The sequence below is a fragment of the Saimiri boliviensis genome, chromosome 4 (genome assembly GCF_048565385.1).
Source record: "Saimiri boliviensis isolate mSaiBol1 chromosome 4, mSaiBol1.pri, whole genome shotgun sequence".
NCBI lineage: Eukaryota > Metazoa > Chordata > Mammalia > Primates > Cebidae > Saimiri > Saimiri boliviensis.
This window is the reverse complement of record NC_133452.1, coordinates 14,825,770-15,979,202: the sequence shown is the minus strand read 5'-3', so window position 1 is coordinate 15,979,202 and position 1,153,433 is coordinate 14,825,770. Positions and strand designations below refer to the sequence as shown.

The 1,153,433-nt window shown below is 41.8% G+C and overlaps 7 protein-coding genes and 5 pseudogenes across 27 annotated transcripts in view; 5 read left to right on the top strand and 7 right to left on the bottom strand.

Annotated features, from left to right (window-relative positions):
* Positions 1 to 143,569, bottom strand: part of IPCEF1 (interaction protein for cytohesin exchange factors 1) — a 202,049-nt gene extending 58,480 nt beyond the window's left edge. Inside the window, exons 1-8 of one of the 6 annotated variants that reach the window (XM_074397233.1) lie at positions 143,253 to 143,569; positions 141,632 to 141,708; positions 75,849 to 75,892; positions 51,347 to 51,784; positions 35,816 to 35,855; positions 34,995 to 35,164; positions 5,470 to 5,543; positions 3,910 to 3,981 (exon numbers count right to left, since the gene is read on the bottom strand). In XM_074397233.1, coding sequence (XP_074253334.1) covers positions 3,910 to 3,981; positions 5,470 to 5,543; positions 34,995 to 35,164; positions 35,816 to 35,855; positions 51,347 to 51,418 — 428 coding nt within the window. In that variant the 5' untranslated portion in view covers positions 51,419 to 51,784; positions 75,849 to 75,892; positions 141,632 to 141,708; positions 143,253 to 143,569. The other 5 variants (XR_012517151.1, XM_074397235.1, XM_074397234.1 and 2 more) reach the window with 5 other exon arrangements.
* A 48,375-nt stretch (positions 143,570 to 191,944) lies between these two features.
* On the bottom strand, positions 191,945 to 303,261 carry CNKSR3 (CNKSR family member 3). Its single transcript, XM_039467905.2, has 13 exons — positions 302,667 to 303,261; positions 235,158 to 235,321; positions 228,071 to 228,273; positions 227,284 to 227,371; positions 218,863 to 218,904; positions 215,891 to 216,010; positions 213,236 to 213,295; positions 208,498 to 208,566; positions 208,095 to 208,241; positions 200,773 to 200,897; positions 197,519 to 197,727; positions 196,944 to 197,033; positions 191,945 to 193,310 (listed from the first exon to the last, which is right to left on the bottom strand). The coding sequence occupies exons 1-13, from the start codon at positions 302,716 to 302,718 to the stop codon at positions 193,012 to 193,014; spliced, it is 1,668 nt and encodes a 555-aa protein (XP_039323839.1). The 5' UTR covers positions 302,719 to 303,261; the 3' UTR covers positions 191,945 to 193,011.
* Positions 303,262 to 465,434: 162,173 nt separating this feature from the next.
* On the bottom strand, positions 465,435 to 468,398 carry LOC141584183 (large ribosomal subunit protein eL29 pseudogene; annotated as a pseudogene).
* Positions 467,914 to 468,039, top strand: LOC120363470 (small nucleolar RNA SNORA70; annotated as a pseudogene).
* A 446-nt stretch (positions 468,399 to 468,844) lies between the features above and the next one.
* LOC101042806 (elongation factor 1-delta-like) lies at positions 468,845 to 469,786 on the bottom strand (annotated as a pseudogene).
* Positions 469,787 to 546,902: 77,116 nt separating this feature from the next.
* On the bottom strand, positions 546,903 to 552,593 carry LOC101035700 (DNA-directed RNA polymerases I and III subunit RPAC2-like). The gene has a single exon (XM_074397232.1). It carries the CDS (start codon positions 547,521 to 547,523, stop codon positions 547,119 to 547,121), a length of 405 nt encoding a protein of 134 aa, XP_074253333.1. The 5' UTR covers positions 547,524 to 552,593; the 3' UTR covers positions 546,903 to 547,118.
* Positions 552,594 to 552,710: 117 nt separating this feature from the next.
* On the top strand, positions 552,711 to 786,330 carry SCAF8 (SR-related CTD associated factor 8). Of its 8 annotated transcripts, XR_012517150.1 has the most exons (23): positions 553,128 to 553,238; positions 561,775 to 561,837; positions 593,384 to 593,467; positions 597,558 to 597,602; positions 607,019 to 607,180; positions 611,131 to 611,284; positions 613,166 to 613,296; positions 620,431 to 620,607; positions 622,008 to 622,087; positions 623,832 to 623,949; positions 630,158 to 630,289; positions 630,781 to 630,893; positions 632,409 to 632,602; positions 637,043 to 637,143; positions 640,114 to 640,227; positions 642,148 to 642,304; positions 645,169 to 645,302; positions 647,116 to 647,260; positions 650,423 to 650,491; positions 654,491 to 654,709; positions 655,482 to 656,952; positions 773,033 to 773,123; positions 784,963 to 786,330. XR_012517150.1 is itself a non-coding variant. In XM_039465454.2 (22 exons), exons 1-22 carry the CDS (start codon positions 552,731 to 552,733, stop codon positions 656,936 to 656,938), a joined length of 4,014 nt encoding a protein of 1,337 aa, XP_039321388.1. In that variant the 5' UTR covers positions 552,716 to 552,730; the 3' UTR covers positions 656,939 to 683,439. The 8 variants fall into 8 exon arrangements, 7 of the variants coding, with proteins under 7 accessions (XP_039321382.1, XP_039321388.1, XP_039321376.1 ...); XM_039465454.2 differs by lacking the exons at positions 773,033 to 773,123; positions 784,963 to 786,330 and adding an exon at positions 552,716 to 552,811 and having other exon boundaries at positions 553,155 to 553,238; positions 655,482 to 683,439; XM_010344280.3 differs by lacking the exons at positions 773,033 to 773,123; positions 784,963 to 786,330 and adding an exon at positions 733,353 to 735,085.
* On the bottom strand, positions 648,000 to 648,100 carry LOC120363423 (U6 spliceosomal RNA; annotated as a pseudogene).
* An 18,236-nt stretch (positions 786,331 to 804,566) lies between the features above and the next one.
* Positions 804,567 to 1,073,427, top strand: TIAM2 (TIAM Rac1 associated GEF 2). 8 transcript variants are annotated; one of them, XM_074397222.1, is made up of 29 exons: positions 804,568 to 804,662; positions 896,893 to 896,981; positions 897,962 to 898,427; positions 902,751 to 902,828; positions 935,896 to 936,005; positions 937,765 to 938,961; positions 945,737 to 946,172; positions 952,929 to 953,101; positions 956,694 to 956,918; positions 976,188 to 976,373; positions 977,049 to 977,195; positions 989,646 to 989,807; positions 991,806 to 991,910; positions 992,147 to 992,225; positions 994,905 to 994,997; positions 996,178 to 996,441; positions 1,023,672 to 1,023,775; positions 1,055,440 to 1,055,619; positions 1,058,869 to 1,058,937; positions 1,059,514 to 1,059,639; positions 1,060,454 to 1,060,562; positions 1,063,110 to 1,063,289; positions 1,065,526 to 1,065,644; positions 1,066,555 to 1,066,663; positions 1,067,542 to 1,067,600; positions 1,068,561 to 1,068,666; positions 1,069,564 to 1,069,651; positions 1,070,223 to 1,070,377; positions 1,072,241 to 1,073,427. In XM_074397222.1, exons 6-29 carry the CDS (start codon positions 937,771 to 937,773, stop codon positions 1,072,879 to 1,072,881), a joined length of 5,106 nt encoding a protein of 1,701 aa, XP_074253323.1. In that variant the 5' UTR covers positions 804,568 to 804,662; positions 896,893 to 896,981; positions 897,962 to 898,427; positions 902,751 to 902,828; positions 935,896 to 936,005; positions 937,765 to 937,770; the 3' UTR covers positions 1,072,882 to 1,073,427. The 8 variants fall into 8 exon arrangements, with proteins under 8 accessions (XP_074253329.1, XP_074253323.1, XP_074253324.1 ...); XM_074397228.1 differs by lacking the exons at positions 897,962 to 898,427; positions 902,751 to 902,828 and adding an exon at positions 980,636 to 980,707 and having other exon boundaries at positions 804,567 to 804,662; XM_074397223.1 differs by lacking the exon at positions 897,962 to 898,427.
* LOC141584240 (ribosomal RNA small subunit methyltransferase NEP1 pseudogene) lies at positions 804,607 to 818,320 on the top strand (annotated as a pseudogene).
* Positions 1,073,428 to 1,073,488: 61 nt separating the features above from the next.
* On the bottom strand, positions 1,073,489 to 1,132,411 carry TFB1M (transcription factor B1, mitochondrial). 2 transcript variants are annotated; one of them, XM_003933753.4, is made up of 7 exons: positions 1,132,143 to 1,132,410; positions 1,129,089 to 1,129,240; positions 1,115,629 to 1,115,737; positions 1,114,148 to 1,114,299; positions 1,103,010 to 1,103,129; positions 1,075,900 to 1,076,027; positions 1,073,489 to 1,073,844 (listed from the first exon to the last, which is right to left on the bottom strand). In XM_003933753.4, the coding sequence occupies exons 1-7, from the start codon at positions 1,132,273 to 1,132,275 to the stop codon at positions 1,073,601 to 1,073,603; spliced, it is 1,038 nt and encodes a 345-aa protein (XP_003933802.2). In that variant the 5' UTR covers positions 1,132,276 to 1,132,410; the 3' UTR covers positions 1,073,489 to 1,073,600. The 2 variants fall into 2 exon arrangements, with proteins under 2 accessions (XP_003933802.2, XP_074253332.1); XM_074397231.1 differs by lacking the exons at positions 1,073,489 to 1,073,844; positions 1,075,900 to 1,076,027; positions 1,103,010 to 1,103,129 and adding an exon at positions 1,103,136 to 1,114,033 and having other exon boundaries at positions 1,132,143 to 1,132,411.
* Positions 1,090,273 to 1,091,006, top strand: CLDN20 (claudin 20). Its single transcript, XM_003933755.4, has one exon. It carries the CDS (start codon positions 1,090,289 to 1,090,291, stop codon positions 1,090,946 to 1,090,948), a length of 660 nt encoding a protein of 219 aa, XP_003933804.1. The 5' UTR covers positions 1,090,273 to 1,090,288; the 3' UTR covers positions 1,090,949 to 1,091,006.
* Positions 1,132,412 to 1,153,433: the final 21,022 nt, after the last annotated feature.

The following is a 1,153,433-nucleotide window of genomic DNA, read 5'->3' as shown; positions in this document are numbered from 1 at the left end:
GTAATCCCAGCTACTCAGGAGGCTGAGGCAGAAGAATCACTTAAACTGGGAGGTGGAGGTTGCAGTTAGCCAAAATCATGCTACTGCACTCCAGCCTGGGCAACATCTCAAAAAAAAAAAAAAAAAAAAAAAAAAAAAAAAAAGTGTCCCATAAGAAACTGAAGAAACAAAAACTCATGGCATGAGCACTGATTTAGCATAAAATAAATGCAAATAAAAGCAAAACTAAAAAGAAGTGGTTCACCCCAGGGAGAGTAGCTGAATTAGAAAGTGAAGTGAGGATACAGAAAATACTTTGCTTTGTCTCACAAGAATATGTTTTCTGTATTATTAACTAAAATAAATGTTTAAAAGTTCATTTTTTAAAACTGACCAGGAAAAACAATACATTTCCTGGATCACTTTTAAAAACACCATAATTAGAATTTTTAGCTTATACCTTAGTTCATAATTGTATAAGTTGATCCTCCCCCCATAAAAGCATCTAAAGGTGAAACAGGCAAAATATGTGTTAAAAGAGACAAAAAATAGTTTTCACTTGAGTGTCTGAAACAAGAAAAGGCATTTCTAAGCTCTTTCCCCAAACATGGAAATGTAGCAAAATAGAAACCTGTTGACAATAAATATCTCTCTCAGCCATACGCAAAACTTACATCCTTTTCATTGCAACCATTAGTTACTTGCTGTGAAAAGTTAGTGATAGTTTAAAATCTGATTTAACTGTTTTCTTTCTAGGATCCATCGGCTAAGAAGTTTTTTAAAAAACATCATGGCAGCAGGAAAAACGCTTATTTGTGGCTAAGTAGATGGATGCACAAAAGGACTTATATTTACATAAAAGAAAATGACAGATGTTTCCTGGGAGTTTGTTGTATATTAACTTGATGTGAATGTGTGTGTTGGAGGAGAACAAGTGTTAAGAAATCCATGTACAAAACAAGAGCATTCTTCCCACAAACAGTGTCTCAGAAAGGCAGCTCCCGTCTTTGCTTAGAAACCAACTCTTTCATTACCCTTAATTACTTACCCATGTACTTTTAAATTGAGACTCACTACAGAACATGCAGAGTTTCTACTGAACTTAATTATATTTCCCTTCATCGTCCCTGGGAGAAATGTCACCATCCAGAAATGCAGTTGCCCAGGAAGAAGAAGTTCTAAAACAAGGACTCATCACTCCACATGCTACCCACTCCCTCCCCCACACCTCTCATCTTACCAAATAATACCCAGATACATGATTTCCTGGCTTAAACCGGCTGCATCAGTAAGAAGGGAAGTTCGTCATGTGTTACTGCAAAGTAAATCTCTATCATCTGCATAATCTTGTGGGAGAAGGGAGAAGGTGCATTGCTGGCTATTAGAAAAGTCATTTTTAGAATAATGAAACTCTATAATGATATTATAAACATGGGAAATTATTATAGATTTCAGGCCCAGATAAACAGACCATTTAGCCAGATCGACAATTTTCAAGTCTAAAGGTCACTGAGAGATTCAAAAGCATAGAGTCCAGACACCTCAAGCTCAAATTTCAATTTGCATCTTGTTTGTAAGTTGGAAAGATAACCACTAGCAGAATTTTAAGTAAAATGAACAGATCTTCACAGCATGGATAGGTGATAAGGTCTTGGGGTGAAGTATATATATCATATCTACCCATGCAACTCTACTTACCATTAATTAGATAGGTTTTGGTAAAGGAAGAACATAAAATTGGAAGATAAGTAAACTGGAAATGTAAATAAACACTGGGGCAGTGAGTGAGGAGGGGGATGTGGGATTTAGGGAATAAACCTGCCTGAAATACAGAAGACTCAGATAAACATGGAAGGGTCTCACACTTTCATTGGTTTAAAAATGCACCTTACTGTGTAGGACGAGAAATTCGCTAGGTAACAAAGCACTTGGAAGGAATTGTTTCTCTGCTACTCTCTGTCTCACTCACCTTTTGCTAGAGAGAGGAGACCTGCTTGCACGGTATCAGCCACAGAATAAGCAGAAAGGACGAGCCAGGGATGGAAATTGGAGCTGCAAGGCGTTTTTAAAGAAAAGCCAGGACAGCAGGAGGTATTGGGCAGGGGAGAGGCGGGCAGCACTGTTTCATCGCCATTAAAGACCAGAAAGGACCATCTGGGATGAACTGAGGCTCAGCAGCAGACTGACCTCACTGTCACAGAGCTCCAAGTACTAGTGAGCAAGACCTTGTGCCTTCCACATCGCACTTACATGGCAAGAGCTTTGCCAACCAACAGGACTTAGTGGCTGACACAAATAAAAAAAAAAAAATAAGTAAAGAGCTTTGACGTGGAGGTTTTAACATCCACTCCTTTCGTGTATCTGTTCTTATTTTTCTCAGATGCTTAAGAAAGCCAAGGGGGAAAAAAGCTAAAACTAGAAAAAGGGTAGAAACAACTTCCCTCTTTGTGTAAGCAAATCAAAGCCTTGCTTGGAAGACTCATCTGTCGGTTCCTTGCTTTGTTATTCCTAATACAGAGCTTCCCAACTTTCTACAGTACAAAGCCGTTCTGTCCTCATCTGGAGGGTGATGCTCAGGAGGTGAGGGGTGGGGATAGATGAGAATCCTAGCTGGACAGAGCTACGGAGCAGATACCCTATGAGGAGTGTGTGTGAGTGAGTGCGTGTGTGTGTGTGTGTGCCCATGGACATGTTTGATGAAAGGCCATTGCTTTTTTTCTTGATGTTTCTAGGGCAAGATAGCAAAGAGAACTACATAGGGCAGATAAGTAAGGAAATCATTATGTATGATAAAACACAGTAAGCATAAGCTCTATGAATGGTGGAATTACGTGTGGCTTTTTCCTTGCTATTGCCTACCATCTGCTGCAATGGGGCACATGGTAGGTGTTCCATAAACATATTTTCAGTTGGTCATGGGAAGTAGTAAGAAACACTAAGAATTCTGAGAATAGGGCTAAATTAAATAGAATGCCTTCTAATACCTCCAGCCAGCACCTCAAATACAGCATGACTCAAATAGCCGCTGCTGGCCAGGTGCAGTGGCTTATGGCTGCAGTCCCAGCACTTTGGAAGACCAAGGCAGGTGGATCACTTGAGGTTAGGAGTTTGAGACCAGCCTGGGAAACATGGTGAAACCCTGTCTCTACTAAAAACACAGAAAATTAGCTGGGTATGATGCTGCACGCCTGTAACTTGGGAGGCTGTTGGAGGAGCATCGCCTGAACTCAGGATATGCAGGTTGCAGTGAGCCAAGATCATACCACTGCACTCCAGCCTGGGCAACAGAGCAACATTCTGTGTCAAAAATAAATAAATAACAGCTTTTGTGATCACACCTGACTCTAAACCATTAGGGACAGTGTAGAGCAGGTTGTACTGTGTACACAGCCTGCCTATTTTCACAGACCACCTGGGAAATGGAGCTAGGGATCTACCATTTTGTGTTTGATGTACTCTGAGCAAAGACATTTTGCAAAATGTTCAGGACAATACACAGAGAGGTGATTAAAAACATGAATCATCACGATAATCACACAGCGTATATTAAACGCTGTAGCGATATTTTGTATGTAGAATTCCAACAGCTGCAAGATCAGTTACATAATAATTTCAAGCCTTTCTCCTTGTGATGCTGACTCTCATTTTAACATGTTCTTTGAATGACTTCTGTCCACTCCTTTCTCAACTTAGTGGTTCCCCAAGAAGAACTGTATAGCCTCCTTCTAAAATACTTGTAATTCTCCAAACTGCTTCCAAATACTAGAGAAGAAAGCAAGAAGGCATCGTAACTGATAAATAAATTGATCCTTAAAGTAACAGAAATAAATGAAACAGTAATAGCTATGAACATAAGATTAAAATTCTAGTACCTGACCAAAACTAAGTATACTCCCATTAAGGAATATGTTTACAATTTCCTTTACTTACACATTCATTTCTTGCACATTCTCAGCTGCAAAATAAAAGGTCTTGATCTGTGGGTGGCTGATCTTAAAAGCACTTGAAGGAAGAAAAGCACAAACACATAAAAAATTAGTGTTTATAGTCGACAGTGGGTCTGAAAGTAAATCAGTCCAATATAAGCTTCGTAAACTTGTCTGCTTTCTTAATAAATTGACAAAAAATAATTTAGTAATATTACATAACTATTGTCTAGTCTCTGTTTTGTATAGGGAACTGAGAGTCATTTTTTTTACGACAGAATATCCAGAACAGGGCTGAGTCTTAGATGGCCAGTAGTTTCCATTTAGAACACATAGGAATATCCTTTCCTTTTCACTTGCTAACTGCTTTGCTATAAAGATACAATAAATTAAATTTTAAAGTGATAGAAATGTTACTTTGAAATATTCAGATCAACTACTTCAAGCGAGGTATTTCTTCATATTCAATCAAATATACAGAAGAATATTTTATTTAAAAAATAATCAGGTATTGAACATCCACTCTGTGGCAACACATTGGAAATCTTATCCAAGGGACCCTTTGTTAGCGAAGGAGAAATATGAAGAAAAGTACAAAACATTGAAGATAACAAACAATAAAGTGCTTCCACCCTACCCTTTAGACAGGAAACCCTGCAGCACTGCACAGGCCAGCGTTTTCGTAAATAGCCAGTCCTTTTAAAACCACAAGAATCAACTCTGGACATGTGCAACCACACCAGAGACAAAGACTTAAAAGCTAACACCAGTTTACTAATTTTGTTAGAAGAAAACTACTCAATTGCTGCAACTAGTAACATAGGACAAAAGGAATGCCCCTTTCTGATAGGACTGGAAAAGAGGTCAAAGGTATTAGAAATAATAAGAAAAAGGCAAAAATGGACACATGCAAAATACAGCAGACTGCTATCATGGATGAGCACTTGAACAGGAGTCTAGATGCCTGGGTGTAGAGCCAGCTCTCTCCCGAGCTGTAAGCAGGTCACAGGCTCTTTGGGCTGCTTCCTTCTCGGGAAAACCAAGATCATGAGCTGGGGATTTATTTGGTCCCTGTCAGTTCTCAAATATTTTGGATGTCAGAGTGTAATCTCCAAGCTTAAGACATCTCAGAAACTTCAATTCCAAGGGTGAATCTGACAACTCCATGAACTAAGAAAGAGAAACTGGTCTTGATGGCGTATCTGCAACTCAGTGAGTCCTATTTAACTGCTTGTTCTTTTCTTTACTAGGACAGAAGCTTGACATCTGACCTCCCTGCCAGTCCTGGAGGGGGGTTATTCCATCACAGACAGAGTCATCAACAACAGTCCATGCCAAGGCTTCAAGGGGGTTTTAAAATCCATCTGCTCCACAAAACGAAATTCCAGAACATGAGAGGTTAAATGCTTCCATTTCTGTTTAAGGTGCCAACCCATAATACTCAAAATTCTCAGACATTCAGATGCTACCTTCACTCACTTCTAAATCACCGTATCACTTGGTGAATATTATGAAGAGATAGTATCCTGGCTCAGAGTTTTGTGGAAGATGAGAAACAACTTACTGCTTTTTCTTGCATTCAGATGCTCTTTCCACAGTGAAATCAGGCAGGTTGACAAATCCATCAGCTTTCTCTGCCTGAAACAAACACATACCACAAATAGGAATGAATGCATCAATCCAGGGGATTAGTGTATTGAGATCATATACATGGAATAGGGACGGTATAAATGAAACGAGGGAGAATCAAGAGATAACACCCTGAATCACCATGGAGGTATCCCTAATACACAGTTCAGGAGAAAAATTAATGTTCTCCTGATAAGTCACCCAGAATCTTTCCATGAGAAGTGACATGGCATGGCACAGGTTAGGGATGGTCACCATACAGCAGGCATAGGACCTGCCTCCCCCACCTCCTATCTCCATGGAAAACATAGCTAACCCAACAGAGTCTTATGTCTGCTGAGCCCATCAGCTTCCACAGCAACTTCTCTTCCTCCCACTCTAGTCAGCTAGCACATAGGAAGAAACCTAACTAGCATTCTTGGTATACATGGTGCCCAGAGTCCTGACTTTGGAGTTAGCAAATCTATATTCCTATCATGGATCGACCAGTTAGTGATTGTTGTGATTTAAATGACCTCAGATAAATAAAACAGCTGACAGTCACTCAACAAACATTATTTCCTCTCCCAAGTCTGTAGGCAGGGTCTTGGGGATTAAATCACAGAGCTACATCTTTCAGAACCTCAGTCACAACATTGATTGCTGGGGGTTCTTTCTACAAAGAGAAGACTACAGAAGAAAATTACATTTTTGAAGACTTAGCATAAATGTCACTTTACATCACCAAAAAAAATGTATAGGAAATGTAATCACTGTCCCACCTCTCTAAGAATTTGTTAATCTGTGCTTTACGAATAAAGTTTAACTGAGCCACAACGAAGCGAGGTTGTTTGTCACCCACAGAACTCAAATCTTCTTTCATCTACACTGGTGTCTCTGAATAGGGAATAGAATCTACAAGACTAAACATAGATGAGTCTGTGGTTATTGGGAGATGAGTAAACATTGATTTTGAAAATACAATCTTAATTTTACCAGTCAGCTAGCCATTAAGTTAGCACCATGGGTGCTTTTAGTTTATTTCATCACTCTGCCCTTTCCTTTATGGACAACTAGAGTGCAACTTGCATTCTTTTCTTCAGAAAAATTAAACTGTGAGGCATCCAACCCTAGGCCCATCTTCTCTCTCTTATGTGACTCAACTTATCTAAATTCTTCACCTGAAATGCCTTCCTCTTATAAGATTCAAAACTCAAGGCTGGGAACAGTGGCTCATACCTGTAATCCCAGCACTTTGGGAGGTCAAGACAAGTGGATCACTTGAGGTGAGGAGTTTGAAATCATCCTGGCCAACAAAGTGAAATCCCATCTCTACTAAAAATACAAAACAATTAGCTGGTCATGGTGGTGGGTGCCTGTGGTTTCAGCTATTTGGGAGGCTGAGGCAGGAGGTCAGCTGGAACCCAGGATGTGGAGGTTGCAGTGAGCCAAGATCGTGCCTTGCAGTGAGCCAAGATTGTGCCACTGCACTCCAGCCTAGACACCAGGCTCTGTTGTCCAGGCTTTTTTTTAGACTTTATCTTTAAAAAACAAAATGCCGGAAATGGTGGCTCACACCTGTAATCCCAGCACTTTGGGAGGCCAAGGCAGGCAGATCATGACGTCAGGAGATTGAAACCTCCTGGCCAATATGGTGAAATCCCAGCTACTCGAGAGGCTGAGGCAAGAGAGTTGCTTGAACCTGTGAGGCGGAGGTTGCAGTGAGCTGAGATCGTGCCACTGGACTCCAGTCTGAACAACAGAGTGGGACTCTGTCTTAAAAAAAAAAAAAAAAAAAAAAAAAAAGATTCAAATCTCAATTTAATGGATACTCTCTTCTTTAAATATTGTATATGCATATGTGTGTATACAGAGTGAATATGTATTCATTCATATGTATATTATATATATGCAGCTTCTCTCTTGACAGGCTGCTTAATTACTGGATGGTGATTCCCAAAGAGAATGTAAAGTATTCAAAAAATACAGACTAAGTCAACTTTTTGTACTATGCACAGTGCTCCCTGTGGATTCTCAATTAGCCTTACCAAGGAAGTATAGTTTTGAAAAACTATGTCAGGTCCATCAATTCCACTTTTAGATCTACAGACTGAGTATCCCTTATTTGAAGTGCTTGGGATTGGAAGTGTTTTATATTTCAGATTTTTTCTGATTTGGGGATATTTGCATATACAAACAGGTCAAGCATCCCAAATTTGAAAATCCAATACCCAATGAATACTCCCCTTGAGCATTCATGTTGGTGCTCATAAACATTCAGATTGTGGAACATTTTGGATTCAATTTTTGGATTACAGGTGCTCAACTATATGCTCAAAGGAACTGAAACAGTGTATTCAAATACATGTGTAGGCATGTTCACAAAGCACTATTCACAACAGCCAAAAGGTGAAGACAGCCCAAATGCCTGTTAACAGATAAATGGATACACTGATTGTGCTACATCTATACGATGGGATATTATTCAGCCTTAAAAAAGAATAAAGTACTAACACATGCTACCTGGATGAACCTCAAAAACCTTGTGTTAAATGAAGGAAACTAGACACAAAAGCTCATCTCTCATATAATTCCATTTATATGAAATATTCAGAAGTGGAAATCAGAGAGACAGAACACAACTAATTGGTAGCTACCAGGGGCCCAGGCAGTAGGAAATAGGGAACACTGCTCAATGGGTATGGGGTTTCCTTTCAGGGTGATGAAAATGTTTGGGATCTAGATAGATAAGGGGGTTGCACAACATTGCCAATGTATTAAACGCCACTGAATTGCTCATAATGTTAGGTTGCATGACTTTCATCTCAATTTTAAGGCCCTATGTTAGGCTAAGGTGTTTTTATGTAAATTTCCATAATTGATTTAGAAAGAAAAAAATCACTTAAATTCAGCATTTGTTTCTACTTCCTCCTCCCATTCATTTCTATACTCACTGTTCCAGAGGAACTGTAGAGACCAAAACTCCACTTAACTCTCATGTTGCTAAATCTCACCTACCATAATTAGTCCTCACTTAATTTAACTGTAAGTGATGCTATCGCCTGTTCCTTCCCTCTGAAGCTGCCCTCCTATTGCAGCCTTTCTGACAGCACATTACTGCTGCTCCCCTTTTTCCTCTAACTATGTCTTCTCTTTCAGGGATGTTGTTCTCCTGTCTGTTTCTCAAATGTCAGAGTTCCCCAGAGTTCTGTCCATGGACTTATTTTCTTTTTGTTCCAATAGTTTCTATGGATGATCATACACACCCTCATGGCTTATCTGTCATCACTGTACACACATATCCAAAATCCATACCTTGTATCATGACTGTACATGTATAACCAAAATCCATATCTCAAATTGGGATTTCATCCTGGAGCGCCTGTCCCAGATTTCCAACTTCCTTGTAAACTCATTGCCATGGGCGCCCCCCACAAAGTAACAAATCCAAAATCAAATGCATCATCTGACTCCGTAAAATGGCCATTCCTTTCTCCTATGTTCTCGACTTCAGTGAACAATACCACTTTCTAGCCAGTTACCAAAACAGAGAGTCTGAGAGATATCCCCATCTCTTCCATTCCCTTCTCAGAGACCCTGCAGGTAAACTCAAAGTTGTATCATTGCTGCATCTGCTCAAGTCTTCAATCTATCCATTACCCACTACCTCCTTCAACTTACCAATAATGTTTTCTTGAATTATTGCAAAAGTCTCCTAAACTGTTCTCCTTCTCCATAATTCTGCCCTTTCATCAAATGTAGTGTCCAAATCCCAGTCACAGTCACAGCAAATCCTTACATCATAAACATTCTTCATGACACTGTTTGATTAAATACCCTGCGTGGTGTACGGTCAAGTCTAAATGCCTTAGCAGATGATACAAGACCTTTACAATCATGCCCTGACTAGTTCCACACTTTCCTCTCTCCCCTTCTCCCATTCAACCAAAAGACAAACAGAAAAATCAAAACAAAGAAAAAACAATACTTCTATGGAGCTGAATTAGAATTAGCATGATTTGTTTCTAGACAACTTATTTTCAGTAAAATAAATCTATCTCAAATGATATAATACAAAAAATCAATCAACAAAAATATAACATACCTATATACGCTTTTAGTAATATTTTTATTCATCTAAAAATAAAATCAGCCAGGCTCCGTGGCTCATGCCTATAATCTCAGCACTTTTGGAGGCCAAGGTGGGAGGGTCAGTTGAGCCCAAGAGTTCAAGACCAGCCTGGGCAACATGGTGAAATCCCATCTCTACAAAAGTATAAAAGTTAGACGGGCATGGTGGCATATGCCTGTATTCCCAGCTAGTTGGAAGGGTGAGGTGGGAGAATCCCCTGAGCCTCAGGAGGTGGAGGCTTCCATGAGTTGTGATTATATAACTGCACTCCAGCCTGGGTGACACAGTTAGACTGTATCTCAAAATAATAATAATAATAGTAAATTTAATTAAAGCAATGTAAAAAATAAATTGTAAATCTTCATGTGCGTAGTTTCCTTTTCTGATTAACTGAAACAGCTGAGATTCCCTTAAATAGGAGCCTAAATAAATTTGGGTGAAAACACCTTAGTGTTTCCCCAGGAAATTATCACTTTAAAAGCAGAGGCTTTTTAAAAAAATTCTGAAGACAGGTGAACTATATTCAAAATCACAGATAATTTATGTCAAAAATGGTCCTTGCTTATTTGACTTGCAAAAAAAAAAGCCTCAAAAATGACAATCACAGAGAGCAAATCCTGAGAGAATGACAATTTTCTTCTCTTTCTCCTCCTTTTCCTCCTCCTACGCTTCTCCAGATCCCTTGTTGCCTATTATATTAATTAAAATAACTTTGTTGAATGTTACCCTTCTTCATCAATTCCTAACTTTCTAAAAAGTGTCCTGCAAGTGGCCGAGCAGGGTGGCTCACACCTGTAATCCCAGCACGTTGGGAGGCCGAGGCAGTTCAAGACCAGCCCAGGCAACATAGGGAGACCTTGTCTCTATTTAAAAAAAGAAAGAAAAAAGTTTCCTCCAGGTTCTGTACTGGTACCTGCAAGCTTCCCTCAAAATCCTGATGTAATAAAAAACTTGTTTTCCTGCCAGAGGTATCAAACTCATCCTTTGGACATTGTGCAAACTTGTCTTTCCAAATCTAGTCTTAAATTCAGAAGAAACACATTCCTTTTCACTTTGTTGTAGATATTCTATGATCTCAAAGGCCTTTCTCCTCACAGTTCAGTCCATTTGCTTTTCCCAGCATGTCTGATTTTGTTCATCTCGGTGGAGTATCACGTGCAGTTGCTGTCATTCGGCTGCATTAAATACACATTTTTTACCAAAATGGTTGGTGTTAAAACATTAAGCGGTAAACATAAAGGTTGCTGATCATCTCTGTGATATCATTAATTACCTCTACAGTATTTATGTCTCCTTTAACCACTCTGCTCTTGGCCAGACGTGGTGGCTCATGCCTGTAATCTCAAATGCTTTGGGAGGCCAAGGTGGAAGGATTACTTGAGACCAGAAGTTCAAGGCTGCGGTGAGCTGAGATGGGGCCTCTTGCACTCCAGCCTGGGCTACAGAGTGAGATCCAGTCTCAAAACAAACAAAAAAACACTCAGAGTAAAGGGCTCCAGGATGTGAGAAAGGCAGGCTGCCTCCTGCTCCCTGGCCCTATAATGCCCTTCTTATCTCATTCCCCCAGGTAAGTTTCCAGGATTCAACTTAGGGGTGACAATCTCTAAAACTTTTTCCCTGTTCCCTTAAGCCTGGACTGGTTACCCTCCTGTCTACCTCCAGCCCCAGGGGCAGACCTCCCTTACAGGACCTCTCTTACTATATTTAGTTATCTGGTTGTTTGTCTACTTCTCCAACAGACTGTGAGTACCTTGAAGGAAATAACTGTGTTGCTCACACATATTATTTACAAGGTGTGGAATAAATACATGTGGAATAAATAATTTTGTGAATGAATGATGAGACTATAATTTTTTTCCTCTGACAATAAAGAAAGTGTTAAAATGAGATGCAGAAGGCAGTGTGGAAAACAGTTTGGCAGTTTCTAAAAAAAAGTAAGCATTTAATTACCAAACAACTAAGCAATTCTGCTCCTAGGTATCTACCAGAGAAATGGATGCAAATGCCCATGCAAAGGTTTGCATGCAAATCGTTATAGCAGCATTATTTATAATAACCCAGAAGTGGAAACCACCTAAATGTCCATCAACTACTAAATAGAGTATGACACAGCCATACGATGAAATGCTATTTAATAATGAAAAGGACCAAACCCCTGACACATGCTGAAACGTGGATGAACCTTAAAAACATTCTGTTAAGTGAAAGGGAAACACAAGAGATCACATGTGACTGTGTGATTCCATTTTTATGAAATATCCAGAAAGAGCAATTCAATAGAGACAGAAAGCAGGACAGTGGTTGCCTGTGGCTGGGGGTGGAAATTAACTGTAAATGGGCATAAGGGACCTTATCGGTACAATAAAAATTATTTAAAACTGATTTATTATTATGGTTGCATAACTTGGTAAATCTACCAAAAATGAACTACAAATTTAAATAGGGTGAACTTTATTATACATAAAATGTACCTTGATAAAGCTGTTTTTAAAAAGACGAGGTGCAGAAAAAGTTTGGAGAATAATATGCAAATTAAATCTCTCCTAGTTGGCTATCAGTGACACTTGGAAGCAGATGAAATATGAAGCTTCTGACAATTCCACTGACAATTCAGCATGATTTGTTCAAACATAGATACAAAATTAGGTTTATATTTCCAATACCCCATGGTTTAAACTTAACTATGTATGGTTTCAAGCTTGGACTATAGGAATTTTAGAGACATAAATATTTTACTCAGTATTTTCCATACTTCAGACATTTTTAAAGATTAAAACAGACCATTAGATTTTAGTATTTAGCAAAGCACAGAGGCTTTTTAGGATAGTGAAAATACACTGTATTTTTATAAAGGTGGATATAAGTCATTACACATTTGTCCAAACACATAGAATGTACAACACCAAGAATGAACCCATATGAACTATGGAGTCTGGGTGACAAGAATATGCCAGTGTCAGTTCATCAGTTATAACAAATCTCCCACGCAGATGGGGATATTGATAATGGGGAGGCTGCATATGGGTATGGGCAGGGAGCACAAGGGAAATCTCTGTACCTTCCTCTAAAACTGCTCTAAAAAATAAAGTCTTTTAGAAATTAACTAAAATAGGACATCAGATCTTAGAATTTAAATGCAAAAATAAGTGTTCATTGCCATGATAACAGTTGGCCTTTTCATACCACAAGTGTTTTGGAAAATATGCAAAATTGCTCCTTAGGTACCTACACCTCAGGAAGACAGAAAGGCTGACTAGGAGGAACAAGAGTGATGTGTATTCCCGAGTCTAAGTAGGTCGAAGAAGACTAAGCCAGAAACAATTGAATGGTAATATAGGAAACTGTCATGTAGTTCCTGGTTAAAAAATGAAAAGTAATATTATCTCTCTATTTTCAGTGGAACCATAGTTCCTTGATTCTAAAAACCTGATTACTTTATACTTCAGTAATTCTGAATTCAGAAGACACCTTAGAATCTATGTATATTTTCATTGCAACATTTTCTCCCCTAAAACCTGTTATTAAATAAATTATAGGTCTTAAATAGAATCTTGAATTCAAGAAAAAAGAACAGCTAAAAGTTATAAAGGTTTCTTTGTAATATACTTTTGTGTTTTTAAGTGAATATAGAATTGAAATTCTTGAAATTACCTTAAGCAAATTTAACAAGGTTACCCAATGACTATCTGAATCAGGAGAAGCTGCAAAGTCTCCATTTCTCCATATCAATTGTTTCCTCAGTTATTCTCCCAAAGACCCAGGGAACTGGAAACAGATGAGGTCTAAACTCTGAGCTGAGCTGCCCATTCTCATGCCACCTTAGAATGGTTGTCACTAGATTCTCACACTACATACAGACTCACGACCACTAGAGAAATCTGAATTATATTATTTAAAATAGAAAGTAAAAGTAAACGGAGATTGAAGAAAAGTTAAGATAAAATTAACTGTAAAAGTTCCAGTTCTATGGAGAAACAGTCATTCTCATACCTTGCTGATGGTAACACAAAATGGAACCCAACAGAAGGAAGATGGATAGTAATCAGCAAAATGCACTTACCCATTGACCCAGAAATTCCTCTTCTGGGATCTGTCCTAAATACACCTTGGAGAATATGTGGAATGATATATGCATTGCAGCACTGTTTGTATTTACAAAGGACCGTAAGGAATGCAAATGTCTTATCATCAGAGGACAGTTGAAAACACTATAGTATCCACACACAGTGAATAACTATGAAAAACGCTACACAACATATAGAACAAGCTCCAGGACATAGTGCAACAAAAGGCAAGGTGCAGAACTGTATATGGAATATGCTAATTTTGTGTAAGAAAGGAGGATGGGATTTGACTCACTATACATACTTGCTGTATTTGCAAAAAGAAGTATGGAAATATAAACAAAAAACAAATAGAAAAGGGGGAAGAACAAGGAAAGAGAACAGAGATGCAAGGGGGATTGATTTGGTTGTTACTTGTTACAGTTTTGACTTTGGAATTGGGTACATGATTGATTTTTTTTAAGTCAAAAACAAACACAAAAAGAAAAGCAATTCTCATAATCAAAAACAAATAGAAACGGCCAGCACAGTGGCTCACGCCTGTCCCAGCACTTCGGGAGGCCGAGGTGGGAGGATCACCAAGTCAGGAGACCATCCTGGCCAACATGGTGCAGCCCCTGTCTCTACTAAAAATCCAAAAATTAGCTGGGTGTGGTGGTGCATGCCTGTAATCTCTACTACTCTGGAGGCTAAGATATGAGAATCACTTGAACCCAGAAGATGTAGGTTGCAGTGAACCGAGACTGCACCACTGCACTCCAACCTGGCAACAGAGCGAGACTCTGTCTCAAAACAAATAAAATAAAAAAAATAAGAAATAAACAAATAGAAACAAACCTAATTAAATGTAAACATAGAGGCATAACCCCACACAAATAATCATTGCTCTGAGACACCACAGAATTTTGACTATACATACTTCATGGCATACAGGCTAAATAAGGACTCTTCGTAGTAACATTATTGTCATTTTTACCTAGTCTTGGTAGGTTTTCTCCTTTCTTCCCCTCTAAAATTGCACAGAATCTAAAGCTTCCCTCCTTCTCTCCATACAATAGCATCCACGACATTGCAACTCATCTGCCCCTTCCTTTCAGAAAAGGTAATGTGAAGATTAGCATGACAAGACAGTCTACATTTTGCAACTATCACAGAGAGCCGCACGTATTCTCATCAGGCGTGACAAGCACTGCACCAAAAGCAAGAAGAAATGTTTGTGTTTTATTTTCTTCTACATATCAGAAGTAGGCCTGGTAGGGAGCATGCTTGGAATCCTTTTAAAAAATGTAATAATCTTGAGTAACACAGAATAAGACCTAACATTTATTGAGCACTAAGCATATGCCAGTGAGGCAGTACTATGATCACAGCCTTGAGAGGAAATGAATCCCATGCCAAGTGCCAGAGCCTAGAATGCCAAGCTAGGCTGGCATTAACATGGGAACCATCGTGTGCTATTAATAAAGAGCCAGGACTCAGACCAGGACCCAGCAACCAGTCGGCTAATTCTAAAGACGAGACTGAAGAAATTCTTCAGAGCTAAAACAGGCTCAGAAGCTGAAATTGGAGGAGGAAAGGATCTGCAGTCAACACACGGTACAGAAAAACAACCCTGGATTTGCAGTCAACGTCTCATTGCAACTCTGACATCCCAGGCAGACTACTTAACCTCCCTGAGTCACTGTCCTCACGGTGAATAAGCAGCTATAACCAGCTTCTCCAGAAGAAATGGAAATTAATATAGATGTGTGTAATAATGTTAAGATTTGTTAAAGCTGTAAAAAAAAAAAAAATCCAAGGTTTTATTATTAGTTTCAAGGAAAGCAGGAAAAGGGATTAAAAGAAAACAAAAGAGAAGGTATGACCCAGAAAAAAAATTAATGTAAAATAAGTTTGGTTTTTTTTTTTTGAGATGGAGCCTCACTCCAGCTTCTTGTCACCCAGGGTGGAGTGCAATGGCACTATCTCATCTCACTGCAACCTCTGCCTCCTGGGTTCAAGTGATTCTCCTGCCTCAGCCTCCCAAGTAGCTGGGGTTACAGGCACATGCTGCCATGCCCAGCTAAGTTTTGTATCTTTAGTAGAGACAGGGTTTCACCATATTGACCAGATGGGTCTCAAACTCTGGTCTCAAGTGATCTGCCCCATCAGCCTCCCAAAGTGCAAAATAAGCTTTGTGACTGACTGCGTTATAAGCTGAGCCCTCTGACTAGCTGTATCTGTGTCTCAGCTCTCCTCCCTTTTCTTTGCGTAACATTAATGGTCGAAAAACAACATTTTAGATTATTTGGAGAATAATAATGCTAGCGAACTCGCTATAGTCTCCAATATAGTCTCCATATTATTATTTGGAGAATAATAATGCTAGCGAACTCGCTATAGTCTCCATTATTAGGGTGTATTTTTACTAAAATATTGTCGCATTTCAGTTTAGCTAACAACACCCTATGAATAGAATTAGATTTAGATCCAGAGAGAGTTTTTTTCTTACAAACACCTAGAAATAGATACTCTACATAGACATTTGGCAAAAGTTTTTGGCTAGAAGAAAAGGCCCAATTTCCTACAGAACCCAGAGATTCTTGGCATTGATTATAAAAACAGATGGAAAGCATTGATTATGCTAATGATGATGATTCTGAGGATACTTAGGCTCGAACAGGGTGAAGAGGGGAGGGCTCTGTGATAAGATCACTTACTCCCAGTGACCCTGACACATGCCCTGTCCTTACCATCCAGGACACAATGGCAAGACTTCCTGCCACCAGCACCTGCATCTCCTTGTGAGAAAGCTTCTCTGGCTGCCCAATTCCACTCTTCCAGCTGTGTAGAGGTGCCCAGAGAGCATGGCCCCTGGGATGGGCTCTCAATCAGCGACTGATGGGACTTGGGGCAGAAATGCCACCAACTAGGCTGGATCTATGGCTCACACCTGTAATCCCAGCACTTAGAGAGACCAAGGCAGAAGGATCTCTTGAGGCTAGGAGTTCAAGACCAGCCTGGGCAACATAGTGAGACATCTCTCTAGAAAAACATACAAAAATTAGCAAAGCACAGCAATGTGCACCTGGAGCCTCAACTATGCAGGAAGCTGAGGGAGGAAGACTGCCTGATCCCCGGAGTTTGAAGTTATAGTGAGTTATGATCACACCACTGCACTCAAGCCTGGATGACAGTGAGACGTCATCTCTAAAAAAAAGAAAAATATACAAATAAATAAATAACTATCCCAGTTCCTTTTTCCCTTAGTGTGAAAACTCTGGAGTACGTGTTTTTCACAGACTCTCAGAGTTCCCCAGAAGAATGAAGTTTTGGTTGCCTACAGGGTTACCTACGCTGCTTACTACTGAGAACTTTCTAAACTAACTTTTCTACCCTCTCTCACTTCCCGTTTGCTTTCCACGTATCTCCTGGATCACTTCTCAGGTAAACTGCTTGCACCCAAATTCTCTTCTCAAGAATCTGCTTCTAGGAAACCTATACCAGGATGCTATTCCCCTCGCAGAAAACATTCCCACCCGTGAACAGCCCACCTGCTTAGCACAACAATCCCTCCTTATTATTTCCTCCTAAAAGTCAACCAAGCAGCCGGGTATGGTGGCTCATGCCTGTAATACCAGCACTTTGGGAGGCCAAGGCAGGTGGATCACCTGAGGTTGAGAGTTCAAGTCCACACTGATCAAACTGTAGAAACCCCATATCTACTAAAAATACAAAATAAGCTGGGCATGGTGGAGCATGCCTGTAATCCCAGCACCTTGGAAGGCCAAGGCAGGTGGATCACCTGAGGTTGAGAGTTCAAGTCCAGACTGATCAAATTGGAGAAACCCCGTCTCCACTAAAAATACAAAATAAGCTGGGCATGGTGGCGCATGCCCATAATCTCAGCTACTCAGGAGGCAGAAGAATCACTTGAATCTGGGAGGCAGAGGTTGTGGTGAACTGAGATCACACCTCTGCACTTCAGCTTAGGCAACAAGAGCGAAACTCTATCTTCAAAAAAAAAAAAAAAAAAAAGTGAACCAAGGATATGACTATCTCACTCTCATGTTAGGTCATGTTTAGGTGGTGACCAAGAAGTGGCTGGCATCCTGTTCTATGATTTGTAAGTCACCTCTCCTAGCTAGCCACTCACATTCTTTCCTTCTCTCCTTATGGAAAAGGAGGGAAAGGGCTCTGAAGTAAGGAGACCACTTGTAGCAAAATCATATTTTATGTGAAATTAAGTTACTAGTGAACTTTCAGGTAGTCTGACACACAAAGATAGTAATTACCTTCTGAAATGTAATTTTCAAAAATGATTAAGATGGAAACCTGAAAATTTAAAACAGTTTTTTGTGGTTGTTTAGCTTCTGCTCTGGCTCACCTCTGCCCTATTCCTTTGGAAGCCTGAAATTCACAAATGTGCTATTGCTTTCACACAGATACGCTGGTCTCTGCAGCAGCGTAGTCAAAAAAAGAAAGAAAAAGAAAGAAAGAAAGAAAGAAAGAAAGAAAGAAAGAAAGAAAGAAAGAAAGAGAGAGAGAGAAAGAAAGAAAAGAAAGAAAGAAAAACAATACATATGAAGGAAAGATTTTAAATGAATTGGAAGAAATTTCATAAAATCTCATCATTGTAGACTAAATTTTATCTCTTGCTATCTAATATATCTGTCATCCATGATTATCGCATAAATTGGGGAAGAATAGATAAAAGAGCAACATTGCAACATTTAAGAAAATTTATGCCGGGCGCAGTGGCTCATTCCTGTAATCCCAGCACTTTGGGAGGCCGAGATGGATGGATCAGCTGAGGTCAGGAGTTCAAGACCAGCCTGGCCACCATGGTGAAACCCCATCTCTACTAAAAATACCAAAAATTAGCTGGGTATGGTGGTGGGTACCTGCAGTCCCAGCTACTCAGGAGGCTGAGGCAGGAGAATCACTTGAACCTGGGAGGCAGAGTTTGCAGTGAGCCAAGCTTGCGCCACTGCATTCCAGCCTGGGTGATGGAGTGAGACTCTGTCTCAAAAAAAAGAAAAGAAAAATTTTAAATCAGTTGCATTCTCTTTCAATATCAGAGATTTAGAAGTAACAAAGATTAGGTTAATTCTTTCAAAACCACAGTCAGTACAACACATAATCTTGCCTTCATGCAATGTAAAGTCATCAAATACTTCAGGAACTTTCAAATCTCTTCGAGCTGTTTTTGTGAGTCTCATGTGTACTATTAAAATACACCACCACCACCACCACTAAGAAAATCCGGTTCAAAAATGGCAAAACACATTTCTCTCAAGAACATATGGAAATGGCCAATAAGCACATGGAAAAGTTGCTCACTGCCACTAGTCATAGGAAAAAGCAAATCAAAGCTACCGTGTGATGGTACCTCACACTCATTAGGATGGCTACTGTAAATAATTAATTAAACAAGCACTGGTGGCGATGTAGAGAAACCATAACCTTTGTGTGCTATTGTTGGGAGTGTAAAACAGTGTAGCTGCTATGCAAAACAGCATGGTAGTTCCTTGAAAAAATTAAGATTGAACTATCATATGATCCAGCAATTCCACCTCTAGGTATAAAACCAAGAGAACTGAAAGCAGGGTTTCAAAAAGCTATTTGTAGCCCCATGTTCAAGGCAGCATTATTCACAATAGCCAAAAGGTAGAAGCAACCCAAATATGAATGAATAAACATATGAATGAATGAACATATGAATGAATAAACAAATGTGGTACACACATCAATGGGATAGGATTCAGCTTAAAAAGAAAGAAAATTCTGAGGCCTGCTACCACATGGAGGAACCTTGAAGACATTATGCTAAGTGAAACAGGCCAGTCACAAAATTTGTGAGAGGGAACTACAGTAGCCAAATTCATAGGGACAGGGAGTAGCATGGTGGTTGCCAGGCACTGGGAGGAGAGGAATGGAGAGTTATTATTTAATAGGTACGGACTCTCAGTTTTGCAAGATGTAAAGAGCTCCGGAGATGGATGATGGCGATGGTTGCATAATTATAGGAACTTATTTAATGCCACTCAACTGTACCCTTAAAAATGGCTAAGATGCATGTGCAGAAAGCAGAAACAGGACCCCTTCCTGACACCTTACACCAAAATTAACTCCAGATGGATTAAAGACTTAAACATCAGACCTAATACCATAAAAACCTTAGAAGAAAATCTAGGCAAAACCATCCAGGACATAGGTGTAGGCAAGGACTTCATGACCAAAACACCAAAAGCAATGGCAACAAAAGCCAAAATAGACAAATGGGACCTAATCAAACTCCACAGCTTCTGCACGGCAAAAGAAACAGTCAGTAGAGTGAATCGGCAACCAACAGAATGGGAAAAAATTTTTGCAGTCTACCCATCTGACAAGGGGCTGATATCCAGAATTTACAAAGAACTAAAGCAGATCTACAAGAAAAAAACAAACAAGCCCATTCAAAAATGGGCAAAGGATATGAACAGATACTTTACAAAAGAAGACATACAGGAGGCCAACAAACATATGAAAAAATGCTCATCATCACTGGTCATCAGAGAAATGCAAATCAAAACCACATTGAGATACCATCTCACACCAGTTAGAATGGCGATCATTAAAAAATCGGGAAACAACAGATGCTGGAGAGGATGTGGAGAAATAGGAACACTTTTACACTGTTGGTGGGAATGTAAATTAATTCAACCATTGTGGAAGACAGTGTGGCGATTCCTCAAGGACCTAAAAATAGAAATCCCATTGGACCCAGCAATCCCATTACTGGGTATATATCCAAAGGATTATAAATCATTCTACTACAAGGACACGTGCACACGAATGTTCATTGCAGCACTGTTTACAATAGCAAAGACCTGGAACCAACCCAAATGCCCAACGATGATAGACTGGATAGGGAAAATGTGGTACATATACACCATGGAATATTATGCAGCCATCAAAAACGATGAGTTCACGTCCTTTATAGGGACATGGATGAACCTGGAAACCATCATTCTCAGCAAACTGACACAAGAGCAGAAAATCAAACACCGTATATTCTCGCTCATAGGCGGGTGTTGAACAATGAGAACACATGGACACAGGGAGGGGAGCACTACACACTGGGGTCTGTTGGGGGGAAATGGGGGAGGGGCGGGGGGTGGGGAGGTGGGAAGAGATAGCATGGGGAGAAATGACAGATACAGGTGAGGGGACGGAAGGCAGCAAAGCACACTGCCATGTGTGTACCTATGCAACAATCTTGCATGTTCATCACATGTACCCCAAAACCTAAAATGCAATTAAAAAAAAAAAAAAAAAAAAAAAAAAAAAAAAAAAAAAAAAAATGGCTAAGATGGTTAACTAAATTAAATTTTTTTCTAATTTTAAAGCTACAGCTCTGAACTCATTATTGTCAGTGAAGAATGAAAATGCATTTGCCAGGAGAGAGATCCAAGATGGCTGATCACTAGCAGCTCGGGATTGTAGCTCCTACTGAAAATGCAAAGAAGGAGAGGACGCCACACCTTCACATGAATTCTGGTTGCTCACGTACCAGGAGATTCCCAGCGGAGGAGCCCCACGGGTCGCCAGCACGACTCCTGTGACCGGCGAGGCGGTTTTGCCAGCGCCTCGGAGCGTCGGTTCTTGGTGCAGAGTCAGAAAGGCACCATCAATCTTAACGCCGCTGATTTGGTCGGTGCAGTGGGTTGCTCAGATTTCGGCGCTGAGAATCAATAAGTTGGACGTCCACTCAGAAACCCAATTACAAAGACAGTAATTATAAAGACCACAAATAGATAAATCTACAACGAAGGGAAGAAAACAGCCAAAAAAGGCTGAGAATACCCAAGATCAGAACGCCTCTCCCTCAGCAGGGGATCCCAGTTCCTCATCAGGAATGAAACAAGGCTTGATGGAGAACGAGTGGGTTCCAATTACAGAAGCAGGCTTCAAAATGTGGATAATAAGAAACTTCTGTGAATTAAAAGAACTTGTGCTAACACAATCTAAAGAAACTAAGAACTTTGAAAAAAGGTTTGACGAAATGTCAACAAGAATACAAAATTTAGAGAGGAAAATAAGTGAATTGATGGAACTGAAAAACACAATACGAGAACTACGTGAAGTATGCACAAGTTTTAACAGCCGAATTGATCAAGCAAAAGAAAGGATATCAGAGGTCGAAGACCAACTCAATGAAATAAAACTAGAAGACAAGATTAGAGAAAAAAGGATAAAAAGGAACGAGCAAAGTCTCCAAGAAATATGGGACTATGTGAAAAGACCTAATCTACGCTTGATAGGTGTACCTGAATGTGACGAAGAGAATGAATCCAAGCTGGAAAATATGCTTCAGGATGTTATTCAGGAAAATTTTCCCAACTTAGTAAGGCAGGATAATATTCAGCTCCAGGTAATACAGAGAACACCACAAAGATATTCCTCAAGAAGAGCAACTCCAAGACACATAATCGTCAGATTCACCAGGGTTGAAATGAAGGAGAAAATACTAAGGGCAGCCAGAGAGAAAGGTCAGGTTACCCACAAAGGGAAGCCTATCAGACTCACAGCAGATCTCTCAGCAGAAACCCTACAAGCCAGAAGAGAGTAGGGACCAATATTCAACATCCTTAAAGAAAAGAACTTTCAACCAAGAATTTCACATCCAGCCAAACTAAGCTTCCTAAGTGAAAGAAAAATAAAGTTTTTTGTGAACAAGCAAGCACTCAGAGAATTCATCACCACCAGGCCTGCTTTACAAGAGCTTCTGAAAGAACCACTACACATAGAAAGGAACAAACAGTATCAGCCTTTCTAAAAAATACCAAAAAGTAAAAAACATCAATATAATGAAGAATTTACATCAACTAATGGGCAAAATAGCCAGCTAACATTAAATGACAGTATTAAACTCACACATATCATTATTAATTCTAAATTTAAATTGACTGAATTCCTCAATTCAAAGACAGGCAATTTGGACAAAAAACTAAAACTGTATGCTGCATCCAGACCCATCTCACATTCAAGGATACACAAAGACTCAAAACAAAGGATGGAGAGAGACTTACCAACCAACCAGAGAGGAAAAATAAATAAATAAAAAGCAGAAGTTACAATTTTTGCCTCTGATAAAATAGTATTTAAAGCAACAAAGATCAAAAGAAGCAAAGAAGGACATTATATAATGATAAAAGAATCAATGCAACAATAAGAAGAGTTAAAGGTCCTAAATATACACGCACCCAGTACAGGAATACCCAGACATGCAAGACTTATAAAGAGACTTAGACTCCCACACAATAATAGTGGGAGACTTCAACATTAATATTAGACAGATCAATGAGACAGAAAATTAATAACGATATCCAGGACTTGAACTCAGATCTGGAACAAGTAAACATAATTAATATTTATAGAACTCTCCACTTTACACAGAATATACACTCTTATCAGTACCACATCATATCAACTTGGAAGTTTAAATGAAATGTTGGTTGGCTCCTTGTTTGTTGCTCTCTTCCCTCATTTTCTTTCATGTCTCCATTATTGGGGACAATTGTAGGCATACCCATATTTGGACTGCATTCTAGCCCGGGCAGCAAAGCAATACCCCCATTCTCTCTCCCTCTTCCTTTTTCTCTTTCTTCCTCTTCTTTGTTCTTTTTATTATTCTTTTTCTCAAAAAAAAAAAAGAAAAAAAAAAAAAAGAAAATGCATTTGCCGTGGTAAGTTTCACAAGATTCAAGGTGTGAAACCAGTGGCTGATGTGCTGTTAATGAGCACCACCTCTTTCTCAGGTAACAGACATCTATTCATGCTTCCGTTGAACAGACACAGAAGCGAGGCCCAGGGACGGTGGGTGGTTTTCTAAGGCTGCCTTTCTACTCCCTGTCCCTATGAATTTGACTGCCATAGTTCCCTCTCACAAATGGAATCCTACAGTATTTATCCTTTTGTGACTGGCCTGTTTTACTTAGCATAATGTCTTCAAGGTTCATCCATGTGGTAGCAGGTCTCAGAATTTTCTTCCTTTTTAAGTTGAATCCTATCCCATTGATGTGTGCACCACATTTCTTTATTCATTCAAGGAGCCTCAGCACCAGGGTAGAATCAGGGTAGAATTAAATTGGGTGCATTCTCTCTCAAGGGAATGTAGAGTCTACATTCTGAGTCCAGGGATACCTTCCCCTATAGCGTGCCCTTCTCTTGCATCTTTTTTAAAGACATTGTTTCAAACATGTTTCCTTAAATGCTGACTCCTTAGAGAAATATTAAATATTTTTTTAAACTTTCCACTGCATAGCTTCCTTTTGAAATCTTCTTGAAGCGTGCTCTATGGAAGATTAAACAAAGCAGCACAGTGACAGATGAATCTATCAGTTAAGCTTGTCTGCAGAGGTGGCTGGAAGCTGACCCTTAAAAGAGCTTGCACCAGGCAGATGATAAATCTTCAAATAAAGACTTCTCAGAAAAATCCTCAAACCTAATGAAAAGTTCAGCTCATCCCATGAGCCACTTCACATTCTGTTGCTTGGGAAATGTGCCCATACCCTCACCATTAATTCATTGTTACCTGAACTCTTCCTCCAGGGTAGGAAACTCTGTATTGACAAGCACCCAGTGTCTTCTAGTCCATTTCCTTATCACGTGGCTTAAAATCATCATTTACATGGGATCAGTAGGTGTATTCCTGGACTCTCCTCCACAGGACAGGTCATAGTCACTGAGAGAAACCATTCCCGGTGTCTGCAAATTCCTAGCACAATTCTTCTGCATCCTAAAATCTCAATACTGAGGCAAATGTATTGCTTTTCTTTGTACACATTCCTTTGATTTTTTCTTTTTCTTTTTTTTTTTTTTTTTTTTTGAGATGGAGTTTCGCTCTTGTTACCCAGGCTGGAGTGCAATGGCGCGATCTCGGCTCACCGCAACCTCCGCCTCCTGGGTTCAAGCAATTCTCCTGCCTCAGCCTCCTGAGTAGCTGGGATTACAGGCACACGCCACCATGCCCAGCTAATGTTTTTGTATTTTTAGTAGAGACGGGGTTTCACCATGTTGACCAGGATGGTCTCAATCTCTTGACCTTGTGATCCACCCGCCTCGGCCTCCCAAAGTGCTGGGATTACAGGCTTGAGCCACCGCGCCTGGCTCCTTTGATTTTTTAAATATTGCTTTTAGCTGCATTCAATCTTCTCAAAGTAGCTTTGAATTATGTAGAGACAGTGTTCTTGGTCAACTGTTATTTGCAAGAAAATGGATGCACAGACATTTGCATCACTGACTTAGAGGTACAAGACCTCGTAATAAAGCAGGTATCATTTGTCCCTTATACCATGTGGTCAAAATCCACCTTACTGACTGCTTGCTTGAAGAATGATTAAATTATATGCACATATACATATCTATGTATGTCTATACACATGTGTATCTCTATACATGTTAATATTTATGCCACATATATCTATATATGTGTTGATATTTATACTTATACATTTATTCACTATAAATATCAATTCAATACATATCAATTTATATTTAAGTTAGTGTGTGTGTGCACTTATGTACTCTATTTCCTATTAACTATTTTAAATGATTTTAGGATAAAAGGCATTTTTTATTTTACATGCTATGCATTGACAAATGAACTATCATATATTCATGTATAATTCTTACAGCCATTAGAAACAATGTGGATATACATGCATCAACATGGAAATCTGTTTGTTTCTATGTATTGCTTCATGAGAAAATCAAGTCACAACCACATCATACATAATATAATTTTATTTTTGGAAAACATAGAAATGATACTTGGAAACACATACATGAAAATGTTTATAGTCACACCATGGTAGTAGGAGCCTGTATTATCTTAATTCATTTATTTCTGTTTGCCTCCATGTGTGTCTTCTTTTTTTATTTCACTTACTTCGATTTTCAAATGTTTCCTATGAGCACATACTACTGTATAATCTTTTTTACATTTTTAATTTTAATTTTTAGTTGTTGTTTAAGAGATGTGGTCTCTCCATGTTGACCAAGCTGGTCTCAAACTTCTGGCCTCAAGTGATCCTCCCATCTCAGCTTCCCAAAGTGCTGGGATTACTGGAGTGAGCCACCACACCAAGCCCTATCGTATAATCTTTAAAAGCATTTTTCACTTACTTTAAATTTCCGAAAAGCAAGATGTTGGATTCTATGTTTTTCATTGTTTTATTTTAAAGAAGTTGTCGAAACACCAACAAAAGTACTATGTGCTGTCCACCAGAGAAAAGACGGAGACTGTGTCCCTTGAGCGGGCATGTCACTGCTGTGAGCTAAGAAGACTATCCTCTAAAATACCCCAACCACGGCAGTCACTCTGGCAATGCCCACGCATATCACTGCCCTCTGAGAACAAAACAGAAGAAACCAACATTTCCTAACTCTTGCTGTTTCACTACTAATTTTGAAAAGTTTGGAAAGTATTTAAAGGAAAACAACATTGGCAACATGAGCAATTGTTCCCACATTATATGGAGTCAGCAACAAGAAGTTATTGAGAACTGCCTATCCCAACTACAGATAATGCGACCATGAAGCTACGATGGGGAACCACTATTTTAGAAATACATTTAAGGATCTACAAAGGAAAATAATTGTTAGAACACAATGATACATTATAGACAGTAAATAAACCAAATGCCCAATTAAAAAATCATTTCTAGCCAAGCACGGTGGCTCATGCCTGTAATCTCAGCACTTTGGGAGGCCGAGGTGGGCGGATTACAAGGTCAGGAGTTCGAGACCAGCCTGGCCAATATGATGAAACCCTGTCTGTACTACAAATAAAAAAATTAGCTGGGCATGGTGGTGGGCGCCTGTAGTCCAAGCTACTCGGGAGGTTGAGGCAGAAGAATCACTTCAACCCAGGAGGCAGAGCTTGCAGTGAGCCGAGATCACGCTACTGCACTCCAGCCTGGGAAACTCCGTCTCAAAAAATAATAATAATAATTTCCACGCATGTGAAATTAGAATGTCAAAAGTAACAGAATTAAAGAAAGTCCTCAATCATTCTCACATTTAGGTTCTCAAATGTTAACCGAGCAAGCATTTTTACCCCTTTGATCCGTGAGTCATTGTCTTGAGGTAAACCAGTCACCTACAGCTGCTGAAATGTCATGTTTTGCCCTGTCTAGACATGTCAACATTCCACCTTCTCATTCTCCTGGATAATACAAATTCTGCGAACATACATTAGCCAAAAGTTCATCAATTTCACATAATTACTTTGAATTGTCTTCACTAAAGAATTTTTTTTTTTTTTGAGACACAGTCTCACTCTGTAGCCCAGGCTGGAGTGCAGTGGCATGATGTCAGCTCACCTCTGCCTCCCAGGTTCAAGTGATTATCTTGCCTCAGTCTCCCTAATAGGTGGGACTACAGGCACAGCCACCTTGCCCGGCTAATTTTTATATTTTTAGTAGAGAACAGGTTTTGCCATGTTGACCAGGCTAATCTCGAACTCCTGACCTTCAGTGATCCGCCCACCTCAGCCACCCAAAGTGCTGGGACTACAGGCATGAGTCACAACACCCAGCCTTGAAGAAACATTTCAAAACATTGGAATTTTGTTTGGGATACACTCAGAGGCTGGTATTTGGCTAAGACAATAAATATGGAGTTCAAATAAATTAAAAGCCCATAATTCTCATTTTGGTAGAAGTCTGGGAATATGCCAGTGTTCAATAATAATGCTAAATTTAATTAGTTGATTCATACAACTAATTAATTAAGTAATATAAAAATTGAGCAATTCCTTCAAAAAATACTGGCACATACTCTGTACCTACCAGCTTCTAGGATACGGAGACAGAGTTTAAATCAGAATACATCCTCTGCTGCTTACGTTGTAGTGGGGGAAGAAAGAATATAATAAGCTATGACTAATGTATTCATAAATTCTTATATAACTTTCTTTGACTCTATAGTAAACTCACTCAGACATTTTCCAAAATGTATGCTAATCTGTGACTACTGATGAAAGCTCAGAAGACTTAATGTCATTTTCCTAGGGAAAATTAATCCATTCTTTATTTTTCTTGAGCTGAAAAAAAAGGTACTCTGTATTTACTGAAACTTTCAGAATAGTTGTCTCAGGAAAAGAGAAAATTTTGACTTTCAAGTCATGTTTTCTACAAGCGTAAATTCTGCCCAACATAAAAAGTGATTAGATCTTCACTATAGAGATTCTCATAAAACTGATTTCAAGAAATATACCTTCCAGCCTGGTGCAATGGCTCACACCTGTAATCCCAACACTTCAGGAGGCCGAAGCAGGTGGATCACAAGGTCAGGAGTTTGAGAACTGCCTGACCAACATGATGAACCAGTCTCTACTAAAAAATATAAAAATTAGCTGGGTGTGGTGGCGTGCACCTGTAATTCCAGCTACTTGGGCGGCTGAGGCAGGAGAATTGCTCGAACCTAAGAGGCGGAGATTGTAGTGAGCTGAGATCGCACCACTGCACTTTAGCCTAGGCAACAGAGGGATACTCCATCTCAAAAAAAAAAGAAAAAAGATAAGAAAAGAAATATACCTTCCAAAGCTAAGATCTTCTGAAATTCACTTTAAATTACACATGCAGCTAGAGATAGAACACACCTCATGCAAACAGTTACTTCGATCCCCAGAAATGCAAGACCTTTACCATTCAGACAGTAAAGGAGACACACAATCACAATTGCACAGACACACTGGATTCTCAAAGAACTTTAAAGCCTCTGTAATATGTACTAAACTAGATATTAACCTACAAACCTCTTCAGTTTGCATAAGGTTTTTATGAAATATAGTTGAGTGATTCACTTTTTCTGGTAGAGACCCAGAGGCCCCAAGGCTTCCTTGAACTGGTGATGCAATGGCACAAATGGTGTCAGTAAATGAAAACTAAAAAACACAAGTATCTAGTAATTTTATACAAGGAAACAATGTACAAAACTAAAATAAACCCAAAATGTAAGCAACAATGAAGCTAAGTGAAATTCCACACTTCTTAGTCACAAACTCTTTGTCCCTCAATTTTCATCTTAATTTCCCAGTCTCCCCAGGCTCTAAAACTTGGAATCATGCTTATTTTAGCCTCAAATTGTTTGTGTCTTATATCCAAGTACTCTTTATACCTTGCCCCTTTTAATTAGAATAGTGTGTCCTAAATTCTCACTGCCAGCTCTCTAGTCCAGGAACTCATATCTGAACGCCTGCATTTTCTCACCATCTCCTAACTGTCCTCTGGAAGCTCCCTTGCCCTCCAACGCATCCAATTTATTGCTGCTAGGTTAATATTTTTCTCATGTTAATTTCACAGGCTCACCTTCTGGTTCAATTTGATCCTACTGCCTGCTGGATCAAATCCACATTCCTACACTGTCACTACATGTCTCAGTCCCCCATACACTGGACCTAAGTCACCTCTAAATGGAGAAGTGATGTAGCCTGGGGAAAAGAGCCTGGCTTTGTTGTTGGAGAACCTTCTTTTTTTTTTTTTTTTTTTTTTTTTCAGACAAGTCTCGCTCTATCGCCAGGCTGGAATGCAGTGGCTCGATCCCCACTCGGCGCAACTTCTGTTTTCCAGTATCAAGCAATTCCCTGCTTCAGCCTCCCGAGTAGCTGGGACTACAGGCATGCACCACCACACCTGGCTAATTTTTTGTATTTTTCGTAGAGACGGGGTTTCACCATGTTGACCAGGATGGTCTCAATCTCTTGACCTCATGATCCGCCCGCCTCTGCCTCCCAAAGTGCTGGGATTACAGGCATGAGCTACCGTGCCTGGCCAAGGAGAACCTTTGTTTTAAATCCCAGCTCTACTGTTTACTCCTTATGAGACTTTGAGCAAGTTACTTAAATTCCCTGAGCCTCAGTAAACTGTCTTGAAAAATGGGAATAATAAAATCTGTCTTGCTTCACTCTTACAAGAATTCAGTATAATCGCTAACACAAGTTGGCACAACTTATTTATATTTTCATTCCTTTGTTCACATTAGTCCCCAGAATGTGCCTCTCCCGCCTCTGCTCCTCAAAGATCCTAATGATGTGTTAGCACCATGGAAATAGCCATGCAGGACCTATTTGGAACCACGGGGCCTTTCTAGCAAATCCCAGATTGCTCCTTTTCCCATATCTGTTTTTAAGAACAGAGGTGGAAATCTTTTCCTGGAAAACTATTTTCTGTCAAAACTAGTCCTTATGCATTATTCCATTTCTCGAAATCCCCATGGGTAATATAAATACTGAAGATTCTTAATTCTTATTTATGAAATCAAGAACTATTAATTGAATTCCTATTAACTGTCAGACATGAAGTAAGTTGCTGAAGATATACCCATGGTCATGTCCTACAGAATGATGATCAATTATGGAAAACAGCAAGTCTGACAAGCAAGTACCCGAAAAATAGGACAAGTATGATAGTATGAAAAGTATAGGCCAAGTGAGGTGGCTCACACCTGTAATCCCAGCACTTTGGGAGGCTGGGGTGAGATCACTTGAGGTCAAGAGTTCGAGACCAGCCTGACCAACATAGTGAACCTCATCTCTACTAAAAACTCAAAAATTAGCCGGGCATGACGGCACACACCTGTAATCCCAGCTACTCAAGGAGGCTGAGGCATGACAATTGTTTGAACCTGGGAAGCAGAGGTTACACTGAGCCAAGATTGTACCACCATACTCCAGACTGAGCAATAGAGCATGACTCCAAGGAAGGAAAGAAGAAAGAAAGGAAGGAATGAAGGGAGGGAAGGAGAGAGATAGGGAGGTAGGGAGGGAGGGAGAGAGGGAGGTAGGGAGGGAGGGAGAGAGGGAGGTAGGGAAGGAGGGAGAGAGGGAGGTAAGGAGGGACGGGAAAGGAGGGAGGGAGGGAAGGAGGGAGGGAGGGAGGGAGGGAGGAAGGAAGGAAGGAAGGAAGGAAGGAAGGAAGGAAGGAAGGAAGGAAGGACGGAAGGAAGGAAGGAAGGAAAAGAAAGGAAAGTATAGGCCACTCAGGGAGCAGAGAGAGAGCCAAATTTAGGTCAGAGAAGGTAAGTGCCTGCAGAAGAAGGTTATTTCAGCTAAAATTTGACCTTTGAGGAGGAATAAGCATGACGGAATTGGATTGGAGAAAAGCATCAGGGCATGGAGACAGCATTTTCTGAGCAGAGAAATAGCATATGCGAAGGCTTAAAGAGAGCCAGCCCATGTTCTAACAGGAATTAAAAGAAGTGCCATCTTTAAATGGCTTGGGCTGGCAAGTGTGAGGAAGTAGGAAGGGTTACCAGGTAAGGTGAATCCCACAAGCCAGGAAGTGAGTTTGTACTTTCTCCTAAGGGCAAGGGAAAACAAAACTGTGGATTTAAAATCCGACACTTTACCAGCCTGGATTTCTATGGCTGTTAAACTTGCATATGGCTTTGTAGGACTTGGCGAGCAATCTCGTGTGCTGTGTCACACTCTAAGCACATAACATGTGGTGTGAAAAATGGCAGATGAGCCTCTGGACTTGACCTTTCTCAGTGAATTCTGGGTAGTACAGTTTGAAGCAGCATCGTGTGGTGAAAGAAAAAGGTAGACCATGCATCAGTGACTGGGTAACAACAGCACAAAACAGGAGAGAGGTGAGGCTGGTGTGGTCTTTCTCAGATAGAGTCAGGAAATGAGAGAGAGAAGCAAAGGGATTCAATGACAATGAGATCACACGTGATTTCAAAGGAGAATTGCCCTAAATTTCATTTCTAGAGCTGTTTTCTCACAATTCTGTTGAAGGCAGAAAACAGGGCAGTCTTGGCTGGGCACGGTGGCTCAGACCTGTAATCACAGCACTTTGGGAGGCCGAGGCAGGCAAATCACGAGGTCAAGAGATCAAGACCATGCTGGCCAACATGGTGAAACCCCATCTCTACTAAAAACACAGAAATTAGCTGGGCATGGTGGCACATGCCTGTAGTCCCAGTCGGGAAGCTGAGGCAGAAAATCACTTGAACCCAGGAGGCAAAGGTTGTAGGGAGCAGAGATCACGCCACTCCACTCCAGCCTGATGACAGAATCAGACCCCATCTCAAAAAAAAAAGGAAAACAGGGCAGTCTTAATTGTGTCACGTATCCTGGCCCCAGAGGGACTCAGGCTGGCATGTTGCAAGTCATGGGCTTGGGAGTCCAAGGGGCCTAAATGTGAATCTGTTTTCTTCCACTTACTACTGTGTGACTTGGGATGATTTACACAATCTCTCTGTATTTCAGTCTATCCCACTGTCAAAATGTGGAGACAGTTACTACCTCTCAGGGTGTTTTTGAGGAGTAAATGAGAGCATATATGCAAGGTACCTAGAAGCAGTGATCCCTCGGCATAGGGTAGACAGTAACAGGTGGCTCTTCCTAAGATGCTATAGACTCTGCTACCTCTCAGCTTTAGGCTACATAAGAAAGTGTAGGGACTGGGCTGGTCCTACCCCAAGGTTAAGGAACATGGAAGGTAGAACGAGAATTCTGCTCTTAGGTGCTTAGGCTTAGGTGCTTTGAGAGGGACTTCGTTGAATCTGAATTATTTTAAATGGCAGAAAGTAAACAAAGCTTCTTGGCTTGACAGGACATGCTTGGCTCTTATTTCACAGTTGATATCCACACACACAACAGGAATATGACTGCTTATTAAGCATTCATTGAGTAGCCTTTCCCACCTCCCAATAAACATATAATTAAGATTCAGGGCCTTTAGGGGGGCAGGGAATAGAGAGGAAGAGAGAGGGAGAATTCCTCTACATACCATTAGTTTTACAACCATTAGTTTGCATACCATTAATTTGATCCTATAGTTCCCTAGCCAGATAATGGCAAGCTTATTCTCTATTCAATGCTGCTAATCTAACTGTATTCAAGTACATGCTTTGCAACCTGAATACTGCTTTCTGTGTTGCTGTGAAAGCAAGCCAGGGCAGGAATGCGTGAGTGTATCTGAGGCTCTGTCCTTTTCCTCTTTCTAGCCTAGTCTGTCAACACTGCTGCTCCTTGTGGAAGCATGAAGTTCCTAATGCCTAACATAGGTAACTCATAGCTCCTCTAAGAGCATCATAAGCTGAATGAGCTGATGGGGCTAAGCCAGCCCAATCTGGCAGCCTGTGTGGTTCAGAAGGACTTCCTTTAAATTCTGTGAAGACAGGGACAGCACCCAGAACATATGTGCTGAATAATTTGACTGCCTGAGAGGATGAACGTCCTGCTTCTGTCTGAGCTTTACGACTTTCCGAAGACATGCCAAGCTCCATCAGCATCCAATCTTTCCACAGCCTCGGGAAATTCTCTGACCACTATTAATTAGCAGTCAATCAGTAGGTTCACCCATGTTATAAAAGATGTGGAGGACTATCACTTGCCATAACTACCCAAAAAACAAGAGCCTGAAATAATATGAAACAAGAAAGAGACATTTACATTCACCTCAATTCCTCTTAAGAAGAAAGATGTATTTGTTTAGGGAAACTCTCTTACAATAGAAGGCAAGACTGCAGACCCAGGTTGCCTCAATTTGGGTAAAACTCTTCGTGCTAGACATGATGAAGAATGTATTCAGGAGGGGAGAAGAAAAGAGGAAAGGATGACAGTGGAAAACTGCACACCCTGACAGTGACTTTTTGTGAATCCCTTAAATTTTTGATAAAGTCGTAATAATGCACCAAATGCTTGGGGGAAAAGTATCTATTTTTACGGAACCCAAAGAGGAGCTTTGTGCCACATTTTGCATGAGGTGAACCTGAAGCAATAGCTTGGGAGCAGAAGAGCAGAGAGGAGTGTGCTTATTCCAAGCACTGGAATTGGATTTGGGTTCGGTTTAACCAAATCTTTAATGAACAGGGCCCAGAGGTATGTGAGTAACAAAAATTTCTGATTAGCAGCCAGTGGATGTAAATTTATCAAATAAAAATTTGGCCCACAAACAATTTGCAGTATTTACTTTGCATTTATAAAGTTACATGATGGACAGCTCTGTTGCTTAAATGATGGGCATGCCCAAGTCGTTTCACAAGAGGAATGTCACATAAAAAAGAACTTCCTGGCCGGGTGTGGTGGCTCATGCCTGTAATCCCAGCACTTCGGGAGGCCGAGGCGGGCGGATCATGAGGTCAAGAGATCATGACCATCCTGGCCAACATCATAAAACTCCATCTCTACTAAAAATACAAAAATTAGCTGGGCATGGTGGTGTGTGCCTGTAATCCCAGCTACTTGGGAGGCTGAGGTAGAAGAATCGCTTGAACCCTAGAGGTGGAGATTGCAGTGAGCTGAGATCACGCCACTGCTCTCCAGCCTGGCAACAGAGCGAGATTCCATCTCAAAAAAAAAAAAAAAAAAAAAAATTCTTGGCTTATAAGCAGCTCTTAAGCACTTTTCACTTAATTGATTAACGGCCATCCAATGGTGATCTTCACAGTACCACAAAGAGACTCACACTCTCCTGAGAACAGCAATCAAACCTCACTGGGGCTTGTTGAGAGCATTTCTCCTTGGAAATGTCTCCTCATTCAACATTCAACAACATGATCATTTTCAACATGACCCAGGCCATGAAAGATCAGCACGCTCCTTAACAATAACTTTATTTCCAGCCATTTTCAACAGAAAACTAACTGGGATGCAGACCATAGCAGTATCCTGACTTTTAAAGGAATAAACTAGGCAACTGTCTTTTTCCATGTTGTCTGAGCATGACTAGCATAATGCTATCACAGATCACATCGGAGGACAAGAGGTGACAGTCACCAGTGCAGAGCTGGCATATGGGTCAGTGATTCCAAACCAAACCCTCTGATAAAGGTCAGAGGGAAAGAAGGGGGAGAATAAAGTAAAGGAGGAGAAACGGAAAAAGCTTCTCTGAACTGAATCAACTGACACCCTTGTAGGTCATGAAGCTGAGTCTCCTTTTAGTAGAGAGACCTTAACCATGTAAAGCTGCCATGTTAAGTGATGCCCACATAAATCCTGAAATGATTAGAATCCCTCGTGAAGTAGTAACATTAATAACAGAACTTAAAAGTCTCCTTTAGCAGGCATGTAAATGTCAACTCTCCCTCCTCCCCAACCGAAGAGTAATCAAACAGGATGGTTTTCTTCTCCATAAAACACAACAGAATAACCTACATACCTACTGGACCAGAAGTGCTTTCTATAAATTATTTACTCCGTTCCGATTCCCAGAAAACAAAATTAACTTTCCCATAGGGATCACCTGATGTCTTTACGTTACCCCTCGGGAAAAGAGGCTGGGACCAGGCGGAAGAAAGCAGACTCACCATTTGATTGGTATACCAGTACAGTGACGACCCCTTCAGCATCACCCAGAACTTTTTCCATTTGTTGCTTAGGAAACTTCCCTTTTCCTTTTTCTTATACAGCCACCCTTGGCAGTCAGCGTGGCCCAGATCTTTACACGATATCCTCCTCCGGCTCATTGTGAGAAAACCTGCAATGATTACATGAAGAGGTAGACAAAGTATCACCCTGATTTGATAGGTAAAGTGTTAACCCCGCTTTACGTGACACAGTGAAAGGCAACTTTTAATTGCCTACCCCTGGGGGACTTGGATTTATGCAAAGCCAATGCAAAAAAAAAAAAAAAAAAAAGTCTGTTTTATTTTTAAACATTCATTTGATGCTCAGAAGGTATAAGATACAGCCAAAGAAACAGCGCAGCGAGACTAACATGCAAGTATTCGTCTAAGAATAGTATTCACCAAGAATAAGTTGAAAATAATTAAAATCGTAAGACTGGCAGGCATATCCGTGCAGGAACGTAGCTCCTCTCAACAATAACAGCAGTAGTTATGCAATAGATGGTGAAGGGTTAATGCCCACCTCAAAACACAGCTACTTCCCGATTCACTGCCAGTTTTTCTAAGCTCTTTCGACACACCACGAGGGATTAATCCAAATGACGAGCGTATCATCATTTCTTAAAATCGATTCAACAATAACCAAAAATTTATTCTGCCATTCACTCCTCATACTAGCATTAAGACAGACAAAAATCTGATCCCAAGGAAGGCATCCGGAGAAAAGCCACACTCAACGCACACAGAAAGGGTTTATAAAGAAACAAAAGAGATCTAATTACCTTGAGTTTTCCTCCTCGGCTTCTGACGCAAGGGAACCTCCTGAAAATGCAGGAAGGAAAGAAAAGAGGAAATTTCTGATTGTGTTGTAACATTTGTAAAGAGAGAAGGAGGGAGGAGGTGGCAGTGTTTATGAGCAGGATGGAATCTAAAAAAAAAAAAACTCTCCAGGCAGAGCTAACGGGGAGCTACCAGCTGAGGCACAAAATGTGCTAATTAGAATCAATATACATTGAGCTGAACCTGAAAAAAGAATGTCACAGAGCACAGAGCATTTATCACAAATGTTTCCTGTTCCCACCCACGGGCTGCTCTCTCACTACTACTTTAGTTATGATAGCACAGTGTTCACGGAAGTTTTCGAAATCAAAAAATATTTCCCCTTTTATATTTTTGTGAGAGAAGGAAAAATATATCTGGTTTCTTCTGCAATTTTGAAATAACAATGATTACTCAGATAAACCTGGAAGACAATTGTTACAATCTCAAAACATTACAGAATCACTTGAACTATTATAATAGTTCATAGTCCTGCTACCACATAGGGTTACACCTAAACCACATGAATTAAATATCCCAGAAAATGAAATTCCACAACCTCTTTTAGTGAGAGCTCACTAGTAATCAACCCTCCTTATCAGGAAACTTTTACTTACAGACAAATTAAAATTTGTTATTCTGTCTTTAAATATCTCTGAATATTTCTCACATTTTATGGAAGACAAATTAGTTACCACCTACTATTCTGTGCTAGCTCTTCAAATCTTCAAATCACACATAAGACAACATACATGAAATATATGTTTTCTCCTAACAATACATTTTAAGCAAGCATAGAATCAAACTACCAGCAAAAATGGAAAATATTTTAAATGCTTTCAAATATTTGTGTGTGTGTGTGTGTGTGTGTGTGTGTGCATGCGTGTGTGCATGCATGCATGCATGTGTGTATGTGTGTAGAAAGATAAAAAAAAATTTGGCTTGAAGTTTTATTTGTTTTTTTGTTTACAAATATGTAAGTCAAATTGATTTAAGTTTAAAAGACTTCGCCTTTTCTGTTAACAGGTAGAGAACTCAGGGGGAAAAGTATGACATTGAAAAGCAGTTCTAAAATGTGGTATTCATGCTTAGCACAGCATTTTATAATGTTTTTTCTAGAGGTGCCTGGCTTATATTCTACATATCTAACTGTTGATCTTGCAGTGCTTGTATATGGTTCTACTGTATGTTTGAAGAAGGAATATAACATGGTGAAAGTATTTAAATCCAGAGGCCTGGAATCAATTCCTGGCTATTATAATTAGTAGCTGTGTTGTCCAAGAAAATAGCCCTCTCTGAATCTGCTTCTTCATTTATAAAATGATGATATTGGTAATCATTTTAATCCTATAGGTCTTACAAAGATTTGGCAAGATTTATTTGTGAAAATCCTCTGAGAATTAAACAACATTCCTTTATGTGAGTACATGTAATATAATATTATATTGTTGAGATAAACTAATACTTATGTCTAGTAAACAGAAAAAGAATCCTAATTTTTATAATAAGTATGATTTCTATTTCCTTCAGCACCTATAATGAAGCTAAAGTGTTTAAATTGTATTTCCTAAGAGATATAGATCCCAAGAAATACTGCAATGACATTTCATCTGACAAATGTTAGAGTAAAATTTATTCTTCCCAAAATTAATCTTCCATAAAGATGGCAATAATTGCCTTAATTTTTAAGCAAATATAGACATGTTATAATCATGGCACGTCACTAAAATCCAGGCATGTTATCATGAAAAGGACGTTGTCTCAGCCGCACTTCACAATTCTCTCTCCCACTGACCTGTCTTGTGGCCTAAAGTTCCAACCATTCCCTCAAATCATCCCCCATGACTTTTTTGGATATGACCATTCTCTGAGATCAGTAAAACCCAACTAGTACCTATAGACAAAAATATTTTTGCACAAATATGTATATTATTTGAGTGGCTAAATTTTAGTTGAGAACCAGGACTCAAGACAAAGAAGAGAATAAGTAAATTTAGATGACGGGCAGGATTTGGGAACTCTGGGGTCCAGGAGTTCCTAGGGAGCACTTAAGACAAACCAAGAGCCAGGAGAACAGGGAGAAGAGGGCGTTGTTAACAGTCATTCCTAGAGTGGGCAGGACCCCATTGAACAAGATGAAATTATGTTAGTTCAAATAAGAAGAGCAGCCTTCTGATGAACCAGTGAGAGGAAAGTTCCTGGAAGGCAGCAATGGGATCAGCCAAGGCAGAGAGGAGGTGATGCTCCTTTCATCGCTCCCAGCTGGGTACCAGTATCCACCACCCATTCCTTGTGACACTCAGTGGGACTGAAGGCCCTCCAGCTCCACCATCAAACCTTAGGGCTACTTCCAGAGAAAGCCCCAAAATGTGAGCTTTGTCTCAATTCTGTCTAAGACCAACTCTTGGTCTACACCACGTTCTTGTGCCTAAAATGGGATGAGAATAATATCTCAAGCAGAGTGGGCACCCAACTCAAAGAAAGGCTTTTTTTTTTGTAAGTAGGAAAGGGAGCTTAGTTATTGAGTCATTGAGTCAACCCTGTTCTGACAGTAATTCTCCCAAAGCAAATTATTAACTGTTAAAACTGTTTTCCGTGACCAGAAACAGACTGGATATTATAGAAATAACAAATTCAGGGAGTTTTAGTTTCATTTAATATACACGAATTTGAAACCTAAATTGGTTTATATGAGAGAACGAAAACAATCTTTGAGAACTTTATTGCATCTAAGATAGATTTTACTCCTCACAACAGGAAGTGGAACCCGCGAACTAGTCAGTTTCAAAAAGATCTTGCATGTGGTTTTTCGCTAGGTAAGTTAAAAAAAAAAAAAAAAAAGCAAGCAACCAGTTGTGCGTTTTATGAGATGGTTTTTCAATAGAGGAAATTATAGCTTGTTATCATCATAAATATTCAGTGCCTCATAAGATATTTTCTCATTCTACTTTCTTCCAGTTTGAATGTTATAGGCAAAACTGAAGAATTATTCTAAAAATATGGCTTGCCCTAACTTGGTTCTAAAACTGAGAGGAAATTTTTCTTTGAAAATATGTATTTTTTTAATTGAAGAAGTGTATTTGTCTTTAGCTTTTCAAAAGATAGTTCAAAAACTTCATCTGGCCATGAATTACTCAAAGACACATGGGAATATACAAAAGACCCAGTAGAAAATACACAAAGGAAACTCATTTGAGATTGAATGATGGGGCTAACACTGAGGTTACAGGTAACTATTATATTGACTTATAATCCATATAGTAGTTGCTAAACCTTACAAGTAAAATTTACCCCAAGATGTATTAAAATTCACAGTAAGATGCTATGTCATGACATCAGACTTTATAGTGACCCTAACCTTTTGGCAAAATCTATGTAGTGATATGTTGGTAAAATGGGCTCTCTTGTTACAGGAGCCCTAATTTGTGGCTTTTGTCAGCTTCTGTGATACAAATCTTCACATCATTGACAATTTCAAGCTACCAATATTTTAACAACCAAGCCACAAAAATTCCTGACTCTTTTAGAGCCATACCAAATCAGCCCAGCACTGATAGAGCCATTTAGGGATGTTTCTCCAGAAACCCCAGACAGCTCCACAAATGTCTTTAATCCTTCCCGGAAAACTGACTCAACTTTTTAAAGGAGATTCTAAAGAATCCAATTCATACACATTTACCTGTGAAAACATATGAAAGCTTGCTTAATTTTTTCAGAAGAGTAACCACCTTAAAAAGTACTTCATACATTAATTGAAATAATCTCTCATAGTAGTGAATAATGGAGACAGACAATAGACATTCTAATAATAATAGAAGCAGTAATAAGAGCAATGACAGAGGTCAGGTATGATGACTCACGACTGTAATGCTAGCCATTTGGGAGGCTGGGGCAGAAGGATCTCAAGCCCAGGAGTTCAAAACTGGCCTGGACAACATAGCAGGACTCTATCTCTTATGTCAAAAAAAAAACACAATGACAACTAAGAAATATGAATAAAGCTAATAATCATATCATGTTGATGTGTGCCAGGCACTTCTCTGAGTCTTTTCAAGATACTGGCATTGAACTCTCCTAGCCACGTTTCTGGCTTCGTTGCTATTATTATGCCCACTTTACAGAAGCAGAAATTAAAGCAAATGGAGCTTCAGAATTTACCCAAAGTCACCAGAGTAAATGGTAAAGTGCAAATAGGTATTTGAAGAATAAAACTCGGAATAGCAGACTGTTAGGGTATTTGCTTGCATTGTTGCTGTTTTGTTCAGAAGTAGGGCAGGGAAGCAAGGGCTAGAGTTTGTGAGGAAGCTGAATGCCACAGCATTTTCTGCCTAGAAGAGGAACAGAAGAAATAACAGAAGGAGAACTGGGAAGAAGGGGAGGAAGGAACAGAGAGGAGATAAGGAGCTGCAGGAAGGGCACAAGAGAAGAGAGAAGAAGGAGGAAGACAATGTAGAAAGTGGAGAAGAACAAACTCCAGGAATATTGTGGCATTTCTAGCTTAAACAATTACAACAAAGGGGTTAGCATCATAGAGAACACAGAATATATATATATATATATATATATATATATATATACACACACACACACATATATATATCAAACTCAGTATCTTTGCTACTGAAACTATATATATGTTTATATATATTTATACATATAGTTTATATATATTTATATATATAGTTTATATATTTTTTATATATAGTTTCAGTAGTATATATTATATATAGTTTATATATATTTATATATATAGTTTATATATATTTATATATAGTTTCAGTAGTATATATTATATATAGTTTATATATTATATATTACATATATTATAGTATATATTATATATATATTTATATATATAGTTTCAGTAGTATACATTATATATAGTTTCAGTAGTAAAGATACTGAGTTTGATAAACATGTGAGACATCTAAGTGGAAATACTTGGTATGCAGTAGTATTTAAGGGGTTAGAGATTGGGAGGAAATCTGAAATAAAAATGTAACATTATGACTTGTCACTGTATAAAGAGTAGAAGTCTCGTGTTGTGGTCAGATCACCCAGAGAATGTATAGAATGACAAAAGCTCAACGTCAGAATCCAGAGGAAAACCAACATGTCCCAGAAAAGCAATAGAAGCAGCAAGGAGACTGTGTAGTTAAAACCAAAGAAAAAGTAAAGAAAAGCAAGAGAGAGGGCTGTTGTGGAGCAGAGGGAGGAATACCAGGGAAAGTTAGATCCAAACCTTCCAATACTGTCAGTGTGAAAAAAAAAAAAAAGAAAAGAAAACAAAGGACAAGCTGCTCTTGGCCAAGTGCAGTGGCTCATGCCTGTAATCCAGCACTTTGGGAGGCCAAAGTAAGCAGATCGTGAGGTCAGGAGTTTGAAACCAGTCTGACAAACATGATGAAATGCTGTCTCTACTAAAAATACAAAAATTAGTGGGGTGTGGTGGCAGACACCTGTAATCCCAGCTACTCAGGAGAGACAGAAGCAGGAGAATTGTTTGAACCCGGGAGGCAGAGGCTGCAGTAAGCTGAGATTGTGCCGATGCACTCCAGCCTGAATGACAGAGCCAGACTCCATTTCGAAAAAGCAAAAAAGAAAACAGAAAGAACAGGTTCACTAAAGATGTGGCAAAAACTGTTTAGCTCTTGTGTGGGGCTACCAAGACCAATTGAGTGGGGTGAGAGACGAGTGGGAACTGGAGAAATAAAGACAGCATTGCAGACTACTTTTTCAAGAATCTTCACTGAAAAGAGGCATCATGATAGTAACAGGAAGGCACACTGCCAAAGGACAGAGATTGCCGCAGACCTCCCTCAAAACCAAGCTTCTGTGCTTAAACCCTTCTATTGCAGTTACATACAGATATACACTTAGAAAGCATTTCAACAACACAGTATCAAAGGCTTCAATTATATTCATATTCTAACTCATTGATCGTTCATTTCTTTCTGCTTTTTTCTTACTTTTTGAGATTATTTTTAAGGGAATTAAATATCCTGTTATCTCTCTGTGTACTCCTCCCCTTTTCTATTTCCCCCTCATTCTCCTCACATTACACAAACTTGAATGTGATGTTGATCATTTCCTTGCCTTTTTTTTTCTTGTAGAGACAGGGTCTCACTATGTTTCCCAGGCTGGTCTCAAACTTGTAGGCTCAGGAGATTTATCCTTCTCGATCTCCCAAAGTGCTGGGATTACAGACACGAGCCACCACACCCAGCCTCCTTTTTTACTATCCATAAATAATATTTTAACAAAACTATAATATACACTATTATGTTTTTGTAAGTTTTTCACGTTGGTACATGTGTCTCTAGTTCATTTGCAATGCTGCATAGTACTGCAGTGAAGAAAAATGCCACAATTTATCTCTACCTATTGATGCACATTTAAATTATTTACAGTGTTATGCTATTACAAAAATGTTGCAATTAACAATTTTGCATAACTTTCATTGTGCATATATGCAGGTGTCTTTCTGGGCTACATATTTATCTGGAAGTGGAGTTCCATGGTCATAGGATATGTGCATCTTTAACTTTTTAGATATTCCCACATTTTTTCCAAAGTGCCCTACTTACAGAACCTCCTGCAACATATAAAATTTAGCTCTCTACAACCAGGAATATGTTTTAGTCTCCCATCTCAGAATTTCATAAATCTTTCCTATGTCTCCTTCTACCTGTTCATTTTTTTCTCTTCCATTAATTTCTGCTCTTAGGATCCTTATTTCTTTAAATGTTAAAAAAAATCACTCTGTTATTCTTTTTCCAGCTCCTAGAGATGATGTTTATCTTATTTATATTCTTTCCTTTTTTTATAATAAAACATTCAGAGCTAGACATTTACTGTGAAATTTGCTTTACTTGAATCTCCCTGTTTTTCCATTCTAAATCATTTCTTTACACCCAATGAGATATTTGCATGTGTATTTATAGGTTTCTTAACATATGGGAACATTTTACTAGTTTTTTTTATTTCTAAATTCATTGCATTTTATTCAGAACATATGATTATGATACCAATTTCTTAAAATTATTAGCATTTATTTGTGACTTATTACATAACCAAATTTTGTAACCATTCTGTATTAGTCGATTCTCATACTGCTTTAAAAATACTACCTGAGACTGGGTAATTCATACACAAAAGAGGTTTAATTGACTCACAGTTTTGTGTGGCTGAGGGGGCCTCAGAAAACTTACAATCATGGTGGAAGGTGAAAGGGAAGCGAGGCACATCTTACATGGTGGCAGGAGAGAGAGGGAGAGAAGCAGGAAGCACCAGATACTAATCAAACTACCAGATCTCATGAGAACTCACTCAAAATCACAATAACAGCATGAGGGAAACTGCTCCCATGATCCAATCACCTCCCACCAGGTCCCTCCCTCAACATGCAGCAATTACAGTTTAGATTACGATTCCAGATAAGATTTGGGTGGGGACACAGTTAAATCACAGCACATTCTATGTAAACCTAAATCAAAACTGCTTATCATTTTCTAAATCTTTTATATCTCTCTTTATTTTTGTTGCTATAGTCACAACTCTGTTAGTATGTCCATCCTTTTATTTTCAGACTTTCTATGTGGTTGGTTGGTTGGTTTTTGCCATTTCTTTTATAGGGATCATATGGCTAGATTTTGATTTTTTTTTAATGTAACAAGATTATCTGTGCCTTTTCATAGGTGAGTTTAATCTACTTACATTTAACAGCATTTTTATTTTGTGGTTTTGGTTTAACTCATTTCATTTATTTTTATTTTTCTCTTCTTTCTTTCTCACGTGTGATTTCTCTGATGTTTAATTTAGTATTTCTAAATTCACCATAAATATAACATAACTTAGCATACTGTAACTCCTGTTTGAATGACTACTCTCTTGCTATTGCAGTCTACATATTTATTTTTCCATTAAAAATGTTAAGTGCATTATTATTCTTAACCATAAATTTATTATGATTAAGTTATTAGATACACCATGGAATATTATGCAGCCATCAAAAACGATGAGTTCACGTCCTTTGTAGGGACATGGATGAACCTGGAAACCATCATTCTCAGCAAACTGACACAAGAGCAGAAAATCAAACACCGTATTTTCTCACTCATAGGCGAGTGTTGAACAATGAGAACACATGGACACAGGGAGGGGAGCACTACACACTGGGGTCCGTTGGGGGGAAATGGGGGAGGGGTGGGGGGTGGGGAGGTGGGAAGAGATAGCATGGGGAGAAATGACAGATACAGGTGAGGGGACGGAAGGCAGCAAACCACACTGCCATGTGTGTACCTATGCAACAATCTTGCATGTTCATCACATGTACCCCAAAACCTAAAATGCAATTAAAAAAAAAAAAGAAATCACAAGTTTTCCTATTTCTGTGATCATCTTTGTTTCATTTATCATATAGCTTCCCATTGGATCCACTTTTCTGTTTAGATGGGTACCTGTTTGAATAGTCCTTTTAATGAGGGTCAGTAGGTAGTAAATTCTCAGTCTCTGTGTGTATCATAATGCCTTTATTTTCACCTCAAAACTGAATGATAATTGAGGTAGCTCTAAAAGTATTTCCACCCCTGGCACTTTGACTATTTTGATCATTAGTCTTCTAACAACTATCACATTGATCAGATTTCTGCTATCAGTCTATCATTCACTATACTTGATTCTTCTCACTCTGTTAAGGCTTTCTTATCCTTGATATTCTGTAATTTTACTGCACTGTGTCCAGTTATGGACTTATTTTTCTTTATACGGCTCAATTTTATGAGTGAAGCTTTAATTGATAACTTGCATCTTTTTTCAACATGGAAAATTTCAAAAGGTCTTCAAATAGTGTTTTTCTTCTTTTGGGACTACTATTAGATTTACATTAGAGATGAGTGATTTTTTTTTCCATATCTTAGCTTTTTTTTTTTTTTTTTTTTTTTTTTTTTTAATGGAATCTTGCTCTGTTGCCAGATTGGAGTGCAGTGGCACGATCTCAGCTCACCACAACCTTCACCTCCCGGGTTCAAGCAATTCTCCTGCCTCAGCCTCCTGAGTAGCTGGGACTATAGGCACACACCACCACAACCCGATAATTTTTGTATTTTTAGTAGAGATGGGATTTCACCATGTTGGCCAGGATAGTCTCAATCTCTTGACCTCGTGATCTGCCCACCTCAGCCTACCAAAGTTCTGAGATTACAGGCATGAGCTACCGAGTCTGTCCATCTTAGCTCTTTTTTAATCTCTTTATCTCTATATGTTATGTCTTGTATGAATTTTTCAAATCTGCTTCCAAGTTACTAATACTGTTTTTGAATGTATCCAATGTTTATACCATCTATTGAGCTATTGCAAGGAAGGTATCCTCTTTTCTGACATATCTAACTTTTTCAAAATCCACGGATACTTTATGATTCATGCCTGATTTTTTTTCAAAACTTTTTAAAAGATTCTTTGAACCTTGTACTTAAACATTTTGTCAAGCTTTTGACTTTTTATTTAATTTAAAATGAAGCTATCTTCTAATTTTTAATTCTATATTCTTTTTTTATCATTGTTATTTTTTAATGTGTTTTGGAATTTGTCTTAGTCAATTTGGACTGCTGTAACAGAGTATCATAGACCAAGTGACTTCAATAACAAATATTTATCTCACAGTTCTGGAAGCTGGGAAGTCCAACATCAAGCTGTAGGCAGAGCTGGTGTCTGGTGAGGACCCTCTTACTGCTTTGCACATGGCCATTTTCTCATTATATCCTCACAAGGCCAGGAAGAAAATAATCTCTCTGTGGTATCTTCTTATAAGGACACAAATCTCATTTATCAGGGTGAAGCCCTTCTAACCTAATTAACTGTCAAAGGTTCCACCTCCTAAAATCATCACATTGGGGATTAGGGGTTCCATGTATAAATTTGTGGGGATGGAATAGAAAGGACATAAATATCCAGGCTATAACAGAATTTAAGTTTGCAAAATTGCAAGTGAAAAAGTATTAGGTCTTCTCTTTCTCTACCTACTGTCTGTCTCTACAGCATATTCATTCTCTCTCTCTCTCTCTCTCTCTCTCTCTCTCTCTCTCTCTCTCTCTACCCCTCTCTCTCTTTCCACCATCTGTGCTTATGGCTCCCTGTTTTGTGGCTTAGAAGTTACCTCTACTTACTGTTGAACTAGTTCTACAATAATATCCTGATTTAATCATAGAGAATCTTGCACAGATGGTCCCCAACTTATGATGGATACTTTGACTTACAATGACTTTACGAGAAAACTAAAAGCAATATGTATTCAGTAGAAGTTACACTTCAAATTTTGAATTTTGATATTTCCCTGGGCTAGCATTATGTGGTATGATACCTTTACATGGGATTTTCAACACTTTTTTATAAAACAGGCTTTGTGTTAGATGATTTTGCCCAATTGTGGGCTAATTTAAGTATTCTAAACATGTTTAAGGCAGGCTATGCTAAACTATGATGTTCAGTAGATTACATGTATTACATGCATTTTCAGCTTAAGATATTCAACTTATGACAGATCTATCGGGATGTAACCCCATCGTAAGTCAAGAAACATCTGTATATTCTGTCACTGATCCACTTGGTGACTAAATTTAGTTCCTGGTTTGGAGCCTGTGTCTGAATCTCCTTCCTCCCAAGGCCCACAACTAGCAAAATGTGTCATCTCAGGCAGTGGTTTGGCAAACGTTTTCTCCATTTATATTTAGCTCCTTTCACAAGTAGGGAAGCTCCATTGTCATCAAGGAGTGAACCTAGCTCTCTCCACATTTAGTGGAACATTTTTTACTCCCCCACCCCTTAACCTACGGGAGAAGGCAAATTACCTCCTGCTTCCAGACCAGGTGCCCCTCAGGCTCATGGCTTCAGTCATTTTCACTTCTGATCCACAGAGATGCTTACCATGCTTCTGAGCCTAACTATCCCTTTTTGGCTTTCTATGTTTCTCTTTGTCATTGCTGTACGTTCGAAGATGAATGGAATGTCAAAATGTGTACTACCCTTCAATGGAAGTCAGTCATTTCATTTATAAAATTCCATCTTAAATCCACAATCCAAATGACAAACCAGTTCCTTCTTATACTGGCCTCAATATACCACCAAAGCTTTTTGCTTTTTTTTTTTTTTTGGTGGTTATTTTTTGGCGGGGGAGTGGGTTGTTTTTCTGTGTGTGTGTTTGTTTGTTTGTATTTTGAGACAGGGTCTTGCTTTTCACTCAGGCTGGAGTACAGTGACATAATCATGGCTCACTGTAGCCTCAATCTCCGAGGCTCAAGTGCTCCTTCCACCTCAGCCTCCCAAGTAGCAGCTGAGACTACAGGCACATGCCACGACACCTGGCTAATTTTTTATTTTTTGGAGAGATGGAGTCTTGCCACGTTGCTCAGGCTAGTCTCAAACTTCTGGCCTCAAGTGATCCTTTCCTTAAAAAGCACAATACCTTTCTCCCGCATCCTCTTTCAATAAAACCCTCCAAATACTGAGAATCTGGAACCAAACAAATATCGAATGCATGGGGCAGGGGTGGCATGAGGAGAGCAGTTTTCTAGTTAATGAGCCCCTCCCACCTCTACCAATAATCTATTCCCCAGGGAGCTCTCATGCCCTTCGCACTTGATCCCTGTGACAGCAAATATGTTCAAGACTCTTGTGTTTGACCCATGTGAAGAGCAGCTTTGGCCCCTTATCTCAACATAGGGTTATGTTGATGTAGCCTGAAAGCTAGCTGCAAAGTTCCCCCCTTTTTTAATTGACCAGAAATGTGAAGAATAAACTCCTCCCTTCCTCTCCATGAAGTTCACACCACAAGCACAGAGACGGAGTGAGTGGTGAGACATGCATGTTTTATCATGTCTGGGCTGTTCACTACACATAGTCACATAAAGACCATTGCTTTGTTAGTAACAAATGCAGAGCTGTCTTGTGAAGCAAACACAGCAAGTACCAGTTTGCTGTTAGACAGACCATCACACAGGTGAGAGTCCGGGCAACAGCTAATAACTTAACCACAGTACCAGACACAAACATGTATGCACATCCACTGATGGTTTCCTTGACAACAGGAAAACTGAGTGAAATATCCATTATTTATATGCATAAACTTTTGCTTCAGGGAAACCTTTTTAGGAGCTTTGGGTACAAGAACTATGTATAACAGTAAAAGAGATTATCTGTCTCATTCCCTGTCAGCACTGTGGTCCTCAAAGTAAGGCTGTTTTCTTTTCTTAGTTAAACAGTGTTACTAAAATCTAAGACCAGGGAACTTTATAATCAAGACTTGAAGGTTCATATATGCTAGTTTTATTTATTGATTTATTTATTTTAATGAGAAACTGATCATAAAAGAAAACTAAGCAATCATGATTTTGTGTATAACACTTGGTTATCACCATGGTGTGTTTCAAGGAAACTTTATCAATATCAGGGACTAATGAACCAATTCTTAGAGAAGTTTGGGATAGTATCAAATCTAATAACTATGTTGAAGATTTCCTAACATACAATGAACCAGATTCTAAAGGGGTGTGTGTGTGTGTGTGTGTGTGTGTGTTGAGGCAGGGTATTGCTCTGTAGCCAAGACTGGATTGCAGTGGCTCACTGCAGCCTCAATCTCCTGGGCTTAAGCAGTCCACCCACCTCAGCCTCCCAAGTAGCTGGGACTACAAACACGAGCCAGTATGCCTGATTATTTTTATAGAGATGGGGTCTTGCTCTGTTGCCCAGAGCTGATCTCAAATTCCTAACCTCAAGTGATCCTCCAACCTCAGCCTCCCAGAGTGCTGGGATTACAGGCACGAGCCACCTCTTCTGGCCTTAAACTATGAAGTTAATCCAAAGGACAATGGGATATTGAACTGATGTAAGCAGGCAAGTGGTATAATCAGACTTCCATCTAAAAACATTCATTCTGGTTGTTGTGTAGCAAGTGGATTGGAGGGACACAGGGCCAGAGGCAAAAGCCCAGGGGAAGAGGGCAAGAGTTATGGCTGTGAAGACGGAGAAATATTTAAGAGATTGAATTGATGGGACTTGGTGAGTTAATACTTTTGGTTCCACATGAAAATTTAGCTTTGAAAATCCCATTGTTTCATTTAGAAGAGGGAAAAGAATACTATCAGGTAATAACTCAGCTTAGGAAAAAACAGGACAGTGCTATTTGGTATAAACACAATAAAATTTCAAGCAGCACTCAGAATTTAGTTGTGAATTCTGAGCAGTTTTCTTAGCACCACTAACCATACCAGCCTCAGTGTAAACTGGCAGGCTAGCATCAACAAAAGGACCTGAAAGGTATATTCCTTCCCCCAGCCCCCGATAAGATGGTAAGCTCCTCATCTTTGTACCCCAGCACCAAGCAGTTTATTCAACCCATATAACTCAATAAGTGTTATTTTAGTGGAAATGAAGTGTAATTCAAAATGTGATTAGGTCAAACGTGTCAAACCTACTGAAACTACCTAGCATAAAAATAGGTCTCCTGTGCTGCATTTTATTTAGAGAACAAATGACAGCAGAAAATTGAACTAATTTTCTGAATGGAAAGATAAAGTAGGGTAACCACGGAAAAGCTGCTGGAAGCAATGCTTCAGAGAAATGTTCAGCAGTGCCGCCCAGACGCTGATGGCTGTAAGATAAAAATAACACAAAAATAGACACACAAGGAAGCTGGCTGATTGAGTCTAAGAGTGGAGATGGCTCAGGAAATGAGAAAGATTCATAAGTAGCCAGAGTTCCCACTAATAAGAATAGAATTCATTGGCACAGAAGACCAAAGGAAACCCAGTTACCTATAACAGGGGTAATGCCTCTAGGTTGGGAATTACATGGATGATATGTTAGTCCTTTGGTAACATCTGTGATCTTATCCTAATACCCAGGGCCATACTTGTAAGATGTAGAGATTTTAACTCATCCAAAGCCAGTTAAATCTATAGTTCCTACCCTACCTGGTTCAGTGCCTGATGCATGATAGAATCAGGATAGGTAATGTCAGGTAATATTAAGTGAATGTTCCAGTGAAAAAATAAATTTGTTAATTTAGGCCAGGTGCAGTGGTTCAAGCCTGTAATCCCAACATTTTGGGAGACCGAGGCAGGTGGATCATGAGGTCAAGAGATCGATCAAGACCATCCTGGCCAACACGGTGAAACCCCATCTCTACTAAAAATACAAAGATTAGCTATGCATGGTGGTGTGCCCCTGTAGTCCCAGCTGTTCGGGAGGCTGAGGCTGAGAGAGAGAATTGCTTGAACCAGGGAGGCAGAGGTTGCAGTGAGCCGAGATCATGCCACCGCACTCCAGCCTGGCAACAGAATGAGACTCCGTCTCAAAAAAAAAAAAAAAAAAAAAAAATTGTTAATATAAAGTACTTAAATGTTCTGTTATTACTTTGATTTCCAGTTCTTCCTAAACCTGTAAGATGAGCTTTCTCCAGTTGGAAGATTGCATCCTTTTAGTGGAAAAGGTGGAGCAGTATAAGAATTAAACATTGCATTACCTTTCCCAAGGATACAACAATCTTAATCCTTTCTTTTTTATGTCTTTGTTCCAAATAACATATACACACATGCTTACAATCTTAAAATGGATTTTTTCCTTTTTAAAAATTTTCATTTTGGCTACTCTGAACTTCCACTTCCTGACTCTGTTTTTATAGATCCGTGTGATGTCCATTTGTGTCTAACCTTGACCATAGGACTCCCTTTTAGCACCCCACAAATGGTCTTTGTATCAACCCCTAGCCAAAGTCTCATGTTCCTTGTGAGTATTCCCATTTCTGTCATCAAAAAACACCCACCCGTCCATGCCCATTGGGTCATACCTTCCTTTTCTCCAAGTTTTAAATGGCAAATATCCTACGATGCATGACCTCTTTTTTTTTTTTAAAGAAACCCCTTATCTTTATTGGTCACTCCCTATTCATGATTCAGGCCTATGTGTGTGCTGGTGAGGCCATCCTCCCAGTTGAGTTAAAAAAATTAACCCAACTGGGAGGATGGCCTCACCAGCACACACACAGAAATGTCATGTTACCGACATAAACTTCCTAATTTTTCCCTGTGTAAGTTTCCTTGTCTAATAGAGATTATATACTTGCTCAATTCACTTACCTGTCTTAGGTAAACATATGACCATAACATTGTTTTAAAAGATCCTCACGATTTCCATGAAATTATTAACAGAATTTTTCCTATAGAGGTTGCAGGAGAGGTTCCACCAGTACCATAGCTAGTATCTTCTTAAAATATAATTTATGTACAGTATATTAAAACCATGGTATGCAGCTTAAACTTTAAAAGTAAAAATTTAGAGGTCTTAAATGCTTGGTGACCGTAAGACCCTTTAAACCTAACAACAGGGTCATTTGGCTCTACTGTGCCTAAAGAAATTGAGGACAATAAATTGCCAGCCAAACTTGAAATCAACCTATGAAACTGACAATATCTAAAGCCTGGTGTATGCCAAAGGATACTTACAAGAGGACTGCCATCAATAGCCATGTATGATGTCATCTTAGTAGAAACAAAAGCTAGAAGAGAAAAAAACATTTTCAGTTAAATGTGAGATTAAAGTATTCATAAAAAAACATGTATCTCAAGAGAGATCCAAGATGGCTGATCACTAACAGCTCAGGATTGTAGCTCCCACTGAAAGCGCAAAGAATGAGAGGACGCCACACCTTCACATGAATTCTTGTTGCTCACGCACCAGGAGATTCCCAGCGGAGGAGCCCCACGGGTTGCCAGCGCGACTCTTGTGACCGGTGAGGCGGTTTTGCCGGCGCCTTGGAGCGACGGTTCTTGGTGCAGAGTCGGAAAAGCACCACCAATCTTAACGCCACTGATTTGGTCGGTGCAGTGGGTTGCTCAGATTTCGGCGCTGAGAATCAGTAAGTTGGACGTCCACTCAGAAACCTAATTACAAAGACGGTGAATTCAAAGACCACAGATGGATAAATTTATAACGAAGGGAGGAAAACGGCCAAAAAAGGCTGAGAATGCCCAAGATCAGAACGCCTCTCCCTCAGCAGGGGATCACAGTTCCTCATCAGCAACGGAACAAGGCTTGATGGAGAAGGAGTGTGTTCCAATTACAGAAGCAGGCTTCAAAATGTGGATAATGAGAAACTTCTGTGAATTAAAAGAACTTGTTTTAACCCAATCTAAAGCAACTAAGAACTTTGAAAAAAGATTTGACAAAATGTTAACAAGCATACACAATTTAGAGAGGAATATAAGTGAATTGATGGAGCTGAAAAACACAATAGGAGAACTTCGTGAAGTATGCACAAGTTTTAACAGCCGAATTGATCAAGCAGAAGAAAGGATATCAGAGATCAAAGACCAACTCAATGAAATAAAACAAGAAGACAAGATTAGAGAAAAAAGGATAAAAAGGAACGAGCAAAGTCTCCAAGAAATATGGGACTATGTGAAAAGACCTAATCTACGCTTGATAGGTGTACCTGAATGCGACGAAGAGAATGAATCCAAGCTGGAAAATATGCTTCAGGACATTATTCAGGAAAATTTTCCCAGCCTAGTAAGGCAGGATAATATTCAACTCCAGGTAATACAGAGAACGCCACAGAGATATTCCTCAAGAAGAGCAACTTCAAGGCACATAATCGTCAGATTCACCAGGGTTGAAATGAAGGAGAAAATACTAAGGGCAGCCAGAGAGAAAGGTCAGGTTACCCACAAAGGGAAGCCTATCAGACTTACAGCAGATCTCTCAGCAGAAACCCTACAAGCTAGAAGAGAGTGGGGGCCAATATTCAACATCCTTAAAGAAAAGAACTTTCAACCCAGAATTTCACATCCAGCCAAACTAAGCTTCACAAGTGAAGGAAAAATAAAGTTTTTTGTGAATAAGCAAGCACTCAGAGATTTCATCACCACCAGGCCTGCTTTACAAGAGCTTCTGAAAGAACCACTACACATATGAAAGGAACAAACAGTATCAGCCTTTCTAAAAAAATTATCAAAAAGAGCATCAATATAATGAAGAATTTACATCAACTAATGGACAAAATAGCCAGCTAATGGCAGTATTAAACTCACATATATTATTATTAATTCTAAATTCAAATTGACTAAATCCCCCAATCCAAAGACAGGCAATTTGAATAAAAAACTAAAACCCATCAGTATGCTACATCCAGATCCATCTCACATTCAAGGATACACAGAGACTCCAAACAAGGGATGGAGAAAGATTTACCAACCAAACAGAGAGCTAAAATAAATAAATAAAAAGCAGAAGTTACAATTAAGCAACAAAGATCAAAAGAAGCAAAGAAGGACATTATATAATGATGAAAGGATCAATGCAACAACAAGAAGAGCTAAAGATCCTAAATATATACGCACCCAATACAGGAATACGCAGACATACAAGACTTATAAAGAGACTTAGACTCCCACATAATAATAGTGGGAGACTTCAACATTAATATTAGACAGATCAATGAGACAGAAAATTAACAACGATATTCAGGACTTGAACTCAGATCTGGAACAAGTAAATGTAATTAACATTTATAGAACTCTCCACTTTAAATATACAAAATATACACTCTTATCAGTACCACATCATATCAACTTAGAAGTTTAAAAGAAATCTTGGTTGGCTCCTTGTTTGCTATTCTCTTCCCTCATTTTCTTTCATGTCTCCATTATTAAGGACAATTACAGGCATACCCATATTTGGACTGCATTCTAGCCCGGGCAATAAAGCAATACTCCCATCCTCTCTCCCTCTTCCTCTTTCTCTTTCTTCCTCTTCTTTATTCTTAAAAAAAAAAAAAAAAAAGAAGAAGAAGAAGAAAACTTACAACTCCTAACTGCCTATTTAGCTATCTGAAATTCAACCACGAGCTCTGTAGTCTTTAGAGTTGCTTGAGTGTTGTCCATTGAGTGCTTTAAGAATTACCGAAACTGGCCAGGCCTGGTGGCTCGTGCCTGTAATTCCAGTACTTTGGGAGGCCATGGTGAGTGAATCACTTGAGGTCAGGAGTTCGAGACCAGCCTGGCCAACATGGTGAAATCCAGTCTCTACTAAAAATACAAAAATTAGTTGATGTGGTGACACACACCTGTAGTCCTAGCTACTCGGCAGGCTAAGGCAGGAGAATTGCTTGAACCAGGGAGGCGGAGGTTGCAGTGAGCTGGGATTGCACCACTGTACTCCAGCCTGGGCAACAGAGGAAGACTCTGTCTCAGAAAAACAACAACAACAACAACAACAACAAACCTTTTGTTAGCCTCTGTCTTGTATTTCCTGTTTGCCTGTTTTAATTGTGAATCCTCCGTGGTAGAATAGTTTCGCCACAGCAGAATGTCTTACCAGTTCTATACTGCCACCTTAGGAAGCCTGGAATTGCGATGCTACTCAGACCACTTGCCAGCTACTTAGCTATATTGGTGGAGCTCTTTTAGGTACTCTCTTCACATCACTGATTTTTTTTTTTTTTTTTTTTTGCTTTTACGCTAATAGTTATAACTAGATTACTAGGAGCCAGTGTCCCAGGATCCTCATATTGCACTGAATTAATACCTTCCCTACTTCTATTATGAATTATGACCCAATACTTAGCACTGAATTCCTGTACTGGCCAAAAAGAAAAAAAAAAAAAAAAAAAATGTATCTCTTTGAGTGGGGAGAGAAAATACTTCTGTTGTGATTAATCAATTTCATAATAAAAGCAAATCATTAAATGGCCTTTCAGCCAGGCATTGGTGGCTCATGCCTCTAGTCCCAGAGCTTTGGGAGGCCAAGGTAGGAGAACTGCTTGGGGCCAGTAGTTCAAGACCAGCCTGAGCAACATAATGAGACCCTGTCCCTAAAAGAAAACAAAATTAGCCAGTAATGGTGGCACACACCCATAGTCCCAGCTGCTCAGGAAGCTGAGGTGGGAGGATTGCTTGAGCCCAGGAGTTCAAGGTTACAGTGAAATAATTGGCACCACTGCACTCCAGCCTAAGTGAAAGAACAAGACCCTGTCTTTAAAATAAACAAATAAATAAATGGCTTTTTATTTTAGAACTCAGTAAGCCAACTGTTTAAAGTTGAGTTCATTAGATAAACCAGAATTTCATTTATATATTTATCAATATTCTAAGTACTCAACGAAACATGTATATGATTTACACACTTAATATTGCATTATATGTGTGTGTGTGTGTGTAAATATTTTGAGAAGTGGAAATGCTTTCCTCTTCATGACAAACAATGCAACATAAGTTGTGAAAATGTGATCCATCACTATTATCTAACTTCAAAAACATAGCTAACACCCCTGCCTCCAAAGTCCCAAACTTTAATACCAAGATGGGCTCCTTTTGATGTTTGCACTTTGTAGTGGATTACCTGAAAAACAAGACTCTCTGTGGTTTCAAGAAAAGCAAATGAAAACAAAAGGAGAGAAGTTCTCATATTTTCAACTTTGATAAGCAAGAAACTTGTTAAAGATCCACAAGCCACTGAAACTCTCTCCAAAGCAGACAGTGTTTCAGCTTCTTCCCAGTAACAACCTAAGTACACGTCCATGAGCTGTCTGTTTCTCACACCAGTGGTCCTCAAATTCTGAATAATAACTCCTTTTTCGTATCAAAAATGCTGTTTATATTATGTAGATATTAACAAGGCTTTTTATTAGTAAAATGTAAAAGAGAGAAATCCCACAATAAAAAGACTGATAAATTTAATTACTTGATTTTTAACTTATTTTTTTAAACGCTAAAACCCAAATTTAAAAATCAAGCCACAAGCTGATAAAAATATGTGAAATATACATTTAATACATAAGAACCATAAAATAGAGTTCTTACATGGCACAAAGAAAACAATAAGCAAATTAATAGAAGAACAAATAAAAGAAAATTTAAAAATAAAAATAACTAATGCTTAATCGTACTAGTAATAAAATAAATGCAAAATAAAATACTATGATTCTATCTTTAATCTTCAAGATTGGAAAAAATATTAAGTGATAGAAGCCGAGTTGGGTGGAGGTGGAGGTGTGTTGAAAAGAACACTGTGACATGTTGGGATGTTGAAATGTTACAGTATCTTTGGGTTGTCTCTCTTCTGGCCAGAAACCTCTGTGGCTGGTGGCACCTTTTCCCAAGTTCTTGTCCCACATCCAGGAATAATGAGGTACACAGACAAGTGGAGGGTAGCAAGATGAAGAGGAGCTTTACTGACTGTTAGAACAGCTCAGAAACGACCACAGTGGGTAGTTGCTCTCCACTAGTAGGTCATCCCATGGAGTGTTCAGCTTTCAACAGAGAGGAGGCCCTGGAGAGGGTAGCTCCTCTCTGCAGGCAGGTTGGCTTACAGTCTGCAGCAGCTCTTGGCAGAGAGGAGGCCCTGGAGTGGGTTGCTCCTCTCTGCAGCTGGTCGTTTCAATGTCTCTGCAGCTATCCGAACCTCTCAGCAGAGAGGGTAGCTTCTCCCTGAAACTGGTTGTTGGAATGTCTGCTCAGCTCTGTCTGATCCTGGAGCTTCTATGGGCCTCAGAGGTGAGGAAATGCACACAGATTGGTCCATGGGTGGCCATGGGAGGGCCCAGAAAAGGCACCACAAGCTTCCACTCCAGTTTGTAGGACTGGTCACCCAGCCTCCAGTCTTCAAGGCCCTCCCTGGCCTGAAGGTGGGGACTTACCAGGGACCTGCCCCCTCCCACCCTGCAATCTGTCTACCTCCTGCTGCTGATACCTCTGGGCTTACAGGGACTTTGCTCCCATCAGAGCAGGTGCTGACAACAGGGAGAAGCCAGGCAGTGGGAGCAAGCACTCCTGAGCCTGCAAGGACAAGGGGGGCCTTTCCAGGCCACCAAGAGTGCAATGATGCCTAAGTCTGGGGGTAGAGTGAATCCTGTCAGCTCTTGAGCAGGAGCCCTGGGTCTGCAGCTGCAGTTTGAGCAGCTGCAACTGCGCCCAGGAGGACAGGGCTCCTGCCTGCTTCTGGCCCCTCAAGATCACAGGGAGACTCAGATCTGCATCTATAGTCTGGGTGGCTGCAGCCCCGCCCAGGAGAGCAGGGGTTCTGCCTGCTCCATGGAGCAAGAGGCCAGGGTCAGCAGCTGCGGTGTGGGTAGCTGTAGCAGCACCCAGGGAGCTCCAGCCCAACTCAGAATCTTTCTTGTGTATGCATTTTACCTACTTAATTCCCACCTATCCCTTAAGTCATCTCTTTCCGCACCCCTTGCCATCATTCTAGTCCAAGCCATCAATATCTCCCTCTTGGACCACTGCAGGAACATCCTAGCTGATATCTCAGCTTTCTCCCTGGCCCCATGATTTTTTTTCAATGCACATCTGACTATTCATCTCTTTCCTTAAATCCCTATAATGGCTATTGGTCTTTAAATAAAGATCAACATTGTGAAAACCTCCTACAAGTGAGGCTTTGTGCCATCTGACTACTATCTCATCTCTAGCCCTTCCTTGAGTTGTTTCTGTATCTGTTTCTATCTCCCTCACTCACTGTCTTTTAAAAAAGGCCTTAAACACATTTATGTTTACCTCAGAGCCTTGGTGCCTGCTTGTTCTCAACAGTCTCCACCCAGGATGGCTTATATCATCTAATTTTTCAACTCTCTGACAGAATGTCACTACATCAAGAAAATCTTCCATGATCCTTGGGAGAGATCAATCCCATTTTACAGCCTCTCACATCACCTTATTTTTTATTCATAGAAGTTTTCATCATTGTAGTGAATGATTAATTTTGCAATTCGTTATTTAACATCTGACCCTCCACTGTAATATAACCTACCTGAAGGCAGGCAGTGTGTCTGGTTCTGTTCACTTATTTGCTGCTGTGTCCCCAGTCTTTGTATACAGGGTGGCTCAATATATATTTGTGAGTAAATGAATTGAATACATAAACAAAACCACTAACTATAGATGAGTTTCCATAAAGGAAATCTATGAACTCCAACTTTTTGTTTTGTAAAATATTGTCATCATGAATATCCCATTAGAAAGCTCCTTCCCAATCTGCAGGAAATGGAAATAAGGTAGTGTTGATGTCAGAATTCCTTCTGTTAAAGAGCAAAAAGGTAAAAATAATAAGCAGTCACTGGCATGGGTGGTGAGGGTGGGAGACAGGTAGGGATGGATGTACCTTTGTGAAGTCTGTGTACTTAGGGTTTTTTTTCGTATTTTTTTATTTAAAAAAATTTAATTAAAAAATAATAGGCTGGGTGTGGTGGCTCACACCTGTAATCCCAGCACTTTGGGAGGCCAATGCAGATGGATCACCACAGTCAGGAGTTCAAGACCAGCCTGGCCAACATGGTGAAACCCCATCTCTATTAAAAGTACAAAAATTAGCTGGGCATGGTGGCAGGTGCCTGGAATTCCAGCTACTCAGGAGGCTGAGGCAGGAGAATTGCTTGAACCTGGAAGGTGGAGGTTGCAGTGAGCCCAGATCATGCACTGCACTCCAGACAGAGCAAGACTCTGTCTCAAAAAAAAAAATAAAAAATAGAGACAGAGTCTTGCTTTGTTGCCCAGGCTGGTCTCAAACTCCTGGTTTCAAATAGTCCCCTTGCCTCGGCATCCCAAAGTGCTGTGATTACATAGAAGAGTCACTATGCCTGGCCAGTACTTCATTTCTTGAAGTAGTTGAAACCTACAAAATTTAAATTCCACTAAAATGATTCAAAAATAATTTTGGGCAGAAGGACCACCAGAATACACTAAGCTCAAGTCTTGTTTCTCCTCTACCATACAAAGCCCATGGCAATAATCAAGAAGAGTTAAGAAAAGAAATGAGGGCTATGGAGATTCATGTACATACTTTTGATTGTTTGGGCAATGAGAACTGGTTTAGCTAACCAGGTTAACCAGGACACATGGCATCCATATGTTGACAAGCTAAATAGGTAGGTAGCTCCAAGGTTTTGATGAAAATATATACATAAAGCACACAATAAAAGCAGCTTGTGGAAAAAAATAATCCTGGCAAAGGTGTTTTGAAAGTAATAATTTTTCAATATTCACAGTCCATTATGAGAATATCAGTCTAAGCAAAGTGCCCATAAGTAAGAATTGAAAGAAGAAATAATGACTATTTGATCTGTCTTGATAATGAATTTTTGAATTACCACAAATTTAAAAAGAGATAAGAGACTCATGACAGGGTAACAAAACACTTTTATATATCAAGAGGTTTCCAGTTCTTTGCTTTCAACAAAATTAAGGAAAAACCTATTTGAGTTGTCTATGGATGATGAAAGTAATTGCTGTGATAAATCACCATGTGGTATTTGGCATGTCCTTGGAAGGGGTTCAAAAAGTGCTCGATTCCTACATACTTACTTGTGTGAAAAACATGTCTAAGTGCTTACATACATAAAAATCCATAATAGGATTAGAATTAGTTCTCAGCTCTCTCATTGCAGTAATAAATAATGTTCATTCCTGTGTATGTTACATAATTGGGGGGAATGCCTCATCTATCTGATTAAGTACTACAGATTCAATAAAAATATTTACCTGTTTTATTCAATCGTTATCATTCAAAATGTGTAGCATATCATATTAATGTTTGTTAAATTATGTACCAATAATAACTCACTTTGAATAAAATTTTTGGCTTAAATAATTATGTCACTGGCCGGGCGCGGTGGCTCAAGCCTGTAATCCCAGCACTTTGGGAGGCCGAGGCGGGCGGATCAAGAGGTCAAAAGATCGAGACCAGCCTGGCCAACATGGTGAAACACCGTCTCTACTAAAAATACAAAAATTAGCTGGGCATGGTGGCGTGTGCCTGTAGTCCCAACTACTCGGGAGGCTGAGGCAGGAGAATTGCTTGAACCCGGGAGGCAGAGGTTGCAGTGAGCCGAGATTGTGCCACTGCACTCCAGCCTAGCGCCTGGGGACAGAGTGAGTCTCTGTCTCAAAAAAAAAGAAAAAAAAAGTATAAAGAAAAAATAAAATAAAAAAATAAAAAATAAAAAAAAAATAATTATGTCACCAAAAATTTTTTTAATTTATTTCAATTTAAATATATATTATTGGCCAGGTGCAGTGGCTCATGCCTCTAATCCCAGCCCTTTGGGAGGCCAAGATGGATACGATAGCTTGAGCTCAACAGTTCAAGACCAGCCTGGGCAATGTGACGAAACCCCATCTCTACAAAAAATACAAAAATTAGCTGGGTGTGGTGGTGCACACTTGTGGTCCCAGCTACTAGGGAGGCTGAGTTTGCAGCAAACCAAATTCATGCCACTGCACTCCAGCCTAGGTGACAGAGCCAGACCTTGCTTCAAAAATAAACAAAAATGAAAAAATGATTCTTTTGGCTTAAATGTATGACAGAATTATCAATAAAATATTTGCAGGCATAAAAATGTATACAGTGGCTCATGCCTGTAATCCCAGAACTTTGAGATGCTAAGGCAGGAAGATCACTTGAGGTCAGAAATTCAAGAGCAGTCTGGGCAACATGGCAAGACCCCATCTCTATAAAAACAACAAAAACAACAACAGCAGCAGGGCATGGCAGCTGGCATATGTAGTTGGGAGATTCAGACAGGAGCATTCCTCAGGAGGTGGGCCAAGGTTGCTGTCACTCCAGCCTGGGTGACAGAGCGGGATCCTGTCTCTTAAAGAAAAAATATCATAAGGTAAAAATCCTTATGATAGTGGAATGGAAACACGAATTTCAAGAGAAAAGAAAACAATGTAAAATGTACAAGTCCTAAAGATTACTTTTCTAAAAAAATTATGGGACATACCCACTCTTTATAGTATCTATATTGCATAGATTACTTTTATACAGAAGTGTAACCTTTTTTGCCACCAATATTTACTATATGCCAGAAACCACACCTTTTCAACTACATCTATGCAAAAACTTTAGGTGACAATGTGAAGTACAAGGGGGTACATGAGGCTGCCCCCTTATGAGTACACAGCCAAAAATACACATTTTAAACTGGGCTGGGTGCAATGGCTCACATCTGTAATCCTAGCAATTTAGAACACCAAAATGGAAGCATCACTTGACACCAGGAGTATGAGACCAGCCTGAGCAACACAGCAAGACCCCTATTTTTACAAAAAAAAATAAAAATTAGCAGTGTATGGTATGTGCACCTATAGTCCCAGCTACTCAGGAGGCTAAGGTGGGAGATAGCTTGAGCCCAGGAGTTCAACTTTGCAATGACCTTTGATTGTGCCACTCCATCCTGAACACTAGAGTGAGACTCTGTCTCTAAAATATAACTACTACACTAAAGTGTATGTGGATTAGAGTCAAACAGATTTAAGTTCAAATCCCAACTCTGTCACTTGTTAAATGTAAAAACTTATGCAAATTACTTAATGCTCTGACAGATACCTCCTCTTTTAATAATAATAAAAAACTCATAAGGTGTTTGTGAGAATTAAATGAGATACCATATGGGAAATACGCAGGGCCCAGTGCATGCTTAGTAAGTGGTAGCAATTACCAAGAATGGGAGCCATTGCCTAGAAATAGCTTCATTATACAAAACTATTCTTCCTAATGGAATTAGTACACAACTTAAGAGATTGAACAAGTGTGATAACAGATTTCATCAAATAAAATAGCTTTCACACTTCAAGGCTGGTTAAACTCTCAGCCAACTCACCCAATGACATTTTTGATGCCTTGTTTCAGAGTTTAAGAGACTAGTTGTCTCAGTCGTATTTAAAACAGTTATCTTCTTTAAAGAACAATTTCTTAACATACCACAACATGAGACATAGCCAAACCAATGAAATCATTCATTGTTTAAGTTTGCAAAATGAAATAAAATGCATTCCTGATAAACTCTGTAACTGGAAAGTAGAAAATGTGTTTCATTAGCAGTTGAGTAGTAATAAAGTCAATTTCCAAGAGATTTTCTTTCATATAGATTGACAAAGAATCATTCCATTTTGTTTTAGTCAAAAAATGCATGCTTCTTAAACCGGGCATGTTCTAGCAATCTAAGAAATTGTTTAGCAAATTATTTAAGATAGAAATATGGACTCTCGTCCTATATTATTTTAAACAAAGAAAATAAATCAAGAATATCCATCTGCAACAAATGCACTATGTATAATGAAGGCTGACATAATCGGTATTTTTTTAAGAATCAAGAAAAAATTCCATGAAGGGGATTTATTGATTTAAATGATGCAGAAGTAACTGTCCTGGTTATTCTCTAATGAACATTATCATCTTTGGAGTGATGCTGCAAAATAAGTACCTACCATGCCTGATATTTTACACATTTTTAAAAAGAAGATGATTTCTTGTGATTTAGAGACAATTTTCCAATTGAAATACCACATGGGCTAGGTTGATTCTGTTTCTCACAGAGCCTTAAGTGAAAGCAAAACAGGTTTGAAATAAAATTTTTTAAACACACAGATTAATTTATCCTTTAAAATCACAATGCTAGCATTTGAAGACATTATCACAGCAGCAAATGGATTTATAGAAAGTCCACAAACACAGGCAAACCATGTGCATTATTCTTAATCCAGAAGCCAGAGCTGAAAGGAAACAGAAAATGCTGGTTATCCTCGTGGCAAAAGTCTCGATCATCAACAAGCAGGTAATCCATGTGGCAGCAAACGTCCACACTCTACTGATGGCAAGCACTGTGTGTAAATGAGCATGTTCTATTAAATGATACTCCATCACAGCAATGCCATGGAAAACAGAAGAGAACATTCATCTTCGCTCATACAGAAAAGCACAGAAGAGAACATTCATCTTCGCTCATACAGAAAAGCAAAGGACATGAGATAATCCATTTGTTTTGCCAATTAGTAGGAGATATCACTTGTCAAGGCAAAGGAGGAGAGAAAGAAGTAAACGCAAGATGACTTCCCTACCCGCTTATGCAGTGACATATGGGGCAGGGGTGGTGTGGGGTTGTGACTTTGTTCAGGAAGTTTATGAAGGAGAAAATAGCTTCATCTAAATTATTTTAAGCTTTTATCGTTTTAACTTAAGCTCAAAGTCATTCTGATTCCAATCCACTTTCTAACTTGCTATAGAATATTCTCATTCTTTCTCTTTCATTTATCTTCTCTTTTTTATTGTGGTCTTTTCCACTCATTTCATTGCATTTCTTTTCTGCCTTTTCTCCACTTTGATGATGAATTGACAGATGGTTTTAAGAACCACAGCTTTTTTCAAACAGAGAAACTATGATGCTTAAAACGACTTTATTTTCGACACCATAAAAATACTGCAATCCATCATCTCTGGAGACTGGCAGGCCTCTTCCCTGCTTTCCCTTCCCAAATTCCCACATAAGCTGTCAGCCCTGACAATCAAGGCTCAGACACACAAAATCCACAAAGCTAAGGGACACGAAAACTTTCTTTTAGCCAATAATGTCAACCTTTCCTCCCAGTGGACCATTTTACCATAGTAACAAACAGGTGGCAAACTGCAAGAGTTCTCAAATGACTTGTCTCTTTTACATCCTGGAAGAGCCTACCAAACGCCAATGGCTATGGGCTATGCCCTTCTTGGAGGTACAAAGCTCCCTCGAGTTGCTCAGCTACAGGAGTCTCTTGTCCTTCTGTGGGCCTCCCAAACCTGAAACTTCTAAAACGCGATCTGCACCTGCAGGCACCATGAGGTTGGGTGAAGCAGAGCCCTGCTGTGGGCTACACCCTGGCCAATCCTCCTCAACACACCCAGAGCCCAGCCCTGGCCCACATGCACCCTGCATTGGTTGCACCTAATCAAGGTTCCCTTCACCAGAACCTGGGGTAGACCAGATGCCCCAAAGAGCACTGGGACTTGTTTCTACGGAGTTGGGTTTGTTGTATGGTTGTCTTAAGTTCCATGACACCTGCCTGGAGAACAATTGTTGTCCCCGAGTTCTCCAAAACAGGGATAGAAGTTCAATGATTCCGATTACGTATATAGGCAAGGGTCCCATGAAGCATATTTGCAACTGCCCCTCAAAGACACACAAACACACACCCTAGTGGCAGCTCTGTTCAGTCTGACCAATGCAGATCACACCTGCCTCTCCCAAGCCAGCTCCAGATTCAAGGAACTTTTAGGGGTCAGTCACTCTAAGATCCAAGCTACCTGTATGCTGAGGTATGATTCTAAGGGACTGGGATTGAAACTCAAGGAGCCACCTCCAAAGTTTGTACTGTCCTCAAGCTGCTACATAAGAGAAAGGGTACCAGCTCCCTAATGAGGACACAGGAAGCACTGGTAGCTCCTAGACAAGGTATCGATTATTAGGCCCACTGCAGTCTACTACAATCTGTCCCGTGAACACTGCCTGGCTCCTTCCAGGTCCCTGCTAGGATATCCCCCAACATCCCCGATTCCGAGTTCTCTTCACTCCTGCCTGTGGGGCTCTAGGATAAGCCAGATAGGAACAGCAAGTGATATCCCTTACCTTTCTGCAATCTGCATCTCTCCATTTCTCCATGTGAATAATAATCATATTTTCTGTCTGCAGAAGATAATATGTTTTTCTACTTAATGAAATTCAGACAGTGTGCATGGCTCTGAGACAGACAGTCACTTTATTTCTACTTTGCCAAATGTTATTCCATTCCATACGCTTTACACCAAAGTGAGCAGCTATATCCCACACAGCATGGGACTCTGCAACTGGACATTGACTGGCTAGAAGGCAGTTGGAGCCAAATCCCCTTTGGTCTGGCTAGACTTTTCCTTAAGAAATATCATTTTAGGAGGCGGGCACAGTGGCTCACACCTGTAATCCTAGCACTTTGGGATGCCAAGGTGGGTGGATCGCTTGAGGTCAGGAGTTCAAAACCAGCCTGGTCAACATGGCAAAACCCCACCTCTACTAAAATTACAAAAAAAAAAAATAGCTGGGCGTGATGGCAAGTGCCTGTAATCCCAGCTACTCGGGAGGCTGATGCAGGAGAATCACTTGAACCTGGGACGTGGAGGTTGCAGTGAGCTGAGATCATGCCACTGCACTCCAGCCTCAGAGAGACTCCATCTCAAAAGAAAAAGAGAAAGAAAGAACATTTTAGGGGCCTTGTAATTTTACAAAGGTCGTGCCCAAGGGTTAACAGATAAGAGAGATCTTAAGGAGTTAAACTACTGTATATCACCATGGTAAGCGCTGCTTTACTCAGAATAAGGTGACTTCTCTTGGAGACTTTTATGATATTTGGCAGAACTACTGCAAACTGTCTTCAGTCTTCACAGCAATGCTGCAAAGTAACATGACTTACATCTTTACAGATGAAGAAATTAATATACAGATTGGGTAGACTACCTAGTTTACATAGCTAACAAGTTAAAGCCAAATTCAAATTCAGATTTTCAAACTCTAGGTCCAGAGCCCTGTGGTCATCAGCAGTGCTATTTCAAAATAATCTTTTCCCTTTCAAATTATCCTTAGAAGCAGGTTTGTTTTTGTTTTTGTTTTTTTGTTTTGTAAACAGTTGACCTCATTACATTCTTAGAGAATGAATGAGTCTAATAATTTTTACAGACACTCAAGGAAAGACATGTAGTAGGCACCTAATAAATATCGGTCATCTTACATTGGCCCTGCTTCAACTTTAGGACAAATTAGAATGAGTAAGCTATTTACTAAATTTAGACAATTCAGAGGGACCTAAGGTAACTCACAGTGATAATGTGGCTGCCCAAAGAGCTACTCGTGGAATCACAGACCAGCTGCCATGGTGTGGTCTGGAAGGGTCTGATCAGCAGGGCATACAGCTCTCAGAAAGAGACACTGAAGAACTGCATGCACCTTGTTTAGGAATTGCGCATCCCAGGTGAGGCTTCATTCAGAAATTATGAAGGGCTCACATCCTGATCAGAATCCCACGTGGCAGGTAGAAGACTTGCACCACACCACACTGCTAACCACACAGGCATAAGGACATCAAGTTTGCATCTGCTGACAAATCTGGGTTAGTGTTTCCAAAATATCTAAAGCAAGAACGAGAGATATCACTAAAACACACCTATTTATTCTTTAGGAAGAACTGTTAAATTAAAGTCATTCTTAAATACCCCCCACCCCAAACTGAGATCTTTGTTGACACAATCCACATAAGCAAATGCCTTCAGGAATAGATTCACTTTCTCTGGAATCATAACACGTATGAAAAGAGACACCTAGTGGAAAAACACCGAAGTACAATATTTAGCTTGAGACAAAAGATTAAATCGTCCTGACTCCCTAATTTGACATTGTTTGTTTGTTTGTTTGTTTTGAGATAGAGTTTCCCTCTTGTTGCCCAGGCTGAAGTACAATGGTAAGATTTCAGCTCACCACAACCTCCACCTCCTGGGTTCAAGGAATTCTCCTGCCTCAGCCTCTCAAGTAGCTGAGATTATAGGCATGTGCCACCACACCTAGCTAATTTTGTATTTTTCATAGACACGGGTTTTCACCGTATTGGTCAGGCTGGTCTCGACCTCCCAACCTCAGGGGATCTGCCTGCCCCAGCCTCCCAAATTGCTGGGATTACAGGTGTGAGCCACTGCGCTGGGCCAACATTCTTTCAGTTTCAATACAGTATTTTTTTTAACCACTAGAATCATAAACTCAGAACTCCAACTTTTCAAAAAGAAAACTTTTTGTTTGTTTTTCCAGGAAGCATTGGCTCTTTCATTGGTGGTGGTTGCTGTTGTTTATTAGACTATCTTACTATATAAACTACAGTGAAGCAATGGAAAAATTACAGAGCAGACTGCAATTGGCCAGCCATTTTACTTTTCCCTGAACACATGTGGGCTTATTTCTTGTTTCCATCCCTTTATAGACTTTGCCTGTGAGATTTTCCGCTTGTCTTTGGGTTGCTTTTTTCTTGCTTTTAATTAAGTAAAGCCAATGACTTTTTTTTTTCCATCCAGCTTCCTGTGGGACCACTCAGCTTCCTGTGGTCCACCCACTCTCGTCTTTACATGCTCACTTTCTCACTCACACTTCACCTACACATCGTGCTGCGCCCACCTCCTCACCTTCCACGCACACGGGCACCTTCTTCTCTCCCTCCTGCCCTAGATACCTTCATTTAACTTCCAAAGTAAAAGTCTGTCATCACAAAATAGAAGGAATCACCGATTTTTTCTTTACTCCATAGTACTAAAATTCAGCTATGACAAACATTTAGATTAGTATTTTTAAACTCCTGTGTGGAAAAAAAAGTTCTGATTGGAAATTGATTTTCAATGAAACAGACATGTTGAATTGTAATTTCTTTTTTTAAAAAATTGCATTTTAGGTTTTGGGGTACATGTGAAGAACATGCAAAACTGTTGCATGCAAAATTGTTGCTTCGAGAGGCCAACATGGGAGAATCACTGGAGGCCAAGAGTTCAAGACCGCCTGAGCAACAAAGTAAAATTCTATCCCTACAAAAAAGTAAATAATAAAAAATTGTTTTTAAAAAAATGCCAAATGTCAATCAGTGGGAAAACGAACACATAAATTGTGATACGGTCATTATAATTAACTACATAGCAATCGAAAAGAAAAAGACGACTTCTCTCCACAGTGACTAGACACAAAAGAGCATCAACGATGTGATTCCATTTATATAAAATAATAGAGCAGGCAAAACTAGATCATAGTGTTTAGGGAAGTGTACTTGGGTCATAAAATTATAACAAAATGCAACCACAATGACCACAAATGGCAGGAAAGTGGTAATCTTTGAAAGGCAGTCAGGAGTTATTTATTGGAAGGGCTACAAGAGGGGATTCTGAGATCCCAATGGTATTCTATTTCTTGACTCAAGTGGCAGTTGCAAGGATTTACACTTCATGATAAATCATCTAGCTATTCCATTTGTTTCATGTTTTCCCCTGTATATATATTTCAAAATAAAAGTTATTTTGAAAAGTGAGAACTAGGCCAGGTACTATGGCTTATACCTGTAATCCCAACACTTTGGGAGGCCAGGGCAAAAAGATCGTTTGAGGCCAGGAGTGTGAGAGCAGCTTGGGCAACACAGTGAGAATCCCTATCTCAACAAAACAAATTTAAAAATTAAGGCTGGGTGCAGTGGCTCACGCCTGTAATCCCAGCACTTTGGGAGGCTGAGGCAGGCAGATCACTTGAGGTCAGGAGTTCAAGACCAGCCTGGCCGAGATAGTGAAAACCCACCTCTACTAAAATACAAAAATAAATAAATAAATAAATTAGCCAGGCATGGTGATGTACATCTGTAATCCCAGCTATTCGGGAGGCTGAGGCAGGAGAATTGCCTGAACCTGAGGGGTAGAGATTGCAGTGAGCCAAGATAATGCCACTGCACTCTAGCCTGGGTAACAGAGTGAGACCCCGTTTCAAACAAACAAACAAACAGAAGTTTAAAAAGCAGCCTTGCGTGGTGCTGCATGCCTATAGTACTAACTACGTGGAAGGCTGAGATGGGAGGATCACTTGAGCCCAGGAGTTTGAGATTGCAATGAGCCATGCTGCACTCTAGCCCTGGTAACAGTGTGAAAGCCTGTCTCTAAATAAACAAATAAACTCTTGTTGAAGACTTTAGTTTTCCTTGAAGTGAAATGAACAAGCTTAGCTGGGCATGGTGGCTCATGCCTGTAATCCAAGCACTTTGGGAGGCCGAGGCGGGTGGATCACCTGAGGTCAGAAGCTCAAGACCAGCCTGGCAAACATGGTGAAACCCGTCTCTACTAAAATACAGAAAATCAGCCAGAGGTGGTGGCATTTGCCTGTAATTCCAGTTACTTGGGAGGCTGATGCAGGAAAGTTGCCTGAACCCAGGCGGGGTGCAGAGGTTGCAGTGAGCTGAGATTGTGCCATTGCACACCAGCCTGGGTGATAGAGCAAGCCTCTGTGTCAAAAAAAAAAAAAAGAAAAGAAAAGAAAAAAAAAATGGCCTTGCAGGGTTCTGATCTGACAAACACATAAACAGCTCTGGCTCCAGCACTGAGAACAAACTGAAAGAAAGAAAAGACATAAACCGATAAACCAATTAAAAGGCTACTGGAATGATCCCAGGAAGACATTACAATGTTATCTCTTCTGCTGGACCAGAGTGGTAGTGATAGAAGTGGTAAGAAGCAGATGGATCAAAGTACTTACTCTCCTTTGTCACAATGACCAATCCAGAAAAGAGCATGTATAGCAAGGCAAGATAATCAGGAAGTTCTGTCTGAAATATTGGGAAAGAGATTCATCCCTTTTTTCTGGGGTGTCAGCCATGAATGCTAACCTAGAGTTAGCAGTAGTCATCTTGCTGAACCGGTGAAGAAAAGAGATAGAAAATGAAGCCAAAACAGCAGGAAGCAGAGCCCAGGGAGAGAGTGGAAAAAAGAAATCTTCTGGGCCAAGTGCAGTGGCTCATGCCTGTAATCCCAGCACTTTGGGAGGCCAAGGCAGGCAGATCACCTGAGGTCAGGAGTTCAAGACCAGCCTGGCCAACATGGTGAAACCATGTCTCTGCTAAAAATGTAAAAATTTAAAATTTGCTGGGCATGGTGGTGCATGCCTTTAATCCCAGCTACCCTGGAGGCTGAGAAGCAGGAGAATCACTTGAACCCGGGAAGCAGAGGTTGCAGTCAGCCGAGATCGTGCGTGCCATTGCACCCCAGCCTGGAGCACAAGAGTGTAACACCACCTCAAAAAAATTGTACATTTGACTATGTCTTGTGAAATTTCAGAATTTTAAAGTACACAGAAAATTCTTAAAGTTTATAGACAGAATAAAAATGTACCATCTCTAAATGAGAACAAGAACAGCATTAGATTTCTTGTGCAAGATGGGATGCTGAAGACTAGGGGGGGAATGCCTTTGAAGTTCTGAGTGAAAACAAATTTGTACATAAAGTTCTATATCCAACCAAACCTACAATCAAGTGTGAGTGCAAAATAAACACATTTTTGACATATTTGTTTATTCTTTATGTGCCCTACTTGAAAACATTGCTTGATTAAAAAAAAAAAAAACTTTAATAAAATGACAAAGACATTTAAAAAGAAAAGCATGAGATAGAAGAAGGAAAAGAACATGAGATTAAGATTCAGGGAAAGATGAGCAGGTAATTAAGAAAAGAAGGACAAATAAAATCCAGCCTATTGAAACTGTGCAAGTATAGTTTGATATTTCTAGCTTGATATCCCTGAAATGATTTTGTAATCAATCCTCACATATTTGCAGTTACATTTAATTTCAAGTAATGACTTTGCTGAGAAAAAAGAGTACTATTAATAACACAAACGAAGTCTATAAACAGATGAAGGTTAAAATGTTACTAGACATTTTTCCACTGTTGATTATATCTATGCCTTCACTATTTCCTTCTTCATCTTTGTTTCACTTATTCTCACCTAAAGTCAGAAAGTAAAAAATGTGAAGTTAACTTAAAAATATTAAAATAACTCAATTGCCTAGAAGAACAGAAGGAAGTGTAAGTGTGATTGATTTAGAAAGGAAAGGTGTTGTATAGAGATACTAGATATGATAACTTTGCAGCACATTTCATCAGACAATAAACTGCTAGTGTGCTCTATGTATAGTTCTCCTCTCCTCCCTCAGCCTCCAGGAAGACCTCCCAGGCCCCTGCATTAGGAGAGGCCATATGAGTAGTTCTGGCCAATGGGGAATGGGCAGAGGTGATGTCATCACTTTCTGTCTGGAGAAGTGTATGAGTGCCCCCATACCCTCACTCTGTGTCATGGCCAACTCCGAAGTTACCTATTGACATGGTGGAGTTGTAGGATGGTGGAGCTTTCATCAGCCGGGATCCCTGAGTGACTACGTGAAGTAGAAGAGCCCTACCCTCCTGATGACCAGCAGTGAACACAGAGTGTGGGTAAGAAATCAGAGTTGGCCAGGCGCGGTGGCACACACCTGTAATACCAGCACTTTGGGAGGCCGAGGTGGATGGATCATGAGGTCAAGAGATCAAGACTATCCTGGCCAACATGGTAAAACACTGTCTCTACTAAAAATATAAAAATTAATTGGGCATGGTGGTATAGACCTATAGTCCCAGCTACCCAGCAGGCTGAGGCAGGAGAATCACTTGAACCCAGGAGGCAGAGTTTGTGGTGAGCCAAGACTGCGCTACTGCACTGCAGCCTGGCAACACAGTGAGACTCCGTCTCAAAAAAAAAAAAAAAGAAAGAAAGAAAGAAAGAAAAGAAAAGAAAGAAAAAGAAATCAGAGTTACTCCAGGTTAATTTCAGCATAGCCCAGTCTAGTCTAATAAGAGCTCCTGTGCCTTATTAATTATTAACAAAAGTCTTTCCTATATTTCTTCAAGCTCTGTTTAAATTTTTTCCATGTAAACTGACATATACCCAAGGTAGGTAGTTGCCTTTTTTAACACTTTGGCTGGAAGGTGATTTTATTAGGAAAGACACTGATATTCCTACTGAGGATAATAAACTCAGGGAAAATTGAAAATGGCAACAAGAAACCTTTCACTTGCTGAGAAAGCTTGCTCTTTTCCTTTCTCCTCACTGTCCACATACAATGAATGAAGAAAATGTTCTGAGGAAATGCCCTAATAATATGTGGAAATAATCTCAAAAGATTTTGAGATTTTCAATTAATACCTCATCATTCTTGAAATTGGATTCTGTCTTTGAGAAAGCTATACCCATATTTTTTAGCTAAAATTTTTAAAAATACTATTAACCAAGAAAACAATAGCTCAAATGTTAACCTGCCCTCTCAATAATCTGAAAAGCTTGCAGATTCTGTTTTCAAGGAATAATCTCCATATAAGTATTCTTTCAGCCATTTCTTTTTGTAATCTAGTTGTCCACATTCTTTTCACATTGTTATATTTTGCACACATATGCACAAAAATTATGAGCCTTCAAGAATAAAATATATGTGGTCATCTATTTCTTCACTGCCAGCACACAAGATTTTAACAGAGTTTATTTTAAAATAAGGCAAGGAACCCTTGGAGTCTGAGTTGTTTCTTTATTAGAGGTGTGAGACCTGGCCCCACACATTTCTGTTCTGGAAAAAGTCCGTTGACACCTTGAATCACTTGGTAACATAAATCAAAATTAAGCAAGTCTTAGAACGTAAGTTTCATAAGCCATAGCAAGTAAAACATAGTAAGAAAAATATAACCTGATGTTCAAATGCATTCACATAAAACTCCACAGTATTTACTGCCCTTCAGGAATATGTCAAAATAATTAGACAAGCATTCTGTACGTGAGAAATCTGTGGAGAACTTGAAATAATCATGGGGCCAAAAATGTAGGCACATGTAAATGAAAACTACATACGAACTGTTTGCTCCCACTATACATCTTTGAACTAAGAACTATATCTATCACACGTCAGGGCCTGTTGGGGGTAGGGGGCAAGTGGAGGGAAAACATTAGGGCAAATACCTAGTGGATGCAGGCCTTAAAACTCGGATAACGGGTTGATAGATGCAGCAAACCACAACATGTATACCTGTGTAACAAACCTGCACATTCTGCACATGTATCCCAGAACTTAAAGTAAAATTAAAACTTTTCAAAAAGAACTATCTCTGGCCAGCCATGGTGGCTCACGCCTGGAATCCCAGCACTTTGGGAGGCCGAGGAGGGCGGATCACTTGAGGTCAGGAGTTCAAGACTAGCTTGACCAACATAGAGAAACCCTGTCTCTACTAAAAATACAAAAAACTAGCCAGGCATAGTGGTGCATGCGTGTAATCCCAGCTACTCTGGAGGCTGAGATAGGAGAATCACTTGAACCCAGGAGGCTGAGGTTGCTGTGAACAGATATTATGCCATTGCATTCCAGCCTCGGCAACAAGAGCGAAACTCCATCTTGAAAAAATTAAAAAAGAACTCTGTCTATAATTTATTACAGTGACTAGATAAACAAGGTTCCTTCAGTATTGCTTAATGACAGGGGTAAAAGATGAAAATTGTTAACATGCCAAGTTGGGGACATTTTATTATCCTACTAGCTGGCTCAAGACTTTCTCTTATGTAAACATTTGACTTTGCTAGAAAAATATCATCATAAGCCCCTTTGGCATAAAATCTGAAATGCAGCAGTGTTTGGAGGTGTATAGAAAGACCTGCAATGAGGCAGTCAGGGGAAGAGGAGAGGTGGAGCCTGTAAAATGGGGAGAGCAGTGTGATGGAAGAAGTGACACCACAGTGTCAGTTTCAGTAGAAAAGAGGTGAAGAAGGCCGGGTGTGGTGGCTCACACCTGTAATCCAAGCACTTTGGAGGCCAAGGTGGGTGGATCACCTGAAGTCGGGAGTTCAAGACCAGCCTGACCAACAGGGTGAAACCCCATCTTAAAAAAAAAAAAAAAGAAAAAAAGAAAAGAAAAGAGGTGAAGAGTCTGAGCTTTGCCTTCATGTTAGCATCAGGTGAAACCACGGCAGTACACAAGGACACCTGAAGAAATAAGTTGTTGGAAATTCACACCAATTATTGCAAGGTGCACTCCAATCTTAAAGGCCAGGGCTGATGGCAAGATCATTCATCACCATCTGATATGGTTTGGCCCTGTGTCCCCACCCAAATCTCATGTTGAATTATGATCTTCAGTGTTGAAGGAGGGGACTGATGGGAGGTAACTCGATCATGGGAGTGGATTTCCCCCTTGTTGTTCTCATGATAGTGAGTGAGTTCTCATGAGAACTGGTTGTTTAAAAGTATGTAACAGATCGCTTGAGCTCAGGAGTTTGAGATCAGTCTGGGCAACATCTCTGGTTGTTTTTTTTTTTAATTAAAAAATAAAAATAAATAAAATATAAAAAGTGTATAGCATTTCCCCTTCTCTCTCTCTGCCCTGCTCTGCTATGTGATGACTGTGCCTACTTCCCCTTTGCCTTCCACCATGATTGTAAGTTTCCTGACGCCTCCCCAGCCATGCTTCCTGTACAGCTTGCGGAACTGTGCGCCAATGAAACCTCTTTTCTTTATAAATTACACAGTCTCAGGTAATTTTTTATAGCAGTGTGGGAACTGACTAATATACTATCATAACTAACATTTATTAAGTGCCTAATTATGTACCAGATATTGTTCTAAGAGCTATATTCATATTAACTCAATAAATCCTTACACCAGCAATGGAAGATACTATTAGTCTCCATTTAACAGAAGAGGAAAGTGAAGTGCGTAAAGGTTAAGTAATGTGCCCAAGGTCGTACATTGGTGTGTATCTGTGTCAGAGATAAGATTCTAACCCCAGCCCTCTGAACTCAGACCCTCCCCTTTGTACCATTAGGCTGTCTCTTACTTTATTACAAGAGACTATAAAGTTCATCTAATTCAGTCTTCCAACAAACGCAGCCTCCTTATGACAAGCCATGCTCTTACTAGATGCCTACTGTGATGAGGAGGTCTCTAATATGAGAGCCAGAAGTATACTAGAAAACATACTTGACAACTTTTGAAGATAGAAAAATCACCCACTTTCGTCAATACCTTAGGGAGCCCAGTTTTGTAAATCATCAATGAAAATATGAGTATAAAAAGCATCACTTAAAATTCCTCAACAACACATCGAATTTTATGGTAAATAAAGCATTCTTTACTGCAGAAGGCCATGCAGGCAACTTACTGACTGACTCATCAGTAAATGCACATATTTTGTATATATGAGACAACAGAATTTATGTCTTAGAAGACATCCGAACAACTAAGGTATGCACCAAAACTAATCTGTATGTCCATGAGTCAGACAACCAGGACAACAGGTTTTAATAACTACAAAACAAGAAAGAGTAGGATAATGGTCACCAAAAGGCACACTGGTGACTAATGAGTTATGACTAATAATATTTCAAAGGCAGTTGCAACATAATCGGAAATGGTAGCCAACTACATATTGGGAACAATAGTGATTATTGTCTGGGTCATAGAAAAATAATAGTATTTAAGTTAATATACCAATACTTCCTGAAAATTTACCAGAATTTTTCGTTACATCTATAGACTCACAAAAAGTGTGTCCTTAACAGATAACTGTGAAAATAATGCTTCCTTTGAATTCCCCAGCAAGTTTAAAATTGTGTTTCATCTCTGGAAAAAAAAACAAAACCACAACAATTAAGGCCTCATGCAAGGGTTCATGCCTATAATCCTAGCTGTTTGGGAGGCCTGTGCAAGAAGATTGCTTGAAGCCAGGAGTTAGAGATCAGGCTGAGCAACATAATGAGACCCTGTATCTACAAAAAAATTTAAAACTTAACTGGGCATAGTGGTATACTTGGAAAGCTGAGGTGAAAGAATCGCATGAGCCTGAAAGGTCAAGCCTGCAGTGAGCTGTGATCATGCCACTACACTCCAGTCTCGGAGACAAAGTGAGACATTGGCTCAAAAAATAAACAAATAAATAAACGAATTAAACCAAACAAAGGATGGATACCCCAGTGAGGAGTTAAGACATATGATTACTTTAAAATCATTTCATAATAGAAAATCAGAGGGATAATGAGAAGAATTATAGTTATTCAACTCCAGTCTTTCCTAGATCATTAGGAATAAACCTATCAACTGTAGAGGTGGGAATATCTTAAAATTATTTCACTGTTGTACTATAATTATTAAATATAAATATTTAATTGTAATTATTGGTCAATTTAAATCAGTAAGTATCCCATTTCTAGAACATTCAATTTATACATGGGCATCTAAACACACACAATTGCTTGTAAAACGGACTCTTCATGTAATAATCCCTCTAAAGTACTTTGATAGTCATGGTATATTCCTTACTCTGAGAGAGGTAAAAAGAAAAAAAAAATCAACAAATAAATAAATAAATGACTTTAGTAGACAAGTCTCCCACTGAAAAGTAATCTTCAGAGGACCAAAGATAGTTAGCAATTTATCAATACTATTAACTTCCCTCTGCATAAATCCTAGCCTAGGGATAAACATATCTAGGCTACACTAATTTAATTCACAAATTAGAATAACAAAGAGAAACTCAGGCCTTTCAGATCATAAATATCACTAAAGAGGAAAAATTTGTTGGAAAGAGTTTTCAATTACATACCAAAAAGTTATGAACTTTCTTGATCCAGTTCTGTTGTCTTTGACCTTTATGGGTGAAAAAATAAAAAAAAGAGAGAGAGAGAAAGAGAAAAGTGAGCCATGACATTTCTGCCTGGACTTAATCACCTAGGAGAAAATCAGAATCCCACTACATCAACCCCAAGAAGCAGCAACAAAATAGTAAGTTGGTCATCGTGATAATGTTAGAGTAGATAGCTCAGCAAACACAAACAGGTCAGGAAAGTCCCATTACCACCACCATCCGGGAATGTCAGGCAATGTTAAACCATCAGGTGATGGTCAGGCAGTTGTTAAACTGTCTCTCTAAAATAATCATTGGTGGCAGCTGGTGCCAGGGAAAGGCAGTCTCACAACAGGTAGGAAACGCTTGAAGCTGGTGATCATCAGCTTCCTGAGGCGATCTCAGGAGTTGGCCAATGGACCCAACCATGTGCAGTAAGAGGCAAAATGGCAGAGTTTAACTGGTATATGACCTCCCTCTAGGAACATTTGGCTGGTAAGGGAAAAAATGCCTCAAGTGAGCACACACACAGCTTCAGTAAACACACTGAGCATGCTCTCCTCTGAAGTGCTGGCAGGCCACTACACATGCGGAAAGCCTGCCCTGAGGGAAGAATCAGAGGAGGAGAGACAGAAACCCCTTCCCCATGCCACTGTGTAAAACCTCGAGCCAACGATCAAACAGAGCACTTGGATCTCCCAAGTTGTTCGCTTGGCACTTTCCCAAATGTGCTTTACCTCCTTTTGTCCCTGCTCTAAAACTTTTTAATCAGTTCTCACTCCTGCTCAACAATGTGCCTCAGTCTCTCACTCTATGTCATGCCCCTCAATTCCTTCGACGAGGGAAGAGTCAAGTTGCTGCAGTAAGTACCCCATTTCTAGAGCATTCAATTTATACTTGGGCATCTAAATACACATAATTGCTTATAAAACAGACTCTTCATATAAAGTTCTAAAGTATTTGATAGTCATGGTATATTCTTCACTCTGAGAGGCAAAAAAAAAAGAAAAAAGAAAAAGAAAAAGAAATCAATCAACTCGTAAATAAATGAATAACTCTAGTAAACAAGTCTGTACAGAGTCACCTCTGCTAACAATAACTTCCCAATGTCTTTTTCAAAAAATGAAAACAAAAGTTTTATCTCATAGGAAAGAAGATCTGGAAAGCAAATTATCACGAAATCATTAAACTGAGATCCTCAAAATGGAATTGTTTTCTAAAGAGGATAGTTAAAAATAATGTTCTAACCCTTTGAACTCACCCCATGATACATTTTTACTTCACTTTTAAATACCATGAAAGATGTGCACATTCTTTCACAGCTTGAGAACTTCTATCATTTTCTTGGAATTTTTCCAGTGGGAAAATGTTCAAATTAGTAACAACAATTCCATTCATTGCCTAAAGCATATATTTATAAAAACACAGACTTTTCTTTTTTTAAATCTATATATTTGCATCACACAGAAAAATAAAGTGGTAGGAAGATATGATCTGTAAAGGACACATTTCAAGATCTGTATTTTAATAACTCAATCTACTTGAGTACTAGGATTTTTTCAATTTTTTTCCAAAATTTTATTTTGAAAATGTTTAAAACTATAGAAAGTTTGTAGGAATAGGTAGCAATGAATACCTACATGGCTTTCACCTTGATTCCCAAATTGTAAGTTTTCCATGTTTGCTTTATCTCTCTGCCTAACTAAACATTTTGCTGAACCATTTAAGCCACTGGTAGACCTAAAGATGGTTTACCCTTACATCTTCAGCGTGTACCTCCTAAGAGCAATGATCCTACCATAGTTACGTAATTAATAATGGTCACACTCAGGAAATTTTAAATTGACACAATGCTATCTATATACAGTCCAAATGTTCCAATTTTAACACTAATGTCTGTTTCAGTGTGGAAGATTTGTTATACCTTATTTTAAATTCTGGATTTAATCAAGGATTACCCAGGCATGTCTATAGTCTCCTTTTACCTCTCATGACACGTTTTTGTAGAGCCCAGGCCAGTTGCTTTGCCTAACAGTCCTCAGTTTGAATTCGACTGATTGTTCCCTCATGACTAAGTCAAGCATTTTTGGCAGAGGTAGTCACAGGTTGGAACGCTTTCCTTCTTTTTATACATTAGGAAAACCACGTAACATGTTGGATTAATATTTTCTTTCAATTACTTAATAACACTTAGGGATTGCCTCCTATAAAGTAAATTTAGTGTCACAGTTTGCAATTCACAAAATGCTTTGATATGGATTAATTCATGCAATTTGCACTACAATCCCAAGAGGTAGGCTTTTTATTTTGGTCATCTTTTCTCTTCTGAATAGAACTTCATCCAAATTCATACAACTGGCAAGTCTAGTTCAGCAGCCAAAACTTAAGTGTAGAATTATTGTAAAACTCACCCTAGAGTAAGAAACCCTCTATTTTCATGTCAGATAAATCTAGGTCCCTTTTTCTCTTTTGTAACCTGTACTCCCCATTGTCCAGACTCTGCCTTACAGTTCTTATTTCGTTGTGTTAAATTACAAGATAGTGAGGTATCATGATTTAGCTAAACAGTTTTTCAACCACAGATATTTCAAATTATAATAACTAAACCAGAAACAATGGGGGGAAAATGGTTATTAAATTAGAAGTGAGCGATATGTTAAAATAACCTAACACTCAAAGTGACTGGCTTTTCTTCGTGTATTTGCCTTTGCTTCAGTGCGGCTAGTCACGTGCCAGCTCTTCCCTTCTCCCCAAACAAGATCTTAGGTCACTTCCTCCTACTTTCCTAAACAATGAAAACGGTATTTCCTGTTGTGGTCATCTATATGTTTACAAGAACTTTTTAGCTATTAAATTAGGTCGTTTTTCTGATTTGCTTTTTGCCTTGAAGCCTCACAATTGCCGTGTCGTTTAGTTCAAAATCAAGTTGAGAAAAGCTCGGGAATCGGTGTATGTAACTTGAGTCACGACCAATAACACGAATCTCTAAGTAGACATTACAGCCAGAAGGAGAAACAAACAGGTTTCCCAACTTATAGGTCAAGGATACTGAAGAGGTCAAAAGCCAGAAAAGGTTTAGAGTGATATTAAAATTTAAAAAGCAATACCGGCGGGGCGCAGTGGCTCACGCCTGTCATCTCAGCACTTTGGGAAGTTGAGAAGGGTGGATCATGAGGTCAGGTGATCAAAACCATCCTAGCCAACATGATGAAACTCTATCTCCACTAAAAATACAAAAAAATTAGCCAGGCATGGGGGCATGTGCCTGTAGTTCCAGCTACTTGGGAGGCTGAGGCAGGGTAATCACTTGAACCAGGAGGCAGAGTTTGTAGTGAGCTGAGATCACACCACTGCACTCTAGCCTGGAGACAGAGCAATACTCTGTCAAAAAAAAAAAAAAAAGCAAAACCACCCAAGTCCAGGTAAGTGCAACTGCAGATGCTTATCTGGGTTGCGTTAGACTCAGCTATACCATCTAAATCATTTTCAGTATAGAAAGATCTTGAAGAAAATAGGGTGCAATTGTCCACTGCCAAAAACCACTTTACTAAGACTCCTGAATAAAAACCCCAGAGAAAAAATTGAACTATGTTTTGCATTTCTACAAAGCTCTTAGAGCATCACATGACTTTCTCTTGAATTGGCATATTACGCACCCCCTAAAAAAAAAACTGTATACTTTTATCCCAAGAAAGGCATTAGTCTTATTCTTTATTTGAATTAGTTTTTAGGCCAAATGCAGTAAAAGAAGTTGCATATATGATTGTGCTTAAATGTATAAATTGTGGCAAGACGAGGAGTAGTAAGAAACGTTTCTAATGTGAAGTCTTTAATAGAACATGTATCATTCCTTTTTCCCCACTGATCCTCAACAGACTCCTATTATCTTCAAATAATAGGAGAGGCTCCCTGCCATTAATTTAATCACTGTGATTTCCTAAGAAATAAAGACTGATGTCTACTGAAAATTATTCCAATTATGTCTTTGAACATGAGTTCAAAACTGGTAAAATTACCACTTTCGATAATATATTAACCTCCTAATTGTTATTCTCACAGTCATCTTAAAGCAAAGAATGACACTGGGGCCCAATTCCTTTATTCAACTTTGAGACACAATTATTTTTAAAACTTTGCTCAAGTTCAACCCACTCCAGGTGTCATCTAACCCTTTAAAATACATCCTAAGAAGCAATTTCTCTGCTTAACAACAAAAACTGGGCCGAATCCTTTTTATTGTATCCCATAAAATCAATCTATGTAACCACTTGAAAATAAGTAGAAAATAACTAGGTAAAAATAGAGAAAAGAAATCTCATGAAAACACCAATGATAAAAGTACTGGTGGCTGGATGCTGTAGGTTATGCCTCTAATCCCAGCACTTTGGGAGGCCAAGTCTTGAGGATTGTTTGACCCCAGTGAGAGAGCCAAGTATAATGGGGTCCCCAGCGTCCTCTGTCCAGCTTATGCACAGGGAGGCATGCGCATTGGGGTAGAGCCACGGAATTTCGCACCATTTGCAGAGGGGCAGATTCTGGCTTCTCCTTTTCCTGGGTTGCAACTGGGAATTCAATCTGTGAGGCAGGAAGCCTACCAGCAGGACCCTTGCTTCGCTAGAGTCCCTGTTTCCCACTTTTTTCCCCCTTTTTGCTTAATAAACCCTGACCTTCTACCCTTCAAAGTGTCTGTGAGCCTAATCTTTCATGGACCTGTGGCAAGAACCGGGCTTTTAGCTGAACTAAGGAGAAAGTCTCACAACACCTGGAGTTCAAGATCACCCTGAGCAACAGTGAGACCCTATCTCTTTCAAAAAATAAAAAATAATTTTTTTTTAAAAAGTACTAATAGCCCACATTTACTAAGGTCTGATTATTTAATTTGCACAGTCATTTGCTAGATGCTGCTCATGCATTAAAGATTTCGTTTTCACAACCCTGTGAAGGTGGTGCTGTGTTCGTTTGCTTGTTTTTTGAGACAGAGTCTCCCACTGTTGTCCAGGCTGGAGTAAAATGGTGCAATCTCAGCTCACAGCAAGCTACACCTCCTGGGCTCAAGGGATTCTCCTGCTTCAGCCTCCCAGGTAGCTGGGGTTACAGGTGCCCAGCACCATGCCAGGCTAATTTTTTGGTATTTTTAGTAGAAACGGGGTTACACTATGTTGGCCAGGCTGGTATCAAACTCCTGACCTCGTGATCTGAATAGAGAGCATACAAGGGTCTAGGTCAGTGACCTCTGCACCAATATCTGCTGCCTCTTCCCACACTGCTAGACTTTTTGGCTCATCTTGGCTTTTGCTGGCAGCCCCAATGGCTGTCCCTCCAGTCCAGGCCTTTGTTGGCCACAGTCCATCAGCTAGTCTGTACATGCTAAACCAAAACTGCAGAGAAGTTTAGCCTATCTTCCCCAGGACTTTGGGACTCTTGCAATGCTCCTGGTCATACCTCTGTCCTGAAGTGTCTGGAGCTCTCTGACAGCCAGGCAGTAACTGCCTGTCCCCCACACACACACGTGCGTGCACACATACACACACTCTCTCTCTCTCTCTCTCTCTCTCTCTCAGCAGTTGGTTGGCCACCACCTAATGTAGCAGATCATGTTAGCACACTGTCTTTCCTGACACTGTTCAAAATATCAGTTCCAAATTATTAGCTATATGAAGGAGCTAACAGCTACTACTCTCAAACTTCTCAGTGTTCTGAGTCTGAATATGCTGTGAACTCTGTACATACATTTCGTGAGAATAAAGGAAGCACAGCGAGATAGGAAAGAAAAGGGAACAAGAGAGAAATGAAGGGAAAGGAGCCCTTTGGGGCATGCAGGTTCCAAGGTGTGTCTTGCTAGAGGGCACCAGGAGGACAGGAACACCCGAGGCAGGGGAAGGAGCTGCTATAAGAAGAGGATGTGGCCGGGCGTGGTGGCTCACACCCGTATTCCCAACACTTTGGGAGGCTGAGGTGGGTGGATCGCAAGGTCAGCAGACTTAGACCATCCTGGCCAACGTGGTGAAAGCCCGTCTTCACTAAAAATACAAAAATTAGCTGGGCATGATGGCATGCGCCTATAATCCCAGCTACTCGGGAGGCTGAGGCATGAGAATTGCTTGAACCAAGGAGGCAGAGGTTGCAATGAGCCGAGATCACACCACTGCACTCCAGCCTGGCAACAGAGCCAGACTCCATCTCAAAAAAAAAAAAAAAAAAAAAAAGAGAGAGAGAGAATGTAAAGAAGACAAGGGAGTGTGAAACACAAAAGTCACTTCTCGGTTCCACCGCTGCCTTCCCTGCTTCTCTCAGAGGTCAGCGTCGCATCTTTTCACCTGTCTAGCCTACCCTCAGCTCCACTGCGTGCCCTACAAACTCCCAGACTAGAGATTCATTTGTGGCAACTACCAACACCCTGGAAAAACTCTGTATCTCTCCTTAACTCAAACGTATGTACCACATAAAATGCTGTTCAAATGAATATCATCCTCAATGGCTTTGGATAAAAACAGAGAAAGAACATTAAGGTGAGAAAAGCTGACAGGGTCCCAGCTACAGTGGAGGCCAGGAGGATTGGAGGCAGAAGGGTTGGATGTAGATCCTAAATGTGTGTTACACAATGGCACTGCTCTCTCTGCTTCCCTATTGGTCCAAAGTCATTACATTTCTTTATTTTTTTCTCTTTTCTCTCTCTCTTTTCTTTCTTTCTTTTTTTTTTTTTTTTTTTTTTTTTTTTTTTTTTGAGACAAGTCTCGCTCTATCGCCAGGCTGTAGTGCAGTGGCGCAATGTCGGCTCACTGCAACCTCCACCTTTTGGGTTCAAGCAATTCTCCTGCCTCAGCCTCCCAAGTAGCTGGGACTACAGGTGTGTACCACCATGCCCAGCTAATTTTTGTATTTTAGTAGAGATGGGGTTTCACCATATTGGCTAGGATGGTCTCAATCTCTTGACCTCAAGATCCGCCCACCTTGGCCTCCCAAAGTGTTGAGATTACAGGCAGGAGCCACTGCGCCCGGCCCTCTCTTTTTTTTTTAATAGGGTCACCCAGCCTGACATGATCATGGCTTGCTACAGTCACAACCTCCCTGGGGTCAGCTGATCCTCCTGCCTCAGCCTCCTGAGTAGCTGGGACTACAGGTACATACCACCACACCTAGCTAATGTTTGTATTTTTTGTAAAGACGGGGTTTCACCACGTTACTCAGGCTGATCCTTGCACTCCTGGGCTCACGCAATTCCACCCACCTCGGATTTCCAAAGCCAGCAGGGATGACAGGTGTGAGCCACCACGCCCAGCCCAAAGTCATTACCTTTCTAGATGTTTGGTCCTTCTGGCTTGTAGCAGGTTCCTGACTCAGCACCACTACCATGAGCGTATTTTAAACCCCAGGTTGATGTGCATCTGGCACTGCTATTGTGCAGCTCACATTCAGGGCTACTGGGTATCATGTCCTCACTCTGATTTTGGCTCTGCCAATAACTACAGCATCTATTCCACCTTTTAGAAAATTAAGTTGTTTTGACATTTACAAATACATATTTGCATTATTGTAAACTTAAAAATGCAAAGGAAAAAGTTAATAGAAGAAAACAAAAATCGCCATCATCCCCAAGTCCACAGGTACACACCATTAGCTCATTGTATATATCCTGTCCACTCTCTTCTATTCATTTTGAAAATTTGTAACATAACAAGGGGCATTCTGTACATACAATTTTGTGTCTGCAAGGCCTAAATCTTAGAGCTCTGCATGGACGGGGATGACAGCTAATATTTTGGCTGCTTGGGAATTCACATTTAGATCCTTTCATCACAGGAGAGGCCCTGACATTCCACTAACTTGATCAGGCATGGATGAGGTTTTTGGACAGCACCCTAATGAGCAGCAGTGCTCTGAAGAGCATTCTTTTCTTATCTCAGCTGTTGACGGTGAGGTCCCAGGGTGCAGAATAACGTGAAAGTCCACATGAAAATTCCCAGTGTTTGAAAACCAGCATATAAAGCACAGAAGTGCTTCTAAGAACAAGGTCAGGACACTTTTGAGGCTCAGTGGGTCTATTCCAAATATTTCACTTCATGGTTTAGCATTTCTACATTCTTTTAAATAAAATCCACATAAATGGCAGAATGCAAAGACTGTTTGAACTGAAAATTCACTTTTAGTTAAAAAAAGTCAGATCCCGGATCTTTGGCTCAATTTCAGAGAACTATAAAAGCTTTTTCTAAGAAAATATTTTGAGAACACATTACAAAATGTATTATAATAAGCTTTCAAATATATACCACTTTGATTTAACAATTTCCCAAATGGTCCTCAAAAGTCTTTGTGGAGTTGGTTCCTAGAGAATCTCTTAATCATAACTTCAACTAAATTTAAGTCAGTAGTTTGACTTTGCAAACATTTCATGATAGAGTTTGACGTTGCAAACATTTCATAGTTATTAGAGTCAATTACACAATCTCGAATCAAGAGAGCATTTTCAATTGTTCATTGATGAAACAGACTGCACCCTGCTAATTCAACTGAAAAATGACTCAAACCCAAAGAAAGCAAAGAGAACGGAGAGCAATCTTCCTTGAAAGAGAAAAGAATGGTTAAAAGTCTCTTCTTTCAACAGAGAATGAGTAGCTCTTATTAAGGTTAATCAACATTATGGGCTGGGCGTGGTGGCTCATGCCTGTAATCCCAACACTTTAGGAGGCTGAGGCAGGTGTATCACCTGAGGTCAGGAGTTTGAGACCAGTCTGACCAACACAGTGAAACCCCGTCTCTACTAAAATACAATATTAGCCAGGCATGGTGGCACATGCCTGTAATCCCAGCTACTTGGGAGGCCGATGGAGAAGAATTGCTTGAACCCAGGAGGAGGAGGTTGCAGTGAGCTGAGATAGCACCATTGTATTCCAGCCTGGGCAACAAGAGCAAAACTCCATCCCCCCCAAAAAAAAAATTACCAATATTACTATTGTGCACATGCACACATACATAATCTAAGGAAGGAGTGTTTCTCTTTATCCGGGGATATTAACCCGAAGAGTTTAGGAAATACTCCTATTTCTTTCACAAATCAGTTGTGAAACATCCATGCCTTAAAGTCCTGTTGTCAGTGGATAGCATCCTAAAGCCCCTCTCGGTCCTTCCAAGAGTGCTTTATTAAATTAGGCTTCTACTCCATGCCCAGCAATAGGCAAGGCTCTGTGCAAGTGGGAGAAGAGACCAGGGGACAATTGCTGAGAGCCTGAGGTGGGGGTGGGGGGGTCCACACTTAGCAATTTCATTTTGGCCGCAGGGCCTAGGGGAGGTGGGCCTCCTTTCATTCAACGAAAGGGGTCTATCATGGAATCAACCCAGATGCCCATAAATGACAGACTGGATAAAGAAAATGTGATACATATAGCCCATGGAATACTATGCAGTCATAAAGAGGAATGAGATCATGTCCTTTGCAGAGGCATAGATGAAACTGGGAGCCATTATCCTCAGCAAACACTGCATGCTCCACTTATAAGTGGGAGCTGAATGATGACAACACATGGACACATGAAGGGGAAGAACACACACTGACTGGGGCTTCTAGGGGAGGTGTGGGTAGTGAGAACATCAGGAAAAATAGCTAATGCCCGCTGGGCTTAATATCTAGATGATGGGTTGATAGGTGCAGTAAACCACCGTGGCACAGATTTACCTGTGTAACAAACCTACACATCCTGCACATGTATCCTGGAATTTTAAAAAAAAAAAAAGATGGATTGATGGATGGATACAGGGATGGATAAAACCACAGATAAGCAATAAAGCAAACATTATAAAGCATTTTTTAAAAAGAAAAAAGGAATCTATTATTTAAGAAAAAAGAAAACTTTGAAACCTGTGAATCTATATTCTTCTATTTTGCCAAAATTTAGCACTTTTGTGCCCCAATCATGTATACAATTCATCAGTTGGCATATTACTTTAAAAATGAAACCTCGAAGTAAGTAAAGACTTCACTTCACCACTTATTTTCCAAACCCCACTCCTGGAGGAAGCGTTTCTCTCATGACTGTGAAGGGTGTTTTGTCTTCCCTCCCAGAAGGAAAGAACAACCACTTGACGTCTTCATTAAAGCTAAAATGCAGGCAGACCTCTTTGTGGGTAAAGTCCAAAGCAGATGCAATTTTAGGTTAAACATAGAGTAGTATTGCTTATTCTGATTTTTGAACTGAGCCTCTGAAAATATGTATTTTCTATTTGCTTAAATGTAGATATTGAGAGACATGGCTTCCTTTTTCCTTTCTTTGCTAATCAAATGATTAGATGCAGTGGCTCATGCCTACAATCCCAACACTTTGGGAAGCCAAGGCAGGAGGACCACTTCAGGTCAGGAGTTCCAGACCTGCCTGGGCAACATATGAAGACCCTCATCTCTACAGAAAAATTTAAAAATTGGCCAGGCATGGTAGCATGCACTGTAGTCTAAGCTACTTGAGAGACTGAGGTAGGAGGATCCCTTGAGTTTGGGAGTTCAAGGATGCATTGAACTATGACCACAGTGCGTTCCAGCCTGGGTGACAGAGCAAGACCCTGTCTCTAAAAATAAACAAACAAAACTAACAACATCAACAACAACAAAAAACAAGGAAAGTAAACATTTTCTCCCTCCCCACAAAAGAACGTAAAGTTCAACACATAAACACCATATTTCCCATGGGCTTTGAAGACAAACATTTTATGTTCCTTTGCAAATTATTCTTGGATGAAATTGATAGCATTGTACTTCTTTAGGTAACCAAACAAGGATTCTTATATTTGAAAACAATAGCTTTTATGTTATGAACTAGGAGTGGCTTTAATGAAGAAATTGCCCTGTTACTTGACCACTGAAAAAGATGAGCTACAGACCAGCTATTCCAGACCCAAAGTAATTAACTTGGTTAGACATAGCTTCCCATTTAAGTGGCTTATAATCAATAAATCTATAAAACAAGTTAACTCAGACCCTTACCAAAGCATATTTTGCAGTCAATTTTCTTGGCACATACACCAAAAAGTTATATTAATCACACTTAAAATATTACATATATATCCTATATTTAAATTTTAGAGTTGAAATTAACATGTAGTTATACCTGTTTAGATTTTCCAGGTTAAAACCATTGCAGTCATAGGCTATGGTCTCCATGTGTATACCTGATCCCTTACATTACAGCCTGTACTCAGCTGGGACATGAGGAACGAATGATGGGGGTGGGGACCAGTGTTCTTATGCGGGTCATCATCTCTTGGGCCCATGCAGTGGTAGGATCTAGAGATCTGTGATGTTCCCAGAGGAGCATGAGACTCTTGGGCACAAGGGTTGAGGCTCTCTGATCCAGGCACCCCTTATGGCTTGAAAAAGCATGGTGTCTTGTTAAATGTGTTTGTGGATATACTGTTCTCCAAGCTACAAAAGCTCATGTTTAATCTGCAGCATAGAGTAGGCTGCATGCCTATTTAATGCTAAGAACACTTAAATCCAACTGGCTGGTTTTCAATCTATGTCAAAGACTCAGTTACAATAAACAGCATCTCTATAATATGCTTAAAGGCACATCTATTACTCTGAATCCCAGAGTTGTTTATTGAGTCCTGGGACTTTGAGAGGTCATGATCCCTGAAATTGTGTGCATAATTTAATACGGTGTGTGCATTTACAGCTTTCATCATCGTCTCAAACTGCACCAGGACATATAAAAAGTAAGAATCACTAATCTACATTTTAAGATTAAGTATCTCGAAGAAGGTAGTACTAATAAATAAAAACAAATAATACCTTATGCTCTCAAAAGGTTAAAAAAATTATACTAAATATTTTTATATCTATTCCTATATTAAGCTGGGCCAGCATAAATGTGTGTCATTGATTTCCACTGAGAAATTATAAGAGATAGTTCAACGAAACAGAAAGTTGTTTTGTTTTGTTTGGAGAAGGAGTCTCCCTCTGTCTACAATAACCGCAGCCTCCCACAGACACCCCTGTTCAAGTGAATCTCATGCCTCAGCCTCCCAAGTAGCTGGCATTACAGGTGTGCACCAACACACCCAGCTAATTCTGGTGTCTTTAGTAGAGATGGGGTTTTGCTGTGTTGGCCAGGCTGGCCTCTCCTGACCTCAAGTGATCCACCTGCCTTAACCTCCCAAAGTGTTGGGATTACAGGCGTGAGCCACCATGCCCGGCCAAAACTTCATTTCTTAAGTTTGCATTTGCGACTTCTGAAAAGGCATTCAACAACTTTATGAAACTTTGGGTCAACATTTCTATTACTGAGAGAGACAAAAAATATTATTTAGCATATAAAATGTCTATTAAGAAGCAGTACCTCTGATTCAATCATTTGAAGACTCATTTTCTATTTAGCAAATTATCCAAGTCCCTTCTTTTTATTTTGTCTTCCTTGTATGTCAGGCTTCTTTTGCCTTTTTATCAACACTTCGACACTTTCAGCACATTTAGAATAGGACAAGAATAAGGAAGTAAAACAAAAGGCTGTTGGCGTGATTACTTAACACACATTTAAATATCCTTTTTAGTTGCAATTATGACATTTGTAATTAGGGCTTGATACAAAACAATGTGTGTTTGTGTGGATGTTTTGGGGGCAAGGGAGATAGTGTACACGTGGTGAGACCACCCCAAGGAGGACATGGGTGAAGGCCTTTGTCCCTATTTCCCAAGATTAGCTGATCTAAGATGAGGAGAGGGCCAGGCCAGGTGCCTCACACCTATAATCCCGGCACTTTGGGAGGCTAAGATGGGAGAATCATTTGATGCCAGGAGTTTGAGACCAGCCTGGACAACATAGTGAGACCCCTATCTCTACAAAAATAAAAAAAATCAGCCAGACATGGTAGCACATGCCTGCAGTCTGAGTTACTCAAGAGGCTAAGGTGGGAGGACTGCTTGAGTCCAGGACTTCAAGGCTGCGCTGAGCTACGATGGCACCACTGCACTCCAGCCAGAGTGACAGTGCGAGCCTCTGTCTCAAAAAAAAAGAACCAATTTGGAGGTTTTTTCTCTAACTACCACTACCCCCCACTGCAGTAACAGTGGGAATGGAGAGTGAGGACATTAACTGAATAAATTCACAGGAATTATGTCATTTAATCCCCACAAACACCCTGGGCCCTAAATTATACTAGATTCACTTTACAGATGAAAAAGCTGAGACTTGGAGTGAACATTAGTCTCCTCAAAATCCCACAGGTAGTAGGAGGCATGGTTAATCCCTGGGATGGTGGAGTGTCTCCTCTCTCTTCTTCAGGCCAATAGGGGTATCTTATCCCTGGGCCATCTGCCCCAATTCCAGTGAAAGCTGTGATTGGAAATCAGAGTTCATAGTTGAATGATACTGCCCCAGATTATCTAAGATCCTCTGAGTATGCATTGCTTTGCATAACCAAAAAGTTTCCCAGATGGCTCAGTTCCTATTCATTTAAGCAATGACATGTTTTCATGTTAGTAATTTTGAATGACTGAATGTACTAAAAATGTACTAAAATGTACTAGATACCTCCTGCCTACTTAGAAAAGTAGGCTGAAATTAGTTTTGTTTTTTATTTTTATTTTTAGACAGAGTTTCACTCTCGTTGCCCAGGCTGAAGTACAATGGTGCAATCTCAACTCACCACAACCTCTGCCTCCCAGGTTCAAGCGATCTCCTGCCTCAGCCTCCAGACTAGCTGGGATTACAGGCATGTGCCTCCACGCTCAGCTAATTTTTTGTATTTTTAGTAGAGACAGGGTTTCTCCATGTTGGTCAGGCTAGTCTCGAACTCCTGGCCTCAGCTGATCTGCCTACCTTGGCCTCCCAATGTGCTGGGATTACAAGCGTGAGCCACTGCACCCAGCCCAAAATTTTGTACTGGTGACTCTGGGTCAATGGTTAAAAAAAAAAAACCCCACTTTCTTGCATGGATGTGTTACTAGGGTAATCCCATTCATTGAGGGTCTCTGACCATAATCTGAATTAACACTAAGATCTTTGCATTCTTACAACTGCTTTCCAATTTTTTTGTCTTTTCTTTTGTCTTCATTCTTTCCTGTCAGACATCACTTCTGTTTTCAGCAATACTGATGGAGAGTTTCTTTCATCCTCCTCTAGATTAGAAAGTCAGAGAAGAATCAATAAATAGAGTCTAAGTGAGAGCTTGAAAACATTTGGAGTGGAATAAACGTTGCAGTCCCTGAGATTTATGGTTTGTTGTTAACGACATCTATTTGAGCGCTCATGGAGTTTTGCTGATTTGCTGATTCCTTGTTGTGTCCTGAATGTGAGTTTATAGATAACTTCCAAACAAATGAGATTCAACTACACTTCATTTTCTGTGGAAATCATCCTGAGAGTTCTCATTGCTCACATTTTTGGATCTATATACCTATGGGGAAAAAAATGCTTATTCCAGTCTTTATCTGACAGTTAGCTTCTGTTACTGAGTTAAATCTCTTGAATCCAGTAACGGAAACGTTTATAGACCCTGACTTCACAAACCACTGGGTTCTGCTGTCAGAAATCTCTGAGTCACGCTCATTTTCACAGAGGCAGCAAAACCAAGTTTCCCCACTTCCTCTTTCTCGGGTGCTTTATTTGTCTCATTTAGTTGTAACCACATGATATGGTAGGAGGAGTCTGGACACGTATAGAAATCTTGCTTTGTCCTCCCATTAGGTGTGGGACTTTGAAGAAACTATCATTCTCTCCAAGTCTCGGCTTTTTCTTTGTTTCTTTTCTTTTCTTTTCCTTTTTTTCTTTCTTTCTTTTTTTTTTTTTTTTTTTTTTTTTTGAGACAGGGTCTTGCTCTGTCACCCAGGATGGAGTGCAGTGGCATGATTTCAGCTCACTGTAGCCTCAACATCCCAAGCTTAACTGATTCTCCCACCTCAGCCTCCCGAGTAACTGAGACTATTGGCATGTGCCTCCATACTTGGCTAAATTTTGTATCTTTTGTGGAGATGGGGTTTCACCATGTTTCCAAGGCTGGTTGCAAACTCCTGAGCTTGAGTGATCCTCCAGCCTCGGCTTCCCAAAGTGTTGGGAGGAGATCTTGTCATGCGTGTGATGGAGTATTTGTTGCTTGCTAAGAGGTGACGGCAAGAAACACTGAACCATCCCCAGGCAGGAAACTGCTAAAATAAGCAAGCAAAATGTAGCAGTCATGCACTAGTTAAACCGCTCCCAAAACACAGGATATTTAGCCTCGTCCCATTGCTGACTCTCAAACAGTGCTTTCGAGCTTATTTCTATCTTTGTAGTGAACAGGCACTATCTGCCTGTTTAGTCTATCTTTATTCTACAAAGAAACACTGAGCACCTGCTTATTAAAAATAATCACTTGTTCAGAAAGAATAAATATGTGGGTCAGAGTCTGCTCTGGCTGTCAGCTGGGAAATGCTGACAGACCCTGACGACCCCACTTTAATCCCACTGTTGCACTCTATCTTTGTTTCTGTTTCTTATTTCCTTCAGCACCGCCTGGGTTGAGGTCTCTATGACCAAGCTGGTCTCAGCACCAAAGTGCTGGGATTATAGGGTGAGCCATTATGCCCGGCCCAAGTCAGATTTTTCATCTGAAAAGTGAATATAACTTAGGGACCCAGCGTGCTTGTAAGGATTCAGTGACAATTTTTGTGAATTTATCCAGTTGGCATCAGGCACTTAGTAGATGCTTAATAATTATTTGTTTCCTATCCTCTTCCACCTTCCTTTATTTTGTTTATTGACTCTGCAACACCCAAATATACGGGTCACAATAACTAGTTATCATCTTTAGTGAGGCAATGTTGATCAGCAACCCAGCAGCCTTAGTAAATCTTCCTAAGTTCCCATCGGATTTTGAGTACAGCTTTATGATAGCACTTTTCATTTTGTCATTTGATTACTAGTGTACACATCTGTCAACTCTCAGAACATGAGGGGTTGAGGTTTTTTTATGCAAAACCTCTCCAATTTTAGTAGCATAATATAGAAGGGGGAGAGACAAGAATGGCTCACTCACTCTTTTTTTTTTTTTTTTTTTTTTTTTTGAGACAGAGTCTCACTCTGTCACCAGGCGCCAGGCTGGAGTGCAGTGGCATGACCTCGGCTCACTGCACCATCTTCTTTTCTATCATTTGTTTTGAAAATAACTAAACACAGAAAGTATGATTTTCATACATTCTTCTGTTAAAAAGAGCATGATTTTCATACATTCTTCTGTCAAATCTATTGCCCTACTCTAAAATGTACTAGTGGCCATGCACAGTGGCTCTTGCCTGTAATTCCAGCACTTTGGGAGGCCAAGGCAGGAGGATTGCTTGAGCCCAAGAGTTCGAGACTAGCCTAGGCAACAAAGTGAGACATCCTCTTGACAAAAAATTAAAAAATTAACAAGGCGTGATGGTGCACCTGTGGCCCTAGTTACATGTGAGGCTGAGTCAGGATGATTGCTTGAGCCCAGGAGGTCAAGGCTGCAGTGAGCCATGATTGTGCCACTGTACTCCAGTCTGAGCAACAAAGCAGGATATTGTCACAAATTTTTTAAAATGCACTCCTTAACCAGGCATGGTGGTATGCACCTGTGGTCCCAGCTACTCAGGAGGCTGAGGCAAGAGGATCTGAGGCAAGGAGTTCAAGACCAGCCTGGTGCAACATAAGGGGATCCCACTTTTGTAAAAAATTTAAAATTTAGCCTGGTGTGGTGGGGCACACCTGTAGTCCAGCTACTTGGAAGACTGAGGTGGAAGGATCACTTGAGCCCAGAAGTTTGAGGCTGCAGTGACCCATGATTGTACCACTGCACTCAGACTTGGTGACAGAGCAAGATCCTGTCTCAAAAAAAAAAAATGGTTTTAATTAAAAAATAACAATAATAAATAAATAAAATACACTTTTAAAATACATCAATAAGCAGCTTCACCAGACAAAGGTCAGCTCTTCCTCAAAAAGTATATTATTTGGGCCCATTTTTTCAGACTTTATTCATGTAAGAAAACATTCTGAAATCACTCTCTTTCTCAATTTTGTGTGATGCAATTTAATAGACAGATAAATTTAGCATAAATGATTACAGGAAGGGTTGGCATTTCATTCATCTCTGTGTTCCCAACTCATCGCCCATTACAAGGACACTAGTAAACATTTTTAAAAATGAAGAAAAGAAGAAATCAGCTGAGGGAGGTGGCTCACGCTTGCAATCCCAGCACTTTGGGAGGCTGAGGCAGGTGGATCACCTGAGGTCAGGAGTTTGAAACCAGCCTGGCCAACATGGCGAAACTCCATCTTTACTAAAAATACAAAAATTAACCAAGCAAGGTGGCAGACATCTGTAATCTCAGCTACTCAGGAGGTTGAGGCAGGAGAATCACTTTAACCCAGGAGGTTGAGGCAGGAGAATCACTTTAACCCAGGAGGTGGAGGTTGCAGTGAGCCAAGATCATGCCATTGCACTGCAGCCTGAGCAACAGAGGAAGATTCTATCTCAAGAGGAAAAAAAAAGAAGAAGGAATCACCATTTATATGTTCTGAGTGAAGGTTTGCTTGTATGAGTTGATTCCAGATCTGATATAGTAAGTATTTGAATCAGAAGCCAGAGATCCCGAAAAGCAAGAGGCCAATATGACCAAATCCATAGACCCATCAGTTCCCTATCAAAGGCTCTCTGCTGACCTAATAACCCCATGCTCAGCTCATACCTAGGAAATTTCCTGCCTGTATCTCCAGTTTGGTAAAAGAAAAATAAAAATCCTCATCTGCATTTCTAAACCAAGTCGGCCTGACTTTAAAGCATAAGAAAACATGGGCCAGGCGTGGTGACTCACACTTGTGATCCCAGCACTTTGGGAGGCTGAGACGGGAGGATCACGAGATCAGGAGCTCAAGACCAGCCTGAACAATATGGTGAAACCCCATCTCCACTAAAAATACAAAAATGAGCCCGGTTTGGTAGTGCACACCTGTAATCCTAGCTACTCAGGAGGCTGAGGCAGGAGAATCACTTGAACCCGGGAGGCAGAGGTTGCAGTGAGCTGAGATGGCACCATTACACTCCAGCCTGGGCAAGAGAGCAAGACTCTATCTCAAGTATATATATATATATATATATATATATATATATATATATATACACACACACACACATATATATGTACCTACATATATATATACATACATATATATGTATATATGTGTATGTATGTATACATATGTATACGTGAGAAGGCTGGTGCCTTCTTGCTGTTATTCAGCCCCCTCCAATCTCATAGTTTAGCCCATACAGGTTTCTTCTTAGAACAAAAAGCCTGCAGGAGGTCAATAAGCTTTTTCAGTGATTTTAAAAACGTCACCTGGTTTTCAGTGATTTGAACTCCCTTTCTCCATCCCTGCTGATCCCACCCCATCAGTAATTCCACCATGCATCCTTCTCTTTGCATTCTTCCATTTCCACAGCAATCTTCAGGCCCTCCTATATTCATGCTTCTGCCTCTTGTCTCTGTCTTCTGCCACCTGCTGTACCTCTCTCTCCTACATATATGACCATACACCTAGGAGAATAATCTTTCACAAAAATCATATCTCACTGGCTTAAAAACAAAATCACTAATAGTTCTCCATCCCTGGCTTTCCTTTTCAACCACTAAAACTACCCAGTGTGATGGTTATATTAAGCATCAACTGGATTGGATTGAAAGATGCAAAGTGTTGTTCCTGGGTGCGACTATGAGGGAGATTAACATTTGAGTCGGTGGACTGGGAGAGGCAGACCCACCTTCAATATGGGTGGGCACCATCCAATCAGCTGCCAGCGCAGCTAGGATAAAGCAGGCAGAGGAAGGTGGGAGAAACTGACGTACTGAGTCTTCCAGCCTTCATCTTTCTCCTGCTTCCAACCCTCGAACATCAGACTCTAAGTTCTCCAGCTTTTGGACTTTTGAACTTACACCAGTGGTTTACCAGAGGCTCTTGGGCCTTTGACCATGGTCTAAAGGCCACATTGTTGGCTTCCCTACTTTTGAGGTTTTGGGATTCAGACTGGCTTCCTTGCTCCTCAACTTGCAGACGGCCTACCGTGGGACTTCACCTTGTGATCATGGAGTCAATTCTCCTTAATAAACTTCCTTTCCTAAAGACATCTATTCTATTCATTCTGTCTCTCTAGAGAACCCTAATATACCTAGCTTCCTTCTCCCTGCCTGCCCACCCCTGCCATCTAAGTCTGGAAGTCGTCCCAAGTCACTTACATTAACCTCATCAGTGCTTAGTTTTTCATAATTTACTAACATTTCAGCAGATCTTTGCAGAATCTCCTACCTTTTCTTCTCACTCAATCTTGTTTCCTTTAATTCTTTAAAAACATAAACTTTCAGAGACAGAATGACCTCAAGTTAGAGTCTAACAGTGCCACACAATCCTTACATTTCTTCTTTTTTAAGTTTGAATTATTTGCTTTATTTTGTTTTAATTTATTTTTATTGACTTATTTATTTAGTAGAGACAGGGTCTCTACCTGCCTCAGCCTCCTAAAGTACTGGGATTATAGGCATGACCCACCAGACCTGGCTCTTTCTGAAATATTTTAATGAGGGGTCCACACTTAACATTATACCATCTAATTTATCTTTTTTTTTTTTTTTTTTTTTTGAGACAGAGTCTCACTTGGTCGCCCATGCTGGAGTGCAGTGGCGCGATCTCGGCTCACTGCAACCTCCACCTCCCTGATTCAAGTAATTCCCCTGCCTCAGTGTCTGAAGTAGCTGGGATTACAGGCACACACCACCACACCTGGTCTCGAACTCATAGGCTCAAGGCATCCTCCCGCCTCAGTCTCCCAAAGTGTTGGGATTACAGGCATGAACCAAAGTGCCCAGCCCATTAATAGTCAAGAAACTAAGACCTAGAGATGGCTCATGACACCCTGCTCTCAGAAAGCTCTCAAGGTCAATGCACCCTAGTCCTATGGGCCCCTTGGAGAAGAGCACACAGCCAGCGCAGAGGCCAGGGAGGATGGATATGGTGCAGTGCCTACCAGAAGCCAGGCTCTGTCCCAGCGCCTTCACAGGTTTCTTCTGGTTCTCATGAGCCCAGTTTCTGACTCTGAAACTCAAAAAGTTAAGGAACTTGCTCCAAGTCAGACATCTAGTCAATGCCCAGACTCAGCTCTCAGACGGAATCTCACTTTTTTTGTATATCTCACTTCCCTCAACCTGCAGCTGCTGTAACATTCACAGTTGTATTCATGTCCCTCTGCACATGTGAGTGGTGGTATAGTTTGCTAATCAGCCATCACAAAATACCGAAGACTGGGTGGTTTCCACAAGAGGCATACATCAGCTCACAGTTCTGCGGCCAAAGTCTAAGATCAAGGTGCTGGCAAGTTTGGTTTTAGGGTCCGTATTAGTGACCTCATTTTAACTTAATCCCCTTTCTAAAGACCGGATCGCCAGATAATACAGTCCGATATGGTTTGGCTCTCTGGCCCCATCCAAATCTCATCTTGTAGCTCACATAATTCTCATCTGTTGTGGGAGAGACCCAGTGGGAGATGACTGAATCATGGGAGTGGGTCTTTCCTGTGCTGTTCTCGTGATAGTGAATGGGTCTCATGAGATCTGATGGTTTTAAAAATGAGAGTTTCTCTGCACAAGCTCTCTCTTTGCCTGCCGCCATCCAAGTAGAATGTGACTTGCTCCTCCTTGTCTCCCACCAAGGTTGTGAGGCTTCCCCAGCCACATGGAACTGTGAGGTCTCCATTAAACCTCTTTCCTTTGTAAATTGCCCAGTCTCAGGTATGCTGTTATCGGCAGTATGAAAATGGACTAATACACAGTCACATTCTGGTGTACTGGGGTTAGGACTTCAGCATATGAATGGGATAGGAGATATGAGAGACACAATTTAAGCCTATAACAGTGGTCCAGAACTGTGACTTCTGCTTCCATTCTCTTTAATCTCACACCCGCCAAGTAGTCTCTTTCACCAAATTACACAAACACTAGCAATTTAACTAGATTTAGACTTTTTCGCAGATCTACATTTAATGTGAGAAGAATCTAGATGTGCATTCACCATCCTCCTTGCTAACTATACCCTACTCTTTGTTTCAAACGCTCATCAAAAACGAAGTGAGTAAAAATGAATGTGTGCTCATAGCACCTAGTGCCTCCTCCGTGCACTGTTAGACAACCGAGCTGCCCTTTCCAACTCGGCATCCTCACACCTGCCCACTGACAAATAGTCACAACCACCAAGCAAACAGAAAACTTCCAGAGGCCCTCACCACTGAAGAGAAGGAAGGTAAGGGGTGGCTTGAAAGCTGTCCCTTTAAATAAAAAGAGTTCTCCAGCAGTCTCAGCGATTTTTAGGGGGAGAGAGACGTAAAGAGAAAGCAGTAAATAGTGGAAAGAAACTAGAACAGGGTGAAAAGGGGCCAGAATAGATGATTCATTTACTTATGTCATTTTTTGTCATCCAGGCTGGAATTCAGTGGTGCAATCTTGGCTCACTGCAGCCTCAACCTCCCTGGCTCAAGTGATCTTCACACCCCAGCTTTCCAGGTAACTGGGACAATAGGTGCGTGCCACCATGCCCTGCTAATTTTTGTTTTTTTGTTTTGTTTTGTTTTTTGGTAGAGATGTTTTGTATTTTTTCGCCGTGTTGCCCAGGACAGTCTCCAACTCCTGAGGTCAGGTGATCTACCTGCCTCAGCCTCCCAAAGTACTGGGATTATAGGCATGAGCCACCAGACCTGGCTCTTTCTGAAATATTTTAATGGGGAGTCCACATTTAACATTATACCACCTAATTTATCTTTTTTTTTTTTTTATTTTTTTGAGACAAGAGTCTCACTCGGTCGTCCATGCTGGAGTGCGGTGGCGCAATCTCGGCTCACTGCAACCTCCGCCTCCCTGATTCAAGCAATTTCCCTGCCTCAGCGTCTGCAGTAGCTGGAATTACAGGCACACGCCACCACACCCGGTTTTTTTTTTTTTTTTTCTTTGTATTTTTAGTAGACGCAGGGTTTCACCATGTTGGCCAGACTGGTCTGACTCCTGACCGCAGGCAATCTAAACATGGCCACCATGTTGGCCAGACTGGTCTGACTCCTGACTCCCCACCTCGGCCTCTCAAAGTGCTGGGATTTCAGGCATGAGCCACCATGTCCGGCCTAATCTACCTTTTTACAAAACTTATCCAGAAGCCAACCTTCTTTCTCAAAGCAATAGAGGTTTAACAGAGAAAAAAGAACAAAGTATTCTTTATGTTAATTTCAGACATCCTGAGAATTAACATCATTCCTTCACCAAAGCCTATCTTTGCTGCTTAATTGAATCAATTATTTTGACTAATAAAATGAACCGTTACTTTGTGTGGTTTTTAGAGGAGTTTAACCTGAAACTGGGGAATAAAACTAATCAATTTGTGTTGAAGGACTGTAAAAGAATAAAATTACACAACCACTATTACAGCACAATAAGAGGTAATTGCATTTTCTAGATTCTTCATAAAATCATAATACTTTAGAATGTTCTCTTTGTTGTCAATTTTACAGGATGAGACTGTTTTTCAATTTAAATTAGATGTGATTAGGTGTGACATCTGCAAGTCAGGAACACAGTGAACACCTGTTAAGAAAATGGGTTGCAGTTCTCATTTTAAAAGTGTAAACATCTACTTTTCTTTTTTTTTTAAAGGAACTTCTTGCAAATATGTCAAGTCACCTCAGATGAGGACAGTTTTGTAAAGGGACATGGAGAAGGTCAATGTTTGCTAAAATAAGTTGCCTCTTTTAAATAATGTGATTTCTAAAACAGAAGGGAAATGCATGTTTACTAAGTATCATGTACTCACTCTCTCCAGCTCTCGCAGGTACATTTCCCTGAGCTTTCTAAGTCAAACTACCCATTACGTGGTCTCAAAACGCCAATAACAGCTCATTCACAGCCTTTTTCATTATCACAAATTTGGATGTATTTGTATGATTAAGATTAATATCTGTTTCCCCACTTTATGGTGGCAGGGCTTACCATCTAACCCCACGACACTACCTGAAACAGAATTCAAGATATCTATTGTACAACATGGTGAGTATAGTTAATGTCAATGTACTGTACATCTGAAAATCACTAAGAGTAAATTTTAAGCGTTCTCACAACAAAAAATGAGTATTTAAGGTTATACATGTTAGTTCAACTTAGCCATTCCACAATATATACATATTTCAAAACATCATGTTGTACGCAGTAAGTAGATACAATTTTGTCAATTAAAATTAATTAGTCAATTGAAATAATAATAACAATGCTGGAAAAACTGGATAGCCCTATGAAAAAAATTAACTTCAATTCCTACCTCATAGACCTAAACTTGACAACTGAAACTATAAAGCTTCCAGAAGAAAATATAAAGTAATATTTTTGTGATCTTGGGGTAAGCAAAGATTTCTTACTCAGGATACAGAAAGCACTAAATATATAAAAAAAAATTCTAATCACAAGTGATGTTCATAAAATAAGCAAGCCACAAGCTAGGAAAAAATATTCATTAAATATATATCTGTCACAGAATCTGTAATCTATATCTAGAATATATAAAAATTCCTCCAACTCAATAATAAAATGACAAGTAGACCAATTAAAAATGAACAAATGGGCCAGGCACAATGGCTCACACTTGTAATCCCAGCACTTCGGGAGGCCAAGGCAGGTGGATCACGAGGTCAGGAGTTCAAGAACAACCTGGCCAACACAGTGAAACCCTGTCTCTACTAAAAATATTTAAAAAATAGCTGGGCGTGGTGGTGGGCACTTGTAGTCCCAGCTACTTGGGAGGCTGAGGCAGGAGAATCGCTTGAACCCAGGAGGCGGAGGTTGCGGTGAGCTGAGATCACACCTCTGTACTCCAGCCCGGGCAACAGAGCAAGACTCAGTCTCAAAAAAAAAATAAAAAATTAAAAGAGCAAAAGACCTGGACACTTAACAAAAAATGTAAAAATGGCCAATAAACACATAAAACAGTGCTCAACATAAGAAATCATTAGGAAAATGCAATAAAACCGCAATGAGATACCACAAGGCACCCACTATAATGGCAAAAGTCAGAAAGATATTGGTCAGATCTTAAGCAACCAGAACTCTCATAGAAAGATAGGAATGTAAAAAGCTGCAACCGTTTTTTAAAACTGTTCAGTGCATTCTTATGAAGTTAAACATAACATGTTCTATGACCGCCAGTTCTACCCCTAGTATTTACTCAAGAGAAAGAAAAACCTGTATCCAAGCTAAGATTCTTCTATGAATATTCATAGCTAATTTGCTTATAATTCAGGTTGGAAACAACCCAGCTGTCCATCAGTAAGAACAGAGGAACAAATTGTAATATATTCATCTTCAGAATATACAGTAATAAACAAACAAAATATTACTGATAATTTACTCAAGAGCATAGATTAATCTCATACGCCTTATGCTAAACAAAAGAAGTCAGATATGTAAAAGTACAAGCCACATGATGCCTTTGCTATGAAGTTCTGGAATAGGCAAGACTAACCTTTAGAGAAAGAAATCAAAACAATCGTTCTCCCTAATGGGATTGACCTTAATGGAGCAAGACGGGAAATATTCCGTTTTTTGGTAGTAGTTGGAGTTCCATGAATATATGCATTTGTCAAAACTCATGGAACTGCAGCACTTATGACCTGTGCCTTTCACTACGTGAAGACCATGCCCCAATAAAATAATTTAAGTCACAGAAGGTGATTAGAGAAGATTTTTCCATGAAATTAAAATTGAACTTGTAATTAAATGAAGCAAGAGTATAGGGCAGGAGTCATTGCACTCTTCCCTGAAAGAAGGAGAAGTCCCAGACGGGACGAGATGAAAGACACAAATCTGCATTCATTTCCAACTCAATAATAAAATGACAAAGCAATTAAAAATGAACAAATGGGCCTGGCTAGAATCATGGTATGCTTCTAGTTTTTTGTTTTGCTTTTTGTTGTTTTTGTTTTGTTTTGTTTTGTTTTGTTTTGTTTTGTTTTGTTTTGTTTTGAGACGAAGTCTTGCTCTGTCACCCCGGCTGGAGTGCAATGGTGTAATCTCGGCTCACTGCAACCTCTGCCTCCCAGATTCAAGCAATTCTCCTTCCTCAGCCTCCTGAGTAGCTGGGATTACAGGTGCCTGCCATCACGCCAAGCTAATTTTTTGTATTTTTAGTAGAGACAGATTTTCACCATGCTGGCCAGGCTTCTCTCAAACTCCTGACCTCATGATCTATCCACCTTGGCCTCCCAAAGTGCTGGTATTACAGGCATGAGCCACCTCACCCAGCCACTTCTAGTTTTAACAATATATATTTTATTGTCCAGGTATGGTGGTTCATGCCTGTAGTCTCAGCAATTTGGGAGGCCAAAGTGGGTAGATGACTTGAGCCCAGGAGGCAGAGGTTGCAGTGAGCCAAGATCACAGCACTGTGCTCCAGCCTGGGTGACAGAGCAAGACTCTATCTTGAGAAAAGGAAAAAAGAAGAAAACAATACATATTCTCTATACAATATGCACCCAGTGTCCATAATTGCTTTTTTCCTTATTCAATCCATAAGCATAAGTTAATTTCAGGATCATGTGGCACCTTCAGAAGATATGATCTGTTTCAGGACTGGCCACGTTAGCAGACCTATGTGTGTCTGCCTAAAACGTGATGTCAACAAGCGGAACTTCCAAGGGTAAATCTGAAAGTTTGTAATTTTTGCTTTACGTGCTGACTTAAGAACCTAATTGAAGATAAGCTACAATCCCATAGTAATTTTGCCTATGCAGCAGGGTGATAACTAATATGTCTTAGATTTAAGTGCATAACTAAATTCCTGTCATATTATTCTTAGTACTCTGGTTATAATTGAATGTATCAATTGTGCATGAAGTATATTAAAATTCATCCCGCTCTTTTCCTCTTTTCCCTTCCCTCCCCTTCCCCCAAAACATGAACTATTTATAAAATTTTCAGGGTCTTTTCATTTGGTTTTACTTATCTGGACTTATAAGCCACGCACGGTGAATTTCAGACCTATAATTGGTGGCTTCCTGCTTCCAAGTTCACTCCAGAATAGTTCTCATGTGACTGTTTTTCTAGTTAAATATTTACACATATACATGGGGTACACAGGCAGTTCATATTTGACATGATTTAACAGCATCTACATCTGTTTCTCATTATAACATGGCAGAAAAATGTGCCTATGAAACATTTTTAAAACATATTTGTTCAAAACAGTGTTTCTACTCTCATTCTAAGATGTTTTCCATGTAAAACAAACAGAAGACGGTCTCTCTGAGGCCCTTTTTAATTCCCTTTCTCTGGTTCAGGGTTCTCTCTTGCTATCAATCATTGCTTTCCAAGCCTAACCAAAGCATGTGTTACGTCCTATTTTTATCAATGTGTGAGAAGCACAAAATTAAATTGAGATGTGAAGGGGGAAACATCTTATTTAAATTTAAAAAGCCTTCAAAAGCAGCAACTGGCTCTGGGTGTGATACTTCAAGATTAGCAAGATCGTGTCTGAATGCACTCCCTGCTGATATAAACATGTCTGAAGTCTCTTCCACACGCCCAATGCATAGCTCAGACCTGGGCTTTCCAAATACAAAAGAAAAAGAGAAAATTCTTGGCTTTCAAGAGGCCTCCTAATCATTGCTGTGTCCCCAAAACTTCAAATCACAACATAAATATCTGTTCTAACTCTCCCCTATCTATTTAAGAAGGCCAATCATATTTTAGACTCAAACATTTTTTTCCAAAAATATAAAACGTAAATCATAAGAATATTTCCTTGTGAGCACTAATTTAGAATAAATTGCTCGTCTACTTTTCATTCTGCTGTTTTGAGTTTCAATCTGCAAAGCTGTTTCCTCATTTTTATTCATATGTTGTTATCTAAAGCAATAACAAAGTGAAAACAAAAACCAAAAACTCCTGAATTATAAATCCTAGAAGCTGACCATATAGTTCATATGTATCAAAGAAGAAAAAAAAAAAAAAAAAGAAAGAAAGAAAAAGAAATAATCCCTTTCAACTGTTTCAAGACTTATTTTTCCTATTTGTGTCGAATTCAAAAACCTCGCCTTTTCTCTTTTCTTTTCTGTTCATCTTTTGGCCACTTCACAGCTCATTAAATTCTAGAGAAAAAGTGATTGGAGAAAATAAAAAGAGATGAGATTCAAATATGTGCAATTGGCCTCAAGTGCCCTGAGGTAAAGCTTAGTTTTCAAGAAGCCTAGAAAAACTGGCTCTAATAAAGATTTTAGTATATCTGAGAATGTAAATAAACCTTAATATTCTTAATTCCTGTCACTGATTAAAAAGGGTGGTAATCAATTTTTAGATATTTTGGTTTGTGGAATAATAAGAAAAATTGTTTAAAGCTGGCTGTCACATTCTGTATTCAGAGAACCACTGCATAGGATACCACGTATTTCCCAAAGAAAACTATATATACATGGCTGGGCACTGTGGTACGAGCCTGTGATTCCAGCTACTTGGGAAAGTAATGTATGAGAATCACTTGAGCCCAGTGAGACCAGTCTGGGCAGCACAGCAAGACCCCACCTTTAAAAAATTATGTATATAATTTTTTATAGACATATATATAGACAGTCACACATATATGTGTGTTTATATGTATATGTATATATATGAATTCTTTTTTATTTTTTGAGACAGAATCTTTCTTTGCTGCCCAGGTTGGAGCACAGTAGTACAATCACAGCTCACTACAGGTTAAGTCCTGGGCTCAAGCGATCCTCCCATGGCAGCCTCCTGACTAGCTGGGACTACAGGCATGCACTACCATGCCTGGCTAATGTTTGTATTTTTTTTAGAGATGGGGTTTCTCCACATTGCCCAAGCCAGTTTCAAACTCCCGGGGTCAAGCAATCCTCCCATCTCAACCTCCCAAAGTGCTTGGATTATAGGGGTGAGCCACCACGTCCAGCTTATATGTATATACATGAAAAATGTTACCTTTGAATTACCATTCTGATGCTTCAAATATCTATGCTAATTTTAGAAGGTAAGTAATTATAATTACTTATGTATATAAATAAAACCTACAGATGATGCAAAATATTTTTTCTCATCAACTTTTATTATATACTAGATAAACATTTCAGGAAAGAGTGTGATATGTATATTTATAAATTTCCTTCTCAACCTTTGGAGAAGTAAAATATAATAAGCATCCAGAAGACCCAGGTCAGGCATGGTGGCTCACGCCTGAAATCCCAGCACTTTGAGAGGCCGAGGTAGGTAAATCACCTGAGGTCAGGAGTTTGAGACTAGCCTGGCCAAAATGGTGAAACCCTATCTCTACTAAAAATACAAAAAAGTCAGCCAGATGTGGTGACATGTGCCTATAGTCCCAGCTCTTTGGGAGGGTGAGGCAGGAGAACTGCTTGAACCTGGGAGGCAGACGCTGCAGATTGCACCACCATGCTCCAGCCTGGGTGACAGAGAGAGATGAAAGAAAAGAAAGAAGGAAGGAAGGAAGGAAGGTAAGAAGGAGGGAGGGAGGGAGGAAGGAAGGAAAGAGAGAGAGAGAGAGAAGGAAGGAAGGGAAGAAGGGAGGGAAGAGGGAGAAAGGGAAGGAGGGAGGGACGGAGGGAAAAGAAAGAGAAAGAAAGATGGAAGGAAGGAATGAAGGGAGGGAGGAAGGGAGAGAGGAAGGAAAGAAAGGCAGAAAGAAAAGAAAGAAAGGAAGAGAGAGAAAGAAAAGACCCAAGAAATGTTGCAACACCTTTCAGAAGGCAGAGGAGGAGATAACTCTCAAGTCTTTTTATGAGGACAATGGAATCCTGATACCAAAACTTGACCTGAACTTTTTGAGAAAAGAAAATTGTAGACCAGTCTCTCTCATGAATATAAATGCAAAAGTTCTTAGCAAAATATTTACAAATTGAATTCAACAATAAATAAAAAGTATATTATAAAATGACTGTGTGGTTACCCAAGGTTAACATTTGAAAATCAGTCAATATGTATCATCATAATAAAACAATCAGGGGGAAAACCATATGATTATCTCAATAAATGCAGCAAGTTCATTCACCAGTATTCAAAAACATTTATGGTTAGAAACGAAATGAAAACCAAAAAAACCCTACAGGCATGCAAGAACTAGAAGGGAACTTCATCTAGTAAAAGGCCACCTGCAGGGTAGGCAGTGTCTCACACCTGTAATCCCAGCATTTTGGGAGGCTGAAGCAGGAGAATCGCTTCAGGCCAGGAGCTGGAGACCAGCCTGGGCAAAATGGTGAGGCCCTGCCTCTACAAAAAGTTAAAAAATTTTAAACACACACACACACACACACACACACACACACACCTATGGTTGGGAAAAATGCAAATAAGTTGCTATCTCATACTTTTGCTATGATCGTACTGGCAGTATTAACCAATGTAATAGGAAAAAATAAAAGACTTAAAGAGTTGGAAAAGAAGAGGTAAAACTGCCTCCCAAAGAAAATGTTGGTCAGGCGTGGTGATTCACACCTGTAATCCCAGCACTTTGGGAGTCTGAGGCGGGCAGATCAATGAGGCCAGGAGTTCAAGACCACCCTAGGCAACATGTTGAAACCCCATCTCTACTAAAAATACAAAAATTAGCAGGGTGTGGTGGTGCATGTCTGTAATTCCAGCTACTTGGGAGGTTGAGGCACAAGAATTGCTTGAGCCAGGAAGGTGGAGTTTGCAGTGAGCCAAGATTGCACCACTGCACTCGAGCCTGGGCAACAGAATGAGACTCTGTCACAAAAAAAAAAAAAAAAAAAAAAAAAAAAAAAAAAAAAAAAAAACTATCTTGAAAGAAATGAGGAACATATACATTAAATGAAATTTTTAAATGTAGAAATTGTAATACATAAACTCTACTTGAAATCTAATTCAAACAAATAAGCAACAGAAACAAATCAAATGTATGAAACAATTAGAGAAACTTGAACATTATTTGATAGTATTGGAGAATGTTATGAATCTTTTTAGATGTGACAAGTGCTTTTTAACGAGAACTTCTAGCAGATGTTGCCAGCCCTGTATCCATGTCCTTGGTTCTTAACCATGGCCTTAGACACCCTGCCCTGTTTCCAACTCCCAGTATCTGAGTCCCTTTACCTGAGTCCTTCTCTAGCCCAGATCTCCACGTGCATGAAGGACAAGAAGTGCTGAAGAATCCACACAGCTGTCCCCTCCATTCCCACCCCTAGCGCCCCTCTGCCAATGACTATTGAGGTTACTGAATACATATTCTAGTTCCCTTGCTCCTTGAGGACAGGGAACATGTCTTTTCCACTGCCTTCAGAAATTCTGAAGCAGGATTAAGCTAAAGTCAGTGGTGACAGGCTTTTTGATTCTTGCCCTATTGATTTATTTCCCTTCCCTCTCTCATTTTTCCAAATATTTATTTAGTATTTACAAATAAATAGTTGCATAACTCTCTATCTCAGGGTTTGTTTTTAGAGTAACCCAAACTAAAATAGATACATACAGAAATATCTCAAAATGACATGATGTCTGATTCCTTCAAAATAATATGCAGAGGCCGGGTGCAGTGACTCACACCTGTAATCCCAGCACTTTGGGAGGCCGAGGTGGGCAGATCACCTGAGGTCAGGAGTTTCAAGACAAGCCTAGCCAACATGGTGAAACCCTGTCTCTTCTAAAAATACAAAAATTATCTGGGCATGGTGGCAGATGCCTGTAATCCCAATTACTCAGAAGACTGAGGCGGGAGAATCATTTGAACCCAGGAGGTGAAGGTTGCAGTGAGCCAAGATTGCACCATTGCACTTCCGCCTGGGCAACAAAAGTGAAATTCCATCTTAAAAAAAAATGTACAGAGGGGAAGGTACAGAAGAAACAGGACTGATAACACTGAAAGTTTTGAAGCTAAGTGATGGATATATTGGGACTGCATTTTATCATTTTGTCTACTTTGATAAGTTTGAATTCTTTCATAACAAAGTTAATTCTTTTAAATGAATATATAAATACATTGAAATTCAGAATGTGAAACAGAACATTTCAAACCAGTAGAGGCATGTGGCTTATCCAACTGGCTAGCCATGTGGAACATATCTAATAAAGCTACATTTCATCAAAATAAATTGCAGGTGAATCAAATATTTGGATATATAAAATAAAATCATGCTTGTTACAGTGGCTCATGCCTGTAATCCTAGCATCTTGGGTGTCCAAGGTGGGAGGAACACTTGAGCCCAGGAGTTTGAGACCAGCCTAGGCAAGATCATGAGACCCATCTCTATTTGAAAAATAATAATAAAATAAATAAATAAATAATAAAAGAAAATCATAAAACTATTTCAGGTAAATGTAGGATAATTTATTTCATTTTGGATCTGAGAAGGCTTTTGTAAACAATATACAAGACTGGATGTGGTGGTTCACACCTGTAATCCCAGCACTTAGGGAGGCTGAGGTGGGCAGATCACCTCAGGTCAGGAGTTCGAGACCAGCCTGACCAACATGGTGAAACCCTGTCTCTACTAAAAATATAAAAATTAGCTGGTCATGGTGGCAGGCACATGTAATCCCGACTACTCAGGAGGCTGAGGCAGGAAAATTGCTTCAAGCCAGGAAGCAGAGGTTGCAGTGAGCTGAGATCACTCCACTGTACTCCAGCCTGGGCGACAGAGTGAGATTCTGTCTCACACACAAAAAAAAGAAAGAAAGAAAGAAAGAAAGAAAAAGAAAGAAAGAAAGAAAGAAAGAAAGAAAGAAAGAAAGAAAGAAAGAAAAATACACAAAACTCAAATTCCAAAAAGATTAGTGAATGTGACTACATAAAATAAATTTGAGGGTTTTTTCCAAGGTGGGGAAAAAAAATACAAAGTCAAAAGACAAATGATGAACTGGAAAAAGTATTTAAATGCATATGACAATGAGTTCATGTCTTTCATGTATAAAGACCTCTTACAAATAAAATATAAAAGGCCATTAAACCAATAGAAAAATAGGCACAAAGCTTAGAGAGGCGGTTCATAGCTAGGACACACAAATGGCTTATGAACATAGGAAAAGATAGTCCACCTCAATCATTTTTAAAAAGTAAAATATCAATGAGATAAAATGTTTCATTTATCAGATGGAAATTCTCAAAATATATTCATAAGATGGCTATTAAGTGAAAAAACTCAAAACACAGAACAGTCTATAAACTATGCCTCCACCAGTGTATAAAACTATATATTTATATAGATGCATGTCTATAGATACACATAGATAAGTATATGTATGTATGTGTATACGTGTACATATGCTTATATATGCATAGGACATTCTAGAACTACATTGTATAAACTGGTTAGTGGTTGCTTCTGTGGAGGAGATCTAAGAGTCAGAGCCTAAAGTCTCAAGTGAGAGTAAACATCATTTCCCACCATGTAATTTTTAATGTTTAAATGTATATTTGCACTGTCTTTTCAATTAAAAATAACTGGGTAATAAAACAATCTGAATCACATTATTCCGCAAATATTTACTGAGCATCTACTTTTTGCCAATCAGTATTTAAGGGCTGGGAATAGAGGTGGGGGTAACCAATGTGAATCTCTGTCCTCACAGCTCTAACATGCTCCTGGGAGGAGAATAATAAAAATCTGTAATTAACCCTGATCAGTCTAGTAATTTTGACTGCAACTTAATAAATGTTTTATTTGGGTGTATCTTTATTGGGGTGTGCCTTTTTATAGTGAATATATTTATATAAAATCATAACTCTAGAAACATATTCTTTAGAACAGAAACAATAATTGCCATCATAATTTGAACAGGCCTTGACAGGTGAGAAGAAATGAGAAGAGGTTTGTTGTTCAAGCCTCCATGCATGGATGTTGCAGTGAGCCAAGATCACCCCACTGCACTCCAGCCTGGGCAAGAGAGTGAGACTCCATCTCAAAAAAAAAAAAAAAAAAAAAAAAAAGGAATTTCATCCTTGGCTGGGAATAGTGGCTCACAGTGGCTCACGCTTAAAATCTCAACATTTTAGAAGGCGGAGGCAAGTGGATCCCTTGAGCTATGAAGTTCAAGACTAGCCTGGACAATATGGCAAAACCCCAACTCTACACAAAACACAAAAGTTAACCAGGTATGGTGGTGTGTGCCTGTAGTCCCAGCTACTCAGGAGGCTGAAGTGGGAGGCTTGAACCGAGAAGGCAGAGGCTGCAGTGAGCCAAGATTGCACCAATGCATTCCATCCTGAGCAATAGAGCCAGACTTTGTCTCAAAGAAAAAGAAAAAAAAAACTGTTAACATTGTTTCACTTAATAAAAATATACATTTTGGCAGATGACATAATCCTATATCTGGAAAAACCCTATCATCTCAGCCCAAAAGCTTCTTGAGCTAATAAGCAACTTCAGCAAAGTCACAGGATACAAAATCAATGTGCAAAAATCACTAGCATTCCTATACATCAACAACGGGCAGGTAGAGAGCCAAATCATGAATGAATTCCCATTCACAGTTGCCACAAAAAGAATAAAATACCTAGGAATACAGCTAAGGAGGGAAGTAAAGAGCCTCTTCAAAGAAACCACGGCTCAAAGAAAATCAGAGAGGACACAAACGAGCAGAAAAACATTCCATACCCTTGGATAGGAAAAATTAAGATCATGGGAATGGCCATACTACTCAAAGTAATTTATAGATTCAATGCTATTCTTATTAAACTACCATTGAAATTCTTCAAAGAATTAGAAAAAAACTATTTTAAAATAGTGGAACCAAAAAGAGAGCACAAATAGCCAAGACAATCCTAAGCAAAGAAACAAAGCTGGAGGCAGTATGTTACCCAATGACAAACTATACTACAAGGCTATAGTAACTGAAACAGCATGGTACTGGTACAAGAACAGACACATAGACCAATGGAACAGAACAGAGATCTCAGAAATAAGAACACACACCTACAACCATCTGATCTTTGACAAACCTGACATAAACAAGCAATGGAAAAAGAATTCCCTAGTCAATAAATGGTCCTGGAATAACTGGCTAGCCATATGCAGAAGACTGAAATGACCTCTTCCTTAGACCTTATACAAAAAATTAACTTAAGATGGATTAAAGACTTAGATGTAAAACCCGAAACCATAAAAACTCTAGAAGAAAATCTAGGCAATACCATTCAGGATATAGGCAACGATTTCATGACAGAAATGCCAAAAGCAATTTCAACAAAAGCAAAAATTGACAAATGGTATCTGATTAAATTAAAGAGATTCTGCACAGCAAAATAAATGATCATAGGACTGAATAGAAAACCTGTAGAATGGGAGAAAATTTCTGCAATCTATCCATCTGACAAAAGTCTAATAACCAGAGTCTACAAGTAACTTAAGCAAACTTACAGGAAGAAAACAACCCCATCAAAAAGTGGGCGAAGAACATAAATAGACACTTCTCAAAAGAAGATGTACACGTGGCCAAGAAACATATGAAAAAAAACCTCAATATCACTGATCATTAGAGAAATGCAAATCAAAACCACAATGAGATACCATTTCATACCAATCAGAAAGGATGCTATTAAAAAGGCAAAAAACAACAGATGTTGGTGAGATTGCTGAGAAAAAGAAACACTTTTACACTGTTGGTGGGATTGTAAGTTAGTTCAATCATTATGAAAAACAGTGTAGCAATTCCTCAAAGACCTAGAAGCAGAAATACCATTTGACCCAGCAATCCCATTAATGGGTATGTACCTAACGGGATAGAAATCATTCTGTTATAAAGATATAAGCATGCATATGTTCATTGCAGCACTATTCACAATAGCAAATACATGGAATCAACTTAAATGCCCATCAATGATAGACTGCATAAAGAAAATGTGGTACATATACACCATGGAATTCTACGTAGCCATAAGAAGGAAAGAGATCATGTCCTTTTTCAGGGATATGAATGGAACTGGAAGCTGTTATCCCCAGCAAACCAATGAAGGAGACAACCAAATACCGCATGTTCTCAGTGAGAGCTGAATGGTGAGAACACATGGGCACATTGGGGGTAACAACACACACTGGGGCCTATCAAAGGAGGGTGGTTGGGGGAATGGGAACATCAAGAAGACTGGCTAATGGATGCTGGAATTATCTGTCCAGCAAACCCCTATGGCACACATTTACCTACATAACAAATCTGCACTTCCTGTACGTGTACCCCTGAACTTAAAATAAAAGTTGGAAAAAATACACATTTTGGTTAAACAACAGGTCAAACTAAAGAAGAACAAATTCTAAAGTGTGGCTAGTGAACACTAGGTTTGCCCAGTGCTCTGTCATAAAAGAGATCCTTGGCCAATCAACTGGGAAACACAGCTTATTAAATTTCTCCAAAATAAAAAATTTTTTCCACCTTGGAGATTTACACTTGTTAACATATTAGCAGCTCTAAGAAATCCTTCAATGGAGGCCAGGTGTAGTGGCTCACACCTGCAATCCCAGCAGTTTGGGAGGCTGAGATAGGCAGATCACTTCAGCCTAGGAGTTCGAGACCAGCCTGGGCAACATAGTGAGACCCCATCTCTATTTTCCAAAAAGAAAAGAAAAAAAATTGTTTTTAATCCTTCAATGGAGAACTATGCTTAACTTTTTAATCTTTCTGTCTCTTCTATTTCTCTCCTCTCTCTCCCTCAACTGTATCCTTTAACTTCATTTAAGACTGTCGTCAGGCCTGGTATACTCATCTCTAAAATGTAAGAGCTCAGACCAGATGACGTCAGTGATTCCCATTCTACTTGATCATTCCAGTTTCCCAGTCTCACTTTAGAAAAATGAAGCAATTGAAGCATTCAACGTTATTGCTTTGAAACCCAGCCAAATAAATAATCATCAGCTATTCCTGAACTTCAAAGTATGCTGTATGATTAATGTGATATGAAGTGATACTCAAATCACAGGTGCATTTATGAATAGCAAGAAAAAAATTTATAGCTTTTTTCAAAGCAATTTAGCATAAATCTTAAAAAAATAACAGAAAAAGTAATCCCAGTCACTAGACTGAACAAAAAGGCATTAGTTCAGACTCTCATGTTTCCAGGAAACAGGAAAAAAGTTACTAAATTACAGTTTAAAAATCTGCCAGTTTCAGTGGCTCATGTCTGTTATCCCAGCCCTTTGGGAGGTGCAGGTGGGAGAATCACTTGAGGCCAGGAGTTTGAAACCTGCCTGGGGAACATGGCAAGACTCTGTCTCTAAGAATTTTTTTTAATCAACTGAGAGTAATATTTTTAGATAACTATTAACAAGAAGAACTATGTCAGCCAGGCACAATGGCTCACACTTGTAATATCAACACTTTGGGAGGCTGAGGCAGGAGGATTGCTTGAGCTCAGGAGTTTGAGACCAGTGTGGGCAACGAAGTTAGACTCTGCCTCTACAAAAAATGTTTAAAAATTAGCCAGGTATGGTGGCACCTGCTTATGATCTCAGCTACTCAGGAGGCTGCAGTAGGAGAATCACTTGAGCCCAGTAGACTGCAGTGAGCCATAATCGTGCCACTGGACTCCAGCCTGTGACAGAGTGAGACCCTGCTGTACAAAAAAAAAAAGAAAGAAAAGAAAAAAGAAGAAAGAAAGAAAGAGAGAGAGAGAGAGAAAGAAAAGAAAGAAAGAAGAAAAAGAAAGAAAGAAAGAAAGAAAGAAAGAAAGAAAGAAAGAAAGAAAGAAAGAAAGAGGGAGGGAGGGAGGGAGGGAAGGAAGGAAGGAAGAAAGGAAGGAAAGAAGGGAGGGAGGGAGGGAGGGGGAGAGGAAAGGAGGGAGGGAGGCAAGAAAGGAAGGAAGGAAACTTTAAAAAGGAGCAGTTTTGTTATAACTTTCTAGATTCATCATGCAAAAAAGAAAGTGAATTTTTTTCATGAATTCTATACTCATTTGCTTCCCAAAGAGCTCAGCACTAGTTTAGTGGCGAATTCACATGCTTCCAAAAAGTGAGGGAGCAAATTAGAAAAGACTGGATCTTCTGACACATGCCCATCCGAGCTCGAATCAGGATAGTCTTTGTTTTGAATCTTTGTTTTCTTCAGCAAATTCCAAAGTACTTCCCAGCCCAACTCTGGTCTCCATGCTGTTAGAACGTCTAGTTCATAGCTAACCTGAAGCTCCCATCTGTGAAAACAGAGCACAACCTACCTCCGTCCCGAGGAGCACCCTCTCAGTCCCCTGGCAAGAAGAAAGCGAGAAGACTACGGGTGGCCTTAGAACAGTTGAAATTCACTATTACCCACCAGATTACTTCCTTATAAGGATAATCTCGGCTAGAGCACAGCAATGACCAACAACAATAAATGCAAAATCCAATTTAAAATAACAACACATACGGGATGAAAGAGATGCAGTTCAAGACACTCCCCCGAAAGAAAATGGGGTGGGAAACAACCTTCCTTTTAGCAGAATACCAGCAGTGCCAACAGGACTTCTACAATTACAGCCTTTTTTTTTTTTTTTTTTTTTTCTGAGATAGGATCTCTGTCATCCAGGCTAGAATGCAGTAGCACAGTCATGGCTCACCATATAGCCTCCATCTCCTGGACTCAAGCAATTCTCCCACCTCAGCCTCCCAAGGAGCTGGAAACACAGACATGCACCACCATGCCCAGCTAATTTTTTTTATGATCAGTAGAGATAAGATCTTGCTATGTTGCTCAGGCTGGTCCAACTCCTGGGCTCAGGAGACCCACCCACTTCACCTCCCAAAGTGCTGGGATTACAGGCCTGACCCACCAAATCTGGCCAGCCTCTCTTTCAACTAGCGCTCTGCCTAAGGAAGTTGCAACTTCCTCATATACAACTTTAAAACCAACTTAAAACTAATCCAAGAATTTTCTCCTATAGCAACCCTCATCAGTATGTTCAGCTGTGGAACTGGGCCTTCCTAAGTTCGGATTCTCTCTTGCATTTATCAGGACACCTTACTTTACTTCCAATCCTTCCAGAGGCAAAATAGCCTGGCCTAGTGGTTGACACTGTATTTTCTACAGCCTACTGTCAAAGTCAAAACCTTAACAAAGGAATTCTTTCTTTCCATATTTAAAAATGTTGGAGGAGGTAGCTAGGCAGACATGAGTAGGGCAGGAGAGGGCTGCTTCCTACCCCTGGGATGTCAGGGAACTGTCAAGTGATGGTCAGGCAGTTCAGTGTCTCTCTAAAATAATAATTCAGGGCCACGCACAGTGGCTCATAACTGTAATCACAGCACTTTGGAAGGCCGAGAGGGTGGGGATCACCTGAGGTCAGGAGTTTGAGACCAGCCTGGCTAACATAGTGAAACCATGTTTCCACTAAATGAGGCTGGCGTGGTGGTGCACACAAATTAGCCTGGCATGGTGGTGCACACCTGTAATCCCATTTGCTTGGGAGACTGAGGCAGAAAAATCACTTGAACTGGGAGGTGGAGGTTGCAGGGAGCCAAAATCGCGCCAATGCACTCCAGCCTGGGCAACAAGAACAAACTTCTGTCTCAAATAATAAATAAATAAATAAATAAATAAATGAAATACATGTAACACAAAATTTACTATCTTAACTTAAAAATGCACAGTTTAGTGGCATTAAGTACATTGACATTGTTGTGCAACCATTGCCACCATCATCTTCAAAACTTCGTTCATCTTGCAAAACTGAAACTCTGTACTCATTAAGCAATAACTTCCCATTCGCTCCTCCCCGCAGCTCCCAACAACCACTATCCTACTTTCTTTCCTTATGAATTTGACTTCAGTTTGCACAACAAGAGCAAAACTCTGTCTCAAAACAAATAATAATAATAATAATAATTCAGGAGGCCGAGGCAAGTGGATCACTTGAGATCAGGAGTTTGAGACCAGACTGGTCAACGTGGCGAAACCCCATCCCTACTGGAAATACAAAAATTAACCAGGTATGGTGGTGCGTGCCTGTAGTCCCAGCTACTCAGGAGGCTGAGGCAGGAGAATTGCTTGAACCTGGGAAGCAGAGGCTGCGGTGAGCTGAGATCACACTACTGCACTCCAGCCTGGGTGATGGAGTAAGACTCTGTCTCAGTAAATAAATAAATAAATAAATAAATAAATAAATAAATAAATAATTTGTTGCAGCCAGTACCAAGGAAAGACTGTATCCCAATAGACAAAAAACACCTGAAGCTGGTGATCAGCAGCTTCCCAATAAGATCCCAGGAACTGGAAAGTGGGCTCAAGCATGTACACTAAGAGGCAAAATGGCAGAGTTTAGCTGGTATATGACCTTCCTTGAGGAACACTCAACTCAGCAAAACACCTCAATGAACATTCGTACAACCCTGGTAAACACATGTGCATGCAGACCCTCCCAAGTGCTGAAAGGCCACTGTTTGTGAGGACAGCCAACCCCAAGGAAAAATCAAAGGAGGAGAGTCCAAACCCCAGAACCATGCCAGTGTGTAAGACCCCAAGTCAAAGGTCTGATAGGGCACTTGGATCTCGCAAGTTGCTCCCTTGGCCCTCTTCCAAGTTTACTTCCTTTCATTACTGCTCTGAAACTTTTAAGTAAACGTTCACTCCTGTTTTAAAACTTGTCTAAGTCTCTCATTCTCACTCTTCCTTACGCCCCTCAGCCAAATTCTTTACTCCGAGGAGGCAAGAATCAGGTTGCTACAGACCTGTAAGGATTTGCCACTGCTAACAAAAAAGTGCGTTCTCACCAATGAAACTGCCATAATTTTCATTAAGTTACATGCAGGACAAATACAACTGAAATATCAGGGATCATGATATTTTTATACTTCTCTCCTCGCACAGCATCTGACCTGTTGATGTTTTTTTTTTTTTTTTTTTTTTTAGAGATAGGGTCTTGCTATGTTGCCCAGGCTGGTCTCAAAGTCTCCTGGGATTACAGGCATAAGCCACTGCACCCAGCCCATGCTGATAACTTTTTGTGAGACAAATTCATCTTCTGGTGAAAGCCAGTAAATGAGCAATACCTATCTGGCAGTTTAGTTCTATATGTCTAGATGCTATGTTTCAAGAATTAAGTTTTATGTGATTTTTGTGTTTAAAAGCTTTCAATTAAAAAATCTTGAAAACTGAAGAGATTCTCTTTTTCAGCACATGAAATTGGGGATTCCACCATGTTATAGAGGTTCTGCTTGAATTCCTACATCTCCTATGCTAATTAAGAGTACTCTCTCCCTCTCCCATCTGTGCACACTTCTAAATCACTAGAGATCACCAAGTAGAATGTCAGCACAGCTATCCTCCAAGTCTAAGATGAGTTGTCACTTAGTGAATGAGGCTCAAGAGAGCAATAGAGACCGAGTAAGGCACTCTGTTGTAAAATAGGCACATTACAAGGTCAGAGAAAGCTGGCAGTAAAAATATGTGTGATTGGGAGGGCCTCAAAATGCCTTACAATGTCTTGATGCTCATCTGAGCTTGAATCAGGCCTGATGAAAACCCTAAGGGGATCTTGGTTAGAGAGAATTGAAAAAAAATTAGTCTAATGGAAAACCCAGCATTTGTTACCCCTAGTCCACTCCTGCCTTCTGGAAACTTAAAACACTTAGGCTTGTCTCTCATCTTAGGCTTCCAACGATATATTAACTCATTTCCTGATGGTCTTCAGGGTGCTACTGGAAGTAAAGTTGTGAGGTTGGATCTTCAAACAAGCCAATTCATTTACATGTTTTGTGGGATGATTAATACTGAGTGTCAACTTGATAGGACTGAAGGATGCAAAATACAAAATATTGATCCTGGGTGTGCCTGTAAGGGTGTTGCCAAAGGAGATTAACATTTGAGTCTGTGAGCTGGGGAAGGCAGATCCACCCTTAATCTGGGTAGGTACCATCTAATCAGCTGCCAGCCAATATAAGCAGGCAGAAAAACAGGAAAAGGCTACACTGGCCTAACCTCTCAGCCTACATCTTTCTCCAGTGCTGGATACTTCCTGTCCTCAAACATCAGACTCCAAGTTCCTCAGTTTTGGACTCAAACTGGCTATCCTTGTTCCTCAGCTTACAGATGGCCTATTGTGGGACCTTGTGATCATGTGAGTTAATACTTAATAAACTCCCCTTTCTGTATATATTCCATTAGTTCTGTCCCGCTAGAGAACCCTAATACATTTCCTTAATCACAGACTGCCCCTCAACCCTAATATCTCATACAATATGCAAGGGCTTAACAGAAATGAGTATTGGGAAAGAGAAAGAAAGAAATAAAGTATATCCACCATCTTCATGTACAACGAACAGCACTTCATTAAACAGACACAGAAATGAGAAAAGCTGAAAGAATCTTCAAAAACACATGGTGTAGTCTTAGTTATTGGGCAGTTAACATTTAGAGGTCTAGAGCAGGCATTTATCAGCCCACAGTTATGGGGTAGATGGGTCGGATAGTTTGGGAATCCCAATTCACCCTTAGTTGAGAAGGATCTGTCTAACTCATACATCAGTGTTAGTAACTTATAACAATTTAAAGACCTTCTCTTTTCAAAAATATGCTCATTTGGACCCAGATATAACAGCACAAAGAGTCTAGCACTAAAAGGTCTAGGCTGTGAACAGTTATCACAAACAAGTTGGACACATTTGGAAAATCACCGAAACTCTTTGGATCTCAGTTCCCTATCCATAAAGTGTCAGAGTTAAAGTGCATGCAGTCAAAGTTTCTTCTAGCTAAAGTATTTTTGGTATTTATGATTCTATAAAGAAAGCCTTGGTGTAAGGCATCAAAGGCAAGTGAGTAGGGGTCTTCCAAACCACCCACGTGCAAGACTAAGAATACATGCCCTATGGGATGACCCAGGCTGGGAGGCACAAAGGAGCAGAAGATCAATAGACTTGAATCCAAACTTTACCTAGATGATAATCAATAGAGACCACTTACTGATGAAGGTCAGGCAATAGAATATTCCAGAATGGGAAAACCTTACACAAGAGACATAAAGTTCAAGCCTCAGCTTAGCCATTCACTACTAGGATGGCCTTAGACAGGCCACTTAACCCTTCTGAGCCAGCTTTCCCAATGGGTGTATTACTATCTGCTCTACATACAGACAGCTCAGTCTTTGTATTGTTGGAGCTCAGAAACTGATACCTCAAAATACGGTGCTTTGATATACTGAACTAAAGAAGCTTCAAGGTCTCTCTGATTTTCCCCCACCTCCCAACCCCACTGTCTTACCCAAAGCATAGGATGAAGCTAAAGTTCCTTTATCTGCCTAAGATTCAGACCCATCAACAAGAGCAATTGTTTTTCTCTTCCCCTCCCTGTAAGACCAAGAAATATAACCACATCTGAACAGACCTTTTCACAAGGTAATGTCATAGCAATTTGGGAGGCCAGGATGGGAGGATCACATTAGCCCAGGAGTTTGAGACCAGCCTGGGCAACATAGTGAGATCCTGTCTCTACAAAAAAAAAAAAAACAAAAAATAAATAAAATAGAAAAATAATGTCTGTCCGTCAGATCCTTCCAATTCCAAAGATAACTATTTACAAATTGATCTCTCTTCCCAGACACATTTATTCTCCCTAATAATCCCTTCAACAGAATTCTTATTCTCTGTGCCCCACCTTGCCACATAATATGTTTTGCCAGAATCGTACATGAGCTTCTGGCTGGGATGTGGGATGGGTAATTACTCTGTGGTTCTCCCTGTATACACATTAATAAAATCTGTATCCCTTTTCTCTAGTTAACCTGACTTTTGTGAGTTAATTTTCCAGTGAACCTTCCAAGGGGAAGTTTCCGTTGGCTGCTACAGTATCAATATAAGAAAATATGCACACGGCAAAGGAAACAATCAATCGAGTGAAGATACAACCTGTTGAAGGTCAGGCACAGTGGCTCACACCTGTAATCCCAGCACTTTGGGAGACCAAGGTGAGAGGATTTCTTGAGCTCAGGAGTTCAAGACCAGCATGGGTGACACAGTGAGACCCCCATCTCAAAATAATAAATAAAAGAAAAAAGAGAAGATATGACCTGTTAAATGGGAGGAAATATCAGCAAACTATCTAACAAGCAACTAATATTCAGAATATACAATGAACTCAAACAGCTTCACAGTAAAAAATCAAGCAGTCTCATTAAAAATGAGCAAAGAACATGAATAGACATTCTCAAAAGGCACACAAATGACCAATAGATATATTAAAAAATATACAACATCACTAACCTGCATTGGAGAAATGTAAACCAAAACCACAATGAAAATGAAGGAAAAAACTACAATGAAATATCATCTCATGCCAGTTAGAATGACTATTATTAAAATAACAGATGCCGGTGAGGAGGTGGAGAAAAGGGAACACCAACACTGTTGGTGGGAATGTAAATTAGTATGGCCACCGTGGAAAATAGTACAAAGATTTCTTTAAAAACTAGAACTAGAACTACCATACACTCCTACATTCCCACTACTAGGTATTTATCCAAAGGAAAAGTAATCAGTATATATAAGGAATACCTGTACTTACATGTGTAGCACCATTCACAATAGCAAAGATGTGGAATCAGCCTCGGTGTCCATCAACAGACAAATGGATGAAGAAAATGTGGTCTATGTACACAATGAAATACCATGTGGCCGAGAGAATGCTGGGAAGATGGCCGCCTAAGAACAGCTCAGGACTTCAGCTCCCAGTGAAAGTGCAGAGGGTGAGTGAACGCCGCATTTACAGACGAACTGTTATTGCCCACAGACCAGGAGATACCCAGGCAGAGGGGTCACCAGCGTCGCAGTCCCAGCCGGTGTGGCTGTTTTGGCCCCTGTGGGGCTGATTCCGCCCGCGCGGCTGCTGTGACCACTCCCTGTTGCTGCGGTTCTCCGTACAAAAACCACTGGTCTGGGAGCCCTCTTAGCTGACGAGCAGAGCCCTGAGACGGCAGAGTGGGCCACTCATCTGAAATAGCGAGTCAGGCCAGGAGATTCCTAGGCAGAAAATCCACCAGGAGCCGGCGCCGCAGTCCAAGCCAACTCCGTGAGTCGCAGTACTGGAGATCCCGGCGCCTTTTCAACAAGCGACCGGAACTCGGGGTCATTCAACTTAAAAGAAAAGACTCGGAGTCAGGGAGCCAGGTGATCAGGCTCGGTTGGTCCCACCCCTCCACCCCCAACAACAACGAAAACAAAAACAGTAATTGGAAACCCTCTGGGTTGAGCCCTCCAAACCAAGCACAGCTGAACCTGGACGGCCCGGCTCGGTGGGGGAGGGGCTTCCGCCATTACTGAGACTCTCCACGGCTAGGGAGGCAGGCTGCCGTTGCCGAGGCAACCTCCCACAACAGAGAGATTCCGCCATAACAGAGGCGGGGCCACCGTTGCCGAGACAGTTCTAACTACGCCCATATAAAAAGGACTAAAGGGAAGAGCTCAGGGCAGCTGGGCGGAGCCCACAGCAGCTCAGCAAAGCCCCTGCGGGCAGGCAGTAGCTAGGCGTGCTGCTAGCTGGGCGGGTCAGACCTGAAACAAAAATCAAAAAAAGGCAGCAGTGCAACGGAAACTCATAAAGCTCCAACTCCCTGGGACAGAGACAGACAACAGGTGGATAAACCCACAAAAATGGGAAGAAACCAGCGTAAAAAGGATGAAAACTCCCGAAACCAGAACACCTCTCCTCCTAAAAGGGATCACAACTCCTCACCAGCAAGGGAACCAGACTGGATGGAGAAGGAGAGTGATGAAATGACAGAATCAGACTTCAGAAGGTGGGTAGTTAGAAACTACAGCGAGCTAAAAGAACATGTTCTAACCCATCGCAAAGAAAATAGGAACCTTGAAAAAAGATTGGACGAACTGCTGACGAGAATGGACAGCATAGAGAGGAGTATAAGTGAATTGATGGAGCTGAAAAACGCAACGCGAGAACTTCGTGAAGCATGCACAAGCTTCAACAGCCGAATTGACCAAGCAGAAGAAAGGATATCAGAGGTCGAAGATCAACTCAATGAAATAAAAAGAGAAGGCAAGAACAGAGAAAAAAGCGCAAAAAGGAATGAACAAAATCTTCAAGAAATGTGGGACTATGTGAAAAGACCTAACCTACGTCTGATAGGTGTACCTGAATGTGATGAAGAGAATGAATCCAAGCTGGAAAATACTCTTCAGGATATTATCCGGGAAAACTTCCCCAACCTAGCAAGGCAGACCAATATTCAAATCCAGGAAATACAGAGAACACCACAAAGATATTCCGCAAGAAGAGCAACCCCAAGGCACATAATCGTCAGATTCACCAAGGTTGAAATGAAAGAGAAAATGCTAAGGGAAGCCAGAGAGAAAGGTCGGGTTACCCACAAAGGGAAGCCCATTAGACTCACAGCAGATCTCTCAGCAGAAACCCTACAAGCCAGAAGAGATTGGGGGCCAATATTCAACATCCTTAAAGAAAAGAACTTTCAACCCAGAATCTCCTATCCAGCCAAACTAAGCTTCATAAGCGAAGGAAAAATAAAATCCTTTGTGAACAAGCAAGCACTCAGAGATTTCATCTCCACCAAACCTGCTCTACAAGAACTCCTGAAAGAGGCTCTACACTTATAAAGGAACAACCAGTACCAGCCACTCCAAAAACACACCAAATGGTAAAAGAGCATCGACATAATCAAGAATCTGCATCAACTAACCAACAAAACAGCCAGGTAGCATCAAAATGACAGTATCAAAATCACACATAACAATACTATCCCTAAATGTCAATGGACTAAATGCCCCAATCAAAAGACACAGACTGGCAAACTGGATAAAAAGCCAAAACCCATCAGTGTGCTGTATCCAGGAAACCCATCTTACATGCAAGGATACACAAAGGCTCAAAATAAAGGGATGGAGGAAGATCTACCAAGCAAATGGAGAGCAAAAAAATGCAGGAGTTGCAACTCTCATCTCTGATAAAATAGACTTTAAAGCAACAAAGATCAAAAGAGACAAAGAAGGACATTACATAATGGTAAAAGGATCACTGCAACAAGAAGAGCTAACGATCCTAAATATATACGCACCCAGATACATAAGGCAAGTTCTCAATGACCTACAAAGAGACTTAGACTCCCACACAATAATAGTGGGAGACTTTAACACCCCACTGTCAATATTAGACAGATCATCCAGACAGAAAATCAACAAGGATATCCAGGACCTGAACTCAGACCTGGAACAAGCAAACCTAATAGACATTTACAGAACTCTCCACCCCAAATCCACAGAATATACATTCTTCTCAGCACCACATCACACCTACTATAAAATTGACCACATAATTTGCAGTAAATCACTCCTGAGCAAATGCAAAAGAACAGAAATCATAACAAACAGTCTCTCAGACCACAGTGCAATCGAGTTAGAACTCAGAATGCAGAAACTAATTCAGAATCACACAGCTTCATGGAAACTGAACAACTTGCTCTTGAATGTTGACTGGATAAACAATGAAATGAAGGCAGAAATAAAGATGTTCTTAGAAACCAATGAGAACGAAGACACAACATACCAGAATCTCTGGGACACATTTAAAGCAGTCTCTAGAGGAAAATATATAGCAATGAGTGCCCAGATGAGAAGAAAGGAGAGGTCAAAAATTGACACCCTATCATCAAAATTGAAAGAGCTAGAGGAGCAAGATCAAAAAAACTCAAAACCTAGCAGAAGACAGGAAATATCTAAGATCAGAGCAGAACTGAAGGAAATAGAGACACAAAAAACTCTTCAAAAAATCAATAAATCCAGGAGCTGGTTTTTTGAAAAGATCAACAAAATAGACAGACCACTAGCCAGATTAATAAAAAAGAAAAGAGAGAATAACCAAATTGATGCAATAAAAAATGATAAAGGGGATATCACCACAGATTCCACAGAAATCCAAACCATCATCAGAGATTATTACAAACAACTCTATGCACATAAATTAGTAAACCTGGAAGAAATGGATAAATTCCTGGACACCTGCACCCTCCCAAGCCTAAACCTGGAAGAAGCCGAAACCCTGAATAGACCAATAACATGGTCTGAAGTCGAGGCAGCAATAAAGAGCCTACCACCCAAAAAAAGCCCAGGTCCAGATGGGTTCACAGCGGAATTCTACCAGACATACAAAGAGGAGCTGATACCATTCCTTCTGAAACTATTCCAGACAATCCAAAAAGAGGGAATCCTTCCCAAATCTTTTTACGAGACAAACATCATCCTGATACCAAAACCCGGCAGAGACTCAACAAGAAAAGACAATTTCAGGCCAATATCCATGATGAACATAGATGCAAAAATCTTCAATAAAATACTGGCAAACCGATTGCAACAGCATATCAAAAAGCTCATCCACCATGATCAAGTAGGATTCATCCCGGGGATGCAAGGCTGGTTCAACATACGCAAGTCCATAAACGTAATTCACCACATAAACAGAACCAAAGACAAAAACCACATGATTATCTCAATTGACGCAGAGAAGGCTTTTGACAAAATTCAACAACCCTTTATGCTAAAAACCCTCAATAAACTAGGTATTGATGGAACGTATCTCAAAACAATAAAAGCTATTTACGACAAACCAACAGCCAATATCATACTGAATGGGCAAAAACTGGAAGCATTCCCTTTGAAATCTCGCACTAGACAAGGATGCCCTCTCTCACCACTCCTATTCAATATAGTACTGGAAGTTCTAGCCAGAGCAATCAGGCAAGAAAAAGAAATAAAGGGTATTCAAATTGGAAAGGAGGAAATCAAATTGTCTCTATTTGCAGATGACATGATTGTATATCTGGAAGACCCCATCATCTCAGCCCAAAATCTCCTGAAACTGATAAACAACTTCAGCAAAGTCTCAGGATACAAAATCAATGTGCAAAAATCACAAGCATTCCTGTACACCAGTAATAGGCATCAAGAGAGCCAAATCAAGAACGAACTGCCATTCACAATTGCTACAAAGAGAATAAAGTACCTAGGAATACAACTAACAAGGAACGTAAAGGACCTCTTCAAGGAGAACTACAAGCCATTGCTCAATGAAATAAGAGAGGATACAAACAGATGGAGAAACATTCCATGTTCATGGTTAGGAAGAATCAACATTGTGAAAATGGCCATACTGCCCAAAGTAATTTACAGATTCAACGCTATTCCCATCAAGCTACCAATGACCTTCTTCACAGAACTGGAAAAAAACACCTTAAACTTCATATGGAACCAAAAGAGAGCCCGCATAGCCAAGTCAACTCTAAGCAAAAAGAACAAAGCAGGAGGCATCACACTACCGGACTTCAAACTATACTACAAGGCTACAGTAATCAAAACAGCATGGTACTGGTACCGAAACAGAGATATAGACCAATGGAACAGAACAGAGGCCTCACAGGAAAAACAACATACCCACAACCATCTGATCTTCGACAAACCTGACAAAAACAAGCAATGGGGAAAGGACTCCCTGTTTAATAAATGGTGTTGGGAAAACTGGCTAGCCATGTGCAGAAAGCAGAAACAGGACCCCTTCCTGACACCTTACACCAAAATTAACTCCAGATGGATTAAAGACTTAAACATCAGACCTAACACCATAAAAACCTTAGAAGAAAATCTAGGCAAAACCATTCAGGACATAGGTGTAGGCAAGGACTTCATGACCAAAACGCCAAAAGCAATGGCAACAAAAGCCAAAATAGACAAATGGGACCTAATCAAACTCCACAGCTTCTGCACGGCAAAAGAAACAGTCAGTAGAGTGAATCGGCAACCAACAGAATGGGAAAAAATTTTTGCAGCCTACCCATCTGACAAGGGGCTGATATCCAGAATTTACAAAGAACTAAAGCAGATCTACAAGAAAAAAACAAACAAGCCCATTCAAAAATGGGCAAAGGACATGAACAGGTACTTTACAAAAGAAGACATACGGGAGGCCAACAAACATATGAAAAAATGCTCATCATCACTGGTCATTAGAGAAATGCAAATCAAAACCACATTGAGATACCATCTCACACCAGTTAGAATGGCCATCATTAAAAAATCGGGAAACAACAGATGCTGGAGAGGATGTGGAGAAATAGGAACACTTCTACACTGTTGGTGGGAATGTAAATTAGTTCAACCATTGTGGAAGACAGTGTGGCGATTCCTCAAGGACCTAAAAATAGAAATCCCATTTGACCCAGCAATCCCATTACTGGGTATATATCCAAAGGATTATAAATCATTCTACTACAAGGACACGTGCACACGAATGTTCATTGCAGCACTGTTTACAATAGCAAAGACCTGGAACCAACCCAACTGCCCAACGATGATAGACTGGATAGGGAAAATGTGGTACATATACACCATGGAATATTACGCAGCCATCAAAAAGGATGAGTTCACGTCCTTTGTAGGGACATGGATGAACCTGGAAACCATCATTCTCAGCAAACTGACACAAGAGCAGAAAATCAAACACCGTATATTCTCACTCATAGGCGGGTGCTGAACAATGAGAACACAAGGACACAGGGAGGGGAGCACTACACACTGGGGTCCGTTGGGGGGAAATGGGGGAGGGGCGGGGGGTGGGGAAGTGGGAAGAGATAGCATGGGGAGAAATGACAGATACAGGTGAGGGGACGGAAGGCAGCAAACCACACTGCCATGTGTGTACCTATGCAACAATCTTGCATGTTCATCACATGTACCCCGAAACCTAAAATGCAATAAAATAAAATAAAATAAAATAAAATAAAAATTGGACTTCATCAAAATTAAAAAAAAAAACTTTGGCTCTTTGAAAACACTGTTAAAAAAATGAAAAGCCAAAGACTGGGAGAAAATATTTGCTAAAATGTACCCATATAACATCTGACAAAGGAGGACGTGTGTAACTCTATGTCAGGGCAAAGAGCTATCCTTAAAGAAAACAACTCTATAAGAAGAAGATGTATGATGCGTTTTTTAAAGGCAAAAAGTTTGAACAGATACGTCACCAAAGAAGATGCATGGATGGAAATAAGCACATGAAAAGAGGCTCAGCATCATCAGTCACTAGGGAAATGCAAATAAAAACCACAATAAAGTACTGTTCCCATCTCATTAGAATGCCCAAAATAAAAATAAAAGTTAGTAAGGATATAGAGAAACTGGAATTCTCATATATTGCTGGTGAGAATGTAAAATGGAACAATCTTTTTGGAAAGGAGTTTGGCAGTTTCTTTAAAAAAGCATCTACCTATCATATTCTTCTTCAAGGTATTTGCCCCAAAGGAAATGAAAACATGTGTATATATAATGACTTTGCGGTTTTTAAAAATTATTTTATTATATTGGTTAATTTTTATCAATTTATTTATTTGTTTAGAGACCAGGTTATGAGACTGGCTCACTTTTGTACATACAATGACTTTTGTACAAATGTTCATAGCGATTTTATCTGTAATAGCTTAAAATTGGAAATAAAACAAATTCCCACCAATAAGTGAATGAATAAACAAATTGTAGTATATCCATACAATGGACTATTGAGCAATAAAAATAAACAGATGTTTGTTACAAGAAAAAAAAAAAAAAAAGAAAAGAAATACCATGTGGCCATAAAGAAGAATGAAGTCATGTCATTTGCAGCAACATGGATGGAACCGAAGGTAATTATGTTAAGTGAAATAAGCCAGGCATAGAAAAACAAATACCACATGTTCTCACTCACATATGGGAGCTAACAAGTTGATCTCATGTAGGTAGAGAGTGGAATGATAGCCACCAGTGTCTGGGAAGGGTGTATGTGTTGGGAGGATGAAAAAAGATTGGGTCAATGGATACAAACATACAGTTAGATAGGAGGAAAAAGTTCTCTTTTTTTTCGAGAACAAGGTCTCACGCTATTACCCAGGCAGAAGTGTAGCTGCGTAATTACAGCTTACTGCAGCCTTGACTTCCCAATCAAGCCATCTGCCTGCCTCAGACTCCCAAGTAGCTGAGACTACAAGCGTGTGCCACCATGCCCAGCTAAGTTTTAAAAATTTTTTGTTGGGGTGAGATCCTACTATGTTGAGGCTGGTCTTGAACTCCTGAGCTCAGATGATTCTCCCACCTCAATCTCCCAAAGTGCTGAGATTATCGGTGTGAGCCACCACGCTTGGCCTAGAAAGAATAAGTCTAATATTCGATAGCAGAGTACAGTGACTATAGTTAACAACACTGTATTATGTATTTCAAAACAGCTATAAGAGAAGACTAGAAATGTTCCCACCACATAGAAATGATAAATACTGGAAGTAATGGACACCCTAAGTACCTCGACTTGATCCTTAAACATTCTACACATGTAATAAAATATCATATGTAACCCATAAATATGTACAAATATTATATATCAATAAAAAAGAAAAAATGCTCACAGATACACTCAATAAATTACAAAACAGCCAGAGCTCAGACGTTCCATGCCAACAGGCATTTATGACTTAGAAGGAGATTTCATTCTCAAAATAGAGCAAACACAGAAGTAAAAAGACTAGGAAAAGACTTTGGAGGAAACAGCTTCCTACTCTGCCCATTCTTTAGCTGTAGACACTGAGCGTGAATTTAAGAAACTTCTTGTTTTTCCAAGAGAAATGGGGACGGCCTTTCATGGAAATATCTGAATAGTAAAAAGATTGCTAACCCTGAATCTTTACCACAGTTACTCACAGTCCCAGACCATGCAATGACATTCAAATAAGCAAAGGAATCTCTGAGTCTCTCTTTTATACCAGGAGACAAGACACGAGCTACGGGGCAGGTAAAGAGGCCAGGCCTCAGCAGCTGAATTAGCCAGTGTATGTGAGTTATTATGGGAAAAAGAGGCTCGGCAAAGAGGAAAGAGATTTGGCCACAGTCAAATTTCCATTATTTACTGGAGAGGAGTGGGAGGCGAGAGGAACCAGGTTACCTAGGGAAAAAAAAAGATTAAGAAACAAAGCTATTTTGACCTAAGGACATCAGTGCTATATAATGTGAGACGAAAACTAGCTCAGAGCAGTCTAAGCTTTGTGCCGTACGCACAAGTGATCAGGCCCAGAAAGACATGAGTAGAGGACTTCAGTGACGTACCACAATACCACCCCTTTTCCTAGGGGCACTTGTTTAAAGTCACTGTGGACCATGGCTCCTCCCTAGTAGCTGGGATTATAGGCGTGCACCACCAATGCCCTGCTAATTTTTTTATATTTAGTAGAGATGGGGTTTTGCCATACTGCCCAGTCTGGTCTCAAACTCCTGACCTCAGGTGATCTGTCTGCCTCGGCCTCCCAAAGTGCTGGGATTACAGGCTTGAGCCACCATGCCCAGCTGATTTTATACATTTTAGAGAGACATGAGACATCAATTAAAATATGTAAGAAGTAATCCCAGCACTTTGGGAGGCCAAGGTGGGCAGATCACCTGAGGTCAGGGGTTTGAGACTAGACTGGGCAAAAACGTGAAACCCCGTCTCTACTAAAATTAAAAAAAAAAAGGCTGGGTGTGGTGGTGCACACCTGTAGTCCCAGCTGCTCGGGAGGCTGAGGCAGAGGACTCACTTGAACCCCAGAGGTGGAGGGTGCAGTGAGCCAAGATCTCACCACTGCACTCAAGCCTGGCGACAGAGCAAGACTCCTTCTCAAAAAATAAATAAATATATATATATATATATATATATATATATATATATATACATATATATATCTATCTGTAAGAAGTAAAATTGGTTAGGTCTGAAAGGCCGAACAACTTGAAGCAAAAGCAGGAAGACTCAAAGTGGAGAGGGGGCTTCCAGGTCACTGATAGGTGAGAAATAAGCTGCTGCATTCTTTTGAGTTGCTGACTAGCCTTTTCAAAGGAGGTCATCAGATATGCATTCATTGCAGTGAGCAGAGGAATAACTTTGAATAGACTGGGAGGCAGGTTTGCCCTAAGCAGTTTCCATTTGAGTTTTCCTTTTAGCTTAGTCATTTTGGCGGCCCAAGATACTAGCCTTCCACACTAAGGATAGCAAGACAGGGTGCCAAGAACTAAATCAAATAAGAGCCCATAATTAAAAGAAAAGCTTTGAGAGAGATGGAATACAAGTCACCAGGCTGAAAGCCCTGGGGATTGATGCCTACAGAAGGGATCATTTGGGGATGGAGGTTATGATTGATATTGAAAGGAATGCTGAATCCAGAAAGATTAGCATGAGAAAGATCCTAGATCTGGCTAAAATGGAGCCTTTGAGAGCAGTCTGAATATTGATGCAACAAGCAAAACAGGCAGGAAGTTTGCCAGCCTAAATCAGTTCCGGATCCTTTAATAGAGTGTGTGAATTTCCCAAGCTTTCTCCTTTTTCATCTTTCGTCCTCCTTTCGGCTTTTCTTCCTGTGACCACTGGAAGGTTCAATGTATCAGGGAAGATAAAACTAATTGTGGAATCTATTAAGTGATTAGAGAAGAAATTATTCAAACACTAAAGTTGGAATGAACCTTTATAGATTGTGTGGATGTGTTCTTCATTCCACCACTCATTCTGAGTTGATTATATTACACTTTAGTAATTTATAATGTCTGCATGGCTTCACCAAAGAGGAATGTGATGCGTAAGCCTCAGACTGCTGCCTGAGCTCTAGCTACTACCCATTTGCATTGATAATGTAAAGGAACATTTAAATATCTCAGGACTCCCAAACTCCTGATGTCCAAGAGGTTAAGCATGGAGGTTGCATCCAGCAACACCCTTTTCCAAATGAACAGCTGTTACTGGCATGCATTAGCCAGACCCTGACAGCAAGGCAAAAGGCCTCAGGCATCTCCCAAGGACTGCTCCCACAGATCATTGAGAAGGAAATTCTTTGTTGGCCTCCCATAAACAAGGGCATGCCAATTACATTTTAGGTCTGCAGCGTATGTCTAGCTCCTAAACCTGAAGTCTGTTTGATTCCACACCAATAATGCCATTTATTTTCCCAGGTACAGAACAAAGACAAGACAAGATCAATCATTCCTCCACTTACCCAAAGATCTCGGCATAATTGATTCTTCCTTCACTCCCCATAATTGATTATTCCTTTACTCCTTTTTTTCCCTTAATTATTCACCTTGTCCCATGTAAAATGTAGATTTCTGGGCACTGACTAAAGTCTCAAAAGAACATAACCATTCCTCTTCCTACCTCCTTCCGCCTCCTCATAAAACTGGCTGATGTCCACTGCACTCAGGGTCTCCTCTCTTGTCTTTGGAGCCCCCTCCTCCTGTCTGTACAGGGGAGCTGCTTCTTTCTTTCTTCTCCCTTCTTTCTTGCCTATTAAACTATCTGCTCCTTGAAACCACTCCACGTGTGTCTGTGTCATTTTATCTAATCCACGTGAGACAAGAGCCCTGGTGTTCCTCCACTCATAGGAGCGATATCCATGTCATGACTACTTCACTGTCCTTTCGTGCCCTGGTTTTGTGCTTTTCTTCCGTCTGTATATCCAGTAAAGCATTATCATCAAAGATACTTAGATCTCATTTTTCAACTGAAAAATATTATTCACACACATTATCTCATGGAGACTCCAATGACTTTGGGGCATGTAAAGATATGAAGCTACCCATTTCACAAATGGAGAAACTAAGACATGAAGAAAAGAACCCCATGTTCACTTATTTAACCACTGGTGACATAAAGATCTCCCCTCTTGTGGTCCAGGATTCTTCCCATTATAGGAGTGCCCAATATGCTGGAGCACAAATACCAACCACCATTACAGATGGCGCCAGGGGAGAGCTCTGAGCCTGCTTTTCCTCCTGACTTTCATGGTCATCTCTCCCTTCTCCCCGCACCTGAAACTTCTCTCTTTTTTCTGAACAGAACAGAAATTCTTTCAGAAAAGAACTATTCAACTTCTTTCTCTACAATCACAGGCTCCTGGATCACATTCTTTCTAAACTTTTAGCCTACTGATTCTCTACACTGTTCACCATGACAATCACATGTCACTTTGGGCCATTTTTTTTGTTCTTTTTTGAGACAGGGTCTCACTCTGTCGCCCAGGCTGGCGTGCAATGGCACAATCTCCGCTTCCTGGGTTCAAGCGACTCAGCCTTCCAAGTAGCTGGGACCACAGGTGTATGCCGCCACACCCAGCTAATTTTATTATTTTTTGTACAGATGGGGTTTCACCATGTTGTCTAAGCTGGTCTCAAATTCCTGACCTCAGGTGATCCACCCACCTCAGCCTCCCAAAGTGCTGGGATTACAGGTGTGAGCCACTGTGCCCGGCCAGTTCTTTTGTTTAGTGTTTAGTGTGTGTGTTTTGTTGTCACTGTGAATTAGTAAGATATTTGTAGTAACTATTATTTTCTAATATTTGTATTCTTCACAGTGCCTAATACAGAAAAAATTTTACACAAATATTTGAATCGGGATGAATGTCTCAAGGGACTGAACAGAAATTCTAGGCATAAGACATCTTTCTCACAGTCAGATAACTCAAAAATTTTGTACATGTGATGATACTGACAAGCTTAAAAACACTTGGAGATTAGAGCCCTGCTAAGCCTCCAGTACCACCAGGCACCCAAATAAAGTTGTAAATAAATGCAATCCAATTGAGAATAATCTTCTTTCCAAAAGGGAGCTGTTGCCACCTGCTTGACACCTCCCAAAACATGCCTCAGCCACTTTTTGCTCTTTCATTAACCTCTTCTTTCTTTTGTTTTACATGACTGCGATCATTTTTTTGGTCGAAAACTTGTTAGATTGTCAATTCTTCACAGTATTTGCTAATTCTGAATATCTGAGCTTTCCTATGGTCAGCTATCATAAAGAAAGAAATCTCTTCACTTATCCATTCAAAACTTTTGGCTACTTTACCCCTAAATGGTAAGTTATTATATCTAAAATATATAATGTGTTAGGAATATGATTTTAATAAATGAAAATACATTTTTATCTTTTTTTTGTAAAAAGATAAAAAACACACACTTTTTTTGAGATGGGGGCCTCACTCTGTCACTCAGATTGGAGTGTAGTGGTGCAACCTCCACCTTCCAGGCTCAAGCAATCTTCCCACTTCTGCCTCCCAAGTAGCTGAAACCACAGGCACACACCACCACACCTGACTAATGTTTTGTATACTTTTTGGTAGAGACAGGATTTCACCATGTTTCCCAGGCTGTTCTCAAACTCCTGAGCTCATGTCCTCTGCCCACCTCAGTGTCCCAAAGTGCTGGGATACAGGTGTGAGCCACTGCACCTGGCCTCAAATGTATATTTTTAAAAATCAAAAACATTGAAGATTTTACACCAAAATGTTAACTATAATTATTTCAAAGTTATAGGATCATGAAAAGTATTTATCTGCTTCTTGCTTATCTGTATCATTGGCAATAAAATGCATTCTATGTGTACTAAGGAAAAATAATTTTTTTAAAAAATTTAAGCTATAAATAGCAAGAAAGTTGATAACAAATTTTACTAGAGGTTGAATTCAAAGTGTTCGCCTAAAGAAATTATTTCTTCCCTCCTTTTTTCTAGTTTAGCATATACTAATCTTTTCTTTTATTGAGGAACTTTTTCTGGTCTTATAATTAGAAAGAATGGGTAGACTCTCTGTATTAGTTCATTCTCATGCTGCTATGAAGAAATATCTGAGGTCGGTAATTTATAAAGGAAAGAAGTTTAATTGACTCACAGTTCTGCATGGCCGTGGTGGCCTCAAAAAACTTATAATCGTGATGGAAGGGGAAGCAAACATGTCCTTCTTCACATGGCAGCATGAGAGAGAAGTGCAGAGCAAAGGAGAGGAAAGCCCCTTATGAAACCATCAGATCTCGTGAGAACTCACTCGCAATCATGAGAACAGCATGAGGAACCGCCCCCATAATCTAATTACCTCCCACAAGTTCCCTCCCTCAACACGTGGGGATTATAATTTGGATTGCAATTCCAGATGAGATTTGGGTGGGGACACAGAGCCAGACTGTATCCCTATCCAAGCACATCCTCTCAAAAATCTACCTTTCTATGTTTTAATCTCTGTTTCCTCCCCCTTTTCAATCTAAATTCGTAGAAATGAATGCTCCGTCAACCTCAACCCCAACTCTTCTCAGCTTTAATCTGGAAATGTCTTTGGGAATGAGATTTTCCTCGAGACTCAGGAAAATCTGTGCTAAGCACTCCTAAAATTATTATCCACCTCAACAAGCTTCCTCTGGCCTCACTGGAGTTGGATTATACACATTCTCAGCTCCAGGGATGAAGAGAAAGGTGGATGAGCACAAAGCAACCTTATCCAAAAAGAAGAAATTATGTAGCATGTAGTATTCTTTTCCTTATAGGAATATGAGTGTGTATTCCTTTAAGGAAATATGTGTGTGTGTGTGTGTGTGTGTGTGTGTGTGTGTGTGTATGTGTGTATACAGGTTCCTTATAGGAACATGTGTGTGTGTATGTGTGTATATACACACATACATACACACACACATACACACACATACACACACACACACACACACACACACACACACACATACACACACATATATATTCCTATAAGGAAACCTGAAGCCAGGTTTGAAGTTCTCTGAACCTGTGTTTTCTCATCAGAAAAAGGGAATTAGTTAATAATAACAGCACCTCCTAGAGCTATTTGATTTAAAAATTAGGTAATGAATATAAAGCCTTTACACCATCCCTTGCAGACAGCAAGAGGACAGTACATGTTACCACCCTTTGTCACACAGCCACTGGGGCTGGGGAAGCCCTGGGTGGCCTGTTGGAGGAGCTGTAATTGTTAGGTTGGTGCAAAAGTAGTTGCAGGTTTTGCCACTAAAAACTACTTATGCACCAACCGATAGAAACAAGGGGTCCTGTGGGACTCTATTTTCTGCCTTGCTGTAATGCTCACCTCAATGGCTCCTATGGCCTAGAAAGTCCCAGGCACTGTCTAGAATGTTTCGTGGGCCAGGAGCATCCATCCATTGGCAAAAGGCCACCTCCGCGATGATAAGAAACATGAGCTTATTGAAAGTAGGGGTGGTTTGGTACTCAATGCCTGAAGTCCATTCAGATTGACGGGAGGATTGCTTGCTAACTTGCTCCCAATACACAGAACACAAGGAGCATACAATGTACGGTAGAAGCTACTACACCCCATGTCTAGGATCCTGTCACTACAGCTAACGCCAGCTTGAAAGCAAAGTCACTTCAAAGCAATCAGGAGTTGCTGCGTCTTCACTGCTCAACCCACTTACTGTGTTTTGGTGACTTGGTGACTCTCCCCGTGCTGGCTTCTCAGCTTAGAATATCTGGGACTCCAGCGTTCCTCTCAAGGCAACCAATTTGTACATAACTTTGGAATGTTTGTGAATGTTCACAAAATAGAACTAAATAGTACTCAAGTGCCTGGCTCAAACCTTGCTCAGCAGTCCCTCCCTCAAGTCCCCATTACCTACACAAAAGCTGCTCTGGTTGATTAATCAAGTTGAAACTTCAAGTGCAGAAAATGCTGGTAGCTGTGTTCCAGAGTAAAAAATCCAGCTCTAGCTGGAAACTGTGACCGTATTTGACCAAGAGAGTTCAAGTTCAGACGATTCTCTTTGATAGACTGGCTATAATTGAGTCTAACCAAGACACGATACTAATTCACATGATTCCAGGGGAATTTCAAAAGTGATCTTGTCCATTTAACTGAAATGAAATACCTGGCCCATTACATGGAAAACATTAGGTACTCAGTAAGTATTTGGTGAATGTTGAATATTCATAAGTGGGTTCTGATCATATTGTATGGTTAGCATTCACAATCACTAATAAGAACAACTCTTTGACTATTGTTTGTCAGGATGGAAAAGAGTTGGGATTTGTGGCTTAACAAGGAACCAGAAAATAAGGCCTTTAATATCATTTGCTTTAGGGTTTTAATTGGTGGAAAGAACAAAGTTGTTACAAATGACTTGTACTCCCAGTAAACAAATGCAATGTTCCTGCTGCAATCATTTAATTTTGTTAGAATAGCAGAATCTTCAAGTATGTTCAAGAAATTGATGAGATTATATATATTCTCATCAGTCCATAAAACTATTACAGATTTACCCAATAGTGTGCTGTAGTCTGAGCTATCCAAACAGAATGATCATAAACAAGTAGCCTAAAACGTATGGTTTTCATGTTTATAGCCTTTTGCTTAGTTTTTCAAATAATTAAAGGTTTTCTGTTAAAACACAACTTTGTATAAGTGCAGCTCTTCTTTGGATAAGCTGTGACACTTTACACAGAATTACATTCTATAGGAGTGAAGAATATTAAATTAAGCCTCCTGGGAAGTGTTCTGAGTTGGTTTCATCTTTTTTCCTTTCTCAGAGGTTTATATTTTTCTCTTTTATCTTCTCTCCCTCTCTCTCTCTCTCTTTCTTTCTTTCTTTTTTGACACAGGATCACTCTCGGTCACCCTGGCAGGAAAACTCTGGTGTGATCATCCATTACTGCAACCTCGGTCTCCCAGACTCAAGTGATCCTCCTGCCTCCACCTCCTGAGTAGCTGGGACTACAGGCACTCTCTACCATACTCAGCTAATTTTTTTTTTTTTTTTTTAAGTACAGATGAGGTCTTGCTGTATGTTGCTTGGTCGGATCTCAAACTCCTGAGCTCAAGTGATCTTCCCACCTCAGCCTCCAAAAGTAGTGGGTCAAATTCCTGACTTCAAGTGATCCCCATACCTCAGCCTCTTAAAGTGCTGGGATTACAGGCATGAGCCACTGTGCCTGAACTATTTTCCTGTTTTAGACTAAGGTTCAGTCTCTATTAATATATGTACATTTGCCTATATGTAGTTCAATGTTCTATTCCTCTCTGGCATTAGAGATCAGTGCATAAAACTACCAAGAATGCAGTTTCCTTCACAATAGTCAGGAAAAAAAGAACTTCTACTCTGTCCAAATTTGAAAAAAGCCTCTTCAGTCACAGATTTCTATTGCATATTTAGAAAAAGATGATATAAAACTAACAAGTCTAAAGAAAATTAAATATGGATCAATTAAGAGAAGGAGAAAAAAGATATTTTTAGTTTTGCCCAGATTAAATGAATTAGCTTCCTATAATGATGTTTACCTCTTAAAAGAATGTTGTCTTGCTAGGGATAATCATGTCATAGGAATTAGAGTAATTCAAATCCTGCTCAAAAGGAGATTTAAGAGATTTTTATGTTGTAAAGAAACTCAAGAATATGCTGAAAATCCTGGCTATTTATGCTGTCATTAAAGTACTTATGCCGGTACCAGACTAAATTTATGGATCAAAGTGATCAACAATTATAGATGAACCATTAAAATGATCTAACATCCATTTATTGAGAAGTTTTCACCTGCTGTACACCGAGATTGCAACCTTAGATTCCATTTGGATCAAAGTTCCATCACATTGCATCATTTTCCTATTCAGAATATTTGAACTTTTCTTTCACTATAAACTGAGGTAAGTAATTATCCCCCTGCCCAAATAGACACTAATGTTCCATATCTAGGAAGTAACCAAATTGCCATAATAATTTGGAATCACTATCTAGACTCCATTTATGAAAGGAAGCCCTTTTCTGGATTTCACAATAGCCTGATTTTCATTTTGCAAATGTCTCATTGTGTAGCGTTTTTATTCACTCCCATTCAATGATAAAGTGACTCTTCTGTTTGATGCCAAACGCCACAAGTTAACTTCATAGAAATGAGTCATGTTTAATTTGTCCTTAGAAGTGATTGCCAGCAATATAGATGAGTTTGTTACTAGCGCTTAAAATTACTTTCATTCCTTACCTTCTACATTAGTTTCTTAGAAGGGCTCTGTTGGTTTATAATACTTTTGTTTTCTTCGAAGTATATACACTTACTTTCCTTTGGCCCATAAATCAAAGCAATTGGTTAGTGTTTTGTTTTTTTTCACTCTGCTGCCCAGGCTCTACAGCAGTGGCACAATTATAACTCACAGCAACTTCAAATTCCTAGGCTCAAGAGACCATTCTGCCTCAGTCTCCTGTGTAGCTGGGACTACAGGCACATATCACCACACCTGGCCACATTTTTTATTTTTGTAGAGATGGGATCTTACTATATTGCCCAGCCTGATCTTTGACTGCTGGCCTCAAGCAATCCTCCCACCTCAGCTTCCCAAAGTGCTAGGATTACAGGCATCAGCCGCTACATCTGCTCTGGTTCGGTAGTTTTATCTCAACTTTTATAGATGAGAAAATTCAAGCATGAAAAATTTAAATGCTTGCTTGTAGCACAAAACTATGATATACCACAGGCAGGACACTTTTGATCGGTGGCATTCCCACTAAAAAGCTGAGCATAATAGAAAGCCCCATCAATATGGGTCCAATCATACTCAAAATGGAAACTGGATATTTTTTAATTAGATTGGGTATTGTTGTGAAAAGTAGCATGCGGGATCCTTGTGGTGACAGAACAGTCACATATCTCGACTGTGGTTGTGAACTACCCAGGGATGGATCTGAGGTCCCCCGAGACCCCTTTTGGTCCCTGCTGGCTGGAAGCATTTCCTACATGCTATCACCTGACTGCCTAAGAAGACAACCATGGTTGTGCAATCATGTCAAGGCACAGGCAGTTCCCTGGAAAAGAGAACAATTCCCTTCCACTGCTCCTCACTAAGGAAGCCGAAAAGAATTTCACTTGGGCGATTTCAAAGTAGAGCAAATGTGCTCTGCTCAGACTCACCCTTCATCTCTTAATTCTTGGTCTCAAATCACTACTTCTGTAACAAAAACTTTAGCATACATGAAAACAATGTAATGTATAGAATGGCAGTTAGATCACAGGCTCAGAGATGCAAAGCTCTGGGTTTGAATCCCTCTCCCCTGATGATTGTGGTGGTTTGAGGCAGGGTACTTGACCTGTCTAAGCTTCAGTTTCATGAAGATAACAATAGTACTATTTCCCAGAACTATTTTTAGAAGTGGCTGAAATAGCATAAAAAGGAATGAGATGATGTCCTTTGCAGGGACATGGATAGAGCTGGAAGCCATTATCCTCAGCAAACTAATGCAGGAACAGGAAAACCAAATACCGCATGTTCTCACTTACAAGTGGGAGCTGAACAATGAAAACACATGGACACAGGGAGGGGAACATCACACACTGAGGCCTGTGGGGGTTGGAGGGAGAGAGAGAGAGCATCAGGAAGAATAGCTAATGGATGCTGGGCTGAATTCTTACGTGATAGGTTGATCTATGCAGAAAACCCCCATGGCGCACATTGACCTATGTAACAAACCTGCACATCCTGCACATGTATCCTGGAACTTAAAATAAAAGTTGAAGAAGAAAAAAAGAAATCGTAAACGTAAATGTAACTAACTGTAAATGTAAAGTAAAAGGTAAAAATAAAAGTGCAGATCACAGTGCTGGAACGTAGCAAGCATTCAGTGGTATCACTGGTTTTTATTCAGCACTCCACATATGAAATATTCAGAAGATGCTATAGACTCTGTTGGGAATCCTGTCATGCTGCTATTTCTATTTCAACTGCCTATTGCCTGCTGGGTTTTTGTTTGTTTGTTTGATTAATTCTTTCATTTCTAATTTGAACTAGTTTTCCTTGATAATCTAGTCATTTCTATTCAGACTTCCTTTGAAAGACTCATCCACGTCCTAATACTTTTGGGGTGAGTATAAGCTGGCTCACTTATCACTTTTCAGCTGCTTCTATTTCAATCCCTGTGTCAGTCTGAGAGGCCAACTATCCCTCCTTCCTAAGACAAAGATTGTTTCTAAGACAGAGAGAAGATCCTTTTCAATTTCCCTACAAGCCAAAATATTTTATTTTGGTTAAGTCTCTGATAAGGGACTCCATGGTGACCTGCTGGCACTGTGAGGGGGCAGGGTCAAGATTCTAACAACTGGAATAATAATTATTGACTCTACAAAATAATCTGTGACTCTACAAGAATGTTTTCATGACCTCTCCCTATACATACCAAGATGATAGAGATATGGCAACATTCCCTAAAAAATGAATTACTCTCATACTAGGAGATCTAAATTTAGTTTAGAAGGAATAACTGATGAATGGACTATTGAATTTGCTAGGAAATCATCGAACTCAGATTTAGATGCAGTTTTAAATCATCCAGAGAAAATAACCCATTTTCATGTCATTCTAGGAATTAATCAGACCGGCGAGACCCAGTGGGACCATGTTTCCTTTTTCTTACTTCAGAGTTGACACATGATTCTGCCCCAGTCTTACTCTTAAAGGGGATTCCCCTACAAAGAGTAAATAACATAAACTTTCTTTTTCTTTTCTTCCTTTTTTTTTTTTTTTTTTTTTTTTTGAGATGGAATCTTGCTCTGTCACCTAGGCTGGAGTGCAGTGGCTTGATCTCAACTCACTGCAACCACCGACACCTGGGTTAAAGCGATTCTCCTGCCTCAGCTTCCTGAGTACTGGGATTACAGGCATGTGCCACCACACGTGGCTAATTTTTGTATTTTTAGTAGAGACAGAGTTTCACCATGTTGGTCAGGCTAGTCTCAAACTCCTAATCTTAGGTGATCCACCTGCTTCAGCCTCCCAAAATGTTAGGATTACAGGTGTGAGTCACCACGCCCAGCCAATAACATAAATTTTAAGTGTCATTTATTAGGCTGCAACGAACCACAAACTAGCACACTATGCCTAAAAGAGTGCTTTTATTGTCCTGTTGGTGGAAGATTTAAGGGGGGTTAAATTTTTGTTCATTTTTCTTTTTCTTTCTTTCTCTTTTTTTTGAGATGGAGTCTCACTCAACATTGCCCAGGCTGGAGTGCAATGGCATGATCTCAGCTCACTGCAACTTCCGCCTCCCAGATTCAAGTGATTCTAATGCCCCAGCCTCTGCAGTAGCTGGGATTACAGGCGCCTGCCACCACACCCAGCTAATTTTTGTATTTTTAATAGAGACAGGGTTTTGCCACGTTGGCCAGGCTGGTTTTGAACTCCTAACCTCAGGTGATCTACCTGCCTCAGCCTCCCAAAGTGCTGGGTTTACAGGTGTGAGCCACCACACCCAGCCTATTTATTTTCTTTCAACATTTGTTTTCTTTTCAATCATTAAAATAGTTCAGGTATGTTTCACTAATGAAAAATCTGGGGAAAAATTATAGAGTACAAAGTACAAAGAAAAACCCTGAGCCATAAGCCTACTATTCATAAATTAACATTCTAACACATTTCACCCAAATCTTGCTTCTCTGCAGTATTTTTACATAGTTGAAAAAGTTATCTTCCTGCCTTTTTGACTTAGCATTACATCATGAGAATATTTCTATAAAATATTATTTTATTGATGAAATTTCCTTATATACCACCATGAGTTTAACCATTCTGATAACTAGGCTTGTAATTTTATTTTAAATTAATGATTCTTTTAAAAACTCACTTTCATTTTACAAAATTTAGAAAATACCACAAAGCATAAAGAAGAAAAGATAAAAGTGATTAAATATTTGTGTGGCCGTGGCAACTTGAAAACTGATATTGATAAGTGCCATTTAATGCAATCTTTTTTTTTTTTTTTTGCCTCTGCCCTACCCGTGCCGAGCTGGCAACCACCCTCCTCACCTGGCCAGCTGCCACCTCAGTCTGCAATCATATTTTTAACCCTCACAGAACCACCCAAAAAGTCAGTATCTTATAGTCACCACTTTATAGGTTGAGAGACATAGAGTTTGAAAAGATATGTCTGACCCCCAGACTGTGTTTTCTCTTGGCCAAATTATATTGATTTTCCCGTGATTACCTCCACCATCACCTCTACCACCCTCACCTCCAAACACCATCTCCACCATCTGCACCATCACCTCCTCAACCACCCCCACCATGTCTGCCATCACTTCTGCCATCTCCACTACCACCTCCACCAGCTCCTCCACAACCACCTCCACCATCTCTATCATCACTTTCACCATCACTTCTGCCACTCCATCCACCATTTCTACCATCTCCATTACTACCTCCACCACTGCCTCCACAACTACCTCTACCATCTCCACCGTCATCTCCACCATCACCTCCCATACCACAATCATTTCCAACACCACTCCCTTCACCTCCACCTCCACCTCTACCACCATGTATTGCCACCCCTTTCACTTTCCTGACCTAGACATTCTTTCTGATCTCTGTTCTACACACTCTTTCTTTATTCCACACCTTCATATTCTCCTTTCTTCCTTCACTCTGACCTTTTCTAACCTTCACTTTTTTTTTTTTTTTTTTTTTTTTTGAGACAGAGTCTCACTCTGTCATCAAGGCTGGAGTGCAATGGTGCAATCTCAGCTCACTGCAACCTCCACCTCGCAGGTTCAAGCGATTCTCCTGCCTCAGCCTCCAGAGTAGCTGGGATTACAGGCATGTGCCACCACACCCGGATAATTTTTGTACTTTTAGTAGAGAAGGAGTTTCACCATGTTGGTCAGGCTGGTCTCGAACCCCTGATTTTGTGATCTGCCCATCTTGACCTTCCAAAGTGCTGGGATTACAGATGTGAGCCACCACGCCTGGACTTTATCTTCACTTTTTAAAGTGCCTGAGCAACAGAGATAAAGCAATGGCTTTCCTCTGTTGCTCCACATTCATTTAATGAATTATCCCAGTTATTCACTCATTCAACAAATATTCCCGAGAGCAGGAACTGTTCTGAGCACTTGGGAGCACAAGTAACCTCTCCATTTGCAGGATTCTCTAGAGGACTTAAAAGCTTGATTTTTAGTATTTTTCTTCACACACACACACACACCCCATTTGCCACATTAGACCTACTTGCAAATTGTCAACCTGGACTTCAATGATGAGCTCCCACTGCAGAGCCTCCAAGCTCGATGGAAAGCAGAAGTGAGCTGTTCAAAAGGATACACGAGTCAAAAGGAAAGTCTCAGGCAATAGTCATGAAGTAATTTCTTATCTCTTATTGCCACAGCAAACTACCGCAGGAAAGAACTTCCTATTTCCATACTCTGATGATGTATATTTGCTTAACACAGTTTGCCTGAAATAGTTCATGCATGGACCCACTCCAGAAAAGACACTTGATTTATAAAGAGAGAAATGGAAGGAAATTAAAAGGTAAATTAAAGAATGAGCTCATCAACACATACACAAACTTACAAACTTACCTTTTCCTCCTTGCTTGCATGATGTGAGCAGAAAAAAAACGTGTGTTCTTTCTGTTTCTATTTTCTATTTCATTTTTGTTTGTTCGTTTGTTTTTTTGAGACAGAGTCTTGCTCTGTCACTCAGGCTGGAGTGCAGTGACACGATCTCGGCTCACTACAACCTCCACTTCCTGGGTTCAAGCAATTCTCCTGCCTCAGCCTCCCAAGTAGCTGGGATACAGGAACATGCTGTCATGCCCAGCTAATTTTTGTGACTTTAGTAGAGAAAGGGTTTCACCATGTTGGCCAGGCTGGTCTCGAACTCCTGACCTCAGGTGATCTACCCGCCTCACCCTCACAGAGTGCTGGGATTACAGGCTGAGCCACTGTGCCCAGCCTTCTATTGCTATTTTCCTTTTCTTTTTTTTTTCCCCCATGGAGATGAGGTCTTATGTTGCCCCCAGGCTGGTCTCAAACTCCGGACCTCAAGTGATCCTCTCACCTTGATCACCCAAAGTACTTAGATTACAGGCGTGAACCATCATGCTCAGCCCTCTGCTTCTATTTTCTACATAAAATAAATAACTGGATAGAAATTAGACTTTATGTACTCCTACTATACAACGTCAAGGACAGCACTAGGAACACATAGGCCACTCAAGACTAATAAAGTCACTGCTGTAGTCAAAGATGCTTCAGTGGGTTATAATTCTGAGTCCTATAATTAAATTCTTTCACATATACCCCAGCAAAGAAAAATCAAGTGCCCCATACACTCTTACTAAAAGCCTCTGAACCAACAACACCTAGCTTTCATTTTCATACCAGAGATATTTTGTTGAGCCTGAGACCTTCATCAAAGTGTAAAATCCCCTCAAGCTGCCTCCATGCAAAGGAAACTCCCCCACAAAGAACACACTTTCTCGAAAGAGGGCGGCCACAGAGCGCTTCTCCAAATGAACTCCTCAGGACCCAAACACATGCTGAATTGTGCTTTTCTAAATCAAACCCATGGTCTGCGGTCCAAACACCTATCAAGACCACCCATTTAAGAAAAAGAAAAGCAGAGGGAGTACACACCTCTCTCCTCCTCCAAAGTTTTCACAGAATTAGAGAATCTTTAGCACCTGGTTTCCCAGATTACAGAGAGTTGAGCGAATATCATATCCCCAAAGCCACACGTCCTACCTCACTACTCTAAGGAAAGCGCTAGAGTATCCATTGCTTTGCCATCTTGATATGTCAAGCAATTACCTCTCACACATCAGCCAAAAAGTGATGTTACTTACATGCAATACAAAGAGAGTAAATCCAAGAGTGGTCTTTTTATTCCTGGAATCCGAAAACTCATAGTACTCTGAGGCTAAGCTTGAGGATTCTACTCAAAGCAGCCTCAGCTCTGGAGGCGCCGTCAACCCAGAACTAACATTTGAAGCTGATCAGAGAGTAAAGCTCTTTCGAAAGAAGAGGAAGTGTCATCTCCACTTCCTCAATCCTATTGTTCTTCCTTCTCATTGTTATCAAGCCCTTCCTTGATGCCATATCCAGGACACAGTTCATGAAAGGCAAGCACACCCCATCTGCCTGACTTCATTCATCACTAAGCACTACGTGGTGTATTCATTTGCAGAGCACGTGTGTGAAACGGTACAAGGCTCTGCTTTCTTGTTTTGGAGGCAAGGCTGTTCATTTACAGTGGAGGGTGAGATGATTTGCAGAGTCATTCTCAGCATGTTTGGGTGAGAACCTTGAACCTCTTTAGGTTCAATCTTCCTTCAAATTTCCCTCTTTCCTCCTTTCCAAATTGCTCCTAATGCTCTATAAACAGAGGGTACAGATACATTTGTAAAAATTATTTTAAGATAAAAATAAGTCTAAGCCTGCCATCTTTTGCAGTACACATAGAAGAGTCTCTGACTTCAAAACTTTTCTTTCCTACACTGGAAAAGGAGAATGACAGGTTGAAAGTTAGAAATACTCCATCTCATTACGATCTCATTACAAACACACTCCTGTCCTCCCAGTCTCCCCTGTCAACACACCAGCTTCTTGTTTCTCTATACCTTCTTGGGAAATGAATACAGTCTCACTATATTTATATTCTGCTCTCAAAGCAAAGGAACTAAATCATTAGAAATGGGATCATGACCAATGCAAGCTTCCAAACGTGGTAGCTAAAATATCAGCATGTGCATTAGTTACCTTTCACTGCTTAACAAATCATGCCAAAATGTAGTGGTTTAACACAACAAACATCTATTATCCCATGGTATCTGTGGGTGAGGAATCTGGGTCCAGGTTAGCTGGTGGTCCAGCTAAAATTTCCCTACAAGGCTGCAATCCAGTGTGGGCTGGAACTGCAGTCATCTCATCTTTTTTCCCTCAACGAGGGAAAAAAGCTCTTGTAAGATCACTCGTTTAGTTGTGGGTAGGATTCAGTTTCTTTTGGGTGATTGGACGGGGGGTATCAGTTCAATGCTACCTATGGCCTGGAGGCCGTCCTCAGTCCCTTGCCATGTGGACTTCTCCTTAGGTCAGCTTCATATCATGGTGGCTGGCTTCATTAACAAAAGCAAGCAAGAGTGAAAGAGAATGACAGAGAGCTGAGTGAGAGCAAGATGGAAGTCACTTTTGTCACCTAATCACAGAAGTGACAGTCTATCGCTTTTGCCACAACTCATTTGTTAAAAGCAAGTTACTTGGTCTAATCTCCACCCAAGAGGAGGGGAATTACACAAGATGTAAATTCTGGGAGGCAGAGAATCAAAGGGATCTATCTTAGAAATCTGCCTACCACAGCATGTAAAACTTATCCAAACTCAAGTTGCCTCTGTCAAACCAAATGTTAACAACAGGGAAGAGTCATCTAAAGAGAAAGTCAGAAATTCAGTGATAATACTCAAAGAGTATCTGAAGTATTAATATAATACTGTAGCCCACTGTAGTCAATACCGAGATCACACTGCTCAGACTTGGGAAACGAATGACTCTTATCCTTCCATCTCCATGAAACAGACACACAGTATATGAGGAAAAACCTAAACTAAACTACACAATGACAAGAGCTGGGCAGGGTGGCTCATGTCTGTAATCCCGGCACTTTGGAGGCTGGGGGAGGAGGATCACTTAACCCCAGGAGTTTGAGACCACCCTGGGCAACATAGCGAATCTCTTAAAAAGTAAATAAATTTAAATGTTTAAAAAACAACAACTAGCCGGGTGTGATGGCGGGTGCCTGTAGTCCCAGCCATTTGGGAGGCTGAGGCTGGAAGATCTCTTGAGTCCAGGAGTTCTGGGCTGTAGTGTGCTATGCCATTCAGGTGCCTGCACTAAGTTCGGCATCAATATGGTGACCTCCCGGGAGCGGGGGACCACCAGGTTGCCTAAGCAGGGGTGAACCGGCCCAGCTTGGAAACAGAGCAGGTCAAAACTCCCGTGCTGATCAGTAGTGGGATCATGCCTGTGAATAGCCACTGCATTCCAGCCTGGGCGACATAGTGAGACCCCGTCTCTTTTAAAAATATATAAAAAAACTATAAAACTAGCCTAGAATCTGGAGGATAGCTGATACAATTTCAATAAAAAGAGTAACTTCTCATCTAATTACAAGATTGAGAAGGCCTCAAAGGAGGCACAGCATTATGATTGGGTTTATATAGTCACCTTAAGCAGTCATCCTATTAGGATCAGAATCCCCAGACTCATGGTCTTCTTCCTCCTGTACCCAATGTGTATGCCCCTTCCTAAGAATGACCAGTCCTAAAAATGTCTATATTGCCTGTAGTCCCCACCAATCCTACATCTTGCAAAAGAAGCAGATCACCTCTTCCATCTTCCTTTGTAAGCATGATTTACTTAGACCTGGCCTAATAAAAGCTCTGTTTCATGGCCTACAGACAACTGGGGGCAAAGAGAAGAGGGCCATTCTAGGTGGAGAAGTAAGTGATTCAGTTGACCTTAGATGATCTTCCTAACTTCAAGATATGTGGTAATGTCCCACACAGGCACTGGTGTCACATGATCCCAAAGGATAAAGGCAACACATTTCTTTCTTTTTTTTTTTTTTTTTTCTTTTGAGACAGAGTCTCACTATGTGGTCCAGGATGGAGTTTACTGGCACAGTCTTGACTCATTGCAACCTCTGCTTCCTGGGTTCAAGTGATTCTCCTGCTTCAGCCTTGCTAGTAGCTGGGACTGAAGAAGGGAATTAAATAATAGCAATAAAAGTAAAAACAAAACCTTGCAATTTGTAGTTGCTATATAATAAAGCAAATTTTGCTGTGTCGTGTGCTGTGTAATATAATACTTCCCCAGCTCTGTAAACCATTTAACCTTATCTATCCTCACCACATTCTTAGCAAAATTCCCAGGCATCTAGAAATTCCTGTTTTTCTTGCTGACCAACTGCAAGGTCACAAAGCAAATAAACTCAAACTGTGGAATGTGTTTCTCAAGATGTTGCTTTTCAAATGTAAAGTACATCACAAGACATGCCACCAGTTAATTAATTTCTCTTTGTTCTGGCTTCTGTAATCCTGCCTCCTGCTTTGTCATCCTGTACCAAGTAGGCACATAAAGGCACCCCATTTTCTTTGTGCTTTGCTCAGAATTAGGAACCGATTCCACTGAGCCCATGATCATGTTAAATAAAATCCACCTGCAACCCCACCAGTCTCTCCAGATGTTGGATTTCCTCCTACATTTTCTGGTGCCTGAACAGGAACTGGAGATGGCAGTCTTACTGTCTCCTTTGCCTGTGCGACCAAGGCCCCAGACTGCAGGAGGGGAGGATCCACAACCCTAGGCACCACGGGCAGAACTTTAGCCCGGATAGGAGGCCGGCTCTCGCACACCCCAGCACCCAATCCCAGACAGTGCATTGGAATCTTGGAAGGGGCTGCAGGATGATCTCCAGGACCAACGTACTCAGGAATTACGGTAAGGCATTTAGGGCCCAAAAGAGGGGAAAAAAAATAATTAAAATTTAAAAAAAAAAAAAAAAAAAAGGAAAAGAAAGAAAAGCCCGCCCCAAGAGAAGCCCGCCCCAAGAGGGTGGAAGGGGAGTCTGAGCAATTCCTGAGAAGTGACTATTAATCCAACCCAGAAAGGCTGTGGGAAGTGAGAGCAGCTGGTTGGTTTGGATGAAACTCACATCCCCACCGGCACACGGAACAGGGGTGACTTATTAAGACAGTTTGTAGAGGAAAATGGGAAAGCGGGGAGGAGTGTGGAAGTGTGTGACAGAGACGGTTCCAGGAGGCGCCAACGAAAGGCATGCAGAACTCAGGTCCCTTAGGTGGACTGCGTGCTCCGAAGTGAGTGAGGACTAACCTTTTAGGGGCTAATCGCATAGGGTTGACAGGACGCAGGTGCAGCTGACCGTGGCGGGAACAAGGTACGCCCCTAGCTAAGCAGCAATCTGAAAACTCCCACAGCGGGAGATGGTAATCAGTCCGAAGTGAAAGTCTGTGAGAGTGCGCCTCTGTGGGAGAATGGAAGGAAAAGAGTCAAAACCCACACCGCTAGAGTGCACGTTAAAGAACTTTAAGAAAGGCTTCCCAGGAGACTATGGAGTTAAATTGCCCCCTTGAGGGACTGTGTTAAAGCAAACCTTCTCTTCCCAGATCCGCAAAGGGCATGGTTTCAAAGGCAGAAGTTTTCTGGCTCCACGCCTCCATCCAGAAGGTAAAGTTCTTCGTCTGGGTTTCCCATGCGCGGGCTAGGTAGAGAAACCCAGTTGGGCTCCTATGTCCAAAGAGTCTGCCAAAAGCTCTGGGAGGAGGGGGCGCTGTTGTGGACAAAGTAGCCAATCCAGTATCAGAGTCAAAGATCAATCACTCCAGAGGAAGTTTGAAAGAACTCTTCTCATTGGATGAGAACATGAATGAGGATGGAATAACTCAAGGGTTAAAATCTCACTGCTCCCTCCCTACAGGGGTTCTTTTTCTGGATCCCCTCCCACGGCAGTGTGGGAGCTATCTCTCTCTCTCTCTCTCTCTCTCTCTCTCTCTCTCTCTCTGTCTAATAAATGCTCTTCCACAAAACTCTTTGGGTCCACAATATTTACTCAAATGGTAAACTCACTGCACCTCCGGGGCCAAGAACCTCTTCCAACTGGGAGGAAGCTGGGAGTGTCTTTGGGATGCCTCCTCCCCACCCCGCTTACACCCTCAGAAGTTAAGGACCTTGTGTGACTTAAAATGGCCTTTCTTTGGGGTTGGATGGCCAGCCGCAGGAACGATAGACCAAAAAAACCATTGGCCAAGTGTTTAGGGAGGTAACCAGAGCCTGAGGACAGCCAGGGCATCCAGATCAGTTTCCATATATTAATTCATGGCTAAATGTAGCCTAGACACACCCTAAGTGGTTGCAACCTTGCCTAGCCACCTACTGTAGAGCCTAAGGAGGCCAAGAAACCTACAGACCCCAAGCCCACAAGGGAAGAAAAGAAAGGACAAGAGGCACCAGAGAAACCAATTTTATAGGCTCCCCCTGAAGAAAGAGAAGTTCCATCCCCTTACACTCCAATATACCCATCCCTAGCACACCTGAGGCTAGGGGAAAAGCAAGGAGCAGACGCTCATGCTGTGCCAGGCCTAGATGCAGGGGCTCAGTAGAGTAAGATTCAGAGGGGAGCAAGAGCTCAACATCTCCCCCTCATAAGGAAAGAAGAGAGAAAGAAAGAGAGAGTGATGTGGCCAGTCATCTCCAATCTGGCCGTACTCGAGCTTTACAGATGCCTCTCTGTGAAATGTGGGTACCAGCCTTAACTAGATGAGCAGGGGCAGATTCGTGGTGGGCAAAGAATCTTTATCCATCAGCCCTTTTCCACTACTGACCTTCTGAATTGGAAACAACACACTCCCTCCTTCATGGAGAAGCCCCAAGTGCTCATGGATCTAATAAAGTCCCTCTTTGCTACTCATAACTCTAATTGGCCAAATTGCTTGGAACTGCTGTTAACTTTGTTTAATCCAGAAGAGCGCAGGAGAATAAACCAAGCAGCTCTCCGATGGTTAGAAAATAACACACCAGCAGGCACTAATGATGCCCTGCAACACGCAGTGCAACGGTTCCCTCAGATCGTCCCTAAGTGGGACCCCAGTGAAGGGGAGGAGCTGTGAAACTTACAAACACATAGGGCTGCACTTTTAAATGGGATAAAGGCAGGTGAAAAGAAGGTAATATATAGGGAAAGTCTCAGAGGTCCGCCAAAAACCTGATGAAAGCCCAAGTAAGTTTTATGAGAGGCTCTGTGAAGCATACTGGCTTCTGAGGCATAGAAAAGCACCTAGAACAGCTCAGAAAACACGACATTCTGGTGCTGTGTCAGTCACCTTGAAATACTCCGCTCTGACCGGTGAAAAAGCCACTACTCGACGACGGGATATCTACTTCCCATGATTGCAGGCCAGTACGGCACTCACGAGCTATAAACTGGGCTACAGTAACTATTCACCCAATAGTACCAAATCCATGCACTCTACTTTCACTGTCCCCTCCAACGCTGCGTGGTTCACTATTTTAGACTTAAAAGATGCCTTCTTTTGTCTTCACCTCACACCAGTCAGTCAACCTGTATTTGCTTTTCAATGGGGAAGTTTCCATTTGACCCAACACCCCTGCCAACCAATGTATGGCAAATGCAGTTTTCATCAGCCAGGCACAAGGAAACATGAGGCGGGAGCTACAGAAGCTGGAAAGATTTGAGGGCAAGAATGCTACCAAACTCATACAGGTGACTACAAAAGTGTTTTACAATAGAGAGGAAGAGGCTGAATGAAAGGCGAGGTGCAAGGCAAAAGAAAAGGCAGACTTGTTAGCAGCTGCCTTAGTTGAGAGAGGAGCTGGTGTAACAAGAGGATGTGGAAGAGGGTGTGGAAGAGGTGTAGTCAGGCCGGAGTCCGAAACTTGGCCCAGATTAGAGAGAGATCAATGTGCAGTGTGCAAGAAGAAAGGACAGTGGAAAGATGAATGCCTAGAAAGAGCAGCCATACAGCCACTGGTTTTGCCCCCATGCAACACCTGGACCACCAGTGGCAAGCCAGGAGGCCCCAAATAATCAGGATACAGGCTTAATTGGCTTGGCTGGGGAGACAGCTAGGAGGACTGAAACAGACTGGGCTCCATTTCTCTAGGTCCCCAGGAGCCTATGGTCAGGGTAAAGATAGGGGAACAACAAATAGATTTTACGGTAGACACAGGTGTTGATCATTTGGTGGTGACAAAACCGGTGGGACCTCTGTCTAAAACTTATTAACATCATTACTGGGGCTACAGGAGTGTCAGGAAAACACTCTTCTGCCAGTGAAAAAGATGTGTTATTGGAGGGCGGGAGGTCCGGCTGAATTCCTGTATCTCCCCAGCTGCCCTGTCCCTTTGTTAGGAAGGGATTTGCTTCAGAAGTTACAAGTGCAGATTTCCTTTAAGCCAGAGGGGAACCTGACTGTAGATTTTAACCAACCAAGAGCTGTGGTATTAGCCCTCACAGCACCACAAGCTGAAGACTGGTGGCTATTTGCTAAGGATATGGAAGGACCCATAAAGCAGTCCTGAAGGCTGGTGGGGGAAGTCATATTGTCAGGGCTAATTAGTGAATTTCCAGAAGTATGGGCTGAAAATAATCCACCTGGGCCAGCCACAAACCATGCTCCGGTAGTAGTAGAACTAAAAACAGGAGCCATCCAGTCTAGCTGTGCCAGTACCCTGTACCCCAAGAAGCTATCCTAGGCATAGAAAAGCATTGAGAATGACTCAGAAAACACATTATGGTGCCATATCAGTCACCTTTACTCCGCTCTTATCAGTAAAAAAGCTGCTACCTGGTGATGGGATATCTACCTCCTATGATTATGGGCCAGTACAGGACTTACGAGCTGTAAACCAGGCTACAGTAACTATTCACCCAGTAGTACCAAAGCCACGCACTCTACTCTCACTGGTCACCTGCAAATGCAGCGTGGTTCACTGTTTTAGACTAAAAGATGCCTTCTTTTGCCTTCACCTCACACCAGTCAGTCAACCCCTATTTGCTTTTCAATGGGGAAGTTTCCTACTTACTTGGACCAGGCGTCCCCACGGGTTCAAGAATTCCCCCACGATCTTCAGCGAGACCCTAGCATCTGACCTTAATGCCTACACCCCACCAAATAAAGACTGTGTCCTACTGCAGTATGCGGATGATCTTCTTCTAGAAGCTCCCACTTTAGAGGATTGTCATGAAGAAACCCAAGACATCCTCCACCTTCTAGGGAAGGCAGGGTCTAAAGTACACAGAGAGAAAGCCCAGGTTTGTTGCAGGAGCATCATGCACTTGGGGTTTGTCATAAGCCAAGGGCAGTGTATGCAAGAAAGCTCTCTGTAGGACTCTAACCCCAACCTCCTGACAACAAGAGAGTTCCTAGGGGCAGCCGGGTTTTGCCATATTTGGATTCCAAATTTCTCACTGATGGCAAAACCGCTATATGAAGCCACCAAAGGAGGGGAAGGGAACCCTTCATCTGGACCTGAGCAACAAAAAGCATTTAATGCAATCCAAACAGCTCTAGTTAGGGCCTCCGCCTTAGGACTGCCAGATGTAACTAAACCCTTCTCCCTGTATGTTCATAAGTGAAAGGGAAGGGCTATGGGGGTCTTAACTCAGATTCTAGGTTTGTGGCATCACCCAGTAGCCTACCTATCTAAGCAGCTGGGCTCAGCAGCTCAGGGACGGCCACCCTGCTTTGAGGCCCTTGCTGCTACAGCCATGCTCATACAGGAAGCTAATAATTAACCTTAGGACAGCAGCTAACCGTACAGGTGCCGGACTCTGTCCTAATGCCAATGGATCAAAGAGGGCATCATTGGCTGTCAAATCCTAGAATGACCCAATACCAGGAACTCTTATGTGAAAATCCCTGCATAACTTTAGAAACTGTATACACTCTTAACCCTGCTACCTTGCTCCCTCTAGAGCCAGGAGCTCCTCTTTGTGACTGTATAAAAACAGTAGATAAAGTTTTCTCCAGCAGGAAAGATCTTACAGATCATCCCTCCAGGATCCAGATGTTGACGACTTTACAGATGGTAGCAGCTTTGTGCAGAAAGAGTCAGGCAAGCTGGACATGCAGTTGTAATCTTAAATTTAATAGTAGAGTCCAAAGCCTGCCAACAGGAATATCAGCCCAGAAAGCAGAATTAATAGCCTTAACAGGAGCACTGTTGCTAACTAAGGGTAAAAGAGCCAGTATGTCCACCAACTCAAAGTATGCTTTTGCTATACTGAATGTACATGGGAGCATATACAAAGAAAACGGACTCTTAACTGCCCAAGGAACAAGTGTAAAGTATCCAGAAGAAATCTTACAACTTTTAGATGTGGTATGGAAACCAAAAGAAATAGCTGTTATACATTGCTGAGGCCATCAGAAAGGTGGAACCCTAGAGGCCAAAGGAAATGGGAAAGCAGAGGCAGAAGCTAGGCGTGCAGCAATGAATACCCCACCTTCTAGAATAGCAGCTAGAAGGGCAGCCTGTACCATGCCTCTCCTCCCGAACCCTTGCCTCTAGAAGAGACAAATTACACCCCAAATGAGAAGGCCTGGTTTGCTCAAAAAAATAAAACCTATAGGTCGGGTGCAGTGGCTCACACCTGTAATCCCAGCACCTTTGGGAGGCCAAGGCAGGCGGATGATGAGGTCAAGAGATCAAGACCATCCTGGGCATCATGAAATACCATCTCTGCTAAAAATACAAAAACTAGCAAGGCATGGTGGCATGTGCCTGTGGTCCCAGCTACTCGGGAGGCTGAGGCAGAAGAATCGCTTGAACCCAGGAGGCGGAGGTTGCAGTGAGCCGACATTGCACCACTGCATTCCAGCCTGACAACAGAGCAAGATTCTGTCTCAAAAACATAAATAAATAAATGAAGCCTACACTAAAAAAAGGATGTTGGAAATTCTCAGATGGAAGTTTAGCTATTCCTAAAGTAATAGCCCCCAGGTTTGTAGAACAACTCCTCCACAGAACTATGGGAAAGACAGCACCAGAAACACTGGTGGGACCCCACTTCTATGTGCCACAACTCACTGTCAGCTCCTGAGCGGTTTGTGAATAATGCTTAATTTGTGTTCAAAGCAACCCACTGCAAGGGCCAACCAGACCCCCAGGAATTCAAGAAGTTGGGGCAGCACCCTGAGAAAATTTGCCTGTAGATCTTGCAGAGGTGCCCAGGGCAGGACACTATCGCTATATGTTAGTGTTTGTCTGTACCTACTCGGGTTGGGTAGAGGATTTCCCCACCAGGACAGAAAAGGCATGAGAAGTAACTAGAATATTATTAAAGAATATTATCCCCAGATTTGGGCTACCTTCAACTCTAAGACCAGACAATGGCCAAGCATTTGTAGCCAAAATTGTCAAAGACATAACACAGCTGTTACAAATTGACTGGAAATTGCATATTGCCTATCGCCCACAGAGCTCAGGAAAAATTAAACATATAAATCGAACAAACAACTATTTAAAAACTTCTGCCAGGAAACTCACCCGTGATGGGGTCAGGTCTTGATTGGTCCTCCTCTGAATTAAGTGTACTCCCACCAAACAGACCAGGTATTCACCCTATAAAATTTTGTTCGGCTGGCCACCACCAGTCATCACCCAAATTAAAGGTGACATAAAAGAGTTAGGAGACTTAGCCCTGAGAAAGCAAATGCAGGTCTTACACATAACTACACACAAAAAATATAAGGTTGGGTTCAAGAAAAATTACCTACCAGCCTAGCAGACCTGGCACATCCCTTCAAACCTGGAAACTCAGTTTGGGTTAAAAAGGAGAACCCAACTACCTTAGGGTCAACTTGGGAATGGGTCCCATATTGTAATTTTGTCCACCTGGACTACTGTTAAGGTTGTAGGCATAGTGCCCTGAATTCATCATAGCAGGTTAAAACTTGCAGCAGCCCAGGAGAAGTGGACCAGTAAGCAAGATCCTGAACCCCCAACCAGGCTGCATCCTTGCCCTACTCACATGCCTGGAGGCCGAAGAGTCCACGCGTGGCTGAAGCTTGAGGAGTCATCAAAGTAAATGTGGAACAAAAATTTTAAGTCTAATTGCTGTGTTAGTATTATTAACTATTCTATTACCATGCTATCATCTTTGCCAACCCTTATGTCCAAGGAAATATTCACCCTGCCCCTGCATAGCAGGATAGAAATGTTAATTTTCATTCTACCATTGTTAACTTTAATATCTGTACAGAAGAAAGGGAAACCAGTAGAAAAATGTACTTACTGCCCGCAGACTACTGAAATTGGGAATACAGTAGTTGAGACCTTGCTGTATCAAACATACTGTAAGTGTACAGGGACTTAGAGAGGGGCTTGTACTTACAACCAAACAATTTGTTCAGTTTGTGACCCAGGCAATGAGCAAGCTTATGTATGCTATGACCTCACGTCTGTGCCTGAAACCTAGTTTAAAATACAAATAAATAAGAAAAGGTCATCTTCTAAATAGAACTGAAGTCCCACCCTTCCATAAGGGAGGATTATCTTTGTATTTTGATGCCCGTCAGGCAACATACTCAGGCACAGCCTACTCTGCTCCCTGTGGTAACCTAACCTGGAAAAAACATCACAGCAAACTTCATAAGTATGTGTGTGGGCCAAAAGTTGCTCCACTTTCCTCCCCTGGGATCCCGGGGAAGGATTGTAGGTACTGCACAACATGGTCCCCTGCTGGGTAGCCTAAATGGCAGTACCAGGAACCAGTTGTGCTTACCAAAATGCCAACAAAGCCAAATTGTAAAACGAAAACCTGCAGTCCTATAAAGCTTATTATCCAAAAGCCAAATTTATACACACGGACTATAGTTTACCCCATAGTCATATTTATAGAAACATTCCCAACTGCCCGTTTGCATATTATCAAAAAGGAAACTCAGGCCCATTCCCCTCAACTTCAGTTCCAAATTTTCAAGTCATTTTATAAAAATGATACAGAAACTAACCAGAAGGTTTTTAAAGCCTCCAGTAGCCAGTAATCTGTCTGCTCAACTGGCAGAAAGTATAGCTTATAATCTAGGTGATTCTTCTTGCTGTGTCTGTGGAGGCACTAACATGGGAAACCAATGGCCATGGGAAGCAAGAGAGTTAATGCCTCAAGAAAACTTTTCCTTGACCCCCACCCCTCCTGAGCCTACGTTCGAGCACTCCAATATTTGGCTCCTAAAAACTTCCATTGTTGGGAGGTATTGTATTGCCCTCTGGGGAAACACTTTTTTTAATCCAGTAGGAGAACTGGCTTGTCTAGGGCAGCAATACTACAACCAAACAATAGGAGAAACTTTGTGACATGGCAAAAATAAAGAGGATAAAGCTACCTCCAGATTGCCATGCTACAACTCATTTTCTCACTTCCCGGCTTGAAATCACTCCTGGTGCCAGCCTAATTTGTGGACGGCGAGCCTATCAGCAGTTACCAGGCCATTGGACAGGGGCCTGCATGCTAGGAACAATCAAACCATCTTTCTCCTTTCTCCCCTTGCATCTGGGAGAAACTCTAGGATACCCTGTTTATAATGAAGGGGAAAACAGAAGTATAAGATGTGTAAATATCAAAGAAGGAATAAAAATAGAAGACTGGAAAGACACTGATTGGCCCCTGAAAGAATTATTCACTATTTTGGGTCATCTACCTGGGCACAAGATGGGCGGTGGGGATACCATACTCCTATCCATATGCTCAATTGCATTATGAGGTTACAAGCGGTACTTAAAATCATTACCAATGAAACTGTATAAGCTTTAAACCTGTTGGCTGTACAATCCACGAAAATAAGGAATGCCATTTACCAGAACAAACTAGCTTTAAATTATCCCTTAGCCCAAAAAGGAGAAGTATGTGGAAAATTTAACCTATCAAACAGCTGCCTAAAAATTAATAATAATGGACAAGCAGTCATGAAAATTACATCCAAGTTGCAAAAACTAGCTCACATTCTAGTTCTAACATGGAAAGGGTGGTCACCAGATTCCCTCTTCGGAGAATGGTTTTCATAGTTTGGAGGTTTAAAAACCCTAATAGGCAGGTGGATCACGAGCTCAAGAGATCGAGACCATCCTGGCCAACATAGTGAAACCCAGTCTCCACTAAAATACAAAAATTAGCTGGGTGTGGTGGTGTGCAACTGTAGTCCCAGCTACTCGGGAGGCTGAGGCAGGAGAATTGCTTGAACCCAAGAGGTGGAGGTTGCAGTGAGCCAAAATCGCACCACTGCACTCCAGCCTGGCACCTGGTGACACAGTGAGACTCTGTCTCAAATTAAAGGAAAAAAAAAATCAAACCCAATAGGAGAAATAGTAATCATATTATGAGAATGCCTAATACTTCCTTGCCTCTTGTCCCTCATAATTAGAAGTATTTGGTCAACTACAGAAGGAATAGTAGCCAAGCAAACCACCAGTCAATTAATGGCATTACCTAAGTACCAGCCTATACCCCCCCAAAACAGAACAACCTCAAAATAACATGTATAATAGTGGTGCTTTCTATGGGTTTATGTAAGGCATGTTCTTCTAGCTAAACCCAACTGTTAGTGAATGTCTGGCTGGAACAAGCTCAAACAAAGCAAGCATTATTTTAAGATCCCAAAAAGGCTTACTAATACCATCTTTCCCAAGCAGGCAACTCGACAGGGAAAACAACATGCAGGTGTGCAATAGCTCTGCTCCTGGACTCACAACACTCCACAGCTCAGCCCCCGAGAGCCCTCCAACCTTCAAATTCCGGTTGGCCCCAGGCAGATGGCTGGTGAGCCAAAGATGGGTAAGATTCCTCAGAGGAGGGACAGCCTAAGACAGGCACAGTCATGAAGGGGCCATCAGGAGCTAAGGTAGAGTTAATGTCATGCCTTTCATGGCAGGAGAAAATCTCCCGACTTAAATAATCTAACTCAATGCTATACATTCCCCATGAGCTGACACACCAGCCTGCTGTAAATCATCCAGTAAAGGTATAAAGGCACTTTTAAAGACTTTCCTTAAAAGGTTCTACAACACACTTAATTAACCCTTCCACCCTAACATTCAGCTACAAGGTCATAAATATACTTAAATAAATCTAGTAAATAAGCTCATAAAAACATCAACCAAATTAAACTGAGAAAAAGAAAAACGAAAACAAACACAAACCAAAAACGGCATACCTCTAAAGGTAATAGTAATCTAGATGCTTAAAGTAGTGGTGTTGCTATTAAAGTGTTATTTATAAAAAGCAACAAAGGAGGGAATGAAGAAGGGAATTAAATAATAGCAATAATAGTAAAAACAAAACCTTGTAATTTATAGTTGCTCTATAATAAAGTAAATTTTGCTGTGTTGTGTGCTGCTTAATGTAATACTTCCCCAGCTCTGTAAACCATTTAACCTTATCTATCTTCCTCACATTCTTAGCAAAGTTCCCAGGCATCTAGAAATGCCTGTTTCTCTTGCTGACCAGCTGCAAGGTCACAAAGCAAATAAACTCAAACTGTGAAATGTGTTTCTAAGATGTTGCTTTTCAAATGTGAAGTACATCACAAGACATGCCACCAGTTAATTAACTGCCCTTTGTTCTGGCTTCTGTAAACCTGCCTCCTGCTTTGTCATCCTGTACCAAGTAGGCACATAAAGGCACCCCATTTTCTTTGTGTTTTGCTCAGAATTAGCAAGTGATTCCACTGAGCCCGTGATCACATTAAATAATATCCACCTGCAACCCCATCTGTCTCTCCAGATCTATGATTTCCCACTACAGGGCTACAGGCATGCACCACCACACCTGGCTAATTTTGGTATTTTTAGTAAAATGGAGTTTTGCCATGTTGGCCAGGCTGGCCTCAAACTCCTGACCTCGAGTGATCCACCCAAGGCAACTCTTTTGAAAGCAAAGTAGAAATCTCCTGCATGCCATGTTTTGTGTCTCCACTTTTTCAGGAGATTTCAAAGTTATAGATTAAACATGGCCTATACCCCAATGTACCCCATGCCTCACAATCCAAATGCCAATAAAAAAGTCAAAGTAAATGTTGCTTTTACTTCAGAAAATTGTACTTAAAAGTGAAAGTAAAATGTGTTTAAAGTAATTAATGTTGTTGGAAGAGCAGAGAAAGAGAACGTGAAACTGAGTTATTAATACTATTTAGTAAAAGCTATGCCCTTGAGGAATAAATAATAGTTTGAAACACTTCAGTTTCTGGTTTCAAATTTTCTCACATTTCTTTATAGTTCTTTATTTCCCTTCCCTCCCTCCCTCCTCTCTCTCTCTCTCTCTCTCTCTCTCTCTCTCTCTCTCTCTCTCTCTCTCTCTTTCTTTTCTTTCTTTTGAGACAGGGTCTTGCTCTGTTGCCACAAGAGGCTGGAGTGCAGTGGTACGATCATGGCTCATTGCAGCCTGGACCTCCCAGGCTCCAGAGATCCTCCCATCTCATCCCCTCAAGTAGTTGGGACTACAGGCAAAAGCCACCACACGTGGCTAATTTTTGTATTTTTTGTAGAGACAGGGTTTCGCTATGTTGCCCAGGCTGGTGTCAAACTCCTAGACTCAAGCAATCCACCTGCCTTGGCAAGAGCCATCACATCCAGCCTTCTTTATATTCATTTCACAGGATGATTGCTATAGACCAAATTTTATTTCACCTAAATATATGTTGAAACCTAAGCCCCAGTGTGATTGTATTTAGAGGGGGACCTTTGGGGAGAGATTAGGTCACAGGGACAGTGCCCTCATGAATGGGATTCTTTTCCTTATTAAAGAGAACCTGGAGATCTGCCCCACCCCTCCACCACGTGAGGGCATGGTCAGAAGACAGTCATCTATGAACCAGGAAACAGGTCCTCCCCAGACACTGAATCTGCTGGTGCCTTGATCTTGGACGTTCAGCTTCCAGAACTGTGAGAAATAAATGTTTATTGTTTGTAAGCCACCCAGGCTATGGTGTTTTGATATAACGGCCTGAATGACGAAGGCAAAGATAAAATGTAAATTAAATCTGTGGAGGAGTAAAAAAATAAAAGAAGAGCTGTACATTGTGAGCAGGAACAAAATGAAAGTTCTCTCAGTGGCTTCTTGTTTGTGTACACTTCTATTTCTGGAAGTACTGTCTCATCTTCTCCCTGTGTTGACTTTCCTTCTAGTTCCCTGCTTTATGTAGAAAAAAAAAGGGTACTAAGTGTCATTAAAGGCATTTAGTGGCATCAATAGCATGGCCTAGTTTCTCACCAGACATTTAGATGCCATCATCAAAGACATCCCCAAAAGACATGTTATTTATGAGGCCAGATTAGAGCCACTTAAATTCTTTGAGCAAAGATCACCTGATTTGTAGAATTAGAACAATCCTCAAAGCGACTGGACTCTCAGTTTAAGATGGTGGACTGACCACAGATTTGCTTCTTCCCTCCACAAAGACTCCATTAAAATGTTTAGAAAAGTATAAAAAGATATAAGCCCACAATAACCAAAAAAAGGAGGAAAAGCATCAGAACTTGAGAGATCACAACAGATTTCTGGCAGCCTGAAAGCCGATGGAGGAGCAGTAACAGATGGAGGCAGGCAGGGGGACTACAATATCCTATTAGTTAGGAGAACATGGCATTGGAGGAAACTGCCCGTGTGCAGCACTGAATCCCTGAGAGGACGGGAACTCAAGCCAAGAGAAGCTAAGCAAGCTAAATACGTGATAGAGCGACAGAACTGAAAACAGGAAGAGTAATTCAAAGTCTGTGAGAACTCTGCCCCTCCCATGCCCCTCTTTCCAAACTTTCTGTCTGCCCAGCCTCTACACAGCAAACACACACAGTTCCGCCCCGGGCAGCATGCTGAGGATTTATCTCTACACACAGCAAAATCATGCCAAGAATATAGGCATTGTATGTGGATATGGGCACTTCAGAGTCAGAAGTCCTGTAATCCCAGCACTTTGGGAGGCCGAGGCGGGTGGATCACGAGGTCAGGAGATCGAGACCATCCTAGTCAACATGGTGAAACCCTGTCTCTACTAAAAATACAAAAACATTAGCTGGGCATGGTGGCGTGTGCCTGTAATCCCAGCTACTCAGGAGGCTGAGGCAGGAGAATTGCCTGAACCCAGGAGGCGGGGGTTGCGGTGAGCCGAGATTGCGCCATTGCACTCCAGCCTGGGTAACAAGAGCGAAACTCTGTCTCGAAAAAAAAAAAAAAGACAGAGTTTCAGCTCTGTCACCCAGGCTGGAATACAGTGGCACAATCTTGGCTCACTGCAACCTCTGCCTCCAGGGTTCAAGTGATTCTTCTGCCTCAGCCCCTGGAGTAGCTGGGATTACAGGCATGCACCACCACACCAAGCTATGTTTTATATTTTTAGTAGAGACAGGGTTTCACCATGTTGACTGGGCTGGTCTCAAACTCCTGACCTCAGGTGGTCTGCCCACCTTGGCCTCCCAAAGTGATGGGATTACAGGCATGAGCCACCATGCCCAGCCTAGATGTGCTTCTAATCAGTATCTTCATAGACAGTCCTGAAGATATTGTATCCATTAAAAAGAATAGGATGCTAAGAAAGATAAATAATCTGAAAACAAGAAAGACCCCTTGTATTTTGCAAATATAATTGTTAAATAAAGATTTTGATGGACAAGTTGGATGATAAATTTAAGTGAATTTTTCAGGCAATATTATTCAATGACATAATGAAAGAAATAATGGATCCTCCTGAAGTCCAAGAATATTTGGATTTAAAAGTCTCATTGAGTACCTAGTTTGAAGAATTTCAAAACACCAGAAGTAAAGAGAAAAATCTTAAAATCCCCCTTGTTTCACAGAAACAAGGAATTATAGGGCTCCAGATGTCACAGAAGTAGCATTAAGGATTAGAAGGCAAGTGAGCAAAGCCTCCAAAGTTATGAAGGATTTATATTTCACACTAGAATTTTATGTTCATTCATCCAGTGTATTAGTCCATTTTCATACTGCTATAAAGAACTGCCAGAGACTGGGTAATTTATAAAGAAACGAGGTTTAATTGACTCACAGTCCAGCATGACTGGGGAGGCCTCAGGAAACTTACAATCATGGTGAAGGGTGAAGGGGACGCAAGCTGCCTTCTTCACAAAGCAGCAGGAAGGAGAAGTGCTGAGCGATGGAGGAAGAGCCCCTTATAAAAGCATCAGATCTCATGAGAAGTCACCATCACAAGAACAGGATGATTCTTGTTAATCAACCACCCCCATGATTCAATTACCTCTACCTGGTGTCTCCCTTGACACATGAAGATTATGGGGATTACAATTCAAGATGAGATTTGTGTGGGGACTCAAAACCTAACCATATCATTCAGCAAATATTTTTGAGCACTGGTCTAGGCAGGGGGGATGCAGCAGTAACCAACAAAAATCCTGCCCTCAGGGAACTTCTGTTCTCATGCTCAGATCAGGATGGTATGCTGTCTACACAAACTAAGAAAATAAAATATAATGTGTTAGGTAGAAATAAGAGCCAAGGAGGAAAAATAAGTCAGGAGAGAAAATATATAGAGTCTAACAAGAGGCTAAAAATTAGACATGGAGGCAAGCGAAGGACTCACAGAGGTGAATTTTGAATGACAGCCTGGAGGAAGTGAAGGTGTGAGCTGGGTAGACAGCTAAGGGAAGAGAGATCAGGCAGACAGACCCCCAAATGAAAATGTTCTGCCACCCCCTGAGCCTCTTGGTGCCACAGAAACTGCAGGGGGGCAAATGTGGCTGGAACAGAGCAGAATGGGTCAGAGATGGAGAGGGGAGCCAGGGAATCCACGGTTATGGTTAGGTCCTATGGGGGTCACTGTGAGAACTTGGGTTTTTTACTTTGACCAACTAAAACAGGAGCTGACAAATTATTTAGGGAACAGGCCAGATATTATGTGGGCCTGTCTCTGTTCAGTTACTTAGCCCTGCCGTGGTGGTATCAAAGCAGCCACAGATAACATGTCAAAGGATGACTGTGCTCTAATTAAACTTTATTTAGGGCCACTAAAATTTGAACTGCATGTAATTTTCACACATCACAAAATCTTTATCTTTTGATTTTTTTTCAAACATCTAAAAGTGTAAAAAACAGCAGTAACTTACCAGCTATACAAAAGTAGGCAGCAAGCCAAAAGTGGCCTATGGAGAGCAGGTTGCTGATCCCTGAACTAAACTGTCAGTTAGGTGTGACGGTAGAACATTCCCACTTTCAGATGCATCAGAGCTGACTCAGAAGGACAACCACCCACTTACCCTTTCTTTTTTTCTTTGAGATGGAGTCTTCCTCTGTTGCCCAGGCTGGAGTGCAGTGGCGCGATCTCAGCTCACGGCAATCTCTGCCTCCCAGATTTAAGCAATTCTCCTGCCTCAGCCTCCCAAGTAGCTGAGATCACAGGCACCTGCCACCACACCTGGTTAATTTTTTTATTTTTAGTGAAGAGAAGGCATCACCATGTTGGCCAGGCTGGTCTCAAACTCCCGACTTTTAGTGATTCTCCCATCTTGGCCTCCCAAAGTGCTGGGATTGCAAGCGTGAGCATGCCCAGCCTCCACATACTTTCTTAGATAGTTACTTGATGATGGAGCCCAGCAAAACAAGGGAGTAAACTAAAAAATGGAAGTGGTGGAATCCAGGAAAGAGAAGAGTCAACCCAGTCATGCTTCAAAGGGAAATCCTTGGATGGGAATCAGGCAGCTGAACCAAACAGAACACATCAGCATGGAGCTCAGCAAGAGAAGAAAAGGCTCCAAAAGCAAAGTATTCAGAGGAAAATGGAATCACAGAGCATGACACCATCCTTGAAATGTAGTAACCAATATAGGCAGTAACCAATATGGAGTAACTGATACAGGCAGCACACCCAAAGAAGGAAAAATAGAAAAACAATTGGGAGACATCAAGAAATAACAATAAAAGCACTAAAAGAACAGAATGGAATTACTCTATACTGTTCAGCTTGTGAAGTTAATAGTAATTTTTATAGTCATAACAATGCAATACTCACAGCTGATTTTCAGCTTTGAGAATCAAGGTCTAGAGAAAATATATAAGACAAGAAGATACTATAAGTGGCAGAGTGTGGTGGCTCACACCTGTGATCCCCATTTTGGGAGGTTGAGGCAGGAGGACTGCTTTAGCCCAGGAGTTCAAGCCCAGAATGGGCAACATAGGGAGACACTGTCTCTACATATATTTTAAAGAAAAAAAAAAGAGAAGAGATTAAGACAATATAAACATTAAAGTATGCTGGACTCTGATGGCAGCCACTAGCTACTGAAAACTACATTTTAGCTAATTAAAATTAAGTGAAATAAAAATTCGGTTCCTTGGTTGCCCTAGCCACAGTTCGAGTGTCAGCAGCCACTGGCGTCCAGAAGCTCCCACCTTGCACAGCACAGACTTGGAGCATTTCTCTTAATGTGGACACTTCCTTTGGAGAGCCCCGGGGGACTTAAGAGGTGGAAAGAGAGGTTTGAGGACCAACTTAACAATCCTAACATTGCAGGCTGGCCCTCAAACTTACAGGTGATTCTCCGCAAGCAAGAAACAAGTAGCAGCATATTATTTTAAAAGTTACCCAAGTAACTGATGAGCACTAACCAGGGAGTTAATTATAACACAGGAGATATGTGTCATCAGCTTGGAGTGGAGAGAGCTGCAGTAGGAGAAGGCGGCTTTCCCCTTCATTCCGCCTGCGTGGAGCCCTCCCCGGACCTCCAGTTGTCCCTGTTTAGCAAAAGATGGTCCATTCTTCAAGGTTTAGCCCTGATGTCAGGATGTTACTTCCTCAGCAAAGCATTTCCCATCCCTCAGATTTAGCCCCTCCCTCCCTGTTCTCCCAGCATCCCCTGCATGTCTCCAGTGCACATTGTCCTATTTTATTATAATCATGTTGAAGTTGGGCATGTGACATGCATTCTCAAGCTCCTGGTCCTTAGAAAGGCCCTGTGCTTAGTTTAATGCTCTGCAGACACTCTTTTACAATTTTGAGTAATTTATGAATAACAGGTCCCCTATTTTTTTTTCTTTTTTTATTTTTATTTTTATTTTTTTGAGACAGAGTCTCACTTTGTCGCCAGGCTGGAGTGCAGTGGCCTTATCTCAGCTCACCGCAATCTCTACTTCCTGGGTTCAAGCGATTCCCCTGCCTCAGCCTCCCATGTAGCTGGGACTGACTACAGGGGCACACCACCACACCTGGCTAATTTTTTGTATTTTAGTAGAGACAAGGTTTCACCCTGTTGGCCAGGATGGTCTCGATCTCCTGACCTTATGATCCATCTGCCTCGGCCTCCCAGAGTACTAGGATTACAGGCATGAGCCACTGTGCCCAGCCAAGAGGTCCGCTATTTTCATTTCGAACTGGACCCAGCAAATTATGGAGCCATCCTGTTTTTAAGTTTGCCTTTCTAACCAGACTGTCAGCTCTCTGTGAGCAAGCATACATCATTTTTGAGATTTGTATCCTCATGATCTAGTATAGGACCCTAAGTAAATGACCTTTTTCCCTGATACCTACCTATATTTTTCTTGTGAGGGCTGTAATTTTATACTCCCAGATCCAAGGACATCATCTACGTCTCAGAAAAGCTATGGTTTGTAGGCTATTGGGAGCCTCTCTTACACCATCAAAGAACCATCTCTGACTTTCTCTGATGCCTGAAATGCCATAATTACAGTTTTAGTCTTTCCTTTTTAAGGCATTTCCTCCTCCTGCACCACCAATTTCTCCGGGAGAGGTAGCCTTTAAGCTTCGCTATTGAACTTTAACGAGTATGAGTTTGTCAGATCCCTTTAGACAGAAACAACCCCATCCTCAAAGCAGACAGATCGTTTTAAGCTCACACTTTGAACACATAACGCACAGCTGTTACTGATTTCGGATGACGTTGGTAAGACATGTAGACAAATAACTCAAGCAGCTTTCTGAGCCTCAGCCACTACAAATCTGTAAAGTGAAAATTTTAATGTTATACATGAAAATATATCAATATTCAAGATTTTCTTGACAAATGTATAGTCGCCAACACATGTAACATCATCTCGAATTTATGCATGAAACATTTTCTCATCTTTCCCACTAATCAGCTATAAAAGCCCTTCCCTGCTTTGTTTACTCTTGGATGTATCTGTGGACTGTGTGCTACAATCTGGGGGCTTTGTATCTAGGAAAGGAGGAGAGTGTAGACAACCAAGCAGACTAGGAGGGGCAGGAGGCGGCGTGTGACAAATGGCGTGTACCTGATGTTGCCTAGAAGGACCCTGAGAGGTGGGGATAGAAGAAGAGAATCTGGCAGGCTGTCCTTCACGGAGGACACAGCATAGACCCTGATCTTGAAGCACAGATGAGATACTAACAGAGGGAGACGGAGCAGGAGATGACAGCCCCTAAAGCGAATAAAGGCTCAGGTCAGCTGGTTGATGATCAGCTCAGTGGTTCTTACTGGGCTGGCTCAGCCTCCTAATGGGCGTTTTAGAAATTCATGTAGGATTTTGTTTGTCACAGAGATTAAGAGTTGTTCTTGGCATTTGCAGGGGGTAGGATGGGTGGGTGGGTGGTGGTGGTAATGGTGAAGGGTATTTGATTCCCCTCAAAATAAAGGGGAGTCCCTCATAACAAAGAATTATCCTATGTGCCACATAATTTCTAACATCCGGCCAGATACCTGTATTCAGTTGGCCCTTGAACAGCATGGCGGTTAGAAGCACTGACCCCCTGTATTAGTTGAAAATCCACATATAACTTTTGACTCCCCCAAAACTTAACTTCTAATAGCCTACTGTTTACCAGAAGCCTTATTGATAATGTGAGAGTCAATTAACACATATTTTGTATGTTTCATGTATAATACACTGTATTCTTGCAATAAAGTAAGCTAGAGAAAAGAAAATGTCATTAAGAAAACTGGTCGCGTGCGGTGGCTCAAGCCTGCAATCCCAGCACTTTGGGAGGCTGAAGTGGGTGGATCACCTGAGGTCAGGAGTTTGAGACCAGCCTGATCAACATGGGGAAATCCTGTCTCTACTAAAAATACAAAAGTAGCCAGACGTGGTGACACATGCCTGTAGTCTCAGCTGCTTTGGAAGCTGAGGCAGGAGAATCACTTGAGCCTGAGAGGTGGAGGTTGCAGTGAGCCAAGATCACGCCACTGCACTCCAGCCTGGGCAACAAGAGAGAAACTCCATCTGACCAAAAAAAGAAAAAAAAAAAGGAAAAAAAGAAAATCATGGCCAGGTGCAGTGGCTCACACCTGTAATCCCAGCACTTTGGGAGGTTGAGGCAGGTGAATCACAAGGTCAGGAGTTCGAGACCAGCCTGGCCAAGATGGTGAAACCCCGTCTCTACTAAAAATACAAAAATTAAGTGGGCATGGTGGCTGGTGCCTGTAATCCCAGCTACTCCAGAAGCTGAGGCAGAGAATTGCTTGAACCCGGGAAGCAGAGGTTGCAGTGAGCCGAGATCGTGCCACTCCACTCCAGCCTGGGCAGCAGAATAAGACTCCATCTCAAAAAAAAAAAAAAAAGAGAGAAGAAAATCATAAGGAAGAGAATATGTATTTGTTATCCATTAAATGGAAGCGGATTATCATAAAGGTCTTCATCCTCACGTCTTCTCATTGAATAAGCAGAAGAGGAAGAGGAATTGGTCTTGCTGTTTCAGGGTGGCAGAGGTGGAAGAGCTGAGAAGGTGAAAGGGAGACAGGAGAGGAAGGCACACTCAGTGTAACTTACATGGGAAAATACAAAATCTGACTAAATGGATCCACACAGTTCAAACCCATGTGGTTCAAGGATCAGCTGTAATATGAATAGTACAGAAGGTTTAACTGACTAGAAACAAAGTCTTTTTGCATAGTTTTACTATCCATTGCTCCAGGAATGCTACTTTCATAGTTTGAAATGTATCTTATACATTTGTATTGTTTTGCAATTTACAAAGAATTGTAGACCATTTCAGAAATCACATTAGCATGAGAGCCCTGATCATAGGATAAGTCTGTAACATTCTGCATTACAGTAGTTGTCACATTAGCTGTGATTTGACATGTACATATGAGTATGGTTAGTTAAGCATTACTTTAAATGTTAAATAATTTTTAGAAGTATCAATAATTTTTAGAAGTATCAACAAATACTTCTAAAATTTAGTTGAATATTATCTTAGTCTTAAATCAAAATTTATTCATTATAAATTAGAGTCTGACTATTTCATTTATTTTCCTAGTGTGGTCATGCCTGAGCATTTATATATTAAAATACTGTAGATACTATTTTCTTACTGAGTGACTTTTATTTCTCCTATATATATATAAACACACACACACACGTGTGTGTGTGTGTGTTTATATAAATAGGAGAATATATATATATATATATATTTTTTTTTGAGGTGAAGTTTCGCTCTTGTTACCCAGGTTGGAGTGCAATGGCATGGTCTCAGCTCACTGCCAACTTCACTTCCCAGTTCAAGCAATTCTCCTGCCTCAACCTCCCAAGTAGCTGGGATTACAGGTGCCCACCACCATGCCCGGCTAATTTTTGTATTTTTAGTAGAGACGAGGTTTCACCATGTTGGTCTGACTGGTCTCAAACCCCTGACCTCAGATGGTCCGTCCACCTTGGCCTCCCAAAGTGCTGGGATTAGAGGCATGAGCCATTGTGCCCGGCCTGTCCTTTATATTTTATTTAGAGCAATAAGAGCCAATGGACATAGAGTACATATTATGTGCCAGACACATTCTAAATGCTGTGCATATTACTGTCTTCTCAATAACTCCATGAGGCAGGTACTACTGTTACCCACTTTTCAGAGACGAGAAAAGTGAGGCAAAGAGAGATCACTTGCCTGAGATCCCATGGCTAGTAAACGGCAGAGGCTGGATTCAAACCTGGGCAGGCTGGCTCCAAGCCTCATGCTTTCAGTCCAATTACTGGATCTCACTATATTGTTGTTGTTGTTGTTCAGTTTGCATGTCAATTATATTATTTATGAATTTTATTTCAAAATAGTAAAGATGGCATTTCAACGTATATTTGATGATCAAAGAGTTGGAAACAGGCAAATGAAGTAGGTGCTGAAAATATTTTCAAAGATATATCTGGAATGGGGTTTCCAGTATAGATGTTACTAGCAGCTAATGTTAGTTTAACATGAGGTCCAAGTGTTATAGATCAAAGATTCATCAAAAAAGGGGGTGGGGATTTATTCATAGCTCCTTCCATTTCTACAGGTCCAGCAATTTACTATATTGTAAATTGAGGTACTGCTATGATTATAATTCCACCTACACTGTAAACTGCTAGAAATGAGAGTCAGTATCTTGTTCACTATGTATCTCGCAGTGCATAGCACATGGTAGGGACTTCATAAATAGTATTGAAACAGTAAAGATGGAAGAAGTGGGCTGGACACGGTGGCTCACGACTGTAATCCCAGAACTTCAGGAGGCCGATGCAGGTTGATCACTAGGTCAGGAGTTCAAAACCAGACTGGCCAACATAGTGAAACCCCGTCTCTACTAAACAATACAAATATTAGCTGGGCATGGTGGCTGGTGTCTATAATCCCAGCTACTTGGGAGGCTGAGGTAGGCAAATTGATTGAACCGGGACCTGGGAGGTGGAGGTTGCAGTGAGCCAAGATCGCACCACTGCACTCCAGCCTGGGCTACAGAGTGAGACTCCATCTCAAAAAAGAAAAAAAAAAAAAAAAAAAAAGTGGAAGAAGTGAACAAAGATGTAAATGGATATGTAGTAATTTCCTATTGCTCTTCTAACAAATTACTGCAAACTTAGTGGCTTAAAATAGAGGTCTCCAACTTCTGGGCCACTAACTGGTATTGGTCCATGGCCTGTTAGGAACAGGGCCACACCGCAGGAGGTGAGCAGGCAGGTGAGCCAGCGAAGCTTCATCTGTATTTACAGCCATTCCCCATTAGGGGCCTTACCACCTCAGCTCCACCTGCTGTCAGATCAGCAGCATTCGATTCTCATAGGTGCAAGACCCCTATCGTGAACTGCACGTGCAGATCTAGGTTGCGTGCTCCTTATGAGACTCTGATGCCTGACGATCTGTCACTGTCTCTCATCACCCCCAGATGGGACTATCTAGTTGCAGGAAAACGAGCTCAGGGCTCCCACTGATTCTACCTTATGGCAAGTTGTATAATTATCTCTTTATATATTACACTGTAATAATGATAGAAATAAAGTGCATAATAAATGTAAGACACATGAATCCTCCCAAAACCATCTCCTCCACCCCAGTCCATGGAAAAATTGCCTTCCACGAAACTAGTCGCTGATGCCAAAAAGGTTGGAGACCAATGGTTTAAAACACCACCAATTAATTATCTTACCATTCTGGAGGTCAAAGTCTACGATGGGCTGGCAACGCTGTGCTCCTGGAGATAGTAGGAGAGAATCCATTGTCTTGCTTTACCCAGTTTCTAGAAGCTGCCTGCATCCCATGGCCCAGTATATCACTCCAGTCTCTGCTTCCATTGCCTATCACATCTCCTCCTGTGACCCTGATGTTCCCACCTCCCTCTTACAGGGACCCTTGTGAGTACAGTGGACCCACTGGGATAGTCCAAGATAATCTCCCCATCTCAAGATCCTTAATTTAGTGGCAGCTGCAACATCCCTTTTGCCATGTAGAATAACATCGTCACAGGTTCTATAGAAGTGGACATCTTTCCAGGGGAGTGGGAGGAGGCATTATTTGACCTACAAGCACTCCACCAGGGCAGACTTTCTCCCCTTACCTAATTCTAATAGTCCGTGATACTTACCTGCTTGTACATTTCATGAGTCGCTGGATATCATCAAGCCCCAGAATGTAAGACAAGATAATGTTTCCAAATCCCTAGCTCAGTTCATATCAACAGAGTCAAAGCAGAGGAGACGCTAGATTTTTCCAGATCCTTCATTTTCCCCACTAATAGATCACCAAGATTCATCACCTTCACTATCTAATGTATTTCTCAAACTCCTCTTCTTCTTCCAACCCTGCCATCTCACTTCACCTTCAGGCCTCATTTGTGGCAGAATTGCAATAGCATTCCAGGTTGTCTCCCTACCTCCAGGTAAATTTCCCCCACCTCTTCCTCCAAGAGGCTATGCAGTCTCTTTAAAAAGCAAATCTATCACTCCCCGGGAGCCATGCACAGCACCTTGAGGAATATTTGCTGAAGCATTTATTGAACAGAATTGGTGATAATAGACATTGATTTGAAAAAAACAGATCCTATTATCTGGGGTCTACCTCAGTCCTTGTTTGAGAGGGACTACTTTTATTGGACGTCACCCACTACCTGTGTCGGTTTTGTAAGAAAGCCCATTTCTCTGGCAAATTAATTCATGTAAAATACACATGAATCATATTTATGCCAATAGCTTCCTAAGAGTAAAAGGCACATCACAGGTGAAACATACAAACTCTCAGCCTGGACTAAATCGATCACTGCCACCAAGTGGCGAATGTTGTCACTGGAGCCTGGAAGCACGAGGACACGACAGTTTCTTCCATTCATTTGTACTGTTCCAGCCTCCAATGCCTAAGGAGCACTATGGAATAGATCCAAAACCCACATCAGAACAGCAAGGCGCTCAGGTTTAGAGGAGTAATTAGAATTTTTATATCGAAGCAGGAAGAAAGAAGTAAAAATTCTTTTGAGCTTCACCATAAACATTCGTTATTTTGGCCGGGCATGGTGGCTTGCACCCGTAATCCCAGCACTTTGGGAGGCCGAGGCAGGCAGATCACCTGAAGTCAGGAGTTCGAGACCAGCCTGATCAACTTGGAGAAACCCCATCTCTACTAAAAATACAAAATTAGCCGGGCATGGTGGTGCATGCCTGTAATCTCAGCTACTTGGGAGGTTGAGGCAGGAGAACCACTTGAACCCGGGAGGCAGAGGTTGTGGTGGGCCAAGATCGTGCCGTTGCACTCCAGCCTGTGCAAGAAGAGCAAAACTCTGTCTCAAAAAATATATATACATATATATATATCATATATATATCATATATATACATATTATATATAATATATATACATATATCATATATATTATATATATTATATATTATATACATATACATACATATTATATATACATATACATAATATATTTTATATATATATACATATACATAATATACATATATATAGAGAGAGAGAGAGTTATTTTTTCCTTCTGCCTCTTTCCATTTCAACTTTACAAATACAGTGCTGCCTTGTTTATTGTCAGTGAAGGGGATATGACAATTGGGAAGGTCATTTTCAAAGTAATCCAAGATTATGTATTTTTAAATTTTAACCACATATAATGGGCATGTATAGAGGCCTCCAGGCAACAGAAGTTGGAACAAAATGATGTGCTGTCTGTCTTGGTGCAGCCTGAAAGACCAGTAGCTGCCAAGAATAATAACTTATTTGGTGTCAGAGTGTAAATTCAGCATAGTCCAGGGGCAGGCCCATCCTTGCAGGCACAGAAATTCTATTTTGTCCCTGCCTTGGGATTTTCTGTCCATAGGGATGCCAACTCAGCCTAATCACGTCATAGACAAAAACCAGAAAGCGATGTACACATTTGTTTGAGATAACAAATATAGCACATCATATATTGACATTAGTTTGACTGCTGTGTTTTGTGTCTGTATCAGGGATAGAAGTACAGAGGAGAGGGAACCAGAGGTGTCCACGACAGAGAGAAGCAGAGAACTGGGTTGCACGATTCGTTCTGATGTCAGTTCTGCTCCCGTTCTAGTTTATGTGGCTTAGCAAAATGCCTCCTTTTTCTGGGTCATTAACATGAGTCTCTGTTCCTTACAAACCAGAGGATGAGCTTAAAAGATTGTTAAACACGTAATTATCTCTAACTATGCCAAGTTTAAGCAAATGGCTCTTACGATGTTTCCATCTGTAAAACGGATATGCCTATCCTTGTTTAAGACTTAGAGGTCTTGTTTAAGAAACTCTAAATGACTCTGATTCTCATATCCTAATTCCTACTTTATATCAGATACTTATTCTGACATTTAAAAAAGACAGGCTGGAAACTGTCATTCTTGAAGAAATAGCTGTAGAACAGCCTCTCCAAGCTACTTGGGAATACCAGAATACCAGAACGGCAGTTCTTTATAAACTGCTAACAGACACCTTTTAGAATACTGGCCGTGCTCATAGTACCACAGCGGTAACATTCATTTTCCCTTCTGCACAGGTCCTGCTTCTTATCTTTTGTGTCTTTGCTACTCTCTTCTTTGAATGCACTTAGGATTTTTCATTGTTTATCATAATATTGTGGTATATTTGAATTGTGATACTTGTTAAAAATACAAGTTGTCAATTATTTTTGAGAGACAGCTAGTAATTTAAGAAACTTCAGGAAATTTCTGAAGTACAAAATGTTCACCTCTGACCTCTGCAGCCTCAAATATGTACTAAATGGGTTGTCAAGAAGCCAGGAAATCCAGTTTACAGCTAAGATTGAAATGAGCTAAAGTGTAGCTGCGACTTTTTCCTTTTATTTGACATGACATCTCTTACTCAAACAAAGGGGAAGATTTTTACATGTTAATGATAATTGAAATAAAATTTGAGAGTCAGAACCAAACTAGTCAGGTTCATGGTTCACGCAGACTGCATCAGCCAGACAGCAAAGAAGCAGAAGAAGGACACACCCCAAAAGGGACTGGACCCTGGAACCACCCCCTTCCCCACACCCCCTACAAGTTTGTCCAAAAAAAAAAAAAGAAAAACTCAGGACTTAAAGTCATTTAACCCTCCAGTTAACTGTCAGTAATTGCTGAACAGCTGTGGTGGCTCATGCCTGTAATTCAAGCACTTTTGAAGACTGAGGCAAGAGAACCACTTGAGGGCAGGCATTCGAGACCATCATGACCAACGTAGAGAGACCCTGTCTCTACAGTAATTTTAAAAATTAGCAAGGCATGGTGGTAAGCACCTGTATACTCGGGGGTCTGAGGTGGGAGGATTGCTTGAGCCCAGGAGTTCAAGGCTACAGTGAGCTATGATCATGCCACTGCACTCCAGCTTGGGCAATAGGGCAAGACCCTATCTTTAATGAAATCTCACTTAGAAAAGTTCCTCCTCGCCGGGAAAGGTGGCTCACACCTGTAATCCCAGCACTTTAGCAGGCCAAGATGGGCGGACCACAAGGTCAGGAGATGGAGACCATCCTGGCCAACATGGGGAAACCCGTCTCTACTAAAAATACAAAACTTAGCTGGGCGTGGTGGCAGGTGCCTGTAAGATCCAGCTACTCAGGAGGCTGAAGCAGGAGAATCACTTGAACCCAGAAGGTGGAGGTTGCAATGAGCCAAGATTGTGCCACTGCATTCCAACCTGGCAACAGAGTGAGACTCCATCTCAAAAAAAAAAAAAACAATAAAAAAAAGTTCCTCCCACTTAACTGTAAGGCCTCAAATTAGAAAAGTCATAGAAGAAAACCTAGGAAATATTCTTCTCAATATCAGCCTTTCCAAAGAATTTATGATTAAGTCCTCAAGTCAATTACAACAAAAACAAAAATTGCCAAGTGAGACCTAATTAAAATAAAGAGTTTCTGCACAGCAAGAGAAACTATCAAAGGAGTAAACAGACAACCTACAGAATGGGAGAAAGTATTTGCAAGCCATGCATCCAACAAAAAGCTAATATCCAGAATCTATAAGGAACTTAAATCAACAAGCAAAACAAGTAACTCCGTTAAAAAGCAAGCCAAGAACATGGACACCTCTCAAAAGAAGACATACACGTGGCCAACAAACATAGGAAAAATGCTCATCATCACTAATCATCAGAGAAATACAAATCAAAACCACAATGAGTCTGGGGGCAGTGGCTCACGCCTGTAATTTCACCACTTTGGGAGCCTGAGGTGGGCTGATCACTTAAGGTCAGGAGTTCAAGACCAGCACAGCCAACATGATGAAACCCCATCTCTACTAAAAATACAAAAACTTTGCCAGGTGTGGTAGCATGAGCCTGCAATCCCAGCTACTGGGGAAGCTGAGGCAGGAGAATCACTTGAACCCAGGAGGCAGAGGTTGCAGTTAGCCGAGATGGTGTCACTGCACTCCAGCCTGGGCGTCAGAATGAGACCCCGTTTCAAAAAACAAGCAAACAAACAAAAACACAATGCGATACTATATCACACTAGTCAGAAATGGCTTTTGTTAAAAGCTATTTTGTTAAAAGACAAGAGATGCTGGTGAGGCTGCAGAGAAAAGGGGAAACTTACACACTGTTGGTGGGAATGTTAATTAGACCAACCACTGTGAAGAGTAGCTTAGAGATTTCTCAAAGAACTAAGAATTGGCTCCTCTGCCTAAAGTGTATCCATTCTTTTATTTCTTTACTTCTCTAATAAACTTGCTTTAACTTAAAAAAAAAAAAAAGAATTGAACTACCATTTAACAGAAATCCCATTACTAGATATTTACTCAAAAGAAAACAAGTCATCCTACCAAAAGGACCTATGCACCCATATGCTCACCACAGCACTATTCACAATGGCAAAAACATGGAATCAACCCAAGTGCCCATCAACAGTGGAATGGATTTTTAAAAATAAAACAGCCATGGAATACTATACAGCCATAAAAAAGAACAACATGGAATACTATACAGTCATTAAAAAGAACACCATGGAATACTACACAGCCATAAAAGAGAACAAAATAATGTTCTTTTGCAGCAACTTGGATGCAGCTGAAGGCCATTGTCCTAAGCAAACTAACACAGAAATAGAAAATCAAATTTTTTTTTTTTTTTTTTTGAGACAGAGTTGTACTCTTGTTACCCAGGCTGGAATGCAATGGCACGATTCTATGCGTTCACCTTTATAAATGGGAGCTAGATGCTGGATACACATGAACATAAAGATGGGAACAGTAGACATTAGGGAACACAAGAACAGGAGGGGGAGGAGGGCAAGCCTGAAAAACTACCTATTGGGTACTATGGGCTCACTAACAAATGACAGGTTCAATCCTACCCCAAATTTCAGCATCAGGCAACATACCTTTGTAACAAACCTGCACATGTACCCCCTGATCCTAAAATAAATGTTGAAAAGAAAAAAAAGTTCCTCCTTCCTGCTTATCACCAACATCCTCACAATGGACCAATATAACCCTGTTTTGTTTTAATTTTTTACCTATTTGACTCTTGTGCTAAGTTCTGCATTTCAAAGAGAAAAAATACCAAAGCATGTTGCTGAAGACTCCCTGCTTTCATCCTCAGCTACCTCTGGGCTCCTCTACTCTAAGGGAAGGAAATAGGTACATGGCTAAACTCACAAAACACACCCAAGCATCACCACCGAGCAAGAGGTCAAACTTCTGTTTCCACCAAAGGGTATATGGGTTCCCAGATCTGTGCTGTCAACAACAGATGGTCCTCTTGCAGGGTGTAAGCCTCTCTCCCTGATGCCCCAACATATCCTGCCTTTGACAGTCTCCAAAGGGAACTTCACAGGCACTGGAGAAGGAAAAACAAGGCTCTGTTTGAAACACGGAGTCCAAATTAAGTTTATAACTAAAAGGCTATGACTGACAGCAAAATGCATTTAGGGATAAATTAACATGAAGTTGAATGTAAATTTAAGATCGTGTTTGTAAGTTTCGCCGCCACTTTTGAAATTAAGAGTACAGGTAGGAAGATACTATTGGGATAATTTTTATCCAGAAAAAGAAAAAGTTTGGAGACAAATTATGTCAGAGGTTGTGTATGTGTGTATGTATGTATTTGTTAGTTTTTTAGAGAGACTGAGGTCTCCGCATGTTGCCCAGGCTGGTCTCAAACTCCTCAGCTCAAGTGACTCTCCCACCTCAGCCTCCCAAAGTGCTGAGAATACAAGCATGAGAGCCACCACTCCCAGCCAGAGATCAATTAATCTAATAAAAAGTTTATCAGTAATGAGGCTGGGCTCCCCGTGGCTCATGCCTGCAATCCTAGCACTTTGGAAGGCCGAGGTGAGAGAATCACTTGAGGTCAGGGGTTCAAGACCAGCCTGGCCGACATGGCAAAACCTTATCTCTCCTAAAAGTACAAAAAATAGCCAGGCATAATGGCACACACCTGTAGTCCCAGCTGCTCGGGAGGCTCAGATTGCACCACTGCACTCCAGCCTGGGTGACAGAGAGAGACTCTGTCTCAAAAAAAAAAAAAAAAAAAAAAAAAAAAAAAAAAAAAAAGTTTATCAGTAATGATAGCTTTTTGCAAATAAATTTTAAAATTTGTATTAGGATAATATGTAGGTGACTTTATTGTATGTTTAAGTCATTATCAAAAATTAACACTTTATTGTATGAATAAGTCTTTATAAAAAATTAAGAAATAAAATTCATTTGGATCTTATAGTCATTCATTGGCAGGCCACACTGCATAGTTCTGGGTGTTTTGTTTTTGTTTGAGTAGGCTTTCGCTGTTGTTGCCCAGGCTGGAGTGCAATGGCGCAATCTTGGTTCACGGCAATCTCCACCTCCTGGGTTCAATTGATTCTTCTGTCTCAGCCTCCCAAGTAGCTGAGATTATAGACATGTGCCACCATGCCTGGCTAATTTTTGTATTTTTAGTAGAGACGGGGTTTCACCATGTTGGTCAGGCTGATCTCAAACTCCTAGTCTCAGGTGATCCACCTGCCTCAGCTTCCCAACCTGCTGGGGTTACAGGTGTGAGCCACCGCGACCGGCCTGAATAGTTCTGATATGCATCAATTTCTGTTACCAGTCCCCTAACACAACATGGTGCAAATTGCATTTACTAAAATATATTAACTGTGAGTAATTACATAAAGTATAAATTTGACTGCTAATTCTTCAGTCCCTAAATCACTATGCAAATAACATGCACACTGTGATCAGTGACCAATTATGTCACTTCTTCCATAGTCTGCTGTTGGTCACTGAGCATTTGAGGGGCTGAGGCAGACGGATCATGAGATCAGGAGTTCGAGACCAGCCCGGCCAATATGGTGAAACCCTGTCTTTACTAAAAATACAAAAATTAGACAGACGTGGTGGCTCGTGCCTGTAGTCCCAGGTACTCAGGAAGCTAAGACAGGTGAATTACTTGAACCCGAGAGGCAGAGATTGCAGTGAGCCTAGATTGCACCAGTATACTCCAGCCTGGGAAACAAAGGGAGACTCTGGAAAAAAAAAACAAAACAAAACAAAACAAAAAAGCATTATGGATTACATAAATATGAAGATCCACAATTTCATGGGTCTTTGTATTTCTATTTCTCCCTCCTTTGTCCCTCTTCCCTAGCATAGAGCACACATTTGCTCCATCTCCCTTCATCTGTCTATCACTGAGATCAAAATGACAGTGAACAGCCTCACAAGTCCAAAGGCAAGCTTCCCTGTAGAGCTCTTCTCTTTTAAAATGGAATTAAGTTATTAAAGCTTAACATTCTTTTTTTTTTTAGAGATGGGGTTTCACCATGTTGGCCACAGTAAGACTGTGCATCATTTCGTGTGTTAGTGTGCTAAGGCTGCCATAGTAAAGTACCCCAGAATGGGTTGCTTAAACAACAGAAATGCATCTTTTCACAGCTCTGGAGGTGGAAGTCTGATCAAGGTGTCAGTAGCATTGGTTTCTTCTGAAGCCTCTTTTTTTTTTTTTTTTTTTGCAAGACTGAGTCTCACTCTGTTGCCCAGGCTGGAGTGCAGTGGCTCAATCTCGGTTCACTGCAACCTCTGCCTCCTGGGTTCAAGCAATTCTCCTGCCTCAGCTTCCTGAGTAGCTAGGATTATAGCCACATGCTACCACACTTGGCTAATCTTTGTAGTTTTAGTAGAGACGGGGTTTCACCATGCTAACCAAGCTGCTCTTAAACTCCTGACCTCAAGTGATCCACCCGCCTTGGCCTCCCAAAGTGCTGGGATTATAGGCGTGTGCCACTACACCCAGCCTGGGGCTTCTTTCTTTAGTGTGTAGCTGGCCCTCTGCTCCCTGACTTCATATGGTCTTTCCTACGTGTGTATGCATATCTGTATCCACGTGTCCTTGATTGACCCCACCATAATGACTGCATTTTAACTGAATCACTTCTTTAAAGACCAAATCTCCAAATACGGTTACATTCTGAGGTACTGGGGTTAGGACTTCAACAAGTGAATTTGGAGAGAATGTAATTCGGCTCATGCCATTTTGTGTCACTTCGTATCTTCTTTTGCCTCCCTTCTCTTTTGTTCTTACCTCTCCTAGGGTTTGTATCTTCCCAATAAAACGCCACTAGTTTCATCCTTGACACCATACCTGTTTGTAGAGATTTGGGCTAATGCAACTGCCTGTCATATACCTGTGGCTTCCTCCTTTTCCCACAGTCTTGCTGTTTGCCATGGGTAACCAACATCCTAAACTTGGTCTTTTCACGTAAGTGTGGTGTCTATATTTTTCAGTTTTACCTGTTTCCGAATGTTTAAAAAGAATGTGGTCGAGGTGCAATGGCTCATACCTGTAATACCACCACTTTGGGAGGCCAAGGTGGGCAGATCACAAGGTCAGAAGTTCGAGACCATCCTGGCTAACATGGTGAAGCCCCATCTCTCCTAAAAATACAAAAATTAGCTGGGAATGGTGGCATGCCTGTAGTCCTAGCTACTCGGGAGGCTGAGGCAGGAGAATTGCTTTGCTTGAACACAGGAGGCAGAGGTTGCAGTGAGCCGAGACTGCATGACTGCACTCCAGCCTGGCAACAGAGTGACACTCCGTCTCAAAAAAAAAAAAAAAAAAAAAAAGAATGTAACATTATATGTTGTCCTCCGGCCATTTATCTCACTCAGCACTATATTAATAAAATCCATCTCTTTTATATGAATAGCTATAATTTATTCATTTTTACTTGCTGCAGAATATCCCATGGTAAGAATACACCACAATGTAAACCTTTTTTTTTTTTTTGTCAACAGACATTGGGTTGTGTTCTACAAACGAAGGCAGATGACCACACAGCACACCTAACAGGCCCCCTAGAGACCATCTGCTCTGGGGATTCCTTAAGAAAAAGCAGTAGGAGTGCAGGTCCCCTGCTGTCAATTTCATCTAGGCCACTAAACAGCCTGCTAAAGGAGCCCACCCTCAGAATCCAAGAGGGTCCCTAAGCCTCATGGGGATTGTAAGCTCTATGATGAAGGAAGCACCACTCTCTCTGCTGGCATCATCAGAGGTTGTGCGTGCAGCTAGGCAACACTGCAAATTAGCAGCAGGATTTGTTTCATTAGCATCCATGGTTGGGGAACAAGGAGCAAGGCCTTCCCTGACAATAGCAGCAGAATGGGGTCTAAGCCTTGCATTTGATCAGACTTCACTGCCCTAAGTCATAGGTCATTACCAGTTTCCATGGATCTCTTCAAGAGCCTGACTTCTTTCAGGAGACCAACTTGTAGAACACTTTGACATAACAGCATTGTCCTCTGAGGCAGTTAGTAGTCAGTTGGCTTGCTTTGAGACAGAGCCTCACTCTGTCACCCAGGCTGGAGTGCAGTGGCACAGTCTCAGCTCACTGCAACCTCCGCTTCCTAGGTTCAAGTGACTCTCCTGCCTCAGCCTCCTGAGTAGCTGAGATTACAGGTTCTTGCCACCTGGCTAATTTTTGTATTTTTAGGTAGAGACAGGGTTTCAACATGTTGGCCAGGCTGGCCTTGAACCCCTGACCTCAAGTGATCCACCTTCCTTGGCCTCCCAAAATGCTGGGATTACAGGTATGAGCCACCGTGCCCAGCCTAGTTAGTGTTTATAATCCCCAGGATATACATATAGGAATGAAACTGCCGAGTCATAGGGTATATGAATATTCAATGCCAATTTAACCTCATACCTGGAATATACCAGATCCCACTGATTGTTCCAGCATGTCCAAGTATTTTCTAATTATTTCACTTTGCCGGTCAGTTAGGTATAGAGCAGCATCTCCCTATGATTTTGACTTAGCTTTCCCTGGTCACTAGTGAAAATGGCTTTATGTGCATATGGACCACCTGAATTCTCTTTTGCAAAATGCCTTTTTGTTTGTTTTTGTGATTTGTCTTTCTCTTGCCAATTTGTAAGAATTATATGTATATATTCTTATTGCTAACCCTTAAGACTTTTTAATCTTCTCCTAATTTGTAACTTTCCTTTGATTTTCCTTAAGGTGTCCTATGATGAAGAGACGTTCTAAGTTTTAGCGTAGTTGAATTTATTAGTCTTTTCTTTTGTACTCAGCCCTTTTATTGTCTTCTATAAGAAATCTTTCCCTGTCCCAAAGTTATAAAAACAAACTTCAAAATGATTCATAGGTCAAAGAATAAATCATAGTAGAAATTAAAAATCAGAATTGAAGGGTAATGAAAACGCTACATACCAAGCCTTGCAAAACATGGCAAAAGAAATGTTTTGGGGAAAATGTAGTCTTGAGTATTAATATTAGAAAAGAAGGGTTCCATATTAACAAGCTAAATATCCAACTTAAGAAACATGTCAGAAACCATTAATACTGACCAATAGCACGCTCCCAACCTTCCTTATAGTTGCAGTGGCTGTGATGGTCATTTCTTTTCTTTTTTGAGATGAGGGTCTTGCTTTGTCATCCAGACTGGAGTTCAGTGGTGTAAACACGGTTTACTGTAACCTCAAACCCCTGAGCTCCAGCGAGTCTCCCACCTCAGCCTCCCAAACAGGCAGGACCACAGGCATACACCACCAAGCCTGGCTAATTGTGGTTTTTTTTTTTTTTTTTTTTTTTTTTTTGGAGAGACGGCGGCTCACTATGGTGCCCAGCCTTGGTCTCAAGCAATCCTCCCAGCTCAACCTTCCCAAGCATTGGGTTTATAACCGTTAGCCACCACACCCGGCCTTATGACTGTCATTTCTAGGCCAAGTTGGTTGAGTATTCACTTTTCTGGGGCCCATCCCCTAATTTACCAGGTGGATAATACCAGAGTCACCTTGAAATCCGAAACTGGAGACACCAGGAGCAACCCAAGTCTCTGAGTCACTAACAGGAGGAGAGCCACAGAGCAGTACCCAACCTGGAACATCCAAAGTGGACTTTGCATGAGGAAGATGTAAACTCTAGTGTATGAAGTCACTGAGATTTGGGGGTTGTTTGTAATAGCAAGAGCCTAACACAAGAAGTAAAAAACAAAAACAAAAAAAAATCCAAAGGAAATCAAATAAAAGAGAAAATAAAGAGCAGAAATCATTGAAGTTGAAAACAAAGAAACAACAGAAAGGCCCAACAAAGGGACCGCTGTTCTTTCCTGACCCTTAGGAAAGCCGGCAGAAAGCTGCCCAGTTCTATTCTTAGTCCTCTTGCCAAGTCCACTTTCCTCTCCCCATGCTGTTCACAAAAGGAGCACATCGAGAATCCACATCTATAAAGTTGCACGGGTTGGATTCTTCACTGCTTATACCTCCCATGGCCAAATACATTTTCTTCCATCACAGGAACCAAACGAAACAGATGTCTGAGCACAGAGAATGAATCTAGGAAAGAGGTGACTGGTTTGGGCTGCATCAGGAAAACCTGAAGGCTAAAGACCAGAGCAAGAGACCAAAATGTAGGGAGTACAGGTGAAAACGGGCGTGGAACAGAGGCGCCCAGGACAGGGGAGTGAGGCTTCCTGGCAAGCTTAGGACGCGCCCTCCCCCTGCAAGGAGAGAAGGTAAAAACAAAGTTTTCTTATTTGCATGCATCAGTTATTTTCCATTGCCAAGAAAAGAATTCAATGCCATTTCCCATGTAATGAGTGAAGAGTAGTCAATGTTTTCAGTTAATTCTCCAAGAGTGCTTTTGAGATAAGTACTCCGAAGAATTAATTGGGAAAACAATCACACAGAGCCATGGTAATAGTCATCATCATCCATGGCTGTTTACAAAGGAGTCTCTGTATTTAATCATCTAGGATCTTTTTTCTTTTTTTTTTAGATGCAGCTTCCCTCTTGTTACCCAGGCTGGAGTGCAATGGCGCGATCTCAGCTCATTGCAACCTCCACCTCCTGGATTCAAGCAATTCTCCTGCCTCAGCCTCCTGAGTAGCTGGGACTACAGGCACACTCCACCATGCCCAGCTAATTTTTGTATTTTTAGTAGAGATAAGGTTTCACCATGTTGACCAGGATGGTCTCCTTCTCTTGACCTCGTGATCCACCCGCCTCGGCCTCCCAAAGTGCTGGGATTATAGGCGCGAGCCACCGCGCCTGGCCTAGGATCTCTTTAATTTCTTCTCTTTGTAGAACTGCATCATAATTGAGTATCTCCTGCTGTTTGTCATCCTTTTTCAGTGCAGGATGTGTTTTCTAGTTTTCTTTCATCAATAAAGTAGAACATCACAGACTCTGACAAGCGCTATGTAGCGAAACACAAAAGACATTACTTGAAAACTCAACTTTCTTGTCTCAGACTTTTATTAGTATAGTTTCTTGTCTCCAAAAGAGCAGCAACATTATTCTCAGTGGTTCTACCACTCAGCCCCTTGGGATGAAGGTTCTTAGTAATCTTTCACTATTTAGTGGACAGCCTCAGTATGTATGCATGTAGATGTATTCTTAATTGCTTGAGATAGAATCTCACTCTGTCACCCAGGCTGGAGTGCAGTGGTAAGATCTGGGCTTACTGTAGCCTACCTCTCAGGCTCAAGCGATCCTCCCATCTCAGCCTCCTGAGTAGCTGGGACTACAGGTGCACAGCATCCACCACACTCAGTTAGCTTTGTTTGTTTGTTTAGAGACAGCATCTCACCATTTTGTCCAGGCTAGTCTCAAACTCCTGGGCTCAAGCGATGCACTGGCCTCAGCCTCCCAAAGTGCTGAGACTACAGGCATGAGTCAACTGCACCCAGCCAGCCTTAATATTTATAGACTTGGTTTCCTCAGGTCCAAATCCCTCTCCTTCAATCCAGAGTCATACAACTGGAATTGTCCTCCATGTCACCTCCGTTTATAGGAGCATTCATTTACCTTACCTCCCCACCATTAATTTTTCTCTAGCTAATTTGAAACTGCCTGTACGAGCCTTAAATGAGTCCTTTGTGGACTTCAGAAAGTGCCTTACATTCTCAGAAGTTACTGTAATCCTGTAACCAAAGCAGCATTGTTGATGGCCAAGGTTTATTCTTCCTATAAATGCGATTGAGTTCTGACACCTGGTATAATGTTTTCTTTAAAATGAGAGCCAATGTAATAAAATTCTATATGGAATAGTCTGCAAAATTCTTTAATATATTAATAAAATTTAAAAATTTTTCACAGAAAACTTTAATAATTTTTTCTTTCTGATTACACAGTTAATTTTACCATCTAGTTACTTCAATAATATTTGCTCTGCCAACAGAGCAAATATAAGAGTGAGTTATACAGACCCTGCTTTAGAAAGGCTCACAATTCAAGCTGATCTAGCTAACACAGTGAGTCAAAGCTATGGAAAAACAGAAAAGATCAATGAATTCTTTTTAGAGTAAGATCAAGGAGAACCTCATATGGATGACCTTGGGACTTACTGGGGTAACCAGACTGAGAAGGATGAGTCCATCACCAGGATTTCAGAATCCAGAACCAAGTATTAAGTATAAGGGGTTTAGGGAAAGCATCAGCTAAAATTCACTAATTGTTAGTTTAAATTACTACATACATGAGGTCTTATACCCTGGCATTTGTATTTTATGTTGGCTAAAGAGTCCAATTCACTAAGACCATTGAATACCCTTAAAGGTGCTTCAACAGCATTCTTGCATTGAGAAGAAATCTGCAAAAGGGTGGCACTTTCATGTAAAACACAGTACTCAGGTTAGCTCACATCTTCTTCCATTTATTTAAGTGCTTTAAAAACAAAAGGAGAAGCAAAACCTTAAAAGATCTTGGTTTAATTCTTTTCTCCTCTAAAAGTAGATTTCTGGGTTTTTTTTTTTTGAGGGGGTTTAATTGCTCGTCTGATCTAAATGCCCATGAACAGCCCTTGTTTATCATTGGCATGGTCATGAACACAAATATAAAATGCCAATTTATTCAATCCACGATGATAGTTTTTTCTTTTCGTTCCAGGCAGGGCCTGGAAACAGATGAGTAAGAGCAAATCTGTGGTCATCACCAGGTGGACGGTGCAGTCAGGTGTGTGAGATGCATGCACAAGGCAGACAGTACAGCCTGCAACTGTGATGAAATTAACAGAGTAGGCCCTGGAAACAGATGAGTAAGAGCAAATCTGTGGTCATCACTAGGCAGATGGTGCAGTCAGGTGTGTGAGACGCATGCACAGGGCAGACAGTACAGCCCGCAACTGTGATGAAATTAACAGAGTAGGCCCTGAAAATAGATGAGTAAGAGCAAATCTGAAATCATCACCTGGTGTACAGTCCATTGTGAGTGTGAGATGCACAGGGCAGACAGTACAGCCTGCAACTGTGACACAGGCAAAGAACGGGATTGAATTTTGCCAAAAAGACAAAGGAAGAATAAGTATGGTCTCTGTCCTCAGAGCACTTGCAACCCATTAGGCTGAATCACAGGAACTGAAGATTATGCAGGTAAAATATGGCCACATAGCGCCACACATTCACAGGGTCTGCCTGACACACAGAGGACACAATCACAAGAGCTCAAGCAGGGAAGGGATCCAGAAAAAGTGGATATAACCCCACCACAGCCCTGCGGTGCAGATCGGTAAACCAAGACTTATGGTCAATCTGAAATAGATTCTACTGATGAAAGTCCTTCCAGAAACAACACTGAGGATGACTGCATCTGTGTTAGCCAAGTGTCCGAGTGGTCTAGATGTCACATCTGTCTATGTGTGCCCAAACGGATGAAATTCCTGCACAACCCAATAAACCCCACAAAAATGGTTGTTACGCTGAGTCTAACAGCCATTATTTACTTCCCTTTGTCTCTCCCATAGTTTCTCTTTCCTTTTCACCTCCTGGACCTACCAAAGCCTTGGGTGGAGAGGCATCCAGTGATTCCTTTTCAGCTTCAACAATGCCAACACAATCTACTGGCTTCGTATTTGTGTAAGAGTTCCTTTTCATGATGAGGATTTCCAAAATAGCTATTATTCTACATTATTCCTTTATTTAAAACCATAGAAATCATAGAAATGAATTTGAGGACTACCAATTGGAGATGGGGATGGGAGGAAAAATGCTTCAGCCAACTAGGAGGCAGGCGAAATGCTCCGATTTCCTTTGTTTTCATGTATCATTTTGTTGAAGGAACTGGAAGGGATTTAAGAGAGGATATGTTGATGACAAATCAAGTCCATATTAAAAGAATAGTGTATTATTCTGCATGTGTGTCCAATCATAGACTTTTGTCATTTCTTGAGTTCTGACTCAGCCAAAACATCTAAGTGAGATTTTTTCTTTTCTTTTCTTTCTTCTTTTTTTTTTTTTTTTTTTTTTTTTTTGAGTCGGAGTCTCTCTGTCGCCCGGCTGGAGTGCAGTGGCGTGATCTTGGCTCACTACAACCTCTGCCTTCAGAGTTCAAGCAATTCTCCTGCCTCAGCCTCCTAAGTAGCTGGGACTACAGGCACATGCCACCATGCCCAGCTAATTTTTGTATATTTAGTAGAGAAGGGGTTTCACCATGTTGGCCAGGATGGCCTCAATTTCTTGACTTTGTGATCCACCCACCTTGGCTTCCCAAAGTGCTGGGATTACAGGCGTGAGCCACCACACCGGCCGGGAGTGAGATTTCTAACAGTAAAAACTATATCTCTCTAGGCTACTGACCACATTGCAGCCCTTGAAAAGTGTCACAATGGCATGATTTTGCTGCTTATGGACAAAAAAATGAGCAATTTCCTGTTGGGCAGCTATGAATACGTTATTCACTAGAGGCTGCAATGGAATCAGTACTGCTACTATAGGAATATGAGTCAACATCTCTTAAACGCTGTGCGCCAGACTATACAAAGGACCTTAAAAATATTATCTCATTTAATCACCATAAGTCTTCGAAGTAGATGCCATTATTATCCCCATTTCATAGATAAATGAGAAGTGCAGAGGTCAGTCACTTGCTTCAAGTCAAAGATCTTATAAGTGGCAAAGTAGGACAGCTGGATGATCCAACTTCAAAAGCTGAGCCTCCGCCTGCTTCCATCTGCTTAAGGCCAATTTCCAAAAGTCAAAGGCTTCTAAATTCATGCTAATTCTGCAAATCCTCCTCTCTTATCCAGTGCAGACTCAGTTGGAGTGACAGAAAGTTTAGAAATGAGTAAGAAAACAGAAACTGACACCAAATTTAAAGGGCCATTTCTTCCTTCAGAGACAATCTTACTTTATATTAAACTTCATTACTGAAGCTCTCTTATGATACTCTAAGATAATCAAAATGTTCAGCGCAAGATACGTCAAAATAGTGAAGAAATATCTTAAAATAAAATCCAGTTTTCATCCCCCTAACCATAAAGTTAAATTTTCCCTTTTAATGGGTCTAGTCAGTGGAAGAAGATTCCTCTCATTTTAATCACTTTTCTCCTGATATTTTCTCTCCTTTTAATCGTTTCTTCGCAAACATCTGAATGTTTACAACACTCCAGGCTAGAGGAGAGGAAATGAGAATATCCTTATCCCTGGATGTGAGGAGTAATTATTTTATTGCCCGTTTAAATACCTTTGAGATTTCTTTCTTTTTTTTTTTTTTTTTTTTTTTTTGAGACTGAGTTTCCCTCTTGCTGCCCAGGCTGGAGTGCAATGGTGCAACCTCTGCCTCCAGGATTCAGGTGATTCTCCTGCCTCAGCGTCCCGAGCAGCTGGGATTACAGACATGCACCACCACGCCCAGTTTATTTTGTACTTTTTGGGAGAGATGGGGTTTCTTCATGTTGGTCAGGCTGGTCTTGAACTCCCGACCTCAGGCGATCCACCCACCTTGGCCTCCCAAAGTGCTGGGAGTGAGCCACCATACCCGGCCAGAGATTTATTTCTTAATTTTTTCCTCCAATCTCAGTTTCACAACTTCTTCATGAAACAAGGAGTGTGGTAAAGGAGGCCAGCAAGTAACAGGTTGGCTGTGAGCGTGTCATGAATGCTCAGGCTGTAGACTGCCTTCCTCAAAGAGCAGTGACTCCCATGGTCAGTGACATGCAGGAGGAAACAAAGGATTAGGACTGAAGCTTCATAAAGCTTGCCATAGAATGTTAGAATATGCCTAAGGATAGCCAAGTTACAACCAGAATTGAGTCCTTAATCACTGATGCCATGTGCATTTCTATGGAAGGGGAGTGAAACACATACCACAGGCGTTCTGAAAAACTGTGTATGACAGCCTCCTGGCTGTGCAGCATTATTTTTTGCTTACAGACAAAATTTCTCTCCTCTGTCCAAATCAGTAGGCCATTGGCCATTATTTAAGAACTTTTTTTTTTTTTTTTTTGAGACAAAGTCTTGCTCTGTTGCCAGGTTGGATTGCAGTGGCGCCATCTTGACTCATTACAACTTCTGCCTCCCAGGTTCAAGTGATTCTCCTGCCTCAGCCTCCCAAGTAGCTGGGACTACAGGTGTGCACAACCATGCCCAGCTAATATTTGTGTTTTTAGTAGAGACAGGGTTTCACCATGTTGGCCAGGATGGTCTCCATCTCTTGACCTCGTGATCTGCCTTTGTCTCCCAAAGTGCTGGGATTACAGGCGTGAGCCACCGCATCCAGCTGAAAAATGTTTTGAGTACAAAAAATTTGTCTTTTATATACATACATGCACACATACATGGGGTTTTGGACAGACTCCACACCCCTAAAACTAGAGGAAAAACAAGGCCCTCTAGCAGGTCTGAACATGATGCAATCACTTTTTCCTTTACTTATGTAAAAGGCACCCTTTGTCAAATTAGCACACTTCTGGCAATAACTCTGGCCCCAAATAAATAGAAACTCTAAGGTGAAACTTAGCAACTGTGAAATTTCCAAATAATTATAAAGTAAGTTTTACAGTAAGGAGATTCGTTTTTTTCTAATTCCATATCCTATAGGCTATAAAATATATATTTAAGTTCCTTTAGGAACCAAATGTATGTTGAGGTCTTCAACTTGGATTGAGGGACCGTAACTACAGTTAACACATCATGCAAAACCTTTCACATATTGAAAGAAAACATGAGAAATCAGCTTTTGTATGCTCTTTAAGCCAGTTTTAAAACAGATTTTCAAATACTCATTTTCCAGCTGATTCGCATGAAAGGTTTGAAAAAAATACAAAAGCAGAGTGCTATGGAATGAATGTTTATGTCCTCCTAAAATTCGTATGTTGAAACCGTAATCTCCAATGCAATGGTATTAGGAGGTGGGCCTAATACCATAAGCAGGCCTTTGGGAGGTGAGTAGGTCCTGAAGGTGGAGCCCTCATAAATATCAGTGTATGGTATTTTGTTAACACAGCCTGAGCTGATTAAGACACAGAGTAACTTAACAAAATAAATAGCATCAAGTATCATTGGCCAAGCCAATGAGTGGCCATACCAAAAGCAGTTTACTTTTAAGACATCCATCTTCCATAGAATCTCCAAGGAAGTAGATTGCCGTAGTCTCATCCCCAAGGAAATGATGCAGTGATTTTATTAACAAGGGTAGGAGCAAAATGTGAACTAGTGGTCTACAAAACTAATCTCATCCACAGTAGGAGAAAGCAAGTCACTCCCACTTCTCCATACCATTCACACCCATGGTGGCGACAAGGCAGCATGAGTCTCATGCAGCTGGTGACACTCAAAGGTAAGATTTACTTACTTGAGCTCTTTGGAGGATGATAAGTTATGTGTCAATACCTCAGGGTTTGCTGCAATACTAACAACCTGAAACAGGAATGTTTGTGGTCTTCCAGGAAAAAAAAATAAAAATAAGAAGGTCCACAAAACAGATTCTAAGATTTCAGGTTTGGTGGGGAAAGAACGGAGAGAGAAGTAGAGAGAAAATAGAAAAATATATAGACTGAAACACTACTTAAGGAGGATACAGGATTTCTTGTAAAATACTTGTTCCGAATGCCCATCAGTGATAGACTGGATAAAGAAAATGTGGCACATACACAACATGGAATACTATGAGAGCTGACCCCATCAACACAACTTTCAATTGCCCGGCCAAATATTCAAATACATGGAAACTCAGTTTACAGTAACAAATCTATGATCTAATTTCATTTTATATATAAACACACAGAGAATTTTCAGCCCAGTTTTAATATGCTTTGGAATTTTCAGGAATGCAATTAGAGGATTCTATAAATGGAAGGAAGCTGGTACAGGCAAGTGATTATGAGCAAGGAAGCTAGAGCTGGACTGCTTTCATTTTAATCCCAGCTCTACTGTTATGAGTAGACAACCAGGATAACTAGCACATAACCTAGATAACTCCCATATATATAAAATGGGACTAACAGCAGTACTCACCTCATAACTTATTAGAAAGGTATTAGAACAATGCCAAGCACACAGCAAGCACTATATCAGAAAAGCCATTATAGACTTGTTATGCCTAGAACTTTACCAAGAACTGGCCACATTTTAGAAAATCATACTGCTGACCTCAAACCCATTCCTGGTATTGAACGGTCAATGCAGCAAATCTGAATTGATATCTACCATATTCATGGTGATTTTTCACATATTTATATTCATACACACACATACAAAGTATGTGCCCTGCTTAGTAATTTAATTACATCTCTTAATATAAGAACATTTACATATGAAAATAATTATTTCATTATAAAATATTTTATCTGTTTCAGTTACCATGTTACACTGATGTGTAGAGGCTGGTTATATTACCTGCTAGTTTTGTTTCAGAATAGTAAATGGAGTGATGTTTTTATGAGTAAAGGTAAGCTTTATCATCCATGATTTTCATTTAAAGATTGAAAAGTGATGCTTTAAAATATTATAACAGGGGTAGGTGTTAAGTTGTGTCTGGTAGAGTTTAAAAATCACTCTTTTAAAGTATCCTGTCAAAAAGTTCAAGACCAGCCTGGCCAACATGGTGAAACCTCATCTCTACTAAAAATACAAAAATTAACTGGGTGTGGTGGTGTGTGCCTGTAATCCCATCTACTTGGGAGGCTGAGGCAGGAGAATTGCCTGAACCTGGGAGGCAGAGGCTGCCGTGAGTCAAGATTGCACCACTGCACTCCAGCCTGGGCAACAGAGCGAGACTCCGTCTCAGAAAAAAAAAAAAAATTCTTTTAAAGAAATAAAAATAAAGGATTCTGTCAAAAAGTATCATCAAGTATCTTCATATGTGAACAAATGTGCACAATTAAACCTGGATTACTACTGAGGCAAGCAGTTTCCATTAATTTCTAAGACATCCATATTAAACTATTATTTATATATGTCAACAGTAGAGGTTTACAAAGTTTTTTCTAGCAGCAATGTATTTTTCAAACACAGTTCAGGAGAAAATCTTAAATAAAAAAAACAGATGAAGCCTGTGGAGGCTGACTGAAGGTAGAGCAGCCCAGGATTCCAGAGAACAAAGGTTGAAATGCAACAATCTGGTTGGGCACTGCCAGTCATGAAGACTGACTGCCCCACAGAAAAAGAGCTAACCTGCCAGCTAAGACCTCCAAAGCGATTTAACGCATTACGCAGCGGAACTATAGCTCTTAGTTCTCCCCATAATCTGGGGAGTACGAGGAGGTGTTGCCATCCACTTCCTGGGCATAAAGTCAGCTCAAGACAAGAGTAAACAGGCATGGCTGGCTCGCCCCTCGTACACAGCTCCCTCCTCATCATTAGAGCCCTATATGAGAGACCTCCCCAGCCCACCCCCCACCCTCCTGGTGCACTGAACACCCTGTGGGTCCCGCACCACAAGCCTCTTCTCTCCCTCAGTCTGCGAAACATCCTTGGATCTCCATGAAACACCAAATCTTTCTCTTTTTTGAGATGGAGTCTTGCTTGCTTTGTCACCCAGGCTACAGTGCAGTGGCATGATCTCGGCTCACTGCATTCTCTGCCTCCAGGGTTCAAGTGATTCTCCTGCCTCAGCCTCCCAAGTAGCTGGAACTACAGGTGCTCATCACCACGTCCTGCTAAGTTTTTTTATTTTTAGTAGAGATGGGGTTTTATCGTGTTGGCCTCGAACTCCTGACCTCAGGTGATCCACCACCTTGGCCTCCCAAAGTGCTGGGATTATAGGCATGAGCCACCACACCCGACCGAAATACCAGATCTTCATGGCAGTTATCTTAGAGGTGGAGAGGAAAACAGCCTGACTGAGCTGGGCACGTTGGCTCACACCTACAATCCCGGCACTTTGGGAGGCTGAGGGCGGCAGATCAATTGAGGTCAGGAGTTCAAGACCAGCCTGGCCAACATTGTGAAATCTCGTCACCACTAAAAATACAGAAATTAGGCAGGCATGGTGGCAGGCACAGCGGTGGGTGTCTGTAATCCCAGCTACACAGGAGGCTGAGGGAGGAGAATCACTTGAACTGGGAGGTGGAGGTTGCAATGAGCTGAGATTGTGCCACTGCATTCCAGCCTTGGTGACAGATTGAGACTCCATTTCAAAAAAAAAGCCAGCCTGACTGAATTCAGTTACAGTAATAATACGTGAGTGATTGATAGTTCCTTTAACCCCACCAGAGGCATTTTAAAGGGAAGATGTTTCCGGACTCCAGTGATTTTCATGGGCTCAATTCCAGGCAATTCAGCAAACTCAACAATTCCAGCGGTGTGAGAAAGAACATTTTGGAGTAGGGGCCTTCATTTCTGCCTAGGAAGATACCTCAGAAAACTCCCCTCATGCAATTTCACTTTGCAGATGCTTCTCCTGCTCTTCCATTTCTAATCCATAAAACCCCAAAATGCTTGGGAGGGTTTATTTTGATTTTTTTTTTAACAATAGTGCCCTGCTGGTAACAGCTGTGATAGTCACTTGCTAATCTGAAAACACCCTGCACTTTCTTTTTTCACTAGCTTCATGTATGACGCATAACAAGAAATATTTCAATTACAGGTGACTAAGAGTAAGAAAAATATACAACTATATTTAAAATACTTAAATTAACAAGACAGTACTTTTCCATTCTAACAAAATATCGTACATTCAGTTTAAACAAGAGTTAATATCCAGACACACATTTTCAAAATACCTGATGCTAGTTGAAAATTAGTGACCATGAGGCTTTCCAAGATACTTCTAATTAGCAAACCGTGTACAGTTCTGAAGAACTGAACGTGCTGTGCCAGAAGACAGAAGACATTGAACAGGTCAAAATGCAAACTGATAGATCTTTCATAAACCCAAATCTTGTTGCTTCACTTTTCTAAATGATACTTTGGCTGTCAGCGAATCTTACAGCTTCTTTTTCCTTAAGGACAATAATATATAAAACAACACCACCACCCCACACAAATAACCACACACTTCTTTGTGTGAAATAAGCCCTATCAAAATGTGTTCACATGTTTCAGTACCAACTGATCTATACTAAGACTGTCATGAAGAAGGTATTGAACAAGTGTAACAAGCTACACTTAATGTCTGCCTCAAAGGAGAATCAGACATTTGCCACATTATTGCAAAGTCAAAGCTGCTACACTTATGAATATGGTATATAGCTTAAAAAAATCAAATCAAAAATGTTTTCTCACTGGCTTTTTCAGATAAAGAAGTTGGACCACAAACCAATACATCTGTGTGAAAATAGCCACCAATGTCAGTCCCCTCAGCCCCTCAAAGAGGAACAATGCCACCAGTCCTTCACAATGACCATAACGTCTCTGGCCAGGACTGCCATTTCTGGTGCATCTCTCCACGTTCTGTCTCTGGGGAAACGAGACAAGGCTCCACCCATTCCCCTCCTTGTGTCTTCACAAGCTGGCACCTAAGATCCTCCGAATTTGTTCCCATCCAATCCTGCAAACTTCCAAGAAGGGCAGTAGATAACTTTAAAAAAAAAGAAAGAAAGAAAGAAATTGCATAAGGTCACTACATAATACTGTGTCTGGAATGGGAAGAGGCTGTCTGCTGTAAAAGCAAGGCACTTGGAGCAGGAGCCAGGCGGGTGGCCCTAGCAGGGTCCCTCTCAGTGAGTCAACAGTTTCAGGCGTGTAAACCAGCTGACCAGGAGGGACGGCTCTGTGGACGAGGCCTTTGTGGCTGAGGAGCCAGACTTCTTTTTGGTCCCTTCCTCCTGGAATGGGATCGTGGCGCTGCTGTGGAGATCTGAATTGATGTAGCACCTGCTTCCTCGAATGTAGTCCGCACCTCGGACCAAATGCCGCTCGGTTGTGGGTCTGGAGAACCGGTATTGGGGAGAAGAGCTCTCTTCGATGATCGGAGGAATCCGCTCATTACTGAAATACCGGCAAAGGGCGTCTTCCCCTGTTTCCAGACAAAGTCCATTAAAATCACAATTCCAGCCGGTAGCGGTAGCTCACACCTGTAATCCCAGCACTTTGGGAGGCCGAGGCCCATGGATCGCAAGGTCAAGAGATGGAGACCATCCAGGCCAGCACAGTGAAACCCCGTCTCTACTAAAAATACAAAACTTAGCTGGGCATGGTGGCACGTAATCCCAGCTACTCAGGAGGCTGAGGCAAGAGAATCACTTGAATCAGGGAGGCAGAGGTTGCAGTGAGCCAAGATCGCCCCACTGCACTCCAGCCTGGTGACAGGGCGAGACTCCATCTCAAAAATCAATCAATCAATCACAGTCCCCTGCACAGTGCTCTTTTGAGGGCCCTCAGCCTGCCCAGACTTCTGCCACCACCCTGAAAGTGGGCACCATACCCTGCTCTCCTCCCTGGATTGGCCACAGGTCCCACACGTGGCTGGGCCCACCAATGGGTGCCCTAGAAGCAAAAATGGAAAAGGTCCCTCATACTTCAGGCTGCTTTAGCGCCTGAGAGGTTATTAAGGGGCTCCTTTAATGGCTGGGGATCCAAGACTTTAATGCCCCGCAATGCCTGAACAAGAATTGTTTGTGCACTGTAAAATGCCGGGCATTAAAGTCAGGCATTCAGGGACATTCCTGAACAAGGAAAAGAGTGATCCTGCCCTAAAAGCCAGTAGACCCCCTGGATGGGGGTGGAAGGCTAAGAAACTCAACAGAAACTGAAAATACGGGACACTTTGGTAACATGCAGCATCCCTGTAAAGCAGCAATTCTATACCCCAAAATGTACAAAGATCTCTGGACAAAGATGCTTACTAAAACATTTATTTTTATGCTTATTTTTATTTTTGAGACAGGATCTCACTCTGTCATTCAGGCTGGAGTGCAGTGGGGCCATCACAGCTCATTGCAGCCTCCGCCTCTCAGGTGCAAGCAATCCTCCTACCTCAGCCTTCCCAGAAGTAGCTGGGACTACAGGTACATGCCACACCCAGCTGGTCTTGAAATCCTCAGCTCAAATGATCTGCCCACCTCAGCATCCTAAAGTGCTGGGATTTTAGGCATGAGCTGCCACACCCCGGCTACCAAAACATTTAGAATTTGGGGGAAAAAAAAAAAAAGAAGAACAAAAATACCTAACTTTCCAACAGTGGCACACTGAAGAAATAAATAGGCACTAGAGCCCTAAGACTGCATACTAATACGGCTTTATTCTTTTTGACTATAGTCTAGATAATATTCACTTTGCACAGTATTATTAAATATTTGCTTCTCCCATTTTGCACATTTTTCTAAGCATATAATTGTAATTATAGGAACAACTGGAAGTCACACAAAACATTTACATTGATTATTTCTTAGGATGGAGAAGCAGATTCCAGCTGAGTTTTATTTTCTCATGCCTTCCACGTTTTTCAGTGTACTTGGAATACAATGTAATAAAAGGGGAAAAGTCACATCTAAAAAGTGCCCATTGTCAAAAAGCCACATATTGAACAAGTCTGTTTATATGAAATATACAGAAGAGGCAAATCCAGAAAGGAGATGAGTGCCTGCCAGGGGCTGAAGAAGGATGGAATTGGGGGTGATGCTAAAAGGTACAAGGTTTCTTTTGGGGGTGACAAAAGTGGTCTCGAATAGTGGTAACTGCTGCCCAACTCTGTGAATACACTAAAACCTACCTAATTATATATTTTAAAAGGCTAAACTTTATGCAATGAGTCATATCCCAATAAAACTGTTACTTTTTTTAAGTGGCTGTATGTAGATAGATACCTTTATTCCAAGATAATTTTGCAAGAAAAATGTGAAAGGAGAAGTGTTGGGGGGCGGGGAGAAGTATTCTTCCATTTCCCAGTTTCACACAGCCCAATCGCTACATTTCATCTCTCCAAGTATAAAAGAAATAAAAGGCTCAACCTGGGCTCAGAAGAACTGCAAGGAAGATGTTACCGTGTTTAAATCTAAACAAAGGACAGCCCTGCCACCTGCTGACTGCTACACAATACTCACATGTTAACTAAGGGTATCTGGAATGGTACCCAGGCATCATTCCCTTTTTCACTTTAGTATAATCCAGGCAATATGGGTACTCAGATGACAAACTTGACCAAGTCCCTAGAAAGGGTCAGGGGTCAATCAATCCCTTTGGAAGGTTAGGCCTCCATAATTTTTTCTTCTTCCTTTTGCTATCTAAAGCCTATTGTACTTTAACTTTTCGCCTGCTCTTTTTTTCAACAACTGCAAAAACGATGTTATAACGTTCTGCCAATGATGATAATGAAGTGCAATCGGGCAAAAAAATGAGAATGTTTTAAAACATTTCACTCAGGACTAGTATAATAACCAGTGACTTTGATTACAGGGTGAATTAAACACAAATTTCTTTTCAAATTGTAATTACCTTCTAAAGCAAGAAGGACTTAAAAAAAAAAAAAAAAAAAAACCTACGTTTGTTCACCAGAACTCAAACAGACTCCAAAAATAAAAGTCACAAAATTGAGAATAAGATTGTTTAATGCAAGCTGAGCATGGCGGCACATGCCTACAACACCAGCTACTCAGGAAGCTGAAGTGGGAGGATCACTTAAACCCAGTAGTTCAAGGCCAGCCTGGGCAACATAGTAAGATCTCATCTCAATTTTAAAAAATAAATTTTAAAAAAGATTAATGAATAATTTATTTCCGTTTATTAAAAAATTAGACCTGGCCGGGTACGGTGGCTCACGTCTGTAATCCCAGCACTCTGGGAGTCCAAGGTGGGCGGATCACGAGGTCAAGAGATCGAGACCATCCTTGCCAAGATGGTGAAACCCCATCTCTACTAAAAATACAAAAATTAGCCGGGCATGGTGGCACGTGCCTGTGGTCCCAGCTACTCAGGAGGCTGAGACAGAAGAACTGCTTGAACCCAGGAAGCGGAGGTTGCGGTGAGCCGAGATCGCACCACTGCTCTGTGGCTCCATTTCATTCCGGCCAGGCAACAGAGCAAGATCCCGTCTCAAAAAAAAAAAAAAAAAAAAAAAAAAAAAAAAAAAAAAATTAGACCTTTGGCTGGGTATGGCACATGCCTGTAATTCCAGCACTTTGGAAGGCTGAGGCAGGAAGATCACTAGTTTGAAACACAAACCTGGACAACATATTGAGACCCCATCTCTAGCAATTAAAAAAAAATTAGCCAGGCGTGACATCATGCATCTGTAGTCCCTGCTACTCAGGAGGCTGAGGCAGGAGGATCACTTGAGCCCAGGAGTTCAAGGTTGCAGTGAGGTGTGATCCCGCCACTGTACTACTGCCTGTGTAACAAAGCACAGCCCTGTCTCTAAAAAATAAATGAATAAATAAAAATTAAACCATTAAAGTCTACAGCCTTTTTATAGCACTCAATGCTAATTAGGATATTTACAATCACTAACTAGATTACGTAATTTTGCATTCTAGAAATAAGTAGCTCTTAAAAGATCTTCAGCAGTCCTGATTTTATAGATGAGAAAACAGGACTCAGAAAGGCCAAGTACTCAGTCTACTATTGTAACACATTTAGAAACAGAGCTAAAACCAGGCCCTGGGTCTGTTCACTCCCCATCTGCTGCTCCTTGGTTTGCTTGGATTAAACGTACCTTTCCTGCCATGGCCTCGAGGTCTGGCGAAAGGGTCTACGATCCCCATCCAGTTCCCGTCAGCTGGCATGGACAAAGGCCGAGGCTTGCCTTCAGAGGGAAGAGAGGAAGGGGACAAGTCTGATGAGTTCTGAACTTTACTGAGTCCTTCAACTTAGACCCCACAATATCACACCCACTTGGACAGAAGCAATAACACATTTTAAAATAAGAGAAGTATTTTAAAGCACTGTATTTCCACAACAGGCAATGAAGAGAGAGGCACATTAAACTTGAGCCTATGGGTCTGCAGAGCAAAGTCACTCCAAAACTAAAGCCCGGGCATGGAAAGCTGAAACTGTAACATGATCTCACTCAGTCGGGCTTTGATGCCAGGCAGAATCATGACTCAACAAGGATCCGCTTGAGAGAGATGAATAAAGGTCTCATACTTAGAATTTCATTGAGGTTTATGTTTTCCTCAGATTACTCTTAAAGTCTGCCAAATTCATCCAACAGTTCTAACTAAGGCGGGGGGTGGGGGGTGGGGAGGAGAAGTCAAAACAGGCAGAACAAAACAAACTCTCGAAACTTACCATAAGATGGTGTTTTCTCTCTCATTTTTGTGGGCAGAATGTTGGTTTCCACCGAATACCCAGGCAACTGATCCGAGTCGGCAATGGTAAATCTCCGTCTCTGGCTTTCCTGGTCCAAGAAGGAATTCGGAGACTCTGAACCCTTAGGACCAGGCAATGGTTGTTTGGACTTACTGGACCCTCCATAAACAAAACTCCCATTCTCATCCCTGGAAGATAATATGGGCAATAATTAAGTTGTTTACAAAGATGTTCTCATACTGAAGAATTCCAGCAGTCATGCTACCTCTGGCAAACAGAAGATAATTTAGATTCTCTTTTTCCACTGGAGGAAAAGTGTTCCTTTTTTCAACCCCTGTTGCCATTCAAATACCTACAGATCCTGTTAAATAAGAGCAAAATATCATGACGTGATGACATAAGAGTACATGCAGGCCGGGTGCAGTGGCTCACGCCTATAATCCCAGCACTTTGGGAGGCCAAGGCGGTAGATCACCTGACTCAGGAGTTTGAGACCAACCTGACCAAAAGGTGAAACCCCACCTCTCCTAAAAATACAAAAATTAGCCAGGTGGCAGGTGCCTGTAGTCCCAGCTACTCGGAGGCTGAGACAGGAGAATTGCTTGAACCTGGGAAGCGGAAGTTGCAGTGAGCCAAGACCATGCCACTGCATGCCAGCCTGGGCACAGAGCAAGACTCTGTTTCAAAAAAAAACAGAGGAGTAAATGTAGGGTTTTAAAATATATATCCAAACAAATATATTTTTGAAAAGACAGCTCTAGCTTTCCTGTGCTTCTGTGCTATATAGGTGAATCTCCTATTGACTTCAGCAATCACACGTTAAGGTATGTTCTATCGAACCATGTTGCTCATGCCAAGAGTCGTATCTTTGCCAAAATCCAGCAAAAAAGACTCTTGATGTATAATGAAGTTGTTAGATTTGAAAACTATGTCAGAAGACACAAAGGAACCTTCATAGTAACCAACAAAGAGTGATCCTTTTCTGAACTAAATACTGTAAAAACCAGCAAAAGTTGGATCACCGATTCCATCCTAATTCTAGCTACATGTCAGTTTAAAGTATAGGATTAACTTGAGTCCAAGTTACCAGCTGATTAGTTGTTTTACACTTAGTAAACTCCATTAGGTGAATCAGGACAAAAACTACTAGACAAAATACAGAATCAACTAAGTCCCAAAGGAATCCACTAATCAGCCACGCCTGTGTGTGTGATATTCCCAGGTGAGCTGGCACCCACCCATCCCTCCCACCCACAAATACATGTCCTTCCATAACTTTAAAACTGGCATATAACTCCCCACTCACAAAGCTCTCATGACTCATTTCTCTGTAATCCATTCACATTTTTTATTCCTCAGAAAGTCCTTCATGAGTGGTGTGTGTGCACTCTCAAAATCATCTCCCCAAGTGGTTTAATCCAGTTCTTGTTCTAGCCCCAGGTTCCTTTATCTCTCATTATGTATACACCACCCCTTTGCTTGCCATAACTCCAGCAACCCAGACAAGAACATTCTGGATCAAGGGAGGGCATCTTCCTCCAGTTTCGGATAGAACAATCAACACATTAGTCATCAGTGGAACGCCATGCTCTCTATGTGCAGAGGCAAAGACTATCTGTAACTTTAAACACACTTAAGATCCTGCAAACCAGAATGTCCCGATCACCTGAGGTACATTCTCTACATGCTATAGTAAGTTCAAGACTCAAGGAAGAAGAAAACAATGTTCAATCTCTGTACCCAATACAGAAGAAACACAATGAAGCAAATACCACAGCTTCAAATGAAAATCAACCAACAACAAACTCCAATATAAAGTAAAATGTCACTGTAATAAAATCCAGCCTGGACTTCGTTTGAATTGTTGAACAGGACCCTAGAAGTTCTGTAGGGGCAAGGACTAAGTCTGTCTTGTGTCAGATGGTAACCCAGACCCAATACTCTCAGGAAATATATGTTGAATATATGAGCCAGATTGTCTAATTTTATCAACATACATAAACATGTGAGTTGATAAAAACAAGCATAGATCACACCGAAATCATCCCACACACCCTATATACCACCCTTGTTATACCAGACAGTAAGTTAACCATGAAGAAAGGAACTATCTTTAAGAATTTATGGTACACGCACACAAATATGACATGTTCACACCTACACTCACATGGATTTGGGTTTTTTTGGGTTTGGTTTTTTGTTTTTGAGACCAGCTCTCACTCTGTTGTCCAGGCTGGAGTACATGGTATGATCATGGTGTATTTCAGCCTCAAACTCCTGGGTTCAAGTGATCTTCTACCTCAGCCTCCTGAATAGCTAGAATCACAAGTGCACACAACCACGCCTGGCTAATTTTTAAATTTTTTTTGTAGAGACGGGGCCTCGCTATATTCCCCAGGCTAGTCTTGAACTTCTGGCCCCAAGCAATCCTCCTGACCCAGCCTTCCAAACTGCTGGAATTATCAGCATGAACCACCATACCTGGCCACATAGGTTTTTTAAAAAAAGTTCTGTGAAGAACACATCTTTCTCAGCAAAATCAAGCTGCGACTCTCATTAATCTCCCAGAAATACTAATTATCTACCCCCGCAAGATGAATTTACCATGGAGTTAATGAAATTTAACCTGCAGGGTCCCCTCAACAGACCCTTCCAAGGCCCCAGGAAAACACATGTTTTCATTCACTTTTCAAAAGTAAGGTATTGCTATATCCTTTTCTTTTTTGAGATAGGATCTTGCTCTGTCTCCCAGGCTAGAATGCAATGGCACAAACTCTCCTCACTGCAACCTCCACCTCCTGGACTCAAGCAATTTTCCTGCCTCAGTCTCCTGAGTAACTGGGACTACAGGCATCTGCTACCACACTCGGCTAATTTTTGTATTTTTTTGTAGAGATAGTTTCACCATGTTGCCCAGGTTAGTCTTGAACTGAGCTCAAGTGATCTGTCTGCTTCAGCATCCCAAAGTGCTGGGATTACAGGTATGAGCCACCATACCTGGCTGATATTGCGACATTCTTTTCTCAAAAGGGCCCTCCTCACCAAACAGAACGTAGACTTGTCTCTACACTTTTATAAAGTAAGGCTGACCATATTTTTAACAGACGTCCAAGATTCAGCCCTGTCACACTGTAGCTCAGCAACGTCCTCTCTCAAGATCCTCTTTTCACATCACCATTGACAAACTACACCAACAGGAGACAAGCATACCATAACAATGGACAGCAACATACCGGGGAGAGTAGGGAACAGCTGGCGGGGGAGGAATATAAAGATCCAGGATGGCTGACTTCTCCTTCTTCAGCGAGGTATCCATAGTGCTTTCAGGGGACTGGGTTGTCGTGGGTGGAGGTGAGGTCTGAAACAGGAGCAACACAGTAGTGCAAAGAGTGGAGGTCAATTTGGAGATGATTCTTGGTATTCATTTCCCCTCCCCCAAACCAACACCATCCCCGTATCTGAACAGGGACTGAGGTCATTCATGTGTTTATGGATATTAGCAATATTTAACTTCTATTCTTCTTTGAAACCCTTAGAATTAGCTGAGGGATATGAAAGACTATATATAGTGGCATGAAGCAGAGCTTTTGGAGCCAGGTGCCAGGGTGATGATTCTAGTTCTGAGCAAAATTACTTAAATATCTGTGGCCTTCCTTTCCTCTTCTGTAAAGGAGTGATACTGACAATATCTCTTGCATAGAGCTGCAGCAAGAATTAGATGAGTTAGTTCATAAAAATTACTAGCAAGGCTGGGCACAGTGGTTCATGCCTGTTATCCCAGCACTTTGGGAGGCCAAGGTGGGTGGATTGCTTGAGCTCAGAACTTCATGACCAGCCTGGGCAACATGGTAAAGCCCCATCCCTACCAAAAAAAAAAAAAAAAAAAAGGCAGAGACTGCAGTGAGCTGAGTTCATGCCACTGCACTCCAGCCTAGGAGACAGAGTGAGACTCCATCTGGAAAAAAAAAAAAAAAAAAAAAACACAGAAAACAGAAAACAAAACAATTATTAAGACTAGCCAGAGTCCCATCCGGAGTTCCAAGCAATATTCCTAGTCAATAGTAGCACTACTACTGACTTTTTCCTTTTCTTTTTTTTTTTTTTTTTTTTTGAGACAGAGTCTCGCTCTATTACCCAGGCTGGAGTGCGGTGGTACACTCTTAGCTCACTGCAACCTCTGCCTCCTGGGCTGAAGTAATCCTCCCATCTCAGCATCCCAAATAGTTGGGATTACAGGTACATGCCACCATGCCCAGCTAATTTCTGTATTTTTAGTAGAGATGGGGTTTCACCATGTTAGCCAGGTTGGTCCAAAACTCCTGACCTCAGGTGATCTGCCCACCTCAGCCTCCTAAATTGCTGGAATTAGGCACATGAGCCACCCCACTCAGCCCTTATTCGCTGTTTATTGTTGGGCATGTCACACAACGTCTCTGTGCCCCATCTATAAAACGAGAATAAATAGGGACAAGAATAGTATCAAGATAGGGTGGCTGTGAGAATTCAGTAAGAGAACACATGTGAATAACTTAGGACACTGCTTTCCCATAGTAAAGACACAACCTTACACCATTTATTTTAGAACTACATACACATACATGCATTCATATATACAAGTTAATCTTAATTTCAAATCCACACAGCTGAATTTGAACTACGATACTGGTCTCAAAGGATGTAGTTTATAATATCTCATGTGAGAACTTCAATCTTACCTTTCTACAGTCTAACAACAACAGTGATTTTTCTGGTTGGTAGAACAGTAAAGAAATCTTACCAGGCAGCAAATACTTGGTGAAGGCCAGTGAGACTGTGCTAAGCTGTAGGCAGACATAAAAACTACCCATAGGCCGGGCGTGTTGCCACACACCTGTAATAATCCCAGCACTTTGGGAGGCTGAGGCAGGTGGATCACTTGAGCTCAAGAGTTCGAGATCAGCCTGGGGAAAATAATGAAATCTTGTCTCTATTTAAAAAAAAAAAAAAAAAAAAAAGCTACCTTCAACCCTACCCAGCCTGGTTGTGGTGGAAGAGCTCCCTGAAGTGAAACTGTGAGCTGATTCTAAGAACTGAAAGGACTGAACAGCCAGTGTGATGGAGCGAGAGACACTCATCACAGAAGACAGTTCATTTTCAGGAGAGTTACCAAGTCACAGGGCAGGGACTGAACTTTCAGTCTTCCACAGTAGAACTCCCATATTTTAAACCTTGGCCACTAAAGCAGAATCTATCAATTCTAGTCAATTTGTAATTGATTGACATGTCAACATGTCAATCTTGGACCATATCTGAAAACAGGAGGCCAGGATCCAGATTCTCCAAATCTTAGAAGCAAAAGTAAACTAGAGCATTTCTACAAAATAGATACTCCCTGAAAGTACACACATTGATCATTCCTTCTATATCAGTAACTCTCATTTACCAGGCATCAAAACAGAGTGATGGGTGCCTTTTCTATGACAGGACAACAAACATGAGGCTGAAAAAAGACTGAGAGCTAGCTCTCTTCTGGGCATGGTGGGTGCCCAGGCACAACGAATAATGAAGAATGGAGCACAGAAAAACACCCAGGGCTGGAGGCTAAGTCTACGGAGTATTTGTCTACCCGAGTTTATATTCTGAAAATATCCTGAGCACATCACGAGAACACTTGGTAGCTAAACTATAAAATGATGTCTGCGTTTTCATGGTAATTATCCCCTGGGTCACAAACAAAATTAGGTATTTCTCTCGCCACCACTTCTTCCCCAAACTGAGTTAGTGGAACTCGGCAGGAAAGCAGGCAAAACCAGGGAACCTTGCAGAGTGTCCCTTCTCAAGTGAATTTCCAGAAGTCAAGGGACTAACACTAGCCTGAACTTTAAAAATTATTTTCACTCATGTTCTGAACATATCATGTGAATTTTCCTCTATCGCCTCTAACTCAGTTGTGCTCAAAATATGTAACATCTCTTCCTTCCAAATGGCCTCTTTTCTGACTTGCCGATTTTTGTCACCACTCAGGTTCCCTGCTACATTGGACACCTGCTTCTCCTTGGCCTTGTTGGTCCATCTCACCCTTACCCCAAAACCTTTTCTAACAGTCAACACTATCAATGAGAAGAGCATGGCTTAGAAAGATTACATACCTTGGCTAAGGGTCCCTTAACAGCTGGTAAGTGGCAGGGCTGGGATTTGAACTCAAGTAGTTCAACTCAGAGGCCATATTCGTTACCACTAGTCTGTGCTGCTTCCTGAGCCCTCCTGATGTTCTTCCCAGAGGCCTCTAGCATTCTTAGTCTCTCACTGAATCACCCTTCACCAGCCTTGCCCACGACTACATCACCCCGTATATACAATACAATAGCCTCCCTTCTGGTGGTTCTTAATGTTTTGATGTTGTTACGGCCTGAACTTTGTCCCCTAAATTTTCTATGCTCAAATTCTCACCCCCCAGTGACCAGAATGTGACTGTATTTAAAGACAGGGTCTTCAAAGAGGTGATTAAGTGAAAATGGAGGTCATTAGGGTGGGCTCAATCTGACATCACTGGTGTCCCATATGATTAAGACACAGACACATATGGAGGGAGGACCACATGGGGACAGAAGACCACCATTTGCACGCCAAGAAGAGAGTCCTCAGAATGAAGCCAATGCCACTGACACCTTGACTTTGAACTTCTACCATCCTGTATGGCAGCCCTAGCAAAGCAATAGAGTTATTAATGCAAAAGCGGCTGTCAACTTGTCACCTGTGGGAGAAAGCCCATAATCCCCAGCCTGGCATTCCATACCTCCCACTACAGTCTCAGGCAACCAGTTAAACTTTATCTCCCTTCCTGAGCTCCAGAGAGTCTCAGCTACTCATTCCTTGTGGTAGAAGCTTTGAAACCCACCTAGAGTATCTCTACCACCACTACCGCTCCCTGCAGCTGGGAGTGTCAGCTGCTAAAGCACACAGCTGCCCCTTCTTGGAATAATGGCCCTCAGCTGACAGAGCTGCTTCACCCGAGCCAGGCCACCAGAGCCTGGAGTGGTGTGGCTCCACCAGGATGCTTGGTCCTGCATTACCAGGTCAAGGCTATGCTGCACCTGAGAGGCATCCTTGCTGCCTCCCCGTCATCATTCTGCCTTCCTCCTTGCCTTACCATTTTTTCATGGAGCACATACCCTCAAAAATTGCTCTCACAAGAATGTACATCTCAGACTCTGCTCCAGGAAACCTGATCTAAGACACCGCCCCCTTCCCTGATAGTGGTCTATCTACGTTTTGTGGGCAAATGTGTTTAAAGAATCACATTCATCTCCTCTATGATATGGGCTCCCATCTGCCAATGAAAATCCCACCCTCCCTTCCAGGCTCCAAAGTGCTCCCACCTCACAGTCCATAGCTCTCTTTCCTTCAGAACTCAACATTTATCTCATGAACCAATTAGCGGGCAGAGCTAGTATCTGGCGGGCAGTTCATCAATTACCTATGAGGAATTAGCACCTCTGTAATGTTAAGTATCATATTCTGAGAATTCCAAAAAAATCTAAGAAGGTAAAATTTTACACAAACCAATGCAAACAGAAGCAGCTGGGGTAAAATCAATAGGCTCAGTTATGGACAATGATTTTTTTGGCTCTGACCCCAAAAGCACAGGCAACAAAATCAAAAACACACAAGTGGGATTACATCAAATTAAAAAGCTTCTGCATAGCAAACGAAATAATCAACAAAGCAAATTATCGACAAGGTAATAACATAGAAAGTATCTGTAAACCATAAATCAGATAAGGGGTTAATATCCAAATTATATAAGGAGCTCAAAAGCAAACACACACACACACACACACACACACACGCACACACACATACACACACACACACACACACACAAATAACTTGATTTACAAATGGGCAAAGGACCTGAATTGACATTACTCTGTCACTTTCTTTTTTTGTTTTGGAGACAGGGTCTCATTCCATAGCTCAAGGTGGACGCAGTGGTATTTTCAAGGCTCTCAGTAGCCTTCCAGCCTCAAGCAATCCTCCTACCTCAGCCTCCCAAGTAGCTGGCACTACAGTTATGTGCCACCGCACCCAACTAGTTGATTAAAATAAAATTATTGTAGAGACAGGGTCTTGCTTTGTTGCCCTGGCTGGTCTCAAACTCCTGGGCTCAAACGATCATCCTGCCTTGGCCTCTCAAAGTCCCACGATTGCAGGTGTGAGTCCCCACACCCAGCCCTGAGTAGACATTTCTCAAAAGGAGATAAACAAATGGCCAACAGAGATGTGAAAAAACTGTTCAACGTCACTCATCGTTGGGGAAATGCAAATCAAAACCACGATGAGATAACAGCTGGCACCCGCTGGAAAGGCTACTATCAATAAACAGAAGGTAAGTGATGATGAGGATGTGGAGACGCAGAAACCCTAGTGCACGGCTGGTGGGAATGTAAATTAGCAGAGCCGTCATGGAAAATACTATGGTGGTTCCCTGAAAAATTAACAAGCAGTCTCACTACCGGATATACATCTAAAGGAAATGAAATTAGTACGCTGAGGAGATACCTGCACCGTCATGTTCACTGCAGCGTTATTCAAAACAGCCCAGACATGGAATCAACCCAAGAGGGCATCAACAGTTGTGTGGATAAGAAAAATATATCCATGATGGAATGCCACTCAGCCTTAGAAAAGAAGGAAATCCTATCATGTGTGACAACAGGAATGAACCCGGAGGACACCGTGTTAAGCGAAATAAGCCAGGCACAGAAAGACAAATACCATGTGATCTCACTTATGTGTGGAATCTGGAGAAAAAAAAGTCAAACTCTTAGAAGCAGAGAGTAGAATGGTGGTTCCCAGAGGTTGGAAGGAGAGGGACTGGGGAATCCTAGTCAAAGAGTACAAAGTCTCAGTTAGCCAGGAAGAATAAGTTCAAGAGATCTACTGTACAGCATGGTGACTACAGTTAATAAAAATGTACTGTATGCTTGAAGATTGCTAAATTGCTGTAACACCTGTAGATTTTAAGTGTTCTCTCCACAAATAAGTAAGCATGTGAGGTAATGGATATATTAATGAGCTTGATTTAGACATTCCGAAATGTAAACATATTTTGAACCATTGAGCTGTACAACATAAATATATACAATTTGTATCTGTCAATTAAAAAGTAAATTTTCAAATATGTTTGGTTATTATTTATAAACTGACTGTAATTATGTTCCCATCTTGCCCAACCTTTACTGAGAGTTTTTGTTTGTTGCTTTTTGTTTTTGTTTTGAGATAGGGTCTCACTCTGTCACCCAGGCTGAAGTGCTGTGGCGTGATCTTGGCTCACTGCAACCTCCGCCTCCCGGGTTCAAGCAATTCTCCTGCCTCAGCCTCCCAAAATGCTGGGATTATAAGGTGTGAGCCACCACACCCAGCCTCTGAATTATTTATTTTTACCTCTCCTCTGTGACTCCTATAGATATTTTCCAGTCCCTTGCCTCACAAAGTTTCAAAACAGATGGCTTAAGACTACTGTTCTTCCATGGGAAGATATACAATAACATCAAAAATAGTTACAGATAAACCATAATCTCAGTCTTCTAAAAGGGCATTATAAGGTTATTGCTTTTCATTCTTGGTTTTGGAAATAAACACTAAGGACCAATGGCATCACAAGGAGTGTGACCAGGGAGTGTGACCAGCCTATGCGTCGGTGATAAGGGGACATACTGTTTGAAAAGAATTTAAATGAAGCTCACTTAAAATCAGTGTGTCTTCTATTACCAGCACAGACTGGCAATGCTACATAATGTCTAAATAATGGTGTGATACTGCTTCCCATGGGGTGGACTGCACTCCCCACCCCCAACCCTGCCTTGGTAAAGTGTTGCTGAAGACTCAACCCCATGTGGTCTCTCCAGGATTCCTGTTCAAACTGTATACAGTGATGTAAGTATGTGTTTGAAACAAGAGAGGAGGACTAGAAGGAACTTTCTGCAATGATGGAAATGTCCATCTCTGCACTGTCCGACACAGGAGTCACTAGCCGTCTGGGGCTATTCTGTACCTGAAATGTGGCTAGCAATCCTGAATAGATGAACTTTTTTTTTGAGACAGAGTCTTGCTCTGTTGCCAGACTGGAGTGCAGTGGTGCGATCTCAGCTCACTGCAACCTCCGGCTCCTGGGTTCAAGCAATTCTCCTGCCTCAGCCTCCTGAGTAGCTGGAACTACACATGCACACTACCACACTCAGCTAATTTTTGTTAGTAGAGACAGGTTTTTACCATGTTGGCCAGGTTGGTCTTGATCTCTTGACCTCATGATCTGCCCGCCATGGCCTCTCTGAACTTTTCATTTCAATTCCTTCTGTAGATAGTCACATATGGCTCCTGGCTACCACACTGTTCCATGTACATCTAGAATTTATACTTTCACATAGGCAGGATTACGGGATAATTACATACAAACTCCTGAAACCAACCAATCACTTTCAAATTTTCATCTCATTTGGTTTGGAGACAAATCAGATACTCGACATTGTTCAGGTGCTGATGCCGGATGGAGCTTATAGTTAACCCCAGATACCTGTACGAGAGGGGGCTTCCACCGCAGGTTTTTCAGCGGGGCAGGAGTGAAGTTGAAAGACCCGATGGGGCGCTTCTTCAGCAGTAACACAACTCCTGTGGGATTCTCTCTCAATTTCTTCACCAGATTTTTCAGCTGCCATCCCACCTTCAAAGAAAGAAAATGCGGAGGGAAGACTTGCTCATGAATAACAAAAAAACGAACTTATGAATTGATCTCAAGGCAATCAGAGCTATGAGCAAACAACCCAGAAACAAAATAAGCACAAATACGTCATGTTTGCACAACACAAAAGAATGAAAAATAGGATGTAAACGGCAAATTTTAAAAATTTAGACAAAATGGTTTTAGATGTAATTAAAAGTTCTAAGGGGGGAAATTAAGTCACAATAAACAAACTCACCACAGTTTGCTGATTAACTTGAATGACTTCGTCACCAGCATGAATCTTCTGAGATCTGTCTGCAGGAGACTGTAGAGAAACAAAATAACCTGACTTAATTCTTTTAAACCTTCTATTTCTTCTTTCTTCTGTGGACAATTAGCAACTGAAATAGCATTTTCTTAGGAAAAATAAAACAATGCACCTTATTTCCCTGAGACTACACAGTCTACAGGACCTTACACATGAATACTGTGTTACCCATTTCATTAGTGTTGGTTATAACTGATAAGTTGTTGGTTAGAATAGCCAGGTTCAGCTAATCTATTGGGGAGAGACTGGAAATACTGTCTTTGTTTTGTTTTTAAGATGGAGTCTCACTCTGTCACCCAGGCTGGAGTGCGATGGCAGATCTCAGCTCACCGCAACCTCCACTTTTCGGCTTCAAGCGATTCTCCCACCTTAGCCTCCCGAGTAGCTGAAATTACAGGCATGCACCATTATGCCCAGGTACTTTTTTTAGTAGACATGACGTTTCACCATGTTGGTCAGGCTGGTCTTGAAAGCCCAACCTCAGGTGATCCACCCACCTTGGCCTCCCAAAGTCCTGGGATTAGAGGCATGAGCCACCACAGCCGGCCTGGACATATTGTCAAAATGACTGGCTGATAAAAGCTATTGGTTCATCTACACCACGCGTGGTGGCTCACGCCTGTGATCCCAGCACTTTGGGAGGCCGAGGTGGGCAGATCACAAAGTCAGGAGATCAAGACCATCCTGGCTAACATGGTGAAATCCCATTTCTACATTAAAATACAAAATATTAGTTGGGCGTGGTAGCACGCACCTGTAGTCCCAACTACTTTGGGAGCCTGAGGCAGGGGAATCACTTGAACCCAGGAGGCAGAGGTTGCAGTGAGTCAAGATTGAGCCACTGCACTCAGCCTGGGTGACAGAGTGAGACTCCATTTCAAAATAAATAAAAAAAGAAAAAGAAAGCTATGGTTCATCTAAAAAATTATTACATATGTCCTTATCAAAATTAATCTCATAAAAACTGATCAATTGTTCAACATGGAAAATCACCCTTGTAACTCTGTCATCTCATTTCCTTATTAAAACTAAACATTATTCTCACCCAATCTTCTCTTACCTATTATTGCAATGCTGTTAAAATAGAAAGTTAGTGGCAACAGAAATTGCTTTAAAGAAAATGAATTTAGTTTTCATTTTCAGATTACATTAAAAAATGAGTCTTCAGTGTCAAACCAAAATCCAGATTTGTTTTCCTTCAAATAATGTCTGGTTATTAATTCACCACCACCACAACAAAAATATATATAAAGGGATATAATACATTTGTCAAATATTTTGCTCACGATGTTCTTGTTCATATAAGCAACCTAGAACTCTTTATGTTGAGGAAATCTCATGTATGACTGAGAAAAGAAGAAAGGGTAAGCCTTGGATTTCAAATTCTAGTCAAACAGAGTATGTAATTTTCTAACTTACATAATGGGCTGAATCTTCAAACAATTTCCAACTATCCAAAAAATAGCACCTTCGAACACAGGGAGAGGGACAGCAATGAGACCCAAGACACACTGGCTGAAGTTTCTCTAAACCGTTGTGACAGGCTCAACGAGAAATTAACAAGCAGCCCTACACTGTAGAGATATTCCCTTTGATTATATCCAGACCCCATGCAAGGCCCTGGTAACCATGACAGTTATTTGTGAAAACATTTAACCTGCTACTATAACCGGCAGTGCTCACCTGAGAGACCAGCCCATGTTTATCTCAAGTTTCTTGCATCACTTAAAAAATGAATTTATCTATGTTCCTTTCTGTCCCTGTGTGTCAGATGCTTAACCTACAGTTAAAGGCCTACTTTGGTAATTCTGATCCTAATCAGTCTAGTCCAGTTAATCTTCCTGGGTAAGGGATTCATTTAAGATAAGCTTCACTTCACAAAAGATAGCCCCAAGGCCAGGAAGTCCCTGTCTCTAGATGTGTGATCTAAAAAACATGGACGGATGTCCTGAGTTGACTTCCCTTCCTCAGGATGCTTTTGCATTCATTTCTCAAGTGTCCAGTCAAGTGATTACGAGTTGTGCTTGGCAGAACCCTAGTAAAGAGAGAGCTTGGTACCAAAATTCTCCCAGGGCAGCAGTTCTTGACTATCTTCACTATGAGGAGGACTACTGAAAAATGATGCTTGTGCTGGCTTGCTGCAGAAGGGTCATGACCTAGAGAATAATGCGCCCATTTTTCAGGGGCCAATCTAACTCCAATCTGATCTCAGAGGTGGAGGATAAAAGTACGGATGAGGTTGTGTCAAGACTCCTATCAAGGTCTAAAGTAACATCAAAAAAAAAAGAAGATCGAGAACCAGACACTGTTGGTCTGGCTTTGGAATGATCCTGGTCTTTCAGATAACTTTCAAAGAAATGGACTGAAGGCCTGAGACAGCTGCTGGCATTGCTTCAGCCTCAAGTTCAAGATTGAAGAATATGGACGTAATTCACTTGCTAAAACAATGGGTGATTTTCATCGACTGCACACACCAGACTAGGCTTCCATTAAAACATTCTGGTGGAGTCTCTGTCACCCCAGCTGAAGTGCAATGGCAGATCTCAGCTGACAGCAACCTTGCTTCCTGGGTTCGAGTGAATCTCCCACCTCAGCCTCCCCAGTAGCTGGGATTATAAGCATGCACCAACACATCCAACTAATTTTTTCAGTAGAGACAAAGTTTCACCATGTTGGCCAGGTTGGTCTTGAACCACCAACCTCAGGTGATCTGCCCGCCTCAGCCTCCTAAAGTGAAGTCATAGCAACCTTAAATGATAGCCAACAGCTGACCAGGAGCTGGCACTTTCTACTGCCATTCAAGCATAAAATATCCAACATTAAGAATAAAATATCCAGATTGAGCCCAGGAGAAGTGGACTATCATCTAACTTTCCACGCTTGTCTAGAAGACTTAAGACTTACTTAGCCTATGTGTGTAGCACATTCCAGGTACTCAATAAATACAAATTGAATGACTAAACGAATGAGTGACAATTTCAAGTGGATTACCAGATGGAAGAACACATGTTTTCTTTTTTGATCTCTATCAAGATGGTAGCCACCACTTCCTGAGATGGGAACACCAGGACAGAACCTGAGTCTGTCAGCCAGTGTCACAATTCTGGTAGGAATTCAGGGAATACATCGTCAATGATATATGTTATTTCATTTAATTCAAAAGCAGCTTTGTTTAGTCTGTCACTGAACTCTTTCCTTTAAAAAGGGGGATAGTGCAAGAGGAGGGAAAACGCTATGCCTTCTCCCTCTGATGGTAATTTTGTAGTGCTCCACGTGTAGATCCAAGATGGAAATCGCTTCAAGAAGACTCAACAGAGTCGAAAAACACACTGGTCCGGTTAGTCAAACAACATAATCATCAAATTGCTAGATGGCAAAACTTCAACTCTAAAAATTGAAACAATATTCACTATGTTTCCGATCTATACAAACAGACATGGCTGTGTTCTTATCATGGCTGAGCTGCAATGCACTGAGTCTCGATCAAAATGAAGGAAGAATCACGTGCTAAATCGTGTGTCTTTTCTTCAGCACCATCCCCAGCCTAAAAGCAGAGCTTCCTGTGCTGTTACTGTCTAGGAGGTGACATGGTATAAAAACTCCTAGCGACTCTCAGGGCTTCCTCACTGTGGCTCACAGAGAATGCTAAAAGACACTACCATTTCCCACCCAATCATCTGCCAGAACCATCCAGTGTATTTATAATTCATTGACTGCCTTAAGCAATACCATTTTCTCACTACAAAAATCAAGTGCTTATCACAGACACTCAAAGATCATGCCATTTGCCTTTATCAAAAGATCTAGCAGCTGAAGCTCAAAATTAGACACATATTTCCACCAAACAGATTAGAAAAGCAGCTACTAAAATTATACCTAATTTTAGGAATTATCTCCTCCTGTCTTAGCTGATTAAATAGGTTAATTCCCCAAATACATGCTTCTTTTACACAGACCCAGGGAAGCTATTCAAACATTTTTAGTTTCATATCAATGTCTTTCAAAAGCAAGACATATTGTAGACTGCAAGTAGAAAGCATTCAGCTAGCTCTACCTCTCACAAATGCAAAATGTTTGAGGGGCTAAAGACAACCCTACACATAGCAGAATTTCCAGAAGGAAGTACACAGTGTACAAACACCTCTCACGGTAGAAATAGACCTGCTTTTCCTATTCAATTATGAGGAGAGGGGACTCAATTTCAATATCATGCCAAAGATTATTAAACACAACTATAAAAATGTTGTAAAAATAATCCTGAAATAGCTGCTTTGGAGACATACAAATTCCATTAAATCAAAAAAATTATATTTTATACATATGACCACCAATTCCAATTCTTATAAGAGTGATTCTCAAAAACAAAAAGATCAATGCTTTTGTATTTATGGCTTAACACTTTCAGGGTGCAAAATGAATGATTAAGACAAGGGCAGGGAAAAACTGGGCGAGGTATATGAACAAGAGCAATAAAAGGCAATTTAAATAATAAATTGACAACAGCTGGTGACAAGCAGTATTCTATCAACAAAAATAAACAAAGCAGGCACCCATGCTCTCATCATAATCGAACAGCATGCACACATTTAAATTCAAAGTCTAAAGACTATGGATCAAATTTGTTTAAACACACAACAGCTTTTACACTTAATGAATATACACTTACATTTTCTGTGGTTCCAGTAATCATGTGTAACCCATCATAGGTTGATTTGATGTACATGCCCTGGAGGGAGCCACAAATATATTAACTCATTACTCCAACGTTTAGAGATATAGCCCCAAGTGAGACTAAAACTTATAAAACATTAATAACAATCCCCTCAAAACAATACTCATTTTCAAGCCTCCTGACACATCGAGAAACAAAATCCAAAGGATGGTGAAGGGGAGCTAAACAAACTGAAATGCTGGTGAAATAAACCATGTGATCTCTTTGATTCTGTAATCTGTGTACCAGGCACACAGAATTATGCCACAACTCCGAGGATGTGGGAGTTTTCTTAGACCTGCAGAATGAGTGAATGAGTGAGGCACTTCAAACAAGAACCATTCTATTATGTTGATGATGAGACAGAGTCTTCCTATGTTGCCTAGACTGGAGTGCAGTGATGCAAACACAGCTCACTGCAACCTTGAACTTGCGGGTTCAAGTGATCCTCTCATCTCAGCCTTCCAAGTAGCCAGGACTACAAGTGTGTGCCACCACACCCAGCTAATTATTTTATTTTATTTTATTTACTTATTTTTGAGACAGTCTTGCTCTGTCACCAGGCTGGAGTGCAGTGGTGGAATCTTGGCTCACTGCAGTCTCCACCTCCTGGGTTCAAGTGATTCTCGTCTCAGCCTCCCCAGTAGCTGGGACTACAGGCATGTGCCACCATGCCCAGCTAATTTTTTGTGTTTTTAGTAGAGATGGTATTTTACCATATTGACCAGGCTGGTCTCCATCTCCTGACCTCGTGATCCGCCTGCCTTGGCCTCCCAAAGCGCTGGGATTACAGGTGTAAGCCACCGCACCTGGCCTATTTTAATTTTTTAATAGAGAAAGGAACTCCCTATGTTACCCAGGCTGGTTAACATAGCGAGAGTGATCCTGGAGTCAAGTGATCCTCCCACCTCGGCCTCCCAAAGTGCTGGGATTATAGCTGTAAGCCACTGCACCCAGCCAAAGAACAGTTCTTTCTTGACCACCTCTTTGTCTAGGGACACGATACATTCATTTAAATTTGGTATCAGCAATAACTGCAGAGTGACTATTAAAGCTACTAATAATCCAGACAAGGATGTATGAACAAAGATTGTTAAATAACAAAGAATAGGTAGCAAATTAAATCTCAGACACCCCTCCTTTAAGGGAAATAGATAAAGGTAAATGAATATTCTCTCTCCTAAGAGGCCTAAGAGGCAAACTCAGAGGTGAGTACCTCACTGAGTGATACACTGAATGTATCACTGAGGAATTATTTCTGCAGCTGGACTCATCATGTGTAAATTTTTGTTAATTAAACTGTTAGAAGATGGGGAAAGAGAGCAACAAGTAGACCAGGCAAAAAGTACTTGCTCATCCTGGTATCTCTGCAGGAATAATGTGGCCCCTCCTCAGAAATTATGGTGCGCCCAGCCTGCTCAGCAACCTATGCTAATCTATGATTAGAGTCCCATCAAACACTAACGCCTTCAGGTTCTCCCCAGTCCTCTCATATCCTGTTACCTTCATTCACAGATTATATCCGCTTCTCCCCTACACATGGTACTCTCCCGTCCCAGGGCCCCACTTGTATAACTTTACCATCTGAAATGACAACTCCATTTCTGCCTACTCAGGGCATTTATCTGCTTAAATATTTGACTATACACCTGCCTCTAGGAAGTCCACCCTGTTTAAACTTAACCTGATATAATCCATCATTTGCTTAGAAGCCAAGTAGTACCAATATGCAAATTTCTGGTCACTAAGAGTATGGGTCTGTCGACAATTGGTTGATTTTTGTTTTTTCTAAGATCAGAGACTGCCTTACTATCTCCTGGTAGCTACCTATGCATTAGACAATTCTCCCCTTCCCCTTCTCCTCCTCTTTCTCATCATGATCCTCATCGTCAATACCAGCAACAGTAGCTGCAGCCATCATTAATGCACACATACTATGCACTTGGTGCCTGGCACTTGGCATTCATAATCTAATACAATACTTTCAACAACCCTATGAGGAAACTGACATGTAAAGAGGTTAAATCCCTTGAGAGCTGGGATTTAAACCCAGCTTGACTCAAAGCCTCTAAGCTAATTAATGAGCTTCACAGCTTCTTCACAAAAATTTCAGCAAATTAATCCCATAGGAGGCATGCTAGGTACTAGGACAACACCTGTATGTAGTCCCACAGCCTGCTATTATACAGCTTATATATTACTTACAAAACATTTCTAAACCCTTCTGAAGAATCACTGCCTTTAACCAGTCTCTTCTATCATTCACCCAAAGTGCGAATAGAGACTTCCAGAGCAGATGTTGTTTCTGTACCCAGAGACCAACTTTACTTTGTGTAAATGTCTTATATCTCCTTGCATTGCTAAGTCCTAAAGATAAAAGTGTTACCTTCAAAATATGGCTATACAGTTTTTCAACTGTATTTATTTTTATATTTTGAAGATAGAAAACAGGATTCAAGATAGCACATTCTCAACTTTGTAATGGAAGATGGTCTAACTGAATTCTAGTTTTCAGAATGACAGTGACATCAATCAGAAATTTTTTTAAAAAAATTTAGTAAATGATGATATACGTTACCTGAAAATAAAACAAGTGTTAATAGAACTTACCAGGCCTTCGCCAGGTTTAATATTTGGTAAGTGAACTTCTTCCAGGCACGCACACTGGCTCATCACAGTATCTGTGGTAGATCGGATTGTTTTGTCACAGATGCCATTTAAAACCTTGACCTAGAATTGGAGAAGCAAATAGGAAAGTTCAATCATTAACCAAGTTTATCTCAAGCTGATTTTTAGAGAAATGCATTTCATCCATAATCTTTAGTTCTGGTTGGCAATCATTTCGGTAATTCTGCTCAATGAATGAATGGCATTTAGACTCCATGTTTGCCATCCGTGGGAACAGTGCCACTATTGCAGCTTTGTTTAGAAAGGACAGCTTTTATATTAACTCTTTTACCATCACTGAAGAGCACACACCAGGCAGAAATCCTCTTTCAGCAACAAAGTGGAATCATCTCTCCCTGGACACCTGCCTGACTTTTCAATGATTGCTCACAGTCTCTGAACACCAAATATTGACAAGGTTTTTAAAAAAAATTGTTTTGGGCCTATGCCATTTTTTTAATAGACTTTACTTTTTTTTTTTTTTTTTTGAGATGGAGTCTCACTCTATCGCCAGGCTGGAGTGCAGTGGCACAATCTCAGCTCACTGCAACCTCTGCCTCCCGGGTTTAAGCAATTCTCCTGCCTCAGCCTCTCGAGTAGCTGGGATTACAGTCACCCGCCACCATATTGGCTAATTTTTTGTATTTTTTTTTTTTTTAGTAGGGACGGGGTTTCACCATGCTAGCCAGGCTGGTCTTGAACTCCTAACCTCATGATCCACCTGCCTCGGCCTCCCAGAGTGCTGGGATTACAGGTATGAGCCACAGCGCCCTGCCAAGACTTTACTTTTTAAAGTTGAGGTTTATAAAAATAAAAATTGAACAAAAGGTCCATTGAGTTCCCATATACTCCCTCCACCACCACCCACCTTTCCCAGCTGCTTCTATTATTAACATCTGGTACTAGTGTGCTGCATTTGTTACAAACGATGAACTACTATTGAGACATTATTATTAACTAAACTATGTAATTTATATTAGGGTTCACTTTTTGTGGTGTACATTCTATGGGTTTTGACAAATGCCTAATGTCATGTATCCATCATTACAGTATCATACAGAATAGTTTCAATGTCCTAAATATCCCCTGTGCGCAACTCAACTAACCACCACCCCATCCCTCACCATAAACCCGTGGCAAACACAGATCTTTTCACTGTCTCTGTGGTTTTAATTTTCTAGAATGTCAAATAGTTGGAATTATGCAGCATGTAGCCTTTACAAATACCTTATTTCCATTAATATCATGTAAGTTTCCTCCACACTTTTTCATGACTTGATAGCTTATTTCTTTTTTTTTTTAATTGCTGAATAATATTCTATTTTATATAAGTACAACAGTCTGTTCACCCATTCACCTATTGAGAGACATTTCGGTTGCTTCCAATTAGTTTGGAAATTTTGAATAAAGCTGCTATAAACAGCCTGCGCACATTTTTTCTGATGTAAATTTTCAGCTCCTTTGGGTAAATATCTAGGATCACAACTGTTGGATCATAGGGTAAGAATATGTTTAGTTTTGTAAGAAATTTCCAAGTTGTCTTCCAAACTGACTGCACTATTTTGCATTTCTACCAGCAATTAATGAGCATTCCTGTTGCTCCACATCCTCACCAGCATTTGGTAGTGTCAGTGTTTTATATTTTAGCCTATAATAGGTGTATAGCAGTATCTCATTGTTGTTTTAATTTGCAATTCTCTAATTACAAATGACACTGAACATCTTTTCATAGGCTTATTTGCCATTTGTATGTATTCTCTGGTGAAGTACCTGCTCCCATCTTTTGCCCCCTTTTTAATTGGGTTGTTTGTTTTCTTATTATTGCTTTAAGACTTCTTTGTATATTTTGGGTGCAAGCCCTTTATCTGATAGGTGTTTTGAAAACATTTTCTCTACAAGTCTGTGGCTTGTCTTTTCATTCTCTTAACAGTGCGTTTCACATAGCAGTGTTTAATTTTAATGAAGTCTACATTGCCAATTTTTCTTTCATGAATTATGCTTTTGGCATTCTATCTGGAAACTCATTGCAAAACTGACGGTCCCCTAAATTTTTCTCCTATGTTACCTTTTAGATGGTTTACAGTTTTGCGTTTCACATTTAGGTCTATCATCTCTTTAGTGATCACTCACATTTTTTGAATGCCAAACACTGACAAGGTAAAACTAAAGAGACAATGTGAAGATCCCTATTACGTGGTCTCCTCTTAGAAGTCACAGTGGTTACGTGTGGTATTTCCCCAGTCAGATTCATCTAACTAACCTTTCAAAATTAAACAACCAAAGAAATCAGGAAATTCCAAAGACTGATTTTTCTTTCCAGGGGGGAGAATCCAAGAAGTGATTCTTTTTACATTCCATCAAGTTGCTTAGCCTCCTTATTTATGGAAAATATATTTATAGCAGTTTCATTGCTAAATTCCTCAACATCAGTAGGAGGAAGGCCTTATCAAAAGAGCACAGGCTGGCTTATGTCAAAAGGAGGAAGTGATGATGAATAGTTACAAAATGCTCCTTCAACAGTTACAACACATCCCTCCTCCATCATAAGGTTTTTGCCAAGATTTTTTTTTCTTACATCAAAATGGTCCTAAAGTGAAATTTGCACATCAGTTCAATCCTGATTAGCAGGCTGGCTAGCAATGTACATACAACTGTATCCTGCTAAAATGTTCAGAAAAAGAATAATAAAACAGAGCTTCAATGTAGCTAATTTAAGCATAAGAATTTTCACAGTAGTTGGTCTTGTTAAATAACTTTTATCCTTCCCCTTCTACCTAAATTTTAAAAACTCATATCCCAAAAGCCAATATTTCAAAGTATCTCCTGAAGTCATTAGGCACAGTGCATTTACTTAATGTGATTTCCTTTGCCTTTGGAAGAGGAATTTCACAGTAACATTTAGAATACATACTTACCACAGTTAAAACTTTATCCTCCATTTCTGCTACAAAGCAATCCTAAAGAAGGGAATGGAGAAAATGAACATTCAGCATAGGAGTTAAAAACATTCAGAACTGTTGCCTTAGCTTTCTAGACATTTTCTGCAGCCCAAGATGGTCCCTGACATACCCCTCAGCCGCCATTGTCTTGCAGGAGTGGGATGGGAAAGACAGAGCTGGCATTTGTCCCTTCCCGAGGTCCTGATTTCCCTTGGTCCAAGGAGTTCTCATCCAAGGAACCCATTTGGCCAATTACTTAATTTGAAAATTTACAAAAATCATTGAGAGTAGTAAGAAGTCTAAGTCAAGAAAACTGGCAATGGCTCCCAGTGTGCCCCCAGGAACAGATAGCAGTGAGCCGACAAGCTGGCAGACTTTAGCTCTGGGCCTGCCTAGAAGAATAGCTTTCAAATAAGGGCTTGAGTAAACTCAGCCACAAAAGTTTATTTTAAGCACCACTGAGATTAAATCAGATATTTCAGTCCTTGATAGATGAAAAGGATTCAACAAAACGTTCATTGACACGCTGCCAAAAAAGTGGTCTTGAGGTATGCTATTGATGACATTAAATAAAGCGCTGGAATGCAAAGCATTATTTATTCAGCTTAAGAACAAAAGACTCGCAACACTGTATGAACTGAGTTAGCTGATTATAGGAATCACCATTGTCCTGTCTAAAAGCTGCCAAAGTGAAACTGCCAACGTGAAACTTTTGCAGTCAACCTTCTAGAACTCATCTGTAGCAAAGGATTTCAACCTATACTGTGGAATGCATGCAGAAAAAAAAAAAATCAGTACAACTAGGTTCTACAGAGTTTAATCAGCACTATTAACCATAATCCCAAGCTAGGACAATCTTAAGATAATGCTAATTCTTTTATGTATATAAAAAATCTTAACTCTGTTGGAATTATCAGGCGAAGATTTTTCACTTCGATCCAAATGTCATTTTTAAATCATTTTTTTACTATTTCTGAAGGAGGAAGATGGTTACCAATTTCTACTCTATATGGTTCAATAATCAGACTTCCATTATCTTCTTAAATTTGTTTAAAATTTTTTCTACTAGATAAAAATGTAGGAAACAATAATAATGACTGCTCCTAAAATTTATACTGACTCTCAGGAAAAGAGCAGCCTAGAGAGAAAAGACTTTTAAAAAATAAATTTAGAGGCTGGGCGCGGTGGCGCACACCTGTAATCCCAGTACTTCAGGAGGCCAAGGTGGATGAATCACCTGAGATCGGGAGTTCAAGACCAAGCTGACCAACATGGAGAAACCCTCTCTACTAAAAACACGAAATTAGCCAGGCATGGTGGTGCATGCCTGTAATCCCAGCTACTCAGGAGGCTGACACAGGAGAATCATTTGAATCCAGGAGACAGAGGTTGTGATGAGCCGAGATTACCCCATTGCACTCCAGCGTGGGCAACAAGAGCAAAACTCTGTCTCAAATAATGATAATAATAATAAATTTAGAATGTATTTTTACATGTGTGAATTTGATATTTACTTAAACTATAGGCGTGACTTCTGTAAATAGGAATAATTACAGCTCAAAATGTGCTTTTCCAATTCTATCTTGCAGATAAAACTAAACCATCAACTACCATTACTGATCATCTCCTATTAATACTGTCTGATAGACTTGTTAAATAAATTTCAACTTTTAAAAAAACAGTATAAATATGTGATTGTGTGTTAGAAATAAAACTTAATACTTTGTCTTTGTGTCTACAATCTTTCATTATAATTTTTTTTTTTAGACAAGGTCTCACTCTGTCACCCAAGTGGGAGTGCAATGGTGCAATCTCAGCTCACTGCAACCTTTACCTCCTGGACTCAAGTGATCCTCCTACCTCAGCCTCCCAGGCAACTGGGACCAGAGGTGCATGTCACCACACTTGCTTAATTTTTGTATTCTTTGTAGAGACAGGGTTTTGTCACGGTGCCCAGGCTGACCCTGAATTCCTAGATTCAAGCCATCCACCCGCCTCTGCCTCCCAAAATGCTAGATCATAGGTGGGGTCACCATGCCTTGCCCACAGGTCTCTAAACTAATACAAGCACTGTCACTTCGGGGAGACTATCACTTAGAGGCAGAGAGCAATTCTCAATACACCAGAGCCCAAGATCAAGATAGAGCTGTGACTGCATGGTTCCTATAACTTGATTCCTTGAGGGATACAAGAGGCCACCAAGAAAATGGGTTCCCTGTGGTGGTGACTACGGTGGTGACTGAGCCAGCAGCACGAGGAGCTCGCCTGCCTCCTGAATTGTTCCAGTCAGCGTGTGAAAGCCCTCCCTTTCACCTCCCGCCACTATGAACGTGGTTCCCACACCCATTCCTGCCGAGAGGAAGCAGCTGCAGGCATGACTTCATATTGCTTTTTGGCATGAAGGCAACAGAATGGAAAAATGGATGCTGAAACCAAGTCACCCTCTCACAGGCTGGAGAGTCAGCTGAGCTTCCTCGCAGCCCTGGGTCACCTGGCAGCAGAGGCCGAGCCTGGGTGGCTCTCGGCACCCCCGGCCTCTTCTCCTAGTCCGCCTTCTTGGGAACTGAGCAGCCTGGTACAGTAGGTTTAACTTCTCTGAGCCTTAGTTCCCTTCTTTTTATAATGGGGTCCTAGCAAAGCCTACCTCTGAAAACTGCTGCGAACTCAGTGTGATGGCATGAGTCAAACGTGGATGCAGACCTAAGGCACAGTCAGCACTCGGCAGCAGTCTTTTCCTCTTCTGCTTCCACAGCTGGCTTTCTTTTCATGTAGTATGTGACACAGGGTCTCACTCTGTCACCCAGGCTGGAGTGCAGTGGCATCAACATGGCTCATTGCAGCCTCCACTTCCCAAGCTCAAGCAATCCTTCCACCTCAGCGTCCCAAGTAGCTGGGACTACAGGCACACACCACCATGCCTGGCTAACTTCTTAATTTTATTTTTTAATATAGATGTCTCACTATATTGCCCAGGCAGCTCTCAAGCAATCCTCCTGACTTGACCTCCCAAAGTGCTGAGATTAACAGCCATTGAGCCCAGCCGGCTTGCTTTCTTTCCATTCAGTTTTCTCAGGGACAAATATTGATCATTTTCCTAATTCTTTTTGTTGTGGTGGTGGTTGTTGTTAAGATAGCATCTTGTTATGTTACCCAGGCTGGTCTCAAACTCCTGAGTTCAAAAGATCCTCCCATCTCATCCTCTACTAGCTGGTCCTCCAGATGTGCACCTGCACCACCACACCTGGCCTCATTTTCTTATTTCTTTCCAGACTGAAACTCAGCACCTGTCAGGGCCATTGTGTCTCTCTTGCCATCCCTATTTCAGTTATCATGGCACCACAACAGGAGGAGACTGGACTGGAAATACAGATCTCAATCCCTTCCCACTTTGGTGTCCTTCATCTCAAATTACAGCCTCAACACTGAACCGGAAGATCTATCCGTGTACTTGGTGTAGGACTACAGCTGAAGAAATGTTAAGAAATGAAGAAATGTCTTTCTTTTTTTGAGACAGAGTTTCGCTCTTGTTGCCCCGGCTGGAGTGCAATGGCATGATCTCAACTCACCACAACCTCCGCCTCGCGAATTCAAGTGATTCTCCTGCCTCAGCCTCCCCAGTAGCTGGGATTATAGGCACGTGCCACAATGCCCAGCTAATGTTGTATTTTTAGTAGAGCCTCCATGTTGGTCAGGCTGGTCTTGAACTCCCGACCTCAGTTGATTCGCCCGCCTCAGCCTTCCAAAGTGCTGGGATTACAGGCATAAGCTATGGTGTCCAGCCAAAGAAATTTCTTAAAAGAAATGTGTGGTTTCCTTCCCGGAGAAAAGCAGCAGCAATATTTATCCTTCAAATTAGAGGACTCATAAATTATTATTGGAAGGAAGGATGCAGAGATGGGTGGAAGGATGTCACCACAAGAAGCGGGAACAGCAAGATGTAGAAGAGAGAAGGGATAAGCAAATGTCTGTCTTCACAGACAGCAACACCAAGAATAAAGACTCAAGCAGAATGTGTTCCTTGTCACTGGAAAGAGGTACAATTTTTATTCCTCCAACTCCCCAGTTAAAAGGAATAAATGGCAAAGACAGATGTCTTCTTAAAGAGTCAACAGATCTTTTGTTGAGCAGCCGCAAGAGAATGTGAAGTCCCCTGGCATGTTCAATCTCGCTGCTACCATTGCAACACACCTGGGGTAAGCAACACTCAACTCATTCATCAAGTCTGTTATTTCTACTGTGCATCTATCTGAGCGCACATGTGTGTAAACATCACCATTTGCCAAAGCACCTATATTTGTTTTGTTGTTGTTGTTGTTGCTGCTGCTGCTGCTGCTGCTGCTGCTGCTGCTGCTGCTGCTGCTGCTGCTGCTGCTGCTGCTGCTGCTGCTGAGATGGAGTTTCGCTCTGTTACCCAGGCTGGAGTGCAATGGCACAATCTTGGCTCACTGCAATCTCCACCTCCAGGTTCAAGTGATTCTCCTCCCTCAGCCTCCTGAGTAGCTGGGATTACAGGTGCCTACCACCAAGCCCAGCTAATTTTTGCATTTTTAGTAGAGATGGGGTTTTACCATGTTGGCCAGGCTGGTCTTGAACTCCTGACCTCAGGTGATCTACATGCCCCGGCCTCCCAAAGTGCTAGGATTACAGACGTGAGCCACCACGCCCAGCTATGTTCTTCAATTACTACTGAAGAACAAGTGCTTGTCAAGAGCACTTGTCAAGAAACATATTTTTCAATCTAAGTTCAGAAAATGATATTTTATATATCAGTCTTACTCCTTCAAAACCGTTCAAATTTAAAATAAAAAATATCAGAGGATAAAGGCAACATATTTGTCCAGTTCTTTTCCTTAAACTATCAAATTTGATTCCAGAAAACAAGTGTAAGATTTTTGTGATCTCCTACCACAATCGACTCCTTCTCAAGCAGGCACTGTGCTTTTTGTATGTTATATCTCATTCAATCTTCATAACAATCTTTTGGAGTAGGTATTTTTATTTGTTTTTGTTTTTGTTTTTCTTGAGACAGAGTCTTACTCAGTCACCAGACTGGAGTGCAATGGTGTGATATTAGCTCACTGCAACCTCTGCCTCCCAGGTTCAAGTGATTCTTCTGTCTCAGCCTTCCAAGTAGGTGGGACAATAGGCGTACACCACCGTGCCCTGATAATTTTTGTATTTTTAGTAGAGACTAGGTTTGACCATGTTGGCCAGGATAGTTTCGATCACTTGACCCCATGATCCACCTGCCTCGGCCTCCCAAAGTGCTGGGATTACAAGCATGAGCCACCACGCCCAGTCTGGAGTAGGTATTATTTTTTAAGTATTTTATATTATTTATCTGTATCTACTTTTATATAAATGCATAATCATGGTCATATGCATGATTTTTGTAAATAAAAAATTTTGTTTTTTTCAGCTTGGCTCCTACATTCCCTCCCATCTCTCGCCCTGCCAGAGAACACACAACTTTTCTTCCAAATTGTCCACTGTATTTACATATTACTTTGTATACAAGTTTGTACAGGTATGGATGTATTATATATACATACACAAACACATGCACACACGCATTTTAGGCATTTATGGTAACCATTTATCTTCACACCACACTTTTTATTTGCCTTTTTTTTTTTTTTCACTCAACATTAAACTTGCAAAAATCCCACCAAATTATCTGGTATGGTAAACATTTGTATGCCCATTTTGCTAATGAGAAAATTGAGGTTCAAAAATTATAAGTGACTGGTTCAAGGCCCCAAGGCTAAGTGATGGTAGAGGCAGGATTTGAACCTACAGCTGTCTCTCTGTGAAGAATATGTTCTTAACCACTCAACTCCCTCAGTGACACCACAGGAAAAAGAGAAACAGAAAATGAAGGCAGAAACAAACAAAACTAATACCTCTTGTGTCCCTTGAGTTCTGATAAAAGTCAAATTCCCAGCAGCCTATCTGTCTGCAGCATTATTTCATTCACATAACACACATTTTAAAAAATCATCATTCATCATGTCCCAGGCACTGTTAGGCCCCAGCAAGTCAGGCAGGAGTGAGGAAGATGCTCATAGGTATCCTTCTGATGTGACCAGATCAGGATGTGTACCTCCTATGGGGAGATTCTTTTTTAAATCATCAGTTCATGATGATCAACACCTCTCTACAAGTACCAGGAAAAGTAGCACTTGAGATGATGCATAATCCCATCCCATCAGACAAGCACAGACTTCTCCTGGCTGAATTGCTCATGTCACCTTCTCAAGGAGACGACTCTAGGTACATATCTCAAACTGTATTCCCCTCACTCTTTCCTGTACACCTTCCTTCCCTAGCATGTCTCTACCTTCATATAACCACATATATTCATATAGAAAAGTTTCCTTATCATTTTCTCTCTCCCAGAGACTGTACGCTCCAGAAGGTCAGGAACTTTTCATCTGTTTATTCACTCTGGTATCTCAGGACAGTAGACACAGAGTAAGTGCTAAATAAAAATGCATTGAAAGAGGTGTCCAGATACCTAGAAAGCCAACATCAACTTGCTTAGGCAGAAGTTTACCCTGTGAAACAAACACGACCCCCTCTGCCTTCGCTTTCACCCCTTTCTCTCCTCTCCCTCCATTGCAGTGGGGACAGCCTGAATCAGCCACACAATCGAGGGATCCTTCACAATAAAACACTAATGTACCAATGAGCAAAACCTTCCCATTTGCTGATCACAATATGTAACTCTTTCATTTAATTGATTGCAAAGTAAACTCTGTCAAAAATCAAAACAGGGCTTTGGGAGGTCGAGACAGGAGAGTTACTTGAGGCCGGGAGTTTGAGACCAGCCTGGGCAACAAAGCAACACCCTGTCTCTACAAAAAATTTAGAACTTAGCTGGGCATGGCAGCTGCCTATAGTCCCAGCTATCCAGGAGGCCAAGGTGGAAGGATTGCTTGAGCCAGGAGGTTGAGGCTGCGGTGAGCCATGATTTCACCCCTGTACTTCAACCTGGGCAACAGAGTGAGACCCTGTCTCTTCAAAATTTAAAAAAAAAAAAAATCACAATATGAGGAAAGTATTATGGGAAGAGGAAAGCAAGGGAGAAAAAGGACACTGGAGGTAAGTATCAGGGAAAGACCTTCAACCACAAATGCCGTGCCTTCATGGCTGTGTAACTAATGCATCACAACTGGGAGCAGACTCTTCCTTGTCAAAATTACTTCATGTACCATAAAAAAGAGCAAACACTCAGAAGCTACTTTAGTTGCTCTGATCACTTTTCTAAGATCACAACCTCAAAAATCCACGTGCCTTGAGAACAAGGGCTGCTCAGGACTGGAGCAAACAACTGCCAAATGCAGAGACAAAGTTCACAATTCACAATCCAGAAACCACTGGCAGACACACAGCTTTTGAGTATTGCATCTCTGTTACGGCATGGTCAGGACAGAAGGGAGGATGTCCTTTATGTTTTGCCCAATCAGCAGTAGAAACAAATGTGGAATCACAGAGTTTTAGAACCACGTGGGATGTGAAAAAAAAAAAACAAGCTCTTCCTCACATTTCATAGACTCAATTCGATTCAAAAATATTTTACAATCTGCTGCATGCCAACAGGACAGAAGGTAGTCCTAAGAGCCAATGGTCCAAGAAGAAATTTTTTTAAAAAATTAAGATCACAGAAGCTCTGTCAGTTATAGACTGGCTAATATAAAACTTCCTGAGCCTTTACTAAGATATCTAGGTCTGGGCAATGAGGCATGAGTGAAACTGGTATGTGCCACTTCCAATCCAGAACATCAGTCAGTGTGAGGACCTTCATGATTTTTACCCCTCTACCTTGGGGACAAACAACATGACATGCTGGTGATTCTGTCAACCATGTCCTACACGTCTTGAGAGGAAAGTCGCAGCTGCTTGGCCCCTGCCCCTGACCCATTTGGATATAAACAAACAAGGAATAAACTGCTGAGGTTTGAGGTTTGGGGGTTGTTTGTTACTGCACCACAACCTAGCCCATTCGGACTGGCAAATCCAACAAGCAGTCAAAATGAAAAGAAAATTAAGCAGATACAGTAAAGTACTCAGGACACAGATTACCATGCAACTTAGTTACTAAAGGATTTTCATGAAAAAAATGTAAGTGCTCTAACATTTTAGGAGAAGTACAGTACTATTAGTTCGACTATTTTAAAACACACAAAAAGGTAATACTTAATTCAAAGGCCACAGGTCAGTTTTCACAGAAACCATCTTTACAGTGGATCTAATTTAAAAGGGTTTAAACTAGATCCAATGGGAGAAAAACTGAGGTGGAGAGAGGAGAATAGTACTTCATACCTGTATGAAAATTCTTTCAAGAAAAGGAAAAGGAAAAAAAAAATTAGAAAGTAAAAATGACATAATACTGACCTTCTGGACTGTAGTGGTCAGGTCTAAGCAAAGCTGAATGATTTTGTTCTTCATGACTGAGAAATCAGTGATCCCTGTAAACGGAGCCCTAGAAGGTAATAACAATCCTCTTTAAAAAAGGGGTAGGGAGAATCTATTGAGATCCCACTGTATATTGGTAAGCATAGCTACCTCATGGGCTACTTTAAATTACTTTTTTTTTTTTTTTTTTTTTTTTGAGATGGAGTCTCCCTCTGTTGCCTAGACTGGAGTGCAGTGGTATGATCTTGGCTCACTGCAACCTTCACTTCTTAGGTTCAAGCAATTCTCCCACCTCAGCCTCCTCAGCTGGGATTACAGGCATGCACCACCATGGCCAGCTACGTTTTGTATTAAATTACTTTTCAATACAAGGTTTTCTCTCAAGTAAGCCACATAAAATAGGAATCTGAATAGAAAGAAAGACTAGCTAAAAAAAAAAACACATCAAAAATGACATTCAGCATCCCTTCTGAAGTCAACTAACGACTTTCACACCAACCAAATCCTCAACCATCGATGTTTAATCTCAGTAAAACACAAGCTCTAGTACCATGTCACTCTTCTGTAAGCTGAGGTTAATTTGTTCCTGTCATTAACCTTTTAAGTAACTGGCAAAGGAATCCTAAAATCTCCCACTGATCGAGGACTACTTAAGAGCTGGTCAAAATGACCTAAGAAGGATGGTGGTTCCTTTTTCTAAGATAAACTACAGCTTCCAGGCAGCTTGGACTCTTATAGGGAAGTAAAAGGCGTGTCTCCAGCTTACCGGTCCAGCCATGCTAGCAGGGCCTTGGCGGCGCCAATGAGCTCCACCACTGACGTCAGGAACTCATTGGGAGGCTTACGGGAGGTGTTTCCATCATAAGCAGGACTTTTCCGCCGGCTACTTATATAATTGTGTAAATTGTGAGAAGATGCTCTCAGTTTCAGAACCAAGTTCTTCATATTATCAGTTTCAAGGCCATAATTCTGTGGAAAATAAAATCAAAGGGAACAATTCAAAACAATTAATAATATCCAAACTCTCTGATGACTCAAAAGCCCAGTTAGTCACTTGAAAAACTCTTACAACAACCACAAAACCCTGTGTGATTTATCCACAGCCGACTTCACTCATCCCAGCCAGGCTAGCCTTCTCTCTGCCCTTTCCATAGCCACCGGGCTTCAGGGACTTTGTTCTGGATAGTCCCTCTTCCCAAAATGCTCCTCCTACAAATCTTGATGTAGACGGCTCATTCTTATCACTCAGGGGCTGGCCAAATGTCCCCTCCCCTGCAAGCCTTCCCTGACCACTTACTTAATCTAGAACAAGGTTTCTCAACCTCAACCCTACTGACATTCGGGGTCAGATAATGCTTGTGGGATATGGATCCCTGTGTTTCACAGGATGGTTTATCAGCATCCCTGCCCTCCACCCATCAGATGGCAGTAGCGCCTCCTCCCCTGCTGTGACAACCAAAAATGTCTCCCACCCTCACCCTGTGCCCCCTGGAGGCAGAATCACCCCTTCAGTTGACTCTCTAGCCCATCACCCACTTCTGCCCCATCTCATCCACCGTGTCTGCAGCCTCCATCCTCCACTGGGATGTGAAGGCTACAGAAGCAGGGCTCTGTGAGTATGGACCACTCAAGTATTTCCAGTACAGCAAACAATCATATGGAATGCATGGATTTCCATCAGGTGAGACACTCAAAAAACACAGCAGCGCTAACTAAACACCAATTCACTGTGTGATCTCCTGAGCTTGAAGATGTGGCTCCTGTCGGTAGTCCCAGTTACTCAAGAGGCTGAGGTAGGAGAATCGCTTGAGCCCAGGAGGTCAAGGCTGCAGTGAGCTATGACTGCCATACACTCCAGCCTGGGTGACAGAGAGAGACCCTGTCTCAATCAATCAATAAAATTAATTTCTCGCTCTTGTACTTCTAACCTGTGTTCTTTTTGAACAATGTTCAGCTTACATGGGTGCTTCAAAAAATCCATTTCATGAGATAATATTGTCCTAGACTCCCTTTCAGAGAAAAGAACCAATCCTAGGAAACAACATGTAAATCTGCAATATTAGAGGTGGGGGTATAACTTTCTGCATCAATTGCCTCTGTATGTCCTAAGTTCTTTAATCATTTAAAAAAAATAAAGATATTTCTTGAAATATATCATACCATCTCAACAGCATCCTAAGGCAAGAATCTGGTGCCATTTAAAAACTGAGACTAATAGAATACTTAACATTATTGAATGCTTTGTGTCAGGGACTGGACTCAGTGTTCGACATGGATTCTCTCGGGAAAACAGCCCACGAAGACAGAAATGTTGTTATCTCTAATTTACTGGTAAGAAAATCAAGGCATGAAAACAGTAAATAAATTCTCCGAAGTTACAAAGCTAATCAGCGGTCGTGCTGGGATTCTGACCAAGGCAATCTGCGTCTAGCACACAAGCTTTGATTACTCTGCTGTGTATATCCCCTTCCACACACCCTGCCCAAAAAAAGGGCCACATGATAAGACAGATGACAAGATGGACATTAGACAAGGATAAGGAAAACTGTCCAGTGATCCTGGATCATGCACAAGCTGACAAGCTATTCAGCTTCTCAAAACTCTATCCGTTCCCTCTGAAGAGGAGAAACTTCTTTCGGCTGGCTTTGGCCCTGTGGGCCAGGGAGAGACAAGTCACATTTCAAAATCAAGACACATAAAGCGAAAATATACTCAGAATTATGTAAGGAACTTTTTTTTTGGCAAGATGAAAAATGGTAAGTTAAAAACAACAACAAGAGGCTTTGACTTTAACAAAACAATTCTAACTTTAAATAGATTTTACTTGAAGTTTAAATGTATGCTTCCTCCTAGTAAAATAAAAAATGATATTTAAAAATCAGACATTTTGAAAGGAACACAAATTAGCTGAAAATTGTCTTTTACAAGCTTTTGAAAAAAACTGAATTTCAAAATATAAATGAATATTCTATGTTAGCAGTAATTTTCTATCTAAATGTTATATTCATTTTTTATGTTATTTTCTAGAGACTAAAATATAGTATCATCCTTCTTAGAGAGACTAAAAAAAGATGAAGTGACATCATGGCTTTTTAAATTCAGAGACTCAAAGACTCACAATTGAATGGATAAAGAGGCCACAAGACAGAGCTTGTTTTGAAGGACCTGTGACTATGATTAAAGAGAAATGTCCCCTCATATAGTCAGTCACTCAGCCTGCCAACTTACATGAAGAGTTCTGAACTAAAAGCAGGAAAGTCAGCTTTCAGTAATCAATGTCACCATAAATTACTTGGAACTTTTATTACCATATATATAACATTTACTTTTTGAACTCCAAGAGGATTAAGTACATTTTATTGTTGCAAGAAATGTGAAGCCTCAATCTTCTAAAAACGTACCACTGTTAATACTGAAATAAAGGGGTAGACTGGCTTCTTATAACTGGTTCTCTTCATTTTCCACTCAATTTGCTCTTTTTTTCCCCTAAAACAAATAGTGGACCTAGAAAGAGGAATAAATATAGCTAGAATCGAATTTTAAAAGAAGGAAGAAGGAAAGGAAGAAAGGAACGTTCCTTCCCTTCAACCCCATTCCACATTAAAGAGAGAACAAGAAACTGATTATATTAGCTCAAAAGAGCCTCTACTGTAGAAGCATAATCAGGAAAGGATTATTGACTTAAGTGCCCCACAAAGAAAGACCGAAAATAAATAATTTCTCAGGCCAGATTAATTATTTTCCCCAGTTTTTTCCTTAAAATCTGTCTCCTTCAGAAACTGCTTTAAGATAAGGCATCAGAAAGATACAAATTAAGTAACAATGTGAGTCTCTGAAAATCTATTCACATACTAAAACCCTTCCACTGAGATCTCACATCCTAGGGTTTGCCATCAGGGAAACTTTCCTGATCTGTCTAGAGAAACTATACACTAAATGGAAGAAAGGAAAGCAAAAAGAGTCTTAAAATTATACACATTTAGCGAAGAGCAAACCTTACACAACTTCTCTGTCATCTTCTCCATTCCTGCTGGCTCTGTTCATGATCTAACATGTATAATTAAGGGGTGCCACAGACACAAAATCAAAGCCATTTTTATTGACTTGGGTTAATTAAGAGGCAATCTCAGAAACATGGTTCACAGTTTTCCTAAGGCATTTTAAATAAGCTCATAAGCAAGATCAAGTTAAATACAATTTGCCAGCAAAAATTCCTGTTCCTGTATTTCTTCTCATAAAAAAGATAACATTTTTAAAGGATTTGCCGTGGATAAATAATAAGCAATGAATAATCGCAGGGGTATACCAGTGCGCACAAGCACTCTATGCCCATAGATTCATCACAGGTACCTCATTTAACCGCAAGTCTAGATGGCATCACTTAACAAACACATGTATCATTTCCAACTCTGTTCACTTCTCAACCTCCTTCAACCTTCAAAACACAGCTGCCCATGCCCTGGTGTCCAGTAAACTAGGGCCTCACTGACTTGGCAAAGAACACAGGTTACAGTCACACTTACTGGTTATTCTTACTGGTGATTCTCAATCACACCCTCTCAATCAGTGTTGTCCGACAAAACTCTCTGCAAAGACGAAAATGTTCTTCATCTGCGCTGTCCAACATGGTAGGCACTAGCCACATGGAGCTTCTGAGCACTTGACGTGCTGCTAGTACAACCGAGGAACTGAATTTTATTTTATTTTAGTTGATTTTCATTTCAAGAGTCACGCTGTCTAACAGCTATCCTACTCAAAAGAGCAGCTCTATCATCTGTCTCAGGTACCCTGTGCCCAGAGAGGAAGAAAAACTGGGCACAGATTCTAATTCAATCCTGGAAAGTGGTCCTGGTCTCATCTTATAATACAAATCACTCTCCTAAGCCACTACTGCCAGTCAAGGTCAGTGTTCACAAAGGGTGGTTTCTCTCATTGCTCCCTAACCACAACCAGCTAATTTGTGAGCCACTGCTCACCAGTTTTGGAATCTTCATTCGTAGCTGTTTCCTATTTTAGGTTCCTGTCCATCTATCCATCCCTCTCTTTGCACTGACACTGTCCAGTGGTTTTGTTTCTCCCCTCCCACTTCCTAACTCTTAATTCTATTCATTTCCTGTCTGTCATAAAATCAACATCCACTAAACTTAGTTTACATAGAAACCTTTTATAACACCAAGGCCAACTGCATTTACACACTAATTGCCTTGGAGATGGTCTGTTCAAAGTATCACCAATTTATATATCCAAAGATCTATATGCTATAAATAGATTAAAAAGACAGTGTAATTAGTATATGAATTACAATAAGAATACGTTAAAAGTAGATTATATCGAGACTAAAGATATTTTAGTAAAACTCACTAAAATAATCCACCCTCATTTGTGAACCCCTGAGTGACTCCTCTTCCCCCCATCCAATGCAGTCACTGGCACACAGCGGGTCCAGAATGAGTCCGAGGTCAAAACTTGGTCTGCAAAGGAAATTAGAAGGAAATTGTAGGAGATAAAACACAGCTTTAGGTGCTGGCATTTGTCCAGCTTTGTTCATTTTAGTCTGATGCTCTAAGAGGTAGAGAAGAGGAAAAAGCAAAGAGAATGCTCAGAGGCAGCTGGTATGTTGATCATCCCACTTGATGCACACGATGTGTCTCTAGCTGACCCTTCCATCCTGCCTCTCTTACTTTAGATTTCCAAGTAAATTAACCTGTCCTCAAAGTATTACTGCAAAATGAAAGAGACAGTTTACAAAACATCAAGCAGAAAAGATGGAAGAGCCATGTTCCCAGAAAGCATAATAAAAGTAAACCCAAACATATCTGTACCAAAAAAAAATACAGTTTCAGTAATAAACAGGACGCTTAGACTTCTGGGCAGAGCAAAACACTTACACAATAGTACACAGCCACATCTAAGGTGAGTGTTACTGTACAGATGGGAAAAACAGACACCACCATTTCCCCAGAGGTCACAGAAGGAGTAGCGTGTAGCAGAGCCAGGATTAGAATACAAATTCCTGCTTCCCAGACCAGTGCTCAGACCACTTGGCTGGAGCGTCTCCCAGGCGGCAGCTCATTTGTCAACCACAAATAATTTCCCCATTACTTTCCTAAACAAGAGCGGCACATCTCAGCAGAGAAGACAAGGCTCTGTCCATTTTAAGAAGAAGAATACACACAATGCAGCAAGTGTTATATCATCAACAGTACACAGACCAGCGATGGCAAAATCATCGGCAGTGCATTCTTTCCCACCATTCTCAGTGACGTAATTGTATATACCCCTGGCTCAGGCTCAGGAGTTACTAACCCAGCCTGAATGCCATCAAGTTTGTCCAAATCCTGACAGTTAAGTAAACTGCATCTTTAGCCTGGCACCGGGACAGGCAGACTTGAATCCCACCCACACTAACCAATTTATAAACAAAATGTCCTTACAGGTGAGATGTTTCTGGCCCACACCTAAAGAAGCTACCCATGCAGCCACAGGTGTGATTCCAGTGTCAGGACCTGGCAGGATTTTATTCATTCAGGTTAAAGCCAAAACCCATCCTCTACAAAATGTAATGAAGGCCACATTTTTTCCTATCTAGCTACCATTTCATAGGTCATGTCAAATGCTAATGTCAGTTATTTAAATTTGCCAGTATCTATGAAACTCAACCGCTTTTTATAGTAAAAAAAACAGACATGAAAATCAGAACCTATTTCTTACTTCAAATTTAGAAGATAATATTTTCTTTTCTTTTTTGAGACAGGGTCTCACTCGGGGCTGGAGTGCAGTGGTGTGATCTGCACTTACTGCAACCTCTACCTCCCAGGCTCAGGTGATTCTCTGGCCTCAGCCTCTTGAATATCTGGCACTACAGGTGCATGCTGCCACACCCAGCTAATTTTTTTTTTAAATTTATTTCTAGTAGACACAGGGTTTCATTATGCTGCTCAGGCTGGTCTCAAACTCCTGGACTCAAGCAATCCACCCGCCTCAGTCTCCCAGAGTGCTGGGATTATAGGCATGAGCCACTGTACCTGGCCAGAAGATGACATTTTCATTCAGGACTATTTCCATTGTCTTTTCTTTATAAAAGATAAGAAAATTAGACTAATACAGAGATTTTCTGAAAAAGACAAACTCTTCCCATAAAGGACAAGTTAATAAATATTTTACCCTTTGGGGGAACCATGTGGTCCTATTAAAACTACTCGATTCTGTCACTGTAGCAAGAAAGCAGCCACAAACACGTAAGTGAAGGGACATTGCTGTGTTCCAATAAAACTTTGTTTACAAAAATAGACAGTGGGCCAGATTTAACTTGCAGGCCAGTTTGCCAACTCTTAACGTAGAAAATAACTTATTTTTTTCCCTTCCTCTATTATAGTATCTTCAGCTCACGGTTTTTGTGTTTGTATGTACGTGTGTGTGTGCGGGGGTGGAGGGGTGTTTTGTTTTTTTTTTGTTTTTGTTTTTGTTTTGAGACAGAATCTCTCTCTGTTGCCAGGCTGGAGTGCAGTAGCACAACCTTGGCTCACTGCAGTCTCTGCCTCCCAGGTTCAAGTGATTCTCCTGCCTCAGCCTCCCAAGTAGTTGGGATTATAGGCAAGAGCCACCACATCAGCTAATTTTAGTATTTTTCGTATAGACAGGGTCTCACCATGTTGGCCTCAATCTCTTGACCTCGTGATCTGCTTGCCTCAGCCTCCCAAAATGCTGGGATTACAGGCATGAGCCACCACACCTGGCCCTCAGCTCATGTTTTATTTCAATGGACCATTAAGAAAATAGTAACATGCTAAATCACAAAGAACAAGGCTCTAAAGAAGGTCATCAGGGTACAGATCACCTTTTCCCAAACTAACCAGTGCACAGAGAAGGTCCACAGCCTCCAACACAAGCTCCTGGTGTCCGATCCGCGTGACCCCCAGCTCCTCCAGATCCTGATGGGAAATCTGCAGCAGCTGCTCACCATTGATCTTCTCCCGTTCAAACTTATGGACATATTGCTGCAGGCAGTCATCCAATCCTGCCAAAAACAACCAGAAATCCCATTATCGTCATTTTGTTCCTCTACCCCCTACATTGCCCACATGTCACATCAATCTCAGCAATCACCAATTATGCTGCCACTATCTGATTATCTATGTGAGGCATATTCCACCCAATGAGCACCTTTGCATGACGTCGCAAATAAGGTTTTCAAGTGCAGCTTAACATTCTCAAATGACCCAGCATGATTTTATGATAGTTACCTTCTCATTCCCTGTTAACTAAAGGAATAAACACCAAACCTCTGCTAATTTAAAATGCTAATTATCTGGACCAGACATGCTGTCTGTTTGCTACATCCTTCTTTTGGGATGTCATCCCTCCCACCCTATGTAATCCCAGGGAGTTTGCCAGTCAAGATGCTTTGCCACAGTGGTTGGCAAATGGCCAGGTTTCCCGCAGTGCTCTGTACACCAGCCAATCATAGGTTTAGAGATGGACGTGTGACTCAAGCAGAACCAATTAAAATCTTCCTTGATATTTGATATGTGGACACAAGAACTGAGAAGCTCTTTCTTCCTTTCCAATCAGAAGTCAAAAGATAAACCTTGGCAATGCTGGCAGTCATTTATCTCATCAGTTTCCTGATAATAAATCCATTCAGAGAGAGAAAATGTCCCAATAATACCCTATATGCCCCTGGAGCTAACCTTGCTTTAAAAGATACTTCTAGCCCCCTAACCCCAGAGTATTTCACTTAAATTTAAATACATTTCCTTTTGTAGATTAAGCTTGTTTGTGTTGAATCTCTGTACCTTGCAACTGAAAAAGTCCTGAAAATACAGACTCTCTAAAGGAGAAGGCACCAGCAGTGGTACCACATAGAAAGGCATGTTAAATCAGTTCGCTTATAGGAATTTTTCCAGGCCAAATACTATGGCCAAAAGTGCTGTATTTTAATGCTTGTATAGAATGACTAAAATAAATAAGCCAGATAGAACTTGAGACTTCTTATTCCTGTACAGAGAACTTGTTTTACTGGGATAACGTTTTACCCTGAATCAATTGATCTATTCAAGCGTAATAATAAAAGTCACCTTGGTGTTTTAAAAGACCAGAGTTACATAAACTCAATCCCAACACAAAGAATGAACACTCAAGTTATCTGGAAAAGTATGTGTAAAGCATGCTGCTTCCCCCTCCCCCCTAAATGTGTGCACGTGCACGCACACACACACACACACACACACACACAATTTATTTCATTTAACCCTCACAAAGCCTGTGTCATGTGGGTATTTCTCTGGGCTAGAAAAGGCCCAACACTACCTTTCTGCAACTCTAAAGTCTATGGATATTAAAATCTGATGTGTGAAGCTAAACTACACCTCTGCCCTACAAATATTCACCATTTGCCTCCTAATAAGATATAGGAAGAAGACTAGTTTTCTGATAACCATTTGGGAGTCTTAAATATAGGAAGAGGAAGTAATAAAAATTATGACAACCATTTGGAACCAAACTCATCCTCCCTAAAATGACATCTGTCTAGCCCAGGGGCTCCATTTACACAGGAAGCGAGGTTGGGGATATTGATATAAACCTAGCTCCACTCTGACAGCCTTGAGCTACAGGTGGCCTTCATGGCATGTGAGTCAGGCAGGCAGGGGAGGCCAGGCAAGTCAGCAGGTGTTGAGACTGACCCCACCTGAGCTGCACATGCAACCTAAGCACTAGGACACCCAGAGTCAGTCATCTGCAGGGGCGCATATCTGCAGCAGGCAACTGTGACAAGGGACAAGACTGAAGGATAGCCTCCTATTTTGTTCCTATTTTGCAGATGAAAGAATTAAGGCTCACGGAGGATACATAACCTGTCTACAGTCACGTAGCTGGTCAAATGCCAAGAGAAGAACTGATGTGGAAGAAAAGAGGTCAAATTCAAGTTAGGGTCTGTTGGACACAAGCCTCGGTCTTCTGTGTTTTCTCGCAAACACAAGATTATAACCCAGGATTATAAAAATTCTTCTCCAACAACTTCTTAAATCAGCAGTAAGGTCTAACTACAAGACAGTTATTAAAATAGAATTAAAGAATCTTACAGGAACTTAGAAGGTATTTCAGATCTCACTGAGTACAAAAAAAAAAAAAAAAAATTGGGAAAGTACAGACAAAAGAGAAATTACTGTGAAGTTTACCCAGAATCACTTAGCCAGTTCTAAGCCGGATCATGACCTTCTCTCTCTCTCAGGACGCTGTCTTCCCTGGCCTACTTTTAAGGTTTAAAAATAATTTTTTGTTTTAATTTATCACACAAGTTTGGGACAACTATGTTATACATTTAAAGCCTGTTATGGCTATGTCCCCACAAAATCTATGTTACAGTCCTAACCCTCAGTACTCTGGAATGCATTTGAAGAGAGAATCGTTAAAGAAGGAATTAAGTTTAAATGATATCGTTAAGGTGGGCTCAATCCATATGATTAGTGTCCCTATTAGAAGAGGAGACTGGTCGGGCATGGTGGCTCAATGCCTGTAATCCCAGCACTTTGGGAGGCCAAGGCAGGCGGATCACCTGAGGTCAGGAGCTCGAGACCAGCCTGACCAACATGGAGAAACTCCATCTCTACTAAAAATACAAAAATTAGCCAGGTGTGGTGGTGCATGCCTGTAATCCCAGCTACTCGGGAGGCTGAGGCAGGAGATTCACTTGAAACTGGAAGGCAGAGGTTACGGTGAGTCGAGATTGCACCACTGCACTCCAGCCTGGGTGAGAAGAGCAAGATTCCATCTCAAAAAAAAAAAAAAAAGAGATTAAGACACAGATACACACAGAAGATAGATAAGTGATGACATGAACAAGACGATCATCTATAAACCAAGGAGAGAAGCCTCAGAAGAAACCTACCCTGCTGACACCTCAGTCTGACTTCCAGCCTCCAGAATGGAGATGAGATAAATTTCCGTTGTTCCAGCCTCCCAGCCTATGGAACTTTGTGGTGGCAGCCCAAGCAACCCAATACAAATATAATCACATTTGCTTTCATATTCATCCACACGTGATGGACTTTCTTAAAATAAACAAGGCCCAGTGACCAATGGAACAGGTGATATGTACTGTGCTAAACAAGCTCACTGCTCATAATACAAAGCATAACACTGAGACATTCGTTTTCACGTACAGGATAAATCAGTCCATTCAAACTGAAGTGAAAAAGTATATTGGATAACTTAAGCTTCATTCCTGAATGCTAAGGAGAAATAAAGATGAGGCCAGATCATTTCTCTATTAATTAACTGAAAAATTCATGGAAGAAGCTGGATTTCAGAAGTAGCTTTAGAACTGTAAGGAAATATTTGGAGCGCTGAAAAGGTTTAGATGGAAGGAATGATGAGGGTTCTGGACAACGTTCACGCTACAAATGATTAGAAACTGAGAACTGAAGAATACAGAGCATTTCTCTGAGAAACTGACCAGAATCTCCTTGAGGATTCTGAGAGAATACAAGCATTGTACCTGAAATAATCACAAGTTTCCTGAGATGCAGAATTCTCAAGCAGAAACATCACTTTACTGCCCATATAAGAATAGAACCTATTGTGGCTTCAAGACTTTGTCCTCAAGGCACCCATATATTGAATATGTTAGGTTTTAAATAGTGTTGCCCCCCAGAGTTTTATTATTCCAATACATTATGACCTATTGTTCAGCCTTCCTATTGTTCAGAATACAATTAAACATTTATAAACAGCTAAATTAAACTATTATGCAGTCCCACAAAGGAGGGGAAAGCCTCCATTTCTAGTAAACTGATCTAATAGTCTTAGAATTTGTAATAAACCATACTCTTTTACTTATTTGTCAAATGGATCTATCAGTTTCTTGCTTCAAGCAATTTACAGAAAGTCTAGCAGGACCAAGAGAAACACATAATTCAGTAAAATTAAACACATTCCATTTACACAAATTAAACACATAATTAAATGCAAAGGAAAAAGAGAAGAAATTCTCACAGAACAGGAGTCCCAGGACCCAGACCTCCTCTTTGTCATGAAATCTGGCTGCACAGAGTCCTAAAATTTGAAGGAAATCCCAAATGCAAGATGAAAACACACACACACACACACACACACACAACCACACACACACACACACCACACACACACCACATCACACCACACACACAAACACACCACACACACACACCACACACACACACACCACACAACCACACACACACAAACACACCACACACACACCCCACACACACCACACACACACCCCACACACCCCACATACACACCACACACACAACCACACACACACACACACACACAAATACACCACACACACACACACACACACACACACACACACACAGGGTTAAGAGCCAGCAATCCAATACCAGTCTCCCTTCTTACTGACTGGGTAACCTGGGGCAAGTTACTCAGCTGTCTCATTCGTAAAATGAGAATACTAATACTACCCACTACATAGAAGTGTAATGAAAATTTAATGTTAATATTTATAAAGAGCTTAAAACACCATGAAGCACATAGTAAATACTCTGTAAATTCAGTTAAATTTTAAAACATAATTTATTCAGGTCCTCAGTTTTCTAAATTTTCAGAATAAAAGTTATTTGCTGGTCATGCTGGCTTACTCCTATAGTCCTAGCACTTTGAGAGGCCAAAGCAAAAGGACCACTTGAGGTCAGAAGTTTGAGATCAGCCTGGACAACACAGCAAGACCCCATCTTTATTAACAGTGGCATGATCATAGCTCACTGCAGCCTTGAACACTTGGGCTTAAGTGATGCTCCTGCTTAGCTGGGACTACAGGTATGTGCCACTGTACTCAACTAATTTTTTATTTTTTGTAGAAACAGGGTATCCCTATGTTGCCCAGGCTGGTCATGAACTCCTAAGCTCAAGCGATCTTCCTGCCTTAGCCTCCCAAAGTGCTGGGATTACGGGTGTAAGCCAATACTCCTGGCAGAAAAAAAATAATAATTTTATTTTTAAAGAGAATAAAAGTTGCTAAAGAAACACAGAAACTCCCAAATGCTTAGGTAGCCATGTTATTACCTTCCACAGAAAGTGCCCCCAAATGTGAAAGCCTGCAATAATCACTGGTTTCACTTTTAAAAAATTTATGATTTGTATCAGAATATAAGCACCATGAAGTAGTGACTTTGTTCATGGACAAAGAGCTCCACATAAGTATTAATACCACACCAATGCACAAAAGTCATCTGCTTTTTTCTTTTTTGAGACGGAGTTTCATTTTCATCAATTCTCCTGCCTCACTCCCAAGTAGCTGGGGTTGTAAGCATGAGCCACCATGCCCAGTTAATTTTTGTATTTTCAGAAGAGATGGGGTTTTGTCATATTGGCCAGGCTGGTCTCGAACTCCTGACCTCAAGCAATCCACATGACTCGTCCTCCCCAAAGTGCTTGGATTATAGGGAGCTACCACGCCTAGCCTGCTTTTATTTTCTTATGCAAATAAGCAACTGAAGATGAACTATTGATTGTGATATCAGTTATAGATACTTGCTGTACATTTCAACATTTAAAGATTAAAGGAGATCATTTCTACATAAAGAGAAATATCATAAACAAAATAAAATGCCAAGCCTTTCAGTATCAGTCTTTGACAAGATACCTGCCTTGTACTAAGAATTAATTTTTATGAATTAATTAATCTCCCCTGAGTGCCTAAGTGTAGACAGGATTATGTGCATGGCCAGGCATGGTGGATCACGCCTGTAGTCCCAGCACTTTGGGAGGCTGAGGCAGGTGGATCACGAGGTCAGGAGTTCAAGACCGGCCTGGCCAAGAGGGTGAAACCCCATTTCTACTAGAAATACAAAAAAAAAAAATTAGCCAGGCATGGTGGCAGGCGCCTGTAATCCCAGCTACTCAGGAGTCTGAGGCAGAGAATTGCTTGAACCCGGAAGTAGAGGTTGCAGTGAGCTGAGATAGCGCCATTGCACTCCAGCCTGGGTGCCACACTCTGTCTCAAAAAAAAAAAAAAAAAAAAAAGAAGGAAAGGATTGTGTACATGAAGATTAAGAAGTTAGAGTAAATGCCCTAATGGAAACAAAACAAAACACAACTATGGCTATTCTCATTTTCTGTAAAAGAGTAAAATCAGATCATGAACTAGTCCCAGAAAGCAAATAGTCATCATGACTTAAGTGGAAAGTATCCCAGAGACCACACCCTCTGTGGGTTTGCTTCCAGCTTGGCAAGCTCAAGTCAGCAGAAGCTACAATTCTACAAATACAGGAGACCAGAGTGGTTCTTCTAGCATTTTGCATTAAGTACTTTCGCTTGAGTTGGGTTTTGTGCTTTTAAGTTGTTTTTTGTTCTCCGGGGGGTGGGGGTTGTTCTTTAATGATTAAATTCAGAAATCAGTTTAGCTAAAGCTTGAAGACTCTCATCTCACTCAAGACTTTCAAGGATCACAAGTGATATATGCCAGGCACAATGGCTCACATCTGTGATCCCAGCACTTGAGGAGGCCAAGGCAGGTGGATCACTTGAGGTCAGGAGATCGAGACCAGCATGGCCAACATGGTACAATCTTGTCTTTACTAAAAATACAAATAATAATAATAATAATAGCTGGGCATGATAGTGGACCTGTATTCCCAGCTACTCAGGAGGCTGAGGCAGGAGAACCACTTGAACCCAAGAGGCAGAGGTTGCAGTAAGCCGAGATCCTCCCATTGTACTCTAGCTTAGGCGACAAGAATGAAACTCTGTCTCAAAAAAAAAAAAGTGACATGTGACGCAAAAACTTGACTCCAACAGGATTTTGGGAGACTATGTTATTCCATGGGAAGAATCATCAGAGACTTACAAATTCAATTTAATTCAACAAACTTTATGAAGCAGCTACTATATGTAAGACACGTAAGATTGTCTCTACTGGGAATCAACCTCCACTACAAAAGAGACGGGGGTTCAGGGGTAGGTCAGTTTATTATTATCCGGACCAGAGGAAAGGAAACAAGATTTGGGTGGTACATTCACACCTGACCACAATATTCTCTGAATTCCCAGTACTTTGAAAAACATTAAATGGTAAAGACCTGACAGCCAAACTCCTTAGCCTTCCCGACATGCTGACACCACTATCCGACATAGTACAACCTCCCCCGAACATGACATCTTGCTAAGAATAAAAAAGGCAGTTTTCAAACAGGAGCGTGACATGTTTTGGCTTCTATGTGAGCACAGTGTGATTAATGGAGGGAGGAAGGCCGAAGCCAGGGCATGCCAAAAGCCAGAAAGGTAGTCTACTGGTAGGCCTCCGAGTGCCCTTTCATGAGATCAGTCACCCAGTTCAATTACATGACTTGGAAATGTCTTTCTTCTGTCACTCTAGTTTTGTTGATGTCTGTAGGCCTTAATTTTCAGAACTAGTTGATACAGGGTTGACTTAAATATAGCAATTTGAAGTTGTTTAATAATCCTGTGTTTGAAACCCAGGAGTGGGCCAGACACAGTGGCTCACACCTGTAATCCCAACACTTTGGGATACCAAGATGGGTGGATCACCTGAAGTCCGGAGTTCGAGACTAGCCTGGCCAACATGGTGAAACCCCGGCTCTCCTAAAAATATAAATATTAGCTGGGTGTCGTGGTGCACTCCTGTAATCCCAGCTTCAGGTGTTCTCTGCATTCTGTTCTGTCATTTGTCTCTGCAGAATATCCCTTCACCATGTCCCCTTCTGCTCGTGGTCACTGTCACAGCTGAACTTATCTCTTGCTCGGATTTCTACAATAACCTAGAACGTGGATGCCATGCTCAGTCCCTTCTTCCTCTTAATTCATCCTCTATCATTCCATCCAAGCAAAACCATCCTGTCCTTTACAGATCCCAGTCCATTAGCTCAACACAGCGTCTCAAAACCTTGGAGCCCATCCTCTTCCAAACCTCCCTGCAGTCCCACCGCCCTGTAACTCATCCTGTTGGTGAGGACACAGTAAGCACCTGTTCTGCTGAGTTTCTCCGAAAGTAACAAAAATGTCACTCACAGGTTGGCGAAAACAGCACCCAGGGAATCCCCGCCGGCTGCCTCCTTCTGCAAAGTCTGGATGGAACACGGCCATGACTCCTTGGTTTACGGATTGTCTCTGGCTGCTTCTGTGCTACAATGGCCGAGTTGATTGGCTGTGACAGAGACTGGCTGGCCCACAAAGCCTCAAATATTTACTGCCTGGCCCAGGTTTACAGACCCTTGGTCTAACTGACAGCAGCGATGAGTACAAAGTGATGATGACATCTGCCGACCAGAAAGAGACTCCACTGGTCTCGTCTGGAACTAAGGGAACGTGAGTTTTTCTTTTTTGTTGTTGTTGTATTTTTTAAAGAATCATTTCATACAGTTACACTGAATTTAAAAGCATAGAAAACTGTTACCTTCCCTCCCGCAACGGAAGACCTGAATGTTTTAGATCCCTTACAACTTTTTAGTCACTTTATTTTCTTTGGGTCAGTTCTCTTGAGGCATAATTTATATACATTAAAAGTCACCAATTTCCAGTGTACAACTTAATGAGCTTTGAAAAATATGCAGTCATGTAACCACACTATAATCATGATACAAACATTTCTATCATTCCCCCCCCCCCCAACAAGAAAAGCTCCCTCAGGCCCCTTTGCTGTCTACTCCCTCCCACGGCCCCATCCCCAGCAGCCACCAATCTGATTTCTACCGAAATGAGCCCAATTTCTCCTCCTGGCTGTAGTCCCCATCCTGCCTGGGTAACTCTGGCTGAACCACTTCGTTCTGGTTCTCAGGCTCCCCATTGGTGGATTAGCATGCTTTGATTAGAACTGACACCCATGCACACTACTAATTGCAGCTCTGATTTTATCAGCCATCCTTCAAGGTTTATGGTTAAAATTAATTTGAAGAAAGGGGACCGTAATGAAACACAATGTCTGAAATCCGGATTGGAAAGCTGCAGCGTTTCTTCCAGGTCTAAAAATCCATGCTTCTGACTATGTCTGAGCTACTTTTAGAAGTTACCTTTACTTACAAGAGCAGAGTATGAAAAAGGAAATAAGCTGCCCAGAAAATTAAATCCTAAACATCCTCAAAGTTCTGAAAGAAAAAAAAAGGAAGAGAAAGGGAGAAATAGAGAGAGAGAAAAAAAATAAAGAAAGAAAACAGAGACAGAAAGAAAGAGAGAGAAGGAAGGAAGGAAGGAAGGAAGGAAGGAGGGGAGGGAGGAAGGTAGGGAGGCAGGTGGGCGGGGGAGGGGAAAAATAAAGAAAGGAAGAGAAAAACTAGTCAATGAATGAATTTGCTCTTGAGAAAAACCAGATAAAAATGATATATTTAAGTCAACCCTGTATCAACTAGTTCTGAAAATTAAGGCCTACAGACATCAACAAAACTAGAGTGACAGAAGAAAGGCATTTCCAAGTCAGGGTTTTGACCCTGATCAGAGCTGTGAGCTGAGACTGCTCTCCCTTGGAAGCAGGGGCCATGTGAAATCCAAACACATGATAAAGATCCAGCCACCAAGAACCCTGGGAAGCCCAATTAAGAACCACCAAAGTTCATTCACTTTGTTTCTGGAATGGAATGACTGATTTTGAGGACAAGGGACACCCCGCTGGCCATTTTTCAGGGTACCATGCTGAAAGAACAGTAACACTGAAGAGAAAAGAAAAGTTTAGATTCTTACCCATTGGGGAAAATCTGATCTACACATTGCTGAAGAGCTCCCAAGTACGTTAGTAATGAACCCACAGCTTCAAGTTCTTACAAACAAGTGGAATGGAAGGACAGTCTACCCTAAAGCACTTTCTTGTTCCCAGAGCAAACTCAACTTTTGTACTAGTAATTAATGTCCTCTAAGACTGAGGTCACCCTGAAGACATCAGAAGACATGACCAAGAAACAGTGAAACTTTGAGTTTCATGACCTAAGTAGAAGATATACTATTTAAACAAAACTTGGAACTAGCAAACAGATCCATGCCTGGATAATTTAAGAAAGTAAAAATAGAAGGAACACCTTAGCTCAAAGATTCGAGTTAACCGGAAAACAACAGTCAGACAAGCTGCCCTCATTTGACATTTCTGAATGGATAAGTAATGTGTCCCAGCTGAAAATTGTAACCAGGAACCTCTGGCTCCCAAGTTGCAGGGCTCCCAAGGCTTCGCGGCTCCAACCCCACCAGATTCTGTACAACTTCCAACCACTGTGAAAGGAACACAGCCTGGCCCCCTCCCGGGACCCTGAGCAGCTGAACAAAGTCTAGCCATGGAGGAAGAAGTGCCCAGAGCAGGGAAAGAACAGAAGTTGGTACTGAAAAGAACAGAAGCGGCCAGGTGCAGTGGCTCATGCCTGTAATCCCAGTACTTTGGAAAGCTGAGGCGGGAGGATCATGAGGTCAAGAGATCAAGAGCATCTTGGTCAACATGGTCAAACCCTGTCTCTACTAAAAACATAAAAATTGGCCAGGTGTGGTGGCACGTGCCTGTAGTCCCAGCTACTCGGGAGGCTGAGACAGAATTGCTTGAACCTGGGAGTCGGAGGTTGCAGTGAACCGAGATCATGCCAGTGCACTCAGGCATGGGCAACAGGGCAAGACTCTGTCTCAAAAAACAAACAAACAAACAAAAAAGAACAGAACAGAAGTTAGTATTGAGTTAGTATTGTCTGAAAGCACTTTTGGAGGGAGGAATTTATGCTGACTTTTGTGATCAACTGAAGAGATCATCAGAATTCAGAATATAATGGCAGCCCTCAGTGTTCTGCTGTGGGTCCTCTTTCCTTGCTCCTCCCCCAAAAAGATAGATGCATGAAGAACTTGAAAGATAATGCTGAGGGCAGGGAAGAAACACAGCACTGACTTGTAAGTTTGAAGGTATGTATACATGCATGTGTGTGTATAAACATAGACCTAAATCTCACAGCAGACATGAAAAATGCAAAATTAGAGATTCTAAGGACAAAAACACAATTGTGGAGATGAACACAAAGCCTGCTGCAATACTCTGTTAAAACATGTACTTTCCAAGGTTGATTGTTGTAATTCAATAACCAAACCACTGTATCCAATTTTGTAACAGACTCCAACCAAACAAGGGGAGGGGAGAAGCAGCCACATGTGAAACAGAAGAAAGGAATGCACTTTACCCAGGAAGCTGTACTCTTTGCCTTCCCTAGCGCAGCTTGCTTTGCCAAAACTGTAAATTTGATTTGGTCTAAAAACCAAACACTGGCAAAGCCACTGTCACTGGCAAAGCCATTGTCACTGGCATGCTTACGCTGAACCAGGGGCAGAATTAACTAGTTCCCCTGCCACACAGCAACTTTATGTGTACAGCACTGGGGAGAACCAACTCAGCACAGACGCGTGCAAGTGGCCACCACAGCCACACCCACTGCTTTGGTGTCAAGTCGGCCAAGTTCTGCTGCATGGAGGTGAACACATCCATCACTGCTGCTTTACCTGAGCCATGAGGATTTGCATGGAAAAACCATTCAGCCAACCCGCTCCCAACACTGCCATCATCATTTCAAAGCGCATGGACCAAACAGCCAGACCCTGTAGTACATTAAGCCCCTGCATGCATGGGGCGTGGCTCATGGATCCCTGCAGTGACCCCATGGAGGGGGCTGGCCAGGTTACCATCATCTCTGGTTTATTGATGAGGAAAGCAAATCCCAGAGTCTATCAGGAAAAAGGCAAAGCTAAGACAGAATCCGGTCCTCAACTGGGCACCCAGGTCCTTATAGGGCCTGAGGAGGTCAATGAGGTAATAAATGGAGGGGAAGACAACTTAATTAAGTATGTTAATGTCCAGAGCTTCTAAGACTGACTACCTACTATGTTTTTGGCACCATGTGATGCATTGTGGAAACGGCATCATTTACAGTTGCTGTTCAAATAGCTGAAGATTAAACAGTTGTAAACCAAGCAAGAAGAAGCTATATGCCAACTGTACAAGCCAGGAGACGCAGTATGGCCTGTGGAGCCAGACAGCCAAGATTCAGCTCTGCCGCTTTCCAGCTGTGTGACCTTGTGCAAGTTACTTAACCTCTCTGTGCCTCACTTTCCTCACCTACAAAATGGAGAGGACAGCAGTCCCTATACCTCATGGGATTAATCAGATGATTAAATGTGTTAAAATGTGTAAATGAGTTAATATTCTTAAAGCACTTACAAAAATTGCTAAGTATATAGTAAGTGTTATTATTTAAAAAAATAAAAGAAACTGGGAATCAGAGACCTTTTAAGTAACTGGCCCAAAGTTGCATAACCACTAACAGGCAGGGTCAGAATTTAAAGCCATTTCCCAGAACTGCCAAAGCGGAGCATGAACCCAGTGTGGGCTTGGGAGATTCGGAGGTTTGATGGCAGGAATCTGACATTATCCACAACTGATGCCCTTGACTTCCTGAAGCAGCAGGAGGTGGAGGCAGGAGGGGGTGCTCCAATACAAGGAGGCTGGAAAAGGGCCGAAACAGCTGGGGACAGCCACCTGGGACAATGGAGCAGGTTTGCCGGGCAGCATGAAAGTCGTTCTAGAATGTTTTAAGAGCAGCTTTGTTGAGACATAATGCATATATCATACAATTCGCCTATTTAAAGTAACAATTCCGTGGGTTGTAGAATATCCACAGAGCCGTTCAGCCCTAACCACAATCCATTTTAGAATTTTTAACACCCCCCACTGAAGAAAATTCTGTACCCGTTAGAAGTCCCTCCCTACTGAGCCCATCCCTCAACCCTGAGCAACCACTAATCTACTTTCTGTCTCTATGGATTTGCCTGGATGTTTCACGTAATGGATTCTGCACATTTCACATAAACAGAATCATATACAGCTAGTGCTCGACTTACGACCACGGTCGGGACCGTGGAACGGTCGTAACACGATTTGGTCGTGAGTAGGCTGTATGTACAGTTGAAATGGTGCACACGGAGATGGTAGTGCTGCCAGAAGCTGGTCCGCACTGTCGTACGCCCAGCTGGGCAACGTTTGCGCTGCCAGATGCGGAGCAGTCGTGGCTAGAGATTGTGGTCGTAAAGTCGAATGGTCGTAAGTTGCATAGGTCGTAAGCCGATCAATACCTGTAGCATGTGGTTTTGTGTGACTGGCTTCTTTCACTTAGTGTCATGTTGCTGAGATTCCTTAAAGCCTTCTTAACACACAACTTCAATGCCCTTCTCTTGCTCCAAGCCCTGCTGGCTTCCGACTGCACTTGGGATAAAATCTACAGCCAAAAAAGTCCAGTGTGATCTTCCTGGAGGCATCTCCAGCCACATTCTCCTCTAACCACTATGCTGGATGCTGCCCAAGCACCTCAGGCTCCTATCTCCGGGCCTTTCCCTGTGAGGTCCCATCTACCTAGAATGTTCTCACTGACTTACGGCTCAGTCTCAGCTCCCTTCACCTCCACAGGGAAGCTTCTGCTGACCGTGGTATATGAAGGAGCCCAGCACTCCTGTTATATGCTATTCCCTCCACAAGGCTTTCCAAACCTGTGACTGTTCGTGTGTTCATTACGCTGCAGTGACCCCCGCCCCCGCCTCCCTGCCACAGAGGACCAGGACCATGTATGTCCATGTTATTTACCATTTCGCCATGTGCATTGTCCTGCAAAAAGGAAGCACCTAGGGATTGATTGGTTGAAGGAAATCGAAAAAAAGGAAGGAAAAGTCCAGCTGAGGTCGAAGACTACAGTTTGGAGATGTGTAAATCAATAAAGTTGTATAATTTCCCCCACCCTGTCAGTATTCTTTTGGGTGAACCTGTCCGACCCTCACCTTCTCACCTTTCTTTCATACACACATCAGCAAATATGTATTATGCAACCCCAGGCACAAGGGCTGGGGTTATTCACCGTAGGAAGTGAAAAAGAGAAGGTCCCAACCCTTACAGTCTGCAGTGTGGCAGAGGAAGAATCCTTCAAGTTCTTCAACACAAAATTCCCACAGCTTTGCCATACCTGATTACCAGAATGATTTCACTGAAGCTTTCTTTTGTTCTCCAGAAAACCCAGTTTTTACTACACGCTAGGGACCAAATAACATTCCTCAGATCCCATGCTGCTTGATTTCAATCTCTAGAGTCCTCTCATCTTACAGAGTCACCTGTCTGCCATGCTGGGGGAAGAGTTTCTATGCCTGTGGCTCTGACTCTCACGAGCTAAGTGATCTCAATCAGATCACTTGGCCTCTACACCACTGTGTAAAATGCAGGGGCTGGGAAGGTGACCCCGTGGTCCCACTGGCCCTGCGTTTCTATGATTCTGTACTTCTTAAGGTGCTATCTTCTTTCCCATCTTCAATCTAATCTGGCACCACCTTCATGACCAAACCCTGATTTAGCAGAAAGTCCTGTAATAGCAAAGCCAACTCCCATCAACAGGGCAGGTAACTGGCACTATTCGTGTACAGTTAACTTACATATGCAAAAGTAGTGTTTCTGAGCTGAAAACATAAGATCTTACAAGCCCAGATTAGAGAAGAATTGTAAAGCACTGTTACACTTCCTGGTTTTGTTTCGTGCTTAATAAAATAGAGTTGTGCGCATTGTGCATCTGATATGCAGAAAAACAGCTTCTGGGTTGGCTCCGCTGGGACTGACTGTTAGGGTGGAGGGTGAAAGCCTCCCTGTGATCACGGCACATGGTCACAGCAGGGACAGCAGTGCCCCCTCTGCTGTCCTTCCCACAGACGGCAAGGGCAGGGATTGCCATTGAGATCCTCAAAAGAAAAAAAAATTCTACTCTTGGAAACATTCACACTAACATACAATACCCGTCGTGGATTTAAGAAGCACACTCAAGAAAGTCAAAGGCCTTAGTTAGCTCTAAAGCCCAGGCCACCAGTGCGCTCTCACGAATGACGTTGTAGCACAAGAGGGAGAGAACAGGGGAAAACCTCAAAGTGGCCTGTGTTCAGTGAATAAACACAAGTGTATCCATCTTCAGATCTGCAAAATTGACAGCTTAAGTAAAATTCTAAAGTCTTTAGCACAAAACACAATGGGGTCGATCTATCTTATCAAATACTATGGTTAAGAAGAACTCAAATTTCCTCTAATATTCAAAAGAAGAGCCGGGTGTGGTGGCTCCCGCCTGTAATTCCAGCACTTTGGGTGGCCAAAGTGGGTGAATCCCTTGAGGTCAGGAGTTCAAGACCAGCCTGACCAACTTGGAGAAACCCCGACTCTACTAAAAACACAAAATTAGCCAGGCATGGTGGTACATGCCTGTGATCCCAGCTACTTGGGAGGCTGAGGCAGGAGAATCACTTGAACCTGAGAGGTGGAGGCTGCAGTGAGCTAAGATCGTGCCATTGTACTCCAGGCTAGGCAACAAGAGTGAAACTCTGTATCAAAAAAAAAAAAAAAAAAAAAGCATAAACTAAAATTGGGGGAAATGAACATATAAAATTATTCGTATAATTACAGAAAATGGGTAAATGTCACTTTCGGCATGGCAGGCACTTTCTAAGACTTAATACATGTATATAACATACATAACCCAGTAAGCCTCCTAGCTTCCCCACAAATGTGTACTCTAACTGTCCCACCTGGAGCTGAGGAACTGAGGCACCCAGAGGGAGGTGACTTGCTCACACTGGAAGACTCACATCCTCACTGCCAGATGCTACCCCAACCTCCAACACAGAAACGTTCACAGGTGTCTCTTTAGCTGATCTCTGCAAAGTACAGTTTTATGGAACAGGAAATTATACACCTCATTTAAGCTAACTTAGCTTACTGTCTGTGACTGCCATCAGAAATTTTCATGGCCATGTAAATATAAATGGCTCTCCCACCTGGATGGGTCAGATGTGAAAACACTTTTAACTTAAAGGCATTATCAAAAGCCAGTATGCGATGAGTTGGGTAACCTCTGTTTTTAAATAACACTCAAAAATACAGGTGAGAGGGATTCTGTATATTTTTCCAGGAAATCGGGATGGAATTCTTTTCTAGCTCTTTCATGTCTGAATGTATCTCTAGAAACCGGCCCTTTAGGCCAGTAGTGACCTAAGCAGTTAGTTGCAGGCCATGTAATTGACTGCCTCCAAAGGATGAAACACCTGTGGAATTCGCAAACCCTCGACCTATATGTTCCAAATTTATTTTGAAAAAAACTTTAGAAAAGGGCAAGTTATCCCTTTCTGGGATCCAATAAAAATATGGTACCTGAAGCTGTGTATTTCAAGCTTTCTGTGTGCCATTAGCAGTTCGGAAATAGACAAAAGCAGAGAGAGAGAGAGAGAAATAGTACTGCAAAGAGAGAAAATGTCCAATAGTTGTCAGCACAGGTCAACATGTACCTGTGTATCCTCAGGGCTCCAGAAACAAAATACCTGTCTGGTGGCCCCTAAGCAGAGAAAGGCCATTTCCCTCGGCTCATGTACTGACTTGTGTCTCGCCACACAAACAAAACCAAAGCAAGCGCCTGCCCCACGGAAACACGCACAAGCATCAGCAGCGACACTGACAAACTTTGGGAAATATTGTAAAACACGAGGGCTCACACTCCCAGAGTCCAGGCCCCCAGCCTAGGCCCTTGCAGAAACAACGAGGTAATCCCTTAAAGAAAACATACTGAGGATCGGGGGGGATGGGGAGATGTAAGGAGAGGAAGGAAGAGTAAAAAAAGACCCCTGGAGCTGTTGTACTCCACTTACTTTTTTGGTTTTTGTTTTGTTTTTAAGACAGGGTCTAGCTCTGTCACCCAGGATAGAGTGCAGTGGCGCAATCATGGCTCACGGCAGCCTCTACCTCCCAGGCTCAAATGATCCTGCTGCCTCATCCTCCTGAGTATCTGGGACTACAGGTGCATGCCAGCAAGGCCAACTAATTTTTTTGTATTTGTTTGTAGAGACAAGGTCTCACAATGTTGCCTGGGCTGGCTCAAAGTCCTGGGCTCAAGGGATCTGCCCACCTCAGCCTCCCAAAGTCCTGAGATTACAGGAGTGAGCCCAGCCCACTTGTATTTTTTTACGGAAGAGAAGAAAATGTGGGAGTACCACTCCAAGGAAAAGAGCTAAGCAAAGAGAAAACAAACAGGACAGGCACGCAGGAGGCAGCAGAGGGAGGCCAAGCTTTGGGGAGGGCAGAGGGAGGCCAAGTTTTGGGGAGGGCAGAGGGAGGCCAAGCTTTGGGGAAGGCAGAGGGAGGCCAAGTTTTGGGGAAGGCAGAGGGGGAGGCCAAACTTTGGGGAAGAGGAAAAGCAGAAGAGATGGCTACACTGTTTCCCTCAGATGGCCTCTGCAGCCATTCCCAAGAGCAGTCTTTAAGTGAAACAACAGCTACTGAGACCTTTCCCATAGAACCACCCACTGCCTCCTCCCCAGATACCCACTGGGAGTCAGAGATACTTGAATCATCTCCATCCCTCACGGCCTGTTTCTTGTTTTGGAGAGGCACAACGCTACCAACAACACAAAAGCTTTCCGCTTGGGAGCCGTAAAAGAATGGCATCTTCCCCAAAACAAAGAATTCATTCCATCTAAACCAACTTATATTTCTTTAGCCAGAACATATGCACCAACTAGATGCTACTACTATGTAACGCTCGCCTGTGTAGGGCTTACAGATGCCTTCAGGGCTTCTCATGATATACACCGTCAACAGGTGGTCCTGAAGAGGACCAACAACTGGAGAGGCCACCGTCTGCTTACGATCATCACAGCTGTTAAGTGACTTAAGCAAAAAGCGTAGGTCATATTCCTAAGAGGTAACGCCTTGAGGCGATTTTGCACAAGACTTATGCCTTGATGGGAAAATCACACATTAAATTGACAGTCTTCTATTGAAAAAGAAGTATTTAATTTCAAATTTAACTTCATAATATTTTATATACATATACCATATAAGTATGTACAGTATGTGGTTAGACCCATTATAAATATATATGCATATATATTTTTTTCTTTTTTTGTATGTGACAGGGTCTCACTCTGTTATCCAGGCTGGAGTACAGTGGCTCAATCTTGGCTCACTGCAGCCTCCACCTATCAAGTTCAAGTGACTCTCCTGCCTCAGCCTCCCAATTAGCTGGATTATAGGCATGCACCACCACACCTGGCTAATTTTTGTATTTTTAGTAGAAATGAGGTTTCATCATGTTGGCCAAGTTGGTCTCAAACTCTTGGCCTCAAGCAATTCACCCTCCTTGACCTCCCAAAATGCTGGGATTATAAGCGTGAGCCTCTACACCCGGCCCATATATATTTTACACACACACACATACACATACACACACACACACACACACAATGACCATCTAACCTAAAAAATTCCACCTGTGTATCACAGTCACTTCTATCATCTTGCCTTTCAAAATTTTTTCTTCTGAAGACAACACTTTTTGAAATTACCAACTCTATTAGGTTAAAGGGTTCCTGTCACCTCCTCTGAAACATCTGCACCATAGAATTCAGAATCTCACCTATCTTATTACCTGCAGTATCTCTGGCTCCTAGAACAGATTCTTGCTGATAGGAGGCACTCAGTAAGTAACTACTGAATGAATGAAGAACGAATGCGACCCCACACATCAATGCAACAGGAAGGCATGACAGAAAAACCAAAACAGAGCGGACGCAGAGTCAGACAGTTTGGACTTAAGAGCCGGCTTGACTTTTTAATATTCCTTCTTTAATAGGAATATTTGTATAAAGAAGTTACTTAATCTCTAGACATCAGTATCCTCAGCTTTAAACTAAGATAGGCCGGGCATGGTGGCTCATGCCTGTAATCCCAGCACTTTGGGAGGCTAACATGGGAGGATCCCTTGAGCCCAGCACTTGGAGGCTGTGGTAAGCTAGGATCATGCCACTGCACTCCAGCCTGGGCAACAGAGCAAGGCCTTGTCTCTAAATAAATAAATGAATTAAGAAAATAAGAAATACTGTGTTTGACAGTTCTTTGCAAATTACAGGGTACTTTATTATTGCCGTTAATGACATCTTTAGTCAATAATATTTACAGCAGCATCAAAGAAAAAGTCCATTAGCATAAATCCTTAAACAAGTGAGTTAATCTGGCAAGAGTGAACTTTCTCATCTTCAACCCCATTTTACCACTGATTGGCTACCTCTCAAGTGTGTGACAGTTTGTTTATAAATATCAGTAGAGAGAAAGTATAAAGACAAGGGTTCAGGTCCCTACTCTACCACCCAACTTTAAGCCCTCCTCCCCCATCATCATCACATAGGAATAATAAATATATGAATAATCCAAAGATCTCAGAGTGCTACTGTGAAGATGAAAACCTAATACTACACTCTGTCCAGGCAGGTGGAAGTTGCTCATGTCAGCGTCCAATAGGATTTTGGCACCAAAGGCTACATGGGCACCACTGGTAAAAGCACCATCCTATTGAGCAAAGGGACAGTGACACCAGACCCATTCTATTGACAACACTAGACAATGCCCCCACAAAAAGCCTTCTATCACCAGTCTTATGTTCTTTTGCTACCAGATCTTTCTTATTAAGATATAATTCAGCCGGGCACAGTAGCTCATGCCTGTAATCCCAGGTCTTTGGGAAGCTGAGGTGGGTGAATCACAAGGTCAAAAGAACAAGACCATCCTGGCCAATATGGTGAAACCCTGTCTCTACTAAAAATACAAAAATTAGCTGGGCATGGTGTCATGCACCTGTAGTCGCAGCCACTTGGGAGGCTGAGGCAGGAGAATCACTTGAACCCGGGAGGTGGAGGTTGCAATGAGCTGAGATTGCGCCACTGCATGCCAGCCTGGTGACAGAATGAGACTCCATCTCAAAAAATAAATAAATAAATAAAAAGATAATCCACATACATATCATAAAATTTGCTCTTTTAAAGTGTATGATTCAGTGGATTTTAGTGTATTCACAAGGTTATGCACTAATCACCACTATCTACAGCTGATCCTTGAACTAACTTGGGGTTAGGCATGCCAACCCCCCATAGTAAAAAAATCCATGTGTAACTTTTGACTCCTCCAGAATTTAACTACTAATAGCCTACTGTTGACCAGAAGTTTTACAGATAACATAGTCTATTAACACACCAATTTCTAACTACATATATTTTATGCATTCATGACATACCTATCTTTTTCTATTTTTTTTTTTTTTTTTTGGTATTTTGAGACTACAGAGTTTTTTCAGATGTTGCAAATCTCCACCAAGTTTCCAATATGTTTACTGAAAAAAAAAAATCCACTTATTAGTGGACCTGTGAAGTTCAAATCTACATTGTTTAAGAGTCAACTGTAATTTCAGAACATTTCCATCACCCCATAAAGAAACACCCTACCCATGAGCTATCATTCTTTTTATTTCCTATTCTCCCATCTCCTGCAATCAAGAACCTACTTTCTTTCTTTTTTTCTTTTTCTTTTTTTTTTTTTTTTTTTTGAGACAGGGTCTCATTCCATCGCCCAGGCTGGAATGCAGTGGTGCAATCTTGGCTTACTATAACCTCCACCTTCCAGGTTCAAGCAATCCTCCCACCTTTAGCCTCCCAAGTAGGGGGCACTACAGACATGTACCACCATGCCCAGCTAATTTTTGTATCTATAGAGACAGGGTTTCACCATGTTGCCCAGGATAGTCTCAAACTCCTAAGTTCAGGCAGTCCACCTGCCTTGGCCTCCCAAAGTGCTGAGAATGAATCTACTTTCTATCTCTGTGATTCACCTTTTCTGAACATTTCATATAATTCAAATCATGTAGGAGATTGGTCAGGGTGGTGGGAAAAATTATAGGAAAGACACAAACCTTGGAAGGCCAGAAGGTTTTGCAAAAGCTTCAGGAAAGGGTTATGGCTGAAGGCAGACTAACCTTTTTACCTGGAGCTAATAGCAAAGAGCAGATAACAAGGGAATGTAGAGGAGTTAATCTAAATACCTTGTTTACCTATTTCCCTGGAAACCAATCTTCGATCATCCGTGCACATGACTGCTCTCTACTCGGGGGGGTCAGCAATGTTAAATTACCCACAAATGGTGTTTGCTCGAGATCTGTCATTAAATCTGTTCTAAAATAAATATGAGCCTCTCCAGCACACAGGGGCTGCACAGCTGGACTCCATCTTTGGGGTCCCCCAGCTGTGGTCTCACAGGAAAAACACCTGTGTCTGCAAACTCTTTTTATCTGTTGCTCAGCCAGTTTGCAGGTCAGAATCAGCAGTTGGTGCCCCGACATGAGGAACGCTACAATGGATTACAACAGAACCCTCAAAAACGAAGGCAAAGAAACTGCACAGTCTAAGTCGTTGGTGCCCACTTGGGATTTCCAAGGTGGAGGGAATTTTTCAGGCTACGGTTTCATCATGGGGCAACAGTCATCAGCACAACAGAAACAGTATATAACAGTACTGAAACAGCTGCTTAAAGCTAGCAGAGCCTCATTTTCACAGGCTCAATTAAGGGACCTAATGCACACTGTTTTCCACAGCCCATGGTTCCCAGCAGGAGGTACGCTGGACCTAGAGCTCTGGGAACAAGTAGGGAGAAATCTTAAAAAGCGTCATGCACAAGGGCCACAGGTCCCAGTAACATCTCTAATGTTATGGGCCTTAGTCACGGTGGCTTTGGTCCTGCTCAGCACAGAAGAGCCTGCAAAGGGAAGGGAAGAGGAATCATCACCTACCTTACCACCTCCTCCTTCTACCTCAGCCCAGCAATTACCAGGTAAAAATACCAAAGAGGCAATAGAGATTTTGCCTGAGCCCCTTCCTCCAATAAGTTGGAAAAAAGACAAGGGACATGCTACAGCTATGGGACCCTGTCTTAGGCAAGTGGCATTAGAAGGAGAGCTCTTGGCCTGCCCAGTAATGCAAGATCAACAAGGCAATCAGGTACATGAACCCATTTCTTTTAATGCTTATAAAGAGATAAGAAAAAGCATTAGAGAAAACAGAGCCACTAGCCCATTTACAAAAGGGTTAACTGAGGCCATAGCAGACAATTCCCATATAACTCCATGGGACTGTTCAGTGCCAGCTAAAACAACTTTACAGGCCAGTCAATACCTCCTCTGGAGGGCAGAATTTGATGAATTATGTGAACAGCAAACCTCTTTCTAATAATGACCACTATTACTCCTCCCCTACCCCTAAAATGACTCTCTCAAAATCCTCTTTGGGTAGAACAGTGACCTTTAAAAGGAGAGACGTTATAGCAAGCCCATGACTTTGTTGAGGAGCCATTCAAAGCTAGCTGTATAAAACCATCTAACAGCCCTTGGAATTCACCCATTTTCATCATTCCCAAAGTCTAGTAAATGGAGACTTCTGCTGACTTACGGGCTCTTAATGCTAATCTGCAACTTATGGGGCCTCTTCAACAGAGGCTCCTTCCCCCATGGCGATTCCTCGAGATTGGCCTATACTGTGCGGTCTTCCCTAGCGCTATTCTTTTTTTTAAACGTAAGTGACTTCATTTTGATTTTGACAACTTTCACACTATGAACTATCTATCTTAAAAATTATTTATTTTTCTTAACATTGGAAGAATACCTACAAAAGGCATTGTTTATTTAGATTTTCTTTTTTGAGCCCTATTAAAAAACATATAAAACTAAAAAAAAAAAAAAAAAAAAAAAAAAAAAAAAAAAAAAAAAAATTGTTATCAACTTAAAAGACTGTTTTTATATTATTCACCTTGCAGAACAGGACAGAGAAAAATTTGTGTTTACAATACTAGCTATCAGTAATGGAGGGCCAGCTCACCGATTTCATTGGAAAGTGCTTCCTCAAGGTATGCTGAAATCCTAGCATGTGTCAGTATCACGTAAATCAGGCTTTGCTTCCCAGCAGAAAAGAATTTCCTAATTGCAAGATCATTCATTTCATGGATGATATATTACTGGCAGCCCCAATGGAGCCAGTACTTCTAAGTTTATATGCCTCTGTCCAAAGGAATACACAGTTAAGAGGTTTAATCATAGCACCTGAAAAAGTACAAATGTCCTCTCCTTGGAAATATCTTGGATACATACTAACTTCCTGATTGGTAAGGCCTCAAAAGGTTAAATTAAATATTAGCAACTTACATACCTTAAATGATCATCAAAAATTACTGGGCAATATTAACTGGCTTTGCCCCACCTTGGGCATAAGTACTGATAAGTCACAAAACCTTTTTTTTTTTTAAATCTTAAAAGACAATGCTGCTCTGGATTCTCCCAGGTATTAAACCCCTGCAGCAAAAAAAGGAAACGGAGGAAATAGAACAAGCTATTTCTCAGAGACAACCAGATTGCATTGACCCAAAACATTTAGTTCAATTGTTTATTTTTCCTACTATCCATTCCCCAACAGGATTAATAAAACAAACGGCCCCAGGACTACACTTCCTAGAATGGGTTTTTGTTCACATATCAGGACTAAAACACTATCTCCCTATATCCAGCTAGTTAGTAAAGTCAACTATATGGGCCACAGACAATGCAATCTGTTGCTATGTTTTGACCCTGATGTCATAAGAATTCCTTTGAGTAAAAAGCAATTTGAAGCAGTATTGCCCTTATCTCTAGATCTTCATATAGCACTCTCTGATTACAATGGCCATATAGAGCATGCCCTTCCTGCTGACAAAGTTCAATCAGCTATAGAAAAGCACTCTGCTAAAACCTCTCAAGACATAAAACTCACAGCTTTATGGAAAGATGCAAATAGTAATGAATGGTGTGGTTCGAATGATTTGCTAACATCGGGAAGAGGATATGCTTGTGTTTACACTCTCTCAGGCCTTTTTGGATTCCAGCACAATGCATCAAACTATACATACCATGACATGGCTAGGACGCAACCTGGTACCAGAGAGGAAGAAAATGACCCTGCAGGACCCAGAGCCCCGCATGATGTGGCTTCCAGGGATGATACAAGCCCTGGACATTACCTGGGGATGCTGAAGAAAACAACTTGGGAGGCCGAGCGAATCCTGCTCCAAACACAAACACCATTCACTCCAGATAATTTGTTCCTTTATTCTCTCATTTTGCCTGCTACCTGTACCTGCTACACTCTATTGAGCCCATCTTCTAAATGTGCCTTTTTTCCACCTGTTACTTAGGCAGACACTCCCTTCCCAGCCTCTAACAATGCAACTGCTGGCTAGCAAGGATTAACATACCCCCAGTGGGGTCCCTCATTAATGGCACACATTGGACTGAGATACCAAATAACACTACATGTCACTCCTTGATTAGAAAACAATGTTACTGATTATACTCATGTTTGTCTTATGTTATTTACTAATTCTAGGATGCAAAGTCAGAATACGAATTATAACTGCTATGCCCAACAAACCTGTTGCTACACACATCTGTACTCTTCAATCAACAAAACCTGATGCAAAAATCAGAAAAGGGGGAGATATAGGAGATCGGTCATGGTGGAGGGAAACATCATAGGAAAGACACAAACCTTCTGAGAATGCTGGAAGGTTTTGCAAAAGCTTCAGGAAAGGGTTATGGCTGAAGGCAGCCTAATCCTCTTACCTTGAGCTAATAGCAAAGAGCAGATAACAAAGAAAGGTCCAGAAGTTTATCTAAATAGCTTGTTTACTTGTTTACCCAGAAATCAACCTTTAATCATCCACACCCATGAGTGCTCTCTACTCAGGGGATTGGCAAAGTTAATTACCCACCTGACTGAAGTCGGGTGTTTACTTGAGACCTTTGTCATTAAATCTGTTCTAAAATAAATACAAACCTTTCTGGCCTATGGGGGCCGCATGGCCAGACTCCCTTTTCGGGGTCTGTAAGCTGTGGGGTCCCCTAGCCACACGCTCACAGGAAAAGAACCTATGTCTTCAAATTTCTGTCATCCGTCACTGGGCCAGAGTCTATGGGTCAGATTCAGCGAAATCATATACAATGTAACATTTTATATTTGTCTTATTTCACATATCAGGTGATCAAGGTTTATCTATGTTGCAGCCTGCACAAGTACCTCAGTCTTCTTCATGGCTGTCTAATATTCCATTGGATAGATATACCACATTTTTATCCATTCATTAGTTGATGGACACTTGGGTTTGTTTCCTCTTTTTGGCTATTGTGAACAACGTTGCTATAAACATTCATGTATAGGTTTTTAGGTGAATATACATTCTCAGTTCTCTTGGGTATATACCCAGGAGTGGAACTGTTGAGTCATGTGGTAACTCTTTAACATTTTGAGGAATTGTCAAAATGGCTCCCAGAGGAGCTGCACCATGTTACCTTCCTGCCAACAATTTATGAAGGTTCACATCTTCACCAACACAAGTTATGATCCATCTTTTTTTAGTATAGCCATAATAGTGGGTATGAAGTAGTATATTATTATCAGATTTTAACATCCAAATTGTAAGTAGGTCCTCAGAAACAGAAACTAAACACCAGACAGTGGAAGCAAAAAAATCCACATTAAGCCAAGGTAGCATTCCCAAACTTCAGTCATTCTAGTACTACTTTAGATTTTACCAAATCTGAGTGTCATTTCTACTATTATTTACTTATTTGACAAATCATTTTTAATGTCATTTAAAAAAAAATCTTTAAGTTACTGCTATAAATGTGTGTCACTTGCTATAAATAGAAACATCATGAATATACACTTTGGGAGGCTAAGGCAGGTGGATCACTTGAGGTCAGGAGTTCAAGACCAGTCTGGCCAACATGGTGAAATCTCATCTCTACCAAAAATATAAAAAGTAGCAAGGCATGGTGGCACAGGCGCCTGTAATCCCAGCAACTCAGGAGGCTGAGGCAGGGAACTGCTTGAATCCAGGAGGCAGAGGTTGCAGTGAGCCAAACAGCACATCACTATATTCCAGCCAGGACAACAGAGCAAGACTCCCTCTCAATAAATAAATAAATAAATAACATGAATATAAATATGAAAACAAAGCAAAGTTATCTAGATGTAATTGTCTGCTTCTTCATGTTAAAAGAAAAAATTGCAAATAAAAGGTGCTGGAAAAATGACAACTACAGAGAGAATCTTCCCTTGACCTCATCAGGCAGACTGGAAAGCAAGGTGCTAGCACCATGAGTGAGGCTGTAGTTCCCTGTCACATTCGTGTCTCTTACAACACCTTCTCTTTACTATCCCAGGTGCCTCACTTTGAGAGACCCTGCTATAACACTTCAGGAAATGCCAGTCCTGAAAGAGAAGGCCAGTTCCATAGTGGTCATGACCCTGGGGGTTTTGATGGACAGTTCTCTCCGTAGCCCATTACACTTGGCTGAGGGTGTCCCTACTTCACAGTAACAAACCTTGTTCAGCAAATTTCCAGTAAGTCTTCGCATTCTCTAGCTGCAAGCACCTGGCTTTTCAAGTTTCAACAAAAACAACTTTCAGAGCAAATATACGTAATACAAATTAAAATAAAGATCACCTGCCCTGGGCAGGCAAGCCCAGACAGCACTATCCATAATGTGACAAAGTGCCTGGATGGGCTTTACTGACAGAACTGGCCCCGAGTATAACCAAAAAAAAACCACAATGCACCGGTTGTGCTTAAATACAATTCAGCCTCCCTCCCCCAGCCCAACACACGTACTATTTATAGTGAGATAAAAGCAGTCAGTGACAGCATATTTGGGTGCCTCCAGATTTTAAGAATAATTATCATCTGTCATCATCCAAGCTTAATAAAATACTAAATAGTATATTACATTAAAAGAAAAGGAGTGATGATTAAATCTGAAGGTATTCCACGGCCTCTGTACCTGGATACTCCTCCTGAGTTCTCAGATCTCTGCTCAGACATCCCTTTCACTGAGAATACCTCCCTGGCCCTCAACATTAAATCCCCCTGATTTCATATATTGGGACACCTTTCATTTCCCTTCCTAGCCCATCTCACTATGTAGTTTACTATACGTATGGCTGGTGTCTGTCTCCCGACAGCAAAACCCCAAGAAAATAAAAACCAGTATTGCTTTGGTCCCCATCATGCCCCCAACAGCTAGAACAGTTCTTGGCACAGGGGAGAAATTCAAGAATTATTTGCTGAATGGATGGGTTCAAAGGATGTCAAAATCATGGGAATTTTAAAGGGTTTGGCCATGTTTAGAACTACCGCTAAGAGTACATCTCAAAAAGGTTTAAAAAAAGGTATAGAGCAGGATTCTACAACTTTCTAGAGTTCCCTGCTAACTGACTATAGCCCAGTCTCTTCCACACAAGAGCCTCCCTTTCTTCTAAACTAAGTGAGGTACTGGGTCTATCAATGAGCTTTTATGGAATGCCCGCTGGTCAGGGGAGGGAAGTTGGTGATGGGGGAAGGAAGAAGGTAAAAAAACTAAAATGGACTGAGGGCTTACCATGACACACATAGTCCTCCTTCAGTCCCCAAAGAACCCTCTGTTACCACCATGATGTACCTCAGGCTTGTAGCACATAGTCACTTGCTCAAAGTCACACAGCTAATATACGGTCAAACAGGAACAGGTGTTTAGTTTGTTATGAGCTGAAGACATTAGACAAGTGCCAGACAGAGAGAGAGCACATACATGTTGAAAGGGGTCAAAAAGAATAGACAAAGTAGACGACAGAGCCAGGCAGGCTACTCTCAGTTTACCATTTTCTATGTGGTAGGCAGAGGCCAAAAGGACCGACTCATCATATAAGCTCCAGGAGGCGGGCACAATAATTACTGCCATTTTTTTAGGGTGGCTGGAAAGTGGCTGAAATCTGAAGCCCACGCTGTCTGGGTTGGGCTCTGACCCCTGAGAGCACTGACCCCTGCCTCCACCTCCTGCCACCATACTGGAGGAGAATGGCATAAACAAGGTGCAAAACAGGGAATGAGGATGTTGTACAGCACATGGATTTAGTGAGTTTCTACTCTATGTCGAGACAGCACAGAGTAACGAGTAGAAGTGAATGACAGTCCTGCTCTCACAGAGCGTCTAGAAGACTGAAGTCAGAGTGGGTCTGAAGCTTAGAGTCTGGAGTCGGGTCGCCTGATTCAAACACTGACTAGCTGTGCAACTTAGACAATCACTTCATCTTCCCATGCCTCAGTTCCCTCCACTTTTTTTCTTTTTTTTTTTTTTTTTGAGACAGAGTCTCACTGTCACCAGGCTAGAGTGCAGTGATGCGATCTCAGTTCACTGCAACCTTCAACTCCCTGGTTCAAGCAATTCTCCTGCCTCAGCCTCCCGAGTAGCTGGGATTACAGGCATGCACCACCACACCCAGCTAATTTTTGGTATTTTTAGTAGTGACAGGGTTTCACCATGTTGGCCAGGATGGTCTCAGTCTCTTGATATCATGATCCACCCACCTTGGCCTCCCAAAGTGCTGGGATTACAGGTGTGAGCCACCACACCCAGCCCCCTCCACTATTAAATGGCAATAGTCATCATACCTTCCTCACAGGGTTATTAAAAAAACAGACCAATACAAAGTCCTTAAAACACACCCAGCACACATCAATATTAGCTATTATTGTTCTTGGAACTAATGGAAAACAAGGTTAGATGGGAACGATATGGCCATAGCGAAGGACCATGGAAGGACTGAGTTCGGCAGGGTCTGAAGAATGTGCAAGCTGGATGGGGGCTTGCTAAAGTCAGAGACACCCTCGGGAAGGCGGCTGGGCCATCTGGATGTGGAGTGATGTGCACCTGGCACAGCCACAGACTACAGAGTCACGGGACAAAGAAATTGACAGGATGAGATGATGGACTACAGCATCACATGAAGGGTAAAAACTAACCAAAGAGGATGCCAAGGGTTTGGACCAGGTTCAAACTCAACACCAGGCAAAAAACGATGGCACACAAGAGGAGACGCGTGGGAAGAAGATGAGGTCATGCCTTCCCGCCTGTGCCTGCTGACTCGACAGTGGCTGTGAGTGAGTCAGAAAGTGGGCAGAGCCCGTGAGCTCGGGAAGCTCCAGACCAGGGCCCTGCGGAAGAGCTGGCCCGAAGAAACTACCATTTACTGAGCATATACTATGTTTACAGTGTTCATGGTGAAATCGAAGTCTTGTTTTTTCCTTCTGAATAGTCTACAAAACCACTCCTGATCTCCCTTGTACGCCTGAGAAAGCTGATGGAGAGGGACTATGGACATTGCTGAAGATGATACAGCTAAAAAGTGGTCGAACTGGTCTTAAGGTCCAGACCCATCTGACTCCAGAACCCGCAGTCTTCCCACTGGGAGGCTCAGCCGGAGAAGCTTGGCTGAGAAGCCAGCACCTCAGTTACCACACACACCTGGCCCTTTTCCACCTCACCTCTCCTGCCCACCATCTCTCCTCTTGGCTGCCCTTCCCTGCCTTCTCCAACCCAGCACTATGCTCATTAGACAGGACCCAGCAATACTCCACCCTCATCCATGAAGTTTGCACGCCCCCTCCCTAAGTAGAAATGGTCACCTCCTCCGTCTCCTGCAGCTCCTGCTGTCCGCCCCACCCACCTGGCGTGTGTAGACAAGCGGTGTTATGGCCACCTTCTGCCACCCGCTGACAGATGGGGCTGATGCTGCTATTGTGAATTTCCCAAGGCCTCTTGCTCCCTCTCAGCTCCATCCAGGTCCCCTTGGAAGCTGCAGTCTCAGGCACATGCCAGCATTCTGGGGAGAGGAGGATTCCCCAGCCCTAGGTCTTCCTGGGGTTGAGCTACCTGCTGCACCTCTGATGAATTCCAAGTACTGTGGCTAGCTCTGCTCCACCACGTCCTCCTCCAAACTAGAACTGAAGTTTCTAGAATGAAGTCATTTCCTTGTGCTGTTTGTAGTGCCTTACACGTGGTAGACAACCAATAAATAACCACCATCGTTGGCCAGGTGCGGTGGCTCACGCCTGTAATCCCAGCACTTCGGGAGGCCAAAGCGGGCAGATCACCTGAGGTCAGGAGTTCAAGACCAGCCTGGCCAACATGGTGAAACCCCATCTGTACTAAAGATACAAAAATTAGCCAGACACAGTGGCACGTGTCTGTAATCCCAGCTACTTGGGAGGCCGAGGCAGAAGAATCGCTTGAACGCAGGAGGTGGAGGTTGCAGTGAGCCAAGATCATGCCACTGCACTCCAGCCTGGATGACACAGCAAGACTCTATCTCAAAAAATAAAAAATAACCACCATTGTCAAAGATTATTTTTTAAAAGTCTTTTGTACAGTAACACCTGCAGCAACATCACCTCACATACCTTAGAACCAAAAGATAAGCCAGGAGGCCTCTAGGCAAACAGTGTAACAGGTTTGGGGGTTTTGTTTTTACTGCAAACCCAAAAGTGATGCCAGTAGAAGTCATATTATAATTTTTTTTCAGATATGAATGGTTCAGTGTTATAAAGAATTAAACAAAATGAGGGCTCCTTCTTTGAAATGTGGAAGATATGATAAAACCTATGCAAAAGTGCATTCGCTTGACTTAAGGTTTTCTAAGACAGACCTTCACCCACAGCCTGTTTGTTCTCATTTTAGAAAGCAGAAAATGTATTTGTTCTCAGCCTCCAAGAGAGGCAAGTTTAGTAAATTTGAAAGAGGAGCCAGTGTGCATGTTGCTTGGAGCATCAGCTTCCTAAAAGCCAAGGATAGCAACTTAGAAAATATGGCATTCTGGGGTCACTGGGCAAAAGAGTCATACGAGTATCAGTAGGCCATTATCATTGTAGTAACCACACAGTTCCATGATTCTGAATAGTAAATTCTTTCATAAGCAAGGAACGAAGAAATCATTAACTCATGTTGAATGCACTCTGTGAGCACACAAAAAACTTTTATTTTAGAAAGATTTCCATCCAAAACTACAGGGAAAAATTAAAAATATCCAGATCTTAAAAATATCCACATTTAAAGATCTTAAACCAGGTCTCAAGGTTCAGTTATCAGGAAAATTCCTATGTATGAAAAAGCTCATTCCCTCTTGGGCCCAGCAAACAGAATGAGACATCATATCAGCTCTCTCAGAAGAACTGCAGAATGTCTACTTTCTTATCTTTTTTTGATTTTGTAAACAGTCCAACTACAAAATGCACATGGCTGTGAGGCCAGCTGTCCTGAAGCCAATTTAAGAACCTAATAAAACCTATTTTTACATAAAGAACCCACTTTATTTTAAAGCATTTCAAAAAAAGACAATTCCTTCAGATTTTCAATCACTGAACTATCAAAAATGATCGTAACATCATGACTTCTATCAGAATACCTGGGCAGCTATCAGTTTTGCAGAGTGAAAAAAAAAAAAAAAAAATCTCAGAACTTCTCTTTTTTTGTTTGTTTGTTTTTGGTTTTTTGGTTTTTTTTTTTTTTTTTTGAGACAGACTTGCCCAAGCTGGGGTGCAGTGACAGAATCTTGACTCACTGCAACCTCCGCCTCCCAGGTTCAAGCAATTCTCCTGCCTCAGTCTCCTGAGTAGGTGGGACTTCAGGTGCATGCCACCAGGCCCAGCTTATTTTTTGTATTTTTAGTATAGACGGGGTTTCACCATATTGGTCAGGCCGATCTCGAACTCCTGATGTCAGGTGATCTACCTGCCTCAGCCTCCCAAAGTGATGGGATTACAGGAGTGAATTAGTGCGCCCAGCTGCTTCTCTGTAATTTTTAGTACAATTTCATTGTCACTGATGGAATGACATTGATACTAGCTATTGGTAATTAACCAGGCCAGCAAAGCTTGGGCCCACCCAAGGTAGCCTGAAGTGCAGGATCGCTAACCAACTCACTCCCCCTCAACGTGCACGGAGACTCTCCCTAAATAATTGTCATCAGCTCTCCTGTCATTCACACTGCTCTACAAACACCCAAATGCACTCAGGTGACTCCCCTGATTTAGATCTTCAGTGATCCTCCGATCATTCACTACGAAGATGAGTCCAAGTCTCCTAGGATCACTCACCGCCGGACACCGGGGGAGCCGTAACAGAAAGCCGTCCCCGTTCTGCTGGGGCTTCCGTCCTTACCACAGAAGACGGGCAGCTAACGCACAAACCCAGAACAGGATGGGTGTTAAGTACTAGGAAGAAGGTTAAGGCAGGTGCAGTCGAAGAAAGGCGAGTGTAGCCTGAAGGAAATGACATGGCCATATGACAAGCAACAGCCTCCCAAAGCTGGCCCTAGGCTTGCTGGCCAAGCTTCTCCCTCCGCCTGTCCTCTTGCAAGCTGCATTCCAGCCTCGAGAGTTGGGATTCCTTCTCCTAACGCACCTCGCTGCTTCACACTCTATGCATTTCTATTTCCTCTTCTTCTGCCTACATCATCACCCACATACCTATCTGGTCTGGCTAAGTCCTCCTGATCCTCCAAGGCTCCCCAGAAGCTTCTCCTCCTTTTTGAGACCTCTGGACACCAGCCATGCACCAGCTTCCTCACCGGCAAGATCCATCACTTCCCCCTTCTGCCCTTCTGGATGGCAGTGTGTTTATTCATGCGTGTGACGCCTGAGCAAAGTGCAGCTCCTTAAGGGCCTGGAGCTGTGACACTCATCTCCATGGCTGCAGCCCCAGGTCCTTCAAGACAGCTGCCCCTCGGGGGCCTCCGTTAATAAAGGAATGAAATGAACATCCTGTTTTTACAATGCCATCTTTAAAAGGTCTGCCCATGAAGAAAGCACAAACTCACAAATGTCTTTTTATTGAAAACTCCCTTTGTAAAAAATCACTCTCCTTTTTTCCTGAAAGCTGCATGTTTTAAAAGTCCTTTTGGGTTCTTCCCCCTATAAAACTATTTTGACACCTAGCCATGCATCATGGCACATGAAGCAGCTAGAACAGTGCAGTTGGAAAAACATTATGTAAAGGAAGAAACTGTCTGCCAAGACCCCGAAAGGCTTGCTACAGATTTCATGAGAATGTCATGTTGGACATAATGAAAGCAGCTTGGACGCTCCTTTATAGCCTGTGATCATTTTCACAAACATTCCCTGAATTCTACATAGTAAAACTTTCTGCCCGAGGAAGACAAATTGTTTAAAACGGGTGAGGAACATACTGTCTTCTAGTTTTTCTTTTTCTGTAGTTAAACTCTGAGCTTTAAAAACAAAGCATACACATCCCCATCCTTAAGACAACCAAACAGAAAGTCAGTTGCAGGAAAACAAACAAACAAAAAAAAAAAACTCAGTGGTCAGGACACAAGACATATGGCTCCCAATAAAGGAGATGAATTCAGAGAAAAAAAAAAAAATCTTCTTTCAGTGGAGACTCCACTACTGTTATTTTCGTTTCCATTCTGTTTTCAATGTGGGGCAAATAAAAGTTGCAGAAGTGAGAGCCTCCCATGTTGTTGGAAGGGAGTTGGATTCAAAATCACGTTCTAACTGCAGAAACACCAGCCAGATCTCATAAAGACCAGCCCAAGCCACGCTGACAGCTGGCCCTCCTCAAGCCTAAACTAGAGCTCCAAAACTGAAGACCCCCTAAAAATAACAAAGAAAGAGAATTCAGCCGCTCCATGGGGGGGGGGGGGGGGGAGATCGTTTCCATATTTCACATAAACACAGATCTCACTGTGACAGTTAGGAATGTATGAGTCAACCGAGGACTGACAATAATTACTGCACGCAGAGAGCCCCCCTGCTACTCCAGATGAGAATGTGCACCACAGAACGAAAACTGAGGACATCTCTATAGGGAAATGTTTGTGTTTACATATTACAAAATGGCTTTTTTAAAAAAAAAAAAAAAAAAAAAAAAAAGTGTCCTGTCATGTGAGATTTTAACTTTTTTGTTGCTGTTGTTCCAGAGGAAGCACCTGGGGGGAGACTTTAAAATTTAAAACTTGTGCCAAAGTCATGTGAGATTTTATTCTTGCAACTTACTGTAACTGTGCCTTGACAGTTTCTCCCAGCCCCCCGACTCCTTCAGACCGTGGCTAAGATTAGTTCTGCCCTTGAACAGACTGGGGGTTTAACTGTTCTGCAGTGGTCACTGTGGGAGAGGAAGAGGCAAATAAATCACAGAATGGCTGTAATTCCAGAAGAGTAGTTTGGGGGAGGTAAACTTTCTCATTTTTGGTTGTCAGGAACAGAAAGTTACCCATCGTGTACAATGTTGAGAACCAGGCACCAAATGTCTGATGAGGCCATCTCATTTCATGAAAAAGAATTTTTTTTTTAAATGTCTGAATAACAAGTCCCATTTCCTGAGCCTTTCTGTATTCCACAACCTGAGCTGGACATGCTCTCTCGGTGTTTCATTAATACTCATAACCACCATGTGATGTATTATGATGCCCATTTTGCAGATGTGAAAACAAGCCCTAAAGGGCTAAATGCTCAAGGTCATACTACCGTTGAGTGCTGGAGTGAAGATTCAACACCAGGTATTTTTTTTTTTTTTTTTTTTTTTTTTTTTTGAGATGGAGTTTCGCTCTTGTTACCCAGGCTGGAGTGCAATGGCACGATCTCGGCTCACCGCAACCTCCGCCTCCTGGGTTCAGGCAATTCTCCTGCCTCAGCCTCCCGAGTAGCTGGGATTACAGGCACGCGCCACCATGCCCAGCTAATTTTTTGTATTTTTAGTAGAGATGGGGTTTCACCATGTTGACCAGGATGGTCTCGATCTCTTGACCTTGTGATCCACCCGTCTCGGCCTCCCAAAGTGCTGGGATTACAGGCTTGAGCCACCGCGCCCGGCCCCCAACACCAGGTATTTTACTCTGTCCCAGACTGGCTCTGCCTTCTCCCTGCAGCAAGTGGGGCACCTGTTGTGGCATGACTTTCCCAGGCAGGTAAAGCCTGTGAGCGCAGCAGAGTCTCATGAGCAGGACGGATACAGGAAAACAAAGCTGTCTGCCTGGTTCATTCTTCATGTGACTAAATTAGTGGATGAATGCAGATTTTAAATCCAGTGTCTCTGAGGCCAGGCACGGTGGCTCACGCCTGTAATTCCAGCACCTTGGGAAGACAAGGCAGGCGGATCACGAGGTCAAGATATCGAGACCAGCCCGGCCAACATGGTAAAACTCCATCTCTACTAAAAATACAAAAATTAGCTAGGCGTGGTGGCACATGACTGCAGTCCCACCTACTCGGGAGGCTGAGGCAGAAGAATCACTTGAACCCAGGAGGTGGAGGTTGCAGTGAGCAGAGCTCCGACCACTGCACTCCAGCCTGGCCACAGAGCCAGTGACATTCCATCTCAACAACAACAACAACAACAAAAATAAAAATAAAAATAAAAAAAGAGCCGGGCGTGGTGGCTCAAGCCTGTAATCCCAGCACTTTGGGAGGCCGAGGCAGGTGGATCACGAGGTCAAGAGATCGAGACCATCCTGGCCAACACGGTGAAACCCCGTCTCTACTAAAAATACAAAACATTAGCTGGGCGTGGTGGCGCGTGCCTGGCCAACACGGTGAAACCCCGTCTCTACTAAAAATACAAAACATTAGCTGGGCGTGGTGGCGCGTGCCTGTAATCCCAGCTACTCGGGAGGCTGAGGCAGGAGAATTGCCTGAACCCAGGAGGCGGAGGTTGTGGTGAGCCAAGATCGCGCCATTGCACTCCAGCCTGGGTAACAAGAGCGAAACTCCATCTCAAAAAAAAAGAAAGAAAGAAAATCTAGTCTCTGAAGAACACTTATTAACTATCATGTGAGCACATCCCTGGTTGCCCATTATCAAAGAACTGACACTACTGAACTGTAAATGCCAATTTTACATCCAACAGAAGATATACCATGTTTTTGACCTCCTTATCATCCCGGAAAGCCCAGTTTCTTTGAAAGCCAGACTAAAATAGTTCACTGTGCATGTGCCGCCATATCTCAGAATTACAATTTCTTTATAAAGCCAGGACGTGATCCCACATCTTTAAGAAATTTAAACATCCCTCCCATGCTTATTTGACAGCAGTCAGTTCTAACACAGTTTCTAAGTAACTGAGCATGAAAGTCCACCTCTCCTCAAGAATTTCCCTCTTTTAGGTAGCAACTGGCAAGTGAAAGATAAGAGACCTGATGCCTTCAAGAGTAGATTATGGCTGGGCACAGTGGTTCATGCTTGCAATCCCAGCACTTTGGGAGGCCAAGGCAAGCGGATTACCTGAGCTCAAAGTTTTCGACCAGAGTGGGCAACACGGTGAAACTCCATTTCTACTAAAAAAAAAATCAAAAAAAAAAAAAAAAAAAAAAAAAAAACATTAGCTGGGCATGGTGGCAGGCATCTGTAGTCCCAGTGACTTGGGAGGCTGAGGCAAGAGAATTTCTTGAACCCAGAAGGTGGAGGTGGCAGTGAACGGAGATCGTGCCACTCACTGCACTCTAGCCTGGGCAACAGAGCAAGATTCCGTCTCGAAAAAAAAAAAGGTAGATAAGGAAAACAGGCACATGCTGCCATGTCTCTCTGATAATTACATCATCCTTTTATGCTGTATGATTTTATGCCTGTCTGTGTTTTGTTATTTTTAAAGACCTGATGACCAGGTTCTGGTCACCCTCAGAGCACTGAAGAAAATGAGTGACAGCAGATAACTGTCACACTGTCAGGCCAAGAAGGCATCTTCCTCCTTTTCTAAATAACATGTGCCAAGGTAATCATGACCGCATTCCAAGAGCATCTGCTACTCCTGGGACAACAGCCACTGCACTTCAGGGAGTAACCAAAACAGCGAGTCCCATCAGTGGCTTTGCTGGGGTGGCAAGCTGAAAGCACAGTACAGTTCTACCAGTGAGTCATCAAGCGCTTTCCAGTGATGTCATCAGCCCATGAATGTAACAAAACAATTATCTACCTCATGACCCCTTCCAAAGCGTTCCCCCTTATCAATTCTGTGTCCTACTTCTCAGCACTAAAATTCAAAGAAGTGACCTTGCCCTTTGGGTCAACCTTACCAACTTCTCTTAAACGGGCTTTGTAAAGCTGTGAAACAAGCTTTGGAGAAAGATACAAGTCCCACATTCTCCCTGTGCCATGGAGATCTCAAAGGATTGTTTCTCAGGCCCCCTCTCACTTTAATATAATCCTGGCATTAAAAAAAAAAAAAAAAAAAAAAGACTAAATCTTGGTTTTAAGCAGAACTGGTACTATAGTAATTAACTTTCTGGGCAGGAGATTAGCTCTCCCTTGTGAGACTGACCCAAGATATTTTGCCAGGTGCAAGCCAGCCTGCCACAGAAACTCTAAATCCACTATAAAGCCCCAGTGTGGGGGGGAGGGGGCCACGACCCCTTCCTGTTCCTAAGAGGCACTTAGATTTTCATAAATAAATTATTGATAAAGTTAATTAAGTTTAATTGCATAAGCATTACTTCTAAAAATTTGAGGTTTATCTAAATATAGTGATGCAGAGAAATCGTTAAGACAGTATTAAATGTAAAAAGAAACAGATTCAAAGTGTGTACAAATCCATGTACAAAAAGAAATTGATTATGTGTAAGTATAAACATGTACACAAGTGTCTAGGAAGGGTTCCAGAAGGTGCTGAGCCCCAACTCTGGGAAAGGAGAAGGGTATCTTTTCCAACCTATCTCGAGTTCTATTGTTTAAATTTATTTTACAAGAAAGTATTTCTGTATTATTTGACAAATAAAAATAAAATCTACAGGCCAATGGAAAGACAATGGGGAAAGGGTGAATATATGAAAACAAATCACACTCCCTAGTTCCCGAATGTTTAATCAGAGATGATTTTCCACTAATAATCTTGTGATGACCAAATTGCTCCATGAGGATGCATTTCTGCCTGCCACGTTAGAAGCAGCTGTTTCCTATCATTCATTATCTGTTTCCTCCAAGGCCATGAAGACTGAAAGGCAGTTGTATCTGGTTCCAGGAGCTGAACATGCAAAGCTGCATCCACACCTTCATCCCAATGGCATCTTGGACAAAGGACAGGAAGTCTCCAAACACAGCCTGCTGTCTTTCCAATTCTGAGTCTAACCAAAGCATTCTCCCTAAACCTTCCTCCTGATCACACCTAAGCCACTGGGCCTCCAGGTATCAAATAACCCACACTAGTCACGGTGTGTTCACAGTCACACCAGCCATCACATCCAAAGACATTTAACGTTCTTTAACCTGTAAGAAAGCAGAAGATCACTGATGCTCTCAGCAACCTCTTTCCATTCTGAATCAGGCTGGAGAAGCCGAACAGCGTGAGAACATCTAGTGAGTTCTGCAACTTGTCAGTATGCCACGCACGACTAGCTTCACTGCCCAGTACTGCCAATGGGCAGAATCCTCTTAGTTTTCTAAATCACTTTTCACCTAGAAGTCCCCTACCCTCACCCTTCATCTGGCTGGCAAATTCCCCTTTGTCCTCTAAAACCATCCTCAAGCAACTGTCTTTAAAAAAAAAAAAGGAAGATAAGAAAGCTGTGTGCTGTGCCTTACGCCTGTAATCCCAGCACTTTGGGAGGCCAAGGCGGGCAGATTGCCTGAGGTCAGGAGGTCTAGACCATCCTGGTCAACACGATGAAACCCTGTCTCTACTAAAAATACAAAACTTAGCCAGGCGTGGTGGCAGTCACCTGTAAGCCCAGCTACTTGGGAGGCTGAGGCAGGAGAATCACCTGAACCCAGGAGGAGGAGGTGGCAGTGAGTTGAGATCACGCCACTGCACTCCAGCCTGGGCAACAGAGCAAGACTCCGTCTCAAAAAACAACAACTTTACTGCTCCTTGTAGAACATGGCCAGCTCCTAGGCAGTATACAGTCAATCAACCTTATTATTTATTTTTTTTAATTTTTGAAATACTTTACTACTCCTTGTGGAACACAACTAATACTCTCCTCTCTCTCCTCCCTCTCTCTCTCTCTCCTCTGTCTCTCTGTCTCTCTGTCTGTCTCTCTGTCTCTGTCTCTGTCTCTGTCTCTCTCTCTCTCTCTCCCTCTCTCTCTTCTTGTGCTCCTCTGAACAGCTCCTAGACCAGTAAGTACAACCACTACTGAATGCATCGGATTATATTGTGTAATAAACAGTGCTGACATTTCTCCTGCTAGACTGAATGCTCCTCACCACTGGATCCCTAAAACCCAACAATGAGTCTGGTCCACCACACAGGAGGTTAATAAGGCTTCTTGATTGGGACTGTTCTACAGAACAGGAAAAAGGCCAGGATGTGCCATGGTACTGCTGGTGTGTGGGACCTACAAAGCCGTAAGTTTTATAGGATTTGGGGAAAGTGGGGGCCAATGAGGGCAAGGTGGGAAAATAGTATAATCAGAAACCTTCTGAACTGGGAGTCTAGAGAATTCCGTTCTGGTCCAAGTCCTGCCACGTAAATCTCTGGGCCACAATGTCATTAACAATAAAATAATTTACTCACACAAAAGAATATGCATTTGAACTGAATGATCGAAAGTCATTATCAACCCTCAAAACTATAGTTAATGGTGGAAGAAAAAAACATGGAATCCATAGTGCTGAAACCACAGTCCTAGGAAAAATGCCCACTCTTGTAATATACCCAACAGAAGTCAAGAAACATCTCAATATGCCTAATAAACAGGCTGTCATGCAGTTCACCAACGTGAATCTGAGCACTCTCTCATACCCAGTATTTGTTCACTGTAAGGATACTCCGGTGGACAGATCACAAGGTCAGGAGTTCAAGACCAGCCTGGTCAACAGGGTAAAACCCCATCTCTACTAAAAATACAAAAAATTAGCTGGCGTGGTGGCACACGTCTGTAATCCCAGCTACTAGGGAGGCAGAGGCAGGAGAATTGCTTGAATCCAGGAGATGCAGGTTGCAATGAGCCGAGATGGTGCCATTGCACTCCAGACGGGGTGACAGAACAAGACTCCATCTCAAAAAAAAAAAAAAAAAAAAAAAAAAAAAAAAGATACTCCTTGTCGCCATCATCTTAAACCTAAACATGATTTTCTCCTACCCCCTCCCCCCACAAAAATGAAAATAAAAATCAATTGTTACCATCTTGATGGAGGCAAAGCTTCTTTAACCAGTGCAGGAACACTGATGGTCCAGGCTGGGTCTTAAGGCCTGAAAACCTGAATTAGCCACACAGATCTGGTAGCTGCTACTGACCTCCCTGTCTCAGGCCTTTGAAGGGGTGGTTTTTAGCTTGACTCATCATCACTGCTTTCTCAGACAGCAAGCCTGCCAATTCCACTGAAGGCAGGGTTGCCAGTTAGCTTGGATTTTAAACTTGTCTTTATGGGAATATTTGGTGAATTTTTTCAACTTTTAAGTTCAATGTACAAGTTTGAAGATTGACAGCATCTAAAATATGCTGTACATGAATCCATTAATTATGAATCACTTCTCCCTATACAGCGTTCCCAACCTATATTGTTTGGGAGGAGGAGGATTGGTCTAGATGTGTTACAAATATCTTTTGAAAAGTATTACTCAACACACAAAAATTAGACAAATATTAACTTGGAAACTGATCTAGAAATTATATGTGTTTCTAAAGGGTTGGAAAGGGGCTTCTTTGGCGCATACAAATTTTTCTACTTTTAAAAGAACTTTTCTACATTAATCACTTACTAAAGCTCGGTTCCAGAAACAGGCACACACTGAATAAAATAAAGAAACATTTTTTCCCCCGGCTCAAAGATGCCTTACAAAAAAGTCTCCTTCATCTATAAAAAGGTAAATCAGGTCAACTTTTAAGTTTTTTATTTAACACCCCGCATTTCCCATAATGCATCAGGTATCTGCTCTTTAACAGCCTGATTCACGTCATTCTGGGTTACTACCTGCAAGGCACCTCTTTGACACCTGTGGGCATCATTCTTTCTCCCTTTTGCACAGGCAATCTAAAAGTCCCTTGAGAAGTTTGAGACTTTCTGTGATTTGGGGACTGAGGAAGCAACTCTAGTGACTAAGGAACAGGGGTAGTCACCCTCCCAATGGTGGCTTCTGTAAGATCTGCTCCTATAAGTTTACTCCCACAGTGCTTATGGGATTATATTATTTCAAAATAACTTCCTGGCTCTCAAGAAGAACAGGGCTGGTTTCCTTAATTAGGGTTGGCATGACAAAACACCTTCCATCTGGAACTGTTCTGTCGGGACAATAACTCAGCAGCGTACATACTACATCGTGGACACACCCATGTATTACTGTCACACCCACCAGTTATCAAAAGCCTCAGTAAAGCAGGAAATGTAGTAAGTCTTGTTTTATCTGTGATAAAACAAGAGATTTGGCCTTCAAGGGAATGGCTTTGTGGCTGCCTCCCCTCCGCCATGTAATGCCTACTCTACACGTTGCTATCACCAGCCTCAGGTCTCCTTATGCTAGCAGAAGAACAGAGGAAAGACATTTAAGAAATCATTTACCATCACCCCTCCACAGCATGACATTTAAAAAGGTACAACTGTCTTTTCTTTTTTTTTTTTTTTTTTTTGAGATGGAGTTTACACTGTCACCGGAATGGAGTGTGTAATGGCGCAATCTCTGCCCACTACAACCTCCCGCTCCTGGGTTCGCACGATTCTCCTGCCTCAGCCTCCTGAGTAGCTGGGGTTATAGGTGCACACCATCACACCTAGCTAATTTTTTATATTTTTAGTAGAGACGGGGTTTCACTATGTTGGCCAGGCTGGTCTTGAACTCCTGACCTCAGTTGATTCACCCACCTCGGGCTCCCAAAGTGCTAGGATTACAGGCGTGAGCCACCACGCCCAGCCATCTTTCTCTTTTTAAAATATTTTTTAATTAAAATTTCGATTTATTTCTTTTTTTTGAGATGCAGTGTCACACTGTCGCCCAGGCTGTAGTACAATGGCGTGATCTCAGCTCACTGCAATCTCCGCCTCCTGGGTTCAAGCAATTCTCCTGCCTCAGCCTTCCAAGTAGCTGGGACTACAGGCGACTGCCACCATGCCCAGCTAATTTTTTAATATTTTTAATAGAGACAGGGTTTCACCATGTTTGCCAGGATGGTCTCGATCTCCTGACCTCGTGATCCGCCCACCTCAGCCTCCCAAAGTGCTGAGATTACAGGCATGAGCCACCTCGCCTGGCCAATTTTTAGCTTTATTAAGCTAAAATAGAGACAAGGATCCCACTTTGTTGCCCAGGCTGGTCTCGAACTCATGGGCTCAAGCAATGCTCCTCCCTCAGGCTCCCAAAGTATTAGGATTGCAGGCATAAGCCTCCGTGCCCGGCCTTCTCCTCTTTCCTTTTTTCCTTTTTTTTGAGACGGAGTCTCGCTCTGTCATCAGGCTGGAGTGCAGTGGTGGGATCTCAGCTCACTGCAACCTCCGCCTCCCAGGTTTAAGCAATCCTCCTGCCTCAGCCTCCCAACTAGCTAGGACTACAGGCACACCACCACACTCAGCCAGTTTTCATATTTTTAATTTCAACACCATTTCATATTAACACACTGCACAAAAGACATGGGATCCAGTTTTCTCTTTACCATTCCTTGCACCGATGGGTAATTTATTAATTATAAAAGGCAGAGTATCTTCCTTTGATTTGAGATTGAAACTATCCTGTTGGGAGATGTGACTTTTTTTTTCCAAGATATGCCTGAGTTCTATGCAACAAAAATAGAACCTAGTGTTTTACTTAGCCCTTAAAATCTGGCTGATATGATAAATGCTTCCCTCACACTATCTCCTTTAGCCCTGAAAACAAATCCTGAAAGTTTAGTAACCACATGATTCCAACTTTAAAGGTGAGCTAGTTGACTAAACAATGTAGGTAAATTGGCCAACATCAGGCAACCATGAGGGGGAGTGAAGGATCCCAACTCCGTAGTTCCTGCACAGGCCTGGCTCTCCAGTACTGTGTCACCCTGCAGCAGCCACAATGTTTCAGAATGAGGAGCAGCCCACCCACAAACACACTGATTTATCCAGCCCCAACAGAGACAGGAAGAGACTATGAATGAAGGGATAGAGGAACACATTTTCTCTCCAGGCAAAATCCCTAAAACAATTACTCTCTATTGCAGGCCATTACCTACAGGCATGTGCTTCCACCTTCACCCAAAACAGTCACACTGAAGCCAGAGCCATGGTTTTTATAGGCTGATTCCAACTTCGTTGGACAGACTTGTGGATTTTACCTTTTTCCCTGTCAAATATTAACCAGAGATCTTTATTGTCATGGCCACAATTTGAATAAACAGATGCCATCCTTGACCATCTCAAGGACAAATGTTAATACTACTATCACTTGGCTTTGAGATTTAAAAAAAAAAAAAAATCATTTTTAAAAGAGATAAAGGGCACTTGCTCACATCTGTAATCCCAGCACTTTGGGAGGCAGAGGTGGGCGAATCACAAGGTTAGGAGTTCGAGACCAGTAGACCAGTCAGGCCAACATACTGAAACCCTGTCTCTACTAAAAATAGAAAAAATTAGCCGGGTGTGATGGCATGCGCCTATAATCCCAGCCGTTTGGGAGGCTGGGGCAGGAGAATCCTATGAATCCAGGAGGCAGAGGTTGCAGTGAGCCAAGATCACACCATTGCACTCCAACCAGGGTTTCAGTGCAAGACTGTGTCTCAAAACAAAATAAATAAAACAGAGAAAAAGGATGTTAACTACATGAAACAAAAAACAAACCAAACAACTCTCTTTGCATCTTATCAACCATATGCCACTTTCACTATAACGTGAGATCTGTAAAGCACAAACAAAACCAGCAATAACAACTTAAGATCTAAACTGTGTAATCTGCTTTTGTAAGAAAACTATAGTAGTCTTATGTTTTCATAATGCTATAGTTACATAATTACCACCAAAGGTGATAATTACCAACTTTAACCCACAAAATTGCTGTGAGATCGTTTGATGACAATTAAGTCTTTATAACAGATTGATTCCACATCATTTACCGCTCCCAGGAAGCCTACACAGTTGCGTTTAACAAGGCAGATTCTGCTTAGGTTTCTTCTGAATACCTAAGGTTGCTTGTGGACATGGGTACTTTTTTATTTCTTTGTTGCCCTTAGGAAATGTTCCTTTTCTCCTTGATTCATTAGACCATGATTTTAGGAAATGGAATTTCTACAGCACGACTGAAACATTACCTATCAAGTCAAAGTTCATTTTTAAATATGAAAATATAAAAAACATACTAATACGCATGCTATCTTAATGAAATATTTTTTCAATACTCATTCTAGGAATGGAACTTTTTAAAAAATAAAAGAGGGGACCCAGGAGGCGGAGGTTGCGGTGAGCCGAGATCGCGCCATTGCACTCCAGCCTGGGTAACAAAAGTGCAACTCCGTCTCAAAAAAAAAAAAAAGAGGGGAAATAAGAACACCCTCAGAATGTAAAAACAACAAGACCACTGATACCAAAAAAATGTTGCAAAACAGAATTTCAAATTGCTAAAATATACAGATGAGGATGCTAAATTCAAAGTTAAAATACAGCTATCCGCGTCCTCCAAGAGCTCATATATTCAGAAATCATGACAAGGGGCTGGTGACAGGAACAGAAAAATTGGGGCTGTTTTTTAAAAAGGTAACTATTAAAAACGTTAAATATACCTTGTTAAATTACTTTCAAATCACATTCCACTGAATTCTAACTTTAGACTGTTGAAAATGGAAGTTTTCCCAGACCTGAGCATGCCTTTAACCCCGGGAACGGTGGGAGGATCTCAACCAGCTAACAATCTGGAAAACACCCAAAGGGGAGGGCGGGCAGCCACACCCATCAGAGGTTGGTGGGGTCTTGCGGGTTTTGGCTTGTTTTTTTTTTAATCCTGCCTAATCAATTCCCATTCATTTCAAATATTGTGTTCTTACAGGGTTCAGGAACACAGAAATAAATACCCACATGGCTGCTCCTGGATCTGGTACAACCCATCTAGGATTCCCCTGGGCCTGCGTCTGAGACGCTCACTGTATGTATATTCAAGATTTCGGTGTCTTCAAGTCACTCTATTGCTGCTGGGCGTGGTGGCTCATGCCTGTAATTTCAGCACTTTGGGAGACCAAGGTGGGCAGATCATTTGAGGTCAGGAATTTGAGAGCAGCCTGGGTAAAATGGTGAAACCCCATCTCAACTAAAAATACAAAAATTAGCATGGTGTGGTGGTGCACACCTGTAGTCCCAGCTACTTGGGAGGCTGAGGCAGGAGAATCACTTGAACCTGGGAGGTAGACGTTGCAGTGAGCCGAGATCCCACCACTGCCATTTAGCCTGGGTAACAGAACGAGAGTCCATCTCAAAAAAAAAAAAAAAAAAAAAAAAAAAAAAAAAAAAGGCACTCTGTTGTCTATCAGCATGTGGGTATAAATAGTAGGTATAGTGAAATTGAAGGGAGGGCGGTGTTGTGCTGGAAATACTGGACTACATTGTTTATCTTACATGTACCCTTCTTTGGGGGCATGGAGTGGTGGAATCCTAACCCTTAGATAATTGATATTTCTGACCACTTTCAGAGAAAAAATTCCAACAAATGCTATGCTTTGGCTGATCCCACTGGAGTGGGAAGTCTCTGAACATATAAAGACTAAATTACATACTGAGCTAGAAACAATTACTAATCGTTCATCAGCAACGGGCAGCAGGTCACAGGTGACAACGCAGAGAACACCCACAGCTCAAGGTGTGACCTCGGGGAATCACTCCCCTCCAAACTTCGGCAGACCAGGCTCCTCCGCCTTCATCTGCCCGTCTTCCCTCCTCCCCATTCATCTCCGCTGGCTTTTCCTCTCCCACTCCCTGTCAGCTCAAACTCCTATCTTTTTTTAGCTTAGGTCAATGGGTTAGTAGTTCCTTCTTTCTTTAATGAAGAGTTTTTCATGTTTTTTTATGCTTAAAGTGAGCTCAGTTTTATATTTCATATATCAAAGGAAATAAATATCCAGTAAGTCAAGTTCCTTTTTGCACAGAGAGCATTTAAGTGACATTTTCCCTGGAGATCCAGGAGCTTCCCCTACAGTAGGGTGACAGGGCCACTCCAGGTCTAAAACCCAGTTACTGCTACATCCCATTAAAGTGAGGGCAGTGTCTGCCTGACAGAATTCTGAATCAAATCATAAGCCCTAAAACATAAATACACATATATGCATATTTATATGTATATAAGTATACACATTTACATGAATATACATATGTATTTATGTATTATGCATGTGTATATGATATATACAGTACTTGTGTGTATATGCATTGTGTGTATATATGTGTACAATGTATCTAATATGTATAATGTATCTATTATGTGTACATATGCAATACATATATACAAATACACACACACTCAGTTTCTCCGCAAAGGAAGGCCATTAAAAGATCTTCATTCCTTCCTTGGATCCCACATGCTTGGAGGCTTGGAGAGGGCCTTGGTGATCTAGCACCCCACTCCCGACTCTCCACTCTCATCTATTTCCATTCACCTCACAATAGATTTAGCACCATCAACTTCTTTCAGTGGCTGGCAAACGTCAAAATGCTATGCTGTCTCTTGCCTCCCAGTTTTCTGCCAAGAACATTCTCCTGCCCTAAACCTAACTACCTCTTGCTCATCCTTCAGTTTCAATTTAAATGTCTCTTCCTCCAGGAAGCCCTCTCTTGCAGCACCCATTCATATCCGTGTGAGATACTCCTCCTCTGTGCTTCTACAATGCCCTGCAGCCTAAATGCCTGTTGATTTGTCTGTATTCCACTTAACTAAAGGTGCCAAACGAACAGGGCCCCTGTTTTATTCACTCCACCTAGAAAAGAACTTGACAAATGGTAGGTACTCAATAAACAGCTGGTGAATTCTATTTCAAGTTGATTGATTTATCTCCAGTTGCACCAGTTTTCCTGATAACAAATGCCTTCCACCTAGGGTCTGTAACAGACATGGCATATATATGATTTCGTGGCATGCTGAATGTTTCAGATGAATCCTTGAAAAATATAAAGTTAAATCATTAGTAACAAGGAATTCTTCCACGGTTTTGGATCTGTCTATAACAAATCTTTTCTACTTACATGGATAAGTTATAGAATAATCCCAAACTCAGAGAGAGAGCTATTTACTCTCATTTCCTGATCTTCATTTCTAAAACAAGATGAAGTGATAATTTCTGCTGAATAACTCTTCTCTGTAGAAGCCACCAGTACATGGTCATTCACTAAATGAATGGCATTGTTAGTATTAAAATAAGGGGTTGCATAATCTACGGTGTCCTGTTACTTAGTTCAGGGAGGTTATAACATGTCCCCATTTATCAGATATCTAGTTACCAAACAGTGATCTATTCCAAAAGTTGATCACAGATTTTAAAGGAATGAAAATAAAACGCAGTCAGCACAAATGTCATCCTGAGAATACAAAGAGCTGTGTGCATTCAGGGAGGTGCTTCACAATTGGGTGGCTTCTTAGGTCATCGATTCCTCTCCTCCTGTTTGTTTTTGAATTTACTCATCAGATGTGTGTCCCACCAACCCACCAAAACCACCCTGTCACCAACCTACACACAGCTAACTAAATACAATAGTAAATTCTCAATCATCCTTTCACTGACCTCACAGCAGTATTCGCCCCAGTTAACCACTACCTCGTTCTGGGAACACCTCCTTCACCTGCCCCTGGTCACCACCTTCTCCTAGTCCTCTTCCTACTTACTGGCACTGCAGTCCTTGCTGGTTGTTCATCTCTTCAGATTTCTGAAGGCTGCAATGCCCTACATTCCTTTGCTTGTCTCCCTATTCTCACTCTCTCTCATTTGGGGATATCATTCAGTCTCAAAGATTTAATACCATCTGTACCCCCAACGGCCAGCAAATTTATCTCCAGTATCAACCTTTCCAATTAATCCAGATACTTATATCCCACTGTCTCCCTCACTTGGTGGGCTAATGGGCACTGTAAAATTAAAAGCCAGATCTTGCCAGCACTTTGGGAAGCCGAAGCAGGCGGATCACTTGATGAGGTCAAGAGTCTGAGACCAGCCTGGCCAACGTGGTGAAACCCTATCTCTACTAAAAATTAAAAAAAAAAATAGCCTGGCATGGTGGTGTATGCCTATAATCCCAGCTATAGGGTGGCTGAGGCAAGAGAATCACTTGAACCCAGGAGGCGGAGGCTGCAGTGAGCAGAGATCATGCCACCACACTCCAGCCTGGGTGACAGAGTGAGACTCTGTCTCAAAAAAAACAACAAAAAAAAAACAGATCTTTCCTTAACTTGCTTCTCACACCTCTCAGGAGATGGCAACTCTATCCTTCCAATTCCTCGGATCAAACCCTTCAAGGGTGTCCTCTCATACCCATATCCAACCCCTCAGTAAATCCTACTGGCCTTTCAGAATATCCAGAACCTGGCCACCTCTCAATCTCTTTCATGTGACTATTGCCATGGCATCTGAACTGGTTCCCTGATCCCACCCTTGCACAGTCACCATTATCATTTTTAAACATAAATCTGATACCACTTTCTGGGTCAAAATTCCCCAAGAGCTCCCCAAAACAATGACTATAAGCCAAAGGTCAGGTCTCCAGGGCTCCACAGCCTTGGCTTCCCCTTTCGTTGGTCACGATGCCTGGGGAACACCAGCTGCTCTGCTCGCCCTTCGGCATGCCAGGCTCTCCCTGTCTCAGGACGTGAGCCCTCACCATTCCCTCTGTCAGGAACATTCTTCCCCCTGTTAGCCACATTGCTCTATGAAATCTTTCCTGGTCACCCTAGTTAAAACAGCATCCCCAGTCCTCCAAATCCACCTGTGGCCTTTCCACAATGGCACCTATCACATCCACATCTTATGCATTTTACAATCATCTTTCTACCCCACCAGAGTATCAGCTCTGAGAAGACAGGAACTGCTCTCTGTTTCGTTCACTGCCACATCCTCAGCTCTCAGAACAGTGCATGGCACACAGCAGGCATTCAATAGATGTGTTTAATGAATGCACAGTGAATAGCAACTTTCTCCAGCCTTAGTGCAAGTGCCAATTAACTGGGCACTTCAGTTAATAGGCAATGGGTGAGGGAAGTTGGAGTTAGCCTGTACTCATCCATTCTCACATTGTTATAAAACAAACTACCTGAGACTGGGTAATTTATAAAGAAAAGAAGTTTAGTTGACTCACAGTTCTGCAGCCTGTACAAGAGGCATGGCTGGGAGACCTCAGGAAACTGACAATCATGTTGGAAGGGAAAGGGGAAGCAGGCACACATGGCAGCAGGAGGGAGAGACTGCCAAGGGAAACATGCTGTACTCTTTCAATCAAGCAGATCTCATGAGAACTCACTCACTATCACGAGAACACCTAAAATCTGCCCCTGTGATCGAATCACCTCCCATCAGGTCCCTCATCCAACACTAAGGATCACAACTCAAGATGATATTTGAGTGGGGACACAGAGCCAAACCGTATCACAGCCCCCAATGTGTTCCCGTGACGCTCAACTCCACCAAAAGTTCCATTTCCAGAACTAGCTAGGATTAATAAGAAAGACAAGTGGCATCATTTCAGAATACCAGGTAAATGAGTATATCAGTTTGTTCTCCCACTGCTATGATGACATACCCAAGACTGGATAATTTACAAAGGAAAGAGGCTTAACTGACTTACAGTTCCACATGGCTGGGAAGGCCTCAGGAAACTTACAATCATGGTGGAAGGGGAAGCAAACATGTCCTTCTTCACATTATGTCAGGAAGAAGAAGGGGGAAGCCCCTTATAAAACCATCAGTTTTTTTTTTTTGTTTTGTTTTGTTTTGTTTTTTGTTGTTGTTTTTTTTGTTGTTGTTTTTGTTTTTTTTTGAGACAGAGTTTCGCTCTTGTTACCCAGGCTGGAGTGCAATGGCACGATCTCGGCTCACCGCAACCTCCGCCTCCTGGGTTCAGGTAATTCTCCTGCCTCAGCCTCCTGAGTAGCTGGGATTACAGGCACGTGCCACCATGCCCAGCTAATTTTTTGTATTTTTAGTAGAGACGGGGTTTCACCGTGTTGACCAGGATGGTCTTGATCTCTTGACCTCGTGATCCACCCACCTCAGCCTCGCAAAGTGCTGGGATTACAGGCATGAGCCACTGAAAACCATCAGATCTTATGAGAACTGACTCACTATCATGAGAATAGCATGGGGGAAACCACCCCTGTGATTCAATAACCTCCCACCAGGTCCCTCCCATGACATGTGGGGATTCTAGGAACTGCAAATGAAGATGAGATTTTGTTGGGGACATAGCCAAACCATATCAATGGGGTTTGTTTTAATTTTAAAATCAGACATGAGAAATTAGAAAGTTTTAATAGAAATGTCAAAGAAACAGAGCACGAGGAAAGACAAATATAAGAAAAATAATCTATTATTTTATAGCTAATCCTATTAAGTAAAGGATTTATTAACCTAACCTAAGAGAAGGCATAGAAGAAATCACCTCTGCTTCTAAGGGTTTGTTGGACCAATGATGAATAAGAAAACAGGCCACGCTTCCACCCTCTTCCATCCTCTTCCTTTAGCACCAAACCCTGAAGAGCCCTACATACCCCTGTTCCTCCCCTGTCGATATTCTATTCACCCTCTTGCCTTGGCAACCCTAAGGAGGCACAAATCCCAGGGAAGCAGCTCACCCACTCAAACACCAACTGCAGCCAGTTATGTTAACCAAAACTGCTTATCTCACCAAGCACTGGACAAGACTTCAGGGATTATGCAAAGATGCACTGTGCATTGATCAGCACTGATTTTAGATCCCCACTGACAGGCTGTCCTGTAGGTCTCCAGTCCTCTGATTTTATTTTGTAGTCTATAACTTAGGATGCACTGTACAGAAATAATTCTGGGTGCCATATTCATGTATGTTGCATCATTTCACACTCAAGCTTGAGGACCTGAATTTCAACTAACACTACCCTATTCTAACACATTTCATGTGCCAGGCTGCATGATATTTGCACCTCATTAAAACATGACACAATTAGAATGCTGTAATAGGAAAGGGCACTGTGTTTCCTTAAATGTTTGAATCATGAACGTATCCTAGTTGGTATCAGGAAGATGTATTATCTACAAACTAGAACAGCTTTTGAGATTGGTATCTGTAAATTGTGCTCATTCTTAAACCCACATAGCAGCTCCTTACCAGAATTCAACCCCTCTTTTTTTTTTTTTTTTTTTTTTTTTTTGAGATAGGGACTTGCTCTGTCACCCAAGCTGGAGTTCAGTGGTGTGATCACAGCTCACTGCAGCCTTGAACTCCTAGGCTCAATCCTCCTGTCTCAAACTCTCAAGTATCTGGGACTACAGGTGTGCACAACTACACCCATTCATTTTTTAATTTTTTTTTTTTTTTTTAACAGAGACAGGGTCTCATTATGTTGCCCAGGCTGGTCTTCAACTTCTGGCCTCAAGCCATCCTCCTGCCTCAGCCTCTTAAAAGTGCTGGGATTACAGTCATGAGTCACTGTGCCTGGCCTCAACACATTTCTAATGATATGGCCACACTAAGTCACTGAGGCACAAAACCTGGACTTTAAAGTTCTCCCTCTCCGCACTCCAATGTGCATTCAGACCCTGCCAGGACTCACAAAGGACTACTGTGTGGCACCTCTCTCTGCACCCTTCCCCACCTTTCAGTTCCAAGGCCTCTGCTTGAGTTCAGCCCCTTTCAGCTCTCACCAGGAGACAGGCCCGACAGCTACCTCCTCTGCCTGCCCAACTGCCATGTTCTGTCATCAAGACATCACCTTTCAAGCCTCTGTATTACTTCTCTATTATCTAGTGAATTAAGAACAAACTTCCTAAAAGTCAGTGGCTCACAAAGTGTAATTCGCAGACCACCAAGACTGGGTAATTTATAAAGGAAAGAGGTTTAACTGATTCACAGTTCCTCAAGGCTGGAAGGCCTCAGGAAACTTACAATCATGGTGGAAGGGAAAGCAAACACGCCCTTCTTCACATTACGTCAGGAAGGAGAAGAATGAGAAGCAAGTGAAGTGGGGAGACTTACCTGGTCATTTGCTAGATGTGCAGCCCTCACTATACACGACGTTACCAGAATGTCTAAGAGTTAAAGCCAAGAACTGTTTCATTGACTAGTGACTCTGATGTCCACTAACAGCTAAGCACCAACACCCGAAATGCTGCATTCAAAAGACCTGGCTAGACACATCTGGCTATGATGGACTAACATGTATCAACCCAACCCAGACAAAACTAAAAAAGAAATAAAGACGAGCTGGCTGGCTGAAGGTAATAGAGAACAGCTAAGGCAGCCAGGACTTGAGGGGTCACAACCCTGGAAGGACATGAAAGTAGATCCAACCTACTCTCCCACATTTCCCTTTAAGGCTTTTCTGATTCCACAGCAGCCCGGAGGAGAGGCCAGGCGGGGAGCAGCCAGGGCCCTGAGTACAGGAGAAATACCATCTGATTGCCTTAATAGGAGCAAACAAGAGAATCAAGACAGCTTTCATTCTATCATCTATAGATAACCAATGTGGGCATTTTGATGTATTTCCTTCCAGTCTTTTTAAATACACAGTCATATAATCTTAGAATTTTAACATACGAGAGCATTAGAACCTGAAAACATTAAGTGACTACCCAAAGGTTAAATAGTCCCCATTAAATGTATTTTAAAATTCACCTTGTCCCAATTTACGAGAACCCAATCAAAAAATATTAATAAGAGAAAAGAAGTAGATATACTATTCTCTAGAATTTTTGAGTGGTAAGATTACAGGTTAAAAATAAGTGGATCGACTTGATTCATAATGCTAATGATGTAAATGTTTTTCCCCCATCCTCAAAACCTTTTACCAAACCAAACTTATATTGGTACCTACCGAAGAGCCCCTAGTGGAGAGGGCAGGCTCTGGAATCAAATGCCTCTTGATTCAAATCCTATTTGCTGTCTACACAAGCTCAGACACATTGGGGTTTGGTTTCCTTAACTCTAACGTATCAAGTAAGTGTTGTGAAAGCTAAATGAGATAATGCATGAGAAGCCCTAGCAAGAGCCTGGCCCTTAAAGAATCAAGATAAAGGCCAGGTGTGGTGGCTCACACCTGTAATCCCAGCATTCTGGGAGGCCGAGGCAGGTGAATCACCTAAGGTCTCTATTTGAGACCAGCCTGGCCAAGCTGGTGAAACTTAATCTCTACTAAAAATACAAAAAAAAAAAAAAATTAGCTGGGTGTGGTAGTGTGCACCTGTGATCTCAGCTACTCGGGAAGCTGAGGCAGGAGAATCACTTGAACCTGGGAGGCAGAGGTTGTAGTGAGCTGATATCATGCCACTGCACTCCAGCCTGTGTGACAGAGTGAGACTCTGTCTCAAAAAAAAGAAAAAAAAGAATCGCCATAGGCTGAGCATGGCGGCTCACACCTATAATCCCAGCATTTTGGGAGGCTGAGACAAAAGGATCCTTTGAGCTCAGGAATTTGAAACCAGCCTGGGAAACATAGTGAGACTTTGTTTCTACAAAGTTCAAAAAAATTAGCCAGGTGTGGTGATGCATGCCTGTAGCCCCTGCTACTTAGGAGGCTGAGGTAGGAGGATCTCTTGAGCCCTGGAAGTCAAAGCTGCAGTGAACCCTGTTCATGCCACTGCATTCGAGCCTGAGTGACAGAGGGAGACCCTGTCTCAAAAACAAAGATAGAGAGGAGACAGAGAGAGAGAGAGAGAGACAGAATTGCTATACATGTCCTCTGCTCACTGCTGCTTCCCTACTAAACTGCCAGGTTCCTGGACACAGATTTCAGTTATACCTAACTCACCTGTCTGTCCCTAGCATAAGGCAAAATAATTGGTTCAAAAAAGGAAATCTGTACTTTTTTGGTTTTAGCTTTTAGAAAGGCAGTTAATGGTTGAAATAAAAACCTAATGAAGGTTTAACAAAATGTCATCTACAATAAATATGTACGGTATGACTGGGTGTGGTGGCTCACCCCTGTAATCCCAGCACTTTGGGAGCCTGAGGCAGGCAGCTTACCTGAGGTCAGGAGTTCGAGACCAGCCTTACCAACACGAAGAAACCCTGTCTCTACTAAAAATACAAAATTAGCCAGGCATAGTGGCGCATGTCTGTAATCCCAGCTACTTGGGCAGAATTGCTTGAACCCAGGAGGCGGAGGTTGCAGTGAGCCAAGAGATTGTACCATTGCATTTCAGCCTGGGCAACAAGAGGGAAACTCTGTCTCAAAGTGTGTGTGTGCGTGTGTGTGTGTGTGTGTGTGTGTTATGTTAATCTGTATGGTATATTTATCTGTATATGTGTGTATATACACTTACGTATTCATATAGACAGTATACTTACAGTGCAAACTGAAAGGCTACAATATTCTCTAATGTTTAAGAAGTTTTGTAAATAGTGCTTTGGGGTGAAGACTATTCTAGATTAAGTGCTGAAGCTAGAGTGTTTCTTGTTTGTTTCATTTCCTGATGCAGAGCACCATGAAGAAGGAAAGAACCGTGAGTCAACAGATAACTTACTAATTTACAAAGGACCCCTAACCAGCACTGAGATTGGGAACACACTCCCTATTTTAGGTGATATGTGAAAACTTTCTGTGCAAACACAAATAGCTCCTGTCAGAGGCCACTATTATACAGCCACTATGTGGAGGTAAACTCAATCAAGAGAAGCCAAATTCCTGTTTTCACCCTGAAGAGTAACTATTCAGTGGCTTGCTGGGCACATCAGCTCATGAGTGTTTCTTGCTAAATAATACCCTCACAGAATTACATGTTGCAATTTTAAGAATAACGAAATTAGGTAAAGAGGACAAACAAATTATACATTTTAAAAGTTTTACTAAATAACTGATGAATTACTATGTAGCCAATTTTATTCATATCTTACAGGTGTAGGTCTCACTGGACAATTAACACCTGACTATGGCTGTCCACAGAGGAAATTGCAACCTGGCCCACAGATATGTTTTGTTTGGTCTATGACAAAAAAAAGCTATAGACAAGTTTGTGAATACTGGGAAATGTCACATAGAAACCCAGATTTACAGCTTCATTTGACAAAAACAAAAAAATCACAAAAATCAGAAGCTCTGGAAACTTTACATCTACAATTAGCAGAAATCAGACAACACAGGTCTTTGGGTTTGCCGCAGTCTCCACCACTCCCTACTGTCACATGCCCCCACACTGCAGCTTCTGACATTGCCTCCTGGCCCCTGTAGGCATCTGTGTTTGCAATTCTTGTTACAAGTCTCAGTGCCATTCGTGGTCTTTGTTGTTCACTTCTATAGTGTCTTTTTTATCCTGGACTCTCATGGGTTTTGCCAAAAGTACAGGTTCAAATTCCATCTACACTGATTCAATGTTCACGATGTCCACCTACTAAAACAAAAGGGCTTTCGCTTTGAAGTGCAACATGTTTGTGACTCAGTATTTCTCTTTCCTGATTTTTCTTTCCCTCACTTCTCATTTCCATGCTTTGTTCAAAGCCAAAACCTGAGTGCTAAGTGAGGAAGCATGACTATCTTCTCAAAATGGAGTTGGTGGGGGAGGGTGTTACATTCTGCTCCCCTATTCGAGTCAGGTCTGGAAATTTCACAGGAAAACTGAACAGGTCCCTTTAGACCCATGAAACATGCCCCTCCTGTGTGTTCCTGGGCTGAGCCATCAGAGGGACACAACAGAAGGACGCTCTGGGCCTGGGATTTAGCAGGTGGCTAAGAGCCCGAGGGGATACCAGAAAGGTATCCTTCCCTGCCTCTTCTGCAGAAAGGACACTTACAGGCCAAGGTGCATTACTCATCCACTTAAATATGTCACCTTTGTCTTTACTGGGGACATTGTCTTTCTTAATCAGTCATTTTCTATTAGCAAAAAACTGTCAACAGACGTTATAAGGAAGAGTCTGGCTTATATCACCTACTTCCATATGGTCCACATGAGTGGTGTAGACCACTGGTTCTCCAATTTTGGCCTACACAAGAATTCCCTAAGGAGTCTGTTAGATTCCTGGATCCCACCCCCAGAGTTTCTGATTCCACAGGTCTGGGGTGGGGCCCCAGGAATTTACATGTCTGTGTTCCCAGGTGAGGCTGATGTTGAAGAAGTGAGTTCAAAAACAATGGTGACAAGATGTTGAGAAGCGCCACATGTTGAAAAGCGCCCATGGCGACAAGATGTTGAGATGCCCCAAGAAGCTTGGGAAAGGGTCTCTTGAAAAGCTCAGTTTGAAAATGTCATGAGTCAGGTACAAGCGTCTTTTATTTATAGGTACTCATTAAGTTTCTCTGTTCCATGGTGCCAATCTCTGGTGGGTTTTTTTGATTGGGGCAGGGGGTTCTTTTGGTAGAGATGGGGTCTCACTATGTTGCCCAGGTTGATCTCGAACTCTTGGGCTCAACTATCCTCCTGCCTCAGCCTCCCAAAGTGCTGGTATTATAGGTGTAAGCCACTATGCCCAGCCTGTCCATCTCTGTTTGGATCCAAGTAAGAATGAAGAATTTCTCCAGCTCCAGGAACGGTTTTTTTTTTTTTTTAATCAGCTTTATATAAAATTCTTCAAATTGGCCTAGGGGTGCTTAGAATCAAACCACTTCAAACCATGTCTCTAGGCATCTTACTAGCAAAGAGTATTTATGTTTTTTTAAATACTTTTTACTAGCAATTTTAGGCTCTAGTGTAGTCATTTCCTAAATGCCACCCACAGTTGTGTCATCTGCTCACGGTTAGTTTAAGAATCCAGTTGGAACCCCTGTTAAGATGGTGCTGACAACATTAGCAGGTGTTACATGAAGTCTGATTCGCCGTACATGTTAAGCTAGTTTTCCTCTATTTCAAAGATCATACTCCAACTAGTATTTTGACTTGATTCTCCTGAAGACATTGTAATATAAAATTACTGCGAGAACATGCAGAATTGTTCAATTTAATGCATATGTACGTAAATTAGAAGCACGCACAGATACACGCACACATCCACTCCCAAACCCAAAGCCCTGAATTTCCCTTCTCTGCAAATCTCTGAAAATAGGAAATAGAATGCTTCCTTTCACTAAAACGTTTTCCTCAGGAAAGCATGATTCAGATTATCAAAATCACCGCCTTTTCTGATAGAAAGCACATAGAGGTTTTCCTCTGATGGAGCTGACAGACTGTCTCCTTTCAGCAGAGCTCACAGCCGGGTGTGTATAAGGGGCTAAGGCTTCCAGGTTATTCTAATATCAGCCTCCCCTCCTTGAACTCCCTCTCCCACTCCCTCCCTGCTATGGAGAAGTGATATATTATGTGTTTAAAACGATCCCCAACTCCTGTTGAAAATTTCTCAAAATATCATCTATTCAACCAAAAGTATGGTAGCTACAGTTTCTAAAGCAAATATTAGGACACTCTGTCAGTAGAGCAAAATATTTTAAGTCAGGGAGACCAGTTTCTTTACGCAAATATTTTAAAAGTTATCACATAGAAAGCATTCTAATTTCTACATATTACTGACCCACATTCTAAGGAACAGCTTTGCTTTAATAAACACAACCGTGTTTGCCCTTCTGATCCCAGGTTTAAAAACGTTCAATCAGCCATTTGATGTCAAAGAAAACAAAGTAGGCTAAGTCCAGTTTCACAAAAACCCTATTCATCAATGAATAAACAGCTTCAGAAACTGTAGCCCCAGCAAAAGTGCCAGAAAACAACAATGATGTGAGCAAGACGGAAAGACAGGGGGCGCTCTCTCTTCTAAATGACCAGCACACATGGACAGAGGGGAACCAAGGTGAGAGGAGAGCCCTGGCAGGAGGGGAAAGAATGAACAGACATCCCAGTTTCAAATCTGATGTTTAAACTACTGAGCTTGGAAGCTGTCAGTGACCCAACTATAACTATAACTTGGCTTCCCAAAGGCCGGAACCACCAACACCTGAATCCCAGACACCATCGCCTCCAGAATACTGCAATGCCTTCCAGCTGGATTTCCTGAATTCATTTCTGCCCAAAAGGCCAGACTGATCTTTAAACACACAAATCAAATACTGTCGTTCTCTGCTTTCTATCACAACTATTTAAAAAATTGCATGTGCCTGACCACAACTTGCAAGACCTTACGTGATCTGGCCTCTGTGAGTCTCTCTCACCTGCTCTTCATCCACCACCCCCACTCTTGCTCTCGTGACCCCACCACAACTTCCTTTTCTCAAACTCTCCAAGCCCATTTGTGCCTCAGGGTCTTTGCATGAGTAATTCCCCCTCCTACAATGCTCTTCTCCCTAATATTCTGATGGCTGGTTCCTTCCTACCATTGATGCCTAAATGTCACCTCTCGAAAGGCTTCCCTGATGACAGGCTTCCCTGATGATGTCATCCAAAGGAGTCCCCAACCCAGTCCCTCTCCTTCACTTCTCTGCTTTATTTTCTGATTTCTGCTTATCAGTAGAAATTTTCTTATTCATCTATTTTGTGGTTGGTGGTGGCATTTGTCACCCACACATCTACCACATTAAAGCAGGGACTACCTGGATTCCCAGCACTTAGAACAATACCTAGAACTGAGAAGGTCCCCCTTAGAAGAAGCTGTAAGCATGCAAGGAAACAGTGAGAACAGCGAGAAGGTGGAAGACGGGCTTGATCTAACTGACCACCTCTATAACAACAAAAAGGTGAATGGAATTGTCATAAATTATCAGTAAGCACACGAAGGGTGACAATCAGCCCCAACAATACTAAATATTTATATAAAAATACCCCCATTACACCAGTAGTTAACTTGAGCTATTTATTGGTCATGAATAGTAAGTGGGTGAACACATATGCCATACATTATGCAAAGGGCTTTTCCTGTATTTCCTCTTTTATTCTATACATATGCCATATGTTATGCCAGGCGTCCCCAAACTTTTTACACAGGGGGCCAGTTCACTGTCCCTCAGACCGTTGGAGGGCCGCCACATACTGTGCTCCTCTCACTGACCACCAATGAAAGAGGTGCCCCTTCCTGAAGTGCGGTGGGGGGCCGGATAAATGGCCTCAGGGGGCTGCATGTGGCCCTCGGGCTGTAGTTTGGGGATGCCTGTGTTATGCAAATAAGCTTTCCCTATATTTCTATTCTTTTTTTTTTTTTTTTTTTTTTGAGATGGAGTTTCGCTCTTGTCACCCAGGCTGGAGTGCAGTGGCACCATCTCAGCTCACTGCAACCTCTGCCTCCTGGGTTCAAGCGATTCTCTTGCCTCAGCCTCCCAAGTAGCTGGGATTATAGGTGGCCGCCACCATGCCAGGCTAATTTTTGTATTTTTAGTAGAGACGAGGTTTCACCATGTTGGCCAGGCTGATCTCGAACTCCTGACCTCAGGTGATCCACCCACCTCTGCCTCCCAAAGTTCTGGGATTACAGGCATGAGCCACCACACCCGGCCTCCCACATTTGTTAGTTAGGAAGGAACTGGAAGGTGCCACTGCCACCTAGCTAGAGGAGGAGCCCAGGACTGCACAGGACCACAGAACAGAAGCCTGTGAAGCCGGGTCCCAGCCCCTCACCTCTGGACCTTGGACAACTCCCCAGGCTGCTCCTCTGCAGCAGAAACTGCCTTCCTATGCATCTCCAGGCTTGAGAAGAGTCAAATGAGAACACAGCAGAAGTGCCCTGCAGAGCTCAGGAAAATAACATTTGATTTTTTCACTTAACGCCTACACAAGCTGGGCGCAGTGGCTCAAGCCTGTAATCCCAGCACTTTGGGAGGCCGAGGCGGGTGGATCACGAGGTCAAGATATCGAAACCATCCTGGTCAACATGGTGAAACCCCGTCTCTACTAAAAATACAAAAAATTAGCTGGGCGTGGTGGCATGTGCCTGTAATCCCAGCTACTCAGGAGGCTGAGGCAGGAGAATTGCCTGAACCCGGGAGGCGGAGGTTGCGGTGAGCCGAGATCGCGCCATGGCACTCCAGCCTGGGTAATGAGCAAAACTCCATCTTAAAAAAGCCTACATAATAGGTAAGCCATTGACGAAACACCAGAAATAGCATAAATGAGAGGAAAGAGGGGAAGCAAGGCAAGAACACGCAGGTCCGGGAGCTAGAAGACAACAGGCTGGGTCAAAAGAGAGGCGGTGGCACAGGCGTGGTGACACAGATGAGACAGCCCCTCTCAGTTCGTCACAATAAGGAGAATGCACAAAGGAGCCAGAACAGGAGCCGTCACTGGTCAATCTCTGTGGATAAAGGATGGAGACACCCCAGCCTCAGCACAACACATGTATTCAAATTTTGAGAACTGCCATGGTTATTTATTCCTGAGATGACATTCAGTGTCATTTCCCATCAACAATAAAATCTCCACCAAAAGTCAAGTAAGTGTGGCAAACCCTGTGTGGTCACCAATTAACTCTAGGATGATGTGACTAGCCAAAAACCCATCTCATCCTCCTAGGCCCTACTGAGAATCCTGAGAACAAACTTCAACCACAGGGACCACTGACCAACCCACAGTTCCCTCTTTACTACTTATGTTAAAGATTTTTTTAAAACGGGGGATGGTCTGGGCATGGTGACTCCCACCTGTAATTCCAACACTTTGGGAGACTGAGGCGGGAGGATCACTTTGGACCAAGAGTTCCAGACCAGCCTGGGCAACACTGCAAGACCTAGCTCTACAAATATATATATATATATATATATATATATATATATTTTTTTTTTTTTTTTTTTTTTTTTTTTTTTAATTAGCCAGATGCGGTGGCATATACCTGTAGTCCCAGCTACTTGGGAGGATGACAGGATGCTCACTCAAGCCTCAAGCCCTGGAGTTTGAGGCTACGATGAGCTATGATCATGTCACTGCATTCTAGCCTAGGCAACAGAGCAAGACCCTGCCCCTTATTATTATTTTTTAAAAAGGCTGTTAAGAGAACTCTTCAAGGAATAAGAATCTCAAGGGAAATGTCTCATTTAGTTTGCTAAGAATTGCCTGATGCTGTTGCTAGGTGGTGCTTCTAAATATAAGCATACACTGTAAGACTGGTTTTTTTGCTCTAATTAGTGGCCAAGCCAAGCATCCTCAAATTAAGTGTCATCATTCCAGAATGTACATAAAATAGCTGGACTACACATCAGATCAGATAACCCAACACTATAGTAGCAGGACTCCAGCAAAGTTTGAAAACACACTTGCAGCTACGTCCTAGAACAGTGCTTCTCTAACTGTGATGGGTGCATGAATCGCCAGGGGATCTTGTTAAAAATGCAGATTCTGACTCAGCAGGCCCAAGCTTCTGCCATCTCTAACAAGCTCACAGGTGATGCTGAAGTTGCTGGTCACAGGCCAGGTGCCAGAAAAGAGTCAACAGCTGACAGCAAAAACCATCCTAATGCCATGTTCACTGCAAGGCCAGGTACGTTTTCAAAGTGAGAAAATATGGCCCAAACTGATTTACCCAAGGAAAATGTATGGTATTTGCAAGAAGCATTTATCACTCAGCTAATCAAGAACCTTCCTGATTAGCTGCAAGTTCTGCCCCAGATCCTTTGACCAGTTGGCAAACGGCGGAAGAAATCTCTGGCACTGACAGGTGCCTCCGGATGGTAAGAATCCCCCTTATGAAAGACTTGACTGCTCAGAGAGAACACTTTGTGTCCTGGAGCTACAGTAAACAGGAAAAGAGGAAGCGATAAAAACAGAGTAGAAATTTATGGAGAGTTTAGCTAAGATCACACAGTTGGCTGGGCGTGGTGACTCACGCCTGTAATCCCAGCACTTTGGGAGGCCAAGGTGGGCAGATCACGAGGTCAGGAGTTCAAGAACAGCCTGGCCAACATGGTAAAACCCCATCTCTACAAAAATACAAAAAAAATTGGCTGGGCATGGTGGCGAGTGCCTGTAATCCCAGCTGCTCCGGAGGCTAAGGCAGGAGAATCGCTTGAACCTGGGAGACAGAGGTTGCAGTGAGCCAAGATTGCACCACTGCTCTCCAGCCCAGGCAATGGTGTAAAACTCTGTCTCAAAAAAAAAAAAAAAACCACAGTCAGAGGAAGAACTGGTACAAGTAATCAAAGTGATGAAGTGATAGAGTATAGAGGAGGGCCACAAAGACCACCACTTATAATTAGGGGACCCTGAGCACAGTCTCTCTCTCTGCTTCAGTTCCTTTACTGTGGACTGGAAATTATACATACAACTCACTGAGTTTTCTAAGGATTAACTGAAAGAGGTTGGACAGGCACAGTGCCTCACATTTGTAATCCCAGCACTCTGGGAGTTTGAGGTGGGAGGATCACTGAGCTCAGGACAAGATCAGCCTGGGCAACAGAGACCCCATCCCTACATAAATATAAAAATAAAGATAAATAATTTTTATAATGAGGGAGCCTAAATAAAGCGCTGATTTAGCATCTGCCAAGATAATAAGGGCATCGATCAATGTTTTTCTATTACTAAGAGAGTTTTTTGTTTGAGATAGAGCTTGGTTCTTGTTGCCCAGGCTGGAGTGCAAGGGTGCAGTCTCAGCTCACTGCAACCTCCACCTTCCAGGTTCAAGTGATTCTCTTGCCTCAGCCTCCTGAGTAGCTGGGACTATAGGCACATGCCACCACACCCAGCAATTTTTTTTTTTTTTTTTAATTTTTAGTAGAGACAGAGTTTCACCATGTTGGCCAGGCTGGTCTCGAACTCCTGACCTCAGGTGATCCACCTGTCTTGGCCTCCCAAAGTTCTGGGATTACAGGCATGAGCCACTGCACCTGGCCTATTAAGGGAATTTTATCACTGGAGTGCAGGAGAGAGAACGGAACCAAGGCGAGGGTGGAATGAAGAGTTTTTCTGAACTCTGGCCAGATGAAAGACCTACATCTGCTAAACGAAAAAGGCCTCCCTTTTCCAGGGACCACAGAGGCTAAAAGAAAAGTTATAACCTAAACTGGAATCAAGATAACAAAAAGAACTGCCTCTGTCTGGACAGCAGCAGGAAGGTCTTAACAGTACAAGGTAGTACATTGCAGTTGACCTAAGATGTATCAGATCTCCATAATTAACTTGGAAATTCCAGCCTTTCCATGACCAAATAGTGAAGCACCTTAAGACTGTTGATGTGTCATAAACAAATAGACACAACAGGGAAAGAGCAGGGCCTGTGGCTTAGACCTTGAGCAAGAAAGCCCCCTTTTCTCTGGGTTGGTGACAGGGACTGCTACCTACACTAGTAGCACCAGAAGCTGGCCAGAGAGACTTCTGTTCTGGGACCAAAGCTGGGTTTTATAGATGTGCTCACTCAACTACACATGCACTGAAAGGCTGCCCATTCCAAGCTGATCCACGGCCAAGGCCAGGGCAGTTCTGCTGGGACAAGCAGTCCCATGTCCTCCTTGTCGAAGACACTCCCCAGAGGCCTTAAAGCAGAAACACAACTTGTGGTAGCTGCATTCAGCAATGAAAATTCCCATATTTAAATCAAGCTTAGGGAGAAGGGCCTCATATATGTTCAGTTTGACCTACGAAGATTTAACAGGCATGAAGATATAACATTATTTCTAAAACATGGCTGGATATAAGTAGGGAATGTGGCACATGTCTACGCTGAGAACTGAGCTATGAAAATCAGTGCATGTAAATTCTTGCGGGGCAGACACTATTGCCTGCCTACCACTATCTATTCTCCCTTTTTTCCTTTCTGACAAAACTCCAAGTTTTTTTCAGGGCCACAGTGTACCAAACTTAAAAAAAAAAAAAAAGGAAGGAAAAAAACAAAAAAGGAAGAAAGAAAAGAGAGAAGATGAAGGGGAGGAGGAGGAGGAAGAAGAAGAGAAGGAGGAGGAAGATGAGGAAGAAAGAGAAGAAGAGGAAGGAGGAGGAGGAGGAAGAGGAGGAAGAGGAGAAAGGAGAAACAAAAGAAGGGGGGAAAAAAGAAAGAAATTACAGGAACCAGCCTCCACTGCTGCATGAGGTGCCCATGTAACATTTCTGGCACCTGAGATGTAAGCCAGGTCCCTTGATAGTTTCTCAAAGAACTCTTTAAAGGGGAAGACTTGGCTGCTACCAGTCTCTGTCTTCCACAAGTCTCCCTTCTGCCTGGAATAGGAACACAATCATGAGAGAGCCACCACCTTGCACGGAAGCACTCAGCATGGAAATGAACACCACGTGCCAGGCCGCGCCATATGCCATGCACTGTGAATGGCCGAACAAGACGGCAGTGCCATGGAACTCCCTGATTTGGTTAATCCACTGAGTTTTCTGTTATGTGCAGCTAACCTACATGTTGTAAAAGATCATTTGCTTTGCAAAGACCTCTAGTGAATTGACTGGCAAGGCGCCATGAGCTAGGAAGTAATTTGATTTACAAATTACTTTTCTGACACGAACTAAAGATATAGAATAACAGACATACTGGATAAGTCTCCCTACTAACAAATGCTATTCAGACCGAATCCTGAAGATACATTCTTAAGTGTAAAGATTCTCAGTGTGGTCTAGCTGTGGCCTTGGGAAGAAACTCCTGAGAAAATGGAGCGGAGTGAAGCCAACCCACCTGCTCTGCTGGGTGACATTGGTCAATCTCTCTGTGACTCAGTTTCCTCAAATGCAAAATGAAAATAACAGTTCCTACCTCAAAAGTAGGTTGTGCCTATTAAATGAGCTGATATTTGTACAACGCTTAGACATGTGCCTGACACACTGCTTAATTACTGAGGATCTACTAACACTATGGCAAAACTGGTGACAGTGTAGCTAAACATTAATAATAAAAGCCAGACAGATTCATTCATTCTGTAGACAACAACTTCTTTCCTAAGGCATGCATCTGTCAAATAACAAGGACGTGAGATCCAGCTGCAGACTGTGGCCAAGTTGAGACAGTTTTAAATCTAAGGCCTTCTCTGGTTCTCATAATCACCCTACCCAGATTCATGCAATACCAAGAGTAGCAAAGTCTACATGAAGAGCTGCTTATCAGTAGCATGTATTTATAAAATAAAGGTTGGGTAAAGAGACTAGCAAAGAGCACTAAAAATAGTTCTATAAGCAAACAAGCTTTTGTAAGTCGATAGTTCATTAAAAAGTCAATACTTGAGCATCATTCTTATGAGAAATAGTCAAGAAAAGTGTCATGAAACTTGCAGGAATGTGGCCTCTTATCATCTTAGTCATCTTTTTGTTTTCCTAAAAAAGATAAAAGAACCAAGTTAGCCATACACTTGCTTCTTTTATCTTTTTTAGATTCGAACACTAAAAGTATCCAGGAGTTTCTACTAGGCTGTACTTCAGCGTCCAAAAGGGCACAGGCATTTTATACAATGTAGCCAAGTGCCAGCCACAGGCATGTAACCTAGTAAGTACTGAAGGTATTGAGCCAGCCATAGAAGTTGTTTCAGGTCAGGAGAAAACTTTTCCCAGATGAAAGTAATCTCAACTAACTCATAACGTCAAGGCAACTGGATACCAAAAACAATGTTATAACCTACTCTCCCTTTTAAATATTCAACAAATACAACAGGATGTGAACTTACACTTCCCCTTTTCCAATCCCAAGAGGAACAACAACAACAACAACAAAAAAGACGAAAATCTTGAGAGTGTGAAGATCTCACTCCATAAACTTTCTGTGTGCCTGTTACCATCTTTCTGGTTGTACATTATCAACTAAGCTGGCAGAGGCTCAGAAAAGCCAGCGTGATAAGATGTAACCCTTTCTTTCCTCTCCAGCAGAACTGTCCAATGGAAACATAACGGAAACCAAAAAATGTGAGCCATGTGTAATTTTGGATTTTCTAGGAGTCATATTTAAGAAGGTAAAAATAGACAGGTGAAGTTTGTTTTATATTTTATTTAACCTAATATATCAAAATACTATTATAGCCACATGTAATAAACATAAAAAGTATTAATAAGATATTTGATGTGTTTTTCATACCAAGTCTTCAAACGCTATGTGTATTTTAGATTTACAGCACACTGCAATTCTAACCAGCCACATTTCAAGGGCTGGAGAGCCACAAGTGGTATTGGTTACTAAGTTGGACACATCACTCTCGAAGTCAACAGTAACTGAAATTTGCAGTGTCTCAAGTTGCCTCGACGAGGGGCAAACAGATGAAATAGATCATCAGCTCAGTTTCAGCAAGTTGCCAGCCTAGAAAATTTGGTAGTATCCTGAATGGAGGAACATGCCTCATTTCAAACTAGTGTGAGCATGGATGGCTTTTAAGCTAATGCTTCCTACCAAGTACTGGTAATGTCACTTACTCTTTACCCAGGGAAACCTAGTCACCAATGCAAAAGCATGTGTTGTTTTTAGCTTCATTTTATATAGGAGTCCAAGAAATTCTGCTCACTTGACAAACCCATTTTCAAGGAGTTCTCCCAGAGGAGCAGGAAATGGTCAGACATACCCACTGACACACCCCACACAACTCGACATCTTATTCCACGTGGCCTATGTGTCAGTCACAGACATGAGAAATGAGATGTAGCAGTGATCAGTTTTTGCAGCCATGGATGGGACAATTTGAAAGATGACCTGGTCTTACCAGTATTACCTACCTCAAAGGCTTACTGTGATGACCAAGGACAATAACAGAGAGACAGCTCTTAGCAAACTGTAAAGCGCTATACAATTCTACTTAATACTGAGAAAGAACACCATTCCTCACCTGGAAGAGCAGATAGAAGAGCAAATAGTAACTTGAAACAGAGATGTTATTGGGGGTGGGGGAAACCATGAAAATATATTGACTGTTCTTGGTGGACTTTGTTCTCTTGAAAGTGTACAGAAAAAGGTTGAGCAGGCTCTAGTACATTTCCCTCGAAATTTTGGGAGACACTGAAAAGTAAGCGAGCCAGCTGGGAGGACAAGCTTCTACTCCCTGCTCCACTGCCCATTCCTCCCACCCCCACCAGCCCCACCGACCTCCTCATCCCAAATATTGTGTAAATCAAGACAGTGGTTCCAAACAATTAGATTTCTCCTTCCCAGTGCTTACATGTGACCTGAAAATGCAGCACCACCGGGGATACTGGCGCCTCCCGGAGCAAGAGTCACCGCCTCCCGGGGAGTCTTGGCTCGAGGTTTCTCTCGGGCGCAAATGCCACGGGGCTGGCTCTTGCGCAGCCCTCTCGCCTTCTCCAACAAAAACAGACAGGCTCGGCGACCCGCCGGAGTCTCATTCTACCTGTCCGACCGCCTTCGAAGGCTCTGGGCAGGCGGCATGTACGACGTCCGGCGGGAGTCACCCACACAAAGGCGCCTTGTGCCTCTGCGCTCGGGCCCCCGGGTCCCTGGGCACCGCACCCGGGCCGGGCAGGGAGAACGCCGAGTCCCAAGATCGGCGTCGCGAGTGCCGAGTCCTGAGATAGGCATCCCCAGCCCTCAACCTCCACAGAAAGGCCACCCCTACTTCCTGGTTTAAAGATGGGGCTCCCCCGCGCTTGCCGCAATCCGCACCCCCGAAAGGAACAGCTCGGAGCAGGTACGCGAGATCGGGGCGCACAGGCCACTCGGCAGAAGTTTCCATTGTCACCGCGCTGCGCCCTCACCGCTTCTCGCCGGCAGGAACGGCTGAGCACCCTCTTCCCCAGCTCCCCGCCCGCCCCATCCCTGAGGCTGGAGAACCCTGGACGCCCCCCAGCCAAGGCCCGCGCACCTCTAGTCCAGTCCACCACTTGTTTGGGGCTCCACTTGGTCACGGGTTCCATGGTAAACGGCTTCGCCCCTCGCTGGGCTAAAGAGTCGGAGGTAAAGTGCCGCTGCCTGCGCTCCGGTGCCCCTTCCCGGCAGGGCGCGCCCGCGGCAGGTCCCCTTCGCCCGAGCGACTCCGTCAAGGCTGCATGGCCGCGGTCCGCGGGTCGTCCCAGCGCGGCTCCGCCAGGGGAGCGCGGCCCTCTACTCCCAGCTGCCACCGTCCAGCAGCAGCTCCTCCTTCCCCTGCCGCCGCCGGGATCCCGGGCACAGCTGCCGCTCCTGGGCGACGCCAACAGCAGGCGCGCCGGGCTGCAATCCCAGACCCCCGGCCTCGGCTCGGGCGCCTCCCGGCCCGGGACCACTTCCTCGGATCTCCCCGGGCGCGGTTCGCTCTCCCTCCGCCCGTCTTCTCGCCGGCGCGCTCCCCGGGGTCCCCGCTCCGCGTGCGCTGGCGTCCCGGAGCCTTCCCCGCGCAGGTCCCACCTCCAGCGCCGCCCTCCCGTGCCGCCCTGGCAGAGCCGAGCGCAGAGCGTGCGCGCTCGGGTTGCAAAGTTTCAGCTCCGGTCGCTGCAAACCCAATAAAAGAGGGGGCGGGCCCGAGGGCCCAGGGAGACTCGCGGGAGGGGGCGGGCCCGCCTGAGGCAGCTCGCTGCGGTTACTTTCCCTCTCTAAACCCGCGGGGCTCACACCCGCGGCGTCCGGGGCCCGGCTTTCCTTTCCAAGGGGCGGGTTGTAGATCGCGCGCGCACCCTGGAGAGCCCGCTGGCTGGTGTGAGGCCCTGACCTGGTTGGGAGCAGAACAGTTTGTCTCGCTGTGAGCAACAATACACTTAAAAAAAAAAAAAAGATCTGCAAGTTCTGTTCATTTTAAATGCTTTGTATCATAATACTAGTCTGTCATTCATTAAGCCGTCATTTTAACTTTCTTAAAGTAGAACAATTTTTGTTTAGGGAGGGGTAGATAGAATCTCGTTCCGTCGCCCAGGCTGGAGTGCAATGACGCGACCTCGGCTCTGCAGCCTACGCCTCCCGGGTTCAAGCGATTCTCCTGCCTCGACCTCCCGAGTAGCTGGGATTACGGGCACCTGCCACCACGCCCGGCTAATTTTTGTATTTTTAGTAGAGACGGGGTTTCACCATGTTGGCCAGGCTGGTCTCGAAATCCTAACCTCAGGTGATCCATCCGCCTCGGTCTCCCAAAATGCTGGGATTACAGGCATGAGCCATCGTGCCGAGCCAGAACAATTTTATTTCATTTATATGTTGACTGAAATCGTAACAATGTAACTTTTTAATGCTATTGCTATGATATTTCAACTTAGAGACTAAAATTAGATTGATGGCTTTAGCGTTATATTTTGCTATATTATAATTTCATATTTACAGAGTGAGCTCATGTTCCTTCGGATTAGTCATTAGCCGTGAGAGGAAAGTGTTGGCCAAGAAAAAAAAAAAAAAAAAAAAATTAGCTCGTGCACAATTTCAGCGCCTGGCAGAGGGAGGGCCCTTCCACATTCATGGACTCCAGCTGAGGCCAGAGTTAACGCTAATTTGCGGGGGAAATCTAATTTGAATGCCGACCTCTCCCTCAAGTTCTCCCTGCATCCTCCCCCCACCCCCGCCCGCCACCCCTACAACCACCTCCATCACCACTCCTCCCCTAAGCCCCCACTCCCGCCCCCAGCAACCGCTACCTCTCACTCTTTTTGGCAAGGAATGATTCTTACTTTCAATTATGGTTTATTTACATCTTCCTCTTGGAGACTATTAACCCCTTGAGGGCAGAACCTACTTGATCTCATATAGTGTCATTCAGTATTCATTCCTTCAGTATTTGTTGAATTCGTGTGATGTGTGCTATGTACACGGGTCTGTTTGGATGCACATGTGGAAAAATGGCTAGCAGCCAGCCTAGGATCTGATGAGCTGGAGCAACCAAGCAAAAGAAACTTTTTAAAACGCAAAACATCAGACCTGCCTCCCATTCAACTCCCCTAGAGGACTGGGCAACACAGAGATACACAGCTAGCAAATACAGTGATTTTTTTTTTTTTTTTTTTTTTTAATCTAGCAAAAGTGAGTAGCAGACCACGAAAGTTGGCAAAGGCATGACAAAATTCCTGGTAGAGTAGTTGTAAAAAGTAACCTTAAACTTAAGAACATCCAGTGTTAACCATCTTTATAGCAGTCAGCAGGAAGAAGGACCTTGACATCAGTTCACTGGAAAATGTAACCAATCTGATGCATACCTGTTGTGTCATTTCTGATTATAATTAGGGTGACCACATAACTTACCTCCAAATCAAAATACTCTTGAGCATGAAAGAAGACTACTGTATCAAGAATTACATTGGACTAACATGAACAAAGTGGGCCATATGGTCCACAATTATAAAGAAAGGTCAAATATGTATGATTTTGCCATGCAATTTTACTTGATGTTTTCACAGTGCCTTCAAATTCCTTGGCAGTAGTCTTTACCAGAAAAGCTAAAACAAATTCTGCCAGTCAAGCAACAGTTTGCAAAACATCTCACGAAGCCAATACACTGTCTATGCTTGGTACATAAATACAGCATAGCCAAAGGGGAAGGCCGCGCTGAGATCTCTAACCTGGAAGACCAATTAACTACCTAAATGAATTAGCATTCTGTTTACACTTCAACTCCTGGAGGCTAATTACTATTTAAATAAAGCCTTCTACCTTAATTACAATCGTTAGCATGTGAAAGTTTTTGGGAGGCCTGCCTTCCTAGCTGAAATGCAAACTTGAGGATATACAAAGCTATTAATGGCCTATAAGAAAGGCAGAAGCTTAGGCAAATAGCTTTAAACATTAGACTATGTATAAAGGATCATTTGTACATTTTCTAACTTTTCCTCTCTGCTGGCTAAAATCTGTAGCTATTACACCGTATGTTCAGGCACATTACCAAACTGCAACAATGCCATTTTCCGGATCAGAACTCTTCATTTGTGCCTCGATGTTTTTACTACAATTTCTTGCACACACAGGGAGTTCAATAAGCCTTTTAAAAATTGAATTAAATGTGTAGAACTGATGCTAGAACCCAGATCTTCTAGATTTCTTTCCAGCTCCTTTGTTTTTCTGGCTTTGATCCTTCTTGTGTGTTTAAGTCATCTATTCCGTTGACGAAATATGTAGTAGATACTTATTAGGCACTCGGAAGATTCAGAAATGAATGATGAGTAGCCTTTTAGATAAAAAACACCATGTGACTTTCTAAGGGTCGATTTCTTCTGTGGTCTTTAATCCATGGAATGTGACCAAGGGAGCCCAAGGACCAATGTGATATTAACATTCTAAGCTTGTTCAAAATTTATTACTTCTTTATGTGAGAACAACAGATGGAGTATTTTGGATTAGTGGTTATTACTATAATTTGATAAACACAGAGGAGCAAACTAAGCAAACTTTTAAGCAAATTATTAATCTGTAAAAAGCCAGTCTCCTTCCCTAGTTAAAAACAATGTTTTCCAGAATAAAAGAAAAAAATAAAGCAAGTTGCTCCAAATATTCAGCTTTATCTCACAATCTGAGCTTTTTCTCTTATTTCCTTTACCTCACATTTCTTTTTAACTATTTTTGGAACATTCAAAATTATTTAATTTTTGATATATAATTGTCTAATGTATGTTCTTAAGTTATCTTTTATCTTGAGAGACACCAAATAAATCTGCAGTTTTCTGCCTGGAAAATATCCTACAGTTAGAGCTAAGTGTTCTTATCTATGGCATTACATCACTACAAAGTCAGCGCTGGTTAACTAAATTATCCAGACTGCTCACGTTCCTGTCTTACATTTAATTCCATTTGGTCTGAATTCTTCACACCACAGTAATGTAATTATCTCCCTAAACATGCCAGGTTCCCTACCAGATAATTCAAGTCGTAAAGACTTCAAACTTCATTATTTTTTATTTCTAAAGTGCTGCCTTACTTATTCAAATTCTTCTGATCATTCAGGAACATTAAGTCATTCTACAGCTGGAAAGCTGATATGTGGCTTTCTCTTAACAGAGACCTGTCTATAACTCAAAGATCAACATCAATTAGATAAAAATTCAAAAACCTCACCTACTTTAAATCATACTTGGAAAAGTTGATTAATCCTTCTAATAAAAAAAAGAAACATTTGTACTCAGAGCTAACAACAAGAAGACAGAGAGAGAGAGAGAGAGAGAGAGAGAGAGAGAGAGAGAGGCAGAGACAGAGACAGACAGAGAGAGAGAGAGAGAAACACTGACACTGTTAAATGCTGTTTTCAAGACTTATCGTTGTATCTTGGAAGAGTTGTAGATGAGGCAGTAGCCACAAAAGACCTGGATGTCCTTACCCTGAATTGTAGAAGCTTCTTAGGAAGGAGGGTGTTAGGACAAAGAGGGAGCAATCAGGCCTGAGTTTTGTTTTGTTTTGTTTTTCCTGTGGGTTTTGTTACTTTTCATACCCCCATCAGGCTGCAGAGTATCTAAAAAGAACAGAATGCCATTTGCACCAGCTGTTCTTGCAGTTTCAACTTAACTTTATGAGACTCATAATCTCAGAACAAGTCAACATAATAGCAAGAGTTTCAGGCTCGATTTTTGTTTCAATCATAAACTGATAAGGACAAAGTCTCAGGGTGAAAAAAGATTGATGAACGTCACTCTAAAAATAAAACAATAATTAAATTAAGCAATGTAAAACTATAACATTTAGAAATAAAACGCAGATTTGGTGGCGTATGGTAGCTCACACTTGTAATACTAGTACTTTGGGAGGATGAGGCAGGCAGATCACTTGAGGCTAGGAGTTCAAGACCGGCCTGGCCAACATGGTGAAACCCCATCTCTATTAAAAACACAAAAATTAGCCGAGTGTGGTCATGAGCGCCTGTAGTCCCACATACTCGGGAGGCTGAAGCAGGAGAATCCTGAGCCGGGATGATGCCACTGCACTCCCGCCTGGGGCGCAAGAGTAAAACTCTGCTCAAAAAAATAAAAAAAAAAAAAGAAAGAAAGAAAATGCAGATTTCAGTATCCTAAACACACTAAGCTAAAAATTTTTTAAATCTCTACAATGGTAACAAGAAGAACATAAAAATAATTGTTTATATATTGAAGACACCTCTAGTAAAAAAAATAATAATAATTTAAAAATATATATTGTTTTATATTTTTCTAACTTTAGTTTGGCATAACAAATATTTAATAATCCTATTTCAAAGCAAACAGAAATATACCCAAATGCTCCAGACTATAATTAAGCAGCTTTAATTAACTGTGAGTTCAGTCTAAAAGTTGTCGCTCTTCCATCACTTAGCTACAATTCCATACAGAGGAGGAAACTTTCTTCTAGTTCAAACCTCCCAAAGGTATTTAAATCCTGCAGCCACTGCTAATCAGTGCATCCAGATTTTTACTAAAGGCACATATATGTTTCCCCTTGGGGATCCTTGGACATTTGAGCCTGTAGCAAGGAGCCTATGTCTTCATTTTCCACAACTAGCTCCTTGCATTTGGAAATCCTGTAACCATTTGGGATGGGAGAGGTGGAAAGAAAAAGAACACAGAAAAGCAGGAAGTGTTTCAGTCTACTTCAACATCAAAAGGGAAAGGATGAAAATTAATACCAATCAGGGTTTCCTACAGGCAGTCGGGTGATTCCATAGGATTTTGAGAGCACTCCCAAAGGTCTCATAGAACAGGAAAACTCACACTTGCTGCCAAAAACTCAGCAAAGTGATTGTTGAAATCCACATCCAGCTCACAAATGATAGCAACAGTCATTGTTTTACAGCAATTGTTTTAATACACACGCATTCCATTCTGGAAAAACTCCCAGATCAAATCCCTTTTTCCAATTGAGTTCCATATTAAGTTTTGCTTTTAGTTATAGAGGAATGGGCTTCTATCCGTTTCTTTTCTACTTTTCTCCCAGAGAAACTGCCGGGGTAATACACAGGTGGCAAGAGGGAGTTCAGGATCTGAAGGAGCCTCAGTGTAGGAAGCCACAGAAAGTGAGTGGTTAAACCATTGTTACCTGAATCTGAAGAAATCTCTACTGCTAATGGAGAGGAACCAAGAGAACCTGAATAACACCAGGAAGTTAAGGCCACAGCCCTCACTTTTTTCCTGCTCCAAATTACATGTGTGTGCTGCTCAGTGGCCAGCCAGATGGATCAAGGTTTAAGAAGGAGAGGAATGGCTGGGCTCACGCCTGTAATCCCAGCTCTTTGGAAGGCCCAGGCAGGCAGATCACGAGGTCAGGAGTTCAAGACCGGCCTGACCAACATGGTGAAACCCGCCTCTACTAAAAACACAAAAGTTAGCCTGGCATGGTGGCATGCACCTGTAATCCCAACTACTCAGGAGGCTGAGGCAGGAGAATTGCTTGAACCTGGGAGGTGAAGGTTGCAGTGAGCCGAGATCGTGCCACTGCACTCCAGCCTGGGTGACAGAGTGAGGCCTTGTCTCCAAAAAGAAAGAATAAAGAAGAGAAGAAGAAAAGAAAAAAAGAAAAGAAAAGAAAAAGAGAAAAGGAAAGAGGAAAGAAGAAAAGGAAGGGGGGAAGGGGAGAAAGAAAGAAAAAAGAAAGAGAGAGGGAGGAAGGGACGGAGGGAGGGAAAGAAAGAAAGAAAAAGAAAGGAAAGAAAGAGAGAGAGAAAGAAAAAGGAGGGAAGAAAGGAAGGAAGGAAGGAAGGAAAAGAAAAGAAAAGAAAGGAAAGAAAGAAAGCAGCCGGGCGCGGTGGCTCACACCTGTAATCCCAGCACTTTGGGAGGCCAAGGCAGGCAGATCACGAGGTCAGGAGTTCAAGACCAGACTGGCCAACATAGTGAAACCCCATCTTTAGTAAAAATACAAAGAAATTAGCCAGGCATGGTGACCTGCACCTGTAGTCCCAACTATTTGGGAGGCTGAGGCAGGAGAATCATTTGAAACCAGGAGGTGGAAGTTTCCGTGAGCTGAGATTGATCTCGCCACTGCACTTCAGCCTGCGTGACAGAGTGAGTCTCCATCAAAAAATAAAAATAAAATAATGGAAGGACATAAGGGAGGAAGGGAGGGAGGGAGGACCTGGGCGCCAGCACTTTGGGAGGCCTGGGTGAGCGGATCACGAGGTCAAGAGATCGAGATCATCCTGGCCAACATGGTGAAAACCTGTCTCTACCAAAAATACAGAAATTAGCCGGGTCTGGTGGCGCGGGCCTGTAGACCCAGCTACAAGGAGAATGGGTTGAACCCAGGAGGTGGAAGTTGCAGTGAGACAAGATTGTGCCACTGCATTCCAACCTGGGGACAGGGGGAGACTCTGTCAAAAAAAAAGGTGGGGGGAGGGAGGAAGAAAGGGAGGGAGGGAGGGAGGGAGGGAAGGAGGGAAGGAAGGACATCGGAAATGGCATAATGACAATGCAAGAAAAAGGAGAAAGATTCAGGGTTCTGTATATTGTTTACGTATTTTAATATAGAATGAAGATATGCAAATTTATTAGAAGCTATCAAAATGCAATGACAGCAAATCATAATTTGCATATCAAACTGAGGCATTTCTGTCAGTATTAAAATAAAAATGTTACATCCACAAAGAAGTACTTGTTGCCATTATTGGTCATCAGATGCCAACTCAGGCTGCCCTTGAGGATCTGGCTGCCCAAGAAAGAGACATCGTCTGTTGTGATGGTTAATTTTATGTGTCCATTTGACCGGGCTAAAGGATGCCCAGAGAGCCAGTCACACCGTATTTCTGGGTGTGTCTGTGAGGGTGTTTCTGGATGAGATTAGCATTTGAGTCAGTAGGCTGAGTAAAGATCACCCATACTAATGTGGGCAACCATCATCCAAACACTCAGGCCTCAAATAAAACCAAAGGCAGAGAAAAGGTGAATTTTGCTTCTGTCTTCTGGAGCCAAGCACCTATCATCTCCTGTCCTCAGCCATCAGAGCTCCTGGTTCTCGGGCATTCAGACTCCAGGACTTACACTAGTAGCCCGTACCCCCATCCCCTCCCCCTGTCACACTCACACTGGTTCTCAGGCCTTCGGACTGAATTATACCATTGGTCTTTCTTCTTCTCCAGCTTGCAAAGGACAGATGGTGGGACTTCTCACCCTTCATAATCGTATGAGCCAATTCCCATAACAGATTTACAAATTATTAAGTATGCTAATGTATACTTATATATGAATGTATGTATGCGTATGTATGTGTATATATATGTATATACATATATATGTAAATATGTGTATAAATACACACACATATACATACACATACACCCACAGACATATGTATATATGGGGGGAGTTAGCATCTTGGGTATTTGAGACTAGATCTCTAGTTTTACAGAGACATGGACTGAAGATGTTGGAAGCTCTTTGTCTCAGAAATAACTAATATTTTACACAGTGAATACACACACACACATATGTATCCTACTGGGTGTTTTTTCTCTGAAGAACCCTAACATATCTGATGTAAACAGAGGGTTTCCAATTTCACTTAGGACCCAAACACTATCTGCCTTCCAGTCCTCTTTGCTCTGCCTTCCCCACAAACTTCACAGGCAAACATTGTCTGAGCTTTAATTTCACCTGATTTTTACAGCTTATATCCTCTTTAGTTCTGTGGTTCTCATTCCTTTTTTCTTCATATGAAAACACAACTACAAAATGATCTCTAATTAAGTTATTATTTTACAAAGACTGAAAATCCAAAACAGTGGATTTTTCCTCCCAAATAGTGTACTGGAAGGTTCTAGTAGTTCTCTCACATCCCTTCCTCGAGTAATGATCCACGAAATCATTTCATCTATAATTAAATCATCTATAATGTTTTTCTCAGCTCTATCGTCGTAAATTTAACCATTGCAATGCTGCTTAACATCAACAAAAATACATTTTAGGTATGCATTCTCTCACCCAAAAGAATTTTTGGATGTAAGTATTGCTTTATTCAGCACTTGGTGTTTGCTTACTTAAGGCTCTTTGTGTAAAATATTAGATGTTTCTAAGACAAAGAACTTCCATCCTCTTCAGTCTATGTCACCGTAAAACTAGTGTGCTAACTCCCTCACCAATACTTCCCCTCCTCCTCCTTCTGTCTTTAACATCTGACTCTATCATCAGCTTCCGAATGAATGAAATCTCCATCTCACTGACAAAGTCTGAAATTTGACTGATTATCTTTTATATGGCTTTTAAAATTTCTTCTTCCGATAGCATTTTTTTTGCTGTTTTATTTGTTGGAAAAGTGGCAACAATTCAAGGAATGGTGTTTTCTTCAGTTACTAATTAATCCGCTAAGAAACTTAAAAGCATTCCCTTCTGGGAAAAGAGAGCCTTATGTAGTTCACAAAAGTCCTTTATCCTAAAAGGTCCAAAGGCTAAATCACTGTCAATCTCCAGCAGAGCTGCCATACTTTTAAAGACTCCCCGAAGGCTTCTCATGGAAGACTGCCCAAAGAAGAAGGCCAGTCATGGAGAAAAGTTGAGCTTCATGAATTCCAAATTCATCATTTCAGCCACTTAGAGATAAGCCTTGTAACTGTCACCACATATGGGCCACAAAAGGAGAGTCTCTTATCTGTTCTGGTCAAGTATGCAAATATTGTAGCCAGGTCGCCAAAAAATTACTCCTTCACGCACATTTTTTTAGATGTTATTGATATCCTCGGAACAACCACACACAATCTCCCACCAGGTTTTTGGGCTAAAATGCAGCTGACCAAAAATGGAAACTTTCATTTCATCTTACAGCATTTGTGTACAAACAATCCTGAGTGGTCTCCACATAGGAGCTGCACTTCCGTAGAAAAGAGACGCACCAAAAAGTTAACTTATTTGGGAACTGGAGGGGATATTTTCAAATTGACAAATGAAAGTTGTAAATATTTATGGTGTACAAGATGATATTTTGATAGAGGTACACATTGTGGAATGGCTAGATCAAATCAAGAGGGATTTTATTTTACCCTGGAGCATGTAATTCCAGTATACCTGTCATTTAGGCAAATCATCTTTGATACAAATGTAAAATAATAACAAGTGATCTTAAATTCATCCACAATTTCATAAATGAAAAAGAAACATCTCAAATGCTTTTATTAAAGAAACTTTAAACGATGGTGGCAGCTTAGAAGTGACCAAAGGAGTAGGAATAATGAAGCTCAAGAAATCTAAATTGTTCGTAATTCTTTGTCCAACAATATTAATCAATAATAAGCAACAGATGTAAAACAAGGCCTAACAAGGTATTATACGCTAACAATAGGAATAAAACAAGGCATAGCTAATTTAAAGTTCTCTGAAACACACCATCTGTTTTTCAATGTATCTGGGTAATTACAGTAATTTTTTAATATGTCTACACAGTCTTTGATATTTCCCTTTTCGGAGGTAAAGCCTAATTCCCCTCCCCTTGAGGATGTGACCTGCTTCTAACAGAATATGACAGAAGTAAAGATATGTGACTTTTGAGACTATGTCACGAAGGACATTGTGGCTTCGCCTAATTCCCCTCCCCTTGAGGATGTGACCTGCTTCTAACAGAATATGACAGAAGTAAAGATATGTGACTTTTGAGACTATGTCACGAAGGACATTGTGGCTTCTGCCTATCTTTCTTCTGTATCACACCCCAGTAGAGAAAGCCAACCTCCATGTTGTGAGGATGCTCAAGCAGCCCTTTGTGGAGGTCCATATGGTAAGAAACTGAGGCCTCCTGCTGATGACTCATGCTAACTTGCTAGCCATGGGAGTCAGCTACCCTGGAAGCAATCCTTCAACCCCAGTCAAGCACTCAAATGACTATAGCCCTGGCCAACATCTTGACTTCAACCTATGAAAGACCACCCCATTAGAATGTAAGCCACTCCTGGCTCACAGAAATGGGATAAGATACTAAATGTTTATTGATTCAAGCTATTAAGTTTGAGGGTAAGTTATGGAGCAAGAGACAACTAATATAGACTCACTCATTTCTACATGAAGATTTCTATCACATAAATATACAATACTATATTTATCAAACTATATGTTTATATATTCATTGTCAACTTGTCAATATATTCTCATTAGAATGTAAGCTGCATGAAAGCAAAAAGTTTGTTTTGTTCAGTGTCACAGACTTACAGTGAAAAGCAGTTTTCAATAAATATTTCTGGAATGTATGAATCACTTGATGAATTCATCATAATTTGTATTGGATTAAAAAGTGGAGAATAAAAAACTCTTTGGATGAGTGTTTCATCAGTGGTAAGCTAAATAAACTTCAGCAAAGGGGTTAAATGATCATCATATTTATAGTGGAAAGGTGGAATAACCTTTCTAATGTTAAAATAATTTTATTATTTAGATGCAGTACCAGTGAAATCTATTTGTTGACAAAAGGAAAAGGTTCAACTGTAGATAAAATTCTATAATTTCTTCACATAGTGTTTAACAAACAAGTAAGAGAAAGTACTACAGAAAAACAATTACCAAACACACACACACAAACACCCCAGAATCTGGCGTGGAAGTGTACTAAAAGGTCTCTAAACATGATGAATTCTATCAGCAACTTCAAAATGCTAAGGTACTGTAATGTGAGTACAATGTGGTAAGTCTTCTATGAGCCAAAGTAAATAGTGCAGTGTTCATTTTCACACTAACAAAGCTGTTGCTTTCCTATGTGTGCTATGGAGCAGACAGGTCAGTATGTTTTCTTTCTTTCAGCAGCATTCCTATTTGCATCTAAAGACCCCTCTAATCAATCTAATTATTTTCCACCATGTCCAGTTGAATCCTTCTCTACTAAATTGCTTCTTTATTCAAGCTGTACAATTTCCTTTGTGTTCTTCCACGGCAGTCATTGTGTCTTTTACTTTCTTTGCATTCACTGGATGTTAAAGAAATGCCTTGTAAATGGCTATTCTGTATTTTACCATTCAGGTCTAAAACAGTCTTTTAAAGCCTGTAGTATCTTATGATCAATCCAGCAAAAAGTTGAGTGTCTGCCACCAGCTCCTGTTCTAGGTGATGTAAATGAGATAACATTTTTGAAAATTACATCATCTTTTCCAAAAGAAAATAAAATTTACCACAAAAGATGGCACTGCAGTGAACAAGATTATCACACGAGTCTCATATTAAGCAATTGGTGAAAGTATATATGAGTTCAGCTTCCTGGTTGAATTGTGTTACAGAGATGGAAAACTACAGAAGTTCTGTGAAATCAGCAATAGGCGAACATTTCAGAAGAAACATTAATACCAGCTTTGTATGGGTTGCTTGAGCTGAAAGCAGATTGGCTTCCATGTCCTAAAGAAAGCAATCCCAGAACATAAAAAGAGAAAAAGTGAATGAACAGAGAAAATAATCGTGCATTAATAAATCAGGGACATAAAAACTGACTTAATAATGGTATTCTAACTTGAACAGAAAAAATGACGATTGAACGTTTTATGAATCATTGATGCCTGGGACAATAGAAATGAGAATTGCCAGCTCTGCCACCTGTGTAAGTCTGTTTTGCATTGCTGTAAAGGAATACTCAAGACTAGGTAATTTATAAAGGAAAAAAGATTTGTCTCACAGATCTGCAGGCTGTATAAGCATTCCACCAGCATTGGCTCAGCTTCTGGTGAGGCCTCAGGAAACTTTTTGTCATGGCAGGATGGACAGGAACCCAGCATGTGACATGGGAGAGAGGAAGCGAGAGAGAGAGAGAGAGGAGGAGGAGGTGCCAGGCTTTTTTAAACAACCAGTACTCACTTGAACTAACCAAGTGAGAATTCACTCATGACCATGAGGAGGGCACCAAGCCATTGATGAGGGACTCGTTCCCATGACCAAAACACCTCCCATCAAGTTCCACCTCTGACATTGGAGATTACATTTCAACATGAGATCTGGAGGGGAGAAATAGCAAAACCATATTACCACCTCATCCCCCTTCCTGCCCTTCAGGTGCTGCCATTGTATGCTCTGTTACTGTTAACATCTTCAATAGGCATCAGTCATGCACCACACATGTGCCAGGCCCTGTGTTGGCTGGAGGACACAGTGGTGAGTCAAACAGGCAAGAATCGCTGTCCTCCTGGATGTCTCCCTTCTTCATGTATTTTATTCATTGTCTGCCTCTATTACCTTAAAAACAAGGTCCAGGAGTTGTTTATATATATGTGTGTTTGTGTGTGTGTGTGTGTGTGTGTGCATGTGTATATGTATATATACATGTATATGTGTATGTGTGTGTGTATATACACACGTACATATAGATATATGTATATATACATATATATGTGATTTGGAGGAGAGAAAAAGCCGAACCATATCACCACCTCATCCCCCTTCCTGCCCCACATATCTATATATCTATAGACATATATAGATAGATAGATGTGTATGTATACCTATATCTATATATACGTGTATATATACACACATATACACATATATGTATATATACAGACACACAGACAGTGTTTCTACACATAGTGTTTAACGAACAAGAGAAGAGAAAATACTACAGAAAAACGATTACCAAACACACACACGTAACACACACACAGAAACACCCCAGAATCTGGTGTGGAAGTGTACCAAAAGGTCTCTAAACATGACGAACTCTATCAACAACTTCAAAATATACATATATCTATACATACATGTATATATACGTATATACAAAATATACATATATCTTTTTTTTTTGGAAAAAAAATTTTTTTAATTGCATTTTAGGTTTTGGGGTACATGTGATGAACACGCAAGATTGTTGCATAGGTACACACATGGCAGTGTGGTTTGCTGCCTTCCGTCCCCTCACCTGTATCTGTCATTTCTCCCCATGCTATCTCTTCCCACCTCCCCACCCCCCCCGCCCCTCCCCCATTTCCTCCCAATGGACCCCAGTGTGTAGTGCTCCCCTCCCTGTGTCCATGTGTTCTCTTTGTACAACACCCGCCTATGAGTGAGAATACACGGTGTTTGATTTTCTGCTCTTGTGTCAGTTTGCTGAGAATGATGGTTTCCAGGTTCATCCATGTCCCTACAAAGGACGTGAACTCATCGTTTTTCATGGCTGCGTAATATTCCATGGTGTATATGTACCACATTTTCCCTATCCAGTCTATCATCGTTGGGCGTTTGGGTTGGTTCCAGGTCTTTGCTATTGTAAACAGCGCTGCAATGAACATTCGTGTGCACGTGTCCTTGTAGTAGAATGATTTATAATCCTTTGGCTATATACCCAGTAATGGGATTGCTGGGTCAAATGGGATTTCTATTTTTAGGTCCTTGAGGAATCGCCACACTGTCTTCCACAATGGCTGAATTAATTTACATTCCCACCAACAGTGTAAAAGTTTTCCTATTTCTCCGCATCCTCTCCAGCATCTGTTGTTTCCCGATTTTTTAATGATCGCCATTCTAACTGGTGTGAGATGGTATCTCGATGTGGTTTTGATTTGCATTTCTCTGATGACCAGTGATGATGAGCATTTTTTCATATGTTTGTTGGCCTCCTGTATGTCTTATTTTGTAAAGTATCTGTTCATATCCTTTGCCCATTTTTGAATGGGCTTGTTTGTTTTTTTCTTGTAGATCTGCTTTAGTTCTTTGTAAATTCTGGGTATCAGCCCCTTGTCAGATGGGTAGGCTGCAAAAATTTTTTCCCATTCTGTTGGTTGCCGATTCACTCTACTGACTGTTTCCTTTGCCGTGCAGAAGCTGTGGAGTTTGATTAGGTCCCATTTGTCTATTTTGGCTTTTGTTGCCATTGCTTTTGGCGTTTTGGTCATGAAGTCCTTGCCTACACCTATGTCCTGAATGGTTTTGCCTAGATTTTCCTCTAAGGTTTTTATGGTGTTAGGTCTGATGTTTAAGTCTTTAATCCATCTGGAGTTAATTTTGGTGTAAGGTGTCAGGAAGGGGTCCTGTTTCTGCTTTCTGCACATGGCTAGCCAGTTTTCCCAACACCATTTATTAAACAGGGAGTCCTTTCCCCATTGCTTGTTTTTGTCAGGTTTGTCAAAGATCAGATGGTTGTGGGTATGTTGTATTTCCTCTGAGGCCTCTGTTCTGTTCCATTGGTCTATATCTCTGTTTTGGTACCAGTACCATGCTGTTTTGATTACTGTAGCCTTGTAGTATAGTTTGAAGTCCGGTAGTGTGATGCCTCCTGCTTTGTTCTTTTTGCTTAGAATTGACTTGGCTATGCGGGCTCTCTTTTGGTTCCATATGAAGTTTAAGGTGTTTTTTTCCAGTTCTGTGAAGAAGGTCATTGGTAGCTTGATGGGAATAGCATTGAATCTGTAAATTACTTTGGGCAGTATGGCCATTTTCACGATGTTGATTCTTCCTAACCATGAACATGGAATGTTTCTCCATCTGTTTGTATCCTCTCTTATTTTGTTGAGCAATGGCTTGTAGTTCTCCTTGAAGAGGTCCTTTACGTTCCTTGTTAGTTTTATTCCTAGGTACTTTATTCTCTTTGTAGCAATTGTGAATGGCAGTTCGTTCTTGATTTGGCTCTCTTTAAGGCTATTACTGGTGTATAGGAATGCTTGTGATTTTTGCACGTTGATTTTGTATCCTGAGACTTTGCTGAAGTTGTTTATCAGTTTCAGGAGATTTTGGGCTGAGATGATGGGGTCTTCCAGATATACAATCATGTCATCTGCAAATAGAGACAATTTGATTTCCTCCTTTCCAATTTGGATACCCTTTATTTCTTTTTCTTGCCTGATTGCTCTGGCTAGAACTTCCAGTACTATATTGAATAGGAGTGGTGAGAGAGGGCATCCTTGTCTAGTGCCAGATTTCAAAGGGAATGCTTCCAGTTTTTGCCCATTCAGTATGATATTGGCTGTTGGTTTGTCGTAAATAGCTTTTATTGTTTTGAGATACGTTCCGTCAATACCTAGTTTATTGAGGGTTTTTAGCATAAAGGTTGTTGAATTTTGTCAGAAGCCTTCTCTGCATCAATTGAGATAATCATGTGGTTTTTGTCTTTGGTTCTGTTTATGTGGTGAATTACATTTATGGACTTGCATATGTTGAACCAGCCTTGCATCCCCGGGATGAATCCTACTTGATCATGGTGGATGAGCTTTTTGATATGCTGTTGCAATCGGTTTGCCAGTATTTTATTGAAGATTTTTGCATCTATGTTCATCATGGATATTGGCCTGAAATTTTCTTTTCTTGTTGAGTCTCTGCCGGGTTTTGGTATCAGGATGATGTTTGTCTCGTAAAATGATTTGGGAAGGATTCCCTCTTTTTGGATTGTCTGGAATAGTTTCAGAAGGAATGGTATCAGCTCCTCCTTGTATGTCTGGTAGAATTCAGCTGTGAACCCATCTGGACCTGGGCTTTTTTTGGGTGGTAGGCTCTTTATTGCTGCCTCGACTTCAGACCATGTTATTGGTCTATTCAGGGTTTCGGCTTCTTCCAGGTTTAGGCTTGGGAGGATGCAGGTGTCCAGGAATTTATCCATTTCTTCCAGGTTTACTAGTTTATGTGCATAGAGTTGTTTGTAATAATCTCTGATGATTGTTTGGATTTCTGTGGAATCTGTGGTGATATCCTCTTTATCGTTTTTTATTGCATCAATTTGGTTATTCTCTCTTTTCTTTTTTATTAATCTGGCTAGTGGTCTGTCTATTTTGTTGATCTTTTCAAAAAACCACCTCCTGGATTTATTGATTTTTTGAAGAGTTTTTTGTGTCTCTATTTCCTTCAGTTCTGCTCTGATCTTAGTTATTTCCTGTCTTCTGCTAGGTTTTGAGTTTTTTTTATCTTGCTCCTCTAGCTCTTTCAATTTTGATGATACAGTGTCAATTTTAGATCTCTCCTTTCTTCTCATGTGGGCACTCATTGCTATATATTTTCCTCTAGAGACTGCTTTAAATGTGTCCCAGAGATTCTGGTATGTTGTGTCTTCGTTCTCATTGGTTTCGAAGAACATCTTTATTTCTGCCTTCATTTCATTGTTTATCCAGTCAACATTCAAGAGCAAGTTGTTCAGTTTCCATGAAGCTGTGCAGTTCTGAGTTAGTTTCTGCATTCTGAGTTCTAACTCGATTGCACTGTGGTCTGAGAGACTGTTTGTTATGATTTCTGTTCTTTTGAATTTGCTGAGGAGTGATTTATTGCCAATTATGTGGTCAATTTTAGAGTAGGTGTGATGTGGTGCTGAGAAGAACGTATATTCTGTGGATTTGGGGTGGAGAGTTCTGTAAATGTCTATTAGGTTTGCTTGTTCCAGGTCTGTATTCAGGTCCTGGATATCCTTGTTGATTTTCTGTCTGGTTGATCTGTCTAATATTGACAATGGGGTGTTAAAGTCTCCCACTATTATTGTGTGGGAGTCTAAGTCTCTTTGTAAGTCATTAAGAACTTGCCTTATGTATCTGGGTGCTCCTGTATTGGGTGTGTATATATTTAGGATCATTAGCTCTTCTTGTTGCAGTGATCCTTTTACCATTATGTAATGTCCTTCTTTGTCTCTTTTGATCTTTGTTGCTTTAAAGTCTATTTTATCAGAGATGAGAATTGCAACTCCTGCCTTTTTTTGCTCTCCATTTGCTTGGTAGATCTTCCTCCATCCCTTTATTTTGAGCCTTTGTGTATCCTTGCATGTAAGATAGGTTTCCTGGATACAGCACACTGATGGGTTTTGGCTTTTTATCCAATTTGCCAGTCTGTGTCTTTTGAGTGGGGCATTTAGTCCATTGACATTTAGGGATAGTATTGTTATGTGTGAATTTGATACTGTCATTTTGATGCTACCTGGCTGTTTTGTTGGTTAGTTGATGCAGATTCTTGATTGTGTTGATGCTCTTTTACCATTTGGTGTGTTTTTGGAGTGGCTGGTACTGGTTGTTCCTTTATATGTGTAGAGCCTCTTTCAGGAGTCCTTGTAGAGCAGGTTTGGTGGTGATGAAATCTCTGAGTGCTTGCTTGTTCACAAAGGATTTTATTTTTCCTTCACTTATGAAGCTTAGTTTGGCTGGATAGGAGATTCTGGGTTGAAAGTTTTTTTCTTTAAGGACGTTGAATATTGGCCCCCAATCTCTTCTGGCTTGTAGGGTTTCTGCTGAGAGATCTGCTGTGAGTCTAATGGGCTTCCCTTTGTGGGTAACCCGACCTTTCTCTCTGGCTGCCCTTAGCATTTTCTCTTTCATTTCAACCCTGGTGAATCTGACGATTATGTGCCTTGGGGTTGCTCTTCTTGAGGAATATCTTTGTGGTGTTCTCTATATTTCCTGGATTTGAATATTGGTCTGCCTTGCTAGGTTGGGGAAGTTTTCCTGGATAATATCCTGAAGAGTATTTTCCAGCTTGGATTCATTCTCTTCATCACATTCAGGTACACCTATCAGACGTAGATTAGGTCTTTTCACATAGTCCCACATTTCTTGAAGATTTTGTTCATTCCTTTTTGCACTTTTTTCTCTGTTCTTGCCTTCTCTTTTTATTTCATTGAGTTGATCTTCGACCTCTGATATCCTTTCTTCTGCTTGGTCAATTCGGCTGTTGAAGCTTGTGCATGCTTCACAAAGTTCTCGCGTTGCGTTTTTCAGCTCCATCAATTCACTTATACTCCTCTCTATGCTGTCCATTCTCGTCAGCATTTCGTCCAATCTTTTTTCAAGGTTCCTATTTTCTTTGCGTGCGGTTAGAACATGTTCTTTTAGCTCACTGTAGTTTCTTACTACCCACCTTCTGAAGTCTGATTCTGTCATTTCATCACCCTCCTTCTCCATCCGGTCTGGTTCCCTTGCTGGTGAGGAGTTGTGATCCCTTTTAGGAAGAGAGGTGTTCTGGTTTCGGGAGTTTTCATCCTTTTTGCACTGGTTTCTTCCCATTTTTGTGGGTTTATCCACCTGTTGTCTGTCTCTGTCCCAGGGAATTGGAGCTTTATGAGTTTCCGTTGCACTACTGCCTTTTTTGATTTTTCTTTCAGGTCTGACCCACCCAGCTAGCAGCACGCCTAGCCACTGCCTGCCCGCAGGGGCTTTGCTGAGCTGCTGTGGGCTCCGCCCAGCTGCCCTGAGCTCTTCCCTGTAGTCCTGTTTATATGGGGGTAGTTAGAACTGTCTCGGCAATGGTGGCCCTGCCTCTGTTATGGCGGACTCTCAGGTTGCCTCGGCAATGGCGGGTTGCCTCGGCAACGGCGGCCTGCCTTCCTATCGGTGGAGAGTCTCAGTAGTGGCGGAAGCCCCTCCCCCACCGAGCCAGACCGTCCCGGTTCAGCTGTGCTTGGTTTGAAGGGCTCAACCCAGAGGGTTTCCAATTACTGTTTTTGTTTTCGTTGTTGTTGGGGGTGGAGGGGTGGGACCCACCGAGCCTGATCACCTGGCTCCCTGACTCAGAGTCTTTTCTTTTAAATTGAAGGACCCCGCGTTCCGGTCGCTTGTTGAAGAGGCGCCGGGATCTCCTGTGCTGCGACTCACGGAGTCGGCTCGAACTGCGGCGCTGGCTCCTGGCGGATTTTTTGCCTAGGAATCTCCTGGCCTGACTCGCTATTTCAGATGAATGGGCAACTCTGCCGTCTCAGGGCTCTGCTCGCCAGCTAAGAGGGCTCCCAGACCAGTGGCTTTTGTACGGAGAACCGCAGCAACAGGGCGTGGTCACAGCAGCCACGCGGGCAGAATCAGCCCCGCGGGGGCCAAAACAGCCGCACCGGCTGGGACTGCAACGCTGGCGACCCCTCTGCCTGGGTATCTCCGGGTCTGTGGGCAATAAGAGTTCGTCTGGAAATGCGGCGTCCACTCACCCTCTGCACTTTCACTGGGAGCTGAAGTCCTGAGCTGTTCTTAGGCGGCCATCTTCCCAGCATTCCTAATATACATATATCTTTATATGCATGTATATATACATATATGTGTACATATACATACACACATATAAAAAATTAATACTGAGTTTATATATATATATAACAACTCAAGTTTAATTTTTCTCACATTAAACAAATCTCTTTTAATGAAATTTTAAAATGACAGGGGAAAGCCTTTGATACTCGTCCACATCTTTGCCTTTCCTCAGAATTATCCTTTTCAAGGAGTGAGGAAGCTGGGGTATTTATACATCAACTCCCTGCAGTCATTGGTTGAGAGTTGCTTCCAGGGGATTGTTAATTTCCTGAATTAGAGCAACTATTTTGGCCAGAGAGAGCCCTCAGGCAAAGGGTTGTAGCCATTGGCAGTAGGTCCTAGAGCCAGTTTGCTCTGAAATGGTGAGGGCTGAGGGGAAAGGATGCAGGTAGAATTTGCTACGGTTTATAATTATAGATGCTACGTTACAGAGTGCCTTATTCACAAGCATACTCAAGACAGTGCCTACGGCCTTCCTGTGCTGTGGTCCTCCCTACAGGGGAGCTAAGAGGACATGCCCACCCAGATCCCATGCAACCCCTTCTAGACCACGCTTCCGGTAGCTGGAATCCCAAAAGTCCTTCCTGTTACGGGTTGAATTTTGTCCCATAGTAGAAAATACGTTGGAGTCCAATCCCTAGTAGCTCAGAATGTGGCTTTATTTGGAAATAGGGTCTTTACAGACATAATCAAGTTAAAATGAGACAGGCCATGGTGGCTCATGCCTGCAATCCCAGTACTTTGGAAGGCCAAGGCAGAAGGATCATTTGAGCCCAGGAGTTCAAGACCAGCTTGGGCAACCTAGTAAGACTCCATCTCTACAAAAAAATAAAAAATAAATTAACTGGACATGGTGGTGCTCACCTGTGGCTCCAGCTACTTAGGAGGCTGAGGTGGGTGGCTAACGAGCCCAGGGAGTTAGAGACTAAAGTGAGCTGTGATCGTACCACTGCACTCCAGCCTGGGTGAGAAAGCAAACTCCTGTCTCAAAAAAAAGAAAACGAAAAAAGAAAAAAACTTTAAGGCTGGGCACTGGGGCTCATGCCTGTAATCCCAGGACATTGGGAGGCCAAGGCAGGTGGATCACTTGAGCCTAGGAGTTTGAGACCAGCCTGGATGATGTGGCAAAACCCCATCTCTACAAAAATAGACAAAAAAATTTAGCCAGGTGTGGTGGTGCACACCTGTGGTCCCAGCTACTCAGGAGGCTGAAGTGGGAGGTTCACTTGAGTGCAGGAGTTCAAGGCTGCAGTGACCTGTGATTGCACTACTGAACTCCAACCTGGGTGAGGGAGTGAGACACCATCTCAAAAGAGAGAGAGAGAGAAAGTTAAAATGAGCTCATTAGGGTGGGCCCTAATCCAGTATGACCAGTGTCCTCATACAAAGGGGAAACTGGACATGGAAACAGATGTGGGAAGACTGTGTGAAGAGACACAGAGAAGATGGCCATCTACAAGCCAAGGAGGGCGGCCTCATGGCACTCAGAAGGAAGTAACCCTGCTGATATCTTGGTTTGGACTTCCACCCTCCAGAACGATGTGACAGTAAACTCCTGTGGTTTAAGCAGCCCAGCTTGTAGTACTTGGTCATAGCAGCCCTGGAAATTTTCTGAAGCAAGCAGAAGCTCTTTGGAAATCTATAAGTGTGTGTTGATTTCCTATCAGCAGCAATATCTGGTTTCACTCCTTTTTTTTTTTTTTTAATGGTAGTAGCTACTGATGCTCAATGCCTAGATTTATCAATTAATTAGGGTTGCAAACTAATAATGTTCTAACGCGACTACTTTGCCTTTATTTATGCAATGAAGCAATTTCTATAAGATGATTCTTCCTCTCATCTATTTGGTTACAAGTGGTGTGATCACATGGGAAAAGCAGGACAGATGCTTGATATTTCCTTTTATGCAATTTTTATGTTAATAAGTTGGGTCTTTATTATCCTTACAGGTGATGAATTTCTTACTTTGTATTTTTGTTATATCCATTTTCAAAGTCATGGTTTGAAACATATTTGATACGTTTCAGTTTATTGAAATTCTTATCCTTATAGAAGTTCAAACTTTCCCATCTTTGGCCAGTGAAAGCTTCAGATTTGCTCAGTGAGTCCTTTTAACATTGTGTCTATGCCATTTAATCCTCAAAGCAATTCTTTGATGTAGATATTTTTATCTCTATTTTACAGGTAAGTTCACTGTGGTTAAATGCTTTGCCCACAGCTACACAGTAAATGCTGGTGATGGAATTAAAGTCCAGGTGATCTTTTTACAAAGCTTAACCTCTTAAACATTATGATAACTCATTATTGACAAGAATATGTCCAAGTTTAGCTTTACAAGTCTTAACTGTGTCAGATAATATTACATATGTACTTGTATTGGTCTGGGTTTTCCAGAGAAACAGAATGGAGATAGTGTATGTGTGTGTGTGTGTGTGTGTGTGTGTGTGTGTGTAGAGAGAGAGAGAGAGAAATTTACTATAAGGATTAACTTACATATTGCAGGCTTGTATTAGTCCATTCTGACTCTGCTAATAAAGACATACCTGAGACTGGGTAATTTATAAAGGAAAGAGGTTTAACAGACTCACAATTCAGCATGGCTGGGGAGGCCTCAGGAAACTTACAATCACGGCAGAAGGGGAAGCAAACAGGTCCTTCTTTACATGGCTGCAACAAGAAGTGCCAAGCAAATGGGGGAAACACCTTATAAAACCATTATAAGTGAGATCTCGTGAGAACTCACTATCACGAGAACAGTAAGGAAGTAGCCGCCCCCATGATTTAATTACCTTCCACCAGGGCCCTCCTATGACACATGGGGATTATGGGAACTACGATTCAGAATGAGATTTGGGTGAGGACGCATCCAAACCGTATCAAAGCTGAATAGTCTAATCTCTGCAGTTGGCAAGCTGGACACCCAAGAGAGCCAGTGGAACAGTTCCAGTCTGAGTCCAAAAGCCTGACAACTGGGAGGACTGATGGTGTAAGTTCCAGTCTGAGAGGAGGAAAAGACCAAACTTCTAACCCAGACAGTCAGGCAGAGAGAGCTTATGCTGCTTTTTGTTCTATTCACGCCTTCAACCAATTGGATGAGCCCCAACCACACTGCAGATTGGGGGCTGGGGACCAATCTGCTTTACTCAGTCTGCAGATACAAACATAATTTTATCCAGAAATACTCTCACAGACACACCCAGAAATAATGTTTAACCAACATCTAGGACCTTGTTACTCCATCAAATTGACATATAAAATTAACAATTGCAATACTCTTTTGTAATTAATGTTTAAGTAAACTTGCTGTAGACTGTAGTGCAGTCAGACAATGAGCATAGATTTTGCCACTGGCCAGAATCACTGCCAGAAGAAGTTTTATGGATGGTCACCATTTGGTGTTGGCCAGATACAGAGGCATAGCAATGCGGCATACTAAGCACTGAGGTGTAGGTGGCAGTTCAACAAAGCCAGTCTCCAGACATTTCCCCTAGCACCATGAGATTCAAGCTGTTCATTTCACAGGAACCTAAACACTAAACTGGATTTAAACTATCATTCTATTCTCCACACTGATGGTGGTCTACAACTTAAGAACAATGAGCAAAGACAGAAAAGCATAATAGCAGTATTCAAACAGTCAAAGGCTGAATGAGAGCTGTTAGGGGTTGAATTGTGTCCCCTCAAAAGAGATGTTGAAGTCCTAACCCCCAGTCTCTGTGAATGTGACCTTATTTAGGAACAGCAGTTGTGCAGATGTGATGGAACTGAAATGACATCATTAGGGTGAATCCTAATCCAATATGACTGGTGTCCTTAGATGAGGAAATAGACACACACAGGGAAGATGGCCATGCGATACTGGAAGCAGAGATTGCAGTGATGCATCTGCAGCTAAGGAATTCCAAGGTTTGCTGGCAAACACCAGGAGCTGGAAGAGGCCAGGAAGTATTCTCCCCTGCAGGCTTCAGAGACAGTGTGACCCTGCAGACACTTTGATTTCAAACTTCCAGCCTCCAGAACTGTGAGATAATATATTCCTGCTTTAAGCCACCCAGTACTTCAGTACTTTGTTACAGCAGCCCCAGGAAACTAAGACAATACCTTTCATGGGTCATCATTTTACCTATGAGAGGATCAAGAGCCAGTGAAGCTGACCGATGGCTCATGCCTGTAATCCCAGCACTTTAGGAGGCCAAAGCAGGAGGACAGCTTGAGCCTAGAAGTTTGAGACCCACCTGAGCAATATAGTGAGACCCCATCTTTATAAAAATTTCTACAAAATTAGCTGGGCATGGTGGCATAAGCCTGTAGTCCCAGCTACTCAGGAGGCTTAAGTGGGAGGATCACTTGACCCCAGGAGATCAAGGCTGCAGTGAGCCATGACCGCACCACTGCACTCCAGCCTAGGTGATAGAGCAAAACCCTGTCTCAAACACACAAGAAAACAAAAAGAACCAGTGAAGTAAAAAGATTTGCCAAAGTTCTCACAGTATAGCCAAGACTTAAATCCAGACCTGACTCTTATTCCAGTTTTCTATAAACAATAACATATTGCCTCTTGATCCAAGCATAAAAGTTAATGCTTTCACTCTCTTTACAAATATCCATTAAACACCCACCAGTTGGCAGCCACTAATATAGACAAAAAGATACATTGGTCTGGAAAAAGGTTTTTCCTTCACCGTACTTAGAATCTACTGGGGAATGGCTGGGCATGGTGGCTCACACCTGTAATCCCAGCACTTTGGGATGTCTAGGCAGACAGATCACCTGAGGTAAGGAGTTTGAGACCAGCCTGGCCAACAAGGCAAAAGCTCAGCTCTACTGAAAATACAAAAATTAGCCAGGCATGGTGTTTGGAATCTGTAATCCCAGCTATTCAGGAGACTGAGGCAGAAGAAATGCTTAAACTCAGTTGTGGGCAGCAATAGCCACCATTTTGTGATCTGCTCAGCCATGTTGTGGTTTGCGTAAGCTGGTAAGTTTCAGTCTACCCCTGGCTGATAAGCTGATAAGTTTCAGTCTACTCCCTGCTGATAAGTTTCAGTCTACTGAAACTTACTTAGGCTGGAATTTCCCAACCGCAAGCTACCCTTGCCCCGCCTCTCTGCCTGCGCTTACTTAAGCTGTGAACTTAGCTACAATAAATGAGACTTGATCAGACTCCTGTCTTGTCTCCATTCTTCGTGTCTCCTGTTCCCATCCATCCCCACTCCCTCCCTTCGAGCTCCTGTTGTTGTCCTGCAGGTCGGGACACTCGGTAGGCGGAGGCTGCAAGGAGCCGAGACTGTGCCACTGCACTCCATCTTGGGCAACAGAGTAAGACTCTGTCTCCAATAAAAAAGGAAGAGAGAATCTACAGGGGAAAATGGATAATGATTAACATTAATAATTAATAACAATAAAACAATTATACAAGAATATATAGCAAATATGATAAGTTCATATTCTGGTAAAGGGGTGAAAAACAAAAGAATGAAAACAAGGACTTCCACCAAGATGGCCAAATAGGAACAGCTTCAGAGCACAGTTCCCAGCAAGATTGACGCAGAAGGCGAGTGATCTCTACACTTTCAACTGAGGTACCAGGTTCATCTCAATGGGACTGGTTGGACAGTGAGTGTAGCCCGAGGAGGGCAAACCAAGGAAGGGTGGGGCACTGCCTCACCCAGGAAGTGCAACTGGCTGGAGGACTCCCATCCTACTGAACAGAGGCTATCGGGGACTTTTCCCCTCTGGCACTCCACTTCAGATACTGCGCTTCTCCCATGGTCTTTACAACCCACAAACCAGGAGGTACCTGCTGGGCTGACAAGCTCCGTGAGTTACCAGCACATATCTGAGTGGCTGCTCTGGCCGGCACCGCAGGCTGTCAGCACAAATCTAGGCAGACATTTTGGCAGGTTCCTGGAGTGCCTGAGAGAAAGAGCTTCCTGCTCCCCAGAAAGAGGGGGAGCTGAAAGCAGGGAGCCAAGTGATACAGCTTGGTTGAGTCCCACCCACAGAAAGACCAGCAAACTGAAGCCCTCTGGCTTGAGAGTTTCCCAGCCAGCACATCAGTTCGAGCTCCACCTGGGACGATCAAGCTCAGTGTAGGAGAAGGGTGTCCACCATTGCCAAGGCAGTTCTAATCTTACCTGTGTAAAAGAAAAAAGCCATAGGAAGCTCACACCACAGCTGAACTGAGCCCATGGCAGCCTAGCAGCACCTCTGCAGACAGACTGTGACTAGACAACCTCCTTGCTGGGCAGGGCATCTCCAAAAAAAAAGGCAGCAGCATGTCAGGGACTTATAAATAAAACCCCACCTTCCTGGGACAGAGCACCTAGGAAAAGGGGCGATTCTGATTTCTGCTGTAGCAGACTTAAGCATCCCTGCCCAGCAGCCCTAAAGGGAGAAATGGAGCTCCCAGCACAGCATCTGACCTCCAATAAGGGATAGACTGCCTCCTCAAGTGGCTCCCTGACTGCCATATAACCAAAAAGATGCTTCATACAGGAGAGCTCTGATTGACATCCGGCCAGTGCCCTTCTGGGACAAAAGAACAGGCAGCAATCCTTGCTGTTCTGCAGACCCCTGTGAGTGATTCTCAGGCAAGCAGGGTCTGGAGTGGACCTCCAGAAGTCCTATGGCAGAGGGGCCTGACTGTTGGAAGGAAAACTGAGAAACAAAAAGAAATACTTTCAACATTAATGGGAAGGACGTCCACTCAGAGACCCCACCCAAAATCCAACTTCAAAGACCAAATGTAGAGAAATCCATGAAGGTAGGAAGAAACTCACACAAAAAGGATGAAGTCACCAAAGACCAGAATGCCTCTCCTCCTCCAAGAGATCATAACTCCTCACCCACAAGGGAACAAAACAGGATGGAGAATGAATTAGACAAATTGATGAAAGCAGGCTTCAGAAGGTGGGTAATAAACTTCTCTGAGCTAAAGTAACATGTTCTAACCCAATGCAAAGAAACTAAAAACCTTGAAAAAAGGTTAGATGAAATGCTAACTAGAACAACCAGCTTAGAGAAGAACATAAACAACTTGATGGAGCTGAAAAACACAGCATGAGAACTTCGAGAAGCATATATAAGCTTCAGTAGCCAAATCAGTCAAGCAGAAGAAAGGATATCAGAGATTGAAGATCAACTCAATGAAATAAAATGAGAAGGCAAGATTAGAGAGAAAAGAGTAAAAAGAAATGAATAAAGCCTCCAAGAAATATGGGATTATGTGAAAAGATCTAATCTACATTTGATTGGCATACCTGAATGTGATCGGGAAGATGAATCCAAGCTGGAAAACACTTTTCAGGACATTATCCAGGAGAACTTCCCCAACCTAGCAAAACAGGCCAAAATTCAAATCCAGGAAATACAGAGAATACCACAAAGATAGTCCTCAAGAAGAGCAACCCCAAGGCACATAATTGTCAGATTCACTGGGGTTGAAATGAAGGAAAAATTGCTAAGGGCAGCCAGAGAGAAACATCAGGTCACCCACAAAAGGAAAGACCACCAGACTCACAGTGGATCTCTCAGCAGAAACCCTACAAGCCAGAAGAGAGTGAGGGTCAATATTTAACATCCTTAAAGAAAAGAACTTTCAACCTTGAATTTCATATCCAACCAAACTAAGCTTCATAAGTGAAGGAGAAAAAAAATCCTTTACAGACAAGCAATTGCTGAGAGATTTCGTCACCACCAGACCTGCCTTACAAGAGCTACTGAAGGAAGTACTAAACATAGAAAGGAACAACCAGTACCAGCCACTGCAAAAACATACCAAATGGTAAAGAACATTGACACAACGAAGAAACTGCATCAACTAATGGACAAAACAACCAGATAGTATCAAAATGGCAGGATCAAATTCAAACATAACTATATTAATGCTAAATGTAAATGGCAATGCCCCAATCAAAAGACACAGACTGGCAAACTGAATAAAAAGTCAAGACCCATTGGTGTGCTATATTCAGGAAACCCATCTCTCATGCAAAGACACATATAAACTCAAAATAAAGGGATGGAAGATTTATTAAGCAAATGGAGAGCAAAAAAATACAGGGGTAGCAATCCTAGTCTCTGGTGAAATGAACTTTAAACCAACAAAGATCAAAAGAGAAAAAGAAGGGCATTAAATAATGGTAAAAGTATCAATGCAACAAGAAGAGCTAACTATCCTAAATATATATGCACCCAATACAGGAGCACTCAGATACATATAGCAAGTTCTTAATGACCTAGAAAGAGACTTTGACTCCCACACAATAATAGTGGGAGACTTTAACACCCCACTGTCAATATTAAACAGATCAACAGGACAAAAAGCTAACAAGGATATCCAGGACTTGAACACAGATCCGGACCAAGCAGACCTAATAGGCATCTATAGAACTCTCCACTCCAAATCCACAGAATATACCTTCTTCTCAGCACCACATCGCACTTACTCTAAAACTGACCACATATTTGTAAGTAAATCACTCCTCAGCAAATGCGAAAGAACAGAAATCATAACAAACAGTATCTCAGACCACAATGCAATCAAATTAGAACTCAGGATTAAGAAACTCACTTAAAACCGCACAACTACATGGAAAGAGAACAACCTGCTCCTGAATGACAACTGGATAAACAATGAAATGAAGGCAGAAATAAAGATGTTCTTCGAAACTAGTTAGAACAAAGATACAACATACCCGAATCTCTGGGACACATTTAAAGCAGTGTCTAGAGGGAAATTTATAACACTAAATGCTCACATGAGAAGCCAAGAAAGATCTAAAATTAACACCCTATTGTCAAAATTGAGAGAGCTAGAGGAGCAAAATCAAAAAAAAAAAAAAATCAAAAGCTAGCAGAAGACAAGTGGTAACTAGGATCAGAACAGAACTGAAGGACATAGAGACACCAAAAACACTTCTAAAAAAATCAATAAATCCAGGAGCTGGTTCTTTGAAAAGATCAACAAAATAGACAGACCACTAGCCAGACTAATAAAAAAGAAAAGATAGAAGAATTGAATAGATGCAATAAAAATGATAAAGGGCATATCACCACCAATTCCACAGAAATACAAACTATCATCAGAGATTACTACAAACAACTCTATGCACATAAACCAGTAAAACTAGAATAAATGGATAAAGTCCAGGACACTTATACCTTCCCAATACTAACCAGCAGGAAGTTGAAGCCCTGAATAAACCAATAACAAGGTATGAAGTTGAGGCAGCAATTAATAGCCTATCAATCAAAAAAAGTCCAGGGCCAGATGGGTTTACAGCCAAATTCTAACAGACATACAAAGAGGGGCTGGTACCATTCCTTCTGAAATTATTCCAAACAATACAAAACAAGGGAATTCTCCCTAACTCATTTTATGAGACCAACATCATCCTGATACCAAAACCTGGCAGAGACACAACTGAAAAAGGAAACTTCAAGACAATATCCATGATGAATATCAATGCAAAAATATTCAATAAAATACTGGCAAACTGAATGCAACAGCACATCAAAAAGCTTATCCATCACAATCAAGTAGGCTACATCCCGGGGATGCAAGGCTGGTTCAATATACGCAAATCTGTAAATGTAACCCACCACATAAACAGAACCAAAGACAAAAACCACATGATCGTCTCAATAGATGCAGAGAAGACCTTCAACAAAAGTCAACAGCCCTTTATGCTAAAAACTCTCAATAAACTAGGTATTGATGGAACATATCTCAAAATAATAAAAGCTATCTATGACAAACCCACAGCCAATATCATACTGAATGGGCTAAAATTGGAAGCATTCCCTTTGAAAACTGGCACTAGACAAGGGTGCCCTCTCACCATTCTATTCAATATAGTATTGGAAGTTCTAGCTAGAGCAATCAGGCAAGAAAAAGGGAATACAACCATCTCATCTTTGATAAACCTGACAAAAACAAGCAATGGGGAAAGGATTCCCTGTTTAATAAATGATGTTGGGAAAACTGGCTAGCCATGTGCAGAAAGCTGAAACTGGACACCTTCCTTTCACCTTACACAAAAATTAACTCCAGATGGATTAAATATTTAAACATAAGACCTAACACCATAAAAACCCTAGAAGAAAACCTAGGCAATACCATTCAGGACATAGGCATGGGCAAAGACTTCATGACTAAAACACCAAAAGCAATGGCAACAAAAGCCAAAATAGACAAATGGGATCTAATTAAACTTAAGAGTTTCTGTACAGCAAAAAAAAAAAAAAAAAAAAAAAAACAATCATTAGAGTGAACCAGCAACCAACAGAATGGGAAAACATTTTTGCAAGCTACTCATCTGACAAAGGGCTGATACCCAGAATCTACAAAGAAATAAAACAGATTTACAAGAAAAAACAAACAACCCCATCCAAAAGTGGGCAAAGGATATGAATAGACACTTTTCAAAAGAAGACATTTATGTGGCCAATAAACATATGAAAAAATGCTCATCATCACTGCTCATTAGAGAAAGGCAAATCAAAACCACATTGAGATACCATCTGACACCAGTTAGAAAGGCAATCATTAAAAAACCTGGAGACAACAGATGCTAGAGAGGATGTGGAGAAATAGGAATGCTTTTACACTGTTGGTGGGAGTGTAAGTTAGTTCAACCGTTGTGGAAGACAGTGTGGCAATTCCTCAAGAATCTAGAAATAGAAACACCATTTGACCCAGCAATCCCGTTACTAGGTATATACCCAAAGGATTATAAATAATTTTATTATAAAGACACAAACACACTTATGTTCATTGCGGCACTGTTTACAATAGCAAAGACCTGGAACCAACCCAAATGTCCATCAGTGATGGACTGGATAAAGAAAATGTGGCACATATACAACATGGGATACTGTGCAGCCATAAAAAAAGATAAGTTCATGTCCTTTGTAGGGACATGGATGGATCTGGAAACCATCATTCTCAGCAAACTGACACAAGAACAGAAAACCAAACACCGCATGTTCTCACTCATAGGTGAGTTTTGAACGATGAGAACACATAGGCACAGAGAGGGGAACATCACACACTGGGGTCTGTTGAGGGGTGGGGGTTAAGGGAGGGATAGTTGGGGGTGGGGAGGTTGGGCAGGGATAACACTGGAAGAAATGCCTGATGTAGGTGACAGGGGGATGGAGACAGCAAACCACCATGGCATGTGTGTACTTATGCAGCAATCCCGGAAGATCTGCACATGTACTCCAGATCTTAAAGTATAAGAAAAAAATAATAAAATAAATAAAATTAAAAATAAAATAACAGATTGAAAACAAAAAGTTACAGTAATAAAATATTTTCATAAAAATGAAAAAATTTCATTAGCTGGGTGTGGTGGCGCACGCCTGTAGTCCCAGCTACTTGGGAGCCTGGGGCAGGAGAATCACTTGGAACTGGGGAGGCAGAGGTTGCAGTGAACCGAAATTATGCCACTGCACTCCAGCCTGGGTGACAGAGTGAGACTCCATCTCATTAAAAAAATAAAGTAAAAATGAAAAAATTAAATAAAATTAAGTGCAATCTCCTTGTAGCCATTTCACAAATAAATCAAAAGCTAGGCTACACTGTAATAAATGTATAAAGCTTAGACCAGTAGATTTTAATGGGGGAGCAGAATTTTGCCCCCAAGAAAACATCTGGCAAAGTCTGGGTACATTTGTGATTGTCAAAGCTAAGGGAGCATTATTGGTACCTAGCAGGTAGAGGCCAGAGATGCTGCTAGCTATCCTATAATAAACAAGACAAACTCTCAGCAATGTAGAATTAGCCACTCAAAATTTCGATAGTACCCCAATTAAACTGAACTAGATTAAAATAGAGCCTTTTTAAAACTATACACCTTAGGTTTATCACCAGTTTCTTATTGAAAAGGAGCCACTGTGCAGGTCTATAGAAAAATACACAGTTCTCATTTCAGATTCAATAAATCCTTTTGTCTTCTGAATAATGTCATAGCCATTATTTCACACTGATATCTTTACTAGGTGAACTCATGACAATTGCTATCAAGATCCTGGCAAAGTCTAATTAACAGCATCTTTATATAACACTGCCTTAACCAGACCCATTTCTGCTAGCGTACACTATGCATTTCACATATATCAGAGAATGATGTTGCCGTGTTCTCCATTGTTCACCAGTTGGTTTTTTTTTTTTTTCCTCCTGAGACAGAGTCTTACTCTGTCACCCAGGCTGGAGTGCAGGGGTGTGATCTTGGCTTATAGCAACCTCCACCTCCTGGGTTCACGTGATTCTCCTGCCTCAGTCACCCAAGTAGCTGGGATTACAGGCACATGCCAATGCCACACATCCAACTAATTTTTGTATTTTTAGTAGAGACAGGGTTTCACCATGTTGGCCAGGCTAGTCTTAAACTCCTGACCCCAGGTGATCCTCCCACCTCAGCTTCCCAAAATGCCGGGATTATAGGTGTGAGCCACCGCACCCAGACATCCGTGGATTCTTATATAAACCTATACATTATTGACATAAGAGTTTTTAGATTTGTTGGGCACCAAGAATACGCAGTTGACGCTGAGACAAATACCTCTGAGATGACCACAAAGATCAAATCTGAACAATGGGGCAGAAAGTAGGCAGCAAATAAGCATATGGATATTAGGTTAAGGAGGAAGCAAGTGATGCATTCAGTACAAGAATATATACAAAAACAAAATCGGGGGATGAGAACTTACACCTTTATCCCAGCTAAGCAGAAGAATCAAGAGATAAGAAGTTTCAACTGGGTGTGGTGGCTCACCCCTATAATCCTGGCACTTTGGGAAGCCGAGGCGGGCAATTAACCTGAGGTCTGGAGTTCAAGACCAGCCTGACCAACATGGAGAAACCCCGTCTCTACGAAACATACAAAATTAGCTGGGTGTGGTGATGCATCCCTGTAATCTCAGCTACTTGGGAGGCTGAGGTAAGAGAATCGCTTGAACCCAAGAGGCAGAGGTTGCAGTGAGCCAAGATTACACCATTGCACTCTAGCCTGGGCAACAAGAGTGAAACTCTGTCTCAAAAAAAAAAAAAAAGAGAGAGAGAGAGATAAGAAGTTTCATAAAAACAGATGATTCCGAATGCAGTGTAGGAATGACAGGGCAGACTGATCGAGCATAAAAAGATAGGGCACGTGGCCAATTCAAACTGGCTGACCTTGAGCTATGGTTCCTGCCTCATGGCAAAGGAACCACAGATTTAGGAGCCAGAGCCTGTGCTAAGGTTGACGGTGGACAGGTGCAAGGTGGCGAAGTATGACTAGCACAATGTTAGGCAGAAAAATAAGAAGACACAATCAAACACATAAACCAACAGAACAGAATGAAGATCTCAGAAATAAGAACACACATCTACAACCATCTGATCTTTGACAAACCTGACAAAAACAAGCAATGGGAACAGAATTCCCTATTTAATAAATGGTACTGGGAAACTGAGTAGCCATATGCAGAAAATTGATACTGGACCACTTCCTTACACCTTATACAAAACTTACTTCAAAATGGATGAAAGACTTAAATGTAAAACCCAAAACTATAAAAACACTAGAAGAAAATGTAGTCAATGCCATTCAGGACATAGGCACAGGCAAAGACTTCATGACAAAAACATCAAAAGCAATTGAAAAAACTATCATGTCAGAGTGAACAGAAAATGCAGTCAAAAACTGGTAGTCAAGACTTTTCAAAAGAACTTCAATGAGCAGAGCATGATTGTAATTGAATACTCTAATAAACATTTATAATCACCCACTAAAAGGAAAATTTAAAAATTATTATTGACTTTTAAAACAAATCATTGATTTACAAATCAGGATATATACTTTTTTATTTATAAATCATATAATGATAATAAGTAAAACATATGATTTTGTGGGCCAAGAACAATATACTATTCTATTTTCTCAGTCGAAGCTGAGACGAATACCTCTGAGATGACCACAGGGATCAAACCTGAACAATGGGACAGAAAGCAGGCAGCAAATAATCATGGATATTAGGTCAAGGAGGAATTGAGTGATGCATTCAGTACAAGAATACACACAAAATCAAAATCTGATTTAGTACACTATTTAATACTGACACGAATCTTGTGAGGTAGGTACTATCAATAATGTTACTTTTTAAGTGAAAAACCCAGGGATGAAAGAGGTCAAGCAATTAGACAAAGATTGTGTAGCTAGTAAGTGGTAGGCTAAGGCTCTCACCTGAATCTTTCTGATTCTCATGGCTTTGTTATTTTTTCTTATTATTGATTTACTATAATTGAGAAACAAAATACATGCACCTCATTTAAAAATTTCCCACCCCATCCCAAAATTTTTTTCTTTTCTTGTTTTTTTTAGATAGGTCTCACTTCATCACCCAGCAGGGAGTGGAGTGGCATAATCTTGATTTTCTGGGCACAAGTGATTCTCCCACCTCAGCCTCCTAAGTAGCTGGGACTACAAGCACATGCCACCATGCATGGCTAATTTTCGTATTTTTAGTAGAGATGAGGTTTTGCCATGTTGCCCAGGCTGGTCTCGAACTCCTGGACTCAAGTGATCTGCCCACCTCAGCCTCCCAAAGTGCTGGGATTACAGATATAAACCACCACACCCAGCAAATCACTCCAGATTTTCTGTTCCTCGGTCTTTACTCCAAAAGGAATCACTACTACCAGTTTTTTATACATCCTTCTGGAAAGTCTATAAAGCATCTCTTTCTTACTCTATTTTGTTGTTGTTGTTGTTGTTGTTGTTGTTGTTGTTGTTGTTGTTGTTAAGAGACAAGATCTCACTCTGTTAGCCCAGGCTGGAGTGCAGTGGTGCAATCATGGTTCACTGCAACCTCAGCCTCCTGAGCTCAAACAATTCTCCCACCTCAGTCTCCCAAGTAGCTGGGACTACAGGTGTGCACCAGCGCACCCAGCTAATTTTTTCTTTTTTTTTTTTTTTTTTAGAGATGGGGTCTCACTATGTTGCCTAGGCTTGTTTCAAACTCCTGGTCTCAAGTTACCCTCCTGCCTCAGCCTCCCAAAGCACTGAGGTTACAGGCCTGAGCCACTGTGCCCAACCAATCTTTCTATTTTTAACCCAAATGATAGCACACAGCAGATCATATTCTGCACCTCGTAAATGTGTTCTTCTTAACCACTACGCTATAGTTCTTCCTTCCAAATGTTAAGCTCTTCTGATGATATATTAGTCACTGAATTTATAAAGACCAGACCAGCGCTTTTCAATAGGGGATGACTTTGCCTCCTAGAAGACACTCTTGGCAAGGTCTGCAGACATTTGTGATTCTCACAACTAAGGAAGTGCCACTGGCACCCTCTGGGGAAAAAAAAAAATCACAGAAAAAATCTCAGTGGCACAGTCACAAAAAGACAATATATAAGTACAAGACAATCTATGTAGATAACCAACAGTTTGCAGTGGGTTCAGTGCGATCCTGCCTCTTAGCAGTGATCTCTTTAGGTTCCTTTGAGATTTATCATGATTTAGTGTAGCAATTATCAAAGGGTGTATGGTTTGGAGGCTCATTTGGCCCCTAAAACCTTCTCAGGAGCTCTACAAGGTCAAAATTATTTTCATAATAATATTAAGATGGTATTTGTCTTTTTTGCAGTGGAGTTTTCCAGAGGCTACGTGATGTGTGATGTTGCAACAGATCGAATGCAGAAACAGATATGAGAATTCAGCAGTTTCCATTAAGCTGGACAGAAGACATTTGCAAATGTGTGAAACCATGCTATTCTTCTCATACATTCTTTTTGTGTGGCACAGTAACTTTTATTTTTAAAAATATGTTATTTCAGTTGACATTATTACTGCTATTGGAAATGAATTGTAAATAAATATTTCACCATTCTCTCAGTTTTAATTTCTATTATTGGTAAGTATTGTTAGATATAACCCACATAAACCCACATAAAAGCTCTTTGGAGGACCACTGATGTGGTGACTTAGACATTATAAATAGTGTAATCTTGGCCCCACTATAGAAGGATGAGCTGAACAGGGCAGTTACAACGCAAGAGCAAGAATCAAGAAAAAAGCCCCAAAGAAGAACAACTGTTCTCTAACTGCTAAGAGTAGGGCACGAATCTTTTATTATCTAAAAATAACAGATTGTTTTATCCTATTTTTATATTTATTTATTTACTGAGACCGAGTCTTGCTCTTGTCACCCAGGCTGGAGTACGATGGCATGATCTTGGCTCACTGCAACCTCTGCCCCCCAGGTTCAAGCAATTCTCCTGCCCCAGCCTCCCGAGTAGCTGGGATTATAGCCGCCTGCCACCACACCTGGCTAATTTTTTGTGTTTTTACTAGAGACAGGATTTTACCATGTTGGTCAGGCTGGTCTCAAACTCCTGACCTCAGGTGATCCACGTGCCTTGGCCTCCCAAAGTGCTGGGATTACAGGAGTGAGCTACTGCACCCGGCCTATCCTATTTTTAAATGAACTTTTTTAAATTTTAAAATTACAAAAGAGCAAGATTAGCAGAAAAGCAGTCCAATATTTAATAATTTATGGTGGAATATTTTATAGATGATGTTCCTATAAAAACAACAGAACTCAGCTATTCCAAGAGAAAGAGAGTCTTCCAAGATTTTCCAGAGAGGCAACATTGGATTCCAGATGTCAGTGCATGGAAAGATTTTCATGGTCCCTTCAAATGAATGAATTAATAAATAGAAATTGATGATATGACCAGAATGAAAACCAAAGGAAAGGATTTCCAAAAATAGGACAGATTTGTTTCACGTTTTAAAATTTGCAGCTAATAATTCTTGCTGAGATGAAAAAGCAGCCCCTCAAACAGCCCAAATTACTTTTGGGCAAAGCTTTTAGCTGACTGCACAGAGACGGAGATACACTGTCTAACGCAACAAAATGGGGAAGGACGCAAGTTTGTCTTGGGGGTTTCCCATCTTCCCTTCCCCTTCCCCTCTCCTTCAGCAGCTTCTCCTTCCCCCACCCACCCTGTTTCTATCTGTGAATTCACTGCCTTCCCAACCCCCAGCAGTTTTTGCTTTCTTGACCTGAGTCAGGTCTGACTTAACCACTGGCTGTCAGCAGTACCTAAGCAGTGCCACGTCTCCTCTGAGGCTCAATTTACTCATTTATAAGGTGGGAATGATCATCTGCCTGCCACACTGGGTTATTAGGATTAAATGAAAACAATTTTTTTTTTTTTTGAGACGAAGTCTCACTCTGTCACCCAGACTGGGGTGCAGTGGCATGATCTCAACTCACTGCAACCTCTGACTCCCTGGTTTAAGCAATTCTCCTGCCTCAGCCTCCCGAGTAGCTGGGATTACAGGCATGCACCACACACCCGGCTAATTTTCGTATTTTTAGTAGAGACGAGATTTCACCATATTGGCCAGGATGGTCTCAATCTCCTGACCTCGTTATCAGCCTGCCTCGGCCTCCCAAAGTGCTGGGATTACAGGTGTAAGCCACTGCGCCCAGCCAAAAACACTTTTTGTAAATTACACAGCTCCAGAGAACTGGAAAATTATTAACCCCCTAACATTTATATCCATGTAGAATATTTTTGTGAGACAGACCCCATGCTAGGAGAGGGTGTCAGGAATGCCCCTGACATCCTGTATGTCCTGAAAGGGAACCAGGTCAGAAGCCCAGTGGCTATGTGTGGGTGGGTGGGTAGGTGGGTGGAACACCGGGGCCAGAGGGTTATTCTGGGCTTTGTCAGGTTCTCTCCTTTCTTCCTCATTTCTCTTCTTCAACATCTGATCACCACTCAAGGATGCAGGAGCCAGCCCTTTATCTCCATGGATCCTCTTATTCCTGTAGGACCGTCCCTGAACTTTGACTTCCCTTCCCTTTTTCACCATTGAATTGTTATCCTCTTACCTACACAATGTTGAGCTCCACAGCCCAACACTTTGAATTTCTGCAGCCAGCAGTCTTCCACCCTGTGGTTCTAGGGGCCAGAGCACAGTGTAAGGGCTCCGGTGGCCAGGGCAGTGCGGGACGATGGGGGAGATGGGCCGTGAGAGGAGTGCATGGGTGGAATTTAGGCTTGGGCATGCTGCAGAAGGCAAGGGGATCCCGAATCCTCTGTGAGTAAATGCAAGTAGATCATGAGACGTGGGGGAGATGGTACTGGTGGTGATGATAGTGACAGAGAGGAATGGTAAATTTCACAGGGAACATTCCAGACTGGTTACAAATGTACCAAAGCAAGAATGTGTGTGTACGTGTGTGTGTTTACAATGATATTCATTATAGCAATTTACATGAAACATTAAACATATATGCTTAATGACCACGTGTCCCTGTGATGATTATGCTGCTCACTAGAGATGCGTGAGCTCAACTGTATTGTTTTCTTTGACAATAACAGCAAAGAGCTGCATCTGAGTGCTCTTGTCACCTGTGCTCATCAGTGCCCTGTCCCCAGCAAAGGCTGTAAACCCCAGCTGAGCCTGCAAGTCTGCCGCAGAGGCAGCCCAGCCCATGCTAACATGTCTGGGAGGTGTGTGAGTGCACGTGTGTTTCTCCTCTGTGTCTTCTATCTCCCCCTTTTACTGAGCTGCTGCAGTGTAAAGAAGATGAAAGGTCGGCGGGTCTTGAATACTTGCCCACAATAACTGCATCTGGAGGAGTGATTTAAGAGTGCTTTTAACATCAGCAGCAAACTAAAACATTTAAACAAAAGGGTCTTTGTGCAATTTTTAGTAACAAAGGGATCTAGAAAGGCCGTCTTGATACTACATTTCTTGTTTTTCCCAATCTTACGTGTTATTGAAATAAATAACTAATTGTGGCACAAATTAAATTTTGTTTCTTTTTGGAGTATATGCAGACATTGACCTTACTACTTGTAAATCATCTTCCAGCAGAGGGAAAACTAAAGCAGCTGTAAGAAAGATTTTTTTTTTTCCTAATAAATTTTATGACAAGTTAAAAGCCAGGGGAAAATACAAAAATAAATAAAATCCAGCCCTGATTTCAAAGGCATTACGACATAGTCCAAGGGTCAGGCAGCCCAAGAGCTGTAGCTGTGATATAAGGAGATGTTAGGGCCTTTGCCCATTTAATAACGCACTGCAAAACTGCAGAACAAATGTTTTGTATTTTCATTAAAGTTTTAGGTTAGAAAAAGGAAAGGAGAACAAAGAATGCTTATATCATAATGTTATTAAAATCTGCTGAACAGATTTAGCGATAATCACTAAGAATTTTAAAGTAGGCAAATCCTATATTTAAGAAGCTCATTGGTGAAATAAGAGTTCTTTGTTTTGTTTTTTATGTTTGTTTCTTTGCTTTTAGCTTTTAAATACTAAATTCTTTCCCCAGCCACGAGTTTCCTTGTGCTAGATTCTGGTACAGCTGATTTACTTTTATATGGTGGCCAAAAAAAAAAAAAAAAAAATGGGTGCAGTACAAAAGAATTAAAAAACATCTTTTGGGAAATAATTAGAAAAATAGATACTCTGAGTTAGGAAGAGAAAACACAGATAAAGCAGAAGCTGAGATTTTTGCAATAAAGCCCTGTATAGATCATGGATATAATATAAGAGAACATGGGAAAGCAAACCTGAAACTCAAATTTCTGCACGTTAGGAGGGCGGGAGCTGAGATGGACTAGAGATTCGTGCATGCTGGCATGAAGTTATCATGGGCAGAGCTACACAGGCTACACAACCTTGTGTCCTGGTAGCAGCAAAACATAGGGATTGGGGAATTGAGAAATGGCTAACTGTATGAAATAGCTGAAGTAAATATTTCTCTGAACTTTTTCCATCTCAAGCATTTGAGTCTGCCTCTCCGGGGACTGTGTTGGAACCTAAGAGACTGGAACAGCTCTGGGTGGTGAGGCCAGAGAGCACTGAACAAATGTATGGAGGACCAGAAAGGGGGAAAAATACTACAGGATCTATTTTCTTTAATTAAATAAAATGAAATTATTTGAGATTTTAGGAAAGGAGAAGAGAAAGAGCATCTGATGACAAGAAATGGTTCATTACTCATTATTAGTTGAACATGAATGTTAACAAAAACATTTATTATACTCTTGCATTTTATTAAATGTAAAAACATGTATAAGGGACTTTTTAATATAAATGATTTGCACAGAATTAGATTTGTTTTATGCAGAAAAGCCTCTTATGAGCCCCGCGCCTTTTTGCGGGGGGACAGTCTCACTCTGTCACCCTGGCTGCAGCCCAGTGGTGTGATCTCGGCTCACTGCAACCTTTGCTTCCCAGGTTCAAGTGATTCTCCTGCCTCAGCCTCCTGAGTAGCTGGGATTACAAGCACATGCCTCCACACCCAGATAGTATTTGTATTTTTGGTAGAGACAGGGTTTCACCATGTTGGTCAGGCTGGTCTCAAACTCCTGACCTAGTGATTTACCTGCCTCGGGCTCCCAAAGTGCTAGGATTACAGTTGCGAGCCACCACGCCCGGCCAGGCCTCTTTAATAGAGAAGGCAAGTATTGACATTCCAGTTTTAACAGAAGAGTGGAGAAAACACCTCCACTATTTAAGTTGAGAGCAGAGTATTGATACTTGTCTCCCTTGCCCAATAATAGGACTGTAGAAAGATATGCACACACATATACATATACAAACACGCATACACCACATATATATTTCTGATCATGACAACAGTAACCCATTATTTAGACATCCTATGGTTATAGTGGCTTTCTTAACAACCGTCAATTTTTGCTTTAGCTATTTTCTACAATGGATTTTTTTTAAAAATTGGTGGTGGCTGGGGATGGTGGCTCACACCTGTAATCCAAACACTTTGCGAGGCCGAGGTGGAAGGATCACCTGAGCTCAGGAGTTTGAGACCAGCCTCCTGAACTCAGGAAGCAACATGGTGGAACCCTGTCTCTACTAGGAATACAAAAAATTAGCTGGGTGTGGTGGTGCACACCTGTAATACCAGCTATTCAGGAATCTGAGACACGAGAATTGCTTGGACCTGGAAGGCAGAAGTTGCAGTGAGCCAAGATCACACCACTGCACTCCAGCCTGGGGGATAGAGCGAGACTCTGTCTCAAAAAAAAAAAAAAAAATCAAAAACTGTAAACATATAGCTATGATCTCCTTACAAAAGTTCTTAATATCAATCTTCTGAGAGTTAGACCATGCTACCTCCCACGCCTTCAACCACTCCTCTCATGGGAATCTCCTCTCTTTTAAAGATGTTGGTGATACACTTCTCTATGGTTAGACCACCACATCAGGAGCACCTTAACTAGAAAATCTTGCAATGATTCCATTTCCCACACATTCCAAAACAGCTGTATAGCTTCAGAATCTTCTGAGAAACTTCGCAGTTCTCAAACTAGAACTGATCTTTCAACTCCTGCAGAAGCATATGATGTTTTCGTACCAACTACTCTTCCTAATTTGGTTGTCACTAGCTACAGTTAGTAAATCTAAGAATAGAATATATAAAGTCATAGCCTCAGGCTCTCATAGGTATTTTGTTTTCCCATATGGTGTTAAGTCTCTTAATTGTGAATTCTTTACAATAGTGTTTTCTATAGCTTAAGTCTAGGAGGAAGAAGGCAACCCGGTAGAGATGCTAGGATCACAAACTACTAGGACTGCAATTATCTAACAGTGAGTGCCATAACCACAGCACCTGCCCAAGTTACCATCCAGGGAGGGGAGAGAAAATACTCCCTCTGAATACGTTGTAAAAGAAAAGTGGACGACAAAAATACAGTGTATTTTTGAATTCATTCTAACACATTAAGTTCAACGTACTAATTTGTATTGTTTTTCAATGAGATACATTGGGCAGGCATGACATAAAATTCTCATGATGACCAAAACATAACCACTTGAAACATACAGCAATCAACATTTTCACACGTGATACAGTGTTTTTGAGAGAGAAATTTATTCCAAATTACTATGTCTCCCTTTGTGTTCATTTTTGAGAACATTTAAAGTTTTGCTAATGTGTGATTTCTAATGTACATTCATCTTGCTGTGTTCTTCACAAGCCTAAGCTGTTTTCTTGGCTTTTATGGATTTCTTTCCTACTAGGGTGAAAGCTTCTTATAACCTTGTAGCCAGGGACCACATCTTATTCATCCCGTATTACATGGTGCAAAAGGTAATGCAGTCAATTCTTATTATCACTTTGTGAAATGAATTTTCTTTACTTTCAGTAAGCTTTTGCTGAGTGCTTGCTACTCAAAAATCCAAGTATTATTTCCATTCCATTTCACAGGCAAACAAACTGAGGCTCAAAGAGGCCTAGTAAACTAATGCAAGGTCCTGCAGTTAAAAGTTGAGCCAGAATTCTTATCGAGGCAATCGAGGCAGGGTAACTCTAGAGTCCATGCTCTTTTTTTTACTTTTATATTTTAAGCCAGAGTCTTTCTGTGTCACCCAAGCTGGAGTGCAGTTGCAGGATCTCAGCTCACTGCATCCTCTGCCTCCCAGGTTCAAGTGATTCTCCTGCGTCAGCCTCCTGAGTAGCTGGGATTACAGACATTAGCCACTACACCTGGTAATTTTTGTATTTTTGTATTTTTTTTTCTTTTTTTGAGATGGAGTTTCACTCTTGTTACCCAGGCTGGAGTACCATGGCGCGATCTCGGCTCACCACAACCTCTGCCTCCTGGGTTCAGGCAATTCTCCTGCCTCAGCCTCCTGAATAGCTGGGATTACAGGCATGCGCCACCATGCCCAGCTAATTTTTTGTATTTTTAGTAGAGATGAGGTTTCACCATGTTGACCAGGATGGTCTTAATCTCTTGACCTTGTGACCCACCCGCCCTGGCCTCCCAAAGTGCTGGGATTATAGGCATGAGCCACCGCGCCCAGCCCAATTTTTGTATTTTTAATACAGATTTCACAATGTTGACCAGGCTGGTCTTGAACTCCTGACCTCAGATGATCTACCCACCTTGTCCTTCCAAAGTGCTGGGATTACAAGTGTGAGCCACAGTGCCCGGCGGAGCCCACCCGCTTAATGATCTCACTCTATGCCTCTTCCTGATTGATTTATTCAATTAAAAATATGTTGAGTCACTGCTGTGTGCTGAACTCGTTCTAGATGCTGGAGATAGTGACTCAAAGGACCACACCTGGTTCTCACCGGGCCTACGCTCTGGTGTGAAGGGTCTGAAAGTATGTGGAAAGAGGGAGAGAGACAGGAAGAAAGAGGAGTGAAACTAGGCCCGGTGAGGTGGCTCACTCCTGTAATCTCAGCACTTTGGGAGGCCGATGTGGGCAGATCACAGGTCAGGAGTTCCAGACTAGCCTGACTAATACGGTGAAACCCCATCTCTACTAAAAAATATAAAAATTAGCTGGGCATGGTGGCACAGTAGTCCCAGCTACTTGGAAGGCTGACGCAGGAGAATCACTGGAAACCGGGAGGCAGAGGTTGCAGTGAGCCAAAATTGGGCCACTGCACTCCAGCCTGGCGACAGTGCGAGACTCCATCTCAAAAAAAAAAAAAAAAAAAAAAAAAAGAGGAGTGAAACTGCCGACCCACTCTATGAAAACTCTATATTGAACTATTTGAGGAAGCGCCAGGCTGTTTTCCAAAAGCAGCTGCACCATTTTGTATTTCACCAACCAAGTGTGTGGGGTGCAATTTCTCTACACCCGCGCCAATACTTCTCTGACATTTTGATTACAGCCATGATGAGAGGCATTTTAAATTTCTGATGTAATTACTTCTAAAACAAATGAATCATGTCAAATGGAGCTGACTTAAAACAAAAGAGAAAATCCTAATTCAAAGCTCTGATTAACCTCAGGCTGCAGAGCTCCTCTTTGTGTTTCTGGGAGGACAATGGTTGTGCCCTGCTAGGCACTTAGTGTCCAGGACACCCACCAGCTATTCGCAGACAAGATTTCCAGATGGTCTTTAAATGATCAACCAGGTTAGTTTTCATGGCAAGATCCTTCTTCCCATGGCCCCCTGCTGCTGTGTCAGTGAAAACACTAACTTTGTTATACAGCCAACAGAAAGTGTCTGAGAGGTGTATGCTCATTTTCTTTCTTTTCTATTAATTTACATTTTACAAGGGTCATATCTCATTATGACAAAAGTAGATCACCAGCGCATTCAACTTTGACCGGAAAAAAGAAAGTCGCCTCTTGTTAAGTGGCCTACATAAGATGTGTGGTCATTTTTAGATTAAACAAATGTAAAACGCATTATTTTATATTGGGGCATATTTGCATATCTTAAATACAATTTTTACTTTTTAAAAGATGTGTTCCAACTCTTGAGAATATTTAAAAATGTGGCCTAAAACAAAAAAGCCATGTGTAATAAGCAAGTGGTATATCCACTTAGCAACTGAGTTACCATATAGTATAATATAAAGTAATTGTAATCCCTATAACTCTTAGTATACACAGCTAACCTCAGCCAATACATACTCCTAAAAAGAGATTGCTGCAAGCCAAACTCTATCTCTAACAGGAATGAAGAACTGACTGTACATTTGAACTCCCCATTTTGCTTTGTTATGATTAAAGTATTGCCTTCAACGCAATAATAATAATAATTTAAAAAAGCATATTTGCATTAAAGGTCAAAAAAGGAGTAAGGCAGAATTAAAGCCATGGCTTCATGCTATTTTCACCATGAGAGAATATCAATCAATAAAACGTAACTGAAAAATTCTTACCTGAAGAATTCTTTGGATAGCAGTAACATCAAATTCTTGTTTTATGTTTTTTCACTTAGTGTTTTGATTCACAACTATCTTTTTCTTGTTGGAAACTCCCACTGACTCCAACGTAAATAAATAAAGTTTGTTTTGAGATCAGTTTCCATGGTAAGACATTACTTTAAAGCTGGTAACACACTAGGTATGATACAGTTCCTCCACATTTTCTTTTTGCCAGATACCTAGAATAGCTCACATTTTGCTTACAACAACTCTGTGGCTTTCTATATAACACTGTATTAAAATAATACTTCAAATAACTTGTGTCTCTCATGGGAAGATCTCATACAACTTGGTTTCATTAATAAACACCTCTGTGGCCAGGCACGGTGGCTCACATCTGTAATCACAGCACTTTGGAAGGCTCAGACAGGCAGATCACTTGAAATCAGGAGTTCAAGACCAACCTGGCCAACAGGGTGAAACCCCATCTCTACTAAAAATACAAAAATTAGCTCAGCATGGTAGCACATGCCTGTAATCCCAGCTACTCAGGAGGCTGAGGTACTAGAATCGCTTGAACCCAAGAGGCGAGGTTGCAGTGAACCAAGATTGTGCCACTGCACTTCAGCCTGGGTGAAGGAGTGAGACTGTCTCACCAAAAAATAAAATAAAATAAACACCTCCTTGCCCTACCCACTCCAAGCACCATGAAAGTATAAACTTCTCTTTGCCGAAAGGTTACGGTAAAAAGATTAATAATTTTCATTCATGAAAAGACCTTTGAGATGATCTATAGGCCATCAGTTCTCAACATGGCATGCTCAGACAATACGCAAACTTACTAGGAAGGCAAATTCTCAAGCCCCACCTGAACCTATTGAACCAGAAACAGGCGACATTGGGCACAACTGTGTCATTTCTAACAAGCCTCCAGGTGATTCTGATGAATGCCAGAAAGTTTAAGAACCACTGATTTAGGCCAGATCACTCATTTACAATTGAAGCCGCTAAGCCACTGACAGGTTAGTGATTTGCCTAAAATTGTTAATGTCAAAATTGGGATTAGATTCCAAGTCTCTTAACTTCAATTAGTTCCAGTTTTCAGATTCTAACACTGCAAAACACATCAAGGAAAATCTCAACTCCTTCCCCGCCTGACCCGATCTGCGCAGCCATACCTGGTTCAGAGTTTCCAAGCTCCAAACAAACTGGGAATCAGCAAAGAGAACTTGGTGATATTTGCTTGCAAAATCCTGCCCCGATTTTTTTTTATTTTTTTATTTTTTTATTTATTTATTTTGTGTGTGTGTGTGTGTGTGTGTGTGTTAAGAAATACTAGTTTTATTTAACCAGTTTTCACAGCTGAATATTTATTCTATAAAAACTTTACAGATTGTACAGTTTATATATAGTTCAAACTACTGAACGAAAAGGTAGGTCCCACAGATGCAAAAATACTGTACCAATCCATCCAAGATAAAGGCAGATTTACACACTGTACAGCTCTCCACGTGGCTGGGGAGGTGGTCAGTTCTAAGTATAAACTTCAAAACTGTACAAAAATAAGGATTTGATTTTATTTCGCTCTTCATACATTCAATATGATTGCAAGCTCAGAAGCCTAACTAATAATAGGCATCTGTAGTCTGGAATCAGTACCCACTCCTGAAGGAATGCACCTGTCTGTCCACACAGGGCACTCTTGGACACCATACCGAACTCAGTTTATTGTATAGACATCAAAGCAGAGACCAAGAACATTAAATGTTGAATATAAGGTAGTTCTTCTTTGTTTTGAAAGGAGTTTTTGCATTTAATAGTGTGCCAAAATAATTTTAACTTATTAAATATATTCTAAGTGAATCTAAAAATTACACTTTATAAACATAAAAATACTTTATTTTGGTGTAATACATCAATCATATCTGCGGATAGAAAACCAGAACTGTCTATAAAGTAGTATTTCTCACCCAGCAACAAGAAGCACTTTATGTAGTTATTTTTCAAAAGGGTCAGAAAAACTGGGTTTGTTGTATAGTAAACATAGTATTGAATGTGAACCCTGGAGGGTTCCATTCGGGTTCTCTCTCTAACCACAACACCCCCTCTCATCTTACATTGTCTATGAACGTAAGAGAGACGTATTAGATTGCACAGTATGCAAATTTAAGATTCTCTAGAGCTCAGAAATTTCGTGATTCCCCAAGCCTGACCGATAAACAAGTTTTCTTGTTGCTACCATGTCAGATACTCTAAATCCATTTTCTGGTGACCAGGACATCGGGATTCCTAATGCTTTTATTTTCCCCTTTTCCTCCATCCCCAGCCTATGCTCTATACAATGGCTAATGTGCTATCATTGTTCAAATATTGAGCCATCATATGGCTGTGATCACGAAGGCAGAATTTAAAGAAGGAATCGTAAAATTAATCAGGAGATAAAGATTGCCAAAAAATAAACATTTTAACTTCCTAAAGAATGGAAATTTAACAGGCATGGAGGCTCAATCTGAATTAATATTCTCAGAGTTTACCCTGTGGATTTGACCACAGTCCAAAAAACAGCAAGAAATTATTTTTAATTACTTAAAGCAAACAGGGTTCTATATAGGTTAAAACATTGGCAATTGGCAAAGTCTGCTGCTTTCCAGTTTGTGTGGCATCACGTATCGATAGACATAGTAATCAATACGGCGGTGCCATTAACATCTACATAACTTACCTTCCCTTTAATGGAACAGGAATAATACAGAAAACTGTACCTCCTGGACTGCCAAAGAGAGTCACAGCAACACGGTAGGAGAAGACTGTGTATTCCAAGGACTGCAGTCCTGTTGCTCTCTGATCATATTTTCAAACCAAGAATCTGGATCGAACATGAGTTGCATTGTGGCTGCATTTCTTGTACCTTAAATCGGGGAGATAATATCACTAATAAACTCTCACAGAGTATCTTTCCATCTCTTCTTCTGAGTCTTCTAGTAACTGCTATTAAGAGGAAAAGGACACTTTCTAAGATAGGCCAAAAAGAGCTGTGTTGTTGAAGATGCATTTTTCTACCTGTCAGCAGAGACATTACTTCCTAACTGAAACACAAATCTAAAGTCATAAATTCATTCTGTATCTCTAATTTCTGTGGAACAAAGGCTTTTAGAGGATAAAAAAAAAACTTTAACAGATGCAGAAATAAGTTAATGAATCTTGAGGTTCTAAATTAAATTTGAAAGTATGTGAAAATAACAAAGGGAAGGAAAAACAACAGAACTTCAGGAAATTTCATGTTGTTTTGTTAAAATAAGCTATAGCGATTTATATAGAAAAGAAAAACTAAAATCAGTATCACAATGGATTAAGTTAGCTTCTTTTGTTAATAGCTACATAAAAACGTTATACATTTTCTCTCTTTTTTTTTTACTTATTATTATTATTTTTGTATAAAAGAGATGGGGTCTCGCTATGTTAACCAGGTTGGTCTCAAACTCCTGACCTCAAACAATCCTCCCATCTCAGCCTCCCAAAGTGCTGGAATTACAGGCGTGAGCCACAGCTCCCAGCCATTTTATTTTCTTATAGAAAGAAACTAAGAAGTACAAAGTAAATTTAATTCACTTAATTACATCATCCAAAAATCATAGACACTGAGAAAATAAGAAGAGCACAGTATTTCAGTGGTGCTACTATGTATATTAGTTGTGCAAAGGAAACTACCTAGAAAGGAAATTTTTAAGTAGTTCTTTAGGACAGGAATATTTTATACATACTAAATGCTGTCAATATATGTTTTCTTAATGTGTAAAAAAATGAACTGGATAACTAAATCTATCAAAATAAATCCTAATTGAGACCCACTGCCATATAAATTGTATTCATTGATTCATTCATTTTGAGACAGGATCTTGCTCTGTCACTCAGGCTAGAGCACAGTGACCCAATCATGGCTCACTGCAGCCTTGACTTCCTGGGTTCAATGGATCCTCCCACCTCAATCTCCCAAGAAGCTTGGAAAACAGGCAGGTGCTACCATACCCAGCTAATTATTTTATTATTATTATTATTTTTCTTTTTTTGGTAGAGAAAATCTCACTATGTCACCCAGGCTGGTCCTGAATTCCTGGGCTCAAGCGATCCTCCCACCTTGGCCTACTAAATTGCTGGGATTACAGACATGAACCACTGTGCCCAGCTGCCATATAAGTTGTATATTAAAACACTGCATGCCAGCCTATTCCTCACTCCTTCTTACTGGATGTGACCTAACCCCACGGCCCTCTGTAAAGGAAACCTACATATGGATTGGAAGTAAATTGGCATCGGAACCCTCTGTCCCTTTCACACAGCACAGTCAACTCAGAGTCCCTATCCTGGACCAGGCTCATGTCCTTCTTTGCCGTGGATGGGAAGGACAGTGTCACTAAAGAAGCCTCCTCCCTAGGGCGTCCCGGGAGCAGCTCCCTTGAGTGCTGTTTTCCTGTCAAGTCTTATAATTGTAATATGACTTTTGTTGCTTTTGGACTCTGTACAGAGAGACTTTCAGTTTTCAGTGAAACAGTTGGCTTAAAAAAATACTTCAAGGGGGAAGAAAACATAACTGAATCGCAGCAAGGCCCTCAGAAGTCATGGCCCTTGATCTTCCTCGGCCCCCTCAGTGGCAGCTTTCTAAATATTATCACTCTCCTGCCCCCAAAGCCACTCCTACCCCAGGCCCCTGCCCCCAGATCCTTTCCTCTCCTAGTTCGCCAAGAGAATGTCCTCCAGAGAAAGGGGCTCCCTTAAGTCTCTCCCGTCATCATTGCAAAGCTCTTTCTCTCTTCCTAACTGCTATGGTGCTGGGCACCATGCCAGGCCCTGGGCACTCATGAGCTGTTTGAATCCCAGCAACAAGTCTCTGTTTTACAGAAAAGGTCCAAATCATAGAACGATTCTCTGTTTACATGTTCCATTCCTTCTTGCCTGGGCGAGACTCCATCTCAAAATAAATAAATAAATTAATTAATTAAATAAAATGATTGCTTTTTAGCAATAAAGCTGCTTTCTAGGGGTAGAGGAAGGGGTCAAAAGAAAAAGAGGACATCTTTATTAAAATAAACTTCTCTTATGGTTAAAAAGGAAAAAAGTCTGATCAATCCCCTGCCTAAAGGCTCGGTTGTCTTGCACTGTGATTAAGCAAAAGCAAGCCCTTGGCCTTGATCTGCAAAGCCCTGTGGAGCTGACCAGTGTCTCCCTGTAAACTTCACTTCCTGCAACCCTCCTCCCCGCCTCGCCTTCCGTCCAGCAGCCCGGGCTCACTCCCACCTCCTCACTTGCTTCTCCCTCTGCTGGGGTGCTGTTCATCTGCGTGTTGGTGCAGGTGCCTCCACCTCGTGACTTAGGCCTCAGTGCAAATGTACACCACGGAGAGGCCTGGCCTCCAATAAAGCAGCCTCTCGCCTCCCGCGGCTCGTGTTGTTTATAGCATTTGCAAACATGTGAGCACTTTATGTGTTCTGAGTTTGCTTTATGTCTGTCTCCCCCTACTAAAGTGGAAACCTCCTGAGAGTGGAGTTTTATTCACTGCCTAGTCGCCCTTCCCACCCCTACTAATTGTGTCTGCTCCCAAATAGCTACTTTTTTTTTTTTTTTTTTTTTTTTTTTTTTTTTTTTTTTTTTGAGACAGAGTCTCACTCTGTCGCCAGGCTGGAGTGCCGTAGTGCAATCCTGGCTCACTGCGACTTCCGTTCTCCAGTTGCAAGCAATTCTCCTGCCTCAGCCTCCCAAGTAGCTGGGACTACAGGCACGCACCACCATGCCCGGCTAACTTTTTTTGTATTTTTAGTAGAGATGGAGTTTCACCATGTTGGCCAGGATAGTCTCAATCTCCTGACCTTGTGATCTGCCCACATCAGCCTCCCAAAATGCTAGGATTACAGGCGTGAGCCACCACGCCCAGCCCCCAAATAGCTATTAATAAACACTTCCTGAAAGAATGCATTGAGGCCATCAGTGTGTTCCTCTCGGCTTACACATGCACGCACGTTTCCCCCTGGCTCAAATGTCTTCTTTCCAATGGCAATTCCTGTGGAGCCCCATTGCTTTTCTGCATTTGACCACAAACTTTCTTGACAAAGATTCTCTCTTCCAGCCACTCTGTTGCTACCACAACTTTGCCCCTGATCCCATCACTTTATTAAACTATAGGGTGCCTTCCTGGTGGCAGGATCCAGTGGCTTCCCCCCAGTTCCCACACTACCCGACCACTCAGCTGTCTGTCTTTTCATCTTTGTATCCCTGAAGTCTAATACTATCCCAGGTACATGGTAGCCAGTTTAATATTTACTGAACGAATTAATAGTTGATTACCTAATTTGACCCAGATTATCAGGACTTCTGAAACTCTTGTTTTGGCGGCTGAGTGTGGTGGCTCACGCCTGTAATGCTAGCACTTTGGGAGGCAGAGGCGAGCGGATCACTTAAGGCCAGGAGTTTGAAACCAGCCTGGCCAACATTGGATCAGGCCAAACGCCATCTCTACTAAAAATACAAAAATTAGTTGGGCCTTGTGGCGTAAGCCTGTAATCCCAGCTACTTGAGAGGCTGAAGCAGGAGAATTGCTTGAACCTGGGAGGCGGAGGTTGCAGTGAGCCGAAATTGCACCACTGCACTCCAGCCTGGGCTATAGAGTGAGATTCCGTTTCAAGAAAAAAAGAGAAAGAAACTTCTTTTGCCTTCCAAAACTCTGTTTTTTCCCAGTTGGCCGTTTTACTAACAACATTATTTTTTCTCAGTCTTTATCTTTAGCCCTTTCCTCTACCAAAAATATGTGTTCTTTTTACTGTTTATTGGAAGGGATCTTATCCATCCCAACAGCTTCATTAATCACTAATATACTGAAACCTATCTAATCTATCTTGCCTGTCCCAATCTCTTTAGCTCCAAGTAGATACCCCGGACTTGCAAGAACTTAGCTTGATAATGGTAACTAATAATTACATCAAGTCAAACTTGTTCAAAATGTAGCTCATAATCAGGTTCCCAGTCTCAGCCCCACTCCAATCTTGTGAGTTAAGCAGCTGCATCAATTGCCCACATGTGGAATCTCAGAACATTGCTGTTCATTCTGTGCTGACTTCGTAAAATGTGAGAAGCAGAAGTGAAGAGGGGAAATGGGAGAAGAGAACTGACAGCTTTGCATGCTGCCTTAAACCGTTGCTTTTCTTAGCTTTACAAATAAAACGAGTTTGCAAAGTATGTCACACACTCCAATTGAGATGTGCAGAAAATGGTAACTTCTTTATTTTAGTCCTTTTCCTAAGTCTTCAACTGTCTATTAAAGGAAAAATAAATGCTCAAGTCTGTTAAATGCATAATACAGTCCAATAATTTAAATAGACCGTTTAGGGAATGCCAGGTCTCTCTTGGAAAAAAAACAGTCTCTATGAAGCTTCACCCCCGCTCTTCTGATCCTTTCTTTTCTTTTCTTTTCTTTCTCCCTCCTTCCCTCCCTCTCCTCCCCTCCCCTCCCCCCTCCTTCCCTCTTCCTCTCCCTTCCTTCCTTCCCTCCTTCCCTCCTTCTTTCTTTCTTGAGACAGCATCTTGCTCTGTTGCCTAGGCTGGAGTACAGTGGTGCGATCTCTGTTCACTGCAACCTCTGCCTCCCAGGTTCAAGCAATTCTCTCTGCCTCAGCTTCCTGAGTAGCTGGGATTACATGCGCCCACCACCATACCCAGCTAATTTTTTGTATTTTTAGGTGAGACAGGGTTTCGACATGTTGGCCAGACTGGTCCCCAACCCCTGACCTCAAGTGATCCACCTGCCTCGGCCTCCCAAAGTGCTGGTATTACAAGTGTGAGAGCCACTGAGGCTGGCCCTGATTCTTTCTTGACAGGCTGTCCGGTGCACAGGAGGAAGGGTGTGTACCCATGTAGTTTCACGGAGACACTGGAGTTCTCAGACCCCACAGCATGATTCTGGAGTCGCTTGACATGAGAGCTGTTGTTGGTGCCGCTTGTAAGCTGGGCCTCCCAGCTTGCTCAGGACTCCATTGCACTTTGGCTCTGCTGGCTGACTTCCCCTGAGCTTGGTGTCCAGCCTCCGAGCAGCCCCTGCCTCAGGTTTACTTCCCTCTGCCTCAGGAGGCCCCATGGCTGACTTGGCTGGTGTTCCACACAGGAACTGAGGTTGAGCCTTAAAAAATATTCACACTGCCATATATTTCTGAGGCTGTGCCCTAGAAAGCCTGTGGCAATAGCTCCCCTCCTTCCTCTTAGTGTAACCTACTAATTTAATTAACATCCCTGTCTGCCGCCCCCACTCCACTCCCCCACCGGAGACTTAAGGACTGGCAGTTTCACTCTCCTCCCCCTTCTTCCATTTTTTACCAATACCCTTTCTCCCTTCTCCTCCCAAGAATCCCCAGAACCAGAAAACCAGGAGATTTTCTTTATTTTTATTTTTATTTTTTTAGAGATAGGTACTTACTCTGTCTCCCAAGCTGGACCAGAGAGGTGCAATCATAGCTCACTGCAGCCTCAAAGTCCTGGCTTCAGGTGATCCTTCCACCTCAGCCACTGAGTACAGTGGGCTCTTTTTGTTTGTTTTTGAGATGGAGTCTCGCTCACTGCAACCTCCGCATCCTGGGTTCAAGCAATTCTTCTGCCTCAGACTCCCGAGTAGTTGGGATTACAGGCACCCACGACCATGCCCGGCTAATATTTGTATTTTTAGTAGCAATGGGGTTTCACCATATTGGCCAGGCTGGTCTCAAACTCCTGACCTCATGAATTGCCTGCCTTGGCCTCCCAAAGTGTTGGGATTACAGGCGTGAGCCACCGCACTCACCTCAGTGGGCTCTTCTTTTACTTTCCCCACATCCTGACCTTTTTTCTGACTCCATCTAAAACTGGGGGAAGGAGGGTCTCCTCTACACTGTGGGAGAATTCTAGAAGCTCACTACTCCGAGCTAAGTTATTGGAAGGCTTAAAAAAAAAAAAAAAAAAAAAAAGGAATTAAAGGAATTTGCAAAATATTTTCTCAGCATGGAAAGTAGAGCCTGATATAAATTAGAGCTGATGAAGTGAACCGACTCTATCAGCCTAAGGAATTTTAATTGATCTTAAAGGCGACACGAGGAGCCACTGACTTTTCCTTTCAAAGATCATTTTGGCTGCAGTGTACAGGGTGGATTAGACACTAGTGCTCCCAGATTCTGCACCCACAACATGCATGGAAAATGGTAATATCATATGGCACAATGGGGGAACAGGAAGAGGTAGCCCCAGACCCCACCCAGCCACCATGAGGGTTGCAGGAATGAACACAGCTGGAAGCCAATCATGGTTACCTGTTGATAAAGTAGGAAGCACAATTCTGGAAGGCAGGAAGCTAGTTAAAAGGCAATCTTAGTAGTTCATGCAGGGGATTATAATTGCCCAAATGCTAGTTCTTCGTAGCAGTAGATATAGGGACAAATGAATGGATTTGAAGGATACAGATTAGACAGAACAAGCACGTTGTGTTTGATTAAAATGGCTGGATAGAAGGTGGCACTAATTCTCAGAAATGGAAGGCGTTTCCAAGGTAGGAGGGAAGAGGATGATGTTCTTGAGAAGCCTGAAGTATGGAAGATACTGTGCAGGGCAAAGGAGTTGCTAATTACATTACCTGGATTTTTTTTCTAAGTTAGAAAAGACTCTAGAGAGCATGTTAGCCAATCTACCCATTTTACAGATAATAATAATTCTTACTGTTTACTGAGTACTTCCTATTTGTGAAGTGTTATGGGCTGAATATGCCCCTTCAAATTTGGTCTATTGGGCCAGGCGCAGTGGCTCACACCTGTAATCCCAGCACTATGGGAGGCTGAGGCGTGTGGATCATCTGAGGTCAGGAGTTCAAGACCAGCTTGGCCAACATGGTGAAACTCCATCTCTACTAAAAATACAATAATTAGCTGGGCGTGATGTTGCATGCCTATAATCCAGCTACTCAGGAGGTTGAGGGAGGAAAATTGCTTGAACCCAGGAGGTGGAGGCTACAGTGAGCAGAGATCACACCACTGCACTCCAGCCTGGGCAACAGAGCAAGACTCCATCTGAAAGAAAAAAAAAATCGGTCCATTGAAGCCCTTACCCCCTTGTGATGGTATTTGGAGGTAGGGCCTTTGGGAAGTAATTACATTTAGATTAGGTCAGCAGAGGGGAGCTCCATGATGGGATTAGTGCCCTTCTAAGAAGAGGAAGACAGAAATGGTCTTTCTATGATCACGCACCGAGAAGAGTTTGTGTAAGGACAGCGCAGGAAGGTGGCTGTCTACCAGCCAGGAAGACAGCCCTCACCAGAAACCAAATTTACCAGCAGCTTGATCTTAGACTTTTGAACCTCCAGAATTGTGAGGGATGAGTGTCTGTTGTTTGAGCCGCCCAGTCCATGATATTTTGTTATAGCAAGTACAAGCAGACTAAAATCTTCGACAATGATCGAGTTGCACTGTAAACATCATCTCATTAATTCAGAGCTAAGTCTTTGAGGTTGCTGGCACCATTCAAGGGTGAGGAAATGGAACCCCTAAGAGGTAAGTAACTTGTCTGGGCAATTAAGAAACTCCATCGCACAGCCAAGATTCAGATCTTCCTCGCTCCACTCCAAGAAGCAGCTGTTTTCCCATTGCCTTACACCTCTGTGAAGAGAGCACTGTATAATTTATTTTTTAAAGGGGCAAATCTCCGTATGTTTTAAAACTTCCCAAACAGTTCCATTTCATGGCCAATGCCGTAGAGCCAGCTAAAAGTGAGCCAGGATTAGCCCTGGGGTTCTACCTCCCTTCGAGTTTCTTCCATGCACCCCTGACCTTACTTTACTGAGCAAAGTGCTTATGGAAAACAGTGCTGCTGCATTTTCTGTGGCCCACAGAGGTTGAATGTTTTCACTTTAACTTTCCTCACTCCCATGCCACCTCTGCAGAGCCCTCCTCGCTCCCATGCCATCTCTCCAGTGCCCTCCTCCCTCCCATGCCATCTCTCCAGTGCCTTCCTCGCTCCCATGCCACCTCTACAGAGCCCTCCTCGCTCCCATGCCACCTCTACAGAGCCCTCCTCGCTCCCATGCCACCTCTGCAGAGCCCTCCTTGCTCCCATGCCACCTCTCCAGGGCCCTCCTCGCTCCCATGCTACCTCTGTAGAGTCCTCCTCACTCCCATGCTGTCTCTCCAGTGCCCTCCTCACTACCATGCCATCTCTGCAGAGCCCTCCTCGCTCCCATACCACCTCTACAGAGCCCTCCTCGCTCCCATGCCATCTCTGCAGAGCCCTCCTCGCTCCCATGCCATCTCTGCAGAGGCTTTAGGGAGCTAAGCTTCAGCCCCTGTCTTTGTCCCGCAAGCCCCACATTCGGTGGTCTCTACAGTGTCATCTGGAGCTAAACAATGGGGAAAATGTGGACAATCTCAGATCTTCTCTGCACTCATTCAGATAAAGATTTTTTTTTTTTTTTTTTTTTTTTTTTGAGACAGGGTCTTGCTCTGTCGCCCAGGCTGGAGTGCAGTGGTGTGATCTCAACTCACTGCAACCTCTGCCACCTGGGTTCAAGCAATTCTCCTGCTTCAGTCTCCCAAGTAGCTGGGACTACAGGTGTGTGCCGTGACATCCAACTAGTTTTTGTATTTTTAGTAGAGACGGGTTTTCACCATGTTGGCCAGGATAGTCTTGATCTCTTGAACTTGTGATCTGCCCACCTCAGCCTTCCACAGTGCTGCGATTATAGGTGTGAGCCACAGCACTTGGCCCAAAGACTATTTTTTAGTCCAATTCTATGAGGCACAGTTTTAAGATTTTGAAGATGATTTGCATTTAATTCAATTTATCTCTCTGACTTCTTTTCCTTCTCATGATGAAAGACACAAGATAGCCAGGCGCGGTGGCTCACGCCTGTAATCCCAACACTTTGGGAGGCCAAGGTGGGCGGATCACGAGGTCAAGAGATCGAGACCATCCTGGTCAACATGGTGAAACCCCGTCTCTACTAAAAATACAAAAAATTAGCTGGGCATGGTGGCCCATGCCTGTAATCCCAGCTACTCAGGAGGCTGAGGCAGGAGAATTGCCTGAACCCAGGAGGCGGAGGTTGCGGTGAGCCGAGATCACGCCATTGCACTCCAGCCTGGGTAACAAGAGTGAAACTCCGTCTCAAAAAAAAAAAAAAAAAAAGAAAGACACAGAATAACTTTTCCCATTATTCATTATTAAATATGCAGTATATATTATGCACATGGCCAAATGCCCAGGCAAAGTCAAGTTGATGTCATTTCTGTGTTCAACTTAATCATGCCCTAGCCTTCAGGGAGTGACTCCTTTTACTCATGATACAACATCATGGCTCCACACCTGGGTTAAGATATGCTATGTGATATGATTTCATTTTTAAACCATGCCATCTCTAATGCATTAGGCTTTTGCTAGCTTAAGCTTCTTAATATGTGTGTTGTTGGTATAAACAAATGCCAACCTTACCATAGCAGTGTCAAATTCCTCACATGCCTCAGCACAATTGAGAAAACTAAGTCGTTGTAATGTAATTACACAGTATGGATTAATGTGTAATCCCAAAGAGCAATAACACCCATAGCAAGCATGAGCTCTGTTTTATTACTGAGTGGGTGTGAAGTCTGAGAGGGGAGGAGGGGGGAATTCCAAAGCACAGACATTCATTCACCTTTGTGCACAAGCTTAGCTGACACAGGACTGTTTTGGTAACTGAGGATAATCTAACATTCCTGAATTCTTCAGGTACAGCTGGACACCATGGGAAATCCATCCCATCCCGAGGCCTGGCACTACCCAAAAAGTAATCTCCTGGAACCTGAGAAGGGAAATGGGTGTCCTTATAAAATTTCTTCGAGAGTTTAAACTGGCAGTTCCTGTAATTATTATTTTCTGGGAAAGAGAGAAGATTTTTCTACTCATCTTTCTTTCATACAAGTAGAAACTTCTCTATAAGTAGTTTTTTGGTTTGCTTATTTGTTTTGCTTTGTTTTTATTGAGAGATGGGGTTTCATCAGGTTGCCCAGGCTGGCCTCAAACTCCTGAGCTCAAGCCATCCACCCACCTCAGTCTTCCAAACGTGCTGGGATTACAGACGTGCACCACCATGTCCAACCTCTGAAAGTATTCTGACCACGTACGTAGTCAGCAAATCAGAGTTTTAAAAGTTATAATTAATCTTCAGATTTAAATGTTTTCTATTTCTTACTACTGTGTAAGGATTCTATGAAGGACATTAAATAAAAACGATTCTCCACATTTAAAGGTGGGCTTACAAAGGAATATAAATCGTTCTGTTATAAAGATACATGCACATATATGTTTATTGCACCACTATTCACAATGGCAAAGACATGCAATCAACCCAAATGCTGGAATGATAGACCAGAAAAGAAATCAATCATAGCCTGGAAAAGGAAATGTGGTACATATACACCATGGAATACTATGCAGCCATAAGAAAGAATGAGATCATGTACTTTGCAGGGACATGGATGAAGCTTGAAGCCACTGTCCTCAGCAAACTAACACAGGAACAAAAAACCAAACACCACATGTTCTTACTCATTAGTGGGAACTGGCCAATGAGAACATGTGGACACAGAGAGTCAAACAACACACACCTGGGTCTGTAGGGGGAGCATCAGGATAAATAGCTAATGTATGTGGAGCTTAATACCTAGGTGACGAGTTGATAGGTGCAGCAAACCACCATGGCACATGGTTACCTATGTAATAAGCCTGCACATTCTGCACATGTATCCCAGAACTTCAAATAAAATTTAAAATAATAAAAATTTTAAAAATAAAGGAGGGTTTAATGTGAGGGGGAAAAACAATTATCAATGTGTAAAACCAATGATCAACTGTCCAAAATGACTGCCTGAAAATTTATATCTTTGTGCCCCATTAGAACTTTCAGGACCCCTGGAAGAAAATGTCCATAGGCCAGTGTGCTGGATTTGTGGCTGAAATGGGTTTACTATTTCTCTACGCATTGCACTTTTCTTTGATGATAAATATTATTAATGAAAACAGGCATTTTAGAAGCATAAAGGTGAATGAGAAAAGCAAGTTGCAGAGGTCTTCATACAATAAGAAACCTTTGTTGTTGAAGTTGCTAACAGGCAGGTTAGGCACAGTGGCTCACATTTATAATCCCAGCACTCTGGGAAGCCAGAGCAGGAAGATCTCTTGAGGCCAGGATTTCAAGACCAGCCTGGACAACACAGTGAGACTCCATCTCTACAAAAAAATTTACAAATTACCGGGACATGGTGGCATGTGCCTGTAGTTCTAGCTACTCGTGAAACTGAGCCAGGAGGATCCATTGAGCCCAGGAGTTTGAGGTTGCAGTGAGCTGTGATGGCACCACTGAAGAAAGAAAGAAAGGGAAGGAAGGAAGGAAAGAAGGAAGCAAGGAAGGAGGGAAGGAAGGAAGGAAGGAAGGAAGGAGGGAAGGAAGGAAGGAGGGAAGGAAGGAAGGAGGGAAGGAAGGAAGGAAGGAAGGAAGGAAAGGGATCTTGCCATTTCCAATAATCTGGTTGAACCTAGAGTAGAAAGGTACCAGATGTTAGGGAGGAATGAGACAATGGGGAGATATAGGTCAAAGGCTCAAAGGCTGGGCCAAGAGCAGTGGCTCAGGCCTGTAATCTCAGCACTTTGGGAGACCAAGGTGGGTAGATTACCTGAGGTCAGGAGTTCAACACCAGCCTGGGCAACATGGTGAAACTCCATCTCTACTAAAAATACAAAAATTAGTTGGCTGATTTGACTCCCAATAGAGTCTCTCTTCCTGGCCTGCAGAGTCTCATTATGGCCTCGCATGGCCTTTCCTTGGTGCCCTTATAAGGAGAGAGAGAGGAGAACTCTTATCTTCCTCTTCTTATAATGGTATTAATCCCATTATGAGGGCACTACCCTCATCACCTCTTCTGACCCTAATTAACTTCCAAAGGCCCCATCTCCAAATATCATCGCATTGGGATGCTGACTAGGGTGCAATATATGAATTTGTGGGATGCACAAACATTCAATCAACAACACTGTTTCATGCATTGAAGACATTATGCTGATTGGACTACCAACCAAAAAGTCGCAACTACCCTAGACTTACTCATAAGACATCTATGTGTCAGAGAGTAGGAAATAAATTTGACAACAGTTCAGGAGACTTCTATGTCAGTGACATTTTTAGGGATCCAGTGGTGCGGGATCTAGATATCCTTTCTAAGGTGAAGGTTAAGTTGTTACGCCTGGTCGGTTGTAGGACCAGCCTGCAACTCAAAAAAGAGGCACAGTGGCTAATGGGCTTCTTTGAGTTTTGAAGGCAACATAGTCCTCATCTGGTGTGGTACTCCAGTCCATTTACCGAGTGACCCAAAAAGCTGCTGGCTTTGAGTGGGATCCAGAACAAGGGATGTTCTGCCACAGGCTGCTGTGCCAGCTGCCCTGCCACGTGATCGGGCCATAAGGTCCAGCAGATGTGATGGCGCCTGGATCATCTACAGCAGATATGGGCGCTGTTTGGAGCCTTCGGCAGGCTTCTGGCAGTGAATCACAGTGCAGGCCCTTGGGATTGTGAAGCAATGCCCTGCCATTCTCTGCAGATAATTACCCTCCTTTTGAAAAATAGCTCTCAGCCTGCTCGTGGGCCCTAGTAGAGACTGAATTATTAACCATGGGCCACCAAGTTACCATGTGTAACCTGAGCTACCATCATGAATGGGGTATTATCTAACACATCAAGCCATAGAGCTGAGTGTATTGCTGATGTGGTTTCGCTGCTTGAACAAATTAACACGTGTCTTGGAACCTAGTATGCAACTATTGATCCATCAAATGCTTTTTTCTCCATACCTGTCAATAAGGACCACCGAAGTCACATATATACCACCACCAAATAGAAGTGGAACATATGTAACTAAGCCCATGCAAGTCCCAAAGGCACAAGTAAGGTACACGAGGAAGGGGCCCAAATGCCTGTGGTCCCCCTTCCTGCTATAATATACTGTTTTTCTCTCTCAGCCTGCACCTGTGGCCTCATAGAGAGTATCCAGTGACTAGTTGACAGAGGAAGAGAAGACTTTGACCTGCTGTTTGCAAGTGGTTCTCCTGATAACCAGGCATTGCCTGAAAATGAGCAGCTGCAACACTGCAGCCCTTCTGTGAGACACCCCTGAAGGACAGTGGTGAAGGAAAGCCCTTCCAGGAAGCAGAACTTTGGGCAGTGTACTTGGCTGTGCACTTTGCTTAGAAGAAGAAATAGCCAGACACGTGATTATATATCTATTCATGGGCTGTGGCCAATGATTTGGCTGAATGGTCAGGAAATTGGTAGGAATATGATTGGAAAATTCATGTCAATGAAATTTGAGGAAGAGGCATGTGAACAGATCTCTGTGAATGAGCAAAGAATGTAAAGATATTTATGTCCCATATGAATGTTCACCAAAGGGTGACCTCAGCAGAGAATAAGAATAAGGTGGATAGGATGACCCATTCTGTGGATACCAGTCAGCCATTTTTCCTAGCCCAATGGGCTCTTGAACAAAGTGGCCATGATGGTAAGGATGGGCTGTAACATATGGGCTCGGCAACATGAAATTCCACTTACCAAGGGCAACTTGTCCACAGGCTACTGCTGAGTGCTGCATCTTCCAGCAGCAGAGACCAATACTGAGCCTCCAAAATGACACTAATCCCCAGGTAATCAGCCAGCAGGCTGGTGGCACATTGGTCACATTGTACCACTTCCATTATGGAAGGGGCAGAATTTAATTCTTTTTTTAAAAAAAATAGATACATGGACTTCCTTTGTTGCTCAGGCTGATCTTGAACTCCTAGGCTCAAGGGATCCTTCCACCTCAGCCTCCCAAAGTGGTGGGATTACAGGCATGAGCCACCGTGCCTGGCTGAGAGTTCTATTCTTAGTAGAAGAGACGCTTACTCCGGACACAGATTTCCCTTCCTGCATACAGTGCTTCTGCCACAACTACACTCCGTGAACTTGCAGAATGACTTATCCTCCATTATGGTATTCCACACAGCATTACCTCTCATCAGGGAACTTACCTCACAGCAAATGGAGTATAGCAGTGGACCTAAGCTCATGGAATTCACCATTCTGAAGCAGCTGCCTTGCCATAAGAGTAGAATGGCCTTTTGAAGACTCAATTCCCATGCCAGTTAGGTGGCAATACTTTGCATGCCTGGGGCAAGCTTCTCCAGAAGACTATGTCTGTTCTGAATCAGCATCCAATGTATGTTGCTATTTCTTCCATAGCCAGGTTGAATGGATTAAGGAATCAAGGGATGGAAATGGGAGTGGCACCACTGACTATTATCCCTAGTAACCTACAAGCAAAGCTTTTGTTTCCTGTTCCCGAGACCATATGCCCTAGAGGTCTAGAGGTCTAGATTCCAAGGAGGGAATGCTTCCAGCAGAAGACACAATTCCACTGAACTGGAAGTTAAGATGCCCACCCAGCCACTTTGGGCTCCTCATGCCTCTGAATCAACAAGCAAACAAGGGAGTTACTGTTTTGGTTACAGTGAGTAATCCTGACTACCACAAGGAAATTGGATGGCTACTCCACAGTGGATATGGGGAAGAGTAAGCCTGGAAGACAGAAGATTTCTTAGGATGTCTCTTCTTGTTTAAGGTGATGCCTCTTAATCACATGTCCTGTGATTAAATCAACAGGAAACTAAAACAACCCATCCAGGCCGTTTTACTAATGATCCAGACCCTTCAGGAATAAAGATCCTGGCCACCCATCAGGTAACATACCATGATCAGCTAAGGTGCTTGCTGAAGGTAAAAGTGAATACAAAATGTAAGTACTGAAAGAGGGTAGTTATAAATACCAGCTATGACCACATGACCAGCTACAAAAACTAGTATTGTAATTGTTACGAGTATTTCCTCCTTATTTTGTTATGAATGTGTGTGTGTGTAAAGCACATACCTTTGTTTTCTTCCCTCTCTTATTTCCATATCATGCAGTATAACACATATGAACTTCGTCACTGTGTTTATGCATTAACTTTGTCACTGTGTTTATGTATTGTTAATTTCACATCATTGTGTTTAAGTTATATCAAGGAGAAGAGTAAACATCACTCAAGGCATTTACCTCCTCTCTGGAAAGGGATTGGTGCATGTTCAGTTGTACACATCATAGTTATATTATGTTAAACAGAATTATGACCTTGTTATTGTCTTCATTTGGAGGTTAAATATGGTTTAATGAGATGCACATGAGTATCAAGTTATTAAAGGATGGACTCAACTTTATTTGTTGACTTGCCTGGGCCACAGGTGCACAGGTATTTGGTGAAACATTAATCTAAGTATTTCCATGAGATAAACATATGTATTAATCTCCTGGATCTGGACACAGTGGCTCATGCCTGTAATCCCAGTACTTTGGGAGGTCAAGGTGGGTGGATCACCTGAGGTCAGGAGTTTGAGATAAGCCTGGCCAACATGGTAAAACCCCATCTCAACTAAAAATATAAGAATTAGCTGGGCATGGTGGTGCACACCTGTAGTCCCAGCTACTAAGGAGGCTGAGGCAGGAGAATCGCTTGAACCAGAAGGCGAAGGTTGCAGTGAGCTGAGATTATGCCACTGCACTCCAGCCTGAGCGACAGAACAAGACTCTGTCTCTCAAAAAAACAAAAACAAAAACAAAAACAATTCTGCTGTGTGTGAGCAGAATTTGCATATCACTGCAATATACAAAGACTATCTCGGCCAGATGCAGTGGCTCACGCCTGTAATCCCAGCACTTTGGGAGTCTAAGGCAGGTGGATCACAAAGTCAGAAGTTCAAGATCAGCCTGACCAACATGGTGAAACCCCGTCTCTACTAAAAATACAAAAAATGACCGGTCGTGGTGGTTCACGCCTGTAATTCCAGTACTTCGGGAGGCCGAGGCAGGTGGATCATGAGGTCACGGGTTCCAGACCAGCCTGACCAACATGGTGAAACCCTGTCTCTACTAAAAATACAAAAAAATTGGCTGGGCATCGTGGTGCACGCCTATGATTCCAGCTACTTGGGAGGCTGAGGCAGGAGAGTCTCTTGAACCCAACCCGGGAGGCAGAGGTTGTGGTGAGCCAAGATTGCACCACTGCACTCCAGCCTGGGTGACAGAGAGAGACTCCATCTCAGAAAAAAAAAAAAAAAAAAAGAAGACTATCCCATGGACTACTTATGGGTGTGAAGTCTCTTTTGGAGGAGATGAAATATTCTAGTGTTGATTGAGGTTATGGATGTACATACCAAAAACCATTGAATTGTGTACTTTAAATAGGTGAATTGTATGATACATAAATTACATATCCTTAAACCTGTTTTTTGTTTTGTTTTGTTTTGTTTTGTTTTGTTTTGTTTTGTTTTTTGAGACGGAGTTTTGCTCTTGTTACCCAGGCTGGAGTGCAATGGCGTGATCTCGGCTCACTGCAACCTCCGCCTCCTGGGTTCAGGTGATTCTCCTGCCTTAGCCTCCTGAGTAGCTGGGATTACAGGCATGTGTCATCATGCTCAGCTAATTTTTTGTATTTTTAGTAGAGACGGAGTTTCACCATGTTGACTAGGATGGTCTCGATCTCTCGACCTCGTGATCCACCCGCCTTGGCCTCCCAAAGTGCTGGGATTACAGGCTTGAGCCACCGCGCCCAGCAACTTGTTGTTTTTTTTTTTTTAAGATTTCATGGAGATATAGTCTTTGGCAGTACCAAAGATCAAAGCTGTATACACTAAGTTCAAACATGGATCATGAATAGATTAATGAATCTGTAAGAAAATAAATATTCAAAATATGTTTTAAAATTCATCATAACTCCCAATAAAAGAACAATTAAGCATTTCTATAGGCTTTTATGATGTAATTCAAGACAAACATTTAGGTTTGAAAGTGTGAACTTATAAAAGATAAATCAACGCAGGTGAAGCAATTTCATACAATCCATCAATTTAAAAATATAAAATTTAGGGGGCTTAAGTAAGTTCACTTCAGATGCTTGTGACTTAAACAGCTGTCAAAATAGCATTTTGCGGTGGAATTTTTTCATAAACTTTGTTGAAAGATATTTTCAGATATTTCTGTTGGATGCCAGCTGTTAGGTTTAGGAGAAAAGCATCTTGTAATTTGGGGACATGTCAAAGCCAGAAGCCAAGTTTAGTTCATATTTCTACATCAATTAAATTGCCGCCAGGAAGTAGAAAAGAGTCCAGGAAAATTTCAATCAGGTACCAGAAATCCACAAGGATACTGTGTTGTTTCAGCAACCACTTTGCGGATACAATGAGGGGAAATGACCCACTAGACTAGATGAACAACATCTGGAGCTATCCAAATGCATTACTCCAGATCTGGTCAGTTTTAATGTCATGAGAGTGATGATACTATCATTTTAAAATACATTTCAGTTTGAGTGCCAAGCAGAGTTGCAAACAGTATAATTCTGTGTGGCATGGAACATTTGTTCTCCTCACATCCTGGAAAGGAATACTTGTTTTTTAGTTTGTGTTTTTATGGCTGACTGATACTGTGCTCTTACTTTGTAGGCCAAAACCTCATCCCCTAAGAAACCAAAACAAAATCCCCTAATGCAGCAATTAACAGACCAGCTGGCCCTGTGTCTAACAGAAAGCAGACTGTGATAGACTCACATGACCTGGCTTCCAGTGGGTGGTACATTTGCTATATGTGTGAGCTTAATCTGGTCGCAGGATCTCTGACCTTCAGTTTCCTTATTTATTAAACGGGTACAAGGGTGCTAGTCTATCCTGACTCGCAGGGTCAGGGCAAATAGCAATAAGATAATGAGTGTGGATGTGATTTATTAACTACAAATTATTAGATGTGTAAATTAGCATTGCAAGTGGCGGAGATATTTAGGAGAAAAAAAAAAAAGAGGAGAAAAAGAAAGTGTGAGCTTCCCAAGAAAAGAAATTCTTATCTCTAATTCTAACAATTTTAAGATAAAAGGGAGGCTTAAGTAGTACATACTAGGAAAACTTTTGATGCATGGTTTCTGTATTAAATATCTACTGATATCACCTTACCCATCCTGTTTCTCTTTCTCACACACACACACACACACACACACACACACACACACACATGCTTCCCACAATACAAGTTGCTTCATAATCTGACCCCCGAAATGCTACTCTGTAGAGATCATTCAATTACAGCCACAATCACTAAGTCAATTTATAACACCACAGAAAATAATTCTGCTTACCCAGCTCTGAACTGCCTTGCACTGTTCTGTGTGGTACCTTTCCAAGGATCTGCTAAAAAGTTCAGTGGTTCCTGTTTGACAAGAGTGGAGGCATCTGAACAATGTGAGAAAACGTTACTTTGGTCAGTAATTTGGCACCGTGAGCAGGACATAAAGTGAGGAGTTGCCAAGGCCTTGGAGACACGGCTACCCAGTGTCAGATTAGGTGCTAGAGAATTTATCTCAAATTTTGCAGAGACAGAGAAAAAGATGACTTTATTAATTACCATCATAATCAAGCAACAATTAAATTTAATTCTCATTTGTCTCTAGGTAATAAAACTTTGATGCCTTCAACAATGGTGGAATTATTTAAATCAGCCAAACTGGACTCTGGATAACATCCTTCAGGAAACAGAAGAAACAAATGGTATGGTGATAGTCTGTGTCTGCTGCTGGAGCCAAGGGTGAGTTAGTCACACTGCAGATGGCGGGGCTGGCCCAGGGTACAGCCAGCCAGGGAGAACACCAGTGGCCCTTGGATGTAAAGGACCCATGCCCTCCAGAGAAAACCCAGTAGTCAAAGATATAGCTCAGCTTTGGGATGGGAAAAGGAGATCAGAAGATGACAAAACTGGCTGGGCACGGTGGCTCACACCTGTCATCCTAGCACTTTGGGAGGCCAAGGCAGACAGATCACTTGAGGTCAGGAGTTCAAGACCAGCCTGGCCAATACGGCGAAACCCCATCTCTACTAAGAATACAAAAATTAGTCAGGGATGGTGGTGCACACCTGTCATCCCAGCTACTCAGGAGGCTGAGGCAGAAGAATTGCTTGAACCCAGGAGGCAGAGGTTGCTCTGAGCCAAGATTGAGCCACTGCACTCCAGCCTGGGTGAAAGAGTAAGACTCCATCTCTTAAAAAAAAAAATGACAAAATTAATGTAATAAAATATTAATATTAGGTTGGTGCAAAAGTAATTGCAGTTTTTGCCATTTTTATGGCAAAATATTCTTATTTGAATAATATACTTATTCAAATATAAGATACCTAAGACATTTCTGTATCTTATTCAAATATGATGTTTTGCCATTACTTTTTTTTTTTTTTTTTTTTTTTTTTATTTTATTTTATTTTATTTTATTGCATTTTAGGTTTCGGGGTACATGTGATGAACATGCAAGATTGTTGCATAGGTACACACATGGCAGTGTGGTTTGCTGCCTTCCGTCCCCTCACCTGTATCTGTCATTTCTCCCCATGCTATCTCTTCCCACTTCCCCACCCCCCGCCCCTCCCCCATTTCCCCCCAACGGACCCCAGTGTGTAGTGCTCCCCTCCCTGTGTCCTTGTGTTCTCATTGTTCAGCACCCGCCTATGAGTGAGAATATACGGTGTCTGATTTTCTGCTCTTGTGTCAGTTTGCTGAGAATGATGGTTTCCAGGTTCATCCATGTCCCTACAAAGGACGTGAACTCATCCTTTTTGATGGCTGCGTAATATTCCATGGTGTATATGTACCACATTTTCCCTATCCAGTCTATCATCGTTGGGCAGTTGGGTTGGTTCCAGGTCTTTGCTATTGTAAACAGTGCTGCTATGAACATTCGTGTGCACGTGTCCTTGTAGTAGAATGATTTATAATCCTTTGGATATATACCCAGTAATGGGATTGCTGGGTCAAATGGGATTTCTATTTTTAGGTCCTTGAGGAATCGCCACACTGTCTTCCACAATGGTTGAACTAATTTACATTCCCACCAACAGTGTAGAAGTGTTCCTATTTCTCCACATCCTCTCCAGCATCTGTTGTTTCCCGATTTTTTAATGATCGCCATTCTAACTGGTGTGAGATGGTATCTCAATGTGGTTTTGATTTGCATTTCTCTGATGACCAGTGATGATGAGCATTTTTTCATATGTTTGTTGGCTTCCTGTATGTCTTCTTTTGTAAAGTACCTGTTCATGTCCTTTGCCCATTTTTGAATGGGCTTGTTTGTTTTTTTCTTGTAGATCTGCTTTAGTTCTTTGTAAATTCTGGATATCAGTCCCTTGTCAGATGGGTAGGCTGCAAAAATTTTTTCCCATTCTGTTGGTTGCCGATTCACTCTACTGACTGTTTCTTTTGCCGTGCAGAAGCTGTGGAGTTTGATTAGGTCCCATTTGTCTATTTTGGCTTTTGTTGCCATTGCTTTTGGCGTTTTGGTCATGAAGTCCTTGCCTACACCTATGTCCTGAATGGTTTTGCCTAGATTTTCCTCTAAGGTTTTTATGGTGTTAGGTCTGATGTTTAAGTCTTTAATCCATCTGGAGTTAATTTTGGTGTAAGGTGTCAGGAAGGGGTCCTGTTTCTGCTTTCTGCAGATGGCTAGCCAGTTTTCCCAACACCATTTATTAAACAGGGAATCCTTTCCCCATTGCTTGTTTTTGTCAGGTTTGTCGAAGATAAGATGGTTGTGGGTATGTTGTTTTTCCTGTGAGGCCTCTGTTCTGTTCCATTGGTCTATATCTCTGTTTCGGTACCAGTACCATGCTGTTTTGATTACTGTAGCCTTGTAGTATAGTTTGAAGTCCGGTAGTGTGATGCCTCCTGCTTTGTTCTTTTTGCTTAGAGTTGACTTGGCTATGCGGGCTCTCTTTTGGTTCCATATGAAGTTTAAGGTGTTTTTTTCCAGTTCTGTGAAGAAGGTCATTGGTAGCTTGATGGGAATAGCGTTGAATCTGTAAATTACTTTGGGCAGTATGGCCATTTTCACAATGTTGATTCTTCCTAACCATGAACATGGAATGTTTCTCCATCTGTTTGTATCCTCTCTTATTTCATTGAGCAATGGCTTGTAGTTCTCCTTGAAGAGGTCCTTTACGTTCCTTGTTAGTTGTATTCCTAGGTACTTTATTCTCTTTGTAGCAATTGTGAATGGCAGTTCGTTCTTGATTTGGCTCTCTTGAAGTCTATTACTGGTGTACAGGAATGCTTGTGATTTTTGCACGTTGATTTTGTATCCTGAGACTTTGCTGAAGTTGTTTATCAGTTTCAGGAGATTTTGGGCTGAGATGATGGGGTCTTCCAGATATACAATCATGTCATCTGCAAATAGAGACAATTTGATTTCCTCCTTTCCAATTTGAATACCCTTTATTTCTTTTTCTTGCCTGATTGCTCTGGCTAGAACTTCTAGTACTATATTGAATAGGAGTGGTGAGAGAGGGCATCCTTGTCTAGTGCCAGATTTCAAAGGGAATGCTTCCAGTTTTTGCCCATTCAGTATGATATTGGCTGTTGGTTTGTCGTAAATAGCTTTTATTGTTTTGAGATACGTTCCATCAATACCTAGTTTATTGAGGGTTTTTAGCATAAAGGGTTGTTGAATTTTGTCAAAAGCCTTCTCTGCGTCAATTGAGATAATCATGTGGTTTTTGTCTTTGGTTCTGTTTATGTGGTGAATTATGTTTATGGACTTGCGTATGTTGAACCAGCCTTGCATCCCCGGGATGAATCCTACTTGATCATGGTGGATGAGCTTTTTGATATGCTGTTGCAATCGGTTTGCCAGTATTTTATTGAAGATTTTTGCATCTATGTTCATCATGGATATTGGCCTGAAATTTTCTTTTCTTGTTGAGTCTCTGCCGGGTTTTGGTATCAGGATGATGTTTGTCTCGTAAATGATTTGGGAAGGATTCCCTCTTTTTGGATTGTCTGGAATAGTTTCAGAAGGAATGGTATCAGCTCCTCTTTGTATGTCTGGTAGAATTCCGCTGTGAACCCATCTGGACCTGGGCTTTTTTTGGGTAGTAGGCTCTTTATTGCTGCCTCGACTTCAGACCATGTTATTGGTTTATTCAGGGTTTCGGCTTCTTCCAGGTTTAGGCTTGGGAGGGTGCAGGTGTCCAGGAATTTATCCATTTCTTCCAGGTTTACTAATTTATGTGCATAGAGTTGTTTGTAATAATCTCTGATGATGGTTTGGATTTCTGTGGAATCTGTGGTGATATCCCCTTTATCGTTTTTTATTGCATCAATTTGGTTATTCTCTCTTTTCTTTTTTATTAATCTGGCTAGTGGTCTGTCTATTTTGTTGATCTTTTCAAAAAACCAGCTCCTGGATTTATTGATTTTTTGAAGAGTTTTTTGTGTCTCTATTTCCTTCAGTTCTGCTCTGATCTTAGATATTTCCTGTCTTCTGCTAGGTTTTGAGTTTTTTTGATCTTGCTCCTCTAGCTCTTTCAATTTTGATGATAGGGTGTCAACTTTCGACCTCTCCTTTCTTCTCATGTGGGCACTCATTGCTATATATTTTCCTCTAGAGACTGCTTTAAATGTGTCCCAGAGATTCTGGTATGTTGTGTCTTCGTTCTCATTGGTTTCTAAGAACATCTTTATTTCTGCCTTCATTTCATTGTTTATCCAGTCAACATTCAAGAGCAAGTTGTTCAGTTTCCATGAAGCTGTGTGATTCTGAGTTAGTTTCTGCATTCTGAGTTCTAACTCGATTGCACTGTGGTCTGAGAGACTGTTTGTTATGATTTCTGTTCTTTTGCATTTGCTCAGGAGTGATTTACTGCCAATTATGTGGTCGATTTTAGAGTAGGTGTGATGTGGTGCTGAGAAGAATGTATATTCTGTGGATTTGGGGTGGAGAGTTCTGTAAATGTCTATTAGGTTTGCTTGTTCCAGGTCTGAGTTCAGGTCCTGGATATCCTTGTTGATTTTCTGTCTGGATGATCTGTCTAATATTGACAGTGGGGTGTTAAAGTCTCCCACTATTATTGTGTGGGAGTCTAAGTCTCTTTGTAGGTCATTGAGAACTTGCCTTATGTATCTGGGTGCTCCTGTATTGGGTGCGTATATATTTAGGATCGTTAGCCCTTCTTGTTGCAGTGATCCTTTTACCATTATGTAATGTCCTTCTTTGTCTCTTTTGATCTTTGTTGCTTTAAAGTCTATTTTATCAGAGATGAGAGTTGCAACTCCTGCCTTTTTTTGCTCTCCATTTGCTTGGTAGATCTTCCTCCATCCCTTTATTTTGAGCCTTTGTGTATCCTTGCATGTAAGATGGGTTTCCTGGATACAGCACACTGATGGGTTTTGGCTTTTTATCCAGTTTGCCAGTCTGTGTCTTTTGATTGGGGCATTTAGTCCATTGACATTTAGGGATAGTATTGTTATGTGTGATTTTGATACTGTCATTTTGATGCTACCTGGCTGTTTTGTTGGTTAGTTGATGCAGATTCTTGATTGTGTCGATGCTCTTTTACCATTTGGTGTGTTTTTGGAGTGCCTGGTACTGGTTGTTCCTTTATAAATGTAGAGCCTCTTTCAGGAGTTCTTGTAGAGCAGGTTTGGTGGTGATGAAATCTCTGAGCGCTTGCTTGTTCACAAAGGATTTTATTTTTCCTTCGCTTATGAAGCTTAGTTTGGCTGGATAGGAGATTCTCGGTTGAAAGTTCTTTTCTTTAAGGATGTTGAATATTGGCCCCCAATCTCTTCTGGCTTGTAGGGTTTCTGCTGAGAGATCTGCTGTGAGTCTAATGGGCTTCCCTTTGTGGGTAACCCGACCTTTCTCTCTGGCTGCCCTTAGCATTTTCTCTTTCATTTCAACCTTGGTGAATCTGACGATTATGTGCCTTGGGGTTGCTCTTCTTGCGGAATATCTTTGTGGTGTTCTCTGTATTTCCTGGATTTGAATATTGGTCTGCCTTGCTAGGTTGGGGAAGTTTTCCCGGATAATATCCTGAAGAGTATTTTCCAGCTTGGATTCATTCTCTTCATCACATTCAGGTACACCTATCAGACGTAGATTAGGTCTTTTCACATAGTCCCACATTTCTTGAAGATTTTGTTCATTCCTTTTTGCGCTTTTTTCTCTGTTCTTGCCTTCTCTTTTTATTTCATTGAGTTGATCTTCGACCTCTGATATCCTTTCTTCTGCTTGGTCAATTCGGCTGTTGAAGCTTGTGCATGCTTCACGAAGTTCTCGCGTTGCGTTTTTCAGCTCCATCAATTCACTTATACTCCTCTCTATGCTGTCCATTCTCGTCAGCAGTTCGTCCAATCTTTTTTCCAGGTTCCTATTTTCTTTGCGTGCGGTTAGAACATGTTCTTTTAGCTCGCTGTAGTTTCTAACTACCCACCTTCTGAAGTCTGATTCTGTCATTTCATCACTCTCCTTCTCCATCCAGTCTGGTTCCCTTGCTGGTGAGGAGTTGTGATCCCTTTTAGGAGGAGAGGTGTTCTGGTTTCGGGAGTTTTCATCCTTTTTACGCTGGTTTCTTCCCATTTTTGTGTGTTTATCCACCTGTTGTCTGTCTCTGTCCCAGGGAGTTGGAGCTTTATGAGTTTCCGTTGCACTACTGCCTTTTTTTGATTTTTCTTTCAGGTCTGACCCGCCCAGCTAGCAGCACGCCTAGCCACTGCCTGCCCTCAGGGGCTTTGCTGAGCTGCTGTGGGCTTCGCCCAGCTGCCCTGAGCTCTTCCCTGTAGTCCTTTTTATATGGGAGTAGTTAGAACTGTCTCGGCAACGGTGGCCCCGCCTCTGTTATGGCGGACTCTCTCTGTTGTGGGAGGTTGCCTCGGCAACAGCAGCCTGCCTCCGTAGCGGTGGAGAGTCTCAGTAATGGCGGAAGCCCCTCCCCCACCGAGCCGGGCCGTCTAGGTTCAGCTGTGCTTGGTTTGAAGGGCTCAACCCAGAGGGTTTCCAATTACTGTTTTTGTTTTGGTTGTTGTTGGGGGTGGAAGGCTGGGACCAACCAAGCCTGATCACCTGGCTCCCTGACTCCGAGTCTTTTCTTTTAAGTTGAACGACCCCGAGTTCCGGTCGCTTGTTGAAAAGGCGCCGGGATCTCCCGTACTGCGACTCACGGAGTCGGCTCGGACTGTGGCGCCGGCTCCTGGTGGATTTTCTGCCTAGGAATCTCCTGGCCTGACTCGCTATTTCAGATGAATGGCCCACTCTGCCGTCTCAGGGCTCTGCTCGTCAGCTAAGAGGGCTCCCAGACCAGTGGTTTTTGTACGGAGAACCGCAGCAACAGGGCGTGGTCACAGCAGCCTCGTGGGCGGAATCAGCCCCACAGGGGCCAAAACAGCCACACCGGCTGGGACTGCGACACTGGCGACCCCTCTGCCTGGGTATCTCCTGGTCTGTGGGCAATAACAGTTCGTCTGTAAATGCGGCGTCCACTCACCCTCTGCACTTTCACTGGGAGCTGAAGTCCTGAGCTGTTCTTAGGCGGCCATCTTCCCAGCATTCCCTTTGCCATTACTTTTAAAGGCAAAACTTGCAATCACTTTTGCACCAACCTAGTAGCAACTAGAGGTGTCTGAATTCTGACTCTGACTCTTCCAATCTCACTCAGACTCTGATGCCTTCTCCCCGCTACTTTCTGCCATTATTGCTACCTTTGATTTGATTTCAGCAGGACAAAATGTCACAAACAGGGACAAGGGATCTCCCTGGTGGTGTCATTTTGGGGGACTGCTTGAGCCTCTTAGGGAGACTTTGTAATAGTTGAGAAAAGAACTACATGCTTTCAAATCTGACTTCCTCATGTCCGCTTCTTACCTGGATGATCTTGAGCAATCATTTAACCTCCCTAAGCTTTACCTTCTTCAGCGACAAATAGGAATGTACAAACAACAGTGTTCGTCTTAGAAACTGTGTGTGAACTTTAAATGAAATAATGAATAATGCATAAGTCAAGTACCTCAAACATGTTAAGGATTGTTATTATTCTTATTATTTTGAGATGGAGTTTCACTCTGTCTGCCAGGCTGGAGTGCAGTGGCACAAGCTCAGCTCGCTGCAACCTCCACCTCCCGGGTTCAAGCAATTCTCCTGCCACAACCTCCTGAGTCACTAGGCTTACAGGCGCATGCCACCACACCTGGCTAATTCTGTATTTTTAGTAGAGACGGGGTTTCATCATGTTGTCCAGGCTGGTCTCAAACTCCTGACTTCAAATGATCCACCTGCCTCGGCCTCCCAAAGTGCTGGGATTACAGGCATGAGCCACTGTACCCTGCCAAGATATATTATATTGCTCTTGCATTTACTAACAGCTTTGTACTGGGGATTTTTTTTTTTTTTTCAGGGAAAAATGTTTAAATACGGTGTTGTGAGAGAGTCATGGTTTTCAAGTTTCAAGAGAAGTGTTTTATTAATAGAAGGGGAAGAAATCAATGTTAGCTTTGTCAAGAGAGCTCTATATCTTAAACAATCAGCTTCTTGTTCATCGACAAGTTTAATAAAAAGTGCACCAAGTCCTAGAGACCTGATAATAATTAAGAATACTCACAGGCTTCTTCCGAAGGCTCCTTTAATCACTGATTTTATATCTGGGTGGTCTCACAATGCCTGCTTTTGTTGTTTTATATGTTTCTTGCATTCTCAATCTGGGCTAACTGAGGAAAACTTCTAAATGACAACATCTGCTACAACAGTTCTCCTTCTTTCACGTTCTGGTTTTAATAATGAGGCACAATTATTCTGGAGAAATCTTTCATAAGTGGAGTATTGTTTTTAAATCTGCTTATTTACGTTTCTCATGGAACTTTCTATGATATGCTCTGTTCAGAAGGAAACATCTGTCTTTGGGGTTTTCATCACTGTGAGGCAGTTTGCTACAGGGCATGGCATGCCTGGGTACTCACAGATAATCTCCAACATGGACAGGCCCAGGAACTCATGCTGACAGTCACGGCCACAGCCATGTCCTCAGGTACATGCTCATGTGCTCATCAGCAGAAAACACACCGAGGTGTAGTCCAGGTGAAAATGTTTCCAGAGGTTCCAAGGAATGTGTCTATTAGTGACAAGAGGCACAGGTGTTGCTAAGACAGAGCCTTAAGTGACATTGTAGTGCTGGGTGCTCTTATGAAAAGCGAGTTCAGGTCCTTTGAGGAATATATACTATGGAAAGTTCCAACTAATTGGAATATTGACTTTCCATTAACATGTCTCATTTTCCTTGAATTCCTCTGTGAGAATTGTTTTGTTTGCATAACCCAAGGCTTCACATATCGAATTAGTAAATGAAAGAGTCTACTTTTAAAGATCTAGGGTATCTCACAGAGGCCAAGGGTTTTAGACAAAAGAAAAACTATAAAGATGGCTGTCCCTAAAACCAGGTGACAAAGTTTCCCAAATACAGAGTCATACTCATTAGCCATTTTTTTTTTTTTTTTTTTTTTTTTTTTTGAGACAGAGTCTCAATCTGTCCCCCAGACTGGAGTGTGGTGGCATGATCCTGGCTCACTGCAACCTCCACCACCTAAGTTCAAGCAATTCTCCTGCCTCAGCCTCCCAAGTAGCTGGGATTATAGGTGCATGCCACCACACCCAGCTAATTTTTGTATGTTTAGTAGAGATGGTGTTTCACCATGTTGGCCAGGCTGGTCTTTAACTCCTGACCTCGTGATCTGCCTGCCTCAGCCATCTAGAGTGCTGGGATTACAGGCATGTGCCACGGCGTCTGGCCTCATTAGCTATTTCTACATGTATGCATGTTGTTGGCATTCATAGAATTAGTTGATCAAAACTTTACAGTATTATTGCACAACTTCCTAATAAACTGGGGCAGTACTTGATAAAGAAGTAAAATGACGCTCTCTACTTTGAAAATGCCGGAGCTGACCCCTACAGGTTCCTGAGAGCCAATTGTGTGTATCACTTCCCAACTCCACATTTGGTGTTGTCACATTGGTAGCTTAAAATCAGCTACCATGGAAGTTTACACCATGGGAATAGGCATTTGCTACAAATCAGGGATTAATTTTCCCAGGCAGCTGGTTGTGGAGCATTCACAGGCACACCCCTCGTCTAGGAGTCCCGTGGAAAGCTGATGCCATTTGATGCATATTTGCCGCAGTGAGGCTTTCTGGACAGCGTAGACCCATGCTGGACTTTCCTGCTGCAACAAACTCTGTGTAAAGATTCAAGAGCCACTTGAGATGTAGAAATCACCAAGTCTTCGAAGTGAAAATGTCAAGGCTGCCTAATGAAGAAAAACTATCAAGGTGAGGGCTGGGTTATTTCTTTCCTCTATGTGGGGATTTTTTTAAACTCAAGACTTGGCTTTTATACTTTTTTCTATTAGATTTTATTTCTTGAATTTAACTCATTTTTCCAGATATGTTCAATATCTTATTTGAATCATGATTCTGTTAGGCAATCTGTTAATCAACCTGAGTGAAAGCACTTGGTAAACTGTAAATTCCATGGGCAACATAAACTATTTTACGGGTACAGAAGCTCATGCCTGTAATCCCAACACTTTGGGAAGCCAAGGCAGAAGAACTGTTTGAGGCCAGGAATTTGAGACTAGCCTGGTCAATATAGTGAGACTTTGTCACCTCAATAAAAATTTTAAAAACAAAACAAAACAACAACAACAAAAAGAAAAACAACTTTTTTAATTTTTTTAACATAAACTCACTGGGCATGGTAGTTCACACCTATAATCCCAGCACTTTGGGAGGCTGAGGTAAGTGGATCACTTAAGGCCAGGAGTTCAAGACCATCCTGGCCAACATGATGAAACTCCATCTCTACTAAAAATACCAAAAAAATTAATTGAGCATGGTGGCACATGCCTATAATCGCAGCTACTCAGGAGGCTGAGGCATAAGAATTGCTGGAACCCAGGAGGTGGAGATTGCAGTGAGCCAAGATTGTGCCACTGCACTCCAGCCCAGTGACAAAGCAAGACTATCTCAAAAAAAAAAAGAAAAAAAAAAGAAAAATGAAAAAAACAAACAATTGCTAATATTTTTCAACAAATTTGACAAATATGCCATGATTATTCACACCTGCACTTTTTCTTTTTTTTTATCTTTTTCTCTTTCTTCCTGCGTTATTGATAATAGTGTTGAAAAGGACAGTGTCTTGGTTTGGGTTTTTTCAATGCAGACTTGGAGGCAGATGGTTTATTTAAAAGATGATCCAAAGAAGCCAGAGCAAAGGCGCAGGTGGAGTGGTGGGGGACGAAGGGAAAGGTCATGAAGGGCGCCTACTAGAGCTTATTGCCCTTCTCCATGCTGGTCAAATCTGATGGGGACTCCGAGCACCTCTGTAGATGGTAACATTCACCTGCCTCTGCAATGGAGGTCCTGTCCCATTCATCCACTGACCGCTTCCCCTACTGGTGAGTGCTGCCCCTGAGGACAGTAACTCCCTTGCATTTTGAGGCAGCAAGATAGCTTTCCAGGCATCAACTGAGAAAAGCTGGCGGAGGAAAGCTGGGGACTCTGCCTGCACTTGAGATGCACTAACATTGACGTGCACTGAAATTGTCCACCATAGCCACAGCAGAAGCAGAGGCGGGCTGAGAGGGGGTGGCTCAGGGCACCGTAACATCTGCTATGAGCAGAACTGAGGGATGAATTTTAGGAGGTGTTCATTAACTCAGTAAGTATTTATGTATTAACCAATTAGATGAAACATTTACTAAGCATGTTTATAATAATAGTGCCTGTTATTTCCAGGCACTATCGTAGGTACTAAAGACATAGCAGTACAGTCTCTGCCATCAATGAACTCATATTTTAGTAGAAGACAGATTCTTAAAAATTAATAATAATTGCCTTGAGGAATAATAGAAATTCTGTTTGACCCAGCAATCCCATTACTGGGTATATATCCAAAGGATTATAAATCGTTCTACTATAAGGACATGTGCACACGAATGTTCATTGCAGCACTGTTTACAATAGCAAAGACCTGGAACCAACCCAAATGCCCATCAATGATAGACTGGACACAGAAAATGTGGCACATATACACCATGGAATATTACGCAGCCATCAAAAATGATGAGTTCCTGTCCTTTGTAGGGACATGGATGAACCTGGAAACCATCATTCTCAGCAAACTGGCACAAGAACAGAAAATCAAACACCGCATGTTCTCACTCATAGGCGGGTGTTGAACAATGAGAGCACATGGACACAGGGAGAAGAACATCACACACTGGGGTCTGCTGGGGGGAAATAGGGGAGGGACAGTGGGGGGTAGAGAGTTGGGGATAGATAGCATGGGGAGAAATGCCAGATATAGGTGAAGGGGAGGAAGGCAGTAAATCACACTGCCACGTGTGTACCTATGCAACAATCTTGCATGCTCTTCATATGTACCTCAAAACCTAAAATGCAATTAAAAAAAAGATTTCCACCCCCCAAAAATTAATAATAATATAATGTTGTTAAGTGATTTATGCTAGAAAAAAAAATAAATAAGAAAGGTAAAGAATTAGGAGGTGATGAATGTGGGGGACAGACACAGTGTTACTTAAGAAAGAGTAGTCAGGGAGGACTGCTTGGATAAAGGGCCATTTGAGGGCAATCTTGCATGAAGTGAGCCAGAGGGACATGTAGGCGGACAGAGTCGGGGTTAGCAGTACTGCTTTCCAGACCCCGGGAAAATTCGTACAAAGATTTGGAGTCGAGAACAACCCTGCTGTGTTAAAGGATCAGGGTCAGACATAGTTAAGCACAGAGATCCAGTGGCAAATGAAAGAGACATGCTCCCTGCTCTGTAGAGCTTAGAGTCTACTTAGAGTCTACAACCGGTAGTTGTTTATAGACAACTCTTTATAGACTTGTCTATAAACAATCACACAAATAAAAGTAAATGTATAAAGCGTGGTAAAGGAATAATCGAATTTGTGTTTCTTAATGACTACATGTCTACCTCGAGAAGGACTGAAGGGGGTCGATGCTTGGTGTCTGCTTACCATTCGACACTGTTCATTGCTTTATCCTTTACTTCTCACCATCAATAACTGGATGTAGCCCTGGAGGCTCAGCATGCTCATGACAATCTGCTTCCTGGCATGTTTTCAAGAAACATGTTGATTTGTAAAAACTTGAACTACTTATACCTCTATCTCTGCACAGAAAAGTTGAAAGGAACTTAGCCTGAAACTCATATATTAATAGTAGTGATTTCCACTGCCAAGCCAAAGAGTAAGTCAAGATTCAGGAGCCAGTATGCTATAGTGGAAAGAGCATAGACTTAGACTCAAACCCAGGAAGGCTCCAATTCCAGCTCTGATAAGATTAACCACGTAGCTTTAAACAAATAACAAATGTACCCCTCTAACTCTCATCTTTAAAAAGGGGCTAAGAATACCTACTCTGGAGCATTATGAAGATGAAATCAGATCATGTATATAAAGCATCTGATTCACAACAGAGGCTGAAAAGGGATTATTATATTCATCACATCATAGAGAATCCTAACGAATCTAAAACACTGTGATACATGTGATTTTTGTTGGAACCACAAAAAAATATTAAAACGGCCCATGCAAAATTGAAACAAGTAAACAAATACACTGAAAGGAGCTTGTAAATAATCAGACAAACCCGTTTAGTCCAATTATCCCAAGACACATATTTAGTATCCATGAGAAACTGCTGGGGGTGCAATGAAAGGGGTAATGGCAGAAGGAAGGTAAAAGTCAACTGCCTGTGGATGATTTCCTGGAAAACTGTTTCTTTCCAGATCTCTGGCTTAGAGACAGGTCAGACTGACAATGAGATACAGATGCTGAAGCCTCAAACATAAGAAAAATGTTCCACGAGGTCCAGCCCCTCAAAGAAGAAATGCAATTTGATGATCCAGCAAGAAATTCTTATTAGTGCAGGAACTCATACCCACCATCTGTCAAGGGAGGTTGTAATGGCATTGTTGACTCCCACACAGCAAGCAGAGCCTTAATCATGTTTTACTAGGCCTCACAGATCACAGGAGCAGGCATGCCCTCTTAGCCCCAGGCCTGGCACCACCCATACAAGGTAAGTAGTTTACAGGTGTGTTCGAGTTTACTTTAGGTCGGTCAGTTTATGACAGCTACAGAGGACCTTAACCCAGAGAAGGAGGTCAGCCCCAGGCAGAAGCTCCCACACCAAGGAAGAAATGCTGGGTACCATTGGCACCTACTTCACTATCTCCTGTGCATCAAATTAAATTATGTTTAGACTAGCCCAAAAGCAGTGACAACAAATCCAAAAGAAAAGTAAACACCGGAAATAATATTAAGAGCAAAAGCTCGTTGTTGTCTAATCAGGAAAAGCAGCAAAGCATACATTGCATTCAGATGTGCAGGCCAGTGGTCTAGAGACTTTTCAGGCTTTGGGTCCTTCCAACAGGCCACTTCTCCTCCTAATCACTTACCACAACAGCAGCATAGATTATTATGGCGCTGCGTGGCTTGCATGGCATTCTGGAACACATGGTTTTGTTATAATCCTCATGGCAACCTGATGAAGAAGGTTACTATTGTATTCATTTTAAGAGTGAGGCCACTGAGATTCAGAAGACAAAAATTAGTTTATTTATGCCAGAAGCCACATGAAATTGATTTAGGGGCAGAGATTTGGACCCTGGGCTCCTGACACCAAGTTTTATTTTTGTGGCTACACATTTCATATTGTTGTGGATCTTTAATTTACAAACGTAGTCCCACATTGGCATTGCAGTTGTCTGGTGGCACCGGGACAAAGTGCATTTTACATGTGGCTCTGGGTTGAAGCCACATAATCACCTAGGAGAGGAGGTAGCCCAGAGAGTCAGTCCAAATAGGCCAAGTGGTCATTAGTCCAGAACCCAAGTTGCCAAATCTAAGGAAATGAGGTCTGAAAGTGGAATCTCAGCCAAACCAATAATTTCTCAAAAGCCAAGGTGATCCTGGGTAACTGTGTTCTCTTACTGGGCAAAAGTAAGAGAAAGGCTTTTTTCTTTAATTTCAGTAAAGTATGGGTTGAACAGGATTGATTGAAAATGTCTTTGAACTTATTAACAGAGTTGAAATAACTCATCTGCAACTTTGGTTATGTACTTCCTCAAAGTCCTTAAGTATGAAATCCTGGCCAAAAGATGTTGATAGAGGTTTTTGCTTCCATATTATATTCTCTAAAATTCTCATAATCTGTTTTACTAGTTAACAGAAATGTGTGATGTCACCACTCTTACAATTTTAGTGACATGTGGGTGTTTCCTTTGATTGCCACGGTTTCTTTTTTCCATGAACCATAGTAAACATAGGCTCCATAAGAACAGGGATTCTTGCCCAAGTCACTCATGAATCCTCAATACCTAGCACATAATAGAACTCAATAAATATTTTTAACTGTTGTTTGAATAGTGGGGACATTTTACATGGCCTTTTGGTAAAAAGAGGTATTTATTTTAAATCTTAACTGAAAATACTTTCCCTTATTATAAAATACAGTAATTATCTTGGCAAAACATCAAGTATCTCCCACCTTTCCCTGATGATGGAAGTTGTAATGAAGACATTATTTATTTATTGCTTTTCCAAGAGCATGTAGGCCTCAGAATTACCACACGGTTATGCATACAACAGACAAAATATGTTAAGTGTAAAAGGTACTAATTACGTAGGCCGTGGTTTTCAGTAAGGGTCAAGGATCCCATATCACAGTCTTACCCAAGGGGTTATGGTTCCACATCCTATGTAACTTTTCTATAAGAAAAAACCTGTTCTCATATTATCTGAGCCCACAACCTAATTCCATTTTACATGTGAACACAAAGCATTTTTGCTTCATGTTAATACACATGGGATTTCCAAGGATGCAAATATCATGTAAATTGAGGAAAGACTGAGACTTGTTTTGTTTGGAAATTTATCAACGGTAATTGACTATTAAAGAAAATCACCATCAACAAATGTTTATAGTATTAGAGGCACCAATAAAAGAGCAGCTATCTCAGTTTTTATAACTATTGCATTTATGATAACATAATTAACTTTCAAACTTGCTGATTTAGACTTTCACTTCCATTCATGAAGAATTAATGGCTACAGGAATTATCTTTCTTCTGTGCACAAATTGAAAATTAGATAAAATATTTGAAACAACACTTCTCAGACATTAAACAACTGGTAATGTTGGACTGTGAACCCTGAAAGAAGAGAATCAATAGAGCTGAGTGCTGTGATTGCCCTGGCTTCACTGGAGGCACTTTTCAAGCCACAGCATGTAGCCAGCAGTCTTACTGAGTTAAGAAAACAGAGATCAAAGTTAAGGAAGGCAAAGTGACTAGATTTGTGGGGCAAAGTACTGGAAAGGAGAAAGCTGCCCAGAGAGAAAGAGAGAGAGAGAGCACACTCTCAAGATCTGCAAAGGGTTCTCTCAAGTCTTTGACTAAATACTAATTATAAATATGATATCTCATAGGGAAGAAAAAACACTAGATAGGATTGATAGCAATTTACACACTGTGGAAGAGATGATCAGTATTCTTGATTACATGGCAATAATATCTCAACAAAATAAAATGCCAAGAGAAAAGACTACAGAATATTAACAGAGTATCAGTGATGGAATATCAGATGGAATATGGAGGAATATCAGGAGATAAGTGGTCTAAACCATGTATAACTGAAGTAGCAAATAGAATGGGTGACAAGGACAGAAAAAAATGGCTTAAATTGTCAAAATTTGATGAAAGCTCTAAACTCTCAGATTCAGGATGCTCAAGGAACTTCAAGAAAAATAAAGATAACGAAATTTAAACTAAGAAAGATTGTAAAATCAGTCATAAAAAAAAATCTTGGCCAGGCACGGTGGCTCACGCCTGTAATCCCAACACTTTGGGAGGCCGAGGCGGGTGGATCACAAGGTCAAGAGATCGAGACCATCCTGGTCAACATGGTGAAACCCCGTCTCTACTAAAAATACAAAAAATTAGCTGGGCATGGTGGTGCATGCCTGTAATCCCAGCTACTCAGGGGGCTGAGGCAGGAGAATTGCCTGAACCCAGGAGGCGGAGGTCGCGGTGAGCTGAGATCGCGCCATTGCACTCCAGCCTGGGTAACGACAGCAAAACTCCGTCTCAAAAAAAAAAAAAAAAAAAAAAAAATCTTAAAATTTTCAGGAGAGGGATTATGGGACACATTATATGTAGAGGAATAAAGATAAAAATGACGCAGACTTCTCATCAGAAATTTTGCAAGCCAGAGGCAATGGAGTAACATCTTTAAACTACAAAAAAAAAACAAATTAAAAACAAAGAACTTTGATCTAGAATTCTATAACCAATAAAACAGCTTATTTAGATTACAAAAGCTGAAAGAATTCATCACCAGAAAAATGCACTACAAGCTACATGAAAAAAAAATCTTTCAGACAGAAGGAAAATAATACTAAATGGAAATTTGCATCTACCCAAGGGAGTGAAGAGTATGGAAATGATGAAAGTGTAGGAACATATAAAATACTTTTCCCCCAATTTTTAATCTCTTTAAAAGATACAGATTATTTAAAGCAACAACAATAGCATGTATTGTACATGCATGTATGACAAAACAGCATGATGTATGACAATAACGTAAGAAACAATAGCACAAGGACAGAAGGAAGAAAATGAAGACATACTGTTATGAGGTGCTTGTATTATACGTATATAATTTGATGGTAAACTATGAATTAGATGTGTATTATAAACCTTAGAGCAACAACTGAAAAATAAAACAAAGATACTCCAATTAAAGGATGGAGATTGTCAGATAAAAAAGCAAAACCTAACTATAGTGCTATCTGTGAGAAAAACATTTTAAATATAAAGAAACAGAAAGATTAAAAGTAAAGTGATGGAAAAAGATATACAATGAATACACAAAACAAAAGAAAGTTGAAGGAGCTATATTAATATCATATAAAGTAAATTTTAGAACAAGAAATATTTCTAGAAGTAAAAATCAGGCATTTCTTAATGGTAAAGATGTCAATTCATCAAGAAGACATAACAATCTTAGATGTTTATGTACCTACTAAAAGACAATTATCTTAAATGTTTATGTACCTAGTACATGAAAACTTGATAGAACTAAAAGGAGAGGTAAAATATTTTACAATTTCAACACTCCTGTATCAGTAATTGATGCAAGTAGAAAGTCAATAAGAAAATAGATTTGAACAACATTATTAGCAAAATTGACCACCATTTATAGAACACTCCACCCAACTATAGAACATTCATGAAGATAAATTATATTCTGGGCCATAAGACAAACATACTAATTTGGCCCTTATTTTTAAAGGTCGAATATAAGGACAAAGTGTGGAAACTATTTAGTAGAATACTTTTCTTACTAATTGTAAATCTGAAATTGTTCATTGTAACAAGGAGCAAGCATCTAGCTATTAATACTTAATAACATTTTCTTATGTGGCAACTGAGAATTTCTACACTGAAATGCCTTTTATTTTTCTTTCTTATTACAGATGACATCATATTTAATTGCATAACATTTTGTGTTGAAGTTACCTTATCAATAAATTTTTTTCATGACAGCAAAAAGATTACTACAGTCTAGTCATAAAAAGGGGTTTTGGATCTCATGGAGTAAGAAATCACTTGTCTGGAACACAAAAGAATGTTTTGTTATTCCTGCTATCTTTGCCAATACTCTGATGGAAAACCTAGGAGTGAAGTAGGATTCTTCACATATCTACCTTCTACAAATTCTTCCACTTGTCAAAATGCTAGGTAGGCTTCTATAAATTTGAACTTTGTATGCAGAGATCTCACAGTTGCAAAGGAATTATTAGTATTACAAATAAAATTGAGAACAGTAGTTTCATGACCATCCTAGATATAGAAACTATGTTCTTATTAATATAGCTGACAGTTGTAGTTAATTTTTCTAGAAGCCTCACCATATGGTTCATATCACACTTATGGTTCATATGTTTTCTATATGTAAAACAAGTGAAAAGACAAGATTCTTTTAATCCAAATGAAAATTCTGCATATAGCTATTCCTGTTAGATTTTATCATGATTTGTGAATTGTAGCTCTTCCACTGAGATAATTTTGAATGTCAATTCTGATGAACTTTATATAGCTGCCTCCTATCCTCTGGTTTTGGGTCAGGGATAAATTTGATTGCATGCCTTTAGCAGATGTTAAATGTCTTTGATATTTTTTTTAAAAGTCTGATACATTTATGCCTTTTGTCAATCATTATTGTTTTGTGGGGAAAAAAAAAAAAACTCTAATATATTTAGCATGATAAATTCCAAAACTGGGAGTTTCCAGGAGCAGCACACTAAAAATCCCTTAGTGACCTTTGTCTCTCAGCTTCACACCCACCCCTCTGTACCACTGAAACTGGAATTCTGCAAACTGCATTCTCCAAACCCTCTTGTCATTGTGGTCAATGAAGATATTTTATGTAACTATCTTCTTAAATCTATGGAGACTTAATCTGTGACCTAACATACGGTCTATCCTGGAAAATGTCCTATGTGCACTTGAGAAGAATGTGTATACTATTGTTGGGTACAATGTTCTGTATGTCTGTTAGATTTAGTTGGTTTATTGTGTTGTTTAAGTCCTTAGTTTTCACATTTATCTTCTGTCTTGTTGGTCTGTCCATTTTTGAGAGTGGGGTACTAAAGTCTCCAACTAGTATCATAGAATTATTTCTTTATTTCTGTGAAGTTTTGCTTCATATATGAAGGTCGGTCATTAGGTGTGTAAATAATAATATTTATAATTATAATGTCTTCTTGCTGAAGTGAACCTTTTAGTAATGTATAATATCTTTGTTTCTCAAAAACATTTTTTATTTAAAATTTATTTTGTCTGATATTAGTACAGCTACTCCTGCTCCTTTTTGGACACTATTTGCATGGAATATCTTTTTCATCCTTCCACTTCCAATCTCTTTGTGTCTTTAGATGTAAAGAAAGTCTCTTATAGACAGTACATATTTGGATTTTGTTTTTTAATACATTCTGGTGATCTCTGATTTTTCATTGGAGAATTTAACTCATTTACATTTAAAGTAATGACTGATAAGGAGACTTACGTCTGTCATTTTGCTATTTGTTTTCCGTATGTTATACCTTTTTGTGGTCCCTCACTTCCTGCATTGCTGTCTTCTTCTGTGTTTAATTGATTTTTTATAGTGAATTATTTAAATTCCCTTCTCATTTCCTCTTATGTGTATTCCATAGCTACTTTCTTTGTGGTTAAAATAGGGATTATATTTAACATCCTAAAGTTGTAACACTCTAACTTGGATTCATACCAGCTTAAGCTTAATAACATACAAAAACTTCCCTCCTTTAACAACTCCATTCCCACTCCTTTTGGTTGTTGGTGCCACAAAATTACATCTTTATACATTGTGTGTTCAAAACATAAACTAATAATTCTTCAGAATGCATTAACCTCTTAAATTATATAAAAAATGAAATGTGAATTTATAAACCAATGTTACAATAATAATAACTTTTAGACTAATAATTGTTTTAATGTTTTCATCTCTTAAATCATGTAGAAAACAAAAAGTGCAGTTACAAATAATTATTATGATAATGTTAGCTTTTATAATTGCCAACATATTTACCTGTATTTATATCTTTATTTCTTCATGCAGCTTCAAGTTATTATCTGGTGTCTTTCCATTTCAACCTCCAGGACTCCCTTGAGCATTTCTTATAGGGCAAGTCTAATGATAACAAACTTTATCTAGGAATGTCTTAATTTATTCCTCACTTTTGAAAGACAGATTTTCCAGGTATAAGATTCTTGATTGACAATGTGTTTGCGTTTTTTTCTAGTGACTTGAATATATTGGCCCACTGCCATCTGCCTCTAAAGTTCCTGATGATTATCTACGGATATCTTATCATGGATCCCTTGTAAATGATGAGTTGCTTCTCTCTTACTGCTTTCTCTCTTTGTGTTTGGCTTTTGAATGATTATCTGTGAATAATCGTATGGATCCCTTGTATATGATGGGTTGCTTCTCTCTTACTGCTCTCTCTCTCTGTGTTTGACTTCTGAAAGTTTGATTATAATGTCTCTCACTGTGAGTATCTGAGTTTATCTGAGTGTTCTTTGAGCTTCTTGAAAGTTAACTTCTATGTCTTTCATCAAATTTGGGATGTTTTTAGCCATTATTTCTACAGATATTCTCTCTCCCCTTTCTGTCTCTCTTCTCTTCTGAGACTTCCACAATGTGTCTATTGGTCCATTTGATGATACCCCACAGATCCTTTAAGCTCTGTGCAATTTTTTTCACTTTTTTTTTTTTTTTTTTTTTTCTGTTTCTTAGACTTGATTTCTATTATCCTATCTTCAAGTATGCTGGTTCTTTCTTCTGCCTGCTCAAATCTACATTTGAATTTCCTTTTGGTTTCTTTTTATGTTTTCTATTTGTTGGTATTGCCATTTTGTTTATACATCTTATTTTTGACAGTCTCCATATCTTTTAGTTCATTGAACATTTTTAAGATGGTTATTTTAAAGTCTTTGTCAAGTAGCTATGCCATCAGGTCTTTTACAGAGACAGTTTCTGTTTATTCCTTTTTCCTTTGAATAAGCCATGTTTTCCTGTTTCTTTGTATGCTTTGCAATTTTTTGTGGAAGACGAGGCATTTGAATCTAATAATGTGGTAACTCTGGAGCTCAGGTTCTCCCCCTTTCCCAGGATTTTCTGGGTTTTGTGTTTGTTTTATTGTTTGTGTTTCTGATGTTGTAGCCTGTCTTTGTGCCAAAGATTAGTGTCAGTTGTAAACTTTGGGTCTTTGCAGGTCTTTTCTGAACTTGGGTCTTTTCCTGGGCATGTACAGTCACTTTCTAATGCTCCCATGTATGCAATTGTTTTCAAAGGTTACGGTCTTCAATGTCTGGCTTCCAAAAGGGAAGGGAGGGGAGAAAAATGGGGGGGACAGAAAAGGGCACCAGTCTTTTAAATCTCCCAGAAATCACTTCTGCTAGAGGGGAAGGGCTTGCAAAAAATGGGGTGAGCTGCAAAAACAGTGGCCTCTTTGTCTGTATCTCTGTGATCAGAGGTAACCAGTGATCCAAGCACAGATCCCTGATGTTTGGAGGACGGAATCCTTTTTGCCCACTGTAGCTCCTACAAGCTGCCTACAAGTCACTGCAGGAACTCATGCACAGGTGCCTGTCATGTAGCTGGGGTGGAGGATGCGTACTGCTGCTACCTGCCAAGAGCTGAAATTGACCAACAGTAACTGCAATTTACTGCCTAAGCCTTCCCCTGGAATCTGCAACCTTCTATAGATTCCTGAGTTCCAAAATAATTACATCAGACAGATTCTGCCTATACAATGCTTGTCTAAATGGAGAGACAAATTCCTGGTGCTTTCTACTCTGCCATCTTCCTAGAATCCCTAGACATTCTCTTTTGCTACTTACAAAATTAAAATATTAAGAAACAAAAATATAACGGCAATAGAATAAAAGAAGTAGTATTTTAGCTATAGTATCTTCTAAGATGAGGAAGGTTTTCCATTTGAATATAAATCTCTTAAGGGCAGGAACTCGATTCATCCAATAGGTATTTGCTGAGCATTATTTCATGCCAGACTCATTCAAGTATTTTATATTACTTCAACTCAAAGTTGAATAATTTAATTCTAGGACAAAGCAGGAGTCTTAACTTTTATCTAGACTAGACGTTTACAAACCTTCTATTGGCCTTTTAGCTCTTTCATCAAATGAAAGTTCATATGGAAGTCCAATAAATTTGATAGGTATTGAGTAAAGCTACTCCATTTGAGCAGGTACCTCAGAGAGTTCAGAGCCCAAGGAGCTAGTGCCCACTGCCCCCACCCCACCCAGTGGTCCTCAGGGAGTATTTACAGACATGCCTTAGGGAGCATTATTTGAAAACATCTGACCTACTTAACACATCATTTTATATCATAGATAAGAAACTGAGAACTAGATATGGAAAGCTGCCCAAGGCTACACAGCTGATAAGTAGTGAGTCCACTTATAACAGAGACTGTGATGACCGAGGTTCATGGGGTCAGAGATTTTTGCAGGTCCCAAGTCTGAAGGGATTGAAATGCAAACCTGGCCAGAGGAAACCCAAGTTATATAAATGGGATACAAATTTTTTTAAATTGAAAATACAAGATGATGAGGTTATATGTCATGTCTGGATACTTGTATTCATGTGTATGTTTTGTCATATTCCTAAAAAGGAGAAGAGCTACTAAATTTTTGTGCAAAGATGGTTTTAGGAACTAAGTCAGTAATATCAATATAGTTTTCATCTTGATGCATGACTTATGTATGATTAAATATACCATTTCTGGTTGGTTTCAGGACAAACTTACCAGGTTTGTAGATTATAAAATTCGTCGAACATGTTTACTGTTTGGAAGTGGATGGAGTGGCGTCAAAATGCAAAAGCATTTAAACAATTTTTATTATATAATATTATTAGATATTTACTTTAAAATTATTTCCATGTGCTGAAACTTGTTCCATTACAGTAAAGCTTTAGTAAAAGTACATAAGCACCTGAACTAGAAATGCAATTATGTGTAATTAACATTACCAATGCAATTGAAGCACATGGCCTCACTATATAATCTATAAATATGTACACGATTAATTTTGTGTGACCTTTTTGATTTCTTTTTACAATTCGCTACTTCTCTAAGTTCTGTGAAATCTTAATAGGCTCTTAGTAAATGCCTATTTCTAAGAGCATTTTTAAATTACAGCACATCTCTGACACCCTTAATAAAATATCCATCCCCTTGTCATTCTGGCTCTTGATTCGACAGATTAGGCAATAGCTTTAGTTAAGAGAACCAAATTGGTTCTCTACTTAAAAGACAGAAATTATACTCTTCTTCATAATTATCTACACTCTCATTGTAATTCTCATCTACCACCGTTACCATGCAAAGCATTGATTAAATACTCCTTTGTACATTTCACAAGGAAAGACTTTACAAGTGCATATTTACTGCCTTCCAGAAAATAATAATTTAAATGGAATATATGTTAATTATCTGTTTGAAACTAACGATATTAGCTAAATCTTTTCGTGCCTCTAATTTATACCCAGGTACTTGAAATTTTAAATAGCAGTTCCAAAAAATCAAAAGCTTTTTGACAAAATGTGTTATCATGGTTCCGGAAAGAAATTCCTACAGAAACAAATAATTGTTAGAACTTTTATTTCATTATCTTAGGAACCTCCTATTCCGTGACTGTTGATCTTTTTGTTTGTTTGTTTGTTTTGTTTTCCACATTTTTATTTTGAAAAAAATCTGACTTATGGAAAATTGCATTTTTTGAAAAATTTTATACTCTTCATCTAGATTTGCCAGTTATTAAAAAGTTGCCAATTTATCTTTTCTCTTTTTCTTTATACATCTGTGTATCTATTTTTTTAATTGCATTTTAGATTTTGTGGTACATGTGAAGAACGTGCAAGATTGTTGCATAGGTACACACATGGCAGTGTAGTTTTCTGCCTTCTGTCCCCGTGCCTTTATCTGTCATTTCTCCCCATGCTATCTCTTCCTACCTCCCCATCCCCCATCCCTCCCCCATTTCCCCCCAATGGACTGTTGATCTTAATATGGTTATTTCCTCATGAGGCCTTCAAGAATTGGCTGGGGAGAGTCTCTGGCATTTTTTTGGTGCTTTAAAGGAGTTAACTCTTCCAGCTTGTCTCTTTTCCCCATTTATCCTTCTATTCAGAGCCTCTAGTTAGCACCTGCTCTCTCTTCAGTGGCTGTAGGGTTTTATGCAGCTATCCTTTATCTCTTGAGTACAGTTATTAGACCCTTAATTACCAACAGCAGAGATTTGCTCAGGCCACCTTAATAAAAATGGGAATATGTTATAAATACAAGTGAGTGCCAGAGCTTAAAAGCTATGAGACTATTAAGCAGCTCTTGAGACAACTCTCCTCCCTACCTCTCTTACACCCTATATGGTCTCTTTCAAAGTGTCATTGCTTTGCTCTCTATGCCCGCCCCATCTTTCTGTGAATCTACTCTGTATTCCCCAGGAATTTAGAGACTTGCACCCCAAGAAACAGTTCTGAAGGAAGTTAATCGGGTTGGCTTAGCTCATTACTAACCTCCTATAGGGCAAAACCTTCACATCTGGCCTTGGGTTTGATGCTCAATGTGGCCCCATCAGAAGTCATGCCTACACAGCTACAGTAAGATACTGCCTCACTAAGCAGGGAGCTATGGCAGTGTGTTTTCTACTGTTTAAAAAAAAATGACAGGAGGCACTGTCGTTAACATGTCCAGTACATGTATAATCAGAATTCACATGTGCCTCAGGCTTGGATAGCTAAGAAGGGATTTTTACCCAATGATACCTCCTTATTGTACATTGAATTAGTAATTCTTAAGTTTTGAGCTTCTACAGAAAAAACGTTTGATAAAATTCAACCCTATTGTACTTTGAATGATGTATTCCCAACCATATTCCTTTGTTTGGTTATTCATTTGTGTTTTGAATAATTGAGCAGGAATTCTAGCCTGAATATTCTAGCCATCTCAAACTCCATTGGTTTATCTGTACAGCTAAAAATAATTACACTCATGTGCCCTTAATGAATAGATCAGACTGCTTCACATTCTTGCCTGCATTCAGAAATTCAGAAGGTAGATTACCCTACTTTTTGCTAAATTTCTAGTGATACTAATTTGGGGAACAGATTCTGTAAACTTTAAGTCCTAATGCCAAGCTTTTGGAATTATTATTTTTAAACTTACTATTTAAACATATAATAATCACTGATATTTCAGAAGATTGAAAAGTAAAATCGATTTGAACTTTGCTAACCACCTTCTCCCTCAGTTTTACAGACCTTCACTAATTGAGATGACGGACTTCTTCAAAAATAAAGATACTGTTCAAATACTTTCAGTGTTTGCTTAATTTAAAAGGACATTGGAAAAAAATGACTTTGTATGCCCACTAATAGCAGTTTGGAAGTGACACTTCGTATTCATTATATTATCACCATTTCCTTTAAAATAATCATTCAAATACGGGGATTTCTCAGTTCAAAGAAAACTAAAGCTGACATGTAATAAACTGAGAGTTAAGTACAGATCCGTTCTTGTGAGGCCAACAAAGCCTGTGTTAGATCTGATCATAACACAGTCGCACATAAACTCCATGCATCTTCTTATATCGAATATGTGCACATATTTACTCTGAGGAAATGGGAAAGCGAAGCTGGGCTCAAGAGTAGTAATGTAAACATTATCGCACCTACGCTCAGCAGGGATCGTTTGCACACCTGTCTTTTCTTGGAAATGTATCAACCAGTTGTTTTCTCAGGTTCATGTACGATTTCATCGGGCCCTGGAAACACCTACTCCATGTTCACTGTGCCAACCATTAGAGTCCAGTTCACTTCTGAGTGAAGAGGTGGGAAAGGTCTGGTGTGGAAACCAAGTCTGTGACTGTTTCAAATGCACCAGTGGTCTCCCAAAGGTTGATTTTTCACCACCTTTGAGATAGTACTCTTTGAAAGCCCCTACCTCATCCTTAGAGATTGAAATCTTGATTTAAAAAAAAAATGAAGAGGAAGTAAAAGGAAATAGAGAAATGGGGCCACATAGAGAAAAACTGGGATAGCCGGGCACAGTGGCTCACGCCTGTAATCCTAGCACTTTGGGAGGCCGAGCCAAGCGGATTACAAGACTGGGAGTTCGAGACCAGCCTGGGCAATGTGGTGAAACCCCATTTCTACTAAAAAATACAAAAATTATCTGGGCATGGTGGCGGTCGCCTGTAATCCCAGCTACTCAGGAGGCTGAGGCTGGAGAATCTCTTGAACCCGGGAGGCAGAGATTGCAGTGAGCCAAGATTGCGCCACTACACTCCAGTCTGGGTGACAAAGCAAGACTGTCTCAAGAAGGAAAAACTGGGATAAAGCTTCATTTATTCAGCACCCACTGTATGTCAGGCCTGTGTTAGTCTTTAGAGATACAGCAGTAAACAACTTTCTACTTTGCCATCTAAGCAATAAATTGGCTGTAACTTACTGCAGACTTAGAGCAAAGCCTCCAGAGTATGGTCAGTAATAAAACGGAGAATTTGGAACATGAGAGAAGGAATGCTTTTTTAGTAGGTGACGCTTTCTTCAAATAACATAATTTTCTAAATTTTTAAATGTCATACAGGTATTATTTTTGTAATTTAAAGTAAACATGAAGCTTAGGCTGAGGACAGTGGCTCACGCCTGTAATCCCAGTGCTTTGGGAGGTCAAGCGAGAAGATCACTTGAGCTCAGGAGTTCAAGACCAGCCTCACCAACATGATAAAACCCCCTCTCTATAGAGATGGATTGGCAGCACATGAGTCCCAGCTACTTGAAAGGCTGAGGTGGGAGGACTGCCTGAGCCAGAGAGACAGAGGTTGCAGTGAGCCATGATAGAGATAATTTTTTTTTTTTTAAAAAGTAAACATAAACTTTGGAAGAAATTCATACATTAAGAAATTTAATTTGCTAGGCCAGGCACTGTGGCTCACGCCTGTAATCCCAGCACTTTGGGCTGTTGACACAGGGAGACTGCTTGAGCTACCAGTTGGAGATCAGCCTGGGCAACATGGCAAAACCCCATCTCTACTAAAAACACAAAAAACTAGCCAGGCACGGTAGCACATACCTGTAGTCCCAGCTACTCGGGAGACTGAGGTGGGAGGATGGCTTGAGACTGGGAGGTAGAGCTTGCAGTGAGCCAAGATCACACCACTGCACTCACTCCAGCCTGGGTGATACAGCCAGACCCTTTCTCAAAAAAAAATAATAATAATAATTTGCTTTTAGTCCAGTGGTGACAAACATTGATACATCCACTCATGAACGTATATATAATTATAAAATAATACAGCACAAAGTTCTAACCACATAGATATTAAGGGGGCAAAGAGAAGGAATCCTAACCCAGCCTGGGGAGGAGTAAGAGAGGGAGTTTGGGCGGGCTTTCTGGAAGCAGTGACCACTGAGAGTTAAAAGCAGAGTAGGAGTGAGGTCAAAGGAAGAACATTCTCTACAGAGAGCATAGCAATAAAAAGGAACTGGAGATCTAAAATAACTCTTCTTAATGTCTTTACTGTCTTCTATGTGGGGCGTTGGGGGAAGAGTATTAGAAGAGATTGGGTGTATCTAGAACATATGCTATGACTCAGGCAAGGGTTGAGAGACAGGGCTAGAGAGACGAGCAGGAATAAAGGCAAAGAAAGCCTTGAGCACCACCGCGTTAGGAAAAGGTTGCCGTATTGGGAAAGGCTGCTCAATATGATATCATAAAACCTCATTATTGTAGATTCATGAGAGCTTATCCAAGAAAGGTCCTGTCACTTTTGTACCCAGGCAGGATATTAAAGAGATTTCCATATTGAAAAGCTTGCCCTAATTCTCATGTCTGTGACACTGTCATCTACTCTTTCATTTCATCTACTCTCAGATCTTAGGCCTGCTGGCAATTCTGTAAGACTGCCAAAAAGGAAGTACAAGCTATAGAAAATAATTATACCATTTTTAAAACAAAACAAGTCACCAAAAAAAGTCTGCTTGAATTTTGCTTTCTGGGCTGCAAAGATCATGACCATTAGGAAGCCGAATTGAAGAAAAGTCCTACTTTGTCTTAGCCAATGTTCTCCTCAAGTAGAAGAGTCTGAATGTGTTGCTGTGTCCAGAGATTTGCTGGTATGTGGTTTAGATGCTTCTCTGGTAGAAGCTTTGTGTGAAATTTTAAAAGGTATAGGGCTTACCAAAGCCCCATAGGGAGTTATCTATCTGTGTCATGGGGCAGACTCTGAATCCTTGTGAGTAATCCCTGCCTGTCTTCCCTTCCCCAGCTCTCTCCCCAGCACCATGTAAGGTAAGTTCAGCCAGCAAACTCAGATCCGGCTCTCTTTACCCTTGAGAACGTTGCTTATGCCTCTAACACACGTGCAGATGGTGAACTGGGCACATTGCTTTCTACTTTTATGAAGGTCACAGACTCTTATTGCTAGAGTGACCAGATCTCTTGCCTCGCCAGGAACAGTCCCAGGCAGTGTCATTGCTGTCAATACAAATCCCAATTTCTAAGCCCCTTCAGCAGGAATTCTACCTCTTCTTGCAAGCCTCTCCCCTGCTTATTCCACAGAGCAGTCTATATGATGGAACTTCGGTGAATTCCAGTAAAACATAAGAATTCGAGCAACACCCTAGAGATTATGGTTGAGAGTTTGACCTGCAATTTATATGTTCCAGGAACCTTCAGATAAATTACAGAATTATATTTAATAAATCTTTGTTGCACTCCTCTGAAAAATAAATAGGTCATTTTTTAAAGCATAAGGAAAGCCCATCTCCCACCTCAAGCAAAGGTAATCAGGGAGCTCAGAAAACCTAAGGCAAAGAGTTGAGTGAAAGTAGAGCTTGGGGCCAGGTGCGGTGGCTCAAGCCTGTAATCCCAGCACTTTGGGAGGCCGAGGCGGGTGGATCACGAGGTCAAGAGATCGAGACCATCCTGGTCAACATGGTGAAACCCTGTCTCTACTAAAAATACAAAAAAGTAGCTGGGCATGGTGGCACATGCCTGTAATCCGAGCTACTCAGGAGGCTGAGGCAGGAGAATTGCCTGAACCCAGGAGGCGGAGGTTGCGGTGAGCCGAGATCGCGCCATTGCACTCCAGCCTGGGTAACAAGAGCGAAACTCCATCTCAAAAAAAAAAAAAGAAAAAGAAAGAAAGAAAGTAGAGCTTGGAAGAAGCCATGTGAAGTGCCATTCATGAGCAAACACTTTTGGGGTCTTGCATGGTGGCTCACGCCTGTAATCCCAGCACTTTGGGATACCAGGGACTGAAAATACAAAAAAGAGCTGGGTGTGGTGGTGCACGTCTGTAGTCCCAGCTACTTGGGAGGTTGAGGCAGGAGAATCACTTGAACCTGGGATACAGAGGTTGCAGTGAGCCAAGATCACGTCACTGCACTCCAGCCTGGGCAAGAGCAAGGCTCCATCTCAAAAGAAAAATGGTGTTTGCCATGGTATATTGGTAATCCTATCTGGCTCCTTCCTATAAGCTGAGTGGACATTATGTTACTAACAATAATTTTCCCATCCTCCCTGGCTTTTCTGAAAAGCACGTTCAGCAATTTCTGGTCCTTTGACCCTCTCTCCTTCCCTGAGTCTTTTACAGAAGACTCTGAACTGATGTTTCACTGGTTTTACTTTTGATGTATATATGTATGCATTAGAGATGGGGGTCTCACTGTGTCACCCAGGCTGGAATGCAGTGGCATGATCATACCTCACTGTAGCCTTCAACTCCTGGGCTCAAGCGATCCTCCTCAGCCTCTGGAGTAACTGGGACTGCAGGCATGCACCACCACACCTGGATAATGCTTTTTTGTTTGAGAGCTGGGATCTCGCTATGTTGCTCGGACTGGTCTCCAACACCTGGCCTCAAGCAATCCTCCCACCTTGGCCTCCCAAAGTGCTAGGATTACAGGCATGAGCCACTGCACCCAGCCCGGTTTTATTTTTTAAGAACAGTCTTATTGAGGTATAATGGATTTAGAACAAATTGCACGTATTTTTAAAATTACAATTTACTTGCTTTTGAGACACATTTATTTCTATGAAGTATCACCACACAATCAAGGTAATGGTCATATCCATCACCGCTAAATCTTCTCCTACTTCCTGGTAAGTCTTCCCTTTCCCCACTCAGGCTCCCTAGCTCCCATCCCCAGCCATCTTTCTTTTGGCTTGAAACAAAACAAAACAAACAAGAAACTTTTTAAAAAAGCCCTTCTTTTCAAATTCTTGTTTAATTGCCTAATTGAAACCTTCTGAAGCTCTAAAGTTTCTTGCTAATTCCTATGAAACATATCCAGCAATCTGCTTAGTTGTCTGGCATACTTTTCACACTTAAAGAAATGAATAAATAAAATACCAGAAAATTCCAAGACAGCAAAGAGTGTATTTGGCTTATTTAACAAGCATAAGGAAAAGTATTTGCTTTAGCTTGAAGCCATTGAGAGCATTCTTTCCTCTGGAAAAGGGGATGCCAAACACAGTTAGACATTGAAATGGTCCAAGTTTTTATTAAAAAGTGAGAGATGGCGTTGCTAAAGGAAATGCCCTCGCAGATAATAGAAACAAATCCTCTTTCACCTGAGTGGAATGCCTTCTGTTTCCACAATCAATCAATTATAGAGCAGCTTCTCCAGCAGTACTTTTACTAACTGGAAACTTCAGCTTTGAAAACAATGTCCAGAGTTTATTCTTGGTTTGGATTGCCTCTGCTCTGGGGAGGGAATCCGTTTTGGTAAATGATAAGAAACTTTTGGAAAAGCACGATTCTGAATGTCCAGAGATGCTTCCATGAACTAACTGTGTGGGCCCACATATAAGTCATTTCATTTCAGCTTCTTATCCGTATAATGAGAAGATTGAACTAGAAGAACCCTCACAGTCCTTCAAGCTCTACGTTTTATAGTGTGGGATCTTGTCATGGATATCTTTGTCCAAAAAAAGGGGCTCAGCTGGTTAAGATTTACCCAAGAGTGGAAAGAAGAGAAGCATTCACCCCAAGAACAGCTTCCCCTCCTATAGCCTTTCTCTGCTGAAAGCTATGTATTACAATAGCTATTGCTGTATAGCTATTATACAATTCCAGATGATGTAAACAGAGTACTAATCTATTTAAATTGGAAAACATTGCCAGAAAGTGGCCGGGCATGGTGGCTCAGGCCTGTCATCCCAGCACTTTGGGAGGCCAAGGCAGGCAGATCACAAGGTCAGGAGTTTGAGACCAGCCTGGCCAATATGGTGAAACCCCGTCTCTACTAAAAATACAAAAATTAGTCGGATGTGGTAGCACACACGTATAGTTCCAGCTACTCAGGAGGCTGAGGCAGAAGAATCACTTGAACCCTGGAGGTGGAGGTTGCAGTGAACTGAGATCACACTACTGCACTCCAGCCTGGCAACCAAGTGAGACTCTGCCTCAAAAAAGAAAAAACAACAGTGCTAGAAAGCTTGGAGAACAATGCCACAGAACTGCTCTTGTGAGAAAACACAGCTGGTCCTAGATACCACAATTTAGCCTGGAGTAGCTTGCAACACTTCATTTGCAGCAACTACCAGAAGTCCGAGAGAGAATATTCCCAGCTCTCTATTTTTATGTGTCAATAGCTCCGAATTCAGCGTCCTCATCCAACATTTCCCAGCCTTTTTTATGCCATAGCACTATAAAGAATTATATTTTGACATGTCCAGAAGCTCTGGCCACCCCAAACCCTAACCAGTCCTCTTCAGGGGCTGCAGTGGCTCATGCCTGTAATCCCAGCACTTTGGGAGGCCGAGGCGGGTGGATCACCGAGGTCAGGAGTTCGAGATCAGCCTGACTAACATGTTGAAACCCCGTCTCTACTAAAGATACAAAACTTGGCTGCACCTGGTGTCTCAATAATCCTTTAACCCATTCATGGCCACAGCACACTGGTTAAGAATCTCTGCCCTGGGCACTTCCGTTACTTGGTGCCCTGTTTGCAATGGGAGCAGGGAAAATACATACCAATTTTTACTTTTTTTTTTTTTTTTTTTTTTTGAGATGTAGTCTAGCTCTGTCACCCAGGCTGGAGTGCAGTGGTGTGATCTTGGCTCACTGCAACCTCTGCCTCCCAGGTTCAAGCGATTCTCTGCCTCAGCCTCCCAAGTAGCTGGGATTTCAGGCATGTGCCACCAGACCTGGCTAATTTTTGTATCTTTAGTAGAGACGGGATTTCACCATATTAGTCAGGCTGATCTCGAACTCCTGACCTCAGCGATCCACCCACCTCGGCCTCCCAAAGTGCTGGGATTACAGGCATGAGCCACCATGCCCGGCCTACTTTCTACTTCTGTAATTGGGGTGGGGGGCAGATTTCCATAAATTGGGGAATTCCCCAAACAGATGCAGGGCTGTAGTGGTGGGAGGTAAGAGTCTCTAAGAGCTTATTCCTGTCTGCATAGCTGTTACCGTGGACCTTGCCAAAACCACTTCTGCCATGTGTCAGCAGGAACTCTATTCAGGATAACACATGATTTCAAGAGGACCTGATACCTCATGAATATGAGCTCTGCCTACCTCCCTGCAGCCACTCAAAGTAGCAATGCTAGATTGAGTTAACCCTTTCTTCCAAGGTGAGCAATTTCACATATTTCCACAGAAGCAGGCTCTGAGGCCCCTGCTTTAGAGGATCCTATTCAGGCCTGCTACAGTTTTCAAGTTTGTCTCCTCCGACTCTCATGGTGAAATCTGACCTCCAGTGTTAGACATGGTGCCTCACGGGAGGTGTCTGGGTCATGGAAGCAAAGCACTCATGAAAACCTTGGTGCCAGCCTTGTGGTAATGAGGGAGCTCTGGCTCAGTTAGTTCCCATGAGAGCTGGTTGTTGACAAGAGCCTGGCCCCCGCAACCCTCACTGTGTAATCTCAGCATGCACTGGTTAGCCTCACCTTCCATGAAGCCCCTGAGGCTTTCATTAGATGCCCAATCTTCCAGGCAGCAGAATCAAGAGTCAAATCAACCTTTTTCCTTTATCCATTACCCAGTCTCAGGTACTCCTGTATAGCAACACAAACGGGCTAAAACAGAGTCCTTCTCTGACCACCCCCATCCTCACCAGGTGAGGACACCGGGGGACAACAGAGACGGCCCCACTCTGAGCCCATACCATACATTCTTTCTAACGTCTGCACGGGGCATCCGGGACTGAGAATTGCCTGCCCAAACAATCCTGAGCCTACTTCTAGGGTCAATGCAGGCCTTTTCCTAAGGGAGCAAAAATGGCATTATTGGGGGCACACTCTGAAAACTGAGGAGTGGTCAGTGGGTTACTGTTTGTCAGGGAGGGCATGTGGCTAGAGCGTCTACACCCCTGTGAGAAGGACAGAGCCAGGGGAGATAAGGGAGGGGCTGCAATGGAGGAGCTCTACCTGTGTTCTTGGCCCTGACCTTGAGTCTACAGCATCCACTCAAAAGGCTGGGCTTCCAGGCTATCATCTGCTCTCAAACTCAGGTTACCCGTGTCATGTGGCCTTCCAGAGCTCCTTCGATACAAAACTGGAAATCATCGGCTACAAAATTGTGGAGAACCAAAACCCTCTGAGTCATAGCTGTACAGAACACATTTTATGCCAAACTTAGAAATCCCGTCAGACACATAGTTTACAAAATTCATCTTTTAAATATAAGCTGTCACAATGGAGTTCACAGAGCAACATGCCATGGAAAATGTCATTGTCTTCAGCGTAAGGTCTTAATCTGACTAGACGGTAAGTGAAATTATCCACAAAGTAATTCTCCAGAGAAGGCCTCTAGCAACCCAAGAGATTTTTTTTTTTTTCCTGGTAGAGAAGCTAAAAATAAAAAACCCAATCCCTCACGATGGCCATACCACTCCTTCACAGTGAAAAAGTGATTAAAGCTTTGTGTAGTTAAACAGACTACCTCCCGGTGCCATTAGATTTCTTTCTGCTTTTCAATGTAGGTCTTCAGAAAATGCCATTCTTATCTGGGAACTCACATTTTACTGTAACACAATGACCACCTGAAAGCAATACAGGCTCTTGCCAGATCAATAAAACTGAAGCTTTTTGATGTTTCTAGCCACAGATACCTCCTGACCCCTCCGTCTTTGTTCATACCATCAAGCCTGCCCAGTGGCTTCACCCCTCCTCTCTTCCTGTTGAAATCCCAACTCTTCTTCAAGGCCCAGCTCAAATTCCAGCCCATCTGGTGGCAATCTTTCTCACAGCTCTGAATTCTGAGCATGCTTGCTGTCCTGTCGTTCATTTGGTATCTTTCATGTGTTGTTTTCGGTTGCTGATTTTCTTGTGAAATCAACTTTCTTACTCTCTTTAACCTGCTTGGAACGTTGATGTCATTTACAGCCACCCCCTTAGTTCATTGACAGTGGCATTTAATAAATTCATTTTGATTCATTAGAGTATTAATAAATATTTTGATGGAGTATAGGCTGCTTTCTAAATACAATAAACATTTCGTATGGATTGACTGTAACATATAAGAACAAGTGTTTAAACTGATGAAGCCCAAAGACAATATGAGAGCCTTAATTATTAAAGATTCAATTCAATATATTGTACTGTGTAACCATATCTTTGAGTCTAAAATGGAAACATGTTTTGGAGAGATTTTGAGAAACAAAAATTTGAAATCAATTGAGTTTGTTCAAATTCTACTCATGGATTTGGGGTGCCCTCAGAAAATGGCTGTGGGCTGGACCGTCCTCAGTCCTGGGCCTGGCTGAACTGGGGCGAGAGTTAAACCAAAGCACCTAAGTGCAGATGGAAGGAAGACACTGACTGTGGTCCAGAAGAACCCAGGATCTGAACATTAAGTTTAAGATTTAAAGCTAATCTAGAAACTGAAAAACCAAAAAGGGGAAAGAATCCAATGTGTAAAACAAGTCAAGGCAAGTGTTTCAAAATTAAAAGTTTTGAACAGTTGGAAAATCCAGCAGAAACTTTTAAGTGATGCCTGGGGACCTCAGGGCAAAAGCAGAGGCTTAAAGTAACCACACAAGACTAGACAGTGATTGTTATGCATTAGCACTCAAGATACCAGAACACAGATATCCATCTTCCCTCCACTTGTGCATATGTTCCATCCTTCACTTATTCCTTGCACATGTCTTTAATCCTTGCATTAACTATTTTAAAAATAACTTTCTTGGGTGCGGTGGCTCACACCTGTAACCCCAGTACTTCAAGAGACTGAGGCAGGCAGATCACCTGAGGTCAGGAGTTCCAGACCAGCCTGGCCAACATGGTGAAACGCAGTCTCTCCTAAAAATACAAAAGTAGCCGGGCATAGTGATGCATGCCTGTAATTCCAGCTACTTGGGAGGCTGAGGCAGAAGAATCGCTTGAACCCGGGAGGTAGAGGTTGCAGTGAGCCAAGATTGTGCCATTGCACTGCAACGTGGGCAACAAGAGCGAAACTCTGTCTCAAAAAAATAAAATAAAATAATTTCTTTTTTCTTTTCTTTTTTTTTTTTTTTTTTGGAGACAGAGTCTTGCTCTGTCACCCAGGCTAGAGTGCAATGGTGCCATCTTGACCCAGCTAATTTTTGTATTTTTAGAAGAAACAGGGCTTCACCATGTTGTTGTCCAGGCTGGTCTCGAACTCCTGACCTCAAGTGATCTGCCCACCTTGGCCTCCTCCCAAAGTGCTGAAATTTCAGGCTTGAGCCACTATGCCCGGCCTTAAAAATAATTTTCTATTCCTATTTTTGGCTTCTCTCACTAGACTGTAAACTTCTGGAGAACAGGAACTCTTTCTCTCTCTATCTCTCCCTCTGTTTTGGTGTATCTGCAGAGTGCAGTATGCTGCCTGGAACCTAGTAGGTGCTCAGCAATAATATATTTAACTCTAACCTCTAAACTTAGCTGCTGGTTCACAGATATATGCTCAGCACCCAAAACAGTGCCTGACACAATCAACAGGAAAGAATACATGAATGCCAGTGTGAGGTCCATGTGCCAGACCCACCATCAGTATTGGGGAACATGAGCTTTCCCTCTAGTAGGTTAAAGGGATTAAATTATTGTTGCATATCGTATTCATTGTCAGGCTCCACAGGCAGTGAGTGTGGAAGGGATAACCATAGAGCCATGTGAGACCAAATGCCTCCAGATGATCCAGATGTAGTGCTATAAACCATTAAATAAAAGATTATACAGTCAACAACCCATGGCAGGCATTAACAGTCTAAGACATTCTTACTTAGTACATAGAACATTCAAATTTTACTCATAGCCTGGGTTTATTGTCATAGCTCAACTGTCATTGTCATTGTCACTCCTAACACATCTGTTAATAGCAAACAGATACCATAAAAGTCTTATCATCACCACCCCAGATGTCCCCTGCCCAACCATAAAATCATGTACACCTTTCTTTATGTCTGTTTTGCAAGTGAAAGTTAATTCACCATTCCAGTTTATACCTTGACATAGACAAGCATTTGACCTCATCTTCTAAAGGTTGAGTCTTCAGCACACACAGATGTGTATGTGCATTCATGCACACATATACCTACATGTGTTCACATGCATGCACAAGCATGCACACACATACACACACCAATGTGGCTCCCTAAAGACAGTAGTTCAACAAATAACCCCTTGAAAAACCAACCACACCTTAAAGACTACTGAACTAGGCCAGGAGCAGTGGCTTGTGCTTATAATCCCAGCACTTTGGGGGGCCAAGATAGGCAGATCATTTGAGATCAGGAGTTCGAGACCAGCCTGAACAACATGGTGAAACCCTGTCTGTGCTAAAAATACAAAAATTAGCCAGGAGTGATAGCACACGCCTATAGTCCCAGATACTTAGGAGGCTGAGGCACGAGAATCACTTGAACCCATGAGGCAGAGATTGCAGTGCCCAAGATTGCACCACTGCACGCCAACCTGGGTGACAGAGCGAGACTCTGTCTTAAAATAATAATAATAATTACTGTGGAGTGGATCCATGTAAAATAGAGATCGTGAGAAAGTTTTGAACACCCTGAGGAAAGGAACTCACTTTTATCCAATGCCCGCTTTGTGCAGGATGCTTTTTAGTGGGTATCTCACTCATTCTTATAACAGTCCTGGGAAGTTGATATTACTATAGCCATTTTCTAGATTTCAGAAAGGAAACCTGAGGAGTTTAAGTTTTGTTCCAAGTCACACAGCTAGCAAGGAGCAGAATCGGGATTCGAATCTAGTTGTCTTTGGCTGGCAAGTCCACTAGCTAGAGTATTAGGGCGTGGCTTCAGTAAGGAGACCAACCTGTAATTACTGAAATATTAAAAGTCCTTTAACAAAAAGAATGAGTGTTTTGGGGAGAGGATTGTCTGGACAATCGGACCAGAGTATCCGGTGGCTCCATAGAGGAGGTGCAGTTAAGAAATGACAATTGGGCCGGGCGCGGTGGCTCAAGCTTGTAATCCCAGCACTTTGGGAGGCCGAGGCGGGTGGATCATGAGGTCAAGAAATCGAGACCATCCTGGTCAACATGGTGAAACCCTTTCTCTACTAAAAAAATGGTGGCACATGGTGGCACGTGCCTGTAATCCCAGCTACTCGGGAGGCTGAGGCAGGAGAATTGCCTGAACCCAGGAGGCGGAGGTTGCGGTGAGCCGAGATCGCGCCATTGCACTCCAGCCTGGGTAACAAGAGCAAAACTCCGTCTCAAAAAAAAAAAAAAAAAAAGAAAGAAATGGCAGCTAGGCCTGTGTAGCTGAACAAAGGAAAATGGTAAGGGAAAAGAAAGCGGGTCACCGGGACAACTTCCCGAGGTTTCCTGACTTCTTTCGGAAGTTATTATTCTGGACCCAATCTGCCATCTTCTCCTCCATGAACAATCTGAGTTTGCAAATGTGTCTGTGGCCAGCCAGGGAGATTGTGTCACCCTCCCTTTACTGTCAGCTCAGATATGTTTATTTGTCCTCGCTGCCTCTCACTCATTAACCCCACTGCAAAGAACGCGCACCCATCAAAGCAGCATTACCAATATTGACGTCAGTTTTCAACATTGATTTATCGGTATGGAGGAGCGGCAATGCTGTTGTGGAATGTTTTTACTTTAGCAGCCAGGGAATTTCTGTAATTGCTTATTTTGCCTGTGGTTGAAGATACCTCCCTATTTTTCCAGTCAAACAGCAAACACTGCCCTTGACTCCTTGGACTTCCTGAATAGGAAGATAAATAAGAATGTCTCTCACAAATTTCATTTTAAGGAACTGTGTTTTTCAGTTCATTGTAAGCACTGTGTAATACATCCCAAGCGGAACAAGATGTGATTAAGAGAATGATCATCTGCCTGACTTACTTCGATTCCAACCCCATCCCCATCCCAGAGGTTGGACTGACTTGGGCTACTTTCCAGGGGTACAGACGGGGTGGGGGTGGGGCCTGCAGTAGCCTGACTCACCTCTGCATCTTTTCTTGGCTCTCTCTCCTCGTGGACTCTGAGCTCCTGTAGTCTTAGCGTCTACCGTAGTGCCCAGTACATAGTAAGACTGTGGTTTGTTTTCTAAGTTAATGGTTCAATAAATGGTCCCCAAATGAGGATATCATCTGCTGTGCTCGTCGATGAAAGAACCTAATAAGACAGTTAATTTAGAGCAACCTCTTATAGGAATAAGGTAAATTTTGATCAAGGGAAGATAAAGGAGAATTGCATTTAGACAAATGACTACCCCTGGTTCTCATCCTCATCTTCAGTGTTGCAATTCTATCCCCATATATCAATGTCTTTGTGCAGCTCAAAGTAGGACCAGCAGTTACGCCCCCTCCAAAGAGCCTGACCGTCCTGACTTACCTTCTTCTCTTTATTTTCCCATTGATAATCTGCATCCACACACTGCCCTAGTCTCAGCTGATGGCAATGAGGATGAGATGCTGACACAGTCATGACTTGCTAGAAGAGGACAAGGCCCCCACAGGCTGGATTCGGGGATGTGAGAGGACTCCATGGGGCTGGCAGTGGGATGCTTCCATCCAAGTAGTAGGCAGGTGAGGGAGTAGGAGTCTATCATGATCCATCATGTAACTGAAGATGGGGTGAGAAATGGGATTGAAACAAACCACCCACGTGACCCAATGGGTGCTCGCTCACTTTCTTTCAGGCAGATAGAGGAAGAGATGGTATCAGGACAATGAGCTAGCAAGCCCCATGGTCCCGTGAAAGGCAGTGTGGCTGGGACAGCTGTGTCAAGGAGTCCTCAATGAGAAGAAAAATAGTGTTAGCCTTGAGGACTCTGCCACTCATTCTAGAGCTCTGGGTAAATTTTAAAAAAAAAAAAATAGTTGAAGTTTGTTTCCTGGACCACAGGCAAGCAACTGATCAGGAAGAAAAGTGGGGCGGCATGGTGGCTCAGAACTATAATCCCAGTACTTCGGGAGACCAAGGCAGGAGGACTGCAAGGTCAGGAGATCAAGACCAGCCTGGCCAACATGATGAAACACCACCTTTAGTAAAAATATAAAAATTAGCCGGTGTGGTGATGTGCGCCTGTAGTCCCAGCTACTCAGGAGGCTGAAGCAGGAGAATCGCTTGAACCCGGGAAGGGGAGGTTGCAGTGAGCCAAGATCGTGCCACTGTACTCCACCCTGCACCACAGAGTGAGATTCCATTTCAAAAAAAAAAAAAGGAAAAGTGGATACATGGCCTTACCAAACAAAGCAAAGCTAGCCATGCTCATGGGTCTGGTCCCTGCCACAGCCCAACTTGGTGAGGGACAGGGATGGGGGATGGGGTACAGTGGAGATCAAAGGTACTAAGGACTGTGGCAACTTGTGGTGACCCAGAGAAACTGTGACCTGTGACCCTAAGCACCCATCAAATGCCAAAAGGCACTTGAGGGAGGAAGCGGAGCCAGTCCTTAGGTGCTAACCTTGGAGCAAAGAGTCATGGGAGAAAAAGCCACCCCATTAGAGAGGCCACCCCAGCCTCCCCTCCACCCTGCACTCCTGATACTCCCAGATGGGATAGTGCTGATTTCCCAGCATCTGTGGCTGTAGCCCCTAACTCACATACTCCTTTGTCCATTCTCCTGCAGGGGAAAACAGTGCCCAGTTTCAACTCACAGAGTTTGGACAGGGCTTGCAGTGGGGAAGTGAAATTAAAGTGACGGTGTGTGAGGTCCCTTGGTTCGATTCAGTGCATTGCTGTGGCTTCCACATCTGAATGTATAGCGAATGAATGTGTTACCTGCTTACAGTTCTCCATCCCACAAAAGTGTCAGAGGGGTTCTCCCTTTCAGAGTCGGCAGCACATAGAAAGGTGCCAATGGGGCTGGGCACAGTGGCTCACACCAGTAATCCCAGCACTTTGGGAGGCTGAGGTGGGTGGATCACCTGAGGTCAGGAGTTTGAGACCAGCCTGACCAATATGATGAAACCCCATCTCTACTAAAAATACAAAAATTAGCCAGGTGTGGTGGCACATGCCTGTAATCCCAGCTACTTGGGACACTGAGGCAGGAGAATCACTTGAACCCAGGAGGCAGAGGATGCAGTGAGCTGAAATCACACCACTGCACTCTAGCCTGGGTGACAGACTTTTTTTCAAGACTCTGCCTTAAAAAAGAAAGAAAGAAAGAAAGAAAAGAAAAGAAAGAAAAAGAAGGATGTCAATGGGACATCACTCTGCCACCACCAGGACACTTGCCTCCCTGTCCCCTCCCAGATGGTCAGTAGAAGGGAAAAGGGAAATCACTAAGAACATGGCTTTTTAAAAACAAAAAAAGTAGCTAATAGTTTCCTACTGAACCCTTGTCGAAACTGGAGTTCTTGTGATATTCCTATTTGGCACTGGGCCAACTCAGACTCAGTAATTAACAGGATGGAAAGGGCCCAACAAGACTCACTTCCTAAGTGAAAATGATCTATCTAGTCAAGAACACAGAAAGGTCCTAAATTTTCTTTATCCAGATCCTTTCTTTTTTTTTTTTTTTTTTTTTTTTGAGACAGAGTCTTGCTTGCTCTGTCTCCCAAGGCTGCAGTGTAGTGACGCGATCTCAGCTCACTACAACCTCTGCCTTCTGGGTTCAAGTGATTCTCCTGCCTCAGCCTCCTAAGTAGCTGGAATTACAGGCATGTGCTAACATGCCCACCTAATTTTTGTAGTTTTGGTAGAAACGGGGTTTCACCTTGTTGGCCAGGCTGGTCTCGAACTTCTGACCTCAGGCAATCTGCCTACCTCAGCCTCCCAAAGTGCTAGGATTACAGGCATGAACCACCAGCCCCAGCCTACCCAGATCCTTTCTGAAGGGTGTATTTCAGTGAGCAATTTTGAAGAGTGAAGAACCTAAGAAGACAGTTTAGGGCAGCCTCTTATAGGAATAAGGTGAATTTTGATCAAGGGAAGATGAAAGAGAATTGCGTCTCAATCTAAGTGAAAGTGTTTTTCTCACTTACTGCTTGCTACCAAGTGATGGAGTCCTCCCGCTAACTATTTCTCAGTTGAACACAAACCCACTAACTGTGTAGCATCTATCTGGACCCTGCAGATTATCCTCCGGGACTTGGGGACAAGGGAACTGACACAAGTATAATGATGCTTACACTATTTACTGTGTGATGAGTAATACGGTCTTTTGTCTCTCACCCTGAAGTTTTATGTCTTCTGCCATTAGCCACACAACTATAACAGTCTAACTCATTAACTTGTGGGAAAGGCAAAACCTCAGAACAATCACAGCTCTTGATACTGGTCCCAGGAAGGGGTGGGAGGAAACAGCTGGCATTTCACCGAAGTGAGTGATCACATTGACGCGTCATTCCCTTAGGATCATTACTTTTTCTTTCTTTCTCTTTCTTTCTTTTATTTTCTTTTTATTTTAATTTAATTTTATTTTATTTTTTTTTTTTGAAGTTGTATAACTTATTTGACGATCAGCACTTAGTTCTTATTCACAGTGACTGTAGATTTCTGAAAGTGGCAACAGGGGCATAGGTAAGCAACGCACAGAGCTTGTATGGCTCATTTCTCAACAACCACAGGTGGTGTGGGACATTCCTCATTCCTTTGGCCCAGAAAGCTTTGCTGAGTTTAGTATGAATGTGCATCATGGGAGTTTCCCTCTCCTTCAGAACAAATGTCTGGCCCTCTTTGAGTGCCCCAGGGGGCCTGCTTCTTGAAGACCACTCTTCAGATGAACCTATGAATGTTGATGGTTTAGTCTCTGGTCACCACCTCACTGATGGCAGGCAGCCCGTCTCGCCAGCCTGCTATTCAGCAACCATTTTGCCAGGTGCAGACAGAAAGGAAGATTGCAGGGGACTGGGTGAGAAGGAACGCAGAGATCGCAAGTACAACTTCTGAGTCACCTGGAGGGAGGAAAACGGATGGGGCCTTTGCATGTTAAAAAGGGGCTACTTAAAGAGAGATTATTTCTGGCTGGACGCGGTGGCTCACGCCTGTAATCCCAGCACTTTGGGAGGTCGAGACGGGTGGATCACGAGGTCAAGAGATCAAGACCATCCTGGTCAACATGGTGAAACCCTGTCTCTGCTAAAAATACAAAAAATTAGCTGGCCATGGTGGCACGTGCCTGTAATCCCAGCTACTCAGGAGACTGAGGCAGGAGAATTGCCTGAACCCAGGAGGCGGAGGTTGCAGTGAGCTGAGATCGCGCCATTGCACTCCAGCCTGGGTAACAAGAGCGAAACTCCGTCTCAAAAAAAAAAAAAAAAAAAAAAAAAAGAGAGAGAGAGAGAGATTATTTCTACCACCCCTGAAAAATGAACATCACATAATGGAATTTCCGACTGCTCGCAAGGTGGGTAGGTGGGAGAAACATGCCACCCCTTCCTTTGCAGGAGTGAGAGGGCTGACCTATCTATCCCTCAAACAACGTGGAGGCGGCCATCATGGAAGGCAGTGGAGAGCAGGAGAAGAGGCTTGGGCTGAGAATTTGGACTCATCTTGTTTTAATTCCTGCTGTTGTCATTAACTCTGAGAACTAAATTACTTAGGGCCGAGAACCTCATGTTTCTTCATCAATACAATGGGAATATTGATACCAATCTCACATATTCGTTGTCATGTGAATCACCTAGCCCTGAGCAGATGCCTTCCTGTTGGGGTTCTCCCCCTTTCCCTCACCTCCTACTCCACCTAGAGAGGACATGCATCCTGCCTCACAGCCCTCAGCGGTGACAGCCTCTATTCTCGCTGTCGGATTCACACCCACCCGCCTCCCACACAGACTTGTGGGGGAATTTGCTCCACATCAGCACAGAAGGTCTTTTCTTCTCATGCCCACATGTTGGGGAACCACCCATTTGCCGGCTGTGTCTGGGAGAGGCTGGTGATCGTGACAAAGCCTGGTGTGCAGGGACTTTCCCTGATGTGGTGGTGGCAGCCCCTTGTCTTGAGCCTTCCTCCTGCAACTTCAGTTTCTGAGCCAAAAACAAGGCTGAGAAAAGCCTGACCTCCAGTTTCTACCCTGCTGTTGGGGGTTGGAGTCATTTTTCTGGGCCCCCGCAGTTATTGCCTGATGCGAAAATAATGCGCCCTTCAGTGCTTGTCCCAGCTCCATCGCCTTCCCCACCTTCTTCCCCACTCTTCCTCCCCATACAACTCCCTTCCAGCCAGAGCAGAGAGGCTGGGCCTTCAGGAAGAGGCAGAAGGGCTTTCCGAGCTCCCTGAGTACCTGTTCTCCTACCACAGCCCTCTTCTAGGCTGCTTGGAGTTACTGTTTATTTTTCACTAAGGTGTAAGTTCCTGGAGACTCTGTTTTACTCACCTCTCCTCAATAATGCATAGTAAAGCACTCTGCATGTCACCGGCACTCTGTGACAATTTGACACTGGCTGCCTCACCTCAGCCCTGACTTTTGCTAACTTTGGATCTGTTCCCCAGGAAACACAGGCATGGAAGGGGCCTGGAGAGGTCATCTGTGTCATTCTTTTCCAAATAGGGAGCCGCAGCCAAAGGTGAGAAACTGACCTGCCCAAGGTGGGCAGCTGGCAATGGAAAGGGGGCGTGGAGGCAGGAACTGTCATGGCACTCTGTTCTTTGAATTATATTGAATTACAATTTGCCTTGACAACTACTGAGCTGACTAGAATAAATCTTCCCAGAAACCACTGGCAAGAGCATCCACTAAATGGTATTTTCAAGAAACGCACTAAAAGACATTCATCAGTGAAAAGAGAGACTCCAGCTGCCCAGAAAAGCCTGATGAAGTTTGCAAAAGGCAAGAGCAGAAAAAAAGTCACTTTGCCTTTTCTGTAAAATAAAGCTAAGTGCCAACTGGCATTCGACACTTAGACCTCCTCTTTGGGGCCTCCTTCCTTTAGGCCAAAGAGGAGCATCAGAAGAAACAAGAAATGAATGTTTATAAGTTTTTCTCTCAAGTCTAAACAATGCTTTTTACCCCCCAGCTTTCCTCTGCTTTCTTCACTTTTTTCGTATTTCTTTTTCCCAGCAGAGATGACAGTGAGGGGTCCACACGAGTCTTCTGAGGACCATACCACCTCCATTTGGTGTTAGAACAGATTTCAAATTTCTTTGTTTTGGTTTTATTCCATGGTACTTTTTCCATAAGTAGTGGTTTCTATTAAATCCATAAAACAGTCATTTGCAGATGGTCTGGCATCTTTTTCTTTGTCATAAAATATTATATGCTACTAACAAGGTTAACTCCGTCCACTTGATATTTTCATTGGGTATATATATTTTAACTCTGAGTCATAAGAAAATAATATGGCAGACAAAATACACATTTCCTGAGGTAACGAGAAGGAAGATTTGAAACACAGATTTCACTGAGTTAGGCCTGCCCACTACAGATATTAATAATTTCCTTTTGTAGACAATTTGAAGCCCATTTCTATGAATATATTATATAATCCTACAATTTTAATCCTGGAAAAAATGTCAGAATTAATCCCTTTCCATTATCTAATTTTTCAGAAGAAGAAACTGAGGCTTGGATGTGAAAGTAATGACCTGAAGCCTCCTACTAGTTTCAGAGGTGGGACAAGAAATAAAATGTCTTCATTTTTCAGTGAGTTGTCTCTGAAAAAAATAAAATAAAATATTGCTCAGTAACAATGTACTACTAATGCCTTCTTCTAGTCAGCCTTCACTGAATATGCCTTTTGAGTACATGATTTATGGAAATTGTCAAAAATCACCAGTGATAAATAAATAAATGAAGGAGAAGAGACAAATCTCCCCTGCAGATGAGTTCAAAGTAATTTACATAGATACTCTATTATGAAGGAGGTGAAGCAAAACTCCTTACCTAAATGTGGGCTGCCCATAGTGACTTCTTTCCAAAGACCAGAGTATGGAAAGGGGGTGGAGGGCTGACTCCACAGTAGAGAAACCTGACCAATGGTCCCTCTGCCAGATGATCAAGGTCAACATCAACAGCACTGAGTCATTTGGTAGTCTGTACCCTGGATTTATTTGATGAGAATGGTACTCCAAGTCTGTGGCCTTCCTTTCAAAAATCCGTAAACCCAGTCTAATCATAAAAAAAAAAATCAGGAAAATCTCAACTGAAGGACATGTTGCAATATACTTCAGCAGTACTACTCAAAACTTCCCCAAATAAGGAAGGTCTGAGAGATTGTCGCAGCCAAAAAGAGCTTAAGAGGCAAAATTAAGTGTAATGTGGGATCCTGTGACAGAAAAAGGACATCAGGGGAAAACTTATAAAATCCGAATAAAGTATGGACTTCAATATAATATATATTGGTTTATTAATTGTGACAAATATGCATACTAATGTAAGATTAATAACAGGTAAAACTGGAATAGGGTAAATGAGAATTCTCTGTACTTTCTTCTCAATTTTCCTGTGAATCTCAAATTGTTCTAAAAAATATAGACTTTTTTTTTTAAGGGGATGGAGTTTACTCTGTCACCCAGGCTGGACTGCAATGGTGTGATCTCAGCTTATGGGTTTAAGCGGTCCTCCCATCTCAGCCTCCTGAGTAGCTGGGACTCCAAGCATGCACCACCACTCCCGGCTAAATTTTTTTTTTTTTTTTTTTTTTTTTTGTATCTCTAGTAGAGCTGGGCTTTCAGCATGTTAGCCAGGCTGGTCTCGGATTCCTGACCTCAAGTGATCTGCCCACCCCCACCTCCCGAAGTGCTGGGATTACAGGTGTGAGCTACTGTGCATGGCCTAAGGATTATTTTTTTAAATCTCTGGTAAAGGGGTCAAGGCTTTTCTGTTGTAAACTGTTGACCTACTGGCTTGCCACAGTGTGTTCTTTTCCTCCACCTCTCCCACCTGCAAATATACATCTCAAGGTTTTCTTAATAAGAAAGGGAAGAGAAGTCGCTATGCTCTAACTTCACCAGCATCTTTCCCACCCTAATGTCTGCGCAGTTTGTTCACACAAACCTTCAAGAAGGGACTACAGAGTAAGAAAACTAGAATGTATGATGCATGGGATTTTTGTCTGTTGTGTTCCCTGGCTTTTCCCAAGTTCACAAAAAAAGTGTGTGACACATAGTAGATGATCAATAAATATCTGTAAAATAAATAAGAGTCTTAAGTAAGAAATTACCTTTTAAAAAGATATCTGTTGTATGAAATGTGGTCTAAAATGCTGTAACTGAACAATTATTATTGGTCCATTAAAAAATACAGAAAACAAAAACCAAAACGCTTTAACTGATTTTCAACATAAATCTATCAAAGCTTGCATACTCAAATGAGTGTAAGCCCTCCAAATTAGTACTCCTGGCAGGCATACACTTCATTCAATCCTGATGTTGCTACTCCAGTTAATTTTAGAGTTGTCCACTTAAAATTTTTTAGCACAGACATGTAAAATGAGACCTTTGTGATCTAGGCCTCCGACTATTTCCTCTAAACAACTTTCCTCGAGACAAATGTCCTCTAGTTTGAAACCCTCCCCTTTCCATTCCCACTCCTAATCCAAGAAATTCCAATTCCTCCATAAAATCCTAGCTTCAAAGACAGATTCCCTGAAAACCTTTTTCTTACTGTCGTATCACCACCTCCCTGAGAGAGAATTCATCATTTTTTGGTTTTACATTTGTTCTCCATTTTTGTCCTTATCATGATGAGCTGTGTTTATGTGTTTATCTCGTGGTTCTCTGTATTAGCCTGTGAGCTTCTCAAAGGCAGGAGCCTTGTGTCATTCATCTCCTCAGCTGCCCACAGAGCTGCTGGCTCAATAAGTACCTGTTGAATTGAATGGGATGGAACAGAACTGTAATTAAGTCCAAAGTCATAAGCCATATTCCTTTTAATAATCTCAGTGGTAGCAAATCTCAATGCTTTGAAACTGGGTATGTGATCAAAAAAGATCAAAGTCATTTAGTACCTACTTTGATGAATAAAGTGGGTAAAAATGCTCCAAACAATGCTATTTTATACAAATCTAGAAATGTCTACCATTAAGGAGATTAATGGCCTTATATTTCTCATCAGGGAAACAGGTTCAAAAATCAATTTTAATATTGTATAACTGAATTCATACCTATTACAAAATGCTTACATATGTAGACAGTAGAATCTGGTTATTACAATAATTTGCTCTAACATGTATTCAGCAAAGTTGTTTGTTTGTTTATTTTGAGATGGAGTCTTGCTCTATCACCCAGGCAGGAGTGCAGTGGCACAATCTCAGCTCACTGCAACCTCCACCTCCCGGTTTGAGCAATTTTCCTGCCTCAGCCTCCCAAGTAGCCAGGATTACAGGTGGCTAATTTTTGTATTTTTAGTAGAGACAAGGTTTCACCATGTTGACCAGGCTGGTCTTGAACTCCTGACCTTGTGATGCACCTGCCTCAGCCTCCCCAAGTGCTGGCATTACAGGCATGAGCCACCATGCCCAGCCAGTAGTTTTTATTAAATGTAGTAATCATAGCACTCTCTGAGTCTGAGATATTACAAGAGTGAAAAGACAAGGTCCTGTCCCTAAGGAACTCATATTCAAGGGGTGGAGACAGAGCTACACAGTTATCACACTAGTCAAACTGTAGTAAGTGACAAATAAAGGTGTAAACACTATACATTGGGACTATAGATTCTGGAATGTTCATCTTCATTGGGAAGGTTTAAGAAAGGACACTCATTGAATTGCCACCTTTGGCCAACCTCAGCTGTATATGTCTAGGGAATAGTGTAGATGATGTGTAGTGAAAGATGAAACTGGAAAAAATGGTTTAGGTCAGACCATGACAGCATCTCAGTGCTGGTCTAAGGAGTCACTCTGTAAAAACAGACAAACATGAAGCTGTTGGAAGTTTCTAAACTCATAGCAACTACCAGACCTAGGTTTTAGGAAGATGACTCTATTGTCAGTGTGGAGACAAGTAGAGGATGATCAGAATAAAGGTGAGATGAGAGAAGCAAGAGAAGAAGGAAGACTAGCTATATAAGGCATTCACATAGGCTTGAGATGCTCACACAGTTTCTCTCACAATCCCTTTACACTTTTAAAAAACTATTGGGAACCCAGAAAGTTTTCACTGATGTGGGTTACATCTATTTTCAATATATTATACATAAAAATTGAGGAAAATTTAAAACACAACAATGCCTAAGTACACTTTCAATTAGCCAGCAGAGATAGGACATTCCATATCCTGTAGCTTTTAAAACACTTCACTTTCTACTTCTTAAAGAATGAAAGTAAATGAGGAAAATCATGTTTTACTATTACTATGAAAATATTTTCACATCACAGACCACCCTGAAAAGGTTTCAGGGATGTCAGGGGTTTTGGGAACTCTTTGAGAACCATTGATCTGGATATGTGATTGAAAAAGATCAAAAGCCATTTAGTACCTACTTTGATGAACAAAGTGGGTAAAATTGTGCCGAGCAATGCTATTTTATACAAAAAAAGTCTACAAATAAGGAGATTAATGGCTTTGTATGTCTCATCAGGTAAACAGATTCCCATCAGGCAATAGACCTAAAGCAGAGATAGAAGAGAAGAAAAAACAACCGGTCAATTACACTTCAGAGGTAGCCTTGGTAGAAAATGGTGACAGATTGAATTAATGTGTGTTTGGGTGGGGTGATCTGGGAACAGATGAAGGAAGAAAGAAGAGCTAAAAATTGCTCTCGGAGTTTTATTTCGAGGAACTGTGCAATTTTTTGCCCCAGTTTCTCCAATATTTACATATGTAGTTAATAAAATTAAAATTTGTGTATGCTCAGATAATACTTCTAAACTGTGGCTTTTTTTGTTTGATCTGATTGAGATTCTTAAGCAACCCCGTGGCATTCTACACAGAGATTTTCTTCCTCCTACCAAAAAAGTACCAAGGATAGTAAGGACTTGGTATAAATGGCTGATGAATGAATGAGCACTAACCTAGATATGTGTAATATCTAGGTTAAGTCCTCAGATGAAAACTACAAATGAGCAAGCTTCCACTCTTAAATGATGAATCACCTTTTAAGTATTTATCAAAATTATTTTCATAAGGGGGCATCCTCACCCTCCAGTCCAAAGATAATAGTACTAAACCCACTTTAAGAAACACCCATCACTTAACTGTGCCTTTTTTAAAGTAGGGTGTGTTCATTTAATTAGTCTTAATTTAAAGACCAATTAACAAGGTTCCAACATAGAACAACATGATAAAAATCAATTTCTTTATTTCCTGAACTACTGAGTCATCTCTGATGACTCTGACTGGATCTGAATTAATTTGTACAATACAATTTTATTCCAAAGTGTTTATGAAAACCACATTTTAGTTCTTTCCCTACTCAGTTCCACACCCTTCCGTGCTTTAGCCTATTTACCTCAACAAATGTGCTCAGTTTGCCATTTGATTTCAGTCAGATGCGTTATTCCATTTTTTCTGTCCTGTAACTATAATGTGACGACAAGTCTAGGTACAATCCCAGAATCCCATGCTATGACCCAGGAAATGATGTAGTCGTTCATATGTCTTACTAGTTCAGAAACATTTCTTCAGAACATAAAGAGCCACGATGAGACCTTAGCCCATGTTCAACGACGTTCCTTCTCCAACCCTCCATGTGGCGGACCCTGCAGCGTCAGAGAAGGCTTGCCATTTCCTGATCACCTTGTGCATGTCATGCTTTTGTGCCTTTCCTCACACCTTCCTCTCATCTGGTTTGTTTTCCCCTCCTTCCTCTTTCCTTCTTTCAATACAATTCAAATGACCCTTGCTATGGGAAGTCTTCTCCAGTGCCTCTGGCCTAGTTTAGCCACTCACTTCCCATAGCTCCTGCTCACAGCTCTTCTTAGAAGTTTCACAGTCCTTTAGCCCATGACTCATCAAACTGTGGGCTGCGTTTAGCCATAACGTCATCTTTATAATCAGCCTTTCATAATTATTGCTTCAATGGAATTGACACCCAATCAGATAGTAGAAGAGAAAAGCTCAAACTTCCTAACTCAGCACATGTGCACAAGGTTCCCAAATCCCTAGTCCACGTTTGATCTTTTTCCTTGTCCGTAAGAAAAAGCTTAAGAATTATTAAACTAGGCTGGGTGCGGTGGCTCAAGCCTGTAATCCCAGCACTTTGGGAGGCCGAGGCGGGTGGATCACGAGGTCAAGAGATCGAGACCATCCTGGTCAACATGGTGAAACCCCGTCTCTACTAAAAATACAAAAAATTAGCTGGGCATGGTGGCACGTGCCTGTAATCCCAGCTACTCAGGAGGCTGAGGCAGGAGAATTGCCTGAACCCAGGAGGCAGAGGTTGAGGTGAGCCGAGATCGTGCCATTGCACTCCAGCCTGGGTAACAAGAGCGAAACTCTGTCTCAAAACAAAGAATTATTAAACTTCCAATTCACCTTCTCAAAGTGGTTAATAAGAAAGCTTTTATAGTAGGGTTAGTGGGGGGAGCAGGGGGGAATAGATAGGAGATCCACAGCAATGAGTGAGTTAAGTACATGTCTCCAAATACTTCCTACGATGCCATTCTTCTAGCCCTTTGTCCAAGCACATTAACTTACTTTGTGAACAAATGCTATGACGTCTATTATGGTCCCAGGAATATAATGTGTCTGAACTCATCTCTGAGCCTTTAAGTTACTCCCTCAATCTGGATTGTCCTTCAGCCATTCCTTCACTTCTCCCTTCAAGACCAAGTTCACGTGGCTTTCCTTCCAGCTTCCTCAACCAGAATCAGAAACTGGAACTTCTGCTCTATTGCTCATGCACTTAATTACCAAATGGGGGACTGAGCCCAGTGAGGTTAGGTGACTTGTCTGAGACCACATAGCTGCCCTGGAATTCACATCTCGTGGCTTGCAGTCCTACCTTCTTTTTAATCGTAACCACTTTAATCTTGACTCACTTTGTTTCTCTCAACCCAATCTCTGGTTAGAGTTGTTTCATGTGGATAGATGTGTCTTTTCCACCAGTTGGTAAAGCATCCGGGCACAGGATTATGGGTGTATGTGATGCAGTGAAAGAGACATGGTCTCTGGAGTTAGACAAACCCAGACTCAAGTGCATCCCACATTCTAACTGTGTGACCTCAGGCGAATTATGCAAACTTCTGAGCCTCTCTTTCCTCATCAGTAAAACAGTAAAACATTAAGTGGGGGCCAGTGAAGTGCCAGGAAGTTGGGCAAGCCATCAGAACCTCAAAACAATGCACTGCCTGAACAAGGTCAAGTGTCTCACACTCCCTGGCCTAGAGTGGGTGGCCATATCTTTGTGGCCCCCTTTCAGTTCCAAACAGTTCCTTGACTCAGGGATTCGGGGTGATGTCTACTAAAGTAAAACACCAGCTTCTTTTCAAGAAGGGAAATGTTTATGCTGCCTCTGCATAGAGTCATAAGGAAGAGCAGCAGATAGCCTTCCAAAGATATGGTCCAAAACATAAAAATAAAAAATGTCAGCTCTCTGCCAAAGTAACTTCAAAATAGGATCTTGAGTAGTTCAAAACCCTCAAGACTGATCCTGTGGTCAAGGGCATCGACCTCACAGTGTAGCTGTTTCAGTCATCTTCCCCTGACCAAGGGCCACATTCCCTCTTAACCAGATGTGATATCCTATGACCCCTACCTCTGTGTCCCTATGCATGGAATTTTATTTTTAATCATTTGAAAGCAGAGTAAGCACGAAGCCTGCTCACTGAACCCTGGGTCAGACCATGTCATATATCTACTTTTATTTTTAAGTTCTCTCTTTTATTAAAAAATAGAAAAGGAAGCCCTAAGTATGTTGCATGTTTTATGTGTTTAGATTCACACTGTGAAATGGGTAAAATAATATTAAACGCTTAATGGTGATAACCTCAAGAGGGTGTGTAGAGGTGAAATGGTTGTCTTTGTTTACTTCTTTTAACTCTGAATGGTGTTTTACTAATGAGCATGCAGTTGTTCTGGCATTTTGTCAAATAAATCAAATCATTACTTTTTTAAAAAACAGCTTTCCTTTTAGTTGCTAATAAAACAGATATTAGTCACTGGTATTTTTTTATCTTCAGCTAGCCTCCTCTTCCCCCAGAAAGCTACCAAAAACAGTTCAGGAGATGATGGACAGCTTGACCTCAGGCTTACTAAATTAGCAGTAAACTTCAACTTCTCAAAAGTCTATGGTAAGACCATTCAATCCCCCTTGCTTTTTGATCTTTAAACACAGTTATGTGCAGTTCACTTTTCCCAATCAATAGACAATTAGTGTCTCTTTATTACCTAAACCGGATAATTTCAAAAGTCAACAGGCCCCCAAATGACAGTTTCTCCTTTCTTTGAGATCACTGCTGATTGCTCCTCTCTGGCTTCCTTGGAGCCTACTGAGGACACTGTGGGGCCCTTGCCCAGTTCCTTCACCAGGCAGTGCCTCCACCCTGCGGCTGTGGTGTGTGGTGGCTGCTGGTGGCTCACAGCTGCCCCCTTCTCGGAAGAACCGTGCTCAGCTCCTGGGAGGTCGCTGCCTGCAGGAGGCTGTGTTCCTCCCACAGGGCGCCGGCAGGGCTGCAGAGCACAACCGCCCTGCTGGATGGGGGCCAAGCATGGGGCGCCCCGCACGTTGCAGAGCTGCCCTTGGACTTCCGCAAAAGCCTTGTCTTTCTTTGCTTTTTCTTTTGCTGTTTCCTCACTTCGGTACAGGCTTCTCTCTCAATAAATCACTTGCGTGAGATAAGCAAATCACTTCTCTCAGGCGTAAAACAGCTGAGCTTTTGGTTACCCTAATGAGGAAAAGTTTCATATAATTTTTTTTTTTTTTTTTTTTTTTTGAGACGGACTCTCGCTCTGTCACCCAGGCTGGAGTGCAGTGTCAGGATCTTGGCCCACTGCCACCTCCGCCTCCCGGGTTCAAGCGATTCTCTTGCCTCAGTCTCCCGAGTAGCTGGGATTACAGGCACCCGCCACCACACCCGGCTAATTTTTGCATTTTTAGTAGAGACGGGGTTTCGCCCTATTGGCCAGGCTCAAACTCCTGACCTCGTGATCTGCCCTTGTCGGCCTCCCGAAATGCTGGGGTACAGGCGTGAGACACCATGCCCGGCCCATATAATTTTATAGTTGATTAAAACTTAAATTCTTTAAAATTTACAAATTAATACAGAAAATACCCCAGCTCACTACCCATCCCACCCTCCCCTCCCATTCAGGTATGAGGAAATCTAAAACGTTGTTCAGATTGACAGCAAGATCCAATGCTCCAAGGCAGAGAAATGAGGATAAAATGCAATTATTATGCCCAGACTACATGGTTAAGTATTTAATAAACATTTCACAACTAAAAACTGTTTTGTTTTGTTTTGTTTTATAAAGGAAAGAAATTTAATTGACTCACAGGCCAGCATGGCTGGGGAGGCCTCAGGAAAGTTACAATCATGGTGGAAGGCAAAGGGTGACAGGAAGGAGAATGAACACAGGAGGAACTACCAAACATTTATAAAGCCATCAGAGCTTGTGAGACCTCACTATCATGAGAACAGCATGGGGGAAACCCCTCCCATGATCGAATTACCTCCACCTTGTCTCTCCCTTGACACATGAGTATTATGGGGATTATAATTCAAGATTAGATTTGGGTGGGAACACAGAGCCTAACCATATCATTCTGCCCTGGCCCCTCCCAAATCTCATGTCCTCAAATTTCAGAACATAATCATAACTTCCCAACAGTCCCCCAAAGCCTTACCTCATTTCAACATTAACTCAAAATTCTACATTCCAAAATCTCATCTAAGACAAGGCAAGTCTCTTCCACCTAAAATTTACTTGATTGGAAATAATGCCCAATTCAAGAATCAAAGTGGCTAATAGTTGAATGTCTAAAAATATTTTTATGACTTTTATGTAATTTTTTTTGGAACCCGGAATAGCCACTTAATATGCAGGAGTTAACATACAGGTTTATGGGATAGGAAGAAAGGAGCTTGGGCCACACTCCAGTCTTGAACCAACCATTGTAATTTCCAACATGGCTCCATCTCCGTAATCCTGTCCTGTGGCCCACAGGAAACAGTGGAGCCCCACTGGGTACCAAAAGAATACTTGGCATCTCTGAATGTACCTAGAAGATAAGATTAACAGTTATATAAAATAATAATGACAGCCAGCCACAGTGGCTCATGCCTGTAATCCCAACACTTTGGAAAGCCAAGGTGGGCAGATCACATGAGGTCAGGAGTTAGAGACCAGCCCGGCTAACATGGCAAAATCCCATCTCTACCAAAAATACAAGAATTAGCCAGGCATAGTGGCAGTCATCTGTAGTCTCAGCTACTCAGGAGGCTGAGGCAGGAGAATCGCTTGAAGCCAGGAGGCAGAGGTTGCAGTGAGACAAGATCGTGCCACCGCACCCAACTTGAGGGACAGAGTGAGATTCTGTCTCAAAAAGGAAAAAAAGAAATAATAATGACAATAATATACAAAAATATATTGACATTTTAATTGAGGTTTTGGAGGTCTAGTTGCTAGATTAATAGATTAATAAAGTAAATAAGAAATAAAGGGAGAATGTTGGCATGTTCAATTATTCAAATAGAATCTATTTTTTATTCATGGGATAAGTTGGAATTTTCCTTTTGACAGGAAAATCTATTTTATTGATTAGAATATTGATTATTGTAATCAATAGAATAGATATAGAATAAACTATCTTGATCAAGAATAACTATATACAAACAGAATTTTAGGGCAGAAAACCAAATTATATCCTTACCAATTGCAGATTCAAAACCAAAAGGAAAATATATGGCATCACTCTTCTTGAAGAATGCAAAGAAAGGATAGGAATGTAGTTTAATCATCTCTGCAATGTATGAAGAGGTTAATCCTGTTTTAAGTGATCTATGAACTCCAACCATAAAACAAACCATATTAAAAAATAAATAACCATGACTAGAGCATCTAAAGGGCATGTCTACACTTAAAGGGGTCAGTCCCGAAGAACGTATGCTTTTTCCAGTGAGCTTTCCATTGCTGAAAAATGTAGGAGAGCTTCTTTTAGAATTAATTACCTACACAGACCACAGCATATTCTTTTGAAAATGTTCAGTGGTGAAAAATCTTTACTCTTTGAGGTTGGCTTCGACCTTCAAAAAAACAGCCAACACCTATTTTCAGACAAGTCTGGGGAACACTGAATGATAGGGTTGGATAGTTAAGGCAAAGACACATGTGGGGTAATTTATAAAAATACTCAAGATGAGAGAAGTTAAAACAAAGGTGGCCACTATAGCCTGCCTTCCAGGATGCGTCCTGGCTAGTTGTCTATCTCTGAGCATCTCCGTGTTGTTTTTTTTTTTCAGCTGGACAGCAAACTCTAAAGTTTGCATTGTATCCCTGAAGTTCAGAGCTCAGAACTAAATCACCTCACATGATGATAATACAGCAGTAGTCTCTCTTGGTGGTATTAGCTTGAGGTTTGTCTTCTTGTAGCCTATGTGCTGGTTAATTACATGATCATAAATGCATGATAAGAGCATGGGGCCTTGAGCCAGGCTGCCTGGCCTCAAACTTCTGCTCCAATACTTATTATTAAACCCAATTTCTTAAACTCTCTAGGTTTCCACTTCAGCATCTATTAAACAGAGATAATAATTGGACCTTTCTCATGTTGTTGCACAAAGTGACAATATTTTTCAAATATTTAGAACACTGCCTGCTATTTAGTCAACACTAATTAAATATTAACCATAATTATTTTGTGTGGGTTTTGCATATAACAAGCAAAGAATGAGGAGGTAGTCTTCAAAAATAAATAAACAACAACAATGAACAAAAACCAGCCTTCGTTGATTGAAATGATACAGTGTCCTAATCCAAGTCACAGGATCTCAAGAGGATTGAAAGCCATATAGTGATTCACAGGGCTCTGAATATATAGGACAAAGACAGCCACTGAGAGGTGTTTTAGAGTCCCATAACTGTGGATCTCAATGTGCTTTTGGAAACCTCCAAAGAGATGAAATTATTGCTGTTACCAGAAATTGTTGGCTGTTACACTGTTTTGTTTGTTTGTTTGTTTTTGAGATGGAGTCTTGCTCTGTTACCCAGGCTGGAGTGCAGTGGCCTGATCTTGGCTCCCTGCAACCTCTGCCTCCCTGGTTCTGGTGATTTTCCTGCCTCAGCCTGCCGAATAGCTGGGACTACAGGTGCCCACCACCATACCCAGCTAATTTTTGTATTTTTAGTAGAGATAGTGTTTCACCATGTTGGCTAAGCTGGTCTCCAACTCCTGACCTCAAGTAATCTGTTCACCTTGGCCTCCCAAAGTGCTGGGATTACAGGTGTGACCAATGACACCTGGCCCTGGTATACTCTATTTTATAGAACCTAAGATGCCACCAATTGAAGCAAACATCCTAGCTTTGGAAATAATAATTTGAAAAAGTGTGTGCCTCAGAATCAGTGAAATGCGGTCATAGAAGTTTACAAGAGGACATCTGGCCTCTAGCTTTCATGTATTATTTTGCCTTCCAGGTGGAGCCTCACTGCTGAAAAGAAAAACTTTCCCAAGATTCCATTATAAAGGTAACAACCGAGCTTGAGTTTAGCACAGTGAGCACGAGAAAGCCCCAAAGGGAGACCATATTTTATATAGGAGGTGAAGAAAATGAAAAAGAATGTGGAAATTTTTGAGTGTGCATAAATGTTTCCTAATGCAGGTGTTAAAAAAAAAAAAAAAAAAAAAAAAAAAAAAAAAACTCCCCAAGTGAATTCTGAAATTCAGAATCTTTTTCCATCTGTAGAAAGAACACATTGTTCCAGTCAAAAGCGAAACAACCAGGCAAAAAAACGCCCAGACCTCTCTTTTTTTTTTTTTTGAGACGGAGTTTCACTCTTGTTACCCAGGCTGGAGTGCAATGGTGCGATCTCGGCTCACCGCAACCTCCGCCTCCTGGGTTCAGGCAATTCTCCTGCCTCAGCCTCCTGAGTAGCTGGGATTACAGGCACGCACCACCATGCCCAGCTAATTTTTTGTATTTTTAGTAGAGACGGGGTTTCACCATGTTGACCAGGATGGTCTCGATCTCTTGACCTCCTGATCCACCCGCCTCGGCCTCCCAAAGTTCTGAGATTACAGGCTTGAGCCACCGCGCCCGGCCCAGACCTCTCTTTTCACACTGCCCTTTGCTTTTCTGGGAGCTCCAGTCTTGGACTACAACCACAGTTACTGAAACCTGGACCGGCTTCTCTTCACCTAAAGATACCAGAGCCAAGACTCGCTGCAAACAGCATTAACAAATGCAAACGGATCAGTCAGCCCTAAAGGCTCTGACCCCATTTTTAAAAATTTGTTTTTATATTTCAACTCAACAAGTATTTGTCAAAGACTCTGGACTAGGTGCAGGTTATTGTTTAAAAGAAAAATGAACCCAGATGCAGAGTTTTGCGCCAACAGCTGAGAAAGAGACTCAGAGTTAGCATCACCTGGAACTCCATCCTGTGCAAGGGCATGAAGGGAATATGACGTAGGAGGGCAGGGCAGGAAGCGAGGGAGAGACAAAAAGAGAAAGGGAGAGAAGAGGGAGGTTGACATCTGTGAACATAATTCCATTTTCTTAGTGTCTTGGACTGCTCTAAAAAGAATTTTAAACAGAACTGTAGGGAAGGCTGTCTTCTGATAATCCATTGAAATCTATTCATCTGAAATTTGAAAGAAATGTCAAAGATTGGTCAAAGGTTCTTTGCATCTCACATGTAGCCAACCATCACTACTTGCAGCCTATGACCAATTGGTAAATTCAAAAGGTGCTCCCTCTATTAAAATGTGACTCTTAGATCCATCTACTCAGCTACATTTGGGGGCATTTTGACATAAAGTTTAATTTTTTGAGCAAGTTCCTGAGTGAAACTATCACTTTTTTTTGCTGATGAAGAATATAATTCAAGAAACTTATTTTTTAGTATAAAACCTGGAAGATAGGCCAGGTGTGGTGGCTCAGGCCTATAACCTTAGCACTTTGGGAGGCAGAGGCAGGTGGATCACCTGAGGTCAAGAGTTCAAGACCAGCCTGACCAACATGGTGAAACTCTGTCTCTACTAAAAATACAAAAAAATTACCCGGGTGTCGTGGTGTGCACCTGCAGTCCCAGCTACTAGGGAGGCTGAGACAGGAGAATTGCTTGAACCCGGGAGGCAGAGGTTGCAATGAGCTGAGATCACGCCACTGCACTCCATCCTGGGTGACAGAGCGAGACTCCATCTCAAAAAGAAAAAAAACCTGGAAGATGAGCAGCTGTATAACTTATCAGTATTTTTTAAATTAGATTATAAAATGCATCTTATTTTATCCACTAAAATTAATTTCTTTTTAGAAAAAAATAATAGTTGTATCTCAATACTTTAATAGTTATTCAGTAATACTGTTCATGCCCTATTTCAAGTAATTCTAAATGATTTAATGTCTTTCACTTATAATTTGGATCAAATACTACTAGAGTTAGATCACTGAACATCTAAGACTTAGAAATCTTGTGTTTATATGATAATTAAGGAAAAATATTGGCATTTATTACAGCAGGAATTGGCTGAGATTTGCCAAGAAAATGTATCAAAACATCATTTACCTAACTTAAATTTTCCTTGTTTTTTATGTATATATTTTTTAAAGTAACTGTGCAAATTATAAAAATGAAATGCATATGTTTTTTTAAATTATCTATAGCCTCTTTTATAACTAACCCAACAATGTCATTGTTAAAAGTTTTGTATTGCATTTTTCTCATTGGCAAAATGAGAGTTGGTAATATATTCAAAGCCTGTCAGCTCTAACTTAGTATATTTGAAGCTTGGTGACCTCCTGGCAATTAATTTGAAATTGTCCACCTTCCCTTCCACCACATGCATGCACACTTTCTGCTATTTTTCTGGAATGCCGGAGCTCCAGAGTTTATGGCATTATGTCTGAGTATTTAAAAGATGGCAATGATAAAGCGCATGACATCATGTACACTATGTTATTTTGACTTTTAAATTCTCCTTAAATATAAATCCTGGCTAAGGCTGCCAAGAAGTTTGGCATAGGTCAGTCTGGTTTGATCCTCTCTAAGTGGGCGAAACCAATATTATTGGCCTTACAAATTATTTTGGTCTTCATGAACAGTTCCTCCTCTCTAACATCAAGTTCATCTTCTGGCCAAGCGCAGTGGCTCACACCTGTAATCCTAGCATTTTGGGAGGCCAAGGCAGTCAGATCACTTGAGGTCAGGAGTTCAAGACAAACCTGGTCAACATGGTAGAACCCTGCCTCTACTAAAAATACAAAAATTAGCTGGGTGTGGTGGTATATGCCTGTAATCCCAGCTACTGGGGAGGCTAAGGCAGAAGAATCTCTCAAACCCAGGAGGCAGAGGTTGCGGCGAGCCAAGATCGTGCCACTGTATTCCAGCCTAGGCAACAGAGTCAGACTCAGTCTCAAAAAAAAAAAAAAAAATAGTTTATCTTCAGTGTTTACTCCAATGTGTCTGGCCCACTAATACTTCCCCTTTAATGAGAATGCAGCTCCTTGCCAGAAGTCCCATTTGGATAATTTACTTTTTCTTTGTTGATCATATCAAGCAAATCATTCCAAATCATAATACTTTAATAACATAGTTCTTTCCAGGAAATGTCATCTCACTGAAGGCATCTAAGACTGGATATTATTGAAATCTGAATTTTTTCCATCCTGGCTGTGCTGCAGTTTAACACCCTTTGAAGAGGGACAACACGGAGAGATGTTCTGGCTTGTGATCAGTGTTTCAGGCTGGTGGTCAGATAAAAGCTCTGACAGAACTCCTTCCAAGGATTTTCTGTGCATGCTCAAGTTCCTTCTTCTGTGTTGATTCAAGCTGTTATTTCAAGCTAAAGTACCTCTGCAAAAACAGACCATTGAGGCAGTTCAGAATTAAACAGAAAAAAAATTTTTTTCATTTATTTTCACTTTCTGACTATGTATGATTCAAATCACTTTTTTAGCCCTTAATGAATGGGATAATTAATTCATGCAAAACCTAATGCAAAAACATCGTAAAAGGTTCTCTTCAAAAATAAAAGCATTTGCCTCCATTACGTACTTTTATTCCATGTGTTGTGATTTTTGTCCCTCACACAGAAAAGAAATTCTTTTGAATTAAAGAAGGAGATGGTGTTCATCTTGATGAACTACACAAAATCTTTGCAAGTTAATATTTGTTTCCAAGATAACTTTGTAGAGCACACTCAGTAAATATGTCCCTTGTCCAAAACAATGGAAAGAAGTACCTCTTTGGCAATAGATGGATAACAAGAAAGAAAGGTTAGAGTCTAGGGAAGCAATGTTTGACCTTAACATTGGGATATGTTGGCTACAAATACAGAATACCCAATCAAAAATAACAAGTAGTACAAGGCTTTCTATCTCACCTAACCGGAAGCCTGTTACAAGGTAGGACAGTATAGGGCTGATAGCTGAGTCAGATAGTATCCATGGAATACTTTATTCGTTATTCATTCAACATGTCTTTAGGTATGCCCTTGGGCTTCCTCTGTGCCAGCCCAGGTGCTGGGAGACTATGGCACAGTGATGGCTTACAGTCTAGTACAGCCCAAGGCTCTATGGCCGATACAAACAAAGGGTAAGACAGAGCAGAGTCTTTGTTGTTGAGAAGCCAACTCTCTTTTTATCAGGAAAAGGCATATATAAATATATATATATATATATATATATATATATATATATATATATATGTATATATATATGTGTGTGTATGTGTGTGTGTATACATATATATATATATATATATATGAAAGTAAAACAGTCTGACACAATAATCAGGCATTTATTTTATTGTCACGCATTGTACACATCTGGATGGATAGTGGCAAGTGTAATGCAGAAAAGGAATGTTCTGGAAAGTTACTGAGTAGCTCACAAAGCTAACCGGAAGGCTGAAGGACTACATTTGGAAAACAACACAAAACCCAAGGTTTTCACAACCAGGGTCACATATAAGGAACTGCTTGGGTGCAAAGTTACCATCAGATATCAGGTACGAGACATTGCCAAGATTTGGATGAATTTTAAAGTGTCCTTCTTTTGTGGCATTGCCTGCCTCAGCACTAAGAGTTCACACCTACTGTGAGCTTATTGCCTGTGAAGCCCAGTTCTAAGCAAGCTACTTTTATCTCAGTTCATACTTATGACGTGTTAAGCTGTTCTTGCATTGCTATAAAGGAATATCTGAGACTGGGCAATTTATAAAGGAAAGAGGTTTAATTGGTTCCAGGTTCTGCAGGCTGTACAAGCATGGTGCCTGCATGTGCTCCACTTGCAGGGAGGCCTCAGGGGGCTTCTACTCAGAGTGGAAGGTGAAGTGGGAGCAGGTACATCATACAGCCAGAGCAGAAACAAGAGAGAGAGAGTGGTGGGGGTTGAAACTGCTACACACTTCTCAACAACCAGCTCTCATGAGAACTCACTCAGTATTGTGAGGGCAGCAGCAAGCCATAAGAGATCCACCCCTATAACCCAAACATCTCCCACCAGGCCCCACCTCCAACACTAGGGATTACATCTCACATGAGATTTGGAGAGGACATCCAAACTCTATCACATGATAATCCTCTAAAGAAACTAATTGTCGCTTGGCCACATACACTGCTCATGCCTGTAATCCCAGCACTTTGGGAGGCCAAGGTGGGCAGATGACTGGAGGTCAGGAGTTCAAGACCAGCTTGGCCAACATGTTGAAATCCCGTATCTACTAAAAGTACAAAAATTAACTGGGTGTGGTGGCAGGTTCTGTAATCTTAGCTACTCAGGAGGCTGAGGTGAAAGAATCACCTGAACCTGGAAAGTGGAGGTTGTAGTGAGCGGAGATTGTGTCACTGTACCTCAGCCTTGGCAACAGAGCAAGACTCCGTCTCAGAGGAAAAAAAGAAAAGAAAGAAAGTAATTGTCCTGTTTGACAGGTTAGCATACTGAGGCTCTCAGAGACTGGGTACCTTGCCTGAGGCCATAGAGCTGGTAAGTGGGGAAGCTGGTACTCAAGCCCAGGCAGCCAGACTCCACCCTACCATCTACCTCTCTAAGCCCAGGAGCCTCTGAATTCCTGAACCGATGGCCTGTTCTCTAACTGCCAGCAGTCAAAAAAAGCACAAATGTGACCTTGGCAGTGCCCAAAACTCACATGTGCCTGACTCTCCGACATGCCAAGGGATTTCAAATGCTGGCAAAGAACAATTTACAAATATCACTCCAAAGACTACCAAGAGAGATAGAGAGGAAATAAAATAAGTGAAAGATCCAAACTGAGAAGAAATAGTCTAATTACTCTCAAGATAGATTATAATGTCCTATATTCAGCTATATTCGGAATATTTGTTTCAGCCTAGAAATACCTCATTATTTTGCTCTAGTTTATGGCAAGACAAATTAAAATCAAGGATTATACTTTTTCTTTTCTCTCTTTTTAAATTGTACCAAGGTAAGGCTGGTAAAAGATAGCTGTCTGGCTTTAGTTCTCAATCAATGAAAATAAAAACGTATGATATGATTTGGCTGTGTCCTCACCCAAATGTCATCTTGAATTGTAGCTTCCATAATTCCCATGTGTTATGGGAGGAACCCGGTGGGAGATCATTGAATCATAGGGTCAGTTTCCCTCATCTTGTTCTTGTGGTAGTGAATAAGTCTCATGAGATCTGATGGTTTCTTTCATAAGGGGAAACCCCTCTTGCTTGGTTCTCATTCTCTTCTTGCCTGCTGCCATGTAAGATGTGCCTTTGCTCCTCCCTCACCTTCTGCCATGATTGTGAGGCCTTCCCAGCCATGTGGACCTATGATCCTATTAAACCTCTTTCCTTTATAAATGACCCAGTCTCACATATGTCTTTATCAGCTGTGTGAAAACAGACCTAATACAATGTCCTTACTCCATTCTACTTCTCAAATATTTAAATGATTTTCAAGAGATATTATACTCAAGTATTAACTCAAAGGTGGTTTTATTAAACACAGAAGAAGAAAAAGCAATACGAGACAAACATATTTTTATTCTTCTCTATATCGCTAGCTTGGAGGAGAAGGAAAGAATGACTATATCATAGATGCTTTGTTAAGCCAGCCAAATTGAGGTTGTCTTTTCTTTCTGAGGGATACAGAGATACAGTTGCAACCAGACAATCCCTGTCTTTGTGATAGGGATCACAAGTGAAAGTGAAAGACCCATATACAAAGACTCAAAACAAAGGGATGGAGGAAGATTTACCAGCCAAATGGAGAGCAAAAATAAATAAATAAACAAAAAGCAGGAGTTGCAATTCTCGCCTCTGATAAAATAGATTTTAAAGCAACAAAGATCAAAAGAGGCAAAGAAGGACATTATATAATGGTAAAAGGATCAATGCAACAATCAATGCTAATGATCCTAAATATATACACACCCAATACAGGAGCACCCAGATATATAAGGCAAGTTCTTAATGACTTAGAAAGAGACTTGGACTCCCACACAATAATAGTGGGAGACTTTAACATCACATTGTCAATATTAGATGGATCAACGAGACAAAATTAACAAGGATATCAGGACTTGAACTCAGACCCGGAAAATGTAAACTTAATAAACATTTATAGAACTCTCCACCCCAAATCGACAAAACATACATTCTTCTCAGTACCACATCACACCTACTCTAAAAGTGACTACGTAATTGGAAGTAAATCCCTCCTCAGTAACTGCATAGCATTTCCCGGGTTTAAATGAAATGTTGGTTGGCTGCTTGTTTGTTATTTTCCTCCCTTATTCCTTCCTGTCTCCATTGTTAAGCACAATTATTGGCATAAAAGAGGTTTTCAATACCCATTTTTAGACTGCATTCTAGCCTGGACAATAGGGCAAGACTCCCATTCTTTCTCCCTCTTTCTCTTCCTCGTTCTTTCTCTCTTTCATTCTTTTTTCTTTCTGTCTGTCTGTCTTTCTTTTTTTTTCCTCTCTTTTTTCCCAAAAAAAATAATAATACAATAAAATCAAGTAGGAGTTTCTGTATGAAACCTCTCCTCAGACAAGATACTTTCCTGTTCCCACAAAGATCTGTAGGAACTTGTTAACATCTCAAAGCAAAACTCCAGCCAATGTTCTTTTTAGCCAAGTTATGTTCATATAGGACATGACCTCTTTCAGAATCAAACTGAATTATGTAAATAGTTCTTGGCAATATTTATCAAGCCAGTCTTCAAAGGGTTAGTATCAAGTAGTAGAGGTATGATAAAATACATTTTTTCCTGTTAAAAAGAATACTAAACTATATGATGTATTCTTATAATAAGGAAAGGTGTCAAAACAGAAAAAAAAAAAGAAAGAAAGTGAAAGACCCAAACTTGGGCAGAAATAACCTTCCTTTAGCATTTCCCTGAATCTATAGAGTATTTGAGTTTATATTCCAATAGTAGCACTAGCCAGTAAACACAGACGACCCAATTACCAAAGCTCACATTGCTCAGCCCTAAGAAATGGTGACTAGAATAACTTATTTTGTTCCCAAACATGGAGAAAGAGAAATTATGCTATTCCCAAATTACTTGTTGAATGTATGTATCCAATATACAATTTACAATATAATATATGCAATATTAATGTATTTTGGTAGCAAGAACAGGAATGCAAGTAGGGGGAAAAGGAAATTTTAAATTATGTTTAAAAGGAAGACCTATTTCATTTACGGCAGACTTCAACTCATTAGAACAAAATTTTGAAAGATCATTTAATGTTTTATTTGATTAAGTATATAAATAGGTATATAAAATCTATTTGAATATACAGTGTTTTTCTCACAGAAGGAAGTCTGGCTTAGTAAAATCCAGAATTTGAATTTAAAGGGACTCATGCCATAGTAGCTGGTTCAACTCTGTTAGAAACGAGAGAGAGAGGGAGAGGGGAAAAAAAGCAAAAACTAGGAATGCATCCCAGAAGAATTCTGCTCTTATTTCCTTTTTCATATTTGGCACATAATCTCTCCTCAATTTCCTGGATTATCATTCCCCTCCATTTAATAAACAAATGATAAAGAGAAAACCCAAGTCATGAAATCGGTGGCTTAATAATCTTCACTTGAGTTTAAAAAAAAAAAAAAAAAAAAAAAAAAACATAGTTAGCTTCAAGGGGCATTTTCATTTAAAGCCTAGAGCCAATGACTTTTGAAGAAGTTTCCTTTTTTGTCTTCTTTTAAACAAGAAAAGCAATCAATATAAATAATGAAACTTAGTGACAAATTCTAAAGTCATTTTGTGTTTAAATGTTTTCATCGGTTTTAGTTCTCACCACAGAACTCTGGCTCTCAAAACCTTATTTTTGTAATAATCCCACAAAGATGAATTTCCCTGAATTTGCTTCTTGATAGCATTCCAGTAGTCAAAATGGGCAACTGACTTTATTGGTTTTCCAATAATCTGGACACTGAGCCAAAAAAATTTCATTCATCTCTGACTGTTCCTGACACTTGCTTTTCATTTCTACGGATAAATATTCCGGGTGGCAGGTTTTGATCACTGGAAAGGACATAATGTTATTTCCATTGAAACTGATTTTCATTAGGAAACTTCATACTGTGTTAAACCAGACTCTTATGCTCTCCAGACAAGAATGTTATCTGGAAAGCTATGCTTGACTTCCATGAAGTCAAACTCAAAACTCAAAAATGTACTCACAAATCCCTAAAATTTCCTCAAAATTATCATCTTTCTTAAACTTAATCTTTTTGAACCTTAGCAGAGAGCACTTTATGAAAAAGTATGTTCCATATACTTACTCTTCACCTAGTAAAATCATTCTTGTTTGTTCTAAAATAGCTCTAAAAGGGTTAACTTGATACTAACCCTTTGAAGACTGGCTTGATAAATATTGCCAAGCTTTCAAAAATGCCTTTAAATTTTTTTATGTTGAAATTTTATTTCAAATGTTTTCTTTCTTTTTCTTTTTGAAACAGAGTCTCGCTCTGTCACCCAGGCTGAAGTGCAGTGGCACGATCTCGCCTCACTGTAGCCTCTGCCTCCTGGGTTCAAGCAATTATTCTATCTCTGCTTTCCAAGTAGCTGAGACTACAGGTGCACACCACCACACCAGTATTTTTTGGTAGAGATGGGGTTTCAACATGTTGGCCAGGTTGGTCTTGAATTCTTGACCTCAAGCGATCCACCCACCTCAGCCTCCCAAAGTGCTGGGATTACAGGAGTGAGTCATCACTCTCGGCCTTCAAATGCTTTATTTATAAGGTAACCCATTTTACCTTCCCTTAGGAAGAATGATGGGTTAAGTCATTCATTTTTATTTTATGTATTTTTATGCACTTCTATAAATCCATAAATATTTCATTTAGAAGATATTAACTGGTAATATTGTCTATATGTTAACTGATCTTTTGATTCCTGAGGTTTTTAATCAACAAAATGAGAAGACTGACTAAAGATGATCTCTAAGTTAACTTTCTGTAGTTAAACTGAACTTTCAATGGAAATCCTATTTAAGAAAACTCAAACTTCCTTATAATACAGGCTCCGTGTCTGTCCTACACTGCACTTTAATGAAAGACACAGTAGATACCAAGTTTACTCTTCAGTGGACACACACTAAAATTTTTTACTCAGTTGAATCATCTGCTGTTACTTCAAATTCCTTAATTTGTTTCTGTAAAAATAATCAAAATGCCAGAGAAAATTAACAATTTTCATTCTGAATTTGGCTCCGAAATTGTTGAGCTTTTCTGTCTTTCCTCTGTGGAATCCTGTCCACCTTTCCACGCTGGTGGAATTAAAAGTTTCAAGAAGCAGCCCCCGAGGACTTTGGGAGGCCAAGGCGGGCAGATCACCTGAGGTCAGGAGTTCGAGATCAGCCTGTTCCGTATGGTGAAACTCTGTCTCTACTATTTAAAAAAAACAAAAATTAGCCAGGCATCATGGCACGCCCCTGTAGTCCCAGCTACTCAGGAGGCTGAAGCAGAAGAATCGCTTGAACCTGGGAAGCAGACTGGTAGTGAGCCAAGATCATGCCATTGCACTCCAGTGTGGGCAACAGAGCAAGACTCCGTCACAAAAAAAAAGTTCCAAAAAGCTTCTGTATGGTCTGAACTTATAAAATGACCTCTTTCACTTGGAAAAGCATCCTAAAATACATCAATAAGAATTATTTTGGTCAGGCTTGGTGGCTCATGCCTGTAATCCCCGCACTTTGGGAGGTCAAAGCAGGCAGATCTCTTGAAACCAGGAGTTCAAGACCAGCCTGGCCAACAAGGTGAAACCCTGTCTCTACTAGAAATACAAAAAATTAGCCAGATGTGGTGGTGCACACCTGTAATCCCAGCTATTTGAGTGGCTGAGGCATGAGAATCGCTTGAACCTGGGAGGCAGAGATTGCAGTGAGCCGAGATTGTGCCACTGCTCCAGCCTGGGCAACAGAATGAGACTCTGTCTCTAAATAAATAAATAAATAAATAGAATCATTTTACCCAATATGTTGAACACTGAGATTTTGCAAACATGTTTACTTTTGAGGGGTGTAATTAAATTCAGCTTTAAATTATGCAGAACAGATTTTTCAAGTGGTAATACAAATATTTCTTTTAAAGAATTTAATGAAGACCTTGTACTATGTAAACCAACATTTACACAGTTAACAATATGCTAGGTAGCACTTTAAATGTTCTGTGACCTTCTTGGGCCCACTGATTTGTTTCTGTTATTAGATTTAATTTTCTGCTCCTTCGTAGAGCCGTAATGGGTCCACACATATCATTGATATAGCAACTAACTTTATGACAATAGACACAATGGCAAGGTGATTAACACTGTAAGAGAGAGAGAGAGAGATTTTAAATGGGAAAGAATTAAAAAATAAAATTCATAGTGGAGAAGGCCTTTTTAATTTGTATCGTATATATTTAACATGTACATGATGTGTTGATACACATAGCGAAATAATTACTATAGTCAAGCAAATTAGCATAGCCATTATATCACATATTCTGTGTGTGTTTGTGTGTGTGTGTGTGTGTGTGTGTGTGTGTAAGAGCACCTAAAATCTAGTTTCTTAGCAAGCTTCCATTATACAGTACAATATTATAATTATAGTCCTCCTGTGGCTCATTGGTTCTCTAGATAAAAAGGCCTTTTTTTATTTTTAGCAAGCAATGGGTTTCTGGGGAAAACAAAAAAGCTTTTTCAAATGTGACTCAAAATCTAGAAATCATGCAATAAAGAACTGCTAAACTTGACTAAAAATTGGGTCAAGAGAACAAACATTTGCTTAAAGAGTGACTAAGATCCAGACATCTAATGTAGAGCAGAGTGAGCATAGGTCATACTGTATTGTATACTTTTTGCTGAAAGTAGATCTTCACACAGGGAGAGTGTTCTCATCACACAAAAAGAAATAACCATGTGAGATGATGGAAACGTTAATTAGCTTGATTGTGGGAGTCATTACACAGGGATACTTATGTCAAATCACCACATTTCACACTTTAAATATTATATTTTTCAATTGTTAACAATATGTCCATAAAGCTGGAAAAAAGGGGAAAAAACTTGACTGCATAACAACAATGATTAATTGAACAATATCTGTAATTCTTATCGATGACAAAAGGCTATTTTTTTCATATATAAGAATATCCTAGAAATGAATAAAAAAAGAACAAGTCAGCAGAAAAATAGGTAAAAGATGTTACCAGACAGTTCATAGAAAGGGAAATACAGATTGCTTTCTAATATATGAAAAGATGTTCAAATTCACTTGCGGTAAAGAAAACATTCATTCAAACTTTACTGTGACCCTTTATCCCAAAGGTCAAATTTGTAAAGATAAAAAGGTTAATAATGTAGTATATTGGTGCATTCTTGTATATTGCTGATTGAAATATAATGAATGTCCATATAGAAGCAACTTAATAATAACTACTAAATTTAAACTGTGCATGCATTTGAATCCGACCAACTATACACACACACAGAGCCCACATTAATATCCACACATTTATAAAGTGATAAATGTTAAGACTATTTATTAATTACACTATGATATAAAGTAGCAAAATGACAGGAGTACCTTAAAAGTCAATTACAAGTAGCCGGGTTCAATTGAATTATGGCACTCCATACATTGGAATAGAATGCAAAAGAGCTGTTTAAACAAGCAAAAACAAAAATCAGGGGGCTCCTGGTGTTCTAATGTGCAGCAAAAATTAAGATAGGCCAGGAATGGTGGCTCACACCTATAATCCCAGCACTTTGGGAGGTTGAGGTAGGAGGATCCCTTGAGCCCAGTTTGAAATCAGCCTGGGCAACATAGTGAGAGTTTGTCTCTATAAAAAATTTAAAAATTAGCCAGTCATAGTGGTATGTACCTGTAGTCCCAGCTACTCTGGAGGCCGAGGTGGGAGAATCACTTGACCCCAGGAGGCTGAGGCTACAATGAGCTGTGCTCACACACCACTGTTCTCCAGCCTAGGTGACAGAGCTAGATCTGGTCTCCGAAGAAAAAAAGAGACATATTTTCAGCAAAAAAGTAAGACGCAGAATACCATTATTTGAGTTGAAATAAGGGAGAGGAATTACGTATGTGATTACTTGAAAATGCCGACCATATCTCTGGAAGGATACACAAGAAACGAGTCACAGTTGCCTCTGAAGAGGGGAACTGCATGGCTGAGGAACAAGAAAAATAAAGTGTCACTCTTCAAAAGTTGTAGGTCATTTAAGTACTTGCTGCTGACATATTATTAACAGGCACTGTAATAAACAGGAAGAATTTTTTGCCCTTATGAAGCAACAGTCTATGAGACACAGAAGGCTACCAGATATACGTTAGAAAACAGGGACGGAAGGCAGCAAACCACACTGCCATGTGTGTACCTATGCAACAATCTTGCATGTTCTTCACATGTACCCCAAAACCTAAAATGCAATAAAAAAAAAAAGAAAGAAAACCACCATGAATTAATTTTCTTTTCCTTTCTTTTTTTTTTGGGGGGGGCGGGGGGGATACAGGGTCTCACTCTGTCACCCAGGCTGGAGTGCAGTGGTGGGATCATAGTTTACTGCAGCCTCAGGCTCCTGAGCTCAAGCAATCCTCCCACCTCAGCATCCCGAGAAGCTGAGACCACTGCCTTGCTCCACCACACTCAGCTAACTTTTTGTATTTTTTGTAGAGATGGTATTTTGTCTAGTCTCGAACTCCTGGGCTCAAGCAATCTACCTGCCATGGCCTCCAAAGTGCTGGGATTACAGGCATGAGCCACCACATCCAACCTATTAATTTTCTTGGTCCTAACTGTAAATGCAACAGATGCACAAAGGAGTTAGAGACAGAGTAGAAAGCCTGGTGTGGAAGGCAGTATCTCAGCTGGCGTTGAAAAGTCCAGAGGTGTCTGTACCAGAAATTCCACTAATGAAAGGTAATTATTTCCTTCTCTTGCCTTCCCTCCTTCCTTCCTTCCCTCCTTCCTTCCTTCCTTCTTTCCTTCCTTCTCTCTTTCTTTCTTTCTTCTTTCTTTCATTCTTTCTTCCTTCTTTGAGATGGAATTTTGCTCTTGCTGCCCAATCTAAAGTGCAATAGCACAATCTCGGCTCACTGCAACCTCCACCTCCTGGGTTCAAGCAGTTCTCCTGCCTCAGCCTCCCGAGTAGCTGGGCTTACAGGCATGTACCAACACATCCAGCTATTTTTTCGTATTTTTAGTAGAAATGGGGTTTCACCATGTTAGCCAGGCTAGTCTTGAACTCCTGACCTCAGGAGCTCCACCCACCTCAGCCTCCCAAAGTGCTGGGATTACAGGCATGAGCCACTGTGCCCAACCTCTTCCTTTTCTTTAAATTTTCTTTTCTTTTTGAGACAGGGTCTGTTGCCCAGGCTGGAGTGCAGTGGCATGATCATAGCTCGCTGTAACCTCAAACTCCTGGGCTCATGTGATCCTCCTGCTTCAGCTTCCTCGGTAGCTAGAAAGGACCACAGGCACACACCACCATGCTCAGTTAATTTTTTATATTTGTTTGTAGAAATGGGATCTCACTATGTTGCCCAGGCTAGTCTCAAACTGTTGTAATCCCAAAGTGCTGGGATTACAGGAGCAAGCTACCGTGTGCAGCTCACTTTCTTTCTTCTTTTTCTACTTCTTCACAACTGGGATTCTTAACATTCATATTTCATGACCATGGATCTTTCAAGCACTTTAAAGGCAAGTGAGAATACTCCACCCACCAGTGATCTTCCAGCATATTCCCAAGCGGAGAGTGAAGTCTTCATTTTTCCTGTGTTTGGTCAAGCACTTTTTTAGTGAGCATGGTATCATTCTTATGTACCTAAAGCACTGGATACAGCCACCTGCCATATATATGGTGAGAACAAATTGACTACAAAGCAAATATTAGGAAGTGTCCATGTTTAATAACATCAAAATTACTTTATCAGTAATAGAAATACAATAGAAGCCTTTCTATTTCTGTCTATCCAATTATCTATCAATCATTCTTTATCTCTTTTCTGTGTATCTCTCTCTGATAAGATGTTGTGAATGAGAAATTTAATTAAAATGCCTGCATCTCATCTATGGAACACTGAAAGCAACAGAGTTAAAACTCCAGTACCACTGGCCCTGAGAGCTGGCTAGAGAATTGCGCTTCTGGGTTTTACTTGCTCCTTTCATCCTAAGATGTCTTCCATTTTCCCACATCAGTTCTGAATTGGAAATTCCTAACATGTGTCCAAGGCTGCCACAGAGACACACATTCAGCTTGCTTCCTACTCTGGAATTCTTCCCTGTACCTTTGGCTGGAAAGAAAGCAGGAGTCAAAGCATTTCCTTGAACAATGGAAGCCAAGATAAATCTACTTGTTCTAAGAAACAATAGAAATGAAATTTCCACTGGGATCAAGCTCCACACAGCTTATTAGCATCTCTTTCATGCTAGGTATTTGGCTTAGATGTCAGGTTAGGGGGTAAGAGAAGAGAGTGCATGACCATTATACTAAACATGAACGTTCACCAGAGAGTAATCAACTTCTGTTTCACTTCTTCAAACTCTCTTTCTCATTCTTAATGATCAGCATTAAGCTTCCTATTTTGAACCACAATTTTAGTTTGGTTTTCACATTTTTCATGTTGACAGTAATAGACTTATTCTACAACAATTAACAAACCAGACCACCCACCAACTGCCATTAACTCTGAGTTATATTTTGATGCATTTTATGTTTTTTTGTTTCTTGGGTTTTGCTTTTGTTTTTGTTTTTGATTCAGAGTCTCACTCTGTAGCCTAGGCTGGAGTGCAGTGTAGTGACACAATCTTGGCTCACTGTAACCTCCACCTCTCTAGTTCAAGTGATTCTGGAACCTCAGCCTCTCAAGTAGCTAGGATTACAGGCACCCACCACCACAGCCAGCTAATTTTTGTATTTTTTGAGAAATGGGGTTTTATCATCTTGGCCAGGCTGGTCTCAAACTCCTGACCTCAAATGATCCACTTGCCTCGGCCTCCCAAAGTTCTAGGATTATAGGCATAAGCCACCTCACCTGGCCTTATGTTGCATATTTAATCTATCTTCAGTGGCAATTATATCTTGATCATGAAAAGACACAAGTTTCTTGTCATTTCTATTCAAGACATAACCCAAGTGGACAGGCGTGGGCGTCCAGAAAATACCAGAAGATACAATATTGTTTTTGAAGGGATGACTAATCTTGTTTATGCATCAAGCACCCAGCAATTAAATCTTCTAATATTTTCCACCCCAATAGACAATGGTACTTAAAACAGAATCAAGTATGGTTGATCTTGGATTGCTATTATGATGCAGCTAGACCTAACCAGGTTCTTATTGATTCCAGAAGTACTACCACATTTATTAAGCATTTTTTTTAATCTTTGGTGTCTATTCTCTCTTTTATTCCTCTGGCCATTAAGCCTAATGCATTCGGCCTTAATATCGTATGTTGAAATCCTAACCCTCAAGGTAATGGCATTAGCAGATGGAGCCTTTGGGAAGTGATGAGGTGATGAGGGTGGAACCCTCGTGGATGGGATTAGTGCCTTTATAAAAGATCATTTAATAAGCAGTTGGCAGTCTGTAAACCAGAAGCCCCTCACCAGAGCCTAGCCATGCTGACACCCTTATCTGAGATGCCACCAGTTACCTTGGCTTCATCCCTACTCCTCTATACCCTTCATACTCTCTTTTAGGACTTTAATTCCCTATCATCTTATACCCACATTGACTTCTTTTTGTTACCCAAGTCTCAAGTTTCTGGCATCAATGCTTGGCTTCATGATCTGCTACTGGCCCATGTCACCTTACACCAACCTCCAAATGTCTCCCTGGTTTTCAGACTTCTGCCTTCCTGCACCCTTTCTGCCTCCACACATGTCCTTCCTTTTTGGCATCCACCACTGTGATCAGTGAGATTACCCTGGTGCAGCCCTCACCCATGGGCAAGCCAGAGGCTCAGGAAATAGCTGCCTTGGAACTTATTAACTTATTTCAACAGGGGCATTCCACTGGACACTAGACTCTGCATTCCACTTTTCACTGGGCTCTGTCCACTGAGGATCAGGATTAAACATCATACGCATTGTTGTATCCCGGGAATCCAACACAATGTCACACATACTAGGTTTTCACTCAACAGATACTCACTGGATGGATTTCAATGACAGTAACAAAAGGTATTTTTGCCATTTGCCCACATAATTAGACACACAATTTTGATGTGTTGGTAAGACACAGTCACCTCCTCTGATACTCCTCCTCCTGCTTTGCACTTTGCAGGCATAGCCATATTGTGCAGTACAGAATGTGCACACAGTGAACTCCATGGGTTTACCTAAGCTTCATCAAGTGACCTTTTCTTTTTTTTTTTTTTTTTTTTTTTTTTTTTTTTTTTTTTCAGAGAGCAAGCCATCTGTACTTGTGTGTTTCTCCTACCAGACCGAGCAAGCCTCCTGCAGGCAGAGCCCGTGCTGACTTGCTCCTGGGTCTCCAGCATCACTCAGTCTGGAGCTGAGGACCTGGATACCTAGAGATTTCCTTCCACACTGTCAAAATTGAGATGAAGGAAGCCCAGAGAAATCAAATACCCTCCTCCACCAGGCAGAGCCAAGTCCTGGGTGCCCAAAATCCAGGGAAGGCCAGGGCTGGGGGTACAAGCAGAGGATCTGAAGAGGTATAGGGAGTGCCCAGCAGAGACCTGGCACATGCTTGGTGCTCAGTGAAGGTTACCTGATGTTGCTGGGCACCAGGGTGATGCAGTGCAAAGGGCCTTGGCCAACCCGCTTTGCAGTGTAGCTGGATGACCTGGTACAGATCACATCCCATCTCAGAGCTTCAGTTTCCCCTCAGGCAGAGAAAGATGACAAGCCTGGAAGGGTTGTTCTGGGGAGTCAGTGGGTAAAAGAAGCCAAGGTGGATCCTGGCACATGGTGGGTACTAGACCAGCTTGTCAGAGGGTGGTCCTCTCTCCCCCGGGGAGAGAGGTGGTGCACACCCATAGTCCCAGCTACTTGGGAAGCTGAGGTGGGAGGATTACTTGGACTCCAGAGGCTAAGCCTGCAGTAAGCTATGATTGCACCTCTGTACTCTAGTCTGGGCAACAGTGCAAGACCCTGTCTCAAAAAAAAAAAAGAAAGGAAAGGAAGGAAAAGAAAACAAGAAATATGGTTCCCCCAATACTCTGGAAGCATAGGCATGGCTGTCTAAATGATTCTTTCTTTTTTTTTTTTTTTTTTTTGAGACAGAGTCTTGCTCTGTCACCCAGGCTGGAGTGCAGTGGTGTGATCTCAGCTCACTGCAACCTCCACCTCCCAGGTTCAAGCAATGCTCCTGCCTCAGCCTCCTGAGTAGCTAGGACTATAGGCACGTGCCACCACACCTGGCTAATTTTTTGTATTTTAAGTAGAGATGGGGTTTCACCATGTTGGCCAGGATGGGTTTTGATCTCCTGACCTCGTGATCTGCCAACCTTGGCCTCCCAAAGTGCTGGGATTACAGGCGTGAGCGACCACGCCCAGCCTAAATGATTCTTAATGTTTCCATACATTTAGATTCTGTGATTCCAGAAGAAAGGAACTTGGCCCTTTTATTTTTTGTCTCTTTTACCACAGGATTTCTTAAGGCATATTTATAAATAAATAAACAAGAAAACAAATAAGTGCGGTGAGATGAAAAGGAACTTTAAAGTGCTGTGTGGAACTTTGTAATTAGAGAACATCTCCATTCACACAAGGAGGGAACCCACTGGGAATGCCTGCATTATTGAAAAGCCCCAACAAAGAGAAACTGGTTTACTGGTAACTGATCCCTTTTGCGTCTCAACTTCCAACCTCATCTTAATCTCATTGTCAAGACCTGAGATGATTAGTCACTGGGGTTTCTAAGGCAAGTGCGGTTGGCAGTAGGCTAAATGCTGAAGCTAAAATTCCCACCAAGACTGTTTTTACAACCTGTGAAACATATTCAAACAATTCAGGACCCATTTCCTGGAAGGATATTCTCAACTTTCCAGCTACTCTGCAAACTTAAAATTGGACTCAGCCTTCAACTGGAGAGTATGAGGATTCCGAAAAGGAAATATTTTTTTTCTTCAAGTAAAAAACTTCAGGGCGGGGTGGGAAGGGGAAAAGTTGACTTGATAATGACTTGCTTCCCTTTCAAAGATTTCTCAAAAAGACTTTATGCATATTTATTTACTTACTTTGTGTTTTTTTGTTTGTTTTTGTTTTTGAGACAGAGTTTCGCTCTTGTTACCCGGCTGGAGTGCAATGGCACGATCTCGGCTCACCACAACCTCCACCTCCTGGGTTCAGGCGATTCTCCTGCCTCAGCCTCCTGAATAGCTGGGATTACGGGCACACGCCACCATGCCCAGCTAATTTTTTGTGTTTTTCTAGTAGAGACGGGGTTTCACTATGTTGACCAGGATGGTCTTGATCTCTTGACCTCGTGATCCACCTGCCTCGGCCTCCCAAAGTGCTGGGATTACAGGCGTGAGCCACCGCACCTGGCCTTACTTTGTGTTTTGTAAGTAAACATCTTTTTACTGAAGTATTGCATACATGTAGAAAAGTGCACAATTCCTGAGTGAACCTGATGAATTTTTTACAATGAACACACTTGTGTAACCAGACCCAAATCAAGATGTAGAACATTACCAGCACTGCCAAAACTTCCCATCGCTCTGTCTTTTCATTACCACCCCCCAAGGGTCCGCTGTTTTGACCTCTGATACCATACACTAAATTTGCCTGCTTTTGAACATTGTAAAATTGCAATATGTTCTTTTGTGTGTCTGAATGCTTTTGATTCGTGCTACAGTCACACACTGCGTAACAACATTTTCATCAGCAACAGATGACATGTATGACCATGGTCCCATAAGGCTGCAACTGGGCCAAAAATTTTCTATCATGTTGTGGCATCATAATGTCACAGCGCAACCAGTTACTCACATGTTTGTGGTGATACTGGTATAAACAAACTTACTCTGCTGACAGTTGTGTAAAGGATAGCACATACAATTATGTGCAGGACAGAATACCTTATAATGAAAACAAATGGCTATGTGACTGGCTTATGTACTTACTAGATTATACTTTATATTGTTGTTTTAGACTGCACTCCTTCTACTTATTAGAGAGAGAGAGAGAGAGAGAGAGAGAGAGAGAGATACTGGGCACAGTGACTCACACTCGTAATCCCAGCACTTTGGGAGGCCGAGGCAGGCAGATCACGAGGTCAAGAGATCGAGACCATCCTGGCCAACATAGCAAAACGCTGTTTCTACTAAACATGCAAAAACTTAGCTGGGCATGGTGGCACACGCCTGTATCCTAGCTACTTGGGAGGCTGAGGCAGGAGAATAGCTTAAACCCAGGAGGTGGAGGTTGTAGTGAGCCAAGATCGCACCACTGCACTCCAGCCTGATGACAGAGTGAGATTCCATTTCAAAAAAAGAAAGAAAAAGAAAAGAGAAGGTGCCTGTAAAACAACCTCAGGCAGGTCCTTCAGGAGGCATCCAGAAGCAGGCATTGTGATCATAGGAGATGACAGCTCCCCAAAGACCTTCCAGTGGGACCAGATGTGGAAGTGGAAGACGATGATGTGGATGATCCTGACCCTGCGTGGACCTAATCTAATGTGTGTTTGCGTCTTAGTTTTTAAAACAGAAAAGTTTAAAAAGAAAAAGAAATTAATTTTAAATAGAAAAGCTTATAGAATGCAAATACAAAGAAAAAAATATTTTGTACAGCTGTACAATGTGTTTATATTTTCAGCTAAGAATTGTTACATAAGAATTGGCCAGGTGCAGTGGCTTGCACTTGTAATCCCAGCACTTTGGGAGGCCAAGGTGGGCAGTTCACTTGAGGCCAGGAGTTTTGAGACCAGCCTGGCCAACATGGCGAAACCCCATCTCTACTAAAACACAAAAATTAGCCAGGCGTGGTGGCACACACTTATAGTCCCAGCTACTCGGGAGACTGAGGCACGAGAATTGCTTGAACCCAGGAGGTGGAGGTTGCAGTGAGCCAAGACCGCACTACTACACTCCAGCCTGGGTGACAGAGCTAGATTCTGTCTAAAAACAAAACACAGTCAAAATTTTCTTTGATTTTAATATTTATAAAGTAAAAAAATTACAGTAAGTTAAAATTAATTTATTATTGGCCGGGCATGGTGGCTCACACCTGTAATCCCAGCACTGTGGGAGGCCAAGGCAGGTGGATCATCTGAGGTCAGGAGTTCAAGACCAGCCAGGTGTGATGGTACACACCTGTAATCCCAGCTACTTGGGAGGCTGAGACAGGAGAATCACATGAAACTCGGAGGCAGAGGTTGCAGTGAGCTGAGATCATGCCATTGCATTCTAACCTGAGCAACAAAAGTGAAATTGTCTCAAAAAAAAAAAAAAGTATTATTTAAAGGAGAAAAAATTGTATAAATTTAATGTAGCCTAAGTGTACAGTGTTTATAAAGTCTACGGCCCAAACCTACAGTCACGTCATGGACCTTCACATTCGCTCACTGCTCACTCCCTGATTTACCCTCAGGAACACGCAATCCTGCAAGCTCCATTCATGGCAAGTGCTCTATTCAAATGCACCATTTTTAAATCTTTTATACCATATTTTTGTATTTTTCTATGTTTAGATATGTTTAGAAATACAAATACTTATCATTGTATTATGGTTACCTACAGTATTCTCTCCTTTGACCTGACATACACATATATACCCTAGGAGCAATAGGCTACATACAGCCTAGATGTGTAGTAGGCTATACAATCTAGGTTTGTGAAGGTACATTGTTATTTTCATATGATGAAATTGCCTACCAATGCATTTTTCAGAATATAGCCTCATCATGGGCAGATCACAAAGTCAGGAAACTGAGACTATCCTGGCCAACATGGTGAAACCCTGTCTCTACTAAAAATACAAAAATTAGCCAGGCATGGTGGAAGGCACCTGTAATCCCAGCTACTCTAGAGGCTGAGGCAGGAGAATCACTGGAACCCAGAAGGCGGACGTTGCAGTGAGCTGAGATCATGCCACTGCACTCCAGCCTGGGTGATAGAGTAAGACTCCATCTAAAAATAAAATAAAATAATATCATCATATTGACACATGACTATATTTGGGAGATTCCTCCATGTAGCTACATGTAGTAATAGTAGCAATTCCTTAATTCTTATTAATGCTTAGTATTCCATTGTATGAACATGACACTATTTATTTATCCGCTCTACCCATGATGACTTCATTTGAACAGTTTCTAGTTTGGAGTTATTATACATGGAGCCACTGTGTATACTCTAGAACATGGACCTTGGTGAACACTGGTGCACATTTCTATTGGACGTATTCTAAGGAGTCAGCTGTAGGTCACTAAGTTTGTGGTAAGTTGTTACAACAGCATAGGAAATGCAATAGAATCATCTTTCCATATGTGTATTGGAAACATGGATATCCTCTTTTGTTAGAGGCTTACCTGATTAAGTATTTTGTCCACTTTCAAAAATTACATTTTCTTTCCTTTTTTTTTTTCTTTATGGGAGTTCTTTATATATTCTGTATTCTATCTTTTTTTTTTTTTTTTTTTTTTTGAGATAGAGTCTCGCTCTGTAGCCCAAGCTGGAGTGCAGTGGCATCATTTCAGCTCACTGCAACCTCCACTTCCTGGATTCAAACGATTCCCCTGCCTCAGCCTCCCAAGTAGCTGGGACTACAAGAGCGTGTGCCACCACACCAAGCTAATTTTTTGTTAGAGACAGGGTTTCACCATCTTGGCCAGGATGGTCTTGATCTCCTGACCTCGTGATCTACCAGCCTTGGTCTCCCAAAGTGCTGGAATTACAGGCGTGAGCCACTGGGCTCATCCTCTGCATTCAATCTTTTATAGATGACACTTATATTCCCCCATTTTACCACTTATTTCTCTTATTCTCATAATGGTATGTTACGACAAGTTAACTCTAATCATGTCCAATGTATCTAACTTTTCCTTTGTGGTTAGAGCCTTTCCTGTACCTTTAAAACACCTTCCTACAAGGTTGTAAAGACATCCTACTTGTTGTTTTCTTCAAACTTTATTATCTTAATTCATCAGAAATCAATATTTGGGTATCATGCAAAGTAAGTGGCAAGATTCCCTTTCTTCTGTGTAGATACTTAAATGATCCAGCATCATTTACTTAAAATAACATGTTTTCCTGACTGTATCACATTGACCTTTGTCATATATCAGGTGACCATTTATGTGTAGATCTGTTTCTGGACTCTTAATTTTACTGCCCTACTTTTCCATCTTTGCACCTGCTCATAAAAGAGTTAGGAAAGCTGGCCTGAGAATGTGACCCTTTGATAGGCTTGCATGGAAGGTTGGCCTTTGGCTGGTATCTGAGGACTTAGATTTGGGAAGGATTCCCACCATTGTCAGAACAGATAAGTTGGCTCAGTCTACCTGAAGTGTTTGTACAAACAATACAGTTTTTTCTCAACACTTGCTTTCGTTCTGGGAGTTTGGAACTTGGGTGCCTGAAAAACCCTTAAGAAGAACCCTGGGGCCAGGTATGGTGTCTCATGCCTGCAATCCCAGCACTTTGGGAAGCCAAGGTGGGAGGATCCCTTGAGGTCAGGAGTTCAAGACCAGCCTGGCCAACATGGTGAAACCCTGTCTACTGAAAATACAAAAATGAGCTGGCCGTGGTGGCAGGTGCCTGTAATTCCAGCTACTCAGGAGGTTGAGGCAGGAGAATTGCTTGTACCCAGGAGACAGAGATTGCAGTGAGCTGAGATCACGCCACTGCAGTCCAGCCTGGGCGACAGGAGGAGACTCTGTCTCACAGCTCACAGCTATAATCCAAGCACTATGGGAGGCCAACACGGGTGGATCACCTGAGGTCAGGAGTCTGAGACCAGCCTGGCCAACATGATGAAACACCGTCTCTACTAAAAATACAAAAATTAAGGCTGGGTGTGTTGTCTCACTCCTGTAATCTGAGCACTTTAGGAGGCCAAGGCAGGTGGATCATGAGGTCAGCAGTTCTAGACTGGCCTGACTAACATAGTGAAATCCCATCTCTAAAAAATAAAATAAAATAAATTAGGCAGGTGTAGCAGTGGGCACCTGTAATCCCAGCTACTCAGGAGGCTGAGGCAGGAGAATTGCTTGAACCCAGGAGTTGGAGGTTGTAGTGAGCCGAGATCACACCACGCACTCTAGCCTGGGCAATAGAGCAAGACTCCCTCTCAGAAAAGAAGAACAATAACAACCTCCCTGGGCACTGAGTCTCTGATGGGCCTCCCTGATGGGCACCATTCCACACTTGTCATAACTCACCAGGAGAGTTAAACACATCCTGTGTGACCCCCAGCCCCAGGCACCCACTAGAGATAATTCTTGGAAGCTTGTTCCTACTTTCCTCCAAACTTCACCCCATGAACATTTTCCCTTTGCTCTTGGTGTACCTTTATTTTGTATCTTTTCACTTAGAATATAGAATTTTGCTTTGTAACTTTTTGCTGTAGTAAATCATAACCATGAGTACAGCTAAACACCGAGTCTTCCTAGTGAATTTCCCAACCTGAGGATCCCTGGTCTCAGTCTTAGGAAATCCTAACATGGTATCAATAGCATACTGTTTTAGTTACTATAACTTTACAGTCATGATATCTAGCAGTGGAAGTTTGCCAACTTTATTCTTCTTTAAGATGGCCCTGGCTATTTTTTCCCCTTGAATTTTCTTTTCTTTTTTTTTGAGACAGTCTCGCTCTGTCACCCAGCCTGGAGTGCAGTGGCACGATCTTGGTTCACTGCAACCTCCACCTCCCAGATTCAACTGATTCTCCTGCCTCAGCCTCTTGAGTAGCTGGGTTTACAGATGCACACCACCACGCCTGGCTAATTTTTGTATTTTTGGTAGAGATGTGGTTTCACCATGTTGGTCAGGCTGGTCTTAAACTCCTGATCTTGTGATCTGCCCACTTCAGCCTCCCAGAGTGCTGGGATTACAAGCATGAGCCACCGCGACCAGCCTCCCCTTGAATTTTCATATCAATTTTAAGATCAACTCGATTTCCACAAAATTAAACGTGCAGGGATTTTTTATTAGGATGTTATTTGCTCTTTAAGTCTATTTAAAAGAACTGTTATTTCAGCAGTTTTGAGTCTTCTAATCCATTAACAGAATATATTAGGTCTTCTTTCATTTCTCTCAGTTCTATGAATAATATTTTGTATTTTTTTTTCTTTTGGTGAGAAAGTCTTGTATTTCATGTATTTATTGCAAGGCATTTGGTGGTTTTTATGCTAATGTAAATCATATTTTCTATTTCTATTTTCCAATTGAGTGTTTTGCTCTTTTATAAAAATATAAATTATATTTGTATATTGACCTTATATCCAGCAACTTAATAAGTTCATTTATTAATTCTGATAGTCTAACCACATAGCCTTTTGCCCTGTTATTAAACAACCATGCAGTCCACGGACAGCAACAGATTTGTTTCTTCCTTTTTAATCATTGTTAGGGGCTGAATTGTATTCCACCAAAATTCATCTATTTTGGCTCTTCCATCAGTAAGCCAGGCCTCTCTTCTCTCTCACTTTAGATTTCTAAATTGAGAATCGGAGAACAAGCAGTCAGCTGACAGACCAAACAGAGAGACCCCAATGAGGCCCCCTTTAGGAGGCCTGGCAAGAGGGACAGGCGTCTCCAAGGCTTTCACTCAGCGGGGCGTGGGAGGCACATCAAATACTCACATCTAAGATCGTTGAGTCCACTTTCTTCTTATCCTTTTGTATCCTTAGTGAGGTGGGGGGTGTGAGCCCCCAGGACTCTGAGGGAAATAAATTTTGGTCATTTCAGCCATGCAGTCTGTAGTCCTTCATACAGCAGCCCTGGCTGACTAATACAGTCATTGGACTTTGTAACTCACAGTAATTGAAGCAAGTACTACATGCCAGGCACTGGGCTGGGTAGTTTTCATGTGCTTTTTTAATTTTTTTCCAAGGTGAATTCACGCTCTGTCGCCCAGGCTGGAGTGCAGTGGCAAAATCTTGGTTCATGGCAACCTCCGCCTCACAGGTTCAAGTGATTCTCCTGCCTCAGCCTCCTAAGCAGCTGGGATTATAGGCACGTACTACCACACCCAGCTAATTTTTATATTTTTAGTAGAGACGGGGCTTCACATGTTGGCCAGGCTGTTCTCAAACTCCTGACCTCAGGTGATTCACATGCCTCAGCCTCTCAAAGTGCTGCAATTACAGGCATGAGCCACTGCACCCACCCTCATATGCTTTTTAAGAAAATCCTCACAATATCCAAGAAGAAATATATTATTTCCTTAATTTTTAACAAAAAGCTAGACCCTGGGAAGTTAAGAAGTGTGTCTAAGCCACAAAGAACTAGACAGCAAACTCAAAGCTCATGACCTGCTGCTTTCCTAGTCTATCTTCCTAGAAGTGTCAAGCACAGTTATTCTGACTTCAGTCACTGCCCTTTATTTGATTGAAAATAAAAATTCTTTCTGTGTTGGGGAATTTATATATGTACATAAATATATAGATCATATATATGAATATATGTAACATATATGTGCATGTATATATATACACATACATGCAGATATATTCATCAACATAGAAAAATAATTTTTTCAATTAAAGAGCAAATGACTGCAGTCAGAATAATTGTGTTTTACAACTCTAGGAAGATAGAACAGGAATAGTATCTCATATATATATACATATATAGTAATATATATGTATTTTACGTACACACTCACATGACCTATCTTTGGCTACGTTACCCAGACCTATCTCAAGATATAATAGATATGCCAGAGTGACTTATCACTCAGACCTATCTGAACATATAATAGATATGCCAGAGTGAAGTATCAAACAACATGCAAATTTCTAAAGGATTTCACACAAAAACAGGCATATAACTTTGAATCCTTCACCTCACTAAGGAGATAAGAGAGAGGAGATTGGAATCTTTCAGATGTGGGTGTTCCGTGTGCCTACACCCTGCCAAGCTGCCAAGTGTGGCAGCACTGGAGATGCCCATCCCTCTCCCCGAGCCCCTTGGGATCTCCCAGTTTAGGCTGTCAGCTGACTGTTTTCTGATCTCTGCTGAGCAATCTCAAGTGAGAGAGAAGAGATGGCTGGCTAAGATGGGAGAGCTGAAGAAGTGACGGTGGGTTTGGGTCACCAGTGGTTACAGTATTTGAGGGGCAAAAATGAGTTCATGTTTTCTAAAGCATAGATGTGGGCCTCCTATGAGGGCGTTATTTTAGGTCCTACCCAGAAAGGTAAACTACAGGGGCAAAAATAGCTCCACAAAGAAAAGAAGTAATTATAAGATTTCTAGCTCCCAACGGAATAAGCTAGCAGCTAGCCTGAAAATGTATTCTCTACATGTGAGAGAATGGAGGGGCGTTAATGTAAAGTCAGCCTTAAAGCCCAGCAACCCAGGAAATGCTGTGCCGCCTGACAGTCCCTGATGAGAAAGGACTTACTTGCTCCCTGCCTCTTCCCTATCTCACCTTCACAGTAGCAAATTAAGGGGAGAAGTTAAGAGGGAGAAGGAGGCTGGGGGCAGTGGCTCATGCCTGTAACCCCAGCACATTGGGAGACTGAAGTGGGTGCATCACCAGAGGTCAGGAGTTCAAGACCAGCCTGGCCATCATGGTGAAACATCATCTCCAGCAAAAATACAGAAATCAGCTGGGCATGGTGGCAGGTGTCTGTAGTCCCAGCTACTAGGGAGGCTGAGGCAGGAGAATTGCTTGAACCCGGGAGGTGGAGGTTGCAGGAAGCCAAGATTGCACTATTGCACTCCAGCCGGAGTGACAGAGCAAGACTGCATCTCAAAACAAAGGATAAGGAGGAAAAGAAGGAAAGCTGGCCACACCTTCTAGCCCCCTGCCGGCCTTCCCCAGCTGCGAGTGGGGGCAGGGAGTGGAGGAGGAGACAGAGTCGCCTCAAATTTAAATCAATTTGAAAGTTTGATTGATACATGGGGGTGAACACATTAATTACTAAATCAGGATTCTTTGTAATACCTAGAAATTAGAAAAGTCATCTGGGACAAAGAAAAAACTAGCCTCATTCAACAAATCTAATAGATGTTTTTAAAAGATGATTAGAAACTAGGAGATAACACTATACACCCATTAGCACAGCTATCTAAAAAAGACAAATACCAAATGGTGGTGAGAATGTGGTTTCTGCTGGGAATACAAATGGTACAGCCATTTGAGGAACAGTTTGGCAGCTTCTTAAAAGGGTAAATATAATCCTACCAAGCAATTCAGCAATTCACAACTAGGTAACTACCCAAGAGAGATGAAAATACATGTTCACGAAAGAACTTTCGCATGAATGGTTACAGCAGCATTATATACAACATAATAGCCCCAGACTGGAAATGATGCTAATGTCAATCAACTGATGAATGGATAATGAAAATGTAACATATCCATATAATGAAATACAATTCAACAATAAAAAGGAATGAACTATTACTACATGCTGTAACATGGGTGAACATTATACCAAAAGCCTTATGCTGAGTAAAAGAAGCCAGATGCAAAAGACTGCATAGTGTATGATTACATTTACATGAGATGTACAGAAAGGGGCAATCTATAGATTTGTAGATTAGTGGTTACTTGGAGCTGAGTGCAGAAGTAGGGATTCACTGCAAACAGACCCAGGGAAATATGATGGAAATATTCCAAAGCTAGATTGGAGTGATCATTTCACAACTCTAGAAATTAACTTAAAATAACTGAGTTATACACTCAAAATGGATTAAATTCATGGAAGGTAAAAGTATAGGCTGGGCTTAGTGGCTCACATCTGTAGTCCCCGCACTTGGGGAGGCCAAGCCAGGCAGATCACTTGAACTCAGGAGTTCAAGACCAGCCTAGACAACATAGTGAGACCTCCAGCTCTGTTTAAAATAATAATAGGCCGGGCACGGTGGCTCATGCCTATAATCCCAGCACTTTGGGAGGCTGAGATCAGTCTGACCAACATGGAGAAACCCCATCTCTACTAAAAATACAAAAATTTGCCAGATGTAGTGGCACATCCTGTGATCCCAGCTACTTGTGAGGCTGAGGCGGGATAATCATTTGAACCCAGGAGTCAAGATTGCACCACTGTACTGCAGCCTGGGGAATCAGAGCAAAACTCCATCTCAAAATAAATAAATAAATAAACATTCAGACCAGAGCACAGTGATAAAACTACGAAAAGATGCTCCTAATTGTAAAAATCATAATAACAAAACTATACCTCAGTAAAGCTATAAAAAACTACCAATGTGGTATCAGAGGTAGGAAGCCATAGATAAAATGAGATGGCAATATATTTATAATGATTGAAGCTGGAGGATGGGTAATGGAATTGTGGAGCAGTTCAAAAACTAGGTACCTACCCAAGGTGCCTGTATACTATTATACTATTCCTTCTATTTTCATATATGTTTGACATTTGTCAAGGTAAAAAGTTAAAAGATAATGAGTGATGAAATTAAAATTGCTTTATAAAGACACACTTTGTTAACTATTTAATATAATCCAATATAATTATTATATGTACATTTAATTTTTAAGTTATTCCATTAAAGGTGGCAGTATTCAACAGAAAATTGGCCAAGGAGATGCAAATGACTGATGTTAGCTAGATCTACATTTATATGTTGTGTTCGACAACTTTAATAGGCCAAATACAACTCAAAAATCATGGTGTCAAGAAATCACAAAACTAAAAGAGACCTGGAGAGGTCATCATATGACCTCAGCTTCTGAAAGGTTCTCACACAATAAAGTTATCTTTTCCATTTTAAATAGTTAGAGCTGTACATAGCAGAGTTATTCAAACTCTCTTTGGTATTTTAGGTCAACACAATCTGGCTGTGTTCACGAATACCTTCCTTTAATCTAACCACAGCCAAGGCAAACAAAGCATATTCACAAGCCAGAAGCAAGTGATATGATATGCCTGGTTTTTAATAAAGAGAAAAAAATGAATGAAAGGAAATTATTGAGAAATTAAATACATGTATTATTAGAGTGTTTTTAAAGAGACTTTGTTGAAGACATCATGATATCCAATTGGCTCACGGGCCAGATGTACTGAACATGCAAAGTTGATAACTAGAGAAAGGGACTTATCTGGAGGGTCTGCCCCAGAATCGTTGGCAGCAAGATAGCACCATCTGTTAGGAAAAAGAAATGTCAATCACCACTCAAGTATTTTTTATCTATGAGAAAAATCTTAAGTCTTTCTAAAGGACCCGATAAAGAATCCTGTTAGAATTAGAAGCCAGAAGTTCAGTGGAACAAGCACCAGATTGTGTTTATACATCTCATTGCCCCCGGAAACAATCTATTTGTGTAGCCTTGATTGTTACACACACACACACACACACACACACAATCTACAAGTCATTTAATGTTTGAAATGTCTTCGAAATATCATCGCCTTTACTTCCTTTCATTATTTTAAACTCTGAAACAGCTTCTTATAGCCATGCAGAATGTGTTTCACTGTCTTCCTGCAAATTTCTAGTCTTGATAGTTATTCTACTCCTGGAAACTGCTACCAAGTCTGATAGGACTGTCAGTAAGTGTTGTACAGGATATTAAAACCCTCTTTCAAAAACAGAAATAAATGCACATTCCTATGGCAATGTCAACACTTGGAAAAGATGATATGTTTGTTTTGTATTTTGAACAAAATTCCTGGACTGTTACAATGTGTAAGCATCTGAACGCCAACATGCCTCAACTTCCTACCAAAGCTCAAGAAATCCGAGAGTGAAAAATTGTATTACCACCACCCACAATTATCCAGAAGTCAGTCCTTTAAATCCAAATTTTCTTCCCCAAGGTTTCAAGTTCCTAAAAACAATGCTTTTAAAATCATTTTCTGTGCTAAAAATAGATTAAGTGGGTAGTTCCAACCGTGAGCACAGAAAGTTCTCCAGTCCTTTCCTGGAAAGTATCAGCTGTTACGCAAAACAGGTATTTTTAAAACTCTGTGTAACACGTAGTCTTTTTAGAGCTGGAAATTCCTGTCCTTCAAATGTATGAACCCTAAATTTACACTTAGTTTTGAAAGAAAATGTTCTGGAAGAGTCAACATACATATACTACAAAAAGTTGAGGTGTCTTTTATATTAAACAAATGTACCATAGGAAATCCTTCCAAAATTTTCTCTACAATTTCTGAATTCAGCTTGTTAACCATCATCTAATTGCTTGCAGTTATAAACTTTCAGATTCAGTGTTGATTCCTCTGTCCGATTATTCACTCAGTCTGTCCAACTTCGGAAGAACCCATTTGAAAGAGTCAATGGAAAAGTTATCTGGCGTGAGAGAATGTCGTGGCTGGTTTGATCTTCCATCCAGACCACTTGAACTTCCTTCGTAAGAGCAATAAGGCTGTGTGGCTTTCTTATCGTCTGTGTGTTCACTGGAGTAGCACTTTTCATTTCCTCAAGAGCTTTTCCTTTGCATTCACAAGTTGGCTCACTGTTTGGCACAAGAGACCTAGTTTTCAGCCTACCTCAGCTTTCAACATGCCTTCCTCACTAAGCTTAATCATTTTTAGCTTTTGATTTAAAGTGAGAGGCATGTGATTCTTCCTTTTACTTGAACACTTAGAGGCCACTAAAGGGTTATTAATTGGCCTAATTTCAATATTGTTATCTCAGGAAACGGGGAGGTCTGAGGAGAGAGAGAGATGAGGAATCGCTGGTTGGTGGAGTTGTCAGAACACACACGTTTATCAGCTAAATCCACTCATATGAATGCAGTTTGTGAAGCCCCAAAATAATTACAAACATTAAAGATCACCGATCACAGATCCACAGAACATATATAATAATAATGAAAACATTGGAAATATTGCAAGAATCACCAAAATGTGACATAGAGACACAAAGTAAGCACATGCTGTTGGAACAATGGCACTGATAGACTGGCTTGACACAGGGTTACCGCAAACCATCGATTTGTAAAAACCACAATATTTGTGAAGCAAAATACAGCAAAACATGATAAAACAAGCTGTGCTGTTTATTTGAGGTTGTATAGTATTTGCCTTTCTGTGCCTGGTTTATTTCACTTAATGTCTTCAAGGTTCATCCATGTTTTTGCAAAAAAAAAAAACAGAATTTCTTTCTTTTTTAAGGCTAAATAGTACTCCATTGTGTAATATTGCATTAGTCCATTTTCATGCTGCTGATACAGACATAACTGACACTGAGTAATTTCTAAAGAAAATGAGGTTTAATGGACTCACAGTTCCACAAGGTTGGGGAGGCCTGACAATTATGGTGAAAGGTGAAAGGCATGTCATACATGGCAGCAGGCAAGAGACAACTGGTGCAGGGAAACTCCCCTTTATAAAACCGCCAGATCTCATGAGACTTATTAACTATCATGAAAACAGCATGGGAAAGGCGAACACACCCATGATTTAACTACCTCCCACCAGGTCCTTCCCATGACATGTGGGAACTGTGGGAGCTACAATTCAGAACGAACATGAGAATACAGATATCTTTTCAACATATTGGTTTAATTTCTTTTGCATGTATACCCAGTAGGGGGATTGCTAGATCATCATTCTATTTTTAAGGTCGTTGTAATTTTGAGGAACCCCTATACTGTTTTCCATAATGGCTATACTAATTTACCTTCCCATTGACAGTGCACAAGGGTTCCCTTTTCTCCACGTCCTCTCTAACACCTGTTATCTTTTGTCTTTTTGATCGTTCTAACAGGTGCTCTAACAGGATATCTCATTGTGATTTCAATTCAATTCACATTGTTCTGATAATTAGTGATATTGAGCATTTTTCTATATATATCTTGGTCATCTGCATGTGTTTTGTTTTGGTTTTTTTGTTTTTTGGGGTTTTTTTGGTATGGAGTCTCACTCTGTCGCCCAGGCTGGAGTACAGTGGCACCATCTCAGTTCACTGCAACCTCCTCCTCCTGGGTTCAAGCAATTCTCCTGCCCCAGCCTCCCAAGTAGCTGGGACTACAGGCGTATGCCACCACACCCGGCTAATTTTTGTATTTTATAGTAGAACCGAAGTTTCACCATATGGGACAGGCTGGTCTGAAACTCCTGACTTCGTGATCCACCCACCTCAGCCTCCCAGAGTGCTGGGATTCCAAGCATGAGCCACTGCACCCAGCCTGTATATCTTCTTTTAAGAAATGTCTATTCAGATGCTTTGCCCATCTTTTAGTTGGGTTCTTCGTTTTCTTACCAACGAGTTGTTTCAGTTTCTTATGCATTTTGGATTTTGACCCCTCATCACATGTATGCTTTGCAAATATTTTCTTTTTCTTCTATTTTGTTGGGGTTTTTTTTCTTTGCTTTGCAAACATTTTCTACCAATCTGTAGGTTGTTTCTTCGCTCCTGAAAGTTTTCTTGGCTGTGTAGAAGCTTTTTAGTTTGATCACAAACTAAGTTACAATCCCAGTGGTCTATACTTGATTTTGTTTCCTGTGCTTCTGGGGAGTCATATGCAAAAATATCATTGGCTAGACCAATGTCATGGAGCTTTTCTCCTGTGCTTTCTTCTATTAGGTTTATAGTTTCAGGTCTTATGGTTAGGTCTTTAATCCATTTTGAGTAGTTTATTTTTGTATATGGTGTGAGACAAAGGTCTAATTTAGTTTGTCTGCCTCTGGATAGCCATTTGTTCCAACACCGTTTGTTGAAGAGACTATCATTTCCCCATCGTGTGTTCTTGTCACCTTTGTCAAAAATCAATTGACCATAAATGTGTGGATTAAGAAATGTTAGTAACGGTTTCTTTGTCTCTCTCTGAAGCCTGTCAGTTTCTAACGTGATGTTACAGCTTTAAAAAAAAAAAAAAAAAAAAAAAAACAAACAAACAAACAAACAAACAAACAAAACAGTTAAAAAGTTGAGTGACTTTATTAGAGGGATCACTTGTTTATGGGTATTTGTTGTGAGTCAACACAGATTATAGTATCTTACAGCTTTTTTTGAGTCAAATTGTTTCTGAAATGGGTATACATATTCTGATTTTTATTTCCTCTTTTCAATTTTCCTCATCTGTATTTAGAGAATCAGAAATTAGTCAATACCACCTATAGAAGACGTCAGGCCATGGCAAAATTGTAAGCTTTATTTTCTCTCCTCCAGACATCTCTCTCTTTCTCTGGGTGCCTTTTTTAGCTTTTTTTTTTTTTTTTTTTTTTTTTTTTTTTTTTTTGAGACAGGGTCTCACTCTGTTGTGCAGACTAGAGTGCAATGGTACAGTTGTAAATCACTACAGCCTTGATCTCATGGGGCCAAGCAATCCTCCCGCCTCAGCCTCCAGAGTAGCTGAGACTACAGAGACTACAGGCAGGTGCCAGTTGCACCTAACTATTTTTTTTTAAGAGATAGAATCTCCCTATGTTGTCCAGGCTGATCTCAAACTTTTCCTGGGCTCAAGTAATCCCCTTGCTTGGCCTCCTGAACTGCTGTTATTATAGGTGTGAGTGAGCCACTATGTCCGGCCCCTTCCTTTTCTTTGATTCAAATTGAGGTGCCTAAAGTCAACTGACATTTGTTGTTACTTTCTCTACGGCCCCTCATATCTTTACACCTCAGGATGTGGCTTTCTGTGTTTGTCAATGTGCCAGTCAACTGGCCTCATAAAATCATGTATGCTAATGAAGACCTGACCTGTCACTTGTGGGGCCTTCTGCCTCCACCTGCATCCACTAATCAAGAACCAAATGGTTCTGCTTTTGGAATAGATAAGAAGGGAGAACAGTACTTTGGGAAAGGTGAGCTTGAATCACATTCTGCAAACTGTTACCTTCACAGCCCAGAAGGCAGCAACCGTAGCAAAAGCCAAAAAGCCCTGGTCAGGCCAGCGCAACACAGGAGCTGGAAGCCTGTCCCAGCCCTTGGAACTAGAGAGGGGGACGGAAGAATAGCCCCAGCAACTCTGAATGCAGGAAAAAAAAAAAAAAAAGCACTGTTTCTCATTTCTTTCTCTCGGACCTAGAAAATGCATGTTTGGTATCTGCTTGCCAAAAGAAGCTTTTGGAATTTATGCTGCTAGTCTTGAGTTTTGAAGTCTCAAAGGATGTGACGGGAATGTTACGTGGATTGAGTGCATGTGTGTGTTTGATTTTAAGATGACAACTGTGGGCCAGTTAAGACTTTCTGGTTTTGTGATGTGTGGTCCTGTTGTCATTTTTGTTTGGGTTTGATTTTTAGTAAGTGGAAAAAGTGGAGGAGAGCCTGGGTAGGAGGGAGATTCAGGGAAAGGCAATCAAAACAATCCTGGAAACTCCCCTAATGTTCAAGCATTGCAAAGCACATGACCATGGAGGGTCGGTAGGTGAGGAATGAAGGGAGATTTTCCTGTGAATCACAGATTTCCTTGTTATCACAACAACCCTTCCTGTCAGCAACAACAGTACATTCAGGGTGGGGTTGAAGAGCGAGGTCCTGAACATGAGAGAACCCAGCTTAGTCATGAAAAAACAATTCCAACTGTTTAGTACAGCAAAGATCATTCTGGAAGAATTCAGAATATAGCGTGTCCAGAGTTGGCCAAAAGACTTTTGGAGAAGTTTTAAATTTTGATATTCAAAACATTCCTGCCTTTTGTAAAAATGAAGCCCACTTCGTAATCTCTTGTAATGACATGATGTGAGGTCCAAAAACAGGTGTAAAACAAAAACAAGGCATCTGTGCTGCCCTGAAAAAGTTTAGACCTTCTGGTGGGTTGTGTGGGAGCTGATGGAGAACTGAGGTTTGATGACTTGAGTAGACACCATTGAAAGTCACTGCATCATGGCCGGGTGCAGTAGCTTACGCCTGTAATCTGAGCACTTTGGGAAGCCAAGGTGGGCAAATCACAAGGTCAGGTGTTCAATACCAGCTTAGGCAACATGGTAAAACCCTGTCTCTACTAAAAATACAAAAAAAAAATTAGCCACGTGTGATGGCAGGTGCCTGTAATCACAGCTACTCAGGAGGTTGAGGGAGGAGAATCACATGAACCCAGGAGGCAGAGGTTACAGTGAGCTGAGACCGTGCCACTGCACTCCAGCCTGGGCAACAGAGCGAGACGCCGTTTCAAAAAAAAAAAAAGAAAGTCACTGCCAGCCCCCATTCCATGAGGGTCTATGCAAAGCCATGCCTCCCAGCCTGTGACCTCAATTGGCTGATGCTTCAATTTGCTTTCTCAGCAGAGTAGGACGTGATAGTTCAGCCATCACTACACACAGCCAGTCTTACATGCATTCACTGGCCTTGATGACAAAATGATGCTGGGAGGCCTTCTTGTCCAAAAATGTTGCCATTGACCTGTTCAGGGTTTGAGGCACTGCAATTAGAGAATTATGCCTGCACATGCAGCCTGTTGAATCAGAAAAAGCTTGGACTCAGGTGTCAGCAGACTCGAGTTCAAATCTCAGCTCTTCTGCTCACCATGGACTTTAGTATGTTACTTCACTTGCAAACCTCTGTCTCCACATCTATTAAAAAGGGATATACAGCTGAGCACTGTGGCTCACATCTGTAATCTCAGCACATTGAAAGGCTGAGACAGGCAGATCGCTTGAGCTCAGGAGTTCAAGACCAGTCTGGCCAACATAGCAAACCCCCATCTCTGCTAGAAATACAAAAATTAGCTGGGTATGGTGGCGGGCGCCATAATCCCACCTACTCGGGAGGCTGAGACACGAGAATTGCTTGAATCCAGGAGGTGGAGGTTGCAGTGAGCAAAGATGACGCCACTGCACTCCAGCCTGGGTGACAGAGTGAGACTGTCTACAGAAAAAAGATAGGGGTGGGGGCAGATATGTGTGAAATCTGTGAGAAAATAGGAATTTGTTACGTATTATTTCCCTCCCTACTTTTCAGAGTGTAATAGTGTAAATACTCCAGATTTGAGTATCAGCTTCAGCTCTTACCATCTGGCAAACTGAATGCCTCTGTGGTGAAATTAATTAACCTTCGGCTTTTATCCAGAATATTGATGGTCTCTAACCAATCAAGGCTGGAATGCTTTTGGCAAAGGTTTCTCTCTTACGTTTTTTTGCTTGCTCTCATCATCTCACTTCTTTAGACCATCCTGGAGAGTAAGGACTGTATCTTATTTATTTTTGTATTTCTTATTCCTGACACAGAAGGTGATCAATAAATGTCTGTTACATGAATGAATAAATAAAGAGATTCTCCAGGGAGAGCAAAACAAGAGAGGTAATGATGGGTAGAAGGAGAAAGTACCCCGGGACGACAAAGAGGGCCCCAAAGCAAAACAAAGCAACTTTTTATGCCTAATTTGTAACTTTATCCAGAATCAGAACTGCTGCTGCTGCTTTAGAAAGTAAATTGTCTCGGCCTGGTGGCTCACACCTTGTGCGGGTTAATACTGAGCGTCACCTTGACTGGATTGAAGGATACAAAATATTGATCCTGGGTGTGCCTGTGAGGGTATGGCCAAAGAAGAATAACATTTGAGTCGGTGAGCTGGGAAAGGCGGACTCATGCTTAACCTGGGTGGGCACCATCTAATCAGCTGCCAGCAAATATAAAGCAGGCAGAAAAAAGTAAAAAGGAGAGACTGGTCTAGCCTCCTAGCCTACGTCTCTCCCGTGCTGAACACTTCCTGTCCTTGAACATCAGACTCCAAGTTCTTCAGTCTGGGGACTCGAACTGGCTCCCCTTGCTGCTCAAGCTTGCAGACAGCCTATTGTGGGACCGTGTAATCCTGTAAGTTAATATTTAATAAACTCCCCTCTAGATATATAGCTATCCTATTCTGTCACCCTAGAGAACCCTTACTAATACACACCTCTAATCTCAACACTTTTGGAGGCTGAGGTGGGAGGATCACTTGAGCCCAGGAGTTTGGGACCAGCTGGAGCAGCACAGTGAGATCCCATCAAAAAAATGGAAAAATTAGCCAGGCATGGTGGTGTGTGCCTGTAGCCCCAGCTACTCAGGAGGCTGAGGCAGGAGATCTCTTGAGCCCAGGAGGCTGAAGCTGCAGTGAGCTATGATTCACTCCAGCCTGGGCTCCAGAGCAAGACTTGCCTCTCAAAAAAATTTTTTTAAGTAGATAAACATTCCTTATCCACCGCAAGCCCAGGTGCAGTGATGATGATGATAATAATTCTGTGGAATAGGATTAGAAAACTACCTTTTCTTAAAGTGGCTATAGCCATTTTTCAACTATCTTTCTACTACTTTTAGGAAGGCAGCTACATCTTTTTCAGTCTCTTGACTACATTAAGTATGGAACAGATACGACTTACTTTCACACAAATATGGTCTCATGAAAACGAATAAGGGCCTGGAGGGGGTGTACAGGGCACTTGTCTGTCTCCATGAACGTACCAAATGCACCGGAGTGCTGTGCTGACCCATTCACCTATCCAGCCTGGGTGGTACCCTATGCTCAGTGCCTACACTTGTTCTATTTTTTTTTTTTTAATGTTAGTAAGAAACCTTAACATGACATCTATCCTCCTAACACATTTGTTTTTTGTTTTTTGTTTTTTGGCTTGCTTTTTTTTTTTTTTTTTTTTTTTTTGAGATGGAGTTTTACTCTGTCCCTGAGGCTGGAGTGCAATGGCGCCATCTCAGGTCCCTGCAACCTCTGCCTCCCAGGTTCAAGCAATTCTTGTGCCTCAGTCTCCCAAGTAGCTGGGACTACAGGGACACGGTGCTATGCCTGGCTAATTTTTTGTATTTTGGCAGAGATGGAGTTTCACTGTGTTGCCCAGGCTGGTCGCGAACTCCTGAGCTCAGGCAATCCACCTACCTCGGCCTCCCAAAATGCTGGGATTACAAGTGTGAGCCATCACGCCCAGCCCCTAACAAAATTTTCAGTGCACAATATTATTAAGGAGAGGCACAGTGTTGTGCAGATCTCCAGAACGCTTTCATCTGGTGTAACTGAAACTTTATACCTGTGGAAGAGCAAGTCTCCCATTTTCCCTCTCCCCTGCCTGCTGGCAACTGGCAAGGACCGTTCTACTCACTGCTTCCATGAATTCGACTAGTGTAGGTACCTCAGATACGTGGAATCATGCAGTATTTGTCCTTCTGTGACTGGCTTCTTTCACTCAGCACAGGGTCCTCAAAGTTCATCCATGTTGTCACATACAGAAGGATTTTCTTCTTTTTTAAGGCTGAATACTATTCCTCAGTATGTACGTACCACATTTTCTTAATCCACTCACACATCAACAGACATTTAGGTTCTTTCTACCTCTTCACTGTTGTAAATAGTGCTGCAATAAACAGGAAAGCTAGCATCTCTTCAAAATCCTGATTTTAATTCTTTTGGATAAAAACCCAGTAGCAGGATTGATAGATCATGTAAGAGTTCTATTTTTAATTTGTTGAAGAACCTCCATGCAGTTTTCCATAGCAGACGCACCATTTTACATTCCTGCCAAAAGTGTGCAAGGGCTCCTGTGTCTCCACATCCTCACCAACCCGTGTGATCCTTTTTTCTTTTTTCTTTTTTCTTTTTTTTTTTCCTGCCTCAGGTTTATTTGTACAAATAGCACAGGAGGACCCCAGCCCCATGCAGATGGCAGCCCAGGGGGGTCGCACCCAGGCCGTCTGTCCTCATGTTGGCAGACAGATCTCTACTCTGAAGCCTTCGTAGGCACCTGAGCATCTTTGAGAGCCTGAGCTGGAACTGAAGCTGGAGTTGTCGCCTGGGCCTTGGCTTGATCCTGGGTCTTGGTCTTTGGCCGGCACAGCCTGAGCCCCTTGGCAATGTGGGCATGAGCACATTTCCCAAGCTTAGGGCGGGCAATAGAGGCAAGTCAATGGAGCTTGCGGCTGACACCCTTTGGGATTTGGGGCTTAACCTCCTTGGGCTTCACGAGGGCCTTAATGGCCTTGGCACGTGCACGCATGGCCTTGGCATCGTGGGCCTGCGTCTTCTTTAGGCCCTTCTTGTTGTGCTTCTCGGCAAAGTGCACGTTCCTCAGGAACTTGGGGTCCACCCCCTTAAGAGATTCGTATCTTTGTGATCGGGGTTTATTGATACCATTTCTGTGCCATTTTTGGGACTGGTTGTGTGTGGTGTGGTTCTGGGACTTGGCCACGTCTGCACCTTAAGCTGAGGCTCCCGAAGCACCTAGAACCTGAAGGCTTTTTTTCTTTTTCAACAATTGTCTCCCTGACAAATGTGAAGTGATATCTCACTGTGGTTTTTATTTCCATTTTCCTGGTGACTAGTAACAATGAGCGTTATTTTATACACCTGTTCGCCATTTGTATGTCTTCTTTCGAGAAATGTCTATTCGGGTCCTTTGCTCATTTTTCAGTCAGGTTACCTGTTGGCTGTTTTTCCTATTGAGTTTTAGGAGTTCTTTACGTATTTTATATACTAACCTCATATCAGATATGTCGCTTGAAAATATTTTCTCCCATTCTGTAGGTTGCCTTTTCTCTCTGCTGATTGTTTCCTTTGCCGTGCAGAAGCAGCTTTTCAGTTCGATGTAGTCCCACTTGTCTATTTTTACTTTTGTTGCCCATGCAAGACACATAATTCTAATAAAGCAGGAAATAAACATGGCTAGGTGGATGCTTCCTCAACAAGACTCTCTCCAACTCAACCAACAAGCCAAGATCAACCTTTATAGGAAAACACTGAAAGGATTTCCATTGAAAACAGGAAAAATTACAGGTTGTCTTTACCACCATTTTTATTTAGCACAGTGCTAGAGGTACTAGATAGTACAACTAGACACGAGAAATCATAATGGTTATGAAAACTTGAATGGCAGATATAAAAGTATCACCATTTGAAGATTAAATGGTTCTTGGCCCATAAAACCCCAGTAAATCAACTAAAAAGTTATTTCAAATAAGAGAAGGCAATAGGGTTGACTAGATATAAAAGTTAATATGCAGAAATCGATAGTCTTTATATAGGCAATAATCATTTAGAAGATAAAAATGTTGCTTTACTTTAAATAATAAACAAAAATAAAAATGCTTAGGAATTAAAGATGAAATGTGTAACAACTATACGAAGAAAATCTTAAAACACTAAGATATTTGAGGCTAGGTGAGGTGGCTCACACTTGTAATCCTAGCACTTTGGGAGACCAAGGAGAGGTGGATCATTTGAGATCAGGAGTTCAAGACCAGCTTGGCCAACATGGTGAAACCTCGTCTCTACTTAACATACAGAATTAGCCAGGCGTAGTAGCACATGCCTGTAATCCCAGCTACTTGGGAGGCTGAGGCAGAAGCACTGCTCAAACCCAGGAGAGGGAGGTTGCAATGAGCTGAGATCGCATCATTGCACTCCAGCCTGGGCAACAAGAGCAAAAACTCCATCTCAAAAACAAACAAACAAACAAACAAACCCTAAGAGAATTGAAGACAGATTACAAATGGAAAGGCAGACCACATTCATGGGAAGGATGATTCCATAACACACACACAAAATCATAATTCTCTGTTCAAGAGCGTCAAGAGAAATTGACATGATTCTGCCCGTTTTGGGGACACTGGAACTTTAAAGTCCATACCAACCTAGCTGGACATGAATGGCAGTAAGAGTGAATGACCTGCTCCCTCCACCCCGTGGCTGCAGGGCCTCAGTCCGATGGAAGAATTGCACAGCACAGGCCTGGACATGAGTCTGGCTGACTTTGTATGATTAAAAAAAAAAAAAAAGAACGCACAACTGTCCCAGGGTCTATCTCTGCACCACTGGTGAATCCAGTAAACTGAAAGAAATGTAGGGAGGAAAGATAGAGGTGTGGAAACAAAGGAGATAAATTCTAATCCCAACATTTCACTTAGAAATTGTTGACTTTTTCTCTGAGCCTCAGTTTCCTCATCTGTAAAACAAAGGTTACAAATGCCTGCTGCTTAATTCACAGGGTTGTAGCAAAAATAAAAATTGAAATGTGAAGGTGGAACTTTAAAACTATTTTTTATTATTTGGTTTATTATACAAACAAAAACTGAAACGTGAAAATAAAAACTGAAATGTGAAGGTGGAACTTTAAAACTATCATTATTTGGTTTATTATACAAACAAAAGCAATTCATGTTTACTTCATGTTTAACTGGATATCACTAATGACACAGCTCTATCTGCAACTAATTAAGCCAAACGAGTTCCTTTTCTCATGGAGGCCCAGTGTGTAAGCAGCAGCTTTCCTGGTAATATACACAGCCAATTTGGTGGATGGGCTACTCTAAGGGACCTTGGAGACAATCCCATGTATGTTCATGTCTCTGACCTTGCACTACCCCAGTGTGGGCTCCAAACAGCTGTGCGAGGTGCCTTTGGAAAACCCCCAGGCACTGTGGCCAGGGTTCATATTGGACAAGCCATCATGGCATCCGCACCAAGCTGCAGAACAAGGAGCATGTGACTGAGGCCCTACGTAGGGTCAACTTCAAGATCCCTGGCTGCCAGAAAATCCATATCTAAAGAAACAGGCTTTATCAAGTTCAATGCAGATGAATTTGAAGACATGGTGGCTGAGAAGCAGCTCATCCCAGGTGACTGTGGGGTCAAATACTTCCCCAGTCGTGGCCCTCTGGACAAGTGACATGCCCTGCATCTGCATCATGAGGGCTTCCCCTGTGCCACCCCTCCTATTACCCACCAATAAATCCTACTTCCTATCCACTTAAAAAGATAAAAATAAACTTATTCTTCAGCTTTTATTTCTTAAGGAACCTCAGGAATAGACTTTCTCTAGAGCAAACCATTCCAAATTCTTAATGAAGCACCTGCTATGGTTTCCAGTAATTACCCAAAAACGTTGGCTTCCAACCTCTTCCTCCTCTCCTACTGCCTCCTTCCCCTCTTGCAAAATGCAAAATCGTGTATAGAAACATGACTGTGAAACACCTTGAAACACTCATTTATATAAACTATATCTGCTCTTGACTCCCCAGTTAGGGAAGAGCTGCCTGGCCAGGACCAGAGTACAACAGGAGCGAGAAACAAATCTGCATTGCCTTAGAGCCCCCCGGTTTTCTTTTTTCTTTTTCCTTTTTTTTTTTGCCTGTCTCAGTTTTTAATCATGGCAGGGCCTCACACACCCACACGCACACACACACCCCCTCAGGCTTCAGATCTTGTTGAAAGCTGCGAGGTCGACACTCTGCACGTGCTCCTCAAACTTGGTGATCTCCTCCTCCAGCAAGTCCGTCCCCACCTTGCCATCCTCCACCACACACTGAATCTGCAGCTTCCGGATACCGTAGGCCACAGGCACCAGGCTTGGAGGCCCCCCCAGACCAGCCCGTCCAGCTGGATGGAACGCACACAGGACTCCAGCTGGGCCATGTCCGTCTCATCATCCCAAGGCTTGACATCCAGCAGGATGGAGGACTTGGCCACCAGCGCGGGCTTCTTGGCCTTCTTCTCCGCGTACTGCCGCAGCCGCTCCTCCCCCAGCTGGGCCGCCTCCTTGTCCTCCTCCTCATTGTCGCTGCCAAACAGGTGAATGTCATCATCCTCGTCATCCTCTGCTGGTGTGGCTGGCTTCTTTGTTGGGGGCTCCACTTGGCGCATGGAAGACACGTGCTGCGTCTTCGGGGCTGTGGCCCGGTGGCCGGGTGAGCTCTTCTCCAGCACATTCAGCCAGGCCTCCAGCTTGGGGACAGCCTGCTGCAGCTCCTGCACCAGGCCACGCAGGCTCTGGTTCTCCACTTCCAGACTGGCGATCCGGACAACGCGCTCGCTGTGGTCTCCGCTGGGGCTGCTGGAGGCCCCGGGGCCTGAGCTTCCGGCCAGGATTTCTGGATGTTCTCTCTGGCTCTGGCAATGCCACGGAGGATCACGCTGGCGCCGTTCTCCTGGCGGGAAACACCAGCCACGGGCCCATTCATGTGCTCGTAGAATCTCCTTTCTGCATCCTCATATTTGAACTTGTCGAACCAGATCTTCTCATGTACTAGGAAGTTTGTAGCCATTTTTCTCAGGCCAGCCAAGGACGCGGCGACCAGGGAGGAGCCAGATTTTCAAATTTAATTGATTTCCACAACGTAGTCTATCCAGTCCTGATACAAACTGAGGCTTGTAAATGAAGTGGTGATCAGAGAAGGGAATTACAGAGTTCAAGATCTTGTCAAGCATGGCCACATCTACAGGTTGTTGAAGTGGAATGGAGATAAAGAGAATTCTGATGGGAAATGGGAAGTTATTTTTAATAACTGAAGCCCTTATTAAGGGTCTATGTAACAAATTTCTAGATAAATACCCTTCTCACTAAAGAGTAGAGGGTTTGTTTTTGTTTTTTTGAGACAGGGTCTCACTTTGTCACCCAGGCTGGAGTGCAGTGGCACAACCTCCTAGGTTCAAGCAATCCTCCCGCCTTAGCCTAACCAAGTAGCTGGGACTACAGGCACATGCCACCACGCTTAGGTAATTTTTGTATATTTTGGAAAGACAGAGTTTCGCCATGTTGCCAGGTTTGTCTTGAACTCCTGAGCTCAAGCGATCCACCCGCCTTGACCTCCCAAAGTGCTAGGATTACAACCATGAGCCACCGCCCAGCCAGGAGTAGAGTTGAGATGTGGTAACCATGGAGGGGCAGAGTAACAATAGGTGGGCGGATACAGTTGCGACTCAGTGTGTAAAGTCTTTTCTTTGGAAGGCTGTCTATTGATGACACCTTACATTTCGAGCATGGCAAAACAATGATGAATGTAAAATTCAGCCCACTCTTACCACACATAACACACTCAAGATTGGGTGAGCCTATCAAGCCGAAGAATAAATGAAGTGCAACAGAGATCCAGGCTGCCCCTACCGCCCCCATGTGGCTCAGAGAAAGCGTTAGCAATAAACACTTATTTATAATGAGAAACAGATGAAATATGGAAGGAAATGATGGCATGACTGGATTTCCTGAAAGGTACATTAACAAAGTAATAAAACACAAGGTAGCTTTATAAACAGCACTAGTAAGTTTGACATAAATGCCTGCCATGACCTTTTGTGCTTTTGAGCTATTTCAGTTACAGTAACATCAGAGAAGGTGGCCAAAACCATTTCCTATTAATTCAAACGTTTTCCTATTCATGTGAATCAAGGCATAAAAACCAATGCACACTTCATATTCAGACATACTCAGAAATGCTATACATAGACACACATATGGAGAAAAAATATAGAGGCCCTGTGATCTCATTTGCTTTATAAAATGCTGTATTAAGGGCACCAGTAAATACATATAGTCTAGGGAAGTAAAGAGCAGACTTCATTAGGCAGTTAGAAAACGTAAGTCCCCAAACTGGCATTCCTAAGCCATACAAGTTGGAATAACTTCACCAAAATTTGTCCTAAATAATTAATAAATCAAACACGTTTTTCCTTAAAGCTGAGGATTTTGCAACATTGAATAACCATTTTATTACTATTAAAATTCATGAACCCCTCTAGTATATTTGAAATTTTTAATCCTAAATTGTTTAACTCTTAGAAATAAGGGAAACAGTATTATTCTATCCCACATTCTCAAAAATATTTCTTCATCTCACTTTGGCGACCTGATTGCTATCAAGAAAAGCAATTTCCTTTAACATTTTAGTCCACTGCCAAAAGCTTTTCCTGTACTTTATCTTGGTTATGTATCATGGTGTTGCCCCAGTACCCATGTGGGAATTGCTGGCAGGCAAGGCCTAGGCGAGACAGCTAGGAAATAGGAAGAGAATGAATGTTTTAGGAACTTGGGCCTTAATGAGGGACACACATCAGAGTAACATGAAAAGCCATTTCAAAATATCGATGTTCCATGAAACAGCCACATATGCATAGCAATTCCCCACACAGAAGGAGCCGAGAAACCAAAGAATGGACAGACAAATTCAGTTTGACGTTACATGGTTATTTTATTGGGGAATTTACAGACAGATGCCTGGTCTTGGGTGGCCGCAAGATAGGTAGATCTCCGCACTGTGACCTCCAACCCAAGGGCTCTGTATCATCAGGAAACAGAACAATGTTTCAGAGGGAATGTGTAGGAATTTGCTTAAGAGCAGGATTTGCAGTAACTATGAGGTCCTAAGGGTAGGATTTATGAAAAGTACATCTTCTCCAACAAGAAACAATAGATAAACTGGAAATATTAGAAGCATTCCTAGAACAGGGGTTCATCAGAAGCCAACATAGCAGATTAGCTTCCGAGATGAAGTTCCTTTGGCTTCCACAATAGGTCTGGGGCTCATCCCCCGGGATACTAATTCCCTACAAATGTCATTGGTGGTCATGGGCTTCTTTTTCACAGTGGCTGTCAGAACACTGGGGGCCAGGTTTGCGCCCCGCTCCCTGAGTCAGGTGTGTACAAGCTGCGGCCCAGCTTGTGGCTTGTATGCTATTGTCACTCCTGGCTCACCTTGCTTTCCTTCCCATATTTTCCATTTGCTTATTTTCTTACTTATTTTCAGTTTAATCTTGCTAAATTGGTTGGGTGCGGTGGTGCATGCCTGTAACCCCCGCACTTTGGAAGCAGCCTTGAATTCTTTTTTACAATGTGGAGAATTCTTTAGAAGCTGCTTTAGAAGTAGCCTTGAATTCTTTTTTACATTGTGGTGAATAAGTGATGAGTAAATATAATGAGACAGGATAGAGTTTTCCTTTTCTTTTTTTTTTTTTTTTTTTTTTTTTGAGACTGAGTCTCATTCTGTTGCTCAGGCTGGAGTGGAGTGGTACAATCTCAGCTCACCACAACCTCCGCCTCCTGGGTTCAAGTGATTCTCCTGGCTCAGCCTCCTGAGTAGCTAGGATTACAAGCATGTACCACCACGCTCAGCTAATTTTTGTATTTTTAGTAGAGACGGGGTTTCACCGTGTTGGTTAGATTTGTCTCAAATTCCTGACCTCGTGATCCACCCATCTCAGCCTCCCAAAGTGCTGGGATTATAGGTGTGAGCCTGAATTCTTTTTTACAATGTGGAGAATAAGTCAATGAGTGAATAATAATGGGACAGGCCAGATTTTTCCATAAAGGAATGTTCTATCCTTTCCAGGACCTTTTTCTCTCCCTGCAGAATCCCAGTGCTATGCTATTCTCTCCTGATCTCATCAACCTAGTCTCAAAACCATCGTTAACAGCCAGAATAAACATAAATCAATGTGTTACCATTCTGAGAGGTATCTGCCTTTTCTCTTATAGCAACATAAGATGTACTACATCTTAAAACAATTTCAGATATCAAGGAAAGACAAAAGTAGGGGAAGTAATCACAGACAACTGTCTTCCCAATCCTGCAAGTATTATATCACTCACCTAGGATTATTTCTGCTTGGGACATTTTAAAGGAGAGTTGAATAGTTTCAATAACAATGTTAATTTACTGCTTTTAAACTTTTTAAAAAATCTTTTAGAGACGGGGTCTTGCTTTGTCACCTAGGCTGTAGTGTAGTACAATGTCATTGTCATAGTTCACTGTGGCCCCAGACTCCCAGGCTCAAGCGTTTTTCCCACCTCAGCTTCCTGAGCAGCTGAGACTACAGGTGTGCACCAGTGCACCTAATTTTTTTATTTTTTATTTTTGTACAGATGGGGTCTCACTGTGTTGTCCAGGCTGGTCTCCAACAGCTGAGCTCAAGTGATCCTCCTGCCTCTGCCCCCGAAGTGCTGGGATTACAGGCATATGTCACTACATCCAGCCAGTTTATTGCTTTATTGATAGACTTCTGTGAGTCATGTGAATAACCAAATGAATAAAGATGATGAAGAAAGAGATAACTGTGAGAAAATTGAAAGATGATTTGGAGAGAGATAGTAGGCACTGACTATCCATTAATGTAGATAGGAGATAGAAGAGATCCAAAATATTCATGGAGAAAATGTTAAACAAGAATGTCTTGACTATTGTTAGTCCAGACTGAGAGACTGAGGGTGAACTTTAAATCACAGGGCCATACACGTAAAAGCAGGAACTGCTGTGGGGTTGCTTTGTATTTTGGAGAGAATTTTGACCTCTTTGTTTGGACTCCCCTGTGTGGACTCAGTATCAAGGTTGCTGTGAAGGGTTAAATTGTGTCTCCCCAGAAAGATATGTTGAAGCTCGAACTTCCAGCACATGTGAACATAGACTTGTCAGATTGCAGACATAATCAAGTTAAAAATGAGGTCCTACTGGACTGTGGGAGTCCTCCTCCAGTGTAAAAGGGGTTTCCTAGGGTTATTCAGGGCACAACCTGTACAGCGGAATGAGGTGGCCCTGGGAGCAATACGGAAGATGCTCAAGCGAGGTATTGTTGGCAGTATTTATTTATTTAGAGACAGAGCTTAGCTCTGTCACCCAGGCTGGAGTGCAATGGCGCGATCTCAGCTCACTGCAGCCTCTGTCTCCTGAGTTTAAGCGATTCTCCTGCCTCAGCCTCCCGAGTAAGTGGGATTACAGGCGCCTGCCACCATGCGTGGCTCATTTTTTTTTTCTTTTTTTTTTTTTTTGTATTTTTATTAGAGAAGGGCTTTCCCCATGTTGGCCAGCCTGGTCTCAAACTCCTGGCCTCAAGTGATCACCACCAGCCCCCCCAGCAACCCCGCTCCCACCCTCAGCCTCCCAAAGTGCTGGGATTACAGGCATGAGCCACTGTACCCAGAGTTGAAAGTATTTAAAGGGAAGAAGTTAGAGTTCTTGTTTAAAAGAAAAGGATGACTCTTCCCAGAGAAAATATAAGATATGGGTGGTTTAGTTTGTATCACTTAGGCCACTGACCTAAGATGACTTAATAAACTATTCATGTGACTGGGCATGGTTGCTCACACCTATAATCCCAGCACTTTGGGAGGCCAAGGTGGGCAGATCACCTGAGGTCAGGAGTTCGAGACCAGCCTGACCAACATGGAGAAACCCCATCTCTACAAAAATACAAAATTACCCAGCCATGGTGGTGGACAGCATAATCCCAGCTACTCAGGAGGCTGAGGCAGGTGAATCACTTGAACCTTGGAGGCGGAGGTTGGGAGGTTGTGGTGAGTTGAGATCGCACCATGTACTCCAGCCTGGGCAATGAGAGCCAAACTCCATCTCAAAAAAAAAAAAAAAATTATTTATGGGACATACACTTATATATTTGCACATTTATACATATATATATATAAATCTATATACATGCAAATTCTTTTTCAGAATGGCCGTCAGAACATGGGGAGCCACGTTCTGATATATATGGATTGGATTTTTCAATAAAATAAAATTGTTTCGTTGTACAAATTTTTCTTATGGTTGATTTATTTTCCTTTGTAGATACATATTTTAGTTCATTCAAACTAGATTTAAGTGAACTTTTACAAGAGACAGGGTGGAAATGGAGATTTGAGAAAAGGTGAAATAAATAAATAAGAGAAAGAGAGAACTTGCTATTAATAAACCTGCCAAGAAAGGAAATGAGATTTCGGAAATATGCTGCATGTGGTAGAAAATCCAAGATTTTTTAAAAAGGAGAGCATTGTTCACAAGAGTATTAAAGTGATCGTTTTATTATGCTTCAAATGTATTTAAGACCTAAAGAGACAGTGTGCCTTCCCTTTCAGCTACAAAAAAAAAAAAAATCCCAAAGAAGAAACACGCCACACCTGCCTGTCTAAAACATTCATGGCCTGAACTTGCTCCAGACCTCCCACGTCCTACACCTTCAGTTATTTTCTGCCCCCCAGGGCAGGATGGGGAGATCATACATTTACCCACTGTTTCCCAAAAGCTTTGACATTTCACAGATTAAATGGCTTATGATCCCAAAAGTTTAGGATCAAAACAAAATTCTCATAAAAGAAAGGTAGAGGTAAAAGAGTAAGAGATGGAGCGGGTGATACAGCCCTGGAGTCTGGTGTTATTTCTGGTTCTCTTGGAGAATAAATACCATGGTAACCTACCAGTCTCCTGGTGAGGCTTTAACCAGGTCTCAACAGAAAGAACCAGGACTTTATTGAGGGTGTCCCGTCCCAAACTCAGTTATGTGGAGCTCTATAGTAAGTACAGGGTCTGAAAGGAGAATCATTCAACACCTTCTATATATCAGACACTAAAAATAAAAACTCAGCTGGCAGAGTAGCTCATGCCTGTAATCCCAACAATTTGGCAAGCAGAGGTGGAAGGACTGCTTGATCCCAGGAGTTGGAGGTGACAGTAAGCCATGATCAAGCTACTGCACTGCGGCCTGGGTGACAGAGTAAGACTCTGTCTCAAATAATAATAAGTAAATAAATAAATAAATAATAAAAATAGGCCAAGTGCAGTGGGTCATGCCTGCAATTCTAGTACTTTGGGAGACTGAAGCAGGTGGATCACTTGAGCTCAGGAGTTCAAGACCAGCCTGGGCAGCGTGGTGAAGCCCCATCTCTACAAAACATACAAAAATTAACTGGGCATGGTGGCATGTGCCTGTGGTCACAGGTATTTGGGAGGCTGAGGTGGAAGGATCACTTGAACCTGGGAGGCAGAAGTTACAGTGAGCTGTGATTGTGCCACTGCACCCCAGCCTGGGTGATGGAGTGAGACCCAGTGTCAAAATAAATAAATAAAAGAAAGAAAGAAATACAAACTAAAGCAGAGAACATCTTTCCCTTTGGGAGTTAAATTATATGCCATACACCCTTGGGCAATACTAAACCTCTACTGGCCTCATGTATAAAATGGGGATTGTTCATAATCTCATTTCAAAGATAAAGTTCCTGGGGAAGACGGTAGATTTCCCTTAAAGGTTAGCCTTCCTCTCCCACTTCAAGATGTGACTTGAGGATGGCTTCTTGACCCCAAGCCCTCTCTGTGACTACTACCATCGCATGGTAGTGCACTTAATAATGGATTTAGATTGTTGAATGTGAAAAAACAAGATCATGTTGAAAATACTGTTATAAATCTGATTATATTCATTTAGTCTCTATTAGAAAACTTGCTACTAATTTGTTCATTTTTTTCCACTCCTGGTTATTATTCAGCTCTTCACTCTTTTTTTATTGTGGTAAAATATACATAATACAAAACTTCTTATTTTAAATGTACAGTGCAGTAGCATTAAGCACAATCACAAGGCCAGGCACGGTTGGTTCATGCCTGTGAACCCAGCACTTGTGGGAGGCCAAGGTGGCGGGTCATTTGAGGTCAGGAGTTCAAGACCAGCATGACCAACATGATGAAACCGCAACTCTACTAAAAACACAAAAATTAGCCAGGCATGGTGGTGAATACCTGTAATCCCAGCTACTCAGGAGGCTGAGGCAGGTGAATTACTTGAACCCCGAAGGCAGAGGTTGCAGTGAGCTAAGATTATGCCATTGTACTCCAGCCTGGGTGACAGAATGAGACACCATCTCGGGGGTGGGGGTGGGGGGTGGGAAGTAAGAAAGAAGGATCAGAAGCAAGGATTGAAGAAGGAGGAGAAGGAGGAAGAAGAGGAGGAGGAGATAAAGGGGAGAAGGGGGGAGGTGGAGGAGAAGGGAGGGGGAGAGGAGGAGAAAGGCCAGAAGAAAAAGAACCAGAAGCATAGATGGAAGAAGAGGAGGAGGAGAAGCAGCAGCAATAGAAGGGGAAGAGGAGGAGGAGGAGGAAAGAAAAGAAGAAGAAGAAGGAGGAGGGAGAGGAGGAGGAGGAGAAGGAGGAAGGGAGGGAGCAGGAGGAGGAGAGGGAGGAGGGAGGAGAAAGGAGGAAGGAGGAAGAAAGAAAAAAGGGAAGGAAGGAGGAAGAAGAAGAAGAAAACTGAGGGAAGTACCCATCTTACAGGTCAAAAGACAGTGTGGTATTAGCACAAGGATGGGTCTCTAGACCAGCAGAATTAAACAGAGAGAAGAAACAGATCCAAACATATACAGCCACCTGACTCCTCTGTAATTCACTGAAGGATGGTCTTGGAATAAATGATACTGAGGCATTTGGATAGTCAAACAAAAATAACTTTGCCTCTGTCTCATGTCACACGCAAAAATTATACTGTAATAGATCACAGACCTAAGCGATCAAATTTCTAGAAGGAAACATGCGTGAGTAGAGTATCTTTGTGACCTTAGATAGGAAAATATTTCTTAAACAAAACACAAAAAGAATTAGCCATCAAGATTGATACACTGTTAGAACATGTGGGAAAGGGGGTAAAAAAGATTGAGAAATTGACCTTCATTAAAATTGAGAGTGAGATAGGAAGACATAGACTGAAAGAATAGATACTTGCACTATATACAACTGACAATGAGTTCATATCCAGAATATGTTAAGAACTCCTATAATAAATAAGAAAAAGACAGTTAATCACATTTTAAAATGGTCAAAAGACTTAATCAGACACTTTAACCAAAGAGGATGTTAAAAGAACACACAGATGGAAAGGTGCCAACACCCATTAGTCGCCACAGAAATTCGAATTAAAACTACAACACAGCACCTTTTATCTACTAACAGGATGGTGACAATTTAAAAAGACTGACAACTGGCTGGGAGCCAGGGTTTACGCCTGTAATCCCAGCACTTTGGGAGGCAGAGGCAGGAGTATCACCTGAGGTCAGCAGATCGAGACCAGCCTGGCCAACATGGTGAAACCCCATCTCTACTAAAAATACAAAAATTAGCTGGGTGTGGTGGTGCGTGCCTGTAATCCTGGCTATTTGAGAGGCTGAGGCAGGAGAATTCCTTGAACCCAGGAGGCGGAGGTTGCAGTGAGCTGAGATCGCGCCATTGCACTCCAGCCTGAGCAACGAGAGCAAAACTCCATCTCAAAAAAAAAAGACTGAAAATAACAAATTTTGGTAAGAACATTAGGCATCTGGAGCTCTCTTAAATGGCTCTTGGAAGCATAAGTAGGTACAACCAGTTTGGAAAATGCTTGATAGTACTTTTAAAGCCAAAGTTATGTATCCCTTCTGACCCAACAATTTCACTTCTAAACGTAAGCAGAGCGGCAAGGAGTGCATGTGTACACCGAGAGACACGCACAGGAGAGCTCACGGAAGCTTTATTTAAGCTTTATTTAAACGAGCATAAAATTGGAAACAACTCAAATGTCTACCAAGAGTAAAAATGATACATTGTGAAATATTAATACAAAGAATTTGTGGTATCTTCTGCACTGTCAGGAAAAAAAACTATGAATCTCACAGACATAATGTTGAATAAGTCAAAAGTAGAGTGTATACTGTATGATTTTACTTAAAGCTTAAAATCAGGCAAAACTAATGGAAGGCAATAAGCATGACACTAATGGCTCCATTGGTGGAATACTAAATGAGAAGGCAGGGATGGAGCCCTCTGAGGTCCTGGCCATGTTCCAGATTTTGATCGTCATACTAGTTAGAAAGGTATACGCATTTATGAAATTGTATTATATGTAAAATTCACACTTAAGATTTGTGCCCCTTTCTTTACATAAGCTATACTTCCAATTTAAAAGCAACCATTAAATCACAATCTTTTTTTTTTTTTCTTTTGAGACAGGGTCTTGCTCTGTCACCCAGGGCGAAATGCAGGAGGAAGTGGAGGAGGCAGGAACATGGCTCACCACAGCCTCAAACTCCTGGACTCAAGCCATCCTCCCACCTCGGAATGCCGTGTAGCTGGGATCACACACACACACTGCCATGCCTGCCTAACTTTTTCATTGTATTGTGGAGACTGGGTCTCACCATCTTGTGAAGGCTGGTCTTGAACTCCTGGGCTTAAGTGATCCTCCCACCTGGGCCTCTCTAAGTGCTGTGATTACAGATGTGAGCCCCCACGCCCAGTCAGCAACATTTTATTGAATGCCAGACATTCTATAGAAAAGCTGCAGGGGCGCTGGATGATGCTATCTTCTATCTTCTATCCCTCAGGGATCAAAGTGCAAACAGAAGGTGAAGCTCATCTCAGTGACCTATGCTTATCTCCAATATTCTTCCCTTGAGTCCTTACTACCTCTATGCCTTCCAGCAGATGGTTTTGGCACTATATCTGGTTTTTCTAGATTTCCTTGATGGGAGCATGGTCTGCTACAAACTATACCCTTCTAGCCAAAATCAGAAATCTTTTCACTAAATTATAAACATTAGGCTGGGCACAGTGGCTCACGTCTGTAATCTCAGCACTTTGGGAGGGTGAGATGGATGAATCACTTGAGCCCAGGAGTTAGAGACCAACCTGGACAACACAGTGAATCCCTGTCTCTACAAAAAATATAAAAATTGGCTGGGCACACCAGCTACTCAGGACGCTGAGGTGGCAGGATTGCTTGAGCCCAGAAGGTAAAGGCTGCAGTGAGCTGTGATCACACCACTGCCCTCCAGCCTGGGTGACAGAGTGAGACCCTGTCTCAAAAAAAAAAAAAAGACATTACAGACATAGTAATGCTTACAGAAGTTACATTTTTAACATTGGCATTTCAAGAGTTAAATGCAGATGGCAGCCGTTCTGAGGAAAAGAGAAAGTGCTAATAGCTTCATTTTATAAAGTGGTCTGTGATAATTCTAGAAATAAAAGTACAGGCAAGTTACTAACAGGCTAAAGCTGCACAATTCATGGGATGGGATCCAAATGTGCTTTGCTTTATTTTTCCCTTACTCCTTGCAAGTGTCTTCAGTGTTGTTCTGCTTCTCCTGCTCCAGATGACATCTTGGACTAAACCCCTGACATTTCTGCTCCCTGACAGGTAATAGACATACCACTGTTGGAAAGGCCCAACACGGTCTGGCAGGTGCCTAGAACTGTCTGTTTCTTTCATGGTACTTGCGGAGGCTGACCTATGAGCATCTCTCTGGGTGAAATACCTGTGATGTGAGTGGTGGCTCACCTTCAGCTACCTCTCTGCACTCAACCCTTGGTTCTCTAGCAACCTACTCAAGAAGGAGGCTGATTATTGGCATCCATCAGCTTCCCAGTCTGTCCTCTTGGGACTTTAAGTGGCTCCAGAGTTCACTCTGCCATGTGGTCCACATCTGGTCCATTGGAAACACTCATGCTGTAGAAGAATGCAGTTATATCTGAGTGGAACAGCCACCCTCTCGTATTCCACCTTCCAAGCTGCTTCCTGACTCACCATCTAACCTTCGGTGTCCTTCAGACTTCCTAGAATAGGAATTAATACTAGTCCACTCTGTCCCCCAAATCCCTGGGGATACATTGGGAGCCCCCACACACACCCATCCCTGCCGTTTGGTCCAGGGAAAGTTCTCTTACGTTTATTTTGAGGAAATGAGGCAGGTGATCTCCGTCTCAGTCCCTTGGTGGGATATGTAGATGAAGCTCACAGTCAACCTTCTCCAAAGAAAGCTTCCTTGCACAATGCTCTCATCCACCACACTCCAGCGCTTTTATATTCACCATGAAGTCGTGGGTAAGAAGGAGCTTGAGAGTCATTAACCGAAGTGTTGACCATTTCCTTTGTAATCTGCATACAGGATTTGGCTTCACATCCATTTTGGCATCTATCTTATTGGCCCCTTGGTTAAAATGAGGACAGGAAGCATCCTACTTTCCCTACTGTTACAAGTACATTGCTTCAGGTTATGATTATGGCAAATAGAACAACCGAAGTTCTCAAATGCAAATGCATACCATGGCAGGCAGCTAAAGCCAGGCATGAAACACACTTTGACATGAGAAAGACTATTGGACTTGCTCTGTCAATTTTAATTTTCCCACATGGGTATGGGGAAACATTATGTTTGCTAATAAGAAAAGAAAGAGACCAATGATGAGAAATGGCAATTTACACTCAGCCTCAGCACTAAAGAGCAATAAGGAGTGAGGGCATCTGGGGAAAACTGGAAATCCGAGTGACTGACGGTCATTATTCAGCTCAGGTCAACAGCTGCCATAAAATAATGCAAACCTAGTTTGAATATTTGATTAATTTTCAAGACAAGTAGGAAAATCTACATTTTTATATTTAACCTGATCATTTAAATGTCGGCTCAAACTTTTTTCAACAGTGTGCAAGTCAAACAAAACTACCCATTTATGCCTTTTGCGAGAGAGACACTAAAATAGTGAGCTGAAAACTCATGTATCAGAGCTGAAAGTCAGAAAGTACTTCTTTAAATTGATGCATTTATAAATAGTGATTTTAGCACAGTAGTTAGACCTGTGAAGAAAACTGAAGAAACAGAAAGGGTTAAGAGTGTGTTAAGAGTGGTTAAGAGTGGTTATCTTTAAGAACAGCATAAGAAAAACTATAGTTTTTATTGTTTATACTCTTTTTGTTGTTTAAATTTTGTTCTTATTACCTTGGGAAAAAATTAAAAATAAAAAGGAATCAAAAATCCCTCCACAAAAACCCAACTCTGATTTGACTTCCTTAGCTGGCACGTGTGTTTCTATCATCAGAAAACAGAAACCGCCACATCCCCGCTGCACCAAGCCCATAACAGCAACTCCACCAGCTCTGCAGAAATGGTAACTGTGCAACGGTTCATCAAGTTCTGTGCCTGGCTTCTGCATCTGTCTCCTCCTATCTCACACTGGGTTGCTCAATATCTTGTTCTTTGCATATGCCTAATTCTTTCTGGCTCCTCAGGGAGGGCGATGACCATATCTGAGGACTTGCAGAGCATATCCCCAACTCAAGGACCACATGGAGCAGCCTGGAGGCCTCCTCCGGCCCCACCAATATTCAGTGACTACCATGGCATTTTATCACCAAGCTTTCTACCGCCTCCCACCGCCCCAGCCTCAATAATCTATCACCATCCTTGCGGCTACATCTCTGCTCACAAAACCCTCTGAGATAGCCCCAACCACCCCCACTCACACCTCTAGAACACCTTTGTCTTTGTGGGTTCTCCATCCAGATTACAGGACCACAAGTCTGCATCCTCCCTTGAGCAGAACCTTTCCCCCATCCACGAAACAAGAGTCATTTGTCATCAGCTTCCTTCCAACAAAAAGATGGCCCAGAAAGATGGTCCAGGGATTACTCCTATCCCAGAATGATATAAACTACAAGGTTTGTGTTTTAATAAAGATGGCTAGGCTGGGCACTGTAGCTCCTCCCTGTAATCCCAGCACTTTGAGAGGTATAGATGGGCAGATCACTTGACATCAAGAGTTCAAGACCAGCCTGGCCAAAATGGTAAAAAACCTCGTCTCTACTAAAAATACAAAAATTAGCCAGGTGAGGTGGCAGTTGCCTGTAATCTTAGCTACTTGGGAGGCTGAGGCAGGGAGAATTGCTTGAACCTGGGAGACAGAGGCTGCAGTGAGCCAAGATCACACCACTGTACTCCAGCCTGGGTGACAGAGCGAGACTCCATCTAAAAAAAAAAATATATATATATATATATATATATATATATATATATATAGACTAAAACACAAATCTTGTAGTTTATATCATTCTGGGATAGGAGTAATCACTGGATCATCTTTCTGGGCCACCTTTTTGTTGAAAGAAAGCTGATGAGTGGTTGAGTGTTTTACTTCATGCTGGGCATTGTTCTAATCTCTGTGGTTTAGGTACATTCATCTCCATTTTAAGCCAAGGAAACTGAGGCATAGAAAAGTTAAGTAACCTGCTCAAAGCAAAGACTTAGTAAGTGGCAAAGTACTTGTGTTGTTTTTGTTGTTGCTGTTGTTGTTGTTGTTGTTGTTGTTGTTTGAGACAGGGTCTCACTCTGTCACCCAGGCTGGAGTACAGTGATGCAATCATGGCACACTGCAGCCCAGCCTTCCTGGACTCAAGAAATTCTCCTGTCTCAGCCTCCTAAGTAGCTGGTACAACAAGCGTGCACCACCATGCTTGGATAATTTTTTTTTTTTTTTTTTGTACTTTTGTAGAGATGGGGTTTCACTGTGCTGCCAGGCTGTCCTGCAACTCCTGAGCTCAAGCGATTCTCCTGACTTAGCTTCCCAAAGTGTTGAGATTACAGGCATGCGCCAACATACCTGTCCACAAAGCCTTTGTTTTAACCCTGATTCGATACCAGATCTTGTGCTCTTACTACCAAAATTATATAGTATTTCGATATCAAACAACACATGAATGCAAAACGATACACCCATAAAATAGGATGCAATCGCCAAAATCGAGTTTTATTGCATCTAGAGAATTTTTATCCACAGTGAAAAGAGTTGAACATCATGGACAGGTTTTAATACATTCAATATTTATACTCTTACCTCCCCCCACCATTACAAATTGTCTAAATGGCATTCCGAGCCTTTATGAATTCAATTAAAAAAGAATTATTCCAAGGCCTGCTCACTAGAGGTCGCTCTCCTAACGGTGAGGTCCAGTTAGGCTTACTATAGAGTAAGACGGCAGAGTTGGCCAAGAAAGTGATGGCAGCAGCCATCGATGTGACCAGCAGATGGCATTAGAGTACCATAGATCCTGAGGTGGCGCTTTCGCTAAACAACTTCACTAAGCATACCACATCTGTCAAGGAAGGTTATGCTAAGCTTATTATTTTCATAAATATTTAAATATCATGCTATTTGGTTGTCAAGATAGTTTACCCAAAACTCATGCACAACTCATCTTATGGGAAAACTAAGTAAGATCCATTGCTAGAAATACAGTAATGAAGGAAAAAAATAAGAGGATTGATTGACAGGAATGACAACTCAGACTGGATTTTGAGGGTGTTTCTGGATGGCTTTTACCAAAAACCACAGACCCATCTGGGACACAAGGAGAGGTCGTGGCTTCCAGTATTTTCCATTGGCCCTCAGCAAGGTGCTCCCCAAGTTTTTAGTGTCAAGAGAGGTGATTAATATAGACCAGGTTACCTGAAGACTTGGCTATGTTAAAGAAACCCAGAACACAAGTCCCTGGCCTTTTCAACCATGTTAGGCGTTGGAGGCCATGTCAGCCCCCAAGGATCCACCCTACAACTTTATAAAAAATTTGTTGGCTGGGCATGGTGGCTCACGCCTGTAATCCCAGCACTTTGGGAGGCTAAGGCGGGCAGATTATGAGGTCAAGAGATCAAGACCATCCTGGCCAACATGGTGAAACCTGTATCTACTAAAAATACAAAAATTAGCTGGGCATGGTGGTGCACACCTGTAATTCCAGCTACTTGGGAGGCTGAGGCAGGAGAATCGCTTGAATCTGAAAGGCGGAGGTTGCAGTGAGCCAAGATTGCGCCACTGCACTCTAGCCTGATGGTAGAGCAAGACTCGGTGTCGAAGAAGAAGAACAAGAGCAAAAGGAAGAAGGAAAAGGAGGAGGAGGAGGAGGAGGAGGAGGAGGAGGAGGAGGAGGAGAAAAACAAGAAAAAAATTTTAGGCACCAGCTGCTTACTTCAGAGTTCAAGTTCCTACACTGTCAGGGAGTCTACAGCAACCATACCCACAACTTACCTCCAGAACTTTGCTTAATTTCTGTGGAAAGCGATCTCAGCTTCTCACTTCACATACAGATGCAACTGGCATGAGACATTCCTAGTAGTCAACAACCTTTGGTGCCTGGTATAGCTTACACTGTTCTACTTACTGCTCACTTCATAAATACGACGTTCCAGGAGCACAAAGCTATCTGGTAAGGATGAGTATGGAGAGAAATATTAACATCTTTCTACTGCAATGATTTAGCTGGAATAACTAAAACTTATATTTCCACTTAGGAGGACTCTGCTTTTTTTTTTATTTTTTTGAGACAGAGTTTAGCTCTTGTTGCCCAGGCTGCAGTGCCAATGGTACAATCTCGGTTCACCACAACCTCCCATGTTCAAGTGATTCTCCTGCCTCAGCCTCCTAAGTGGATGGAATTACAGGAACCTGCCACCACACCCAGCTAATTTTGTATTTTTAGTAGAGATGGGGTTTCTTCATGTTGGTCAAGCTGATCTGAAACTCCTGGCCTCAAGTGATCCACCTGCCTTGGCCTCCCAGAGTGCTGGGATTACAGGTGTGAGCCACACGCCCAGCCAGCCTTTTTTTTTAATAGAGATGGAGTGTCACCATGTTGCCCAGGCTGGTCTCCAACTTCTGGGCTCAGGCAATCCTTTGGCCTCTATGGTAGGATATCAGGTGTGAGCCACCATGCCCGAACTCAAGATTCTACTTTGCCCCAGTAAAACCTACCCCACTTTATCAGCACTGTAGAGACGGTTGATAAGTGGCACTTCCCTAGAAGGACCGAGTACTGAGAATAACAGTCACATGCTTGAATGACGATGGAGACCAGTGGCAAGTACTTCTTGTATTTTTACTCATTTTACTTTAAAAATGTTTGCTCATTTTAATTTAAAAAGTATGTCTTTTTAAAGCTTTGTATTTTTAAAGTATATTCTTTTAAACATACACTTTTATATCTTGAGACATAAACCAAGAAAAGTGAAAGCACTAAGGGAACCTACATTTTAGGCAGGCTGGGATACTTAGATCATTCCCAGAGGAGAGATTTAAAGGAACCAGAGAGCTCAACCCGAAAGACAGAGCAAATTTCTGGAATCATCTGTGCACATCTTCTGAGTGCCTTTGCAAAGGACATCCCTTCTCCTTGAGCTGTCCTCTCTGCCTCCTTGTTCTGACTATAAATCCTACTCATCATTTAAAGTTAATTTCATTTTGAGACAGTCTCACTCAGTTGCCTAGGCTGGAGTGCAGTGGTGTGATGTCAGCTCACTGCAACCCCCGCCTCCCCGGTTCAAGCGATTCTCCTGCCTCAGCCTCCTGAATAGCTGGGATTACAGATGCATGCCACCATACGCAGTTAATTTTTCTATTTTTAGTAAAGACAAGGTTTTGCCATGTTGGCCAAGCTGGTCTTGAACTCCTGGCCTCAAGTGATCCACCTATCTCAGTCTCCCACAGTGCTGGGATTATAGGCATGAGCCACCCTGCCTGGTCTAAAGTTAAATTTAAACAGTTCCTCCCCTGCAAAGTATTCTCCAACCTCCTGAACCACGGTCAGAATCAACAGCTCCGACCTCTCTTTCCTCAGTATGTTTTACAAACTGCCATCATTTTAAACGATCTGTCCCATAGTAACAAAAGCAAACAAACTACCATTATTAAAGAGTTTACCAAATTAAGTCATTGCCAGGCAGTTGAGTTGAGGCAGTGGGCATAGGAGGTGAGAACACAGGCTCCAGCAACTGACCTTGGTGCTGATTCTTGGTTCTCTGACATACTAGCTGTGTGGTCTGGGGTACATCATTCAACTTTACCCAGCCTCCTCTCCTCATTCATAAAATAGAGGTAACAGGTCCAGGCGTGGTGGCTCAGGCCTGTAACCCTAGCACTTTGGGAGGCTGATGCTGGAAAACCACTTGAGCCCAGGAGTTCAAGACTAGCCTGGGCAATATAGCGAGACCACATCTCCACAAACATTTTTGAAAATTAGCCAGGCATGGTGGTGTATGACTGTGGTCCCAGCTACTCAAGAGGCTGAGGCCGGAAGATTGCTTGAGCCTGGGAGGCTGAGGCTACAGCAAGCTGTGATCATGCCACTGCACTCCAGCCTGGGTGACAGACTGACCCTGTCTCAAAAAAGAAGAAAAAAAATGAAAGTAACATTATCTGAGTTGTTGGGATGATTAAATAATATAAAATATAAACAGTCCTCCATAAAAGGTTAACTTTTTATAGGTTACCCTACTAGATAGGTTGCTCCTCACTGTATATCAGAATCACTGGGAAGATTAAAAAACAGACAAACAAACAAAATAAACTGATGTTCAGGCCCTACCCAAGACCTATTTTAAAAGATTGTTGAGTCCAGGCGCGATGGCTCACATCTGTTATCCCAGCACTTTGGGAGGCTGAGGTGGGTACAACACCTGTGGTCAGGAGTTCAAGACCAGCCTGACCAATATGGTGAAACCTTGTCTCTACCAAAAATATAAAAATTAGCCAGGCATGGTGGTGAGCGACTGTAATCCCAGCACTTTGGGAGGCCGAGGCGGGCGGATCACCTGAGGTCAGGAGTTCGAGACCAGCCTGGCCAACATGGAGAAACCCTGTCTCTACTAAAAGTACAAAAAATTAGCCGGGCATGGTGGCTCTTGCCTGTAATCCCAGCTTCCTGGGAGGCTGAGGCAGTTGAATTGCTTGAACTCAGGAGCCGGAGGTTACAATGAGCTGAGACGGTGCCACTGCACTCCAGCTTGGGTGACAGAGCAAGACTCTGCCTCAAAAAAAAGAAAAAATCTATTTTTAATAAACTGAAGTAGGCTAATATATGATGGTGGCTGTTGTCTGTAATGAAATAAAATCCCTCCATAGCCCATTCCTGTGTGTGCCTTGTTATAAGCTTCTTCATTCTCGTTCCACAATTACCAGCCAGACAGGAACTGACACTTCCTTTTTTGAAAGTGAAAAAGATGTATCAAGTGAAACTCTTTTTACTTTCACTCTTCATTGTCTTTTTGCCTTCTGCTTAAGTATGAACTACCAGAATCTAAATTTGGTGAGTATGATTTCCCTGTAGTTAATATGGGGGGGAATTTTAGACTAGGGGGGTGGTAAAGAGCACATTGATACATTTATACAGCAATCAATCTTTTTTTTTTTAATATATCCTCATTGAACATTGCTGTTCTCACTTGCTTTAGTAATTTATTGCTTGGGGAAGGTCTTGTCCAGTCTCTACTAGTGATGCACGGGCTTTTCATTCAGTCTTAGGTTTTTGGGGGTTTTTGGGTTTTTTGTTTTTGTTTTGTTTTGTTTTTGAGACGGAGTCTCGCTCTGTTGCCCAGGCTGGAGTGCAGTGGCGTGATCTTGGCTCACTGCAACCCCTGCCTTCCGGGTTCAAGCAGTTCTCCTGCCTCAGCCTCCTGAGTGGCTGGGATGGCAGGCCCACACCACCACGCCCAGCTAATTTTGTATTTTTCGTAGAAACAGAGTTTCACCATGTTGGTCAGACTGGTCTTAAACTCCTGACCTCATGATCTGCCGTTTCGGCCTCCCAAAGTGCTGGGATTACAAGCGTGAGCCACCATGCCCAGCCTGGTCTCAGACTTAAATTGTACTTAAATAACAACCACCCACCTCGCCACTCTTGAGATCTGGGTGTGTTCAAACTTTTCAAATCCTTCCTGTGGCCAGGACCTAGGTTTAATGTATATTGTATTTTCTCTTTTTTATTTTTTCTGCGAACAAATCTAGGAGGCTTTGACTCATTTCCTTGTCCCTGGAATCCCTTTATATGTGCTTCAGCCTTCTTTTTCCATTTCTCATTGTCTTAACTTTATCTGACTCTTCTTTTTTCTCTGCTTTTCTTATAACTCAATTGTAATTTTGCAAATAAAAAGTCAAATGTATTTGAATCTATTTGTGACCACCTATAATGATCAACTCACAAAGTATTGATATGAAGTATTGACATTTTCATTTACACTAGTAGTTTTCAAACACAGGCATACATACGCAGTAGTAAGGAAAGCTCAGTCTTTTCCATAAATGATGTGAGGTCAGTTGCACAGTCACATGGAAAAATGAAACTTTTCCTATACCTCCCATACTTCCCACCATTCAAAAAAAACTCATTCCAGGTGAATTATAATTTATGAAAGAGAAAGCATAAAGCTCCTGGAAGATAAAATAGAAAAATATTCATGACTTTGGAATACAAAAGTATCTCTTAAACAGGATTTAGAAGGCACTCTCAATAAAGGAAGTAATTGAGAAATTGCTAAAGAAAAAGTAAAAACAAATAAATATTGGAGAGAAGAATGTTTGAGGGCAAAAATAAGGAAAACCTAAAAAAAAACCAAACGAGAAATTGTACTTTATTAACTTTCTGCTTTTCAACAAAACACAAAGTTATGAAAAGATAAACCAAACAGGAGAGGGTATTTGCAACTGGTATAATTGAGTAAATACTTATATTTATAACTGTAAGGCCGGTTGCCTTGCCGGGAGCTTGGACATGCCCATCTGTCTCCATGCCTGAAAACTACATCACTACTCCGAGCTAGGCACCAAGCCCGCCGTTAAAAAAAAACCTGCCAAAATTTAAAAGAAGCCCCACCAAAACCTGCCCAATAGCAGTTTGCCCCATCCAGGTCCCACTCCCCCTGGGCAGCCCGCTCACCGGAAATCCTGCCTACCTACCAATAGCAGCTTGCCCCAACCACATCCTGTTCCCTCATAACCAATCAAGACACCCTCACTCACTATAAAACCCCCACACCTCGGGAAGCCCCGGGGGGGCCTTCTGTGGCCCCTTTTCCCGGGACCATGGAACCTCGCCCAGGAGCTGAATAAATTGGCATTTAATTTTCTTATACTGGCCTCAGTTTCCTCATTTTTAACTCGGCAATAACCCTTACAATAACACATGAAGAACCTCTACAAATCAGGCAGACAAGTTAATAGAAAGTGGCCAGCACTTTGGGGAGGCTGAGGTGGGCGAATCATGAGGTCAGGAGATCGAGACCATTCTGGCCAACATGGTGAAACCCCGTCTCTACCAAAAATACAAATATTAGCCGGGCATGGTAGTGCATGCCTGTAGTCCCAGCTACTCCAGAGGCCGAGGCAGGAGAATCGCTTGAACCTGGGAGGCGGAGGCTGCAGTGAGCTGACATCACGCCACTGCACTCCAGCCTGGGCAACAGAGCAAGACTCTGTCTCAAAAAAAAAAAAAAGAAAAGAAAAGAAAAGAAAAGAAAAAAGTGCCCAAGAGACTTGAATGATAACTTAATGACCAGTAAACATTTGAAAGGGGGTCCAAATTCATTAGTCAAATTATAATGCAAATTATAATGACAATGAGATACCACAACATGTCCAAGGGACAAAATGTAAAGAGTGGACAATAGCAGTTTGGGTAAGGATAAAAAGAAATGAAAAATGTCATACACTGTGAGTGTAAGCTGGTAGAACTATATTGGGAAACATTGGCATTATCTGCTAAAGTTGAGTGTATGCATACTCTCTGACCCTATAGCTTAACTCCCTCTGTGTATATATCTAACAGAAACACATGCTCACATACACAAAAGACATATACAACATTGGTCTCCAACCTTTTTAGCACCAGGGACCAGTTTAGTGGAAGACAATTTTTCCACGGATGTGTGAGGCGGTGTGGCAGGGGATGGTTTCGGGATAAAACTGTTCCACCTCAGATCATCATTCTTTTCTTTCTTTCCTTTTTTCCCTGAGACAGAGTTTCGCTCTTGTCACCTAGGCTGGAATGCAGTGGCATGCGATCTTGGTTTACCACAACCTGTTTCCCAGGTTCAAGCGATTCTCCTGCCTTAGCCTCCTGAGTAGCTGCGATTACACACCCGCCACCACACCTGGCTAATTTTGCATTTTAAGTAGAGACTGGGTTTCTTCATATTGGTCAGGCTGATCTCGAATTCCCGACCTCATTTAAGCCGCCTGCCTCAGCCTCCCAAAGTGCTGAGATTACAGGCATGAGCCACCACACCCAGCCCAGATCATCATTCTTATAAGGAGCACGCAACCTAGATCCCTTGACTGCACAATTCACAAGAGGAAATTCACAATTCATGCCCATAAGAAAGAATAAAGTGCCTCCACTGATCTGGCAGGAGGCAGAGCTCAGGTGGTAATGCTTGTGTCTGCCACTCACACCTCCTGTAAAGCCCGGTTCTTAACAGGTCACAGACAGGTACCAGCCTGCAGCCTGGCTGTTGGAGACCCCTGAGAATTTTCAGAACAGCATTACTCACAAGAACCAAACTCTTGGGACAAATGCACATCACCAGTAGAATCAGCAAACAAATTGCAATGTATTTGTCCATTGGAACTATGCAATGGAAAGAGTCAAGTACTGCTATATGCAAAACTCGGTTGGGTCTCACAAACACAATGCATAGCATAAATACCAGGCATGAGATAACATGTACCATATGATTCTCTGTAAATAAAACTCAGAAACAGAATAGAAGATGGAATAGTATATGTTTGGAAGGAAGGGAGCAGAGTGTGATTGGTGGCGAGCACAGAGCAGGCTTCTGGGGTGCTGTTCGTGCTCTGTGTCTTAAGTAGGTGATGGTGATTGAGGCTGTTCACTTTGAGACAATAGTTTGAGCATTTATGATTTGTGCTCTTTTCTCTGTGGATGTCATACCATTTATGTTATAGGAAAAAACTATCTCAGAAAAATGATAAATATATAAATATTGAAACTGACATAAGGTGAGAGCTGGTAGCAAGGTAAGGAAGAGTCTGTTGATATCTGTACTCTTAGATATCTAACATGCTTTAGTAGAGCCTACTTAAGGGTAGGATTGGTTCTAAGGGCAGTGATAGGAGCTTGGGCTAAGGTTAAATAGCTGTAGCTGGCTGGGTGCGGTGGCTTACACCTATAATGCCGGAACTTTGAGACGCTGAAATGGGAGGACTGCTTGAGCCCAGGAGTTGGAGACCAACCTGGGCAACATAGTGAGATCTTGTCTGTACAGAAAACTTTTAATCCAGCCAGGCATGGTGGCACATGCCTGTAGTTTCAGCTACTTGGGAGGCTGCAGTGGGAGGATTCCTTGAGGCCAGAGGTTGAGGTTGAAGTCAACCATGATCACACCACTGCATTCCAGCCTGAGCCACAAAGCAAGATCCAGAAAGCAAGAAAGAAAAAGAGAAAGAGGGAGAGAAAGAAAGAAAAGGAAAGAAAGGAAGGAAGGAAGAAAAGAAGGAAAATTAAAAAAAATAATAGTCATAGCTGTGGCAAAATGAATGCTATAGAAGCTAGGGTACATGCATAGGCTGACCTAAAAATACCTCGGAACTTCCTGCCCAATCTGTAAGCTGATATAGAAGATAAGACTTTAAGAACAACCTTCTAGAGAAAGTTGATTAAAGATATCCACAGGGCATGACTTACTGAAAATAACTTTAATTGCTATCATTTAATGTTTTGCATTAAAGTTAGGCAAAGTTCTGTTTTACCTAGTTTTTTCATGGAATAATAAATTGTTAAGAGTTAATTTATGTAATATTGAGTAGAAGTTGCACTTAATGCAAGTTGTGGATTTGTATTTATAGTAATCTATAAATATCTAGGTGTCTTCTGAAATAGCTTTATTTTCTTCTTATGACACGAGCTACAGTTTTATTTGAACAAAGTGTTTTTTTATGTTTCAAAGTGAACTATAACTCATTTATATGACTTTATTTTTCTTAGATTTCAATCAAGAAATTCTGTTTTCAAATAATCACATTTTAATAGCCCAATAATGCAATGACAATTTGAATAACCAATTCCTAACCAATCATTATATTACTTTTCCAAAGGTGGTTGGTCAGTGAAAGCTGTGTTGGTCCAAAGGCTGAAAGTTTCATGAAATAACTAGGATTAATCAAACCAGAAATTAAGAAGTTTTCATGGTCAGGGATGATATGTGACTGACTATCCACTTGACTGATTATACTCAATCTTAGAAGCACCTAAACCCACAGAAAGGGAAGCTGCTGATACAAATTTAATGATTCATCAAAAATGAAGTGGTTGGGAAGCAGCTTTAGGTCAAGTGGTCAAAAATAAACTGGGGACCGGACATGGTGGCTCACGTCTGTAATGCCAGCACTTTGGGAGGCTGAGGCAGGTGGATCACCTGAGGTCTGGAGTTTGAGATCAGCCTGGCCAATATGGTGAAACCCTGTCTCTTCTAAAAATACAAAAATTAGCTGAGAATCGTGGTGCACACCTGTAGTCCCAGCCATTCCAGGAGGCTGAGGCAGGAGAATCGCTTGAACCGTGGAGGCAGAAGTTGCAGTGAGCTGAGATCATACCACTGCACTCCAGCCTGGGCAACAGAATGAGATTTTTTTCTGGAAAAAAAAAAAAATAGCTGGGCATGTTGGTGCATGCCTGTAGTCCCAGCTACTCAGGAGGCTGAGGCAGGAAAATCACTTGAACCCAGGAGGCAGAGGCTGCAGTGAGCCAACATCACACCACTGCACTCCAGGCTGGGAGACACAGAAAGACTCCATCTCCAAAAATAATAATAATAACTGGAAAATGATATAATATTTTGGAAAGAGCAGGAGTCAAGCAGTTAGAAGACTTATATTCTAGATCAGATTTTAGCTAGTTCTGTGACCTTAGCCAAACCAGTTCTCCCTGTGCTCCATAAAATGGTGACTTCATACCTGATAACCTTTATGTAATTTGTCTGACAACAGTGAAATGTTTTCAAGATGTGTTAGAGAAGGGTCAGTTAAAGTCAGGGTCAACATCACACACTGGCCAAATTCTACCTGCAAACATGTTTCTGTTTGGGTTGGTTCCATGATATTTTAAATTTGAATTAGCTGATCACATTTAAAATTTGGGAAACACCACATAAAACCCCAGATTTCCAGCTTCCATTCAAAATAAATATTGCAGCCATACATGGTGGCTCATGCCTGTAATGTCAGCACTTTGGGATGCCAAAGTGGGTGGATCACCTGAGGTCAGGAGTTGGAGAACAGCCTGGCCAGCATGGTAAAACCCCATCTCTACTGAAAATACAAAAATTAGCTGGGCGTGTCTGTAATCCCAGCTACTCAGTAGGTTGAGGCAGGAGAGTCACTTGAACTGAGGGGGCAGAGGTTGCAGTGAGAAAAGAAACAGAGAGACAGAGAGAGACAAAAGCAAAGAAATATAGCAACAATGGGCCTGCATTCTCATGTTTTAAAAGCCATCTGGATTGGGAATAGCTGTTCCTTTAGAGACAAGATGCTTTTCCCATTCTACCTGGTCTTTACATTTCTTATTATTGTCTCACACTGAAATCAACCGATTTGATCTCTCCCAACTGAATTCCACTCATGCTGCTTCCATGCTAGGGGAAATATCCACAGATGTATCTATGCAAACCGAAAAAGCTATACCCCAAGATGTCACCACATGGGGAGCCCAAACCCACTGTGGCAAGGCGAAGTGGCCCTGGCTAAGATTCTTGGGACAGAGCTGTCTACCACCTGCCTTTCCCACGATGTAAACAACCACTTCCACACTTAGAGGAGGAGGGCAAATTTCACAATGGTCCTTGAGGTGAAGAGAGACAGCAGAAAACCCAGACCACTGGATCAGTATTGCTTCACTCAGTGTTGTTATGGGCTTTATTGTGCTCCAACCCCACATGCATATGTTGAAGCCCTAACCCCTAGTACTTCTGATTCTGATGCTATTAAAAGTTCCTTTAAAGGAACTTTTTTTTTTTTTTTTTTTTTTTTTTTTTCAGATAGAGTCTCACACTGTCGCCAGGCTAGAGTACAATGGCGCCATCTCAGCTAACTGCAGCCTCCACCTCCCAGGTTCCAGTGATTCTCCAGCCTCAGCCTCCTGGGTAGCTGGGATTATAGGCACGCACCACCACACCTGGCTAATTTTTGTATTTTTAGTAGAGACAGGGTTTTACCATGTTGGCCAGGCTGGTCTTCAACTCCTGACCTCAAGTGATCCGCCCACCTCGGCCTCCCAAAGTGCTGGGATTACAAGTGTAAGCTATTCTGCCTGGCCCCTAAAGAGGTAATTTAAGTAAAATGAAGCATATGGGTTGGCCCTGATCCAATAAGATTGGCATCCTTATAAGAAGAAGAGACCAGGTGTGGTGGCTCACACCATAATTCTAGCACTTAAGGAGGCCAAAACAGGAGGATCACTTGAGCTCAGAAGTTTGAGACCAGCCTGAGCAACACAGTGAGACTCTGTCTCTATAAAAAATAAAATAAAATAAAATAATTTTTTTTAATTAGCCAGGGATGGTAGCACATGCTTGTGGTCCCAGCCACTCAGGAGGCTGAGGTGGAAGGATCACCTGAGCCTGGGAATTGAGGTTACAGTGAGCTGTGATTGCCCCGCTGAACCACAGTCTAGGTCACAGAGCAAGACCTTGTCTCAATTTTTTTAGAAAATATTTTTTGAGTGAAAATTTGTTAAAAAGCTTTAGAGCAGTAATGAAAGGAAGCAAAGTACACTTAGAAGAGGGCCAAGTGGGTGACTTGAGAGACCAAATGCAAACAAAACCATGAGAAGACATCAGAAGATGGCCAGCCGGGTGCGGCGGCTCACGCCTGTAATCCCAGCACTTTGGGAGGCCAGCATGAGTGGATCACCTGAGGCCAGGAGTTTAAGACCAGCCTGGCCAACATGGCGAAACCCCTTCTCTACCAAAAATACAAAAAATTAGCCAGACATGGTGGTGGGTGCCTGCAGTGCCAGCTACTCAGGAGGCTGAGCAGGAGAATCACTTGAACCCGGGAGGCAGAGGTTACAGTGAGCCAAGATCGTGCCACGGCACTCCAGCGTGGGCAACAGAGAGAGACTGTCTCAAAAGAAGGAGGAGGAGGAGGGAGGTGAGGACGATGATGGAGGCCATCTACAAAGTCAGACCTTACAAAAAGATCAACCTTGCTGATTGATATATCCCAGTCTTCTGGGCTCCAGAACTGTGAGGAACTTAATACCTATTGTTTAAGCCACTCAGTTTGTGGTACTCATTATGGCAGCCCTAGCAAAATAATACAAGGTTTTTTTGTGTGTTTTTTTCCTTTCATTTGTATCATAAAGTGACATTTTTCCCACAGTAAAGCATAAATCTATGGAATCTCTTCAAGATCCCCCACTTTCCCGCTCCTTCTCCAATCCTGCTGATCACTGCAGACCTGCTACCCAGCTGTCATCCTGGGGTTTATTATTTTTCTTCCTCTCCTAGATCCACTCTTTTTTTTTCTATTTTTTTAAATTATTATTTTTTAATATTTATTTATTTGAGACAGGGTCTCTCTCTGTCACCCAGGCTGGAGTGAAGTGGTGTTATCATGGCTCACTGTAGCCTCTACCTCCCAGGCTCAAACAATCCTCCCACCTCAGCCTCCCAAGTATCTAGGACCACAGGTATGCACTACTACACCTGGCCATTCTTTTTCATTTTTTTAAAAAAAAGAAACAGGGTCACACCATGTTGCTCAGGCTGGTCTCGAACTCCTGAGCTCAAGCAATCTGCCTGCCTCAGTCTCACAAAGTGCCGGGATTGCAGGTGCTGGCCACTGTGCCCAGCCTTCATTCTTTCTACATCCCACTTCCTCTTCTTTCTTGTTTCCATTTCCATTTTTCTATAACATACTCTACAGTAACTTCCCAAGAAATGGTGATGTGGAAGTAAGTTTTCTAAGTCCTCCATGTCAAAAAAAAAAAGAAAAAGAAAGAAAGAAAAAAGGAAAGTCCCCATGCAGCGCTCCTTTTTGATTAATAGATTGGGTTAGGATTGAAATTTTAGGTTAAAAATTGTGTAGCCAGTTTGTATCCATTTGCTGGGGCTGCTGTAACAAAGTACCACAGACTGGGTGGCTTAAACAACAGAAATTTCTTGTCTCACAGCTCTGGAGGCTGGAAGTCCAAGATCAAGGTGCTGGCAGGGTTAGTTCCTTCTGAGGGCTGTGAGGGAGGTGGAATCTTTCCCCAGCTTCTGGTGGGTTTATGGAAATGTTTGAGTTCCTTGGTCTCTGCCTTCTTTACACAGTATTCTCCCTGTGTGGGTATCTGTGTCCAAATTTCTCCTTTTAATAAGGGCATAATTCAGACTGGATTAGAGGTTTACTATGACCTCATCTTGACTAATTATACCTGCAACTACTCTCTTTCTATGTAAAGTCACATTCAGGGGGACTGAAGGTTAGGACTGCAGCATATGAATTCCAGGAGGACCACAATTCAACCCACGTACAGTTTTTTTTTAAACAAACTGTGCTAGAACAATTTCATGGCCAAAAAGATTAAGTTAGACCCTTATATCACACCAAATCTAGAAACTAACTCAAAATGGATCAAAGAACTAAATATAAGAGCTATAACCATAAAACCGCTGAAAGACTATACAGAAGAAAATCTTCAAAGAATTATTAAATATTTGGTCATCCCACAGTATCCATGGAGGATTGGTTTCAGGACCCCTCACAGACACCAAAATTTGAGAATGCTCCAGTCTCTTATATAAAATGACAGAATATCTGCATATAACCTATGCACATCTTCCCAAATACTTTAAATCATCTTTAGATTACTTATAAGACCTAATACTGTGTTACTGCTGTGTAAATAGTTGTTATACTTTATTTTTTTATTTGCATTATTTTTTATTATAGTAGGGTTTTTCTCGCCCAAATACTTTTGCATCTAAGTTGCTTGAACCCTCTTCACTGTGGTGTCTAATCTCTCTTTCCAGGTTCATCTTTTGTGTCCACACAAACTGTGAGCTAAACAACCCGCACAGTCATAAAGAGCTCACTTGTCTCTTGCTGGAACTCCTATTAGTTGAACATAGGACCCACAGAAACGACCCTCTCTGATTTATTTATTTATTTATTTAGAGACAGTTTCGCTCTTTCACCCAGGCTGGAGTGCAGTGGCACAATCTCAGCTCACTGCAGCCCCTGCCTTGTGGGTTCAAGTGATTCTCCTGCCTCAGTCTCCCTGAGTAGCTGGGACTACAGGTGTGTGCCACCACACCTGGCGAATTTTTGTATTTTTAGTAGAGATGGGGTTTCACTGTCTCCTGACCTCATGATCCACCCACTTCAGCCCCCCCAAAATGCTGGGATTACAGGCGTGAACCACTGCGCCCAGCCATATTTTTTTAAATCTATCTTTTTTGTTTTTAAACCACGTCATTGAGGTACAATTGACATACAGAAAAGCTATGCATATTTAATGTATACATCTTGTTCAGTTTGGGGATAAGTATCCATCCATTAAACTATAGCCATATTCAAGATGTAATATACTCCTCACATGTCTCAATGTCTTTTTGTCCAGCTTTCTGAGGTCTCTCTTTGACACTTTTCCTCCAATATTACATAGCATTTTTGTTAGGAAAACATCTTCTATAGACTGAATGTTTATATCCCCCCAAAATTCATATACTTAGATCTTATCCTGTGGTATGATGCTATTAGGAGGTGAGAACTTTGGGAGGTGATTAGGTTATGAGTGGGGTTAATTACCTCCTAAAAGGGAAACCCAAGAGCTTCCTTGCACATTCCACCACATGAGTCTGGAAGCAGATCCTTTTCAGGCATCCAATCTGCCAGCACTTTGATCTAGGACTTCACAGCCTCTGGGACTGTGAGAAATAAATTTCTTCTGTTTATAAGCCACCCAGCCTATGGTGGTTTGCTACAGCAGCCCAAGCAGGCTGAGATGATCTCTTTGCTCTTATCTGACTGCCCCATTTTCAGGGTATCTTTCTCTTGTGTCACAGACCTAGAACTCTAAAGAGCCTACTAGTTAGAAAAAGGACATTGTCTTCTCTTATGTTCCCTGAGTTGTTTCTTGGTTTTCCTCATTCATTTCCATGATCTTTGTTCATCAGGTTTAAGACTGGAGAATTAGAAAGGTTAATTGAGGCTCTGAATCTGTGGGTGAGGTTTGCCAACTTGCAGGCTTTGCTTAAGGATATGTGGGCAGGGACTGTCTTCTATACATCTTAATGCCAAGGAAGCTCTAATTTTGCCTACTTTATCTTAACAGAATATCACAGACTGGGTAATTTACAAAGAAAATAGATTCATTTGGCTCACAGTTCTGGAGGCTGAGAAGTCAAAGATCAAGGGGCTGCATCTGGTGAGGGCCTTCTTGCTGTGTTACAATATGACAGAAGACACATATAGTGAAGATGCAGGCAAATGATATGCAGAGATAAAAGGATAATTAGGCTTATCCTTTTATAAAGAACCCACTCTCATAAAAAGAGCATCAATCCATTCATGAGGAAAGAGCCCTCATAGCCTAATCACCTCTTGAAGGTCCCACCTCTTAATACTATTCCACTGTCAATTAAATTTTAACATGAGTTTTGGAAGGGACATTCAAACCATAGCATACCACCCCAGGCTCCCTAAAACTCATGTCTTTTTCACATCCAAAATACATTCTTTTCATCCCAGTATCGCAAAAATTTGGAGGGATTTGAGGTTTTATTTATTTGTTTTTTGAGACAGGTTCTTGCTCTGTCACCCAGGCTGGAGTGCAGTGGCATGATCACAGCTCACTGCAGCCTCAACCTGCTGGGCAGACAGTATTCCCACTTCAGTCTCTCAAGGAGCTGGGACTACAGGCACACATTACCACATCCAACTAATTATTCTTTATTCTTTAAAGAGATGAGGTCTCACTATGTTGCCTAGTCTGGTCTCGAACTTCTGGCCTCAAACAATCCTCCTACCTCAGCTTTCCAAAGTGCCAGGATTACAGGCATGAACCACCACATGCAGCCCTTCTTTCTTTTCTTTTCACTGAGCCTGGAATGCAGCAGTATCATGGATCACTGCTGCCTTGACCTCCCATGCTCATTCAATTCTCCCAGCTCAGCCTCCTGAGTCACTGGGACTATAGGTATGCACCACCGTGCCCAGATAATTTTTTAAGTTTTTGTAGAGACTTTTTTTTTAATCATGTTTCTCAGGCTCCCACAAGTTTTAACTAACTCCAATATCAGAAGTCCAAAATCCAGAGTCTCATCTGAATCAGATTTAAGTGAGACTTAAGGCAAGATTCATCTGAGGCAAAATTTCCTCCAGCTGTGAGCCAAGGTGTGCTGCACTGGAATGTGGGCAGCAAAGAAACTGGGGCAGCTCTGGGCAGTGAGTCTGTGGGGAGAATGTCCCTGGCTCACTCCTCAGAACTATTCTGTCCTTGTAGGGCTCTGGGCCTGTGAGAGATGGAAGAGGCAGCCTGGAAGATCTCTAAAATGCCTTCCGAATTTTTCTCCCATTTTCTTAATGAAAGACACCTGGCTCACATTTTTCCATGGGCTTCAGCAAATGGTCACTTGGCCACATCTTTAATATTCTCTACTGAACATGCTTTTTCACTCTTTAAAAAAAAAAATTTATTTATTTATTTATTTATTTGAGATGGAGTCTCACTCTTGTTGCCCAAGCTGGAGTGCAATGGCGCAATCTCGGCTCACTACAATCTCTGCCTCCTGGGTTCAAGTGATTATTTTGCCTCAGCCTCCCGAGCAGCTGGAATTACAGATGCTTGCTACCATGCCCAGCTAATTTCTATATTTTTAGTAGAGATGGGGTTTCACCATGTTGGCCAGGATGGTCTTGAACTTCTGACCTCAGATGATTCACCCACCTTGGCCTCCCAAAGTGCTGGGATTACAGGTATTAGCCACAGCACCCAGCCTGCCTTTCCGCTCTTGACATGGGCAGGCTGTAAATTTTTCAAATCTTTCCATTCTGCTTCCCTTTTAATTATAAATTCTGTCTTTAAGTCATTTCCTACTTCTTATATGCAATTTAAACTGACCACAAAGCAGCCTGAATGCTTTGCTGCTTGGAAATTTCTTCACCCAGATATCCTAGCTCATTGTTGTTTTTTTTTTTTGTTTGTTTGTTTTTTTTTGAAATGGCGTTTCTCTCTGTCACCCAGGCTGTAATGCAGTGGTGCAATCTTGGCTCACTGCAACCTCTGCCTCCCAGGTTCAAGTGATTCTCCTGCCTCAGCCTCCTGAGTAGCTGGGATTACAAGCACCTGCCACCACACCCAGCTAATTCTTGCATTTTTAGTAGAGATGGAGTTTCACCATGTTGGTCAGGCTGGTCTTGAACTCCTGACCTCAAGTGATCTGCCTTCCTCGCCCTCCTAAAGTGCTGGGATTACAGGTGTGAACCACCATGCCCAGCCATTTCATTGCTCTTAAGATCTGCATTCCATAAAGTCCTAGGACACAGACACAATTCTGGCAAGTTTTTTGCAACTGTATAACAAGGATAGCCTTTACTTCAGTTTCCAATTTGTTCCTTAGTATCGTCTAAGATCTCATTAGAATGGCTTTTACTGTCTGTATTTCTATCATCATTCTGATCTTTAGCACTCAAGTAATCTCAAGAACTTTCAGACTTGTCCTAAGGCTCTGTTCTTCTGAACCCTCACCAGAATAGCTCCTAATGCTCCATTTGTAGTAACCTAGGCTTAGCCTATTTCTCCAAATTCTTCCAGGGTCTACCTGGCACCAGTTCCAAAGCCACTTCCACATTTTCAGGTATTTGTTACAGCAACAGTCCTACTGATAGCAGCAGGAGGCAGTCAAATGTCTAGGCAGTTAGGGACAGGTCCCTGGTGAAACCCCACCTTCAAGTCAAAGATAGTTTAAAGCCTGAAAGCCAAGCTACAAGTCCCAGGTAAATCCACATACCAGACTGAGAGCTACTCTTCTTGTTTGGGTGCTTTCCTCTGATTGATCCTCACCCTTCACTTATTTTACACATACCTACTCTTCCATAATTGGTGTCTCACACTGTTGTGCCCACCTTTGAGTGGTGCCTTTGTTCTAGCTATTTTTGTTTACTCACAAACCAATCAGCACACCCTCCCTATTCTGAGTCCATAAAAGGCCTGGATCCAGCCACACTAAGGAAAAAAACAGCTGACTTTGGTTGGGGGACCACCCTCAAATCCCCTCTCTGCTGAGAGCTGTTTCGTTGCTCAATAAAAGTCTTTTTCACCTTCCTCATCTTTCGATTGTCAGCATAAATTCATTCTTCTTGGACACGGGACAAGGACCCACCAAATGCAGGGACACACAAGGCTGTAACACTGTGGCCCTCTGCCCTCTGCCAGCAAAGGACAGCCGCCCCATGTGAAAGGAAGCAGGAGTGGGGCTGAGTCAGCCCCAGAGCCACAGGCTGGAGTGGGCAAGGCACTGACAGCTGTTAATGCACCACCATCCATTGGGCTGCAGAAGGCGGAACTAAAAGCACCAATTCTCTTCTGGAGCTTTGGGGTCATGGACACGCCTGACTGGGTGCAACTGCATTCCCCTTGTCTGGACACAGGAATCTACTGCAGGAGTCGCTTGCAACATGCCTGGTCCAGCCACAAGTCCTGCCCATGTGCCGGTACTTGGAATAGCTGGCCAAACCCTGCACTCGCTCACACATCTGTTTTCTCCAGGGGCTGAGCATGCAGTTGCAGCTTCCACAGGAACCACAAGTAGACTTGGTGTCTCCTGCAGCAAGCCGAGGCCCCAGCAAGTCTAGGAAAGTGGCCAAAAAATCCTGTGTCACCACTTCGCAGTACCAGTTTTCTGACTTAGTCTGCTTTCTGCTGCTATAACAGAATACGACAGACTGGATAATTTATGAAGAGAAGAGACTTTTTTGGCTTACAGTTCAAGAGACTGAGAAGTCTAAGACTGAGGAGTTACGCCTGGTGAGGGTCTTCTTGGTGCATCATCACATAGCAAGAGGCATCACGTGGCAAAGAAGAGCATGTGTGATATAGGAAAAGAAATGGGGCCAAAAGTGTCCTTTTATCAGGCACCTACTTCCTCAATAACTAACCCACTCAGTGACAATGGAAAAATCCATTCATGAGGGCAGAACCTTCATGGCCCAATCACCTCTTAAAGGTCCTCTTTTTATTTGAGACAGAATTTTACTTTTGTTGCCCAGGCTGGGGTGCAGTGGCACAATCTTGGCTCACTGCAACCTATGCCTCCCCAGTTCAAGCAATTCTGCCTCAGTCTCCCAAGTAGCTGGGATTACAAGCACCCGCCACCACATCCAGCTAATTTTTGTAGTTTTAGTAGAGATGGGTTTTCATCCTGTTGGCCAGGATGGTCTCTAACTCCTCACCTCAGGTGATCTACTGGCTTTGGCCTCCCACAGTACTGAGACTACAGGTGTGAGCCACCATGCCCAACCAGGTCCCACCTACCTCTTAATATCATTACAATGGCAACTAAATTTCAACATGAGGTTTGGAGGGGACATTCAAACCACAGCACTAACTCTGCAGATGTTGCCTACTTTATTTAATGTCTTTAACAGAAAAAGAAAAAAAGTCTATTATTCCTTACATTAACTTCTTTGTTAAGCATCATCCCCTATACCTGATATCTGCAAATTTTGAGTCTCTCCAAGGTATTGCATAGTGGATTGGCTCTCTCTCAGCAGTACCTTATTGCTCAGGCTGTAGTACAGAGGTGCGATTTCGGCTCACTGCAGCCTTGACCTCCTGGTCAAGGCTATGTGCCACTGTGCCCAGCTAATTAAAAAACTTTTTTGTATTAATAGGTGATCTCGCTATGTTTCCCAGGCTGGTTTCGAACTCCTGGCCTCAAGTAATCCTCCCACCTCAGCCTCTCAGGTAGCTGGGACTACAGGCCTACACTACTGCACCAAGCTAGTTATTTTTCATTTTTGATAGATGCAGTATCTCACTATGTTGTCCAGGGTGGTCTCAAACTCCTGGCCTCAAGCAATCCTCCCACCTCAGTATCCCAAAGGGCTGCGATTATAGGCATCAGCCACCATGCCTCGCCTCTTCTTTTAATACAGAAGATATGACAGAGGCTCTGAGTTAGTAAAGGATTGATTGATCACTGTTGATTGTCTGATTTCCACTCATTCACTATATATTTACCACCGACTTCTTACCATATAGCAAGTACAGTTGCTGAAAGCACTGAAAAGTGTGAGACTGGCCAGGCACAATGGCTCACACCTGTAATTCCAGCACTTTGGGAAGTCACAAGGGCAGATTGCTTGAGGCCAGGAGTTCGAAACCAGCCTGGGAAACATAGTGAGATCATCTATTAAATACAAAAAAGTTGTGTTTTTTTTTTTTTTTTTTTTTTTGAGACGGAGTTTCGCTCTTGTTACCCAGGCTGGAGTGCAATGGCGCGATCTCGGCTCACCGCAATCTCCACCTCCTGGGCTCAGGCAATTCTCCTGCCTCAGCCTCCTAAGTAGCTGGGATTACAGGCACGCGCCACCACGCCCAGCTAGTTTTTTGTATTTTTAGTAGAGATGGGGTTTCACCATGTTGACCAGGATGGTCTCGATCTCTCGACCTCGTGATCCACCCGCCTCGGCCCCCTAAAGTGCTGGGATTACAGGCTTGAGCCACCGCGCCCGGCTACAAAAAAGTTTTTTAATTAGCTGGGCACAGTGGCACACACTGGTAGCCCCAGCTACTTAGGAGGCTGAGATGGAAGATCTCTTGAGCCCAGGAGGTTGATGCTGCAGTGAGCTATGATCATGCCACTGCACTCTAGCCTGTGTGACAATTGACCCTGACTGAAAAAAAAAAAGTGAGACCCCTCCAAAAATTCTTCTCTCTTTTTTTTTTTTTTTAGATAGAGTCTCTCTCTGTCAACCAGGCTACAGTGCAGTGATACAATCTCGGCTCACTGCAACCTCCGCCTCCCAGGTTCAATTGATTCTCCTGTCTCAGACTCCCTAGTAGCTGGGATTATAGTTGCACACCACCACACCTAGCTAATTTTTGTATTTTCCATAGAGAAGGGGTTTCACTATGTTGGCCAGACTGGTCTCAAACCCTTGACCTCAGATGATCAACCTGCCTTGGCCTCCCAAAGTGCTGGGATTACAAGCGTGAGCCACCATGCCTGGCCAGTTCTCAGATTCTTGACCTGAAATTGTTTACAGTCTAATGGTGAAGAGGGGAGATAAATGGATACAAGTACTACATAACATACCATGAGACCTTGGAAAGAGAAAACTGAAGTTTATCTTAAGACAGGGAAATCATTATAGAAGCAGTGATGTTTTCACCTCAACTTAGAAGTGTAGGAGTTTGGAACCTATACAAGTTGGGTAAACAGCATGTAAATAACACGGTGTGCAGAGAGCATGGCACATTTGAGAACTTACAAGAGGCTTGATATTTCTGGAGCATGAAGTGTCACAAGAAAATAACTGCAAGTTGGCACCACATATAGCAAATGCAAATTAGCGTGACACGGACAGTTGCTGTACAGAAGTATTTATAACGAAGGTTGTTATCAACGTGCAAAAACACTTCAAAAATAGTACAGAAAACTTGGTGTTTTCTTCTAAGCTCAATTCATATTTCAGCCTCTTTGAACTCTGGGTGGATTATCTCTCAGTTTCTTTTAACAAATTGCTTTGGTTGGGTTTTCTTCCTTTAGGAATGGCGTTTTCTCATTTCCTTAGGAAATAGGCGGAAGCTTAAACTAACTTCTCACACACTCCATCCTTTCTCAGACAGTCACGGGCATGTTTTATAAAACTCTTAAGTGGCCATTTATTTTATTGTTTTGTTTTTTATAAAACTCAAAATGGCCAGGGGCAGTGGCTCACACCTATAATCCCAGCACTTTGGAAGGCTGAGGCAGACAGATCACCTGAGGTCAGGAGTTCAATACTAGCCTGATCAACCTGGTGAAACCCTGTCGCTACTAAAAACAGAAAAATTATCTGGGCGTGGTTGCACACACTTATAACCTGAGTTACTCAGGAGGCTGAGACAGGAGAATTACTTGAACCCAGGAGGTGGAGGTTGCAGTGAGCTGAGATCACACCACTGCACTCCAGTCTGGGCAACAGAGCAGGACTCCATCTCAAAAACAAAACAAAACAAAACTCTAAATAGCCATTTATTTTATTACTTTGATCAGATTAATAGATTATAGAGTAGTAGAACAAATCATTCCACTGGACTCCACGTGGAAATATAGGAGTTATTCACTCCTTTCCCATTTTAAGAAACCAGAGGTAGCTTCTGTTTTCTCATTATCTTCTACAAGGAACATATGCATTCTGGAGATTAACAAATTCACTAAAAGACACTCAAGAGTAAAAACTTTCAAGATCAAATGAGTTACTGGTAGAACTGAAATTGAAGAAGACATTATAGCATTAAATCAAGGTCTCATCCACTGAACTTCTTAAAAAATCAAAATTGATAATGGAATTTAAGATATTAGTCTCATGTTTCATAGCCCTCACTCTACATTTCCTATTCCTGCCTTACTCAAGTATTCATGAAGGATTTTCTTTCCCTTGAATTGGTTCCAACAGCAGTGTTTAAATATAGAAGCTCTTGGAGGAGTAAGCATTTAACCGGAATTTGCTCCTAAACAAACCTTCGTGCCCTTTTCCCCTTGTAACATTGAAGTTGTTAATTTACTTTTCTATTACTTTCCTAACCAAATAAACAGGAACATTTTAAACTAAAAAGCTTTTGTTCTTCATAAATAATTCTATTAGGGACCAACACTGCCAATAGCATTTCTTGAAAAGGCTCATCTAAGCAAAATTTTTACCAGGTGATCCATATATATAGTAGGAATTTGTAAAACATCTACTATCAGCATAATGTTAGGCATGAATTAGCAAACAGAATAAATATATATATATAGTCCCCAGACCTGAGGAACATATTATCTTACTGAGGAGGAATATAGAGAGAGCAGGGAAGTGATAATATAAGGCTATCCATGATCCATGGCAAAAGAGAGGTCATTAGTCTGTTTGCTATACTTTCCTGTGAAAAGTAGCACTGGAAGAGATTCCTATACTCTTCTAGAGACTTTATTGATCAGACGTGGGGAGGAGCCAGGAACCTGAATTTATAAGAGTCAGGTGTTATTATTGATCTTTTCAAAAAACTAGCACCTGGATTTATTGATTTTTTTGAAGTTTTTTTTGTGTCTCTACCTCCTTCAGTTCTGCTTTGATCTTAGTTATTTCTTGTCTTCTGCTTGCTTTTGAGTTTTTTTGATCTTGCTCCTCTAGCTCTTTCAATTTTGACAATACGGTGTCCATTTTAGATCTTTCCTTGTTTCTCATGTGGGCATTTATTGCTATATATTTCCCTCTAGGCACAGCTTTAAATGTGTCCCATAGGTTCTGGTATGTTGTGTCTTTGTTCTTGTTGGTTTTGAAGAACATTTTTATTTCTGCCTTCATTTCATTGTTTATCCATTCGTCATTCAGGAGCAAGTTGTTGAGTTTCTATGTGATTGTGTGATTTTTCTTAATCCTGAGTTCTAATTTGATTGTGCTGTGGTCTGAGAAACTGTTATGATTTCCATTCTTTTGCATTTGCTGAGGAGTGATTTACTTCCAATTATGTTGTCAATTTTAGAGTAAGTGTAATGTGGTGCTGAGATGAATGTGTATTCTGTAGATTTAGGGGTGGAGTGTTCTGTAAATGTCTATTAGGTCCACTTGGTCCAGATCTGCATTCAAGTACTGGATATCCTTGTTGACTTTCTGTCTCATTGATCTGTCCAATATTGTCAGTAGAGTGTTAAAGTCTCCCAATATTATTATGCGGGAGTCTAAGTCTCTTTGTAGGTCATTAAGAACTTGCTTTATGTATCTGGGTGCTCCTGCATTGGGTGCATATATATTTAGGATAGTTAGCTCTTCTTGTTGCATTGATCCTTTTACCATTATGTAATGCCTTTCTTTGTCTCTTTTGATCTTCGTTGGTTTAAAGTCTGTTTTACCAGAGACCAGGATTGCAACCCCTGGGTTTTTTTGCTCTCCATTTGCTTGGTAAATCTTCTTTTATCCCTTTATTTTGAGTCTATATAAGTCTTTGCATGTGAGATGGGCCTCCTAAATACAGCACACCAATGGGTGGTGACTTTGTATCCAGTTTGCCAGTCTGTGTCTTTTGATTGGGACATTCAGGCCATTTACATTTGACGTTAACATTATTATGTTTGAATTTGATCCTGCCATTTTGTTACTGGCTGGTTGTTTTGCCCATTAGTTGACGTGGTTTCTTCATTGTGTCATTTTTCTTCGCAGTGGCTGGTACTTGCTGTTCCTTTCCATGTTTAGTGCTTCCTTCAGCAGCTCTTGTAAGTCAGGTCTTGTAGTGATGACATCTCTCAGCAATTACTTGTCCATAAAGGATTTTATTTCTCCTTCACTTAGGAAGCTTAGTTTGGCTGGATATGAAATTCTGGGTTGAAAGTTCTTTTCTTTAAGGATGTTGAATATTGGCCCCCACTCCCTTCTAGCTTGTAGGGTTTCTGCTGAGAGATCCGCTGTGAGTCTGACGATCTTTCCTTTGTGGGTGACTCATATTTTCTCTCTGGCTGCTCTTAGGATGTTTTCCTTCATTTCAAACCTGGTGAATCTGACAATTATGTGCCTTGGGGTTGCTCTTCTTGAGGAATATCTTTGTGGTGTTCTCTGTATTTCCTGGATTTGAATGTTGGCCTGCCTTGTTAGGTTGGGAAAGTTCTCTTGGATAATATCCTGAAGAGTGTTTTCGAACTTGGATTCATTTTCCCTGTCACATTCAGGTATGCCAATCAAGCATAGATTAGGTCTTTTCACATAATCCCACAGTTCTTGGATGCTTTGTTCATTTCTTTTCACTCTTTTTTTCTCTAATCTTGCCTCCTCATTTTATTCATTGATTTGATCTTCTGTCACTGATATCCTTTCTTCTGCTTGATCAATCAGGCTGTTGAAACTTGTGTAAGCCTCTTGAAGTTCTTATGCTGGGTTTTTCAGCTCCATCAAGTCATTTATGTTCTTCTCTAAGCTGGTTATTCTAGTTAGCATTTCGTCTAACCTTTTTTCAAGGTTCTTAGTTTCTTGGCATTGGGTTAGCACATGGTCTTTTAGCTCAGAGAAGTTTGTTACTACCCACCTTCTGAAGCCTGCTTCTGTCAACTCATCCAACTCATTCTCTGTGTTGTTTTGTTCCGTTGATGGTGAGGAGTTGCGATCCCTGGAAGGAGAATAGGTGTTCTGGTCTTGGAATGGTTTCATTCTTTTTGTGCTGGTTTCTTCCCATCTTTGTGGATTTATCCCACTTTGATGGTTGAAGTTGATGATTTCCAGAGGAATCTCTGAAGGGATGTGGGGTCTGTTGAGGTTGGAGCTATATCCTTTTTGACCTGCAGAGGCGCTGCTGTCTCAGATTCCGTCCGGTTGCCGGGTGGGTGGTCCTTCCCTGCAGTTCGTTTGCAGATGAGATGAGCACCCCCCTTCCCAATGGCGTCTCTCCGTGCCCCAGCTCCATCCTTCCGGTTGGGGTCAAACTGGTGTCTTTGCTGCCAAGCTCTCTAGCACGCCGGCTTCAGTTTGAGGTTTGCGGTGGGGGGGCCCTGCCAGGCCCTATGCCTGTTTCCCTGCTTTCAGCTCTGCCTCTTTCTGTGGGAAAGTCCGGCTTCCTCGCATTAGTCCAGACTTCCGCTGACAACTTGCAGCACCCGGCAGGAGCCATCCCTCAGGTCCCTGCCGACAACTTGTGGCACGCAGCTCCGCCGCTCAGATTTGCATCAAGAACCCGCCCCTCAGTCCGGCGGGGCTCTCCTGGACCGTGGCTTGCAGGAGGGATGAGGTAAGCAAGGATCCGAATGGGAGCACCAAGGGGGTGAAGCGCCTGCCCGACCCTCCAGGCCCCTGCACGTTCCGGGTAGGGATGCGTCCCACCCTGTCTCGGTTCGCCCGCCCTGGGTGGCTCTAGCCCTGCGGCTCCTTCCCTGGGTGATTTTCAGTGCCCTACCAGTCCCACCAATGCGCACCCAGCACCTTACTTGGAATCGTGAAGTCCTCTAGCCCTCTGCGTCTCATTCGCAGGGAGCTGCCTTCTGGTGTTTCCTCCTCTCGGCCATCTTGGCGCTGCCCCCACGAGGAGCCTGTGATCTTAGCTACTCAGGAGGCTGAGGCTGGAGAATCGCTTGAACTCAGGAGGCAGAAGTTGCAGTGAGCTGAGGTCGCGCCACTACACTCCAGCCTGGCAACAGAGCAAGACTTTGTCTCCAAAAAAAAAAAAAATTTATATATATATATATATATATACACATACACACACACACACACACACACACACTCACTCACTAAAATGGCTCTAGGGAAAAACAAAAAAAGATTAAGGCCATGTGAATAGGTAACTAGATCTTGAAATAAAACAGTTAAGGAAATTGGCTTCATATTAATGCCTGTGTCACTACTGAGAGGAATCAACTGGTATATTTAATAGTAAATACTGAAAGGCCAGGCGCAGTGGCTCATGCCTGTAACCCCAGCACTTACAGAGTCCAAGACCAGTTTGGCCAACATGGTGAAACCCCCGTCTCTACTAAAAATACAAAAATTAGCTGGGCATGGTGGCAGGTGCCTGTAATCCCAGATACTTGGGAGGCTGAGGCAGAGAATTGCTTGAACCTGCAAGGTAGAGGTTGCAGCGAGCTGAGATTGTGCCACTGCACTCCAGCCTGGGCAACAGAGCGAGACTCCGTCTCAAAATAATCACAATAAATGCTGAAAAAGATTTAAATTTAGTAGTATGGTTAATCACATCCTGATTGGAGGCTTGGTCCCTGGGGTGGTGCTTCGTACACATCATACACCTCACTGCAGAACTTTCAATTCTTAATAAAAGGAGGCACAGCCAGATACCAAACTGTTATCTGTGTAGGAGTTATTGTGAGTAGCACACATTCCAGCTTGTAAAAACTATTAAATTTCTCCATTTTCCTTAAATCTCTTTCTGATAACTTCATCTCACCAAATGATAAGAAATTTAAGCTGAATAGTCATCATGCTAAATATAAAAAAACAGACCCATATAGATAACAGGAGTCACAAATTAGGGCCCATCAGCTTAGGCTTAATTCCTGGGTACGTTTCATTGGCCTACAAAGTACATCTTGCATATAAATAGAATTTATTAACTACTAAACATTTGTAAGTAGTTGCCAGAATTAATATGGGAAGCTTTCACTTAAAACTTCATTTGAAGCTTCTATTACAAAATCAGAAGATCGGGCACTATTTGGCCTACACTGAGATTATATTCTTTCTTTCTCCTCTCTCTCTCTCTCTCTCTCTCTCTCTCTCTCTCTCTCTTTCTTTCCTTTCTTTCTTTCCTCTTTTTTTTGAGACACAATTTCACTCTGTTGTCCAGGCTGGAGTGCAGTGGCATGATCTTGGTTCATTGCAACCTCCACCTCCAGGGTTCAACTGATTCTCATGCTTCAGCCTCCCAAGTAACTGGGATCACAGGTGCCTACCACTACGTCCAGCTAATTTTTGTATTTTCAGTAAAGACAGGGTTTTACCACGTTGGCTGGGCTGGTCTCGAACTCCTGACCTTCAGTGATCCATCCGCTCACCTTGGCCTCCCAAAGTACAGGGATTATAGGCATGAGCCACCATGCCTGGCCAGGCCCACATTGATTCAGCAGCAATTGGCTTGAGCTGAATAGCCCCTGTCCCTTTTGAAGGGGCATCTTCTCGTAGCTTGCCAGTCCCCAGCCTTGTTTATAATCTTAAACCTAAATGCTTCAGCCAGTGATTTGGCCTTCGTCCCTGTAGGCATTTGATTTTTGCTACTCCAACCCACAGGGTTTTGAGGGAGAAACATGACCAGAGCTCAGTAACCCAACGGGCCAACTAGGCATGTGTTTAAGGGGCTCTGAAAACAGGGCCAACAAACCATGGAGACTGTTTTTGAAATCTCTATGTTGTTAAAACATTGAAGTAACCAGGAGAAATGCCAGCTTTGTACTGGATTGTCTAACACCTGTTTTACAGTGTGGAGGTTTTTGTATTTTTAATTAAATGCAGAAGTGGCACATGGCCCATCAACAGTTTTTCAGTGCTAAACACCAGGAAGATCATTACCTGGACCCTAAATTGAAACGCAAGGTTTTTCACCCTCAAGTTTTCAGCTAGATCAAGAGTCAAAAACTGTGGGATCTGTAGTTGAGATTATTTGGAGTAGTTTGTCAGCAGTCACAAACAACTCTGGTGGCATGGTGGCTCACACCTGTAATCCCTGCAGTTTGGGAAGCTAATGTGGATGGACCACCTGAGGACAAGAGTTCAAGACCAGCCTGGCCAACACGGTGAAACCCTATCTCTACTAAAAACATAAAAAAATTAGCCAGGCGTGGTTGCACATGCCTGTAATCCCAGCTACCTGGGAGGCTGAGACAAGAGAATTGCTTAAACCCAGGAAGCAGAGGTTGCAGTCAGCTGAGACAGCACCATTGCACTCTGGCCTAGGCAACAGAGTAAGACTGTCTCAAAAATAATAAAAAATAAAAAACAGAAGGTAGTAGGTAGCCAGTGAACTCTCATCTTGTATGGTAAGGATATAAAAATACCCCAGGTAAATAAGAGGACACTCCTAATTTTGCTCTTAATTGATTAAGTTCAAAGTGGAATAATGAATAATATTATTACATATATAATATTCTGACCTGGGTGACAGAGCCAGACTCCATCTAAAAAAATTTTTAAATAAAAATAAATAAAATAAACAAAATGGAATGCATAAGAAACAAAGCTACACCAAATTCCTTTAATCTCCGTCTCTAGTTATTACCTTTTCTCATACTTTAGTAAGTCATAAAGTTGTTTTTTGCTACATACCCAGACAAGATAGTCTTAAGGGCTCAATAATAAGTTGTGAAAACCGCAACAAGTTAAAATACACAAAAATATAAATTTCAAATTTATTATAAAACAAAATATTAAAGATTATTCTCAATGTGAGATTAGGTAATATTAAAAGTAACAAGAATTATCTGAATTAATTTCAGATTATAGTAGAAAAAGAAAAGAAGGGACAAGGAGGGAAGGGAGAGAAAATTGAACAATGTGTGGTCAAACTGCTTGTAAAAAACTAGAGGAATTAAAAAGACTCCATCTCATTGTTGATGCCAACCATTACAGAAGTATAGGTTAAATACTGCTTTTGAAAAAATTAATAGTCGGTACTAGTAAATTTCAAAATAATGGAGTAATACATTGCAATAACCGCTACAAAAATTGATCATGACCTAATTGCCAATCGTTGTTCAAAGGATTTCACTCTGTCACCCAGGCTGGAGTGTAGTAACGCTATCATAGCTCACTGCAGCCTCAAACTCCTGGGCTCCAGAGACCCTCCCACCTCAGCATCCTGAGTAATTGGGACTACAGACATATACCACTATACTTTACTAATTTTTAAATTTTTTTGTAGAGACTGGGTCTCGCTATGTTGCCCAGGCTGGTCTGGAACTCCTGGCTTCAAGCACATCCTCCTTCCCTAGTCTCCTAAAGTGTTGGGATTACAGACGTGAGCCATGCCATGCCTGGCCTATTTTCCCATTTTCACAGATGATGAAACTTCAACTTGAAGAGTATGTGGCACATATACAAATTGATACAGCAAACTATTTGTAGAACAGAAATTAAAAGCCAGACCTGTCTGACTCCAGAGCATGAGTTCTTAATAATTATATCTTACTCTATTAAAACATTTGTGAGGATACAGCAAAGAAAATATAGTTCATAGCTGGTCGTGGTGGCTCCCGCTTATAGCCCCAGCAGTTTGGAAGGCCGAGGCAGGCTGATCACCTGAGCTCAGGAGTTCGAGACCAGCCCGGCCAACATGGCAAAACTTTATCTCGACTAAAAATACAGAAATTAGCCGGGCATTGTGCTGGGCACCTGTAATCCCAGCTACTCGGGAGGCTGAGGCAGGAGAATCGCTTGAATCCAGGAGGCAGAGGCTGCAGTGTGCTGAGATTGCACCACTGCACTCCAGCCTGGGTGACAGAGCGAGACTCTGTCTCAAAAAAAGAAAATGCAATTCATATACAAAATAATAGATAACAGAACAAAATGATAAAAGGAAGAGATATATCATTTGTTTTAATCAATATATTTGAGTAGAATTTCAATGTTAAGAAAACGTCATTTTGGTTCTAAATGAGTCTAAATGCTATTTTTTGACAAAAAATGATAATCTGGGCTGGGCATGGTGGCTCACACCTGTAATCCCACCACGGGAGGCCAAGGCAGGCAGATCGCTTGAGTCCAGGAATTCAAGACCAGCCTAGACAGCATGGCAAAACCTTGTCTTTACTAAAAGTACAAAAATTAGTAACTTGGGAGCCTGAGACATGAGGACTGCTTGAACCTGGGAGGCGGAGGTTGCAGTGAGCTGAGATCATGCCACTGCCCTCCAACCTGGGAGACAGAATGAGACTCTGTCTCAAAAAGAAAAAAAACAGACAATCTGTTATGGGACTAAAGAAGAAAAAAACAGAATGAAATGACACAAAATTATTAAAGTCAAAGGATAAAGAAAAAATATTAGTCAAATACAAAGATAAAATTGTTAAGATTACATGGCTGGGCACTGTGGCTCTTGCCTGTAATCCCAGGACTTCAGGAGGCTGAGGCAGGCAGATCACCTGAGGTCAAGAGTTCGAAACCAGACTGGCCAACATAGTGAAACCGCATCTCTACGAAAAATACAAAAATTAGTCAGGTGTGGTGGCATGTCCCTGTAATCCCAGCTACTTGGAAGGTTGAGGCAGTAGAATTGCTTGAACCGAGGAGGCTGAGGCTGCAGTGAGCTGAGATTGCACCATTGTAATCCAGTCTGGGTGACAGAGCAAGACTCTGTCTCATTTAATAAGGAAAAAACCAAAAACCAAAAAAAGTGGTTACCATTATATCAATATGAGATAACATCAAAAACAATTATTTTCTAAATGGATATAGTATTAAATGATATTATTTTAATAAATTATATCATGAAATTTAGACTTCAGGCAAAAAAGAATAAACAAGAAATGTTAGACCAGTAAAGGTATATTTCACAATAAATTATAATTTCCATAAACCTTTACTAAGTAGTGTTGAACCAGAATACTTATCACAATAATGGCTACACATGCTGTAAAGACTGACACGAACCACCCTCTCCAGTATCTCATAGGCAAAAAATAAGCAAGGATAAAGTGGGTCTAGAAAGAAGCATATAGATGAATTTAAAAGAGCAATTACCCTCCAGCAACAAATTTGAAAATCATTGAAATATTTATTAATCTAAAATGTTCTGGCCTGATTATTCATGCCTATAATCCCAGCACTTTAGGAGGCTGAGGCAGGAGGATCCCTTGAGCCCAGGAGTTTGAGACCAGCCTGAGCGACATAGTCAGGCCCTCTTTCTACAGAAAAAAATTAAAAATTAGCTGGGTATAGTGGCACAAGCCTGTGTTCTCAGTTACTTGAGAGACTGAGGTGGGAGGTGGCTTGAGCCTTCGACGTTGAGGTTGCAGTGAGCCGAGCTTGCACCACTGCATTACAGCCTGGGTGACAGAGTGAGACCCTGTCTTTTGAAGAAAAAAAGGTTCTGGCCGGGCGTGGTGGCTCAAGCCTGTAATCCCAGCACTTTGGGAGGCTGAGACGGGTGGATCACGAGGTCAAGAGATCGAGACCATCCTGGTCAACGTGGTGAAACCCTCGCCTCTACTAAAAATACAAAAAATTAGCTGGGCATGGTGGTGCATGCCTGTAATCCCAGCTACTCAGGAGGCTGAGGCAGGAGAATTGCCTGAACCCAGGAGGCCGAGGTTGTGGTGAGCCGAGATCACGCCATTGCACTCCAGCCTGGGTAACAAGAGCAAAACTCCGCCTCAAAAAAAAAAAAAAGAAAGAAAAAAGAAAAAAAGGTTCTGTATTATACATAAAGAAATCCTCAAATGATCAATGTGCTGATGTAAAAAAAAAAACAAAAAACAAAAAAACAAGGCACTCACTGTATAAACCAAAATTCTCATTCCCGAAAGATGGCAGGCTAGTGTGGGCTGCTAATTTGTCTTCTCAAACTCAACCCAAAACATAACTCAGAAGGAAGAAATAATTGTTGGGTCTGAGAAAGTGAGGTAAAATTGCGAGAAACCCTTAGGGAGGTAGAAGGTGGCTGTGATACCCTCTGAGAGAAAGGAACAGCTCTTGGCAGAAGCAGGCTGAGTGCGGGGTCAGGGATGGGTGGGGGACAGTTTGACTTGAACTCTGTTCTCTCTGCATTGCCCCGGAATGTTCCTGCCCATGGCATCTCTCTACAAAGCAAAGACACCTATGCTGACCAGCGTGGTAGGGTAACATGATATGGGGGCCTCAGAGGAGAAAAGTTCAAAAGCCCTGGTGGCCAACCTGTGGCCCTCGAATGTCCCCTCTTTCCTCCCCATGTTGAGCTAGCCCTCACAGGTGGCATGCAGGGATATGATCTGGGAGAAATACTCTCAAAAAAGAAGGCTGGGCATGGTAGCTCACACCTGTAATCCCAGCACTTTGGGAGGCCAAGGCAAGCGGGTCATTTGAGCTCAGGAGTTCGAGGCCGTCCTAGCCAACATGGCAAGACCCCATCGCTACAAAAAAATACTTAGCCAAGTGCCTGTGGTCCCAGCTACTAGGGAAACTGAGATGGGAGGATCACTTGAGCCCAGGAAGTCACAGTTGCAATAAACTGAGATTGTGCCACTGCATTTCCAACGTAGGGGACAGAGTGAGACCCTATCTCAAAAAAAAAAAAAAAAAAAAGAAAAGAAAAAGAAAAAGAAACGAAAAGAAAAGAAAAAAGAAAGTAAAGGAGCAGAGCCTGGGCAGAGATCAGTAGAGCTCCTGGGAACATTCTTGCCTACGGTGAGGAGTGGGGAAGGGGGGCCCAAGGCAGTGGTCAATCATAAACTATGGCACCAGAGGCTCTCCAACCTGAGATGTACACAAACATATCTTAAAGTCACCCGGGGGGCAGGAAGTCGAGCATGGGTTTCTCTAGATCACATACCCCATCAAAGTAGCTGACGTCCTCAGAACTATAACTGAACGCAGGAGGACAGAAGCACAACAGCCATTAAAGACATAACCGCTTAAAGTAAATGAGTGGAATATAGCCATTGCTGTTTTCAGATAAGCCTCTGTCAAATAGAAAATGAAGAAAGTTTAGCAACATGATGCAAAAACCGTCATAGAAATATAGGATGTGAAATATAACTGAATTCAGGAACTCAATATGTGGCAAAGTCACAGAACAAGTTCAGCCCATCCCATCTGGAAGGAATATGAGCTGCCATCTTGGTTTGTCTTGGGCTGAGTTTCCTGGAATGCAAGACTCTCTGTGCTAAAACCAGGAAGGCCTGGCAAACTCAAAGTTGGTCACCCTGTCAAGAAGATAAGAAATCTCTGAGAGGCATCAGGAAGAAATCTGTTAGAAATGTTTTGAAATTATGAAAGCTAGAAGTAAAACTGTCAACATTCGTATAATAGACCCAGGAGGAGGAAATGTGTTAAAAAATAATGACTGAAGCTGGGCGCCAGGCATGGTGACTTATGCCTGTAATCTCAACGTTTTAGGAGGCTGAGGCAGAAGAATCACTTGAAGCTAGGAGTTCAAGACTAGCCTAGCAAGACAATGTCTCTATAAAAAAAAAAAAATAGGTAGCCACCATAGCTCATACCATGGTGGTATGAGCTTATAATCCCAGCTACTCAGGAGGCTAATGCAGGAGGATTGCTTGAGCTCAAGAGCTGGAGGCTATGGTGAACTAAGATTGCACCATGGCACTCCAGCATGGGTGACAAAGCAAGACCCTGTTTCTAAATATGTATATATGTGTGTGTGTGTGTGTGTATATATGTGTGTGTGTGTGTGTGTGTGTGTATATATATATATGTACATATAAATTTTAAAATACATCTGTATAATTTTTCCAGGATTAAAGTTGGAAAATCTAAGATTGAAAGGCTCCTAAACTGCCATAGAGGATAACATGTTTATTTTAATCATCCAAGACAGAGAGAATATTATGAAAGCAACCAGTCAGGGACTACAAAGGAACAGGCATCAGATTACTGTCAGGTTTCTCAATAGCAACATTGGATACAGAAAACACAGTGGCCAAATATTGTCAAAGTATTATAAAGAAACAAACTTCAGACCTGTACTTTTGCATTTTGCTAAACTGTCCTGGATGTGTAAGTGTACAATAAAAATACACTCAGGTATAGAAAGTCTCGGGAACTTTGTCATACACACAAAAATAATCTCTCTCAGCACACTCTTCAAGGAAGTATTTAAGCAAAGAGAAAAATAAATACAGGACAATGCCAGAACATATATGAAAGTACAGGTGAGCAAGTAATTTAGTAATATATTCTGTAATCTAAAAGAGAAAGATAATCCTAGCACTTTGGGAGGCCAAGGCTGGTGGATCACCTGAGGTCAGGAGTTCAAGAACAGCCTGGCCGACATGGCAAAACCCATTCTCTACTAAAAATAAAAAAATTACCTGGGCATGGTGGCACGGGCCTGTAGTCTCAGCTACTCAGGAGACTGAGGCAAGAGAATTGCTTGAACCCAGGAGGCAGAGATTGCAGTGAGCTAAGATCACGATACTGCACTCCAGCCTGGGTGACAGAGTGAGACTCTGTCTCAGAAATAAATAAATAAGAAAGAAATCAAAAGTGTATGCATAATAATCCAAAACATAAATTCTTCAGTCAAAATAGTAAGGGCAGGGCAGGGTGAGGCAGGAGGAATTGAATCAGTACAAGATGGCGTATGTTACATGTTGATAAAGTTAAGAAATTAATAGAGAAAATAATATTAGTGTTGGTCTTACTAATTTAGTGGTGACTGCCTAAAAAATACAATATCATAAATATCTCTTGATCTAGCAAAAAAGAAAAGAATCTGGATCCATTTAATAATAACAGAAAAGGGAAATAAATAGTACCTATAAAACGCTATAAAGTCCTAAAATGAGCTGGGCACAGTGGCTCACACCTGTAATCCCAGCGCTTTGGGAAGCTGAGATGGGTAGATCACAAGGTCAGGAGTTTGAGACCAGCCTGGCCAAAATAGTGAAACCTTGTCTGTACTAAAAATACAAAAATTAGCTGGGCATGGTGGCACACACTGTAGTCCCAGTTACTCAGGAGGCTGCAACAGGAGAATATCTTGAACCTGGGAGGCGGAGGTCATGGTGAGCTGCAATCGCACCACTGCACTTCAGCCTGGGCAACAGAGTGAGACTCCATCTCAAAAAAAATTAAATTAAATTAAAGTCCTAAAATGTTAGTATATGGAATTAAATGTAAATGAGTTTAAAGCCTCAAATTAAAACATTCCTAAAATTGGATAAAAAAATAAATTGGAGAGAGATCCAAGATGGCTGACCACTAGCAGCTCGGGATTGTAACTCCCAGTGAAAGCACAAAGAACGAGAGGACGCCACACCTTCACATGAATTCTTGTTGCTCACGCACCAGGAGATTCCCAGCAGAGGAGCCCCACGGGTCGCCAGTGCGACTCTTGTGACCGGCGAGGCGGTTTTGCCGGCGCCTCGGAGCGACGGTTCTTGGTGCAGAGTCGGAAAGGCACCCTCAATCTTAACGCCGCTGATTTAGTCGGTGCAGTGGGTTGCTCAGATTTTGGCGCTGAGAATCAATAAGTTGGACGTCCACTCAGAAAACCAATTACAAAGACGGTTAATACAAAGACCACACATGGATAAATCTACAACGAAGGGAAGAAAACAGCCAAGAAGGGCTGGGAATACCCAAGATCAGAACGCCTCTCCCTCAGTGGGGGATCACAGTTCCTCATCAGCAACAGAGCAAGGCTTGATGGAGAACGAGTGTGTTCCAATTACAGAAGCAGGCTTCAAAACGTGGATAATAAGAAACTTCTGTGAATTAAAAGAACTTGTTTTAACCCAATCTAAAGTAACTAAGAACTTTGAAAAAAGATTTGACGAAATGTTAACAAGAATACACAATTTAGAGAGGAATATAAGTGAATTGATGGAGCTGAAAAACACAATAGGAGAACTTTGTGAAGTATGCACAAGTTTTAACAGCCGAATTGATCAAGCAGAAGAAAGGATATCAGAGGTCGAAGACCAACTCAGTGAAATAAAACAAGAAGACAAGATTAGAGAAAAAAGGATAAAAAGGAACCAGCAAAGTCTCCAAGAAATATGGGACTACGTGAAAAGACCTAATCTACGCTTGATAGGTGTACCTGAATGTGACGAAGAGAATGAATCCAAGCTGGAAAATACGCTTCAGGACATTATTCAGGAAAATTTTCCCAGCCTAGTAAGGCAGGATAATATTCAACTCCAGGTAATACAGAGAACACCACAGAGATATTCCTCAAGAAGAGCAACTCCAAGGCACGTAATCGTCAGATTCACCAGGGTTGAAATGAAGGAGAAAATACTAAGGGCAGCCAGAGAGAAAGGTCAGGTTACCCACAAAGGGAAGCCTATCAGACTTACAGCAGATCTCTCAGCAGAAACCCTACAAGCCAGAAGAGAGTGGGGGCCAATACTCAACACCCTTAAAGAAAAGAACTTTCAACCCAGAATTTCACATCCAGCCAAACTAAGCTTCACAAGTGAAGGAAAAATAAAGTTTTTTGTGAATAAGCAAGCACTCAGAGATTTCATCACCACCAGGCCTGCTTTACAAGAGCTTCTGAAAGAACCACTGCACATAGAAAGGAACAAACAGTATCAGCCTTTCTAAAAAAATTATCAAAAAGAGCATCAATATAATGAAGAATTTACATCAACTAATGGACAAAATAGCCAGCTAATATTAAATGGCAGTATTAAACTCACATATATTATTATTAATTCTAAATTTAAATTGACTAAATACCCCAATCCAAAGACAGACAGGCAATTTGAATAAAAAACTAAAACCCATCAGTATGCTGCATCCAGACCCATCTCACATTCAAGGATACACAAAGACTCAAAATAAGGGATGGAGAAGGATTTACCAACCAACCAGAGAGCTAAAATAAATAAATAAAAAGCAGAAGTTACAATTAAGCAACAAAGATCAAAAGAAGCAAAGAAGGACATTATATAATGATAAAAGGATCAATGCAACAACAAGAGCTAAAGATCCTAAATATATACGCACCCAATACAGGAATATGCAGACATACAAGACTTATAAAGAGACTTAGACTCCCACGTAATAATAGTGGGAGACTTCAGCATTAATATTAGACAAATCAGTGAAACAGAAAATTAACAATGATATCCAGGACTTGAACTCAGATCTGGAACAAGTAAATGTAATTAACATTTATAGAACTCTCCACTTTAAATATACAAAATATACACTCTTACCAGTACCACATCATATCAACTTAGAAGTTTAAACGAAATCTTGGTTGGCTCCTTGTTTGTTATTCTCTTCCCTCATTTTCTTTTATATCTCCATTATTAAGGACAATTATAGGCATACCCATATTTAGATTGCATTCTAGCCTGGGCAATAAAGCAATACCCCCATCCTCTCTCCCTCTTCCTCTTTCTCTTTCTTCCTCTTCTTTATTCTTTTTCAAAAAAAAAAAAAAAAAAAAACCAAGCCCAGAATCAGAGGAGTCACTGTCTCCCACAGCAAGACGAGGGATGCTCTGGAGATGAGAAGGACCCTGGGGGAGCCAGACAGGCTGGGTGGGGACAAAAAAAAAAAAAAAAAAAAAGAAGTAAACTTACCAAACATTAACAGTAGCTGTATTTTAGGTAATAAAATACTAAAAGAATAAATAAATAAATAAATAAATAAATAAATAAATAAATTGCCCACAAGAAAGAAGTGTGTGGAAAGTTTGAAAATGAGATAGAAGTAGATACACCCTGGATAATAATGAAACAAAATAAAGCCAGGAGAGTAATTTCCTTTCTTTCATTTTTTCTTTTTCTTTTTCTTTTTTTTTTTTTTTTTTTGAGCCATAGTCTCTCTCTGTCACCCACACTGGAGTGCACTGTCACAGTCTCGGCTCACTACAACCTCCATCTCCTAGGTTCAAGCGAATCTCCTGCCTCAAACTCCTAGCTGGGATTACAGGCATGTGCCACCATGCCCAGATAATTTTTGCATTTTTAGTAGAGATGGGTTTTTACCATGTTGGCCAGTCTGGTCTCTAACTTCTTACCTCAGGTGATCCAGCCGCCTTGACTTCCCAAAGTGCTGGGATTACAGGCATGAACCACCACACCTGGCCCAGAGTAATTTTAATATGACAAAATATAATGTTTTTTACCTTGAATTCTAAAGAAAAGTGGAGCATTAGGAGTAATGATATAATCAAGATGCAACTTAATGACTTAAGCTATATAAAGCAATAACTAGTAAAACTGCAAGGAGCGATTAACTGACAAGTCCAGTTGGAGATGTTATAGACCCTCTCAGAAGTGTATTGATGAAACATACTAAAAATAAGCAAAGATATGGATGCTTTAAGTAACATGATTAATAAGGTCAAATAAATAGCTACATAACCAACAAACCACATATTCTTATGAAGTATTCGTGGAACTTGAACAAAAACTTCCTAGAAACACCTTCAGCTGGCTTTTGCTTTCATGTCACTGATCAGAAGTGTATCTAATGGGCACTAATAGCTGCAAAAAAGCTTGTAAATATTTTAATTTACTACCAGCCCCTTTTTCAGAGACAGACAAGGGAAAAGGATGCTGGGAATGATTTTGGGTTAGCCAGCCTCCAGTGTCTGCCATGTCATGGATATGTCTTTGTTGTGCCCTTACTTGAACGGCCAAAAGCAACTGAATCTAAGAGTTCAAGTTCCAGTTTTTCACACTTGAAATTTGGTAGGCATTGCCTTCCTTGCTCCTAAGAGAGGTTTTATGCTGGCTTCTTACACGTTACCTTGTACTTGTAGTTGTCCTCATGTTTACCCTTGGAAGCTTTTTTGTTGTTATTGTTTGTTTCTCTCTTGTTGCCCAGGCTGGAGCACAATGGCAAAATCTTGGCTAACCGCAACCTCCACCTCCCGGGTTCAAGTGATTCTCCTGCCTCAGCCCTCAAAGTGGCTGGGATTTAAGGCATGCACCACCACCCCCTGCTAATTTTGTATTTTTAATAATAAAGATGGGGTTTCTCCATCTTGGTCAGGTTGGTCTCAAACTCCCAACCTCAGGTGATCCATCCACCTCAGCCTCCCAAAGTGCTGGGATTACAGGCATGACCCACCCTGCCTGTCCTTCTCTTGGAAGCTTTTAAGATCTTCCACATCAGGTCAGACTGGCAGACCCTGACCAGGTGATGGATGAACAAATACACTCAGATACAGATATCCAGTGAAAGAGCAGGCTGAGAGTCTGAGCAGCTTACAGACACTGAGAAAGGCCCAGTAAAAAGTTAGCAGCTGCGGCTCTGACCAGCTGGCACTCCAGCCATTTATTCAGTATAGATTTAATGACAGAGGCTTTAAGTCAACACACTTTTGAATAATGATTAAAGGCCAGGTTCTGAGGCCTAAAGCAAACACCATTTGTGGGTAATAACATTGTTGACCCCTGCCCCCAGTGGAGAGCAGTCATGTACCCATAGATGTTCAAAGGTCAGTCTTAGGACCATATGAGTAAACAATCTCTTTAGATAACCACCACCCCCCTACATTCCTTTGTATCTACTTCTGCCTAATTGCCCCTAGGTAAGAACCGCTGCCTTTGGCTCATTCTTTCCCAAGGCTTTTGCAAAAACCTTCCAGCCTTCCAAGAAGGTTTGTGTCTATTTTACAATTTTTTCTACCTGACTGAACCTCTACACTTCCATTCATTTGTTGTTGTTGTTGTTGTTTTTCTTGTTTGTTTTGTTTTGAGATGGAGTCTTGCTCTGTTGCCCAGGCTGGAATGCAATGGCCTGATCTCAGCTCGCTGCAACCTCTGCCTCCTGGGTTCAAGCAATTCTCCTGCCTCAGCCTACTGAGTAGCTGGGAACACAGGTGTGCGCTACCTGGCTAATTTTTATATTTTTAGTGGAGATGGAGTTTCACCATGTTGGACAGGCTGGTCTCAAACTCCTGACCTCGTGATCTGCCTGCCTTAGCCACCCAAATTGCTGGGATTATAAGTGTGAGCCACCCAGCCACTTCCATTAGTTTTTATGCTCTGAAGTTGCACATGAATGTGAACAGGAGTGGGTCTTTTTACATTCATCCTACTCAGCACTCAATGAGCCCTTTTAATCTGAAGATTTGAATCCCTTTCCAGTTCTAGGACATTTTCTCCTATTGTTTCTTTGGCAATATTTTCTCCATGTTTTTTTGTTTTCTCTTCTTGATACTCCAGTTAGTTCCACATGTTGATTTTCCTGGATTGTCTTTCTCTCCTATTTCTATTTTATACTTTTGGATTCTCTTTTATTTCTCCTATCTCTGTGGCCTTTCTACACAAAGCATCTGTGGACTGACAGCATTGGCTTCACCTGGTAGCTGCTTGTTAGAAATGTAGAATGTTATCACCTCATACCTCTACTGGGTTAGAATCCTCAGTTTAACGAGGTCAAGATCCCCAGGATTCTTATACACGTTAAAGTCTAAGAGGTACTATTGGATTTTTTTCAATTTCACTTTCCAGTTCTATTGACATTTTGTTGTTGTGGCATTCACATTTTTAGTTTCTAGTAGCCCATTCTTGTACTGCTTCCTTTTCAGAAATTTTTATTTTTTTCATGTACTATTTTTTTAGACGAGTTTTACTTTAAGCTCTTTTCTGTTTCTTGAATTTTTCTTTTCCCTCTCTGGGATTATTTTTGTGTGTTTATATCACAGTCTAGCTCTCTCATATTGCTTCTTATTTTCTTATACATATACCCATCCTTGATAGTACCTTCATTTAAAAAAATTCTGTATCATAGTTGTACATATTTTGGGGGTACATATTTTGATACATGTATGCAAGCCGGGCGTGGTGGCTCACTCCTATAATCCCAGCACTTCGGGAGGCTGTATGCAATGTGTAATGATCAAGTCAGGGTAATTAGGATATCCATCACCTCAAACAGTTATCTTTGTGTTGGGAACATTACAATTGTTTTCTTCCAGCTATTTTGAAATATACAAGAAATTATTGTTAACTGTAGTTTCTTTACTGTGCAGTATCTTCATTTTTGATAATAAGAGATCTGATGGGTTATTTCATGTAGCTGGGATGGGTTTCTCCTTTTACTACATAAGTACACCTGCCTCTTTCCTTAAATGGGAAGTCTTTTTTTTTTTTTTTTTGAGATGAAGTTTCACTCTTTTTGCCCAGATTGGAGTGCAGTGGTGCAATATCGGCTCACTGCAATCTCCACCTCCTATGTACAAGCAATTCTCCTGCCTCAGCCTTCCGAGTTGCTGGGATTACAGGCATCCACCACCAGGCCTGGCTAAATTTTTGTATTTTTACTAGAGACAGGGTTTCGCTTTTTTGTCTTTTTACTAGAGACAGAGTTTCACTGTGTTGGCTGGGCTGGTCTTGAATTCCTGACCTCAGGTGATCCACCTGCTTGGCCTTCCAAAGTGCTGGGATTATAGGAGTGAGCCACCACACCTGGCTTAAATGTGAAGTCTTTACATGGGAGGAACAGAAATTGGCACGGTGAGCTTCATTATTAGAAGTGAGGAGTCAAACCCAATACTCACCTTGGAGAACATGTCTTCCAACTATTTAATTTCTCTCAAAATCTGGCTTTTTTCTTTGTACTGTTTGGTGATGCAGGTAGGTAGGGAGGAAAGTTGGGAGTAGACTAGCATGACTGTCCTACATTCTCGGCCACTTTGCCCTCCCACTCTCTGATTTGTAAACTCTGCTGATCTCCTGACCACACTGCCACCCTATCATACCATTGCAGTTTGAGCTCCATCTCAGCCACCAACATGCTTCTGTCCTACTTTGTCTTCCAGTTTGTTATTTAATTTTTTACTTACTAATGGTCTTCCTTCTGTGTATGTCTGTATCCTAATCTCCTTTTCTTAAAAGATATCAATCGTATCTCCACATTGACCTGCATCCTTTGCCATCCACTCTGCCCGTTCTCATGTTACTGTGGATAAAGTCTTTGTGCTTCTAGCAAAGGCCCACCCTTGAGGGCCTTTGTCTTTGCCATTCCTTCTTTCTGGAATATTTTCCACACATATCTGCATGACCCCTTCCTTCAACTCCTCTGGTGGTAAACATCCAGGAGTCTCTCCTATTTAAAATAGTAACCTCCACCCCTGCCTTTCAGTCTCCTTCCCTGCTTTATGCAGTACTTATCACCAACAAAAAACTGTATCAAATATTTAGCTTGTTTCTTAGTCTATTTTTTCCTGCTATACAGAATACCTGAGACAGGGTAATTATAAAGAAGAGAAATTTATTTCTTCACAGTTCTGAAGGCTGGAAATTACAAGATCAAGGGACTGGTGTCTTGTTAGGGCCCTCTTGCTGCAGTATAACATGGTAGAAGGCATCACATGGAGGAAGGGGAGAGAGACAGGAGGCAGGGAGACTAAACTCACCCTTTTAAAATAAACTCACTCCCAAGCTAACATATTAATTCATTCATGAAGGTTCCACTCTTGTGGCCTAATCACATCTCATTAGGCATCACCTCCCAACACTGTTGTATTGGTGATTAGGTTTCCAACACATGCTTTTGAGAGGACACATTCAAATGATAGCAGTGTAATATTATTAAGCAATTATTAATACAGTATTATTATTTGCTTATCTCTCCACAGAAGACTCAACTTAAAAAAAAAAAAACTACTAGTTATCAGCTGGGCATGGTGGCTCATGCCTGTAATCCCAGCACTTTGGGAGGCCAGGGTGGGCGGTCATTTGTGAATAACAGGGTTGGCCAGGTTATTCACAAACTCCTGATCACTTGAGATCAGGAGTTTGTGAATAACCTGGCCAACATGGCAAAACCATGTCTCTAATAAACATACAAAAATTAGCTGTGCATGGTGGCAGGTGCTTGTAATCCCAACTACTCAGGAGGCTGAGGCAGGCAGGAGAATTGCTTGAACCCGGGAGGTGGAGGTTGCAGGGAGCTGAGATCGCGCCATTGCACTCCAGCCTGGGGAACAAGACCGAGACTGTCTCAAACAAACAAACAAACAAACAAACTAGTTATCCTTAATATATTTGTAAATTTAATGGGATCCCAATAAAAATACTTATAGCCCTCAATTTTTACAATGGTTTGATTTAAGATTTTTCAGCTTTACAATGGTGCAAAAGTGATATGCATTCAGTTATTCCTCAAGCTACAATAGGCTTATCTGGACATAACTCCATCTATATCCCCAGATACTTGTGGTAGGCAAGTGAATTCTGAGGTTTCATATGAAAAAATAATAACCAGGAACTCTCTGAAATAGTAGAGCAATACAGTGGAACCAACTATACCATATAATAAAATATTTTAAAATCCTCAGTCATGGTCAGATGTGGTGCCTCATACCTGTAATCTCAGTACTTGGGAGGCCAAGGTGGTATGATTGCTTGAACCCAGGAGTTTGAGATCAGCCTGGGCAACATGGTGAGACCCTGTCTCTACAGAATATTTTTTAAATTAGCCAGGTACAGTGGTGGACACCTGTGGCCCCAGCTGCTTGGGAAGCTGACTGAGGTGGAAAGATCTCTTGAGCCCTGGGGTTCAAAGCTGCAGTGAGCCGATCATGCCACTGCACTCCAGCCCAGGCAGCAGAGCAAGACTCTGTCAAAAAAAAAAAGAAAAGAAAAGAAAAGAAAAGAAAACCCTCAATTATTAATATAGTATTATATGGGTATATTAATAGACAAATCAGTGGAACAGAATAGAGCATATGGGAATTTTACATGTGAGAAAGTTATATCTCAAATCATTGGAAAAAGTATATAAACTTTTCAGTAAATGGTTCAGAGACAATTCAGTAGCCATGTGGAAAAAAAAGTAAAGTCAATTCTAAGGCAGTATGTAAATTTACAACAATTCCAATGAAAATCCCAAAAGACAATTTTGTTGGGTTTGAGCTATCCAATATGCTTCTAATTCCAAATAGAAAATTAGGTAAGTTAGAATTGCCAAGAAATTTGGAAAAATATACTACTAATGGAAGAAACTAATACTATTAGATACTGAAACTTAATGTAAATCTGTGGTAATCAGAAACTATGGCCTTAACATGTGAACAGGCAAACATACATTCATGTTCATCCCTCCTTGAACATAATGGGTTCTCTATACATGTTTGTTGAAAATAGAATATTATCGCCAATGAAGTATAATATTTATATTCTGACTTAGAACTTAATTGTTCAATATCTTACTGATGGAATTCAGATCCTTTTTACTTACGTAAATAATACATCATTTAGTCAATTTTAAGATACTATTTTTCAGAATTAAAAATTATATTCTATTTTCAACACATAAATACACATACTGTGTATACACACATATCTGAATACATGGGTATCAACATGGATTAATCTGTATTATATTAATTAAAAATTTAAAAATACATTATTTCAGTTTTGTGATTTAAAACATGGCAAAACCAAACATAAATTGTATAGGCATACATACAGTATACATGTGTCAATATATGTGTATGTGTGTAATAAACCTGTAGAAAAAGCAAGAGAGGAATAAGTATACATTTAACACTGTGGTTCCCTAGGAAATATAAGGGAGGTGTTTGGGATGGAGGGTGATAGGATTTGGGAGAGACATTAATAAGAAGTTCATAGCAGAGCAAATTAACAGAAGGCCTGAGATTGCTATTTTTAGAAAGCCTTGCTCTCAAGGATAGATTTTTTTGAGATGGAGTTTCACTTTGTCGCCCAGGCTGGAGTGCAGTGGCAAGATCTCAGCTCACTACAACCTCTGCCTCCTGGGTTTAAGCAATTCTCCTGCCTCAGCCTCCTGAGTAGCTAGGATTACAGGCCCCCACCAGCACGCCTTTCAAGGTTGGATTTTGGCTGGTGTCTGGGAAATTGAATTTTGGGAGAATTTCCACCATTGCCTAATAAGAGTGACTCACTGTGCCTGAACTATTTGTACAAGCACTGTGGTTGATGCTGAACATCTGTTCTGAGAGTCTTGAATTTGTATGTACTAGGCAGGGGGTGCTATGTGACCAGCCCTGTGTAAAAACTATGGCCACTGATTTCCTAATGACCTTCCCTGATAGGCAACATTTCACACATGTTTTCACAACTCAATATTGGAGAAATTAGGTGCATACCCTGTGACTCCGCTAGGAGAGGAATTTTGGAAGTTTGTGTCTGGATTCCTCCAAACTTCGCCCACGTGCCTTTTCTGTTTGGTGATTTTGCTCTGTATCCTTTCACTGTGATGAATCGTAGCTGTGAATACAGCCGTGTGCTCAGTTGCTGAGTCCTGTGAGTCCTCCTAATGAAGACTGTCTTGAACCTAAGGGGTGGATCTTAGGTATCCCCTTCAAGTGGGTTATATAGCTGTTCTTTTTAAAAGTGTTACTGGGTGCAGTGGCTTATGCGTGTAATCCCAGCACTTTGGGAGGCCTAGGCCAGTGTATCTATCACCTGAGGTCAGAAGTTGATGACCAGCCTGGCCAACATAGTGAAACCCTGTCTCCACTAAAAATACCAAAATTAGCCAGGTGTAGTGGTGGGCACCTGTAATCCCAGCTACTCGGGAGGCTGAGGCAGGAGAATCACTTGAACCCAGGAGGCGGAGGTTGCAGTGAGCTGAGATCGCGCCACTGCACTCCAGCCTGGGTGACAAAGTGAGACTCCTCTCAAAAATAAAAAGTGTACCTATTATATATAGTAAATACTTTATTGTAGATATTTACCAGTTAACCACAAGGAAGACAAAAGGAAAAATGAATAGGAGGTACCCAGATAAATACAGTTGTATCAAAAACATTCCAATAGAATGTGGACACAACAAAGGCTGCTAAAGGCAGACTTCTTGTCTTCACCATGATTTGCACCATCAGCATCTGCACATCCCTACAATGGCTAAAACAGCAATAGGGGAAAGAAAATAAGGACATGACCCGCATGATGTAATGGAATTCTCATCATACAGCAGGGCTTTAACTGGAATCAAGAGTAAGATGAAGTCTAGCCTACAAAACAAAAGGATCTATCCATCTTATCAGTGGTCTGCTTTTATGTCCTTTTTTTCAGGAGACAGGGTCTTGCTCTGTTGCCCAAACTAGAGTACAGTCGTGTGAGCATAGCTCACTGCAGTGTCTAACTCCTCAGCTTAAATTATCCTCCTGCTTCAGCCTCTTGAGTAGCTAGGATGAAAAACGTGTGCCACCACATCTAGCTAATTTCTATGTTTTCTAGAGACAGATCTCACTATGTGGCCCAGGCTGGTTGCAAACTCTTGGCCTGAAGTGATCCTCTCACCTCAGCCTCTCAAAGCACTAGAATTATAGGTGTGAGCCACCAGGTCTGGCCGCGCTCTTGTTTTTACCTGGAATCTTGCAACATCAACATCTATACTTAAGATGATATGAAAGTGAAGCAAATCAGGCCTGGCATGGTGGCTCACACCTGTAATCCCAGCACTTTGGGAGGCCAAGACAGGCAGATCACTTGAGGTCAGGAGTTCAAGACCAGCCTGGCCAACATGGTGAAACCCTGTCTCTACTGAAAAATACAAAAATATGACGGGCATGTTAGCATGCACCTGCAATCCCAGCTACTCGGGAGGCACAGGCGGGAATGTCGCTTGAACCTGGGAGGCACAGGTTGCAGTGAGCCAAGATTAGGCCATGGCATTCCAGCCTGGGTGACAGAGCAAGACTCCATCTTAAAAAAAAAAAAAAAAAAAAAGTGAAGCAAAGCAACTAACATGACTTTGGCCAGGCTTTTAAGCTGATTTTAAAGTCAACACCTCCATTCTGGGAAGCCCCTTCTGCTGAGGAGAAGGACCTGTCCCTGAAGGAGATCCAGAGGGAACTGGAGGCTGCAGAGCAAAGAAGGAAGTCTCAGGAGGTCCAGGCGCTGAAACCATTGGCAGAGAGGTGGGAATACAAGCAAGAAGCCCTTGAGAAGGTTTTGGAAAAGGACACCTTCAACAGGATGGTGGAGGAAACGCTGATCCTGAAAATGGAACAAATCACTGCTGGGCACGATGGTTCACACCTGTAATCCAGCACTTTGGGAGGTGGAGGCGGGTGGATCATGAGGTCAGGAGTTCGAGACCAGCCTGACCAATATGGTGAAACCCCACCTCTACCAAAAATACAAAAATTAGCCAGGTATGGTGGTACGCGCCTGAAATCCCAGCTACTCAAGAGGCTGAGGCAGGAGAATCTCTTAAACCCAGGAGGCAGAGGTTGTAGTGAGCTGAGATCATGCCACTGCACTCCAGCCTGGGCGGCAGAGCGAGACTCCATTTCAAAAAAAAAAAAGAAAAAGAAAAAGAAAATGGAACAAATTAAGGAAAATGAGGAGGTTAATCTAGCTGCTATGATGTCTTAAGGAAAAGGGGACCGGCAGCCTCAACAGTCTGGCTGAAGTGGAGGAGGGCAGGCATGCCATGCCATCAGTAAATCCCCCGGCCTATATTATAATGAGTCATGCAATATAGGTATGGGAAATGTATGACATAGTTTAAAAATGACTCATTTTGAAAAAACAACAACAACAAAATTTTTTTAAAAAATCAACGTGGAGCCGGGTACAGTGGCTCACACCTGTAATCCCATCACTTTGGGAGGCTGAGGCAGGCAGATTCACTTGAGGTCCAGAGTTCCAGACCAGCCTGGGCAACATGACAAAAACCTGTCTCTACTATAAATGAAAAAATTAGCCAGGGATACTGGTACACACCTGTAATCCTAGCTACCTGGAAGGGTGAGGCATGAGAATAGCCTGAACTCAGAAGGCGGAGGTTTCAGTGAGCAGAGATCACACCACTGCACTCCAGTCTTGGCAACAGAGCAAGCACTATCTCAAAAAACAAAACAAAATAAAAAACCCAATGTGGTCTCTTTCTAGAACATTTTGTTTGATGTTTAAAAAAAAAATACCTTGATGCAACTCAATATTTTCCCACTTTGAAACTGTGGGCCAAGCACAGTGGCTCACGCCTGTAATCCCAACACTTTGGGAGGCCGAGGTGGGTGGATCACCTGAGGGCAGGAGTTCGAAACCAGCCTGGCCAACATGGTGAAACTCCATCTCTACTAAAAATGCAAAAATTAGGCAGGCATGGTGGCAGGCGCCTATAATCCCAGCTCCTCTGGAGGCTGAGGCAGGAGAATGGTTTGAACCTGAGAGATGGAGATTGCAGTGAGCCAAGGATCATGCCATTGCACTCTAGCCTGGGTGACAAGAGCAAGACTTCATCTCAAAAACAAAAACGGTGAGCTGGTTGTTGCATTAAATACACATACAAACAAGATTAAAAAACACTGCAGACTTAAGCTGCTCTTTCTTCCTCAGTGTGAAGCAGTCTTGCCTTTAAACCTTTTCCCGTTTAGAGAAAATGTGCAGCTCACTGCCAGTGCTTTTAATTTTATATAAGCATGCTCTTTGAGGCTGGAGCAAATCTAACTGACGTTCAATGTGAAAATAAAATATAAAAATTGTACTTGGAGTTATTTCTAAACAGAACTAACATTAGAATTGTCTGAATCATCAGAATTATCTATTTCAGAAAAATCGGATTCATTAAATGAATCTTTGGCCAACAACTTGTTCCAGAGATGTTAACCTCGAGCATAGGAATGCTATGTTTACTAGGATTTGGCATTTTCAGTGATGATGAATTACTGTATTTTGTAAATGGGAAATGCCACTACTAAAAACAGAATCCTATAAATAGAGTGATGTCTTTTGTTTCCAAAGAACGATGTGAAAACAATACAAGTGAGGTCTTTCCTGGCAAAGTGATCTCAGGATAAATGCTGAAGCAACAAGCACTGCCAGTGAGTATTCTCAGAGCAAACAGGAAATGTTAAAAAAATTATCTGTGAGGGCTGAGCAGTTAAGGGGTTAGGCAGGACATCGTGCCAACTAAGGGAATTGCCAGATACCCACTATAAGTATCCAACTCTCAACTCCTGAAGGTAGCTACCTGCATATTTACTCTTTGTTAGCGCAATTTTCTTGTATGCTCTTGCGAGCAAGATGTGATTAGTGGAGAAGTGAATTTCGGTGAACAACAAAAAGAAACAGTATAGCAATGTCTCGAATCAAACCAAAGAAAATCACATTGAAAGAACTGAAGGAGCCGGGTGTGGTGGCTCACACATATAATCACAGCAGTTTGGGAGGCTGAGGTGGGCAGATCATCTGAGGTCAGAAGTTTGAGACCAGCCTGACCAACATGGAGAAATCCCTGCTCTACTAAAAATACAAAAATTAGCCGGGCGTGGTGATGCACACCTGTAATCCCAGCTACTCAGGAGGCTGAGACAGGAGAATCGCTTGAACCCAGGAGGCGGAGGTTGTGGTAAACTGAGATTGCACCATTGCATGCCAGCCTGGGCAACAAGAGCGAATCTCCATCTCAAAAAAAAAAAAAAAAAAAAAAAAAACTGAAAATGAACAGGGGAATGAGAAGGAATGATGAAACTAGAGAAGTACAGTAATTCCCCCTTATTCAAAGGGGATACTTTCCAAGACCCCCAGTGGATGCCTGAAACCTCAGATAGTACCTATATATGCTACATTTTCTCCCTATACATACAAACCTATGATCAAGTATAATTTATAAATTAGGCACAGTAATCAATTAATAATAATAATAAAATAGAACAATTACAGCAATGTGCCAGCATCACTACTTTTGTGTGCTTTGAGTCTATAATTAAGTCAAATAAGGGTTCCTTGAACACAAGCACTGACTACCTTGACAGTCAGTCTGCTAACCGAGACAGCTACTAAAGTTGACTGACAGGCAGGTAGTTTGTACAGTGTGGATACCTGGACAAAGGGATGATTCACTGTGGTGGGGGTAGCAGGGCAGAGTTGGAAAGCATGAAATTTCATTATACTACTCAGAGTAACAATTTGAAACTTATGAATTATTTCTGGAATTTTCCATTTAATATTTTTTGACTCCAGTTGATGGCAGGTAGGTGAAACTGCAGATAAGAAGCAACTGCTTTTTTAGTAGAGATAGGATTTCACTGTGTTAGCCAGGATGGTCTCCATCTCCTGACCTCATGATCCACCCGCCTTGGCCTCCCAAAATACTGGGATTACAGGCATGTGCCATGGCGCCCGGCCATATAAGGGGTGACTACTGTCATCAGAAGTGGCAATGGTTGTGGTCTCCATGAGACCGTCCTCTTGTTCCCACGAACCCCATCCTTCTTCCCTGTACTGCTTGTGTGCCTGTTGATTTTTGTGCATTGTAAGGGTTGAGGCACATTTTCTTCCTCATATGGATAGCTCTTTTTTCCTATTTTCATATACTAAAAAGACTTTCCTTTCCCCATTGAATTATCTTATTACCTTTGTAGAAAATAAATTAACTATACATGTATGGTTTTATCTATATGTGTGGGATATATTTCTGGCTCTATCTATTTCTGGATTTTCTAGTCTCCTCTATTGGTTTTTGTTTTTGTTTTTGAGACAGGGTCTCACTCTGTTGCACAGGCTGGGGTACAGTGGCACAATCTTGGATCACTGTAGCCTTGACCTCCTGGGCTCAAGCGATCCTCCTATCTCAGCTTCCTAGTAACTGGAATTATAGGCACACATCACCATGCCCAGAAAATTTTTTGATGTTTTGTTGAGACAAACAAACAAACAAAAACAAAGAAAGGTCTGGCCCTTGTTAGGACCCTGGAAGATGACTTCTAAGCCCTTGGAATATACGGCCTAATAAGAGATGCTTTGTTTACCTAGCGCTTTGGGGCATCCCAGGCACTGTTTAGCATTGTTCTGCTAATGATGTAATTTATCATGGATGCCTTAGGCCAGGCTTTTTAAATCTGCCCTTTGGAGAGGCTGGAGCCTGAAAAACTAAGGTCAGCCTTAGTTATTGGCCACTCCATGCCCACATGACCTCCCTCAAAAAATCCTGGATATTAAGGCTCAAGGAAGCTTGCTGGCTAGCAATATTTTGTGCTTGTTGTGACATATTGTTGCTGGAAGAATTAAGTATCGTCCACATGGCCTCAGTGGGCATGGACGACTGGAAGCTCATTCCTGGACTTTCCTCTGTGTGCCTTTTGCCTTTGCTGATTTTAATGTCCGTTTTTTCCATAACAAATCATAACTGTGAGCACAGTGGCTTTTCTGAATTATATGAGTTTGTCTGGCTAATAATTAAACACAAGAGTGGTTTGAGATGACCTCTGACAACATTCACCTATTCTTAATTTTTTATATTTGGTGATTATTGAATGCTAGTCATTTTGAAAGTTACTTTGGTAGGTATCTCGATTTTTGTAGGTTTTGTTTTTTTGTTTTTTTGTTTTAAGAATGCTGCATTCTGTTTTGGCAGGCAGTTGAGTTACTTGCTTTGTTAGGGTAGGTCTAGTTGCTCAAGGGCTAAATGTGACCTCAAGTATTCAACAAGGTTTCTCTGTTGTGGCTAATCACAACTCTCAAACATCTTTGGCCCTGAGAATTGTTCAGCTTTCAGCAGCTCTTAACAAGTTTTCTTTGCCTGATCTTGTGGTGTTTCATGCTATGCATGTGCTGCTTTATATTAAGCCAGAAAGAAACTCAAAGTGGCCTTTGTACAGATTTTCAGAGCCCTTTCTCTGCATAACTAACTCCTCTCTACTACTCTGCCCTGCAAATTCCAGCTACTTTAACCTTTCCAAACTCTGATCTGTCTCCTCAACTCATCAAGACTTCTATGCTCTGTTTGGGTACCCCTTCCTGTAATGTGATTCAGAAAGAGCTACTAGGCAGAAAGCAGAGGTATTGTGATAACATTTTTGTTTTCCTGCTCTATTCTTCAATGTCCAACTGTTCAATGTCCAGTTATTCCATGTAGTGTGTACATTTTCTGTTTATTTATACAAGAGGATGTGATGGTTTGAATGTGTCCCCAAAATTTCATGTGTTGGAAATGTAATCCTCAAATTCATATGTTGATTGAGGGCGGGATCTTTGGAAAGTAATGAGGATTAGATAAGGTCATCAGGGTGAGGGCCCATGATGGAACTGATAGCTTTAGAGGAAAAGGAAGCAATGACCAGGCCTAGTGGCTCATACCTGTAATCCCAGCACTTTGGGATGCCAAGGCAAGTGGATCACCTGAGGTCAGGAGTTTGAGACCAACCCGGTCAACATGGTAAAACCCTGTCTCTACTAAAAATATAAAAATTAGCTGGGTGTGGTGGCACATGCCTGTAGTCCCAGCTATTTGGGAGGCTGAGGCAAGAGAATCGCTTGAACCCAGGAAGCAAAAGTTGCTGTGAGCTGAGATTGTGCCACTGCACTCCAACCTGAGTGACGGAGTTAAACTCCATCTCAAAAAAAAAAAAAAAAAATGGAAGCAAGACTTGAGCTGATACACATGCTCTTATGCTCTTGCCCTCTCCCCATATGATGCTCTCTGCCATGTTCTGACACAGCGAGAAGGTTCTCACCAGATGCCAGCGCCATGTTCTTGGACTTCCAAACCTCTAGAACCATGAGCCAAATAAACTTCTTTTCCTTATAAATTACCTAGTCTATGATCTGTTTTAGCAACAGAGAATGGATTAAGACAGAGGGCAAATATAGTTCCAGGTATTCTATCATGGCAGGGAGTATAATACCCTCTACTGTTTTGGTTGCTATTTCACATGATATTTTTCAAAATTAATTATATTTTCAAATGTAATTTCCATATGTAAGCATATAGAAATGTAATTGTCTTGAACTTTTATTAATTTTATAATTTATCTGTAAGCATTTTGTAAGTTTTCTATATAGACATTTATGTCAAAAATAGTATTTTTTTTCAGCTTCAGAATTTTAATTTTTTTCTCTTGCTGTATTGGCTTGGGTTTCCATAACAATGTAGAATAGAAGTGGTAATAATGGATATTCTTATTCCTGCTTTTCAAAGGAATGTTTTAAGCATTAATATCAGGCACGATGTTTGCTATAGCTCTTTTTTAGATCCTGAATGAAACAGATTAAATAAGTTGTCTTTTAAAATTAGTTCAGGGATTATTTTCGTGGTAAACTGAAAAAGAAAATGCCCCTCCTTCCAGTTATGTTTACTTTCTTCTTTCTTTTTCTAATTTTTTTTTCTTTTTGCTCTGTCACCCAGGCTGGAGTACAGTGATGGTATCTCAGCTCACTACAGCCTCATCCCCTGTGGTCAAGTGATTCTCTCACCTCAGCCTTTCAAGTAGCTGAAACCACAGGTATGCACCACCACATCCAGCTAATTTTTTTACGTTTTTTTTTCTTTTGAGATGGAGGTTTACTCTTGTTGCCCAGGCTGAAGCGGAATGGCGTGATCTCGGCTTACCACAACCTTTGCCTCCCAGGTTCAAGTGTTCTCCTGCCTCAGCTTCCCAAGTAGCTGTGATTACAGGCATACACCACCACACCCAGTTAATTTTGTATTTTCAGTTGAGACGGAGTTTCTCCATGTTGGTCGGGCTGGTTTCAAATTCCCAACCTCAGGTGATCTGCCTGCCTCAGCCTCGCAAAGTGCTGGGATTACATGCATGAGCCACTGTGCCTGGCCTGCTTTTTTTTTGAAGACAGAGTCTTGTTCTGTCACCCAGGCTGAAGTGCAATTGCACAATTTCTGCTCATTGCAACTTCTGCCTCCCAGATTCAAGCAATTCTCCTGCCTCAACCTCCAAAGTAGTTAGGATTATAGATGCCCACCACAACACCCAACTAATGCTTGTATTTTTAGTAGAGACGAGGTTTCACCATGTTGGTCAGGTTGGTCTCAAACTGCTGACCTCAAGTGATCTACCTGCCTTGGCCTCCCAAAATGCTGGTCTTTTTTGCATTTTGTGTAGAGACTGGGTTTCATAATGGTATCTAGGATGGTCTCAAAGTCCCGGGCTCAAGTAATATACCTGCCTCTGCCTCCTAAGTGCTGGAACTACAGGCATGAGCCACCATGCCCAGCCCAATGTTTACTTTCTAATCCCTAGAACCTGTGACTATTATCTTATATGGCAAATAGAGCAAAATTACTTGTCTTAGTTTTTTTGTGTTGCTATTAAAAATACCTGAGGTTCCTGGTAGTCTACTGGTTATGAAAAAAATAAAAATTAAATTAAAAAAATACCTGAGGCTGGGAAATTTATAAAGAAAATAGGTTTATTTGGCTTGCTGTTCTACATACTGTACAAGAAGCATGGTGCTGGCATCTACTCTGCTTCTGGTGAGGCCTTGGGCTGCTTCCACTCATGGCGGAAGGTACAGAGGAGCCTCATGTGCAGAGATCACATGGTGAGAGAACAGGCGAGAGAGCAAGGCAGGAGGTGCCAGGCTCTTTTTAACAACCAGCTCCTGCAAGAACTAGTAGAGCAAGAACTCACTCACTTCCTTCCCTCCTCTTCAGGAAGGACATTAACCTACTCATGAAGGATCTGTTCCCATGACCAACACCTCCCACTAGGCCCCACCTCAACATTAAGGATCAAATTTCAACATGAGGTTTGGACAGTCACGTATTCAAATTACCGCATTGTTGGCCAGGAGCAGTGGCACACGCCTGTAATCCTACCATTTTGGGAGGTTTAGGGGCAGTTTCCCTCAGGTCAGGAGTTCGAGACCAGTCTGGCCAACATGGCAAAACCCTGTCTCTACTAAAAGTACAAAAATTAACCAGGTGTGGTGCTATGTGCCTGTAATTTTAGCTACTCGAGAGGCTGAGGCAGGAGAATCACTTGAACCCAGGAGGCAGAGGTTGAAGCGAGCCAAGATTGTGCCACTGCACTCCAGCCTGGGTGACAGAGTTAGACACTGTCTCAAAAAAAAAAAGCCAAACAAAAGCAAACCAAACAAGACAAAAAACTATAATGTTGCTTTACCTGATAAAATATATGATTAAGAGTTTTCAGAGGAAGCATTCACCCTGGATTATTTTGGTGGGCCCTAAGTATGCTCACACAAATTCTTTTTCTTTTTTTTTTTTTTTTTTTTTGAGATGAAGTCTCACTCTATTGCCCAGGCTGGAGTGCAGTGGCGTGATCTCAGCTCACCACAACCTCAGTTTCCTGGGTTCAAACATTTCTTGTGCCTCAGCCTCCCAAGTAGCTGGGATTATAAGTATGCAACACCATGCCCAGTTAATTTTTGTATTTTTAATAGAGGCAGGGTTTCACCATGTTGGCCAGGCTGGTATCAAACTCCTGGCCTCAAATGATGCACCTGCCTCAGTCTCCCAAAATGCTGAAATGACAGCTGTGAGCCTGGCCACAAATTCTTTTAAGAGAGGCAAAGAGAAATTTTACACAGACAGACACAGAGGAGAAAGCTATGTGAAGACAGAGTCAGAGATTAGAGTGATGGGGCCACAAGCTAAGGAATGTTGCAGAAACTAAGAAAGGCGAGGAACAGATTCTCCCTTAGAGCTTCTGAAGGGAGGCTGACCCTGCCAACATCTTGATTTTGGACTTCTAGCCTTCAGAACTATGAGAAAATAAATTTCTGTTTAAGTTGCCAGATTTATAGTAATTTGTTATAGTACCACTGAAAACTAATATTTTGATTTAATAAATGATGCTTAGTTGCATCTGATATGGTTTGGCTCTGTGTCTCCACCCAAATATCATCTTAAATTGTAGTTCCCATAATCCCCACGTGTCATGGGAGGGACACACTGGGTGGTAATTAAATCATGGAGGTAATTTAATTGTGGTTACCCTCATGCTGTTCTTTTAATAGTGAGTGAATTCTCCCTGGACCTGACAGTTTTATCAGGGGCTTTTCCCCTTTTTTCCCAGCACTTTCCCTTCCTCCTGCCACGTGAAGAAGAATGTGTTTGCTTCTCCTTCCACCATGATTGTCAGTGTCCTGAGGCCTCCCCAGCCCTGCAGAACTGTGAGTCAATTAAACCTCTTCTTTTACAAGTTACCCACTCTTGGGTATGTCTTTATTAGCAGTATCAAAATAAACTAATACAATATCAGATGGATTTTTTTGCATTTACTGACATAATATAATTTTTCTCTTTTAATTTCTTTTTCTTTTTTTTTTTTCTTTTTACAACTTTCTGTCAAGGGACATGTCACAACTCTTGTAATTTCTTAATATGTGAATTATATCAATGGATTTTTCTAGTGTCAAAACAATGCTACCTTTCTACACTAAGTCCAACTGGCTCATGATCTATGTGTATATATGTATGTATATATGTTTCATCTGTCTTTTCTGCTGATTCTCATTCATGGCATATGGCTTCCTTATCAGCTTAATTATTTTTTACTATGTAATACTCATTTTGGTAGACAGAATAATGCCCTCCTCACAAGGTGTCCACATCCTAATCTGCATGAATGGCAAAAGAGAATTTGCAAATGTAATTAAACTCAGGGTCCTGAGTTACAGAGATTATCCTGGATTACCTGTGTGAACCCAATGTAATCACATAAATAAGTCCTTATCAATGAAAGAGGGAGGCAGGAGATGTGAAAGAAAGAAGTGTGACTTGGGAAGTTATGGCAGAGAGACTTGATGTGAGAAAGACTTGAGTCATTCTTACTGGCTTTAAAGATTCAAAAAGAGACCACTAGCCAAGGAATGCAGGCAGCTCTTAGAAGCTAGCAAAGGGCAAGGTAGTGGATTCTGCCCTAGAAGCTTCTTCCAGGAGAAAAGCAGCCCTGATGACATCTGGAGTTTAGTCCAGTGAGACCAGTATGGACTCCTGACTTCAAGAGCTGTGAGATAATAGGCCAGGTGCAGTCGCTCACACCTGTAATCCCAGTACTTTGGAAGGCTGAGGTGGGTGGATCACCTGAGGTCAGGAGTTTGAGACCAGCCCGGCCAACATGGTGAAACCCCCGTCTCTACTAAAAATACAAAAAAAATTATGGAGCATAGTGGTGGGTGCCTGTAATCCCAGCTATTAGGGAGGCTGAGACAGGAAAATCATTTGAACCCAGGAAGCAGAGTGTGCAGTGATTATAAGATCATACCATTGCACACCAGCCTGGGTGACAAGAATGAAACTCTGTTTCAGAAAAAAGAAGAGCTGTAAGATAATAAATGTGGCCAGGTGTGGCGGCTCATGCCTGTAATCCTGGCCCTTTGGGAGGCTGAGGTGGGCAGATTACCTGAGGTCAGGAGTTCAAGACCAGCCTGATCAACATGGAGAAACCCCATCTCTACTGAAAATACAAAAATTAGCCAGGCATGGTGGCTCATGCCTGTAATCCCAGCTACTTGGGAGATTGAGGCAGGAGAATCTCTTGAAACTCAGGAGGCAGAGGTTGCAGTGAACCAAGATCGTGCCATTGTACTCCAGCCTGAGCAACAAGAGCAAAACTCTGTCTCAATAAAAAAATAATAATAATAAATGTGTGTTATTTTAAGTTACCAAGTTTATGGTAAGTTGCTACAGTAACAATAGTAAAGGAATACACTCTAACCTTGAGAATTTATTTGCAGGATTTCCTTATAGCCTTAGATGAAGGAGCAGTCCTGCAGAGAGGTCTTGCATTAACTTTTCCTAGGTGCCTATGGGCACTATTCTGGGAACACTTTAAACTACATTTAGGGCGTAATGTACTTTTTTTTTTTTTTTTTTTTTTTTTTGAGACAGGATCTCGCTCTGTCACTCAAGCTGGAGTGCAGTGGTGCAATCTCAGTTCACTACCACCTCTACCCTCTGGTCTTAAGCTATCCTTCCACCTCACCCTCCCCAGCAGCTGGGACCACAGATGGGGGCCACCATGCCTGACTATTTTTTGGGGAGACCAGGTCCCCCTGTGTTGCCCAGGCTGATCTTGAACTCTAGGATTCAAGTGATCCTCCTGTTTGGCCTCCCAAAGTGCTGGGATTACAGGCATGATCCACCACACCTGACCAGATAATTTACTTTTGAGCTGCAAATCCATGCAGAGGCTAGCTTGACACTTTTCAGCATTGTCCCCCTCTTTGCTCTCTTTAGACAAAGGAATTTTTCTCAGAGTCCCCTGGGGTAGAGAAGGGAATGAATTTACTTTTGTTTTGCCCTAATCCTGGGTTGTAGCCATTTGAGGACCCATTTGTAGTTCAATATGAGGAGACTCCCAATTAGCCTTCCCAACATGCATGGCCGCTAGGCTTTGGCTCTTGCCCCCTTTACCCCAGGAGACTATCAAAACCCAAAGTTCAAGTTTGTCCAGAATGGAAACCACTCTCAAAGAAAAATCAGTTTCAGGGTTCTACTTGCCTTTCTGAGTTCTTAGTTTTAGGATTTGTCCTGCTTTTAGTGATTTCAAAGCTTTTAAGATTTACTTTCTTTCTTTCTCTCTCTTTCTTTGTTTTGTTTTGTTTTATTTTGTTTGGAGTTTCACTCTTGTTGCCCAGGCTGGAATGCAGTGGCACGATCTCCACTCACTGCAAACTGCAACCTCTGCCTCCTGGCCTCCCAAGTAGCTGGGACTACAGATGTGAGCCACCACTCCTCGCTAATTTTTGTATTTTTAATAGAGATGGGGTTTCACTCTGTTGGTCAGGCTGGTCACGAACTCCTGACCTCAGGTGATCCACCCACTTAGGGCTCCCAAAGTGCTGGGATTACAAGTGTGGGCCACCGCACCTGGCCTTTTTTCTTCTTTCTTTCTGTTTTTGTTTTAGAGATGGAGTCTTGCTTTGTCATCCATGCTAGAGTGCAGTGATGTGATCATAGCTCACGGCAGCCTCGGACTCCTGGGCTTCAGTGATCCTGCTGCCTGAGACTCCCAGAGCACTGAGATTACAGGTGTGAGCCACCTTGCCTGGCCAGATTTTTTTCTTTTAGCCAGCATTTGTTGTTTTTTTTTTCAGTAATGAGGCTGGTCTGAATAACCTAGTCCATCATGTTCTAGGAAATCTATTAAACATTTATATTCCGAATTCAGTTCCACCAGCTAAACTTTTTGCTGGTCTGATTCTGCTGTCTTTTGCTTCTCTTGGCTTTTGCTTATGATGCTTTGTTTTCCTGTTAGATGGTCGGTTGTAATCTTATTTGCAATAGATCTTTATTTGTCAAACTTCTTTGAAGGTTAGGCTGAAGTACTTTCCCTTTTTTTTTTCTTTTTGAGACAGAGTTTCACTCTGTCACCCAGGCTGAAGTGCAGTGGCGTGATCTCAGCTCACTCCAACCTCCACCTCCTGGGTTCAAGCGATTCTCTTGCTTCAGCTTCCCAAGTAGCTGGATTACAGGCATGCATAATCATGCCCAGCTAATTTTTGTATTTTTAGTAGAGACAGAGTTTCGCCATGTTGGTCAGGCTGGTCTCAAACTCCTGACCTCAGGTGATCCACCCTCCTTGGTTTCCCAAAGTGCTGGGATTACAGGTGTGAGCCACCGCGCCCCACCTAAAGGTGCTTTCCTATGAGAGAATTTGCAGTTCCTCTGTCAGTTGCCTGGAGGCATGCCAACCCAGTACCAATTTAGCAGAATTTCTTTGCTTGAGGTTTTTCGCATCACCCAAGAATTATGAATTGGGCCACAAACTTGCATGAGGTCTGACTTGTGGTTCAGAGGAATTCTTTTCACTCTCCACCCAGCTCCATGGTCGAGACAGGCACATTTCTCGGCTTCTCCCCACCCATACCTACAGACAAGCTTTGTGTACTGTCCTCCATAACTTGGTCATCTCATGTCCTGTATACTTGTATGGCTATTAGAATCAAAGCTTGGTGACATCAGGGACTGGTAGATGGTCACAGGATTCTGGCATTTCAGGTCTTCCTTATTTCTCTAGATTCCTGCTTCTACTTGCTTGGCTTTTGTGGACTGTTTTTCATTTTTATCAAATAAAAGATGAATTTAAAAAGAAAATTTGGCCAGGCATGGTGGTACACATCTATAATCTCAGCACTTCCAGAGGTCAAGGCAGGAGGATTGCTTGAGCCTAGGAGCTTGAAGCTGCTCTGGGGTGTGATCATGCCACTATGTTCTAGCCTGTTTCATAGAGTCAGACCATGTCTCTAACAAAAGAAAATCTGGCCAAGTACCGTGGCTCATGCCTATAATCTCAGCACTTTGGGAGGTCAAGGAGGGAGAATCACTTGAGCCCAGGAGTTTGGGACCAGCCTGGGCAACATAGTGATAACTTGTCTCTACAAAAATAAATTAGACAGGTGTAGTGGCACAAACCTGTAGTCCCAGCTACTCAGGAGGCTGAGGCAGGAGGATCACTTGATCCCAGAAGGTCAAGGCTGCAGTGAGCCGTGACTGCACCACTGCACTCCAACTGGGTGACAGGACAAGACCCTGTCTCAAAGCAAAACAAAACTCAATGAGATGCTTCTTCTCATCCACTAGGATGACCATGAAAAAAAAAAAAGCCAGTCCAGGTGTGGTGGCTCATGCCTGTAATCCCAGCACTTTGAGAGGCTGAAGTGGGCAGAGTCTGACCAACACGGTGAAACCCTGTCTCTACTAAAAATACAAAAATTAGCTGGGTGTGGTGGCATGTGCCTGTAATCCCAGCTACTCAGGAGGCTGAGGCAGGAGAATCGCTTGAACCCGGGAGGTGGAGGTTGTAGTGAGCTGAGATTGCACCACTGCACTCCAGTGTGAGTGAAAGAGCAAGACTCCATCTCAATTAAAAAAAAAAAAAAAGCCAAATACAGCTACTCAGGAGGCTGAGGCAGGAGAATTGCCTGAACCCAGGAGGCGGAGGTTGCGGTGAGCCAAGATCACGCCATTGCACTCCAGCCTGGGTAACAAGAGCGAAACTCTGTCTCAAAAAAAAATAAAAATAAAAAAAAAAAAAAAAAAAAAAAAAAAAAGGCCAAACAAGGAAAACAAGTACGAAGAAAATTTAAGTATTTTAATTAGTATTGATAGTATACAACAGAAGTATTTAGGAACTCTGGTCTGCCATTCTTCCATAAATCTATCATTTTAAGGTGTCAACTGTCCCTGGGAGTTAAGAGGGATGATTGTAGATCCTAAAAACTATATGGGGTGTCCTGACCCCACAAATAAGATTAAGTTCCATTTCACCATAATTTTGTGCTTCAAGTGCTAATTCTTTCAATGTCCGCACTCAATTCTCTTTTACAATTCTTTGTGATTACTAATTCGTTCTTCTCTATAAATCTCTTAAATCAAAACAAAAATGGCAAAATATGTGCTTTTTTTAAAGACAGTGTCTCACTTGTTGGCTGGGCTGGATTGCAGTGGCGAGATCACAGCTCACTGCAGCCTCAAACTCCTGGGCTCAAGTGATCCTCCTCCCTCAGCTTCCTGAGTAGCTAGAACTATAGGTGTGTGCCACCATGCTCGGCTAATTTTCACATTTTTTGTAGAGATGGGGTTTCATCATGTTGGTCTCAACCTCCAGGACTCAAGCAATTCTTTTGCCTCAGGCTCCCCAAGTGCTGGGACTATAGGTGTGAGCACCATGTTGGGCTGGTATATGCTTTTCAACAGCCGCCTTTTAAAATTTTACGTAGCTCTCTAGTGTCTTCATATTAAAAGCAGAAAAAAAAATCCAATAATGCAAAATCTTAATACAGAGGCTCTCAAATTCTCTGGGTTACAGTGCCCTTAGTATTTCAGTTTTTTTCCATGGCTGGTCTCCAGACCAAAATAAATACTTAATAGTTCTATTATCAGATGATAATAATAGTTCTATTATCAAGTCCAAACCTTTTTTTTTTGAGATGGAGTCTCACTCCGTCACCTAGGCTGGAGTGCTGTGGGGCGATCCCGGCTCATGGCACCCTCCACCTCCTGGATTCAACCAGTCCTCCTGCCTCAGCCTCCCGAGTAGCTGGGATTACAGGCCTGCGCCCCCACGCCCGGCTAATTTTGTATTTTTAGTAGAGATGGGGCTGGTCTTGAACTTCCATCCTCAGGTGATCCACCTGCCTCGGCCTCCCAAAGTGCTGGGATTATAGGTGTAAGCCACTGCACCCAGCCCCATGTAAAATGTTTACTTTTAGTATCTTATGCTTCTCTCAGGATGCCTGCTTTCGGTATCAAGTTTGGTGACTTTGTGAATTATATTGTGCTCGTTAAAAAAAATGAGATAGAAAATTACTCATTTATGACTGGGCATGGTGGGTCTCGCCTGTAATACCAGCACTTTGGGAAGCCGAGGTAGGTGGATCATGAGGTCAGGCATTCAAGACAAGCCTGGCCAAGATGGTGAAACCCCATCTCTACTAAAAATACAGCTGGGTGCAGTAGCTCATGCCTGTAATTCCAGCACTTCGGGAGGCTGAGGCAGGCAGATCACGAGGTAAAGGGATAGAGACTATTCTGATCAACATGGTGAAACCCCGTCTCTACTAAAAATACAAAAATTAGCTGGGCATGGTGGTGTGCACCTGTAGTCCCACCTACTTGGGAGGCAGAGGTTGCAGTGAGCCAAGATCGTGCCACTGCACTCCAGTCTGGCAAAGAGCGAGACTCTGTCTCAACAAAACCCCCAAAACCAAAAACTAGCCTGGCATGGTGGCAGGCACCTGTAATCCCAGGTACTCAGGAGGCTGAGGCAGGAGAATTGCTTGAACCCGGAGGGGTCGGGGGTGGAGGTGGCAGTGAGCTGAGATTGCACCATTATACTCCAGCCAGGGAGAGAGAGTCTCTGTCTGAATCAAAAAAAAAAAAATAAATAACAACAACAACAACAACAAAAAGAAAATTAATTATTAGATAGAGACAACATATTTTTAAATATCTCATAATCCCAGTATACTAATACAATTTTTATTTTTCATATCATTTTCAGGCCTTACACATATACTTTTAGAGCTAAAACACATTAATAGTTTGTTTTCTATGCCTTTATACTTAATAGTCTGTTATATACATTTCTCTCTCTTTTTTTTTTTAAATAAAAAAGGGAATTTATTAGAAGAATACAGAGGTTCTTGCAGATATTCCAACAGCTGCAAGGGGTCACAGCTAGAATCATGCCTTTCCGAAGGACAGAGTATGCTTTGATCACAAACTTCTAATTCTGAGTTCTGCACCATCAGGAAGAGAATATCCTAGAGGACAGTTCTCAATGTATACTGCATAAGGGACTAGAATGTGGATTCATTTCTGCTTGCTTTTTGATCCTTACAGTTCTTTATGCTGGCCTCAAACTTGTCAAGCACATGTTGGCAGACATTCATGAGCTCATTCAGGACTCTCTGAAATGGCTCAACAGCTGGAAGGGCGCCTTGAGTCTGAATGCGTAAATTAATTTTGCTCTCTGAAGGATCGGTCGTAGTGTAACCACAAAATTCCACTTCCGGGTTCTTCATGAGCATGTAACACAGAGAATTTCCTAGGGTATGGTCCTCCTTGTGCAATACAAATGTCACACAGTGTCTATCTGTCCCAGCTGCCTGGACCATTTTCAGGGCTGTCTTCCTCTCGCCTTCAGCCATTGAGGTCTTCAGTCCAGATATTTTTCTCTCCAGTTCCTGGTCCTCTTCCACCATGGAGGCAGTTTGCGGATCCTCAGGTGGTGCTAGCTTATCCGGGGCTCTGCCCCATAGTGCGAGGCGTGGAGGCGAAGCAGGAAGGACCGACCGACGGAAGGCGCGGAGGACGGAAGGATATACATTTCTCTTATATTTCTAGTCCTATTCTAACCATTTCTTTAGATTTGAAAAATTGTAATTAATTACATATAAAACTTATTTTTAAGTGCACAGCTCTATGGCATAAGTACATTCACACTGTCAGGCAACCATTACCTCCAGCCATCTCCAGAAATTTTAATTTTCCCAGCCTGAAGTTCTGTACCTACTTAATAACAACTCCTGGCCGGGCGTGGTGCCTCACGCTTGTAATCCCAGCGCTTTGGGAGGCCGAGGCGGGCAGATCACAAGGTCGGAGTTTGAGACCAGCCTGGTCAATATAGTGAAACTCCGTCTCTACTAAAAATACAAAAATTATTTCGGCTTGGTGGTAGGCACCTGTGGTTCCAGCAGGAGAATCATTTGAACCTGGGAGGCAGAGGTTGCAGTGAGCTAAGATTGCACCACTGCACTCCAGCCTGGGTAACAAGAGCGAAACTTGGTCTCAAATATAATAATAATAATAATAATAATAATAATAATAATACAAATTCCTGGTTTCTCACTCCCCTATCTGGCAACTACCATTCTACTTTCTGTCTCTATGAGTTTGACTATTCTAGGTACCTTATGTAAGTGGAATCATACAGTACTTGTCCTTTTGTAACTGGCATTTTTTTCTCTTAGCACAATGTTTTCAATGTTGAACCGTGTTGTAGCATGTGTCAGAATTTCCTTCTTCTTCTTTTTTTTTTTTTTTTTTTAATGGAGTTTTGCTCTTTTCACCCAGGTTGGAGTATAATCACACAATCTCAACTCACTGAGACCTGCGCCTCCCAGGTTCAAGTGATTCTCCTGCCTCAGCCTCCCAAGTAGCTGGGATTACAGGAGGGCACCACCACACCTGGCTAATTTTTGTATTTTTAGTAGAGACTGGGTTTCACCATGTTGGCCAGGCTGGTCTCGAACTCCTGACCTCAGGTGATCCACCCGCCTTGGCCTCCCAAAGTGCTGGGATTACAGGCGTGAGCCACTGTGCCGGGCCTTGAACTTCCTTCATTTTGAAGGCTGAATATTCCATTGTACCACATTTTGTTTATCCATTCATCCATCAATGAACACTTGGGTTGCCGCCACCTTTTAGCTATTGTGAATAACACTGTTCTGAACGTGCACGTTCAAGTCTCTGCTTTCAGTTCTTTTGGCTATATAGGCATAAGTGAAATGCTAGATCATATGGCAATTCCATGTTTAGTTTTTTGAGAAGCTGCCATGTAGTTTCATACAATCTTTTACAAATTATTTTATTGGTAGTATAATTCATTTATTGGTAGTATAATTTACTAAGCATTCTGGAATGTTTGTTTCCCAAGTTTTCTTTTTTCCCATTGGATGGGCATTAGTTTTAATTTAGACAATGCTCCAGGCTTTTGCCCCATTTTAGAAGTAACTCATAAACATCTACTATTCCTTCTAATAGCTGTTAATTCATAAGTTTTTATTTATTTATTTTGCTTAGTGCCACCTCACAGTTGTCCCTTATCTAAGAAGTATCTGATCCACAGGACTGAGTACCCTCTAGCTAGACTTTCCAATATGGTAGCCACTAGCCACATACTTAAACATCAGTCAATTAAAGTAAAATAAAATTAGAAATTATCTTCCTCAGCTGCCCTAGCCATATTCCAAGTGCACAGTAGCCACACAGGGATAGTGCTGCTGAATTGGGCAGCACAGATTCAGAACATTTCCATGACCCCAGAAAGTTCTATGGTAATTACTGCTCTAGACTATTTTTGACTCTGACCTCTTGGCCATAGCTGAATTAGTTTCTGTAAGTTGCTCCTAGAAACTATTTAGTCCTTGGGGACAGTCTGATAATAACATTTACAGAACACCAGAAACTAGATTGAGTTTCACAATTTATAATGTGAAATCTCTTCCAATGACTGAAGTACTCCTGACCATTATTTCATATCAGTCTTTTCAGGACCAAATTAGTGGTCTTCAGTTTCTTGGTGATGGTCACCTAATCCAAGCTGGGTCAATGAAATTCCTTATTTCATCCCTTGGGAATTTGGAACTGGGAAGGGAGAGGTCTTCATTCAGGTCCTCTAGTCATCTAGAACTATAAAACCAAAAGTAATAGATTCCACTAGATAAAACAGAGAATTGGGTAAAGCAATAGAAAGAAAAATTAAGCAGATAAGCAGAGATTACATTGCCTCTTAGGTTTTCTATTTTGGTTCAAGCCCCTCCCTTGCGCTCAGCTACATTTCCGACTTTTGGTTGCAGGAGAAAAACCTGCATCATAATAACGAATTCTTCTGTTATACTTAAGCTAGCTCAAATTGCCTGGTTATACTGGCAATCAGAATCCTAATGCGCACACACACACACACACACACACACACACACACACACGGATATTAGCGTTTTCACACTCCGTAGTTGTGTATAAATTTTGTATATAGCCATTACACTGGGTTCCCCAGGCTCCCCTCTAACCTTTCTCTTGCTTTATCGCCTTCTCACATTAAGGTTGTGTTTAGGTCGGGCACGGTGGCTCATACCTGTAATCCCAGCACTTTGGGAGGCTGAGGTGGGTGAATCACCGGAGGTCAGGAGTTTGAGACCAGCCTGGCCAACATGGTAAAGCCCTGTCTCTACTAAAAATACAAAAATTAGCCAGGAGTGGTGGCACATGCCTGTAGTCCCAGCTACTTGGAGGCTGAGGCAGGGGAATCGCTGGAATCCCAGTGGTGGAGAAGTGAGCTGAGATTGTGCCACTGCACTCCAACCTGGGTGACAAGAGCAAAACTCCATCTCAAAAAAAAAAAAAAAAAAAAGAAGTGTTTCGGCTGCTCTCTATCCTTGCAACCCCCAGCTTCCCCTGATCAAACTCTGCCCTCTGTTATCATTCTGAGTGTGGAAGCTTTATTAAATCAAATTGTGTAACATGTTAACTGATTTTATCCTTTAGTTTGTATTGGATTTTAAAATCTCAGGCCTAAGTAATTCCATCAATATTCATTTCATGTATGACAGAATAAATAATCCCTTACAAGCCAAAGCAATGACTTTTTTTTTTTTTTTTTTTTTTGAGACGGCGCTTCACTCTTGTTGCCCAGGCTGGAGTGCAGTGGAACAATCTCGGCTCACTGCAATCTCTGCCTCCCAGGTTTAAGCAATTTTCCTGCCTCAGTCTCCAGAGTAGCTGGACTACAGGCATGTGCCATCACACCTGGCTACTTTCTTTTTTCGTATTTTTAGTAGAGACGGGCTTCACCATGTTGGCCAGGTTGGTGTGGAACTCCTAACCTCAGGTGATCAACTTGCCTGGGCCTCCCACAGGGCTGGGATTACAGGTATGAGCCACCATGCCCGGCCTCAAAGCAGTGACTTTTGATGGTGAGAACCTGGTATGCACAGACCGAGTGCAGTACTTTTGCAAGCCACAGCAAATGATACTTTAGGTGCAGTGATTAGGAGACCTCTTGCAGGAAGACTGAAGGAAGGAGGAGGAAAGAACAGGAGCAACCGCCCCCTGCGGGAAAAGACACAACTGTCCTACCTAGGAAAACACTGCTTGTTGTCAAGTACAGAAAGGACGCCAGTGTGGCAGGAGAGCCAGGGAGAAGGGAAGGTGGTGTGCGCTGCCGCAGGCTGGGCTGGAACGTCAGGCCATGGTGACAGGTTATGATGATATCTGATGGGCAATGGGAAAGTATCTAAGGGATTTAAGCAAGGGAGTGACCTGATCTGATTTGTCTAAGAAAAACATCCCTCAGCTACCGTCTGGAAATGAACTGTAAGAAGACAAGCAAGGGACCAGTTAGGAGGCTACTCCAAGTGTTGGTAAGAGATCATCATGACTAGGCCTGAAGATGGAAGGCGGTGGCGAAATTTGTGACAGAATTTGAGATTCTGCAAGTAAATATAAAAGCGCTTATTAATGGAGTTACCGCTGTTACCTTCTCAGTAGCCACCCCTGTACTACAGCTGCCAAGAAAGTAGAGTGAAGGCTCTGAAACCTCTCAAAAAGGGCCTTACTTTCCCAGCTTCACTGGGCTCTGGGCACAGCTCTTAGGAACTACCTTGACTCCAAAACTCTCCAAAAGGACGATTCTGCCCTCGTGTTCCTCTCTTCCTTTGAGGGAATTTGGGAGGAGTGACTGTTGAAAACTGACTTTCAGCAATAGGACAGCAGTGTTCGAGGTCCCACAATACATCCCTACCTTTTAACTTCAATGAATATTTTTAAATTGGTATCGTATTTTGCACTGCACGAGAGAGTGGCAATCTCCTAATCCATCTAAGTAATGCGCCATTTACCGTTACTCCAAGTATCCTTAGGGCAAAATTCCTTTAGAACAATTCATCTTCCGAAACAGACGGGTTCCCTTTTCATCTGTTCACATGTTGTGCATTCTAGGGTCCTCTTCCCGCCTTGCAGACAAATGCACTCATTGTCTGTGCCACTCCAGTCTCTGGATCCTATGCAGCGGGCACTTCCTGCAAGGAGCTGCTGCATGCCTGCTTTTCTCGCCGCGTGCCCCAACCCGGATCCAAGGCTTTTGTTTCTAACGTTCCCTCCCTGTGCGGTTAAAACGCTTGAGTTCGCTGTTACTAAATAGACGGCCAGGAACTTTTCCTTGGCGGGGGGCGGGGGGGCCTGCGGATGTTTAGGGCACTGCCCAGTCAAGCTCTGAAAAGCAGCGAAACCCAGCCGCTCGTGCCAAAGGACCGATCCACCGGGAAACAAGGGCAACCCGGCACAGTTCCTAAACTTGCTGCTGCTCGGGCGCGTTTAGGCTCTTCCTAGAGCCGCGCTTTGGAGCTGTCTCCTCCCGCTGGACATATCGGCCTCGGCGTTCCCCAAGATGCCGCAGCGCTCGCTCCCGCGCCAACCGGGCGCGGGGAGGGGACGAGGCGCGGGCGACCCCCGGGCCCAGGCCAGCGCAGCGGAGTCGAGCGGGGCCTCCAGGCGGCGACGCTCTGGCCCTCGCCCGCTCGATGGTTTTTGCGCGGACGCCGGGGCCCGCACGGTCCAGTCGCCAGGGGGCGCGCTGGCCAGCGCCTCGGATCTCCGAGCTGCGCGGCCCGACTGGGGTCGGCCATATTGGATGCCGCAGCCGCTGTTGCCAGCGCTTCCTCCTCTGTCTTCGCCGAGCGCTGCTGGTTCCCGCGGCCCGAGCGGTGGGGAGGTGAAAAAGGAGCCCGTCGGAGGCTGGGGAAGAAGGGGGTGGAGAGTGTAGGGGACTGGGCTAGAGAGTGGGGGACCGAGACGGAGCGGGGCGGAGAAGAGAAGGCGCCGCGGCCCAGCCCCTCCCCCGCCCGCCGCCGACCCGCCCCGGCAGCGCCTCTGTTCCCCGGAACGGCGCTCCGCCCGCCCTAGCGGCCATGCCGGGGCCGCGCTGCCCCTGAGGGAGCCCTTCCCCTCCAGCGCCTGCCCTTCCACTCCGCCCCGAGGTCGCAGCGGCCCGCTCTCCCGCCGGCGCCCCCTCCTCGCGGCCACGCAGCCGCCCGCGTCTCGCTCTCCCCACCCAGTGCAGTGGCCGCCGCCTCTTCCGCCGCCGGGCTCGGGGCCTCCGCAGCGACAACATGGAGGCCGTGAAGACCTTCAATAGCGAGGTTGGTATAGCAGCCCGGCCCCCCCGCGCCTGTCCGCACCGCGCCCACCCCGGGCCGAGGTCGGGGCTGGGAGGGTGGGCGCAGGCCTGCGGGCTTTTTAGGGGTGAGGTGAGCGGTGGACTAGCAGCGCCCGTGGGGGAGGGGTGTTTCTCCTCCGGGCGCCCCTCCCCCGTTCGGGAGGAGGGTTGGGGGAGGGCCGCCCTGGGCGGAGGGAGGTTCTGGCGTCTCTGGCGCCCTATGGAATGGCTGCGGGCTTGGAGGGAAAGGCCCGGTTGGGCCCTCCCCCGGAGACTCCCAACAGGTCCCTCGAGGTCAGTTCCGCCGAGGCCTGGCCCGCCCACCTCCTTCCTGGGCCTTTGAGCATTTAAATGGACGCTGGCCGTCACTCTCCAGAGTCCAGACCTTCCCGCTTCCTTCTTGAGACTGACACCGATTGGGGGCGGTGGGGGAAAAGAACCTGCGGGATGCTGATCTGTGGTCACGTTACACGTAGTGTTTATAGTTGAGACATTGTTGACTAGGAACCTGCCAGCTAGGCATTTGAGCTAATTGGATGGTGGGTAGGCAGGCAAGGTTATTCTTTGATATCTTCTATTTTTACTCCTCATCCATCACGACATAAAGACAAGTGGTAGGGAGAGATCTGTACATCGAGAGAGGGAAAATTCTGGGGAAAACATATCTTGCTGGCTCATTCAAATGAGATTTTAAAAAGCAGATTACGATTTTCACTGTGTAGATGAATGTGCTAGTCTGGAAGAAGACAGGTTTTGATAGATACGTTCAAACTCCTACTTAAATAGGCCTTAATGTAAACATCAAACATAGCAAATATCTGCACAGTCAGCATTAGTATCCTTGTCCGTTCGCCTTAAGTGTAGTTATGCTGGTAACTAAATTACCATAAATTTTATGAACTCTCGTAAGTGCTGATACTTTATTCAATACTGTGATTATTAAAGAGTGTCTTTAATATTTACTTCTTAAAATACTAGGCTTTTGCTTTGACGGCCCAAATAGGACAGTACTTCTAAATGCCGTTGCATAATATTATCTTGTTACAATTTATTTAAAAAGAATCAGTATTTGGGAATCTTAGCAAAGAAGCTGAATGGTAGATAATATTTGAGCTATGTTAGATACCAGTGATAACTTTTTTTTGGAAAGCATTTTCTTTAAGACTACTTTTTTTTTTTCTTTTTAACAACTTGATAAATTAGAGCAATAGACTTGGGATTTTTTTTTTTTTTTTTGGATGGAGTTTCGCTCTTATTCCCCAGGCAGGAGTGCAGTGGCGCGATTTTGGTTCACTGCAGCCTCCGCCTCCTGGGTTCAAGTGATTCTCCTGCCTCAGCCTTCTGAGTAGCTGGGATTACAGGCGTGCGCCACCATGCCCAGCTGATTTTTATATTTTTAATAGAGATGGGGTTTCACCATGTTGGCCAGGCTGGTCTGGAACTCCTGACCTCAAGTGATCTGCTCACATCGGCCTCTCAAAGTGTTGGGTATATAGGCATGAGCCACTGCTCCCAGCCTTTCATTTTTTTTTTTTTTCTATCTTTTTATCTGTTTTTGAGAGGGAGTCTCATTCTATCACCCAGGCTGAAGTGCAGTAGTTGTGATCTTGGGTCATTGCAACCTCCGCCTCCCTGGCACAAGAGAGGTCTTCCTCCTACCTCCGCCCTTCAAGTAGCTGAGATTACAGGCCAGAGCCACCACACCCACCTGCTTTATTTTTTGTAGAGGAGGTCTTGTTATGTTGCCCAGGCTGATCTTGAGCTCTTGGGCTCAAGTGATCCTTTGTCGTGTTGGCTTCCCAAAGTGCTAGGATGACAGCTGTGAGCCACCACGCCTGGGGTGGGTTTTTTTTGTTGTTGTTTTTTGGTGTGGTTTTTTTTTTTTTTTTTTTTTTGCCATAATTGGATTTAATTCCCCCCCACACACACATACTTTGATGGGTATCTCTCTCTGTGCAGGGGGGTTCCTAATACGTGGTCCTCTCCCTCAAGGGACCATCCAAGACTTCTTTTTTTTTTTTTTTTTGAGATGGAGTTTCACTCTTGTTTCCTAGGCTGGAGGGCAGTGGCACAATCTCAACTTACTGCAACCTCCACCTTCTGGGTTCAAGCGATTCTCTTGCCTCAGTCTCCCTAGTAGCTGGGATTACAGGCACCCTCCACCACGCCCAGCTAATTTTTTGTATTTTTAGTAGCGATGGGGTTTCATCATGTTGGCCAGGCAGGTCTCGAACTCCTGACCTCAGGTGATCCACCTACCTTGGCCTCCCAAAGTGCCAGAAGACTTTTTAAATAGTAGCTCCCAAATATTAGATATAAACGTATTAGTGCACTATGGTTGGTCACAGTAGGGAAGAAATGGTAATGCCAGTTTTTCCATTTTAATATTAATTAACGATAAGGGGACCTAACATTTACGTGTTTAGATAGGTATTTGACCTGTTGTCTCTTTTTACAGGAACTGGAGATTTGTAGTCGTCCCATTTTAGTGTATGTAACATTTTCCCCTTTCCCCTTAATTGATTTCAAAGAACTTAAGTCTTTTAATTTCCGTATTTATTTACATGCACTAATTTCATTCACCATGTTTCAAAGTGAGTTTAGCTTAAAAACTAGCATTACACAGTCAGAGAGTTGAGGAAGGGAAATGTATCTGAAGAAGATTCAGAAAAATTCATTTTTTTTGTTTAAACACAAATATTTAATATTGTTTTTTATTTTGAATGCAGTTTCTGTGAATGCTGTAATTGTTGATGTGTATTAAATGTTTTGTTGTTGCAAGTAAGCAAATACAGGGAAGTAGTTCTGTAACGATTGTTTTCCGTTAAATTATGTTACAAATTACAAAAATTAAAAAGGAATTCTGGTTACAAGATTAGGAAAAAAGAATGTTTTCAATGCTTGCAGTCAATTTGGCATTTAAAGGTTTTTATCTTTGGGCTTAATCCATCAGAACTTGCTCTGCTAAATTTAAAGATATCTTTGAAACATTGAATTGTCAATTCCGTTTGCTTTGTCAGGAATCAAAATTAACTCTAAGAATAATCATGAATGTTTGTCAACAAGATATTTTGATACTTCACCTTAAAATGTTTAAAATAGGCTGGGCTCAATGGGTCATGCCTATAATCCCAGCACTTTGGGAGGCCAGGGCTGGCAGATGACTTGGCTCAGGAGGTCCTGACTAGCCTGGCCAGCATGGCAGAAACCGTCTATATAAAACAATAACATGAATTAACTAGTTGAGGTGGCATGTGCCTGTAGTCTCAGCTTGTGGGGAGGGGGTTAGAGGAGAGTGCAGGTGCTGAGGTGGGAGGATCCAGTGAACTGGGAAGGTGGAGGCTGCAGTGAGCTGCACCACTGCTCTCCAGCCCAGGCAACAGTTAGACCCCGACTCAAAAAAATTGAGACAAGTACTTGCTGTCTACAGGCCACCATGCTGGGCTGATGTTTGTTTGTTTGTTTTGTTTTTTTCATAGAGACAGGGTTTCACCATATTGCCTAGGCTGGTCTTGAACTCCTGAGCCCAGGTGATCTGCCCACCTCGCCTCCCAAAGTGCTGGAATTACAGGCTTAAGCCATGATGCCTGCCCCAAATAAAGTGTTTAAAATACGAAATAGTTACCTTTTCTGGCTTGCTAAGTCTCAGGTTTTTCTAGATTGAATGTTTTTCACCTCCATCTTTTAATTTTGTGGACATCATTGGTTTGAAAATAGGAAGATGCCAGAGACTGTAGGAATACAGATTTTTGTTAATTGTGTGGCCTGTGTCTGTAGTCCCAGCTATTCGAGAGGCTGAGGCAGGAGGATGTGTTGAGCCCAGGAATTCGAGACTGTAGAGTGCAGTTACTGCATCTGTGAATAGCCACTGCACCCTAGCCTGGGCAACAGTGTTGAGACTCTGTTTCAAAAAAAAAGAAAAGAAAACCCCAAGAATACAGATTTTTAATCTGCAAACTGTGGATGAGTTTCAGCTATGAAAATCCCATGCTTTATGCAAGATATGTATGAGCTGTTTTTGTCATGTCTACCCCCCCACCATGATATTTCAAAGGAGTTGACCCTTCACTTCTGTGTTAAAAAATTACTGTGTCGGCCGGGCGCGGTGGCTCAAGCCTGTAATCCCAGCACTTTGGGAGGCCGAGGCGGATGGATCATGAGGTCGAGAGATCGAGACCATCCTGGTCAACATGGTGAAACCCCGTCTCTACTAAAAATACAAAAAATTAGCTGGGCATGGTGGCACGTGCCTGTAATCTCAGCTACTCAGGAGGCTGAGGCAGGAGAACTGCCTGAACCCAGGAGGCGGAGGTTGCGGTGAGCCGAGATCGCGCCATCGCACTCCAGCCTGGGTAACAAGAGCGAAACTCTGTCTCAAAAAAAAAAAAAAAAAAAATTACTGTGTCAGAAGATCCTTTAATTGTGCAGGAATTATGGGGTAAATTACTCTTATGAGTTAAATGAGATTTAGGCTCAGTAATTGATTTTTGAGTACTCCATGTGCTAATTTTGTGGGAGAAAAATAATTTGTATTTAAACATCATCACTGTGATGAAAATTTAATCCCATGACCAATGCCTTCAATTCTAAAATGAAAGATTTCAGTTCAGATTAGAATATAAGATTTCCTCAGAGTCAGTGTGGGAGCAGTTACCCGTAAGAGAATTATCAGTGCAAGCTATTGCAGTTGCTGCTGCTCTAAGATGGTGGCACTTGTAATGATTTAGCATTTCTTCCTGTTGAGCATGGTCTCAGATTGAACTGCCTAAATCTGTGGATTACTTTGGGACTGCATCGATTGCTGGAATGCAGCAGTTTTATGTGAGCTGCATCTCTTTACTCTGTACTTAAGAATGATCACTATATGGAGGTCGTTCTAGTAGGATCTTGCTCTATTTTTTTGTTTCCTTTTTTGTTTTTTTGAAGAGGGATCGGGAGACAGTGGCAATGCATGACCCTTTATTTCCCTTAGTTCGAGAGGGTATTTTAAAACATAGCAGGTGGTGGTAGTGGGTGGTGGTTTTAAGACTGAGTTTCTCTTGCCCAGGCTAGAGTGCAAGGACAGGATTATAGCTTACTGTAACTTGGAACTCTTGGGCTCAAGTGATCTTTCTGCCTCAGCCTCTTGATTAACTAGGACTACAGGCATGTGCTGCTATGCACACCTAATTTTTAAATTTTTTGTAGGGATGGGTGAGATGTGTCAGTATGTTGCTTAGGTTGTTCTTGACAGCCTCAAGTGATCCTGGTGTCTTGACCTCTTAACGTGCTGGGATTACAGGTGTAAGCCACTGCACCTGGCCAGATTCTTTTAATTTTTAGGTACTTAAAAATTTTTTAAAAACCCTGTGGGTGTCATGGCTCATGCCTGTAATCTTGGCACTTTGGGAGGCTGAGGTGGGTGGATCACAAGGTCAGCAGTTCAAGACCAGCCTGGCCAGCATGGTGATAACTGTCTCTACTAAAAATACAAAAAATTAGCCTGGCATGGTGGTGCATGCCTGTAATCCCAGTTACTTGGGTGGCTAAGGCAAGAGAATTTCTTGAACCTGGGAGGTGGAGGTTGCAGTGAGCCAGGATCACGCCCCACTGCCTGCGCAGTAGAGTGAGACTCCATCTCAAAAACAAAACAAAACAAAACCCAAAAAACAAACATAGTCCCTTTACCATTAATCACACTTCAAAAAAGTTAACAGTAAATCTTTAACATAACAAAATACCAGTCAATGATCTATTTTTTTCAGGTCCTTCGTATAGCTAGTTGTATTACAGTGTAGCCTTTTCCCCAGGATATTTCTCTTGTTGCTCTGAATAGGCTAGGTGGGAAGATGTAGGACCAGATATGTAGGTTTGAGATATGTCAGGAGAATGATTTCAGTTTAATTTCTGGATTTACCTTAGTTCATAAAGTGAGAGGATTCTGTTACCTTCAGTTATATTTAGGATCTTAAATCCTTGGTGTTTTTTGTCTTTGGGATCCTTTCATATAGGTTAATCTTTAAACTGTTCCAGGAGGCAGACTTTCCAGAATCAATTTAATATCCACTACATTTTTCTGTTCTACAAAGTGAAATTCCATCTCCATTTTATTTCCAATTTTGTATACAGAGTGATTATTTTGTCTAACTACAGGACTTCTTATAATCTCACCAATATGTGGTAGTAGACATGGGTTGGTAGAGAAAGTGGAAAAGGTAGAGGGAATAATAACGTGAAATTTGTTTTTAGTTTGTATATTTTTCCTTTGCCTATGGTTCAGGAAAGGGAATTTATGGGAAGCAGCTATAAAACATTGCATTTGTCTTTTATTTTCATCTACCAGGGAATCTGTCTCTGCTTTTCCTTTCCTATTATCATTTTCTAGTGGGCGTTCTGGTTAATTCTGTCAGGCTATATATTTTTTTTCTACCTTATGAAATTCCTTTAAAGATGTAGCATGCTTAGTGTTATAAGGAAGGAAGTCATTCACTAACCCCTTTCTGTCCATATGAGAACCCAAGATGTAAACATCTTGGGAACAATTGATATTTTGGACTGGATAATTATTTGCTTGGGGAGCACTCCTATGCATTCCAGGATATTTACCAGCATCCCTGGCCTCTCTGCATTAGATGCCGTTAGCACCCTCCACAATTATGACAGCCAAAAATGTTTTCAAACATTATTAAATGTTTCTTGTGGGGCATAGTGACCCTGATTCAGAATCACTGATTTAGGTCTTAAACGGTCTTAAAATACTGTGCTTTTTCTTCTAGTGATCATAGCAATTTTAAATAATTTTAATTGTTTTTACCACCAGACAATAAGCTCTATGAGGACAGTGACTATATTTCCTCATTGTATTATGTCCTTGGCTCCTAGCACAGTATCTTAATGCACAGTATATATGTGAAGTAAAGATTTCTTTTTTTTTTTTTTTTGGAGAGTGAGTCTTGCTCTGTTGTCCAGGCTGGAGGGCAGTGGTGTCATCAGGGCTCATTGCAACCTCTGCCTCTTAGTCTCAAGTGATTCTCCCACCTCAGCCTCCTGAGTAGCTGGGACCACAGGCATGCATCACCTCGCCTGGCTGATTTTTCTATTTTGAATAGAGATGTGGTCTTGCCATGTTGCCTAGGCTGGTCTCAAACTCTTGGTCTCAAGAGATCCACCCACCTTGACCCTTCAAAGTGCTGGAATTACAGGCCTGTGCCACTGTGCCTGGTTGCTAAGTAAGGATTTCTTGGGCTGGTGCTATGGCTCACATCTGTAATCCCAGCACTTTGGGAGGCTGAGGTGGGTGGATCATCCGAGGTCAGGAGTTCAAGACCAGCCTGGCCAACATGGTGAAACCCTGTCTCTACTAAAAATACAAAAAAATTAGCTGGGCATGTGGCGCATGCCTGTAATCCCAGCTACTCAGGAGGCTGAGGTACGAGAATTGCTTGAACCTGGGAGGCAGATATGGCAGTGAGCCAAGGTTGTGCCCCTGTACTCCAGCCTGGGTGACAGAGTGAGACTATGTAAAGACATTAAAAAAAAAAAAAAAAAGGATGCAATCCTAGGTAGTGAAATGACCTTTGCCAAGGTAGTTAACATTTCTGAACATCTGGTTATTACTTTGGGGAGGAGAGTTGGGGACTAGTCCATTGATGGTTCCAGTTAGGTTAAATTCATTGTGAATTTTATGTTGTCTAGTAACTGAATTTTATGTTGTCTAGTAATTATGTTATCTTCAAGTCTGGTTTTGCTCTGTTTCTCTGTTTGAAATGACGTAGAAGTTTTTTTTAATATTAAAAAATATAGAATACAAGATAACGGAAACTGATAATGGTTTTGAGAGAGACTGCATATTTGAAAGTGTTAATCACACATCATTAACTATAAAAAAAATTTGGGCAAGATTGAAATGCGTGTTTCATGTGGAGTTTAATTATTTCATTCTAGACTAGCATTGAGTTTGTTATAGTAATTTTGATTATTCTTTGATCATTTGATTCTTTTTTTTTTTTTTTTTTTTGAGATGGAGTCTTGCTTCGTCACCCAGGCAGGGCAATGGTATCATCTTGGCTCACTGTAACCTCCGCCTCCTGGGTTCAAGCAGTTCTCCTGCCTCAGCCTCCCCAGTAGCTGGAATTACAAGTACATGCCACCATGTCCAGCTGATTTTTGTATTTTAAATAGTAATAGGGTGTCACCATGTTGGCCAGGCTGGTCTCGAACTGCTGATGTCAAGTGATCTGCCTGCCTCGGTCTCGCAAAATGCTGGGATTACAGGTGTGACCACCATGCCTGGCCCATTTGCTTCTTTTTAAGAAGGGACACAGGTGGCTTAGAATTAGTGATAATGTTACTGCTTGTATGTACAATTCAGATATCTCTTTCTAAGGCCAGGTACGCTGTTTTGGACAACTTCTAACTCATAATGTTATGAAAGAATGTAATTCAACTTTGATCTTGAACACTGGCTGAGCTCCTGAACAAGTGAGCTAATTTTGTCTAGTTTTGTTTTCTCAACATCTTTCTCTGCTCCTCTCTCTCAGGATTGTGCCTCTACTCCTGCTTGTACAGACTGCTTTTCCAGCAGCATGGACACAAGAAGCATAGTAAGATGATTATAACCCACGTAAGGCAGGCCCTTTGGAATATGTTAGGTTTCAACTGGTAGTGGAATAGTGTATTGATTATATAGTTAGTACTTGGGAAGCAGAATGAAGTTTGCCACTTAGAATATTTTGGTAGTCTTAAAAGAAAGTGTCTAGGATAAGTTGAATTGCTTCACAAAAAACAGGTTAATTGGAGAAAAAAGTTATTATGCTCGATAGTGAGCATAAATCATATATAAACTTCTGTTGTATTTACTCGTATTCTTGTAGTTTGCTCCGTGTGATTTTACAAAAGAAATAGAGTGAATTGCAGACCTCTTAATTTGAGTGAATTGTAGACCTCTTTTTTTGAGATGGAGTTTCGTTTTTGTTTCCCAGGTGAGAGTGCAATGGCGCAATCTCTGCTCACTGCAAACTCCACCTCCTGGGTTCGACCGATTCACCTGCCTCAGTCTCCTGAGTAGCATGTATCACCATCCCCGTCTAATTTTGCATTTTTAGTAGAGACAGGGTTTCTCCTTGTTGGTCAGGCTGGTTTCAAACTCCTGACCTCAGGTGATCTGCCCAGCTCGGCCTCCCAGAATGCTGGGATTAACGGGCATGAGCCACTGTGGCGGCCTCAAACCTCTTAATTTAATAATATACTTTTTGAAGAATCTCTTTGAACTATAAGATGATAAATTATTGACATGTATGCTATAGGAATAAACAAAGACTAAATTGAATTTTTAATTTTCTAATTATAGAGGGAGCAGATTGTGGTAGAGGTACTACTGGTTATGAGGAAAAATTGTTGATGAGAAATGTTTCTATAGCTTGCGATTCCTTACCTAACAAATTCATTATCTCATGTTTGATGGTAAACATGATGCGTTTGATTTTAATGATTTTGATTTTATGCATTTGTTTTGTCTAATTTTGTTTTATAAGAGTTTCTGTTACAGCCACCCTTTAAACTTAAGGAAGGCTATGTAAATGTATTACAATACCTACTATAGCTCAAGAAAAATCTCAGGAACTTTGACGTTTCTTTAGTCAGAATGAGGACTAGGTTGCTCATGTTCTCTAAAGACAGTTTTGACTATTAAGTTAATGTATGTCAAATTTGTTTTTAAAATAATTTTGCTACTTAATGTAATTTATATAGGTTGACTTGAAAGACCTAGGATTTCATTCTTTTCATTAATTTGTTCATTCATGTAACTAATATTTAATGAACATGTCTCGTGGCCTAGGTATTTTTCTATCTCCTGGGATATAGTGGTAAACCAGACAAGCAAAAACCATGCCCTGTTGGAGCCTATGTTCTTGTGATCCTTCTCCTTTAGCCTCATTAGCATTGTGTGTATTGAACTTACTGCAGATTTGGGGAGACTGTGCAGGCTCTACTGACTCCAGTATTGCTTCTTTGCTAGGGACTGTGTTGGTTGCAGCCTGATCATTGTTAGCATTTTGACTCAGAGTTCAGATTGCCTGTTTACTGCTCAAAGTAGAGACCGAGCAGGTAGACTTGCTTAAATGCTTTTTCCAACGGTGGAAAAATATGGCTAGCTATGTTAAGTTTTATGCAAAATTGTCATACATGTTTTAAAATCTCCATTTGGTATTTTGGAATCTTAACTATTTCTTATACAGCTTTAAGAATATTTTCTTTTGTCAGTGAAAATCATTACATGAGAATCATTAAAATCATCACATGCATGTGATTTTGAAAAGCAACTATTTTGAGACCAAAGCCTTGTGAATTTAGAATAAATTAATAAGTATTTTTATTTTTAAAGCAAACTTTTAAGTACCTGAGAAATTCGATGTCCCTTTTACAAATATTTTCTGAATTTGATGTGATTCCTCAGGACTCACTTGAATAGCTTATCAATGAAAGATGAAATGGTTTGCCATTTACTTTAGTGAGTAGAACTTGGGAAATGATATAAAGATTTCTATACAGTGATCCATGTCTCAAAGATTGACCAAATCCTAGTTAGTGGCTTTCTTTGATCTAGCAATGTTTTTGATACCATAAAGTTTTATGGCCAAGAAAAATTAGACGTAAGTGTTTGAGTTTGTTGAAATATTTTAAATATATGAGTAAAATCCTCTGGAGTAAAAAATTTTAAAAAAAATCTTTCTTGCCCTTCAAGTGAGTTTTGAATAAGTAATTTTTTTTTTTACAAATCCAAATGTGATGTAGCAAATGTCTAGTTTTGTAACAGCTGCTCACTATGATGAAAAAAACTTTACAGATTTTTGAAGTACTTTTAATTTACCAAACATTTGTTAAAAGTTAACCACTTTGCCAGACATGGTGGCTCACGCTTGTAATCCCAGCACTTCGGGAGGCCAAGGTGGGTGGATCACGAGGGCAGGAATTCAAGACCAGCCTGGCCAATGTGGTGAAACCCTGTCTACTAAAAATACAAGAATTAGCTGGGTGTGTACCTCTAATCCCACCTACCCTGGAGGCTGAGGCAGGAGAATTGCTTGAACTGGGGAGGCAGAGGTTACAGTGAACTGAGACCGTGCCACTGTACTGTAGCCTGGTCAATAGAGCAAGACTTCAGCCTGGGCAGTTTGGGAATGGGGGGAAGTTAACCACTTTATCAAAATATTTCATACACAAGTATATATATCTACTGTGTACTCACAAAAATTAAAAAGAAAAAAATAGTAGGTATTAGGAAAAAAGCGAACCATTTTATAATGTATAGTGTTTTATACTCTGCCTTCTTTTCTGCTGCCATTATTATGTTTCAGTGGATCTTTAGTTTAGAATGGTTGGATAGCTGTTACCCGTTTTACAAACAAGGAAACTGAGGCCCAACAGTTGTGATTTTTCCAAAGAAATACAGTTCTTTAAGCATTAGAGCAGGGAATAGAAGGACCTAGTTCTCAACCCTGGTGCTGCATGTAAAAGAGAACCATCGTTCAATTTTTCATAGGTTTTTTGTTCTGTTTTGCTTTTTACTGGTATAATATCCAAATATAAATTTTTTCCTTATTCTTTTTAATTTTTATAACTTCACATTTATAGAAAAATATGGTGATGAATTTTTGTGCATACTTCATTGAGATTTCTCTACCTCCTGTAACCATATTTGCTTTACTCTGTCTCTCTTCACCTACAAATGAGCACATAATTTCTTTTCTGAACATTTTGAGAGTAAATTGCAATTCATGGTACACTTTACTTCTAAATAACTCTGTGTATATTTTTAAAACAAGGACATTTAATTATATAGTACAGTTATCAAAATTAAGAAATTAACTTTGATACAGTACTGTTGTCTGTAGATCATATTCAGATTTCACCATTCATACCATTAATGTCTTTAATAGAGTAAATTCTACATCACACCTTATGTTCACTTGTCTTAGTTTCACTTAATGTGAATCAATTGGTTACTCCTCTTGTATGAACTTTGAGATGATATTTGATAAGAATAAGCCAGTATTTTTAGAATTCCTTTAATATGGATTTGGTATTTCTTTATAATTAGGTTCGGGTTCTACATTTTTGGCAGGAACATTCCAGGAGTAGTACTGTGTTCCTCTCAGTGTACTGTATGAGGAAGCATATGTTGTCCATATATTCCATTAATAGAGATGTTGAGCTTCTATTTTATTATTTCTTTTAAAGAGACAGGGATCTTGCTCTATTGCCCAGGCTTGAGTGCAATTGTGTGATCATGGCTCACTGCAGCCGTGAACTTCTGGGCTTAAGCAGTCCTTTGACCTCAGCCTTCTGAGTAGCTGGGACTGCAGGTGTATGCCACCATGCCTTCCTAATTTTTTAGATTTTCGGTAGAGAGGAGGTCCTGCTGTGTTGCTTAGGCTGGGGGTGTTAATTTTTATCTACAGGGTTTCCCTACTGTATTTCCTTTGATACTGTTTCCTTTGTAACTATTAATAGTATCTTCTGGGGAGATACTTTGATGCAAATACCTTGCTCCTCATCAGATTTTCACCTCTTGTTTTAGCATCTTCTCTGTTCTTATCTGAATCAGTTAGTACTAAGTTGGTTGCCAAGTGGTGATTTTTTCTGAGTCTGTCATTTTTGTATTTATTGGTTCGCATTCTCTATAAGCTTTCGCATTTTACCATTTATGTATATAGGTGTATATGCATATTAGTATGAACTCATGGTGTTTTTTGTTTGTTTGTTTGTTTGTTTGTTTGTTTGTTTTTGAGACAGAGTCTCAACTCAGTCACCTAGGCTAGAGTACTGTGGTGTGATCTTGGCTCACTGCAGCCTCCACCTCCCAGGTTCAAGCAATTCTCGTGCCTCAGCCTCCTGACTAGCTGGGGGCTACAGGTGTGCACCACCATGCCTGGCTAATTTTTTTTTTTTTTTTTTTTTTTTTTTTGTAGAGTTGGGGTTTTGCCATGTTGGCCAGGATGACCTTGAACTCCTGGCCTCAAGTGGTCCACCCACCTGGCCTCCCAAAGTGCTGGGATTACAGGCGTGAGCCACCCCATCCGGCCATACTCATGTTTTTGTTTTTTTTTAATTCATTGAGTTATCCTTAGACTTTGTCTCAGTTTTGACTAGGCAAGCTGGCTTCTTTGTCCTTTTTGACAAGTGCTCATTACTTTTTGAGTTCTCTTATTTTCTAGTGTTAAAAAATACTCCCACCCAGCCCAGGAATCAGCCATTTCTCCAGTTTTTTTTAGTATGTATGTGTATATATACCAATAGATAGAATTATATGTATATATACATTCTCTGTTTCTCATCTATTTTGTATCTGTGTATCTAAAAAGCCATGATTCATCATAATATCTTCAATTCCAGTCAAACACAGTAGGGTTCATTCTAGTCTTCCTTCTTTCCAAATCTGTAATTTCTTTCTTTGACAGCAAGAAACCTTGCTTTTGTTATCTACAATATGTTTACTTATTATTTGCCCATTCCTGAAATACAAAGAAAGTAATTTCAGAATTACTGAAGCATATATCTGAAAACAAACCCGTTAATTAGAGTTTAATATTTGTTTATAATACATTTTTTGTTTCGCTTAAGGACATATAGTTAAAAATACCATGTACAAACATTACTTGGTTAGTTTTCTTCCCTCTTTAAAGCAGTTTTGCTGTTAATTTGAAATACAATTAGGTTAAAGTTTTTCTATTTGTATTGCATTTTGACTTTTTTCCTTTTTCATCTTTATTTTTTTAGTATGTGAAACATTAAAGATAATTTAACTTTCTTTACTTTTTCATAGCTTCAGCGTCATGCTCTGGTACAAAACCAAAACAGCAAAGTATTTATTGAACATTCTTCAGGTAGCTTTCCAAAATTCACAGATTTAAATGTGGAGAAGGATTTAGGTAAAAGATCTAATAGTGCAGATTCTACTTACAGGTGAAAGAAAGTGTGTATTCAGAGTACATTTTATTCTCTTGTGAGTGGAATCTCCAGCCCAACGGACAGCAAACTTTGTAGAGGATTAGATAGTAAATATTTTAGGTTTTGTGGGCCTCCTTATATATTCTACTTTGTCTTTTACAAAGCTTAAAATACAGAACCATTGAGTTGAGTGAGGTGGCTTATGCCTGTAATCCCAGCACTTTGGGAGGCTGAGGCAGGTTGATTGCTTGAGCTTGGGAGTTCCAGACCAGCCTGGGCAATGTAGTGAAAGAATATGTCTCTACAAAAAATATTAATACAAAAAAGTTAGCTGGGCCTGGTGATGAATGTCTGTAGTCCCAGCTACTTGAGAGAATTGCTTGATCTAGGGAGGTGGAGATTGCACTGAGCTGAGATTGTGCTGCTGTACTCCAGCCTGGATGACAGAGTGAGACCCTGTCTCAAAACAAAAAACCCCATATATATATATATATGTACCATCCTTAGTTTGAGGGCCTACAAAAATAGGCCAAAGGCCATACTTTGCTGGGCCCAGTAGTAAACTTAGAAACTGGAGAACTTGATTAAATCATGCTACTTCAAAACAAGAATTACAGTTGATAGAACACTATAGCTCATAAAGGCCTTATAGTGCTTATTTTAACATCAAAAACAGAACAAAACAACTTGAAAAGTTGTCTGGTGGCAATATTCGTTCAACAAATTTTCTGTGCATTAACCATGTGCAGATACTATTTTAGGCTCTAGAATTCAACAGTGTTCAAAACAGACCAAATGGAGAGAGAGAGAGAGAGAGAGAGAGAGAGAGAGAGAGAGGAGTACTAGAAATGCGTGTTTGTTTTTCCTCATTTAGTGACATTTACTGAAAATTGTTTACATTTTAATTGCAAACATTCTTGTTGGGAATGTTGATTTTAAAAAATTCAGCAAAGGGGGAAAAATTTTAAAAGGTTAGCTCATTGCTTTCCATCTCTTCCTTTTTTGTGAAGTATAATATTTATTTGAAAGTGGTTCTTAGTCATAATTTCAATGTATTTTGCTGCACTAACTCACTAAAGGAAGACAATAAAATAAAACTGCACTAATTGGGGCAAACAACCCAGACCTAATTTAGTGCTAAGTACATGTGAATTATAGAACCTTTAAAAAATATTATTCATATACGTAAAAGGCTTTAATGAATAAATGAGAATGAGAATGATTACTATCCAAAGTTGAGAGCTGTTGTGGATATAGTTGCTTACATGGTTTTCTTAAAATAGGGACAAAGTTTACTAATAGGACCAGTATTTATTTACTAAACGTTAATAAAAGTTCAAGAATTGTTTGCAGATTATCCATCTTGTGTCTGGCTAAATGTCAGCACCTTTGAAAAAAAATTGTCAAGATGAATTTTTACCATGTTACTTTTTTTTTTTTTTTTTTTTTTTGCTGAAATGACTTAGAATGTACATAGAATATACGTAGGTGACATCACTACTCTTCATATCATAATGCCCATCACATTACTTTTCATCACATTCCCAGCCCTTACGTCAAGAAGTAAGGTTTTAATTTTTATAGCAGTTCCTGTTGAACAAGAAATTCCAAATTATTCTTCTCATTTTATGAGATAATACAGAAGTTTTTTAGAATCCTGTCTCTGTTTTGGTGGCAGTTTCAAGAATGAAAGTTGTGAGCAACTTAGCCGAATAGTAAAATCCTAAAGGAGTTGGTTAGAGATTGCAACATCATTCTTGTGCAAAATTTCCTAATCTTTGATTTATTGATTTATTAGATGGCTCAGGCCTCTTAAGAGTTGTAACAATTTATTAATTCCGAATCCTGTGGGTGAAAGCCTATGAATAAAATCTCTTATTTTGCTAGTCCTGCAGAATTGTCAATTTTTTTCATTTTAATTACAAAACAGTTTTCAGATTGTTGTATTATAATAATAGCCTATGAAGGTTTTAATAGTAATAGCACCCAGTGGTTGGAAAGAGTGCATGGAAAGTTGCTGGTTGTTTGAGCTTTGTTACTTGTCATCTGTCAGCCATTCTGCAGGGTAGTTTGCCACGTTTGACACCTACACGGCGTTTTCCTCAGAAAGCTCTTTCGAATGGGGTGGGGCTGGGAATGTGATGAAAAGTAATGTGATGAGCATTATGATATGAAGAGTAGTGATGTCACCTATGTATACTCTGTGTACATTCTAATGTGTACACTGTGATGTATACAGTAGAAAATGTGGAGGTTATACTCTACATTGTACTGTGTTCACTGTGATGTATACAGTAGAAAGGGTGGAGACTATTCTGTGTACATTCTGCTGTGTGCACTGTGATGTATTCAGTAGAAAGGGTGGAGGCATTGTGTGCAGAACATAAAAGCTCATTTTCAAGGAAATTGCAGCTTTGGGTAGGGGGTAGGGTAGGGAGGAGTGATTGGAGAATGAAGCTTGGGTTTTCTGATGCAGGACCTTTATATACCATGCATAGGACCTCCTTCTAAATTAAAAGGGAGTTGAGAGTCTGAAGGGTTTTAAATGAAAGCACAAGCTTTATATTTGTTTTAGAAAAATGATTAGCATCTTTGTGGAGCAGGGAAGGGCAATGGCGGAATGTGTTTGGGATAGGAGTGTTAGATTAGTGTAAAGAAGATGAGGGGCTCAATTAAAGTAATACCAATAGGGAGAAGAGGAAGGATGATTGCAGTAGATGCTTAGTAGTAATAGGGAGCTGGATATGAGGAAGATGGGTGTTGCCAGGGCTTTTGTTTAAGTGACTAGGTTGATTTAAGGGTATGGTACCAGTCACCAAGATGGGCAAGACAGGGAGAGAAAGATTTAGGAGAAAGATAATTTGGAGGGATAGAGTAGATGGGGGATCTTGTTTTAAAAATCCTACTAAGAATAAAAGAAAGATCCTGTCTTTGGAAGAAGAAGGCAAAGGGTTAAAATCACCTTTATCTCAACCACCCAAAGACTGTTATTGTTACTGTTTTGTTAAGTACAGTAGTTTGTACATCTTGAATGTTGTCAGTGGAACATCAAGGTGGAGATACCCAGCTAGATATATATGTTGGGCACCTGGAGAAAACAGACTAGAAATGAAGATTGAGGGATAGTATAGTTGTTTAGAGTAATAATATAGGGAAAGAAGAGAAGCCAGCCTAGAGGAAAATCTTGTAGAATCTTTTCATCCTCAGGTTTGTCCTCTGTCCCTCTCTCCCTTTCCTCCATCCCTATCATGTTGGGTTTGTGAGTATAAGACATTTAAAAGTGACTCTGGGCTGGGCGTTGTGGCTCACGCTTGTAATTGCAACACTTTGGGAGGTCGAGGCAGGTGAATCATAAGGTCGAAGTTCAAGACCACCCTGACCAACATGGTAAAACCCCATCTCTCCTAAAAAAAAAAAAAAAGTACAAAAATTAGCCGGGTGTGGTGCCTGTAATCCCAGCTACTCAGGCGCGTGCCTGTAATTACAGCTACTCCGGAGGCACGTGCCTGTAATCCCAGCTACTCAGGAGGCTGATGCAGGAGAATCACTTGAACCCAAGAGGTGGAGGTTGCAGTAAGTCAGGATCATGCCATTGTACTCCAGCCTGGGCAACAGAGCGAGACTTTGTCTCAAAAAAAAAAGAAAAAGAAAAGGCAACTCTGCATGAAATACGCTTGATTTTAAATTCTGCCTGTGCAACCAGATGTTCTTGTGTGTAATTAAAACTTAAGTAGTATTACAATCACAAGAAGGGCAAAGAAGAAAGAAAAAAAAACAAAAACAAAACTTAAGTAGTAAATCAAATGGCCTGTGAACAAAATTCAAATTTTGTTTGAGATTTTATTAGAATTTCTTAACATTAAGCTCAGTCATATTATTCAGCATGTTATTTACTCTTAGTTACATAATTCTTTGTTTTAAGACTACTGCAAGCATTTTGCACATGGAATTGTGACGTCTATAGTCCCAGCTACTTGGGAGGCTGAGGCAGGAGCATTGCTTGAACCTGGGAGGCAGAGGTTGCAGTGAGCAGAGCTTGCGCCACTGCGCTCCAGCCTGGCACCTTGCAACATAGCGAGACTCTGTCTCCAAAAACAAAAAAGACTGTATCATTAGAAACAGAACCCATATTTATTTGTGAACTTCCAGCTAATACACTTTTGGGATTATTTTTGTGAAAAGCTTTATAAATGAATTATTCTATTTCTTGTTCTCATTTTGGCCATTTTATTGTTAATAGTACTAAATTAAAAGGAGATAACTTAGATGTTCATTTTGATGTTTACAAAAGACATGGGAGTGAATTGAAAATAAAGGAAGATGGACTATGTGGATTCTGGGAAAATTAAAGTTATTTTCATATATACACCTGTGTGTTTTTGTATTTTATATTCTCCCATGCAGAATCATTTCTGTTTTCTCTGATTTTAGAATGGAGTGGCTAAAAGCCATCACAAACATGTTACGCATTTGTAGCTATAGGAATAGCTAGTTATGGTTCTATAATTGGGTTCCTTATTAACTTTCATGCTTAAACCTGATTTCTAAAAAGAACAAATTTTAGACTTTAAATACTCATTTTATAGATGAGGAATCAAGATTTAGAAATGAAGCTTGTTCAGTCACACCATTACTAGGTGCATGTAGTTAGTGGCCAAATTGGAACATATTTATATCCTCTTTGTCTGTTTACTGCTATTTTGATTATTTTCACTATGGATTTTTTTGGTGTGATTTTCACAGTATTTATGTTTGGTGGAGGGAGAATAGGAGTGGGAATTGGTGATTCTTAGTAGATAATTAATATTTCATGTTAACTCTGGTACAGAATAAGGACCGTACTACTGTGCTGCTCATCTCCTGCTCATAGAATAGGGTGCCAAAGAAAATACGCTTTCCTTGGTAAGGAAATATTGCACAGTGACAGTAGTTTGCACTTGGTCTACTCCAGCAACAGAAAACTAAAAAGCCTTTGAGTCCCAAGCTCATATATTTTGTACTTTCTTTTTAAGAGAGGAGTGTGGTTATTCTCTAAGTCTATATCCTTACTGTATCTGTAATATGTTTCCAATTTTCACATCTTAACAATGATGGCTACTTCGTGACTACTACATTTAGATTTTTGCAAACTACTGTTTTGAAGGTTCCCAGTAGAGGCCTTTTAATGCCTGAAAAGGCTACAAAATTAATATGGTTGCTGTAAAGTAACATGTGACGGATGACAGTTGGCCGCAAGGAAGGAGATGGTGGTTTTATCATTTATAAAATGGGATTACATAAGATGAACTTTAGGATCCCTTACATACTAATTCTGATGAACAAGTTTTCTAATTAATATTTTCTTTGCCTCATTTAAAAAATAAAGATAATGGTATGTATTCTGACTACCTGTAAGTTGGTTTGAATATTTTAAAGTCTAATAATTTTATAAATATTTGGAAAGCTAAACAACTTTTATTCTACTACTAGGGAACACTAAGAAATTTTTCTTTCTTTTTTTTTTTGAGACAGTCTTGCTCTGTTGCCAGGCGCCAGGCTGGAGTGCAGTGGCGCGATCTCGGCTCACTGCAACCTCCGCCTCCTGGGTTTAGGCAATTCTCCTGCCTCAGCCTCCCAAGTAGCTGGGACCACAGGTGCGTGCCACCACGCCCAGCTAATTTCTGTATTTTTTAGTAGAGACGGGGTTTCATCGGTCTTGATCTTTTGACCTTGTGATCCGCCTGCCTCGGCCTTGCAAGGTGCTGGGATTATAGGCATGAGCCACCGTGCCCTGCCAATGTGTGTTTTTTTTTTTTTTTTTTTTTTTAAGAAGCTGCAACTGGGGAACATGTAGTATCATTGTGGATATCTCTGTTGCCCTGGAAAGTATCTTCATATTATAACATAATTTAATGGTGGGTAAAAGGTACACAGATTATGAGTTGTAAAGAATGTGCTAGATTATGTTCAGCATGTTTCAAGTTGGGGAAATAGTTGAACAAGACTTTTGAACAGCAGGCAGTTATAAAGACTGTAATGTATTTTGCTTGTTGATTTTTTTGTAATGGAGTCTCACTCTGTTGCCCAGGCTAGAGTGCAGGGCGTGATCCTGGCTAACTACCTCCTCTGCCTCCTAGGTTTAAGCAATTCTGCCTCAGCCTTCTGAGTAGCATGGATTACAGTCACATGCCACCACACCTGGCCAGTATTTTAGACTAATATTATTACTGATCATCATGTAAAAGAATTTCATTGTTTTATTACAGCAAGGCTTTTAAGAACGTCAGTTTTAAGCAGTAATAAGGAGGACAGTTTTTTGTTTCTTTGTTTTCTTTAACCAGAATATGTAAAGTGGGCCAGGCACATTGGCTCACTCAAATTCCAGCACTTTCAGAGGCCGAGGCAGGTGGATCCCCTGAGGTTGAGAGTTTGGGACCAGTGTGGCAAAACCCTGTCTCTACTAAAAGATACAAAAATTAGCTGGGTGTGGTGATGCACGCCTGTAATCCCAGTTTCTTGGGAGGCTGAGGCAGGAGAATTGCTTGAATCCAGGAGGTGGAGGCTGTAGTGAGCTGAGATTGTGCCATTGCACTCCAGCCTGGATGGCAGAGCAAAATTCTGTCTCAAAAAATAAATAAATAAAATTTTTAAAAATGAGCCAGGTGTGGTGGCGGGCACCTGTAATTCCAGCTACTTGGGAGGCTGAGGCAGAAGAATCACTTGAACCCGAGGGGCAGAGGTTGCAGTGAGCCGAGATCGTGCCGCTTCACTCCAGCCTGGGAGAAAGAGCGAGACTCCACCTCAAAACAACAACAACAACAAAAAATGTATAAAGTGTCTATTTTACATATGTACATACGTATACAATGTATATATTTATAATATTTATACATATTTACAAAGAAATATATATATATAGAAGACTCTGGAAGGTAGCCTACGAGCCGTTTAACAGTGGTTATTTCTGAAGAAAGCAGTAGCTGGATAGGGTGCAGTGAACGAGACCTTTTAATAGTTTGATTTTTTTTTTTATGGTGATCATTTATTACCTTATAATTACTATTATTAATTTGAGTCAGACTCTCTGTCACACAGGCTGGAGTGCAGTGGCATGATCATAGCTCACTGTAGCCTTGACCTCCTGGCTCAAGCGATCCTCCCTTCTCGGCCTCCCCAGGTATTCATAGGCATGAGCCACTGTGCTGTTCTCCATATTGTTTTGTAATATTTTCTCCAAACCCAAACAGTGTATGTCTTAGCCATTAGGAAAAAGGGGGAGTTAGTCTGTTTAGCTGTTATTTGATCAGTAGACTGAAACATTTTATAATATTTTATTTTTAAAGTGTTTTTGATTATTAGATTGGTGCTGTTAAATGGTATGTCACCACACTCATCCATCTGATTGAGTGACTGAATTGTAGATGTTAGTTGCTAGCTAGTGAACTTTTTGTTGTGTTTGGAAACTAGACCACATCTGAGTGCCTGGGTAGTGAGGAGAACTGGGTTTGAGACACAGTTCCATAACTTACAACCAGTTTGAATTAAGTCACTTAACCTAATTTTATACATTTGTAAAACGGAAATAGTAAATATCAGTTGCTTCAGGCTATATTCTAATAGCAAAAACAGTTAATGATAGTGCTTAATAATTGACATTGGACCTCACGGATGAAAAGCATAGTACTATTTTTATCTTTTTTCTCATGCAGCTGCCTGTCTCTCTTAGATTTTTGTGTTGGTTAGTCTCATTTCTGAACCCTTAGGCCCTGTAGGCTCTTCTACTTACTCTCCCTTTGTTATTTGGTTTTTGGTATTTATTATCTTTTCAACTATTCTCTCTTCACAAATTACTTGTATTTTTAAATTTTCTCTTTTAGGATTCAAAAGAGGTGTTTTGTGTACACGTGCATTTGAAATCATATTGTCACCTCATGTCTAAACTTAGGTTTCCTCCACCAACTTCTTACTTTTAGACTTCTGTTTCTATCAGTAGTAAAATCATGTTCATAAATACTCAGAGTTGAAAACTTGGAATTATCTTAAATGCTTCTCTTTCATCTATATCTTTGTCAGTCATGAAATGTAATGAATTATTTTTTTAAAAAATACATCTTTTGCATCCTTCTCGTTCTTTTTATTCCCTGTGTTAACACTTTAGTCCTTATCCTCATCACTTCTCATTTGGTTTGTTATAGTCAGTCTTTAATTGGCTCCTAATTTACTATTCTCTTTTTCTCTAGTTCATATAGTAGAACTACATAGTTTATTTAGGTTATTAGATTATTATTGTTATTTTTTTTTAGACAGAGTCTTGCTCTATCACCCAGGCTGGAATGTAGTGGTGTGATCTCAGCTCAGTGCAACCTCCACCTTCTGGGTTCAAGCAATTCTCGTGCCTCAGCCTCCTGAGTAGCTGGGGCTACAGATGTACATCACTACACCCAGCTAATTTATTTTAAGTAAAGATGGGGTTTTGTCATGTTGTCCAGGCTGGTCTTGAACTCCTGACCTCAAGTGACCCTCCCCCTCCCCCTCCCAAAGTGCTGGGATTACAGGCATGAGCCACTGTGCCTAGCCCAGATTATTAGATGAATTTTTATTATTACTAGTTTGTGTGTGTGTGTGTGTGTATGTGTGTGTGTGACGGAGTTTCACTCTTGTTACCCAGGCTGGAGTGCAATGGCGCAATCTCGGCTCACCGCAACCTCCACCTCCTGGGTTCAGGCAATTCTCCTGCGTCAGCCTCCTGAGTAGCTGGGATTACAGGCACGCCCCACCATGCCCAGCTAATTTTTTGTATTTTTACTAGAGACGGGGTTTCACCATGTTGACCAGGATGGTCTCGACCTCTTGACCTCGTGATCCACCCACCTCAGCCTCCCAAAGTGCTGGGATTACAGGCGTGAGCCACCGCGCCCAGTGAATTACTGTGTATTTCTAAAATCCTTTCAGTTTACCCTTGCCTTCAACTGTACGGGTTCCTGAGCTATGAATTTAAGACTTTTAATAAGATTATTTCATAAGACTATAAATAAATAGAGAAACATGCTTTTTATATACATTGCATATAAATGATGCTGTGAAACAGGAAGATTTACTATATGCAGAGCTATGCATTATATATTTCCATTTGTTTGTCTATTGGTTTAGGATCTCAGTGATTTTCTAGTAGGAAAGCACAGAGTTCTGTTGAAATTCTAATGCATTTCCATTAGGAAATACCCACCTTTTGCCTTTTTGTAAATCACTGTTTGTAAAGAGAGTTTTATTGATGAATATGTTATAAATGGAAATAGTGTGGAAGTGAAATCATAGCTATAACTGGAATGGTCTTTTCCCACTCAGCCTGTTTCACTTCGATTTTCTTATTTAACTTTGTCCTTGTAGTTTCTAACTGGATGTTTATTTCACTTACACATCCCTCCCCCGGTATTTTTATTTTGACACTAAATTACGTCATTAGATCTTGTGTTAATGAGGAAAAGTTTGAGGTCCTCCTAGATTCCCCAGATTTGAAATACCACTTTTGGAAAAGGTATTATTTCTCTGTTAAATGCATATAGGAGTGTAAGGAGAGAATAACAAAGATGCTCTGTCACTGATAGTTAAGTTTAATACATACGTTTTGAATTAGTGTCTCTGCAAAATTACCTGTGATTACATTTTAGAGATCTTTGAGATCATTAGTGAATTGGGAAAATTTCAGAAGGATGAAAACCCACTATATTATAATAAGAGTATGTATATCACTCTCACTCTCTACCTCAGTAGATTGCTAGTGAAGTGAGGGTCTTCATGTTATTTTCCGTTCTTAAAGGGTGGAATATAGTGCCAGTGTTCAGTAGTTACAGGAATCTGACTTGGCCTGTTTACCATTTAGCTTTGAACTGTTAATCAGTTGAATTTGGTTTTGTATTCTCCAATTGTTTAGTTGGTTTTACTTGATTATACCTTGATAATAAAACTATTTGAGTAAGAACATGATGGTTAACTCCCAAATTTATACATTGCATACAAAGGTGATTATTTTATACTATTAAACATGAAATTGGGGATTATTTCAGAGTGAAACATACTGCTGCATTGAAATATGTTCTTTAGGCCAGGCGTGGTGGCTCACACCTGTACTCTTCAGCATTTTGGGAGGTTGAGGAGGGCAGATCGCCTGAGTTCAGGAGTTCAAGACCAGCCTAGGCAACATGGTAAACCCGTCTCTACAAAAAATACAAAAATTAGCTGAACATGGTGATGCATTCCTGTAGTCTTAGCTACTCAGAAGGCTAAGGTGGATCGTTTGAGCCTGGGAGACAGAGGTTGCAGTGAGCTGAGTGCTCCACTGCACTCCAGCCTGCGTGACAGAGTGAGGCCCTGTCTCAATAAACAAGTAAAAGTAAGGTTTTTTGGGTGTTTTTTTTTTTTTTTTTTGAGATGAAGTCTTACTCTGTTGCCCAGGCTGGAATGCAGTGGTGCAACCTCTGTCTCCTAGGTTCAAGCATTCCTTCTGAGTAGCTGGGACTACAGGTGCATGCCACCACACTCAGCTAGTTTTTATTTTTACTAGAGATAGGGGTTTGCCATGTTTGCCAGTCTAGTCTCAAACTCCTGTCCTCAAGTGATCTGCCTGCCTCAGCCTCCCAAAGTGCTGGGATTTTGGATTGCAAAACTTGTCAAACGTAAAGTTCTGGGGGAAAAATTAAGAGAAATGTATATCATCAGCCATGGCTTTGGCGTTCTGCCTTTTTTTTTTTTTTTTTTTTTTTTTTTGAGACGAAGTCTTGCTCTGTTGCCAGGCTGGAGTCCGGTGGCATGATCTTGGCTCACTGCAAGCTCTGCCTACCGGGTTCAAGTAATTCCTGTGACTAAGCCTCCTGAGTACCTGGGACTGCAGGTATGTGCCACTACGCCTGCCTAATTTTTTGTCTTTTAGTAGAGACAAGTTTTCATCATGTTGGCCAGGATGGTCTCCATCTCCTGACCTCGTGTTCCACCCGCCTTGGCCTCCCAAAGTGCTGGGATTACAGGTGTGAGCCCCTGTGCTCGGCCGGCATTCTACTTTTTTGAGTAAAATTAATCTACTTTGTCCAAGCGAAGTTTGGCATAAGAAAACTGGATAAATTTCTTCTGCTAGCTCATATTTGGTTGCCTGATTACCTTTACCCTGTATTAAACTACTGTATCCAAGTCAAATCATCACATATTTAAATACCTAATATGTAACTGTGCATTGTGGAAGATACGAAAAAAATACTTTTATTGGCTGCAATTTATTGATGATTATCAGTATGTAAAGTCAAAGTCAAAATGGGTGGATGGATGGAAAGATGGATAGATCTGTGTATCTGTATGTGTGTGCACACAGACATACACATTTGCGTACGCCACTGCATGATTATAATTGCTTTAAAATGTTTGATAACTCCAATGTCTTTGTCACGTTGGGATTGGCATTTGTTAATTGTCTTTTTCCTTGAGCAGTGGACAGATTCATGGAGGGGTGTGTGTGTGTGAAGTAAGTTTCACTTTGGTGGTTTGGTTTTTTTTTTTTTTTTTTTTTTTGAGGTGTGGTCTTACCCTGTCAACCAGGCTGGAGTACAGTGGCGTGATCTTGGCTCACTGCAACCTCTGCCTCTAAGGCTCAAGTGATCCTCCCACCTCAGCCTCCTGAGTAGCTGGATGGGTGTGTGCCACCACTCCTTGATAATTTTTTGTATTTTTGGTAAAGATGGGGTTTCATCGTGTTACCCAGGCTGGTCTTCTAATCCTGGTCTCAGGCAGACACACTTGGCCTTCCCAAGTGCTGGGATTACAGGTGTGAGCCACTGTGCCTGGCCAAGTTTCACTTACATGCTAGTAACATTTTTAATATTATGTTATAAGACTTCATCAGAATTCTCTGAAGGATATTGATTTTTGTCGATCAGGCAGTCAACATGGTTAACTTCAGGATGCAAGTTCTGTCTTGCTTTTTTGTGGTGGTTGCAGTGTCGGGTCAGTTCTCAAAGCATTTCTTCTCTTGAGGTGCGCACAGCACACGCTCCACTCAAGCGTTAGTCTAGGAATTGGGCCGTGGTGTACATGGATTGTAGTTCTCAGAGTCTTTGCTGTGCTTCTTTGGGTCTTTTTCATGCAGGCATAATTCCAGGATGAGCCCAGGACTTAGTTCATAAACAAAATTAGGGAATCCTCTTCTCTGACTCTAGGATTCCCATTCATTCTCCAATTGCCAGTGTTCTTTTTCCCTGTTTCTCTGGCCAAAAAGTCATAGTTTCTTTCCAAGCTCAGCCTTCAGAATGAAGTAGTAAAAAAGAAAAATAGGAACTCCTGCACTTCTTATTTGGATAATAGAGACCCCCCCCCCCTTTAGTGTTCGTTAGCCACAGATGGATCTTCTTGAGATTTTAGGTGCCAGTGTGATAACAGGGTCTGCTTTCAAACCCTTGGCAAGGCCAGGTGAAAAAAGGGAGAAGGGAGATTTTGTTTTTCTTCCCTCCTCCTCCTCTGTAGCATGGAGGAGCCCTTTTTCCTAGTATTCTTGCTGAATGGGATTTCTTCTAGTGTTTTTTCCACTAGTATTGGCTATACCCTTCTGTATTCTGCCAGCACTGAAATCAAAGCTGGGACATCATAGATGATACCAAAGCTATGAAATTTCCTCAGCTCCCACACACAGCCACCCCCTCCTTAGCTTTCATTGGTCATTTTTCAGGTTGACTCTAGTTTCCAGTTTGCCTGCTGTTTTGCTTTCACATTACTCGGGTAGTTGTTTTTTGTCTTAAATTGGGGGTTTTGGGTTGTCATCAGTGAGAGAGCAAGGCCTCGTGGTTTGGTTTACCCTATCTTGACTGGCACTGTAAAGCCTATGTACGTTTTTTAGAGTATTTTTAACTCCCTCTATTCCAAGGGTTTAGAAAGGATGTGCAAATTTGTGTGTTGAATTAAAGGACTTATGCTGATAAGCTTTTGGTTTTGTCGGGGAGAGTTGATTACAATTTTTCTTTGTTTCAAAGCAGTTTTAAACTAAGTTTCAAAAATAGATCTCTTCTTTAACAGTATTCAAAACTGTAATGTTAATCCTAGACAGTTGTCATGCTTGATAAATGATATATCCTGCTTAATAATATAAAAGGTTATTTATGTGAAAATAGTTGTAGCCCATAGGGAAAGTTAATTAGAAAGCATATAAGCATTTGGTTTTGTCATAATAATCTTTAAAAAATTATTTATTTGGGTTTATGTTAGTATCTGCAGATATAATAATTTTATAAGCACTTTAAAAAATCAAATTCTGGGTTGGGCATGGTGGCTCATGCCTATAATCCCAGCACTTTGGGAGGCCAAGGTGGGCAGATCACTTGAAGTCAGGAGGTCAAGACCAGCCTAGCCAACATGGTGAAAACTCATCTTTACCAAAAAAATTTTAAAAATTAGCCAGGTGTGGTGGTACATGCCTGTTATCCCAGCTACTTAGGAGGCTGTGGTGGGAGAATCATTTTAACCTGGGTGGTGGAGACTGCAGTGAACCTAGATGGTGCCACTGCACTCCAACCTGGGCAGCAGAGCGAGACTCTGTCTTAAAAAAATAAAATTCTTACTCATTTTCTTTTCTTTTTTTTTTTTTTTAAATTAATTAGAGGATTTCTTTTTTCTCCCCTACAAAGGTTAGATAGATTTAATCTTTCTAGAGAGAGATTTGCCTATTTCAGGCTTATAATTTTAGGAAAAATAAGCGTTACTTCCTCTTGTAATGTCTTACACTTTTTTAAAAAAGGGTTCTGTATTGAAATTCTGAGAGAGATACATAGTATCGTACACTCTTCACCACTTTTATCTTTATTGTATACTTAATTACACTCTGCTAAATGTGTCTGTTAGTTTTTTAGAATATTGCCTGTCTCTAAAAGCAGGCTGTTTCATGACAGAGGCCTAGTGCTAATGAACATATTTTGAATGAATGATGAACTGTGGGATTATAGATAGTTTATATTTTTTCTTTGTGCATTTTCGTATTTTCCAATTTTTTTATAATAAAATATTTTATACCACAAAAAAGTTCTAAGAATATTTATTAAAATTTTTTTGAAGTTGGCCTTGCTCTGTCACCCAGGCTGAAGTGCAATGGCATGATAAAAGCTGACTGCATCCTTGGACTCTTGGGTTCAGGTGGGACTACAGGCATGCACCCCATGTCCTGTAGATTTTTTTTTTTTTAATTTTTGTAGAGACAGGGTCTTGCTGCATTGCACAGGCCTCCTGGCCTCTAGTGATCCTCTCATCTTGGCCTCCCAGAGTCGTGTTGGGATTTATAGGTGTGAGTCATTGTGCTTGGTTCTAAGCATTTTTCTAAAAATAAAAGATTATTTCTTATGTTTGATAGCAGCTTATTAGGTATAACATTTCAGATTTTTTGTGCTTTGTTTGCAGTTAAGTGTGGTCTACTTTTTCAAAGATGCTTTTGAAACACTTTGTTGGGAGGCTGAGGCAGGCAGATCTCCTGAGGTTGGGAGTTTGAGACCAGCCTGGCCAACATGGTGAAACCTTGTGTCTACTAAAACTACAAAAATTTGCTGGGCATAGTGGTGGGCACCTGTAATTCCATCTGTTCAGGAGGCTGAGGCAGGAGAATTGCTTGATCCCCAGTGGAGGTTGCAGTAAGCTGAGATTGCACCACTGTACTCCACACTCCAGCCTGGGCGACAGAGTGAGACTCCTCCAAAAAAAAAAAGAAAAAAGAAAAGAAACACTTTGGAAGTTTTCAGATTGGCACTTTTTTTTTTAATATAAAAGGGAGGAGCTTAGCGTTTATCAAGATCCTGATGTGGAAGGGTTCTCAGTATGTCTGTAACATCTCCTTTTGGCTTTTGCTCTTTAAAAATTCTGATCACTCAAGAATATTGCTATGTCAGTAGAAGTTAACCAAAGCTTATATTTAAAGTTTTATTTTAAATATTTTTTATAAAGAAATTTACTTTAAAAACCTTAGGAAGAAAAAGTTTTGAAAGTAGTTTTAAGAGACTATAAAAGTCACTATTTGTCATATTATTTTAGAACATGCTTTTTTTTTTTTTTTTTTGAGACGGAGTTTCGCTCTTGTTACCCAGGCTGGAGTGCAATGGCGCAATCTTGGCTCACCACAACCTCCGCCTCCTGGGCTCAGGCAATCCTCCTGCCTCAGCCTCCTGAGTAGCTGGGATTACAGGCACACACCACCATGCCCAGCTAATTTTTTGTATTTTTAGTAGAGGCGGGGTTTCACCATGTTGACCAGGATGGTCTCGATCTCTTGACCTCGTGATCCACCCACCTTGGCCTCCCAAAGTGCTGGGATTACAGGCTTGAGCCACCGCGCCCGGCTGAGAACATGCTTTTCTTAATATGCAATTTGCTGTTGTTATTTCTGTAGTTTCTGTTCTTTGGTCACTGATTTATTAGTGAAATTAGTTTATTAGTGAAACAAATCTGTTAACGTACTTTTACTCCTATGTACAAAATATTGCATTTTTATTTTCACTTACAAACTTAGGAAAAAGCAGAAAAATAGTTTTTAAATTTGATTTCTACTTTGAATTATTAATAAAATGTTTCACAAAATATGAGAACTTTGTACACATACTAGAAAATTTAAAAAATACATTCACTTATTTGTTCTTTATTAGTTTTCTATTGCTGTTTAACAGAATGTCACAAACTTAGCTTGTGGCTGAAAACAGCATATATTTGTTTCACAATTTCCGTATGTCAGAATCTAGGCATTGGTTAGTTGGGTCTTTTGCTAATGGTCTCAGCTGGGTGATAGCAGTGTTATAAAGGGCTGGGCTCTCATTTGAAACTTGGGGCCCTCTTCTAAATTCATTGAGGCTGTTAGCTGAATTCAGGTCCTTATGGTTATAGGACTAAGGTCTCTCTCTTTTTTTTTTTTTATTGGCTGTGGGCCACAGGTTACTCTCAGTTTCTAGTGGCTACTCTCATATCCTAGTAGCCATTGGTCCCATCTCTGGTCTACTGCAGTAGTTATAGGAGTGACTGTCTCCTCATATTCATAGGTCCCACCCATACTGAAGGATGGGTCATTATATATAGGGAATTATACAGGGTGTGTACCACCATCGGGTAGAAGTCTTGGGGGCCATCTTAGAATTCTGCCTACGAAAGCTGTTCTAACAAAACCAATGATCATTTTGTATATTTCCTTTTATTATTTTTTGCAAACTACATTTTTATTTATAATACAAATATTTGACCTTGAGGCTTTGAAAGTTTCATTACTATCACTTACAAATATAACCATATTATTTCTGTTTACAAAACAAGGAATTTTATTTGAGAGTTCAAATATCTGTAGTGTAGTTTTAATTCTTAACATTTTAGTTCTGCTGGTTACCTTCATATCACTGAAAAACAATTTTATATTGCTGTTTCTGGGTTGGTCAGTTTTAGGCATTATTGATTTTTTGCAATAGCAGGTGATGCACTAGTTCACTTGTGTCATTCCTGCCCTTTAATCCCTTGATTTTGGGTGGTGAGACTCTGGATTTCTCTAGGACAAAGTATTTTCCTCCTTGGTTATATTTTCTTGTGTGTATTATAGCTTATGGTTTCCTTTTTATTTCATAATTTAGCAACCTTTTTATCACATTTGCATTTCCTGGAAGTTTGTGATATCTCTGCTGATTCTTCTCTCCTCCTCATTCTGCTTTTCATTGAATTTTTATACCTTTCTTTTCTTACATTCTTTATTGTTCTCCTAATAAGAGGAAGAAAAAAATCTGGTTAGCATGCTGTCTTGAATTCAAATTATCAAGATTGTGTTGGCTGCAGAAACTTTTATGAAGTTTCTGATTTTGGAGATTTGGGGGATTTTAGTCAGTACTCTCAAGGGCTTAAAGGACCATTGTTAAGAAAGATGGATTGAGGCCTGACGCGGTGGCTCACACCTATAATCCCAGCACTTTGGGAGGCAGAGGCGGGTGGATCATGAGATCAAGAGATCGAGACTATCCTGGTGAACATGGTGAAACCCCATCTCTACTAAAAATATAAAATTTAGCTGGGCATGGTGGCACAGCGTGTAGTCCCAGCTACTCAGGAGATGGAGGCAGGAGAATTGCTTGAACCCAGGAGGCGGAGGTTGCAGTGAGCCGAGATTACGCCATTGCACCACAGCCTGGGTAACAAGAGCGAAACTCTGTCTCAAAAAAAAAAAAAAAAGATGGATTGAATTGATTACAGTTAGTTATTTTAGATTCACGTGTCAGGTTAATTCCATTGATCGTAGAACCAGCAACCTGTACATGAGAAAGATGTTAATAGTTCTCTGGGATATAACTGAACATAAGCCATTAGGCTCTTCAGGGTCCGTAGAATTCATTTAATGTTGCTAAAATTAGGAAAGGCACTAACATTTTTGAAGTGAAGAAACTTACTTGAAATAACAAACATGAAGTACAACATTTTGTTAAATTTTGGATTTTGAATAATGAGTTTAGTGCATAGAGGAGGGAAAGACATAAATGTACTCTCCAGGGATGTGAGATTGCAGTGCTTACATCTAAAACAGAAACAAACCTCACATCTGTAGGATTGAGAATCCAGGGATTGGCCTGGTTTTGTAAATAAGTTCTATTGGAACACACTGTGCCAATTCATACACAAATTATTTATGGCTGTTTTCCTGCCACAAAGGACAGAGCTGAGTAGTTGTGACAGAGACAATATGACCTGCAAAGGGGTTACTCTCTGGCCCTTTTCAGAAGAAGTTTGCTGATCCGGGACCTAATTGATGAATGCTTTTAAGATCTTGATTAGAGATAAGTTTTGTGTTGGAGTAGCCATCTCAGTTTAGGTAAAAGATTCCTCAAACCTTGATTCAAATGAGAAATTGATTCGACTAAAAAGTCTTCACATTAAAAATACGCATTTACTGTGGTGCCTACAATTTAAAATTTTGCAGGTTTAAGGAACATTCTTAAATGTACCTGATGGAAGTTGAAACATGAAGAATGAATTAATTAGACTGAAAACCAAGGCTCTTGGTTAGTATATTTTAATTAAAATTAAGTATTGAGTTGCCAAAAGAAAGGACAGGTGAAGACTGGTCATTTATTTCAATCTCTGGGGTCAGATGAGCATAGAGAGTTTGCACGCAAGTAAAGGGTATGGTCATTTGACATTAGATAATATTAGAACATGGCATATGTGGGGAATAAACTTACCTTTAGGAAGCAGAGTTCAGAGTGAGTAATAGCACAGCAGGGACCAGTAGCCCTAGAAAAGGTAGAATATAATGGAACAAACTAACTGGGATCAACAGCAACTTAAGACTTTGGGAAACACGGCAGCAGGGAGCCAGATCCCAAGTAGACTCGTAAGATGGAAACCTATAGAGAACACTGGGTAGCAGGAGAGCCTAAGCCGAGCATGTAGCTGTGGTCTTCTCACCCAAGCATAGAGATGGGAGCCAGCAGGCAAAGGAAAAGAAAGGTCCCAGAATCAGCTTTCATTCTTTTTCAGCATTTTTCAGTGTAAAACCATAATTTGTTTTCTATCCTGGATTAGATTTTGAGAATATGAAGAGAATAACATTCCCAATTCTTGGAGGCAGGTTAACATATCTGATTAGAATGAGAATTGGAATGAAACTTGGTAGTTCCCAGTAGCAGTATGCAGTATTAATAAATTATCAGTTGGATAATGAAGGTAGATTATTGAATACTTTTTGTGTACCAGACATTGTCTTGTAGATGTAAAGAAAAATACAGTCTCTATGTACATTTTTTAAAGCAGTTCATTAAAAGCTTCTAATGGGCCAGCATCATTATCATAATCTTTTTCCAAAGTACTAATTGTTAGTTACAGTGTCATTCATACAATTTTCAACAAATGATCTTTGATGGAGTTCCTTGGAAGGCAGCTATGCTCAACACTCTACCACCAGCACTGTCAGATGGAGATCTTTGGAGGATTAAGTTTGATGCTTGGCGTTGAGCAGTAGTGGACTGTATAAACACCTAAATTTTGGACGAATTTACTTGGAAACTGCATGATGACAAAGTGCTTCCGAAGTCATGTGCTAGGTTCACATTAGTTCAGTAAATGTTGAATCAACTTACACTCCAACCGATTTAAAAAGAACCTTGAAACAGCTTAATTAACAAAATGAAACACAATAGAAAACAGTTGTTTTTTTTGTATACAACGAAACTAGTTAAATATAGCAGAAAAATAGATGTCAGTAGACATTAGAAATGTGTGTTCAGATTAGTAGAATAAACATATCAGCAAGATCCCTAGAAGCCAAGGAAAGAAAGCAGGAAACATGTCAAATCATACATCTTTGACAAAAAGTAAGCACCAACTAACTGAATCACTCTCTCATTTCTGAATCTAAGTAGACTATTTCTTTAATACAGGGTCAGTAAAAGACACTGTTCTAGGGGAAATTTTTATCAACCTTCTTTAAAATTGAGCAATTTGTATTAAATTTTAGTAAGGGTATTCAGTGAAGAATTAGATGAAATAATGTTTTCTGATTATCGTATTTAACAAGTTAGATTTTGGAGACTAGAGAAATAATTAGTTGGAAGCATATGTACTCTGACCCTTGAAAAACTGGAGGTTTAGGGGCACCAACCCCCTGGGTAGTTGAAAATCATGTGACTTTTGACTCTTCCCCAAATAATAATAGTCTGCTGTTGACCAGAAACCTTACCAATAGCATAAGCAGTTGATTAACACATATTTTGTATATGTATTGTATACTGTGTTAAAGTCAGAGAAAAGAAAATGTTATTAAGAAAATTATGAGGAAGAGGAAGTATATTTACTATTCATTAAGTAGAAGTAGATCACCATAAAGACCTTTAACCTCATTGTTTTCATGTTGAGTAGCTGAGGAAAGGGGAGAGGAGTGATTGCTGTCTTAGGGGTGGCAGAGACAGGAGAGGTGGAGGAGATTGAAGGGGAGGCAGGAAAGGCAGACACACTCAGTTTAGCTTCACAGAAATCATAATTTCTGTCTGACTTTTTTGCTTTTTTGTTTCTCTAAAAATGTTTCTATACCTTGGTACCAATCATTCGTCCATTGTTGGCTTTACTTTCAGTGCTTGTGCCATAGGAGGGTTTGTGTTCTAAAAATAAATTGAAAGCAGTCTTGAATAATTGTAACTCTTCTGCTAGATTGTCTAAAGTAGATTTATTCTCTGGCACTGCTTCTTCTGCTTCTTCCTGACCATCTGGCACTGGTTTGGAAGCATTCTTGTCCATTAAGTTGTCTTCTGTTAATTCCTTTGATGTGATCTGTTAGCTCTTGAATTTCTCCAAGATTCATACCCTAAAATCCTTCACCTCCTTCCAGCTTTTTTGTTTTTGCTGTATCCACAATTTCATGATTTCCTTGATTGGCTCTGTTATAAATCCTGTGAAGTCATGGACAACATCTGGACAAGGTTTTGTCCAGCAGAAATTTATTGCTTTGTGCTTCATGGTTTCACAGCTTGTGTGTGTGTGTGTGTGTGTGTGTGTGTGTGTGTGTGTGTGGCAATGATGGCATCTTCAGTGGTGTAATACTTCCAGACTCCTATGATGTTCTATTAGGGTTTTCTTCCACAGCATTGACAATCATTTTTGTAGAGTACAATATATAATGAGCCTCAAAGATCCCTATGACCCCCTGATCTAGAGGCTGAATTAGAAATGTCTTGTTTGGGGGGCATGTAGACTACTTTGATGTCTTCATTGTTGAACTCATGGAGCTCTGGGTGGTCAGGGGCATTGTCCAGTATGAAAATTTTAAAAGGCAGTCCCTTACTGGTGAGGTACTTCTCGACTTCAGGGACAAAGCATTGATGGAACCAGTCCAAAAAAAGTGTTCTTGCCCAGGCCTTCCTGCTGTACAACCAAAAGACTGGTAGCCAGTGTCTATCTTCCTATCAAGGCTCAGGTTAGCAGCCTTATAGAAAGGGCAGTCTGGATTATAAACCTGACTGTTTGCACAAAACAGTAGAGTTAGCCTACCCCGTCCTTCCTTAAATCCTGGTGATTGCCTCTCTTCTTTACCAATAATTGTTCTCTGTGTGTGTGTGTGTGTGTGTGTGTGTGTGTGTGTGTGTGTGTGTGTGTGTTTCCAGAAGAGGGTACTTTCATCTGCAAAAACCTGTTCAGGGAGATACCCATTCTCCTCAACGACATTCTTAAATTCTTTTTTTTTTTTTTTTTTTTTTTTTTTGAGATGGAGTCTTGCTCTGTAGCCCAGGCTGGAGTGCAGTGGCGCAGTCTTGGCTCACTGCAACCTCTGCCTCCCAGGTCCTGGTTCAAGCAATTCTCATGCCTCAGCCTCCTGAGTAGCTAGAATTAGAGTTTATTTTTGTATACAACAAAACTAGTTAAATGCGCAGCTGATTTTTGCACTTCAGTAGATGTTTCACCATGTTGGCCAGGTTGGTCTTGAATTCTTGACTTTGTGATCTGCCAGCCTCTGCCTCCCAAAGTGCTGGGATTACAGGTGGGAACCACCACGCCCAGCCAAATTCTTAATGATGTCTGGGAAATTGTCTGTTCCCTCTTGGTTGGCAGAAGCTGCTTCTCCTGTTTTCTTCTCTCTCTCTCTCTCTCTCTCTCTCTCTCTCTCTCTCTCTCTCTTCTTTCTCTCCTTCCTTTCCTTACTTTCTCTGTTTCCCTCTCTCTTACTCTATCTCTCCCTCTCTCTTTCTCTCTCTCTTTCGATGGAGGTTTCACTCTGTCACCCAGGCTGGAGTGCAGTGGCACAATCATAGCTCGCTGCCATCTCCGCCTCCTGGGTTCAAGTGATCCTCACACCTTAGCCTGTAGCTGGGACTACAGGCACAGGCCAGCATGCCAGCTAATATTTTTTTTGTGTTTTAGAGAAATGCAGTCTCACCATGTTGCCCAGGCTGGTTTTGAACTCCTGGGATCAAGTGATCCTCCTGCCTTGGCCTCCCAAACTACTGGGATTATAGGCATAAACCACCATGCCTGACCTTCTCCTGTTATCTTAAAATGATCAAGCAATCCTTGCTGGCATTAAATTCTCCAGCTTTAGATCTTTCATCTCCCTTTTGCTTTAAGGTATCTTATGATGACTTAGCTTTTTCTCTAATGATATTAGAGTCTGTAGGTATGCCTTTCTTATAGCAATTCTATACCCACACGGAGGCTGTATTTTCAATACAAAATAGAAAGGTATTTCAGAAAAACTTAGAGGGGTTTTGCCTTCTGGGGTAGCTGCAGTGACAGCTTCATGAATTTCCTTTTCTTTTTTGACAAAGGTCCTTATGCTGGATTCATTTATCTTGAAACGGTGGACAAGTGCTGCTGAAAACCTCAACCTACTGTACATATCAAACAATTCAGCACTTGTCGTGACTTTTCTTTGCTTCTTGAGATCACCTACAGCATCACTAGTGACACTTCACATGGGTCTCTGGTGGCGTTCAAGGTTTATATTACTGCACTAAACACAATGAAAAATTCTCGAGAACTGCAAGAGGTCATTTTTTTACTGTGATATGCAGTTTACTAGAGAGAGGAACTGCTCATGCAGAAATGGTAATATCACATGGCATTTTAAGTGGATGCTCACACTTGAACTCCCTGCAAAGCACCAGAAGGTGGCTATAAAATTATTATACTAGAAGTTAGTTTTTTGCAGTTATGATTAATACTACATCTTTATGTTTCTCTTTTCCTGTGAATGAAGCTATGTATGTTATAGTTGTAAATGATAAACTAAACTAGTATCTACATACATTTTATACATTCATGACACACACATGAAGTCGAGTGTGGTGGTCTGTGCCTACAATCCCAGCTACTTGGAAGGTTGAGGTAGGAGGATCAGTTGAGCCTGGGAGATCAAGGCTGCTGTGAGCTGTGCTCGTGCCACTGTACCACGCCAGCCTGGGTGACAAAGCGAGACCCTGTCTAAAAAAAAAAGTTCTTAGTACATGATGGGATCCTAATCCTTGTCAACCATTATGAACAGATGAGTGCCTTTTTGGGAACTTAAAGGGGAAGCATGTTTGCACTTCTACCAGGATTAATTTCCACTTGGGCAGCAGTTAGTCTTTGGTTAAACTTTTTTGTTGTTGTTTTTTGAAACAAAGCCTCATTCTGTCACCCATGCTGGAGTGCAGTGGCGTAGGCTCACTGCAACCTCCATCTTCCAAGTTCAAGCAATTCTTGTGCTTCAGCCTCCTAAGTAACTGGAATTACAGGTATGTACCACCACACCTGGCTAATTTTTATATTTTTAGTAGAGATTGGGTTTCGCCATGTTGGCCACACTGGTCTCAAACTCCTGGCCTCAAGTGATCCACCTGCCTTGGCCTCCCAAAGTGCTGGGATTACAAGTGGAACCTACTGTGCCTGGCCTCGGTTAAACTCTTATTAAGTTAAATTGCGTTAAAGGAACTTCGGTCCTTTGTCTCTTCTTGTCAGTCAGCATCACCCTGATGCTGATTAAAAATCAAGTATTAGTTAAATAATCCTACAAGTAAATGTTAAATTACACCAGTGAATGCTTCAAAAGTATTATAAATGATAGCACAACAGGGATTATTGATCTGGTTGGGGAGGTTGGGAAGCCTTTCCTCATTAGGTGATGCTTTAAGATGGATGGGTATGTATTAACTAGTGGAAAGACCCTGATAGAGAGTATTCCAAATAGAGAAAACAAGCCTTATTTTAAAGGCCCTGTGGCAGGGAACTGAAAAAAGACCACTGTGTGTCTGGAATAGAAGGGTGGAACAATGGTGTGAGATGAGGCGGGAAAGGTAGACAGGAGTTAGAATGGACAGGGCTTTAAATACAAAGATTTTTCGTTATTATCCAAAGAGTGTGAAGTCATTGACTATTTTAAGGGGGATGGGTAGTAGGAGTGGGTGAGTGTCAGTTACCTGATCAGATTAGTTTCTGAAAAGATAGCTGTATTTCAAGTGAATTAAAGCAGGAACAGAAAACTAAATGTTGCATGTTCTCACAAGTGAGAGTTGGACATTGGGTACTCATGGACATAAAGATGACAACAGTAGTTATTGGGGTCTGCTAGAGGAGGGAGGGAGGAAGGGGTTCAAAAACTGTTGGGCTCTAAGCTTAGTACCTGTGTGATGGAATCTTTTTGTACCACAAACACCCAGTAACAAACCTGCACATGTACCCCTGAAATCCAAAATAGAAGTTGGGGGTGGGGGGAAGATAGCTGTAAACATGGTAGGGAGAACATAACACATTTATTTAGATGTTCTTCAGGTGAGAGATTAAATTGGACTGTGGTCATGGTATGGTGGTGGTTAGAATTTTAAAATACGAGTTGGTAAAAAGTGGGAGAGGAGACAAATACGGGGAAAACTGGGCAGAATTCAGAGATAAAAAGGGCAAAAATGAACAAAATTGAATGTTGTAAGGGGTGCTGGAGTAAAAGCTCTGGAGGATTCCCTAAGTTTATTGTTAATTAACCCAGAAATTCTGTTTGAATTGTATGTAAAATCTGTTGAAGTTGTTTCTGCAGTGTTCTGATGGCCAAAGTTTAGTTTCCAGACTTCTAATATCTTACAATATTATACTTAAAAATGAGCATTTATGCGTACAATCGAACTTATAATTGGTATTCATTTACGTTTAGTTGTCTGTTGCCTGGTTCAATTTCAAAACAAAGATTTGGAGGTAGGCCAGTTGCTGTGGCTCATGCTTATAAACCCAGCACTTTCAGAGGCGAAAGTAGGCAGATCGCTTGAGATCAGGAGTTCAAGACCAACCAGGCAACCTGGTGAAACCCCACCTCTACAAAACATAAAAAAATTAGCCTGTGTGGTAGCATGCACATATAGTCGTCCCAGCTGCTTGGAAGGCTGAGGTGGGAGGATCATTTGAACCTAAGAGGTAGAGCCTACAGTGAGGCATGATCATGCCCCTGAACTCCAGCCTGGATGGCACAGTGAGACCCTGTCTCAAAAAAACAAAAATTAAAAAAAGATTGGGGAATGGGGTGGAATTCCTGTTAAAACATTAGAGCCCCCCCCCCCCCTTTTTTTTTAGACAGTCTCTCTCTGGAGGCTCCCAGGCTGGAGTATGGTGGCATGATCTCAGCCCACTGCACCTTCTCTGCCTCCTGGGTTCAAGCAATTCTCCTGCCTCAGCCTCCCAAGTAGCTGGGATTACAGGTGCCTGCTACCACACCAAGCTAATTTTTTGTGTTTTTAGTAGTAGCAGGGTTTCACCATGTTGGCCAGGCTGGTCTTGAACTCCTGATCTTAGGTGATGTTCCACCTGCCTAGGCGTTCCAAAGCGCTGGGATTACAGGCACTAGCCACTATGCCTGGCTAGAGCCCTTGCTTTTTAAAAACACTTTTATTAAGCTACGTAGCATAAAACTAGCCAACATAAAGTATACAATTCAATGGTTCTGTGCAACCATCACCACATTCCATTTTAAAATACTTTCATCATCTCAACAAGAAACACTCCACTCATCAGCAGTGATTCTTCATTTATCTCTAAGTCTTTCAGCCATAGACAACCACCAATAGATTTGCCCTTTCTAGATATTACATATAAATGGAATTATATAATATATTGCCTTTTTTGTCTGGCTGCTTTAGTTTAGCATAATGTTTTCAAGGTTTATTCGGGTTGTAACGTGTATCAGTAGTTTTTTTTTATGGCTCATATTTCATTGAATGGATATATATTTGTTTACTTATTAGCTGACAGACATTTGGGTGTCTGCTTTTTTATGAATTTTATATGAATAAAGTTACAGTGACCACACATGTACAGGTTTCTTTTTAAACCCTCAGACAGGAAAAAGTATCATGTACAAGTTCTGTGTGAATTTATGTTCTCAGTTCTCTTGGGTGCATACCTAGAAGTAGAATTGGCTGGCTCGTATGTTGACTGTGTTTAATCTTTTGAGGAACTGTCAAGCTGTTTTCCAAAGCTGCTGCAATATTTTACATTTCCCACCAGTATTGTCTGAGGGTTCCAGTTTCTCCACATCCTTGCTAACACTTGTTACTGTCTTTTTGATTATAAGCAAGTAAGTGTGAAGTGGTAGCTCATTATAGTTTGATTTGCATTTCCCTGATGGGTAGTGATGTTGAACTTGATTGTGGTTTCATTGAAAATATAAAAATGAACATGTTTGGTAGCTTCATGTAATTGCTTGGAGAGTTTTGCTGTATGTTAAATTTGTTCTTCTTTTTTCATCAGTTGTATTCCCTGAATGACTATAAACCACCCATTTCTAAAGCAAAAATGACCCAAATTACTAAGGCAGCCATCAAAGCTATTAAGGTGAGTAATAAATTTTACTCTTCTATTTTCAAAAGAAAAACAATATTAATAGTTTGGATGGGGGATAATTTTTATGGATTATATGTTCTTTCTCATTTTACAGTGTTAAAACATATTAATTGTGGAAAAACACAAAAAAGAAAATCTGTCACCTGTAGACACTCCCATTTAGTGATAAACAATGTTTATTTAAAAATTATTATTTTTTAGAGACAAGGTCTTATTCTGTCACCCAGGCTGGACTGCAGTGGCACAATCATAGCTCACTGTGGCCTTGACCTCCTAGGCTCAAGTGATCCTCTTGTCTCAGCCTGCCAAACATTTAATGTCTTAATAAATATTATTCCTTAAATGTTCTTCCGTAAATTTTTTTGAAGCAGTCCTTTTTTCTTACATTTCTTAGGTAATATTTTGGATATATCCACTTTATGGAGAATGTGTTTAACACTGTCTTTTGCCACACTAACTTGGTAGAATCTTGAAATACTAATTGATAAAAGATTTCTGTATGTTGATATATTCATTTTTTTTCTTATTGATTCTGTTATTATAGATTCAAAAATAGACCCTTAGGGGATACAGTTGTGCCTCATTCTACTTAAGGTATTTGAACTGTGGGAAAAGGCCATAGGCATTTAACCATTGCTCTGATAAAGTAGGTTTTGAATCTATATTGACTCGTGGATACTTCTGAAAATCTCAGGAAAAGGTTGGATTGTCTCTGGAGAAATACATATATGCACAAAATTTTATAGAAAATTTTCTGGCAAAAGAATCTTTTCAAGCTCAGCCATAGATTCTTCCCAAAGAAATCCCCAGGGATTCCCTAAATTAGTAGGCCTCTTAAAATTGGGAGTGAATGAGTACTTATTTCTAATTAAGTAGGTATTAACCTTGGACTATTCAGTGATATATTTTTCTGCTTGTAATTAAAATATTAACCAAAAGCACCAAGTATTTAAATTATCTTTTAAATAACAGCAGTATATTAGATTTAACAAATTCCTATTTACTAGTAATTACTACTGGGAGAAAACTGAGATGATTAATTGATTTTGCAGTTTTCTAGTGGCTAAAGCTTAGTTTTCAGACTTGTTACTGTCTTACATCTATAGTTAAATTCATGTGCTTACATGCCAGAACATCAGAGAGGACAACAACAATAACGGTAAGCACTTCGAAGTCAGAAAATTTTTCAAAGACATGATTTTTTAGAGTATTAGATAGGCTCACAGTGGAATGATTTTATTCTCTTGTATTTTATCCTGTTCTACATTATGATCTGACTTTTATGATCATGATCATTGTAGAGTATGCAAATGTGTATTAGTTTTATTCTGTGAAAATTAGTAATTGGTGCACTTTGTATAACTTGTTGAGCAGAATACAAGAGAGTCAATGAGGTAAAGGTCCAAACAATATTTTTTATTTTCAGATGTCAGATGGGTCTGAGAGAAATTAAGTAATTTGCAGTAGTAGGAGTAAACATAGCTGGAATTTTAATCCAGAATTCTGTCAGCCAAGAGTCTAACTTTTTGAACACAGTGGCACACGTTTGTAGTCCCAGTTACTGGATAGGCTGAGACAGGAGGATCTCTTGAATCCAGGAGTTTGAGGCCAGCCTGGCAACATAGTGAGACCCTGTCTCAAAGTTTTTTTTAAAAGAAGTACTTAGATGATTAAATGTTTTTTTTAAAAAGTCTAATATTTATTATTATGATATATTTTACTATTTTGACTTATTTTTAATGTTTTGACTTTTGAAAAAAATTAAACTTAAGTTTCAAATTATTATGGTGAGCAGGACATATTATTCCCTTGGATTTGCTAATTGTTAACATTCTGCTACATATGGAAGTTAGTTTCAGACTTCAGTCATAATAGCAATCCTTGATACATGCTTGAATTTGAGACACCTAAGAATAAAGACATTTTCCTAGGGAACCATAATATATCAATCACATGCAAGAAATTTCACTTTTACTTTGATATAATATTATTATACATTACACATCCTTACTTTTAATGTTGTTGCGTTGTTGACTAGTAGGTGTTTCTTTCAACCTTGCTTTTTTCAGAATCCAGTCGAGATCACACATTATACTTACTTGTCCTGTCACACAGCCCTTGTTTTTTTGTCACATTGATGTTTTTGAAGAGTCCAGACCAGTTATTTTTTACTACTTTGTTATTTTAAGTGGCATTTAGGATATATATATATAAAATAACTGGTATTTTAAACTGCATTTTATTAATAAATCAGATTTAAATGATGCTGTTTCATATTGAGGTAAGTCATTGTTTTTTATATAGAAGTGATTAATGAGTGATGATGGTTAACATTGCACTGTCAACAAAACCTCTCAGATAACCTATTGTGGAAGAAGGCCTATGAGAATTAATAAACTTTCAGTTAAGATTTAGGAAGCAGTTTTATTCTAATTATGTATAGTAACTAGAAGCAGAGAACACTGTCATTGTGTCTCCCAGAAGAGTTTTTTATTCAATGTAGTTATTTAATATTTTGCATATTGATTTTTAAATGTTTAGGTGCCTATAAAGTGCCCACTTAAGTAGTTGTTTTAGCTTTTTTATTTAAATAACTGAAACCATTGAGTAAACTGTTACTTTAAGTAACTTTAGCCAAACTTAAACTTTGGGTTTGATTTGATTTGGTGAATATGAGTTCATGATGTTTTCCTTTATTTTTGATTTTATAAATACTGGATTTAGTGCTGAGATTTAGTCAAATGTTCATCTTTCTTCAGTCTAGGGGAATGTTCCTTAAAAAACATAATTCATGAGAAGAAAAGTATAAAGGGGCCCAGGTGCGGTGGCTCATGCCTGTAATCCCAGCACTTTGGGAGGCCGAGGCAGGTGGATCAGTTGAGGTCGAGAGTTTGAGACCAGCCTGGCCAACCTGGTGAAACCCCATGTCTACTAAAAATAAAAAAATTAGGCGTTGTGGTATGTGCCTGTAGTCCCAGCTACCCGGGAGGCTGAAGCAGGAGAATCACTTGAACTCGGGAGACAGGAGTTGCAGGGAGCCGAGGTTGCGCCACCGTACTCCAGCCTGGGCGACAGAGTGAGACTGTGTCTCAAAACAAAAAAAGTATAAAGAGAAGCACAATTCAAGTTAGTTATTTAAACAAATAATATGCCAATATGGTATTGTTATTGTGGTATTAAAATTTATTAGGCACAAATTCTGTATACTTTATGCTAAATTTATAATTCATCTCAAGTTTATTCATAGTGCTATATTTTATGAAACTTAAATCATCTGTTTTCTCACAATTGATAGTGGCCCATTACTAATTTTTATTCTACATGTTCACTTCTGCTAATTCATGTTGTCTGATCCATTAGGATATTATACATTTCTGTGTTTTATATTCTTGCAGTTCGTTTTCCAGGAGAAGCAGAAGGAGATAAATGAAGTTGAAAACAACTACCTTACATATATTTATTAATGTTATTTGTAGTTATCTTTTCTAATTTACCTTGATTTAACTGATAAAATTATACTGTGTTAAATCTGTACTTTTCCTTTCATGAAATTAAGAATATACACCCACCAGTACTTAGCACAAGTGTTTTGCTGTCAACACAACTGTTTGTTAAAGTATACTTTCAGAAAGTCTTCAATAGTGTTAGTTTATATCTATGGCAAGGCAACATACTTTGGGCACACTGACTATCTACTTCAAAGAAGCCCTTTACTAATTATATAGCATAGCTGGTTGCATACTATATTTTAAATGTTGAGAAAACAAGAACTTAAAAAAAGACTGACTATCTACTTCAAAGAAGCCCTTTACTAATTATATAGCACAGCTGGTTGCATACTGTATTTTAAATATTGAGAAAACAAGAACTTAAAAAAAGAAAAAGAACTGAATCACAGAAAGACTAACTGACTTATTTAAAGTTACCTAGCTAGCTGGGAGTGACAAGAATGTTTGCCTCAGAATTCTTGGTTAAGATCATTGTTTAGATAGACCTTTGGAGCTATGTAAACCTATGGTTAGCAGGAAATTTTAGTCTCAAACTGATTTTAAAACCATACTTCGTTTTTTTCCTCTTTTAGTTCTATAAACATGTGGTACAGAGTGTTGAGAAGTTTATTCAGAAAGTAAGTATATAATTTTCCATACTTGTGCTAAATGTGCTATAATTGTAGATTAATGCCTGTACTCTCCTCCTTTAGATCAAATACACAAGCTTAAGTTGCTTTGATGGACTGTTAAAAAATGATTCCAGTTATTTTATTTTCTAATTAGGAAATGAAAGTGCCTTTCAGATCATTGTACTTAGGTTTGTATTCTGCGTATGTTCATGTGCCTAAATGTAAGCAGAGGCAGTTTGAGAATCAATGTCATGTGGCTTTAAGGATTCAGCGATGTTACAGTGTGTTTATGTTCTTCATCTAGGAGAAGGATGCGGGATTTGAAGTGAGATTTCAGTCTTTCAGCTAGCTAGGTAACTTTAAATAAGTCAATTAGTCTTTCTGTGATTCAGTTCTTTTTTCTTTTTTTAAGTTCTTGTTTTCTCAACATTTAAAATATAGTATTAATAGGCTGGGCACAGTGGCTCATGCCTGTTATCCCAGCACTTTGGGAGGCCAAGGTGGGCGGATCACTTAAGGCCAGGAATTCAAGACCAGCCTGACCAAGATGACAAAAGCCTGTCTTTACTAAAAGTATAAAAATTAGCTGATGTGGTGGCGGATGCCTGAATCTCAGACTTCAGAGGCTGACACACCTAACTGTCTGAACCCAGGAGAGGTTGCAGTGAGCTGAGATTGCACCATTTCACTTCAGCCTGCGCCAGAGTGATACCCTGTCTCAAAAATATATGTGTGTGTGTGTTTGTGTGGTGTAGTATTGATAAAACATATTTGAAGATTAAGTAGTTAGGTAACTTGAAGCTAAGATACAGGGTTGAATAACGTGTATGGTGTCTGTTTCAGTTTTATACTCTTCACTAAAATATAAAACTGTTAGTGATTAGAAAATTTTATTTGACCTAAAGCTTTTAGAAGTATTTCTCAGAGATTGTTGTTCTGATTCAAGATCTTTTTTAAAAAAGTTTTAATGTCTGGTTTTTGTTTGTTTGTTTGTTTTTTGAGACTGAGTCTCACTCTGTAGCCCAGGCTGGAGTGCAGTAGCATGATCTTGGCTCACTGCAACCTCTGTCTCCTAGGTTCAAGCAATTCTCCTGTCTCAGCCTCCCTGGTAGCTGGAATTAGAGACATGTGCCACCATGCCCAGCTACTGTTGTTGTATTTTTAGTAGAAATTTAGTAGGGGTTTCACCATGCTGGCCACGCTGGTTCTTGAACTCCTGATCTCAAATGATTTGCCCGCCTTGGCCTCCCGAAGTGCTGGGACTACAGGCCACTGTGCCCAGCCAAAAAGTTACAATGTCTTACGCTGTGCCTTGTAATCTTTATGAATAGGAATTACCTAGGAATCTTGTTAAAAATGTGGATTCTAATTCTCTGAGCGTGGAGAGGAACCTGAGATTCTGCAATTATAACTGTTCCTAGATGATGTTTCTTCACAAAGCACAATATGAGTAGTAAAGGTTTAAAGAATAAAAGTGAATTTATGCCTAAATGCTTGTTGACTGATTTGATTTGGAATAGGGTACTTTGAATAAAATGTTTCAGAATCTTAGGAAGACCTGGATTGAGCAAAGTTACTCCATTGTGAGATAATTACAGTCAATCTGAAGGGCCAGTCAGTGTGTGTGGAAAAACTTGAATATTTTGCCCCTAAACCTGTTTAAATCAGAGATCCAGCAATAGATTTGTGTAATGGTTAAAATGTGTGTGTGTGTGTGTGTGTGTGTGTGTGTGTGTGTGTGTTAAACTTCTAATTTTGAGCTAATTGTAGATTCACATGTCATTGAATCAGTAGGAATAAATCATGTAGAGATCACATGTGCCTGTCACTCAGTTCCCCCAGTGATAACATCTTGTAGAACTGTAGTCAAGATATAGGACAGTTCCTTCACCACAAGGATCCCTTGTGTTTCCCTTCTATATACTCCCTTAGTCACACTCAGCTCATCCTCCTCATCCCGAATGCCTGGCAGTCATTAATCTGTCCTTTTTCTGCATTTTGCATTTCAAAAATGTTATATAAATGGAATAATACAAAATATAGCCTTTTGAGATTGGCTTGTTTTGCCCAGCGTAATTCTCTTGAGATCTAACCAAATCGTTGCATGTATCAAATAGTTCCTTCCTTTTAAAAAATTTTTTGTTACTTTAAGTTCTGGGATACAAGTGCAAAATATACAGGTTTGTTACATAGATATACCTGTGCCATGGTGGTTTGCTGCACCTATGAACTAGTCATCTAGGTTTTAAGCCCCACATGCATTAGCTATTTGTCCTAATGCTCTCCCTCCCTCACCCTCCCACCCCCAACTTGCCCTGGCGTGTTTTGTTTCCCTCCCTGTGTCCATGTGTTCTCATTGTTCAGCTCTTGCTTATGAGTGAGAATATGGGATGTTTGGGCTTTCCATTCCTGTTAGTTTGCTGAGGATGATGGCTTCCAGCGTCATTCATGTCACTGCAAAGGACATGATCCTTCCTTTTTATGGCTGCATAGTATTCCATGGTGTATATGTACCCACGTTTTTTAAATCTAGTCTATTGTTTATGGGCATTTGGGTTTATTCCATGTCTTTGCTATTGTGAATAGTGTTGCAGTAAACATATGTGTGCATGCATCTTTATAGTAGAATGATTTATATTCCTTTGGGTATATACCCAGTAATGAGATTCCTAGGTCAAATGGTATTTCTGGTTCTAGATCCTTGAGGAATCACCACACTGTCTTCCATAATGGTTGAACTAATTTACATTTCCACCAAGAGTGTAAAAGGGTTCCTATTCCTCCACAGCTTCGCCAGCATTTGTTGTTTTTTGACTTTTTAGTAGTCACCATTCTGACTGGCGTGAGATGGTATATCATTGTGGTTTTTGCCCCCAACACTTCTTAAGCTGATATGCAACCATAGCAAAGTCTCAGGATACAAAATCAATGTGCAAAAATCACAAGCATTCCTATACACCAACAATATACACCAAGCAGAGAGCCACATCATGAATAAACTTCCATTCACAATTGCTACAACGAGAATAAAATACCTAGGAATACAGCTAACAAGGAGTGTGAAGGATCACTTCAAGGAGAACTACAAACCACTGCTCAAGGAAATCAGAGACGACACAAACAAATACAAAAGCATTTCATCCTCATAGATAGGAACAATCAATATTGTGAAAATGGCCGTACTGCCCAAAGTAATTTATAGATTAAATTCTATTCCTATCAAACTACCATTAACATTTTACACAGAAGTAGAAAAAACTACTTTAAATTTCATATGGAACCAAAAAAGAGCCCATATAGCCAAGACAATCCTAAGCAAAAAGAACAAAGTTAGAGGCATCATGCTACCTGACTTCAAACTATACTACAAGGCTACAGTAACCAGAAGAGACATATAGTTCCTTCCTTTTTATTTCTGAGTAGTATTTCAGGGTATGAATTTACCACAGTTTAACTATTCAGTCCTTGGGGATCATCTGGGTTGTTTCTAGTTGTTGGTTATTATGAATAAAGCCGCTAGGAACATTTGTATGCCCAAAGTTGTTTTTGTGAATGTAAGTTTTCATTTCCTTGGGATAGTAAGTACATGTTTTCATTTTATAAGTAACTAACAAACTTTTCCAGGATGACCATACCGTTTTGTATTCTCTTCACATACCATAAATGGTGTAAGGGAGAAGTGTGGCTGCAGTTTGGTAATGTGTTATCCATGAAACCATGTTTTAGTTATGAAAGATTTATGGAGTAATAAATGATGATGGTAAATGAAAAATCAACACTAAAGATACTTCCTGTAGGCCAGGAAAACTAAAGAATGCTCTGGCCTTTGTCCCAATTAATTGTGTCAGAAATCAGTTCATATGCTGACTGTATCTTAGCTTTATAAGACAGAAACAGCTGGGGACTCTGGCTCATACCTGCAATCCTAGCAGCTCGAGAGAGGTCAAGGCTGGCAGATTGCTTGAGCCTCAGGAGTTTGAGACCAGCCTGGGCAATCATGGGAAAACCCTGTCCCAGCCCCAAAACTACAAAAATTAACTGGGCAGAGTGGCAAGTGCCTGTATTCCCAGCTGCTTAAGTGGCTAAGATGGAAGGATTGCTTGAGTTCAGGAGGTTGAGGCTGTAGTGAATCGTCATTGTGCCACTACACTGTAGCCTAGGCAACAAAGCAAGATCTTGTATCAAAAAAAAAAAAAAAAAAAAAAAAAAAGCAGCAAGCAAAGGCCAGAGTTACAAGCAGATACAGGAAACGTTTTAGAACTTCCATTTGAATCCTGTTTCAGGGTTCTCTAGAGGAACAGAACTAATAGGATATGTGTGTGTATATATGTGATACGTAATAGTAGGATATGTATATATATCCTATTACGATGAATAAGGGGTGTGTGTATATATATTTATATATAAAGGGAAGTTTATTAAGTATTAACTTACATGATCACAAGATTACAAGGTGCCACAATAGGCTATCAGCAAGCTGGAGGAGCAAGGAGAGCTAGTCCACCTCTCAAAACTGAAGACCTTGGAGTCCAGTGTTAAAGGCCGGGAAGCATCCAGCATGAGAGAAAGATATAGGCTGAGAGACTAGACCCATCTCTCCTTTCACGTTTTTCTTTTTTGCTGGCAGCTGATTAGATGGTGCCCACCCAGATTAGGGTGGATCTGCCTTCCCCAGTTCACTGACTCAAATGTTATTATCCTTTGGCCACACCCTCAGACATACTCAGGATCAATACTTTGTAATCCAGTCAAGTTGACACTCAGTATTAACCATCACAGATCCCTGTATTTGCATTATAAATAACTAAGTTATCCTGAATTCTAAGGGCAATAAATTCTATTTAGAGCCAGAGATCTCATGATTTGGTGACTTTTCTACCATCCATAGCTAACCATTCTGTTTTCATTTGCTAGTTTGAAATGCAAAAATGAAATCTTCAGCTGTGTTCCAAAAATATGTAGAGTTTAGCCAACTCTTTTTGTCCTTATAAAATCCTCTGCCTTTTTGCATGAATACTACAAACAAATCCATCCACTAGATTCAGAATAAGATTTAATATTATCATTCAGAACTATTTATTTTGATTCTGGATGCTTTGTTATAGTGAAATACATTCTATGGTATTGTGGCTACTCTTAGATACTATAAGGCCAAGAATAAATGTTATCTTTCTGGCTCTTAAAATGGTCTGTAGATGAATTACTGTTGCCTTAATCTGTAAGTTTTTAGCTATGATTACCTTCCTCAGATTTCCTGCTGCATACTTAGTAAGAGCAGGAAATTTGGCTTATTTGTGGTGATTTTCAAGTTACATTTACTTTGTAAATAATAAATGAAAAGATGGTGCTAAACTCTCCAGAGATAATCATCATGGAAATTTTTTGTATTCTAGAAACTTGATCTGGTAGCTTTATGCATATTATAGGTGGTTGATATTTTACAGTGGATATGTATTTTTCAGTGGAGCCAAACATTTGTGCTCCTGCTCTTTGATATTTTTCCAGAGGAAGGATTGAGTCCACATTGAAAGATGGTTGTCAGCTAGGCAAGGTGGCTCACGCCTGTAATCCCAGCACTTTGGAAGGCCAGGGCGGGCAGATCACCTGAGAGGTCAGGAGTTTGAGATCAGCCTGGCCGATAAGGTGAAATCCCGCCTCTGCTAATAAAAAAATTAGCCAGGCATGGTAGGATTACACATGCCTGTAATCCCCCCTACTCAGAAAGCTTGAGAGAGAGAGAGATTTTATATATATCTGTAATTTTTTTTAATGTAGGGTGCATTATTCTGTAATTGGACTTTTATTGCAAGTATGCCTTTATCCTTGGATGTGGGATTCAAAAATCTGAGTTTTTAAAGATGATTTGGTACATGGGTACAAATATTTTGAGAGGGATATATTTCCAGAATCTCACTTTCCATATGTACTTTTATTAAAGTCCCTCTTCCCTAGGATATTTTAGATCAACTTAAGTTCCACACTTCTTAAATTTACATTTCAAATATGTCTTAAACTTACCAGTCGTTCTTAGTCATGATTAGAGAAACTTTTGCCTCTTGCTTTATTGAAGAAACCAGGGATGTTTATATACTTACAGTCACTCCGTATCTGTGGGTTCCAATCCATGGATTCAGTCTATTGGGATCAAAATTTGGGGAAAAAATATTACACAAAATTCCAGAAAGCAAAACTCGAATTTCCTGCACACTGAATGCCGTGTGAATGAAGTGATGTGTAGGCATCGTATTAGGTATTCAGAGTAATCTAGAGCTGATTTAAAGTATATGGGATAATGTCCATAGGTTATATGCGAATACTATCCATTTTATATAAGGGGCTTGAGCATCCTTGGATTTCAGTATCTGCAGGGGTCCTGGAACCAATTCCCTAAGGATATGGACAACTGTATTTCTTTTTATTGTGAAATATCTATGTACATCTACGGAAAAGTACAGAAAACAGCATATACGGCCAAATTTTTCTAAAGAGAAGACCTGTGTAACTCCCACTCCATTTCAAGAAGTAGAAATTTGAAGTCCACAAACCCTGAGTGCCTTTTCCTGATTATGTCTTGCACACCACCTACCCAAGTAACCACAGTTTGACCTTTATGTCACATCCTTGCTTGGCATTATAGTTTTACTTTATATGAAATTAATTCCTAAAATGGTTTAATGTATTTTAAATTTGTACTTATTGTATCGTATGGTATATATTCTTTTTAAACAGTTCTTCTACTCAACATCATGTGTTTAGGATTCATCCCTGTGGTGTGTAGCAGTATTTATTACTATCTGTTGCTGTGTATTTTTCATTATGTGAATAGACATCAGATTGTCCACTCTCCTGTTGACATTGTGTGTGTTTTCTAGTTCTTGCAATTCTGAACAGTATTACTGTGACCAGTGTAATATTGACATATGTAAGATAATGGTACCCTGATACAGCTTGCATTTCGTAGGAGTGGAATTGCTGGTTATAGGATATGCATTTCTTCACGGTGGCTAGATCATACTAAATTAGTTTCATAATGATGGTGCCGATTTACACTCCTCCTCCCAATGCATGGGTTTGTGTTGCTCTGCATTTTTGTAAGGACTTGGTATTGTTAAAATTTTTCTAATCTATTGAGCCATCTTTCTTACATGCCACTGTTAGTAGTAGTCAGTGCTTTGCAGGTCCAGCCACATGCTTCGGTTTCTACACTCTAGCTTTGTTGTCTTTAAATTAATATTACCTTTTAGTAGCTTCAGGTGGCAACACAAATCTAATAATAGGATTATTATATAAGGTGTGTTTGTATATTGCAAAGTATGTGGTCCAACTTACCTAGAAGGTTCTTCGACGAGTAACCATAACTGATTACCTACAGTTGATAACTTGGATGACAAAATGAAAAATCATGCAAATGTACTTAAAGATGCATTCTCCTTAACCTTTCTTCCCCTAAAAAGGCGATTTCTCTGTAAAACAAGAAATTGGAAATTACTAGAATATAGTTTGAACATGGTATATCTATAAAAGCTTAATATGATATGCTTTTAAAAATTATTCAGAGTAAAAATACCTTGTGCCATTGTGTGACTCCCCAGTGGGTTCACCTTGCCCGCTGTCTAGACAGAGCCAATTTATCAAGACAGGAGAATTGCAAAGGAGAAAGAATAATTCACGAAGAGCAAGAGATGGGAGTTTGATTATTACTCAGATTAGTCTCCAAGAGCATTTGGGGATGGGGGAATCTGAGTTTTTAAAGACAATTTGGTGGGTAGGGGCTCGGAAAGTGGGGAGGACTGTTGGTCATGTTGGAGATGGAATCATAGGGAGGTCGAAGTGAGGTTTTCTTGCTGTCTTCTGTTCCTGGGTGGGATGGCAGAACTGGTTGAGCCAGATACCAGTTTGGATGGTGTCAGCTGATCCAGCCAGTGAAAGGTCTGTAGGGTGTCTCAAGCATTGATCTTAGGTTTTTACGATAGTAGTACAGTGACATACTCAGGAGTAATTTGGGGAGGTTCAGAGCTGCATGACCCTAAACTCTAATTTCTAATCTTGTAGCTAATTTGTTAGTCTTACAAAGGCAGACCAGTCCCCAGACAAGAAGAGTGTCTTTTTGGGAAAGGGCTATTATTGAATATTAATTTTGTTTCAGTGTCAAACCATAAATGAAATTCCTTCCCCAGGTAGTTTGGCCTGTGCCCGGGAATGACAAGGACAGCTTAAAGGTTAGAAGCAAGATGGAGTTTGTTAGGTCTAATCACTTTCACTGTCATAACTTTCTCAGTTACCATTTTTGCAAAGACAGTTTCTATTGGAGAGTCTTAGGAATTCTCATTTTGAGTCTAATAGTACTTAAAGAGGAAATTTTTAAAGTATTTCAGATTTGTCTTGTTTCTTCTCTCAAGTTTCTAGTTGATGACTTAGCGAAGTTTTCCAAGTATTAAATCATACTAAAGAATTTTTTTTACCACTTTATGTAGTAAAAATGCCTATTACCAGTGAAGGAAATTTTTTGCCACAACATGTTAATATATACATATCTAAAGATACCGTGCAGTAAGCTTGCAAGTAAAAGGATTCTTCATTGTGCTTGCCTAACTACATAGGCTACAAAAGCCTGTGTTCAGAAAGTAGGGGAGACTGGGCATGGTGGCTCGTGCCTGTAATCCCAGCACTTTGGGAGATCAAGGCAGGAGGACTGCTAGAGCCCAGGAGTTTGAGACCAGCCTGGGCAACGTGGCAAAACCAAGTCTCTTCCAAAAAACCATGCAGCAATTAGCTGGGCTTGGTGCTGTGTGCCTGTGGTCCCAGCTGTCTGGAAGGCTGAGATGGAATATCATTTGAGCATGGGGGGGTTGGCGTTGCAGTGGGCTATGATGACACCACGGCACTCCAGGCTGAATTCAGACATAAGGATAGATCCCCAGAATGGTATAGTTGAGAAAAAAATGGAAACTTTGGCCTCTGTATTTAGAATGTTATAATTCGCCGTTTGGCATTGTTCTTTCATTTTATAGGAATCTTTTGTTGTGTGTTCCAGATGATGTCTGAGGCATGTTGGCTGTGTGTTTTCTAGAGCCTTTCTTTCCTGAATTGCTTCTTTCTTCCTTGTAGCTTTTCACAATGATTAAACAAATTAAAAAACTTATAATGGTACCTTATTTATCATTTTGTTTTATGTCATTGAAACCAGTTATATAGTACAGTTTTAGAACTTAAGTGACTGGCAGTTCACCTGAATGTGTAGAGTAGCCAAAGTAGCTTCTTTAAAATGCCATTCCAGAAACCGATGGTGAGTAGTCAATGTATGAGTATTCATTAACTCAGCACAGGCAGTGTCTTTGTATTTACACAGGATTTATGATTTTTGTCTATCAAGAATTTTACCTTTCTGTTTCTTCCCTTTTCATTCTTCTTTTTTTCATCAGTGTAAACCAGAATACAAAGTACCTGGACTTTATGTTATTGACTCCATTGTGCGACAATCCCGACATCAGTTTGGTCAAGAAAAGGATGTGTTTGCACCCAGATTTAGTAATAACATCATTAGCACTTTCCAGAATTTATATCGTTGCCCTGGGGATGACAAGGTATGCCACTGTTTTTTGTTCTTTTTTTTAAAAGGAGGTACATCGCTCTTGATCTTAGTCTTCAGAGATTATTTTAGAATGTCATGTGCCACATAATGATGTTTCAGTGACAGACTGCATATATAGTGTTGGTCTCCTAAGATTATAATACATATTTTTATTCTACCATTTCTCATTTATGTACACAAATGCCATTGTGTTAAAATTGCCTTCAGTATGCCGTACAGTGACATGCTGAATGTGTTTGTAGCCTAGGAGCAAAAGAATATGCCGTATAACCTAGGTATGTGGTAGGCTATACCATCTAGTTTTGTGTAGGTACACATCATACAATGATGAAATCTCCTAAAGATGCCATTTCTCAGAACATATTCTTGTCATTAAGTGGCACAGGACTGTATATGGCGTTATGCTCTCATTTGCTCTTAGTTATTTCATATTTGAATATTTAATTATTATAGTATCGGCGTTCCTTTTTCTTTGAATTTCTTAAACAGAGAATATGGAAAGATGTAGTAGATTGCTACTTTTTAATTTGTTGAAGTAGTTGGTGTTAAAGAAAATGGCTACGATAAGCTTTTGGAATTACACTAAATTTTTATTCTCATACACAGTCAATTCAGAATTGTAATTATTTGACATGAGTTGATACTGCATATAGAAATTCTTCTGTTATGGTAGAATTTTATTAATCACAGTACTAAGTCTGGTATGTGTAAGATCTAAATGTGTAAATATTCTATTATTAGCAAGTAAAAAGAAAGCTTTGGATCATGAGGGAGAATAAAAAGGAGTTGCTTATCCTCTTATTTGCTCTGAGATTGTTAGCTTATTTATTTTGGATGTTGATTTGGAAATTTAGATGTGCTTTTTCTGACAGTGTTGATTGCAGTGTTGATAAATAGGAAAAGATAATAATAGATGAAGATTCATGTTTGTTTCATGGAAGAACCATAGAACTTTAAGCTCACCACAAGTTGTTCACCTTTCTATTGAATATAACAAGATTAAGTAGTTATTTTTTGTAACTATTATATCATCCTGAATCAGAAAAAGATCTTGTTAATAATTGACAGCTATGGAGATAAATTTATTATGCTGTATTCTTTGTGAACTATTCTTGGATATACTCCTTGAGACGAAGTGTTTTATTTTTGTTTTTAATCACTTTAGTACTTTGATAATTCTGTGCAGGCAAAAGAATGCTGCTAATTTTAAGTGACCTATCATAATTGATTTTTAAAATAGGTACCTTAGACTCTCACTTGAAGTAATGTACTAATTTGAAATTTTATACCTACATTTTTTAAGTCACTTTACTTTGATTTAGAAATTTCAGTAGTTTGGACTTGGATTTCTATCAGTTCTGATGAACAAATCTTTCTTGAATGTGTAGATTGCATAATATAGTATCTCACTTATACTGGGTCTTAGGAATAGGGCTTTTAACCATAGGAGGAGAGAGTACATTAACATTGTAATCTCAGTCATAATAAATGAGGGACATTGGTTTGTATGTAGATATATAGAATGATGGCTATTAGGTGCTGGCCAATTTTAAAGTATATGACAGGTAGCTTGGAAACTGAAAGATTTTTATATAAAACAGAAGAATATAAGGCATTTTTCAAGTGCCCATGTTTTAGAGCAAATAAATTGTCAAATCAGAAGGTATGAAAGCAGTCTCTGTAATTTTCTTGAGCTTCATTTGAAATATACAGATTTGCACATTAATGTAGTTTGGACGTAGTTTAAAAATATGTCACTGTAATATTGTGAGGGATTTAAAGATAAACCAGATCTTTATTCTGAAAATTGCTATTTTACTTTGTAAAATTACATTTAACAGAATGTTCTTTTTTATACTTGATTTTAGTCTCTGTCGTTTTTTTCCCTGGTGGAATAAGTGGCATCACAATAGTAGTAACTAGTACTTAGTACTTGTTTGCAGAACATTTATGTGCTAAACAGTTGTGAATCAGATTGGTGATAGTATCAAGAAAATAGTTAACCATCAGTCTGCTTTTACTAGTGATACTACGAGTTCAGGATATTGTTACTCTGACATAAGTGTGTGCTCTGGGTGAAATGTTTGTATTTCAAGAAGCAAGGTATATTACCTGGACTTGGCTGATGTTTCTTACAGAATACTGTAGGACATGTTGAGACATTGTTCTTCGTTGGGCATATTTTTCTTCCTGTAAGTTTGAAGCTTTCAGGATCTGTAAAACTTTTATATAACCAAGAGAGACATATGTTTAAGTAGGAGGTTTTTGTAGTTACCAGGTTTTCTCTAAATACTGCTCATTATGCTATTAGATTTCCCAATTACTCAAGAAATAGAAGTCAATAATAACTCGTCTTTTCAAGTTTATAATATACAGAATTTAGCAGAAGACTAGAATTTCTCAACAAAATAGATTTTAATATGAAATGACTGAAATTAGGGTATAAGTAGGTAACTAGAAGTACTTTATAGTATCACTATAAGAAGAGCTGTAACTAATACATAAGGCATATGTCTCCCTCCCAAGATACTCAAACTTTGAGAGTGGCTAGACGTTTAAAATACTAGCCAGCTTAAACAGTTTGATCAGTTTGATACAGTTGGAGATTGAGAAAAGGGACCAGAGACTCCTTCTGGTATACTGTCTTATTTTATAAATGAGGAAACTAAAGTTTTTGTGTTTGTGTGTGTGTGTTTTTTTAAATATATTGATATAGTTAGCCTGAGACCAAGATCAGCAGCAATGTTATATAGATAGTAAATATTTCATGAATTTTATAACAGCTGCATAAAGATTATTTGACTGACTAGAACCTTACAAAAAATACAAAGTACTCTGAATATTTGAGTAATCCAGAAAGGGGTTGAGACTACAACACAAATGGAATTTATTTGGTAGTAAAATGATTGGAGTGTGGGTTGGGATGGGCAATGTTGAGACTCTTTATGAGGAATATAAAATTGGATTCGGCGCTGCAGTTCAGGGGCCATATCAACAAGAGAAAATGAGATGGTTCGTAGATGTCAAGTCTGCTTGTCAGTAGCAAGGAGGTTTTTAATTTTTTTTTTTTTAATTTCAGAATGCTTACCATAAAATTACTGTAGGAAATGAAATAATGTAGAACATTATTTGTGCAGAGCATAATTCATCATTCTGAGGGCCAGGTTAAGTAATGCCAGTATGACATTGACATTCTACAATGGGAAAGGGAATAGAAAAGAATAAAGAGGGAATGAAGAGAGAAGAAATGGTTATGCTTCAGATTGTGTCTGTACAGAAGTTTGTCCATCTCTGGGTCAAAGTGTCAGTAGCGAATTAGCATGCACAGCAGGGTGCTCAAAAAAAGAAGTAATTTGATTGAATTCTTACATCAGGAAATGCCCTTTCCTTAAGTACTTTGTAAAATGAAACTTAAAAAAAAATCACATTAGGACTTTGTCCTGCAAGTTACCTATTTGCAAAAGATAGACATTGTATGAGAAAAAGTTAAAGTCAGCTGTAAATATAACATTAGTATTGAGATGAATCCTGGCTCTCCCTCAGAATCCTTAGGACAGATCTCCAGCCAACCTCACCATCCATATCATCAGAAGTGACATAAGAAATGAAGCCTAGATGTCATCTCTGCCTTTAGCTAAACGGAGCTTTCATTTACTTTGTATATCTGTTAGAATTAACACGTGTTTTCATGCACATTAAGGTTAGCAAATGCAAGATGATAGAAGCACAGAATTTTAGGTCTAGAAAGTATTAAAGTATTTTAATCTCTTCTTTCCATCCAGGGCCCAGATAGCCACTGTGAAATGACTGTGCTAAGGTTTTTTTTTATTTAAAAAAAATTGTTATTCTTAAAAATTCAAATCACCTTGCCAGTATGGTAATGTGGTAAGGTTTTGAAAGCAAAATTTTAACAAAATGTCATGTTTCTTTTTTTTTCTTTAGAGTAAAATAGTGAGAGTACTAAACTTATGGCAGAAGAATAATGTATTTAAGAGTGAGATTATTCAGCCCCTTTTGGATATGGCAGCCGGGATCCCACCTCCTGTTGTCACACCTGTTTTGGCCAGCACTACCACTGCTATGAGCAATACTCCAGGTATGCTGCTTTAATATAGATTTGTTGTCTAAATATTCTTACTCATACTTTTTGGATGACTGTTCATATAAAAAATAATTTGATAGTACAGGAATATTAGTCTGGAATTAGATAATTAGAATATGTGATTTGTAGAGAAAAATATAATTAGATATATTTGTATGTAATTACTTCTAACATGTAGAAAACATTTTTTTTTTAATCTGCAGAAACATAAATATAATGAACTTTAGAAATTTGGTGTGTTAATTAGGTTTTTCCTGATTTAAGTTGTCTGTAACCTCTTATACTTGCATTTATATCAACTTGGTATTTATAGGATACTAGGGGGACTTAGTATTTTTAAGAAACTCTCAAAAAAATTATTTAACAAAACCAAAATTTCACAAGTTCTCTCGAGGCATTTAAATGACTGTGATAAAATTTTTTTATCATAGTTCCAGCCTTGTGTAGTGACTCACACCTGTAATCCTAGCACTTTGGGAGGCCAAGGCAGGCAGATCACCTGGGGTCAGGAGTTCGAGACCAGCCTAGCCAATGTGGAGAAACCTTGTCTCTACTAAAAATACAAAAATTAGCAGGGTGTGTTAGCAGGCACCTGTAATCCCAGCTACTGGGGAGGCTGAGGCAGGAGAATCACTTGAACCTAGGAGGCAGAGATTGCAGTGAGCCAAGATCATACCATTGCACTCCAGCCTGGGCAATAAGAGTGAAACACTGTCTCAAAAAAAAAAAAAAAAAAATTTTTTTTTTTTCTTTTTTAAGTCATAGTTCCAAGAATTAAATTGGTTAGCATTTTGTAGTGTGTGTGTGCATGTGTGTGAACAAAAACTGATGTTTATTGAGACCTTGCTCTGTCACCCAGGCTGGGGTGCAGTGGTGTGATCATAGCTTACTGCAGCCTTGACCTCCTGGCTCTAGTGATCCTTCCATCTCAGCCTCCTAAGTAGTTGGGACTACAGGCATGCACTACCATGCCTGGCTAATTTTTTTTTTCTTTATTTTGGTGGCGCTGGAGCCCTGCTCTGTTGCCCAGGCTGGTCTTGAACTCCAGGGCTCAAGCAGTCCTTCTGCCTTGGCCTCCAAAAGTGTTGAGATTACGGACATGAACCACACTACACCTGGCCCAAACGTGGTTTTATATTGCATATACTGTATTACAAAATTTTTTTATTGGGTTGTATTTTGATTATTTCCTCATGTTACTGAATTTTTGTCTCTGAAGTAAGATTTTTTTAATGGCTGTTAAGTATTTTAGGCTTTTAAAAAGTGCAGTAGTCTTCCCACATCTACAGTTTTGCTTTTCATGGTTCCAATTACTTGTAGTCAACCATAGTCTGAAAGTAGGTGAGTATAGTACAGTAAGATATTTTGATGGACAGAGAAAAGAGAGAGAGAGAGACACAGACCATATTCACATAACTTTGGTCACAGTATAGTTTATTATTATTGTTGTTAATCTCTTACTGTACCTGATTTATAAGTTAACTTTTATCTTAGGTATATGTGTACATACAGAAAAGAAACATAGTATATATAGGGTTTGGTGCCGTGGTTTCAGGCATCCACTGGAGTTCTTGGAACATATCTCCCAAGCATAAATGGGGACACTGTAGTAACTTAGTTAATTGATGAGGACAAATTTGGACAGATCCTTTTGGGGGTGTGTGTGTGTGTGTGTGTGTGTGTGTGTGTGTGTAAGTAACTTACCTAATTCTGTAAAAGATTTTAGGTGAGTTTTCAAGGTGGACACAATAAAATAAAAACACTTAGATGTGTGCATGTATTTTATACAAATAATAAAATGAATTATTCTGCCTTTTCAAGTCTTAGTTATTTACTTACAAATTCATTTGTGGGGTATGATGTTCTTTTTGAAAGGAACTCCGGTGACACCTGTTACCCCGGCCAACGTGGTCCAAGGCTTACCTGATCCATGGGTATCTCAGATAACAAATACAGATACACTTGCGGCTGTGGCTCAGATCTTGCAAAGTCCTCAAGGCCAGCAGGTGAGCAGTTTTTCTGTTATGCCAAGAATGATTTAGAATTTAGTATTTTCCTAATGTGTTATTTTGTAACATACCACCTAGAGAATATGTACTTTTTTTAGTTTTATAAAAATGGGATCATTATTTTGTTACTTGTTTTGTTACATAATTTTTTACTTGCTTGTCATATTTAATAATGTATCATGAATGCTTTCATGTCATTAAAAATTATTTCATAAAACATGTATTCTGTACCAAAATCTGGAACTAGCACATAGTTTTGCCAAACATTATTAGATGCTGTCACACCCCAGTAACAAGACAAAAGTCCTATCTTAGAGAAGGCTTTCTTCCTATCTTAAGGACAACAGATTGTAAAAAAGAAAAAAAAGAAAAATTTATCATAGGTAGTGATAAGGGACATTAAGAAAGGGTAAATCTATAGAGTGACTAGATATTTGGGGGAAGAGGTCAGGAGTAGAGAGCGTAGCCAACAGGAGGCGTATTTGAGGAAGTGGCATTTGAATCAATACTTGAAATGGACTAGTCATGGCAGGGCAGAGGATAGGAAATAGAATCATAAGTATTGAGGTCCTCAGGTGGGAGGCAGTGTGGTGTATTGTAGGAATAGAAGGTGGCTCCTGTGGCTACAACTTCAGGACTAGAGGGGAATCACACATCATGTGTGAATTGACTCAAAGAATGGGAAAGATTGCTGTCTTTATACTTTTATTGTTCAGATCTTTTATGGCTCTTAATTAAGCTTTGTAGCTTTTTAAATGTAGATTCTTCAGATTTCTTAGATTAATTTCTATGAATATATTTGTATAGATTGGATTTTTATAGTCAGTACCAGTTTCTCTTAGTTTTCAGTTGATTTTCTTTCATTTCTCAGTTAAATTATATTATTTGTAACTAATGATAATTATGTGTCCTCAGTTTAAGTACTTACATATTTCCTTCCTTCCTTCCTTCCCTCCCTTCTTCCTTCTCTCTCTCTCTGTCTCTCTGTCTTTCTCTCTTTCTCTCTGTTTTGTTCATTCCTTCTGTCTTTTTTTTTTTTTGAGTCGGAGTCTCCCTCTGTCACCAGCCTGGAGTGCAGTGGCACCATCTTGGCTCACTGCAACCTCTGCGTCCTGGGTTCCAGCAATTCTCCTGGCTCATCCTCTTGAGTAACTGGGACTATAGGTGTGCACCACCACGCCCAGCTAATTTTTGTATTTTTAGTAGAGATGAGGTTTTACCATGTTGTTTAGGATAGTCTCTTGACCTCATGATCCGCTTGCATTGCCCTCCCAAAGTGTTGAGATTACAGGTGTGAGCCACCTCGCCTTCTTAATTTATTGCACTAAGTTCCAGAAGAGGTTATAGTAGTAATAATGATAGTATACTCATTGTTACTTTTTTCAGACTCAAATAGAAATACCTTGTTTTTTGTTCTACTATGATGATGGTTTTGTTTTGATATATATATTCTTTATTAGGAGCATATTCTGCTTTTTCTAGATGATAGTGTTTTGTGGGGTTTTGATTTAAAATTTTATTAGTGGAGATAATAGCATAGTTTTTCAATTATTCAACTTTCTTATGATTCAGCGTTGAAGTCCTGTACATAAACACACACACACACACACACACACACACACACACACACATCTCACATTCTCTCTCTCTCTCACTCTGACTCTCTCTCTCTCTCTCTCTTTCTCTCCTCCCCCCTTCCCTCCCTCCTTCCCTCCCTCTTTCTTTGCCTTTCTGTTTCTCTTTCACTCTTACATGAAAATTCACACTCTACTTTGAGGGAGTACATTTAAATATCCTGTAATTTTTATTTTGCTTTGAAGTATAAGCGATTTCACAACTCCTTTCTATTTGCAACAATTTTGCAACTCTACTGAGATGGGTCCCTAGTTTTTATTACTATTCTATTTTTAAATCAGGATTATTGCTTGCTTTGTGTGATCAGTTTAGAAATGGTTATCTTTTTCTGTATTCTGTGCAGTATAACCTGAGTGTTTCCTGCCTCTGGAAGGTTTGGATGAACTTAATGGAAAAACTTCTAAGGGCCCCGTGCGTTGGCTTAGGCCTATAATCCAAACACTTTTGGAGGCCCTCGTGGGTGGATCACTTGAGGCCAGAAGTTCAGGACTTGCTGGGCCACATGGCGAAACCCATCTCTACTAAAAACACAAAAATGAGCTGGGCATGGTGGCACATGCCTGTAATCCCACCTACTTAGGAGGCTGAGGCAGGAGAATCGCTTGAACCTGAGAGGTGGAGGTTGCAGTGAGCCAAGATCACGCCACTGCACTCCAGCCACGGTGACAGAATAAGATTCCATCTCATAAAAAAAAAAGAAAACCAGGCCGGGCACCGGTGGCTCAAGCCTGTAATCCCAGCACTTTGGGAGGCCGAAGCGGGTGGATCACGAGGTCGAGAGATCGAGACCATCCTGGTCAACGTGGTGAAACCCCGTCTCTACTAAAAATACAAAAAAAATTAGCTGGGCATGGTGGTGCGTGCCTGTAGTACCAGCTACTCAGGAGGCTGAGGCAGGAGAATTGCTTGAACCCAGGAGGCGGAGGTTGCGGTGAGCCGAGATCGTGCCATTGCACTCCAGTCTGGGTAACAAGAGCGACACTCTGTCTCAAAAAAAAAGAAAAAAAGAAAACCAAAAACTCCTCTAGGGTTTGGTGTGTTCAGGGAGATTAATTTTTGATAACATTTTTCAATTCTTTTTTTGGTTATTTGTATTCACTTATCCTGCCTTATCTGAGTAAACTTTAGTAGTAAAGATTTATTGTTAGAAACAGTCTATTTTGCTTTTCATAGTTGTACATAATTTTTTAAAAAACTAACTTTGGCGTGCACATCTGACTTCGTGTTGTGTTTTTGCTCTTTTAGCTTTAGGTTTATTGGAGTTTATGCTTTTTATTTCTGTTACTACCCTAGTTCTTCATTTTTGGACTATTGATAATACTCTTTTAAGTAGCATTTGATCCCTTTGCTGCTTCTCTTCCCTTTTTGATCCATCATTTTAATTCTCTGCAAGACTAATCTTTATAAATGATCTCATATATCTTAAACATATGCTCAGGAACATGCAATAATTGCATGTTTTGCATAGAATAAAATCCAACTTTATGGTATTGAGAATTATTCTCAATGTAAGCTGTTATTTTTTCCTAACATTTTTCATTGCTTAGACTACATAGTTTCATAGATTTCTCTAAATTAATGTAAGTATTGTCTTTGCTTGTGTTGCTCCCCCTTTTACTTTATCATCTACTTCTCCAATTTTCTTACCTCTCACCCTTCCTTCACTATTCAAAGCAAACTAAAATTTTGTAGAGCTTGTTTGGTCTCTGAAGTTCAGTGATACTGTATCACTTCATTGGTGGTTTTTCATTCATTCAACCTTCCACAGACATTTACTTTGGCCTGCAGTGTTTGAGGCACTGTACTTTGTTCTGGAGTATATAAGATAAGAAACATTTTCTGGCCTCTGGAAGCCTAAAGTTTAATAGTTAAGGTTAATTGGAATACATACATGTGATTACATTTATTATAATCATGAGAGAACTTTAGAAAAGAAGGGCTTTGGAAATTCAGGACTAGAGTTAATACTTTAGCTTGAATAATTGGTTCAGGAAAGTTCCATTGTACAGATGACAGTTAAATTTGTTTTTTAAAGGATTAGTAAGAAATAGATGCTAAGGATAAGCTACATAGACAGAGACAGTTGAGAGTAAACAATGAATTCTCAGTCTTTCACATAAAATCTACTCCACTTGCATCTTCATCTCAGTTAGTGGAAATGCTAGTTTTTCATTTGCTCGTACTCAGAAGCTTAAGAATCATCCTTGATTCCTTTCTTCCTTTTGTTCTTCGATCCAATCTGTTAAGAAATCCTCTGCCTTCAGAATGTATTCTGAGTCACTAACTCACCACCTCTATCAGTAGCTCCTAGAATCAAGCCACCATCATTTCCCACCTGGTTTATTGCAGAATCTTCTTAATGGGGCTTCCAGCCCTTGCCTCACAACAGTCTGTTCTCAATACTGCAGTGAGACCCTTTTAATACCTAAGAGTTCATGCAGTGACTCTGCTCAGAATCCTCCATTGATTCTCTGTCTCACTCAGAGTAAAAGCCCAAGTTGTTTTGTTTGTTTGATTTTATTTTGAGACAGGGTTTTGCTTTGTCACTAAGACTGGAGTACAGTTGTGTAATCGTATTTCACTGTATCCTTGAACTCCTGGGGTGTAGCAATCCCACCTCAGTCTTCCAAGTAGCTGGGACTAAACCTGTAGTTACCGTGCCTCGTTAAATTTTTTATTTTTATATAGAGACAGGATGTCACTATGTTGCCCAGGCTGATCTCTGACTGCTGGCCTCAAGCAGTCCTCTCACCTGCACCTCCCAAGTCAGTGGGATTACAGGGATGAGCCATCGTGCCTGCGCTAAAAGCCCAGATGCCAACAATCACTTCATTGGTCCTTGTATGTTCTCAGTTTGATCTGTTGTTCCCTTCCCAACATTTTTTGTCACGAATTCATAGACTTCTCTAATGATAAGACTTGCTTATGTTGCCTACCCCCGACCCCTGCTTTTATGTTTTACTTTGCTTTGTTTCTCACCTCCTTCGCCCTGTGACTGGTTCCTTTGCAGCCATAGTGGCATTTTTGTTGTTTCTTACATAAACTACCTATAATCCTGCCCCAACATCTCTGCATTTGATGTTTTTTATACTGAAAACCCACTTTCCTCATATATTCATATGGCTTCATCTTCTGTAAGTCTTTTTTTAAATGTCACTTTAATAAGACCTTAGGTGACTGCTATTTATTTATTTTTTTGGTGGGGGAGACAGAATCTTGCTCTGTTGCCCAGGCTGATATGCAATGGCATGATCTCAGGTCACTGCAACCTTGGCCTCCCAGATTCAAGCGATTCTCCTGCCTCAGTCTCTTGAGTAGCCAGGATTGCAGATGTGCCCCACCATGCCTGGCTAAATTTTGTATTTTTAGTAGATACGGAGTTTCACCATGTTGGCCAGGCTGGTCTTGAACTCCTGACCTCAAGTGATCCGCCTACCTCGGCCTCCCAAAATGCTGGGATTACAGGTGTGAGCCACTGTGCCCGGCCGTGACTGCTATTTAAAACTGTAAGCTCTACCTGTCATTCTTTACACTCTGTTCTTGCTCACCTCTGCTTACTTCCTTCCTTAGCACATACTTCTGTTATGTTGTATAATTACTTGTTTTTTCTGTCTTTTCCCACTGAAATGTCTGCTAAACTAGGGCAAGAATTTTTTGCATTTCACTGCTGCTTCTCCAGTGTCTAGATTATAGATGGTGTTTGATACGTTTTTGGTAGAATGAATGAATGATGTACAGAAGCATTACAATGTTGGATATACAAAAAATATTGAGTTGAGTTGTCTAAGAGTCTGTGTAAGCTATTAATGACAAAGTTAAATGGCAGACTTAAGTGTGACCTAGGTTGTGAAAACTATAAATAGTGGGCTGAGAGATAAACCATTTGCTAAGCAATGGGGGAATCACCAGGGACTTTCTATGTTGACGTCACATGATCTTAACAGTACTTCACAAGGATTAGAGAGGGGAGAAGTCTAGAGGCAGAATAACTTTCTTTTGGTAATAGTGGTTTTGAAAAGGAGATGATTACAAAAAATAGTAAGGTTGTATACTTTCTGAAAATACAGTCTCAAAAACATGGAGCCATTCTAGACTTTAAAATATTTTTAAAAACCAATGTGTACTCTTAGGTTGAATATATTTTCTACATTTTTGAGACAGTTTGGAAACTGAATATTAACTGGATATTAGATGAAATTGTAGAGTTAGTAATTTTATTTCGTGATAATATTTTGAAAACAATTCACAAGCAAGTGTTCTTTGAAAGATGCCTATTAAATATTTTTGGCAGGAGAAGAAATTTTTGAAAGAAATAGTACAGTCAGTAAAACAATAATTGATAGAATATGAAGTCAGAGAAGAGGGAAAAAAAATTGGAGGTAGCAGTGTTTTGTTTTTGTTTTTGTTTTTGTTTACTTGGGTGACCAAATGAATAACAGTGCCATTGGAAAAGTGCAGATGTGAAAAGGAGCAGTTAAAAAGTGTAAAGGGGAAATACAGCATTTCCTTTCTCCCCACACCCCCACCCCCAGTCCTGTCTCCCGATTCTCTCTTCATTCTGCTCGCCCTTCCTTCCTCATAGTGATTTAGAATGTCATCTTGGTCTTTTTTGTTCTGGGCCTTCCAGTGCAGTAACTTTTAACTATCATATTTTTTTTAAATTTTCTTTGGTATCATTTTAGTTTTAATAGAAAATGTTTAGTTGATAGTTAAATGACAAGTTTGTTCCCTAATGTTGCTGTTTTTACTTTACTTTGATCTTACATAGTTTTTGTGCCCTCTCCTTCTAGAAGTTGAACTTCAAGAGTACAGTTGTCTTTGTAATCAGTAGTTTTGCTGTCTTCATTCTTCTCTTTTAAACTCTTATTTTGGAATTTAACTCAGACTTATAACTGGATTGATTAACATTTACTTCTGGCATGTATATAGGGTTTTCTTATCTGTGGAATCTCTTAAAGAACTTACTGTTGTGTCTGTTTTTTTAACAGGAGTGGGTACATAGTGGCAGCAAGAGTTGTCTTCAACTCTAGATGACACAATTTATTATTAATAACTAATTGCCAGACTCTACCCTGAGAAACAGATTTCTTCATCGCTCTCCTGTTTTCAGGAACTGTGTGCTCAGATGGTAATTCTGAGTAATAGCAAAAGCTGCTGCTATTTTCAGTGCTTGTCCTTTTATAGAGTGTAAAGCGTTAATTGAAGAAGGGTTGAAAAGTTTCGTGAAAAAAGTGTCAGCTCGTAATGAGTTGTTAAACTGGTTGTCACAGATTACTTAAATTTGTTTAAAGTTTGCTGACTTTCCAGAAGTAAGACAAACTTATTAAGGACTGTGTAATATATGGTACACAACCTTCAAAAAAATTAACTGTGATTAACTATGTATTTTTTTTTTGATCTTCAAAGAGAGTGTGGAATGATTAATTTTACTGACTAAAAGTTTTAGGTGGCCACTCTTACAGAAAAAAATCCCAACACTTGTTTTTTTCTCTCCAGCTTCAACAGTTAATACAAACCTTACAGATACAACAGCAGAAGCCCCAGCCTTCCATTCTGCAGGCCCTGGATGCTGGTCTTGTTGTTCAGTTGCAAGCTCTTACAGCACAACTTACAGCTGCAGCTGCGGCTGCCAACACTCTCACTCCCTTAGAGCAGGGAGTCTCCTTTAACAAGGTAGAAACTAAAATATCAGATTGGCTCTATATGAATTATTAAATACTATATGCTATCTCATGGATTTTAATTCTATAAATGAATTTTTATAGACTGTTTTAATATCCCCTGTACACTGTATAAGACATTCTGAAGTTTACAAAAGGTTCAAACTTCTGAAAATTCAATAATTAAAAAAATTTTCTTAGGCCAGGTATAGTGGCTCATACCTGTAATCCCAGCACTTTGGGATGCCAAGGCAGGTAGATCACTTGAGGCCAGGAGTTTGAGACCAGCCTGGCCAACGTGGTGAAACACCTGTTTCTACTAAAATACAAAAATTAGCTAGGTGGTGCATGCCTGTAATCCCAGCTACTGGGGAGGCTGAGGCAGGAGAATCGCTTAAACCTCAGAGGTAGAGGTTGCAGTGCGCTGAAATCAAACCAGTGTACTCCAGCCTAGGTGACAGAGCAAGGCTCTCGTCTCCAAAAAAAAAAAAAAAAAAAAAAAATTTGCTTTTTCTTGAAACATTTAAAATATTTTCATTTGACTAAAAATAACTGGTCAGTAAAATCTTGTATTCACCCTTGAGGCAAGCTCTTATTTTCTGAACTTGTCTGATTTCTTTCATGGATGCCACATTTTATTTTGCTGCTCTCTGTATGTTCTGTAATTTGGACCTGCAAAAGTTAAAATTCGCTAGTCAATGTGTGAAAAGTTTAAAGGAAAACTTCTCTACAGTTTGTCACTATACTGTAACTATGGTAAGTTAAGGCCTAACTGTAAAAGATAGTGTTTCTGAAATTTAAAATCTTTCATGTATAATGTAGTGTGTGATATTCTTAGTATGCTTGTTAATTATGGGAGTATCATAATGCTTGGAAGTGGTGTTCATATTTTTAAAATTTGTACTGTTAATGTTAAAGGAAAGTAAATACTGATTTATTGGATTATTACTTAGATTTTTTTGGCAAGCAGCTTAGTCTAACACTAAATAGCTAGACCACATAAAAAGCCTTTAGGTTGAGCATTCAGAAGAATAACTGCATTCTAAGTTGAGAACCGTACTAGAAATAGATCCACTGATTATGGTCCTAGATGTTTCATCTAGGGAATTACCATGGGAAAGCCACTTAATTATTTTAATCCTTAGTTTTCTGTAAAATTTGAGTATTAATGTTTATCCTGCCTCTATCATAATTTGTTTTGTTACATAAGATAATACATACCAAAATGCTTTAAAGGAAAAATCTACTCAAAGCACTTTATAAAGTATAATATAAAGTGATACAAAACATTTATTGACACATTAAATGATAGAGATAAATTAACAGAATGTCATTGACATGTAAAATAGCATTTGTAACTTACATTTGTGTGAAGTACTTTTTAATGTGCCTGTTTCTCTTTTTTTCCCCTAGAAGTTGATGGATAGGTTTGATTTTGGCGAAGATTGTGAGCATAGTGAAGAACCCAAAAAGGAAATTCCAACTTCACAACTGTAAGAATTTTTTCTTTATAGCCATAGGTTTTTATATTGGGTGGGTTGTTGCCATCTGAATTACTAAGTATACTTAATAAGTTGGGGTTACTATTTCAAGCTTTTGAACCTCTAACATTATACAAGGGTGGTAGAGATGCTGTCTTGTCTCCTTGTATTATTTTGAGTCTTTTATCAGATCTTTGCAAATAGACTGTATCATAAAAGTTCCCTCTAAGAACATTGATACATATTGGTAAATCCAGTTGTAATATTTTCTAAAGTTAAGTTATTTAACTTCATTGTAAGAGTGGTTGGAATACTAAGAATGAAGCTTGCTTCTAGTGCTAAAGGCCATTTCTAGAAAGCTTATGAAATTGTGGGAACACATCAACCTGATTAGAATTAAGAATTAGAGTTATAGGGATTTATTTTTTAAAAAAAGAAGTGTGTTGTATGTTTTTATTTAAATCAGCGACTTTTTCCCCCCCTAAACAATTCTTCAGTGTCCTAGGTTCTGTGAGGGACTAGTAGAAGGAAGATGTTGGAGGGGGCAGGGGTAGAAGTTGGGAGAATGGAAGAAGGATGAATGGTGAAAGTCTGTGGGTCTCTTGTTTCAAACAGAAGTTACTAGTTGTACATAGTGGGGTAGTACATAAAAACAATTTTAGAATGTGTTAAATACAATTTATCATTTTGGTAAAATGATTTCCCTTGACAAAATTTAAAACTAGTGTTTTAGATTATGAATTGCAAAGTTGGAAGCAGCATTTGAAATCATGTTGATCAGGGTCCTAAACAATGTGATCATCTCCGTTAACAGTCCTGATGATAGTTTTATCCAGTATTTTAATGCTTTCTGTGATGAGAAGTTAACTAATTGTTGTTATTGTGTGTTATTTTGTTAAACTGAATCCTGTTTTCTTTATTTTCTATTAATACACACTGACCCACTGTTTTACTTTCTGAAGCAAGGAAACAAATTTACTCCACTATAGAGATGTAGCTTTTCAATATTTGAAGATAGGTATCATTCTTCCCCTTAGGTTTATTTGCTCCAGATGAAGTACACTTTTTTCCAACTGTTTCAAGACCTCCATCCTGCTTGCCCCTTTTGGGATGCCCTCTTTTTTGTTCATGTCTTACCTTGTGGCACCCAGAATCCCAGGTGTATTCCAGGTGTGAATTTCCAAGAATATAGTTAAACTGTTATTTCTTCTTATCTAAACAGTGTCTACTTATGTTAATATACCTAATAATATATATGATTTTCTAAAGAAAGAGTATTAGTTTTATAAACTTTATCAATTACAGTTGTAGATTTTGCATATACTGATTGATAGACCATTTTTCTATCTCATAGTTAGAGGAGTTGAAGTGACGATGTTGAAATAGTTAAACTTTTATAAGTATTTTATTGAGATTTTCTTAATATGCTCTAATGAAAAAGCACTAATTTATATGTATTTAATAGCATGAGACAGTAATATCAGCTCTTCAGCAGAGTATCTCTGACACGTTATCCATCTGTTGATATACAGTTGAATTTATTTTTCTTTTAATGTATTGATGTTCTGAAGTATTCTACTTTTGGCATTAAAACTTCAAAAGCAAACGTAGTAGAATGTTGAAAAAGTAGTAGGAAAAGCAAACATGTAATTTCATTTAACTGGCATTTTTTTTGTTGTTTTATTTGAATACTCAGTTATTTTCATAGTATCTTTAGTGGGTTTTAAAATATGTTTCCACTTGTTTTTCCTTTTAGTTCTCACGTTTCAGAATCTGTGAACAATTCCATTTTTCATCAGATAGCAGAACAACTACAACAGCAGAATCTGGAACATCTCAGACAGCAGCTCTTGGAACAGCAACAGCCTCAAAAGGTTTATAACCCCATCTTGTGGTCTTTAGAGTTATTGCTATTTATATTTTACAAATTGGCATTTTTGTGGGTTGGCTTTAAAAAAAAAACAAACTGATCTTATTATTTTCTCAGCTATTTAGCTTTTACCAACTAATTTCTTACTTTCTAAAGTTTGTTATGGTGATATTTTTTCAACTATTATTAGTAAGGTCAGTTTTTTTCAGGACCTTTATGGTTTTTTCTGTAATTAAAATGTATTCTGGTAACTTACAAATCAGCATTGTAGAAATTAATTTCAGTGTACTGGAAGTAGAGAACAGAGGATTGGGGGGGGGGTTCAGAATTACCACTTAAAACTTAACGTGTTTTTCTCTCTGTTCCCTATCAAGTTAATGATGATTATATTATTGGTGACAATTAATGATGGCCATGTAAATTGCTATCTTTAATTTTAAAAATGTAATAACTGTTACTATGTGGCAGGAACTTTATTCGGTATGTGGTAGGCATGGATACATTTAACTCTCATGAGATAGGCATTATGTCTCCCATTTTACTCTAGAAGACGTTGAAGTTTGCTGAGATTAAACATCTACTGCAGCAGCGTACAGCTAATGATACATATTATCTGACTCAAGACGTGCTGTTATTTTATGCATAGCTAAGAATTTAAAAACACCTATAACTAACTAAATGTAACATCCTTTTGAGTTGTAAGAATCCTTTAACTTTATCTTATAAATTTGATAATCTTTGACAAAATATTGCACCTTTTAATTGATCAAATGTCAAATTGTAGGGCCAGGATTAAATTCATTACAAAGCCATAAGACATAGTTACACATGTAAACTGTTCAGAATGAAAGTATTAGGAAATCCCCTCTTCCTCTCCAGCATACTTCTTCCTAATTTAAAAAAAAGTTGTGGCATTAATGGGTTTAATAAAAATATCACAAAAAATTTTAAAGTATGAGCAATGCCTTCTTGGGCAAATGATACATACAAAGATGAACAGAAAAGAGGTTGTGGCATCAGGTAGCCTCTTCTCTAATGGAGCACATACAACTGTGTAAACACCTGGCAGAATTCTTTATTTTTGTCATAGAGGTACAAGTGAAGGCCTACAGGAGCATGGAGGAGGGAACAGCTACTTTAGATGGAAGAGAAAGCAAAGTTGAAACATTGGTGGGGCCCAAACTTGGCTTTTTAATGTAAACAGTAATATAAAATGGATGTTAATGATATTTGCTGGGTTGGAACTCTCCCTAGAATTATGAGAATGGAATTTCAAACCTTTTTTTGAGGAAATAATTCTGATATAAGTGGTCAGAGTAGAGGCAGTATGTTATGTCAAGCAAATATATCTGCCTGAGAATGCAGAAGGTGAAGATAGAACATTTAGATGTTGTTTAAGATAGAACACAATTAAGAACATTTTGATGTTGTTTAAAGAAAAACCAAAGTTGTAACTCACAAACAGGTCATCAGTGGTATAATAATACAAAATGAAAGAACTGTTAGAGAGGCAGGAGGTAGTCGTGATGGAAGAGTTTATCCAAATAACAAATTTGTTGAGCTATAAATGTAACACATTTTGAATAGCTTTAGTCATAGTTTTCATTTTAGAAGGTTTAGCAGAAGCACTAAAATCCTGGTAGTACTTTTTTTTTTTTTTAATGGTCTCTCTCTCAGCAGAATCAAGTAGTCTTGACCAGCTTGTAATTAACACCTTGTTATTGAAGTGAAAATAAACTTGAGAAAGAACAAGTCTGTCTTAAGAATCTCATTTACCAAAAAGAAAACTCTAGGCTTAATTACTCTATATATTAGTTCCAGAATTTCACAGCTTACCATAATAAGATTCCTTTGAAAAGAATAGAAGTTCTGAAAAGCCTCTTTGTTCAGAATTGAATCTAATGAAGAAAAGGGAGTGGTAAAGAAACTAGAACTGTTTTCATAAGGTGTAGATAGTATAAAACCTATGACAGATTTAGAATGGAAAGTATATTAATAGGGTAACAAATATAAATAAATTGTGTAATTCACTCTACCAAACCAATTACTTTAGGGAACTTAAGATAGAGTAAATATACAGAAAAAATTAGGCATTTTTGTTTACTACTAAGCTTATTATAGCTACCTATAAGTTGTCATAGTGTCTTAGATAAAGGAATAGCTCTGATAGTGCCACCTAACACACCTTACTTATGTAGCTCTAACCACACATGAAGTATACGTTAAGGTCTAGTCTGTATAAAAATAAAAAATCATTGAAAGTTAAAAATTCGAATATTCAGCCATATTCAAGGAATGCTAAAGGCAAACTACAAGATGATGTACCCAGTTTTTTTCTTGAAACGTAATGCAGTATTTATTTTGGCATGTATTAAAACTAAATTTTTTGCTATTGAATTACCCTTCTGAACAATTCCATTGTTTTCCTTTTTTTAATCTTTCTTATTTATTTATTTATTTTTTGAGATGGAGTCTTGCACTGTCACCCAGGCTGGAGTGCAGCAGCGCAATCTCCATTCACTGCAACCCCTACCTCCTGGGTTCAAGCGATTCTCCTGGCTCAGCCTCCCAAGTAGCTGGAATTACAGGCAACCACCACCACGCTCAGCTAATTTTTTGTATTTTTAGTAGAGATAGGGTTTCACTATGTTGGCCAGGCTGGTCTTGAACTCCTGACCTCGTGATCTACCTGCTTTGGCTTTCCAGAGTGCTGGGATCACAGGCATGAGCCACTGTGCCTGGCCCCCCCCCCCACCCACCTTTTTCTTTTTTTGAGACAAGAGTTTCGCTCTTCTTGCCCGGGATAGAGTGCAGTGGCTCATGGCAACCTCCGCCTCCTGAGTTCAAGTGATTATCCTGCCTCAAGCTCCCGAGTAGCTGGGATTACAGACATTTTTAGTAGATAAAAATACTTAGAAATATTTTTATTAGAAATGGGTTTTCTCCATGTTGGTCAGGCTGATCTTGAACACCTGACCTCAGTTGATCCCCACGCCTTGGCCTCTCAAAGTTCTGGGATTATAAGCGTGAGCCACTGCACCTGGCCTTTAGTATTTTTTGACGTAAAATTGGGAATAATTAATTGATAAATAATGATAAATAATAATGAAATATTCCTGGGATGATAAAATACAAAAATGTTTCAAAGTATAGGAAAATAAAATTTCTGAGATCCTGTAACATACCTTAGATTTGTTAGAAAGTCCAGTGGATCCGATGCTAATTACAAGATAATAAATTTTAGTCTACTTTTCTAAAATTACATTTTATTTGTTCTTCATAAGACCTCTAAGAAAGAATAAAAATCATGAAATAGCAATCTTTCAAATAGGTAAAACTGCTCAGAAAGAAACTGAAAAACTGAAATTTGTTGTAATGGATCCTGGTAGTTACATAAAAGTTTAACTCATTGAAAAAAGTTAAAGGTGAAAAACAAGTAGGGTAGGCTAGATTGGGAGCTTAAGGTGAATGTTGATATAAGAAATATAAGATTTGTGTATATGAGCACTGAATTAAGACCAAATAATGGGGCTTGAATTAAGTAGAAAATTTTCTTGCTGTGTTGCTAAGAATTCTCTTGTTAATTGTACCACTTTAAAGGCTTAAGCCAAGGTTCTACTTCAGTCACATTTGTTTGATTTGCTGTGAAAGAGTATGTTTATTTACTAACTTTTTGGTCAATATTGTGGTATAGAATAGGTCTTTGGCTAGTAAAAGACTGCTTTTTTTTTTTTTTTTTTTTCCCCTAATTTTAGCTTTGATTTATTTCTAAACTTTGAGAATGTCCTTTGTCCTTGGAGAACCTGTTTCATCATAAATTAAGAGACTTGGAACTCCTCTTTAATGAACTTTTGGCTCTTAATTTTTGCATTGCTTTCTTTTCTTCCATTTTAGTAAAATGTCATTACTTCTAAGAGTAGTATTTTAAACTCCCTTGTAAACAAATCCCTATTCTAATTGGTTTGATGTAATTTGAACATGATAGAAGTCATGATCTTGCTTTCAAATTGTTTTATTTTAAAGGAACATGGAGACACGAGAATAAAATGAAAAAGATTTCAAATTGTAGCGAAGATCACTTATATAAAATTATAGTTTTATAATTGAAGTAAACTGTACTCACAGCTCTTAGTTTAGAAAAATCATATGTACTAAGGTAACTTAAATTCAGTACTTCATCAGGCCAATAAGCTGTTTGCCTTTTGATAGGTAAGGATGCCTAGTGATTTCTAGGCATGGAGCTTCTAAAATCCTGTCTTAACATCCAGATTGACAGTACCACAATACCTAAAATCTAAGTTCAGTGATAGCTGTTACCTCCTGTGTTCTCTTGTTTAATACCATTAAATTTCTTAAACTTACTAGAATTGTTTGTAGTCTTCCTAAACTGGTACCGTGTAAATATATGTCTTTGTATTCTTTACAGAATTTTTTTTATTTTTATATTTCATGTATTGCCTTAGCAGTTCTCAGATGTAGGTAGATACTTGTATTCCTTTTAGGGAGGCTGAAACTCAAGAGTTCACATAACTTACTGACAATCACAGAGTTTGTAACAAGAGAAAAGTTTTATCTTTTTCTCTTAATTATTCCCAGCTTGTGATCTGAGATACCTGCAAAATCATGTTTTAGATTTTATCTGCAAAGTCATTTCCCCCCATAAGTTTTCTCATTTCTCAGTTAAAACTGTAGTACTCTGTCCCTCCATACTACATCAAATCCATACACATGAAGTTATGTGTAGGTATTTTATTATAGGTAATCGAGGTGATTTAAAGTATATGGGAGGATGTGCATAGATTATATGCAAATACTATGTCATTTAATATAAGTGACTTTAGCACCTGAGGATTTCAGTATCCTTAGGGGTGTCCTAGAATCAATTCCCCATGGATACTGAGGGTGGGCAGTATATGTAATTGCTAATCAGAGTCATAGCAACTAAGTGTTAAATCAATATTCCAATTTTCTTCCTATGTGGAGGGGGCTGGGGCATGGAGGCAGTGTTCCAATTTTAAGTATTTTAATAATTAGGTTTCACTGCCTAACTTTTATTAGAATTTTTGAAATATTTTATATATTTCACAGTACTTCCTATTACTTTGTGAATTCTAAGAGAAGGAAATTGGGGAATACCCATGTTGAGAATGGTTTTGCTAGATCAGTGATTTCAGTATTGGTATTTGAGCTTTGTGTTGCCTTTATACATGTAAGATATGACCATAATTTTTTAAAACTATAATTTTTTTTTTTTTTAAATGAGATGAAGTCTGGCTTTGTCACCCTGGCTGGAGTCAAGTGGTGTGATCTCAGCTCACTGCCACCTCCGCCTCCCAGCTTCAAGCAGTTCTCTGCCTCTGCCTCCTGAGTAGCTGGGGATTACAGTTGCACCCTGCTAATTTTTTGTATCTATAGTAAAGACAGAGTTTCACCATCTTGGCCAGGCTGGGCTTGAACTCCTGACCACATGATTCATCCGCCGCCTCAGCCTCCCAAAGTACTGGGATTACAGGTGTGAGCCACTGCACCTGGCCTGTTTTTTCTTTATAGCATTTTTTATTAATGCCAATTATCAGTGAAAATCTAGGTTCATTTGATAAGTACCATTATGTATTTTTCGCGCTATAATTTCTTTATTAGTCCTCTGTAGTTTATATTTTCCACAATTAAAAATTTGTTTGGGCCGGGTATGGTGGCTCACGCCTGTAATCCCAGCACTTTGAGAGGCCGAGGCAGGTGGATCACTCGAGGTCAGGAGATCGAGACCAGCCTGGCCGATACAGTGAAACCTAGTCTCTACTAAAAATACAAAAAAATTAGCAAAGGCATGGTGGCAGGCACCTGTAATCCCAGCTACTTGGGAAGCTGTGGCAGAGAATTGTTTGAACCCGGGAGGTGGAGGTTGCAATGAGCTCAGATTGCTCTATTACACTCCATCCTGGGTAACAGAGTGAGACTCTGTCTCAGAAAAAAGTATTTGATTTTACCATTTTAATATTTTAATCCTCTTTATGGAGCTGTACCCTGCTTTTACATAGCTTGAGTTTATACAAATGTACAATTCTGGATTTATTATTTTATAAATAATTGAACATGGAATTTCTTTTATGTATGGGGCTTCTTTTTAAACATGTAGTTGTGATGTTTGTTGTGTTTAACATTCTCATCCATAATAAAAAGTATCTCCCAATGTTTGTATATTTTCTCAATAGGCCACTCCTCAGGATAGTCAGGAAGGAACATTTGGGTCAGAGCATTCAGCATCACCGTCACAAGGGAGTAGTCAGCAGCATTTTCTTGAACCTGAAGTCAATTTGGATGATTCCATAGATATTCAGCAGCAGGTAAAAGTAAATGGTTTTCTGGGTCATAAATTTCTAAAAGTAGTTAAAGAAAACATATAAAGTATTTTATAATAGCAGTGTACTGGAATGTATTTTTTCCACACTTAAGCTCCACGTTGTAATCATTTTATGTATTAGGATAAGCTTGTTTAAGGCCTAAGCTTAGCCTCTAGGCCAAGCACATGGCCCACAGCTGCTTTGAATGCAGCTCAACAAAAATCTGTAAACTTTCTTAAAACAAGATGAGATTTTTTTTTTTTTTGCAATTTTTTTTTTTTAAAGTTCATCATTTGTCATTAGTGTTTGTATTTTTTATGTGTGGCCAAAGGCATTTCTTCTTCTAATGTGACCCAGGGAAACCAAAAAATTGGACCCCCTCTGTATTAGGCATTAATGCTCCTATTGTGAATACTTTTAAAGACAATATTGTCAATGTATAACTCAATTTCAACCAGCCTTTCTGTTCGTTTGCTGTTCTTTTGACTTTAAAGGATATGGATATAGATGAAGGGCAAGATGGAGTGGAAGAGGAGGTCTTTGAACAAGAAGCTAAGAAAGTGGCAGTTCGCTCGAGATCCAGAACACATTCACGTTCTCGTTCAAGGTTCTACAATAATATTTAATAATAGCTGTGTGTGAACTTTAAAAATGTTGGCTTTATTTCTTTGCATCAAGATGAAATGTTTTCCATGGGATGACATATTTTTTCACAGTCTCTCAGAGAAAAAGCTATTTCAAAAACAAGATAACCTTTGTTCTGTGTTAATTGATATATCTGTGGCCATTTATTTCAGTAATTTACGTAAGATTGGCAGCCATATCATGAGACTGGGATTTTGAATTATATTTGAATTTAGTTAATATTATGAGGACACCCAATTTAGAATATTGTTGCCTCCAAACAACAGTTAATTCAGGCTATGTTTTCTGGATTCCATTTCATCTCACACACCAAAAATGGTCATAAAAATAAAACTACAAAATTTATCTTTATAAACGTTATTTATAAAACATAGTTTTATTTATGAGCTTAACTTAAAGGTACCAGTATTTAACATTTTTATATTTTTTTTTGCATGTGAATGCCCCTGAAAAATCTGAACAGTAAATGCTGGAAGAAGGGCAGTACATTTGATGAGTTTTTCAGTGATTTCTTGTTCTTGTCACAAAGTTCTGTGTCGTTATCTATTGCAAATGAGAGCCTATTAGTTCATCTTTCTCTAAATCCATCTCGTATCACTGAGTTATTTTCCTGAAACAATAACATTCGTAGTGTTGAAATTGTCTGTATTTGTCATCAGCAGCCTCTTACTAAGCATTTTGAGGAGAGCTGAATGGCACATGGTTGACAGGCAAAGGTGTCTCAGTGTCACCTTCTATAAGCACCATAAAATTTATAAGTTGGAAACTACTAAGCAGAATTATGTAGTGACCTAATGCTGTATCACATAACTGGTCTTTTAATTTTCTTTGGTCTTTCATTCCTGTTCTTCTGTTTGAAAAATGAGTTGGAATACACTACAAGAAAGTGAGGCCCTTTCTAGAATCTCATTCATTCTTGCCTTTTTCCTCTTCATTGTGAATAATCACCCATTCTCAGAATCGTTGCCAACTAATGTGGACCTAAGTAGTATATGGATTTGAGTAAAATGCTTTTTTTTTTTTTTTTTTTTTTGAGAGGCAGAGTCTTACTGTGTTGCCCAGGCCGGAGTGCCAGTGGTGTGATCTCGGCTCATTGCAACCTCCATCTCCCAGGTTCAAGTGATTTTCCTGCCTCAGTCTCCTGAGAGCTAGAACTATAGGCACGCGCCACTACTCCCTGCTATTTTTTGTATTTTTAGTAGAGGTGAGGTTTCACTGTGTTGGCCAGACTGGTCTCGAACTCCTGACCTTGTGATCTGCTCAGCTTGGCCTCCCAAAGTGCTTGGATTACAGGCTTGAGCCACTGCGCCCTACCGTGAAATGTATTTTTGACACTTTGATTGTACTTCAGAATATTTTAAAATATTGTCACTAAATATAAGACAACTTTTTTTGATGTTTTTTCCCTCACTTGGAAGTGACAAATTTGATAGAAGGAAAACATTGTTATTAGAAGTAAAATAAAATTTTTTTGTAGATCACCAAGAAAACGAAGGTCTAGGTCACGATCTGGTTCTAGAAAACGTAAACACAGAAAGCGATCACGTTCCCGCTCAAGAGAAAGAAAGAGGAAATCATCACGATCGTATTCAAGTGAAAGGAGAGCCAGAGAAAGAGAGAAAGAACGACAGAAAAAGGGATTACCTCCAATTAGATCTAAAACATTAAGTGGTAAGTAACATATGTCTAAAATGCTTTGGTTGCAATGAATATTTAAAAAATAGTTATCTGCTACAAAGTCTCTTAGCCAAATTTTATTTTCAGATTAAGAAGTTTAAAAGTGGGTTGGTAAGTGAGTAATTTTGTCTCTGGTTTTGGTAACATGATAGAGACGAAAAAGGAAGAACAGATTCTATTCAAAGACCAAGGTCGTTGAGAGTTGATTTTTTTTTTTTTTTAATTTTTCCCACAAATGCAGGTTAGAAAATCTGTATTGACTAATGATATGAAAAGCAGACTAGGCTGGTATCTGTAGCATGGACACAGTGACTTCTGTATTTAGTATTCTAACCAATTATGGCCACCAGGTCAATAGGAGTGATTATTATATGAAGCATATACTTAGCTATATATAATTTTTAAAGCAGTTATAACATGGGTTAGTACTACAGAATTCCTGCTGTACAAACTTTCCATGGTTACACGTTAATCAATTATGTACGATTAGAACAGATTCGGTAGTGGTGGGGTTTGGTTTTGGAGTAGGCTTGGAGAAGGTTCACTTGGTATGAATGTTAAGTACAGCAAAATAAGCTTTAATTAGTGTCAGATTCTGCCTAGGGTGTTCTTGGTGGGTTATGGCTTTTAAGATGAACTAAGAGATTGCATATGTGCAAAGAAGTACATAATATAGAGCAACTGTCATTCTTTCCAGAGAACTAAACATTGATTGTGTTACCTAATTTCTGAAGACTTCCAAATAAATTCCCTCTGCCAGAGAGTTAGAAAAATAATTGATATAATTTATACTACTGGAGCGTCTTGGAAACCCAGGCCTGTAATAAAAGGCAATAGCCATCTTCTTACTAAGTTTTGCCAATTTTTGTAGGCCTTGGCTATCTTGCCTGGATTTTATCTGGTCGTGAGAGCTAGTGCCAACCTAATAATATTGATATTCCTTGCTCTAGAAGTTTGTTTGTTCCTTAGGGTGAGGGACATTTAAACATTTTAGTGCTGACTGATAAAAAAAATAATGTCAAAGGTCCGAACATAAAATCTCTAATTATGCTTTCTCACATGATTTCTATTAAGACATTCAGAATCATCTATTTGCCAATATTAGAATAAGGATTTTAGGCAGACTCTCTCTCATTTAGTTTCTCACCTAATTTGCCATGTTGTTGATGTCACTGTTTAAATAGCTTTTAACTTTGGAATTTATTTTTTATTTCTGTTTTATTTTCATGGGTACAACAAACAGCAAAAAGGAAAATGAAAAAGCACATAAGCAAATAGGGCATACCTCATTTTATTGCACTTCACTCCATTGTGCTTTGCAGTTACTGCTTTTTTTTTAATAGGTTGAAGGATTGTGACCACCCTGTGTTAAGTACATCTGTTGGGCACCATTTTTTCCAGTAGGAGGTGCCCACTTTGTCTCTATGTCAGCTTTTTTTATTTTTTTATTTTTTGCAATAAAGTGTTTTAAAATTAAGGTATGTACATTATTTAGATGTAATGCTGTTGCACACTTAATAGGTTATAGTGTAGTGTAAACATAACTTTTATATGCACTGGGAAGAACAATTTATATGACTCACCTTCTTGCATTACCTGCTTTATTGTGTTGGTCTGGAACCAAAGTTGCAGTATCTCCAAGGTATGCCTGTACAGTGAAAAATAATCTCTGATTGTTTGCCTCACAACTCTCCTTAATGAAAAGCAGTATCAATTTTCTGTGATTTGTATTCTTTCTTAACACATTTTGAACATATTGATAGTGTTTTCATGCTATTTATTGGTTTTCAGCATGGATTTTAGAACACAAGATTTTCATGAATAGGGGATATAAAGCACCAATGAATAATAACATTCCAGGAGTCAAGTCTCCCTTCTGCATGGGATGGAAAAAATCATTAGTGCTTTCTGAGAAAAAAAATGGCGTTCCCTATGGGAAAAATGTGTAGAGAGATAATATTGAAAGAGATGCGAAATATGGAACAGAGTTTAGGGAGATTAAGGCAGCTGGAATATGCAGAACCGGTAATAAAGAGGAAAAAGTGAATGCCAGGTGCAGTGGCTCACACGTGTAATCCAGGCTACTTTGGGAGGCATGGGCCAGCAGATTGCTTGAGGCCAGGAGTTTAAGAACAGGCTGGGCACCATAATGAGACCCCATCTTGACCAAAAAAAAAAATTAGTTGGGCAAAGTGGTTCACATCTGTAGTCCCAACTACTCAAGCAAGAGGTGGGAGGATCACTTGTTCCTAGGAGGTTGAAAGGCTGCAGTGGGACATGATTGCATGTCTAGCCTGAGGAACAGCAAGATTCCATGTTCCAGCCTGAGGAACAGAGCAAGACCCTGTCTCAAAACAAACAAACAAAAGAATCCTTAAGTCTGGGTACAGTGGCTCAAACCTATAATAGCACTTTGGGAGGCCAAGGCAGGAGAAGTACTTGAGTCAAGAGATTGAGCCCTATCTGGGAAACAGCAAGACTTTGTCTGTACTAAAAATAAAAACTTAACCAGGTGTGGTAATGTGTGCCTCTGGTTTCAGCTTCTGTGGAAGCTGAGGCAAGAGGAGTTAGAGGCTGCAGTGAGCTATGATTAGGACACTGTACTCTAGCCTCAGCCTGGTGACAGAGCAAGACCTTGTCTCCAAAAATAAAGGGGCAGGGAGATCTATTCCATAAAAGAGCCCCAGACTTCTGTTAAGGGTTTGTGGTAGATTGAATAATGGCTCCCCAAAAGGTACCTACATTTAAATCATTAGAATTTGTAATATGTTACATTGTATGGTAAAAGGGATTTTTCAGGCCCATTTAAATTAGGGATCTTGAGGTGGGGAGATGAACTTGGATTATCCAGAAGACCCAGTTTAATTACACGGGTACATAAGAGGGAAGCAAGTATGTTGGAGAGAAAAGGTGATGTGGTGATGAAAGGAGAAAGAATTTGGGAAATGTTACAGAGGTGGTTTTGAAGATGGAGGATGCGGCCGTGAGCCAAGGAATGCAGGCAATTTGTAGAACCTAGTAAAGATAAGGAAACAGATTCTCTCCTAGATCCTTCAGAGGGAATGCAGCCCTGCTGACCCATTGTAGATCTTCAAAATTATAATATATTTGTTTTATTCTATGTTTATGTTATTTTGTTACAGCAGCAATAAAAAACTGATACAAGTCCAGGCATGGTGGCTCACCTCTGTCATCAGCACTTTAGGATCACTTGAGACCAGGAGTTTGAGACCAGCCTGGGCAACATGGTGAAACTGCATCTCTGCTAAAGATACAAAAAAATTAGCTGAGCGTGGTGATGCACACCTGTAGTCCCAGTTCATAAGGCTGAGGGTGGAGGATTGCTTGAGCCCAGGAGGTGGAGGTTGCAGAGAGCTGAGATCACACCACTGCACTCCAGCCTGTGCAACAGAGCAAGACCCTGTTTCAGAAAAGTAAAAACCTAATGCAGAGCTCCTTGAGACTTTGATTGAAGATTAAATTGAATATAGGGTAAGACTACAGGAGATAAACAGCTGTCAGGGAAAGAACAATGACCAGGGATTCTGTTAGCTAAGTGATTTCTAAAGCTTACACAGGTCTGGAAGATGTTAGAGTTCTGACTAACCAGAGACCTGGTTGAAAAAACCTTGGGCACTCAGTAGTGATCTTGCCAAGGGTAATACCTTTATTTGGGGCTAACAGCCGTGGAGTAAAACCTGCCTTAGACCTGTCATATTATAGATAAAAGGCAGTCAGAAATAAATCCAAATACAAGATATGGAAATGATGCAAAAGTGTCAGCTATGAATTTTTTAAAATAAAATCTTCTGTAAAAGGAGGTATTCATGGAGGCATGAACAATACAGCTGAAAGTAGACAAGGCGTTTCATGTGCTTTCAATAGTTAAGTACCTTTCAGTCTTTCAAGGGGTTCTGATTTGGCCATTTTCCCTTTGTATCTTAACGCAAAGGATTGTTTCCTTAAGGATAAGATAACTGTTTTCAGATTTATCTCTTGATTAGGGAGACACATTTACTTAATTCTTCCAGCACAGAAGAACACTTAAAAGGTTCACAAATGGGATTACTGCGAGAAGTGGTTTTGAAACTTTGTTGCACATTAGAATCACCTAGGGACTTTTACAACTCTCACTTTCCAGTCTTTCATACTGCATGTCACTCATCCTCTTAGAGTGGGACCCTGGCATCCACAGATGGTTCACATGTGCAGCCAGCCTTGAAAACAGGTGACATGCAAGTGGTTGACTTGGCAAAGATCTGAATTAATACTTGTGATTTTAGTTAATTTTAAACATAACAGATGCAGGTGTTCATTAAAAATTATTTTGAATATGTTAAATTACAATTTGTATTGCTGTTTTTTTTCTCAGCTACGTTTGAAAGAAGTAACTGTCTATATGATTTAGGTCATTTGTCTCTTATGTCTTGACAGTATGTAGTACTACTCTCTGGGTTGGGCAAGTGGACAAGAAGGCAACACAGCAAGATTTAACCAACCTGTTTGAAGAGTTTGGACAGATTGAATCCATTAATGCAAGTATTAGTTCTTAATAATTTAAGGTTTAAAAAATGAGGTTTTTATTCATACAAAGAATCACTTGTATTCCTGATTAGCCCAGTAATGTCGGCCTTGAATAATACACGTCTTTTCAAGAATCATTTTACTTTGATAATGTCTGTGTTTATTTTGGTGCTGTTTCTCTTCATAATTATTACTATGTTTAAAATAGAATTCTAGCAAAATATTCTTGAGTTTTATAACAGCATAGCATGTTTGATTCCTAACATCATCAAATGTTTGAATTAGCAGGAACCCTATGTGTGGTCTAGTTTAATTCCTTTTTTTAAAAAATGTGTTTAAGGATTGGTATGGTGGCTCACGGCTATAATCCCAGCACTTTGGGAGGCTGAGGTGGGCGGATCACCTGAGGTCGGGAGTTTGAGACCAGCCTGACCAACATGGAGAAACCCCATTTCTACTAAAAATACAAAAGATTAGCTGAGTGTGCTGGCCCATGCCTGTAATCCAAGTTACTCGAGAGGCTGAGACAGGAGAATTGCTTGAACCTGAGAGGCAGTGGTTGCAGTGAGCTGAGATTTCGCCATTGCACTCCAGCCTGGGCAACAAGAGCAAAACTTGTCTCCAAAAAAAAAAAATGTGTTTAAGGAAATGGAGTCCCACAGAATTGTAGTCACTTGCACATGAGCAGTTGTGGAGACACAGCTAGACTTAGGATCCCAAGTCTCTTTTGGCTTTTTCTTTTCTCATTCTCTGGTGCTCTTCTACTGTCTTTATTTAACAGAGCAAATGTTAGGTCAAAAAATCAGTATGGTAAGCAAATTGCTAGTAAGTGGAGCATAACTCTTTCACACTTGATTCTTGCACTAGCTTTGCACCACTCAGTCTCCTCCTTTGAGTCTATGTTTTATTCTTTATAAGGCCTCATGCTTTTTTCTGAAGGCCAGATATCTGTGGTTAGCCATTTTAATTGTTCTTTTATTTAAAAATTATTTGCTTTCTTCCTTCCTCCCGCTATGTAATGAAATGTTTTGTAGTCATTTGAGGGAGACATTTACTTATCTGTCTGTCTGTCCATCTATCCATTCATCCATCCATTCATGTATCCATCCATCCATCCTGGAAGACAGGAAGTGTAAGGACACTTAATTGACCAAGCTTCTGATTTCACTCCCTGTGGTTACAGTTTTATGTCTGTGGGATCTTTTATCATTTTTATCCAAATATTGCCCAGTTTTTCCTTTCTAGTCTTCATTCCTTCCCAGTCTTCCTTAAATGACTAAACTTGACTTTTCTGTAATAATAACAGAATTGTTTGAGTTGAGTTGAACCATTTTGCATCTTTATTTTGTGTGTGATCTCTTTGGAACCTCATAGGAAGCTAGTTACGTAATTCAAATACTGTTATTTTCTAATGTGGAAACGAAGTGATTTGCTTGAGTGACACAGGTGATAAAAAGGTGATTGATTAAGGATTTCAACCTGGGTACTTCAGATTTCTCTTTCTATATCACAAGAGTGCTGTCAACATTTCATACTCTTATCTTTTCAGATTTCACCTGTTAAAAACGTCAGTATCTGTCAGAGTCTATAATCATATACCTTCTCTGAAGTTTTTTTTTCTGATTTTCCCCTACCGTTAAACTAGTGATTCTCAACTCTAGCCGCATATCAGTAATATGTCTTGACATTTGAAAAGTTAGGGATGCCCGTGCTCAGTATCTTTAAATTTTTAGCGAAGTGCCACAGCTGCATAGGTGATTCTCACGCACAGCAGGAATCATTGCTCTGAACAGAGCTTGTGTCCAAGTAGCATTTTGGATTTTTCTGTTTATCATATTTGTAGTCTTTCTTGTGTCCCTTGAACGTCTATTTGCTTTATCTCTCTCCTCTATTGTATTACTTTTTGAGAGTATAGTACTTACAAATAATGAGCACTAAATTATTTTGTGAAATGAAGATTCATAATCCACTTATTTGATTTTGGGGGCTTTAGAGACAAAAAGTCCGTTCATTTTGGCATTTAGTAGGTCATTGGTGATCTTGAAGACAGTGGAGTATTTTCCAGTGGGTTGGTAAGGAATTAGAGCTAGATTGCAATAGATAAAGAAGAATGTCAAGGTTTAGATAGACTTCTCTTTTAAGAAGTTTGATATTAAAGAGGCAGTAGCTTGACATAGCTTTCTCGGCCCTTCTTAGCAAGGCTGAGAAAAAGATTTATATGTAAGCTTTAATAATAGATATGCTTTATTAGGTATTGAGTGAAAAAAATAGAATGCCTTTTGAGTTTCTCAAAAACAAATGCTATGCATAGGTTTCTGAGTGTATTAATGATAATTTTATGATCTGGTAATTGTAGAAAAGTTAAATGCTTTATAAATCAGTCTCGGATCCTAACGCTGGGTCTATTCTTTATGTTAACACCTTTGCCAGAAGCACTTGAACAAAATAAAGTTTTATAAGATTGAAAAGTTTTGTCATCAGTTGTTTCAGATTATGGATTTTATATTAAGGATAAGATAATTCCAAAACAAAAATTTTTCTCGTATTAATAAAACATTTTGAAAAATTGGAGTAATAATATGAATAAATTGTTGCCTTCAAATATTTTGGCCACATAACATTATTTCCCTTTTATCTGGTGGTGGTATACATATGAAGCTATACATTTTTTTGTTTTATTTGTTTTTAATAGTTCTTTCTCTGTGTTCAGAAAATATTGCCACATGCTATTTAAGATTTTCTGTATATCATGTCTTATAATGAGACCTAATTGAGTTTTGAATTTGGGAATTTTAAAATTGAGTTATTAATTATCATACATGAATTGTACCTACTAATTAGAAGAAAGGGGAAAATAAATCAGTAATCTATCAAAATTGAAGTATTGGTAAGAAGTCAGTGTTTTGTGTTATTTAAAACCATAAAATACCAGAATGAGCTTCTGTTCTTACACCCTTTCTTAAAATTTTTTTTCTTATTAGATGATTCCTCCCAGGGGCTGTGCATACGTCTGCATGGTTCATCGACAGGATGCATTTCGAGCTCTTCAGAAACTCAGTTCTGGATCGTATAAAATTGGGTCCAAGATCATTAAGGTGAGAGTGGAGTGGAGCTTGGGATGGGGTCAGTATTTTTAATGTCTGTTATATTGAAGTCTGAGTTTTTCACAGAAGGGTCACAAGCTCTTTTATTGGATTATTAGAATGTCCCTGCATTATATTCTCTTTTAATATTATAGGCAAACCTCATCAGAAACTTACTATGTGAGTTCATTGAGTTTCAGAATTTGATGTAGGTAAAAGTAAGTCTGATAACTAGAACGTAGGTCAATTAGTTGAAATTACACTTCCACAGCTTTCTGAGTCAACTAGGGCACCACTCTGTGAGTAGAACATGTTCATTTTATAATGTTGTCTTCCATTCACTTTTTCTTTCAATACTCCTTAATTATATCTTCTAATTATATTATTGATTCTTGACATCTTTTTTAAAATATAAACCAGGCCCTTGTGAAGAGATTATGTAGCAGAATATTTTTATTTTCTTTGTAGTCTTTGCACTGAGAATTTTTCGAGTATTTTTCTATTACTTTCTATGATTAATTCACAATTTCACTTTTTTATTTGAAGTTTATCTCATCAGTTCTGCAACTGACTAAAAAACTTTCAAATACCTATGTTCATTGAAGTTAATATATGCTCATCTTTTGTCATTGCATGGCAGTTTCTTGTGTAAACTAAAGTACTCCTACTCTCCTCTGGAATAAAAGATTTTCTTTAAAATAACAGGCCAGGTGTGGCAGCTCACACCTGTAGTCCCAACACTTTGGGAGGCCAAGATGGGAGGATCACTTGAGCCCAGGAATTTAAGAGCAGCCTGGACCACATGGTGAGACCTCATCTCTACAAAACAATTTAAAAATTAGCTGAGTGTGGCTGGGTGCGGTGGCTGACACCTGTAATCCCAGCACTTTGGGAGGCCGAGGCAGGTGGATCACAAGGTCAGGAGTTCGAGACCAGCCTGGCCAATATGGTGAAACCCTGTCTCTACTAAAAATACAAAAATTAGCTGGACCTGGTGGTGGGCACCTGTAGTCTCAGCTACTTGGGAGGCTGAGGCAGGAGAATCTCTTGTACCCAGGAGGCAGAGGTGGCAGTGAGCTGAAATCATACCTCTGAACTCCAGGCTGGGCAACAGAGTGAGATTCTGTCTCAAAAAAAAAAAAAAGCTGAGTGTGATGGCATGCACCTCTGGTCCCAGCTGCTTGGGAGGCTGAGGTGTGAGGATCTTTTGAACCCATGAAGTCAAGACTGTAGTGAACCATGATAGTACCACTGCACTATGGACTGGGTAACAGAGTGAGACCCTGTCTCAGCAAATGAAGAAAAATGCTATTCTAATCACTACTGATGTAGGTGGACAATTTTGTGGTGAAAAGTAGATTTGGATTTTCTCTGGAAATGCATTGCTCTATTAGAGTTACAGTAAGAAGTGGAAATCCTTTATTATAAATACTAGATCTCATGTAAGTTTTATTTTATAAAACAAAACTGGCCAGGCACAGTGGCTCACATTTCCCTAGAACTTTTGGAGGCTGAGGTGGTGGATCGCTTGAATCCAGGAGTTTGTGACAGCCTGGTCAATATGATGAAATCACATCTCTACTAAAAAATACAAAAATTAGCTGGTTGTGGTGTCACCTGCCTACAGTCCCAGCTACTGCAGGGCTAAGGCAGGAATATCGCTTGAGCCCAGGAGGTCAAGACCACAGTGAATGATGATCGTGCTACTGCACTTCAGCCTGGGTGACTGAGTGAGACCCTGTCTCAGACAAAGCAAAAGAACTGGAAAAATATTTTTGGCTACTGTTAGTTTGCCAGCTTTGCCTTTCCAATTGTTTTCTAAAACGAATTTTACTTATATTTACATTGTTTAAATAAAATTTTAAACTTTCGTCCTTGTTTCTGTAGTATGTGTATATAAGTTTCTTTTTTCCCTCTTCCCATTTATAATAGATCGCATGGGCTTTAAACAAAGGTGTAAAAACAGAATACAAACAATTCTGGGATGTGGATCTTGGAGTTACGTATATACCATGGGAAAAAGTTAAAGTGGATGACTTGGAAGGTTTTGCAGAAGGAGGCATGATTGATCAGGAGACTGTAAATACTGGTAAGAACTCTAAAGTCTTTTTATTGTTAAAAAAAAGTATGCTCAGAAGGTTGTAGCTGAAATGAATTTGGGATGATAACGTGAACTGTGTATCCTGATTCATCTCCCAAAAAAGAGAAAAGATACATTACTATGCCCTAGTGTACAGGCTTAATGGGACCTATTTTATAGGTGTTGAAGTATAGATTAGAAAGTATAGTAGTCTGTAAATGTATAGAAGTCTATAAATGTAGCATTTTTAAATACTGTTTTTTCAAATGTTGATTCTGAGAGTTACATGTAGGAGGAATTTTTCCAAAGTAATTATTTCTACTTGCTTCAGTTTAAGTGGGAACTTGGGAAGCTTCTTTGAAACACTTCGCAGATTATTTTGAGTAGTATCCATGTTGAAAACAGCAGGAATAGAATCTTAGTTTAGGGAGCTCTAATTCAGATTCATACAGTGTTACATACTTTCTGGGATGCCTTTTACAATACCAAATGATCATCCAGTCTGCTTCCCCCCTCCCTCCTGCCAAATTATCCTTTTATTTTAAAACAGGCCAGTTAAAAATTGACAAAATGAAAGGCCGGGCGCGTTGGCTCAGGCCTGTAATCCCAGAACTTTGGGAGGCCAAAGCAGGCAAATTACAAGAACAGGTGTTCAAGACCAGGCTGACCTACATGGTAAAACCCTGTCTCTACTAAAAATACAAAAATTAGCAGGGCATGGTGGCATATGCCTGTAATCCCAGCTACTCGGGAGGCTGAGGCAGGAGAATCACTTGAACTTGGGAAGTGGAGGTTGCAGTGAGACAAGATTGCCCCATTGCACTACACCTGGGTCACAGAGCGAGACTCTGTCTCAAAAAAAAGAAAAAAATAAAAAAAAATTGACAAAATGATTTACAGTTATAACCAATAAGGAATCCTTTTTTTTTTTTTGGAGACAGAGTTTCACTCTTGTTACCCAGGATGGAGTGCAATGGCACGATCTCGGCTCACTGCAACCTCTGCCTCCTGGGTTCAGGCAATTCTCCTGCCTCAGCCTCCTGAGTGGCTGGGATTACAGGCACACACCACCATGCCCAGCTAATTTTATTACCTTTTTTTTTTTTTTTTTTTTTTTTTGAGACGGAGTTTCGCTCTTGTTACCCAGGCTGGAGTGCAATGGCGCGATCTCGGCTCACTACAACCTCCGCCGCCTTCTGGGTTCAGACAGTTCTCCTGCCTCAGCCTCCTGAGTAGCTGGGACTACAGGCACACGCCACCATTTCCAGCTAATTTTTTGTATTTTTAGTAGAGACGGGGTTTCACCAAGTTGACCAGGATGGTCTCGATCTCTTGACCTCGTGATCCACCCGCCTCAGCCTCCCAAAGTGCTGGGATTACAGGCTTGAGCCACCGCGCCTGGCTTAATTTTTTGTATTTTTGGTGGAGACGGGGTTTCACCATGTTGACCAGGATGGTCTCAATCTCTTGACCTTGTGATCCACCCGCCTCGGCCTCCCAAAGTGCTGGAATTACAGGCTTGAGCCACCACGCCCAGCCCACCAATAAGGAATCTTAAAGACAACATTTGAAAAAGAACCGAAATATATAAACACACCTTTTTTCTTCACACTTCAGCTCTTTTACCAGAATTAGCTACTTTTCAGAGTATTTGTTTCTCAGACCAATGTAAAATTTTTGAACATTATTTTTCTGTTGTTCTTTTCCTGTCATGCCTACTCCCCACCCCATCCTCTGCCAGTGGCTGTTTTCTCCAGGATATTCACTTAGTAAATATTTTAGTTTCTACTGTGTGTCAGGCCTAGCTTTAGGAACTGGAATTATAGCAGTGAGACAAATACACAAAAATTCTTCTTGTGGAGTGTACCACAGGGGTTAGCAATCTGTTACCCATAGTCCAAATCCTGTTGGTAGCCTGTTCTGTAAATAAAGTTTTATTGAAACACAGCCATGCTCACTTACCTATTAATTTATATTACTTTTTTTTTTTTTTTTTTTTTGGAATAACAGTTGAACACTTGCAGCAGAGAACACATGGCTCGTAAAGCCTCAAATGCTATAAAGTTTACTAGCCAATGTTTCACACATGTATTATCTGTGACGAAAACAGATAATAAAATAGATAAATTATATAGTATTTTGATGTCAATAAGTTCTAAGAAGAAAAATCAGGGAAGGTATATGGGCAGTGTAGGTGTGGGGGTACTGCAGTTTTTATGTGGTTGTAGAAGGTCTAATGGAGAAAGTGATATTTGAAGGGGTAAGGCACGCAGCAAGTCCCATGTCTGTATTAAAAAATATGGAGACCAGTATAGATTGAGCAGAGTGAGTGAGGAATGAGTAGTGGGAGACAAGGCAGACAGGTACAGAGGGACAAGGTCATGTAAATCTTACTTGTCTTACTTGATCTTTGAATGAGATGGAGAAGCATGGGAGAGGAACCATTAGAGCTTTTTTGTTCTCTTTTTGGGTAGCTGTATTTTCAGAAGGATTTTATTGTACTGGATTAATACTCTACTAGTTGGTCTTCTTGTGTTCTATTTTGTGATAAAAAAATTGATTAAGGTTAGTTTCTCTTATATCAGCCAGCCATTGAGATACAAGTCTATCATATCCCCTCTAAGTCTTTTCTTTAGATGAAATATTTCAGCCTTTCATTTGTGTCTCATGTGTCAAGCTTTTTTGAACTCCATAATATCTTAATCAGATTAGTCCAGGCAAAAATTTAGAGTGGTACGTACCTACTGTTGTGGGTATATCTTAAAGATGTGCCAAGGTAGATGAAGGACTTAGATGTGAAATAAATGAATACAAAGAAGAAAATTAAAAGTTAAACCTATCCAAAGGAAATCAATTTTAAATATTTTGTTTAGAGTGGGAAACTGTGAAAAGCTCAGAACCTGTTAAAGAGACGGTCCAGACAACTCAGAGCCCAACTCCAGTTGAAAAGGAGACAGTGGTTACAACCCAGGCAGAGGTTTTCCCTCCTCCTGTTGCTATGTTGCAGGTTAGTGTTGAAGTGGGTTTTTTTCCTTACGTGGTGTTATACATTTCTGTTTTTACTCATGTATTTACTTTATAATATGGACGAAAAAGGCCATATCAGAATAAATATGAGTAGTGTTAGGGAAAAGAATATTTCTTTTAAATCTCTTTTTAAAAAAAGTCTGCTAATGCTGTGGTATCATTGTGCTAAACATTAAAATAAAGGTAAATATGGAAATAATTGTTTCTGAGAACTCACAGGATTTTTTTTTTAGATTCATGTTTTTCTGAGAAATCAAATTGATAGAACTATGTTATTTTAATGAGTTTAATCAAATACTTTTTGAAAAATTATTTTTAGAAATGATGTTATTCATATTTAAAAATGTTTATTGAACAAATATTTATTGAATATTGGCTCTGTGACACCCTTCTAGGCATCAGTGAAAAATCCCCACAAATCTCTGTCCTTTTAAGAGCTTTTATTCTCAATAGTGGTGACAGAAAATGTAAAATAAATATGATTATGAGTTCCTATGGAAGGAAAAAGGTTGTGTAAGGCTAATCTATTTTAAATAGCATGGTGAGGATAGACCTAATTGAGAATGAGAAATTTGAGCAATGACTTAAAGCCACTAAGGGAATTAATCATGTGGCTATCTGATGAAAAAACATTGTATTCAGAGGCAGCTACCATTGCAGAGGTCCAATGCCAGGAATGTGGTCCCATGTTCTAGGAGTGAAAAGTGGGCTAGAATAAAGCCAGTGAAAGGCAAGTTAGTTAAAGATAAACCTCCCTAAGTACTTTGCCTTTCACTTGGAATGAGATGAGGATGATACGTCCTTTACATGTGACAAAAGAGAGATGAGAGGCCATTGGAGGATTTTGAGCAGAGGAGTGACTTGATCTGGCTTACAGTTTTGAAGGATAGTACTACTGGCTACTGTTTTGAGAATAGGCTGTAGAGAGCGTTGAGCAGGGAGACCAGCTAAAAGACAATTGTAGCAATCCAGATGAGAGCTGGTGGTGGCTCAGAATAGTCTTCTAGCAGTGGAAATAATAAGAAATGGTCAGATACTAGGTGCATTTTGAAGGTGTAACCAACAGGACTTTTTTTTTTTTTTTAAGGCATGATTGGATTTGGGGTTATGAGCAAAAGCAGAGGCAAGGTTTTTAATCCAAGAAATTGGAAAGATAGAGTTACCATTATCTGAGAATGGGAAAGACTGTGGGAAGAGTTCTTTGGGAAGGACAACTGGAAATCAGTTGTTTCATATGTGTTAAGTAGAAGTATCTTTTAGTCAACACAATTGAGATGTTGAATAGACACCTGACATAATGTGAAGTTTAGAAGAGAGATAAAGCTGTGGTACAGATGCATATTTGCGACTTTTTGTACCTAGAATGAGTAAAAGATACTTATGCTGGGATAAGAAAATAAATTCATGAGAAATTTAAATCATTCTAAAGCTGTCAGTGACATGCTTCCTAAAGATGGTTAGGTTGCATAACATAGGTAGGTATTACTAAGCTGAGGGGGAGATGGCAGTTTAAAATGGAGCATAATATTGAGTATTGAACTAGGTGAACATTACTTTACATCACTTGAATGTAAGATAAAATTCACAATCTCCACGTAAAAACTATCTGTTGAATAACATTGCCTTGTTTTTACCCTAAGTAGGTTCACTTGCAAGTACACTAAAAGTGGGGATAAAACCCTTTTTAATGGTCTTTATTACCTTCTTGAAAGAAATAGAATAATTTGCCTTCAGTTGTTCCAAGATGCAGGTGAATAAACTGATGAGTGAACTTTTTTGTCTATCCACAAAAGATTCCAGTGGCGCCAGCTGTGCCTGCAGTTAGTTTAGTCCCACCAGCATTTCCTGTGTCGATGCCAGTTCCTCCTCCTGGATTCAGTCCAATCCCTCCACCTCCTTTTTTACGAGCAAGTTTTAACCCTTCACAACCACCACCTGGTAAGGAATTTCTGTTTTAGTATTTAAACTCAATTTAAGTTCTTCTTCCAGGTTTAGAGACCTTAGCGTGCATAGACTTGTTAAAGCACAGATTGCTGGGCCCATCCTCCACTGTTTTTGATTTACTAGGTCTGTGGTAGGGCCAGAGAGTTTTCTTTTCTAACTTGTTCTCAGGATATGCCAGGAGAAGCACTGACAGAGAAAAATGGAATTTTTTTAGAATAATTGAAAATCATGGCTGGGCACAGTGGCTCACATCTGTAATCCTAGCACTTTGGAGACCAAGGTGGGCAGATCACTTGAGGTCAGGAATTCGAGACCAGCCTGGCCAACATGGTGAAATCCCACCTCTACTTAAAAAATACAAAAATTAGACAGGCATGGTGACACATATCTGTAATTCCAGCTGCTCGGGAGGCTGAGGCAGGAGAATGGTTTGAACATGGTAGGTAGAGGTTGGAGTAAGCCAAGATCACACTACTGTGCTCCAGCTTGGGTGACAGAGCAAGATTTTGTCTCAAAAGAAAAAAGGAAATAAAAATAATTATTACTTTTAAAATAATTTAAAATTTTTGTTTCAGTTTTTATATGAAAGTTCTCTAATATCAGCATTTCTTCAGAAAATTTGCAGTGTCCCTCTTAAGAATCCGTAGGCTCCATTTTAACATTAGAAATTATATTTAAAAGGGTAATTGATTTTGAAATACTTCGTTTTGACCTAATAAATTATTTTTATTCTTTAAATATGGAACACTTTATAAATTTGTGTTATTCTTGCACAAGAGCCATGCTAATCTTCTCTGTATCATTCCAGTTTTAATATATTTGCTGCCAAATCAAGCACTGACCTAATAAATTATTGATTAAAAAAAGTTTCTTGAATTTTAGTTTCTAGGTAAAAACTGTAGATTACTTAAACACATCTAATCAACTAAATATATAGTTTAAGATAGAGCTTTTAGGCCGGGTATGGTGGCTTACACCTGTAATCCCAGCACTTTGGGAGGTTAAAAGTGGGAGGATCGCTTGCATCCAGTAGTGTGAGAGCAGCCTAGGCAACACAGTGACATCCTGTCTCTACAAAAAATAAGAAAGTAGACAAGTGTGGTGGAACATACCCGTAGTTCCAGCTACTCAGGAGGCTTAGGTGGGAGAACTGCTTGAGCCCAGGAGTTGGAGGCTACAGTGAACTCTGTTCGTACCGCTGCACTCCAGCCTGAGTGACAGAGTGAGACCCTGTCTCCCAAAAAACAAACAAACAAAAAAAACAACTTTTATTATTAGACTGTGGGAGGTTAGGTTAGAATGATGATGGAGAGATTCTTGTGAACTCCTGGACGCAAGAGATCCTTCCACCTCAACCTCCCACAGTACTCGGATTACAGGCATGAGTCACCACACCGGCCTAAAAGCTCCATCTTAAACTATATAAGCAATTATATATGTTTAGTTGATGAGATATGTGTTTTTAAGTAATCTATAGTTTTTACCTAGAAACTCTAATTCAAGAAGTTTTTGATCAAGTTTATTGGGTCAAAACAATTATCTATATTATTTTTCAAAATTAAAATATATTTCAATTCATGAATTATTTGCATATTAGAAAAGAAATATAGTACGTTGACTTTTGTAACTAAAGTTCTTAGATGTTGGGTAGAGTTTTTAGCAAGACTAAAAAATAAATTTGTTGTCTAATAATGGTTGTAATTTATAGGTCATATAAGCAATTATATTAAGTTACAGTTTAATGTGTAATCGGAAATTGATACAGATTTTAATAACTTTATTTTATTTTGAGACAGAGTCTCACTCTGTCACCAGGCTAGAGTGCAGTGGCATGATCTCAGCTCACTGCAACCTCTGCTTCCCAGGTTCGAGCCATTCTCCTGCCTCAGCCTCCCAAGTAGCTGGGACTGCAGGTGGGCGCCACCACGCCTAGCTAATTTTTTTGTATTTTTAGTAGAGATGGGGTTTCACCATGTTGGCTAGGATGGTCTTGATCTCTTGACCTTGTGATCCGCCCGCCTCGGCCTCCCAAAGTGCTGGGATTACAGGCATGCGCCACTGCGCCCAGCCAATAACTTTATTTTAAATACTGAAAAGTTTATGAAAAATTCTTTTTATTTGTAATTTCAAAATTAAAAATTATTTCAGAAGATATTTTTAAGTGATTATTTCAAAAATCATACCACATAGGCTTTATAGTCATTTTTCCTTATTAATTTGTTGAAAAATCATGTCTTCTTCTTTCCTTATTTTTAGCCACTTACTTAAAAAGGTAGATTTTATTAAAAATAAAATTAAAAATTAAATATGTATATCATATAATTTACCACAAAACTTAAGTTACAATCAGGATTGTGAGAGGAGGAACAAACATTGAATATCAAAGTAGATTTTACAGTTTAAAATTCTTTTAGCCATTATTTTCTAGTTGATTGTAATGGTAGCTTTATGTTTCACAAAATGCAAAGAAGCAAATTTATGATTTGATATTTAAAATAATTAAGAAGCTGAGCGTCATGGTATGTTCCTCTGATCCCAGCTACTAGGGAGGCTAAAGTAGCAGGATTGTTTGAGCTCAGGGGTTTGAGACCAGCCTGAGAAACATAGACTCGTTATCTAAAATTAATTACTTAATTGAAATCAATAAAAAGCCGATATTAAATTGAAGATTTACTTCAATGCTTAAAACATAGTGTTATCCACAGTTAACAGAAATATTTTGATCTAATGAGTAAATGATACACATGTATCAAATAAAGTAGCATATTTGACAGATGACATTATTGCATATAGCGTGATCCGTAGCTTGAAATAGAATGTTTAACTCTCCCTATGTCATCACTGTTGATAGACAGTTTACCTGGCTCCTATTAATCTTTGATTATGTAGCACCATAGAGCATGCTACAGGACTTGAATAAGTAAATAAATAGAATATTCTCATAAATCAGGATCTCTTTGCTTTACCAAGCTTATTAGGGATCAAATAAGGTTTTGTATATAAAAGCCATTTTTAAAATAGTAAATACATATACAAATAGGAGGTTGTAGTCCATTTTAAGAATATGGAGTTTCATTTGTAGCTATTGGAATCTTTGATTTAAAATAAGTAATTTTTCTTGTGCTATTTTATTTTTGGGTTTTTTTTTTCATGTAGGTTTTATGCCGCCTCCAGTTCCCCCACCTGTTGTGCCACCCCCTACGATTCCACCAGTAGTACCAACATGTAAGTTTTCCACTTTAAGAGTTTTCTTTATTCATGGTAGTGTTAGTTTTAGTGTTAGTTTGTGTCAGTTCTCATTCTTGTGAATTACCATTAATTTTTTTTGTTATGAAAGTTTTAAGACAAACACATGTTAATTTCTAAAATACAGTTCTTATTTAAATTTGCTTGATTGTCTTAAAATGTCTTATGATTGGTTTTATTTTAATCAAAATCCAAAGATGGTGCTCTCATCCTATTTGTGTGTTTTTGGTTTTGCTACGTGTATGTCTTAATGTAGTGCAGTCCTGCCCCAGTCCTACATTCCTTTTCTTAATGCTTTATGATTTGTTGAAGAAACCGTTCAATTCTTTATATAAGAGCTTAAATAATGGATTTGGTTTTTTGCTTCTTAGTGGTACTGAAATTATTGTCTTTGCATTTCCTGTAAAATGGAAGTTAGCACCAAAGGTTTGCTTAGATTTCGGTAGGCTTAGTATTATATATCACATCAGAAGTCATGCAGTGCCTTTTTGTCCTCCTGCCCCACACTTTTTTGGGGGGGAGTGTAAAACTATTTTTTAGAGCAGTTTTCTAGGTTCTCAGCAAAATGGAGCCAAGTACAGAGGATTCCTTTAAGCCCCCACCCACCATACATGCACAGGCTCTCACTGTCGACATCCTCCACCAGACTGGTATGTATATTACAATTAGTCAGCCTACACTGACAAATAATTGTCACACAACGTCCGTAGTTTACATTTCGGTTCACTCTTGATGTCTTGTTCCCTTTTAATGACGTTAAGATTGATCAGAACGTTCAGTGGAACGGTGGAAACTGGTCATTAAAAACATTTCCTTTTATCCATTCATCATTGTTTCTTCGATCTACTTTTTATTTGTTGCAGAGTGGTAATCTCTCTAGATGTATAATTCCTTACATGTTTCTTCTTTTTTTTTTTTTTTTTTTGAGACGGAGTTTCACTCTTGCTACCCAGGCTGGAGTGCAATGGCGCGATCTCGGCTCACCGCAACCTCCACCTCCTGGGTTCAGGCAATTCTCCTGCCTCAGCCTCCTGAGTAGCTGGGATTACAGGCACGTGCCACCACGCCCAGCTAATTTTTTGTATTTTTAGTAGAGACGGGGTTTCACCATGTTGACCAGGATGGTCTCGATCTCTCGACCTCGTGATCCACCCGCCTCGGCCTCCCAAAGTGCTGGGATTACAGGCTTGAGCCACCGTGCCCGGCCCCTTACATGTTTCTTAGCTTAAATGAAGAAAATGTTTTCCTTAATCAGGTAATGGAACTTAGTTACCTTGAAGTATGGTTTGTACAGGAAAGTCAGGGTGGATGCTCTTTTTTCTTTAATTGCCATTTCTCAGGGTCATGAGTTCTATAGGTATTTCCAGTGATATCCAGTGACCGAAGAAAGATTTGTCTTATTTTTTCTCACCTTGTCCTCCCTTGTCCCCCTGCCCTTCTTTTTTCTCCTTCAGTTTTTTTTTTTTAATTATTTATGGATTAATGAATTTTTACTTCTAGTCAGTTGTATTGGTGTTGTTTTTTTTTAAATGCAAATTGTTTCATCTTTGGACATTGGGAAGACCTGTGTTGCCTCCCTGTCATTTTGAGATGATTACATTAGTTTTGAGAGCTGCTTAGCTTTCTGGCCCAGTATATCCCAGACTAATTGTGTGTTTTCCTCCCTCCAGTGTGAGAATCAGCCATTTTTCCAATTGGGGTTTGGTATCTAGGGAATTCAGTCTGGGTTTTAGATTCTCATTTTGCCCTTGGTTTTCATTGAATCTAGGAATTTTTAGTGGACAAAACTAGAAAATGTGCATTTTGAACAGAAAAAAAATGAATATGCACTATTATTTTAAAAATTGGCTACTTTGATTTTTATCTTTGCCTCTGTTCTCATATACTGAAAACAGTAACATGATTGCCTGTCGTTATCATACAATACAGACATACAGATTCACATAGTAGTTTGCAAGTAGTGTTACTGCCAGCAAGGCTACCCGATGAAACGATAAGATTTCTCTACCACTTTTTTTATCCTAAAGGTGTATGTATACTCATAACTTAGGGGTACATGTGCAGGTATCTATAAATATGTGTTTGTTACGTGAGTAACCTATATAACAAACATGAGTTTACCTATATAAACTCATATGTACCCCTGAACCTAAAAGTTTAATAAACCTGCATATGTACCCCTGAACCTAAAAGTTTAATAAAAAATGTATAATCAAATTACTGTCTTTCATGTACCTGGCCAACATGGTGAAACTCCATCTCTACTAAAGATACAAAAATTAGCCAGTTGCGGTGGCGTGCGCCTGTAATCCCAGCTATAAATTTTTTCTTTGTAGTTGTTGTACCAGTTTCATATGTGATTTTTTTTTTTTTTTTACATTTTTATGGAATATATACGCTAGCCTACTTGGTTTTGATATCTGTTTTCTTTACTAGAGTAGACATTTCAAAAGTAATGCAATTCAACCGTAAATATAGACATTTGTTCATTTTCTTTTTCCTATCATTGCACATTATAGAAATGTTAAATATTCCCTTTTAATAATTTTTTCATTCTCTACTCTTTATAGTAAATCTCCAGGCTTCTGAAAAAACCTTGAGTAATTCAGGCAAGCCTACCTCAAAAATTAGACTTGAAGAATGTATATGATTATAGAGATTTAAAATTTTGAGTAACTGCTTCATTTTCCTTGTATTCTTAAACTCTTAGTGCCTTTCAGTGTTTACATAGCTTTAAAATTTGGCTGGGTATGGTGGCTCATACCTGTCATGTCAGTACTTTGGGAGGCCAAGGTGGGCAGATCACTTGAGGTCAGGTGTTTGAGATGAGCCTGGCCAACATGGTGAAACCCCATCTCTACTAAAGATACAAAAATTAGCCAGTCGCGGTGGCGTGCGCCTGTAATCCCAGCTACTCAGGAGGCTGAGGCAGGAGAATCACTTGAACCCAGGAGGAAGAGATTGCAGTGAGCCGAGATCACGCCACTGCACTCCAGCCTGGGCGATAGAGCGAGACGCCATCTCAAAAAACAGATAGGTTTAAAAGTCTTTCTTTTTGTTTTCACTGGTTCATTAGGAAGAATTGTTTATTCTTTCTGATAATTAGACAGGTGTTCAGAAGTCATTTCTGAATTCACTATTCACAGAGGCTTACCCCAGAGCCCACCTCCCAATTTTTTCTTAGTTCACTAATTTTGGAAAATCTGCAGTAAATTAATGGAAAAAGAGAAATAGTTGTGTGCCAGGTGCTATCCAAGTTGCTTTTGCTGTCTCATTTAATTCTTACACATAACCAAAGGTGGTTTTATTTTTGTGACTGTTGTTTGCTAACCATTTGTTCAGGTAATCTAGAGTTACTTATGAAGATAAAACATTTCCTAAGGTCTGCAAGTATGATTTTACGGTATTCTAAGTGACATAAATTGGACTGAAAGTTTTAATTGTGTAATTATTTTGTATTCCTCTGGTTGTGTGTGACGTATATGCACTTAGGGATTTTTCTACCCATTCTTTAAGATGGAAAGTTTATGGCTTCATATTTGTAGTCCACACTCATCTGTTGAGTTTCTAACTTCATTTGACAAAAGGTAACGGTAAATGAATGTTTGGACCCTAGTACATTGTAATTGCAGGGGGATTGGGCAGATTTTCATACTCATACATTTCAGTCTGCACTAGTCATTTCTGTATGTTTAGATATTCACTTATCTGACATTCTTGGAATATTACTTATTTTTTTGTTACTGGAATTTACTTTTTGAGTGCTGGTCTTGACATTTTTGGTGAAATATTTCTGAAAATTGTTAGCTTTCCCTATTTTGGGATAAAAGTTTCATGATGCCTCATTTGTCATTTGAGCATTTGTTATTATATAATGTGCTTAGTAATACAGAGGTGCCATCAAATTAAATACGTTTAAAACTTAACACATCAATTGACTAATTAAATCTGAAATATATTTTTCTCCTCTTTAAACAGCTTTAGTACAGCCGTCATTATCCATAACCCCGGAAACTGTGAAAGATGTTGGATTTGGTAGCCTCGTTATGCCAGGCGGTTCTGTTGCCAGCAATCTTGCTACTTCTGCTCTGCCAGCTGGAAATGTTTTTAGTGCTCCAACTAAACAAGCAGAGCCTGAAGAAAAAGTACCTCATCTTATAGACCACCAGATTTCTTCTGGTGAAAACACCAGATCAGGTAAATAATAATAGTAAAATTAAAAAAGTTAAGTCTAAGCTAGGTTCCCTGTCTGTTTGGTGTTTAATTCTGAGATGGCATGCATTTGTAACCACTACAATCTACAAATGTTGAAATGTTGCACTTTTTTTGAAAGCGATCACTATGTCCTAAAATTTCTATTTTAAAAAATGGCATTCTGTTCAGGATGATCTAGATTTCAGTACCTTTCCATAAAGACCCTCACACCACCACCCCTTTTTTTTTTTTGGTCCTATTGGGACTAAATAGGTGTCAAAATAATATTGCACAAAATCTGTACACTTACAGGAAGATAAAAATGAGCAAGTATTGGGTGGGAATAACTTCTGCCAGGAACTTACTTCTAATAGGTATTATCCAGCTAGATCTAGAAGATAAATATGGTGTTTGAAAGCAGTAAGTCTTTTTTCTGTGGCCCCACTGTTGGTCCATTAAGAATTATGGTTTAGAGGCACTTGACCTTGATGCCTACTTGGGTCTCTTCCAAGCGTACTTTCCTTTCCTGTTCTAAAGCCTTTTAAATAAACTTCCACTCCTATTCTTTTCTTTAAAAAAAAAAAATTATGGTTTAGAAAGGCTTTTATTAAAGGTGGAAAATTAGTATAACCTGACATTTTTGTTTAAGTTAAAAGATTTCATATAGTAGCTAGTGTACCTTGATTATTGTGGGACACAAGTAGCTGATTAAGCTAAAATTACTGGAAATTTTTTACTGTTATTTTCAATTATTTCTCTCTCTTTTTTATTTTAGTGATTCCAAATGATATTTCAAGTAATGCTGCAATTTTAGGAGGACAGCCGCCAAATGTGACAAGCAATTCTGGAATTCTGGGAGTCCAAAGACCAAATGTATCAAGTAATTCTGAAATTCTTGGGGTCCGGCCATCTAACATTTCCAGTAGTTCTGGGATTATTGGAGCCCAACCACCAAGTATTCTAAATAACTCTGGAATTTTGGGAATACAGCCACCCAATGTGTCAAGTAGTTCTGGACTTTTGGGAGTGCTACCCCCAAGTATACCTAACAATTCTGGACTTGTAGGAGTACAGCCACCAAATGTTCCAAATACTTCTGGACTTCTGGGAACACAGCCACCAGCCGGACCTCAGAACTTACCCCCTTTAAGTATCCCTAATCAAAGGATGCCCACAATACCAATGTTAGACATTCGTCCAGGACTAATACCACAGGCACCTGGGCCAAGATTCCCTTTGATACAGCCTGGACTTCCACCCCAACGGGGAATCCCACCCCCATCGGTACTTGATGCAGCTCTTCATCCACCACCCCGTGGACCTTTTCCTCCAGGAGATATTTTTAGTCAGCCTGAAAGACCTTTTCTAGCTCCTGGAAGACAAAGTATAGACAATGTTACTAACCCAGAAAAAAGGATACCACTTGGGAATGATAACATTCAACAGGAAGGAGATAGAGATTACCGGTTTCCTCCGATAGAAACCAGGGAAAGCATTAGTAGACCTCCCCCTGTGGATGTTAGAGATGTGGTTGGGCGGCCTATAGATCCACGAGAAGGTCCCGGACGGCCTCCACTAGATGGTAGGGATCATTTTGGAAGACCTCCTGTAGATATAAGAGAGAATCTTGTGAGGCCAGGTATAGATCATCTTGGTCGAAGAGATCACTTTGGCTTTAATCCAGAGAAGCCCTGGGGGCATAGAGGAGATTTTGATGAGAGAGAGCATCGGGTTCTACCGGTCTATGGTGGTCCAAAAGGCTTACATGAAGAAAGAGGTAGATTTCGGTCTGGAAACTACCGATTTGATCCTAGAAGTGGTCCTTGGAACAGAGGATTTGGACAAGAAGTTCACAGAGATTTTGATGACCGCAGAAGACCCTGGGAGAGGCAAAGGGATAGGGATGACAGAGATTTTGATTTCTGCAGAGAAATGAATGGAAATCGTCTTGGACGAGACAGAATTCAAAACACTTGGGTCCCTCCTCCTCATGCTCGGGTTTTTGATTATTTTGAAGGGGCCACTTCTCAACGAAAAGGTGATAATGTGCCTCAGGTTAATGGTGAAAACACAGAGAGACATGCTCAGCCACCACCTTTACCAGTACAGAATGATCCTGAACTTTATGAAAAACTGACATCTTCAAATGAAATAAGCAAGGAGAAGAGTGACACAGTTGCTGATATAGAAAGTGAACCAGTGGTAGAAAGCACAGAAACTGAGGGGACATAATCATCACTCAGTAGGTAAAAGATACCTTTTGTAAAGTTGTCATCTCTCTGTAATAGATAATGGCTGACTGGACCATAGTTGTTCACTTTTGTCTGCCAGAATTAAGTTAATCTGATGTTCATGTTCACCTTTCTCTTAAAATAATTGTACAACTGACTTGTATAGACATTGTTCTTAATATGAACATGGTAGGTAAACTTTTTTTTTATTTTTCTGATAAAAATATAAATGTTGCCCCCAGATTCTTTTAACGTCAAGGAAATGAATAACAGCTTGTCAGAGACTTCCTATGGAAGAAAGAATTTTTTAGATAACTATCATTAGGTTGGATATGGTAATAGATATATTTCAAAATAGCAAGTGGTGGTATATCTTATCCATATCTTTAGGCTGCTGCAGAATTTTAAGGTTATAGACAAAGCTGTGATATTTTATGCAAAGACTGGCTCTAGGTATTTGAGGAGCACAATACAGAGATTTTAAAAAGTGATTTTGTAAAATCTACACTATGGTCTCTGTTTCTCCAAAGTAAGTGTTTGTGATTTGTTCCTCATACTGCAGTGAGTAAAAGAGAAACAAGAAAACAACAACATAAATATTAAAGTACGTTTCAATGTTGGGTGAATTTTGTTTTTAGATGCCAATAAAACTTATTTGTTTGATAACAGTGTTCTAGGAATTGTATTTTTTTAACATATAAATTCTTAAAACCTTGAATTATTATTAGCATGTGCTTATTTTTTGCAAAAGCTTTCTATCATAACAACAATGACGAACTATGTGGTGGAAAAAGCATGTACTTTGATATAAAAATCATGCAGTCTTCTCAGTATGTGTATCATATCTGTATATTGTGTAAGTCATGTAGTTTTTTTTCCTGTTTCTCTGTGTGTCTGTCTTCATGCACATACAGAGAAAATAGAAAGTTGAAAGAGTTTAGATAATAAAGTATTATTTAAAATCTGATAGAAAATTGGAGAAATTTGGCTAATTAACATGGCTTATAGTTAAAGTTTTTAGTCTTGATGAAGGTAAAATAAGAGATCTTATAAAGAAATACATTGGCAGTTTGTCAGTTAATAATAATAATTTTTGATATAGTTAAGCATGAAGCCAGATTTAGCATGGAGCTAAATTTCACATAAATGCTTGCATTGCTTTGTTTCACACTATATTTGCTATTTTGCGTAGATAGTACTGGCACTAAAGTACTTACTGGTCACGTGCCTGCAGTTAATTTCTTAATTGCACAAAATGTGTAGTGGTGCTAGTCGACTTAAAGACATTAACCTGTATACCATGAACAAAATACCCATCATGTGTTTTGTAGGGCTGTATGTAACACTAGCCTCCGAGGTAAACTGAGTAGAAAAAAAATTGGGGGTTGGCTTCTTGTTTGTTTTTGCTTTTGCTTTTAATTTTTATTTATTTGCTGTTTGTTCTCTTTTAGATTTTGCTTACATACACATATATAAAACCATTGGTGGTTTTGAGTTTCTAATGGAAGGCTTTTATTTGGTTCTATGAATAGTCATTTTTGTTTCCAGTGCCTTCCCAGCAATTCATCATTTGCTCTGTTTATCTAAAATTCCTAAGCAAAGATAGCTCCAAAAAATGATAGAGCACACCAGACATTTAAAATTCGATTGGTCTTGCCAACCTCTCATGACCTGGAGAGCTATAAGAACTTTAAGGTTCCTGGCCAAAAATAAAAGACTTCTTACAAGTTCTGAACAGAGATAGTACATTATTTTGCTTAGAAGGGTAAAGAGTAAAAATGTTTAAATGGTGTTTATTTGCAAGATAATTCAATTCATTCAATAATTTGAGTTGGTTTCAGCTCTTTTTTCCTTAGGGTAATAAGGAAAAACTGTTATATGAGTATAAAATTTTAATGTTCAGGAAATACTAGCCTAGCCCTTAAGGAAATTATATTGGCTGAGATTTCTCTCAGACGAGTTTAGTTGTGTTTACCCTTATTAAAACAAGTGACATTCACTTGGATTAAGTAGTAATAAAAAGCATGAGACTTTCTAGTGATTTTTGATGCCAAGCTTTTTATCACTGTTGGACCTTCATGTGTGTACTTGAAAAAAATAATGTACAAGCATCGCACTCATTTGAAGATTCTAGCAGTGAAAGTTACCTACCCAATTATCAGTACTGTGTCTAGAAACCAATCTTGGAAATGTGTGACAACACTCTTTTAAAATAGCTGAAAGAAATTACTGTGTGCTTGTTCTTTGTCCTTATTTTTTGTTGTATAGAATTTAAGTGAAAGGAGATTCTCCTAATTCAGAATTTTCAAAACTCATAATTGCATTTGCCATTTATTAAATGATGGAGAAAAAATTAATTATCTTTGATAAATTTGGCATAGGACCTATCACATTTTTTATGCTTTTAGTCACAATTCTGTCACTAGAATGCTAGCAATTAGAAATGTTCAAGGAATAACCTAACCACTTGAATATATTGGTTTGAAGTGTTGCAAGCAGTGATAACTAGACACCAAATCATACGGTGTTTTAATTTGTGACATGTTAGAATGATACGCCTTTCTGCAGTATTAGCGAATAGAACCACGAATTTTTAAATTTTTATCTGTAAACGTTTCATTAAACATTAGCTTGTATTCTTAGCATAAATGCATACACTGATAGAAACTTATTTTATAGCAGAGTAGTCTATCTGCATCGTATTATGGGTAGAATATTCCTTTATCCTAATTTTATTTCAATAAAGAGTAGACAGATAATTTCAAAGTATTGGAAGGTGAAAATACTAGATGTTTGAATTTATTTAAAACTCTGGAAGTAACTCCATATAATTACTTGATAAAAATGCATTTATTATTTAAGCTATTGCATTCTTAACAGACCAGTTCCTTTTGTCCTGAGTTTAGTCGCTTTTTCATTTTTTGCCATTTTTCACTCATATAAAAGATAATAGTTTAAGAAGCCACACATTTGGGGTTGTTTGGGGGTTAGGGGATGTTTGTAAGTTTAAAAAGGAGAAGTCACCTTTTTAATTTCAAAAAGTACTTTTTTTTTTTTGAGATGGAGTCTTGCTCTGTCACCCAGGTTGGAGTGCAATGGCGGAATCTCAGCTTACAGCAACTTCTGCCTCCCCGGTTCAGGCCATTTTCTTGCCTCAGCCACTCGAATAGCTGGGATTACAGGCACCTGCCACCATGCCCAGCTAATTTTTGTATTTTTTCTAGAGACAGAGTTTCACCATGTTGGTTAGGCTGGTCTCGAACTCCTGACCTCAGGTGATCCACCCACCTCAGCCTCCCAAAGTGGTGGGATTACGGGCATGAGCCACCAGACACGGCCCTGAAAAAGTACTTTTTAAATAAATACTGTATTTCATGGGATATAAGGTGCCATTGATTGTAAGAAACACCATTCAGAAATAGAAAATGCTTCCAATTTGACATACCAGTAGTTATAGATATATTCCTAATTCAGAGATAAATGTGAAGTTTCTTAGTATCAAATAAATACAGTATTATTGAAATGGACTTTGAATTCAGTGAGAACATATGAATATTACTGTTATCAATTAATTTGAATAAATTTTCCACCAGTCTAAACTTTCATATACACAGACATCCCCTTAAGTGATTTAGAGAATATTTTAATCTTTTTCCTCACAACCTTTAATGAACAAGAAGATTCTAATATTAAAACTTGGTTATACCTTAGGTGCCTTCATCATCATTACTGGGTGCTATATTAATAAAATATTTACTTGACTTTTGACTTACAAAGAAAACTTTGACATTTTTCTCTTTAAAAATAAATATTTTACTTAATATATAGAAAGGCAAATATCTTTATATTCATTTTTAAGTTAGGCAAAATGAAACTCTAAATTATTATTTTTTTTTCTTGAGATGAAATTTCGCTCGTTTCCCCGGTTGGAGTACAATGGCGCAATCTCGGTTCATTGCAACCTCTACCTCCTAGGTTCAAGCGATTCTCCTGCCTCAGCCTTTTGAGGATCTGGGATCACAGGCATGCACCACCATGCCCGTTTGTATTTTTAGCAGAGATGGAGTTTTGCCGTGTTGGCCAGGCTGATCTCAATCTCCTGACCTCAGGTGATCTGCCTGCCTCAGCCTACCAAAGTGCAGGGATTACAGGCATGAGCCACTGCGCCTGGCCAGCTCTAAATTATTTTAAGTAGTGGTAAATACTACGTTGTGGCAGAGAATTATAAATATTTCCTTAATATTGTTCATGCTGTGGTTTTATATATGATACCTTTTAAACTATAACAGATTGTAGACACTGAATTTGTTTTTACTTCTGAAGAAAAATACTGATTATAATAATTTTTAATGGAAGGTTTAAAACCAAGATATCTTGATGTCCAGCAAAACTTCTAAACCTAGAACTTAAAATTAAGGGCCTAGATTGTTTTCTTTTGGTGGAAAGACATACTTTAAATACAAGCATATAAATACTGAAAGCAATTTGAGATGTCCTCTCTCTGTGGTCCTCAGGCAGGAAGTGGATAACAGAATCACCTGTGGAGCTCTCTGAAAATATTTTGGGGGGATGGGGGAGTAGGGGGTGGTCAGCATAGACTTAACTAATGCAGAATCTCCTGAGGATAAAAAATATATATAATATATGCATACACACCCCTTCCTGTGTATATATGGTTTTTAAAATCCCTACAATACCACCATTTTAGATAAAATATGTAAATATTTATTATACCATACACAAGATTCTTAAAGTTTAAAAAAATCCAAATATTATAGTTACATGAAATTATTTTTTAGTGTTTCAACAAAGCATACAGTTAATTATGGCAGTTGGTATTGGAGGATGAATCCAAAATAGAGAAGTTGGTCATCACAGCTTAAGTTTAAGGATTAAGCTAAAAATGAGTTATAGCAAGAAAGGGATGGAAGGAAGCATATGAGATTGCTTTGTAGGGAAGTATTTTTTTTTACTCAACTGAATCTTTTCAGTGGAGTACCTCAAGGAAAAATGTACTTGATACATGTAATTAAATGTTTTGATTATAGGAAGAACTTCTGGAACAATATTATAAGTGTTACATTTATCAGGGTCTAGAAGTAACATTAGTAAGACAACTTAGATGTGCATGTCAAAACCAAAGCAAATCAGTGATTTATTGGGCATGAGTTTTGCTTAGACATTTTTCTTCCCTTCCACTTAAGTTGCTCCTTTTTCAGCAGGCTCTTTTGCTTTCGTATGTACACTTAGAGTTACTTGGGCTTCTTGGTCTAAAGTTTATTCAAGATACAGAACAAATACTCTAATTTATAAAATACATGTTGTATAGAATTGTGCTAATGGTCTAATTTCATATTGTATGAGACACATTAGATGGTTCAGTTACTGAGTGTGTTTGCATGGAGCTCAATAGATCAAGTATATTGTATTTGAATGGGCAATGATGGATATATAGCACCTGGTTGTCCTGTGTTCTTTGTCCCCTACCCTCTTCTCCCACCCCCATCCCCACCACTGTGGGCAGCTATCATTGTTTTGTTTATTTTTCTGCCTTTCTCAGAATTAGCCTCCAAATCTTTCTCATATAGCACTACAGGCTTCTTTTTGACCCCATTCCAGGCCAAGGACTATCAACTGGATTAGTTGTTTGCATTGAAAGTCATTTGTTGCCCCTTCCTTGACTAAGTGATTATTTCTGTTATTGTTTCTAGTATTTAATTACCTTGAGTCTATGAAATAAGCTTTCTGTTCTGAAAATGACCAGTTGAGGAAGAAAACTAATGGAAGGAGACTTAAACTTACTGGAACACTTTTTAAGATAGCACAAATTTTATTGCCCTTGGGTTTTTAAAACTCCTTTGACAATATAGCTAGATGGCTTTGGACAAGTTACTGAGCCTCTAAACATCATTTGTTAATAGCTAGCTAATCTGCAGGGCTAAATTTTCATTGTTAAAGATAATATTAGCTAATACTAAACGGACACATGCTATGTGACAGGAATTGGAACAATTGTTTTAGTTGCACAATATAATCCTTATGACAGTCCTGTAAGGTTATTACTTCACTATTTTTCTGAAGAGAAATCCAAGTCACAGATACAAGTTACTTTGCAGACTCACAATTTTTAAATATTGTAGTGAAGAATTTAACTGTATGTACCAGATTGAAAAATCAGTGTGTACCATCTAATAAACTGCCTGACATGATAGAGGGTCACCTGATACTAGGCAGTATACATGCAGAAAAACAATCCAATATGCTGGGATTATAGGTGTGAGCCCCTATAGGCACCTGGCCCCTATTTTCGTCATTATTTTTTTTCCCTTAAGATACCATAGCATAATTATTTTTTAAATTCTTAATAACTCATTATTTTGGAGGCAGGAGAAAACCCAGTCAGCCTTATGTTTACAGCTACAGTTAACCACTAAATTGCTTTCATTGTTACAAAGGTACATCAGGCTATGTCCTTTTCCTATAGCTAAATAATTATTTAAGTTTTACTTTCTTAGATCTTCCTTCTCTTATCCTCTCATCTCCCCTCCCCTCCCTTCTCTCCTCTCTTCTCTCCTCCCCTCCCTTCTCCTCTCTCCTCTCCTCCTCTCCTCTCCCCTTTTTCTCCCCTCCCCGTTTTTTCCCTCCCCTCCCCTTTTTCTCCCCTCCCCTCCTCTCTTTTTTTTCCTCTTTTTTCTTTTCTTTCTTGAGATGGGATTTCATCGCCATCCAGGTTGGAGTGCAGTGGTGTGATCATAGCTCACTGCAGCCTTGAACTCTTCCTGGGCTCAACTGATTCCTTCTGCCTCTGCCTCTGCCCCTGCCTCTGCCTCCCGATATGCTGGGATTATAGACGTGAGCCCCTGTAGGCACCTGACCCTATTTTCATCGTTTTGTTTTTGTTTTTTTTTCTTACGATACCATTGCATAATTATTTTAAAATTTCTTAATAACTCATTATTTTGGAAGCAGGCATTTATATTCAGATTTCTTTTTGAAGACACTATTTCCCGCAAATTAAATACATTTTTTTCTCACCCCCAAAATCTAAGTAGAAGTTGAAATTAAATAAAATTTAAAACTCCTTATATCCTTTAAAATGCATTGTAAAGGAGAGCCAGTTATTGCTTGCAAATTTATATTTTAGGATGTGGTTTTGGCAGCTTCTTTCTAAACATTTATAGACTGCATGTAGAACTAAAACTTAGTTCCATTTTCTTGTGCATAAAACTCCTATTTTAGGAATATTCCATGGCTTGAATTAAACAAAATGTGTAAAGTTATTTTTACACATAGTAAGCATTCAGGGTTAGTGTTTATTCACCACTTCCATTCATATGAAGAAACTAATCTTTGTCTGGTGGCTATGGATAATTTACAGTTCTTTTATCCTTTTAGAATATGTAACCTGATTCTGTTTTACTTTTTTTCAAGTCATCTATTCAAGTCACTACACTTTATATTCGTATAAGGTTTAATCCACAGCATATCATGATGCTGGCCTTTTATAACCTTTTTCAAGAGTCCTTGTACAAATGACTCTGACCATTGTGGACATTTTCTTGCCTGATCCACCCATTGGGGAACATGTTTATCAAGTTTATGTATTTTCACTAACCTTGGTAAAAGTAATTTATTACATGAAATAAATGTTCTTGCACTTAAACAAGCACTTTCTAATAACAAGAGTCTGTTTATTACTGAACTAGGTCAGTTTATACATTAGCAAGGGTTTCAGTAAAATAAGATTTGTGTTAAATCTTCAAAAGTGTAAAGGATAACTATTTAAGAGTTGATATTCTGTGATAAAAATTGCTTTAGCGTTGCATTCATCATACCGTTGTGGTCATACTAAGGGTCAGGATATAGAGGTTTTTCACTGGCAAAACCATCATGACAACTCCATTTAGAATGGCATTTAAAATAAAATGTATTGAATATTTTAATTATAGTCCTCTATTTTCATACATTACTTTTTGCTAGCAAAATAGTCTGTGACCATAGGTTTAATGCAGTCTCACTGCAAGGAGAGAAAGGTTTTGAGAGTGGAGACACTTGAACCTGTGTGTGGCAGGCATTCTACATAATTTATTTTCAGAAGTACCCTATTTGATAGGCTTCGTTATCTTTTCTTTACAAATAAAGAAGCAAACTCAAAGATGCCTGTGGTTACAAGGCTTTTGATCTGCATAGGTATTTGAACCCAGGTTTTGCTGACTTCAATGCTTTACTTTAAAAGATGCTCCTTTAGGATAGTAGATTTTAATAGGTGGTCTGTATAATTAGTTTCCTGGGCCTCCTGTAACAACATAGAAAAAATTGGATAGTTTAACACAACAGATATTTATTCTCTCAAGATTGTAGAGGCCAGAAGTCCAAAATCAAGGTGTTAGCAGTGCGATGCTCTCTGAAAGTTCTAGAGGAGAATCATTCCTTGCTGCTTTTGCTTCCAAACTTCTGGCAGTTCTCAGCAGTCCTTAGTGTTCTTGGCTTGTAGCTGTGTCGCTCCAATATCTGCCTCCATCATCCCAAGGCTGCTTTTCCTCACATGTCTGTGTTCAGTTTTTCCTCTGCTTCTAAGGACATCAGTTATATTCATTTAGGAGTCTCCCCTAATCTAGTGTGATCTCATCTTAATTACATCTACCATGACCTTTTTTCCAAATAAGGTTATATTTTCAGACGTGGTAGTTAAGACTTCAACACACATTTTAGGGGTGAGAGGACACAAGTCAGTCCATAACAGCCTATGACAAATTGAGTGAATTGATGAATATCTTAAAAAACACACACAGTCAGTGGAAGAGGCAGACATATTGTAGAGTGACAAAATACATCTAGAAATTCCATTTTAAAATTATTTTTTGTGTTACAATATTTAAATCCCTAATACATATATTACAAACCATTAAACAGGTTAGTCAGCACAACCTGGCTTTTAGCTGAATTTGTAATGTCTATACATGTATGTTTCTTTAGTAATACTTGAACTGAAGGAATTTGCAAAGAAAACCCAATAATATAGTATTACATAAAAAAGAATCTAGTTACTTTTTTATTTTTGATTTTTCTTACATCAAGAAATACTAACTTTTAAAGATGAAGGATTTTTTTAGACTTCAGTAAATATATCTACCCTGAAAATGTGCAGCATTGTATCTTTTCATTTCTGTATGTCAGTGCTTTTAAAGAATGGACAATGTTAGCATTTTGTCTGCTTATTAAAATTTCCTCTTTAGTGTGATATGATTATCATTTTGCCATTTCAGTGTCATATTAGAAATGGTTGTGTTTTTTTTTTACCAAATAACCAATTTGTTTAATTTTTTTATATTATTAGAAGTTTAATATATTTGTTTATTTTCTCATAGTATTAGTTAGCAAAATAGATTTGATTAAGTAAAAAGCAGCTTTGAGTCTGACTGAAATCTGACTTACCTAAGTATATAGTTCTTTACTAAGTAGGTGCCTTTTAACAGGACCCCTGTAGCTTTTATAGAAAACTGAGTGAAGAATTCTCCTGGTGTTTTTGTTTATTTTTTAAAGAGCACCAAAGCACTTAAAACACTGCTTGGGCCGGGCGCAGTGGCTCACGCCTGTAATCCCAGCACTTTGGGAGGCCGAGGTGGGTGGATCACAAGGTCAAGAGATGAGACCATCCTGGTCAACATTGTGAAACCCCGTCTCTACTAAAAATACAAAAAATTAGCTGGGCATGGTGGCGCGTACCTGTAATCCCAGCTACTCAGGAGGTTGAGGCAGGAGAATTGCCTGAACCCAGGAGGCGGAGGTTGCAGTGAGCCGAGATCGCGCCATTGCACTCAAGCCTGGGTAACAAGAGCAAAACTCCGTCTCAAAAAAAAAAAAAGAAAAACACTGCTTGGCACATAGTATTGTATAGGTATTCACTGTTGTTTTCATTGTCAATAATGGCTAATGGAGACTTTTGGGACGTCTGTTACAGATTAATTGCAACCAATTAAGGAATTATGTATGCAAATTTGAGTATACATCCCAAAGTCGGGGGGAAAATGGAGTTGTATAGTTCTGGAAGTTTTAATAGGTTTTTTAAAAGCCTTCTGTCTCCAAACCCCCAACTCTTAAGGCTCTATTTGTGTTTCTCGTCCTTAGTACCAACCCTTAAACACAGCTGTGTAATTCACTAGGCTATTGGCATGCTTCCTGTTATCCCAGATGGTGGATCTGTCACCGAGAGATGACTGTGATCTAATTACAGGAAAAATGATTAGAAAGTTTCCTTCCTTTTGTTAATCGTCCAAGTCAAGATAGTAATAATTTACTGGTTAATGATAGTATAGCCGATTTTCTTATTCAATTAAGTAGGAAATAAAGTTTTAAAGGTAGATTTTTTTCCATGGGACTTTAAAGAGGCTGATTCTTTTGAAATGGAAAAAAGACTTAGATTTCTCCCATGAATATATTCATGATTTAAAAAAAGTTATCACTGAAATAAATTAACCATTTCCTTAAATTGTGTGTGACTCAGTCCATTGTATGGAATACCACATTTAGACAGTTTTTAAAGGTTGTTACATTTCTCCGAATGATAGTGAATTTGAAAAGCGTATTTATCCAGCCTGGGTGATAGGGTGAGACTCCATCTCAAAAAAGAAAAAAGAAAAGAAAAGCATACTTGGAGGCATTTTATCCCAAAGTCTGTCAAAATTTGAGACCTTAAAAAAGATCTATCTGGGGAGAGAGATGAGTACTTAACTCGTACTGATAGCAAAATCTGTGCAGTTATGGAATATAGGAATTCTAGATCTGCATATTCTAGTTCTGGAATTGAGTCATTCATAATAGCCAGTTTAGGAAAACATAGTAGGGATCTTGGTTCCAGTGGAAACCACAAAGTGCCACAATGATGATACCTGTACTTTTAAATGTGAAGCAGTCATTTAATTTCTTATTAGAGCTTAAAAACATAACAGATGGACTTTTTAGGGGATAATATAATATTGTTACCCTCACATAGAAAGCTAGATTTGAGATGGGGCGGTCCCTTAAACTGTGATACAACTCTGATCTTTCTTTGCCACATTGTCTATTATGAGTTTATTTGTTGAACCAAAGCCATAGAGGACTTTAAATGGACAGAACTAAATATATAGTATACCTGCCTTCAAATTCACAATTTCAAAGCCTTGGTATTCTGGGTACTTGAAATAAAATCAGTAGTCCACATTTTAATCAGTGTAGACTAAGATTAATTTCTCAATTAGTACCAGTTTTGAAAAGACCAAAAACGGGCTCCCTTCATCCCCAAAGCAATTTCATTTAATAGTAGAGTATGTGGGAACGTTAATGGATGAAGGAGAAATTCTAATGGAGGGTTCATTACAAATTATATACATAAAAGACACTAGCGTTTTTTGTCCCAATGAAATACTTTAGCTGTGTTAGTATTCCAGTTATCCAATGCCTGTAAACACAAGTATGACCTTAGTTTTTTTCTAAGTCACCGAACATAGGTGGAAGTGATTTTAAGAGGATATGTAAGAATAGTATAGCTGTGTCTTGCACAGTTATGTTATCTGCATTCAGGTAATTGAATGAGGCTAACACTTTAGTCCTTTCAGGTATTTTGTGGGTATTTTTCGTTTTGCTTTTCCAGAGGAATACTTTTCTACTTTTCCCATTGTTCTAAGCAGTTATGACAGCTCTTCATTCCTTTCTATAGTTTCAAGTGGTTGGTGACCTGGTGGAAAAAGAAAGTAATTATGGAACACTGCCTCTTGTTGAGTTGGTTATAAAATACCTAGGTAGGCATCCTGAACAAGAGCATCTATTCCAGCTGGGAATGGGTGAGCCAGGTTAATTTTCTTTTTTGAGATGGAGTCTCGCTCTGTCACCCAGGCTGGAGTGCAATGGTGCAGTCTCGGCTCATTGCAACCTCCACCTCTCAGGTTCAAGAGATGCTCGTGCCTCCTGAGTAGCTGGGATTACAGGCATACACCACCATGACCAGCTAATTTTCGTATTTTTAGTAGAGACAGAGTTTTGCCATGTTGGCCAGACTGATCTCGAACTCCTGACCTCCAGTGATTCGGCTGCCTCGGCTTCCCAAAGTGCTGGGATTACAGGCCTGAGCCACCGCGCCAAGCCTGAGCCCGGTTAATTTTTCATGATAAGGACTTTTAATGTTGCTCAACAAGTAATCTGACTTTTGTTTCTCTCTTGGCTATTTACATTTTTAGCTTAACATTTCAAATTAGTTTCTAATTTCTAGTACAGCTCATAGTTGGAAATACATGTGTGTAGTCGCATACGTATATATGCATACGTGCATATGTGTATTTATCTGATACCTTATCCTCAACCTTCAGCAAGCCTTGTAGATTGTCTTTTGATTTTTTTTTTTTTTTGGTTATGGTACCTTGAGTATTCTCTCAGGAATTAGCTTAAAACCAGTATCATCTTTCTCTGCATAAGTCTCACATCTACCAAACCTCTTAGCTAGCACTCAGGTTTTTTTGTTTTTGTTTTCGTTTTCACTTATATAGGCATATGTTTATTCTGAGTTTATGCTCATGTCATAAGTTTTGTTTCTGTTTCTTCTGGGATATATTTTTTTTCTGTGTAACCACAGAACAGTTGTGGCTTAGGAACAATTTATTTCCAGCAAGGATCATCTCCACGTAGCAGAGGGAGCTCACATGTAAAGTAATCTGACCATGAGCTTTGAAAGTGCAGTGGCTGCTGCATCTTGGGTTTTTTATTCACCTGCATGTGCTCAGTGACCAGAGAACTTATATCTAAACCCTTAAGTTCGGTTACTCTCTGTGTATTTAAATATGTGCAGGAAGAATTTAGCATTCTTTTTGGGCTACCAATCCTTTGTCTAGCTCACTGTTTGGCCTGGCACGTCTACCAACTCCACCCTGTAATGTTAGAATGCTTACATATTGTTTCGGTAAAGTGACATCTTTCAGATAACTTGATCTTTTTGTATATGTCTACCTTTGATGGCCTGGGCAGTTTCATGAATGTTCTTGAGTGAACATGACAACTTGAACCTCTTGATTTGCATGGTTTTGTGGCATTTTCTGGGTCAAGAGAATATCAAACCATTTTCACCACAGTCCAGTTAGAGGAAGAGCAAGAATTAGATTGTTGAAGCCTGATATGTTTTCTCATCAGGACCTACTCAGTCTTCGTTAGTATAATAATAACATCTGAGTAAGGCTGTGGCTCATGCCTGTAATCCCAGGATTTTGGGAGGCTGAAGTGGCAGATCACTTGAGCTTAAGAGTTTGAGACCAGCCTGGGCAACATAGTGAAACCCCATCTCTATAAAAAAATACAAAAATTAGCCAGTCATGGTGGCATTCACCTGTAGTCCCCGCTACTCAGGAGACTAAGGTGGGAGGATCGCTTGAGCCCAGGAGGTTGAGGCTTCATTGAGCCATGTTTTTGCCACTGCACTAGCCTCGGCAACAGAAGAAGACCCTGTCTCAAAAAATAAAATATAGAATAATGATGTCTGTAAATTCTCCAGTAACCAGAGATTAATACTAAATATATAATCAGAATAGAGAATGAGAGCAGCAAGAGAACACCTAGAATTTTCACATCAGTAATATTACTGAGAGCTGGCTAAAAAATACACTTGCCTTCAGTCATTTTTGAGCCATTGATTCATCTTCTGATTTTTTATAGCCTAACAGTGCTCTTTCAAATTATTACCAGCTGCACTTAGATGCTTTGTTACTGTGGTTCATTTTGTGGATTTGCTTTAGCTACTTTCTTTGGACCAGCTGCTGAAAGTTAATTGAGGCTGCACAAGGCTTCAAAGAGAAGACAGATGTACCCATGGCTGAGAGTGATACAGCAGTGGTCAGGCATGTGTGTCCACTATTGGCCTTGAACCTTTTTAAGTCAATGCTTCAACCAAGAAGAAACTTATTCTATTGTGCTTTTTTGTGACTTTTTAAAGAAAGCTATTTTATGGACTTTATTAGTGGATATGATGGTTTGTTAACCACTATTCTAAACTCCTTTTTATCATACTAAGGAATGGAAAGTGAAGTAGTTTTTTTCAGTAAGTCAGAATTGATTCATTGGAATAAAAATAACATTCGACTAATTGTACATTAAGAGTACATATATGGATGTGTTAAGCAGAAGGTTTCTTGGGGTGATTTTTTTTTAAACTCCAAATTTTAAAAAGTATCTAGTTGGAGAATTAAGCTCAGGAAAGGAAAACTGCTAGGGTATTCCTACCCAGACATCATGATGTGCACCCTTGGGCCCCCTTTAATACTACAACTTACTGTCGTAGCACTGTAAGAGTGCGCAGCACTCTCGATGCCGTCATGCCACCCTAATAATGACCCTTCTGCTTTCAAAAGACAGCACAATCTGTAATTTACCTCTGTAACAGGACTATCGAGACCCTAACACCTTTGCTTCTGGCTTTCCCAACTCCTTCTGCTCTGTTTTCATCTGTAATGAAGAATCTTTGATGTCCCAGAGGATGGACTCATGGACTTCCTTTCCCACAACGTGAGCAGTAGAACAAATCCTGAGCCTGGGGAAAGTGAACATTGTGATGTCCATCAGTATTGGAACTTAACTTCTTGTGCTGCCACACTCTAGTTTTTGTCTAGATCCATGAAAAAAAAATAAAATGTGCACCAACATTCCTCTCCCTCTCCCAACAGACACATGTTCGCTATCTCACAGTTGTGGCATATACCATTAATCTATCCCAGGGCTCTACTGCTTACCCATTATTTTTCACATTTCTCCGGGCAGCCACTGTAAATCACAGTTTTAGCATCAGATCTGAAACCTGTTCTTCATCCCAGGTCATAGAGCAATTTACCACATAAAATCGTATGACTTTGTTAACAGTTGTTACTGTTAGTTTGCAGTGTCCTTTTACTTTGCACTATACAGTTTAGTACTTAAGATGATTTGTGAATTGTTAGCATGTTAGTGCCTATTCACACCATACCAGTACCGTTCTTTGTCTTTACTTGCCTTGAAATGCAAAATCATGTGTTACACAGTTTAATCATTCACATGTTTATGTTCCTGAGTTAGTGTTTTTAAACAAAGAGAGCAATATAGGTAACATTATTTATTAGCTCTAAATTTTATAGCTATCATAATGCCGTAATGATACTTTCCTTATTTTCACCTCATATAGGGAAAGGAATCCTTAATGGAGATATTAAATGAAATAACTGCATCTTTTGCCAGTTGTTTTAGGTTGTCTTTAACTTTGTCAAAATTGTTTTAAATCATTGTTAAAACATAACTAATACATTGCCTTTGAACCCAGTTAATTTTTTTTCAGATGTTAAGTTTATTTTTTTTAAAAAAAAATGTTAAAGTGGCAATTTATTTTTATTGATCTTTTAGGAAGAAATTTTATAAGGGAACAGAATTGAAAAGAAGTTAGAAAAAGAATAGATTAGGTCACGTACATTAGTATTTTTCCAAAAGAAAACACAGTAAAAAGATTGTTTTAGAAGAGTACAAGCATTGTTTCCCACCTTAATATATCCAGATTCTTTCTGAAATGAAAAAGTGAAACTTTACATCAAGTTTTCATGTTTATGAAATAATGGGCCTGGAGATGAATATCCAGTGTGATCCAGATATATTAGACTAAAATATCCTGTGAACATGGAAATCAATGCATATGACCTTTCTGACTTTTTAATATTGAGCACTTTGAAAGATTGGATCCATATTGTTACGAAATGTAATAACAGCCTGGCACAGCAGCTCACTCCTGTAATCCTAACACTTGGAGGCCAAGACTGGCAGATCACTTGAGGCCAGGAGTTCAAGACCTGGCTGGGCAATGTACTGAGACCCTGTCTCTTCCAAAAGCAGTTTTAAAATTAGCCAGGAGAAGTAGTGCGCACCTATAGTACCAGCCGTTTGGGAGGCTGAGGTGGGAAGATTGCTTGAGCACAGGAGTTCAAGGCTGCAGTGAGCTGTGATGGCACCACTGGGCTTCAGCCTGGGAGACAGAGCAAGACGCTGTCTCAAAAAAAAAAAAACCCCACAAAATGAAGCATAAAAAGTCTCATAAATACTTCCACTTTGGAACTTGACCCAGTCAGTGGGTTCAAACCTAGTATTTTTAATTAATTGAATTGTCTAGTATAGTAAAATCTGATTTGCTTAATTTGGCTCAAGTAATTTTAGTTAATAATTTGTAACAATAGATATAGAGTTGTTTTTCTGTCTGTAGCTTAAGATGTGAGCTGGGTATTGAAATCCTTAGATTTGCTAACTCTAATTGTGTTATTTGTGGCTAGACTGCTCTTTGGCATGTTTCCAAATAATTTTTATTTCCTTTGGGAGAATAAAGACATAACAGCTTAAGAGTTGGCTGTGATTGCTGTGTAAACATGTTTGCCTCTGGTAAATATGTTTGCCTACTTGGATATAGGCCTGCGTTTGTTTTTGTAGTCAGGTTCAGGGTAAAGCGCATGGGCTTTTTCTAAAATTCTCCCTGTCTTAGACCATCAAATGAGGCCTCAAGTGTGCAGGTCAAGTTGCAGCTAGATATAACATTCAAATGATGTCGCCCACATTGACCTTTGGAATATGGAATCTCAGCTTAAGTTTTTTGTCCTTCCATTAGAACATGTAGATCTGAAAGAGAATTAAACTTGGATTTTCTCTGTTTGGAAGATAATTGGTAACATATCCAAAGCACTTTCCTTTTCATATTCAAGTCAACTTCAGATGGTTGTAGAGCCTACAGGGGTTTTATTTAGCAATAGTGAAACTGATCAGTAACCAACAGTTGACTCCTCTCTGGTAGAAAATGTTATATTTTTGAACGTTTGCAGATTTTGAGGTTTATCACAGGTGGGAATCTGTCGTATCTGAGATTGTTGTTTCAGCATATTTTAGAGTGATTTATTAGCTCACTTCAGGAAAATACTGCTAAATACAAATTCAGTTCTGTGAACTGCACATAAAGGTGCTTTAATCACTTTGTAGGAAAAAAAAAAAAAACTTTCTAGGGCATGGTTTTATAGTTTTATATCTTGGAAGGTTTTTGGTTGTTTTTATTATTAATGATTCTGCTCTGTCACCCAGGATGGAGTGCAGTGGTACAATCGTAGCTTGCTTCAGCTTTGAACTCATGGGCTCAAGTGATCCTCCCACCTCAGCCTCTAAGTAGCTGGGATTACAAGTGGGGGCTACTGCTCTGGCTGGGAGATATTTAAAGACCTAAGTTTCTTTGCAGATCACTTTCCTTGGTAATAATACTGACAAACACTAGGAGTATTATCTTGCACCTGGTCTCTTCACTTTTATGAGTGCTATGGAACTCATAAGTTGTATTGTGAGCAAGTATATTTTCAACCTTCACCCAGACTGGAGTGCAATGGCGCGATCTCGGCTCACCGCAACCTCCGCCTCCTGGGTTCAAGCAATTCTCCTGCCTCAGCCTCCTCAGTAGCTGGGATTACAGGCACGCACCACCATGCCCAGCCAATTTTTTTTGTATTTTTAGTAGAGACGGGGTTTCACCATGTTGACCAGGATGGTCTCGATCTCTCGACCTCGTGATCCACCCGCCTCAGCCTCCCAAAGTGCTGGGATTACAGGCTTGAGCCACCGCGCCCGGCCTAAAGCAGATTTTTAAGAAGTAAAGACTGTATTTAGAAGATAAAGTTGAAGGGAGATTAAATTACAACATCTTTGGATCAGTTGTTTCTTATGCAGTAATTAAGCTTTCAGGACCCAAGATACAAATATTAGTTTTTCTGTGTACTGAGTGTAGATGACAATAATATGGACTCATTTGCAGCAGTATAAATAGAAAAGTTAATGTGACAGTTTTTCAAAGGTGATGCCTAATTTTAAATACCAGATTACTTTTGTGTCTTAAAAAATCAAAGTGTTGATTGTAATGGGTAGAGTTTGGGATAAATAAGATACAGAAGCCTTCCGTTGAAGACTTTACAAAATTATGATAAATTCTATACTCTGGTTAATAAAAAAGATAGATACATTCAATTTCTAACCTTATAACTCTTGTTTGGGCAAACAAAAAGGTGGGTTCTCTAAGGGTCAGAACACTTTTCAGGACAACCCATTTCTTTTTTCTTTTTCTTTTTTCCTTTTTTTTTTTTTTTTTTTTTTTTTGAGACAGAGTCTCACTCTGTCACCAGGCTAGAATTCAGTGGCACAATCTTGACTCACTGTAACCTCTGACTCCCTGGTTCAAGCAGTTCTCCTGCCTCAGCCTCCCGAGTAGCTGAGATTACAGGCATGCACCACCACGCCCAGCTAATTTTTGTATTTTTAGGAGAGATGGGGTTTCACCATGTTGCCCAGGATGATGACCCCATTTCTTAAGTTGTTGGAAAGGATAGTTTGATAAGGTCCTTCAGTTCCTTCATCAAACCTCAGATTCGTTTTGTATACTGTTTATGGAGAGCTCATAAAGAGATAGACACTTGCCTTTTAAGTCTAGGAGGAGGAAAAGTATTTCTGATACCCAGTTTTGCCTTCCCTTAGGTGAATTTCACCAAATTACTCCAAAACTTTTCTACTCGCCACAACACATGCCAGCTTTGCCACCTTACTCCCCTCCCAGCAGAGGACTTGCCTCTTTTCCTTATGTAACTGGTAGCTGGGGCTATAGTAATTTGTTTCAGTAGCCCCTCTAAGCTCATTTAAATAGTCTGGTTTCTGCCTCAAGACCAGTGGTTCTCAGCTAGAGTTGATTTTGCTTTCTTCACCAGGGGACAGTTAGCAATATTTGGAGATATTTTTTGGTTATCACAACTTGCTGTGGGGTACTGCTGGCATCCAGTGAATATTAGAGATTAGAGTGCTGCTATATTCTCTGTAGGGTGGCACCACGCCATCAAAGAACTGTCCTCAAATGTCTGGAGTGCCCAGGCTGGGAACCTTGCTCTGGTTTTAGGCAGACATATCACACTGTAGGGTCCCAAGCAAATTTCTCATTATCCTGTTTCACTCAGAACACTGCTTTATCAAATATCTTCTCTTTACTGTATTTTTTTAAACCACTCCCTCTTTCCTGACACCAAATGTTCCTATTAATGTGCTCAAATCCCTCACTTATACAAACAGACTAAAACCTCTTCTCTTTTTTGGTTACTGGTCTCTTTATTCTTTTGTAGAATGATCTTTGGGAAGAGTGTTTTCATTTATCTCAGTTCCTTCATCTTTTATTTCTTGGTGTACTGTCGTCGGCTTTCGACCTCACCAGTCCATTGAAATTTTTCTTTCCAAAGTCACCAGTGATCTGTTGACCAAATCTAGCAGCCATTTTCATTGCTATCTTACCTGATAGCACCGAAGCATTTAGTGCTAGTGACTACTTTCTTGCAACTACTCCCTTGACTTTGCAGACCACTCTCCTGTGTCCTTTTTCCTCTTTGAATTCCACAACTTCCCACGTGGTTCTGTCTGTTCACACATGTTCATACTCACCTGAGCTCACTTAGGACCAACATACATTGATATTCAGGTCTGCCTCACTTTCTACCTAGATGCCCTATAAACATCTCAAGCTTAATCTCTGTATTTTCTCTTCCAAATTCCCACCAAAATTTTTTTCCCTTTTCCCAATGTTTGGCATACTCATTCTGTCCATCTCCCAACACCCTTTAGTAACAAAGTGCTTAGGATTTTTACTCACTAAACATAAATGAAATTTGCATTTCCATGGGCTTTGCCTTGATTCAGTCCCTTTTTTTTTTTTTTTTTTTTTTGAGACAGAGTTTCGCTCTTGTTGCCCAGGCTGAAGTGCCGTGGTGCAATCTTGGCTCACTGCAACCTACACCTTCCCGTTTCAAGCAGTTCTCCTGCCTCAGCCTTGCGAGTAGCGGGGATTACAGGCACCCGCCACGATGCCCAGCTAATTTTTGTATTTTTAGAAGAGACAGGGTTTCACCATGTTGGCCAGGCTGTCTTGAACTCCTGACCTCAAGTGATCCGCCTGCCTCAGCCTCCGAAAGTACTGGGATTACAGGCGGGAGCCACCATGCCTGGCCTTGATTCAGTCCTTTGTGGACAGTTCCAGTGCCTTCAAAACTATGTTCCAGGCTCAGCAGTGACAAACACATCTTCTGCAATGCTTACCATGTTTATTCCAGAATTTTCTTAGGTAAAAAGAGAGTGTAGCATCTGGAGCTACATTGTCTGAGTTTGAAGTGCGGGCAAGTCATTTTTCTTTTTGGTGCTTCAAAATTCTCAGCGGGAATTAACATTTTAGTACCAATTTTATAAGGCTGATGTAGGGGTAAGTGATTGAGTACAGGTAAAGCCCTTGGAACAATTCTTGACATATAATGTTAGCTGCTATTATTTTATATGATCATTAATGTTGCAATACACATCTGAACACACCTAACCAGAAGTTCATTTCTCTGATAAGCTACCAAATAAAATTTAAACTACTTATTCTGACTTGCTAGACTCATCATGATCTAACTCTGTTTACTTTTCCAGTCTCTTCTCTGATCTCTGCTGTGAATACCACGTGCTTTAGCAAGCTGATATTCTTAGCACTTCCTCCAGAGTGCTTTTGCTGCTTGACTGTTTCTTCTCTCTGAAATGCTGTCCTCATCTCCACCGTGTAGACTCCTACTTGTTGACCTGTTGGATTTTTATTCTTTAAACAAATGAGCTCTTTGAGGACAGAGATCTTATTAATGCTTCTAACGCCTGACTCATAGTACACATTTAGTAAAAATGTGTTGAAAGCATAAATGAACATTTTAAAAACTAGAAGAGGCCGGGCATGGAGGCTCACGCCTATAATCCTAAGTAATTTGTGAGGCTGAGGTAGGAGGATTGCTTGAGCCCAGGAAATCGAGACCAGCCTAAGCAACAAAGTAAGACTCCATCTCTATTAAAAAAAAAAAAAAAAAAAAAAAAAAAAAAACTAAAAACTAAAAAATACTAGGCAGGTGTGGTGTGCGCCTGTGGTTCCAGCTAGTTGGGAGGCTGAGATAGGAAGATGGCTTGAGCCCAGAAGGTCAAGGCTGCAGTGAGCTATGTGCATGCCACTGCACTCCAGCTTGGGCGACAAAGCGAGATCCAATCTTTTTCCTTTTTCTTTTTGGAGACAGAGTCTCGCTCTGTTGCCCAGGCTGGAGTGCAGTGGCAAGATCTCACCTCACTGCAACCTCTGCCTCAGTACCAAGTAACTGGGACCATAGGCACTTGCCACCACACCTGGCTAGTTTTTTGTTTTTTTGGTTTTTTTCAAGATAGGGTTTCACCATGTTAGCCAGGCTGGTCTTGAACTCCTGACCTCAAGTGATCCACCCACCTTGGCCTCCCAAAGTGCTGGGATTACAGGCATGAGCCATTGCACCCAGCCAAGCCTGTCTTAAAAACAAAACTGAAGAAAATCTAGAAGAATCAAGTCACCAAGATCTGGAAATAATACATACTTACAACACAAAGCCTTGCACCAGCAACTTCAGCATCACGTGGAAGCTTGTTAGAAGCTCAGAATCTTAGGCTCAATCCCAGAGTCACTGAATCAGGATCTGCATTTTTAAAAGAACCTCAGATGATTCATAATGTGGTAAAATTTGAGAAACAGTGCTCTAGTTCATTTCTCTTTTCCCCAACAAACTTGGGGTTTCATATATTCAGAATCTTATTTTTGATGTTAATATAAATTAAAAGAATTTTCTAAATAAGCTTAGTGACAAGAAAAGTAAATTTTAAAATAGCAGTTAAACTGAATAATGATTTTTTTTCCCCTCCTAAGACAACAGTTAGCAGAAGTCATATGTATAGTTGTTTGGCTGTATGGAAGGGGAGATCATATTTTAACCAGAGCTGCTCCTTGGTGTATTTAAGAGTTTTATTTGATACTACCTCTGATAATATTAGAGCCTTGAGAGTATGTCTCATTTGAATATTTTGGTTTTGCCTATAGATTGAATTTCATTAAATATTGAGATGGAAGGCTGTGGATTGGGATTGAGGAAATACCTTCTTAGACTTCTTTGGTTCTGAGTTTTTTGACAGCCTTCCCTAAGTTTATACTAGGCCTCACTTTGCCTTAGTAGATATTGGCAATGTGCCCATAAGGAGAGAATAGAATTTAGTAAAATGGGAAAGGTTTTTAAAAAGTGTCATTGATAAATAAGATTAAAAGATTGGAAACCATCAAAACTTTCTTATTTAAAAGTTAATGTAAGCACTATGTTCAGCTCAAACACCTTAAGAGGTATGTCTTCTGTGCTTAAACATCAACATACAGAGTTGCATGTTGTTATATGGCACAACTTTTGTGTAGTAAATGTTTCAGTCGCAGTATTAAAGTTTCTATTAAAATACTTTTTAAAATATGGGAAATGTGATATTTTAAATTAATGGGCCTGAGAAAAATAGCTTAAAGTTAAATGTTTTTTAACAGATTAATACAGAGTTCCAAGTTTCTTTCTAGATTATTTGAAATAGTTTACAAAATGTTATTTTAAACAGACTTTCAACTCTTTTCAAAAACTCAAGTATAGATTCCTGAGGGGCGAGAGAGAAAGAGAGTATGTTACCATGTTTATTATTGAAATATAGAAACAAATTCATATTCCATTCAGCAGATACTTACTGAGGAATGTATATATTTCAAGTGTCTTGATAGATAAGAGTTGGTGACAGTAGGTCATTGAGAAAAGCGTTATGGTATTGACAGAACTCAGTCCTTGCCTTCAAGGAGTTTACCTTTTAGTGAGAGACGGCCAGTGAACTATATTTCAGCGTAATATGTGAATTGCTGTAACAGATGGGTGTGTAAGATACAACTATAACATAGAGAAAAGACACTAGTTGCTAGATTTTCGTTAGAAGATGCATTTTTATTTCAGCAAATCAACTCCCTAAGTCTCAATATCCTCATCTATAAAAACGAAAATAAAAGGTACCTGGAAGACTTACTTTGAGGGTCAAATGAAAATACATGTGCAGTGCTTAGTACAAGACACAAAACAGACTGATTACATAATAAATGTTAGCTGCTCACACTTAGTGGTGATTACTTAGAGAATCTTTCCTTCTGTCTTTGATTTCTGCTTCCCGTCTTGTTTTTCTTTTTCTTTCTTTTCTTTTTTTTTAATATTCAAAGCTGTCATCCGTGGATTTGAAGGAAACATTTCTAATATCATGGAGGTCAAATTTGGTTTCTTTAGATATTTCTTTTCTCCTGTTGTCCCCTCCCTGTCCACCCAACGTGAATAACCCTAGTCTCCTCTTTAACTTTGGAAGGTTTCCAGAACAGTGATGACAGGGTCCTTTTATAGTATGATGTCATGTGTTACTCAAGACTTGTACTGTCCAATATGGTGAACTTTAGTCACATACTGCTATTTAAATTTATTAAAAATTAAAAAATCAGTTCCTTAGTCACATCAGCCACAATTTAAATGCTCAACAGCCATATTTAGCTAGTGGCTACCAAATTGAGCTGCACAAATACAGAACATTTTCAGGAAGTCCTGTTTAATAGCATTACTCTAGAAGAGCAATTGCTGATAACATAGGCTCTTTACCTTACATGATTCAGAATTATCTGTCCCAAACTACATTAAAAAAAATTTTTTTTTAATTCTCACTTATGATTATTTTCCATTAAGGAGTTACCATACTTGGCAATGCTGATTTTTATTTTTATAAATATAAACTCTATATTGTTATTTCCATTTGTATTTTAAGACTTTTATTAAAATGTCTTGGGGTGTTTTTTTTCAATTATAATTCAGTGAAGTTTTCAGACTCTTTTAAGCCACATCTTTAAAATGCTATTTCTGATTAAAGATAACGTAACAACGTTGCGATAAATATGTGTTCTGCTTTACAATAAATATATAGACTGCTTTAATCCTTTCTTCTTCAGTCTTTTATGTATTATATTTGCCTTTTCTGAGCAACTCAGCGTGGTTTTTTTCCAAATATAGACAGTATTCAGTTAGGGTGTGTCATACACCAGCTGCCATTTCTATCTATGTTATTACCTGTGGCAGACACATACACATGCTGACAGACAGTTGAGTCAGTCCATCCTTAAGATTACCAAAAGACCAGAAAGATTATCTACTGACTGTGACTGCCACTGTGCAGATTTTACATTGAGTTTGAAGTGTTCAGTTATATATAACATTCTGGATCAGTTCGTCAAGAACTCATTCAAAAAAAAAAAAAGAACTCATTCATACATAATTCTTCCAGAAGTATCCTCATGTCAGGATCTTTCCAGAGAGATTTTTTAAAAAATTCTGTAACCCTAAAAATGATGTCTCCTACTTACTGATTTGTTGCAATATAAACAGATAATATTTACAGATAATGTAAGTAAATCCTGAGTTCATTTCCATACTGCGAACTACATTATTACCATGTTGACCTGTTCAGTTTACTGTATACTTTATGAAGCCATATTCTCAACAATATATAGAGATACCAATTATTGCTAGTAATTAGTCCTGTATTCTGAAAGATTGGGCACCACTTCAGAGTTGAAGAGAAGTGAATAATGTTTAATGTTTTTAACGATATCTTGGAGTTAGAAAACATCAGAGAGATCACTGGCTCTATTTTTTTATGAAAGAAAAAATTTAAAAGAGATTGTGGCTTATAGTCATTGGCCTAGATACTAGATAGCAGTGTTCTTTTTTTTTTTTTTTTTTTTTTTTTTTTGAGACAGAATCACACTCTGTCACCCAGGCTGGACTCAGCTCACTGCAGCCTCCGCCTCCCAGGTTCAAGCGATTCTCTTGCCTTAGCCTCCTGAGTAGCTGGGATTACAGGCACATGCCACTGCAACCAGCTAATTTTTGTATTTTTAGTAGAGACAGGGTTTCAACATATTGGCCAGGCTGGTCTTGAACTCCTGGCCTTGTGACCCACCTGCCTCGGCCTCCCAAAGTGCTGGGATTACAGGCATGAGCCACCGAGCCTGGCCAGCAGTTTTCTTTTTTAATATATACTTTATTCCCAAGATTGCATATAATTAAATATTTACAGTTTACACATCTCTGTAGAAATGCAGTGAACAAATTTGAAATCAGAGACACTCAAAGAGGGCAAGTTACTTCATGTCTCATTGTCTCCGTTTTTTTAAATGTAAAATGGGCCAATTTTTGTATTGAGCATTAAGTGTTTGTTTTGAAGACCTAAAGAGTAATACATGGTACTAACATGTGATACAGCATGGTTGAATCTTGAAGATACTGTGCTAAGTGAAAGAAGCCAGACACAGGCCGAGCGTGGTGGCTCCCACCTGTAATCCCAACACTTTGGGAGGCCTAGTAGGGTGGAGCACGTGAGGTCAGGTCAAGACCAGCCTGACCAACTTGGTGAAACCCCGTCTCTACTAAAATTAGCTGGGTGTGGTGGCGTGCGCCTGTAGTTCCAGCTACTCAGGAGGCTGAGGCAGGAGAATCCCTTGAACCTGGGAGGCAGAGGTTGCAGTGAGCTGAGATCGTGCCACTGCACTTCAGCTTGGACAAGAGCGAAACTTCATCTCAAAAAAAAAAAAAAAAAAAGCCAACACAAAAGAGCACATATTATGATTTATTTACATGAAATGTCCAGAAGAGCCAAATCAGTAGAGACAGAAAATAGATAAGTGGTTGCTAGGGGTTTAGGGGTTGAGGGTGAGTGGGAAGGAATGGAGAATGACTGCTGATGGGTACTGTTTCCTTTCAGCATGATGAAAACATTCTGAAATTAGTGGTGATGGTTACACATCTTCGTGAATATACTTAGAACTACTGAGTTGTATACTGCAAAGTGTAAAATATATCATATGTGAATTTATACCTCACTAAGAAAACAAAGCAGTAATGCATGTAAAGTACTTAGCAGGTACCTGTTACATAATAACCCCTTTTTTTTTTTTTTTTTTTTGAGGTGGAGTCTCGCTCTGTCTCCCAGGCTGGAGTGCAGTGGCACCATCTTGGCTCACTGCAACCTCCACCTCCCGGGTTCCAGTGCTCCTCCCACCTCAGTCTCCCAAGTAGCTCGTACTACAGGCATGTACCACCACGCCTGGCTAATTTTTGTTATTTTTAGTAGAGGGTTTCACCCTGTTGGCCAGGCTGTCTCAATAAGCTGTCTTTATAAAGATTTTTGGCTACTGTTATTAGGAACCAGTTGTGAGTTTTAAGAAAATAATGCCAAAAAACTAGGACGTACAGGCTGGGTGGGGTGGCTTATGCCTGTAATCCCAGCACTTTGGGAGGCCCAGGCGGGTGGATCATCTGAGGTCAGGAGTTCAAGACCAGCCTGGCCAACATGGTGAAACCCCATCTCTACTGAAAATAGGAAAGTTAGCTGGGCATGATGGTGGGCACCTGTAATCCCAGCTATGCAGGAGGCTGCGGTGGGAGGATCACTTGAACCTGGGAGGAGGAGGTTGGAATGAGCCGAGATTGTGCTATTGCACTCCAGCCTGGGAGGCAAGAGTGAGACTCTGTATTAAAAAAAAAAAAAAAAAAAAAAAAAAAAGGCGGCGGGCGGGGGGGAGGTGAGAAAAACTAGGAAGTATAATATTTAGTATTTATTTTATTTTATTTTTTGAGACAGAGCCTCACTCTGTCACCAGACTGGAGTGCAGTGGCACGATCTCGGCTCACTGCAACCTCTACCTCCTGGGTTCAAGCTATTCTCTTGCCTTAGTCTCCCAAGTAGCTGAGATTACAGGTGCATGCCACCATGCCCAGCTATTCTTTGTATTTTTAGCAGAGAAAGGATTTCACCATGTTGGCCAGGATAGTCTTGATCTCTTGACCTCGTGATCCACCCGACTTGGCTTCCCAAAGTGCTGGGATTACAGGCGTGAGCCACCACGTCCAGCCCAGTATTGTAGTTTATTTTACTACCTGAAATACAAATGATTTAACCACTAATGACGTATTTTAATTACTTTTCAGCAGTGGAATGTAAAAAAGGTATTTACTAACACTAGTTTCCAAATTCTGGTATTAATCATAGTGAGTTTTTTCAGGAAAGAATCTCATGTTTTAGTATTACAGTACTATTTCAACATTTTTCTTAATAAAAATGTATATTTTTCTTAATAAAAATATATATTTTTCTTAATAATATATGCCATTAAAATGGTAATTTTGTGTTCTGTAAATTTTACCATGATTTTTTAAATAATAAATACTAAATTTTATAAGAGCTTTTAATCCTTGAGAAGCCTTCTTGCCATGTATATAATCCTGTCCTTTTTATTATTTCAGAAAAAGGTAATCATAGTGATAGAAATCTTTAATGATGGCAGTTTATGTGTATCTTTCGTATGGGCTTTTAAAATGAATATTATTACAGCTGACATCTAATAGACCTATCTACTTAGGTAATAAATGGGGCACACAGGAAGTAAATTCCATACCTTAAATTAATCTCATGTTATTAGTGTGATAAAATAGAATCAGTGCTGTTGGTCTGGGGTAAAGTGATGTTTTAGCTTCCCTTCTCAGCTTTCATAGTGCTGCCAGTAACTTAAAGAGTAGAAAACGCTCAGGTTAACTCTCAGAATCTGTAATGAAGAGTTACTATGGATCTTCCTGTGATGCTGGTAGCAGGAAAAAAATAGTGTTTGTTTTAAGGGGTTACATTAAGATAGTTGAGGCAAAGAATTCACCAAGGATAGCCCCAGTGACTACAAATAGTTCTTGATGTATGATGTTTGCTCAGATATGTGTTTGACTAATTTATTTACAGGTATTCATTGGGATGCAATTTGATGATAATTAAGTACATCATGAATTGTGATAGCTGTTTATCAAGCCAATTTTATATGCCAGGCTTTTGTTTGAGTGAGAGAATGGATGAGGATGGAGATAGCAGGAAATTCTCTAAGTGTTATTGCCTTCAAGGAACTTGGAGAGTTGGTGGCGATGGGGAGGATACGAAAGAATGGTGTAATAAAACACAAGGTTGAATGTAGCCAAGTGCTTCAGTACTTGGTGAAGGCGCGAAATGCTCCATATGAAGAGAAAAGAATGCAGTGGTGACTAGATTTACGGTAGAAATGGGACTTGGGGTAGGCCTCGAAGGACTGTCTTAAAGGCTAAGAAGGGGTAAAAGGTATTTCCATGTAGGGATGCTGATCAGTTATGAGACCAACCAGAGCAAAGGTGTAAAGTCTGCGGGTCAACCCCTCGAAAGTTAATGAAATGTGAGCCCCATCTGGCTGGAGCTGGGAAGTACACTTTGGGAGAAGGTGACAGACGTGGTTAGATTGGTTAAGTGAGATGGGCTTATACAGAATCTTCAGCAGCAGAATTGGAGTAGTTCCTAGTTCACAGACTCCTGGAGGAGGAGTGAGGGAATTTAGTAAAGGTTCCCAAACTGAAAGATGAATTGGTGTTTAAGGAGAAATTAATTTGGTAATTTTGTGTAGGGTGTGAAAATGGGGTTGGAGAGACTAATAAATGGGTTTGCTCCATAGTGCCCCTGTATGAGGTATATGCTTTTTTTTTTTTTTTTTTTTTTAAGGCAGTGCAGTGGCACAATCTCAGCTCACTGCAGTCTCTGCCTCCCGGGCTCAAGCGGTTCTCTCTGCCTTAGCCTTCTGAGTAGCTGGGACTGCAGGCACATGCCACCATGCCTGGCTAATTTTTTGTATTTTCAGTAGGAACAGGGTTTCACCATGTTGGCCAGGCCAGTTTTGAACTCCTGACCTCAAGTGATCCACCTGCCTCAGCCTCCCAAAGTGCTGAAATTACAAGTGTGAGCCTCCACACCTGGCTGGGTGTACACCCTTGTATGACACATAAGGCTGGGTCTAGGCAGTATTATAAGTAGATTATTGCCTTGTGCCTTTCCCCCTCACCCCCCACTATTTACCCTGTGTCTCTCTTCATTGTCTCCATAGACCCTAATATTATACTAGATTGTCTAGCTATCATAATAGATTTTAGACAATCAGCTGTTACTCAGTCAGTTTGTGATTTGGGGGATAAATTCCTTAAACACATACACACACAAATTCTCACTTTAATAAGTGACTTTTGTAAACCAAGAGCTTTCCTTGTCAAATTTTCATTATAGGTTAATGGTGAAATGGCAGGTAATTCACACTTTTGGACAGAGCACACCGCCCCCGTGGAATCACCCTACAGAAGAGGCCACCTATAAAGGATGTCTGACACCTTTAAGATCAGTGTTTCTCAATGTGTGGACCATGGATACCTGTATTAGAATACCCAAAGGATTTGTTTAAAATTCAGGCTGAGCCCCTCCCAAGACCTAATAGAGCTAAAAGCTTTGGGAGTAGGTGGAGGAAACCTGCATCTTTACCCAGCAATCCAGGTAATTTATATGCATACTACATTTTGAGACCCACTGATAAAAGAATTTTCTGTAGAGTTACTCTAGCAATGAGCCTTCTCAGGTTTCATTTCTTACATATTAGGTTATTTCTACATGGGACATTTCCCAGTAGACCATATTATTTGTGGCATCTTATTAGGTGGAAGCCAAAATAGCATTAAATAATCTACTGGTGTTTGGGGGCTAATTTTCCACTGTTTCTTACAGTGCAAGCGGTTCTTGTTACCTAGTAAAACAAACGGCTTCCCCTTTGAAGGGTTGAATACTATTCACATAGCAGCCCCACCTGTGGTATTTGTGTTTAATCTGTCAAATCTATTAAATTCTTCCTCAATAAGAATGCTAGTGATACCAATTTCTAGAATTGAATGATTTCTACTCTGCCTGTTGTACTGCTAATTTGAAATCCCCTATAATAATTAGACCCCTCCTTAGAGTATGTTATAATGACTATTGAATCTGTATTTAAAAATTCTAGTAACTGAAGTATCCAGTCTTAAAAAAACAAAAAACAAAAAAACAGGAATTCCAAAACAGTCTCAGAAATTAGAGTAAAAATTAGCCTATTTTAGATGTGTGTAGGGATGGTGGAGGGGTATGGGGGGGAAGAAGTTGGGTTACTAAGTATCATTTATTAAGTATCATTTACTTCTTGCTGGGTAAAAATTCAAACACAAGACCTTATAGCTGCCCTTTTATTACACTTGGCTTCCTTTTAGCTTTATTGACCTTTGGCTAGTACACATGTTCATAAATTTAGACTACTATCGTTTTATTTGACTGACGAACACTTATAAATGAGTTTATTCATACTCATTTTGGGTGGAGTTAGAAATGGAACCTAGACTGTAACATATAATATGGCATGCTGCTTTCATGCTGGTTTCGTGGTAACATTGAAACTAAAATGTTTCTTTCTAATGTGTCCACCCTGACTGCCATCCTTAAACTAGAGCCCCTTGTCTGCAGTCTGAAAAGAGCAGCAGCAGGAAGGAGGCAATTGATTTATACACATTTGAATTGGTCTGTAAAGCTGAAGAGCTCTATTTGTTCAAGAAGAGACAGCAGCAGCAGTCACGCTGTGTGCATCAGGTGGATGAGATGCATCTGTGCCAGCTATCATCTTTCTAAGAAAAGCATTTTAACAAGGCAGATTTGTTCCTACTTCTTTTTCTATATATCTCTTGTGTTGATTTTTAACTTGGATTGTTTTCCATTGGCCTAAAAAATATAAGTCTTTCTCAAAGAAAGAAGAAGGTATTTTATAGCTAATAATATTTCAAGATTCCATCGTAATGTATGTTGATTATACATCAAACAATATAGTGTAGTTAGCTACACGTAGACCCTGTAGCTTTGTAGTTTGCAATTTAGTTGTATATTTAAATGAGAAACAAATGACTGACTAGATCCCATCAAGGTGGGTGTTAGGAACAGCCTCAGCCATAAAAAGACCTAATTAATATGTTTTCAAGGAGAAAGGGGGATTTTGAAATTCCTTTTAGCTGCCAAAAAAAAAAAAAAAAACCAAAATGTTCCTGACACAGCTTTACTACCAAGTGAGAAAATTTAAAAATTCATTAGCAGTAGCAAAAATCAGTTTTCAGTTTTTCTGGTTACCAGTTTTCTAGAAATTATCTGATTTTCAAATCTGCTGTTAGACTGCATTGTGCTTTTATTGAAATAGAGTATCTGGAGACTCTGCTATAAAACTCAGAAATGAAGACGTCTCCATTAAATTTAGTCATAGGAGCATGAAATATTTTAGCTTCATTCAAAATATAAAACATTTTGACACCTTTAAAGGATAAACACTCATACCTTCAGGACTGTCAACTGATTTTATTAGTTATGTGGTACTAGATGCAACTTCTTTGGAGTATGCTCTCTTAATATAAAGTTCCTTGTAGTTTTAATTTTAAAGGACTTACTCGGAATGTTAACATTCCTCCCATTTTGTAATCCCCAGCAGAATTTTCCCATTGCCAGGTAATTTAACTAGTGCAGGAATTTGACTCTGATATATACTCTTGAGGGGCAAATTCTTTACTGATCATTTGATGGTTAGCTTTGCCAGAAGATTAGGAATATTACTATTTTAGTTTCCCAAGATGATAAGTCTTTGAAAGTGGACAAGAGAATTGGCTGAGTGAAGGTTATAGCCACAAAACAGCAGATTTGTAAAATTGTTCTCATTGCTGATAAAATTGAGTCTTTAAATGCATAGTTGCACACATGCATGAATGTGCACACACACACAAACACACTTTGGGAATGTAATCTGTAAAATATGTTGCCAGTCTCAGATGATACTGTAAAATAAGTGGACTTTTCATTTTCCTGGCTTTCTTTTCTGCTTCTTTTTATTGATTTTTAAATTAGCCTGCCCTAGTATCTTCCAGGAAATTTTTAAAAAGTTATCCTCTCTTTCTGAAGTCCCTTATAGACGCTCACTCTGTCACAAACACATTTTCACCAGAGCAAAATCTACCCTTACCTGAAATGAATGACTGCTGAATGATCAAGAATTCCAAGTCCACGTGGAATTCTTGCTCTTCTGTCCCAGGCTCTCCTTCCTGTGTTCCCCATCAGGCACGTGAGCCTTATGTAGTTTGTAGCCACAGCGCCACCTGGTTTTGGTTTTCTTCCTCTTATTACCTTATTCCAGTTAATCATTACCGAGAGTCGTTGCTAAGTTGAAAATTCATATTGTGGAATTTCATGTGGGATAACGTAGTTGCTTTTGTTGTTTTTTGAACAATGCTTTTAAAAAATAAAGGGAAAAACGATCTCTCAATTATACCATTTTGGAGCCTTAACATTTGATGACCGTTTAAAAGCAATGTGACATGTTTGAATTGTGGTGGTTCTTGAAACTTTTTTACTGCCTCCTTTGTCCTCCTGGAGAATGTTATCCTACGCACAGAATTTGTCATTCGAGTATCTTGAGGATTTGTTCAAATTGTTTATCCTATGACATCACATTTTTTGTGCTAACTAGTTTCTGCCTTTGACAAGGCTTTTGAAATTTGTGCAACAGAAGCTTCCACAGGTGAAGGAGAATGTAGTTTTGTTCACTGCTAATTCTTGGAGTGGCTAACATTTGGGGTGATACCTTGATTAAAGCAGACAAATAAGAAAATACGTGAGACTAGCTGTGGAAATAGAAACATAAAAATGTTAACATTCTCACACTGAATGACTTTCCTGTAAAGATTTATTTCCTTTCCAGAATCCTGTCACTTTACTCAATTCAGTCATTTTTTATCTTTTCAAATTAATGTTAGTTTGCTTTGACAAATGAGTTTATCAGATTGCTTCATCTGATCAAAAATATTAAAAGTTAGCTACTCTGTCCAACTTTTTGTCACAAACATCTCTCATACTTATAATACCTGTTTTCTTTTCACCATCCACAGCACAGTCATTTTTTTTCTTCTCATCGTTCAAAATGGTATTTATTTCATATTTTTATCTGTTTTATTTTATTACTTATTTTATTTTTTTGAGACAGAGTCTTGCCCTGTTGCCAGCTGGAGTGCAATGGCACGATCTTGGCTCACTGCAGCCTCTGCCTCCCAAGTTCCAGCGATTCTCCTGCCTCGGCCTCCCAAGTCACTGGGACTACGGGTGTGCACCACTGTGCCCAGCTATTTTTTGTAGTTTTTTTGTAGTTTTTTAGTAGAGATGGGGTTTCACCATGTTGGCCAGGATGGTCTCAATGTCTTGACCTCATAATATGCCCGCCTCAGCCTCCCAAAGTGCTGAGATGACAGGTGTGAGCCACCATGCCTAGCTCTGTTTTATTTTTAAAATAATACATGTTTATCATAAATTATTAGACCAGTAACAAAGGAGATGAAGTTAAAAAATTGGTAATTAGCCAGGTACCCTAATTCTTCTTCTGCAGAGGCAACCACAATTAGTTCCTCATGTGTTCTTCTAGGTGCTTCCCAAGCATATAAGCCAATCATCGTTTGTAATGCCTGCATAATATTCTGCTATTTGGTTAGCCATAACTGAGTTAACCCATTTTCTCCTGAGGACCGCATTTCCTGTTTTTCTTTTGTACCTGGTATCTACAGTGTCCCGTGGTGTTCCAGTCCCCTACCGAAAAGGATTTCACTTGTTTCCTGTTCTTCTCTCTGTGGTGCTCAGTCTTGACAGAGTTTGGAAGGATGTTTTTCTTTTCTTAGAGGTGTTATTTTAGAGCACTCTCAGGGCTTCCGTAGTTACATGGAATTTCTTGATGTAATGTGTTGTTTTGTTTTTTGAGATGGAGTTTCACTCCTGTCACCCAGGCTGGAGTGCAGTGGTGTAATCTCGGCTCACTGCAACCTCTTGCCTCCTGGGTTCTAGCGATTCTCCTGCTTCAGCCTCCCAGGCAGCTGGGATTATAGGTGCCCATCACCACACCTGGCTAATTTTGTATTTTTAGTAGTTTTAATTTTGTATTTTTTAATTTCTCCATGTTGGTCAGGCTGGTCTCAAACTCCTGACCTTAAATGATCTGCCCACCTTAGCCTTCCAAAGTGTTGTGATTACAGGTGTGAGCCACTGTGCCTGGCTGTGATTTAATGTTCATAATTTAAAAACCCATGAATGTTTTCAGGGAATTCGAGTTAACTTTTAGGAAATTGCTTTTGTAGTGTCCCTTGTCATCCTGTGTGAGTAAAGCATGATCCTGTAGGCCGAGAGGAGAGAGTACAAAACAGAGACCAGGCCTTGATGGCCTCACTGTGGGACTTCACCATTTCTCTTCATCTTCCCTGATGGCCTCACTGTGGGATTTCACTATTTCTCTTCACCTTTCACTACTGAAAGCTGTTAGAGTGTGTCTATTCACTATGTGATCCCAGGACATATTTTGCTGATACAGTTATTTGAGTAGGAGTTGCATGGTGGCAGTTGTTGTTTTTTGTTTGTTTGTTTTTTGGGGTTTTTTTTTTTTTTTTTGAGATGGGGTCTGGAGCGCATTGGCATGATCTCAGCTCGCTGTAGCTTTGACTGCCTTAGCTCAAGCGATTCTCTTGCCTCAGCCTTCTGAGTAACTGAGACCACAGAAAGGAACCACCATGCCCATGCCCAGCTAATTTTAAAAATTATTTATAGAGGTGAGGTCTTGCTATTTTGCCCAGGCTGGTATCAATCTCCTGGGCCTGGGCAATCCTCCTACCTTGGCCTCCGAAAGTGCTGAGATTACAATTATAAGCCATAGCACCTGGCCCGGTAATTGCTTTCACAATGGTTTCTATGGATATTCCTTGAGCCAGAAGCATACTTTTCCCCCATCCGATGCCCAAAAAATGAAAGGAGAGAGAAGATATTTACAGGTCTGCAGAAGCAGGGCCCACAAAGTGGCTACAGATACTGTTATGTGGGGCAGGGGCAGGGGCAGGGGAGGCGGTAGGTTGTTGTATGAAGATTTTAAATCATTTTTAAGTAAAAACTCTCTATTTTAAGGGTTAAATATGTCCTTATAGGCTGGTGCAGTGGTTAATGCCTATAATCCCAGCACTTTGGGAGGCCAAGGCGAGCAGATCACCTGAAGTCAGGAGTTTGAGACCAACCTGGCCAACGTGGCGAAACCGTGTCTCTACTAAAAATGTAAAAATTAGCTGGGCATGATGGCGCACAAATGTGGGCTGATAAATTAATAAATAGAAATAGTGAAAAGGAAATGTGCTATATACATATGTAAATCCTAGTTATCAAAGTTGACTAGAAATGCCTTCATTTTTCCTAATTCATTACTCTCATCTAAGCAATGAATAATTCCTTGAAAAGGAGCTCTGTTTTATATATTTTGGGCAAAAACTGGCTAACGCACTAGTTCACAACTATTTTTATTATACTTGGTTAAAACAGAGAAAATGGGCAAGATTAAGGAAGCTGTATTCTCTGGCTGTTGGAATGAAATTTGGTTCGAGTGTTCCTTGCTGAAAAGTATCATTTTAAATTCTTTTCTACTCCATTTTCTGCAGTGGGAAGTTATGGAAATATAGTTTGAAGGAAATAATTGCAGCCTACAAGAATTAAAAATATTGCTGTGGGTTTTCAAAAACTCATTTTCCTTTGAACTCATGTACAGTATTTTGATGTGCATGACAAATGATGACACATATGGAGGCTGTCTTTGACGTCAGCCTCTCACTTTGCGTTGTTTCACATGTAGGTAAAACTTGCCTATTGGAAGTTTCTATAAATGGAGTAAACCTACCTACAATTTATTTCTGATAGTCTTTGAGAGATTCAGTAGAGAAAACCAAAGCTTTAACTGTTGTTTTAAAATCAAGGAAGTAAAATATTCATGAGAAGGTGAGCCACTTAGCATTTGACAATGGAAAGTTTCAAAGCATTTTGCAAATTTTAAATATACTCTATAATTCTTCTGTAATTGGTGCCTTTGGCACTTTTTGGGTACATTGGAGTTATTCCAAACTAGGTATTTTTTATAGCAGCTTTGACACCGTGACACTTAGTGCCAGGATTTTTAAAGTACTGTTTAGTTCTTTTCATTCTGTGATACTATGTGTGTGGACTATAATTGAAATGTCTAATTCTGATAGAGGAGGAGATCTCATTAATTGAAAATTATCAGATATTTCAAAAGTGAGTATTCTTTTTTGTTTTTTTAATTACATATTTTCTTTTTGGTGTCATTTTAAAAGAATAAATATTCTTAGTTGTGCCTCTGAGAAATCACTTAGGGAGAAAATTGCATTTCGGGATTCTATATTTGTACCAGTAGAGGGCACTGTGCATCTATAGAAGGAAACCCAGGGCTTGCTTCTAGGGATGAGCTGGTTCTCCTGCAATGCTCAAGCTAATAACCATCGTTGGTATTTCTGAGAACTTAACTAAATTCCGACCCCACTCCCACCTCACCTGTTAAAAAAAAATCACTTGTCTGTCATAACCTGAGAGTCAACTGTTACTGTCTGTCCACATAATGAGAGCATATTCTGATGAAGCAGAGTACTGCCCCAGCATACCGTCCTATAGTATACTGAGGAGAGTCAGGTGAAGCTCCAGAAACTATGATTTCACAGAAACAGCCATTCAGACTCTCCGTTTCAGAGTTTGAAAGAACTTTAATGTTCATCAGAGTCAGCATCTGAGGTGGGGTGGGGAGACTTTTTAGTCTATTTTAACATTGAATTTGCAAATCCAAAATCATTTCAAAGGTATTCTTTTCAGTACTGTCATCCATTTAAGAATGTGATTTTACTTATTAAAACTGTTGAGACCTTTGCACCATTATAGTGTCCATGTTACACAGGGTGTGACTTTCTGAGTGTACCAACAAAATATTTATAGAATATTGTTTTATAAGATTATCGCCACAGAGGATTCTGATACCAGAGGAGTATGCGAGAACTGGACAATTGCTGGTTTGTTATAAAACGGCAATGGTGTCCTTACCAGACAGTCAAAGCAAACGTGTAAATCTGCAGCTAGCCCTGTGCAGTGACCCGAGTTACTATGAAGGTGGCTGTAAAAGGTGATAAAGGGCTGTGGTGAATGGAGCAAGCAGCAGGGAATCATAGGACAATGTGATTGAGCCTCAGTTTACAGAGGAGAACACAATGTAGGTGCTTTCATGGGTCCCTTCAGCTCTAACACTCTAACCCTCAGTGCAGAGGGCGAATTGCAGTGGTTAGCAACGTGGGTCCTGGAGAGAGTGCCTGGATTTGAAATATGACTCTGCCACTTACTAGCCTTAAGGTTATATTATAGTTACCCTTTCTGCACCTGTTTCCACTTCGGTAAAATGAGGTTGATAGTAGTACCTGCCTCATAGCACTGTGGTGTGCAGTCACTGAGTTACATAGGTAAAGTACTTAAAATAGTACCTAGAGTGTAGTAAATACTCAATCTGCTATAATTACCTACCCATTTTTTCCTAAGTAGAACTCATGCTGGGACATGGTAGCTGAATTCTTAGATGTTGCTCTATTGACTGCTCTCTGAGGATCAAAGGAGAGTTTATTCTGTTTTCACTCATTCTCAATGAATGACATCTATGTCAAGGAACCAGATGTGTATAGAATCTTTAATGATTTAAATTTTCTCTATATCTTTTTCTTTAAAGCTCTTCCTGTGCTCATTCCTGTACAATGAGGTTTTTTGTTTTTTGTTTTTTAATCTGGAATTCTCTTCTATGGAGTACATAAATCACATTTTTAGTTGCTGTTTTTAGTGACTCATATTGATTCTTTTTTGCAATTAAATGTCCTAGTTTCAGCGAAAGTCACAAAATACAGGTTTTTTTTCAGTGTTTCTCTATAACATTCCAATTTTTATGGTTTTTTTTTTTTACATTAGAGATCTGTTATGTCATTTATAAGGCATTTGTGCATTTGTGTTCAATAGACCCCATTAAAAAATTTAAAACAGTAATTTGATTGTTTGTATTTGGACTCTATGTTAACTTTATTAACTTTCTTTTTTTTGGTGGGGGTGAAGGATGGGGAGACAGTCTCGCTCTGTCACCCAGGCTAGAGTACAGTGGCGCAATCTCGGCTCACTGCAACCTCTGCCTCCCGGGTTCAATCAATTATCCTGCCTCAGCCTCCTGAGTAGCTGGGACTACAGGCACGCACTACCATGCCTGGCTAATTTTTTTGTATTTTTTTAGTTGAGATGGGGTTTCTCCATGTTGCCCAGGCAGGTCTCGAACTCCTGAGCTCAGGCTGCCCGCTTTGGCCTCCCAAAGTGCTCGGAGTACAGGCGTGAGCCACCATGCCTGGCTTAACTTTCAGATTCTATGTAATCAAAGTTTATTACCCACATGCCAGTTCAGAGTGAGGGAAACCAATATCTGGCATGGAAATATATAGACACATTTTTATAGGTATAAATTTGGTCTTGAAAGGTGACTGGTAATAGTGAAAATTTTTATGTTCACTTATACTTTTAAGCCCCATATCCCTAAGCAATTATCTACATGGTCACTGCCTCTATGAGGGTGGAATAAACCAACTGCAGTGAGACATTTTGGTTCCAACTTGCTGTCATCTATTACAGGTATGTGAGCTAGCAGAAAAATTACCCAAATGTGATGTCTCATAAACATCTGACCTTTCTTTAGGGATGGTAGGGGTTCCTTAGGATAGATGGAAGGCTGTAAACTACACCATCTCCCTGATTAACTTAAGAGCCATGTATTTCTTAGGCGAAGGGTGTTAAGAATAAGGTTGGCCATGATATTCCTTGAAATTATGCATCATATTATGCCCAAAAATCTATGCTCAGATTTTTTCTTCCCCAAGATGGGGTCTTGCTCTGTCACCCAGGCTGGAGTGCAGTGGCGCAATCTCAGCTCACTGCAACCTCTGCCTCCTGGGTTCAAACAATTCTCCTGTCTCAGCCTCCCAAGTAGCAGGGATTCAGGCATGTGCCACCAAGCCTGGCTAATTTTTGTATTTTTAGTAGAGACAGGGTTTCACCATGCTGGCCAGGTGGGTCTCAAACTCCTGACCTTAGGTGATCCACCTGCCTCGGCCTCCCAAAGTGCTGGGATTACAGGCGTGAGCCGCCTCACCTGGCCTGTGCTCAGATTTTTAAATTAGTCATATATGTGAATACCCCCTCTTGCCCCTCCACCCCAAAACACACACAAAGGTGAAACAGCCTGGAATAGAACATTCCGTAGTACAATATGATGCCAGCTATTTCTTAAATGTTAACTTCTATAAATCAGCTATCAAACATGGAAATAGGCCTCCATTTTGTATGTTTCTCCCAGTTATATTAGGGTCTGTTATGTGTAGTGAGTCCAGAATGCTGAATTATGTCCGATAATCCAGGTGGTCTGATGGCTGGGAGCTGGCGGAGCTTCTCCTGGAATACATGGCATCACCACTTACTTTATAAGTCTAACTTAGAGGCTGTTTTTTTTTTAAAAAAACAGATAAAAAGAATTATTACTTTTCACTGTTTTCCAGGTATTTCATAAGTTTAATAAATAAGGTTATTGGAGATAAAACATCAGTTTCTGAACTTATTTTAGTTACCAGAATGACATTGTATTGAGATATGTTTTGCAAATAATAGTTTCGTGGAGGTTCAGGAAATAGAATACTATTTAGTTCACTTTTCAGTAACTTTTTTCCACTATGATAAACTCTTGTAACTTTTGGAATATTAAGGGTTTTTTGTTGTTGTTGTTTTAGACAGGGTGTCACTCTGTCACCCAGGCTGGAGTGCAGTGGTGCAGTCTTGGCTCACTGCAACCTCCACCACCTGGGTTCAAGCGATTCTCCTGTCTCAGCCTCCTGAGATTACAGGCATGTACCACCACTCCCAGCTAATTTTTGTATTTTTAGTAGAGACGGGGTTTCACCATGTTGGCCAGGCTGGTCTCAAACTCCTGATGTCAAGTGATCCGCCTGCTTCATCCTGCCAAAGTGCTGGGATTTCAGGTTTGAACCACCATGCCCGGCCAGAATATTTTTGCTCAATGCTTTCCTTCATTAAAACGCTTAAATAGTACAGTAATTTTATTACATATTAATAGAAGTATTTGAAGATAAAAATTTATTTCTTAAATGTATGCTTGTGGATGATTGGCATTCCTTCTGGGTAAATGGAAGCTCTAAACTTGGAAAATACTCTGTATAATTTTAAAATTCTAAGCTTTTAACCTTCTTAGGACTTGAATGAATGTATGAGCCCTACACTCAATGCATTTATTCAACAAACACGTAAGCACCAGGCACACACAAAAAGAAAGCAAGGTCTCTGCCTTTGAGGAATCCACAGTGCGTTTGGGAAGGTACTTACTGGACAGAGTGATTGGTGCTGTGGCAGAGATGTGAGCATCGTGCCGTGGAAATGCATCCATGAATGGCCACCATGGAAAGGGGTGGAGCAGGGAAGGCAGTGGGAGAAACTGGCAGTTGCCCAGCATCCTGCAGCTTGCTGGAAGGGAAGTGCATTTGCAGGGGTTACTCAGAGGCCTGAAAGTGTATGGAGTGAATGGAGAGCAGGGAGCAGCTCAGCTTGGCCCATCCAGTTGGGAGGGGCCCTCACTGCCCAGCTGAGAGCTTGCAATTTCTCTTGCAGGCAGTAGGAGGCTGTCAGCCGCAGGTGTGCTGGTTCAGATTATGGATACATTCTGACCTCCTTAACTAATTGAGTCATGTTCAACAAGAGTGGTCTCAGGAAAAAGGCTGAGAAAGCCAGAAATTGTCTTTCGACCCCCCCCCCCCCCCAGGACCCCTTTCTGGTCTTTGGAACATCATCTCTTTAACCACCAGCGTCTTTCTCACCTCCCTAGCCTTGATCAGAAAGGATTGTCTGCAAGGTCAAAGGGAGAAAGAATGATTTTATCTTACTTTTTTTATTTTATGCTAACATCCCCTTCCTTCTGCCCAGACCTGTTCCACATGGAAAATATTAGTGACAGCATTTTAATTTAGGGCATTCAAATGCTGTATGGGTAAAGAGCGTATCTGAGCCTAACTTCAGTCTCTTCCTGGTCTTACAGCATCAGGCAAGTTACTCAGTTTCCCTGTGCCTCAATTTTACATCTGTTTCAGAAACTTTATAACATCATATAATAGTGTGATGATACTTAGAACTGGCACGTGGAAAGCATTTAAATACATGGTAACTATTATTTTTTTCTTGATCTAGATTCTAGGGAAAAGAATTAAGACTACAGGGTTTAGGAGTATCAGACCCTACTTGTTGTTAATATCATTCTTAAGAAAAGTATCCTAGAAGATATATGGAAATGGAATTGGGGAGGGAAGCTTTAGATTTAAGGTCTCCATCTCTTTTTAGCAGTACTTGAATTTCAGGAAAGCATACATTTCACAACGTATGTGTATTGCTAATGGGCTGGATATGGGATAAAATTATTAAAAGCCACCATCTTTGCCGCCTTATATTATTTATTCAAAATCAGACAGCAGCTGGGCACAGTAGCTCATGCCTATAATTCCAGCATTTTGGGAGGCCGAGGCAGGAAGATTGCTTGAAGCCAGGAGTTCTAGACCAATCTAGGCAATATAGCAAGACCTCATCTTTTAAATATATATACATATAAATTAGCTGGGCATAGTGGCACACACCTGTAGTCCCAGTTACTTGGGTGGCTGAGATGGGAGGATCCCTGGAGCTCAGGAGTTTGAGGCTGCAGTGAGCTATGATTGCGCCACTGTACTCCAGCCCATTGACAGAGCAAGACCCCATCTATAAGAAAAATAAATAAAATAAAACAACTGGTCCAAAACCAGGTAGAAACACAGTTCTAATTTTCTGTCTAGGAGCCATGGCTGACCCCTGTAATCCCAACCCTTTGGGAAGCTGAGGCAGGTAGATCACCAGAGACCAGGAGTTTGAGATCAGCCTGGCCAACATAGCAAAACCCTGTCTCTACTAAAAATACAAAAATTAGCCGGGTGTGGTGTCACATGCCTGTGATCCCAGCTACTTGAGAAGCTGAGGTACAAGAATCACTTGAACCCAGGAGGTGGAGGTTGCAGTAAGTCGAGGTCACACCACTGCATTCCAGCCTGGGTGACAAAAGTGAGATTCTATCTCAAAAAATAAAAAGAAAACCAGAGAACATTGTTGTGCATAAACAGAAAAGTAAGGAGGGGGAAAAAGTAGCCATTCAAGAAATAACCCAGTAGCAAGGACTGGGTGGCAATATTGGCATGGGGATATTATTTGAAGGTGTTACTACTCAAGAGTTGATGTGCTGTTTTTACTGTGCTGGAAGAGGCAGAGGTAGAGACAAGTTTCTGCGGAGGAAAGGAGGGCGCTTTGTGCAGAGAGAAGCCAAGATTGCCTTCGAAGAAGTGGCTCCTGCTAGGGAGGGAGGTGACTTGGAGGTAAATGAGCTGAAGCAGCCCCGCCCTCAAGCCCTGGGTGCCCTCGAGCGTGATGTTGAATGCAGCCAGGTGTTACAGGTAATGAGCAACATGGTTGTAGTGAGAAGCTCCCAGCCCCATGGAACCTTCGCATTCTTTTAGTGTAGCAGAGTTTGTCTTGCAAAAGGAAGGGCAAATAACAGCAGGCTGTGAGGCTGTCTGGAGGCACAAACTCTGTCAGAGATTCTTGAACAAATTGGCTTTGGTATTTAGCAACTTTGTGGGTCATAGATCAAAGAAAATTAGAGCTGGAAGGCACTTGAAAGATTTTCCAGCCCATGAATAAGAACTCAGTATGTCAAATTGGGGAGAAGAGGAAGGAATTTGAAAAGCACGTTTTAACATGCTTTGTTTCATAATGCAAAATAAAGCTTTTTAAAATCTTCTTGGCTGAGGGAAGATATGTGGAAGCTGATAATGTGGAAAATGATTGCAGAGGACTTGGTCAGCAGCAGTGGTGACATGATGACAGCTCACCGCTCTGCGTGGTTTCATCAGCTGTAAAGCAGGAGTGAAGGTAGCAGCTGTTTACAATGAGCATCAAATGACATGATAGGGTAAAAATTCCTTGGAAATTTGGGGAAACTTAATACAACTTTTGTAAATGAATGGTGCTGTTTGTTTTGTTGCTAGAAATCACGTTCTCGATGTCATGTCGGGGAGTTGAAGATGAAACAGAATTCCCTCGGGTTCTTTTAAGTGAATGAGAGGAAAGGGGCCTTAGAGATTGGGTTGCCAGGTTTCACAAATGAAAATACGGGACACTCAGTTACTTTTGAATTTCAGATAAATAATGAATAATTTTTTAAACATAAAGGTATCTGAAATTCCATCTTAACCAGGCATCCTGTATTTCATCTTGCATCCCTAATTAGCAGAGCAAGGACACGGACTGATGGCTCCATAGCCTATAATGTGTGTGAATTTCACCTGTGGCCTGGGCCTCACTGGGCTTTTCTAGATACCTACAGGTGGTGGCTTGCTCTCTTTTGCGTTTCTATTCATCCCAGTATTGTGGAGTGTTGCTAAAGGTTTGCAGGTGTTACTGATTATTGTGGTGGTGTCAGTGATATTGTATAATAACTGTAATAATTTCTACGTATTGACTATTTGCTATACTGAATGCTTTACATAAATTAATTTATCCTTATAAGAACCACATGAAAATAGGCACTATCATTTCACTTGACAGATGAGGAAACAAACTGTTTAACCCAAGTTGCACAGCTAATTTGGGCAAAAAGTGGGTTCTAACCGAGGAGTGTCTGATGGGAAGTCCTGTGTTCTTAACATCTATTCCACATGATTTGGATTAAGAGAGTCTGTGGCTGACCTATGATGGAAATTTATTGGGGGCTTGTGTCCTTTTTTTTCACAATCTATGATGTGAATTTCTCTTCATAACCACACACTGTGTGTTCAGATCCCAAACTCTGCCATTTGTCTTTTCAGATTTTGAGTTATTTCACTTTGTTTGCCTAAAATAATACTTCATCTTGCTAATTAAGTCTGTAGATTTCAGCATGAGATGAATCCTTAATAATGTGGAAAAGTATGTGGGGACCTACAAAATCCTATGTGGGTCTGGATCCAGCATCTATCTGTTGACTCTACATAGATTTTCTAATGAGTTGTATCAAGTTAAATAATGGAAATCCTTGTTGAAAAATATTTTATCAACCAAATTATGTTTAAAGCTATTTTTATGTTCTTTCAGCTCTCTGACATGTAACCATCTTCTCCATCTGATTTCACTTCTGCCATGTTCTCAAAGATTTTTTAAAAAGGGACAGTTGGTTGACTATAAAACACACAATCTATTTTTATTCAAGATCATTGATTTAAGTTTGACAAACTAAAGGAATGTAATGTTATACTCATTTGTATGGCCAATGTCTGCCCCGGTGAGTTCTTTCAGTCTGGAACATTTTTAGTTTTCCTAATGATTATAGCTTAGATTTCGGCTGGATTGAATTTCTGGAGAGATTTTTAGTATAACTAAAACCCATGTTAAAACTCATGTGTACCCTGACCAGCTTTCTCCACATGGGCTCGCTTCTCCCTGGATAATTGTGTCTCTTGGACCAAGTTCAAAGCTCCTGAGAGCTCCTGTGTGCTCTGTATCCTACAAGGCTTTGTCTTTGTCATCTTGCTCATTTCTTGATGTACACTTGACAGCTGCATGTAACATTTGGGAAATTGCTTTTGAAATCTGGCATTTGGGTTCTAGTAGCCAATTTAAATATATAAGACAATCATATCTTTAAAAAAATCCTCAGTTGAAAGCATTTGCATTCAGTATCTTTTAAACAAGGAATAAAGTGAATGAGCAAGGACAGAAGGATCCCATTTTGTTAAGGATCTTTTGATAACATTTTGGTAACGGGCTTGAGAAATATTTCAATGCAATTCAGTATAATTCTCCAATATAAACTCAAAATATAAACAGTGACAGCTATAAATTTGAATTAGCTAAATTGTGAAATCTAGGAAATTAAAGATACATGATTGATATCGTTTTTGCAGAACCCATTTATATGTAGGTTCTTAAGTAGAAATATGTTAGATAATAGTAGTAATAATAATCATTCATTCATTGGAGAAATGATCAGGAAAGAGAGTTTTCAAATGAATGATCACAGAGCAAGTCAAGGAATTCCATCACGTGCGTGTATAATTTTGTCTCAATGTCTGAAACTGTTGTCATGGTCAGAGGTATTTGCTGTTACTTTGCTAGATAATTTTTATGCACTGATTTTTATAGAGTCCTTTATCAATTTGGGAAACTATGAAGCTAGTTTGCCAGTTTGGCTGTGTATATCCGTGAGCTAATTTTTAGATATTACTGGTACCAGCTTGATATCTCCAGTGCCTAGCAAAATGCCTGACCATGCCTGGCTCTCAATGATTATAGCTGAATTGAAATGAATTGGTCTAGCTGGAGTGTTCATATTCCTTAAAATGAAAAGGTATTTATTTTGACTTTATGTGCCCTCCTTAAGGAATGTAGGAATAGAAAATTTGAGATTCTGAAATATTTCAGTGAGGCCAGGCAGCGTCTCATGTTCGTAATCTCAGTTCTTTAGGAGATCTAGGTAAGAAGATAGGCTGAGGCCAGGAGTTTTGAGATCAGCGTGGGCAACACCGTGAGACCCTGTTTCTGTAAAATGGCATAATACAACTTTACATCCAACTCCATATTAAAGAGTTATTTTGGCATAGTCGTCTTCCTCCAGTGTATTTTTCCAATAGGAGAAATCCTACTTTTGTAATTGAAATCAGTGAGAAACAAATAAAATAAAATTTGAGGTATAATGGATTTTACTAGAATATATTTCCCTGTAGTAAGAGTCATATCTACAGAGCAAAATGTCTAAAAGAAGAGACCCACTGAATATAAACAGCAAAGTGTTTTGGAAAATGTGTTTATGGTCAGAATTAAATTTGTTTAATAACTATTTATTGAGCATCTGTTATTACCGTTTAAAATTTCAACTTTGGGTTCAGGGGCCGCGTGCACAGGTCTGTGACATGGGTGTAGAAGTTTCTTACAGTAACTAACAGAGTTGAGTCCAGTTCTCCTGGCTTTTCATCTTCCTGTTAATTTGCCTTCCATGAGGAATCTGTACAGGGAAATGTTTGGCTAAAAGATTCTGGCTCAGGCATCTTGCCTGCTTATTGAGAAAAGTTTAAAGTTATATGGAAAAACTCTTGTAATTCTCCAACCCACATTTTCTGCTTCCAAGGAAGGCAAACTGTTTTATCTTTAAGCAATCGCCTTTGGAATCAGCCAGGCTTCCTCCCATTAGCATTTGTGCCTCTGATGGTAAAACCTGAAATAGAATAGGGTCACTGCTGTGCCTTTGTCGCGTTGAACTTTTGCTCAAAATTCTTCTATTCTTATTTTAGGCCCAGGATATGTAGGTGAAATTCACTTTGGTCAAGCAGAGATTCTTTGTCACGTTCTTTAAAATTAGTGTGACCGAATGTCCCAGGCTGCCTCACTGTTATCCCAGTGTGATTATTAATAGCACCGCTGTCACTCCAGAGCATTCTTCCATGCACAATACATGGTATGGCCATCACACTTTTAACTAGTGAAATCAGATGAATACAATACAGTAGTCACAAGACATACAACAACACATGAAATCTGAACAGTTTAGAAAGGAGACAGGAGCTGTCAGAATTTGGAAGACGTGTGTCCCTATATACACAGGTATGGCATGGGTATCAACCAACTCTGAAGTGGAAAGCAGATATAGCAACTTTCTGGTTTATTGGAGGAGGATTGATGTCAGGTAGCTGATGCCCTAGAATGGCTCTTCACCTTGAGTTAGACATTTATTTCAACAAACGTTTTGAGTGCCTGCAAGTAGCTGGTGCCATGGGGAGCAGCAGATTCAAATGTGGACAGGGAAGATGTGGCTCTGCCCTCATGGAGTTGATAGGCCTTGCCCAACCTACATAAATAGGTCACTGTACAACTTTAATTTTACTTTGTGTGTGTGTGTGTGAGACAGAGTCTCGCTTTGTCACCAGGCACCAGGCTGGAATGCAGTGGCGCAATCTCAGCTCACTGCAATCTCCGCCTCCTAGGTTCAGGCAGTTCTCCTGCCTCAGCCTCCTGAGTAGCTGGGACTACAGGCACACACCACCATGCCCAGCTAATTTTTGTATTTTTTTGGTAGAGACGGGGTTTCACCATGTTGGCCAGGATGGTCTCAATTTCTTGACCTCGTGATTCGCCTGTCTCGGCCTCCTGAAGTGCTGGGATTACAGGCATGAGCCACCGCACCCGGACTGTTTTTTTTTTTTTTTTTTTTTTTTTTTGAGACAGAGTTTCACTCTTTTTGCCCAGGCTGGAGTGCAGTGGCGCCATCTCAGCTCACCGCAACCTCTGCCTCCCGGGTTCAAGCACTTCTTCTACCTCAGCTTCCTGAGTAGCTAGGATTACAGGCACCCACCACCATGCCCAGCTAGTTTTTATATATTTTTTTTAGTAGAGATGGGATTTTACCATGTTAGTCAGGCTGGTTTCGAACGCCTGACCTCATGATCTGCTCACCTCGCCCTCCCAAAGTGCTGGGATTACAGGCATGAGCCACTGTGCCTGGCCCAATCAGGTACTTGCTTAAAGTTACTTGCCCAGGACCTTCCTTTATTCCCAAACATGGCCAGTAAAAACAGAAAGTGAGTACCAAAGGCTCCTGCACAGCCAAGTCACTGTGACAAGATTGGTTTTGGAGGAGCGAATGGAGGATTAACAGAGGCAGGCCTTTGGGGGAAGCCAGGCGATCATGGCTGGAGAATCGGTCAAGGGTGTGAGCAACCAGGTCCAGGGGCTTGTTAGGGTGTGTCAGGCCTTCTGGGTGTTGGTGGGGTGTGTATACGAGTGGGCAAGAGCTCCCAGGTGTTGACAGGCTGATGATCGGACAGGTCAGCAGTGCCAGCTTCCTCCCGGTCACAGGAATGCAGACGGGTTTCTTCCAAAGCCCACGTGTGAAATCCAGTGCAACGTCTGCATTCGAGAATGAACTCAGCTTTATCTCTCAGACACTGTTTTAAGAATCTTAGTCATTTTATTTTATTCTTATTTATTGAGACAGAGTCTCACTGTGTCACCCAGGCTGGCATGCAGTGCTGCAATCTCAGCTCACTGTAACCGCCACCTCCCAGGTTGAAGCAATTCTCCTGCCTCAGCCTCCTGAGTAGCTGGGATTACAGGCATGCACCACCACGCCTGGCTAATTTTTGTATTTTTAGTACAGACGGGGTTTCGCCGTATTGGCCAGGCTGGTCTCGAACTCCTGACTTCAGGTGATCTACCCGCCTCAGCTTCCCAAAGCGCTGTGATTACAGGCATGAGCCACTGTGCCCTGCCTGTTTATTTATTATTTTTAATAGAGACAGGGTCTCACTATGTTGCCGAGGCTGGTCTCAATCTCCTGGGCTCAGATGATCCTCCAACCTCAGCTTCCCAAAGTGGTGGGATTACAGGTGTCAGGCTGGTCTCGAAATCCTGGCCTCGTGATCTGCCTGTCTCGGCAGCCAGCCCTTTTGATTTTCTAGTTCACAGTAATTACAGAGATGAGGCTGACAAGGTGTCCTGTAGAGCAAGAAACTCCACCGTCTAGTCCAGTGACTACACCAGCATCTAGTGCAGAGCTGACGGCAGCAAGCAGGAACAGCTGGTAGCTTTACATTGTGAAATAAGACAGAAAACTTTTAACATATAAAGACCAAGGACAAGCCAAGGTCTGATATCTTACTATGTCCAAATTTGCCACTGCAGACTGAGCTGGATTTGTATTGCAGTTGTAATTGAAGTCCTGAAAAATTATCTTATGTGGAATATCTCATTACTCAACATTGCCAAAAACTGAAACTTAATGCTTATTGTAGACAAATCATCTATCTAATTTCATGTTAGTCTTTATATGTAAACACAACCAGAAATTCACATTTAATGCTGAAGCCTGCCTTTTTTTTTTCTGGTTGATTTTCAAGGAACCAACTTTTTTTTTTTTTTTTTTTTGAGACGGAGTTTCGCTCTTGTTACCCAGGCTGGAGTGCAATGGCGCGATCTCGGCTCACCACAACCTCCACCTCCTGGGTTCAGGCAATTCTCCTGCCTCAGCCTCCTCAGTAGCTGGGATTACAGGCATGTGCCACCATGCCCAGCTAATTTTTTGTATTTTTAATAGACACGGAGTTTCACCATGTTGACCAGGATGGTCTCGAACTCTCGACCTCGTGATCCACCCGCCTCGGCCTCCCAAAGTGCTGGGATTACAGGCTTGAGCCACCGGTCCCGGCCCAACTTATCTTTTTTATGCTTTAGGAATATGAGGGCTATGGCTATGGCCTTGACTTTTTTATGGCATACATATTATGTTGGTGCAAAAATAATTGTGATTTTTGCCATTGAAAAGTAATGACGAAAACCACAATTCCTTTTGCACCAACTTAATAGAACGTTGAATATTATTATTTTTTCCTTTCAACACCAAATGACTTTCTGAATGCGCACCACTTAGTTATCTTTTCATTTAAAAACACTTTGGAGTTTTTCCAGTGTAAGAAAGTTTATTTTTGTTGAATAAAAACAGTAGCAAATCTGTTTTAATTGAAATTAAGTGCAAAGATTGTTTCATGTAAAAGAGGCAGTATGGGCTGAGCATGGTGGCTCACGCCTGTAATCCTAGCACTTTCAGAGGCAGAGGTTTGTGGATCACTTGAGGTCAGGAGTTCAAAACTACCCTGGCCAACATAGTGAAACCCCATCTCTACTAAACACAAAAATTAGCTGGGTGTGATGGCATGTGCTTGTAGTCCCAGCTACTTAGGAGGCTGAGGAACAAGAATTGCTTGAACCCGGGAGGCGGAGGTCGTAGTGAGCCAAGATTGTGCCTCTGCACTCCAGCCTGGGTGATAGAATGAAACTCCGTCTCAAATGAAAAAAGAAAGAGGCAGTATGATGTCAGATTAAAACATGAGCCTTCAAGGTTGATCTGATTCAAATGGGCTCTCTGCCACACAACAGCATTTTGATTTGAGGGAAGTTACTTAAATTGGCAAAACTTAAACTCCCTGTTGTAAAACAGGAACGCTAATACCAATGCATCCCTCATAGGGCTGTTTGGGGATTGCATAAGGTAACTCACGTCAGGTCCTAGCACAGCACCTGCTATGGACTGAGTAGTTATAACTGTCATCATTGTATTTGTTTCGAAGGAGCAGGTGTGCTCTAGGCTTAGTTGTCTTTTCAAAGATCATCTTTATGAGCCACTCTGCACTCCCTGGCCCTGCACTGGTGCCAATCCACAAGCTGGCTCGAACTTGAGGGAGGATAGGAGAAGAATCACTGTGCTGCCGGAGGACGTGGGGATCTGGGCCTACAGGGAAATGCCATAGAGCATTCAGGAGAGATGAATGGGTGCTAGGGAAAGTGTACACTCAACAGTAGCTACTAAAGGAAAAGGGCTTGGATATTTAGTTTGAATAATGACATAACATCATAGCAGGCTTAAAAGATCACAGCTGGCCAGGCACTGGGGCTTATGCCTGTTATTCCAGCACTTTGGAAGGCTGAAGTGGGAGGATCACTTAAGCCCAGGAGTTTGAGGCTGCAGTGAGCTGTGATCACACCACTACCCTCCAGCCTGGGTCACAGAAGAAGACCCTGTCTCAAAAACATAAAAATAGACCGGGCACAATGGCTCACGCCTGTCATCCCAGCACTTTGGAAAGCCAAGGAGGACAGATCACCTGAGGTCAGGAGATCGAGACCAGCCTGACCAACATGTAGAAGCCCCATCTCTACTAAAAGTACAAAAATTAGCTGGGCGTGGTGGCGGACACCTGTAATCCCAGCTATTCAGGAGGCTGAGACAGGAGAATCACTTGAACCTGGGAGGCAGAGGTTGCGATGAGCCATTGCACTCCAGCCTCGGCAACAAGAGTGAAACTCCATCTCAGAAAGAAAGAGAGAGAGAGAGAAAGAGAGAGAGAGAGAGAGAGAGAGAGAGAGAATAATAAAAGATCAGTGCTGACCTCCAGTAGTCCTGTCTGGAAGCAATCTGTTTTTCCCTGGTAGGTCTCACACAACTCTAGACTACAATTATTTGGGTGGGTATTTCATTTTATATCAGCCTTATAGTATGTAAGTATATATTGTTTATATTCCTATCTGAAAAGCAAACTGAAAGCATCTTATATATATTCGACTTGAAGGTTCTGCCAGAATCTAGATGAGGGACGGATGTGGTTGTGTTCTGACTTGTTTCCAAAGTCTAGATATCTGTGCTCTGCTAAGCAGGCTGTTTGTTAATGACCACCTGTACCCTTCCATGCAGCTGCCACGGCGTTCCTTTTGAAGCAAAAACACCTGGCAGCAAGCAGGTTACAAAAGATACTTTTGGGGAAAGTCTGGAACATTCCTGATATTCCCCAAGGAAATCCTGTCTATAAGTACCATCTGTATTATACTAAGCTGGAAATATTCATCACCTATAATCATAAGTGCTCAGTTAGGTTGAATATTTATGTACAGTAAAACTTAGACATTTGCATTAAGTGTAAGAGAGCACTTCGTAATTACACTACTGTCTTTACGAGAAAAACCACAAGACAGTGCAAGGAAAATGCTAGAAGGATTGTGTATGTTTGTGTTTAGAGTGGGAAATTTTTTCTTTCTTTCTTTTTTATTTTTTTTGAAATGGAGTCATGCTCTGTCGCCCAGGCTGTAGTGCAGTGTTACGATCTTGGCTCACTGCAGTCTTCGCCTCCTGAGTTCAAGCAATTCTGCCTCAGCCTCCAAAGTAGCTGGGATTACAGGTGTGTGCCACCACGCCTGGCTAATTTTTTTGTATTTTTAGTAGAGACAGGGTTTCACCGTACTAGCCAGGATGGTCTCGATCTTCTGACCTTGTGATCTGCCCACCTCAGCCTCCCAAAGTGCTGGGATTACAGCGTAAGCCACTGCGCCCGGCCTTTTTTTTTTTTTTTTTTTTTTTTAAGGATATCCCATGTCTTTGTAGAATGCAGAAACCAGAACCCAGTGGGGCTGGGAGCAAGACTCAGCTGGGGATGATAATGAGTGTAATCAACCAAAGGGCAGGTGGCGGCAGGTGGGGCCGGGAGAGAAGACTTGACTCAGCCACTCCTAGTGCACCCTCCGGGAAAGGTGAGGACCCAGGGGGGTGAGGACTGACCAAACTGAAGGGGTAGATGTGTGGAGCCTTGAGAGTGAGGGCTTGAGGAATGACTGGGACACAGGTTATGGGTTCGCTTAATGTGGGCGGCAGTATTACCTTTGTAATCTTCTAGAGGGAAAGAGCCACCGGAGGAGGAGGGAGGTAAGGTAACAAACTGCCTGTGGGATTCTCAGTACTCTGCTTTCTCAGTAATAGCATTTTAGCTGTGATTTCTCTAGTTTGGAGCAAGACAGTAGTGTATAATTTTGATTGAATAGTTACTTAACAGTTAAAGGTGGGGAAGTAGCATTCTTCTGTGTAGATGTCACAGCTGGGCTTCAAAGGTAGCTGGAATTGGAAAATTGGGGATCAGATCCTGGCTGTGCCATGTGCCTTAGCCTGTTGTCGGCCCTCAATCAGATCTCATACACAAGGCAGCGTTAATATCTGTTTTGCCAAAATGGAAAGATGAAAGGAGACCTTGCTCTGGAGACGGTTCTAGCATATGCTCTATACATGTTTGATCAATAGCAGCACCTGTGATGAGACCGCTTTTATAAGGGTTGGAATTATAGTCAGCATGTCAGCACTAAACCCTGCTTTTTATAATCCATGTACAAGGGCAGAACGTCCTTGACAGCAGAATGCAAAAATACTTCCACCATGGCAACCTGATGTAGCTCTAGAATATTCTAAATATTAAGGACTTGGTGAGAAAACATTCAGTCATTCAGCAAATAGCTCTTGGGTACCCATCATATATTTAAAGTATTTCAGTAGATGAGGCTAGGCGCAGTGGCTCATGCTTGTAATCCCAGCACTTTGGAAGGCCGAGGAGGGTGGATCACTTCAGGCCAGGTTCCAACTCCAGACCAGCCTGGCCAACATGGTGAAACCCTTTCTCCACTAAAAACAGGAAAATGAGCCAGGTGTGGTGGTGCACACTGGTAATCCCAGCTACTTGGGAGGCTGAGGCAGGAGGATGGCTTGAACCCAGGAAGCATAAGTTGCAGTGAGCTGAGATTGTGCCACTGCACTCCAGCCTGGGCCACAGAGTGAGACTCCATCTCAAAAAATAAATAGAGTATTTCAGTAGAGATTCTAGTTCTACTCATATGACAAAAACATACAGAAAAAAGTAAAATGGACCTAATGCTCTTTCTGTACTGGCATGGACGGCATTAGACAACAATTTTAACATCGGCAAAACTGAAAAAATGATTAGTTTTGGTTTTTTCTTTTGTTTGGTTTGGTTTTGGTGGTTTTTTTTTTTTGAGATGGAGTCTCACTCTGTTGCCAGGCTGGAGTCCAGTGGCGTGATCTCGGCTCACTGTAACCTCCATCTCCCAGATTCAAGTGATTCTCCTGCCTTAGCCTCCCAAGTAGCTGGGACTACAGGCGTGCACCACTGCACCCAGCTAATTTTTGTATTTTTAATAGAGCCAGGGTTTCACCATGTAGACCAGGATGATCTCGATCTCCTGACCTCATGATCTGCCCGCCTCGGCCTCCCAAAGTGCTGAGATGGCAGGTGTCAGCCACCGCGTCTGGCCATGATGAGTTTTTTAAACTCACTATATTTGGCTTCACACAGTAGCAGTTTTGCACTCAGAGCTGTAAACATCTGTCCATTGACTGTCCCAGAGACCAAATGATGAGTGACCTACTACTGTCCCCTCACTCCATCCTCCCTAAAGCCACTGTGCTGTCATATGGTAGATCAGCATGTGAAAAAGGTACTTCACTTCCCGTGTTTTCTTCGCAAGAGGTTAATGCACACTTGATGCTCCTCACGTCCTTTTTTTTTCACTGCCTGTTCTGACAATAATTCTAGTAACAGCCTTTTGCACATACACATAATCTCTTCAATCATCTGCATCTTTTTTCTCACCCAAGGATAGCCTTTTGCGTATATACATAGTCTCTTTAATGATCTGCCTCTTCTTTCTCACCCAAGGAAGGTAAAGAACATCTTGCCCAGCCTTCTGGGCATTCCTGCAATAATTACTGGGTGCCAGCACATGACACTACACTGGTTTTATAGTCGATAAAGTCTGAATATGACATTAGTTCTACATTCATAAAGCTTGTACTCTCACAGACATGACAATTTACAAACTAAAAGCTGTAAGATGAAGTAGATGTAAGACGTAACTAAAATGTAAGATGAAGTAGAAAATATGTCAGACTATAGAGACTTCTGCCCTTTTTTTTCATTTTCAAATGAAAATGCATTAGTGAAGAATTTCAGATGTTCTACATGATTCTTTGATATTGTGTAGAAAAAGGAAATGTTGAAACTAAAAAGTGAGCACCTGTTGGTCATCAGTTGGGCTGTAGGCTTTGTTCATTATTTGCTCACTCAACAAATAACCGAGTGGCCAGGCGTTGTACTGAATGCTTGAGAAATTCAGGAAAAGGCCCTGCCATCCTCCAGTTAGAAGCTTGGGTGCAGTGGTTACAAGAGGTCAGAAGGTGTGGAGGCTGAGTGTGCGTGTACACTGCCTGTGACTCCCTGGGCCCCGTCTGGCGGCTAAGAGGGATCCAGCTAAAAAGCTTCATCAGGAAGATTCATCTCCAGGTTTTTGAAGACGGTAGGGGATGTGATTTTACAAAAAGATGGCTGTGAGGGATGGGGAAGCAAGCCAAGAAAACTAAATGGACCTCTTTGGGAGGGTAAATGTTTCCGAAGTCTTTAATTCAAACTTTGCTAAGGGCAAAGGGCAAGGAAAAATCCCATGATTTTGAGAAAGGGATTAATGTAAATATAATGTGATGGTAGTTTTACATCTTTTAAATGAGTTTTTTTTTTTTGTTTTTTTTGTTTGTTTGTTTGTTTGTTTTTTTGTTTTTTTGTTTTTTAGATAGAGTGCTCACTCTTGTCATCCATGCTGGAGTGCTGCAATGGTGCAATCTTGGCTCACTGCAACCTCCACCTCCCAGGTTCAAATGATTCTCCTGCCTCAGCCTCTTGAGGAGCTTGGATTACAGGCGCGCACTCCTACCCGTGGCTAATTTTTGTATTTTTAGTAGAGACGGGGTTTCACCATGTCAGCCAGGCTGATCTCGAACTCCTGACCTCAGGTGATCCGCCCGCCTTTGTCTCCCAAAGTGACTCGATCTTTCAGGCTGGGAAAGAGTAAATGCAGGTCACCTATTTATGAATCTTAGTTCATCTTTTTTAGGAAGGCAGATAACACTTTTTAAGACATACTGCTTATTAACCTTAAACATGAAAGACTTATGAAAGGCAAAAAATCTGAAGCTTCACTTAACTAAATCCCAGAAAATCTTGGCTCCCCTTCTAAAAATTTGGATATACAGTGTTTTCTGGAACATTAATTAGAAGACAGCTTGCTAGCACCAAATTGTTAGTCTGCATTAGAAACTCAAAACTGCTAACAGTTGCACCCTACAGATTTTTAAAATACAAAATTATTTCAGCCAACTGCCAAGCCATTAATCTATATAACTTTTAAAAAATATGAAATATACATATGAATCTACGTAACTGTTCAGTTGACAAGGGTTCCTGTGTGTGGTATATACCATGAACACTTGATTTCCAAAATGAATCTTGCCTTGCTAGAACTAAGCTACTTAAATTAACTCAATAGTCTAAAAACAGTTTTGTTGTTGTTGTTGTTGTTGTGGAGACGGAGTCTGACTCTGTCACCCAGGCTGGAGTGCTGTGGTGTGATCTCAGCTTACTGCAATCTCCGCCTCCTGGGTTCAAGCAATTCTCCTGTCTCAGCCTCCTGAGTAGCTGGGATTACAAGCATTATCTACCACGCCCAGCTAAGTTTTGTATTTTTAGTAAAGATGGGGTTTCTTCATGTTGGACAGGCTGGTCTCCAACTTCTGACCTCAGGTGATCAGCCTGCCTCGGCCTCCCAAAGTGCTAGGATTACAGGCATGAGCCACCACACCCAGCCTCTGAGCATTTTTTATTCTTAAAAATATAGGAGAATTCTGTCTGCCATATAGAATAAAACACTGCAAAAAGAAAAACGTTTTAAAGAGTACCAGTGTAGGGCAGAGGAAGCATCATGTGTTCTGGACTCCCCAGAACTGAGCTTTCAGCCTGGTCGTGCCACTTACTCAATAGTTTGCCTTGAGCCACAGGCCTAGTCTCTTTAAGTCTCTCTTCAAAAATGGGGATAGTGATGCCTGTCTGCCCAGGGTGCTGATGGGAATCAGTCGCAGAGGCAGAGTTAGTAAATGGGTGGGTGTTATCATTGTTAAGCACACGGCTGTGCATAATACATGTCATTGATCACGCATACCTGAAGTGCTACTCTTACTAGAACATTTTGAAACGTTCTGAGATAAATTCAGTGGACACAGTTTTGAAGAGGAAAGCTGTTTTAGTTTTCTTACTGTTGCTTTAAATAGAATGCCTAAAACAGTAATTTATAAATAAAAGGATTTGTTTCTTACAGTTAAGGAGGCTGAGAAGTCCAAGGTCAAGGGGCTGCATCTGGTGAGGGCCTTCTTCCTGATGGGGACTCTGCAAAGTCGTCAGGTGGCCCAGGGCGTCCCAGGGCAAAGGGGCTGAGTGTGCCAGCACAGGTCTCTCTTCCTCCTTTTATAAAACCACCAGTCCCATTCCCATGATTACCTATGAATCCATTCATCCATGAATGGATTTGCCCATTCATGAGGGCAGAACCTTCATGATCAAATCACCTCTTAAAGGCCCAACTTCTCAAGGCTGCCATGTTGGGGGTTAAGTTTCAGCATGAGTTTCAGATGGGTGAACACTCCAATCATAGCAAAAGCTGACACAAGAAGGATGATATATTCACAGTCTAATCTTGCTGATATGTGTAAAGTGACATATAATTCTAATGAGAAAAGGAACGAGGTTCTTGTGCCCACATTTTACTCTCTGATGGGCCTAATCTGAAAGGAGCAGCACAGGAGAGGCAGACTCCTACGTAATTGAAGATGAATGTGGAAGACAGCACAGAACTGGAAAGGCAAATCAGGAGGCTGGAAGTTGGTTTGAGGATGAGGCTTATGTAAAGACAAGTGCCTGTGGCAGTAATAAATGACAAAGCCAGAACTACATGTCAGAAGGAGCTAAAGCCTAAAATAGGTGGGAAGGTGATGAGATTGTCCCTAGTTCTCAAAGTTGCTATTGCCTTGGAAAAATGACTTCGCTGGAAACCAGAACATCCAGGTTGGCCTCAGACTTGCTGCTGACCAGGAACTGTGGCAGGCAGGCGAGGATTCTGATGCTGGGAAGTGGGCAAGTGTTTTGATTTTCAAGCAAGCTAGCTTCCTAGAATTACAGGCCAGTGAACTTGTCATCCTTCCCAGCGGATTGCTGAACAGAATTAATTAAATGATTTTTCAGCTGTTAAAAAGGGATCCTCTGCCCCAGCAGAACTGGCAGAGGTTCACTAAGAACAATTCCTGCCAAAAAAAAAAAAAAAAAAAAAAAAAAAAAACTAATTGCAGCTTTGAAAAAGAGGGTTGCTCCCATGATGAATGAGCAAGTGTTGTAGATGCTGTATCAGGATTTTGGTTAGGTATTTGAGACAGACATTTCATTTCTTTGTGAAAACTGGAGAAACAGGGCTTGAACAGCAGTGCAGCCCCACTGGCTCATACCCGCCCTGCCACTCAAACTACCAGTTAATAGACACACTTCAATCTGGGCTGGAGGGCTGCCAGGGTGGACCTCAGACACCCAGCCTCATAATGGAGCAGAGAGTGAGGTACCCGCCCACGGCCTAAGAGCTATAAATCAGAGATCAGAAGCCACAGCCTTGGTCAGAGGGAGGGAAACAAGCCCAGCTGGATGACTAAGGGAGCATGGAGACCAAATGAGGGGGGCAGTAAGGGATGCTGAGGACGCTGAGAACCAGGGGCTGCAGGCTGGCCCTGGGGAGGCGCGCAAGCGGGTTTCAAACGTGAGGTGCCATCGCTTGTACAGATTTGTCATTCTCAGTGTGCTTTTTAGATTGTCACAGATCCATTTAGAAGGGCTAAAAGGAGACAGAGAGGTTTGTAACCTCAGACTTACCTTCTTCAACTTACTTATTACCAATGTGAATGAGGACGTGGATGTCAGACATGTTCGTGAAACCTACAGGGGATGCGAAGGTGGGAGAGAGAACTAAAATGTTGGATGGCTTCTGTACCTGGGTCCAAAAAACTCAGTTGGTTTCAGGGTGTGATAAAATGCTATTTAGTTGTGACCCATGGGGAAGAGGTAGAGGCTGGAGAGTCAGTACAGATTAACCTGACTGCAGGAGCCTACCCAGAGCTTGGACCTCTGCAGCAGGGGAATGTGTTCAAGCTGAGACGCATGACAAGCCTTACCTTAACAATTTTACTCTGTCTCACACAAATCAGACCACATCTGAAATTTTAAAATCAGCTCCAGTTTCCATACATTGAAGGGCAAATCTTGAGTGTGTCCATTGGAAAATGCTGTAGATACTTCAGGATTTCATATGTGTGTGTGTGTGCATGTGTGTGTGTGTACATATTATGATTAATGTGCTCACCCTGGACAGGATTTGAGTGTTTTTAAGGCCACCGGCTTGAAATAAGTGACATGCCCCTGAAGGATTGGACTTATCTTTGGTAACACCAGAGGGCATAAGTTTGGGCTTCTTAGCCTTTGGCACTGTCTGAGAAGAAAATGGAGGCCTTGGGCCGGGCATGGTGGCTTACTTATGTAATTCCAGCACTTTGGGAGGCACAGGTGTGTGGATCACTTGTGATTAGGAGTTCGAGACCAGCCTGGCCAACATGGTGAAACTCTGTCTCTACTAAAAATACAAAAATCAACCAGGCCCAAAACCTAAAATGCAATTAAAAAAAAAAAAATCAACCAGGCGTGGTGGTGGGCACCTGTAGTCCCAGCTACTTGGGAGGCTGAGGCAGGAGAATCACTTGAACCTGGGAGGTGGAGGTTGCAGTGAGCCAAGACAATGCCGCTGCACTCCAGCCTGGGAGACACAGTGAGACTCTGTCTCAAAAAAAAAAGAAAATGGAGGCCTTGGGAGAGAGACCCTGACCCTGAAGAGATCCCCTAGACAAAGGTCACCTTCAGGGAAATTAGACAACTCAGGGATCTGAGGAGACATCAGTCTGATGACACCTAGACCCCTTTGGACCTGAGGTTATGTGGTCCTAAGTCTATCATTTATATGTTCCTGTAGTGTGAGCACTCAAATTGTCACATGCTCCTTCTGCATTGGTGGTGTGAAAGCTGTGCTATTTGAGATTGTCTCTTTGTTAGGGGTATGATTCGAACTGGAAAGTTTGGGTTATCTTGTATGAAAAAGGTATCAATTTCAATCTAGTTTCTTCCATGAGACCCATTATAATCCTTCAGGAAGGAACTCGATTGAAATGAGAGGCCCAGGAAGAGGCAGCATAAGGAGACCATAAGGCCTAATTTGCATGCCCACTCTCCTAAGTGCCAGAGAGCAGAGCCCTTTTTTTGGGAAGGGGTTGGACGGAGTCTCGCTCTGTCGCCAGGCTGGAGTGCAGTGGCGCTATCTCAGCTCACTGCAACCTCCACCTCCCGGGTTCAAGTAATTCCCCTGCCTAAGCCTCTTAAGTAGCTGGGACTACAGGTGCACGTCGCCACACCTGCCTAATTCTTTGTATTTTAGTAGAGATGGGATTTCACCATATTGGCCAGGATGGTGTTGATCTCCTGACCTCGTGATCTACCCTCCTTGGCCTCCCAAAGTGCCGGGATTTCAGGTGTGAGCCACCACACCCAGCCCAGAGCAGGCTTTTATAGGTTAAAGTGAGCTGTATTTTTTCCTTAAAGCTTAAAATTTTTTTTTCTTTTCAGATAAGGTAATAAGGATAGACATTTTAGTATCTTTTAAGTTTTTAAGGATTTGTTTATTGTTGTAAATATTGTTGTTTGTGACAGTCTTGCTCTGTCACCGAGACTGGAGTACAGTGGCATGATTTCGATTCACAGCAGCCTTTGCCTCCTGGGTTCAAGCGATTCTCGTGCCTCAGCCTCCTGAGTAGCTGGGACTATAGGCACCCACCACCATGCCCAGCTATTTTTATTTTTTTTGTATTTTTAGTGTAGACTGGGTTTCACCATGCTGCCCAAGATGGTCTGGAGCTCCTGGCCTCAAGTGATCTGCTCGCTTCAGCCTCCTAGAGTGCTGGGATTACAAGCACGAGCCACTGTGCCTGCCCAGTTATTGTAAATATCAAAGTTCTGCCTTAGAACTTTGGTACAAGCCAGAGGTGCAGTGTCATTAAGTATAACTGGCAAATGATGGCAGCCTTCCTGGTTCTGGTCAGTGCTGCTGTGACCACAATCTAAGGTCAGGTGTTTGTCCTTGTCCTTTTGAACAGGGGAAGAGATTCAAGAGCCATGGGGACTTCATTTCTGACATATTTCCAGGAAGAGAGGGATCTGCTCTTTACTCTGATGGGGACGTGTTGGGCTAGTCACTGTACACACATTCCTTCCCACCCAAAATGGGAATGCTCTTAGGAAAGGAGGGAATATTTTTCCAGGTCACAGGGTTACCTTCTTAACACAATTTGAAAGCAGTGTTCACTATTGACTTTCCAAAACTACACTCTAGACAGCCAGGCTTTTTCTGTTTTTTTTGGTTGTTGTTGTTTTTGTTTTTTTGAAATGGAGTCTTGTTCTGTCGCCCAGAGCAGGAGTACAAAGGCACGATCCTGGCTCACTACAACCTCCGCCTCCAAGGTTCAAGCAATTCTTGTGCCTCAGCCTCCTGAGTAGCTGAAATTACAGACGTGCGCCACCACACCCAGCTACTTTGTGTATTTTTAGTAGAGGTGGGGTTTTGCCACATTGGCCAGGCTGGTCTCAAACTCCTGACCTCCTGATCTGCCCAACTCTGTCTCCCCAAGTGCTGGGATTACAGGTGTGAGCCACCGCGCCCAGCTGAAGGGCTTTCTTTCCTAAATGGAGACGCCTGTCTCCATTGCCTAGGATGCTCATTTTATGAGCTGGCCTGAAGGCCCTTCGTTTTCAATACCAGATGGCTCCACAGGGCTTCATTTTGCACAGACCAGCCACTACTTCTCCTTCTTCCTCTTCTCCTCCCTTCTCTCTCCTCTTCTCTCACTTTTTCACATTCTTCAAGGGCTTGCATGTTTTCTCTCTCTGTCTTAACTTAGAGAAAGCCCTAAAGAGATCCTACCTCGAATCATGCCCATCTCAAGCCGCTATCCCTTCTTTCCCCTAATCTATTTTTCCTTACAGCGTGGTTCTGCTCACTTGGTGTCACTCTGTCTTTTCACCCATGTGTCCACTCCAGAGGTCAGAGGTGGGGCTTTATTCACCTTTTGTTTCCACAGCTTCTAGGACAGTCTCAGGCATATATATATCGTAAGCTCTTGATTACTATCTGATGGAATGTGTAAAGGGCATATTCTTACAGTCAGGGGTAAATAGTAAAGGAGAAACTTCTGCAAACTATCTTCAGTCCTGCAGTGCCCCCATCTTTGTGTAGAAATGAATACAAACTATCATGCTACTTCAGTGTCCTTGAGGTATCCAGCCTGTTGACTCCCTAGGAGGGTGCTAGATAATATGCAGGATACCCAGTTGAGTTTGCATTTCAGATAAGCAACAAATGATTTTTAGGATAAGTATGTCCCATGTAGTATTTGGAATATATGTATACTGAAAGTTACTTCTCATATTTGTAATTTGCTACATTTGGCAACCGTACCCCCTAGTTTCCTGATATACATTAACTGGCCATATGCTAGGATGTTTCAGTGTTCTCTACAGTTTTCCTAAAAGAAATCTGAGCTCTAGGCCAGGTACGGTGGCTCACGCCTGTAATCCTAGCCCTTTGGGAGGCTGAGGCAGGAGGAACATGAGGTCAGGAGTTTGAGACCAGCCTGACCAACATGGTGAAACCCCCATCTCTACTAAAAATACAAAAATTAGCTGGGCGTGGTGGCGCATGCCTGTAATTCCAGCTACTCAGGAGGCTGAGGCAGGAGAATTGCTTGAACTGGGAAGGCAAAGGTTGCAGTGAGCCAAGATAGCGTCACTGCACTCCAGCCTGGGCAACAGAGCAAGGCCCCATCTTGAAAGAAAAGAAAAGACAAGAAATGTGAGCTCTAATGTCAGCCTTGCCCCTGGTAATACAGTACCACTGATTAGAGCTGAAGTTCATTCAGAACTTTTTTTGGACTGAAATATGCGTCATGAAATTCATATCCTGAACTCTTTAGGGGAGCCTTGTGTATACAAATGCATCTCTCCGCTAAACTCTGCCTCTTTTTCTCCCTCCGAAGAAAACACATTGAATTTAAATAAGAATGACTATTACAGGAATAACCTTGAGCCCTTCTGATTTATTATTATTTGAGACAAATCATTTGCAGGTTCAGACTTTCTCATTGTAAGTAAGCTTAATGAATGACTTGAGACACCCCTCAGATGACTGGTCTGGCATTACCCTGCAGATTCATTCGGAAGTTGAGGATTAGAATTTAGTGCTAGAAAATGAGGATTGTGGATTGTATTTTACATAAGAGATGTGTTGCTTTGCAAGAGAAAAAATATCTTGAACCCAAAGAGGACTTTTCTAAAGAGATAGAGATGGCTCAGTAAAAGCCCACCTCATTGCTAGAAAAACAACCCAAAACATGTACGTTATTACCAGTGGGTTAACAGTCTCATTTTACATGTAGCAAAGTGAAAGCAAAATTTAACTCTGATGACAGAGCCATTTAAGTGGTTGCAGTAACCAGATGAGAACATGTCCTAGATTTAAAAAATAAACAGTTGTAGTGAAAATCTTTTTGAAAGTACAAAATGAGAAATGAGTCTATCTTTTCAGAGTTAATATTTACCATCACGTTTTTATCATTACTTTGCTATCAAAATTGCCTAGGCAGTTTAAGAAATACCAGAGACATTAGAGGCCTGAGTCACAGAATAAACCAAAAATAAATCCACTGAGATCATCTTTGAATGATTACTTTGAAATGTAATTGAGGATTTGATACAAATTTTTTTAAGACAAATGCTAACATACTCCCCCATCTAAATTATACCTTGAGTTTCTTTTTCTTAAATTAGAAATAAGTGAATAGACATAATATTTAGATGAATCCCTTGGTTTCACTCTTGAACTTATTGCCAGCAGTTTTGAGACTCCTAAAGCATCATTACACATGATGTTAAGAATAATGCAGATGAGGCCGGGCATGGTGGCCACACCTGTAATCTGGCACTTTGGGAGGCTGAGGTGGGTGGATCACCTGAGGCCAGGAGTTTGAGTCCAGCCTAGCCAACATGGTGAAATGTTGTCTCTACTAAAAAATACAAAAATTCGCCAGATGGCCAGGTGTGGTGGCTCACGCCTGCCATCTATCACTTTGGGAGGCTGAGGTGGGTGGATCACCTGAGGTCAGGAGTTTAAGACCAGCCTGACCAATACAGTGAAACCCTGCCTCTACTAAAAATACAAAAATTGCTGGGTGTGGTGATATGTGCCTGTAGTCCCAACTAGTGGGTAGGCTGAGACAGGAGAATTGCTTGAACCTGGAGACAGAGGTTGCAGTGAGCCAAGATCATGCCACTGCACTCCAGCCTGGGCAACAAAGCGAGACTCCATCTCAAAAAAAAAAAAAAAAAAAAACATAGCCAGATGTGGTGGCATGCACCTATAATCCCAGCTATTTGGGAAGCTGAGGCAGAGACTTGCTTGAATCCGGGAGGCAGAGGTTGCAGTGAGCTGAGATCATGCCACTGTGCTCCAGCCTCAGCAACAGACTGAGACTCTGTCTCAAAAAATAAACAAATAAATGATACAGATGAAATTGTGGCTCATGAACGCCCACTTCCTGTCCCGGGACCCACCTCGTTTTCTTCTGTGACTCCTAGCAGCGGCTTCCTCGTCCCTGTGTCGTCACTCTGTACCCTCCGTGCCCGGCCTCGTGTTTGCCTAAGTCCAGCTCCTGCCACGTCCACCTTCTCCAAAGTGACACCTCCTGAGCATCCTGGAAGGTGTCCCAAAGAGTGAGCTATAGAGAGGGAAAAAATTCTAACTTGTCATAGTTCTAAAGAGAAAGACAGCCAAAAGTTTTGACAAAAGTTTTTGGCCCGAAGGCCCTTTCATGATGATTTCCCCACGTGAGCTTTGCGGACAGCTCAAACTCCACGGTGGGTCACGGATGCAAAAGAGCCCTTTGCCTGGCTGGGTTCATCTTACGCCCTTGCAGAGGGTGCCTCCCATGTGACTTGCAATGAGAAGACCAAAAACAGCTACAGCCAGGCTAGGAAGCAGCTCCTTGCTGGGGGATAAACAGTTCCCTGTTCAGGAAACATCACAAAAAAGAAAATGCTCACAATTTTCTTGTTGTGTAACACTTTCTTATAAATAGTTTGCAGTCACGGCTGTGCCCAAGTTGTCCTGGGACCTGTTGGAATATTATCTTAGTCCTTCTGTCTCCAGCCAAGCCACTTAAGGCAGGAACACCTAACCCTGTTTTTTTTTTTTTTTTTTTCTTGAGACAGAGTCTCACTCTGTTGCCCAGGCTGGAGTGCAATGGTACAATCTCAGCTCACTGCAACCTCTGCCTTCTGGATTCAAGCAATTCTCCTGCCTCAGCTTCCCGAGTAGCTGGGATTACAGGTGTGCACTACCATGGCCAGCTAATTTTTTTGTATTTTGTAGAGACAGGGTTTCGCTAGGTTGGCCAGGCTGGTCTTGAACTCCTGACCTCAGGTGATCTGCCCACCTCAGCCTCCCAAAGTGCCAGGATTACAGGTGTGAGCCACCATGCCCAGCCAAAGCCTGTCCTTGCTTGAAATCCAGTTTCACCTAGTTTTGCAGTCCCGTGTGGTGGACAGAGTGCCGGGTAAAGGGTCGGCATTTCCACTGGCACAGAGCAGTCCACTTACTTTACATTTTTTTTAACCACTTGCATACAAATGATAACTGTACTTACAACGTCAGATTGTTTTGTAGCCCATTTCTCAGTGTAGACTTGATGAAGGGAGAGAAAGAAAGAGGAAAAAGAGATTATTTAGAGCCAACTTGTGTGGCTGACGTTTTTACAACACCTGACACTGAATGGAAGCGGTCATTTCATCTTGACTATTTATAAGTGGATCGAGCTCTCCTACCATACACGTTACAATTTCATGCCCAGGGAAACATTTCAGTCTCCCAGAGTGTGGTGCCTGATATTGACAAGGATCTGGCTCCAAAAAGCAACAAGCAGTCCTGAAGGGCATTACGCTTCAATCAAGAAAATGTCCTGTAGTTCACAGGAAGAGAGTGTCATCCTAGGGAATTTCTGGGATTTCTTGTGTGGATCTGGAGTATGTTGCATCTGTAGTGGTCCCTAATTTGGACGGATTCACAATAATGCTTAAAATCATTTCAGAACAAGCCTTTCCAAACAATCATACATTATGTTAGATCTGTGGTTTTCAACCCATGTCACAGAGGCTGTGAAGCAAGAATATACGGTGTCCCCTAAGAGACTGAGCCAACTGAGCTTCTACCCAAGCTGCTGGCTGCCCATGTTTTACATGAGCTTGAAAAATAGGAAACTAATTGCAGACAAATGCCTGAGCACCTTGGCATTCCTGGTGCTAACGTTTGGTTTTAGGTATTACAAATCAATGCATAATGTGATACTCTGTAATTTTGTGAAGGCACAAATATGAATAGCATTGACTGCAGGGCAGGTGGGTGGCCATGTGTGACTCAGGTGGGTGAATCAGCCTTGTTGATTGCTGCCATCCATAGCCCATGCAGCGGTTTTTTTTTTTTTTTTTTTTTTTGAGTCTTGCTCTGTTGCCTAGGCTGGAGTGTGGTGGTGTGATCTTGGCTCACTGCAAACTCTGCCTCCCTGGCTCAAGTGATTCTCCTGCCTCAGCCTCACAAGTAGCTGAGATTATAGGTGTTCCACCACCACACCCAACTGACTTTTGTGTATTTAGTAGAGATGGGGTTTCACCATGTTGGCCAGGCTTGTCTCGAACTCCTGACCTTGAGTGATCCGCCTGCCTCGGCCTCCCAAAGTGCTGGGATTACAGGTGTGAGCCACCGTACCTTGCCAATGCAGCCTTTTTTACTCATTGCATACCTATTTTTGGTGGGGCGGGAGAGGCAGGCAGTATTACATACTATGATGGGATTTGTAATTTGGGGATTTGCTAATATCTGAGATGTGTCCCTCACAGATGTCAAGGGCTTCTGTGAAGAGTTACAGGCCTGGATGGTGATTGATTACACGTGTCTTGCCGGGGGTATTGTGTGAGACACGTATCTGCAGATGTTGTATGCTGTTCACCCCTTAGCATGCGGGGGAATTCTCTGTGGTTGCAGATTCAGCACACCTCAGCTCTGAAATACTGCAAAGGAAGAGATTTTCTTTTTCTTTCTTTCTTTCTTCTTCTTTTTTTTTTTTTTTTTTTTTTTAGACAGAGTTTCGCTCTTGTTGCCCAGGCAGGAATGCAATGGCAAAATCTTAGCTCACTGTAGCCTTCACTTCCCGGGTTCAAGGAGTTCTCCTACTTCAGCCTCCCGAGTAGCTGGAATTACAGGCACCCGCCACCCAGCTAATTATTTTGTATTTTAGTAGAGACTGGGTTTCATCACGTTGTCCAGGCTGGTGGTGAACTCCTGACCTCAGGTTATCCACCCGCCTTGACCTCCCAAAGTATTGGGATGACAGGCATGAGCCACCACACCCAGCCCTCGATTTTCTTGCCTCAAATCCTGGCCAAGGCTTAATCCTGGTTGAGGCTTCTGAGGAATATGATTATGGAAAGCCATCCATTTTTTTGAAAAATCATGTCTTGTTCTATTCTTTCTTTTTGGATCTGCCTAAGACAACTGTTCGTGAATCTGCTGTGTTTATAGAAAAAGAGTATCTATTAGTGGTTGATTAATTTGGATCATGTTTGGAGTTCTCTGTGAGCTTGTTAAGACACTGTGCCTTTCTTTCTTTCTTTCTTTCTTTCTTTCTTTCTTTTCTTTCCTTCTTTCCTTCTTTCCTTCTTTCTTTCCTTCTTTCTTTCTTTCTTTCTTTCTTTCTTTCTTTCTTTCTTTCTTTCTTTTCTTTCTTTCTTTCTTTCTTTCTTTCTTTCTTTCTTTCTTTCTTTCTTTCTTTCTTTCTTTCTTTCTTTGAGTTTCACTCTTGTTTCCCAGGCTGCAGTGCAATGGCGCGATCTTGGCTCACTGCAACCTCTGCCTCCCAGGTTCAGGTGATTCTCTTGCCTCAGCCTCCCGAATAGCTGGGATTACAGGCACCCACCAGCATGCCCGGCTTATTTTATATTTTTAGTTTTGTCATGTTGGTCAGGCTGGTCTCGAACTCCTGACCTCAGGTGATCCACCCACCCCTCAGCCTCCCAAAGTGCTGGGATTATAGGCATGAGTCACCGCACCCGGCTGACACTGTGCCTTTCTAAAAACTGTTATTCCATTAAAAAAGAGAGAGAGAGAGACATGCAATTCAAGTGTAGTCTTTCACTGACATGATTGTTAGGTATGTGAGAGATGGCAGGAACCTTAGCTGAGCCCTCCTTGCTCTGTGGTTTTAAGCATAAAAATAACCCTAATTATTGTATTTGCTGCATCGTGCCCACTTTACAGGCATTGAGCGCCAGTTTCTGTAAGCATATGCGCATAAGTAAAGATGGAGTGGAGGCATAGCTGAGTCCTCCGATCAAGGGCAGCTGGGCGGGATCCCTGCAAGGACTTTTTCTGGCCGTTTGTCCCCTCCTAACCTTGCACCACCCAGGGCTGTGGTAGGTGTTCCTGTCCTAGATATTCCAGGGGTCACCTGTCCCTTGAGCTGCATTTTCTGGCATGGCAGAAAAAGTGAGTGGTGGCTTGTCATTTCCTTGACTAAGTCATGTCAGTTCTCTGCCACTAATTCAGTCTGCAAGTGAGTTTCTTAAGCAATTTTTAAAAATCGCATCTGCTTAAACGGACGGTCATATATTCTCTCCAATTCAGTCGTGAAGACAGCCGAGGACACCAGATTGAGTTTGCTTTCGGCAGACTGGATATTTGAATCAAAAATCTTTTTAAACGGGTGATTGTTCACTTTTGAAAGGTTTCTTTGTCTACAAAAAGATTAACAATGGGATTTCTTTGAACACTGACTTCTTCCAGCACACTAAAAATAAGATTGAATCAATGCCTTGAGTTTCTAGAGCATACTTTATGCATAAATGTGGCACGCCTGTAGGAAATATTAAGTCTTTTAAAATTAACATTTAAAATTGTTAAAAATTTTTATCTGATGGCTTCAATTCTACTAAAAAAAAAAAATGTTTAGAGTTTTCACTCTAGCCTTCAAGAGAGGAGAATACTTCCTACTAAATGATAGTTTGAGGCCGGGCGAGGTGGATCATGTCACCTCTTTGACTGATTCCCAGTCCTGGGGAAAACAGGCAGGCAGATCACCTGAGGTCAGGAGTGTGAGACCAGCCTGGCCAACATGGTGAAAACCCATCCCTACTACAAATACAAAAATTACCTAGGCATGGTAGTCTGTGCCTGTAGTCCTGGCTACTCGGGAGGCTGAGGCAGGAGAATGGCTTGAACCCAGGAGGTGGAGGAGGTTGTAGTGAGCCAAGATTGCACCACTGCCCTCCAGCCTGGGTGACAGAATAAGACTCCATCTCAAAATAAATAAAATAAATAGTTTGAACATGCCAGATTTTAAAGTGAGAGCAGCACCTCATGTGACCTGCCATGCATTAATCTTACAGTATTTGTTCTTGGAAACTTAAAGTCAAACCGTTTCACCTTTAAGCTAGAAGGAGAAGGATCCGAAGCCAGCACTCACGTAAAATGCATCAGTTCTCAGCATCAGCCTGCAGTCTGAAGGCCTCCAAGCAGTCGAGGTGATTGTACTGCCTATGGAATGACTGTCACAAGCTGCCTTATACAAATGGCCTAAAGCAATTACTGCTGAGCAGGTAGACTCCTATCTTCCAGGGTAGCTATTTAGTGTTATTCCATTTAATTCAGTGTTGAATGGCCATTAAGCCCCTTGCCCGGGGGTCTACGTCTTACCAAGATGAATTCAGACACTGACCTTGGCTCCATGGGGTCTGCATTCTCGCTTTCCTAGCCTACAAACATGGCTGTCTGCTATTAGGTGACAGAGTGGTTAGTGTCTTGAACAACCTGTTCTTGTCCTCTTTCTCTTGCAGCTTCTTGTCCTGTCTCCCAGCCCCCACCCCAATGGCCGGTGTGCCAGGGTTTCAAAGTGCAGAACTGTCAGGTCGTATGGAGTCAAAACGATAGTGGTTCTCATGAGCTGTTTGCAGAAATTTCTTGAATTTTTTTCTTGTACCTCGACAAGAGCATGAGTATTGACTTTCTTTTGGAACACAGGTGTCTTGATTCCTAGTAGCTTGTGGTTCTCTCATCCAAGTAGGAATGGCCCAGAGATAGAGGGAGAATGTTGGAGGGGTGAGGGGGAAAGAGGCGACCTGTTTAGTTTCTGGAGCTGTGGAACAGGGTGTATCCTGACTTCCTAGTGGCCAGGAAGAGGTGGAGAGTGTGGTCAGCATGCCCACTGCCACTGGATCCATGAGAAGGTGGTGGCCTCTTTCATCACATTTTAAATCAATCACAGAGGAGCTCCCAGTCAAGGAAAAAAGGGGGAAGATAAGGTTATGAATGGGGCGAGGGAGGCTGGTGACTGGGCAGCCTTAGCTACTAGGAAGGCCTTGCAGAGGAGGCAGCTTCAGGTAGAATGTGGCTGCCTGAGCCCCCTCAAGGTAGAGCAGAGAGAGAGGGCAGAGCATCCCAGCTGGAGGAAATGGGAAACCCTGGCCTTGCTCCTATAACTGTGGGTATCAGTGAACATCTCTGCCATCCCCCTGTTCTCCAGGGCTGCCTGAGAACTCAGCCGGCAGAAGGAAGTGAGGGTACCCTTCCAGCCTCTTAGTCCCCCATTAGCCTCAGGGGCAATGTTGATCATATTTGACAACTGAGGAAAGTCAGAGTAGCTAAGGAACTTAGCCAAGGAGCGTGCGCCTAATCAAGAACAAAACCAGAGATGCAAACCCCGTGCCTCTGATCCCAGATCCCAGTGCACGTTTCTCCTCTATGTGCTCACCTGCCTCCCGGACGCGGGCCTGCTGGAGGGGTTCTGCCAGGCCCTGACACCCTATGCTCTGCAACCCTGTGCCTCCCTCCCACCAGCTCACAACACCAGACTCTAACACCTATGGAAACTTATCACCATAAGTGTCTAAAAGCAAAAACAGAAAATGGCTATAGAAATGGCTTAATCCATCATGGTCCCAAAGTTCGCGTCGTATTTGGATTATTCACACCAAGTGGCATAATTTTTCAGGATATAATATCTGAGATATTTGAACAAAATGAACAAGGGGCATTGTAGGACCAAGAATCAAGAACCTCTCTTGGATTCTCAATCGTATGTTCCTGGGCAAGTGTAGAATCTCTGAGCTTGTTTTCTGATATTTAAAATGAGAGCCTTGTGCCTGGCCATTCCAAAGGTCTGATTTAGCGCTCATAGGATCCCTCTTTCCGTGATGGTGAAATTCAGTCTCTCCTTTGGGGACTCTCAAGGATTGTGTGGGTGGTGCACGTGTGGATGGGAAGCAGGAAACAGGATCTCGGTTAACAGAGGAGCCCTGGGCATCCCCCATCACAGGAATAAACTTCCCTAATAGGAAATGATTGCCTTTATGTTCTTGTAATTATTCTTAACGCTTGGTACTTGAAAGGACATGACTTCATATTGTTCTAATCTAATGGGAATGTAGCTCCTCACATTTTAAGTAGATTTTTAACTACAGAACAATAAAACATTTAGCAAATTATGTTCCAACGTGTCTGCACACACTGAAACTTTCAGCTCGGTGCCAGCCGTTCTGCTCCCATATGGGCTGACCAAATGGATCAGCTGGATGAGGCAGCTTGGGCTCTGGCATCCATGAGCAACTCTGGTGCCTTCGTTTCCACATGGCAGGGCAGACTGGCGGAGGCTTGGAGCTGAACGTGGTTGGAGAGGCCCTCATTCAAAGCAAGTTTCCTTGGTCCTGCTCCATCACGTTTGCAGTTAGTCCACTGGCTACGAATCCAGTATCATTAGTGCTGGGACAAATCGACCCTGTGGATTTTCTGTCCCCTGGCCTCTTAATCACCCGCCTTCTTCTTTTGCGGAGCACGAAGGAAGAAGAGGACACCAGGATGCCAGTCTCCAGCTTTGCTGATTGCTGGCAGTTCTGCTAAGAGCTTCACTGGGGGAAAATGGAGATTAACATTAAACGGGTCAGGGCCTCTCTCTAGATGGTTTCTCCATATTGTCCTCCTTGTTTTCTTTCTCTGCTGTAAATTTATAGATGATTCTTCAGCTGTATGCAGTTTACAGCCTGCTAATAGATCATTTGAAAATCAGCTAAGAGGGGAAGATTGTAACTAGATCATAGGACCCTTCACATTATAAGTGAAGTTTGCTGGGCACAGTGGCTCACACATGTAATCCCAGTACTTTGAGAGGCCAAGGCAAGAGGATTACTTGAGGCCAAGACTTCAGAACCAGCCTGGGCAACATAGTAAGACCACCATCTCTACAAAAAATAAAAAATTAACAGGGGGCTGGGTGCAGTGGCTCATGCCTGTAATCTCAGCACTTTGAGAGGCCAAGAGTTTGAGACCAGCCTGGCCAACATGGTGAAACCCAATCTCTACTAAAAATACAAAAATTACCCAGGCATGGTGGCATGTGCCTGTAATTGCAGCTACTTGGGAGGTCTGAGGCAGGAGAAACGCTTGAACCTGGGAGCCAGAGGTTGCAGTGAGCCGAGATTGTGCCATTGTACTCCAGCCTGGGCAACAGAGACTGTCTCAAAAAAAATTTAGCAGGGTGTGGTAGTGCACTGTTATAGTCCCAGCTACTCAAGAGGCTGAGGTGGGAGGACCACTTGAGCCCAGGAGTTCCATGGTGCAGTGAGCTGTGATTGCACCACTGCACTACATCGTGAGTGACAGAGCAAGTCCCTGACTCTAAAAAACAAAAACTGTAGGTACCTCAGTGTCTGTTTCTTCATGCAGTTGGCCCCTTGTGGTGTCTGAGGAGCCACTCTGCCAGGTCCTTTCTCTCTGTCCCTCTTCTGTAACCTCATGAAATTGACCTGGAAGCCTGGCCACTGTCTCTTAGTTGGATTTCTGTAGGTGATAGGGGATGTTGCTGATTTGGAAGCAGTTGGGCCTCCCTTCAATCCTGAGCACTGCTGGGCCCTCATCAGGAAATAGTCTCAACTGGGCGCAGTGGCTCACACCTGTAATCCCACCACTCTGGAAGGCCAAGGCAGGTGGATCACCTAAGAGGTCAGGAGTTTGAGACCAGCCTGGCCAGTGTGGCGAAACCTCGTCTCTACTACAAATACAAAAGTTAGCGGGGCGTGGTGGTGCACGCCTGTAATTCCAGGTACTTGAGAGACTGAGGCATAAGAATCACTTGAACCCCAGGAGGTGGAGGTTGTAGTGAGCTGAGATCACGCCACTGCACTTGTGCCTGGGTGACACAGTAAGACTCCATCTCGAAGAAAAGAAACAGTTTCATGGGCTGCAGTGTAGGGTGACTGTCCAGATGTCTGGTTGTTGAGGTGTCTTGGGGAAGTAGCCTTTGAGAGAAAAGGCATATATAATTTGGTATCTATATATATATGGCATATATAATATATAATAGGCATTCATATTTAGCTGAAATCCAGCGTCTGCCACTTTCTAGGTGTGTCATCTTGGCTAGATTACCCCTTTGAACCTCAGTTTTTTCATTTGCAGTGTGAGATTAATGAATATATCTAAGTTGGTGCAAAAGTAATCGCAGTTTTGCTACTACCACAATTACATTTGCATCAGCCTGATACTTTCCTGGGCTGTTTGCCCAGATTAAATAGGCAGTGTAAGTTATCTGACACCAGCGGACACCCAGCCAGTGACATCTGTTTGAGCAGAACCTTCATTTCCATTTGCCTTCCTTGTCATCCATTTTATGAAAGAATCGCCATACTGTGCATTTAGAAACCAAGGACAGGTGTAGCAAATACATTATTTACGGCAATTTGTGCTGCAGAAAACTGGTTCTAAAATTTTTCACTTTCCTCCAGGTATTCCTTCTACCTCCAGGCACTACGACTTCTCAATTTTATTTCAAAAGAAAAAAGTTCTTATCCTTTGTACCATGTTCCCATTGAGAAGTAGGGGTCCTGACCTCCTACCGTTTCTTTACTATGAAATTAGAGCCAGTGTTCTGGGAGCCCATGTGCACCCTGGCAACTGCTTACAAAGGGTGATTGCTGACTGTGAGAATGCACATCTTCCCAAGAACATAGCTGTTTATGGAGTTTGAAATAAGCCCACCTGTTTGTCATGTCCCCTCAGCATGAATCCTTGATCCAGATACTTCACGGATCTCTGGAGTAGCTGTGTGTGTGAGAGAGAGACTCGGCTTTATTGATTTATTTATTTGTAGAGACAGGTTCCCGCTATGTTGCCAGGTTGGTCTTGAACTCCTGGCCTCAAGCAGTCTTTTGTCTTTGGCCTCCCAAAGTGCTGGGATTACAGGCATGAGCCACATGAGTAGGCTTTGGATGCAGCAGCTCCTCTTGGGTTTGACACGTAAAAATGGAGCTGCATAGCATGTATAGTGGGCGTTTGCTTAGTGGCTCAGCATACGCCGAAACACTATGCACAGTGGAGACAGCAGGAACTGGAGCTAATAGGCTTGGAATTCTAGCTCTGCTAGTTGCCATGTGACACTGGGCAAAGCACATCTCTGAACCTCAGTTTCTTTCTTTGTGGAGATAGTTATATCTACTTTGTAAGTCGTGATTATGTGGAGACATTAATCGCATATCATGCAAACACCAGTTATCACGCTGTTATACCCATTTTGCAAGAATCCTTTACAAAGCACTTAATGTATGAGTGCCAATAGCAGTAATAACACTATGCAGAAGAAATGAAGAACAATAATAAATAATAAATTTATCAATATTCAGTGTTAGGAGCAAGAGACAGTGTGTTTAAAAAAGAAAAAGTAGCACCAGCCTTGGGCAGGTTGCGTGAACTCGCTCATCTCAGCTGCCTCCCCAGGCGGAAGCTGGCTCCCCTGTTGTAAGGACCAGAGCATAAACATGAGAAACCTTTGCAAACTAAAGCACTCTCCAAGACACACTGCCGAGCCCGTCCTCTCCACGCCTCTGTACTGTTCCGAACATTTCTGCTTTTCAATACCCACCTTCTTCAGCGAGGAATCATTACATGTGCACTTGCAGTGATGCCATCAGGCACTTACGATGTATATTAAATCTTCCCAGAGGCCGGGCATGGTGACGCATGCCTCTAAATCCCAGCACTTTGGGAGACCGAGGTGGGCAGATCACTTGAGGTCAGGAGTTCAAGACCAGCCTGGCCAACATGGTGAAACCCCGTCTCTACTAAAAATACTAAAATTAGCCAGGCATGATGGTGCGTGCCTATAATCCCAGGTATTCAGGAGGCTGAGGCAGAAGAATCACTTGAACCCAGGAGGCAGAGGTTACAGTGAGCCGAGATCGTGCCACTGCACTCCAGCCTGGGTGTCAGAGTGAATCCCTGTCTAAAAAAAAAAAAAAAAAAAAATAGAAATCATCCCAGAAAGCCATGGTCATAAAAATACTTGCCAGAATCCCATAATAAATTTTACTTACATTTCAAGTTCATTTGTTGAGACAGAAACATTTGTTTCTCTTATTTGGCAACAAAGAAACCTGCACATTTAGTGTGTGTTAGCACATGTGCATGTGTTTACAGATCATTTGTACAGGTCCCCATAATTTGAGTGAATTTGTATCATTTTCTTTTTGTTCACCATTGTGATCTCTGTGCCTTTATCACATAATTGCCAATTTGCTATGGACAAGAGCCGATCCGGTTACAACCTGGCAAATCTTATCCAGATTTAAGAAAATGACTCTGTAACTTTAGTCTTGTTGCTGTTGAGAGTCAAATGATGGAGCTTATCTTCATTGCCTTTTTCTTTCTTGGGTAGCATTTAAGTCAACTTTTTTCTGTAAGTCAGCTTTTAGGTTTGCATAATAAACTCATTAACAAAACCCTTAGAATAATCCAAAGTAATAGATGATATCTTGCCACTAGTTTTGTTTTATGTGGACCGTTCACACGTTTCCCCTCTATCCAAAAGCACAGTAGAAAGATGAAAAATATTTCAGCCACCTTTCTTGTCACACATGGCAACAGGATGCCTTAAAAATATATCATATGATATCTGGCGGGGTGGCTCATGCCTTTAATCCCAGCACTTTGGGAGGCTGAGGTGGGCAGATCACCTGATGTCAGGAGTTCGAGACCAGCCTAGCCAAAATGGTGAAACTCTGTCTCTACTAAAAATATAAAAAAATTACCCAGGCATGGTGGCGCATGCCTGTAGTCTGGCTACTCCAGGGAAAATTCAAGAGAATTGCTAGAACCCAGGAGGCGGGTTTGCAGTGAGCTGAGATTGCACTATGGCACTTCAGCCTGGGTGACAGAGCAAGACTCCATTTCAAAGTAAAAAAAAAAAAAAAAAAAAAAAGCATTCATTTTAGGGTCAGACTTTCTACGTTTAGGTCCCATCTCTCCTACCAGACATGTGTCTTAGTAAAGTTACTTGGCGTAGTTATTTAAATTAATCCAACTGGTTGAATTATACAACTAGATAGTAGGCTCTTAGAGAATGCTTCCATGTTTTTATACTTAAATGTATTTTTCAGCTTTTATGCGATTATTTCTTAAGAAAGCCAACAGGGAAAAACAAAAAAGATACTTCTTTGACCTTAAGACAGCAAAAGATGTGAAAACATGGAGATGTGTATTTTCAGAATTCTGTACCCATCACTCTATCATTTAAGATTTTAATGGACTTCAAGATGCTAGTAGAGATTTTAAAATTTCTCTGGACCTGATTCTCAACTCCAAGCTGAACAAGGACCACAGGCACCCAAGTGTAGGTATTTTGTAAGCCGCAGCTTGAGATGGTCGTACCTGGTTATGCTCTGTAAGGAACTAAGAAGGCAGGACCACACGAACCTATTAAAAGTTAGCACTTGATGGCCTTCTTTTTAGACACGCTCTCCTGAAGTCCTTTTAGCCTAGATGTGAAGGAACCAAGGCCCAACAAGTTTAGGTGACTGTGTGAGTCACTGGCAGAATCATGTGTGGAGCCTGGGTCTGCCGACTTCAGGACAGGGCTGTCTCCTGAATCATTCCAGCATTCATAGAGCAACAAATGGGATAACTGCATAACATGATTCTTCCTGCTCTGTTGGAAGAAGGCATGGCATTTCAGAGCACAGAAATTCATCAAACATTGAAATATTTGCTGTTGTATTGACACCACCTTTTCTTTAGCAATGATCTTGGAAGAAAACTAGGAAAAATTATTCCATTGACCAGTGATGACCAGTTATTATTCCTTTTGTCAACAGGCAAGATGATGATGAATGAAGTCCTGGCAGCTTCCTGTGTCCCAGGCCTTGTAGAAATAAATGAGACAGACGTGCTTCAAAGTGCTAATGTCCATCACATCGGATCTTGTTTAAGGAAGCGTTAAAAGGAACCCGCCGTTCCCTATTGAGAAGGCTCTGTGCTCTCAGGCATTGTTTCTGATTGAATCCAGAGGTTGCAAGCATGCCTCCCTGTATTACCTGTTGGAGCAGGTTTAATTTTATAAATTTTAAATACAAACTCTATGAGTTTCTAGTTCATAATCGTTCTTTTTTGGGATCCACTCAGATGAACAATATTGCATCTGTAAGAGATACCCACTTCCACAGGACCAGATTTGATTGGAATATCAGTGGCAACAAACTCCATCTGTAGCATCATCCCGTACCAGTGGTGGAAAGGACAGATGGCAAGGAGACCCTTCGGGGGGAAAAAAAGTCATATTGTGTTGGACCTACAGATTACTAGAACCATAGCTTTAGGGAACCAAGGCTCTTTCCTTGAACACAATCTCTGTAGACTGTGTAGTTCTTGATTGGTGGCTTTAATCCATTATCGTTAGGTATCCCCTTGAACATTCTCAAACACTGAAAGTCTTAAGCTTTCATTAAAAGAGAAAAAGTAAATGCAGCTTTCAGAAAATCCGGGGTTCCATATAGTCTTCTGAGTGTTTCTCTTCAGCCTGGCTGTCCTGTTGTTAGAAACAGCAGGTACCTGGGTGGTAGACAAGAAGCCTTGTGGGATAGTAAGGAAATGAGGGTGAACAAACACATCACATCGTATCGTAAACACACTTTATAAGTACATTTCTTCTTAGCTTCTTACTCAGGCAGAGATTATAAAAGTTTGCTGCAAGTATCCAGAAATTGTGTTTTGGAAATTATCAGTGTTCACCATACCTGCAGGGAAGAAAGAAATGACAAAAACTCCAATATGAATACTCTTTACACCCAAAAGAATATTTTGATCATTTTTTTTATTTGTTTTGGCTCTGTCAAAAATTAAAGTGCTTGGAATGCTGTAGTCTGTGGTCTCTTGAAATTTAATCAGTGAGAACCTAACATTTCCACAGTATGCTGTCACTTTGGACATTCATAATAAAAATGGAAATCCATTTTGGTTGTTAATCATTTATTTTGCTGTGTAGTGTAGTGCATCTTTTGCGGTCTGTCTGTGCCTAGTAACCAAGCAATTTGTATGTCTAGTGATGTAGAGATACATTCATAGTTCAAGGCTTTCACGGTTTTTTTTTTTCTATATTTGAACAACCACTCTTTTTATTTATTGAAAGGCCAAGAAATTTTTGAATGCCAAGGTCTTTTTGAAATGTATCCTATAACAAGGATTCAGATTAATTCCTGAGGATTATACCTAAGCTTTCTTGAGTTTCTCCTTACAACAGATTTTCTATTAAATTGATTAGAATGATATTTTCTGTCAAGTAGTAAGTAGAAAACTAGAGAATGCTATAGGTAATATAGTGGCAATTACAAAGTTTTCAATAGGATCTTTTTTGTTTGACTCTCTGCCCAGTAGTGTTGGAGTATTGTTTTATGTATTCCATCATATTGCAATAATAAAACATCTCCAAAGAAATAGACATGTGAATCCAAGTAGAAAACTTAGGTCTTGCGTGGCGCTTCTACCAAATTTGACATGGCAATGAGAAAAGATCCCTTTTCTTCTCTTTTGTAGCTAAACCTGCAATTGGCAAACATCCATCTTGCTCCCACTTCCCACCCCCCACCCCCTACCCCCAAGCCACCACCCCCCATGAAGGAAGAGGATGGATTTGTCACTAACCTCACCATTCTAGTGCACATATGAGCAAATAATTTGGGAAATTAAATTGGGAAAAAAAAGTTTCTGAGGTGCTTTTCAATGGATAGGGTGAAAGGAGAAACAGAATAGCAAATGAAGTTAAAAATAGGATCATTCCTTCAGTGCTGGGTGCATATGCCATCAGTACTTAGCTGGAGGTGCTTTTCCAATGATCAGGTGCACATGAAGGCCCATCTGTTGGAAGAGTAATCTTTTTAAAATCCCGAGGCAGCATAATAGGGGCAGAGGTTGATGGTTTTGTTCCCTGGATGAATTCCCTTTTCATATGCTCCTGTTCCCTTCCGCCTGCGCATCTGGACAGGCTCTCTGTGTGAATCGGCATGAATATTGAACAGTCCACCCTCCATCCCTGCTTCGGTCCATGGCAAAGGAAAGCTTTCACAAGTCACAGTTCTCCAGGGACTTGAAGCATTTCGAGCTGGTCTTTAAAACAGTATTAAGTGACTTTGACAAACTGAAGCTATTTGGTATTTGCACAGTTAGAAAGAATCCCCCAGGGTGGTTGTTTGGCTTTGTGAGTAAATGCTGGCCTCTCACTTGAATTCCAATACAGAGATCTCATTCAAATGAGCTGGGTGTCTTATTTCTTTGTGGTTAATAAATTCCTCATAGAGGGGGAAAAATCTATTTCAGAATGGCCTCCACAAAGGAATTACACGTGAATGATTACTTTTATCCATAGATGATTACTTTTACATACGGATAATTACTTTTATCCTTTGCATTTTAAATGACTTAAAAATATAAGCAGTTAAGAAAATTGTGAAGTTTGATGCTTCAGAAGAAAGCCTCCTTTCATTCGTTAATAGTGATTTCCCCAAATCCACTATTTCTGTGTCTGTATCTGGATATTGAAGAACATTCCAGACTATGGTAGTGGCATCAAATCCAACCATTTTTATGGCTGAGCTTTCTCTTGGAGGACTCTTTAAATTAGATTACAGAGAGAGGCAGCCTGGCACCGGGTTTAGATTGGCTCATAGTTACTGTTTTATAGTTGTTTACTGTACCTTTTAGTATCTGTGAAAAATACTATATTTACTCCTTTTATTTCTTCTGAAGCACCCATCTCTTTCAAAACTTTTTTTTATTATCATAGAAAAACATTCTACCTGTAAGGAAATAAAATGATGCTCGTTTTCATCCATTCTTACATTATTACAAAACTAAATTATTTCTAAATCCTGTAAGATACAAATAAATTGCCTATGATTTAGATGTTTTAGGAAAAAAGATTGCAAACTAGAAAAAATATACAGGCATTTTTAATCCGAACTTTTAAAAATATAAGTTCAAGTACTGTACTCAGATATATTTTCTAAAAAGATATCATTCATAAAATTAATGCAAATTTTAAAATCTACTGAAGGATCCATAGTGCTAGAAATAAATGTGGCTTTCAGATGGCCATGACTCTCAGCTTGCACAGCTGGGAAAGAGTCTGAATATGCCTCTTTTTAATTTTGCCCACTTGATCATGGGATGGGTAGAATACTATTGCGTGGAAGCAATTGCTATTCCAAAGATTTTTTGCAAAGCTTTATGAAGACTGTGACAAATATTACTTTGTATCTTAAAGGACCCTGCGTGGAGAGTTGCACTGATACTTAAAAGCTCCCACACACGGTGTCACACAGGCCGAGAATCACAGCACTCAGGCATGGAACCAGGACCTCTCTGCTTCCTACTGCATTATTCCCATCTTTTCATTATGACAGAAAAAAAAAAAGACTACAAGGAAAAGGAAGTAACTTTTGCCAGAATGTCCATGCAATTGAGGGCTTTCTTTTCCCTACGTAATGTGAGTGCAGAAATGTTCATGTAATAGAGGGCTTTCTTTCTTTCTTTTTTTTTTTTTTTTTTTTTTTTTTTGAGACAAAGTCTCGCTCTGTTGCCCAGACTGGAGTGCAGTGGCACAATCTCGGCCTCCTGGGTTCAAGCGATTTTCCTGCCTCAGCCTCCCAAGTAGCTGGGATTACAGGTGCCCACCACCACACTCGGCTAATTATTGTATTTTTAGTGGAGACTGAGTTTCACCATGTTGGCCGGGTTGGTCTTGAACTCCTGACCTCAGGTGATCCACCCACCTTGGCCTCCCAAAGTGCTGGGATTATAGGCATGAGACACTGTGCCTGGCCCAAGGGCTTTTTTTTTTTTCCCCTGTGTAATATGAGTGCACTTGTAAGTGCATACATTGTGAGATTGGAGGCCATAAGCAGAGTGACCAGAATCCTCTTAGGCCACAAAAACGCAAAGGTCTCAAAGACAAGGCCTGGCTGGGGACTGCCAGGAGAGCTCGGGGACCAAGAGGCCAGCTCTGGGTTCTGCAACAAGGGCTGGGGTTCTGGTGGCCCAGAAAGTGATTCCCAGTTTCTCACTTCACGTACAGCAGGCCTGGCCACAACCGAAGCCCCGCCTTCTTCATACTGACTCCAGCCCCTGTGCTTGTTTTTTTTGTTTGTTTTTTTTTTTTTAAATTAGAATCTTGCAAATTTTTCTCTAAATACCAATATTCCTTCATTTATCCAACACGTGTATATCTAGTGCTTACTAAAATACCCAGTACTGTGCTTGAGATCAGAGATGGAACAGTGAATGAAAATTATGCTTGAGCATGTCATTAGAATGTGCATGTTCCATAGGGATACGGGTGTGTATTACATCTTAAACACAAGAGGAATGCCAAAGATGCTCACAGAGGCAGATGCAAATCACTAGTTTCACTAAAAATGACTTGTTCTTTGTTAGCTCAGCTTTCCACCATGGAAAACAGAAAACAGTTCTTACAGTTTAGTCTTTTGCGGTTTCTTAGCCAGTAACACATTTATAGTTTTATTTGGATTTGAGAACCTATATTGACTTATACTAGTGAACTCTTCTAAACCCTGAAAGGCTAGCAAGGATGCAGGTCTCACCATCCGTGAATGCTGCTGTTGAATTCAACAGAGAAGTGACCCTTTTCACCTGTAAACAGGGGTGGGGGAACTCAAAATACTTTCAAGCACAAGGACTGTGGCTTTATAACGTTTGGAAAATTACAGGCAGAATACAGGAAACTATTTCTACTATCAAACCAAAAGAATTCAGAGTTTCTCAAGAGATCTCTCTTTTTTTTTTTTTTTTTTTGAGACGGAGTTTCGCTCTTGTTACCCAGGCTGGAGTGCAATGGCACGATCGCGGCTCACCACAACCTCCGCCTCCTGGGTTCAGGCAATTCTCCTGCCTCAGCCTCCTGAGTAGCTGGGATTACAGGCACGCGCCACCATGCCCAGCTAATTTTTTGTATTTTTAGTAGAGATGGGGTTTCACCATGTTGACCAGGTTGGTCTCGATCTCTTGACCTTGTGATCCACCCGCCTCGGCCTCCCAAAGTGCTGGGATTACAGGCTTGAGCCACCGCGCCCAGCCGAGATCTCTCTTATTTAAAAAAAAAAAAGAATGTAATTCATGGAATAAGGATAGACTCTGGCAAGAGGGTGGGATAGAATCGATAGGAAGTTATTCTTTTCTGGAGTGGGTTTGGTTTTCCTGGGGCTTTCTTAGCAGTCCACAGAAACAAGGCTGGTTTTCCAGATCCCCATTGCAATTAACAGTGGCATGGAAATAGGGTTGATTGGATGTTTTCAGTCTAGTTGTATCTGACTTAGATGTTATCATTAAATACAAAAGAGAAAATTGAAGCCAATAGATCATCAGTGAATTGTAGATTTAATTCAGCATTAGCTCCTATGTTTCTCTCAGGCAGAAGGATACATCAGATGTAAGCACAGGTATTTAACTAACTGGAATATAAGACTCACATAGGTTTCCTTTGGAAATCCAAACATTTCTATCCAGTGGTAAAGGCTATAGAAAATACATGTTGCTTAAAGCAAATTATTAACTCGAGTAAGTACAAGCGTGACCACCACCTAATCATTTGCTGATTATTGTGTCTTAGACTTCAGCCAAGACATAAGCAGTGCTGTTCCTTCCATCTCACTGAAGTCCTACTTACATTCCAAGTAAAAGTAATAATTCCGCAGTGTGCTCAACCAGACCATCAGAATCTCCAAGCTGAGGATCCCCGAGATAATACAGCAACAGACTATGTTCTAGCATAGTTGGGGCTTGAGGTTTTTCCAATGGAACTCCAGTTTTTCAGAAATTTGAATTTTTTTTGTAATGCATTAACATAATGCTCTACTGGGTATAATCCTAACAGTCTTTGCTGTTGCAAAGGCCATCAGGACCTTGAGGTGCTCCAGGTCTGGGTTCATGCCCGTGGGGTTTGCCATGCTGGACCTGGGGCAGCAGCAGCACCAGGCACAGAGCTCAGTCCATAGAGCACCAGCTTCTGACATAAATCAACATTAACGACATTCCCTCTCCTCCCAAGGGCAGAGCAAAAAGCAAACTTACTTAATAGAGCAGGTGTGCTTAGCGTATTTTAGCTCATCCCTTAAACAGTCACGAAACACCAGCATCCCACTGGATTTGTCTATGCTTACATCAGGGAAGTTTCTTCTCTTACCAAATTTCTTCCATCACCAGTAAAGAAAACACATTCCTTCACTCAGGTGTGTCTCCTCTGCTCCTCTTAGCTCAAGTCTTCAGTTCGCTGCTTTTTTCATTCTTTCCCCTTGGTTTCCACTTGGATGATTTGGTAAATGTGTACAGCTGAAGATGCTTGCCGTCGCTTCCACGGTGGGTTCCAAACGTGTCTGCCTCTTAGAATCACCTGGGAAGCTTCAATAATCCTAAATCCTCTGTCCCTTCTGCAAAGATTATGATTGCTAGTGTGTGCCCTGGGCACTGGGAGTTTTAGAGGCTCTCCAGGTGGATTCTAATAGGCAGACAAGTTTGGGAATCCCTGGGCTAGAGGAAAGAAAGGTTTCTAAGACCTGGGGCTCTTGTGAGTTGTGTGATCTGGAGCAAGTCATTTAAGCTCGCCCAGGCTTGGCTTCCCTGTCTGTATGATGAAGATAGTTGTGCCAGCAGTTTTCCCATCTGCATAATGAAAATCATGTTTACATTAGGTGGTTAGTAACAGCACATGTCATGGGTTGGCACAGGGTGGGCACTCAGGAAATGATAGCCATCCTGTATCCCTAAGGTAAAATAAAGTCAAGGAAACACTTTGGATGATTAACTGAGGTCAGCTTAATGGAAATGAAAACAAGTGGGTGACAGCCAGGCTCACTGTCACATGGGACGTAGTTTTTTTTTCCCCTCAGACAGTTGAATTGTTCATCTATTTCTAGCTTGTTGGAAAGAATGATACCACCTTACACTCAGAGATAACTCTATTGTGTTCATCTGTTTTTCTAGGATGGGGTGGGTCTGCCCAGGGCTTTGTGAATAGGATCCGCCTGGTAGATAAATCCGAGGAGTATTGGGAAGTGGACTCTTTGACAAAGCCTAATTGACTTCGTGAGTCTCTGGGCACATGGCTGATCACACTTCATTGGGGTGAATGTGATTTCAATATGCAGTCTTGGGGAAGGATAGAAGGTCTATCTCATTTTATCCCAGGTGAGCAGTCTTTTACCGTGGCATAATAAGGAGAGGTTGGTGGTGTGTGAGCATCACAGAAAGAATGTCAGAGCTGAAAGGAACTCACACCATCACCTGAGCCCCAGGAGTTCTTAACAGTGAACAGTCTGAGATTATATGCAACACCTCTGACATATTTATTTTAATTTTTTTTAATTTATTTAATTTTTGAGGCAGAGTCTTGCTCTGTCACCAGGCTGGAGTGCAGTGGCACAATCTCGGCTCACTGACATATTTATTTTAGTTTTTATTTATTTATTTAATTTTTGAGGCAGAGTCTTGCTCTGTCACCAGGCTGGAGTGCAGTGGCACAATCTCGGCTCACTGCAACCTCCACCTCCCGGGTTCAAGCGATTCTCCTGCCTCAGCCTCCCAAGTAGCTGGGATTACAGGTGCACGCCACCACACCCAGTTAATCTTTGCATTTTCAGTAGAGACAGGGTTTCACCATGTTGTCCAGGATGGTCTCAATCTCTTGACTTCGTGATGTACCTGCCTTGGCCTCCCCAAAATGCTGGGATGACAGGCGTGAGCCACCACACCTGGTCTGACATATTTAAAATGTTCTTTGATGAGGGCCATCATGTCTCATCTGATTCAAGAAGTGCTTGCTAGCTCTCCAATACCAAATAATCCATTTTATGAATAAGGAACAGAGTTAAAGGAAACTGTCCAAAGCCACGTGGGCAGTTAGGAGCAAAACAGGAGTAAAACTTAGGAGACCACACTTTCCCAACCTTCACTCCCCCAGTTTTATAGCGAGTGTTAAGCATTAACTGTGGCAAGGGACTGTTTAAGCCTCAGGTTCAACTAATTCACTGGATAATCACAGTCCCAAGCAGATGGCATGCTACCAAATGAGGTTCCATTTTTCTTTACCTAAGGACATTATGTCATTGCTGAAGGTACTAGGAAGAAGGCAGAACTTCTGTCACTATTGGAAATTCTCATTATTTTAACCTACAGTGAAAAATCAGTCAGGATTGGGGGGCTAACAGAAATCTGGACAGACATAAAGGAATTTAAACCACAAGTGCAGGCCGGGAGAGGTGGGTCACACCTGTAATCCCAGCACTTTGGGGGGCCAAGGCAGGCAGATCACCTGAGGTCAAGAGTTCGAAACCAGCCTGACCAACATGGAGAAAGAAACCCCGTCTCTGCTAAAAATACAAAATTAGCTGGGCATGGTGGCTCATGCCTGTGACTTGAGCTACTCAGGAGGCTGAGGCAGGAGACTTGCTCGAAGCCAGGAGTCAGAGGTTGCAGTGAGCCGAGAGTGGGCCATTGCACTCCAGCCTGAGCAACAAGAGTGAAACTCTATCTCAAAAAAAAAAAAAAAAAAAAAAAAAAAAAGAAATCCCCCAAACAAGCAAACAAACAAAAAGCTGCAACTGCAAAATAGGCAAAGGCCTAAAGAAGAACAAAGATAGTTTGTATTTCCTTTTTTCTTTCTTTCTTTATTGCAATTTTCACGTAGGCTCGAGAGGTACATAAAGTTTTGGCAGAATGAAGGAAATTTACAGCCATCCACAGGACTATTAAACCCTGAGCTCTAGTTCAAGATTTTTGGGATCCATGGTATTTTATTTGCATTCATTTAAAATATCTCAATTTATTTAATAGATCACAGCTAATTTGTGCCAGACACTGTCTAGCACCAGACACACAACCACGTGCTAAACCTTTGTTTTGTACAAAACCTTTCCTAGAGGTTTTCATCTCGTGGAAAGAGAAAGACAGCGACATTCATGTAATATTTTGGTTGAGTTTGAGTGCCATAAAGAGCAGAGCAGGCCAGGGAGGATGAAATTGGCAAAGTGGGGAGGCTGTGGCTAATATTTCACATGTGATGGTCAGGGAGGACCTCATTGGGCAGGTCTGTTTGTGCAGAGAGCAGAAGGATGTAGGAAGGAAGCCATGATTGATCACTGAAGAAATAAAAGGGAATATGAGTTGAATGTGCTGTCTGGCACAACCGGGTCAGTTTCAGTGGTTTCTGGTATACTGGTTTTCTTTCTCATTGCCCCAAAAACATTTTTTTTTTTTTTGAGACAGAGTTTTGCTCTTGTTGCCCAGCCTGGAGTGCAATGGTGCGATCTCAGCTCACTGCAACCTCCGACTCCCGGGTTCAAGCGATTCTCCTGCCTTAGGAGGGTGCCTGTAATCTCAGCTACTCTGAGTAGAGTAGAGATGGGATTTCACCATGTTGGTCTTTTAGTAGAGATGGGATTTCACCATGTTGGTCAGGCTGGTCTCAAACTCCTGACCTCAGGTAATCTGCCTCCTTCGGTCTCCCATTGTGCTGGGATTACATGCATACTCAGCCCCAAGAACATTTTAAAGACCACTTAGCGTTCAGCTTTACAAGGAGGCTGTGCTGAGTTGGTGGGACTAGCACTATTGTGAGTTCTGTGCATTGCTGGGAAGGCTGGTGCTATCTGGGGGTCTGTAAGATAGGCAGGAAGAGGACTGGCTTTGGAGTCATCCGCATGTGGATCTCACATCCACCTCTCCCATCATGAGCTCTGTGACGATGGCATGTTATTTTATTTTTTCAGGCGGAGTCTGGCTCTGTTACTCAGGTTGCAGTGCAGTGATGCCATCTCAGCTCACTGCAACCTCCACCTCTCAGGTTCAGCTGATTCTGTGCCTCAGTCTTCCTAGCAGCTGGGACTACAGGTGCCCACAACCACGTCCAGCTAATTTTTGCATTTTTAGTTTAGATGTGGTCTCACCATGTGGCCCAGGCTGGTCTCGAACTTCTGAGTTCAGATGATCCACCCACCTCCGCCCCCCAAAGAATGACAGGCATGAGCCACTGTGCTTGGCCGGCATGTTATTTTAATTCTTTTCATGTCTCTAAAATGAAGAGAATGATAATGCCTCCCTCACAGAGTTGTTGGGAGGATTATATAGATGGATATGTTTGAAGTCTCAGCTCGTTGCTCGTGACAAAAGGCGTCTTCAATAAATGTCAATATTAATTGCAGCAGCGGCAACAGGAACAGCGCAGTGAGGGTGTGGCCCAAAGGTGTGTCCAGCTCATCGGGTTTTGTCAGAACTCACTCACTTCCCACAGTCCTTCTATGGCCAGTTGAGAGTCCACATGGTGGTACTTGTAAGGACAAAAGATGAGTTTCGTCTTTGTATGCTGTACAGTGCTCTTTACATGTGGTAAGGGATAGAGGAGCATTTCATGGAGAAGTGAATTATTGACTAAAATTCATCTGGGAAAGAGCCACAGTGGAGAAAGTTTTCCAGTAGAGAAAAATGTCTTATTAAAGTCTCAGGAAATGAATTGCTTTTTATTTAATGTTTCCCTAAAGTTCTGTGGGTTTTCTTGAGACAGAGTTTCGCTGTTGTCGCCCAGGCTGGAGTGCAGTGGTGTGGTTTTGGCTCACTGCAACCTCTGCCTCCTGGGTTCAAGCGATTCTTGTGCCTTAGTCTCCTGAGTAGCATGGACCACAACGCCTGGCTAATTTTGAATTTTGTTAGTAGAGATGGGTTTTCACCATTGGCCATGCTGGTGTCAAACTCCTGGGCTCAAGTGATCCGCCTGCCTCAGCCTCTCAAAGTGCTGGTGTTACAGGCGTGAGCCACCGTGTCTGGCCTCCCTAAAGATTTTTAATCATTGTTTTCAAATTCCGTTTTTACAGTAATGACAGTTGCATTAAAATGAAACACAGTGGCTCATGCCTGTAATCCTAGCACTTTGAGAGGCCGAGGCGAGTGGATCACTGAGCCCAGGAGTTCGAGACCAGCCTGGGCAACATGGTGAAACCCCTTCAGTGCAAAAAATGCAAAAATTAGTCAGTTGTGCTGGTGGATGCCTATAGTCCTAGCTACTCAGGAGGCTGAAGTGGGAGGATCCTGAGCCTAGGAGGTCGAGGCTGCGGTGAGCAGTGATTGTGCCACTGCACTCCAGCCTGGGTGACAGAGTGAAACCCTTTCTCAAAAAAAAAAAAAAAAAAAAAAAAAAAAAAAAAAAGAAAGAAAGAAAGAAAGAAAGAAAAGACAAATAAAGTAAACTTTTTCTACAAAGAGTAAGGATTAGCAGTAGTCCATTTTTTTTTTTTATGGTAGCTTTGAATTTCAGCAGTAAAATGTGCCTAGCATGTGGTCCCTAATATATGTATATATGTTGAGACAGGGTCTCTGTTGCATGGGCCTGAGTGCCCTGCTGTGGTGCAATCACAGCTCACCGTAGGCTTGACTTCCTGGGCTCAAGGAATCCTCCTGCCTCAGTCTCCTGAGTCAGAGGGATTGCTTGAAGACAGGAATTTGAGACCAACCTGGGCGAAATGCAGGACCTCGTGTCTACAAAAAATATAAAAAATTTAGCTGGGCCTTATGTTTAACCAAAATATACCTTGTGGCAGATTCACAGAGGCAGGTGACAAACCGCCTCCTCCTAAAATGACAACCAGAGTTAATTAAGTTACTGAGGCTTAGTTTTAATAATTTCCACTTACATATAAGGAACTTTTGAAAAAAGTGTATTTATTTATTTTTTGAGACAGGGTCTCGCTCTGTCACCCAGGCTGGAGTGCAGTGGCACAAACACAGCTTACTATAGCCTTGACCTCCTGGCCTCCAGCAATCCTCCCACCTCACCCAAGTAGTGGGCACTACAGGTGTGCACCACCACGGCCCATTAATTTTTTTTTTTTTTTTTTTTTTTTTTGTAGAGACAGAGTCTTACTTTGTTGTCCAGACTGGTCTTGAACTCCTGGGCTGAAACCATCCTCCTGCTTCGGCCTCCCAAAGTGCTGGGATTACAGGCGTGAGCCACATACAAAGAACTTTGAGATGCTGAAATGAAAGTGGTGTGGGAGCTCCAAGTACCTTGTTAGGATTTTAAAAGCCCCAGAAGATATTGGCCTTAAGGGGACAGAAGCTGCCTAGCATTAAAAGGCCCCCTGGCTTGAAGCAGGGTGGGGAGGAGACCCTGATTTCCCAGACGTGAGGCCCAGCGTGCCTGTCGAGGACAGCCTGCTGGGAACCTGTGGGACTGCTTCGAGCCACTGCCTGAATGTCTCAGGATCATGCCAGTGAAAGGTGTCATTCAAGCCAGATCCATTTCAGGCATTTGTCACCAGGACTGTGACAAGTCTTGAACTGATGGTTAGGGAACTAATGCTTATTTTAGACCCAGCCATTGGAATGTTGGCACAAAGCGTGCAGCAAAGGCAGCGTTCTGGACTTTTGCCGTTTCTGCAGCGGGCTTCCATTTCTCAGCACGGGCGGCTGTCAGGAGGCCGAGGCCCTAGGCGTCGGTTTGCACCTGGGGAGCTCTTCTTACCCCCAGAAGCCCTGATCTTTCCTCTCCTTTCATGGAACAAAGATTCCTTGTAAATTAGGGATCCCGGAAGAACACGGGGATTTCTAATCCTTAGAGGATGCTGAAAAGCTGATTTACATTTCACATTTCCTGTTGTATCTACCCATCCTAGTGCAGAGAAATGTTTGGAAAGTGGGACAAGAGAAGGGGAAATAGATGGGGCCACACGCCTGGGGGTAATCAGATCAGCTGTGTCCGAAGCTCCTCCTTCACGTGGGCTGGGTTGCCTGCACTAGCTTGCTGACGACTTTAGGTTATCTCCACCCTCTTTAGAGAATCTATCTGCTTGTGTGGAGAAAATGGTGCGGTTGTCAGATTAGACCTGAAGAAAGAGGCATGCTAATTTAATGGAATCAAGTCATTTTTATTTTTATGGAAGTCATCACTCACCCAAAACCCAGGCCCAGCCCTTCCCTCTGTCCTTATCAACAGTCTGGGCATGGCCAGCATGACTTAGGAAATTCACAGGGTCCCTGGCTCAGGGAGCTGGCTGATCCCTCAGAAGATCTTAATAAAATGCAAACGGCCTTGACTCATGTATAAAATGTGCACACAAAAACAGAATGAAAGTTCTTGGGTTAAATGGCAGGTGACTGGTCCATGAAACATTTCCTCATCCCCTCCCCACTGGGGAAGAGAACAGGGAAAGTAACTGGTGACTGGGGGACATGGGACCCCTTGGGGCTAACTGACCTCAACAGAGACCAGCCTTCTGCAAAAGTAGGCTTGGGATAGAGGGCACCAGGACTGGGGCTTTGCTGTGAAAGAAGGCACCATGTCTCCTCTCGCCTTCGTGCATACCCAGCTAGCGGCACAAACACACAAAAAGAATAGCTCTTATTCCTTTTAGATACGAATAGCATTTTAGATCCATTTCCTCACTCCTCAAAACAGATCTATGAAGGGTTCTCTCTCATAGGCTGGTGGACTTTAGAAAGGAAGGGAAACTTGTCCAGTGTCTCACCTGGTGAAAGTACTGGAGCTGAGCCCTGTGCCTGTGCACTGCAGACTTTCTAGCCTGGGATCACCCAGACAGAACCTGAGGGAAGGAAAGGTCAACAGCTGGAGGCGTGAGCATCCGAGGCTCAGAGCAGAATAGGCAAGGAGCTGGGTGAAGGGTGCAGGGCCTTCATGTGCTGGAGGAAGGTCCCAGCCAAGACTAACCCTCTTCCTCTTCTGAGATGCTGGGTATCTGGGCAGTCTGGAAGAGGAAATGATGAATGAGTTGTTGATTTAAAAAAATGGTCACACTCCGGGAATCTCAGACGCCCTTTCTCATTTGTGGGCTGCATCGTGAAGCTGCCTTGACTAGACAGAAATGTAGCCCAGGAATTCTACCTTGGGTTCCCAGTGCTGCAGTTCCTCAGGGAGGTGACGGGGAATTGGGGACCAGACCACAGGTCTCTGTAGGATCTCCTCTGGCAGGAAGGCCATTGGTGGGAATGTTTCCACTAAAACCAAGAGAGCAGAACAGTTGAGAGTTGAATGAGGAGGGTGGGAAGAAGGGGCAGGACAAACTCCAAGTACCAGGTGGGTCATTGATTCAACCTTCAACAAATACTGACGGAGGCACTGGGATACAGATCATGGTCAAGCACAGACTGTTACTCAGGAGACATATGTTCTAATGCATGAGCAACATGCATGTTACGGGCAATAAATGGGAGCTGCTCTTCTGTTTGTATATTCTAATAGAGAAAGCGACCAAGAAATGGATAAAATAAGGCCGGGCACAGTGGCTTATGCCTGTAAATCCCAGCACTTTGGGATATCGCGGCAGGTAGATTGCTTGAGTCGAGGAGTTCGAGACCAGCCTGAGCAACGTAGCAAAACCTTGCCTCTATGAAAATTTTGTTTCAAAAAATTAGCTGAGCCTGGTGGTGCATGCCTGTAGTCCCAGCTACTCAGGAGGCTGAGGCAGGAGGATCGCCAGAGCCTGGGAAATGGTCATTGCAGTGAACATAGATTGTATCACTGCACTCCAGACTGGGCAACAGAGCAAGACCTTGTCTCAAAAAAAAAAAAAAAATGGTAAAATAATTTCAAGTTTTAATAAGTGCAAAGATAAAAACAAACAAGAGGCTGAAGGCCTGAGGAATTTTTTTTTTTCTTTTTTTTTTTTGAGGTGGAGTCTCGCTCTGTTGCCCAGGCTGGAGTGCAATGGCACGACCTCAGTTTACGGCAACCTCTGCCTCCCGGGTTCAAGTGATACTCTTGCCTCAGCCTCCCAAGTAGCTGAGATTCTAGGTGCCCACCACTACACTCAAATAATTCTTTGTATTTTTAGGAGAGACGGGGGTCTCACCATGTTGGCCAGGCTGGTCTCCAACTCCTGACTTCATGATTCACCCACCTAGGTCTCCTGAAGTGCTGGGATTACAGGTGTGAGCCACAGTGCTCTGCTTGGCCTGAGGAACTTTAAGTGATATATTTAAGAACTTTAAGAATGATATATTTCTGATCGCTTCACTTCTGCTGCCGTGGGTGAAAGGTGAAAGGCAGCCAAGGAGACCAGCTAGGAGGTTCTTCCCGTAGGCCAAGGGAGCTGCCCAAAGAGGAATAAGCTGGAGGTAGAAATGAGCAAAGAGGGTGTATGTTTTTGGAGAGACCCTCCGTAGGACTTCCTGGAGGGCCAGGCATGGAGGTTGCAGGGAGGGAAGAGTCAAAGGTGACCCCGGATTTCCTACGAGCTGGGCACGGCACTGTCTTCTGAGACAAGGAAGTAGTCATCAAAGCAAAGGAGCTGGGTGGTGGGCAGCTGGGGGTCTTGAAGAGCCAGGGGGATGAGTGCACGGTAGCCCCTGGATGCGCTGGTCAAAGGTGCCGTAGGGAAAAGGAGAGATGGACATTCTGCCAAGCGTTAATCCACTGAGGTTTGCTAGATAAAGCCCTTAGCACAGTGTTCGGAACGTGGTGGTGACTCAGTAAATGGTAGCTGCTCTCCCGTGAGGAATGGGCCGGATTCCTCGTGAGAGCCAGGACAGAGTAGACAGACCTAGGGAAGGACAGGCCGAGGCATGGCAGGTCCACCTGAGTCTCCCCTGTAAGTGCGCGCTCTTTCTCTCTCCCCCGCCACACACACCCTTCTCCCCCGCACACACCTCTCTCTCACACACAAGCATACACACCTCTCTCCCTCTCAACACACACACACACACCTCTCTCTCTCTCATACCACCCTGCCTTGTCTCCTCGGGAAGCCACAGACAGCAACTCTGCAAGCATCACTAGCAATCCTAATGAAAACGGCTCAAGGCGGCTGTGATATCTGCCAAAACAAAAGCCAAGGGGGAGATCGCAGGCTTTGAGTCACGTGCTCCTCATCTTCAAAGCATCTGGCTTATCACTTTCCCTTTCAAGTTTCCTATCCAGGGCGCAGCAAGATCTGAAAAGATGCTATGGCGAGGCGGTGGGCCTTCCCAGGCCTTCTGGGGTCCCAGGAGGAAGGCGGGATAGTGCAGTCTCCTGTTGTGGCTCATCCTGAGCAGGACAGACAAGTTCAGCTGGTCCCCAGCACACTGCTCCTCTCTACCCTGTAAGCCGGCTGTGCCTCCAAATCCCCTCACCGTTTTTTTGTTTTTGTTTTTGTTTTTGTTTTGAGACGGAATTTTGCTTTTGTTGCTCAGGCTGGAGTACAGTGGCACGATCTCGGCTCACGGAAACCTCCGCCTCCCGGTTTCAAGCGATTCTCCTGCCTCAGCCTTCTGAGTAGCTGGGATTACAGGCATGCACCACCACGCCTGGCTAGTTTGGTATTTTTAGTAGCGATGGGGTTTCTCCATGCTGGTCAGGCTGATCTCGAACTCCTGACCTCAGGTGATCTGCCTGCCACAGGCGTGAGCCACCTCGCCCGGTTGGCTTACCTTTAAAACCGGCTGAGCCACTCTCAGGAGAGGGGCTGGTGGCCTGCTCTGTAGCAAGGACATGGGGGGAGTCTGGATTCCCCACACAGGACAACATCTGGTACCCTCTGGAAGCTTCCACATGTCCCCCAAGCATTCCATGTCGGAAGCGTTACCCAGCATGGAGCTTGCTCCTCCCATGGAAGCCAATGTGATGGCACTGCATGATAAGAAAAGAAAAAGCTTTATTGCCAGTTGACTGGCAAGGGGACAGCAAGCAATGCTCGAGTCTGTTCCCTGATCTGGGGTGGCGTGAGCCTTTGTGGACTTTCTAACTAGTGCCAGGTGATGCCATTGCAGCGGGTCTACCAGGCTTATGATGGGAACAGTCAGGAGGTGAAAGCTTTTCCCTTTGCCCAAGCCCGGGAAAGTCTGGCTCTGCTTCACTGTAGCATGGTCCATGTTACGTCTATAATGGTTAATCAGCTGAACTGGTCTCAGGTTACAGAAGCACTTGGAATGGTCAATAGGTAAGCCTCAAAGAGGTTTCACAAAGCCACACATCTAAGATGGGGCGGGGGGTGCTTTCTGATATTTTAGAGCAGCAGTTCTTGCTTTTTCCCTACTCAGGTTCCTTCGCTTCCCTTTCCTCCCCCCCCCCCCTCCCCTTTCTTCTTTCCTTCCTGGGTCTCGCTCTGTTACCCATTCTTTCCTTTCCTGGATCTCACTCTGTCACCCAGGCTGGAGTGCAGTGGCCCGATCGTCTCACTGCAGCTTCAGACTCCTAAGCTCAGGTGATCCTCCCACCTCAGCTAGGACCACAGGTGTGTGACACCATGCCTGGCTAACTTTTAAAAATTTTTGTAGGTACAGGGTCTCCCTATGTTCTCCAGCTAGTCTCGAACTCCTGGCTTCAAGTGATCCTCCCACCTTGACCTCCCAGTGTTGGGATCACAGGCTGAGCCACCATACCCAGCCCCCACCCGGTTACTTTTACTGGCAAAGGATAAAAAGAAATCCCTTGTCCTCTGGGCCTAGGGCATAGCAGAGATTTGTCAAAAGCATGAAATAGCTTGTTTTATCACAAACTCCAGTGTGGCCATAAAACTATGTGTGAATTTCACCCTCTATTCCAACATACAGGTTTGTTTTAATATACAAGTCATGGTTTGTACTATGTCAAACTACTTAGCTCTCTGACTGCACCTCCTAGGAATGTTTAAATAAAATCAAGGCTAGGGGAGGATGCTTGGGGTTTGTCCCATGGCTCTGTGTGACCTGATGTTCCCCAGCTCACACTTTGGGAAGAAGCATCAGTGGTGGCCCTGAGTTCTCCCCGGGACCAAGCCTGTCCTGCCCAAAGCACAGGGTGCTGGGCAAAGTTGTTTCCGAAATGCCCTGCTGGAACCTCCAGACAACTCCTGACTGCCCGATGGGGTTTGACCTCCAGGTCTTTCTCCAGTCTAGCCATTTTCTTCATCCTCCCACGTGGGTGCCTCCCCCTTTCGGGTGTTTTCCCAACAGCACCATTGCATCTGTTGGAAACCGAGGTTGTTATCTCTCTGCCTCTTGTTCCTTTGTGTTTCTCCAACATTGTTCAAGTCTTGCAGACTTTCCTGCCAGTTTCCCAGCTTTGTTTGCTGTTTCAGTGTTGTGGGCAGACGTGGAGACCTAAGCCCAACACAAAAACAAACAAACAAAGACAAATAGACCCAGAGCTGAGCAAAGAGGTTTGCAGCAGTATTCCCTCAGGGGCTACAGGTGCCGAGGAGTGAGCCTGACCTCTGTTCGGATGCCAGGCTGCTAGTTAGGGGAAGTTTGGAACAAGATCACCAGTCTCAACAGAACGTCGTCCTTCCACAGCTCCAGCATTGAGGCAGAGGGGCAGCCTCACCAGAGCTCAGGGCGGAGAGCGGGCATGAGAACTGTGCCGGTGGATTTGGCTGAACCATGAAAATCGGGCAAGTGACTCAATCACCTCATCCACCCACTGACCCGACTGCGCTTCCTTCAAGTATCATATGCGCAGCACCTTACATTTGCTGTTTTCAGTTAGCAGACAACATCCTGAATAGTGGTTACAAAAATACCCAGAAAAAAATATTTTTTTTCTAAACTGAAGTTAAAAGAGTGCAACAATCAGGGACACAAGAAGCAGATTTAGTGATTTTTTTTTTTTTTTTTTTTTTTTTTTTTTTTGAGACAGAGTTTCATTCTTGTTGCCTAGGCTGGAGTACAGTGGCACCAGCTCAGCGCACTGCAACCTCTTCCTCCTGGATTCAAGCAATTCTCTTGCCTCAGCCTCCTGAGTAGCTAGGATTACAGGCATGTGCCAACACACCTGGCTAATTTTTTATTTTTAGTAGAGATGGGGTTTCACCATGTTGTCCAGGCTGGTCTCGAACTCCTGACCTCAGGTGATCTGCCTGCCTCAGCCTCCCAAAGTGCTGGGATTACAGGTGTGAGCCACTGTGCCTGGCTGTGATTTATTTTTTTTAAATGATTGCCTGCCCTTCGTTAGTGTCTCATAAGCATAGGTAGCATCAGTAGCACCAGCACTCAACAAGGGCTCACTCTGCGCTGGGTCCTGTGCTCAGGGCTCTATGTGCATTTTATTACTTAATTCTCTTCACAACCCTCTGAAGTAGATTCTCTTATCACTCTAATTTTGCACATGGCTTCTTAAAGGGATTTAAAAACTTCCCCACTCGGGGCATGGTGGTTCATACCCGTAATCCCAGCACTTTGGGAGGCCTAGGTGGGCGAATCACTTGAGCCCAGGAGTTCAACACCAACCTGGGCAATATGACAGAAACCCCCATCTACAAACAAACAAACAAACAAAAAATGAAAAATTAACCTTGTGTGGTGGTGTGTGCCTGTGGTGCCAGCTACTCGGGAGGCTGAGGTGGGAGGATCACTTGAGCCTGGGAGGTTGAGGCTGCAATGAGCTATGAATGTGCCACTGCACTCTCAAAACAAACCATCAAAAACCTTCCCCAAGATCACACAAACTGGGAAGTGGCAGAATCAGTCTCTAAGCTCTTGTGCCTCTGATCAGGAGTCTTTCTCTTAACCACTGTGTGACAGGTCCACACCTACCAGCTGTCTCTGGAGAAAGATAAGAAACAATATCTAAAACAAAGAGGAGCGCCAGAATGCTGGAATCACATTATTATTCTGATTCTTAGTGTGTTTCTAGCTTTATATTACTTTATATTTAAGGATTACATTTAGTGAGGCACTGTGTTTTGTTTTGTTTTTTTGCTTTTGCTATTTTTCTACTAGAGATTATCTTGGCTTTCAGGAGTTAGAATTTATTTCTATTGAGAAGATATTTACATGCATATTTTAGCCACTGTGTCTTCTGGATTGATTCATTGTATCACCTCCCAATGCTGGAACCGTTGCCACGAATTCAGACAAAGCATACAGATTTCAACATTTATATAAAGGCTACCTCAAGAGGGCGCTCCTTGCAAGCTGTAGACTTGTTTAGCTCTCCAGGCCTGACACTTGATTTTGGAGAGTATTTTCAGAGAATGCATTGCAGTACAGCTTGAGTACAGAGGATATTCATGCAAGAGCCACAAGGAAACATAACAGAAGTGCAGAAATCTGAGTTTTTAGGATGGAAGGTGTGAAGGTCGAGGGATTTAGATTTTTATAACGATTACTTAAAAAAAAAAACAAAAAACTTCTAAATTCTTTTCCCGTATAGAATCATAAAAGGACTAGAAGAATTGCTTTTCCCTATTTTTAAGGATTTGGTAGGTGTGGGAGTGGGAGAATTCTCAGCTCTTCTAGATAACCAATTACATCATTTAATATATTGATTTGATATCCTGAGGCAGATGGTGTTAGGGTATTTGTTTTTGTTCTTTTAAAAATCATTTTAGTGCTGGGCATGGTGGCTCCTGCCTGTAATCCCAGCACTGTGGGAGGCCGAGGCGGGTGGATCACCTGAGGTCAGGTATTTGAGACCAGCCTGGCCAACACGGTGAAACCCCGTCTCTACTAATAATACAAAAATTAGCCGGGGTTGGCAGGTGCCTGTAATTCCAGCTACTCAGGAGGCTGAGGTAGGAAAATCACTTGAACCCAGGAGGTGGAGGTTGCAGTGAGCCGAGATTGCACCACTGCACTCCAGCCTGGGTGACAAGAGTGAAACTCTGTCTCCAATAAATAAATAAATAAATAAATATCATATTAACTCTTTTAAAAAAATGCAGAGGCACAGCTAAAAGGCAATAGGGAAATGATAATGGAATTCTAAATAATGTTTAGTTAATCCAGAAGAAGGTAAGAAAGGAGCAGAGAAATTTAAAAAGCAGATGGGGCAAACTAAAAATAAATTCAAGCAGCAGACTTAAACGCAATCACATCAATAGCTAACATTAAATATAAATGGACTAAATGGTCCAATTTAAAGACAGAAATTGTTAAACTGCAGAAATAAAAACCCAAGTGTATGCTACCTTTAAATATAAGTACAGATAAGTTGAAAGAAAAAAGGTGGAATATGTCACACAAACAGTAGCTTTAGAAAACTGGAATGGCTGGCCAGGTGCAGTGGCTCACACCTGTAATCCCAGCACTTTGGGAGGCCGAGGAGGATGGATCATTTGAGGTCAGGAGTTTGGGACCAGCCTGGCCAATACGGTGAAACCCCAACTCTACTAAAAATACAAAAATTACCTGGGCATGTGGCGGGTCTTTAATCCCAGCTTCTTGGAAGGCTGAGGGAGGAGAACTGCTTGAACCCAGAAGGCGGAGGCTGCAGTGAGCCAAGATGGTGTCACTGCTCTCTAGTCTGGATGACAGAGTGAGACCATGTCTCAAAAAAAAGAAAGCTGGAATGGCTGTATTAATATACAATGAAATAGACTTCAGAGAATGATATTACCAGAGGCAAAAGGGACAGTTCTCTAGGAACATGTAAGCCATAAAACTGTATATGCCCAGTAATAGAGCTGAAAATACATGAAGAAATATTGACAGACCAGGCACCATGGTTTACCTCTATAATCTCGGCACTTTGAGAAGCCAAGGCAGGAGGATCGCTCAAGGCTAGGAGTTTCATTTCGGATCAGCCTGGGCCGCATAGTGAGACCCTGTTGCTACAAAAAATTAAAAACAAGCTGGGCATGGCAACACACCTCTGTAGACCCAGCTATTCAGAAGGATGGGGCAGGAGGATCTCTAAAGCCCAGGAGGTTGAGGATGTAGTCAGCTATGAGCGCGCCACTGTACTCCAGCCTGGGAACAAAGCCTGTCTCAAAGAAAAGGGAAAGAAAACAAAAGATTGACAGAATTTACGGGAGTAATAGACAAATCCACCATCACAGTTGGAGATTTTAACATCCCTCAGTAATTGATAGAACAACTAGACAAAGCATATTTATTCATCTAAATTGGTCATCCACTTGAGGGAGTGTGCTGAGCTGCAGTCAGCCAATGGGTGCTCTGTTCACGATGGTTTCTATTTAGTGGCTAATGAAGAAGGAGTTGTCTCAGCATCCTTCATTACCCAGAGGACGTCTTGAGATTGATTACGGTTACTCCAAGAGTGAACCTGAGTCTTTACCTTGGCAAGCAAGTCGCGGAGGATTTCCTCTTTACTCGACACTTGAGATCAACCCTGTCATCTAGACAGGATAAGTTGCTAGTGAACAGAGTAAATTGCTTCCACCCAATAAGGCCCCTACCTCTGAGGAGCACTTTGTAACTACTGTTTGCTACAACCCCCGGCTGCCAGGGAAGCAGGCTCCTTTGAGAGTCCTCAGTTTGATTACACTGATGAGCCCTTGAGCTCAGAGATTAGAGTTTTACCTCTATAGTTAAGCGACACTTAAAGTCCAAGACCTATTATCTTCCAGCCATCCACTTCAGGACCAGATTAAGTCCGGCTGGGAGCCGCTTAATAGGATTATGGAAATTCAAGGACCAGCCTTATCCTCCTAGCTCTGGGCAGATTCCCCTTACCCCACCACACCTCAGTTCTCAGCCTAACCATCTCCCGAGATGTGAATTTTTCAATTTCCTGCACTGATACGATTTAACAGTTTTCCAGGGCTGAGAAAATGGGGAATTTGAATATTGTGAACGCTCTGTGAGGGTGACGCAGAGGCGTTGTTTAGGCGAAAGCATCTTGTGTTTCTGTGTCAATTAAGGCATGCGTGGTGATGGAGGCTGAACTGTCTGGACTGGTCTCAGAGCAATTCCTTTTTTTTTTTTTTTTTGGAGACAGGGTCTCGCTCTGTTGCCCAGGCTGGAGTGTAGTGGCATGATCTCAGCTCACTTCAGCCTTCTGCCCACTGCAGCCTTCACCTCCTGGGTTCACGCAGTTCTCCGACCTCAGCCTCCCAGGTAGTTGGGACTACAGGTTCGTGCCACCACACCCAGCTAATTTTTGTGTTTTTAGTAGAGACAGGGTTTCACCATGTTGTCCAGGCAAAGAGCAATGATTAAGTCTCAGCTAGTGTTTTCTTAGTTCCATTTAAGCCTAATGTCCTTGTTTTCTGAATTATATGGAGCTAGAAAATTGATCTGCTATCATCCAATGCTACTCAATACAGGGGGAAAAGGGCATACAAGCTTACGTTCACGCAGGAAGTCAAATTAAAGACATAGCACGGATTTGATAGTTGGGAGGAAATATCCAGTATCAAAACAGTACATTGTATTCAGTAAGGATGGGTCCTAAAATGTTTTTTTTTTTTTTTTTTTTTTTTTTTTTTTTGAGACGGAGTTTTGCTCTTGTTACCCAGGCTGGAGTGCAATGGCATGATCTCGGCTCACCACAACCTCTGCCTCCTGGGTTCAGGCAATTCTCCTGCCTCAGCCTCCTGAGTAGCTGGGATTACAGGCACGTGCCACCATGCCCAGCTAATTTTTTGTATTTTGAGTAGAGACGGGGTTTCACTATGTTGACCAGGATGGTCTCAATCTCTTGACCTCGTGATCCACCCACCTCGCCTCCCAAAGTGCTGGGATTACAGGCTTGAGCCACCATGCCCGGCCTAAAATGTTTTGAACCAGTGGAAAGCTGGTTACCAATGGGTTTTTAACCTGAGGCTGGTAACATACATTACGTGAAGCTCTACTCAGAGCAGAGGTCAGATAAACACGGGGGACTAATTCAGGGAAAAGGGATAAGGCTGCGTCCTCAGGCCCCCTACCCACCCTGCCCGGAAACGCTCTGGTTCCCAAGTCCATTCTTGTATCTTTTGAATCAAGACTGTGATTTCTCAAAAATTAGCCAGGTGTGGTGTCATGTACCTGTGGTCACAGCTACTCGGGAGGCTGAGGCAGGAGAATCACCTGAACCCGGGAGGCGGAGGTTGCAGTGAACTGACATCGCGCCACTCCACTCCAGACTGGTTGAAAGAGCGAAACTCCATCTCAAACAAGAACAAACAAGCAAGAGAAAAACCAGTTTTTTTTTGTTTTCTTTTTTTGAGACAGAGTCTACCTTTGTCACCCAGACTGGAGTGGGGTGGCATGATCTCAGCTCACTCCAACCTCTGCCCCTCAGGCCCTCAGGCTCAACCAATTCTCCTGCCAGCTGGCCCATCACGCCTGGCTAACTTTTATACTTTTTTTTGAGTAGAGACCGGATTTTGCTATGCTGGCCAGGCTGGTCTCAAATTCCTAACTTCAGATGATCCACCCAGCTTGGCCTCCCAAAGTGCTGGGATTACAGGCCTGAGTACCGTGCCTGACCTGCTTTTGTTTTTTTGTGTGTTTGTTTGTTTTGTTTTTTTAGGCGGAGTCTTGCTCTGTTGCCTAGGCTGGAGTACAGTGGGATGATCTTAGCTCACTGCAAACTCTGCCTCCTGGATACAAGCCATTCTCCTGCCTCAGCCTTCCGAGTAGCTAGGATTACAGACATGTGCCACCAGTCCAGGCTAAGTTTTGTATTCATATTAAAAATTTTTTTTTCTCTATTAATTTTTGTATTTTTAGTAGGGATGGGGTTTCGCCATGTTGGCCAGGCTTGTCTCAAACTCCTGACCTCAAGTGATCTGCCCACCTCGACCTCCCAAAGTGCAGGGATTACAGGCATGAGCCATGGCAACCTATTTTTAAAAAATTTTTAATATTTTTGTAGATGCAGGATCTTGCTATGGTTGTCCAGTCTGGTCAAGAACTCCCAGGCTCAAGTGATCCACCTGCCTCAGCCTCCCATGGTGCTGGGATTATAGATGTGAGCCACCATACCTGGCCTGGGTACCCAACTTGAAAGATGAAACTTTGGTCACAATACCATCCCCTTTTTAAAGGATGAATTGTTGAGGTTCGTTTGGCAGTTGTCTAATCTTAACATTCTGTAGCTTAACATTCAGTGCTCGCCGGGCGCGGTGGCTCACGCCTGTAATCCCAGCACTTTGGGAGGCCGAGGCGGGTGGATCACGAGGTCAGGAGTTCGAGATCAGCCTGGCCAAGATGTTGAAACCCCGTCTCTACTAAAAATACAAAAATTAGCTGCGCGCGGTTGCACGCGCCTGTAATCGCAGCTACTCAGGAGGCTGAGGCAAGAGAATCACTTGAACCTGGGAGGCGGAGGTTGCAGTGAGCTGAGATCGTGCCATCGCATTCCAACCTGGGTGACAGAGTGAGACTCTGTCTCGGAAAAAACAAAAAACAAAAAACATTCAGTGCTGAGAACTGAGGATTTGAATTCTGGTTTGAAAACTTGATACATGAAATGAGGGCATTTCTTTCTCTAGTCCCCTTTCCTGGAGGAGCTGGTTACCTTTGCCTTCACTCTATCCTCAGATCAGCTTAGTGGGGCTCCTGCCTCCAGCGAGAAACTAATACCCTCTGGTTGCCAAAGCTTCTATGTGCATATTTTTAAGCTCCAGATGAACGTTTCTTTTAAAAGAACTTTTTACAACAGATTTGTTGTAAGACATTAAGCTAGAAAGAAGTATTATCCTATACTGCTCTTACACTCTAGTGTTTGGGGTTGGTGGCCTGATTTTTCTTTTGAGGATATGTCTCATTGATGTAATTCTAAAACAATTTTAAACCCACAGATTAAGAACATATGTTTCTTCATGGCACATGCTGAGAAAGACTTCAGCTCATTCTGCAGTCTTTCTCGAAGAATGTCTTTAAAGCAAAATTGCAACTCATCAGCTCTATTATCTACAAATTATGTCAAGTCTTGACCCAGAGAGACGGACCAAAGGCTTATCTGACCTTATATTCTTCCTCTGACAAAGGTCTCAGTTTGTTCGATTGTTGTGTGGAAAAGATGGGTGGGGTGGGGAGTGTGATTAGGTGGAAAGACCTTTTTCCCTCCCTTGTGTCAATCACAGAACGTCAGGAATGTTCCTCAAAGGTAGATCTGTCAGCCTGACCTCTGCTAACTCCTTCTTGAATTTGTTTATATTTTATCTGCTACCTCTTGGGACATAAGTTGCACATTTTTATTATCTACAGTACTTCCTCTTTTTGTCGTAAACTCATTTCTTTCAAGCTTCAGGGAGCACCCTGGGTCTCAGTATTTGGAAGCGATGATTACATCTGTATTTTCTCCATTTGGTACGGCTTGATCCCAGAAACTCTGGTGATATCTGCTCAGCCTTTGTCGAGACTGAGCAGGCTAATTTTGGTTTAGAAAGTGGAAGACTTTCAAAGGAGGCTTCCTCCACTAGACAAATCGCTTTTGACCTGAGGTTTTGATGAGGGTACAGTGGTCCTCATTGTTGAAATGTAGGCTCACTTCTCGGTGACCGTTGACAGAGGGTTAAACGTCTCGGAAGGCGTTAGTACAAGTTAAAAACAGAACCCATCCAAAGCATATAAGGTCCACTCCAAAATAAGCCAGGTTTGCTCCTCGTTAATGGTATCATTGCAGATATGCCAAATTCTACAACTAGTCAATTGTCTACATATGGTAAAACTTTTCATACCGTTCAACATTTGCTGCAATATGATTTTAATTACATACAGATTGGATAGCTGGAAGAAAGCACTGGAATTAAATAGAAGAAAGTTAAACACAAGCCCTTTTGTAAGCGGCCCTGGTTTAGGTTAGGATGTATGCAAATGACTGCCGGGGACAGGAAGAGGAATGTGTGGTTTGGAGGACTCTGGGGATGGGACATGACTCATCTCCAACCTGGGAACACAGTTGTTTATCCTGAAGGGGAGAGTTTGCAGAAACGGTGATTATACTCCGTTTGAAGTTGAAACTTACGCTGATGCTTGCACCTTGTTACTTACATTCTTCCTTCCCAAGTATAGGGTAGTCTCCGCAGACAAAGTTGCTCTCTGGGCAAAAACTGCATTCAGTTGGAAAAGCGGTGGGGGTATGGAAGAATGGGACTTCCGAAACTCGCCCCCACCCAATCTCCTCGTTTATTAGGTGGTGTCTCTTGTTTCTTTGAAGTTAATTTTACATAAGGATTTCAAAAGTGGTGCTGTTTGCTTTCTGGAAGCACAGTTGGTTTGGGACTCTGAAATGGCGGTGGCCGTGTGGGAGTGTGGATGGGCCTTTGCCTTTTGCAGAGGGGGAAACCGCCACGCTGGAATGTGCTTTCTTCAAACTTTCACGGCATAGCTTTGGTTTTCTTCATAACTTGCTGGAATGGCTTTTACTGACTAAATATCATTTTGGTGAGCCGCCCTGCATCTCAGCTTTCTCTTTTGTGAAATGAAGATAACATCCCTCAGAGCTGACTTCATGAGGTTTGCCTGAAGACATTTGAAGCCTCCAAGACACAAAACCTGACCCAACTGCAGACCCTGCGAGCATCTCCCAGGGAAACGATGGAGGTAGTGTAAGAAGGATGTGAAATGGCCAGGCGCGGTGGCTCACGCCTGTGATCCCAGCGCTTTGGGAGGCCGAGGCGGGTGGATCACGAGGTCAGGAGATTGAGACCATTCTGGTCAACATGATGAAACCCTGTCTCTACTAAAAAGTACAAAAAATTAGCTGGGCGTGGTGGCATGTGCCTGTAGTCCCAGCTATTCAGGAGGCTGAGGTAGGAAAATTGCTTGAACCCAGGAGGCAGAGGTTGCAGTGAGCCAAGATCGTGCCACTGCACTCCAGCCTGACGGTGAAACAATACCTGCTTTCTAGAGCTGCTCCTATCATCACAACAAGCCATCTCCAGGATGGGGATGAGTGTGCCAGGAAGCCCACTTAGTGAAGGGGCCAGCAGGGGCTCCAGGACACAGGAGACAGGGCCTCCTGGGAGCCCCAGTCACAGAATGTGTGAGCCAGTGGATCCCAGCTGTGGGGGAAGACAGCTGGGATCCACCCAACATCATCTTTGGCCAGGGTGGGCATCAGCAATTTCCACCTGTGCTGCAGCCTCTTGGCTCACCTGGATGTGGCCACAGCATTGACAAGTGTCTGTATCCCACTCGTCCGCCTCTCTTGGTGAATATTCACGTACAGGAATGAATCTGCAGACGGACGCACTCCAGTCTACTTCTCTATTGTTTGGGCTTTGGCTAAGTCATCTTTTCTCGAGAAAGTCACTAGTTTTAGCCTAGAGGGAATTGTGGACTTATGATTTATTTAATTAAATAATTGAGTTATTTATTTACATTTCTCCCTAATAAGTATCTCTAGGTTGGAACATCTTACTTTGAGGGAGATGGCAGGACTAACTAGCTAAAATGTAGCCCCTAGTTATGAATTTCTTGAGGGCAGCTTCCACCTCTTACCCTCTTTCGCTGGATACGTAAAGACTAAATGAATAACTCTAAAGTTAATTTCACTTTGTTGAAATGGATTTTTTAAATGGATTGTTTAATGTGTTCAGATGTATACAAAATGACATCCACCAGTCATACATGTAAGTTTCTCCCTTTTTAAAAAGAAAGGAAGGATGGAAGGATAGAAGGAAGAGGAGGAAAGTCATTTGTACTTAATTTCAAATAGGAATTCCTCATTTTTTTCTTTGGTGTTTATACCAGTGGCCTTAACATATTGATCCCAGGCAAACTTAAATACTTCTAGAAGCCACTTTTATGGAGCCCTGATACTCAGGTATCAAGCCCTAAAGAAGCAGGAGATTTGGCTGCAGGGGATCTTTTGCTGTGCAAGGCACCCAAAGAAGTCATGTTATACATGGAGTGCCACTGTCCTGGGCCCACTTTGCCATCTGCCACCTCCCCTGTTGAGATCACAGTTTTCTGGGGTCTGGGCTAAACTCAGCCACACTGAGACCATCTTCCTCCAAGTTGGGAAAGGGACAGGTGCATGGGGGTGAGATGGGGCTTGATCAGCACAAAGAGGCTGGCTGCTTTGTATGCGGCGTGGCTCAAACCTCTTGCTCCATGGTCTGACTTGCCTCTTACTGACCTTTACCACTTTGCCATTTGGTTCCTAACCCAATCATGTGCCAAGAGAACACCAGACAGTAACATAGGGAAGGGCACTCTAAGCACTGGAGATGAAGTAAATGTGTTGATGTCAAAGAACATGGCACATTTTTTTTCTTTTTTGAGATGGGGTCTCACTCTGTTGCCCAGGCTGGAGTGCAATGGTGCGATCTTGGCTCACCGTAACCTCTACCTCCTGGGTTCAAGTGATTCTCCTGCCTCAGCCTCCCGGGTAGCTGGGATTATAGGCATGTGCCACCACCCCTGGCTAATTTTGTATTTTTAGTAGAGACAGGGTTTTGCCATGTTGGTCAGGCTGATCTCAAACTCCCGACCTCAGCTGATCCGCCTGGAATATGGCACATTTTTGGCTAACAAAAAGTTTATTATTGTTGGAATGTAGGAAAAATGGATGAGTGGGAATCTACTGGCTATAAGGCTGGTACGACAGATTGGGGCCAATTTGTGCTCACCGTGGTCAAGTATCATGATATACTTCTGTGTCTGTATTTCCCACTTGTTTGCACCCTGATATCTAGAAATGAGTCTTAGTGTTTTTTTTTCAGTAATTCTTCAATTCCATTGTGTTTTTATAAGGGCTCAATACATTTTTTCTTGAATGGATGCCTGAATGGATATTGATTAGTATTGGGAATCAAGTTAGCTCAGATGGATAAGCTGAGTGGACTATAAAGGCGTCATATACCATGGTGATTTGTTTGGACTTTATCTTCTAGGCAATATATATTCATTCAAGTTTCTAAAACGGAGGAGTGACCTAAACCTACTTGTGTTTTAGGAAGTAATTCTGGCTATAATGTGACACATTGGTTTGGGAGAGATTAGAAGTTGTAACAACAGAGGCCAGGCGCGGTGGCTCAAGCCTGTAATCCCAGCACTTTGGGAGACCGAGGCGGGTGGATCACAAGGTCAAGAGATCGAGACCATCCTGGTCAACATGGTGAAACCCCGTCTCTACTAAAAATACAAAAAATTAGCTGGGTATGGTGGCGCGTGCCTGTAATCCCAGCTACTTAGGAGGCTGAGGCAGGAGAATTGCCTGAACCCAGGAGGTGGAGGTTGCAGTGAGCCGAGATCGTGCCATTGCACTCCAACCTGGGTAACAAGAGCGAAACTCCATCTCAAAAAAATAAAATTAAAAAAGAAAAAGAAGTTGTAACAACAGTTAAGAAACTAACATAATGGCTCAGAGGAGATATGAGAAGTCCTGAGAGAGTAGAGACTTGAGAGAGAAATTTATAAGGCAGAATTTGGCAGGGTGCAGTGGCTCAGGCCTGTAATCCCAGCACTTTCGGAGGCCAAAGCCGGCAAATCACTTGAGGTCAGGAGTTTGAAACTAGCCTGGCCATCATGGTGAAACCCTGACTCTACTAAAAATACAAAACCTAGCTGGGCATGGTGGCACGCACCTCTAGTCACAGCCACTTGGGAGGCTGAGGCATGAGAATTGCTTGAACCCAGGAGGCGGAGGTGGCAGTGAGCTGAGATGGTGCCACTGCACTCCAGCCTAGGGAATGGAGTGAGACTTTGTCTCAGAAATAAAATAAAATAAAATTTATAAGGCAGGATTAGAATCCAGCCCCAATTATTGGTGAAATCAAAGATCACTGCTGGCTGGGTATGGTGGCTCATGCCTGTAATCCCAATACTTTGAGAGGGCAAGGTGGGAGAATTACTTGAGGCCAAAGAATTTGAGATCACTCTGGGCAACGTGGTAAAACCCTGTCTCTGGAAAAAATACAAAAACGACAACAACAACCAAAAAGCTGATCATTGTGGTGTGTGCCTGTAGTTCCAGCTACTCAGGAGGTTGAGGTGGGAGGATCATCTGAGCCCAAGAAGTTGAGGCTTCACTGAGTCATGATCACACCACTGTACTGCAGCCTGGGTAACAGTGAGAACTGTCTCAAAAAGAAAAGAACGATCACTGTTGCCTCAAGTGAAATTAAGTATGATTTTCAAGTTTTTTTGTTTTGTTTTGGTTTGGTTTTTTGAGACGGAGTTTTGCTCCTGTTGCCCAGGCTGGCTGACCACAACCTCCGCCTGCCGGGTTCAAGCAATACTCCTACCTCAGCCTCCCAAGTAGCTGAGATTACGGGTGCGTGCCACCATACCCAGCTAATTTTTTGTATTTTTGGTAGAGACCAAGTTTCTCCATGTTGGTCAGACTGGTCTCCTACTCCTGACCTCAGGTGATCCACCAGCCTCGGCCTCCGAAAGTGCTGAGATTACAAGTGTGAGCCACCACACCTGGCCCAAGTATAATTATACTCAAAGGTAAAAAGGAAAAGAGATCCTAGTAATTGGGCACTAAACATAACTGATTGCTGTTCATTTAGAATAGTGAAACTTAGTGAATGAGCATTGGGTGACCAGTAAGATTTACAGGGACGGGCCAGGTGCGGTGGCTCAAGCCTGTAATCCCAGCACTTTGGGAGGCCGAGGTGGGTGGATCACGAGGTCAAGAGATCAAGACCATCCTGGTCAACATGGTGAAATCCCGTCTCTACTAAAAAATACAAAAAATTAGCTGGGCATGGTGGTGCGTGCCTGTAATCCCAGCTACTCAGAAGACTGAGGCAGGAGAATTGCCTGAACACAGGAGGTGGAGGTTGCGGTGAGCCGAGATCGCACCGTTGCACTCCAGCCTGGGTAACAAGAGCAAAACTCTGTCTCAAAAAAAAAAAAAAAAAAAAAAAAAGATTTACAGGGACATGCAAAAGAAGTGATAGGAAACAGAATATGCATATTGCTTTTATAATATACACACTTTATAAATATATGAGTTGAAAGTATATGCTGATACCTAATAGCAATAGGTCACCCGCATCCCATATGTCGCTTTTATCCTTCAGCTTAACAAGTTCACAGGGACTGCTGCTTTGAGTAATAAAGAAAGGTGTTTAGGATGGGAATTTAATAGCCTTTCGAGGATTAGTCATCGGATAGAAACCTTCTGTGGTCAGGTCATTAGTGTTAGGTGTGTGTTGAGTAGACGTAGAGGTTGTCTTTTAAAAATGAAGAAGTTTTTTTCCCAAAGGACTTTTTGTTTGTTTGTTTAAGTCTTGTTCTGTTGCCTAGGCTGCAGTGCAGTGGTGTGAGCTTGGCTCACTGCAACCTCCATCTCCCAGGTTCAAAAATTTCTTCTGCCTCAGCCTCCCAAGTAGCTGGGATTATGGGAGCCCACCACCATGCCCAGCTAATTTTTGTATTTTTAGTAGGACAATTTTCACCATGTTGGCCAGGCTGGTCTTGAACTCCTGACCTCAGGTGATCTTCCTGCTTCGGCCTCCCAAAGTGCTGGGATTACAGGCTTGAGCCACAATGCCTGGTCCTAAAAGACTTGAGAGACTGCTATTCTACCCACGCCCCACACCCGTTTTTTTGGGGGGAGGGGGATGGACTCTCGCTGTGTTGCCCAGGCTAGAGTGCAGTGGTGTAGTCCCCACTCATTGCAACCTCCGCCTTCCAGGTTCAAGGGATTCTGGTGCCTCAACCTCCTGACAGATGGGACTACAGGTGTGCGCCATGACGCCTGGCTAATTTTTGTAATTTTAGTAGAAATGGGGTTTCGCCACGTTGACCAGGCTGGCCTTGAACTCCTGACCTCAGGTGATCCGACTGCCTTGGCCTCAAAGTGTTGGGATTACAGGCATAAGCCACTGCATATGGCTTCTATCCGCTTCTGACAACAGTATCCGAATCAAGCGTTTTTGTTGGTGGTGATGTTTTAAAGCTTCCTAGTGTGTAGCCTACACATGCTGTGATGCCCAACATTTCTGTGTCTTGTTCAAAGTGAGTAATGCAGAATGACACATGGACTCAGCCATTTGAAGGGCTGGATTCACAGATATGGATGAAGAAAATTGATTCTTTCACACCAATCATATGTTGCTTTAACATTTTTGTGGATTTTGCTCACATGCTTCAGGGGGAACCGCTCCAAAATGTGACAGCCCAGAATTTAGGTTTGGCGGACTCCTGGCTGTGGCCCGCTGTGACTGGGGTTTCTGAACCATCACAGCGGTTCTCAGCGGACCAAGACAGCCTGGAGGATGCAGAAGGCTCTGTGGAACCGGTCGGAGCACAGCGTCCTCCTGGATGTTACTCTGCCGAGAGCTAATGGAAAGGAATGAGGCCTTGTTGATTTCGGAGCAGCCCAGACCGACTGCACTGTAGACAATCTCCAGATACCCAGTCCCTGGGGATCCGTTGCCAAACCGTGGTCTGGAGTGGAGCCTGGGCACAGTGCAGGTCGTGTACAAAGATCTGTTTCTCTCCCCACACATTCGTATAGTGGAAACATGTCAGGCTGCCTCCTCCAAGGCTGTGCGTTTATTTTAAAGAATGTTAGAGAGGAAATATATCGCTTACCATCTTCCTCCCTCTTTGGGAGTGTTTGTTGTGATTGGAAATCATTCTAGTCCACATGGCTGTGGCTTCTCCCCAGTCTTTGTGCTCCTATGTTAAACGGCCCTCTGTGCAAATAAATAGAAAAGGGCAAAGTTTTGTATTCAACTACAGAAGAAGGAGTGAAGTTAGACTCTGGAGAGCTGGAATCGCTAACCCTGGCTTGCGTGCTCTGCGGTGTGCTTGCTTTCCTCGCCTCTGGAGTGAAGCCAGGAGGTACAGTACGGGCCTTCGCCAGCACCGGCCAGGAGCCCAGACTCACGTTTTCTGCAGTCAGTGGCACTGCTGGCTCTGCTTTGCCATTTGGTAGAATTTACCTGGGGCTTATCTTGACTGCGCCTGCTGGGAAGGGATGTTTTGAGTTGCTCTGAACTTCACTAAAACCTGAAAGTAAGAAACGGCTGAAAAAACTTGTGCATTTTGGATATGAAACATCGTATTTTATTTTTTTATGATTTATTTATTTATTTGAGACGGAGTCTCCATCTGTCTCCCAGGCTGGTGGCACCATCTCGGCTCAGTACAACCTCCGCCTCCCAGGTTCAAGAGATTCTACCACCTCAGCCTCCTGAGTAGCTGGGATTGCAGGAGCCCGCCACCACGCCCGGCTAATTTTTGCTTTTTTAGTAGAGACGGGGTTTCACCATGTTGTCCAGGCTGGTCTCGAACTCCTGGCCCCAGGTGATCTACCTGCCTCAGCCTCCCAAAGTGCTGGGATTACAGGTGTGAGCCACCGCACCTAGCCCGGTTTATGACTTTGTAAGAAAAAGCAAACCAACAACTCAAACTGTGAGCAAGCTTAGAACAAAAAGCCAGGGTTCTAGCGGCAGGAGGGTCTGACTTTCTGCTCTGGTTCTACTACTGTGTGACCCTGGGCAGGTCATTTAGCTTCTCTGCTCCTCTTACTTCATCCATCAGATGAAGATAACAGGACCTACTTGGTAACCAGAGTCCACCTACACTTCTGTGAGCAGAAACAATTGTGATTAAACTCTCTGCCTTATTATGAATGCTGATCCTTGAACACGTTAGTTAAACCTGAGTTCTTGGTTTGGAATTAAGATGTCTGCAAAACCCCACAATCAGGAAACAATGAATACGATTTCATTTACTTTTAATTTATTTAATTTTAATTTAATTTAATTTTTTTGGTAAAAACAATGGAGACAGGGTTTTGCTATGTTGCCCAAGCTGGTCTCAAACTCCTGGACTCAAGCAATCCTCTCACCTCGGCCTCCCAAAGTGCTAGGGTTACAGGTGTGTTACTTTTAGTTTTTTATTTGAAAATAATTTATTAGCATTGATAATAATGAAAGTGGTGAATACTTACAGGATACCTTTTGGTTCATGAAGCATTTTCACATGAACTATTACATGTGTTTCTAAAAGGGATAAAAAATCATGCCCTGGTTAAGTGCCATGGCTCATGCCTGTAATCCTAACACTTCAGGAGGCCAAGGCAGGTGGACTGCTTGAGCCCAGGAGTTTGAGGCCAGCCTGGGCAACATGGCGGAACCCTGTCTCTGCAAAAAAGTGCACAAACTAGCCAGGCCTGGTGGCACATGCATGTAGTCCCAGCTACTCTGGAGGCTCAGGTGAGAGGCTTAATGGAACCAGGAGATAGAGGCTGCACTGAGCCGTGATTGCACCACTGTACTCCAGTCAAAGCGACAGAGGGAGACCCTATCTCAACAAAAACAAAAATCGTGCCCTAATTATTCTATTTCAACATACTCTAGTGTTCTCTGCTTAGCCATAACCTATAGTGAAGGAGAACTTGTTAGAGACCCTGTTATTTGTACAGTCTGACACACACAATGGGCAAAGAAACAAAACATAAATATCTGGTTATTTTTCTATATGTTTCTAAGGCTGATTATTTCGGGTAGTTTCCAGTTCTTGTCGTCATCATCATTATTCTATATGGGGAAAATCTGGATGAATCATGGATAAGATAATGTATCTTGATGTAATCTTATATTACGGCTTGTTAACAGACAAATATGTAGGCCAGGTGCAGTGGCTCATGCCTGTAATCCCAGCAGTTTGGGAGACTGAGGCGGGTGGATCACCTGAGGTCAGGAGTTTAAGACCAGCCTGGCCAATATGGTGAAAACCCGTCTTTACTAAAGATACAAAAAATTAGCCGAGCCTGGTGACAGGCACCTGTATCCCAGCTGCTTAGGAGGCTGAGGCAGGAGAATGGCTTGAACCTGGGAAGCAGAGGTTGCAGTGAGCCAAGATCGCACCAATGCACTCCAGCCTGGGCTACAGGGCGAGACTTTATCTAAAAAGAGAGAGAGAGAGAGAAAAAAAACAGATAAATATGCAATAACCAAGTCACCAAAATATGACTGCCCCGAGCTCCTTGTCACGGCCACGTCTTTGCATACCACACGTCGGAGAGCCTTACAGTATGAATGGGTGACACAGGTCACTGTGGGTGGACCTTTTCTCTCTTGCCTTGAATCCATACTCAGAAACCTGACAGAATGTGTACATGTCACAGTCTAGTAGATTGCCCTGAATCCTCAACTTATCAACATGGTACCCAGAAGATGTCTGAAGGAAGTTTTATTAAAGTAACAGAAAATTTAATAACTATATCCTGATAAGGGAGACCACAGTAACTTGCCATCCCAAAAGAGGCTCCATTCTCGGGATTAAGATAGTTTGAAGGGTCCTGAGTCTGACTCCTTAACCTCCTGGCCTTCCAGACTCTGATGCTCTCCTGTACTCTTTTGGCAGTGGGATGGTAGGAAGTTCCTTCCAGACCTAGCCAGTGCTTGTAGATTTCTGACAGCCCCCACAGTTCTAGCAATTAGGGCTGGAATTGGGGGTTCCATCTTCTTGAGTCTGGCACTCTCATGGTGTCATGGTGCTTCCTCATGGCCTGATGGGTGCCCACCCCATGTCCCAGCTTACAAGGGAAAGGAGCTCTGACTCTGTTTTCCTCTCTCATCCCTAAAACTGTCTACCAGTTCTTCTCCAGCTCTTTCTAGCTCTGGGAATTCAATTTGGGCATCTCACCTTTAAGAGACTTCTCTTGGTGACAAACCACAATTGTACCACTTCACTCTAGCTACATGCTAGTTAGTCCCTAGGCAGACACTCCCTCCTCTTGGCCCTCACCATTTTGTATGAGCCTCTAATAGTGCACTTGTCACTTTAACTAAAGAGATTTCACACGTTTTTTCTGCCATGGCCTACGAAAGGAAAGATAGTTTACACTGCAAACCAGTACACACAGAGGTTTATGTGATTGTTATAGATACATAGACATGTGTCCTTGTGAGTTTCCTTACCTTTACTATGTACACACTATTTTCTTTCTTTCTTTCTTTCTTTCTTTCTTTCTTTCTTTCTTTTTTTCTTTTTTTTGAGATGATGTCTTGCTCTGTCACCATGCTGGAGTGCAATGGAGCGATCTCAGCTCACTGCAACCTCTGCCTCGTTAGTTCAAGCAAGTCCCCTGCCTCAGCTTCCCAAGTAGCTAGGACTACAGGCACACGCTACCATGCCTGGCTAGTTTTTTTGTGTTTTGGTAGAGATGGGGTTTCACCATGTTGGCCAGGATGGTCTCAGTCTCCTGACCTTGTGATCCACCTGCCTCGGCCTCCCAAAGTGTTGGGATTACAGGCATGAGCCACTGTGCTCGGCCCATACACATTATTTTGTAGTCTATGCTATTCTGCTCTACTGTATTTATTTGTTCATTCATATATATATATATATATATATATATATATATGCACACACACACACACACACACACACACACACACAGACACACAATTTTTTTCTTGAGACAGAGTTTTGCTCTTTTTGCCCAGTCTGGAGTGGAATGGTGTAGTCTCAGCTCACTGCAACCTCTGCCTCCGGGTTCAATTGACTCTCCTGCCTCAGCCTCTCGAATAGCTGAGATTACAGGCACACACCACCACGCCTGGCTAATTTTTGTATTTTTAGTAGAGACAAGGTTTTCACATCTTGGCCAGGCTGGTCTCAAACTTCTGACCCGCTTTGGCCTCCCAAAGTGCTGGGATTAAAGTGCTGGAATTACAGGCTTGAGCCACCGCACCTGACCTCATTCATATATTTTTAATGCTAATCAGGCCAGATATAGTCCTTGGACCCAGGAGTCAGAACTTACCATGAGCTGAGAAGGCACCACTGCATTCTAGCCTGGGTGACAGAGCAAAACTCCATCTCAGAAAAAAAAAAAAAAACGTAAATACATATATTTTTAATGCTAATCAAGACCCACTAAAAGAATCTCATGACCTTTTTAATATGTTGAAAGCTGCACTTTGAACAACATAGTTCTAGTTCTGATTTAGGATCTAGAAGAATTTGCTTAAAAGAAAAAAGAAAAGAAAAGAAAAGAAAACTGAGTTTGGATTCAGATGTTCGCTGAGGGGAGGCATGTCTATTTCTCCTTTGTATACTCAGCACCTACCTCCGTGCCTGGTATGTGGGAGATGCGCAGATCAATATTAACTGAATTGAAGAGCTCAGCCTCTCTGGATCTTTGTGCCGTATTTGTAAAATGGAGGAGTGCCCATGTGCACTCGGGGAGCCACTGTGAAAAGAATGAGATCATGCACCTACAGCAGCAGTCCCAGGGCCCAGCGCCAATAGCTGCTCGATTAACCTACATTTCTTTCTAGATTTCGGCACCTAGCTCTTTCTTGAATTGACCACTTGACTCCATTCAGTTTCTTTTTTCTTTTTTTCTTTACTTTTCTTTTTTTGTTGTTGTTGAAGACAGGGTTTTCGCTCTTGTTACCCAGCCTGGAGTGCAGTGGCATGATCTCGACTCAATGCAACCTCCATTTCCTGGCTTCAGGTGATTCTCCTGCCTCAGCTTCCCGAGTAGCTGGGATTACAGGCACCTGCCACCATGCCTGGCTAATTTTTTGTATTTTTAGTAGAGACGGGGTTTCGCCATGTTGACCAGGTTGGTCTCGAACTCCTGACCTCAGTTGATCCATCTGCCTTAGCCTTCCAAAGTGCTGGGATTACAGGCGTAAGCCATGGTACCCGGCCGACTGCAGTGTTTTTAAGTGTAGTGAGAGGTTTGAACTCTATTAGCCTCAGATCCCAGCCTGCTCAGACGCCTCAGGTTTTCCAAGACGCTGTGGAGCTCAGAGGCAAATCGCCCTTCAGAGGCAGCAGTTTCTTCTTGAAACTTAGCACACACAACTCAGGCTCTGGTTGAAAATGTAAGAGGTCATAGGGCAGAGTCCTTTTTGTCACCCCCTAGGGGGACTCATTTCTCTATGAAAAAGTGTGACTTGAGCTGTTTATTAGCATTTCATTGCAAAAAAGAAAATTACTTCCACATCTAGAAAGATTATAAAATAAGTTTAGGTTGGGTGCAGTGGCTAATGCGTGTAATCCCAGCACTTCGGGAGGCTGAGACGGGCAGATCACTTGAGGTCAAGAGTTCAAGACCAGCCTAGCCAACATGGTGAAACCCCATTACTATTAAAAAATACAAAAAAATTAGCTGGGCATGGTGGCAGGTGCCTGTAATCCCAGCTACTCAGGAGGCTGAGGCAGGAGAATCCCTTGAACCTGGAAGGCGGAGGTTGCAATGAGCCAAGATCACGCCGTTGCACTCCAGCCTGGAAGACAAGGTGAGACTCCATCTCAAAATAAATAAATAAATAAATAAATAAATAAATAAATCCATAAAAAGTTTAAAGTCAGCATGAAATTTGGAGTGTTTTGTGAATCAAAAGCCTTCATAAGAGCCGTTATTTCAAAACTGTGAACCGAAGTTAAGTCCGATGTAGCAGACAGCCCTGCTTGATGAACTTCTGACTTGGTCATTAACTGGCTGTGACATTGTGGTGGGACTGCCTCCCTGGATCTCATTTTTTCATCTTTGAGAAGGAGTATCCCATTCATCTCCAAAGTTCTGTGACCCTAAAATATGAAGCTTGGAGTCCTTTGTTTCATATTCACTGGAATGTATTAGCCATTGAGGAGATTAACATTTCAATGAACACATCTCAGTTGCAGAGTCTAATCAAATGCAATGCCTCCAAAATTTTCTCTATAATTTATTTCTTGCTACTATCATGTAGAAAGATCAGATGATGCTTTCGCCGACCTTAGAGCCAGTGAAGAGTCAGGTTAGCTGTTACTTGTGTGAATAAAAGCTCAAAAACCAGGATTTTGCGTGAATCATCATCATAGTTTGTTTTGCATTGTGACTCATCTTATCTATGCAACGGGAACTTCTCATTGAATGTTGTCGATTGATCACTCACCAATGGGTAATGTAACAAGTCTATTTGTTGTTTTCTTCTAGCACAGAATGACTCAGAAGATACTGGAGCTTCGAAGCTTCTAGCAGAATATGAAGTCTTTCGTCTTCAGCGATCTGGATTAAGTTTAAGCAGGTCAGTAGTGAATTATATTTGTCTTTGGAAGTTCCCAATGAGCAGGCTGCCCTGAGGTTAGCAGGGAGATTTGGAACATCTCTCCTGTGTCAGACTCCGCTAGCTACCTTGGCCTTAAAGCCGAGATTTTCTCAGAGGTGAGGAGCGAGGTGCTTGGTGTGGTGAGGTTCCAAGTGCAGCTCTTCACTACCAGCTTGACGATGTGGAAGCTGCTCACCGGCTCCTTCTCCGCATTGCCCCTGCGGAGACTCTATGGAAAGGAAAATTAGATAATAAGTGGTTTAACGGGAAAGGCTAAGCTCCCTCGGAAAAGTTTCAGAAAAAAATTAGCTGGGCATGATGGTGGGCACCTGTAATCCCAGCTACTCAGGAGGCTGAGACAAGAGAATCGCTTGACCCCGGGAGGTGGAGGTGGCGGTGAACCGAGATAGCACCACTGCAGTCCAGCATGGGCAACAAAGTGAGACTCTGTCTCAATAAAATAAATACGTAAAGAAAGAAGCCGCCTTCTAACTCACTTACTCTCCATTGCTCGTCTTTGCCCATTACGTTAACCTTGCTATAGGTCTCCTTTTCCTGGTCTAGTTTCACCATCTTCCACCTAAAATAAAACTCATGTGCAACCCCAACTATTCCAAAAACAAAAAACAAGAAACAACCGGAAACCAAAACTTCTTGTTATTGGTAAAAATACTGATTTTTTTTTTTTTTTTTTTTTTTTTGAGACAGAGTCTCGCTTTGTTGCCCAGTCTGGAGTGCAGTGGTTCGATCTTGGCTCCCTGCAACCTCTGCCTCCCAGATTCAAGCGATTCTCCTGCCTCAGCCTTGTGAGTACCTGGGACTCCAGGCACGCACCGCCACGCCCAGCTAATTTTTTTGTATTTTTAGTAAAGATGAGGTTTTACTATGTTGGTGAGGATGGTCTCGATCTCCTGACCTCATGATCCACCTGCTTTGGCCTCCCAAAGTCCTGGGATTACAAGCTGAGCCACCGCGCCCAGCCTCATGCTCTAATTTCAAGAGTTCCACTCAGCTGCTTCCTGTACAACCCTCCACAGAGAAATTGGAGGTGAAACCTCTGTGAACTGATGCTGCCATGGGAATCTCTCACATCAGGAGAACGTCATTTCTGTGCAGTTTTCCAGCCTGTGCCCATGGCCTTGCATTCTTGAGACTTCGTTGTGGATAAGAAGAAAAATTCTGTGGCCTTGAAACTGTTTCTGGATGGTTCCTCCATCTATTACTTTCTCGTATATTAGTGGCTGCCCCATTTTCCCATGCCTGCTGAGAGATGGTAGTACAGACACTTGATGTTTTATTGCCATGTTATTAGAACCAGCCTCCTAATTTGCCCTTTAAAATTTGAGAGGGTAAACATGTGGGCATATCTTTTCGTGTGTGCCAAACTCACACTGTGGGTTCGCATGTGGTTCCTTTTCTTACCTCTTTGAACCCTAAATGAGATTCTGTGGGTGTGCACCTTGAGCCCTTAGTATTAGACACAAACCCCACAGCAGCCCGCTTGGGGTTTCTCCCTCACCCAAGCATCTGAGCCCAGGGAACATAGGCAGGTATGTGCCAGCCTGCCACTTCATCTTTGCGCCTCACTCTCCCTCTTGTCCCTTTGCCAAGATGTAGTTCCATGAAGCCCCATTTCTTATAGCTCCTATTTTCTTTTGTTGTTGTTGAGACAGGGTCTCGTTCTGTCTCCCAGGCTGGAGTGCAGTCACATGATCATGGCTCACTGCAGCCTCAGCCTCCCAAGTGGCTGAGACTGCAGGCATGAGGCACCATGCCCCGCTAATTTTTTATTTTTTGTAGAGATGGAATCTTGCTATGTTGCCCAGGCTGGTCTTGAACTCTTGGGCTGAAGCAATCCTCCTGCCTCGGCCTCCCTAAGTATTGGGATTGTGGGCATGGGCCACCGAACCCAGCTCTCCTCCTATCTTTCTTTGTCATCACCTTTTCTCCCTGGCAGACCTCCAGCCTCAGGTATCCCTTGTGTGGATGCTCCTGTTTTTCCAGGGATCCGTGTTGTGATTGTGCTAAGCCAACCACACTATGCCCCTCTCCCCATCACCCAAGGCATAGCAAGTCTATAGGACCATCTGGCAGCAAAGAGCCAAGGCCTGGACCACAGCCAGCCCTAGGCCCCATCATTACTTTTTATTTTGTTGATAAAGGGTCTCACTCTGTTGCCCAGACTGTAGTGCAGTGTTGCGATCTTGGTCACTGCAACCTTCCACTCCTGGGTACAAGTGATTCTCCTGCCTCAGCCTTCCGAGTAGCTGGGACCGTAGGTGCCCACCACCACGCCTGGCTAATTTTTGTATTTTTAGTAGAGACAGGGTTTCACTATGTTGACCAGGCTTGTCTCAAACTCCTGACCTCAGGTGATCCGCCCGCCTTGGCCTCCCGAAGTGTTGGGATTACAGGCCTGAGCCAGCACACCTGGCCCCATCATTACTTGATTCTTACCAGCTGCACTCACTGGTACTAGCAGTTCGTGATTTGCCTGAGTCAGTAATGACAATATAACATCAGATTCCATTGATCAAAAAAGGCCCTCGTCAGCCTAGCACTCGATGGCAAAAAAAAAAAAGTTTGTCATTACTGCAGAAAATCTGGAGCCTTGCCAGTGGCATAAGATTTTTAAAGGATGTGCAAAAAATATAGGAAGAGAGATGTGAATGACCAGGGGTGAATATGAGAGGAGATTTAGGACAGCAGTCGCCTAAAATGTGCCTCTGCTTGCAGAGATGCAGAAGAGGGTAATAGAGATTTTTTTTTTTTTTCCAAGATGGAGTTTTGCCCTCATTGCACAGGCTGGAGTGCAATGGTGCAGTCTCGGCCCAGCAAAACCTTCGCCTCCAGGGTTCAAGCAATTCTCCTGTCTCAGCCTCCTGAGTAGCTGGGATTACAGGCATGTGCCACTATGCCTGGCTAATTTTGCATTTTTAGTAGAGATGGGATTTCTCCATGTTGGTCAGGCTGGTCTCAAACTGCCAACCTCAGGTGATCCACCTGCCTCAGCCTCCCAAAGTGCTGGGATTACAGGCGTGAGCCACCGCTCCTGGCCAAAAGAGACTTTTAAAGCTGATTTAGACAGAGGAAAAGGTGAATGGGTGGTAATGTGTCCCCTGCTGGAGGTGTGACACATGCCTGGGCAGCTGCTGAGCTCGACATCATGCAGAGTTTAAGGAGCAAAGCACCAGGACCCCTCCACCCCTGAGAGTCTGTGAGTCTATGAGGCGGATGCTAATATCCTGTATGAGGCCCACGGGTGTCCAAGGATGTGAGCTACTAAGATAGTTCTGGAAATGGAAAGAACAGCTACTGAAGAATTATCAGTAATCATTGCCTTTCATCTAGTATATGTAAGGCAGCTTTCAAAATTACTGACTTTTGCTGAGCACAGTGGCTTGCGCCTCTAATCCTAGCACTTTGGGATGCTGAAACCGGCAGGTCGCTTGAGCTTAGGAGTTTGAGACCAGCCTGGGCATCATAGTGGGAACTTGTCTCTACAAAAAATATAAACATTAGCCAGGCGTGGTGGCATGTACCTGTAGTCTCAGCTGCTTGGGAAGCTAAGGCAGGAGGATTGTGTAAGCCCAGGTGGTAGAGACTGCAGTGAGCTGTGGTTGTGCCACTGCACTCAAGCCTAGGCGACAGAGCGAGACCCTGTCTGAAAAAGGAAGGGGGGGGAGTGAAGAAGGCAGTCACCTAACCAACACTGTCCGAAAAAAAAAGGAAGAGAGAAAGGAAAGAAAGAGAGAGAGAAAGGAAGAAAAAGAGAAAGAAAGAGAGAGAAAGAAAGAAGAAAGAAAAAAGAGAGAAAGAAAGAAGAAGAAAAAAGAAAGAAAGAAAGAAAAGAAGGAAAGAAAGACACCCAATCAAACAAATTACTGATTTTATTCCTAGGATATCAGTTCTTCTCTGGGAGAATCTGGTTTGTTCAATGTACTCCATCGTTAGCAGATGATAATATTCTGCACTGAAATCACTCCTTTCATCTGTAGCTCTCAAAGAATTTTAAAAGCATTAATTAGTTCTCACATGTGACTTTGAACTTATTTTCACTCTTGTCAAAGGGATAGCAAACAATTTTGTACGTGGGCAAAGCCAAAATACTGGAGTGGTATCTCACAGGTATCCAGAGACCCATCAGAAGAGTCAAAAACCTTGGTCACCTCTGCAGACGTCTCACCTGAGGGGACCAGATGTCCAGCTGCTTGTGGATGAGAGTCTGATACCGACATCCAATGAGTTCAGTTCTTCCTACCACTTATTTCTATTCAGATCTTCTGACATTAAAGTATCAAATAGGATGCAATATTTGGGAGAAATTTTCAGACTTCTAATCACGTATGGATTTGAGAATTAAGTATCCCTTCTGACTTCATAAAATTAGACTTCTCTTACATTATTATTATTATTATTTTAAGGCGGAGTCTCACTCTGTCACCCAGACTGGAGTACAGTGGCATGATCTTGGCTCAGTGCAACCTCCGCATTCGAGCAATTCTCTGCCTCAGCCTCCTGAGTAGTAGCTGGGATTACAGACACCCACCACCATACCCTGCTAATTTTTGTATTTTTAGTAGAGACAGGGTTTCACCATGTTGGCCAGGCTGGTCTTGAACTCCTGACCTCATGATCCACCCGCCTTGGCCTCCCAAAGTACTGGGACCACAGGTGTGAGCCACTGTGTCCAGCCCGAGCTCCCTTATATTTTCTACTACACACAAACTCACAGACCAAACCTGAGCCCTGTGGAAGGTTCTGGGACAGGACTGGGTACCTGATGGCCTCACCATCTCCCACACCGTGTCCCACCGCCCCAGCTGCAGTTACCACTTATTACTGTTAAAGTAGCAATGCAGAATTCCTCTGGGGTCCCAGATGAAAGGAAAAGCTTCACATTACACCCTCCCACCCCTGCAGTTCTGACTTTGACCCTGACATTTTAATAGTTGAAAACTAAACACGACCCACCGCCTTCATTTCCTCTCCACTCGTTCCCTTCTTAACCCCCTGCAGTCCGGCATCCACACTCTCCTCTCTACTGAAGCCCTTTCTAAGACGTCTTCAGTGACTTTCTTGTGAAATTCCAAGAGGCATTTCTCAGGGTCATTCCATCTGAGCTCCCTCATCCTGCTGTCCACCCTGTCCCCTTCAAGGTCTCCCTTCCCTTGACCTCTGGGATACTAAATTTCCCATTTTTCTTTCCCCTCTTCTGACACTTTCCCTTCTGGTTTGGAGGGCCTTCCACAGGGACCATTGGTCTTGGGGTCTCCAGCCCATCTTGTGGGATCAACTCCCACCATCCTTATGTCTGACAGGGATAGAGAGATCTCTCCTGATTCCCCAGATGAAACACCCTAGAGATGGTGTACATACCATTCTTCCTTCCAATTCCTGCACCTCCCCACCCCGGCTCACGGAGTTTCTTTTTCATCTTGTAGCTCTTGACTCTTCACCAGCCAGCACTGTTAGTTCAGGCCCCTACATGTAAAGTATTTTCCCCCAAACTCTTCTGTTCATGCACATTAACCAAATATATTTGCATCTGCTCCCCCCATTTTTAAAGTTTATTTGAGATATAATCCACTCTCCCAATTTTTTATTGTTTACATATCACATACTTTTTTTTTTTTTGAGATGGAGTCTAGTTTTGTCGCTCAGGCTGGAGTGCAATGGCATGATCTCAGCTCACTGCAACCTCCACCTCCTGGGTTCAAGCAATTCTCCAGCCTCAGCCTCCTGAGTAGCTGGGGCTATAGGCAGACACCACCACGCCCAGCTAATTTGTTTGTTTGTTTGTATTTTTAGTAGAGATGGGGTTTTACCATGTTGGCCAGGCTTGTCTCAAACTCCTGACCTCAAGTGATCAGCCCGCCTTGGCCTCCCAAAGTGCTGGTATTACAGGAGTGAGATAATGGCCAGGAGTGGCCACTGCACTTGGCCAAAATCAAAATTCTGGTATCTTCTTCCCATATTCCAGTGGTGATCTTGAGCAGAGTTGGGAAGACCCACCCATCACTGAGCCCAGGGACCCAGAGGTCAGCAGCATCCCGAAGGCGTGTCCACTGCCGGGCTGGCACTCCTCCTTCCTACAGAGCACAGCCTCTGTGCTCATCCTTGTAAAACATTGGCTTCTTCTCCTCCCTCCTTCTGAGACCTCTGGTCTCTAAGCTTTCCAGTAGAGAACAGGCACTCCCAGCTGACCTTCAGGGAGCTCTACATCCCATCATGACTTCTGTTTCAGCCTTTGCTCCCTTCAGTGCCTCTCATAGCTCTCAACCCTTCACTGGCCAGCATTGTTAGTATATAACACTTTCCCTTTGATATAACACCCCCTCCTCTCCAGGTCCTTGGCCTTTGCTTGGCTTAGGGTAAGCCTAGCTCACCTCTGTCTCACCTTCCCTGTTCCCACCATCACATTGCTCTCTCCTTCTTCACCGTTCTGTCCAATCTTCTGGCACATGGCCACCCACTGTTACTTGACACTCTCACTTACACCATCTAATTGTCTCACTGGATTCCGATCTCCAAGAGCACACGGTCCAGGTTCCTTCTGCATAGAATTTGAACCTGCCCTCTGTACCTGCAGCGCTCCTCAGTCCCCCTCTCAGGATGGCGTCATTATCAGAGCAGTCTGATTACTCTTGATGGTTGTGTTTGGACAGAGACAGCTGTGGGGGCCAGAGGAGCTCTGATGGGCTGATGTGCTGGTCACACATGTACACGTGGACTTCATACGTTTGTGGCAGGCAGCTTAACACTGCTAAATTCTTAAACCTACTCAAGTTCAGCTTCTTGCAAATACTGTTTCCCAGAGGTTGGTAATATAGTCTCCTTAAGATTTAATAGAAGAAAAGTTGGCTGCTTATTGAAAACTATGCTTTTGACTGCCAACTTGGATTATTTTAAATTAATGTTAATGCATGCAAGATTTACTTGCAAAGCATCCATCTCTTTGTGCCCGATGGGGCTCAGGGCATGTGTGTAAATCATTCAGATGACAATTTCCTGGATTGAGTGCTTGGCATTTACCTACCACAAATCAATGCACTTATCCACAGATAGCAGCATGGGGACACTGTGGATGATTCGAGATGTACACTCAGGAGCAGAGTGACTCTGGAACACCTGAAAGGCAGCAAGCCTGCAGCTTCTTCCAAATCTCCTTGAATTCTCCTTTAAAACTCTCCAGCAAATGCTGACCTGGGGATTTGAAAACAGCACACTAAAATGGAGATATCAACTCACTTCCTGGACTTTAAACTTTATGACTCTGTGGCTGGAATGCAGCCATCCAGTTCCCAAAGGTGCTTCCATGGGGACTGTATTGTTACTGGGGTGAATAACCTTTGAGACCCCTTCACGGAAACACTCTCTTGTTTGTGAAATGAATGGTTGCACATTGCAAATGAATTTCTTGGTCTACTTTAGGAGGGGATTGGCCAAGAAATCGAGTTGTTTATTTTATTTATTTTTTTTTTTTGACATGGAGTTTTGCTGTTGTTGCCCAGGCTGGAGTGCAATGGCACAATCTCGGCTCACTGCAACCTCTGCCTCCCGGCTTCAAGCGATTCTCCTGCGTCAGCCTCCCGAGTAGCTGGGATTACAGGCATTAGCCACCACACCTGGCCAATTTTTGTATTTTTAGTACAGATGGGGTTTTATCATGTTTGTCAGGCTGGTCTCGCACTCCTGACCTCAGGTGATTTGCTTGCCTCGGCCTCCCAAAGTGCTAGGATTACAGGTGTGAGCCACTGTACCCAGCCTGAGTTGTTTAATATTTAAACTACATTTTTTTTCTTGTGGTAAACTTGGCAGACTTGGTGAATATTATAATTGTGTTCAGAGTCCAAAAGTCATTCCGCAGCATATATTTCAAGGATAATGATGGCTCAATGTCCTGAACCAAGATTCTCTTGGTGGCCGAGGCCAATACATGATACTGTGGGTGGCAGGTCACACACTCTGCAGGTTCCCATCGGGTGAGGTGATGCTTTTCAGATTAATGGGACATGCGGCTATCATAGTGAGGGTTCATTTTTTAAGTTTCTCTTTGTTTCTTTATGCTTTTATGTATTTATGTATGTATTTATTTATTTATTTATTGAGACAGAGTTTCACTCTTATTGCCCAGGCTGGAGTGCAATGGTGGGATCTCAGCTCATCGCAACCTCTGCTTCCTGGGTTCAAGAGATTCTCCTACCTCAGTCTCCCAAGTAGCTGGGATTGCAGACATGTGCCACCATGGCCAGCTAATTTTTTGTGTGTTTTTAGTAGAGACAGGATTTCTCCATGTTGGTCAGGCTGGTCTTGACCTCCCAACCTCAGGGATTCGCCTGCCTTGGCTTCTCAAAGTGCTGATATTACAGGCTTGAGCCACCACACCTGGCCTCTTTATGTTTTTTAAAATAACTTTCCTGCATCTCTTACACCGATAGCGAAGGGCCAACTTCAAGACAGTGACACATGAGAGAAGGCCACAGTTACCCGCAGAAAGCTTTGCTAGCTAGATATTTCTTTGAGATTGCTGATCCTGTTATTCTCACAAGGGGCCCACAGAAAAAGGAAGAAAGAAGGAAAGAAAAGAAAGAAGGGAGGGAAGGGAATAAGGGAGAAAAAGAAAAGAGAGAGAGGGAGGAAGAAAGAAAGAAAAAGAAGAAATGAAGGAAAGAAAAGGCAGTTTCCCAGAAAAATCCCATCTGGTTTTCTAGCTGCCTCTCTGGGCAAGGCTGAGCTCTGCACGGCTTTACCTTCCAGCCTCCACCTTCCACTGTGGCCATTGGCAAGGACCGTTGGGACCCTCTACAGAGGGCACATGGGGAAAGGGGGTGCAAGGGCTGGCCTTCTTGTTTCTCCTGGACGTTCGCTAAGGCCTGCATGGGGAATACCCCTGTTGATTGCCAAGCTAAGCATTTTCATAGGCTGAGTCACATGGACAGAGCTTTACTTTGTGAATAGAAAACAGGGAAATAAAGGAAGAAAACACCAATCCTGAAGGGCAATGACACTATCAAGTGCTGTTGAATGAACTCAGGATCTAACTCAACCCCGCTCTTCTGTGGTTCTGTTTTGCATTAGTATAATGCGAACTTCTAATGAGTTGGTGAATATTATTCCCTCCTCACTGTTTTCTTTAAACCCTGCTTTGAAGCACAGTGGTGTGAACCAGTAAGAAGTTTAGAAAGGCTGTGCTTGTTACTGGAGTTTAATTAAAATACACTGAGCCTTGAAGAAACTTGTGGTTTAGAGTAGTGGAAAATTGGGAATTCAGATGTATAGACTGATCCTAGGAAGAAAGGCCAAATTTCCTCTAAAGCATCAGATTTCTCATCTTCCATTTCTGTGTAGACTTGTAGTTGACTCATTCTTAAACATACAAGTGATCACTTTTCCAATAAAGGATTGATCAATGTTCTAATGGCCAAGAATTTGGGTGGGAACACAGTTCATGGTCTGAAAAAAAAAAAAAAAGAATTTGACATTCCCCTGCACAGACGCATTATCCAAATGTTCATACTATTTCATTTTTTTATTGAATTCATTTATATATGCATTTATCCTAGACCGATTATGTGCAAAGCAAGTGTAGGTGCTAGGAATACAGTTGTGAGCAGAACCAGACCAACCTGGCCCCTTTTCCTCAAGGCATTTCTTTCTTTCTTTCTTTCTTTTTTTTTTTTTAAGACAAGTCTTGCTCTGTCACCCAGGCTTGAGTGCAGTGACCTGATCTCTGCTCACTGCAACCTCCGCTGCCCAGGTTCAAGCAATTCTCCCCTCTCAGCCTCCTTGGTAGCTGGATTACAGACTCCCATCACTACGTCCCAGGAATTTTTGTATTTTTAGTAGAAATGGGGGTTTTGGCATGTTGGTCTGGAACTCGTGACCTCAAGTGATCTGTCCGTCTTGGCCTCCAAAAGTGCTGAGCCACTGTGCCCAGCCTCTACAGTTAAGAGTATGGCATTTAGCTTGCTTTTGAGAAATGAACTTGACTTTAGCAAAGCATGAAACAGTTTAGAAAAATAAATGATTTGAATACAGCACTTTTCACCAGCATGCCATTACTGATAATGGTGTATCTGTTATTCTAATAGCAATGCTACAGAGGTATTCTTCAAAGCATGATACACACATGATACTCGCAGGTGTCGGACTTCACCTCGGCAGCTCCACCTGTCTGTCAGTGGTGCTTTCCACTCCTGTTCCCGGAGGGTGGGTCTGGGTGGAGCAGAGATGCTTTAAGACCCTGTTTCTCAGAGTTCAGTTTCTGCATCCAAATCATCTGGACGTGCTTGTCAAAATTCAGATTCTTTACCTTTGCTTCAGACCCACAGAATTAGAATCTCAGGAAGTGGGGCCAGAAATAAGCATTTTTTGTTTGTTTGAGACAAAGTCTCACTCTGTCACCCAGGCTGGAGTGCAGTGGCACAATCTGGGCTCACTGCAACCTCTGCCTCCCCCGTTTAAGCAATTCTCACACCTCAGCATCCTGAGTAGCTGGGATTACATACTCCCCAGCACCACACCTGGCCAGAAATATGCATATTTAACAAACAAAATTAGCTGGGCGTGGCAGATGCCTGTTATCCTATGTTGTCCTAGCTACTTGGGAGGCTGAGGCAAGAGAATCGCTTGAGCCCAGGGCACAGAGGTTGCAGTGAGCCAAGATTGCACCACTGCTCTACAGGTGTGTGCCACCTTGACCAGCTAATTTTTTGTATTTTTAGTAGAGACGAGGTTTCACCACATTGGCCAGGCTGGTCTCGAACTTCTGACCTCAAGTGATCTGCCCTCCTCAGCCTCCCAAGGTGCTGAGATTAACAGGTGTGAGCCACCGCACCCAGCCTAATTTTGTATTTTTAGTAGAGACAGGATTTCTCCATGTTGGTTATGCTGGTCTCCAACTCCTGACCTCAGGCGATCTGCCTGCCTCATCCTCCCAAAGTGCTGGCCTGGCCTTTATGTTTTAAAAATGTTGTCTACATCATCCTTTCAGAAGCAGAAGACTAGAAAATGCTGTGAATGAACTGTTTGGAGTAAACATAGATTTTCTTAGAGGGAAAACCACATGAGGTCAAGGTGTTTGTACATTTCCACATTCTCAACAGTCAACCTTATGCCGGAATATACTGCACACTCCTAAGTGTTGAATTAATGAATAAATAAATAAACAAACGGGCCGTGTGTGGTGGCTCACGCCTGTAATTCCAGCACTTTGGGAGGCCGAGGAGGGCGATCAGCCTGGCCAACTCTGTCTCTACCAGAAATAGGAAAATTAGATGGGCGTGATGTTGTGTGCCTGTAGTTCTAGCTACTTGGGAGGCTGAGGTGGGAGAATCGCTTGAACCCAAGAGATGGAGGTTGCAGTGAGCCGAGATTGTGCCAGTGCACTCCCCATGGGCAACGGAGTGAGAAGTCCGTCTCAAAATAAATAAATACATTAAAATAAATAAATAAACAAATGCCTTAAAGATGATGGACCCAATCACTATATAACAGAAGAAAGAAGAGCATTATTCAACAGAAGGAAGAAGATAAGAAAAAATAATTAAAACTAGAGTCTGAAGACATAATTTACCTCAGACGTGTCTGTTTTGCTACTCTTATTTCTTCTTTCCGTATACCTCTAAACTGGTGTGCAATGTTTGTGTAATATTTGGAAGGGTGGCACAGACAGGAAAGAATAAAATTACTGGCCAGCATTACAGATGCCTGCTTAATGTGTCTATGTCAACAAAGTTAGGTGGTACAAGTTGGATGATTTTTTCAAGCTGAAAAGGTACTTACAGTTTATTGAGTCTAACCCTTCACTTTGCAGATGAGGAAAGCAGAAATGAGAACAATCCAATGACCTGAGGAAGGTCCTTGGCACAGCCGGCTGAACATTGAACAGGTATATCATGTCATTGTTTATTGCCTTTTAGGGGCAGAGACTATGTGATGCTAAGTAAAATTAATGATAGACCTGCCTGACATCAGCCTCCCAGCCCCAAACATTAGATTGAATTTTCTTGGTTTGACCAACTGATGGATTGCCTTTACACTGATTTTGATAAAAACTCTCTGAAAGTAATGTTCTTAAACTTTATTTTGTACAATAATGACGGTGGGGAATGCTTGTTTTTTATTTGTTTGAAACAAATTCTTGCTCTGTCACCCAGGCTGGAGTGCAGTGACGCAATCTCAGCTCACTGCAACCTCTGCCTCCCAGGCTCAAGCGATTCTCCTGCCTCAGCCTCCCCAGTAGCTGGGATTACAGGCATAAGCCACCACACCCGGCTAATTTTTGTAGTTTTAATAGAGATGGGGTTTTGCCATGTTGGCCAGGCTGGTCTCAAACTCCTGACCTGAGGTGATCCACCAGCTTCAGCCTCCCAAAGTGCTGGGATTAGAGGCGTGAGCCACCACACCTGGCTGTTTTGCTTCCTTATGTCTAAAAGGATCTGTCCGGTCTTCTACATGCATTTCTCCATCACTAGAACCTTCCATGTGGTCATCAACTGAATTAGAACAACACGCAACAAAACTGGTTTTTATTTCATTATTTGCACAGAGTAACATCCAAAGAATTTGCAGTGCAAGTTTTACAGTGAGCTAAACCACACGTGTGACTCTAGGAGCAGGAGGGAATGTCTCCTGTGCAAAGGAGCAGCTTGAAACATTTTCCCCAGATGGTCAGCAGAAATGTGAACTAATAATTACTTCATAAGACAAACTGTTGTGTCCGTGAAAAGGGAGGAAACAGTGCTGCTAGAACGCGATGGAGTGTGCAGCCCCCTCTCTGGCTGCGGAGAGACCATACGAGCCACACAAGAGTCTGCTTATGGTGAGCAGTGGCTTGCTTTATTGCGTTTATTTCCTGTTTCTGATCTCAGGCCTTTCAGAAAATTTCCTGTGGAATGGAAATCCTGACTGCTTTTTTCTGGTGCATTCTTTACATGGTACATGACTAATTTCATATAATTAAGGAAGCTTTTCACAAACAGACTAACTAGACGGCTGAGAAAGTATAAAAACCTATGTGTGGGAGATATATTGGTATTTAGGGCACAGTTGCATTTAATTTTTATAAATGATTCTAACTTCTACAGAGAAAATTGGGAACTCCAGGACATAGCAGGACATTTTTTTTAATAGGCCATTTTAAGGACTTTATTTATTTTTAATTTGCAGTGCAATTTTTGAAAGCCCATATGGGCCAGTTTATTTTAAAACTGAAAAATCACCTCCTTCAAAACCCTTGTGAGTTCTCAGAGTTTCATATATATATATATATATATATATATATATATATATATAGTAAATTACATATAAAGCCCACTTGTAATTTTGGAAAATTTGAAGAATTTGATACTTAAACATTAATGATGTTAACATTTTTTAAAAGGGTACTTGTTATAGGCCTGGGGAATCTAGTAAATGCCTTACTTGTGTTACCTTATTTTTTTTTATTGTTATTGTTGTTTTTTTGTGTGTGTTTGAGACAGGGTCTTGTTCTGCCAGTCATCTCTCACCCAGACTGGAGTGCAATTGTGTGATTACAGCTCACTGCAGCCTTAACCTCCCTGGGCTCAGGTGATCCTCCCGCCTCAGTCTCCTGAGTAGCTATGACTACAGGCATGTGCCACCATTTCTGGATAATTATTATTTTTTTCTTTTTCTTTTTCCTTTTTTCCTTGAGACAGAGTTTTGCTCTTGTTGCCCAGGCTGGAGTGCAATGGTGCAATCTTGGCTCACTTCAACGTCTGCCTCCCGGGTTCAAGTGATTCTTCTGCGTCAACTTCCCGAGCAGCATTGATTACAGGCATGCACCACCACATCCGGCTAATTTTGTATTTTTAGTAGAGATGGGGTTTCTCCATATTGGTCAGGCTAGTCTCGAACTCCTGACCTCAGGTAATCCACCCACCTTGGCCTCCCAAAATGCTAGGATTACAGGCGTGAGCCACCGCGCCTGGCCTTATTTTTAAATTTTTTATACAGCCGAGCACAGTGGCTCATACTTGTAATCCAAACGCTTTGGGAGGTTGAGGCGGGTAGATCACTTGAGGTCAGGAGTTCAAGACCAGCCTGGCCAACATGGTGAAACCCTGTCTCTACCAAAAACATAAAAAACTAGCTGGGTGTGGTGGCACACACTTGTAATCCCAACTACTTGGGAGGCTGAGGGAGGAGAATCGCTTGAACCCAGAAGGCAGAGATTGCAGTAAGCCAAGATCATGCTACTGCACTCCAGCCTGAGAGACAGAGTGAGGACTCCATCTCAAAATAAATAAATCAGTGAAAAAATAAATAAATAAATAAATTTTTTATACAGACTGAGTCTCACTATGTTGCCCAGGCTGATCTTGAACTCCTAGGCTCAAGCAATTCACCCACCCTGGCCTCCCAAAGTGCTGGGATTATAGTGTGAGCCACTGTGTCAGACCCATACCTCTTCACAACCACCCCATGAGGTAGCTACTCTCCCCACTTTACGCATGAGGAAGCTGTGGCCACCAGAATGCTAACAGTTATCCAAAAATCAAATAGCTAGAAAGTAATGGAAGCAAGATTCTCATCTGTTCTTTGTGACCCAGAGCTCATAATCTCACTGAGCTTGTGCTGTGTGGCCTCACTGTAAATTATAAAAACAGCCAACTTAATTAATGATGGACTACGCACCTGAGGGCAGGTTTCACATAATAGGGTCCACGTATTTATTCTGATTAGCACTTATAAGGAACCTTATCCAAATGCTCTGGAATTTCCTTAGCAGGACATGTGCAGAGAAGCTAAAGGCAGGCTGTTTGCTTGTCCTGTTATTATCTGGAATTCTCTGCTCCTCATGTTGGTCCCTAGTGTCTAATTTCCTTCTCACTGTCTTCCCACCGTCATTGAATTAACAGCCATATTTATCCCTTGCATTTAAATAATGGCTATCCATTTTTGGAGTAATCAGAAAACATTTTCTTCATGTTTTTTGGAGTAAACAAAAAACATGAAGTAAGAAAACATAAAGAGGTATTATTATTATTATCATTATTTTGAGATGGAGTTTTGCTCTCGTTTCCCAAGCTGGAGTGCAATGGCACAATCTCGGCTCACTGCAATCTCTGCCTCCCAGGTTCATGCGATTCTCCTACTTCAACTTCCCGAGTAGCTGGGATTTCAGGCATGTGCCACCATGCCCAGCTAATTTTTGTATTTTTAGTAGAGACAAGGTTTCACCATGTGGTCGGGCTGGTCTCGAGCTCCTGACCTCAGGTGATCCGTCCACCTCGGCCTCCCAAAGTGCTGGGATTACCGGGATTACCGGCATGAGCCATCGTGCCCTGCTAAAGACGGTATTATGATGGAAATTGCGTTGCAAAGTTAAGCTTTCGAATTCAACATGATTTTTGGTTTTCCCTTTGTTGGAAGCTCTGATGCAAGGTGATATTTTACAAAGTATTCCTAAGTCCTTCCTATGGCTGTAGCTGTCTGAGAACCACCAGGGCTGATGGAAAAGGGACTGAACGACTCCAAAGCCCTGGACTGGGCTTGTTTGTTTCCGTCTTGGAGGATGGGATGCTAAGTATCAGGTTTAACCACTCCTCAGCCTGGCCCTCAAAATGTCTGGGGTGGGATCAGCCTCATAAGAATCATGCTTTAGACTGGAACTTTCTCTAAGGCAGGAACGGTTGTGTCTTTGTATTTTCAGGGACGTGCACTGTGTCCAGCACAGCATACCCACTTAGTCGATTCATGAAGGAATAAAACAATGTGTGCTGTCTAAGCATGTGGGCGATGCCGTGATCCTCAATCTCACACTATTTTTCTGAAAATGTTTCAGTGGAAGAATGTTTCAGCTCATAGGTTTGGAACTCATGAGCCGAACTTTGAAACAAAGCCTCAATAAAAGAATGTGAAACTTACGAGGTTTCCAAGAAAGATTTCTCTGCACAAATACATTGAAAACATTGCGTGAATAGTAGTCTTTTCATTTTTGGCAATGAAAATGTATAAAGGCAGGTTGTAGTGGCATACACTTACAGTCCCAGCTACTCAGGAGGTTGAGGCAGGAGTCTCACTTGAGGAGTTTGAGACTGGCCTGGGCACCACAGTGAAACCTCATCTCTAAAATGAAATAAACCATCATTGTAATCCCAACACTTTGGGAGGTTCAGGTGGGCAGATCACCTGAGGTCAGGAGTTATTCAAGACCATCGTGGCCAACATGGTGAAATCCTGTCTCTACTAGAACTACAAAAATTAGCTAGGGGTGGTACCGCATGCCTGTAATCCAAGCTACTGAGAAGGCAGAGGCAGGAGAATTGCTTGAACTCAGGAAGTGGAGGCTGCAGTGAGCAGAGATCATGCCACTGCACTCCCGCTTGGGCAACAGAGCGAGACTCTTGAAAAAAATAAGGGACGGGTGTGGTTGCTCACGCTTGTAATCCCAGCACTTTGGAAGGCCGAGGCGGGTGAATCACAAGGTCAGGAGTTCGAGACCAGGCAGGCCAACATGTTGAAACCCTGCCTCTACTAAAAATACAAAAATTAGCCGGATGTGGTGGTGGGCACCTGTAATCCTAGCTCTTCGGGAGGCTGAAGCAGGAGAATTGCATGAACCCGGGAGGTGGAGGTTGCAGTGAGCCAAGACTGTGCCTTGGCACTCCAGCCTGGCAACAGAGAGAGACTCCATCTTAAAAAAAAAAAGGAAAGAACCCATCATGGTCCATGAGGTATTTAAAGACCGTGCCATGAGGGCAGAGCCAGGAGGGGACTTCCCAGGGCCATCTCCAACTTTTAGACTGTGTTCCATTGATATCTATATCCAAGATCTTTCCTCTTCAAGGAGGAATTCTGAAAGCGTTTGCTCTCAGCCCAGCTCTACTGTGTCATTATAGGGGAGGTCTCTTATGTGAAATTTCAGAGTGACTTTCATCACATGATACTGTAGAGATGAGCTTTTTACCTGATTGCTATTGGTGGGGATCACCCCACTCTGCCTGTTCTCTTCCGCGGCACTTAGCACAGACTGTCTGGTAAAATAATTATTTGCGTACACAACTCCTCTAAGACCGTGTTTGATATTTGCTTGTTCTTTATGCGTGTGTGTTCCCTGAGCCCTTGCTTTAGAGTTCAGGAGACTTGGATCTGAATCCTGGCTTCACGACTTCGGGTAGCCAAGAAAACTTAGACGAGTTGTTTTCTCTCCCTGAGTGTTAGTTGCAAAATAAGAATAACAGTTTCTACCTCCTTGGGTTGATTTGAGGATCAAGTGAAATAGCGTGTGTCAAACCCTGAGTGTAGGGCCTGGCCCGCTGTGACAGCGGATAACTGAAGTCTGACGTTATCGGGAATGGCGCTCCTGAGGAGAACCGAGATGTGATCCTCTGTTTTTCCTCGTAGGGAGAAATTCTGCAGGTGCTGCTTTGTCGCTTTTCCGTGTCGTGGAGCCGGTGTGACTTGCTGATAGGTTTGTGTAAGGAACCACTAAGTAACTTGAACATGACAGATTCTTACATTAAAAAGATTAAACCATAGCTTCAGGCCGCTGCTTTTATTCGTCCCCCACCCTCACCCTTCCCAGGAAGCCAGAAAGGAAAAATGTGCCAACCATCCGACAGCAAATATTTATGAGCTATTGCTTCGCTCAAGATACTATGCCAAGGATGCAGCATTCAAAAAGAAGTGTTGGCCGGGCATGGTGGCTCATGCCTATGATCCCAGCACTTTAGGAGGCCAAGGTGGGCGGATGACTTGAGGCCACAAGTTCGAAACCAGTTCAAGAAGAAGGGCATTTTAAGAACCCCCTCTTAAGCCAAAGGCAATCCTGACACCTACCACATAGATGGATCTTACTCGTTTTTGAACTTATGTAACTGGAATCACCTGGTACCTCCTATTTTATGTCAGCTTCATTCTCTCACCATTATGTTTATAAGAATCATACAGGAGTTGGTCCATTTTCTATGCTGTATCCTGATCCACGATATGAATATGCCACAGTTGATATATTTATTCTACTGTCGACGGCCATTTAGGTTGTTCTTCGTTTGGGCTATTGCAGGTAACGATGCTGTCCGACGTCATTCTACATACTCAGTGTGCACTTACCTCTGCTGCTGCTGGGCACGTACGCTGGAGTAGAATTGCTGGGCGATAGTGCATTTGTTCAATTCTGTAGTTACTGTCAAAGTTTTTCCAAATTGCTTGTATAGATTTATACGCCCACCAGCCGTTTATGAGTCTTACACACATCCTTGCCAACATTTTATTTATTTATTTATTGAGACAGCACCTCGCTCTGCCACCCAGGCAGGAGTGCTGTGGCGTGATCTCAGCCCACTGCAACCTCTGCCTCCCAGGTTCAAGTGATTCTCCTGCCTCAGCCTCCGAAGTAGCTGGGATTACAGCTGCGGGCCATAATGCCCAGCTGTTTTTATTTTTGTATTTTTAGGAGAGACAGGGTTTCACCATGTTGGCCAGGCTGGTCTTGAACTCCTGACCTCAGGTGATCTGCCTACCTCAGCCTCCCAAAGTGCTTGGATTACAAGCATTAGCCGCCATGCCTGGCCCCTTGTCAAGACTTAATGTTGTCCATTTTTAGTTTGAGCCATTTAGGGGCATGCAGTGGGGTTCTCTTTGTGGCCTTAGTTTTTTAATTTTTAATTTTTTTTTTTTTTTTTGAGACGGAGTTTTACCCTTGTTACTCAGGCTGGAGTGCAATGGCACGATCTCGGCTCACTGCAACTTCCGCCTCCTGGGTTCAGGCAATTCTTCTGCCTCAGCCTCCTGAGTAGCTGGGATTACAGGCACGCACCACCATGCCCAGCTAATTTTTTGTATTTTTAGTAGAGACGGGGTTTCACCATGTTGGCCAGGATGGTCTCGATCTCTTGACTTCGTGATCCACCTGCCTCGGCCTCCCACAGTGCTGGGATTACAGGCTTGAGCTACCGCGCCCGGCCAGTTTTTTAATTTTTTAAATATTGGTTATAGAGACAGGGTCTTACTATATTGCCCACGTTGATCTTAAACTCCTAGCCCCAAGCAATCCTCTCACCTCGGGTCTCCAACTGCTGGGATTACAGGTGTGATCTGCTGCGCCTGGCCTATGGTCTTAGTTTTCATTTCCTTGATGGCTAGTGTGGTTGAGCATCTTTTAACATGTTTAGTAGCATCTTCTTTTCAATAGTAACTGTTCCAATCTTTTTAAATTGCAATGATGAATTTTTAAATTAATTGATTTGTCACAGTTCTGTACATATTCCAGATGCCAGATCTTTATTGGTTAAAGTTATTGAGATATCTTTTCTCTGGCTGTCTTGGCAGCTTAGTGGTTGAGACCGAGTGTCAGTCTGTCACCAGGCTGGAGTGCAGAGGTGCTATCGGCTCACTGCAACCTCCACCTCCGGGGTTCAAGTGATTCCCCTACTTCAGCCTCCGGAGAGGCTGGAGTTATAGCTGTGTGCCACCACGCCTGGTCTCCTGAAAGTACAAAAGTTTTTGTATTTTAGAAGAGACAGGGCTTCACCATGTTGGCCAGGATGGTCTCGATCTCCTGACCTTATGATCCACCCACCTTGGCCTCCCAAAGTGCTGGGATTACAGGCATGAGCCACCGTGCCCAGCCTCCTGAAAGGACTTTGTGCAATGACGATATTTTCTCCTATAAATGTGTATCATCAATGCTGATCTTCTGGGTGATGGAATGGCTCTGGGACCTCCTCCTCGATTAACGTGACTTCTCAGCTTCTAAGAGTGTCTGAGACTACATCAGGCATCATCATTCCTTTGGTTCTCAAAGGCATCGTCAGTTTTAATTAAAGCACAAATATCCCCTGAGAAAGTTCACAGCTTAAGCTCTTAGCAACAGCCAGCACTTGTTTATTGTGGAGTTCTATCCTGGGACCTGGCGGGGATGTTGAAGATGTAAAGGAAGACCCAGACCATGTCATCTTCCCAGCTTGGCCTGGGACTAGCTTATCATAATCGTCAACAGCCAAGATTTAAATAAGATCCATGTGGTAACAGTGATAATTAACTTGGAAGTCTTGAACTATAATTTCAAAATAGAAAGGAGTTCATTAATGAAACGAAGAGTTTTCTCTTCCCCATAGGTCTGGAGGTCAGGCCCATCTACTCTGTGATGAGCTGCTCTCTCTGTATAGGGCTTCTCTTTGCTTTTTATTTTTTGAGACGGAGTTTCACTGTTTTTGCCCAGAGTGCAATGGTGGGATCTCGGCTCAGTGCAACCTCCTCCTCCCAGGTTCAAGCGATTCTCCTACCTCAGCCTCCTGAGTAGCTGGAATTACAGACTCCTGCCACCATGCCTGGCTAATTTTTGTATTTTTAGTAGAGATGGGGTTTCACCATGTTGGCCAGGCTGGTCTCGAACTCCCAACCTCAGATAATTTGCCTGCCTCAGCCTCCCAAAGTGCTGGGATTGCAGGCATGAGCCACCGTGCCTGGCCTGAGCCACCACACCCAGGCAACTGTTTTTATCTTACATAACAGATAGTACTTATTGTGTGCTTTACAAATATTAATTCATTTCATTCCCATATGGTTCCATCAGGTAAACTGTATTATTATCCCCATTTCACAGATGGGAAAACTGAGGCACTAAGCATTAAGTCGTTTCCTGAGGTCACAAAGCTAGTGTAAGAAGTAAGGCCAGTGAAGAGAAGTTGATGAATGGGTGTAAATATAAAGTTTGATAGAATAAATGAGACCAAGCGTTCGATAGATCATTAGGGTGGCTATAGTTTACAATAATCTATTGCATATTTCAGAATTACTGGAAGTAAATAATTTGACTGTTTCTAGCATAAAGTAAAGGTGGTGGAGGTTGGGTGCAATGGCTCACGTCTGTAATCCCAGCACTTTGGTAGGCCAAAGTGGGCGGATGACCTGAGGTCAGGAGTTGGAGACCAGCCGGGCCAACATGGCGAAATCCCATCTCGTACTAAAAATACAAAATTTAGCTGGGCATGGTGGTGCAAGCCTGTAATCCCAGCTGCTCTGGAGGCTGAGGCACAGAATTGCTTGAACCCAGGAGGCAGAGGTTGCAATGAGCCAAGAGCATGCCACTGCACTCCAGCCTGGGCGACAGATTGAGACTCTGTCTCAAAAAAAAAAAAAAAAAAAAAGAGAAAATAAAGGTGGTGGATATTCCCAGGTAGACTGATTTGATCTTTACAATTTACACGAATGTATTAAATTATCACGTGCACATCTATTACATATCAAGTTTTAAAAATTGAGGAAAAAAGTAAAGGCAAGGTTTAAACCAGACCTTCTGACTCTGGCTGGGGCTCTCTGTGCTGTGTTGCGTGGGCTTCCCTGTGCGCATGGAGGCTTTGCCTTTCATTTTGTTGACTTTCACTGTTCTTACAAATGTGTGGTGGTCACAGCTTTGTGAACATTTCTTAGTGTAATCACATCTGGAATGACAGAGAGACATCTGGGCAGGAAAAAAGGGGATTAATTTTTTGTTTTTATTGAGACAGGGTCTCGCTCTGTCACCCAGGCTGAAGTGCAGTGGCTCCGTCATAGCTCACTGCAGCCTCCACATCCAGGGCTCCCAGAAACCTCCCACCTGGCTTCCCAAAGTGTTGGGACTATAGGTGTGAGTCATCATGCCCAGCTAGGACTGGAATTTTTTTCTTTTCTTTTTTTTATTCTGAGGCGGGATCTTGCTCTGTAACCCAGGCTGGGGTGCAGTGGTGTGATCTCAGCTCACTGCAACCTCCACCTTCTGGGTTTAAATGGATTCTTGTGCCTCAGTCTCCGGAGTAGCTGGGATCACAGGCTTGCACCACCACACCCAGCTAATTTTTATATTTTAAGTATAGATGGGTTTTTACCGTGTTGGCCAGGTTGGTTGCTGACTCCTGACCTCAAGTGATTCAACCGCCTCAGCCTCCCAAAGTTCTGGGATTCCAGGCGTGAGCCAGCATGACTGACCGGTAATATCCTTTCTCATCATAGAAAATTGTAGTTTAGCAAAGAAACTTTCTAAAATGTACAGTACACTGGGTTAAGCTCTTTAACCAAATCCTAAATTGCTTTTTGCATTCTACTATGGCGTTGCTTGGAGTGTGTATTTGCAGATGGGACAGCCCAAGATGAGAGGAGGGGAGGAAAGGCGCCCCCTGCTCTGAGTGTCTGTCTAGCCACTCGTTCTGACAGCTGCAGCTTTAAAACAGGTTGTCTGTTTTTACAGGGGAATTCCACAAGTGAAAGGTGTTTGTGGAGACTCTCATCCTAAATGACATGAAAGACTTACAAAATATGAAAACAGAAGGAAGCCACTGCAGGTGTTAAGGAGAGTTTTATAATGATCCAGAGGAGTACATTTTAATGTCAAGTGATTTTAAATTTTTTTTTTTTATGGAAAGCTGTGCTTTACAGTGTTATGATACAAATCTAACCTTTGAGCCAGCCTTATGGAAAACTATATCTAATTTAAAAGCTTGAATTTGGATTTTAGAATTTGTTGCCTCGTTAAAGCTTATAATTAGAAAGTTTTGGTAAAAAGCAAAGATAGCTGCAAGTTCAAGGTATTTTTTGTTTGTTTGTTTATTTTGTTATTTTATTTTTATTTTTTTTAAGAGACGGGGTCTCACTATGTTGCCCAGGCTGGAGTGCAATGGCTAGTCTCAGGCATGATCCCACTACTGATCAGCATGGGGGTTTTGACCTGCTCCGTTTCCAATCTGGGCTGGTTCACACCGCCTTAGGCAACCTGGTGGTCCCCTATTCAAGGTATTGTTACTCAAACTGAAGGCAATAAGTATCATTAATTCATATGTCTAGTAACTCAAAAGTATTTACACTATCTGGTAAGACAAAATTTAAAAAGCAGATTTTTGTTTTCTGTATGATGCCATTTTTCCATTTTTTCACTAAAGTTTATAAAAATCCTTTAAGAAAAATTGAGGTTGGGTGTAGTGGTTCACGCCTGTGATCCCAGAACTTTGGGAGACTGAGGTGGGTGGATCACCTGAGGTCAACCTGGCCAATGTGGTGAAACTCCGACTCTACTAAAAGTACAAAACTTAGCTGGCTGTGGTGACTCATGCCTGTCATCCCAGCTACTTGGGACACTGAGGCATGAGAATCACTTGAACCCAGGAGGTGGAGGTTGCAATGAATCAAGATCACACCACTGCACTCCAGTCTGAACAACAGAGTGAGACTTGGTCTCAAAGGAAAAAAAAAATGAAAAGAAAAGAAATAGTATAAGGCTATTAAAAGAACCACGTAAGTCGATACGTATTGACATGAAAATATTATTTATTTCACATAATAGCTATATATGATACATGTGATGAATATTTACTATAATTGTTACATAATACCCTGAAACTTTATTTTTATTCCTTTTAATATATATCAAACCCAGAAGAAATTGGCCTTTATATAAATATGAGCTCAAGTTCAGGTTTAGCTCATTTAATACCCCAGTTTTGAAACGAAAACCCCCCAATCAAATATCATCACCAAACCATAACACTTTTTGAAGAAGTACATGATGGTTTGTGCGTCCCTATTGAACCACACACACTACACGCAAACAGACTTCATAGCTCTTTTACAAGTAGGTAAAAGCTGGCTGAAGTCCATTGTCTAGGTAGTTTAATTTCAAATATTACTTCCCTTCTAAAGATCCTGTCTGCAATCCAGATGGCCCTATGCCAACCCTTAACTTCAAATGTGGCTTAAGTTGTCTTTGTCTGCAAGCAGAAGTATTGACTATTTTTCTTCCCTTCCTGCACACTTAGAAATATGACCATTGAAAGTATTGGGGTCCAAACTCCAGACTCCAGTACTTTCCATGATAATAAGAAGCATTTATATAACAGAAAGTTAGGGAGACTGTGCTGCTGAGGGCAGAGTGGAAATGGCTGAGTAGAAGTGTGGAGGCTTGGAAGGAAGTCCAAGGAATTCAGGACTAGTCCAGCCAGTGAAAGCTTCCATGAAGTCTAAGAACAAGCTTAATGGGTGAAGGACTTGGAAAACTGGAACTTAGCATCATAAAGGGAAATTTGAAAGAAAAGGTGTGCTCATATGGTGTTAAGTTTTGCATTTCACAGTAAGTTTACGAGTTCAGCAAACACATTTCCCCTACAGAGGGCTCCAGTGAAAATAAGTACCAACGATATAACTTGGTAAACGAAAGGTAATATCTTTAAAGTATATAGTGTAATAGTACTTCATTTTGATTTAGAAAGTATTGACTTCTGTGTTTTCAGATATGTTTATCAAGCTAACTGAAATAGTTCTCACACTATTATACAGAAATAGTTCTCACACAGTTATACAGAAATACCTGAGACTAGGTAATTTATAAAGAAAAGAGCCAGGTGCGGTGGCTTGAACCCAGGAGGTGGAGGTTGCAATGAGTCAAGATCACACCACTATAATTCTAGCACTTTGGGAGGCCGAGGTGGGTGGATCACCTGAGGTCAGGGGTTTGAGACCAGCCTGGCCAACGTGACGAAACCCCATCTCTACTAAAATGCAAAAATTAGCCTAACCTGTTGGTATGCGCCTGTAATCCCAACTACTTGGGAGGCTGAGGCAGGAGAGTCTCTTGCACCCGGAAGGCGAAGTGAGCCAAGGTTGCACCATTGCACTCCGGCCTGGGAAACAAGAGTGAAACTCCATCTCAAAACAAAAAAAGAAAAAAGAAAAAAAGAAAAGAGGTTTAATTGGCTCGTGGTTCTGCAGGCTGTACAGGAATCATGGCGGCTTCTGCTTGGTTTCTGGGGAGGCCTCAGGAAATGTACAATTATGGTAGAAGGCGAAAGGGAAGCAGGCAAGTCTTGCATGGTCAGAGCAGGAGAAAGAAAGAGATGGGGGAAGGTACCACACACTTGTAAACAACCAGATCTTGCGAGAACTGACTGTATAGTACGAATGGGGGATGGTGCCAGAACATTCATGAGAACTCTGCCCCATGATCCAATCACCTCTCACCAGGCCCTGCCTCCAACATTGGGGATCACGATTTGACATCAGGTTTGGGTGTGGATACAGATCTGAACTATATCACTAACTTTATAAATCATGAAAAATGAAGCAAACTTAACATCAGTTTTTCTCAACGTAAAACAACTGACGTCACAGGTAACTTTTTAAAAGGATTTCTGTTTTGAGGGTAAAGGCCAAGGTTAAAAGTCTTTTGCTAAGTCCATTGGGGGTACACAGGAGCCAGGCTAGTGCATGAGTAACTTGGCCTGCTGCACCCAAAACTCCCTGGCAAACTTAAGAATGACTTGCTTCCCAGGAAGCACTGAGGACCACTGTCTTCGCTTCGGAGATGCCTGGAGATGCTTTCCAGCTCAGGAATGGCGTGGTGATAGGACTGGGCCTGGCCAGGAGTCTCTGTAGTCCCATCCAAGGTTTTTAGATCGGGAATCTTGAGCAACTGTCTAAACAAAACATAGATCTTTTGTCACGGTGCAGTAATCCTTCCAGGTAGCCTTTCATTTTTTAATATTCCTGCAAAGACATACACTGGACTCTAGTAATTTGTTAGTGGGGCGGACAACTGGCAAAATAATTCCAAGAGAAAGAAAACACCTGTGTGCACAGACACGTGCCTGCACCCTTCAGCTGCACACCATACGCACGTGCAAATGGTTTGAAGGCAATGGAGGGTGGATCAAATTTTGGGCTAAAAGCAGGTTTTTGGAATTCCAATCATGCCTACCTCTTTCTTTCAGGGATTTGAAAAATATGGTGAAGTGAGTCAAGCAGGCTCCCGAGCGCCAGCTGAGAGGCTCAGGCCAAGTGAGGAGAGGAAGGAGAATGGCGGACTTCCTCGAAGAGGCTGTTCTCCAGGAATCTCAACTACGAAAGTAGCCTGACCCACCGGCAGGACTGCCTACCTCTGCTGGAGAGAGGGCTGGACTTAAGCCTGTGCAGTCTTTGCCTGTTGGCTAGATTCCGGGGCATGGGAGAGGGAGACTGTGCATTAACCTGTTATCATTACGGGGAATTAAGCAGTGGAGATGCACTTAGTAGAAGTAACCATTGCTGGATCCTAGTTCTCTTCTACAAACAGGCTGTAAGACTGCATTTGAGAGGGCCAGGGGCGGTGGCTCACACATGTAGTCCCAGCACTTTGGAGGCTGAGGTGGGTGGATCACCTGAGGTCAGGAGTTTGAGATCAGCCTGGCCAACAGGGTGAAACCCAGTAGCTACTAAAAATACAAAAAAAATAGCCTGGTGTAATGGCACACACCTGTAATCCCAGCTACTTGGGAGGCTGAGGCAGGAGAATTGCTTGAACCTGGGAGGCGGAGGTTGCAGTGAGTCGAGATTGTGCCATTGCACTCCAGCCTGGGCAACAAGAGTGAAACTCTGTCTCAAAAACAAACAAACAAACAAACAAAAAACAAGACAGTATTTGAGTTCCTTAGAGATAGGTATTAAATGCCATAATTTTTTGCTGGTATTGCCATTGTGTGGATGTGGTGAAGGTCCTTTCTGTAACCAGTGGTGCCCAGGCTGAGGCAGAGAGTTGACATGGCAGGAAGACTCTCTTCCTTCAGGTGCTGTGAGCAAGAGTTAATCTTGCTTCAAGGAATTGTCCAAAAGTGACAATGGTGTGTTAAGGAACCTCTCTTTGAGACAGAACTTAGAGGAAGGGTAACTTGTCTGTTGAAACCAAGAGACAATACTTGAATACTTTCTGGTGCCAGAGAGCTTTTGAAAAACATTCAATGCCGCGAAGATTGCTAGGCGCCTTCTATATATGTCAGGAAATGCACTAAGTGACCAGGGATGGAAAGATAAGTGGGGCATGATTCCTAACCTCACAGAGTTTAGATCTGGGTAATCCGAGTCTGAAGACTGCAAGAGAATATGACAAAATGCTTACTTCTCGGCAGTGAGATTACAGCTAATATTATTAGTAAACTTTTTTTTTTTTTTTTTGAGACAGAGTTTCACTCTTTCACCCAGGCTGGAGTACAGTGGTGTGATCTCGCCTCACTGCAACCTCCACTTCCGGGGTTCAAGTGATTCTCCTGCCTCAGCCTCTGGGATTACAGGTGCCTGCCACCATGCCTGGCTAATTTTTTGTATTTTCAGTAGAGATGGGGTTTCACCACCTTGGCCAGGCTGGTCTTGAACTCCTGACCTCGTGATCTATCCACCTTGGTCTCCCAAAGTGCTGGGATTACAGGCGTGAACTACCGTGCCTGGCCTATTTGCCTATTGTGATTAAATTTTCTGGACATAATAGAATCCTGTAGCTGAGTAGCTTTGAAACCTTGGGGGTTATCAAGTGAGTGGATGCTGAGGAAAGTGGACTGCCTTTTTAAACATGCTGCTCTTTTTCTCCTTGCAAGGGGTAGAAATTTGAATTTATCTTCAGGGGTAGATTCTTCTGGAATTCCCTTCTGGTTCCTTAGCCAGTTTTGTTGACTCTCACCTCTTAGTCACACCTGTGGAAACTAGGAGAGGAGGCGCCCATGCCTCCAGGTGAGGCGAAGCCCTTGGGGCAGGAATGCGCAGAGGTGATTGCAGCCAGGGGAGTCACGGAGGGGGACTAAGCCGTGGCTGAGGGACACGTGCCAGCAGAGAGAGACGTGTAGCAATGTTAGTATTCATCTGGAATGTGCGGGAAGAGTCTGGGAGGGGAAGCTGGACGATGCCTGGACTTTCTGAGCCTGTAGAGTGTGCTGGTGAGTGGGTCACGGCCTCTTAGCCCCAGGTTCATCCTTTTTGCCTTCTCTACAAAAGCGGATCTAGGCCTTTTATTTTTGTTTTTCATTATTATTATTATTTTGAGATGGAGTCTTATTGTGTCACCCAGGGTGGAGTGCAGTGGCATGATCTTGGCTTACTGCAGCCTCTGCCTCCTGGGTTCAAGTGATTCTCCTGCCTCAGCCCCCTGAGTAGCTGGGATTACAGGCGCCCACCACCACACCCGGCAAATTTTTGTATTTTTAGTAGAGACGGGGTCTCACCATGTTGACCAGCCTGGTAGTATTTTTGAAATGGAATCTCACTCAGTCGCCCAGGCTGGAAGGCAGTGGCGTGATCTCAGCTCACTGCAACCTCTACCTCCCAGGTTCAAGCACTTCTCCTGCCTCAGCCTCCCGAGTAGCTGAGATTACAAGTGCGCACCAGCATGCCTGGCTAATTTTTGTATTTTTTAGTACAGATGGGGTTTCGCCATGTTGGCCAGGCTGGTCTCAAACTCCTGACCTCCAACCGCCTAGGCATCCCGAAATGCTGGGATTACCGACGTGAGCCACCGCACCCAGCTGGATTCGGCCTTTTCAACAACAGGCTTTGCCAGCTGGCTTGCTGTTAAGCATGGTGGGTATGGGGCATGGGAAGGCACTGTAGGACAGAGTTTTGCCTCCAGGTTGCCATACTTCTGCTCAGCAGCTCCTGCAGCTTGGGAGGCTTCTCTGGGAGCACCCAGTGGCCACCTGCTTCTTCCAAGAACCCTGCTTTTTTTGTAGGTGCTTTTGTAGTGAAAAGCCTCCATGAGACACCTCCCTGTGAGCAGCGTTCTTCATACTCTAAAGCAGGCGTCCCCAAACTTTTTACACAGGGGGCCAGTTCACTGTCCCTCAGACCGTTGGAGGGCCGCCACAGACTGTGCTCCTCTCACTGACCACCAATGAAAGAGGTGCCCCTTCCTGAAGTGCGGCGGGGGGCTGGATAAATGGCCTCAGGGGGCCACATGCGGCCCACGGGCCGTAGTTTGGGGACGCCTGCTGTAAAGGGTAGATATCCAGCAAGTGAGGGTGGATTTCTAGCAAGTTCCACTGGTTGACACCTCAGTGAACTCTCTGCCACTTAGTGAACCATGGCTGTGCCTTCCCCAGAGGGGTCTGAGTCTCAACCCCGGGGGAAGGGGAAGCTTGGTGCACTTTCTCCACCCTGGGGTGATGGCTGCTCCTTCGGTGCTTCCATCTGCTCTTCCTATTTTCTTTTGTCTTTCTTACTAGCCTAGTCAATTCCCCATTACTTCAAATCCCATTGTGGTTAATAATTGTTTGTATTAAACTTTCGCTGTTGAAATCATTGTGTGGTCTCTCTCTTGGTGGGACTCATATGGACACACGTGGGATGGGAGTGCAGACTCTTGTTACTTGGCTGTCAAAGGATGTTGTCTGTCTACAAGAACCAGGGGAGTTGGAGCCATCTGGGTTCTATGTATTTTTCAAGTTTGTACAACAAACATGTTACTTTTATAATCAGAAAAATATTTTAAAAGTGTGAAAAATGCAATAAAAGAAACAAGAAAAATAAATAAACGCACACCAGCATCTCCCCCCCCCCATCCCTTGTCTCAGTGTGGTAAATGTAGGTCAGAAGTAAGAAGTACATAGGTGTTGGCCCGGTGCCGTGGCTCATGCCCATAATCCCAACACTTTGGGAGGCTGAGGTGGGAGGATCACTTGAGGGGTTCGAGACCAGCCTGGCCAACATGGTGAAACCCCATCTCTATTAATAATACAAATATTATCTGGGCGTGGTGGCTCATGCCTGTGGTCCCAGCTACTGGGAAGGCTGAAATAGGAGAATCACTTGAACCCTGGAGTTGGAGGTTGAGTGAGCTGAGATCGTGCCACTGCACTCTAGCCTAGGCGACAGAGCCAGGCTCCATCTCAAAAAACAAAGCAAAACAACACCCCCCCCCACCCCCACGAAACAAAAACCCAATAAATAAGTGTCAAGGAAGAAAAGCTCCTTAGAGGTGACGCTTGACTTGAGCACGGAAGGGTGGGTGGTGTGGGAGGATATTTTCCCAGACAGAGCCAAGCGTGCAAAGATGCAGACAGTACCAGGGGAGGGCCTACGTAGTGGGAGGGGCCAGTCGCCACCTGCCAGTGTGTACAGAGCCCTGTGGGGGTTGAGGGTGGAGAGCAGGTCTGACCGATCCCCGCGAAGCCTGGAGGCTTCATTTTGAAACTGTGGGTGTGTTGTGGGAAAGCTAATTCCACGTGTCTTTCTGACTCACAGTTCTCCACTGATCCCCAGTTACGGAGACTGGGTCGTATTCACGCACTGCATGCACCTAACTGACCAGGCTACTGTGCTCTGAACTCCAGCCCTGGGACTGTGCCCAAAGCCATCCTTCCCATCTGGCTGCTCCCAGCCAAGGACTGGTGGCGGCGTGGACGCGAAGGCAGGCAGGTTCCAGGGAGAATCGGGATCCCCATGATGGGTAATTTTGGCTGAAGGCCTCATGGATGATCTTGCTGAACTTTTCTTAGACTGCAGGGAGGCCACGATGGGTGCTTCCCTGCCTCCTTCACCTGGGCTCGGATTTGCAGAATGCGCGGCCCTCTCCAGCTCTCACAGCTCTCGCTCTCACAGCTCCCCCTCGTTTAGTTACACAGCCATTTCCCCCAAGAAAACCCTCCGCATTTGTCTTGACTGGGTGCTGCTTCTTGGAGGATCCACCCTAACATACGGTCTGCATCTACCTTCCCTTCCCCCAAGGCGGGGAGAGTAATTCCTGAAACTTGGCGTTCCAGGCAGCTTTCATTCCTGCGTTTCCGGAGCTCCCTCACCCTTCCCAGCGTCCGGGCCCACTGGGCCACTCAGCCCTCTCTCATAAAAATCGCAGCTTCAGCCGGGCGCCGTGGCTCACGCCTGTAATCCTAGCACTTTGGGAGGCCGAGGCGGGCGGATCACCTGATGTCCGGAGTTCGAGACCAGCCTGACCAACATGATGAAACGCCGGGCTTTGGGGGCGCATGCTTGTAATCCCAGCTACTCAGGAGGCTGAGACGGGAGAATCGCTTGAACCCGGGAGAAGGAGGTCGCTGTGAGCCAAGATTGCGCCAATGCGCGCGCGCACACACACACACACACGCACGCACTCAGACACACACACACACACAAAAGATCGCAGCTTCTCCATCTGGAAGGTCCCAATTCGACTGGGGCCTCGAGTCCCAACTCGATTGCCACCTCCGCTGTGAAGCCGTCTCCTCTCCGAAGGGGAAGGAGATGGGAAGTCTGCGGCCGCTGACCTCAGCTTTGCCCGCCTTTCCTCGGTGGGACCCAAGGAGCGCTGTCTTTAAACTCTTTGGGGAAGGGACAGGGTCGCATGGGCGCATCGCATCCGCGGTCGCAGGCAGAGCCCCGAGCTCACAGTGAGCGCGTGCTGGATGTCTCTGGAGTTGTTATTTTCATTATTTGTGTTGTTCCAAAAGCAGACGCCGAGGGACACGGTCCGGCACCAGCCAGGAGCTGGAGTGGGGGCGGGGGGGGTTTTCCCGGCCTGGCGCGGGGCGGGGCTGGGGCGTGTCCGGGGCGTGTCCGGGGCGGGAGGGGAGGTGCGGTCGCGGCTCGGGGCTCGCAGGCGCTGCGCGCGGGACTGGGGCAGCCCTAACAGTGGCCGCGGTCGCCGCAGGCGCACAGCGCGCGCCCGAGTGGAGAACAAAGTGACCCCCAAAACTTCTCCAACTCCGCCCGAAGTCCCCGCGAGGGCCACGCGCCGAGGTTCGCGGAGGGCGGCGTGCGACCGGCTCCACGGAGCCCGGCGCGCGACCCGAGGTAAGGGGCCCCCGGGCGAGGGCGCAGGAGGGCGAGGGCGGCGCGGGGCGGCGGCGGCTCCGGGTGCCCTGCGGGCGGGGTGGCGCGCGGTCGGCGATCTCCTCCCTTCTCCTTTGTTGGCCGCCCCTCTCTGCCCCAGCTTTCCCCAGAGTTTCGCAGAAGGTCGCGGCTGTGGAGCGCGGCCCGGCACCTTCTCCCCGGCGGGCGGCAGCGTCCGGGTGCAGCCTGGCACGGGGAACGAAGCACTTTCCAGAAGCTCAGAAACTAGGTCCCTGGTCCCCTCACGCTGTGTGACACGCGGGGCCCACTTTCAGCCCCGGTCCCATTCCGGATGGGAGGAGGCGTCGCCCCTGCCTCCAGATACCGAGGTCCTCGCCCAAAGCGGTGCTGTGGATGCCCGGAGTGGAGCGCCCGCTGCGCCCACGCCCGCCGGGCGACCTCGGAGCCTCAGGAAGCCGCTGCGGCGGAGCAGGATCCCAGGCGGTCAGCTCTGCGAGTGTAGACCGTGCGGTCCCTGCTCAGCTCCTCCTGCTTTTCTGAGCACTGGAGCCATCCCCGACAGGCGCGGCTCCTAGAGGGGCTGAGGTGCCATATTTCTGTGAAAGCCGACACGTTGTGCCACTAATGCATCCTATCTACCAAAAACAGTTGAGAAAGAAAAGAGTCCATTCTTTCAACCGTTGGTTGCTGACAGCCGCTGGAATGGTCTAGGAATAAGATTGCACGAGGTGTTATCTTTAAGAAGTGGTGAAACTTAGCATTGATGAGCTTCCATGCCTCTCTCTCTCTCTTTTTAAATAGAAAAATAGGTTAACTTTATTTAAAGGGGGGAAGACTGCTCGATCCCTAAGATAATTTCATTCAGGGGGTGGTTTTCCTGCTTTTCTCTGCAGGATTCAGGCAAGAGGCCACTTGGTGACCCTCAGCTTCACTTGGGTGGTGGTAAGACCTTTATTTACAACACAGCGAAGGGCCTGGCATTCTCTTCTCATGGTAATTCACACATTCTACCTCTTGCTCCCCAAATGATGCTGACAACCTTATTTTAACAGACAACACCGACTATCTCCAGTTCTCTTCCCAATCCATTTAAGCCAGAGCGTCTCCAAAATCCTACCAAATTTTGTACAGGTGCAGATCATATGCTGTAAATGTTTCAGTCCTGGGCTCTGAATAAAACAGTGTCCATGGCTGGTTTTATAATTTGGGCATAACTGGTAGAACTGGTGTGTATATACTCTTAGGAGTATTTCCTGATATTCTTTAAGATTATTATGTTTTTAAAATTTAGGGTCATGATTGGTGCACTTCTGCAAGCAAACTTTTGTTCCACTGGATTCTACCTGCTCACTTTATAGGAAAATAAAATTTGTTGCTTCAGGGTGTCAGAGATTTTTGAATTGAGTAAATGTAAAAGAACATGGCAAGGTATAACTGAAGAAGAGTTTGTTATTTACAGTGGCAAAACACGCCCCTGATGATCTCAAGCTTTCAACACCTTGACATACCATGCTAAGATGCTTCACAATGTGGCACCTTGCCTACCTTTCCAGTTCCATCTACTGACTTTCCCCAGGCCTCCCGACTCTCCTCCGCTTTCACACTGTCTGCTCTAGAAACATCAGACTACTCACAAGTTGTCATCTCCAGACCATTGTTTGGAATGAATGAAATTCTGCTCACACTGTTCTTACGCCTCTTGTCCATCTGTCAATTACCCACACATTCTTAATGTGTCAGTCAAATACCTTCTCTAGGGAGCCTTTCTTCCCCCTTATCCCTAGGCAAAGTTAAGCTCCTCCAGTAGTCAGTTCTTCCACTAGAACACATTTTTGTATATACATCTGGCAGTGCTACCTTGCACAGTTGTTAAGGCTGTTCGCTGCACAAGGTCATCTCGTCCAACAGCCAAGTAGAGGCTGAAATGCAATTCACATTCCACTTCCCAAGCCTCTGGTGCACTCCTCTCCACTGGAGGAGGATATATTTGGTAATTTAAGCAAAAGTACAGTGTGCGTTAGTAGTGACCCTGACTAAGCCTGTCCTCACTAGTGTACTTAGCATCCATCACTTCAACTGATGTAATAGGAGCTCAGTTAAGGTTCTGTGAATGAGCGAAGAAAGAAAGGATTCTTTCTTTCCCCTTTTCTTTCTTTCTTTCTTTTCTTTTTTTTTTTTTTTTTTTTTTTTTGAGACAGGGTCTCCCTTTGTCGCCCAGGCCAGGGTGTGGTGACATGATCTTGGCTCATGGCAGCCTCAGTCTCCCCAGCTCAAATGATCTTCCCTTCTCAGCCTCCCAAGTAGCTGGGACTACAGACGCCTGCCACCACATCTGGCTAATCAAAAAAATTTTTTTTTTTGTAGAGAAGGAGTTTTGCCATGCTGCTCAGACTGGTCTCAAACACCTGAGCTCAAGTCATCCACCCTCCTTGGCCTCCAAAAGGCTGATATTGTAGGTATGAGCCACTGCATCCAGCTAGAAAGGATTACTTCTAAAGAAGTGTAGAAAGAAGTAAGAGTTTGGGGGCAGATGTTTTTGTGTAAGTCAGTATACAGAAATATGCTTCAGTTTCTCTTTTTTGTCTGGGCTGTTTCAGTGATGCTTAGACAGATGTCTTCTTGATTACAGGGAAGAATCTGTGAGTGTGAATTCATGGGTGGGCATCAGGGATTTGTGTCAACATGCCGTGGACCTCCTCAGCTGATGACTTTTCAAGGCACTAAGGTTTACATGTCTAATTGTGATTTGCTGTGAGAAATAAGGGTGCAAGAAACTTGAAAGTAAGGCCCTAAAGAGGTTTGCTCACATAAACATGTGCTAATAAATTGCATTAAAGTGCCATTTTGTATGTAAAAATTTAAGTCATCCTAAAGTGAGATGTCACAGATTAAGAAAGTAAGAAGGGCTTGAGTCTGATTTATTTAGGATTTCCAATGAGATCAGTATTTAATATCGCAGTTTATGCATGAAAAATCAGTTTTCATTAAGAGGGGGCAATTTGCAAGCTGAATTGGCTGCAAGAGTTGTAAAAATGCTCCAAATTTTGTTTGTAGTTACGAATTAACAATTTGTGGGGCAATCTGGTGGTATTTTTCAAGCTATAGTAAGTATGTGAATTATCACACAAACATTTATAAAATTGTGATATAAAATTATATACTTGTAGTATCAAAAGTGTTTGCTAGTTATATGGAATATTGGAATCTCTAGAATTCATAGCACTGGAATAACTTTAAGGATAATATGGGAAAATTCTGCCGTTTTATGGATAAGGAAACTGAGTCCCAGGAACTTGTCCAGGGTCACTGAACTTGTCTAGAGGCATAGCCAGAATGAGCTTTCACAGTTCCTGGCTTTTGCTTTATTGCTGTTTAGTCGAGTACCTGTAAGAACAGCCGTTTACGTATTCCATCATTGGCTTCACTTGGAAAATCTTGAAGTTATAGGATAAATTTTAAGATCTCAGGGAAAGAAAAGATTTTCAGTGCCAAACACAATGTCCTGGATAAAGTAGGCCTGTGATAAATATTTGCTGAATGGAGGAATGAATGAACAAACCAGGTGATAGCTTTCTTATTTAAAGTAATTGATAAGAAATGATCCAAAGTCCATTCGGAGTGGAGTTTGGCCCTTGGGTTTGTATTTCTTAAATGCTATAAAAAGTATTGGCTAAACTTTATGGAAAAGATGGGCATCCATATTATATGTTCAAAGACATTTGATATGCTATAGTAAAAATAATTTTTTTTTGGAGACCGTCTTGCTCTGTCACCCAGGCTGCAGTGCCGTGGCAGTCTCAGCTCACTGCAACCTTGTCTCATGGGTTCAAGCAATTCTCTTGCCTCAGATTCCCAAATAGATGGGATTACAGGTGCCCGCCACCACGCCCCACTAATCTTTGTATTTTTAGTAGAGATGGGGTTTTGCCTTGTTGGTCAGGCTGGTCTTGCACTCCTGACCTCAGGTGATCCACCTGCCTTGGCTGCCCAAAGTGCTAGGATTACGGGCATGAGCCACCATGCCCCACCAGGAAAAATAATTTTTATTTCTTTATTATTTTCTATAGGAGAAGCTAGAACTCCTGAGAGAAAGGCATAAAGGAAAAACTCAGAATTTGGAATCAGTAGGTTTATCTGAAAATTAGCTTTGCTTCTGCAGACTGTAAACGTCACCGGCCTCAAGTTTCTTGTAACTTCCTTTTTTTTTTTTTTTTTTTTTTTTTTTTGAGACAGAATCTTACTCTGTAGCCCAGGCTGGGCACGATCTTGGCTCACTGCAACCTCCACCTCCTGGGTCCCGGTCCTGGGTCAAGCGATTCTCCTGACTCAGCCTCCCAAGAAGCTGGGATTACAGGCACGCTTCACCATGCCCAGCTAATTTTTGTATTTTTAGTAAAGATAAGTTTCATCATGTTCACGAGGCTGGTCTTGAACTCCTGACCTCATGATCCACCCGCCTCAGCCTCCTAAAGTGCTGGGATTATAGGTGTGATCCACTTTGCCTGGCCTCTCGTAACTTCTTAAATCTCAGAGTTGTTACAAGGATCAGATGAGCTCAAGTGCATGAAAGCACTTTGCAAACTTACTGCAAAATGAGCAGTAAGAGGAGTTAGAAGCTATGGCAGTAACTACTTGGCCTGTGCTAGGCCATCTGTATACATTGTCTCATTTATTCCCCTGAATTAAAAAAAAAAACCAAGACTCTGGTGGAATAAGAAAGAAATTTATGCTTAAACAACTCCCTCAACGTTAAACATGTATTGAGTGAACTCCCTACAATGTGTTAAGAACTAGTAAGCTGGTCTGCATGCGGTGACTCATGCCTGTAATCCCAGCACTTTGAGAGGCTGAGGCAGGTGGATTATCTGAGGTTGGGAGTTCGAGACCAGCCTGACCAACATGGAGAAACCCCCGATCTCTACTAAAAACACAAAAATTAGCCAGGTGTGGTGGTGCATGCCTGTAATTCCAGCTACTCGGGAGGCTGAGGCAGGAGAATCACTTGAACCCAGGAGGTGAAGGTTGTGTCATTGTGCCACTGCACTCCAGCCTGGGCAATAAGAGTGAAACTCTGTCTCAAAAAAATAAATAAATAAATAAAATAAATAAAAAAGAACTGTCAAACTCTGAACACTCTGAACATGATAGTAATAGAACTTCAAGTAGAGAACTGTAAGTGACATTAAGTGACACAAAAGCAAATCCCGTAAGTTTTAGGTGAAGGAGTGATAGGTAGATTTGCATTTGAAACCAGTTCTGTTCAGGCGCCGTGGCTTACGCCTGTAATCCCAGTACTTTGGGAGGCCAAGGCTGGTGGCTCACCTGAGGTCAGGAGTTCAAGACCAGCCTGCCAATACGGTGAAACTCCATCTCTACTAAAAATACAAAAATTAGCCAGGCGGTACATGTCTGTAGTCCCAGCTACTCAGGAGGCTGGGGCACAAGAATTGTTTGAATCTGAGAGGTGGAGGTTGCAGTGAATCAGGATTGCACCACTGCACTCTAGGCTGGGCAACAGAGCAAGACTCCCTTTCAAACAAACAAAAAAAGAAACCAGTTTCTTTTTAGATTGTTGTGAGTATGTTTAGGGAAGCAAGACTGGCAGGAAGAAGGTCAGCGGTAACAGTGTAGATCATTAAAAGAGGTGGCAGTAGAACAGTGGGGACAAACATGGAAGAAGATTCCAGAAATATAAAGGAAGTGAGACGGACCTGGTGACTGAGAAAGTGGAGGGCAGGGAGAAATCACATCCAGTAAAGGATGACACCCAGGCTGCTCGCCCGTATGACAACCCAGAAGGAGAACGTTGGAGACCTGTGGGATCCCTTACCCAAGTTCAGTCGTTTGAAATTGCACAGCTGAGTTTTGAGTCCTGATCGCCCGAGGTCAGGAGTTTGAGACCAGCCTGACTAACATGGTGAAACCCCACTGAAATCAATTTGATTTCACCATATTGGCCAAGCTGGTCCACATGGGTCACATGCGATCCAAGTGACCCACGTGAACCTTCCACCCTCTATCCCGACCCAACGGTTAGCATGCCCTTAATTGTAAACAAATAAAGGATCTTAGTAAGAATTATCTAGCATTTGAAAGCTTTTATTTTTATGAAATATTTTTTCATAATATTATGGGAAAAAAAGGGCCCACAGATGGTTACTGCCAGCAGACATAGGCTGGTGCCCTGAGAAGGTTCCCTGCCAGAAGGCTATAATGTATTTCCTCTCTTGGATGTCATACGGCCGGGGCTCTGGCCCACTCCGCTCCAGGCATTCCATCTAGCTGCAAATTAGTCTGCTTTGTTTTCATTTATGAGGTTTGTAGATTGAGTAACCGAATCTGGACTGCAGTTTCATTGTGTTTTCATGGTGTTGGATTGCAAGCTTTCTTTTAAATTCATGGTTAGGTTTCTGAATGTGCCTTTTGGATGTGGTACATCATGAGTTTCCATTCCTAAGTGATTTCTTTGCATAGGGAACAGTATGTAAAACTTGAATTTTGAAGCTTCTTTTGTTAGTAGTTTGGGAAATGGCGCAATAAATAAGCTTGGAAGTCTTTTCTTCTACTGGTGAAAGTTAAGGATTCTCATTACCTTTCAAATATAGTGATGAATTTTAGTGCAATATTTTTTGTTACTTTAAAATTCAAAAAATTGTATTGTTGTTGTCTAGTAAAGAGCATTCTGTGCCTTAAGATTTTCATTTCTAAAAGGAGGGTGACAGCAGTGCCTTCTTAGAATATTCTTTTGAGAATTGAGAAATTAATTAATAGAACATAGCTGGGAGTGGTGGCTCATGTCTGTAATCTCAGCACTTCGGTAGGCTGAGGCGGGATGATCACTTGAGGCCAGGTGTTTGAGACCAGCCTGGGCAACATAGTAAGACCCTGTCTCTAGAAAAAAATACAAAAATTAGTGGGGCATGGTGGTATACGCCTGTAGTCCCAGCTCCTCAGGAGGCTGAGGTGGGAGGATTGTTTGAACCCAGGAGGTTGAGGCTGTAGTAAGTCAAGATCATGCAGCTGCCCTCCAGCCTGAGTGACAGAGCAAGACCTCAGCTCAAAATAAAATAAAATTAGCATCATGTGCTTAGAACCTGGCCTGACACAATGAGAAAGTTCACTAAGTGTTTTCTGTTTCTTTCTGTCATTTTTTCCCTTGCTTTATTCCCTGTCTGGTTAACCCCCAATCATCCACGGAGACCCAGAGAAGCCGTCCCTCTGAGTTGCTCCTTAGGCACTTGCCTGGTCTATGTCAGTCGTCACATTCATCATATACTATTTAATTTTGGTGACTTCTCCATTATGCAGGGAGTGCTTTGATTGCTTTATTTATTTATTTGATGAAGTTTTGTTCTGACACCCAGGCTGGAGGGCAGTGGTGCGATCTTGGCTCACTGCAACCTCCGCCTCCTGGGTTCAAGTGATTCTCCTGCCTCAGCCTCCTAAGTAGCTGGGATTACAGGCACCTGCCACTACACCCGGCTAATTTTTTTATTTTATTTTATTTTATTTTATTTTATTTTTTTTTATTAGAGACGGGGTTTCACCATGTTGGCCAGGCTGGTCTCGATCTCCTGACCTCAGGTGATCTGCCCTCCTTGGCCTCCCAAAGTGTTGGGATTACAGGCATCAGCCACTGCACCTGGCCATGCTTGTTTTGTTTTGTACTGCTTTTAAATCCAGGCTAGTGCTTTAGTGAACACTTTTAAAATTTTTTTTGAGATGGGGTCTCGCTCTGTCGCCCAGGCTGGAGTGCAGTGGTGTGATCACAGCTCACTGCAACCTCCGACTCTCCCGGGTTAAAACAATTCTCCTGCCTCAGCCTCCCGAGTAGCTGGGACTGCAGGTGGGTTTCACCATGCCTGGCTAATTTTTTTGTATTTTTAGTAGAGACGGGGTTTCACTGTGTTAGCCAGGATGGTCTCAATCTGCTGACCTCATGATCCGCCCACCTTGGCCTCCCAAAGTGCTGGGATTACATGCGTGAGCCACTGTGCCCAGCCTGTGAACACTCTTAAATGGTGGTTGACAGAATGTGTGAAGTGTTCATTGAAATTGTCTTAAAAGGATTATGATTATGAGATTGAGAGACCCTTTGCCAAATATTTGACTGTCTAAATGGACTTTATCAGTAATAAAGTGCTAAAAGTTAAAATACATAAAGCTTGATCCATTCTTTTCCCCCAAGTGTGGAGTTGTAACAAGGTTATTGTACTGGATATTTATAGCTCTAGATTCTGGTGTGGAAGACACCTTTTACTCATTTGGCAAGTCACCTAGACATTTGAGGGACTGAGTTTCCTCAGGCAAATAATAAAATTGTTCTCTAATGGTTCTCAGTGTCTTCTGGCAATGGAGCCACTAAATCCTTCTTCTGAACCTTCTTCTTCAGGCCTTGTGCTAAGGTTATGACTGGCAAAATGATAGTCGTACTTCTCACCACTCTGTAGAACCATGAAGCTGGATTGAAATGAGGCCTCTCAAAAGCACATGGTGCCTATGAGCAGAAATAAAAGAAGAACCCATCTGGAATGCATCAAAATGAATTAAGTTACCTTTGGCGTTGGTGGCGTTTGAAACTTCTGAGATCAATACCTACTGCATGAATACACGAAGCCTGGAGGAATCAGAAACCAAAATATTTTTCCATTTCACCTGTCCATTTTGAACTTTCCCTCTCGAAAATCTTAGTCATTCTGTGAAACTGGGGTTAGCCTTAGTGACCCTCCCTTGACAGCCGTCTGCTGAACCGCTCATTGGGAAGCGCCCCGTGTGTCATGTGGGCAAATGCCTTCAGGTTTCTGATTTTGAAAGAAAATCAGAAACCTCACTGATTGGATCCATTCGTCGTGGACACACTCATGCCCTCCCAGCAGGTTCCACTTGCTTGCATCTTCTTCTGTGTTAGAATTTTGTTGTTGTGTTAGGTGGTTGTATACATCGAAAGTAATTGCAAAAACCACTATCACTTTTGCACCAACTTAATAACTGGAGAGTACTGGCTGCCTCAGCCTTCCAGGCTCATCTCAAGTGTTCCTTCTAAAGCTTTTCCTGCTCATTTCCTGACCCTTCATTTTCTCTTGAAAAGTCATCACCACCCTCAGGGTCCATCGTCCACATGGCCACCTTCTGTGTATGGTGGTTATAACCTTGTGAGTACGGTGGGTGTATATGACTCTGTGTCCTTCTTTCTCTCCCCGTTGGGTTCCTTATTAATGATATACAAATGATTGTCTTGGCCAGGCGTGGTGGCTCATACCTACAATCCGAGCACTTTGGGAAGCCAAGGTGGGTGGATCACTTGAGGTCAGGAGTTTGAGACCAGCCTGGCCAACATGCTGAAACCCCGTCTATACTAAAAATACAAAAATTAGCTGGGTGTGTTAGCGGGCGTCTGTAATCCCAGCTACTTGGGAGGCTGAGGCAGGAGAATCACTTGAACCTGGGAGGTGGAGGTTGCAGTGAGCCAAGATTGCACCCCTGCACTTCAGCCTGGGGGACAGAGCAGGAATCCCCCCTTCCCCCCAAAAAAGTGCTTTCGGTTGAGTCTGTTGTGTGAGATGTTTTGGGACTCACATGGCTTTTATCACTTTGCTTTTCTCCATTTTGATGGGTGACAGAAGATGAGCTATTTGAGAGAACTTATATGTGTTTCATTGAATAGTTCTTGGTGTTTGTCCAGTTAGAGGTAACATTCCAGGTAGTCAGCATATCGTACTGAAAAAAAGACTGGATCCCTGAATTTGGGGCAGTTTTGCCAAAAATTGCTGCATGATCTTGAACAAAGCAGTATATTCTCTCTGGGTTACCATTTCTTTAACTTTGGACTAAATGAATTGTGGGGTTTCTTTCAACTATAAAACTCGATGTTTCTGTGCAGCTACACAGTATAAGAAAGGAAGAAAACCATTTTATTAAAGTTTAAAAGTAGTGTTGCAAGATGGCCACACTCAGTGTTGGAATCCAACCTTGTGACCAGAGTGATGGGGAGCAGGAACAGGACTGGGAGACTCTGGCACCCAAGAGGCCCTGACCCAGGGGCAGGAAACAGGTTCAGAGGCCATAGGCTCATTCTGGAGTTGGAAGAGGCCAGTCTGGAGACAGTCCAGGCAGGGAAGGCATAAGAGCTGCTCAGCTGTGACAGGCACAAGTCTATGTTGTTGAAGACTGGATGGGACCCTGGGGAGGTGTGCTCAGACCAGCCCACCAGAGTTGCCTGGTGCTGATGGATAGTCCCTGGATAGTGTGTTGAACCTAGCCGGCGTGCTGCAGCTTTACATCCACACGCAGAAGAAGGTTCTGATTGAAGCCCCACACCTGAATTCCCAGAACCTTTGACCACTTTTGTGGCCTCATGGTTTGGCTTTTACACTAGCTCAGTGTTGGTGTAGCTGACGGCTCCCAGAAGCTCTTGAAGGTAATGAAGAATCAGTGTCAGATCACTTTAGTTGGAAAGTGAATTATTATTGTTGGAAATAAAATATTATTTTATTTTTATTTTATATTATCTTGTTTTATTTTTTTGATGGAGTCTCATTCTGTCGCCCAGGCTGGAGTGCAGTGGAACAATCTCAGCTCACTGCAGCCTCTCTCTCCCAGGTTTAAGCATTCTATCACCTCAGCCTCCCAAGTAGCTGAGATTACAGGAATACAGCACCATGCCTGACTAATTTTTTATTTTTGTTAGAGACAGGATTTCACCATGTTGACCAGGCTGGTCTTGAACTTCTTACTTCAGCTGATCCACCTGCCTTGGCCTCTCCAAGTTCTGGGATTACAGACATGAGCCACTGTGTCTGGCCTTAATTTTGTATTTTTAGTAAAGATGGGGTTTCACTATGTTGGTCAGGCTGGTTTCAGACTCCTCACCTCAGATGATCTGCCTGTCTTGGCCTCCCAAATTATTGGAATTACAGGCATGAGCCACTGTGCCTGGCCTGGATTCTTAATTACCTTCTCTTTCATACAACTGGATGTATGAAAATCAGCACTTCGTTTTTTCCTTAAGACGGAGTCTTGCTCTGTGGCCTAGGCTGGAGTTGCCTTCTGATTAGCTGGGATTACAGGAGCTCATCACCATGCTCAGCTAAGTTTTGTATTTTCAGTAGAGACGGGGTTTCACCATGTTGGTCATGCTGGTCTCAAACTCTGGACCTCAAGTGATCTACCGGCTTCGGCCTCCCAAAGTGCTGGGATTACAGGCATGAGCCACCCACCGTGCCTGGCTGAAAACTGGCACTTTTTTTTCCCATCCCAGTGGCCATCGATATTTGAGAGCTGGTGCCCAGCAGTGATACTATTGTTTTTGAGGTAGGGGTGTTTGCCCACAACAGTGCCAGAGTGGAATATACAGAGAAGATGGTGACCATCAGCTGGCATTCCCTTTCTGCTGCCCTCGCCTGTGCAGAACTTACCGCCCTGAGATGACCTTCCCTCCCTGAGACTGCGGAGTCTGGGGAAGCCAGGGCTCCACATACGCTCTTTGTTTATCCTGTGAATACTCTTCTTGCGCATCTGGTTGTTTTGGGGGTTCCTAAACTTAGCGGTATCTACTGGTGTACACTGCTCCCCTTGGACCTCAGGGACAGATGTGAGGTTACAGAGTTAGCAGTTTGGTTCCAGGCTTGGAAGATAGGTTTTAGCTTCACATTTCCAGCTTCCTGCGCTCTATAAAAGAGAAACCTGCTTATTTCAGCCATAGCAAGTCTGGAGAAGGACGGTGAAAGAAAGCAGTCACGAATGCTAGTGGTGAAAAACCGAACACACGGAAATGATTGTATCTGATGCAGTTCAGGGTAGAAAGAGTGGAGGAGCAGGGCCTTGCACTCCTCCATGCCCACCATGGTGGCGGCGGTGGTAGCAGCACATACACAGTCATAGGAAATTGGCAGAGGAAAAACACAACTGGTTCCTGGCCAGAGGGGGAGAGATAAGGCAGTGTGCATGGGGGAGCCGAGAGGGGAGATGTGGCTCTCTGCTCCTCCCACAAGAGTTTCCCCTTTGGCTCCAGTGAGACTTGGCCAGCAGGAGAGGCACAGCTGGGAGTGTCGTGTCTTAGCTGGGAGGCCGTGAATAGGGGGAGAAGTAATTTCTTTCTTTCTTTTTTTTTTTTTTTTTTTTTTTTTTTGAGACAGAGTCTCACTTTGTCCCTCAGGCTGGAGTATAGTGGCTCGATCTTGGCTCACTGCAACCTCTGCCTCCTGGGTTCAAGTGATTTTTGTGCCTCAGCCTCTCGAGTAGCTGGGATTACAGGCTCCCACCACCACACCTAGCTAATTTTTGTATTTTTAGTAGAGATGGGGTTTTACCCTGTTGGCCAGGCTGATCTTGAACTCCTGACCTCAGGAGATCTGCCTGCCTTGAGCTCCCGAAGTGCTGGAATTACAAGTGTGAGCCGGACAGGCACACTGATGGATGCCAGTAATCCCAGCACTTTGGGAGGCCGAGGTGGGTGGATTACCTGAGGTCAGTAGTTTCAGACTGGTCTGACCAAGAAACCCCATCTCTACTAAATACAAAAAATTAGCTGGTCATGGTGATGCATGCCTGTAATCTCAGCTACTCTGGAGGCTGAGGCAGGAGAATTGCTTGAACCCAGGAGGTGGATGTTGTAGTCAGCTGAGATCGCACCATTGCACTCCAGCCTGGGTAACAAGAGTGAAACTCCATCCAAAAAAACAAGCAAGTGTAAGCCACTGCACCTGGTCGTGATAAGTAATTTCTGCACCAGCCCTGCTGAAGGCTACCTGCAAGACAAGACATTTGAATAGAAGGCTGGTCAGAGTCACTCCTCGTTCCTGGTTTGTACTCCTTCCAGCTTCTTCCTAGCGTGCCTCAGTAAGTCAGAGTCGTCAGTGCCCATACTATGTATGTAGTAGCCAGGCTAATACTTGGAGTACACACCCAATTTCTAATACCATCTTTTTTTCCAAGTCTGTTGCTCTTTTGTACAACCTGGTAGTTTGAGCTTAGCTATAGGACAGTCACTTACCAGGGAAGTAGATTATTGGATCATCTTTAACTCCTCTTTCTTTGGTACCATTGCTTTTTGAATATAGTAGGCCCAAAAGAAGACGTGGTTAAGAAAATAGATGGATTTATAGAGTGGAGAGAGGCGGCTGAGGTAGACACATGGCCTGGAGCATCCCTCACTGCCGGAGGTTGCAGTGGGTCCCTCTGAGCTTCACAAGCAGGCCTTCCCTTACCTTAAGCCATTTGTCCTATGTGAAGAGGCAGAAGGCAGTCACGGTGTAACCCACAACGAGCCAGTGGATGGTCTATTGCACCAGGGTAGAAGGCTTGGAGGATGGTAACGGAGGTCACGTTGTGGCGGGGCATGGTAGCTCATGCCTATAATCCCAGCACTTTGGGAGGCTGAAGTGAGTGAATGTTCACCTCAGGAGTTCGAGACCAGCCCGGCCAATATGGTGAAACCCCATCTCTACTAAAAATGCAAAAAAACTAGCCATGTATGGTGGCGGGCACCTGTAATCCCAGCTACTCAGGAGGCTGAGGCATGAGAATCACTTGAACCCAGAGGCAGACGTTGCAGTGAGCCAAGATTGCACCACTGCACTCCAGCCTGGGTGACAGAGTGAGAGCCTGTCAAAAAAAAAAAAAAAAAAAAAAAAAAAAGAAAAGAAAAAGAAAAAAAGAAACAGTGAAACAGTTGATATCTTCAGAGTCCATCAGCCTATATTACTTGTAAACAAAATAATTATAAAGCAAATGTTCATGGATTTCTTTCCTTATTTATCTATTTATTTTTGAGACAGTGTCTTGCTCTGTCACCCACCCTGAAGTACAGTGGTGTGATCATCGCTCACTGCAGCCTCGAAATCCTGGGCTCAAGTGATCCACCCACCTCAGTCTCCTGAGTAGCTGGGATGACAGGTGCACACCATCACGCTGGCTAATATTTAACTTTTTATTTTATAGAGATGGGGTCTTGCTAGATTGCCTAGGCTGGTCTCCAACTCCTGGGCTCAAGTGATCCTCCCGCCTTGGCCTCCCAAAGTGCTGGGATTACAGGTGTGGGCCACTGCACACATCAAGATGTCCATGAATTTCAAAATACATTTTATTTTCAATTATATTCAAACCAATGGAAGAGGTTAGTAATGATTCTATAAAGATGATAGTTCAGGGACTAGGACTGATTTTCCTTTGTAAGGCAGGGTGCCATGCTGTCAAATGTACCCTCAATTGCTATGTAAGGACAGATGCCTATAGCCTTGCAATGACAGTGAAGTGTCCAATAAGGGAAGCCCGTTGTCCAGGCAAGTGGAAATCATCCTTAAATTGTGGTCTCAAGTCTGCTTTTTAAGTCTTATGTGTTTGTTGAATTATTTCGTAGAAGTTTGCAGGTATATACAATCAGGCAAGTGCTAGCTGAGGTAAGGTGAAGGGTAGTGGGGAATTTGCCAAGAGATGAAGAAGGCTTTGCCTGTCAACTCATCATTATTACAGTGTATCCCTTTATTACAGTGTATCCCTTTACACTAATACATCTTAGAGAAATGAGTAAGCGAGCAGAGGCCATAACGATGCTTATGTTATTTGTGAGCCGATTGCATCGTTCAGGAAATTAGCTAAAAGGTGAACCTTCATCTATTCTCCAACACAAGCCCTCCACTTTAGCAGGTATTTACCTATTAAGATGAAGTTCACTTAGTGAGGGCTTCCCAGGGACTAGATCGAAAGATGTTACTTTATAAGGGAAAAAAATGAGTAGCAGGTTTGATAGGTTGATTTTCACAGTCATATATCATAGTTTTAGATATTCGAGGTTCATGTCATACTTTCTCATTTGGGATCCTTAAAATTTGTTAAAATAGTATGCAACTGAGATGTGGCTTACAATTAGCGGTTAGTCTGGATAGTGCCTCTTATGTGTATATTACGCAGAAAGTCAGCAAAATCACCTGTGCAGATGACTAACATACCCAAACCTCACAAAATGTAAGGTATAGAGAAATCAATGGCCTCAGGCTAGGGGTGAGATATTGTCACATTCTTACTTATTTCCAGATCTCTGAATCAGGTTTTCCTGGAAGAAGCAGTCTCTGTTCAATAATCCTCCCATGTTTTGTCTCTGTGGTGCTCTTTGGGTGCTCTTTGGTCACTGACAGTCTTCCTTTCATTTTTAAACTGCTCCTTGCAGAGCAGGGCCACCCCAAAGGCAGTGTGCCCAGAGAAGCTGGAAATAAATTTCTTTTTTTAAAATTTTGAGACGGAGTCTCACTGTGTTGCCAGGCTGGAGTGCAATGCACAGTCTCAGCTCACTGCAACCTCTGCCTCCTGGTTCAAGTGATTCTCCTGCCTCAGCCTCCCGAGTAGCTGGGATTACAGGTACCCACCACCATGCCCAGCTAATTTTTGTATTTTTTGTAGAGAGGGTTTCTCCATGTTGGCCAGGCTGGTCTTGCTCTCCTGACCTCGTGATCTGCTTGCTTCGGCCTCCCAAAGTGCTGGGATTACAGGTGTGAGCCACTGCACCTGGTTGGACATAAATTGCTTAGCATCACTCTGTTCTTCTGAGGATTAGTGTCTGAAAAGTACATAAATTCCACTGTCTTGAATTATTCTTCGAAATTCAGACTTTTATTTGACCCTTTTGGATGTGGGTGTTTATATTATGAGAAAAGAAAAATGCATTGACTACTATAGCAGTGTTTGGATACCTTACTGTGATGTTTTTACTTTTTCAGGCAGTGAATCTATAGTTAGGTTCAGTGTTTTGGGGGCAGTTGCTTTGTGTGTACTGCCATGGAGATGGAGGATTGGAAAAGGAAGAGAATAATGGAAGGCACGTTTGGGTATTGTTTTAGAACAGAGGTTCTCAAAATTCAGGGCATCAGAATCACCTGGATGGATTTAGTAATGTATAAATCCCTGGGTCCCATCCTCTGTCTGTTGCTGATTCAGGAATTCTTTTTTTTTTTTTTTTTTGAGACAGGGTCTTGTTCTCCTGCCCAGGCTGGAATTCAGTGATGCGATCTCAGTTAACTGCAGCCTCCACTTCCAGAGTTCAGGTGATTCTCGTGCCTTGGTCTCCTGAGTAGCTGAGGCTACAGGTATGAGCCACCATGGCCAGCTAAGTTTTGTATTTTTAGTAGAGACAGGGTTTTACCATGTTGCCCAGGCTGGTCTTGAACTCCTGACCTCAAATGATCCGTCCATCTTGGTTTACCAAAGTTTTGGGATTACAGGCATGAGCCACCACGTCCAACCCTGACTCAGAAGACCTGAGTTTGACCTGAGAATTTGCATGTCTATGGTGTTTCTGGATGCTGCTGCTGCTGCTGCTATGGCTAATCTGGGGCCACGTTTGGAGAGACTGCGTTCTGGAGGCTTAGTGTTGGTCTGTACCGGGTGGAGATATGGATCTGTGGACATCATTCAGCTTATCAGGGGCTCGGTGTGCAGATACCTGCTTGGTCCAGGCAGTATTTGTGGTTTTCTTGAAAATCAGAGGAATCCTTTGTTCTAAACTACATCTTATGTGAAACCAAAACCGAAATACATAATATACAGAAGAGATGAAATGGAAATTTTATTTTATGCAGGTGTAAGGGACAGAAGGATTCATGTGTCTGTCTTCCTTAATTCCCCTGGGCCCTCTGAAGAACATAATACAGTTGGGAATCCAGTGGAAGAGAGGATTTCTAAGTTCCCTAGCACCTGTAGCTTTCTCTGATTCTGTATACTCTTTCTTTTTATTGTTTTTAGACAGGGTCTCACTCTGTCGCCCAGGCTGGAGTGCAGTGGCGTGATCTCGGCTCACTGCAAACCTTGCCTCCTGGATTCAAGTGATTCTCCTGTCTCAGCCTCCTGAGTAGCTGGGACTACAGGTGCCCACCACCACACCTGGCTAATATTCTATATTTTTAGCAGAGATGGGGTTTTGGTCTTGAAATCCTGGCCTCAAGTGATTCACGTGCCTCAGGCTCCCAAAGCTCTAGGACTTCAGGCGTGAGCCACCTGGCCGGCCAGATTCTGTATATTCTTGAAACTGCAGACTGTTAGAATGGAAAGAATCTAACCAAGAGACTTATGACTCTGAAGTTGTGCCTTTTGAATATAAGAAGCTGTGTTTAGGTTATAGAAATAGGCAATAAGTTAGTTTGAGATTTTCATGGTTGTATAAAAGATCCTCAGCTCATTTTTAGTAGAAATGGGGAAATTCTAGTGAAAACAAAAATCAGGTAGAGGATTTGATGTGCCTTCCACCTCGTGTGCACCTGGTATGTGTAATTGAATTGAAATAATTGAACCCATTTTTATTTAACTTAATTTAATTTTTTATCCTTGAGACAGGGTCTTTCTCTGTCACCCAGGCTGAAGTACAATGGTGATATCCCAGCTCACTGTAGCCTTGAACTCCTGGGGTCAAGTGATACTCCCGCCTCAGCCTCCCAAGTGACTAGAACTACAGGTGTGTGCCACTGCCTATGTAATTTTTTTTTCATGGTGAAGTCAGGTACCAAGGATTTTTTTTTTTTTTTATTTTTTTTATTTTTTTTTTATAGAGTCTTGCTGTGTCACCCAGGCTGGAGTACAGTGGTGCGATCTTAACTCACTGCAACCTCCAGCTCCCGGGTTCAAGCAGTTCTCCTGCCTCACCCTCCAGAGTAGCTAGGATTATAGGTACATGCCACCATGCCCAGCTAATTTTCGTGTTTTTAGTAGAGACGGGGTTTCACCATGTTGATCAGGCTGGTCCTGAACTCCTGATGTCGTGATCCACCCACCTTGGCCTCCCAAAGTGTTGGGATTACAGGCATGAGCCACTGTGCCCAGCCCCAAAGATTTTTTTTTTTAAATTTTGATTTTATTTTTTAACTTTTTGTAGAGACGGGGTCTTGCCATGTTGCCCAGCTGGTCTTGAACTCTTGGCCACAAGGCATTCTCCCACCTTGGCCTCCCACAGTACTGGGATTACAGGTGTGAGCCACCGTGCCCGGCCAAATTTAACCCATTTTTGTAAGTCTGTTGGTCAAGCTTGAATTGAATTTCCTAATCTTTACTGGAATTTTTACTGGAAAATAGGTAAGAGAGCAGCACTACCAATGTTTCGATAAATGAAATGAAGGAACTCGTACTTCACTTCACAAATATCCAGAGATGTCTGCCTACTGCACTTGGTTCTATTTGTCAACTGTGTTATGGATGTCCTAAAATTGATTTTAGAGAAATTGTGAATTAGCTGAAAATTTACTTTGCTTCTCAATGCTTCTCTGTTCTCCTTTGTTTGAACCCCTTATTCTCACTTCTCCTCTTTCTTGGCTCACTCTCATTTTAAAGAAAAGCTCTAAATAGAAACAATCCGAATAAGTATGGAACAATCTCTGTGGTGTGCTAAGGGAAGAAGTCTAGGTGCAGCATGCTGTATACAGTATGCAACCTTTTGACTAAAACTATGAAACATGAGAAGCAAATTAGTGGGTCAGGTTTATTATTATTATTATTATTGTTATTATTATATGAATACAAATAAATTTGAAAAAATTCCAGTGGCTTTTTCTCTTTTCTTTCTCTCTCTTTTTTTTTTTTTTTTTTTTTTTTGAGACGAGGTCTTGCTGTGTTGCACAGGCTGGAGTGCAGTAGGGTGATCATAGCTCACTGTAGCCTCGAACTCCTGGGCTCAAGCAGTCTTCCTGCTTCAGCCTTTTGAATAGCTGGGGCCGTAGGAATGCACCGTGTCTGAATAATTTTTATATTTTTTTGAAGGGGGTGATCTGGCTATGTTTTTCAGGCTGGTCTTGAGCTCCTGACCTTAAGTAATCCTTCTGCTTTGGCCTGGCAAGGTGCTGGGATTACAGGCGTGAGCCACAGCACCTGGCCTCCAGTGACTTTCTGACTCGTTTGACCAAGACCCAAATTAAGAGGCACGTGACGGGCTGGTCGCAGTGTCTCGCCTGTGATCCCAGCACTTTGGGAGGCGGAGGCAGGCGGATCACCTGAGGTTGGGAGTTTGAGACCACCTTGACCAACATGGAGAAACTGTCTCTACTGAAAATACAAAATTAGCTGGGCGTGGTGGCGCATGCCTGTAATCCCAGCTACTCAGGAGGCTGAGGCAGGAGAGTCGCTTGAACCCAGGAGGCAGAGGTTGTGGTGAGCTGAGATTGTGCCACTACACTCCAGCCTGGGCAACAAGAGTGAAACTCCTCTCAGGGAAAAAAAAAAAAAAAAAAAAAAAAAAAAAGACACCTGAGCTATATTACGGCAGCATAATATGAAATACAAAGTATCTAAATACATTGCAGATAGTGAGAGTAACTATTGTTTCTTGAAACATTTGTTTCAGTTTGGTATCTGGCCTATCTGTCAGTCATCAGGTATATTAGGGTTCTCCAGAGGCACATAAGGTGTGTTTGTGTGTGTGTGTAGTTGTATTATAAAGAATTGGATCACCCTGTTATTGAGACTGGCAGGTGCGAAATTTGCAGCATGAACTGCTGGAGACCCAGGAAAGCTGATGGTACAGATGCGGCTTGAAGGCGGTCTGCTGTTGAATTCCTCTTGCTCAGGGAAGCTGCTCTTTTTGTTTCATCCATTGTTTTTTCAAGTGATTGGATGAGGCCCGTCCACATTGTGGGGGGTAGTCTGCTTTCCTCACAGCTCCCCAGCTCAGTGTCATGATCTCACCCAAAACACCCTCCAACTTGACATGTAAAATTAGCCGTTGCATATGGGATACTAAGTCACAAGGCAAAGCATGTCTTATCTGTCAAAGTTAGAAAGCCATGCCATGCCTAAATACACAAAATGGGTCAGAGCCTTTGGAGAAGCTGAGGTTCCCAGTCAGGGGAGAGGGTCCATCTTAACCACCTCAGGGGCTTTTCCAAAGTGTATTATATCTCTGCTGCAGCTCTTCTGCCTTTCCTGCCTCTCTTTCAAGAATGAATTTAGGCTGGGTGTGGTGGCTTACACCTGTAATCCTAGCAGTTGGGGAGGCCGAGGCTGGTGGATCATCTAAGGTCAGGAGTTCAAGACCAGCCTGGCCAACACGGTAAAACTTTGTCTCTACTAAAAATACAAACATCAGCCAGATGTGGTAGCATGTGCCTGTAATCTCAGCTTCTTGGGAGGCTGAGGCAGAAGAATCGCTTGAACCCGGGAGACAGAGATTGCACTGAGCTGAGATCATGCTGTTGCACTCCAGCCTGGGTAACAAAGTGAGACTCCATCTCAAAAAAAAAAAAAAAAAAAAAAAAAAAAAGAATTTTAAAAGAAATAATTTTAAAATGAAGGGAGGGGAGATAGCAGCATTTTTTTTTTTCTCTTAAAGAGTATGATGGACTGAACCAAAAAGAAGATTGAATTTCCGTGAGTGGAATTTAGGCATCACCTGGCAGATGGGAGGTGATGAACTCTTGGGGTGGGAGGCTTTGCTCAGTTCCCTGAGATTTTATTTGATTTTATTTTATTTTAGATGGGGTCTCACTATGTTACCCAGGCTGGAGTGCAGTGGCTCACGCCTGTAATCCCAGCACTTTGGGAGGCTGAAGCAGGCGGATCACTTGAGGTCAAGAGTTTGAGACTGGCCTGGCCAACTTAGTGAAACCCCTTCTCTACTGAAAATACAAAAATTAGCCAGGCATGGTAGTGTGCGCCAGTAATCCCAGCTACTCGGGAGGCTGAGGCAGGAGAGTCTCTTAAACCTGGGAGGTGAGGTTGTGGTGAGCCGAGATCGCTCTATTGCACTCCAGCCTGGGTGACAAGAGCGAGATGCCATCTCAAATAATAATAATAATAATAATAATAATAATAATAATAATAAAATTTAGGAGCTTTTCAATCCTTGGTAATGTTGAGTGAGTCCTTTGTAATATGGAGTGAACACACACACATACACACACACAAAAAAAAAAAGAAAGAGAAAAGGTTTTTTAGGATATTTCAGGTGGCCACACAATTGTAAGACTCCAGAGGTCTTTACAGCACCTCCGTTTCAGGAGTGGAGGAGTGGTTCTGGAATTGACACTGGTTAGGGGACCTTTTGGACAGGTGATCATTTAATCCGTTATCATCTTTTGGACAAGAAAATTTCTCCCTTGGACCTGACCTACGTAGCTGCTGCCTCCCATGAGTGTTTCTACTTACAATCCTATGAGCAGCGTTGAGATCCTGAGGCTTCTCAATATTTCATATCATAGCCAAATAACTGAGTGTGAGATATTTATTTTGAAAAACTTAGACAATCACTTCAGGCAGCCTTAGCTCTGCACAGTGAAGCAGCTTGTCTCCATGCACACTTCCTTCGGTCATATTGGTCTATTTTTCTCCCGAGAGGTGTGTCTGACAGTGGTTTGCCCTGTGACTGGTATATAATTTAAACATGTGCTAAGCATAATTTTAGTTCCTTTGGGATCACCCTCAGTTTTTATACCTCATCTGGCTTTCACAATTCCATTTAATTACAGCTATTTTGATATTTGGCCAAGTCACTAAAACCAGTCAACTCTCTATGGGGAGACAATAGTAAACTTTTGATCAGCAAACCCCTAGAAGTGAAATTCTTCTGCAAACGGACTCTTTTTCGGGAATTATTCTTGTAAATCAAAGAGACGTTGGCAGCTTTTTGATACTTTTGGAGGGGTTTTGCTGAGTGCCAAATGGTGCCTAGCTACTGTATGCTCGGAAAATGTTCACGAGAGGCTCAGCTTTTCTGACTGTGTGTTTTGGCTTTTTGAGATAGCTTCCATGCAGGAAGAACCTTCTTTTAAGACCAAATGTAGACTCTGGACTTCCTCCAAGAGAAGTATTGTAAATATATCAAAGCTGATACTGTACTGAATTTCTTTATAGAAAGAAAAAAAGGGGTGGTTAAGAAATAACCTCTAGTGTTTGAAGAGAGCCCACAATTTCAAAGCGTTCATCTTTCCTTATGGCCAGTTGATGATGAATGTTTTATGTTCAAGCCCTGTTTCTCTCCGCCCCCTGCATTGTCGTATTTCATCTGGTACTGTGCAGCCCTCATTTCACATCCTGTTCTTCGCTATGAGAGATCACTGAGCAAAAGGAAGTTCTCTTTGAGCTTTTGATTCAGTGTGGTCTCACAGAAAGCACATTTGCTACTTTGTGTTGGGTGGAGCGAGTGAGGTTTAAAAACAAGAACCAGCCAACTTGTCCCAAGTGCCAACAGCATTCTGTCTCTTCTTTTTCCTTAGGCTTGGTGCCAACCCACGAGGTTTGGTGCCTAATGCTATCTGGCAAACTGATGTTACTCAGTATCCACCCTTTGGGTGTTTGAAGTTTCTGCGTGTTACTGTGGACACTTACACAGGCTTAATACATGCTAACTCGCCAGACAGGAACAAGAAAAAACTAAAGATGCAATTTTTCATTTGTTTAAATCTATTATAACTTTAGGCCTTCCACAAACTATAAAAACTGACAATGGACCTTACTATCTTAGTGCTCAATTTACATATGCATTGCAAATGCAACACATACAACGTAAAACCAAACCCCATTCATTCCTAATTCTATAGGCTATAGGGTATCCTATAACTAATCACAGGGCAATTTCTGGTTTCTATTTTATTTTTTAAATATTTCATTTTTTTGAGACGGAGTCTTGCTCTGTAGCCCAGGCTGGAGTGCAGAGGCATGATCTCAGCTCTCTGCAACCCCTGCCTTTCAGGTTCAAGTGATTCTCCTGCCTCAGCCTCCTGAGTAGCTGGATTACAGGTGCCTGCCACCACGCCTGACTAATTTTTGTAGTTTTAGTAGAGACGGGGTTTCACAATGTTGGCCAGGCTGGTCTTGAACTCCTGACCTCAAGTGATCCACCCACCTGGGCTCCCAAAGTGCTGGGATTACAGGTGTGAGCCACCATTCCTGACCCTCTGATGCTATTTTAGAAATACTAAAAACACACATCTTAAAATCTTACACTGTAGCATTAGAATCATATTAAAATCATAAAAAATTGGGAGAGACCTTAGAGTGAGTTCAGACTCACTTCAGAGGGTGGAGGTGAGAGAGGTGAAGTAACCTGGCCAGCTTGTCCCACCTTGTAAGTCTGGCCATTATGCTCAGGCTTCTGAGCGTCTTCTCACCTCTTTTCCGGCTCCTCACCTGTCCCCGACCTGTGGCATGTTGTTGCTGCTCCTAACTGGGCCTGGGGGACCCAGGCTTTCTCTGTGCTAAGATGCTTACCAGTTCCCACGGCTCCTGTAGTATGGCTGGGGTTTGGGGTCTGCAGCTGGCTTAGTCTGTGCTCTTGCAGGTTTGTGTACCATAGGTGATCCAGAAAGCAGGTCAAAAAATCCCTGTCTGCTTATTTCTGTGTTTCATAATCTGTAAATTCTCTTGTTCAGAGTTTGGCATAGAGTTTGTCTCTTTTGCTTCGGGGAACTCGGTATTTGGGAGATGGCTTGCTGGGAGAGGTTGAGGAACTCAAGGGAAGAGAAGAAAGGCATGGCTACCCACATTTACTAAATAGCTTTTCTGCCTCTGGTGCTGTGCTGGGTACTTTCAAGTGCTTGCTTTCCTCTGCTACACAAAAGGGATATTGGAAAGCCATATTGTACATGAGAATATTGAGACATAGAGCTGGGATTGAGTCCCGGTTTGTCTGACTTCATCTCCTTCCTCCCAACTCTTTCTTGGGAGGGGGAAGGGCACAGAGCACATGTGCATTTTATGAGCCATATGGAAGTCTGAAGAGCTGCTCAGCTCTGACAGCTGTTTAAATTATCTGTGACACTGCATCCCACCATTAGCAGGGATGATGGATTGCTGACAGTTTCCATCAGTAGAGGTTGGAGTCCCAGTCCGCGGAGGAGCTCTCACAGGGTCTTTCCTAAGTGCTGAGTAAGTCTAATTGAAACTCGGATTCTAATTATTATTGCTGGGTTAGAAAGCTCTGAAGATACTGTTAGGCAGATATATTTCTATCTCTGTCTCTCTATACACACACACACACACACACACACACACACACACGAAACTGAGATGGGACAGATCTGTTAGGCAGATATATTTCTATCTCTATCTATCTACACACACACACACACACAAACACACACACACACACACCCACACCCCTGAGATGGGGCAGATCATTGTATTTACGTGTCTACTAGCAAGAAAAGGAAGGAAAAACTAAGGTGTAGTGTATTTTTAGTAGAGATCTTCCATAATTTAAAGTCATCTTGTTATTCTCTTTGCTTTGACACAAAAAGTATGGGGACTTTTTCTGTGTAACTTACTCCAGTAAATCTATTTTGTCTAATCTCATGCTACTCATTTGTATTCCATTTTTTAAAAATCAACTCCTTGTCCTTGAAAAATATATTTTTCTTTGTCTGTTCTTATTTCATAGAACTGTTTCATCTGTTTAGCTGGTGTTTATACTCTTTGAGGTCATTAACCTTATCTCTTACTTTATCATCCCTCAGTTCTGCGGGATAGGGTTTAATTCATAGGCATCAAATCAATGTTTATAAAGTGTCATGAGTATTGTTTCCTTCTCCAATGACTGTAGTATTTTGTTAAGTAGTTTTTGTGTTTTTGTCTCGTTAAGTTTTATTTAGTGAGTTTAGTTTACTGTAGTGATTTTTTCTATTATAATGTAAATCTGGCTGAGTTTGAATGCTAGTCATTTATGAATATCTGATACATGAAACTCAATCACAAGACAGATGTGATTGTAAAATGATTCTTCGCTATTTGTATCAGTGTAGGATGCTTTCGACTCTGGTGGATGGTTTCCCTGGTCTTTTGTCTTTAGTTTTTGGTCATTTCATGAGTGTCTACATATACCCGATTGTGAGTTCTTGTCATTTTATATCACGTGGTTCATTTACTTATTTAATTATTTCCTGCCAAATATTTTTCCTTTTTGAAAGTATGAGAGAGAAAGACATTTCCTTGGCAGAGATAGGGCCAGAGCAGCAGAGGGAACTGCAGTAAGCATCTGTTTACCTTTCTTATTCCTTCTTTGCAAATTCTTCTCCGATGAGAAAATAATCTCCTTTAGGCTACAAGCAATCGGGCCGTCTCACGTTGAGTTTGGAGTAGGAGTCCTCAGTCGGGAGGCTGGAGAGGCAGACTGGTGCAGGAGCTGGGAAGAGCTTGAAGTGCGGTTAGGATGTTTGGGTTTAACTTGGTCTGCAGTTGCGGAGGGGTGGGAGGGCTGGACTGGCAGGGCGGGTGTACATGCTGGAGTGGGGAGGGGGTTCCAGCTGGGTTACTGCAGGAGTCCTGGTGATCTGTGCGGGAGTCTGCACAAGGTGGATGAGAGACCGGAGAGAGAACTGTCCAGATGAGGCAGCTGGCTGGATATGGGGAGAGGTAAATAATGACACTGGCCATTCAAGCCTGCGTACCTGTGATAAGGATGATACTACTCTACCAATAGAGCTGGGGGAGGAATAAATTTGAGGTGAGTCAAGGAGAGTTTGGGTTTGATCCTTCTGGTTTTTGAGGTGTCAGCAGGCCCTATGAGAAGTGTCCCGTGAGCAGTTAGAAATCTGGAGCTCGAAAGAGAGCGGTCTGGGCTGGGTATGTAGATTCAGATTCATTGCTTAGAGTGGGTGATTGAAACCCTGAGAAATAATGAAATTGTCAAAGAAGGATGTGCAAAGAGAGGAGAAAAGGACAGGACAGAGCCTTGTTTTCTGCTTAAATTTTGGAGGTGGAAGAAGAATAGGAGGGAGAGAAGGAGGCTCAGAAAGAATTGTCAAAAAAGAGAATTATTGAATAATTTTCTAAGCAGGATGGGAGGTGAGGGAGAGTTTTTAAACTTTAGGCTGGGTGTAGTGGCTCATGCCTGTAATCCCAGCATTTTGGGAGGCCTAGGGAGATGAATCACTTGAGGTCAGGAGTTTGAGACCATCCTGGCCAACATGGTGAAACCCTGTCTTTACTAAAAATACAAAAACTAGCCAGGCGTGGTGGCAGATGCCTGTAGTTGCAGCTACTTGGGAGGCTAAGGTAGGAGAATTGCTTGAACCCGGGAGGCAGAGGTTACAGTGAGCCGAGATGGCACCAATGCACTCCAGCTTGGGCCACATAGCAAGACTACCTCAAAAAAACAGAACAAACAAAAGAACTTTATGTAATGTACATCAGACCACCAAGACTGGCAAAAATTTTAAAAAGCAACAATCCTTGCTGGCAGGGGATGCTGAAGCATTGCTGGTGGGAATAAGCATTTTGGAAAGCATTCTGGCAGAGTCTATTAACATTTCAAACACACAAAGCCTTTGACCCAGCAGTTCCTCCCCTGGGACTCTCTCCCATAGAATAAAAGCAGCTGTATGTCATTTGTTTGCACAAGAATATTTATTGCAGCATTGTTTGTAGTGGCAAAGAATTGGAAACTGAGTGGATGCTTTTGACAGAGGAACGGTTGGCTAAAACGTGACACATCCATTCCTTGGATTTCTGCACTACTTGACCTGGAAGGATTCCCACGAGAAAAGAAGCAGCAAGAACCAGATATACTATAATCCCATTTTTGTAGAACATAAAAGGATAAACAAAATTATTCTGTAGATGTTAATGGTGCTTGGGAAGAGAGAGGTTGGTAGTATGGGAGGAGGTAAATTTAAAAAACCAGACTGCTCGGTTGGGTGTGGTGGCTTACGCCTGTAATCCTAGCACTTTGGAGAGCTGAGGTGGGAGGATCACTTGAGCCCAGGAGTTCAAGGCTGTAGTGAGCTGTGTTCCTGCCACTCCACTCTAGCCTGGGTGACAGAGTGAGACTGTCTCAGGTGTGGGAGGGGAAAGTGTGTGTGCGTGTGCGTGTGTGTGTGTAAATTAATTTCACTTGCCGTTTTTCATTTTTTCCAGTACAGTCACTAGAAAAGTAAATTACAGGCCAGGCAAAGTGGCTCACGCCTGTAATCCAGCACTTTGGGAGGCCGAGGTGGGTCGATCACTTGAGATCAGGAGTTTGATTACTTGGTATAGTCTCAGGAGTTTTTGGTAAAAAAAAAAAAAAAAGAAAAGAAAAAAGAGATCAGGAGTTTGAGACCAGCCTGGCCAACATGGTGAAGCCCTGTGTCACTAATAATTCAAAAAGCCAGGCATGGTGGTGAGTTCCTGCTACTGCAGCTACTCCAGAGGCTGAGGCACGAGAACTGCCTGAACTCAGGAGGCAGAGCTTGTAGTGAGCCAAGGTCAGGCCACTGCACTCCAGCCTGGGCGGCAGAGGGAGACTGTCTCAAGAAAAAAAAAAAGAGAATTAAATTACATACACGACTCACATTTTCTTTTCTTTTCCTCTTTCTCTCCTTCCTTCCTTCCTTCCTTTCTCCCTCCCTCCCTCCCTCCCTGCCTCTCTCCCTTCTTCCTTCCTTCTTTCCTTTCTTTCTTTCTTTCTTTCCTTCTTTCCTTCTTTCCCTCCCTCCCTTCCTTCCATCCTCTGTCTTTCTCTCTTTTTCTTAATTTCTTCCCCAAAGGTACCTATCACATTTTTTGTTTGTTTGTTTATTTTTGAGATGGAGTCTGGCTCTCTTGCCCAGGCTGGAGTGCATTGGCATGATCTTGGGTCGTTGCAAACTCTGCCACCCAGGTTCAAGTGATTCTCCAACCTCAGCTTTCTAAGTAGCTGGGAATATAGGCATGTGCCACCACACCCAGCTAATTTTTGTATTTTTTAAAATGGAGAGAGCTCTGTCCCTTTGTTTGTGCAGTTTCTGCTGGATGCCCTCCCAGGCTTCCATCCGCTTACCCATGGTTAGGGCCTACATTCTCTCTTCCACTGTCTGCAACAATCAGACAATTACTGTCTCGCCTCTTATCACTAAATCCTTTTCAATGTTGTGATGTCATAGATTTTCTGCCTTGTTATTTAAAGTCTGCATGCAAGAATTTATCTCCCTTACTAGGAGATAAGATTGGCATTGCCTTTACTAGATTATAATCCTCTTGAAGGCAAGACTGATAACATGGGTATTTTTTTCTCGGCTTCTGGTAATGCCTCTAGTACTGGGACTAGTAATGTCTCTATCCCCGAGAAAAGCTCACACATGTTCATTCGCTGAATAAGTAGATGATAATATTTGCATGGCCACTGGATTTAATAAAATGCACCTTAAAATTTAGATTAGCAATATAACACTACCTGTATGTTTTTCATTTCTTAGGCATTCCTGAATTTTAGGGCAAGGATAGTATTGAAATTGGACAGACCTGAAATTGATGATTAGTTTTTGGCTGTGTGGCCTTCAGCAAATCATTTACTTCTTTGGACCTTAGCGTCCTTGTTTGTAATTGGGATATTGAAACTTTTGTGCGAGGTGAATGTTTAATGAATGCTAGGCCCTTGTAGACCTAGAGATGTTTGTTTAAATGTGGAAACCACAGGTGAAAGCGGTTGATGAATTTACTTGGAACCCTTTCCTCGCTTGACTGCTGGAAAGCTTATTGATGGCTCCGTGCACTGTGACCCTTGGTTATGCTCCACTGGTACTTTTGTTTGATTGGGCTGTGATCATCCCACAGAGTAGCAGTGAAGTGTTAAGGACCCCTTGGCAAGAAGAGCCCTTGAAGAAACACATGTTAATAGGATCCAAGGCTGGGTGCCGTGGCTCGCACCTGTCATCCCAGCACTTTGGGAGGCCAAGGCAGGCAGATCACTTGCGGTTACGAGTTTGACATAAGCCTGGCCAACATCGCGAAACCATGTCTCTACTAAAAATACAAAAAAATTAGCCAGGTGTGGTGGTGACCAGCCTGGGCAGCAGAACAAGACTCCATCTAATAAAATAAACAAATAATTTAAAAAGCATCCAAATTAGTGCTGAGATGACAGGCACGAGGTGATTAGTACATATCAGCTGATCGGATAATGAATGGGTAACTAAGGGGAGACTTGTGTCCAGGGGATTATTATAAAAAGAAAAATTAAGTTTTGTAAATAATTTGTTAAGTGAATGATTAAGTGAAACTATCAGTTTTGGGGAGAAGGTTGCAAATGGTTGGGGTGGGCTGCTTTGAACATTTTAGTGAGACCTCTGTGGTTCCTTTTCTCCCCAGATACGGTTTTCTCTGGTACATTGGAAGGAACACTGGACTGATAGGTGGTTGGCCTCCAGCTGGGTAATCTTGGAGAATTTTCTCTTTCTTTTTCTTTTTCTTTTTGAGATGGAGTCTCGCTCTGTGGCCCAGGCTGGAGTGCAGGTGTGATCTTGGCTCACTGCAACCTCTGCCTCCTGGGTTCAAGCAGTTCTCCTACCTCAGCCTCCCAAGTACCTGGAATTACAAGCATGCACCACCATGCCTGGATGATTTTGTATTTTTAGCAGAGAGAGGGTTTCTCCATGTTGGTCAGGCTGGTCTTGAACTCCTGACCTCAAGAGATGTACCCGCCTCAGTCTCCTAGAGTGCTGGGATTACAGGCGTGTGTGGCACCACACCCGGCGAAGGAGAATTTTCTTAACCCTTGTGAGCTTTTGCTTCCTCTTTTGCAGAATTAGTGGAGCAGATAGAAAAGGCAGCGAGGTGGGTGGTGACATGTCCCCGGGAGTCAGGCAGGGTTCGCCAGGTTCTCCACCCAGCTGCCATCACTTCCCGGCTATGCAGCCTTGCCCGAGTTCCTTAACTTCTTCCACACTTGCCAGAGGGAGAGGGAAAAAGAAGTTTCCTATTCCTGCCACAGGACCCCCTAAAGAAACCTGTGGAAATTAGATCCAGATCACAGAGTGATTGATAAGTATTTGTTGACTTGAAGAATGAAAGGATAAGTGTCAGGGGGAACTTCTGAAAGTTTTTTTTTCCCCCTAAAACTAGACACAGTGAGGCATAATTTATATGCCATAAACATTGTTCCCCCTTTTTCACCAACTTCAAAAAAGATGGTAAAATTATTGTAGTGAAATTACTGTATTAGCCTTTTTTTTTTTTTTTTTTTTTTTTTTTTTGCAGTGGAGTCTTGCTCTGTTGCCCAGGCTGGAGGGCAGTGGCAAGAGCTGGGCTCCCTGCCACCTCACCCCTCTGGGTTCACTTGATTTTCCTGCCTCAGCCTCCCAAGTGACTGGGATTACAGGGGTGTGCCACAACACCAGGCTAATTTTTTATATCTTTAGTAGAGACAGAGTTTCACCATGGTGGCCAGGCTGGTCTCGAACTCCTGACCTCAAGTGATCTGCCAGCCTCAGCCTCCCAAAGTGCTGGGATTACAGGCGTGAGCCACTACACCCAGCCATATTAGCCATTTTTAAGGATATGGTTTAGTGCATTCACAGTGTTGTGCAACGCTCACCACTATCCATCTCCAGAACTTGCTTCATCTTGCAAAACTGAAATTCTGTACCCCATTAAACAAAACAATGCCTCCCCATTTCTTCTTCTTCCCACCCCTGGCAACCACCCTTCTACTTCCTTTCTCTATGAATTTGACTGTTCTCGGTACTTCACGTAAGTGGAATCATACACTCTTTGTTCTTTAGTGACTGGCATATTTTGCTGAGCATGATGACCTCAAAGTTTATCTGTGTTGTAGCATGTATCAGAATGTCCTTCCTTTTTAAAGTGAAATAGCATTCCCTTGTGTCTGTATGTCACCTTTTGTCTGTCCACAGACATTTGGGTTTTTCCACTTTTTGGCTATTGTGAATATGGTAACTATGAACATGGTTATACAAATATCTCTTCAAGACCCTGCTTTCAAGCCTTTGGGGGTATAAACTGAGAAGTAGAATTCTATTTTCTTTTCTTTCTTTTTTTTTTTTGAGATGGAGTTTCACTCTTGTTGCCCAGGCTGGAGTACAATGGCATGCTGTTGGCTTACTGCAACCTCTGCCTCCTGGTTTAAATCGATTCTCCTGCCTCAGCCTCCTGAGTAGCTAGGATTACAGATGCCTGCCCCCATGCCTAGCTGAGTTTTAGTAGAGAAGGGGTTTCACTATGTTGGCCAGGCTGGTCTCAAACTCCTGACCTCAGGTGATCCGCCCGCCTCAGCCTCCCAAAGTGCTGGGATTACAGGCTTGAGCCACTGCACCTGGCCAGAATTCCATTTTTAATTCTTTGAAAAACCACTAAATTGTTTTCACAGCCCCTGCACCATTTTACTTTCCAATCAACAGTGCTCAAGGGTTCCAGTTTCTTCACCTCTACAAAGTGCAAGCGTTTTTTTGAGACAATCTACTCAATTGCCTTATTTAAACAGATAAGTAAACTTAATTCCTAATAGGTTAAGTGACTTGACCACCTAGCTCGTTACTGTCAAAGGCAGAACTAAAACTCGAGTCTCCTGCTTTCCCTGTTTCATGTACGATGCAGGCTGCTCATGTATTTCTTCCTTTACTCCACATCCAGTGCTGTGTGAGGTGCAGGAGTTTACAAAGATGGTTTTCATGAAGCCTCTGTCCCGACCTCCTGCCTCTTTCTGCCGCTTTCCCAAAGCTGCTTCGTGTTGTTTACCTTGAAGTTTCATCACCACCTAGCAGCATCTGCAGCCTCATACTTGGTGTTAAATGATTTGCTTTTTACTTCCCTCCTCTGTTTTCAGTCCGAAGGAGATTAGGAAAATGAACTCACTTGTCCTGAGAAAGCTCTCAAAACTTCATAATTTTTAATAAAATCATTTGAGAAGAAAATGTTAATACAAATGAGGTAAGAGGGGAAGAGTAGCTGGGATTACAGGCATGCGCCAACACACCAGGCTAATTTTTCTATCTTTAGTAGAGACAGGGTTTCACCATGTTGGCCAGGCTGGTCTTGAACTCCTGACCCCAGGGGATCCATCTGCCTCAGCCTCACAAGGTGCTGGGGTCACAGGCATGAGCTACTGTGCCCAAACTCTCCTGTCTGATTCTTGAAAAGCTCATCTCTGACACGTGTATTTAATAAGGAGAAACTCACAAGCAACTGGGGGTCTGAGTTGTGTTAGTTCAACTGCCACCTTATAGGGAATGTTGCCTATGGCCACCAGGCAGAAGCAATGCATTGCTTACTGTTGACAAGTCCCTTGAGTTATGATAAGTTAAAGCTTACTAAAGTTACAGTATGGTTGCTATTTAAATACAGGTTCAAGTTAGTGGGTATGAGGGCTAACGATGGTTTCTTAGTAAAGCATTTCAAGGGCTTGCTTGTGTCAGAGTGCTGGGCTTGGCAGCCATGGACGTGGATAAAGCGAATTCCTTTTTTTAACCATCTTAGGTTTCTCCTTTCCGGCTTCTGTTTTTGTAGGAGTGTTTTTTTTTTTTTTTTTTGAACCAGGGCACTGAGAGAGAAGGAGGGACCCATTATTTGTTCTGCTTTTCTTTTTCTTTTTTGGCAAATGAATTTATTTCATTTTTTTTCTTGGCAAATGAATTTATTTCATTTTGAAATCTGCAATCCTTTCCTCTTTAAGATATCTGAATTTGACCTGGATTTACTTACAGCCACTTCAGGAAATTGACTTTGAAGGAAATCTGAGCCAGGCGGGAATCTCTGCTCTAGAAGCTGCAGGTACCTGGCACCTGGGTCCCTTTCAGCCAAGTCTCAGCATGAAGTTAAGTCTAGACAGACAAAACTCTGCCGTAAGGGCAATTGCCGATGGGTCAGTGGGAGAGACCTTTGTGATTCGGGGCAAAAAGCGTTCTTATTAAACTTTGCAGTTTAGTAACAGAGTTTGTCTTTCCATATCGAACCCTGGTCCTTTTCGGCTGCTTCTCAGTTTATGCATTCTGTGAATGGGAATGGGATCGAGTGCCCAACCGAATTGTGCCGTGTCTGTGTGTTTGTTCCTGGTTTCGCAGCCCTGATGGGTAAGCATCCTGGCCTGGAACCAGCTGCAAGTAACCAAGCAATGATGAGTTATTTGCAGTTGGATAAAGACAGGTTTTACCCATTAACCTCTGGCGCTCTTCTCTTTCGGGGAAAGGTCAGCAATAATGAGATTTAGCCAATCTTCCTTGGAGGCGGAGCCCCTTACGAGCTTGAGTACTTCTGTGCTTTTGTTCATCGTATGTAGACGTCCTAACTGAAACTTAAATCGTGCGCTCTGTAAGCCACTTTTTGAGCCGCAGGTGGTTGGTTTGTACATTACTTAATTTTCTTCTTTGCCTGCAAAATGAAGGGATTGGAGAAAGTATTTCCAAGACCCTATTTCATCATCAGCAACATCATCATCTTCTTGACATTGTAGGAACCTGTGGATCAGAGGCTGTACCAGACACTTTATTAACATCTCATTTAATACTCTGCGTGTGGCTCTCCTGGACAGATTCCCTTCCAATCTGCAGAGGACACAGGCTTAGAGAGGGCGAGGAATTAAGCAGCTGAGCTGGGTTTTGACCTTGTCTGACTCCAAAGCATTTGTTCTTCCGACTTCGTCTTGCTGGTCTCTACAGCTTTTACGATTCTGGGAAAAGTACTTACGACCACATTTCTTCAGTAAGAAACAGGTAATTGAAGAACACAAATGAATTCTATATCTGCTTTATGAGAATTGAAAGAGGCTGGAATAACTGCCTTTCTTACTGTAAGATTTAATTACTAATGGATGAACCAGAGATTATAAGCATTCACAGAAATAAAACAACATCATTTAAAAAAAATTCAGAGGATTTTCAAACAACAAATTTCCTGGAAGAAATTGTGCATTTTTTTTTTCTCTGAGAGAGTCATAAAAGCTGGGTTTTGGTGGCAGATGGGTAAGTTATCTCTGCCTTCTTTAATATTTTTTCTTTGTAGGAGAAGATCCTCTTCCTAAATTGCTGTTATATTTAGGTCTTCAGGGGTGGGATTTTGTGAATTTGCTATTATTGTAGACTGAATTCTATATATAGGGATACCCAAATGTGGTATAAATCCATGTCTTTAAAAAAAGAAAAAAGAAAGCAATTACTATGTTTGAAAGCCAAGCTATAAAAAGTAAATGCAACCTTAGGAGAGCCAGGAAAGGATTTCATTTTACTGAGCAAATGCCCCTGACTTTCTTCTCCCTTTTGTGTCCCGCAGTAACAGAGTGGGGAATGCACATGGTTCGAAATCAGGATCACAGCTTTTATTTACAGGTGGCTGAGCGCTGGCACTTGTCCCTGTCAGCACTCCTTCTATAGATGAAGTGACAGATCCAGAAGGGAAAAATCCAGAAAACAGACACTCAGCTTGTAATTTGTTAAATGTCATTTTAATTATTTAGCATTCCATAGAACCTGGTTTTATTTGAGTTTATTTAAAGAGGAGGTTATTTTTATTTTTATTTTTATTTTTGACTTTTGCTCTGTCACCAGGCTGGAGTGCAGTGGCACAATCTTGGCTCACTGCGACCTCCACCTCCTGGGTTCAAGCAATTTTTCTGCCTCAGCCCCCTGAATAGCTGGGACTACAGGCACACACCACCACACGCAGCTAATTTTTGCTTTTTTTTTTTTTTTTTTTTTTTGTAGAGATGGGGTTTCACCATGTTGGCCAGGGTGGTCTCGATCTCTTGACCTTGTGATCTGCCTTCCTTGGCCTTTTAAAGTGATGGGATTACAGGCTTTTTATTTTATTTTTAGAGACAGAGTCTGACCCTGCCACTCAGGCTGGAGTGCAGTGGCGCAATCTGGGCTCACTGCAACCTCCATCTCCTGGGTTCAAGTGATTCTTCTGTTTCAGTCTCCTGAGTAGCTGGGATTACAGGCACCACGCCTGGCTAATTTTTTATTTTTTAGTAGAGCTGGGGTTTCACCACGTTGGCCAGCCTGGTCTTGAACCCCTGACCTCAAGTCATCTGCCCGCCTCAGCCTCCTAAAGTACTGCCAGCAAAGAGGAGGTTATTTTTATTTAGTGTGTGTTCATATACATTGTAATATTTTTTTTCATCAAAGTTGAAGTTAATTTCCTTGAAAATTCTTGGGTCTGACTGCTGAGGTTTGGATAGTACTTGCCAATTTTACCAATTATGTTAAAAATCAGTTTTTAATATTCATACATAAATACATGTGAGCATCTTTTATTCCCCCACCCCGCTTCACAAAGAAAGAAAGAAGGGAAGGAAAATGTTTGGATGCTTCAAAAAGGTGTTAGGAGGCTTTGCTACTGAGCAAAGCCTCCTTGAGCAGTTGTGGGGTCTCAGAACATGGAACATCCACTGTCTTTACACTTCACAAATAGACTAGGCTTCTTTAATGGTTCTTTCTTGCTCAGAGGTACTTTGCAGCCCAGCCAGAGCTCTGATAATGATAGGCTTGATTTCTATATGGAAACATAAAACAGCTCAAATCCAGGCATTCCGCTTTGTCTTCTTTAATTGCTGCATAGCTGTGGCTAGGTACTAGATTTAAAAAAAAAAAAAAAAGAACTTCTAATGAGAGGAATATTTAAGACCTGGGTAAGCTGTCACACCATAAAGTGCTAAATGTATTCCCAGTAGGGATCTATTCAGAATTTCAAATGATCAAAATCTCTGTTGATCCCTCAGCAGATACAGATGTTCTCGGCATTCTTTCTGAATGCTTCCCTCAAGTTCTTCCCAAGGTTTCCATTAATAATTGCCTTTTATGCAAAGAGAATTAAGTTTCTCACTTTTTATTCCCTCCTGATGGGGGTAGACTGTTTTAATGCTGAGCAGTTCATTTTCTTTGCAAAACTCACTGTGGTTTATCATGATGTTTTGAAGGGGATAGACAGCTTCAGAGCACTGGTAGAGGTCTGGAAGTGATTTTGTAAGAAAGAGGCTGCATGCTCGAGGTACATGCATCCCAGTCGGGGCTGGAAGGCATTGAGGGACTGACTCATCCATGACTCACATGGCAGGCTGGGTGGCCCCTTGGCCCTGGTGCCAGTCTCTGGAAGTATGGAGCTGGTGCTCACCTCTCCCACAAGAACTTGAAAGTTAAAACATACGGTGAGGCTTCTGGTTTGCTTGGAGTGGGGCTTACCTTTGGCTAGGACTTGGTGAGAAGCTAGAATAAGTGCACATATATTTTTGGCTTTTGTATGTGGTTAGAGGAGACTGGGCTACTGCTGATTTTACACGTGGTGAGACTGTGTAATGGAGCAACTGCTTGGGAAGAGAAAAACCGTTCATTTGTCATAGTGCACTCCTTTACCTACTTGAAATGTCACCTTTTACTGCGCCTGGGCGCAGTGGCTCATGTCTGTAATCCAGCACTTTGGGGGGCTGAGGTAGGCAGATCACAAGGGCAGGAGTTCAAGACCACCCTGGCCAACACGGTGAAACCCCTTCTCTGCTAAAATACAAAAAATTAGCCGGGTGTGGTGGCACGTGCCTGTAGTCCCAGCTACTTGGGAGGCTGAGGGAGGAGAATTGCTTGAACTCGGGAGGTGGAGGTTGCAGTCAGCCGAGATTGCACCATTGCATTCCAGCCTGGGATATAAGAGCAAGACTGCGTCTCGAAAAAGAAAAAAGAAAAAAAAAAGAAAAAAAGAAATATCATCTTTTTCATATTCTGCATGTCCATATAATTTGTATCTATTTTTGAACTTTGAATATTTCTGCTCAGTAGCAAACTATTACATATTTTTGTTTTCCTTTTTTTTTTTTGAGATGGAGTCTCACTCTGTTGCCCAGGCTGGAGTGCAGTGGAGAGATCTCGGCTCACTGCAACCTCTGCCTCCTGGGTTCAAACAATTCTCCTGCCTCAGCCTCCTTAGTAGCTGGGATTGCAGGCACGTGCCACTATGCCCAGGTAATTTTTCTATTTTTAGTAAAGATGGGTTTTCACCATGTTGGCCAGGCTGGTCTCCAACTCCTGACCTAAGGTAATCTGCCTGCTTGGGCCTCTCAAAGTGCTGGGATTACAGGCGTCAGCCACCACACCTGACCCAAACTATTAAATATTAAAATGACTGATTGTATAAATGATTTTGCTATCCGATGAGGCAAATAACTCCTTGTTACTCTCTTTTTTCCTCAATATATTCTTTCCTGAGTATTGTTCACAAGGTTATTCTTCCAGATGAACTTTAGAATCTGCCTGTCATGCTGTTTTAAAATCTATATGGGGCTGGTTGCAATGTCTCACACTTGCAATCCCAGCACTTTGGGAGGCTGAGGCAGGCGATCACCTGAGGTCAGGAATTTGAGACCAGCCTGGCCAACATGGTGAAACCCTGTCTCTACTAAAAATACAGAAATTAGCCAGGCATGGTGGTGTGTACCTGTAATCTTAGCTACTTGGGAGGCTGAGGCATGAGAATCGTTTGAACCTGGGAGACGGAGGCTGCAGTGAGCCACTGCACTCCAGCCTGGGAAACAGAGTGAGATCCCGTCTCAAAAAAAGTCATGTCTATTTGGGATTGCACCAAATGTATAGTAATTTACGGAGAATTGTTCTCATTGATTTGAATCTTCCTGTCAAGCAACATGGACTGTCTCAGAATTTCCTAGGTCTTTGTCCCCTTTAGTAAATTTTTTATACTTTAAAAAACATAGATATTGGCCAGGTGTGGTGGCTCACGCCTATAATACCAGCACTTTGGGAGGCCGAGGTGGGCAGATCACGAGGTCAAGAGATCGAGACCATCCTGGCCAACATGGTGAAACCTCATCTCTACTAAAAATAGAAAAATTAGCTGGGCGTGGTGGTGTGCGCCTGTAGTCCCAGCCACTTTGGAGGCTGAGGCAGGAAAATAGGTTGAACCTGGGAGGTAGAGGTTGCAATGAATCGAGGTTGCACCATTGCACTCCAGCCTGAGCAACAAAGTGAGACTGTCTCAAAAAAAAAAAAAAAAGATATTATACATTATTATTAATTTCTTCTTATTTAGTAATATTTATTGGGGATAGAGGATTCATTTTTCTTTCTGAGACAGGGTCTGGCTCTGTCACCCACTCTGGAGTGCAGTGGCATAAGCATGGCTCACTGCAGCCCCAACTTCTTGGGCTCAAGTGATTCTCCTGCATCAGCAGGAGCTGCAACTACAGGTGTGTGCCGCCACACCTGCTAATTTTTTTTTTTTTTTTTTTTTTTTTTTTGGTAAAGATGAGGTCTCACTTTGTTCTCAGGCTGGTCTCAAAATCCTAAGCTCAAGGAGTCCTTCCATTTTAGCCTCCCAAAGTTTTGGGATTACAAATGTGAGTCACTGTGCCCAGCCTAGGATTTTTTACCTCAGTTATTATTATTATTATTATTTTTTGAGACGGAGTCTCACTCTGTCACCAAGGCTGGAGTACAGTGGCACCATCTCAGCTCACTGCAACCTCTGACTCCACAGTTCAAGCAATTCTCCTGCCTTAGCCTCCCAAGTAGCTGGGACTACAGGCATGTGCTACCATGCCTGGCTAAATTTTTGTATATTTAGTAGAGACAGGGTTTCACTGTGTTAGCCAGGATGGTCTGTATCTCTTGACCTTGTGATCCACCCGACTTGGCTTCCCAAAGTGCTGGGATTACAGGCGTGAGCCACTGTGCCCTGCCTCGCTCAATTAGTTTTCAATTTGTTATTACTAATATAGAGAAACTTACTGATTTTGTGTATTCATCATCAGTTTCCTTACTGTTGGAAATAGATACTTGAAAAAAAGAAAAATTAGCACTGAGACAAAAGATCTTTTAGCAACGCAAATTTTTACTTCCTGGACTGCAGGAAAAGTACTCTCACTAGCCATCTTGCTACAAGAGTACAATGAACAAAGGAAAATAGACACATTTATCCCTTAGGCATTTGGGGTTGTTATTACTGCTGTCTCTGATCTCTGTTGGCTGGAGCCAGACCTCGCAATCTAAACTAAAACCTGATTGGCTAATAACTTACATTTTTTTTTTTTTTTTTTTTTTTTGAGATGGAGTCTCCCTCTGTTGCCTAGGCTGGAGCACGATCTTGGCTCACTCTAACCTCCACCTTCCATGTTCAAGTGATTTTCCTGCCTCAGCCTCCTGAGTAGCAGAGATTACAGGCATGCCACCATGCCTGGTAAATTTTTTTTTTTTTTTTTTTTTTTTTTTTTTTTTTCAGTAGAGACAGGGTTTCACCATGTTGTTCAGGCTGATCTTGAACTCCTGACCTTGTGATCCACCCGCCTTGGCCTCCCAAAGTGCTGGGATTACAGGCGTGAGCCACTGCACCTAGCCAATTTAAAACTTTTCTAAACAGGTAAAAGCAGTGGAGAGGTGGGACATGCCTGTGAGCACATGCATCACAGATATTTTGGTTAAAGTACAAGGACATAGAATGTACTGTGTACCTTAAGCATGGCATGTTTAACAGCTACATAGCATAGGACTTAAAGTTATTAGCACACTTATTCTTTAACAAGAAAAGAAAATTTAAAAAGGAACTTTTCTATTTCCCACACTTTCTTAACTTAATAATTCTAGAATTTTCAGCTATCTTTGACTTTCTAAGCAGATGTCATATCCTCTGTAAAAGTAGGAACAATATTTGTTCCTCATTTGTTTTCTTGTCTTACTGCATTAGGGTTCATAAAATAAATTGGTAAACTTTCCATCTTTCACTATACTTGGAAACTATATACATACATACAAAACCTATAGACTTTGTGTGTGTGTGTGTCTGTGTGTGTGTTGTTTGTTTGTTTGTTGTGAAACAGGGTCTTAGTCTGTTGTCCAGGTGGAGTATAGTGATGCAATCGCTGCTCATTGCAACCTCTGCCTCCCAGGCACAAGCCATCCTCCCACCTCAGCCTCCTGAGTAACTGGGACCACAGGTGTGCACCACTATACCTGACTAATTTTTGCATGTTTTATAGAGATGAGGTCTCACCATGTTGCCCATGCTGGTCTTGGACCCTGGGCTCAAGCCATCCTCCCACCTTGGCTTCCCAGAGTGCTGGGATTACAGACATGAGCCACTGTGCCTTTGTTTTTTGCAAATTTCGTAGTTATCATTGGTGAAGCAAGTGGGCTTGAAATGATTTTTATGTTACCTGATGATAACTTTCTGACATTACGGAGTTTGGGGAGGGAGGAAAGGGCGGCAGGAGAGAGTATGGGATGAAGCAGACCAGACGCAGCTGGAGAGTTGATCAACTTGGAAAGAGAACTTCACAACCAAGTTGTGATCAGTCTTAGTGCCTTTTTCCTAGAAAACAAGGAAATGACATAGTTTGTTAAAACCCAACTGCCGGCCGGGCGTGGTGGCTCACGCCTGTAATCCCAGCACTTAGGGAGTCCAAGGCGGCCAGATCGCAAGGCCAACAGATCAAGACTATCCTGGCCAACATGGTCAAACCCTGTCTCCACTAAAAATACAAAAATTAGCTGGGCATGGTGGCACGTGCCCATAGTCCCAGCTACTCGGGAGGCTGAGGTGGAAGCATCGCTTGAACCTGGGAGGTGAAGGTTGCAGTGAGTCAAGACTGTGCCACTGCATTCCAGCCTGGCAATGGAGCAAGACTCCATCTCAAAAACAAAACAAAACCAAACCGAACTGCCTTCAGTTGGTAAGAAGTTGATTTTAACAGTCTTGTGATAGCTGCTCACATTTGTTACTATGATCTCCAGAAGAGATTAAGGTGGAGAAGGAGCAATGGCCAGGGATTTGCCCCTGTCTGGTTGTCAGGAGGAACAAGCTGTTGATCTCTGCTTTTATGCTGTGTCCAAACCGCAAACCTCCTGGTATTGTTCACTCCACTGCTGAAGGGGTGTCTGCTTAGGGATTCCTTTCTATGGGGAATGCTGGCCAATCCGTAGTTTGATTGGATTCCTCATGTGATTGTGGAAGAAAATTAGCTGCTTTCCCAGTCGTGCTTCTGTGGAGTAATACTAACCGGTAAATTTTGCAGGAGAGCTGCTGTCTTATAACAATGGAATTATATTTTGGATTCTGCTTTTCACTGTAGAATTTTTTTGGTTAAGTGTAGACCTGAGCTCAACCAGGGAGCTTCCATAGCCTTCCAGACAATGAGATGAAATCTTTCATTTTAGTGATCTTCCTGTGTTTACTTCAGGATCTCAGCTGTCTCTCGTTAGAAGACTTGGGGGGAAATAAAAGGTAAGGATTCACCTGCCACAGTAAAGGTGCCAAAAGATTTCATAATTTGAGAGTGCATTCACAGTTTATGTGAGGCTCTTTGCTCTCATTGACTTCTGTTCTCTTTGTTGTATGTGGCTAAGACTATTTATGAAATTCTTTGCAATTGGTATCACAAGATACCTTCTGATGTATTTAACCCTTTGACAGTATGCTGAAAATTTCAGTATGAACATGCATGGTCATAAATACTTTTCAGTGTTAAATTAGCTGCTTAAAAAGGTGTAATGCCTATTGGCCGGCACAGTGGCTCACACCTGTAATCCCAGCACTTTGGGAGGCCAAGGTGGGTGGATCGTGAGATCAGGAGATCGAGACCATCCTGGCCAACGTGGTGAAACCCCATCTCTGCTAAAAATACAAAACTTAGCTGGGTGTGGTGGTGCTTGCCTGTAATCTCAGCTCCTTGGGAGGCTGAGGCCCGAGAATCACTTGAACTCAAGAGGTGGAGGTTGCAGTGAGCCGAGATTGTACCATTGCACTCCAGCCTAGCAACAAAGTGAGTCTCAAAAAAAAAAAAAAAAAAAAGGTGTAAAACCTATTAACTTCTTGTCAATTTCATTTTTCTTAAAAGAATAAATAAATAAAAGAATCTCTGTATATGTTATGCATATAATAGAATTAATCAATATAAATCCAGGTGAGTCTTTCTAAATTACTCAGACAGTGTTGCTGATACTTTGATACTTTAAATAATTTTTGCTATTTTTTATAATTTATCTCAAATATCTTTTAGTAGCTGTCTCAAAATTGCAAGAGTTTTTGTTTTAAAAATGAAAAGATGAGGCTGGGAGTGGTGGCTCACGCCTATAATCCCAGCACTGTGGGAGGCCAAGGTGGGCAGATCACTTGAGCCCAGGAGTTTAAGACCAGCCTGGGTAACATGGCTAAAACCCATCTCTCCAAAAAAAGAAAAAATTAGCTGAGCATGGTGGCACACACTTATAGTCCCAGCTACTCCAGAGGCTGAAGTGGAAGGATCATTTAAGCCCGGGAAGGTTGATGGTACAGTGAGCTGAGATTGCACCATTGCACTTCAGCCTGGGCACAGAGTGTGTGTCTCTGGTCTTTTAAGACTAAAAAAAGTGCAGAACTTATATTTAAATGAAAGGAACTAAATATATTAGGAGATATTTCCATGTGATGGGCTTAAAGATGAAAACATAAGGTTATCGTTTTCAATTATCTTATTTGCTTTTCTTACTTTTGGGTAGAATCAAAAGTAAGGAAAATTCTTGGGAACAAAAAGCACATTGTCTTTAATTTGAGGTATCTATGAAAGCTATTTTAGTTCATATTTTGAAGATATATATTGGGTGAGACTAGGGGCTTCAAAAAGTAAGAGATTTACAGTTGCTGTAAGCACCGCTTTGGCATAGCAGAAGAACCTTTCAAAGTATGGCATATACTTTATAGACTCTACAGTGGAAGATCTGTGAGGGAAAAAAAGGTTTGACTTAGTGGAGAGGCTATGCTACTGTGAGAAAGGAAATTAGGTTTAGTTGAACAAGCTGAGCCATTTGCCAAAATGTTCTCCCCAATGTGCCTGTGTGTTTTTTCTGGGTGCATGCACATGTCTTCAGCCTGTGCGAACCTGCCTGCTTGTCCGTGAACAGGAATGAAAGTCTGGAAAGCTTCCATTGTGATCCTTTCCCCACTTGCCACTCACAGTGTGGTTCATGGAACGCAGCACCCGGTGGGCTTACATCTGAAGCGTGAAGATGCTGATAGCAATCTATGTCATCATGCATGGCATTAATCACTAAATCCCTGTCCACACAAGCATCATCAGATGGCGAATTAAGGCATCTGCCAAAAGAATGCAATGGGAATTGTTGGAGGATGAGCTGGGTTTGTGTTCTTCATCTCCGCTGCGCTCCAACCCTCTATAGTTTGCAGGGAGTTTTTTGTTTTTTTTTTTTTTTTCTCTTTTTTGAGACAGAGTCTGGCTCTGTCACCCAGGTTGGAGTGCAATGGTGTCATCTTGGCTCACTGCAACCTCCACCTCCCGGGTTCAAGCAGTTCTCCTGCCTTAGTCTCTCAAGTAGCTGGGATTATGGGTGCCCACCACCACAACCAGATAATTTTTTTGTATTTTTAGTAGAGACAGTTTTCGCCATGTTGCCCAGGCTGGTCTTGAACTCCTGGCCTCAGGTGGTCACCCGCCTTGGCCTCCCAAAGTGCTGGGATCACAGGCATGAGCCACTGCACCTGGCCTGTTTTTTCTTCTTCTGAACATTTGTGTTGTGTGTAGACCAAAGGAATTTAGGGTATGTAAAAGAATCATTTCCCATAATATTTTCTGTCCTTAGTTGAAAACAGCCATGTGTTAATTCTAGGACCACAGCTCATTTACATTTCCTTCTGTTGTCCATGTTTGTGCTCTTGCCTGTGTGCCTGTTAGATTGTATCTTCAACACATCTGGTCAAATTCAAACTGGTCTAGATTTGTTCCTAGGGCTTCTCATTGCCTTCCTGGCCATTGGGAGAAGGCTGGTATAGCTGGATTCCATTTTAAGAACGTATGTATCACTGCAGCAATGATGGCCCCAGGCCCTCTGCAGTCCTGCCGCTGCCCGACTTACATGTAGCCCAAAGAGATGACTTTGGTGTGGTTACCACTGGGCTACTTGTGTGATCTCTCAGGAGCATGGTTAAGTTTTGGGTTACATTAATTCCTAAAAGGGAGCTGGCTTCTCTCCCCAAAACAACTGTTGAAAAGATAAGACATAGTCTGTTTTTTTTTTTTTTTTTTTTTTTTTTGAGATGGAGTTTTGCTCTTGTTACCCAGGCTGGAGTGCAATGGCACGATCTCGGCTCACTGCAACCTCCGCCTCCTGGGTTCAGGCAATTCTCCTGCCTCAGCCTCCTGAGTAGCTGGGATTACAGGCACGTGCCACCATGCCCAGCTAATTTTTTGTATTTTTAGTAGAGACGGGGTTTCACCATGTTGGCCAGGATGGTCTCGATCTCTCGACCTCGTGATCTACCCGCCTCGGCCTCCCAAAGTGCTGGGATTACAGGCTTGAGCCACTGTGCCCGGCCTTTTTTTTTTTTTTTTTTTTTTTTTAAGACAGAGTCTTGCTCTGTCACCCAGGCTAGAATGCAGTGGCATGATCTCAGCTCACTGCAACCTCCACCTCCTGGGTCAAGCAATTCTCCTGACTCAGCTTCCTGAGTAGCTGGGATTACAGGCGTCTGCCATAGCGCCCAGCTCATTTTTGTACTTTTAGTAGAGACGGGGTTTCATCAGCTTGGGCAGGCTGGTCTCAAACTCCTGACCTGGTGATCCACCCGCCTCGGCCTCCCAAAGTGCTGGGATTACAGGCGTGAGCCAACACCACCCGCCTCGGCCTCCCAAAGTGCTGGGATTACAGGCGTGAGCCACCACGGCTGGCCGATATAAGACATAGTCTTATTTTGCTTTTGAGCAACTTTATCTGTGGTTTCCAATATTTATTTTATGAAATTCCCTAATCTTGTGGTTGATTTAGCACTTTGGCTGTGAAATTTAGAGTAGGAGCACAGCAGGTTTCTCAGGTTTAAAGATAAAACTAAGAGTAGAAAGGTTTAGCTTCTTAGGGAAGAAAGGAACCTGTGCCAGGTATGAGTTATGTTCAGAAAAAAAAGTTTGCTCAAGAAATATTTCACATGCAGCGTCTTCTTTGGAGCCGCTCTGTCTGTTTCCTGGAAGACTTTTGTCTCCTCCTTGAAGTAACTTCTGTCATTGGCTCCTGGGCCAGCTCCTTTCTCTTGGCTTTCTTTTCTTTTCTTTTCTTTTCTTTTCTTTTCTTTCTTGATGGAGTCTCCCTCTGTGGCCCAGGCTGGAGTGCAGTGGCATGATCTTGGCTCACTACAACATCCCACCCCTGGGTTCAAGTGATTCTCCCCTCTCAGCCTCCCAAATAGCTGGGACTATAGGCACACACTACCACATCTGGCTAATTTTTGTATTTTGAGTAGAGATGGTGTTTCACTGTGTTGGCCAGGCTGGCTAAAACTCCTGACCTTAGATGATCTGCCTGCCTTGGCCTCCCAAAGTGCTGGGATTACAGGTGTGAGCTACCACGTCTGGCTGGGTCCAGTGGTTTAACCTCCAACTAGATGTGTTCATTTAGATGTTTGCTACCCTCCTGTAGCTGAGTGCATCAGAAGTGAGTAAAGCCTTTTTACCTCAGAATTGTATCTCTCCAGGGAGCTCCTGCCTCACAGCATGTTCTGTGGAGTCTGAGAGCCCCATATTTGATTCCTAGCTAGGCAGGACCTCTTTTTCCTGCCTTATCACATTGGCTGGGACCTCAAAGACAACGTTGGCTTGTTCCTGGTCTTAATAGAACACATTCAGGCCAGGTGCAGTGGCTCATGCCTGAATGTCTTCATTCGGGATCCTGAATGTAATCCCTGCACTTTGGGAGGCCAAGGCAGGTGGATCATGAGGTCAGGAGTTAGAGACCAGCTTGGCCAACATGGTGAAACCCCATCTCTACTGAAAATAGAAAAAATTAGCTGAATGAGGTGGTGGGTGCCTGTAATCCCAGTTACTCAGAAGGCTGAGGCAGGAGAATTGCTTGAACCCGGGAGGTGGAGGTTGCAGTGAGCTGAGATCATGCCACTGCACTCCAGCCTAAGCGACAGAGGGAGACTCCATCTCAAAAAAAAAAAAAAAAGAGTGCATTCAGTCTTTACCCATTACCCATTAAGTATGATGTTAGCTGCAGATGTTTTGAAAGATGCTGTTTATTATCAAGTTTTTAAAAATAGAGTCGAAAATATTTTTCATTAGCTGATTATGAATTAATATATTTTAATATTTACAGGGTCCCTATTAAGAACAACAGAAACCAAAACGCACCCTACTAATCTTAAGGAAATTTAAGATTGTATATCAGTGAAACTTATATGAGTCAAAGAAGCTTTCACAGTTGAAGAGGAAAAAGTAGAAATATGGTTTACAGAGGATGAATTGATTGTTGCAGTTTGTTTAATCCATAGTATGCACTGATTTTTTATTTGCTGAATGAATGTGGAAGTGATGTAAATTTAGTTTCGCTCTTTTTAAATTCTTGGCCTTAAATATATCTTTCTATTGTTATTATTTTTTGAGATGGAGTCTCTCTGTGTCGCCCAGGTTGGAGTGCAGTGGATGATCTCAGCTCACTGCACTTCCACCTCTCAGGTTCAAGCAATACTCCTGCCTCAGCCTCCCGAGTAGCTGGGACCACAGGGGTGTGCCACTGCACCCGCTAATTTTTGTATTTTTAGTAGAAATGGGGTTTTATGTTGATGAGGCTGGTCTCAAACTCTTGACCTCAGAGAATCCTCCCATTTTAGTCTCCCAAAGTGCTGGTATGAACAGGTGTGAGACCCTGCACCTGGCCTTTTCCCATTAGTTCAGGAGACTCAGACTAATGTTGGAGTTTTGCAAACGCCATCTTATCCCTGTGTGTATGTGTACTGATCATCATTGAAACTGTCAGGTCTAAGCAATTTGGAATTTAACTTAGCCTCTTTTTTTCCATAATCAGGAAAATTAAACCTGATTGAGACTCAGAAGAGGCTTCTGGAAAAGCCTAAAAGTTTTCTGGAAAAGCCTAAAATACTTTTCAGACTTGTATGTTAATGAAAACATTCTGATTCTCACTAGTACAAACAATCACTTGGTGGATGGTGATTAATTCTGGGACAGGGTCATGCACACAGCCCTTGCTGGGTTGATGTTAGTGGTCCTTGGAAGACTGTGATGGTATAAAGACTGTAAATTGTATGCCTGTCCGTCCATCTGTCCATCCATCCATCTATCTATCTATCTATCTATCTATCTATCTATCTATCTATCTATCTGGCTAGCTAGCTGTCTGTCTATCTATCTATCTATCTATCTATCTATCTATCTATCTATCTATCTATCTATCTATCTATCTATCTGGCTAGCTAGCTGTCTGTCTATCTAGCTATCTATCTATCTGGCTAGCTAGCTGTCTGTCTATCTATCTATCTATCTATCTATCTATCTATCTATCTATCTATCTATCTATCTATCTATCTATCTGGCTAGCTAGCTGTCTGTCTATCTAGCTATCTATCTACCTACCTTCCTTTCTGCCTGCCTGCCTGCCTGCCTGCCTGTCTATCTATCTATTGAGATAGATAGATCTCTCTCTGTCGGTAGATAGATCTCTCTCTGAGACAGATAGCTCTCTGTTGCCCAGGCTGGAGTGCAGTGGTGCGATCTTGGCTGACTGCAACCTCCGCCCCCTGGGTTCAAATGACTCTCCTGCCTCAGCCTCCTGAGTAGCTGGAACTACAGGCACACACCACCACACCGGGCTAATTTTTTGTATTTTTAGTAGGGACGGGGTATCACCGTGTTAGCCAGATAGTCTCAATTGCCTGACCTTGTGATCTGCCTGCCTTGGCCTTCCAAAGTGCTGGGATTACAGGTGTGAGCCGCTGTGCCTGGCCGTATCTCTTTATTTTTTGAAATATGAATGTGTTTATATACATATAATTTTTAATTTTCCCTAGACTTGGAGATTGTGTTTAATGCTTCATTCATAATTGTTGATCCCTTTTTGGGTAAATCTTTCTGGGCAGATTAAGCAAAGAGAGAAAAACCCTGTCTATAGATATTTATGCATCATTTAGGCCTTTGAGGTGGAAAGTTAAAGGAGCTATTAATTAGACTCTAAAAGATCCCCTAAACAGAGTGGCCATCCAGCAATTGTGTGTTAGAAGAACGTTGCATGAGTAAAGGAAGGGAGGAGGGCATAATGTGCTGTGCTGAAATGTGTCATTTGCTTCTTGGTTTCTTTCTTTAAAAAGTGCAAGACCACACCTGGCTAGCTTTTGTATTTTTTTGTGGAGATGGGATTTGCCATGTTGTCAAGGCTGGTCTTGAACTCCTGGGTTCAGGCGATCCTCCCACCGTGGCCTCTTGAAATGCTGGGTTTACAGACGTGAGCCACTCTGCCTGAACCTGTCTCTTAAAAAGAAAAAAATTATGTTTTGGTCCCATGAGAAAGCTTTGATGACCAGAATTGTGTTTTCTTCCCCCTTCATCAGTAATCAAGCCCACCCCAGCCCTTTACTCTGTCTTCCCCTGAGTCTGAGATGTAAGAAATTCCTTGAGGTCTTGCATGGGACTTGTATGGAAGACACAATTCTGATGGCTGCGGAGGGGACAGGGTGGCCTCCTGAGGAGTATGGGAAGGTTCTTTGCATTGAAATTTCCCAGAAGTTTGGATAACTAGGTAACAGGTTCGAGAAGTGGGATATAGGCCCGGGGGAATCTAGGTTTTGTTGGACCTCATGCTCATACAGTTTGGTGGGGAATGGGGTTGGGGGTGGGGGTGGTTGGTGAGGAGGCTCTTAAAAAAATGGAATATGGCCAGGCGAGGTGGTTCACACCTGTAATCCTGGCACTTTGGGAGGCTGAGGTGGGTGGATTGCCTGAGATCAGGAGTTTGAGACCAGCCTGGGGAACACAATGAAACCCCAGCTGTACTAGAATTACAAAAAAATTCACCAAGCATGGCAGTGTGTGCCTGTAATCGCAGCTACTAGGGAGGCTGAGACGGGAGAGTCACCTGAACCTGGGATGCAGAGGTTGCAGTGAGCGGAGATCCAGCCATTGCACTCCAGCCCTGAGCGACAGAGTGAGACTCTGTCTCAAAAAAAAAAAAAAAAAAAAAAAGAAGAAAAGGATACAAAAAGATCTTTTTTCTGTAACTTCTACAAGAACATTTGTTGTGAATGCATTATTGGGGCCCTTCCAAGAACCTTGGGAGGGGCCCTGAAGCTTAAGATTTGTGAGTTTAATGTAACTTGTCTCTTCTTAAATAAGAGGCAGAATAAATCAGGGTGTGCCTGTGACAGACTGCTTACTTCCTCCAAGCTTTATGCTCAGGAGCAAAAAGAGTTGGAAAAGTGTGTTACATTCAGAAGACCTGACATGTAGCTAGGAGGTGCCTAGGCGTGGAAAATGGTTTATACTGTTGAAACTCAACTACAGTTTATGCTGTTGAAACTCAAACTTCAATTTGGCAAGAATCTGTACTGTAATTTGTTTTGAGGAAGTGACCCTTGACCAAAACCAATTAGCTTTGAATTTCTTGCCCAGGCTGTTATAAAGTTTTAGAGGCATTTTCTGAGAAATTATATTAAATTTCCATGTTAATTATGACCTTGAAGTATTCTTATGTCAGAGAAGAGGCACAATCTTCTCTTCTTTGGCAATGACTATCTCATCTTTTCCCCACTCTGTGATGAGTCTTCATATCTGTTTCCCTATTCAGATAAATAACTTCATCAATCAGGGATTGGAATAATCTCATTACCTATGGGAATTCTTCCCTGTGGCTCAGGCCTGTAATGGAGCTGTTAGGGTAGCCATTATCATTGAAAGCACCACTTAGTGACCAGATGGCCTCATTGGAAGCAACTTGCAGAATGTCAGGGAAGAAGACATTTAATGAGGCCTAATGGCTTAACACAGGCTGAGTAGGCAAGAGTGGAATCCTGGTTTTGGTGATGGTGGTGCTTTTTTTTTTTTTTTTTTTTTTTATCTTCAGCAAGAGCACAGTTCTGGTTTTTTCTTTTTTTTCTTTTTCTTTTTGGAGATGGAGTCTTGCTTTGTCGCCAAGGCTGGAGTGCAGTGGTGCCATCTTGGCTCAGTGCAACCTCCGCCTCCCAGGTTCATGTGATTCTTATGCCCCAGCCTCCTGAGGAGCTGGGACTACAAGTGTGCACCTCTATACCCAACCAATTTTTGTATATTTAGTAGAGAACGGGTTTCACTGTGTCAGCCAGGTGGGTCTCAGGGGATGCACATACCTTGGCCTCCCAAAGTGCTGGGATTATAGATGTGAACCACTGTGCCCAACGGAGAGCATAGTTCTTTGTTTTGGTAGGAAAAGTCGAGCTTTTGGAAGTAAAAGACCAGGTCTTCATATCATGAAAATGATGGCAAAAGTAAAAGAATGTCATTCTTTTGAAGCAGGAAAAGGCTGGGAAACAAACCTCTTGAATACCGAACTGGGAAGGAAGGGGTGATTTATTCGGCTGGGAGCAAGGCGGCATAGCTGCCTAACAGCCAAGCTCAGGCTCACAGAGAAAGTCCCTGCCCTTTTAAAGGCTTAAGCTCTAGAAACTACATGTGAAAGGGTCTTGGGCTCACAGCTCTAGAATGTACATGTGAAAGGGTCTTGGGCCATGGAGTAGGTGTGTGGTACAGTGACTTAGGAGAGGGTTTGATCTTATTTAAGTAAAAACAATGCTTCTGGAAGGATTCCTCCAATACCATGCCTTCCATCTATAGGAGGGTGATTAAGGTGGCATCCAGTCTGCCAGCCTTTACCTCTCCTATTGAAATGCAGTGTGGAAGTCAAGGCAGGGATGGGCTTAGATGCTTAAGGGTGATTAAAGGTCTCCTCCCTCACTTTCCCATAGCAGAATTTATTAGAATGAGGGAGCTAGGTGCTTATAATGCCTGATGGAGCAAGGGCAGCCACCACTCAGGGTTTTCGGCTCAGGTGAGTTCTGTATTTTTTTTTGGATGTAGATTTCAGTGTCCACACTGCCCATTGTTCTAATGCCACTGGGGCTCTTGGATATGCTTGCCAAAACATTGGCTTCTTGGACAAAGACAGAGTTTGAATCCTAAAGTAAATGTGAAAAAGAAGTCTCTAAACCTGTTAAGCTCCATTACCATTCAAGCAGTGTTTTTATATAGTTTCTGACAACTTGATTTATAGAAAATGACTGAAATCTTTTTGGGTTTTTTCCCCCAGGGCTTAGGGGAAAACTTTATAAAACTTGTTCATGTTTGTGGTGAATTGAAGGTTCCTGTGCTCATTGTAGTCCTTGGAGAAATTAGATGAAATGGGGGTTCAGACTGTGTTTTTCTAAGTGTGGCAGTCATTTCCATGGGGTTGAATTTCGCCAAATTATTTTTGGCTGGCTCCATACTCCCTCCAAAGAAAAAGGGTGTGGTGGAAAAAGCAATATTGAGAACAAGTAAAACAAGGAGGAATTCTGTGGTGCTCTGCCTTTCTGATTTTGGTCAGCGAAAGAAGAAGGAATTAGAAAAAGAAGAAAGCCTTATAAAACATAGTTGTCATGTTCATGTCACAGCTTTGATTTGATCATAGCTGTTTACAGACAGATGCCTAAAATTAATGAACTTCATTGCTATGAATACTTGGCAGATAAATACTTTTTAGCCCTCAGCTCTTAAAAACACTTTAGTTAAAATATAAAAAATAAGATTTGTTTTACAATGAGCGTCTCCGTAGGTTTTCCCTCTTTGTCTGAGGCATTCACATTGCCAGTGCGATGTAGACCCAATTAGATCAGTTAGGAAATTTTTATTTTTAGCATGAGAGGAAAATAAGTGGTGTGCTGGCACCTACTTGCCTTCAGATAAATTAACAAATAGCCTTAGTTGAAAGAGTTTTGTATTGGAATCTGTTCCCTCACTCTGGCAGGCTGGCCCAAAGCCAGTGTTACAATTTTACTCTGCTTCCTTTCTCCAACCAGACTTTTTTTTTTTTTTTTTTTTTTAATCTTTGAGTGTTTTATATTCTTTATGGGAGAGGAAGCCTTTTTCTGTGGTCTCCTGGCTGGTGTGCCCTGGTCCTGTTGTAGGGGTTGTAGACTACTGCACTGGGTCTCTTTCCGGTGGCTGCCCCAGCCATTCCGTTCTCCACCCTATCACCCGTCCTCCAGGGCTTTGTGTGTTTGGCTTATGCAACTTCCAAACCCTATCCCTTAGTTTGAATTGCAAGCAGGGGCCAGGCGTGGTGGCTGATGCCTCTAACCTAATCCCAACACTTTGGGAGGCTGAGGTGGGCAGATCACCTGAGCTCAGAAGTTTGAGACCAGGTTGGGCAACATGGTGAAACCTCGTCTCTACTAAAAATACAAAAATTAGCCAGCCATGGTGGTACACACCTGTAGTCCCAGCTACTCAGGAGGCTGAGGCAGGAGAATTGCTTGAACCAGGGAGGCGGAGATTGCTACGAGCTGGGATCACGCCAGTGCACTCCAGCCTGCGTGATGGAATGAGACTCTGTCTCAGATAAATAAGTAGCAGGTGGGATCCATTGGTCAATTCATTCTGTCAGGGAACTTAAAGAGGTGAAAATTGTATATATTTTATGGTATACAACGTACTCTTTATAAACACACACACACACACACACGTTGTGGAGTGGCTAAATCAAGCTAAATAATATAGGCATTACCTCAAATACTTCTTTTTTTGCAGTGAGAACACTTAAAATCTACTCTCTTAGCATTTCTAAGTATATAACACATTGTTAGTAACTATAGTTTCCATGTTGTACAACAGAGCTCTTGAACTTATTCCTTCTGTCTAATGGGAATTTTCTGTTCTGCTTTTTTTTTTTTTTTTTTTTGAGACAGGGTCTCGCTCTGTGACCCAGGCTGGAGTTCAGTGCTGTGATCTCGCTCCCAGCAGCCTCTGCCTACCAGACTTATGCGATTCTCCTGCCCCAGCCTCCTGAATAGCTGGGATTCCAGGCACACACCACCAAGCCCAGCTAATTTTTGTATTTTTAGTAAAGATGGGGTTTCCCTATGTTGGCCAGGCTGGTCTTGAACTCCTGACCTCAAGTGATCCACCTGCCTCAGCCTCCCAAAGTGTTGAGATTACAGGCGTTAGCCACCTCGCCCAGCTGGAATTTTCTATTCTTTGAGCAACATCTCCTCCATTTTCCTGCCCTCCAGCCTCCCTCAGTTACTTTACTTATAGAATAGTAATAGTAATAGTCATCATAATTACTTTTTGTGAGTACCTGCTGGGTGCCAGTTGCTGTTTTCAGGTTCTTTGTTTGTATAATTTTATTTACACCTCATGACACTGTAAGGGATGCGTTACGACCTCTGTGATGCAGGTGAGGAAGATGAGATTCCAAAAGGATAGGAAACTTACTCAGAGTCACAGAGATGGGAAGAGGCTGGAAGTGGATTTCAATCAGGTTCTGCTGAGTGTGCACTCACTTGCTGCCCTCTGTGCCTTCCATGGAGCTACGGGGCTTTTAGAAATATCTCGTCCAGTGGCTCTCAGTGCTGGCTACACATGAGAATCCTCTGTGGAGTGTAAAACAAAGATGCCCTTGGTTTCCTTCTGGGCCAGTTAATATCAATCTCTAGAGGGGCCGGGCATGGTGGCTCACGCCTGTAATACCAGCACTTTGGGAGGCCGAGGTAGGAGGGTTACTTGAGTCCAGGAATTCAAGACTAGCCTGGGCAACCTAGTGAGTTCCTGTCTCTACCAGAAACAAAAGAAAACAAAACAAACTTAGCCAGGCATGGTGGTGCATGCCTGTAGTCCTGTCTACTCAAGAGGCTGAGGCGGGAAGATTGCTTGACCCCAGGAGTTTGAGGCTGCAGTAAGCAGTGATTGTGCCACTGCACTCCAGCCTGGGTGATGGAGTGAGACCCTGTCGCAAAAAAAAGAAAAAAAGAAAAAAAAAAATCTCTAAGGCAAGGATCTAGGCCCTGCTGTGTTTTAGGACCTCCCCCGCCCGCCAGGTGATTCTGCCATGCACTCAGGGTGGTCTGGTCCCAATCTTTCAGTTTTCAGAAGAATCTGAAGCCCATTGATTTCTTCCAGGTTAATCAGCTACTTAGTTACAAGCAGGGACTTGACCCTAGATTTTCTGACAGCTCCTTGGTCTCTTCTTATTCCTGACAATCAAGTTCAGGTACAGGATCTTCATCTGAGAGACTTCTTTCCCCAGAGTGTGCACATGTCACTGGGTACCTGAGGGCCATGGCTTAGTTTTGAAGGTTGCAGAAAATCAGATGGTTGTAATACGATCTTGTGGATATTAGCCAAAACATGAATATGTTACAGTAAATGTGAAGCATGCCTTAGATTACATCCCTGTATATCTTCACAAATATAATCGTAGTTTGTATGACTCTTCCTGCCTGCTAGTTTGTTCACCTCTCTGTCATCATCAACACAGCCGGGGAAAGCTTCACTGTTTTTCACGGAAGATAAATACAGGAGGTCACTCATCCAGCCCAATCCCACAAGTTGTTCCTGGAGCCAAGACTAGAAGCCAGGTGTTCTCATTCATAGTTTGATTCTCTTGCCATGAGACCACACAGCTATCTTTGATTTCTAAGGCACAGCCGGCGGAGGCTGCAGGGAGCTGAGATCACAGCACTGAACTCCAGCCTGGGTCACAGAGCGAGACCCTGTCTCAAAACAAAACAAACAAACAAAAAACCCCAGAAAATTCCAATTTGTTGAGAGGAATAAGTTCAAGAGCTCCGTTGTACAACATGAAAACTATAGTTACTAACAATGTGTTGTATACTTGGAAATGTTAAGAGAGTAGATTTTAAGTGTTCTCACCGCAAAAAAATAAGTATTTGAGGTAATGCATATATTATGTAGCTTGAATTAGCCATTCCATTGTGTGTGTGTGTATGTGTATGTATAAACAGTACATGGTACACCATAAAATATATACAATTTTCACCTCCTTAAGTTCCCTGACAGAATGGATTGACCAATGGATCCTGGAGCCAAGACTAGAAGCCAGGTGTTCACATTCCTAGTTGGGTTCTCTTGCCATGAGACCACACAGCTATCTTTGATTTCTAAGGCACATGATAGGACCATACTGCAGAGTCCTTTTGGGTGTAGAGAGGACCATTGAGGATGCTGAATTCATACAGTTGGACTGTTTTTTATTCATTTAGCTGAACCCTGTCTGAACATCTTTGGTCAGCTGGGGAAACTTTCTTCATGTAGTTTTTCTTCTCCTCCCATTATTGTTTTGTAAAAAGTTAGTTGCTTTTGAAACTCATCTTGTGGCTGGGTGTGGTGGCTCATGCCTGTAACCCCAACACTTTGGGAGGCTGAGGCGGACAGATCACAAGGTCAGAAGTTTGAACCAGCCTGGCCAACATGGTGAAACCTTGTCTCTACTAAAAATACAAAAATCAGCTGAGTGTGGGGGCAGGTGCCCGTAATCCCAGCTACTTAGGAGGCTGAGGCAGAACTGCTTGAACCTGGGAGGCGAAGGTTGCAGTGAGCCGAGATCACACCGCTGCACTCCACCCTGGGTAACAGAGAAGACTCTGTCCTGGCTGTGTCGGGGAGAAGCTCATCATCTTGCACCTCCAAATATATGATCTTTCTCTATTAACTTTGTGTTTTGCTCTCTGTTTTTCAGTGTTATTTTTCAGATCACAGCTTTGGTATTTAGCATGGCGCATTTTATGTCTCTGATCCATTGGTACTTCTTTTCAGCAATCATTTTAAATTTCTTTTTTTCTTTGTCTCATATGGAAAGCCCCTTTTCTATGCTATTTTCTTCAAAACAGCTTGGTCTTGCTTTATAGGCACCCTATTCTCAAGTCTTTCTTAAAATACTTACTGGAATTTTTTTTCTTTGTTTTCGGTCCCGTCAATTGTTTCCTTTGTTCTGTTTGTTCATTTTGGCCATTTTCTTTCATGTTCTGGGGTGTTCCTCAAATAAGTTGTGATTTTAGGTGGTTGGTCTGTTTTAATGAATTAAGGATTCCGTAGATAAACTGGGAGCCTTCCCTTTGGTCATCTCTGTAGTTGCAGAGTTTCCAAAATAGGGCTGTGTGAGTGGCAGGAAGACCCTCCTTGCCTCTGCAGTGGGTGGTGGTTTTGCCCCTGTGGGGAGCCACCCTTTGCATGGAGGCTCAGAACTACCCTTAATGGTTCTCCAGCTCCTTCACTTAGATTGTTTTCTTGGGCACAGTGCCCATTTTAAAAAAAATTTTTTTTTAGCCATAGCCAGTGGGCACAACCCACTACTGTGGTGCCCAGCTTTAAGTGTTCTGTTTTAATGAGGAAGAGGAGGGGCGAGCGGGAGGTAGCAGGGTAGGGCATTGCAGGGCTCACTGTCCATCACCCTGTGACTGCCCCACTGCCTGCTCCCACGTCCTTGCTTTTGACTCCAAGTTTGGCACAGACACTCCAGTGGAAGGAGGTCTCTCACCTCCCAGGGTTTGGACTGTGGTTTTCCTTGTCTTATCTTTACTGTTGGTGCGATTTTATCTGCCTCCTCTTTTCTAGGATTTCCTCAAACTTTCTGGTTCACTGCTGGCTTCTCTTCCTGTTTCCAGCGTTGCTGTTTGTTCTATTTTTGTTTTTTATAAGATAATTGTTTTTCGTGTAATTTTATGGCTAGCCTAGGAAGAAGGGCACTCTTTGCTCTTTTTTTTTTTTTTTAGATGGAGTCTCACTCTATCACTCAGTTGGAGTGCAGTGGTGCAATCTCGGCTCACTGTAGGCTCCACCTCCTAGGTTCAAGCAATTCTCCTGCCTCAGCCTCCCAAGTAGCTAGGACTACAGGCATGTGCCACCATGCCTGGCTAATTTTTGTATATTTAGTAGAGATAGGATTTCACCATGTTGGCCAGGCTGGTCTTGAACTCCTGATCTCAAGTGATCTGCCTGCCTTGGCTTCCCAAAGGGCTGGGATTATGTGTGTGAGCCACTGTGCCCAGCCAGCACCTGGAGTTCTTTAAGCCCTAAACTTGACCTAGTAAGGAAGAGAAATCCTACTGCCACACCACCTCTCCTTTCTTTTCACAAACCTTCAGAGAAGCCCATTGATGTCTTGAAACACCCTGTTTAAAGAAGACAGGAAGCACTTCCCTTCATAAGGCAGAGAGAGAGAGAGAGAGAGAGAGAGAACGAGCAAGCAGAAGACTAGACTGATGACTCCCAGGTGCTCCCCCGACTTTCTCTCCCTTCACTTCAGGGAGGGAAAGAAAAGTTTCCATTTTGTTTCTGCAGTGGCTGAAGAGGGACCTTGCAAGTGAATGCAGAAGGGTGTGGGCTCTGCCAGTGCTGACCACTGGGTCCTGTAGAGCTGGATGGCAAGCACCGGTGTCAGTGGGCCTCAGCAAGGGTTACTTTATTTTATTTCAATGTATTTATTTATCTGAGACAGAGTCTTGCTGTCTTGCTGTTGCCCAGGCTGGAGTGCAGTGGCACAGTCTCCGCTCACTGCAACCTCTACCTCCCAGGTTCAAGTGATTCTCCTGCCTCAGCTTCCCAAGTAGCAGGGACTACAGGTGTGTACCACCACACCCACCTAATATTTGTATTTTTTGTAGAGATGGGGTTTCATGGTATTGGCCTGACTGGTTTCAAATTCCTGACCTCAAGTGATCCACCCCACTTGGCCTCCCAAAGTGCTGGGATTTACAGGTCAGCCCCCACGCTCGGCCTGTTTTTTTAATTTTAAAAATTTATTTTTATTTTGTAGAGGTGGGATCTCACTATGTTGCCCAGGCTGGTGTCCAGCAATCCTCCCACCTTGGTCTCCCAAAGTGTTGACATTATAGGTGTGAGCCACCACGCCTGGCCAAGGGTCATTTGAAAATTTGCCACTGTCCTTTGTAACATGACGTTGTCTGTAGCAGAACACACACAGAGAAGAAAACAGCAAATGAGTAAACAAGCTGCAAGGACAAGTGTGGCCACGAAAGAGAAGCTAGAGAAGGAGAATGGGGGCCAGGTGTGTCCTGGGATAAAGCAGTCAGGATACGGCCCGGAGTGGCAGGGCTGGTGGCTCGAGGATGAGGAAGGTGGAGTGAAGGAGACTCGGGAAGGCAGCATAAGGACTGGGAGAATTTGGATTGAAATAGTCCAGAATAATATTTTCATAGCGTGGTCAATGGTGCAACAAACAAACTCAGTACATGTTTGAAAAGAAGGAGATCTTGAAATCCTTAGTCCACTCTTTGTGGGTTTTTTGGTTTGTTTGTTTTGAGATGGAGTCTCACCCTGTTGCCCAGGCTAGAGTACAGTGGCGCAATCTCGGCTCACTGCCATCTCTGCCTCCTGGATTCAAGCAATTCTCCTGTCTCAGCCACCTGAGTTGCTGGGACTTCAGGTGCATGCCAGCATGCCCAGATAATTTTTGTTATTTTTAGTAGACACGGGGTTTCACCATATTGGTCAGACTGGTTTCAAACTCCTGACCTCTAGTGATCCGTCTGCCTTAGCCTCCCAAAGTGCTGGGATTACAGATGTGAGCCACCATGTCCAGCCTCAGTCCACTCTTTGAAAGGGAGCACGACCCCAATTTAAACACAAAATCAGAGGCTGTGTTTTGATTCAAACCCGGCTGCCAAATGCACATGCAGAAGTGGGATGCGGCCTTTTATCATGTGACCTTCAGAAACTCTTGCCGCAGAGCATGGTGAGAGTCATTGCTGCTTGTCACTTTCCTGGGTGAGAGGGTTCCATGATAGTGGCCTCTGTGGAGGCCAAGGAGAGGGTGTGTTTTCACAGAAAGCTGGTTCTGCAGTTTGTTCATACCTAGACTTTATTGAAGTCTTAAAATAAAATTAGATGGTGGAATTTGGCCCTGTTTGGTCTCTGTTTTCCTAATTTTTGCCCACTGAGTTGCCAAGCTTGCTCATTACCGGTGGGTCATTAGCGCTGTAGTAGTTGTGTGACTTGGCTGGTGTTAAAAGTTGGTCTGAAGCCCCTAGCAGCTAAGTCTCGGCAGGCTTGTTGTATTAACAGCACCTAACCTTATTCTGAGGATACATTTTACCAGCCGGTCCTAACCCCGCCCACTCCCCTCATCCCCAACCCAGTTCATAATTGGTTCACTTATCAAAATGGTTCTAATTTGAAATAATAACAGTCCTTAATTAAGAAAAACTTGGTGTAAATGGCTAGTTAGGAAAATAGGATAGTTGACTTCAGGGCAAGCAAGATACTTTCATTTACAACTTTCCTTTTAAATTACAAAAGTATCTTTTTTTTTTTTTTTTTTTTCCAGAAAAGGGATGTGGTAGTTCTAGGCAACAATGTATCAGTGAGTGAGTGCCCTGGGTGAGCCCTTCTGCTTTTACAGTGGTGTCTTTTTCTAAATGTACAACTTGGTTCTTATTTGAATTCGTGTAGGCATCTATTTTGTTCCTTACCCAGAGATGCCCCTTCTAGTCAGTCTTGCTGCCTGGACCTGTTCCTTAGAGTCACCTATCTCTGCTGGGCGTTGTTTTATTCATTGAACTATCTAATCACCATAGTTGTTCTCAAGATGTAACAGAATTTGATCAACGTCTGCTCCCTTCATTTCTTTTCTTCTCCTCCTCCTCCTCCTCCTTCTTTCTTCTTTCTTCTTTCTTCTTCTTTCTTTTTTGAGATGGAGTTTCACTCTTGTTGTCCAGGCTGGAGTGTAGTGGCGAGATCTCAGCTCACCGCAACCTCTGCCTCCCAATTCAAGCGATTCTCCTGAGTAGCTGGGATTACAGGCATGTGCCACCACGCTCAGCTAATTTTGTATTTTTAATAGAGATGGGGTTTCTCCATGTTGGTCAGGCTGGTCTCGAACTGCCAGCCTCAGGTGACCCACCCGCCTCAGTCTCCCAAAGTGCTGGGATTACAGGCCTCAGCCACCGCGCCCGGCCCGTTTCTTTTTCTGCATCCCGAGTTGAATAATTTAGTGTTTGACACAGAGCAAAGGGAGTGGAAAGAAGGTGGCCCTGACTTATTGTGGGCCGGGGCAAAGCGAAGCTGGTGTTTTGGTTCAGATTGAGGACAAGCTGGGAAGTAGGGGAAGGTCTGACATGGCAAGTCCAGGAGGGTGGGTGGAAAGCAAATGTGGACATGGAAGCACTTGGTCTCCAGTGGAAAAGAAGAACGGAGATGGTGGGTCCCAGAGGCCAAGTCCAGAAGGCACACTGCGTGGGAAGGAGCAGTGTAACGTTGTTTGGAGCGAACATACACAGAGAAGGACAGGGAGAGGCTTGTGCGGAGCTTGTGCCCTGGAGAAGGGCTCGCTCACTCCCATCCTTCGGTGCCAGTGATTTGAGTGCATGGGACATGATGGTGGCAGTGACAGGCCCAGTACATTTGCTGGTTTGAATCTTTTCAACACTTAAAGCTAGGTTTCATTCTCCACATTTATTTTCCTTAGAGAAGGAAAGAATCTCAGTAACTTGCGCAAGGGTAAAAATGCGCTGTTGATAATGAGCAGCCAGGATGGAGCCCCAAATCCACCTGGTTCTAAAACCTTCATTCTTTCGTCTAAGCCATTGTGTTTCCTGTAAGGCTACTTGCAAGATATTTTTGGCCTAGAATGCCCTCTTGTCTGGCTGTGGCTCTTTTTGTAAAAAATGATTTCCGAAATCTCCCCTTTTTTAAAGACCTTAGCAAAGGTTTAAAATGGGGTGGCAATTTCCCCTAGCTGTTCTGTTTGGAGGTGTGGCTCCGGAAACTCACCTAGCAGTTACCACCATGGAAAGTCGATTTCCTTTTTCTCTTGTTACCTGTGATCTCTGTGGGAAGGAAGGAGAAGAGAAGGGCAGTGGGAGAAGACTGTGTTAACTATTTAGTACTAAGATGTAAAACAAAAATGCAGAATCTAATAAAACCACTCAAGGAGTTGTCTATTGTGATTTTACTTTTACTTGTACCATTAACATAATATCAATGATTTATTTATATTTTAGGTGGCAAATGTTAACATAAATTTTGAAATTATATACATTACTTAATATATTCAGGAGTTATAGGCAGAACTCTTTGATGTTCTGATTATCTCCTGATTATGCTTGATAAACTGAATAACCAATGGATTATGAAATTGATAGGCTGGGCTGGGCTCAGTGGCTCATGCCTGCAATCCTTTGAGAGGCCAAGGCTGGTGGATCATTTGAGGTCAGGAGTTCAAGACCACCCTGGCTAACATGGTGAAATGCCATATCTACTAAAATTACAAAAGTTAGCCAGTTGTGGTGGTGCATGCCTGTAATCCCAGCTACTCAGGAGGCTGAGGCAGGAGAATCGCTTGAACCCAGGAGGTGGAGGGTGCAGTGAGCTAAGATTGCGCCAGTGGACTCCAGCCTGGGGGATAAGAGCAAAACTCCATCACACACACACACACACACACACACTCTCTCTCTCTCTCTCTCTCTCTCTCTCTCTCTCTCACACACACACAAACACACACACACACACACACGAACAAAGAAAAAAGAAAGAAATTGGTACCCTGATATGCAACATAGGTAAATCTCTTTTCTCTGCGATAGGATAAACCATACATTTTATGGTAGAAGTAAATCTTAGGGTAATATTCTGTAAGTTCCATAAATGCCAGGACCATGTTTGTTTTGTTGACTGCTCTTAATTTAGAATCTAGGAGAATTGCATTATAAAGGAGGATTTGTTGAATGAATGTGTATGGATAAATCAAATTTGTTTGTAAGAGCAACAAATATATAGGCAGGGTATATCTTAGTATTATCACAGGTTCATTCCAATCTTTTGTACCTATTATATAATAGGATAAAAATGGATTATTATTATTATGACTTTGAGCATCCAAAGTACTGAAACATTAAAGAAATATTAATATTTAGAAAGTTTGGATGGTAAGAATATCAAGACATTACAGTAAAGTATATAGTTGGAGAGAGAGCATAGGAAAAAGGGAACAGATAGGTGAGATGGTGGCATGTGGAGGAATTGGATTTCTGGATAAAGGGGTATGTGGGAGCTCTTTAAGCTAGTCTTACAAACTGTTTTCTGCTTTTGTCTTGTGTTTCTCAGGCTGTTCTCAAACTCTTGATCTCAAGCGATCCTCCTGCTTTGGCGTCCTGAAGTCTTGGAATTATAGGCGTGAGCCACCACTCCTGGCCTATTCTTGCAACTTTTTTTGTTTGTTTTGAGACAGAGTTTTGCTCTTGTTGCCCAGGCTGGAGTGCAATGGTGGGGTCTCAGCTCACTGCAACCTCTGCCTCCCAGGTTCAAGCAATTCTCCTGCCTCAGCTTCCCAAATTGCTGGGATTACAGGTGCCCACCACCACACCCAGCTAATTTTTGTGTGTTTAGTAGGGATGAGGTTTTGCCTTGCTGGCCAGGCTGGTTTCAAACTCCTGACCTTAGGTGATCCACCTACCTCAGCCTCCCAAAATGCTGGGATTACAGGCATGAGACACTGAGCCTGGCTTTTTTTTTTTTTTTTTTTTTTTAAGGTGGAGTCTCACCCTGTCACCCAGGCTGAAGTGCAGTGGCTTAATCTTGGCTCACTCAACCTCCCCTTCCTGGGTTCAAGCAGTTCTCCTCTCTCAGCCTCCCAAGTATCTGGGATTACAGGTGTGCACCATCTTGCCCAGCTAAATTTTGTATTTTTAATAAGACAGGGTTTTGCCATGTTGTCCAGGCTGGTCTTGAACTCCTGACCTCAAGTGATCTGCCTGCCTCAGCCTCCCAAAGTGCTGGGATTACAGGAGTGAGCCACCATGCCTGGCCTAGCAAACACCCTGTTGATTGTGGTTTGTCATCCATGTTTATCTGCTGTGCAGGTCACACTGGTACAAATGGCCTCGCCTGCTGGAGGGTTACACTTTTTATTGTCACCATTATAATACTGTTGGGGCCAGATGTGGTGGCTTATGCCTGTAATCCCAGCACTTTGTGAGGCCGAGGCGGGCGGGCCACCTGAGATCAGGAGTTCGAGACCAGCCTGGCCAACATGGTAAAACCCCATCTCTACTAAAAATACAAAATCTAGCCAGGCGTGGTGGCAGGCAACTGTAGTTTTAGCTACTCAGGAGGCTGAGGCAGGAGAATTGTTTGAACCTGAGAGGGGGAAGTTTCAGTGAGCTGAGATGACACCGCTGTACTCCAGCCTGGGTGACAGAGGAAGACTCTGCATCTCACAAACAAAACCATTGTAGGTCTCTGTGAGCTTGGTTATGTGCACCCCCGAGAGGCACTCATACTCTGCACTGATGTCATTTGTCCTCTAATCCTTCTCATCTTCCAGGTGATAGCCATGCTCTGATTGGTGGGGAATTCACTAGGATGATGGCGTCCAGGGAAGCCTTTTTGGTGAAAGCTGCTTTTTAAAGGAATTACTGTCTCTTGGCACCAAGTAATACTCAGTGACAATCTCAGATATAAAAGTTAGGTGAGAGGGGGTAGAGGCATGCCATGAGTATTTACAGGTATAAAAGGGATTTCTAGTCTGTAGAAGTACAGAGTTTTTAAAACTACAGTAATTGAATCGTGACATTAAGGATCTGCTGTGATACTGGTCAATAAAGTGCTTAAGGTTGTGTCTGTTTTCTTGTAAAGTGTCATTTTGGAATGTTCCAGGAGAATACAGAGTATTTGTTTGAGTTTTTATGACATTGGTGAAAGAGAAGGCAGGGACGCACAGTCTATGACTGAATTATGGGCACTGGGTTAATTTCTGGGGTCGACATACATATTGAGGAAATGATCTGGAATGTTATTTTTCCTAGTTTGTGTGTGTGATGGATGAGAATATGCTGTGGCTGCATGAAACCCTGGGACATGATTTTTGGCCATGGAATTACTATCTGGATCCATTTCCTTCACTTGGGGAGTAATTGTTTGGGTGTGTTTTGTGTTACAAGAGATTCGTCTGGATCATTGTTCATTGCAGAACATAATTCATTAAAACAAGAAGTGTGTGTGTCTTTCTGGACAGTGTATATTTCTAAGCGTTTGTCTTATTCCTTTTGTGGCACTTGCTGAAATCAAAGAATAACAGCAGTTTAAAGATTCTAGCATCCTCTCACATGACACAAATATTATCATGTTTCTGTACAAAAGTTTTCCAAAGAAAACGAATAAGGACATGCTGATTACTTGTGAAGTCCTTGAGGAATCCGTTTGAGAAAGCAAAGTCATAGAAGATTGAATACATATATTTTATTGTCATGTTATGTCTTCAGTCACGACAACAAAATCATTAAAATACTGACTTCCTGGTATAAGTCTGTCTTTGGAAATATGAAATGGCTTTAGGTTTCATACATGAGATTTTTGTGCCTGTGCTTCTTTAATGCACGTATTTAAACTGCAAAGATCTTTTCTATAAGGAGACAAAAATCTGTGGATGTTAATGAAAGAAGATACTAGAGAGAAGAGAGAAATGTTTGATAACAAGTTGGGCATCAGGGCAGGTGTGGTGACTCACGTCTGTAATCCCAGTGCTTTGGGAGGCCAAAGTGGGAGGATCACTTGAGACCAGCCTGGGCAACATAGCAAGACCTTGGTGTCTCCTAAAAATGAAACAAATTTCCAGGCATGGTAGTGCATGCCTGTATTCTCGCTCCTGGGAAGTCTGAGGTGGGAGGATCCCCTGAGCCCAGGAGTTTGAGGCTGCATTGAGACGTGCTCATGGCACTGCATTCCAGCCTGGGTGACAGAGAGAAAGAGACCCTGACTCAAAAAAGCAAAACAACAACAACAAAAGAGTTGAGCATCTATGGCCAGAAAAATTTATTCAGAATTAATTGTGTTCTTCCAGAGTGTTTCTACTTTACAAATAGTTATTAAAACTACCTTTTAATTATTTTTTTCTGTGTGCTCTATGATGTTGTCTAATTGGTTCTAATGGATCTCCTTACTGTTCTTCTCTCTCTTTTTTTTTTTTTTTTTTTTTTGAGATGGAGTCTCACTCTGTCATCCTGTCATCTAGGCCAGAGTGCAATGGTGCAGTCTTGACGCACTGTAACCACCACCTCCTAGGTTCAAGCGATTCTTCTGTCTCAGCCTCCCAAGTAGTTGGGGCTATAGGCACGTGCCACCACGTCTGGCTAATTTTTGTATTTTTAGTAGAGACTGGGTTTTGCCATGTTGGCGGGGCTAGTCATGAACTCCTGACCTCAAGTGATCTGCCTGCCTTGGCCTCCCAAAGTGCTGGGAGTACAGGCATGAGCCACTGTGCCTGGCCTTTATTGTTCTTCTCTTGGGTCCTGGGAATTCAGAGATTTTTTTGCTCACACCTGCTCGTTTCCTGTATCTGAGTCTTGCTCTTTTGCAGTTTGTTTTTTTTTTTTGGCTCACTGCAATCTCCGCCTCCCAGATTCAAGCAATTCTTCCTTTCATTCAACAACGATATTTAGAAACCAAGTCTAGATGCTAGGTGTGCCCCTTGGTGCTGGAGTGTTACTGCTTCTTCTAGGCTCTCAATGAATAGGGCTAGGAAATATTGATATACATACTAATGGTATATGCAAACTAATCCTTGTATACGCATATTTATATCTGTATATCTGTCTATCTCTCAATCAAACGTCTTCATAATAGCTCTGACCAGACGTTATATTTCTGTAACTATACGTGAGTTCATACTGCTATCTCTAAATCCACACATGTATCTATATTTTTTGTATCTGTTTACATATATGTGTGTGTGTGTGTGTGTGTGTGTGTGTTTGTGTGTACCAACATGAGCTTATACTTACGTCTCCAACTCAAATCCAGCACCAGAGTTTGTTTAGGGTTCACCCTTTTCATATTTATAACTTCTTTTTCTGACAGTGAAAATCTTGAGTTGCATTATCTACAATTTATTATAAATGTGTTCATCCCTGCTATACCTGTAAAGCAGTTTTGGAATTTCCAGCTTCTACCTCTGATACAATAAATTTACCGTGCATAGGACAGTGTCTGTGTAGTTTTCATTTTTAGCTTACAGTGTCCACTTTGAATAGTGGGTTCCAGAGTTATGTAGATCAGCTCCTTTCCTTTCACCCACTGTCATAAAGTGTGTTATGTATTTCTGGTGAAGTTACTTGCCATGCTGACAGTCTGCATTCCATATTGAGGTTCCCTGACGTCCCAGATATTCTGTGATTGATTTTTTTTAAAAATTGCGTTGACAGTTCACCTTTTGTGGTATACAGTTTTATGGGTTCTTCACAAATGCCTAGAGTCGTATAGCCACTACCACAATGCTGTACTGAACAGTTCCATCATTCTAAAAATTCCCTGTGTGGTTTCCCCACCCCCAGCAATCACTGATTTTTGTCCTTAGAATTTTGCCTTTTCTGAAATGTCTCTTAAATGGAGTTATAAAGTATGTAGCTTTTTTGGTCTGCCTTAGGAAAAAGGATTTAAGATTTTTCTGGCTTATTGAGTGAATCAATAGATGGTTCCCTTTTATTGCTGAATAGTATTCCATTGTATGTGTGCAATCTCTCTTTGTTAACCATTTGATTGCTGAAGATCATTTTGGTTGTTTCCAATTTTTGGCAATTATGAATCCAGCTGCTATAAACAGTTGTGTACAGGTTTTTGTGCAAGTATAATCTGTTTTTAATTCACTGGGGTGAATACCTAGGGGTAGAATTGTTGGATTGTATAGCAGGTGGATGTTTAACTGTATAAGACACTGCTATACTGTTTTCCAAAGTGACTGTATTATTTTGTATTCCCATCTGTTGCTGCATATTCTCGCCAGCTTTTGGAGTTACCAGTTTATTTTATTTTATTATTTTTGTTTAATCATTCTAATAAGTGTATAGTAATATCTCCTTGTGGTTTTTTCTTTTTCTTTTTTGTTGAGACCGAGTCTTGCTGTTATTGCCCAGGCTGGAATGCAATGGCATGATCTCGGTTCACTGCAACCTCCTCCTCCTGAGTTCAAGCGATTCTCCTGCCTCAGCCTCTCTGGTACCTGGGGTTATAGGCATGCACCCACCATGCCTGGCTAATTTTATATTTTTAATAGAGATGGGTTTTCACCATTTTGGTCATGCTGGTCTCAAACTCCTGACCTCATGTGATCCACCTGCCTCAGTCTCCCAAAGTGCTGGGATTACAGGCGTGAGCCGCCATGTCTGGCCTCTCCTTGTGGTTTTAATTTGTGTTTCCATAATGACTAATGATGTTGAGCACCTTTTCATGTGCTTGTTTGCCAACAGTATGTCTTTGGTGAAGTGTCTGTTCAGATCTTTTGCCAATTAAAAAACTAGGTTGTTGGTTTTCTTATTGTTGAGGTTTAACAACGATTCTTTACATATGTTTTGGAAATAAGTTCTTTATTGGATATGTGATTTGCAGATATTTTCTCCTAGTATCTGACTTGTAATTTTTCTTTTTAAACAAAATAACTGGTTCAGATTTAGTGGCAAGGCAACATGATTTAACAAACAGGGTGGTGATTCAAGACTTAGAAATGCGGTAACAAGATCTCTGCAACAAATTTTAAATGATACTTTAAATACTTTATTTTTTTCCACAATCAACTAAAAAGCAACGTTTTAGCAGTTGATCACATTGTGGTAGACCTCTTCTCTGTGTGTTTGTACCACAGCTTTAATGCAATCCCAAGGATGGAGAGTACATGTTGTGTGTGTGTGGGTATGTGTGTGCATGTAAATATGTACACGTACAATTATGTGTATATTTCCTGCAATATAGCTTTATCTGGGTGATAGTTACATGAGTACATACATATTTGTAAAAAGTTATGGAACTGTTAAGACGGGTACTTTATCCCATATATATTATAACTGAATTAAAAAATTAACAATGTGTCTGGGTGCGGTGGCTCATGCCTGTAATCCCAGCACTTTGGGAGGCCGAGGCAGGCAGATCACAAGGTCAAGAGATCGAGACCATCCTGGCCAACATGGTGAAACCCCATCTCTACTAAAAATACAAAAAAATTAGCTGGGTGTGGTGGCACGTGTCTCTAGTCCCAGCTACTCGGGAGGCTGAGGCAGGAGAATTGCTTGAATCTGGGAGGCGGAGATTGCAGTGAGCCAAGGTCGGGCCACTGCACTCCAGCCTGGCGCCTGGCGACGGAGTAAGACTCTGTCTCAAATAAATAAATAAATAAATAATAAGCAATGTATATGTGGATGTAAGATGGCGAAGCTCAATAATAGCCTTGGATTAAAAAAATAGAAGAAAGCAGAAATTATGTAGCATGAAAGAATGGATAAATATAGCCAAATATTTATGTGGAATTCCATGTGACTATCCCATGGAAGACTTTGGGGAAGCTTAGGACAGGGGATAGACTAGCATATACGTCTTGTAAAGGTTAGATGTCTTATAGCTTTGAAAACTGCTACTTCTTTTGATAATTTTGAATGATTAAGTTGGTTATAGAGTTTTATTGACAATCTACAAATTTACCTATAAATTCCTGTTTATTTGGCTTCTTTTCACCCTTCGCTGATTTGTTAATTACCTACAAGAGTTCCTTTGCCAGTGTAGGAATTTGGATGTTGTTGGTGAGCATTAAAATAAAATAATATAGTATCTTTATATTTAAAGCTAAACCTGAAAGTTGGAGCCTAGCTTTTACAGCTCTTGAACATGAAATATGGCATAACTCAAATAAAAGCATACAGTCTCATAAACATGACTAAAAATTAAAACCCTGGTATATCTGGGGTTATGTATCCAGCTCTCCTATGCCTTCATTGTGAATTGTGAATGTAGTTTGAGCTGGAAGCTGACCTTCCCAGAACTTTTTGGTTTGGCCCAGAAGCCTGTGAAGTGTGAGAGTGGCCGGCACCACGGGAGGCGTCTTGCTCTGGGATTTTATTGCTGTGGTGGAGACTTGGTTTCTCAATGAGGGCAAAAGGCTTTTGAGTAATTCCAGGTGGAGGGTCGACAAGGTTGGAACTTTAAAACTGGGTTACATAATTATGCTCCAAGGCTTGTTTGATTAATAACTTGTGTGCATGCACATTGAAAAGAACAAGGCATCCTTCTTTCAAGCCCCGTATTTATTCCCAGCTCTGGTTACTGCTGTATTGAGGATAAACATCTCATCTCCCTCCCTTTCCCTTCTCTCCTTATCCCTTGTGATTTTCTGCTCCCCTTCTTCTTTTTACCCTTTCCCTTCCTTTCTCTTCTCTCCTCTCCTCTCTTCCCCAGAGGAGGATATTGGCAAAACTAAGTTTGTTCCTATACATACAGTATATATATATATATATATTTTGGTGATGGAGTCTCACTCTTGTCACCCAGGCTGGAGGGCAGTGGTGTGATCTCAGCTCACTGCAACCTCCACCTCCCGGGTTCAAGCTTCTCCTGCCTCAGCCTCCTGAGTAGCTGGAATTACAGGCACCTACCACCACACCCAGCTAATTTTTGTACTTTTAGTAGAGACCGGGTTTCGTCATGTTGGCCAGGCTGGTCTTAGACTCCTGACCTCAGGTGATCCACCTGCCTCAGCCTCCCAAAGTGCTGGGATTACAGGCGTGAGCCACCGCTCCCGGCCATATTTATACAGTATTAAACTATTTATTTCTAGTTGTACTTATATTTAAATAATGCAAATTTAACTAAAAATAAGCCTATGCAAGTCGCTGTGCATTTATTTCCTTTCTTCTTACACCATGTGATCATTTTATTTCTAAATGAAAAATAATGATTTTTAAAAAATACAACGGCATAAATTCCTTTTTGTAATTTCAAGTGTAATTTTATGAGAGAAAAGGATTTCAAGTTTTAAAAAAGGTATGATTTTAGGCCCAGCATAGCGGCTCATGCCTGTAATCCTAGCACTTTGGGAGGCTGAGGTGGGTGGATTGCCTGAGCTCAGGAGTTTGAGTCCAGCCTGACCAACATGGCGGAACCCCATCTTTACTAAAAATACGAAAATTAGCCAGGTGTGTTGGTTTGTGCCTGTAGTGCCAGCTACATGGGAGGTGAGGCATGTGCTTGACCCTAGGGAGTGGAAGTTGCAATGAGCCCAGAGCGTGCCACTGCACTCCAGCTTGGGCAACAGAATAAGACTGTCTCCAAACAAACAAACAAAAAAGTGATTTTATGCGTGAATAAAAATAATGATAGTGCACAGGAGAAACCACTCCTTTTTGGTGTGGTGTCCCTGGTTGGAAATCTGGGTAGGAGCACTGTGCAAGCCTGCTTGGCAGCCAGTTGTGCTGCTGATTTCCGTTAATAACCCCGAGTTGTAGGCTGATCCACTATTGAGTATTTGGAAGTATTTGGAGGCATAAAGGAACTTGTTACATACCTGAATGCGCTGGTTTTGTTTGTTAGAATAGGTAGCATTTAACTTTTGAAACTCCAACCCCACTCTGAAGCCTTCCCAGAAAAATGAGCTGTTTCTCCTGCCAGCTAAAATGGTGCTGGACCTTCTCCAATGGGATGGCCACTCTAGTCCCCTTCTCAATTCCCCCGTTCCCCAGCCTCCACTTCCATCTCCACTTTTAGCCTCACAGTGAAGATTCTTCACCATTTCTAATTTTGCTTATCTTTCTCAGGCTCTCATGCATTTGCATTTCGTTTCCTTGTTTACCGTTTACATCACATTCCGTATGAGTCTGTGAAGTCCTGGAGTGGGGACAGACATCATGTCTGTGCGGTTCTGCCTGTACCGTGTCACCAGTGGGAAGAGTTTCTTCTAGCATGTGGAGGTGATATATGTTCATGCAAACTTTCAGAGGGGGCCAGCTGGAAGACGCTTTTGGTGGATGGACTTCAACAATTTTATGGTCTTTCTGAGTCGTATTTCTGGTGTGTCTTTCCTGTTTGGCTCTGGCTTCCCTTTAGTTTTCATCCTTAGACCTGGGAAGCAAGCCCGGATTTTAACAACAAACTTAAAATTCTTTTGGTGCATATACATATATAAATTTTTTTGGCATACCTTCCTGATATCTAATTGTTCTGTTGAAGAAAAGACTTATTAATTACAAGTTCTCTTTTTTTTTTTTTTGAGGTGGAGTCTCACTGTCACCCAGGGTGGAGTACAGTGGCACCATCTTGGCTCACTGCAACCTTTGCTTCCCAGGTTCAAGAGATTCTCCTGCCTCAGCCTCCTGAGTAGCTGGAATTATAGGCACCCGCCATCACACCTGGCTAATTTTTTGTATTTTTAGTAGAGACAGGGTTTTGGCATATTGACCAGGCTGGCCTCAAACTCCTGACCTCTAGTGATCTGCCCAATTTGGCCTTCCTAAGAGCTGGGATGATTACAAGTCTTTACAAATATTTCTATTTGCAATCTTCTCAACCTGCGGGATTTGAAGGGTTACAGTAAAGATCTTGAAGAGTGTGTTTATGGCACAGTTGCAGGATCGTAGGACCCTGAAGACCCAGCCTGGCTGTGGGGAGCTCATTCTGTAATGGCACAGAGGGTATTAGTTTTCTATTCATTGGTGGGCTGTGGAGGGGAAGCTTTTGTGACTGTCCCTCCTACCTAGAACCTTTCTCACCCGAATGGGGGAGAGCTCCACGCAACTCCCATAATATGTTGGTTATACTAAGTTACCACATTCAGCTTTTTATTAGAGTCACCTGTCTGCTGAGGGCTCCTTCTCCTTTGATATTTAAATAAAATTGACTTGAGCTCCCTGTCCCTTTCTCTGGAACAGGTCCATGTCTCCGAGAAATCTGGAAAGTTCCCACAGGGAGGCACGAGTTCTTATATTCAACTCTGGCTCTGAGTTCTTGTCCCTACTGAAAAAAAATTTTTTTTTTTTGAGTCCGAGTTTCACTCTTGTGGCCCAGGCTGTAGTGCAATGGCGTGATCTTGGCTCACCACAACCTCTGCATCCAAGGTTCAAGTGATTCTCCGGCCTGAGCCTCCTGAGTAGCTGGGATTACAGGCGTGTGCCACCAGGTCCAGCTAATTTTGTATTTTTTAGTAGAGATGGGGTTTCTCCATGTTAGGCAGGTCTCAAACTCCTGACCTCTGGAGATCCGCCTGCCTCAGCCTCCCAAAGTGCAGGCATTACAGGCGTGAGCCACTGCTCCCGGCTGTCGCTACCGACTCTGATTTCCTCTCCCTCCTAAGCTTCCCTCGCCCCTGTTGTCTGCTCTGTGCTAACCTAGTTAGATGAGGTTAGGGATTATCATTATTAATTATTTTGAGACAGGGTCTCACTTTGTCGTCCAGGCAGAAATGCAGTGGCATCATCATGGCTAACTGCAGCCTCCGCCTCCCTGGCTCAGGTGGTCCTCCCACCTCTTAGACTCCCAAGTATTGGGACTGTGGGCACGCACCACCATGCCTGGCTAATTTTTGTATTTTTTTTAGTGACGGCCTTTTCCCACATTGCCCAGGCTAGTCCCGAACTCCTGGGCTCAAGCGATTCACCCGTCTTGGCCTCCCAACGTGCTGGGGTTACAGGCATGCATGACCACACCCGGCCTTTTCCTTGTTTTTTAATTTATGTTTTCTTTTCCATCCAACCACACATATGTGTGTTGCTATTTTTATTACACTTAGTCAAGTTTCAGGCTAAGAATTGGGAGAAGGGCTGATATTCAGCAGTGTAACATCAGAGCATGGACAGTTACACCGGTCAGTTGTTCAAGACCCATGGCTGTTGCGGTGCTGGGAGTGTCACTTCCACAGGCGCCAGAGTTTCCAGCCTCTGGCCATATTCCTGGGCCTCTCTCTTCCTTCACACTTAGAGTGTGTGTCTCCTGGCTTTCTGCCTTTCTGGAGCCCCTCCCCATTAATGACTGCTGAAGACAAAAGACTCTCTACCCACCCCTTAAGTGCCTGGAATATCTGGGAAAGGCTTTGAAATTTCTGTCTTTTCCTTTCTCCATCTTTTATTGATCTCTATAGATGAAAAGGAGAAGTACAGAGATTTCTCTCTCCACACTGCAAATTGTACTTCCTCTTTAGGAGACAGAAGTGGTTACCGTTAGTTTTGGGTTTTTGTTTTGTTTTTTTGAGATGGAGTCTCCTCTGTCACCCAGGCTGGAGTGCGATGGCTTAGCCTCGTCTCATTGCAATCTCTGGCTCACTGCAAACTACACCTCCCGGGTTCAAGCAATTCTCCTGTCTCAGCCTCCTGAGTAGCTGGGATTATAGGTACCCACCATTATGCCTGGCTAATTTTTGTTTTTTTTTGTAGAGATGAGGTTTTACTATGTTGGCCAGGCTGGTCTTGAACTCCTGACCTCAGGTGATCTGCCTGCCTTTGCCTTCCAAAGTGCTGGTAGTTTTGGTTTTGAATAACATTTTACTTTTCACGCTGCCATCGTTTATTTATTTGTATTTTTGAGATGGGATCTCGCTATGTTGCCTAGGCTAGGTATTCTATTTTAAATCCGTTTCCTTCTTCAGGAAATTCTGAGTGAAGAGATGCTGCTTAGTATCTTATCACCTTTTATAGCCCCTGGAGGCTGTTAGTAAATTTTGCTGTTGTTGCTGAGACAGGGTGCCACTCCATCGCCCAGGCTGGAGTGCAGTGGTGCAAATCACAGCTTATTGCATCCTTGGCCTCCTGGGCTCAAGTGATCCTCCCACCTCAGACTTTCGAGTAGCTAGGACCACAGGTATGCACCACCACACATGGCTTTTTTATTTTTTATTTTACTTATTTATTTATTCATTTGAGACAGAGTCTTGCTCTGTCACCCAGGCTGGGGTGCAGTGAAGTAATCTCAACTCACTACAACCTCCGCCTCCCAGGTTCTAGTGATTCTCTTACCCAAGTAGCTGAGATTACAGGTACGTGCTACCATGCCTGGCTAATTTTTGTATTTTAGTAGAGACGAGGTTTCACCATGTGTCCCAGGCTGATCTTGAACTCCAGGGCTCAAGCGATCCTCCCACCCCAGCCTCCCAAAGTGGTGAGGTTACAGGAGTGAGCTACCATGCCCAGCCTGTTAGTAAACTTTATAGTTGATTTTCCATTGTTTGATTTAAGCTGAATGAAAGAACCACCAGGGTTTCATTCATGGCACGCCTTTGGAGAAACTGTTGTCAAAGATGCTCTGAAAGCAGCATATGTTCGCGTGTAATCTAGGTGAAATTTAGTCATCCGTATCTGTTTGAAGGTGGGCACCAAAATAAGAAGTAGGCATAAGAAATTACTACTGTAAAATAATAGGAAAAGGTTGATCATTATATACAGTAATTTTAGTAGAGTATCTAACATTACATGTATATTTTGCATAGCGGCTAAAATATATTAGAAAAATGAAAACAAATTCAGATGATTTGCTTTGTCGGCAGATTTGAGTCAGTACGTAGCTTCCTACCCTTTAAGTAAAGAAAATGGAAACAGTAGAGGTACTGAGGAAATAAGCTGTCATGCTGTTCTCTAACTGTGCCACGACTTCTGCCTCCCTGTGTATTGTCTGGCTTTGGAATGTGCTATCTGCACAGACATTTCTCTTTTTTTGTTTTGTATTTGTTTTTTTGAGATGGAGTCTTCTTCTGTCACCCAAGCCGGAGTGCAGTGGCGTGATCTCAGCTCACTGCAATGTCCAGGAGTCAAGCGATTCTCTGGCTTCAGCCTCCTGAATAGCTGGGATTACAGGCACCCACCACTGTGCCCAGCTAATTTTTGTATTTTTAGCAGAGATAGGGTTTCACCATTTTGGCCAGGCTGGTCTCGATCTCCGGACCTCAGGTGATCCATCCGCCTCAGCCCCCTAAAGTGTTGGGATTACAGGCATCAGCCACCGCGCCCAGCCCTGACGTTTCTTTTTGAAGCTGAAATTTGATTTACTTTGGCTGTTTTCTTTTAATCCTACACCATGTTGTCAGTATTCATTAAAATTTTATTTCTAGTAAGTTATCTTTCCTGAGTTTAAGGCAGTTCCTCAGGAATTTTCCTTATGATGAGTTAAACACAGTAATGATTAATAATGAAGGGGTAAAAGGCCTTGAAAACATTGCTGTAAATTGATGATCTTAGTCCTTTAAGGGAAAATTTATGGTAGGTTGGTGATACCCTGAAGTAGGGGTAGAGATTTAGTTCCCAAAAAGCTCTTTTTTTTTTTTTTTTCCGTGTGACTCCATGACTGACCTCAGTAACTCAGCTTGGGTTTTGAATGTACTAAAAGAAATATTTTTTAGGCCAGGCATGGTGGCTCACACCTGTAATCCCAGCTCTTTGGGAAGTCAAGGTAGTTTGAGGAACTCTTTGGGAAGTCAAGGAGTTCGAGACCAGCCTGGGCAACATGGCAAAACCCTATCTCTACTACTCATGAAAAAAATTAGTGAGACACAGTGGTGCATGCCTGTAGTCCCAGCAACTTGGAAGGCTGAGGTGGGAGGATGGCTTTAGCCCAAGACGCAGAGGTTGCAGTGAGCCATGATCGCACCACTGCACTCAAGCTTACGCAACAGAGATGAGAGTCTGTATCCAGAAAAAGAAAAAAATAATAAATATTTATAGACAGGTATGTTTACATGTCATAGAAATGAATGGTTATGCGTCGGCTTTCCAGACAGCTTTGGAACATGTCTCCGTGGATCTTCATCAAGATCAGAGAACACCTGAACTTGATATAACTTGGAATTTATGGATGATGGGAAGAAAGTGGAAGCAGCATTTTAGGGTGGATTTATTAAACATTAAGATGCCATGTGCTGGAACTTGTATTTGTTTACTAAGTCGTTATTCAATACTCAGTATTCATATATATATATATATATATATATATATATATATATATTTTTTTTTTTTTTTTTTTTTTTTTTTTTGAGACAAAGTCTCACGCTGTCACCCAGGCTGGAATGCGGTGGCGCATTCTCGGCTCGAGTTCAAGTGATTCTCCTGCCTCAGCCTCCTGAGTAGCTTTTGCTACAGGCTCATGCCACCATGACCGGCTAATTTTTTGTATTTTTAGTAGAGATGGGGTTTCACCGTGTTAGCCAGGATGGTCTCGATCTCCTGACTTCGTGATCCATCCACCTTGGCCTCCCAAAGTGCTGGGATTATAGGTGTGAGCCACGGTGCCTGACCATATATTCTTTACTATGCCCCGCATAAGGCAGTGCTGAGCAAAGACGCATTGAACAGAGCTTAGGTCCCAGTGAAACAGATGCACGTGCAAATGAATACTTCCTGCCTAGCATGGTAAGTGCTTGAACAGAGATTTGTGCAAGATGCAGTGATACACCTGAAAGTAGAGAATTATTGTCCCTGTTATGTGCTGTTAGGGAAGACGTCTTAAGTTGCTCTTGAGAACGAGGAGAAATTTGTCAAGGTGCTAAAGCAGAGGGGAGCGTGTTAGCCAGGATTGAAGGCTTGGAGGCATTTGGGGCCTGTGGTTTCATGTGGGCTACAAGGAATTTACATTGGTGGCTGGGAGGACTGGAGCTGGAAAGGTGAGTCGAGTTTTGTGTGTCGTGCAAAGAAGTATTCATTGTGAGGGATGGATGATGTGGAAAGGTTTCAAAGTGGAGCATAACAGGATCAAGTTGGTGTTTTAGAATTTTCCCCTGGTTGCTGTGTGGAGAAGAGATTTGTAGAGAGAGAAAGGGCTGGAAATCCTCCAGTAGGAAACAACAGAGACATCAGGCTGGGTCAGCAAAGGAGAGGGAGGCACACGTTAGAGTTACTTAGGAAGTACACGCCAGAGGATTCGATGACCCTTTCTGTGTGCTTGATGAGAAAGGGGAATCAAGCCTAGGGTAATTGATGGGTTCCTATCTTACCAGCGCGGCTGGACGGAGGTGCCATTATCCTGGTTTGGGTGCACAGAAAGAGGGGGCAGGTGATAAAGGCTTAGGGTAGGGTTGAAAAAGAATAAAGAGTTTGGGTCGTGTTGATTTTTGAGGTGACACATCTGGTAGATGGATAAGAGCAGGTCTGAAACTCAGAAGAAATAGAGCCTTGGTTGTTGTCAATGATAGTGAAAGCCGTGATGTCACCCTGGAAGACACAGAGACCAGAACCAAGCCTGGAGCACTGAGAAACGCTGGCCCATCCCAGGAGGTGGGCGCAGAGGGAGGAGTTCAGGAAGGAGGCTGGGGTCAGTTGTGAGGCAGAGAACCACCAGGCAGCCACGGAAGCAGCAGAGGCTGGAGTCTGGAGAAGCTGCATCGAGGGTTTGGCCTTATTTTGGATTGTGTGATGAATGAAAAATGTTACTAAAGAAAAACTGTAGTCTATAGTTAGCACAGTTAAAATCCACATTTGCTATTAAGAACGAACTTCGTTTACTTTTAGAGACCACTTATAAATTGGTGTTCATCAGGCCTAGGATATGTTGTTAAAGGTTAGAGATTAAAGGACTTCATAAAGAATTATTCATTTTTTTGCTGTGCCTGGTGCTTTTCTTGCTTCAGATTGATGAAATACTTTTTTTTTCTTGAGACTGAGGCTTGTTCTGCCACCCAGACTGGAGTGCAATAGTGCGATCTCGACTCACTGCAACTTCCGCCTCCTGGGTTCAAGCGATTCTTGTGCCTGAGCCTCTCAAGTAGCTGGGATTACAGGTGTGCACTACCACACCGGATACTTTTTGTATTTGTAGTAGAGACGGGGGTTTCACCATGTTGGCCAGGCTGGTCTTGAACTCCTGACCTTGTGATCATCTTGGCTTCCCAAAGTGCTGGGATTACAGGTGTGAACCACCACGCCCGGCCAAATTGACTGAGTACTTTTATAGAAGGGCCTGTGTCCATAGACAAGTCCTACTTTATGTAATTGTGATATTATACAGATGTTTCCATTTCGGTTCCATTTCCTCTCATTACAAACCCTGCTTCTCATGGTGGCTTTGGGTGCCTAACCTGGACTTACGGAGCAAGAAAGTGAGGCTCCAGGCCACACCCACCACAGCAGCTGAGAAAAAAAATAAAAAAAAAAAAAGAATCTAAGAGTCTCTGGTATCTGCTTAACAGCAAGTTGCCCCACTTCCTTATAATTAAATGTCTATTATGATTTCTACTTCAAACGTAACATTTTCCTACCTGCAGTAGACACCCTTACAAGAAGAGTTTGGGACCTTCCCGTTGGGCAGAGTGGGAGTACTTCTCTACATAATACTCATTAGCACCTTTCATCTCAAAGATGAAAGATCTTTTAGACACTAGTAATCCCCACAAAATCCCTTTGAGGCGGGTAGGTGGAAAATGCAATGTTTGTTTGGATGGAAAGAGACATCAGGGTGGCTGCCCACAGCAACTTGTTGGGAACTCAGCACTTGAGCCAAGACACTGATTTGTGATCTCAACCCAGATGCCCCACAATTCCTGTCCTGTATGGATGACACCATTATGATACCAGGTCCTGCCTAAATCATGCACTGTTAGGCCTCAGCAATACTTGACATTATTATTGATTTGTTGATATGGATACACGGGATCTAAGCAAAAGAAAATCCCTAACAAACAATTTTGAGTTCTTCTCTGTATCAAGTTAATGAACTTCTAAAGTCCTTTGTGAAATAGTACACCATGACTTAAAAATATCTGAGTAAGATTTAAGAATATTTATTTTATTTAATGAATTTAATGCAATGATAGGCTTTTTTTTTTTTTTTTTTTTTTGGATGGCATTTCACTCTTGTTGCCCAGGCTGGAGTGTAATGGGGTGATCTCAGCTCAACACAACCTCCTGAGATTCTGTGATTCTCCTGCGATTCTTCCTGTGATTCTTCTGCCTCAGCCTCCTGAGTGGCTGGGATTACAAGCATGTGCCACCGTGCCTGGAGAATTTTGTATTTTTAGTAGAGATGGGGTTTCTCCATATTAGTCTTGGTCTCAAACTCCTGACCTCAGGTGACCTGCCTGCCCCAGCTTCCCAAGGTGCTGAGATTACAGGTGTGAGCCACTGTGCCTGGCCTTTTTTTTCTCTCTCTCTCTTTCTTTTTGAGACGTAGAAAGCCTCTGTAGCCCAGGCTTGAGTGCAATGGCGCAATCTCGGCTCACTGCAACCTCCACCTCCTGGGTTAAAGTGACTTTCCTGCCTCAGCCTCCCAAGTGGCTGGGACTACAGGCACCTACCACCACACCTGGCTAATTTTTGTATTTTTAGTAGAGATGGGATTTCACTATGTTGGCCAGGTTGGTCTCGAATTCCTGACCTCAGGTGATCGGCCTGCCTTGGCCTCCCAAAGTGCTGGGATTTCAGGTATGAGCCACGGCAACTGGCCTGTAATGATAAGCTTATTTAAAATGTTCTTCCAAATTATTATCGAGAAGGCTTTTTCTTGTATGTGTATCATGTTCTGTCTAAGGGACTAAGAGGCTGTCAGTTCCCAAAGTCATTGATGCAGTTTCGTCTTCAGAGCTGATCCTAATGGTCTTTGAAGTAGCGTTAGAACCTCTGAGGATTGTCAGTAGAGGTGGAGATGGCACCTTGTGACCACAGCCTTGGGGAGTCAGAGGGCAGAGGGGCAGCTGGTTGAATGGTGAGCAGTGAATGGGTCTCGATGCAGTTCTGGATAAGGACAGTGGGCAGACCAGGGTGGCAGAGCGTGGTACAGGGCCAGAGGGCAGTGGGCTGGGAGTGCAATCCTGGCTCCAGGTTACTGCCTCACTGTGGGAAGACACTAAGTGTAGGAGATGAGGGGAGGCCAGGTTGGATTAAATGTTCAAGTTGGACGAAGTAAAAAGAAAAATTATCTGCATAATTATTAATAGTACAGAACGTTTTCAAAACGGTGCTAATGATCATAGGAACATTTTTAATGTAGCATGGTCTGTTAGAGCTAGACGATGATAACTAAATGGAATTTTGGTCTTTTGTGTTGTTACTTGGGAATGAAAAAGAAAAATCCAACAACCAACTCTTCAAGACAACCGTCATCCTTGTGTTTTTATTTTACTTTTCTTGAGGGTTGGGCCGCAGTGACTGTACTTCAGTTTTCCTCTCCTGAAGCCACTGGGGAGTCCCTAGGGTTCTGAATGAGGTGAGAACAAGATTTGACAAAAAGAATTCGTGTGTAATTACACACAAGGAGAGAATGCAGGTTGAAGATTTCTTATCTGAATTGCTTGGCAGATTTTAAATTATTCAGATTTTTGAATGTTTGCATATACATAATGAGATGTCCTGGGGATGTTACCCAAGTCTAGACTGGAAATTTATTTATGTTTCAAACATACCTTATACGCATAGCCTGAAGGTAATTTTGTATAATATTTGAAATAATTTTCTGCGTGAAAACAAAGTTCACGTACATTGAACAATCCATGGTTGCTTACTATCACCATTATTCCTTAATTCATATGATTACCAATAAGGGATCATTTTCTTACGTTTATTCATATGACATACTAACAATACACTGGAAAAATAATGTGTAGCGAAGCAATAGCGTAGCATCACCAGAATACCCAGATCAGCTGTTAAACCACGGCAACAGCAGACACAGCAAATTTTCAGTCTCCACCTGCGACGCTGTGTTTTGACTAGAAGCGTCTGCGTTTTGACTGCGACCTGTCTCACGAGGTCACGTGCAGAATTTTCCACTTGTGGAGTCATGTCGGCGCTCAAAAAGTTTCAGCTCCTTCAATTGGGTTAGGGCATGAGGCAGGGGGGATGGAACTTCCTGGGGTGGCTTGAAAGGTGGGAGTGGGTGGAGCATTCGCTCGAGGACCTGACATTTTGGCTCAAATTATATTCCTGTGCGGCATTCCAAAAATCCATAAATGTGACCGTCATCTTCTTCCTATCTTGTGCCATCTATAGTCGTTTTCTCATTGAGGTTTTAGTTATTCATCCTCATGAAATAATAGGTAATAAAATATCTATGGGAAATATGTTGCTAACTCCATGCTGAAATAATTAAAATTCAAGGTCGGAAATGCTTTCAGTAGAAGGAAATTCTGCGATTATGGCTTAGGCAAGTCCAAAGAATTTAGGCCTAGTAATTGTAATTTAATGCTAATTGGGATGGACTTTCTAATTTGTTTACTGAGAGAGGTGGGGATTGGTTGCTGGGGGACAGCCACAAGAACAGCAAAATCCTGAAAATGTCACGTAGGTAAACCCTTGGTCCCCTCCCTGCTACTCAGTGTTTGAAATCCGTGTCCTTTTCTTCCTTTATTTTGAGACGGGGTCTCGCTCTGCCACCCAGGCTGGAGTGCGGTGGGGCATGATTGTGGCCCACTGCAGCCTCCACCTCCCAGGCTCAAGCGATTCTCCTGCCTCCCGAGTCGCTGGGATTACACGTGTGCACCACCATGCCTGGCGAATTTTTATATTTTTAGTAGAGACGGGTTCTGCCATGCTGTCCAGGCTGGTCTTGAATTCCTGACCTCAGGTGATCCACCCACCTTGGCCTCGCAAAGTGCTGGGATTACAGGCATGAGCCATTGCGCCTGGCTGAAATTTGTACCCTTTTCTAGAAATTCTTTTTATTTCACATATATAAAGTTTAGGAATACATTTGTTATAACTTATGCTCATTTATCAATAATTCCCATAGTTTATTGTACATTGGGCTGTTTATTCTATAAACCCCTAAAGCGTGCCCACTACTCTTTTTATTGACAGGTATTTTTTTTTTTTTTTTTTTTTTTTAAAGAACAACAACCCTATATGCTTAGCCTCAGGCTCCGCTCAGAAGAGGACCTATGACTACCTGACCATTCAGAAGGATCCGTGCTAGTCTGGGGTTGGAGGAAGCCTCAATGCCCTAAATAATGTAATTGCTGTTGATTTTAGAATACTGTGAAAATATTTTTAGAATATTGCTATAGATATTGAAGCACAACAATGAGAAGAATCTACTTCTCATTGTGCGGGCTTCTCAGTTTTCCCGTTGATGTACAATTTAATTTACCCGCTTACTCAGTTCCTAGAGAAATATTTTTTTATAAAAGGCTTTAGTATTTGTTAGTAACGGACATTTAGGCCTGGCCTTGGTATTACTGAGTCATCTTGTTAGTCTTGAGCTTGTTAAAAATAATTCGAAGTTTTTATTAGTGCTGCTTACTATGGAAGAAAGCCTGCATTTCATGGCAACAGAAACTAGGACAGGAGGAGAGAACTAACATTTATTATTTAACTTTATTAACTTGTCACAGGGCACTGTGTCAGGTAATTGAACGATATTCGCTCATTTTGTTTTCACAGAAATCCTGGAGGGTGGGATAGTTGTTTTCATTTCGCATAGGGGAAATTAGTTGTAGAGAGACAGGTAAGTGACCCAAACCCTACCAAGTGGCAGATCTGGGGTTTGCCCTTAGCACGTCACTGGCCTGTTGATTCATGTGGCTGGCATTCTTATGAATGAGTTCTTTCTACTTGGAAAACACACTCCAGGATTTAACAAGTAACAATGTAACATGTAACTGCTTTGCAAGTAATCCTTGTTCAATATTGATTAATGGGGATAGTCTAGTGTTGTGGGAGGGGCTCATTGATTGCTGACCTCTGACTTCTGCTTTTTACGTTGACTTTTTAATTTTTTTTTTTTTTTGAGACAGGGTCTCACTGTATCACCCAGGCTGGAGTGCAGTGGTGCAGTCAGTAACAGCTCTCCTGGGCTCAAGTGATCTTCCCACCTCAGCCTCCCAAGTACCGAGGACTGTGGGCACATGCCACCACGTTTGGTGATTTTTTTTTTTACTTTTTGTGGAGATGGGGTTTTACCATCTTGCCCAGGCTGCTCATGAACTCCTGAACTCAAGCCATCTGCCTGCCTAGGCCTCCAAAAGTGCTGGGATTATAGGTGTGAACCACTGCACCCAGCCCTGAGTTTAATGAATAAAGCCCAAGTGACAGCTTGGACTTTAGTAGCTGCCAGCGTGAGGCATCCTGATCTGCTTTTCTCCTTGTACTCATGTCACGCATGGGACCATCAGACTTCCCTGTGTCTTTTGTGGTTTCAGGCTTCCTGTTTCTTTGTCTTCTTACCCATGCTGTCCTCCTTATGGAGATCAGGGCCTCCCTGGCTCCTCATGCCCAAGTCGGACACATTCTTCAAGGCCGGGTCAGGCTTTCCAGCTCTGCCCTGTCATCACCCTGCCCCTGCGTGAACCCCCACCCGGGAGAGGCGCCCCCGCGCTCCGTGATCCTAACAGGCTCTGGCAGGCAGTCTTTTCTGCTCCCAGCCTGCCCTCATTTCATGGGTGCAGCATCTGCCTTTATCTCTCTAGAAGGAGAGTCCACACCCTCTCCAAATCCTTTTTGAAGTTCTGAAGTTCGTTTCATTACAGAAGTCAGTGTTCTCCATGAGGTGTGTTTTATTTGCTTCTTCCTTTAAGCTGGATCCGAAATACATTTTCCTCTGGTTTGACTGGATGATCTTAGTGGGAATTGCTGCTGGAAATCTTGTTTCAGATAAATAGAATGGATTTTGTTGTGTTTTTTGGTGTTTTTTGTTTATTTTTTGTAAACCATGGATAGTTTCTTGCCCTCATTTTGGATGACCAGTTTATTTTTTGTTGTTGTCGTTTGTTTCTTTTGAGACAGAGTCTTGCTCTGTTGTCCAGGATGGAGTGCAGTGGTGCAATCTCGGCTCACTACAACCTCCTCCTCCTCACTACAACCTCCTCCTCCTCCCAATCAAGCGATTCTCCTGCCTCAGCCCCCCGAGTAGCTGGGATTACAGACACCTGCCACCACACCCAGATAAGTTTTGTGTTTTTAGTAGAGATGGGGTTTCACTATGTTGGCCAGGCTGGTTTCAAACTCCTGACCTCAGGTGATCTGCCTGCCTCAGCCTCCCAAAGCGCCGGGATTACAGGTATGAGCCACCTCGCCTGGACCCAGATGGCCAGTTTTTCTTGCCTCTTTATTGAGTTTGTCAGATGTCTTTGCTGACTTTTCTCCCCTTTGGCTCTAGGTCCTTTGAGAGCTGGTGCTGTGCCTGATTCCTCCTTGTGTAATTCATGCACAGTGCCTAGCACACCAGCCTTGCTAGAAATTGGGACAAATGTGACTGCATGTGAAATGAGTGATTTGTCAGCTATAGTCGGTACAGCTGGGGATTCAGACGTTCATCTTGTGAAACTTGGAGCTGACTCTTTATGGATCCTAGCATTTACTTTGTTCAAAAAATTTCTGATAGAGGCCAGGCATGGTGTCTCATGCCTGTAATCCCAGCACTTTGGGAGGTGTAGGCAGGTGGATCACTTGAGGTTGGGAGTTTGAGACCAGCCTGGCCAACATGATAAAACCCCATTTCTACTAAAAATAAAAAAAATTCGTTGGGCGTGGTGGCACATGTCTGTAATCCCAGCTACTCAGGAGGCTGAGGCAGGAGCATTGCTTGAACCTGGGAGGCAGAGGTTGCAGTGAGCCAAGACTGCACCATTGTACTCCAGCCTGGGTAACAGAGCCAGACTCTGTCTCAAAAAAACAAAAACAAAACCAAAAAACCCAAAAAGTTTGGAATGTGGATTTGCTGCTTGGATCATTCTGATAATGGTAGAATGAAACAGAACAGCTCTGTGACCCCTGGAAACTCTCATGTGTTCCTTTCAACAGAATTAATTGATGAATCGAAACCCAAAGTAGGCCTCTGTCAACTGTTTTTCTCACTTTCCAGAGAGGCATGTTATCTGTCCTGCAGCTGTCAGCTTTATCCTTGATAGTGTTGTTCAAAACCTTATCTCTGATGTCCATACCTCTGACACAGGTATCATGAGGACCTTCTCCGTGGGCTAGTACCTTTATCTCCCTTGGACTGTTTGCCAGTGGGAGGAAATTAAAACATGGAGAGTGCTTAAGAGAGAATTTATTACAGAACTACATTTTGTGGGCCAGGTGTATAACCACGGATTTTCTTTTTCTGAGATATTTGGCTTCAGACAGAAATTTAGGTAAAGCAACATGGCATCTTCAAGTGCCTGGTCAAGGATGGTACCTTTTAAGTTACCTGAGATTAAAGTACCATTAGTATGTTGCTATAAAATAGCATCGGAAATAGTGTTTCTCATTCTAACCAACATCCCCAGTCCTGTAAGATGTCCCCAGAGGGCAGGGTGACAGTTGAAGCAGAGCCTGAAATGTACCTTGCCTGGGATGAGCTCGATTATTCTCTGGTGAGATCTGTAGCATTCACTTTCTCGGCTAAGCTCATGCCGCTGGAATCATTGTTTCCTGGAGGTCCACAGAGAGGGGGCCGGTCCGGAAATAGTTCTTTGTTCAGTGGGTCATTCGCTTTTGCTTTGTCTACAGGAAGGAAAAGTGTGACAGCTTTGAAAAATCAGGGAGGTAAAATATTTTAGCCACACTTGGTGTCATTTGTGGCAGCCTTTCGCGTTAGAGCCTTCGAGAACAGATTTCTCCAGATTCTGCTTAAGTCCAGGGATTCTGTGACCGTAGAAATGACTGGCATCTCCATTTGCTCATGCATTTGTTTCTTCCTTCACTGATTCACTCATTCTCCCCTGTGTACTTACAGTCATTCAACAGTTATTTACTTTTAAGTCACTGTGAAAGGGATCATTGGTCACACTGCCGTTATGGTAAATGAGTCTTCTGGAAAAAAAAGCCACAGTTTTTTCCCCCCCTTAAAATGCCACTTTTGAGAAATTATGTTTAGTCTTGGAATGAGGTAAAGTTACCCTTGGGAAAATGCTCCTGGCTCAGTCAACTGAGCCCTGAGACAAAGATGGGAGTCCCTGTCCAGCCGTGGTTAACTTCTAGGCACATTCACACAAAGCCCAGGCAGGCAGAGGGTCCCTGAAAGCCACTCACTCTACAGCTGCTTGTTGAGGACTGTTTAACCCACAGTTGCATAGCGATGGCTCGGACTCCACGGAAGGTTTGAACACACTGCCGGCTACAAAAGTGATTGAGGGATTTGTTTGGTGCTTGTCCTTTCAAGTGATGCATGAATGTTTCTTTCCTGTTGTCAGGTCAGTAGATCCTCTCATTTTTTGCCCCCCTGACTTTCCCTTATGGAGCACTTGAATCCCTCTGGTAGGGTAGCAGCTGCTTGTATTTTTCTTCTTGATCAAGCCACCTTTTTCTTTTCTTTTCTTTCTGTTTTTTTTTTTTTTTTTTTTTTTTTTTTTTTTTTTTTTTTTTTTTTGAGACAGAGTCTCGCTCTGTCACCCAGGCTGGAGTGCAGTGGCACCATCTTGGCTCACTGCAACCTCTGCCTCCTGGGTTCAACTGATTCTCTTGCCTCAGCGTCCTGAGTAGCTGGGACTACAGGTGTGTGCCACCATGCTCAGCTAATTTTTTTGTATTTTTGGTAGAGATGGGATTTCATTGTATTGGTCAGGCTGGTCCTGAACTCCTGACCTTGTGATCCGCCCGCCTCAGCCTCCCAAAGTGCTGGGATTATAGGTGTGAGCCACCACGCCCTGCCCAAGCAACCTTTTTCATTAGCTGTTGAACCCAGAAGGCAGAGGTTGCAGTGAGCCAAGATGGTGCCACTTACTCCAGCTCCAGCCTGGGTGACAGAGTGACACTCTGTCTCAAAGAAAAGAAAAGAAAAGAAAAGAAAAAAGAACAAGGTGGCTTAATTGAGAACAAAAATACAAGTAGCAGCTACCCTACAAGAGGGATTCAATCTTCTGCCTTAGGAGTTATTCAGTGGTCCCCCGTTTGATTTTATTTATTTACCTCTTTCATCCCTACGTTGCCTCAGTACTGAAAAGAAGCACTTTGCTCAATCTAAGGATGGGGTAAAGAGAAGGATAATATTGTACAAATAGGCCAGGCACAGTGGCTCACACCTATAATCCTATCACTTCGGGAGGCTGAGGTGGGAGGATCACTTGAGACCAAGAATTCCAGACCAGCCTGGGTGATATGCTGAGACCTTGTCCCTATACAAAATCAAAAAATGAGGCAGGTGTGGTGGTACATACCTATTGTCTCAGCTACTCAGAAGTGGGAGGATTGCTTAAGTCTGGGAGGGAGAGGCTGCAGTGACCCATGATCATGCCACTGCACTGCAGCCTCAGCAACAGAACAAGACCCCATCTCTAAAAACTAACTATACAGGAATGGATGGATATCATGTCTTTTGGTAGTTCCTTTAGCTGTTAAAGTGGGCATTTTGCCTGTTGAAGAGAGAGACCATCCTGGCCAACAGGATGAAACCCCATCTCTACTAAAAATACCAAAAGTAGCTGGATGTGGTGGCATGTGCCTATAGTCCCGGCTACTCAGGAGTCTGAGGTAGGAGAATCCCTTGAACCTGGGAGGCAGAGGTTGCAGTGAGCCCAGATAGTGCCACTGCACTCCAGCCTGGGGACAGAGCAAGACTGTGTATCAAAAAAAAAAAAAAAAAAAAAAAAAGTACTTAACTCAAAAATTGTGCTAACTTAACTCAAAAATTGTGCTAACTTTTGTTTTGTATCCTTGAATTTTGTCACTGGATACATGAACCCTTGTGGGACTCCCAGGAAAGACTTAACTCTAAACAGAAGCCAAATTGGCTGCTATGACCACCAGCCTGGGGAGAAGAGTGAACAAAATGGATATACCTTCGAGTGGGTCATTGTTTTTTTTTTTTTTTTTTTTTTTGGTGTTTCACATGGGCTGCCTTATAAATAACAAGGGCCTATTTGTAACTTGGCTTACAGTACACAGTAAATACTGTGCTCCATGTGTATAGAAGTCTGTCCTTTGGGGAGGATAGACTGAAACTTGCTGTTTTCATTGTAATTAGTCATCCTTTTGTCATGAATGGCAGCTTCTCTCACATTCTATAGTCTACTGGGTAACTCTACAATTTTCCTTTGTCGAGCGCAGCATCTGATTCTATTAGTGCTTTGTGCATGAACAGTGCATTAGTGTGGATGTGAGAGGCTGGTGAAAATTGTTATTTAAGGCATACGACACATCATGATGTAGTCTTACCTAATGCCTTGGAATAAGAGCCCCAGAATGGTTTGTTCATTATGTCTGAACTCTCTAAGGGCCCTGGGTGCCTGAGATAATAAGTAATCCACCTGTAAACGGAGACTCCGGAGGGCCCCGTTGGATCCTCCAAACCTGGGTCATAGGAGGGGTTAAGGGAGATGGGAGTTGCGTTTCTCACTCCCAGGCCTGGAAAACATCCCACCTTCTGTATTGTTTTACTACAGACATTGAGTTGAATCTCTGAATTGATAAGCTGCCCAGCTGATAATGAGGCTAAAATAAACCCAGCAACTTTAAAACATTTTTTAAATTCAGGGAGATGGTGGCTACAAAGAAGATATAAATTGAGAGAAAATTTCTAGTAACAAACGCAATCTACTTAGGGTGCTTGTGGGAGGTGTGTTTGAAGGGCACAGGGTGAGTGGTAGCTTTCTCTTTCCTTTCCCGCTGTTTCTCATTGATCTGCATTGACAGTTGTGCTGAGTGCTGTGGGCTTGCACACTGGGTCACCTGGCAGTGAAAGTTTTATAAACTCTGAGCACTCTGAACTTCACCCAGTTCTTGGCGGTAGGCTTCTAGATTGCTTAATTATGTAGTATTTCTTAGATGTGGCCTTAAAAAAAAAAAAAGCAAAACTTTGTGATCTAGTTGAAGGTCCGGATCATATTCAGCCTTTCAGTTGGGCATGGGGCAGAATCCCTAGCACTGTGAAAACATAATCACTTTTCGTCGCAAGGCTCAAGGGAAAAGAATGTAAGGTGTATTCATGTTCAATTAAATTACACTGATGTCATGGTACAAGCAGACAGCTCCAAGGCTGCAGAACTGGCTGGTTTTTATGCTGATAAAAGCATGAGTGAAGCCTGTTGATTGATGACTCTGTCCACACATGGCACCTATGTGCTGTGAGAGATACACACACTCTTTGTGTAAGCAAAAGCATAGCATCACTTGAGTTTTATTATAGATATAGTTTACCTAGCACCACCTCGGATCTCATAGGCTCACATGCCCAAGGGACCCTATTTGATGTTTCTGTGGTCATGAGATATTGCAGTCCTAGCCCACTGCTACTTCTCCCTAAAGCAGGACCTTGACTGGCAGTGAAGCCCAGTCTCCACTGTTGAAAGAAAAGTAGCTTTCTGGATTGCAGTCCAGCTCAGTGAAGGTTCATTGTTCACGTGGCACTGGTGTACATAAGGAAAGTGGAGGAGGTCATGGGGAAGGTGCTGGGATCCAAGGAAGAGCATTCCTGGAACCAGTAATTTGTCACACTGGAAACAGAACTGATGTAGCTGTTTGGAGATCTTAGTTCTTCTCTTAGTTCTGGCCCACTCTGTACGTGACAGGTCTAGTTGATCTTTACTGGACTTCATTTTCTTCATCTGCAAAGTGAATAGGGATGAAGTTGATGTGCTGTAAGCTTAAATGTTCTATAATCCTGCTTAAAATCGTTTCAATCCAAAATGACCAGTAGTTGGCTAGGTGCAGTGGCTCACACCTATAATCCTAGCACCTTGGAAGGCCAAGGTGGGTGGATCACCTGAGGTCAGGAGTTCGAGACCAGCCCAGTCAACATGGCAAAACCACATCTCTACTAAAAATACAAGAATTAGATGAGTGTGGTGGTGGGTTCCTGTAATCCCAGTTACTTGGGAGGCTAAGGCAGGAGAATTGGTTAAACCTGGGAGGCAGAGGTTGCAGCAAGCTGAGATCGCACCACTGTATTCCAGCCTGGGCAACAGAGCAAGACTCTGTCTCAAAACAAACAAACAAAACTAAAAACAGAAACAACAACAACAACAAAACCTCACCAAAATGACCAGCAGTTAAACTGCAGCTTCCTCTTTAACTCAGGTCTTGGTGATATGATGGAAAAGCAAGCCAAGCCACAGCTAAATCATGTTGTATTAGCAATTTGATGAGTCAGTTATTTCATGAACACGTTTATGAAGCACCCAGGAGTAAGGAATTGTGTCAGACACCAGGGAAACAAAGTACTTCCTTTTCAAAACAGTTCTAGTAAAGGAGAAAGATAAGTGAATTTTAGTAAAGGAGACAGATGACTGAAAAAGAAATACTTGTGAGGCAATTGCTTATATCAGATAAAGTGGTGAGGGAGCAATAGCCCTGTGAATTTTGGGGTAGCAAGGTAGCTGATCAGAGGAAGAGACACTTAAGCTTGGTCTTGAAGGGTAATTAGGTGTTCTCCAGGGAGACAGTCCCTGTAGGGAAAAGTATATACAATGGCATAGAAATTAAAAAAATAGTCACATTCATTAATATGTGGAAAGTTCTGTCATATAACAGATGCTTGAGATCCAACATTACTCTCACTGGAAATGTTAAAATATGGCAGATCTTATATCTTATAGTTTTCAGTTAGCAAATAATTATTTATGAGGCCATCAGTAAAAGATCACAATTTTTGGTTTTTAAAGATTGTCAGTGTGATGTGTTTAGACAGATTCCAGTGAAGCTTGATTCAGTTTTCTATTCTTATCATTTAAAAATATTTTTTTCAACTGGGTGCAGTGGCTCATACCTGTAGCCCCAGCACTTTGGGAGGCTGAGGTGGGTGGATCACTTCAGGTCAGGAGTTCGGGACTAGCCTGGCCAACATGGTGAAACCCTGTCTCTACTAGAAATACAAAACCTAGCCGAGCATGGTGGTGGGCACCTGTAATCCCAGCTACTTGGGAAGATGAGGCAGGAGAATTGCTTGAACCCAGGAGGTGGAGGTTGCAGTTAGCAGAGATCATGCCATTACACTCCAGCCTGGGTGATAGAGCAAGACTCCGTCTCAAAAAATAAAATAATAAAATAAAATAAATGTTTTGTCCATACTGGGTTAATGACAAAGTGAATTAAAATTTTAAAAATCAATATGGAATTTATTCTGTGAGGCAAGCATTCTTCACCAGATATAACACATTTCCGAAAATAATTCTCTGAACTAATTATGTCACCTTGGGCGGATCACACTACCTGTTTGAGTTTTACAGTCTCATCTATAGAATGAAGGAAATGGGTGGGTTTCAAAAGGTCCACCCCAATCCTGATATCCTATAATCTAATAAGTGAAAATTGTTCTTTTTACTATTGCCAGTTACATAGGTGTATTTCTATAGTATGAGTCATTGTGATAGTCAAACCTTTCTCGATAGTGACTATTTACTATGAAAGTCTAGTTGTGGTTTATTGCCACTTTGAGTATGTCACATGTTTCAACCAATTTATTATTTTATGTGCATTATTTCATTAAATAGTTAGAATAACCTTGTAAGGCAGATCATATTTTCGTTTTATGGTTTAAGAAACCAGAGGCTCAGGCAATCTAAATAACTGGGCTGAGCTCACTCAGCTGGTCACAGAGTGACTGGGGTTTGAACTCCAATCTCAGTCCCCTTGCTCTAAAGCAAGCTTGTCCAGCCCATGATCTGTGGGGCATCTGTGGCCCAGGATGGCATTGAATGCAGCTCAACACAAATTCGTAACATTTCTTTAGACATGTATTAGACTTCTTATTGCAATTTTTTTTAAGCTCATAAGCTATCGTTAGTGTTAATATATTTTAGGTGGCACCCAGGACAATTTTTCTTCCAATGTGACTCAGGGAAGCCAAAAGATTGGACCTCCCTGCCCTAAAGTCTGCATTCTTTATCAAGGACTGAATTCTGGGTTAATGGCACAGGGTTATTGCCGTAATATCGTGTCTTGTGGACATCACAGAGGTAATATCATGCCTTCTAAAAAGATAAGTAAGTCTCACTCCGAAAGCAGTTGTTTCACATTTTAAACAGTGAAAAAAAGGTGCTTTCTGAAGTGTTGGCTAGTGGACCATGAATTTTAATGTATCACCAGGCAGCATATCAGATACAGGAAGAAAGTATTACTATTCTCCATAATAGGAGAGGACCCAGAAACCACCTATTTTTTTTTTTCTTGAGACAGAGTCCCACTCTGTTGTCTAGGCTGGGGTGCAGTGGCACTATCTCAGCTCACTGCAACATCCACCTCCTGGGTTCAAGCAATTCTCCAGCCTCAGCCTCTGAAGTAGCAGGGACTACAGGCATGAACCACCACACCTGGCTAATTTTTATATTTTTAGTAGAGACATGGTTTCACCATATTGGCCAGGGTGGTCTTGAACTCCTGACCTTAAGCGATCCATCCACCTCGCCTCTCAAAGTGTTGGGATTACAGATGTGAGCCAATATGACTGGCCTCACCTGTTTAATACATTATGAAATTCTAATCCTTTGGCACTACTCACTTGGGTTCCGCTCCAGAATCCATCATAATGGTTCAAGACATGCTGGTTCTTAGCTGGTCCCTCTGCCCGGGGGATCATTTCCCTAAGTTCAAATACCCTTCAGATTTCAGGCTAGTTGTCATTTCAGAGAGCCTATTCCTAATCTTCTGATTTAATTTAGCCACTTGTCACTCTCTATGTCATTGCCCAATTGACTCTGCATTGCCTGTATCGCTCTAGGATATTTTTCTTATTTATTTACTGAACTGCTTCTATTTGAATGAAGCTCAGTGAGAGCAGAGATTTTCTTTATTCACTGCTTTATTTCTAGCATCTGGAGTAGTGGCTTGGTCACAGGAGGCTTGCTCTATCAGTTGGTCAGTCCATCTGTCCATCCATCTGTCAGTCCATCCATCCATCCATCCATCCATCCATCTGTCTCTCCATCCATTTGTCCGTCTGTCCATCCATCCATCCATCTCCGTCTGTCTAGTTATTTGTATCTATATCTCTCTCCCCTCCCTCCATCCATTCTCTCTTCAAATGTTTCAGTCATATGAAATAATTATGAAATGAAGCAGTAATTCTACGGTAAATCTGCTTCTCCAGTTAGGATGTGGGAAGACCTTATTTTCTTTATAGTTAATCACTTAATTCTTGATTTCTCTTTCAGATTCTCTCTTCTTGTATCAAGTCAAAGATACAAAAGAATGCTGAGAAATGCCTTTAATTTTAAAATGTTAATTCTGAAAAATTATTTCTCATAGCCTCTGTGTTTTTGTTTTATTTTGTCAGGATTTTGTGTATGAATGACAAGGATTCCTTCAGCCAGCTCATTCTGGATGAATGAATGATTACACTAAGTCTCCACACTTCCTCTGTGGGTAAGTTTGGGGCACTTACATATCTCAAAGGCTTTGAAAGTATATGTCAGTCTGTATTTTTTTGCTTAATCACCATTTTCTCATGTAGCTCTGTTAATTGCACATTGTATGAGAATTTGAGTGGGGAAAGCCACTTCCCCCAATGCTGATAACAGGTTCCTGCAAGCAGCGGGGCTCCAGATCTTAGTAGATTGTTACCAAAGCACTTTAACTGGATATGTTGGATGATCCGGTCAGTGTGGAAAATGGGTATGCCAGGCCTCCGTGGGACCTGAGGTGGGGAAGATGCAGTCTGGGAAGCCTTAGTTTCTTTTCCTTTTTTACATTTTGAGACAGAGTCTCGTTCTGTTGCCCAGGCTAGAGTGCTGTGGTGCTGTCTCAGCTCACTGCAACCTCCGCCTCCTGGGTTCAAGTGGTTCTCCTGCCTCAGCCTCCTGAATAGCTGGGATTACAGTTGCCTGCTACCATGCCCAGATAATTTTTATATTTTTAGTAGAGACAGGGTTTCACCATGTTGGCCAGGCTGGTTTTGAACTCCTGACCTTGTGATCTGCCTGCCTTGGTATCCCAAAGTGCTGAAATTACAGGCATGAACCATTGCATTTCTGTCCTTTTATCACACACTTCCACTCCAAACAAAAGGACTTCCTGCTTGAGAACACATAGAGCATATAATTTCTTTATATATATATATATATATATATATATATATATATATATATATATTATTGCACGTTAGGTTCTGGGGCACATGGACAGAACATGCAGGATTGTTGCATAGGTACATACATGGCAATGTGGTTTGCTGCCTCCATCCCCGTGTAGAGCATATAATTTCTAACTGGAGTTGCAGGATCAGGTAAGCTCAGGGGATGTGGATTTTAGGAAGCCACTGAGGAGAGATCAGATTCCAACTGTGACCTGAAAGCTGTTTCATTCCAACTGAGTTGTTTCACTAATTGGATGTGTTGGTGTCGCAGGTGAAGTACTAAAGCGGAAAGGCTGACCAGCTCCCCAGCGGTGTTTGAAATGGTGACAGGTAGTTCCCTGGACTGTTTGCCGTGTCTGGGGTTCACGTGTACTTACCTGAAGCACACTCAGATAAACATAACCTTCCCAGGCATAATCTGCTGTTTTACTTAGATTGCCCCAGCTTTCCTTGGCTGACTGCTTCATGCTTTTTGTTCTCAGCTCAAGGTATTCCCTCTGAAAGACCCCTGACCACCCAATCTAAAGGACATCTAGCCACTGCTACCACGCCACACTGTCTTAGTTCCCTGCAGAGTGCTTGTCCATCACGGATCATTTTCTCCTTTGCATATTTACATATTGACTTGTTGTCTTTCTCTGCCTTCCTTGGAGCAGAAGCTCCATAAAGGCTGGAACCTTCTCTGCCCAGTTCCTCACCTGTGTCCAGAGCCCACAGCAGGGTCTGTCTCACAGCAGGTATGTTTTGTCTGAATGTATGAGTTGAACAGTTAAATGAGGCTCACTGTATAAATTACTCAGTGTCACATGGTGAGATATTTATTCACAGTGGAGGATATTTAAAAGATTTAATTTGTCTGGTTTTTTTTTTTTTGAGATGGGGTCTTGCTCTGTCACCAGGCTGGAATGCAGTGGCATGATCTCAGCTTGCTTCAATCTGTTCCTCCTGAATTCAAGCGATTCCCCTGCCTTAGCCTCCTGAGTAGCTGGGACTACAGGGACACACCACCACGCCAAGCTAATCTTTTGTATTTTAGTACAGACGGGGTTTCACCATGTTGGCCAGGATGGTCTCGATCTCCTGACCTCGTGTTCTGCCTGCCTCGGGCTCCCAAGGTGCTGGGATTACAGGTGTGAGCCACTGCGCCCTGCCCCTGTTTAAACATTTTTTGAAATGTGAATTCCTCCCCTACATTATGATCAAGTTTAACATTATACTACATGTAAACAGGAGGTTGTCTAATATCTCTGGGTTTATTTATAAATATAATATGTATTAAAGGTAGAAATTTTGAACCTAATGGGTAAGCTTTGTTTGTGTTGACCTTTTTTTTTTTAATCATCTACATTGGAATGTCCAAAAGTAGTATCTAATTAGACTTGGAGAGGTGTTTAGGCTTTAACGATGTTGAAAACTACTACTGAAATACAGTATTTGGAAGTCTAAGGTCTAGAGTTATTTGGAGGCAGACTGCCTGAGTTCCTTGAATCTGGTCTCCAGCATTTTCTGGCAAGTGATTTTGGGTAGTTTATTATTGTTATTTTTTTGAGACAGCGTCTCACTCTGTTGCCCAGGCTGGAGTGAAATGACATGACCTTGGCTCACTTTAACCTCGACTGCCCAGGATCAAGCAATCCTCCCACCTCAGCCTCCTAAGTAGCTGGGACCACAGGTACACACCAGCGTGCCTGGCTAATTTTTTAAATTATTTGTAGAGACGAGGTCTTGCTATGTTGCCCAGGCTGGTCTCGAACTCCTGGGCTCAAGTGATCTGCCCACCTCAGCCTGCAAAGCGCTAGGATTACGGCCTGAGCCACTGTGCCGGCTGGGTAGGTTATTTAACCTCTTGATGCTTTGCTTTCTTCTTATAGAAAATGGGGGTAATAAAATTTTCCTTGTAGAATAATTATGATTATGTGAATATATATGGGTTATATAAATTTCTGCTGTTTTATTTAGTATATACTCAGATTTTTATATATTCAATATACCAATTAAGTTTAAAAATAATCTATTTGGGTACCGGTCATTAGATGGTGACACAAGTTTGAAATTTGTTTTTGTATTACGTTTGTTTTGTTTACATGGAGAATTTGTTTTGAATTGAAAACAACAGTCCGTTCATGAAATCAACAGAAAGAAATAGACTTGCTTATATTAAGTTATACTTTTAGTAAGTTATAATGACAATAAAACTGTTTGCAAACATGCCATTTTCTGTGTGTATAACAATATAGTTGTCTTTTTGATATCAAACAGACCTGGTTTGAGTTTCCCAGCTGTGCTTGCTTTGTGGCCTTCAGTAAATTGCTAAGCTTTGCTTGGCCTCAGTTTCCTCATCTGTAAAATAATGATAATAATACAGTTCAAAGAAGAGTGCTGTGAGACTTCAATAAAAAAAACATGTCACCCTCCTGGCATGGTGCCTCCCTGACAGTGTAGGGGCTTAATAGACCTTAGTGTCTTTCTTTCCCGTTCTCCAGACCGTAGATGTAAGAGGCACATCAATGGCCAGAGGGAGGTGACCACCGTTGGGAAGCCGTGGAAATGGCATCCTTTATGTAATGATGAAGGGAGCAGGTTTAGCTTAACAAGTGGTAAGCTTAGCAGGGAACCCAATTCCGACCTTGAAGTGTCTGAGCAGATGCCATGTGTAAGGGAAGCAGGGATGGTGTGTCTCATCTGTTTCTGCCGGAAGCACCCTAGAACCCGCAGGTATCAGTAGTGAAAGGCCACTTTGAGTTTCACGTGAGGAAGACTTTCCTATGGAGCAGTGGAAAGATGAGATGGTGCCTCTTTGCAATAATGAGCATCCCATGGCCAGATGTGGTTTCTGAAGGTTAGCTGGCTGCAGATCAAGAGGTCTGTAGAGAGGATTCCTCCATGCACCGGGAAGGCAAACGAAATGGCCTCTGCAGTCCTTTCCAATGCTCTGCGTCAGTGGCCCCCTTTCCAAATTCATTCCTGATTATCTGCTTGCCTTGGCCAAATTGGTTGTGTGCCCCAGACACCTAGGATTTAGCCTTCTGAAGTCAGGGAGTTGGGACTGTTTATTGTTTTGATTAAAAATGTCTTTTTAGGATTGAAAATTTTTCTGTTTGCCTTTTGTCATTTGCAGCAGAGGCTGTAAACTGGCGGGTTTTGGGCTGGTTCTGAGCTGTGGATAACCTTTGTTTGGTCTAGAAAATGTATCCCTGATCACAGTGTTAACTAAATTTAAATTGATTGCCTGCATTTAAAAACTAAGAATTTTACCAAAAAGCCACACTTTTAGTGGGGTTTCTTCAAAATGTGGGTTTATCTGGCAACATTGGGCTCTGCCTTCTCAGCTGGCAGCGGATAGCTGAAGCTGTGTAGATGGTAGCCTTTTGGTGCTGTCATTCTTTGGCTGGTTTGCCACAGTCCCCACCACTCCACACAGTCTTCCCAACACCAAATGTTAGTTGTCATTTTTCATTTACTTGCTTTCTTTTAGTAGAGGTAGGAGAAAACTGAAAAAATTATTTTATCAATGTCCATAGTAGTGGAAAAACTAAGATATTTTCGTGGTTTCAAACTTCAAAAAAACAGAAGAGGGTATATTTAGCATGTGTGCTGAAGTAAGCTTGTACAAGCCTAACTTTTAAATGTGGTTTCTGTGTCTTAAGACTTCATGACTCAGTCAGGCCTGCTTTACTCACACATTTTTTTTTTTTTTGAGACGGGGTCTTACTCTGTTACCCAGGCTGGGGTGCAGTGGTGCCATCTCAGCTCACTGCAGCATGAACCTCCTGGGCAAGCTATCTGCCCACCTCAGCCTCCTGAGTAGCTGGGACTACAGGCATGCCATACTATTAGCATATATACACACACACACACACATATATATGTTTTGAACATTGTTAAAGCATATATATATATACACATATACATATAATATATATGTATACGTACATATAACACATATACATATACATATATATAACGTATATGTTTTGAACATTGTTAAAGCATAATATACATATGTATGTTATATATATGTGTATGTGTATATATACATATATACATGTTCTATATACCATGTATATATATTTAACATATATATACATGGTATATATAATAAAAAAATAGACACACACTAATATTTGTGTGTGTGTGCATATATATGTATATATATGCTTTAACATATATACATGTTTTATATATATGTGTATATACACATGTATATACATGTTTTATATATGTATATAAAATATATATATACATATATACATGTGTATATACACACATATAAAACATGTATATGTGTATATATACCATGTATATATTTAACATATATATGTTATATATACACATATATATGTTTTATATATGTGTGTATATACACATGTATATATATGTATACATGTGTATATATATTACAGCATATATATATATATACATATACATATGCACACACATATAAATTATATTTAGAGTGTGCGTGTGTGTGTGTATTTTTTTTTTTCTGTGGAGATGAGGTTTCACAATGTTGCCCAGGCTGGTCTTAAATTCCTGAGCTCAAGTGATCCGCCTGCCTTAGTCTCCCAAAGTGCTGGGATTACAGGCATGAGCCACCGTGCCTGACTTCACTCATAGGTTTAAATAGCTCTGAAGGTATTTGAGTGTGACCCCTAATCTGGATGTTAAATTTTCCCTCTGTCTTTAGACATGACTCATTTCCTTCCTCTTCTTCAGTTCTCTATGGGCATAGAGAGGTTGCCTGGCCGCAGATTCCCTTTGCCTTCCCTAATGTCCACTGTGGCCTCCCGGCTTGGTGAAATGGGAACAATGTGTAATTTGCACACATCTTTGGCCTGTGGAACTAAGTTCCATTCTGCCTTTTCCAGTGAATCTCCTGTCTGCCCTAGATTTCATGGCCCCACACAGATAGAGCCTGCAACCTCGTTGACTCTGAGTGGATATAACCGAGAGAGTAGGCTTGATGCCTGCTACGGCACAGACTGAAGTCTCGGGACTCTGTTCCTTGTGCATCTTGATGTTTAGGTACGAACGGAATTTGGCTTTGTTTTGCTTTACAGATTGCTTCTGGCTTCATTGTGAAGATAGACCAGAGGGAGGAAAGAGCTTGGCTGGAGAGAGAGCAGGGAAGATCCATGGTAATTGACTTCAGATTTTTTAGGGTGCTTGGGTGGAAGAGGGGCGTAGGATGTGTGTTGATAATGGTAGAAAGACGAATGAGTGGAATTTTTCAAATCACTGACTAAAAGTTGCTGGAAGGAGCTCTCATCTATCAACTGGTTATTTACTGATGGAATGTGCCCCCTAACATATCTGTGAACTTCCCATCACTCAATGTATTTAGGTAAATGAAAGTGGCCCCATCTGTCAGGATGTTGTAGGAGGTTCTCAAATTAGAAGGAAGGCTGGACTAGATAGGTGACCTCTCTTGTCTCTTTGGAACTCAGATTCAATTATTCTCTGAATTAAACTTATTAGGAAACTTCTAGCTTGAATAATTTTACATCAGTCCATAAAGAGAAAATATTATGAGTTGACTGAGAGGCTGAATATAACATTATAACTTTAACTACAGTTAGATGTGGGCAGATTACTTTCACTTTCCTCAATGTTCCAATATAATTTTGTTCCTTCAAAAATGTTGTAAACAGATGTACCCAGTGACTAGTATTTATAAGCTGGGATTTTACAAGCATATTTCCCTAAAGGATTTTTTTTTCCACCAAAAACTTTATTTTACCTTAGCTGAAACTCATTTTATAGGTTTCTTTTTGGGTAGCATAATTTTTAATACAGATGTTATCATTTACATAAAAGTATTACCTGTTACTCATTGTGAAGCATTCTATTTAATTTCGAAAGTTAGGATTTTGTACATTATCATTCATTGTCATTTGTTAAGGTGTATTTAATTTGGATATAATGACCTATAGAAAAAAGTCACTTTAAAGAAAAACTTTCCAAAAATGATTTTTATATTAATGCATAATAGATGTACATAGTTCAGGGGTATGCATGGTAATTCAACACATTCATATAATTTGTAAAGATCAAATCAGTGTAATTGGGATACCTATCACCTTGAATATTTGTATCTTATGTTAGAAACATTAGAACTATTCTCTTGTAGCTAGTTTGGAATTTATAATAGATTATTGTAAACTAGAGTCACCCTACTGATCTACCTAACACTAGGTTTTGTTTCTTCTATCAAACAGTATATTTGAACCCATTAATTAATCTGTCTTCATCCTTTCCTTCCTACCCTTCCTAGCCTCTGGCAACCACTGATCTACTCTCTACTTTCATTAGATTCACTTTTTTTTAAAATTAATCTCCCGCATATAAATGAGAACATGTGATAGTCTCTCTGTACTTGGCTTATTTCACTTAACATAATGACCTCCAGTTTCAGCCATGTTGCTGCAAATGACAGGAATTCATTCTTTTTATGACAGAATAACAACCCATTAGGTATATATGCCACATCTTCTTTGTTGATTCATCTCTTGATGGGTACTTAGGTTGATATATTTTGGCTGTTGTGAATAGTGCTGTAATAAACATGGGAGGGCAAATACCTCTTTGATATTATTGGTTTTCCTTCTTTTGGATCTGTACCCACTAGTGGGATTGCTGGATCATATGGTATTTCTATTTTTAGTTTTTTGGGGAACCTCCAAACTGTTCTCCACGGCGGTTGTACTAATTCACATTCCTACCAAGAGTGTGCAAGGGTTTCCCTTTTTCCACATCCTCTCCAGCATCTATCATTGCCTATCATTTTTATAAATACCATTTTAACTGGGATGAGATGATATCTCATTGTAGTTTTCATTTGTATTTCTCTGATGATTAGTGATGTTAAACATTTTTTCATATACCTGTTGGCATTTGTCTGTCTTCCTTTGAGAAATATCAGTTCAGATTTTTGCCCATTTTTAACTGAATTATTTGTTTTTTGCTTTTGAGTTGTTTCAGCTCTTTATATATCATGGTATTAATCTCTTGACAGATGGGTAGTTTGCCGATATTTTCTCCCATTTTGTCGGTTGTCTCTTTAGTTTGTTGATTGATCCCTTTTTTAGTGCAGAGCTTTTTGTTTTTATTTTTTTGAAACAGAGTCTTCTTCTGTCACTGTGGCTGGAGTGCATTGGCTGGAGTGCATTGGTGCGCTCACAGCTCACTGCAGCCTCAAACTCCTGGGCTCAAGCCGTACTCCCACCTCAGTCTCCTGAGTAGCTGGGAACATAGGCACGCACCATCATAGCTGGCTACTTTTTAAAATTTTTTGTAGAGATGAAGTCCATCTCTGTTACTCAGGCTGGTCTCACACACCTGGCCTCACGCAATTCTCATTCCTTGACCTCCCACCGTGCCTAGCTTGTAGAAGATTTTTAGCTTGATGTAATTCCATGTGTCAATTTCTGCTATGATGCCTGTGCTTTTGAGGTCTTACACAGAAAATCATCACCCAGACTAATGCCCTGGAGCATTTCCCAAATGTTTTCTTCTGGCATTTTCATATTTTCAGGTCTTAGATGTAAATCTTTAATCCGTTTTGACCTGATTTATATGTATAGTGAGAGATGGGAGTCTAATTTTATTCTTCTTCCTATTGTTAACAGTTTTCCCAGTACCATTTATTGAAGAGACTGTCCTTCCCCCGTTATATGTTCTTGGTGCCTTTGTCAAAGATGAGTTGGCTATAAATGTGTGGATTTATATCTGGATTCTCTGTTCTGTTCTGGTGTATTTTTTTCTTTCTTTCTTAAGTCAGTACCATGCTCATTTGGTTATTATAGCTTTGCAGTAAAATTTGAAGTCAGGTAGTTTGATGCCTCTAACTTTGTTCTTTTTGATCTATGCCTTTGGCTATTCAGGGTCTTTTGTGGTTTTACATAAAGTTTAGAATGTTTTTTTTTTCTATTTTTGTGAAGAATGTCATCGGTATTTTGATAGGGATTATATTGAATCTATAAATTGCTTTGGGTAGCAATGCCATTTTAACAATATTAATTCTTCCAATCCATGAGCATGGAATATCTTTCCATTGTGTAATGTGTCGTCTTTGGTTTATTTCATCAGTGTGTTACAGTTTTTATTGCACGAATCTTTTACTTCTTTGGTTAAATTGCTTCCTAAGTATTTTACAGTCATTGTAGCTGTTGTAAATGGGATTGCCTACTTGATTTCATTTTCATACTGTTCGCTGTTGGTGTATATAAATGCTACTGTTTTTGTGGGTTGATTTTGTATCCTGCAATTTTGCTGAATTCATTTATCAGTTCTAACAGTTTTTGGTGGAGTCTGGGTTTTTCTAAATATAAAACCATGTCATGTGTGAACAAACGCTAATTTGAACAAAAGAGTAATTTGACTCCTTCCTTTCCAATTTGGATGACTTTTATTTTTTCTCTTGCCTAATTGCCCTAGCCAGGATTTCCAGTACTATGTTGAATACAAGTGATAAAGGAACAACTTTTATGAAGAATTAGTTTTTAGTTTTTAGGTTTTTTTTTTTTGAGACAGAGTCTCACTCTATCACTCAGGCTGGAGTGCAGTGGTATGATCTCAGCTCACTACAACCTCTGCTTCCTGGGTTTAGGTGACTCTTCTGCCTGAGCTTCCCGAGTAGCTAGAACTACAGGTGCATGCCACCATGCCCAGCAAATTTTTAAATTTTTAGTAGAGATGGGGTTTCACCATATTGGCCAGACTGGTCTTAAACTCCTGACCTCGTGATCTGCCTGCCCGGGCCTCCCAAAGTGCTGGGATTACAGGTGTAAGCCACCATGCCCAGCCTGAAGAATTAGTTTTAAATCCTCATTTTCATGTTACTTAATATTTGTATATTCTTGTAAAAGTAATAGGTCATTTGGTGATATTATTGGGGCTTGCTTGTTACGTAAGCAGCACTTGGAGTTTATAAATATACCATAAAATCTCTCATTTCTATGCTAATTGACTGCATTAAAATTTGTTTGTGCAGTCGATGCCTTTGAAACTTAGAAAAAGTTTGTATTAGGGAATTTAGCTTTGCAATGGCTTTCAAGCAATACACACCATGCTAGCATTGCATTTTGAATTTTCTCAAAATTGACTATTGATTTAGAAGATATCTCCAGTTTGCTTTTAAAAATGTTAAAAGTTCTTTGGGAGGCCGAGGCGGGTGGATCATGAGGTCGAGAGATCGAGACCATCCTGGTCAACACGGTGAAACCCCGTCTCTACTAAAAATACAAAAAATTAGCTGGGCGTGGTGGCGCGTGCCTGTAATCCCAGCTACTCAGGAGGCTGAGGCAGGAGAATTGCTTGAACCCAGGAAGCGGAGGTTGCGGTGAGCCGAGATCGCGCCATTGCACTCCAGCCTGGGTAACAAGAGCGAAACTCCGTCTCAAAAAAAAAAAAAAAATGTTAAAAGTTTATTTTCTTCTTCATTTTGTTTTCATTCAATATATGGCCGTTGAATAATTAATGATGGTGTGGTATAAGGCTCACCAAAAAAATTGTGCATAGTAACTGTAGGAGAAGAAAATTACCAGAACTTTAGGCTCCGTAACATTTCTTCATAACAGTGCTGTGAGGCAATAGCATTGGAGTTATTATTATTAATGCTATGTTTGTTATATGTAGGATTTGTCTGAATCTGTTAATATGCAGTATAGTCATGTATCACTTGGCAGTGGGGAGATGTTCTGAGAAGAGTGTCAGCTGATTTCCTCTTTATTATTATTTTTTTTATAAAGCAAAAATGTATAGACCTATAGGCAGAAAGTACTAAATCTACCATCATAACAGTGGCTAATTTCAACACATTCCTCTATATGATTGATGGCTTAAATTATGAGATATTAGGAAAGAGAGAAATATTAAAAAACAAAATTAACAAGTTTTGTTTCATTGACATATGGAGAAACTCTACCTATCAACAATTACAGAATAAACATTACTTTCAAACACATGCAACATTTAATAAAAATTGGCTATGTATTAGGCTATAATGCATCTATCAATACATTTCAAAAGAATTTGCTGGGCTTGGTAGTGTACACCTGTGGACATCATAGAGTGTACTTACATGAACCTAGATGGTACAGCCTACTACGCACATCAGCTGTATGGCATAGCCCATTGCTCCTAGGCTGCAAAGCTGTGTGGCATGTTACTGTACTGTAAGCAGTTGTAACACAAGGGGAGGTTTTTGTGTATTTAAACATATCAGGGACATGGCTGAAACTGGAAACCATCATTCTCAGCAAACTGACACAAGAACAGAAAACCAAACACTGCATGTTCTCACTCAGAAGTGGATGTCGTACAATGAGAACACACAGACACAGGGAGGGGAACATCACACACCGGGGCATGGGGGTTGGGGGACTAGGGGAGGAATAGCAGGGGGTGGGGGGATTGGGGAGGGATAGCATTAGGAGAAATACCTAATGTAGATGACGGGGTGATGGATGCAACACACCAGCACCATGGCATGTGCATACCTATGTAACAAACCTGCGCGATCTGCACATGCACCCCAGAACTTAAGGTCTAAAAGAAATTTTTTTTAAAAAGTCTAAACAGAGAAAAGGTACAGTAAAAATACGTATTATAATCGTATGGAACCACTGTATACGCAGTCTGTCGTCGGCCATGATGTTGTCATGTGCACATGACTGTATTTTATTGACCGAGACTGCTGGGTTCTGTTTTCTTCTCCATCAGCGTTTGTGAGAAGTGCTGTCTTTTGACTGCGGACAGTCACTGGGAAACGGGCAGAGCAGAAGTTTGGGTCATCTGATTTTGCGGCTGTGAGACCTTGACTCACAGCAGGTACTGGCGCTTCTCCCATAGTGTGGCCTCCACACAGCAGGAGGCAGGAGCATGTGGCCAGCTGCCAGCACAGTGGCACTGCAGCGTTGCCTGTTCGAGATGCGGGCTTGGACTACGAAACGCTAATGGAGAATGGCGGGGGATCTTTAAACAGAAACTCCGTGACAATGTTGCTTGATGGACAGTGACCGCAGGTGGAGTGGCTTATTTTAAATAAAGGGATTGCTTGGCTTCTGACAGAGATGTAGGTGTGACAAACACTGTTCTTCCTTTCACATTCACCACCACTGCCACCATCACTGTCACCTCCCATCCATTAATTCTTTCATTCATGCATGCATTTACTTAACATATATTTGTTGGGTATTCACCATGTGCCAGGCACTTCTTAAAATCCTGGACTTTCAACAGTAAACAATTTAGACAAGATCCCTGTGGAATGTACGTTCTAAGGCAGGCCTTATGTTCAACAATTTACAGCCATTACTTTACGTGATCCTTACAATAACCCTGGGAGGCAGACGTAATTATCCCCATTTTATAGATTAAGAAACCGAGGCTCAGAGAAATTAAATCATGTGTCCAGTGTCACACAGCGGGATCAACAGGCCAGAGGGACTCTACATTGTGGGCCCGGAGCTGTTTTGCAAGCCTCTTAGGAGCAGTGACTGAGTGGCCAGTGAATTGCACATGAGTTGTACCTTTGCTTGGATTTTCAGCGTCACACATGGGAGGTAAAGTTTCATACCACCCCCATTTTAGATATGAAGGCCAGTCCTACCTGTCCTTACTGTATTTTCTGGGCAAATTTGGAAACCTTTGGTTTTAGAAACAGACTTCCTAAATTTGGGCCTTTTGATCAAATGGGGAGAAAAATCAGCTCCCCAAGTAATGTTTCTGAGGAGGTCAGGATTCTCAAATGTCACACCTGGCGTGCTTCCTTTTCTTCTGGTATTGCCTTCATCTGGGACATTTTTGCCACTGCGTTTCTCAAGGTCTGTGTTCCTTCATCCTACATTATTTGAAGTATTGTGTCTTCATCAGAAACTGTGTAGGGAAGCCCTTTTTAGCACGTAAATATTGCTGAGGGTTTTTTTGCCCGTTAATGTAATTACATCCAAGGTACATCTTTACATTTGTGAGGGACTATTTAATCTTTCATAATCCCATTTGAGTAAAAGTAATTTATATTTTTAATCTTTGTTATTATTTTATTTTTACTTTTTTCTTCCTCAACTATAGATTTAGCAGTAAGGAGTGATGTAATTACATCCAAGGTGTATCTTTACATTTGTGAGGGACTATTTAATCTTTTGTAATCCCATTTGAGTAAAAGTAATTTATATTTTTAATCTTTGTTATTCTTTTATTTTTACTTTTTTCTTCCTCAACTATAGATTTAGCAGTAAGGAGTGGTGCTCGTTCTTTCAGAAGCATTCTGTGTTTGACCTGAAAAGTAAAGAGCATGGAAGCAGTTTTTATTATTGTCTTTTTTTGAATTCTAAGCAGGGAGGTTATTTCTGATAGCTCACATTATTTTAGAGCTTTTATTTGTTTATTTATTTGAGACAGGATCTCACTCTGTTGCCCAGGCTGGAGTGAGTGCAGTGGTGTGATATCAGCTCATTGCAACATCTGCCTCCTGGGTTCAAGTGATTCTTCCACTTCAGCCTCCCAAATAGCTGGGACTACAGGTGCATGCCACCATACATGGCTAATTTTTTTGGCAGAAATGGGGTTTCACTGTGTTGGCCAGGCTGGTCTTGAACTCCTGACCTCAAGTGATCCACCTGCCTTGGCCTTCCAAAGTGCTGGGATTACAGGCATGACCCAGTGCACTTTGCCCAGAACTTATATTTTTAATGTCACTTTTTCTTATACTTATTTATAGGTTAGAACATGTTATTGCCATTTTTATTTGTGATAGGCATTATGATTGCCAACCCCACTTTATGATGAAGGAAAATGGGATTCAGGAAGCCTCTAAGTTATGAAGAGATGAATTGCTAGCCCAGATCTACTGGTTTTGAAGCCTGAGACGTTTCTACTATTTCCCTATTTTTTATTAATAATAATTTGTCATGTGATAGTGGCTCTCAAACTTTTCATTCTGGAGATGTTTCTATGCCCCATATTTTCATTTTCTATTCTCCAGCTCTTCTCTGGATAGGAACAGAAACCCTCAAGAACATACCTTTGCACTCACGTGTGTACATACAGTCTAGGATAGGTACGTCTTTGATTACGATCAGGTTTGCAACAATTTTTGCATAATATTTGACTAGGCATGTAGTAAAACACCCTCTTTTTAATGGATTGATTTATTGCAGGGTGTGTGTGTGTATACATATATTTTCCTCCCAATATTTTATAAAGAAAATTTGCAAAAATGTAGAAACATCAAAAGAATTGTACACTGAACACCCCTAAACCCACCACTTGATTCTATAATTGTTAACACTCTGCTATTTTTGCTTTTACATGGGTCATTTTGTATTGTATGCTTCAGAATAGAATACTTCCTAAGTAGTAATTTACATCTTTCTCAGAGATCTTTGCCAAGAAATTTAATTTTAGATGCCTGTTAACACATATGTCCTGTTATATTATTATCTCAGACTGAAGCATTAGAAAGATCAAGTCTAGTTTTTCGGACCTATCTGGTTTTTGTAATTTTAGGATGGTGAACTAAATTGACAATATTTGACTGTAGTTGGGCAGTCTAAAGAACTTGCAAAACCTTACATAATTCAAAACCCCAAGTGACTTTATAAATTTATAGAACTAAAGTCATTTGGGTGACCTAAGTAATAAAAAATGGAATCAGAAAATGCGAACCCATTGGAAATGCCTGAGGAATGTTGGAGATAATTCATTTGTACAGGCGGTTCTGGCAGAGAGAGATCTACATATAAAATGTATCAAAAGGCCAGAATTGTTTTAAGAAGACCTAGAAGCAGGAATTAGTGGCTGGGCTCAGTGGCTCACGCTTGTAATCCCAGCACTTGGGGAGGCTGATTTGGGTGGATCACCTGAGATCAGGAGTTCAAGACCAGCCTAGCCAACATGGTGAAACCCCGTCTCTACTAAAAACACAAAAATCAGCTGGGTGTGGTGGCACATGCCTGTAATCCCAGCTACTCGGGAGGCTGAGGCAGGAGAATCACTTGAACCCAGGAGGTAGAGGTTGTGGTGAGCCAAGATCACGTCACTGCATTCCAGCCTGGGCAACAGAGCGAGATTCTGTATTAAAAAAAAAAAAAAAAAAAAAAAAAGTTCAGGGAGTTAAAATAGGGGCATATAAATATCTCCATGCAATTAATTGTTCTGACATTTTTTTTTTTTTTTTTTGCCCTCTGATACATAACTCTCTACATTTCCTTCTTCTGCATAATTTTTCTTCCCTTTGTTTCATGGAGTCCCTTTTCTGTCTTAAATCACTGTGAAAGGCTTTCTTCTACACTGGCTGTTATTTTATTTTATTTTATTTTCCCTATTTTAGTAACAGAAATGATGCTACTGGGTCTGAAGGAATCAGAGCTCATGATTTAATAGCATCCATTCTTCTTCTGTATTTACCTAACACACACACACACACACACACACACACTCACGCACCAAAATAACGTTTTGGGAATTCCCATGTTTTATGTTATGTGACTTGGCCTCCGTGGCAACCTTCTGACTTCAGTCCTGGGGCTTGTGGTTACTTGGATGGAACATCCCTCTGCTGCTGCCTGCTGCTGGCCAGCTCTGTGACCTTTTGCATGTCACTTAAGGTCTCTTTCTTTATCTACAATTCGAGAGGGTTGGAATAGGGAATTTTGCAGGTTTATCCCACCAGCACTAAAACTTCCCTCTTTCTGTGTTCACATTAACAGTTTTTTTTTCCTGCACTTCTCCCCACCCCGCCTTGATTTAAATATTTTGTGGTCAGCTAATTTTTGTAACTATTACACTGATGGTCTTCAAGAATGGCTCTTATTATTTGCCAATTAAGATTAGAAAGCCTACCTTCAAGTGTGTAGTAACTTCATGTGGTAAAAGATTGTGTGTGTATACCCATATGGCTAGATGTGTGTATATGTAAAGATACAGTTTTCATTCAGATAAGAAATTAAAGGCTTATCTGTCTACAGTAGAGTCTGATCTATAATATTAGGTAAAAATCTGTTGGATATGTGGATCCTTTTTCTTCTGAGACAGGGTCTCGCTCTGTTGCCCAGGCTGGAGTGCGGTGGTGCAGTCATGGCTCACTGCAGCCTCGACCTCCCCAGGCTCTGTAGATCCTCCCACCCCAGCTCTCAAGTAACTGGGCTACTGGTCTGTGCTACCATGCCTGTTTTTTGAAACAGTGTTTTGCTCTGTAGCACAGGCTGGAGTGCAGTGGTGCCGTCTTGGCTCACTGCAGCCCCTCCCTCCCGAGTTCAGCAGTTCTCCCGCCGCAGCCTCCCGAGTAGCTGAGACCATACGTGCATTCTACCACGCCTGGCTAATTTTTGTGTTTTTAGTAGAGACGAGGTTTCACCATGTTGGCCAGGCTGATCTCAAACTCCTGGCCTCAAGTGGTCTGCCCACCTTAGCCTCTCAAAGGCTTAAACTCCACCTCCTGGGTTCAAGCGATTCTCCTACCTCAGCCTCCTGAGTAGCTGGGATTACAGGCGCACGCCACTACGCCTGGCAAATTTTTGTATTTTTAGTAGAGATGGGGTTTCACCATGTTGTTCAGGCTGGTCTCAAACTTTTGATCTCGTAATCTGCCCGCCGCACCTCCCAAAGTGCTGCGATTACAGGCATGAGCCACTGTGCCCGGCCTGTTTTTATTTTTTGTAGACAGGGTCTCCCTTTGTTGTCTAGGGTGGTCTTGAACTCCTGGGCTGCGTGATCTGCCCACATCAGTCTCTCTTGTAGCTTGGACCACAGGCTTACACTCCCAGGTTTGGCTAATTTTTAAATTATTTTTTCTGGTAGAGACAGGCTCCCTATGTTGCCCAGGCTGGTCTCGATCTCCTGGCTCAAGTGATCCTCCCAAAGTGTTGGAATTACAGGCATGAGTCACTGTGCCCAGCCTCTTGTTATTTTTGAAATGATGAAGATATTACCTCAAAAATCTCATCACGTATTTGTCCCGGATAACTTGTGTGTTCACATATTTAGAGTATGTATATTTTGAAAACCTTTGATTAAGTGGTTTTCTTCTGTAAAATACAGAAGGTTTGTGATCCTGTTTTCCTATTCATCATCCCCACTCCACCATAACATGAAAGATCTGAAAATGCTGCTTTATCTTTTGAGTACTTTTATTTTTTAAATTGATTTATTTTTTGTATTTTATTTTATTTTTCTTTTTTTTGAGAGGGAGTCTCTCTCTGTCTCCCAGAGCACAGTGGCATGATCTCGGCTCACTGCGACCTCTGCCTCCTGGGTTCAAGCAATTCTTCTGTCTCAGCCTCCCTAGTAGCTGGGATTACAGGTGCACGCCATCACGCCTGGCTAACGTTTATATTTTTAGTAGAGATGGAGTTTCACCATATGGGTCAGGCTGGTCCTGAACTCCTGACCTCAGGTGATTCACCCTCCTCCGTCTCCCAAAGTGCTGCGATTACAGGCGTGAGCCACTGTGCCCAGCCTTTTTTGGGTATTTTTAAAATGTAAGGTTTTCATCAAAGGATATAAAAACACTCTGAACCTCTGCTGTATATAACTTTTATTTAAGATAATTTAATGGTTCATTTTTAATAAAAAAGCACCACGTTGGGGTAACAAGGACTTCCAGTGTCCAAGACTGTAGTTCAGCTAACTGAAAAATGAAAGGACTCCAGCAAGGAACACAAGTAAGTTTATACCCGATATTTTGCAAATCATGATATTATTTTTAAGGGCCGCTCTTGAGGCAGGGTTTTTATGATCATAACATTCCGACTGTGGTTTGGGAGGCAGCATGTTTACTACTGCTCGAAATACAAGGATGGTAGGTATGTATTCTTGCTGCTAACGGGCTGGAAAAAGAAGCTGAGGCTCCCTTCAAGTGAGTGAACCTTTATTCCTTGGGCTTGGGAGCCGTGTTGCTGTGGACCTTCGGTGGTCATTATGGAATGCAGGCCCAACAACAACCCAGTCATGGGCCAGCCTGGCCTCTCCGAGGCATGATGGCACACTGTCCCGGCTAATGGCCTCAGGCAGCCCCTGGAAAACCACTTTCTGGTTAAGTCTGTATCATACTGTTCCACCAATGGAAAAAATTGAACATGATGAGGGTGTGTAGCTAGCAGACAAAAATACATCCAGCATTGCACAGGATCTGTTTTTAGCTCTCAACGGCTGAGCATTTGAAGTGTTAGACACTGTTTCCTGGCTTACCATGAGCAGAAGGAAGAATGAGTTTGTGGATGTGTATACAGACGCTCGCTTTGTGAAACTTTTCTTATTAACGAAAAGACCCTGAGGAAAACTGGCTACATCAAAAGCGTTGGCAAAGGTAAGGTTATAAATGTTTACTTCCCCTCTTCTGGAGTTGAGATGTAATTTTATATGTGACATATAAATGTTTCTCAAAATGCTCCCTCCGGCAGTATCTAAGCGCTGACTTATCTTTGACATGATTTTGTACTTAGCCTGCACACGTTGCTTTGCCTAAGGGAATTGTTACTTTTAAATTTGAGTGTCTATATGCTTTCAGACACCTACAGGTGATTTATTGCAGTCGCCTGCCCCGTTTTACTAATTAACTCTCCAGAAGTTTTGTATGTATTGTGTGGATTTATTTTCTCCTGATGGTGTCAAGAAAGTACCACTTCTCAGTCTGAGCGCTTTAAAGCACTGATGACCATTACCTTACCAGTTAATTTTTTTTTCGGGGTAGAAAGGGAAATTAAAATGTGGCGGAGATTGTGTTTTGCAGTTTTTTGGTTATTATGTAATCTCATTAGGACCTTGTTTTTAGCTGAGTGGGCTATTTGGCTTAAGAGTTGCTTTTCAAACTTGTAATTTGATGTTCACTGTTTAGTATTGTCTGTTTGTCTTAAACTTTATGAGAAAGAAATGGAATCTTTTTTGATCTCGGGAGGGGGAGGTCCTTGTTTAAGTGGAATGATTGATTCGTGTTGTAGTCCATTAGAGGCTGCTCATTCATTATTGTGTCTGCAACGGCCAAAGCATGAGTCCTGCTGAACGTCTAGTGTGTGCTCGTCAGCAGGGGCTGAGGAGTCCTGGCTTTGGTGTAGTTCTTTCTTGGCTTTACATTAATTTGGCCAAGCATGTAATTCGCAGAAAATTGGTAGGCAGAGAGACAGAAATAGGAAGCTTCGTTGAAGTCACTGTAACTTACAAGATTATTTATAGAATTTCTGGAAAGTAAGGGTACGGGCGAACAGCTGCTGGAGTTTTTCCTAATATGTTTAAACATTTTCTTGTGGCCTCTCGTCACACTTAGGGATTCTAAAATTTTATACTTTCAGCATTACCAGGTTATGAATTATTTTCAGGCAGGCTACGTGGGTTTCTTTTCAGCTGTGTTAGGTGGAGGCTGCCTTCTGCATGGGTGTCTTGTGCCTCTCCCATTTGTTCACTTCCTTTACACACATCTTTAGGGAGAGAGGAATGTGAGTGTGGTTCAGGTAGGCTACAGTTCGTAGAAAGATTGGTCACATTTTATGGATGACTTTTCCTTTTAATCTGAAAGATGCTGCTCTGACAGCCAGCAAGCATCGGGAGCAGGAACAGAGGCGAGCGTGACTGCCTCCTTCTCTAGTCACATTAATGCTTGTCACCTACTTTGATTCTTGCCAGAGCTTGTGGACAGAAAGTGAAGTCTGTTGAAGAACCTGATGACTCAAATCCATACTGACCAGACCCTAGTGTTTTGAATGCAAATAGATAACACCTTTTCTCAATGCTTTAGTATCGGGGGAGTGACGGCAGAGCCCTCTCTTTAGATCAGGCCTGCAGGAAGGATGCCTGGAAGTGCAAGATAAGCATTCAGGCTCCTTGAGAAGAGATTAGTTTGCCAGTGGGTAAGTGGTCTGTCACTTACCCACTAAGTGAAATGGATGATTCTTGTCTTGGTGGTCCCAGATTGCATTTGAGCACAGCCATGCTTTCTTTTGCAAAATTAGTGCAGGCTCTCTCAGCGTCTTCCCACCAGAAGTGTTGGCTAAAATAACACAGAGCTTGAGCCCTTTAAATATCTGATGGGGCATGTGACGCGATGTGTATGTACCTCTATGTTTGACTCACTTTGTAAGAAATACTCTGTGATTATAATAAGGTTAGTGAGATCTCTTAGTTCAACTTTTAGATTAAAAAGAAGTATTTCCTTTTTATGGGACATGAAGAACAAAGTCTATTTGGACTGGGTTTTTTTTGTGACGGAGTGTTGCTCTGTCACCCAGGCTGGAGTGCAGTGGTGCGATCTCGGCTCACTGCAACCTCCGCCTCCTGGGTTCAAGCAATTCTCCTGCCTCTGCCTCCCAAGTAGCTGGGACTATAAGCGTGTGCCGCCATGCCTGGCTAATTTTTTTGTATTTTTAGTAGAGACGGGGTTTCACCATGTTAGCCAGGGTGTTCTTGATCTCCTGACCTCATGATCTGCCTGCCTCGGTCTCCCTAAGTGCTGGGATTACAGGCGTGAGCCACCGTTCCCAGCCTATTTGGATATTTTTTTAAAGGAATAATTTACATCTTCTTAGTGAAATTAAGTGTGCTTTATATGTGAAGGTAATAACACCTTTACTAGGCAGGCTAGAAAAAGATAAAGGTATGTAATAGAAAGAAATAGCAGCAGTATTTAAGATAGTAAAAAGTCATAATAATGGTATAGATAAACCTGAATTTCTGACTGTTGAATTCTAATAACAGGGTGGAATGTCTTTTTATTACTCCATTCTACTTAAAACAGGCTTATAAATACCAGGAGGCTTCAACATCATAGTCTCAGGAAACATACTGAACACTCAATTTTCAGGTGTTTATAGTCCATAGCATTGTAGACATAGAATATTACAGCTGAAAATGGACCTTAGGTGATGTTTCAGAGGAGAAAATTGAAGAACCACAGAACTGAAGTGACTTGTCCAAAGCCATAGAGATGTTTAGTTATCCAGCTGGAAAGAAATTCCAGGTATCCTATTAGTCCTTTTCTTACTCTACCTGTTCCTTAATTGAGAAAACTTTGGCACATCCTGATGTAACTTAGATCATTGATAGGATAGTGCCTGTATCTACAGACACATGCATATACTTTTTTTTTGGAGACATAGTCTCCGTCTCTTGTCCAGGCTGAAGTGTAATGGTATGATCTCAGCTCACTGCAACCTCTACCTCCTGCGTTCAAGCGATTCTCCTGCCTCAGCCTCCTGAGTAGCTGGGATTACAGGCTCCCACCACTACGCCCAGCTAATTTTGTTTGTATTTTCATAGAGACAGGCTTCCACCATGTTGACTAGGCTGGTCTCAAACTCCTGACTTCAAGTGATCCCCCCGCCTTGGCCTCCCAAAGTGCTGGGATCACAGGCGAGAGCCACTGTGCCCGGCCTACATGCATTTACATTTCCTTTCCTCCCTCCTTCCTTCTTCCTTTCCCTTTTTTTTTTTTTCTGGTTCATTTTTTCATCTATTTACTTACCTGTTTATCAAACCTGTTTGGTAACCTGTCTGTTGGTTTGGTTTTACCTGTCTATTTAAAGACAGACTTTAAAGCTCTAGTGGAGAAAAGGGCTTTTGCTTTTCTTCCAGCCTGATCAAGTTCAAAGGTTTACATTCCCTCTGTGACCATCAGCTCTCCGACTGTTGCCAGGGAGAATTTTAGGTGCGCAAGTGTTACCCTAACCTATGCAATAAGGCAGCTTTGATTAGACTTCACCTGCCCATCTCTTCCTGTTTCAGCCTTGGATTGAGTTTGTATGTTTCATGGTCACATTCCAATAGAAAGATTGTTTAAGTCTGGTTACTTCTGTGCCTTACAAAAAAGAAGCCCTGGAAGCGAACAGAAAGATAGCAGATGAGGCCTGGCTTTAGTGCCAAGGTGATGTCAGGCACTTTTGGAAAAGTAAACGTTACACGTAAAGTGATAGACCAAGTTATCATGTACACTTAAGGAAAGGGATGTGGTGGGCCCCACAGATAGTGTTGGGATGAAGTTGATTCAGGGCGTTCCTAGGACTTGAATAAAGGTTAAAAAATCCTGGGTATTGTTCAAGCACTGGAAAGCAAGAATAATCCTTATCCTGCCTTTGTACTTGACCCTGACCCTTCTCTATAGTTGCAGAATTGCTGGAGTTGGATTTCTAAAATGGAGATGTGAAGAAGGGCTAAGGAGAGATGGGGTTTGCAAGCTTTTAAAGACAAAAGCTAGAATCCGTGCGATTAAATGCGATGAGAAGAAACCTAGTAGAGAGAATAAAGATAGACTTGTTTTGAGGCTGCCCCTGGCCACCCCTGGAAGGTGGAAAAAGGCATCTTAAAGACAAGTGAAAGGAAGCTTCATACCCAGACACAGTGGTGAACCGAGGAAACTCATGACATTAGGAGGTGCTAAAGAGTAAAGCGCTTCATGGAAATGTCCATAAATTCTTGGAATATGTACACACACACACACACACACACACACTCCATTGAAAATTGATTGGCTGATCACAAATGTATCCAAACAGCCAGACAAGCTAACTATAAAACAACAACAATAACAAGATGCCTGAAATAACAGGAAACTAACAGTAACTGTCACTTACCTTTTTGAAAAATGTCAGCCGGGCGCAGTGGCTCAGGTCTGTAATCCCGGCACCTGGAAAGGTCGAGGCAGGGGGATCACAGGGTTAAGAATCAAGACCATCCTGGCCAACATGGTGAAACCTGGTCTCGACTAAAAATACAAAAAAATAGCTGGGCATGGTGGCATGCATCTGTAGTCCCAGCTACTCAGGAGGCTGAGGGAGGAGGATAGCTTTAATCTGGAAGGTGGAGATTACAGTAAGCCGAGATCGTGCCACTGCACTCCAGCCTAGTGACAGAGCAAGACTCTCTCTCTCTCTCTCTCTCTCTCTCTCTCAAAAAAAAAAAATGTTGCTTACAGGCAAAAAATAGAAATTACAAGACAGTACAGTGACATGCAGGTAATCAAGGAGTTTCTCACTGGAGCTCTTTTATCCTGGCGCCCTACTGCGTGCATGTAATGTGCGTGCCTCTCAAACGTTTCTGCAAGTTTCTGTGATAGGAGGGGCAGTTGCTCTAGAGCCACCTCCTGTTGTGTGTGTGATTCCTCTCCCTTTGACCTATTCTAAGACATTTCAGGAATGGCCCCTCTCTCTGCATCACATCACATTTTCCTTTATTTCTCATTAGCGTGCTGGAATTTCTCCTGGAGATACACACATACACAACAATGAAGCTCTTTTGATCCTTCCGTCCTTCCCACTAGCATCGGATTCCTCTCTGCTCCCCTTTATAGTAAAACTCTGAATGACTGACTCTATTCACTCCCTTCGGTTTCATTGACCTCATCGTCAAACTTAATCCAGTCCATCTTTCTCCACCTCACTGCGCTCTTGTCCTGTGTACAGAGACCTGCACAATGGCAAGTCTACTAAATGCAGTGCCCATTTTTTTTGTTATTTGAATAACAAAAATTTTTTGAATTTTGAATCAGAAACATTTGACATGATTGCTCAGTCTTCTCCCTGAAATCCTTTTCCCGATTGGCTTTGGGTGCCACACACTCCCTTGGTTTTCCGTTTTTCTTTTTTTCTTTTCTTTTTTTTTTTTTTTTTGAGATAGAGTCTCGCTCTGTCACCCGGGCTGGAGTGCAGTGGTGTGATCTTGGCTCAGTACAACCTCTGCCTTCCGGGTTCAAGTGAGTCTCCTGCTTCAGCCTCCTGAGTAGCTAGGACTGCAGGTGTGTGCCACCATGCCTGTTGTATTTTTTTTTTTTTTCTCAGTAGAGATGGGGTTTCACCATGTTGGCCAGGCTGGCCTCGAACTCCTGACCTCAGGTGATCCACCCGCCTCGGCCTCCCAAAGTGCTGGGATAACAGACGTGAGCCACCATGCCCTGCCTCTTGGCTCCTCTTAATTCAGATGACTGACTGCTCCTTCTGTCTTCTTCATGGGCTTCTCCTCATTTCCTTGATTTCTTGATGTCAGGGTGCCCCAGGGTCTCCTTGGACCTCCTGTCCATCCTTTGTTCACTTATGGAGAGCTCATCCAGTTTGTGTTTTACATACCATCTTTGTGTGGGTGAGTAGCCCACTTCTCCCCTGAACGCCAGACTGGTATTGCCACTTAAGTCGCCACTGGACACCTCAAAGCCAGCATGTCCAAAATCGAGCTCCTCATCTTGCCCTGCACAGCCTGCTCTACTCTGCCATCCCCAGTCTCCAGTGACTTTAATGGAACGGTGTGGAGTCGTCCTTGATGGAGCTCACACTTACTTCCGCCTGCTCTCGAGTCCTTCTGGCTCTCCCTTCAGCCCTCCGGAGCTTCAGCTGTGTCGGGAGGCAGCCCCCTCCCCTACTACCACTACAGAAGCTGGGGCACATCGCCTGTCCCCTGCATTGGTCCAATAGCCTAGAATGTTCCCCCTGCTGCTTCCACTTTGTTGCTGGCAATCCAGATCCATGCAGCGGTCACACAGATCCTTTTAAAATGTCCCGCGATGAGCCTTCTCAATCATGACTTCTCTTAATGCGAATGCCATAAGTCCTTCAACTGAGCCTCAAGGCTGCTCCCTCTGGCTCTGACCTCTCCTGCCCTTCTTCCCATGTTTGCTCTGCTTCAGTCATGCTGGCCCCTGCCTGGCCCCTGCCCATCCACCTCTCGGGCACTGGCACTTTCTGTTGCCCCTGCCCACAGGAGCCTTTCCCCGGAGCTCACTTGGTGTCTCCTCCTTGCAAGTCTCTACTGAGGTTTTGCCATTCAGCGAGGCTTCCTCCCCTCTGAAGAATCGCGGCAACATTCCCCTCCACGTTGCTCCTCCCCTATTTCCTTCCTTACTATTTTGTCAAAGGGCTTATCACCTCCTAATAGAACATTTATTTTCCGGCCGGGCATGGTGACTCACGCCTGTCTTCTCAACCACCTTTGAGAGGTGGAAGCCAGAGGATCACTTGAGGTCAGGAGTTCGAGACCAGCCGGGCCAACATAGTGAAATCCTGTCTCTACTAACAAAAAATTACCCAGGCATTATGGTGGGCCCCTGTAGTCCCAGCTGCTCAGGAGGCTGAGGCAGGAGAATCGCTTGATCCCAGGAGGTGGAGGTTGCCGTGAGCTGAGGTCGCACCACTGCACTCCAGCCTGAGTGACAGAGCAAGATGCTGTCTCAAAACAGCAAAAAAAGGGCAAAATTTATCTCTCTCCACTTTAGTATAAACTCCATGAGAGCAGGGATATTTCTTTGGATGGGTGTCTGTTTTGTTTATTGCTGTATCCCCAAGGGTTAGAACAGTGTCTAGCAAAGAGTTGTGATTCAGTAAGTATTTATTGCCTTACTCAGTGAAAACGTATCTTCCCTGGGAAACCTGTTGATGTAACAAAAGCAACCTAATGTAAATGCAAAATACATTGAACTCCTATAATTTATCTTAAACATGTAAATTTTGTACTTTAATTCATGATCTATATTTCCTTTTTTATTTGAGAGGGAGTCTTGCTCTGTCGCCCAGGCTGGAGTGCAGTGGTGCCATCTCAGTTGACTGCGACCTCCACCTCCCGGGTTCAAGTGATTCTCATGTCCCAGCCTCCTGAGTAGTTGGGATTACAGGCACGTGCCACCATACCCAGCTAATTTTTGTATTTTCTATAGAGACAGGGTTTCACTGTGTTGGCTGTACTGGTCTCAAACTCTGGGCCTCAAGTGATCCACCTGCTTCAGCCTCCCTACGTGTTGGGATTACAGGCGTGAGCCAGTGTGCCCTGCCATGATACGTATTTCTTTATTATGGATGTAATGTTTAAATTACTTAGCATTAAATGAAATAGCGTCAGGAAGATGCCCCGTGGTTGTTCTGCGGTGTTGAGCGTCTCCTGTGCTCCGCCTTTGTCTTGGTGACCATGTCCCACCCCCACAGCCATTGGGAGGCACAGTCTGAGTTATAATTGTTATTGGAGACAGTGACCATGAAGCTTAAAGTATCAAAAAACAAAACAAAACAAAACAAAATTCTTGTTTGTTTAATGTTCTTTGTAACGCAGCGGTAGACTCAGATAACCAAATTTTAACCTTAAAGCTTTTTGGTTCACTTAAACGTTTAGTTTTTTCATTCTGTTCTTACCTCTTCATCCTCAGCCGTGGAAGTCTTTGGAGAAAAAATACCCCTAGAGAAGGACATTAAGATGTTTTATCTGTGAAAGGGGCATAGAGTGATCAGAAACACAACCACTCTTTCATTTATTTATTTATTTTTAATTTTAATTTTTGTTTTTCTGAGACGGAGTCTCACTCTGTCTCCTGGGCTGCAGTGGTGTGATCTCAGCTCACTACAGCCTCCGCCTTCCAGGTTCAGGCAATTCTCCTGCCTCAGTTTTCCAAATAGCTGGGATTACAGGCACCTGCCACCATGCCTGGCTAATTTTTATATTGTAGTAGAGATGGGGTTTCACCATGTTGGCCAGGCTGTTCTCAAACTCCTGACCGCAGGTGATCCACCTGCCTTGGCTTCCCAGAGTGCTGGGATTACAAGCGTGAGCCACTGTGCCTGGCCACAGCCACTCCTTTAAAAGGGAATCCTGAAAGGTAAATTGCGCTTAAAAAAAAAGAGAGAGAAAAATAATTTTAGATTAAAAAGTACAAAAGAATTTAAAATTATTATCTTATTTTTTAACAAAACAGGGTTTTACTATATCGCTTAGGCTGGTCTCAAACTCCTGAACTCAAGGGATGTTCCTATCTTGACCTCCCAAAGTACTCAGAGTACAGGCATGAGCCACTGCAGTGAAATGGCCTGGTGTGGTGGCTCACACTTATAATCCCAGCGCTTTGGGAGGCCAAGGTGGGAGGATCCCTTGAGCCCAGGAGTTGAAAATTAGCCTGGGCAACATAGTGAGACCTTGCCTTTACAAAGAATAAAAAAAAAATAAAATAATTAGCAGGGATGGTAGTGCAAGCCTGTAGTCCCAGCTACTTGGGAGGCTGAGACAGGAGGATCGCTTAAGCCCTGACATTTGAGTTTACAGAGAATCATGATCACACCACTGTACTGCAGCCTGCGTGATAGTGCAAGACTCTGGCAATCAATTGATCAATCAGTCAATTTTTAAAAATGATTGAAAATATCCAGGTTTGATTCCCATCTTTGCCTTTTAGTGATTTCGGCCGAATTATCCCCTCAGAGGCTGAAATTCTTTTCTATAGAACAGGAATGATTATGCAAGCTATGAGGGTTCTTGTGCCCAGGATACCCTGGTACATAGCAGCATTGAGAATGGATTGGCCCGGCGTGGTGGCTCATGCCTGTAATCCCAGCACTATTGAGGCCAAGGTGGGCAAATCTCCTGAGATCAGGAGTTCGAGACTAGCCTGGCCAATATGGTGAAAGCCTGTCTCTAGTAGAAATACAAAAGTTAACTGGGCTTGGTGGCCTAGGCTTGCAATCCTAGAGGATGAGGCCTGAGAATTGTTTGAACCTGGCAGGCAGAGAGAGGTTGCAGTGAGCTGGGATCGTGCCAGTGCACTCCAGCCTGGGCGACAAGAGTGAAACTCCCATCTCAAAACAAAGAACAGATTATACCCTTCCTTCTCCATCCATGCTTCATCTGCTTTGGGTATGAAAAAAATTTAAATTTCTATAAATTAGGCAATTTATACTAACTAGTGTGTGTGTGTGTGTGTGTGTGTGTGTGTGTGTGTTTTCTTTTTTTCCTGAAAGTTTCTATAAAGTTGTTAGCTGAAATCTTATCAGGTTGGTTGTGAATACTCATACAAATTAAGGAAAATTTCAGCAATGATTGCTTAATTTACCTGCAGCTTCAGGGACAACCTATGTTGTGGCCTTAGGACATGCATTTCTAAAAATGACTCTCAAACAGGGCAAAAACCTTAGCTGAAGCAGAAGAGTTACACATTTTATGAGGGTGGGGAAAGCACCTATTTAGATGAGGGGAAAAAATGTGTGGTTTAAGCCTTGTTCATTTTTTAACTTAAATGGAACAGTGTAAAATGAAGAAATGGTTGCCAAGAATAACTTGGTACAATGACCGTGGTATATGTTGGTTACAGAATGTGACTGAGGTTTAGGAGGACGGTATCTGCTTCTGATTTACGGAAGCTCGGACCTTACATATGTGCAGGTTTCCGTAGCCAGCGAGAAGCTGTGTGGTGGCCATCTGAGATTTCAGCGCATGATTCTGTTTCAGTGTTGATGTGAACCTCAGGAAGTGCTTACCCAGGCCTAAGCTTGTTCTTGGTGGAGTGGCTCAAGTTCAGAAAATGAGAAGTTATTTACAAGTCAGGCTAATAATTTTGAATCTCATGTTTATAAAAGTTGCAAAAGAGGGGTATTTAAAAGACACGCTGACAGCTTGAGCGCTTTTGAATCTTTTGTCTGCTCATCACCAGGACAGGACCACGAGGTTTACAGAGACCAGAACGTTGGACAAGTTTTGGCTCAAACTTGAAGTAGGCGGGGGAGAAAGGGCAGAGTGGGACTGAACATTTGATTTTTTTTAAAAAAAATCCATGCTTGAAAGAGCCACAGTGAGAATGTGTAAAATGCATTTGAATCATTTCTAAAAGAAAAATAAGGAAAATATTTTATCTTCTCCAGGATTATTTTATTTTAGCCAAAACTGATTGTGTAATTTAAAAAATTAAAAAACAAAATTTTTATTGGGCAGCTCCTGAACCAGAATAGGTTCAGAGAAGCTTCTTGATTTTGTAATTTTGCCCGAAAGTGTGTGTGTGTTTAAATTCCCTGAAATATTTTCAGTTTCTGTGATGGCTCATGTATAGCCGGGCCACTGAATTTACTTGACGTTCCAAAAACATACCAGTAATATTTGTGGGATTGCTGGTTTCACCATCTGTCTCATAAACTTCATGCTGTTAAAGTTGTCATATTTTCTCTCTCTCTCTTCTCTTCCCTGTTCCCCAATTCCCCCACAGACGGAGTCTTACTCTGGCACCCAGGCTGGAGTGCAGTGGAGTGATCTTGGCTCACTGCAACCTCCACCACCCAGGCTCAAGCAATTCTCCTGCCTCAGCCTCCCGAGTAGTTGGGACCACAGGGGTGCCACCACACCCGACTAATTTTTGTATTTATAGTAAAGACAGCGTTTCACTATGTTGGTCAGCTGGTCTCAAATTCCTGACCTCAGGTGATCCACCCACCTTGGCCTCCCAAAGTGCTGGGATTATAGTCGTGAGCCACTGTACCTGGCCTTTCATGTTGTCTCTTACTGATTCTCCACGTTTCATGGTTTATAATCTCTCTTCCTCATCACACAAGCTGATGAGCCCCTTTGGGAAGGGATGGTGTCACCTCGCACACTATGTCTCTCATGGTGGCTAGCACAGTGCTTATAGGAAGATCTCCAAACTTTCATGTCAAATTGTTGAGTGGAGCGTCTAAATTTCACTTCACTTCCCCAAGTTTCTGCCAATACTTTGAACATTTTCTTACCGGGCCAACACTGCCTCCCACACTGACGCCGAGCTGTTGGCTATAGTGGGCTCCTTCCCCAGCAGGCGTTCCAAAGTGTCCTGAGGTTGATGGTCACTCTGTGGTGTTTCTGGGGCTGGTGGGTGTCGGAGGGTGTGAAGGGGAAGGGCAGAAGCCTGTCCAGTTCCCTTAGCTCCCGCTCCCTCAGTCTACCTTTTTCCTCTTACCTCCTCCTCTCTCCAAACTTTGTCCCTGGCCCTGGTGCTCCGGACCTGCAGCCCCTTTGCACCTTTCCCCGAAGGAGCTGGGGTCTTCCTCCTTGTATTCTCTTGGGGATTCGATCCTTCGGGGATCCAGCAAGTGGTTATGAAGCACCTTGTCTTTGGACAAGCCATTTTCTGCTCCCTGGAATTCTTCTTTCCTTTCCTTTCTTTTCTTTTCTTCTTCTCTCTTTTCTTTCCTTTCCTTCTCTTTTCTCTTTTCTTCCCTTTTTTTTCTTTTCCTTTTTTTTCCTTTTCTTTGACACAGTCTTGCTCTGTTGCCCAGGATGGAGTGCAGTGGCGTGATCTCAACTCAGTTCAACCTCTGCCTCCCGGATTCAAGAGATTCTTCTGCCTCAGCCTCCTGAGTAGCTGGGATTCCACGTGCTCACCACACCCACCTAATTTTTGTATTTTTTAGTTGAGATGGGGTTTTGGCTACTGTGCCAAGCCCTCTCTTTCCTTTCTTCATCTAATGGAATCCCACTCATCCTTCAGGACCCACCTGTTCAGTTATCTTCCTCATGGGGTTGTTCCTAACTTTCCTACAAAGAAGTTGAATGTCCAATGCATGTGTGCGTTTCTTTTTTTTTTAATTTGTGCAATGCAAAAGGATGAAGCCCACGGGCCTAACTTGTGGTGTCCAGATTGCACATTAATGATGGGCCGTCTTTTTAAAAAAGATCTGGCTCTTACTGTCTCCATCTGAAGCGTTTGCCTTGGACAATGACCCCTTTTCTCTTTCCCTTTCCCTTTCCTTCTTTCTTTTGATGGAATCTTGCTCTGTCTCTCAGGCTGGAGTGCAGTGGTGTGACTTGGCCCACTTCAACCTCCACCTCCCAGGTTTAAGAGATTCTCCTGCCTCAGCCTTCCGAGTAGCTGGGATAACAGGAATGCCCTGCCACATTGGCTAATTTTTGTATTTTTAGTAGAGATGGGGTTTCATCATGTTAGCCAGGTGGGTTTCGAGCTCCTGACCTCATGTGATCCACCTGCCGTGGCCTCCCAAAGTGCTGGGATTATATGCATGAGCCACCGAACCCGGCCCTGACTTCTCTCTCTCTCTCTTTTGAGTCAGAGTCTTGCTCTGTCACCCAGGCTGGAGTGCAGCGATGCAATCTTGACTCCCTGTAACCTCTGCCTCCCGGGTTCATTTTCATGCCTCAGCCTCCCAAATAGCTGGGATTACAGGCGTGAGTTACCCATTTTTGTATTTTTGGTGGAGATAAATGTCACCATGTTGTCTAGGCTGGTCTCAAATTCCTGACCTCAAGTGATCCACCTGCCTTGGCCTCCCAAAGTGTTGAAATTATAGGCGTGAGCCACCGTGCCTGGGCAACAATGACTTTTTGAATGTTTTGGGACTCTTCAGGGCTTGGCTGTCCTTGGATTTTGTTAAAATGTATGTACCATTCTGACAAAACTACCTCTTGCGGTTTTATATGCCACTGTTTTTAAAACAATTTTTTTAAAAAATCATGACTCAGAAGATATAATTTTACTTCACAACCCAGTATATGGACAAACACACAAGCACACACAAGAATTTGGTTTCATGAAACAAATTTTGCTTTTACTGGGATTCACTCTTCTATTTTCTGTTCTTTTTATTCTGTTTTCTGCTCTATTTTGTTCTTTTCTATTCATTTAAAAATACTGGTGTCAATTCATTGAATGAATTTCATGACCCAACAATGGGCCGTGACCCTTGATCAGCCTTCTGTAAGCCATGCTGCACATGTTAGGATGTTTTCTAAAACAGGTGTGAGTTCTGAGATCCTCCTTGTGATGAATTGACTTACTAAGGTGATGAACTGGACAAAAAGCTGAGCTATTGTCTCTGTGGAATTTATGACTTTCCCCTTGTTGAATACCAGCCATGTTTGTCAGCCGAGATCCTGCTCGGAGGGCATTCCTTGCTGCAGATGGGTTTATCCATTCATCTGTTAATATGCATTTGGAAGGAGTCCTGCTGAATTGAAAGAAGACCGATGGGGCCCCACAATGGAAGCTCAGCTTCTGAAGGGCCCTTAGCAGCTTGCTTTCTGTTCACTTTATTTGTAAGGATTACTCTTCCTAAGCATTATTTCTATGGAGACCAGATGTTCCTTTTGCCTGCCTCTTTATATAAATTGGGTTCAAGTCTTCTTATGCTTAGAAATGAGCTCCTTCAAGTCTTGGCATTCAATTCATGTGGTCTGAGTGTAGTTCATTGACTCAAGATGAGAGAAGCAGATTGTGGCAGTATTTCCAGAGTTGATTGGTTAGTTTGGATCCCTGGCAGAGTTGACTGCTTTTGTTTTAGATTTTTAGGCACATTTGTCCTGTGTTTTAATATTTTTAGTGATGGAGACAATAATACAACTCCAGGGCAGGGTCTCACAGCCTTGGGACTAGTGACATATGAGGTCAGATGATTATTTATGTGGTGAACTGTCCTGTATGTTGTACAGGGTTCAGTAGCTTCCCCCAGCCTTAACCCACTAGGTGACAGTAGCAGACCTCAGTTGTGACAACCAAAAATATTCTCAGACCTCAGTTGTGACAACCAAAAATATTCCCAGTTGTTCAATAACTCAGGTTATTTTCTTACATTTTCTAACATGAGTGCCTACTAATGAGAGTGTATGGCTTGTGTCATTGGTTTTCTTTACATTTGATGGACTGCCTGCAAATTTGGTAGTTTCCTTTTTTTGAGATGGGAGTCTTGTTCTGTCACCCAGGCTAGAGTGCAATGGCACTGTCTCGGCTCACTGCAACTTCTGCCTCCTGGGTTCAAGTGATTATCCTGCTTCAGTCTCCTGAGTAGTTTGGATTACAGGCACCCACCACCACACCCGGCTAATTTTTGTATCTTTAGTAGAGACGGTGTTTCACCAACTTGGCCAGGCTGGTCTCGAACTTTTAACCTCGTGATCCACCCGCCTCGGCCTCCCGAAGTACTGGGATTACAGGCGTGAGCCACCGTGCCCAGTCAAATTAGGTAGTTTTATATGCTGTAATAATTTAGGGGAATTGATCAAAATCAAATGCTAACCAGTAGGACCTAGAAGATTCTAAATTTATATATATAGCAATATCTGTAATATTTTATTTAATAGGTAATGAAAGATCTGAAATGACAGTTGCAGTAAGATCTAATGTCATAATATACAAAATCAGACTTAAAACTAAAATTGATTCATTCATACTTTGTGTTGAATTCTTGAATAATGAAGAGGCAATGAAAGACCTGAAACAACAGTTATAATGAGATCTGATGCCATAACATACAAAATTAGACTTTTAACTAAAAATTAAAAACAGTACTCTGTTGCATTTCTCAGTATTTTGGGTGGTTTCACATATATTTCCACACTCAATTCTCAGTCTGCGAGGTAGTAGAGCAGATATATTTATCCTCAAGTTGCAAATGAGGAAAATGAAATTCAGAAAGTGTTAGCAGTTTGCCCAAAGTCTCGCATGCTGTTTAAGAGACAGAAGCAGGTCTTCACCCGAGTTCTCTGACACAAACCAGACTAGAATTCAGAGACTCCTGTCCTTAGTGGTTAAGGCTGTCCCCTACCCTCCCCAAATGAAGAAAACCAAGTAGCTATTGTTCATGATGGCTAGCCCTTTCGTGATCTGGCTCTTGTCACTATCTGAAGTATTTGCCCGGGACTAGGATGAGGGTCTCCGCTCGGCCTAAAAATTTCTCTGCAGTGACGTGAAGCCTGTTGGTATCTCCTGGCGGTAGTATTTGTGCTTCCTCACATGGACTCAGCCAGCTGTGGATCCGCTTTTGTGCAGTGGCTCGGTTCTGCCTGCTGTCCCCGCTCCGCCCCTGCCCTCCTCACAGGCCTCTGCTCAGCACCGTCTGCCCACCGGAGGGTTTCCTCTCACTCCCCTTCAGCTGTTCAATCTGGGCAGCCAGCTCAGGGCCTCCGTCCAGACACAAAACCGAGGTGGACGATTCTAGTTTTCTTTGCTGTAAATGCCACACTACATGGAACCAGAGAATTTGGGAATCTGACTCAACCAATCAAGCCCCAGGCTAAAGGCAAATGAAAAGGTAAATCTTGAATTTGCGATGAGAAGGGAATGCAGAATGAAAGGTAGGATTTTAGGGATGAGAAAGGAATGCAGAGTGAAAGGTAGGATTTTAGGGATGAGAAGCGAATGCAGAGTGAAAGGTAGGATTTTAGGGATGAGAAGCGAATGCAGAGTGAAAGGTAGGATTTTAGGGGTGGGAAGGGAATGCAGAGTGAAAGGATTTTGGGGATTGGAAGGGAATGAAGAATGAAAGGTAGAATTTTTTTTTTTTCAGGTCCATGGCATTGTGATCATTGGAAGTTTTTTAAATTTCCAATATTTATTATTGTCTCATAAATTAAAAATTATTATAAAAAAGTATGTACACAGCATAAAATGTTTGCTAACTATACACACTCTTAGTGTCATATTATTCCAGAGTGACTTCACTTAAATTACCTCTCCACCAGCCCCGGGCCTCATCACACATTGTTCTGCCTTGTACTATTACTGCAGGTTGGAATACCTTCACAGTGATTATTGCAGGGGACTATACCTACTTACTTTTGCTATTTGCAAACACTAGGCCATTTTAAACTACTACTACTACTACTACTTCTTTTTAAAAAAAGAGTTTACATGAAATCTGTTGTTTTTAAATTTTTTTTCGGCCCCCTTTCTATTAAATAAAATAGTTTTTAAACTTGAATATCATAAAATTCCCTTAGTAAAGGAATCAGGGGGCCAGAGGTTACTGAACATTTGGCTTAAACATTCCTTTGCTTCCAGACAAAAATCATAGCTGAAGCCTGACAGGTAAATATCTGTTCAATTTGTCAAACTCCTCAGAGACAGTAATTACTTTGTTTCCCTCAGGGATTATCCTTCCTGTCAGTATATTTCTCATAAATATTGGACAAATTCTTCCTCCTATGGTTTAAGGCGTGGTTTTGTTTGTTTGTTTGTTTGTTTTGAGATGGAGTCTCACTCTGCTGCCCAGGCTGGAGTACAGTGGTGCGATCTTGGCTCACTGCAGCCTTCGGCTCATTGCAGCCTTCACCTCCCAGGTTCAAGGGATTCTCTTGCTTCAGCCTCCCAAGTAGTTGGGACCACGGGCCTGTGCCACCATGCCCAGCTAATTTTTACACTTTTGGTAGAGACGGGGTTTCACTATGTTGGCCAGGCTGGTCTCGAACTCCTGATCTAGTGATCTTCCTGCCTCAGCCTCCCAAAGTGATGGGGTTAACAGGTATGAGCTACTGCGCCTGGCCCAGCTGTTTTTTTTTTTTTTTTTTTTTCCTTCCCTGCCAGGATCGATCCAGCATTGCACACTTAGTCAGCATTATGCATATGTAAAAATGCACATTGTTCTAGACTTCTGTCACTCCCTGTTTGCCCTTCTCTGTCTTAATTATGGTAATGTATCCTCATGGGTTGATACATCAGTCTTTCTGCCACAACCAATAAGGAGGATTCCTGCCCTTGGTCTGGGGTCCAAATCAACTGTGTAGCACATGAATCGCTGTCGTTCAGTCCCACAGGTGTCTACTGAGTGCTTATGAGAACTTCCACGTGCCAGGCCTTGAGTGCACAGTGTCCGGGCGAGTATGGGGTCTCCTGTGGTTTTTGAAATATCCCACGAAATAAAAAAATGAAGCTATTCAATTGCAAAGGTGGTAAGATGAGTTTAGGTTCTAACCTGCCGCTGGGGCAGAAACTTCCACCTGGAAGCCATTCTGCGGCTGTGAATTCCGGCTCTGCGTGTGTCCTGAGCAGCGGACACAGCCGGCCACCTGATCGCAGTTTTGTCGGCTGGTGTTGGCAAGCTCGGGGCCTGTGCTGTGTGTGCTGGAGCTCAGGAGGGCTGATAAAGAGAGGTGGCTGCAGAGTGAGCGGTCAGGAACCTGTCACCTTCAGTGTTATTGCTGGACCTTGGTCCTCACGAAAGGAGACAAATGAAGGCTCTCTCTGACGCACTCACTGTGACAGTCTGTGTGGCAGCGGCCAAGAGCTTCTCTGGACATTTGTAGCTCCTTCAGTTAAAAAATTAAAAGGTAGCTAAGGTAGAGCAACAGCTCAGGATTTGAACTTTATTTATTTATTATTATTATCATCATCATTTTTGAGACAGAGTCTTGCTGTGTCTGTCACCCAGGCTGGGGTGCAGTAGCTTGATCTCAGCTCACAGCAACCTCCACCTCCCGATTCAAGCAATTCTCCCACCTCAGCCTCCAGAGTAGCTGGGATTACAGGTGTGTGCCACCACGCCCTCCTAATTTTTTTGTCTTTTTAGTAGAGATGCGGTTTCACCGTGATGGCCGGGCTGGTACCAAACTCCTGGGCTCAGATCCATCTGCCTCAGCCTCCCAAGTAGCTGGGATTACAGGCATGCATCACCACACCTGGCTAATTTTGTATTTTTAGCAGAGACAGGGTTTCTCTATGCTGGTCAGGCTGGTCTCAAACTCCTGACCTCAGATGATCCGCCTGCCTCAGCTCCTAGTGCTGGGATTACAGGCGCAAGCCACCACGCCCCACTGGTTTTGAACTTTTAAAAGGTGGGGTTCTTGTGGACCAGCCTATATGTGTGATGGGGCCAGGTTCTAGTGGCAGGTCTACCAGTTGCTATCCCCTTTTTAGATGTGCGGGACAGTGGCCTACTAAAAGGTGGGGGGGCCAGTAGCATAGCAGGCACCTTTTTAGTCCTCATTAATTAGAGGCTGAGCCGTTGGATTTCCTGCTGATGGCCAAGTGGAAAATCTATTTGACTTTTTTTTTCTTTTTTTTAATTTAAAATGTATCTGCATGAATAGACTCAGGCAAGAGGTTTGTCTTTGGCTTTGTTGGAGGAACTGAGCTCCAGTGTCATTGCGTCTCCTCTTTAATTTGACTAACTTTAAACGTCACCACTGAGGCCGGGTGCATTGGCTCATGCCTGTAATCCCAATACTTTGGGAGGCCGAGGCAGGTGGATCACCTGAGGTCAGGAGTTCGAGACCAGCCTGGCCAAAGTGGTGAAATCTATCCCTAATAAAAATACAAAAATTAGCCAGGTGTGGTGGCAGGCACCTGTCATCCCAGCTGCTCGGGAGGCTGAGGCAGGGGAATCACTTGAACCCGGGAGGTGGAGGTTTTGGTGAGCCGAGGTCATGTCACTGCACTCCAGCCTGGGCAACAGAGTGAGACTCTGTCTCAAAAAAAAAAAAAAAAAAAAAGTCACCATTGAACCCTCCTAAGAAGGTATACAATAGCCAATAAGCACACGAGAAAGATGGCTCAATATCACTCATCATTAGAGAAATGCAAATGAAACTCATAATGAGATACCTAACACCTATGTCCATTTGGATGGCTACTGTCAAAAAAACGAACAACAAGCATGGGCGAGGATGTGCAGGAACTGGAGCTCTGCTGCACTATTGCTGGGCATGTAAAATGGTGCAGCTGTTGTAGAAAACAGTATGGTGGTTTCTTAGAGAATTCAAAATAGGGCCGGGCACAGTGACTCACACCTGTAATCCTAGCACTTTGGGAGGCTGAGGTGGGTGGAGCATTTGACGCTGGAAGTTCGAGACCACCCTGGTGAAGCTCCATCTCTACTAAAAATACAAAAGTTATCTGCTGTAGTGGTATGTGCCTGTAATCACAGCTACTCAACAGGCTGAGGCAGGAGAATCACTTGAACCTGGGAGGCAGAGGTTGCAGCAAGCCGAGATCCTGCCATTGCACTCCAGCCTGGTAGACAGAGTGAGACTCTGTCTACCAAAAAAATTAAAATAAAAATAGAATATCTGATGCTCTTGCATTTCCACTTCTGGTTATATGTCCCAAAGAAATGAAAGCAGGGTCTGGAAGAGATATTTAAACACCCGTGTTCATAGCAGCGTTATTCATAATAGCTAAGACGTAGAAGAAACCCAAATATCTCCATGAGATGAATGAACAAACCAAATGTGGCATATACATGTAATAGAATGCTATTCAGCTTTAACAAGGAAGGAAGTTCTCAGACCTGCTACCACGTGGACGAAACTTGAGGGCTTCCTACTAAGTGAAATAAGCCAGTTGCAAAAAAGCAAATACTTTCACTTATATGAGGTACCTAGAGTCCTCAAATTCATAGACACAGAAAGTAGAAAGGCGGTTCCCAGAGGCTGTGGGAGTGGGGAGTTGCTGTGTAATGGGTGCAGAGTTTCCGTTCTGCAAGATGGAAAGAGTTCTGGAAATGGATGTCGGCGATGGTTGCACAATACTGTACTACTTCTCTGTACACTTAAAAAGGGAAGATGGAAAATGTTATGTTATCCATGTTTGACCACAATTACAAATACAATTTTTTTTTTTGAGATGGAGTCTTGTTCAGTCTCTAGGCTGGAGTACAGTGGTGTGATCTCGGCTCACTGCAACCTCCGCCTCCTGGATTCAGGCGATTCTCCTACCTCAGACTCTCGAGTAGCTGGGACTACAAGCATGTGCCACCACACCTGGCTAATTTTTGTATTTTTAGTAGAGACAGGGTTTCCACCATGTTGGCCAGGCTGGTCTCGATCTCTTGACGTTGTGATCTGCCTGCTTCAGCCTCCCAAAGTGCTGGAATTACAGGTGTGAGCCACTGTGCCCAGCCACAAATACAAATTTTTTTAAAAGAGAACAAAAAGTCACTATTAAACCCTCACCCCTCTGCTCCCCCTGATGTCTGTGGCTTCATGTCAGGCTGTGAGCACTGCCAGATGCGAGCCTCCCCATCTCAGCCAGTCCTCCTCCCCTTCACAAGCCCTGCCTTATCCCTCAGATGGGGGCCTCTTGCCCCTGCTAACATTGCTTGAGAAAGCTTTTGACCTCATTTATGGGGTCAGCCTCTACAACAGGCGTCCCCAAACTTTTTACACAGGGGGCCAGTTCACTGTCCCTCAGACCGTTGGAGGGCTGCCACATGCTGTGCTCCTCTCACTGACCACCAATGAAAGAGGTACCCCTTCCTGAAGTACGGCAGGGGGCGGATAAATGGCCTCAGGGGGCCGCATGCGGCCCGCAGGCCATAGTTTGGGGACGCCTGCTCTACAAGCTAAGTTATTTTAGCCAAGGACTGTTGACTGTGATGTTACACTTTTGGCTTTTGTTTTCACTGCTTGGTCAAATAGAGAGCAAGGGCCACCTCTCGCCACGCCAGCCTGCCGCCCCTGCCGCCCTGTGAGATGGAGGGTTGTTTTCCTGGCCGTGGTGACAGATGAGCCACGCATGACTCACTAGAGCGGTCTCCCCTGAGACAAAGGCACACATTTGACTGCAGACTGAGTGTTGAGTTGGTGGCCTTTGCAAGATTGGATGGGCAGTTCTGGCTTCAAATAACCCTGATGAATCACACCGTTCACAGACATTTCATTTATTTTTATACGCCTTAACAGTGATCCTGGACACCACTTGTTTCTTTGTATAATTTGCATTAAACTTTCCTCTTGACTGTGTGGGAGCATGTTGTAAGATGCTTCACCGAGTTTTCTTGCGTTTCTATTTTTCAGGATCACTTATGGACTCACTTTGCGTGCCGGTTAAATGTGCTGCGTTGCTCCCAACACCATGCAAAGCTTACTGACCTCTGATCTCCCTCAGAGCAGAAACTAGACTTCAGGTAAACCCAGCCCACGGGCCTTGTGGTTCACGTTAAGTTGCATGACTGTGACTGAGGTAATAAGAAAAGGTTTAATTATTTGGGCTAATGATTTTGATTTTAAAATATTTGATAATTACCACCAAAGAAAAGTCAATCCATTTGACTTCTGTTTTGTGGCTACACATTCTTAGATATGAAATAATTAAAATAAGAAGCCTGCTAAATAAATTTGAAAACCTCACCAGAAGAGCATCGCCTCCAACTGACCTAAAATAGAGATATACTGGTTTGAGTGAAAACCTAGCTGGGCATGGTGGCATCTGCCTGTAGTTCCAGCTACTTGGGAGCCTGAGGAAGGAGGCTTCCTTGAGCCCAGGGGCTTGAAACCAGCCTGGGCAACATAGCAAGATCCCATCTCAAAAAAATGATTTCAGAATAAAAACAGATGGTGTCTTCTTTCCTCCCTCCCTCTTCCCCTTTTCACTTTGAGTTTGGCTTAATAGACTCCTTGAGCAAATTGGGATTTTTTGCAAGGAAGTAATAATCTAATATTAAATTTTTCTGAGGCGCTTATTTTAAGTCAGCTTCATATTTTTTTCTCTCATCATATTCTAAAGTGAGGACACCTAAAGTCTTTAGAAAAGCTCTAGAGATTTGTTTTATTAACATGTTTTTCTTTCTCAAATGAGAGCTCTTATTTTTTTCTGCATTTTTCATCTCGGCCTCATTTTTGAGGACTACCAGGCCTTCTTTTGTGGTGTTCCTAGAGCCCCAACAGAGCCTGGTACCTGCTGTCACCTTATAAAAATGTGGTAGTTTTTTTTTTTTTTTTTTTAGAGACGGGATTTTACCATGTTGGCCAGGATGGTTTCGATCTCTTGACCTTGTGATCCACCTGCCTTGGCTTCCCAAAGTGCTAGGATTATCAGGGTGAGCCACCGCGCCTGGCCAAAATGTGGTAGTTTTTGAGCAAAAGTTTCTCCAAATACTGTGGAGAGATGTTTTCTCTACCAGTAATTTATGTAGAGTGAAAATGTATCTCTCCGATCATTGAAATCTATGTATTTAGACTGACAGAATAAATATACTTTCTCTGATTTTTCTCTCCAAGAATCATTAGTTTGGCCAGGTGTGGTGGCTCACATCTGTAATGCTAGCACTTTGGGCAGCTGAGGCAGGAGGCTCTCTTGAATCCAGGAGTTCAAGACCAGCCTGGATCAACAGAGTGAGACCCTGTATCTTTAAATAATAATAATAATAATAATAATAATAATAATAATAATAAAGGCCAGGTTTGAGCATGGTGGCACTTGCCTATAGTCCCAGCTACTTGGGAAGCTGAGGCCAGAGGGTCACTTGAGTGTAGGAAGCCAAGGCTGCAGTGAGCCTGGGTAATAACAGTGAGACCCTGTCTCCAAAGAAACAAAAAGGCAAAAAAAGAATCATCCTTTCAAAATCTCCCAACACCAGCCCTGAAGCAGATCTTTCTCCTAAGCTGATCTTTATGCCCATTCAACTTCTAAATTAATATTGTCTAACGAATAGTGTATTTAAAATAACTAGGACACAGGTGTGTGGGGTTGTCTGTCTAGCTAATGAGCAGCCTTGCAAAGTAAGAAGAGCCTGTGTTTGCGCCTGACTCTTGTCCCGCCTCCTTTGAGTCAGGACAGCACTGAAGTTGCTGTGTAATATGCAGGGGATTCTTTTAAGAAAGTTCCATCGTAAGGGAACCTAATTTCAGCCACGGTCTTAACTGATGCAACTGTTCTCAATTTAGGTTAAAATGGGCAACTCTGAGAGTCAGTACACCCTTCAAGGATCTAAAAATCATAGCAATACTATTACTGGTGCTAAGCAAATTCCTTGCTCCCTGAAAATACGTGGCCTTCATGCAAAAGAGGAGAAGTCGTTGCCCGGGTGGGGCCACGGAAGCAGCGGAGCGGGTTACAAGTCCCGGTCCCTGGCCCGAAGCTGCCTTTCTCACTTTAAGAGTAATCAGCCTTATGCCTCGAGACCCGGCGGCCCCACGTGCAAGGTCTCCCGAGGCACCGCCTATTCCACGCACAGGACGAACGCCCCAGGGAAGGATTTCCAGGGCATCCACGCCGCTTTCTCAGCGGAGAATGGCTTCCACTCTGTTGGCCATGAGCCGGCAGACCACATCACCTCCAGAGACTGCAACGGGCACCTTCTCAACTGCTACGGGAGGAATGAGAGCGTGGCCTCCACCCCCCCGGGCGAAGACCGCAAGAGTCCCAGAGTGCTCATCAAAACGCTGGGGAAGCTGGATGGGTGTTTAAGGGTCGAGTTCCACAATGGTGGCAACCCCAGCAAGGTGCCTGCGGAGGACGCCGGTGAGCCGGTGCAGTTGCTGAGGTACTCGCCCACCTTAGCATCGGAAACCTGCCAGGTGCCTGAAGCCAGGAGGGGGTCCAGCGCCGACTCCCTGGCCAGCCATCGCCCGTCTCCCACAGACTGTCGCCTGCGGTCCAGCAAAGGCAGCTCCCTGAGCTCTGAGTCGTCCTGGTACGACTCTCCTTGGGGCAACGCTGGAGAGCTGAGCGAGGCTGAGGGCTCCTTCCCGGCCCCCGGCACGCCTGACCCCAGTCCCCATGCCCCTTTCCCACCCGGTGATGCCAAAAAGCCTTTCAACCAAAGCTCTTCCCTCTCATCCCTCCGGGAACTGTACAAAGATGCCGACCTGGGGGGCCTGTCCGCCTCAGGCATCCGCCTTTCTGATGAGTACATGGGCACGCACGCCAGCCTGAGCAACCGCGTCTCTTTTGCCTCCGACATCGATGTGCCCTCCAGGGTGGCACGCAGGGACCCCGTCCAGTACAGTTCCTTCACCCTCCCCTGTCGGAAGCCCAAAGACTTAGCGGAGGATACTGCAAAGAAGGACTCCCTCAAAGCCAGGATGCGACGGATCAGTGACTGGACGGGAAGCCTCTCAAGGAAGAAAAGGAAACTCCAGGTGAGCGCATCTTAGAGCTGGGGGTGAGGGTGGGGGAGTAGGGGATATGGGTATGTGTCCCCACCGTTTCCCCATCTGGAGAAGGGGAGGTTGGTGGAATCCACCATAGAGTGTTGTAGGGGTGCTTAAATGATCTGGCAAAAGTGAATAGTTCAATGGAAAGCCTGCCTCATCACGTCTTCAGGTATGGGTTTGTTTTCTCTTTTGCTTCAGATATTTTCACTTGTAGCCCACAACTTTAATCTTCCCATGTCTTAGTTAGCTGGGGCTGCAAACAAAATACCACAGACTGGTTGGTTTAATCAACAGACATCTGTTTCTCACAGTGCTGGAGGCTGGAAGTCAAAGGTCAGAGTGCCCATGCGGTCGGATTCTGGGGAGGGCTCTCTTCCTGGCTGCAGACAGCTGCCTTCTCTCTGTGTCCTCATGAGGCAGAGAGAGCAGTAGCTCTAGGCTCTTTTTCTCTGGACCTTAATCCCATCATGGGGACTCTACCCTCATGACCTCTTCTAAACTAATTACCTCTCAAAGCCCTCAGCCAAATACCATCCCCTGGTAGTTAAGGCTTCAACATGGATTTTTGGGGAGGAGACAGATGTTGAGTCAGTGGCACTCTGGTTCTGTGCATGCACTCCACGGGCCTACTCTTAAGACTTGGCCATAGCTGGGTGTGGCGGCTCACACCTGTCATCCCAGCACTTGGGGAGGCCAAGGCGGGCAGATCATTTGAGACCAGGAGTTCGAGACCAGCCTGGGCAAGACGGCGAAACCTCGTCTTTACGAGGTTTTGTATTTTGTGCAAAACACAAAAATTACCTGGATGTGGTGGCAGATGCCTATAATCACAGCTACTCGGGAGGCTGAGACAGAAGAATCGCTTGAACCTGGGAGGCGGAGTTTGCAGTGAGCTGAGATTATTCCTGGGCAACAAAGAGAGACCCTGTCTTTAAAAAAAAAAGAAAAAGAAAGAAAGAAAAGGAAAGTGGAGTTGGAGAAAATTCCTGAAAGAATTGGTTTTCTGAGAATTTTGCTAGACTTCATTCTTACAGTCCAAACAAAAAAGATGAGATTGTCATTATTTTTGGTTGAGTAGGCTTATTGAACTTGATATTACTCTGATGAAATTAAAATTTCTATGCTTAAGTTGGTACATCAAAAAAAAAAAAATTGATGATACGTGTGTGATTTTTTTTTTTTTTTTTGAGATAGAGTCTCTGTCACCCAAGCTGGAGTGCAGTGGTGTGATCTTGGCTCACTACGACCTCTGCCTCCTGGGTTCAAGCAGTTCTGCTGCCTCGGTCTCCTGAGTAGCTGGGATTACAGGGTTGCACCACCACGCCCAGCTAATTTTTGTATTTTAGTAGAGATGGTGCTTCCCCATGTTGGCCAGGCTGATCTCAAACTCCTGACCTCAGGTGATCCACCCACTTGGCCTCCCCAAATGCTGGGATTACAGGTGTCAGCCACCGCGTCCGGCCTGTGTGTGTAATCTTAACCTCCTCATAGAGATAGCTGATGGCATTCTGAAAAGATCTTGTAACTAAGTACATGTAATCGAAAAATGTATATACTGATAAAACTGATAAGAATGATGAATATACTTCTGCGTCATGGTGTATAAGGTTTTACTGAGGGAGCAAAGTAGTTTATCTACCAGGAAGAAAGTTATAGTTTGCCTTTTTAGGTAACTAGTAGCAATTACTCGATTTTCAGTTTGTTGTTGCTTTGTAATTTGTTTTCATTTCTGATTATTTATAGAGGGGAGAAGCTCTTTTTTTATCTACTGTGTATAAGTCATAGAGTTAAAGGGAATTTGTGTGGGCAGTTAGTCTCTAGCAGAATTGCATCCTAGATAAACATAAAATTATAAAATTCTATAAATTATATAAAGATTTTGGGGTGGAAAATAATGTAACTTGCTAAGTAGATTGTTTCAGGTTTATTAAGTTTGACATTCATTTCTTCCTTCTTATGCATTGTGCGTCTGCCTCCAGCCCTCCCTCCTGTGCTGGGCTTGGATTCTCCTTCCTCCTCCTTTACACAGAGATGAAGAAGAGACAGTCGCCAGCCTGTTTTCAGGGCCTCCTCATATCCCTGAATATATTGTAGTGATTTTACTCCTGGCTCATCACTTTTTCAGACTAAACCACGAAATAGTAGAGCTTTCCTTGACTTTTTTTCTCTCAGCTCTCATTTCCTGAACAACTCAGCCAGCTGAGCGCAATGAGGGAAGCAGCTTCTGCTTATTGGAGGGCTGCAATCCCAGGTGGAGAGCTTTCATGTCTTCGTGATTCCAGTGTTATGGTGCCGACCTGTGTTCAGCTGTTACTCACTGTGTTCCCTAATTGGTGGTGGCATCGAGCCAATGATTCTGTGTCTCTTTTTTTTTTTTTTTTTTAATTTTGAGAGGGAATTTCACTCTTGTTGCCCAGGCTGGAGTGCAGTGGCATCATCTTGGCTCACTGCAACCTCCGTCTCCCAGATTCAAGTGATTCTCGTGCCTCAGACTCCCGAGTAGCTGAGATTACAGGCATGTGCCACCACGACTGGCTAATTTTGTTTTTTTTTAGTGGAGACACGGTTTCTCCATGTTGGTCAGGCTGCTCTCGAACTCTTGACCTTAAGTGATCCACCCACCTCAGCCTCCCAAAGTGCTGGGATTACAGGTGTGAGCCACTGCACCCGGCTTCTGCACCTCTTCTGTGCTCTGAGTGTGTTGCTCATTGGTGTGTGTACCTGGCTTAAACGCAGCCCTTCTGAGTTCCATTCCATGTCAGTCCCCACTTGGTTCAGAAGTAGATCAGTTGCTGCTGTGTATTTAACATTCTATCACGGGCAGAGTGATCCTCCTTGTCTCTCCTACCCTTGGGAACTGGGTCTCCCTCAATTTTGCACTGTCCAAAGCTTAACTCTGAATTGTGTGCCTGTAGTGTTAAAAGCAAACTGGTTAGGGCCAGGCTCAGTGGCTCACGCCTATAATCCCAGCACTTTGGGAGGCCAAGGTAGGCAGATCACTGGAGGTCAGGAGTTCAAGACCAACCTAGCCAACTTGGGGAAATCCCGTCTCTATTGAAAATACAAAAATTAGCTGCACGTGGTGGCATGTGCCTGTTAGTCCCACCCCTTGGGTGGCTGAGGCAGGAGAATGGCTTTAACCTGGGAGGTGGAGGTTGCAGTGAACTGAGATCCTGCCACTGCATTCCAGCCTGGGCAACAGAGTGAGTCAAAAAAAAAAAAAAATGGTTAGACTCAACGAATTAGAATTTTATTGTTTATTTTATTTTTATTTATTTTTAGAGATAGAGTCTTACTCTGTTAAAAAAAAAAGTACCTTCTGAGCAAATTTTAAGCATAGACTATATTATTATTAACTGTAGTCCCCATACTTTACCTTAGAGCTCCAGAACTCATTCCTCCTGCAAAACTGAGGCTTTGTGCCCTTTGACCAGCATCTTTCCATTTCACCCTCTCTCCTGCCCCTGGCAACTACCACTGTACACTCTGCTCCCATGAGTTGGACTATTTCACATTCCACATATAGGTGGAATCTTGCAGTACAAGTCTTTCTGTGGAGTGACATCTCTTGAGTTTTTACTATTTTTTTTCTCCTTTTTTTGAGACAGAGTCTTACTCTCGTTTCCTAGGCTGGAGTGCAATCTTGGTTCACTGCAACCTCTGCTTCCTGGGTTCAGGAGATTTTCCTGCCTCAGTCTCCTGAGTAGCTGGGATTACAGGCATGTGCTACCATACCCGGCTAATTTTTTATTTTTAGTAGGCAGGGTTTTTCCATGTTGGTCAGGCTGGTCTTGAACTCCTGACCTCAGGTGATCCGCCTGCCTCCGCCTCCCAAAGTGCTGGGATTATAGGCGTGCGCCACCGCACCCAGCCTGAGTTTTTACTCTTGAGTCTTTACTCATCTCTACTCTTTGCAATACCACCTGGTTATCAAGTTACATTAGTGCTTGTTTCTGATTATTTGATTTGGTGGAAGTGAAGTCATTTGTATGGAAATGGAAATCACATGCTTTGTGTACATATATAACAGACACCTTAATTTCATCCGTATAACACAGTGATTAAGAATTCTAGCTGAACCTATTGAAAGACATTCTGTATTTTTTAAAGGCTCTTTTTTATTTGCCTGAAAATTAGTCACTGGCTATTAGCATTCTAGATAAAAAGATAAAGAAATTTATTAGAGAGTTCATGCGTATGTATAGGAATCAGTTATAAAGGCTGGGCATGGTGGCTCATGCCTGTAATCCCAGCACTTTGGGAGGCTGAGGAGGGCCGATCACCTGAGGTCAGGAGTTCAGAACCAGCCTGACCAACATGGAGAAACCCCATCTTTACTAAAAATACAAAATTAGCCGGGTGAGGTGGTGCATGCCTATAATCCCAGCTACTCGGGAGGCTGAGACAGGAGAATCGCTTGAACTGAGAGGTGAGGGCTGCAATGATCTGAGATTTTGCCATTGCACTCCAGCCTGGGCAACAAGAACAAAACTCCATCTCAAAAAACAAAAAAAGAATCGGTTATAAATGCTAAAATGCGTTTCCCACCCATTTCTGAAAAAGGAAAATTCTTGCTTTGCTTGGTTAAACATTTGAAAGTTGGCACTACAGTTTGAGAAGCAGCGTCAACAGTATGCGTAGGTCACATTTAACTTTGGGACTCTGTGCCTTTCTCTGGCAGAGTTGTGCTTGCTTTGAAGCACTCTACCATGGCCCTTGCAGGGTGTCAGAGGTAATTCCTGTGTTTTTGGGTTATGAGTCAGAGGGTCATATTTGTAACTGAGATAATGTTAATACTAGCTAGATGAGAAGTATTTCTTCACCTTTTAGAAGTTTTTGAAAAGCAACGAAGTGACAATTAAAAAAAACTCTATCTCAAAATTTCCTGTCCAAGGGACTCACAGCAGCTGGTTTCTTTGCTCTGTTCTGCATGAGCATCAGTGTATAAATAAACGTGACTGTGGGATGCAGTGTAAACAGTGACAATTAATATTTCCATTTGTAATATCTATTTGGGGCTCAGTTGTTCATAGCTCCTGGGGATCTGGAAGCACTCTTCAGTTGTGTGATTATTTTCCTACCAGACAGCAAGTAATTGTGACTTGATTTTTGGGTGAAATTTCTGAAAAGGAAACCTCTTTACCCAATGTGATATTCAAAATGAGGCCTTTAGTCAATGGTCCTTGACCCAGTTTTCCATCATTTTTATTTCAATGCATAAGAAAATCTAATTGAAAGCCCAGTAGCAGCTGAGTGGTCTGGAGTGTGCTTGGTGTCTCTGCGGCGTTATCTTCATGTAAGCCACACATCTGGAATGTCAGTGCCTTTTGAGTCAGAAGTTAAGCTCACTTTATGCTGAAAAATTTAATTACTGCTATTTACCAGTGAAAAGCCTGTATGCAAATTATTTTTCTTGACTGACTAGACTCGCAATCCAGATATTAGAGAAATGTCTTTCTGTTTTCAGCTCTGTGCACGGTGCACGGCCAGCTTGATCAGTGCACCCCACCCTCACAGGGAGCAGCAGTATTATATAAGTATGAATTGTATTTAGAGCTGCCTATGTTTGCTTTTGTGTTGGAATAAATACTAAAGTTAAGAATCATGTGTCTTTGACATCTCCAGTACCTAGCATAAAACAGGTACTCAAATAAAAGGATATGAATGAATAAATGAGTATTTTTTTTCACAAAAGCAATTCTTAAATTAAGAAATACTAATTATGAAAAAAAGCTATAGTTACCAGCCAATACCCTTCATGGATAAGGAATCCTAAGTGTAGTATTATTTTTATTATTTATTTATTTTTGAGATGGATACCCTTCATGGATAAGGAATCCTAAGTGTAGTAGTATTTTTATTATTTATTTATTTTTGAGATGGAGTTTCGCTCTTGTTGCCCAGGCTAGAGTGCAGTGGCGTGATCTCGGTTCACAGCAACCTCCACTTCCCAGGTTCAAGCAATTCTCCTGCCTCAGGCTCCTAAATTGCTGGGATTACAGGTGTGTACCGCCATACCTGGCTAATTTTTGTATTTTTGGTAGCAATAGAGTATCACCATGCTGGCCAGACTGGCCTCGAACTCCTGACGTCAGGTGATCAGCCTGCCTTGGCCTCCAAAAGTGCTAGGATTACAGGCATGAGCCACCACGCCAACTATTATTTTTACTATGTGAACCGGGAAAATAAGATACTAGAGATCTCCAAGTCTAGAGTCTAGACCTGAGCACTTGGCCACAGGCTGGGGACTGTAGGGAGTGGAAGAGAAGTTTTTGGGTTTTGCATAAAAATATGAGTCCCTAACTTCCTCACCCTACCATGGTACTAGTAATTTCCTAATTTAGCTTCAGATGATCCAGAGGAAAAATAAATTGCAAAAATATGACTTCTTTCCTGGAATATACTGATTCATGGTTAGCAAAGCAGAAAGAAACATCATTTTAGTAATCTTCACAAGTGTGTTGTAAACATACTAGTTAATTTCTTGATGCTAAGCATAGGTTAGATTTAGGACAGCTGTTGGTATTTTATTTACCTCTTTAAATGCTAACTCCACTGGATATAAATTGGCTTGGGCAATACTCTTTCTAAAATTCTTTCTGGTATGAAGACTTGATGATTAAAGATGTATTTTTGTGACAAGAATCTTGCTTTGCATTACATTATTAGCAGCCACCGGTATTACACTTATGCTGTGTTTAAGAAGGGATGCTTTGGATAGCTGTAACCTCTGATGGGTGATCATGTGTGTTTCCCACAGGAGCCGAGGTCCAAGGAGGGCAGTGACTACTTTGATAGTCGCTCTGATGGACTGAATACTGATGTGCAGGGGTCCTCCCAGACATCTGCCTTTCTGTGGTCAGGGGGCTCTGCTCAGATCCTGTCTCAGAGAAGTGAATCCACGCATGCGATTGGCAGCGATCCCCTCCGACAGAACATTTATGAAAATTTCATGCGAGAGTTGGAGATGAGCAGGACCAACACTGAGAACGCTGAAACCTCTACAGAAACCGCCGAGTCCAGCAGCGAGTCTCTCAGCTCTCTGGAACAGCTGGATCTTCTCTTTGAGAAGGAGCAGGGCGTGGTTCGGAAAGCCGGGTGGCTCTTCTTCAAGCCCCTGGTCACGGTGCAAAAGGAAAGGAAGCTGGAGCTAGTGGCACGAAGGAAATGGAAACAGTACTGGGTAACACTGAAAGGTGAGTGCAGTATCAGCGGCTGAGGCCACTGAAATAATTTCCTCTAGCCGTGGTCTTTCCCAGGAAGTGCCAGGAGCTAGCATTGGGTTGAGTTCACATGAGAGGTTTGACACAGGATCCGTGGCATGCCCTATTACAGATATTTTCTCACACCTGTGTCATAGGCTTTACCTACTATTCACACGTATTATGCAGTCTAATAAATAATTATTGAATTTTTATTTATGTTTATTTTTTTGAGACAGAGTCTTGCTCTGTTGCCCAGGCTGGAGTGCAGTGGCACGATCTCAGTTCACTGCAACCTCTGCCTCCCAGGCTCAAGCAATTCTCGTGCCTCAGCCTCCCGAGTAGCTGGAATTACAGGCATGTGTACCATGCCTGGCTGATTTTTGTCTAATTTTTAGTAGAGATGGGGTTTTATCATGTTGACTCGGCTGCTCTCATAAGTCCTGACCTCAAGCAATTTGCCTGCCTTGGCTTCCCACTGCGCCTGGCCAAATATAATGATTGGATTTAGTACTTATTGCTTATTTTATAGGCATGCCTGTACCATTATTTGATACTTTCCCTGCGTTTGGAGAAAAAACATCAGTAACCAAAGGTAGTTTAGTTATTTGGAAGGTAGCTTCTGAATTTCACATTCTGTACATGTTCAGAACTCCAAAGAGGTTTTCTTCTCCATACTAGAGAGGCAAATTTCTGTACCAAATGGCAGAAACGATTTGGAAAAATGCAAAAATGGGCTAAATCTGATAGGATTAAATTTGAAAAAGATAAGAAAGTTCTGCTTTAAGGTGTAAAAGTCAGATAGCTACCCAAGGACAAGATAGGGAGATTCGGCTGCAAACTATTATGAGTAAGTCTGGGCGTGGCAGCTGACCTATTATGAGTAAGTCTGGGCGTGGCAGCTGACGCCTGTAATCCCAGCACTTTGGGAAGCTGAGGCAGGTGGATCACCTGAGTTCAGGAGTTCCAGACCAGCCCAGCCAACATGGCAAAACCCTGCCTCTACTAAAAATACAAAAATTAGCCAGGCACTATGGCAGGTGTGTGTAATCCCAGCTACTTGGGAGGCTGAGGCTGCAGAATCACTTGAACCTGGGATGAGGAGGTTGCAAAAAGCCAAGATCATGCCATTGCACTCCAGCCTGGGCAACAAGAGTGAAACTCGATCTCAAAAAAAAAAAAAAAAAAAAAGTAATATGGGTGAAAAAGATGTTGGGGTTGAATTTGCAGGCCACGTGTTTCCAAGGTGATGTGGCTGAAAAAGTAAATGTGATTTTGTCAAGCAAATGTGATCTTTAGTTATCTCATTAGAGATGTCCCGTGATGATCAGCTACACTGTTAGAGGTGTCATGTGGATTAGCTACTTCCTTAAAGATGCTGTGTCTCCTGCAAAGGAGATGACAGTCTCTCCTTTCTTTGCCTTGGTCAGAGTTGCTCATTTCCCTCCTTGTGGGCACAGTATTGCCGGAGACTTGTTAGGAAATGAGAGATTGATTGTTGAAAGGTTCTCCCAAAGGATCCCTGAATGGGGAAAGAGTGAACATATTCCCTAAGGAGGTGAACATCTGGGACTATTTGTGAATCATAGTTAGCGGCCTCCTAGTCACATGATAATAATACTTAGAACAGATGCATGTTACCCTACCATGTGCCATGTGTCTGTTTTTTTTTAATGTAGAATTTGTTGCTTAAAATTAGTGCTTTGAGAATTTCTTCCCTGCGTATGGATTTGAAAACCCCCAATATACATACATCACCCCAGGGGTGGGGGTGTTGGACTGGGAGGCAGGGTGTGTGTGTATGTGTGTGTATGTCTGTGTGTATGTGTGTGTATGTGTGTATGTATGTGTGTATGTGTATGTATGAGAGAGAGAGAGGGAAAGAGAGAGAGAGAGAGAACATACCACTTTGAGAATCAGGTCCATAGGTGACAACAAGGGGATTTGGAGCCATGCTACATGAAGAGGGTATAAAGATCTAGGGATGTTTAGCATGGAGAAAATAAGAACTGGATGAGAGTGAACAGCAGTGTGTAGAAAAGGCATTGAATTTATTCTGGGCCTGCAGAGGTTGGGATGGGACTAAGAGATAGGAGACAGGCTGATTCTAAATTAATGTGAAAAACAACAGTGACAGCTGTGGGCAAGCAGAAAGACGCTCCCTTGTTGATTTCTCTGCTACTGACCACATTTATCCAGAGCCAACTTGTTGCAGGCTTCTTGAGGGCAACTCAGGCACATGCCGCTTAAGGGCTGGAAGAGCTGACTGGCAGGTCCGTGTGTTTTATCTCAAAAGGTAGACCAAGAACTTCTGGCTACCAACTTCAGAAGTAACGATGAACCTGAGTTGTCACTGACCGTTGCCAGATTTGTAGTCTTGGCTAGGCCCTGCTTTCCTGGTGTTTGCTTGTAAAACACTTCAGGATCCATGGATAAAGGGTGCTTTGTAGTATAAACGTTATCAAGCACACATTCCTTCCTTTCCTTTGCAGCCAAGGCTAGACATGCGATAAACATGTTTTTTCCCCACGTAACCTTTTCCATGTGGCTTTCTATACCTCTTTCCTCTGGGAATTCAGTGTGTTGAATTCTGATTTCTTGGCTTAGAATCCAAGTTGTAAAGTTTGGACTTAACTGTTTGGTTTAACCTTAGTTAAAAACCCAGATATGTGTATACACACATACTTACATTTAAGCCTAATTTGAAAATTATCCCTAAAGTATCTATGTCAATAAATGGGAAACGGTTTTCTGGAGAGAGCCGTTATTAACAAACCATCTGGTTTGTTACCTACATGGAATGTGTAGGTATGCTGGGGACGTAAATGTGTTTCAAGGCTTTGGAGGATGTAATAAATTTTTAACAAGGGTAATTCTGCTTTCCATTGGTCTTTTCCCATGAGTGGATTTTCATGCAGTTCACTGGGGACTTCCTGGGCTGAAGAGCTGGCAAGGTCATGAAACATCCCTCAAAATGCGCAACAGACTGAGTGACGGTCAGTGTCAGGAGAGGAGTTCATACACTAATTTCAGCATGCTGGTGATTCTGCCCTGAGATAGGCCAGCAGCAGGATTGGAGGCCAAGAGGGTATCATAGAAAGGGCAGATTTGAGGGAGAACCAAGACGAATTGTCCTCCTTCCCTGGGTGATAGTTCTACTAGTATCTATGAATTTCTACCAATATTACCTCTCTATTCCTGAACTGCCATTGCTATGCCAATCTGTTTTCTGTTTCTGCTACCATGGCAAGAACGTCCAGTATCAGCGACCCAACCAAGCCAAGACCAGCACTTGGTAGGGACTGGGCGGGGCCAGTGGCCACCGGCACTGGGGTGAATGGCAGAGGCTTCACTGATGTGGGTGCCGCCCCTTTCCACTGGAACCAGGGCCCCCTTAGAGATGCAGAGTCCCTTGAAGTTCAACTTGATGTAACAGAGTTAAGATTGGATTTCCTGATTTTGTGAATTCGATAGCCACACAATTCTGCGTATTGTTTTTCATCCTGGCCTGGCTCTAACGTGAAATGCCCTGTTTTGATTTCATGCCTCCAAGTTAGAGCTGTGGTCTGTTGTCCACGGGTTGTTGGGTTTGGTGGCATTTTGGCATCGGCTCAAGGTTTGTGTGTATTTCCTCTAGCTGCCACGGTTTAAACCATGGCGGTTGGGATTCCAGCATTAGGGAAGCTGGGAAGTAAACGTGAGCCCATTGGAAAGAACTTGGACGTGGGTGCAGCTGGAGCTGCTCTGTCCCCTTTGCCCTGGTCCTCGGGACCGGGGTTATTGTTTAACTGCTGCGTTGGTGACTGGAAAAAGATACTGGCCAGGACTGCAAGCAGCAGCTCTTGCTCCTTCCCCTTGTTTGTCATATTTGAGCTCTGTCAGTCTCTTAGTTTGGATGAGTTTTATTTGCGGGGAGGAGCGGATGTGTGGTGTTTCTTGAGATCATAAAGTACCGTGGAGGGAGAAAGTAGTGTTTCTGAAGGCCAAGCTTGGTGCAGGCTTCTTTCTTTCTTGGCTTCTGTGTGCTGTTATGGGTTCTTTTGTATAAACTTATTTTTTCATAGCAATACTGACTTTAAAGGAAGTAATGAAATTGGAAAGACTGAAATATTTTTTTAAGAAATCTGAACTTTTATGAATGAGGACACAAGCACATTAGGGTAAAGTACCGTTAAGTGAAGCCCAGGTGTTTATTCACAGTGAAGGCTGGCTGGTGTTTCTTTCCTGTCAATGTGAAAGGTGCTTCTGAGGCACCCAGATGGTGGGCATATCATTGTCATTCACATGCTGGAGATTGGCACGTGGGAAGTGGTCAAAAAGTTTATAGGATACAGATTTGAGGAGATAGTCAACGTACACAAGAGAACACACCTGTGAGCATCTTAGAAGCATTAATTTGCTTAAAATTTGTGTCTAATAGTTATAATGCTATTTCTTTTTTTTTAATTTCATTTTAGGTTTTGGGGTACATGTGAAGATCATGCAAGATTGTTGCATAGGTACACACATGGCAGTGTGGTTTGCTGCCTTCCTTCCCCTCAGCTATATCTGTCATTTCTCCCCATGCTATCTCTCCCCACCTCCCCACCCCCCCGTCCCTCCCCCATTTCCCCCCAACGGACCCCAGTGTGTAGTGCTCCCCTCCCTGTGTCCATGTGTTCTCATTGTTCAACACTTGCCTATGAGTGAGAACATGTGGTGTTTGATTTTATGCTCTTGTGTCAGTTTGCTGAGAATGATGGTTTCCAGGTTCATCCATGTCCCTACAAAGGACACGAACATCGTTTTTGATGCCTGCATAATATTCCATGGTGTATATGTACCACATTTTCCCTGTCCAGTCTACCATCAATGGGCATCTGGGTTGGTTCCAGGTCTTTGCTATTGTAAACAGTGCTGCAGTGACATTCGTGTGCATGTGTCCTTATAGTAGAATGATTTACAATCCTTTGGATATATACCCAGTAATGTGATCGCTGGGTCAAATGGGATTTCTATTTTTAGGTCATTGAGGAATCGCCACACTGTCTTCCACAATGGTTGAATTAATTTACACTTCCACCAACAGTGTAAAAGTGTTCCTATTTCTCCACACCCTCTCCAGCGTCTGTTGTCTCCAGATTTTTTAATGATCGCCATTCTAACTAGTGTGAGATGGTATCTCATTATAATGCTATTTCTAATTAATGAAGCAAACACTTAATAACTTCTACCTGCAATACTTTATTAGTGTATGAGGGGAAACATAAGTACTTGAAAGCATATGTTGTAGTATTTTTGTAGTATTGTTTTAAAATTCAGGCACATTTAGTTTGACTTTTCTCCCTTAAGCAGTGTTTTCTGTTACTGTGAGATAAAAGGAAATACTAAAAATGAAGTTATTTTACATGGCATTTGGAGAATAGGCTGCGTACTTTCTCATAAATGCCAAAGTTCCACAGTTAGGTCCAGTTTTCCTTGTTCCCATTGATTGTTAATGGAATAAGTGAGTATGGCATTTTCTTCGGACTCTCACATCGAGATTCCCTAAATAATGTGGTGTTGTGTTTAAGGATGAGGGTTTGGGGGCCAGAGGGCCTGAGTTCACATCCCTGCTGCTCCACGGTGCAGCGGTGGGACCCCTGCAAGTGATTCGATCTCTCAGTTTTCTCATTTGTAGTGTGAAAGGAAAATAAAGGCTGGGGACCCCAATTCATGATGCCAGAAGGAAAATAAATTAAGTCAAAAGCTGTCATGCAAGAAGCTGCCTTTCCTTTTGCTCCTAAGCAGCAGCTATAGATAAAAGGTTAAATATCCCTACAGGTAGCTAGCTACTCTGTGTTCACTTTTTTTTTTTTTTTTTTTTTTTTGACAAGTCTTGCTCTGTTGCCAGGCTGGAGTGCAGTGGCACAATCTTGACTCACTGCAACCTCTGCCTCCTGGGTTCAAGTGATTCTCCTGCCTCAGCCTCCTGAGTAGCTGGGATTACAGGTGTCTTCTACCACTCCTAGCTATTTTTTGTATTTTCAGTAGAGATGGGGTTTCACCCTGCTGGGCAGGATAGTCTTGATCTCTTGACCTCATGATCCACCCGCCTAGGCCTCCCAAAGTGCTGGGATCACAGGCATGAATCACAGCGCCTGGCCATCACTTTATCTTATCTTAAGTGCTGATTCACCAAGTGCTGGATGATTATGTGATTGACACTTTCCCTGCCTGCTCCTTTGCCCTTGCAGCAGGTGGATTACACACTCTCCCTCTTTCCCCTCCAGCCCACTTTTAGTTTTTAAACATTAAAGTCCTCAGCATCATCTTTGGAGAAAGGCACAGACCGCAGACTGTTTCTGTGATTCTGTGTTCTCTTCTTTCAGGCATGTCCTTAACCTTGGCAAAATAAACTTCTCAATGGATTGAGACTGTCCCAGATACTTTTTGGGTTACAGTAGAGTGGGCTAAATACCCCTGCCTGCCTTAGGGGCTCTATGGGGATTAATTGAGCCAGTACATGTGGAGTATTTAGAAGAGTTAAGCAATGGCTTACTGTTTGTGGTATTGTTACTACTGATATGACATTTACAAAGCCATCTCATTTTCATTCAGGTTCATTCTGATACGACTAGGTGTGCTTCGGATGCCACTTTTCCTTGTTTACCATGTTTCTATCGCATGATTGTCTCACTCAGGTGTTTTTAAAACTGTCACTTACCTTCCCAGTTCTTTCCCGCATCTCCAGGCCTGACCGGGATGTTCTTTTGCTTCTCTGTTTCACAGGATGCACGCTGCTGTTTTATGAGACGTATGGGAAGAATTCCACGGATCAGAGCAGTGCCCCTCGGTGTGCTCTGTTTGCCGAAGACAGCATAGTGCAGTCTGTTCCAGAACATCCCAAGAAAGAAAACGTGTTCTGTCTCAGCAACTCCTTTGGAGATGTCTACCTTTTCCAGGTACTGCTGGTACTTTGTAACTGGAGGTAATAGCTTATGAATTGTAGCCAAGTGCAGTAGCTCATGCCTGTAATCCCAGTGCTTTGGGAGACCGCGGCGGGTGGATCACCTGAGGTCACCAGTTCAAGACCACCCAGGCCAACATGGTAAAACCCCATCTCTACTAAAAATATGAAAGAATTAGCTGGGTGTGGTGGCAGGTGCCTGTAATCACTGCCACTCAGGAGGCTGAGGCAGGAGAATCGCTTGAACCGGGGAGGTGAAGGTTGTGGTGAGCCGAGATCATGCCATTGCACTCCAGCCTGGGCGACAAAGCAAAACTCCATCTTAACAAAAAAGAAAATAGCTTATGCATTGCTAGAATAAGAAGGAACAGAAAAGGCAAAACTTGGAAATGAAATTGAATAAATGCTTAGTCAGGCTTTGGATTTGGCCTTAAGCAAGAGAAATTGGCCTCTGCTGACTGCCAAGGTCACTGGGCCATCACCAGTGCAGTCATTCACACAGAGGGCGTTTTTCAGGTGCCTCTGAAGTCCCAGGCTGTGGCCCAGGAGATGCTTATTGGGACACAAAGAGAAAAAATCATGATCCTTGTTCTGGAGTAGCTTGTGATCCAGTGAGTGCAATGGTCAAGATTCTCAGATTTGGGGCTTTTTAAATGAAGCTTGGAGAATATTGATGGGAGAGGCTTGGGTTCTTCCCACGAATCTCAGTGGATGTCAGAGATTTTCAGGAAAACCCTCACAGGCAAATGCTATGAGGTCTTCTTTGCCTGTGGAAGTGGTCTTAGGATCTTAAGATTCAGGGTATCTACTGTTAAGAATTTTCAGTGACTTTCTGGCCAATGAGATGTCAGAGCATGGTGGTACTGAGCCATCAGCACTGGGGCCAGGCTTAGGTTTGAATCCTGGAGCTTTTGTTAGTGTTGAGTTTGTAAGTGATCTTGGAGCATGCAGCAGACTTCTCTGAGCGTTGAGTCCTTTGCCCAGTAGGATAATAATGGCTTACAGGATTGCTGTGAGAGTAAATAACATCATGTGTGTGTTAAGTGCCAGCGAAATGATAATTATGGTTATTAATTCAGAAGAGGTGAGAGTGATAGCTGGGAAGTGAACTGTGCTGCTTAAATGCCTCCCAGCCTATATCCAGTACTTGACATAGACAGTGTCGGCTGAAGGTTCCATCTGACTGGAAGTTTTATGGAAAGCCTCATAAAGCCTGGGTTTAGATCTCTCATAAAGATGGTCCTGGGTGCCCTCAGAAGCCCTGCAGAGTAATGGCCCTCTAGGCTGACTCTGGGAGTCTAGAATGCTCTGAAGTGCTCCTCCTGGGGCCAGCACTGGGTAGACTCCCTGGGACTTTCTTTAGTTGTACTGCCTTCTCAAATTGACTTGACTAACTAGAGCCCGGGCCTGAGATTTGATTTTCATTTTCCTAACAGAAAGGTTGCTTAAAACCTTCTATGATGCTTTAAAGCAAAGTAATGAATTTATGTTAGTCTGAATTGTAGGGAAGATTAAAAAAAAAAAAAAGCAAAATCTTAGGTGAATTGTGCGTGGGCTTCTTAGTGGTAAGTGTGAAATGAACATTTTATTTTGTGATTCAGGCAAAACGTCCTTAGTTTTAAGAGTTTTCCCTCCTGTGATCCCAGCACTTTGGAAGCTGAGGCAGGAAGATGGCTTGAGACCAGGAGTTTGAAATCAGCTTGGTCGACATAGCGAGGCCCCATCTCTACAAACGAAGAATAAAAAAATTAGCGGGTCATGGTGGTGCGTGCCTGTGGTCCCAGCTACTTGGGAGGCTGAGGCGGGAGGATTGTTTGAGCTCAGGAGGTCAAGGTTGCAGTAAGCTATGATTGTGCCACTGTACTCCAGCCCAGGAGACAGATTGAGACCTGTCTCAGAAACAATAACAGCAAAATTTTCCCAGGTGGTCCTATTTTGTGATCCCAGAGGCCACTTGAGATTTGACCCTGTGACTCTAATGTGTGTGGCTGTTTCTGGACGTCAAGAGAACTGAAAGTCCTTCTCAGTCTGCTTAGAATCGTACCTATTTGCCTGCTGTGCTTTATTCAAACTTTGCTTATTATTTTTAAAATATTTTTTTCTTTAAATAAATTTATTATTATTATTTGAGATGGACTCTATTGCCCAGGCTGGAGTACAGTGATGTGATCTCAGCTCACTGCAACCTCTACCTCCTGTGTTCGAGCAATTCTTGAATTCCTGCCTCAGCTTCTCAAGTAACTGGGATTATAGGTGCCCGCCACCGCAACTGGCTGATTTTTTTTTCTTTGTGTATTTTTAGTAGAGATGGGGTTTTACCATGTTGGCCAGGCTGGTTTTGAACTCCTGACCTCAAGTGATCTGTTCACCTTGGCCTTCCAAATTGTTAGGATTACAGGCATGCGCCACCACACTGGGCCTATTATTATTTTTTAATTGACATGGGGACTCACTATGTTCTCTAGGCTGGTCTTGAACTCTTGGGCTCAAAAGTCCTGGGGTTACAGGCATGAGCCACTGTGCCCAGCCAAAAATAAAATATTTTTCTTTTATAAAAATAGCATATGGTCTTTGTGTTAGAAGTCATTGAAAAGTAGAGAAAGGAAGAACCTTCCTGTATTCAAAGACAATAGCGTTATTTTGTTTCCCTCAATATACTTTTATTTATACTTTTTTGTATTGAGGCCGTATTGTAGATGTAATATATCCAGGTTTCAAAATTTCATATTCTGGTCCTAATGTTTACTCATTCTGTTAAAATTCTGAAGACAAGAATCCTTTTATTTATTTGTTTATTTTGAGACAAAGTCTTGCTCTGTTGCCCAGGCTGGAGTGCAATGGCGTGATCTCAGCTCACTGCGACCTCCGCCTCCTGGGTTCAAGTGATTCTCCTGTCTCAGCCTCCCAAGTAGCTGGGATTTCAGGTGTGCACCACCACACCTGCCTAATCTTTGTATTTTATGTATGTATGTATGTACGTATGTATGTACGTACGTATTTATGAGACAGAGTCTCACTCTGTCACCCAGGTTGGAGTGCAGTAGTGCAATCTCAGTTCATTGAAACCTTCCCCTTCCAGGTCCAAGTGATTCTCATGTCTCAGCCTCCCAAGTAACTGGGATTACAGGTGCGTGCCACCATGCCTGGCTAATTTTTGTTTGTTTAGTAGACAGGGTTTCACCATGTTGGCCAGGTTGGTCTCAAAGTCCTGACCTCAGGTGATCCGCCCACCTCAGCCTCCCAAAGTGCTGGGGTTCCAGGCATGAGCCACCACGCCTAGCCAAGCATCCTTTTAGAGAGTGGCACAGTGTTTCATGACTGTGTCTACCCTGGTCCTTATCGCTCCTGTGTTGTGGGCCAGCGCTTGTTTCTAGCTTTAGTTCCTGTTCTATTCAGCGCTCTAGGATGCTTTCTGCTCTGCTCCGAGTACCTCTGAACCTGAGTTGAATGGTTGAATGCGTTTTTGAAATTAAACAGCTTTTCCAGAGTACTTCTTGGGTTTACACATCCAAGCCCAGCCTGCCATTTCGGAGGGCACTTTTGGGGTAAAATGATCTGAAACAGGTTTTCTCCCTTTGTGTATGCAGGCCACCAGCCAGACAGATCTAGAAAACTGGGTCACTGCCATACACTCCGCTTGTGCCTCCCTTTTTGCAAAGAAGCATGGGAAAGAGGACACAGTGCGGCTGCTGAAGAACCAGACCAAAAACCTGCTTCAGAAGATAGACATGGACAGCAAGATGAGGAAGATGGCAGAGTTGCAGCTCTCCGTGGTGCGCGACCCAAAGAACAGGAAAGCCATAGAGAACCAGGTACTGTCTGTGTACACCTGCGTTTCCTTCCGTTGCTCACATCGCTTGCGCAGTGACTGGCTGGTATTTCTTGGCTTACATGTTGGTGGTATTTCTTACACCCTGGGGGAAATAGTTTCTGTGGCTTTTCATTTTAGTACCTAATGTTTGCCGTGTGGTGACATGAGTGATATGATATGCTTTACAACCTTTTGTGGCTCCACAAAATATTTTGTGACCAAAACTTAATTTCTCATTTTTTTTCTTTTTCTTTTTTTTTTTTTTTTTGAGACAGAGTCTCGCTCTTATTGCCCAGGCTGGAGTGCAATGGCGCAATCTTGGCTCATAGCAACCTCCGCCTCCCTGGTTCAACCTCCGCCTTCCCAGGTTGCCTCATAGCAACCTCCGCCTCCTGGTTCTCCTGCCTCAGCCTCCCGAATAGCTGGGATTACAGGCGCCTGCTACCATGCCCGGCTAACTTTTTGTATTTTTAGTAGAGATGGGGTTTCACTATGTTGGTCAGGCTAGTCTCGAACTCCTGACCTCAGGTGATCCACCTGCCTCTGCCTCCTAAAGTGCTGGGATTACAGGCGTGAGCCACCACACCTGGCCCCAGAACTTAATTTCTAATTTGAATAGTGCCTTCTGGCCTGGTGGATTCACTCATATATTGATGTTTTCTGGAAAAAAAAAAATCCCTGCAATAAAAGCACTAGAAGGTTAGACAGGTAAGATTCTAATATGATGGCTTTGGAAAAAGTGGTTTGGTATAACATAGCTGTTTCTGTGTTTGTGGATTACAGAAAATGAGTAAATTTTCTGTTGATAACAGAGAAGCAGCTCATGAAATGCTTTCTTTTCTCTGCTCCGGTTCCGCATTCTTATAATAAATGGTTGGTTCCTATGCCGTTTGCATTTTAGGGAAGGGAAGCAATATGAAAATTTTTATTTCCCTTTGCTCAGACGACTTAAACACTTAGACAAGTGTTAGTGGAATTTCTAGCAGCCCTATCTTAAGTCAGGTTTCCTAGGAGACAGACCTTGAGAGAGATTTAGCTGTGAGAAGTTTTACTGGGAATGCTCTTAGGGACAACTCCAGCTGGAGTGAGGGAGCAGGATCTGGGGACAAGTTCCCTTGTGATGCAGCCTGTCCCCCAGCGAGCTGTGGAGCTGGGAGGGCCATTCAGAGTTTGGAGGCAACAGGCGGCCGTGTTCCTCTCAGGCCAGCCTGGCAAGGCAGTTCCCTTCAGCAGACGTCACCTTCCACGAGGGGATCTGTGTGAGCTGGAAAAGGGAAGGAATGCCTCTGTTTTGAAGGGGGATCCGGGTGATACACTGCAGAATCCACAGCAGCTCCCTCAAAACAACTGATCAACTGTCCAATGACCTGGGAGCTTCAATGAGGAATGGGATGAAGATAGATAGTGGGCAGGTTCTTGAAATTTTTCTTCCTTTAATTACTTGGTAAGTTATTACAGAGAAACCAGGATCTTTAGAAAAAAAAAAATTCATGGTAACACAACAATTTAGACATATTGTGACGTATTAGAAAGGAATTTTGCATATGGTGTTTTATGTAAATTGCAAATTACATCATATCTCTGTTTATGTCTGAATGTTTAACCTTGTTTGGAAAGTTTTTCATCTGTGTATATATGAAAAATCCTGCATGAGGCTGGGTGTGGTGTGGTGGCTGACGCCTACAATTTCAGCACTTTGGAAGGCAGAGGCAGGCGGATCACCTTAGGTCAGGAGTTCGAGACCAGCCTGTCCAACATGGTGAAACCCATCTCTACTACAAATACAAAAATTAGCTGGGCATGGTGGTGGGTACCTGTAATCCCAGCTGCTCAGGAGGCTGAGGCAGGAGAATCGCTTGAACTTGAGAGAGGTGGAGGTTGCAGTGAGCCGAGATTGTGCCATTGCACTCCAGCTTGGGGACAGAATGAGACTGTCTCAAAAAACAGAATTCAGTATGAGTAGGAAAAAAATTCTGCCAGAAATAGGAAACTGATCAAAGGCATGCATTCATTGATACGTTAAGAATTTGGAACACTGCATCAATTGGCAATAGCAAAATAGCCAAACAATTCCCACGTCTGCCCCTCATGAATCTTCTGACTGTGTCTACCTTTGCTCCTCCTTTGCTCATATCTGCGGTTGTCTTTCTCCCTTCCCAGTTCTTTCTCTTTTGCTTATTTTCCCAGCTGCAAACACTGCTGTACCTAATAGATGCATTTGGCTTAAATAAATAAACATAATTATAAAATATGGACCCCGTTTCTAAGAATTTATCATTTAGTTGGAGAGCCAGCCTTATGAACGTGAAACTAAAGGACATTCTAAAATGGTCTAAGTTAAGTGGCAGCTGGTGTAGTTATCAAATAGGATGGGAGATCAGGGGGTTGAGGTTGTACTGTGTTCTTGAGGAAATGAAGGGTTCCTAGATGGTGTTAAAACGTTGTTAAGAGGGGCGAAGGATTTCCAGGCTGGAGGGGGTTGGGTGAGCATGGAGAAAGCATGAAGTGACCGAGTGGTGGCTTGGGGCTCTGGTTGGGAAGTGATGAGAGTTGGCAGTCAGGTTGGACAGGCAGTGCAGCTTTTTCAATCTGTGTCTTGGTCTGTAACAAAGTACTGTAAACCGGGTGGCTTATGAACAAGAGTGATTTATTTCTCAGAGTTCTGAAGGCTGAGAAATCCAAGAGGCTGGCAGATTCAGTGTCTGGCGAGGCCCTGCTTCCTGGTGTCGTAGAAGCATCTTCTTACTGTATTCTCGTGTGACGGAAGGGGCAAGGGATCTTTCTGGGCCACCTTTTATAAGGCCACTCCCCCTTTTCATGAGGGCTCTGCCATTATGACTGTCCTGCGCAGTGGATGAAGCAGCGAAGGATGAAAGACCCCGTAACTGAATGCTTGAATCACATGGCTAGTTGGCACACAAACAATTCTGAACAAAGATAGATGTTTTTGTTTTTTTTTTTTTTTTTTTTTTTGAGACGGAGTTTCGCTCTTGTTACCCAGGCTGGAGTGCAATGGCGCGATCTCGGCTCACCGCAACCTCCGCCTCCTGGGTTCAAGCAATTCTCCTGCCTCAGCCTCCGGAGTAGCTGGGATTACAGGCATGCGCCACCATACCCAGCTAATTTTTTGTATTTTTAATAGAGACGGGGTTTCACCATGTTGACCAGGATGGTCTCGATCTCTCGACCTCGTGATCCACCCGCCTCGGCCTCCCAAAGTGCTGGGATTACAGGCTTGAGCCACCGCGCCCGGCCAAAGATAGATGTTTTATCCCAGTCTCCCTACACACGACTCCTGTTTTTCACCCCGTTAGGAGGAGGTTGGGGATCTTAGATGAACAGGCACAGGTTTGGTCACAGAGGTCCCCAGGCATCTGGTAGTAGCTTCCTCTGGCATCAAGGCTGGAATGCTGAGGCTGAAGTGTCCAGTCGAGGAGATGGCAAGCCAGACTCCGGTCCCTTTCTGAGTGGCAGCGTCTCGTCCACACGAGTCTGTGTCTCAGCAGAGCAGGCTGAGCTGATTGAGGGCTTCTCTTTTTATTGTCTCTGTATGGATATCCACCTGTGTCTGGTTATCGTGAAGGTTGGTGCACCCTAGCATGTGATGTCGTCCCAAATTGGAATATCCCAACACAGCTGGGCTAAACAGATTTGGGCCTTCTGGGCATTTTGGCAGAGAGTTGCACTTACAGTAACTATGATAACATATTCACACTATACGTATAAATTGCAGTCATAACGATAACCTAATCACTACCCCTTTTAAAAAGGCCCCATAGCCAGGCACAGTGGCTCAGGCCTGTAATCTCATCACTTTGGGAGGCCAAGGCAGGTGAATCATGAGGTCAGGACCAGCCTGGCCAACATGGTGAAACCCCGTCTCTACTAATAATCCAAAAAAATTTAGCTGGACTTAGTGGTGGGCACCTGTAATCCCAACTACTTGGGAGGCTGAGGCAGGAGAATCGCTTGAACCCAGGAGGCAGAAGTTGCAGTAAGCTGAGATTTCGCCACTGCACTCCAGCCCAGGCAACAGTGAGACTCTGACAAAAAAAGAAAAAAAAAAGTCCCATTTCCTAATACCATCACCTAAAGCAACGAGGTGGGCAGATCATGAGGTCAGGAGATTGAGACCATCCTGACTAACATGGTGAAACCCTGTCTCTACTAAACATACAAAAAATTAGTTGGGCATGGTGGCATGCACCTGTAGTCCCAGCTGCTTGGGAGGCTGAGGCAGGAGAATCGCTTGAACCTGGGAGGCAGAGGTTGCAGTGAACTGAGATCGTGCCACTGCACTCCAAGTCTGGATGATAGAATGAATCTCTGTCTCAAAAAAAAAAAAAAAAAAAAAGATTTCAATATATGTATTTTGGAGGGACACATTCAGCCCATAGTGGTCTTGTATGCAAGGCTTAGATGGTAAGGTTTATTTTATACTCTGCATTCAAGAGGGGGTATAGGTTTTTAAGATGAGGACAAAGCGTGATGACAGTATCTTTGGAAGATTCGTCAGGTAGCAGCTTGGAGGTCAGAGTAAGGCAAAAGGTGTCAGGCAGTGGAGGGCGCTGTGCTGGGTGTGCAGATACAAGGGCCTGGTCCCAAGTGACACAACAGTAGTTCAACAGTTGATATGGAAAATGTATACTGGGGTGCTTAATTTTCAGCACTTCTATAGAATCTTAAAGACAGTAACTTACATCCCTGAATGGAGCTGTTGCTCAACCAGGATATGCCATTATTTAAAGAGTACCTGCTGGCAAACTCCAAAGTACAAAATAGTTCTAACAAGGAAGCTGAAACTGCCAGAGAATGCAGGTGGTGGAAGGCATTTGGGGTCCGAGAACAAAGCTGCCCACGTCGCTGGAGGGAGCGCTGTCCCCGCGAGCCCGCTTGTGTCCTCTCAGGACCCGCTCACACTAGGAGTTCGGCTCCCGGGCGGTACAGCTCTACCTCCCAGTGCTCTGTCTGTGTAGAATGTAGGGTGTCAGGCCATGGGAGAGGCAATGGGACAGATCAAAGAGCCTGAAGGAGACACGGTTTCCCCAGAGTTTTCTTTGTACCATGTCTCACCCCTGGTGCTGATTTTCCGGGATCCAGCAGCCACAGTCTGTCTATCCTGAGATGCGACTTGTGGATACGAGTGTCTCAGAGTGTTCGGAGCACCCTAGTCAAAAATCTCATCCTGATCATAATTGAGAAAAGTACAGTTTTGACTTTTCCTGGCTCTCTTAAACCCATGTATGCCTAGTGTTCCAATAATGGAACGCTAAGCATGTGGGAATTATTTATATCCTACTGCTCAGGGTCATCACAAAGGTCTGATTTAATTAATTAATTAATTAATTAATTAAATGAGATGGAGTTTCATTCTTTTTTTTTTTTTTTTTTTTTTTTTTGAGACAGTTTCGCTCTTGTTACCCAGTCTGGAGTGCAATGGCGTGATCTCGGCTCACCGCAACCTCCGCCTCCTGGGTTCAGGCAATTCTCCTGCCTCAGCCTCCTGAGTAGCTGGGATTACAGGCACGAGCCAGCGTGCCCAGCTAATTTTTGTATTTTTAGTAGAGACGGGGTTTCACCATGTTGACCAGGATGGTCTCGATCTCTCGACCTCGTGATCCACCCGCCTCAGCCTCCCAAAGTGCTGGGATTACAGGCGTGAGCCACTGCGCCCGGCCAAGATGGAGTTTCATTCTTGTTGCCTAGGCTGGAGTGTAGTGGCGTGATCTCAGCTCACTGCAACCTCCACCTCCCTAGTTCAAGTGATTCTCCTGCCTCAGCCTCCTGAGTAGCTGGGATTACAGGCACATACCACTGCATCCAGCTAATTTTTGTATTTTTAGTAGAGACAGGGTTTCACCATGTTGGCCACGCTGGTCTTGAACTCCTGACCTCAGGTGATCCACCTGCCTCGGCCTCCCAAAGTGCTGGCGTTTACAGGCATGAGCCACCATGCCTGGCCCAAGGTCTGATTTTAAAAATGAAAAAAATTGCAACCTCAGGCATACATGGGTTAAGTCTAACGTTGGAGCCATATTTCAGTCCTGTCAAAGGGATGCCCAGCTTGGAGTTTTCAGGTCTCTGCTTAGGGTCGGGTGTTCAGGTCTCAGCAGAGAAAGGAGACATTTGGCAGCACTGAGAGGCTCATAGCCTGTCGTGTGTGTGGAGGTGGCAGTTGAGGGGGTGTGTTTCTTTGTGGCCACAAGGAGGCTAAGCAAACATTATATTCCCCTGTCCGTAGTTTGTAAATGTTTAACTGATGACATCATAGTTCACGCTATTCTCTGATTAAGACGGGAGGTTACTTTAACATAAACCCGTACATAAATCCAGGGGTCTGGATGATTGAGTGGTCTGAAGAGAAGCTGTTTTGAAGAATGAGAGGAATGATCACTGTGGCCCATTATCCGTCCTTTGACAGAATAATCACTTTAGTTATTTTAAGCACACCATCCTAATACTACTAAGTTTTCATTTTTGGTTCTCCTCTCCCCGTAGCCCTGGCTCTAAAACCCCTTCCTGCATCTTCCCCGTGTCCCCTTCTCCCAGCCCCCGCCACACACGCATTCCCTTCTCATGTTGTTCTTGTGAGTTTCTGGTAACAGACAATTGAGACTGATCTTAGAAGTTCTTGGCTGGGCACAGTGACCCACCACTGTAATCCCAGCACTTTGGGAGGCCAAGGCTGGACGGTCACTTGAGGCCAGAGCCTCAAGACCAGCCTAGGCAACATAGCAAGATCCTTTTTCTGAAAAAGAAAAAAAAAAATTCTACCTGAAAATATTCTCCTCACCATATTGCACTCACCCTTTGAGATTATGATTTGGCCACGTGTTCCTGAAGGGCTGTGCAGCGTGTAGCCTGAGTGATGTTTCCTGCGCCCGTTGTCCTTGCGTCCTTTGTTAGCAGATTGTAAAGAAAGCTGTTTACTTTTTTTTTTTTTTTTTTTTTTTTTGTGGACAGAGTTTTGCTCTGTCGCCCAGGCTGGAGTGCAGTGGCACCATCTCGGCTCACTGCAACCTTCGCCTCCCAGGTTTAAGCAATTCTCTTGCCTCAGCCTCCTGAGTAGCTGGGATTACAGGCGTCTTCTACCACACCTAGCTGATTTTTGTATTTTTAGTAGAGATGGGGTTTCACCATGTTGTCCAGGCTAGTCTTGAACTCCTGACCTCAGGTGATCTGCCTGCCTCCACCTCCCAAAGTGGTGTGATTACAGGCGTGAAACTACCACGCCTGGCCAAGAGCTGTTTACTCTTTACCTGCACACACAAAGACTGGGAAACATTAAGTGGGAACAAGTGCTTGCTTAGAATTGCTTTTATAAGATATTGGACAAAAAAACTGTTAGATGAAGCTGCAGAGGCAAAGGTATTTACACATCAAGACCAATCGGGACAGGGTCTCCAAAATATTCCCTGAGCGTTCAGTTTTCTCTAAACTCCCTTTTAAAAATGTCTGAAAGAGAGCAGTGCTTTACCTACTTCGCATTTTCAAACCTCAACAAATACACATTTATTTATGTAGCTTCCTCCCCAGCGGGTTTATCTGAGAACCTCAGAGGGAGTCATTTCTAGCCTAAAAATAGAATGTACAATCTAGATTACATCACGCAAAAGAAATTCTCTGAAACAGGTTTTCTTTGAAGTACGTGGGTGGAGAAGTTCCTTTTTGAAATAAAAAGGCAGTATCACAGTTGTAACGAACCGGCTGAGCTGCGTACTGTCAGTGGTCACAAGCTCTGGGGTGTCCTGGGTCCCTGGGTGTTTCTGGGGAGGATGATGCAACTTTCATTTGAGCGTGTCCAATGTGGACCAGATCATGCCGCCATCCACACATCAGATGGCCTTTGAAGTTCCCAGGGAGGGAGAGTTGTAAATTAAGTCGGGTTAGTACTTTATTTTCCTTTCCGCTTATTATTTCAAACAAGTAAACAGGGACAAAACCTCATCACCCTTAGGCAGCCTTGGCATTCTCCCAGATGGCATCCCCCATCCTGCCTCATGATGTGTGATTCCCAGGGGAGCCAGGCCCGCTTCCCGTGGTTAATTAGGCTGGAGACGGGGAGGTGGTTGGACTACCCGGGGTTCGGCGGGGAAAGAGGGAGGGCTTGCTGGTGGGGTTGGGACTGCTCTGGATTTTGCAAAACGTGGGCCTCAGTTTAAATATTTATCTAAATACAGTTTTAGAATTATAAAGAGGTTGGACTGCATTTAGACAATTGGAAACTGCTGAGCAGAACAATGAGAACAAAGCTCTGAGAAAATATGAGGGTACTATGGTGTATTTGGGGATGAGTGGAGAGGGAAGCAGTTTGAAGAACAAACCGTTGGAGAGCAGTGTATTTGTAAGGGCGTTTGAGGGAGATAAAGCCAGATTGTTGGGTGAAGATGTGAACTGTATTCTGCAGGCAATAGGGAGATGATGAAAGTGAAAGTGTTGTTTCATCTTTTTTTTTTTTTTTTTTTTTTCAGAGTCTTGCTGTGTTGCCCGGGCTGGAGTGCAGTGGCACGATCTTGTCTCACTGCAACCTCCTTCCCTCCTTCCCCTGGGTTCAAGCGATTCTCCTGCCTCAGCCTCCTGGGCAGCTGCAATTACAGATGTGCCACCACGCCTGGCTAATTTTTGTATCTTGGTAGAGATAGGGTTTCACCATGTTGGCCAGGCCGGTCTTGAACTCCTGACCTCAAAGAATCCTCCCACCTGAGCCTCCCAAAGTGCTGGGATTACAGGCGTGAACCAACGTGCCCAGCTGGAAGTGATTTTGGCAGGAGAATAAGAACATTTGGTTTAGTTCAATGAGCGTTTGTTCAGTTCAGTGCATAGGCTGGGTCAGGCAAGTGTGCACAGATTGGAAATTCAAAGAAGTCACTATCTCTGCCCTCAGGGCGCTGTCAGTCTAGCAGGTGACAGACAGTTGAGCACGCAGTTTTGACATAATACAGTGATTCCGTGCACATGGCATTCCAGTGCTGTGGAAGATGGAAACAGGCAAAGAAGCCTCGTGTGCAGTCATGGAAGACCCTGGAGGAGGAATGCCAAATTGCTTCTTGAAAAATGAGGAGTTAGCCAAAAGGGGAAGGGAGAGGGCTCTTCCAGACCAAGGCACAGCGGGAGCAAGGGCAGTGTGGTCTTAGGCAGGTGGCCAGAGGTAGACAGAGGAAGTAGGACTGTCTGTCACGCTCTCGTCCTGGTACCACTGCAGAAGCCTCCAGTTTGCGTTCGCCCGATGCACCTTCCATGTAACAGCCAGACTGGATTGCATCTGAAAAACATATCTGGGTCGGACGTGGTGTCTCAAACCTATAATCCCGGCACTTTGGGAGGCCGAGGTGGGCAGATCACTTGAGGTTAGGAGTTCGAGACCAGCCAGGCCAACCTGGTGAAACCCCATCTCTACTAAAAATGCAAAAAGAATTAGCCAGGTATCATAGCACGTGCCTGTAATCCCACTTGGGAGGCTGAGGCAGGAGAATTGCTTGAACTTAGGGAGCGGAGGTTGCCTTGAGCTGAGATCACACCACTACACTAGAGCCTGGACAGCAGAGTAGTATGTCTCAAAAAATATAATAAAATGAACATAAAATAAAAAGCACATGTGATCCTGTGATTACCGGATAAAGTCCCTGATAACCTCCCCACCTTGACCTTTATCTGCCACTCCAGACCTCCTCTGCAACCCTGAGCTCCGCATTCTGGTCCTTACTTTGGGTTTTTCCCCAGACAGAGACTTGTGTGCTGTGCACAAGTGTGCCCTGCTCCCCTCCCACCCTCTTCACCTGGCTCACCTGTCTCGACTATAATAAGCGTTTAGGAGTCACTTCCTCCAAGGCGCCGACCTTGACCACCCTCTTGCCCACTCCATCAGGAAGCCCCTCTCCTCCCACAGTTCTCCATGTCTATGCCACTGCTCTCCTCTGTGGCTTTGTAATGATTTCTTCCTGTGCAAAGTTGCTCCTGCTATAAAATACACGCTCCTGGAGGAACCGTGACTTTTCTGTCTCTGAACCCTCAGTGCTTTGCTTGAGTTCATGAATGTGTGGATGCACCTCTGTCTCATCTGTCTGAGGATGCTTTCCTCCTTACTGCTGGAATAGAGTTCTTCTCTGAGTCAGTCCCCACCCACTCCCCAGTGTTCTAGGCCGTCCTGCTTCACCCCTGGGTAGCAGCACCCCTGTTCTCACACCTCTCCTCCCTGTTTTCTCAGGGCTCCTCCCTGAGGCCACTATCATATGTAGTTTCACAGTAATCCACAAGGTAAAGATGTAGATATAGCACCTGTTTGATGGATGACTAAATTTATCCTTAGGAGAAGTACATTTCTTTTCTTCTTCTCCTCTTCTTCCTTCTTCTTCCTCCTCTTCCTCTTCTTTTTCCTTTTTTAGAATTAAAAAATATTTAAAAAAAATAGAGACAAGTTCTCAGTATGTGTCCAGGTTGGTCTCGAACTCCTGGGCTCATGCAATCCTCCTGCCTTGGCCTCCCAAAGTGCTGGGATTACAGGAGTGAGCCACTGTGCCCGGATGAGAAGTACACTTTCTGTGTAAGTATCATTTACTAACTGATTGCATCACTGGAGCTCCAAGAAGTACATTTGCTAATGTCACACAGCTGGTAAGTGGCAGCGCTGGGATTTGGACACAAATCTGTGCTCCTAATTCATGGGCTCTACTGCTCCGTAAGACTTGGGTAAATCAGATGATGCTTTGCTTGCTAACTAAACCAGGTGATGAATTGTTTCATATAGAATAGAATCCTTGGCTGGGTGCGGTGGCTCATGCTTATAATCCTAGCACTTTGGGAGGCCAAGGCAGGCGGATCACAAGGTCAGGAATTCAAGACCAGCCTGGCCAACACAATGAAACTCCGTCTCTACTAAAAATACAAAAATTAGCTGGGTGTGATGGTGGATGCCTATAATCCCAGCTACTCTGGAGGCTGAGGCAGGAGAATCGCTTGAACCCAGGAGGCAGAGGTTGCAGTGAACTGAGATTGTGCCACTGCACTACAGCCTGGGCAACAGAGCTAGACTGTCTCAAAAAACAAAATAAAAAAAGAATAGCATCCTTGATTTACTTGTTTTTATAACTTGGATTTTTCAGGTTGATTTGATGGGAATTACATTGATTATAAAACTGAGTGAACTTTTTGGTATGGGAATTATATCTCAAAGGAAAAAATAGTAAAACCAAATCTCTCAACTTTAGCCGGTTGTTCCAACTACTGGTAAATTTTAGTGTAATCTGTGTCACTGACTGGTTCTTCTATGAAGATAGGTTTTAGTATTTGGAAAGCATGGAATGGGAGTTTTTCAGCTTCTTACACCAAAAAAGGAACACGAATTATAGGACAAACCTAGTAATAGACAAATGACTACATGCTGCTATTAAATGACTAAATGGCAGAAAATATTTTTCTAGGACCTCTGGGTGTGGCAGGAATGTACTTGTCATCTTTTCTAAAAGATGTATCACTTATTCATTTGTTATTTTTAGCATTAGACTTCATCCCTCTCCCTCCCGCTTTACTACAGGAGACCATAACCTTTCAGAGTTCATTAAATAATAGAGCTGTGTTAGCAATCAACAGGAACATTTTGCATTGAATTTGTGCCAGTGTTTAAAAACGAGAGTGTTCCCCTGTAATCTGGTTATTAGTAACTTCTTTCATTACAATGAAAGAAAGTCTTGTCATTTTTATGCTTTGAGCATGGACATTAAAAGAAACAAAAGCTCAATCTATGTGGAAGTTATTTATTATTATTTTTGACAGGATCTCACTCTGTCACCCAGGCTGGAGCATGCAGTGGCCCTGTGTAGGCTCACCGCAGCCTCGACCTCCTGAGCTCGAGCTATCCTCCCACCTCTTCCTCCGGCATAGATGGGACTACAGGTGTGCGCCAGCTGCACCTGGCTAAGTTTTGTAGTTTTTATAGAGATGAGGTTTCACCGTGTTGACTAGGCTGGAAGTGTTTTTTGTTTTTCTTTTTATGTCATATCTTGATGTTTATCTATTAAAAAAAAATAAGAAAACATCTAGAAACTTAGAAAAAGAGGGTGGGGTATCTTGGATTAAAAGGGACTGATTTTGGGCATTTTAGTTTTTGATAATGTTAGAAAAAAAATCTCCAGGAACACCTTGATAAATATGGTCAGGTAATACATGACTATTTTAGTGATGATTATCATTATCATTCAACTGTACCAAATCTCAACTAAATTATAGCTAAAAGACTGTCTTTTATTTTTTCCTTTACCCTTTAAAATATGTGTCTTTGTCTTTTCCTTTGTGCCACCTTCTGAGGAATTGTTATACAATGTTTTTCTTGGCTGGGAGGGGTGGCTCCTACCTGTAATCCCAGCACCTTGGGAGGCTGAGGCAGGAGGATCACGAGGTCAGGAGATTGATACCAGCCTGACCAACAGGGTGAAGCCCTGTCTCTACTAAAAATACAAAAAATTAGCCGGACCTTGTGGCATGTGTCTGTAGTCCCAGCTATTTGGGAGGCTGAGGCAGGTGAATGGCGAAGGTTACAGTGAGCCAAGATCATGCCACTACACTCCAACCTGGGCCACAGAGTGAGATTCCATCTCAAACAAACAAATAAATTAATAAATTAATTTAATGTTTTTCTTTCAAGTTAACATTACTTTAAATTTGGGCTGACTTTGAATGTCAAGGCTGATAGGTTATTGAAACGTAAAGTGTTCAATAGAAATAGGGCCATAAATGAGAGTGTGGTAGTCTTTTTTTTTTTTTTTTTTTAGTTTTAAATTATATTTTATTTAAATATTGGATTTATGATAATTGAAAAGATCTTTTAAAATCTAAAATCTCCTATTTTAAAACATAAAATCTAAAATATCTTATTTTAAAACATATCCAAAGAATACAGTAATAAGTGCTTAGACACCATTATTCCAATGGAAACTTTATAATATCTAACATGCTATCATTTTCCTTCAAGCCTTCTTAAAATGCTCAGTTCTACAATTTCTTTGGCTATTGGGATCACTTGGAAAGCTTTTAAAAATTGCAGTGCCCATGAACCAATACCCATGACCAATTAAATCTAACTTTCTGAGGATGGGACACAGATATCAGTATCTTTTCAAGTTTTCCAAGTGATTCCAATATGCAAAGTTGAGATCCACTACCCTAAGGGCAAGAGTCTTTTCAAATGGGCAGTTTGCCTAATAGATATGGATGTGGATGGATAGAGATATGAATGTAGATGGAGATGGAATATTTCTACTTAAACCTTATGCCAGTCAAGTTAAAGTTTTGCCGTTACATTTTGTCATTATCTCTGAAATGTGTTTGGTTGAAATCCAAGGAAGATAAATGAGCACTCCTCTTAGAAATGGTTGAATTTGGCAGACATCACGACTTCCATAAACAAACTGTTCAACAAAATTAATTCTTGGAATCATTATAACTTTAAGAATAGGAGTTAAAGAAATATGTGACAGGTGTTATATGTAGCTGCAGTAAACATAATGGACCTCCTCCTCTGTAGAATACCTGGGGCTATATGGGCAGAGATAAAGTTGACAGGTGAAAATGTAAGTGAAAGTTGCCGAGGTCACTGTTGGGATAGTGCACGGGCATCTGCCTTACGAGTCAGAAAACCTGGGAATCAGGGGCCCCATTGTCGCTATTTGACAATGTCCCTGTTCCCCACATGTTGTTCACATCAGAATCAGCTTTGGGTCTGCTACTCTGGTAGGGTGAGCTTTTTACGTGACCCTGGTCAAATGACCCTGGTCAAATCGCTTCTCTTCTGAACGTAAGTCTCAACTGCTAAGAAATGAAGATACGGTAACATCAACTCCTTGGCAATTTCATTGCCTTTCTAAATACGATACGGTCTCTTGTGAGCCTGTGGGTCCAGTCCTCCCTCCTCTTCCTTCCCTCCATGAAACCTGAGCATCTGAATCCGGGGCCTCACCATACTTTTACTTGAATATTCTTTCAAGTTCCTCTCCACAACGTTGGTGAGTCTGTGGAAAGAAAAGTCAAATATTTCATATTGATTCTTATTCAACCACAAATCTTCATTTAAGCTCCGTGACTGGTTCTTTCTATAAAGAACCATGACCTTAGCAATAAGATGAATATTATCTTTCAGCGGGGAATAGGTATGTGAGTAAAGGTGGTGGAGGGATGAGGGCTTTGTAAGTCAGGGGTCTCCAAACGGAACCATAGGATGTGTGTATACAGGAAGAGGTGTGCGTATGTGTTTGTGTAGGGAAAGAAAGAGAGATTTATAATAAGAAATAGGCTCATGCAGTTATGGAGAAGGGCAAGTCCCAAGATCTACAGGGCAAGTCAGTAAGCTGGAGACCTGGGAGAGCCAATGGTGTAGTTCCAGGCTGAGTCTAAGGCGTGAGAATGAAGAGAACCGATCGTATAGTTCTAGGCTGAAGACTGGCAGACTCAAGATTCAGGAAGAGCCCATGTTTCAATTCAAGTCCAAAGCCAAATTCCAAAAAAAAAAAAGCCAATGTCCCAGTTTGAAGGTTGTCAGGGAGAAGGGGTTCTCTATTCCTTGAGGGGGAGTCAGGCTTTTTGTTCCCTTCAGGCTGTCAGCAGATCCGATGAAGCCCACCCACATTAGGGAGGGCAATCCACATTACTCAGTCTACCCATTTAAGTGTTAATCTCACCCAAAACATCCTCAGACACATCCAGAATAATGTTTGAGTAAATAGCTGGGCACCCCATGTCCCAATCAAGTGAGTACATAAAACTAACCGTCACACGGGTGCATCCCTTTGAGCTTAGGAGTTTGAGGCCAGCCTGAGCAACGTGGCAAAACCTGGTCTCTATTAAAAAATACAAAAATTACCCAGGAGCGGTGGCATGCACCTGTGGTCCCAGCTACTTGAGAGGCTGAGTTGGGAGGATCACTTGAGCCTGGGAAGCAGAGGTTACAGTGAGCCAACGACATGCCACTGTACCCCCAGCCTGGGTGTCACAGTGAGACCCTGTCTCAAAAAACAAGATGCTCCAGTCAGAATAAGAATGAGAAGGGTAAGGAACATTTTGAAATAGAGTAGTCATAAGGTTACTTTTCCTTTGTGTTTTCTACTAAATTAAATTTTAAACAAACTCTATAGTATACAGTTTATAGAGATACTGGTTGTCTTGAAACTTAATAAGGTATAATCAAGACAAGAAACATCTTGATTTTTATAAGGTCTCCTTTGGGCTATTGGGGTGTCCCAGCCCTGTCACCTTTCTGACAAACGGAAGCCTCTGGGTCCATGTTCTTCCTGTGAATTCACCTGTATTTTGTCCCAAGCTTTATGTGGAGAGGTCTATGAGTGCTGAAGATTATTAAAGTGTTTCTGATAAAACTTTACAATTCCCCGCTTAAACCTAGAAGGCGGAGGTTGCAGTGAGCCGAGATCGGGCCATTGCACTCCAGCCTGGGCAACAAGAGCAAAACTCTGTCTCAAAAAAAAAAAAAAAAAAAAAAAAAAAAAAAAAAAAAACCAGCAACAACAAACAAACAAACAACTTTACGATTCCCTGTGTATCCTTTGGGACAGAACTGTCTTTACCTCTCAGTGCTGCTTTGATGTGTAGCCACACAAATACATTAAATAATACTTTAAAAAATACTTTTTAAACTACAGGATTCAGTGCAAATACAAGAGATTGTCTTCTTCCCCAGTCTATGGTGATTGGCATAGACCTGTATTTTATTTTATTTTGTCTGTTTTTTTTTTTTGTTTGTTTGTTTTTTTTTTGTTTTTGTTTTTGTTTTTAATGAGATGGAGTCTCACTCTGTCACCCAGGCTAGAGTGCGATGGTGCGATCTCGGCTCACTGTAGCCTCAGCCTCCTGGGTTCAAGTGATTCTCCTCCTCTGCCTCCTGAGTAGCTGAAATTACAGGCATGTGCCACCACACCTGGCTAATTTGTTTTGTATTTTTAGTAGAGACGGGGTTTCACCATGTTGGTCAGGCTAGTCTTCAACTCCTGACCTCAAATGATCCACCCACGTCAGCCTCCCAGAGGGCTGGGATTACAGGCATGAGCCACTGTGCCTGGCCTTTTTTGACTTTTTAATCCACCATGGATGGCATGGGCACCTTTGCCTTCTGGTATCCAATGACTCATTCATTTTCTTTTTCTTTACTTTTTACTTTTTGGAGATGGTCTCATTCTGTCACCCAGGCTGGAGAATAATGGCATGATCTCAGTTCACTGCAACCTCCACCTCTTGGGCTCAAGCGATCCTCCCACCTCAGCCTCTCGAGTAGCTGGGACTACAGACATGCACCACCATGCCTGGCTAATTTCTGTATTTTTTGTAGAGACAGGATTTCACCATATTGCCCAGTCTGGTCTCAAACACCTGGGCTCAAGCAATCTTCTTGCCTTGGCCTCTCCAAGTGCTGGGATTACAGGCACGAGCCACCATGCCCAGCCAGCTCATTCATTTTCTTTCCTTTCCTATCTTCACCCTCTATACAACCTTCAGAAAATTCTGATAAACTCTTTTATACTGAGGCATAAATGAGTGTAATAAACTTTAAAGCAGTATCCAGACTAGAAATGCCTTTTAGAAGACAAAGGAATCAATCTATAATTGTGGATTTTCTAGAATCATCTGGAGAAAAGATGTTTAGGAAACAGGACTGAGAGTGTAGTTTTTACTGAACCTTAAGTAAGGTGTCAGTTTGTACCCATCCTTCATTCGGGAATCTAGAATTCTCTTATATGGTAGGATCAGGAAGACACTTGTAGTTTCAATTCGAACTGTCTTGTTAGTCTAGAGCAGGGGTGTTCTAGACTAGGAAAGTAAACTTTCACTTGAGTGGGAGGATTGCTTGAGCCCAAGAGGTGAAAGTTGCAGTGAATTGAGATCACACCATTGCGCTCCAGCCTGGGTGACAGAGTGAGACTGTCTCCAGAAAGAAAAAACAGAAAAGAAAATGAAAGAGTCATTGGATACCAAAAGATAAAGATGCCCATGCCATCCACGGTGGATTAAAAAGCCAAAAAAGGCCAGGCACGGTGGCTCCCGCCTGTAATCCCAGCCCTTTGGGAGGCTGAGGTGGGCAAATCATTTGAAGTCAGGAGTTCAAGACCAGCCTGACCAACATGGTGAAAACCCATCTCTACTAAAAATACAAAAAAAAAAAAAAATTAGCCAGGTGTGGTGGCCTACACCTGTAGTCCCAGCTAGTAAGGCCGTGCACTAGAATCCCAGGAGGTGCTTATGAGATGTAAACCTTCCTAGGCCTCAGACCTAATGGATAGAATCTTTAGGCATAGGACCTGGGCATCTGCATTTTTAAAAGCCAACAGATCATTCTGTCCATTCAAGGCTGTTACCAGTAGGCCACCGCATTGCTAATATGGATGTACAGGATCTTAAGTGAGGTTCCATTCATTACGGATGTTGACATTGTTTCAATGCGCCTTGAAACTCAACTGTTTTGCTGATAAATGCTGATCAAGAAATTCTTTGTGCAGATCTTGTGGCTGTTTTTCTTCCATGCAGAAAAGTTGTGTAGCGACCACTGTAAGAAATAGACACAGAGAACTTGGAGGAGGTCTGGGGAATGCCCAGAATTTAGAGTACTTTTCCATGGGATAAACTGGAGGGGGCAGTGCTGGGAATCCTTCAAAGCATCATTTATCCAGAGTGAAGGATCCACATAGAAAGCTTAGTGGGAAAGGTGAGGATCCCTTTGGATGCTCAACAACATGGCAGAACTAGAGATGTAACTGCTGCATCTGAAATGATGTCATTCTTCACACTGAATCCTTTACTACCGGCGCTCACTGACAGACGTTCTCTTGAGTGTTGAGATTGCTCTCAGGACCTTTTCAATCACAGCTTTCTGTTCTCGTTCTGCTGAGTCCCTGTTTTGGCAAATCACAACGGCCCCTCTTCACCTATTATTAATAATTTATTTTGCATGAAGATAATACTTGTAGATAATACATTTTGACATCCTTGGAAGAAAGGAAAATGGCTCCCAGAGTTTGGCTGCATTTAATAATTTTTTTTTCTTTCCCCTTTTTTGAGATGGAGTCTTGCACTGCCACCTCGGGTGGAGTGCAGTGGCGTGATCTCGGCTCACTACAACCTCTGCTTCCTGGGTTCAAGTGATTCTCCTGCCTCAGCCTCCCAAGTAGCTGGGATTGCAGGTGCCTGCCACCACACCCAACTAATTTTTGTATTTTTAGTAGAGATGGGGTTTCACCATGTTGGCCAGGCTGGTCTCAAACGCCTGACCTCGTGATTCACCCGCCTCGGCCTCCCAAAGTGTTGGGATTACAGGCGTCAGCCACTGTGCCCAGCCTTGGCTGAATTTCTTTACCAACTCATGACTTACGTTTTGAAGAAGCACATGGGAACTTTGTGGTGTAAACATCTGTATATGCTTTAATTTTATTTAGATGCACAGATGGTGGTTATTCTCCAAGATACTTAGGAGTATTCGAAGTAAAAGTTCTATTTGTCTTTATCCCTGAAGTCCATTTGCTTCTTATTGTTTTGAGTCATTTACTGGGAATGAACAGAAACATAAAGTCACTGCCTTTGTTTATCTGGCGTCTGTTTGTGTGCAGTGCAGTTAATCCAGTTTAGGATCAGGGGCTGTAAATGTGAAGGGAAATGAAGCAAAGTGGAAAAGCTGACTTGCAGGTTGCATCCTGTTTTAAGTCAGGATGGTTTAGAGTGCTGGCGTTCTCCATTTTGGCGTGTCACCGTATTGGGATCACCGGCTTTCTGTTTTTTTTTTTTTTTTTTTTGGCTATCCTGAGGACGTAAAGTACTGGATGACCCAATTCATTTTTTTTTTCTTTTTTGAGATGGAGTGTTGCTTGGTCACCCAGGCTGGAGTTCAATGGTTTGATCTTGGCTCACTGCAGTCTCCACCTCCCAGGTTCAAGCAATTCTCCTGTCTCAGCCTCCAGAGTAGCCAAGATTACAGGTGTCTGCCACCATGCCCGGCTAATTTTTGTATTTATTTATTTATTTATTTTTTAGTAGAGATAGGGCTTCACCATGTTGGCCAGGCTGGTCTTGAATGCCTGACCTTCATTGATCTGCCTGCCTTGCCTCCCAAAGGGCCCCATGCATTTAGCTGGAGGGATTGAGGTGGGTGAGAAGGAAGGGCTAATTTAAACCATGCAGACCAGCTGAAACTAATTTTTCCTTCAAGTTTGTGTAAGGGATCATATTTTCATCTCAACCCATGAAAACTTTTAATTTTTATTTAAATTACCTCTGTTTTTGCTTTAAGATCCAGCAATGGGAGCAGAATCTTGAGAAATTTCACATGGATCTGTTCAGGATGCGCTGCTATCTGGCCAGCCTACAAGGCGGGGAGTTACCGAACCCCAAGAGTCTACTTGCAGCCGCCAGCCGCTCCTCCAAGTTGGCCCTCGGCAGGCTGGGCATCTTGTCTGTTTCCTCTTTCCATGCTCTGGTAAGTTCCTGAGGCAGCCTGTTTCTGCAGCATTTGGGGAGGGTTGCGGATGCTCCCCCTTCTTCAGCTGGTTGCCATCAGCGTTTGTAGGACTTGACCCAACAACTGACACCTAGAGCCCAGGTCACCCAGAGGCCACAGGCCTGGGGATGAAGAAGACCAGACGTAGAGCCCTCAGTTTCTCTCCTGCTCATTCTGGAGTCCAGCAGCTAGTGGATGGTTACCGCATGTTCATATCTGTACGCCTTTCTGTCTGTGCCACCCCATACCATCGGGAAAGTGGGATCCTGGAGAAGTGGCAACAATGGCATGGAGATAAAAGGGTGGATTAAGTATTGTTTTCTCTGCCCTGCAGAGCGCCCTGTTGGGTTTTCTGCAGTCGCTCCCATTTTGGTGGCTTCTGTGTGTTACGCTGGCTCAGCCAGGGGGTCTGTGGGTGGTTTTGCTGACACTGTTGCCCACTGTGGAGAGACCTGAATGTCGTGACTCGTGTTGTCCAGATGAGAGCTGTCTACGTAGTGGATGCTTTCCTGGTATTTCAGACATGCAGGAGCTTTTGGCCATGGCTGGAATGCATTTACAGCAAACAGAGCTCACTTCTTTAGGGCAACTGTTAATTGTCTCTGCCACTCAAATACTAAGCCTTGAGATCTTTAAAGCTGTGTTTTACGTCAGGTATGTTCTAGAGGTGACTCTGCTCTCCGGAAGAGGACACTGTCACTGTCCCAGCGAGGGAGAATCAAGAAGGGAATATTTTCTTCATTAAAAGGGCTGGACACACTGGCCAGAAAAGGGAAGGAGAAGAGACCTTCTGTAAGTCAGGTGAGCTCTTCAGCATGGGAACAGCAGACTAGAGTGAAATTCCTGAACCCCCTGATTTTCAGCCTGCTATAAATAATCAATCTTCATTCTCCGTTAAGAATGAAATCAGGCCAGGTGGGGTGGCTCACGCCTGTAATTCTAGCACATTGGGAGGCCAAGGCGGGAGGATCACCTGAGTCCAGGAGTTCAAGACCAGCTTGGGCAACATAGTGAGACTTCATCTCTACAAATAGCCAGATGTGGTGGCATGCGCCTGTAGTCCCAGCTACTCTCGAGGCTGAGTTGGGAAGATTGCTCCCAGCTACCAGGAGGTCTAGGCGCCAGTGAGCCATGATTGTGCCACTGCACTCCAGCCTGAGTGACAGAGCAAGACCCTGTCTCAAAAGTAAAAATAAAAGTTGGTTTAAAGAAATCAAGAAATCGGTTCTGAGCATGGACTTTTTTTTTTTTTTTTTGCCTGACAAAACTGCACAGGTTGCTACATCTATCCTGGCACTCCCGAAGAGGTAGTCACACTGTGTGCAGTGCTTAAGAACAGAAAAAATAAGAATAATCAGAAAATAATCCACACGTTTCCTTCCCTCAGTACTAATATTTATTTACTCATAGATTTTATATTAAAATAAATGCAGAAAATTAATAATCAGAGAAGTAGCAGCTACATTCTGTTGATAGTGCTATGGATTTTGGTCACTAAGTTCTTACAGCATGGCCTTGGAGTTTTGTCGCCCCATTTTAGAAATGAGAAGACTGACACTTGACATTACATCATTTACCTTACCCTGTTCACCAGCACCGAAGGGCAGAGTTGGCGGCTAATTCCTGCCCAAGTCCACAGTCTTCAAACACTGGACAATTGCTTGTGCTTATTTTCCCTTGGGGAAGGGTGGCTCTTGTAACATTTTCTTTTTTTTCTTTCTTTGGAATAGTGTCTTGCTCTGTCACCCAGGCTGGAGTGCAGTAGCGTGATCTTGGCTCACTGCAACCTCCATCTCCCAGGTTCAAGCGATTCTTCTGCCTCAGCCTTCTCAGTAGCTGGGACTACAGCTGCATGCCACCATGCCTGGCTAATTTTTGTATTTTCAGTAGAGACGGGGTTTCACTGTGTTGGCCAGGCTGGTCTTGAACTCCTGACTTCAGGTGATACATCTGCCTGGGCCTCTCAGAGTACTGATTACAGGCATGAGCCAACGTACCCGGCCTCTTGTGACATTTTTATCAAGGAAAAATAGCCTAAGCCCATGTTGGTGAAATGTGGCCCAAGTATCGTAAATTATTTTCAGAGCATTTTGAATATGTGAATTTCATGATGCACCTGTATTTCATAATGGGGAGTGTATGATAATGGATTTCATCTTGCTGATATGTTTTACAATTATTCTGTTTCAAAGTTGTTTAAAAGATGAGTTATATGTTGACCTGATCATTCAGGTGAATAGGGAAAATGTTTGCAGTTAAATCCGAAGAAGTTTTTGCTTTTATTTTGAATGAGTTGCTGTTTTTCTGAGTATGCTTTCAATATCATTGGAAAGAGAGTCACATTTTATTGGATCTTTGTTTTCTAATTTGCATATGACCATTTACTTTATAATGCTTTTGTGAATTAGGTAAGTAAAAAGGCTGGTATCAGTTCCTTTGACTTGTTTAAAACCTTGAAACGATAAAGTTGGAGTGGTGGGAGTGGGTTGGTTGATTAACAGACAGCAGAATCACAGGAAACTTCAAAGTGGCCATCGTTTTTGTATACTTATATACAAAAATAATGTCAGATTTTAAAATTGTGTTCTGCTTGTAATGAAAAAAATTTTTTTCTTTTTGAGACAGAGTCTCACTGTGTCACCCAGGCTGGAGTGCAGTGGCATGGTCTTGGCTCACTGCAACCTCCACATCCTGGGTCCAAGTGATTTTCGTGTCTCAGCCTCCTGAGTAGCTGGGACTACAGGCTTGAGCCGCCACACTTGGCTAATTTTTATATTTTTAGTACAGACGGGGTTTCACCATGTTGGCCAGGCTGGTCTTGAATTCCTGGCCTCATGTAGTCTGCCTGTCTCTACCTCCCAATGTATTGGGATTGCAGGTGTGAGCCACCATGACCAGCCTGTAATTTAATTTAATTGTAAAGAGTAATCTTATTTGTTGATTTTTGGAAATGTATTTCCTCATTATTGACTGTAGTCAGCTGCAAACCCTTTGCTAATAGTGGGCCTATGCTTTCTTTATTTTTTAAAAATTATTTTTATAGAAATGGGGAGGGGAATCTCCCTATGTTACCCAGGCTGGTCTCAAACTTCTGGCCTCAAGGAGTCTTTCCACCTCAACCTCCCAATGTGTTGGGAGTACAAGCCTGAGCCATAATAACCTTTATGCTCTGTGAACGGAACTTCTTTGGTGGTTAACTAATGTCCTTAAGGTAGTTTAATGAAGACACTATGTTCTGTAGAATTAACTAATAACCTGATAAATAACTTGCTTATTTTTCTTAGCTGTAGACATTCTGCTAATTAGGTATGAGCCTAATATGGTTTTCACCCAGCATGCGTAGTAATTGGTTCTCAACATAAGATTTTTCAATAAACAAAAGCATTTGGTCGAACATTTTTTGTTTTAAAAAGATATGAAACTAATTACAGTGTCAGTATTTATATAACTGAATGAAGTTGATTTAGTAGGTATTTCTAAATGTTTATATTGTTTTTAATGTTAATTATGCCACTACAAAATTTAGAAGGTGAAATTTGGAAAAGGCAATTGTTTTTAGTTCTTCTACTCAAACAAACCACTTGTAACATTTAGCTATATTTTATTCCAAGATTTATTCTGCGCACTTTAAAAAAAGCAGACATGAGTTTGATTTTGGTTGTTCTGTTTCACACCTTTCAGAAATGTGTACTTTTTGGTTAACAGCAGCATCAAGAAGACATAGGATGACTTGAATAATATTTTTTATTTTTATTTTTATTTTTATTTTTTGAGACAGAGTCTCGATCCGTCGCCCAGGCTGAAGTGCAGTGGCGCGATCTCGGCTCACTGCAACTTCCACCTCTTGAGTTCAAGCGATTCTCCTGCTTCAGCCTCCTGAGTAGCTGGGACCACAGGCAGGCACTACCATGCCCAGCTAATTTTTGTATTTTTAATGGGATGGGTTTTCACTTTGGCCAGGATGGTCTTGAACTGCTGACCTCAGATGATCCACCCACCTCAGCCTCCCAAAGTGCTGGGATTACAGGCCAACTTGAATAATATATGACATAAAAAAGTAAAATGTAACTATGTGGGAAGTTAAAACTTGAAGTGTATTAGAATAGTAGATAGTACAAATTGTGATATGAAGCTCTTATAAAATGTTATAGAACTTTAGTTTTTAAATAATGAAAAAGGATAGCTGGCAAATGAACATTACAGGGCCTTTTCATTAGTCTTTTCTCACCTGCCATTGTCAGATGTTTGATTCAGGTGATAGTCATGGATTTTCCGGAACTCAGCTACCTCGAAACGCCAGTAACTCCAGTGAGGTAAACTTTGCTGTAGATGGCCACCATCTCATTTCACATGAATAACACAAATGCTTAGTTAAGCGGGGGATGCTGGTTCAGAATCTTTACATGAACTTGCTGAAAATAGATTTAGAATTAAAATGATCCCAGTAGGTATTCTCTAAAGAGATAGTCTTGAATGCCAAGCATTTTGGAGGTATCTAACCTCATGATAACTCCATTTTAAAATTAGTGACATGACTAGAGTCATAATAGCATCTTTCATTTATACATCTCCATTCCTCAGCAGTACTTATCCTCATCTGAGAGTTCAGTGAACACAAAATTGCATTTTCCTCTCAGGGCTGTCAGGGATCTTCACACAGATAGAACATTCTATGCGGTGTCTCTCCAGGTGCCGTCAAGTGGAGCTGAGTAGTGTCTGCTCATCTCCAGAATTGCTTCTGACCCAACAAATCCTCAGAATGACTGCTGAATGAAATCCCGGAGTACGAAACCCCGGATGTGCCTCTGCCTCTTCTTTTTTTTTTTTTTTTTTTGAGACGGAGTTTCGCTCTTGTTACCCAGGCTGGAGTGCAATGGCACGATCTCGGCTCACCGCAACCTCCGCCTCCTGGGCTCAGGCAATTCTCCTGCCTCAGCCTCCTAAGTAGCTGGGATTACAGGCACACGCCACCATGCCCAGCTAATTTTTTGCACCTTTAGTAGAGACGGGGTTTCACCATGTTGACCAGGATGGTCTCGATCTCTCGACCTCATGATCCACCCGCCTCGGCCTCCCAAAGTGCTGGGATTACAGGCTTGAGCCACCGCGCCCGGCCCTCTGCCTCTTCTTAGTGCCGTTTTCAAACCCACACCAGCCCCGTGAAGCTATGTTTCATGTCATTGATCTTTTCTGTAATTTCTCCTCCACCAAATAATTTTACCTGCAGTTTCGCCCCTCCAAAAAAAACTCTGTTTGATAGTGAAAAACTGACTATAATAGAGTTGGACAAACTTAATATACCTTTGCAGAAGTAGGCAGTCTTCTTTAGTAAATCAGTGGGGATAAATCATTGAATTGGAAATTTATTTTGTAAAAAACTGAGGACTGCTGGAGTGTTGAATACTGTAAGTCTTGGGAGAAGTGAGTGAGAAATGTTTTAGTGATCCTAAAATACACAACATAGACAGACACATATTCTCCATCTGTGGTCATCCCAAGCTGCTCAGGGTGCTGCTGCTACTGTCGAAACTGCTCGCAGGTGGCAGCTCTGCTCTGCCTGGGGTGTCCTGCTTCCTGAAGGATGAGCTCAGAATGGATTAGAAAATCCTGCGCTCAAAATCTGGTTCCCTTCCCTCTCCTTCCCCAGGGATCAGGGGTCAGTGGAGTGCAGGCCGTGTGATGTCGTGAGCGCCTTTTACAGGCTGCTTTGTCGCTGGAGTTGCGCCTGTTTCGTGCACTACTTTTGCTGGGTTTAAGCAACCATGGAGGGAAAAGGAAGCTGAATTCAAACCTTCCTTTTTATTTGTCATACCATCAAAATGGCAGACTTTTCATAATAAATAATTTCCCTTCCCCATCCCTTTATGTTTTTCTAGACATGCTCAACCTGTTTCAAAATGCAGATTAAATTGCACAGCCTTCCCGGAATGTTAACTTGATTTTTCTTGCTTTTATGTCACCATTATCTGCATGGTTCTTACTCTGTTCTCACCATCTCTTAATTTAGCCATCTGTTAAGTGCATATGACATGGCTCCCAGGGAGGCTTGTAATCTATATAGTTTATATGTGGTTATCTATATATTCTCAATCTGTAGCACACTGCTAAGGATATGATACTTGCTTAATAAGTTTGATGATTATTTCTGTTAGATATAGTCATTTAATGGCTGAGAATAACTGATTTGTAATAAAAGCCCATAATTTTAGGGTCATATGTCTTCCAGCATTATATAGCAATGTAAATTTTTTTAATTTTTTTATTTTTTTGAGATAGAATCTTACTCTATCATCCAGGCTGGAATGCAATGGCGTGATCTTGGCTCACCGTAACCTCTGCCTCCCAGGTTCAAGCGATTCTCCTGCTTCAGTCTCCTGAGTAGCTGGGATTACAGGTGCATGCCACCCTACCTGGCTAATTTTTGTATTTTTAGTAGAGACAGGGTTTCACTGTGTTGGCTAGGCTGGTCTGGAACTCCTGACCTCATGATCACCCACCTTGGCCTCTCAAAGTGCTGGGATTACGGGCATGAGCCACCACGCCTGGCCAACAATGTAAAATTCTTACTTTAAAAGTTAAGTGGCCTGGCATGTTGGCTCATCCCAGCACTTTGGGAGTCCGAGGCAGGTGGATCGTTTGAGACTAGCCTGGACAACATGATGAAACACTGTCTCTTCCAAAAATACAAAAAATTAGCCGAGTCTTCTGGCTTGTTCCTGGGAAGCTGAGGTGGGGGGATCGCTCGAGCCTGGGAGGCAGAGGTTGCAGTGAGCCCGGATCGCACCACTACACTCCGACCTGGGTGACAGAGTAAGACCCCGTCTCCCAAAAAAGAAAGTTATGAAACTATAGCATCAGTACACTTTCTGTTAACAGAATTTATGTTGCACTTTGAAAATAAATTTTGCTAATGTAGCCACTTAGAGTGAGAATTTAGTTTAGTGTGCTCAAATAAACAAGTCCCTTCAATGCTCTAAGGAGTGAGAAGAAACTCAATGCTCTAAGGAGTGAGAAGGAACTATTATTACTATTATTACTGCATTTGTTTTTTAAGCATGTGTATATAAACAGTTACTCTGATTTATTTTAGCTAAGCATTACTTGTGATGTAGGGATACTGAAGAAATGCCTTTCATTTATAGGACAATTTTAATGCAGCCTCTATCATTTCTGTGTTGTAGTACTCAGATAACTAGATTCAGATTGAATGGCAGATAGAACTAAGGGTGTAATTTGTTTTTTTAAATGTTTCTGGGGCTTAAAATTCTGCCTAAGCTGGCTAAATAGTTAATATTTCATCTTGCTACTTTTCATCTGCGAATCATTCTTGGAGAACACTTGTAACCTGCACAAACCTTCTATTTTTATACAGCAAATATATTACGCCCATTTGTGTAACACAGAAAGGCCGTTGTGAGGGCGGGGCTGTGTGCATTTAAAAATATTCCATTCTAATTGATGCATCATGTACCAGTCCAACAGTGAGTCACCCTAATTCAGAGTCTGTTAAGGCTGGAATAAAGCCAGTCTTACTTGAGCATTTTTTAGGGGACACTTTGGCTAGCCAAAAATGAAAGCTTTTCATAGCGAATGTCTGGATGAGTAATAGTGAGTCTTAAACGGCCTTTGAAGGGAGGTGTTTGTCATGGAGATTGTGACAACGAATTCCCCACTAAGGTTTGGATGGAGGCCGCCCAGGAAGCTTCATTGCAGAAACTATGGCAGCCCCTGAACCTTGGCCCTTTCTCCTGGAAAACTGGCTTGGGGTGTCCCCGTTTTCTACGGCAGTGAGTGAATGTAGTATTGTCACGTTAGTCATGAGCTCCAAATTAAAAACAAACAAACAAAAAACCCCGAAACCAAAACAAAACCCCTAATATTGGTTTCTTAAATGGAAAATATGAATGAAATGGCTTACTCTTTACCGCAGTATGGCAGTCTGTTTAGATAGAATATTAATACGCAGCCCTACATAGCATATATATATATATATCCATACACTCGTACAGCGAGTTAGCTAGATACATCTTTCTTTTCCTTTCATATCAACTGATGTTTGGGCATCAGTCCAAGAAGGAAATAAACACTTTCTCTTCTATGACATTTTACTGTTGTTAAGAAAACTGGGAGCGTGCAACGTCCTTTTGTGCTTCCTCCTCATCTCCCTTGCAAATAGACTTTCCTTTTATCAGCCGCTGTGGCGGTGTGGGCACATTTGTGACAGCCAGATTGTGATTTTGCTACTCACTTCCCTTCCGTGATCCAAGTAGTAATTACGAGCCATTTGATCCAAAAGCATCTGCTGTGAGAACACACGGAGTTTCCATTTTTCCTCCATGCTGCATACTGAGCATAAGTAATTTGACATGTGGTTTCAGGACCATTGATGTCATAACAATAAGTACTTCTGTGGAATGGCCTGCAAGCAGAGCTAAAGTGATTTGCAGACCTGAACTAGTCAGTCTGAGTGGCTGTGGCTGCAGTTCAGTGACGTCCCCATGTCATGATGGCCAGTTGGAGCTGACTGCAAGGTGATCGGAGCAGAGGTGGCCACTACTGTGCCCCAGGGCTTTGGAACATGGGGTGATTCTCAGGCAATTTCTTTACAGTGGCCATTACTGAAATACAGTAGTTAAGCTCAGTACAGTATAATGCCACGATCCAGGCTCAACTTCAGACAAAAGCTTTACAATTTATGTCTTTCAAATGCGGTTCCTCCCATTAGTCTTCCAGCCACCCCACCAGGCTGGTGCTTTTTAGCCCTTTTAAAGGTGAAGGAACAGAAGTGCGGAGGTGCTCTAGCCCCCAGTAAGACGGAGATTTGACCCGGATTGGCTTTCTATCACTGTATTTTTTCTGTCTTCATTTGTATTCTCAGGACCAGGAAGCCTTGAAGAGGCTAGTTGGAAATATAAGTGTTTTTTCTTTGAGGGGAGGAAGTAGAGTGGGCGGCAGGGGAGGTGTGGAGCCGCAGTCACAGAGGTAGCCAGCCATGGAATTCTGGGTGGTTAAAAAGATTCATTTAACGTAGTAGCATCTTTGAAATGAGTAACCTGGAAGAAAAGTTTTACAGATGGCTCCGTTTTTAATGCTTATTTTCAGGATTCTCGGTTTCTTTTATGAAAAGAATGTTGGAGAGTATTTTATCTGGCTTCGTGAAACTAAAGCATGCGTATTTTCAACTTGGATAGCACTGACCCTCCTTCAGAAAAGTAATCCAACTTTCCTTCCATATGGGCAAAGCTTATAGCAACCTAAGACATCTGTAAGCACCAAGTAGCTTTCTCTTTTTCTAGTTCTAATGAATTAATTTTAAATTCTTTTCTATTTTCTTTGAGACAGAGTTTTGCTCTTCTTGCCCAGGCTGGAGTGAAATGGCATAATCTTGGCTCACTGCAACCTTCGCCTCTGGGCTCAAGCAGTTCTCCTGCCTCAGCCTCCTGAGTAGCTGGGATTACAGGCATGCACGCACCACCACACTCAGTTAATTTTGTAATTTTAGTAGAGATGGGGTTTCTCCTTGTTGGTCAGGCTGGTCTCAAACTCCCGACTTCAGGTGATTCGCCTGCCTCAGCCTCCCAAAGCGTTGGGATTACAGGCATGAGCCACCACGCCTGGCCTTAATTTTAAATTCTTGGTGCTTCCTTTGAATAACCAGGTTTTACTTTTCTTGAACTGTATGCATTTGTGAGGGGTGTGTGTGAGAGAGTGTGTATATCTAACACACACCAAAAATTACAGTGAACTTTTCATTGAGGGGTCTCTTGAGAGGGTCCTACTCTTTGATGGCCTTGGCTTTGATAGGCATCTACATTTCTATGGTTCACTAGATCTTAGGTCAACAGTGTGGTCTCAGAAAACCATTGCTTGGAGCAATTGTAGCCCACCAACTTGTTTAATGGATTTTAATAGGATTATTTCTTTCATCCTTCCATCCTTCTATCTATCTGTATACTTTTATCTTGTCACGAACTTGTTCTCCTTCAATAACCTCTTAATTTCTCTTCTTGAAGCTTTCAGAGAACATTAAAAACTTGACGCTATGTCAACAGTGTTGAGTAAGGTACTGAAACTGGACAGCGTTTACCTTTCATGCCTGTATATATATGACTGTGCATTTCGAGTTGTATTCAGCTCAGCACTCAGGTGTTAAGTGTGTCCTGGGTGCAGGATGCACTGTGTTAATGGCTGGGAGACTGAGAAAGCTGAAGACAAAGCCTCTGCTGGCATTCATCTTATGCTGGTGGGGGACCTAGAAGTGACCCCCGTGCAAGCTGGGCTTTGCCAAATGCTGTACCATGGACATAGGAGAGTAAACTCATGTTAGTGAGAGAACTTGAGGGCAGAGAGAGCAGAGACAGGAGAGACTTCCCAAGACAGGGGCATTTTAAACCAGGCTGGAGGGTATATATGGTTTCAGCACTGACGCTGTAAGGATGCTACAGCAGAGAGAGGAGACGGAAAGCAACATCGGTGGGGAGCAGGAGCGCGCCACTCCCTTTTGGGGAATGTTATCTGCGCCATTCTGTTCGATGTGAACATGGTGTGTAGCATAGAATAACGGAAAGTAATCAGGAAATATAGGTTGCACCCATTATAAAGGGGGTTAATTACCAGGCGGGCATTCTGTGTAGTAGATTGGTAGTGTAAACCAGCTCAAGCCAGACTTCCACGCTTCAAATCCCTGGAGTACCATAGGCACTAATTGTGTAAACTTGGGCAAGTTTCTAGAATTTTCTGAGCCATACTTTTTTGCCCGTTCAATAGGAATCATGACATTGTCTCCCTGAGAGGGCTGATTGTGAGTGGTGAGTGAACCGACAGCACATCAAGAGCTCGTTTCATTTGGCCCCATGAGATGCAGTCTTTCTTTTTTTGGAGACAGAGTCTCCCTCTGTCACCCAGGCTGGAGTGCAATGGCAGGATCTTAACTCACTGCAACCTCCGCCTCCCAGGTTCAAGCAATGCTCCTGCCTCAGCCTCCTGAGTAGCTGGGACTATAGGCGCGTACCACCATGTCCCAGCTAATTTTAGTAGAAATGGGATTTTACCATGTTGGCCAGGCTGGTCTTGAACTCCTGACCTCAGGTGATCCACCCACCTCAGCCTCCCAAACTGCTGGGATTACAGGTGTGAGCCACTGCACCTGGCCAGTGATATAGTGTTTCCCCGATTGAAACAGTGGGAACAAAAGGGTGTGAAGGCACAGTGTGAATTTGTACTGCTCATGTCCCTCCCCGACCTGTTTAACGACAATTATGTTTTTTCCTGATCTCCAAAAGTGCAGCAGTAAACTGCTCTGCCACCCTCAGTGGGAGCCTGTGACTTCCTCCCTTCCTTGTTCTTTGTGAAGTTTCTTACTCGACAGTGACCTCTGCTGGGTTTTAGTTTACTGCTCAACAAGCCTGATTTGAGAGGTGGGGCCTGCACCTTTAAGGCAAAGCACGTGGTTGAATCACTGCCCAGATGAAAAGAAGCACCTGAGAGAATGAACCAGAGAAAAAACACGTGCCTCTGCAAGACAAGACCCTTTAGGAGGGAGTGTCCGGGCTGGTTCCTGGCATCCCTGGCTCTGTGCGTCTGCTCCTGTCTTTTCCTTTGGCGTTGGCACGTGTGGGGATGTTCGTTCTGGCTGTGATCATTCTTCCAGAAAAATGTGCTGAAAGCAGCAGATCCATGACAGATCCAGAAATGTCACTTCAAAGTTGAGCACCATGTTTTCAGAAAGATGACACAGAGAGACGAATTTTTCCCTTGCTTTGTTCTTTGAAATTTCTTTACGATGTCTCTTCTAGTTTTTAAATCCTACGTAGGAGGATCTTTTCCTTTGTATTTAAAAATGCATGGGATTCAAAGTAAAATCACTCATTAATGATAACTTTAAAGAATGATATATAATAATATGATAGTATTGAATCTATAGGTGACATTTTCTGGTATGTAAGGTGTTTCACGTAAATGACCTCTTTTGCTCACAAAACTTAAATAACAAATTTTCAATATTACATTAATAATCTCCTCTTTTACAAAATAGGAGCTGAGTCATAGCAAGGTAGCTATTTTGTCCTAGGCCACACTTTGCTGGTAGAATCTGTGGCTTTTGATATCAAAGCCCTAAATCTTTTCTTTGTTACTATATGAATGTAAGAACCTAGCCAGAGAGAAACATATCTGCATTGCTTAAGAAATGTATGCAGTTTTTGTCATGAATTACAAAAGGACAGATTAGCACGAAGTTTTGGTAAACTAAATGTTTTTGGGAAAGGCTACCTGAAGATGGTAGGTTTTAAGATGGTTTTCCAGCAGTGTCTATGTGTGAGATAGCTGAAGGAGAGAGAAAAGGTTTTCCAGGACTATGGGTTAATTTTAAGAAACAATTAGATTTCTGTCAGTGATGAGTCAGGCTAAAATTAAAAAGAAGAGACAAAGACAAAAAACCAGGTAGGCTTAGAAGAGAAAGCTCGTGCTTGGATTAAGTACAGTTCAAGGTCAGCATGGCAGGCAGGTGTCAGTGGCTGTGGACAAGATGTGTCTGGAGTTCAGTGGGAGGTCAGAGAGGGATTATGGCTTACATGCTCGTTTCACAGTGACCCTTCTCAACCATGATTCTGAAGCAGTAAGTGTGGATACTCAGCAGCCCTTACATGAATTGTGGCGGTTGGTTGCTTGGTTGGTTGGTTAGTTTTGAGACAGACCCTTACTCTGTTGCCCAGGCTGGAGTATAGTCGTGTGATCTTGGCTCACTGCAACCTCTAACTCCCGGGTTCAAGCAGTTCTCCTGCCTCAGCCTCCCGAGTAACTGGGACTACAGGGGCACGTCACCATGCCCAGCTAATTTTTGTATTTTTAGTGGAGATGGGGTTTCACCATGTTGGCCAGGCTGATCTCAAACTCCTGACCTCAGGTAATCTGCCCACCACAGTCTCTCAAAGTGCAGGATTATAGGCATGAGCCGCCGTTCCTGGCCAGATTATGGTGTTCTAACTTGGCATAAGCAGCCAGTTGACCCAGTGGAAAGAACACAGGACAGAGAGTCACTGACTTTCACTCCGCTTCCCTTGGCTGCCGTTTCATCTGCAGAAAATCAGTGAGGAAACATCGTTGGCCTCAGAGGGTTGTGAGAAGCCAGTGATGTGAGGAGTGTGAGCTTTTACTCTAAATACTCCATAAAGGAACAGGACATTTTTTCCAGTGGTTTCCTTCATTTGTTAATCAGATTTGTCTGCATTGTCTTTTGGCATCTACAAACAGGTGGATGAACTTCTGCATATGTATGGTTCAACAGTAGACGGTGTTCCCCGAGACAACGCATGGGAACTCCAGACCTACGTTCACTTTCAGGATAATCACGGAGTTACTGTAGGGATCAAGCCAGAGCACAGAGTAGAAGATATTTTGACTCTGGCATGCAAGGTAACGGATTTTTCTGCAGAAATATACTTCTGAATAGAAATAATCATTATTGTTGCAATCTTATGCCTTCTAAATTCGTGTGGTGTTCAAGGGCCCACTTTCTACGCCAGGGAACATATTAGCAAATTTGTTTATTTAATTTTTGAGATGGAGTCTTGCTCTGTCACCAGGCTGGGGTACAGTGGGGCGATCTCGGCTTACTGCAACCTCCATCTCTCAGGTTCAAGCAATTCCCCTGCCTCAGCCGCCTGAGTACTGGGACTATAGGCACGCACCACCACGCTTGGCTGATTTTTTGTATTTTAGTAGAGACGGGATTTTACCATGGCCAGGATGGTCTTGATCTCCTGACCTCGTGGTCCACCCACCTCGGCCTCCCCGAAGCATATTTATTAATTAATGTGTTTATTAGCATATTGATTAATTAGCATTCTGTTCCTTGATCTCTTTAGAAGAATGAGTTATTAGGTCACACCTCCATGAGGAACCTGAGATAATCCAAACTGTGTATACTTTGATATCTAGAATAATTGTGAAATCCGTTGCTATTTAAGTTACTTAGAGATGGTGTTTTATAAGAAGGTGGCATAGACTTTGAGGTAGTTTAATTTAATCCTAAATAGTTTTACCAGATTTCTCTAGATTAAATGCAAAACTTGATATAATTCACAGTTGCTTCATAGAGATTAATATAAGATGATGTTTTATTCATTTTTCAAACTGGGTTTCATTCCGGATTTGAAAAGGAAGTTTACGTTAAGTCTTAAAGAGAGCCCTCTGAGAGAGATGCTCAGCAACATCAGATCAGAAGCTTTTAGAACACCAGGTGGCGTAGTAGAGCTTAAATAGTTTGAGTTTCCAGAGAAAATACAATCAAATATGTTGAAATGGTGAAAAAGGCATATAGTTTGGTAACGCTTAATCATGTGCACCTAATAAATGTGAAAAATGTTTAAGCTTAGTTCCCTTTTTTCACTGTGACTTGAAACATTAGGATACTGGACATTTACATGTAGTTTACATCCTTATGAACTTAATTTCCTTTTGCTCCCATATATAACATTTTTATTCAGAAAACCAACAATTCTATACCAACGCTATCATCTATTAAGAGATAATTTTCTAGGTGATAGAGGGGATCAGAAGTAGTGGGTCAATTTGACCCAGTTAGAGCATAGGCCTGAGATAAATTTCTCACTGTTGAAAATGTGCGTAAGAGAGAAAGAGAGAAAAGATGAGTGTGTCTGTACATGTTTTGTTTCTTTGAAAAGTTTTTGGAGTAGGACATTCTTAATTCTGAAGTCTGTAGATTTGTTCACATTTTACAAATTTCTGTACTTTGGTAATGAGAAACAAGGTTAGGCTCAACCTAACTAAAGAGATGACATTTGCTGAGCTGGTAAGATTGATTCTGCTATTGGGTGTGTTCTACTGTCATCTCTTAAAAATGCATCTCTTGCCTTTAATGATAAGCAATGTCATTCAGAGAAAACCTTCTGAAAAATAGTCCCCCTTTACTTTTCTGCATACAAGTAATTTCTCTATTTATATTTGAGACGGAGTCTTGCTCTGTTGCCCAGGCTGGAGTGCAGTGGTGCGATCTCAGCTCACTGTAACCTCCGCCTCCTGGGTTCAAGCGATTCTCCTGCCTCAGCTTCCTGAGTAGCTGGGATTACAGGTGTGTGCTGCCACCACGCCCGGCAAATTTTTGTATTTTTGCTTTAGTCGACACTTTGCTATATTGGCTAGGCTGGTCTCAAACTCCTGACCTCAAGTGATCCACCTGCCTTGGCTTCCCAAAGTGCTGGGATTACAGGCATGAGCCACTGCGCCTGGCCTGCATATGAGTATTTAAATTTGAGCTTTTATATAGGTTTAAATTCAGCAAACTATATGCAGTTTTCTTTTAGAGATTTCGACTTTGATTTTTAATGAGCCTGCTAACTAATGATGGATTTAGAAAGAGCATTTAAAATATGAATAACTTTTTCTTTATAGATGAGGCAATTGGAACCCAGCCATTACTGCCTGCAACTTCGAAAATTAGTGAATGACAATGTTGAGTACTGCATTCCTGCACCCTATGAATATATGCAAGAACAGGCAAGTGCGCGTTAGCTTTCGGAAGGGAAATCGAACCATATCCATGGCCTTTTGATTTTGAAAAATGCCATTTTTGGGGAAAATTCTGTTTAATTTGGCATCTAGTTTGGAAACAGTCTCTATAGAAAGAGTCTCTTAATAGCTTTTTTGTTTTATTATGAAAACCAGTGTCAAAGTAACTTTTCAAGGTATCATAACGTGAAATCCTCTGATTTTGTTGTTTTCGCCTTCTGTAGGTTTATGATGACATAGAAGTCTTTCCACTGAATGTTTATGATGTGCAGCTCACGAAGACTGGGAGTGTGTCTGACTTTGGTAAGTGTTAGGAGTGCCCTTGCCTGGGAGTTGTGTTTTTCGTCCTTGTCTAGTTTGCCCCATTGTCTTTGGACTTAATTTTTTTCCCCTCACATTTGCATTTTCTGCATATATGACAATTGTTTCTGAACTTCCTTTCTCTGCCCTCATTTCTGTTTATTGATAATCAGCAGGCTACACAGATAGGTATCGCTGTTACAGGGAAATGTCAAGTAATGAAATGGAATGAAAATAAAATTGATGGGAATCTGAAAGTATAGATATAATAACACATCGAATGTCCTGTGTGCTGATGCTGTTCTAAGATCAACTCCTGATTCATAGGATTCAGAGTTGCTTTCATCTCTAGTGTCTTTGCTCTTAGTTTGCTCGTCCCACCTGTAATGCTCCCCTTCTTTCTTCCCCATCCCTCCTTTCTGAGGACATGAATCCTACTGTCCTTCAAGAACTAACTCAAGGTCTGACTTTCTCGAAGAAGCCGTCTCTGATTGTTTTAGCTTTACTTATTTCTTTCTTCCCTGAGTTTAACAGTTATGGGTCGGTGCATCCCAGGTCTCTTCACGGCACCATTTCCTACATTTCTTTTTGATTAGATAATGATTGGTCAATACCTCCCTAGAAACACTCAATGATTAGGTAATGATTGGTAAATACCTCCATAGAAACACTATTTTATAGCTTGTTAAATATATTGATACAACATGACTATTTTCCTTGAAATGATTCAAACTAATAATAAGTAAGTTTATAATATGTTAAAATGTCCTTTTTAGGCTGCCTTCATTTTTAAAAGAATTGTATAATCTTTTCTGACCCCTATGTTTATTTTTATTTTTATTCTTTTTGAGGCAGAGTCCTGCTCTGTTGCCCAGGCTGGAGTGCAGTGGTGCAATCTCGGCTCACTGCAACCTCTGCCTCCTGGGTTCAAGCAATTATCCCTGCCTCAGCCTCTCAAGTAGCTGGGATTATAGGTGCCTGCCACTATGTCTGGCTAATTTTTGTGTTTTTAATAGAGACAGGGTTTCAACATGTTGGCCAGGTTGCTCTTGAACTCCCAGACTCAAGTGATCTGTCCACATTGGCCTCCCAAAGTGCTGGGATTACAGGTGTGAACCACCATGCCTGGCCCCCATGTTGTATTGGTTTTTCCTTTGCAGCCCTCTTGACCTGTTTTCTCTTCCTTTTGGCCTTCACTATGCTTTTTGTGATTGCCGTTTGTGTTCATCTTTGTATTGGAGTGACTAAATGAAGACTCTTGCAAAGATACTCTCTGGTAAGATGATCATCTGCCAGGCTCTGCTGGGGGCACGGAGGAGACCTGGGGAACAGGACGTTCTTGCTGTCCTCAAGGAACCCTCTGTATTAGGGGACCAAGGTGTGGAAACGTGTGTTCCTCACTGTGGCATCACAGGGGAGGACACTGAGTTTAGGAATGGTGCATTCAGAAGAGGGAAGGTCCCCCTAGGATTTGCATGTAGTCTTATGTATTTAGGGCAAGCACTGTATTCATCCACGCATTTTTTCACCTTCTTAAAATGCTTGACCCCAAGCATAGCTGTTTCTCAATACCTATTTGTTGTATTGAACTGAATTTCATATACTTCAGTAAAAGTATTTTTTTGCTGTTAAATTTGTTCCTAAATTTTTTTTTTTTTTTTTTTGAGGCAGCGTGTTGCTATGTTGCCTAGGCTGGAGTACAATGGTACAATCTCAGCTCACTACAACCTCCGCCTCCTGGGTTCAAGTGATTCTCTTGCCTCAGCCTCCTGAGTAGCTGGAATTACAGGCGCACGCCACCACACCCAGCTAATTTTTATATTTTCAGTAGAGAGGGGTTCCACCACGTTGGTCAGGCTGGTCTTGAGCTCCTGACCTCGTGCGCCACCCACCTCGGCCTGCCAAAGTGTTGGGACTACAGGCGTGAGCCACTGTGCCCAGCCTCTAAATTTTTAATTGTGGTAATAGACACATAACATAAAGTTTATCGTCTTAACCACTTTTAAATATACAGATTTGTGGCATTAAGTACCTTCACAGTGTTGTGCTACCATCCCCCATCATCGATCGCCAGAAATCTTTTCACCTTGTACAACTGAACTCCTTACCCATTAAACACCGACTCCTCATACTGTCCTTCCTCCGGCTCTGGGCACCACTATTCTGTTAATACTTTCTACCTCTCTGAATTTGACTGCCCTAGCTACTCATATAAATTCTATCACACCGTGTTCGCTATTTGTGACTGGGTTATTTGACTTAGCATATTCTCCTCAGAGTTCACCCAAATTGTAGCACAGATCAGGATGTTTTTCCTTTTTAAGACTGGATGATATTCCCCTGTACGCATAGATCACACCTCGCTTATCCATCTGTCCATTGACAGACAATTGGGTTATTTCTGCCTCTTGACTTTTGTGAATCATGCTGTTAAACACATAGGTTCGTGGTCTCACCTTTTAAGTAAAAGTTATGTCCTTATATTTCTTAGGCCTCTGGTCTGCCATTTTTCTTGTTCTGCCCCTGCAAGATATTTTTGTCCTTTCAAAATAGTTGTAATTTAGACTTTCTCAACATACTGTCTTTACCAGAAAAGGTGTTCAAGGAAATACTGGCGATGTGGTTGGGGAAATGGAGCATGGTGGGTTGAGACTTGCTTTTTCCTTTTCTTCTCACTCCCAGGGTTTGCAGTTATGGCGCAGGTGGATGAGCATCAGCATCTCAGCCGGATATTCGTCAGCGACGTCCTCCCCGATGGCCTGGCATATGGGGAAGGTTCGTGTGGCACCCTGTGCCTCTGTTCCCTCTTCATTTGAAACTATGGAAAGTGTGGTCTGGCTAGTGAATGTTTCTTCTTCAAGTTTGATCAGGAAAAGGTTTCTCCTGGAACTGTAAAGAAAGTAAATGTAAGAGTCTAATTGGAAATGCGACCAAATGCAGCGGCTCCCTCCCATAAACCCAGCTGCTCAGGAGGCTGAGGCGGGAGGATGGAAGGATTGCTTGAGCCCGGGAGTCCAAGACCAGCCTGGGAGATATAGTGAGACTCCTGCCTCCATAAAAAAAGGACGGAGAGAGACAAAAGACAGAAAATGCATATGCCTGTATATAGAGAGAGCGTTCGTGTGTGTGTTTAAAAGAGAGAAAGTGTATACATGTATGAAGACAGACAGAGGGGAGAAGGAAGAGGGTGTGAGACAGACAGGCAGACACTGACGGAACAGATTTAACATCGGAGTAGGAGAGAACGCGATCTCTCAAGTTGCTTCTTTCTTTCTTTCTTTTTGTTTTTGAGACAGAGTTTCGCTCTTGTTACCCAGGCTGGAGTGCAATGGTGCGATCTCGGCTCACCGCAACCTCCGCCTCCTGGGTTCAGGCAATTCTCCTGCCTCAGCCTCCTAAGTAGCTGGGATTACAGGCATATGCCACCATGCCCAGCTAATTTTTTGTATTTTTAGTAGAGACGGGGTTTCACCATGTTGACCAGGATGGTCTCGATCTCTTGAGCTTGTGATCCACCCGCCTCGGCCTCCCAAAGTGCTGAGATTACAGGTGTGAGCCACCGCGCCCGGCGCAAGTTGCTTCTCTTTCGAACGATTTATTCTAATAGTAACTGTGAGAGAACTAACATTGCGTTGGCTCTTAGTGGCATCTAAATACTATACATTTTGGCCCTTTAATTCTTTTTTGTTTTTCTAATGTAAAAGATGAAGTCTCGCTGTATTACCCCAGGCTGGTCTCGGACTCCTGGGTCAAGTGATCTTCCCATCACTGTCTCCTGATTAGCGGAGACGACGGGCGCCTGCCGCTGTGCGGGGCTGGTACTTTCTTTGAAGAAAGCAACAAACAAAACGGTCCCTGAGAGTACCTGGTTTGAATTTGCGGCCTTCTTTCATCTTAAAATATTTCTCTCGGTAATCCCTCTCTCTTTTATCTGTTTCCCCTTCCTTTTTCTCAGGGCTGAGGAAGGGCAATGAGATCATGACCTTAAACGGGGAAGCTGTGTCTGATCTTGACCTTAAGCAGATGGAGGCCCTGTTTTCTGAGAAGAGCGTCGGGCTCACTCTGATTGCCCGGCCTCCGAACACAAAAGCAACCCTCTGTACATCCTGGTCAGACAGTGACTTGTTCTCCAGGGACCAGAAGAGTCTGCTGCCGCCTCCTAACCAGTCCCAACTGCTGGAGGAATTCTTGGATAACTTTAAAAAGAATTCAGCCAATGGTAAGGCTTTGTTCTGCCTTCCTTCTTAACTGCTGGTATCAACAGCCAATATTTTTAGGCTGCAATTTTGCTTGCAAACTCAGATTATTTAAGCTGTTCAGAGAATGTCTTCTAATTTATTAGAAGAACACAGATGCCAACTGGAGTAGATTTTATCAAAATTTTATGCATTTTAGTAATTACAGCGCTTTCATGAAAACAGAAAATAATTATTTTTGCACGAAATAACATTAAAAAGAAAATCACGGACTCTTGAAGAATCACCCACAACGTTTGGTCTCATAGTTGCTCTGTGATTGAAGGCAGATAAAAGCCTGCATAAATGCCAGAGTTGAAAGATTTTTCTTACTTAGTTGAATCTAAGGCAGTAATCTGTTTGCTCTGAGAACGGCCCGTGCATTTCAGTCCCTTACATCTTTTGTTAAGTACTGCTTTCTTAGTAAGCAGCAAACTGTCTTTTTTAAAATTAATTTTTTTTTTTTTTTTTTGAGACAGAGTCTCACTCTGTTACCCAGGCTGAGTGCAATGGCATGATCTAGGCTCAGTGCAACCTCCGTCTCCCAGTTCAAGCCATTCTCATGCCTCAGCCTCCTGAGTAGCTGAGATTACAGGTGTGTACCACCATGCCTGGCTAATTTTTGTGTTTTTAGTAGACTTGGGGTTTCACCACGTTGCCCAGACTGGTCTCAAACTCCTGATCTCAGGTGATACACCCACCTCGGCCTCCCAGAGTGCTGGGATGACAGGCATAAGCCATCGTACCTGGCCAGTAAACAGCAAACTTTTGATGTAGGTCATGAATTTTAAAGCTTCGTCAAGGCCTAAAAGTGAAAAACTGTGTGCCAGTATATTTTTCTCATGGTAAGACTTACATGTGAGAAAATCATTTCAAGGTCTGAGTTTATCATTCATGTGTATTTCATGCACTGAATCAAATACATTAGGGCCTCTGGCTGGTACTGAAAACTGGTAGTTTTGCTTTATACCTCTGGAGAGCCTGGGTCAAGCTCCACAGGAGACCGAGTGTGGGGTCTTTTTCCTGGGAGAGCACAGAGCAATTTTTATACTTAATTACGATGATAATGGATTTCCAATTGGAATCTCTGCATGGTTACCAAGAATGAATGAAAAACACCAAAGAGAAGTTGTTAGGATTGATTTAATTATAAAGGAAGTTTATTAGGTCATTTTTGGAATTAAAAAATCAGATGGTAAGATTTGTGATTCAATAAGGTATCTCGTGCTTTCTCCTCTTCTCTTGGGGCTCTCCTCTAATTTAAAATGCCATTAAATGGACTATTGGCATATAAAAGTGAATGTCATAAAACAAAAATTATGATGGAACTTATTAATGACTTGGGTATATTAGGGCCATCATTCAGCTACCCTGGGCTGCTGTTATGGGCCTGCGTATTCCATATAATACAGACGTGTGTCCATTTGTTGGATTCATTACTCTTGAGGGATACATTCACTACCTGTGTTATGTCTCTGTGTATTTTATCATAGTAAGAAGCTACCACCGAGGCTGTAATACTTTTGGTACTTGAGAGAATGAATTCCTATAGAAAGCAGAGAAAGGGGCACATTTACTTTTTTTTTGGAGACAGAGTCTCACTGTCACCCAGGCTGGAGTGCAGTGGTGCGATCATGGCTCACTGCAACCCCCACCTCCCAGTTTCAAGTGATTCCTCTGCCTCAGCCTCCCAAGTACCTGGGACCACAGGAACACATCACTACACCCAGCTAATTTTTATATTTTTAGTAGAGACGGGGTTTCAGCATGTTGGCCAGGCTGAAACTCCCATCCTCAAGCAATCCACTCACCTCAGCCTCCCAAAGTGCTGGGATTACAGGTGTGAGCCACCACGCTCGACTGTATTTCTTTTTCTTTTAATTTTTTTTTTTTAAACAGTAAGGATCAACCAGGTGAGTTAAGCCACTTTTTATTTTTATTTTTATTTTTTATTTTTTGTTTTTTTTTTAAGGAAACAGAATAAAGAGTCAGTCCTGGATCGGTTAAACAGCTATTCTGTTACTTAGCCATTCGGACTGTCTAATCCTTTATAACCTATGTCTGTGTGGACAGAGAGCTTAGCCAGGCGGGCACGGTGCTCACATCAGGTCCTCCTGATGGAACCCTGCAGGTTCCTCGCCTAGCCCTTTCCTGGTTTCCTGGCAAGACTGCTCTGTGGGGTGTGAGTCTCCTAGGCAGCGCCCTGCCCGCCTCTGCCCTGGGCTTTCCCATCCCTCTCTCCTAAGCTCCAGGTGGCTGTTCCATCGCGATGTTGTTTGTGCTGGAAAAACAGCCCCAGCAGACTCCATTCCCGAATGCTACAAAGGTATTTTCTTTTTCTTGTTGAGGTGGTTGTGTTGCTTGTGAAGGAAGTTAAATGCCTGTGGGCCCACATCTCAGAAGGAAGTCTTCCATTTTGAAGGTTGAGGGGAGAAGAAAATAAGGGTGGATAGGGGAGAAATGGAAAGATGAAAGTATCAAAGATCAGACCTCTCATTCATATGCAACATCTCAATGACAAGCCTGTGTTTGCAGAAACTCTGAGAGGTGGCATGCTGACAGGCATCCAGGTTTTGAGTCAGACCTGGGTTCAGGTCCTGGGGCTGCCTGTATGGGTTTTTCGACCCACCCAGGGGGTTCTGGGCTTTGGTGGATGCTACCCCAGCCTCTTTTCCCTGGTGGAAATGGTTCTGAGGTACAGTCCACATGGCTCTGCAGAGGGGCTCTGGAGCGAGCCCCAGCAGCACGAAGCAGCCTCGCTTTCACACCTCCCATGGGCTTCCTGCCTCTCTGTCCCCACCCTCTTTCTTGGGCATCTTGGGGTTACCTTCTAAATAAACTTCTGTATCCAAGTCCTCGGCTCAGGTTCTGCTTTTGGGGGAGCCCGAATGAAGACGCTAAGCCTTGCTTTTCTCATCCAGAGGCTGTTTCTCCCCGATCCTGTGGACCCTATGAGTTTGGGGAAATTCCTGTCTGTGGCACATCCAGCCCAGCGAATTCCTTGGCAGGAATTCTGAAAATGTGTTTCTCCTCCTCCTCCTCCTCCCTCTCCTTTGCAGCTTCTTGGTTTGTTAAAAATTACCTTGATTTGCTTTTGCAATGAATTAGAACACAGTAATCCCATTTTTAAACTAAAAAGGTTAAGATTTACGGAAATCAAAAATGTAAATGACTTTTGAAAAACAGTTTTTAAAACAACTTTGAATTATTCTTTGCAGTGGCCATTTAAGAGGCTGCCTCTCCCTAAATTTCATGTTCCCTTGGCATTGCTGGAAGGCAATGTACTTGAAAAGAAGGAATATTCTGTTTACTTTTCCAGAGAACCCAATCCTTTCCTTGCTATAAAAACCCTATGGCTGGCTCTCTGGGAAAGAAGACCTGTTGCTTTTCTTTCTTTCTTTTTAAGTAGAAATTATAAGAATATCAGAAGGCAGATGAAAAGGAAAGGCTTAAGCACTTGTTTGGGCTTATGTTGACCATTTAAGTGGAATATTTATAGCCCCCTGTCGAGCGCTTAAAATGTAGGGAAGGGTTCCTGGGAGCAAGCTACATGGAGTTTAGGGCTTTCAGACTTGTCCTGAAGTTTGTTGGTTAACTTTTGTCTCTTGATCAGTTTCAAGTGGGGAAAAAAAATCTGTCTCTGTCTGTCTGTATCTCTCTGTCTCTAATGTATCTTTGACTGAAAGAAGTGTTAGTCATAGTAGCAGGTCCCAGGAAGCCAGGGGTTGCTTGTGGGTTGCTACTAAGGTTCTGCTTTTCTAGAAAAGAAGCATCCTTGCAGTATTTACATTCATTGATATGAATAATGTTTAGGAAAATGGGTCTCAAACTTCCTAGTGCCCAAGACTTGCCTGCTGAACTTAGTGAAAATGCAGATGCCAGGGTTTTGCTGTCGGTGCATCTCCTATAGGAGGCTTGGAGCAGTACAAGCCCCCTCTTTTTTTTTTTTTTTTTTTTTTTTTTTTTTTTTTTTGAGACCAAGTTTCACTCTTGTTGTCCAGTCCAGAGTGCAATGGTGCGATCTTGGCTCACCGCAACCTCTGTCTCCTGGGTTCAAGCAATTCTCCTGCTTCAGCCTTCTGAGTAGCTGGGATTACAGGCATGCACCACCATGCCCGGATAATTGCGTATTTTTAGTAGAGATGGGGTTTCTCCATGTTGGTCAGGCTGGTCTTGAACTCCGGATCTCAGGTGATTTGCCTGTCTTGGCCTCCTAAAGTGCTGGGATTACAGGCATGAGCTACTGCAACTGGCTGCAAGCCCCGTTTCTAACCTGTGCAGGTGGAAAGCAGCCCTGGAGAGCCAGCCTTTCTAGCCTGCATTTCTGGAGAGCAGTCCTGGGGCTGGTGTGAGCACCCCTGCTGCCCCTTGGTCATTAGTCTAAGTGAGTTGCCTGAACTGGAGCAGTAGGACTTACTGTTTCCTGAGCCCTTCTATGCTGAGGCTGTGAGAATGGAATGAGATAATATGGGTCAAGTTCTCAGCATATGATAACCTGCTCATGTGTGTTCTTAGGAATTGTGCACCCTAAACCTCCACCGTTGTCTTTCCTTACGTGCTCAGAATGCGAGCAGTCGACTCATAGCTTACCTCATTTGTTGCTCAGCCCATGCTTGGAAGACACCATGTTCCACCTGGCAAATCACTTACATTAGGAAGCAAAGAACTCCCAGCATTCACCAGCTTCATTCCACTGTGCCTGTGATGCTCTGTGAGAAGCGGAACAGACAGGAATATAGGAAGAATTGGCGAGGGTGCAGTATGAAGTTCCTCTGTTTCCTAAGAAATGAATGACCATTTGATTTTGCCTTTAAGGGCTTAAATTTCGGTTCTAGTTAGTCACAGTGGGGAGAGGAAATGTCCATAGGCTGTATTTGACTTGTGCGGAAATATCATCTGTAAAAACTTTGTGTAGAGAGAATTAACGTTACCACTGGAGTTCCCCAAAGAGGGCAATGCTATTTTAGAGCCAACAAGGCGCCCATTGAAGGGACTGGATGGACCAGACTTGTTTATACTGGGATCCTGTTAATGCTGTATTTGTGATTTATGTATGAAAATCCCTTTGCTAGCGTTTGCCATCTTTTGAAACATTCCAGCAGCTTTTAAGAAAGTCTCATTGGGCGCAGAGTTTCTCAACAAAGTCTTTATGTAAACACTGAGCTTGTGGCATTAATGAACTCTCCAGCTATGAACAGCCATTCATACTACCTTGTTAGGACTGGAGGTATATTTAGTAGGGGACAAAATAGAAAAGACCTATGTCCCTCCTTCCATTTAGATGATATAAATCCAACACATGCTTACCAGATGATGAAGGTAATTGCAGCCTGAGGTTCTTTTTCAGCCCTCACGCCCCCTTTGAATCATTCTTTCTTAAATTGCTGTGAGTAGTGTAGAGTCTCAAGCTACCAGAAGCCACTTACATGTAAATTTGCTCTTGGGAATGTGTGTGCCCATGATACAGCTTCTCACCAGGGAAAAAGTATTATAGAGCCAGCTCTGATGTGGCAAACCCACTTATTTCCTGTTTATAAGAGTGAGGGCATTTTGGCTTCCATAGGCTGTTTAGGATGACTAACAGCATTTAGCTGAGAGAATGCTCTGTTTGTGTGTAAAACTGCTATTACTGAGTCTGGCTGGCTGACACCCCAGGTTACCAGATGTAAAAACGTATTAGTGTTCCTAAAGATGAGTGGTACATTTTTTTTTTTTTTTAATCAAAAGACAATCCGATTGGGAAATACTGGTTTTACCAGGACACAGAACTTCAGTCTCAGAATTATAAGTTTCTTGTGTCTGTGCTGAAGATTGGTTTCATTTTCATCAGTGTGGAAGTGAGCATGTGGCTGTTAGTGGTGGAAAAATTAAGATCCTTGGATACTAATTTCCTTATAAAACTTAGTTTTGTTTGGACATTTGATTTTCTTTCTTTCTTTTTTTTTCTAATTCCCAGTCATTTATTTATTCACTTAGGTGTTTAACAAATAATCTTTTGTCAAATGTCGAAGGTACCCAGAGACAAATGACACATTATTTCATACTCTCAAGAAGCTCATAGTTGAATGGGAAAACACTTGTAAATAATTCCTGGCTCAAAAGAAAAAAAAAATTGCAGTGAGGAGAGTTACAGGTCAGTGGTGGACCTCTAATTTTTCTGCTTCACTAGAGCAAAGAGCAAAACCCACTAATTTTTCTGTTTTACGAGAGCAAAGGCACCAGTAAGCAAGGCACAGAGCCCTCAGCATCAGCATTCAAGGGCAGTTTCTGGAAGGGTTTATGTTCGATCTCAGCTGTGGACCTCTAGGTGTGTGGTGTGGGGACTTGGTGGAGGGAAGGACATTTCACATAGAACAGCAAGCTGGAAAGCAAGAGGCTGCAAATAAAGGTCACAGGGAGAAAGGCTGGAAAGTCTATTGGGGCCAGATTATAGAAAACCGTAAATTCTCAGAATTTATAACATATCATTGCATGCATCTGAAAAACCAACTAACTAATCAACTAGCTAATGAGCATTGTATTACTACTCCCTCCTGCCTTCTGTAAAATACAGAGAACTTGTCATTTAATGGCCACTGGAGTGTAACTTGAAAAACTTGTCCCTACCTGTCAACTCTATTGCCCCACCTCTCTAGCTTCATTGCTTTGGATCTTAAAGTATTGTTGTGTTTAATGATCAGAAGTCCCTTATAAAATAAATGTTCAAATGTTTTAGAGGAAAGAGTGAATCAAGGAAGTCCTGTTCATTCTCTCTAAAACTGAGTCCTCCTCAGCATTGGGAAGCCATCTTCACAAAAGTGTGGTCCTCACCGGTCCCCTTTGGGGGTGTGGTAGATGGAGGAGCCCTGCTGGCCTGTGACAGGGACAGCTGGTGGGGAGTGGACACCCCTTGGCCAAGAGGACCAAGCAGTATGAGGGTCAAGAGGAGAGAGGTTAAGTAAACCTTGCCAGCATTTGGAGTAAAAATCAGGCTTGGATTTTCTCTTTGAACATTAAGTATAAATACCTCTTTCAGATAAAAATCTGCTGAAGTTCTCTGAAGCACACTGTGTGAAATGTCCCTTGGCTCTGCCACTTTTGATGGACATTTGAGAGTCTGGGAGGCCAGGCAGGTCTCCTGTGAAGGTAGAGTGAGCCAGCCCTTTATGAAGTAGTTGTTCTCTGACACTGCTGGCTGCTGGTAAGAGGAAACTTTATAGCCTATTACATAAGGAAAAGAAAAAAAAGAAGCTCTCACTTTTCTGTGGGTGTCATATGAGTACTGGCTGCCAAATGCTACTTGTTTGTGTTTCTACTTTTGTTCCCCTTCTTTTGCAAGGGGCGTCCAAATGAATTATATTTCTCACTTTATTCCTGCCTATGAAGGAATTGAGATCATCGGGAAGGACCAAGTGTGATGTCTTCTTTCTAGCTGTCATGTTCAGAGATAACTGGATTGTGACAACATCTTCAGTTTTCCAGCTTGGTAATACCTGTGCATGGTAACAAATGCCAGCAGTGCAGAAAGTTAAACAGTGACAGCTAAGTCCCCTGAAGGTACATCGGGCAGTCGTAGTGAAGAGCATGGACACCCCCTGACGATCTGGCTCAGGTCCTGGCTACAGGCTCTCCCACTCACTAGCTATGTGACCTTGGGCAAGTCACTTAACCTGGTAGCTTAGATTTTGCAACTGTAAAATGGTCTAGGATTTTTGTGGGATCAACGGGCTAATATTTGAAGGCACTGGAATCTGCCTGGCACATAGTCAAGGCCATGTAAGTGTTTGTTGAATACGGAGATACATTCCTCTTACCCTGTTCTTAGCCACACACTGTCTCATCCAGGGGCCATCATTGTTCTTAGTTTCTTTCTCATCCTGGTCTGGAGAATTATAAATATTTAGGGAAGTTGGCCAGGTGCAGTGGCTCATGCCTGTTATTCCAGCACTTTGGGAGGCTGAGGCAGGCGGATCACTTGAGGTCAGGAGTTCAAGGCCAGCCCGGGCAACATGGTGAAATCCCATCTCTAATAAAAATACAAAAATTAGCCAACATGGTGGCAGTTGCCTATAGGCCAAGCTACCACTCGGGAGGCTTAAGCAGGAGAATTGTTTGAACCCGGGAGGTGGAGGTTGCAGTGAGCCAAGATTGTGCCACTACATTCCAGCCTAGGTGACAGAGCGAGACTCTGTCTCATAAACAACAACAACAAAATTGGGGAAAATAATGGAGTATTTTTCTGCTTTGTTTTTACTGCATTGTCTTAGTACATGGCTATGGTGGACAGAATAATGGCCCACCCCAAACAGGTCCACATTCCCCAGAACCATAATCCATAATCCATAATCCCCAGAACCTGTGACTATGGCAAAAGGGATATAAATTTTAAAAGACTTTGAAGTTGTGATTAAGTTAATTGAGATGAGTGGGCAGAATTTTATGATTATGTGGGGGGCCCAGTGTAATCACAAGGGTCATTATCAGAGGGAGGAGGGTCAGAATCAGAGAAGTAAATGTGATGAGGGAGGAGAGAGGTGGGAGGGAGGTGGCAGCCACGAGCCAAGGAATGCAGGCGGCCTCTAGAATTTGGAAAAGGAAAGGAAAGAGTGCTTCCTTAGGGCCTTCAGATAGAACACAGCCTTGTCTTGTGTATTTCAGAAAATGTAAGGCGATAAATTGGGTCTGTGTGTCAAACACTGTGCTTGATGGCAAAGATACAGACATGAAAAAAACAAAACCACAGTCCGGGTATTCGGGGTGCTGTGGTCTGGGGGCAGACATGTGTACAGACGGCGATCATAATCCACCATCGACATTACTTGAACTTGTTAGTCTCTTTCTGGACCCTTTACTGTCTTAGGAATTATTGAGGACCCCAAAGAGCTTTAGTTATGTGGGCTACATTTGTATCTATTGATATTGACTATATTAGAAATTTAAACTGAGAAATGTTTGAAATGTTTATTAATGTATTTTAATATAGCAATAGTGGATCCATTTTTATGTAAACACTATAAACATGCTTTTAATGAAATATCTTCCTAAACCAAAAAAAAAAAAAAAAAAAAAACAAACTTAGAAGAGTAGTCTTATTTTAAATTTTTGCAAATTTCCTTAACGTGCATCTTAGTAGAAGACAGTTGGATTCTCATATCAGTGTCTGCATTCAGTCTGTTGCGGCGTATTGCTTTGGCGGAGGTTATTTAAAGAAAACGCATTCTTACACAGATAACTGCAGCTGGAGAAGGGAGGAGTACTTTGACAGCCCTTTCAGACCACTGTGGATGTGCTGCTTCCATAAAGCCCCAAACTCAACAAGGGGTCATTTCTTCAAAGTTAGTTGCAATGTGGAACTTGAGGCATTATTGATAGACTTTTCTTATTTGGTAACATTGAAATTAAATGGTTTATCTTGCGCTTGGAATAGATCTTTTACTCACGTATAACTTGCATTGTTTATTTGGAAATACAGGGTCACGAAGTTACATAGATCTTCCAAATGTGGACGTTTCATTTCACAGTATTAAAAATCACTTTCAGGCCAGTCACGGTGGCTCACACCTGTAATCCCAGGATTTTGGGAGGCTGAAGTGGGAGGATGACTTGGGGCCAGGAGATTGAGACCAGTCTGGGCAATGTAGTGAGAGTTTATCTCTACAGAAAAATAAAAAATTCGTGGGGCGTGGTGGCTTGTGCCTGTAGTCTGAGGTGCTTGGGAGGCTGAGGTGGGAGAATTGCCTGAGTCTGGGAGGTTGAGGCTTCAGTGAGAGATGATTGTGCCACTGTACTCAGCCTAGGTGACAGAGCAAAACCTTGTCTCAAAAAAAAAATAAAGTCACACTCAGATCTCACTGGAAAAGTGTTGGGAAGCTCACGGTGGCAGTTACAAATTTTGCAAGATTCTGGTTTTTGTTGGACAATTTGAATTATATCTACCAATACTGTCAGCCTCACTTTGTTCATTTTAAAGAACATGTTTTTTCTCACTTTTTTTTTCCAAGTAAAAATTGTGGTTCTTGAAAAAAGCAGTTATTTCTGCTCCCGACACAGTCTGACGTATGCTTTTCCTCAACGCTGCGATTGTGCTCGGGTATGCGGCTGATGAGTTGTATGTGTGCTTCCTGAACATGTTCCAAGGGTGGAGATTTAGGAAAATTACCAGTTTTTGCTACTCCATTGAGGACATTCTTGAGTGAAACTGGTGAGTTTTAAAATGTGAGAGTGTGGCCCTGAAGAACACAATGGTGCTGAGTGCAGTTGGGTGTCCCTGCCTTATTTATGCTGAGGCAGCAGCAGATGCTGTGCAGCATTAGTGCACATGTCCTCAGAGAGCAAGAGGCAAATGACATTTGACATTTTTCAGAAAATAATTTTCAACTTGTGGACTCCTTGGAAGGGTCTCGGTGACCCCAGGAGTCTACAGACCACACCTGGAGAAGGACTGTTCCACTACATATGGAGCAGCAACAGAGAAGCAGAAAACTCATGTTCTAGGTTAATCAGGGACACTTTCCAGGGAGGGAATCACCTGTGTTAACCCCTAGAGATGAGAGGGTAGACGAGGGGGCACAGAGCATTCCAGGTGCAGAGAAGTCGGGAGGAGACTGGGGCCGTCTAGCTGTGGGGCGGTACATGAGTAATTCAGATGGTTGGAGACTCAGGTGCAAGTGGGGAAGAGGAGAAAATAAAGAGAGACAGGAGAGAATGACCAGGTGACAAACGGTCCAGGAAGTTAGCCAAGAAGCCTGGATGTGAAGATCTATAGGGAAAAGATGAATAGGCCAGGGTGGGTCAGATTTGCAGGTTAGAAAGACAGGCAGCCCCAGTGCCAGCGGGAAGAGCATTGCAGCTGCTGCTAGTCCCCTAAGAGACGACAAAGGGATGGCCTGGCAGCCGTGGGCTGAAAGGTGGGTGGCACAGCATGGCAGGCAGTCCCTACCCTTCCCTCCTTCAGAGCACATAGGTGGGAGGAGATACTCTGTCCTCCTTTTTTTACAGGGACTCTGTCTTATATTTGCCACCAATAAATCACTGGACACATAAATAGAGTCATTCAATAAATAATTGCTTGAACGTTTGAACAAATGAGTAGAGGACGTAGGAACAAGAGGAGTCCGAATATGAAAAGAAGAAAACCCCAGGCCTTTCACTTTCGCCATTTCAACAGTGACATGGTTTGGCTATGCCCCCACCCAGATCTCATCTTGAATTGTAGTTCCTGTAACCCACACCCATCGTGGGAGGGACCAGGTGGAGGTCATTGAATTATGGGGCGGTTTCCCCCATGCTGTTCTCGTGATAGTAAGTGAGTTCTCATGGGATCTGATCATTTTCTAAGGGGCTTCCCCCTTTGCTGGGCACTGATGCTTCTGCTTGCTGCCACCATGTGAAGAAGGGCATGTTTGCTTCCTCTTCCACCATGATTGTAAGTTTCCTGAGGCCTCCCCAGCCCTGTGGAATTGTGAGCCAATTAAATCTCTTTATTTTATATATTGCCCAGTCTCAGGTATGTCTTCATTAGCAGCATGAGAATGGAGTAATACAAACACTGACTTTAGTTTTCAACAAGCTGCTAAGGCTTATGTGATTTCTAAAATGAGGTTTATTTAGGTTTGCAAAGTAAAATTTGTAGCTGTGAAGGGGAGTTGTGGCTTTGTTTATACCTTGAGGTTGACTCTAGGTGCAAATAATTTGACAATTTTTTACCTTCAAGGTGGGAAAGGAACTTCCATACTTAATCATAATCCTGAATTCAAGCATGTAAATTAGGTTCATGACATGAGATTTTTACCCCATGGTGGGTACCCATCACCTGTGAAGAGCACGTTGAGGTCAAGCTGAGAACCAGTATCTCCGGAGAAAAATAGTTTTCTTTCGTTTTACTTTTCTTTGGTTTAACAAGTATTTGGTTACTGCCTGTTGTATCAGGCATTGGTCTAGGAGTTCTAGAGATAAAGAGTGAACACAGCAGGTTAAAAAGCATCCTTGCCCACATGGAGCTTACTTGTATTTTAGTGGGTGGACAGAGAGAATAAGCAGAAACCTCACAATTAATAAGTAATATAAGGTACTCACAGATGATAAGTGTGATGGAAAGGAAATGGATTGGGGTGAGAGGGGAGGGGGAGTGATGGGGAGTAGGGGCCAGGCCGGTTGCAGGTAGGCCAGTAGTAGTCAGGGAACCATGAGCACCTAGGAGCATAGGCTCGCAGGAGGTCAGGGACGCGGCCATGTAGCTGTCAAGGGGCAAAGCTTTCTAGGCCAAGGGAACAGTTGTATGTGCTCTGATGTGATCTGTTTACTGGCAGGTGTGCCTGGAAGGGCAAGGGAACAGCACAGCAGTGAGAAGTGAGGCCCAGAGGAAGTGTGAGGCCAAATCAGGCCAGATCAAGCTGGCCTCAGAGACCATTGTAAGGTCCATTTATTGGAGGGAAAGGAGGAGCTGTTGCGTATGTTTGAGCAAAGAAGTGATGTGATCTGGCGAGTGATTGGTAAGGATCACTGAGTGTTGTTGAAAATAGACTGAGGAGGTGGTGGTGGAATGGAGGCTTTGCCATCACCCAGACGAGAGGTTAGGGGGTGGGGTCTGCTTGGGGTGGTGACAGTGGCGGTAAAGCCAACAGAGCTTGCCCGGAGACTGGAAGGAGAGGGATCAGGGAGGACCCCCAGGGTTTGGCTTGAGCATCCGGAAGGTTGGAGTCTTCATCAGTTAAAGTGGGAAGATGGGTGTGGAGCAGCTTTGGGGAAAGATGAGAAATTGGCTTGGGAACTCCTTGTATTTACCTCTCTTCATGTTGAATATTTCACCTGCTTCCAAAACCATTTTGAAATGAAAACCCATCTATAAAATTCCATAAGAGGCATCAAAATTAGCAACATAAAGAGAAAGGGAGGAAATTTGAGTGCCAAGTTACCCCTTTAAAGATGTTCATTCATAGTGTAAGGCAAACATATATTTGTTCATAGGAGAAGAAATGGACAGGCCTTGACATACAAGTTGTAGCACATCAATCCTTTTCATTTCAGACAATTTAGTTCTGATCTGTTGTACGTTTTACATTCATTTCTGCCCTACAATACTCAGCTCTGATTATTTATAGATTATGCAGTCTCATACAAATCTATTTAACTTTGATCCTTTCTTGCTTTTGGCTGTTAACGTCTAACATGTCATGGGAAAAACAAAGTTCAAATTGTCCCCTTTTGTCACTCGTTGGCAGCTCTGGAAAAGGGTATTTGGAAAAAAGCACATGAAATTGTTAGCAAATTTACTGTGTATCTTCTGTGAGGAGCTCTGGCCAGCTGCCTTGGGGAGTGAACAGGTGCTAGTCCACAGTTTCTGGAGCAGCAGGATGCCCCCTCCTTCCCGAAGTCTCCCAGTGGGCCTGCTACCAAATCTGGACTTCCAGTGAAGCACTTGGAAACTGCTGAATGAAAGGACATGTGATCCTCCACATTTTAACATTTTTCTTTCCAAATACTAGTTATTTTCCCTTAAATTGCCATTTGTGAATCGAATTCTGTCTTTCATGTTTCAGTGGATGAAGGACCATGCCAGTCTTTTGTGAAGTTTAGGCATCTTTGCATAGCAGTCTTAGCAAAATTATTTGAACATTTATTGAGTTTTGTTATTATTATTTTACACAAATGATTGAGGAAAAAATGGAGGCTGAAAATGCTGATAAGAAGCCTAGCTTTCCTAAGCTTAATATCCATGACCCGAAAATGCCAGTCACCGGCTATGTCCAGCCAGCAAGACTTTAGCTCCATGTGGATGTTCTTTGACCTTGAGTGTATTAGCCTGTTCTCATGCTGCTAATAAAGACGTACCCGAGACTGAGCGATTTATGAAAGAAAGAGGTTTAATTGAGTCACAGTTCTGCAGGGCTGGGGAGGCCTCCGGAAACTTACAGTTATGGTTGCAGGAGAAGCAAACATGTTCTTGACATGGCAGCAGCAAGCAGAAGTGCTAGGCAAAAGGGGAAAAGTCCCTCCTGAAACCATCAAATCTTGTTTGAACTCAACATCACCAGAACAGCATGGAAGAAACCACGCCCATGATTAAATTACCTCCCGCCAGCTCCCTCCCAGGACAGGTGGGATTTTGGGAACTACAAGGTGAGATTTGGGCGGGAACACAGCCAAACCACGCCACTGAGCAAGTCAGTATGGGTGTTCACCGGGGGAAGAGGAGAAAATGAATACATGTGCTAGGCGTATTTAAAAGGTGCAGCATAAACAGAAGCTTTATGATTTTTTGGGATCTCTGGGAGTAGAAGATCACAGAACCTAAATACTCACCTTTCATTCTTCTCTTTTACAATTGTAGTCTGTGAGAAGTATGGGGCTACTTGCACATTCTACTGGCGGAATCATGGGCCTTTCTTCTTTTGAACTCCAAAAGCATTTTGTCTGTATGCCTGACATGGAAGTTGGTATTCCCTTGTAATATCGCTCTCTGTGTGCCTGTCCTAATTAACCTACTGACAATCCCTTGAAGACAGGGACTTTGAAGATTATAGAGAATGTTTCAGACATAGCAGCCAGCACAATTCTTGATAAAAATAGCAGGCATTGAATAAATAGCTGTAGAGTGAAAGGAAGGTTGGTTAGCAGTCTCTTGACGAAAGTTAAGGCAACATTCTTGAGAATGGATTATGGGGGAATAAAAGAGATCATTGGAATACCTCTTGAGGCTTCCAAGATTTCTTTTTTATAAATCAGATGCAAGGGAATGGGGCTGAGGTCTCCGTCACTGGCAAGTGTGTGGAGGGCACCATGGGATGGCCTGTGGCTGTGGTAGTGGAGAACCACAGGCTCCAGCTCCAGAGTCTTACTGCAAATCTTGCGAGTCCACGGAGCCCAGCTGCTGGCCCATGTCTGCGCTGTTCTGGAGTTTTAATGGGCTAATTAATTGGTGCCCGTGACAGAGAGTTAATTTGCCAGCTAAACCAAAACCACAACTGAAAAAGAACAATAACTTCTTTGTTTTTTTTAATTTTTAAAAACTTTTTTGAGATGGAGTCTCGCTTTGTCACCCACGCAAATAGCACAATCTCAGCTTAATGCAACTCTACCTCCTGGATTCAAGAAATTTTTCTGCCTCAGCCTCCTGAGTAGCTGGGACTACAGGTGCATGCCACCACACCCAGTTAAGTTTTGTACTTTTAGTGGAGACAGGGTTTCACCATGTTGACCAGGCTGGTCTCGAACTCCTGACTTCAGGTGATCTGCCTGCCTCAGCCTCCCAAAGTGCTGGGATTACAGATGTGAGCTGCCGTGCCCAGCCTAAGAACAGTAACTTCTATATCAGCAGTATAGGCCAACAGTGACAGTGAGGTGTGTTTTAATTTGGGGGTAGTAACATTTGTAAAAGACTCTGGGTCTCAAATAAGTTCTCAAGTGGATTCTAGTTCCTGGCTTTGTCAATGTGCGACTTTGGGCAGGTTACTAAAACTAATTTCTTGACTCTGAAAACAAGGGATCAGGCAAAATAGTCTAACATTTTGTCCTTCTCTCTCTAAAATTCTTGTATTTAATGTGATCGAAGTGACAATATAAAGACTACAGGAGTGTACATTTCCTCCAAAATTTTATGGAGTGAAAAAAGCAAAGTAATGGATCAAGCATTCCATTTTGGTTTTGCGGCCTGTCTCCTTCCCTCCTTAAATAGAGTCAGGTCTTGACTGTGGTAGAGAACATGTTTGTTAAGGCTTCATAATAATAGCAGCCTGTCTAATATAAAGAGCACAAGGAACCTTAAGAACATTAATTATCCCTCACATCACCCTGATGGAGCAGAGATGTGTTATTACCGTTTCACTTTCACAGCTGGGTAAATCAAGGTATAGAGACACGTCAAGTCTCTGGTACCTTGGACAAGGTCATAGCGGCACGTACAGACAGAACTGTGTCTTCTTGTTTTTCCTTCTGTGTAGGGAAAAATGTCTGGATTTTAATGGCTTTTCCCCCCACTTTTAAGGATTTATCTATTAATATACACAGAGTAAAACCCAGTTATAATTTGCCCTGCAGTAAAGCAAATTTAGATGTGGCTGAATTGATGATGGTCGTTGTCTGCTTACCTGGATTCTTATCTAGGGGTTGGGACTGATGATCAGAAAGGCCTTGTGATCGATCAGTTGGGGCTTTTTCAGTTCAGGGAAAAGTCAGTTGTTTACAGTTATTGCTTCACTATCTGTTCCTGTTCCTTTTTTGATGCTCATACAGATTTCCATTAACCTTGCAATCCCATGTGACCATGTATTTCCAGTGATTTGGTTCTTTGGAACCCACTTTAATGGTGGAGTTTTGCTGTTAATTCTAATTTCTCTCCTGTAAAATCTACCCTGACTTCCTTACCTTCTTTTGAAAAAATTGAATAGAATTAACACACTATACAGTTTACCTTTTACAGTGTACCATTGAGTGGTTTTTAGTATATTCACAAAGTTGTGCAGCCATCACTACTGTCTAATTCCATAACATTTTTATCTCCTCAAAAAAGAAGCCTCCCACCCCTCAGAAGTCACTCCTCATCTTCCACCCTCCAACCCTAGCTCCTGGCAACTCTGAATCTACTTTCTGTTTCTATGCATTTGCCTATTCCGGGTGTTCATATAAATGAAAACACAATGTGTAACCTGTCATTTCTGGCTTCTTTCACTTGGCATAATGTCTTCAAGGTGCATCCAAGTTGTAGCATGAATCAATATTTCATTCCTTTTTATGGCTGCGTAATATTCAATTTCACCTTCTTTTAATCCAAGAGAACCATAGCACTGACTGAAAAGTGTCTTCAAATTTTCTTTTTTCTGTAGCAACTTTCTCTAATAGAATCTTGTGTGTACTTTTTTCTCAAAGTCTTTAAATAGAACTCCAGCTAAGTAGTTGCTAAGGGCTTTGAACTTCAGTTTGACTTTATTAAAATTCTTGGAGTGTTTGAAATACAGTATTGTCTGTTACATGCTCCTGAAGGTAAGTAAATGTGGGATTTGGGTGTCGTCCCAATGCTAGTGGGTGTCAGTTTCCTTGCAGTACCAAGACCTTGGTTGAAGATCTCACTCATCATTGTGTATTTTTCAATGGGGCTCTGATAAAATCTCCTGGGAGGCACTGCACCTTCTTTCTTTGAGTGATGATGAGAAATATTTCCCTGGATGGCACAGTGCAGCAAATGTCATTAATGAAAGATGTCACAAACGACTGCATTTTAAAGTAAAAGTATGAGTCAAATTTAGGACAATCTAAGTTACCTAAAAATATGCATTGCTATACAAAGTTTACAAATTTAAATGTATTTATTTAGAAGAAATTGTTTTGAAAACAAGGTCTTGCTCTGTCACCTAGGGTGGAGTGCAGTGGCACAATTGTAACTCACTGCAGCCTCTACCTTCTGGGCTTAAGTGATGCTCTTGCCTCAGCCTCCTGAATGGCTAGGATCACAGTGGCACGCTGCCTCAGTCACTGCCATAGCCTGCCTGGTGAAGGAGGATGTGGGTACATCGAAACACTCTTTTTCCATTGTTCTAGGAAGGAGTGTTGCAGTCAGTGTGGAGGTGGCTGGCAGCACACTTCTTCCGTGACAACTACCATATTCCCGTCCCTTTAAGTATTCTTTCTCACTCTAAGGACGTTTATCACAAGACAGTTGAATCAGATCCTGGCGCCCTGCCATTAAGAAACACTTACTACCAGCGTTTACTTTACTACGCTCTGTGTATTGCCAGTGGTGGCTTGCATTGTCAAAAACATCACCAATTGGAATGTCACCTCAGGTTATATGGACTTGGCAGATTTATGAAATTTATATTTTTCTTGCACAGTATTTATGCTGTAATAGAATGTACTTCTTTGCAAGTTTAACAATAACGTTCAAACTACTGTTTTGGATTTCCCTGAAACGAGTCATAACAATTAAAAAAAAGGAAAGTCCCAGATATTGTCAGAAAAGCAAACTGATTTTTATCTGTGTTAAGTGCATGTAATAATAAATGGTGATCTCTTTGTTAATGGTGCTTTTGGGACCTGACTCACCTTTGAATGTGGTCCACTCCAGAGTTATTTTTTTTTCTCCCAGTTATTTCTATTATTTCATGTAAACACTTTGTTTTCCTTCTCTTTCACTGACTGATGATGAGAAATATTAGCCTGGATGGCACAGTGCAGCAAATGTCATTAATAAAAGGTGTCACAAACCACTGCGTTTTAAAGTAAAAGTATGAGTCAAATTTAGGACAATCTGAGTTAGTTAAGAATATGCATTGCTATACAAAGTTTACAAATTTAAATGTATTTATTTAGAAGAAATTGTTTTGAAAACAAGGTCTTGCTCTGTACCCTAGGGTGGAGTGCAGTGGCACGATCATAACTCACTGCAGCCTCTACCTTCTGGGCTCAAGTGATGCTCTTGCTTCAGCCTCGTGAGAGGCTGGGCCTACAGGTGTGTACCACCACACCTGGCTTATCTATTTTTTTTTTTTAATAGAGATGGAGTCTTTCCATGTTGCCCAGGCTGGTCTTGAACTCCTGGCAATCCTCCTGCCTTGGCCTCCCAGTGCTGGGATTATTGGCATGAGTCACCACACTGGCCACAAAGTTGAATTTAAAAGAAGAGATTCTGGCTGGGTGCCAGAGTTTTCTTTGAGACAGACTGTCTCAAGGAAAAAATAATAGTAATAAAAGGAGAGATTTGCAAAGATTTTCTTTGCAAATGTTCAATGTGCTCTTTGTACTGTGATAACTGTCGTTGCGAGCATTAATGTAGGGCTTTGTAATAGTGGGTGAAGCTTGGAGAACTGAAAAAAAGTCTTAATTCTCTATTTACATAATGCTATTATGCCTCAGCTGGCAGCTTTGATTTACCAAACTTTTAATCTTTTCTTAAAATTGTATTTGTGCTTAAAAAAAAAAAGATACATAAAGTGAAGGAATTGAAAGGGCTAATTTCTGAGTTTCTTTTCAGATCTACAGTTCTTTGATTCTCTACAAGTTTTTCATTTATGGAATTGCACAGTATAAATTCTGAGAAACTGAATAGAGAAATTGAGTAAATCAAATAGATTAATAGCGTAATTCAAACAAAGTATACTGTTTTATCTGGATATGAGTAGATAGGAGACTGTAAGTATTAAATGGCAGAGAAGTGTAACTCTAATGCCACAGTGCATTATTTAGTTGAAAACTTAATTAACCCATTTATTATTCACTTGTAGCTACTTTGACATGATTTTTTAGATTTTTTTCAGTCGTCTTCTTAGAAGATTATTCTTCTACAGTTTCCACATCAGAAGGGGTTTCTAAGGATTAATGATTTAATCAACTAAAAACATTTTTGAGCCTGACATTAGAGTCCCAATTAAATATACTTCATCATTTATCTGGCTGCTGTATTTTTAATTGCTTTAGTGAGTGTATTTTGTCTTTCTTTGGGAATTGAGGGAGGCTAATACTCAGAGGGTGTAAAATGCTTTGGGTTGGGTGCATTTTCCATCCTCTGATGCCACTTGATTCTCCTGGAGGTAAAGTTGAGGTCCCGGCCACAGGGGGAGGCAGTTCTCAGAGGTGGTGGCGCTGACCACCTAGGTGACATTTCAGAAGTTTGTGGTTCTGTTTTTGGTTATCATAATGATTCCAGGGATGGTGGTATTTGGTAGCTGGGGACATAATTGCTGGACATCCTGAAGTGATTAGGTTAATCCCATACGTTGCACATTGTTTGACTGGACCTTAATGGAGGTGAAAAAACACGCATGCAATTAATTATCTGAGCTAGGAACTACTATTAAGTTTCCAACACATAAATTCTGGGGACACATTCATTTTTCCCACAGCTGTAGGGTACTTGGAATTTTCTGGGAAGACGACAACCCAGTAAATAAGGGAAGTATATCTTTTATTTTGCTCAGTACTTTCCCAAGAGTTTTTGCCATTTTGTAAAATCGTGTCATTGATGGTCATACCACCAAGACACACTGGCAATTGTCTGTGGTGAAGCTTGGGACAAGGTCTGTAGACCCAGTGGCTGGCAGCTTCCTCACGGCTTCCAGAGAGGTTCTGCTGCCATTTACCTATTGAGCATAATTCAAACAAAGTATTCAAACACACGGTTTTTATTTATAAATGACTTACCATTTATTTTTCTTCTCGTGTTATTTTTAGGGTAGTATGATGCTTTTGAAGAAACTATGTATGAAGGTAGGGAGGTAGATTATATTAAGAATGATTTTTATTTCAGGATAGTAAAAGTATATATTATCAAAAAGGACCCTTTGAATACGAGAGTATTAAAAATTAGTGTATGATAATATATGCTTTGAAGCATGAAAAACATATTTTAAAAAGAGTTTTCATTCTCATGCCTGGTACTTCTAGTCTATTTCAAATGAACCCTCAGTCCACATGTTGAAGCACAGCTTTTTCTGATGCAGTCACTGCTGTCTTAGTTCATTAGTACACGTGCTACTTAGTACAGTAATGTGCTGCTCAGTACAGTAAGTGCTACTCAGTACAGTAATGTGCTACTTAGTACAGTAATGTGCAATCACTACAGTAATGTGCTACTCAGTACAGTAACGTGCCACTCAGTACAGTAGCACATTAGTTTGTGCTGCTTTAAAGAGTACCACACACGGGGTAATTTGTAAACAGATTTACTGGCTCATCGTCCTAGAGGCTGGGAAGTCCAGTGTCAAGGTGCCATTAGGTTTGGTGATTCTGATTCCAAGATGGCACTGTGAACGCTGTGTCCTCATATGGCTGAAGGTGGAAGAGTAAACAGCGGAACAGAGCAAAGCCACTCCTGAGGGCCCTATTTATCATGCCATCAATATTCATGAGTTATGGGTAGAGCCCTCATGACCTAAACACCTCCCGCTAGGTTCTACCTCCCAGTGCTGTTGCATTGAAGATTAAGTTTCAAGCACATGAATTCCAGGGGACACATTCAAACCATAGCAACTACCATTATTAATTTCTCAAAAAAAAAAAAAAAAAAGTCATTTTGTACCTAAGAGGAGAAGACAAATGTTCTCCTGTCACTTTGCATTTCTTGTTTTTGGCTACGGATTAATATCATCTTGAGATGCTTAATTTAACTTCTCTTTAATTGCTGTTCCTGAGAACTTGGGAGGTATTCTCAGGCTTTGGGGTGGAATGGTTCTTAGATCACTTTTCCTGGGAACCAGTTGTCTGTCCTCACGAGACCCAGTCCTGGCTGCTGGAAAGGCAGAGGAAGTCTTCCCCACATGTCCTTACCGTCAGGAGCTGCCTGGCGTCTCCAGGGTCTGCTGGCGGTCCCCTGTGGGGTGTCCAGGGAGTACAAGAACGTTGTTGCATAGTCTCTCGCTGCCTGGTTGAGTAAGGAGGAGGCTGCCAGCAAGACTTGGATTATGGGGTGGCATCAGCCAGATGAACCGTACGTAGCTGCCTGAGAAGAATCAGGCTTCCTTAGGGTTAAACCACAGGTGAGATGCTGGCAGGGACACCCCACGCAGGCCAGGCCTTCTCCCAAGCTTCCCATTGCAGCCCGTTTCCAGAGAATTCCCCTCTGTGCCTGTCACAGTGATCGCCTAGATCTGTTGGTGCTTTCTGGGCAACAGGAGAAAGAGATGGCAAAACCTACACGTTTGCATATTAACTGTGCTGGGTTGGATTTGGAAATGATGTAACTGTACATTTTCAATTCAGATTACGAGCTGTGTGGGCGAGGCAACCTTAACTTCAACATTTCCTGATATTTCTGTTTTTAAGTTGGTACCCAGGATGGTCCTTTAACATAGGTTTTACCATTTCATTGTAAAGGATCTGGCGTTGCCAGTGACTTGGCTGACAGTGGTGCTAATGGGCTAGGTATGGACGCACAGTTCCTGAGGAAGCTGAACGATGACCAGGTGCTCAGACCTAAAGCCGCACGTGTTCCCCAGTGGTCTGTAAGAAGCGATAGGCTGTGCGGAAGAGTAGGAGGCAGGCGTTTTCCATGTGGCCTGCCTGGAGTGTCATCCTTCTCCATGGTGTGTTGATTAAAGGAGAAAGATGGCTGGGCCTGATCTCATGACTTCTCTGGCCATGGCACCTTGTACTTGGTGGATGCCCAGTGCTGGCACCCATGGGAATGAGGGAAGAAATAAATTAAATGATAGATGCAAATGGAGGAGGCCAGACTGTAACTTGGGACATTGCAGCTCTGCTGATTCACCTGCTAAGGAGAAGCTCTTCCGCTCAGTAGAAGCTCTTGCTGGCCGTGTTAAATGGGAGATTTTTTTCAAATTGCTAGACCTCTGCCCCAAACTGTTAATTTCCATGAGGAATGTGATGACAAAGACAAAAGGATATATTTACCAGATACAAATAGATCTCTTGACTTGAATTTATAATTTTTGTCATGATTTTCAGTCATATTGGCCAGAGGCTTTTTCTGGAGTGAGTCTGAACATCTGTACTGTACAATGCTGAGTGCAGGGCGTGCAGGAAGCAAGGGCTCATTACTGATCTGTTAGGGACAAAGAGCCCCTAAGACATGTTGCACTGTATACGTCCTGATGAGGCCCTCCCAGGTGGGAAGCCAGATTTTCGCCTGGAAGGGGCAGGATATATTTACTCCCTTTAGCAGCTGGTGCTCAGGACGTGGGCAGAATGTAAGGGGCTATGTATAGGCGTTTGGCACCCAGGACAGGATGCCTGTTTCAAACAGCTTTGTAAATCAGCATTCGAGTTTTACCAGCCTCCACTCTTTTTAAAGCCAGTCTTCTGTTCTTCCAGAATGTACTTGTATCTCATGTCTCTTCTATAAAGAACACTAAGGGCACCCTCCTTTTTTTGGGGATACAGGTCTTGGTAAGATCGGAGGCTCCTGGAGCCAGGGATGGCAGCCGTGGACACTGTCCTGCTTGGATTCCCCTGTGCTCTGTCTTATCCAGGATGGTGCTGGCACATTGCTGGTGGCTGCAGGGACTCTGTGTGTGCCCAGATGCATCTCACCTAGGGGAAGCTTGGGTAGTAGAACGCCTCTGAGATTCCCTGTCTTGGAGGATTTCAGGACCTGTCCACAGATGCCTTCTCTTCTCGGATCCATGGGGCCAGCCTCAAGGGAAGCTGGTTCCTTTGGGCCATCCTGTCCAAGCCTGTGCCTCAGAGAGAACCCAGTGGCACCCAAAGTTTCCCTGACGTTAAGGGTGCCAGGGGGTCTGGGGGAGCCCCACTGACTAGAAGCTAAGCCTTCACCCTGGAGTGGGCAGGGTTCTCACAGGAAGGGTATCAATATTCTTTTACCAGGTGTACATTGCCCTCTTTTTCATGCTTACCTGAAACAAATCTCTTCCTTTATAAGTGAGTGAGTGCCTCTTTGCCTCTTTTATAAGCGGCAAACAGTGGTGCAGGGAGTTTTCAGCGTTTAAGTTCCAAAATCTTGTGAAGAGATTGACTCAGATGTCTCAGGATTCACTCGGCACCCGCTTTTGACATCAGCTGTGCTATTTTCACTAGCATCCATCTGGTACCTCGGCTTGGGCTCCAAAGCTCCGTATGCCCTTGCCACAGCTGAGTTCTTGGTGGGACTCAAGGCCTTGTTCATCTTTATGTCCCTAGTACTTGGTACATGCCTGATGGACAGCAGGGGCTGTGAAATCCCCGTCATGAATGAATGTGCACGTGGATCGTGTGTCATATTTCCTGTACTTGATATAACTCTTCGGAAATACCAAGGCTCCTTATTTACAAGGTAAAGGCAGCACGAATGCAAATTTGATTCTGTAACCTAGGTAATGCACTTTTACATTGTATGGCTTCTGTGACATGACTCTTTTTTGATGGCTTTATGCTTCTCTTTTACTTCTTTGTATAAAGAAAAGTACCTCTCTTGAAGGTCACCCTCTCCTGTACCCTTATGCACTGATGTTTCCACGATTCTCTCCTCGGTCTTCTTGATGTCATCCACCCCATTGGCTTCACTGCTATGAATCCAAACCCACATCTCGGATGACTTCCAAATCCATGTCTCCGTGAAGGCCCTTCTGGGCTTTGGACTCTGGACTCCCCGACCACTGGAAGCCTCCCACCGCATGGCTTGCATGTCTCAGACTCAGCATCGCAGAAGCTAAGCTCATTATTCCTACCTCTGTCCTTGCTGCGTTCCCCATCTACCCAGTCACCGAGGACACAGAAGCCAGGCATCTCCCTCGATGCCTCTCCTTTCCATGTCTTCTTTTTTATCTACCTCCTCAAATGCTCAACCATCCCTGACTTTTTTCTGTTGCTCTCTTCTGTGATCTTCTGGTCCTTACACCTTGTGCCTGTGGTGTCACTGTGACTTTGTGTTCCATCCGTCTGTCCATGGAGGGCGCTCTTCCGTCTCTGCCCTACTCTCTGCAGCCACACTCGGCAAGTTCGCCACGTTCCCTGACGGTGCCCGGCTCCTCCTCGCATTTGTCTTTCCTCAGGTCACTTCCAGTCCCAGAAGCCCTTCTCCCCATGGCCCACCCTGCCTTGTCATCTTCAGCTTGAAAGTCAAACACTCCCCCAACACGAAGACTTTGCTTAAGTGTCTGCTTCCTTTGAAGTTGTTTTTTTTTTTTTTTTTTTTTTTTTTTTTTTTTTTTTGAGATGGAGTTTTGCTCTTTTTCCCCAAGCTGGAGTACCATGGCACAATCTCAGCTCACGCAACCTCCACCTCCTGGGTCAAGCAATTGTCCTGCCTCAGCCTGCTGAGTAGCTGGAATTACAGGTGCCACCACCACGCCCAGCTGATTTTGTATTTCTAGTGGAGACGGGGTTTCTTCGTGTTGGTCGGGCTGGTCTCGAGCTCCCCGCTCAGGTGATCCACCTGCCTCTGCCTCCCAAAGTGCTGGGATTACAGGTGTGAGCCACCGCACCCAGCCCCTTTGATGTATTTTAAGGGCCCGGGGAGAGTTAACTTTCTTCTCAAGTGTCCCCACTCAGCGGCGTGTGGGCTTTCCTCATATCATCGGTGACACCTGGTTGCATGCATCTCTCTGCCCCCCTCTTCCTCACCAGTTGCCTCTCCCCAGACTAGAAGCAGCCCTTGAGAGCATTTTACTCATTTTGGTATTCCCAGCTCCTAGCCCACAGTGTCTGGAAAACAGCGACTACTCAGGAAGTGTGTGCTAAATGCGTGGACAGAGGGATGCACTCGGGCTGGATGCAGTAGGAGTGAGGGCTGGCGTTCTTTTGTGACTTACTGACGTTGGTCTCCCTTAAGCCGAGGTGTACACATCAGAGAAAGGCAGTCCTGGAGGACAGCGGTGGGTCGCTTGTGGTTGAGGGTCTCATCTTCCTTCCCGTGCAGTCAGCCTGCTGGTGAGGGGACTGCCTCTGTGTTGTGGCATTAGGGGACTAGAGGAGGCAGGCCCAACCATCCCTGCCTGTCATTGCTACCAAAATGTCCCCAGGGACACCTCCTGCCTTTTGGATCAGCACTGCCTTCCCTTGGCTAACTTAATTCTGCAGCCAGCAACAGTGAAGTGTGACTGAGATTGTCTGGTCCTTATCTGGATGAGATTAGGGTGTTGGATGAGGTAATGGAAGAAAAAAATTGGAGCTGCAGAATTCTGTACATCATTGGATGTTTTCTGGAGGCCTTCCCTGTCTTAGAAGTGACTGACTGTGTAGTGGTTGGCAATATCAGCATGAACCAGCTGCTGGCATTCTTGTCTATCTGCTGTGCCCGCCTCTAAGGGTTCCCCTAGCTTCCAAAGGTTCTCCTGAGACCATCTTCCCTGCCCTCATCATGCTGGGCAGTTTCTTTGTAAGTCTATTCAAGCCTCTTGGGCCCAGATTAGCTCAGATCGATTTCTTATTGTACGTGACTGGGATCGGAAACCATCTGGTTTCACCTAGTTGAGGGGACATGCTATCAAATACGTGAATTACAATGACTGGAAAACTGTGTGCTCTACATATTTCATATTATTTATTTACATTTTTAATGTTTTAATTTACTTACATTTAAACATTTTTATTTTTCCATTTTATTACTTTTAAGCCTCCCTCCCTCCCTCTTTCCCTCCCTCCCTCCCTCCCTCCTTCCCTCCCTCCCTCCCTCTTTCCCTCCTTCCCTCCCTCCTTCCCTCTCTCTCTCCCTCCCTCTTTCCCTCCCTCTCTCCCTCCCTCCCTCCCTCCCTCTCTCCCTCTCTCCCTCCCTCTTTCCCTCCCTCTCTCCCTCCTTCCCTCCCTCCCTCTCTCCCTCCCTCCCTCCCTCCCTCCCTCTTTCCCTCCCTCTCTCCCTCCCTCCCTCTCTCCTTCCCTCTTTCCCTCCCTCCCTCCCTCTCTCTCTCCCTCCCTCTTTCCCTCCCTCTCTCCCTCTCTCCCTCCCTCCCTCCCTCCCTTCCTTCCTTTCCTTTCCTTTTTCTTTTCTTTTTCCTTCTTGACAGAGTCTCATTCTGTCACCGAGGCTGGAGTACAGTGTCAGGATTACCACTCACTGCAGCCTTGATCTCCTGTTCTCAAGCAATCCTCCTGCCTCAGCTCTCCAAAAGCAGCTGGGATTATAACCACATACCACTGTGCCTGATCATTTTTTTTTTAAATTATTTTTTGTAGAGACACGGTCTCGATATGTTGCCCAGTGTGGTCTCAAACTCCTGGTGTTACATGATTCTCCCACCTTGGCCTCTCACAGTGCTGAGATTACAGGCATGAGCCACCACACCTGGCTCATATTATTTCTTGACCTTTACTCTGTAAGTTACTAAGGGTTTGCTGATCCTCTTGGGACTTTCAAGTTAGGATGAAATTGTGGTTGGTGCCAGCAAAAGAATCATTCTTGTAAACGAGCAAGTCATAGATTGTAGTAAGTATAATATTACATCATTGGTTTCAACGATTCCCTGGTAATTTTGCCTTCACTTAGCCAAAAATAGGAAAATACCAACAAAGTTGTTGCTCTTTGATTGTCGGTCCAAATAAATTACCTAAGACTAGAGCTTAGTGGAGTATCGTTTACACAACAATGAGAAGAGTGACAGGGCATTGAAGTCATTATTTTGATTGGTCTCTTTTGACCAAAACAGGCAGATGTTGCCTTTTCCATTAGCAAGAGCCTAGCTCTGTTTTGGAAGGCCATCTGTGTGCATAATTGTAACCTCAGTGTGATTCAGGACTGCTCTGTGCTGCCTCCCGGGTTCTTTTCTTCTTTCCTTTCTCCGTCTGAGCCTTTAAACCAGGCGATATTATTTTCTGCAAATGGCCAAACTCATGTGTATTTTTATCATTTTTCATGCAGATTTCAGCAACGTCCCTGATATCACCACAGGTCTGAAAAGGAGTCAGACAGATGGCACTCTGGATCAGGTTTCCCACAGGGAGAAAATGGAGCAGACATTCAGGGTAAGATACTGACCCAAATTGCAACCCTAGAACCGGGCAGGCAGTTAGTTCCCACCTTTACCCGAGGTGAGAGAAGGAGGTGGAGTTACCTGTCTCTACGTCCAGCAGTTGATACAAACATAGATATTTTAGGAAACCAGCTTCCTGATTTATGTATGTTTTCAAAGTGAAGTACTAATCGGAACCATTTACATCAGCCAGACCTCCTCCGTGACTTCTGCTGTGCCAGCAAAGAGCAGTGCACACCGTGCTGTTCATACATTGTGTTGGTTTTGCTTAGGGATTTTGACAAGGAAAACTTTGTCAAAAGGTGTGAATTACTGTTCTCTTTCTTTCTTGCATTTTTTTTTTTTCTGGCTGAAGATAAATTATTTTTGGAATGTTGTCATTTTGTGTGATAAAATATATCTAACATACAATATGCCTTTTTTACTATTTTTAAGTGTATACTTCTGTGGCATTAAGTATATTCACATTGGTTTGCAACCACCATCATCAGAACTTTTTCATTATCCCAGACGGAAACTCTGTACTCCTTAAACAAGAACTGTTTCTCCCATGTTCAACTCCCTGATAATGTCTGTTCTACTTTCTGTCTTATTTGTCAGTTTCTAGGTACCTCATATATTAGTGGAATCACAGTATTTGTCCTTTTGCTTCTGTCTTATTTCACCTAGCATCACGTCTTCTGGCTGAGTTCACTTAGCATCATGTCTTCTGCGTTCATCCATGTTGTAGCATATGTCAGACTTTGATTCTTTTTTATGGCTGCATAATATTCCACCATATGGATGCACCATATTTTGTTTATCCATTCATCTGTTGATAGACGCTTGGATTATTGCTGCCATGTGGCTATTGTGGGTAATTCTGGAGTGAATGTTGGTGTAAGAATTATCTGCATGAATCCTTGTTTTCAGGCTGAGGAGGGGAATTGCCAGGTCCTGTGGTGATTCCCTGTTTAGCTCTTTGAGCAGCAGCCCATGGTCTCCCACAATGCTGCACTACTATTTGACATTCTTGACAACAATGTAGGAGGCTTTTACTTTATCCACATCCTTGGTAGCATTTGTTACACTCCATTCCTTTCCTGCGTTTTTTTTTTTTTTTTTTTTTTTGAGGTGGAGTTTCGCTCTTGTTACCCAGGCTGGAGTGCAATGGCGTGACCTCGGCTCACCGCAACCTCCGCCTCCTGGGTTCAGGCAATTCTCCTGCCTCAGCCTCCTGAGTAGCTGGGATTATAGGCACACACCACCATGCCCAGCTAATTTTTTGTATTTTTAGTAGAGATGGGGTTTCACCATGTTGACCAGGTTGGTCTCGATCTCTCGACCTCGTGATCCACCCGCCTCGGCCTCCCAAAGTGCTGGGATTACAGGCTTGAGCCACCGCGCCCGGCCCCTTTCCTGCGTTTTTAACTGTTTGTCGTCAGCTACCCTTTTGGAACTGGTCTGATTAACACAATCTGTGTTAATATCCAGTCCAGTTTTAATTGATTTTGAAATTATAAACCTTCTATATGTGTTTTTGGCTTAAATACAAAATAAGAATGGAAGAAATAGAAGCAATGATAGGTATTTGAATGAAAGTTATAAAGTGGAACAATGTCTCAGTTGGGTTTAAACTAACACTGTCACAAGATTCTTAGGGTGTCACCTCACCAGACGGAAGCCTCTGCGTCAGCGGTGCCTTTGCCTGCATTGTGCTCGGGCCTGCTAGGCCCACTCAGCCTGGTAGGCTGTGCTTGACTTGCACTACCAGCCTGCATCCCATGCCTGCCCAGGGTGAGCAGAGTGGTGAGGGGTGTTTGAATGAGCAAGCATGGGGTGTGGCCACCTCATACAGCCAGGCATTCTGGCTGTGGTGGGGCAGGCAGCAGCTCCAGGCTCTAGCACAGGCACCGGCTCTCTGCGAGGCTGTGGCTGGATCAGGCATAGTACGAGAAGCTTCCATGGCCAGCACCAGCACCTGGAAGCTTGCAGATGCCAGGAACTGCTGAGCCCCAAAGACGGTGGCACAACCCTGGTTCAGGAAGCTCCTAGGTCTGGGCTCCCTGAAGGGCTGCAGCTCTTCTCTCCTTCTCGCTTCTCTCCTTGTCGCCCATAACGTGTGGCGAGCAAGGGGCGTGTTTCAGCCCTGTTTGTGTTGTAGCTCTTTCAGCCATGCCATTAGGCAGGTCCTGAATTCTTGTCTCATGTCCAGGAAGAGTGAGGTGTGCGGACAAAGGGAGGGTGAGCAAGGTGAAGAGGAGCTTTATTGAGCTGTAGAACAGCTCAGAGGAAATCCACAGTGGGTAACTTCTCCCCGCAGGCTGGTCATGCTGCAGAGTGTTCACCTCTTAGCAGAGAGCAGACCCAGGAATGGGTAGCTCCTCTCCACAGCTGGTCATCCCGCAGAGTGCTTAGCTCTCAACAGAGAGGAGACCCTGGAATGGGTAGCTCCTCTCCACAGCTGGTTGTCCCATTGTCTCTTTGAGTCTGGCTGAGTCATGGGCTTCAGAGAGGAGGAAGTGATTGGTCCATGGCCATGGGCAGGCCCAGCAAAAGCTCCATAAATTTCCACTCTGGTCTGTGGGACTGGCAGCCTGGCTCTCAGACTTCAGGCCTTTCCTGGCTTAAGGGAGGGCTTTTCTGGGGACCAACCCCTTTTCACCCAGGAGCCTGTCTGCCTCCTGCCACTCTTCAAGGTTCCCAGGCTGTTTGTGCCAAGGGGTGCTTACAGGCCAGGGCCAAGCAGCCCTCAGTCCCCTGTCAGCCTGGATCTCATGTTCATTGGTGCCCAAAGTACAGCAGAGGGCTGGCGTGTCAGCACTGCTCTGAGTGTGTGCACACCTGGCTGGGTTGCAGCAGTGCCTGGGCTCAGACTCAACTTTGCTCCAAGACCGTAGCAGGTGCCGGGAGTGGGAAGAAGCCAGGCAGTGGGACCAGGCCACTTCTGAGCCTGCCAGGACAGAGGGGTGCTTTCCAAGCCCCTGAGAGTGCAGAGATGCCTGGGCTCACAGGTACAAACTAGACAGCGGCAGCAGTGCCTGGGAGGGCGGAGCTCTTGCCTGCTCCTGGCCCTCAAGACCACAGGGATGTATAGTTCTGGAGCCTCGGCTGGGCAGCTACAGCTGTGCCCAAGGAGCGTCAGGCTCCTGCCCTGCCACTTCAGGGTTGGGTAGGGCTTCCACATTCCCGGCTCCTGCTAGCTCCGTGGAGCACACAGCCCTGGCTGTGCCTCCCCCATGCAGTTGGCGTCATGGCAGTGGCTGTTCCAGATGGCCATGGCTACCATCAACACCACCAGGAGCCAGGCCATGGCACACCCATGGGAGGAGCCATGTGGGATACCTTTTGGGGGTTGGTGACATCCCCTGTGTGTGGGGAGTACCAGGTTATAGCCTGCCAGCTTCCAAAGGGATACCAGCAGCTGTGGGCTCTCAGCCTCCCCTCTCTTCTCCCTTTCCCTTCCTCACTCCCGGCTCCCTTCTCCCATTTTCCATGTACCTTCTTCCAAGATTCTCCTCCCTCTCCTCCTTATTCCTGATGCAAAGCAAATCCTCAGCTGCCTTCGCTGGCCTGGTTATGTCCCAGTTTGCAATTTATTTTACTAAACTGCAATTCATCAGCATTTTTAGTCCTTCTACTCTGCGTAGTAGGTTATTTGCTTTTGGGAACTCAATATCGTATCTAATATTCATTGGCTTTTTTTTATGAAGCAGTGGATCCTAGACCATCAAATAGATGTGTTTTTATAACTTTGTCTTAAATTATTTTAAAACATTTTAATAATAAAATAGATATGGGGGTCTCACTATGTTGCTGAGGCTGGTCTCAAACTCCTGGGCTTGAAAGATCCTCCCGCTCTAGCTTCCCCAGGTGCTGAGATTACAGGTGTGAGTCACTGACCTTGCCTTAAAATTTTTTAGAAAATCAAATCCTCCTGAAACACTGATGGAGCAAGGCCATGTGTTTAAGTTAAGTGTGCCTGTGGGTGCTCCGGCACAGGATGGCAGCTTGAGGGAACTCACTTAACACCGTGAGGGATAATGAGTTCTCCTCTCATATGAACTGCTTGAGTTACACATCAAAGCTCTTAAGAAGGAAATTGAATTTTTCCCCAAAGGTTATCTTATTTTAAGACTCAGAAAAATAGATACGCAAAAAGTGAGCCTCAGTTAAGGCCATTGCAAACACTGTTACTTAGCAGTGCCTGTCGTCACTAAGCAAAACATTTACAAAGTGCACATGGGAGCATCAGACGTTTAGAAGAGGGGCAAAAGGTGCAATCAGGGTAAAATTGGGGCCGTCTGAGCTTCAGTCTTCATTGTTAGAAGTGGGGACAGGAGAAAGCAAATAACACCAGAGAACACAGAAGAAAGAATTCATTAGAAGAATATGAGCATGTTAAGCGTGTGCTGTAAAATTCCTCTCAGGTCTAATGTTGTTATCACCTTACCTTTTTTAGATACGAATATTTTTATGTATAATGATGGATTTCAGTACTTTTTTTTTTTTTGAGACAGAGTCTCGCTCATTCACTCAGGCTCATTCACTCAGTTCAGTAGTGCGATCTCGGTTTACTGCAACCTCCGTCTCCCAGGTTCAGGCAATTCTTCTACCCCAGCCTCCTGAAGAGCTGGGACTACAGGCACATGCCACCATGCTTGGCTAATTTTTGTATTCTTTTTTTAGTAGAGACAGTGTTTCACTATATTGACCAGGCTGGTCTCGAACTCCTAACCTCGTGATTTGTCTGCCTCAGCCTCCCAAAGTGCTGGGATTATAGGCATATGCCACCACACCCAGCCAGATTTCAGTACATTTTAAAAAAATCTTCATTAAAAACCTAGCAGTTACTCTGTTTCCAAGTTTTTTGTTCCCTGAAAAAGAAGAATCAGTGGCCAACAAAAGTAAAATCTGTGGTGGACATTAGTGAAAAGAAAAAGAAATTCAAATGTAAGGATGACATTACTTTCTGTTCTGTGGGTTTTGTTTTCTTTTTTAAACCTCTTGGAAACATCAAGTTATGTTTAAAGCAATCCTCTTCTGTTTTTTAAAAAAATTGTTTTAAATTTTGTTTTTTTGAGACAAGGTCTTGCTCTGTTATCTAGGCTGGAGTGCAGTGCTGTGATCTTGGCTCACTGCTGCGTTGACCTCCGGGCTCAAGCGATCCTCCCACCTCAGCCTCACCAAGTAGCTGGGACCACAGGTGCCTGGCACCATGCCCAGATAATTTTGTTCAGTTTTTGTAGAGATGAGGTCTCATTGTGTTGCCCAGTCTGGTCTCAAACTCCTGGGCTCATGTCATCCTCCTGCTTCAGCCTCCCAGTGTGCTGGGTTTACATGTGTGAGCCACTGCACCCAGCCCTCTTCTGTTTTTAAAGTGGTGACGTGGAGGTTTCTGGTACATGAGTGTGCGCTGAGAGTGGATTTTTTGGGCCTTCTGTGTGCCATGTTCTCAGAAGGTGGTCTCTCAGGGAGAAGACCTGGGTTTCCTGTCCTAGCCCAGCTGGTCTTCTCAGGGGTCATTAACTTCTTTTCAGATTAGACCCTGGTTGAACCTGGGCTGTTTGGGATATTTTACTAACAACTATTCTAGACATTAGAATAAAGAATAATTTCCCCTGAAAATCAAATGAAGCCTGGTTTGATGGAGCACAGCTGTACCCAGGGCTTTTGACAGCCCCGCAATTTCTGCAAATGGTTCCTAATTGATTGCCTTCTTGTCTGTAAGGGTGCCTATTACTGTCATGGCTCTTTGTGTGACCCTGTCAGCCTCTCCTGTAGGGGGGATTTTTTTTCCCCCAGTATTGTTGGCAATTAGCATGTGCTATTGTAATAGTTTGGAGTTTGAAAGGACTATACAATGTCCCTTTGAGTGAGGAGGTTGAAAGAGTTTTCAGTTTGTTCTGGGAACTTGAGGTGTGTTAGGCAGTCCCCACTGACATGCTGCCTGCACTCCACCTTCCGAGCTGACTGTGAGGCTCAAGAGACGTGGCCTTCTGTGATCCCGTTGTCACCACGTCTGCGGTAACCCGGTGCCTTTCTAGAGCAGGCAGGCTCCTGGCATGGGTGGAAACAGAGCAGGGGGCCAGCCTCCCCCAATCGCCGGCGCTGCCGTGGAGGAAGAGCTTGGTGGCGCTAGGACGTCCTTGTGAATGTGACTTGGAAGAGCAGTTTGGGATTTTTTTTTCATTGCCTAGGGATGAGAGGGAGAGACAACGCGTGTCTTACACATCTCCCCACAGCCGACTTAGATGTGATCCGATCTCCCAGAGGGAGCAGGTTTCTTTGAACTTTTCCTTTTTATGTACAGCATGTAAGTAAACAAGGGCTTTGATTTTTGTGGGTAAAGATTTGGATCCGAATGTAGGCATGCTTGCACAGTTTCCTTTTCTTGATTGAAAGTTGCTTTTGCTCTAAATATGTCTACAGACTGATATGCAGATGAGAAGAGATGCCTTTCTCCCCAGAAGGGATTCTGACAGTGATCCTTACAGGCTTTTTACAGCTAAGGACAGGAGAACTTCTTTTGGATACTCGTTCTGGAGCACTGTCACTGTTTCTGATTCCAAGGTCTTGAACTTCATCTCTGAAATAGTTATATCTTTCTGAAATATAAAGATATCAGAAAGGCCTAGGGAAATATTTGCTCCGTGAAATATGCTTGAAAAGAGAGAAAGGAATAATTTGAATGCAGCAATTAATTTTATGCCTGTAAAATTTACTTGGAGCATAGCACATATTAATACTTACATTGGGTTTAATGCTGTAAAAGAAAATCCACAAACATGAAACCCGTTTTCTACAAGGTAAGCAGAGTTTTTAATGTAGTTATTCCTGAGGAAATAATTTTTCAGCTTTGTGGAAGAATTTTATGTAATCACCTAGTGTAGCTTTGGCAGGGATTATTTTTGCCGTTTGTAGGCGTTGTGTTGATGGAACAGAGAGCATTGAGAATCTGGAGATACACGGTGTGACTACTGTGTGTTGTGCTCTTGGCAATTGAATCATGTTTAAGATATATTTTGTCCTGTTTATTGTTTCTAGGCAGAAAAAAAAAAGAACGTACCCTAGTGGCTATGGTTTTTAGTACCCAGCGTGAATAAAACTTGCATTTAATATTTAATTTCTGCTCACCCACTTAGCTAACCTTTTGAGTTTTTTGCACATGAATTGCTTTTAAGAGATTGCCTGTCTAAGAAGCTGAAGGAAAAGAAAAAAATTATTAGACCACATGATTTGCTTTCAGCATTCTTGGAGTATTCGCCTTCCTTCAGTGTGTACTTGCCTGCATTATTGCAAGAGCTTTCTGGTTATGTTTTTGTTAGGAAGTCAAGCTGAAAGGTAACTTATTTATAAACCGTCATCTTTCTCCATGGTTGCTGTTCACTAGACATATAAAATCATGATGCTTTTCTTAAAACCAGACATGCCCATTTCTGAATGCAAGTTATTTGACTAAATTCCTATTTTAACGAACAGAGAGATGGCATCATGCTTTGTCCCTGAAAAATGGTTTGGGGTGTGGCACTCTCCAGCAGGAAGACAATGATCTGTCACAAAGACCTAATTCCAGGTAGCCCTTTCATGGAGGCAGTGCTGTGTTGGGAACAACTCTTGACCTGATACTTGGAAACCTGAATTTGTGTCCCTATCCACCAGGCTTTATCATTACGTGACCTTGGCGAGTTACCCAACCTTTCTAAGCCTGTGCATCTTCCTCTGTAAATAAACATAATACCACCACCAATGTCAAAGGGATCACATGAGATTTTGTACAACTAGGAGTCTCGGAAGCACGGGAAAGAGGGTTAGTCTGTGCACTGCCCCTTCCTGGTGTGTCTCCCATGTATATGTGTATTTGAATGTTTTGCCTGCTGCTCACCTAATGGCTTCTTGATCTGGGATCTGATGTCAGGTAGGAAATTGTGAACAAATAGCACCTCAATAAAATGTTATTGAAAGTAAGACATCTGCACGCCTTAAACATCTGAGCTGCCTACCCGGTGTTCTTAAAGTCAGTGCCAGTGGTCAACTTCTCCTGAAACATCCCATGAGATGAAAACGAATCAGAAGCCAAAAGCTGTGAGAATTGGGTCCTCTTTGTTGTCTGCATGGAGACAAAGCCTGCTCACCGTGTAGCCACTTTTTCTTATGTATAGTGTCGCAAATGGATGAGCTTTTCCCAAGGGTCGCTTCAAGTGACCAAATGAAAATAGCGTATGTTAGCTCTGACTTTCTCTTTAGCAGGAGTAGGCTGTGAACACTGAGATGCTTAGTGAAGCATCAGACATTCTGCCAGCTGAGGACGGCTTACGGACTTTGCCCCTCCTGGAAGAGAGGTGGCAAGGACATGGATCGCCAGGGGTCAGAGTTGGGTGGAGTGTGACCCCAGCCCCATATGCCTCATTCTGCCTCTCTAACACCACACTTCCTTTGGGCAGACACTTGGAGGCAAGTTTGTGGACTTGTTTGAAACGATTGTGCTTAGTTTTTGTTGGAGTCTAAAAGGCGATTTGATCTCTTTGTAGTTCACTGGATTTTGTGTGTGTGTGTGTAAATTTCCTATTTTCCATGCTCCAGAGTATTCCTTCCCTGCTCTTCTTGGCCATTAGGGTGGATGTGTCAGGCAGATGCCAGCCCCTTGCTGGGTATGGCAGGAAGACCTGTCCTTTTCTTTGCCAGGGATAACTTACATGCTCTGTTCAACAGGGTTGGCAGTGTCACCTATGTATCAACAGGAAAAACAGAGAAAAAAAAAATGTGAGTGATATTGAGAATCCAGAAGAGAGCATCCCAACCAAGTGGCTGCATGGAAGGCCATTTGGCAACGGAGAGCTTATCCTGTAGAGAGGGCTGAATAACACAGCGTGGCAGGAAGGCAAGGGACGAAACTTGCTGGGGGCCTTTCTCGCCATTTCTTGCAACTGGCCCCTCCCATCAGTCAGGCTGATTCCTCCTGCCAATTGGGTCCTTGAACAGAGGCAAACTAAAACGTGGGCAGTGGGGCTGTTGGCATGGGCGGTGCTGTGTGCTGACTGGGGCCAAAGAGAAATTGCCAGCAACAGGAAGTTGCCTGATGAGTCCTCAGCTGGCTGTGCCTTTGCCAGTTTGGCTTTTAAAACTCAGACATGGGGGTGTTGAGTTGTTAAATGAGACTTTGGCTGAGGCTGTGAGTCTGTGTGCAGCTGTGGCACGGGGCTTGTGTTTTCTCTATTAGACATGGGATACACGTATGTTTAGGAGTGGAGTATCATGCAAGGCAGGGGGACTCGAGCCTGGAGAGACTGGTCTGGAGGTCTGGCGGGCTGCATGGTAAGAACTCTGGGGGCCCTGGGCCAGCCCCGTCCCACCAGTGCTTCTGTCTCCCGATCTGGAAAGTAAGGACGATGGCACCTGGCGCGTGGTGAAGTTGGCAGGAGGCCGGGAGGTCACTGATTGCCCTATTTTCCCATTTCCCTTCTGTCCTTGGATCACGGTAACACTTTTGTCAGCACAACTGGTTTCCCAGCCTCTTTTTTTTTTTTTTGATGAAAAAATGGGGATTTGCTTTACAAACTAGGGACAAAAATAAGACATCATTTTAAACTTGAAGTTGTAGATAATAATTAAGCCTGTCTTACCATTTATTATTATACTTTAAGTTCTGGGATACATGCGCAGAACGTGCAGGTTTGTTACGTAGGTACACACGTGCCATGGTGGTTTGCTGCACCCAGCATCCCATCATCTACATTAGCTATTTGTCCTAATGCTCTCCTTCCCCTGGCACCCCACCCCCGAACGGGCCCTGGTGTGTGCTGTTTCCCTGCCCGTGTCCATGTGTTCTCATTGTCCAACTCCCACTTCTGAGTGAGGAGCCGCGGCGTTAGGTTCTTCTCCTTCCTGTTTTCTGTGCCACAGGGCTTTCCTTCCTGCCTCCCTCTGTCCCTGCTTTCTTCTTCTCCTCTAGACTTTTCTCTTTCATCTTGTTTTTTTCTAGGAAAAAAAAATAACAAGTTATTATTAAGAGTCATCTTCAGAGTCAAAATCAAGAAGTTAAAAAAAAGAGAAGTTCTAGAGAGCAGCGCTGTGAGAGCTGCAGCGTGAATCACCGCGCTGGGTGGGCTGGAGGATCAGGGCCTGCCAGGTGGAACCCTGGCTCTGAAATTAACTTGCTGAGGAGATAATTACCTCCCTTTCCTCATCCTTCCGGGACAGTGATGCACAGGAAAGTGACATGGAGATTCCCCAGAGCTGAGGCCACACAAATATTTGACCTTGACTGAGCAGAGGCTGATCTTCACCTAATGATTTATTTGCCACGTTTATTTCTGATACAGGCTTCTCCTTACTTTTTCTCTCCACGAAAACAGCAGGTGCCATGGTTTTGCTCCCATCCTATCTGAGCTGACACTTTAAGTGAAATATGTTTGACCTTTTCAAGACAAACAAAAAGTCAAGTTCAAAGAGTGGTCAGCCAGCTCCCTGCAACTGAGGTCGTAGCAAGGGACCTCCTGCCGGAGCTGCTTGACATCTCCCCTTTCATTTTGCCCACCTGAATAACAGTGAAGATGGCCTTGAACGGCAGGTGTCCCGTGTCCATTCTCTTTCTTCCGTCTTCCATCTCTATGCCCCTCAGCCCTCTTTCTAGATTTTTATTTTCTTTCTGGGTTTCCTAGATTAGAGGTGGAGCTAGGGAGACCTTGATATCATTTTGCTTTCTGTGGGAGAAAGAAGCAGGAAGTTTGATTTTTTAGGCTAAGACCAAACTAACCTCAGATAAATGCCGTGTGCAGGTTCTTGCCTATTTTTTTTTTTTTTTTTGAGACGGACTCTCGCTTTCTTGCCCAGGCTGGGGTGCAGTGGTGTGATCTCTGTTCACTGCAGCCTCTGCCTCCTGGGTTCAAGTCATTCTTGTGCCTCAGTTCTTAAGTAGCTGGGACCACAGGTGCACACCACCATGCCCAGCTAATTTTTGTATTTTTTGTAGAGACAGGGTTTTACTATGTTAGCCAGGCTAGCTGCAAACCTCTGACCTCAAGTGATCCATCCGCATCGGCCTCCCAAAGTGTTGGGACTACGGCGAGCCACCACGCCTGGCCTTTTGTTGCCTATTCTTAGAGAAAGCCACCTGGGCATGGGGAACACTGAGAGTAAGAACACATGGGAGCCTGGGCACAGTGGCTCACACCCGTAGTCCCAGCACTTTGGGAGGTTGAGGCAGGTGGATCCCTTGAGGCCAGGAGTTGGAGACCAGCCTGGCCAACATGGTGAAGCCCCATCTCTACTAAAAATACAAAAATCAGCTAGGCATGGTGGCTTATGCCTGTAATCCCAGCTACTCGGGAGGCTGAGGCATGAGAATCACTTGAGCCCAGGAGGCAGAGGTGGCAGTGAACCAAGACTGCCCTACTACATTCCGTCCTGGGCGACAAGGCAAGATTCTGTTTCAAAAAAAAAAAAAAAAAAGCACACTTTTTTTTTTTTTTTTTTTTTTGCTGTTAAGTCTTACACTGATAAGCTCTTTCTTCATCCTTGGGTAAGCCGTCAAACTTCTGCATCTGTGAAACTGAAGGGTCCGTCTTACTAGCTGTCCTGCCCTGATGTCTCTCCCTGTCCGTCTTTCTGCCTGAATGCCTGATCCGAAGCAGGCTTCTGCTGGATATCCCCTCTTATCCCCATGAATATGGAGAGCTGCTTAGAAGAAGAATCTTAGCCGAACCGTATTAGAATTTGCTTCGGTCATTTATCGTCCTTCATGCATTTCATTGAAGCTGAAGCCTCTAAGATTTTTGGAGGCTTCTCAGGTAATGGTATGCGAAGGTCAGGATGGTTAAATACCGTGTTTCCAGATCCTCTCTGCTCTTTTATGTGCTTGCCTTGTTGAGGAACTTATTCTGAGCAGATCATTTGAGGACCTTGTGAAAGCTATGGGTCCCCAGAAAATGGCTTCTGCACATACGTTAGAAATTGTGTACAATTCCAGAGAGCTTCCCAGTCTTAGGATGTTTATTCTTAGCTTTCCCCTTTAGAAATGTATGAACTGTCAGTTCGTGATCCTTACTTTGAGTAAACATCTGAATAGCCTAGCCTCTGTCTCGACTTAATATTAGTGACATTGCAGAATTGGTTATCAAGTGCCTATAATCTGAAAAGCACTGTGTTTATTCAGTCAAATGGTATTTTGAACTTTGTTTTTATCTTAGTCTAATTGCTTGGGTAAGATTAGCTATTAATGCTCTATTTTTTTTAATGTGCTAAGAGATGTTGAGGAATATTAAATAAATAACAACCCCTAGATAGCAAATAAATTACTAGATTGAGGCCAGAATAGATTATATTGATGATGGTGCTTAGACATCCCCAGATTGGTTTTTTTTTTTCTATTTTTTTCTTTCTTAACTCTACACTTCAGTTGATGCAAACCCAGATTGCTGAATGGCAACTACAACATTATGTGCTGAGGTGTTTTGGCATTTTTAAAGTTTTATTTATTTGAAAGTTTTATTTATCATTAGTGAACAAAGTAGGTTTTTTTTTTTTTTTGAGTAAGAATTTACATTTTAATCCCAAACCAAAATTTTAGGAATCTCTTTAGTAAAATAAATAGCTGTCTGATGGACTAGGAGGGCGTTTCATATGCTCATCTTCAGGGACGCTCAGGCAGCCGTGGCTCCCGTGTTCCTGGCAAGGGTATTGCTGGGGAACTTACCCTCGTCCCTTTTCATGTCAGCAAGTTCGCTCAGCCTTTGCTGGCATTTGCCCTTTTTCTTTTAAAGAAGTAATAGGTACAATTACTATCTAATTTTGACCTGCCACTGTTTGGGTGCTTGGAATCTTAAAGGAGTGGGCATAGCGTCACAGGGTTCACTCACTCATTAAATCCCTTTCACAGAGGCCTTTTTGGACGCTCGCCATCATTCAAAGTTCTGAAATCATCACACGGACGCCTTCTGTAAACATCCTTGTGTAGAGATTGTAGTCCAGTGAAAACCTGGTGCTGAATAAATGACGATGTGTTTGAGTTTCAAGCCTTTTTCTCTGCCTTTCATGACTCATAGCAGATTCTCACCTTGTGATAAAGTCCCGGCTCCACAGTGGTGGCTGCTTTTGCTTTTTAAAAAGTAAGTTGTGAGAAATTGTTCTGAGTCATTTTGCAATTTCCTCTATAGACTCAGCTAAGAGTAGACGTGTGTGTCACGCTCCGGAGTTGAGGGAGGAGAGGTCATGGACAAACTCTGCCTGCGAGCACTTCATCCAGGCACACGTTACACACGTTACGGCGTTTTCACCATCTCAAATACACCTTCTAACTGCTCGGGGTAAAGATGGGATTATCGTTTCGTAAATCCATCTCCTGCTGTCTTGATAATAACACAAAGAAAAGGGGAAGAAAAACATAGATGTCACTAGTACGGGAAGAAGGAGGAGGATGGAGGTTTGTTTTCAAGGCACCCCAATTCTCTCCCCCCCCTTTCGTCCTTCTGTTTGTTCTTGCCCCTTCCATGCCCCTGACCGTTCAGTTTCTGGTGTGTGCCGCCGCCTCTGCTATTCACCTGCCTTTGAGCTCTCTCTTCCTTTGCTGCCACCTGAGTCCTCTGGTGTTTTCAGAAAACAGTTAGCAGAGGAGGAGGCTCTGAGATGTGCAGTTGGTTAGAAGGTCTGGCCTGGCATCCGCACAGCTGGGGATTTCATCAGCAACTGCTCAGAAACCACAAGTGCTGCATGCCTGGAGGAGTCCCACCATCTCCACCTTGCATGCCACTCTCGGCTGGCTTTGGGATTTATTTATTTTTATTTTATTTTATGTTTTTGAGATGGGTCTCATTCTGTCACCCAGGCCTGAGTACAGTGATGCAATCTTGGCTCACTGCAACCTCTGCCTCCTGGGTTCAAGCAATTCTCCCACCTCAGCCTCTCGTGTACTTGAGATTACAGGCACACACCACCACACCCAACTAATTTTTGTATTTTTAGTAGAGAAGGGGTTTCGCCATGTTGGCCAGGCTGGTCTCGAACTCCTGACCTCAGATGATCCACCCTCCTCGGCCTCCCAAAGTGCTGGGATTACAGGCATGAGCAACAGTGCCCAGCTGGGAATTTTTTAGAATCCATTCCCTTCATGGTTCATTCAGGGGCAGAGAAAGGGGACTCTGAGGGCCGGGTGACACGGGCCTCAGGACAGGCAGGCGCTCTGCTTTCTTGTCATTTGAGCCGCCAGGTCCCGAATTTGGGGCTTTTATAGATGAGTTACCAAGACGGAAAGGTGGATAATGAAGCCAGTAATCCAAGGTGAGGCTTACAGATAATTTCTAAGTGTGGGGCTTTAAAAGCATCTCTGTTCACTTTCTGTTGCACTCACTCTGTTTCTTCTTTTTCTTGCCTGAGTGTCCTGCTGGTTCTGGAGCCTTCCTTAGATCTCAGCTCTTCTTCTCACCACCAGGGATAGCCGGCTTGGTTCCCTTGTATTTATTGATTTGTATTTTTCAGAAGTTTGATCAAAATTGTCAGGCTATTTATTAAAAATGATAGTTGTCTTAGTTTAAACCATACTCCATTTTGGTTAGTAGTCAGTGTAGATTACAGAGTGAGAAAGTCTCAGATAAACACATATATAAATAAAGTTATTGTTCCATATGAAATTATCATTATTGTGAGAACCTATTGATGGGAGTGCCAGACTTGACTACTGCATTACTCAAATCCAGCAAAAGCCATGAACAAAAACCATAATTAAAGGGGCATGCAGGATATCTGTGCTCACTTTAAGGCAGGTAGCCCTTGGCAGTGCCCCTGACTAATTAAGTTGCCAGGATATTAACATGTAATTTGATGTTTTATGTGCTTATGACTTGTCTCCCAGAAGCTACAATTTTTTTGAAACCAGATTCCAAGCATTATTTTAAGCCAGTATTAGAAGAGAAAATCTAGGGCTTTCTAAGCATGAAGGAGATGTGATTTCAGACAAAATCATAGTGCCTGGACCCTGTCTCCCTGCCCACTCCCATTCTTCATAAGTGATGAGAGGCCTCTTTGATCCATGAAACCTCAAGAAGCAGCCATCGGTAGAAGTGAGTGTGACTGCTGAAAGTATCATAAGGTACCAATGTACCACCAGGGAAGGGGGTGCAAGCCTGCTCAGTCTCAGTTGCCCCCTTGTCTAGCTGGGCATCTTTGTGGGCTCTGCTTTTAAGTGGAAGCAAAAGATTGCAGATGATAGGCCGGGCGTGGTGGCTCATGCCTGCAATCTCAGTACTTTGGGAGGCTGAGGCGGGCGGATTGCCTGAGCTTGGGAGTTCAAGACCAGCCTGGGCAACACAGTGAAACCCTATCTCTATTAAAATACGAAAGAAATTAGCCAGGTGTGGCAGCATGCATCTGTAGTCCCAACTACTAGGGAGGCTGAGGCAGGAGAATTACTTGAACCTGGGAGACGGAGGTTGCAGGGAGCTGAGATTGCTCCACTGAATTCCAGCCCTATCTCTAACAAAAAACAAACAAACAAAAAAAAGATTACAGGTGGTAGGACAGGCATGGTGGCTCATGCCTGTAATCTCAGCACTTTGGGAGGCTGAGGTAGACAGATCATTTGAGGTCAGGAGTTTGAGAACAGCCTGACCAACATGGAGAAACCCCATCTCTACTAAAAATACAAAACATTAGCCTGATGTGGTAGCACATGCCTGTAATCCCAGATACTGGGGAGGCTGAGGCAGGAGAATCACTTGAACCTGGGAGGTGAAGGTTGCAGTGATCTGAGATCATGCCACTGCACTCCAGCCTGAGCAACAAGAGTGAAACTCCGTCTTGGAAGCGGCAGGGGTGGGGAAGAAAAACTGTTGCAGATAGTGAAATTTAAATGCTTAAAAAAACGTTAAGAATTCATAATTTGCCTGCAACAAATTCAGGCAGTGAAACAGTCCCCTTCATTTCCCCAAATTAGAGACCGTGCCCCTGTGTACCTGTCCCCATCAGTGAAACTGTGGCTTGGTTTCTTCTGGAGAAGAATATTCCAGGGCAAGTCAGGCTGTTTTATGCCCCTGTCTCTGTGGCTGAGTTGCTGTCACCTTGGACTGGCTCCCACTGTCCCATGGCGAAGGCCACCCCAAATAGCACGTTTGCAGTATGCGCTCCGAGAGTGGGACACGTAAGACATGGGAGCGGTAACTAGAAGGATTTTCTCCCCTGCTGTACTAAGCTGGAAAGGAAAGTAGATGTTTGCCTCTTAATTTCTTGTTGCATAAAGTGAAAGATACTTGGACCAGAGCACTGGAGCCCTGAATGAACTCAGAGTGGGCTTTAGAAAAACCATTCACTCCCCTGCATCCTTATTTGTTAAGTAAGTGGGATTCCATTTCCACAACTGTTTCACGGCTGTTAGGTGAAATAAAGACGAGGCACGTGGAATGGCTTTGTAAACTTGGAATGGCTTTGTAAACTGCAGCAGGTGCCGCGCCAGTGTGCGGAGACCTTGCCTATGGCGTGTATCACGTGCTTTTAACGTATTACTTCATTTAAACCCATTTCCCCCACAACGCTATTGAACAGATATTACCCAGCCCCATTTAGCATGAGAAAACTCATATCTCGAGACATCAAGTAACGGGCCAGCGAGTCCTAGGCAGTGACTGAACCACAGGCTGCACCCAGCCCTGCCAGCTTCTAAAGCACTTCTTCCCACGACTCCACACTGCCTAGCAAGGATAATATGGCACTGCGTGCAGAAGAAAGGGGAGAAAACTGTGTTTAAATACCAGATTCATGGAATAGGGGTGTATTCACTCTTGTACTGATTTAAAGGTAGAGGGACTGTAATTGTGAAATTGCGAGGTACAATGTTGGAAATCTGGACACAACTTTTCCTTTTTAGCTTAATTTACAAAGTTGGTTATACCCCCATCGACAAGAGGAATCTGTGAGAATATAGAGACCCAAGGCTTGTGTTCCAAAAGCAAGTAGACTGTGACAGTTGGAGACAGCCAGCGAGGATGCAGCCTCCTTATGTAGAAGCACATCTAAGATGCCCAAGGAGTATCACCAAGGAACTGGAACAGGTGCGACTGGATGATATTCTGAGCATCTTAGAACTATGATCAAAGCAGAATGGTTGGTGTGTACCTGCGAGCCAGGTACTGCTCTATTTTTTGTTTTGTTTTCTAGGTTAAGGCAGCCAGGAGCCCACATGAATTACAACCAGAAAGAAAATCAGTTTCTAGCAAGCCAGAGAAAGAGAGGGAGGGAGGGAGGGCTTAATTAAGGGACAGTCTGGGCTCAGGTAGCTGGGCAGAGCTGTCCAAAGCAGAGCTGGGTGGACGCAGCCTGAACTGTTAAGCCTGTGGGGGGATCGCCCCACTTTCAGTATCCAGCTGAACTTTGTCGTCAGTTTTCTGTAGCACAGACTTTACCTGCCTAGAAAGTTGTTGGCTAACAAAGATTTGTCAGCGCTCTAGTTTGTCGAGAATTTGGTTATAGTTGCTGTTGTTGATGCATTTTGTCTTCAAATAAAGTGACAAAGATAATCTTTTTGGTGCTTCAGTGTCCAATCTTGAATATCTAAAAAGAAAGCAGTCTCAACTCAGTAAATTCTCAGAGTATGTAACATACAAGACCTTTCCTGGCTGGGCTCATGTCTGTTATCCCAAAACTTGGGGAGGCTGAAGCAGGAGGTAATGTGAGTCCAGGAGTTTGAGGTTACAATGAGCTGTGATCAGGCCACTTCAAGCCAGGGCAACAGAGCAAAAGCCTATCTCTAAAAAAATTTTAAAAAGACCTTTCTTGCAAAAACTGCCCAAAAACATATTCTCAGTTGCCAAGAATTAAGTCAGAGACATACTCCCGGAATAGAAATGTTGTGTTTGATAAAACAGGCAGTCATCATGGAAACCAACTAGAATGAAAATGTGAAATGAAAACACCATGGAAGAGAGAGAGTTACTGTAAATATGTAAGCTTAAACTAATTTATGTGATTATCAGAATAAAAGTAGGCTATGAGAGAAGATTGAAGGGAGAGAATGAATAGAGAGCTATGAACTGGGAGAAATACCTCTGGACGGGAAAGCCTAGGTGGAGGGCAATATTAAAAGATCAGAAAAGTCGTAGTTGAGTACATGTTTTCCCCCAAAATCAAGTTGAAAGATGTTGGTTTCGAGACTTCTTTAATTAGATAAATGTATTTACAATGTATGTTAAATGATATAAAGTTATCACAGAAATAATTTAAATATGTCTTAATGCCCCAAATCAGGACATAGGAAAAGCAAAAAGAATCATCCCTTTTGTCAAAAAGCAGCACAAAATAAAGTAAAAATAGTTTAGAGAAATTATGCACTGTTTTTTTGAGGCCTGGATCTGAGCTGGGTGAGCAGGCAGGTTTTTTGTTTGTTTGTTTGTTTGTTTGTTTGTTTGTTTTGTTGTTGTGGTTGTTGTTTTGACATAGTTGAAAGGATACTACATAAAAGTTGTTATGTCTTTTGTGAATTAAAGTATCATTGTAGTCTCTAGACAAATAACATAAAAGTCATTTTAAAAATTTATACTTTTGTTTACATACAGAAAAGTTTCAGAATGAAGTTTTATCAATTATTTTGAGTTTTAATTCAAAGAAAGACTCCTTTTTGATCTCGGCTCATCTCTCTATATCAAGAGTTAGCAAACTTTTTTTGTAAAGGGCCAGATAGTCAATATTTTAACCCATTGAAATGACCCAACTCTGCATTATAGTGTGAAAGCAGTCATAGCCAATATGGAGAAGAGTGTGCATGGCAGAGTTCTAATAAAACTTTATTTGCAGTAGCAGGCAGCAGGAATGAGTGTAGCAGAATTCTAATAAAACTTTATTTCCAGTAACAGGTGGCAGGCTGGATTTGGCCCTTAGGCTATAATTTGCTGACCCCTTCTCTAATCATCCACCTTGACTCACCTGTTTGTTTCAGAGTGGTGTCATTAGAGTTTTTTATACTATAAAGCAGGGCATCCCCAAACTGCGGCCCCCGGAGGCCATTTATCCGGCCCCCCCGCCGCACTTCAGGAAGGGGCACCTCTTTCACTGTTGGTCAGTGAGAGGAGCACAGTACGTGGTGGCCCTCCAATAGTCTGGGAGTGGACTGGCCCCTGTGTAAAAAGTTTGGGGATGCCTGCTATAAAGTATATAGTATCCAGAAGTCAAGAAAAGGTTCTGGTCCATGTGCCTCTTTCTTGATGCACAGGTTAATGAGAAGCAAAGCCATATCTTTCTTTCCGGGTGAAAAATGGGTCAGAGAAAACGCAGTTCCTGGCACAGGAGGCATACATTAGATTAGCTTTAAGGGTAACATTGAAACACCGAATTTTACGTGAAAGAGGTGGCTGGTTGTGTAAAAATGCTGCCCCGCCCTTTGAAACTTCCTTGGCAGAAGAACATACCTTCTTCGTTCCTGAATTCTGACCAAACTCCTGTTAAATAAGGAAACCGAGCAGAAGGCAGGCAGCGAGGACACACAAGCGTGGGGCTCCTCCTGTTCCCACCGCTCTGCCACCAGCTGCTCTGTTCCTCCTTCCTGGGGAGCCGGGGCCCTGCCTGTGACTCTGGTCTGGGACTTCCTCTCTCCAGCATGCAGCTCTGACCTGCCTTCCTGGGCCCTGGCCCCAGGCTCTGAGGATTTGCCGCTTGGGACACACATGTGCCTCTGCCTTCTCAGGGCAGTGTGTCCACGTTTCCTCCAGACAGCGGGTGGCCACTCCCCACTCCTTCCCTTCCCTCTCTGAACATGGCTGGAGCTGCCCACTCCAGCCACTTCTGCACGCCTCCCTTTGTGTCACTCTTCCCATGGCCCTCACCACTTTACTGAGATGCTGAGTTTCGTTGTCACTGTGCCTGTTGCCTCTCTCTGCCTTTTATCCCCACATGCAGAGCTTCGCCTGGCAGACAGGAGGTGCCCAGTAAGAAACTGCCGATGAAATGAATTTGTTCTTGCCCTTCCTTTGGGGGCACTCAGAAAATTTATTCTTCCATACTCATAAAATAGCAGAATTTGAGACATTGAACATCCTGGGCAAATTATATCATTTTTTGAGCTCTGGCCTTTGTGCATTCCTTATACTATGCTAAGTATTTTTCCATATTTTATCTCACTGAATGCTCTTGACCACCTTTTAAATGTGATCCCTAGTTTTACAGGCAACTAAAATGAGTCTGGGAGCAGTTAGCCAGGATCACACAGCTGGTCGTTGCCATGGCCAGGGTTTTACTCCAGAACCTGTGTGCCTAAGTCTCCTGTCTTGAAAAAAGTAATTGTTGAAGAAAAGCTTAGTCCCAAGCACATTCTGAGACCATTGGTGTGAGTTTCACACTTATAGTGGGATCATGAAAGGGGGCAGAGTGCAGGTGTATTAGTTCATTTTCATACTGCTATGAAGAATTACCCGAGACTGGGTAATTTATAAAGAAAAAGAGGTTTCATGGACTCACAGTTCCACACGGCTGGGGAGGCCTCACAATCATGGCGGAAGGCAAAGGAGGAGCAGAGGCACGTCTTACATGGTGGCTGGCAAGAGTGTGTGTGCAGGGGAGCTGCCCTTTGTAAAACCATCAGATGTTGTGAGACTTACTTTCATGAGTACAGCACAGGAGAAAGCTGCCCCCATGATTCAATTACCTCCCACCAGGACCCTCCCATGACATATGGGGATTATCACAATTGAAGGTGAGATTTGGGTGGGGATCTGGTGCCAAACCATATCACCAGGTGACACCTGTACCCCTGAGAATGCAAATCTGCCACATAGCCCATCGTGCTGTCACCTGTAAGCTGTGTGTCCAGCAGGCAGCAGGGCTGCTGCAGTATCACACCAGGAATGCTGCACTCGCCTCCCGGTAGGTCTCCCCTGCCCACCCCTGCTGTCCTTGAGCTTGTCTTCTTCATAGGAAGTTCACCACCTCACGCCCCTCTTGGCTTTGTGGTATCCATAGTTCCTACCTCGCACCCGCCAGGTCTTGCCTCTCTCTCCCACCTTGGACCACAGTTACACTGGCCCTTGGTTCTTGACACACTCTGTGCTTCCCCCAGCCCCAAGCTGAGCATCATTTAGCTGACTTTAACCCTGGCTCCAGTGTTAGCCATCCCTGTCCTTGCTCCAATCAGAGGAGCTGTCTGTCTTGTGTTTTTGTAGGACCCTGCACTTCAGGCACTGGTCACACGTGAATGACTTGCCCAAAGCTTGTTTTCCCTACCAGACTTGGGGAGGGATTGTGCCAGTCTTGTTCATCACAGTGTCTTCATGGAAGCAGTGGAGGCAGAATATCTTATCAGGTCTTTTCTGCCTTAAATAATTTTGTCTTAAGTGATAGAAAAAAATCCCATTAAAAATTTTTTTTAAATTCCACTGCTATAAAAAAATGAGAAAATGCAGATAAGCCAAAAGATTAAAATAACTTGAAAGGCAGTGTTAACCACTGCATTTATTATACATGTAGTTAAATTTTATAAAAATCTATGCATGCATATTTATATATAGTAAATATACATAAAAATTAAAACTGCAGGCCTACTTTTTCTTTATTTTTTGAGATGGAGTCTTTCTCTGTCACCCAGGCTGGAGTGCAGTGGCTCAATCTTGGCTCACTGCAATCTCTGCCTCCCAGGTTCAAGCAATCCTTCTACCTTAGCCTCCTGAATAGCTGGAATTAGAGGCATGTGGCACCACACCCGTCTAATTTTTTTTGTGTGTTTTTAGTAGAGATGGGGTTTTACCATATTAGTCAGGCTGGTCTCGAACTCCTGACCTCAAGTGATCCGCCCGCCCCGGCCTCCCAGTGTGCTGGGATTACAGGTATGAGCTGCCACGCCCAGCCCTACTTTCTTCCCTTACCGGTAAATCTCGTCCTTCTTTTTTGGTCAGCAGAGGTTGGTCTCTGGCATCATGGCAGCTGCTGCATATAGCTCCTATTCATAATGCAGTTTCTTCAGGTGACTTTACATCCACAGTTTATGTTCTCATTCTGCCCAGGAAATAGAACCTTTGGCAATGGAACTGTCTGGTCTAGAAGACAAATCATACGGGGCTCTTTGGAGCAGCCTTTCTTCATCCTTTTGGTACCATTTTGATAAATACAACAGTTGCATGCAATTTCCCTGGAGTTCTCAGTGTATCACTAGAAAATGAAGGGTTTGTCCCCCAACCTTTACATGTCACTGATCACCATGGACCTGTTTTTTTAACTCCCACTGCACCCTGCCAGGGGCTGATGTGCTGCCTCTCCTCCTCTGCCCCACTGAGCATGCCAGCCCAGGAGAAACTGGACCTGGTGTTGCCTCCTATTGGTCTGTGGGCCCTGCCAGCTGCCCCTAAGCACTTAAGAGTTCTGACCTGGCTGCAATGGGGTGGCCCAGGGCAGCTGTGGCTGGACGTACAAGGCCCCTTGTTCCCACTGTGCAGTTCAGGTGTGCAGGAACCACCCCCACTCAAGAGCATCGTCTGTACTGGGTGCAGTGGCTCATGTCTGTAATCCCAGCGCTTTGGGAGGACGAGGTGGGAGGATCACCTGAGGTCGAGAGTTTGAGACCAGCCTGACCAACTTGATGAAACCCTGTCTCTACTAAAAATACAAAACTTAGCCAGGCTTGGTGGTGCATGCCTATAATCCCAGCTACTTTGGAGACTGAGGCAGGAGAATTGCTTGAACCTGGGAGGTAGAGGTTGCACTGAGCCAAGATTGTGCCACTTCATTCAAGCCCAAGTGACAGAGACTTTGTCTCAATAATAAAAAAAAAAAAGATCATCATCTATTTCTATCCAGCAGCCTTTCTGGGGAAGTCATTCAGCCCCCTGTAGTCCTTCTGGATTCCATCCCTGCCAGTGATATTTGGGGATAACATTAGATCTTTCTGTAAGTTAGGCAGTGACTTTTACAAAGTTCAGAGTGAGCTGAGAAAAAGTCCTTTGTGTAATTTTTAGTCTTTTTTTTTTTTCTGTTTTCCTAAAGTGAACTTTTCTGACTTAATGAATTTGCTCGAACGTGACAGCTGACAGCATCATCCCGCTCTGAGATTATTTAGTAGTGCAGCCTCCTCATGCCTTCCAGACAATGAACTGGGAATATTGTAAGTGCTCAGTGTATGACAACACAAACCATGTAAACCACACCCTTTCTGGGGCCTGACTTTCTTTAAGGATGATTGACCATTTGTCCCAGGCCTAAAATGTATTTTGTATTTTTTCCAGCATTCTCTCTAGGTGCAGGAGAAGTAGCGGAACCATAGTTCTTCCGACTGATGTCCTGGTATGGGGAAACTCTGACGACATTAGATGTGGATTCAGTCCAGGCCGATAGGTCATCACAGAGCAGGTCAGGATTCGGTTCAGGCCGATGGCCCAGGACAGAGCAGGTCAGGATTCCGTCCAGGCCAATGGCTGGGCACAGAGCGGGTCAGGATTCGGTCCAGGCTGATGGCTCGGCACAGAGCGCGTCAGGATTCCATCCAGGCTGATGGGTCAGCACAGAGCGGGTCAGGATTCGGTCCAGGCTGATGGCTCGGCACAGAGTGGGTCAGGATTCGATCCAGGCCGATGGCTCGGCACAGAGCGGGTCAGGATTCGGTCCAGGCCGATGGCTCAGCACAGAGTGGGTCAGCATGTGGAGAGAGAGGAGGCCATGGCGGGCAGCCAGGGGTCTGCCGAAAGATCATACTGAGAAGTGATGAGACCAGCTCACCAAACAGCGCGACAGCCTCTTTCCTTGCAGCTTTCTGTGTTGGTAACGTCTGTTATTGATTCCCCGAAAGTTAACATGCTTTTCCGCTAGACCAGGAATTGAAACAGACACACTGCACATGCTGTCCTTCATCCTTGTTTTTGTATGCAACATTACCCCGAATTTGGCAGCATGTTTAAACCTTTTTTCTTAGACTGAAAGTGTTTTCTGAGCCCAGACAGTACAAACAGATGCCTAGACAGGGTTTGCAGTGCCCAGAGTCCCTGAATGAGGCCACAGCTGCACCCCGAGCCAGGAAGGGTGGGCACGGAGCTCGGCTTCTGATGTGTGGCCTCCTGGCACATATTTCATGCAGTAGCTATGGAATTTCAGGCATGATGTTGAAATAGTTCTGGATAATGTGATGTACCTATCCCATAGTGGTTTTTTTTTAGGTTCCAAAACCCACAGGAAAGTTGAAAAGGCTCAGACTGTGATGTCCCTAAATAAGACAAAAGAGACTGTATCAAAGTTGTTGTGATCCAGGGAGCAGATTTCACCATCTCTCATCGAGAGGAGGCCGTCATGGCATTTTTCTGATGAAAACCATTGAACGGAGTCCAGGTTAGAAGGTTCATCTGAGTGACTCAGAGCCTGGTTTGACAAAGACAGTGTCCCTGCATCTCTCCAAAGGGGATCTGGGCGAGCTGTTTGAGCAACATAAGCAGTTTCTTGCCACTCCCAAGAAATGGGTTTATGGGCTCCTTGAAAATAGACAAGAAGATGTGCTTATTATCCATACATTAAAACAGAAACAATTGCTTAGACGTCTGCCTGAATTCAGAACTCTTGAGTAGGCTGTTCCTCATCTATAAATAAAATAAAATCATTTTCAAGCAGGGATCAATCTTAGTATAACCTTAAAAACCTGAAATAAAGGCCCCGTGTGGTGGCTGACACCTATAATCCCAGCACTTCGGTGGAAGGATTGCTGGAGCTCAGGAGTTTGAGACCAGCCTGGCCAACATAGTGAGACCCCCTCCCTCTACTAAAAATCAAAAGAATTAGCTGCGTGTGGTGGCATGCGCCTGCGGTTCCAGCTACTTGGGAGGCTGAGGTGGGAGGGTTGCTTAAGCTCAGGAGCTCGAGGCTGCAGTGAGCTATGATTGCACCACTGCATCGTAACCTGCATGGACCCTGTCTCAACAAAAGAAAAACAAAAGCAACTTGAAAGAAAATTTTTTTGGGGGTGGGGTTCAATAATATTGCCTTTCCAGATAGCATAGTTTTTAGAAAAAAATGTTTCCATTTAATCTTTTTATGACTTCATAAAGGAAATATGAGGTTTAGTGCTCTCTTATGAAAGCTGAGGCCTGTGATGAACCCAAGTTCGTAGCATTGATTGCCGCAAACTGGAAAACACCAGTCTGAGGCGTACATTTTGAGTGCCAGTGTTTTTATTCTGCATGTGCACATGCTGTTAGACCACTGAATCCTCACACACTCCCAGCCCTAACTTGTGATCATCTGTCTTTTGCTTTTATTTATTTATTTTTAGAGACAGGGCCTTGCTCTGTCACTCAGTGGTGTCATCAGAGCTCACTGTAACCTTGAACTCGCCTCAGCATCCCGAGTGGCTGGGACCACAGGCATGTGCCACCACGGCTGGCTAATCTTTTTATCTTTTGTAAAGATGAGTTTCCCTATGTTGTGCAGGATGGTGTCCTGGGCTCAAGCGATCCTCCTGCTTCAGCCTTCTGAGTAGCTGAGACCGTAGGCATGTGCCACCATGGCTGGCTAATTTTTTTTTTTCTATCTTTTGTAGCAATGGATTTCAGCCTGGTCTTGAACTCCTGGGTTCAAGTGAGCCACCTGCCTCATTCTCCCAAAGTGTTGGGATTACAGGCATGACCCACTGTGCCAGGCCAGTCTTTTGCTTTTGAAGCGTCATTCCCGGGGTGGGGGTGGGATAGGCTCAGTAGATGTCCCAATTGTCTGCATATGAGCCGTGTTTGCCTCTCTATGCAGAGGTGGTCTCCAGAGGCAGGTGGCTGCATCCCTCGAATACCTGGGGCCACGAGAGCCCTGACCACATGGGAGGCAGTGGCAGCGGGAGACCTGAGAAACCTGCCTGTGCTCTACTAAATACGTGGGACTGGCAGGGACTGTGTGGACAGCTAGAGACAGAACGGAGCTAGAGAAGAGGGAAGGGAGCTAGAGGAGATGGAACGGACCTAGATGGGAACGGAGCTAGAGATGGAACAGAGCTAGAGAGGGGAATGGAGTTACGGAAATGGAGCTAGAGACGGAACAGAGCTGGAGACTGAATGGAGCTAGAGAGGGGAATGGAGCTAGAGAAAGAAACAGCTAGAGAGGGGAATGGGAGCTAGAGAAAGGAAGAGCTAGAGAGGGGAACGGAGCTAGAGAGAGGAATGGAGCCAGAGAGGGGAACGGAGCTGGAGATGGAACAGAGCTAGAGAGGGGAACGGAGCTAGAGAGAGGAATGGAGCTAGAGAGGGGAATGGAGCTAGAGAAAGGAAGAGCTAGAGAGGGGAACGGAGCTAGAGAGGGGAATGCAGCTAGAAAGAGAAGCAGAGCTAGAGAGAGGAACAGGCCCTGTGCCATTTAAGGTCTCACTGAGGCCTCCTTGCCCCTCAGCTGGAAAGCCCTGGAGAGTCATGGTAAAGCTGCAATGCTGGTGTGCTGTGAAAACACTTCTCGACTGTCCCTGGTGTACAGCCGCTGCTCAGCAAATGGGAGTTTCCTTTTTTTCTTGACCCAGATGGCAATTTGAGGGGTTACTTGATGGAATAGGCATTCCTGCTGCCATATCATCAGGAACGACACTAAAGACTTAGAATCAAGACTTGCCCAGGAGCTCATGGAAGGCTGGGGGCTGAGCAGGGGCTGCAGCCCGTATCTTCTGAGTCTCACTTGTGCTTTTCAGGCCTATTACCACATATACATGTGAAGAGATCCCAGCCCAGATAATCACTATTCCTATCAAGGGCTGATCAGGTTCACCCAGAATGTCCCTCTGTTTATAAACATCATGAACAATGGCTGAACTGAAATGTAATCACCCAAGTAACCCTTCAGATACAATCTGAAAGACACATTTATAATTACTCTTCTATTGGGGGCCCTGCCTCCTTTTGGTCCCAAGTAATCCTCACCAACTCCCTTAGACAACAGCTAACATGTTAAATGTGTGAAAGGTGGCTTTAAGCACTTGAGCACTTAATTGTGGTACTTTAAGAAGTAGATTTGCTATGAAAAATCTTAGTTAACATTCACTTTTTGGAAGTTACTCTTACCAGGAAAGTTCGTAAAATGAATTCTGATTTTCTAAAATGGCAAGATAATTTGTAAAATCTCGTTATTTTAACACTGCATTGTTAGGTGTGATTTCTGAGATCCCAGTAAAGCAAAGCTGTAATCTCACCAGATACCATTTAACTTAAGATGCATTGTATCAGATCCTATTATATACAGTATATTCAAACTTAATACAGACTCTATAGCCCTGGGAACTGTTAGGTTTCAGGCCTGCAGAATTATATTGTCTGAGCTTGTGGTACAAATCCCAGTACAGTGATTTCAAATCAAATGAGTCTTGGAGTCTGAGTGTTATCATCATGAATGTTTTAGCTCAGTTCACAGGAGGCCACACCCAGAACACCAGGGTCATGGCTGTGATTCCATTTATTTCCTCTAGTCTATGAGTTCAGTCCCCATGCCTCAGTGGAGTCCCTGGGGACAGGTGATCCCACTGGAGCCGGCACCACTCCCAGAAATCCAAGGAGAATGTGAGCTGTAAGGATGAGTAGACTAGTAGTTCTCATGCAGGCCACACATTAGCAACACTTGGGGGAGTTTTTTAAGAAACACCCATGACAGCCGGGCGTGGTAGCTCACACTGTAATCCCAGCACTTTGGGAGGCTGAGGCAGGTGGATCACCTGAGGTCAGGAGTTCAAGACCAGCCTGGCCAACAAGGTGAAACCCTGTCTCTACTAAAAATACAAAAATTAGCCAGGCGTGGTGGTGGACACCTATAATCCCAGCTACACGGGAGACTGAGTCAGGAGAATTGCTTGAACCCAGAAGGTGGAGATTGCAGTGAGCTGAGATCATGCCACTGTACTCCAGCCTGGCTGACAGAGTGAGACTCCATCTCAAAATAAAATAAAAAAAAAGCAAGTCACATGTTACATGGATGACAGCAGGCAAAAGAGAGCTTGTGCACAGAAAGTCCTGTTTTTAAAAACATTAAATTTGTGAGACCTATTTACTATTACAAGAACAGCATGGGAAAGACCCACCCCAATGATTCAGTCATTTTCCACTGGGCCCCTCCCACAATACATGGGGATTATGGGAGCTACAAGATGAGATTTGGGTGGGAACACAGAGCCAAACCGTATCATTCTGCCAGTGGCCCCTTCCAAATCTTCACATTTCAAAACCAGTCATGCCTTCCCAACAGTCCCCCAAAGTCTCTCAGCTCATTTCAGCATTAACCCAAAACCCACAGTCTAAAGTCTCATCCTAGACAAGGCAAGTCCCTTCCACCTATGAGCCTGTAAAATCAAAAGCAAGTTAGTTACATCATAGATACAATGGGGGTACAGACATTGGGTAAATATAGCCATTCCAAATGAGAGAAATTGGCCAAAACAAAGGGACTACAGGGCCCATGCAATTCCGAAATCTAGTGGGGCAGTCAAATCTTAAAGCTCCAAAATGATCTCCTTTGACTCCACGTCTCACATCCAGCTCACACAGATGCAAGAGGTGAGTTTCCACAGTCTTGGGTAGCTCCATCCCTGTGGCTTTGGAGGGTACAGCCACCCTCCTGGCTGCCTTCATGAAGGCCTGGCATTGAGTGTCTGCAGCTTTTCCAGGTGGAGGGTGCAAGTCTACCATTCTGGGGTCTGGAGGACGGTGGCCCTCTTCCCACAGCTTCGCTAGGCGGTGTCCCAGTAGGGACCCTGTGTGGGGCTCCGACCTCACACTTCCCTTCCGCACTGTCCTAGTGGAGGCTCTCCATGAGAGCCTCATCCCTGCAGCAAACTTCTGCGTGGACATCCAGGCACTCCCATACCTCCTCTGAAATCTAGGCTGAGGTTCCAAACCCCAGTTCTTGACTCTGTGCACTGACAGGCTCAACACCACATGGAAGCTGTCAAGGCTTGAGACTTGCACCCTCTAAAGCCATGGCCCAAGCTCTGTGTTGGCTTCTTTCAGCCACAGTTGGAGTGGCTGGAACTCAGGGCACCAAGTTCCTAGGCTGCACACAGCACGAGGACCTTGGGTTCAGCCCGGGAAACCACTTTTACCTCCTAGGACTCCAGGCCTGTGACGGGAAGGGCTGCGGAGACCTCTGATCTGCGCTGGAGATATTTTCCTTGTTGTCTTGGGGATTAACATTCAGCTCCTCATTACTTATGCCAATTTCTGCAGCCAGCTTGGATTTCTCCTCAGGAAATGGATTTTCTTTTCTATTGCATTGTCAGGGTACAAATTTCCAAAGCGTTATGCTCTGCTTACCCTATAAAACTGAATGACTATAACAGCATTCAAGTCATGTCTTCAATGCCTTGCTGCTTGGAAATGGCTTCTGCCAGATACCCTAAGTCACCCCTCTCGAGGTCAGAGTTCCGCAAGTCTCCAGGGCAGGGACAAAATCCTGCCAGTCTGTTGGTTAAAACATAACAGGAGTCACCTTTGCTCCAGTTCCCAACAAGTTCCTCCTCTCCATCTGAGACCACCTCAGCCTGGACCTTATTGTTCACGTTACTGTCAGCATTTTTGTCAAAGCCATTCAACAAGTCTCTAGGAAGTTCCAAACTCTCACATTTTCCTGTCTTCTTCTGAGCCCTCCAAACCGTTCCAACCTCTGCCTGTTACCCAGTTCCAAAGTCGAATCCTCATTTTCAGTTATCTTTTCAGCCGTGCCCCACTCAAAAGAGAAGCAGTTCTACTGAAGGAGCCCAGCCATCTGGGAGCTCCCTTGGCAGACGTCTGCTAGGGCCTCACCCTTCCCTGCCCCTTGAGGTCAGCCCAGAACGTTACTGGGCTCCTTTTCCCACTGCACCTTTGGCGCATTCTCTGGGAGTACACTCCCTCCAGGACACGTTACGACCCTTTTACCAAAGGCTTCCTGGACAACTGATTCCAAATGCCGCCTCTATTCATTTAATGTGCATTATAACTCTTCATTTGTTCCACACAAGTCTGTGTTTATTCCAGACTGCCTTAGGCTATGCTTTGGGGTTTCCGGCGTTGGTGAGGCTTACCTCTTTCTGTAGGAACTGTCTTCTACTTCTTTGGAGACAGAGCAGGCCCTCAATTAATGCCCACTGAATTCAACTGAAAGACCAGCCAGGGGATCAATGTTGAGTTTTAATGTGGATTGTACATTTCTATCATATGACAACACTGTGTTGGTGGGGGCTGGGGCATAGAACAGAGAGGGCAGTTGAGAGTGGGCTGCTTTTATTTTGGCATGCTTGTTTGTGAAGAGACAGACTGTATAAAAAGCATGCATCAGGCTACCAAGGTTGACCGGCATGCTGTGGAAGCTGTGTTTTGAAATAGCCAAGCAAAGAAAATGAATTAAGTGACTATTAAGGATGCTTCTGAGGAGTTCAGCTTCTTACCCCAAGACAGAGATGGATAGAGGTCAGGTACGAAGGCATTTAAGCCAAGAAAAGGAGTGTTTTTCAGCTGAGAGCTGGACAGTTGCCAGCTGTTGATGGATGCCAGTCATTTGTGTTGTTGTTCAGTAAGAATTTCAGTGTGGCAGAGTGGGCTGAGCACTTCCAGTGCCGGCCACTGAGCTGGGTGTTGGCAAAGATGTGAGGAAGAAGCCACCCTGCCCTCACTGGGCTTCTAGACGGAGGTGGTGAGATGGGGTGAAGATGTGTGGGTGGAATGGAAAGAATGAGAAGTAAATGAACACTTTGTAATCTGACCCTTCTCCAGCAACTGTGGAAGCGTTTCAGGGTGGACACCCATGAGGTTTTCCAGGCAAAGGCAGGCAGGTGCAGATGGGCTCTCCTTGAGAAGATGGCAGCACGCTGTGCTTCTGTCTGAATAGGAGCTTGCATCAGAGGCCGACGGTCCCCCCAGACGGCCATGTTCCTTCCTGTCTTTTCATCTGTGTGATTCCTTTCCCAAGACCGGAAGTGAGGATTTCCTCTGGGTCCACACCCCCTAGGCCTCGCCCTGGCTCCCTGCTAAGACCAGCTCAGCTCCCTCCTCACGGAGGTTTCCCCCGAGGCTGGTTTATCCCTGGCCTCTTACCCTCACCAGGCTTTGTGTGTCTTCTGTTCCCTGCCCATGCCCTCTCAGGGCTCCGCACTCCTTTAGGGCGAGGATCTTACCATCTTCATCTGCTGCTTCTCCATTATGGGCATGTGCACCAGCTCAAGGCTTTTTCACTCCTAACTGCTACTTGGCACAAGACTGTGGAGCAAAACGGTTAGATTGGAGGGTACAACTCCGGGCTCACTGTGGCCAAGTTGTCCTGAAATTGCTCTTGGGCTGCACCTCTCCTGAGTCTCTCTGGGCTGTTCTGGGGTGGGGGATGGGGAGCGATGATGGAAAACTGGAGCAGGCCAGCCACTGAGGGGACCCCAGGCCAGTTGAAGCCATCTGCTCCTCATGTTCCCTAGAAAGTCGTAACTTCCTGATTTCAGAGCTACCTCCCCTTGACTGCAGAGGGTTAGCCCTAGGCCATGACTCTGTAATTTCAGCTCCAGAGACACATCTAACAGCCGATGTGACAATGGAGAGCCTCGTGTGTAAACACTGAACATGCGTGTGGGCGCACATCTTCCTCACTCAGATCTGAAATGATAGCCAGAGGGGTGTGAGGTGAATGAAACCATTTGCCCTACAGGGAGGCCCCTCCGAGATGCCTGCTGAGCACAGACAGAGACACTTGGTGCCCTTGGGGGCAGCGGATACCAACAGGGAGGGGCCCGTGCATTATTTTCCACCTCTTGTCCTCTCTCAGAGTGCTGAGCAGATCACTGCACTGTGCAGGAGTTTTAAGGACACTCAGGCCAACGGCATGGAGGGACCACGGGACAGTCAGGATCCTCCTCCGAGGCCTCTGGCCCGCCACCTCTCTGATGCAGACCGTCTCCGCAAAGTCATCCAAGAGCTCGTGGACACAGAGAAGTCCTATGTGAAGGTGAGGAGAGCTGGGCATTCGTGCATTCACGCCTCTTTGCTGACGGCGAGTGATGTCCTGGCAGAGGTCCCCAGATCACCCCTGCCTGCGACACCTGCCACTCCCCAGGTGGACGCCTGCTCCTTGAATCAGTGAATTGCTGCGAGGAAGGGAGGGGAGGAGTGAGAGGGTGGAAGAGCTGAGGAGACTCAGAAAACTAGATCCTTGGCTTTTTTTGTTACCAAGGTAGCTTTCGCTATGGAAACAGATGTTCTGGTTTGTCATTTGCAATCTGTGGGAGGGGAGTCTGTACTGGTTTAGTAAAAGGGGAGACAGATCATTTTAGGTGATGAGGAACTTGGGAACAATCTGTACACATGTGATGGCTGATCCAGGCCCCCACAGTCCCGGCAGTGGCCCGGGCCAGCCCTGCCTGCTGGTGGCCATTGTGTAGCACGGAGCCCCGATGTTGGGGAGTGGTCAGCACATGGAAATATCCTTGAACCATTGTGAAGGGGCAGTGGCCAGTATCTCGAGTACCCGAAGAATTTATCCATCTCGTAAGCCCCCAGTCAGTGGTTTGAGAAAGATTTTATAAAGAATACAGGAGCCCGGGGAGCAGAGTTCTTTTGCTGTCAAGTGTTTCCTGGAGCTTTGGGACCATCTGAAGCTTGCTTCATTTGTCAGTTACTGAAGCAGTGTGGCCCGGCGCGGAGAGCGAAGTTGTCCAGGCCAGGCTTTGCCTCCATCTGGCTGCAAGGCCTTGGATGGCCCCCTGAACTCCCTCATCTGGGGTCTGAGACAGTTGGTCCCTGCTCTTCTCTACATGCCTTCCAGCTCTGATTTGCTGAGTCCACGAATGAAGGCTTGGCACACATGTGCAGCTATTACCTTCTTTCTCCGCAAGACAGATCTGAGCTTCCCCTTTGGTTAATGTCACTGTTTTACCTGGACTTTACGAAAGGCTTTATTTACAGGTAGACCAGGAGAGCTTCCCAAAGCCCCTTCTTTTGGTCTCAAAGGGGAAAAAGAAAAGTTAAAGAGACGACAATTTTGTGTTGCTTTCCATTATGCCTTGTCCCGCATCCAGGATGTGGAGATGAAGTCAACAGCCAGGCTGTCCAGACTCGATTTCTGAATAATCCGTCTCCATAGTCAGCTTTTCCCAAGTCACTGTGGGGAGCTGTAGATGTTTTGGAAGCTTCGGAGCCCTTCTGACATCTTGAGAATAGTCCTGGAGCTCTTGCTCCAGAGTCAAGGGCAGAGCTGAGAGGAGAATGGATATCCCTTTTGTTAATGGTGTCATTGGAGTTTACTATTAGGCCACACTGTGCTGGGAGGGTCATGTCAGTGACAGGCTGGCAGAGTACTCAGGTGGTGTCGTGGGTGACGTAGACAAGGAGCGACTCTTCCTTCTCTCTGCAAGAAACCTGCACTTTGTTTTCTTAGGGCCCCCCAGGTCGCAGCACTTTGCCCCCCACAGCTCCAAGCGGACCAGCCTTGCGGCGCAGTGAGTCCGCCCGGGCAGCACTAGCCCTTGAGGAATGACTGCCAGCCCCAGCACTCACAAAATCACCCGTGCTTGGTGCCGCTTGTGATTCACACACACATCGTTTTTTCATTTCTTTTTTGTTGCTGATGTTTAACACAGAATCTTGTCGTTTTTAACCTGGATCCCTGCATGCTCCTTGAAATTTTTGGCATCTGTGTGTTCCCTGAGATGATGAGTCTGTAACTTCTGTCATCTCCCTTCTCTATGGTCCAGTGTGGAATATGGTGGGGGAAGGCCAGGGAGGTGTTTATTGTGAAACAGCATCGCTCTCCGAACTAGTGCCAGAAAGTTCTGGGGGTGTTTTGGTCTTTATAAAGCTCTCTGGGTCTTAGCTTCCTGTCTTGGGAAGTGAGGGAGTTGTTATAGCTGATTTTGCAGTCAACTGCCTCTAGTATTTTAGGACTCAGGATTCTTCAGAATAAAAGAGAAATCTTTTCTATCATGAAATTATATCCTGGTTTTGACTTCAAATTATTATTATTTTGGAGATGGAGTCTCACTCTCTTGCCCGGGCTGGAGTGCAGTGGCATGATCTTCGCTCACTGCAACCTCTGCCTCCTGAGTTCAAGTGATAGTTCTGCTTCAGCCTCCCGAGTAGCTGGAACTACCGGTGTGTGCCACCATGCCCGGCTAATTTTTTTAAGTAGCGACAGGGTTTCACCAGGTTGGACAGGTTGGTCTCAAACTCCTGACCTCAGGTAATCCACCTACCTCGGCCTCCCAGAGTGGTGGGATTACAAGAATGAGCCACCGTGCCCGGTTTTGGCTTAAAATTATTAAACAAAACCTTTTGCTCATGGGCTTTGTGACTGCAGTCTACTCCCACTATACTGTCCTGCTGGAGCCTCATTTTTAAGAGACCCAAATATGGCTTTGAGTTTAGCCATTATAGCTGAAGCTCTGTGGAAATGTTGTATTGCCTTTGAATATGTGAGTCTGAAATTCTGTGAATCTGTCAACCCCAAAGTTGAAGGGCTCCCCATACCTTGACCCTCCCAGCTCCATGCTGGACCTCTCACTGTGCTCCTTGAGGCAGAAGAAGCCAGGAGCTGGGCTGCACCTGACACCAGTGCCACACAGACTGCCTTCCTCTGCAGGGAAGTGAGTGCGCCTGCTGCAGTGGCCCGAGGAAAGGGTGTTTCTGTCACCAAGACACTTACCTAAGCAGAGGCAATGATCGAGCTAGAAAGGTGTGGAATCCAGCTGTTGCCTGTATTGTGGTATTAACATCTTTGAATTAGATGAGCAATAATCACCACGTTTAGGGTCCAGAATTTCAACAAAGGCTAGGTGTGGTGGCTCACACCTGTAATCTTAGCACTTTGGGAGGCCAAGGCAGGAGGATCACCTGAGGTCAGGAGTTTGAGACCAGCCTGGCCAACCTGGTGAAACCCTGCCCCTACTAAAAATACAAAAATTAGCTAAGCATGGCAGAGTACACCTGTAGTCTCAGCGACTTGGGAGGCTGAGGCAGGAGAATCGCTTGAACCCAGGAGGCAAAGGTTGTGGTGAACCAAGATTGCTCAGCTGCACTCCAGCCTGGGTGACAGAGCAAGACTGTCTCAAAAAAAAAAAAAAAAAAAAAGAATTTCAACAAGATACAAACTTTATTATCCTGATGGGAGCCTTGGGAGCTGCTGCCAGTTTGCTGCTACCTGAATTTCATGGGTATTCTGGAGACTAGAGTGTTGAAGACACTTTCGTCTGTTTTCTTTCAGGATCTGAGCTGCCTCTTTGAATTATACTTGGAGCCACTTCAGAATGAGACCTTTCTTACCCAAGATGAGGTAAATAATAATGACCTTCCTTCTATGCAGTGACCCACAGGTTAGCCTCTGTTTGCCTTTAGCAGAACTCCTATGAGATTATCTCTATTGATCCCAAAAGAACATCCGAAGACTTAAGGGTCTTCTGAGAGTCCCAGCCATAGCCTCCTCCCAAGACACTGCTGTGGTCTCGGCTGCCTGACAGTGGCAGAGGGTTTACACAGGCAGAGGGATGGCTATGCTCTTTTTGAGGCAGAAGAGAGTGTGATCAGAAATTACTTTTCAGTACATACCTTTGTAATGTTAAACCACATAATAGTTCTTTTTTACTGACTTCCATTTTTTTTGAATTCTGAGAATTTTGTATCCACTTAAAAAGTGACTGTAGAAATGGAGAATTATAGGGGATGGAGCTGTGAAACTTTCTATGTATAAACCATATCCCATAATGAATGGGTTGTCTTCTTAAAGGATATACTTTCTGTCTGCTTTTCCGTGAAAAAGAACTTCCTTGCCATTTATCTGTGGGCCCAAGAGTTAATGTGGTATCCCGAACTCCATGGCTAATCCGCTCTTCAAATCCTGGTCTTCACTTAGATGGAGTCACTTTTTGGAAGTTTGCCAGAGATGCTTGAGTTTCAGAAGGTGTTTCTGGAGACCCTGGAGGATGGGATTTCAGCATCATCTGACTTTAACATCCTGGAAACCCCCTCACAGTTTAGAGTGAGTATCTCAGATTTAGGCTTAAAGTAAAAATAAGTGGATATGGTGTACAGTTCTCCCATGAGAAAGCATTTGTTCAGGATGTTCCAGATGCTTTCCTTGCACCGTTTTCCTTGGCAGGCGGTAAAGGCTGTGTTTTTTTTTCCTGGCGCACGTGCTTCTGGCGGTCAGAAGTCCAGCAGCACCGCCCACCTGGTTGTTGACCACACACATGCCCTTTTCTCAGCTGCTCTGAAGGATATCCAGGGTGGTTGCTTCTGAAACCAGAGCACTTACCCTATGTCCAATCCTTCTTCTCTGTGGTCATGTGAATCTGGGATCAAGAGTAGAAGTTTTTAATTGCTGGGCTCAACCCCTCTCTTCTATGAAGAACTGGTGCTCCAAAGAATCTGTGTAAGCCACAGTGATGGGCAGGAAGCCCCTCCAAGGAAGAGAGGGCAGAAGGCAGTCGCCTAGGGACTTGGAACCATACAGACAGCATCATTCTACCCAAGCAGTGTGGAGTCAGCTTTATTAATGAACTCCTCAGATGGTTTACATCCCACCTTGTCAGCTGTATTTTTATAGAACTTTGTTTCTTGTCCTTGGATTGCACAGTCAGCAGACTCTGCTGCTGGAAACTTTTCAGTCAAGATAGAGACCTGCCAGTTAGCGCCTGGGCTGTTCCCCGCTTCCTGTGTGGATGGAGCAGGACTGACCTCCCCTAAGGCATTAGTGCCAGAGTCTGACAGAAGCCAGGGGGCCATCAAATGCCATAAGCCAGCACACGTTGATTAAACCATGTCTGATTTGACTTTCCCCTCTGCCCTTCTAGAAATTACTGTTTTCCCTTGGAGGCTCTTTCCTTTATTATGCGGACCACTTTAAACTGTACAGTGGATTCTGTGCTAACCATATCAAAGTACAGAAGGTTCTGGAGCGAGGTAAGTTCCTTATGCCTTTTACAGCTGTGCTTTTTGTATTTTTAACTGTTAGTAAAAGGTAGCTCCATATTTAACAAGTAGAGGGTAAGTGCAATTTTGATGTATTAAGGTCTATTCTTGACCTTGACAGTGGCAAATATTAAAGGGGAAGGTTTCTGTTTATGTCAGTTTATTGGTAGCTGTGAACAAGTGTGCCTAAGAGCAGAGATGTTGCTTTGCCATGTGTCACTTTGCTGTCAGTTACATCTGGATTCTTTTCTTGCCAAATTCCTTTCTCTTAAAAACTTCCAACCCAAACCCTAGATAATAGAATTTTTTTTTTTTTTTTTTTTTTTTTAAACTTGTTAACCATTTTTATTTTTGAGACGGAGTTTTGCTCATTACCCAGGCTGGAGCGCAGTGGTGCGATCTCGGCTCACTGCAACCTCTGCCTCCTGGGTTCAAGTGATTCTCCTGCCTCAGCCTCCCGAGTAGCCAGGATTACAGGCACCCGCCACCACACCCAGCTAATTTTTGTATTTTTGGTAGAGATGAGGTTTCACTATGTTGGCCAGGCTGGTCTGGTACTCCTGACCTCAGGTGATCCACCCACCTTGGCCTCCCAAAGTGCTGGGATTACAGGCATGAGCCACTGTGCCCAGCCCCTTGTTATCCTTCTTAAGCCTGTACACTTAAGGGCTATCTGAGCCACACAACCTGCCACCAAACTACCACCAAATGCACAAGACGCATGTCAGCTGAATGTAGTCTCTCTGGTGCAACCAGAAAAAGCTGACATTTCTCAAGTTTGCTCTTCCGTGTTTCTCTATGTGCGGTCCTGGAGGGCACCTGGAGATTTATCCTGACACCCTTAGTGTTCATTCATGTCCATGGATGCAGCTCTGCTACTGGATTTTAATCCCGAACCTCATAGTATCCCAGAAGAAAAGCCCCATTTTTAAAAAGTGCAGTCTTAGAATGCTTCAAGGGAGCAAGACCCAGGCAGAATCCATCTTCTCTAGTTGCTTTAGACAGATGCTGGAACTCTGTTGGCATTTCCTCCCACAAACACCCTCTTTTAAATTTTATTTATTTTTAAAAAAATGTTTGTAGAGATGGGTCTCACTGTGTTGCTCAGACTGGTCTTGAACTCCTGGCCTCAAACGATCCTCCTATCTAGGTCTCCCAAAGTGTTGGGATGACAGGCATGAGCCACCATGCTGGGCTCATAAGCACCTTCACATTGGCAGTTTGTAGTACAGTCAAAGTATTACCAATGTACTTGACAATACATATTGACAGTCAGTGCAGTACAATGAACACATACCAGTGGCTTGCTCAGTTCCTCTTTTGTCATAAAGAAGGGTCATCTCACCACCTACTTGGCCTGGTAATCACATTCAAAGTGGTATTGCATCTCCAAGAATGTTGTAGATTTTGATCTTGTAACGAAACCAAAATAAGGGTGTGTCTTCCTTCAGAGCAGCTGCATTCCAAGCAACTGGTCATCCAGTGCCAACTAGTGGAATCAAAGTAGTGCTAGTGTATCTGCCGGCACTCAAACTAAATGCACCTGGATTCCTATGCACACCCTTAATGGTACCCAGACACTGAACAGGGGCAGTTTACACTGCCAGAGAGGGTCCTACTGCCATGCCTAGTGGAAGGGAGCTATGGCTCTGGGTGTGAGAAGGGAGAATCTATTCGGAGCTGTGGAATGAAGGCTGTAGGCTGCAGTGCCTGCCATCTTACTTTACAGGAGAAAAGATACTGCTTTTCAAATAGCCCGTAAGTGTACAGAGTAAGCAACAACTAGTGGGAGGCCAGTGGGAAAAACACTGATTTATTTTTCTTTGTGAATTTTTTGTGGGTGGTGTAGGGTCTGGATAACATTGCTTAATGGCATTTTTGATGTTGTTTGAGATGGAGTCTCGCTTTGTCACCCAGACTGGAGTGCAGTGGCGTGATCTTGGCTCACTGAAACCTCCACCTCCTGGGTTCAAGTGATTCTCCTGCCTCAGCCTCCCGAGTAGTTGGGATTACAGGTGCCCACCACCACACCCAGCTAATTTTTGTATTTTTAGTAGAGACAGGGTTTCACCATGTTGGCCATGCTGGTCTTGAACTCCTGACCTCAGGTGATCCGCCCACGTTGGCCTCCCAAAGTGCTGGGATTACAGGCGTGAGCCATTGCGCCCACACTTCATGGCTTTTAATCAATTGTTTGAAACTCACTTTTTAAGCTACTTATAACAGTATTTCTCATGGGTATGCATGAAATGTGTCTTGAAAGTCAGACATTCCTGCATTTTGAGTCGGTGTTCCTCTTTGGCGTGCAGCTGCATTCCATCCTCGGAAGCTCCCAGCACTCCAGGGCTTTGTCAGGCTGTGATGCAGAATCCCACGCTGACAGCTGGGTGCCTGACCCGCTGATGTGTTCGGGTTTTTATTAAAGAATGGCATTAGGAGGACTATAGAAATGGATGATCTATAAATGTTAAAAGAGAAATGAAGAATTTAATTCACCCCACTGTGCTCTTCTAAGGTCTTTTATCCATCTGCTTGCAGCTAAAACTGACAAAGCCTTCAAGGCTTTTCTGGATGCCCGGAACCCCACCAAGCAGCATTCCTCCACGCTGGAGTCCTACCTCATCAAGCCAGTTCAGAGAGTGCTCAAGTACCCGCTGCTGCTCAAGGAGCTGGTGTCCCTGACGGACCAGGAGAGTGAAGAGCACTACCACCTGACGGGTAAGGTGGCCACACCTCCGGGCGAGGGCCTGCAAAGGGCGGCGAGGGGCTGCCAGCCGTGCCCTGGGCTTACCAGCTCACTTCTTCCCCACCTAGTAGCACGTCCTGCATCACTTTTCAGTTCTGCGATGGTTAATCTCAGGTTGACTGTGAATATGTGAACAGAGCTAGGTATATGGTCGCTCCTTTAGAGCCTACAAAATACTTTGGTAAAAATGATCTCATCCGGGTAGCCCCATACTTCTCCTGTACAGAGACGGTTCCGTCTTCACTTTTAAAAGTAAATTACCTCAGGTCATGTGGCTGTGAAGCAGGGCTGCTGGAACTGAAAATCAGACCTGTTTTCCTATCACTTGGTGAAGTTTTGTGGTGTTTACCGGCAGAGCTGCTGGTCGGATTTGTTGGGTGAGGCTCCACCTTGTGGAGATATCTGAGCAGAGCGCGGCTCCGAAATCAAACTCAATGATGGGTTACGCTTTCAAGTCGCCGCTGCTGTGTTATTGCTTGAACCTCTGAAATGACTGGCCTGCCTGAGACACAATTTGTCAAAAACATAAAGCCTTGCAGTCCGATGGTAAACGGAGGATCCTTATAGAGGGCTTTATTTGGATTGGAGATAGTGACTTGTTCATATATTGAAATTAGGAGGTCCAGTTAAACCATAGGTGACAATTTCTGGGGAGAGAAAGAGACTTGTTAACATGTTAGTATTACTGAATAATAAATACTGAGAAGAGTATAAACTGGCTCTTTTTCATGACAAGCATACTTTGGTATCAAAATCAACAAGGGGAAAGCATTTTTACATGACAGTCAAATTCTATAAGTAAATAATACAAATTACATTCAGCATTCATATTGTATAAAACTTCATTTTGCATTAAGATGATCTTCAGAAGGGTTTGATTTAAAAACTTCCTTTCAGGCCAGGTGCAGTGGCTCACGCCTGTAATCCTAGCACTTTAGGAGGCCGAGGTGGGTGATCACCTGAGGTCGGGAGTTCGAGACCAGCCTGACCAACATGGAGAAACCTCATGCCTACTGAAAATATAAAATCAGCCAGGCATGGTGCTACATGCCAGTATTCCCAGCTACTTGGGAGGCTGAAGCAGGAGAATCGCTTGAACCCGGGAGGTGGGAGATTGTGGTGAGCAGAGATTGTACCATTGCACTCCAGCCTGGACAAGAGTGAAACTCTGTCTCATAAAACAAAACAAAACAAAAACTTCCTTCCAAACTTCCCTCCAGATAGAATTAAAATACTGAATTGGGAGAAAAAATGTTTGAAGAATATTGAATTTGGAAGTGACCTAAAATTCTGCTTTTATAATTTCTCCCTCATATTCCCTCATGGAAAGTTATGAACATATACCACATATAAATGCAAACAAGTGTTCTGTCAGTCAGTCATGTGCAGGGGTATTTTTACGTTCTATTTAAACCTAGATCCCGGTTCCCAGACGGGGAAGCCAAACTTGAGAGCTGGCACCCTAAGCCCAGTCAGTCCTGGGTTTGAAGCCTGGCCTAATTCTTGCGTTTTCCTCTCTGGAACTCTGGCAGAATATCCTGCACTCACTTTTCTCATCTGTAAAATGGGATTGATTCATCTTTTTAAATTTTGAGACAGAGTCTTGCCCTGTCACCAGGCTGAAGTGAGATGGAGCGATCTCAGATCACTGCAACCTCCACCTCCTGGGTGCTAGTGATTCTCCTGTCTCAGCCTCCTGAGTAGCTGGGACTACAGGAGTGTGCCACCACACCCAGCTAATGTTTACATTTTTAGTAGAGATGGAGTTTCACCATGTTGGTCAGGATGTTCTCGATCTCTTGACCTCGTGATCCACCTGCCTTGGCTTCCCAAAGTGCTGGGATTACAAGTATGAGCCAGTGCGCCCGGCCTGATTAGTCTTTGAGTTATCGTGGAGACTAAATGAGATGATTCATATAAATCACCTGCCATGAACCTTGCCAAGTAGAAAGGGCTCCATAAATGTTAGTTGTTATTAGTGAAACTTTTCACTGATACTCTTGCCTCATTTCAAAGAGAATTTGAGGTAGGAGGTAATTTTGCTATTCTTCATTCTAATGGCTGGACTATAGTGTGACTTAATCTGAATGCAATGCTCCTGCTAGTAGGTACTGGTCTGGGATCCTGACTTGAGTCTTGACTCCTTTCATTATTACTGTTGGATCTAAAACAAATTAACAGTTATAAAAAGGATTTCATATCTTGCAGAAGCACTAAAGGCAATGGAGAAAGTAGCGAGCCACATCAACGAGATGCAGAAGATCTATGAGGATTATGGAACCGTGTTTGACCAGCTAGTAGCCGAGCAGAGCGGGACAGAGAAGGAGGTCCGTGAGACGCCTGCACTCTGGGAGTCTAATGCAAATGGCTGCGGGGTCTGTGGTGACCTTCCAGATAGGCTGTCCTCTTAGGATTTTCCTCGGGGAGATAATCCCTAAGATTTTCTTGATAACAATGTGTCTAATGAACTATACAATTTACATACAGACATATCATAAAATTCATTACACTGGTTTAAAATATGACTTTATGTCACATTAAAATTGGCTGGAATATCTGTGGAGAGTGAACTGGCAGAGGGCAGGGTGGAGAAAGGAAGTGGGAACTGGAATGTAGAGTCTGGGGCTTTTCCTTTATTTTGCCTTAAAAAAAAAAAAATCAAATATTGTTGGTTACCTGCTAGTCCAAGCAGGATTTGACATTTTCTGTATTTTTCCTTTTTACCTGATTGCTTAGTTTAGAATATTGTGCTTCTAAAGCATGCATGCAGGAAGTGGCATAGTTTAGGAAGAAAATGGCAGGAACGGGAAAGAGCTGATCAGTCTTTCACTCTGGCCAGTTTCAATGCTGGTGCTCTTTTATCAGCAGCCCGAATGGAGCTCAGAGGTGGTGTATGTACTAGATCCCAGGGGAAAGCTTTCAAAGGCACTCTGGAAGAACCACAGACACCGGTAGAGTTAATCTTATGGAAATCAAGTTGATCACAAAGCATGTTTGACCTACATATGTGTGCACTGGAGCAAAATGCCTTCGCCTTTATGTTATTTATCACTTTGGTGCTTGGCTCATGTTTTCAAAACCCCCACTACTATTTAAGGCCCCATGTTTACAGGGATCATAAAAATTAAACAGCTGTGCTTGCATTTTTGCAATGACTGTGTGTACATCACTATCTAACATGAGATGGTCTAGCCTGGGATTTCCACGTCTTCCTTACCTCCTGTTTTTACAATCTAGGTAACAGAACTTTCAATGGGAGAGCTTCTGATGCACTCCACGGTTTCCTGGTTGAATCCATTTCTGTCTCTAGGAAAAGCCAGAAAGGACCTTGAACTCACATTATTTGGTTAGTATTCCATTTAGAAGACTGAAGACTGAAAAGAGGCTGGGTGTAATGAAGAATTTCACAAGCCGCACCAGTCCGGCTCACTCTCAAGTTCCAGGAGTCAGAGAATTGCTCTAATGGTTGGGGATTTAACAGGGGCAGCCTCCAACTATTTAAAACTGGCATTGCTCAGCGTCCTCATCTTGTTCTCCCTTACAGGAACAGATTCCTGAGGCTATTTTGAAATCTGCTATCTATTTTTTTTTTTGAGATGGGGTTTCGCTCTTGTTGCCCAGGCTGGAGTGCAATGGTATGATCTCTGTTCATTGGAACCTGCACCTCCTGGGTTCAAGCAATTCTCCTGCCTAAGCCTCCCAGGCAGCTGGGATTATAGGCACCTGCCACTATGCCCAGCTATAATTTTTGTATTTTTAGTACAGAAGGGGATTCACCATGTTGATCAGGCTGGTCTTAAACTCCTGACCTCAGTGATCCACCTGTCTCGGCCTCCCAAAGTGCTGGAATTACATGCATGAGCCACTGTGTCCAGCCAGAAATCTGCTATCTTAATATCTGTTGCATTTCAAGATGTTTTAATTCTGAGACCTGGGAGAGCAAGTGACAGTGTATTGTCACTGAGATAAACACAATACCCTTAGCCTTCAATAAAACAAAGAGTTTAAAACTAAGATCTCCTTCCAATAGTAGCTTTCAAATAAACAGGCACTTCTGCATAGTTCAAGTATGAGTAAATGGGACGTACCATTTAGTCACTCATGTTGGCAGAGTAAAGTCTTAGAGACGCATACATTTGAAGAGCGTTATTCTGTTAAGACATTCAGCTCTAGTTTAACCTTGGAGGAGTTTGCATAAAATACTTTCTCTTTTCCTTTCTTTAGTTTTTAAGAGAGCCGTCATATTGGTTTATAAAGAAAACTGCAAACTGAAGAAGAAATTGGTAAGGCAAAAATTCATTTTAATTTAAGCTCCCTTTTCATGGCTGTATCTTCCTATTAACGTTGAACTGAAAAGCCCACTGAGCACCACGGCTGCACTGACTGATACTGCTTACTCCGGGTAACCCACCCCACCACATACTGAGGGTGGTTCTGAGTCTCCCTGTGAAAGATGTCTGTTTTTAAAGATGTATGGCTGGGCATGGTGGCTCATGCCTGTAACCCCATCACTTTGGGAGGCTGAGGCTTGTGCCCAGGAGTTGCTGAGTCCAAGGCTGGCGGATCACGAGGTCAAGAGATTGAGACCAGCCTGGCCAACATGGTGAAACCCTGCCTCCACATAACATACAAAAAGTAGCTGGGTGTGGTAGCACGTGCCTGTAGTTCCAGCTACTTGGGAGGCTGAGGCAGGAGGATCGATTGAGCACAGGAGGTGGAAGCTGCAGTGAGCCTTGTTCATGCCACTGCATTCCAGCCTGTGCGACAGTGTGAGACCCTGTCAATAAATAAGTAAACAAATACTCATGCGGAGGCCTACATAGAACATCAGCTTCTATAACCCTGAAAATGGCCCATGTTTGTTCCATACACATAGTCTGAAAGTGGTTTATTTTCAAATGCCTTTTACCTTGACTCAAAAAACGAAAACAAGGTTAGCTGTGGATACCATACACCATCGGTTTACCATTTAGAGGTCCTGTGAGGGCAGGAAGCCTTGGCTGCTGTTCTTGCTTTGAGTCCTGTAACTGCTTCTGAACCACAACTCGGCCTCCCCGCCTTCCCCCACATGTGAGGTCTTTGAGAATTGGGTGCATAGCTGATTGACTTGTATGCCCTGAACACTCACATGGCTGCTTGGAGACTTGCCCGCAGGGAGAACACAGCCTCATCTTCCCCACGTACACGTCCTGCCCCAGTGAGAGCTTCCTTAACACTTTTCTTGGTGGGCCTTCCCATTACAGCCCTCGAATTCCCGGCCTGCGCACAGTTCTGCCGACTTGGATCCATTTAAATTCCGCTGGTTGATCCCCATCTCCGCACTTCAAGTCAGACTGGGGAATCCAGCAGGTAAATGTTTCATGCAATCCGATGCCAGAAAAAGCATTTTAGTAGACTTAACTGCGGAATGAGAAATAAGAAGGGCCCTTGGGGATCATTTCTGGGGCCTTTTATTTTATAGACATGGAAAATTAGGACAAGAGAGGTTGTTCTGATGTTCCTTTGCAGACTTCTGGGAGAAACGAAATGCTGGTGGATAGATTTTTCTTTGCCAAATGCCTGTCTCTATTGTTGCCTTATTTTCCCTAACAATAGTTTTCAACATTTTTCTTTCTGCCTAATACCCTTGATACCCCAGAAATTTGTGAAAACATAAATTTGTGGATCTTTGTTTTTCTAACACATTTGAAAATTCCTTAAGGTTAGGTAGTGATATAAAAAGAAAAACAATCTTCGACTCTGGAAAATGTACAGAGATCTTTCAAGAGTAACCCTGTTTTGGTGACAGGCCTCTGGTGACAGAAAAGGCCAGCAGGCCGAGTCATGCAGTGACCTGATGGGCTTCTGTTCAGCTTTTAGAAGTGCTTCTGTTTTCTAGAACAGACCTCATTGGGGGCTGGCCTCCTTTACACCTCAGGTACGCCAGCTCCTTTTCCTTCCACGGAGAGGAACTACAAAGGAGGGTTGAAGACTGGGATCCACCAAATCTCTTCCCCAGAGAGGTGTTCCAGAGGTAGGGAGAAGGCAGTTCAGATGGAGGAAAGTCTGCAGCAGGAAATGTGAAAAGTAACCAAAGGCACAGCTTGTAACTGTGAAAATCATACATAGAACGAGCCACAGAAGAAAATGAGCCAGGACTGGGAAGATTAGACTTTGTTAAGTCATGAGATTTAAACTTTACAAGTATTCTTAACCACAGCATTTTGGGCAAAGTTGTAGACTCTTGTTCCATTTCCTTTTACACAGGGACAGAAAATAATTCCATATGGGAACTGATTCATACGAAGTCAGAAATAGAAGGACGGCCAGAAACCATCTTTCAGTTGTGTTGCAGGTATTACTGACTCCTGAAGATTAAAACCAACAGAAATAACATAGAATTATGTCTCTTAAAGAAGGGAGTTCATTTTTAGTGCCCTCCTGAATTTTGATGACATATTGATGACATCCAGGTCACACTCCCTGCCCTCTAAAAAAGGCAACCAAGGCTTCTAGTAGAAGGAGAATACGCTGATTAAATAAATATCAAAATCTTAAGAGTGATCAATTCTCACCTCCTTTTGTACGGGAGGCCACATGGCACAGCTGTTGGGTGGCTGGCGGCCCGGCCCAGCAGGTGCAAGGCACAGGAACACAGGCGGAAGTGGAATGGGAGCACGATGAGCACTCTGGACCAGGCGTCCCCAAACTTTTTACACAGGGGGCCAGTTCACTGTCCCTCAGACCGTTGGAGGGCCGCCACATACTGTGCTCCTCTCACTGACCACCAATGAAAGAGGTGCCCCTTTCTCAAGTGCGGTGGGGGGCCGGATAAATGGCCTCAGGGGGCTGGACGCGGCCCGCGGGCTGTAGTTTGGGGATGCCTGCTCTGGACACTTATGATGTTTTCTCTCCCCCTTACCCAGCGACAGTGAAAGCAAAACCAACATTGTTAAGGTGATTCGTTCTATTCTGAGGGAAAACTTCAGGCGTCACATAAAGTGTGAATTACCACTGGAGAAAACATTTAAGGATCGTCTGGTACCTCTTAAGAACCGAGTTCCTGTTTCAGCAAAATTAGGTGAGAATTTTGCTAGCCTTGTGTTTATTCAAGAAAACATGAGCTTCTAACAAAGGATATATTCTCTCATAATACAGTTATCACTTTATGTCATCGGGGTACCTTTATCTCCTTTTAAGAGACTTAAACATGTCTTTTGCTCCAAGACATTCTTTTGTAAAACACAGCCACCCCCAACCCCAAATCCCTTCTCTTCCTACCAGCTGACATAGTCCAAATGTATGATCTTATTTCTTCCAATAAGATGTGCATGAGTCTAGGGGCTTTGTTTTCCTCACTGCTGTATTCCCAGTGCTCAGAGCAGTCCCAGGCATCCTGAAGGTCGGTGCTGAATGAAGATCAAGAAACCTTACACGGATGGTCTCCACCTTCTAATGGTTCAACCTATAATTATTCGACTTTACCATGGTGTGAAAGTGACACACCTTCAGTAGAAACCATACTTTCATTACCCAGACAACCATTCTGTTTTTTTCTTCTAGTGCAGCATTCACAACACTTAATTATAAAACAGGCCTTGTGCTAGGTGACTCTGCCCAACCATAGGCTAACGTAAGTGTTCGGAGCACCTGCCTGAAGGCAGGCTAGATGCCTGACCATGAGGATCAGTAGTATATTAAATGCATTCTCGACTTTCAGTATTATCAACTTAACAATGGGTTGATTGGGACGTAATGCCATCTAAGTTAAGGGGCATCTTATATTCATTATTAATGGATAAGGCACCAAGTAAACATTCCAAATCATGTTGTTCTGCTTGCTTCTAAAATTTCAGCTTAAGTTTTCAGAACCTTATTTCTACATTAACTATTTTGTTATTATCTTTGTTGTTATTAGTCTTAGAAAATGTGAAACTTCTCTTTTTCTTTTTAAATCACAGCGTGACCTCTTCAGATTTGCCACATATTTACTATTTTCTCCACTGTCGAAGTAAACTGGCCATCAAAATAATATGCTGTTATTTGTAGAAACACCCAAACTGAGAACTCCTATCCTTCTTTCAATCCAAGAGACACACACACACACACACCCCTACCCACCCCTGTAACATCAAATTTCAGAGGGCTGGTTTGAAATTCCAAGAGAGACAGTTCTCATGAGAGACAAACAGCATTTTCTAGGCTGGGCATGGTGGCTCATGCCTGTAATCGCAGCACTTTGGGAGGCCAAGGCAGGTGGATCCCTTGAGCTCTTGATAACAGGAGTTTGAGACCAACCTGGGCAACATGGCAAAACCCCATCTCTACAAAAAAAGTATAAAAATTAGCCAGGTGTGGTCATGTGTATCTGTAGTCCCAGCTACTCGGGAGGCTGGGGTGGGAGGATCACTTGAGTCCAGGAGGCAAAAGTTGCAGTGAGCACAGATCACACCATTGCACTCCGCCCAGGCTGTTTTTAGTAGCTGCATTTTTGCCTAAATACCAGGATAGTTGCTAACTGAAGTCATATCATAAAATAAAATCTTAATTAAGATGTTAAATGTTGGCTGGGCGCAGTGGCTCACACCTATAATCCCACCACTTTGGGAGGCTGAGACGGGTTAGGAGATTGAGACCATCCTGGTCAACATGGTGAAACCATGTCTCTACTAAAATACAAAAAATTAGCCGGGCATGGTGGTACATGCCTGTAGTCCCAGCTATTTGGGAGGCTGAGGCAGAGGAAATGCTTGAACCCAGCAGGTGGCGAAAGCAGTGAGCCGAGATCACCTAACTGCACTCCAGCCTGGCAACAGAGTGAGACTCTGTCTCAAAAACAAACAAATAAAAAAAGATGTTAAATCTTACACAAACTTTGAGGCAAACATTACACATTGTGTAACCTGTTTCTGTATCACAGTGAAATGTGTTTTTCTCACTGCAGCTTCATCCAGGTCTTTAAAAGTCCTGAAGAATTCCTCCAGCAGTGAGTGGACAGGTGAGACTGGCAAGGGAACCTTGCTAGACTCAGATGAGGGCAGCTTGAGCAGCGGCACCCAGAGCAGCGGCTGCCCCACAGCCGAGGGCAGACAGGACTCCAAGAGCACCTCTCCTGGGAAATACCCACATCCCGGCTTGGCAGATTTTGCAGACAATCTCATCAAAGAGAGTGACATCCTGAGCGATGAAGATGATGACTACCATCAGACTCTGAAGCGGGGCAGCCCTACTAAAGACATCGAAATTCAGTTCCAGAGACTGAGAATTTCTGAGGACCCGGACGTTCACCCTGAGGCTGATCACCAGCAGCCCAGCTTGGAGTCGGGCGAGGGCCAGAAAGGAGGAGAGCAGCCCAAACTGGTCCGGGGGCACTTCTGCCCCATCAAACGAAAAGCCAACAGCACCAAGAGGAACAGAGGGACTTTGCTCAAGGCACAGATACGTCACCAGTCCCTTGACAGTCAATCTGAAAATGCCACCATCGATCTAAATTCTGTTCTAGAGAGAGAATTCAGTGTCCAGAGTTTGACATCTGTTGTCAGTGAGGAGTGTTTTTATGAAACAGAGAGCCATGGAAAATCATAGTATGATTCAATCCAGATATGAGTTAAATTCCTCATTTTACTTTTAAACTGGTGGTAAAGTGGAAATTGCAACAACAACAACAGCAACAACAACAACAACAAAAACTATTAATTACTGGGTTTTGTGCAGTATACATTTTCCCACAAAATAGTTGTAAAGATTTAAGTTATTTTAATTTATTGTGGATCAGAAACCAAGATGAAACTGGTCAGAATATGTAAATTACTTAGTTTATATCCCTTTTGAGCAGGTATCAAATGATTTAGAATCCTTAACATTGCATTCTATTTTAAGTTATGTGGAAAAAGTAAGGTTGGGGAAGTTGTGATTAATAGCTTTTAAAGGGTCATTTTTTTTTTTTAAATCCTCTGGGCATTTTCTTTCAGCTGTTAGTTTTTGCTTTATTTAAAGCATATTTAAGTTATTTTAATGTGGTTTAGGGGCAAAATGTGCAGATACTTCATTTTCATGAGATTATAATAGACGTTGTTTATACTAAACATGTCATATCTATGCAGTATATATTAAAAGAAAGCTTGTACTGTACCTTATTTGATGATATTTATTTTCTCTGCCAAGCTGTATAGTAAAAGGAAAATAAGTCACCTCTGGTCACTGGCATTTTTATTGTCATTCTGTAAAGACAAAACAGTACCCACATAAGAAGCTCCACGTAGTGAAAATCAACATCCTGTAGGCTGCTCCCCTCCAGGCAGCGGCTAGAGTCTGTGACTCTCCCCGTCATCTTCTTTTTCTTTCTTTTCGCTTTTTCTTTGCTTGAGTTCTTCTCTGAAATTATACGCAAAGAGGTGTGGGTCTTCATCACACATTCTTCTGTATACATCACAGAGGCTCTTAAACTGTGGGATGGAGAGCTGGCGGGGCCGAAGAGTAGGGTCCACGTCTGCCAGCTCTAACAGCCTGCCCGTGCTTTCCAAGCGCTGTGCTTCGGGGAATAACATTCTGAGGGGAAGAGAGAAAAATAAGAATTTCACTTAATTCTGCAAATCATGACACTTTTTAACCCTCATTGGAAAACAGCACAGTCAGGTAACAGGCAGGGCCGCCTCTGAGGCAGCTCTAACCCCATGCGCAAGGCATCTGCTCCATGGGAAAATATTCTCCAGAGCTCAATCAGTACATGTATTTTTAAGGTAAGTAAGTTTAACGTAACATCTGCAATATAAGTTTGATTTGCCTCATGTTTTGATGTGAAAGTTGTATTACTTCTTGTGTGACAAATCTCTAGTTTTGAGTCTCTAGAATCTGAATTTATCAGCCTTTGGAACTCTTCATGCTAAAAAAGTTACTTGTTTTGCTAAAATTCTGAAAACAGCTTATATGAAAATATAATTATTCCACTTATTTTTCAAGCATCTTTGAGTATATATTTACATTTCATCTATGCAAATTGAACCATTGTTCTAAAATGACTAGCAGAACTGCTTGAAATGCTGCCGACTGAGGCCTGGATTGCATTTTCTTTCTTTCAAGTCTCGGTTCTTACAGAGCTCATCCCACAGGGCTTGGACAGTGTCCTGGCCAGGGGAGACTGCATGTTTTTAACAGGCTGATGGTCCTCTCAACAATGAATTGCATGTCCTCCACACTTTCAGGGTGAGGTGACAGATCTCTCAGGTCAGTTTCACGGCAAAGAGGGCCTGATAACAGTCTCTAACACCTGAAGAACATCAACAGGTCTGTTGCCCCAGACAGCACAGTATCTGGCCCATGTCTGTCCTGAGGACTATGTATCTGAAATGAATGGGGCCCTTCACTTAGCTGGGGTGTTGCCTTGGAAACACTAGTGCCAGCTCGAGGCTCAGACCAATTCCAGGATTTTCAAAAGTACATAAAAGGACATAGTTCTCGTGCTTCCCCTCACCCATGAATCAGAACTATTGGGTACAGCTGTGAGGGTTCTGCTCTGCATGTGAGCCGAAATCCAGCTTCTGTTTCACTCGCCAGCAGTGCACCGCAGCTGGGGGCTGCAGCCAGAGAGGTGTCTTTGTGCTAATTAGCACCAAAATGGCTGGCCAGTCACCAGCTCTGCACCTTAAGTCTCTGACAGAGAAGTAGGAACTATCCGATAAGGTGGGAATCCTGGCTTAATTAGAGGCAACAAGTGGCAGGCTGAGGCTCTAACCTCTGCCATCTGGCATCCTCAGGAACAGGCTTTGTGGACTGCAGTGCTCTTAGGAGCTGATGCCCAGCTGGCCCCTGAAATAATCTGCTGTCATTTCATGTGCTAAAGGGACACTCTGGACCCTGTGAAGGAGAGAATTAAAATGAAGCCACGTGAAGAGGTTTTAGAAAATGAGAAATATGTGGCTCTTAGGCTGAGCCCCTTTGAAGAGCTGAATATGGATACACTATCATAGATGGAAATCTTTTACAAATACAGTTTCCTGCCTCCTTAAGCAGATTATCACTGGGCCTAACTAAACAGCTTCTTGGCTCTTCCTGGATCTGCACAACGGCTGTGGTCCTTCAGAGCCCATCGAGGTGGGTGACCTTTAGACCACTGTGCTCCGTCGGGTTTCCCCAGTGGCTCCTGTGAGCCTCTCGGGAGCAGCAGCTTTCTGTTAGATGGAGACATGCTTGCGTGAGGACTTTGTGATATGATTTTGGCTGTTCAGAAGTTGTATGTGCTTCCTAGTTCTCAAGTGTATCTTAAAGAAGAGATGGGGCAACTTGGTAGAAAGCAAGCATTTTAAGACCCATTATGATCTGTCCGAATCCTCACTGGGAAACCACGAGCTCCCCTGTCCAGAGCCAACGTGAGCTGTGCAGTCACCAGTTCCAAGACGTGCTTAGGGTAAAGCCACCCTGTGAGAGCCACCTGAGGTCTAGCAAGTCTTTGCTCTCTCCTCTGGCAGTGAAGTCTTGCCCGTCATAGGACTGAACTAAGTGTAATACTCATAGGGAGCTTTAAGAATTGAGCAAAGTTCTTGCTCTTAAAAAGTACCTGAGGATTTTATAAAGACTGTGACTGAAGAGAAGAAAAGGCATTCTTACCCGAGCCCTCGATGGCAGTATTTCCTTCGGAACTGAAATACATTCTGGACAACTTTTTCCACCAGCTTGAACGGCTGCTCTATCTTGGGGTGTATCAAGGGAGTGAAGTGCACCACACCCACGTCTACCTGTGTTGTAAGCAAACATATTACTATTTTGTGGCATGATATGTGGCACAGCATGATCAATCAACTCATCCTGGTAAAACAGGAGCTGTGGATACACTGTTTTCATAAACAGACCTTTCCATGTGCTTCAGTTTCATCTCTAGGCATGGAAGATGGTGCATTCTGGATTTGCAAATGACACAGAGACATCAGTTGGCTGCACCTGTTCTGTAATGACATCCACCAGACCTGTGCTTGAAGGTCACTTAATTTTAAAATGCAGTCTTACAATGGCTTCAAAGTCAATCCAAAGCAGGAAAGTCAGTCGGCAGATAATAGGTGGCAGTAGGCTATTTTAGTTAGCTTTTGAATGAGTAACTAAGCTGCAACAGCAGCTTCAAGACACAGAGAGATGGCAGACAGGCCCCCAGGGACCACTCAGCGCTACACTTCCTGGATAGAGACCACTTATTTTCAGTAGACACTGATTAATCAGCTGGACTGAATTCATGAGTGCAGTCTGAAAAGCCATATAACTTTCTGGTAGCAACTTTAAATACCCCAAAAGGCACAGGCAGGATTGAAATTGAAAATGGAAACCACCCAAAAATGTCACTGTTTGATAGTGTTTAAGCTACTGCCAGCTGTGGAGATTCTTTAATTGTCAAAAGATAAAACTTTTCAGGCATATCTGATATGAGATTTATACCCTAACTTCTTCCAAAAATGGACTCATGGTGATTCACAAGGACACATTCAAATCCCAAAGGAAAAACACTTAAAAGACGGAGAGAAACAGAGTCAAAACGGTACACGCACAAAAATGCTGATGAGACCACGGTCTAGGAAATGGGAAGTCTTGTCATAATTGACAAAAGCCTCAGTCTCCAGGAATTGTTAAACTTGTTAATGAGGATCTCATACAGACTCAACAAAGGCAAAGAAAGTACAGCAATTTAGGAGGTGTGGACCGCACAACTGCTTTGCAAAAGGAACTCTACTGTTTAAATCTCATAGAGGTTGTCATTTTCTCTTAAGAGGACTTGCTTCTAAAGATCTTGCGGTTGGCCAGGCGCACTGGCTCACACCGTAATCCTAGCACTTTGGGAGGCCAGGGTGGGTAGACTGCCTGAGCTCAGGAGTTCGAGACCAGCCTGGGCAACATGGCAAAACCTCATCTTATTAATATATTTAAAAAAATAAATAAATAAAAGACCCTTGTGGCCACATAATTCCTTCAAAAGATGAAGATGGGAGAGTGGATTTTCTGGTTGTCTTTCTTTTAGGGCAGAAGGAAAACAACTGCATATGATGTGAGACTTTATGGACAAGAAGATGAAAATAAAAGCTGTGCTCAGCCTCAGGCAGCCTGACGCACTGTGGTAGGAGCCTGTGGTGCCTGACCTGTGTCATCAAGGCCCAGACCCCACAGACCTTGTACCTCTCTATTTAAATGATCAATGAGCCTGTCTCCAAAGGTTTCAGGTCAGCTACAGCTGCGCATACTAGATCGAACGGGAAACAGGCTTTGGTGGTAAGGGGCGGTGTGGGTTGGCACATGCTGAGAATGTGCCAAGCAGCCTTTCCACACTCCAAATGCCTGCCCCCCACATCCATCAGCCTTCAGACTGATGTGAAGATCCTATGATGGAACAGTAGTTATGAACAGTGACTTAAATAAGATGTCAAACACTCTTAATAAGTTTTATAAAGTTTTCAAATTGTGTGCTATATGTTGTATCTGTTTCCTCAAGTTTAGTAACAGCTATTTCCTTCTACAGGACTTTCTGAGAACTTAACAAAACACACCATGGACAGTGTCCAGTTTGGAGAGATCAGAGGGACTGAAGACGATGAGGGAGGGTGAAGTGGACGCAGGGTTTAGGTGGGGCGGGAGGACTGCTGCAGGGAGAGAAGAAAGGTGGTTTCAGTTCAGGGCAGTTCTGGGGAAGGAAAAAGAACTGATTTATGAATGGTGGAGCGGAGGCAGCGGCCCAAGACACACTCCAGTGACTTCAGACGTCAGGTTCCTTTCCACCAAGGCTGAACTAGCCCGCCTACCTTGCCTCCTCCTGATTTGCACAGAGAAGTGGCCCCAACTGTCAGGCAGGTGTCTGACCACTCTCTAGACCTCACCGGCCTTCTCGCCGTGGACTCTCCCGTCCCCTCTCACCCCGAGCTCCCTGGCGCCCTCGTCTCTGCCTCCCATTCTCCAGAACTCATCTCCTGTTAACCCTTCAACTTGTTCCCCCAGTGACACAGCCAATTCCAGCAATTCTTCCTAGCAGCCTGCTAGTCTTCAGAGAAAACAAGCTTAGCAAAATCTGAGATGGAATCTCATCCCTGCCTAGGCCTAAAGTCATGAAATATTATAAAAACTCTACAAAATGTTTAAATACTATTAAGACTAAAAACACAAATACAGAGAAAGATGCACTGTCCTTCCAGTACAGAAACTGCCACTTCCAGCTTCCTTAGATTTTAAATTTTGGCCTGATCTTTATTTGCCTGATTTTATTCCTTTGAGAATAGTGGCTATTTGCAAATACAGGAAATGTCTAACTTTTACTTAATTTAAATAAAGTTTTAAAACCCCGAACAAATACAGCAGTACCCTATGTAAACTGTAGCAGTAGACTGCTAAAGTTTGAATAGAATTCCAATACCCTGTTAAGTTGGCTTACATTATGTCACTGCTGAAAGAGAACTCCCCTCAGAAATACAGCTACTATCTGGTGAAGGATTCTGTAATACTCAGTGTCGACAAAGCTCTTCCAGTTATGTCTCCTGCTTACGGGACAGCGAAGACCTCTCCTGTACCCCTTGCCCTCCCTTTCCCCCAAAGGCACCTTTCAGAATTACTCTGAATGATGGATCCCATTTTCTCTAGAACCACAGGAAAGCTGCTTGGTAACTATGGTAACGAACAAAACAAATGCTTTTTACTTATATTTGAATGCTTCTTTAAAATTGCAACTATTATTTTTTCTTCCTTGAGTTTTATGTCTATTAATGGGTTTGATTACAAAAAAGAAATCAGTACAAAGGCATTAGAAGTACTTAAAATTTTCTAGTTTAATGCTGCCAGCCCTTTTCTAAACTCAGTCTGTCAATATACCAAAATGACCTACTAAAATTTCAAATGAAAGGATTTAAAATGAATTTAAATATTTGCCTTTCTAACCTTATATGTCAATGCTGTAACGAGCTAAGCCTGTTTCTCAGTGTTAGCAGCCTTGGCCATAACAGGCCTGAAGCAGATGTTCTGGTTTCCAAGCCAGGGTTATCTAGGACGGGACTAGTTATCAGCTCAGAGCAGCAACTGGAACTCACAAGGGACCTTGGCTAAGGAGATATTAAACCTTAAATCTTAGATATTAGATATTACAACTGAGAACTGCAATCAACATGATATAGGGAGGACACTGAACAATGTACAACTCCGTTCCTGATGATTATCATGTGCCCAAAAACGAAGTCACAACCACATGCACAGACACAGAAACAATACTGGCCACTGTCTACAAAAGGGTCTTCATTCAACACTTCCATGGTGTTCAAGACCATTAGAGGACAAGAGAGTGGAGGGGAAAAATGGTGAGGAAGTTACTACTGGATCAGCCAAGAGACAGCCGTAACTTGGAGACAATGGAAAGGCTAGTGAAAAAAGGAGGAGTACAGGGAATAATCAGTAAGACTTTAAACAACAACATATAAGAAGGATTCAAAGTTCAAAGTGGGATGATCATGGACAGACCTGAGTGTGGGGAACAGAAAGAATATGGCATCTTGCAGGCTACAGTCACCAAAAGATAGAACATAGGAGGACAGGGGCCTGGGAGAGTCACTTCAGTGTCTTCAGTCACTTCAGTCACTTCAGTAAACAACAGAGCAAGGCAAGCGTCCCGGATGCTTGGTTTCCCACCCACCAGTGTCCGCTTACTCAAGTCCCTCCACCAAGCTAGTAAAAGTCCACATTAGAACCTCACAGGCCTCCAGGTTACAGCTTTCCCAGTAAGGATAATCCCAGGCAGAGGCAGCAAGTCACTGATGCCTATGATATGATAATGATGCATGTCACAGAAGAACAAAATAATAGATCATATTTCCTAGAATTGGTTTACTCTAACTGTGATCCATGTTTTCAGGAAAGAATTTCCACTGTAAAACCAGGAAAGAATTTCCACTGTAAAACCAGGAAAGAATTTCCACTGTAAAACTTAAAGGCTGACAGCATTCTAAGTATTTCAAACTAACTGATTCAACAAAGATCGACCACATGGTCAGTACCTATCTTAAAACTGTACAATCTGTGTTTCTGCAACAATATTAATTTCTGCAGAAGTTCTGCCCTCACCCTTTTTTCTTCCTACAGATCTTTGGCTTTTTCTCTTTCCTTTTTTAGGAAAAAAGGAACAGATATTCTACAGTCACATAGTGTTTCCTCTCAGAGCAGATGTGGTAGGAAGAACTAAGGCCAAGAGAATGACAGGGAGCTCAGATCACAATGAGAAATAAGACTAAGAAATGTGGTGAGGGGGATGAAGAGTTTTTTTTTTTTTTTACCGTGTAAATTATGTATGTAAATGTAAATATGTATGTATGTAAATTATACCGATTAGTAATAACAACAAGATGAGTCAGTGTCTCTTGGTCCCAAGAGATGAAACAATTTCAGGGAGATGCACGTGCAATCCTTAAGAAAGCACAAACGGAACAAGAACTGACAACTATTGTATAAAGATTTTCTGTTATATTCCATCTGAAGTTCTCGGATGATCATAGGGAAAAGACCTTCCTAAAACCAAGCCTTTTCCACAAACCATGACCTTGGCACCCGTGAAGCAGCAGCATCCGGAGGTGCCCTGTGTTTCTTGTCCCAGGCTATGCTCCTGCTTGGTTTGTGGATGTGGCAGGAGTTGCCTGAGGCAGCTTCGAGGCTGCCCTGCCTGGCCATGGTGTGGCAGCACATCGCCAACTGCCAGGGTCTGGCCCCAGCAGTGCAGGTTCAGAGCAACTCCAGCCCCTCAGGGCGAACCCAGTACCTCAGAGAGGCTCGCAATCTAAACAAACTCACAGGCACTTGATATATGCTGGGGCTCTTAATATTAGTAAAAGACTGAGAAATAAACATGCATACAAATACAGTAATTCATAAAAAACCATAATTGTCAAACGGAGTAGACATCACACTGAAGATGTTTGGTCAGCACATTCGTTCAGAGCTGATACTGTTCATTTCCTAAGGCTGGGTCAGAAGAAAAACATTGTTTTAGGATTAGGTCAAATCACTTTAAATTTGTGGGGCTGGAACAGGTAGCTATTTTATCTTACTCTGAACTATCATTATTTTCAAGGTTGAATGGAAAGCAAACAAGAAAAAACATTTGTATTAGTCAGGGTTCCCTAGAGGGACAGAACTAATGGATATATATAAAGGAGAGTTTATTAAGTATTAACTCACACGATCACAAGGTCCCACAATAGGCTGTCTGCAGGCTGAGGAGCAAGGAGAGCCAGTCCAGGTTCCAAAACTGAAGAACTTGGAGTCCGATATTCAAGGGCAGAAAGCATCCAGCACAGGAGAAAGACGTAGGCTGGGAGGCTAGACCAGTCTCTCTCTTCACATTTTTCTGCCTGCTTATATTCTAGCCGAGCTGGCAACTGATTAGATTGTGCCCGCCCAGATTAACGGTGGGTCTGCCTTTCCCAGTCCACTGACTCAAATGTTAATCTCCTTTGGCAATACCCTGACAGACATACCCAGGATCAATACTTTGTATCCTTCAACCCAATCAATCTGACACTCACTAGTAACCATCACAACATCGTTGGTTTTTAAATTCAGAACCCCAACTTTTCATTAGAATTAAGTGAACAGCATTTGAAAAATACAAGGATGGGGCTCCATCCCAGAAAATTAAGTAAGCGCCACTAGGTTGGGCCTGAGCTTGGTCCTCTGGGCTTTTCCAAAGCCTTCATGTGGACAGAAGTGAGAATCACAGGTTTAGGGAACAATCCCAGTTGCTTGGGAAAGTTATCACACAGTCAACTCAGATCCTGGAGATTAAATTCACTAGAAGTGTAGCTAGAGCCCTGTGATACCACCAAAGCCAGCACGAGTCCATGCTGGGTACAGCTCAAGGATGAAAACCAGACACAAACTTCCCCAGTCTCGTTCACAGTTAAGAATGATCAAATGAGCCAGTTCTGGAAAATGAGACATTAGAGCAAACTCTGGGGTGGCAGTGGGAGAGGGAAAGAGAATTCTAGAATACTTTGCTGTTTTTGTGTTTTTTTTTTTCTGAGACAGAGTCTCACTTATGTCCAGGCTGGAGTGCAGTGGCATGATCTTGGCTCACTGCAACCTCCACCTCCTGGGTTCAAGTGATTCTCGTGTCTCAGCCTCCAAAGTAGCTGTGACTACAGGCGGGTGGCACCATGCCTGGCCAATTTTTGTATTTTTAGTAGAGTCGGGGCTTCATCATGTGGGCCAGACTGGTCTCAAACATCTGGCCTCATGTGATCCATCTGCCTTGGCCTTCAAAAGTGTTGGGATTACAGGCGTGAGCCACTGTGCCTGGCCATAGAACATGTTGCTTCTTGATGAAAGGGTCAGCTGGGGCAGCCATCTCATAGTTGTTGGAAGTAAAAATAAAACATAGAGACAAATCTCCAAATTCAATATTTTATTTGGGAAGCAAGATTTGTAATTCAGGGCCTACATACATTCCTGGTGGTTTTCAGTATGTCCAAAGACCAAAGAGAAGGTTGGGAGTTTTATTAGTAAGAGAAATGTTATGTGTTGTTTTGAAAGAAAGTTCACTGGCACTTTTGTGAGCAAGCTCTGATTGGTGAGTGACGACAGAGGGTAAAACCAGTCTTAGAGTCCCAGTAGGTGGTCCCAGCAGCTACTAGGTAAAACTGGTCTTGATGTTACAGCAGGCCGTTTCAACAGCTAGGCTTATGGAACATGTACATTTTGGAGTAGGTGCTATGAGCCCTGAGTGCTTTTTCCTCCTGGTCCCTTGACTCTGATTTAGTTGGGTAAGACAAGAATAATCAAATTTGTATAATCAACTTTCACACAGCCAAGAAAAGCTCAGTTTGAAGGAATAGAAAAAAACAGAATGAGCTGGAACCCTTAAGAAGAGTTTTAAATTGCAGAATTAACCTTGAACAGTACTGACTCCCAAACAGTGAGTCCTTATAGTTTAGTCTACTGTTAGAGTTTCTATAATTTGTCCACTGAAACATTCTAAACCAATATAAGCCCAAAGCATCTTCTACAAATTTCTTTTCAAAATGTAGACAGGAAATTCTGGGTTCTTTTTCAAGACCAAAGATGCCCTAAACTACATTATATATATTTAATTATATTTCCAGAATTTATGAACACCCTTTATCTTGAATCCATTTCCTATGCAATATCTCTACTCATCTAGTTAGTTCCATTTAATCGCTTCCATGACCACAGCCTCCCAGAGTCTGTCTGTCTCCAATTTTGATCTCTTTAAATCCTCCACACCATAGCTAAGTGCTCTGTAAACCACAAATTCCACCACAAAAAACCACTGTGATGGCTCACAATGCCTCTAGTGGTGGCCTTAAAACTCTTTACTGAAGAAAATGTCAGCCACTAAAGTGTTTCCCCACAACCCCAATGATCCCCAGGATTCTTTTATTAGGGTAGAGGAAATAAGGTCTCTCTCATAAGCCTGTTACTGGGATTCAGTGATGAGAAGATGGAGTGCAATGCTTTATAAACTGTTAAGCTCTAATAGGAAGGTGTGGTATTGTTATTTCCAAAATACTCAGTAAATTACTGATTCTTTCAGAAAGAAAATAAAAGCCTGCCTGAACATCCAGATTAACATCACTAAGCAACACCACATACTAAGGGAAGCAAAAGTAACTTCTGCTTAAAGATAAATGAAAACATTCTAAAGAAGTAAGCAGATGGGACTGCAGTCACTCAACCCACAATGGACTTTGCAGGACTGAGAAGTAAACGCTGATATGTAAAGCTACAGAGATTTCTGGGTTAATTTGTTTCCACAGCTTATAGACTATCACAGAGGGGTAAGACTTACAAATGCACTCTTTCTAACTGGAGGTGGGGCGGTGCTATGTAGTATGTCAGAGTTTCAAAAATCACTGCTCTGGGCCTCAATCCCATTCCTGCAATTTACTCACTTTACAGCCTTAGTCAAAAGTTACTTCTCTGTAGCTTAGTTTTTTTTTTTTTTTTTTTTTTTTTTTTGAGGTAGAGTCTTGCTTTGTCGTCCAGGCTGGAGTGCAGTAGCGCGATCTCGGCTGACTGCAGCTTTCGTCCCCAGGTTCAAGCGATTCTCTGGTCTCAGCCTCCCCAGTAGCTGGGCCTACTGGTATGCCACCACACCCAGCTAATTTTTGTATTTTCAGGAGAGACAAGGTTTCACTGTGTTGGCTAGGTTGGTCTTGAATTCCCGACCTCAGGAGACCCACTCACCTCAACATCCCAAAGTGTTGGGATTACAGGCATGAGGCACTGTGCCCAGCCAGTTTTCTTATCTATAAAATGAAGATTCCTTTTGTCTCATAGGTTTGTCTTGAGAATTAAGTATTATAGCACTTTAAACAGTACCTAGCATATAGAAAGCAGGTTATAAGTGGTAGATATTATCATCAGCAAGATGACAAAACTCGAGTTGCAAAATTACTTAAAAACTCTAGTCCTATTTAGAAATAAAATTATATTTTTAATCATTCAAGTGCAATCTATAGTTTAATTAACATTATATACTTAAAGTCAGTTTCCGAATTCATTCATTGAGCAGATACTTTCTGCACCTCTACTATGTGCTAGGCACTGCTTCCGGCACCGGGGGAATCAGTGACGAACGAACTTCTCTGACAGAAATACAACTTGGTTCAGGGGAGAAGCCCAGGCAAGAGATTTCAGCTGAGGGGCCATAAGATTTATCTGTGAGAGTCTCTGGACTTCAAAGATTAATATCCCTTTAATATCCACAGCAGGAATAGATAGTAATTGTTGATGAACTATATTTCTATTTACACTTCTACTTTTCTAGCTCCTTTTTTTTTGTGTGTGTGTGTGTAAGAAATTCTGCCTTCATGAAAGGTCTATAGCTAATGAAAGTTGCTTTCATTTCAGAAGTTTTTCCTTCTAAAGCCGGCAATGTTTTATAGGATTACTGTTTTCATCAAGGCAGAAAAATAATCAAAATGTTGTGAGAATAGAAATGTACATTAAAGCATGCTTAACCCGTTTATTCTTCAGCGAGCTTCCTTATGCTAGAGGTTAGAGTGGGGAGCAGCTGGGTCCCTTCCACCTGCCATCACGATCAGTCAGCCTCACGAAGGTTGCGTCTGAACTAACAACCACGGTGACTAGCAAAACAAGCCAGGATGCTGGAGGGCCCTGGTGAGGTTTCTTCTGACGCAGCACTAATGACACTGCTGTGACTACTAGTGCCTGCAATTCAGCTCTGCTTCTTCCAGTATTTATTTACACGCTGAATTGTTTATATTTCCCGTGAAATAAAATATAAGAACAAAGTCAGTACACGTAAAGCTTAAAGACTTAGAGAGGTAAGACTTAACATGTAATCAATACTATGGCTGAAAAGCAAACCCACAGATGTTAAGATTTCCCAAAGAGGAAAACAGTATCTTGCTAAATGCCAAACTTTGGATTAAAACAAACAAAAACAAAAAATCCAGATAACTGAAACGTGTTTGTTTATTTACTACTTTTAAAGAAATGATTAAAGTCTAACATGGTTATTAACAGTTGTTACATTTAAAAATCCAATAATAAAATTATCTTATTTCTGTATAATGGCTATGAATTTATAGCTTGTAGAATCAAACTTATTGAGGAAGAAAAAAATGAGAAGCCAAAAGAATGGCAGTGAGATTCATCTGTACCATTATTCATGGGCTACAACCTCAGTATCTGACCAGTCTTATCTGACAGGTCTCATCACATTATTTTGGGTGATTTCTTCATAACATTTCCTGAAATCTACATAGTCAACTTCCACAAATCTTTCTAAGTGGAAGGAATAACAAGAAAACTCAGGGCACCACACACGCAAAAATACTTGTAGGTTTAGCGATCAGATTCTAGTCAAAAGTTGTTGCTGGGTTTTCTTTTATTGAAAAAAATATACAACATATTTTAAAAAGCATTCTTTTAAAAGTTAACAATTGTATGAATTCGGGTTTCAGACAAGTCAAGAATACCAGGAAAAAAAGGGAGTCTCAACTCTCATTTGCAAAGCACAATGTAGTTAAAAATATTTCAGACAACATTTTTAACTGAGGACATAAAATAATAAATTATATCTTTCAACACAGACAAAATTTCAAAAATAAATTATAACTATGTGACTAAAACATAGTATTAAAAGAAAAGAAAGCCTTTTTGTGAGCACCCAAATAATTCCTCCTCTGTACACAGGGACAACAAAAGCATTTTTAGCTTTCAGGTTTCAACAAATCCTGTTGTAACAACAACTCCCTCCCTTCCCCGCCTCTCCTTTCTTAATTCTCCCACATCTCAAAAAATGAGATGGAGAACCTGGTATTTATCTTCTAGCACCATCAGCAGTTTTTACCTCTCAGATTTCTACATTGTCCTTTATTTGCTATTTTCAAGTTAACTTGTTGGAGCTTTATAAAAATACCCAGAATTTCTGAAATAAACCTCACATATATGGGTCTTCTTCACCATAACTAATTGAGGTTAATTTGAAGAGAAGTGACTGAAGGAGTTAAGACAGTGAAAGCTACTGACAAAAGGTAGGGGAAATAAAACATGTCTGTAATGTTTAGAGATCTAAGAATAGATCTTTTGATATTATTTAGTTTTAATTATAAGTTGTAAATCTGCTCTTAAATATTATTTTTGATATAAAAAATCTTGTCTGGAAAGCCAATGTTACATTTTAATGAAATCTACGGCAGACTTTCCGTTGGTGAATTGTTCAGAAATTGAACGTGCTTAGGTTCTGTTCTGTGTGCACTGTGTTTTAAGACCATGAGAGAGCTTTTGCTGCAGACCAAGTTTTTACATGCGACCCCTCTGCTTTTGCTTGCTTTCACAAGTATTTCTCTACCACCACCACAGCCACTGAAACAGCATGCCTTTATTCTCTATGAGATAGAAATTTTGAGAGAACAGGCCACAAACGGTATTATGCTTGTGGCTGGAGGGTAACTGCAATATAGCTAAAATGCCAGTATATTTGTATGAGCAGAAGGTAACCTTCATATGGAGAACAAATTCTTTCTATAATTCTCTATGCAGAAAAAAAGCATTTGAATCCAATATTCAATAGTAAGCAAACACTATACTAAACGCAATGTGTATTGTTTACACTGATTTTGGCTGTCTGTAATTGATCACTGCCAGTACTGGTTAATTGTGATGAACAAACTGCCTTCATGTCTGAAATATACTGAAAGCTATAAAATGTATTGATTAATGGGAAGAAAAGGATTATAATTGGTAAGCTGAACATAGACTGATATCATACAAAGGTTATTCAGTCAAAGTAGAAAGAATGAAAGGGAGAGAGAAAGGTAAGCAAGCAGATGCTGGTAGAAAACGTTAGAGCAACTCCACACTTTAAGAATCCCTAAGCTGAAAATGGTCCGGAGGCAGTAATTTAGCAAGCTGGCTGAAGTCTGAAATGCTAAAACCTAAACTTGAAAACAGCTATTACAAAACTGTAAACATGTGCTTGACCTTTTTCTAGAAACTTTAGCTTTTGTTCTGTTTTGGTCTTAGTCTGGAAAAACAGAAAAGAAACTGTATGATAGCAGGCAAATGCTAATCACACTGATGTTTACACATAAGTCAGACTCTTAAGGACTTAAAATCCTAGGGAAAACCTTTTCTAAAATGGTAAGAGTTACATTTTAAGATTATGAACAAAAACAGAAGAGCACAATCCAGATAGCCTAGGATCAATGATAGTCGTAGAGAATCAATGTTTGTAGCTATGCAAAGTTTGTACTTTAAATATAGGCAATGGATTAGTAGTATTTCAAATATTGAACCAAAACCAGGCATCAGTCTCCTTGCTAAGTCATCTGAAGCTGAGCCAGTTGCCCTATTAACATCCTCTACAGTCCTTTTTTTCCCTGTTGGGGAGGGAAGTGGATGAAGTAGACAGTTAATGGTGCTTTTTGCCTCCAGATGTAGTGCTTTCCCTGGTTCCCATGGGAAACAGTGGGAAATTCAGGGGAGAGTTTCAGCAGAAGTGTTGTGGTAAAGAAGGGAAAGAGGAGGGATGATCCAGTGAGGTAGGAGGGGTGGAGAGAGATCTGGACACTGCAGGTTAGCTGCTGAAGACTGGCAGCCAGCTGGCATGGAGTGATTGCCTATCTGAACATCCTTTCTGAAAAAAACGAGGATGCTTGAGATTATCTGAGGTTTCTTTCAGCTCCAAGATTCTATGAAAATAAATCGGCCCGGAGAAGGAAGAGAAAAAAGGAAAAGATCTAAATTTTTTTTTTTTTTTTTTTTTTTTTTGAGACGGAGTTTCGCTCTTGTTAACCCAGGCTGGAGTGCAATGGCACGATCTCGGCTCACCGCAACCTCCGCCTCCTGGGTTCAGGCAATTCTCCTGCCTCAGCCTCCTGAGTAGCTGGGATTACAGGCACACGCCACCATGCCCAGCTAATTTTTTGTATTTTTAGTAGAGACGGGGTTTCACCATGTTGACCAGGCTGGTCTCGATCTCTTGACCTCGTGATCCACCCGCCTCGGCCTCCCAAAGTGCTGGGATTACAGGCTTGAGCCACCGCGCCCGGCAGAAAAGATCTAAATTTTAAACATCAGTTGTCACAATACACAAGAAATAAAAATACTAATGATGATGCCAATTTTAAATTACAAAGGACTTTCTGTGGCTTAAATATTGTTCCAAGCCCTTAAAACATATTAACTTATTTAACTCTACGAAAGAAGTATTGCAATCCTCCCCATTTTTCAGAAGAAGATACTGAGGCACAGAGATATAAAGCTAACAACTGGCCCAAGTGTTTTTGAGTGAAGAGCCTGTATCGCCTTTTGTGAAATACGTATGAATCACGGTAGAGCCACTTCAGCATATCATTCAAAATTAATTCAGAACAACAAAGAAAGTCAGTACTGCAGTGTTTCAGAAACCATTATAGTTTTCTTAAAGAAAGCAGTAAGCAGTGCCAGATGGGCTAGATGGGGGAACAGGTATAGAAAGATGGAATCAGAAGCCTTTTTGTTTCTTAAAACACAGCCAAGCCACAAAGTAGATGCAGTCTTTTCCTTTCTCTTAAAAATAAAGAAAATAAAGTGTTAAATTATTTCTGGTATCCTTTCACATACAACTAATGATGTGATTATTGCCGGCATGCATTTTTGAGATCTGCCATTACTACTTCTGAATTGTTCAGAATAGCCGGCTTCATTTGGGTAAGGAAATGATTCTGGTCCCAGCTAGAAAGGACTTCACATTCCCATATGCAAAAAAAACAGTGGCTGAATACCAGGTACCAGAAGTAAAACAAGTACTAACCTCAGTCAGGATTTTGCAAGCAGGTATTAACTAGAACCTAGGGATAGGCACACTAGTGACTTAGCTGTCTTTCCACTGCTTTTCTTCCCCTCAAATGGTTCACTCGGCCTATGTGCCCAGCACTGTGGGTACATCAAAGACCTGCTTATAAAAGCCACTTCTTAAGTACTTCTTTTCTAAAATATATTTGTAAACCATCTTTAAAAGGTGACCTTAATTTTCTTCCTTTTACCTACTATTTTCATTAAGAATAAAAATTTAAAAACCTATAATGCTATTAAAATTCTTTATCAGACACTGTAGCTGGAATTTGAAATGTCTGAATCTCCTAATAAGGTACATGTCCACTTTACAGTCTCAGTACATGTTGAGTTTTAAAAAGAATTAAGTGGACAACTGCTTTCTTTATGGCCTGTATCAACACCACCCATGTGTACCACTTCAAGGCCTGGTGGGAGCTTTTCTCCTCCCGGACTACAGCATCCTCAGCTGCTTGGGGGCTGGAGAAGGGGGAGTACCCAGATGTGTTCCTGGCTCCTACTCTAGCGAAGCCTTTTGTTTACTCACACTTTCTTTCCCTCAGTCCTGATTTTGTCTTCTTTCCCTAGGGTTTGTTATTTGGTTCTCTACTGCACAGAATAGATAGAGTTCTGATACCCATCATAGTTAAGCATCAGGATTTTCTAAGAGGACAGAGTTAACAGTAACATCATGGCCTCGGCAGGACTCCAGCTCCTTGCTTTCATCCTGGCCTTATCCGGGGTCTCTGGAGTGCTCACCGCCACTCTGTTGCCTAACTGGAAGGTGAATGTAGATGTGGGCTCCAACATCGTAACAGCCATTGTGCAGCTGCACGGGCTCTGGATGGATTGTACGTGGTACAGCACCGGGATGTTCAGCTGTGCCCTGAAACACTCCATTCTGTCCCTCCCCATTCACGTGCAGGCTGCGAGAGCCACCATGGTCCTGGCGTGTTTTCTGTCTGCTTTGGGGATCTGCACTTCCACAGTAGGACTGAAATGTACTCGCTTAGGAGGGGACAGAGAAACCAAGAGCCATGCTTCCTTTGCTGGAGGAGTCTGTTTCATGTCTGCAGGAATCTCCAGTTTAATCCCGACAGTGTGGTACACAAAGGAGATCATAGCAAACTTTCTGGATCTGACAGTTCCAGAAAGCAACAAACACGAACCTGGAGGAGCTATCTATATTGGATTCATTTCAGCAATGCTGTTGTTTATCTCTGGCATGATTTTCTGCACCTCCTGTATAAAAAGGAATCCAGAAGCTTGGCTCAACCCACCCACGCAGCAGCCTATCTCTACCACACAGCCAGAGAACAATTCCACACACAACCTGAAGGATTATGTGTAAATATCTGCGTAATGCATAATGGAACTTTTGGGTGCCAAATGGGACTTTCAGATTTTAAAAAATTAGAATCATGCTTAACTTTCCCTACAAAGAAAGTAGAATGTAAAATACTTTAACAGCTACAAGGTAGTTTAAAATGCCAATTAAACGATCATATACAATTTTCTGTCTGAAGAGTTCTTTATTTTTTCCATTATCATTTCCAAGTTTTATTTAAGGATTTATAATTGAAAGAGGTTCTAATTACATTCAGAAGGCAACTGACAGCTTTTTTCTTTTTTAAGATAATCTGCTGACACAGCTTTCGAACTGGATTTTAGAAACGAACTAAACTGCCAAGTAAAAAAAGTACCTTGCCCTGGTGTTAACCAAGAATATTATCCACTTTGTTACCTGGTTGGCAACAACAGAGCAGCCTGCTTCTGTTTTAAAGCTACAGTGTGTGAAAATACATTAGGAATACAAGAGCCGGCTACTCCATTCAGATGCTGCTAAAACCATCCATCCCAAGTCGTTACCTCCTGTGACTAGCCCACTTCTTTTTCATTTTAGAAAACTAGCTACATATATTTGTAAGAGCTGACAATATTGTAGCAAACTAAGATTAGGCAGAACTGAATAAAAGAAATTGGTAAATGATACCACAGTAAAGCAAAGCCAAAACCAAACTAAAATCTCTAGGGCTCTTAAAGCATTAAGTGCAAGCTAAGTGATAACAACAAAAGTATGTTTTAAAATGTTTCAGAACTCCCTTCTTCTGCTTCTCACAAGAGGATTCTCCACAAATTAAGTTCATTTATCCTGTAACAGTATGGATTTACTACCACCCCACTTCCTCTCTCATTTATTAGTATTTGGATGATGAAAGTTATCTTTAAGTTGTCACTTTTTCTCTCAAATTTCATTCATGTTAATAAAAACATTGTTATTTTCTTATAAATGAGCTGTTTCAATTAATGAACATCAAAATATATTTTAAAGAAGAATGCTTTTAAAATATAAATTATGATACGTGATCCAAATATTTTAGCAAGAAAGTAAAACTTGAATTTTTCTATAGGTGCAAAGGAAATACTGTACACTATTGTTTCTAACTATTTGTTAATTGAAGCTTAGTCATTGTCAATGATTCAATGGTAAAGGGGAAGAAAGACTATTTCTTTGTACATTAATAATTCAGGAAGTTGGAAGAGTATCTTTTATGTAAGTAAATAACTTTCATTTGCACATATAGAGTATACTAACAGATTTTATACATATTTTACTGGGTAGACATTCTCTTCTGAAACAATGTCATTAGCTATAATGGAATAGCTAAAATGAAAAGGTATACATGGGAATTAGGAAGGGAATCATTTTGCTGAAGTTTACATGATTGTTTAAAGTATGTATTCTTTCTGAGTGGTCAAAATGTTATTTTATACAAAAGTATCATATTAAAAAGAATTCTGACACAAAGAATGTTCTCATGCAAATTAATGAGACACAACTGCTTGGGCCCCATTAACAGTTCTCTCACTTTGCTTAATGTGGCTGGGTTTATGTAGTCTATGTAGCCTATCGTCCTATGGTAAAAGTTCTCTTTATATCTGCTATATCATTCTATATAGACTTCAAAAAATATTTTTATTTAGCTCTGGAATATTTCATTCCTAAGTAGAAACAGGAATGTTTCAAACTCTCAGAAAATCAGTGATTTTATATGAAATAATGGCCCATTGTATTATTTGGAAGTGGCAATCATGCAATAAATGATGTGGAGTCTCTCTATTCCTACAGGAATTCCTATCCTGCTGCATTCATTTCTCCACCTGCACTCTTCCCAGCCTCACTCTCTCGATACCAAAGCTCCTGCTCACTCTTCAGGATTCACATGGGAACTCTCTTTTATACTCAATCCTGACAGCCAAGAAGTTCAAGCCTGCATCTGTGCTCTCAGAAAATGCTCCATTTAACAAATTATGAATTTAATAAATGCTCTCATTTAATCCTCACAACTCACGAGCAAACCAAGATTTCAGTTAAACAATGTGTACTGTGTAAAAATGCTCTATTTATGAAATTATGGGTTTGCATAATTGCATCTCCAACTAGACTGGGAGGTGAGGTGTCCTTTTTACCTCTCATTCTCACTGACATGTCATGGCAAGTGCTTCCTAACACATGCCAGTCCTGGTCTAAATCTTTTGCATACTGGTTTAAACCTAACAATTCTACCAGGCAGGCACTATTCTCAGGATCTTACAGGACACTGAGGGAGACAGAGGTGAAGTGAGCTCCCTAACTTGCCCAAGGTCACACAGCCAGTATGTGGGGAGATGGATCCAACCTGAGGGAACCAGGTTATGGAGTCAAACCACCTGGGTGCAAGTCCTGGTGTGGGTGCATGGTTACACATTACACATTATTTAACTAAGGTCTTGGTTTGCTCATATGAAAATGAGGATAAGAATGGCATCTATCCATAGAGTTCTTGTGAGGATTAAACAAGATGACACATAGAAGGCAGTTGGTGCACAGAAAGCATGACTAGTGCTACCCAATGGTTCTTAGTCTAATCCAGTGCCTTTCCATGGGGTGAGTTTAGCCTGTAGGGGACATTTGGCAATGCTGGGACACATTTTTAGTTGTCTCAACGGAGACAGTGCTACTAGAATCTACTAGGAAGAGGCCAGGGATGCTGTTAAGTATCTCACAAAGCAATAAAGATACTTTGACTCTGGCAACAAAGAATTAACTGGCCCTAGGCCAGGTAAGGTGGCTCACACCTATAATCCCAGCACTTTGGGAGGCCAAGGTGGGTGGATCACGAGGTCAAGAAATCGAAACCATCCTGGCCAACATGGTGAAACCCCGCCTCTACTAAAAAACACAAATATTAGCTGGCTGTGGTGGCCCACACCTGTAGTCCCGGCTACTCGGGAGGCTGAGGCAGGAGAATTGCTTGAACCCAGAGGTGGAGATTGCAGTGAGCCGAGATTGCACCACTGCACTCCAGCCTGCTGCCTGTCGACAGAGCAAGACTCTGTCTCCAAAAAAAAAAAAAAAAAAAAAAAAAAAAAAAAAAGAATTAACTGGCCCCAAATGTCAACAGTTCTGAGTCCAAGAAACCTTAGTCTAATTTATTGAATATACTTACTAATTTTTCTTTGATAAAAAGTTACCAAACAAAACCCAAAAGACCAAAAATACTATACTTAATTTTATTTAACTTATGGAGCACGTGTATATCTATATCCATATCTATATCTGTATCTATCTATATATAAGACTGAAGAATTCATCTGGTAATTCTGACAAAAATGATAGACTGAAATTAAGTCAGAAGAATTGGGTATAAAATTGGGATGGGTTTGGGAGAAATGTAGGTAATGTCAGAAGCTGGTTAACTACTGACTAGCTGTGAGGGTCAGCAGGTGTAAATGTCTGTGATACTGAAGATGACCTCCAAGGTTTAGGCTTGGATGATCTGGGCAGATGATGTCATTAGTCAGCACAGTGAATATGAGGTAGGGGGAGAGCAGGCCTAGAGTAGTTAGACAGAAGTTCAGTTTTGGACATGGACAATGTGTTCTCAAATCTTTCATCACTATATTGTCAGCTATATGATCTTAGCAAATACTAACTTAATTGGCTTTTGAGGATTTGTAGCCAAGCCTATAATTCTGCAGAACACTGTCACATTATTAACATAATCTCCAGTAACTTCTGTATTAATTTCATTGCACTTTATATGTACATAAAAGTATCATCTGGAAAAATGCAATTTTGTTTTTTCCTTCCTTGGATTTAGAATACTTACTGTTTATTTTATTCTTGAGCAGTTTACGAAACCATACCTAGTACTGAGTTAAAATTGTAATAGCAAATACTCTTATCTCTATTCAACACTTATTTTACCTAATTTTTAAGGAGGATGACTCTGGTACTGCTCTAATTATAAAACTGGCTTTTGGTTTATATTTATTTTTATTTTGGACTCAAGGGCTTTGAAAAGAATTTGAGGCAACTTATAATAAAATTGCAGGTATAATAAGTAAAAAAACAACTGATAAAGATGAAAGACTAAAGTTATAAAGAAAAAGAAGACAGAAAAAACGCTATTAAATCATCCCGGTTGAAGCATGCTAAAGCAATTAAACACGAAACTGAGTTTAGAACTTCCAAGCAACCGAGGCAGAGAGGTAGCCAAGTAAGCAATCTCACAGTTTCATCTACTGGTAGGAAGCTAGAGAGGATACTGTTAGGGTCTTGCTCAGGCTCCGTCTACTGGACCAGGGCAGCTATCCCGCAGCTGCTGGCACTGATGGGTGCTAATGGCTCCCAGAGATGCAGCTGCCTCTACTGGGAAGTGAGCACCCCACTGCTCTCAGCAAAGACTGACTGGCAGAGGTTCCAATAAGCCAGTCCCTTGCATCAAGGGAACATAGTTGCTGTCGGCAATCTGTGCTACACAGCTCCTTCTCCCGCTGTGGCTCCAGGCTGAAGCTGGTTTCTAGGAGGAACAATATTCTTGCTTAGCTCTTCCCCTGCCCTTTCCTGCTGCCTTCATGTCCCTTCTCCTGAGGGCCCTTCTTAATACACAGTCTTTATGAAATCTCATCTCAATCTCTGCTTCTAGGAAGAAAATACAGACCAAACATAGAAGAGTCTTAATAAAGCAGGAAAATAATAGTCTTCTGACTTTATGTCAAAATGATTCTCAAATACAAGGTAAATATACAACAGAAATAACATACTCGATAACGGATTTCAAAAAACACAAAGGCATGAAAAACAGTTGTTTCTTCTGTGGACCTTTCTGCCCACCAAACTCAAGACTATCTCCCACAGAGGTCCAGACCTCAATAGTTGTGAACAAGTGGGACTGGAAGCCTCTAACACGCTCTTCAAAGGTCAAGAGTGCATGCCTCAAGCTCCAGTCTCTTCTTTATATGTCTTGGATACATCATTAACTCATCCACAATGTTAGACACTATTTATGCTTTAAATTTGTACCATGTTTGAGGGTAGCTTGTTCTGTATACCATACTTCCAAATAAGCGAAATTAAATATAAATTCTATATGGAGCTTAACAACTATAACCCCAACTATTATAACTTAATCCACAAATATTTGTTCATATCAGAACAACTACTTTGACTGACAGCGTTCATGTGTGATACACTCATTTTAGGTACTCTGCATTGGTTATTTCTATTCCTCACAAATGCCCTTCAAGGGTGGTATTATTGGTCAAATTTGATGTATTAAACTCAGCCTATTTACCCGACCAAGTTCTCAAAACAGCAGTACTGGAATTCCGGTAAGTCTAGCTTACTCCAAAGTCTACTGCCTCTATCAGTGTCCATAAAAAAGCCTGTTACAACTCTCATAATACAACTAAATCATTTTTCTACTAGGTCAGACTATAGAATAGGGTTGAGAACTAAAAAGCCCATCCATTCCTTAGAAACTGTGTGAGATTATGAGGCCTATCACCACAATTCATTAAAAAAAAAAATTGAAAGAATTTTGAAGGGCTAGTTATTAGCTCAGTATTTCTCAAACCTGAGAAATGTGGAGACTAGCTGAAAAAAAAAATTAAGCTTGGAACCCCAGAAATATGTGGATTCTCAGGGATCTACAGAAGCTCATAGAGAAGCTAGCTGAGAAACTTAAGAAACAGCTTGTATTCTGTCATGAAAACAATTTTAGTTGCGACTTTGCATTGGAAAAGACACTGTCTTGTAAAATAATTTCATTAACAGTAAAATAAAACATGAAATTAAAAACATTCTAACTTAAAAGCTACATACTACAGACTCTGGTAGTTAAAGAGACACTAAAGTAGACCAATTAGCTAATTTTTAGAACCTAACAGGTTGTCTGTTTTGTAGACAGAAAGTATTTTGGGTTCAAATTTTGGGGACTGCACTAGAGAGCTTAATAAGAGTGAAGTTCAGCAATCATTCAGTCCAACCAGTCAGAACAGGATGGTAATAGTTCAATGGCAGGGTAAGTTCTGCCATTAAAGCTTAATTGAGTTAGTTAATCGAAAGATTAAGAAACAGAAGGGATAGCAGATTCCCACAGGAAAAAAACCCTGAAAGTGGTTTTAAGTAAGCCCCTCAATGTATCACAAAGGAAATTCTCTGTATCTGATTCCTGGAGTTTTGATTGAGAATAAGTAACAAATGGTAGTAAATTTCTCCCTCTCTCAACCACCCAGGAATCTGCCCAACCTCTATTTTTAGCACTTATCTTATCTTACCTTGTGTTGCAATTATGTGCCTCTAAGACTTTCTCTTCTGGCATGAAGATTTAGTTAGAGTACTAGTTCTGACTTATTTTATTATCTCTGTAAAAACTCTCCCCTTTCTAATTTGAGAAAATAAATTTTTAAAACATTTGCTCAATGTAACTATCAGTAAAATATTTTCTGACTTTTCTCAGAATACTCCTGCTTTGGCCTAATATGGTTAAACTACTTCAGAGCAGCAGAGAATTCTTTTAGAATTAAAATTTAGCCTGTAATCCCAGCACTTCTGGAGGCCGAAGCGGGTGGATCACCTGAGGCCATGAGTTCAAGACCAGCCTGGCCAATATGGAGAAACCCTGTCTCCATTAAAAACTACAAAAATTAGCCAGGTGTGGTGGTGCATACCTGTAAGTCCTTGACAAGTGCTTTTCTGGATTACAAATAAAGCCCATGTATGTAATAGTTATAATAAAAACGTGAATAAATTGCTATGAAAATGCTTAATTTGCCAAAACATAAACAACCCTCAATAAATAAAGAATCAAAGACACAGCTAGCTTTTTTCCAAATAACAAATATTTTCTTGTGGCCTTAATCCCAGAGAAGATAAATTTTAATAAACTACCTATGTACCTTACCCCTAAATCAAAGATAAAGTGGGTAATAACTTCTAAGCATCATCAAATAATCTCAGCTAGGTAACTAAAACAGAGTTAGAAAGCCTCCACTAAAAACATTCTAATATCTATCCTAAGAACCCATTGGCAAAATTTAAATAGCCTGGAGATTTTGGATAATGGTAATAACCATAACTATAGAATTTTATGAGTAAGGATCTTGGTTTTTGATATAATGAGTCTTAACAGATTCTCTAGGACACATTTCAAGCAGTATCTGGAGGGAAATTCATAGCACTAAATGCCCACAAGAGAAATGAGAAAAGATCTAAAACGACGCCCTAACATCACGATTAAAAGAACTAGAGGAGCGGCCGGGCGCAGTGGCTCAAGCCTGTAATCCCAGCACTTTGGGAGGCCGAGGCGGGTGGATCACGAGGTCGAGAGATCGAGACCATCCTGGTCAACATGGTAAAACCCCGTCTCTACTAAAAATACAAAAAATTAGCTGGGCATGGTGGCACGTGCCTGTAATCCCAGCTACTCAGGGGGCTGAGGCAGGAGAATTGCCTGAACCCAGGAAGCGGAGGTTGCAATGAACCGAGATCGTGCCATTGCACTCCAGGCTGGGTAACAAGAACGAAACTCCGTCTCAAAAAAAAAAAAAAAAAAAAAAAAAGAACTAGAGGAGCAAGATCAAACAAATTCAAAAGCTGCCTGAAGAAATAAATAAGATCAAAGCAGAACTGAAAAAGATAGACACATAAAAAACCCTTCAAAAAAAAAAAAAATCAATGAATCCAGGAGCTGGTTTTTTGAAAAGATCAACAAAATAGACAGACCACTAATAAAGAAGAAAAGAGAGAAGAGTCAAATAGATGCAACAAAAAATGATAAAGGGGATATCACCACCAATCCCACAGAAAGACAAACTACCATCAAAAAATATGACAAACACCTCTATGAAAAGAAACCAGTAAATCTAGAAGAAATGGATAAATTTCTGGACACTTAAACCCTTCCAAGACTAAACCAGGAAGAAGTTGAGTCCCTGAATAGACCAATAACAAAATCTGAAATTGAGGCAGCAATTAATAGCCTACCAACAAAAAAAAGTCCAGGACCAGACAGGTTCACAGCCAAAATCTACAGGCAGTACAAAGAGGAGCTGGTACCACTCCTTCTGAAACTACTCCAAACAATACAAAAAGAGGGAACCCTCCCTCATTTTATGAGACCAACATCATCCTGATACCAAAACCTGGTAGAAATACAACTTAAAAAGAAAATTTCAGGCTAATATCCATGATGAACATTGATACGAAAATACTCCATAAAATACTGGCAAACCAAATCCAACAGCACATCAAAAAGCTTATTCATCACAATCAAGTTGGCTTCATCCCTGGGATGCAACACTGGTTCAACATACGCAAATCAATAAACATAATCCATCACATAAACAGAACCAAAGACAAAACCACATGATTATCTCAATAGACACAGAGAAGGCCTTCGACAAAATTCAACAGCCCTTTATGCTAAAAACTGTCAATGAACTAGGTATCGCTGGAACACATTTCAAAATAATGAGAGCTATTTATGACAAACCTGCAGTATTATCACACTGAATGGGCAAAATCTGGAAGCATTCCCTTTGAAAACTGGCACAAAACAAGCATGCCCTCTCTTACCACTCCTATTCAACATAGTTTTGGAAGTTCTGGCCAGGGCAAGATAAAAGAAATAAAGGGTATTCAATCAGGAAAAGAGGAATTCAAATTGTCTTTATTTGTAGACAACATGATTGTCTATTTAGAAAACCCCATGGTCTCAGCCCCAAATCTCCTGAAGCTGATAAGCAACTTCAGCAAAGTCTCAGAATACAAAATCAATGCGCAAAAATCACAAGCGTTCCTATACACCAGTAATAGACAGAGAGTCAAACCATGAGTGAACTCTCATTCACGATTGCTACAAAGAGAATAAAATACTGAAGAATATAACTAACAAGGGATGTGAAGGACCTCTTCCTGTAGAACTACAAACCACTGCTCAAAGAAATAAGAGGACACAAACAGATGGAAAAACAGTCCATGCTCATGGTTAGGAAGAATCAATTTTGTGAAAATGGCCATACTGTCCAAAGTACTTGATAGATTCAATGCTATCCCCATCAAGCTATCACTGACTTTCTTCACAGAATTGGAAAAAACCACCTTAAACTTCATATGGAACCAAAAGAGTCTGCATAGCCAAGACAATCCTAAGCAAAAATAACAAAGCTAGGGGCATCACACTACCTAACTTCAAACTATACTACAAGGCTACAGTAATCAAAACAGCATGGTACTGGTACCAAAACAGATATAGACCAATGAAACAGAACAGGGGCCTCAGAGGCAATGCCACCCATCTACAACCATCTGATCTTTGACAAACCTGACAAAAACAAGCAATGGGGAAAAGATCCCCTGTTTAATAAATGGCGTTGGGACAACTGGCTAGTCATATGCAGAAAGCTCAAACTAGATCCTTTCCTTCCAGCTTATACAAAAATTAACTCTAGATGGATTAAAGATTTAAACATGAGGCCTAACACCATAAAAACCCTAGAAGAAAACCTAGGCAATACCATTCGGGACATATGCATGGGCAAGGACTTCATGACTAAAATGCCAAAAGCAATGGCAACAAATACCAAAATAGACAAATGGGATCTAATTAAACTTAAGAACATCTGCACAACAAAAGAAACTATCAATAGAGTGAACCAGCAATCAACATAATGGGATATAATTTTTGCAATATACCCATCTGACAAAGGGCTAATACCCAGAATCTAAGGAGAACCAAACTTACGAGAAAAAAAAAACCATCGAAAAGTGGGTGAAGGATTTGAACAGATACTTCTCAAAAGAAGACATTTATGCAGCCAACAAACATATGAAAAAAACGCTCATCATTAGTCATTAGAGAAATACGAATCAAAATCACATTGCAATATCATCTCACACCAGTGAGAATGGTGATCATTAAAAAAAAATCAGGAAACAACAGATGCTGGAGAGGACATGGAGAAAAAGGGTCACACTGCTGGTGGGAATGTAAATTAGTTCAACCATTGTGGAAGTCAGTGTGGTGATTCCTCAAGGATCCAGAAACAGAAATACCATTTGACCCAGCAATCCCATTACTGGGTATATACCCAAAGGATTATAAATTATTGTTATAAAGAGATATGCACATGTATGTTTACTGTGGCACTGTTCACGATAGCAAATACTTGGAACCAATCCAAATGCCCATCAATGGTAGACTGGATAAAGAAAATGTGGCACATATACACCACAGAATAGTAAGCAGCCATAAAAAGGATGAGTTCATATCCTTTGCAGAGACACAGATAAAACTAGAAACGATCATTCTCAGAAAACTGACATAAAAACAGAAAACCAAACACCGCATGTTCTCACTCACAAGTGGGTGCTGAACAATGAGAACACATGGACACAGGGAGGGGAACATCACACACTGGGGTCTGTTGGGGGGTGGGGGACTTGGAAGGGATAGTGGAGGGGGAAATAGGGGAGGGATAGCATTAGGAGAAATACCTAATGTAGATGACAGGGTGATGGATGCAGCAAACCACCATGGCACATGTATACCTATGTAACAAACCTGCATGTTTTGTACATGTAACCCAGAACTTAAAGTATATATAATAAAAAATAATGTCTTACACTATTTAAAATGTTATATGCACACAGACATGGATGACAAGAAGAAAGCAAGCTACATGGTCCCTGGTTTTTTGGTCTCTTTTTCATTAGAATGTCCACCTGTACTAGTAGAGAAAGTCCCTGAAAGCACAAATGTTTTAAATTTGAAGATAACCTATAAAGTATCTCCAGTCATCAAATTCTGTCTTGGAGCTTTATTATTATTATTATTATATTATTATAATTATTCTGGGAAAGGTCATTTGCAATGTCTCTGAAATCTGAGATGCTGAAGGGAGGTGGCACCGATAGCAAGCTCCCTGAGCTTGATTTAGAAAAAGTCGACAATTACGTCTGTTATGTAAGTGGAAGATGGCCTGACTTCCTAGTCACCTGAATGCCCAGCTAACTGGCAGAGAAAGTATGAAGGTGGCGGCAAAGAGAATGGAGATCACTCAGCGTGTGCTTCAAGACAGACAAGCAGATCTAACACTATCGGCTGGGGTCCCCATTCTAAATCTATAATCTGTATCTAAATCTATAGACACATAATGCAATTTTTTCATGCTATCTCTTATTATTTATAAAGGATACATGATGTAAGGGAAACTCGGCCAGACCTTGTATTTGAGAGTTTTAGAGACCAGTGAGAAATTTCTATTCCTCACGAGGCTGTGAATTCCCTGAAGGCAGACTCTATCTGATTAGGCTCATATCCCTGTTGTTTCCCCTTGCTGCCCAGCTCATTTTCAAACAGTAAATACTCAATATACATTCACTGAAGAAAAACCTGAGTTTTTTACAGTACACGTCTTGCAATAAGTCACCAAGCAGTGGTTTTGCTAAAATAGACACCAGTTTTTTGATTTTAATGTTTGGCAGAGAAACTCTGTTGCTGTAACTAGCACTTACTCATGTAACTAGCATATAATAGTCAAAGCCTAGTTTAATATTCAGCTTTTTCTGCAGATGATTTCTCACAAATAACACTACCATAATAAGGTCTCCCAAAAAAGTGTTAAAAAAAAATAAGTAAATAATGTTTGATGTAGCTTTAGTTAGAGGTCTCTATCAGAAATCACAAAAGTATTTTGTTTCTTTTCTCAAATATTGGGTGTCCATGTAACTTATCTTCCATATGGGGATACTTTAAGAGTAACATGATGATGATGAAGATGATGAAAGATACTGCCACCAGGGTAACATGCATGAACCTAAACATTCAGTCACCCTACCTAAGGAGAAGAACAGTTATAACAAGAACTAGTTATTCATGATTTTTGTGGTTCTTATTCAGGAGAAGTACAGTGTTTGCATCCTTTAGGATCTAACCTTTGTTTATATGCAAACACTGTACTTCTCCAGAATAAGAGTGTATTTCTCCTGAATAGCAGTGTACTTCTCCTGAATAAGGATGACATATCTCAGGGGAACAAAGGTCCTAATTCTGATATGCTGCAACAAACAAGCAGAAACTCACCTCTGGTTTGGGGACAAAAGCTCGTCCTGGAATAGTAAAGATGTGTCGAACATTGCAGAGGTACTGAGCCATAATAGAGAGGCGACTACGCTGTTTGCTTCCTGTAGTGGCTGCAAGTCTCTAAAGAGAGACAAAAATGAATTTTAGCAAGTAATTAGTCCAGCCTGATTAGATGAAAGAGAGTCAACATTCCATTATTTCTGAACACTAGGTGGACTTTTTGAGGCAAATTTGAAAAGGACAGGCTATCTGACATATGACATGCAGCAAACATGGGAATATTTTCCTCCAACATCAACTGAAGTACACCTAAGAAGTGTGAATTATGTCAAATATAATGCACTAAAAAATAATAACATTTGTTCTACCACTGGCTGTTGGGATGTTCAAAGCACTGTTATATTCTATGGCAGAAGGTTGTACATAAAACAAGCAATTGATAAATACTTGATGAAGAAATTAGCAAGGATAAAGAAAAATGAAAGATGCTTAAATACTTAATTTTCTCAATCACCCAATATATGAATGAACATTTTAAATGGTGTGCTTTTCTTCACTTAATGTAATAAAACTCTGAGTATTAAGAACCCTTGGGGAATTGGCTGTTCTTGACAAATAATTTTTGCAAAAACCTAGTAAGTACTCAAACATTTTTGTTTTGCAATTAACTAGATATATTTAAATTAATTCATAAATGCAATGCAATTGCAATTAAAAGTTCAACAGAATTTTAAAAATTAATTTCCATGTGTATTACACATACTTTCTTATTTTTATTTTTATTTATTTATTTATTTTTGAGACGGAGTTTCGCTCTTGTTACCCAGGCTGGAGTGCAATGGCGCGATCTCGGCTCACCGCAACCTCCGCCTCCTGGGTTCAGGCAATTCTCCTGCCTCAGCCTCCTGAGTAGCTGGGATTATAGGCACGTGCCACCATGCCCAGCTAATTTTTTGTATTTTTAGTAGAGACGGGGTTTCACCATGTTGACCAGGTTGTTCTCGATCTCTCGACCTTGTGATCCACCCGCCTCGGCCTCCCAAAGTGCTGGGATTACAGGCTTGAGCCACCGTGCCTGGCTACGCATACTTTTAAAATTAAATTCCATGTAAAATTTATATAAGGCCAAGAATGGCCAGGATACTCCTGAAGAATACCAACAAGTATAAGGGAGTTCACACCACCATATATCAAATTGATGTAGGTAGGGTAACAGGTAAAAGACACATTTTAAACAGTGTAAGACAGATCAATGAAACAAATGCCTTAGAAACAGATCCAATCACATGTAAGATACTCAATACATGATACATGCAATGTAGCAAGTGCCGATAGAAAAGGATGAATCATTCAATAAGTGACATTGGTATAATTAGATATCTATAGGAGAAAACAGTAGGTCCTGATCTCACACCATAACCAAAAATAAACTCTAAGCAAATTAACAGTAAGTGAAAAGCAAAACTTTAAATTTTTATAAGTAAATATCTACGACCTTCATGGTAGGGAAGAATTTCTTAAAGATGCAAAAGCAGAGCCATATAAGATACACATACATACATTTTATATATATATAAAATATATAATATACATACATATTTATTTATTTTTTTGCCCTTGGCTGGGCACAGTGGCTCATGCCTATAATCCAGTGCTTTGAAAAGCCAAAGCAGGATTGCCAGAGGCCAGGAGTTCAAGACCAGCCTGGGCAACACAGCAAGATGCCCTCAACAATAACAACAACAACAACAAACTACCATACTTTGCTCTACTAAAATTTTTAATTTCAGTGTAATAAAAACACTATAAATGTTTATAAGTCACAGAGTAAGAGAAAGTATTTGAAACTTCTAAGATAGCGTTCAGAATACAGATGAAACTCCTATACATCAATAATCATAAGATAAACAGCTAACAGAATATATAAGGCAACTCCCATAAAAGAAATCCAAATAAACCATTAGCATAAACTATGTTCAACCACAGTACAAAGTAGAAATATGCAAATTAGAACATTAGATACAATTTTTTAAAAATCCAAATAGAACCTAACATTGGAGAGTACCTGTGGCTACAGGAACTTTCAGATACTGCTAGTTAGAGAGGAAATGTGTATAAGCACTTGTGGTGTCATCTGGCAATAGAGAGTAGAGCTGAAGCTGCGTAAACCCTCATGCCCTCTAGGTCTCTAAGAACACATCCTAGAGCACAGCATACATGCTTACAAAGAAGACAAACATAAAAATGTTCATTGTGGCATTATGAGTTATGTCAAAAAAAATGCCAAAACTAATAAAAATCTATCAAGAGGTGAATGGAAAAATAAACTGTAATAATTTTGATAATGGAATCAGAAATAATAGTTAAAATAAATAGCAAAGGTTATCAACATAGAATCCCAAAATGGAATAAAAAATAATCAAGTCACAAGATATTTGTACAGTATAATGTCATTTATATAAAAACTTGAGGCCAGGTGCAGTGGCTCATGCCTATAATCCCAGCACTTTGGGAGGCTGAGGTGGGCGGATCACGAGGTCAAGAGATGACCATCCTGGCCAACATGGCGAAACCCCATCTCTACTAAAAAATACAAAAATTAGCCAGGTGTGGTGGTGCGCACCTGTAGTCCCAGCTACACAAGAGGCTGAGGCAGGAGAATCATTTGAACCCAGGAGGTGGAAGTTGCAATGAGTCAAGACCGTGCCACTGCGCTCCAGCCTGGCGACATAACAAGACCCTGTCTCACACACAAAAAAACCCCAAAACTAAAAAACAAACAAAAACTTGAAAAGATTACTCCTATAATTTAGTCTGTCTGTCTTTCTCTCTCTCTTTCTCTGTGAGAGTCTGCGTGTGTGTAGTATGTTATTTCTCTTCAGTGCCGGGAGAAAATATGCATGGAAATGGCGATGATGAAGTTTAAGACGGTACAACTCATAGGAGGGAAAGGGGATAGAAGAAGGCTTCAAATATATGAACATTTTATTTCTTTAAAAAATATGGCAATATGTTAAAATTCAACAGAGCTGAGTTGTGGGCAAAAAAGCTTAGGGATGCTTATCTTTCTAAAATGTATCTTGCTTTCTCTGTGTTCTTCAGAGCTCAAAGGACATTCTAACACTCTTCTGAATGATTCAGGGGCAACATTACAAACATCAATAAATACTGGAATAATCCTGGGGCTAGGCAGGCAGGCAGGGGCCTCACTGCTCCACAGTAAGAGACACAGTGCTTTCTGAGCCGTGTCTGTGGCTGCTGGGTTTGTTTTTTTCCACTTCACTGCAATGTACCCACATAGTCTAATCACTTCTATTTTGCTGCTTGTAGCCTATTGTGGACATGAAAACCGTATAATTTACCTTATTAAACCTTTGCCTTAAGGAAGATTAAAAAATAGGTTATGTGTGAGTAAAGGAAGAAACTTCCTGTGGGCAAAGTTACAGATTGTACTGAAAGCCAATCTTTCGTCTCATACCCCTTCCTCCTGACCTTTTTATTTTAAACTGTCTGGCTCTTGTCTGTTTGGAGAGTTAAAATTATTGGGATGTTGTGTTCCAGATAAGTGATGAGTTACTACAGCATATAAGACAAAACATAACCTTCCTTACTAAAATGTAAAACCAAGACATATATACTCTCATGCACCTACAAAAAAATGACAGAAGTAGAGATTTAAGTTAAAGAATAAGCTTATGGATCCAATGGTCAAAAATACTTTTAGTTCTTCATAAAGTGAAAAAGGAGCTTAACCTTATTACTGGCAAAAGATTCAAAAATGCAAAATGCATTGCAAAATATTAATATCCAAATGACACAATTCAAAAAAGATCTTATTTAAGTACATTTCACTTAGAATGCTATGCACACAGCCAGAAACGTCAAGGGAATATGTGTCCTAATCCATTAACTTTACCTGTTCAATTCAGTCTTTGTAGCATATAGCCCCAGGCTGTAGACATGAAAGCATGTGAATCATCTATTTCAATTTAGAAGAAAGTAGTACACATAGCTGTCCCTAACTCATTAACGAAAAATTCATGTCACAGACCAGAAAGGTCTACAAAAGATTTCACTCAAAGCTGGCATAAACCTTAAATGGTCTATCAACCTCAAATATACACTGCTGTTTCTGTGATAGATATACTATAGGGAAAGCTATGAAAATTTAACATCCATTATAAGATGGATGATTTTAGCAACAAAAGGTCAGGACACCAAACTATTTAATTTTTCATTAAAAGGACACCTCTAACCCTTGAGTTTTTAAAAAGCATTTTGATGGAGTATGAGAAAAACAAGGGGTCAAACAATTTACAAGGACAGTGTTTTCTTATTAATCTAAATAATTTTAAGTACAAGTAGAAAAATTAGGCTTACGCTTGAGAAGCTAAGCAGCCATATATCAGGGACAATGAGAACTATGTAATGTAATTAATGGAAAGGTGACTCCCTCCCTGCTAGCGATGTACCCATAAACAGCCAGGGTCCTCTGGAGATGGTAGAAGAAAAAAAGGCTGATACTGGACCTAGAAAGGAAAGAACACAAGGCCAGCAACATCAAGAACTTGGACATCACGACGTTGGCAGAAAACACACTAACTGTACTCAAGTTCAGCTTTCCCTGTAACTACTTCATGACCTTTTGGAAGGCATTAATCCCTTTTGAGCCTCAGTTCATCACTTATATTAATAAAATGAAGCTAAATGGGATTAGTTCTCACTTAATTCCTTAAGAGTCTGATTCTATTTTATGAGCTGTAACTTTATACTATCTATATGCCCCTTAATGTCTATGAGCTAAATTATTACATTTAGATCCTGTACTCCTAGAGACAGGAATAAGACAATGGTACTCATTTATTTCTGTTTTGTAATTCACAAGGCCAAACAAAGTAAATGTTAAAAAGACCTTTCTGTGGCTAAAACATAAAATTACAGATACAACCATGTGAAGAGCAAATGGCATGTAAGAAAATGCAGCTATATGAAATGGTTTGAATTGGTGCCCCTGCCCAAATCTCATGTCAAATTGTAATCCCCAATGTTGGAGAAGGGGTCTGGTGAAAGGTGATTGGGTCAAGGGGGCAGATTTGACAATGAGTGAGTTCTCACGAGAATTGGTTGTTGCAAAATGTGTAGCCCCTCCCCTCCCTCTCTCTTCCTCCTGCTCTGGCCATGTAAGCTGCGCCTGCTTCCCCTTCGCGTTCCACCATGACTGTAAGTTTCGTGAGGCCTCCCCATCTGTACTTCCTGTAGAGCTGCAGAAATGTGAGCCGATTAAACCTCTTTTTATTTTTTTATATCCAGTCTCAGGTATCTCTTTACAGCAGTATACAGAATGGACTAATATACTACCTATTCTTCCACTGAAACTTTCACTTGCAAAATGTGAAAATCAGAGGACCAGTGTTACCCAGACTTCTAAGGTATTCCATAAATTATAGACTCAATATAAACCCTTCTCAATATTCATGCTAAAATTTAACTAAAATCAACCTTTTTTGTTAAAGAACTGCATATAGTGAAGTCAAAGCAACACTATTATTAATAACCACAACTGACATTCTGAATCACTGAAAAGATTACTCCATCTCTTCTTAAGTCCCTATTTCTTTGTGTTTCCTCCACACAAATAGAATACATAGTATTTTGTATCTCTATTGTGTTATTCAAGAACAGAAATACCAAAATAATGTCAGCTGAGAAAAATAAATCCAAAGATGTGGTATAATAAGAAATATAATTGGACTTTGTCCCTGGTTCCTTGCACGCACCTCCTAAAACCCCTGAAATTTCCCGAGGGATAGGCATGTCGTTTTTTTAAATTCATAAGTCCCCAGAATTTATAATCATCAGATAACTTGGGATGAGGCCTCTAGGTAGCTCAAGATGGGGCTGGTCACTGAGACCTACTGCTTACTCATTATTTAAACATAGGTAAAGTGTTTCCCTCAGTTTTTGAGCCATTCTGACAAATGACTGAACTGAGGAGGGGGTCATGGGAACCTCTGATTTATTTTATTGCTGGTTGCTCAGTACTACTGAAGGCTCAGATTTGTTACTGTCATCTGAAGTGAGGAGTAGTCTTGCAGATGTGGCCCTTAACTTGTGGGATCTAACACTAAAAACAAGTGGACAGTGTCAGAATTGAATTAAACTGTAGGATGCCCAGCTGGTGTTTAGAGAATTGGAAATTGCTTGCTGTGGAAAAAACCCACACATCTGTCATCAGAAGTTGTGTAAGTGCAGAGGAAACAAGAATAGCTTCTGTCAGAACCAACATACCCAAAGGTTGAGAAAATGACAAAGAAAACTCAGCATGGGCCCAATTCGAACCAACAGAAGAGAATTAGCAGGTTTACCAGGAGGAAATGACAAAGACCTTAAGGAAAGTGGTGATATGATCTCAGGGTTCCTAGCAAACACAAAAGGGTCCTACATTATTATGATGGAAAGTTCCAAGACTACTGAGATTTTATGGCCAAAAAATCTAAAGGAAAGTTTTTCAACGTTGGCATGAATGACATTGTGGGCTAATTAATGTTGGGTAGTTCTTCACTGTGGGAGGCTCTGCTGCACACCAAAGAATGGTTTCCAGCATCCCTAACCTTCTATCCTCTAGAGACCAGAAGCTCCCTCCCGGGTGTAACAACCAAAAACGTGTCAGACATTGCCAAATATCCCTGAGGTGTAGATAAGTCAAAACTGCTCTTGTCGGAAATGATTGCTCTAAACAGGGGCAAGGGTAAAAAGAGGGACAGGTATAAGAAATGAAATTCCTATGATACACTCAAATTATTTGAGAGAAAGACATTTAAAGAATTAAGCTTACGTAACAGTAGAGTCTATAGATTTCAAACAAATTAAAAAATTAAAAAGTTTTGTTCTGAAATAGACTATGAAGCTGACATAAGTCATACAAAACAAGAGTTTTCACATACTGGACAACAGGCAGAGCAGGTCTGTCATCACTGAAATGGAAAAGAGATGAGCCTTAGATGCCCAGCCTGTGGAGGCCTGGAGGCCCTTGTTGGGCTGCAGTGGAGGCAGGGGGAGCACAAACTGAGTCTAGAGGTCTCCTAGATGCAGGGAACCAGAGCTGGAGATCCGAGAAGCCTCAATAGGCGAAATTTGTGGAGTGGACTACCAGATATATGGAAAATGCACACACGTGGGTGCCCACACATGTGCAGGAGCAGGGGCTGGGGAGACAGGAACAGGAGTGGGAAAGAGAATGAGGCAGAGCTCCAGATGTAGCAAAAGGGTCCCCCAAGTCTCCTGCTGAGCACTGATCTGCAGGTGCCTGATTGGGAGCCTGAACTAGAACCAGGGGAAGGCAGGAGCAATTGGGGCTTACATGGCTCAAGAGGCCCTGATACAGGCAGGGCGTTGGGTGCCTTTCTCAGAAAGGTCATGACTTGGTACTGGGGCTCAATTAGCCCCAAATTAAAAGCTACCCTGGATCCACAAGAATAATAAAAGCCTCAAGAGATCTCATCTATGTGTCAGAACAAACCTAACACTCAACCCAATACCACAAAACCCAGCCTTCATCGGCATTAAAAAAAACCTCTCACAATTCCTGATGTTTTGTTAAAAGTTACCAGGCTTTCAAAGAAACAAAGATGGAACCCATAGCAAGGGAGGAGAAATCAACCACTAAAACAGAAATGACAGAGGTAATGAAATTAGCAGTCAAGGATCTTAAAACAGCTACTTTATTTATTTGTTCAATTTTTTTAGGACAGGGTTTTGCTCTGTCGTCTAGGCTGGAGGAGCGCAGTGATGTGATCACGGCTCACTGCAGTCTTGATCCCCTGGGCTCAGGTGATCCTCCTACCTCAGCCTCCTGAGTAGCCAGGACCACAGGCACATGCCACTAGGGCTGGCTTATTTATTTATTTATGTATTTTTTGTAGAGATGAGGCCTCCCTATGTTGCCCAGGCTGGTCTCCAACTCTGGGCTCAAGCAATCCTCCCACCTTAGCCTCCCAAAGTGTTGAGATTACAGGTGTGAGCCAGCACACCTGGCCACAACATCTACTTTAAATATCATACATATGTACAAAAATGCCAAGGAAAGCACAAACATAATGAGGACAGAAAGAGAAGATCCAAAGACCCAAATGGAACTTACAGAGATAAAAATACAGTATTTTGAATGAAAAATACATTGCATCAAATTAATGAACTAGACAATGCAGAAAAGGGTGGTGAATTTGAAAACATAACAATTGGAATTAATTTTTATGTATGGTGAGTGATTGAATTTTTTTTCTTAATAGTTAACCAAATATCCATGCATTTACTTGATTCTTTCCTTCACTGCTGATTTTTGATCTGACAATTATCATATACTGCTAAGGTGTCTGCACTGGGCTTTCTAGTCCAGCAATTGCTCTGTCACGTGCCGCTTGTCATTCTGCTTTGATTATTAAAGCTTCATCATACATTTTAGCATATGACAAGCAAGTCTTCTCTCATCACTCTCCTTTTTCAACACTTCTTATGTATTCTTGCAGGTTTGTTCCTCCAGATGATACTTAGAACTTCGTATTTCAAGATAAATTCTTGATAATTATAATTAGATATACAGAATTCTTGGAAAAAATTAGCATCTTTACAATAATCATGCATCCTTCTGGGGCCATGGTATTTCTCTTGATTTATCTCAGTGACCTTGAGATTCTCAGTCAGGTTTTGTAGTTATTTTCATATATGTCTCTCATTTTTTCTTAGGTTTTCAAAATAATTATTTATCTCCAAATAATATTTTTGTACTTCTCATTCCAAAAATGGTTTATTTCCCTTGTTTCACTCCCTGTTATATTTAGTTTTCTATTTATTTATCATGAATTCAGTCTTAAACTCTGAGTTTTTGTACCTTTTCTTTCACTGTACGCAAACTGGACAGTAGTTTTATCAAATTCGCCTTTATTTGGTTCCGATCTGGACTGACTGTTCTTCCCAAGGACTGTTCCTCTGTCCTATAGGGGCCCTCTGCTTCCTGGATTTCATGTCATTTTTTTTCTTGATGTTTCTAATCAGACCAAAGCTTATAGGGTCTTTCGCCATTATGACCGAGGTGCTGACAGGGATAAATGAGGGCCAACTTGTGATCAAATGGAGCTAGGTTAGTCGGGACCTCTAAGTTAAAAACAGTAAAATTGGCGCCTACTTCAAAATACAGAGAAATCAATCCCAAGTGGACAACAGATATAGATGTAAATGTGAAAGGTAAACATAAAGCTTCTAGAAGATAAAAGAATATCTTCACGAACTCAAGATATAAAAGGGTTTCCACAACAAGACACAAAAAGCACTAGACATAAATTTAAAATTAAGAATGCTTGCTCTTCAAAAGACACCATAAAAAGACAGTAACAACATGCCATAGAGTAGAAGAAATGCTTAATACATTTAACTTAGGACTAGTATGAAGAGTATTGAAGAGTACAATATGTGAGAACTCTCCAAATCGATAGGAAAAAGATAAGCAACCCAAAAGAAAGGTGAGCAAAACGCAAGCAGTACATAAAAAAGCAAGTAACCCAAAAGGCCATTAACACACCATAGTGCCCAATTTTGCTACAAATCAGCAAAGACAAAATAAGACACAATGACATTCCATTACCCTCAGATTTATAAAAATGTGTAAGTCTGGCAATAGTGACTACTGACAAGAATATGGGAGCAAAATGAACACATACACACTGCTGGTGGGAATACAAACAGGTGTGATGATTTCAGAGATCAATTTAGCACTATCTGTGTAAGAGTAAAGATTGGCAGCTCCATTCCCAGGTAAATACCCTGGAAAACTTCTGCCCATGTGCCCTACCTGACATAGTATGGAGTGTTTATGACAGCTTTGTTTGTAAAAACAGAACACTGAAACTAATTCAGGGTCCTCGAACATGAGAATGAATAAAGATTTTACAGAGTCAAATAGCGGGTAGTACATATAGCTACCTAAGTAAACTACAGTCATGAGCAACATCAGTGAATCCTACAAATAATGTTCAGGATAAAAAGAATATATACTATATGAATACACACAGAATACATATTATATGAATCCCATTGTCAAAAGTGGACAAAACTAAAGTATATTCATCATAGGAATATCAATCTATGTGATAACACTATGCAAGGGAATAATGAATCCAAATTCACAGTAGTAATTACCTTAGTGGCACAAGATGGAAAGGAGATGCAACCCCAGATCAAAAATATTCAGGGAATAAAAAAAGGATAGTTGCATCTGTACTGAACATGTACAGATTTTTCCCTTATTATTCTCCAAATAACACAGTGTAACTATTTATATTCCATTTATATTGTCTTAGGTATTATAAATACTCTAGAGATGATTTAAAGTATATGGGATGATATGAATAGGTTATATGCAAATACTATACTGCTTTATGTCAGGGACTTGAACATCCATAGATTTTGGTATTTGTGGGGGTTCTGGAACCAATTCCCTAGGTATACCAAGGGGTGGGTGGATACTCTTGTACTTATATGTCATAATACCATTTTTAAAAAAACACTTAAGAGTCTGCACATCCCTCCTTATACCTCTGCAGCTCAAAAACCACCCTTGCCTACCCCGGAGGGTTTACTTTCTAGAGTGAACCCAGAACACTCCTGCCATGGGAATGCAGGCATAGCAGGCTTTGCTGAGGTGAGGGATGAAGTGCAATTTCTATACAGTTAATGAGACCCTCAATCCCCTTTTCTTTCTCAGCTCTAAACTGATTATCATATTCTTTATCTGTCATGCCATTAAGCCTAAAAGATTGATCTGAAGGTATCCCGTGCCAATCCTGGGTATGGCTAACAGGGCACAGACTTTGTCTTCCTCCAGTGGCACCAGCAGCTGCTGCATCCCTGTGCTTGCTGCATTCCCTCCTTGGCTGACCCACATCATCCATGTTTTCCCAGAAGTTCACAGCAGTTACATCTGTCGGCATCATCACACGTTTAACTTTTGGCTGAGCTGCTGCTGGGCTTTTCTGCATGTAATGAGATGTTAACTTAGAAAACACAGACTGGTAAAAATGCAGTATTATAATTTTACTTTGGAATTTGAACACGTGATAAAATAGTCACAAAAAGTCAAAACTTACCTCTGCCACTTCCTTTTGAAAAGTCAAAGTCATCTGAGTTCTGCCATAAACGAAAGGTCCATCTCTACAAGACATGCTTTCAAGCCACTTGATAATCAGTGGAGTTGAAACACTAAAAGGCAGATTTCCAATAATATGTACATCTGGAGGATCTGGTGGCAGAGGAAAAAACAACCTGAAATAATTCCATCAATATATTCTAAAGACAATTTCAATTATGAATAAAATCAAACTGGATATTAAGAGCGTCAACCAAAAATTGATAGATATGGCTGAGTATTTTTCATTTCATTTATTATTCGAAAGCAATGCTTTCTCACAATCAAATGTGGATTACTGAGGAAAAAGTTATACTTAATTACTGCTCAGTTACTCAGAGAAAGTCCTTGAATTTCTGGCCTAAAAAATACATGAAAAGGAGTTTGCAGAAAAAGGGAATTTATGAGAATTTATTTTGGACATGATGAGTCTAAAGTGCTGATGGGACATCTCGATGAAGCTGTCAGAGGTCAGATGCCCAGGAAGGAGATACGGACAGGATATGAAGATGTGAATGTCTGCAATACATAGGTGGTTAAGTGAAGCCACAGGAATGGAGTAATCCAGCAAATCTGCCCAAAAAGAAAAATCCCAGAAACAACCATATGTACAAAGTGGGTAGAAAAATAACCACCAGCTAAGAATAGTTAGAAAAAGTTCACAAATGTAAAAGGAAACACAGGAGGGCGTGGTAACAGAGGACCCAAGCAGAGAAATCCTCCGGCAGACTGTGGGTTACAGTCAAATGAATATGGGAGAACTGTCAGGTAAGGTTTGAAACAGGCACTGTGATTCCAGCTTGGCAGGACTGGGGCAGAAACCTGAAGGCTGAATGCTAAAAACAGGAGGGCCTGTTAGCTGGCGGAGACCGCAAGTGTGGCCCACTCTGAAGGAGTCTGGTCACTGCAGAGGCCAGAGACATGGAGGCAGCCATATGTGCAGGCGTCCTAAGCACTCCTCCATTGGTTCTGAGAGTCTGTTACAGGAAGAAACATACCCTATTTATCTATGCATTCTGAAGGGCTGCACATAGCAGGTGCCTAATAAACACTGTGAATGAAGACTGCCTCGGTCATTGAATGTGAAAAATAACAGAAAAAGTTAAAACAAAGGCTTGGGTATGGCTTAGTTTATTAAAGCACTTCTTTTTTTCCACTATTTGGAACAAGTAACAATTCATAATTTACCCTATCCTTATATGGTATCATAAAAAATGACACGCTTATTTGCACAGAATCCAAAACATTTGGAAATTTTAGACAAATGAATTAGAATTAAGAAAAAGTAAGCAAATTTTATAATTTGAAAGCAAGTAGCATTATTTCTGTTCAGATAATTTTAAATAGAAACATGACATTTTTACTAAATATATAATAAAATAAACATTTATGATTTAAATAATTATAAAATAAAATATTTTATAATTACCCAAAAGCACGTACCATCTTCCCAGGGTCTTTTAAGACTTTCTGGAAAAGCCTTTTCTACTTTAAACGTCAACACATCTCCATGAACAATTCTCAGCTTCCCAGGTGCTGCATCAGAAAGCATCTAGTTTATAAAAAGATCAGTAAAATGAGCTCGTACACTTAGGAAAATAACAATAAACTTTTTAAACCTGTGCATTTAAAAAATCAGTTAAAAAAAGCCAGAGACTAGGGGTGACCATTAATGAACAAACAGTACATCATGTCCACTGCAAAAGACAATGGTGGTGTTTCACTCTAATATGCATGAATAATTAGGGATAGTAACAAATAGTACAACACTAGCTTACAATTTTACAAATATATTAGTGTAATTTGGACCCACAGAAAGACTTCCATTTCTTTAGAGAGTTAGCATAAACTCACTCCTATCAATAAGTTTTTAAATTAGAGACTAACGACATTATCATGAAATACTGAAAATTAATCAGGAGTCAACCATAAGAAAAATGAGCTAAATTCAACTAAGTCTGTATAGCCTAAATATACATAAAGGATTCTATATATCATCAAGACCTTTAACTTAATAAATGGGGAGATTAGCCAAGTAGAAAGTCACCAGTCAATGCCAGTCTCCACTTTGCGCTCTGAGACACTCCCCTGACCAGAGCATCCCTAATCTTAGTATTTGTTGATCCACAGCTCCTATTGACCTAATGAGTAACACTGAATGTCTTAACAATAGCTACTTTCCAGCCTATTTCTACTTTCTAACCATTTGTTTCTTCTTTCCTTTTCCGTCTTTGTGAGCACAAAGGGAAGAAAAAAAAAAAGCACCTGTAGTCTTTTTCTTCTTCATTCCATCCACCCTACCACCACACTCTCACAGTACTCGAGTTGGCACTTAATTCAAAAGAACTTTAATAATATAGCTCTTTTGTCATTTATAAATTCATATTGTGTTAAGTGCCCCTGTACCCAACACAAAACTTGATTCTTGAAGTCCTTGGTTAAAAGAAAAAAAAAAAAGCAGTTTCCGACCTTATACATTTTAAAAGGCAGGCGTGAGTGTATCAATGAGAAGAAACATCACTGCTAAGGTAGATTTCAAGGGAAGAAGTGACTCTCTTCCCACACTAAATCAGAGCTCAGAGAACTCTGGCTTCAACTCAGTTGCCAAGATTCTAGAATGTGCCCAGCACTTTATAGGGATGGTAAACAGGCTCAAAAGAGAACATCTGCCCCGAGCCTACCTTGGTCCTAATTCTCTGGGTCCATTAAACCTGTTTTTTTCCCCCCTAACATTCTCCCCTTGCCCAACTCATACAACCAAGAGGGAGGATGAACAAGATGCTCACAGAAGCCAGAGAGAAGGCACTGGACCAAAAAACACGGTTTGTGGATTGGTCCGCCTTTGCGTCAATACTGTGCGTGCACCTGCCTCTTCATAGCACTTACAAACTCTATCTCAATTTCTGCTGCAACAACAATACGCTCTTTAAAGGCAGGACCCGTTTCCTATCTACCTTTATAGCCGATGTAGCTACAACAATGCACGGTGAGTTTTTAATACATATTTAAGAAATGCATGAATAAGTGAATGACCCAATGCCATTCGGGTATCTGTAAAGCTGAAAATTTTCTCTTTTAGCCTGGAAGATTTTGGCTCCCCAAATTTGTAGGGTCCAGAAATTTGCAAAGACTTACTTTACAAGTGAATCAGGCAGATTTACACAAATAATCTTTCAGAAATACATAGCTGAAATGCCTCTACTAGTAAGAGGCTAAACATATTTTAAGTATGGAAATCATCTAGTTTGATATGTTTAGTCATGGTAGTTTAGCAAAAATAATTGCATACCTCTGGCATTAATGTACTTACGGATTATTTTAAATTACCACAAGTTACTAAAACTTGACCTGGTGAATTCGAGGCAGTAACTCTTAGAAAATGTAACAATTTCAATACACAAAAATTTAAAAAGAGACAGCTCTGTATGTGGCATGCTCTTAATGTATAAAACCACGTATTTAATGATAGTACTCATTGTCAATGGAAAAACGCTAATTTTTTTCTATAATTATTTTTCACAAAATTAAAACGAAGCAAATTAGTGTGCCAAAAACAAAGAGGCAGAACTGAAAGCTTATGTCTCATGATGTCAATATATAGAAAGTATTTAATAATTAGTGTTGGGACTAAAACACCACAAAACAATGTAAATTTGGCTCTTTGGCATTAACTTATATGTTCTGATAACCACATTTGAAACATTAACTTTCCCCACCCTGATAGATACAACTTCATACATACCTAAAAGCTAATATAATACAATATAAATAAATTTACCTTCCTTTCCTATGTTTTCTTTGTTTTGTTTTTTGAGGTAGAGTCTCGCTCTGTTGCCCAGGCTGGAGTACAGTGGCACAATCTTGGCTCACTGCAACCTCCACCCCCGGGGTTCAAGCAATTCTCTTGCCTCAGCCTCCCTAGGAGATGGGATTACAGGTGTGCTCTACCACACCTGGCTAATGTTCGTACTTTCAGTACAGATGAGATTTCACCATGTTGGCCAGGCCGGTCTCAAACTCCTAACCTCAAGTGATCCACCTGCCTCAGCCTCCCAAAGTGCTGGGATTACAGATGTGAGCCACTGCGCCTAGCTCCTTTCCTAGCTTTAAAACTGCATTTCTATTACATTTCTTTTGGATTCCCATTCACTTTTCAATCTCAGTCAAGGACAAACCAGTTTCTCCTCACATTTTAAAAGGTGCACCTCCTCCTTGACAATTTGTAGCCTGATCTACTTTGCAACTCCCCACTACAGAAGAAATGAATGCTGGTGTTAACAGATTTATGTGAAGTCTTTAAAGCAATCACGGGCAAAAAGTCCTAGACAGACTAAATTGATAATATGATTATAGACAGTACCCTTTAAAACACTTAAAATGATATTAAGCAATGGCACACAAAGACTTTCTAGCCAACCAGTAACAGAAATGTTTTCACTACCATAATGATATGTGGGGTATGGTGGAAGGGTGGGAAAAATCACTATTATATTCCTTCAAGAATAACAATGGAGCATTACACTTCGAAACCCTGAAGGTGTTATTACAGAAAGTGCTTAAAGGCACAGCCAATCACAAATGCAGACCCCAGATTACAGCCAAATGAGTATTTTTACAGAAACTCTCAAACTGTTCTTTCAATTTTATTTTAGTGTTCAATTCTATGTTCTTCTGAAATGAGATGTATGCCAGTTTAGAGTAAAAGGCATCATTAAATAAGGCTATAAAAGAAGAAACAGAAAACCAAACCACGAAAAGGGGAAGTATACATGTAAAACACAAGAGTTAACAATCCTAACAATCATTAGAGATTTTATGCTAGCTCTCATGATTTACATAATAAAATATATAATTTTTGCTTTCCAATAGTAATACCAAGCCTCCAAGAGATAAATTTTTTCCTGGCATTATGCTTAGTAAAGGGTACATGAAACAATGTAATAAACAATGCCTTTAATAAAAGGTAAAACACAAATGTAGATGCATTCTTTCTGTGGCCATTAAAACAATCTCTCCTCTAACCAAAGTCTTAGTGAAAGCTCTTCTGCAGGGGGCAGGTAACTGTGGTTCGGCTAGGTAGCTTTTTGGTGATTTTATTGGATGAGGAAAGAATACCTGCAATTCTTAGAACTTGTACAAAATTATCAATTCCTTAAGAAAGAAGAAATACATCGAATAGCTACTTTGTATATTTTATGTCACCTTCTCAAGCAAGGGGTTCATGGCAGCCAACACTACAGTTACATTATCTTCTTCCTGATTTGCCACATGGTAGGGCCGAAATGCTGTTGAAATAAATATTTTAAAGGGGCTGGGCAAAACTGTTAAGCAAACTGTATAAAAAGGAAAGAACCTATAATATAAAATATAATAGGTGAAAGACAAAATTTTTCTTCTTATATATAACACATATAAAAGACTACTGCTATTTATTCATTAAAAAGTTAAAATAATGTTACAACAGACTTTTCAGACTTTTAGAGGGAAGGTTAGAGCATGTCAAAATGTCAATTAGCTTGCTTTATTCTTTTTTCAGTATGTAAAATAACATTAAAAACGTACATTTTCAGACTTGCTCAGTATTTTAAATTTATGAACAGAGCAAAAATAAACAGAAATCATCACATAACCACTCATATCTTAAATGATACTACAAATATCTAAAATTACTTTTATAGGAATTTTAAGTTTGTTGGACATTCCAATGTCATTACCAAATCTTTCACTCTCTTTTTTAAATTTGGTATTAAATTTGTATTAGTCTATTCCCATACTGCTAATAAAAATATACCTGAGACTGGGTTATTTATAAAGGAAAGAAGTTTAATTGACTCACAGTGCAGCATGGCTGGGAGGCTCAGGAAACTTACAATCATGGTGGAATAGGAAAGTAAACATGTCCTTCTTCATATGGTGGCAGCAAGGAGAAGTGCCGAGCAAAAGGGAGAAACACGCCTTATAAAACCTTCAGATCTCATAAGAACTCACTCACTATCATGAGAACAGCAGCACCAGGGTAACTGCCCCATGATTCAATTACCTCCCACTGGGTCCCTACCACAACACATGGGGATTATGTGAACTCAGTTCAAGATTGGATTTGAGTGGGGACACAGCGAAACCATATTGGATTTTATTCCATTTATGTTTTATTTTTAATTGACAATAATTATGTGTTCTCACCACAAAGAAATGATAAACGTTTGAGGCGGATATGCTAATTATCCTAATTTTACCATTATACATTGTACACAATGTATAGGTATGCTAACTACACAATCTTCTTCCTTAGACCAATGCACAGGTATGCCATATTGTACAATCCTCTTCCTTAGGCCAAGAATACTGAACCAAATTTCATGCTTTTCTTGATGACCTGGGGTCACTGTTGTCTTTAGAATAATGGCCTATGCTAATTATGATATGCTTGTACACATGTGAACAATGATATGATAAAATTAGGATAATTGGCATATACACTTCAGTTATCATTTCTCTGTGGTGAGAACATTCAAAATCCTCTCTTCTGGCTATTTTGAAATACACAATATATTGTTTTAACTATAGTCACCCTACTGTGCATGGAACAGTATTGTACAATAGAACTTACTCCTCCCATCAACTGTAACTTTGTACCTGTTGACCAGCCTCTCTAACCCCACCTCCCTTGCTTGCTTTTTAAGCAGAACTTGAATGCCTATGTATAGTACAGACTCATTTACCCAGCCTCATCAAGGAATTAGATGTTTGATTTGGTAAATTTTCTGTTCAGTAAATATTTACTCCTTTAAATATTAACATTTTGAAAATCTTTCTAAACTGTATTGCAGAATCCTCTCCCTTAGGCCAAGAACACTGAACCGAATTTCACCCTCTTCTTGATGACCTAGTGTCACTGCTGTCTTTAGAATAATGACCTCAAGAGTTATGAAGGTGTTTTTGCTACCTTATTATTATTGTTTCTTCTGCCTTTAGTCTTTTATAGCTTTCTGTCACTGTAATAACTGTAACTTCTTGCAGTTGTCAGTGGGCCTGCTTCTACCACTGGTTTCTGTATTTCTACATTGCATGGACTAGAAAATCACTTTGGCTGTAAGCCACTTTTTGCTTATTTGTTGAGTTTTGTGTATGTTATGATTAACTATGGTTACATCAAGTAAGTTACATGTATAAAGTAAGTAGTTATGTCACAACAGCAAGGTAGGCAGTCTTCCTTTTTTAAAAATTTGTTAGAGATTAAATTTTTTTTTCATTATCTCTAATTAAAAATAGTTTTCTGCCTGGATGCTGAAATTAACTTTATATGTCTCTTTATAAGACGAAAAGAAGGGGAATAATTAAAATAGCAACTATTTACTAGTTACTGGCATTATGCCAGGCTCTTTACATCCATTTCTATCCATCTTTGCAATATCGACAGAAGAGAACTATTATTCCCAAGCTGCAGATGAGAAAGTTCAAACTAAAAAGGTTCAACAGCAAGCTCAAGGTCACAAAGCTAGTAGGTATCTTAGATTTGGTCACTAGACTATTTGTCACTCAATCCCATGATCTTTCCACTGTCTACAAAGTAGAAATAATCAGTGTTTACCTATAACAAAACCCAAACATTGGGAGGCCGAGGCAGGTGAATCACCTGAGTGCAGGAGTTCAAGACCAGCCTGGCCAACAGATGAAACCCAGTCTCGACTAAAAATACAAAAAATTTGCTGGGCATGGTGGTAGGCACCTGTAATCCCAACTGCTTGGGAGGCTGAGGCAGGAGAATCACTTGTACCTGGGAGGCAGAGCTTGCAATGAGCCAAGATCATACCACTACACTCCAGCCTGGGCAAAGGAGCAAAACTCCGTCTCAAAAACCAACCAACCAACCCAACCAAACACCAAAGGCAATACTAGCAATAGTCAATGACTTACTTTCTCCCTCCAAAAATTCCGCAAACCACCACAAAATGTAATGGTTAAGAAGAATCCTGGAACTTCCTACTCTCGCAAAGATGAATCTGAGGGACCAGACATAGTGTCCTGCCTTAAACCAATTTCAAAAATAGACAAAATAGATGAAACAACAATTTTCAGACATTAGATAACAAAAAGCACAGGAAAACCTACAGATTCAAGAAGTCCAATGAATTTTACACACAAGAAACTTGAAGACAACTACAGCAAGGCATATCATGATGAAACTGTTCAAAACCAGTAGAAAATAGCAAAAGCAGCCAGAGAAAAAAGAACAAAGATAAGGATGATAAAAGATTTGTCAGAACAATGCAAGTGAGAAAACAGTGGAGCAACCTCTTTAGAGTACTAAAAGTAAAAAAAACCTGCCAAAATATTTTCCAAAATGAAGACTTTTTCCATCTTCAGTCTATAGTAATAAATACAGGTGGTTGTTGGTGAAATGACAGACCCATAGATAAAACAGAATTGGAAGTTCAGACATGAAGTGACACATACAAAATCAACTAATTTTTGACAATAGTACCAAGGCAATTCAATGAAGAAAAGATAATATTTTCAACAAATGATATTAGAAAAGAACCTAAACTCATACTACATGTAAAAATTAGCTCAAAATGTATCACAGACCTAAATATAAAAGCTAAAATTATAAAATATCTCAAAGAAAACATAGGAGAAATTTTTAGCAATCTTGGTTTGGCAAGTAGTTTAGAAATAAAATATAAAAAGCATTAAATCTAGAAGAAAATGATAGCCAGGCATGGTGACTCACACCTGTAATCTCAGCACCTTGGGAGGCCAAGGTGGGCAGATTGCGAAGTCAAGAGTTCAAGACCAGACTGGCCAACATGGTGAAACCTTGTCTCTACAAAAACACAAAAATTAGCCGGCTGTGGTGGTACGTGCCTATAATCCTGGCTACTTGGGAGGCTGAGACGGGAGAACTGCTTGAACCTGGGAGGTGGAGGTTGCAGAGAGCCAAGATTGTGCCACTGCACTCCAGTCTGGGTGACAGGGCAAGACTCCATCTTTTGGGGGTGGGGGCAGAAAACAAAAACCGGATAAATTGTATGTACTTCATAAACGTGAAATTTCTGCTCTTCAAAATACATTATTAAGAAAACAAAAAGGTAAGCCACAGCTGAGAAAACATTTGTGAAATCTGTATCTGACAAAGCCTCATATCTGAACTACATGAATCTCTCTTAAAATTCAGTAAGACAAAAAAAGTATGAAAAATATTTGAACAAATAATTCCCCAAAGAAGATACAAAGATGGCAAATAAGCACATCATATGTCCAGTATTCCCTATTAAGGAAATGCAAATAAAAACCATAAGAGGATACCACTACATATTCACTAGGACAGCTAAAATTAAAAACACTGACTGTGCCGAGTTTGAGCAAGTATGTGGAACAAGGGGAACTGTGAAGTACAACTGGTGGGAATGGAATCTTATAAAACAATTCGGTAGTTCTGTAAAAAGCTTAATATATACACCTACCACAGGACCTGGATATTCTAATCCCGGATCTTTACTGAAGAGAAATGGAAGTGTATATCCACACAAACATGTGCATATGAATGCTCATAAAAGCTTTATTATAGTATAAGAGCCATGAAAATGGAAAAACTCAAAGTTTATCAACAGGTGAAAAGATTCATAAATTTGGTATATTTATAAAATGGAATGCTATTCAGCAACAAAAAGGAGTAAACTACTGATAAACACCTCGACATAGGGGAATCTCAAAATAATTATGCTAAGTGAAAGACATCAGACAAAAAAGAATATATATTGTGTGATTCCATTTACAGAAAATTCTCAAAAATAAAAAATAATCTATAGTGACATAAGATCAGTGGTTGTCTGGTGATAGGTATGGATTACAAAGGAGCATAAGGAATCCTGATGATGATGATGAGTGTTTGTTTTCTTGAATGAGTGATGGTTTCATGCAATTACATATATGTCAAAACTCAGTTAACTGAGCATGGTGGCTCTTGCCTGTAATCCCACCATCTTGGGAGGCCAAGGCGGGCAGATTGCTTGAGCCCAGGAGTCTGAGACCAGCCTGGGCAACCTGGTGAATATTTTATATTTCTACAAGAAATATAAAAATCAACCAGGCATGGTGGTGTGCACCTGTAGTTCGAGCTACTCAAGAGGTTGAGGTGAGACAGTTGTATGAGCCCAGGAAGTGAAGGCTGCAGTAAGCTGTGCTTCACTTCCTGTCAGAGACCCTGTCTCTGTCTCTCTCTTTCTCTCTCTCACACACACACATACACACACACACACAGACATAAACATACACAAATCCTTAATTTGTATACTTTCAGTATGTACAGTTTACTGAGCATCAATTATATCTCAATAAATATACTTTGTTTTACAGCTGCTGATAAAGACATTCCCAAGACTGGGCAATTTACAAAAGAGGTTTAATTGGACTCAAAAGTTCCACATGGCTGGGGAGGCCTCACAATCATGGCGGAAGGCAGGGAGGAGCAAGTCACATCCTACTTGGATGGCAGCAGGCAAAGAGAGAGCTTGTGCAGGTAAACTCCCATTGTTAAAACCATCAGACCTTTGAGACCCATTCACTATCATGAAAACAGCACAGGAAAGATCCACACCCATACAAAGTATTTAGTGTGATAAACTCTCCATAAATATTAGGTATTATTATTTTTAATATATGAAGCCTTTAAAACAGTCCAATCTTCTGGCTTCCCTGGGCCACAACTGAAGAAGAATTGTCCTGGGTCACACATAAAACACAGTAACACTAAGGATAGCTGATGAACTTTAAAAAAAGTTGCAAAAGAATCTCATAATCTTTTAAGAAAGTTTAAGAATTTGTGTTGGGCCACATGCAGCCTGTGGGCCATGGGTTGGACAGGTTTGCTGTAAAAGAAACGGAAAAAAACAAACGAGGGGGAATCTGGATTACTTATCTGAAGGGGTATAAATGATTTATGAATTTATCTCCAGTTCAGAAATGGGGAAGAACCTATCAAAGCTTCAAATCCCCTAAGATGTCAGAAAACCTAAGTTATTTCCAGTTCAAAAACAGGAAAAACCTATCAGGCTTCAAGCTCTTTGAGATTCAGGAAATCTCACCCCCCTCCACAGCACAGAGAACCCAGTCAGTCATAAAAATGTAACAAGAAACAACAAAAAACTTTAAAACCTAAAAATGCACAATCAGAATGTGACAACATTATGAAAAGAAATCCTAGGTGTCCAATGCAAGTTTGATGAGTTGGAGAATGCCCCAATGTTTCCATAGCACTGGGGAACTTTTTAGCGCTCAGTGGAATAACATTACTTCTTCCTACACCTCTTTCCAGATTAGTGGTCTCCTGATCAGTCACTAATCACCAGAGGTAATGAAAGCATAAAAATAATAACTTAACTGATTACTTATAACTAAGATATCACTGAGTGTTTCCTAAGTATCAGGAATACACTTCATCCTCATAAGAGCCTATCAGCAAACTGAGGCACAGAGGACAAAATTACCCACCCAAGGTCACCCAACTAGTAGTAGAATTTGAGGTTAAACTCAGACAGTCTGATGCTGAAGTCTGTCTTTACCATAAAACTATACTAAGCATACTAGACATGTTTTCTTACCTTTAAAACGTGCTGTCAGTGAAACCTTTATGTTAGCGCCAGTTTTTCTTTCCCCTAAGCTGCCTCATGAAAAAACTGTTGGAATTGAACTAAGCTACAAATGACAGGCTTTCAGCTAGAAGGTATTTTATAAATTATTACAATTTCTTTAAAAAGTAATTCTATTAGCTTAGAAATCACTAAAATGGAATCCTTAAAATAGATCACTTTCTTTCTGCTTCTACTCAGTTGTATGATTAATTTAGTACCTCTAAAAGAAAGGAGTTTTACATATTGAAACATTCCTTACTGGGGAAAAAAAGGCCTATATGATATTTTAGTACTCAACATTTCTTTTTAAGGCAAATTCCTTTCCAGCGTATAAGATTCAAAGAACTATTTTGCTTCTACTGAAAACAAATGAGAAGTCAAATATACTTTTCCTCAAAAGTAATTTAACTTGAAATCAGCCTTCACATTTAGAAAAAAGAGCATACAACTTTTTCATTATCAATGCTACACAAATATTTACTTTCACTATTGAATGATACATTTAGTTTTCTAATATGAGAGATACATATACGCATACATGTTGAGAAATGCTGAGTGTATGATAAAATATATAGTTTGCTAAGAACGATGGCAAGGAAAACCTAGCCACCACCCATCCCTCCCGCAACCCCCCCCCAACTCCGCCCAGCGGAAAACTACCTGAGGCACTGTAAAGTAGCAAGACAATATATTTATATCATCCACCAGTTAAAACAATTCTTTAAGCACGAGATATGTGACCCTGCCCCCTTGGTTCCCTCGTGGAGAATACTTTCTGGTTTGTCCTTCATCAGTGGTAAGCAGGCACCAGCTGCCTACCTAGTTTATCTTGGTTCTATGAGAAAACACAGAACACCTGTTTGTTAACAACAAACACCTGTTCAGAGAGACTAAGTACGTGGGTCAGACTCTGCTGGAGGCCATCAGCCTGGAATGCTGTCAGCCCCCTGAGGCTTTCAGCTTGGAAGGCTGCTGGTACCCGACAGTCTAGCTTTGTTCTATCTAGGTGTCTGCTTCTTAATACCTTCAGCGAAGCCTGGGCGGGGGTCTCTAGGGCAAGCTGGTCTCGGTACTTACATACACAGATAAAGAAATAGCCAGTCAACCTTTTTGTTTCTTATGTGAGACATTTACTGAACACCCACTATGTTCCAGGCACTGTTATGCAAGGTAGAGGTACAGCAGGAAACAAAACAGACACAAGTCTTCACCCTCACGTTACTTACTCCAGACAGGTGAGTCTGATAACAAACAAATGGGAAGAACATATACATAGTACATCAGATGATGATAAATCAAATGAGAGGAAACAAGGCTGGGGTTAGGAATGCAGCGACTTAGGGACCTGGGGGAAACTGAGAAGAGAAGGGTGGCGGTCACTCTTAAACAGTCCGCCTTCCAAGATCTTTTGTTCAGATCAGAGAGGAGAATACGGGGGAAGGAATGGAAATTTGCTTCACCCCCTGGCCTGATAAGAAAGAATAAACACAACGGATGGGGAGATTTGAGGAACAGTAAGTCTTCTGAAGGGCAAAAAAGTCAGGTGAGTATTGCCTTTGTCCAAAAAGGGCTATGTGAATAAACCCGAAGGGGATTATACAGTTATTCAGTTTCTTTTCATAATCTCATGATATCACCCCAAATAATAATATTCCCATGTCTATCTCCAACTGATAGATAATTGTTAAAATTAGAATACAGTTAAAAACAAAAATCACTGTTAAACTCCACATTTGATTAAGGAATATGTGCCATGTGACTAACTCAGAGTTTGAAATCTGAAACCAATTCTGTCAGTATAGACAAGCAAAACTAGATAAAAGGAAATATGTAAATTTTTTTAAGCATAAAAACTAGATAAAGCAAAATTAGGAAAAAACTGCTAGGTTTCTTAAATCAGATACATGCACAAAAAGTTCTAAATTTTCAAAAATAATTTCTGAAGCTGTTCTGACATAAATTAACATTTTTCCATTAATATATACACAGGTTTAGAATGTACTAATTTTACATCCATTTCTCCTTCTGTATGGAAGCAATAATAATAATAATGTGGATAATTTCATTATTCTATTATAGTCACATAGTAAATTGCTTGTTCATCTGAGCCAAAGGTTCAGGGCTCTTTTAGAATTAGGAAGAAATCAAACTAAGGCCTTTAAGTCATTAAGTGCCCCCCAACGAGGAAATCCTTTTACAAGATCCCTGATACAATCTATTTCACTGCCAACGTTTTTTTTTTTTTTTTTTAAAAAAAAAGGTTCCTCCTTATTTCAAATCCTGAATCCTGCCTCCCTCAACTTCTACCTATTTGTTTTAGTTTTTTTTGTTTGTTTGAGATTGAGTCTCCCTCTGTTGCCCAGGCTGGAATGCAGTGGCGCAATCTTGGCTCACTGCAACCTCTGCCTCCTGGTTTCAAGTGATTCTCCTGCCTCAGCCTCCCAGGTGGCTGAGACTACAGGCGTGCACCACTAAGCCCAGCTAATTTTTTACTGTATTTTTAGTAGAGACGAGGTTTCACCATGTTGGCCAAGCTGGTCTGTTTTAGTTCTTTCTTCAAAAAGATCAAAACAAGCTTACCCTAACCACCACCAGCCTTGAATATGAGCCGTATACACCCTTACCCAGAGCCTCTTTTCTCTAGCTGAAACGTGCCCAGTTCCTTCAACTTTTATCTCTTATACAATAACAGTACCTGTATGTTAAAGATGCATACATCATTTCATTTAAAACTCATCCTAAATCTATAAAAGTGCAGTGGTACAACTTCTTTCCTTCACTTAAAAAAATTCTCTTATAAAAGAATGCTTAAGCTTAATAATTAGTCTCTCATGATGAAAAGTGTGCATGTCTTATTCATCCTTTGTTTGTGGAAATGCTTTTTTGGACCTAAATGAAGTTCTCAAAAGTCATACCAATGTGTCATTACTGGCCATTATTTATGCTTATTTCTGAAGGAATGGGCCATGACATGCACAGCTATTAGTAGACTTAAAAAAAAAATCACAGAAAAGAGTTTGTTCAGTATAAATGTGTAAAGCAGGTTTATTCAAGGTGTAGTCAATAGACCATCTGGGAGTGCTGGTTAAAAAAAATGAAGATTTCTAAATTTCTCCAGACAGCAGAATCAAAATCTCTGGAATGGGGCCTTGGGGATCTGCAGTTGAGGGACAACCTACATAATCTTTGGATACCCTGGCGTTTAAGTATCATGACATAAAGATTTAAATTCAGCTTTTGCCTCTAAAGAAGACACTTTAAGGATCTCACCTGTAATCCAGGAATAAATCGAGTGTCCTTTTCAACCACCAGAAGTTCAGCAACACCGGCATTGAGAATGGATCTTGTGATTCCCCCTGGCCCAGGGCCGACTTCGTAAACGTACGCATCTGTCAGATTGCCGGCTTTCCTTACAATTTTATCTGGAGGAAAAAGAGTTTTAGTTATCTCAATTAACTTGGCAAATCTCAACATATGAAATTTAGAGAGAAAAATTTTCTATGAAAATTCAGCCATTACCCAATCAATTGATTTTTTTATATATAATATTTATTTGACTATCTAACTCTCTACCTAAATTGACATAAAGTGGCCATTCAATATGCTTACACATCACTGTTGAACTGTATCAGTCCCTTAACAAAACCAGGATTATAATGACAAAGTTTCTTAACTTAAATTTAGCTAATATTGTGGTTTCTATTTGTTTCGTGCAAATTTCTTTCAAACTGATTTGAAACCAACCAACTCCTAAGAAAAAATTGTATAAGCACACAGCATTTTTCTACAGTTGTTGAAAACTGAATATTTGAATAAGCAACACTAGTTTCACATTCAGAATCTTCAGTATTGCTAGTGAAATCCAAAAGCAAAAAGTGCTGGAAGTCTCCATTTTTATCTGGAGACATCTTGTTGGTGGTCAATATGGCAATTCTTAGATCATAACATTTTCAGAAATTTGAATTCTTACTCATTTTCATGAAAAAGTTAAATTGAGCAGTTGAGGGTTTTTAAAGCTTTGCAAACATGCATGTTACAGTCCTTAAGACATCATAAAAAAGTATAGTCTTGACTCAGTGCAACTAATCATCACATCTGGAAAAACATCCAATGGGCTGGTCTGATATGGAAATCCAAGGAACTGGTCTTCCTAGGATAGCGGAAATTTAGTCACTAAAAACATATCAGCACTTCTTCTAAGTGTTCACAGTCCTATTTTTGATTGTTTTCAACAACATATTTTTGTAGGCTAAAAAGTAGAAACTAGTTTCTCAACCATCCAAAAATGGTTTAGTCTTTTAACAGGGAGGGAATTAGCATCCACGGACCATCTTATCTGTTACACGTGATGTATACACATTCTCACCTAATCCTTATATGTTAACCAAGGACTCCTATCCCAATTTAATTTCTCTTAACTTTTCAGTTTCCTTGTCTATTGTTTCACTTGGACAAGGTCATGGACTTCAACCCAGGTATAAATTCTAAAGCCAATGCCTCTCAGAGGGAACAGGAATGATACATGCACATTATGGAATGAATATAATTATTATTTTTTTAAATAGAGAACTAAAGCAGTAGGCAGGTTTCTGATCTCAAACTTTTCAGGCACATTCAAATACAAATGAATATTAAAGAAGCACTAACAAATCAAGGGGTTTGGATTTCAATCTTGCTCTCTTCTGCCTGAGCATCTAACCTCAGGTAAGTACCCTAATCTCCCTGAACTTTGGTTCCCACAGAGTGGATATTATCTAGAATTTGAAATTTACTCCTGGCAATAAGGTCTCATGAGAAAATGCGTATGTAGGATTTCTAAAAATAGACAGACCTATAACTTCTGCCTTGAGAGTGCTGATTTTTATTTAGAAGGTGGCTAGTAACAAGTAGAAAAGGCTGGCACTAGTTAGTACTAGAACCAAAGAGTTTTAGCGTGGGTAATCCTTTAAAGTAGTAGGCCCTTCTTCCAATTAAAAGATGAGAAAAAGCCGGGCGCGGTGGCTCAAGCCTGTAATCCCAGCACTTTGGGAGGCCGAGGCGGGTGGATCACGCGGTCGAGAGATCAAGACCATCCTGGTCAACATGGTGAAACCTCGTCTATACTAAAAATACAAAAAATTAGCTGGGCATGGTGGTACGTGCCTGTAATCCCAGCTACTCAGGAGGCTGAGGCAGGAGAATTGCCTGAACCCAGGAGGCGGAGGTTGCGGTGAGCCGAGATCGCGCCATTGCACTCCAGCCTGGGTAACAAGAGCGAAACTCCATCTCAAAAAAAAAAAAAAAAAAAAAAAAAAAAAAAAAGATGAGAAAAGAGTTAAATTATTTTACCCGAAGTCATACTGCTACAGGCAGAATAAAGATTCTCCATGTCCAAGAAATAAAACATTTTATGTTTTCTGGAGTGTGCTTCATTTAATTGAAAATGAACTTTTTGGGTGTGATTTACTGCTCCTTTCAACTTCTGAAATGGGGTCTAATAGAATGAAATACGAAAATTCCAAAACCTAAGTACTCCAGCAGTGACTTAGTGGATATACTCGTAATATATATTTGCAATCTCATAGAAGAGAACATCATTAAGCAAAGATGATGGTGGTTAAACGAACATATATTAATAAATCGTCAAAACTCATCAAATTGAGCACTTCAAACTGGTGAATTTTACTGCATATAAATTGTATCTCATAAAAAGTGACGTTATTAGGTGTGGGAAGGTAAACTTGCTAAAAGTAAGCTCCTCTAGGAAACACCGCCTGTTCACGCCCCTATCCTATCCCCTGCACTGGCACAACGTTGCTTGTGTAGTATGTACTTAGGAACATTAGCACCCTCGAGCATTTCTTAGATGCAACAGCTAAACCTTTAAGTAACGAACCATACGAGGGATACTCTTTTCACCAAGTTATTGATAAAATCGTTGCACCAATTTAAATTCTGATAACTTTAAGCTGCATATAAAGCAAGTCCAGTCAGCCTGTGGTGTACCATTTCAGAATGATGGATTTCAGAGACCTAGATTCCGATATCCACCAAAGCCTTTCACGACACACGAACCCTTCCTCCCCTAAAGAGCCCAGCATCTAAGCCGTCTGCCTTCGGGCTACGGCTTAGAACGCGGAGCTGTGTGAGCCATCAACGCACTTCACATGTCTCCCGGGCGGTGGGACCGGAGTTCTTTTGATACAATGAGGTCGAAGGACCAGACCAAAAGTCCGTCGTAAGCTAGTGCCTGGACACCCGCCCACCCGGCCCGTGCGAGACCCCCCGGCCCACGCCCCCAGGGACACGTGGGAAACATCCGGAAAGCTTAGCTAGGCCATCCACCTGTCAGCCTCAAGTCCAGGAGGAAATTCTGGGACAGCTGCTTCGCTGCTTGCAGTCTGAACAACTTAATGATTTCTCGAATCGAGGGCAATGGCGGGAGACGGAAAGTGCTGAGCTTCCCGGAGGCAGCCATAAGCCCCGGCAAGCGCCAGCCAACCCTGCCTCACCCGGAGCCTTCCCCGCCGCTCCGAAAACAACTCCCGAGGAAGTAACTTGTGAGACCTAAATCCCGCCTAAGACCGTCCCCGCCGGAAACGATGACCGCGGACAGGAAATCCGGGCGTTCTGAGAGCGCATGCGCTACGTCCCGCTGAGCGCAGAGCCCGCTGGGTGCGCGGCGGCTTCCGGTCGCGAGGGCGGTGGAGGAGCAGGATGGGGGAGGCTTCTCCGGGGCGGGCTGTAGCGAGCGCGCTCAGGAGGGCAGGACGAGGCGGGGTCTGAGCAGGGTGGGGTTTTTCCGGGAGTTGCTTTGAGATTTGGTTGCCCCGGGTTTATTCCAGCCCTGAAGTTCCCAAGGGCTTCCGGCCCTTAGACGTTCCAAAAGCACATCTGTGACTGTTAGAGGAAAAGCGGGTGCTTAGAGGCTAAGCTATTGTTTGTTAGCAATTCTTTCTTATAGTGAGGTGTTTTTAGAACCTCGGCTCTGCAGATGCTGCCTGGCAGGTTTCTAACTTCGCTCAGACTCAGTTTTTTCATCAGTTAAATGGACCTAACGTCTACCTAAAAATTGTGAGCTCTGAGAGAGATCGCCTGGTGTGCACATTCAGAACATAGTGCACACATGGCATTGGGTAAGTGATCAATGGTGGCCACTATAATATAATTATTTGGCAGATGAATAATTGGCCAGTGTAAAGAGGTCATTTGATTTGCTAGGATAACAGCTAAGAAAAGAGAGAAGACTCAAATATGAGTTCTGTCCTTCCATTATACCAGATAAAACAACGAAGCAAAAATATTAAAGTCCCTCTGATAGGTTGGAGAATTTTGCTTTTTTAACCCTGCTTATAATTTGCACATTGATGCACTGATCACGAATGAATCTAAAACTTTTTGTTAGTTTTTAAACAAGCTAATGGAAAATGAAGTGCCTAGGGGTATGCTATAGAAATGAGGAGTGCTCTGAAATTCCTGTGGAAAAAACCGCTTTCTGTAAAAGCTATTTTAAAAGGAACCCAGATAATCTCATAGCTTTAAAAAATAGTGGTGACTGTCATAGAGGTAAGGAGATTTGCTGAATGTGGCATCAAAATGCGGACTGAAAGTACAAACTCTTGATTCAGAAATCTTATTGTCCACAACACTCTATACCTGAGAAGGCATTCATTCACCGTTGTATTCGTTATTTCTTTCCCGTACTCCTCACAATGGCCTTATGTGAATGAGATTATTATCCTTAGTTTGCTATGAAAAAATGGGGGGAGGGGGTGAGGTCATTTGACTTGCCCAGAATCAGATAGCAAAGTACCAGAGAGAAGACAACCTGAGTTGTGTCTTTTCTGAGTTCTGATCTCACTAGCCACACTCAAGTATCAGCTTATTATTTTTAAGTTAATATATATTAATTTTGTAACATTTAAATATATAGAAATGCAAATGTAGGTGTAAAATAAACTTACAGTTTTCATGTGACTACTTAAAACAATTGCAATAAATATATGCAAAACCAATACAAATGATCGTATTAATTGATAACGATGAACATTGTTAAATCTCTACACTTAGTGCTGACTGTTAGGATTCCTTTTTGTTGTTGTTAAGGTTCAGCCTACCAGTGATATGGTGTGCCATGTAATGACTAAATGTTCTCATTAGTTCTCTGGAGTCAAACTATTACCAAATCTTTGTTCAAAATTTTTGCCGTTGTCGCTTGTCTTTCTTTTGGAAGAACATGGAAGATACATACTAAATCTGCCTGCATCTGTTTTCAGTAGCTTGGAAACAAGTAAATTTGAATTATTTGACACTAATGCTATCATGAATACACACGTTGCATGACAGATAGAGGATATTCAGATGACCACAAATATAATCACATGAGGTTTTTAAAAGATTAACATCAACATAAAAACAAACTAAAATCTAAATGAGCAAAACAGCTTTGCATGGAGAATTTGTAGGTTCCTAATAATTTTTCCCCAGATCTAAAAATGAATTTATGGATGGCTTATATCATGCCATCTTCGATAACTGACATTTGTAAGATTATGACCTCTTATTTCTAAAGCACCTTCCTTTATTACTTAATTCTCATTTCAATTCTGTGATGTAGGTTCACAAAGGTGTTCAGTGACTAACTCATTGTCACAGTGTGTCTTAGTTCATTCCTGCTGCTATGACAAAATAGCTGAGACTGGGTAATTTATAAAGAACAGAAATTTACTTCTCACAGTTGTGGAGACTGAAAGTCCAAGATCAAGGAGATGGCAGGTTTGGTGCCTGAAGGCTACTCTCTCTATCTCAAGATGATAGCATCTTGTGGCTGCCATGTCCTCACATGTCTAAAGGCAGAAAGGCGAAAAGGGATTAGCTAATTCCCTCCAGCTCTTCATAAGGGCTCTACCCTCAATAAATTAATCACCCCCTCAAGGCCTCCCTGTCAGTATACTATCACATTGGTGATTTAGTTTCAGCATGTGAATTTTGGGAGACATTCAGACCATAGCACAGTGCCAGTAAGTGGTGGAACTGAGTTTAGATCTTCTGACTCCACTGTGCTTTTTATTAACCTTTGGTATGTGTTAATTTTTGAACTGAGGTAAAAATTCTAGCTTAGGAGAATCTTCCAAGTTTTTAATAGTTCTTGAGATCCAATTTTTATCATCATAAATATCTAATCCTCGGTTTTTAATTTTTGGAAAATTATGCATAACTCCCTGCAAAAGCCTAAGAAGTCAGCAGGGGGTGTTTTAGTAGTGTATTTCACATATTAATGCAAATGGTTTTATCCCTTAAGAGAGAGGTATGCAGTTTCATCAGTTTTGAAGCTTTGAAGTGTCTGCTTCATCTAGATACAGATTTTAATATGCTAAAATATTATAATTAATACAAAAATCACTAGCCCCACCTGTCAGTGAAGATGAAGAACTACAAATGATTCATACTAAACTATATTGCAGAATTCTAATTTGCATAAATCCCAGAATGGTTATATAGGAAAATCACTTATTATTTTAGTATTTATTTTAATAAAAATGCATATGTGACTTTATTTAGTGTAATTTAGTGCCTATTTATAGAAAAAGTGCTAATTCTAAAAGGTTGTCATTTACTATTCCTTGAAAAAGACTTGAAAGCTGCAGAGAGCAATATCTTCCTGCCATGTGGGAATTTTCAGAGAAAATTAAATGTGGCTTGGAATTGCCAAATTGAACTTTATAAAATGACTATTATGGTATGTAAAGTGCCCTTTTCTGATAGTATTTTATAATTACATATAATATGATTCAATGCTCCAGAGAAATATTAAGAGCTGCATTTTTGCACATATTTAGTTTTTTTTTTTTTTTTTATGGCTCTTTGATGCCCACTGTTCACAAAGGAATCTAGTGACCTACCTAGAGGAAAGAAGGAAAAATGTGGTAACTGAGCAGACGGACCAAATGCTTATTCTGCGGGGATAGAAGTAGGGCAACTTATGACAACAACACAAGCTAATTGCCTGAGGGAATCATGGATCGCTTACACTATTTTTGAAAATATAGTGTTTATCCCCATTTCAAGCAGGATTTGAAAGCCTACTCATTGTCCCCAAAGATTTGTGAGTTATTGTCAAGTAGTATCCTAATGAGGTGTTGAGGATGGGTAACTCTTTCGACTCAGGTAGCTATGGTTAGGGCTTTTCCCCTATTATACAGTAAAGCAAACCCTTTTGTGAATGAAGAAAATATGCTAACAGCATTATAAAATAATTCGCCTTTATTATATAGGCACACCTTTGAGATATTATGGGTTCAGAACCAGACCTCCAAAATAAAGTGAGAGATGAAGTTTTTGGTTTCCCAGTACATATGAAAGGTATGTTTACATTCTGTTTTTGTCTATTCAGTATGCAATAGCATTATGTCTACAAAAATATGTGTATACCTTAATTTAAACTACCTTATAGCTGAAAAAATGCTAGCGATCATCTGAGCCTTCAGTGAGTGTTAACCTTTTTGCTGGTAGAGGGTCTTGCCTTGACTTGATGGTTGCTAACTGATCAGTGTGGTTTCTTAAAATAAGACAACAATGTATTTTTGCATCATTTAACTGTTTTTGTGAAAGGTTTTTCTGTAGCAAACAACGCATTTTACCCACCGTAGAACTTCTTACAAAATTGGAATGAGTCCTTTCAAACTCAGCTACTGCTTTATCAACTAAGTTTATGTAATATTCTAAATCTTTTGTTGACATTTCAACAGTGTTCACAGCGTCTTCACCAGGAGTAGATTCCATCTCAGGAAATAACTTTCTTTGTTCATTCCTAGGAAGCAACTCCTCATTTGTTCAAGTTTTATCATGAGATTGCAAAAATTCAGTTGTGTCTTTAGGCTTCACTTCTAATTCCATTTCTGTTGCTACTTCTACTGTATCTGCCATTACTTCCTCTACTGACGTCTTGAACCCCCCAAAGTCATCCATGAGGATTAGAATCTGCTTCTTCCAAACTTCTGTTAATGTTGATATTTTAGTATCCTTGAATCATGAATGTTCTTAATACCATCTAGAATGGTAAATCCTTGGTAGAAGGTTTTCAATTTACTTTGCCCAGATCCATCAAAGGAATTATAGTCTAGGGGAGCTATACCCTTACAAAATGTATTTCTTAAATAATAAGACTTGAAAATAAAAATTACTCTTTGATTCATGGGCTGCAGAATGGATATTAAATGGTTAGCAAGTGTGAAAACAATATTAATCTCCTTGTATATCTCCATCAGAGCTCTTGGGTGACCAGGTGTGTTGTCAGTGAGCAGTAATATTTTAAAACAATCTTTTTTTTTTTCTGAGCAGTAGGTCTCAACAATGATTTAAAATATTCAGTAACCATGCTATAAACAGATGTACTGTCATCCAGATTTTGTTGTTCTGTTTATAGAGCACCAGTAGATTAGATTTAGCATAATTCTTACTTGCCGTAGAATTTTTAATATGACACATTAGCATTGGTTTCAACTTAAAGTCACCAGATTCATTAGCCCCTATTAAGAGTGTTAACCTGTCCTTTGCGGCTTTGAAGTCAGGCATTGAATTCTCCTCTCTAGCTATGAACGTCCTAAATGGTATGCTCTTCCAATACATGGCTGTTTTGTCTACATTGAAAATCTATTATCTGATATCACCACCTTTATCAATGATCTTTCCAACACTTATTTCCCATACCATCATCAATTCCCAAAATACTGTCTCAACAACAGATCTCACACTTGACTTCTCTCCAATTCTGCTGCCAACATCTTTCACATTCATTGCCACAAGAGCTTTCAATCTTGTTCTACATTTATATTCAGCAGCAAAATGATCTTTAAAAGTGGAAATTGGTTCACTTCATTTATCTGCATACAACCATTCAGGGACCTCCCATTGCATTTAAAATAAAAATCTAATCCCTTGCTATGGCCTAAAAAACCTATGTCCAACCTCATTTAGCTCCACCTTCCCAAAGATAAGCTGTGGCCATGCTGGTCCTCTTTCAGTTCCTCAAACATGCCAAGTGCTTGCTTCCTCTCTTTTCTTGCATATACAGCTTTCTCTGCCTGGGATGATCACCTCCCACTCTTCAGCTGGTTATCGCCTTTTCTTTTTCTGTCTCAACTTCAAGGTGACCTCTTCAGCTAGAACTTTTCTTGACAACTTCTAACAAAAGAAGAACCTAATTTGACCTTTGACAAGCTCTCCTTAAGGTTTTGCTAGGAAGTCTTAAGGAGAATCCATTATGACTCAGGTACCAGTAGGGGGTTCTTTGGGGAGCCTGGGAGCATGTATTTTTGGCAGGTGTGGCTGTGTTCTAATTCAATATTGTAACTAATGTAGTATGGCCATTCTGATACATTCAGGCTAAGTATCAGTTAGTACTGTTTCTACTCAAGGGTCTCACTACCTCTTCTGTGACTCTTTATCTCAGTCTTGTTTGCTCCTTTGGTACAACTACCCTTTATTTTTGTTATTATTTTTGTTGCTTATTTGTTTTTCTGTGTATATATCTGTCTTTTCTACTAAAATGCAGGATCCATGAAAACAGGGCAGTATTTGTTTGTTCACTAAAGTGAACCAATTGTTTACCTAGAAAAAATTCTGTTACACAATGGATGTTTAATACATATTTGCTAAATAAATGAATGAAAATGACTTCCTCTGGTTAGTTAGGGTACACTTTTATTTTCTATAAGAATATGTAACCCCCAAAATTATAGCTGTTTTCAAACTTTTAAAAGTCCTGGATAGATCTTTTTGTAGACTATCTTATATTTCTTCCCAAGAACCCTTGTGATGAAACCATCACATTAGCCTTTCCAAGAAGCTTATGTTTCTAAATTAGATCTTTCTCCAGCTCATGCTCCTCTTTAGCTTAACATTTTTCCCTTTTTCCACTTAAAGGGAGAATGTTCAGATCTTTTACTGTGCCACTCTGGGTCTGACACAATCTGGGTCTAAATTCCTTTCTACTTGCATTTCTATCATGCCTTCCTTTATTTCCTTAGTACAGGCGTCCCCAAACTTTTTACACAGGGGGCCAGTTCACTGTCCCTCAGACCGTTGGACGGCCGCCACATACTGTGCTCCTCTCACTGACCACCAATGAAAGAGGTGCCCCTTCCTGAGGTGCGGGGGGGGGGGGGCTGGATAAATGGCCTCAGGGGGCCGCATGCAGCCCGCGGGCCGTAGTTTGGGATGCCTGCTTTAGTATATCTGGAGACCTGCTACTCGACAAGAATGCCTCTGCAACTTTCTTTATCTGCTTTGTTGGATGAACTCCTATTCATTTTTCTGGGCCCAACACAAGTGTGACTCCTTGTGAGAAATTTTTTGGTATTTATTGACCACCGTCTTGTCACACTCTCCGCTCTGGTCCTGATCCCTTCCACTCTGAGGTCCTGTTGTGCTGCATTCATAAACACAGTAGAATACATGTGCATTTTGCAATGTAGTAACTTGCATCATCATATACTGCATTGTGATACGATATAATGTCAGGGCCTCCTTTGTCAGACTCTTAGCTCTTCAAAGAAAACGATGTATTTTATTCATCTTTGTGTATCAGCACCAGGAGGGTGCCCACAAGTGGCACACAAGTGGCACCAAGATATGTTTCCTGATCAGACCCAAGCCGTGGAGATTGTTGCCAGTTTTAGACACAAACAACACAGCAAACTGTAATGAATAGAGCAGGGGTGATTGAGTTAAGAAAAGTTGGGTAAAAATCCAGCCTCCATCCTCCTTTTACTTACGCAACTTTGGGCAAGCTACCTGATCTTTTTGGAACTTGATAAGCAGAATAATGTGATATTTCTGTGATAAGCAGAATAATGGCCCCCAAAGATGTTCACATTCTAATGTCTGGAAAATGTGAATATGTGAGGTTACATGGCAAAGGAAGAATTAAGGTTGCAGATGGAGTGTAGCTTGCCAGTCAGCTAACTTTAAGATAGGGAAGGCCGGGTGTGGTGGCTCCCGGTACTTTGGGAGGCCAAGGTGGGCGGATCCCGAGGTCAAGAGATGGAGACCATCCTGCCAACATGGTGAAACCTGTCTCTACTAAAAATACAAAAATTTGCTGGGCATGGTGGCATGTGCCTGTAGTCCCAGCTACTTGGGAGGCTATGGCAGGAGAATTGCTTGAACCAGGGAAGGGGAGTACAGTGAGCCGAGATTGCGCCACTGCACTCCAGCCTGGTGACAGAACAAGACTGTCTTAAAAAAAAAAAAAAAAAAAAAAAGATGAGGCATGATCCTGGATTATGCGCGTGAGCCCATTGCAATAATGAGTCCTTAAAAATGGAAAAGAGAATTGGAAGAGAGAGCCAGAGAGATGACAGTGTGAGAAGGACTTGGCCTGATGTTGCTGGCTTTGCAGATGGAGGAAGAAGAAGGGAGAGGTTCAAGAGGCAGGAAGATTGAGCATCCTCTGGAAGCTGGAAAAGGCAAGGAAATTGATTCTCTCCTAGAGCTTCCAGAAAGGAAGGCAGTCCTGCTGACATCTTGATTTGAGCTCAGTGAGAGCCATTTCAGACCTCTAAATGACAGAATGGTAGGATAATACACTCGTGTTGTTTTGAGCCACTCGGTCTATGGTAATTTGTTATGTCAGCCACAGAAAACCAGTGTAGCTGCTTAAACTGTAACATGAGAATGGTAATAGATGCCTGATAGCTTTACAAAATATATGTTATGTCTCATTACACTTCATAAGACAATGCATGTAATAGACCAAATATAGTGCCTAACACACTGAATTTGTTTCATAAATTCATTAATTCTCTACTCCTTCTCACTTCCTGTCTGAACACGCTCATCTGGTAGACATAGATCAAGCTATATATAATCAACATACAAACTGTATGGTATTAAAATAAGTGTTCTTATGGTATTGAAATCAAATAACCATCAGATATAGTTCCCTTATTGTTGTTGTAACATGACAAAGTAAGCTCAGAGGATTACTGCTCATTTATTATTCTGTAGCTTTCATGAAAGATGATTTTTCCTTCTGCAGATTTTTATTGAGCTTGGCTGTTGCATATTAACTCTTTATTCTTTTGCTTCATTATTTAGAGGCATTGACTATTTTTATCTTAAGGACAGAATTACAAATTACACCTTAACATGAGTGCACCATTTGTTCTTACCATTGACCCCTTTGAAGCTATTTATTTTAGCCCATTGGACAACTTTCTTGTTCTTTTTGGGGATGGGAGTGAAGAAGGGTCAGTGCTTCTAATTCAGCAGAAAGGTTTAGGTAACCATTATACCAAATCAAGTGGAAGTGCAAAATATAAAATCTTGAAGTATCATAAGAAAATGTTAAATTGTGTTGTGAAATTATGTACATGGTATTGTGATAGAAATCTATAATTTTAGATTATCTTCAAAACAGTTTGCTTAAGAGTCTTATAAATGGTAGAGACTTTGGGGAGGAAAGAGGAGTGCTGGCTTAGGACTATAATAATGATAATAGTTCACTTATCTTGCATTATGTTTTATTATATCATGTCATAATATGTTAACATCACACCCCCTCATAGCATACTATAATTTATATGAGTCAAATAGACTTTCATGGCTTCACCTAGGAATCCAATTATGACTTAAACTGTTTTTTTTTTTGAGACGGAGTTTCGCTCTTGTTACCCAGGCTTGAGTGCAATGGCGCCATCTCGGCTCACTGCAACCTCCACCTCCTGGGTTCAGGCAATTCTCCTGCCTCAGCCTCTCGAGTAGCTGGGATTACAGGCATGTGCCACCATGCCCAGCTAATTTTTTGTATTTTCAGTAGAGATGGGGTTTCACCATCTTGACCAGGATGGTCTCGATCTCCTGACCTCGTGATCCACCCACCTCGGCCTCCCAAAGTACTGGGATTACAGGCATGAGCCACTGTGCCCGGCTTAAACTGTTTTTAGTTTAAAATTTAGTTTATTTTTAGTTTAAACTATGTTTAAGTTGTGATTGGATTCCTAGGTGAAATTACAAAAGCCTACTTTAATGACTTTCTATTTCTTTCTTCCTTCTTTCTTTTTTCCTCTGGATCATTTTTTGCCCAAATGACTTCTTATTTCTATAGGAAAAAATGCCTCCCAAATTCCAATGAATTTAGAAATGATTTGTTGCAGATTGCCAAAACAAACTTTTCTAACTGTCTCTGTTATTCTTAGTCTCTTGTGCTTCAATCTGCAGCCAACATTTTTTTTTTTTTTTTTTTTTTTTTGAGCCAGGTTCTTGCTTCTTCACCCAGGCTGGAGTGCAAGGGCATGATCTCGGCTCACTGCAACGTCTGCCTCTCAGGTTCAAGCAATTTTGCCTCAACCTCCCCAGTAGCATGTGCCACCATGCCCAGCTAATTTTTGTATTTTTAGTGGAGATAGAGTTTCACCCTGTTGGGCAGGCTGGTCTTGAACTCTTGACCTCAAGTGATCCGCCCACCTTGGCCTCCCAAAGTGCTGAGATTACAAGCATAAGCCACTGCACCTGGACCCAGCCCTTTATTCCTCATATATATTTTTCAAACTTTTTAGATCATGACCCACAGTAAGAAATGCCTTTTACATTGTAACCCTGTATATACACACACCCACCTACGCACTTAAAAGTTTGATAAAACATTCTATATTTGTGATGCAATCTTTTACAAACTATTTTCTAAACTATTTTTCTTTAAAAAAATGATTGTTACAATTTATCATAGTTTTTACTGCCCAATAATAGTTATGACCTGTAGTTTGTAAAACACTGACTTACTTTATCATTGGTCCCTAAGCCTAAAAAGTGTAACATGGTATTTGGATGCATGATCTCTGTCAGTTTTCCTTCATTCACTTGCCGTGACTATCTTTGTAACTCAGATGACAAACTTTTTTTGTTTGCTTTTTAAGTTTGAGAACCACTAGCAGTGCAGGTGACTATCAAATGTGGTAGGCATGTAATTTAAGTGTATATGTTCTCAACGTAGTTTATTGTAAAGTATAATGATTTGTGTCCTGTGAGAAAGGTTGTACAATATTTTCCCACTCTCTTATGTGCATTAGCTTTTTGAAAGTCTTCTGGTACATGTCCTTTTCTTGTGTATTAAGTGCATAGAGCATTTTACTTTTTTTTTTTTTCTTACAGGATAAAGGTCCTTCCCTGTTAGAGGAAGCTTTGGGAATAAATGGGCCTGGAAGCCTATATAATTTAGGAGGCTTTCTTTAAAAAAAAGAATACAACATTATAAATATAAAATTAAGTTTCAAAGCCATTTATTTGGAATAAGAAAGGGACTGACAAGAAATGACAGATACTTAATGACAGTACAAACATAGCACCATCCTGAAAAGTAATCCAATATTTTTATTTTAAAAGTAAATGAACATATTTTATTTAGCTTAATATTTAATTGAATTTACTACTTTCAGATTTCTTTGATAATTTTTCCCTTCCATTTTTAAAAGCAAACTCTTCAATTTCATCTTTATATGATAATGTTTTGGGAATAGAGTCCATAGAGAAAATAGAAAGATAATGTAGTCTTTCCTCTACAATGATTGATTACAGTTTTTTTTTTGATAATTTAGAAACATTTCTTATAGCTTTTACAACTCATAGTTGGCAATATCATATAAATTGTTAGGATTGCCGGGTGTGGTGGCTCACCCCTGTAATTCCAGTACTTTGGGAGACTGAGGCAGGTGGATGGTGAGGTCAGGAGTTTGAGACCAGCCTGGTCAACATAGTGAAACCCCATCTCTACTAAAAATACAAAAATCAGCCAGGTGTGGTGGCAGGCACCTGAAATCCCAGTTACTCAGGAGGCTAAGAGGGGTGAATTGCTTGAAACGGGAAGGTGGAGGTTGCAGTGAGCTGAGATCACGCCACTGCACTCCAACCTGGGTGAAAAGAGCGAAACTCCGTCTCAAAAAAAAATTGTTAGGATTGTTCTCAAATTTGGAAAACCTATGCACATATAATCCGTTTGTTTTTAGGGCATTTCAAACTTTCTAGTGCACTATCCTACATTGAATACTTTGAATTAATGACACTTATTAACTAATTTGTCATTAGGTGTCCTCATTGTGGTGAAGTATTGTGACTTTATATTTTATTCATTGATGTCAATATTTGGTGTCAAAAATTGGGATATTTAACTTTTTCCAGTGTATTCATATGATTCACTTGTGTCTGTTAATCGGGTTATCAAATAATCCATAAGCCTGTCATTATTTTTACTCTGTTCTTCTGACTGCATTTGATATACTGAATGTTTTTGTTGCAGTTTACTTCTTTATATTGGAATAATTTCTGTTGATTTTATTGCTCACTATGTTGCTTTTGTTTCTTACTTTGTTACTTTTTATCAACATTTTCTCTCAGTTCTTCAAATATACGATTTAAAGATACCAGAAAGCACACTCTATATTCTCCCAATAGGAGTCTATATTTTTACATTTATTTCACTGAAATGTTCTGAAACATCTTCCCAAATTTCCGTTAAAAATGTTAGTTTCTAACTCCATTTCCCCTTTAGCTAGATTCCCAAAGTGCTCTCGTCACCAGAATACAACCTGAAAAGGAGCAGTGGTCTTGACTGACTAGGGTCAAGATGTCTTGCTTTTGTACATTTCACAAAAACATATACCATGTGAGTAGATTTCTAGGGCCCTGCCAAGGTTTGAAAATGGCTTGTTCAAGTGAAAGGCCCTGAAGTTTCAACTTCTCACACTTTCTGGTTAATCTGCTTGGATACAGGGAGAAAGGCCAGACGGAACAACCTCTCGGGATACCATTATTAGAGACGAGTTGTGTCATCAAGGCAAAGCAGGGCTTCTCTACAATGCAGTCAGTTGTTTGCATCCCCCAAAATCAGGCCCTGAGGCAAGGATGTGGGTATGGGTTGTTTGTTTAATTGCGCTTCTTGGAGAGGTGATCCCAGGAAGCACAAGTGAGGAAGTGGGGAAAATGCCAAGGGAAAAGGAGAAGGGCCAATTCAAGGGGTGAGCCAGTAGTTTAATGTTAGGGCTCCAGGGCAACTAGGGCTCAATCCCAGGGGATCCTTTGAAAAACTTTGTGCAGCCCAACTCAGCATTGTCCCACCAGAAGCTGGGGAGGCTCCAAAGCCCTCAGGCATGGAATACAGGAAGGGAGGCGGGGAGCTGTCAGTTTGCTGGGACCACAGCTGCAGATGAACTCAGGAGGGCCACGGGGATGTGGGGTGGGGCAAAGCCAGGCGGCATCTGCTACCCTGTGTGAATCTTACCTTAGAGTTGAGGAACTCCAAACTATTTAGAGTGATAAGGAATCTTCAATGTTGTGGATCTTTCTTATGTCGTTAAGAGGACTTTGAAGTTAGTGGAGAGTGAATTGAAAGACGTGAAGTCATCCCTAACTTGCCAAAGAAATGTCCAAATGCAAGTATTGAAATTCTAGAATCAAGACATTTTGAACCAGAGATGAGTATTTTCTTTAGACAAGAAGGCATAGTTAGAATTTCTAATTGCCTTTAATTAAATCTATCACCTCCTAAGTATAAACAAAAGTGGTGAAATATATTTGCATATACCAACAATGAACAAATAATTAATGAGAATGGATTTTACCTTTCTGAGGGTTTCCATTGTGTAATCTTATTCATTTTGAGGAAGGCAAAAGTTGACCATTTTATGTTCATCTGCAACAGTCACCTATTAAAGACTGGAATTACGATAATCCAAGGGGGAAAATATATTTAAAACAAGATTGGTCTGTGTAGGAGAATTAGCATCAGGCTAAGTGTTAATAAAGCTTGGTTTTGTCCCATTTAGTCAGCTCCATAAACCTTAAGAAGCCATTTTTATTCTCTGTGCCTCAGTTTCCTCATCTGTGTGATAGAGGGCTTGGATTTGCTGATTCTGAAGATCACCTCCAGTTCTGAGGTAGTCCTTCAAAACATGAGGACTGAAGGCTGTCCTAAGGCATGGGTCTTACTGTGGGTCTTATTGTGGTATTGTTGACTTGGCCAAATGTTAACCTTTTTGACCGTCAGTTTTCTTCTCTGAAAAATGAAGGGATTGGGCTATTCTTTAAGGACACCACTTTTTATAGTCCAGATAAAGATGTGAGGGGAAAAATCTGGAAGAATGCATAGAGTGAAGCTCAGCTGGCCACTGGGTGGCGGTCTTGTTCCATGTTAAGAAAAATTTTATGGCATTTACCGAGTATCAAAGTTTGATTTAACTAAGCATAGTGAAGAAAGAGTTTCAAAATGATAAAATAAAAAAGCAGACCAGCAAAAACCAGAATTATAGGGGAAGTGACAATAAACAGCAATGCCAAATAAGAGATATAAAATCCCTGTAGTCAAGGCAGTAAAACATAGTGGGGTATATAAGAGTTGTGTTTTGGGTAATATTTAAAGGAATATAGGGAGAGGAGTACATTGTCAATTCATATAGTTTTTGAAAAACATGATATAAAAGTTAACTCTAACATTTAAAAATTAAACTTGTAGAGTTACCAAATACCTTAAGATTGTGCTAGAGCAATGAAGTCTAAACTTCAAGTATCTAAACCAAATCAGCAAATATATGTTACTCCTTTTGTCTAAATCTCAAAGGAACACTTAAGGGCATTGTAACACTGTTCCAATTTTTTGATATTAAATCAAATGAACCAATAAACAAGTTGTGAGCTTTTTCACATTTTATGGGAGGATATGGTCTTTCTCAGGCTGTCTCACTTACCTTGAGAATCTTGGACTGATTGCTCCTGGGGCTTGTGATTGCCTCTGCATTGGGTGGAGGGTTGTTTCTCTGAGGAGCGGGGCATTGGGAGGAATGCAGAGGAGGATAAAGGCTCTCTGATCATAGTGCCACTTACCTCTACCTCAAGAAAAGGTTATATTCAAAGGAAAACATAATCTTCCCACCAAAGCGCCAGTGAGCATGAAGGGAGGAACCCAGGGACCTGAGGTTCTTCCCTGGGACTTGAGGTTCACACTCCTGAAGATGGCAGGTCATGTCTTGTGCAATAAGCCGAGATCTGACAGCTGGAGGATGCCTCAGCCAGTCTACCATTTCCCATTGTTGACTTTTCTGTTCATCATCCTCTCTGGTTTTCTCCCATTTACTCCTTATCCTCCTTTTGCTAGGTGGATACAGTTTTCTTCTGAAGGCCAAAGCCTAGGCCCTGTTGCTCTGGTTATTGTGGCTGTTTCTCTTCTCTCTTTTCCTTTGATACATTAGCTATTAATTTACATAATCTGCTCACCGGTGGATGTCCCCATTCAAAAGGCAAAAAAAAAGTTATATTGCCAAGTAACCTTTAACAATGAATAGCATTCATTATGCATTTGCTTAATGATACAAAGGCATTGTTTGCTCTATTGCAGGTGATAACAGCGGATCAAAGGCACCGAGGCCGGAATGTGCTTGAGTAGAGCCAGCAGAGACTGTATGGAAATTATGCTTAGCATTTATGTTGCACTTTATACTCTCAAAGGATTCTGCAATTATTAATTATCTCACACAGTAGCTGTATGAGGAAGGTCAGTGTCAGTAGCTCTATTTTACAGACGAAGAATCAGATAGCAGTTAAGCGGTTTCCCCCTTCCCACCTCAACGTTTAAAGATCTCATGTCAAAGCAGACCTAGGGGTAGGGGCAGCAGGCAAGTTACAAGTGACTGAAGAGTCAACAGACTAGGGCTGTCTCTTGCCCAGGCTCCACTGCCTTTCATCTGTCTTTTGAAAGCCCTCTGAGCATAAGCTAGGTTCTGGACTTGCATACTGCCTCCCTGGGCAGCCTGCTTGCTCTTGCTGTGCTTGCCATTTCTACATATCCACTGTCATGTATGTAATTTTATTTCTTTTCATTCATTCATTCAGTCATTCATTCATTCATTCAATGAAACTTAATTGGGCATTTATTGTAGTTGATTTGGCTAGGAATGATGAAATGAAAAAGATGATTCTTGCCTTTGAGGAACTTTAATTTCTTAATGGGGACACACACACACACACACACACACACACACACACACATCTTTCTGGAGGACATGGGACGAAAAACGTGTTAATTCTTCCTTGTAGCATCATGAAGGTCTACACTGTGGAGATGGTGTTTGAGCCAATCTCTTGATGATGCCATGTTTGTGATCCAAGCAGCAGGATCCTGAGAGTCCCTAAAGGAGAGATGATAGAAGGTGCCCTGAATGCTGAGAAGGCCAGAGTCTCTTAGGTCAGGCCTCCAGTTGGCTAATGTGATAAACTCTTATTCTATAGTATTTTAGTTATTTATATGAATGTTTTCCTTTTTTACAAGACTAGAAGCAATTTTAAAATGAGAACAAATTCTGATGGCCCACAGCATATTGCAGGGAATAATAGCAGGAATAGCTGTGAGTAAATGAGTCTATTCTGTTTAGCGCGTTACATAGCTGGTTCTAGTTAAGCCTGACAAAAACCTTTGAGTGTTGTTATTCCCCCCTCCTCTTTTTACAGTTGGGAAAAGGAGAAACTGGGAAAGTTTAAGTAATTTACTCACAGCTACCTAGTTCTTTGTGTCATTGAACAAGCACGGAGATTCAAATGGTAAGCACAGCAAATGTGCACGCTCCTCACATGTAGCTTATAGTCCAGGGCAAAAGACAGACATTAACCAGTAATAACCATATGTCAATGTATAATTACAATCTGTAGTAAAGTCTCTGAAGGAAAAACCAGAACGTGCAGTTTAGGAGAAGCTAGGGTGACCAGATCTGACCGTGGGCTGGTAGCTGTGAGGAGAGATATGGGGAAAAGGCCAAGGTCAGGGAGCACATACCTGGAGGCTCTGATGGTGAAGCTGAGAATCGAAAGATATGTGGGTGTTAAGTAGTCCAAAGAGAAAGCATGTGCAAAGGCCCTGGTGTAGGAGGGAGTATCTGAGAATCTGAAAGCAGGTCTGCTGTACAAGGAGATGACTAGAGAAGAGGTGGCACATTGTGTAAGATCTTGTAGGCTAGGATAGAGTTTGATGTTTAGAAATGACAGGCATTGCATTCACAGGTTTTAAGGGAGTGCCTTCCTTGATCAGATGAAAAGTCAGTCCGGGTGCAGTGGGACCAGCAAATAGTGGTGGAGTCAGAGTGTGAGAAGGGAAAGTGGTTAAGAGGGTATTATAGTAATTGTGGTGTGAGATAATGGTCTGGCCAGGGTGGCAATGGTAGAGATAGTGAGAAACGTGTGTGTGAGATATTTGTAAAGTCAAATGGACAGTTTTTGGGGGTGGGTGGGAAGAGGTGGGGTGGGGAGGAAAAGGAAGTGGTGTCAAGGCTGATTCCCAGGATCCTGACTTGGACAGGTGAATGGTTGGAGATATATTTAGGATGTGCTTTTGTGTGCTGGAGGGTGACCAGGAGTTTGAGAGGAAGGGTTCTTGAGTAGGTGGCAGAGGCAGAATTTGAATCTAGGTCTGTTTTTTATTAAAATGTGCTTCTCATCGATTCCTGAAACATACACGTGTTTATGTTTAAATCCAGTGCTGAATGGCTCTTCCATCTTGCTAGCTCTGATCAGCTTCCATTTCTACCACTGTGATCTTCTGGAAGAAATGCACTCACTTTTGTTGCATAATCAATGAGTGGCATCAATGGCAGAAATATCCATCCAGACAGGAAGGTATCGAAGGTCATTTTTGGGGACGGGATACCTAAAATTCCTCAAACTTTGCTATTCAGCAGTGAGAGTTACATTGCCTACCTTGAGCTCTGGCTCAAACCACTACGGTTTGAATCTCACCCCATGACTTCCTATCTTGGTGATGTTGGTCGTATTGTTTAACATTTCTAAGCCTCCCTTTCTGTAAAAAGGAGATAATAATAGTATCTTCTCCGTCATGAAGTTGGCGGAAAGATCAAGGCTGCTGCTAGCCCACAGGACACCTTTGTGTGAATTAGAGAAAGGTTCTCATTCCTCAAATGAAAAAAAATTTTGAAGTTAGTGTATTATATATTATCATTAATTACAATTATACAAACATAAAATCATTCTGAATAAATACTATACATCAAATGATTAAATAATATAATATTCAATTTGAATTTTTAATTACAATAATTAGAAGATCAAATTTAGAAATAATATATAAACAAGCCAAAAATTTTAATAGCAGTTAATTATAAAATTTCCATAGCAACAAATAAACAAGTGCTCTAATATAATTAGCAGATTGTTACATAGTAATCTCTAATTTATGTCAATTTGATACATACTTTGTATATTATTATGCTAAATTAATATTAGCTATTACCTAGTATTTGTATCATAATGAAAATGCCTGTGTACTTAAAATAGAACTCGCAATCTCACTTGAGTACCGAAGACAAATGCCAGAGTATATGAACTATAGAGAATTGATGATAGGAGATTTGAAAAAAAATGTAATATACTAATTAGCTAGTATTTCAGTGAGAAAAAACTTATTTAGAAATGCAGGTTATTTTGAATGTTGTTAGATCATCAAGATCTTTTAATAATCAAATATATTTTTCCTCTGAAAGTTCAAGCAAAATGTAATATATATCAATCCTATTAAGACATTTTACTGCTATCTGTGAGAAACCTATCTTGATAAATATATAGCTCCCTCATCTTTAAAGTTCACAAAGTTATGATAAAAATATGAACAATCTTCAAAACTATACAGAGGGCTATGATGTGACAGTCTTTTTAGCTGTGCTGCTTGTTTGCAATGTACAACCTAACCCACTGTACGCATTGGTGCTGGGAAGGATTACAAGAGGTAATTCTATAAAGTACTTTATATACATAAGGACAATCATACACTGAGTGATCACTAGATGTTAGTGTTTTATTTTTTATTATTAAATCTATGGTATAATTGTGGTATTTAAAAAATGCCCAGCTCAAGTCCTAGTTTCCTTTTTTTTTAAACAAAATTTCACTCTTGTTGCCCAGGTTGGAGTACAATGATGCAATCTCAGCTCCCTGCAACTTCGGCCTCCTAGGTTCAAGCAATTCTCTTACCACAGCCTCCTGAGTAGCTGAGATTACAGGCGCCCACCACTATGTTGGCTAATTTTTTGTATTTTTAGTAGAGATGGGGTTTCACCAGGTTGGCCAGGCTCTTCTCAAACTCCTGACATCAGGTGATCCACCCACCTCGACCTCCCAAAGTGCTGGGATTACAGGTGTGAGCCACTGCACCTGGCCTTTGGTTTCCTTTTTGATTAGTCCTGAATGTTCAAAATTGTCAGTGTGTATAAAGTAGTTTATAGAGAGATGCTTGACTGGACACGGTGGCTCACACCTGTAATCCCAGCACTTTGGGAGGCCAAGGTGGGTGGATCACTTGAGGTCAGGAGTTCAAGACCAGCCTGGCCAACACTGTGAAACCCTGTCTGTACTGAAAATATAAAAATTAGTTGGGCGTGGTGGCTCTTGCCTGTAATCCCAGCTACTAGGGAGGCTGAGGCAGGAGGATTGCTTGAACCTGGAAGATGAGGTTGCAGTGAGCCGAGAACATGCCACTGCACTCAAGCCTGGGTGGCAGAGTGAGATTCCATCTCAAAAATAAATAAAGACAATAAAATAAAGAGAGATGCTCTACTAAACGGCAAAATAAAAAGTCTCCATTAACTCCATCTCTTCTCTTTACCAGCACCAAACTACAGCAGGTATAAATGTAATAAAGGGACGTGTGATACCTCATTTGTAGTTGAAACTGATTGTTTGTTCTCAGATTCACTACAGAGAACAGTCCGTATTATTGTTTGTTTCAGTGTTTTGCTTTAGTCCTTTTAATGACAACAGGCTGGGAAAGGAACCCCAACACTACTTGCTAAAATATAAATAATGTAGCCCAGTGAGTATTCTGTAGTGGGATATTCAAGGGAAAGAAATGAGAATAATGTAATGCTCAGAGGTAAATATATTTAAAGAAAAGGTAAAAATAGAACTTTGTGTGCTAACTTATTTAGAAGGAAAAAGAGTCAGAGAGGATGAGAGAGATTTTGAGAGATGAGAAGATAGTATTTAGCGAAAATGCTAGCAGAATGATCAGAAGACCAAGAAAACATGAAAAAAAAAAAAAAAAGGAAGCAGTGGGAAGCCATGTGGAAAAGGTCAGGAGAACGTTGGTAAGCAGCATGCAGAGAAAGTTGAAAACTTCAAAACTTGAAGTTGAAATTTCAGGTTGAAGGCATTAGAATGAGATGAAAAGCAGAGAAACAGCTCAGTCACCAAAGCCAAGCTTGACGTTTCCATAACCTGAGGTGAACACAGCACAGCTCTAGGAGCCCACTAGTAATTTTCTGCAGAAAAAGTCAAAAGATACCTAGCTAAGCGGAGACAAGTTCCTTAATTTGTATTTGTTGTTTTATTGTTAGAAAGTCATTTTTGTTTTTAAGATCATGAACCATTTTCAAAGGCCTTTGTCTTTTTAAAGAAAAATAGCATATGCATTCAAAGTATTATTAGTTATCTGGGGTTAATCTGGACAAATGTTTCTAAGAAAGATGAACATCAGGAAATAGAAAGAGATGGTAGACACAAAACGAAGCAATAGAAAAACCTTGAAAGGAAGGGGAAGGGCGGCTGCTGTGATGAGTAAGAAAATTACCAGTGAGAAGCAGAGACAGAGCAAAAAAAAAGATGTCTAAGTTCTGAGGAAGGGAAATCACTGATGAGAATGTTCCCCACCCCTCAACACACATACACACACACACACACACACACACACACACACACACACACACAGAGTCACGGAGGCTCGTTCTGTCGCCCAAGCTGTAATGCAGTGGCCGGAGGATCTTGGCTCACTGCAACCTCCACCTCCAGGGTTCAGCCTCCTGAGTAGCTGGGGTTATAGGAGTGTGTCACGACACCTGGCTAATTTTTGTATTTTTAGTAAAGATGGAGTTTCACCATGTTGGCCAGGCTGGTCTCAAACTTCTGATCTCAGGTGATCTGCCTGCCTTGGCCTCCCAAAGTGCTGAGATTACAGGCATGAGCCCCTGCACCCAGCCAATATATATGGATATCCATCCTTTTATATCTCTCTCCACTTCAAAAAAAATTATTCTTTTATATATTTCTCCACTAAAAGAATAATCTGAGTCAGGTATCAGCAAACTTGTCCTGAAAAGTAGTAAATATTTTAGGTTCTGAGGTCTAAATTATCTTCGAGACAAGGATTCAATTCTTCCAGTGTTCAGTGAAAGCAGCCATGGACAATATATACATGAATGAGAGTAGCTATGTTTCAATCAAACTTTATTGACAAAAACAGATGCAGGCCTATGGTTATGTCTGTTGACCCCTGATCTAAGAGATCTAATCCTCTCATTTCCAGATGAAAATATGAGGTCCAAAGTATTTCAGCAAGCTGTCCAGAGCCTCACATCTCAGTAGTGGGAAGTACAAGTTGGAGAATAAGATGTGTTTAGTTATGCATTCTGAACTTGGAGAGATCCAGATCTTTTTAAGCAAAATAACACAAACTGAAATTTGTGCTCTCAGATACCTTTTGAATGCTTCACTCTAGATAATCAAGGCTTCTGAGTATCTTAGGGGGCGTATTCACAAAGCCACCAAGCCATCCACGTTAATAATTTTGGATGGGTCATCTTTCTAATATCTATTACA

Coding starts and splice junctions, on each gene's coding strand:
- TIAM2 (XM_074397228.1), top strand. CDS start 937,771: ATGGGCAACTCTGAGAGTCAGTACACCCTTCAAGGATCTAAAAATCAT. Junction 994,998..996,177: donor TGGCCTGGCATATGGGGAAG/GTTCGTGTGGCA, acceptor CCTTTTTCTCAG/GGCTGAGGAAGGGCAATGAG. Junction 1,067,601..1,068,560: donor GCAAACTGAAGAAGAAATTG/GTAAGGCAAAAA, acceptor TTCCCATTACAG/CCCTCGAATTCCCGGCCTGC.
- SCAF8 (XM_039465448.2), top strand. CDS start 552,731: ATGCCGCAGCCGCTGTTGCCAGCGCTTCCTCCTCTGTCTTCGCCGAGC. Junction 552,857..553,076: donor GGGGAAGAAGGGGGTGGAGA/GTGTAGGGGACT, acceptor CTCCGCCCCGAG/GTCGCAGCGGCCCGCTCTCC. Junction 650,492..654,490: donor TCCACCAGTAGTACCAACAT/GTAAGTTTTCCA, acceptor CTCTTTAAACAG/CTTTAGTACAGCCGTCATTA.
- TFB1M (XM_003933753.4), bottom strand. CDS start 1,132,275: ATGGCTGCCTCCGGGAAGCTCAGCACTTTCCGTCTCCCGCCATTGCCC. Junction 1,115,738..1,129,088: donor GATTTATTCCTGGATTACAG/GTGAGATCCTTA, acceptor TTTATAAACTAG/ATGCTTTCTGATGCAGCACC. Junction 1,103,130..1,114,147: donor TTCAAAAGGAAGTGGCAGAG/GTAAGTTTTGAC, acceptor GTCTCTCTTTAG/AGACTTGCAGCCACTACAGG.
- CLDN20 (XM_003933755.4), top strand. CDS start 1,090,289: ATGGCCTCGGCAGGACTCCAGCTCCTTGCTTTCATCCTGGCCTTATCC.
- LOC101035700 (XM_074397232.1), bottom strand. CDS start 547,523: ATGGTGGAAGAGGACCAGGAACTGGAGAGAAAAATATCTGGACTGAAG.
- CNKSR3 (XM_039467905.2), bottom strand. CDS start 302,718: ATGGAACCCGTGACCAAGTGGAGCCCCAAACAAGTGGTGGACTGGACT. Junction 218,905..227,283: donor TGACCACTACAGTCCAGAAG/GTCAGTATTATG, acceptor TCCCTTCTTTAG/GATTGCTTTGTAGCAGAAAT. Junction 216,011..218,862: donor AGGATAAAGTTTTAACTGTG/GTAAGTATGTAT, acceptor CTCCAATTCTAG/GTCAAGGTTTTAAATGGCAT.